Here is an 853,931-nt window from a genome sequence, read left to right as displayed (position 1 = left end):
AGCTCAGTGTGAAACTACTTCCGGGGGATCACATAATTTATCTTATGCATGGTGCTAATCCTCTGCTTGTCCATTGCTTCACTGCCTTTTTCAGCATCTCTTAGCGACCCACATCTCTGGAGGATGATGCAATGGACACATGGCTTTTTATTTAGAGAAATGTTGGCTGAACCCACCCCATTCCTCCTTAAGTTGTATCATAACAGACAGCTGGATATTTGGAAATTTTTCAAAGATCCACTGGATTGTTTTCACACAGAGTTTTGGTGTCAGATAGATAGTGTGTGTGTGTGTGTGTGTGTCTGTGTGTGTTGAGAAGACATCGCAGAAAATATACAAGTAAACGAGACTCATAAATTAGTATGAGCCTACACAAAATTCAACATGAAAATGTTCCATCTACTTCAAAATAGCCAATTGAAACGGGTCAGAATAATTGGATAATTAGCCTGGACAGTTATACTATTTTGAAAAGGTGAAGATAAATAACTCTTAGAGCATAGCCACCACCAATTTTCCACTTCTAATTTCTCCCAACAACCTGAATACTTTCATGACCAGTTAGGTAAAGCTCTAAGACTACATTTTATTACATTTATTGCAAGTTGGATGTTATTCCTACTTTATGTACCACAATTGAAAACCGTCTGGACCTTATGATTTTACCACCCCTCCCATCTCCTTCCCCCCATTTTTAAACATTCAGGCTTTTCTTTGAAGCCTGTGTACCTAAAGTGAATTCAGATTTGCTGCCTGAGATCTAGAGTCTCCAATCTCCAGCATTTCAAATTTATGACTGTAATCTATAAGAGTCTTTAGCAACAGACTTAGGAAAACATAATCCACGGACTTCACCCACCTATCCTCCAGCCAGATCTTTTTGGAGGTAGATAACAAACAGACAGACAGACATATGCCTAAAAAAGTGCACTACCCCTAAAAACATAGGGCTGGTACTTTGCTTCGGAAGGGGGAAGAAACCATCTGGAAACTCTCAGTGCATCCAATGCCACATAAAGGGTATGTGTGCTGGCAGTGCCCCCAGCAGGCCAGGGCATGGTTGGGAATATGCTTTCCAGAAAAAAAGAGGACGTTCTGGCAGTTCCTCCCTGTGGGATCAACTACGATGTGCTGAGGAAGAAGTACAAACCAGTATCTGCCTTCCCTTGTCCTCTTGTGCACAAGAACACAGCCTGGGGAGTTAACTGAAACGAGCACACTCCAGAAAACTGCTGAGAGGGTTCTCTGGTGTTACTGTCAGGTATGAGATATTGAATAAAAGTTCTTCCCTCAAACCCACCCTAACCCCTCCCAAATTCCAGAACAGTGGAAGCAGTGAAAATAGCGATATGGACAATTTTGCATCATTGGAGAAGCCAGCTCATTCAGAACCACATTCGTAGTCGACAATTCAAGAAACAATCATGCACGGCAGGGATCTGGGCAGAAATAGGCTAAATGCTCATTTCCTATAGGAAACCTTCCAGTTCCTAGGTTGGCAGTCATTACGAATGGGAACTTTACCCCATACCAGGATTTTCTCTTCGAGAAATTAAGCATGGAACTATGATTTCTAAAGATTTCATAGAAAGTATGCTTAAAAGAAAAAAAAAATCAAGTTTCAGACCAAATGCTGTGCTTAAGACTAAAGCGAATTGAGACCAGTATAACAAAATATTTGAAGTGAAAGTATCTTATGCTTTGTAAGCACCAATCAGAATAATGACAATACTGTCTGTGCCCAGCGTGTATTTATTAAATGCACAAATACAGTGGTAAAGCATTTTTAGATGTCAACACTCAAAACAAAGCTAAGGACCTTTTCCCTCCAACCTGGGAACATATTTTCTTAAACAGTTAAATAAAACTTGGTGCTGTGCCTTATTGGCAATTTTTTTTCTGGTTCCTATAAATGAAGTCTGTGGCTTCAGGTGGACACTTGGCTTGTTCACTAACCTTGGTCTACTTTTAGATCTGGATAATTATTTCTTGGGAGTCATGCAGGTAAGAATGTGGTGTATTACAATGATGTGTTACCCTCTCTTTTAAGGAGTTGGCTTTGGGGAAGTCTGAGTTTTCCGGATCGAAAACTAGTACAGACAGGATGGAGAACTTGAACTGCTGAACAACTGTCGGTCATGCTGGAATCTGTTCCTCCCACTTTAGCTGCAAGAAAGAATTCCTAACATAGTGCTGCACGTATTCTACAGGATGACAGATCCTAAGCCCCTTCAAGATTTAGAGAAGACCCATGATTTGCCACTTCATACCAGAAACCTGCCATTTTGCCAGCTTTCCAGGTTGAGTCCACCCAGAAAGAGCAGAAGCACCAATACCTGGCGGCTTCCTTCCAGGCATACTGGTCAGCATAGTTAAAACAGGCAACACTCCAGGGGAGGAAGTAACGTGTGTGCCACTCAAGGAAGGATATAGAACAGAGAAGTTTATTTTACACTATCCGTCCAAGAAAACAATCTCCATAAACCAGTGCAAAATGTGCAACAGAATCAATACGTGTGTCTTAGCTCTGAGAGCCCAAATTGGTGATTTCCTCTCCCGTTCCTTCTTCGGGCAGGTGCCTCGTCGGCTGGCTAACGCTGGCCTTGGTTTGCACCATTGACAGAAACATTCAACCAATTTGTAGCAGGTTATTTTTACAATTCATACCAGAATGTGTACAAGGGACGGGGGGGGGGGAAACCATACTGAATGAATGATAAGTGATCAGTGCTTAAAGTAAATACAGGGGGCAGCACGGGCAGGAATCCACAGTTTCAATAAATACAAGTGTAACAAGCATGGGTGGGTCTCAACTCGGTGGAATTAGTCTGCATAATAATTCAGCATCATACAAAATCTAGCAGGGCTGTTGAGCAGTGATTGGCAGCAACGTTCACAATAACTTATGCCCTTGAGCGAGTCTGCATTGAACACATTCTGCGGTTCCCAAGGTGTCAGTTCTCTGTTTCCTCCTTCCCTCGCCATCCCTCCAGGATGGGAGGGGTGGAGCTAGGGCAGCTTGGTGGAGGCGTCCCACGAGGAAGGACGCTGGCCCAAAAGCCAGCTGTCAGGGTCCAGTGTACTCAATACCGAGTGGCAAATTGGGACTTTATTGACGACGTCTGTGCAAAGTGCGCTTCTCTCCATTTTCCAAGAAACCAGTGTCTGTAGCTCCTGCACAAAAAGCAGTGGTGGCCTCTGGGTCTCTCCCTGTCACCCCGAATACCAAGTGATGAGAGCGCATCTCAGGGACTCTTGGGCTGGGAAACTTCTGGCGCTGACTTCCCGGCACCTCCAGGACGGGTGGTGTAACCGGGGCCCCTCATCAAAGGCCTCAGGCAGGCTAGAACTATTGCTTGAAAGACTAGAAGGAACCTAGTGACAAAATGATTGTCCTAATGGATATGTGGGAAGCTGTCTTCTTCCTCGAAAGCCTTGTGCCCCCTGGATGACGCCTACAGGACTTCAGGGAGGCCTCCTTGCGTATGAAACGTCATGCATCTGTTCCCCGTGGCCTCGCCCAGATGTTCCTCTACTAAGCACTAAATTCATGCATGTTCCACCATGCCTGGGACTTGATCCCAGAAGACATGGCGGGGACAACCTGTGGATCATCCACTAATCCAGAGCCCGGTGAAAGATGCGAGAGAAGTTCTCCATCTCTGGAAGAAAAGGAATAAAAAGGGGAGCCCCCCAAAGTGAAACAACCCCACCCAAACCCAGCAGTAACCTAGGTATCGCCTCAAAACATAACAAAATCCCAAACACTCCCTAGCATCAATACACCCTCTCCTCTCTATTCCTTCGACAGTCTCAGGTCATAAATTAGGTTTGTCTTCCATCCAATAACTTAAAAAAGGAGGAGGGATTGTAGTAAGTTTTGCCTGGCTTGGGCCAGTTAGCAGCCAGTTTTTCTAGAATCTCAGTCACTGTTCAAAAATGGAGCTTGAAAATTCACGCGGATGTCAGAGTCTTCACACGGAGGAGGCAGGAAGGGGTGGGTGAGAGAAACCCATGGAGGAGGGGGAGCAGGGAGGGGTGGGAACAGCCTGGGCCACCAAGGCAGGAGCAGAGGCCTGTGAACAGCGCGGGAGAGCCGGATGTGCCGGCTCTGGGGGCCCGCGTGACTCGGGGTGCGGCCGGGTCTTGTATTGCACAGTAAAGAAGGACTGAGGCTCGGTGGGTGGCCAGGCGGCTCAGTGGTCCCCGCACATGGGCAAGTTCACAAAGGTGAACACGTTGAACTCTGTCATGATGGAGAAGCACAGGAACACACCGTACAGGAAAAGGCACCCGCACCCGAGCTTCTTGTCCAGCTGCCACTTGTTCAGGTGAACGCCAAACACCTGCAACACACACAGCAGGGTCAGAGGGTGCGGGAAGAGGTAGCCTTGGGCCTTGGGGTGGCCATAGCTGGGGGTAGGGCTGCCAATGGCTGATCTCGTGGAGCACTGATGGTCTCTGAGCACCCCCAAACCCATCGTTCATGTGGGAAGTCAGAACTTGGGAGATAACTTTACAAAGTCATAATGATGGGACCAATCAACACGGGCATGGTGGCCGTCACTCCTCTGCACTATTCTGTGCTGGTGGCACCTGTTCTGCCTCTTCACCCTCTTGCCCCAGGCAGCCCCTGGCCCCTGCAGACACAGCCCTGGCAGTGGAGGCCACACCTCTTCCATTCCTGCACCTAGAGGCAAGAAGGCTGTACCCCTTGCTCTTCGCTGCTCCTTATGCACTCTTTATTTTTTTCTCCTCTCAAAAAACCTAAGCTTGGAATCTAAAGTCTTCCAGCAGTCATACTCCATCCCACTCGAAGTCAACACTGCAAAACCAGTCTCTTTCGTCCTTCCCCAGAGCCCGGAGTCCTACCCACTGCCACTCCTGTCTACAGCACCTTGTCGTCCTGCCCAGCAATTTCACCATCAACCGAGAGGATCTTCCCAACACCCGTCCTACACCCAGTCTCCTGCAGCCATGCCCCACACCTGCACTGCACCCACTAGCCACAGGTGGCCCCCCAAATTTAAATGTATATCAAATAACATTAAAAACTCCATTCCTGGAGCGCCTTAGTGGGTCAGTTGGTTGAGCATCCGACTCTTGATTTCAGCTCAGGTCATGATCTCACAGTTGTGGGGTAGAGCCCAGGGCTGGGCTTGGTGCTGAGCCCACGTGGAGGCTGCATGGGGTTCTCCCTCTCCCTCTGCCCCTCTCCAGTTCATGCACTCTTTCCCGCCTTCTCTCAAAATAAATAGACTTAAAAACTCAGTTCCTCAGTTGTACTAGCCACATTTCATGTGCTTGACATCCACACGGGCCAGTGGCTGCTGTCCAGTGCAGGTACAGGCCAGCGGACAAGTTCTGCTGGACAGCCCTGCAGCTGAGACCTGGTGATTAGCAAGAACAGAAAGGACTCCGTGCCAAACACCTCACTCTCTGACAGCCATCTCCTCTTTCCTGCTTACTCCATCTGGTCCCTGTACTCCTACAACTCTGCAGACTCCCAGGACCCAGAATTCATTGCCACCCCCACCATTTCACTGCCCATCACCCCTCTCTCACCTTACCCTGCTTAAATTCCACCAACAATCGTTAGAACCACCCCTAAGCACTCTTCACTGTTTACTTGTATCTCTCTAGCACTTTTGTCCTTGTATGGCTAAAACCACAGCCTTTTGGTTCAAGCCCTGCTTCCAGCTATTCCATATTGCTTCCACGCAGCTGACCCAGGCTGGAGGAAAACGCCTGGCCATGCCGAAGGGTCTCACTTGTTACGTTTGTTTTTTTTGTTGTTGCTGTTGTTTTGCTTTTTAAATTTATTTTCAGAGAGAGGGAGGGAGGGGCAGGGAGAGAGGGGAGAGAGAGAATCCCAAGCAGGCTCCATGCTGTCACCACAAGAGCCTAATGCAGGGCTGGAACTCACAATCTGTGAGATCATGACCTGAGCCGAAACCAAGAGCCGGACGCTCAAGGGACTGAGCCATCCAGGTGCACCCGAGGTTTCTCACTTTTGTTTGTTTTTAATTTTTTTGATGTTTTTATTTATTTTTGAGACAGAGAGAAAGCACGGGCTGGGGAGGGACACAGAGAGAGGGAGACAGGAACCCAAGCAGGCTCTGCTCTGACAGCAGAGATCCTAATGTGGAGTTTCAATGCACAAGCCGTGAGATAATGACCTGGGCAGAAGTCGACGCTTAATTAACTGAGCCACGCAGGTGCCCCCCTGAAGGTTCTGACTTTTAATTCAAGCCCACAAACCTTGAGTGAGCCATTTATGGCAATCATTCCACATTTCCCTAAATTCACTGTCTCTCCCTTTCCTGGATGGCTGTTTCTGACCTCTCCCCTCTTCTGAGACCCCCAATACCTTCCTTTTCCACCCTCACTCTCAGTGCATGATGATGTTCCCGTCCACAGAACTCCCACCACCAGATCCATTTGCTCACCTTCTCTCCTGCCAGTGAGGACCCGTCGCCCACGACCCTGTCCATGGCCCACTCCCCCACATGTGCACACCATCCCACCTCCCCTTACTGCTCAAGAACATGGTCCCAGAAACTGCCCCTCTTTTATTTCCATCTCCCCATCACTCCCCGGGTTACTCCAACTGGAGTACAAGAATGCTGCTAGCTCCCTCATATTAAAAAACAACTACATTTTTTCTGGATTCCCATTTCTCTCCTTTATTCACAGCAAGATGACTTCAAAGAGTTGTAAACACCATTGCATCCAATTTCTCTCCTTCCTTCCCGTTACCTTGTTCTACTCAACCTTTGGCCTTATTGCCCCATGCAGCCACCCTCAAGAGGACTGATAACTTTGTATTTCTTTTTTTCTTTTAATTTTTTAAAAATCTTTATTTATTTTTGAGAGAGTTAGAGAGAGACAGAGTGAGAGCAGGGGAGGAACAGAGAGAGAGGGAGACACAGAATCCGAAGCAGGCTCCAGGCTCCGAGCTGTCAGCACAGAGCCCGACGCGAGGCTTGAACCCACAAACTGTGAGATCATGATCTGAGCCGAAGTCAGACGCTTAACCGACTGAGCCACCCAGGCGTCCCCTGATAACTTTATATTTCTAAACCAAATGGCCAACACTCAGGACTCCTTTCCCATAACAGAGCCAATCACTCCCTCCACCCTGAAACACCTTCTCCCCTTAGCTTCCAGATGCCATACTCTCCTGCTTTGCCTCCCACCTCTCTGATTGCTCATTCTCTGTTCCCTTTGGTGGTTTATTGTCATCATCCTGACCTCGAACTACCAGAGGGCACCAAGACTCAGATGCTGGGCCTCTTTTCTGTCCTCACTCACTCTCTTGCTGACTGATCCAACTGCAGGGCTTTAAATATCATTGTGCCTTCAGCTTGGACGCTTCTCCTGAACTCAGACTCCTCTTTCCAATAGCTTTCTTGACCTTTCCCCTTGGGTGTCAAATAGGCAAGATAGCTCAAGAGGTTTGAAACTACTCTTCCCCTGCCCCCCCACAAACCTACTTCTCTCCAGCATTCCAGCAGCCCCATTTCAACATCCCAGGTGGTGACCAGCCCCATCTCCTACAGGTGTATACATGTAGCTGTAAGCATGCGCTCTGGTGTCAGATGGCTTGCCCCTTCACTCATTTAGTGTCAACTACCCTAGAGGTCTCAGATGTTCATCTGTATAATGGGGCTAATATAGTGGCTACATGATGGGGGCGTGATGAGCTCCAAAGGGGAAAATGTATGGAAAGCACTGAGCACAATGTGTGGCTATGACAGGTCTCATAACCCTAAGTCATAACAGACTCAAAGAAACTCCTACGCTATGGAAGAAAAATTGCATAGGTTTCCACTTTTGCGTAAGACAGTGTTTGCTTTAGTAAATCTTTGAAATTTGACTCACAGTCTGATCCCATAAATGACCTCGCCAGCTTCCTGCCTGCTCTTCTAAATTCCCATTATCAACTATATGGACATTCACATGCCAGTATAATTCAGTGATGATTTCCTTGAAGATTTCAGGAAAAACCACATTGCATCTCAATGTTTTTTTATATTTAAAAAAATGTTTTTATTTATATTTGTGAGAGAGACAGAGCAAATGGGAGAAGGGCAGAGAGAGAGAGAGAGAGAGAGAGAGGGAGAGACAGAATCTGAAGCAGGCTCCAGGCTCTGAGCTGTCAGCACAGAGCCTGATTCAGGGCTTGGACTCATGAACCATGAAATCATGACCTGAGCTGAAGTCAGATGCTCAACTGACTGAGCCATCCAGGTGTCCCTCAATGTTCACTAATGTGAAAATTTAACCACATACTTGTATATGAATGGATACTTCATGTGTTGGTATGAATCTGTTTCTACCAAACATGGCAGCTGAGTTGGAATATCGTACTATACAAATAGATATGATAGCCAAGACAGTGGAATGGCATGAAAGTATACTGTCAATGAAATAATGTATTCTTAGTCTCTGAGAATTGGTCAAATCCATGGATTTATAGAGGTGCTTATTAACTTGGAACAGACAATTAATTGGAATCTACCCTTTTCTTCACTAATCCTGCAGAAAAAGTGGATCTCCCCTTTGCTTTTGATAAAATGGCTTGTGCTTGACATAAGGCAGGGCCTTGCTTCTCAGAGGTGGGCTGGTTCCGTTCAGAAAGAGGGAATGTTTTCTAGTGAGTTGCTAGGATCCACTTATAGAAGAGACAGCCACGAATGAGATGGGACATCTGGAGGCTGACTGTCCCCATCCACCAGAAGGCCAAGCCCATCTGGTGTCCAAACAAACTCTGTGGCCAAAGAACCCAAGGGTGGGGGTGGGGAGAACACAGGAACTCGAGAGGGGAATAAGCTGAAGCCCTACCGTAACAAAGACGGAGGCCAGGAGTAAGCCCACGGAGTAGATCAGTCCTCTGCTGTTTAGCCGAATCTGTAAGAAAGGATGTGCAGTTAGGCTTCCAAAAAGGCTCTGTGCAGGAGCTCAAGCAATTCTGAGTAGCAGTCAGTGCAAATCTCTCCTCTAGGATGGCAAAGGGCAGTTTGGACAGCCTTGCTCTGGGATTGGTAGTGGGAATATCTACTTCCCTAGGACAGCTAGGGGGTGCCCTTGTGTAGTCCACTCTCAGTCCAACCCCGTCCTTCCCTCCAGGGGCAGTGCCTACTGGGCTGCAGCATGGCACTCCAATTCTCTGACGTGTGGCCTGATTCTTATTGCTCACAATACTTCCCTGTGGACCTGACCTCCAGGGAGCATTTGCTTTCCTGGCATATAGCTTTTAGGTTTACCTTTTGAGTAAATTTCCTAACATGGGTGATGGGAGCAAAATTTTGAAAAATATTACTGAAATTTTCTCTCTCTCTCTCTCTCTCTCTCTCTCTCTCCCTCTCTCTTCTCTCTCTCTCTCTCTTTCTTGAGAGAGAGGGAGAGAGAGCAGGGCAAAAGGGACTGAGAGAGCGAGAGAGAGAGAGAGAGAGAGAGAGTGAGCGAGAGAATCTTAAGCAGGCTCCATGCTCAGTTCAGAACCCCACACGGGGCTCAATCCCAGGAGCCTGAGATCATGACCTGAGCCAAAATCAAGAGTTGGATGCTCAACCAACTGAGCCACCAGGCACCCCATAAAAACTTTTTTCTCTCTTTTGCATTAGTTTGTGACCTCTTCCCAAACTTGGCAGGAAGAAGTGGATAAGGGTTGTTACTGTGAGCAAGCAAAGAAGAAGACAGAGTTAACATTCCATTTGTGATATTCATAAAAGAATTTTTGTTTTGTTTGTTTTTCAGAGTAAGACAGTGGGGTTAGCAGCCAAACACTGAAAAGAGAGAAACAATTTTTGGAATTCTTATAAAATAGCTCTGTCCACTAGAACTTTCTGCAATGATGAAAATGTCCTGTATCTGTGCTGTCCCACATGGCAGCCATTAGGCACATGTGGGCTATTGAGCCCTTGAAAGGTGGCTCATCCAACTGAACAAAAACTTTAACCTTATCTTCAACTAATTCACATTTACATTCAAAGAGCCATATATGATCAGTGGCTGTAGTAGTGGGCAGAGCAGGTAGGGAATATTTAGAGGCTGACCCAGCCAACAAAGATCATAGAATTTTTTCCATAGTGCACAGAAGATGTCCCTTCTGCCCTGACCTCAGTCAAAGGGTCATGAGGTTGGCTACCCTGAGATAGGAGGTATGCCTTAGAGCAGCTGTACTCAAAGCGTTGTCCCTGGATAGGCTCGAGCAGCATCACATGGGAGCTTGTTAGAAATGCAGGATCTCAGTCCTCACCCAGTCCTCCTGAATCAGAAACTTTGGGGATGGGCCCATCGAGCTGTATTTTAATAAACCTCCAGGTGGTTCTGATGCATGAGAAAGTTTAAGAACCACTGACTTAGAGCAAGTACAGAGGTTAAACCCACTTCTGATCTCCACAGGTTCTGGGGCTTTGACTTTGACATCCCTTTTACACCAGTTCTCTTATAAAGTCTTATCTGCATGGAGACTGGGGGACCATAGAGCCCCACCAATGTACACTGTCTTGCCGGGAGTCAAAGGCTCACCTGTGTTTACAGAAAGGAAAAGCAAGGCAGGCTGATCAGTTCATTAGAGAACAGAGAGTGATTATTGTCAGTAGAAGTGGTCAGGGGACCTTCTGACAAGGTTCAAGGCATCTCTTGGTGCCCCTTTACCAGTTTATCCCTGCAGTGTAGGTATGGAAACACATGGGTATCTCTGTAGGAGGATGTGTTTGGTTTACCTTTTGGTGACAGGAAACTGCTTTCCCCAAACAGACCCTTTGTGTGGGGACCCAGGAACATAACACATCTCCTTATGCAAGGTTCTGTCCCAGAGGGAATACGCTGGACTTTCTCCCCTGCCTGCACAATCCATGTGAGCCAACCATCTGCCAAACCCCAGCTGGAAATTATTCCCAGCCAATAAATGCCTTCCTAAGAGTAAAGGACTCAAAGCATATCTCTGTGACACTAAAGCAGTGGGTTGACCTGGTTAAATCAGTGTAAAAAAAAATAATGAGGGATTGGATCCATCCCAGTCCAGCTGGTAGTTCACCTTCCTGCAGACCCTCCACCTGGCTATAGATCGATTTTCCTCCTTTGATCAGCTGTGTAGGTATAACGAGGCCAATGTCCATCACAAATGCCTTGTACTGAAAAAGATTCTCTGCCCCAAAGTATTCTGTCCATACTGAACCTATGATAATGCCACATGTACCCTGGCCAGAGTTTAAGGGGAAAGGCAGGGCTTCTCAGAGCAAGATGGCAGCCCCTGTTCAGAGTGAGTAAGAGCCTGCTGGGGCTGTACTCATCACAGTCCTTGGGCTGACCCTGAAACTGTGAACACTCAGAAAACCTTTTGAGCTCTTAATTTTCAACATTACGTGGATTCTTCTAAGAATGTGGCCAATGCATTTTAAGCTCACCCTTTGAGTTCCAGGGTTGAATCCTTGTCAGCAGCAAGAGTTGAGTAAAGTGATTTCCTGCCCATAGGAAACCAAGAGCCAGTGAAAGCCAAGCTCCAAGCAGGAAAATTCTCTTTGGCCAAGGCTTTTGCCTTTTCCAAATGAATAATATTCAACTAGAGCACTGGAACTTCACTCTTCCTCATTGACATAAAGTCTCAAGGAGTGGTGCTTCTAAAATTCTAAATCTGGCTCCAAAGACTAAAGACAACCAACCTTGGTGAGGTTTCTGAGTAGTTTTTTTTTTCACATTTTCACCTTTTTCTCTGCCACATGCACCCACAGGGGTTATTTTTGCTATTTCACTAGTTAGAGACCTGCGCTCTCAAAGACTGTATTGATTCCTTGCTAGCTGAACCCCCACTTCCACATGGACACGACTGTCAGGGATTAGGGTTCCTTCAGTTGCCTCTGGGTCCAACTTGAACACTTCCCAATTACTGGAGACTATGGATGGTTTGGGGCAGGAGTTAGTCAACTACGGGCCATCGGCCGAATCTGGCCCATCGCCTGATTTTGTAGATGAAGTGTTACTGGAGCTCAGCTCGTTCCTTAGCATGCCGTCTCTGTGTCTGCCTTCATGCAGAAGTGGAAGAGCTGATAAGTTTGATAGAGACCATACGGCCCACAAGGCTTAAAATATTTCTCTTCTGGCCCTTTCCGGAAAGTTTGCTAACCCTTGGTTTAGGGCATGGGCTCCAGACCCAGTTCACCAAACCTCTTCTGAATCCCTGCTTGGTCACCCTCTTGATATATAATCATGGCAAAGTGACTTAACCTCCCCAAGCCTCAGTTTCCTGAGAAGTAAAATGGGGATAATACAATTCCCACCTAATGAGGTGGTTGTGAGAATTAATGGAATTAATCTATGTTAAAGCTTGAACAGGACCCAGTGTATAATGGGTTCTCAGTGCATCTGGGCCATTATCCTCCACTCACTCATGAGCTGCCTAATCCCTTCCCTGGCATCCCTGGCTGCTGCTTTTATAAGCTCACCACCCAGCAGTCCCCTGATCAAAGCCTCAGTAGATGTCAAACACCATGAGGGCAGGAACCATGTCTGACCTTTTCCTCTGCCTGGCACAGGGCTAAGCACAGACCACATGCTTCAATATGTAACCAATGGATGGACAATGAATCCACTTCATTGCAAAAGTGAAATGGAGCAGAGTAGACTTGTCAGAGAGAGGCTGAGAGCAGAGAGACCCTGGATGCCACTTCCAGATGGGATTCCAGAAGCAATGCATCCTGCCCAACATTCCCTGTCCCCCTTCTCCACTTCATTTTTTATGAACGTATATAGCTTATTTTGTCTACCTAACATTTTATTATGAAAGTTTTCAAGCAGTCAGAAAAATTGGAAGAATTATACCATTTTCATAGTGTTTGATAATAGTTCACAGGTGTTTTGTTTCTGGATGCAATTTCTGTATGGTGAAATTTACAAATCCTAATTGCACTGCTCAGTGTGTTTTGAGAAACACCTACAAACCGCGTAACCTAAACTGTAGTCATGATATAGAGCACTTCCATCCTTCCCAGAAAGTTCTCTTGTTCCCTCATCAGTCTCACTTAGATCAATCACCGTGTCTAAGCTTGGCCTGTCTGAGAAATTTCATATAAATGGAACCCAATAATGTGCATTCTTTTACACCAGGATTCTTTTACTCAGCATAATTTTTTTAAGATTCCTTGGTATTTTTCATTGCATTACTAGCTCACTTCTTTCATTGCATTACTAGCTCACTTCTCTTTATAACAGCATAAATATTACACAGTTTATCTAATTATTCTCCTGCTTATAGGTATCTGGGTTGCTTCCAGTTTGGGGCTATTAGGGTGCATTGTTTTCGTAGCTCACAAACAACATGAAAAGAGATCTATAGTGGTCCCTCCCACCCAGAGGAGAAGAAGGAATGAAGATCATGAAGACCTCCAGGGGCTCTGCTGGGACCCCAAACACACACACACACACACACACACACACACACACACCACCAGCATCCTCTCTCTGTAGTTGGGCACTGGGAGCCTCTCCAAATGGGGGAGATTCACCTTCCCCACCTTGGCACACTGCTGTCTCCCCTTCCGGACCTCAGTCGGGTCAGATGGGGTGCTCACATCCTTCCCACCTCACTTCTATTCTGCCCATTGCTCCTGAAGTCCCTTCGTCTTTTCCAAGTTCACTGAGCCCTTGCTGGTCTTATCCCCCCTTGTGATGCAGATCATATCCTGACCCTGCCTGGTCTCCTTCTTACCTCCCCAACTAGTCCTGATGCTCTGAGGGTAGATGCCTGTGTCTTCAGTTTTTCCTCCTTCCACATAGCACCTAGATCTCTACCTCTCTACACACACTGTATGTTTTTTAATTTTAAAGTTTATTTCTTTATGTATTTTGAGAGAGAATGAGAACAAGTGGGGGAGGAGCAGAGAGTGAAAGGGAGAGAGAGAGAGAGAATCCCCAGCAGGCTGGGTACCGATGTAGGGCTGAGCTGAAGTGGGACGCTTAACTGACTGAGCTACCCAGTCACCCCCACACTGTACATTTAAATAAGCATCTGCTGGTGATGCTGAGCACGTGTGCATCCTTGTGTACATGTGTATGTGCACGTGTGTGCACATGCGTGGGGTGCATGTGTGCATTGGAGGCAGTGAGGTGGGGTGGCTAGGGGCAAGAGTGCATATAGAGCTGGATGAGGAGACTGACGTGGGGGTGGTTTTAAGCTGATCTTTTTAAGCAACAAAGTGAGGGGGCACCAAAATGTTTTTTTTTTTTTAATTGGGGCATAATTTGCATACAGTAATGGCACAGATCTCAAGTGTACTATTGGATAAGTTTTGACAAATGCATGTACCCATGTGTGTGACATCTCAACAAGATACAAAACATTTCCATCACCCCAGTAAGTTTCCTTGAGGGCAGCAAGTTTAACTTAACCCCCTTAAAAGTAGTTTCTTGGGGTGTGCTAAGCCGGACAATAGCACGGGCCCTCCTCATCTCTGGACCACCTTTGCATAAGCCTCTGGGCTGCAGCTGTGCAGTGTTGCTCTGAATGATGGTTTCGTGCTCCCTGAGTCACAGATGCAGGGCCCATTAAGTGCAAATGCAGAAAATCTCCATGGCAATGCCCACCAGAGAGCATCCTAGGCACAACTGCCCGACATTTAACACTGTTTTTATTTCTTGCCTTCAAAATACACAAATTCATTCTCTAATTCCCTCATGGTAAATAATTATTGCAGAGGAAACAGCAGGCTAGTTGGTTCCAAAGAAAACAGGAATTTGGCCCACAAATGTGGGCCCTCAAAATGTGCATTTGTTTTCATACAGATGCACACACAGAGACCCAGTCAGACCTAGTTTTAAGCATGCACGCGGTTCAGAAAACAGTTCCCTAAATCCTACACAGTTTGGATAGCCAACATCCCTGGCCTCAAAGATTATAACTTCCCCATATTATAGTTTAAAATCTCTCTATGGTTTGAGGTCAGCTCCACACAACCGGCAAATTCTTTGAGGAAAAATAAGAAGCCCCTGGATTCTTGCTAATTTATTATAACCTGGAACACATGTTACATGTCACTTCGCATTTTCAGATTTGGGTAATTTGAACATTTGTGCGGGTGTAGGCTCCAAATGGAGTGTCTAGCCGTGGCTTGATGTTGTAAGCTATCACTGGGTGGGAATCTCTTTCCCTGACACAATTAAATGAAGTAAAACAATGAATAAGCCTTGAGAAAAAAGGCACTTCGATGGCTGAGTCCTGTCCTTCCCAGAGTGCTGTCATGAACACAGTTGCACAGTTGCTCTCCGGAGCAAGTAGGGTGGGTTTTGTTCTCCCTGTGTAAAGACGAGGGAGCTGGCACTCTGGGAAGTTCAGCACGTGGCCAAGGTAAGATTCTGCTCACCAACTCCAGTGTGTGTGTGGTGTGGGTTTTCCCCATGCATCCAAGCATTTCTGTGACCCCCATGGGTATCCTACAATTTAACTCAGTTCTGACACTATTCACCCAGTGACCCCGTCAGACGGCCCAGGTGAAGGAAGGGCTCAGTCCTACAAGACTCTCCTTCCCCCACCCCAGACACCAGTCACAAGTCCAGGTGTCACCTGTGCTTCCGAGTGACTGGCTATAGATTGGAGATTCAAAGGATGCACTGCTTGCGTTTGATTAGCTTGTTGGAGTGGCTCACAGAGCTCAGGAACACATTTTATTGACTATGTAACCAGTGTGTCCTAAAAGGGTAGAACTCAGGAGAAGCCAGTTGGAGAAGATGAACAGGGCAAGATCTGGGGAAAGGGACAGAGCTGTCTCTGAGCGCACCACTCTGCCAACCTCCACACGTTCACTAATCCAGAAGCTCCCCGAATCCCCTCCTTCTGGGTTTTTATAGAGGCTTCACTGCCTAGGCAATTGGTTAAGTCCTTGGCTATTGGCAACCGATTCAACCTCTGGCCTGTCTCCTCTCCCTGGAGGTCAGAGGTGGGACTGAAAATGTCAACCTTTTAATCACATGGTTGGTTCCTCTGACAACTAGCTCTCATCCTTATGTGGGGTTGGATAGTCACCTCATTCACCTAACAGAAGACACCTTATAGTTCTTATCATTTGGGAAATTTCAGAAGCTTTAAGAGCTCTGTGCTAGAAACAGGGATGAAGATCAAACATCTATTTCTTACTATAAATCACAGTATCACACAAGGCCAGGGAGCTGGTGAGGGATCAAGTAAACACTGAGCACTGGAATTCTGACAGTAGATTTTAGACTCTTCTTTGTAGCCAGCAGGGCACAGAGAAAAAGTCAGAGTTCTCTTCATCCACTAAGAACTCTCAAAAGTGGCACCTTGGCCTTTCTTGCCTACCATTTCTGAAACTACCTTGAATGAACCATAAGAACCACAAATGCCAGTGTGGCAGATGCTAATGGGACTCCACCCCAGTGCCCCTTCTTACCATTCTGGTGGGACCGGCTACCTCCCCATGACCAGTACCAGTGTCTGTGCCTGAGGGCTTTCCCCCCAAACCATGGAAATGCCAAGCTGCCCTGCATCAATGACTCTTGGGGCAGGCACATGAACATGAAGCCCCCCTGCCCCTTGATATTTCCTCCTAAATATGTTCCCTACCCCCTGGCGGTCTTACACATCTCCATGAATGGCACCAGAAGTTACCTTCACTTTTTCTCTTCCTCAGCCCCTCCACACATCCATGAGAAAACCTTATTAATTCTTCTGAAAACTTTTTCTCCCTTCCTATACTCACACCACCTTAGCCCCCATCGCTAGCATCTTGTCACCAGCTCCTGGACTAGTTTTCCTCTTCTTTGCCTTCTTGTCATACATTTCCAAACAGTATCAAATATGATCTTAAAGCATAAAGTGAACGATGCCTTTACTCTGCTTGAATCCTCAGTGGCCGTTGGAACACAATTCAAACTTTCCACAACAGCCAATAAAATCTTCAGATGACCAGGCCCCTGTCTTCTCCCAACTCACCTCCCCATTAACAGATGTTTAGAAGCTGATGAGAAATCAACCACCAGGTCCTGCTGATTCTTATTCTGCAGTTTCTTCTGGCACCTTCCATTATTCTCTCACTTCACTGCTACAACTGAGGCAGAGTGGATCACTGGTCTCAGTTCCCTTCCCTTGTATTCTGTGTCCACCCCCTTTCCACAGCCTCATGGTGGGCAGAGGCATTTTTCTGCTTCTTAGATTTGGGGTTGGCCATGTGATATGCTTTAGCCAATGGGATATTAGTGGATTTAACACAAACACAGGTTTGAAGTGTACTTCCATTATTGAGATGACCTTTTGTGCTCTTCATCCTGCAAAGAATGTGCCTCAGGAAGTCAGTGGTCCAAAGAGGATGACAGACACACGGAATAACCCTGTCTGAAGCTTGGAGCCAAACCTAGATCAGCCAAACACCAGTCACCTCACAGAAGCATGAATGGGAAATGTATGATAATGTATGTTTGCTGCTGAATTTGGGGATGGTTTGTTACACAGTGTTATGGTAGCAATAGCTAACTGATACAAACTATCCTAATCCAGGTCACTGTATTTTCTTTCCCCTGCAAATGTATCATAACTGGTCTTATCTGGCTGGCTCCGATGCTTTCTCTATATGGTAGTCAGAATCTTCTTTCTAAAATGCACATGCAATCACACCTCTCCCTCCCTCATACACTTCATTTTCTGACTGCCATGGCTCTAGCTCATTGTGTCCTTTAGCATGTGACTCCTGTATCTGGTTTCATCCCAGCCATTCATCCCTCCACTTTTCCACTTCCTGTCCCCACCCTCTACCCCCAGCCTAGGCGCTACCCTCAGGTCCTTCGGTGTGTGAACTTTCTTGGAGCTTGGTCTTCTACAAGCTATTTCTCTTACTGGATAATCATCTCACATTCTTTACCTGCTTGGCTCCAGATAATCTCACATTTTCAGAATAAGCATCACTTCCTTACAAGCATTGGAGGTCCTTAATCCCTGCCACATACCTTAAAAAAACATCACACTTTGGGCACACATCACACTTTCTTTTGGAATTACTTGCATAACTGTCTCCTTCCAGAGGCTGCAGCTCCAGGGGCACAGGACAGTGTCTGGCTTGCTCACCAAAGCATTCCCCAATGGTGGTTACCAGCTTAGCACACAGTAAGTGTTCAGTTAATGTGTGATCAGAAAAAGAATGAGCTGGGCAGAAAGTGTAGGATAAGAATGTTTCTGATCACCAGGGCGACTGGATGGCTCAGTTGGTTGAACATCTGACTCTTGGTTTCAGCTCAGGTCATGACCTTACAGTTGTGGGATTGAGCCCTGCACTGGGCTCCATGCTCTCTCTCTGTCTCTCTCTCTTAAAAGAAATAAACCTTAAAAAATGTATTAAGAAAAGGAAAGTTTCTGATCACCTCTTCTTTTTCCCTCTAAAGTTTCTGGAGTTAGGTGGACTCCTGCTTGGAAAATAAAACAGACTCTCCTCCTATTACTTTGTGGATTCATTTTGCATTTTTAAGCCCTAACTCGGAGATCTGAGTTTTGTCCTGGTTTCCTGGAGCCTGCCTGGTGACTTTCTTAATTCTGTTAGAGCATGTGGAACAGACATTCATTGCCAAAATGGGACAAGAGGTGCTCATTTTCCAAACTTTGACTTTTAGAAATATTTATTTCAGGCACTTAGGTAGCTAGCTGGCTTCCAAGCAAACCACAAGTGCTAAGAAATGTCAAAATTTGTAAAATTGCCTTTATTCCACACTATCAAATGCCTGAAACTATGCACAAAACAGCTGTCTTGATGGTAATTATCCAATAATTATGACTTGGAAACCCCAGCAACTTGAGATGGAAACATTGCTTCAGAATTGTCAGCAGGTCCATTGTGAGGGCGGGAGAGGCCATTAAAACTCACACGGGCTTCTTGGTTCTGATATGAGAGATGCAGAGAGATATCATGGGGTTACCACTATGCTAAATGAAAGGAGGCCCCTGAGTGTCCTTCCAGAAATGAAGCCTCTCTCTCAGGAAAAACTGGAAGTGGAGAAGAGGGAAGACAAAATGCTCATGGCAAATAAACCCTTAAGTTTGCGCTTTTTTCATGAGCCTGGAAATATTTTTCCAAGCGAGTTCTGTATTGTGGCGTGAGGTTATACAGAGCCCCCATATGTGGCTGGGCATTGGGGACTGCATAGAGGGGCCTGATGAAAGCCAGGTGGGGACCCAGGGACTGAATAAATGGGGATAATCCTCATGGAAGGATCCAGAATGTTTCCTCCAACCTTTAGTTGGGAAACCACTGTAGACATATAATGAACCATAGCCTAGGGAAGCGAGGATTTTAGCTGCCACAATCACTCTGGAATGTATAGAATAGGAATCTTGGGGTGAGGAGTGGTCTTTTTCCTCCAGGTCCTTCCTTCCTACTCTTCCTTCATTCTCTTTCTTCTCTTTCTTCTCTTTTCTTTCTTTCTTTCTTTCTTTCTTTCTTTCTTTCTTTCTTTCCTCCCTTCCTTCCTTCCTTCCTTCCTTTTCTTTTTTCTTTTCTTCTTCTTCTTCTTTTTTTTTTTTTTTTTTTTTTTACAGAGAGAGTGCAAGCATGGAAGGAACAGAAAGAGAGGGAGAGAGGGTCCCAAGCAGGCTCTGAGAGGTCAGTGCACAGAACCCGACATGGGTCTCAAACCCATGAAACCACGAGATCATGACCTGAGCCGAAATCAAGAGCTGGACGCTGAACTGACTGAACCACCCAGGCACCCCCAGGTCCTTCTTTCTTTACGTGAAGCTTGCAGAGCTCACTTTAGCCTTATAGGCAGACCCTATTCTCCCCTTTAGCAAAGATTCAAACTCAGGGATGGATCTGGTCTAAAATTCTACCCAGCAATGTCCCTCATACCTCTGTGCCCTCAGCTGCACATGGCAGCACTGTGGCACCATTTGCTTTGGGCGATATTCTCCTCCCTGCTGCTTTGGTCTCTGGTGTTTTGCAGAGAGAAAAAAGTCTCACTGTTTTCTCTCTGCCTATTACTGGCTGTGACAATCTCTCTGAACCTTGGTAGTTTGATCTCCAGAAGAGGACTTGGGACAGCAGTGCACTTAGAATAAAACCCATTACCCCTGTAAACCTCACCCCTGCATTTCTATTGCCTGGCTTCCCTTCTATTATCAGATACAGCATGCTTCAATGCCTTGGCATTTGCAGTTCCCTCTTTCTAAAATGCTCCCCCTGCCCTTCAGATACCCAGCTCTTTTTTTTATTATTCCCTCCTCGGCATGGAACCCACCTCCTGTCCAACAAATCCAAAGTGGCACGTGCTGCCCATTCTATGATATCATTGTCTTCATAAGGCTTTTGCTCTCCCAAGTTAGCGCACTCACTAATGGACTGTCTATCTCCCCCAACCCTGGTGCATGTTCTAACGGGGAGGGTCTATTCTACCCAGTTTGTTCTGTGTTTCCAGCACTTTGCCAAGTTCTTCGCACATAGCAGCTGCACAATAAGTGCTGGCTGAAGAAATAATCCTTGCCTCATTTAGCTATAGTCAGGATTAGATGAGGCCATGTGGGCACGGTGTCCCTAGAGTGCCTAGCACATAGTAGGTCAATGAATGTTAAGCTATTCTTATTGCTGTTTTCTTCCCACCCCACCCCCCATCCCCGCTCTCTTCTCAGGTCAGGCTTTTCCTTCATTCTGTTCTGCTCACATGTCTTTCATCACCCCAGGTGGTAAAGTTTAGGATCATCTATCCATCCATCCATGCATCCATGCATCCATGCATCCATGCAGCCATGCAGCCATTCATCCAACAAACACTTGTCGAGCAAATTCTAAGTACCAGGCACCACCACCAGGCATGGAGGAAACAACACATGCACAAGACGGGTACAATCCTTGCCCTAAGGGAGAACATGTGTCTGGGGGAGACTCAGACAAAGGGAAAAAAGTAAGCTATGATGGCAACTGCTCAAAAATACAGGAATGACACCTGACCCAAGCTTGGGAGATTACAGTAAACATCTAAGCCAACACCTGAAAGATGAACTGGAGAAAGACCAGAGAAGCCTCTTGTAATGGCCCTTTTACCCCTTCTGTGAGGTGCTCTGGTTCTAGATGGCTATATTCTGGGACTCCTAGATTCTAGGAAAACAAAAAGACACAGGTTGGTTGGGCAAAATCCTGGGCCACTATTTTGGTCTACCATGACTAGGCAAAGATGTATTCTGTACAAGTGAAGTCTCCCAGAAAATTGAAGTCCACCTCTCTATAGGCCAGCAACTGTTTTTGATGAAAATATTTCATCACTTTTTCTTGATGACTCAGAATCACCACCATGAATATAAATTTTTTACCTGAGGTGAAATATGGCAAAGCTCTCAGGACCTATTGATGTATATGGAGTTTCTTGCCCCTACCATTAAGAAAATAAAATTTATTCTCTATTTAAACAAGTAAAATGTCCCACTATGTGCATGATGGTAAAGGGTGCAGTGTGAATGGCAAACACAAAGTGGACATGGTCCTACACTCAGACTCTAGTAGCAGACAGATGATGTGGGTACCTAACCATCAGGTAGGAAACAGAATGGATCAACAGGGACATGGAGAAGAGATTATTACACAATTTGCAGCATGAGGCTGTATCTGGGCAGCAAATGGAAGAGCTAGAGACCTAGGTATGTCGTCGGGACTCAGAGTATTCTTTTGCTTACAGGATTTCCTCCTTGTTGGATGCCCTCTCAATCAAAGAGATCAAACTATCTGAGTAAAATACAAAAAAAACCCCACAGCATTTTAAAGAAAGCCACTAGGCTCTGAGGATGGTTTTGTTACTCTGTCCCTCCTTAATTCAGCTCACCCGGCTGTCCTTCCCTGCTTCTTGACCATTTACCTTTTAGTTTCTGACATAGTTAGGCTCAAAAATTTTCCTGATAAGATTTTACTACTTATAAAATACAAGATTCTAGACTACACAGTCTTAATCATATATAATCATTGGCTTCCTAATAGCCCCTAAGTTGTGAATATTACTGAAAAATAAGTAGACATCTTTCCAAAGACATGCAGATGGCCAATAGACACATGAAAAGATGTTCAACATCACCCATTATTAGGGAAGTGCAAATCAAAGCAGTAATGAGGTATCACCTCACATCTGTAGGAATGGCTAAAATCAACAAGACAAGAAATGACAAGTATTAGCAAGGAGGTGGAGAAAACGGTATCCTTGTGCATGGTTGGTGCAGCCACTGTGGAAAACAGTATTGAAGCTCTTCAAAAAAATTAAAAAATCCAAATACCACATTATCTAGCAATTCTAATATTGGATATTTATACGGAGAAAACAAGCACACTAACTTAAAAAGATATATGCACCCCTATGTTTAATGTAGTATTATTTACAATAGCCAAGACATGGAAGTAACCTAAGTGTCCATCAATAGATGAATCAGTAAGGAAGATGTAGTGTGTATATGTGTATATATATATATACATGGACTGAGTAAGCCACAGGAAAAAAAGGCAGAGCATAAGAAATACAGTCAATGATATTGTAATAGCAATGTAATGGGACAGATGGTGGCTACATTTGTGGTGAACAAGGCATTATGTATAAACTTGTCAAACCATTAAGTTGTACGCCTGAAACTAAGGTAATGTTGTATGTCAACTATACTCAAATAAAAAAATAAATAAATACAAGAGGGATTCCTGGGTGGCTCAGTTGGTTAAGCGTCCAACTCTTGGATTTAGCTCGGGTCATGATATCACTGTTCATGAGTTTGAGCCCACATGGGGCTCTGCACTAGCAGTGCAGAACCTGCTTGGGATTCTCTCTCTCTCTCCCTCTCTCTAATAAGTAAATTTAAAAAAAAATTAATTAAAAAAATAAAAAATAAGTTAACAAATATTTTCCTTTGAATTTTAAAAGTTCAAAATGAAATCTTTTCAACATATGGTGCTGAAACAACCATATGTCCACATTCTAAAGAATGAAGCTGCACCCCTACCTCACACCATATACAAAAATTTTGATTTCCCTGCAATTCATAAACTTTATAGATTATATTGCTGATTTTGTGCTTTCAAAAGAGAGCACTACATTGGATGTCTGTATCCTGGAAATAAAATGAAGATCTCTCTGGGATGGAGTACAGAAATAGCAGCATTTGGAAGAAAATGCAACATGACACATCTTTCTCCAGTTTTCTGAGCAAACATTTCCCCCAGGAGCACTCTCTTGTGTGCCATGCCTGTTGATCACAGAAGTGGCCTGTTTCTTCTCCTGTCTTTTCCCCTTCACTTCAGTTAAGGGTGATGATCTTCAACCACAGGATTAGATGTGCACAATCCCAGCAGAATGACCAAAGTGACCCAATTATGTCATGTATAGATGGAAAACATGAATTTGGACTAAAAATCTAACAGGGCCTGAATTTCTGTCTTCATGATGTCACCCTGTCACTAAAGTCAGGAACCTGAAAAGCATATGTTTTCATGACTGTGGGTGTTACTGAATGAGAATTATGTTTAATTTTCTGTTCTTTGAAGACTGTTGGGAGAATTTCAGAAGGACAGGAAAGGCGGGCAGATCATCAGGGCTCATTTATGGCAGACAATGTGCCCTGCTAAGTTGGGATTTCAGGCCTGATATCCACGTTCAGTCAGGGAGATTTCAAAGCTGATGGGGAGGAACTGGTTCATTTACAGGACGAATTCTGAGTTGTTATTGCTGTTGGTTGAAAGGCTTTGCTTTCACATTATATGATTGCACCCTCTAACCACAGTAAAGAAAAAAAATAAGCACAATGGATCTTTGGTACACTGGAAGGATTTGCGTCTCCTGTTCCTGTCTGTCAATCCCTCCCTGGAGAGAGTCCATATGGTAAAAGTCTATTATATATGGATCAGTTTTCCAGGTTATTTAGAACACCATTTCTTTTCATCTTTTTGCTGCCTGCTTTTTTTTCAAAACTATTTTATTTATTTTTTTTTAAGAGAGAATGCCAATGCGGGGGGGGGGGGGGGGCAGAGAGAGAAGGGAACAGGGGATCCAAAGCAGGCTCCATGCTGACAGCAGTGAGCCTGATGTGGGGCTTGAACTCATGAACCATGAAATCATGACCTGAGCCAAAGTCAGTTGCTCAACTGCCTAAGCCACCCTGGTGCCCCCTGCTGCCCGCTCTTTAGCCACTATTCTCTGGTCTTCACCAGAGGAAACAAAAAGCAGTTGAAATTCACACAGGTCTGAATTTTACTTCTTTACAACTCTGACAAGTGGGGAAATGCAACAGGGGCACACACCAGATGGATCTGCTGGTGAACTCAACAGATCCACACCCAGTGCTCTGAGCTGGGTTAAGGTGCACAGAAACCAGGCAGAGATGGGGTGCTGATGAAGATAGGCTCTAAAGACGGACCAGGAAATGAGAGACAGAGCATTGCGTTTAGCAAAGCGAGAATCTCTGGAGGGAGGGAGACACCCAAGGCTGAGTGTGATTGAGTAACGATAGAGGGTCCGTAGTAGCACTTCAGAGGAAGTTATGTTGTGCTATTCACGTTATATTCAACACTGTTTTCATGGCTCAAGTATGTACATGCCCATACTATGTGCCGCAAGGAAGCTCGCCCTCATACAGCTTCCTCTGGTCAGAATGTCAGGGTAACGCCTGTTTTAAAAAAAAAAAAAAAAAAAGAATGTGAGGGTGCCATGAAGCTGTCCTCCAAATCTCAGGAATGAAACAAGGACAAATGAAAATGTAAGGAATATTGCCATTTGCATGAAATAATTAGGCACAAATAAAGAACTTCAAGGTGTTCATATTCTTTATAACAATTCCAGCTTTGGGAAAATAGCCTCAAATGTAAATACAGTTTTATGTAGAGTTTTTTTTTTTAGATGTCTAGAATCTATAAGAGTGATTTACAGAGATGTGTGTTGCATCATTATTTATAACTGAAAATCTTGAGGCAAGATGTGTCTAACAGCAGCACGGTTAAGGAAATTTTGGTATAAGTAAAGAATATGCGGTTGCCTTTATTTTTTTATTTTTTTATTTTTTTAAATGTTTTATTTATTTTTGAGACAGAGAGAGACAGAGCATGAGCAGGGGAGGGGCAGAGAGAGAGGGAGACACAGAATCGGAAGCAGGCTCCAGGCTCCGAGCCATCAGCCCAGAGCCCGACGCGGGGCTCGAACTCACGGACCGCGAGATTGTGACCTGAGCTGAAGTCAGACGCCTAACCGACTGAGCCACCCAGGCGCCCCTGAGGTTGCCTTTAAAGATGATGTTTCTAGTGAGCTTTTAAGGAAATCTTGATATGATGTTTGATATAATGAGGAGTATAAAAAGCAATGCACATAACTGTAGAGTGGAGTGTCAGCTATATAAACCAGTATGGAAAGGAAAATATGCTGAAATATTGAGAACTGATAGTTACAGATCATATTACGCATGATTTTTATCTCGTCCTCTGAACCTGCAGTCTCATGGGCAGCCACAAGCCACATGTGGCTGTGTAAATTGAAATGAATTAAAATGAAAAGAAAAAACTCCAAGTCTGCCCTTGAACGAGCCACATTTCAAGTTCTTAAAAAGTCTCATGGAGCTAGTGGTTACTATATTTGACAGTAAAACATACAACAGCTCCATCATTACAGAAAGTTCTACTGGGCAGACACTGCTCCAGAGTTTTCTGGCACTGGTTTCTCTAGTTTTCGATGAAGACCATGTACTATTTTGATAATCAGAAAAAAGGAAAAACAAAGTCAAATTAAGGTGACTCGACTGTAGAAAAACCCAGGAGATTGTCTGAGGAATGGCGAAAGTGAAGCAAGGTGATTTGTGATTTAAGGAAGCAGCTACTTTAATGAGAGAGATTCAATATAATCAATAATATGTTCTCAACGTGGTTACAGGAAAGATGTATTAACTGGGAGGGGGAGGGTCCACATATGACTCAGAAAAAGGAGCTCAAAGAGGCAGGATTGGTCAGTGTGCCCCAGGATGGTTGTCATGACAGGGAGAGGAGCCCTATGATACGAGCTGATGCCTCAGACAATAGCAACTCAACGGCTCCCGTAAAAGGTTGTCCATTAAATCCTCTTTCTTGTTTGGCCCCCACTCACAACCAGACACTCCAGACTTTAGAGACTGCTAGTGTCCACTGACATCTTCATTGCCTCTCCTTCCTGGATGCACAGCTAAACAAGTGTCCTGGATCCTTCTTGCATCTAGGTGGGAATGTTTGACTTATCTACACAATGGGTGGGAGCAGAGAGGACATATACGACCTTTAGTCCTCATCACAAAACCATCTGCATAATATTCCATGCCCTTGCTTTCTCTGCTTCCTGTGTGTCTACTGGAGAAGGACTCCAGGAGGGTAGAACCACAGGATGAAATAAGCCCCAATCTGAGTCTCTGTCTGAAGAGCCATGGGAGTTGCCAGGATGGAAATATCTGCAGGGGATTTGGAGGAAGAAATAAACATTTCTTGGGCTGCCCCAGTGAAATGTTGGGGTTGTTTATGATACATATAGTAGTAGCGATACTTACTCTAACACATAAATTCTCATTTGATCTTCTATGCAGAACGTGTTAATGCAGCAGGTCTGGTTCCTTAATCCTTGCATGCCTCTAGGGGAGCCTAGAATGATGACAGATCCTCAGCCAATCCCCAAGAATGCGGTCCTTGGAATGTTCTTTGTGTTACTGATGAATGATGTTGTTTTGTGCTCCAAAAGCAATGGGGCATGCTGTACCAGCTTGTCAGGATTGTTTAGCGAGCTTTATGATGTATATCTGGGGTCTATGCTGGAATTCTGAATTTTGCTATCATGGCTGTATACTGAGCAGGAATGTGTCTACCTGACCAGCACTCCATAAAAGTCTCAGATTCCAGTGGACTGCCCTGGATAGAGATATCTCACACATGTCCGTATAGGTTGCTGCTAGAGAGAAAGCATGTCTTATGTGACCTGGTGGGGCAGGAATTGGTGCGTGCATCTGACCTCTCTGGATTTTTCCTGATGCATTTCGCTTTTCTGCTGCTTTTACTCCATATCCTTTGCTATAATAATAAACCTTGGCCACGACTAAAATCTGCTACTAAGTCCTGTAAATACTCCTGGTGAGTCACTGAACTTGTGGGTAGTCATGGGGCTCCCTAAATGCCTCCCACCCATGGGAGGTACAGGCTCTAGTTATGGAATGAAGAAGTCATGGGGATGAAAAGTACAGCATAAGAGAATATAGTCAATGCTATTGTCATAGTATTGTATGGTCATTACACTTGTGGTGAGCATAGCATGATGTATAGATTTGTCAAATCACTACTTTGTACATCTGAAACTAATGTAACATTGTGTGTCAACTATACTTAAATTAAAAAAAAAAAAGAAAGAAACAGGGGCACCTGGGTGGTTCAGTTGGTTAAACACTGGACTTCGGCTCAGGTCATGATTGCACAGTTCGTGGATTTGAGCCCTGCATTGGGCTCTGCGCTGGCAGCTCGGAGCCTGGAGCCTGCTTCAGTTTCTGTGTCTCCCTCTCTCTCTTCTCCTCCCCTGCTTGCCCTCTCTCTCTCTCTTTGAAAACTAAATACACATTAAAAAAAATTTAAAAAGAAACTGTAAACAGAGGGGCCTGGGTGACCCAGTCCAGTTAAGCATCTGACTTGATTTGGGTTCAGGTCATGATCTCACAGTTCATGAGATCAAGCTCTGTGCTGGGCTCTGTGCTGACAGCATGGAGCCTGCTTAACATTCTCTCTCCCCCTCTCTCTCTCTGCCCCTCACCTTCACATGCATGCACACGGGCTCACTCTCTCTCTCTCTCAAAATAGATAAAGAAGTCTAAGGAAAAAAAGAAACACACACGAAAAAAAACAAAACGAAAACCAAAAACCAAACTACCTCCTACATAAGGTCTTCACCTAGGAAAACAGAACACAAATTGTCCAGAATAAGTATGCTTTCTATCTTGCACTTATATATCTTACTACCATCTGTTGACATTCTAGCACATACATCAAACTCTTGTGAATCTGGTTGATGTGAGTCTCTTCATAAGTGCCTGACTGACAACAGTGTCACTCATAAAAATCTTAGAAAGATTGTCTGGAATCCTGTGACTATTCAATTTATGATGTCCTTTCAGGGGCCAACCTGGATGACATTTCTTCAGTGTCTCTTCTACATTCATCACTTAACATGTAATAAGATGAAGCCAAGTTCAAGGGCCATGAGTGAGATAAAAACAAAGGGTGTGCAGGGATCCCATTTAGTGGTGGGGTCCAGAAAGGAATCCTGAATGAAGGGGCAATAGAGACCCCTGGAAGAAGGGACATCATTTCAAATGGGACGAGTGACAAGGTATGTGCATCTGAGGCAGAGTAGTCTTGCAGGAGGGGAAATATAGGGCATTTTCAGGGACAGTGACTCTGAGGGGTGCTAGCTTGGCTCTAAACAATGTCAGAGGTGGCAGGTAGCTTGGGAAGTATGATGTTCAGGGTACACTGTTTGGGGGCTACTGAAGAATTGGCCTTTCTTGTGGATATGTATCTGTTTACATTACAATCAGTCAAGGCTTGGTGGTCCTTATTCCTGGGCTCAAGGCCAGGAATGATTTTGAATAAGCATGACAGTCTCCAACATGCCAAGTGCATCTCTGCCTCAGGGCCTTTGCACTGACTGTTCCTTTTGCCTGGAATGCCCTGCCCTGCCCATTTCCCCATGGCTGGTTCTCTCTAGTTATTTAGATTTCATCTCCAAAAACCAGCTTCCCCCCAAGGCAATGTGGCCTCTCTCACCACATCATTACCCAATTTCACTGACAAAATAGAAGAGATCTCCACTCCTTAGAACATATTCTGCTTCTTTCCATCCCCTTATGCTTATCTTTATTCTCTGATGAAATCTCTCAGTCAACAGGTAATTTCACATGAACCAAAAACACTTTCTGTATGAATTTTTATTTCATTGCAATTGGCTGGACACACCTTCCCTAGTTGAAACGGCCATTTGTCAAACAACTTTGACGACAACCCTTGTCTGAGCCGCAGCATTTTCTGCAGGATATACAATTACTGAACAAATTTTGCAGCTAAACTAAGGTAATGCTGAGTAACACACTGAGAGAGGCACTCAGCACTGGGTTGGGTGTAAACACTTTGGAGGCATGCTACCCTTTTCTTCCTGTGTCCAGGCAAAAATCTTGAATTGTAGTTTCTCCCTCAGTCCTCAGACAGTGTCGAGGACAGTGGTGCCATCAGCAGAGGGGGAACATTTTCAAAGAATGGGAAAGAGTGCCAGACCCTCCGGGTCACTCACCTGCAAATCTACCTGAGGTCACAATTAGCTCAGGCTTGAGAAAGAGCATGGAGGCCATCGCCTCACAGTCTGACTGTCACCAGATCCCTGACAGAGAGGGTCTATTATGTTTTGTGTCCCTTCCTTCACGAATAAAATTATTTTGCCTATAAAACAAATACACTAGACAGGGGTTGGCAGATGATGGCCCATGGGCCAAATCTGGCCCACCTCCTGTTTTTGCATAACCCATGAGTTAAGAATGATTTTTATGCTTTTCAGTAGTTGAAAAAAATGGAATCATAGATCATGTATCATGACATATAAAAATTATATGGAATTGAAATTTCTGTTTCTATACATAAAGTTTTATTTGCACAGCCATGCTCATTCATTTACACGTTGTCTCTGGCTGCTTTCAGGCTACACAGCAGTAGGGGTGGATGGTTGTGATAGAGACTGGCCCTCAAAGCCTGACGTATCACAATCTGGCCCTTTACAGAAAAGGTTTGCCAGTTCTGTTCTTGAGTCCTGAATGTGCCCACAAGCCTGACTTTGGAAGGACTTGGATAAGAAAGAGTTCGTTTACCCCTCGATATCAGTAATACCGCATCTCCTTTGCCCTGAAAACAGTGTCCGTGTAGCCCTAGATTTAAAGAGAAATCACAGAGAAAACCCACTTACATAGGATCCATAATCCACAGCCAGGGTCTGCAGGGCCCATGGGAGACCAAGGCCAATGAGGATATCAAACACGTTGCTCCCAATGGAGTTGGACACAGCCATGTCTCCCATGCCTGCGAGGATGAGAGGTCACTTGAGTTAGAAAGGAGATCTCAGGGTAGGACAGGGAACCCCAGAGGGACTCTCCCAACCCTTTGGTCTGATAGCCAGAGACTTAGCTGGTAGGTCTGCTAGCTCATTTGCTAGGTGATTCCCTTCCCAGGCCATCACCTGTATTTTCAACAGCATATGCATTTTTAGTAGAATGGAATGGAATATGACAAGAACAGAATAGAATGAGATGCACATTCTAGTGAGCTGTTGACCTTTACTTCAAACATGACCACTGGCTAAATGGGAATGATTCCAAACACCAAATAGAGTTCCAAAGATTCTGAAACACCCTTCTAGAAAGGAATAAACTTGATAGTTCTGTTAAACCTCTCATGAGCTCACCAACCCATATATTTTAGTACCATCTCCCAACTGCTCTACCCTGTTCTCAATTCTTCTAAATAATTGAGTACTATTAAGAAAAAATAATGTGGAGTGCCGAGGTGGCTCAGTGGGTTGAGCATCTAACTCCTGATTTCTGCTCAGGTCATGATCTCATGGTTTCATGAGTTCCAGCCCCACGTTGGACTCTGCCTGCTGACAGCGTGGAGCCTGCTTGGGATTCTCTGCCTTTCTCTCTCTCTGCCCCTCCCTCGCTCATGTTCTCTCTGTCTCTGTCTCTCTCTGAATGAATGAATAAATGAATGAATGAATAAATGAATGAATGAATAAATGAAATCAGCAAAATTTAGTGAGTACATCTAGAGGATACTATGCTAAGTGTTACGGCTGCACATTGTGTTTGTTGAAAACAAATGCCGTCTAGCACAAATCAGGCATATAAATTAGAGTGGTGCTAGGGAAGGGCATGGCCATCTGGAAGGGGCGTCCACCTGTGAGCTTGGTTTTGAAGGAGCGGAGGGTGGGCCATACACTGACGACTGACCTGTGGCAACCATCACCGTCAAGGGTACTGCAGCTGGGCAGACCTTACTTAGGTCATGGAGTCTGTCTTCTCTAAGCCTCAGTTTCCCTAATCCATAAAATGGGCATATGATTTTCCCTACCCCATGGAGTTGTTTAAATTAAATAAGATAACAATACCTAAACTGCTTTGCTCAGTGTGTGGCACTCAGCAAAGGTTAGCTATATTACATTTATTACTATTTTTAATAATAGAAGAATGGTAATACAACCTTCAGAAGAGGTTCTGGGTGCTACCTAGAAAACATCTCTGCCTTTCTTAAGGGTAGATCTTCTGGCTTATTTCCCTGTTCTATTGATGCCAGTTAGCTTTTTTTTTTTTAATGTTTTTTAATGTTTATTTATTTTTGAGACAGAGAGAGACAGAGCATGAATGGGGGAGGGTTAGAGAGAGAGGGAGACACAGAATCGGAAGCAGGCTCCAGGCTCTGAGCTGTCAGCACAGAGCCCGACACGGGGCTCGAACTCACGGACCATGAGATCATGACCTGAGCCGAAGTCGGATGCTTAACCGACTGAGCCACCCAGGAACCCTGATGCCAGTTAGCTTTTTGACCAACACAGCACTGAAGTCACCCATCACCCTGGTAACTGCCATGTGGATCCCCCAAAGCTCTTCCTGCCCATAGGGAGGCCTTCCTTCCTCCCCTATCCCTGCCCCCATCTAACTGGAGGCCTCACCTTGTCTGGCCACAATGAGGCTGGCCATGCAGTCAGGCACACTGGTTCCAGCTGCAAGGAAGGTGATCCCCATGATGACATCAGGAATCCCCAGCGTGTATCCAATGATTGTGACCTGGATGAGGCAGGAAGAGGTGGTGAGCAGGGAGCCGGTGCCATCCCGACCCACTTGTGGATCCTCTGCCTAACAGAAAAGGTTGCAGTCTGGCTAGTCTGCCCAGGGAGCAATGCCCACTCTCTGTATCAGTGCAGAGGGCCAAGAACATTTCATGGAGCAGACCAGGACTGCAGGTCAGGGGACCAGGGTGCGGTGATGAAGCCCAAGTTTTCCAACCAAAGACTGGTGTTTTATACATGTTCCTTTCAGGCGAGGCAGCCATCTCGAGATAGGAGAAACAGTTTCTGGGAAAAGGTGATATTGGGACAGAATATTTAACCTCAGACTGGTCCTGGGAAAGAAACCCAGAATGGATGACTGCCATCCTGTGCTGGGAATTTAGGTATCTGAGTTCCGAGCTGCACAACTGGAATTCACAAGAACTTAAAGCGTGGGAACAACAGCCACACTATACTCGCTTATGTTGATTGATTTAGTACTCAGACACCGTGCTAAGTGGCGTTCATGAGTTTTAACTTGTTAAAGTTTCACAACAACCCTACAGGGTAGGTGCTAGATTACCTCCACTCTTCAGATGGGAAGCGGAGGCAATGCTCAAGGAACGCTGGGGACAGCCAGGCTCATCTCCACAGGCAGCACCACCATTTGCATAGAAGGGGATAAGCCAGAAGGCAGAAACAGGTGCTACCCAGGCAGTGCCTGCATTATGCAAATGTGCCCATTCTTGGCCCCTGATTTCCAGAGGGGGGAGGGGAAATAGGCAGGCAGTTGGAGAGGCTAGCTGTTGAGGGGCCAGTGGTAAAATGGAGGCAACTGGAAAAAGAAAGCAATTCCCGTATGTTGACCTAAGGAGAGGTCCATCCACAGGAGCGGAGATGATTAGGTCATTTCACGATGCCACCTGAGCGCCTTCACTTTCCAGAAAATTAAGAGAAATGCAAACCATGTGTTGTAAGTAGCACGCTCTCTTTTCAGCTCTACCTGGCCTCTCAGCCCCACTGTAAGAGACACGTATCCCTGACTTGGCTCCAAAGGTCACAGTTGCTCCTTCCCCATCCAAAGGTTTGGGGGATGGTAAACCGCTGGGATACCTGACTTCTTCCTCTCAAACCAGAAAATGCACTTGATGTCCATTCAGTGCAGGACTGATTTGGGGACGGCCTTGGGGCTCTCTGTCTCCCATTCTCCAGGGAGGAAAGTGAGATGCACTTGTTCCCAGGGACCTTTTGTGAAATGGAGCTGGCCAAGCTGTGTTTCTCCCTTCTTAACCCTCAGCTAGGTCCCTGCAGGGACCGGTTTGGCTCAGTGGCATTTGGCCTGGAACAGAGCTGGGGTTCCTGCTCTTGCTAGTGTCATTATTACCAGGTTTGCGGTTTTGTCTGGAGTTTGGGGAACCGATTCTCCAGGGAGCTGGGACCAAGTCTTGTATTTCTCCTTGTGTTCTCCCTTACTCTTGGCCATTTCTCAGAACTTCTTAGAACCTCCACCAGGGTGGAAGGAAGAAAACAGGAGGGGCAACTCCAGGTCGCTTGGTAGGCTTGCAGGTTGGTGGACCTGGGAAAACCAGCTAGCACCTGGAGGTTAGGAACACCAGAACTATTCCCCAAACTCGGAACAGAGACGGCACCCAATGAATATATCAAATAAAAACATCAATGAATCCTGCATGGGGGAGAAACCCTACAAGATGTGGGCTAGAAAAAAATTATCTGCAGGGGCGCCTGGGTGGCTCAGTCAGTTAAGCATCTGACTTCAGCTCAGGTCACGATCTCGCGGTTCGTGAGTTTGAGACCCACCTTGGGCTCTGTGCTAACAGCTCAGAGCCTGAAGCCTATTTCAGATTCTGTGTCTCCCTCTTTCTGCCCCTCTTGCCTGCTCACACTCTGTCTCTGTCTCCCTCTCTCAAAAGTAAATAAACAAAAAAAAATTATCTGTTGATGTTGAAGGCAAGGGATAATTTGTGAGTTAACTGTGTCAGGTTTACAAATTTGCCATGATTTCCAAAATAATCTCTTCAGAACCTTTTTTTTTTTTTTTTTTAGCCCTTGGATTTAATGTTTATTTAGTTTTGAAAGAGAGACAGAGACAGAGTAAGCGGGGGGGGGGGGGGGGGGGAGGGGGGCAGAGAGAGAGGGAGACACAGAATCCAAAGCAGCTACAGGCTCCCAGATGTCAGCCCAGAGCCCGACGTGGGGCTCAGACTCACGAAATGTGAGCTCATGACCCAAGTCGAAGTTGATGCCCAACCGGCTGAGACACCTAGGCGCCCCTAGATCTTGGGTTTAATTCTCCAGAATTTATATTACAGTTCTGTCTGATGTTTGAACCAGATTAATTTAGATTTGAGCAGTTTTGTCACAGCTTTTCATCTTTGCCTAACTCTGACTGGACTAGGTTTGCTCCCCAGTTAAAAAGCAGAGTTGTAAATGGGCAATGCACTCTGGATGGTTGTGTTGCCTTAAAATGGCTTTGGGGCAGAGGCTCTTTTGAGCCCTAGCCCCACAACCAATGCCAGTCCTTGAATCATTGTTTTAGCTTCAGAAAGGACCCTTGAGTGGTCTCCGGGTCTAATGACCTTATTTACTGGTTGACAGTAAACTGAGACTCAGTTAGGGTAAGTGACTGTGACAGAGGGAATTATTACTCCCTGATTCTTCATGCCTTTCCTTCACACCCTTTGCCTTGTGGCTCTGCTGTTCTTCTGGCTAGAGTAGGCAGAGTATATTTTCCCTACTCCCATTGATGTTGGGCACAAGTCACCAGCCAAGGCCCTAAGAGGCACCTCATGTTTCCACCAGTCCTCTAGCATTCCAATGATCCATCATGAGAAGAACATTCCCTGGGTAGCCACAGGGTCCAAGGAAAATGAACAAACCTATGGAGTAGACATGAAACCCACCCACAGCCTGAACCAAACATAATCATGCTGTAGCTGGAAGGAGAAATGCTCCGTCGGTCAGTGCCTGCTAAGATGACTCAAACCACAGGCAACCTGTAGATATGTGAGCAGGAGAATAAATTCTTGTGATTCTAAACCACTGAGTTTAGGGATGGTTTGTTAGGCAGTTTCCTGCGGTAATGGCTGACTGATAGTTACTGGGCTGAAACCCCACTCCCTATTCCCCTCTGACTGGAGCACATTTTTCCCTCTAAAGAGATCTAGCAATGCTGTGGGGTCCTGAGTCTACTCACCATCCACACCATCATGTAGGAGAAGGCTGCAATCCATAACGTGGAGGAAGCAAATGTCACCATGAACCACTTTTCCCAGCGCGGCTTGTTGCAGTTGGGTACCGTGAAGTATAAGACAAAACTCAGTGGCCAGGTGAATGCCCACTTCACTGTTTCCAGTTTTCCAGCTGGGAAAATAAAAAAGGCAGAAAGCACATTAGTTAGCTTCCTCTCTCTGTTTTACCAGCCCTCCATGCTGCTTGCCCCTGACATTTACAGCCTAATTGATGGCCTGGGAAATAAGCCTTATCACGTTGTTCTTTACATAAAAGACACAAATGGCTTTCCACCAGCCACGAAACATGGCGTTCAAAACCCAGTAGAAAAAAAAAAAAGGTATCCACTGCTCACCTGCTAGTTAGGCACCCAAATGACAGATATGTCACTTCTGAGCACACAGGGCTGGGAGGATGGTTTGGCAAATGGGGCCAGGTGGGAAAGGATGAGGATGATTCTCAGACACAAAGGGAGAGGAGTGTGTGGGGGTGGGGTGAAGGTGGGGGAGGGGAGCTAGGCAGACCACCGGTCTGCCTGGGGTCTCTTCTCCCCATGATTAGATAACACAATCTTACAAGATTATAAAGTGTCAGTGGTCACAGCGCCATCTAGTGGAATTGCTCAATATTGTCTGTCAACTCACTGAAATCTTGAAAGATGGTTTGAAAGTTGTCAAAACACTGCCTGGGGGTATCTCAAGCTGATACGAATTTGCAAATTAGTCATTGATTTCTGGCTCTCTAAATACCTGCTTTCAGGGATGAGGTGATGGATTGGCCAGTGATGACCTGATCCTATCATCTCTGTGTTGTCTGAGCTCTGTGCTTCAGGCATACCCATAAATGCTTATTTTGGTGACTCTATTTCCATGAGTTCCTTGTCGTCTCAGATTTGACAACCATATCAGGTCTCATTTGGCCTTTATTACAATCCTGCTTAAGGGCTAATACCTCTGGTAAGAAATGCATTGTATATACTCCCTGCTCCAATGGAGATAAAAGAACATTTCCACCTTCCAGAAAGTTCCCTGAGTCTCTTTCCAGTCAATCCTCCACCCTCTGCCACCATAGATTAGTTTTTCCTGTTGTCCACCTTCAAATAAAGAAAATCACATGGTGCATGATTTTAGTCAACATGTTTTTTGAGATTCATTCGTGTGTCAGGAATTCATTCCGCTTAGATTGCTGTATAGTCTTATTATACACAACTTATTATCCATCCTCCTGTGGATGGGACTTTGGGGTTGTTGCCAGTTTTGAAGTATTACAACTAACGTGGCCATGAGCATTCCTGTATACTTTTTTTGGTGGGCATGTTTTTATCTCTCTTTGGTTGAAGACCCAGGAGTAGAACTGCTGAGTCACAGGGTGGGTGTTTTTTCTAACTTTGTTAAGAAACTGTTGAGAAGTCTTCCAAAAATGATTGTCCCATTTTATACTCCCACCAGAGTTAAGGAGGTATTTTTAAAATGACACTTTGAACAGTGATTAGTAAACTGCTAAATGAAATTTATTTTGTAATTTTATAGCGGTATCCACCACTTTCCCAGTTCGCTGCTATGAGATGGGAACAAATGCCACAGACACCAGGGACTGTTTGGCTGGATTTCAAAGCAAGAAAGCTGTCGGGGGATTTTTGTGAGCATTTTTACAAATGCTGTAGAATCCAGAACATAGTCAGACTCTTGGATCCCAAAGGAATCCTGGAGTCCTGCGTGCTGCTAAATCCTGTGATGTAGGGATGTCAGTTACGCATCTCGGGCTCTGGGGACCCCCTCACTGGCCTTCCAGTCTTCCTGAGGCCCCTGCACAGACAGACTTGGTCCAATTTAAATACACACACCCCATCAAAGTTATAAAGAAATACAGCAATGGGAAGGGGAATGACTGCCATCTGGCTCTTTGTCATCCTTCAGAAATTCTTCAGAAAATTAAACAAACAAAAAAAGAAATCGGAACTTATGACTGCAGGAGCTTAGAAAATGATATTAAGTAAAGCTGGAAGCAGTACATGTTAGGACCAATGAATTTTGAGTTTTCTTCTCTCAGCTGCTTTAGAAAGTTCTGACTTGACTCTGGTTAGGGCCTTATATCTAGAAAAGAGTCTTCTGTTTCATGATATAGATGCTTTCTGTGAGTTATGGCTCCACTGCAACAACATACAGCAGAAATTCAATCAGTATGGGGAACCTGGGTGGCTCAGTCGGTTAAGCATCCGACTTCTGCTCAGGTCATGATCTTGTGGTTTGTGAGTTCGAGCCCTGCGTCGGGCTCTGTGCTGACAGCTCAGAGCCTGGAGCCTGCTTCGGATTCTGTGTCTCCCTCTCTCTCTGCCCCATCCACCGCTCATGTTCTCTCTCTGTCTCTCAAAAATGAATAAACATTAAAAAAATTTTTAAAAATTGAATCAGTATAATCTGGAATGTAATGTAACAAATACAGCTCCTTCAGCAAACCAAGTGATACAGAAATGTGCTTTTTAAGTGATTTTGAGGAACTGCAGCAGCAAATAAGGAACATTCCTATATTTTGGTGTGTTCTTTTTCCTGTGGAAGTGTGTTTACCTACATTCACATATAAACGTTTCTATTTCTGTTAGTCAATGGTAAGGCTTTCTTCATGCAAGGATAAGAATATATGTTCAACTTATACTCTGCATAGGTGTATATGATTTACATATATGCCATATGAATTTAACCTCTATGTATATTATATGCACATATAAACACAGTGATGCATGTGCATATTTTAGCTAGCTTAAGTTTCCATTTCTAAATAAAGAGGTAAAAATGGTTTCCTTTCCTCTCTGAGTCAACAGTATTTCTGGATATTTCCCCACCTTTTCTTCCATTGCTATGTGATCCAAAGAGAGTGCCCTGGGGACAGGTTTATTCCTTCATTTAACGAATATTCATTGAATGCTCCTCTGCCAGTGTGCACCAGGTGCTGCTTCAGGTTTTAAGGATACAGCCATGAATGAAGAAAACAAAACTCTCTGTGCATGAACCCGATGTACCAGTGATCATGTGATTTCTCGGAAGTCAGCCAGCAACTGAGAGATGAAGCCAGGGGACATGAAGCGGGGACTCTGAGCATTACAGTATCCCTTTGAGTGTGACTTGCCTCTAAAAAGCAAAGGACCTGTTCTTAAGTTATACTCCTTATTGAGTTTTTAAAGAAGCTTAATTCTATTGAGAAGAAAAAGTCATTGCTCATTATCATAGGCCTAGATTAAATATATCAATTTGTTCTAACTATACAGGCAATAAAAATGTTTTAGAATGGAAAATCTAGAAAAATTTAAACAATAATTCCACCTAGGATAAACATACTCATATTTTGGCATACTTCTATTGAGTCTTTTTTTCTGTGGAAGTATGTTTGCCTATGTAAACATTTCTATTTCTGACAGTCAATAGTAAGAATTTCTTCATGCAACAGATATGAATATATGTGCAATTTACATGTATATATATGCACATACATATATACTGTGCATAGGTGTATATAAAAACATACATACGATATGAGCTTAGCCTATACACATATTATACACACATATAAAAACAGGTATGTTAATATCTGTGCATATATAAGCATAAAACAGTATACAGATTTATATAGTATATGAATAAACATGTTAGACGTATACATTATATCAACATGTGCACACTGCACATATATGCACATGCTTATAGTCATGCATGCCCATGTATGTGCACATATATGCATACACAATGTATGTGTGCACATGTACATACATCATAGATATGCCTGTATTTACATACTTCTACATAATTTCTTATTATTTTTTTTTAAATGTTTACTTATTATTGAGAGACAGAGAGACATAGAACGTGAGCAGGGGAGGAGCAGAGAGAGGGGGAGACACAGAACCTAAAGCAAGCTCCAGGCTCTGAGCCTGTCAGCACAGAGCCCGACATGGGGCTCGAACCCACAAACTGTGAGATCATGACCTGAGCCGAAGTCGGTTGTCTAACCAACTGAGCCACCCAGGTGCCCCTCTACATAATTTCTTAAATACTAATTATACTCATTATAATCAAATTCTGGAGAGAAGAAAGCCCTACAGCTGTGACAGGAACAAAGACAGCCCATGCCCCTGCAAGATTACTGTGAGAAGGAGAAATGTCCTCATTGTGTGGCCAGACCTTTTTCAGGCCAAAGGAACTTAGTGCAGAGGAACTGGATGTTCCTAGACTGAGTCCTCCCAGCTCCTCGAGTGGCCTCTGTTGGCCACTGCTTGAAGGGGTCTCCCTGCCCAAGGAAGGGCCTGCTGGACACTCAGATCAAAGTTCGTGAGTCCGGGAATGGGGTTTGGCCTCAGTTGGTGGAAGAGGACAGAGGATCATAATTGGACGAACCCACTCTCCGTTTCAAAGTCAGAACCTGGCTCTGAATGAGGCTCCCCTAAGGCTCAGGGGAGCTGTAAAGATCAGCCATGTGAGGGTGCTACTCCCTCACTGGCTCAGGTGTGGCCCACAGACAAGCGGCACCAGTGGCACCTGGGGGCTTGTTATAAATGCAGAATCTTGGGCCTCCCACCAGACCTTCGGAATCAGAGCCATTTTATCAAGGATGCCCAAGGTGAAGACCTTGGATTCCATTTCATGTCTTGGTAGCTCGGGCGGGGGGGGGGAGAGGGGTGGGGGCGGTGAGTAGGAAGGCCCAGGAATGAAGCAGAGATCCTGAGGAGTGGCAGGACCACGCAGAGCATCCTTTCTCCTCTCATGCCTGTGCTTCCAAAGGATGTGGAGGCCCCGAAGTGGGCTTCCCGAGCCCTTGTCTACAGCCACATCTCTTAATGTACGAGGAGACAAGATGGATGATGTAGCTGGAAGCCCCAGGCCTCCTCATCTGTAACAAACCTGAGACGAGAAGGGAAGGTGAGCAACAGTTACAAGGTACCTTGAAACCTCAAGGGTTGGCCTGGCATTTATCCCATTCAGGTTAGAAACACAAACAAGTGATCCGAAGGGGGCCCCTTTGTCCTACTAAGTAACGAGGCTCAGTTGCGGAAGCCACACGTCTGGTGTCACACACGTATCTTTAGTGTGAGGTAGAGGGGTGTACTTGGGGCTTCTGGGAGGCCGACATGGCCCCTTACAGAGCACTAATCAGTGAAAGACTTTAGCAAAAGTTATTTTTAGAGCTTGGTTGTGGGCTGCCAGTGGTGAACTCTGAAAGCAAAGGCCAGGCTAGACAGAATTTGAGATGTAGGCCCCCAAGAGTCTATGCCCTGACTCTCAGAACCTGTGAAGGGGGGCTGAGCTACCAGTTCCATGACTATGCTATGCTATGTAGCAGAGCTGACCTCCTCACGGGGAGGTTATATAGTTGGGCCTGATCTAGGCCCCTCAAAATCTGAAGGGGAGGGCCAAGATATTAGAAGCGTGAGAAGCACCCAAAGCACCATTGCTAATTTGAAGAACACAGGCCCTCAAGGGCAGTGGGCAACCCCCAGCTGACAGCCAGCAAGGAAAGAGGACAGCCTTACAACCACAAGGAACCAGATTTTGCCAACAGTCTGCATGTGTCTGGGAATGATTGTCCCCAGGGCTTCTGGGAAGGACTAAGTCCCATCTGCACCTCTAATATGGCCTTCAGAGCCTCTGAAACCCAGCCACACTGTTTTAAGCCACTAAATTTGTGGTGATTTGTTATGCAGCAATAGAAAATGGACATAAAAGTTCATAAGGGAGAAATAGAGGGGACTGGTCACTTCATCCTTAAAATGCTTTTGTACTGGCTGATAGGGAAGAAGGTTGCCAAGAAATATAGCCAAAGGTGGCAAAATGGGTAATAAGCCAGTATACTTTTTTTCAGTCAAGATAACCTTCTAACAAGTAATGATTTAACTCTGGCTGGGCAGTTGGGGACTTTGGGATATAGGATCTGAGTGAACAGTGTCTAGTTAATTTTGGTAAACATTTGATGAGGCTGAGATCTGAGGAGCCTTGAGGGGGCACAGGAGGGCACCTCTGGTCCAAGTTCAACTTGATGTCCCCTCACATCTGAAAATAACACAGAACTCTGAGACTCCACACCCACATGCTACCATTAAATGGCCTTTCATGTGGGTCAAGCAATCCTTCCAGAATTCAGTCCTCCTGGAAATTCAAACATCCTGGAGAAGTTGCACACATTAATTAAGCCTCACAGATTTGACCAGGGCACTCTTTCCTAAAGCAGCCAGAAGTTTCTGGAAGGTCTGGCAAATAGGTAGAATTCTTTGGGCTTGGTCCACTCATTCCAATAATGGGTGGGGTAGGAGGACAAGGTCTCTGGAATAGCCAAGTCATTGTTGGGTAGCAGTCAGGAGAGGACAACTGCCTTGGTGGCTGGGGTCCTGAAAACTATACATGCCTTGCTCCTCCCCTTCAAGGTACCAGGGAGATTCCCGCTACCAGTGTGACTGTATGAGATTCAGCTGGGGATGGGATGCTTTTGCTAGGTCTGTATCTTGGTGGTATTTTAGGTCATGGGAAAGGAGAAACCTGTAGGGGGGTGGGTGAGGGGTAGGAAGTGAGCAGAAGAACAAAAGCCAACTGGGAAGGCTGCACATGCTCCCCTAGACTGGCCTTGGCAGGACAGCTCCCCCAGCCAAATGTAACGGGATGGGTGAAGGTGGGTGAAGAGCTTCTTCCCTTGAGTACCAAGCTGTCTCCCCAACATGGGTTGTGAGAATTTCCTCCTTAGCACCAAAAGGTCCCACAGAGCAGCTAAGAGAAGATCTTTCTCCATGAAGTGTCGACAAATTTTACATTTTGTCAAAGAACCCACATTTCAGCTAATGATCATGTGTCACCATCTTGTTCATCTCTGAACCCTCTAAAACAGAGTCTTGCCCATGGTAGAAGTTAATATAAATATTTCTATATTCATGTATAGAGATAGTTCTTTGAATTGGATGGCAAAAAGATCATCAAAGTCAAGGACATGTACTCAGTGCCCAAAAATAGCTCCTGATCCCAGCCCACACATAGGTCCTCTTACAGGGGAGGTCGAATGGTGTGTATGGTCCTTCATCATCATCTTCATCCTCCTCTTCCTCTTCATCATTCTCGTTGTTGTCATTGTCCTCATTCTCATTCTCTGTCTCGTTACCAGCCTCAGCAACAACATCATCCCTCCGAGTCCCATTCACACCTCTGTCTGGGCCACTGCTGGGCCCTGTCCCATTCTCCACGGTGTGCTTAATTGGGATTTTGATGGCCACCTCAGATTCTCCATTGGCGTAGGCCCTACTGTTTATGAGTCTTTGCCTCTGGAAAGAGAAAGTCACATTCTTACCACAGTCAGAGGGAATGTAGATCCTTACAACTAGGACACCAGCTATTAGGACCTTTTTCAGGCTGTGACAGGGAGATGCTTCCAGAAGACTCTTCAGTCAAGTCTTCAGGGATTCTTCAAAGTAATAAGCAACTCAGACAACCTCCTTCTGGGAGGAAGGATTCACATGTTATGACCCACAGGAGTTTGCAAATCCCTTTAGAGAAAATATCCTCTTTCTCCAATGTGCCCTTCATTTCTGTCAGCGTTCTCAATTCCCTGGGCACTGCACTATTATCTTTCTTCTTTGGACTGTAGGAATCACTTGGTCCATATATAAGAAAGCCACAAAAATGTGTCTGGACTAGTGTATCAATATGGCTGCCACTCCAGAGAAAGGGTTACATAGGAGAATTCAGGTCAGAGACTACATTACTTTAAAGTAAGGCAACCTTGATTTAGCAACTGCTTCTGTGCAAGTTCACATCAAAGGGTTTAACCCATATGAAAGATGAAAAGAAAAAGGTAGGTAGAGGGGATAAGAAAGTTTTTCTGTATGACTGGGAGCCTGATCATATCTTTCAACACGTGGACACGTGGAGAGAAGAGCAAGAAATAGGATGTACAGCTGGCTCCATCAGCAAAGATGTTGGGAAATAACTGAGGAATATTATTGTGTTCAATGTTGAGTTTGGTATTTCTGTTTTCAGAACAAGAAATGTCCTCCCCTTCCCAAAGTCTCCCACCCTGCTCAGTGGCTAATGCAGTGTTTCCCAGATACCTCATTGATCAACATGCGACTGGCCATGGAGAGTCGGGTCTTGGGGGGGAAGTGGCTGGTGATCATGATTCGAAGTCCAGCCTCAGAGAAAGAAAGCTGGTGAGGGTAGGCTGACAGCAGCTCATCTACCATGATCACTGACGCTTTGCGGTGGAAATTGGCTAGGGAAATTAAAAACACAAAGTAAAGAAAACATTGAGGCTAGGAGCAGGAAGGAGATATTTATTTAGACTTCTTTCCCTTCATTTTCTCCCCTTTCCTCCCCTCCTCCTCCCTCCCTCCTATCTACTCACTTATCCATCCATCCATCCATCCATCCATCCATCCATCCTCTCATCCACCCCTCTATCCTTCCTTCATCTACCCAATCGTCCATTTATCCATCCATCCATCTACCCACCTGCCCATCCTCCCATCTACCTTTCCTCCCTCCCTCCCTCCCTTCCTTCCTTTTTTCCTTCCTTGCATCCATCCAACCATCCAACCACCCGGCCATCTATCCAAGGAAGGCTGTAGTGGGCAAAATTTAGAGAAGAGTCAAACTCTTCTTTCCATAAGGCTCTTTGATATAGCTTATTTGAAATGTCTTGAAACAATTTAAGCATCATTCACTGGCACAGTAAGAATGAGTGATAACCTAAGAGAATTCTTTTGTGTCTTCAAAGGATTTTTCTCCCTGGGCACAGGAAAGATCCCAATAAGATTTAGTAACCCTTTCTGCCTTTCAAATGTCAACAATGTTCAATGTTCTGAGCTGTTAAAAGCTGCAGAACTGACTTTAATGTCCAGTGGAGGGCTTAGTGGAGGAACAAGAACACTGCTGTAGCCCAGTCTACGAGCAGGGCTGACAAACAGGCGTAGGTGGCTGAGCTGGCCACATTACAGAGGCCCAAGGTCCAGTGGGACCCAAATTGGTACACAAGATTTGCTGACAGGCCTGATAAAAAAGTTTCACCAAGGCCCAAGTTCCCTCTCCATGAATGTGCAATCCGAGCACACAGCTCACAGGTACCTGGACGTACACTCTCCTGGTCCTCACTCCTGTTTTCCAAGCCACTAAACCATCAAATGATCTCTTGAAACACTGACTAATAGGAGGTAGCTCTTTTTGGTTCCCTAAGAGTATTCCTTTTATGGTTAAAAACTCTCCGGAAGAGATTAAATTCTGATGTGGGATGGCACTGAATACTCTAAAGTCTTTGGTTAAACATAAGTAGAGAAGTGTGTCACATAATCGATTTTCAAATTCAAATAATTACCCACAGATTTCAAACTCAGACATATATTTGAAAATAACATAGATTTTCTAATTTCTTTTTTGTTTTTCCTACAAAGCAACCCATATGGGACCAAGCAGAAATAAACCCACACATTTTTGGAGGAAGTTAAAAGAAATTAAGTGAAAAACAAAACACATTCTAAGGCAAATGTAAATGACAATTTTCTATGTTCCTCTAAGAAAGAATATTATTAGGGAGCACTATCTTAGTTCTTTTAGTATATCAACTGCTTAATGAGAATGAGAATCTATTGACTACAAGAATTACTTTGTAAAAAAAAGGGGAGGGAGTAATTTACCATGTCATTTTCAGCTTGGAAACTGAGGTAATGTGGACTGAAAGTGAATTTGGATATAGTAATACACTAACAACAATTATCGCAAATGGAATATTTTACATATTTTATCTCCTCTACTCGATAAAAGGTTATCCCCGTTTGGGAGAAGAGAAAATTGAGGCCCACTTGCTTCATGGTTATACAGCCAAATTGTGACAGTCAATACCTCAAACCACCCTCTCTCCCCAGTCTTCTCTCCTATATGGTCCTGTCCTAATTCTCCCTCCCCCTTGTCACTCCCAGCAAATGTTTTGCTCAAGAACTTCAGGAAACCTTCCCAGGCAGCTCATCACCAGGTATGACTGCCCCAGGATGTAGCCAAAGGGAGGCGGGGGGGGGGGGGGGGGGGGGGGGGGCCAGACCCTTCTCTCCTTTGGTCTGCTCTGGGACAGGCAGCATCCGGCCAACCCAGCCATGGTGCCCCAGGCAGCCTCCCAGCGCTCCTTCCTTGGACCCAGGCTCCACGCGGTTACCTTTCTTGAGTAGCACCACAGTTGCGTCACAATTACTGCTGTCATCGATTTCTGCATTGTTGGCTAAGCCGTTGACCATGTTTCCAGTACCTTTCGTTCTCCTTTCGAAGCACTGATGGATGCAAGCGTTATATCTGAACAAAGTAATGAGCAGAAGGAGTCTGTCAGTGTTTGCTGCTGCCCCATTTCCCATCCCCCATCCAGTGTTGTGCGCAGCTCCCAGTCTAGGTGTGTTATTGTCATTATTATTTTGTCCTCCCGTTTTCCCTGCAGAAAATGCACCCTGTCCTATTTTCCAATTTAAGGATCTATGGTAAATGAAAATAAAACCAACATTACATAAATAAATAGAGACCCACTGCTTTCTTTGCAGCCTCTTCAAGGTCAATGGAAGCACCCCAGGATTGAGGTCCCCTGCTTGCAGTCTGTGTGTGGAAGGGTCGCCATGAGGCTCAGTGGGATGGGCAAGGTCTACCTTCTTTTGGCCGTGTCTCCAGGACCCACTGCTGCAGGGACCTGCTCAGTGGGGGGAAGGAGGAAGGAGCAGGTGTCACATCCACGCTGCTACCCAGTGTGTCACAGGCTGGCTGGCACTCTAGGTCTCTGTCTGTGTTTGGTTTTCTAAAATCACAGGTTGGGATCCTGTGAATCTCTTGTTAATGCTGTATTAGGGGGCCTGGGTGGCTCAGTCGGTTAAGCATCCGATTTTGGCTCAGGTCATAATCTCATGGTTTGTGAGTTTGAGCCCCGCCTTTAGGCTCTGTGCTGACAGCTCAGAGCCTGGAGCCTGCTTCGGATTCTGTGTCTCCCTCTCTCACTTCCCCTCCCCCACTCACTCTCTGTCCCCCCCCCAAAAAATAAATAAACATAAAAAAAATTTAATGCTGTGCTATAATTCCAGGTCTGATGGGCTGCTGGCTTCATAGAAAAAATTCTGGGCTATGATCCTTAGAATGACTGAGTGAAAACATTGTGCAGTTCATCTTACATGTGTGTTAAAAAAGAAGCTTATTCAAATTCCTAGCACGTTTTTGGCAGGTAAATGTTCTGGTCCCTTTATCTTTAGTATTAGAAGACCTCACCCCCCTTACCAAAGAGGAATCCTAGAAAACTCTTGGGGAAAGGGAGGGGGCATTGTTCCCAGGGTGTTGTAGGCCACTGCTGCTTTTTGCCCCGCTCGAAGACCTAAAGGCCTTGGTGGCTTATTGGCCATGGGACAACCCACTGAGGTGTCTCTCCAGCTTGATCTCTGGCCTCCCAGAGGAACTGCAGCCAGGCATGGCAACTCTAAATTGCCAGCTGGCAGGCCACTCAAGCTGTATTTCCTCACACAAGCTTCTCTTCCACACCCTTTTTGCTGCTGCAGACAGGAGGCTCTGTGGAGTACTCTTCACTGAACCTATGCTTCAGTCAGAGCAGCACTGGGTGGCTGGGCCCACTGGGATATGACAGCTATCGTGGAATAGATGGAGGGACCCTCTGTGGCTGGACAGCCCCTTCCTGTACTCCCTGGGAGTTGCGGTTCACCCTCCATTGTGTGAGGGAGAGAACATAAAACTAGTCAAAGGTAATGGTGGTTTCTGTGAAAAGGGAACCGGGCAGGCCAATCCTAGAGCACTCTTTATAAGAGGTGGAGAACAGAACCAGAACATCACTATTTTGCAAACCTAAAGAAATGATGGAGCCAGATCCTGAGCATCAGTGGCTGCCAAAACCACAGACAGGAGACATCAATGTGCCTGTTGATGGCAGAATTCACCACCACTTGGGACACAGTCTACCTTGAACTGGATTGATGGCTGGCATATAGGAAACACAGAGGTCAGAAGAACAGGATGCACCATAGCCCCGGATGTAACCAACAACTTCCAAACTGCGGGAGACTATGTAGCTAATAATCCAACTTTGTCGAAGAATAAATTGCAAGGAAAAAAAAAAAACAGATGGGGGATTTGTAGATTAAAAGTTGGAGCAACTCGGGGCACCTGGGTGGCTCAGTTGGTTAAGCACTTGATTTGGGGTCAGGTCATGATCTTGTGGTTTATGAGTTTGAGCCCCACATCAGGCTCTGTGCTGACAGCTCAGAGCCTGGAGCCTGCTTCAGATTCTGTGTCTCCCCCTCTCTCTGCCCCTCCCATGCTTATGCTCTGTCTCTCTCTGTCTCTAATAAATGAACATTAAAAAAAATTAAAAAGAAAAAAAGGGGCACGTGGGTGGCTCAGTTGATTGGGCGGCCGACTTCACCTCAGGTCATGATCTCACGATCTGTGAATTCGAGCTTTGTGTCTGGCTCTGTGCTGACAGCTCGGAGCCTGGAGCCTGCTTCAGATTCTGTGTCTCCCTCTCTCTCTGCCCCTCCCCTGTGCATACTCTATTTCTCTCTCTCTTTCTCTTTTTCTCTCTCTCTCAAAAAAAAAATAAACATCAAAAAAAATTTTTTAAGTTGAAACAACCAATTATAACAAGTGACATTTATTTGGATTCTGATTTTAAAAAGATTTATGAGATTAAAAGAAAAATGTAAGAAATAACATTCATGAGATCATTAAAAGTTTGAACACAGATTTGGTATTAAATACACTAAAGAAGTAGCACACACTTTCGGGTCTGATAATGACACGGTGGTTGTGTGAAAAGTGAGTCCTTTTAGAGATGTGTACTGAAATTTTTATAGATGAACTGGTATGCTGTCTGGGGCTTCAAATCATGTGGAGGGAAGGAAATGGATAGGGGTGTGGGCTGCTGGCCATCAGGGCTGGTGATGAGCATGGGGAGTTTGTTATACTATTCTGTTGGCTTTTGTAAATATTCAAATTCTTCTTAATGAAAAGGTCTTCCCACTTTATAAACTCAAGAAGAATATCTTGTCCTACTGATAGAGCTATGGGGGAGAGGCAGTATTTCTGTCATCTTGACTCAGAATCCATAGTTATACCAACTTGCAGTGCAACTGTATGTTACACATTTATTTGGATTTGGATAACAAGGTAATAACACTACATGTAGTATTGTTACGAGAGCTTTCTTGAAACCAGATATCGGTTAATAACTTAACTATGCTGTCACATTTCATCCTTACAAACAACCTTTGTGGTAGGAGGCATTATGAATCCTGTTTTGGAAGAGAAGAAACAGATTCAAGATGGCTGAATGACTTGGCCGAGGTCTTACTGCTGTGACCAGACAGAGCTGAATGTGACACCCTTGTTCTCAACCACCAAATTACACTGCCTCACCTGGGGGCCAAATCCCAAGAAGGAACCCAGATATACAGAAATCAGTCCTCACTAAGGCCAAGTATGTCTCATGCTCCCTTAAGATCTTTGTCTACTTGGCCAAACTAAAATTGCTTTTTGACCTTCACGCAGAATTTTTAAAGTCATCCACCCAGGAGGCAGCTGACAACTCTAATATATGCTGTTTTTAACTGATGCTACTCAGTTTTATATTTTTAATTGAATGTTTTAAATTTTGTGCCTGCACCCTGAAGCTATTTTATTGTGGAGCGTGCAATTTTATAAATCAGATTTTATAAAACCCAATGATTAAAGCCTCTGATTGCGGATGGGGATAGCTAAAGAGCAGAGATTTCAATTTAGAACTTGGGACCAGAATTTATGCAGAAAATTCTGTGAGCACAGTAGCTGCCATTCCCCATTTTATTTTCATCCTGCTGGTTTGAGCAGCTGGAAGGTTGGTAAAGTTGAGGCATCAGCAGAAACACACCTCATTAGCTTTCACACTGGGCATAGTTTGGGGGCGAGGAGAGAAATTGTTCACAGTGTTATCTTAATGTACACAAGCCCTGCCAGCAACTCATGGGCTTTACGATGGTTCAGTAGAGGGGTGCAGTGGTCACACTTTGCATGCTAGCAAAATTCCTCAACCTTCCTTCCCTTTAGACCTGCTCTGCTGTGAGCCTTCCTTATTCTGTGAAGCCCCTAGTGAATGTACAATGGGACAAACTGTCATCTAAATTCAGATTCAAAACCCAAGATCAATGTTGGGCACAGAGTAGTAACTCAGTCAATTCTTCTGGAATAACTGACTGATTCACCTTTTCAAAGGGGAAGAAAAGGACGCTTGACTCTTTGGGAACTCGAACTTAGAGCCTCAAAAAGTTAAAAAAAAAAAAAAAAGGGAGTGAAATAATCAATTTAAAAAACACTGAAGAAGATGTGTGCATTATTGAGGCCTCCTCACAGTGGCCCTGATTCCCTAATGGTTTTGCTATTTAAGAGAAAGAGGAGCAAGATTCTTTCAAAGACTTTTCTTCTGAGGTCTAGAAACTCTGGAAGGCCTGTGGGCCAACTCTGGTTTTTGGGGGAGCCCATTTAATCGGTATTTTTAAATGGAAGGTGATGAGTCGTAAAAGCACCTGATTCTTTGTCAGTTACCCCATGGTAACTCCATACCAGGATACACTAGAAATATGCTCTTCTAGTAACAAGACCCGGGTATCAGGACAGCTCCGGAGGTGAAGGCTGGATGCCATATTGAGTGGACTGACGGCAGATCGCTTACAGCCCACACTGAACATCAGCTAAGCCTGTTCGTACCTTTACTCTTAATGTGACATTTGCCAATGGCCAGACTGATTTCTCCAAACACATCTCTCAGACACTAGTGGCCAGAATTAATTTCTGTCAGACCTCATAAGCAAAGACAACTTGACATGTCAAATTCTAGACTGCTACCTGATGTGTCCAAACTGGAAATTTCTGAACGTGTTCTACTTTCATGCCCCCTGAGAAGTAGCCACATATGCTGGGGGAAGTATGGGTTAATTTAGAATGAAAGAAACAGTTCCCAGGGGGTCCAGCAGCTGCAGCATGAAGTGTCTCTGCATTATTTATAAACTCCTCATCTCAATGGTACTTGGCAAAAAGATGAACCAGCAGGTTCACAGCTTTACCTCGGAGTAAGGGAAACACCAGCAATTTAATTCTTGATACAAAGAGTAAGCCACCCAAACTCCAGGGGAAAAAGAACATATGAAGTGGTGGTTTTAAAATACATCTGCAAATTCTTTGACGCTCCTCCTTTTAAAAGGTGAAGCGGATCCCTTGAGTGTGGGCTAGACTTACTTCTAATAAATAGAATATGGCAGAAGTGACAGTGTATGACTAGTGAGACCAGATTATAAAAGGCACTGGGGCCCTTCTAGCTCTCTCTCTTGACTCACCTGTTCCCTTGTTGTGGAGACACTCAACCAACCCCAAGGAGAGGCCTATGTGTTGAGAAACTGAGGACTCTAGCCAACAGACAGTATCAGCTTGCCAACACTGCAAGTGTGCCATTTTGCATTCCCAGTTAAGTAGGTGATGGCCACCCCAGCCAACCTCTTAACTGCAATCTCAAGGAAAACCCTGATCTAGAACTCCCAAGTTAAGTGCTCCTGGACACCTAACTCAGAAGTTGTAATGAGATAACACATCCTTCTAGTTTTAAGCCACTACATTTTGGGGTCATTTATTACCCAGCAATAGATGACTAATACAATATGAATAATGGAGGTCTGTAGATTTTTGATCCATGGTTTTACTCATCTCTTAATTAGCTCTGGTCCCATCTTCATCACCCTATATAGAAGCATAACATAGTGAGTTTTACCTCCTTTCTTGTTATGAAAGAGAGTTTTAAAGCATCCTAAAGAGCCAAAAGCTAGGTTGCCAGGTCTTAAAGAGGGTGCAAGGGTTTGTCAGATCTCTCAAGTTAAACACTAAAAGCTTTGATTCCGTCATCACATGTGGGTTGGAAGAATCTTTGCTATTGCTACTAATCAAAACTTCAGTGATTCACAGCAGGTTGCTGAGGGGACCAATGAGTTTGTGACAGACTGCATTGAAAGCTGGCCAGCTAACTGCCCTCCCCTCCGTTTCCCTTTCCACATTATCCCATAATGCTAAATGTAGGAAACAGTTTTGGAAAAGAAAACCAAGAAGACATTTTACTTACTTCATGATGACAATGTAGACAAGATACATCAGCACAAGGACTAAAGACTCCCACCTGTGTAAAACCAAGAATGGCTTGTTAAAGGAAGTTACCACAGGCAGGCATGCAACACACCAGCCTGTCTCTGAAAATCCATGTGATGTCAATGGCAGTTAAACCAGGCGAGCAGGGCAAGGATGAAGTGAATGTGTGGACCGGCTACAAATATTTCCTGGTCTGTAGACATTTCTCCATTGCATACAGCTTTCAATTCACTTTCTTTTCCTTCTCTACCTAAAAGGAAAATGCTTCTTCCCCTGTCATTCACTCACCCAGAAGAGTTCTGTGAGAGCAGCAAGTCTACCATAATATTGCTGAATATAGGCCTGTATTTATAAATCTGTGCACAGCTTAATCATTCACTAAAACTATTCAGACATATTTACAAAGGGCAAACTAAAGGAATTGATAGGGGGTGACAGAGGAATTGCTGGATACAGAGGAGTAAGGCAAACAGAGACAGAGAGAGAGAGAGATGGGATGGGGGAGAGGGAGGGGAGAGAGAGAGAGGGAGACTGGGGGAGATATAGTGGGAGAAGGAAGAGACAGGGGGAGGGAGAGAGAGAAAGGGGGAGAGAGAGAGAGGGAAAAGATAGAGGGAGGGGGAAGAGAGGGAGAAGGAGGGATAGGGGGCAGGAAAAGGGAAAGAGAAAAAAACCTAGGCAGGGAAGATGTCAGCAGGAAGGATAAGAATGGACAAGTGGAAAACGGTCAAGAGAAAGAAAGAAAAAAATAATGAAACCTACTGGAATGTACCTTGAGCGACCGATAATTTGAATACTCCTATTTTCTTCATTTTAGTAACTTTCCATTAAAAAACTAGGGAATTTGATTTCTAGGTTCCCCTTTAGCTGTAGAATTGAGGGAGGAATTCTGTTTTCAAGAAGAGGTTACTGGAGAATGGTCTATGAAGAAATTCTAGGTCATGCCTTTCTTTCCAGTTTTTCTTTTCAAGCTCCATGTCTAAAAATTGACCTTCAGGGGTGCCTTGCTGGCATAGGAGGTTAAGCATACAACTCTTGGTTTCAGCTCAGGTCATGATCTCACAGTTTCATGAGATTGAGCCCTGCACTGGGCTCTGTGCTGGGAACATGGAGTCTGCTTGGGATTCTCTCTCTGCCCCTCCCCCACTCGTGCTGTCTCTCTTATAATAAATAAACAAAAACTTAAAAAAAATTGACCCTCAGGAAATATGTGGTCAAGTGTAAAAAGGATGCACACATAAGGGTCTTTGTTGCCGTGGTGTTTATAAACACGCAATGCAGGTAAGAAGCAAGACAGTTACAAGATGGGAGCCTGGGTACACATGTTAGGACACGTATATCCACAGGGTGGGCTCCCATGCTTTGGTTCAGAATGATAACGCAAACGTGTGTGTATGTGGTATAGAAAGTGCTTTTGATGCTAGTAAGAGAAGAAATCAAGGGGTCTACACCTCTCCATCTTCTGCCACATTTCTGGGCTTTACTCTTAGTAAACCATCTCAAAGAATGCATACACTTTACTGCAGCACTGCACTTTCCCTTGGCAAATCCCTCTAATGTCCACATTCATCCATCTGTTGAAACACTTGTCCACAGCACCAGCGACCTCCATGTGCATGACTCCAGGGATGGTTCTCTGTCATCCTGTTCAATTTCCCTGCAGCATCTGAAGGCTGGGCTCTTGCCCTCCTGCATACAGCACTCTCTTCTGACTTCCGAGAGGCCACGCTCCTGGTTTTCCTCCTGTCCCCTGAACTTCTCCTTCCCTCTGCCTCCTCCACTTCCCCAGCTGAACCTCTAAATAGGGGGCCCTCTTCTCTTTTTACCTACAGGATCTCCCTAGGTGATGTCATCTGGTCCTCCTGATGTAAACACCAGCCCACACACCCACTCCACTCCTCTTCCTGGGGCTGTGCTCATATATCACTGTCGATGTATGTCCCATGTGGTGTCTCAATGCACGTCGGAACAGAATTCTTAATTCCTGCTTCCTGGCTTTGTGCTTCCCCAGGCCTTGCCATCTCAGCCAACTGTACCTCTCCCTGCCCAGTCAAGCTCCAAGTCTGGAAATCAGTCTGGAGCCCTCCATTACCTTTGCCTCACATCCATCACAACCCTACATCCCAAATATTTCCTGAATTGTTGGATTCCGTCCACCCTGCTGCTACTTGCTAGCCCACCTTAACTTCAGCCTCTGAACTGGTTTCTGCGAGGCTCCTGGGTCATGTCGTTCTTCTGTTTAAAGCTCTTCAACTTCTTCCCAACAAAGTTAAGAAGAAAAAAACAAAAGCTGCCTCCCCATTCCCACCCCGCAAAACCGGTTCTTTTGCTTTTTAAATTGTTTGTGCCCCATCACACTGTGTCTGTGTTCCATCACACTGGTCTCCCTTCATTTGCACACGCCAAGTTCTTTCCTTCTCTCCAGAGCCTTTGCACTTACTGTTCCTTATGCCAGGAATACTTTTCCCTTTATTCCTTGGCTGGCCCCTTTGATCCTGCAAATGCCAGCTGAAATGCCACCTCCTCCAACAAGTCTTCCTGTCTACCCCTCCTTTGCTTTCTATCACATGACCTTGTGGATGTTTGCTTAACAGGTGACCAGTCTGTGATTTCCATGTTGATTTATTTATTCATTACCTATTTATATGTAATGCCTGTTTCTGGCAGTCACTTCATACCACTCCTCACATCTGACCCCCACCTCAGTTATCTGGTTTTTCATCTTCCAGAGACTTAGAGCCGACCCCCTGACAGCTGACTCCCCCAAGCACATACCCCTTCCCTCCCCGGCTGCCCACTATTCTCTTCTCAGCACACAGCAGTCCTCAGCTCATCTGTGCAGGGCGAGACTTCCTTTAAAACCCACTTTCAGTTGTAAAACACCTCCTGAACATGGTTCTTACCTCATTAAAACCAGTGTATTATGTGGCATAAAGTTAATTGGGAAGAATAAGATTTTATTCACAGCCTTCATTTTGAAGGAGGAGATACCTGAGATCAGAAGGGATGCCGTATAACAGCTTGGATGCATTTTAGTAGACTCGGTGAGGGTCACCAGAAAACAGACCCATGTCAACGAAATATTTCAGCTAGGCTGAATGAAGTCCAATGCTTTGTAAACAGGTATATTTATACTCTAATTCCTTTAGGCCTTTTTTTTCCCCCCTACTCAAAACAAGCCCTTCCATTGCAGTGTTCAAGTCAAGTTCTCTTCTGTTATGTATCAGGGATGCTTGTGAGATGGGGGTTCTCTGCTCCTGCTGACATTTCAGCTTGGGTTGGTCAGTGTCCAGACTCAGGGCTCACCCAGTGCCTCCTCCATATGAAATACACCAGGCTCTCTAAGGCCTCTATGACATCCATCTGCTGTCCTCTCTGCTTTGGGGCCTGATGAAGAGTTCATTCCAGTTTAATGCATTCTAGTTTAATGCTTTTCAGAGTCCCAAGGCTCCCCACCTCCTGCCCTTGCCCCCTATCTCCAATGACCCTATGATGACATGTCAACTGTCTCCCTTCTCTCTAGCCCAAGTTCTGTCTAGCCCAAGTTCTATCTAGCCCAAGTTCTGTCTAGCCCAAGAGAGCCTCCAGGTCAGGGCTGAGTTTGGTTTTGTGTTCAATGTCTGGTTCTGGAACAGAACCTGGCATTCAGGAGGCGTTTAGGAAACAGTTGTGGAATTGGACAGAGTCCACATGCAGACCTCTAAGGTCACAAGGCTCTTGTCCCCCGGCTTCCCCCTGGGGACACTTCTCCATCTGCCTCTCCTGACTGCAGCCTATCCACTGTCCTCTGAGGACCTGGTCTTGTGGCATGATCTCGGTTTGTTTCTTCCTTTCCCACAAACTTCCAATTTGAACCGCCTTCAACTGGCCCCTGGTTCTCCTGCCAAAGATCATTCTTTCCTGTATTGGGAGGGTTATTCCCCGTTACTCCGTATTCTCACCCAGAGGGTGAGGCCCTGCTTTCTTATGGTCCAGAACAGAGAATGCTGGTCCCAAATGCTCCACATATAGATATGCTCCAAGTCATGTCCCCTGGCTCTCCTTTCTCTCCCAAAGTTACAGCTTGAGGCTCAAAGAAGAAACAAGAATATCAACCTGAATCCTTTTGCTTTCTTATCAGGACTTCAGACTCACTGAAGACATATTCCAAATTCCTTCTGGCAATATTGTGGGCCTCACTGAGCTGTCATTATGGATTCAGGTTGATACAATGCATCTTAACTGGTGGATCTCTGATACTTTCTATTTTAACTGTAATCTTTAGGGGTAGTTCTCTAACTGAGAAGCACCAAACATATGAAGAGCACCCTGCCTCTGGCTTGCTAATAGAACTATAGAACCCTACGAGTTGAGACAGCAAGTGGGGACTACTGGATCTGAAGGAGGGTGGTCCTACCTCCAGGATAAATAATGATTGGTCTAGGGGAGCCTGGGTGGCTCAGTTGATTAAGCGTCTGACTCTTGATTTTGGTTCAGGTCATGATCTCATGGTTTGGTTCTTGTGAGATTGAGCCCCGAGTTGGGCTCTGTGCTGACAGCTTGGAGTCTCTCCCGTAGGCATGTGCATGCATCTCTCTCTCTCAAAAATAAATAAATAAAACATTTTAAGAAGTAATAATGATTAGTCTAGAGTTGTAATTCTATCCTGCCTGGCCACTTGTTGGTCAAGGTAGACCCAGTTGGGACCGAAGAGATGTAAGGTGGAAAAGAGTCTTCCTTCTTCCTCCTTCTTGCTGTCAGTCCGACCTGATGCCCGGAACTGCAATAGCCTTCTTGACCATTAGGAAAGGCCGAGAGAAATGCGGAGCCATCTTGGACCACCACCATCTGGGGCGCTTGTTATGCAAGAAAAATAAATCACTATTTCTTCAACACGCTTTAGCTGGCTTTCTGCTACTAAAAACCTTCTGCTTGCTACTTCTTGTCTGATTGTGACCTACTGCAGACACTGATCCAGGAGTGGGAAAGCCGTGTACAACAGGGAAGCCTCACCTTTGTGTATTTGTATTTGACAAGGCTCATAAAGAGTACTCTTGTTTCAGGGAGCCTGAGTGGCTCAGTCGGTTAAGCGTCCGACTTCAGCTCAGGTCATGATCTCATGGTTCATGGCTCTGACCCCCACATCAGGTTCTGTGCTGATAGCTCAGAGCCTGGAGCCTGCTTCGGATTCTATGTCTCCCTCTCTCTCTGCCCCTCCCCTGCTCATGCTCTGTCTCTCTCATCTCTCAAAAACGAATAAACGTTAAGAAAAATTTAACAAAAGGGTACTCTTGTTTCAAAATAAACACAACTGAAATGAGTTTCCTTTTGAGGATTTGGGATGAATTGGTTACCTCCCTTGAAATCGCTAGGACATGATGGAATGTTCTACAACAAGGAATGGAATTTATCATTTAGTAATACTGAAATATTATTGTGGTCTAATTTGTACAGGTTGAAGCAGCCGGCATTAACTGAGAAATCAGAAATCAGCTCCTAGACACGCCTTTTCAGCAAAGCCAATACTTGTGTTTGGCTGGGTATGAAAAATACCCAGTATTCTGGTGGACGGTGAAAAACACCTTAAAGTTCAATATACTTTATATTTAAACCAGGAGCTGAGATCCCTGGAAGTCTAGAAGCAGTTACGGGTCCGTGGTGTAGACTTCAATTTCTCAGCCTCACTCGTATGAAAAATGTCCTCTGTCAGCCCATCCACATAACAGCAGTCATTATGTAACAGGCGGCAGTCTGGGAATGATGCTCTGATGCCATGAGCTTCCTTGTTCTTCCCTGCAACTACTCCTGTGCACGAGTTATGATTCTAACCCAGCCCCGGCTGGAACAAAGCATGCTGGGAAATTTGCACCTCATTCATCCATGGCCTTCCTAACTCTTTACTCATGTGGGAGCATTGGTGCTGAAGCTGGGGATCTGAGGACCTCAGAATCTGGCTCTCTGGAGCAGGCCCAGGGTTCTCACCTCCTAACATCTGTAGGAGATTTGACCTTTGAATGCAGAGGAAATGGTCTCTCCCTTTCTTGCTCCATACCACCTGAAATATCCTAAAAGACACTTTAAAAAAGTGTTTATTTATTTTTGAGGGGAGGGGCAGAGAAAGAGGGAGAGATAGAGAATCCCAAGCAGGCTTCGTGCTGTCCATGCAGAGCCCAACACGGGGCTCGAACTCACAAATCACGAGATCATGACCTAAATGGAAATCAAGAGTTGAATGCTTAACTGACTGAGCCACCCAGGTACCCGTATCCTAGAAGACATTCTGAGGGTAAGGACCGAAACTGGCTGGTCACAAAGCCTGCCTTTGCCAGCAAAACCAGGCAGGTGTAGAAAGAGAGCTCTACTTAAGAAAAACCAACAGTTGGGGCGCCTGGGTGGCGCAGTCGGTTAGGCGTCCGACTTCAGCCAGGTCACGATCTCGCGGTCCGTGAGTTCGAGCCCCGCGTCAGGCTCTGGGCTGATGGCTCGGAGCCTGGAGCCTGTTTCCGATTCTGTGTCTCCCTCTCTCTCTGCCCCTCCCCCGTTCATGCTCTGTCTCTCTCTGTCCCAAAAATGAATAAACGTTGAAAAAAAAAAAAAAAAAAGAAAAACCAACAGTAAACCACCCATGGATATCCTTTCTTAAGGTTTCTGCACAGACAGAACACACACACACACACACACACACACACACACACAAACACAAAACAGCAGAAAAATTGCTGAGATCAACTGTGATCATAACTTGTCTGTATAGAAGCATTGTTAGCTAAGAGCAGCAACACTGAGCAACTCTTAAGCACCTACTGTTTGCTAAGGCAGAGTGGTGGTCATGCTAAATGTGCCATCAGTTTGAGAATATTTTTGCAAGTTTTCTTGTTCTGCACTTAAGGACATGGGGGGAAGAGGTCACCACTCTACTTGGCCACTACATCCAGGTGGATCCCATGAGGCGGTTCTCCCTGGCTTCTGACCTCTGACCTGAGACATCTTAATCCCAGTTAGCCTGCTCATCACAGTTTCCCAAAGAAGACCTCCTTATTTTTTATGGGTTGATATAAAGATTACGTGTCTTAAAACAAGTTTTCCTAGATGTCTTTTCCTCGCCCCTCCTGAACAGATGAGAGGGAGAGTTGGCAAAAGTATACTTAAGACCCTGGCCTGATGAATAACATTTACCATCAATGAGACAAGTTCATCTGCAACGCCCAAATTCTGAATATCAGAGATAGCCTAAGACAAAGAAATGTCACTCTGACAACGGGCCAGTTGAAGGCTCATTTTGCTGAAGGCTCATTCTTAGCTTTAAATAATATCATGAGGGGTGCCTGGGTGGCTCAGTCAGTTAAGCATCTGACTTTGGCTCAGGTCATGATCTCGTGATTCATGAGTTTGAGCCCCGCATCGGGCTCTGTGCTGACAGCTCAGAGCCTGGAGCCTGCTTTGGATTCTGTCTCTCTCTCTCTCTCTGTCTGTCTGTCTGTCTCAAATACTAATAAACTTAAAAAAATAGTATCAAGGAAATTGTTTACCTACCTTCCTACAGTGCCACACTTATCTATCCCTAAAATGCTATTTCACATTTCTCTGTATCTACAGATCAAATGTTTGAAAAACATAACAGGAATGCACAACATACCCAATTTCTATTTCTATTCCAAACATATTTGACTTGTTTAGAACCCACCTGAAAAATGGGGATTTGGATAGTTGGCCCAAATGCACATGTTCCCATATATTTAATTTGGTTTAAGTTTTGTATCCATCAAAAAAAAATCACTGATTTTTCATCGGCCTAAGATCATCTTGAATGTCAGGCAGAACTTTAGTGGGTTAAGGATAATGGAAGTGACTCCATCTCCATTTCCTAAGATTTACATGGTATTTGAATATGCCAATGTGGTTTGGACGCAATTTGAAAAGATTAGTCAAATCTTAACCACGACCTAGCAAATGGCTAACTGCAGAAAGGCACAGCTAAGTCATGCCATCTAACCTGGCTGATAAAGACAGTGAAGTATTAGCATCCCCAATGGAAGGCCACCGTCCCAGCCCAAGGGAAAAGGTCTCTGCTCTGTCAGAGCTAATTTAGTTTCTTTGTTGCGGTCAAATGGGTCCCAAGAAATGCTAGTTGTTCTAAGCTGCCATGACATCCCCCTTTCTTTCCTAAACCCTGACTCTGGTCTTCAATATATTTGGCTCTGTAACACAGCAAGGAGAAATTGGAGGGGAAAAAGAGGTACTTACCAGGAAACTTGTTCGTCATAAATGAACTGTAAAAAAAAAAAAAAAGAAAGAAAGAAAAAGAAAAAAAGGACAATTAGACATACACACATATGCAATGTCTGCACGCATACGCGTGCTTTATGACTGCACGTCTTCCAACCATGTAGCTGGTTTGTTGGGAATCAGGCTGGGGCTGGCCTGGAATACGACGAATCTGCAGATAAGCTTCCCTCTGTGTGGTTTCATGTGTGGCTAATGTTAGTGGCAGGAGGTGGTGTTGGCGGATGGGGGTGGCACATTGAGGAGGAGAGAAGCAGCAGACCATCCTGTCCCTCCTGGCAATTTCTGTCCAACAGTGCAGTGAGAGGAACACATGACCCCCTGCTATGCAGAGCAAGCCGCACTGTAGAATTTTAGATCCAGAAGGGGATGGGGAAGCCTGGCAGATGCTTGCAAGCATTAGCCACTTGTGGGCCACCTGTAAGACGTCTGCATGTGCCTGTGTACTCTGTAGTACCTTTAAGCTTTTAGGCAAGCATGCAGACTTCTATGTACTCAATATTTTTTTAAGTGGACCTATTTTGTCTGTTTGTTTGTTTGTTTCCCTAAAAGAATTTACTTTCAAAGGAAACTCTGCATCACAACCAGAAGTAGAGAACCAGCTTCACTTGCCACCAGTGTGCAGAGGGAGAAAAATAAATGTGCTGACAACAGTGACTGAAAGTCTCAGCAGGGCACTGTGGGCTGCCCATGCCCTGGGCCACGGGCCTGCCCTTTTGCTAAAGGAGATAAGCAGGAGTCAGAGGCAGCTGGAAGAAATACAAGAACCAAATGGAGATTTTGCCCCGATCAGATAGTATCCAAAAGGAATATACAACAAAAATTGAATTCATTTAACCCCTAGCTCATATATCATTCCAAATCACTTCTCACTTTAGGGGAAGAAGCGGTATAATTTTGGCCCTTTGATTCTATATGGGGAAACGGAGCCACAGAGAACACAAGGAATTTTCTTGAGGGTTCACAGAGTTTGTTTTAGAACTCGGGCCTGGCTCTTAAATCTTCTTTCCATGACACATTTATGTGCCCAAACGGTGCACTGTTGAAAACAAGTGGGAACGCCTATATTTTAGTCAAGCAGGAAGCTGAGCGTTGCTTCATAGCTTGCACTTTCCACCTTCACCAGATACGATTGCTTCTGGGTATGATCATCTCTGAGCAGGTGGCCCTCTGGAGACTCTAAGGCAGAAGAAACATCTGGGTTCAAAGTGTCAGTACTGCACAGATTTGGTAAAGTCAACAAATGACACAGGCATCGCTTCGGTCCCCAGAGATCAGAATAACCATATGTTGCGAGAGAGAGGCAGAGACGAGCAGGGGAGGGACACAGACGAGCAGGTATGGCTCAGAAGGCACATGAAAAGACCTCTCTCCAATTATCCCAAAGGCGTAAAGACAAGAGGAGAAGAAAGGGTCCTCACTTATTTGTACTCACACTTCCTGACAAGACATTGACAAAGATGTTGTCTTCAGCAGCTTTGTGACTCTTGTTATGGGATTCAACAGGTTGACATTTGCATGGAAATGTCAAACCAGAATGGGAAGAGAATTAAAGAAATAAAGGAAACCATCCCGTGATCTAGGCTGGATGGTATGCAATCCATCCCTTGGAAGGCTCCCAGACCCTTTTGTATAATCACCAGCTTAAAAAAATTGTTGTTGAGAAATCATGGAACAGAACAAATGATTTAAGATGGAAAACGTTTCTATTAATTGAAGTTAATTCAGTATCAGTCTCGAGTAGCACGCTGGAGCAATCAATTCATCGTCACTTAAGAGAGCACGAGACACTGGTAAAGAGTTTATTAAAGTGCCAATTTAATTTTCGCGTATCAGGGAAGGCAGGCGATACTGTATAATATAAAAGCAGCTATAATATAAAAGAAGCCCTTATTCTATGCCATGTGACGGACAGGTGGGGGCATAGATCAGTATGCCTCTAGTGATTGATTATCTCAGTGATCATAACAATGGGGAAAAATCAGAATAGGCTGAATTGTACAAAATGAGAATGGAATTTACACAGGACACAATGAATCAGGGAATAGTGGGCTCTGAACTAGATACACAATTAAGGAGCATCATGAATCCAACGTTAAGGCAGTGGCTGTGGCCAGGGAAGTTGGGGGTGGGAATGTGCTTGAGGGAGGCAGGCCAGGAAAGCGAAATGTCCATGGCCTCCCTACAAATTCTGACAAATGGTGGTGACCTGGAAGACTGCAAATAACGGATGAGGGATATCCCATCACTGACCACTGACAGCCAGGAGCCCTTAGCTACCCTGTGGCTAATGAGCAAACACAGTCTGGGTTTTAATCAACTTCTTTAAGAAGATTGGGTGGGAAAATGAGAGGACTAAAAAAAAAATAGCAAAATAGATAAAAGGAAATAAAAGTTAGGCCTTTAAGAAAACCTACGAGGAAACAGGAAAGGAGGCGGACGGCGAGTTATGTCTCTGAGCCTTGTTGGTGGCCTCTGGATGAGGTTGAGCCACTGATCATCACACACTGAGAGGGCTGAAAACGAGGAAACGGGCACTGTTCACAGAATGTTCCTGTGGGAGAGTATGGCACTGGACCACCCTGACGCAGTGCTGGAATCGCTCCGTCTGGAAACTTAAAATGACAAGAACAGGCAACTCTCCCACTCGACATTGCTGATGGTTCCAGGGAATGGATTTGTTACTCCTAACGGTTTTATTTTATTTTACATTTTATTTTATTTTATTTTAGTCTATTCTATTTTTCTTAAGGCAAATGTTGAATATCCCTCTGTATTTCCACACTCTTTCCATGGCTAAAAGAAGACGAAACCACTGCCTTGGCCCCTTACAGCGGCATTACTAGGGTAGAAAAAACCCCCCCGAGATCGTTTATATAGGTACCTGTCTGAAACAGGAAATCACACCCCCACTCCCACCCATTCACCACTAGGTGGTGCTCACGTCCTACCCTCTGCCTGTCCATTCTGCCAAGGCAGTGAGTGGGGTTGGAAGGAAGTCAGATCAAGTACATTTCAAGGCTCCATGAAACTTCCTGGTAGGAGGGTAAGCACCTCAAAACAGACGGCTTCCTAAAGGAATCTTCAGCCAACGTTGGGGAGGCAGGACACGTTCTGAGTTGGGGACAGGCAGGTCCCTCAAGCTCATACCACCACTCAAATCCCGTGTTGCAGTCGAGGGTCCTGCTGTGTGGCCTTTGGAACTGACTCACCTTTATCCTGGTCAGGTTTCTGAAAACGAGCCTTGCTTGGGGAAGCAGCTCTTTGTGCTTTTCTGGTTGTGTTTGTGCCAGACACTGTGGCCACCCCCAGTGACCACGCACGGGTGGTGCTAAGTGGCACCTGAGCCCCAGGTTTGCTGCACACGGCTGGTCAGCAGACCTGCTCTCTGACCCCAATGTGATTCATCCAAAGCTACCTTTGGCTTCACCCTTAAGCTTTCCACGTGTTCCACAGATGGGCTAAATGTGAACACACACACGCAAGAGTGATTTTGAAGAAAAAAAAAAACCTCTCTTTTCCTTCAGACCTCAGAGAAACAGTTGGGTACCATGGAAACCAGCTTTCAGTCCTGGTATCTGCTCTAGAGTTCTTCTAAGAGAGATAGGCTTACAGCAGGCAGGTGAATCCCTGGATGACATCCCAGGGAACTGCTAAGGATGTGGCACCCTCAAGCACGGAAAACACGGGCCAGGAATTGCCCAGGTGTGTGGACAGCAGACAGCCTGGCTGGCTTCTGAGCAGAGAGGCAGGTGGCTGTCCCCACACTGCATGTCAGTCCATGGATTGGCTTACTACAAGCTGTAGCCATGGAGCAGAAGCAGCCGCACTGAAGAGCCTGAGATTTCCGTAGCTTGCGTTACAATCACTGGCACCACTAGGATGTTCAGCAGCACACGTAATAGGAGAAAATCAACACCACTGTTGTCTTTCAAGAGACTAAAACCTTGAAAAATCTTTCCTCCCTAGATGGAAACGGAAGCTGCCCCTGCCGCCCCGACTTGTCACTCAACAGAATGGAGACGCCCTCGGGAGATGTGCCCAAATGGAGTTTTGACTTCCTCAGCTCTGGGGACTTGGGGTGCAGATGGCTTAGGCGAGGCCATCTGAGGGAAGGCCTTCTGAGGGAAGGAATCTGATGGAATGCACTGGAAAGCTGCTGTTATGCACTGATATGGTTTACACTTGAAGGTTAAACAGGAGTTTCGATGTCAGGATCTCTAGCAGGTGGACGACAGTGGTGGGAGCTGAAGGAGGGTAGGAAATAAAGACTATCTAAAGGCAGGGCTTGAGCAGAACTTGCACTATGAGCAGGGCTTGAAGTATGCAGAGGCAGGATACCAGGGGAAGGAAATGGATACAGGGACAGATTTAGGATACGGGGAGGATAGTTTGCTAAACCAAAAAGGTTGGTTTGCTGGGCAGTGCGAAACCAGAGACACGTTAACTACAACTTCCAAGTTGTCTTCCTTATGAAAGAGAAGGGGGTCCTCTCTGCATCCCACAGTCTGGCTGACCCACTTCCCTGCTCCTGGAGCAGACCCAAGGAAGACGCGGCTTCCTAGTGTACCCCGACATCATTTAGAGCAGGCCCCTCCTCCTCTCAGGGGCGGGGATAATGACACAGGCCACACTTTGTATGATCATCGTTGATTTGTTTAAAGACTTAAAATTTCTCACATTCATTCCCTGGGAGAATCTTCCAGCTTCCATGGTTATTTCTCACTTTGCTAGAAGGGGAGCGGAGATGTAACAGGGGGTACCATGAGCATAAGAGCTTCAGTGTTGCTGAACTGGAGAGAGAAGAGGCAGGGAGTGCCTTGCAAGAAGGGGGCCAGGAAGGAGAGGCCTTGAGCCAGAGGGGCAGGGCCCTGGAAGCCAGTGGAGGGGTAGGGGGAAAGGACAGGCATCAACATGACTCTGACATGTCTTTTCTCTCACAGATAGGGCAACATAAGAAGATTCTGGATCAATTACAGTCAGCTGTCTTAAGGAAGGAATTCCAGGAGAAGGAAGGCAGAAGCTATTCCCTTCAGTCTAAAAATAGGAAGAAAGCACAGCCAGCACATACTTACTCTCTAATGGTGGACTGCATGGTGGGTGAGGGAAAACAGGATGATTTCAAGATGAAAAGGCAGATTTGATTGGAGGGGAAATCCAAATTCTTTTCTAGGGAGGCACAGATGTACCATCTTTGACACTTCCTCTGGCAAACCTGAGCTATTGCTGCTCCCTGACCCTGGGCAAGTCCCTGAATTTCTGGAGCCTCAGTTTTGCCATCTGTAAAATGGGACCCATGTAATTCGCTGGCCTGCATAGTCGTGAGTACTGAACTAGAAATCCTTCATTGACAGACCCAGCACTCGGTCTTGCAGTATTGAGTCTATGCTTGTTAAAACTTAGGGAAGGGGGGGCCTGGGTGGCTCAGTTGGTCAAGTGTCCGACTCTTGGTTTTGGCTCAGGTCATGATTTTATGGTTCATGGGTTCGAGCCCTGCATTGGGCTCTGTGTTGATACTGCAGAGCCTGGTTGGGAATCGCTCTCTCCCTTGCTCTCTGACACTGCCCCACTTGCTCTGTCTCTCTCAAAATAATAAATAAACTTAGATTTAAAAAGAAAAAAACTTAGGAATGCCTGTGAGAATGTGCATATATTTTCTACGGATGGATTTGCTCGCTACGACTGTGCTATCCGGTATGATAAGCACTAGCCGCATGTGGCTACATACGTTTAAATAGATTGAAGTTAAAATTCAGTTCCTTGGTCTCCTTAATTGCAAACCAAGAGCTCAAGAACCACCTGTGGCCTGTGGCTACACTCCTGGACAGTGCTTCCCAGGCCATCTCTGGCGGCTGGGTCAGCTAAGTGGTCTCTCTGTGTCCCCACAAAATCCCCTTGGGACAGGGGATTGCAGTCAGAAGAGAGGGAAGCGTTACCTCGAATGGGCCTCACCCCACATGCCCATGCTCAGTTGCCCCAAGGGCCCCCCCAACTGCTGCCAAGTGCTTACCGGGCCCTTCTCCAGGTAGGTGGCCTCCTGAGTCTGGATTTGTGAGCCAATGAAGTGATCTAGAACCTGTCTCTGAGGCCTATCCGCTCTCCCAAGAGGTTTCCCTTCTCTTAATGCCCACAATCTGCAATCTCAAAGCAGAGACGAAGGGTAAAAATAAAGTATTCCTTTTTAGGGCAGCTGTTAGACGGAGGATGTAATGAATCATTTGCATTTATGTAAATTACACGATTATGTAAATTACAGTAACATTTCAATAAAAGGGATGGGTGGGGCCCGCTGGAACCGGGAGAAAGTAGGGCCAGGCAGAGCTGCGCTGCTGATGGACGTCGGTTGGGGGTGGGTCACCGGCATGGGACAGATGCAGCAGGACGGTCTGTAAGAGTTTGCAGATGCACATAAGGACATGCGCCAAGAACCCAGAATGCTTTCAGAACCTAAGAGGGGACACTTCTCTTGCAGAGAGAGACTCAAGTCATGGGGTGAGCCTCTGGGCCTTGTGCGGCTTCCCCAGGGCCTGAGGCTTCTCTATGTGGAATGTCACCAGGGCTAGAGAGAGTTGCCTGATGGGGTGGGAAAGGCAGACAGACACACACTGAATGTTTCTGATACTATAATTGCCATTGACAGTAACACATTCTTAATTTCTTCTGCTTTCTCCCTTCAAGACAACAACAAGCCAAGCAGAAAATAGCACAGAGCCAAGGTAGATGGAACCCAAATATCCAAGTGAACGCAGTCCCTGGTCTCTAAGTTAACTGTCTTTTTTTTTTTTTTTTAATGTTTATTTATTTTTGAGAGAAAAGGAGAGCAAGTGGGGAAGGGGCAGAGAGAGAGGGAGACACAGAACCTGAAGCAGGCTCCATCCTCTGAGCTGTCCGCACAGAGCCCAATGCGGGATTCAAACTCACTCACCGCGAGATTATGACCTGAGCCGAAGTCAGATGCTCAACCGACTGAGCCACCCAGGCGTCCCTCTTAGTTAACTGTCTTAAGCCCTGTTGGTTTCAGTGTGTACATGCTTGTCTTGTTCCTATGTGTTTGCTTGTTGGTCTTATCCATCTCTCAAGCCAGCTTCCATTTCAGCTGCTTCAGACCCAGGTAATCATGACTGTCTGCACTCTCCTGGTCCAGTGGCACAAACGTCCCTGTGGAAGCTGTCTCTCCTGTTGTCTGGATCCAGGGCCCCACAGTTTGTCCTTGGGGCGCCTCTGAACGGGGGTCTGTAAGGCCTCTCACTGGGATGTACATAGAAATAGCCATCTGGTCCCACTTAGTCCAGACTTGCCCTCTGGGTGAACGAGCTCTTTATTGCATCCCCCCAGGGGACCAGGAGTTCTGTCTTCTGAACATTTCAGAACCATAAAGAGTGGGTAGAAGGTTAAAAAAAAAACCCTAATAGTTAAAATAAATTGTTCGGATGGTTGGTAATTATTTGTGGATAGGAGGAAGGCTTTTAAATACAGGAATTTTAAGTGTCCACTGCAGGGTCCCATAGGGAACCCCATATTATATAAGGAAGGCCAGAAGGAAAGTGATTTTGTTACCATGACATTGGGGGAAACATAGAAAAAGGAGAACAGGAAACCCTGATAAAAACAGCGGGTGTGAGCAGTAGCCTGGGGCTGGGCCATGGAATAGATTTGGGGACACTGAGAAACCCTTTCTGCTAAATGCCATGCTTCTATGTATGACTGTTCTACTCCTTACGCCAGTTTTAAGACTTATGTGAAAATGACCCCAAAAATGAACAGCAGTCAGAAATCTAGACAAGTGGGCTGCCACGATGTCTTGTGTTTGAGAATCTCAACATCTCCTCTGGAAGCGATCACTGCCAGGCAGCAGAGGACTTATCCCAAGGAAATGGTGTCCAACCGCATTTGAAGTTGAGTTTCTGAGGTGAGCATGCATCAGAATCACCTGAGGGGCAGAGAAGATTGTGACCAACATTCAACTTCCTGGGCTCTCCTCCAGAACCTACTGGATTGAAATCTCAGAGTTACACCTTTTAGATAAGAATATTGGGTGTTTCCAGGGTGCACTGAAGTTGGCAGGACACCAGTAAAAGTCAGAAGAGCCAAGACTAAACGCTGAGGACTCAAGCTTTATCTCTGCCATTACTTTCTAACAGTGGAGAAATGTAATTTTTCTCAAATCGGAAAACTCCAGCCTTGAAATCTGGTCTGTAAACACACAGTATAGACCTTCAGGGAATAGCAGAGAATCACTGGCTTTTGCACCTTGCGGCCAGCCATCTGAGGAAAATACAGAGCTGCGGCAGCCTGGGTATTTCAGCTGGCTCAGCTCTGTGATTCACAGCCACGCATGAGGCAGATTACTGGTTGGCCCAAAGACCCTACTCGGGTGGGCATCACCCGCAGCCCAAAGAAGCAAAACCGCTTTACATCTTTACACATCATTAGCAACAATTATATTAAAAAAAAAAAATCATGGGTATGTCCCGATAAATCTGACTGAAGACAAGTTACTTCCCATCGAGTCCAGGAGGTGTCTGTACTGAGAACAGAGAAAGAAGCCAGTGTGGGCAATTCACTGTAGGAGTGCACATGCCAAGTCTGTGCCCTGGGGAAATCTCAGCCTGTACTTTCTGCCTCATCACCTCGCCTTTCTGGGAATGGTCTTCTCTTTCTGAAATGCAGCAAAATACAGAGTTGCATTCATTTGCGCTATCTCCAAGCCATGTCTCTTGAAAACAGTAACTTTCAAAACCTGTCCTAAATTACCCTACCGGCAGGTTGAGCAAATGGCACACATGATCAATGTGGGTTCCTACGTTGCAGGACAAAGCTCAAAGCTCACTGCAACGAGTGTTTGAGAAGTCTGGGCTGTGTGAACAGCAGAATCTTCTAGATTTGGGGTGATCATACCTTTCTCACAGGTAATAACTGAGAATGAGAACACAGAATCCACACATGTCTTTAAGTCTACCAACTGAAAGTTCAACAGAAGAGGCATGTCTCTAATTCCAATGCGGTGTAAATGAACTCTCTACTCTTGGTCAGATCTTTACCCTCCCGACGGTTAACGGCCCTTGGAAAGAGGTTGTAAACCCAAGATCTTCACTGTCAGGAACTGCTGTTGGCTGAAATACCTGCTTGTTCCTTGTAGAAAGCCTTGTATTAAACATCACTTTTAGCTTAATTGTAGAGATATTTACAATTAAATAACCTACAGGGAAGTGCTTTGTAGACAGGTGAGTAAACTCTTCAGTGGATCTATTCCTGTTCTGTAGGTAAGAAAACTGAGACTTGAAGAGACTTTGATTTCTCCAAGGTCATTAGAGCTAGCAAGAAGGGAGAGGACCACAATTAGAAGTCAGATGTGCTAGCTTCCATTTCAGGTCTTTCTGATTTGCCCCCTTTCTTCTGGATGACTCAAGCTAAGGGGTCTGGATTTGTCCCCACAGGTGACATGGAGTCACAAGGGACTGGCATGTACAGGCAGCTCTGAGGACTGCCTGGGGTGAAGGAGGGGGGCTGGCAGTGATGTTACTAGTTTTAAGACTGACCTGCGATGGGCTGTGTCAGTTCAGGCCAAAGACATAAAGAGCCTCAAGTAAAATGGGCTATGAAGGGACATACTGAGGACATTTTTACAAGATGAAAATCTACAATTAAGCCAAATGGGTATATGGTGGAATTGGGAGAAAGGTCAACTTAAAGTCATTCTCAGGTTGGGTGGCTAAGAGAGAAATAGGGGCTGAAATACTAGAAAGGGGGTCCTGTCTTGGGGAAGTCATCCTAAGTTTAGAGACATGTTGGGTTTGGGACAGAAGATGTCCAGTACAGAGTGGCTTATCCATGACTGGACCTTTGAGAGATGCCATTGCCAAGAATATAGTGTGAAGGTGTCCGCACAAAGGTGGTAATTACCATGGGCACTGTCCTGGGAGAGCATACAGAGAGGCAGAAGTAAGGTCCAAACCCAGGGACACTGACGCTGAAGAGAGTTACAGAGGAGACCATGAGAAAGTGAGAGGCAGTGGTCAGGGGATCACAGAAAAACAGCAGAGGACTCTCATGGAACCAGATAACCAGAGTCAGTCAAATCTCTTGTTGTGAGCACCAAACTATCATGCTGGGGTTCTGGGTGATCAAAGTAGCTGGAAGAAAGAAAAGCCACCTCCATGCATAGACATCCATTCGCTCATTCATCACCAGAGACCTTGAACTTACTCCATGCGGAGGAGCTGCATATAACCCCGAGTGGTGAGAAGGACGAGGAAGAGAAACAGCAAGGGACTCAGGTGAGGTGTGCATCCCACACTTACCACGATGAGCGCGACCACAGACAGCGTGTAGTAAATCGAATCCCTCAGCAGGCACCACGAGGAAAGAGCCACAACCTGAAGGAAAGGGGGAAAAGACAGTAAGAAACAGGCTATTCCACAGCACAAAGGAGAAAGCCTGGCTCCTGGTGGCTCTGGCCAGTGATAAGCTGGAAATACAACCAAGTATTTCTGTCTCCCGTGCTGGTCCCAGTCAATCTGTCCGGTGATATGAATTTACTGAAGGCCTTTGGGCATATTAGTCTGGATCTTCTGAAAGGCAGATTTCAACGTAGGATCAAACCTGCAACAATTCTGTGAGGGGGAGACACTCATGTGAGAAAACGGGGAGGGAATCAGGGCAAAGGTAGGAGTGACCCCTGTGAAGGAGAGAGGGAAGGTCGGGGGGACGTGTTCCAGGCTGCTGGGCAGCGTGGGGAAGGCTCGGCAAAGCTGACCCAAAGACCCGTGTCTCCCAGGAACCCACCAGCCTTAGCATCCCTTATGCCAAGGGGACGTTAGAGCAACCTACTCTGTGTCCTTGTCAATGCTCTAGTGTCTGCTGCAGCCCATGCTCCTGTATACAATGAGCCCCAGGCCTGGGCAGCGGGTGCCCTTCAGAAGGGGCCTGGAAAAGCCCAGTCTGCTACCCTCTTCTCTCACCTCTATTACATGCCTGTCCTTGTTGGCACCTGACTCCTGGTTTCATCAGAATTTTTAAAACATCGATTTGCATATTTATCTAGAGAAAACATTATTCTTGGCAGTTGGGCAATGTCCCTCTAAGGATACGATGGCTCTGCTGTGGGATGAGGCCAGGAGACACACTGCTGGGGGCTACGGCAGCCCTGACCTGCTGCTCCCAGACTTCCTGCAGGAGAAGAAAGCCCCTGGGTGAGACAAAGGAGGGCAATGGAGCCGCAGCTGGGCCATGCGGAGGAGCAGCTGCGGGCAAGGGGGGGGAGCTGCAGACGCTAGGTCAGGATCCCTGTCCCGGAGGAAAAGTCATTTCTCCTTGGTAAGCCCTTCCAAGTCTCTTTTTAAGGGATGCCTGCTATTTTCTCTTTGCTTTGTGGAGCAGGTCCATTTTGACTCTCACAAAGAACCTGGGACAGTCTGGAGAGATGCGTCGGACGTGCTTCCTGGGCTGTCATTCATAGCTCCCTCCTGCCTCCCTAGACAAGTGTCAGCCACCCCATGGCCACAGGACATGTCTAGCTGCCTTTGCCCTTGGCCTCGTACGTGAATAAGGACACAGCAAACGTCAGCTGTCAGCCGGGCCAGTGACAGGCACACGCTGCACCAAAGACAATAGAAAAAGGGATTCAGGGACAGGGCCACATTTGGAGCCTCCTCTCTCCCTGACTACTGTGTCAGTCTATAAAGAAAAGATCAGGCAAAGTCAAACCAGAAAAGGATTCAAATAACATGAAAGAATGACTTAAATAGAACCATAAATGAGTAATGAGGCCAGTCTCTTTCCATGAACACATTCTTTCACTTGTTATAGGGACACTTAGGTATTTTCTGGTGCCGATTTTGCCTTATTAGGCTTTGTATTTGCAGATCTAAGTTCCAGATGATGGGGTTGTCAAGAAAAGGACTCATGCCACAAAAATCACTTCAGAACAAATGTAAAGTATTCTTTACCCCTTTAAAAAGTTTTTTTAATGTTTATTTATTCTTGAGAGAAAGAGACAGACAGAGCACGAGCAAGGGAGGGGCAGAGAGAGAGGGAGACACAGAATCTGAAGGAGGCTGCAGGCTTTGAGCTGTCAGCACAGAGCCTGACGTGGGGCTCAAACCCATGAATCTCAAGATCACGACCTGAGCTGAAGTCAAATGCTTAACCGACTGAGCCACCCAGGCACCCCTTCTTTACCCTTTTATCATCCTCTCCCCTTGTACAGTGTACCCATTAGCATCTATGCTCATCTATGGAATGCCATACAGGGGACTGGACTGTCCATTTTCCAGCAGGTCATAAAATGTTGTGAATATTGATTCAATGTATGATGATTAGGAAAATGAACTTAAAACATGTGGCAAATATCAATTCTGAATTTCTTTAAAAAAATCACTTGGGCTTTTAGTTATAGCTCACAGATTGTGGACACATACCATGACCTTTGCTCTTTCTTGTTATAACAGGACAAGGTAATAATAAAGGGCTTTTTTTTTTCTTTTTTTGCAAGATAGACCCCCAAGGGAAAGAGTATATAAGAGCTGATCAGAGCAACAAAATTTTGGATACTGGAAAGCAGAACAGTGGGCCACTCAGCTAGGCCATGTGCAGAGCTCTAGAAGTGGGAAGAAAGGAGGGTCTGAAAACAGGGACACTGAAAAGCTATTTAATCATTTAATCCATAAACTTCCTCACTCACTTCAAGCAGACCAGTAATGAGGTGAGGTACCTCCTTCACCTTAATGGAAACAGGAAACCTGGCATGAAGAACATAAGTTCCAGAAAATAGAGGAGAGAGAAAATAATCAAATGAAGTAATTAAAGAAAAATTCCCAGAAGTTATGGATGGGCATTTTCTGAGTAAAACGGCCTCCTGAGTGTTCATCACAATGGACAAAAAAAAAAAAAAAGAGAGAGAGAAAGAGAAAGAAAAACGATGTAGGCTGAGGCATATCATTATGAGTTTTCAGAGTGCTGGCACAGAGGAAAGGTCCTAGAAACCACTAGAAAGAGAGTAATGGGATTACATACAAAGGATCAAAACCAGAATGACATTTTATTTCTCAACAAAAGCACTGAAAACTAAAAGACAATGAGTGACGCCTTTTAAAATTAGAGAGGAAAATGATTTTAGCTTGAAATTCTATGCCCGGCCAAACTATTCATTAAAAGCGAGAGAAGCATAAAAATAAAAAGCTAAATTGTCTCAGAAAATTTACTTCCTGTGTACCCTTTCTCAAAGGCTGCTGGAGGATACGCCCCACCAATCACTATGCTGCACATCTAATGTACATCATTTAAAACGCACAGTTGCCTTGGGGCACCTGGGTGACTCAGTTGGCTCAGTGTCCACCTCTTGACTTTGGCTAAGGTCATGATCCTATGGTTTATGAGTTCAAGCCCCACGCCTGGCTCTGTGCTGATGGCGCAGAGCCTGCTTGGGATTCTCTGTCTCCCCCTCTCTCTCCCTAAAAATAAATTAATAAACTTAAAAAAAAAACCCAAAGCAAAACACAGTTGACTCAAAAAGGTGGGAAATTGGTGCTGGTGGGATTGGACGAGAGCTATCTTTCATAATAAGCTTTCTAGAATTGGTTGCCTCTTTCAGCTCTTTGCATATATGACTTCAATAAAAATTAAAACCTAAGAAAGTATGATACAAATTACCCACTTAGATGTGCTGCAAGAAATACATCTTGCATCAGGCCTAAATGCCAACTCTAGTTGAAAAGTGGTTCATTCATCCTCCAGAACAGCTTTCAATCACCAGACCACCATCAAATTTAGCTTCAGATTCAGAGCCCACACCTGAGCAAAACCAATTTTTTTTTTTCTATAGAAGGGATGACCAAAAGACAAGTAAGGAGTCAAACCAGAGAATAATTTCTTTCCGTACCCTGGAGGGAATTAATAGAGCATCATTGATGAGTCCGTGATGTCTGTATTGAGAGCTGTGACCATGACCTCCTGTCTACCTCTACTTTACCTTCCTGTGATCACCATTCATTACCATGGCAGATATTTACCTGACACTTCCTGCAAATACAGGCATTGGGAATGGTTATGTCATCCAATCCTATAGTGACTGATAAGAAGGGTCACTGTCACCCTTGATGGCCAGCAATCTGGGCAAGATGGTGCAAGTAGCAGTGGGGAAGAGCTGCGATCTGAACCCAGGAAGCCTGGGTCTCAAGCCTCTGTCCCTGCACACTCCAGCACAAGGCCTCCCTGCAGGCAGCAATGAAAGCACACACTGATTCATTACTGCCTCCCACAGAGATCTTTTCTCCATGACTTTAAGTCATTAGGTAGGTGTTTTGGAGATGGTAGCCAAAGGAGGGAAGAGCTGAAGGTGGGAGACAAAAAAGCAGTGACCAAAGCTCAATTAAAAAAACCATTCTGCTTTAGGGGCGCCTGGGTGGCTTGGTCGGTTGTGTCAGACTTCAGCTCAGGTCATGATCTCACTGTTGGTGGGTTCGAGCCCCACGTCGGGCTCTGTGCTGACAGCTCAGAGCCTGGAGCCTGCTTCCGGTTCTGTATCTTTCTCTCTCTCTGCCCCTCCCCCACTCTCACTCTGTCTTTCTCTGTCTCTTGAAAATAAATAAATGTTAAAAAAATTAAAAAAAAACATTCTGCTTTAAAAAGATTCAGGGCAAGTAATCAAAGCAGAAAGGAGTTGCCATAAAGACTGTAGACATGGACACGGTATAGACATATTCCAGGAGCAAGAGAGTCCGTTAAACAAACCGGAAACCCCTCTGTTTAGCTAGTTTGGTTGGTTAAAACAAACAAACACCAATGCAGCTCATTGTTCTGTGTCTGAATGTTTCACTTTTCCACAGATTGGGGGATGTGGGGTCTAAGGGGTTCCCTTTGCTTCTCGGTGAAGGGTCTTTTTTCTTTACATGGGGGTCAGCAACCATCTGACTCAGATCCTGAACATATTTATTGATAGAGAGGGACATGTTAGCACTTCTGCATCAAACTGGGAGCCTCTCTGTCATCTGTTGGCAGGTGTCTCCCAACTCAGAGCAGGGGAGGCACCGATGAGAAGACAATGCTTCCTTAGCGCTCTGCAAAATGGCTGCAAGGAAGACTGAGAAGTTACTTTGGCGAAGAGGCTAGAACAGGGCTCCTGGGAGAAAACCAACAGTGAGTAATCCTGCCCTTGACCTCGTTAATCAATGATACAGATGGTGCAGATTACAGAAGGCCATCGCTGGCACACTCCTCCACAAATTAAAGGCAGAGGCTCTATTTCCCCTAGCTCCAGGAATCCTTCACAATTGAAATTTCATCTTGGTATTTCTTGATCATCTTTTCTATTTCTGGAGTGCATTTCACACTTTTTCTATTGAATATGCAGCTTTAGTTTCCTTTTTATAATTTCATTTAGTTTCACAGTGGCATAATGCCAAAAGAAAAAAACCCCAAAACATCACACTTCCAAAACAGAGGAAAAAACACATTCTCCTTTATTCAAATGTTGAGTGATAATCTTCTTGAATTCTGGCTCCTTCGAGGAGGTTAAAAGTTAACTAACTGTTCACAATAAAATGATATATTTTTTGTAGATGATTACTGCAAATCTACATGCAGCTGTTTATATATAGGATAACATACACACATAAAATATTTGGAGATATATGGTATAAATGTATATAATGCAATGTAATATATATGATGATTTTTTTAATGTTTATTTTTGAGAGAGACAGAGAGAGAGACAGAGAGAGAGAGAGAGAGAGCAAGCACGAGTGGGGGAGGGGCAGATAGAGAGGGAGACACAGAATCTGAAGCAGGCTCCAGGCTCTGAGCTGTCAGCACAGAGCCTGATTCGGGGCTCAAACCCACGAACTGTGAGATCATGACCTGCGCTAGTTGGACGCTCAACTGACTGAGCCACCCAGGCGCCCCATGATGAGTTTTCTCGATGAACAGTGGAATTTGACATTGTAGACACATTTTAAAAGGCACAAACACCCTGGGCTTGTAAGTGCTTTGCCTTTTTGAAAAACGATTGAAGCAGTCGGAACAGCATAATAGTTACACGACACAAAACATACAACGATCCTCTCAGAGAAATGTTTGTTATTTCACACAGATTTCACGGAAAAAGGATTAGAAAAATCATAACATGAGTTTTGTTCCAAGCTTTTGAGCTGACATAATTTCTACAGCCAATTCTTATCTCAGGAAAGACAGCCATACGACGTGGGGCAAAGATGGGCCTCCGGGGTGTTCCCCAAACACTCTGGGAGCACATAAAATTCACAAGCGGTGTTCAGAACAGGTGAGGGCCTGACCCGGGTTTTCCTCCCATGGGGAAGTCTTGGCACTGCTGTCTGTTCATTATTTAACTACACTTTTTTTTTAATGTTTATTTTTGAGAGAGAGAGAGAAAGAGAGAGAGAGAGAGAGAGTCTCTGTTGGCAGAGGAGGGGAGGGGCAGACAGAGAGGGAGACACAGAATTCGAAGCAGGCTCCAGGCTCTGAGCTGTCAGCACAGAGCCCAACATGGGGCTCGAACCCACGAACCATGAGATCATGACCTGAGCGGAAGTCAGATATTCAACCAACTGAGCCACCAAGGCACCCTTTAAAAAAATTTTTTTTAATGTTTATTTTTGAAAGAGAGAGAGAGAGAGAGAGAGAGAGAGAGAGAGCATGAGTAGGGGGAGGGGCAGACAGAGAGGGAGACACAGAATCCGAAGTAGGTTCCAGGCTCTGAGCTGTCGGCACACAGCCTGACACGGTGCTTGAACCCACGAGACATGAGATCATGACCTGAGCTGAGGTTGGATGCTTAACCGACTGAGCCACCCTCGCGCCCCTCAACTACACTTTTTAAATATTTTGATCCTGGGAAAAACCCCTGATATATAAATGACTCCTGCTTTCTGGTTTATAGTCAGAAATGGACGGTAATAATCAGGTCACGTTAAAAGACAATACCATGCTTTTGCAGAATACAGTGAACTTTGGCTTATTAATCTTCACAAATTAAAATTCACAAAATGAATTTATATTTAAAAATTCTTTTTCTAGGAAATCTCATCTTGAGTTATACTTTTAGGTGAGGAAAACAAATGAGAAGTAAACAAGCTGCCACTGGAGATATAGTTAAATAAACATGAGGCCACACCAGGACAGGGTAGACACACAGTAATGTCTTGAACGGTCTTCATTGATTGTACTGAACAATAACCACGGACGCTCATCATGACCCAGAGCACCCAGGACTCAGAAGTGCCTTCTCAATCATCCAAAACATTAGTGCAGGAGTTTTCATGTCAAATGTAAGCTGTTGCCTGGTAGGTGTTCAAAATGTGGTAGCTTAGGCTGTTCTCATACACATCAAACTTCACAAGGAGTCAGCTTTGCCTTAAGGAAGAAAATCCCAGACTTGCCGGCTGTGCTCCTGGAGCCCTTTGTCCACTCTAGGACAGGGCGTAGAGCATACATTCACCATCAGGCATTGCTGTGCCAGGTGCCGGCACCAGGTACAAGTAAATGTAGGGTATGAGGGTAATTTCACCTAACGGGGATGTGATTCCACCCAGAAATAGAGCCCGAGGCAAGGATTTGAGTTCACCAAGGTTATTTGGGAGGTGGTGGTAGGAAACATTGCTAGGGTCTGGGGAAAGTGAGGTAGATGACAGAAAGAAGACAAGGGGCAAATTACAGTAGGGGGCAACTGGGGTGCAATCCTGATTCCTGGTGGGGAGTTCTGGGAGGCCCTGGAGAACATGCTTCTCCCCTTGTCTCACCCCAGGGCAGAGGGAGCTGGAGTATTTATCCACCCACTCCCATTGGTCATGGTTGAGGGCTGCACCCAGGACTGTTAATACCTGGTACTCCCTGTCCAGGGGCAGTGACCAAGGAGAGCTGTCAGACAGAGAAATGCAGTCAGGCTGGTGGGAACTGAAATGGAGAGGATGAGGGATCACGGGTGGGGTACCAGCCGTGTCTGCCGTATCCAAAACACGGATTTACACAATAATAATCAGGGTAAGCATTCTCTCCATCTCTCTCCCCCCAACCCCCCCCCCCCCACACACACAGTACTGTAAACTTAAAAATACAACCCAATCCCATTTACATAAGGTTTGAAAGCACAGCATACTAACTTATGCTGGTTTTTTTTTTTTTAAGTTTATTTATTTATTTTTAAGTAACCTCTACCTCCAATGTGGGACTCTAACTAGCGACCGTGAGATCAAGAGTCGCATGCTTTACTGACTGTGCCAGCCAGGTGCCCCCAAAACTATGCTGTTTAAGTCTGGAATGGTGTTCCCCTTGGGCCAGGGATAGAGTCTGAAAGGGCATTCTCCTTCTTGATCAGGGTGCTGGTTACTGGGTGTGCTTGGTTGGGAAAAGTCATTGAGATGTACTGATGATATGTGCACTTTCCTGAATGTTTGTGGTACTCCAATAAAAACGCTACCCACACAAAACAAAAATGCAATTACAGTGCTAGTTATTAATATTAATGACACATATTAACTTTAATAGTAACTACTCCATCACACTTGGAGTTGGCTTATTAGTGAAGTTTCCAGGTAAGATACAGGACACAGGATACAGTTAAATATGAATTTCAGGTAACAACAAGTAATTAAAAAATAGAAGTAGAATTTGAAATATCACCTGGGAAATATATTAAAAATATATTTGTTGCTTATCTGAAATTGCAATTTAATTGGGTGACTTCTATTTTTACTTGCTGTATTTGGTAATCCTCCTTATGACATTTCAGGCATTGGTTAAGATAACTACTTTGCCTTTCCTTTAAATAAGTACAAAATTGGAGGTTTAGTGAGTTTGGAATGAATATTCTTAAGGCAAAGGGAAAGCTGAATTTTTTCTATATTGTCTATCTTCTGCTGGATATTGATTGCTGTTTTATTCTGGTTGTTGGGCCTGCTCAGAGTATCTTTTTCCCTTTGTTTCTTGTTAACTGCAGTAATTACGAATGCCAAGATGTACATTATAGTATTTTGTGGTTGTAGGGGGGATTTCTACAACACCAAGACTTTTGGCTTCTCTCAGAAATAGCTGAAGACCTGGCAACCTGGGGCATTCTCACATCACTGTGGAGCCATCAGGCATGCCTTCTTTAGATAGGACATACATTCATCAGCTTAACACTGTCCCCTTGATTCTACTGCCCCAACTCCAAAGTCAAGAGTCAGCTGCCATATATTACTTTCTTTCTGCTCTTGTTCTTAGACTGACCACTTCACTCATGTATTATATTCCTGGGCTCTGCAGGAATATACATTTGTGATTCCTGACCTAAAAGAATTATTTTAATTAGTGTTGACAATACTAAAGGCACCAGCTGCCATTTCTTCACAGTACAACATTGTGTTGGAGGTCTTCAACATTTTGTGTGATGCTTGCCTTCATACCTTATGGACCCCTTTTCAGAAGTGTGTATTGAAAGATATAAAATAAATAACAAAGAATTACAAAGAAGCAGATTTCTTGAAATCTGGTTATCAAAACATTGAGATATTAGTGATATATGTGTTTCTTTATTAACAAGAGCCAGTAAGCTTCCTTATTATAAGAAGAGTTAGCCATTTCAATGTAGTGATGAGTAAGAAGAGCGTCCCAAGATAATGTGCAATCTCTGTAATGTAGCATGAAGGTATCTTGTATTTCTGCTGGAGATAAAATCAGGTACTGTGACTACTACTATGGCTTGGTGCCTCATGAATAATGAAGTAAAATGTTAAACATACGTGGTCAGTAAAAATAAATAAGGATGTAATGTTTTTCTCACTCAAGTTCACAGACTCCTCTAATCTAGTTTTTGGAAACAGAAGTCCTGAGGTTCTACTCCTTCTTGGCTCCTGGCTTTTCATTATTTCCTCAGTTGTCCCTTCTGCCAGAAAGGGTGTGGGAGATGAGGGGGCTCTCAGTCCCTTCTGGGTATGCAGATGAGAACTCAGATGGAGGGGTTTGATGCTAATGGCAAAAACACTATTTGCTCAAAACCACACTCAGATATCACCTCACACCAGTCAGAGTGGCCAAAATGAACAAATCAGGAGACTATAGATGCTGGAGAGGATGTGGAGAAACGGGAACCCTCTTGCACTGTTGGTGGGAATGCAAATTGGTGCAGCTACTCTGGAAAACAGTGTGGAGGTTCCTCAAAAAATTAAAAATAGATCTACCCTATGACCCAGCAATAGCACTGCTAGGAATTTACCCAAGGGATACAGGAGTGCTGATGCATAGGGGCACTTGTACCCCAATGTTTACAGCAGCACTCTCAACAATAGCCAAATTATGGAAAGAGCCGAAATGTCCATCAACTGATGAATGGATAAAGAAATTGTGGTTTATATACACAATGGAGAACTACGTGGCAATGAGAAAGAATGAAATATGGCCCTCTGTAGCAACGTGGATGGAACTGGAGAGTGTTGTGCTAAGTGAAATAAGCCATACAGAGAAAGACAGATACCATATGTTTTCACTCTTATGTGGATCCTGAGAAACTTAACAGAAACCCATGGGGGAGGGGAAGGGGAAAAAAAAAAGAGGTTAGAGTGGGAGAGAGCCAAAGCATAAGAGACTCTTATAAACTGAGAACAAACTGAGGGTTGATGGGGGGTGGGAGGGAGGGGAGGGTGGGTGATGGGTATTGAGGAGGGCACCTTTTGGGATGAGCACTGGGTGTTGTATGGAAACCAATTTGACAATAAATTTCACATATTGAAAAAAAACACTATTTGGGGCGATCTGGTGATTTCAATTATGTGTGTTTCTGTTTCAGCCATTATTGTGGAGAGAAACTTGGCTATATTTATATCATTTTCCAAGAAGAATTGAAGTGGCTCACAAATATTCATTCTTCCACCTCATCCTAGTAAGTGCAGAATGGGTGTCAGTCCTCTGGGTGAAGAGATGCTCTCCCCACAGCTTGATGCATGCCTCCTATTTACCCCAAGTGTGGTCCAGAACAGCTGCTTTGAACTGCAGCTCTCAGGCCCTGAGCTAGACCTGCTGAATCAGAATCTGCATCTTAACAAGACCCCCAGATGACCCACATTCACATTACAGTGGGAGAAGTGCTGGACCAGAGGACACAGAATTTTTTGGGTCTGGATCACACCTGTGGAACTGAAATGAAAAGAGCAGGAGGCTGGTGGGTGGCCCTTGGCCTTCACACTGGGCAGTGGGGCTGGACTCAATGCTGTGGGCATGAGTAGTTACTTAGGATCTTCACGCCAAAGAGCAACTGTATATGTCTGAGCTGTAGCTGCAAATTAGAAGCACCCTAATGCTTCTATATATGGAATTTCTTACTTCATCAGTTTCTAGCATCAACTTTGCTGAAGATGCTGGGAGATCACCCCTTTGTATTGTCCCTTTGTAGAACCATGCTAGAGAATTCCAGCTCCCTTGTGCGCTCTCCTATTCTATCTGCTGAATAGATGGGATAAAGAATCCAAAGAAGACTGGTGCTGAATTTATTTTTATTTTATTAAAATTATTTTTAATGTTTACCCACTTTTGAGAGAGAGAGACAAGAGAGAGAGAACATGAGCAGGGGAGGGGCAGAGAGAGAGGGAGACACAGAATCTGAAGCAGGCTCCAGGCTCTGAGCTGTCAGCACAGAGCCTACATGGGGCTCAAACCCACAAACCGCGAGATCATGACCTGAGCCAAAGTCAGACAGTCAACTGACTGAGCCCAGGCACCTTGAATTTATTTTTAAATTTATACTATTTGAGGTAGCAGCCAGATATATGTAGGAAGCAGGCATCTCCTCATTTCATTGGTCATGAAACCTAGAAGGACAGTCTCAAGCTAAAGGATCATGTCAGTGTCCCAATCCGTGACGCATCATCATAGGTAGTAGGGTCCCCAAATGCTGTGGGGCTTCTCTTCATTTGGAGTACTGATGAAAAAGGAAGTTAATACATATCATTTGAGTTCCGACATGAGATAGCGAAGACCATGTATTTGAGTTAGGCTTATGGAAGTAAGACCCTGGCTTAAATTACACAATTACAATAGTGTTTGACGTCCATAATAGTGCTACATGCAGAAGCTGATGTCCTTGCTGTCGGAAACCTGGTAGTGGAATCATGAGGGACAGGACACACCACTTCCCTCTAAACATTAAAATATTCAAGACAAAAAGGACAGAAAAACAGTAGAGCCAGCTCCCCCCACCCCCACCCCAGCTCACAGACTTAGGTATGGATTTAGAAGTGTTCCTTTCATCCCTGGAAGGATCCATGTTTCTCTGGCTTCATCAAGTTATAGAGGAGAGGCAACATGGATTATATACTTTAAAAGTTAAGATGTCTACCCACTGTTTGACAAAGAATAGGACTTTAGCAATAGCAGGAGTTAGTCTGACTTATAACAGACTATGTGTTCAAAGGAAACGTGGGAGGCCACCACCTGTGGGGGCTCTAGGTTGGGAAGGAAGCACCTGTCCCCTACTCGTGAGTGGATGCAGGGCAGTGATATTTTCATACTAAAAAAATACTGGTTGCTACGTCTGTGTGGCTCATCCGGCTGCAGTTGATCTGTCAGGCAATCTATTTTAAGCAATTTCTGTGACTCAGGGCAGGGACAGCAGGTGACGTTCATGAATTGATTCTGCAGCCAGGGCAAATTGAACCAAGAACATTTCTTTAATGAGTGCTTGGAAGATATCCCCCCCCCCCACATTAAGGAAATCAAGAATTAAAACATGGTGACACCAATAACACATCCTGGCTTTATCTGTGTTAGGCAATAAAACAGAGAGCTGAGGGAACGGAGTGATCAGGGCAGCCAGTAACACCAGCCAGCCAACCAAAACCTCCTTCCCCAGGAGCTGAATAGTTCTCAGCCAAAAACATGGCAAGAGGTTATCTAAGAAGTTAGGTTAATTTTTCACTTTGCAGATGACTGTGTTAGGTGGAAGGTAGTCAGCATCTTAGCTGTTGATGGAATAAGAAATGTAATCAAAATGCAGTATGGAAAGTACAATAGTAGGGATACGTGTTTACACTGTGCAGAGGAAGCCAAGACAAGGAGTGGGTTCCAGGTGACTCCCAGGAATGGAGATCCCTGTCCCTCTGTCCGCACTTCCCTCCTCGGCATTCATTCTCTGCACTTTTCAGTTTCTCCCCAGGTTAACCATTAATGTGCTGTGTGATCAGGAGCATGGCCTATGCTCTTCCTTTTCTCAGTCCTCTACCTGGAATGATAATATTTACCCACACTAGTCTCTCAGCAACGTGCAAGGATTTATTTAACAATGAGAAAATCCTATAATTTGGAAGTGAAAGGGATCTTGGGCATGTGTGCATTTGAAACAAAGAGCACTTGGCAAGTTGTGGCCTTATCTGGAGCACCCTATCTCATTTCTAGGCAGGAAAAGGCCTCTGTGAGCAATTTGGAACCTTCCGGGACCAGTAGTAGGGCTGTTTCCAAAGAGGCCCTGGTACGCAGTGAAGCCCCTTCCTATAACAGTCAACGCCTTAAAATTAGTTCTTCTGTGTCAAATATTATACTAAGCACCTTATATGCCTTTTTCCTTCCAATCTTTCAATACTTTCATTTTACAGATGAGTCAACTAAGACTTAGTGAGGTTACACAATTACCTACAGTTCACAGTTTGAAAGTGATTGAATCACATCTTGAACCAGGGGTGAATACCCACAGAGTCCCCATGGTCAGCTCCTTGCAGGTGACTGGCAAGAATTATCTGCTCATAAGAATGACCTGGGTGTGTTTGACAAATACAGATTCCTGAGCTCAATCCAGACCTTCTGAATCAGACTCTCTCAGGGAGGCCTGGTTCTCAGCCTTGGCTGCCCTTTGGAATTATCTGGAAGTTTTATGAAACACTCATGCTTGAGTCCCCCCTTCAGAGATGGTGAGTTAGCTGAGCTGGGCTGTGGTTTGGCTGCTGGAATTTTTCACTCGCAGGTGATTCTAACATCCAGCAGGGGTTGACACCACTGCCCCTTCCTGCTATGACCTGTTAGGGTCACAGATGTCCAGATAATAAGAAATGAGAAACTACCCTGTGCTCCCCAGTCACACACAGCATGGAAGAAAACCCCATTCTCTGTGTATGAGGTTTTGAGAGATGGCAATGAATTTTATATCTTCCTTATGAATATTTCAGAGTCTACACACTAGGAGTGTTGCCATTCATCACTCTGCTTATAAAGTAAATCTGTTTTAAAATCTCTTCTGGATTTATAATAAAAATTCAATTTGAGAGTCACGTCAGTGTAAAACAAGAAGTGTAGAATTGTTGGACTTAACTTCATAGCTGAAAAGACGCAAAGGCTAGGGGCTGAAGTCATCGGACGGCTTGCACACTTGCAGGACTGGTGGCTCATGTGGGCCACAGACTGAGATCTCAGCTGGGGCCACTGACCAAACTCACACATGGCCTCTCCATGTGGCAGGAGCTTCCTCGCAGTAGGGCAGCCTCAGGGCGGTCAGACACTTAAGTGGGGGCTCAGGGCTCTGAACGCAAGCGTCCCAAAAGAATAAGCAAAAGCTGTATAGTGTTTTAGGACCTGGCCTCAGGGATCATATAGCTTCATTTTACTGTCACAAGACTGATAGTGTCTAATCATTATCTGGAGCTTTTAAATTGGATAGAAGTACTGGCAGGACAATTTTAATATATTTCCCTTCCAATGAAACAAACACTTAAAGTAATAAAATGTTTAAATCAAATTTCCAAAGGGTGCATTTGGTTGCATAAATCACACACATTTATACAAATGATCTCTGATCCTGGGAGACAGAAGAAACATAAACTGAGTTTTCAGAAATGTCTTCCTACTTCCATCTGATTTTAAAGGAAAAGTCCTCTGAAATTTGTAAGTTTTGTGTAAATAAACTTTAATTTTTTCAACGTTTATTCATTTTTTGAGAGACAGAGACAGAGTGTGAGTGGGGGAGGGACAAATAGAGAGGGAGACACAGAATCCAAAGCAAGCTTCAGGCTCCGAACTGACAGCACAGAGCCCAACGTGGGGCCCGAACCCACAAACCGCAAGATCATGACCTGAGATGAAGTCGGACGCTCAACCGACTGAGCCGCCCAGGTGCCCTGTGTAAATAAACTTTAAAACATAGAATTGATGATTATGGTTAAAAAAAAAAAGTCATGCTGGGTGATGGGTATTAAGGAGGGCACGCTTGTGATGAGCACTGGGTGTTGTGGGTAAGTGATGAATTACTATATTCTACACCTGAAACTAATACTGCACTGTATGTTAACTGGAATTTAAATAAAAACTTGAAAAAGAAAAAAATATCAAGCCATAAACAGGGTATGAAGGGAAGTAAAAATCTTTGGTCTCCCTGTGCTTTCCACTTACCCCATACTCCTGTCACTCACCAGAGGTAACCCTTCTTAACATTTCTTCCTTTGGTTATTTTAGTTGTCACAAAGCTACCATGAAACAGTTTGCTTCTTCCTCTAGATCTTGGTCTCTCTCGACCTCTTATTAGGAAAGGTGAGGAAACAACATTCCCACAGGCACCACAGGGTATATAGCAGAAAGGTGAAGAACAAGGACCCAGGGCCAGAATTACGGAGTTCGAATCCAGCTCCAACAGTCAGGGGGTGTATGGCCTTGGGCAAGCTATTATTTCAAGTGTCTGCTTCAGTTTCCTCGTCTTCAAAATGGAGATAATAATAGCACTCCCGTCAAGGGTTATTACCAGGATTAAATGCACTGATACATGTAACAGGTTTAGGACTCTGCATGGCACAATATTAAAGTCTATATGATAAGAGATAGCTACTGTTGTTTCTCTTCTACCTTCCCCTCCCTCTCCCCTGATACTTGAGTTAGTTCTTCTGGGCATTACTTTAGTGAGTTTATACCCATATTAAGAAAATTAAATAGCACATATTTAAAAAAACTAAGTAGTACTTACAGGGTCTATTAATGAAAAACAGCTGTCCCCTGCCTCAACCGTCCCACCTCCCAGAAGTATACACTTATTAATATCATTTTCCTTTTTGGTTCTTCCAGTTCTTATTTCTGTAATGCCAAATAAAGGGATCATAATAATTCTTACTAGATTTATTCACTTAGACATCATTTATTGAAAAATGAAGATTTAACTCATTTATATTACTCCCTACATCTTATACACTCCTAATGTCTGAAAGTTTTATTATTATTATTATTATTATTATTATTGATAATAAATCTTTGAAGGTTTCCTCCTCTATTTCATATTCCATTAGCTTTGGAAGTACTTCTTGATTCCATATTAGGTAGGACAAGAGTGCTCACCTTCCTGCCTGGAGCCACCTTCTTATTCCACCCTCTACTTAAGTATAACTTGATTTTTACATCGTCAACATGAAATCATTTACATTCTAATCTATCACCATCTTTCAGCTGCCAAAATTTTATTTTTTAATCATTTTTTATTGTATACTTTTAAAAGTTTTATTTACATAAGTGGTCTCTACATTCAATGTGGGGCTCAAACTCACGACCCCAAGATCAAGAATTGGATCCTCTACCAACTAAGCCAGCTAGGCACCCTGGTTGTTCATGTTTTATTTAAGGGTTGGGTGTAAATGTAGAAAAACAATAAATAGTTATATTAGAACAACTGGTAAGTGAATATTCCTCACTGTAGAGCCAAATAGCATGCTAAAAATGTAATCTCTTCTTACAGGTTTGATGTCACCACCCACTTGCTATTCAAAAGATAATGTTCTTATGTCAAGACAATATAGTTCATCTTAAACATAATGTTAAACATCATCCTTAAACAAAAAGATTCCATATTTTAGTTTGCATTGTATATTCACAATACTTTTCTTGCATAGATTTTTGTCTTGGGGTTGGAAATGACATTTTTTTCCTTGTTGGGAGACTCAACATGGGGCTTCTTCCCCGTATTATCAACATGTGAAGACACATTTTTTAAAACATGACTTGAAATTATTTCTGTTCTTCTTCTCAGAGATCTTAGAACTTTCTTTCTTTGAAAATCCGAACCATTTTCTTTTTAGACCTGCTTGCTTAACTTGCTTTTTGGGATTTCTTCTTCTTTTTAAAAATGTTTATTTACTTTTGAAAGAGGGAGAAAGCATGAGCAGAGGAGGGGCAGAGAGAGAGAGGGGCAGAGGATCTGAAGTGGGGCTCTGTGCTGACAGCAGAGAGAGCCTGACATGGGGCTTGAACTCACGGGCAGTGAGATCATGACCTGAGCCCACGCATAACCAACTGAACCACCCAGGTGCCCCCGGGATTTCTTCTTATTGGACTTCTGCGTTAATTTTGCCAATGTCTTTTTTAGGTTTTACCCTCACTCTTCTGGAGCACATTCTTTTATTTTTTTTAATTTTTTTTAATGTTTATTTATTTTTGAGACAGAGAGAAACAGAGCATGAACGGGGAAGGGTCAGAGAGAGGGAGACACAGAATCTGAAACAGGCTCCAGGCTCTGAGCAGTCAGCACAGAGCCCGACAAGGGGCTCAAACTCACGGACCACGAAATCATGACCTGAGCCAAAGTCGGCCGCTTAACCGACTGAGCCAGCCACGTGCCCTGGAGCACATTCTTAAGTAGCTTACTAAAAAAGAGGTTATGTGAGAGGGTAAAATCCGTGAGCTTTATTGTGCTGAAATTCATTTTTATCTTACCTCCATTTGATGGCTATAGAATTCTGGGTCTAAATTAATTATCTTTCCCAATTGACTATATCTCTGCTGTCTTCTAGCATCCAGTGTTCTCAGTTAAAGTCTGAAGTTCATCTAATTCTATCCCTTTGTACATGACCTGTTTCCTTTCTGAAAATTTTAAGATCTCTAGCCTTGATGTTTCAACATTTCATGCAGATGTTTCTAGGTATAGATGTATTTTCATTTCCTTTGCCACTGTGTCAACTCTTTTAATATGTACACTTGTATTTTCCTTCTGCTTAGAGGACATTTTCTATTAGTATATATTTGTTGACTTCTCTAATTTCTGTACTCTCTTCTGAAACTCCAGCTAAATTTCATATTGGAGCCCCTGATGATTTTCCATGTTTCTTAATTTTTTCCTTCATATTTTCCATCACTTATTCTTTCTGCTTTAAAATTCACTCTTCTTATGACTCTCAAGTCTTTGTTTTGGTCATTGCCATACCAATTCTATTATTTCTGTCCTTTTCATATTTTTTTACATTTTGGAAGTCACATTACAAATTTTTAAAAACAATTTCTTTTTTTACTGATCACTTCCTCTTCACCTCCTGCCCCCCCCTCCCTTTAGCAGCCTGTTCTGGTTTTTATGGCTTTAATATCCATGTAAAAAATCTTGAGAATATGAATTAAAAATTTCAAGTTTATTTCTATCACCTCAATTATCTTTGGTTACTTGGTGGACAGCTCTTCTGTTTATCTATTTTGATCCTTCCTTTGGGTAGTTTTCTCAAATGCCTGACAGTCTTTGGAAGCACACTCATATATAGGAACTAGTGGCTGAGTAATATGGCAACCAGCATCAGTTTTCTTTGCAGGTGTATGGGCCTGCGTCCCCGAAGTCCTCTAAATGAGAGAGCCGATTGCTGACTCTTTGAAGGCACATGGGGTGTGTAGACAGGCAAGCTTCAGTTCAGGGTGTGTGGTCAGTGTTATAGGGCCCCCAAATGGTAAAATAAAGAGGAGATATAATACTTGAGTGTGATTTACTCGCCAACTTTCCTGCTGAGTCCCTCTACAATATTAGACATTGTAAGGGTCCAGAGATAGTTTGGACTTTTATTTCTTAGCCATAAACTCCTATAGCAGAGGTTACAAACCTGCCTAGACAGATACTCACTTGCTTTAAAAACCATTTTTCTGGTTCTTCCTTGGGAAAGACACTGGTCAACTGATAGAGATGAGAAAGAGCCAGCTGACTCACTTGTTCTAAAGTAGAGTGGTTTTCCAACATGGTCACAAATTCTTCCTGTCATCAAAAATTGGAGATCTATATCCCCTCCTCTTGAATCCAGGTGGGCTTGTCGATACAGTAAGACAGAAGTGGTATTATATGACTTTGGAGGATAGGTCATAAGAGGCCATACAATGTCTACCTTATTTTCTGGAACACTAACCCTGAGATCCTGGAGCTACCATGAAAGTCATCTGGTACCCTGAGGCTGCCAGATTGAGGAGGTCAAAGGCACATGGAGAGGCCACGTGTAGGTGCTCCAGATAATAGTCCCAGCTGAGCCCAGCCTCAAGTTGCCCCAGTCCAGGGTTAAATGTGAGTGAAGAATCCTCCAGATGATCCCAGCCTCAGCCAGTCAAGTCACCTCTAGCCAGTCCAGAATTTCCAATGACACTGTATTTTCTTAGCATTTTCTAATATTTCCAGTATATTCTTAGACACTGTGGAGCAGAGACAAATCATCCCTGCTGTGCTCTGTCCAAATTCCTGGAGCACAGATTTATTTTTTTTTTATTTTTTATTTTTTTCATTTTTTGCTGATAAGAACCTTTTTTTTTTTATATATATATGAAATTTATTGACAAATTGGTTTCCATACAACACCCAGCTGGAGCACAGATTTAAAAGGTTGTTGTTTTACACGACTAAGTTTGGGGTGACTACTTAGACAGCAATAGATGCCTGAAGCGCAAGGATAGTCATTTAATTAATTACCCTAATTATTCTTTCTTGACCAACCTCTGCACACACCACACCTCCTGATTCTGTACTCGAAGCTCTGGGAGCTCAAGTGGACCCAGTTCTACTTTAACTCTTTTTTACACGTGGTCCGGATTGAGACTTTCTCTGCTTTGGATCAGTACAATCACATCTAATTTCCATCCTCTAGAAATTCATGAGAGTGTCTAGACCACTCTTGACATGCCTTCCTGGTCTCTGGGAAATAATAATGGATTCATTCCTTCTGTGTGTCACAACTGTTATTTCAATAAACTTGTAGATGGGGGTGGGGCAATAAATGGACCTCCTGAGAACCAACCATGACGTGGTTCAGATGAAGAGACAGATGCTCCATTCAAAAATGGGCACATTTCATAGCCAGTAATGAATTAGAAACAGGCTGTGTCTATGAGAACAAAGGCACAAATATTAAAAATGTAGTCAGATGTCTTCTTTCTAATAGCACAGGTTTTGAAATTGACAACATTAATTTTCTTTTATCTTAGGTGGATTTTTAAAAAATTTTTAAATTAATTAATTAATTTTGGGAGGGACAGAGAAAGTGTGAGTGAGGGAAGGGCCGAGAGAGAGGGAGAGAGAGAGTCCCAAGCAGGCTCTGTGCTGTTAGTGCAGAGCCCAGTGTGGGGCTCAAACTCACGAAACTGAGACCATGGCCTGAGCTGAAACCAAGAGTTGGATGCTTAACCGACTGAGCCACCCAGGCACCCCTATCTTGGTTGGATTTTTAAAATTTGTCCAATATGAATCAAATATTTATTATCATGTGCTATTTGGTCCAGTCTTCATGGGATGCATAGACTCAATAGGGAAAACTAGAAATATAATCAGACAATGATTTCAATACAATACATGCTCTAATTTGTAGTTCTTTAAGTTGTACAAATTTTATACTGTATAAATCACATTATATTGCATTTATTTATACTGTATAAATAAATAAATTGTATATTATATAAATTATGTACCAGACTCTCTTTCAAACATTATGGAAGTTCTTTCACTCCTTCCTACAAATTTCTGACTTAAGTCATATCGTAACCACACCCATTTTATAGCTGAGGAGAGTGAGAACATAACAAAATTAATTGCAAGGCCAGAAAACTAGTAACTGGGAGGACTGGATTTCAAACAAAACTTGCTTGGGGGTCCATGCCCTTAATCACTCCTTTATATTACTTCCTGTCAGAATGGAAGTTGGAAGGAATATGCACTGGAACCCAACTTATGGTTTTATACAGGGAAGGAAATGTAAGATTTCAGTTTTCACATTTTACCCCTCCCCCACCAGGTTTAAAGATTCTCCCTGGCAAGTAGACGCAGGGTATATAAGCCCAACCTTGGGCAATTATGTACTACACTTCCACAAACCATGTTCTCTGCCATTCTATTCAGAAAAATCACAGTTTGGTGATCGTGGAAGGACTCTTCTACATGATACAGCCTGTTTCCTCATTTACCAGAAGAGAAACTGGAATGTTACATGAATCTGGAAATAGCTCAGAAAATATAACTAACCATAATGAACTATGAAAAAGAGAACAACAAAGAGGGAGAGAAGGGGAGAAGGAAAGAGAGAAGGGGAGGGATAGGGCTGTCAAAGGGATAGTCAAATGTGTCCTGATTGCATAGACTCAGGGAAGAGCTGGCTCTCATCCCCTTCTCCCAAGCACTGCTAAAAACTCAGAGTACCCCAAAGATGTTTCAGGTGTGGTACTGGCCCACTTGTTCACCTAGAACTGCCATGCAACTTGCACCTTGTTTTTCCTGTCTTTTTCCAGTTCCTACATCTGCTCTTTGCAAATCCTTTTAGAAAAAGAAGTTTACTGCCTTAAAAAGGTCACTGTGCCATATTTTCTTTAACCATTCATCCATCGATGGACATTTGGGCTCTTTCAATGAGCGGGGATGGACTAGATGGGTAAGGGGCACTAAGCAATCTACTCCTGAAATCATTGTTGCACTATACGCTAACTCATTTGGATGTAAATTTAAAAAAAAAAAAATTAAAAGGTCACTGTGCGTGGCATCGTTTCTGTCTTTAGATTTAACAAAAGTGCTGAATGTCAGCATTTAGAGGTAGGGAAAAGGGTCTTCCTGATCCTGTGAAATTCTTTATCTCCTGGGACAGTCAGCTCTGCACATGCCCAGAGTTTCCATACTTTTAAGGATCACTCCCATTAGATTCTGCCTCTCAATTCCCTCTCTCCTTTGAGAACCAAAACCAACTCAAGGTGTGTGGCAGGTATCTAGGTCTTTCTTCCAATGGAACTCCTCTTTTCCTACTTTGTTACTGAACAAAGTCTTCCATGCAGATGAAGAGATAAAAACAATTCCTTTGGGGTGAAAGGAAGAATGGGGTGGGAATTCAGAGAATGTCTATTAATGGGAGAGAGAAAGAGGGTTCCAGTCCAAAATGGCTTGCTGTAAGAGTAAGTAGTAACAAATAGAGAAGAGATAAATCAGGAATTTTGTTGATGTTCAGGTAGACATTTATGGACCTACATGAAAGAAATGTGCCATAATACTATTATGATTCCCATCTTTTCTAGTTATTCCAACTTCTTATTTCTTCACCAAAACTCCATGAGACAGGCATAAGAAGGTAATATCTCCCATATACAGATGAGGACTGTAGATCCATTTGCTAGTCATATCATTTAAGGGCCCTTGGTAAATACATAGCAGATCTTGTATTACACAGTGACCAGTTTTTTCTGGATGTTGAACAGGGAACAGCAGAAGTTAATATTCTCTGTTGCACAGTGTCTCCCAGCAAATTGTAATGCTCACTTTCTAAAGTACCAAAACTCAGGCAGAACATTTGCTGATAATTTATAAGAATTCTTTCTTAAAAGACTCTGGACAGAATGTTAGTCAGCAAATAAATACGAAAACCTATTTTAGGCTCCAGGAATGAAATGAGGAATTTAGAGGGCTTTTGAGTTTGCTGAATTTTCACAGTGGATCAGCAGAAAGTTATTTGTTCCAGGCATCCTGGTTGCTTGTGCATTATTCCGATAGTAATGTTCCATGGAGCTCTGTTCAAGAGCTCCCAGCCTCACTTTCTCATCTCCAATCTGGCCCTTTGTGGGTAAAGTGCACAGGAATATGAGAGCCAAAAAAGGTCGGCTGGCCTCAGGGCTCTGTCAATATAACCTCAAATTCGAATTTGGAGAAGACAGCCTGGAGCAGGATGTTGGATTTTTTTTACTGATTAGTTTTTAAATAAAATTTGAAAGCTTAATTTCTAGGCAACTAAATGCATACATTTTAAATGTAGAGCTCAGTGAGTTATGAACAAATCTGTGTGTCCATGTAACCACCACCCCGGTGAAGATATAGAACATTTCCATCATCCATAAAAGTGTCCCCACTTCCTTCCCATCAATCACGCCATCTATTCCCACCTGGTCAACCACTCATCTGATTTCTATCACCACAGATTAGTTTTCATTGTTCTAGAAGCTTCACAGAAATGGAATCACACAGTAGGTTTACCTCTGCATCTGCTGCTTCTGGAGCTCATCTACATTGTTGTGTGTCAATAATTTGCTCCTTTCTATTGTTGAGCAGTGTTCCTTTTGTGACCCATTGACCTGTTGATGAATATTTGGGATGTCACTGGTTCTGAGGCACTGTGATTAAAGGTGCTCTCGCCATATTGGCACAAGTCTCTTAATGGACACTGGATGAATGTTCTAGACCCACATATTGTGAGGTCCTTCATTTCTTCCTTGGAGTAAAATTTCTCTGGCAGCATGCCTGGTGCCAGCTGGGTGACTGGGGTCCATAAATGAACAACTCATTTTCTCAGTTTTTCTATGAATGATAAAACTTTGGTTTACAGGGAATGAGGAGTTACAGGGAATGAGCGAATCAAATCAAAAGTGGTCAGTGAAAATCAAAGCCAGCATTGCTGTGCTGAGAAAGGTGGCTCAGGTATGTCTTGGTAATAAGCATTTCAAAGATAAGCAGCCTCCTTTAAATAGCATATAAATACCACCGCCATGGAGCAAAAGCCTGAAAATGCATCTCTTTTCAGTGGCAATACTGTCTTAGTATTTAGGAATGGCCATGCATATAAAAATAAGTAGGAACCCAAAAGGAAATGGAAGGCACAGGAAGCTTTTAAAACAATTTATAAACATGTGAACTATTTTATAACAGTTATAGAAAGGGGTAGGAGGGAGTGTTGGCCAACTTCCTTTAAAAACAATAGCAGCGGCAGCAACAGTAGCATTTTGTGGAACCGTTATGAGTGCCAGGCACCATCCTAATGGCTTTTCTCTACATGCTTTAATTCATCATGTGCCTCATTGTGATGGATGTTCGTTATAGGCTGATTTGTGTCCCCCCCCCCCCGCCCCAACCAAATCTGTATGTTACAGACTTAACTCCCAGAATCTCAAAATGCAACTGTATTTGGAGAGAGGGGTCATGAAAGTGGTAATTATGTTAAAAAATGAGGTCATCAGAGTGGGCTCCAATACACTATGACTGGAGTCTGTATGGAAGAGAAAATCTGGACACAAACAGAGGGAAGACATGTGAAGACACAGTGAGGGGATGGCCATCTACCAGCCAAAGAGAGAGCCTTAGAAGTAACCCGCTCTGCCAATGCCTCGATTTTGGACTTCCTGCCTCCAGAAGTGCAAGAAAATACATTTCTGCTGTTTAAGGCCCCCAGGCTGTGGTGTTTTGTTAGGGTAGCCCCAGCTGACTGATGCGGGGCTGCATAATGTTTCCATTTTACAGACATGGAAAGCCAAGGATCATCATAACTTCCTAACTTGCTAACAAGCTTTGTATACCCAGTAATGGAGCCAGCTGACTGACTCAAAAGCCCATGCTTGTAAGTATTAAAGAAAAGTAATGTAAGTAAAGAAGCAATTTTTTTCTCCAGAATAAAAATAAAATGGAAGGCAGGTCCCTATCTTGTAGGAACTTACAACTCATTGTGATGGCAAACTTCTGCAACAGGAGGCAGGCCACAGGGCCCAGCTGTCAAATCTTAATGACCCAAGGAGTTGCAGGATCAGGCTAAGCATTTTTGAAAAGACTGGTCATAGCAGCACTCTCAACGATAGCCAAATTATGGAAAGAGCCTAAATGTCCATCAACTGATGAATGGATAAAGAAATTGTGGTTTATATACACAATGGAATACTACGTGGCAATGAGAAAAAATGAAATATGGCCTTTTGTAGCAACGTGGATGGAACTGGAGAGTGTGATGCTAAGTGAAATAAGCCATACAGAGAAAGACAGCTACCATATGGTTTCACTCTTATGTGGATCCTGAGAAACTTAACAGGAACCCATGGGGGAGGGGAAGGAAAAAAAAAAAAGAGGTTAGAGTGGGAGAGAGCCAAAGCATAAGAGAATGTTAAAAACTGAGAACAAACGGAGGGTTGATGGGGGGTGGGAGGGAGGGGAGGGTGGGTGATGGGTATTGAGGAGGGCACGTTTTGGGATGAGCACTGGGTGTTGTATGGAAACCAATTTGTCAATAAATTTCATATATATATATAAAAAAAAAAAAGAAAAGACTAGTCTAGGAGTGCATGCCCAGATCTGATCTAACCCACAGCACAACTGCTCTTTACCCCTTGAGGTGGCCTCAGGGGTGACATAAAGGGGCAGTTTGATAGTTTCCTGAAGAGAACAGACACACAAACCAGATTGCCTGGTGTGGCTAGCTGAGTAATGGCTAGCAGAGATGTCTACATCCTGATCTCTGGACCCTAGGGATACCTTAGCTTACATGAGAAGAGGGACTTTGCAGATACGATTGAGCTATGGATCTTGAGATGGGGAGGTTATCCTGGATTCCTGGGTAAGCCCAATGTAATCACAAGGGTGTTTATAAGAGGGAGGAATGAGGGTCAGAGAGAGTAGTAAATCTGATGACCGGAATAAGAGTTAGGAGTGACCTGAGGAAGGGCCTAAATCCAGGAATGCAAGTGATTTCTAGAAGCTGAAAGGCAAGGAATCAGAATTTCCCTTGAAGCTTCCAGAAACTTCCAGAAGCAACACAGCCCTATGGGCACTCTAACTTCTGACCCACAGAACTGAAAGAAAATCCATTTGTGTTGTTTTAAGCCACTAAGTTTCTGAGAGTGGCAGTAGGAAATGGATATACCTGTGTCCACATGCCAGGTTCTGCTGACCTCTACCAATCCCATGCCGGCAAGTGTTCGAATCAGAGTATGGTTCAAACTGTTTTCCTGACATAAAAAATATCTGGCTTTCCTTAGGCCAACGGAGGCCCCAAAGCCCTGCATGAGGCTTTGCATGGGGAGTGGAGGGTCTTTAATGAATCTGCCACAGCTTCCAACTCTTCCAATAATCCTGTGCAGGCCCATTTGGTCCCATTTTGCAGAGAGACAAATGGAGGCTTAGAACAATGGAGAGACTTGCCACAGCTGAGAGTGACAGGGTCAGGTCCAGATCCCCATTGGCCAGAGCCTGAAGCTCACATATTTTTTTTTTCAACTTTTAAAAAAGTTCTAGTAAAATACACACAATGTAAGAGTTATCATCTTATCCATTTTTAAATGTACACTTCAGTGGCACGAAGGACATTCACACTGTTGTGCAACCATCACCACCACCCATGGTCAGAACATTGTCTTTCCAAACTGAAACTCTGCTCTGTACCCATCATCCCCCATTCCTCCCCCATAGCCCCTGACAACCACCATTCTACTCCTGTCTCTATGAATTTGGCTACTCTAGGTACTTCCCACAAATGGAATCATATGGTATTTGTCATTTTGTGTCTGGCCTATTTCACTCAGCATAATGGCAAGGTTCAGCCATGTTTGAAGTCCACACTTAAAAAAAAATTTTTAATGTTTATTTTTTGAGAGAGAAAGAGAGAGAGAGAGTGGGAGACAGAATCCAAAGCAGGCTCCAGGCTCTGAGCTGTCAGCACAGAGCCTGATGCGGGGCTTGAACCCACAGACCATGAAATCATGACCTGAGCCGAAGTTGGACTCTCAACCAACTGAGCCACCCAGGCACCCCTGACATCCACACTTCTAACCTTTGCATCATTTCCTTCATCATTTCAAGCTACCTACAGGGAAGCTTTGGCATGGCTCAGGGTGGAGGCACCCACAGTTCAAATTTACAGAAGAATTTAGGACTCATTCTTGATTATACTATAGTACTACGTTCTGTGCCTAATATTGTGGTCAAACAGTCCCTGCACTGCCCTCAGAGAGGCTTACTAATTACAAGAGGATGAAAGAGAACTACAAAATCCTTCAAGCTCATAATTTCCACCTACGCTCCTTCTATACAAACACAGATGCCACACAGAATGATGTCCCTACCACATTCATTTCCTTAGGTCCAAAACATGACAGAGGGAGAAGCAAGAGGCATTAGTACTCTATAGACTTAAAAATAATAATAAAAAAGGGAAGAGTTGGTATGTTTTGACTTTATGTTAATCATTCCAGGATGGATGGATACACGTGTTTATGTTATTTTGCAAACCAACACAGTATTTGGTTCATCACTCACAGTATTTTTTTATACAAAATACTTAAAAATAACATATTCCACACACATGCTGACATGGTCATGGTGACTATGTTTGACATAACTGTTAATGCAATTAGTCTTTACTTCTAAGCAGCAAACACATTCCATCCATACAGTTAATTAACTCTTGGAGGGCCAGCATCCAAAGTCCCATGAGGCCATTTTCAGAGCGTCATCCAGGAAGACCCATCCCTCCTTGCTTTTCTGGTTCTGCGACACGTTTTCACCCTGGGGTATACCCCTGGGCTGGTAAGTCTTTTTACACTGCCTGACTAGATACTATAAAAATGTTTTCTGTTTAATGGAGTTTGGCTTATGTCATAGATGTGAAAATGCAATTAAATAAGAAAATGAGGTTAAATATCGCTGAAGTGAAAGAAAAAGGAAAACTGCATCCTCTTGTAAAAAAAAAACAAAAAAACATACAAACAAAAAAACCTTTTAGCCAGAGAACATTTCAGGACAGTTATATTTTGTTATTCTTCTGGGATTCTGTTTCAGAACCAGAATTGGGGTCATTTTCTTTCTCAAACGGTCTCTTTGATCCTAACCTGTTATTTATTTTCATCATCAGAGTCTCTTTCAAAACAGAGCCAGAGTTACCTAGTTGGCATAAAAAGCAAAGGACCTGAGGATTCTGGAAATTGAGCAAACTCACGTCATATATTACCAGTCAACCCAGATCATTCAAGTCAAACATGGGGTCCTCATGAGTATTCTGGTAGCTTCTTCTTGTCACAAAACCTACTGCTATTAATATTATTACTGAACAAATATACCTTCAAAATCACACGCTATCTTTTATTATTTGACTTTATCTAATGCTTTTACTTCTGACCGTTTCCCTCATCTCCAGCTGGAAAACTTTACTCAAAATAGAAACTTTTCCGAGTATAAATCAAAGAGGTCTTCCACAGAATCTCATGCACATGGAGCTTCTGATTATTTCTCTCTACTCATCTATCATTTATAGTCATTTTAATGCTTTTGTTCTTTAAATTCTATACCAGAAATTAAAAGTGATTATGCACCAACTTTAAAACACTACAAGATTCCATATTCGTCTATGGATTTATCTTTACCAAACCGCTATATATTTTCATTTGCTTTCATATTGCTATTAAGCACCCTTTCATTTCAACTTGAAGGACTCCTTTTACCATTTCTCATAGGGCAGGCCTACTGATGATGAACCCTCAGCTTTTGTTTATTTGAGAGTCTTGCTTTCTCTTTGACTTTTCTTTAAGTTTATTTAGTTTGAGAAGGGTGGGAGAAGGGGCAGAAAGAGAGGAGAGAGAGAATCCCAAACAAGCTCTGCACCATCAGCACATAGCTTGATGTGGGGCTCGAGTCCATGAACTGTGAGATCATGACCTGGGCAGAAATCAAGAGTCAGCCACTTAACTGACTGAGACACCCAGGCACTCCTCTCTTTCATTTTTGAAAATAGTTTTGATAGTATTCTTAGTTGGCCATTTTATTTACTTTTGTTTCAGAACTTTGAATATATTATTCCATTCACTTCTGGCCTGCAAAATTTCTGTGGATAATTTTATGAGAGCTCCATTGTACATAATGAGTTCGTTTTCTCTTGTGGATTTTAAGACTCTCTCTGTGTCTTTGCCTTTCAGTAGTTTGATTATAATGCGTATTAGTGTATGTCTCTCTAGGTGAATCCTAGTTGGAATTCTTTAAGCTTCTTGAATTTGTATGTCTATTTCCCTCCTTGAATTTGGGAAGTTTTCAGCCATTATTTATTCAAATAGGCTTTCTGCCCACTCCAACACCACCCACTGCCCCTCTGTAATCTCTGAGACTCCCAGAATGCTTGTATGTCCGCTTAATGGTTTCCCATAAGCCCCTTAGACTCTCTTCATTTTCTTTCTTCTCGTTTTTGTTCTTGTTCTTCCTCTTCTCCTCTTTCCTTCTATGACTGGATCATTTCAAATGACTTGCCTTCAAGTTTTCTGTTTCTTCTTCTTGATAGTCAGTCTGCTGTTGAGCTCCTCTAGTGAATTTTCCAATTCAGTTACTGTACTCTTCAGCAGAATTTGTATGGTTCTTTTTTAGTTTCTCTCTCTTTGTTGATATTCTCATTTTGCTCATACAGCATTTACTTGATTTCATGTAGTTGTCTGTTGTGTTCTCTTTTAGCTCATTGAGCATATTTGTGATGGTTATTTTGAATTCTCTAGATAATTCCTAGATCTCTATTTCTTTAGGGTTTGTTTCCAGAGATATATTTTGGCCCCTTAATTTGGCCATGCTTTCCTGTTTCTTTGTATGCATTGTGTGCATCTTTTGTTGAGATTTGGTTATCTGAAAAGAAGAGCCACTTCTTCCAGTCTTATGGATTATCTTCACGTAGGAGAAATCTTGACCAATCAGCTCAGCTGGAGATTCAATAGGTCTCTCAAACCTTTTCTGGGTTGAGTCTTCCTAGGTTTGTGCATGTAATTTCCCAGCTGAAGAAAGGTGCCTGTTTCTACCCACCGACTTCCCTTGGTGTCTTTCTGTGGCACTGCAATCTCTCTGATTGTTGTAGCAAGTCAAGAGGCTCATCTTTGTTCTCAGTGTCCCCAGGCATCCAAAGTATGCTACTGCCTTTCCTGTCAGTGCTCTGAGTCAGGCAAGACAGAAACCATTCTTTGGAAGCACCTTGAAAAGCCACAACACTTGACATGTGTTCCATCTTTCTTCTCCCTCATGAGGGACAGGGAGTGAGATGGGAGTTTTCTCCCAATCATGCTGCATATCCTGATAATGAGATGGAACTTGGTGGGTAAGTGCAATGGACTTTTCTACCTGCTCAAACGCAGCTCATTTTGGCCTTGGACTCATCTCAGGTTGCTGTAACCTCTCAACTGGCTTTTGGTGTTCTCACAAAGGCAATTATATGGTTCATATATCTGGTCCATATCCATGGGGAGGGAGTGTCTAGGGCTTCCTATTCCACCATCTTGCTAATGTCACTCTCATGCTCTCTGTATTCATCAGTGATATGAACACTTGTATTTCTGCAGGTTTTTCATTAAGATATCTGTTCATCTTGACAGCTGATTAAAATTTTTCCTTAAAGTTACTTCAATGTGCTTCTACCTGTGCTACTACAGGTCTTCTTATGAAATCCTTGCCACTTAGCATTGCTCAGTGTTTATACTTTTTCAAAAAAAAGGGACAGTAAATATTTCACAAGCCACTCAATGGAACATTCTTCTTAAGGGAAGGTAACATGGTGTTCCTTTCTCTACTAATTAATATAGTGGAACAATTAAGATGATGTTGGTCAGGCATGATTTATTCTTTCCTTTGTTGAATTTACAACTTGTTGTTCCCTTATCTATTTTATCATAATTCCCTCTCCCCAAGAACATTTAATAGTTTTCATTCTGTACCTTTTAATTCATCTTCAACCAATATGCCAAGTAAAACACAAGAGTCAGGACTCTTTTATGTCCATAGAAGGTGTAAGTGGTTTAGAGGGTTGTAAAAACAGAATGCTCAAGCATCACGTTAGACTTATGAGTACTAAAACTAAGTAAAGGATTTCTCTCTTCTTCAGAAAGCCGAAATCTTTCATGGTAGAGATACCATGGTAACAATGGGAGATATAGACAAGAAAGTAGAAAATCCAGACATAATGGAATAACAATAACAATATTTTTACCTGTAAAAATAGGGAGATAGTGACTGGAAAGAATGGATTGTGTGCAACTTTTCAGAAAGAACACAGGTAACTGCATCTTGGTAGTAGGCATATCCTCCAATAGAATGGATCACCAAATGAGTGCCTTCATTTCCACAGACCTTTCTTAAGTGCCTTTTGTACTCACACACTGACTCTGACACTTAACTGGTTCACCTTGCCTTGCAATGAACAAGGGCTCCAATGGGCTTCACTCCTGGTCAAATTGTAGATCTCCAGTAAGCCAGGCATTTTCTGGTTGTATAACCTTGTAAGAAGAGTCTTCAATTCCCAGGAATCAACTAGCTCTCCATGACAGTCCATATTCATGTTGAAAAGGTTGGGGGAGATGATCAAATAGGCACATTGCTAGTAACTGAAATACTCAAAGCCATCTCAGAATTGGGGGACTTAGTCCATGAAAATAAATATTTTACCTCTACATCAACATTGTTTATCATTATTCCTAATGCTTGATGGTTAGAATACTCGTAGGGTGGAATAAAATTCCCAGAGTAATTTTATGTAAAGTTTTTAGGTTGTAGTGTATACAGAGTGCTGGAGTTAAGGAATAACCACTTACAATGAAGCGCTAATTACTTAGGTTTAATGTCTCTTATGTTTCCCTGGGAAGACCTCTCCGAACCTAGGAGGATAGAACAAAGGAATAATCACTTACTCTTGAAATAAGTTGCATCGTTACTCTAAAGATGGATTTGATTCTGTTCAATTAGACATCATTTCTTTTTGTCACCTACTATGGACAAGTACAAAAATAGATGTTTTGGGGAAAAACATTGGAATTTCTGACTTACTCTATGTATAACTTCTGTCACAGCTTTGTCATCAGGAAAAGCAACATGAATCATATTCTTACTTTTCTTGACTTTCATGCTAGGACTTAAGCCAAGTGCTTCACTGTTCTGAGCCTCAACTTTCTCAGCTGAAATGTGAAAATAATAATCTAGCCCTCACATGCGAGTTAGAGGGTGAACATGGGAGGATGAGCAGGATAATGGCAAGTCTTACTGTGGAGCGTGTGATGCTCAATATATGTCAATTTCCCTTTCATTCTGATTCTTACTGGATTAAGCGACTAAGTTGAAATATTTTACAAATCTAAGTAATATTAAAAAATAATAACTATTTACTAAAACAAATTCACTAACACCTTAAAAAGCTATGGGTGGGTGAAATAAAATGATGGAATATGAACTATTCTCACAGATAAATGGGAAGAAAGATAGAACTCAGCAAAAATGGAGAAAGGGCAGTCCAAAAGAAATTTCAACCAGATGAATAGATTCACAAATGTCTGAAATAGGAAAGTGTTGCATTAAAACTCTTGGTGGGATGAAACGGAAAACTAGTACTTCATGGAAAAGTGACATATTTTAAGGATTTACTACTTGCATTTGCTTGTGGACAACTGTTCCTGAATAAATATACTGTTATATGGATAAATGACACAACATACGCTTGTAGTCACTTTGGCTCCCAGAAAGAATGAAGTTACAGAGACTTGGGGTTTAGTGTTATTGTTACAGCTGTTGTTGACAGCTGCAATTCCATCTCTTAGAAAAAAGCCTGACAGGTGGTACTGGCTGAGGATGGACATCCACGGGGATTGTCTTGGTAAATTCAGACACAGGGAACTGTCGGTGTCATGTTGGATTAATAACTGGCTGCTATCATAATATATCTTATAATGTCAACATTCTTTTAACGTGGTCTCATCAAGTAAGACAAGACACGCAATGACACCCCACTGCAAAGGGAGATGTGGAGGAAAGGGACACAGCCTTCTCTGAATTCTACCTGCCCCTATACTTTTCCCTCCTCAGGATGCCTCTACATAGTAAATTTTGGATGTGGAGTAAGCCTCATATTTTTATTTCCAATCATGGAATATATATGCCGGATATGTCTAATGGACTGAAAAAACACCCCCAAATTATTTGAAGCTCCTCCCATCAAGAGGCAGAAACTATTCCTTGTTCCTTCTTTGAACCTGGGCTTCTTTCTTTGAGCCGTAAGATGCAGCAGAAGTGGTGGGGTACCAGCTCCAGGCCTCAGTCTCTAGAGGCCTTGGGCTTACCTTTCAGTGGGAACTCTTCCACCATCATGTGAGCAAGCCTGGGCTAGCCTGCTGGAGAAAATGAGGTGCAGCCTTCCCAGCTGGTGACATTGAACAAACCCAGCCAGGAGCAGCCCAGACCAGAAGGATCATCTCACTGAACCGAGTTCTAATTGCTGACCTATGGAATGATCAACTATATAAAATGGTTGTTGTTTTAAGCCACTAAGTTTTTCCATAGTTTCTTACACAGCAATAGAGAACTGATACTATCCAGAAATCATCCACTGAGTTAGAACTCAATGAGTGTGAGCTGCATGACTGATTAACCAGCTCATTTTCTCTTCTCAAGAGCTGGACAAAGGTTCTAGCAATGCCTCAGACTGAATTATTGGCCCTGATTCTTCATTCTGGATCCACACTCTATTCCACATAACTGTGTACTTCTTCTTATAAAAGGTAGAATGTACTTTCTTTGGATGCTGGAGTGAGAGCAGAAGTGATGGACCATCAGTTCTAAGCCTAGAATGAAGAGTTCTGGCATATTTTACTCGCTCTATTATATTTCTGTCATCACCACGAGAATACCTTCCCTTGAGTAGCTGCTCCTGTCTCAATCTGGGTCCCAGAATAAATACATATATGAGAAATAAATGCTTATTGTTTGGTATAACTGAGATTTAGGGGATGCTTGTTACACAGAAATAGCTGACTCAAACATACAGCTTCATTTTGACACAGAGAACATGTATGAACCTCGTTCCCAGGTAAGCGAGTGTCTCAGGCACTAATCTAGGCCTAGGCTCCAGGATTCTGGGCTAACTGCCTGCAGAACAGTTACTGAGAAACTTTGGAAAAATGATCTTCAGAGGTTACATCAAGATCAAACCAAGAAGAGAGTCCTATCCAAGCATCAGAAAGAAGGGACTGGGAATCAAGGCAGATGCTAGGTAAAGAGGCCTCAAAATAAGAGCTGGAGGAAAAGCAAGTAAGTTCTTGAAGAAAAGTAATAGGAGGTGAGACCTGAAGAGATTTCATGAAGGCCTTGGCTTTTCTGAGGGAGGTCTATGTCCCAACTCCTGACAAGAGAAAGAGTTGTTAAGTCAGTTCAAAAAAGGGGGGCTTTTGTGGAGAATAAAGTATGCTCTTCAACTCCTTTTCTTCCTGAGCCACAGGGATGCAGCTAGCCACCAGGTGTTTGCACCTGTTCACCTGTTGGTAGTTAGCTCAGCCCCCCTGGGGTGATACAGGTGTGATCTCTCTTCTTAGAGACACACATTTGCTCTTCTTCTCTGGATATTCTGCTCATATTCTGGCAGGCCCATTTCCCATCCACCACTGGGTATCAAGACAATGTGTACGCTTAGCTTCCAAAACAGCTGTCCAATAGAACTTTCTGTGATGATGGAAATGGTCTACAGTCTGCACCATCCAGTATGGTAACTATTATCACCTGTGGTTACCGAGAACTTGAAACTGGTGTGATGGAGAAACTGAATTTCAAACTTCTATTCAATTTTAATTAATTAAAATTACACTTACAATTTAACTTAATTCAATTTTAAATGCGGCTAGTGGCTGCTCAACTGGGCAGAGCAACTCTAGAGGGCAGTGTGCTGGCCGACCCCACTGCATTATGAAGCTTTAATAAATATTGCTCATTAAAAAGCAAAGCCTATTGAAAGTCTAAGTCTCTGCAACAAGGACCACAGGCTTACTGTCCCTCCTGTAGCTCCAGCTTCAGAACTGAGCAAACTTCAGAACTGAGGTGCTTGCAGTCAGCACATAAAGTGATAGAGGTTAACTTTTCAGGGCCGAGAACCACTCATTCTGAGGATGGTTTTATGGCAAAAGAGTTACCATCATCAAAATAAAATGGACCCTTCCAAAATGGGCCTGTGGGTTTTTCAAGCCTCCTGGAAGAGTTCTGGAGCATGCAGCAGCCACTGACGGGAACCCCCTTCTCTTGCTTGATTAGAGATTCAGAACTCAAGTCATGACATTTGGTAGCTCCTGTTGTTTAAAAACCCAAACCAAACCAGAATGAAAAGAAAAAAAAAAAAATCTAACTGAACTCATCTGAACTCCTCTTTATGCTCCAGGGTTGGAAAAGAATCCAGCATGGTTGGAATGTGAAGTTTGCTTTCAGATACGCTCTTCCCCAGTTTAGGTAAAGTGTGGTACATTGTGAAAGGCCTTCTCAGCAGTCTACGCAGACTTCAAGGACGGGAGTGAAAATGTTCTGGACCATGCTCCCTGAAACAGATTTTTCATTTTTATGCTCTTTCTGATAAGAAACTCTTCCTCAATGGCTATAAATTGTGGCTGCTGGTTTGAGGACAAGGTAAGAACTACCTTTAAGCACTGGTACCAGATCACTCAGAGACTCTCTAGACATTACCCAGGCATTTTGCCTCAGTTTCCCTCATTTGTATTCCTTTAAACCTGTATTGACTTTCAGCTACCAACAAGTGAGGCTCTTAATGGTCCCAACCCATCCCTCCAATGAGTGAGCGCTCGCTCTGGTCACCATCTTGGTACATCTCAGCATCCAGCCCCCACTCCCCATCCCGCATCGAGCTCCGAAGGCTCTTCCCAATTTCCTGAAGGTTGTGGCAACAGTGCAATCCCACACTTCAGTATTCATCTTATTTTCTCATCTGGTTCTCTTTCTGTGTCCTTGACTTTGTGAATGCACAGCAGGAATTTTGCGGGGGCTGCCTCAGAGAGCTCCTGGAAACCCATCACCTCCCTGCATCTTGCTTGATGTCAGCACAAGAAGGAGCTCAATGGATGCCTGACGTTGGATGGAAGGGCATTTGCAACTAGGGATCTGGCATTTCCAGGCTTCCATGCTTCATGGGGTAATGATCTGCCACAAGCAGACCAGCGGAGAGGATGAAGGAAAGGGGGTGGAACAGGTAGTTCTGGGCAGGGTGGTAAGAGCAGAAGACTGGATACGCCCTACAGCCTTGTTCTTTATTGTGGTTTGGGGTAGAGGAGCAGCAGCGTCACTTAGGAGCTGTTAGAAATGCCGAGTCTCAGGGTGCCTGGGTGGCTCAGTCAAACATCTGACTCCCGGTTTCAGCTCAGGTCATAATCTCACAGTTTGTGAATTCCAGCCACGCATCAGGCTCTGTGCTGATAGTGGGGAGCCTGCTTGGGATTCTCGCTCTCCTTCTCTGTCTGCCTCTCCCCCACTCATGCTGTCTCTGTGTCTCTCAAAATAAATAAACTTTGGGGGGAGGGGAAGAAATGCTATGTCTCAGATTCTGCCTCAGACCTTCTGAATCAGAATCTGCATTTTAACTAGATTCCCAGTGATCCATATGCACATTAAAATTTAAGAAATGCTGGTCTAGAAGCAAACAGACATACCTAAGGACATGACTAAGGGATGTGAGTCCTAGTAAAAAGGAATACTTCACTTCCCTGCATGTTTGAGAACTACATATTATTCCTGAAGGGACCAGAACCAACACACTCTGAGAAAGAGTGCCAAAATCCAGTTCTTTATGTGGGTGAACAATACTAAGTATCCTGAGTTAAAAAAAAAAAATAAGATAAAACCCTTTACTTATATATATGGTTAAGGAAGTTAGGTCTGAGTGCTAGAGGGCACTCCTGAGGGCGCAGGTAGGGATAACTATTCAAGGAGCTAAGGGATCTAGGGGAAAATGAGCCTATTTTGAGCCTATTGGTTAGGTAAGGTTAATCTCTGCAAATCTACTCAAGAGTCCCTGAAGGCCTGCTACCAGAACGGAGGAAGGTACAACTGGGCAGATGCCAACCAAGAGGTGATCCTTAAAAACTAGAAGCTTGGTAGGGGTGCCTGGGTGGCTCAGTCGGTTAAGCATCTGACTTCAGCTCAGGTCATGATCTCACAGCTAGTGAATTTGAGCCCCGCATCGGGCTCTGTGCTGACAGCTCAGAGCCTGGAGTCTGCTTCAGATTCTGTGTCTCCTTCTCTCTCTGCCCCTACCCCGCTCATGCTCTGTCTCTGTCTCTCCCTCAAAAATAAACATTAAAAAATAATTTAAAAAAATAGGAAGCTTGGTGGATTTTCGTGGGTGGGGGGATACTTAGAAATTATGTTCTTTGTCTCCTTTTATTATCTCCAGATGGTGAGAGTGAAGAGTCTGGAAAATGAACTTTCAATTGGCCGCTAAAGAAAGAGAACAGAAAATCCTAGAGGCACCTTTCAAATCAAACCCATACCAGAAAAAGACCAGCAGCTCTTAAAGTTGTACTTTTCAGTTAAGAAACCTTTTCAGAGCCAATGAAACTGTCATTCTGCAGGACACTTAGGGTAGATCCTTTGAAAATGACTCTGGGCTTTACCAACATTTACTCTGGCAGGCGTTAGGAGAGCCGGGAAGCTCAACATTCTTTCTCTATGTAACGCAGACTCAGAATAAGCTGTGGCTTCTTCCAGCTCAACAAGCGTTCTCCCTTTAGATCTCTCACGCTAGGACAGAAGCTCACATCTCACTTTTCAGGTAAGGAATGAGTGATTTACCCATTCAGTTGCTCTGTACACACAAGACAGTAGACCCAGCAATGTCCCAACAGATGGGGCCCCAACTGATTTCCTTCACTGCTGTGCTGGGTGTCCCAGTGACATCAGATGACAGCTGGTATGGACTCTGCAGCTGCCTGCCCCCCAGATGAACCTCTGCCTTGCTGTCAAAGCTTCAATGTCAAGGTTCTGGTGATATCAAGTTCTTATTCTTCCCGTCTTTCTCTCAAGAATGCCTGATCTCTCACCACCTATATGGTTTCCCATGACAGAGCACTGCAGAATGTACTGATTTTGAAGAGCTTTGAACTTGAGACATTCAAGTGCAATCATTACCTCTTCAAGCCTCCCCCAAAGAAGACTGACAGCACACAGACTCTTAAGACTTCCCAATTCGTCATTTCTTTTATCCCAAAGGGAAAAGAATCACCATTTAATCTTATTTCTAACATGCTGGAAGCTGTCCTGATGATAAAAAGATCTGCTTAACTAGTCAAGGTGACGTGGGGAGGCTTTGCAGGATTATAGCTTGGATGCATCCAGAGATCCTCAGGCTAGGAAGATTTTGATGGGATTCCCAGTTGCTGAATTAACTTTGGGGATTATGGAGTGAGTCAACCAATGGAAAAAGCTGGTCAATTCCTCTGAAAATGCAAAGGAGAAACTTTGCAGAGTATGTGTGTGTGGGGGGGTGTGGGTAGCAGAGGGGTCTTTTTGGTGGGTGTTTTTATTTCCCTGCAGAACAAAGTGCCCTAAAACCATAGTTATCCCCCCACCTTCCAGCTCTTCCTTCTTGATCAACCTTCCTCTCAGTTAAGATTTTACTTTGCCATAATTTAATTTGCACCCATAATTTATCACTTGCAAAATTTACCACAAACCAGAACTGCTCTTCTTTTAAGATTCTCAACTGTCATTGGCAATAAACAGAAGTTCCTTCTGTCAATTTCCAATAACCTAAACCCAAACCCAAACAGGGCATAGATCTCCTTATCATAGATCTGTAATCTAATGCACCAAAGGGAGGGGCCATAGCCCAGAGAAGTACCCCACACAAAGGCTGCCCAAAGTGGTTGCCTGTTAGCTAAACTGCTGCTCCAGATACGTCAGTTGCCTAACAAGTTACCCCAAAATGTGGTGGCATAAATCAACTATTCCCATGCTCACAGATCCAGGGAGACAGCTCATCTGCTCTAGCTGGCATTGTTTGGGGTGGCTTGAGGAATGGGGACTGGAATCATATGAAGACTGCTTATTCTCATGTTTGGCTTCTGGGCTGGACACACTCAAATAGTTGGAGTAGGAAAGCTGGGGCTCTTTGGGCTTCTCTTTCTATCCTTGTATGGTCCTCTAGCATGGCAGCTCAGGATTGCTGGGCTTCTTTCATGGAGTCTCAGGGCTCCAAAAGTCCATACCCTGAGAAACTGAAGCCCTATTGCCTTTTATGACCCAGTCTGGAAATCCATGCAATGTCACTTTCTTCTATTTTCTGGAATGAAGCACTAGCCATCCCACAGTGAAGGAGAAGGTAACAAGACTGTTACTTTTCGATGAGAGAAAATATAAAGGAATTTGCTGCCATGTTTTAAGCCACCACAGTTGGGCAGGACTGGCATGGGGGAGATATTCGGGTGCCACGAAGCAGTGCTGGGGAGGTGGCTAGGAGCTCTGGTCTGCCCTCATGGTCCACCCTGCCATGGTTTTACATTTTGGTTTGTGGGAATCTGAACCACTCAGCACTCCCAAAGAGTAAAAATAGATGACCACGGACCCTTTCTGATTCTGAGGACAGAGCGGGGCATGCCTTGTCCTGACAGATCGCTAGAATGAAAAGGCGGTGTCTTGAGAATCTGCTTGGCTTCCCTCTGAAATAACAATTCCTGACACTGTTCTAACTCCTACTTAATCCATAAAGTATCTACCCAGTTAATCCTCACAACAGCTCCGTGAGGTGGCCATGATCACGGTGCCCATTTTTCAGATGAAGTAACAGAGGCGCATGAGGCATAAAAAAATTCTTACTTAAGATCACCTAGGTGGTACATGGTTGTTATGGGCTGAATTGTGTCGCCAAAATTTGTGTGTTTTAGTTGTAACCCCCAGTATCTCAGAATGTGAATGAATTTGGAGATAGGGCCTTTAAAGAGATGATTAGGGAAAAAGAGGTCATACGGGTGGGCCCTATGATTAGTGTCCCTGTAGGAAGAGATTAGGACACAGACATGCATCCAGGGAAGACTGCGTGAAGACACAACAAGAAGATAAATGGTGATCTACAAGCCAACCTCAGAAGAAATCAACCCTGCCGGCACCTTGACCTCAGACTTCCAGCCTCCACGAGTGTGGGCAAATCGAGTTCTGTCGGTTAAGCCCCTTAGTCTGTGGTACTTTGTTCGGCAGTCCTGGCAAACTAATACATGGTGACACAGGAATCTGAACCTACGTATCCTGACTCTGGTCTACGTTCCCTCCTATTCTACTCCTGGGTCTGGAAAGTGGGGGTCTCCATCAGTGATCCTCTTCCCCAATTTCCCCCATCATTAGTAATCAATGTGGCTTAAGACAGGCTGGCATCCTCTCCTGCTCCGTGGAAATGGTAGAAGGGCAATTCAAAGCGAGGGGAAAAAAACCCACTTGAAATGAGATTATTTAAAATAGGATGAGGGGAGTTTTAAAGCTCACTGGGATGTGGCTTGGAAGTTGGAGATCAAAAAGAGCCCCTCAGAGCGTCCGTGACTTCATTACCCTGCGGTTATATAACATGCAGCCTTGGCTGAACCAGGCACCAGAAATTCCTGCTGGGACACCCCTGCTCTTTTTTTAAGGCTCTCTTTTTACAGTTGCTGCTGTGACAGACAAGAAGTATCTGGGGCTGGTAGTGGATGCTGAGAGTATGTGGAGGGACCTCAGAACTGCCCTCCTACACTCAAGTCTTGGTTTCACCACTGTTCATCCTCCCAGACATGCCCTGAAACAAATTTTGTGGTTGATGTCCCATGTGAGTCTTCTATGTGAGAAGAAAAGGCCCCCAATGCCAAGGTCAGCTTCATTGGACATCTCAAAGCCCTGCTGCTTCAAGCCTGGGAGGCTGCTTCTGTTCTTCACTGGCTGACGACAGAGGGTGGTGGGAAGAAGGGCCTGGATATATGTCCATGGCTGCCACAGTCCTGGGTGCTTGTTGTCCAACATCTCTGGGTAACACTTCCAAGTGCTCGGGGGGTGTATTTTCTGCTTAACTACTGGGGGTGGGGGGCATAAATGCCTTGGCACAGAACCCACCAGGCACTCTCCATGACCCAGTCTAGATTCTCACACCTCATCAGAGTCTGGAGTCCAGATGAAGGACTGCGTCAGCTCCAGATGAGCCTGATGAAGTCAGTTTCATTTGGAGCTTTGGACCATAAGCTCCGAAGGCTGGGGCCATGTCCATCTGACCTGGCATGCAATGCTCAGCATGGTGTCTGGCAGGCCGTACGTTCCACTCAAATGTAAGCCCATGAGGACACAGGCTTCACTGGCCTTATTTGTGATAAGTAGGCACCCAATCAATACTGAAGGAAAGAGTGAGTGACAGGCCCACAGATCTCCTGTCCAAGGGGGGAAAACTCGGGGCATCTGCAGAGGTGGTTTGCTTCTTTCCCTCTTCCCCCTCCTCGAAGAGGCTCTGGGGGGAGTTCTCAGCTGTATGAGCAGCTCCTTGGACTGAGCCTGGCTTGGGCTCTTGGCTAAAGAGGACATCAAGAGGAGTGTGATGCCGGCAAGGAGTGGATGTCCTTACAGATGTGGCTCAACATCAATTGATCACAATTCTTAAGTGACTCCTAGGCCTTCCAGTGCCCTCTGGATAATCAGACACTCTCTGGGACCCACTTCCTTGGGGGTGATTTGAACACAGAAGTTTCCTTTCAATAGCTCAGATGTCCACTGTTTAGGTGGCCTTGGCATTGGTGGGCAGGTCTAGGCCAGCTGGCTGTCTCAGGATGGACAGAAGGCCTGGGAACTGGGAGGTCGGAGCACTTGCTAAAATGTGACGAAGAACTTACCCTACTTCTGCAACACACTGTCCCTGACCGGGTGCATGTGAATGCTCAGAGGTCCTGGACAGTTCTGCTGGAACACAGGTGGTAGGCATGGAGAGGTGACACTCAAGCCCCTGTCAGGGAGGGACTTGCTGCCCAGCCGCAGGGAAGTGGACACAGGGTGGCCTCCAGCTGTCAGCTCCCCGGGGTGGCTCCGCAGTTTGAAGGCACATGCCTTCTGGGTGGCACTCATCCACTGACCGAGAGAGGCAGTGGCACATAGGCTAGCAAGTTTTGGCCCAGTGTGGGCCGTATTTGTGTCAGAACTCTTGCCGAGGCCTTGGGGAGCCTGTGTCACAGCCTGATGTCAACTTCCTCCCTCTTCCCTTCACAGGTGTTAATCCCTAAAAACATCTTGCACACGAAACTCTGCTTCAGTGTCTGCTTGCAAAAAAACCCAATCGGTGGCAGCACGTAATTAATTCATTCAAAATGTCTAGGCTCTGATTGAATTGGCCCTGGTTTTAAAATAGGACAAAAATGAAACAGAAGCCAAACTGAACGAACAACAAGAAAACCGACTGGAAAAGGAATTAAACCATTTGGTGGGAATGATCTTCTATCCCATAAAGGTCTGTGTGGGATGAAGCTAAAGACTTCATAGTCAGTGAAATTAAAGCTTAAAAGATTACAGCTTTAAAAAGGGGATCATGGCTTGGATGATGAGCAAACACGGAAGATTCACTAATCAAAACACACACGTGTACACACACACACACACACACACCACCACCACCACCAGCAAGTTTCAATTTGGGTTGTTAGATGCTAACCCAGTGGCTCATCTGATCTTTCCTGAACACTCCTGCTGACTCAGCCCCACTACTCATGATCAGTCTTTATGTTCTTAGCAAAGTTATCCAAGTCAGGGATCTATATGGGTAAACCGAAGCAAGGTCAGGCAGCCGCAGAGTTGGTGGCATTTTAATCAGAATCCACATGTTATCCAGAGGGGTCTCAGAGCGTGACTGCACTTCTCTTATTCTACAGTTTGCACTGGGTCTTCGGTTAATAAGAGCCTGCTGTGTACTATGTACTGTATGGGGCCTGGAAGTATAAGCGATAATGCTTGCTCCCCCAGTGCCCACGGCCAGCCTGGTGATCCAGAATACCATATGCAAAGTGGGTAAGATTAGCAGAATGGGATCAAGAGCAAGGCTTTGTGGTAAATACCAACGTGTGCATGAAGGAGCATTGACAGGCCTTTAGTGCTGAGAGAAAGCTGCCCAGGAGAGGAAGGGCTTGGGCCAAGCCCTGCAGGAAGGGCCTTCTAGGAGAAAGATACTTCATGGGCAGAAGCATACTGGTAGGTCATTTTTACTGCATATTTACTATATACCTGGTGTCATTCTAGGTACTTTACATGTATTAGTTCATGCAACTATTACAACAACCCCACAAGGTAAAAGCTATTATTATTAATCCACCTTACAGACAAGGAAACTGAGGCATATCAAATTTGCTCAATGTCAGGGAGCAGGTGGTAGAAATGGATTCAGTCCTCACAGTGTGATTCCAAATTCCAAGCCTTTAATCATACTCTCAATCTTTTCAAGATGCCCACCCTTACAGTTCTACAGAAATGGCAAGGAATACAAAAGCCCATTTTGCTTGACTGCAGACCCCAGTGGGGGTTACTGGACTCAAGGATGCAGACAGTATGGGTTGTAGGAGTGTCTTACAGAGCAGTCTACATTCTGGATTTAACTCTAAATCATAAGAGAGTTTGGCTGTTAGAGAGACCTCAAGTCAAAGTCACGAGCAGGAGGAGTCCCAGGTCTACCAGAATTACTTAGTATCCGGGGGAGAAGCCTGTGGGAAGCATTGCCCTTGCCTAAATGCAGTGATGGATTTCAGAACACAGCAGCCAGGGCAGTCAATCAATTACTTTCTTGCAGTTGGGAACCGGAGAGGCTGTCACCAACCCAAAGATGATCAACACTCATGGTGGGCGGCGTTGGGCCACCTGCTCCAGCCCTGTTCTCATCAGTGTTCATATCTATGAGCTGGAGGAAGACCAATCTTCCCTGGAAACTTACCAGAAATGAATTGCCTCCACCCTCATCACACTATTGAAATTGCTTATCAGATCTGTGGACACACACACCTGGGAGACAGGGAAAGCGCTGCGAGAGAGAATCACAATTTAAAAAGATGTCAGTAGCCCATGCCAAGATAAACAAGGGTGGTGTGGGAGGAATGGATGTAAGGACTTTCATACCTAAATATAGGACAGGGTGGTGCATGGGAAAAATACCTAGAGCTCAAAAGTTCTCATGAGCCAAGAAAGACAGCCAACTCCCATACAGAGCAACATGGTCTCCAGCTACCTGAAGGGGCGTTTTACATGAGCAGGAAGTGATCTCTTCCTGTGCTCAGCACTGGTTACTACTTATTACACACTTAGTGAACAGCATCCCGCAGGTCTGGATCCACTCTGGGGTGGAGATGTTGACCATGGGTGAACATCCCGAGGAGGGGCAGGTATCTTGAGGCCAAGTTCCAGAAGAGCAGCTGGGAGAACTGAGAAAGACAGGGAGGAATTCCCATTCTGAACGGAAGCCTGAGGGTCCATCTGAGATCTGGCTTCCATTACCGACTAAGCAGGAAAGAGATCTATTTTGTTTCGGCAGATGAGGCAGAAATTGCACATTGCAGGGAGGGACATTTGAGCTTAATACCATAAGGAAGCAATCTTCCAAAAATTCATATAAGGAGCACTTTGCAAAATGGTAAACGCTGTATCACTGAATGACAAGTCATTGAGTATGTATGGACTCTTGATTGTGATGTCTGTTCTTCCGTCCACTGCCAAACAGATACCAAGCACTGTTTAGGCACTGCGGATATAGCAGGAAGCAACACTGACGAACCTGCCTGCCCCTGCGACACTTGCATCCCACGCAAGGAAGGTGTATAATAAGTAAATATACAGTAATAATATAGCATGTTAATGATGATATGAATTATGGAGAAAAATAAGGCAGAGAAAGGGGATTGAGAGTTCTGGGTGGGGACATGTGTGAACTTTTCAGCACGATGACCAAGTGAGATCCAATGAGAGGTGACAATTGAATAATACATGAGGGATGTGGGAGAGTGAGTGCGTGGATGTCTGGGGCAGGGGTGTTCCTGAAGGGAGGAAGGGCAGGTGCAAGGGCAGGGGTGTGGGGTGTGTTTGTGAAACAGCGGGAAGGCCAGAGAGAACAGAGTGAGGGGCAAGTTCTAGGAGATGAGGTCAGAGGGCCCTGGAGGCTACTGTTTGGCTTTCATCCCATGTGACAAGACCCTAATGGAGGGCTTATGCTGAATGGTGATATGCTCCTCCTTAGACCTTCAAATGTCATTCTGGCTGCTCTGTGGGGCACAGAGCTGGAGGGAATGAGGAAGAAAACAAGGAGGCCACCCAAGGGCCTACCCAGCAATTCTGAGGAGGGACAATGGTGGCTCGCCCAGGATGGCAGCTGGGGTGGTGGTGGTAAGAGGTAGTCAGATTCTGGATGCATTCTGCAGGAACATCCAAGAGGACTTCCTATAGTCTGGACACGGGTTATGGGGTCTGGAGTCAACCAAGGATCACTCCTAGGTTTCTTTCAGCCTCTGCTAAGATGGAGACACCATTAATTTATAAGACTGTGGGAAGAGCAGATTTGCAGGAAATCAGGAGTCGAAGTTTGAGCTGTCCCACAGGTGACTGGGGGTGGGGGCCTAGGATCATCAGCATGTGGATGGTATTTAAAGCCGCAAGCCTGGAAGTGAGGGTGGAGAGAAAAGAGAACTAGTCAGGCAATGGAGCGCTCCAGGTTTTTGTCCAGTGGGAAGAGGACAACAAATCAACCAAGGAGACAGAGGAGGATCAGCGGGGAGGTGAGCCAGGGCTATGTGGAGTCCAGACACTGAGGAGAGAAAGTCTCTCCAGGAGTGAACAGCTTGCTGCTATTACAGCAAGTAAGAAGGTTGTGAATCAGCTTTAGATTTAGCTACTTGTAGGTCACTGTGACTTTGATGAAAGCAGTTACAGGGATGCGAAGGGGCACATGCCAGACTGAGGTGGAATCAAGAATCTATTCAAGGGATACTATATGGGGAGAAAATCTGGACTGAGAAATGTCCCCTTTGAACCCTTGGATTCTAAATTCTTATCATTTTCATTTTGGATGAAGTTTTGGTTTGTGGAGGGCGGCTGAAGAGGAGTGAACTACCCCAATTCCCAAAGGTCAAAAAAGCTTTTGTAGAAGGTATGGTGTTGACCAAAGATGCAGCAGCAGTCAGGTAAATTTCCCCATGTCGCTCTGTTCCTCGAGTGGCTCTATGGCAACAATCATTTGTGTATTGGCCATTCTGCCCTGGGGGGTCCTGATGGAGATATCAGGAGTCCTAGGTGAGGCATCAGACTGATCACTGTTTTCAAAGAATCTCTGAACAGACTGCAACCACTTCCTTTCCTCTCTGTTCTAAGAACCTGGTCAGTGATGGATTTAACCATACCTTAAAGATGGAAGAACAGGCAGGGGCACCTGGGTGGCTCAGTCAATTAAGTGTCTGACTTCAGCTCAGGTCATGATCTCACAGTTCGTGAGTTCAAGCCCCACTCTGTCAGCACAGAGCCCGCTTCAGATCCTCTGTCCTCCTCTCTCTCTGTCCCTCCCCTGCTTGTGCGCATGCTCTCTCTAAAAAATAAATAAATTAAAAAAAAAAAAGATGGGGAAATACAGCAGTATAGAATCTTGCAGTGAAGACAGGCTGGCTAAGACTGGTCTTTTATCCTAAACTTGTCCACAAACCTATTGAATTTGTAGGGTTTCTGTGTGTTGACGAGACTGGCCCCAAAGGATTCCTTATGAAAGGGAGCCACTTAAATTTAGAGCTGTCATATGTTCTAGTTCCCCCTTCCTCCCATCCGCCTTGAAAAAGGAATTTAGTATCTGTAACTAATTTCTTCCTCCCCGAGATCAGGAGAGAGGACCCAATCCTCTCTATGTTGTGTTTCTGTGATACGATGTGTGGAAGACACAGGTAATTTCCTGACTGTATCCCATCTACATCAACCATCTCCATGCACATAGGCTGGATTCCCAACTTCCAGCATCCATGACTCTGCCAGAATATTCTTTGCTCTGCCTTCACATGGGCCAGGCTGCAAGTGCTGGGGAGTCACACCCCCAAGGAACAGCCCTCCACCAGTGACTAATGGGAGTTGGTGTGTACATACCCCCACCCTCTCATTGTTGGGGAAGAGCCCTGATGGCCTGACTTGCATGTTCCCCACCATCACCCAGTTTCCCCATGGGACTGAGTCCCAGATGTCTAGGGCAGTAACCTGCTTGGCAGCACACCAGAGGGTGCTTCCTTGTCTCCTTTGTCTGTCTCCCACTCTCCCACTCTACCAGTAGGGTTTCCTGGGGTCCAGTCCCATATATGTTACTTGCTCTTGAATCTTTGTCTGAACATCTATTTCTAGGGAATACAAAACTGGATATGGGGAAAAGGTTCCAAGATCTGGTGTCCCCAGATTCTGTGTCATTCGCCCTCATCCAGGCAGCAAGGCGTGGCTTAGGGGATGTGGGTTAGAGCCATGAAAGAATGGTGTAGGTGCCCAATCCAGCTGTACCATTCTGTCTCTAGCCAGAGTCATCTCATCTTTAAAATGAGTGGGGTAGGCTAGCGCATCTCTAAGGTCATTTTCAGTATTCACGTTCCACATCTTGAAGAAGAGAGAGAGCAACTGGAAGATCCCAATGTATGTCTGCATAAGTGAAATAATATCCGGTTAAAAAAATAGAACAAAAAACAAAAAGAAAAAAAAAAAGAAAGGGGGAAAGAGGAGGACAATGGAGAGGAGGAGGAGGAAGAAGAGGAAGGAGAGAAGAAAAAAGAAAGAATAAGAAAAAAGTACCAACTTCCAGGAAAAGCAACGGACTCCAGACAGCTCGTAAAGAAAACGAGCAGTTTTTCACCTGAGTTCCCTGGTATGCAATCCAACACAGGCGTATTGACTCAGATGGATTCACAGTTCAAACCAAGATGAACAAGAGCTTGCTCAGTTTAATGGCAAACACCACAAAGTTCAGTTACTGTTATCTCTCCCACCAACTCACCACAATACAGAAACCCCAAAACCAAATGTTTTCTGATCTCCAAGTCCTTTTCCAGAGATAGAAACTTCTCCCATTACTTAAACATAATAAACATGGGGGAAGCCAGAAGAGGAAAAGGATGACTTTGTGTAGACTACTTGAAATGAAAGTTGCAAAGTAAAAAGGCTACGCTGAGATTTTATCTTGCAAAAATAAAATGCAGAAACCTGATGTTTCCCCTCAAGATTTACATTCCAAGAGCAACCATGCCCTGCTTGCTATAATGAACGAGGGAGGAATCGAGTGTTGATTATTCCTTGGTGTAATCTCCCCATAACACAGTGGAAGACCATGAGATAACAATGCTCTTCCATGTTTATTTCCCCATAATCACAGAGAGAGCATGGGGGAAATATTCAAGGCTTTCGTCTGGTTTTCCAAGCCTCTAATGCTAGTCCTTCACTATTGGAGTCATTTTCTTTGGAAGGATATAGCACGTGTGTCTCCATCCTTGTCTTATGTTCTTCCTAGTTGTGAGATCTTCATTTACTAATGCTTTTGTGTGTGGGGTGTAAGCAATTCTCCAGCACATCAACTTCATGAGATTTGCATTTTTGTGTGACTATACACTGTCTAACAAATAGCCATAAACTGGACAAAAAGACCAATATAACAAGTGGAAAAAGAGGCTACTATTGAGCAGGGAAGGGTTCATGAGGGAGGCTCGTTTTTTTCAAGTGCTCAATTGTGTGTTTTGACAGCTCTGCTTCCCTATGCAAACTGCTTAACAGCAGGGGCACAGATAATGAATACTGTGCATAGATCAGTGAGGATCCCTGGTTCCATTATACATTATAGTTTCTTTGTCCACCTCAAGAATATCATTCTTTTTCTTTTTAAAAGCCTTATTGTTACATTGTGATTTTATAGAGACTATAAAAGCATTCCTGAAAAATAGAGCAAGTGTTGCTAATATGCAAAGAAAAGTTACTTAGTTATGGTTCTTCATGGAAGCATGTGTGTGGACATGAGACACCAACAAACAGCACACAGATATCAAAGGACCAGCTTTAACTTGGGTTGTAGAATAATGTATTGGGATCTTGAAAACAGTACAGTTCATCTGGCAGCTAATCATGTTGCCTTAATGGTGTATTTAAACCTCACACTGCTAATTAATAGACACGAGTTTATCTATCCTCCCTACACCCTCACCACCATAATACCATCTTCAAAGAAAGCAAAAACCAGAAAAATCCGTTTGGACAGGAAGGTATAGGAGTCTACTTGGGCTTATCATCTGCACACTTTGATAACGAAACTGAAAGAGGGCTACAGTTCAAAGAAGAGAAGATATGTCCCCCTGATGAAACCAGGGAAGGCTTCTTGTAAGAGTGGCAGCCTTGAAGAACAAAAATGACTTGCACTTTCAGAATTGGGAGATGGTGTGGAGTGAACAGAGAGAAGAAAGGAAGTTCAGCCAGAAGGAACAACACATATGTACACACTTGCCTAGAGGTAAGAGAATGAGGGAAAGACACAACAAGCTACAAATGTGGATAGAGAGACAGTCAGAAATGGGAAATTGCCACTAGGATGTGACCACACAAGACAGGCCTAACAGGCAAAAGATGATGGAGATTCAGAAAGTTTAGCCGATGTGAAAATGGACTTGAGGAAGAGAGGCTGAAGGGCAGAAGGACAGGGATAAGGGAACTCTGGAAGTCCAGATGACCAAGAGTGAAGGTCTGCACTGGATGGTGTCAAGTGACTTGAAAGGAAGGGACAGATACAAGAAATGCTGTGATGGAGGAATCAATCAGATTTGACAACAGGCTGGATGTGGAGTGTCTGCCACCTGAGGCTTAAAGTGTGAGACAGAACAGAAAGGGTGTGTACTCAATGAACTTGAAGAACTCAGATGAGATGGTGGGATGGTGAATTTTCTGTACCAACTTGACTGGACCATGGGGGTACCCAGATATTTGGTTACACATTACTTCCAGGCATGTCTGCCAGGGTGTTTCTGGATGAGACTGCCCTCCCCAATGTGGGTGGGCCTCATACAATCTATTGAAGGCCTGAAGAGAATAAAGAAATGATTCTTTCTCTCTGCCTGTCTTTGGGCCAGGACACTTGTCTCCTGCCTTTCTACTTGGACTGGAACTTACACCAATGACTTTCATGGTTCTTAGGCCTTTGGACTCAGGGCTCCAGCTTGCTTTCCCACCCTGCAGATCTTGGGGCTTCTCAGCCTCCATAATCATGTGAATCTATTCCTTATAGTAAGTCACTTTATAGACATGTGACTGTGTGTGTGTGTGTGTGTGTGTGCGCGCGCGCGCATTGGGAAGTGGGGGTGGGATAAGGAGGTGAGTTGTATCTTATAGGTTCTCAAAGAGTACCTTTGAGTTGATTCATCTTTCTGCTGGCTCCCTATAACTGTCTGGACCCACTCAACTTGTCCATCCCTCCTTCATGCCCACATGTCCAATCATTAATTCATGAAAGGGCCTGAGGGGCTGCAGTGGGGCAGGACTGACAGGTGAACCAGGTACAAAGCACAGTTTAGTCACACACCACGCACATACACACTGGAATGGCCAAAAGAGGCTGGACTCAATGCACCACAATAGGGTTCAGTTCACAGTCTGACAGTTACTAGCTGTGTGTGTGGACAAGCCACACCTCCTTCTGAATATCAGCCCACCCATCTGCCCTGATCATTGTCCTGTGGTTCGTGACCTTCCCTGGCGTTCTTCTCTCTACATCCCCAGTCCTGCATTCCCTATGTCCCTCCAATCTCCCTCTTACACATGAGGGACACACAGATGCTCTCTATTTATATTTATGGACAGAGAAGAGGTTAGTTAGCATACTTCCTTGGGCTTTAAAACTTCACTGCTCAAAGTCAGATGAATAGCATTTGCAAACTAATAGTTCAGAGTCACATTTACGGAGAGGTTTTAGAGCTTCATTGGAGCTTGAAATCCATTATAAGAAATGTGTTTCTGCATTTCAGTACCAACCAATTTTTAAACACTCTGAGCTACAGAATAAAAAATAAAATCAATACCAACTGCCATTAATTCCACGGGCACTGCCTGAACCATTCCCAACCAGAATCATCTCTGCTGTAAGAAGCTCTGTTAAGTGACAGAAGTCCCCCTCCCCCATGCTGGAAGCCCTAAGCACTCAGCAGGTAGTAATTAGAACAAGACAAGTCCACACACATCAGTGAGCAGCATGTTCACGTGGAACCTAAGCAGGCAGCACACCCTCATCTGCACCACAGAATAACTCTCAAGGGAGGAGTCTGTTGAGCATGGAGCCCTGGGCATGATGTCAAGGGCCCACTTTATCTCAGGGACAGAAAGAAACGGGGGGGGGGGCTGGCTAGTTAGGCCAGCTCTCCTTTGCTGGGCCATTCACCATGGCCAAAGAGCAAGCCCAGTTGGGGGCATCAGGAGGCCCAAACTAAGGATGATTTCAGGCTTCAGGGACAACTACTGCCAGGCTAGGAATTCAAGCTGGGTGACAGAATGGCTTCAGAAAGTGGTCATAGCTGTTCAGAGCAAGAACAGGTGAGGGACAGCCTCTTCCTTCCACATCCCACTCTCACTGCTGCTTCCAGCCACCATTCAATGGAAGAGCTCGGAAGAAAAGCAGCCTCATAGGTAGAACTTCCTTTTTCTTTCCATAGCTATTAGGTTGTACCAGTTTTATTTTGGTGTGGCCAAGTTCAGTAGACTAATTCATGGTAAAACTGCAGCTCTGACAATTTAGTGGTTGTGAGTTGCTGGAGAAAACGATGAAAAAATCAGGTCCCTAAACAGTCTCCACAGGTGGATGTGAGAAAGCTTGTGCTGTAAAGAATATCTTTTCAAAATGAAGACAGCACGTGTTATGGTTCTGGATGAGCAAATCTGGTGATAATTCGAACAGTAGTCTGTGGAATTGGACCTGCATCTCTTAATGGCAGTCAACATAAATTGCTAAAAAATCCTAAGAATCAGTTGACATCATTTTCAGAAACTCACATGTTACTATTTATTACATTGTAGCACCAAAGCTACATTTTACAGGAAGGAAGGAAGGAAGGAAGGAAGGAAGGAAGGAAGGAAGGAAGGAAGGAAGAAAGAAAGAAAGAAAGAAAGAAAGAAAGAAAGAAAGATGAAGAAAAGCAAAGAAAAAAAAAGAAAAAAGGAAAGGAAAGGAAAGGAAAGGAAAGGAAAGGAAAGGAAAGGAAAGGAAAGGAAAGAAGGAAAAGGGAAGGAAGGAAGGAAAAAAGGAAGGAAAGGGGAAAGGGAGGAAGGGAAGGAAGTGAGGGAGGAAGGAAGAAGTAAAGAAATGAAAAAAAGAAAAGATCTTTTTGGTGGAGAAAGCTTAGTAAAAGTTCTAATTGGAAGCAGACTATTTAGGCAGTGAATTTAAGTGATTTAAAAAATTATAGAGAAAAAAATAGAAATCAACACAGTGTGAAAGTCTAAACATCATACAGATGTGGTTGAACAGGGTGAGTATGGAGGTTTAATTAAATCTGATCAGTGAAGTGCTTCATACAGATTGTGAAATTACCTCTTTGCTTGGTCTTTGACCATTCCACACTGCTTTGGGGCTCCCCAAATCTAGGACCACTGCAGGACTGAGATGAAGTCAATGCAGTCTGTTGCTTCTACCTGGTATTACTTGTCGGTCAAAAGTCAGATGCCACAGGCAGCTGTGCAGGGAGGCAGGAGCATAGACTATTCCATAGAACAGGTGTGGGCCTGAGTGCCTGTTCGGCCACCTCCTAGCAAGTCCCTGATATCTCTGAGCCTTTGTCATGGGTCAAATGGGGACAACTTTTACCGTATTAGTTAGCTACTGCTATGTAACAAACTTGCCCCAAACGAAGCAACTAAACATAATAAACAGTTATTACCTCACAGAGTTTTTGAGGGTTCGGAATTTGGAAATGGCTCAGCTGGGTCATTCTGGCTCAAGGTCTCACTAGGTTGCAGGAGAGATGTTAGTTGGGGCCAGTGTCATCTGATGACTTACAGGAGTGGAAGGAGCTGCTTCTAAAGTAGCTCAGTCATGGAGCGGGTAGGTTGGTGCTGTTGGCAGGAAGCCTCAGTGTCTCTCTCTCAACAGGGCTGCTTGAGTGTCCTCACAACATGGCTGCCTCTTTCCACAGAGCAAGTGATCCATGAGAGAAAGTGAGGCAGAAGTTATGGTGCCTTTTCTGGCCAGCTTCAGAAGCCACACACATTGCCTTTTCCACAGTATACTATTGGCTACGTGGGTGATCCTTGTTCACTATGGGAGGGGAGCCCAGAGTCCTGAATACCAGGAAATGAGATGCCATCTTAGAGGCTTGCTACTGCATTTATCAAGTATCTTCATTTTTCAAATTAGGGTAACGACACCGTAATGCTATTATGAGGAATAAACAAGAAAATGCACGTGTAGTGCCTGGCTCTTAGTGAAGGCTGTCCCCTTTCACTAGGATTTAGGCCAACGATAGTCTGGGAGAGAATAATACTATGGGGTACACTCAGTTTAGGCACCACAGGGAGAGTCTAGGAAGTAGGGGAAACTGGGCCTGAGTAGAAATCTGACTAATTACAACCCAAAAGTAATACTTGAGAGTTGGCTCGTTTTAAACTGTGAGAGGCCGTGAACAAAAGGGCCTCTCTGAAGACAGTCCCAATTTCAAGTATTTCGATCCATTGTTCATAATAAACCACCAGACTGCCTAAGTGAATGCCAATACTTCAGCACCCAGATAACTTTCCGGTTTAACTCTTGCACCTGGAAGTGGCATAAACCAAGTGTCCCAATATGGGCTTGGGAGGGAGGGGAAACGGGCCCCTGAGTGGGGGAGGCAAACATCAAGGCTTGGGACTAGCTAATCAAAATGGTTCACGCGAATTTGAAGGATAAAAGGATTGGGAATATGACAAAGAGGAGAAGGTGGCTAAGGCTAATGGGTTGCACACTCTTACAGAAACAGAACAAAAGCTGGTGAGAGCTGAGGGAGAGTAGGAGGGTCACTGGGGAAATTCCTCAGAGTCAGTGATTGGGAGTTTTGAGCCAGCATCCAAAGGCAGATGTCATGGGGACTCATACTTGGGTGGCTTTAGACATGCTGCCCATGTGGTATTAAGCTGGTTTTAGAACCATCTAACACCCTGACAGACCAAGATTAACATGAAGATTTCTGATCCTTTCCACCTTCTCTGACATCTCACCAGGGAAAATGCCCCCAAGGAATTCTCTACAACACTGTCCTGACTGCAACAACCCCCTCACCAGGGCCTTTAGGAGCCGGCCCTACCTCACTCCAGACTCTCCCCCACAGCTCCCTGATCTCCAGAAGCACTGGCTTCCTTTCTCCTCCCCCAACTTGCCCCTTTGCTCCCATCTCATGATCCTTGCATGGAAGTTCTCTGCCTGGAATGTTCTAGGTGTTTACATGGCTCCTCCTTTGTACCAATCTTGCCACAGCCCCAAAGAGTCCTTTGTTTCCTGCAGCCTATGTGATGGTCCCATCCCACCCCTCACTCCCTGCTAGTCACCAAGGTGACCCTATTTTATTATCCTTGGAGCACTCCTATCTCAAACTACCTTGTTGGTTGATCGTGTGCTTGTTTACCATTGGTCTCCCCTTGACTGGAATATAAGCAGCACAAGGGCAGAGGGGCCTGTCCTGCCTTGCAGTCACTTCCCTAAGCACTAGAACTATTGCTCAGTGAAAGATCACTGATGGAGTAAGTGACTGGACTGCAACTGCACTGGTGCTGTCCAGGGCTGCCCTTTGAGGGATAACACAACTGGAGTCTCAGGCCTTCCTTGGAAATCCTTGCACAGATCTGGAATGGTGGGCATCACGCAGACCCAGAAATGACAGAGAAGGAGGCTCAGATGCTTTCATGTGCACCAGGCTCAGTGGGAACAGGGCACCAAGAACAGCTGCAGTCGGTACCCCAGGAATTCACAGCATTTTCTTGGGTTATGCACATATGTGGCTCCAAGGCTGGTGACAACACACCTAATGTCAGGATGAACAAACAATTTCATGAACGACAACCAAAGAACTGAAGGCAAAATGTGTCTGGAAACTCTGAAAGTTCCGGGACCCTTCTTTCTTCTGATGGGGAGAGGACTTTCCTTTCTAACAGTGGCTAAGTGGTTTGACACCAGTCAGCACCACCAGGCAAATGGGTATTCAGACCCCCAAAGGATCTGGTCACAAAGACAAAGTCAAGGGGCACCTGAGTGGTGTGGTTGGTTAAGTGTCCATCTGACTCTTGATTTTTGACTCAGGCCATTATCTCCTGGTTCGTGAGTTTGAACCCCACATCGGTTCTACACTGAGAGCACAGAGCCTGCTTGGTATTCTCTCTCTCCCTCTCTCTCTGCCTCACCCCTATTCACACACACTATCTTTCTCTAAAAAGAAAAAAAAAAACTAAAAAAAAAACCCCATATACAAAGGCAATTCAAGACTATTTGTGGAGTTCATTAATTTCCATCTCTGGTGGAGCTTGCTTGACACGAGCATTAAAAGCCCACAAACAACCTCAGAAATACCCACTATGGACCACCCCCTTTAACACTGCTCTTTTCTTTGTAAAAGGAGAGAAATTAGGGTACCAAAGTGGGAAACATAAAAAGCCAGTATGCATCACCACCCCCCACTGAGTGACCTGGCTCAACAGCTGGGGACCTTCAGAGGGCAGATGCTATAGCTTGGCCAGGAGGGCTCGGACCAAAACCACATAGAATGTAGGGCCAGGATTCAGTAGGACCAGTGAAATCAGCCCCAATTCTGGCAAAATCAGAGCCAGAGACTTGATTACTTGTAAGGATCCTTTTGCTTCTAAATCTCTCTTGGGGTTCCCAGGGGGAGATGGCAGGGTTTGGCAGTTGTGGCTAGAGGCAAGGGGAAGCCAAGACGGCCAGAAGACGAACCTATCACCTGGGTAAAAGTCAGAGGTTTTCTGCCTCAATTTGGTTCACAACTTTGTGCAGAGAACACTGAGGCTTCTCTCAGGAAGACTCCCGTGGGCCTTCAACCTGGGCCCTGGGCCTTCACAGGTGTTATAGGCAAATCCAAGCCAACCAATGGCTCCAAAACACCTGTGTTTCCAAAAAGGAAACCAGCATCTTCACCAGGAACATCCCTGTCCCTGAGCTTTGCCTCCCTGAGTCCAGTAAGAACCCACCTGGTGGACCCTCTCCACCTTTCCCCCTTTTTCCGAAATGCAGTGGACTCCCCTAAAAGAAAGACCATAGGCCAAGGGCAGATAGGGCTGGGCCAACCAGTCAGGGGCAACTCTCATCAATGTGGGACATTGGAAGGGCAAGCCTTCTGCTGTTCTGTGCTGTGGAAGGTCACGGCACTGTAGCCATGGCAATAGAAAGGGCTCTGACATCCATTCCATGCCATGCCACGTTTCAATACCTGCCATAGTCAGAGCATGTACAAATGTAGCTCAGAAGAGTCTGTTTCTGAAGCAAGACATCATCTTGGTTTTCACTCACAGTCCTCTGAGGTTGTCCATCTCAGCGCTTTCTATAAGAAGTTCTAAAACAGAAAGACTTCAAGGAAACCCCATTCATGTAGACACTTCTAGACCAGAGAGAAGAGCTATCTGACATTCTGGGAGGACCTCTCTCTTCAATCGTGAGACGTGTTTTTCTATGAGCTTCTACCATGAGAGACCTCCCTGCGTTGTTTTGCTCTGCTGGTTTTTGCTCTACTGTGATTAAGGATACAAATTCTAGAACAAGACTGCCTAGTTCTGAACCCCAACTCTGTTATTCCTGGATGTGTGTTCTGGGGCAAATTTCCCCACTTTCCTCTCTGGGCTCAATTTTCTCATCTGTAAAATGAGAAAAATAATAGCTATGCCATGGGGTTGATGGAAGGATTATCTGAGTTAATATAGACATAATTTTGTATTAATTCATATGAAGTCCCAGTAAACATTAGCTGTTCATACTAAAACTGTCTTTAATTGGAAATAAAAATAGAATGTAACTGGAAGCAGAAGAATGGTATATATTGTTAAAAAGCAAAAAAGGAAATGAGGCAAAGACACTATGGGGAGCCTAGAACCCATATTTTTAGCAGCTATGTGTCACAGTGATCAGAGACAGAGCAAGGGAGTGGGAAAAAGAAGATTTACTGTATGATGACCAAGATCTTGACATGATGAAGGCCAGGGGTCTCATGCTATCTAATAACTGATCTAGCCCTGAGTCCCCCCACTGGGGACGACTGCATTCAGCATCCTAAATCTAATTTTCCATGACCCAACTGCAGCCACAGTTTGACCTTGGGGAAAAAAATTCACAAACAAATAAAGCACACCCAAGCCATTTTCTTCCCCAATTTCCTGGAGAGTGGCTGCTCATGTATATCCACTATCAGGAAAGAGAGTTCCCCTCCCTGCTGTGTAAACAGAAGCTGCCCCTTGGTTGAGTCAGGGGGAGGGAAGCCCCAGGCCAACCTCTACTCCATCTTACTTTGCCTGTAAAAGACAGACATTTGGTACATGAGCTCTCCCGTTGCCCCAAATGGTCTGCACGCTATCTGGAAAGGTTAATGATATTTTTTTTATTTCTCACTTGAAGATTCAGGCTCAGGTCCAGTCTTAAGGTTTCCATTTAAATGCAGAGTGATATTTCCCTTGCAGGAAAGAGCAGATGGATCAGGAGGGCATAAATGTCTTACTTCACATAAATAAAAGGAGAGTGGTCTGGAATAGAAAAGGTTGGACTATAAAAGTGTTTTTCTATATTAAAAAAAAAAGCAGAACAAAATCTACAGAATTTTCCTTGGTTGCTTCCCCATTTTCGAGTTGCAAACTGAGTCCTAGTGACTTCGCAAGTAATGACAGGGCTTGTCGGGAACTCAGAGAAGCTGGAATAAAGATGCCCCCACGGTACCGCAGCCTAGTATGATCTGATAAAATATCCCAGCTCTCTCTGGACCCAGGGAAGTTAGGGGAAAGGAAATGATAGAGAATATGGTAAGGATTTCAAAGGTCTTATCTGGCTTCACCACATGCAAGAGCATGACTACCAGCAGTCTATGGAGCTCCCAGGTGTCAGCTGTAAATGCACAAAGACTGAGGTTGATATGAGATGGGCAATGCCATTCAGGACTCAGGTGTCACCGCATCTGAGGTCCTAGAAGGAGCTAATCAGGGCTTTCACCTCAAATGACCCCAAGAGGAATGGTGTCTCTGTAAGACAGCTGGGCTGGGCTGCTCAGGCTGGTTGAGAACGACTGTTAGTGGTGAAAGCTGCCCAGCAAAGTGGCTGGTGAATAACAGATGGCTGATCAGACTTCAAATTAAAAAAAATAAAATAAAATCTAATAATGCATTTTGGCCTCCTTACCAGGTTTCTGGACCTGACACACCAGGGTAGACTTTAGAATATGTTAGAGGATAGGCTGGCTCTTCTCTGAAAACAAACCCTCCTCATTTCTCATGATTGATTTGGACCCATTTGTATCACCAGGACCTGTTTACATGGGTCACAGCAAAAGTCCCGAGTCTTCCATGATTTAGCTCATTCTGTCATCTCCATTTCCAATTTGTCAGCAAATCCTCTTGGTGCTGTCTCCAAAAATATTCTAAATCAAACAACCTCTTCTGATCATCATTACTGCCCCCAATTCAACTCACGCCTCACCACAGGCTGCCTAACTAGATTCCCTGCCACCATCTTGTCTCCACAGGGTGCCTTTTTACTCAGGGTAGTTGGACTAAATCTCCCAAATTACAAAATAGGTCATGTTACTCTATAGCTTACAATACTCCAATGGCTTCCCACCACAATCTGCTTCCACCAGAACTCTCACTCAGCCACACTCCGCCTTCACTAGGCTCCAAACGGGCCCTTTCTCTGACCCATGAACATGTCATGCTTTTTGCTGTCTGAACACCCACTACTCTTCCCCAGATTTCCATGGAGTTTGCCTTCATGATTTGGGGTGCTTTGACACGCTTTTCCTGACCGCCCGTCATCTCCTATTCCAATGTACTTCCTTTAAGAACTTCTTGTTTTGTGCTATAACTTGATCATTTATTGGTTTACATTCTCTTTGCCTGTGTTTCCCTACTGGCCTACGAGATCTAGAAAGGCAGGAACCTGTCCAATCTTGTCTACCTCTGTATGCCCTATGCCTGTACATAATAGGCAGTGAATGGAGCCAAGAATGGAAGTCCGCATAAAATCACTGATTAGATCTCACGACTTTGTCTCAAACCCTTCCCAGAGAGTTTCTGCTGTTCCAATCCACTTTGTCTTTGAGGTACTTGGTGGCAAGTTGTGACATTCATCCCTGCATCCGTCTATCCCCCGAACACCTGTCACAGAGTTCCTGAGCGTGTTTGTGCCAACTTATGTGACACATATACCCATACATCTGATCCATATATCCATCCTCCCCCTGCCCCATGTCCAGGGCGGTGTTATCAGTCCGTCACTTACCACAGATCGACTGAGTGCTTACCATATGCAGGGGGCACCCTCAGTACCTCAAATATAGTTGGAAATAGGTGTATCCAGGCTGGACCCTCAGGGAGCTCACACCACACACCATGATTCCCCACTGGCAGAAAAGTGCTTCCCTACGGTTCTGCAGCCTCTTCATGCATCTCATGGTTGCTGGGGATGGTGGTGGTCACTGCATACACCTTTCCTGTTGCCCTTGGCATTGGTGTTTTCTTATTCTACCTTGTGAGGTTAGCAGGCCAGCCTTTTACAGTGTCCCAGGGCAAGAGCTGTCCATCTGCTTGAATGGCATGTTCCTTCTGCTCAGAGAGACTCAAATGTTCAAAACAGTGCACAGAACCAGAATCTTCATTTCAGATGATGCCATTTTCTTCATGGAGTGGAACAGAGTAGTATTTTCTCACTCCATAAAATTATCAACACTTACAAAGGTGCTTTCCCTAGAAACCCCTTTCTAAATCCTTCTCTTCTCCCATCTACTCTCTGTGACCCTGAATTTGCTTTATTTTTCTTCCTAGCATTGACCACCACCTGGCATCATATGTCGTCTCCTCATTTCACTACCACATCACCTAGGTACCTCAAACTCTATCACTCTATCTGTCCTCTATCTCATCTATCAACCTATTATCTTTGTTGGGTATTTAACATCCCACAGCCCACTACTAGAATGTAATTTTTTCACTAGCATCTCTTCTGTGCCTAGACCAGTGCCTGGTACATACTAGGTACTCAGTAAACATTTGTTGCAACAATGAATGAAATTACTGCCCAAAGAAAGAATATAATAAACATTTCCTCCCAGAACACAATCGATGGATTACTACCCTGACTTCAAATTCACAGATGATAATACAAAGAGACAAAACACCTTTAATTAACATCGTTGTGCAGACAAGCTTGGGATTTTAAGTACTGGGTATTCTTGGCATCTGGGACTGGCAATGGCTCATGCCATGGACTCACTGGCCACAGCTCCCTGGAACCAAAGCATAAAATCTGTTCTGTTCTGTCATAGCTCATGCAATGCCCTCTGTATATGTGTGTGGGGGAGAGGAGGTGACAAGAGCTAAGACCAGGGAGGACTCTAATGGCCACCTGGCAGAAGGCCTTCTTTGCCCCGCTGCAGATATGCTTTCATGACTTGGTAACATTGTGTTTTCTTTTATCACGGGAAGCTTTCCAGCAACTTTCTGCCTGGGGTGGAATTAGAAGGCCATGATTAGAATTCCTCACCTCCCCTAGTGCTGTCTGCAGGCTCTGGCTATGAATAAAGGGCAAATGTCTTTAAGGGGGTCTCTGTGCCAAGTGCCGGGGTGCCTGGGCCCCCCTGGAGCTTTCATGGAGCCCAAGTGTGGGTGTACAGACCCAAGATGCTGGAGTCTGCCAGAAGAATATAAGCTCAGCAGACACCACATACACATTACAAGTGGGGGTGAGGGAGCATGTGAGGGTCCCTTGAGGGCTAGTGTGGATGGCTGTAATATGGAGGGAGGGTGAGGCTCAGGCTAAATCTGCTCTCTGAGCTGGGCCAGAGAGACAACTAGTCACTTCGGTGCTGCTGCCTGGACCCCTGCAGCCCTAAAAGCCTCTCAAATTACTGGTTCTGTGACGGACATTGCCTAGCCTCTCAGAGCCTCAGTTTCCTCTTTTCTAAAAACAGTGTCCTTGGGACAGGGCTGTTGTGAGGATGAAGGGTGTTACTATAGGCAAAGTGGTGAGAACAGTGCCTGACACAGAGTAAGGACTAAAGAGAAATACTACGTAAAACAAGCATCTGCCTGTCAGACTTTTGTCTTCCCTGAATTCATCCTGAGTCAACCCCAGGTTCAGCTGCTGGTTGGGAAAAGGACATATAAACTGTCTGCTCACAGTTTGTATCTCTTTCTGTGATGTCACTAAGGGGTAGCCTGCTCTGGTTCAATGTGGCACCAGCCCACAGGGTAGATTCCTGCTAAGAGCCCCACGTGTCCACCCCAGGAAGCAGTGTGGGGGACATCGTATCTACCTGGGCATGAGCATGAAAAGAAATGTTATTTGTGCCTAAAAGATGGACTCTCTTCATGGGGTGGTACCCAGCTGTGATGGCTGTAAGGTTCTGGTCTCCTTGTAAGTTGAAAGTCTTTGCCAACACTGAGAACAGTCCTCCCAAGGATGTAACCGGCAACCTGAAACCCCATCCCCTTTGCTCACTTTCAAGGAGCTACGTGAGACTTAATTACATGAGAGGAATGTTCAGCCCCGGCTACCAGAGACTCCCGTTTTCCTCCTCACATTTCTGGAATGATGTGTCTCAGATCTCAGTGACTGCTATGCACAGTCAGGCTGGATGAAGAGAGGTGACCTCGGCATTTTTTGCCACACACCCAAGGAGTACTATTTCTGAGTACATCTCTTGTAAACCCACATGGAAGCAACAAAATAAAATATTGCCATGATCACTTTAAATCATGTCTAATGGCCTTACTCTCTGTTGATTTGGAAATGGAAATGAATTGGACAGAACGACTCAGAGGGGAAGTCGAATGAGATGGTTAGAGGGTCCAGTGACAGAAGTGACAGTGACAGAAGAGAACAAAAACTCTAATCAAAAAATTGGGTAAAGATTTGAACAAAGTCCCCATCAAAGAAGATACGGGATGGCAAGTAAGCATGTGAAAAGATGCCCAACACCGTGACTCATCAGGAAGATGCAAATTAAAGCCAACCACACTCACCAGAATGGCTAAAACTGAAATAAAGCAAAACCAGCAACACCAAGTGCTGGTGATGATAAGGAGCATTTGGAGTCTCACATACTGCAGGGAATACAAAATGGTGCAGTCACTCTGAAAAACTGCTGGCACTTTCTTGCAAACATACTCACCACACAACCCAGCAATCCCACAACTAAGTGATCTGCCCAAAAGGAATGTGTTCACACAAAGACCCGTGATGGTCTCTGTTCACAACACAGAGACCTGTGTTCACACACAAAGACCTGTGATGGTCCTGGGCATTTTATCATTTGTGCTACACCAGCCAAGGGAAAGCAACCATTGACACAGGCTTTGTGCAGGAGACATTTACCTGCTTTGTATGATAATCAGGGTCCAAAAGCTATGTATTTGGGGTGGAACTCATCACATTCTTAGCTCTGGGGAGAAGAATAAAATGGGTGTGTGGTTCTTGACTAACCTAAGCCAACTGGTTATTCTAGTTCCTTTGCCACAGTGGCTGGTTCAGGGATGCTCAGGTGACCCAAGATGGCCCAATCAGATTTTTGCTTGATCATGCCAGGTGGAGGATGAGAGGTAGGGTGGTGGGGGAGATGTTCTCTTTCTCTCCCTGTCAATGTGGTGTGTGTATGTGAGTTGTGAAACTGCTATAGTCCTCTGCCACGAAGGATAGTCTGATGAAGGAGTCAGAGAAGGTTAGTGATAAGAGAATCACAGAAAATGGGCTGGAGCCCCGAGACTACGATGCCTGATGTCCATTTTCCTCTGTATTTTTTAGAGACACCAATAAATTCCCTTCATTTAATAGAGCAGTTAGAGATGCTTTGTTGTGGTTGTTGTTGTTACCTGAAACTGAAAGCCTCTTAACTCAGCTAAATGTGGGTCCAAGAATAGATCTGACTTCAGGAGGACATTGCAAGGAAGCAGAACAAGCCAGAGACAGGTGTTGTAAGCCCAAGTCAAAGCTAACAAAGAGATCTGGGTTGAGGATGCAGAGGCCATCCAGATGGAGCAGTGCAGAGCTGGGTGGGTAATATTAATGGAACTCTAGGTCAGGAACAAGTGTGTGTCAAGGGAAGATTATTACCCGGCCTTGAAGGGAAAGTGGGGAATGGCCAGGGAAAAGAAATGGCCAAGAGACAGTGAGGGCAGCCAGTTACAGGACTGGGGCATCAAGGGAGGGGGACAGTTCATGCCGCCTGGGCCAACTGCCCAGTGAAGGCTGCCTTTTGCCCAAGGCCAACCTCGGTCTGAGATGTGAGCTGAGCTGAGCCTGCAGGTGGGGCGCAAGCAGGCACATCTGCTCTTCTGATTTCAGTTGGTCTCAACTAGGGCTGAGGATGTCTTCTAGCAAGCTCTTCCTGAGGCAGGTGGCCAGCAGGTGTCACTGGAAGAAACTCCTATTTTACTGGAATGTGATAGATCCAGTGACTGCTCCAGACAGACCTGACCCTACTTGTGGTGACTCCCGCCCCACAAATTTTCCTCTCCTACTCACTGAATCAAATATTAAAGCATCCTGCCTTCAGGTGAGGCCTTCACCAGCACCCTCGAGTACTCCATGGACTACTCATTCTCCCTCGTGCACTTTCATCTCCCTTTCTAGGGTAAATGACAGACCTCCAGCCCCTGTTTTCAGGAATGTGTGTGTGTGTGTAGGGGGGTTTCAGCCTCAGTCCCCCAGCCCTGAGTCCCTGTTCTCAGTCGCCCAGCCTCTTGGGGAATCAGAACTGGAACATGATAAGATGTGTCGGGTTTTGTCTAGAGAACAATAAGCTAAAAACTAAGGTGCCCAGGGTAAACCAGGGTGGTCTGTGGGCTTCTCACTGTGTTTATTAGCTAGAATCCTCTGTTTTGTGAAAGTGAAAGTCAGGCGGTAGATGATGCCATCTGATTATAAGAGAAGCTTCTAGCTGAGTACTGGTTGGGCTCACCCATCCCGGACCATCACCATTGTGCTGACAGGTCCATTCTTTGCATTGCCCCCAGCTCCTACACTCCACACTTCTAAAGAACACATAAATGCTAGAAATCATCATAATAATGCAATAACAACATCTGGGAGTTTTAAGTCCTAGGCTCCCCATGAAGAGAGAGAATGGATTTTATAGGCAGCAGATCTGGGCTCCAACCACACTTCACCACCTCAAGGTAGCCTCTCCTGTACCTGGGTACCTGCTTCCTTGCTGTAAATGAGGACAATACAGTCTTAAAATGTCACAGGTGTATTTCTACGAATATTTATAAGGCACACTGTAGTGCCTGCATGCTTAAAAAATGATGGCTGGGATTGGTTTCTTTTCTTTTTGATAAACAGTTTCGATCTGGGTTTTTAATTTTTTTTTTCCGTTTCTCTGCTGAAATTACCCATCCATTCATTTATTTTTCCCATCTGTCCCCATTTAAGATAGATGTTTTAAATTCTTTTCTACTAATTCTTGTATCTGTATCATCTGCAGCTTGTTTCTGCTGCTGCTTTCCGTGGTTATAAGCCCTATTCCTGCCTCCTCACAGGCTTTGGATTTTATTATTGCATCCTGGAAATTATATATAGAAGAAGGGTGAGAACTGAAGAATACTACTGATGTTTCCCCTCCCAGAAATTTCATGTCTGCTCTCACTGGTAAGCTAAAGCAAGGAGGTGATTATTCAGATCTCATTTGATGGGGACTGAGCGGTGGGCCACCTGTGGTCTGCCCTACCTCCCACCCCCAGCTTCTGAAGGAAGGGCTAGTCTCCTAGTTCTCAGGGTTGGATTTGGGATTCCTCGATTTCGGGTATTGGGAGAATGTGAGAGACGGCGAAGATAGGATGGTTTCTTTCTGCTTCTCAGTCCTGCCTTCATTTCTGTTTTCCCAGAAAATTTGGGGTGGGGTGGAGAGGACCAGTGTCCTCCGTCGAGCAAATTATTATTGTTTGTGACAGTCTTCGTATGTGACAAACTCCAGGACATCCCAGCTGTCTCCGGCACTGCCAGTAGCTCAGTTGGCTTATCTCCACCCGGCAAAGTTCTGGATCTTCACAGCCGTCTGTCCTCCCTGCATCCAGACCTGCCAGGACTCAGCTCCCTTACAAAGGGCTCCTCTCTCTGGAAAACAGTTCATCAAGTCTCTCCTGCCTCCATTATTCTCTGATATCCTATATACAAGTATGATTTTTGTATTATCCAGACTGCTTTTTGGTGTTCCCATGGGAGCTAAGGCCTTCTGCGTCCTAACTGGAAGCAGCAAGTACCTAGAATGGTAGTTGTTATTTTTAACACTAGAGGAAATTCCCTAAATGCAGGATGTCCTGGCCTTGAACTCTTAATAGTCAGCCTAATGCTAAAGCTTGTGTTTCATCCAGGGGAGCCGAGAATGAGACCCTGCAGGTGGTTTATTTTTAAAGGCTTAGTCAAGTTTGTAGCAAATGCTTTATGAGTTCACTCCTGTCTCCCTACTTTTACCATTTTGGGTCCTTCTAGGGCCCAGCCTCTAGGCCTCTTAGCTTGGGGGTTCTCCCTGGGCTCCAAAGTCCATCCTGCCCATGTCCAGCAGGAGCAGTCTTTACCAACGATTGGCGGAGGTTGGTGGATAAATGCCCCAGCTCCCTCCCCCTTGGGTTGGATACCTCAGGGACCTGTGTTCTATACAGTCGTCCATTCCCCCAGAAGTAAATCCCAGCTGCTCACAGTGGTAACTTACTTGGTAACACACTTTCCTTGGCTACTTTGTCTTCTTGGTCTCACTTCCTCCTGTCTGGCATGTCCTGGGATCCCCTTTCAGATAAACTACCTGCCTTTGAATCACTGCTCAGATTCTCCTGCAGAAACCCAACTGAAGGCAAGTGTCAAGTCAAATGTGCAACCTCTGGGTGCTGCTCAGGTTTGCGCGTAGGCGCCAGCATGGACAGGGCGTTACCAGAGAAAGGTGAAATCAGCGAAGGTTAGATGGACCTCGCCGGAGAACAGCACGCACACTTCGAGAATACAAGGAGGGCTGATGCTGGAATTCTTTATTATAAACGGGAGCCATGTGCCAGCCTGGAATAACCGGAATATGAGCGTCCTAATTTGGGATGCACTTAAACTGTTTACTCTCTGTGGTTTTGTCTTTAAAGCCTAACATGCTCCGGATGGTGGATTTAAATTCATAAGTACATTGTTTCACAAAACTGGCATGAAGTTCTTGCAACACAATATGCAAAATGCATTAGTATGTTGCATCCAGAGCTTAGTGTTCTCACTCTTATTATGTTTTGTTTTTAAATAAAGAAAACTTGTAGGACCACAGCCCTGTAAATGTCTTGTGGGGATGCCAACAACCGCTCTATAAACCACTCTTGCAGAAGCAATTTTCCTCTTGTCCCACAAAACTCCCAAAAGCACCTTAGGCGAACACCAAAGCACTGGGTATGTTTGCAAACTGCAAATACGGCAGACATTTAATTACATCGAATTCATCAGAACCCTAATTGAGACAGGAACTCAAACCTTACTGCTTAATTACTTGGATTTCAGAGGAGTAACAGACTTGGTCATGAGCAGCCCTTCAGGCCGGAATACATTAGAGAGAGGCCCACGGGCACTGGCGGGGAGTTCTCCCAGCCAAATGAAAGTGTGGAGCCACATAAATAACCATGCTAAGTGAGACCCATGACTGGATTTATTAATCAGTTCAATCCCCAATATCCAGCCCTTGCTGTAATGTTCCGCTGCACTGGCTGCATCACCTGGGAATGTTTGTTTCTCAATATGTAAGGGAATGTTCATTTCTCACAGTTTTTCTTTCCCTCCCGCTGATCAGACAGCACAGAGATGAGGACCAGTCCTCTGTGATCGTTTTTTGATCAACATCTCTTCATTTTGGTTTTCGTGTAGAAGACCTTCTCCTTGACCTTCCCTTCCTTCCCTACCTGGTATCCCATGGCTGTTCCACTAGTTAGTTGATCCCATCAACTTCTCAGCCAAATTATCACAGTGACGTAAGGTGGGATTTGGAGGTGAGGACCTCATGGCTCTTCTGAGAGCTGATAATGGTGTCTTTTATTGAGCGTTTACCATGTGGGCCGACTCCTGCTTAATGATGAACATGTTAACGTTTCATCCTTATGGTGACGCTAGGTGGTAGGTGGGCTTACACCCACCCGCTCCATAGATTTGAAAACAGGCTCAGAGGAGCGAGAAAGTCACTTCTCCAAGATTTCACAGCCAGCAAATGGCAGCGTCAGGATTCAAACCCTGGCCAGTCCTGTTCCTGGGCCCACGTTCTTTCTAAAACAGAATTCTTCTCCCTCTGCAAAGACTTCAGGGACTCCACAAACTCCTGAGGAAGAGAGGTGGATTGTCTCGGCAACCTCCAAGTGGGCAGGAGACAAGAAAAAGCAGAAGGAGGTGCCAGCACCCAGAATCATCATGTGGGCTACAAGGTTGTGGTGGGTTCTTCTCTCCATGATGGTGCAGGGTTGTGAGACGAGCTTGGCAAAGACCTTCCAGAGGGAGTAAAGCGACTGATACCAGCACATGCTAAAGTTCAGGAAGCAATCTGCCTTCTAAGCAGGCATCCTAACCAAGCCAGTGATTAACTGCATTGCTAATAAATTATGAATACAAGTGAATCCAAGCCACTTCATATGTAATTAGTTGCATGGAATTTACTAGATACTTCCTAGTCACTTGTTTCATTTCTTTATGTTGCTTCTCCCCCTTTGGGCTTGTCTTTCCATCAGGCGGCAGGTACAAATGACTAATGAACTAATGACAACACGAATAACGGCCAGCCTAATGATCATACTGCTAATGGTGACAATGCTAATTAAGAGAGTGTGAATGGCAACAGCTTCTTCTGCAAGATGTGACTATTCATCTCTGGAGGGCAACAAGAAGACGGCGGACACAGACGAGATCCAGGGAAGTGCAAACAGCACTGAAGGCGTGGATGGAGACTCGTTTTTTTTGTTTTGGGTGATTTTTTTTTTTTTTGCACTAACTATATTTATAAGGGGTCTAAAAAGCATCATATTGTGGGTCCACAGAATCTAAGTCAGACATGATGGATCAAAAGGATGAGAAAAAAGAACATGTCAGTCTATCAAGTTGGGGAGAGCTCAATCACCACGTGTGGACACAGCTGTCCAGGAGCTCCAGAAGTACCCTTCACTTGGGGGCTCTGGAGCTAATTCCAGATGAGATTGACGTGTCCCTCTGCCTGTCACCCACAAGCAGCAAGCCCACTAGGCAACCTGGACAAATCATTGGCATGAAATGACAGCAGTTAGAAACAGGCAGTGGAGAATAGCAATGCTGTGCTATGGGCCTCCTGCAGAGGCTCTCCAGTCTGCATTAGAGAGATGGGCAGGGTGGGAGCCCCTGGCCGCCTGACTAGACAACAGAGGGGCCTCAAAAAGGGTGTGAAAGAAGGTTCAAAGGAGTGTTCCTTAGCCCTTCAAAGCAGCCCACCACCTCCAGTAGAGCCTGTGGCCCCCACAGTGAGGCAGCTGGTTAGCATCACCAAGCTCCTCAATATTGCCCGCAGAGTGCCATCAATGGGCTTCTCGAAGGTGCTTTTCCTAGAAGATGTTTAAAGTGTGTTTGGGCAGAGTTCAGGATCGTGCTGTTCCTGAACAAAATTCCTAGGAGGGAACTAGGACAGCGAAGCTGGCAGACCCTTGGGAGCTGTGGCACTGTCCCAACTGCCAGAGAGCCTCGCACTTGGCTGACTTCTTGGGTGTCTTCCCAAGGCTTTCCAAAACAGATACCAGACCCCATGACACTCCCTGGAGTGGAACAGTCTCCAAAGATAAAATGCAGGCATGCAAAGCCCCTTGTGACGCCAAAAGCAAGCTAAGTCAACATGTAAATAAACTGCTTGATGGCTATAGCAAAACTGTCCTATGCTGTGATGACAGCAAATGGTTTTAGCAGAAAAAAAACTATCATTTCCCGTCTCTGTCTCTCTCTCTCCCTTCCCCCACTCTTATTTACTCTATTGCCATGGAGTCAAAGCCATATCTTAAATTGTTTTAGGTCATTCCAGTTCAGATCGTGACATTCAAAATGAGTTTGACACGTTCAGATTTGTAGCCTGCACCTTCAGGCTAGTTAATTACTTATGTGGATCTGGGTGCTCTCTACTCCATCAACATGGAGACCAAATAATGGTGCCTGACACTTTCCAGTTCAAGTTGGGCCAGCCTCCTGTCATGAGACCCAACGTTACTGCTGCCCGAGACCACTGGCCCCTGTGTTGGTGGTGCTCCAGCAAGACAGGCCCGTGCCTCGCCTCCGTGCTGTCCCCTCCAACCCCATGCCACCTTCTGCTGTCAGTCTTACCTGCCCAGCAAAGAGCCCGCAGACACCAATGATGCACAGGATATTGAACACTGCAGAGCCCACGATGGTCCCAACTCCCACGTCACCCTTGGTGATGAAGACCCCTGAAAGAGACCTGATGTCAGCCTGGCTGTTGTGGCTGGTTCAATTCTGATGTGGGTGTGGGAGAGTTTTCAGAAGTGCTAGACTGTTCTCAGGGTCCACAGAAAATAGCCAAGGGGGGGAGAGAGTTTTAAAATCTGCATTAGGGACTCTTCCACAGGCCCATTGCCACAGGATCTGGGACACCTTCATGCAAAGTGAAAGCATCACTTCAAAAAAATAACAGCAAACACAGTGGGTGGGAAGGGGGTGTTCTGCTCCTTGGGGTCTTGAGATTCTTATCTCTTATTAGCCAACCCACTGAAAGGCTGTCTGTCCCCACAGCCCTTGTCCTTAAGAGAAGGCAGGGCTGAGATGTCCCTGGGTCATCACCTACCTATGACGGATGTGAACAGCTCTGGGGCCGAACTCCCTGCTGCCATGAACGTGGCTCCAGCTACATCTTCACTGAGGTGCAGGCGCTACAGAGGAGCAAGGACAAAGCATAGATGAGTCGGGATTCCCCTGGGAACAGAGGCCACCGATGACTCCCAAGGTCTCAAGCTCAGGTCCTCCCATCCATCCTGAGCTTGGTCTTTCCTGCACATCCCCTGCTGGGCCACACCTCCTCTGGCCGTCCTCCTCAAGGGGACAGGATGAGGGAGGGGGCTGCATGTTTCTGTGAGTTAAAAGCTCTTGACAAGATCTAAGAATTTCTAACCTAGAAGCCCCCAGTTCTGTGCAAGTAACAGGGGGTATAGGGTGGGCTGATGTGAGGTTTGGTGGGCATCTGCCTCCTTTCTAAAGGGTATGCCACCCACCTCCCACCATGTTGCCAAGTATCCTTATTGCTTAAGAGATGGCCAAATCCACATTTTTATGCAAAAAAATTGATTTGTTTCAATACCATGCCTCTCTCGGGCTAAAATGAGGCTCATGGCAATCAGCTTGCAAGTCTTGATTCTAGAAGGATACAGCAGCTTTGGGGGTGGAGGGGTCACCCTCCTGAAACCCATCCTTCATCATTAATGCAGTCTTGAAGCCCTGAGGTAGGGAGAATGCGGGGTGGCGTTGAGGCTGGGTGGGAAGAATGATACCCTGCCAAGATGTCCTATACAATCACTGTCTGTTAATCCAAAAAGTGATTTGCAAGAAGACAAGAAAAATATATATTAGATGCTGGTTTAGCCTTTCTGCATTCCATCATGACCCAGAATGTTAGCGGCTGGCTGTCAGTAAATAGCCAGTTCTCTCTTGGGTCCCAGCTAGGAGATGCTAGTCAGTCCCTCTTCGCACCGGCACGGACAGCTGCACTTCCCTGCTCAGCCATGGAGGGGCAGCATGGGCTCGGCCTAGGCCACTGGCTCCACTGGCCAGCAACAGGCTGCAGTAGGGGCCCTAATGGAGCACTGTGATCTGGAATCCTGGGGATCCCTCGCTCAGGACTGAACAGCTCCGCCGCACATGGGGTTCTGAGAAGAGTATAAGATGGAGGTACTGATACCTCAAGCTGAAAGGTGTGGCTGTGAGGGGTGCAGGTGAGTCCCCAAGGCAGGGAGTTCCAGAAGGTAACCTAACACAGAGCTCACGCCACGTGGTGGTCTGCCAAGACTTGCCATGAGCCTGAGCCTGGTACTGCTGTGTCCATTCCAGCTCAGAGCCCCTGCTGGGGCATTAACTGTGGAGTCCACACCTTGAGCTCACCTCCGGTTCCTGTCTCTCTCATCCACTGAGTTTGCATCTTCCTCCAGGTCTCCTTCCATCTCCCCCTCTTTTATCCCTAATTCACCTGGGCCCTGGCAACATCTCTCTGGATGCTTAGAATCATCAGCTAGGGGTGCGAGATCTTCTGCCTCTGGATGCCTCTATCCATCAAAAGCCTTCCCAGCTCCCTCCTGAGCCCTGGTAACTATTGATGCCCCAGCCTCACATTCCTCAGGATTCCCCATGTGCCGATTCCAGCCCTGGGCTCTCCTCTCTTGGTCCTGGGGCTCAGACTCTTCTTTGCACAAATCCTTCCTTGAAAGGTGTTGCCTCCAAATGTGAAAAATCCCTCCAAGGGCTGCTCCAGTACTGCTCCCTGCACAAGCCCTTTCCTGACCCCCATGGCCCAATCAAGCTCCCCCTCCCCTTTCCTCTCTCTGTACTTTCCAACTTCCCAGCACTTCCTCCAGCACTCCCGGTTTGTATCACCCTGGAGCTGCTCTGCACCCCACAGCCCGTGGATGGCAAGGGCCATGCTGTATTTCATCTCATTTCCTTCCCCAGGGGGTGTGCTTGCCAGTGCTGTGGATTTCATCTCTCCTGAGTAGAAAACATTCTGACAAGAATATGTACATTTCTAGAACAGGCTCTTAAATCTGCTATAAAAAAAAAGTCATGTGGGAAAGAGACTACTCTTCTGTGCATAATGAATAGAGCGCCAAGCGGTGGTATTTCAGAGATCACAAATGACCCCAGTTACAGGTGCGCTTCCTCTCCTGCTACATAAGGTGACCTGTATTCCGGTTACATCACTTTGGACAAAGGACTTCCACACGTGCCCTCTGTCCATCTAAGATGCAACCTTATCATTTCCTTCTACTTCCACCAAATAAAGGAACCACTCCCAGGGCCCCTCCAGGGTTCCTGTGGAAAGATTCTCTTTTATTTATTTATTTATTTATTTATTTATTTATTTATTTATTTATTTAATTTTTTCAGTACAAAAACCAAAGAGACTTCCAGGATGTAGAAGAAGCTACTTAAGTTATTGGTCTCAAAGTGTGGTTTCTGGACCAACAGCCTCAGCATCCACCTGGGAACTTAACAGAAATGCAACTTGTGTCCTCTGCTGCCCCCCTCCCTCCCCCCCCTCCAAGAACTAATGAATCAGACACACAGGCGGGAAGGGAAGGGGAAGGATGACAAAATCTGAGAACGACATGAAGAAACGAGTCCCAGATGGGAGGTGTGTCTGGGAGAGATCCTTTCTGAAAACAGGATTCTGAATTAAAAATAAAATAAAGTGGAAAGCTTCCAGATAAAGGAAACTACATTTCAGAACAGACAAGGAAATGAAAGAGGAGAGAGAATGAAAGTGTTCTAAATACGCTGAATATCTTCTGATGAACGGGATTTAACTTGGTCTTCAACCTGGTGTTCACTGGGCTGATTTCGAACAGAGTCCCTTTCCTTTTCTCTGTGGCCAGTTCTTTCATCTTCTCGCTTTTTGGGTCTCTGCTTGGAGCATTTCTGTACATGTGCAGAGAGGAAGGGTCATGGAGGGGTGTAGATGAAGATTTAGCACACTGTGAGGACCCCACAAGAGAGAGTCATGGGAGCAGAAGGAAACTGAGGAGAAGACGATGAGGGGCACAGAGAGAGAAAGGAGGAGCAGGATTTAAAAGAGGAAAAGAAGGGGCACCGGGGTGGCTCAGCTGGTTTAGCATCTGACTCTTGACTTCAGCTCAGGTCGTAATCTCACAGTTTGGGAGTTCAAGCCCTGTATCAGGCTCTGCTCTCTCTCTCTCTCTCTCTCTCCCTGCCTCTCCCATGCTTGCACTCTCTTTCTCTCTCAAAATAAATAAATATGCTTTAAAAAAGTGGAAAAGAAAACAGGCAAAGTCGAACACAAATAGCACCATGAGTTGCCTCTAAAAGGAGCAGGGTATTGAGTAGGGCACCTTTTGGGATGAGCACTGGGTGTTGAATGGAAACCAATTTGTCAATAAATTTCATATATAAAAAATAAATAAATAAATAAATAAATAAAATTGCTAATCAAAAAAAAAAATAAAAATAAAAGGAGCAGGGAGTGCTGGCCGTTTGGGTTAAAGGCCAACTACGGGTCGGTACCCTGACATTTTAAGCAGGCTGTTGGAGCTTTTGGGCTAATACTGTTCATTGCTCAGAAGCATGCTGATGCCTGGTGTTCCCCCCTCCAGGGGCGGGGGTGCCAGGAGGGTTTCCCAGGACCTTGTTGAAGGAGGCTGGAGCAACACTGTTAGATGACCTACTCAGGCATGCTCAGAATACAGGGCACGTACCTCACAGATCTTTTCCAAGGAGGGGACAAAGAAGTCATCACACACAATGGCCAGTGCGTAAAACATGTACATGGCCTGGAAGAGAGGAAAAAAGGGGTTAAAGTCAGAGTCAAAGCAGAGCCACGGGGTGAGGGTCTGGACACCCTCTACATCAATAACACTCTCTGACATCATGGACTCAACATCTTACTCAAAGTACAAAAACTGTAGTGCTTGGGAGGCCCTCCATGATATCACCGCTCCTCTCTGACCTCATCATCTACCACTCTCTTCCTTGTCCACCAAATGTACTATGGATGACTGCCTCAGGGCCTTTGCACCTGCTGTTCCCTCTGCCCCAAACATACTTCCCTCAGATGACCTTGGCTCATTCCATCATGTCCTTCAAGTCCCTGGTTCAATGTCAACCTAAGCAAGAGGCCTTGGACTCCCCTCCCTCCCATTTCTCTCTATTCACCTTATCCTGATTTTTCATGACATATTATATGTTAAATTAATTTGTTTATTGTCTGTCTCCCTCACTAGAAGTCCACAAGGATATGAACTTTATCTGTCTTATTTGTCCCTAATACAGGGCACAGGGCCTGGCGCATAGCAGGTGCTCAAAAAATATATGTGCAATGAAGGAATAAACACATGAATACTTCTAACTGAGGTCATTCACTCTGCTGTTTCCTACAGGACAGGCTCCACAATCTTGCTTCCTGTCAGCGAAAACCAGGGAACACCCTGGAATTCTAACCTCCTGGGCATAAATCACCCATTTAACCCCAAGTTTCCTCTCTAATTGATGAAATTTTATTTGGATTCCATCATTGGTTGACCACCTAGCATCCATCCTCCACTCCTTTCTAATGGGACCCCAATTTCATCCCAATATCCACCATAACCCATGGGAAGGTGACCCCACCCTTTCCTCTAGGAGTAGAACTGACTGGCCAGTCAGTGTGCAGTATTTCCCACTGATGGCTACTGGTTCAGGAGCGGACATGTGACCTGGGCTGATCCAATGAAATTGTAGGAAAGGTTTTATGGTCCTTGCCAGTGGCATCCATTTTTCACTCTCTGGCGCTGGTTATGGGCTGGGGGTCCTGGTTGCCCCCTGGCAGCCATATTGAGGGAAATGGGACTTGAAAGGAAGTTGACCCTGAGTCAACTTCATGGCATTACCAAGTTGTTGAGCATGTGGTACTAAAGCATACCTGCCTCCAGATTTTGTAATAGGGCATTTCGGCCAGTTTGATTTGGGAGTTTTCCTGTTACTTGCAGCCCAAAGCATCAAATGGGTATAGCTGCTCATCTTTCAAGTTCCAGCATCCTCAGCAGTGACATGCTTTCATGTTTTGATCTCTCAACATCTTTTCCTTTTGAGAATTGCTCCACTGCACAGACCTTCAGTCACACATTCCCCATACCCGTCAGCACAGGGCACAGGCACATGACCCAGGCTAGCCACCAGGACACCCCATTCTCTGTCATGCAGTAGTGGGTGAGAAAAAGGTCTGCAAGGGGGCCAATGAGGGACTGACAGAGAAGCTGGAAGAGGAGGGCTCTCTGCTTATGAGATACAAACACTGCCTGAGTCCGGAGGCAGCTGCCATACAGAGGGAGCTTGCTGGAGAATGTAGTTCATACAGTAAGAAGCCCAACCAAGAGATGGGACAGACAGACTGACACACACACACACACAGACACACACACACAGACACATGCACAAAATGGTGTTCAATGACACCCCATGAAATCTGGACCCAGCTCACCCCTGAAATCGAGGTGGACTTTCCAATTTCATGAACTAATAACATGCCTTTTACACTTATGATGACTTGAACGGGATTTCTGTCACTTACAGCTGTCCTTCATGAAGCTTTTTGTAGCAGCCCGAGCATGAAATGATCTCTCTGGCCTCTGACTCTTGGCTGTGGCACCAATTTAGCCATCCCTCCCCCTCTTTATGAACTCATTTTTCCTTTTCACACATAGGTGTTTGGGCTCTCCAACCAGACTGTAAGATTCTAAAAAACATCTTAACACTTGATTCTGTGGAATTATCAGACGAGTGAATGAAAACATATTCATTCCAAAGTGCTGCCTATAATAAATTATCAAAACCCAACACAATATACCACAGGAGATGGGTTATATAAACCATGGTTCATCAATCGATGAAATCCTGCTAAAAGAGATGATTTAAGTCCACAGTTAATGACAAGAAAAGGCATTTACTATACACTGCTAAATGAGAAATATTATAAAATAATGTGTACAATCTTTTTTTGTTATTATGCATGCGTTAAGGCATACACACACGCACACGCACACACTTGTGCAAGTATATTTGCATATAAGAGTTTGTAAGACCACACATTAAAGTAGTTTTTCCCTCTGTTGGTATGACTCTGTTTTTATAATTCCTATCTATATTTTCTGATATGTCCACCTTGAATTTGTATTTCTTGTGTGAATTTTGCAGGTGGTGGAGATTTTAGAGCAAGGACTCTGTCTTATAGTTTTCTAATCTCCAAGGAGCCTGGGATGTCTGGCATGCAGAGACACCTTAAAAATAACTTTCATTGATTGGTCTATTCATAATCTGTACAAAATTATTTGTCTGTGGATTTGGGGGGAAGAAAATGTCAATTTTTACAAAGTTAATGCTTTATTTACATCTTGTGGATGAGTCAGAATATACACTCCCAAATTTCAGTGGAGTCAAACCCTCTTTTGCTGTATGGCTTGGCTGATCCAATGATGCGCAGGCTTTATCATTATCTTTGAAAGAACAGCCAAATGTAGTAATTGGAATACAGAATTGTACATTTGTGAATTAACCAAGATCTAAATAAACTGTCTCTAGCTGCCATACTCAACTCACTGAAATAGCCAAGTCCATAAACCATCTTTCTAAGACTATGTTCCAATATTACGTATCGATCCTGTCGTGAGGCTAGAAACTTCATCTAACATATTGCAAATCAACACTTGGAATGGGTTGGGAAATGAATAGATCTTCCAGGCTCTCTGTGATTTCAAGGGTGATGGTTACTGAAAGCCACATTAGTTCTCATGCACAAGGCAGTGTGAGGCCCCTGCCTCGATCAGGCACCCTGTGTGGCAAGGCACCTCTGGACATCTGGAGGGGTCTGCCAGGCGATGGGGCTCCTTTCCAGCCACAGAGCACCTCCTGGCCTGCCACTTTGCTTACAAGAAATTCTGCTCTAATTCCTGCCATGTTACCCACTGGAAATCAGTTTCCCACTGGAAAAGCAAACAAAATAGAACAAGGTATTGGTGGGGGGAGGTTCTGTGCATGTAGCAGAGTAGGAAGGATAAGGAAATCAGTACCTTCTGCTCATTTTTGCTGTGAACCTAAAAATGCTCTAACAATGGGTCTTCTATTACTACTACTAATAAGTTTCAAAAACTAAACAGAACAAAGGAACAAAACAAATGTATGAAGTCAACTTTTAGATGCAGGAAGCCTACTGATATGGATGGTACTATCAGTACAACTGGCCTGAGTGTTTTAGAGTGAGGCATTTTTGTATTAATTTGGCCATTCCTATATTTCCAAAGGATATAATACTATAATTGGGGATAGTGACTAATAATAATATTATTAATTTTTGCCACTATATGTTGGGCCAGGAACTCCAGGCACGCTCACTCCAGATACTTTACAGAGACTGTCTCACATAATTTCTCTAACTCCTGTGGGAGGCAGGGTGTTACTGGCCCCAGGTCCCAGATACCTCTGAGAGTACAGTAGCGAATCCAAGGACACACGGCTAGCAAATGGCAGGCCTTGGATGTGACCCCAGGACTCTCTGAGCCTTCCTGCCGAGGCCAGTTCCACACAGAGGGCGTTCCTGAACTGCTGTCCAATCGACACCTTCTATGTTCACTTGGCCCACTAATAAGTTCACTTCTCCAACCACACGAGAGAGAGGGACAGTTTCAGAATCCCAGCCAGCCACCTCTGGGGGTTGCCAGTCAGAGCTACTGATGTTCTTTGTTATTTATTTTTATTTTAGAAGTTCAATTCTGATTATATAAATATACCATTTACATAAATGTATCAATGTGATCAGCATGAACAGGAGTAAACCCTAGTTACCTCTTTATTTTTAGTGGCTTCCCACTTTCCTCTATAAATAAATGGACCATCAACACTGCTACAGTGAACACCTTTACTCATATATCCTTTTGCATTTCTAGGACAGACTTCCAGATGTGGAATTGCTGGGTGACGTTCTTTTTCAGTAGTATTATTTTTACAAGGTGCACTAAAAAACACAAGACAGACTTAACCCCTCAAAAATATTCAAGGTGATCCCTGGAATGGTGGATGTGTTGCGGCACACCCAGAAATCTGAGCCTCCAGCCTGGCTACAACAATCAGAACAAGCAAATGTGGGATGCTTTCCGGAAATGATGAGTGAGGGCTGTCTGCAGAGGAGAGGAGAGGAGGGGTCTGTTTCAGTTTCAACTCCAAGCTCACAACCACAGGGCCTTCACTTCCCTTGGAACTTATCAGGGCCCTCCCTGTGGGAATCTGTACGTTGGCACTGATTATGTGCTGCCTGGACCGTGAGCCATGTTTTAAGTCCATGTACCTGGCTGCTCTTCTTTTTCAGGGCAGCAGCCATGCTCTTCCCACATTCATATCCACCCAGTCTCAGGGCGGGCCTGCACAGAATGAGGGAACTGGTTTATATGAAATGAATGAGTCCAAGCAGGAGGTACCCAGAGAGTAGCTGGTGTCCCCTTTATTTTTATTTTTTTTTCAATATATGAAATTTATTGTCAAATTGGTTTCCATACAACACCCAGTGCTCATCCCAAAAGGTGCCTTCCTCAATACCCATCACCCACCCTCCCCTCCCTCCCACCCCCCATCAACCCTCCGTTTGTTCTCAGTTTTTAACAGTCTCTTATGCTTTGGCTCTCTCCCACTCTAACCTCTTTTTTTTTTTTTCCTTCCCCTCCCCCATGGGTTCCTGTTAAGTTTCTCAGGATCCACATAAGAGTGAAACCATATGGTAGCTGTCTTTCTCTGTATGGCTTATTTCACTTAGCATCACACTCTCCAGTTCCATCCACGTTGCTACAAAAGGCCATATTTCATTTTTTCTCATTGCCACGTAGTATTCCATTGTGTATATATACCACAATTTCTTTATCCATTCATCAGTTGATGGACATTTAGGCTCTTTCCATAATTTGGCTATTGTTGAGAGTGCTGCTATGAACATTGGGGTACAAGTGTCCCTATGCATCAGTACTCCTGTATCCCTTGGGTAAATTCCTAGCAGTGCTATTGCTGGGTCATAGGGTAGGTCTATTTTTAATTTTCTGAGGAACCTCCACACTGCTTTCCAGAGCGGCTGCACCAATTTGCATTCCCACCAACAGTGCAAGAGGGTTCCCGTTTCTCCACATCCTCTCCAGCATCTATAGTCTCCTGATTTGTTCATTTTGGCCACTCTGACTGGCGTGAGGTGATACCTGAGTGTGGTTTTGATTTGTATTTCCCTGATAAGGAGCAACGCTGAACATCTTTTCATGTGCCTGTTGGCCATCTGGATGTCTTCTTTAGAGAAGTGTCTATTCATGTTTTCTGCCCATTTCTTCCCTGGGTTATTTGTTTTTCGGGTGTGGAGTTTGGTGAGCTCTTTATAGATTTTAGATACTAGCCCTTTGTCCGATATGTCATTTGCAAATATCTTTTCCCATTCCGTTGGTTGCCTTTTAGTTTTGTTGGTTGTTTCCTTTGCTGTGCAGAAGCTTTTTATCTTCATAAGGTCCCAGTAATTCACTTTTGCTTTTAATTCCCTTGCCTTTGGTGTCCCCTTTAGAAAGAGAGGTAGCCTGGAGCCTTGAAGGAAGCCCAGGATGGAGTAAAGGACCTCGTGTCAAATCCCACACTTGACACTTCCAAGTTGTGGTGACCTTGAGTGACTCTCCTGACCTCACATAGCCTTCAACATGAGACCAATCACACCATCCGCTTGAGTTAACTCATGAGAGGGAGTACTGTGGGGGGTACACGGACACAGAGGAGCAAAGGGGCTTGGGCGTGACCAAGCACCTCATGTGACAACAATAATGCTGTGAGATTGTGCCCCAGCGGGCCTGCTGGAGGAGGACAAGAGACATGCAGAGCAGGGTCAGGAGGACAAGGGGCATGTGGAGCAGAGCCAAGTCACCCTCGTCCTAGCAGAGGCTGCCAGATATCAGTTGACAAGCAGCTAACCCCAGACATGGGTCAACGGATCCCCAGTGTTCAGCTGAACCCAAAAGACCCAGAAGCTAAAGAAACGTGTACTGTTGTATGTCACCGAGGTTTTAATTGTTGTTTTTTAAGTAGGCTCCAGACCCAATGTGGGGCTTGAACTCATGACCCTGAGATCAAAAATCGCACGCTCTACCAACTAAGCCAGCCAGGGGCCCCTGTTGCTGAGGTTTTCGGGCCATTTGTTATACAGCATTATTAGGGCAACAGGCAACAGATACAGCCAAGATGATACAAACAGCCATGGTGAAAACAACAATAATGAGAAGTAACTTCCAAGTTCTGAGTGACAATATGCGCAGCTTTTCTAGTCTCCTTGGAACTAGCCATGATCCTATGACACAGCTCGGACCAATGAGAAGAAGGCACGGATGCAACAAAGTGACCCTTTTTTTTTCTAGCTCTCAACTTGGATGTAGTCTCTGGGGCAGCAGCAGCCATCATATGACCATGAGACAACAAGCAAGAAGATATACAGCAGCACAAACGGGATGGCAGAGCTCTGAGGATACCATTCGCGGGCTGATCCAATGTCAAGAATCATCTTTCTCTGTGCCGCTTCTTGGGTGAGAAAATGAAAAATGAACCCCCATTTGCCTCTATGGCCATTAGTCAGGTTTCCCCCACTGGTGGCCACAAGCCTTCCTATCTGATTATGGGTGGAGATATTCATTCTGCCAGGCGAGGCTAGCAAAGGGGGCCAGAGAAGTCTTCACAGAGGAAGTGGCCACTAAACTGGGATTCTGGAAGATAAATACCATCTCATCAGGTGGTTTCAAAGGCTGACTGGGACTAATAAAACCAGAGAAATGCTGGCCATAGTAAACTGTGAAGCACCTAAGGTAACAGGAAATCACCGTGGCCTGTGGGTTAATGGAGGTGAACAGTCTCTGGCTGAAATGTCAATATACATAAGGGCTTCTGAATTGTGAGGGCAAATGTCTCTGAACAGTGCGACATTAACCCTGCTGCTTTATGTGGCATCTACAGTCAGCGGTTTTCACAGACAATTTCCTTTTACTACATCATCTGCTCTCACGTTGCTGTCTTTAATTTCAATGAAGGTGGTGCTGGACAATCAATTCCTAAGGAAGATCTATAGAACTCTGGCCTTGGTGGAAATTGTTCTAAACCTCCCGGGGAATATGGTTTGAGTATTAACCAAAAAAAGATTTCCTTTTCTTTTCCCGTCTCTGTATTTTTCATAGTTTCAAGTGATAGTTTCTTCAAGTAAACTTGGAAAATACAACAACAACAATTGTATTTCTTTTAAAAATCACCCCCCTCCCCCATCACAGCTTGAATGTAATGGCCCCATGATGTCTTGGTGGGACTGACGTACATGGTCACTTCTGGGTTCTGTCACCACTACAATTGTAATTCTCCTGGAAATACTCACTCTCCCTAGTGACTAGAGAGGGAGACTCTGAGCTTCCAGCCAGACTAGGGTTCTGTATAAGAGGATTTGGGGGGGAGGGCATCAGGGAAGAGGAATGTAGCAGGTGACTATGTGCCCCCTGGTCCTATCATATTCTTTAGGCCTTATTAATTTAGAACACCCCATAGTGTCTTGAACATCAGAATCTGCGTCGATTTGTTCGAAGAGCATTGATTTACCCTTACACAAAGTGGTCAAGAAGTGCTAGGGCATTATCACGCCCTGGGCGCCCTCTCGCAATGACTGATGGGAGCTGGTGTATCTGTACCCCAACTCCCCTGCCCCTGGAGTGGAGAAACCACCACTCTGTCTCCTTGGGCTCCCCAGGTGACTAAGCTTCAGGTGCCCACACTGTTGCAAGCTTGATGACCCATCTTTTATTAGTGATCCTCCCTTCTCTGCCCCACTTCCTACTGCACTACTGATGTTTCTCTTTGCCCCTGGATAACAACTTGCATTCCAACCCTGGTCTCAGAGTATGCTTCTGGCAGAGCCCGAATTAAACCAAGAATGAAGGGGGTTAAGGAAGATCATGAAAAGAATGAAATGCAGTTTGCAGTCAAGACGGGCCACTCATAGAAACAACTGTTTTCTAAAAATCCGGAGGGACTAGTGTAAAGGCATGCAATTCGAAGACATCTATCTCAAATAAACACATTGCCAGCTACACAACTAGATAAGGGGCCAGGCTGCCCCACCCATGAAGTTCCGACTTTAGAAAGCTCTGGATGACCTACACAACTTACTGCATGAGGGACTCTGCTTCTCTCTTCCCACATCCTAATTCCCGCTCTTATGCTTCGAATTCACCAATAGAGAGTAAGCCTGTGAAACTCTAGGCATCCCATCCTCAACTCCAATGAAGACAGAGCCCCAGGTGTGTGCTCCCTCACCATGCCCCTCACTGTGTGGCTCTGGTATACCATGGACCCTCCAGAACCTCTAAGTGATAAAATCTTAGTTTTCCAAAGTTCCCTGATGGTTGTTGCCATTCCTGAGGGATGTTTTACATTCATAATAAGACCCACAAGGGTCATAAGAGACTCTTAAATATGGAGAACAAACAGAGGATTACTTGGAGGGGTTGTGGGAGGGGGGATGGGCTAAATGGGTAAGGGGCATTAAGGAATTTACTCCTGAAATCATTGTTGCACTAAATGCTAACTAACTAGGATGTAAATAAAAAAAAATAATTAAATAAAAATTAAAAAGAAAAAAGGCCCACAAGGGCCAGTTAGGTCACGACACTGGCTCCCACTGGGGAAATGTCTGTGAGGGCTTTCCACAGGTATCTGGGGACCAGGTGCTGCCCCAGGCACCCCTAGAGGACAGAATCACTGTCTGTAGGTTGAGACCAACACAAAACAGGAACTCTATCTGAGTCCCAACCCCAGGGTCATTTTGTCAGTTGGCACCATGAAGGTCTTTGAAACCACTGTCAACTGAAAAGGGTGAAGGTCTTTGAAACCACTGCCAACTGAAAAGGTTTCTCTTGCAGGAACTCAAATGCTAAAGGAAATGCGAATGTTAATGTACCTGCTCCATTAGCATACATCCTATAATTATGTTACTTGAATTTCATGATAGCCAAATAGCTGATCAGTGTTCTTGGAGGTCATCGCACTGGGGTGACTACTTTGGAGCTTTGGGAATGAGACATTTGCCATCTCAGGAGAAAGATTTCAGTGGGAAAAGAACCATTGTTTCCCTGTGTGTTCTTCTCTGTCTGTCTCTCCCCATCCCTGTTACCCCAGAAGCCTCTCCCACGGTATCCACTCTGAGAGACTGGTTCCTAGGTCCCTAAGGAAGTCACTTATTTCTTTTGGTTGTCAGTTTCTCAAAAAAGTGGGGGTAATAACTGCCATTTCCCCTCAATATTTGTTAAGGGAAACTTCTGGGGGCAGGTGTATGCCCCGGTGGGGGCATATGCACACGTGGGCCTTAGAGGACTCTCACTGGGTACCAGACACACATTCTTCAATGACCTCACAATGGTACAAGATAGGACGCTGGGTTTAATCCAGCATCACTGGTGGGAACCAATTTCAGTAACTTGGGTCAGATTACACAGCTAGTAGGTGCCGGAGGCAGGATTTAAACCCAGGGACCTGCCTCCTGAGTCCGCGCTCCTAACCACCACGTCACATGGCATCTCAGGAAGAGAGGTCTCTTCATGTAAGGAACTTCCTGCCCTTTATATAAGGAACATTTACTCCTCTAACCTGTGCCAGGTCACAAATCCCCTTCTATGGAGACCTCCTGTGAGACAGGGGTTCTTAAACTGCGGTGTCTGAACCTCTCACCCCCCCCGCCCCCAGACAGTACTCAGAACAACTCAGCAATTTGTTTATCTGGATGAGAACAAATCGCATCTTTGTGTTCACTAGTCTCTGAATGAAATTCAGCATTTCCTTCCACTAAGAATACAGGCAATAAGCCACAGCAGCACTGGCAAGACCTGGGAATATGGCCCTGGTGGAAATCACAGACCTTTCATATCACATCACCTGCACTGCAGAGACCACATACACGTTTGTCACTGCTTCAAAATAGATAGTTATCAGACCTGATGCTAGAATCTGTATTTAATATATTAACAAAGAATCACTCAGGTTTCTAAACTGCTGTGTGCTTTAAAGTGTACCAGTATCATCTGGGAAATGCATACAAAATGAGGTTCCCCCAGTCCCACATCCAGAAGATCCTCTTAGCAGGCCCCTGGGTTCGGGCCTAAGGACCTGCATTTCTAATCAGCACCTGAAACAGGTGGTCCAGGTGTCCCCTGGTCTGTTTCTATGGGCCCCTAGTTGGACGCCTTGAGAGTGAGTCCAGAATAGTGTCCAGAATAGTCTAGAATAGTGAGGAGGCTTCGTGCCTCTGTCAGGGTTTGAGCAGCAAACAGAAGGCCACTCAAAAGGGTTTAACCAGAGAGAACTCTTTTTTTAACTGCAGAGAGTCTGATGAAGGGTTTCCCTGTAGTAGTACAGGCAGGGCAAGGGAACCAACAGAGAACGTAATGCACCCAGAGCCTAGCAACTCGAGAAGCTGTTCCCTCGTGGTGGCCTGAAGGTACAAGAGGAGGGGACCGAGTTGCTGCAGCCTCGTGAGTGGGGATGAGGCTCCTCACAGGGTGGAGGAAAGCAGCACTAGCCAGAGCCTGGAAAGCCAGGAGGGAGCACGGAGGAAATGCCCGGACCTCTCTCCTGTCCCTCCCCAAAGGCACGGAATCTGGGAGATAAGGTCCTTAGAGGCTGGTCTTCTGGAGTCCAGAGTGGGGTAGAGAGAAGTAGACAAAGAAAATGGGGGTGCAGACAGAGAGTGATCACCCAGGAAAAATGGGGAGGGATGGAAAGGAGAAAGGGGAGCAACAAAGGGAGAGGGCAGCCAGAGGAGAAGAAGGAAGTGAAAAGGGGACAAAAACAGGTTCTCTTAAAGTCAACCCCACTTCATCCATGAAGACATCAGCCCTTTGTTGCTCCCTTCCCCTGCTGGGGATTTAGGAAGGCTCACAATAAAAACATGTACAATAAAATAATGGTACACACAAATAAGTAAAAGGCATCAGGACATAAGACAAATAAAAATGCAAGTAAGAAGTCATGATCAGGAAGAAAGAGAACACATATACAGTGCCATGAACTTTTTACCCCCCAGAGACACCCAGAATTGTAGGAGGACTGGAGGTCAGGCACATTCTAGCTGGCTAGGTCTGGACCCCCATGGGGGCTCCCTGACACACCCTTTTCTGGGGTCATAGGCTGAACTGTTCCCTTGGGCTTGGGGACCACTCCCATCTCTAAGTAAGCCTTTTTTTTTTTTTCTTTTTCTCAACTAAGACAGAAGAGAGCAAACCTGATTGGGGGAGCAGAAGGGCCAACTTCTCTGAAAGGGGATGGATCATTCTTTCTCCTTCTCTATCTCTATAGATGTATAATACATATTACTTATATTTGATATTTAAAAATTTAATTTTAGGGGCGCCTGGGTGGCGCAGTCGGTTAAGCGTCCGACTTCAGCCAGGTCACGATCTCGCGGTCCGTGAGTTCGAGCCCCGCGTCGGGCTCTGGGCTGATGGCTCAGAGCCTGGAGCCTGTTTCCGATTCTGTGTCTCCCTCTCTCTCTCTGCCCCTCCCCCGTTCATGCTCTGTCTCTCTCTGTCCCAAAAAAAATAAATAAACGTTGAAAAAAAAAATTAAAAAAAAAATAAATAAAAATTTAATTTTAACTTTTTTATTGTGGTAAAATATACACAACACAATGTTTACCATTTTAACCATTTTCAAAGTGTATAGTTTAAAGCCATTAAGAATACATACACTCATGGGGTGCCTGGGTGGCTTAGTCGGTTGGCTCGGGTCATGATCTCATGGTTTGTGGGTTCAAGCCCTATGTCAGGCTCTGTGCTGACAGTGTAGACCCTACCTGTATTCTCTCTCTCTCTCTCTCTCTCTCTCTCTCTCTCTCTCTCTCAATAAATAAATAAACTTGAAAAAAGAATATTCACATTCAAATTCAGATTGTTGTACAACCATTACCACCATCCATTCGAGAACTTTTTTGTCTTCCCAAACTGAACTCTGTACCCGTTAAACAGTAACTCTTCATTTCCCACCCCCACCCCCAGGCCCTGGAAACCACCATTCTATTTTCTGTCTCTATCAATTTGACTACCGTAGGTACCTCATCTAAGTGGACTAAGTATTTGTCCTTTTGTGACTGGCCTATTTCATTCAGCATAATGTACTCAAAGTTCATCCATGTTGTAGCAGGTGTCAGAATTTCTTTCCTTAAGGGGTGCCTGGGTGGCTCAGTTGGTTGAGTGTCCAACTTTGGCTCAGATCATGATCTCATGGCTTATGAGTTGGAGACCCGCGTTGGGCTCTGCACTGACAGCTCAGAGCCTGAAGCCTGCTTCAGATTCTGTGTCTCCTCTCTCTCTGCCCCTTCCCTGCTTGTGTGCTCCCTCTCTCTCTCTCTAAAATAAATAAATATTAAAAAAAGAATTTCTTTCCTTAAAAGCTGAAGAATATTCCATTGTGTACGTACGTATGTATGTATGTATGTATGTATGTATGTATGTATGTTTGTATGTATGTCTATCTATCATATTTTGTTTATCCATCAGTGGACATTTAGGTTACTCCTACCTTTTGGCTATTGTGAGTGATGCTGCTACGAACACAGGTGTATAATTGTCTATTCAAGCCACAGCTTTCAGGTTTTTTTGGGTAAATACCCAGTAACGGAACTGCTGGATCATATGGTAATTCTCTGTTTAACTTTTTGAGGAACCTCCATATTTTCCACAGCACCTACACCATTTTACATTCCCACCAACACTGCACAAGGGATCCCATTTCTTTACATCCTCACCAGCACTTGTTATTTTCTGGGGTATTTTTTGTTTGTTTCATTTTGTTTTTTGACAGCAGCCATCTGAATGTGTGTGAGGTGGTATGCGCAAGACACAGTTTTGGGTTTTGTTCGTATGTTCATTTCTGGCGAAAAAGTAAATAAAATCTCCCTGGAGCCCTGCAGTCAGGACAGGAGGCAAGTGTGAACGGAAGATGACAAGTGTTTCCTTATTCCCTTGCAACCGTTTCCCCCAGCACACACACAAACTCCATAAAGCCCATTAGTTCTTTCCAAAGAAAGAGCCTCACTTGCACAGTCATGAAGGATAATTTCCCTACGTCTATATGGATTTCCTTTCCAAATACTTCCTTTTCAAAGTCTTACCCAGAAGTCTTTGTTTAGCTTAGACAAGAACAGGCATAAAGTCAGGGCTGAGGGAAATGGCAGTGAAGGAAGGGGCAGATGCAGTGAGTGATGACGAGTTTGAGCATCTTGGTGTTGTCAGAGGCTGCTGCCTGGCACCATGGCCTCAACTGCCCACAGGGGTCCACAAGATGTAGGAATAAGTAGATGAGGTAGGGTCTGTGGCTTGCTGGACAGTGGAGTCCTATCTGAGGTGGACAGCCTGTGCTCTGCCTTGGCTAATGCTCCTTGAGGATATGTGCTCAGTGTGGCCAGAGATTCCGATTTTCTAAGAGTGAAACTACGAATCTGGACTTTAGGTAAAAATATCCTGGTTTTGAGTAATGGAAACTAATGTAGTCACTCTGGCCTCACTGCCTACTCTCTCCCTTGCTGATTCTGCTCCAAGCATACTGGCCTTCTAGCCCTTGCATAAATAAACCTAGGCGGCTCTGAGTCAAGGCCCTTGCATTGGCTGGCCATTCTCTCCTCAGCCATTCACGTGACTCCTTCCCTCACTTCCTTCATTCTTTGCTCAGATATCACCCTCTTGGAACCCACCTTGACCCTACAGCATGCCTCTCCAGCACCTCCCCTCTTCACCCTCCAAACTCTGTTCCACTATTTCTTTTTCCATTGTATGGATTATCTTCTAGCATGCCAAACAATTTACTTATTATGTTTATTTTACTGCCTGCCTCCTTCCTTAGAATATAGGCTCCATGAAGATAGGGGTCTCTGCCTGTCTCATCCTCTGATGTATTCTAAGTGCCTAGAATAGGGCTGGCACATAGTACATGCTCAATTAGGTACTGAACGAATGAATGATTGAATTCAACAATTGTAAAGCACTGAGCTGACCAAATTCAACTGACAATAGTGAGAATGGTGATCTCAGGTCAGGTCCAACTGTCCATTTCTTTGATCAGGAAAATAATGCCCTGGGCAGTTAAATAACTTTTCTGCAGTTGCCCCACCATGATGGTCTGGCTTGTTCTGAAACTCCTGGCACTGGCCCAGTGGTCCAGGGTTCTTCCCACAGCATCATGCTCAAACTCAAGTTTCCCATCAGGGCTCAGATGAGGATGTATGACTCTTGTCCCTTAGGTCTTTCCTCATGTGGAAATCTAAGATAATAGGCATCATCTTTCCACCTTCTTTCCAGTTTCTTCCAGTAGACAGAAACTAACTACCTGGTGGCTGAAAGAATGAACCCATATGTGAACTTTAAGAACCCCACACCAAGGTGCACCCCCCATACCTCCAGCCTAGAGTCTGTGCTGATGACAATACCAACAACATCCGGATGGCACACCAGGGCAGAGGTTTGGGACAGTTTTGTTCACTTTTGTATCCCCTCTCTTACATCAGTGCCTGACACTCTTTCTGAGATGTTTCTTGGAGGAATGCATCAATGAATGAATGAGCTCTTTCTATGGGCCGACCCTAGGCTCAGTGTGTAAAATGCATTAGCTCATTTCACCCTCCCAATAACCCACATACAGAAGTTGGCCCTATAGTATTTCTATTTCATAGAAGAGGAAACTGGGGTCTGGAGGGAATAAGAAACACATCTTATTAGCAGAGACAGTAATCACTCAAATCTATTGCTGTGTGACATCAAAGCTCCTAATCTTCATCACATGGCCTCCACTCCCAGTGGACTCCAGGAAGTAAGGATGGAAAATTCCCTACCTGCCTGGTAGCCATTCTACCCATTTAAACATGAAACTTAGTATTAAAGAGCAATCTTCCCCCAGGTAGTATCAATCAGTCCAAAGGAAAGGGTTCCTGGATATTGGCTGTGTTCACCAAAAGAAGACCCTCAGGGGAGAATCCATATACAATGGGAGACTGATAAGGTAGTAGAGGATCCATGGACAAGGAAGGAGAAGAAACCAAGGGAAGGTGTGATGCCGGATGACACCTACTCTCAGCCTCATCCTGCACAGAACTCTGGAGTAGAGGCTACCCCACAGACTTGGCCTTGCCTTAAAACAAAGGATCTGGGCATCCATACTACTGTACCAACCAGTCATTGTGGCTATTTGCCACCCCAGAGAATGCAACTTATCAGGCACTTGCTACTCAGCGCACCCTGGTGAAGTAGGCCTAGCAGCCCAAGATCTTAAAAGGTCACAGGGGTGAACCATGAGAAGCTCATGTGTGATCCATGAGACCCAAAGGCCACAAACTTATAAAGAGGACTCAGGTTGATCTGATGGGAGTACCACCATGTCTGCTAAATGTGTGAGCAAAGTATGTGGTATTAAAGCTAAACACAGAGCTATTCACTAGATTCTATCAGAGCTTAGAGCAAGGACACCTAACCTACATTTTAGAGAGTGAGGAGAAGGTTATGGGAAGACTCTCTGGAGGAGTTGACGGTTACATCATGTCCGAAAAGCCAAGCAAAGAAGTCAGGAAAGAAGTGGCTAGACAAGGGAACAGCATGAATAAAAGCACGGTGTCACAAATAAACACAGTTTGCTTTAAAAACGACAAATTATTATTGCTGGAGTGTAGATTGTGGGTCAGAAAGCAGATGAAGAGGCTGTAGAAATAGGCAAAGGGCAGTTTGGGGAGGTTCTGGTACTCCGGGCTGATATTTGCATGCATAAATGCAGACTGTCTGCCTTAAACAGGAATCACTGTTGACTCCATTAGCTGAACACTATAATGATTAAAGTGGCTTTGATGATGGCGATGATAGTAATAACAGTGATTTTGATGTGATCATGGCAGGGACAATAATAATTATGGTGATAATAGTGACTGTGATGATAATATTGATGGTCAGAGTGGTGGTGATGGTGGTGGTGATGGTGATGACGATGATATGGTGATGGTGTCTTGGAGAGGTAGTGATTTGATAATGTGATGATGATGACAGTGGCGGTACGGATAGTGACTGTGATACTGATGGTGATGGTAAGGATGATGATGGTGACAGTGGTGATGGTGGTGGTGGTGATAATGTTGATGATGGTGATGCTGCTGCTGCTGATGGTGGTGGTGGTCATGGTAATGATGATGAAGATGGTGATGATGATGTCAGTGATGGTGGTGGTGATGAATGATGATGATGGTGATAATGATGGTGATGGTGGTGGTGATGGTAATGATGATAATAAAGACAATGATGGCGGTGGTGATGAATGATGGTGATGGTGATAATGATGGTGATGGCGGTGGTGATGGTAATGATGATAATAAAGACAATGATGGTGATGGTGATAATGATGGTGATGGTGGTAGTTATGGTAATGATGATAATAAAGACAATGATGGTGGTGGTGATGAATGATGGTGATGGTGATCGTCATGGTGGTGATAATGATTTGACCATGTGATGATGATGATGACAGTGGTGGTGATGATAGTGACTGTGATATGATGATGACAGAGACAATGATGATGATGACGGTGATGAAGAGACAGACAATGATGATAATTATGACTGCTGACATTTATTGAAAATTGACCATGGGCCTAGAACTGCTTTAAAGCTTAATCTCTCAGCTACACCATGAAATGGAAACTATTGTCACCCCCACTTTTCAGACAAGAAAACTGAGGCAGAGAGAATATAAGCCCAAGATCACAAAGCCAGTCCATGACTGAAAATGGACTTCAGCTGCATTTGTAGGAGTCCAATCCTAGCTGGAACTCATGGCTGTAACTCCAATTGCTTTCAGCAGCAGGAGGAGTGGTCTGAAGGCTCAGAATGTCCATTGGCTTGAAGATTTCTCAAGATATTTCTTTCTTCCTTATTTCCTCCCTTTCTTCCTTTCCCATTTCTCAGTGACACCCCCACCCCACCCCTCCCTACTAAACACTAGTGGTACACTCTGTGGGAGTTCTCCAATCTCATGCGGACGCTGGTTGACACCAGGCGTGTCTGCCGATAGTGGCCTCTTTCTCTTCAGGCTTGTTTGAGAAAATGAGGACAATGACTTCTCCCCTAGAGATGTACTGTAAATATTAGAGAATTCAACTTTTCTGGAGGACTTTGAAATTTCAAAAAATTTCCCAACTCTCTGCAAGATGGTGGAAATCTTCACTTCAAGGTTGGTGATAAACCTGCTCCTTGCCTCAAAGTTTTTGTAACCAGAGCCAAGCCTTTTTGAGGAAACCACAATAGGGTAGGGATTTTCATGCCAGAGTTAGAGCTGCTTTATTGCACAACACTTTATTGCAAGACACCAGGCTGGTTAAAGTTATCAAGATATTTGCATTCTTGCCTTTCTGTCATTTTTTTGTTATTCTCTCCCCAAACAGTCTTGGGAGCTGGTGGGCACCACAACTGCCAGATAACATCAAACAGTGGAATAGCAAGCCAATCATGGGCGAGCAATCAGCACTTCCAAACACAGGATCATCCTGAGACACAGGCCATCCAAGCAGGCTCATAATCTGGCGCCTCCTCAAACCCATGTTCTTTAAATATTTATTCAACATTTATTTAGTGGAGGAGGGAGAAGAAAACTAATCTTCTATTAATATATATGTATATGTATATAAATATACATATACACATATATATGTACATACATATATATAGAAATTAAGCCCCTTGCTAATCCATTTCCACTGGTGCAAGCATAGCCAATGTTCTGAAAAATATTCCCCCATTCTTCCATAATCGTTATCCTTTCTTGAGTTTCTTTTGTAAAAAGAACTACTCTGAAGTAGACAACTTCTTGATGGTGAATCAAAGTTTAATATTTAATATTTAGATAATGAAACACATTTTATTCAATGTTGGTAAATACTATGAACTGTCCAATTTTAAAATTTCAGCTGGTGGGACAGTATGAGCACTTACAAAGTACATATAACAGAAAGAGAACAGCACTGGCAAAAAGCAGGAGGATCCTTTTTATTTCCACTTTAGGTGGCTGTTTGCTACAGGTGGAGGGGTTCGATTCAATTGCCTTTAGTTGTGTTATGTGGAAGCCCGAGTTAAGTGGCGCCATCTTTCCCACTTACTATAGTGATGTTCTAGTGGTCTTGGTAGATTGGCACTCCAGAGAAGGTGCTTAGATGGCCGCCTGGGCACCCAGTTGAAAGCCATGGCAATATTCCCAGGTGGGGACCACTTCCTTAACTGTATGTCTTTACTCTGTCCTATTACCAGAACTGCCCCAGTATCACAGGATGTGCTCCCAGGGTGGAAGGCAATTTCCCATGAGTGGTGAAGGGCTACATGGGGTCATCCAGCACCCACAGCCTAAGCCTGCTCATGACTGGTATAGAGAGCCAATGGTTGGATGTCTGTGGGTAGGGGGCCAGTCTGGGACTGTCTGTATAAATGAACAAAGCCAACAGGCTTGTGTGGGGCTTAAACTCTGACCTTCATTTTATTGCTTAAGATCTAGTATAGTTAATGAAGCCAGACCAAAGCTTCATATTACAGTATTTCCAGCTTCACACTTCAATGACAATCCATTAAAATTACCAGATGATTACAATGGACTTTTAATTAGGAGGTTCAGAATCTCTCTTGCCAGACAATTAGCTTAGCTGGGCACATGCACTCCTCCCCCACAGCTGACATAGGCTGCCTAGATGTTTGGGGGGATGGGGATTCCAGGGAATCCTATGTACCTGGACAACATTACAAATGACTGCTATTCTTGGGATGTCCTTCTTGTATTCTCTCCACTTGCTGTGCCCTTATAAAGCAATCAGGGCTCAGGACAAAGATGCTCTCAGACCATTCTACTAAAAATCCTCTGTGTTGTTGGAAGACCAATGTCACTGATAATGAGAAGGTCTGACTCTTGCTGCAGTTTGTAGATGCTGACACAAACTTTATGAGCTGTGGCTTCTAGGCAGAGAGCTAAAATTTAATCATGTTTTCACTTAACCTCCCCCAAGGCTCAGAAAAAGCAAGAGGCAGAGTTACAACTAAGAATCCAGGAGATCATCTAAAGGCATGTGGGTAGAGCACACTGAATCACAAGAGAGATGCATTCCCTAGAGGTTGTAAAGAGACTGAAGAACACTGGTATATGAGTTTCTGTAGGCTCTTCCGCAACTTACAAAACAGGAATGGGAGAAATTTGGCAGCCACTAACTTCTACTCTCCTCTAACGTAAGTAAGTTGGTGGATGCTGTGATGAACCATGGTTAAAAAGCACAATTGGAGAGCCTGGGTCCATATCCGAGTTGTGTGACCTGAAGTGAGTATTTCAACCTTGTTTTCCTCATTTCCCCATTTGCAAAATAGGAAAAATAATGGTACCTATCTCATATGGTTGTTTTGAAAGTAGATAATTCACACAAAATTTTTAGCATCATGGCTGGAATGTTACAAGCATTCAGTAAATGCTGAATAATGTTATTGTTGCCAGAGGTCATTATTATTTCAATCAACTTGTTAGAAAAGTGGGCCCAACTGAACCGAAGTGGAATCAAGGAAACACAAGAAAAGATTAGCATGCTTCTTCCTCTCTTCAACTACATCTGTGGTGGCCACTTCTACGGAAACAGGCACACAGAAGTGGTTTGCTGCAAAGCCTGGTTTCCTTTTCTTCTCCTGTCTCATAAGAGCTGTTGCCCATCGGAAGAAACCTAACCCAAGCTTCACATTCCAACAAACACATGATTTAGGATTCCCCGGCGGTCAAGGGGGACGGCCAACACCATGGTAAAATCCAACCCACCCCTGGATCCGATGTTAATTACAACTGAAAAGCAGATGGTGCCTCAATCTAGGCCCATCTGTTCCCCGTCTGTGGGAAGTTTCCCTGGCGGAGAAGATAGAGCCATAGCCAACTTCTTTTTGCCCCAAGAAAGACTGGACTTTTGCATTTAAGAAAACATCTTATTATTTGTCGTGATAAGATTTTCTCTGATCTATGTAGCCACAGAAATGTTAGGTCAGACATCCAACAAGGGAAGGTCAGTGGGATGACCTCAGGACCGTAGACAACTACTCAAACTCAAGATGCCACCAAAAGTGAGACAGTCTGGAGAAAATACTTGAATATGGCTTGTCCAGGGGTTTATAAGACAAGGCTTCCTCTCACATTCAGAATTCCAGTTATTAAGTGGCTTGGATGAGGAAATTATTTGATTGGATTCTATTACTCATACTTACATTACCCATGTTTTTAAGAACTGACAAAGAAGTGATTTTCCCTCTCCCTTTCTATTTTTTTAAAAAAATTTATTTATTTATTTTGTGAGAGAGAAAGAGAGAGAGAGAGAAAGAGAGAGTAGGGGAGGGGCAGAGAGAGAGGAAGAGAGAGAGACTCCCAAGCAGGCTCTGAACCACCAGCACAGAGCCCCATGTGGGGCTCAAACTCACAAACCGCAAGATCATGACCTGAGTCAAAATAGAGAGTCAGATGCTTAACCAGCCACCCTGGCACCCCTCCTCTCTCCCTTTCTAAACAGACTATATCCATTGAACAGAAGGACTGAACTTGTGGCTGCCACAAGGAATGTCAACGTCAATGTCACCATTCTGGTGTTGACTTTATCAACGTTTATTTATTTTTGGGACAGAGAGAGACAGAGCATGAACGGGGGAGGGGCAGAGAGAGAGGGAGACACAGAATCGGAAACAGGCTCCAGGCTCTGAGCCATCAGCCCAGAGCCTGACGCGGGGCTCGAACTCACGGACCGCGAGATCGTGACCTGGCTGAAGTCGGACGCTTAACCGACTGCGCCACCCAGGCGCCCCTGGTGTTGACTTTAAATGTACTGATACGAGCCAGTAAAGAAAGCATTACCTAAGTTCACACTGGACAGGAGATTGTGCCCTTGACTGCAGACCTAATGGCAGGTGCTGTTGAGTAGTGTTAATTCAGTGTTTAGGAAAAGCATGTGGTACATCGAGCAGATGCTATGGATTCCCCGTCTCACTTCTGACAATGAGCAACTTCAGGCACATTGGCAGCTTCCTACCCAGAGCAGCTCCCCACCTCACTTGTGGCTCCCTGCAAAGTCACCAGTGCTGGAGAACTTTCCTCAGCCTGTGAGCACATCAGCCTGAAAAGTGCCCAGGCTTTAACAACCCAGGGACCATCATCAAAAGAGAAACAGAAGGAGTCTGAGAATCAGCAACCAGCCTGCTCACCCCTGACTGGGACAATTCTGAGTCGGGGTCTGTACCATCCTCTGAGAGCCCTCACTGGGATTGAACCCCAGCTGTTCATAGTGGTAACTAGCTCTTGAATGCCCTTTTGTTGGTTCCCCTCCTCTCCCTGTCTTGCTTCCTCCAGTCCCTCACTTCTGTATCCTAAGCAGCACCTCAAATAAACTGCCTGTACCTGGTGGTATGCTGGAGCAGGGTTGTATCAGCTCACAGGGCCAATAATTAAAATTTCAGGAAATCTGAAGGCTGCCAATGTACTGGTAACTTAAAATTGGTCATGGCATAGGTATTTACACGATGGATATTGGCAAATGTTATAACTCAGGGCATTCCCCCACACCCTCAAGGAGCCACTTGTTAAATATGGAGCAGCACCCCACTGTCTCCACCCTAGATTTGTCTCAGGGTTTATTCTGAGGAGCACCCAGACTAAGAGTGTGAGTAGAAGGTGCCTCAATGAAGCCAGCACATGAGCATGGTAGCAAAAGAATCAAATTTGCCATCAGGATTACAAGCATTCCTTCACTATCCAAAGGATTTATGATTCTTAGTGCACTAAATGAGTGGAAAAGAATTTATTTCTAAATTTACAGTTAAGAGAGTAGGTACAAAAAACGAATGAAAAAAATGCTAGGAGCTATTGTTGCTTGAAACTCATTCCATGAGAAAATACAGGAGAAAATCTTTGTGAGGTTGGTTACACAAAGGTTTATCAGGTAAAATATAAAAAGAAAAACAAGACAGAAAATATATTCATAAAATGGAGTGCATAAAAAATAAAACTCTGCTCGTCAAAAGACACTTAAGATGACAAGGCAGGCCACAAACGGAGAAATAATTGCAAAATATACATCTGATAAAATGCTTGTATTCCACATATATAAAGAACACTCACAACTCTAAAACAAGAAATAAACAATTAAAATGGGCAAAATATTTGAGCAGACACTTCATCAAAGAAGATAAATAAAGGGGGAAGACATTCCTGACAAGATTACTAGTCATTCAGGAAATGGAAATAAAAACCACACTGAGATACTTCTGCACAATTACTAGAATGGTTGAAGCAAAAAAGACTGACAACATCCGGTGTTAGTGAAAATATGGAGCAACTGGAGCTCCCATACTTTGCTGGCAGGAATGTAAAAAGGTACAGCTACGCTGGAAGAAAGTTTGGCAACAAACCAGGGACCATCATCTTATAAAATCCAACAAATACTTACATAAACTCCCAGGCATTTACCCCAAAGAAATGAAAACATCTTTAGACACTAACACTTTCATATAAATACTCATAGTAGCTTTATTCATAATAACCCCAAACCAGAAACAGCCCAGACGTCTACCAACTGGTAAATGGACAGGCAAAGGGTACACCTGTACAATGGAGTTCTACTAGGCAATTAAAAAAGAATAAAGTCCTCATACACGTAACAGATACACTCAACTACACATATGGATCTCAAATGCATTATGTTAAGTGATGATGGTTAATAATATCCGTAATAAGACGTATCAACATCATATCCTCCTTGTATGACATTATAAATTTTTTTTTCACATTTATTTATTTTTGAGAGACAGAGACAGAGCGTGAGCAGGGAAGGGGCAGAGAGAGAAAGAGACACAGAATCTGAAGCAGGCTCCAGGCTCCAAGCTGTTAGCACAGAGCCCGATGTGGGGCTGAAGCTCATGAGTAGTGAGATCATGACCTGAGCGGAAGTCAGACACTCAACTGACTGAGCCACCCAGGTGTCCCTTGGTATGACATTATAAAGAGAATACATCAGTGTGGTCTTCTGCTGAATATATATACCTCAGTCAAATCATGAGAAAACAGAACACAACCCTAAATTGGCCTGGACTCTTCGAAACTGTGAAGGTCATGGGAAATAAAGATCAAGGATCTGTCATGGATTAGAGCTACTAAATACAACTAATAACATCTAGCTAGCTAATACAACTAATAACATCTATATAACATGTGGGATCCTAGGTTAGAATGGAAAAACAGATCAGTGGGAAAACTGATGAGACAGATTAGTTAATAGCACTGTGCCAGGGGTGTCTGGGTGGCTCAGTTGGTTAAGTGTCTAACTCTTGGTTTCAGCTCAGGTCATGATCTCATGGTTCATGAGTTTGAGCCCCACATCAGGCTCTGCACTGACAACGCGGAGCCTTCTTAGGATTCTCCCTCTCGCCCTTTCTCTCTGCCCGTCCCCTGCTCACACTCTCTCTCTAAAAATAAATAAATAAATAAACTTAAAAAAATAGTACTGTGCCAAAGTTAATTTCTTGGGTTTGATCTCACTACGGTCATGTAAGATGTTAACATTAGGGGAAACTAGTTGAAGGGCATATGGGAAATCTCTGAACTCTTTTTGCAGTTTTTTTTCTATGGGCCTAAAATTATTTCAAAATAAAAACATTTTTGACACGGTGATTTTTTTGCATGCAAATTATACCTCAATAAAGGTGATTTAAAAATAAGCAGGTCCAAATTTCTCAAACTGTGGCCTAGAGAGTCTGATATTTCTTTGAGGGGCCTGAGATAGGGAAGTGGTTAGCATGGGGAGCTCCATCCCCATTTCTCTTCCCCATCCCCTACCTTAGGTCATGCTTCAACTCAGACAACTCCATTTTTTTTTCTGTTACATACACATACATATATACATACACACACAAACATACATACACACATATTTATTCTGCTTATGACCTTTATTCAAAAAGGGGGATATTAGATCTGAGCTGAAATTAAGAGTCAGATGTTTAATTGACTGAGCCACCCAGGTGCCCTGGATTATATTTTCAAACATTCAATATAGGTGTGTCTTTTTTTTTTTAGAAGAAACCAATATTTAAGGAAAATAGAAGTGGGCAGGTGGTTTTAGAGATGTTGAGTTTGAGGTGGTAATGGACCCAGTGGTGAGCTAGTAAATGTCTACTATCTGACATTCTGGGGAAAAGGCCATAACAGGTAGCACTTGTCAATTTCCATGGGGTAACTATTACCACCATGGCCAATCTTAGGCTACTCAGAGAAGCCTGGAAGAGATCTTGGCTCTCATGAGCTAGGGCAAGCTGTCTCCATGCACTCCTGGATATGGCTGGGGAAGAGGGCAGGACTCATTATATTGATAAATGGGACAGAGGATCTCACAAGCATTTGGAGATGGAAGAGGCCTCTTTGCCTGTCTGATAAAATCCATAGATGAATTAAGATGTCACCATCACAGAAGAGCAAAAGAGACTGGGAAGAGAAGAGCCACAGTTTACCCTCAGATCGTGTGAGCTCCAGACTTCCAGGTAACCCAGGAACCTGAGCCCCACATGGAAGACTAATGTGCCAGAGAAGAGTGCTGCTTGCACATGCTGGTCATTTCACTGGCAGCATGTGGCAGACGCCCAAGGGGCAGCCAGACCATGGAGACAGCCTTACTCCTTGGGTCACCAGGAATGAAGGGAAGATTTTTTTTAATGGATTTTAAGAAGCGTAGGGAATATTCAGCTCCCATAAGCCATCTGTAGATCTAATGACTGTCTTGTGTTTTCTAATTTTTGACTTCCTTCTTTATAACTTTGGGTTTTGAGGTAAGGATGTAGCACAGCCCCATCCTTGCAGTAAGAAAGAAGATGCTACACAGAGGAAGAATTACATGAATCTAGTCACTTGGGAGTCTTGGGGAAAGGTGTCCCAACTTGGTGTCACAAACACCTGTTGTAGAAGGAGGTTACACATGCTTTCTTGAGCTGCCAAGCTGAATTTGTCTTGTCTTGTCTTGTCTTTTTTCTTTTCTTTTCTTTTCTTTTCTTTTCTTTTCTTTTCTTTTCTTTTCTTTTCTTTTCTTTAAACACACTGGCTACTACAGCAACATTTTTATACTCTGGCTAAAACAATGCCTCCTTCACAATGTGACATAATTATTTAGAGTTTGCCGGAAGAAAACCCACACTTATTAAGTGGCTTAACTCAATGGTGAAATTATTCGGCTGACTCTGAATTCTATACCAATTTGGGTGACAGAGGCGGGGGAGAGGACAATTTAATAAGACAAACCCATTATTAACACCATGACCAATTTTCCCACTAGAATGCTTTGCCAGTAAAGAAGTTTTATTGTGGATTTTCTTGATGCCTAAGGCACACAGTAAGGGTATGAGTAACAGGTAACTTTTGATGCCCACAGTGTATCTTGTTGTGTGTCTCTGGGACTGTCAGCATTTACTCAGCTTGGTTGCTGAAATTCTTATGGGGTATATGCCATATAGAGGAGAGGGGTCCTTTACAATGCAGAGCAGTTTACAATCCCACCAGTCATTTACAGGGCAACTTTGGGGGCCTTCTATTCCCCATGACAGAATAAAGGAACTGGCTTGATGATATCCTTTCATGTACTAGCAATCTTCATTTTATAAATGAGAAACTGAGGCCTACTGAAGACAGACAGGATGTTCCCAGGGGGGTGGAGCATATTTCCAGTGCCACTGCAGGAGAAGTGGGTCTCCTGAAATCTTTCCAGACTGCTGGCTTTTAGAATACTTCGTGGAGCAACCTGGCAAGTATCTACTATCCTAGGTTATCCACGTGTCTATTGATCTTTCCCATTATTGGAACAAACAGAAGAAGAACCATGGTCACTCTTGAACCATGAACCCAATAGATTGGAACTGGATGACAGAATTTTTCATCTATGAAGGATCGTTGGTCTCAGTTTCCTTCATTTAGGAAGTGTCAAATCATCATCAGGGGTCTCTGAAGTAATTCCCTTTTGCTCCCACCAAGCTTCACAGGGATCATGCGGCATTCACTGTTAGTTGATGTCCCTTTGATAGGTGGCTTATTTATAAGCAACAGGTACATGAGTTCTTCTCCTTGGGAACAGAACAATAAGCATAGGTTTTACAGTCTTTTTCAGGGATGCTAAATTCTATTTGGGGGATGTTACTGATGTTGTTGGTGGCTGAGGCTGTGGCCAACTCCAGGATGGCTACCCCAAACTGCAAAGAATTAGAAAATCACACTTCTTTATTGAAGAGGAACAAAGGTATCTGCTTAATCCGGGCATATCTGAGAGCAGCTTTCAGCAAAACTGGACAGTGCACCTCTACATCCTCCCTGCTAACCCTCTGTTGCTATCCCAGCCTCCTTCCAAATCGGGAGGATGGCTTTGTCATCATCATCTGTGTGCAGGCCATTCTTACCTCCTTTTGGTTTCTCCACTGGCGTTTCTACTCCTTTTTCATTTGCCCAGTCCACTGCAAATGAGGGCATTCAGAAAGTCGAGATACACATTCAGAATTTGCTAATGTCTATTTGAGTTCCACCTGCTGCCTCTGGAGCTCTTTGTGTGTTACTCTGGCTGAAGAAAAGGGCAGAATGCAACTACTATTTGAGGCCCTCCTGCTTCATGTAAGGTATCCCATTAGAGACTCTGCATGGTTTCCTGTTTAGGTTTAAAGATCACTCCCTCAAACAGACATTATTGGCAAGCACCATTTTACAGATAAGGAAACTGAGGCTCAATGAGATTATGTTCCTTGCCCAATGATCTATAGCCAGGACGTGACTTCTAAATGATTTCTGCTCTCACGACATTTTCTCTCCTCCACCCTTCCTCTCCTCCCTAAATTTTGCTAGAAGCGTATCTAGAGTAGAGTCGTCCAAGAGAAATATAATGTGAGCTACATAAACAGTTTATTTACTTGTATTTTTTCCAGGATTTTCTAATGTCTATAAACAAACATTTTGAGAGACAGAGAGTGTGAGCAGAGAGGGGCAGAGAAAGGGAGAGAGAATCCCAATTAGGCTCCATGCTGCCAGCACAGAGCCGGATGTGGGGCTTGAACTCCCAAACCATGAGATCATGACCTGAGCCAAATCAAGAGTCAGATGCTTAACCGACTGAGCCACCCAGGTGCCCCAATTTCTTCCAGGTTTTTTGAGATTATGCTTGCAATCTAAAATTTTCTGCTTTTGAAGTAAAATGCTCAGTTCAAAAAAAGTAAGAAGAAACAGGTGAAAAGAATGTTAGTATGTTGTATTTAACTGAATTTACCCTCATACAATTTCAGTATGTCATTTGAATACTGAACATATGTAATTTGAATATCAACATAAAAATACTAATGTGATATGTTACATTCTTCTTTTTTATCCTAAGTGCCTGCGAGCTGATGTGTATTCTATTCTTAACAGCACATCTCAGTTTGGACTCTCACTCCATGTACTCTAGATCTAGACCCATATGGCTGGTGACTGCCATGCTGGACGGTGCACAGAGAATGCCCTATTTCCCATCTCTGGCTTATTTCTTCTTATATTACACTACTGTTGGCCCCATTCCTCTTACTTTGCACTTGACATCTCAGATTCAATTCACTCTGTGTTTTCTGAATCAGTTCCTTCCTTTCCTGCGCTCTGCCTACTGGCTACTGGCTGCCTTCTGCTATTCTCATGTTGTCCACCCACCTGCACAGTCTTCTACAAAGTCACCCAAACATGCACAGGCTTGTGTGGCTCCCTGAGTGTTCCCTCTTCTTTGTACCCGAGTATTTTATTATATTTCCAAGGTGTGCATCGCTAGAGGCCTTCTAAGGAAGACCTGTCCATTCCATGCATCCACTCATGCCTCAGTCTTAGAGGCTTCACAGCATCATTTACAGGACCTAAAGTTGCCATTTCACAGTCAGCATCACTGCTCATAAACAGCTTTATCAGTGTTAGTTTCATACACCCTATCAGTCATTCTGTTATTAAATATTTACTTAGTACCCACAATGTCAAAGACACATTCTGAGGGGCTGACAGAGAAGTAAGGATTATTCCCATCTGGACTCCAGCCTCTTGAAGTTTACACAGCTGTGTTATAGAGTGGCTGTTCTACCCTTTGATGCACAAGATTTCACATTTTCTGAGCTGAATGTCTCCCTGTCACCATGAAAGTCACCTAACTTTCTTGTGATGCCACGAGTTACCTTACAGGAACTGTAATTTATGTACCATCCTCCCATAGCTTTTAAGGTGCTCTGTCTGTACCACCCAGCACACACACAGGTGTGTGCATGTGCACACAGGTGCACAATCAGGTATATGGGCTGCCTGTTTGCTTTAAATTGTGATTTGGCAGAATAACTCTATAGATATTAGAAGAAGGAAGGAAGGGAGAAGGGAGGGAAGGGAAGGAAGAAGGAAGAAGGTTAGGTAGGTAGGTAAGGCAAGCCAGTATGGGACCTTTGCAAGCTTTGATATCGTACCCCTTGGTATTTGCCTACCGTACCTCACATGACAAATTCCTGCTTACTGGGATCTATGAACCTTGGCAGGAAGCAAGATGACAAGATGACACAGGTGTAGGCTGTCATCTAATCCTGTCCATTCTTTTTTTTTATTTTTAGAGAGAGAGAGAGTGCAAGCAGGGAAGGGGGACAGAGAGAAAATCAAGCAGACCCCATACTCAGCACAGAGAGCAACACGGAGCTCTATCTCACAACTCTAGACAATGACCTGCGCTGAAATCAAGAGTTGGACACTCAACCAACTGAGCCATCCAGGTGCCATAATTCTGTCTATTCTTGCTTGCAGAAGCTGACACAGGGGAGCTGGGGAGAGGGTCTCCACATTGGTGAGAACTATAGGCCAGGGAAAGTGAAGGCAGCTGAGAAAATCAAAACTGGGAGTTTCAAGAGGGGGCAGAAAGAAGAAAACCTGATCTTTTGATATGTTTAACCTCAAAGTAAAAAGTAAATGGCATCAGCTGAAATCAGATGTTTCATAATAAAATTATATTCACCCCTCGCTGCAGCCCACAGATCCAGGTGGGAAGCAGTGAAGGAATGGTTCCTGTCAAGGAAGGAAATGTCATCACTGGAGGGAAGTAGAAACACAGCCTTGATTTTCCTAAACTTCTAAGGAAACTGCCATGGTGAGGAGCAGCTATTCTCCAAAGACCTGGATGATTTGGTGTTGGAGTAAAGTCCAAGTCAGTGGAATGCCACTGTTGGTCTCTCCCCCGGCTGGGAGGCAGGTGTGTAGATGGCAACACAACAGGGATGAGTTTTACTTTCCAGGCATCAAGAGGAGCTGGTCTGTGGATATTTGGGGACGTGGAAGAAAAGCTGTTCATGTCTGTCTTCTCCTCTACTGAAGGGAGAGGTTTAGAAGCACCAGATTACCCTTCTATTCCTGGCTGAAGCCTGAGAACACACTGCCCAACTGGTTTTTTCATGGAGAGAGGAATAGTCCCAGAATGCAGTAACAATGAGACATTTGAAGAAAGAAAAAAAAGTTTCCATTAAGGTAGATGGTGAAGGAAACAGACATTAGGTGAGAGGGAACTAAATTGAAAATCACTTCCAGGCAAATACAATAAACGAGTATAAGCAAGCAAAGAAGTGAGCAACTTCTTGCACAGTCAGCAGAATCAACCTTTGGGTTTTTGTTTTCATTTCATTTCATTTCATTTCATTTCATTTCATTTCATTTCATTTTTATATTTTGGCTTTGGGAGATTTTGATATAACCTGAGCCCCGAGAATGGATCAAGCAGCTGAGGTCAGGTTGTCTGGTCCTCTAGGGAGTGAAGGGAAGGAGGAAAGAAGGAAATGAAGCCATCTCTAGGAATCGATTCTAGGGCTCATTAGGAGGTAAGCAGAGAGTGTGTCCCACAGGGTGGATGATGAGCAGAACAGCCTTGCACTGGAGTGCTTTGGTCCCCAGGAGTCAAAGGAGCAGGGCATTCCCTGGCTAACCATCACCTGTTCCTCCAATACAGGACAGTATGTGGTCTTTCAAGGGGGCTGGGAGGACACAGCACATGAGGAATAAACAAGACTCATGGCATGTCATAGAAACTCCATCAAGGAATTTATTGTTCTGTGCCCATCATAAAGGCAATGGAGGGTCATATAGATGTGGGGTGGGGTGGGGAAGCAGGAATGATAATTAGTTTTAAAATAATGCCACTTCTGTTTTAATTTTTGGAGATTTCATTATACACACAGACAATGGTTTCAACACCCTCTAGGTTTCTTGAAATCTTCTTATCCAAAGGTCTTGTTTTCCATCCCACCTCAGACACTCACCTCTAATAATCATACCACAGTAGATCCTGTCATTATTAATACCCACAGTCCCTGCCTCAATATCAAATTCATGCCTTCCACTCTGATCACTGCCTCCTGCCTTTCCAGTGTATTCCGTCTGACATCCCACATCCATCAATTCTTTTCTTCCAAGTACAGTCTCCATCTTGAAACCATGGCAACCAAGAAGAAGCTATGCCAAGCAGAAAGATGGAAGGGTCCTGGCACATTAATGACACTGCCAAGACACTGCACAAGCCCTTGAAATGACTCTTCTAAACTTTTTTCCCTTGAGAAAAATAGGCACCTGTGAGTCTAAGACACTCTTAGTTGGGTTTTCTATTCCCTGCAGCTGAACACAACGAATGATGCAGAGCCCATTTGGTCTGTGCCTTATGTAATCCTTGCCCCTCCCCACCCTTCTCATTTGCTCTCAGACCTACCTCATTGCCAACTTGGGTCGAATTTACTTACCATTCCTATCTTTATTCTAATTTGCTCTTAATTACTGCCTCTTTTTAACTTGTTCAATACAGTTCCTAAATTGGTCACAACTTTGAAGGCACTTCCTCTCTCAACCACACTTAGCAATCACCTCTCTATGCAGGTACAATAGAAGGCCAAGGACTAAATCTCTTTGTGTAAAGACAAAAGGAAAATAATATTAGCCAAGAACCTAATTTTATTCCGACATCATGCTGCTAGTCTTTGACTTAAGTTCAAAATAAAAGGTAGAAATGCATTTTCCATTTTCCTTATGTATTACACACACACACACACACACACACACACACACACACACACCAAATCCCATTTTTCTCTAGTAGTGACTGTATTGCTACACAAGAGGGTAGAATTCCTTTCAGTTGCCAGTTGTTCATTTGTTTCACTGCATGAACTTAGGAAAGTCTTTGGAAACTGCTGCTAGTGAGTCCCTCTTACCAGATTTTTCTTTTCCCCTCCTCTTTACGAGAAATGTCAAGTCTTATAAGATACAACAGAACTTAGTTCAGTGATGCTATATGTGTTTGGGGAGGATTCTCAAGTGGCACATTAGTAGAACAAAGGTTTTCTCATCTAATTTTTTTTATTCTGTTACTTTTTAAAGAGCCAAAAGGACACACACACACACACACACACACACACACACACGAAGTAGACAAGTTAAAAGTGAGGAATAAAAGGAGATTGCTATAATTCTTAAGTTCCATCTAGAATAGCATGACAGGGGCGCCTGGGTGGCTCAGTCGGTTAAGCGTCCGACTTCAACTCAGGTCACAATCTTGCGGTCCGTGAGTTCAAGCCCCGCGTTGGGCTCTGGGCTGATGGCTCAGAGCCTGGAGCCTGCTTCCAATTCTGTGTCTCCCTCTCTCTCTGCTCCTCCCCCGTTCATGCTCTGTCTCTCTCTGTCTCAAAAATAAATAAACTTTAAAAAAATTTAGAATAGCATGACAAAAGTAACTTTCAGAAATTTGTCAAGGCTAAATATAGTAAATGCTGTCCTGGCAACTCAAAGCTTTTATTCATATTTCTCTCAAACACACCTTCCCTGATAAGAAGGCCTGACACTAGTGATAAATTTCTAATGAATTACCCAAATTTTCCAAGGTCATTATTTATAGTGTTAGGGTATGTGAAAATAAAGAACTTACATTGGAGGCCAAGTTTTCTAATTGGTGGCAAATGTACTCCTTGTAAGCACAGGGAATGTTCTAGATATGCAACACCAGGTAAGGATGAGTGCAAAAAAATCAGACTAGTTGGTGTCCCAGTCAGAGCTGAGAAGGGCTGAATGTCAGTCTGACTTGTAGGCCAGGATCACATTCTTTCATGCACAGGGCCTGAATTCATCTGCATGGTAACTGAAAAAAACATGTCAATTCAGAGGAGAAAAGAATGGGGTCAGAAGAAGAATTTTACCATGACTAAAATTGGCTGGGCATTTTTGATAATCTGGGGGCAAAAATCCTTGACTGCACCACAGCTCCCAATACTTGGTTATCTTGCTAAACTTTGCAATGCTAACTACAAAGATGTTCTGCTTTCTGGGCTGTGTCCAGAGGAGACTTGTCTAATTAGGGAGAGGACAGAGCTACAACCAGGGCTGACGGTTATTAGAAGTCATGAATCTTCTCTTGCCCTGGCTCTGGGACACCATCAAAGGAACTGCAATTTCAGCATCTGTATGTGAGCTCAGCTCAGGGCAAGGGGAGGGTGAGGGAGGGAGTTGTTTTTGGCCTGGTCGCTCACCCAGCTGCTGGCTGAGCTGAGCATGCACATCTCGAGTGGAAAAAGGAGAGAGGGGGGATATGGCGGCAGCCATGTCCATGCAGTCACCCGTGAGATCCCCATTCATCTCATTTCATTCATTTTTTTTAACAGCCTTGCTGCATTATAATTTACATACCATAAAATTCAGCCATTGTAACTGTACAGTTTGAGGATTTTTAGCATATTTATGCAACCATGCAACCATCACCACTGTCCAGTTTTAGGACACTTCCACCCCTCCCAGAGAAGTCCCCCCATGTCCATCTGCAGCCATTCCTCACTTCCACCCCCATCTGCAGGCAACCAGTGATCTTCCTTCTACCTCCCTAGTTTCCCTTTTTTAGAAGCTTCCCACAACTGGAATCATACAGCATCTAACCCTTTGTACCAGCTCAATGCCTGTGGGACATCCATGACACATCCTGGGGATGGCATGAGGGGTGAAACTGACTTGGTCCCTGCCATGTGGAGACCAGAGACTAGCGGGGAGAGAAATGTTAACTGAACAATCCTGCAAATAAATGTATAATTGCACATCATGATAACAGCTGTCACAGGAAAGGTACAGAGTACTACTAGTTCACGCCAACAGAGGAGGTCATCTGATCCAGGTCAGAAGAGGCTACAGTGATGAGGTAACCACTCCACTGAGATCTTAGGAAGGCATGGTGGTTAACCTTCCAAAAGAGAGAACAGACGTCTGAAGAAATGGAAGAAGTTCAGGGTTGCTGGGACCACACCATGGGGTGCAGTGGGTGGCTGGTTAGGGAGGGACCCGGGCGGATGCTGGCCTCAGCCAGATCCCATGGAGGACTCTTCTATGGTATGAATGTCACTAAGGAGCTGTCCATCCTGGTGGCAAGGTGACTGCAGAGGTCTAGGCAAGAGCCTATGGGTTAACGGGCAGAAGAGATGCACGCAGACAGAGCTAAGTGCCACTGCTTCTCACACTAATGCTGAACGCAGATTCTGATTCAGTAGATGTGGGACATGGCCAGAGATTCTGAATTCTGCCCAGTGCCCAGCTAATACCCATACTGGTGGCCCACAGAGGAAGCTTTGAGCAAAGAGCCATGACGTAGGCCAGGTGGTGATTTCATCAAAGGAGACAGTACCAGCTTTCCAGGCTTGGCACAGTAGAAGGGGCAGCTCCACTTCTCAGAGAACAGAGAGGCTGCAAAGGGGCCGGTTTGGGAGGCAAGGCTGGGATTTACTCCCATGGGCAGATGGCTTGATGTACTGTGTGACTATGTGGAGAATCAGGATTTCCAAATTGGAAAAGACCATAAAAATCACTAGTCTGCCATCCGAGAAAATGAAGGCAAACTATGCTCTCTGGGTCTCAGTCTCCATGAAGCTGCCTTGTGGGGGGTAGGAGTGGGAGTGGGGTGAGGGGCAAGGAGTGATAGGATGTGGGGAGCAGGGCTTTGGTCCTTCCAGCCAATTCTGTGATGCAATTCTATTTTACACAGTGATGAGTTTGGTTTATAACCTATTGTTAAAATAAAATAAAATTAAAAAAATAAGAGACTGTTAAAAACTGAGAACAAACTGAGGGTTGATGGGGGGGTGGGAGGGAGGGGAGGGTGGGTGATGGGTATTGAGGAGGGCACCTTTTGGGATGAGCACTGGGTGTTGTATGGAAACCAATTTGTCAATAAATTTCATATAAAAAAAAATAAATAAAATAAAATAAAATAAAATAAAGTAAGACGGGAGCAGCAGGGAAAGGGTTTGGCATCATGTGGTATCCAGAGAATGTGGCCTGGGTCAGCCACAGAAAACTCTTTTCTCAGCTCTGATAGTCTTGGTTCCAGGTTCCCGCACAAGATCAGGGGTATAGGGAGGGTGTGGTTAAGGGTTCCTCACCAGCCACAAAATGCTCCTCCCAGCCACATCTTGGGGAAGAGAGAGGATAAGAAAGCCAGCTACCTGTTTTATGGTTTTTAAAGAATGGGGTTTACTTATGAGGAAATGAAAGCATCCTACTCATCAATCAATTTATGTCAGTAAAAGAGAAGATAGTACTGATAGTACTTAACCAGTCCTTTGTCTCCTCCAGGAACCCAAAAAGGTGATGGCTCCGAACAGGTATTGCATTTTGCTCCAGCACTGCAGAAATACTCCAGACATCCTCCAGTGGGGAGCAGGTGGCCTCGTGAAAACACGGAGGGATGTGGAGGTGACAAAGCATCTCCAGCCTTGTCTCAGGGGACCCGCTAATAACATCACCACCTTCCCAGGGCCAGGAAGTGTGGCTGACCTAGATGTTTGATTCCTTTTGACTCCACGTGGGAGCAAGAGTCAGAAAAGAGAAGCCCTTTTATCTAGCCTTAATTAAACACAATCTGCATAGAGGGGACAGCTCTGTACAAGCATGGAAGTGAAGCCAGCTGACTCCAGAGGGACCGTCTCTGACAGCAGGAGCTGAGAATTCACACATGCCTGTCATCCACGGGGAAACTGGGAATTCTATTCTTCCAGATCTGGTCCACCCTTGCTGTCTGAACTGCTCACTAACTCATATGCACTCTTACAAGCACTAGAATTTCAGGTGTCCCTTTTAAGGCTTATACTGTTTTTTGTTTTTTTTTTTTTCTTTCAAGCCCCCTCTTGATGCTACTGTCAAGCCTGGATGGCTGGAATCTCAGAACAAAGACAGAGAATGGGAAAACGTCCATCTTCCATGCTGTTCTATCCTTATGTCTCCACAGGAAGACAGCATCATGTTCCCTGCATGTTCCCAGCATCCACAGCATCATGTTCCCTGGCTGGGTTTCTATAAGGGCAAGTGCGAACTGAGCACGTCTCAGGGACCCTTGAGGAAGTGGTTCTGTGATGTCACTACTGTCCTTTGGAACTGCTTTCAGAGCCTGCAGCTTGTCCTTTCTGATGACTTCAATGCGGCAAAAGAGGTCCTTAGAGAGTGGTTTAATTTTGGCCAAAAATCCTCTGGAGGTAAAATACGTGATAAGTGGATGACCAGGTAATCACACTTGTGGTTCAAATGAAGTATGAATGTAACGTCTGGACTTTGACTTTCTATGGGGACTCATAAACTCCCAAACTCTTCACCCAACAAAAAAGAGTTCCAAAAATACTCAGGACAAGAACAACGTCAGCAGAATAAATGTGTGGCCTCCCAGGTTACCATTCTGAAGAGGGTACAATTCACGTCAATGAGAACATTCTGGAATGTATGTGAAGATAAGCTTCCTTACTCACAGCCATCAATTGTGTCTGAGACAGTACTGGATTTTGATGCTCAAGATTCTTCTTGCAAAGAACAGCACAATAGACTGCCACTAGAAACCTAGTTTATTTATCAATTCAACCAACATTTACCAGTTGCCAGATACCCACCAAGCATGGTGACTGATTCTTCCTAGAACACAAATGCATAGTCTCATGGTCTGTGAGGACTTCCCACTGTGAGGGGGGACAGGGAGGTTGGACTCTCTCCCCAGTGCTCCTGCAGGGAGGCTGATCGCACAGCCTCCCTTGTATTCACCTTTGCATCCCCAGCACCAGCCACTGGCTTGGTGAACATATGGAGATTTGGAGAGAGTAAATAGGGTCCTTGGAGAGGCCACGGAAGCTCTGCTCCTTTTCCCCATACCTTGCCTCGTGCACCTCTTCTATCTGTTCCTAAGTTCTACCCTTTTAGAATAGACCAGTGATCTAGTAAGTAAGATGTTTCTCTGAGTTCTGTGAGTTGCTGTAGCACATTAATTCAGCACAAGGAGGGGGGTCTTTGGAACCTCCAATGTATAACTGGTTAATCGGAAGCATAGAAGACACCCTGGGCTTGCACATGGTGTCTGCAGTGGGGGAGGGGCAGTCTTGCAGGACTGAGCCCTTAATCTGTGGATTCGGATGCTGTCTTTGGGTAGACAGTGTCAGAATTGAGTCAAATTGAGTTGAATTCATGGATACCCTGCTGGTGTCTGAGAATTTCTGGATGGTGTGTGGGAGCCCCCATCCCCTGGCTTCTCCCCGCTTGTTGGAATTAAGTCTAGGAACCTAATGTAGCCCCAAACTCAGATTTAACCCAATCTCTAACATTCACCTTGCAGTCACAAGGAACATCAACAACAGAAAAAGTCAAATCTTTGCAGCTTCGAAAAGAAAACAGGGGTGTTTTCACCTCGAAGTACCGGTCCTGGGTTCCAACAAGTTTACCATTCCTGATGCCGGAATCCTACCGACATTTACATTCTTGGTAAGAGGAAGCCTGAAAAAGCAGGAGGCATCGTTTGCAAAAAGATGCCCAGCAGCTCATCCTGATCCCAAACACAGTGACGACTCATTCACATATTTGCAGTACCTAATAAATACATACGTGCACAATACCCCAACTTCACAAACTCTAGGATTTCAGCACAGACTGGAGTGCAGTTCTCACGTGGACCTCAACATTCAGCACCCAGCTCCAGTGGTCTCCTGGGGCACTGCCTCGGAACCCTGCCTTCACCTTCCCTGCTGATGCCACCTTCCAGCCTGGCTGCAGGTCCGCACAGTAGGGTTGATGCTTTGTGTATATGATCCCTTGGATTCTTATTGGAATTTCCACTGGCTGGGATCCCTGCCAGACTGTAAACTCTTGGTGGGCAGGACCAGAAGCTTTCCCCTCCTTCTGTCTCTGCTCCCCACCCACCAAACCCCCTGCCTTCATGCAGGCCTGGTAGCCTGCCTGTACTAGGAGCATCATGATGCACGTTGACTATTTCATTGCAGTCATGCAATGGGGACCCATGTAGGACTGACTGCACACAGCTCCTGTCCCGCAAGCCTCCCTAGAAAAGCTAAGAAATGAGGCCATGCATCCTAAAACTAATCCTGAGCCTTTGATTCCATCTGGGGGAATGGGGGAGGTCCCACATCTCTGGATCATACATTTGAATCCTTTTCCTGCAGGGCGTGTCCTAACCTAGGGATAAGCACTTCGTGGTGCTTGTGCATGAAAGTTTTATCTTGACTGCAGGAAGGAAGTGAGAAAGATAAAGGAAGGAGAGAGCTGGGTGCAGCAGGACTCCCATTTCCCAGAGAACAAAATGTGTATGGGGGTGGAGGAGGATTAGGGCAGCACCAACGTCTTCTGGAGACGTGTCCCTGGTGCACTGCCATCATCGCCATTATTACTATGATTATCTTGCACACAAGCCGTTCTTTTCCGTCCAAAAGATTTCCATCATAGATTTAGCCAAAAAGGTTCATTGTGTTGAAAGGTTTAAGCAGAATATGTTATGTTCACTATAAAGAAAGAATAGAGTAAAAAGCTGCCGTAAAAGCAGGATGTGAGCTGTAGGTGTGGGCGTTTCTTCAAGCAGCTGGAGTTCAGGCCTTCAGTGTCTCAGGTTCTCACCAAGGATGGTTTTGTGGGATTTTCCCATAAGAAGCAGGGGCTGGGCACAGGGAGGATACCAGTACTAAATCATCTGGAATTTTAAAATTACTTCAACGTTTATACATTTCAAATACATTTGCAGTGGCAGTGTTATTCAGATAGATTTTCCTTTTGTGAACGCTTGTCATTAATCTCTGGTGATTGTAACAAATGAGCTAGGACCATGCTGTAAAAGGAAGGGAGATGGAAGATGTTTCTTTCCCCCTCAGCTTCCTTTTCCATTTGTGAAAATAATTTTGGAAATAAGGCCATTCCCGCAGCACTGATGTAGAAGCAGAATGTCAGGAAATCCGCTTCGCCAGTCTTCATGCAACATTAACCACCCACTCGTAACACATGTGATGTTTACTCCTCACTTTGGCGCTGGCTTCGTCCCTCCCATACTGTTTGGAATGTATGATGTGGAGGAGTTGGTGTTACCGGCCTCTGAGAACCTTCTGGTTTCATATTTGTGTAAAGTAACAGCTTTTGTGTCTTCAAGGCAGATTACAGAATTCGTTTGCATTGAAAATGGGCACTCGAGCAGAGACAACTGTGTGGAAGGCTTCAGGCTGCTTTTGGGTTGTTCCGGTTGTGCCAGAGCAGGACTCTTGCTAGGAGCACGGACAGAGTCCCCTGCTGTCCTCTTCGGGGCAGAAGGGTTCTTCCGTTAGAAGGCAAGTTCTAGAGTCTGGGGGACCCTGGTTCCAGTTCTAGCTCTGCACTGAATGTATTCCCTGAATGATGCTGGACAGGCCATCTGTCCTCTTGGAGACTTGGTTCTTCATCTGTACCAATGAGACAGACTATATGGTATACGGTGAACACCACACTCCAGGTGGCTACCCAGAGCTGGGCCAGGCAGAGAGCGTCTCTGAGCCCTGGCGTGGCTACATCCCTCATTTTACCAGCGACTCAGGGGTTTTGATTTTATGTTTCCTTTCTTATTGAGATGGAAATATATAATTGAATAGCTCAATAGATTTTTATACAGTGAATACACTTATGGAGTCAGCAATCCGATCAAGAAACAACAGACCACACAACTAGCACCCCAAAAGCCCCCTTGCAGTCACTAACCCCTAAGGCCAACCATTATCTTGACTTCTGTTTCTGTTCTTTAAGTGGAATCATATAGTCCACACTCTTGCATCTGGCTCAATAATGAATTTATGAGATTCAGCCGCATTATTGTGAGCAGTTATAGATCAGCATGGATCATTACCACTGCGTTGAAGTGTTCTGTTATGTGAACATAGCAGAGTTTATTGATCTCTTCCATTACTGACAGGCATTTGGGTAGCTTGCAGTGTTTGCCTATTACAAATAGTGTATCCACGGACATTCTAAGTATGTGTGCCACACACATACTGTACATTTCTGTTGACAACACAGGAGTGGGATAGCTGAGTCACAGAGCAACCCCGTGTTTCCGTTCAGCTTCATTAACACTGCCAAATAGTTTCACAAAGTGACTGCATCAGTTTACATTCCCATCAGTGGAATATGAGAGTTCCAGTGGCTCCACAACCTTGTTGACACTTGGGATTGTCAGTCTTTTGTTTCCACCTTGCCAGTCGATGTGGAGGGCACTGTATAATGGTTTTAATTTGCCTTTCCTTGATGAATGATGGAATGAGCCACTTTTCATATTTCTACTGGCCATGTGAATTTCCTCTTCTATGAAAGTGCTTGTTCAAGACTTTTGTGCCTTTCCTTCTGTGGGGTTCCTATCATTTTCTTATTGATAAACAACAGATTTTTTTTTACATATTTTGGGTTTGTATCCATTGACAGATGGAGAGATATAGACATAGATACAGATATAAAAATTGTTGTGATTTGAAAATACCTGTAGGCTTGGGAATGTGCCACTGGGTAAAGAGGTATAAAAGGGAAATAAGAGACAAGCCTGGGAAGGGACATTAATAGGGAAGACGGATGGGAAATGAGGTTGGAACTGGATCCCCTACTGTGAATTGAACTCCTGAGCCTGGAGGAGGGCATGAACATGTTGAGGAGTAAGAGCAGTGATAGTTTAAGAAGTCTCTTCAACAGACACAATTGGGGAATTTGGTATTTTTTTTTTTTTTTGTCCATGGTTAATGAAATTCTTGCTCCTAAAGTAGACACGTAACAAGAAAAAAAAAATCTTGAAAATGCCAGGCAAGAAGGGAAAGGACATAAAAGGAATTAGAAAAGTGAAGAGCTGCAGAGTCAGATGAGAAATTAGAAACCTAGAAAATCTGGTATGATCTGTAAAATACAGGTGTCCCCAATCTAGCCAGAAAATAGTAAACAGTTGTACAGAGCATATGTCACATTTCCTGAGTAGCCCTGTCTCTCAGGGACTGTCTATAAGAATGCTCCGAAAATACGATTTAGGGCAAGGAACAAAGAAGGAGAAATGGCCTCCTTGTACAAAAGGTCCAATTTTTATGAGTCCACCTCATCATTATGGGGATGAAGAATTTGGAGTGCACTAACTAAAGACAGAGACCCAGTTTCAAAATTTACAATGCAAATGAAAATACCGTTAACTTCTAATTTTGCATTAATGGAGACGAACATTAACACAGACAATCCCGAATGCTCTCATATTTGGCTCTTGAATGTGTTTTGGTATTCGCACATGAACTCAGGTGTCCAAATGCTTCAAGAAAAATGATGATTTCGCCTGATACACTTCTGATTTTGCTCCTTGCTCCTGTTCTCTGTTTCCTGCTGAGGAAGACCAGGGTTATCTCTCTATTAGCAGCTACTGAGGACTTAGTGAATTCCAGCACCATGCAGTGTTTCATAGACATCTCCCCATTGTGACCTCATGACATAGGTATTACTCTTCTTATCTTAGAGGACAGAAAACTCATCTTAGGGAGGCCACATAACAGATGCACAGTTGCACCGCTGGCCTGTGGGGGTGTGGGGGGGAGTTCCAACACAGGCCTCTTTGATGTCGGAGCCCATACTCCTGATGCTGTGCAGTCCTATCCCTCCAACTGACACCAAGGTGTGGCCTGAAATGATGGACCCCCTTGCAGTAAAATGCATGGTCCACACTGGCCTCTGGCTGCAAGTGTAAGAGGCAGCGGCCACATTCCTGGTGGTCCTTATTCATAGTAGTTACGTTCTTGAACATCACTGTGAATGCTGAATTCATGAATACTGAACAATTCCTCATAGATAAAATACAGGGTTAGGTTCTTGTGAGCCCGTCACACCATTTTCATCAAATGATTAACACATAACCTTGTTTTACATATGTTTCTGTTTAAAATCACCTCATTTAATACCTGCTGTCAAGTCATTAACACTGGACTCACAGACAATAGCACTGTAACTCATGCCTGAATGAAGCTTACCTAACATGCGTGTTTTCTCCGTAAGGCACATCATAGCCTTCATATGTGCTTAGGAACACTAGACGGCACTTCAGCATTGTGCTCGGAGGCAGTTTTAAACAGCAAAACCGGCAACAAAAAGCACAAAAATGCAAAAAGCCTGGCACTAAGCACACTGTGAAGGGGATGCTTGTTGACAGTGTCGGCTGAGACAAGAAGGCAGAGCGTTGCCTTGTTTGACCTCAGCTGAGAACGTGCATGTGAAGTCACCCCTCTTCATATGTCTGTCAGTGTGAATATTGATTTGGGGGTTACAAAGAAAATTTAGCAGGTAGGTGAATATGAGTATGCAAATACAGAATCTGAATCATGGGAAGCAACCATATATTTGTTGACTGATGGATGTAGGCTAAAGTATCTTCTTTATTCCACATATGAGTGAAATCATATGATATCTGTCTTTCTCTGACTTATTTCACTTGGCATAATAAACTCTAGTTGCATCCACACTGTTGCAAATGGCAAGAGTTCATTCTTTTTCACTCATATGTGGAACTTGAGAAACTCAACAGATGAACATAGGGGAAGGGAAGGAAAACTAAGATAACAACAGAGAGGGAGGCAAACCAAGAGACTCTTAAATACAGAGAACAAATTCAGGGTTGCTGGAGGGGCGATGGGAGGGAGGATGGGTTAAATGGGTGATGGACATTAAGGAAGGCACTTTTCAGGATGGGCACTGGGTGTCATATGTAAGACATGAGTCACTGGGTTATACTCCTGAAGCCAAGACTAACTGTATGTTAACTAACTTGAATTTAAATTAAAAAAAAATCTTTATTAAGTGCTATGAGCTAGAACAAGCAATGACCTCGTGTAAAGTACTGAACTAATCAGAGTCATGGTCACACTCGTCAGACTGCTACAGATGATGAATATAAAACTTTCTTCCAAAGAATGAAGACTTCTGAGAACAGCTTTGCTCTCTGTACACTGCACAAGCCTTTCAGCTGAGGGGTGAGAGCTCCCAGCCTCCACTCTGTGGTTAACCATGCCCTGTTTAGGTTGTTTCACTAAAGAAGGGGTGCCATTTTATCACTGGATTTTTGTCATCCAAAGGTACCATATGTGCTAATGTGCTCTCAAAGCGCTCCCCACGTGATTTTCTACAAACTTCTCTGAAAGTCTATGAGCTTGGTAAGGGTAGGCAGCCACCTACTGGTTTTACCACTGGCACTCAAATGGCTTCTCCAGAGATATTCCAAGAGTCACTCTTCCGATCCATGCTGCTTTTGAGGCTAACAAAGCAAGGGCTCCTCTGAGCAATGGCTATCTATGTAGTATTTCCCTTAGTCAACAGGAAGTACCAGGGAAGGGCCAAGGTTACAACCAGCCAACTCAATTTGGGAGTTCACTCTGGAGGACTCCATGCCTCCAACATGATGAAGAAGCCCGGGGCCATGCAGTGCTGAGGCTAGTGCCTGGTAAAGTCTCTTACTGACCAACTTCCATCCTGGCCTGTGATAAAATAAAAATCCGGAGGTGCCTGGCTGGCTCAGTCAGTTAAGCATCCGACTTTGGCTTAGGTCATGATCTCTCAGTTCATGAGTTCGAGCCCTGCGTCAGTGCAGTGTTTGCTTGGGATTCTCTCTCTCCCTCTCTCTATGCCCCTCCCTAACTCTCACAGTCTCTCTCTCTCTCTCAAAACTAAATAAACATTTAAAAAATTAAAAAAAAAACCCTGCCACCAGCAACCAAATCACAATGATCCCAACAGAAAGTTCTGACATTTCCACACAGACTAGGAGATTCCAAGCAATGTGTCTGACAGCACATGGACAAAACTGAACCCCAAACCCCAAAAAACCACCATCCCACCTACTGGGATCCCTCCACCTCATCTTCCTCCATCCTTCGGAGTCACGTGGCCCACGGCTAACTTCCTCGTTCGACAGATGTTCCCAGAGCTCCTCCGGGCATGCTCTCCCTTGCTGCAGCATGCTAAAGAATCTAACTTTGTACTCCAGTGACTACAGGGATATTCCTGGTCATTTATGATTGGTGGGCTTTGATGCCTGAGAATCATATTGTACTGGGAGAGAGAAGTTTAGATTCACCTCCAGTGGCCACATGGAGGAGTGGACTGGAGGGTGGTTTTAATCCCGTGTAATCTTCATCAGCAGCCCTTCGCCCGCGAGCACCCCACATATACATGCGATCCAGGTCTGAAACTCTTTGTTATGTGATCACAGCTTCAACAACAACCCAGCCCTGTTCTCCCAAGAAAATTGCCTCTCCAAAGACCCCAGACATTTGGAAACCTTCATTTCTCATGCTCATTTCTCCTTGGCTTAGGATTCATGGGAGCTGACCTTGTGAATAGCTTTGAACAACAGAATGTGGCTGAGGTGACGCTGTGCCAGTGGTGAGCCTAGTGCAGCTTCTGATTGCTCTCTTGGAACCCTGTCCAGCTGCCATGTAAATAAACCCAGGGTAGCCTGATAGAGGTTGAAATGGCATGTGGCCCAATTGCTTCCACAGTGCCAGCTGACAGCCCGTCAGTTGCCCAAGGCCAAGCTCTCTGGCTGCTGAGAGCTGATTACACACACACACACACACACACACACACACACACACACACACACGAGGAAGGTCTGTCAAGCTCAAAAGAACCACCCAGCTGAGCTCAGCCCAAATTTCTGACCAACAGAACCATGAGCTGAATAAACAGCTGTTGGTTTAAGCTACTAAAACGTGGAGTCATTTGTTATACAGTAAAAGCTGATACAACTCCATTCCTTTGAGAGCTGAGCTGAGATCAATTAATGAGCCCTGAGAGCAGTTAGTCAAAGTAGGATGCTTTGCAAACTCCTATAAAATACTTTGTGAAAAGGAGAGTTCTTTGGTCCATTTTGAAATCCCTGCTACTATACTTCCCATATGGAAAGTCGTGACCCAAATTGGCATATCTAGAGCTTGTGAGAAACCCTGCCTTTAGAAATTAAACAGACAATAACTTAGCATTTCTTAAACACTCAATTAAAGAATCCTTATTCTCCACATAATACCTATGATGACCTTCCCTTCAGTAGTGTCCTAAGAAAACCGTGTGGGAGACACTGCTCTAGATCAGTAAATGAGCCTTGGTTTCCAGTCTGTAGACCACAGGCCCCCTGAGATGCCTGACTTATTGGAAGGGTGGGCAGGCATCCGGGCATGGAAGGTTTGAGGAATGCTCCAATGCACTTGCTGGCTGTCAAAAAGGAGTCTCCATACTCCAAAATAGATTGGGGATCACTGGTTTCAGACCGCCTGGTTGCTTCATGGGCTTGTGCCTGTTGACGCCACGAGACTAGCCATAGAGATGACGTGAAGTGTCCCCTGGAAAGAGCTGAAACAAGACATGTGCTGGCTCCAGAAGGTGGACGAGCTGCTTGGCAGTAATTGCCAAAATTCTATATTTACAGAAAACTGGCACTTCGTAAATACCAAGCTGTGCTATTTATGTAGCTGTTTCTCATCAATATATGTGGGAATTCTGTAATTATCATGCGTGCTATTCAAAGGCTTCCGGAATCTCAGACAAATGAGGGTAAAAGATAGAGCTGGCTGAGCCCAGCAAACACCATCGGCCCTGAGCTCCCACTCTCTCACAGAACCTAGCTGCTCAGATGAGAGCAAAGGGACAGAACAGGCCTGAGCTGTGACCAGAATCTCACCCAGTGGCCCCTCTCCTTGGGGTGTGGATGAGGGAGTAGTGAAGACAGACCCTAGTTACCAGGGGTCTGGACATGGAGGGGTGTGAGGCCTGTCCAAGCATCCTAGCCCACTTGGTGCTGGTCTTGAGGCTGGCTACATTACCCCGAGAGTGTGGCCACAGGCCCCATGTCCACTCTCCAGGAACCCTGGCTTCTCTGGCAGCTTATAGGAATCAGGAGGTTGTTTCTGGGGCCATATCTAGAATACAGACTGAAAACCCTGATCAGACAATGTGTCTACTAATCAAGCCTGGGGTCCCTTCCAAACTCATCATTCAAGTCACTGTCATGGGAAGAGGGCTCCCTCTACACAGTGGCCCCCACTCTGGAGCCTTATGGCCTGGGATCAGACTCCAGCTCTCCTACTCCTGAGCTATGTGCCCTGGGCAAGTTGCTTAATTTCTTTGTGCCTTAGTTTCCTCACCTGTGAAATGGAAGAAGTCGTATCTACATCACAGGGAGAAAGTCATCTGACCTCTCAGGGCCTTAACCTTCCATCAGCAAGATGGGAAGAACAGCCAGGTGATAAGACAAACCAATGTACATGCCGCTTGCACCATTCATTGCTGTGTACTGCTTCCCAGTTCATGTCTTACAAGATGTCAGACTCCTAGGAGGTGAGGACTGTGCTTACCTATCCCTCCCTGTCTCTGTTCTGCACTGCTCATTTACAGAGCTCTCAGTAAATATTTCTTCATTTGATTGAGCCCGAGTTATCTATGCATGCATTGGTCTAAACATGACATAAGCAATTTGTTCCCCTGGACTAGTAACTTCTCCAGGCCTTGCTTTCCTCAGTTATAAAATGGAGAGGTGACGGACACCTAGAGAGATCAGAGGAGAGGGTGTGAGAAGACCCCAGCACACCTCTCCCCACGCAGTAGACCCCAGCCAGTGCTGTGCCCCTCCACTTTCTCTTCTTGGCTTGGGAGCAAAATGACTGGATGGCTATATGTGTATATTATGTATTCACACATGTTACATTTCTCTTTCTCCCACTTTCCCTTGGGAGCATCTTAGTAGGAGATAAGAAATTCCAAATGACTCGGTTGATTTTTTTTTTTAACTTTGGGGAAACTGGTACACCAGGACAATGCTGGGCCTAGGACAATGCAGCTGAAAAATGAAATGGGGGCACCATTGGCCCGTAAACCTGGTGGCCAGCACACAGCAGAGGAGCAAAAAACATCAGTGCCCTTTCCAGTCAGGTCTCATCCTGGTGCCTGCAGCCTGGCACAGAAGTGATGTGCGTGCAGTGCAGGGAGGAGCCGGGCCACTGGCAAACCAAGTCTGGCATCATCTGGCATCATCTGGCATCATCTGGCATCTTGCCTTTTGCCATTAATATTATTTGGGGGACAGTGGCTATGTTTCTCTACAGGAGTTCTATTCCTTATATAGAGCAGCGGTGGGCCTCTGTTCTGCTCATGCTGGTCATGTGGCTTGATCTAACCCCAGAGCCATGAAGATGCACCTGTTCACTCATGACAAGAAGGCATAGAGCCTCTGAGAGTGCGTAGTTATACCCCAGTGCTGAAACTCCCAATGACTACCTGGCGACTGTTAGCTGGGCAATATCAAGATTCCTGTACGTTTCCAGAAACTCCAGCCTTCTCAGAAGGGGGCTATATCTTGGGGGAAGTCACTCGGGAGCTTTATAGATCTCAGAGTCTTTTGGGGGTAAAGGGTGGATCTTGGACCTTGAGAACGTTTTTCTCATTTAAAGTTGAAGAAGCCAAGATCCCAAACGGCAAGTGACTTACTCAACGTCCCAGAGCTGGTTATTGGTGGCTCTGGACAGAAGCCCTCCCCACCCTTGAGCCATCATGGAAATCGACAAGCTTAAGATATTGACATCTTCACCTGACCACACCATCTCTCCTTTGGTGAACAGGTCTAGTGTCATCACCCAATTACTCAAAAAATAAACAGAGAGAGCCCCTCAGCACTCAATTGATTTAAAGACACTCACAGTAGCATGGCTATCCTGTTGATGCCCAGTGAGTATGATTTCTTTGCATTTTGTTATTAGAAATATCACAACCAAAGTCCTTCTATATCCTACAGTGCAGTACACCCACTTCCCTTCCCTCTTCGTGCCCCAACTCCATGCCAACACCATCACTAAATCAAGTTATGTTAATACACTCACAGAAGAGCTTTACCCTTCCTTTCCAACAGTTTTTTTTTTAAAATTTTAATGAGGGCCAGCTAATTTGATAAGGGATGACAAGGTAAATTATCTCTTCGGTCATGCTGAGCTCTTTCTAGTTTGAACAGATTCCTCTCTGAGCTGACTTGTCTATTTACTATAAGAAGGGAGACAAGATGATCTGCTTTTTTGCCATTTTTGGTATAGAAAATCGGGTTCCTTTGCCAGCAGAGCAAAAATTGGAGCAGAAGTTTTAGACAGCAGGTTGTTACTGAGTATTCACAGGCGAGCAAGGATTGAGATGTGAGTGAAAACCTGCATGAAACAGCAGTACAGAGGGTCTGAGTGCAATCAGAGGAAGGGGATATACCCAGTTACCTAAGGGGGGATGAGCTTGAAACATTTGAAGAATGGGGTGCAGGTCTGTGGGGTTGAAGTGTGGCATGCACGGCAGGTGAGGTGAGTTTGGAGAGGTCAGAAGGGCTAGAATGCACACTCCTTATCCTCACATATGTTTTAAAGGACACCTGGACCACTATATGGAATGTGCACCTGAAGGGGAGATCCTGGTCCAGATGAGGGATGATGGTAGCCTAAATGATGACCATGCCAGCAGAGGTGGAGATGGGATGGGATGGAGACATAGGTGGAATGGTCAGGACTTGTTGATGAGTGGGGTGCAAGGGGAGGAGTCAATGCTGATTCCAGTGTCCAGCCTCAACAACTCAATGGATGGTGGTGACAACTGCTGAGGTGGCCAAACTAAGGGATAAATAAGTTATAAAGGAGAATAAAGGTCGCTGTCTTTTAAAAACTCATAGCTCTGTTTCAAACTATATTCTGACTCCGTGTCAACCCATGCTGAATTGCCAAGGCAAACATTACACACACACACACACACACACACACACACACACACACACACACCTTTATTTCTCCAGAATCCCACTTTAAGTAGTTGTGTCTAATATGTTAAAAATTATTTCCCATTGTCTTTCTAAAATGGGTAATTGTATCCATAGATGTACACAGATGTATGTGGAATGTGTCTATTCTGATGTGTTATGTGCACAGGAGCCTGGGGATAAAATTACCCTCCAGGCCCTGCCCTTTTCAGAGGAGAGTAATGGGTCTTGCCTCAAGCAACTCTGTAAAACCAGAAATAGTGATACAGTCAAATGAACTTGGGCCTGTGTCCAGGAGAGGATGAGAGGGCCCAGCAAATGCCAAAACTGCTGGTCCCGTCACAGCTCCAGATGCTGAAAAGCATTACGCTAACTGCCAAAAATACATGTCTGCCTTAATCCCTGTAGTACACAGCACAAAGGAAAAGACAGTTCTCACAAGTTCAGGAAGGGAAAAAATAGATCCTCAGGCCTCCCCCTCTGCACATAAGATGAGAACAGTCAGAGTGCCAATGAAGTAGCCTACAAGACAGATTCCATGATCACCTTTGGAATCTACTCATGGGCAAGGAGCTGAGGATATGTCAGGAGAATCAATGAAAAGCATCCCAACCAAAGGATCAAGAATGAGGGCCATATTTGCATACTTGCTTTGAGATTTATAGAGGAAAAAGCATGTCACCAGGAATTTATTTGCAAACAGCTTTAGAATTGATGGGAGAAAGGTGAAGAGAACCTCAGGAAATAAAACTCTTGAAGAGAGTGCCATAGGTTGTCAAGGACACATATCTTTCCATGGCTAAAGAGTTGAATACGCGTATACCATCTTGGGCCCAGAGGGGAGAGTTGATGGTTGACAGTTTATTCCAAATGTCCTCTGAATCAGCTCCTTGGGAACTGGCTCCAAATTCCCCAACGAAACAGCTGGTAAACAGTGAAAGGGCAAGTTATCTTTGGGGATCCTTGAGATTCCTAAAAGTATAAGAACAAGAGAACAACAGTTCTGGAAAATCTTCAGGGGCCTTTGAAGAGAGCAAGAAATTCCCCAGGATCTTAGGGAAAGGGAGGATCCCAGGAGAACCCTGGTATCTGGGACAAATAGGTATTTATCATTGGGTCCCCCAGGCTGAATGGGGTTTAGGAAACTGAAGCTGTGTTCCCAAAGCCCCACTTTTGCTCATCCTTAACTGAACACACTTGAGTGCCTTTCACATGTGGGCACTACTTTTGGTTGTGGAAAAAATACCTTAGTAGGTCGAGGCCAACCTTTCAGGGAAAGAATTTAGCTTAATGGAGTTAGAGAACATTGTGATTATCATTAATGATGTTGTTTGTTTAGCTGCTATGTCTTTGTACAAATATTCAGAAAGGATTTTGAGTAACTGTGAAATTGTGCAACACACACATCTCTGCAAGGGATGGTCTCCCCTGCCACTGGATCTTTGTAATGCCCACGCTACCTGGGCAGCACTGACATCATGGAGAGAAAGGCAGGTCACTGAAGTAGGAGGCCTCTGGGTTTTTGCCTTAACTCACTCATTCCTGCCTCAGATGCTGGGGTATCCTGAGCATTTAACTCAGTACACTTCTCTCAGTGAAGGTCTATCTCCAAAAGACCACCTCATTATACTCAGGATTGACGAACCCCCAGAACCTTATGAAAAGATCATATTATTTTTAGTGAACAGACCCTATACTCAACAGCCAAGATACTAAGCTCATTTCATTTATTCATTTACTTACATACTACACCTTTAGCGAGCAATTCCTGCTGGCAAGCTGCCATGCTGGGTGTTATGGGAACATGAAGATGACTAAAGCATGGCCCCAACTCGGCAAGAGGGGGAGAGGTAAGACACAGGTTGTAACAGAGGGCAGTTTGCATGGAGTTCCTTGGAAGATGAACAAAGTGGTAATTTAGAATATGAGACAGATTTGAGCCAATGTGAAGTCCCACTTCTCCTTATGGGGAGTAAGAGAAAGCTTCAAGGAGGATATACCATCCAGCTGAAGCTTGCAGGAGAATTGCAAGGAGACTAAAAATAATGGGAAGCTGGTCAGGAAGCAGAAGCAGGAAGGCACCTGGGATTGCTTGGCAAGTGGTGAAGAATCCATTTTTGCTAGACTATGATATACAAGTATATAGAAGAAAAGAAGAAAGACTAGAAAACTGGTTGACATATGGATGGTGGGGACACTCTGAAATAACAATAAGGACAATGACTAACAATTACGAGCACTTCCAAAGTGCCAGGCTGTGCTGTAAGCACTAAGACAGCATCTCCAAAGCAGATACTACCAATATTCTCAAGCTACAGGAAAACTAAGGCACAGAGAATTAAGTTAACTTGCCCAACGCTATTAATGTACCTAAAGAGCAGTGAGGCTGGCATTTGAACCCAGGTGGTCTGATTCTGACATCCACCGCCCCCCCCCCTCACTTCCAAGTCTTGTCAGCCCTACTAGGAAGGGACATGAGCAGGGGAGAGTTCTGAGCGAAACATGACCAGGACATGTCCCTCAAGACTGGTATGATCTGGTTGATCTGGTATGAGTGGTGCTGAATTTTGATTGAAAGGGAACAGACTGAAGCTAGGAAGACAAGTTTGATGGCCATCATCCAGACAAGAGGCGACCAGAGACTGATCCAGGGTAGAACAATGAAAGTAATATAATAGCTAACCTTTTCTTGTTCCTGTGATGTCTGAGGCACATTACCAAGCATGCTACCCACTTTCTCTTACCTGGCAACAAAACTCCTGTGAAGCAGGTGCTAGCCTCGTTCTCATACACAGATGAGGAAACTGAGGTCCTGAGTAGTAAAGGTCATGGGGGCAGTCTGTGGCAGAGTCAGGGCTTACACTCTTTACCTTCACATGAATGCTGAGAAACAGTAGAACTAACAGAACTTGTCAAGTTCAAAGTTGGAGGCAGTGCTGGAGGGAAGACTGGGAAGGGAAAAAATGCTCGGGGCTAAGAAAAGATCCTTGTGGGGAAAGAGGGAAGACACTGCACACCCCTGGGGGAGCAGTGATAGGTCTTCTTTGTGGGGGTATCAGAACTGGGTAGCTGCACACCTCACACAGTTCCCTCAGTGAAAGGGTTAACAGCTTTTTCCGCCGCCCCCAACCCAAGCAGGTTCCGACAGACTGTGGAAAGCTACAGGACAGTCTGCCAAACAACCAGCCTCAGGAGTCCCCAGCCGGGTAAACTCACACAGAGGACACTTGCTGGATTCGGACTCTGAGGGTGAAGCTGGGGAGAAGAGGCAGAGAAAAGTCACTGGCTAGCATCTTCAGAGCGAGCTCAAGGGATGGGCACAGGTGCAAGTCTGCTCCTATTTGGGGTGGCTTGGCGGGTCCATCTCATGGCAGACACCGTCAGTGCCCATCCTCATCCTTGGCACTCGTTCCTGGCACAACTTCCATCTATTGACCAGGGCTTTGGAGCGGCTCAGCTCCCACGGAAGTGCAGCCCTCGGTCAGTGACTGAGAGGAGGCTGTGGTTCCCTCGCACCTCAGTTAGGGTAATCAGGGGGGCGTGTTCTCCACTGTCTGCCGTTCCTTGTGCAGTGAAGCTCCAGCCACCCTGCCCACAGTGGGTAACTGGCCTCACCACACAGCCCTTATTGTCTGACTCCCTCCTCTGCCTCCCTCTTCAGGGTGCTTCCTGGCATCATCCCCCAAAGGGAGCATCGGCCCTGAACTCCTTGTCTCAGGGTCACCTTCTGGGGGAGCCCTGTCTGAGAAACGCTTCTTGGCCGCAGGAGCTCCTCTGGTACAGATCCAAGAAGGAAACTGGCTCCTCAAACTGTGGAACAGGTTGCAGATCTGGGCCCCTGGATGCAGAAGCTTCTGGGCTTTAAGGTCAGGTTTTTTGTTAAACTTGAAACTCCTATCTGGAGTCTCTGTACTACACCAGAGGCAGGGTTAGGGTGGGGAGAATGATAGATAGAGGGAATATAAAAAACTTCCCTCTGGAGAGCACTTATTCTGATGTCTTGAGGCATGATAAACAGCAGGTCTTATATGGAGGTTCTCCAGGGAACAGAATTGCCAGGAAACTACTGACAAAGATCCAAACCACTGGGCACCAACACTTAAAATACATGGGGTATTTTGTGATAAATTAGAGTACTTAATTGACTATTTTATCCGGATTGATTTGTTGAATACGTGGTAAAGACTAGTTCTTTAAGCTACGGCATGTGATAAATCCAAATAGCAGTACCTCATGGCTTACTACGTTTTTGAACTTCTACTTTTCACAGAAAAAAACTACTACAAAATTTCAAATAGTGAACACATAAGTACTGCATACAAATTGTGACCGCTGGCAAAACCATCTCAGAGGAACACATAAATAAAATTTATTTTCCATCTAACAAAATAAGTTAAAAAACATAGACAGTGGATGAAGTGAACCAAGTAATAGATAAGGAAGACAAAGAGGAGCATACAGCAGGCTACAGGTGTCTGTCCTCCATGGGTTAATGTTAGGAATGTAAGTCACGTGCATGCTCTCTGCCATCACTGTTTGGGGCTCTTCATAAGGCCAAATTTCCTACTGTTTGCTCCAAAGTTCATTCCCCAAGCTCCTTCCGTATTGCACTGGGTTCAGGATATGAGCCACAGAGACAGGAGATCAATGCATGTCACCTCTTGCTCTGTGGATGTCTATGAGGGACTGGAGTCTCTGAATTCTGCATCTTGAATTTTAGAAAGGGACCTAATTTGCATCATAATAATGGTAGGTTATATCTATTCAATCTGTGCCTCAGAAGCAGAACTGGATACCAGGATTCCAGTGTAAGCCCTTCAGCTGGAAGAGGAGGGGGGCAGGTCCCAAAAAGCACCAACAGACAAGCAGAAAAATGAGCTGGGGAAGAGGGGCAGCTGATCAAGGTGTCATCAAGCAGGGTCCTGGATAGGCACCTAGAGCTTATTCCTGCTCTGGCCAAGTCTTGGGAGAGGGTGGAACCTGTGCTTCATACAGCCCAACTGGGGCGTGAGGGAGCGGAGCTATTTACCAATCAACCCCACTCCATCTGAGGGCTACTTCTGGGCTGTCCTGCATTCTGGTAGAATGGGCTCAGAGTTGCGGGGACTGGGAGTTGGGAGGTGGGCAGGCACACAAGTTGCAAGTGTAAGGGGGTAGAGGTAGGGTATCATCTATGCAGTGCCAGACACTCTGCCAAGAGCTTGGCACACCTGCCTTCATGTATTCCTCAGAGCAAGCTGATGAGGCAGGCAGGTGCTGAATCTATCTCCAGGGACAGAGGAGGAAACTGAGGCAAGGCAAGGCAAAGCAACTTGCCTGTGGCTATGCAGCTAATCAGTGCAAGAGCCAGGACAGGAACTCATTTGGATTTCATTCCCAGAGCATGCTCTAACCCATGTTCATGCTATGTATCCAGCTCAGGGGTCCTGGGGAATTAATCTCCCAACAAGGACCTAATGGTTAAAGCTGGGCCTTCTGAAGGGAGTCCCAGGAGCAAGGAGGGGAGGGAATAACTTAGGATCTATTGAAACATAATAATTTACTCTCTTTGTGCTAATCCTCTCTGGACGCCAGTTTTAGCTCTGTGTTGACACTGACAAATTAAGGACATGCTCAGCACTTTTCCAAGAGTAAACAGCAAATTCCACAAGCTCTTCTAATCATTCTCCTCTTGCAGGGTGAAATCCCTTAACTAAACACGTCTGCCCAGCGAATGAACCGCTGCTGGGACCTTGCTGATCAGATCATGCAGGTTCCTTTAAATTTCAACCCCCCTCCCTCACAGTAGCCTGTCTCCCAGCGCCCTGGGCCTGGCCAAATGCCAGCTACACAGAGGCCTCCCTTATGTCCCGTCTGGCTGCTCACAGGGACGGCGCTGTCTCTGAATGGATCTGGCTCTGGTCCCATGACAGGTGTTTGTAACAGGTTAATCACAGGTGAGCTGCCCTTGGAGGGCTGTAGGATGGGGAGAAGGTGAAGATTAAAACCCTACCATTTACTGAGCACCTACTGTGCACTTCCACTGGACAGATATGGAAAGTGAGGCCAGACGTTCTGTGACTTGGTCCAAAGCAAAGCCTGTGGGTGACATACCAGTGTTCTCACTCCTAATCTCGGTGTCTTTCCTCCTCAGTGAACATCCCGTTCTCCCCTGGCAATGTCTTCCCTGCATCCTGTTTGAACTGCTAAATCCAGGCTAGCCCTGAAGAGGACAGAGTAAGGGAACATCACCCCTTTGCAGGTGACCTTTTTTCCTGACCATCTCTGCTTCTTGATTTCAAGCTGACAACATGGAAAAAAAGGAAGAAAAGGTGCTGAATCAGAACCCATCTGAAGGCCTTCTAGGGCAGTCACTTGTCACAAGTGGCTATTTAAATATATGTTCATTAACATGAAATAAAACAAAGAATAAGTCCCTCAGTCATGCTAACCACACTTCGAGTGCTCAACAACCACACACGGGTCAGCAGCTGCCCCTACTGGACCGCATAGACAGAGAACATTTCCACCAGCATGGAAAGTTCTATTAGATAGGGCTGGTCTGTAAAAGCTGACTTGAATTTCAGAGCCATAAAAGCAAGGAGACAGACTTTGAGAGACAAAAGTCACCCCCGGGGTGGAGGTAGACCGTGAGCTTTGACACACAAAGCCGCCTCTTCAGGGGCTGGCGTGATGTGTGGGTAGTGGAAAGGGCCTTCTCCACCTCCTGCTGGTACCCTGGCCCTTCTTCCCCCGAATAACTGGCCGTTGCATCAAATAGTTTATTCTCTGGCTCTTAACGAAAGCAGTCTGGGCCCCGGGGAGAGGAGCACATCAGAGGAACTATTCCAGATATTAAAATTAAATGGCAGAGAGAACTAGAAGCTCAAGCCACAAGGAAATGACATCCTTTGGAAAGGCTCCTTCCAGATGGCTTCCTCCTCCAAGACTGACAGGGGAACCAAAGTCTGAGAGGAGTAAGGGAGCCCTTTCCACCCGGGATGTGGGCTCTCCCCAGAAAGGACCCCCACCCAGCCTTTCCAAGAACATATCCCAATTAGCCTATGCTTACACTCTGGGTGGAGGGGGTTTCTTGGGGATTGGGGTCTGAGAGCACAGACTCCTCCTTTGGGAGCTGCCCCACCCTCTGTACCTCCAGAAGCTTGGTGTTTTAATCATGCTGGACTGGTTAGGACCTGACCCAGGAGAGGTCAACCCATAAGCCTGCTGGTAACCCATGGTCAGGCAGGAAAAAAATGAGGGACAAAGAGGCCAGTATGGGAACAGAGATGGTGTGGCAAGGGAGGGTGGGGTGGAGATATCTAGTCATACTGACACTCAAGTTGGCTGGGAGCACTGGGAATACAGCAACATCAAGGCAATATGGAACAGACCTAGAAAAACCACAATTCCAGAGGGAGGCTGGTATTTGAATAGTCCCGCCTTCCTCACATCCCATCACTTTTCAACACCTCTATCTCCAGGGCCTTGACCAATGCCAACTGGTTTCCTCTGCCACTTTGTGGAGAGCAATGATGTCTTAATAGAACCATGAGACAAAAATGAGCAAACTCTTGAGTTTAAAAAGCAGATTGATCTGGGAATAAGAATTTGGAGGCAGGCTCACAGAGCAGGTTCCCCTGAATTCCCAGACCAGATTTAAAAGTCCCTGGGCTACATGAGGAGGAAAGAAATATAATCAGGAGCTGGGGGCTTGGGAAGACCCCCACATTCAGGATCCAGCCCCAGACACCATCATACAAGGATGCCACAGGGATTGACATTAATGGTCCTCACTGCCAGTCCTGGAGAACCTCCACATTGTGGAAGCCCCGGCTTGATGACCCAGCACAAAAATACTGCCTGTACTTCTGAAATATCACATCCTGTGTACAGCCCACCTCTTCTGAATACACATGAGCCCCTAAAATAGGCACTGGATATTGGGGAGCAGTAAAGATGGAGATGTAGATGAGGGAGTCCCCACCACTGGACAAAGTGGGCCTCAGGCAAATGGCCAGGGGACCTCCCAGTGACCAATGCATTGGGTTTGCTGCCTTGGAAAGCTTCCTGTAGCCCAGATGGTGGTTGCCCGAACACTCCACAGAGAATGAAGTCCCTTCTGTGTGCACAGAGTTGACGCCCAAGTTTCCTGTGGGGCTTCTCCAAGCATATCCATGTTTCAGCATATGAAGATGGACATCAGAAACATTCTCACTGCTGTTTCTTTCCTGGGCTGGTCCATGAATGGGTCTGAGTTGCTGGACCAGTTAAAGAGCCCAACTGCCTGCCGGACTCACTTAGCAGGAATTTACCTTCATAAGGGCTATTCCTTCATTTCCAGGAGTGCTATACTTTATACTACCTCACACACACGCATATAGAAATACCTGTCTGCCGGAAGAGAGAAATGACATTAAAAATGTGAAAAGAAGGCTTGAACTTAGGAAGACTACTTTTGAAAGCTGACAAGGTACATGGAGGGTATTTATTTCTGCAATGGAAGTTAACTTACTAAGGACAGATTTGTTTCGAGAAAGAATTTCAAATATTGATTATTTAAAGCTTCTTTTACTAGACAAGAAAATGTATACCTTGGCTTACAATCTCCAAGATTCAACTACCTACCAACAGGAGAATTAGCAAATTTTACAAGATATTTATAAATCACAAACAAACCATGATCCTAGAAAATTATTCACTGGCTTCTCTATTTAGGGCAGGCTCCATGAGTTTATAGGGTGCAACTTTCCTCACTGACAGAGAATCTTACTTTTAGTGTCTCAATACTAGAACAGATTGGCTACAAAAGCAGGTCCTAAGACAAGTGTGTTTTCTTGGGGATATTCACTGTTGACAAAGTTATTACACCAATAATGAATTTCCACACTGGTAAGGAACCCATACATGAAGAACAGTCAAAAGGAATAGAAATATTTCTTGTAGGGCAATCCCAGGATTTAGCGTTTTTGAAATCCACAAAACCAGAAAGATCCAAGGAAAAATTGAAGCTAAAGCATTTGGAAAATTTAATCAGAAATGGCTATCTGGGGGCACCTGGGTGGCTTCATTGGTTGAGCGTCCAACTCTTGATTTTGGTTCAGGTCATGGCCTCACGGTTGTGAGATGAAGCCCCGCATCAGGCTCTGAACTGGCTATGGAGCCTGCTTAAGATTCTCTCTCTCCCTCTCCCTCTACCCCTCTGCTCCCTTCTGTCTCTCTCTCAAAAAAAAAAAAAAAAAAAAAAAAGGAAAACGGCTGTTTGATTTCCATGAAGCTCACACAAAAGAGGAAATTATCTGCATGAAAGAAAAGAAAAAGAGAAGCACGTTGTGATAGCTAAGATTTAAAAGATTGTTTTGGGGTGTCCTCAGAACCATCCATTTCCACAGACCAGGAACCAACTGTGGCTGAAGGCTATGGGCTTTATGGGGCCCCACACGTAAAGCAAACCCATGGGGCCCAAGTGGAATGGGGAAGATTGAGTTTGAGCACAAATGCAAAGTTCAGTCAGGTTTCAGATTAAGATCTGAAAGGACTGGGCTCCCTGGTCTAAATCCAAAATGACAGTCAGTGAATCCCAATGAAAGGACGGGCCCATGGCCCTCAACCTGAGGTAGGCTGAAGTGACAGGGCACACCTCTGGGACCCTCACCTCACTGGATGGGCAGACATTGCTCTTCAGGTGCTTACAGGCATCTGAGTGATGTTCAGTCCCCCACACCCCTTCTCGACCTTCCTCCCCAGGCCTTCAGTATTCTCAGGATACCTGGGACTCTGGGACCCCTGTCCAAATGGCCCTGAGCCTTTCTCTCTGGCCTGCCAGGGTCTTTGTCACCTGACTAGAGTGCAGACCACACTGGGTCCTCTCTGGCCGTGCCTAACCCTACTCCCTAGGCAAGGAGGGATGACGAGATCAGGAATCTGCTTCCCCCCACTTCCAACTCTGCAGCGGAGTCACCTCGTGGCGCCTCCAGGTGCTGCTCCCCCCACAACCTTCCCTGTCCTTCATTTCTGTTCACTCCAGACCCCCTGTACTCTTGAGTCTCTACATCTTTGATCACGGATTTCCCTTTCCTGCCTGGAGTCCCTTTTCTCCCTTCGTCGGAAAATGCCAACCTACTCCAGCTCAACTGCGCCTCCCGACACTGGACGTGGACTTCTCTGTGTTCCTAAAGCACGTGGCACAGAGCATGGGCAGCACTTAGCATGGCAGGGGTTGTCCATAACGGGGTCCCCCCACAAGACAATGGCTCTGTTCAGGGTGAAGCTGTATCTTGGGGTTCTGGAGGGGTCCAGCCCAGCGCTACTGCATACAGGGGCTCAGAAATGCTTTCCAGGTGGATGAGAGCAGGAAATCTATACTCATGTAATCATCTGGCCACCAAAATACCACAGGTCGGCCCTGGTGGTGTTTCTCTTCATATCCAGTGATGTTCATCTAACAATTCCTGAGCATTTTAAGTGTACCAGGTACCATGGTACATGAAGGGGATAAAAAGAATCTTGCATTCCTGTGCTGAACTGTGCAATTTTGTTGTTCAATGCACCAGACACTGTACAAGAGGCTTCTTCATAAGGTTTACATCCTTATATTCTTGTGGGTAGGAAAACATAAAATTTGGCCCTTGACCTCAGGGAGGGCACCAGCAGGCCCGCCGTATCATGTGCCTCTGACGCATAGAAGAGGTCCTCCTCATCCAAGCCTGGCTCCACCCTGCATGACATGCATGTGTGTGTGGACACCCCCGGCAGCAAGTTCAAGCTTCTCTACCTGGGTCTCTTCCCTCCAAGTGGCAGATCTGAGGAGGAGGCCCACACAGGCTTCAGCAGCAGGCACAGGCCATTTGAGCAGAGAATGCTGAACATCCATGTGCCTAGAGCAGGGTCACGAAGGGGTGGATGCTGACCTTGGCCCCTGGACTCCTTGCCGCTGTGATTTCTACAATGCAGGGCCCAAGGCAGGAGCTAACTGTAGTATTAGATACCAAGGGTGACAAAGCGCTAACCTGCAGGCCTGTGTCCACTCTTGCAAGGGAGTGTGTAAGGGGGATTTATCTGTTTTTGTCCTGTTTTGTCTTCATGCCCTCCCTGAGAATTGTATGATCATGGAGACAGAGGCCTTATGGGTAACCCCTGGCTCATGAAGAACAAGGTAAATGCACTCTGCTCTGCCTTTAGTTGGATTCAGAGGACCTGCGGGGGGAGATGGGGAGAAGGACTCTGCCAGCTGCAGGCGATGACACTGACCTGGGAGGATGGACACTCGCACTGTTTGTGCCAAAAGTGGAAATCTCATGCCTCAGACTCTGAGGCGTCTGGGTGTTAATGGCTACAGGGGAATTCTGCATCGAACTCAGTGACTGGGGATCCTCAGCCTTGAGACAGGGGAGCCTCCTCGGTGCCTAAGGAAGCACCTGGCATCCATTTTAATTGCTCTGTGCATTTGACTCTTCTGAAAGGTAGGGAGGATTGAAAGAGTCTACTTTCTCTGGTATTTTTAGAGAATGTCTTTGCTAAAAAAAGACTTCTCATGACTTTTCTTCAAGAAAAGGGTTCTGGGGGGGGGGTGCAAGTGGGGAAAGACCTGAAGAGTTGATTGCTTTCACCATAAAGGGAGTTAGGCTTAGGACAGCCTCTGGGTCCAGAGAGGCTAAATATCTTGTCAGAAGTCACACACAAAGCAAGGACAGCAGAGCTGGGCTCCAGTCTGACTCCACAGTCCAGGGGGTGCCCACTAGCCTTCTCCAGGTGTGGACTGAAAAGTAAGGTCTTTGTTCCCTCCCCTTGAGTCATGGTGGGTTTGTAACTTGCAAGACAGTCTGGTGGAAATGGTGTGTGTGACTTCCAAGGCTAGGGCATTAAAGGCCATGGGGTTTCCTCCTTCTCCAAGCCCTGGGCCACACAGAGCCATGCTGGGGAGGCCACACAGAGGTGCTGTGGTCAACATCCCAGCTGAGCCAGTCCTTTGGCCACCCCAGCCTGGACACCAGATATGAGAATGGAGAAACCCTCTTGGGAAGGGTCCTCCAGCACCAGGGGCTCTGGCCCCAGCCAGAAGCGTGGCTGCCAGCCATCTGAATTACTCCATCTCAGGCCCAGATCCTGTGGTACGACATTCCCTCCATGCCCTTTCTGAACTACTGACTCACAGAACGCATGAGCAACTAGGACGGTTATTGAGTATGTCACTAAATTTGGAGAATTTGTTTCACAGCAGTAAATAAGCAAAATGGAATCAAGAGCATTCAGGGGGAGAATGCACAGGGACAGGAAAGCACGGTGACATACCTAGTCCAGAATTTGGCCTGTGTCTTTCTGATTCTGGGGCCACTCTTAGATAGATTTTCACACACACAGCCTCCCCAAACTCTCCAAGTGGGGACAAGGAAAACCGAAGGCCTTCAATCCACTGGGTCTACTGAGGAAGAATTAGGGCGGTGGTGTCCATCAAGAACCAGAACACACTTTTATAGATCACCTACTATACGCCAGATGCTACGCCAGTGCCATTATATCTAATCCATTACCATTAGTTTAACAACTACTTTGTCCCTACCAGGTGCCAGAAACAGATCTGAGAATGAAGCCACGTATAAAATAAAGTCGCAGTTCTCCTGGAGCTTACGTGTGAGGTTGATGGGCAATAAACAAACAATAATAACATATTATGTCTGATAGTGATCAGTGGTATGGAGGAAAAAGAAAGCCTGGTAAGAGGAAAGACAATGGCCTTTTAGAAAGGCTGGATAGGAAAGGGTTCCCAAGAGGGTGACATTTGAGCAGAGAGAGAAGCAAGGTTAAATTGCAGACAGCAAGTCTGGTTGCCCTCAGAGCCCATGGTTTGGGCTCTGATATCAAGGAAAGAATACATACAGTGTCTTCCAGCTTCCGAATCTGTGGCCTCCTATAGAGGGCACATTTAGAGCCAGTCCTCCACAGGCCTCAGGGGACGTGCACCATGTATGCAACTTACTGTCCACCCACCACCAGCCAGGCCTCCCCTCTGGACCTCCAGGCAGAGCCCCAAGAGGGGTACTTACGCAGAGCACGTGGAGAACCACCGCCCCCTGTCTTCGATCCTCGTTGGTGAAGATGTCATTGGGGAATTCGTGCAGGGCTAAAGAATGGAGAGAGAAAACCAGCTCAGAACAGATGACAATGTTTTCAGTGCTGGAGTTCTGGGATGGCATCACCAGCCCTTGTTTTCATGTGGAATCCATGAACTTGGATGAAAAAAAAATTACGTCTTTATGTTCACACATCTCTTATCTGGAATTGAGTGTTTCCTTCAGATAAGAAGGTAGGCAGCAAACCACAGGAATGTGAGAAGCACCGGGGACTCTGCCCCCAACAGATATTTTCATGATACATTATACTATTATAGTCAAAGAAGCTCTCACTCATCACTTCAACATCTGGGTAGTTTGTAGACGGCCCCTTGTGATTTAGAGGGTTAATGAGGAAATACAGCAGCTACCTTCATTCAAGTTTTATTTCCTAATACTCCAACAATTTCATTTCAGTATGATCAGTTTCCTTCTGTAAGCATATATATTTTATCGCATGCATTGAAAAATGTTTTCCTGAGCAGAGGTCTGTAGGTGTCACTGCATCGCCAAGGGGGTCCATGACACACAGAGCATTACAGCCCCTGCTCTAAATTGGTCCTCATTCCCCGCCATGACTGCCTTGGCTTGCCAGGGCCTTGGACCGGTTACAACACTCTCCCTGCTTTCTCATTCCCTTTTCAAACTTGACCCACATTTGCCACTGCTGAACTGGACCATCAAGCACAGAGTGGCTCATGCCCCTCTCCCTGCTTCCAAAACTTCCCTGCTAGGAGAAAAAAGCCCCAGTCTGTACACTGGCAGTTCCAAGCTGGTCTTGGCTGCTTCCCACGTGAGCTTTCTTCTCTTCTCCCGCCTTCTTACCTTTTGAGTGAATGTATTCATTCACTCAAACAATGACTGTGCAGGTACTGCACGCCAGGCTGTGCACAACAATTCGACAGCCAGCTTTGTCACATGGGCTCTCATACTCCCACCAGACAGGATAGGCTGCTGTTCCTTGAGCACACCTTGCGTTTGCTTTCTTTTTCTATCTTTATCTGCACAGATGATACCATTAGTCCGGGCTATCCCCACCCCCAACTGCTCACCCTCTCTCCCTCCTCTCATAAAATCCAATCAGCATCATGGCCAGGGCCTTCATAAGCCTCTCCTCTCTGGAGGATGTTATCAGATCAGGCTCCGTGGGAAACTGTGCACACCACACTGCCCTCGGCATCATCTTCAGCAAATGCGGCTGGCTGATGCAAGTGACCTTTCTCTCAGAGCTCCACAAGCTCTCAGTCCTTCTCTAGCTCACAGGTAGAGAAATAATCACCAATCGATGGGAAAGATGTACAACGTGACACCTGCTTGCTGCTGGTCTTATTCTGGGTTTCCCAAAAAGTAGACTCTCAGTCAAGGGTTTGGGGGTGCATAGTTTGTTTGGAGGTGACTCCTGTACACGCTGTGAATGAGGAAGGTGATGAGACCAGGGAAGGAGGGGAGCCCAAAATGGTGACATTAATGAGCAAGTGGTGACTGCTCAGGACACCTGGGACCCAGTCCTGCTGTAGACCTGGCTTGTTGAGACTGTGGCTTGTTGGCCAGGGGGTTTGCCTAAGACACAAGCCTTTAACTATCCCTTGAAAAAGTTCTCTCTGCTTCTAGGGTAGCACTGGATAAGCACATCGTGCAACTCTTGGCCAGTTGTCCAATCCTTCATGTGATGAAATGGGGGAGGCGAGGAAAGACAGGGATGTCATGATCCCCCTAAGTGATTTTCTAAACTAAACCTGTTCCAAACAGGCTGCACTGAGTCCTCCTGATCAATGAATGGGAAAATGAGAGCAAGCCTGGAGGATTTCACCTTGAAAACCAAATGACACTACAATCTGGAAATTACCATGAGGGGACAAGGGTTCACAGATTAAGCCTGAAGTTCATCCATCTGGCCCTGGGCATTGCAAAGCCTCTAGCCACTCTACTGAGAGGCCTCTGTTCTAGCATCTTCCCTCTACAGGCCTAATGCCCCTGGCTAGCATGCTCTTGTCCAGTGAGCAGAGCTGGAGGAAGCCCTCCAGCCTGATGAGAAATGCCTCTACTTCCTGAAACCTCTCTGCTGGCAACAGTGCCCACACAGGCTGGACCTGGAGAGACCTGGCTTTTGCAGTCCCAAGTCATTTTTTTTTAATGTTTACTTATTTATTTTGAGAGAGAGAGAGAGAGAGAGAGACAGAGAGACAGAGAGACAGAGACAGAGACAGAGAGATGGAGAGGAAGGGGCAGAGAGAGAGGGAAAGAGAATTCAAAGCAGGCTCTGCATGGTCAGTGTGGAGCCCACGTGGGGTTTGATACCATGAACCCCGAGACCATGACCTGAGTTGAAATCAAGAGCCGGACACTTAACCAACAGAGTTGTCCAGGCATCCCAGCCCCCAGTCATTTCTTGTCTGTCCTTCCTTCCCCACCCTCTGGCTCTCCCTGTGCACACAGGATGTCTTACACTCTTAAGAGATGCTTTCTAATGCTTTTCTCTTTTGAACTGAACTTTCAATGCAAGTGAATAAATTATAGTCCAAATAACCATCCCAAGGCTTTCACATTTCCGTCCCCTCCCCATGTTGTTCAGTGTGGATTGGAAATCATGAGAAATGTCCTTTTCTGTCCACCTCCTAAACCTAGGAAATTGACAACTTCCACAGGCCACCACTGGTGGTTAGGGGCACAAAGTTAAAGAGGAAAGGCCCTGCAGGGCAGGCCTCTCCCACACCCCTCTCAGCACCCAGGGCCAGAGACTTTCCAGCACTGACTGATCCCCATGTTTACCTGGACTTGCCCAGACACTGTGTCCCAATCTCTGGTTCTGAAGAAACAACAACTACCTTCGCATCTGATGTCCCTTTGTTTTGTACAGACATTTAAGTGCCCTTGGGAGGTGGGGCTTGGGATGGACTGGCTGGTGATGGACTGAGATGGGCTGATGAAGGCTCTGGTGGGCAGTGGCCATGACAAACCTGGGCAGAATGACACATTCACTGAGCACCTGCTCCTGGCAAGACCTATGCCTTGTACTTTACACCCACTATCCATTTTTGTCCTCCCAGAAAGCTATTATTGCCATTTTATAGACAAGGAACCCAAGGGACAGAGGATTAGATTCCAACTCGAAGACCCACAGCTGGAAAGCTGCAGAGCAGGGCCACCCACACAGCAAATGCAGGCCTGCTGTTTCCAGCTACTGGCATCTATTTGCAATCTCACTCTGCTAGGTGGCCTCTTCCTTCATGGGACTTCCTCCAAGTAGGGGGTCTGACCAGATCCATATTCTGCCACCACACACCAGAGGGAAAAGCTAGGCTGCTTTTTTTTCCTTTACATTTCTCTATGTAGTTGCAATGGGGCTTTTCCACACTGGCCAGTTCAGGGTTTAAACGTGCCATCCTATTGCCCTTCTGCCCCCAGAGGACGAGAGACAGGACTAGTATGCTAAGTTACTGTATGGATCACAACAGCCATTACCCTTGAGAAACTTTAGCCACCTGTGATGGGTGCCTTGTAAAGCAATCATGCATAGGGACCACTTATCATCAGTGAGGAGTAGAGGTGGGTACAGACGTGGGACTGAGGGGTGTTCCATCACTGACATGTTGAAGCCAGCTACTTCTTTACTTACTGCCCTTCAGGCTTCCTATATGAGGAGTAATGTGGTTTTGAGCAAAAATGGGGCTAAGGGCAGCATGTGAGGGAATGAAGGCACTGGAGAGTTCCCACCAGTCTGCATCTACAAGGTGTCCACACTTGTGCCGGCTCTGGCCTCCCTGCTTCTCTGCTGCTTTATCCATGAGCTAACCCAGGGCCCACGGTATGACTTGATCAAGGGTACCATGTCAGTAAGTGATACACTGTGTTTTGAGTCCTGGCATTTTCCTTAGCCCTCAACAAACAGCAAGTGGATGTGTAATGACCATGAATGAATGGACCCACTAGGCTTCATGTTTTGGTTGGGGAAGGGTCTTGGCAGAAGTCTAGATGCCCAGTCAACCCTGGGACCTGGTTAGAGCTCTTGGAGAAGACCACGCTGGACGCTGTGTCCTTGGATAAGGTGACCCACAGAGCCCAGTACTGGTTCAGGAAGGTCTGAGGCGCTGTCCGAAGTCCTGGCCAAGCAGGCCACTGTCAGACTTCCTCATGAATCTGGATGTGGCTGGCTGGTCAGCGGCAGAAATAAGGATGGGTGTGATGAGAGGCAGTGGGAAAGGCAGAAAAGAGTCAATTCAAACAACAAACAACAAACAACAACAAAATTCTTAATTGGTGGTTCACAGCAATGTGGAAAAAATAACCAGGGTAAGTATTCTCCCAGGAAGCTTCTCCTGACATGGAACCCTCTCTGGCTATTTATTCACTATTGTGCATCCATGAAAACATGTACTGGGCTGGTAATGAGATATAATAGTGATTTCAAAGAGCTAGCACACATTTTTTTTTTAAGTAGCAGTGATTTCAAAGAGCTAACACACACCCAACACAGCCCAACACAGGGCTTGAACTCAAAACTGTGAGATCAAGACCTGAGCTGAGATCAAGAGTCAGATGCTTAACTGACTGAGCCACCTAGGCACCCCAAGCTCGTGCACAATTTGCAAAGAATACATAGATTTTATTTTACTCTTATAGCTGCATTGTCTTTTGACAAAAGACACAAGAAAAGATTTCTTTGAAAATCTGAGCTGGAAGCACAGGATCTCCTCTTTACCTCCACGCAATGAGCCTTCCTTCATAGTCACATATGCCTATATCTGAGGCTGTCTCAGGAGCCGACCCTGAGACAAAGATCTGAATGCCAGCAGTTTATTTGGGAGGTGATCCCATGATGGGACAGGAGGGAGATAAGTCAGAGAAGGGGCTGATAAAGTAGGCTCAGACTTGCTGGGGCCCCTCTGAGAGATAGTGTAGAATATGCCTCAGCATTGTCCATGGATGGTCATCCATCACTGTTGAAGGCTGTCCTAAACACTTTAGGGCTGAACCTTAACTCTTCTCAGCTCTACGCTGGCCAAGTCAGTGTGTTCATGGTACCAGAGAAGGCCCTAGACAGAGTCACATGTGCATCAAGAAACCATCTGCATTTGTGGTGTGGTGATGCCCAGTGTCTGCTCCAGCCTGAACGTCCCATCCCTATGATCCTCCAAGCATCTCTTGTGTAGAAACTAGAAAAGAAGAGGGAGTCTGCAAGAGTAGGAATGAGAGACCATGACTTGCTCATGCGTCACTGGCATCAGCACACAGCAGTGGGGTGTCGGGTGGAGGTAGCAGAAGAGAGGCTCTGTGCAATAGGCATAAAGGCCCAGATAGACTATTCTGGGACTTGCATTCTGAATCCAGCATGGTAAGGCCCAAACGTTAAGATTTCAACTATAGTTACCTGCATTGTAACATGTTCTTGTATTAAGCATTGATTCCACCATGTTAGAGGCTTCTTTGTTTCATTTGCAAAGGACATTACCAGATGACCTTGCCTGTAGAGAACATGACTCAGGGACAGCCCTGTCACCAGACCCACTAAGGCAGCAGCTTTGTTTGAGGGAAGCTCTTAATGTTTACTAACAATCTCATCAGCCTCTACTTATGCACTATATACACACTGTTATTTCACGAAGTGTTGCTTGCTGTGGTTCTAAAGCAGTTTGGTATGACTATTTTAATGTTAATAAGGAAGGGGTCAGCCTGGGGACAAGGAAAGGATCCTCAGTTGGGCATTTGGAAATGAATGGCTCAGTCCTAGCACTCTTCACAGTGTGGCTTTTGGCGGTGTGTGTTTTAGTCTTTCTGGGCCTCGATTTGCCTATTGGCCATCTGAACAACGGCCTGCAATTCCTCTTCACTGCTCCCTCCATATTAAGCTCAGAGTATGGTTAGTGCACATAGAAGGTGTCTTAATAAGTGTTAGCAGGATGAAGAATGCCAAAGAAAGCAGACCCTAGGCACTGACTGGGATGGAGCACATCAGCCTTGTCCAGCTGGCCCAATGGGTTAAGGAAAGAGCAGCCAGCAGCAGCTGAGCTGGCTTCCGTGAGGCTGAGCAAACTCCCCACCTGGCCGGCACAGACTCTGAGGCCCCAAACACACCTGAGAAATGGTATTTTCAGAACAGCTGAAGCTGTCCAAGACAAGACTATACAGAGACAGGGTGGCACAGTGGACTACAAGGCTCTGCCCAGTACTTCTTGGCCTCAGTTTCCTCATCTATAAAGCAAGGTGTGGCTGCTAGTGCCTCCTGCAGAGCTAATGGCAGTGCTGATGTCATCCCATCTGTCTTCCATTTGGGTGTATTTCCTCCCACCCAAATCCAAAGAACCAAGGGCATGTCTTAGTCAAGGCGGGAACTGGAGGGTCGGCCATCTTTGGGACTCTAACATTTTCCTTGGGCTGTTGGTTAGATTTTGCATAAGGGCCCAGGGTAGAGAATCAGATCTGGGTCTGGGTTCAGATCCCACCTACATCACTCACGGGTCATCCTTTCCTCTCTCAGAGCCCCATTTCCTTCATCTGTAAAATGGGTATTTAAATGCCAGTCCTGCAGGGTGGCTGGGAAACAGTGCAGGCAACATATATGACATACCTCTCACCATCTTCCTGGGCCACCTATCGCTGTTCTTCGCAATTGTAGCAGTGATGGGATGTTGGTCTGGCCTTGGGCCAAGGACACATTTTTCCCTGGTCTTAGTAGCAAAAACCATCTACTGCCAATTCCTGCCTGCTTTGTGCTGGCATCTGTTTCTCCAGGACAGTGTACAGTCCAAGGGAGCTTCATGAATGCATGTGCCTCTAGGTACATGCTTCCGTGTTGAGGCTCTGCTGGAGCCAAATGGCCCATGTGGTGTGCTGGGAATAGCTACGCATCCAGTGGAGGGTTCCTTCGAATACCTTCAAAATCCTCAAAGTCTCTTTCTGTTCCTCTCTTTCTCTCCCCCAGTTTTCCTTTCAGTACATCTTGCCAGCCTGGGGGAGCCAGCAAAGATAAGCAGTGCTGTTCCCATAGAAACCACAGAGCCCTGACCGGAGTAGATTCCCCTTACCAAGGCAACAGCAGTCAGCCGACCTGCTTCTCCTGGCTGCTTTCCTGAGGCCCGAGTTTGATGAGTCCAAATGGAGGTTTGCAAAGGATGGGGAGTATTCTCTGTTTCGTTTGGGGGAAAAGATGCAGCAGAAACATTCATGGCATCTGGAGACATACTGATATTATGTGGATCAAACGGAGCCACCAAAGAAGACGATCCAAAACCACAGCTACCTTAACACGTCGAGTGAAAGGAATCTGGGCCACTGCAACCATCAGAACACTGGTGTCTCATCCCAGGGCTTTTTCATGACAAACTACCTATCTTGATTGGCCTCTCAAGGGATGCCTCAAGAATTTAGGGTCCTGACATCTCTCCGGGTGCTCCGTCCCATAAAGCCTATTCTGCTCCCTCTTCCCCTGGAACATTGGGAGAACACTGTCAGCCAGCTGTAGTAATAACTGGCTTCCCATGGAGCCTTCCAGACTCATTTTGTGGACCCCTTATCCTGTGCAAGTACCCAACAAGTGGTTTTCCAGCCAAACTGCAGTCACTTGCTGCCTGAGTGTACCTTTGATTCCTACACTGTGAGCTCCCTGTGGACAGGAACCCTGCATTTTTCTCTCTCTGGGACCAGCATCCACTGGGCCAGGGTCCACGAAAGAGAAAAATAAATACCAAGTGAAGACAAGTGTAAATAAAATTAAAGGGACATTTCTCCCGGGGGGATGGGTTTAGTATAAACACAAGACAGAATTACTAAGAAATGACATTGGAAGAAACTGTTCAGTAAAACTCCCAGCAACTGGGAGTGGCCACTCAGGCTGTTCACAAATGCCCTGTCTCTCCTTGTTGGGGAGACCTGGAAGGAACATACTTCTAGGTTCCCTTTAAGGTAGGTGGGGCCATGCAGCTTTCTTTGGTCAATGAAATGGGAGCAAATGGCCACTGTCACACTTCCAGGCAGGCTTTAACAGCCAGTATCTGATTCACCACTTTGCATTTTCTTGCACATAAGTCAGGATGCATCTTCTATCAGTTTGTGTCCCTGAGCGACTGATATCAGAATCCCACCTTACTGCTACTCACATTCATACATGTAGTGTGAGTAAAACAATAACATGTTTATTCTCTTAGCCACTGAGATGTGGGGCTATTTGTCACCCAGCATAGCCAAGCCTGCTCTGAGTAATACAATAGCTAATATGGTGCTCGGCATCCCCACTGCATTCTCTACGTGAGGGCTCGCCTCAGCAATTTTTGGTTTCTTTGGTCTTCTCCACTAGACCAAAGGGGTAGGCAATTGAGGTTGGGGGAAATTTATTCTTCTCTTCTCTGTAACCCCAGTGCCTAGCTAGGTGCCTGGCACAGATCACTCATTTAATTAAGAGTGTTTGTTGATTAAATGAACACACATGTCATAACTGAAGGCCCTGGGACAAAATTATCCACAAAAGAATGTGTGTGAAAATGGATATATTCTCAACTTAACTTTCTAAATATTTAGTCTCTGGAAAAGTTTCAGAGACATTTTGGTGCCTTCCTCTTGCACTCAGTGAGGTTCAGCGAGCCACAAAAGTACAGAGGGGGTGGGATGTATATGGCAATGGGAGGGTGCAGAGTGTCCCAGAGAACTGCAAGCTGCTTTGAGGTCATCTTCGGAATCTGTGTCTCAACAACACTGGAAAATGTATTAACAAATCAATCATGTGCAAATAAACACACACTTATTTAGCCCTTAGCATGCTCTGGGCCAGGTACCATACTCAACCCTAGTTATACAAAAGCACTGAGGAGTCCCAAGTTGAGTGGACCAAAGTGTAGGTTGGGGGTCAGGAAACACTCAGCTCTCTCTGCAGTCATCCCAATATTTAAGGATGGAACTAATCTTTATCAAATACTGTAAATACATATTTATCATTTTGCATAGTTTATACGATTGGAATCTTTATCCTCGATTTACAGATAAGTAAACCAAGACCAAAAGAAGGCAAGTAATCAGCTCAAGTTCACACAGACAGTACTAGAGGAATTGAGATCATGATTGGGGTCTGACTTTCTAGCATGTTGATTTTTCTGTGTTAGCAAGGGCAAATTGATCTTTTTTTTCCTTGACTTTCAAGGGCACAACTTCTTCCCTTTGAAAGCCAGAAACAAAGTGTGGATTTAAAGGATTGATGCATGCATGGAAAGAAGACTGTGAACAGGTCATGGTAACCAAGAGCCTCCAAGTGGGACCATCAAATTGTCAATCAAAAAGATGCTACCAAGCAAATTTGCTGAGAAAGATTGTTTCAGCCAAGGCCTATGTGGTGATATTTGTTTACTACAGGCAGACAGGGTTTTGTAAGAGCCTGAAGGCCTAGACCTGAAGCCCTCCTTCACCACTTATGAATCCTGTGGCCTTGGGGGAAGTTCCTTGGCTTTTTCAATCTTAATTTCTTAACGTGCAAAATGGCAGGATGAAAACAATACCAGTTTATGTAATTATTATGAGGATTAATTGTGATGCTATTTACAAAACATGTAGTGCCTAGAATCAGGCAAGTAATTATCACAAATGATAGCTCCATTTACCTTATTAAATAGCAGAGAGGGAGACATATGGAAGGGGTTTTTCCCAAGACGGCAATGCCTTGCCTACACTCCAGGGGTCCTACCACTTTTATGCAAAGCAGCTACTAACACTTGCATTTCTTGGCCTGAGGACTTTTTCCAAAGCTGAGATAGGGTTCTCTGCCCAGACACTACATGCTAAAGGATTAATACTGCTCTTTCCCCCAGGCAAACCCCTCACCAAAGTCTGATGACAGATAGGTGTATAAACACCCCAGCTCCCTCACCATCTGGGTAGGAGAACTCTCATGTGTGTCCTGCACCATTTGTTAGCATTCACAGCAGGATTAAACTCCAGTTGCTCACCGTGAAAACTGGCTTTATAACTCTCTTTTGATTGGCTGCCTTCCCTTCCCGTCTCACTTCTTGACTCTCCTCCCTGGATCATTTCCCAAATAAACTTGTACTCGAATCTGCCTAAGGACCTACTACTGATGAACCCAAATTTAGACAAGGGAAGCTAAGAATTTTGCACTTTTTCACCTCTCCATTTCAACAAGGGTTAGTTTTTCCAGCAGAGGGCTCATCCATATTCAAGTGAATTCCCACGCCCCGCCCCCAATAATGGCAACAGTTATCAATGGTCTTATTTCTATGCATTTACATGGAAACGATGCATCCTGCTTTGTTGACAGCAGTGCAGAAACACCCAGCCCCCAAATGCAGGTTGGAAGACTGTCTGCCCCTTTTTGATGGTGCTGAAGTTGGTCCAACACACCCATGAGAAGCTCCTTGATTTCCACTTCAGAGGTCTTTTTCTCATATCCATATTGGCAGAAGATTTAAAAAAAATCATCCCACAAGCTTTTCTCCTGGAAGGGAACAGACATTCTTTGCAACTAAAGAACCCCAATCATTAGTTACCATAGACTTTTGGCCTGGCAAGGCACTGAAATGTAATTTGACGAACTGGAAACATATTTCTTTATCAATAATAAAAAGCCATGGCATCAGTGTCATTCATGTCTCCCAGCCAGTAGCTACTGTGGAAAACACAGTGATCCCGTGACTAATGTAGTGTTCTCAGGCCACAAACATGGCAACACATAGGAGGAGGCCTATCTGTAGGGACAAGAGCCTACAACCTGTATTTGTTGCTCATGTCGGATTACCATGGCTGTGTCGGTAATGAATCCTCATTAGAAGATATGGGAAATTTATGGTAAATAGCCCTGTGGTGTTCATGCATTTCACGGACTGCTCTGTTCTTCGAAATGGCCCTTGGTGCCAATGTCAGAGAATGTGTGGATGGATGAACTGGGGTCTGAATGTCTCATGCTCTCATGTCTCTTTACTGATCCAGAGAAATTCACACCAACAAGCTGATGTGCACAGAAACCCACTAAATAGCTCCTTAAGAAGATGCACATTGTTCAAAGAAATGCCCATTCCTCCTCAGCACCTTTGGAGGGGATGAAGGTGGATGAAAAAATTTTACTAGGAAAAGTGCAATTAAAACAGTTCTTTTGGGATATAATAACTTCCCATAGGAACCTACATTAGAAATTTCAGACTTCATGCATTTATTTTACAGAAGAGACTGGAGACTCCAAAATCAGTGATGTTTTTGAAAAAAAAATGTTACCCCATCAAATTGCAGAGCTAGAAGTAACCTTTAGTGTTCTATTGGTCTACAGATGGAAAGGTAATAACAGAAGGATTTGGTGAGAAGCACAGTTAAAGTTTTCCTTCTGTTTTCCCTTTCAATAGCTATTTTTTTCACTTCACCAAGATGATACTCCATGATCATCAATTTCAGGGACAGAAAATAGATCTCCTCTCATGTGTTCATCAGTTGACTAGTAATGGCTGACTATTAGGCTGAGTCTTAGATGGGGTTCAGTGTGGCAGAGGATCTTGATCTATTTACAATGTCTGTCATGGTTATGGGAACAGGAGTAGGGGCATGTATGCTTCTTATTTCCCTTCACTGAAACTTTGCTGACAGAGTCCTAAAATGAAAGAATAACTAGCACTCCTTGCTCCTAGTAAAAGTGATTACTGCCATAATTTCCTTTGTTCTGCACCTCTTTTTGAGCATCACCCATTTAAATTATGTTGGGGGAATTAGAAATATCTCTTTTTTTTTAAGTTTGTTTTATTTATCTTGAAAGACAGAGAGAGAAAGAGAGAAAGAGAGAAAGAGAGAGAGAGAGAGAGAGAGAGAGAGAGCGCGTGCAAGTGGGAGGTGGGCAGACAGAGAAAGAGAGAATCAATCTCAAGCAGGCTCCACACCATCAGCACGGAGCTGACATGGGGCTCAACCTACAAACAGTGATATCATAACCTGAGCCAAAGTCAAGAGTCAGATACTCAATTGACTGAGACACCCAGGCACCCCTAGACTTCTCAATACACTCTCCCAAAAACATCAAATATATTCAAGCAGATGTATTAGGTTGTTACACACTTTTAATATAATAGCTTAAAATCTTGTCTATAATAATGAAATAAATGTCAAAAAAAACCCTCACAGTTAATTGCAGGAAGAGATGTAAATAAATAGAAAAACTACTGGCTAATTCAGCTGGTAAAATACAAGCTGTATTTACTCCTCATTTAGTACTTGGCAACTTCTACCTCTCCTTGGAAGAATAATTAAGATGTTACCTGGAAGAAATCATTCTCCCTTTTATGTTACCATATATTAAATATTAGATACCTATGGTTTTGGTTCAAAACACTCAAGAATCTTCTAATTACATCTGAAACTCTTTTAAGGGTAGGGATCACTACCCTTGTTCGATCACTAAGTTTGTATATCCAAAGTCTAGATTCCAAATATGATGTCTCCATCTGAATGAAATATAAGAGAAGAATGTAATTAGTCCAAGACTAGAAGTAGTTTTCTCATATCAATTTTTCCTTCATTTCTTTTGGCTCATCATTGGGCTGTGCTGATGGCACATTATAGTTCTGAATGAAACAGACTAAATTCCTTCTGTCTTCACAATGTGCTCTGTTCTCCAAACTAGGCTTTTAAGGGTATAGATCAAGAGTAGGAACAGGGCGGATATCTTAAGAAGGCCACTGTGCTGTCTTGCAGTTAGCAGAGCAAGACTGGTTACAGTTTAGAGCAGGCAAGATTAAAGCAAAAGAATTTAGAATCTACTTGATGTGTGTCTAGTCGTTTTTGATGATATATTTGATTTCACAGATGATGCACTGAGGAGACTCTGGATTCTGTTGTCTTCCCTGGAAGAGCTGAATTTGTTCTAGTAGGACAGAAGATTACTGGAAGGTAATCTCTACTGCTGGTTTTAGGCTTTTCTCTAACAAAAGTCTGTTCTGATTATGCTCTCAATCCTGGGATGTGGTCCCCATAGGATCTGAATGGAAAGTCTGAGCCATTTACCAAGCCCCTTAAAGCACTAGGGACTTCAACTCCAGAGTCTGTCTCTCCAGAGCTGGGTGGCTCTGAAATCTCTACTCAGAAATTCCACACTTTTAGCTGTTGTGGGCCCCCCTGCTGCTCGGTGTGCCCCCAAGCATAGATAGTTCAGGGGTAAGTCAAGAATGTCAAGGGAATTTCTATGTATGTTTTAGGGCTCCCTCTCCATGAATCCTCCCTTTCTGGAATGCCCTCTAATTTCTAGCTCCTCCAGGATCTAATCTCAGATTCCTCAGCCCAATAACATCACTGCTTTCCGTTCCAGCTCTATCCTCCATGCACACACTACGGAGTTTCACAGGGGGAAAGCTGACAGATGTGGTTTCCTTCTTTCAAATTTCATACTCCTTCCACACCTCGGGCAGAAAATTTACAGTAAACTCAATTTACATTAAAGATTCAAAAAACTTGCTATTAGCCACATTAAGTTCCCCATGGAACTAATGTAGCCTGAAGTAACCATGCGCCCCAGTGGTAAATAAGGACCTGGGGAAAGTGAAGGTCAGTGGTGTAGACTGGCAAGACTTGATAAAGGGCTAGGAGGTAATCTAACTGCACACTAACTTCTATCTATAAACCAAGGATTGGACAAAGAGGGTCCTCAATACAGTAGGAGCTTAGGAAGAGATACTGCAGCATTCCACAGCCCTCAACTACAAATATTTCAAGGTCAAGGCAACCTAAAAAAACATCTGTGGCAGTTCTGATGTCTCTGACAGGTGATACCCGAAGGCTCAGAGGCAAGAATGTGTGTAAGGGGACAAATGATATTGGAAACCAGTTACTGCCAAGGGAATGAAATCATGTTCTACTTCTTTCAGAGTCTGGAGGTTCTCTTACATGTTTCCCGTAAGTGTCAAATTTTGACATTCTACATGAGGTTGGCAAATTGAAATTCACAGCAACAGAAGGTAGGTGTTTAATAAGTGCCTTTCAAGTCCAGACAAATTTGTGAAGCTTCAGAAATAGGAAAGAAAGGTAGGCAGCAAATAAAACTTCTGACTAAATCTGGCCATTACATCAAGCACATAAACATATTAGTGTTTAACTTTCTTAAAAGGGAGAAAAGGAAAACCCTGCTAAATTCCTGAATTTGTCATGAACAAAATAATAAGTACTACAATTTCTGTTCAAAGGAAAGAGGAAAAGTATACACGGAGGAGGAGGGAGAGGTTCCACTTTGTTCTTGCCCCTGAACCCCATCATATTCCCTGTTACAAGCCAATGACCTTTCAGTCCCCTGTCAGAATTTAGGATTTTGTGTCATTGATGGCTAGCTTATGTCTTTCTAGGTGCTTGCATGTCATTGTAGGATTGTTGTACCTGAAAACACATTGAAAGAAATCCTTAGAGAAACCAGCATAATTATTTTCAGAATAAAAATAATGCAGAGGCAACACAAATCTTATGATGCGTTAACCTTAGTCATCATATCACAGAAGCCAGATGCAAATGTACATATTTACTGCATAAACCAGGACAAATCTTAAGCTCGTTTGAGAAAAGGCCAGAGAAAATGAAGACCCCCTTGCCACTCTACCATCCAAAGACTGGTTTCATATGTACTCAAAGATGCTGGTGTGCACCTCACCTGATCTGCTTGGACAGTAAGTTCGTGCAATGGGTGAGTAAAAGAACTTAATGGATTTCCAAAGGCCAAAAGAGTTCACATCATTACTTCCTTCCATCTCTTCTCATGTAAGCCCTGAATTTCAGGGCATTTCATATAGATCTAAGGACAAAAACTATGAAAATAATTCTCTTAAACATGACCCTTTTGATGTTTGAGAAACATGGTTTTGTTGTTGTTTTCAGGGAGGTATATAAATAACTTTATTATTCTAGGAGAAACTCCAATGTTTAAGTTTTCTTGTCATAGCTCAAATAAGCAGGACCAGACTGTCATGGTTATCTGCATAAAAAAATCTCCAGTCTCCTAGGTAACAGTAAGATGGAGAAACAGGCAAAGGGGCTGTTTTTCAGTCTGAAGATGGAAGCTGCAAATTCCACAGGGGTCCTGGACTGAGGAAACAAGATCCTGCCTACTTGCCTCCAAGAGGTTGGCTGTCAAGTGCCCATAGGTACAAGGGCTGGCAACAGCAGTGTTCTCTTTCCCTGAGTCTATGACACAAAAGAAAATTGACTGGCTTACTCTCAGAAATCTCTGAATGGCTCTTTCCAAATATACAGGGTTCCTTTGAGAAAGATTCAAGTACCAAAGGGACTCTGATTTCTTTATGATCACAGTTGCGTCCTGTAAAGGATAGCATGCTTTTCAGGGACACAGATGTGCACACAGATGTTCCCTTGTCAATTTCATTCAAGGATGCACAGTGCAGTGGTTACATTTGCCAGGCTGCTCTAACTCTGGCAGAGGATAACCAAGAAGTATACAACATAGCCTTGCCCTCATGGAGTTTATAGACCCATTGAAGAAGCCAGATCTAGGTGCACAAAAACACAAATTGAAAGATAGTAAAAGGCAGGCTATACTCCCCCCCCCAAACACATATATATGTATGTGCACACACATCTATCTCTATGTGTATATACAGTTACACACATAGGTATCATATACATACTTATTGCCACCTAATGAGTATTCCAAAAAGTAGTGGCTTAAGGCAACAAAACTTTTTTTTACTATGTCTCACATTTCTGGAGGTAAATGGCCCTTACTTGGCTACTCACGAAACTGTAATGACTTGGAGTTTGGAACTGGAAACGTGATTCCTACTCACTGCCTTTCTGGCACCTGTGCTGGGGAGTGTCAAACACCTGGGGGGCTGGAACTGCTTGGGCTCTTTGGCCTCTCTTTCTGTTTCAATGTGGTTTCTCCACATGGTCTTTCCTCGAGGTCTCTCTGGCATGAGCACTTCTCACATGGTGGCTCAGAGCTACAAGGCACAAGTTTCAAGACAGAAAACCAGAGGAGGAAGTTGTATGGTCTTTTACAATCTAGCCTGGGAAGTCACACAGAGGGTAGTTACAAAGGTATGGCAGGCTTTAAGAGGAGAGGAACAAGATTCTGGAAGAGCACACGGTCCTGGAGTTTATCACTGTGACCATTTTGGAAGATGCAATCTGCCACTACTTACCTCTATCTGAAAATGAGAATTACGTATATGGCCATATTTACAACAAATATTTATCTATATTAATATGAATCAGACATTGAATGGTACTTGGGGACAGGAAGAAAAGTACCAGCATGAGCCAGGGCAGTGAAGGCTGCATGGGTGAGTCAGATGTGTGGAGCCTTACAGAAGGAAGGGCTTACATGCCTACAGAGGAGGCATTCCAAGTGTACAGGAAGCAGAGACAAAGGCATGGAGATGGGAAGGAGCAGAGCCATTTCCTGTTCTAATGGGGTGGGTACTGTTCAATGTGTTTCTCCTTGAATGAACAGCCAAGTTCTCCAGGGGAAAGAGTAAGAGGTACTAATGTGTTAACGTACCACCATTTCCCTTACATGATCTTTCCTAATCCTCATGGCTATCCCCAGAGCTCTGCTTTGCAGAGGGGGAAATTGAGGTCTAGCTCACAAAGCAAGAACAATCCTGGGGCCAGATCTAAGTCAAGTGCCCTTTCTTCTACACCCCAGTAGCCATGTTTTCCCCCAGGCTCAGAGAAATCAAGCACGTTCGTAAGCAAAGTCTAGCTTTTTGTTTTGTTTTGTTTTGTTTTTCCCAAAGGAAAAGGCTTCACCCAAAATCTAAGAAAGCACATGGGATTGCATTGAATTTCATGGTGCATTAGAACCCAGAATGGGACCCAAGACTAAAATTGGCCAGTTTTTCTGATTAGCCTTTTACTAAGCCTAGGGCTAGAGAACATAACTCTGGCACGCGTTGGGATTCTGCCCCCCTGCGGGCCTTGTGGTGGATAGCTTTCTCCATCTAGGGCTTCCTATTCAGACAAAACGGATTCCTACCCCTTCTACCAAAAAGGAACTGGTTCAGAGTTCTGCCTTATTTAAATGCTGGAAATGTCTACTTGCATATTTTTTTATATATGAAATTTATTGTCAAATTGGTTTCCATACAACACCCAGTGCTCATCCCAACAGGTGCCCTCCTCAATGCCCATCACCCACCCTCCCCACCCTCCCACCCCCTATCAACCCTCAGTTTATTCTCAGTTCATGTGTTATAGGCCGAAAATGAACTAGGAGTAAACTCACATTCTTCTGCTATCTAAGATACATCCTGATGGAAAGCATGTTGGCAACTTTTGCAGCAACTCTACCTGTGCCCTAGAGCCCCCACTTTATCATTTGCACACTTTAAGACCATGTGATGCTGGTACCCCAGTATCTGTTTGGTGTGCTGGGACCCACAGGGGTAAAGGCAGAAAAGAGTTGCTATCAGGGTTCCGGAGAGATCCCAACTTACAACAGAGTGAGGTTTACACTGGGGGAGAACTGAGGGTTCTTCCTCCTATAAACTCCTCTGGAAGTTGCTAGAAGGAAAGTGAAGCAGTGTTCGCGCTTTAAGCCCCTAGCTGCAGATCCCTTTGCTGTTTTCCTTCTGTCCCTCCCTGACATCTGACAAGACAGCACCTAGGGCTCCCTGGAGCTAAAGTGGCTGTTGTAAGTCTCTGCTTGACACTGCATCCTTCCCCTCTCTCCTCCTTCCTTGGTCCCACCGCTCACTTTCTACTGGTTTTTCCAGGGAGCACTTTCAAAATCACTTTCGCATGAATGCTCATGCCAGGCTCAGCTTCTGAGAACCTAGGCTAGCCCAGGAACCACACAAATGCTGCTTCTTCCACAAACATTCCCTTGATCATCCCAAAGGAATCCTGCACTAAATCACCACAGAGATTGGGATCCAGACCACATGAGTGGAGGTTGGATGGTGGGCAGTGGGCAGCAACTTGTTCCCCACACCCCTGGCTATGGGTACAGCAATGCACACTCTCCCTTCAAATGACAGGGCCCCAAACAAGCCACACACATCACTCATCAGCCTGTCAGTTCCTAGGGAGTCTATTTGAGCTCAGCAGACCAGCGGTTTTTTTCTACTGAGATTCCAGCATGCCTACAGGTCCTTGCTGCATGTAGATGAGCTGGCTGGCGTTTAGGACAAAATGATACTAGATGGGACTTGCTCTGGGAAATCACTCGCGAGAAGGGGAGCAGGCCAGGCGTGAGGGAGGGAATGGAGAGCCGCAGAAACAACTACCCACGGCCAAAGTTTCCATTCCCAGTGCCAGGTGTTGGGAGCCAGGGGGGTCCCAGGGGCACGTCTGACTTGTCTGAACCAAGAGGCGGCAGCAAGACTGTCTTCTTACAGGGTTTTCACTGGTCTTGAACACATTCCAGATGTTTCTGTCTTCTCCTGTCACATCATTTTTTAAAAATTGTTTTTACCAGAAAGCTCAGATCCAAATAGTCAAAAGAATAGAATCTGTGATTTTATCTTGGTCCACTGGAAGTGGACACAGACTCAGGTGACAAGAGAAGACCCAGCCCCAAATCTGAGGTGCTGTGGAGGAGCTGGGCATTAGAACCTCATGGTACGAAAGAAAGTGGCAGCTTGGGTTGGAGAGTGGAAAAGGCTGGAATTTTTTTGTGACCATTTCCAAATAACAGTAAGGCACAAGCTTGAGAAAAAGCGAGAAGCATAAGTAATGGTCAGGGGCAAGTCTAGGCATAGTCAAAGGAGGAAAGTCTTGAAAACATCTTCCACACAAAAGGTATGGACCACACACATGTTGGCCAACCTTGCCTTTCCTTGGGGGAACTAGACTGCCATAAAATGTATGAAATCAGCTCTTTTTATGCCCTCATTTTAAACAAGTCTGGCTGAATAGCTGAGTGGCTACGTCCATGGCTGGTGGTGCTGTATGCCGGGGAAGGCAATAATGTCTGACCAGCTATGCACTAACTTAGGCATCTACTCTCCTCCCCATCCCTCTATAAAACATGTCTAAAACCTGCTAAGGTATAATGTCTTGGAAAGGGAAGTGAATCTCGCAGACTGATGAATGGTGCTATCTTGTGAAGGTAACAAAAAGCTTGCGGTTTGATCACACCCAGTCTGTGTGAAGTCAAGCAGGACAACAGGGTGATTGTGTACCACCAAAGTGGACAATTTGACGCCCGCTCAGGATTTCCTTCACCCAGGCCGGTGCACCCAGCACCCAGTGCCGAGAATGCCGTCGGCTAATGGCTCCGTGTGCCTTCTCCAGAGAATCGCTTCTGGTGAATGCCTGCTACCTCACCCTGAGTGCCTGGAAGACTAAGTCCTCACGCAAAGAGTGAGGTGTGGCCAGTGTCCTGACTCAAGTTGGGACAGCTCCGTGCTGCTATTCATGTGCTATGGTCCTGTGGGATCAGGCTGAAGCCAGTCTGCGGCTGAGAACACAGCTTTGTTGACTTATCTTCCTGCCTAATCCTGCTTCTCTTGCCCACCCCCCCCCCCCGCCCCGAGAACTCTCGAGCAATAAGTCCCCTGCACAAGGATCTCTGTCTTGGGTTATCTAAGATAAACCCTTGGGCTGGATTTTGCCGGTAAGACTCCAAGGGAATGGGGCATCTCACTGAAATGGAAGAGGTACACCAGCGGGGAGAGGGGAGTCCCTGTGCACTCAGGATGCCCTGAGCAAACTCTGCCTCTTTTAATCTCTCCAAATCACTGCAGCCCAGAACTGGACCAGGGGTTCTAGCTCCTTCTGTTCCAAGTTAAGGCCCTGGGCCTGAGAAAAGTTGCTGCCCAGGCGGTATGCCCTGGAAACTGACCCACAGCATGGAACCAGATTCAGATTTGGCACCACAAAAATGATTTTCCTTCCCTCCACCCCCCCCTGCAAACATCCATGGAACAGTTAAAATTGGGTAGGATTTCCTTCCCCCAAATCTCCCTTTGAAGTTTGCAGATGGATTCTGGGAAGGTTTTATATTTTAATAATAAATTTATTTCCCAGATGATTCTGTCACTTGGAAGGTAATGAGTTTGGATGAAACCAGGAATCCTTGTCGAGATGCCCCAAAGATTCACGTTTACAAAGCTTTCCTCGGCTAAGTTTGTAGCTCTTGAAGACAGAGCCCTATCACCACAGGAGGGCTTCTCGACTGCAGGACTCCCACCTGGAGGAGGGTACTGCTCTCCTTGAAGGATGAAAAATGCTTACAATGTTTTCCACAAGCACAGTTGATTGAGTGGGAGGGACAGCGCTTGGGCAACACCGAGGTCTAGATATTCGGATAACAAGGGCCGCATCTCTGCTGTCAGGTGAAGGCCTGGTGGCAGAGGTCACGGGCACAGACAGATGCCCATCAAAAGGAAGATCAGCAGCCTACAGTTTTCTCTCCCTTCATGCAGATCTATGCCCCAGGCCCTGGGGAGGCTGCTAGTTCCCACCCGGAAGGAGCGTGAGCTATTTTAACTTGGAATGCAGCAAGCCAGGCCAAAGGAGCCACAGCCAAGAGATACAGTATACGGCAAGCATTTTCCCCACAAACCGTGTCTCTTGTGAGGACCCAAAGAGGCCAGCAGCACAGTGGACTGCCTGTAGCCCGTCCCTAATCAGCCACATTTCAGTGTTTTGGGAATGGGAGGGCTGGAGTCGTGGGTGAGCAGGTGGTTGGCATGGCCAGTGTGCTCCCAACACTGACTCCTGACCCCTCCCGGTGTTCCCATTTTCTTACTGGTTCCCCTGCCCCAAGAAACTTCCCAAACCTCTCCCTCTTCCCTTCCCCTATGCTCCCCACCCTTACACTCCAACAGCGCTTCCCATTTCCAGATTATTTTACTCTTTTACCCTCAACCTGGTCTGGAAGAGTGCAGAAAAGAGCAAATGTTGGTGAAGGAGTGGACGCCTGACTATTACAAAGAATGGTTTTAGTACTTGGTTTATTCATTCAACAAAAATTTTGGAATTGCTACTTTGCTCCAGGCACTGTGTTCACTAAGTAAACAGGCAATGCTTTCCCTGTTTGCTCATCTTTCTTTTTAAAATTTTTTAAATTTCATTTTATTTTTTTATTAAATTAAAAAAAATTATTTATTTTCAGGGAGAGAGAGAGAGAGAGAGAGAGAGAGAGAGAGAGAGTGCACATGCGTGCACGCACGAGTGGCAGAGGGCCAGAGAGACGGAGACAGAGAATCCCAAGCAGGCTGTGCATTTGTCAGCACAGAGCCTGATGTGGGGCTCAAACTCATGAAATCATGAGATCATGACCTGAGCCAAAACCAAGAGTCAGATGTTTAACCCACTGAGCCACCAAGAGCCCCCCTCTTGTTGTTGTTTTTGCAATATATCAGTGTATCATGTGCTGCTATGTTCCATGGTTTTCAGGTCCTCCCAACTGAGATGTCAGAGATGGGATCTGAGGTGGTGACTCGGTGTGACCCAATCAGGGGACCGGAAAGTGAGTGAGATGATGACAAAGAAATAACTCCCCCCCGTAAAGCGTCTCCAACCAGCTGGTCATCTGGTCAACTGGTACTGATTCCTGTCACCATGATGATGAGGCCAGAACCAACCATTTAATTCTGAAAGCTACCCGCCAGCCCAACCAACAACCTCAGGGTCCAGAATAATTCTCTGCCTGGGGTCAGACACTGGCAATCAAAAGCATCACACGTTATCAGAAAGATTAGGAATACTGTACTCATAACTGCTCTGCAGGCTATAGGGCTGTTGAGGTCCATCGCTGTGGCTGGACAGCACCCTATGAACAAAGCGCATGCAGCAGGAGTGCCTGGTGTTTTCTGGGGAGACATGAGATGATATCGGGCCATCCAAGAACAAATTATGTCAATAGTTATATAACGCTTATTTTAATGTTATGATAAAAATATTTGTGTTCGTTTATGAGAGATATATAAGAGCACCTTTAAAAATAAATTCTTTAATTCTGCATTGATAGTGTGTCAAAACCTTTTTTTGTTTCCTATGAGCACTGAAATTTACCCAAAACTGCACTGTCAGAGTATTCCCAGGTGTCTGGGTGTATATGTTTAAGCAATAGTGTTTATTGTGCAATCTTGTTCTGCTGCTATAATTTAGGAATGGATTACGAAGAGCAGTGCACATACACGATTACTGTAAATGTATGTACAGGTGCTTGTCCATGACTGCTTTTCATCTTCTCACCACAAATGAATTTTCTTGTTTGTGCACTGGAATGATTCAGGAGCAAGTGACTGTAACTGGATATATCCACAGAAAGGGACAATTAACTATCTTACAGGGAATTTTAGCACACAAATAAACTTCTAACTCTATATACTTGGGGAATCTTGTTCTCTACAAAGCTGAGAAAACTGTCATTGTGATTTAGTAAAATAAAAACAAAATTCTTGTCGGGAGTAAAAAAAAATCATTCTGGAAGTTTAAAAAGTTCAAAGTTTTAAAAGTTGAAAAATTTAAGAAAAGTGTATAAAGGGGTGCCTAGGTGGCTCAGTCGGTTGAGTGTCCAACTTCAGCTCAGGTCATGATCTCGCAGTTGACGAGTTCGAGCCCTGCGTCGGGCTCCGTGCTGACAGCTCAGAGTCTACAGCTTGCTTCAGATTCTGTGTCTCTCTGTCTCTGCCCCTCCCCCACTCATGCTCTGTCTCTCTCTGCCTCAAAAATAAAACAAACATTAAAAAAAGAGAAAAGTATAAAGAAAATAATTGTCCATGGCCAACATGGGATGCAAGTGGCTACCTTGGCCTCAGAATATAAGGGTCAGAGGTCCACAGTGAGTGAGGTTACTACTGTGGGCATGGAAGACAGTTGGCTTAGCCAATTTGGGAACGTGGCACATGAGGCAGGTGCTGCTAGGGAAGGGAACACTGAAGAGGCGTGGGGGGTATGGGGGGGAGGCAGTTGGTGGTGGTATGCCTGGCATCCAAGTACCAGGCTGGCAGTGAGGACCCATCCTCCCTAAGGAACAGCAGGGCCAAGTACATGTGCTTTGAAGGAGGATTGACATAATGGAGTTATTAATGCATGGGAAGTGGGGAAAAGGCAAAACTGAATTTTATTGAAATTCCACATTTTAAAATAGGAAAAACACGCTTTCTGCTCATTGAAAAGATAAACAAAGACAATCCAAATTTTAAAACTGGCAGTGGCATGACTGCCACTAGAGAGCGGAGGAAAGAGAATCTTTTGTCCCAGAGCCAGTCATTTCCCTATGTAACGTCTGTAGATGCACATTTCTAACACCTCTGAGGGAAGGCAATGAGCAAGGGGGAGGAGATTAAGTCCCCAAATCCCCCTGCGGCAGATCCCATATTGTTTTGTGCAAAGAGCCCATGCGATCTTGTTTCCTTCAGGGAAGGGGACATGGAAAGTGGGGTGTGGAAAAACCAAATCAAGAAACAATGCTCATTTTCAACACCACTGTCTTCTGTAAAATCTTCACCCTACCCTCCAGATCTTACAGCTCTGACTATGTTAATCACTGAAACATTGTCTTTTAGCAGACTTCCAGGCTTTCTCAGTGGTTTAGATACGGTGTTCTTGGGGCATCTGGGTGGCTCAGTTGGTTAAGCATCCAACTCTTGGTTTTGGCTCAGGTCATGATCTCATGGTTCATCAGTTCGAGCCCCACTTTGGGCTCTGAGCTGGCAGCATGGAGCCTGCTTGGGATTCTCTGTCTCCCTCTCTCTCTGCCTCTCTCCCTCTCTCTCTCTCTCTCTCTCTCTCTCAAAATAAACATTTTTAAAAATTAAATAAGTATGATTTTCTTGGACCCTTTTTTTAAAAAGTAGTTAATTATGATAGTACCTAGATATCTCTTTCCCGAGAAAACCGGTAGTTCAGTAACAAAGTCAAGGACCCTCAGGCTGATTCGCCTCTCTCTTAGGCTCTGTGGATGGAGTGAGTGTCAGGAGACATTTTTAAACTGCCAGCTTTCTCATGAGTCTGAGAAGAGTTTCTGCCCTGGGGAAGCAGACCAGGATCCACTTTCTCAATTCCCAAATGGCCACGAACTGTGCATGGGGGAGGTGCTACTCTGGGCTCAAGATTGAGTTCCATCTCACTACCATCCATAGGGACAGATGGGAGGATAGGTGGCCTTTGAGATCAAGAGGACAGTCTGAGTGAACTGGCAACTGTTCATGTGGCCAGTCTGGGGCCACTAATGATCAGGTAATGTGGTTTCTATGATCCCTGGCAGTCCTTGGAAGTTTATAAAGTTAGAAAAAAATATAGAAATTCAGAATCACACATACACACAAATACATACACACAAATGACAGAAACTTTATTCCCAAAGACACTTCCTACCACCTTCTACCCAAAGGTTCCAAGAGCTACTGTTGGATTCAGAAAGAAAATGGGGCAACATTAAACTCTGTTACTCAGTATGGGAAAGGGAATGGCACATTCCAGAGAGAGAGCTACCTACCACGTGTTAACATATAGGCCATCTAATAAAAAGACCACATGTTATAAAGCACTAACACTTTTCTGGACATAATTTGATTTTTATTCCATGCTCAAAAGATAGTTTAGGACCCACAGATCCTCAGGGCCAGTATTAAACTCAACAAGTTAAAACTTTACTGACAAGCACCTTGGTGCCTTTGAATAGTGATTTCTGGCGATAGAATCCTGGAACAACACCCCACTTCTACTTTGCTTCCAAAGACCCTTGACCTCCTTTGAAAAAATTAGTTGGGGAAAAATTCACAAAAGAGCAAAATCTGTAAATGTTTAGATGTAACTACCAAAATTCAGGTGTTTACTAAATGTAAATTACTAACTGAAAACAGAGGAATTGAGCCTGTGTAGAATATATTACTATGGGGTTTACTTAATTTTCTTGAGTCATGTACTATGTAATCATGTAGTCATGATTTCTCTGCAATCATAATTAAAACAATATAAAATAAAATGCAATACTTGCTATTAAAACCTATTTAATGTTTATTTTTAGTTTTGAAAGAGTCTGCACAGGGGGGTGGGCTTGGGGAGAGGGGGACAGAGGATCTGAAGTGGGCTCCGCATTGACAGCAGAGAGCCCAATGCGGAGTTCAAATTCATGAACTATGAAATCACGACCTGAGCCTGAGTCGGACACTTAACTGACTATGCCACACAGGTGCCCAAAACCTATAATCTTAACTAAGGATTCTGAAACATTCATGTTTATGTGAGTACATACATTGAGAAAATAAAAAAGCTCACAGAGTCAATGAGTCAATCCTGTAGAGAAAGGGACCTGTGTCTTTACTTATTAGTCCCTGTGAATGGGACTGTGAGTCTAATAATTCTTCATTGCATCACAGGATGATGCAGAATAGAACCCAATCCATGAAATTCTCTAACAAAATACTGTCCTGGTTTTATCCTCCTATGTTAAGACCCCTGTATAACTTCTCCGACTAGTCCTGGGAGTGCTCAAGGCAGGAAGGAGGAGGTCCAATCAATCCTCAGAGGTGAGCAAGGAACAGAGCTGAGATTAGGGGTCCAGCTCAATGTTCCAAAGCACTTGCCCTGTGACCTGTTTGGCCCAGAGGAGGGAACTAAGCACTGCCTGAGGCCCCATGATTGCAGCTGTATCTGTGGGACAGATGCCAGAGTAAATAGGAACAGTCACATTACTCAGAGCATGCTAATTTCTCTTGCTTAGTATACGAAAGTCTTCCTTGGTGATGCCTTCCCATCCCCGTCAGTCTCTGGAGAAGGGGGTATAAGGATATAAGGGTCTGTTTTGGGCTATGATGACAATAAACATGCAGAGAAGGTTATGGATACATCCCCCAATTAAGCCTAAATTTGAGGAAGGAAATAACCCACGTATCTAGCCTCATCAGTAAAACACAAACAAAATAAAACTCTGTAGGGAATTTGACAAAAAAAAAAAAATTGAAGCAGCAGCTAACCACAAAGAAACATCATTCTGAGAGGCGTGGAACAGAGCTTTGTGACCTCAGGGTGGTATCAGCACCTTGGGGATCAGCAAGTATTTCCAGAATTCAGTAGCTTATCTCATCCTATAAATTCACTGGGAAGTTGGTGTGGTGTACAGATCTTCATCCTTCCTCTTTTCCACTCAGTGACTGACTAGGTTTAGTGGCTGTGACTGACTCAAGATGGAACTTTTTTTTTTCTCTTAAAGTTTATTTACTTATTTTGGGAGAGACAGAGAGAGTGTGAGTGGGGGCGGGACAGGAAAAGAGGGAGAATCTCAAGCAGGCTCTACTCTGTCAGCACAGAGCACATGCGGGGCTCTATCTCACGAACCATGAGATCATGACCCGAGCCAAAATCAAGAGTCGGACACTTAAGTGACTGAGCCACCCAGGCGTCCAAAGATGGAATTGCTTGATGTCTTCCAGTACTGATGCTCAATTGTGCCACCAGCTGGATTCAGTTCTCCAGAAAGCTATGGGTTCACCATGGTGAGTCATGGGTTTCCTCTGAGCCTCAGTTTCCTCACCTACCAAATCAGGCAAAAGACATTTTCTGATTTGGAAACTGTAAAGTGCTACTGTTGGCCTCGCTATTATTACTCAGAAGTACTGATTCTGGTGCAAGGAAAACCAATCAGGTTTAGTCAAAGGGCAGTGAGGAACAAAGGAATGTTGAAAATGAAAATAACGAACTAATAAAGGAAAAGACAGAATGAAGGCAGAGTGGACAGAACCCCCCTTGTGCCTCTGGGTGGACACTAGGAGGATTCCCAGTGGCAGTGACCTCCAGGCTCGGAGACCACTTATCACATTCCCAAGCATTTAATTCAATCCAAGAGGAATATTTCTGGTATCTCCTGTGTTCCGAGCACTTGGTTCTATGGGAGATGCCAAAGGAAGGTTGTAAGAAAATAGTTAATTCTCCACATTTACCTAATGGATCTTCCAAACTCTTCTATGAAGAATGCATCCTTACTATTTTCCTCACTTCATAGATGAATAAGACTGAGGTTTAGGCACTTAAATAACTGTATTCAAGGATCTGGAGCCAGAACTCAATCCCAGGTTTGACTGATCCCAGTGTCTATACCTTTAGCCACCATCCAAAGAGGCAGTGTCCATGGCAAAGACAAACCTTGACCATGGTTGCCTCTGAGCACCAACTCTGTAACACACCTAGTCACCGCCACCTTCAAACTCCTCTGCACCATTGCCCCAGTCCCTGCACCTGTCTACACTGGACTCCTTGCAGGCAACAGAGCCCATTATCCAAAGCCCTTGATGGCTCACCCACAGGAGCTAACCCCAAATGTGGAAGGCAGCCTAGTTTGGGGAAAACAGAATGAGACAAATGGTGCTTATTCTAGCCACCTGGATGACACTCTCTGTCTCTCTCCCTCACCTAGAGGGAACACACCTTCTCCAGCCAACCCTTAAGCACCTCTCGGGGCCTCAGTTTCCAGGAAGCCTCTCTCTTCAGTCTTTAAGCCCATCACTGAATCTGTCCCAAGCTCCCTACTATACTCTTGGGCTTTTGCCTTCCGAGGTGACCTCAGAATAAAGCCAGAACCAGCCCTAACAGTGTGGACCCAACCTGGCCTGGTAGTTTTAAGAGGCTGGGCTCTGAGCAGAGAAAACTCCTCCCAGAGCTCCTGACGCAGCAGCTGTGTGTGCTCAGGCCGCAGGGCACTTGGCGAGGCCCCCTGACCATGCTGACCCACAGACTTCTCTCCTGCTCACGGCTGCTGCGACTGTGCGCACAAAGGAGGCGGCTCCTTAGGGCATTTGGAACGTCATTTAACCTCAGAGGCAAGACAAACAGCTGGCTGGTACAGCTAGTAAAAACGCTGCCTACCCTTAAGATCTTGCCAAAAATACTCCAAACCCTACATTTAGGTTTGGTTAAACCATACACACAAAATCCCACAAGCCACCGAAATGTGATAGCCGAATTCTGTGTCCAGCATCCTAGGCTGGTTGCCTCTAGAATTTCTTTTCCTTTTGTTTCAACTGCAAATAACTCTTTTCCCTTTTCAGTCCCCTTTCCCACTGCTTTGGAAAGCCAGGCTCGGTCAAAAGTCTGCCAGGGAGCTTTTGCTTGTTAAATGTCAACTCCTGCTGCGTGGGTAGGAGGAGAATTATTGGTGACTGCATGCAGGTGCTTCCTGGAGTCCCTAGTCAGTGGGACAGTTTGATCAATGAATCAGGACCGATCACTGGCCCTGATTTGCCTGCCCTTAGTAGTCATTAATTACAAGCAAACAAGCGAATCATTAGTAGGTAACTTCTTGCTGCAGAGCCTTGATCCTTGCAGTGGAGACAAGACGGTGTGCTGACACGTGGGTTCAACCAGAAGGCCGGGCTGGCTCTGCCATGCTTCAGAGAGGGGACGACCCCAGCAATACCACAGTGCATTGCTGTAACCCAGCACACTTACCATCTGCTAAGTTGGTTTTCACACTGAATCATAAACTCTGTGTTTCCATTTGGTGCACAGAATTTCAGAGCCTTGCACTGGCTGAGCCATGTCCTCAAACTCTGCCCAAGGGTCCTTCCTGATCTCCAAGGTCAGGGGCCGGAGGAAATACCTCAGCAGAAGAGTTCTTATTGTCCAGAACATTTCAGCAAGGTATGGGTCTGTCCTCATGGAAGGTTAAGAACAACCTCTAAATGGAAGGGAAGAAAGACTGCCCCAGGCTTGCTTCATTCATTCATTCATTCATTCAAGTAACATCTGTCAAACACCTGTTATGTGCCTGCCATCTGCCAGGCACTGAGGCACAGGGAGATTAGTAGCTGACAATTTAATTTCACTAAGGAATATAAAGTTCCAACTGTGATGAGCACAGGAAGATGCTCCCTGGGACTTGAAGTACCTGTGAAGGGAGGGAAGAAGTAGGAGGGAAACAGGAAATGAGTACAGGAAAAACTGGTAAGACAGAAAGCCCAGAAAAGCTGGGGTGGGAGTGAGGGGCCCACATGTGTTGGTGCAATTCAAGAAGGATAGTGAGGCTGGAGGGGACAAAAGTAGGGGTGTGCTGAGAGAGGTGAGGTGGAGAGGGAAGTGCCAGACCACACATACCAGATGGGCCAGGTTAGAAGTGCTTCCCTGGGGCACCTGGGTGGCTCAGTCGGTTATGCATCCAACTCTTGGTTTCGGCTCAGGTCATGATCTCACGGTTGGTGAGTTGGAGTCCCACGTCGGGCTTTGTGCTTTGCGTGGAGCCTGCTTGGGATTCTCTCTCTCCCTCTCTTGCTACCCCTCTGCCACTCATGCTCTTTCTTTCTCAAAATAAATAAATAAGCATTAAAAAACAAAGAAGTGTTGCCCTTTATCCTTGGAGCAATGGGAAGTTATTTATGCATGTTTCAAAAGGGAGGCATGATGACTTTCAACATGTAGAAGGATCATTCTGGCCATCGTGTGGAGAGAACTGGAGGGGACAGAAGCCATGAGGCCTACAGCACAGTCCAGGAGAGAGAAAGAAGTGCTTGGCAGTCCTGTGGAGGACGTGTGGCCAGATTTGAGAGCTCATGAGGAGATACAGCCCCAGCAACTGCTAGTGGATGACACGGGGTGTGAGGCACAGAGGCTTTAGGAGACATCCAAGTTTCTGTCTTCAGCAATGGGTGGGTGCACAGAGAGAGAGTGCACCTGCGGCCTGGTCTGGGAGGAGGACCCAGTCAGGGAACAGTCAAGGGGTCAGTTTGGACGTGTGGAGTGTAGCACACTCCCTTCCCAGGAAGGGGTGTTAGCCAGGTGTAGAACTCAGAGGAGAGCTGTGAGGGCAGGGGCAAATACAACAGGCCCTAGTGCCCCCTCCAGAGAAGAAGGTCATGTGGGAAGGTCAGCTAGTGAACGCACACTGGCCATCTCTGGATGAACCGAAATGCTGCCTTGACTTTCCAGACTTCTCCAGTGAGCCCCCTTGGACATTCACCCACTATCCCACCAACCCCACTTATCCTGACTCAGACCTGCTCTGTTCTCTCCCATCTCAGAGCTACCCAGTAGGCTCTCATCCTATATCCAGGGTGAACTGGCAGGGCTACCAAATCCCCAGGAACCCAACTGAAAAATCAGAGTTGGCTCAAATTTTCCTGACCCTTGATGCCCTCACCCCAGACCCAGCTTTCTCAGCCCCTCCTCTCCATCCCTACCAGGTTCTTCTCATATTCTTCTCATCCTACCAGGATGGATTTTTAGTAAGGTCTGAAGCCAGGTCTCCTGGATTCTCATTCTAACTCCACCTCTTACCAGCTGGGCAATGTTGGGCCTCAATTTCCTCATTTAAAATTGTGACTATTACCTCCTATACTTTATACAGTTGTGTGAAGCTAAACACTAACATATATAAAGTGCTAAAACTAGTGTCCAGCACATAGTAACTGCTCAATAAACCCTAGCTATCATTTTAATATCTCTTTTCCACATACTTTGTGCACATTGACAGACAAGACGTGGCCATGTAGTACCTTCTCTTCAGAGTGCCGCCTCAACTATCTGTTTCTTCCTCTGGATTGGCCACTCCTCACAGGCAGGAGCTATTTCTCATTCATATTTGACTCCTAAGCTCCCCTTACAAAGCCTGAACCTGCTCTGTAAATGACTGCTCTGTCAGTAAATATACAGCAACAAGAGATTTTACAAGTCTGGGCACACAGTAAGTAGTGGGAAAGGCAAGCATTTCAAACATTCCTGTCAAGAACCCAAAGTATTTTCAGAGGCTTTTTATTAAACAGGGTAGTCAATACACATTTGTTGAATTCTACTGGATTCTTCTTATATTACTTAACTCAGCTGTGCTGTTTCAAAGCCTTCCAGAAGAACACCAGAGCCCCAGTGCCAGGAAAGATAGGTCTTCCACGACACAAATGTTCCTAGACAATAAATGCAACTCTCAGATTGAGTCCACTGACCCAGGGAGCTCAGGTAAGTTGACATTTCCTCTTGGGAACTTTTCCTTCTCCAACACCCACACACAATTGTGAGGTCTACAGAATGTTCTGAACTCCTCTGTGAGCAGGGGCTCAGGAGCTAAGTGGACTAGCTTTCTGACAAAGGCAGAGAACCAAATCTAGAGCTAAGGACCCTACTACCTATCAGCTAGGCAACCTACCAGGCAGTCCCTAATGAGGTAGTACAATAGTGCATCTCAAACTGGGTACCATATTTTTTTTTCTTTTTGAAAAAAGCAGAATTCAGGCAGCTGTGCGTCCAATGATGTAAATATAATTCCCAAGGCAAACTTGCTAAGGTGTGTGAAAATGGGTTTGGGAGGCAGAAAGACCAGTGGGGAGTAAAGCGCAGCCTTCCATGAGTAACTGTTCCATAGACTCATCAGTGATTAGAACCCTCCTCTAGTCCAAAATTTCTGAATGAGAAAATGGGCCTGAATGAGAAAAGAGGGGAAATGACTTTCCTTAGCTCACTAATCTTAAGGCCAGGCACTCATGCTCCCCGTCTCCTAGTAACTGCAACTTCTTGAGGCATGTTTGTGCAGACACCTTATCACAGTGCACTGAGCAAATTTAAGTCTGAAACAATCAACAAAAGACAAGTACGGTAATGGCACCATTAATGGCTAAAATGTTCTTGAACTTCCTTAGCCAGAGAAAGCTCTTTTTATGCACTTCCTAGTTTTGGTAACCACCATATGAGTGTGTACCACAACTGTCCTTGTTTTTCTGAGGCAAGAATTGAATCCAACAGAGTTTGGGCTGTCCACCCAAGCAAGCAGGTACAGAAGCCAAAGCCCGTTAGAATTTTCTTTGAAGAACCTCAAAGCCTGAGTGCAGCTAGTACTCGTTAATATCCCAACTGTGCACCCTGAGCCCTTACAGTCCTCATGTAAGAGCCTGAGAATCTCCACTCCAAGGCTGTCTCCCATATGCAGTTGGGACAGTGGAACAGACTAGAGAGCTAGGGGTTAATGCCTCAGGGACAGCCCCAGCCAATGACAGGTGGGAGCTGCAGGTTAAAAACCACCTCCCAGAGCTCCCCAGTGGGACTGAACCCCACCTGGTTGTTGACACACCTTCCCTTCCCTTCCCTTCCCTTCCCTTCCCTTCCCTTCCCTTCCCTTCCCTTCCTTTCCCTTCCCTTCTTTCTGATTTCCTTCCCTTCCCATCTCACTTCCCTACTGCCCACCAGGTTTCCTGGGGTCACCTCCCAGATTAACCTCCTGCACTTGCATCTTAGCCCAGGGTCTGCTCCTTGGGGAACCCAGGCTAAGACTTGAATAGAAATAGGAACAGTCTCTCTCCATATCTGTGAGAACAGAGAGCCCAGAAGGCATCTGAAACACATAAAAGAGATGTCAGGAAAGCCAGTCAGGAGGGGTGGTCCACAAACATAGATGTGGAACAATTACGAAGCCAAGAAGAGCTGTGTGCAAAATGGACAAGAGTGAAAGACTCTGGCAATGAGCAGTTAATCTGAGGACCTGCCTGCAGCCACTCATTCCTGAAGAAGGTGCTGAAACCCATCAGATGTCGGCAGGAAAGGAAGCCGCGTGTGCAGTACATTAGCTGTGGAATAATGAGGCAACCCAAGCTATGACCCTCTCTGGGCTCTGATCTCTCCACGCAAGGGTAGCCAGTCAATGAACCCAGCCTGGGCCTGTGAGAAGCATGGGAGAATGCCACACCATCCTCAGAAACCTGCAACAGGCTCCAAGACAGCAGAGTCCTCTTGTGAAGGAGGAAACAGAAGGTTCTACAGCCAGGGCATCCACAGTGCTTTGCTCCCTAAGGACACTTGGTGCTGGCAACCGAGGCCACCTGTTCCCTCAATCAGCCAACAGGAGTTGATTGTGCCAGGCACGGGGCTATGCTTGGGGACACAGATGAACTGGATTTAGTTCTCATATTCAAGATACTCATGGTTTATAGTTCCTTGTCACACAATGGGAATGACCAGGTGAGCCTGAACTGATCCATGGACAGCTCTTACAGAGCATCAAAGCTCTGGAGTAACTCACTGCCCCACTGGTGGAAATGTTCACCCTTACCCCAGCTGGGCTCAGAAACGCGGCTGGTCACGCTGAGTGCAGTCACATTTGGGGTACACTGTAGCTTTCTGAGCCTGACTTCTCAAAAAAACACAGTGGATCAAGGGCTGTGGTCCCTTCACTTCCCTCCTAAAACATCTTTGAAATTAAGGTTCAGAAATGCTTTCCAAGGAAGAAGGGGGTGTACCTGAACCCCAAGGATATTCTCCACATCAGATATAAGAAAAAATCATGGCATAAAGGATTGTGCCAGGAAGAGAGGCAGCAATACATTTTGTCAGCTGATTTACAGACCTGAATCGGGTCAGAAGGCCACTTCTGAAATAAAAAATAGAGTCCTAAAGATGCATCTGTTGTTACGGAAAATCAATAAGGCCCTGAGCCTGTACTTCATTTCTCCCAGGAGTGGGAGGAGGGGTGTGTCATTTATCAAATGCAGGAAGGCTGGGACAGGACCAGAGGCAGCCATACAAGGTCATCCCCTGGCTCCCGATTCTGACGGACAATCTCTGGATTCAGATCACTAAATGAAACCTCTACAAATAATCAAGATGACAGATGGCAATAAGCGAGAATGACTGAAGACTTCTTGCTGGCCCCATGGATGGGATTCCTGAAGGCCTTCCAAGGGAGGGAATTAATACCCAGAGACCTGGGCATTCTGTTTCTCTGTAGGGTTTTTTTTTTTTTTTTTAATCCCCGCTAAAGGCTCTCTTGTGAAAATACAATCACATTCTTTCATTTACTTCCAAAACTCTCAAAGTGCAATATTAGTAGTTTAATTTCTTTTGGCATCAAGTCTAAATGGCTTTATATTACACAGATTATATATAATATGCATACAATAGAGTGTATGCAGAGTTTATACTATCTTCATGTATTAGGCTGGCAAATGGGAGAAACTGTGGGAGAAGCAAGAACATAATCAAGCCATGTGCCTTGACCGTGATGTTACGAACGCTTGATTTTTAGGCATGTGGCATGTGGTACTCTCCTGACAGGCAAGGCCACCTTGGTCAAGGGGAAGCTAACCTGTTGGCTGAAAACATTCTCTGATACAACAACTATGGCACCTGTATAATTCTTAACTCTGGGTTAAGCACTGCTTTTTCCCTGCAGAGTCCTTTTAGCACAAGCATATTCTGTAGAAGAGAAACTTTGTAACTCAAAAATACTTCCAGGTAATTAATTTATCTGCTATTAAAATTCCTTTCTGTGGATTTCGCTTGCCTTCAACTGAACTGGCAATCCACTCTCTGAAGGTCCTTCCAGTTGCAAACACCTGCGTCTTTCTCCTGCATTTGTCATTCCTGCCAAAGGCAGAGACACCCACACAGGTTCAGGACAGAAGGTCTGGAATCATTTGGCCTCCTCATGCTTGCCCCAACCCATATCCAGCCAGCTTCCAAATCAAGAGGCCCATTTCCTGCCAAATTTCTTCTTTCCATAGGGTCTCCTTTACCCCAGCACCACAGGGGGCGGATCCTTGGGAGGCCCACCTGGTTGTGCCATTACACACACATGTAATGTTTCTCCAGCCAGAAACCTTCCTTTTTCAATCTTCCCTGCTCACTTCTACCCAGAGAAGAACCCTGTCTCAGCTCAACTGCCAACCGAGTGGGGGCCACAGTGCTTACCACAGTGTTCTATATACTCCATGGCTGCGTGTCCCAGTCCATGCCCCAGCAGACACCCCAGGGGCTCATCCACAGGAAGGAAATGAGCCTTCACCTGGCACTGTCATTTCTGCCTCACTCAGTTCCTAAAAAATCCTGTAAGGTGCCCGGAAGAGTCAAACAGAGAAAAGGAGGATTAACTGCTGGCATCCCTCCTCCAGGAGCTGCCTTTGGAATTCTTTGTGCTCTGGATTCCCACAACTGGACGATTACACCCCTGGTTGCTCCTTTCTCCTTGCTGTGAAGGCCACACACTCTACTGTGTTTCCCTTCTCTTCTGAAGCTACGGTCCGCAAGCATTTCCCAAGCCTTCTCCAACAGTGTATTACAGAATTTTATGTATTTTGGATAACACCCCTTTATCATATCTGTGTTTCGCAAAGATTTTCTCCCAGTCTGTGGCTTGTCTTTTTATTCCCTTAATGATGTCTTTCAACGAGTCCAAGTTTTTCATTTTAATAAAGTCCAACTTACCATCTTCTTCTTTTCATGGATCGTGCTTTTGGAGTCCTATCTGAAAAGTTAGCGCCAAACCCAAAGCCACTTAGATTTTTTTCCCATGTTATCTTCTAGGAGTTAAAGTTTTGCATTTCACATTTAGGCTTCTGTTTCATATTGCACAGCAGGAAAAGCAAAGTCATTTGCTAAGTAGTAAGAACAGCAGGACTGCCTTTTTCTGTCTTTAATCAAGACTAGGATTTGCATCCGAGGCCAGCTCAGACTTATCATTATTAACCGCTAGCATCTTGGATTTATAGCAATTGCTCCACAAAATGAGGCTCTGGGGGCATTCACGTAACCAGCTGCAATTCCAGCAAGAAAGAGCATGGAAGGGCAGATGGTTCATACTCGCCCATCTGTGAGGGGTTTGCTTGGGTCTCGGAAAGTGGTGGGAGAACAGGGAGGGTCTTATCTATCAGTGAGACGGGACTCCAACTTGAGTCTTCCCAAGTAAGTTACCAATTTCCCCACGCACTTTGCTAAAAATCCTTCCCTTCTGCCTTGGTCAAGCCTGTTCCCTTTGTTAGAGACTAGGTTCATGTCCTGATGGCAGTTTCTGGCTGTGTACTGTGTCACACCCATCTGTCTGGTTTAATGCTGTAGTGCTAACAAAATGTAAAACACATCTCAGTATAGATGAGGGGAAAAAATGTTCCTTCATTGCTCCTCTTCAAAATATTTTTAGGTCTTCAGGTAAATCCAAAAATAGATCCTATAGATTTTTAAGTTAAATAGGAAAGATGATTTAAAAATAAGTTCCCATGATCTATCCAAGAACATCTACTTTAAAAAATATTTTAATATATATTCAGATACACGTTGAATTTTTCTATATAGAGGTGTGCACCGTCAAAATCAATACCAGTTAATACATTATATTACCACTCTTTTATTGTTATTTTCTGAATAAAAGATTTGGCGTGTCTTTTAACTGGTCACTGTCAATATTTGGGAAAGCTATTGATTTCTGCATATATACCTGTGTCTGACCACTTAAAACTTTCTTACTAATTTTAAGAGACTATTGATAAGTTCTTATGATTTTCCAGGTATGCAACTATATTATCTGAAAATCATATGCATCATTCTACTGATAATAACTATTCACCAGGACTATTTATTTATTTATTTATTTATTTCACCAGGACCTTCTAAAAAGCAAGTGTGTTAGGTCACCTGGATGGCTCAGTCAGTTAAGCGTCTGTTGATTTCGGCTCAGGTCATGATCTCTCTCTCTCAAAATAAATAAATAAACAAAAGCAAGTATGTAAAAATAAAAATGGTCATGGTTATAGATGTGATTTTTATGGATCATGTATGTTTCATGGTCACCCCCGAGGACTGTTGGTGTCAGAGAGAGAGTGTGTATCTCTTTAAAACATTTTTTAAATGTTTACTTATGTTTAAGAGAGAGAGAGCCGGCGGGGGTGGGGGAGGGCAGAGAGAGAGGGAGGCACAGAATCTGAAGCAGGCTCCAGGCTCTGAGCTGTCAGCACAGAGCCCGAAGTGGGGTTCAAACTCATGGAGCATGAGATCATGACCTGAGCTGAAGTTGGATGCTCACCTGACTGAGCCACCCAGGTGCCCTAAGAGTCTTTTTGACATCAGGGACACCCTTCCCTTCAACATCAAAAATTTTTTTCACATGATTTTTTTCCATGGAGTCTCATCTCTACAAAATATGGCATCAGTAGATATTCTACTTTTAATCAATATTAATCTTTGCACTAGGATTACTCCTACCTGCTCATGAGAAATACTTCTTTAATGTACTGCCAACCTTAGTTAGTATTTTCTTTGGCAGGTCTGAATTTTTAATAATTTTCTTTTCGGGGTATTCTCTGTTAGAGTCTAAGATCTGGGCTATGATGAAATTCTAAGCCATTGGGAAATAAACACTACACTCCACCATTCCTGGGCTACCCTGCCTAGGGGCAGTGGGAGAATCCCCTGTGGACTTGGGGGCTTTCTCAATAATCTGAAATCATGTAGCAATAATGAATTTTGCTTCAGGTCAGTGCCACTGGAGGCCACACTGGGAAATTTAGAAGTAACTGACACCAAATCCACCCCAACTTCAAAGGAAAGCTCTACTTGAGTTGCCACTGTGGCTGACAGGCTTTCTGAAGCAAGCTCCTGGGCCTGTGTTGAGTAAGACAAGTAGAAAATCTCCTCAGACAGTTTAATTAAGTTGAGTGACTTTCACTGTTCTGGAAAATAAACCAAACCATTTTGTCTATTAGCAAATATGACAATTCAGCATTCAGGCAGACTGTTGAATTAATAAAAGTTCATTTAAAAAATCCATCTTTTAATTAGAAATCTCTGCAGACCCAACCACCGAATTACAGACTGATCTGATTGGAAAGGACAGGGAGAGGTTTTTGGGGCCAAGGCCTGCACCAACCTGGTCCCTCCTGCACCACCTTGAGGGCACTTCCCCAGGCATCCACAAAGGAGCTATCAGACCCCCTGTGGAAGTGCCAACAGTTCCCCTGGAAGGTCTTGTGCGGTCTTGTAGATATTCCAAGACCTACATGGAACTTACGAGAAGGCAGTTAGTAGGGCCAGGGAGAGCTGGTTTAGATTCTGGCTTCCCAGATCCCCAGCTGCCTGGCCATGGATGAGTGACCCTGCTGCATGAGCCTGTAAAGGTGAATAACAATAGTCCTTATGTAGGTTATCGGTCATTGTGGGATGAAAGAAGGAAGGCCAGCTGTCAGTGACTATGACTGCCACTATGCTATTATTATTTCTCTTTGGCAGACTGGAGTAGATTGTGAGTTAGCAACCTAAGGCTCTTGCCTGAGCTAACTCCATAAACTCCACAGCTCGGTTTTCTCACCTTTGTAAAACAAATAAATAATATCTCTCTATCTTGTTCTACAGCGTTCTAAGGAGTAAATGTTTTAAGGTCCTGAAGATGAAGAGAGAAAAGAAAAAGAAATGATCCCATCAGTTCTGAGAAACAATTCACTGAAGAAAATATATTCCCCAAATAGCAACTATATTGAGAATGACATGATTCTATTCCTCAGAACATAGTTTGTTTATATACTAACGCTATGAAGGTGTAGTGTGCATTCATGATTTTTTAAAGAAAGCGTTGCTTCCCTAGAAAAGGAAATTAATTAACGCACAGAGAACTGCAAAAATATCACCTATCAACCAGCCTAAGGATGCACCAGGAGCAAGGCAGGCAGAGGTTGGTTGACTGACAACACAGGACATTTACCAAGTTGTGGGGCAAGAGCTCCTATGCTAATCCATATGCAAGGGGTACCCAGGAAAACCCCACAAGCCTAGGAAGGAGCAAACAGCTATTATAAAGCAAAGTGTCTCAGTGTTAGTGAGTTTTCCACTTCCAGTCGGTGACTGACAAACTGAATTTAATCCCTCTCTGTAAATTATGACCGCTTGGACATATACAAAAAATTAAATAAAATCCTGAAGAGTCACATGGCTATGAGGCTTCACGTGCTGCTGAATGTGTAACTATAGCAAAAGCGTAAGTAAAACCCTGCCCCACCAAGTCTCAGGAGCAACATCATTGGCTCTGAAAGTGGCAAAATTCAGCTTTGGGGGGCTAGAGATGTGCGGAGAGGCTGGAAGTCTAACTCTAGTGTCAAATGCAGGAGTCCTTCATGGCCGGGCAAGCCCTTCTCACCCCACCATCAATGCAGTGACCACGGAGTGCTCCATGAAATGGCCCAAAGGCCCCTTGTACCCTCCTCAGTCTTCTTGGGGTTCTGAGGAGTGCTACCACTCCTGCTGACACCCGGGGCCTCTCCACATGTGTGCAAGCGAAGTTGATGGGGAGACACTGTGAGGGCCTTGGGCATGAACATGCGTGCTTGGGAGGGATGGTGCACCCCCCTGTGACTGGTGACAGATGGGGAGACGGCCAGCCACAATCCCCTCCCTCCAGCAGAAAATCCTTTCATCCTTGGGAGGGCCAGGTGTAGAGGCCTTGGTTCCCCCACTTAACAAGGAGACGGAGATCAGCTTTTTGAGAGACCCCCACATGGTGATTACTATTGTCACGGAGGACTGTCCTCACAGTCCTGGTGCAAGGAGCATGTATAACACCCAGAGACTCAAGAGCAGAAACAGGCACAGTGGCCTCATGCATGAAGGGAGGCAATGAGCTCTGACTTCTGGCTTGGTTTTGTTTCCTTCCCCACATATGTAAGTTACGCTGAAGCGTCATCATTGTCACTGTCATCATTAAAAATCTGTTGCAGACCTTCCTCACAAAGCCCAGGTTTCACCTCCCATCCCAGGGCAAGTGCAGCGTCTCTAGCAGGAGAAGGGGGCCATTTACACAGACTGACTATGCACTGACTTTAAACGTGTCCTCAACTTGGAAGCACCTCGTAGTATCCCAGAGCTGACCACCCATGAATTTATGATGTGCATGACAGAGGGCCCCAAGGCACACGACAGGCCATCACCTTCTGAGGACTGAATATATTTTAGAATATGTTGAAAGCTGCACCAACTCCCTAAACGCTCACCCCAGTGGCTCCTTCCAGACATTCCTGGACCCCAAATTAAGAACAACTGCCTTATACAAGAGGAATTCGTAAAGACACAGTAAGCTAAATATTTGCAAAACTGAATAATTAAAAATCTCCAAGATTACTTGGTATTTAAAGAAGTACATGGCAACTTCCTTTGTAAAGCAATAATCTCTTCGTCATGCAGAAATTTGCAAACTATTATTTTCATGTGTTAAATTTTCAGTTGTTGCTCTCTTTTAAAGGAGCACTTTGAAAGTTGGGTATAGGTAGATAAACCAGCTGTATCGCTCAGTTAAAAAAATTTTGGGGGGGGTGCCTGGGTGGCTCCGTCAATTAAGTATCCGACTTCGCCTCAGGTTCATGGGTTCAAGCCTGCATCGGGCTCTGTGCTGACAGCTCAGAGCCTAGAGCCTGCTTCGGATCGGGTGTCTCCCCTCTCTCTCTCTCTCTGCCCCTCCCCCGCTGTCCTGGACCAGCCCCTAGAACCATATATTAAATATTCAGAAATTTTACAAGCCAAGCTCTTGTTAAATTTTACTACTGTGGCATTGGCCATTGTGTGGGTAGCTACACCAAAGAAATCAGCAAAGGCTACAAATCATAAACTGGGTCTTTGTTCCATCGCAGACAACCAAGTTACCAGGACACCTATGCCTCACTTCCTAGTTATATATGTGCAGTCAAAACCCAGAAGTGTTCACAGAGATAGCACCTGGCTTCCTGGCTTCCAGAACAAAAGCGGAAATGCATTAGCAGTGAACCCTAAGGAAGAAATTGGTGCCAAACTTGATCTAAATGGCATATTATTTAAGGTTGAAATCTGAAATAGTTTCTGTGAATGTTTCAAGACCATATTCATGGAGTGACTGAAACAGTAAAAGACCAGGCAAATCTGGGATCTCCCATCAAGAGGGCCTCATGCTGATGCCACAACTGCAGACACTGCCAGCCACATGGCCACGTGTGGCATCAGCACAGAGGCTTCTGCTTTACTGCTTCTCCCTCCAATTCCCCAAGGATACTTTGAACCAGAAACGTCACAATAGGCAGGAATCCCTGATGTGCCCTTCAAGGCCCTGACATCTACTCTGCTGGGCCCTTCCCCTTCCCCAGACCCTGCCTGCAGTAATCACAGGCAGCATCCTACCACCTCAACTCTGCAACCTTTGTAGAACCCTCCTTCTAGGAGAAATTTATGCTGCTTTGAGCTCCCATGGTGTTTTTCTGACAGGTTACCACATGTCACTTACTACATTTGCATCATGGTGTGTGTGTGTGTGTGTGTGTGTGTGTGTGTGTGTGTTCACCTCCACTAGCCTGAACCTCCCTGAATGCCTGGGGCTATGTGGGTTTCATATCATTAACATGTGAATGAAGAGTAAACCAATCAATGAACAAACGTGTGCATCTATGATCTACCTACTTCAAGTCCCGTGCAAGGCACAGGAGATACACAGTGGGTCAGTCTTTCTTTGTGTCTAATTTCTGGGATATTGTGTTGTTAATGTCAGCATTAGCCAAGAGTGGTCTTGCGCATATGTGTGTGCATGTGTGCACATATACACGTACGTGTGTGCAGAGAAGAGAGAGGAGTTCATCATCTCCAAGACTGTGTAGTGCTCCATGTTTTAGGATCTGAGCAAGTGCTACTCAGGAGAGAGAAGAGCCCTCTCTTCACATCTGGGCAGTGCAGCCTGGCCTGCTACTTCCAATCCACTCCCTTCTCAGAGAAGGAAAGCCAACCCTAAAATCTCACACCTGCAGTCACTGAGCTAAGACCCCTGCTCTGGGACCCACCAGACCCCCTATCTTAAATCAAATCTGGCCACTGGCAACCTATGAGCCACAGGCCAATCCACTATCATCAGCAGGTCCACAGCAGAAAGGAAAGGGATGGTGTTTGGGTTAACCTCTGTGGACAGGACATAGGACCCTAGTTTGAGTCCCTGACTATGAGACAAGACAGGTAAAGCTGGACTCTCTAAGGAGCCAAGCAGGCATAGGGTGGTGGGGCCTCTCCACACACACGCATCCAACCCTAGACTGTGTGAGTAACCTAGCTTGCCTGGTGCTCCTCAAGCAAGCATCCCTGGCTTGACTTGACAGCACCTCCAAGGTTGCAGGGAGGACATCTGTGTGGACAGACATCCCTTAACAGTATGATAGGTGTCTCTTCTGCACAGGAATACCTTTAGATTTGAGGAGGTGAAGGTGGCAAGGTGACATGCTTGGATGGGCTTGGTTTGTCAATATTCACAAACTAATGGTGTCCTTTATCAATGTAAACAGCTTGAAGTGTGCTGGGTTTTCTCAAGGCTAATGAGAGAGGCCAGGTGCAGGATGAAAAATCATGGAGGGCTAGAGCAAAAATGGCTCTAGGTCAAGGAGTGAGTACATTTACTCTTCCACATTACTTGTGAGTAAACTGAGGTGGCATCACCTGTCCACAGTCACACACGGACATACTGGCAGAACTGAGCAGGTCTTTTGGTCCCCAGATGTCCCCAGGTGAATGCACTATGTGACCATGGACTTGGCCATACAGCAGTGGATGCAGGCCACATGGTGCACTCCCTGCTCAGCACCGTGAGACAGTGGCATCTTTCCAGCACTGCACGTTGGCTGGAGCAGCTGGGAGTCCTCAAGCCTGGGATGTGTTGTTCTCCAAGAAGCTTCTACAGCACACAGTAAAACACTGGCTCCAAGCCTGAACAGTGAGAAAACTTAAGCATTCCAGATAGCTTTCATTTCCATCAAAGCTCCCCAACTGGGGTTTCCAAACCATGTCTCCTCTTCCTTCTTCAACTTCCAGGTTAGTCGCTGCTTCTCCATCCTTGCTCCTGTCATTATCACAGTGACATCAACATACATGGGGATAACCATCTAGAGCCCTGACCTCTCCCCTTCCTGACCTCATTATCCCCAAGGTTCTCATTCTTTGCCCCTGCTAAGCCTTGACTCTTGTTATCATAAATGACATCTCTACATCCGACATCCTGTTTTCAAGCATCCTTTCTGACCACGCCCACAAGCTGTGTAGGCCACTTACTCTAGAACCCCAACTGTCATAAGCCCTTTTCCACTATCCATCATTTTCTGTTCTTTACTTCCCTCATTGTCCAGTAAGTCCCACTGTCTCCTTCTCATTACTCCTTTTCAAATACCCTCACCTCCTTGCCCCTCATCTCTTGTGTGGCACTGTGATAGCAAAACTTCAGACTGTGGTTTAATGCAATGCTCCACTTGCTCTGGGCCACACCCGAGCAACTTACCTGGCCAGAGAAAATGACACACCTGGGTTGGCAGGCCTCACCTTACAAGGACCACTGAAACTCAAAGCATTGACTAGGGAGCCAGGCAATTGGGCTACATTTTCTATGTGAACTTGACCCTGCTCTTTGGGGTGCTCTTCAAAAGCATCCTCTCCATAAGCTCATCACTTTGCCTCATATTCAGAAAAAAGATAAGCAATCAGGCTTTTGTCTTCCTCCACCAGATCTCTGAGGCTCCCTGTATCTACACCTGTGTTCTCCCTCACCTGCTGTGAAAGCAGAGCATCCCTGTTGCTTCAGAAGGATTGGTGAGTGTGTGTTCTGGGTACCACCCCCTCCTGGATTTTTGATATTTTTACCCCTAAAGTTCTCCCCTCTGCTCTGAAACGTCAGCTCTCCCTTTATACTCCATCATTTCCATCAACAAACAAAGATGCTGTAGAATCTCCATCCAAAGATACCTCTTAAAAACAAATCCTTTCCCTGTTCAGCATCCTATATCCAGCTGTTTCTAAGCTCAGTTTTCAAAGAAAAACTTGTGAAAGTATAAACTCGACTTGCTAATCTTCCTCCTTGACTCACTCTTCAACTCATTCAATTCATTTCATGCCCTCCAACCACCTTCTAGAGCCGCTCTTGTCATGGCTGCTTATAGGCTCCATGGTGCAGGACACCTCACTGAGCGTCTCTCTCACCTCAAGTCCCCAGTGACCACCCCTCTTTCCCTCTCTTGGCTTCTAGGACAACATACTCTTTTTTCCTTCTTCTTCTTCACTGGCCACTCCTTGGTTTCCATCACCTGTACCTCTCCTATTGGATTCCAAATGGTAACAGATCAGAGGGCTCATTCTCTAACTGAACTGTCTTTCCAGATCAGTCCATAGCTTCAAACATGGCCTATAAGCTTAAGTCTCTAAAATGGATATCTCCAGGCTTAACCTCTTGCCAGAACTCTAGGCACATCTCCATTTATGATATACACACTAACATCATTCAGATGACAGTACACTTGATATTTGTCTGCAAACCTGCCCCTTCTACTCACATCTTGATCTTCCCTGGCATGGGAAATGTTACAACAATCCACCAAGTTGCTGAGTTGCATATTTAGGAGTTTGTCTTGCTTTTTTTTTCTGCTATCCTGTCCAAATCACCAGCAAGTTCTCTCTCTTGCACTCTCAAATAGGCTGCAAATCTGCCCTTCCTTGCCACCTTCATCACCACCTCCTCCCTGGGCCACTGAAACAGCCTCTTTTTTTTTTTTTTTTAATTTTTTTTTTCAACGTTTATTTATTTTTGGGACAGAGAGAGACAGAGCATGAACGGGGAGGGGCAGAGAGAGAGGGAGACACAGAATCGGAAACAGGCTCCAGGCTCTGAGCCATCAGCCCAGAGCCTGACGCGGGGCTCGAACTCACGGACCGCGAGATCGTGACCTGGCTGAAGTCGGACGCTTAACCGACTGCGCCACCCAGGCGCCCCTGAAACAGCCTCTTAATTGGTGTCCTGGCTTTTATGTTTGTCCCCCTACAATCCATCTTCCCACCCAGCAGCCAGAGTGATCTTTCAAAATGCAAATCAGGTTGTGTCACTTCTGTGCTTAGAACATGTCACACCACCCCTCTTATTTCTCTCACAGCAATTGTCACAGCCCGTGACTACCTCAATGTTTTCTTGTCTATTGTCCATCTCCTCCAACTGGAATAGAAGTTCAGGGGCCAGGAGCCCTGTCTTACTCACCACTCTGCCCAGCACAGGCCTGACCAATCATGGATAACCACTGCCATGTTTCTGGGGGGGAAGAGGTCTTATAATCTAATCTCAGGTCCAGGATAGTTTTTCGTGGTCAGCAGAACCTTTGTACATTAGAAAGACGAGATGTGCTTTAAATAGGCACCGGCCCTGGCAAAAGACAGGGCACTGGGAGAACTCCATCTCTGCAGAACCTTTTATCGCCCTCAGAAACTGAAAGCCCCTAAATATAGGCCAGCCATTAAAGATTCATGAGCTCCTGCCGTGATATATCAGAGCCGTGGAAATCGGAGACTTCCATCATGGTGGACACTTTGACATTTGTTCCTAATCAGAATTCGCATATATTTTATTACTTTTTAAGGGAAGGACGACCAGGGAAATATTCCAGAAGCATAAGAGGCTTCCCCCTCAAGCAGGGATTATGCTTTGCTCTCCAATGCAAACACAGAACACCCACGAGCCACTTCCACTGAATATAGGCTGAAAAGAGAGGTGATTCTGGCTGGAGTCCCTTCCCCATGTCTCTTCAGGCATCACAGATGCTCACTGTCCTCTTTTCTGTCGTGCATTTTACTTAATCCCTGTTTAGGAGAGGTTTGCAGTGTCTTTCCTGCGGCAATGAGACCTTTTGATCAAAAGAGCTATTGTAGGGAACAGCAGTAGAGGGGATCAGCCTGAAATAATGCCATCATTTGACATTTTACAGAAATTAGGCTCAGATTTACAGTTTGGGCTCCTATATTCAAGAAAACCCAAACTTCTATATACATGGTGAGAATAGGAGGTTATACTTTCTCTAATGAATAGGATGAGAAACTTTATTTAAGGTTTACCAGCCTACTTGTAAATGGACCTTGGGCAGGTTACAAGGAAATCAAATGCAAAACAAGGCAGCTGGGGCAATTCAAAGACCACCTCAAGCAGGGGTGCTCACTCTGGGGACACAGTACATGCTCTTTGGTAGCGTTCAAAAATGTCAGTTCTTAGGCACACTAGAGAGCCTAGTTTAATTGGCCTGGGGTGGAGTCTGGGCCTCAGTTATTTTTAAAGCTCTCTGGTGATTCTACCAGACTTCTAGTTGTAGATGCAGCGGCCCAGAGGAAGTAAGATTAGATTCTATTACATTCCAGAGATGAACTGTTGAGCACAACTGGGTGGGCACAGGGTAGGTTTTCTGACCTCCGTGACAAAAGGGAACCATGCTGTGCCACACCAATTTCATTTTCTGCTAAGGGGACACTGCAAGTTGGTCTTCGGAGACAGGAGTCCCTGTTTTCCTGGAAGATCCCAGAATCAAGCATGAATTTATCACATGAACTCTATTCTACAGAATCAGTGATACAACAGGCATACCATCAACTCTGTTTGTATTTTTTATGTTTATTTTTGAGAGAGAGCAACCATGTGCATGAGCAAGGGAGGGGCAGAGAAAGGGAGAGAGAGGATCCAATGCAGGCTCTGAGCTGAAATACAGGGCTCAAACTCACGAACATGAGATCATGACCTGAGCCAAGGTTGGACACTTAATTGATTGAGCCACCCTGGTGCCCCTCAACTCCAGTTTTGGTGGGAAGTATCTTAAACACATTTCATTGCTCATTTGCTGGATTGCAGCAAACAAACAGGCATCCTAAGGGCAAGCCATGTGAGCGACAATCTTGTATTTCTGTATTTGCCTGGGGGAAAAATATTCTCAAGTCCCTTATGGGAGAATGTGTTCCAAGTGGAAGTTCTCTCCAAGGACTGGACACTGCAGATGCTTCCACAACCATTAACTCCCAGGCACCAGCTCTCCACTCTCCTGCCTTGCCTCTATGAAGGGATCCCAGAAGAACGGGAGCCAAGGAGAGCCTACTATCCACTCTTTGAAATCTACCCTTTCCTTTACATGCTCCAGGTAGGTCCAATACAGGAGCCACAGACCACATGTACTGGGTGCTGCCATAGTGAGAAGCATAGGCATACAGTATTTCCATCTCTACAGAAAGTTCTACTGGACAGAACTGCTTTGGACCCACAGTATCCTTGTCAAAGTCACTGGAGAAACACTGACTGGGGGAGAGGGAGGGAAGTGAAGGAAAATCAAATGTCTAAGTATAATCCATGACCTCCTAGGAACAGGAGAAATTATGGTGTGTTTGTGGACCTTAGTTTCTTAATCTGTATAATGGGCACACCCTCTCCTTTCTGCACCCCTCCCACTTCAACATATTTAAACCTTGCTAAAAAGGCTTAAATTCCTGAGACAAATGTCCTGTGTATGTAGAATATGCAATTATTATTGTCAAATTTTAATAACAGTATGTACTAACAAACAGCCCTTCAGAAACCAGGCCCAGGAGGAAGAATTACTAGGAACAAATGAGCAAGCACACGAGTTTGCCACGTGGTGTTCTAAACAAGACAGAGCGTCAAAGGGTCACTCCTTTCCCAATGGATTTCATGTCTCTCTGCCCCTGTCTTTCCGGGCACACGCTTGAATGGGCTCACATTCATACATCCACTGACAGTGCATGTGTGTATCTGTGCACAGGTGTATGTGAAGGTGTGCACCTGTTGTGAATACGGGCTCAGGGGCTCGGTGATCACCCCCACTGGCAGTGCATACGTGTGCAGGTGTATGTGTGGTATGCACACATGCATGTGAACTCCAGGCTCGGGAGCTGGGTGATCACTGAGGAGGGTGGGTAGGTCATAGACAAAGTCACAGAGCAGCTCTGAGAAGGCAGGAAAGCCCACCTCCAGCAGCCAGAGTTGGCCAGGAGGCCGGGCAGGCCCTGACAGCCCGTGTGATGAAGAACCTTTCACTGTAGCAGCAGCTTTTTACAGTTTCTATTAACCTGTAAAAAGGTCAATAGAAAACCATTAACTTCCCGATGGCCTTGGTGACAGCATGTCGCGATTTCCTTCTTGGTGTTTCACGAGTCAGGAGTGAGCATCCAGGCCTGTGGATGCTGTGTGAACAGTAAGAGTGGTCAGAGAAAGTACAGGGCCGCCTCCCACCCCACTGGGCTGTCTCCCGGCAATTTTGGGAGAGCCCCGATGAGGCTACTGCAGCCCACGCTGAGCCCCCTCCCGACCAGACCTCCATTCAGCCAGGATGAGCCCCTCACATCCCTTCCTGTGCTTTTCTCAGCCCTCCCTGCATCCGCAGGCCACCCTTACCAGACGGATTTCCTCCTGAATTTCTCACTCTGCATGTGCAGTAGGGGAGAGGGGTTCTGTTTATGCGTCCTAGCTTCTCAGCAGGGCACTCAGGGCTGTCAGGAAGGACTCCCTGCCCTTGTGGCCTGGCTGAGCCCACCCCCATGCCCACCATGTCTGATGGTCCACACCCCTCTTCTCTATCCCTCCCCTGTTCTAATGTCTAATTCATGCTCTGCGTTCACCCGGCAGCTGTCTCAGAACGAATCATAGAAAAGACGTAAAAAGCTCTCCTGTATCTTGATATGTGCTACTCAAAAACACAATGATGAAGGATCAGTGCTTTGGTGGAGGGATCCTGGGGGTTTCTCCACACAGATATGTGAACACGCACCTTCGATGTTATTTCATCAAGATTGAAATGTTAATAATGAAGGGACTGTGGTGAATGTGTGTGTCCCGGCAAAGGACCCATGTACACCACCTCACTCGGGAAATACTGGCATCACCAGACCTGGCAACTACACTCTAGCAATCTGTTGTTAAGGCAAGGTGGGTGGACAGGGAGGCAGTGGTGCTTACAACCTGGAGACACTGGCAGTGAACCAAGTGCCTCACATGAGAAGCCTACACAAATAAACATGGAGCCCCCATGCAGGGAAAGGCCACACACTTAATAAAAGCCATGGATTACTTCTCTTTGCATGGACAAGGAAAGGCACTGAAAACGTATCGTGAACTGAACAAAAACACGGAGACAGCAGCCCTTAGAGACCTGGAAGGTGGTCCATCAGGGAGGATGGATCCATTATTCTCACCACTGGGAACATCATCAGTGATGTCTCCCTAATTAACAATGGAGTTCTTCAAACAGAATCCCAACTCTGTCCACTGATGCTTTCTTTCCAAGGTGACAGGAAGAGGTGCCTGCTTGAAAATTAACAAGAGGGACCTTTTCAGGGAGTTGGGCACTGCTAACAAACTTGGCCTGAAGAGCTTCTCCAAACATGTTTTGGGGAATACCTGGAGTGCCTACTAGGAGTCCAGATGCCGAGGAAGGCAGCAGAAGTCCCGGGTAGTCAGGAGGCAAGTTACTCTGGGAAAAACTTGGGTGGAGCAATAAATAAGTTTGGATTTGCATGACAGAGAGAAGACTGGGCTACCTGAGGGCAGGTAACCTTGAACCTAATGACTGTGTCACTTTGGGGTGTATGAGGTTACACTGCAGTGATATACAACTCGGGATCTCCGGGGTTCAACACAGCATTTCTCATTCATGCCACATGCCCCATGTAGTTCAGCAGGAGGCTGTGCTCCTGGAAATCACTCTGGGAGGCTTCACCTCAACCCCTGCTCCCACAATCAGCCAAACAGGGAAGGAGGATGTGATGAACCACCACTGGCTCTTACATCTCCACGTGGGACAACACACAGTGCTTCTGCTGGAAACACATCACATGACCATGCCTGGCTTCAAGGGCAGGGGGATGTCATCCAAGTGCCTGGAGGAGAGGAAGACTGAGCCTCTTTGAGGAGCAGCACTAACACTACTGCAGAGGCAGGGGGATGTGGCGAGGGGAGTACCATCATCCGCCAAGACGCAGGCTCAGTTGTGTGCAATGGGACGGCTGCAAGAAGGAAGATCATTGGAGTCAAGTACACCCTTGGTGAGTGGGGCCAAAGTGAGAGACCACATGCAGGGGAGTGTGAGGCATACAGCCCAGATGTCAGGGCAGGGCCTGAAACATCTCGCCCTCCACCAGCATGGAGGCTCAGGTTCACCTCAGGATGCAGGGCATGTAGGGGGCCCATGACCTGCTGGCTCCTTGCTGGCTCCCTGCTGTTTGCACAACTCCCCCACCCCATAGTCTGGGAGGGAAGAGCTCCTCTCTTCCTCTCTGAAGTTCAGTTATGCTGGAGGCCCCAAGACTCCCCGGCCATCCCTGATGGTTGAAAACAGTCATTTTACTACTTTTCTCTGCTTCCCACCACCTACTCTCTAGCTGATCTAGCTTCCATCAGTGACCTTGTTGGGCTCTTAATGTGCCATTGGCATATTCAGATAAATACGGACCTGGATTTCTGTTGGATCACTCAGTAACTGCTAGCAAGAAAGTATGGAGAGAAAAGAGTAGGAGTGTGACAGGGCACAAGCCCTGGTCGGGGGGGGGTAGGGAGCTGATAGCTTCCAAGGGCTTGGGCTTTTCTTGGCCTTCAAGGTTCAACTGAGAGCTGTGTCTACACGCAGCTCCTCTCTTCCCTTGGAAATGGGAACAAAGGAAGAGGACAGTTGGCACTCTCTCTCTCTCTCCCCCAGGTTCTGGGGGGTGGGGCAGGACAGGCATGCACTTCACCACCAGGCATCTGTGCAGGTGTAGGGGATCATCCTAATGCCACCAGTGCCCATGAGAACTTGCTTTCTCTGCCAACAGAGCCTTCTCTGCCTGTGTGCATGGCCAGAGAATGAACTTCGCTCAGTGAATAATGGGAGTTGGTGCATAAATACCTCCGTTCCCTTACCCTCAGGTTGCATAATGTTGAGGCATATGTTCTGCTCTGTCTCCCAGAGCCGCCCAGTGGGATCGGGCTTCAGCTACCCAAAGAGATAGCTGGCTGGATAAAGCACACTGTATTGGCTGCCTTCCTTCCCTGTCTCACTTCTCCACTCATCTGCCAGTGATTCCTAGAGTTACCTCCCAAATAAATTACGTGCATTTTCAGGGAAAGAGCAAACTCTGCTTCTGGGGAAACCCAAACTCAGACATATGAGAACTACTGGCACAGTGGTTAAGACTCCAGGCATTCGAATTGGAGCATCTGGATTCAAATCCTTGATCAGCCATTTAATATTTGTTTAACCTTCAATACTTTACTTCACCTCTTGGGGGTAAGTGGAGAAGAGCATTGGTTTTTTCCTCTTAAGGCTGCCACTAGGAATATAGGACATAGTGCAGTAAAGTACTTGGCCAAGTATCTGGCAAATAAAAAAAGTTCAAGGCATGCATATTATATGCATACAATGTATATATGTGTGTCTATGTATAATATGTGTATGTATGCATGTATATTTCCATATATGTGTATATGTGTGTATGCATTTTTTTTCCTTTCCCGTTTTTCTTCTGGTGGAGGAAATAAGACCCAAATCTTTCCGCCACACTTTAGGCAGGGGACAAGGGACTTATCCAAGACCATCCAAAAAGAGCATGGAGCAAACTGAGACTAAGCATCCCAACCTTCTTCCAGGGAAACGAATACAGTGTGAGCAGAGAAGCAGCCTCTGGAAAAGCCGGGGATGCTGAGGGCATTCCCCATGTGTAGACATCATTAGCCTCACCTCGTCCTTTTCAGGGACCTGCAGGTCTGGGTGTGGGATGAGAGGAGGTTTGTCAGTCCCTCTGTGGGCTGAGAAATGAACTCTTAGCTTGAGAACAACCAAAGTCTGGTCTTCTCTGTCATGTGATCCCACCAGGAAATGTACATCCTGCCACCCACCCACTGGAACCATCCAGGAAAGCCCATGCTATGCAGCTGTCAGCTAACCACTCATCCTTCTTTTCTTTTCCTTTCAGATAATTGAATTTCACTGGAGAGTTAGAGACTTGCAAAGAGGAACATGTAGAGGCTTTGCAGTGATCCCTCACATGGCTAACACGTGGGAGAGAGTCTAATTACCCATGATAAGCACCTGGAGGGAAAAATATCAACATAAGATGGCTTGCACTGAGCATGCTCCATCAGTCTCGCTTCAGCTGAGCAAGTGGTTAAGACACAGCAAGTGTTCAAGTCACAGCCCTGTCACTGACTCACTCAGCATCCCCCCAGCTTGTTGCCACAGGGCGGGTGGGTGTGGGGGCATTGCACACATCACACCACGGAGCATTCAGGAGAAAATTTGCTCTTTTTAAAAGGCTGCACCCGTCAGGCAGTGAAAGGACAGACTGAGCTATGTGGGAGTCCTGCCCTGACCAGTGGGTCAATTAGGTGGGCCTAGGTGGCTGTCCAAGGTCAGCTGAGGGAGCAAGAGAGACTGGGAATCTCTGGTCAAACTTTCCACTGCACTGGCCCATGGGGTAACTCAGGTTAGAGCAGCACATCATGTCCCCAATTCCCTGGACCAAAAGCTTCCTTTCTAGTGTGGGGTGAGGGAGGAACTTAGGGTGCAGCATGTAAGGAGTCCCCTGGGGTCGAGGCAGCCATGCACTAGCACGCCCAGAGAAGAAGAGCAGCCCTAAGTGCACTTACATAACACTGAAAGCCAGCGCCCCCTTGCATTTTGTGCCCCAGAGGGGTCCCTCACCTGACCAGAGCCCCCCACTCCTGTATATCCCTGTGTTCCCAGGAGCCCTCCTTATACAGAGCGGTGGGACCAGCAACATCAGCCTCATCTAGGCTGGTTAGAGATGCAGAACCTTAGTTCCACTCCAGCCCTTCTGACTCATAATCTGCATATTAACAAGATGCCTGATGATTCCGATGTGCAAAATTAACGTCTGAGAGCTGGCAGGGCTGAGGAATGGCAGAAATTACAGGCTTGTCTGGCATTTGCTATCTCTCAGCCTTGGTGGTGCTGGGGTCCCAGTCGGGGGGATGTTATCAGTGGGAGGAAGACACTCCCCAGGTTCCCCGCATCTCTCAACTACCGGAAGATCACAAATCTACATTCAACTTCCACAGAGACATCACATTGGTTATATTAAAAGAACTAGTTATGGACCATTTATTAAATATTTAACAAAGCTCACACATTATATTTGGATAGAAGAACAACTACTTTCTAAAGTTCCATCCAGGACTAAGAGTCTACTTAATATTGCATTATGTCAATACAGTCCATGCAATAAAAATCAATAAATATTTACATGGTGTCTCAAATGTATCCAGAACTTAAAAGAACAATATGTCAGGCACATGCCCACGTTCCCACACCTTCCACAACTGAAAGATATGAAGAATGGCAATGAGCAGGTTATTAATATGAGGAAATCTTAAAAGAAATCCATTTGTACTTGGCTGTCTTACCTGATGGAGCCTTAAAGGGAATGATGTTAGGGAAACTCTAAATAGGAATCTTTAAGTTACTGGTAACTATAACAAGACCAGCCTCGATGTTCAGGTTTATGATCGGTATCTCTTTAAAATATATTGGAAAAGGGGCTCACTGCTATCAGCGCAGAGCCTGCTTCGGATCCTCAGCCCCCTGCGCCCCTCTCTCTGCCACTCCCCCGCTCACACTTGCTCACTCTCTCTCTCTCTCTCTCAAAAATAAAAAAAAACATTACAAAAATAAAATGCATTGGAATGTATATACTTTTCATTAAAAGCAACTCAACTCAGTAAACCATGTTCATCACTCAATCAAGTCCAATAAGATTGATCTATCACCCACCATGCTTGCATCCTGCACCCGTGTGCTCTAAAATCTAAGGATACTCCAATGACCCCGGGCTCACACCGGAGGGGAGAAGTGAGTTCTAAGCAAGGCTGACTATCACACTATTGTTTTAACCACTCTGATGAGTGAAGGCAAGTATGTCCCAAGCTCCCCAGTGTCTACAGCTAACAATTTTCTAGTCCATCAAGTTAAGGGACTTGATAAAGCTCACACACAAAAACTCACCAATATTTTCCACTCTCCCCACAGAATTAAATATAATTCTTATATTTCCAATATGGACGGCCACAAGATATATATTAATAACATGAAATAGACTGCTCGCTCAATCAGCAGTGAAAAACACAGTCTGAGATAAAATGTGGTATATCCATACAATGGAATATTAATCAGCCTCAGAACTGAAGGAAATCTGTCACAGACTACGACATGGATGAACCTTGAGGACTTTATGCTAAATGAAATAAACCAGTCACAGAAAGACAAAACATAGGATCCCTCTTCTATAATGTACTTAGAGTCATCAAATTCTTAGAAAGACAGAAAGAAGAATGGTGTTTGCCAGGGTCTGGGAGGAGGAGGGGAATGAGAAATTTGTTTAATGAGGACAGAACATCAGTTTCACATGATGAAAAGAATTCTGGAGATGGAAAGTGGTGACAGTTGTACAACCAACAAGAACGTGCTTAGTGCTAGTGAACTGTACATTTAAAAAAGGGTTAGGGGTGCCTGGGTGGCTCAGCCGGTTTTAAGTGTCTGACTCTTGACTTCAGCTCAGGTCATGATCTCACAGATCGTGAGATCTCACATCTCACACATCAGGCTTTGCACGGCCAGCATGGAGCCTGGTTAGAATTCTCTCTTTCTCTCTCTCTCTCTCTCTCTCTCTCTCTCTCTCTGCCCCCCTCCCTCTTGCACACACACACACACACACACACACACTCTCTCTCTCTCTCAAAATAAATAAGCAGTTATTTTTTAAAAAGGGTCAATATGGCACATTTTATATATATAAAAAAAAAAGGTCTATGGAAATTTTTAAAAAAACAGCCTGGACTCCTGCCAAATGTAAGGCTGGAGTTGGTTAGACATAACGTTTATGTAGCTACACTGAAAGGCTATGTAGGAAGCCTCCTCTGACTTTATTCAAGTGGGACCAAGAATGGAGAGGACACTGGCAGACACACATGGACACGGCGGTGTGTGCCTGTGCGCGTGCACGTGTGTGAGAGGCAGGCCTGAAGCCACCCTTGTTACAGGACGTAGAGTAAATGAGTCCAGAACACGTCCTGACTTAGGCGGCACTGCAGCTTCCGGCCAGCCCTACCAGCGCAGGTGTGCACAAGTCACACAGAAAAGGGTAATTATGTAACTGCAGAGTGTGTATGGTCTGGATTCGGGGGAGGAAAAATCTGGAGAATAAGTCCATCGCCGTCCCCTGGATTCTCTGAGACTCCCCCGGGGGCACCTAGTCCTGAGGCTTCGCCACCTCCCAGCCTCAGAGCTGGAGTCCCCATTCCTAATTAACGTGATCCGGAGGAGGTTCCCTGGAGAAGCCCCGTGGGGTTCTTTCTCTGGGGACTGCCCCACTTGCTCTCCCAGCTGATGCCCTCACCCTCCTCCAGATGGGACAACAGCCGGCCAGTCACACGCCCAGAGAGTATTTGTCCTCAACGGGGACTTGGGTCCCATGATGAATGATCCGCAGCCATTGGGATGCACAAATGTGCCTGGCTTCATAAATAGCCCAAAGAGCCAGTTTTAGGGTAGAACACTAGGAAGCTTCCCCCACTGCACTACTTCTCGAATATACCTAGATATTAATATTTCCAAGGGTAAAATTTCTCTTTTTTTAACGTTTATTTATTTTTGGGACAGAGAGAGACAGAGCATGAACGGGGGAGGGGCAGAGAGAGAGGGAGACACAGAATCGGAAACAGGCTCCAGGCTCTGAGCCATCAGCCCAGAGCCCGACGCGGGGCTCGAACTCACGGACCGCGAGATCGTGACCTGGCTGAAGTCGGACGCTTAACCGACTGCGCCACCCAGGCGCCCCAAAATTTCTCTTTTTTTAATGAACACTTCTTTAATGTTTATTTATTTTTGAAAGAAAGAGAGCATGAATGGGGAAAGGGGGGAGAGAGAGAGAGAGACAGAGAGAAAGAGAGAGAGTGGGGCCGGATGGCAGTGGATCTGAAACAGGCTCAGCGCTGACAACAGTGAGACTGATGTGGGGCTTGAACTCACAAACCGTGAGATCATGACCTAAGCCGACGTCAGATGCTCAACCCACTGACCCACCCAGGAGCCCCACCACTGACATTTTCATGGATGTTCTTCTATTCAGTGGGAGTAAATCATCTAAATTGTTAGAATACACATTTTTTTCAAACAGAATTCAATAAAGCATTTTCATTTTGAGTAAAAAAAAAAGAGACCGTAAGTAATTTATATTAATTATAGCCAGAATTTATAGCATGCAAAAAAAAGGGGGGGGTGATTGAAAATGACCCAGTTTCATTCCTTCATTTGAAAGTTAAAGCCCAGGGAGGGACACTGATTTGCCCCAGGTCACACAGCAAATGAGGCACCAGAACCCTGCCCTCCTGTGTACAGTCCCTCTGCCTCCACCAGGGACCCTGGTCATAAATGTGAGGCTCCAAGAAGATCTGGGATTGTGCCATGAGGCTTTCCCTTGACATCCCAAGCCACATGTTGGTAAATGGTACATTATTCATTTTTTTCTTGGGATGAGATATTTTTCTGGATGCCCTTTGCAGCGTTTCTTTTTATAGCACCAGAGAGCTCATGCAGGAGCTGTATCTGGCACACGCCTCCCCTTATATTAATCCCAAGAGAAAGCTCAGCCTCTAATATTTAAGCTTCCAAGACATTAACGGGGAGGCTCTGCACAAAGTCTCAGTGTCGTCTTCTGCGTCTGTGAACACAACACGCCTGCCAGGGTATGAGGAGCGCTACATACTCAGGCTGGTGACCAGGCATGGCACAGACTCTCAGGTCAGAGCCCCCCACTCCACCCCAACCCCCACCAAGCAGAAGTCACTGCCCCAGCCAGTCCTTGCTCCCACCAGCCTGCCTTGTCCTGTGGCCAGCGTTTGGGGTTTGTAGGTTGACAGGATTTCTGAGCCACCGCTAGCTGCAGAGGGGCAGTTTGGGAGAGAGGGTGGTTACTAAAGTGCTGGCCATCAGAAAACAGCATGGCAGGGCTTGAAAAATGCAATGCAGGCCTGCTCCTCCAGGGAATGAACACCTACCTTCTCTTGCCATAGGACGTCCTCAACAGGCTTCCTAATTGTGGGCCCAAAGCAACAGCATCCTATCATCTCTTTTCCTTCAAGGCTAAGAAAAGGTTTTACGAATAAAGATGGAGAAGAGCAGAACACGAGTCTTGGGGGACACTCCCTGCCAGGCAGTGCAGAGCACTTCCGGGGTGGGATGTACGTACTTCACCTTCCCCAGTACACTACAAACTCACTCATCTGTGTAAAAATGTGCAACATAGAGTGTAGTTCCTTGTATACAATAGGTGCCTACTGGGTGTAGCTTAAGGAACTGATATGTGGTGACACACTTGTCATTTTCATCTCCCAACCAAATATGGTTGTAATAATTCAGCCTCTATCTTCATCTGGGTTCCCCCAGAAACTGACCTTCAAATAAGTACTTGATTTGGGGAGTGGTCCCAGGAAGCAGCAGTAATGGAGCGGGGAAGGAAGCCAATACAGGGTGTAGTCACAAGCTTGTAACCTCGCTGGGCAACCCCACCGAGGCCGCTCTGAGAGAAGATGTTGAATCACTTTGAATTGTTCCACAAAGAGGCAGGGAAGCTGACATTTATCTGCCAACTCCTGTACATCACTGGTGAAGTTTGCTCCTGGGGCACTGATTCCCAGGCATTTTCAGCTTGCTCTATGTTCAGGCTGAGCACACACCCATGACCAACGAACACCACAAGGGAGAAAAGATGAAGAATCCGATAGTTAATTAATCGACCCACCAATGACCCAGTGCTGTAGCAGGCTTTCCGGAAAATAAAGAACTAGAGAACCTTAGAGTCGCTGACATTTTCAGCTGCTTACCCAGCAGCCAGCTACCCCCTCCTTTCTGCCACGATCCCGACTTTGCTCAGGGGATGGGTTCTCATAGCCAGTCATTCCGTGTGACCCATAATGGTTCCATTCTACTTGCAAATACTGGGCTCAGGAATAGGCTTGAGATATGAGGAGGAAGTCTTCAAGGAGGCAATAAAAGTCTCCTTGTTGATAACGAAACACAGAGCAAGTGACAGGGAGGGCAGGAAGAGAGGGGGGTCTGAGAGCAATGCTATCATCTGGGTTCTTTCTATTAATGCACATCCTCAGCCATATCGGGTCAAAGGGACGTGAACAAAACCAGAAGGTACAAGCACTCTACAGAAAGTGCTCTTCAGCCAGTGTTCACCATCCCGTACTTGCGTAGCTGGTTTTGGGGCGTCCGTGTAGGACTCTGCACTTATCCCAATTAAGTTTCGTCTCCTCCATCTGCAGGCTGTGGAGACAGCCCAGGATCTTGGCTCTTGGTCACACTTTGTGGTCACTACTACAACCCTCGGGTCTCTTGCAAATGTGATAATTATGCCTTTTATGTCTTCGCTGAAATTCTTTATGGCTTGACTTTTCTAATTTGCTATTATTTGTGAAAATGTTGAACTTGCTGGAGAGTCAAGTGCAGACATGCCGTGATAGAGGACCCCTCCCCATAAGAAGAACATTAATCACATTTTTGAAGCAGTCTGTCCACCAGCTACTAACATGCCAGCTGCACTCATGCCCAGTTATCTGCCTTGCCTCCAATGGAATCATAACAGATTCTTCAAATCTCATATTGAAATCAAGACACCCCCCCATATCTACCTCACAGTTGTGAATTACCTGGAAATCCTATTACAAAACAGGAAATATAGGACCAGTGCAAAACATTCCCTCAGTGAGCCTTTAATCCATCATGAATCAGAGGGTCAGAGGTTGGGGATCACATAACATTGATGCGTCTCCCCTCCACTGACCTGGTCACAGTCGACTCCCTAGATGGTTGGGAAGTGTGCAAGGTGGCTGCTCGGCCTCTCTCCACACTGTGTGTCCATAAATATTCAATTACATCAGAACTGTCTCTAAATCCCTGGCTTTTAGCACACTTGGTAACCTCCAGTATCTCTGCCTTTTGAACTAGGAGATTGTAATGTCACCAAGGTGGTCAGATTTCTGGAAGGAGTGATTCATTAAAACTTGGAGACAGTGGCTTATAAAGTGGAAAATGGTCCTTTCAGTGGTGTTGGCAATCCTTCCAAATTCTTGCAGTAAGTGAAGCCTCTGGGTGTAATTTTAGTCTTTTTAAAGGCATACAGGGCAGTCTACGAACACTCTCAGCCCCTCAAAGCCCTCTCCTGGGCATCTGTTTTTGATGTCCCCATTGGACAAGGACAAAAGAGGGCCTGCAAATGAGCTGGGGAGAGGCAGCAGCTCAGATGGGAATGAGAACATGCAGGAGTCCTGCATAAAGGAAAGGGGGGGCTTGGGTACATGGAGGGCAAAGGCAAGCCAGGGAGACTGGGAGCATCTAAAACAAATGTTGCAAATATGCTTCAATCAGAACTTGAATGCTTGCCACCTGTCTCCAGGCTCCTCTCTTCCACCATCAACTACTGCCTCCAACCCCAACCACTCCTCGGGTCTCCTTAGACATTAGTTTTTCATTTAAGATCAGAATCTAAGGACCTCCAAAACTTGACCAGGCTCCCAAAAGAAATCTGGTGGTGGACAGCATGCTTCTGCTGCATCAATGCATTCTCTCCCCCAAAGGGCTGGAGCAGGGTGTGTGATCGAAGGGATCTCCCCGCAGCCCTCAACAATGCCCTCCCTGTGGATGGGCAGAGTTAAGGTGCCTTGTGGGTCCTCTCACTAAGGGTCAACTGCTGTCCTCTGCTTATTTCCTAGCCCCCACTGAGTACCTCAGTTATTCCAGTTAAGCATCCAGAGTATCCTACCTGTCTCAACATCTTCCTTCATTCGTCTGTCCACCACTTCACCTCCCCCTCCAGACAGACACACACACACACACACACACACACACACACACACACACACACACCACACACCCCTCAGGTCCTACATCAGCCACCTGCTTTCCATTTCATTTTTTTAACTCTGCCACTGACAACAGTAAATACAATTAGGACAGAAATACCGCTGGGAGCCTGATGGCCAGATAGTGGGCTCTGATGTGAATCTCTGATAAATCGTAACCCCCCTTGGAAAATTCTAACCCTGTTCTTTAAAAAGTACACCATCTCTTCCCCTTGGCGTCTCAACTGTTGGTCTGTGGCTGAAATAAACTATTGCACTTGTGGGATAAGCCCCCAAGCGTCTTATCTCTCACACGCAATGCTTCCCCAGAGCAGAGCCGGGCTTCTTTGAATTATGTTCTTGTGCTATGACGAGATGTGGTCTGGGCTCCTGAAAATAGCCACACAGAGAATCCTGTCTTATGGCATGTGCACAGACTGAGGATATCAAGAAAAGCAAATAAGGGTGGGGAGGGAGGCTCTTGGTAAGTCTTTACTTTACTGGGGCTGAAAACCCATTTGAGCATTGCTAAGAAGCAAAAAAAAAAAAAAAAAAAAAAAAAAGCAAAAAAAACCCAGAGCCTAAGTGTGATTTCCTTTTGAGATCTAAGATTCCAGCTGCATGACAAAGACCGTGTAGTCCACTCTTGAGGCAGGTGTGCAGGGAAGAGGGACGAGGGAAACAGCACCAGAAAGGGATGGAGTCACTAAGAAACCAGTTGAAAGCTATTTATCAGCAGCTGAAAATGCAACCTCCCCAATGACCTTGAGAATCTCCCAGTCCTACACGCATTTGGAGCCATCATTCAAGATCTCTCATGCACAGGGAGCTGCCGGCCAACCTTTCATTTGCTCTTGCAAAAGAGGGACTAGCTCCAGTGACAAAATTCTCAGGGTCGCACAAGTGACCTCTCCGTGTGCCACACAGCTGAGCTGTCACTAGCAACGAAGGAGACAAAGAGCTGTCTCTGCTCAGAGGGTCACAGAGGCTCAACACAACTGATGAATAGATCAAGTAGACACCAATTAACAAGATGACCCGCCGGAGGCCAGACACAGTTTCAGGAAGCCCTCCCTGAGACATAAGATATTGAGGAAGGTCAGGGAAGCCATGCACAGTTGTACAGGATGTGCAGTGCACAAAGCCCCTAGCTGAAGAAGCCAAGCCAAGTTGGAGGAAAGAGTGTTTTTAAATATATATGTTCATATTCCTTTAATGTTTGTGTAAATGTCATTAAGCATTACATAACTTAAGAAAAGTATATAAATCATATGTTGATGAATTTTCACAAACTGAACACACCCAAGTAATCAGCACTTGGGTCAAGAAACAGAATACTAGCACGAACCCCGGAAGTACACTCCAAAAGACCTATATGAACCAAGGTGCCATTTGCTCACTAGGCCCAGTGACCACAGACGGTGACCAGCACAAGGGACACCCTTTTCCAGTATGCATAGAAGTGTTCTGTGAGCTAGTGGTATCTCAAGAAAGGTGGTCACTGACTGCAAGGACTTACCATATGGTGGGGTGGGGTGAGCACATACAGAGATGGCAACCTTCTGATACAGAACGTGACAAGTGACCGTGCACAGAGGGAGGGCTTCCTTCCTCTGTGCACACTCCTCCTTCCTACTTCCCCTTCACCTTCTCCTCCTCCCCACAGAAAGACTGTTCATTGCTCACTACAGGGCTGAGGAGATGGCATCAGAATGGGAAGCAGACTGGCAAAAAGAGCAGAGAAGACGGAATGAGCGTCACTGAGAGCTGCCTTGAGTCTAGATGTTGCTGGTTGACTATCATCTGAATGTTAAAGTGAGTCCAGTTTATCGCTTAGTGGAAGGATCTTCATCATGTCATCGGAAGTGTCTCATCTGATGTCTTGTGAGCCAGAGAAAAGGCATGTGCTGTGGTCACACTAACTCATGGGGACACAGCGCCTCTGAACCACAATGCTCTCATTTGGCACAGGTGATGAATGCTCCATGTTGGTTCTTTTCAAAGTGACACACACCTTTGCCTCCTCTCCCCAGAATGTTTATGCCTTGAAGACTGAACCCTAGAGCTCTCTGTTCCTCGGGGAAAAGGGGATGCTCAAGAAATACTGAATGAATGAATGAATGAATGAATGAATGAATATGAAGGTTATAAAAAAAGAAAGGTATTGCCTTTCCCCTTATTCTCTGCTTAATGTTTCTTTTCAATAAAGTTTCAACACAGAGAGTATCTGGAAAGCTCTGCCTGCCTGGCGATGCTTCCAGGGCCAGGGTTTGAACCTCTAGCCACAGAACAGTGGTAGGAGGGCGGGGCTCACAAGAGAGCCTACAGTAGTAACATATTCCTCCCCTTTCCCCAAATCTCCAAGGTTTGAGAACATGACCGGCCAGGAAGAGGTTCTCAAGCATCTCGTCTGCCAGGCACTTTTGAGCCAGTGGAATGTGCAAGCTTGAGGACAGGGTGAGAATCAACAGTATTGGGAGGGCTGCAAGAGTTCAGGGCATGAGCTCCAGGCCCGGGCTTCTGGCTGAGCTGGGTACTATGGCTGGGAAGACCTGAGAACCTTCCATTTTCGTGACCGAGGGCAAGGCTTTTTCTCAGTTCCTGACTCAAGGCCCCAGCCTGGGGCACCATCAAGGTGAGCTTCCTGAAAAGGCAGGTCATGAGCCACTGCAGCCTGGGACCAGTGGACCCTGGGCCCTTTATTTCAGCTGTGGCTTTGGGGCACATCCCGCATCTCCAGGCAGAGCCCCACCTCCAGCACCAGCATCGGCTCTCAGCCTTCTGCCTCTGGGCTTTCCCGGGCCCTAGAAGTGCGGGGGAGTGGTCCTCAGCCCCTGGGGGTGGCGGCTGGAGGAGAAGCCTCCTTGCAGCCATCCCTGCAGAGAGACAACTTCGCAGGGTGATTTGCCCAGCCTGAGCGCCATGGAGCCGCATCAGCCCCAAGCACTGCACTCAGTACTGCTCCCCTGACTGGTGCCTCCTCCTTCCTGCCCATACACCTGCCCCTCACTCCAATTTCCTGTCATCACTCTCCTCATGAACCACATGAGTCCTTATCTCAGGCTCTGCTTTCAGGGGATCCTGGATAATCAGGGCAGACTTCCTGAATGTACCAGGCCAGGGCTGCCCACAGGGGGTGCCCAGGGACCACCACTCCCCTGTGCATTCCCTGCCCAGGAAGTGTGGCTTTCCCTCTCCATTAAGGAACTGCTGAACACTATATCGTCCACCCAAATCTAAGATAACACCATATGTAACGACACTGGAATTAAAAAATTTTTAAGCAAAAAATAAGATAAAGATATTTATCTTAAACCTGAAAAAAAAAAAGAGAGAAAAGATTACATGTGAGGAAATGACCTCCAGGCCTTCCACTCTTGCTCCCGTCCTAATAGTTTATGGAGCATTTATGAGGTGGCAGGACTGTGCTGCGTTGCTTTGTGTGGTTTACGTGTCCAAATCCTTGACAAGTGCCTGCATGATTAGCACAGGTGTCACTTCGGGATGCCATGCTGCTAAGTGGTGGGGCCTACACTGGACCCAAAAGTGGTCTGAATCCAGCCTCATACCCTTAACCATGACCGCAGGGGCCTCGTCCAATTACTCATGGGCACAAACACAACCTTGACCTGGGGAACCATTAAAAGCTGCTTCTGGGGAGAAAAGGGCAAATAATAACCTGTCTGACACTGTGATTTCAGAGAAGTTCAGAGAAGCTATGTGCCATCCTGCCGGGGAAACATGGTATTAGGGAGGACCGGGCTTGCATCCAGGATCAGCCACATATCTTCTCTGAAACCTAAGATTTTGTTTTCCTGTTGGAAAATGTGGATTATAAAGACTATTTAAAAGAGGTTGTGCTAAGTAACCATCTGTTATTTGTGCATAATAAGCATCCAATACATGGCAGCTATCAGTATTGACAATGTTAATTAGTAATGCTAAAATAATCTCAAAGCACTGAGCCTGCCTGGTGCTGTGTCTAGCAGTGAGGTGAGGGTTTGGAGACTAGGCCCATCCATCCTTTCCTGTGCAGGATTTGTGGTACCCCTGGATCCTACATTTTGGGAGAAGGTGGCTGGTGCTGTGGACCTCCCCCAGGACTCAGAACCAGCTACGGTAGGAGGAGCTAAATGCACTGGTTAGTGCTGGGAGGAGAAGGGCTCGTTCTGTGCATGGAAGCATGAAATCCTGGGGTTGGAAGGGACCCAAGAAATCATGTGTCCCTACCTCCCAAACCAACATGCATTCATTCATTGATAAGCCTTTATTAAGTCCCCACTCTGTGCCAACCACTGGAGATGTAAAGGTGCATTAAATCTACTGAAGAGATTAAGTTCACTAAGGTGTCCCAAGTGCAACAGGGCTCTTCCAAGGACATGCTTGAGGGAACAAAGGAGAAAGTGGACCATCTACCACTGGGGCATCCTGGAGCAGTATCACTGAGAAATGGCCATCACCCCCAAGGGGTGTCTGAATTCCTTCAAACACCACTAGCAAATCATGCTCAGCATTGGCCCAAATACTTCCAGTGATAGTGAACCTGCCATCTTCCTGTCTCTGTATTTAAAAAAAAAAAAAAAAAAAAAAAAAAAAGAAAGAAAAAAAAATGCTCTTTCTTATTCAGAACAGAATTTTGCCTCCCCAAACTGCACCTGTTCAGGGAACTGGTCATACTTCTCAGGGCTCTGAAAAATAGCCTACACAGGCTTTCATTCATTCAAGTAGATGGAGCGCCACCCCAAATGCCCTTTCTCCAGACCAAACAGCGCCAGGCATCCAGTCTCACCTGCAGGACAGGGCTTTGACATCATGCCTGCCCCTCACCACTGAGCTCACCCTTCCCCTTCTGCCAGAGTGTGGCACCAAGAACAACCATGAACATCCCAGGGTGTCTATCTAGCGTGGAGGACAGTAGGATTACTCCACTCTGGTTCAGAAATCCATTCCTTTAGAAAGACATGAAATCTGAACAAGGATGATACGGACCTGAATCTCATTTGCCCCAAGGGAGCTGTGTGACCTTGAGCAAATTAGCTGGTCTCCTTCCACTCTGGATTTTGATCTATAAAGTGAGGGTGATGAGAACATAAACGCAGAGGGAGGCCATGAAAATGAGATCATGCACGCAAATGCCTAGAACAGTGCCTGTCACACGGACTGGACATAGCACTTGGCAAACATTAGCTGTTCGGTATGTGCAGTGCAGACCCAAGGAAGCTTAGAGCCACTTACAGGTGTGATGCTCTTAAGCCACATCTTCTCCATCCCATGCTTCTGTAGACAGGCTTTCACCGAACTAAGAACCTGACTTTATATAATTAATCTCCACCAAATTTCATCTTTTAAGATACACCCTCTTATTAAAGGCTCTCAGACCTTTGTGCATCCCGCTTCTGCTCTCACATGATTGAAGCAGCGTTGGCTGTAACTCCAGCAAAACCCATGCCCATCCACCTCACTTGCAATGTGTGGCCACATATAGGAGTCCTGACCAAGAACACATGGGCAGAAATGACAGGCACCACTTCCAGGCCTGGCACTTTCAAATCTCCCTTGTGGTCTTCCATGCTTTCTCCTTCCTCATCTGCCAGGTGGAGGGGAACACCTGAGGTCCCAGCAGATGGTGAGTTGAAGACAGAGGTCCCTAAGTCCCTGGAGATCCCAGCAGATGGTGAGTTGAAGACAGAGGTCCCTAAGTCCCTGAGTCACTGCATGGAAGAGTGCCTGCTGGATACTGCACAGGACCCTGCAAGAGTAAGAAAGGATCTTCCGTGGTATTAAGCCGCTGAAATCTGGGGTCCTACCTATCACAGCAACTACATCTATCTGAAGTAAGTGAACAAGGTAATTTCTGCCCATCCTTCCAGCTTTATGGAGTCCACAAGTGGGTGTGCATGCTTTCAGTGTCCTCATCCAAGTCACAGGGAAGATGGTAGACAAGGGAGCCCTGTAGCGAGCCTCCAGGCTTGGCCTAAGTCATCATCAGTCATCAAGGCCCGCTTAGTGACGCAAGGTGGTACGAGCTAGTGGCAGACACTGGCAGTAGACTCTCAGCACTGTGAGCGCACACGGGGCATCTGACGCAGGCTCTGTTCACGGATTCACCTGTTTGCCACGTCCTGTTAGAACTGAACAGGATGTTAAGTTTCTCAGGATCCACATAAGAGTGAAACCATATGGTATCTGTCTTTCTCTGTATGGCTTATTTCACTTAGCATTACACTCTCCAGTTCCATCCACGTTGCTACAAAAGGCCATATTTCATTTTTTCTCATTGCCACGTAGTATTCCATTGTGTATATATACCACAATTTCTTTATCCATTCATCAGTTGATGGACATTTAGGCTCTTTCCATAATTTGGCTATTGTTGAGAGTGCTGCTATGAACATTGGGGTACAAGTGCCCCTATGCATCAGTACTCCTGTATCCCTTGGATAAATTCCTAGCAGTGCTATTGCTGGGTCATAGGGTTGATGGGGGGTGGGAGGGAGGAGAGGGTGGGTGATGGGTATTGAGGAGGGCACCTTTTGGGATGAGCACTGGGTGTTGTATGGAAACCAATTTGACAATAAATTTCATATATTAAAAAAAATAAATAAATAAAAATTAAAAAAAAAAAAAAAGAACTGAACAGGATGGACTGAAAGTCACTAAGTCCACAGAGTTCTGTGGACGTGTCCAAAGTCTGACAGCCGGTTAGTGGCTAGACTGAAGTCCTCTTGTTTTTGGCTCAGGAGATTTCCCCATAGGCAGACATTCTGGTAGAATGAGTCAAGGTCACATAAAGGCTATTCTCCCTTCAGTCACTTGCTGCTCAAATGACTCCTCCAAGTCACCTGAATGCAAAGAGTAAGAGTAACTCCATCCTTCCCGGAGTGCTGCACCGGGACACTTGCCTCCAACAGAATGCCCAAAGAAGTGTCCCCTGGCAACAGGCTGCAGGGAGCCATCAAATCCAAGACTTGTCTAAAGGCCAACTGTGAGCCGAGAATTAACATCTTTGTCCGTATTGCTAGGAAACGAGAACTCGGTAATTATATCAGCCCTAACAAGAGCCCTGCATTTCCAGAATTTTACATGTTTTTTAATCTGTAAATATTAGCCTTCCCATTGAAGCAGCTTACTTTCAATCTCCCGTGCTTTTTCAGTGTTTAATTAAAAGGCTCCCAGCACTCATTGTATGCTGCCCTCTAAAAGTTGGCTCGAAATAAGCTTCCTTTGACACCTTCCTGAATGTTCTCAGGGGTTACTGGAGCCACACTCTCTGACAGGCAGTGTAGGGTCCTGACAGGTGAGTCAAGAGTTCTGGTGCTGGCATCAGCCACTGCTGAGTGAAGTCTGGCCAGCCTCATTTTCCATATCTGGACAACAGGGATAAAGGTAACACCACCTTCTTCACAGGGTTCTTAGAAGGATGGAACGAGATCCCAGGACCTGGCACAGATTCTTCCTTTTTTAATTTTTACATAATTACTAAATAAGCTGAGCTTTTAGCAAAGAGGCATTTTATGAGAGGTTTAGCTGGTGCTCTCAGTGGGTAGTTCACATCCCCTCAAGTTGACAAATGCAGAGCACACATGCCTGATTTCTACCTGCTGCCACCTGCACCTCTGTGCCCTAGGGCTCCTTCTGGCTGCCAGAGCCAACTTTGTCCATGGCCAGGAATTCTAGGGGCCCAGTGGATGCAGGAGCTCCTCTCCGTCACTGGCTAAGGGAGGTTGTGGTGAACATCCCGCCTCCTCATCTGTCATGTGCGCTTTGCGCTGCCTTCCATGTCCCCAGAGGGCGGGGGCTCCATTCGTCACAGTTACAACTTCCCTGAGATGTGCCTTCCCCAGAGTTCTCCCCTTCCTTGTCTCACTTTCCTGCTCCACATGCTGCATGTCAAACAAAAGACTTGTCCTTGAATCGCTGGCCCTGGACCTGCTTCTAGAAGATCCCAAACTAGGGCGGATGAACCCTGCATGGATACACATCTGTGCATTTCAGACTAGATAACTATGCATCCTGCTTCTGCTATCTTCTGTACCGACTGCTCTCCTTTTCAGAACCATGAGGTCCACACTGTTGATGTAAAACAAATTGAGGTTGTCCCCTGAGTCAGTAGAAGTAACTGGATTGGAAAGAAACCTACCACCTTCATGACAGCAGTTGTTTCTGGGAATGGTGGGCGGGGGGAGTGATTAGGACTGGTGACAAGGACAGGACACTTATATCACATGTAGTGTTGTGCCAGCTTTTATTAAAAAGAGATAAACTAAAAGGTTATTGACAAAGTCAATTCTGGTTAGTGATTACCCTGAAATGTGTTAAATTATCTTGGTACTTAACAATGTTTTTTTTAATTTTTTTAAATTATTTTTTTTAAATATGAAATTTATTGTCAAATTGGTTTCCATACAACACCCAGTGCTCATCCCAAGAGGTGCCCTCCTCAGTGAACTGGAGAGTGTTATGCTAAGTGAAATAAGTCACACAGAGAAAGACAGATACCATATGTTTTCACTGTTATGTGGATCCTGAGAAACTTAACAGAAGACCATGGGGGAGGGGAAGGGGAAAAATGTTTTCTTTTTTTAAATTTTTTAATGCTTATTTATTTTTGAGGCGGGGAGGTGCAGAGAGAGAGAAGGAGACAACAGAATCTGAAGCAGGCTCCAGGTTCTGAGCTGTCAGCACAGAGCCTGACACAGGGCTCAAACTCATAAGCTGTGAGATCATGACCTGAGCCGAAGTCAGACACTTAACTGACTGAGCCACTCAGGAGCCCCTAAATATGTTTTAAGTAAAATTACAATGAATCAAAAATGTATCAAGATTTGTCGGATATGAATCAAAAATGTATCAAGATTTGTCGGATATGAATCAAAAATGTATCAAGATTTGTCGGATATGAATCAAAAATGTATCAAGATTTGTCTGATATAACAATAGCAGTGCTTAGAGGGAATTTTATAGCACTGTATACATATATTAGAAAGAAGATTCAAAGTCAATAATCCAAGCTTCCACTTTAGAAAACTAGAAAAAGAAAAATTAAATCAAAAGGAAGCAGAAGGAAAGAAATAATAAAATTAGAGCAGAAATAAATTGCAAAAAAAAAAAAAAAGAAGAAGAAGAAGAAAACTGGGCAATAGTAGAGAAAACAACAAAACCAAAATCTGGTTCTTTGAAATGATCATTAAAATTGATCAATCTGTAGCTATGTTATAAGAAAAATAGGAGAAAAGACACAAATCACTAATATCAGAAATGAAAGAGGGGCCATCACCACTGATCTTATGGACATAAGAGAATAATGAAGGGAAATCGTGAATAACCATATGGCCAGAAGTTGACAACTGAGATAAAATGGATCAATTCCTTGAATGAAAAGGTCTACCAAAACTCACATAAGGAGAAAGATACTATCTGAATAGGCCTGTATCTATTAAAGAAATTGAAGCAGTAATTAGTAATCTTCTAAAAGACAAAGCATCAGGCCCAGTTTGGTTCACTGGTGAATTATATCAAATATTTTGGGAAGAAATTATACCAATTCTCTACAATCTCTTCCAGAAAATATAAGTACATGTAATACTTACTACCTCATTCTGTAAGGCCATCATTACCCTAATACTAAACCAGACAGAGAAATTACAAGAAGGGAGAACTATAGAATATCTCTCATGAATGTACATATAAAAATTCTCAACAGAGTATTAGCAAATAGTAGGATCTATTCTAGATATGGAGGCTGGTTCACCATTTAAAAATCAATTACTGTAATCCATAATATCAACAGGTCAAAGAAGAAAAATCATATGATCTTATTAATAAATGTAGAAAAAGCATTTGACAAAAGCTAACATCCATTCATGATGAAAAAAAAAAAAAAAAGAACCCTTAGCAAATTAGGAATAGGGGAGAACTTCCTCAACCTGGTAAAGAACAACATCTATAGCTAACATCATACTTAACATGAGAAAGCAGGTGCTTTATTAACTCTCAGCATTCCTGGCCTTTCCTAAATATGGACTAAGTCAGCTCTGCAGCCAGAGATAGCCCTCCAACAAGGAAGAGTGGGTGGCAAGGGAATATGGCCAGAGCACCCACAACCCCATGTCACATGGAGGACTTAACAGTAAAAGTAATGATGAGAAAGTAGATGCTTTTCCCCTAACATCAGGAACAAGGCAAGGATGTCCCCTCACACCATTCCTATTTAACATCATACCGGAAGAGTCCAAGCCAATGCAGTAAGACAAGAAAAATAAAGTGACTATCTTTTTCCATTGGATACTCTTTCCTGCTTTGTCGAAGATTAGTTGGCCATACATTTGAGGGTCCGTTTGTTGGTTCTCTATTCTATTCTATTGGTCTGCATCTCTGTTTTTGTGCCAATACCATACTGTCTTGAAGATTATAGCTTTGTAGTACAGGCTAAAGTCTGAGATTGTAATGCCTCCAGCTTTCGTTTTCTTTTTCAACATTACTTTGGCTATTTGGGGTTTTTTGTGATCCCACACAAATTTTAGGATCATCTGTTCTAGCTCTGTGAAGCCAAGACTATACTGTATACACTGTATGTTAACTAACTTGACAATAAATGAATAAATAAATAAATAAATAAATAAATAAATAAATAAAGTCTGCCATTAAAAACAAAAGAAACAAAATGAAACAAAAGGCATACAGATTGGGAAGAAAGAAATAAAACTGTCTTTTTTCATGGATTAGATGATCATCTATGTAAGAAATCCCAAAGAATCAAAACAAAAACAAAACTCCAGGAACTAATAAACGATGATAGCACAGTTGCAGGGCACAAAGTTCATATACAAAACTCAATTGTTCTCCTTCATGCCAGCAATACACAATTGGAATGTAAATTAAAAATACAACACCATTTATAGTATAGCATCCAAAAAAGAGAACTAAACAGGTATAAATCTAATAAAATGTGTGCAAGATCTTGATTAAGAAAACTAGAGAACTCTGATGAACGAAATCCAAGAACTAAATAAATGGAGAGATATTCCATACCATGCATAGGAAGATTCAATAGTGTTAAGATGTCAGTCCTTCCCAACTCAATCTGCAGACTCACTGCAACCCCAATCAGAATCCCAGCAAATAATTTTCTGAATATCAACAAATTGATTCCAAAGTTTATACAGAGAGACAAAAGACAGAATAGTCAAAATAATACTGGAGAAGAACAAAGACAGAAGGTGGATACTACCTGACTTCATCACTTAATATAAAGCTATACTGATCAAGAAAGTATGATACTGGTGGAAAAACATTAATGGAGCAGAAAAGAGAACAGAGAAATAGACCCATGCAAATACAGTCAACTGATTTTTGATACAGGAAAAAAAGGCACTTGAATGGAGAAAGACCAGCCTTTTCACCAAAGAGTGCTGAAACTAGATACCCAAATGCAAAAAAAAAAAAAAAAAAAAAAAAAAAGAATACAGACACTGACATTACACGTTTCACAAAAATTAACTCAAAATGGATCATGGGCCTAAAAATAAAATACAATACTATAAAAAGTTTAGAAGGGGCACCTGGGTGGCTCAGTCGGTTGAGCGTCCAACATCAGCTCAGGTCGTGAGCTTGCGGTTCGTGGAGTTCAAACCTCACATCGGGCTCTGTGCTGACAGCTCAGAGCCTGGATCCTGCTTTGGATTCTGTGTCTCCCACTCCCTCTGTTCCTCCCCTGCTTGCACTGTCTCTCAAAAATAAATACAAGTTTTTAAAAAATTAAAAAAAAACATTTAGAAGACAATGTAAGGAAAAATCTAGGTGACCTTGGGTTGGGGGATGACTTCTTAGATACAATACCAAAAGTATGATCCATGAAAGAAATAACTGATAAAATGGATTTCCTTAAAATTAAAACTTCTGTTGAACAAAAGATACTGTCAAGGGAATGAGAAGACAAGCCACAGACTTGGAGAAAATATTTGCAAAAGACTATCTGATAAAAGACTTCTGCAAAATATACAAAGAGCTCTTAAAACTCAACAATAAGAAAATGAACAACCCGATTAGAAGATGGACAGGGGTCCTGAGTAAATACCTCACAAAAGAAGGTATACAAATGGCACATAAGCATAAGAAAATATGCTCAATATCCTGTATACCTATTAGAATGGCCCAAATCCAAAACACTCACAACTCTAAATTCTGGTAAGGATGTGGGGCAACAGAAACCCATTCACCGCTGGTATGAATGTGAAACTATACAGCTACTTTCGAAACAGCTTGGCAGAAAATAAAACTAAACATGTTTTTACCATGTCATCAAGCAACTATACTTCTTGGTATTTACCTTGAATGAACTGAAAACTTAAATACCTGCACATAATTGTTCTTAGCAGCTTTATCCTTAATTGTCAAAACTTGGAAGCAACCAAGATGTCTTTTAGTCGGTGAATGGAGAAACAAACCGTGGTACATCCAGATGATGGAATATTACCCAGTGACAGAAATGAGCTATTGGCAACAAGACATGGAAGAACCTTAAACACGCATTGCTAAGTGAAAAAGGCTGATCTAAGAAGGCTCCTGTATGGTTCCAACTATATGACATTCTGGACGAGAGAACTATGGAGACAATAAAAGGATCAGTGGTTCCCCAAGGTTAGGGGGAGGGAGGGATGAACAGGCAGGGCACAGAGGATTTTTAGGGCAGGGAAACTATTCTATAGGATACTGTAATGGTGGATACATGACGCTATGCATTTGATAAAACTCATGAACCTGTACATCATCAAGAGTGAACCCTAAGATAAACTATTCAGTTTAGTTAAAAGTGCTGTACCATTATCTGTTCATCAGTTGTAACAAATGAACCAGTGATGCAAGATGTTAGCAGAAAGGGAAACTGGGAGGTAGAGGTCAAGAGGTGTACAGTGTTTTTCACCCACTTTCTAGAAACCTAAAGCTTTAAATTTAAAGTCTATTAACTTAAACTATCTTAAATAAACATGAAGTCTATATGCATATATACATGCATACACACTTTATATTTATAAATGTATTTCTATTTCCTGGCATTCTATTTCCTGGCATTCTATTCCCTGGCATTCTTAGAAGTACGGCCTGTTGGTGAGTGAACTGAGTGGGTCCACACCAACGTCAGCCCTACCCTGGCGTTCACTCTTTTGGTTCTGGATGCACAGGGTCCCTCACCTGGAAATGAGAGCCGTGCATCCCTAGCAGGCCATGAGGTTCCTGTGCTCGGCTGTGAGTTACTGACCATCACCACTTCCAGCTCCCAGGTGGGGATGCCAGGGTCCCGTGAGGGTGAGAAAACCAAGATCACAGCTTGTCAGCATCTGAGCTGAGATGAGAAGAGGGCTCCTACTGTGTGAGGAAGGGACAGCCCAGAAAGAGGTAAGCCTGACTCTGGCTCAGTGGGCAGCAGGAAGACTAAGGCTTCCAATTTTGATTTCAAAACTGGCCTGACCCAGGCATTACTGCACGGTCTTGTCTGAAACAGTGCTACGGGTGTGTGACATGACATCCCGATGACTGCACAGTCTCAGGCTTCAGGCTGCTTCCTGCTCATAGAGCCAATAGCTTTGCTTTTAATGCACCCACCTAACACGCCCATCAGCCACATTTGATCAAAGTCCTGTTTGAGTCCAATGCAGCCTGAGGCTGCCACTGCCCCAGTGCTGAGTCTGCAATAGCACCCTCTCCCCTGGGGGCCTCAGACTTCACCTTCCATCCACCGTCTTCAGACAACTGGCAGAGCCCTGCACACCATCACCATTGTCTCCTTCTACCTCTTCTGATACTGATTCTTGAACTTGTCTCTGGTTGTTGAAACTCCATAACTTCTTTAAAGAGTAACTCCACCAGGCCTCTCCTCTGGGAACTGTTTCTGGATTTCTTTCAAGTAAATAAATCTCTTCTGTTCAGCAAGTATGGGAATGGCAATTGTGGCTGCCATTTCTCTTTCTGACCTCATGGTTTAGAAGCCAAGTTAGTGGTGCTGAAGACAGTTTGCCCTTCCCTAGGGAACCCGCAGAGCTGGGTTATTATTTTCCTCATAGCTCTGAAGCCTATAACTTTGGAGGATTACCACAAACAGAGACGTTCTAGGTCTTTAGACCCTTATGCACTTGTCTCCCCGTTCCACCGGCTCCCTCCTAGATTATAGACAAGAGACTCATCACCTAACTGGCAAATAGGTGCTCCACAGAAGTGGCAAGAGGGCAGGAGAGCAGATGGCTCTAGTAAGCTGAAAGTAAAGTATGGGGTCTGGGCTTGCCCTTAAATTTATATTTGGTGTTTCTGAGCTTTGAAATAAGTGAAATGTGCCAAACAGGAAGAAAATATGAATTCCAGAGTGATGTCTGATTTCAACGGCCAAGGAGTCACATATATTTCAGCAAAGAATATTGTCAAAGTTAGGTCTAATTCTTTTCCCTATATTTGAAGGAGGTGAAATATAATAAATCCATTGGAATATGTACTTCTTCTTGAGTAGAAATAAAACCCCTGTATCCACCAATCAGAACCCAGCCACCAACATTACCCTGCTCCAACACACATCCACCCAAAGCTGGCTAAATGCAAAACCAATGCTCCTTCAACCTTTCCCCCCTTTTCTGTTCCCCAGAGGAAGTCACCCATATCCACACAGAAAGGTCTTGTTCTTTGTCAACTCAGACCCTCAGATCAGTGAGGCATTCTGTTTAATAAGCTCTGATTAATTCAGAGATCTCTGAATCTACCCACCACACAGATCAAACCCACCAGTTATTCTGATTCTATGTAGATATAATTTACGGACAAACAAATAGGAAGAATGTAAGAGGTCTGGAAGTCCTTGGAAGGAAATGAGTTCTGATTTGCTTGGTAAATTCTGGCTATGACTAATAATTACTCTTGTGGGATTCTAAGGGGTCACTTAACATATGCCAACAAAATTTGTACAGAATTACATGGGATACAAGTCATTTGTAAGTGTTTCAGAAATACATCTCTAGGAGAGAAATACAGCCAAATCTACCTGTTTGGGGGGCACCATGCTCTTCTCCCCATATACATCTTGGTTTTTGTGAGTTTTTCTATATGGAAGAAAAAAATTAAATAAATCCAAGCAACACTACAAAGACAAAAATTTGGTACTGTACTTCTCCAGGCCTTCAGAGTAAAAGAACATTGCTTGGAATGAGTTGAGGTTTGACCCTCACACCTGGGAGGCTGCCCAGTGGGATCACACACCTTGCCTGACACAGGACAGAGTCGCAGACCTAATGGAAGCCACAGTGTGCTAAGGGGGCATCAGGCCTGCCAGCGACAGTGGACACCATGGTGGACACGCAAACAGCAGCTGAACAGGAATGTCTGTAGAGTGGAAAGGAATCCCCACTTGGAGGCAAAAGGCCCAATTTTTCAAGAAAGATGCTTTGAATTCCAGAAAGCTACAAGCAAAGGGCATTTTCACCCTGGCCGTGCTCATCTCTGAGCATGAGGAAAGTGCTCTGATCAGCCACAGCAGCAAATCACTCTGTGGTGGGGGTATGTGGGGGCAGAGGCCAAATAGTGGCTTGCTGTCTAGACTAGCTATCACCCCCAAATAGGCAATGGGTCAGGGGGAATCCAACATTGAAGGTCTCCAAGATCAGCTTTCTGTATCACTCAGACAGCCACTGTACAAACCTAGCCTCCCTGAAATGAAGGCCTCCTTTTTAAAAGTCCAATTTATCCCTCCTGAAAGTAGTAAAAAGCCACTTCTTCCAACTCTGTCAGATGCCTTTTGTATGCTCAAAGGCCAGCATTTTCCTTTCACAGTGGAGTGCATGGTGCCCAGACACTGGGGACTTGCCAAGCTCAACTGACTTCTTTTCCTCAATGATCATTTCATGTTTTGAAAACACGGGGCCACTGGGTTCAACCTTGAAGCGAGGAGACTGCTCGGGGCACCAATGCCAGAGCCTTTCAGGGGAAACTCCACTGGGTCGTCTGGGAGTTAGACACGTGCCCAGAATACTGCTCTGAAAATACAGCAGGTCCCTGCACTGGCCTCATTAATGTGACTTCACTGCTGTGTGGTGAAGTGGCAGCAAGGAATTTTCTGGAATCACAATGTGAGAGGTAAGCATGGCCAACAGCTGCACCCCAAGAGCAGTATGGAGAAGGCAGAGGAGAATGGAGACAGGAAACAGAACTCACACCATACAAAGCACCATGGCCCAGCTGGTGTCCGTCCGTCAGCTATTTGGAAACCCACCTCCCCTCAGACACACCAACCATGGAGTAGGGTCATACTGTGATAATCCAGATGCCCATCGTGGACATTCAGATAAACTTGCCTAGATAAACCCCCCCGCAAATGAAAAGTCTGAGACACCCAGAGATCTCTGAGGGCATTACATGGGCCCAGTCATTTCTTGCTTCCTTCTGACTTCTGACTCTCAGGCTCTCATGTCTTTCCTCTACGTATCCTCTGTCCTTTATCTCCTCTCCATACTGGCCCAGCACATTTGCTTCTGATCATGTCATACAAACAAAATTCATACAAGGACAGTATTCCTCCAACATTTATTGAGTGCCCCCTGATTGCCAAGCATTGGCAATACATAGGAGAACCAACACCCACAGTCCAGAGACAAGGAACAATTAAGAAACAATTCAATAAATGACTAAAATTCACTGTAAGTGCTCTGAAGCAAGGAGGGGTCTATGGAAGAGAAGTAAAAAAGAGGCACCTGACTCATCTCATGGGCTCAGGATCAGCCTCTCAGAGGAGAGATTTCTTACACTAGGATCTGAAGGATAAAAACAGAGGCAGCTACAGTTAGTATGAAAGTGTAAGCATTATGAAAGAGGAGACATCATGTGCAAAGGCCCCGTGGTGAGTAGGCTCAGCTGTGTTCCCCAATCTTCCCTCACATACACCTTTTACCCCTATTCTTCCTTCTGAAGCCCCCCAACATCCCAATGCCAAAACTTCCTGCTGCATATTGGCAGAGAGTTATATTCTCAGTTTGTCTCATTCTGAGACACCTCCTGAGGACTATTTTTCTATATTTGCTGCTCACGTTGTTATTCTGTCTACCCATCTATCTGTTCTGTCTTTTGGAACTTGAGCTCCTTCTTTTCAGGGAGACGTCTCATCCCCCACCCTTCCTCTAATCCTGTCAGCCAAAAAGGGGGATGCTATCTTCTGATGTGACCCCACTCTTCTGGCTACAGTGATTGGTCAAAGGCGGACATATGGCCTAGGCTGGGCCAAAAATAGTCCCTCTCTGCCCTGGCCACGGCAACTGAGGTAGCCAATCAGCACCTTTCCTTGGGGTTTTCCTAACTGGAGCTGAGAAGAGGGTTCCTTTTGAAAGGCTGGAGATAGTTGCAGGAGAAAACAAGACCAATTACAATGAGAGATGCAGCCATGCAACCACCTAGTCCCTTTGCTGCAGCAGCTGGCCACTGGCCATGAGGTTGCTGACAGCAGCCAGCTAGAACCTGAAGAGAAGAGATCCTCTGGAGAGGCCCCTGTGAGTTACCAGGGTCTCTGATCCATGCGAGCACGCTGATTTTTTTCCCCACGGAGAGCAGGGATTCTTCCCGTACTCACGTGGGACATGTCAGAGACACAAGTACCAGATAGTCATGCTACGCAGTGTTAAGAGCACGAGATGAAATTCTCCTGGATCCTTTTGCTCAGCGTTTTGAAAGGAAATCAGAGGAGACTACTCATAACCTCTGAAGAATCAGTGGTCAAACAGAAGACCCGTCAGTAGCTCAGCACCAATCCACATCTACAAGCTTCCCTTCCCCCCGCCGTGTAACTTGGGGGCAGACACTGAACTTCTCAGGGCCTCGGTCTCCTCATCTGGGCAAATATAAATACTACTGTCTCAGTGTATGATGTAATAATGGTCCTCACTTCATACAGAGCACGAGGGCTGAGTGAATGTGTATGTGTCACATTCTCAGAACCACATGTGGCACACATCGCAAGTACTCAAGAAATGTTAGTTCTTATTACCTCATTCTTTGTATCCGAACAGAGGAAGCCCTCACACCTCTCCTTAACAAGCACAAGCCAGCGTGTGTAGGAGGGAGATCTGGTATCTGAGTATGTCACTTGCTACAGGGAGTTTTAGGGGATCAAACTGAACATCTAGGTCATGATACCATTCATTCCTGGAACCAGTATGGGCGACCACTACAATGTGGTAGAATAAAACTCTTCTCTCTGCTCTAGGTTTCTCCTACAACCATTGACTGCTCCAGACGGAAGACACCCTGAAGATAAAGAAAGCTGTCCTAGACACTCATGGGGTGCATGAGAATGCTGCAGTCACCTTCAGACATCGCCTGCCAGGAGTGGGGGCTCCAACTGGGTTACCCTGTGCCTGGCGAAACGGCTCTGTAAACCAGGAGTACATTAAGCACATACTAACTGCTAACTGCCCTGAAACACCCTCAAAATGGCCAGCACCCATCTGAGGACACAACATCTAGTCAAGCAGATCATCCTGGGTTCCTAACATTTTCAGTGGGCAGATGAATCTCCTCTCAAAAGATTCCACCTTGAAATAATACTTACTGCTATAGTATCAAATATGAAAGGTGAAAATAAGCATCTTTAAATTTTATTTTTGTTTTTTATTTTTGTGAGAGTGAGTGTGAATGGAGGAGGGACAGAGAGAAAGGGAGAGAGAAAATCCCAAGCAGCCTCCGTGCTGCCAGTGCAGAGCCTGATCGGGGCTCAGTCTCACGAACCTTGAACTCATGACGTGAGCCGAAACCAAGAGTCGGACATTCAACCGACTGAGCCACCCAGGCGCCCCAAATATCTTGTTTTATTAAAATACTTTTGTACGTTGTTTGGGGTATAAACGTAAAAAATAAGTCTACAACACGGCAAGGTTTTCACGAACAGTGTCATCTGACCTTCTGGTGAAGCTACGGGGTAGGTGCTGTGGTGTTCATTTTGCAGAGGAGGAAATTCAGGTTCAAGGATGTTGACTGATGGGCCCAAATTTGTCTAGCTGGTAAGTGACTCAGCCAGGATTTGGACCTGGGCTTGCCTGACTTAGAAGTCTGTCATCTCTATATTATAGACTGTCCTAAAATAGAGACGGCAGCATCTTGTAATCATTTTTGGCAAAAATCCATTGTCAGAGTAACTGGATTAGTTGATCAAAAAGCACCTGTTGAAAGATGTGCACGTATCCCAGAGCTAGCAGCAACACAAAGGCCAGGGGACTCCTGGTGCCAGCCAAGACAACTCCAGGTTGTTATGTAGCCTCCAAAACTAAGAAGTGGAATCCCTGTATGCTGTCGGCAAGAAGGGAAGGGGTTCCTATCCTTCGGGTGTGCAGTCAGCATTTTCCCTTCCCTGCACACATGGCTCTCTAATTAGGTAGGAGATGAGTTCCATTTTTCCTAGGAAAGAAAGGAAAAAGGTAAGTTTCTCTTGTCCCTAGCTGAGAGACTATAACATTCCTTCATTCTGTAATTAGCTAAGAACCAATAAGCACCCAGAAGTGGCTGGGCAATCCGCTGAAGGCATGCAGAGAAAAGGGAGACCATGGTAGATACTGTTGCTACACTGTAGAAATTACCAACAGCTCACCTTCCCGGCTTTCTAAGCAAATGGCAAGTTCTCCAAAACAAGGTCATTCATCACCAGTGCCAACAGTACAGACTGGGGTTCTACAGTATTCTCTATCTTATCTACCAACGGAAATGTTATTCTTGCAGCATAAATTTTCCTGGGCTTAGGCCATCTGAAAAAAAATCATCTGATTTGTTCTCATCCTGCACTTCAACTCAGAGTTGTGCTGCCTTCTCTTCTGCGGCTTGCTTAGCTGCCTGCTTCTCTGTCCAGAGCCTTCCAGAGCCCCTCAAAACTTCGTGACCAGTGGAGGCTGGTGAACACCGGGTTTGTGGACTTCTGTGGGAGAATAGGCTCTGTGATTTCTTGGTTTTAATATCCGAGAAAATGTCCCTCATAGGAGGGTTTCTGTGAACAACAGATGTAGCCGTAAATCTTTACTTGTCTTGTTTGATAAACCACAGGATTTTCAGCTTGGAGATGTGCATGAATCATGTCTTCTATTTTCTAAATTCTAATGGTTTGACATCTGGGGCCCCCACTGACCCTGGAGAGACGGCCTCTCTCAGGGGAAGCCAATTGCTAAAGTAAACACATGAGTAATCAACAGTAAATAATGAGCACACTTTTCAATGCAAACCAATCAATCCAGAGCCCACCTTCTTCACTATGCCGTCACACTCAGGGACACTCTCCACCTGCCCCAATCTGGTTCCCCGGGGCCACCAAGCACCGGACAACTAGGGACAACCCCTATTCCCCAGAGTCTACTGAAATTATTCAAACTAGCAAATCCTAAGCCTGCTTACCCTGCCTCACCCATTCCTTCCCATGGAAACCAATGTGCCCTCACCCTCTGACTCCTGATTGACCCTGAGGTTTTCTTACATGACCCCACATGGTGTGGAATGCCCCCTTCTCTCAGGAACTGTGAGGAGCAAACTTTTCAATGGCAATCTGCTCCTGATCTCTATGCCCTATCCTATTTACCCATTAACACATTGTGTTTATTATTTTCTAAGTTTATTTATTTATTTTGAGAGAAAGAGAGAGAGAGAGAGCACCCACAAGCAGGGAAGGGTCAGAGAGGGAGGGAGAGAGAGACAGAGATAGAGAGAGAGAGAGAGAGAGAGAGAGAGACAGAGAGAGAGAAAGAGACAGAGAGAGAGAGAATTCCAAGCAGATTCCATGCCATCAGCACGGAGCCCGATGTGGGGCTCAAACTCACAAACGGTGAGATCATGACCTGAGCTGAAATCAAGAGTCAGATGCTTGACTTGAGCCACCAAGGTGCCCCAACACATTATATTTTAATCCAAGAAGGGAATCTCTATTAAGTCACTCTCACCAAACTCCAAGCCTTCTTCCTACAAGACACTAGAACAATTTGAGTGGCCTCATCTTCCTTTTCAGAGTGGAAAACCCAAAGGTTGTGACTGAAAAAAAGAATCAAAAAAATCAAAGATATGCAGACTCAAGCTTAATACCCTGCATATCGGAGGAAATTTACCTAAAGTGACCTAAGTTTAGTCACTGCCTGATTGAAACAAAAAAACTCGGTGCATTTTCCCCCTGGAACATTCATTAAAACCACTGCAAGCATGATTTCTGAGGATCTGGATTTTGTAACCTCATTAGTTTGTGTAAGAGCTCACTGGGATTTGACCCAGTTTCAACTCCCAAACTCTGAAAATAAAATGTAAATGTTTTCTGTATGAGGATCTGGTCACATGTCATTAGTCTACTAATCAAATACGGGGCCAACCCGCCCCACACATAACCTGAAATGATCCACATGAAGCATCCCAAGGAAAGCACGTCTTCCATTAAATCCTGAGCAGGAGCACCTTCTAGAGAGTCAGCTACTCGCACTGGATAAAATATCTGTGTCTCCACTGGAACTACCTGAAGAATGGGACTATATTCCTTCTAAAACGATTGAAGATGGAGACAATGACAACCACCACCTTTCGTCACTGAAAACCTGGAACATTCACATGGATTTAAATGCTCATAATTTACAGCACTAAATCAATGTTTTAAGATGCTTTCATAAATGCACTTTAAATAATGCACCTGGCTACTAAGAGCTGGCAAATCATTCCACTTAGTAGCTGAGGCATCACAGCTGCGAGAGTCTCTGCAGCGTCACATTACACACTCTCTACCCAGGAAAACCAGAGACCCCAGCTCCCAGATAAAGACTTCCTTTCATGTTTGTTGCTGATTTTTGCTCCCCTTAGCTTATGGATGTCTTGGGGCTTGAGATATGTGTGTAGTGGTGGAATCAGACCTTAGCTTGGAATTCTCTGTGTGGTCATTTGCCACTACTTGAATTACTGCAGCCAAGGAGAGAAAGCTCTATGGTTACCTTCAAGATGGTCACAGAAAAAGAACAAGAAATATTCAGGCACTTTTTCTTGTCTTTTATGACTGATTGAGCTTTTTTTTTTTTTTTTAACTCTGAAATTTTCCATTGTTTATCAGGACGATCTCTAAAATTACATATAAACCCGTTTGGTTTCATTAAAATGATGTCAGGTGACTACCAATCATCTCAGGACATCAGCTTTGGGGTTAGCTTTTGCTAAGGGCTGTGTTTATATGGACATACTCAGCATTTCCTTGTCCTCCATGTGACGACCTCTACCGCCTGTCACCCTACCAGTGCCTTTCACTGACCCCAAAATGAGGATAGCGAGATTTAGGTCATTGGGGAAGTTAGAATGACAAAGTATCTCCTCTCAGACAGGGTCACTCAACCTACCTTAAACCAATAAGGTTCAAACCTGATCTGTCAAGCCCCTAGAATGAAATGATTATTATGACCCTGTGAAATATCTAAAAAATATTTTTTAATGTTTATTTTTGAGAGAGACAGAGCATGAGCAGGGGAAGAGCAGACAGACAGGAAGACACAGAATCTGAAGCAGGCTCCAGGAGCTGAGCTGTCAGCACAGAGCCCGATGCGGGCTCAAATTCATGGACCGCAAGATCATGACTTAAGCTGAAGTTGGACGCGTAACCAACTGAGCCACCCAGACACCCCAACCCCGTGTAATATTTAAAGCTCCCCTCACATCCAGAAAGACCTCCTTATTTCCAAACCAGGAGTGCTCTTACATAGTTTAACGCCTACGTCCTTGGTGCTGATAACAAGGGTGCCTGCATGTTGGACGTAGAGAGAAAACCCCTTGAGTTCAGACACCTTGTTAGCAAATGATGATTGGACTGAATTTATCATTATTTTAAAAGTGAACCTATTTCTTGAGTGAATTGTTGATTTTATGTTTCAAATCAGTACAAATAAAGTGGGGTCGGGGCACCTGGGTGGCTCAGTTATTTAAGTGTCCAACTTTGGCTCAGGTCATGATCTCGCGGTCCGTGGGTTTGAGCCCTGTGTTGGGCTCTGTGATGACAGCTCAGAACCTGGGGCCTGCTTCACATTCTCTTTTTCCTCTTCCCCAACTTGTGCTCTGTCTCTCTCTCTCAAAAATAAATAAACATTAAAAACAGACTTGGGGCAAAGTTTCAAATTCTTTCTCTGTCTGCTCTGCAGCCATACACCTAAAACAACTCCCACACTGACCACAGGATGATGGGATCCACAGCCACGTGAGTGGGGATACCAACGAGGCCCATCCCCAGGAGATGTGAGACTCCCTTGAAGGTCAGAGATAGCTCAGTGATTCCCTGATGGCCCTGCAGAACCTTCTCGAGGCTGCACGGCCATCCTAGAGAACACTTCTGTACAACCTTCCCTCCCCTTTCCACCTTCCTTATGGGCATTTCCCTAGGAAAGTCCTTGCATGTTTCATCACATCCTGGCATCTGCTTCTTGGAAGCTCCCATGATGGACTTTGGATGTCTGATGGAGGCTGAGTCAAGGGTACAACCCACGGCCTCACCAGACTCATGTCAATACTCTCTTCCCACTGGCTGGCTGGTTAGTTCAAACTTTCACGGGTGTATAAAGGCTGTTTTACCTGACTCCAAAGCCCAAGGTGTTCTTTGTTTGTATTTAGCAGCAGTAGAGACTGGCCCCGGGGTCCTGAAGGCAGGCAGAGGATAACAGGACATGACCCCATGGAGATCCTACCCCTGGATCAGGGGTGAAAACAACCACAGAGACCAAGACTCAAAACAGAAAGGATGGGGCAGGGTGTGACTGTGCCTCTGTGTGTGTGTGTGTGTGTGTGTGTGTGCACGTGATTGCATGTGTGCACGGGCAGGAGTGTGTGTGCATGCATACATGTCTGTGCGTGCCTGTGAATGTACATGTGTGTCCATGTAATGGTGTGCGTGTTATCTCCGTGTGCATGTATCTGTACATGAGTGTCTCTGTGTATGTGTGCATGCTGCATGCATGTGTGTGATCATGTGTGCAAGTGTGGGTCTGTGTGTGTGCATGCCTGTGTATACCTGTCAGTGCACATGAATGCAGGTACGGGTGTACCCATGTGTGTGGCTGTGTGTGTGTGAGAATGTGTGTATGTCCGCATGTGTGCACATGTGCAGGTATACGTGTGTGGTCACAGGCTGGAGCAGGGGCATCTCGAGGGAGCAGGGCTGCTAACACGGATCAGCTGCGTTTTTCTGCACTATTTTCCCCATTAACTCTATCCCTGAAGGCTACAGAAGTCCTGCAGTACAGGTTCTGTTTTTAATTTCCACACAAATCAATTGCGAGAATGGCCTTTTCCTCCTCCTTTCTCTCCTCCCTCCACCCCTCCTTCTTCCCTTCCCTCCACCCTTCCTTCTTCCCTTCCCTCTCTCCCTGCTTTCCTCCTTCTCACCCAATTTCCCTCCCTTCTCTGTTTCCTTTCCTTTAGTTCCAGGCCCTTGGTCTGCCTGGAGACAGCACCTGCCTGAACAGAGAACCACAGGAGAACCCCCTTTAGATTTCCTGTCTTCTCTGCTCTAATTCTCCTTCTTCTCCTTGGTGATCTCAGAAAACAGAACAAGTGTGTCTGTGGCATGTCTCTATAAAACCCTGCCAGCAGCCATTACTGCTCCAGGACCTAAACCCAAAGATGGGCTTTACCCCAGCAGGAGCCACAAGGAATCTTAGCTCAAAGGAAACAGTCAGGGGGGTGGTGGGAGGGGAGGGAGGCTCTGAAGAGGTGAGGAGGGGAGGGAGTTGGAGAAGCTTAGGGAGGAGAGGGGTGGGGGTTGGGAAAGAATCTTAGCTCAAAGGAAACAGGGGGGTGGTGGGAGGGGAGGGAGGCTCTGAAGAGGTGAGGAGGGGAGGGAGTTGGAGAAGCTTAGGGAGGAGAGGGGTGGGGGTTGGGAAGGAATCTTAGCTCAAAGGAAACAGGGGGGTGGTGGGAGGGGAGGGAGGCTCTGAAGAGGTGAGGAGGGGAGGGAGTTGGAGAAGCTTAGGGAGGAGAGGGGTGGAGGTTGGGAAGGGGTGAAGTTTGGAGAACTAGAGAAGGAGATAGAGAAGGGAGGGGTGGAAGTGGGGTGGAGACTGGAGAGGGGTAGGGAAGGGGAGAGAGTGAGGTGAGGAGGAACAGGAAGGGGAGGGGGCTTAGGGAGGGTGAAAGAGACCAAACAGAGCCTCTCCCCACCCCAGCCTCTCTCCCCAGGGGCACCCCAGGAATGCCTTCAAGCAGACAGGAGCTGTAGACTGCCTTCCTATTATTTAATCCCAGGCCCAGGCCCCCCTTTCCTCTAAACTGGGCAGAGAGGCTTTCCCTGCTGAAGCTCTGGATTAAAAATGAGATTTACTGTGAGGCAATTCTCCCTACTTTAGGGTGACATAACTTCAAAGCAGATGACGGGCTCATAATCAGCAACATGGAGGATGCCTTTTATGGGTCAGCCAGAAATGAACATGGAGTAACCACCCTGCCGCTCTCCTGTGACAGCGTACTTATGAGCCCCTGGGACGCACTGTATATAGAGGTTCTGCCAGCCCAGCACATTATTTATTTAGGAGATCGGCAGTACTTCGAAGACAGCCCTCAGTGAACCTCCCTCCTGTCAAGTAAAGGGGGCAGTATATTAAAATGACACAGTAAATTCAAGTCCAATTTCCCATCGTCTTCCACACAAACATATGGCTTTATCCTGGCCTCAAGAAAGAAAGATACAATTACATATCTCTTGAATAGGGGGTGGGGGGCCCAGAAGAGAGTAAATTAAATGCTGGGTGTATTTATTACCTTTGCACCTATTTACATGGCATTCCTTGGGTTTATTTCCTAGATTTTTCACCGTAAACAATGAGAGGTTCAGCATTATGCTGCACTATTGATTGAATAACCCTGAACCATGCGTGTCATTCCCTTTCCCCAGAAATCATTAGGTTAAATCATTGGACACTGGCATTTCTGCATGTTAAAAGTGGTCAAATGCCAGCAGCCTCCTACCGGTCTGCTCTGCACATCAGGCCTGGATTCTTTTCTTGAGAATAATAGAGGTAAAGGTGAGGACAGTGGGGGACAGCTGAGCTGCTTCCTTTTGCCCACATGGTTGGTTCACACCCTTCCTACATTGGGTAACCTTCAGAGAAATAAAACTCTGGCTGCTGATAATCGCAGCCCACCAGGGGGGACATGATTTCAGATTTTTTAAAAACAGTATTACATTTTCTTTTAAAGTTCTTGGGGGCAGAGAGAGGTATAAAAATATCCCTAGAGGAGAAGAAGGGAACTTGAAGATGGAAAGATGGAAAGAAAACGTCCCACGTTTGCTGCAGCTGAGAAAAGTCACAATTAGAATGGCATAACTCGTCTATCCTACACTTAACATATCTCCAAAGTGCAGATAAGGCTGTCTTGTGTTTGCAGACCACACTGCTTGTATAAAGCCTTTCCACTGTTACCACCTGGGCAAGGCAGGTAATAGCTCCATTTGTAGGGAGGAGGCAGGAGGATAAGGACGTTCTAACCTGCCCAAACCCCTATGGTCCAGAAGTGACAGCATCTGGAGTGGATAAGAACTCAGAACCCCAATCTGCAGCATCTTCCCTTCTGCCCCCCACCCCGACTTAGACTAGAGCTTGCCCACGCCATCCCCATCCACTCAGAGGAGAGAGTTCATACCTGCAATCAAACCGGAAGCTTATTTAGGTCAGCTGCAGCATATGTTTGTCAGTTCGAGGAAAAGGAATACTTCCAGAAGCCACACTTTCTCCTCATCCTCACTCTCAATGGGAATCTCCCAGCCCTTGCTATGGTGCCATGAACCCTAGTCAGGCATTTATTTTCCAGAAGTCTCTCAGAGTCCCGTGACTCCTATTTAACACACAATATTTTAACACGATTACAGACCGGGTAGCTGTGTCCAATCCCACAGGATGTTCAAGGCAGCAAACACAGGAGAACGACTGGATTCTACTGGTGTGAAAAGAGCTGTCAGAAGAAAACCAGAAGGGAACAGAAGTGGCCACTGGCAGCCAACCTTGAAGAGAGCAAACAGAAACTACAATAATCACAACCAGGCCAGGCTAATACTCATATTAATTCTACCGAGTTATTAAGAAATAACTAAGTAATGGGCCCTAGACACAGTGTAGGGAGGCAGGAGAGCATATAAGAAAGACTGCACTGGAATAAATGAAAACCAAAGGGGGGTTGTATTTTACTGTTGCTTAACTGGTGCTTGAAGGAATTTTTCAATGATTTGAGTAATTCGAGCATAAGGAGCAGAGCAATGCCCGATCCCTGACGTGTTACTGCAAATATGTTGGTTTGCTGTTACATGTGTGCAGCGAACAGAGTTTTTGATAAGCTTCTAAAAATGATGATTCTGGGGCTCCTGCATGGCTCAGTCAGTTGAGCATCCAACTTTGGCTCAGGTCATGATCTCACGGTTCGTGAGTTTGGGCCCCGTATCAGGCTCTGTGCTGACAGCTCAGAGCCTGGAGCCTGCTTGAGATTCTGTATCCCCCTCTCTCTCTCTCTGCCTCTCCCCCGCTCATGCTCTGTCTCTCTCTCTCTCTCTCTCTCTGTCAAAAATAAACATTTTAAAAAAATTAAAAATAATAAAAAATAAAAAAATAAAAATGGCCATTTATCCACTGCTACTTAAGTTGCACACGAACACACAATGCTATACCTTTTTTTTTTTATTATGAAGTTTATTGACAAATTGGTTTCCATACAACACCCAGTGCTCATCCCAAAAGGTGCCCTCCTCAATGCTATACCTTTAGCCAAACGTAAAGCACCCTCTAGAAATGAAGAGCATGTTTCCTGATGGAAGATAAGGACCCCCTTTCCAGGGAACCTTTGTGGATCCCACAGGAGCTTGTTGGTGAACTGATTCCCACTGCCTTCTAGTGCTCTGAGCCTCTGGCAAATAACTTTTTTCCAAGCGAGATCTTTATTGTGCCCGGGTCAGCTGAGGACAGGCCTGTTAGAGGATGAGGACAAGGACAGGTCTACAGCGGACAGAAGCACCACAGGAATTGCTCAGGATGTCCCAGCAGCTTCATAACAAAAGCCATCACGCCTCCAACTGGGGCCAACACGCATCCACCTACCCCTGAGGGGGGCTACTAAGGTGTGTGTGGGATCTGAGAGGTCGGGAAACATCAGATCCATTTTTTCAACAGTGGTCACATTTTTATGTAATGTGCTCACTGTACTTTTCCTCATCCTCCAGGGACTCTTTCAGGTGAGGACCACTAAATCTAAGGCAGCAGGTCTGCGTGTACATCTGAGAAAGGTAAAATCGATGTGTACCATTTTCCCTGTGTGTCCAGAGGCTGGGGACACTCAGGAGTGTAGGTCCTGATCTCAGCCATGGTCATGCTTTTTACTGCCCTCTTCATACCAATGGCTCATTGCCGCCCGCCCCGCCCCACTCTGTGCTCCAGGCCTCTGCATGTCTGTTTCCCAAATGCATTCACACATGTGTGCATGCACACCCAAAGACACACACACACACACTCATTCACATGCACCCACATGCACTCTCGTACATACGCGTGCACATATACATGCACGTGCATGCACATACACACATAGACACACATCTTCTTCCTCCTCCTGTTTCCTGCCTTAGTGTGGACACTGAACTGCCTTCTTACCTTAGTCTAAACACTTGGGAGTCTTTTTATTCCCTTGCTCCCCACATCCAATCAGGAGCTAAGCCCTCAGCCAGCCCCCATCTCCTTCCCCAGTCTCACTGCTACTGGTTGAGGGACCGGCCACCGCTCATCTGGACGGCCACGGTGACGTCTTATTCCCGACCTCGTTTTCTCTCCACTCCATTTTCCAACAGAATCTACTGAAAGCTCAAATTCAGTCTGTACCAAAAGAAATGTGGCAACAATTCACAAAATGACACGTGCATTTGCCCTTTAATGCAGGAATGGCACTGGCAGGAATTTACCTGGAAGATACATGTCCACAAATCAAAATCATCTGCCATGGCATTATTTGTAATACTGCAAACAACCAAGCGCCCATCCCTAGCAGATTAGTTACATAAAAATTTCCAAAAAATACATTTCTAAAAAATGCATGAAAGGTGAAAAAACTAAATTGTATTCAAATGAAGCTAATCATATACATTGGTAATATAACTGCACACACAAGTAACAAATGCAGGTACTCTGATTACACACCCTCGTAAGATACGTTCTATAGAGGAAAATAACTGCAAAGAAATCTTGCATTTTATCCAGTGAGTCTGCTGTTAGTGGTGGTGTTACCAGTATAGTAATCCAGAATGACTGTGGAAATTGTACGATAGAGCAAATAAATACATGTGTTCATATATTTGGAGACCAATATGGGGATACCAAGTGGGGAAGAAAGGACCTTGTGATGAATTGGTGTTATTTGCATATACTTGTGGGTTTTAAAAAATGAACATTTCTGGGGTACCTGGGTGGCTCAGTTGGTTAAGCATCCAACTTCACCTCAGGTCACGATCTCACAGTCTGTGAGTTTGAGCCCCGCATCGGGCTCTGTGCTGACAGCTTGGAGCCTGCAGCCTGCTTCCGATTCTGGTCTCTCTCTCTCTCTGACCCTCCCCCGCTCGTGCTCTGTCTCCCTCTCTCAAAAATTAAATAAACATTAAAAAAAATACACATTCCTAGCACTCCCTTCTCAAAGGGCCTAGAAACAATGATACTGCTATAGTGTGGAGCACAGCTGGCGCCCAGGCCATGGTTTCCAATGATTACTCCTCATCAAACCAGGGCTCCTCAGAGAAGTGGTCACTTCCAAGAATGGAACACAAAAGTACCAAGCAAGGCAGGAAGCCCAAAAGTGCTCAAGGGTCAATGGCGACCCATCAAAGACACACGGGCTAGCTTGATGGGGCTCCTACTGGCCCAGTGTGGGACAATTTGAGCATGAACGAATATAATGGCAATTTCTAACACACTGAATCAAAAAATGAATCCCCTGAGCCTAAAGTGATGATTTGTTAATAGTGGGGTGTGGTGGGGAGCTTTTCTTGAGGTAATGCCAATCTACAAATGGAGAAGGAAAAGACAGAATTGCAAAATCATCCTTAGCTATAGAGAATAAGATGTTTGTGTACAATGGACAGACCGTGGTGACAGTTTAGCCCTGCCACACGAGGACAGGTGAGCTTCTGGAAATGATGCGATGGGAAGGAGTAGTGCTTTTGCCGAAAATGTTTAACCTTAATTTAATATGACTGAACCACCATACAGATCCAACTTGAGGGACGTTCTGCTAGGTGACTGGCCTGTATGCTCAACAAATGACAATATCAAGAAACACAAAATAACAAAAGGTGGGGGACATTCTACCTTCTAAGAGACTAAAGAGCCAGTGTCCCCAAAGGCAAGGTGTTCTTGATCAAACTCCAGATGAAAACTAGAAGAGCTATAAAGTTTATTTTGGGGAAAACAGAGGAAATTGAACTATGGACTGGATGCCAGGTAACACATTCAATGTATTGCCAATGTTCAGTCCTTGGGTGTGATAATGGCATTGTGGTTATATAGGAAAATGAATGTCCTTTCTTCCTTCTTCCTTTCTTATTTGGCTATGAGGTCAATAATCTACTTTCAAAGATTCTGCAAAAAAAAAAAATACTAATAGAGGAGGGGAAGGTCAACATGACAGATGTTAAACTTGAGAAGCCATGTGTAAGGTAAGGGTGTACAGTTATTTACTGTACTATTCTTTCAACTTTTCTCTAGGTTTGGAAGTTTCAAAATAAAAAGTTGGAGAGAAAGACTTTCCTCAGTCACTCACAGAGTGAAGTGTAGTCTCTGACCTAGCAAATAGTCTGGGCTGTCTGGTTTCTGCTCAGTCTCCCAGCTACATCCCTCCTCACCCCCAACCCCCAGCCCTGGCACCTTTTGCTCCAGCCATGCCACTCTGTCTGCCGTTCCTCCTTCACACCGCGCTTTTCCTCCCAGCTCCACCATGGCTCATGTGGTTCCTTGACCATTAAGGATTTCTTCTTTCCTTTTCATACTATAACTGTTTTTCCTTTAAACTCATCCCAGACGAGGCTCCTCGCTGGGCAAACGCCTAGCTTTTCCCCACCTCTCCCTCCAGGCTCTGTGCCTACCTCCATCCAATCATACACCATGGAATATTGAAAAGAACTGCGGATGTACCTGGCATCCTTCACTAAATGGTATGCTCCCCAGATAGAACTGGCTTCAAAGCGTGATTGAGCCATTGGGACCTGGCACCCTCAAACGTCTACAGGACTAACCTACTGTGGAGCTGCGTAGGGATGTCTGTGAATAGGCTGCCCTCTAAATATCAGGATTCCTGCTTCCCTGGCTGTCTGTCTTTGCTCCAACTTGGAAAGATGCGGTGTTATTAATAACAACAAAAGGAGTTCTGGAAGACCAATACCGTTCAGTGCCCATACCAAAACAGAAATTGAACCCCTGGGAGCAGAGAAAACAATTCTGCAAACCCTCCTGCTGCTTAGGCCCATTAAAAACACCTCTGGGGGGCTCCTGCTTAGCTGTTTTTTGGGAGGGGAAGCATCCTGCAAAGTTGTAAATGGCCTGGCTACATTTTTTTCTGTCCTAATTACAGCCATCTCTTTCAGACTGCATGGAGATCTTTTATCACATCGCACTTGCCATGCTATTGGCCTTCTGTGTTTGTGGTTGGGACTGAGCAGGGGGGGCAGCAGGAAAAGCTGGAAAAAGTGTGATCTCCCCTCCTGAGTCTGGGTCCCCAACTGTTTCCTTCACATGTCATCTGGCTGCCCCGTGTTGCAGAGAGGAACAAACGTCCCCTGCTCCACTAAAGCAGCTTCGCCATGACCCAGAACATGGAACCACCCTCAGCCTGTCCAGCTGGCTATGCGGCAGGGGCTGCTCGTGTGTGACCTGAGCATGGTAGGCACACAGTGTATGTGAGTTTTCTTGGGCACACAGATCCCCATTTTAGAGATGAGGAAACTGAGGCTTGGGGAGTTGAAGAGGCACAGCTAGTAAACAGGCTTTTATGTAAACAGCAAACCTCTCCAAATTGCTTAGCAATCAGTCACTAATCAATGACACTCAGGAACTCTCTAAATCCATCAGAGACCTGCAGGCAAAAGGGACTTACTCACACACCCTTCTGTTGGGTCTCATTCTCCCCCCAGCTCAGTGGTTGGAGCTTCATAAAAAAGTGAGAAATTCCTTCCTGATTGCTAAAATAATACTTGCTTGCAATAGGGACTTCCTGCTTAAGCGTTTAGAATTTTGTTATAAGCTGTGGCTTCTCATTAGAAACACCTCGAGAGGTTTTTAAAGCTCCCTGTGCCAGCACTCACTGCAGACCAATTACTTCTGTCACTTTGGAGATGGGACAGAGGCATCCACTGTTTGAAAGGTCCCCAGGTGACTGTAATATGCAGCCAAGGTTGAGATCCACAGGAAGCATTTCCCCAAAGGTGCCAGGTGAGAAGCAGAATTAGCCCGAGGGGACGGCCGCGAAAGATGCTGCATCTTGGAAGGACTGCCTGGGTCAGAAGCCAGGCCCCTGTCAGCATGCTGAGCAGAAAAGTGTCCCCGTTTCTTTCTGGGACACATCATGTCAGAGTCACCTGTGCACAGTAATAAGTGTCTGCTCCCCCAACACATGACTCCTGCTGGACTTAGGCAAGTCCAGCCATTGTCAGCCTGTCCTCCCTTCCCGAGTTTCAGTTCCGAACCTTAGTAAGGACCCCCAATACCTATTTAGAGCAGCAGTTAGCATCGCAGCCTTGGGGCCAGGGAGGTCTGGTTCTGCTGGACTCCATTCACCCCGAAGGTCACCTGCAGAAAGCTGCCCTACAGGTTGTCGGCTCCCCAAGTCTCTCTGTTTGGGGGGGTTCTCTGGCCAGAGAGCATGCTCAGTAGGACCGGCCAGAAGCGTCAGGGAGTGAGTACCCCTAGAGCAGCCTTCAGCCACTGGGTCATTCACTCCAAATGACTGGTGGAGGAATACTGCCTCTTCCTCGTCCCTTGATGGGACAATTCCTGGAGGTCCCCAGGGGGACCAGGTCCCAGCTGCCCATGGTGGCAGCTGGCTTCCAATGTATCTTGCAAGGGTGCACCTGTCTCGCTTTCTCACTCCCTCACCGTGCCTCCTGGGATCCCTCCTTCAGGCTTGGCTGTTGGGGGACATCATGAGACTCTGAGTTAGTGTCTCTGGGCCTGGCTTGCCTCTGCCTCTAAAACCTGTGAAAGCAAAAGACGGCACTGTGCATGAGCAGCTCACTCACTGCCTGCGGTGGGGAGAGGCAGAAAAGGTCAGCTGTTGTGACTTCCCAGCCTTGAGGCTGAGCCCTCCTTTCCTGTCTCCTCTTTGTCCCTCCCCGAGTGGGTTCCAGAGGGCCTGCAGCGCTGGCCCACCTGATGGATGGACTCTGAGTTAAACCTCCAACATTCCTTCTGGTCAGGGATTCAGGAACTTTCGCTTGGAGGCACTGGGTCGCTCATTAAATGATTAAGTCACTTACAAAAACCTTTATGCCAGATCCCCAGTCCCTATGCTCAGTATAAACTGAGCCTCAGCCTAAAATATTCTGTTCCGTTTTAAATAGCCAGGAAAACGAGAAATTGGCCTTTTACTGTCTGGTTTGTGGGAATTTGTCCATACCACCTTCCAGGTGCTACTCCCAGGTACTTCCATTTGGAGGCAAAATGTGTCTGGATGTCATTCTTCTTGTGATGTCAATGACCACCAAGGATCTTAGCTCGGATCCTTCATTTCATTGGGGAATGCAACACGGTGAAGTTGTCATTTTGTTCATTCCTTTCTTGTTTGTTAGCTGAAATAGTTTCATAAAAAGAAATGTCTCTTTGGGCACCTGGGTGGCTCAGTCTGTTAAGTGTCCAACTTCGGCTCAGGTCATGATCTCACCATTCGTGAGTTCCAGCCCCGCATCGGGCTCTGTGCTGACAGGCTGGAGCCTGCTTTGGATTCTGTGTCTCCTTCTTTCTCTGCCCTCCCCCACTCTCATTCTGTCTCTTTCTCTCAAAAATAAATAAACATTAAAAGAATATTAAAAAAAAGAAGCAACATGTCTCATCAACTATTTGGTTACCAGAGTTACAGTTTTACAAGAAAGACAAAATAAATGCTTGTTTTTTTGTTATTTATAAGCTTTCAAAATAGTGTGTTGGTTACCTGGCATCTTCTCAAGGTGACCAATGAGATCTCCTTTCAAGTATCATTATGGACTGTGGTTCAATGGATTGCAGGCCTTATTCTAAGTGAGGCTCAGAACATCACATTTTTGGCCAATGGGAACCTCCCAAATTGGCTTCTGAGTCAGTCCTACTGACATGACCCAAGCTGACTTCAGTCACTGCTTTGTTCTCTGGTGTAAAACAACATTCCATCTATCTTATGCCTCTTGTACATTTTCTGCCCCAGACCTAGAATCAAGCACTTCTGTGGTGCTGAGTGGCTCAGTCAGTTGAGTGTCTAACTTTTGGTTTCAGCTCAAGTCATGATCTCACAGTTCATGGGTTCGAGTCCCACATGAGGCTCTGCACTGACCATGTAGAACCTGCTTGGAACTCTCTCTCTCTCCCTCTCTTTCTGCCCCTCCCCTGCTCACTCTATCAAAATAAATAGATAAGTAAATAAATAACTTAAAAAAAGAATCAAGCACTTCTGTGATTCTTTTAATGGGTAATGGTATTTAGAGATGAGAGTCTTTTTAAATTTATTATAATGTATACTCAATGGGCCCTTTCAAAGTGGGTAACTCTTATTCATGAGTTGGACATTTTCTTATAGTTCCTCTTCAATAATTTATTTTCCTTTCCCATTTTCAGGGGTGGAGGTTGGTTGTTGTTTTTGTTTGTTTTGTCTCTATAACTCATTTACCTTGATTTTAGATTTCATAGACCAGTCCTCTAATTTTCTTATCCCCCCCCCTCCTCTATTCCATTTATTTTCATTTTATTCTGCTTTCTGGGAGACTTCCTCGACTTTATGTTACCACTCTTTAATTGAACTTTTGACTTTTGCTATTATGTTTTATTTCCAGGAGTTCTTCTGTGTTCTCTGAATGTTCCTTTTTTATAGCATGCTGTTCTTGTTCCACGGTGCAATAATATCCCTCACACCCAAGGCTATTGCTTATCATTTTCTGGCTGTTTCATATATGTGCCACATGATTTCTGTGTCCTCCAAATTCCTTTTTGTGCAGCTCTTTCACTTTGGTCTGACTTCCCCCTTCAAATATCTGATGCCTCTCTGTTCACTCATTGTTGAGTAAGGTGCTGAAGTGCTAACTCTATTTCTGTGGAAGAAGAGATGGTCTCCTTCTGGGATTCAGAGTGATCAGGCAGAGATCTAGCGATTTCTCCAGGGACTTCCAATGTCAATATTATACTATAGGTCTTTTTCTTTTCTTTTCCTTTTTTTTTTTTTTTTTTTTTTTTTTTTTTTATCGGTTTCCCAAAAAAGACTCCTTCACTCCTCCAATTTCCTGCCTGAAAAGTATAACTCTTAAAAAATGAGAACAAACTGAGGGTTGATGGGGGGTGGGAGGGGAGGAGGGGTGATGGGTATTGAGGAGGGCACCTTTTGGGATGAGCACTGGGTGTTGTATGGAAACCAATTTGACAATAAATTTCATACATTGGGGAAAAAAAAGAAAAGAAAAGTATAATTCTGGCTTCCATTTCTGGGCCCCAAGCAGGCATCTTGCCAGTCAGCATGCAGATTTTCACTTGCTCCTCTCATTGCAATATGGGGCCACAACTGGCACCCTCAGCTCTGTTGACACCAGAGTCAGAATATCTCAGGGTCAACTCAGAGACTGTACCTTCAGTCCTCTGCTGGGGCTGGTACCCTAACTGGGTGGTGCAGGAAGAGAGGATATGTGCAAGTTTACTTAATTGTTCTAATAAAGAACCAATGGATTCTTCTGTTTCTAGCCCTTCCCCAAGTCTGCACCTGCAGGGGTACCTGGCACCTTGAAGCCCGAGCTGTTCGAGAGTTCTTCAGAGTGAATCACCTGCCTTCCAGTTGGCTTCTCTCCCATTCCCATGCTCCGGGGCGAGGGCGAGTGGGGGGGCAGCCCTCTCTAGCTAAGTCAGGCACTGGTCGTCCATCCCCTCAACTGCTGGTAGAGCTGTGTTGGCCTCTCTTATCTGTGGACCATCCTTCCTCTGTTCTCTTTGAACTTGTGGGTCAATGTCTTTTTAATCTGTGTTATTATCGTGTCCACAGGTTTTGTGAAGAAACAGAGATACATGCATACACTAAAGCCATATTTAGCCAAATGTCATATCCAATCTATTTGCTATACTACTGCCAGAGGAATTCTTTACAAAACGCAATCTGATCATGTTACTTCCTTTGGCCATTCTTGGCTGTCTTCAGGATAAGATCCAATTTGTTAGTATTTAAGGTCTTTCAATGGGTCTTTTTTCTTTTCTCCCCTCTCACTTATCTCTCCTGTCCACTGTACACAAAGTTACACGCAGTTCCCTAAACACTTGACATTCTCTCCTGCTTTGAGCCTTTGTGTGTGCTTCCTCTCCAGTCTTCGTTGCCTTTCCCAACTCTTCTCATTCATTTAATCCCTGCTTGCCCTAAAAAATTAAGCATCAATGTTGCCTACTCCATACTCTTGCAGGTTCAAGATTGATGGCCCTTGCTCTGTGTTCCCATCTTAATACAATTTGAACACCTTAATTTCTACGATATCCTTCACTGACATGTCTGGGGATGGTATTTTTTTAATAACAGCCTAGCATCTTAGCATCTGCATCTTAGCATCTGCATCAGCCTGGGAGGATGACTGTGGTTGCCTCTATAGAAACAAATGGAAATACACTCAGCCTACTAGGGATGGGGAATTGTATTTGTTTCCCGGGGCTGCTGTAACAAAGCCCACAAATTGGGAGGCTTAAAACAAGAGAAACTTATTCTCCCACAGTTCTGGAGGCCAGAAGTCCAAAATCAAGATGTCACCAGGGCCACACTCCCTCCAGAGGCTCCAGGAGAGAATACCTCCTTGTCTTTTCCAGCTTCCAATCTCTGTCCCTGTCCTCAAATGACCTTCTCTGTGTCGGTCCAGGTGCCCTGTCCCTCTTCTCTTATAGGGATACTTGGGATGACATTTGGGGCCCACCCAGATAAGCCAGGATAATCTCTTCCTTTCAGGACCCTTAACTTAATTACCTCGTTGGCCATTCAAGGTTAATACTCACTCATTTGCCATATGAAGGTAATATTTATGGGTGCTGAGGATTAGGCAGCATATCTTGGAGAGGGGCATTTTTCTTTTACACCCTATCCCAGGTATAATCAAGTTTTTGTAACTCTCTTTAGAGAAATACTTAATGCAAATTTCCAATTTGCTAAAGCAATACTTGACTGGAGACCAGGACATTATTCAAGTTGCAGGGCAGGTGTTATAACATGTCCTTCCTTAATAATGACTTCTCCCCGGATGCCACTGTCAGAATTGGGGGTGAAAGGGCAATCATCACTTTACTTGCCCCACTTCACCTAATCCTCAGGGGAGTCCTCTGAGGTAGAGATGATCAGCCAAGGAGGGCAGTTAAGAACACAGGCACCAGGGCCCAGCTTCCTAATTGCAATCTAGGCCCTGCCACTTACAAGCCACGTGAGCTTCAGCAAGTAATTGTGCTCACTTGTGATTTGATTTCCTCCCTTGCCACGGAGTCCACATAATGCCCACCCCATGAAGTGGGAGAGCCGAGCCCTCAACACAGAGTAAATCCGCAGCACATTATACGTTATTTTTGTTTGCGTTTACAAATGGAGAAAGCGAGGCTCAGGGGAGTTAAGGGTCACTGCCCAATTCACAGAGCTGGAGAGCCGAAATTCAAAGGGTACAAAGTTCCACCTACACGGGATGAATAAATTCTAGAGCTCTGATGTACTTCTCAGTGACTAGAGTTAATCGTCACGTGTTGCAAGCTGGACACTTTCTAAGACAGTAGATGTCCGGTGTTGTCACCCCCAACACAACAGTAAGAATATGAGGAGATGGACATGTTAGTGAGCCTGACTGCAGTAATCATGTCACTTTGTAGATGTATAGCAAAACATCATGCTTTCTACTTTAAATATACACAATTTCTATTTGAAAAAACTCACAAAGCCTGGTCTGAGAGACCACAAATCTGTGCTTGGCTATCCTGGGGGACCACCTTTTGCATCCAGAAGGAAAGGTACAAAAGATCCAAAAACACAACAGAGCTTTGGAGGGTTTTCCTTTTAATTTAATATATTAATTGGAAGCTGAAACCATATACTCCGTTTTTCCCTCCTGGCAGTGAAATATGATGACAGAATTCACTTGACGGAGCAAATTCTCTGAAACGCCTGCAGGTTTACAACACCTCGTGCCAAGAGAAAGAAGTCCCCAGACGGGGCTCCAGAGTTCGTTCTGGAAGGCTGTTTCAATCCTAACCTTTTTTCCCAAGGCGAATTCTGAATACTTTTTAAGTTCTTTTGTTTATTTCAGGAAAAATCAATGGTATGACTGAAGCATTTGTTTCTACCTTAACTTTTTTGCAGAGATGTGTGGGGAATGGCCAGGAGTCTGTAATACAATTTTGCTGCACTATATAAACAAATATAGAATTCCTTCAAGAAGAAAAAAAGGCTGACAGTAGCCTTGTTAGGCCCATCACTCAGACCGCACCATGAACCAAAGGCACAATTAGGCACAGAGTCTATCTACACAGTTCTGAAGGAGCACATCAAGGATGTGGCTGTGGGTTAGGTATTTTGCTGAACAAGGAAGGTCTAGCAGTATTGTACGTGTGTGTGCTTGCACATGTAAGCAGGTGTATGTGTGCTCACACAGGTGTGCACGTTATGTGTGTTCTAGCATACCTTCAAGTGTGTATACTCCCAATACTGCTAGGATCTTTCCACAACTTTCCACGTGTCCCTCCTGCTGGAGGACACATTACAACCAAATGTGTCTGCTGAAATTTAAGTAACATTTTGTGTCAATTATACTAAAAAAAAAAAAATCCCAAATGTGTCTAGACTACTAAACAGAACACACACACACACACACACACACACACACACACACACACACTCCAAAGGTATTCAATGCTTTTCATTAAGTCTAAAACCCCATAAATATGTTTGTATGTATTAATAAGGTAATTGCTAAGTATTTTTAAAATAACTTAAAGTGGTTTCTAATCAAAGATTCTCATTATAAAAATAAACTAAAAATATACAAAATAATTTAAAAAGAGATGGGGAAAAGCAATGTATAGTCAAGACTGTTTATTTTGGTTGGGTATTCAATCTGATCTTAGCTTTAGGACAGGCAAGGCAGAAAGGCCAAGGTGATCGAACACACCCTGTACTTTATAGGTCAGTCGTCCACAGATGGAGCACGTGCTGTACAATACTTATGAGGGATCACTATTATTTGCCTCTTTCTGGGAAACCTGGGGGAGACATTTAAAAGGAGCATAATAGTTCTATAATATTATCACTTTGAGATAACTGGGGTGAGGATTTGGTACTTTCCTCCACTCTCTTCCCATTTAAAAAATACAGATGAGGGGGACCTGGGTGGCTCAGTCAGTTAAGAGTCCAACTTCGGCTCATGTCATGATCTCGCAGTCTGTTGAGTTTGAGCCCCAGGTCAGGCTCTGTGCTGATGGCTCAAAGCCTGGAGCTTGCTTCGGAATCTGTGTCTCCCTCTCTCTCTGCCTCTCCTCCTCTCACACTCTGTCTCTCTCAAAAAGAAATGAATATTGGGGCACCTGGGTGGCTCAGTCAGTTGAGCGTCCGACTTCAGCTCAGGTCATGATCTCACCACTTGTGGGTTCGAGTCCCGCATCGGGCTCTGTGCTGTCATCTCAGAGCCTGGAGCCTGCTTCGGATTCTGTGTCTCCCTCTCTCTCTGTCCCTCCCCTGCTCATGCTTTGTCTCTCTCTGTCTCAAAAACAAATTAATAAAAACACAAAAAAAATTTAAAAAAAAAGAAATGAATATTAAAAAATTTTTTTTTAAAGATGAAAACATATGTAATGGTATTTTCCTATTTTTTCTTTTTAATTTTTTTTTTCTTCAACGTTTTTATTTATTTTTGGGACAGAGAGAGACAGAGCATGAACGGGGGAGGGGCAGAGAGAGAGGGAGACACAGAATCGGAAACAGGCTCCAGGCTCCGAGCCATCAGCCCAGAGCCCGACGCGGGGCTCGAACTCACGGACCGCGAGATCGTGACCTGGGTGAAGTCGGACGCTTAACCAACTGCGCCACCCAGGCGCCCCTTCCTATTTTTTCTAATAGTCCTCTATCTTGAGAGTTTTTCCATGCCATGAAAAACTTGTCTCACACCTCACATTTAAGGTGAAGGTGGCTTATAGTTGGCTCTATAGTTCTTGGAACAGATCAGCCTTATTTACTGAGCTATTCTCATCACTTGGTGGACTTTGGCTCTTTTTTTTAAAGTTTGCTTATTTATTTTGAGAGAGAGAGAGAGAGCACAAGCTGAGGAGGGGAAGAAAGTGAGAGAGAATCCACTGTGTGGAACCCGATGTGGGGCTCAAACTCACAAACCAAGAGATCATAACCTGAGCCGAAACCAAGAGTCAGATGCTTAACCAGCTGAACCACCCAGGCGCTCTTTTAAATAAGTATTTAAATAAACCAAATATCCGTTATGAATCCTTTGTACGTAAACAAGCGTCCACATTTCTGATGACCTCTTTGACATACATTTCTAGAAGCTGACTTCTTGGGTCAAAGGCCGTCTGCATATTTTAAACCTCCTGAGAACTATGACCAATTGTTTTCCAGAAAGTTTGTTTTTTTCCTGAGTAGCATATACCATTCTATCTCACTGCACCTTTTTCTGGACCATCATTGTAAAATCTTTGCTAATTTGATAGGGGAAATGATGTCCCCTTGCTACTTCAATTTGCATTTTGTTAAAAACCAGCCAGGCTGGACGTTTTATCATATGTTGATTTGCCATTTGCATTTCCTCTTTGGAGATTTGTTTGTCCTTTACCTGGGTATCTATTTTGGGTCTTAATGTTTTTCTTATTGATTTGCATGAATTCTTTATATATTAGGAGTATTAATCTTTTAGTTCTGTCCTATTTGTTTCAAACATTTCCCAGGTTGGTGTTCGCCAGCTAATTCTGTTAATGAGACAGCGTTACGGAGAGAAGTTCTGAAGTGTTATGCAGTCAAACCTACTGGTTGCTTCTGTTAGGCTTTCGTTCAGTGCATCCACATTCTGCAATTCCAGCAGCAATCTTTACTAAAATATTCCTGTCCGAGGGAACTGTGGTAGAATGTCACAGAGACTTTCTTCCTTCTGTTCACTTGCTTCAGAACAGGAAGTTGCAAATCAAAACATAATCATTAATCTGTGTGGCAAAGGTGGATTAAGGGTAAAGTAAAAGCTGATGATTATGTGTCAGAATCCTTAACAGAAACCAGAAACAGGAGACAGAGGAAGCAATCAGTGTAGCTGGAACCTGAACCTTCAGGTATCTTCTTGGACAGAACTCTTAAAAGACTGGCCACACCACTGGACAGCTCAAGGGCCCACCTGGAACTTGGTGATCCTCTCCTTGAGGAAGAATTTGGAGATTTTTCTTACCCTCGAGTATTTTCTCTAATCCTTCAGCACTTTTCCATTGTCACTGAGACCAGAGAGCTCAACGAATGGTACCATTTGTTTGTTTCTACAACAAACATACATCACATTTTGGCTTCGCCCAAGATACTCCATGAGGCATCATGAACCCGTGCTCTCATTTTCCCATTTTCGTCCTTTGTTTTCAGAAAAGGGTCTGACTTATCGATACATAGCTACTTGCAAGTCCAGGCCAACTCCCCCAGCCTTAGACTTCTGGGTTTGACCTTTCTCAGTGACTAAGTAGGTGGCCAAAGGCAAAGCAGCCGAACACTACTTCAGGAGCTAACAGACTGTGGGAGTGTCCCAGAAGCACAAGGGTAGATTTCTCTAATTAGATAACTCATACCAAATGACACAGTCCCAAGGCAAGTGTCAGGTGAGAAGGCTCTTCCTTATTTAAGCCACTGTTCCAATTCTGATTACCTTTTATTTTTATCCTGTAAACACTGCAGTGTGCTTAACAGAGATAGACTGAAAAGCAGGAAGCCTACCAAGTAACATGAATTGGCCGGTTACTGGGAGTTTCATTTAGAAGCTGATCAGGTAATTTCCAAACCGTTACTCCACATATGGGGAAGTACAGGAGATTCGGGCTATGAGCAAAAACCCATTTCCTCCTTTCTTGCAAGATACTAAGCCAAAGGGGCATCCAAAATAAGCTTCCTATACTGTGCTGTGAGAGATCATGAAATCATTTCATCAGGACAGACTGGCCATACTGTTGCCTTTGGGTGGTTTCCCTTCTCCTCCTTCTCTTCTCTCTTCTGCCCCCTCTCCTTTTCCTCCTTCCCTTCCTCTTCCTCCTCCTCCTTTCTTTTCCAATTTGGCATTTCACTCATGAGGGAAATTCAGTGGTCACAATTTTCTTCATGATTTTATTATCCCTGTCCTATAGGAAAGTCTTCTCCATGAGCTTTCTGGCTCTGTCTTACCAGCCTAAGCCAGAGTGTTTTTCTTTGTCTGGGTCACTCCTTCTCCCTGAATAATTTCATTAGGACTTAATTTCATTAGGCTTGAAACAAAGATGCATTGGATGAATGTGAGCAAAATCACAGGCCAAATGCTCCAAATTCCTAGTTACTGGGATTGAAATCTGCCTAGTGCTATACTCAATAAAACTGAAGTTTAATACCTTCAGAAGTTTTCCCCAGTTGTTGCAGAAGGAGAGGCTATGACCTTGTGCATACTCACAGTTAAAAATATGATCAGACACAAGCACAGGGAATGGCACAGGGGTAACTACCTTCTTTAGTTCACATTGTGAATTTCTCATACCCTGGTAAGTAGGTCCCGAGATAAACACAGAGTAAGTTAGCCAAATACATAAGAAACAAAATTCCACTATTTTGGAAAAGTGTTGAGGGAAATTTCATGTCCCTATACCCAAAGCTATACTGACTGAGGGCATTGAAGGCTGCTAAAGGGGAACATTTGGGTTTTTGCTTCTCAAAACCATAACCCACAACTACTCAAACCAATGGGAAGACTGCCAAACCTTTGTGGGGGGAAGCAAATGAGATGCTCCCCAAGGGACCTCCCATTGCTCCTATGTATTTTCCTTATGCCACCTCCCACCTCAAGCTTGCTGGACTCACTCATGCATCTAAACAACACTGTTCTGACAGCCAGAGCCTTCAGCTGCTTGAAAAATCCAACCTTCTCCTTGCTGCTGGATGCCCTTGAAATATGCAGACCCTAGAATCGGGCCAAAGCTACCATCAAGCTGCTCGGTGATGGCCAAGGCAGAGTCCAAAGATATAATGACATTTCCAAAATACTGACTTTATTTCTGTCAACTAACACGACACACCTGAGGATGCTGAAGACTCATGCTAGAGAAATAAAGTGGTGTCCACATACAGAGTCACTGTTGCCCATCTTTGCTCTGCTCGAGACACTGCCCTAAACAGCAGAGAGGGAGGTGTCAACAGGACTGGAAGGGAAGGGATTCAGGAACCAGATCCACAAATGCATGGCCATTCTAAGGTCCAAGGAATACAGAGGGGAGTATGAGGCTTCTTCCTAGACTCCGTCCCTGAAGGGCAGAGATGTTTCCAGGAATATCATCAATCTCAGCTCCTTTTCACAACCTAGTATGGACACACTGATTCAGGCAAATTTATTATGAACTTGTTTCTATCTTGAAGATGGTACCTTGCACAGGAAAATGTTCAATAAATATTTGCAATAAGAAGGAGTGAATTTGTGATGGAGAGATTGAGTGTTAGCTCTTGAGGTACCTTCCCCTCATGGTTCACTGCATTCTTTTATCCCTTTCAGTGTCTACAGGGCACCTACTATGTGCCCTATGATGTTCTTGGTTGTGATGTAGAGCAAAAGTGGATGTGATTCTGCCTGCTTGGAATCCACAGACTTGACTGAAACAAGGATAAAGTGGCATGCTCCCTTAAGTTTCACCATTTTATCACTGCACGATCGGATACATACTTACTGTCTTTCATACCAAATGTTTTTCATCTTTTATGTCTGCCTTGCAGTGACCATCTCTCCTCCCACGGCTCCAACCCCGATTCCTGACTCACAGAGGGCACTCCACCTCACTACCCCAACCACCCAGCAAGCGGTATGGCCACACCTTCTTGGGTTTGGAAATCAGACCTGGGCAAGTGGCCCACTCTGTGCCTTGGTTCCCGTACCTGGAGAGGCAGGTGCGCCTCATGGGGTCTAACTAAATATTAAAATAAAACCCCCAGAAGCCTCTTCTCCCACTCACCTGCATTTCCTCTGCCCTGTCTTTCTTCTGGCACATTGGCCTAAGTCCCACCTAACAGCTCAGAACGAAGCACAGCGTTTTCTGTTTCTCTTCAAATATGTCTAAGATGCACAGCAATGCAGTGACTTCCTTTTTTTCCCCTCCATTCTCTTATTCTGGGGGAGCGGCGTGCACAACCACACCATGGGTCAGTTTCTTCAAAGACATTATCTAATGTCTTTTTGTCAAGGTGGTAGGTTTATTTTTGGCCCCTCTGGGTATCACATCTCTTTGCTTCTTTGTAAGTATTTTTTTCTAGGCCCTTAACGAGGTGTTTGATAAAGTCTCCCAGCTCCTTGTAAGGCACTTCCTTTGTTCTGTGCTTCCTTTGAACATCTTTCTAACTAATACCCCTATTCTTACTATGGCCGTTCTTCTCCTAGAACTGAATATCTATGCAGTGAATTTCATCTGAATTCTGGCATTCACAAAAACATCTATATATCTTAGTTTTCAGATCAGAGATATAATGCCTATATCAAGTTCTGGAAGATGCGGAAAATTATAAGGATTAAAAATTAAAGATAACCCTAATCCTACTACCCAACGACATCCACTATTAACACTTGAGACTACCCTGTTCATACACATTTTGTGCATGTATATATATTTTTACATAACCGTGCTACTATATATAGTTTTAGGTCTTTTTTTTTTAACTTAACATAGTATCATTAGCATTTTTCTATGCTCTTAAAATTTTTCACAGCCATGATTCTATATTGTAGCATAATATTTTATACTATGGATCTACCATTATTTATTGCATCATTTCCCAAGCTTGACACTTGGGTTGTTTCCCCTTTTTTGCTATAATTGTATAAGGAAATACATGTATTTCCCTCAAACTCTTCTCCAAACATTTGAATTTAATTGGGCTGCAATCCTTCTGAGTCAGTGTCTTACCCACAAATGTGCCCTGAAACCTTTCCAGTTTACTGGTCAGAACAGGCACAGAATGTTCTCCTTCCTCTTAGGGCATGTGTCCTGGCCAAAAGTTGCACATCCCAGTCTTCACCTGATAGGGTACGGCCTGCCTCTGGATCCCTCAGTGTCAACATCTGTGCTCACATTTTTGCTTCCTTGACTCCACTGAGTCTGGCCCCCGCCGCCCCTCTAGTCCTGCCTCCGAACCCTACCCCCTCACCTTCACACAGAGGGCCCAGGCCTTTGCACCTGCTGCTCCTCTGCCTGGAAAGGGTAACTCTCAGATCTTTGCAAGATGTCTCTTTATAACTCCGGTCCCGGCCTGCGGGTCACCTTCTCAAAGGCCTCTCTGGATCCACAATCTAAAGAAGCTGTAGGTTCCCCTCCTTGTCAGTCATTCTCAAAGATACAACTTGAGACCACTGAGTTTCTCACTCAGCACTCTCTGAAAATATCTGGTTCTTTAATGTGTTCCTCGATTATCTTCTCCCTTCTGCTAAACCCAGTTGCTCTCGTTTATTATTATGACACTTTGCTCAGAACAGTGAAGATCTATAGCAGGAGCTCAATAAATGTTTCCTGATGGATGAATGAATGAATCAATGAAAACATGAAGGCCAATCTCATTTCCTTGGTGAAATACTCTATATATGTGCCACATTATATGGATGTATTTTATAACCCAGAGAATTTCTTAAATCTTGAAAATATCCATACACGTCTGGCCCATATTTTGCTTCAAGGAATCTCTCCTGATGACATGGAAAGGAACGGAGATGCCAATTTGGGGAAAGAATGGTCGTCAGACAACTGTTCATAATATTAAAAACTGAAAGTCAATCACTATGTTGTACACCTGAAACACCTGAACCATAATACTGTATGTTAATTATATTGGAATTAAAAAAACAAACAGAAAGCAACTCTAATATAAAGAACAAAGGAGACATCGTTGTACATGTGGATCTCATATGGAAATGGTGAAATATGATGCACCTGTTAAAAACCGTATTTATACAGAATTTTTAAGGACATGAAAATGACAACAAATGCACCAAGTGTTAGTAGTTAAATCTCTGAGTGATGAAATCAGGACGACAATTTCCTTTATCCTTTTGGTGTTTTACAAATTTTAGTCAATGAGGATATGTTCCTTTTACGGATAAAGTAACAAACTAAAAATCCCCCCACCCCATGTCTGAGTTTAAAGATATTTGCACTCAATATTATCCCCCCACTTCTTTTTTTGAGTTCTCCTCCTCCTCTCCTGTTCTTACATGTGGTGTTTTGCAAATGGCAGATATTTTTTAAGCGTCACAGAAAGAATGTTCAAAGATGGAACCAGTTTCACAAGGTTAGTCCTATAAAACCACTAGGATCCCTTAGAACTGGAAGCAGTCCTTACCTTTGTCCTACCCTAACCCCCACTAACACAGAAAGAAGTGTGAGGACTTATTCCTATCTCACTGACACCTTCTACTAAATTATTTTCGGGTAGTTAGGTAGCTAGGGTGCAGACACCACAAGAGAAACACACTTTGCCACTATTTGCTTGCTGAGGTATAGAAGGTTGAGCAATCAATATGGTGGGGAAAGGGAAAATTGATAACATAAAACACAGGGGGTGAATTGACACATCTACACGGGATTACTCTCATTATTACTGTTGTAGGTTAGTTTTTTTCCTGTTTTTTTTTCTTTCCTTGCCTGACATTAATCACCAGTAACCAGACTCCTAAAATAGACCTTTTTGTAATTCACTTATCCTCCTCGAAGATCTTTTCCTGCTCATCTTTCCTGCAGTTCTCTTCTAAAGCCAGGAAAACTTTGTTGTTATTTTCCCTTCTCTGTTTCTGACATGAAAGGCATCTCCACTTTGCCAGGTGGCCTCCCTCGATGCCTGAAGCAGCTGGAGTGCGCACCATCACAGCACAGCCCGCCCCTTTCTTCACTCCCAGGAGGAACACGGAAATTGGGACACAGCATCGGGACACAGAGAAACTAAAGATGACAAACATCTTCCATCTGAGGAGCATGTCCAACCTATCCCCAAATCTCTCTCCACCATCATTTCAATTGATCACCACAAATGACCCTATTACTATCTCTTTGTCTCGGATCTTCATAGGCAGACTGTCAGCACCACTGTCCAAATGCTCTCCCAGGGTGGCCACCCTCTGTCCATGGATGCAATGATAAGAAAGGGCTCTGGTCCTTGGGAGCTTCCACTGTCCCTGAGCCAAAATCAGAACAAAACAAACAACCAAACAAAAAAACCCCAAAACTCGGCTAGCTCCTACCTTCCTACTCAGTTTTCAGAAACAGACCCTCTAGTAATAGTCAACCCCACTGACTGGTAGAAAGTGCCTGGTTCACCATCTTGTCAGAGACCAACAGAAAAGAGTGCCATGATTGATTAGTGGTGACTATCTGTGAGGGTGACCCAGGAGTACCACATCTGCCAACCGCCATCTCTTACTGGGCCCATCCCCCTATTTCCCCTATCTTTTCCACCTCATTCACACCTTTAAATGGGGTGGGTGGTTTCTCCCAATAGAAAAAGGAACTGAATAACCTCACCCATGCCTTGGGATGCCCAGGCCACAGCACTGCCTCAGTGCCTCCTGGGGGACTGAACTGGCCACTGAGGACATGGAGAAGGCCATGGATCCCTGCTGTGTCCAGACCCTCAAAGTTAATCCTTTCCCCTTTTGTGCTGCCTTTCCCTCTTCTTGTTATATTCCTATACTTATATCCCTCCTCTTCTTGCTCCATTGATCTGTCCATATTGTGATAAATCTGTCACATGTGCCTTTGTCCCCCACTAGGACTGTCAAGTCTGTTAAGGCAGGGATCAGTTTGTTCAGAGTGGACTGGCACAGAAAGGGCTCTCAGAGAACATTTCTGAATGGAATTGGACTGAATCTCTGGACGAAGATCTAAAAATCAATCCTCTTAGTCTCTGTATGGACATTAAAGGAAAAGAGAGGTAGAAAAGCTGTAAAATTGAGTTCCAAGCCCCACCGTTTCTAAATCAACTGTGCCAATCCTCTGTAATTTCACAATTGTTCTCACATGTAACTACAAGGATACTCACGTGGAATTTCAAAGAAAATGGAATCTTCCAGATGGGGTATGATTTGGCACCAACATTCAAATCCTCCCCACCCCCAAACACACACACTAATCGTATATATTTAAAAACACTAGACATTCTGCTAAAATCCGGAGTACTTTAGGTTAGGCCACCCAAATATCACTGAAGGCCATTAAGCCTCTCAGATTGAGTTCTAAGAATTTTTCCAAAGCAATAAAATAAAGAAGAAAGACAGGCACAAGATTTTAGCGAATTCTATGAAGTAATTCAAAATCAGATTTTGAGAGGTTCCTTTTTGAAATTCCATTTGCCGACAGAGTATTTATTAATACAACCCTTCAGCACGGGAAACCATTCACTGAACAAACATGAATATATTCCAAATCCATGCGTTAAAACCATTCCATTATTTCACCCAAAGTCCCATCTATAAAAAAGGAAAAAAAAAAAAAAAAAACCTTCATTTTACACCATCCAGTCAGAACAGTCCCATCAGCCCAAGCACCTTTTGGTAATTTTCCTTAGCAGATATAAAATTTAAATTCTTCGGGGCGCCTGGGTGGCGCAGTCGGTTAAACGTCCGACTTCAGCCAGGTCACGATCTCGCGGTCCGTGAGTTCGAGCCCCGCGTCAGGCTCTGGGCTGATGGCTCGGAGCCTGGAGCTTGTTTCCGATTCTGTATCTCCCTCTCTCTCTGCCCCTCCCCCATTCATGCTCTGTCTCTCTCTGTCCCAAAAATAAATAAAAAACGTTGAAAAAAAAAATAAAATAAAATAAAATTTAAATTCTTCAAATACTTCAAAGCGAGGGGCTTTGTTTTAAACCAGTTGGAAACAATGCCGATGTCAATGTACTGCTAGAAATTAGGCTACTTATGTCAGGATGATTTTTGATGAAAATGTAGAGAAAATACCAACTGTGAAGGGGGATGCAGCTGAAATTATGTCTCCACCCTTGTGGACAAACCCAAGTTGCCACTCTGTCCTGTGTGTTTCGACGATGTGGCCAGGGTACCCATGGCATGTAGTGATATGTTTATGCCCTTGCCTCAAAATGAGAAGGAATGAGGCAGCTAGGAAGCCAAAGATAGAAGACTCCCCCAAGTTTTGTCTTCTCGAACATGAAACTATCTTCCTAGCTGTAAGCTTTACTTCACATAAGGAATGGGAAGATAGAATCAAGATGGATGCTCCAGTGGTCCTGGTGGGTCCTGGTTTTCTGGAAGAGCCTGAAGGAAGGAGGAAAGTTCAGAAACACTGAAGGGGGGCTGTCCCAAGGCCTGGTTTCAGTCATACCCACAGCTGGAGGGGATGCCAGGAGTGGGCCCTCTCAGTGACATAGCGATCGGGGACTATGGAGAAATACACTAGACCTTGGAAGTAAGACTCCAGACAAGCCGGGGCATGGAGGAGTAAAGGGGATTCCTGACTTTCAGAGACAGCATGCCAGTAAGAGCTCACCCTAAGGCCAGAGGACCCTCACTGGGGAAGGACCCTTTTGGGGTGTGTCACTTTGTCTTCAATTTCTGTTCTTAGTACCCTGAGAGAGCCAGTGGAAAGAAACTGAGTGGGCTCTTAAAAATAAAGCCATGTTGGGGCACCTGGGTGTCTCAGTCAGTAAAGCGTCCGACTTTGGCTCAGGTTCGTGAGTTCGAGCCCGTGTTAGGCTCTGCACTGACAGCTCAGAGCCTGGAGCCTGCTTCGGATTCTGTCTCCCTCTCTCTCTGTCCTTCCCTTGCGCTCTCTCTCTCTCTCTCTCTCTCTCTCTCTCTCTCTCAAAAATAAATAAAACCTAAAAAAAATTAAAGCCGTGTTGGGGCTCCTGGGTGGCTCGGTCAATTAAGCATCTGACTTTAGCTCAGGTCATGATCTCACGGTTTGTGAGTTCCAGCCCCACATCGGGCTCTGTGCTGACAGTCAGAGCCTGGAGCCTGCTTCGGATTCTGTGTCTCCTTCTCTCTCTCTGCCCCTCGCTGGCTTATGTTCTGTCTCCTTCTTTCTCTCAAAAATGAATAAACACTAAAAATTTTTTTGTATTAAAAACCAACCCTAATAGGTTTGAAAGAAACCAGGAGTGCAGGACCACCTGGCTTGGGAGTCAGGTGAAAGAAGCACAGCCCAGTGAGGGGGAAGCCCTACACTTCTCCCACTGCACTATCGTTCCTGTGAGGGGGTATATGCTGCAAGCCGACTGGTTCGTACCTGCAACAGACTGCAACTGACTAACATGTCTGACCCCAGGGCCCATCAGTGCCATGCTGTAACACACTGAGTCTGCATGGAACTGAATGAAAACTCATGCCCAAGTCATCTGCTTGGCAAACCATCAGCTTGGCCTGAGGCAAATTAACAAATGCATGAAGAGGTGGGGCCGGGGGGGGGGGGGGGGATGAAAGTACAGAGGAAGAACTGAGGTGAAACTGAGATCCCCTTTGGCCCCTGTTTCCTGGGAATGCCTATTAAAAGCCTACTAGTGAAGGTACTAGGTACCTTGTATTCAGTGGCTTTCAGCGACCATTCACTCTTCCACATTTACCTACGTCCACCATGCCAAGTCAATAAAGGCATTTTTATTTGCCCACAGTGCTATGTCATAAGAACCTAAGGATTTCGACAAGAAGGACAGCCATCGGCTTACCCAGTCCAATATTTCATTGTCTGAGTACAAGCACATAAAAATTAAGTTCACAAAGGACTGTGGCCTGTTTTGTTAACTACTATATTCCTAGCTCTACAAAGAGTAGCTGGCACATACGAGGGATGCTCAAAAATATTTGCTACATAGAACTGAGTTTTGAAAGAGCTCCCAAGGAATCCCCAGTGGTAGGCTCAAATTTTTCCTTTGCAGTAAAGCAGAAAGAACAAGTGATGGGGGGAGGAGTGGAGACAGAAGACCACAGTGCTGGTTTCCCTTGGCCCTTGACAAACTATGGGACTTTAATACAGTCATGCACTTGCCTTGATCCTCAGTTTCCTCATCAGTGAAAAGAAAAGGTTTAACTCCAGCAATGTTTTCCCACTGTGTTATGTCGAGCTCCAAAGCTTAGCAGTGGTGCTTCTGTGCCTGAGTGGCACAAGACCCTTGCCTTCATCATTGACTAAAGGATTCCACTGATAATAATAATAAAAGACCCATTGCCTTCATCATTGACTAAAGGATTCCACTGATAATAAAAGGTTGTAAAAACCACTTGACTCTTTTGCCTCCTAAAAGCACTCCCACTCGACAATATTTATAATCCCTTGAATCTGGCTACACTGGCACCTTATGGCTCCTACAATTTCCCAAATTCCACACATTGTTCTTGCTATCTGGAATGTCTTTCTCTGGCCACTCATGGCTACATCTTTGCCAGACTAACTCCCTCTGTCCCCTGCTATCCTCAGATGAATCAAAATCCCGTTACTTGTCTCTTCCTATTTACTAATAACACTATCCATAGTTAAAATTAAATAAGTCAACGTGATCATTGGTCGGATGTCTGTTCCTCTTGCTAGATTATCATTTCCATGAGAATGAGGACAAAGACAGAGTCTGTTATATTCACCACCTTGTCCTTAAACCTGAACTCATACATCTTACTCAGTAACTACATTGGGAATAAATAAATGCATGCATGAATGAACGATAAATTTAACAGACATTAAGATGCTGCCTAAGAGCTACATAAAATTTTGTATCACAGTTAATTATCATGGGGGTAGATCTCACATACCTTAAGATGTTAGACAAGCAAGTCCAGGGTCACACTTCTCACAGAAAGGTAGAGAAGCGGGGCACCTGGGTGGCTCAGTCAGTTGAGCGTCGGACTTCAGTTCAGGTCATGATCTCACAGTTTGTGAGTTCAAGTCCCGCATCAGGCTCTGTGCTGACAGCTCAGAGCCTGGAGCCTGCTTTAGATTCTGTGTCTCCCTCTCTCTCTGCTCCTCCTCCACTCACTCTTGGTCTCTCTCTCCTTCGAAAATAAATAAACATTAAAAAAAAAGAAAAAAGAAAAGCAACACTGGCCCTTCCCCAGTCCTCTGGCTCGTTCTCTGTCCTAAGTGATATCTCCAAGTGATGGGCTAGCAGCAACATGGGAACAGCTGTAATTACCCAGGAGTGCATACTCCAGACCCGGGCTAATATGGAGACACTAGTCACATGTAGTTATTTAAACTTACAGTGATTAAAATTAAATAAAATTAAAAATTCAGTTCTGCAGCTGCTGAGCACTAGATACCTTTCAAGTGCTCAACAGCTCTGCATGGCTAGTGACTACTGTCCTGGATGGTGCGGATACAGACTGTTCCCGCCAGGCAGAAAGCTCTTTTGGACAGTACTAGCCTAAGCATCTGCTAAGCTCAACACATGTTGCATTTCTGGGTCATCTCAGACCACACTGTTCCCTGTCTGGGTTTTGCTTTCCTTCCTAACATCATAAGCCAAGACTAGCTATAGCCGGATGTTCACAGCGGCTCTTTTCTGAAAGGACAGAAGTGAGATTTTAAAAGCTTTCACCTGTCAAAGAAACTAACTTCTCTGATCTGTTCCTTCTGGCCGGTAGATTTTAAACGTTCTGTTTGTTTTCATTATTTTCACACCCTTTGCTGGCAACACTTCCTTTCAATGCTAACACTCTTGACATTGTGCTTGTGTGCTTGGCTGTCTCAGGATACTCCTCTTTGAGGATCTGGCCTCATTCCCTATGTGCCCCAACTCTTTGGAGTCTGGGCTAAGTCCTTGGCTGATTTCTCAACATTTCTGTGCTTCTGAGATCCTGGTTCATTCGTTTCTGAAGAAAACTTCAGGCTGTTGAAGAATAACTCCAATGCTTGCATTCATGTTTCTCTTTGCATATCGCGGTTGGGAAAAACAGCTGCAGTGAAAATCTAAGCAAATCTGCCTTCCTGAGATGGAGTCTCTTCATTTTCTGGCTTATTCCTACGGAGAGCATTGTGGATTTGATTATCTTGTGATCATTTCCTCCCAGGCTTCTGTCTAATCTCTAGATTACAGCTTTAGAGCTTTAATTCCTTCTTTCCTCTTTCATAACATTACATTAAAAAGGGATTTCTGCCTCAGTTGCTCCTGCCCTTCCTCATGCTTGTAAATTGTCCTCATGTAGCCCCACCCCCAACCTCTGTTTGGGTTCTTCCAGAAGCTGACACTGACACAAAAACTCAAGGGCAAGTGATGCTTTGGGGAGGTGGTTCTCCTGCAGGAAACACCAGCTGGGGGTGCGGGAATGAGGCAGGGAAGTGATGGCATTCAATGAAAGATGTGTGATAAAAGTAGCTACCACTGTGGCCAACAGGACTGGACCTCCCTGGGGAGTTCCAGGAGGTGCTGTAACCCAAGTGCTTCTGAGGCAAGGGAGCTGAGGTATTTACACATCAACTCTCACAGTTGTTTATTGATTCCTTCAGTTTCCACTAGACAAGCAAAACATGATTCTCCAGCCAAAGAATGCCTTCTAACAAAGAGGTACAGGTGCTGGCAGTGAGAGGGAGTGGCTTTGGGAGGGTCCCAGGAGCTACTACCTCCAAACTGGCTCCTAACCATCTCTTTTGGGAGATCCTTTGGGACAAGTCGCATCACCTTCCTGTGCCTCAAAATTTTTATCAGCCCAAGGGAGGGTCCAAAGTAGATGATGCCCAAGGATCTGCGAGCTTCTGTAGATTCTTTCAGGCTCTGAACCACTTTCCTTAAAGATATCTGAGTGGATGCCTGTTACAAACCAAATGTTTTTGCAGGGTCCCCCACCAAAACCCCCATGTTGAAATCCTCACCCCACAATGTAACGGTATGAGGAGGCAGACCCTCATATGAGGGAGGGAGGGGCTGGGTATGAGGGAGGTGATGGGGTCATGGGGTGAAATTCTCCTGAATGAGATCTGTGCCCAAATAAAACAGACCCCTGAGAGCTCTCTTGATTTTCTTCCTATCATGTGAGGACACACCAACTCAATGGCTGTCCAGAAACCAAGAAGAAAGTCCTCACCAGAACCCGACCATGCTGCATGTTGACCTTGAACTGCTAGTCTCCAGAACTGTGAGAAATCCCATGTCTCTTATGCCATCTGGTCAATGGTATTTTTTGCTCTAGCAGTCTGAGCTGAGGCAAGGCCCCATGTCATACCCAAGCCTGACACAGACATCAGATGCCACAAGCTCTCTGGTCTCCAAATGTTTCAGAGTGACCTCCACCACTTGAGAGCTGGCTGTTGCTTGAACCGTTAATGGGAGAAGACAGAACCACATACCGTCACTATCAGCCCCCATCCATCTCTGTGGACTAGTTCTTCAGCTACTTTCTGACCTCAGGGGTTCTCCTTATATTGTAGGTGCCGTCTCAGGGGCCACTGTCCCTTCAAACCCCAGCCAGTCCCCCTCTCAGAACAGGAAGAGAGTTTATCATGTGGCAGGTGTAATCTAAGTGCTTCACACCAATCCCCTCCCACAACAGCCCCAAAGAACACGAGTGGAAGCTGAGAAAACCCAGGCACAGAGATCTCAGCATGTGTCCCAGATCAAGCTTCAGGTCAAGATTGAGTAACAGGGACTGGATGTATCCTCCTACCTGAAACAGCCAGGAAAATGTGCAAAATACATGAAGGAACGGTTTTCAAGACAATGCACATCAGGCACTGAAGGGCAGGGATCTTGAAAGATGGGAAACCAATGGCATGAGCCCTAGGAATGCCCCAGCTTGCTGCCCTGAGAGAGTTCCCAGGCTGCCAACACAGGGAGGGGGAACACAGAAGGAGACTGACAGACCCCCTGAACACAGGAGACAGAGCTGAGCCAGGGTACAAGGTACTGGAGAGAAGAGGGCTGCAAAGAATGAGCTCCCTGGAGGGCTGCAGAGGACCAGCCTCAAGCATTCAGCCAAGTACTGACCAGCACATGCTACCCAAAGCCAGAAGGAACCACACTCTAAAGGATTAGAGGTCACAGTGCCCGGTGCTCACAAAGGGCTGGGAACAGTGCCTGTTCCCACCAGCCAGCTTGGAGCAGCTCAAGATTCATGGGGCAGTGGGTGGAGTACACAGTAGGGTCTCCCCTTAGCAGTGGGAAACAATTAACCCTACTGAGCACCGACTGCTACAATCTTGCCAAAAAAAAAAAAAAAAGGCAAGATCCAAAAGGATCAAACCGTTTCCAAGTAACTTAAACGAATCCCAGAACAAAACTCAAGAATATATACAGGAATACAAAAATACCCAGCACCTAACAAGGTAAAATCACAGTGTCTGGACAGCCAGTCAAAGATTACCAGTAATGCAGAAGAACAGGAAAATAGGACCCATAATGAGGAGAAAAGGCAATCAGTCAAAACCAACGAAAAACTGACACAGATGTAGGACTTGGCAGACAAGGACATTAAAACAGTTGTTACAACTGCATTCCATAGTTCAAAAAGTTATGTAGCGACATGGGAGATATTAACAAGATTCAAACTGAGCATCTCTAGATGGAAACTACATCTGAGATGAAAACGTACCAAACAGGATTAATGGCATACTGGGCATCTGAAAGAAAACATTAGAGATGTTCAAGATATAGTAATAGAAACTAAAATAAAACAACACAAAGATATTTTAATGTCCCTCTCTCAATAATTAATGTAACAAGTAGACAGAAAGTAAGTCAGGACACAGTAGACTTAAACAATCCTATCAACCAACATGACCTAACTGACATTTGTGGAACACTCCACCCGGCAACAGCAGAAAGCATGTTCTTTGCAAGGACACATGGAACAATTTAGCAAAATAAACCATCTTCTGGGCCGTAAAAGTAATCTGAAAGGATTAAGTCATACAAAGTTTGTTACTCTCCACAATGGAATTAAACTCAACTAATCTGAACTGACTTCTAAATAATTAATTTCTAAATAATCCATATGTCAAAGAATGCAGAGAGAAATTAGAAAGCATTTTGAACTGAATGAAAATAAAAACACCATATCAAAATTTGTATAATGCTACCAAGTATGGGGAAATACATAGTACTATATATCTATGTTGAGAAAAAAGAAAAGTCTCAAACCAATGACTTTGGTTAAAAAAAAAAAAAACAGGAAAAGAGGAACCTCCATACTGGTTTCCATAGTGGCTGCACCATTTTACATTCCCACCAACAGTGCACAAGGGTTCCCTTTTCTCCACATCCTCGCTAATACCTGTGTGCGTGTGCTTTCTAATTCACAGTCATCCTAACAGGTGTGAGGTGAGGTCATTGTGGTTTTTATTTGCATTTTCTGATAATTAGTGACATTGAGCACCTGTTGGCCATTTGTATGTCATCTGTAGAGAAAAGTCTATTCAGTTCATTTGCCCATTTTTAAATTTGATTATTTATGCAGTTTTTGTTTTTGTCTTGGTGTTTGTTATTGAGTTCCCTATATATTTTGAACATTAAATGTCCTGCAGATATACACTTATCAAATATCTTCTGCCATATCATACACTGCCTTTTTCTTTCATTACTTATTTCCTTTGCTGTGCAGATGCATTTTGCTTTGTTATAGTTCCCAAAGAGAATTACTATATGATCTAGCAATCCTACCTCTAGGTATATGTCCAAAGGGACTAAGGATCCCAGAGAGATATCTGCACTCCTACCCCTATATTTATTGCAATATGATTCACAACAGCCAAAATAAGGAGGCAATAAAAATGTCCACTGACAGATGAATGGATAAAGAAAATGTGGCACATACATACAATGGAATATTATTCAGCCTTAACAAAGAAGGAAATCCTGCCATTTGAGACAACGTTAGTGAACTTAGAGAACACTATGCCAAGTGAAATAAGCAAGGCCCAGAAGTGCAAGTACTAGGTGATACGACTCATATAAGCTATGTAAAATAGTCAACTTCACAGAAGCAGACAGCAGAATAATGATTGCCAGGGACTATGGGGAGGAGGAAACAGGGAAGTATTAGTCAAAGCGTGTTAGCAAAGTTTTAGTTATGTGGGATGAGTAAGCCCTTGAGATCTATCATACAGCATAGAGTCTAAAGCTAAGAATACCATATGGTAGGGGTGCCTGGGTGGCTCAGTCAGTGAAGCGTCTGACTCTTGATTTTGGCTCAGGTCACGATCTCATGTTTTGTGGGGTCAAGCCCTGCAATGTGCTCTACGCTGACAGCGTGGAGCCTGCTTGGGGTATTCTTTCTCTCTCTACCATTTCCCTGCTCATGTAAGCTCTCTCTCTCAAAATATATGAAGTTAAAAAAATAATACTATATTGTGTACTTTAAATTCTCCTAATACAGTGGGTCTTCTGTTAAGTGTTCTTATTACATAAAAATAATGATAAATAATTCAAGAGGGCAGGAGGAAACTTTTCCAGGTGATAGATATGTTTACGGCATAAATTGTGGGTGATGACTGATGAATGGATAAAAAAAAATTGTGGTTTATATACACAATGGAGTACTACGTGGCAATGAGAAAGAATGAAATATGGCCCTTTGTAGCAACATGGATGGAACTGGAGAGTGTTATGCTAAGTGAAATAAGCCATACAGAGAAAGACAGATACCATATGGTTTCACTCTTATGTGGATCCTGAGAAACTTAACAGAAACCCATGGGGGAGGGGAAGGAAAAAAAAAGAGGTTAGAGCGGAAGAGAGCCAAAGCGTAAGAGACTCTTAAAAACTGAGAACAAACTGAGGGTTGATGGGGGGTGGGAAGGAGGGAAGGGTGGGGGATGGGTATTGAGGAGGGCACCTTTTGGGATGAGCACTGGGTGTTGTATGGAAACCAATTTGTCAATAAATTTCATATATATAAAAAAATAATAAAATAAAAAAAATAAATATTCATTGGAAATATTGGTTACAATATAACCTTATGATTAAAGTCTAATTTTGAGAAAATTTAAAGTATGCAGTACTTTAAAATTAACAGGGTTTGTGGGATGCAAACTGGTGCAGCCACTCTGGAAAACAATATGGAGTTTGCTCAAAAAAATTAAAAATAAAACTATCCTATGATCCAGCAATAACACTGCTAGGAATTTACCCAGGGGATACAGGAGTGCTGATGCATAGGGGCACATGTACCCCCAAATGTTTATAGCAGTGCTTTAATAATAACCAAATTATGGAAAGAGCCTAAGTGTCCATCAACTGATGAATGGATAAAGAAGATGTGGTTTATATATACAATGGAATACTACTTGGCAATGAGAAAGAATGAAATCATGCCATTTGTAGCAACGTAGTTGGAACTGGAAGGTATTAAGCTAAGTAAAATAAGTCAGTCAGAGAAAGACAGATATAATATGTTTTCACTCATTTGTGAATCTTGAAAAACTTAACAGAAGACCATGGAGGAAGGGAAGGGGAAAAAAATAGTTACAAACAGAGAAGGAGGGAGGCAAATCATGGGGGACTCTTAAGTACAGAGAACAAACTGAGGGTGGATGGGGGGTGTGGGAGAGGGTAAGATGGGTGATGGGCATTGAAGAGGGCACTTGTTGGGATGAGCACCAGGTGTTGTATGTATTGTATGTAAGCGATGAACCATGGGAATTTACCCCCAAAACCAGGAGCAGACTGTACACATTGTGTGTGACAATAAATTTTATTTTAAAAAGAAAAAAAAAATAAAACAGGTTTCTCACTTCCTATTAGGATCTTACTTCCTACTGGAATCTTACTTCCTGTTGCAAGATCCTAAGAGAGCAATTTAATTCCTCCTCCTTCTCCTCCTCCAGTCTCTCACAAGACTGCATCAGGAATTAAGAGCCCTTTTGTCATCACAAAAATAGTTCTAAATGGTGTTCTTTCTTGGGAACTTCCACCTTATAGAACAGATGCAGAAAGCCTCACTGTTCTCTCTAGCCTCAACTTTAGAGGCTTCACCTTGTCCCCCTTATCTGTTTAACAACCAAATTTTTAGAAGCACAATCTTGCCCTTTTTAACCATCCACATGTTAAGAAGGTATAGTATTTTCAAGGTAAAAGGAAATAAGAGATAAAGAAAAACACCAGTTCTTCTTTTAAAGACAACAAATGTCTCCTGTCTAATAAGTTGTTTTTAGGATTTTGTTTTCATTCAAAATTTCAAAACACTACTAAACTCCTGGGCCCAGGTCTTATTTTCTTTCCAACTGCTGTGGTTTCCAGCTAGTTTGTTATCTTGATTGGAGGACTGAGCTTCATGATATGCATCTCAAATGATTACTGCATATACCTTTGGCAAGATCTAACTGGTTATGATGAAAAACAAATCATTTGTATTTTGAGGGGAGAAAAACATATGGCTTGTGGAAGAAATTTTGCTAATGAGAAAAAGATAATGCATGATTTTAGAGTTCCAAATCTGTATGTTAAAAAAATGTAAGATGTGGAAAGAGGGAAAGTTTGAAAAGTGGGTAGGATGTGCTTACATGGAGACTGAAAACATTAATTCCATCGAGTTGGGCTGAAATGCACACATACATACAAACACACATCCCAGTGTCTAATACATCCTTGTGTGTTTGCTACCTCAAATATTCAGTGACACTAATGATCACTTTCGCATTTGCCCTTCAGGCCAAATTCTCTTCTAAATTCAATCCCACCCATACTAATACAGGCCATGTGTATGTGTCCTGAAGCAGAATTCAGTTCTGTTGGCTGGAATGAAAATGCAAAAGAACATCCGTATGCAAGGTTGGCAAGTGGAGGTGATAGAGTCTGCAATGCATACCCCTGACAAGTTTTTTTTTTTTCTGGCACTAATTGCCATGATTTGACATGACTGCATATTTTTTAGACACCATATGATCTTGGCAAACGAGAGTGTCAGTGAAAATTATACTCCATCAGCTTAAACCTTCCTAAATGCCAGAGAAGTAATTTGATCTGTGCTGTGAGCAAAGTCTTTAAAAGGGGTGCTGGGGCGCCTGGGTGGCGCAGTCGGTTAAGCGTCCGACTTCAGCCAGGTCACGATCTCGCGGTCCATGAGTTCGAGCCCCGCGTCAGGCTCTGGGCTGATGGCTCGGAGCCTGGAGCCTGTTTCCGATTCTGTGTCTCCCTCTCTCTCTGCCCCTCCCCCGTTCATGCTCTGTCTCTCTCTGTCCCAAAAATAAATAAACGTTGAAAAAAAAATTAAAAAAATAAAAAATAAAAAAAAAAAATAAAAGGGGTGCTGATCCTCATCATGTTTTAGAGAATACATGGCTATTATGCATTTCTTTTAAACCACTGCATGTTCTAGACTTGCTCTTTCCCACACAGTAGTCACTAATGACATGTAGCTCGTCTGAATTGAGACGTGCTCTAAGTGTAAAATACACACCAGATTTCAAAGATCTGGGATGAAAAAGAGAATGCAAATACTTCATTAATAATTTTATATTGATTACATGTTGAAGTGATATCTCAACAATAAAATGGGTTAAATAAAATACATTATTAACGTTAATTTCACCTGTCCCTAACGTAACCAATAGAAAACTTTAAAGTACATATGTGTTTTGCACTATATCTTTATTAGACAGTGTCATTCTAGATAGACAGTAAAGATTAATAAATCCTTGGACTCACTGCTTGGTCTATTTTTAAGTACATATACAGATTTGAAAAGCCACAGAAAAAGCAGACCACCCTTTGTGTCAATCCCCACATACATTAAAACTTTAATCCTCTGGGAGCACCAAGATGTGTGTAATTTCCTCTTTCAGAGCAGTAAATGGTCATCTTCAAGGGTTATTTTGCAACCCCTGCAGTGACAACTGATTTGTGGTGATCATTTTAATGTCATGTTGCAGCCAAAATGTCAATCTCATTATTAAAAAACCAAACACACAAGCACACATCTCTGGGGCAGGGAGGGGTAACTCCTCCACCGGCCGACAGCTAGAACACTAAAGCTGCCAAATGGGTCCTTGAATCATCTCCTCTGGGTTCAGGCCCCACTATGGTCTCCCCCTCCCAATACTCCCACCACCTCTATAAACTTGTTCACTGATTTCTAAACTTGTCACTGCCTTTCACAACCCCATGCCTTTTCACATGCTGTCCCTGATCCTCTTTCTCTGCCTGTAAAACTCCTAATTTAAAATCCAACTAACTCAGATGCTCCTCCTTGACAAAATTATCCTGTTCTGCTCCCATAGTGCTCCAACATTCTTTGCATTTAGTTACTAGAGCACAACTAGGTTTCACTGTAATTATTCAATTGCTCTCTGTTCTCCTTTCATTTGTACCTCTCCACTGACTACCACACTCTCAGGCCAACACAACAAATGGTGTGTTGGTGTATGTATGTGCATATATGCACATATACATTTTCAAACATGCATGCACAGGAAAGAAATCTACAAAACCTAAGATAGTTACATATTAAAATGGGCACCTGGGTGGTTCATTTGGTTAAGTGTCCAACTCTTCATTTCAGCTCAGGTCATGATCTGTGGGCTTGAGCCCTGCATGGGGCTCTGAACTGACAATGGGGAGCCTGCTTGGTATTCTCTCTCTCTCTCTCTCTCTCTCTCTCTCTCTCTCTCTCTCTCTGTTCCCCTCACTCACTTGCTCTCTCTCTCAAAGAATAAACTTTATTAAATAAATTAAATAAATAAAATGTTAAGAGTAGTTAATTCTGGTGGTGGGATTATAGGTGAATTTTTTTTATTGTGGTAAAATGCATGTAACATTATAAGTGACTTTTTTTTAACTATGGTAAAATGCATATAACATAAATTGTATCATCCTAACCATTTTTAAAAATGTTTATTTATTTTGAAAGAGAGAGAGAGAGAGAGAGAGAGAGAGAGAGAGAGAGAGAGAATCCCAAGCAGGCTCCCTGCTGTCAGCACAGAACCCAATGTAGGGCTTGATCCCATGAACACAAGACCATGACCTGAGCTGAAACCAAAAGTTGGACATTCAACTGACTGAGCCACCAAGGCATCCCATCATCTTAACCATTTTTAAGTGTAAAGTTCAATAGTGTTACGTTTATTCACATCGTTGTACAGAAAATCTCCAGAACTTTTTCATCTTGCAAAACACAAACTCTATTCCCATCCAATGACTCTTCTCCCCTCCCCCCAGGCCCTAGCAGCCACCATACTATTTTCTGTTTCTATGAGTTTGACTATTCTAGATACTCCATGTAAGTGAAATCATACGGTATTTATCTTTTTATGACTGGCTTATTTCACTTAGCATAATATCCTCAAAGTTCATCCATTTTTGTAGCATGTATCAGAATTTCCCTCCCTTTAAAAGTTGAATAATATTCCACTGTATGTATATAACACATTTTGTTTTCCATTCATTTGTTGCTGGACATTTAGGTTGCTTATAAATATGAGTGTACAAATCTCTCTTTGAGAGCCTACGTATAATTCTTTTGAATATACACCCAGCAGTGGGACTACTGGATCATGTAATTTTATTTTTAATTTTTCTGAAGAATTACCGTATCATTTTCCACAGCAGCTGCACCAGTTTGCATTCCCACCAACAGTGCACAAGAGTTACCAATTTCTCCACATCCTCAGCACTGTTTCTTAATAATATACTGTTTTTTAATAAGTCATTATATATATATATACATATATGTGTGTGTGTGTATATATATATACACACACATATATGTGTGTGTGTATATATATACATGTGTGTGTGTGTGTGTGTGTGTGTGTGTGTGTATATGGCAGTATCATTATGGTTTTGATTTGCATTTCCCTAATGCTTAGTAATATTGAGCATCTTTTCTATGCTTATTGGCTATTTCTATCTTCTTTGGAAAAATGTCCTTTGCTCATTTTTTAATTGAGTTGGGTTTTGTTTGTTTATTTGTTTTGGACTTGTAGAAGTTCTTTATATATTGTGAATAGTAACCCTTTACTAGATACATTATTTGCAAATATTTTATTCCATTCTGTAGGCTGCCTTTTCACTCAACTGACTGTGTCCTTAGATGCACAGAAGTTTTCAATTTTGTCAAAGACCAATGTACCCATTTTTACTTTTGTTCCCTGGGCTTTTGGTGTCATATCCAAGAAATCATTGCCGAATCCAATGTTGTGAAGCTTTTACCATATGTTTCCTTCTAAGATTTTTATAGTTTTAGGTCTTACATTTAGCTCTTTGGTCCACTTTGAGTTATTTTTTTGTATATGGTATAAGCTACTGGTCCAACTTCATTCTTTTGCATGTGGATATCCAGTATTCCCAACACCATTTGTTGAAAAGATTGACCATTCCCGATTGTATGATCTTGGAGCCCTTGTCAAAATCATTTAACCATATATGTAAGGGTTGATTTCTTGGCTTTCTCTTCTATTCCAGTGGTCTATATGTCTGTCTTGGTGCCAGTACTACATTGTCTTGATTACTGTAGCTTTGTAATAAGTTTTGAAATCAGAAAGTGTGAGATCTCCAACTGTCTTCTTATATTTCTACATATATGTATATGTGTGTGTATGCCTATGTACATATATGCAATATATAATATTATATATTGCATATATGTACATAGGCATACACACACATATACATATATGTAGAAATATTATATATATATATGTATATATATACATATGTGTATATATATATATATATTTAGCTAATCAGAATTCCAGGGTCCCTTGAGATTCCATATGAATATTAGGATGGATTTTTCTATTTCTGCAAAAAATGTTTACCGGGATTTTGATAGAGACTGCATTAAATCTATAAATTATTTGAGGTGGTACTGACCCCTTAAGAGTGCTAAGTTTTCTAAATCATAAATATGAGATGTTTTTCCATTCATTCAGGTCTTTTAAAATTTCTTTCAGCAGAGTTTTGTAGTTTTCAATTCTTTTGCCTCCTTGGTTAAAACTGTTCCTAAGTATTTCATTTATTTTGATGCTACTGTAAATGGAATGGTTTTCTTAATTTCCTTTTTGGATTGTTCATTTTTAATGTATAGCACATGATTTACCTTTGTATGTTGATTTTATGTCCTGCAATTTTGCTCAATTCATTTATCAGTTCTAATAATTATTTTGTGAAATCTTCGTAAAGATCATATCATCAGTAGATAAGAAAAATTTACTTCTTCCTTTCCAACTTGGATGGCTTTTCTTTCTTTTTCTTGCCTAATTGCTCTGGCTAGGACTTCCAGTTTTCTGTTGAATACACATGGCAAAAGAAGGCACCCTTGTCTTGTTCCTCATTTTAGAGGAAGAACTTCCAATCTTTTGCCACTGAGTATGATGTTAGCTGTGGCTATGGGTGATTTTTATATTCTTCTCCTTTAATTAAGCTCTTTTTTTTTTCCACTGAATAAAAATGTAGTGGGTACCTGTTATGTTTCAGACACTGTCCTAAGTAGGAAATTCAGCAAGCAACATAACAAATTCCTATTTCTCATAGAACTTGTAGTAGGGGGCAGGGAAAACTAACATTTAAATATCTGATATTTGAGATGATGATACATCCCATGAAGCAATACAAACCAGAACTAGAAGGTGCCTGTAATGATGGGAACGACAATCTTGGATAAGGTAGTCAGGAAAGCCCCTGATTAGGTGAACTGAGCCACTGGCTATCTCGGGAAGGACAAACATTCGATTTAATGACTGTATGTCAACCATGCTGCTGGCAGCAGGGGCAGAACACAGTTGGATTAGGATACTGTCCCAGACCCTGTGGAGGCTTTACATGTGGTCGTAGAGAAGGAAAGCAAAGACAAGGAACTAAAAAACTGAAAGGGCTCAGGTCACAAGCATAGGTGCAAAGGTCATAAACAACCTAAAGAAAGCTTTCAGCTCTGGGGTGCAAGCAGGTGGCAGGTAAAACAGGTCAAAGTGCAAACAGTTCTCAAGGCTTCTAATTGGCAGTCAGCAGGGACAATGAAGAGGTCATACAAATACCAGTTTCACCCCAATGAAGCCCCTAACCCAGTGAATCAAGAGAAACAGCCAAAATGACAACCCAAGACTCAGTAGGTCTACAGTATAAACACAAAACATCACAACATCCGTGGGAACCGATTATTACATGCACATTTAGCATGTGCTTATGTCATTTCACAGATCAACTTTTGTCCAGGTCGAAGAATAAAACTTCTACCCAAAAATGTTAAAGGAGAATGAGTTGATCCTCTAGCTTTTCTGGCAATTCGACTGACTGTTATAAAACCACCAGATTTCTCTTCTTGAAGTACAGGGTTAAACAAAAAATTCAAAACCAGCAATGGAATAGCAGCTGTCTGAAGTGATAATATCTATGGCAAATGGACTGGATTAGCCAAGCAGCATCCAGAGAAATATGTATATCATCATGATTACCTCCCATTTATAGTCCATCCTCTTGGGAGGGTGTTGATCAGGGCTGCCAAAAAAGATAAATCAATTCATTCCAATCGGACTTGGTGACTTTACCACTTGCACTCCGAGAATCAGGCTGGAATCACTTTGAAAAGAGATCATCTCTCTTCTCCTATTTAAACAGAAGCCTCTGTCAGAAACGGACGGAAAATATGTTTTGGCAGCTGAGTCAGTGGTAATTGCGAGAGTTGAATGCTTGCAATTTTGCAGGCTTTGCCATAGAGACGTGGGGCAGACACTTGAGTGAACGTATTAGAGCATTCGAACAAACGGCGGTCCCATCACCTAGACTGGCAGCAGCCAACAGCCTTCTGATTGATTCTCTTTGGGCCCCAATAATGCTGTTTGTTCACAAATTAATTTCTAGATGGGAGCAGACAGAACAAGCCTTGGCGGGAATCTGGAATTAAACCCTCTTCTTCCTCTTCACATCTGGGGAGTCTGGCTATTTCATCTGGGTGCACTATGGAGGTTTGCATTTTACCCGACAAGGCTAGAGAAAGGGGTGCCATGTAGAGAGTCTCTGGTCACATCTATGCCTCAGACAGCTCCTGAACCAGGAGGGACACATGCATTCACATAACATGTCAGCCCACTGCCAGGCCCCAGCAGCAAAGACAAAAAGCCTCTCCTGGTTCCCACCAAAATGGACGAGGAAGCTGCTTAATTTTAATCATTCTGACTCTTAGATGTAAAAAAATAAACCTCACTTTATTTTCCTTTTAAACCTATATCCCCCCCTTCCTCCCACTGCAGTAAATTAGACTAATTCCTGAGTGGCTTTAATTAATCATATTATCACCATCAACAGTAATCGAGTTTCTGGAACTTTTCACAGACTCACATCGTTCATTGTGTAATCATCATACTGGGGAGAACTTCTGTTTTTTGCATGTCCGCCCACAGATAAGAAGTGGCATTTTCTCCTACATTCGCATACCAATCGATCAGCCAAATCCATAGCACTTATTCACGTGTGGTGAATCACAGAGATTGTTGACATGTTTACCAAGATGCTGACACGCTGAAGAGTGCTTCCCAGCCCCAGCAGGGAACAGGCACATGGCAGACGTCTGCATACATGTTGGAAGGGCTGCCTGTGGCAGAGAACATCATCTACTGAATGCACGGCAGACATTTCGAATGTCAGTTGAGTGACTCCATTTCATCCAAAGATGTACTTCCTTCAATTTCTACTTCAGCATGTCAACTCTCACTGCTTATTTCTGTGTTCTACGTTTAACAGGACACCTGCCCCGCCAGTGACCATGTCGCCAGACAAATGGGGATTGTTGTCAATCTTGAAAATTGTCAGAAAGGAGATGAAATAACACTTCAACTTGCTAGACCTCTCAAAACATTTCTTCTGGGAACCTTTGCCTAGTATATGAATGGCTGTGAGTCTAACCTGTGCAGAAACGGCAAGAAGGGGGTGGAATCAGAGCCCCAAGGGACAAAAAAAGAAAACTGAAAGTAAGCACCAATCCCTTTTATCAGAGTTGCTTACTTCCTCCACCGAAAAGAGGAGCCCACTCCTGTTATTAGGCATTACTGATTACATAAGAACAGAAGCTTGGAGCACACATCAGAGAGCACTCCCCAAGCTGCACTAATCTCCTCCCTCCTTCTCAAATCCCGAAAGCACTTCCTGCCACAGGGCTATTGCACCTGCCCTTCAGTTTCCTTAGTCATTGGCAATCTATGTCCTCCACTCTGTTCTTGGCTCAGAGAGGCCTTCCTGGACTTAGCCATCACTCTCCAGCCTCTCTTCCTACCTTATTTTTCTCCTCAGCTCTTACTCTCATCAGCCAGGAAATGCATTTATTTATTTGGCTTTTATTTATTCACCTCCCTGAACCAGAATGTAAGCTTCATGGAGACTGCAATATAGTTTTGCTCACTGCTATGTCCCCAACACCTATAATAATGCCTGGTATAGTTGGTTCTCAATAGACATTTGTTAAAAGGATGAACTGGATGGATAACTGCATGGATGGATGGATGGATGGATGGATGGATGGATATTAAAAGGTGAGACAGTAATGCAGGACATTCCTGTTGGTAATAGTGACACTGATATTAATAATAGCCATATCATAATAGTTAACATCTACGTAGGACACTGAGTTAAGCACTTTTACACTTTTCCTCCCCTCAACCTAGTGTCTGGGTCACCCAGGTACCTTACCTATTTTAATCTTCGCCTGGCTCATTATTTCAAAGAGTCAGAAATCATTCCCCAATGCTCTATGGTTTAAGAGTTGCTGCCAAGGAAAACCTCTCACACTTCATTCTGGATGTCAAAGGAAAAACTGGCTTAAAACAGGAACTTACTCTTCATGGCCAAGATTTGGTGGATGGAATCATTTCATCAGTTTACCTGTTAGCACCATAATCCCCCCATTTAGCCCACTGCTGCTGGCATATGGTATTCCTAATCATTCCACAGCCCAAGGAATACATTTCTGGAATATTCCATCCCACCTCACTGTTATTAAATACCCTATGACCAGTCCTTCTGCTCGGAGACTGTCAGAGACTAAATCAGCCCAGGCGCCCACATCCCAGAGGGAAAGTAAAAGAAGAAAAACAAGCCCACAGAAAGTCATCATTCCAGGCTGAGTCTTCCCCTCTGGTCCATACAAGCACTGCAGCCAGAGGGAGCTTTCCAAAATGCAAATCCAAATGTACATTTTCCAAATGTAAATCCACCTTGATTAAAGTACTACAGCAGCTTCTCACTGTTCTTGGATTCCAGTTTGCCTCCTTAATATAATACACAAGGACCTGCACTGCAAGGTCATTCCCAGTGTCTTCAGCCATGCTGTTTCTTCCACCCTGAAGCCTTGTCAGAGTTCCTCTTACGTGCCCTGTTCCTTTGGACCACAGGACCTCTGCACAACTTCCCTCAACCCTCACCTGGTCAAAATTCCTCCTGTAGATTCTAGCCCCAGTGCCACTTTCTTCTCTGTGAAATATCTTCTAACCCCCAGACCTACTGTGTGATCTCCTGATACTGAAGCTAGAGAGCTCTGAGTTCTCTGTGGACAAGAACTGGGCTATTTTTTTTTTTCCTCACTATTTACTCCCCGGTACTAAGCAAGGCTGCTGGCAGAAGGCAATGTGATATGTGAAAATGAATTAATGAATGGATGGATCAATGAATGAATGTATATACATACTACCTAGTCAATGTTTATATCACAGGGTTATTGTTAACACTCCTATAAGAATACTTACAAAGAAAATACTTTATAAAAAGTATAAAATATGATATTCTGCCTCCATCCCAAATCTGTATCTGAAGCTGAAAGGAAAAACACACATCAGATTACAGAGTGTATGTGTGTGTGTGTGTGTGTGTTGTTGTTGTTGTTTTGCTGGTGCTGCTACTGTCATCGGCGGGCACAGCAGCCTGAAGGGAGGAGAGGAGGCCTTTATATACATTTAACTATTTTTGACACTGCCACACTGCGGAAGTAGTGGTCAGCTTAATTCTGCTGAGGTAGGTGTGTGCAGGTGAGCTCACACCCATGGCCCCTCACTTCTACCAGCATAAAACACAGCACCCTAAAGTGCCTGACATTCAGGAGGCCCTATGTCTATGAGGCTGACTACAGAACGAATCCTGCAGCACAGGCCACACGATCAAGTCAGGAATTCTCTGTTCTGTGGAACACCTCTCCAGGACTCACGATTCATCTGCTTGTTTCTAAAATCCTCTCAGTGAGCCAGCGATTTTCCAGTTCCGGTAATTCCGCCCCACCTGCGCGCAGCCCTCGTAATCTGGGGCCATGAAGGAACAGCCTAATGTAATTGCCCTGATTTTCTAAGTCCCCAATTACACAGACAGATCATTATTGTATTTATCATTTACATGTTCATGACAGATAGGTATCATTCACATATGTATGTGTCATGCATCATTATCATACACACATACACACACATACACATTTTTAAGAACAGAAATCTACTTCTTTTCATTAAAAAAGTTATTTATCCCTCATCCCCAAGACCTAGCTCTTTAATTCTGGTAACCACAGAGTAAGAAAATCGGACAGATGAGGGAAATAACCATTGCAAAATGAAAAAAGCTGAAGCTTCAAAACCCGTGTGCCACATTACCAGACCCTCGAGAGACGGTCTGCCTGGTCACAAGCATTAATCTTGGGGAGAAAGTAGAGAAGGGGGTGTAAACCTTTTTAAACAATGGTCTAAAAGACTATCTTCAACAAATCAACAGTATAAAGTGTATCTTCCACAAAATAACTCATTTAGCCCCGAATACAAACCCAAATTCTGACATTAGTTCACATGTTCAATTAGTTCCTTCATTTACTTAATCAACGCTGCCAATCACACTGATTAGGTCTCACCAGACCACACCTCCCTACTTTTATCAATATCAATTAGCTGACTTTCATTTTCCATGCAGGGATCATTTACAGCCACAGGCTTAGGGGTTTAAAACAGGAGTTTTGCTTTGGCCACGGAGAGTTTCCAGGCCTTACTTATTTCTCCCTCCCTAAAAGCAGCGACCCAGAAAACTTTTTTTAAAACTCTATATAGGCCAAGATGTACTCCACTGTACATCCATGGCACCATGCACACCTGGCAAAATCCAAGGGATAAAAAACGACTTATCCCAACAGCAACCACAACTCAATAGCTATACCTGACCCCTCCCAGGACAGCATTCTCTGCCCAAAACCTCTGCCCACACAGAGCTGTAGTGAGAAGCTCCAAAAGAAACGGTCCTTTAGACCAAGTTGTCACAGACCTTTTCTGTAAAGGGACAGACAGTAAGTATTTCAGGCCTGTGGACCAGTGGTCTCTGCTGCAGCCACTCAGCTCTGTCACTGTGCCATGAAAGCAGCCACAAAGGACACGTAAATGAACAGGCGTGGCTGGGTTCCAATAGGATTGTATTTACAAAACTGCGGGTGAGCGGATTTGGCCCGAGGGCCACGGCACACTGTCCCTGCATTAGACTAGGCTTCCTTATAATGAGGGGCTTTTGTGAACAACTCTATGGACAAAGAAAGGCTGGGTGGTCAGGGTAGACTGTGAACATGAGATTAGGGACAAACCGAGTAGGGCTCAAAATCCACGGAAGGGCATAGCGCTGGAAGCCTTCTTATATTTCTTTCAACGGGGAACAATTTACATGCAATGAAATGCACCCATTTTAAGTGTACTTCCAATGTATTTGGAAAAATGCTCACATCATCTAACCCTTGGCCCAAGAAAGAAACAGAAAATTCCCCGATCACCTTATAAAGTTCCTTTGCTGAACCACAGACCTGCTATGCATCACCACAGCTCAGTTTAACCTGATCTAGAACTTCACCAACATGGAATCAGGCAGAAAGGACTCTGAGGTATGGCTTCTCTCCACTCAGTATACCAGAAACCTAGCTACACTACTGTTCCATGCTATCAGCATCCACCCCTCCTGACTGCTGTATTGTAAACCACTGTAAGAATATGCCACGACAGGGACACACTGCCCCAGGCCCCTAAACCCAAAGTCATTTTGAATCAGAGAATAAATACTTCTGGAAGTGCCGAGACCAGAAACACCATACTCCACCATGATCCTCACCACGCTCAAATTTCCATGTGGATCAAACTTAACCCCCCACGCCACCCCACACACCAAATTCCCACCTTGGCTCAGTGTAAAATAGAAAAGATACACACACCCCAACTAATAAATAATCTTGCTTCACCAGAATCCCAAGTAGGCAGCCCTGGCAAATTCTCTAGAAATCATGAATGTGTCTCTCCCAAGCCTTTCAAGCTGCCATGTGACGGACTGGCCCATGGCATTTCCTCTGCTAACACTGGACTGTAAAGCTGGACTGCATAATTAACACCCACGGTTATTTTTCAATGCCTGCACCTGGCACTCTTAATTTAATTATCTCTCCGTTTCTACAATCCACTGCACACTGGTGACTGCTCCACCTGGCCATCCTTGCCCTGAATCTCCACTTGCCTGCAGGACTTTTCATCCAGAAATAATTAGGAACACAGGGTCCTCTGTCTCATGGCCAATTCAGCCTTGAATGCTACTGGACCAGGAGGAAAGTTTTATCTCAAATAAATAGAGTCAGCTTGTAGCAGCGGTTAAAGGCACAGGACCGACATCCAAGCATTTCTGCCATGCTGGGAGTTACCAAAAAAAAAAAAAAATTTTTTTTAAAGTGGCAATGACCTTTCAGAAAACCTGGAACACTCTGGTTCTGGGAATAATCTTTTCCCTTGGCTTGCTCATGGCGGAGAGTGAAAGAATAAATTGGGAACAGCCTCCCAGGAAGGCTAGAATGACAGCCTGCCCACAATTATCCATGTTAAGGACACACAGAACGGGGAGCAAGCAATCCAGAGATGAATCCCGTGCCTCATTTCATAGGACTGCTTCAATTTACCCTTCCACCTATCCATTCTATACTGTTACTGACCAGAACAGCCAGCAAGTAGCAACCTTGAACACAGATAGTCTTCCACTCTTTCTTCCACTTTTTGGTTTCTTGCTGAAAATGGCACCTAGCACCTAAAACATTCCCACACTGGAAGTTTCATCAATAATAAGTAAAATTACACATAAAATACTATATTTTATATATTTATAAAATTACACATAAAATAATATTATAGGAACTACAAATCAGGGTACTCAGTGTATTTCAAGACATGTCCTTCTACACACTTTCCCTCACCTTCATAGATTTTCTCCCAAATGCCTGCCCTTACACACACATGCGCGCACACACACACATACGTACACACGCTTCTCATATTGGGTTAGAACAAGCCAACTTTAATAATCAGTTTTAAACAGGGAAGCCAGGCTGTCCTCAGCATCTCTCTGTTTCAATCTCTTTTAAGATATTCAAGAGAAGCTTCTAGAAAGGGCTTCTAGAAAGGAATTCTGGAGATCTTGCTTTATTTAAAAAGCCCCTCCCCACTCACGTGGCAAATTCTAGTTCACCTTTGCCAAACACAGACAAAATTTCTCAGGAAACGTTAACATGCTTTCCTCAGCTTCTCTGATTCTCAAGGGTGTTCAAAGTTGCTGCAGAATCCCACCCCCACTGATGCCTTAGTAGCGCCCCCTCTCTTCACCAAGGCCAAACCCAGGGGAGCGAGGGCCCGGCAGCCTGGCCTCCTGGTCTGACAGATGGCTTCATTTCCATGCCACCCCACAGAGCTGGCCACAGCACACTTCCCATGATTTACAGCATCTGCCATGGAGTCTGATGTGGTGCTTCCTCCCATCAAATAACGTAAGCAATGTGTAGAACAAATGCACTAACTTGGTGAACTCTGTAACCTTGCTGGGCCCACTGTCTTCTACGGCCAGAAGCTCAGACAGTGGGGTTTTCTCCTGGGACCCTGCCTTCTCCATCTCCATTTCAGACAACTTCCCTCTGTGGATAAACAGTGCTGTTCTGGGGGTGGGCAGGGGGACGTACCAGGAGTGCCAGTCCATTTTCTTTCTCCTCAGAATAAAAGAAAGAAAAGCCACCAACTACAAGCTATGCACCACAGCAATGACAGGCTGTTCTTAGCCTCAGAACACAGCTTGATTCTCTCTCAGGAGCCTGGTGAGCCCTTCCACCCAGAAGGAAGAGAGAGAAACACTGCTGTCCAGATGGGAAAAGCCAGGACTTGGTGTCCAAAAATCTGGGTCCTAGTTTAGGTTCTCCTAGAAGCAGACTCTGAGACAAGGATTTGGGCACCAGTGACTAATCTGTGAGGTGGAGAAGAGCCAGCAGGGGAGTGGGGAAGTGATACTTGGAAGGGAAGGTTGCCAGTCGGCAAGCCAGTTATCACTGTGGTAACGGGCTTTTTAATCCCACTAGGGAAACTCTGAAGAAAATGCATAGATCAGGTACTTCAGCGTTATCTCCTCCTCCAAGGGGGTGAGGGATGTGGGGGTATACACCAGCTCCCAACTGTCATAGGCTCTGGGCTGCCCCAGGAAGTATGCATTCCTCTGACTTTTGGTCTACCACAACAATAGGCAAAACACACTAAGGTGGCCAGAGAAAGCCATCGGGCAAAGTCATCACCAAGTGCCCTGATGGGTATGCGTGAAGAACATGGGCAGGGCCATGACAACCTCTGAATTCCTGTGTCCTGTCACTGATCAAGGCTGGCACTTGAGATACATCCCTTAACTTCTCTAGCGCCTAAGCAACTCCTCTAGAAAATGATGCCATTGTACCTACCCCCATGCTTATGGTGAGAATTAAGTCAGATGATTCTGTAAATAACTGTGCAATTTAGAAAGCCCTATGAAATTATTAACTCTCCCAAGCCTACATGGAGGGCTGGGAGCCCACCATGTGCCCAGAGCTCCAGGAGAGATAAGAGCAGAGCACAGGCTTTGTTTCTCTGTGCCTTACATGGAGCACCTATGGGGAACTTGACCCCTTGGTCAGGATCCTGCTTGTCGAAATGCATAGGGGAGCAGGCACTCTGCCTCAAACTTGCAGGAGTGTGAATCCAACCTGCTACACGAGCCTCTCAACTCAGGGGAAACATCTCATTTCAACAAGGTGAGATTTACTCATGCAAGACCAGAAAGAAAAGTCAATTGAGCAGAGGGAGGGGCACACCCAGGTGACACCTGTGCAACATCCTGGGGTCAGGGGAGTAAAGAAACCAGGGGACTTCTGAAGCATGATCGGGGCTCCCTGCTTTCCCCTCTGACCATGAGATAAATAATCACTCCACACTTCTCCAACATGAAGCCCCTTCTCAAGCAAAGACATTGTGGCATCAAACTACTCCTCACACTACCTTAAAAAATGACAGTGTGAGAGCTGATGTTAGTAGCTAGGTGACAAGTACATGGATAAACAAATCCTTACAACCTAATCCAAGTATCCAGCCCATTCGAGAAAAACTCAAAACGGAAGCTCGGAGATGTGCATAGACACACATCCCTCCTCCCCACTCTACCCTCCCACCACTTCTAAATGTTTCACACAGTCTTGGCCTCAAATCAGGTCATCCCTCAGCAGACACCTTCAAACCCAGAAGCCCACCTACTTCCGAAAAATTATACAAAACAGCAGCTAAAGTTCTGCCTCCGCCCAGTTTTCCTCTTTACCAGATTCCTCTAGGCAAGGTCTTCTTAGCCTAGGACCCAGGCAGTAGTGGTCTACTGAGTGGGCTTGAAATGGCCCTCAAATTCCATGGAAAATCTAAATCAGAATTTCAAGCTGCTGTAACCAGATCCTCCAAGTAGGCAGTGTTCCTCAAGAATTAAGAACCACAATCCTTAGGGGCGCCTGGGTGGCTCAGTCGGTTAAGTAGCCAACTTCGGCTCAGGTCATGATCTCGCGGTCCGTGAGTTCAAGCCCCGTGTCGGGCTCTGTGCTGACAGCTCAGAGCCTGGAGCCTGTTTCGGATTCTGTGTCTCCCTCTCTCTGACCCTCCCCCATTCATGCTCTGTCTCTCTCTGTCTCAAAAATAAATAAACGTTAAAAAAAAATTAAAAAAAAAAAAAGAACCACTATCCTAGACAAACTGACACCTGGAAAGCCATGGAGCTGGATCACACTCTACACTATTAAGTACTCAGGTACATAAGGACTGTTCTAATCTCAATACACTGATAAACGGGGTGGCTTCTCTAATGTACCACCAGGTATCCCTGTACAGAGGAACGAAGGACAGGTATGTGGGTGACTGGGCTCTTGTAGAAAGTGGTTTAAGGCAGGCATGGAATCCATTCCAAGTTCTTATTATCCAAGTACCTATCTTTAAAATTCAAGCACATTTTCCATGAACAGAGTAATATACCATTGTCTGTTTTGGCCTAAGAAATGTTCTTCTTGCTCAAAACTTGCAGTAAATCTGATGCCTCAGGAGGCAGTCTGAGTTTATTGGCTTCATATACTCAATGAAAGATAGGCAGATAACCTTGGAGACAGGGGTAGGAGAAGTTTTTATGGCATCAGTGGTGAACTTCAAAGGGTCCCCCAAGATGTCTCCAGCACTCAGGGAAGATGCAAGAGAGAGATCCACTGGGGTTCTGAGCAGTTAAGTGACCCATGCAAGGCTGGCAGCAGGTCTAGCCCATAGCCTCTGCCTGGGCCCCTGGCTTTTGCCCCTGTTCTCCCTGGTTTTCCTTTTGGAGGACAGAGGTCACATGGACCCATACTCTTATTATTTCAATAAGGGAACAAGGTCCAGAAATTTACAGTGATTTTCCAAAGCCATGTGGTAAGCTGAAGATGAAGTTCATGACCATGAGTCTCTACTAGAGCTTTTCTCACAGAGGCCTATCCTCTTCTCTGAGAAAAAGTCTTCTTTTTCTTTTTCTCCTTCTTTTTTTGTTTTGTTTTGTGTATGTGGGGTTTTTTTTTGTTTGTTTGTTTTTTGTTGTTGTTGTTTTTTACTTCTATTCCTCTATGATGTTCTGAACTTTTTTTTTTTTAATTTTTTTTTTCAACGTTTATTTATTTTTGGGACAGAGAGAGACAGAGCATGAACAGGGGAGGGGCAGAGAAGAGAGGGAGACACAGAATCGGAAACAGACTCCAGGCTCCGAGCCATCAGCCCAGAGCCTGACGCGGGGCTCGAACTCACGGACCGCGAGATCGTGACCTGGCTGAAGTCGGACGCTTAACCGACTGCGCCACCCAGGCGCCCCTGATGTTCTGAACTTTTGATGCCATAAACCAATATGGTGCACTGCTCTTCCCAGACTACCAGTCCCCCATCCAATTTCCCAGCGAGGTTCAAGAACAGCTCTGTCCATCCCAGGGCCCTGCCTTTGCAGAGGAGGTAACATTGTGGCTGATGCTGGCCAGGACAGATCAGGGATTCCCATAAGAGGTCTCTGCTTCTGACTTGATTTCCTTTGGGGTATGCTAAGGGAGAAATTAGCTTGTATAAGTCAGATCCTCTCTCAGGAACTAAACACCAGCAGCAAACAAAAACCAGACCAAAAAGCATCCGTTTGAAAAGACAAAGTGGGGCAAAGGCAGGGAGCCAACCCATAGGCCCCTGACCAGAGCTAACTGCCAGGATCTCCCTTCAGTGAAAAGGGACAAAAAAAAAAAAATCACAAAGCTAAAGGATTTATTTCTTTCCTTTTTGGTAACTAAGTCAGGCATGTTCCCTCTCTATGTAATTCATTTCCCTTGTGGTCCCAACCAGCCCCAGGCCACCACAGGAAATGGGGAGCAGAAGAACTTTCCATAGACAGGTCCAAATATTTGCCTCCTGATGCCACCTGATTAAATCTGTGGCCACCACAGAGAACAGCGGAAATTCACTGGTGGTTCCCCATGTCCTTTGCTCAATGGTGCTGAGCACGTGAAGTGAAAAAGGCTTACATTCACTAATGTTTTCCTATTTCACCATGGAGACTCTTCTTTCCTGGTCTCAGTAACAGGGGACCACTGGGGGTCAGACGAGGGGACCCCAATTTTCTCACCGTGGTAGGACTCCACCACTAGTGAACAGACAGGAAGCTCCTCCCAGGCGGAGCTGTCTGTCCGTTGGTTGATCTGTTTCTTTTTTTGTTTCGCCATTTTCATAACAAGCATACAAGGGAGAGAATTGGGTCTGCTGCCAGACAGTGCTAATGAGGCCAAGTTCATGGCCTTTCTTCCCACAGGATCCTTTGCTCTTGTTGCTGTTTGGCTTTGTTTTCAATGTGCTCTTTGGCCTCCCAGAGCCTCCCTCACTCTCATCAAGGGGGCCGCCATGGCTGGGTGAGACTGCGACATGACACTGAACAGGGTATCACTACATCACTAAAAAGCATGCTACCCAAAGGCTCTCCCATGTGAGGAGGTGTGGGGGGGATGTTGTCAGGGTTCCCACCCCACATTTTGGGGACAGCTGGGACTATTCCTCATGGAAGGCACTGAGTGGCATTCGCCCCTTTTAAGGAACTAACTGGAGAATCCTGTCCCTCCCTGCTTCTGCTGGTGGCCAGGGCAGAGTGAGCCTACTCCAAGATCTGGTCAGAGTCCAGCCTACAATGCCCTTTGTCCCTCAAAGCTCTCAAAGCCTATTCCACGTGGTCTGGTGATTGAAAGGCAGCCTTGCAGACACTGTGGGTACCCTCCCCATACCTCCTCAGTCTCTACCATTTCAGTCCCTGTCAGCTCCACCTGTACCTACCAGCACCAGCATCTCTCTGTCCAAATGTGTGATGGACAGAGTGATGTGCCAGGAATAAAGACACCCCCTTCCCAGCATCCCTCAACCACAAGTAATGGGAGCCAGGGTATATGTACCCCTGCTCCCTCCTCCTAGGGGTGCAAAAATGCTCCCAGCAGGCTCTCCACTGCTTTCCAGAATCCCCAGAAGGGCACATTACCGCCAGGGCTTCTTTTCTTCCCTGAGTCACCTCCCAAACAGATGACCTACACTTAAGTCTTTTGTTCAGGGTCTGCTTCCAGGGAGACCCCCCACCAAGACAGACTGTGGGTTATGCTGGAAAAGACCTCGGAGAAGAGGGAAGAAACTCCAGGTTCTAATGACTTGATATCTCTGAGCCTCAGTTTTGTCATCTGCAATAAGAGTCACAATGTTGTCTGGGTGACTCCAGGATATGATAAAGGTCAGAACCACCATGGTGATCTGCCAGGCTCCTGACAATATGTGTTAACCAGACTGAAGAGTTGGGGTTTCTTTTTCTGTGCAGCCAGAGCCAGGGTGAGATCCTCACTCTGCTTCCCACAATGAAATATTACTCAGCCATCAAAAAGAATGAAATTTTGCCATTTGCTATGCCATGATGGAGCTAGGGTGCATTCTGTTAAATAAGTCAGTCAAAGAAAGACAAATACCATGTGATTTCACTCATGTGGAATTTAAGAAACCAAACAGATGAACGTATGGGTGGGAAGGGGCAAGAGAAGAGAGGGAAACAAACCACAAGAGACTCTTAGTGATAGAAAACAAACTGAGGGCTGATGGAGGGCGGTGGGTGGGACATGGGTTAGACGGGTGATGGGTCTTAAAGGAAGGCACTTATAACACTGGGTGTTATAAGTAAGTGATAAATCACTGAATTCTGTGCCTGAAACCAGTTTTGTAGTGTATGTTAACTAATTAGAATTTAAATAAAATTTTTGAAAAAGAGAATGATCCTCATATGGCAACCATCATAATAATTTACTCAAGCAAAAATCATAAACTAGTACCCAGACTAGTGGCTAAATGCTTGGTAGGAAGGGTATTTACATTATCTTGGAGTATATCCCAACAGGATACTTATTAATGTCAAATAAAGTGGTAATGTTACAGTGGAGGGAAGTGGGTTGACTGACCCCACCCTAACCAGTTGGTGATGGCTGAGTAATATTTCATTGTGTGTGTGTGTGTATACATATGTGCATTTATCATTCGATGGACATTTGGGCTCTCTCCATAGTTTGACCTTTGTTGATAGTGATGCTGTGAACACTGGGGTGCATTTACTCCTTTGAATCTGTAGTTTTATATTCCTTTGGGTAAACAGTAGTGCAATTACCAGCAGTGCACCTAGCAGTGCAATTGCTAGATCATAAGGCAGTTCTATTTTTTTTTAACATTTATTTATTTTTGAGAGAGAAAGAGACAGAGCATGAGCAGGGGTAGGGGCAGAGAGAGAGATAGAGACAGAATCTGAAGCAGGCTCTAGGCTCTGAGCTGTCAGCAGAGCCCAAGGTGGGGCTCGAACTCACAAACCATGAGATCATGACCTGAGCTGAAGTTGGACGCTTAACCAACTGAGCCACCCAGGCACCCCAGGGCAGTTCTATTTTTAACTTTTTGAGGAACCTCCACACTGTTCTCCAGAGTGGCTGCACCATTTGCAGTTGTCATATGGGGATTTTTCTAGTTCCATCATTTCTCTGACTCAAGGGAAGAGTTATTTCCATATCATTCATTCATTTGTTCATTCATTCATTCAAATGTGGACTCACAGATTCTTATTTAAGTCTATAGATTATATATAACCTGCTCCTGTCATTATTTATTTTGATGTTCAAATTGTCCCAGATTTGGCCAGTAAGAGCTCCTTCAAGCTGGCCACTGTGTCCTTTCAATATGTCAGGACTGAGAAATTCTCCTGGATGCTGAGAAACTACGGGCCTCATTTTTGTTCCAGAATAGATTTAACTTTTGTTAAATGCTTTTCTTTCAATACAACATCATTTGGCTACACTGTTGGTCACTGGAGCCAATGGTCATCACAGCTGTTTGCCCCCAGGGAGAAAGGTGAAGCAGATGGGCTGGGGCTGCACAGGGGATGCAGTGGTGCCCACTGAGTGGGAAGGAGGGTCACTGACAGGACCTCAATTGAATGCAGTGGCCCACTGCTGGGGCTGCTAGCCAAGAGCGTGGACAGAGGGCACAAACCAGCCCAGAAGCCAGAGCCAAACTGGAGAGTGCTGCTAGCAGAGACACCAGCCAAAGGCATGTGCCAAGAAGGACCATGATGCGGAGCCAACATAAAGGGGAGGGACAGGCAAGTACGGGTGCCAGGTTCCCAGAGAAGTCTGTGGACCTTCCCTTTCTGCTTTTAACTCTGTCTGCCCCATTTTCTCTCGGGCTCTACCCTGCCTGTTAAAGTGTCAGCATTCACTGTCACCACTTCTTTGACTATCCTCAGTAAAGAAACCAGCCAAGGTGGCTCCCGGTTTGAAAGGAACCCAACATTCCTCTAATAACAAAGTTTTTGTCCCACTTTCTGCCACCAATGTGTTACCTAAATTTTTACACACACACACACCCACACACACACACACACCCTTGTTCTTTACTGAAAAATTAATGCTTCCATAACCATCTTTTCTGCCATTTACTGCAAGGGTGCATATTTTACCTTTCCTTCTCTATGGTACTATAGGTTGTGGTAATAAATGATGCTTCTCCCAAAGCTCATAGCATGGAACATGGAGCCCATTACTCAGCACACATCCAGCAATGGATGCTGGCTGCCCATTACTAAGGAACATTCCAAAACAGAACCAGTTTTCTCAGACAAAAACTGCCCAAACACCAATGCCAAATGGTACTGGGGACAGGACTACCTGAGATCTTCTAGGCATTGGGATGTTTCAGGCACCTTCCATCAGACTCCCTCCCAAAACTGCCCAACAAGACAAATCAGCTAGTTCTCCTTCCTCTCTTCTTCCCCCTTCCCAAAGTGTGGCTCAGCACATGGTAAAAGAGAAGCAGGCAGACCACCAGGTTCTGAGAACTGGGGCATCTAATTAGACAACTGTCTACTCCATCCTTTTCCTAGGCAAAACAAAACAAAACAAAACAAAACAAAACAAAATAAAACAAAACAAAACACGACTTTGCATTCTCACAGAGTTTTCTGCAATTCATCCCTGGCTGATGAAATGGGATTTTAAAAAGAAATTAAAAATGCAGGGCTTCCTGTTTAGTCCTTTGCTTTTATCCCAAGCCTGCTTGTTAATAATGAAGGGAGGCTCTGCTTCACCTCAGTGAAAATTTCAAGCCTCAATTATCTCAATTTCTTTGTAAAATGACGATACTCTCCTTTCTCAGCTTCCAGATTTAATAATTTGGGAAGTCCTCTTTGGGGAACCAGTCTGGTCCTTGTTACCACTGCCCAGTGGAATTATCTGGAGCAGGCACTGCCCGGGCAACTTCATTTCCTTCCCACTAGCTCTGTGCTGCCCAGCATGGCAGCCATTAGCCACATGTGGCCATTTGAAAGAAAATTAAATAGGGGCGCCTGGGTGGCGCAGTCGGTTAAGCGTCCGACTTCAGCCAGGTCACGATCTCGCGGTCCGTGAGTTCGAGCCCCGCGTCAGGCTCTGGGCTGATGGCTCAGAGCCTGGAGCCTGCTTCCGATTCTGTGTCTCCCTCTCTCTCTGCCCCTCCCCCGTTCATGCTCTGTCTCTCTCTGTCCCAAAAATAAATAAACGTTGAAAAAAAAAATTTAAAAAAAAAAAAAGAAAGAAAATTAAATAGAAATTAAATAAAATTCAAAATGTAGTTCATTAGTTGCCCTAGCCACATGTCAAGGTCTCAACAGACACAAGTGGCAAGTGACTTCCTTACTGAACAATACACAGAACATTCTGGCACAAGGAGTTCCATTAGAGGGCATGACTAGCCAATGGACCTACCTATTTCAAAGGAGAGTGAGCCTGGGCTCAGAGCAGGTGCAAGGGATATACATCTGAGGGGTGGAGAGGCAGGGAATGGGAGGCATCTGAGCTTTCTCTTTCTTCTCCTAACCTTTTACCTTCCGAATACTTTCCACTCTTCATTTCTCCGTAAGCTGAAACATTCCCCTCAATATGGAGGCTGTTAGTCCCTATATTTTCCTTAATTTTTAATAAAGTTAATTTTGACCATACCAAACGTCTCTCTGTGACCAAAGACTCCCACTCAGTATTATAACTCAGGGTTTCATGAAGAGGAAGGCATAGTTTGGGGGCCCCTCCAGGGATGGAGAGTCAGTTTAGTACGACGATGTTTTCTGTAGGACAGAAAGAAGTCTTAGGACTCTGGTCATCAAGGTGGGTGGGGAGGCTATAGGGAAAGGGAGACTGGAACCCACAATCACTGGTCAAAAATCCATTAAAAGGAAGGAACTACAAGAAAAGTCAAGTCTCCAGAGCTTACCTCTCAGTATGAAAGTAATTCACTTTGGAGATCATTATCAGCTTAAATGTATGCCACGAGCATGCAGTATTGAAAAGTCACTCTTTAACATAGTCACAGCAACTTTTACTTCTAGATGCCTGGGATGACTTTCAGGAACAATTAGCTGGAGATGAACTCACTAAAGGCATGACTATTCATGAGGGCCCCATGATGACTGTTTTGCCTTTAAAGAAGTTAACCTTCCACACAGAAAATCAGGACCCTTGGCAATGAAAGGGAAAACAGGACCCCCACACCCCTGTGCACACACACACAAAATCACCCTGTCAACCTGAAGCTTGAAAAAGTAAGAGCAGATCACGGGGTGAGCTCATCACGAGGGTTGGGCAGGTAAAAAAAAAAGATGGATTTCCTGTTTGAAGGAGAGCCTTGCCAAACCTGGAAGGGGTTCGCAAAGAGAGAGTTATTTTTAAGACTCGCAAAGTTTGACTTGGCTTAAATATAGTCCTTGCCCAGAGGCAGGGAGCAACACCAGATAATAAATAATACCTGGACCCACACGTCAGGGAAAAGTCAGAAAGAAAAAAAAATGATCTTCATTTTCACAGGGCAGTGTTCTGGACAACACAGCAGGCAACCCCTGGTGCTGGATGTGTCCTTTACGGAGGCTCCAGGAGGAGCTGGGGGAGGGGCTCTAGCACTACCTCCCATAGACAAGAATTACTAACACTAGTCTTCTCCTTCTTACGTACAGCGTGAACAGAGGCAGCATTATAAAATCATTACTGCTCTTATTGACTTCTATCACTGAAGGATTAACCTTGTGCTCTTCTATATGGCAACTTCAAAAGAAATAATGCCCAGTGCCCTGTTCCAGGTAGATCACTCCCCCAAATCTTCCTGAAGTTCCTCCCATATAGAAACCCCACTAGAGTCCATGGAGAGAAATGAGAATCAGAAAACACCCTACAGGGGAACCCCCCTCCTCAGCCAGTTTCTGCAGGACCCAGCTGGGGTCCTCTACACCTGTGGATCCCGAACCAGGAGCACTAATCAGGCTTATCTGGAGGGCTCTGAAGCCCCAGATTCCTGCGCCCACCCGTAGAGTGCCTGATTCAGTCGGTCTAGGAGGAGTGGGAGAATGTATAGTTCTCACCGGCTCCCAGGGGTAACTGATGCTGGTGGTCCAGGAACTGCTCTTTGAGACATGCTCCCTTCCTAAATGATTCCTGCCATTCCTGGAAGGAGAGCCAAGCTGAAGGGGTCAGTAGGGGAATATCCTTCTCCTCCTTGTTCATCACTGGTGTCAAATGCAAGGCTGCTCAGGAGAGCAATGTGTCAGCACCCCGTGTGGCTGCACGGAGGAGCCCTGTGGTTGGCGTCCTTCTCAGCAGACAATGAACGCCAGCCCGGAGAAGCCTTCTCTGTGGTCTACAGGGGAGCTGCCCCACGCAGCCCTGGGTAGTCTGCAAGCTGGACTTTATCTTGCTACTTCCTTTTTCTCATTTCTCCTACTGCTTCTTCCCTATGCCTACGCCCCTGTAGCCCCAGACCTCACAGGTCTTCAGTCCTGCAGATGACCACACCATCTACAGAAAACCTGGGACCTGGGCGGCACCCTGACCGTGCTGAGGCAATGTGTGGTTTCAAAGTCAGCTGGACACCAGGCCAGGTTACAGGACACCAGGCCAGTGTGGAACTCCCATCATCCTGTTCCCCATTAGGTTTTGGACCCAGCTTCTCTGGAGCCCGTGTCCCTCATGGCCAGGGGCAAGGTCATTATTGCACCCGCAGCTCCCACTGAAGACCCAGCTGGGCCCTCACTAAAGACCGGAAACCTTCTGACATCAGCCCATCTGCCTGACCACATCTGTTTCCTCCCTGGACACTCCTTGCTTGGGAGAAAATGGCATCTTTGCAACTGGGCCCAACAGCCCCTCTCAAGTTGCAAACTGCCCCTCGAGATGTTTTCATTCTCCAGGAACTATTTTTCCTGGCATCCATGTAACATACAAAGAAAAAAAATCCTTTGCTTTTTTAAAACATCCAATACAAAATAAGCGATTGTTAAGGCTCCAAACAGTCTGTTGTAATTCCCTCGCATGCTCTAAAAACAATAAGCCCCATGAGGGTGTGTGTTCTTTGGCCATGGCTGCTCCCCAGGGGTTGGTTTGACTGTACTTTGTTCCTTCCATGGATTCTATCATGCCATATAGCACCCTGAGTGGACATCCCCCACCAGACACACATGCTGGGCTCTAGGGCTCTCCCTTTCAGCACTGACGGAGCCCTGGAAGGCTGATAGTTATTTTAAAATGGGCACTTTTGTCTTCCTTTATGTTGCAATTAAGGCCAGTAGCCAATTCTGGATGACAGACCTAAAGAGATGGGCAAATCTTTGTTAAAGGCTGTCCAAGACAACCAGGTCTGGGGCAGATTCAATGTCTCAGGGGAATGGTTCGGTAAATAACCCAATTGTTCTTTGACGGAGATGTGCGGAAACTCCACAGTTTTGGCCAAAGGAAGGAAAGCAAAGGGGAGTGCGTTCGCAAAGGACCCAGGGCTCTTTGGAAGGCCACTGCTGCCCTACTGACACACCACCACTGGCTGAAATAAAAACAGCAATGGACTCACATATGTTGGTTTGAGTCCTCCATTTACTCTGGCTTACCCATACGGTTAGGGGTCTATAGGTCACTGCACTTCTACAAACACCAGCCATCTTCTCTGGGGAATGTACATAATATTCATTCTGCTGCACAGAAAGTCACAGGGACTCCATGAAAGGAACGAGGCTGAGAACTCCACCTGATTAAGAACCTGCTATGGGTCAGTCTCTTTGATGTGCTTTGCCTGCATGACAGGTATCCCTCACTTTTCGAAAGTTCACCTTAACTACCTCCCGTTTACTAAAGGCCAACATTAGTAGCTGTTTTCACTGAAAGAAATCCAAAGAGGATTTTTCACTTTATGAAAAAAGGTGAAAAGTGAAAACAGCATTTAGCATTTGTATAGGGGCAGTGAGCACCTTGAGCAGTGATAACAGCATCGCCCAGCACCTCCCCAGGGAACTACAGTCAGCGTCTCAGCATCAAGCTGCCATAGCTTTGAACTGTGTCTGTGAGATCTGTGCTTTATCTCGATTTGTTTTGTGAATCTGTTAGCAAAATGTGTCCTAAGGTATCAGAAAAGCTGAAGAGAGGTTATTTCTTGGGTCTGGGAATGCTCAAATATTTTTTTCTGTACAAATAAATGGTAATTGCTTCTTCACTTTATGCCATTTTGGCTTACAAGAGGTTTCACAGGAATGCTCTACTTTCGAATGGGAAGCAAAACCCATATTTTATTTATGTCGTACAAGAAGCCTTTATTTTAGGTATCATCGTTCCCACTTGTCACATAAAAGCATCAAGCTCAGGGGCGCCTGCGTGGCTCAGTCAGTTAAGCGTTCGACTTTGGCTCCAATCATAATTTTACAGTTCGTGAGTTGAAGCCCCACATCAGGCTATCTGCTGTCAGTGCATAGCCCACTTTGAATCCTCTGTCCCCCCCCCCGCCCCTCCCCTGCTCACGCTCTCTCAATAAATATATAAAACATAAAAAAAGAAAAGAAAAAAAAAACTTTCTAAAAAAGCATCAAGCTCAGACAGATCAAGAAATGCCTCCATGGTCACACACTCAACAAATGGATGTACTAGACAGAACCTAAAGTCAAGTGATTCTAGTTTCCAAATCCTTTCCTTAAAACCCTGAGATAATACACATAAAAATGCCCTGAAAATTCTGAAGCCACGTCAAAGGTAAGATGATGTGATCATCCACTAACTAGCAATGCTTATTAAAATGACATCTCCAGGGGCACCTGGGTGGCTCAATTGGTTAAGCATCTGACTCTTGATCTTAGCTCAGGTCATGATCTTAAGGTTCATGAGATCGAGCCCCACATCAGGTCTGTGCTGACAGCATGCAGCTTGCTTGGGATATTCTCTCTCTCTCTCTCTCTCTCTCTCTCTCTCTCTCTCTCCCCCCTTTTCTCTCAAAATAAAAAAACAAATAAACAAATAAAATAAAATAAAAAGATATCTCATGTACCAGCATTGTCAGGGAATGTATGATCTCTCACAGGCAGGATTTTCCAGGTATCTTAACTTTACCCCTAATTAAGAATTGAGCTCTTTTTTTAATGCAAAAAATTTTCATGGAAAATTTCCAGAAGTAATTACATTCTTTTTTGGTGTCTTAAATACACATGGATCAGAATTTTAAGATTTCTAAAAATAATCCAGGACATTAATGAATATCAGGCATGAAAATGAGATACAATTGGGCAATGTTCTCAGAGTCTGTGATGTGGGTAAAGCAGCCCCAAATGGCCAGACTTGTTAGTTTTCCAAACCTACTTTCTTCCAGAATACCTTATTAGGAAAATGTTTAAATATGCAGAAATATTGAAAGAATGTGCCCACCACCTAGATTCTAATATAACACTGTAAAACACTTGTTTTATCACACCCATTTCCATCTATCCATTCCTCTATCTACCTATCCATCTGTCCTTTCAAAAATGCATTTAAAATACACTGCAGATATCAGCACACTTCTCTCTGAATAACTTCAGCATGTGTATCGTATCATTATTTGTTTATGGTAATTTTTCGGTTGAGATACATTTATAGACAATGAAATGCACAAACCCTAAGTGAACATTCACTGAGTTTTGTCAAATGAATACACCTGTGTAACAAAACCCTACCAAGATGCAGACCATGACTACTGCCTCAGAAAGTTCTCGAGCGCCCTGTCCTACTCAATTTCACTTGTACTTCTGGGGAGCCTACTTTCTATAGGTCTTCCTTTTCCTCCCCGTGCTGTCAAATGTCACTTTACAAATGTCAGAGGTTCTGTTTCTAATCTGTGACCTCATTTTACCTGCAATTACCTGGGTGGGATTGTGAGAGAAATTCTAAAGCCATTTCAGGAAAGTGCATGGGGCTTAGGGTTGGCTTTTCCTTGAGGCTGAGAGGCATTCCCCTCACCCTGCCCTGCAAGGATTTGGGAGTATCTGGCATTGCCAGCAGCCTGATTTCCATATAAATAGAGTGTTAGTGGGCTGTTATAAAGCTTCAGCAGCTATCTCTCCATCTGTAAGATGTAGTGCTGATCTGTTAAAGAACAGAATTACTACAGGAGTAAAAATTTCTATGTGCTAGTATTTCACCAGGATTCTGAGGGACTGACTTTAAGAGGAAAATACAGGCATGCCCATGTTTATAGAAGCATTATTTACAATAGGCAAGATATGGAAGCAGCCCAAGTATCCAACGATTGATGAATAGATAAAGATGTGATATCTATATACAATGGAATACTATTTGGCCATAAAAAGGAATGAAATCTTGCTACTTGCAAAGACATGGACGGAGCTAGAGAGTGTAATGCTAAGCGAAATAAGTCAGAGAAAGATAAATACTGTATGATTTCACAGCTATGTGGAATTTAAGAAACCAAATCAATGAGCAAAGGGAGAAAAATGAGAGAGAGAAAGAGAGAGAGAGAAAAACCAAGAAACAGACTCTTAACTCTAGAGAACAAACTGATTGTTACTAGAGGAGAGGGGGATGGGTGGTGGGTGAAACAGGGGATGGGGATTAAGGAGTGAACCTGTCATGAGGAGCACTGGGTGATGTATGGAAGTGTTGAATTGCTACATTATACACCTGAAATTAATAGTGTATGTTAACTAACTAGAATTAAAATAAAAAATTTTTTAAATAAATTAAAAACAAAAACACCAATTTTTTTTAAAGGAGGATACTGGCTCATTCACCTCTTTGGAGTTGTGGTGTTGTGATATTCACACGGTGTGATGTTGAGATATTCACATGTTCTGATGTGGACAGTCACATGTTGAGATGTCAAGGCACTTGCATGTTGAGATGGGAGAATCAGATTCACAGGTTGAGATATTCATATGTTAAGATGTGGATACACTCACAAGTTCATATGTCAAAATATCACATGTTGATATGCATGTTGAGACGTTGAGGTACCATTCACACGTTCAGTTTTGTGTCATTTGCATGTCGAAATGCTGAGACATTCACATATTGAAACATTAAAACATTCACAGGTTCAGATGTTGTGACATTTGTATACTGAGATGCGGAGACATCCCCATGTTGAGATGTTGAAACATCTGCGCAATGAGGTGTTAAAATCTTTACAAGTTCCAATATTAAGACATTCACAGGTTGACATATTAAAACATTTGTGGATTCAGACGCTGAGATTCTCACAAACTGGTAAGGACAGACATTCACATGTTGAGATACTGAAACATTTATAGGTTGAGATGTTACCTTCTCATTCATATGTCTGACTTCAAATATAAGATGAGTTTAGCTGGGCCTAAGATATGGATACTTAGCGATATCTGATAAACTCTTCTTCTACATCCCTTTGCCCATAGCAAACAGTGTTGGCAACACTTGGAGGTCTCCATGGATGATTTGCATCCAATGGGCCTATGGCATCCTGCGTCTCTCTGCCTGAGGACATTCTCTGGCCCCAAGGGGGTGCTCAACTTCTATACGGGCAGACAAGAAATGCCAGGGAGTTTACAGCCCAGAAGTGAACCTCAACTATCACAGGATGAGATTTAGGAGGTAAATATTCCAGTTTCCTCACCTTTCAGTGGCTTAATACTATCTCCCAGAGGGTCCTGACTGCAACTGAGTCCAGTTGTTTTAGTGGTAATGTCTCCTATTGGTGTTTCTTGAGATCACCTCCCAAACAATATACTTGCACCCAAATCTGTGTTTCTGACTTTGATGGGAACCCAAACTAAGTGATCTGAAAAGCACCAGTCCTATCTCCAAATAGAAAGCAGAAGGTCAGGGGGCGCCTGGGTGGCGCAGTCGGTTAAGCATCCGACTTCAGCCAGGTCACGATCTCGCGGTCCGTGAGTTCGAGCCCCGCGTCAGGCTCTGGGCTGATGGCTCAGAGCCTGGAGCCTGTTTCCGATTCTGTGTCTCCCTCTCTCTCTCTGCCCCTCCCCCGTTCATGCTCTATCTCTCTCTGTCCCAAAAATAAATAAACGTTGAAAAAAAAAATTAAAAAAAAAAAAAAGAAAGCAGAAGGTCAGTACATTCATACCTACTATAGAAGACATATACTCTTCCATAGGTTTCCACGTTACTGGCTACTCACTAAGTTTGCTAAAACAGGTGGAGGTCAGGACCTGCTCCTTGAGGACTAAAGGACACCAGATAAGAGAAATCTGTGGAAGTACCTCATAGTCTCCCACCACGTGGCAATCTGGAAGGGTCCCTCCTCTCCCTCCAAATCCAGATGCTCATGTGAGTCAGTGGCACAGGGGTTGACTATTCTCTTTGAGGCGGATGCTCCCAGAATGGTTCCCTCAATGAGTAGAGAAGGTTCTGGAGGTATAGGTATAGGCTGTTCAACACAAATTTCTCCTTGAATCACTGGGTAGGCATAAACGAAGGATGCTTGCGGAGACAAAAGAATCTTAGAACATGGGCAATATGAAAGAATAAGAATTTTTTTCCATGGAAAAACAATGCATCATGAAAGATACAAATGGTACAACCACTGTGAAAAACTGGCAGTTCCTCAGTTAGTTGACCATAGAGGCATTCAAACAAAAAACTGGACACTAATGTTCAAAGAAGCACTATTTACAATAGGTATAAGGGGAAAACACCCAAATGTCACGTCCATCAACAGGTGAACAGATACACACAATGTGACACATCCACATGATGGAATATTATTCAGTTCAGCCACAGAGAGGAGTGAAGTATTGATACGTGATAATATGTACAGTTGACCCTTGAACAATGTGGGGGTTAGGGGTACTGACCCTGAGCAGTTGAAAACCTTTGTATAACTTTTGACTTCCCCCAAACTTAATGAGCAATAGCCTCCTGTTGACCAATAACATAAACAGTTGATTGACATACATTTTGTATGTTATAGGCATTATATACCATATTCTTAAAGTCATCTAGAGAAAAACACAGCAGTAAGAAAATCATAAGTAAAAGAAAACATATTTACAGTACTAGACTGTAAAAAATATCCACATATAAGTGGACCTACATAGTTCAAACCCATGTTCTTTAATGCATATATGAAATAAATATATATACATACACACCTTGTAAACATTATGCTAAGTGAAACAGGCCGGACACAAAAGACCACATATTATGTAATTCCATTTATATGAACTATCCAGAATAGGCAGGTCCACAGATACAGAGCACAGACTAGGGTCTGCCAGGGGCTAGGGGCAGAGGGGAGAAGGGAGTGGCTGCTAATGGATACAGGGCATCCTTTAGGGTGACGAAAATATTCTGGAACTGGAAAGAGGTGGCGGTTGTACCACATGGCAAATAAAATAAATGCCACTAAACTGTACAATTTAAAAAGGCTAAAATAGGGGCGCCTGGGTGGCGCAGTCGGTTAGGCGTCCGACCTCAGCCAGGTCACGATCTCGAGGTCCGGGAGTTCGAGCCCCGCGTCAGGCTCTGGGCTGATGGCTCAGAGCCTGGAGCCTGTTTCTGATTCTGTGTCTCCCTCTCTCTCTGCCCCTCCCCCGTTCATGCTCTGTCTCTCTCTGTCCCAAAAATAAATAAACATTGAAAAAAAAATTTAAAAAATAAAAAAATAAAAAAAAATAAAAAGGCTAAAATAGTAAATTTTAAGTGTATTTTACCACAATTTTTAAACAGGAAGACAGAAGTTTGTGAACATGGACACCTTTGGATTTCTGAAGTGCTATCAAGACACTTTTATGAGCTCAAATGCACCTTAAGAGATAAGTTGCCCTGTAATTTGATTTTAAAACTCAAGAAAGATGCAGAGTAGTTGATGACTTGGTTAAGGTTGCAAAGGGAATTAGGAGTCATTTCATTTGATGGAGGTTCTACTTCTCTTTTTCCCAAAATCAGAACAAAGTTTACATGGTGGTGGTCTCTAACAATCCATCAATGTGGTCCACAGCCCAAGTGTGGTAGACAGGGGGATGTGCCCAGGCGTTGGGGGCAGGTGGGAGGAATGTGCCCAGGTGTTGGAGGCAGGTGGGATGTGCCCAGGTGTGGTGGGCAGTGGGATGTGCCCAGATGTGGTGGGGGACAGGGGGATAGGTGGGATGTGCCCAGGTGTGGTGGGCAATGGGATGCATGTGGCCAACACCAGATTTCAGGTGAGATCTACCCCCACGTGACCACCCCTTGAGGTTGTACCCCCACCTCCTCCTCCTTACATCACTTGCCTCATCCTGAAGGCATTCAAGGTCATGGCCCCTAGTCTGGATTATTGGCAGCAAAAAATGAAATGGAACTGTTACTACTGGAACTTCAGGCACTGCAGATAATAAGCAAAATGACGATACGGTTGGAGCACAAGGAAGGAAAGAAAGAGCAACTCCTTGCTGAGCAGGAGGGAAAATGTACCTTGCTTGGACCTATAGTGCTGGTAACTGAGAAGCAACAAATGACAAGGGATGATTAAACAGGGCAGGAATGGGGATGCCTGGTTGGCTCGGTCAGTATAGCACATGACTCCTGATCTCAGGGTCCTGAGTTGTAGCCCCACCTTGGGTGTGGAGCCCACTTAAAAACAAACAAACAAACGAACAAACAAAAAGGGCAGGAGTGGGTACAGCTATGAAGGCTGAACGTAAAAATAATGTGCATGGCCATCTGGAAAATCAAGGCAGGCCACACCCGTGTCCAGGCCAGCAGCCCCTGGTGGGCTCACTGGAATGCCTATGAGGCTTTGCTGGTTGTCTGAAGAGTGAAGTGCACTTTCCCAGCCGGGGTCTCTCACCAGAAAGAGGGCTTCTAAATAGCAGGAGGCATTTACAAGATAACATCAGGATATGTATACATCTCTGGCCCCAGGGTGGTAAAGGACTTTCTAAACAAGAAAAAAAAAGATGATGCATTTGACCACCTTTAAGCGTAAAACTTCCGCCTATGAACAACTACCGTCAAACAGAAGAACAAGCCATAAACAAAACCTAACACTAACAAAGAATTGATACCCAGAACTTGTAAAGCTCTCTTATAGTTACTAAGGGAAAAAAAAAAAGGCAAGGTTTATGACTAAGCAATTCACAGAAGAAACCATACAAGTGCCCAATAAACTTGTGAATGGAAGCTGAACTTGACCAGTGCATTTGTGTCCTGGGGCTGCTATAACAAATTACCAGACACTGGGGGCCTTTCACAGCTCTGGGGACCAGAAGGCCAAAGCAAGGTATCAGCAGGGCCACAGTGCTCTGGAGACTCTCAGGGAGAATCTGTTTCTTGCCTTGCTCAGCTTCTGGTACCTGCTGGCATTCTCCAACTCCTGGCCTCATTGCTCTAGTCTCTGCCTCTACCTTTGCCATCACCTCCTGCTCTGTGTACGTCTGACCTCCCTTCGCCTCTCTTACACAGATACCTGTGATGGCATTTAGGGCCCGCTCTAATAATCCAAGGTAATCCCCCCAACTCAAGATCCTTAACTTAAATCATATTTGCAAAAACTTTTACCGCATAAGGAACAGTCACAGTTTCCAGGGGGTTAGGACCTGGTATCTTTGGAAGGCACCATTCATCTTACTGCAGTCAGAAACCAGGGAAATGCAAATTAAAGCCACACTGAGACGTATCATCAGATTGGCATTTATTAAAAAGTCTGACAATACCAAGTGTTTATAACAATGTAGAGCAATAGGGACTCACATCTCCTGCTATTGAGAGTGTAAATCTATCAGTACGACCAAGCTGGAGAACAGTTTGGCAGAGTCCCCTTTTGAAAAACTGAGGATGCATGTATCCTAGATCCAGACATTCCATTCCACAACTACAGAAATGCATCTCAGCAGAAGATACCCACAAGAGTGTTCAACGTGGCACAGTCATGCTGAAACCCTGGAAACAATCCAAATGTCCATCAACAGGTGGATAGCTAACTAAACCATGGTGTAGTCAGGCAATATACTATGCAGCTTTGAAAAGAAGCGAATGGAGTCTCATACATTGACATGGGTAAATCTGATCCATATAAGGTCAAGGGCGAAAAGCACATTGCAGGACTCACACAGTGAGAAATGATTCACACCGAGTTAAAAAAAAAAAAAAAACATGCCACTGATACTTGATGTTGGTTATGGATATGTACATTTGTGGTGGAAGCCTAAAGATATATACGGGAACCACAAACACCCAATTCTAGACACAGGTTGCCCCTGGGAGGCAGGAAATGCAATGCAAATGTGATCAATGAGATGTCCAAAGGAGATTTCAAAATGTATTTACAATAGTTTCTTTCTCGGTTGGGTGATGGGTATATGGAGCTTCATTATATTATTCTCTATATGTTTTCATGTCTGAAATAGTCACTTTTTTTTTTCAATTTAAAAGGTGATCTACACTGCAGGCAGGAATGGTGACAGATGATTCATCTCAGCAGGAGGGCCTGGCGGGAGGGAGAGTGGCTTTGGTCACAAGGGTTCTTAACCAAGGTATCTATGGGTAGAATTGGAGGGCGGGGGGGGGGGACCTGTAAACCACAATGAGGAAATATATATTTTTTACCTACTTCTAACTGAAATGCAGCATTTCCTTCTAATATGAATGTAGGTAGAAAGCAAGCCACATGGTATTATAGCAATTTCTTTGACTTTATCACCCATAGCTGTCAGGTATTTTACAGCCCATTACAGTGTGGCAGATACCTCAGGATAGCATTTATGCTCATCAGCAATTCAAAATGACAGTGGTTATTAGACCCACCACCAGATCTTGCTATTGAATGCGAGAGTAAAGAAGCACATGGATTTTTACTCCATCGCCAGATTATTTATTCGCTATACTGATAACTGTATTTCGGTGTAGTTGAAATACTTTGTTGCCCTTTTGTATTTTATCCAATGTATTTAAAACAACATCCTTCCTCAGACTGCTGGGGGGATTCTGCAGCCCTGGAGGAGGAGAGGGACTAGGGGTTCCTGTGGAGTTGGGTCGGTGGCTATGGAAGGTCCCTGGGGGTCCCCACAGCTCCAGGCTGGAGACGGCAGAGAGAGGAATCAGATCTCAATTTAAGGAAGAGAGGCAAGTTGTACTCGTTTATCTTAGCAGACGTAAAACACAGAGCCCAGCAGATAAGCTGAGCTATATTCGAGCGTGCCATCCTTCTTACCCCATCTTTTCTGCCTTGTTTTACTGGATTTTCATCAGGGGCTAACCTGTGACGCGTTCTGAAACCCAGATCAAAATGTGACACAAGAACTAAGCTACTGGATAAAGGCTCGGAGGAGGCCTCCAAAAGAACAGAAACCCAAGTCAAGGCTGAGTCTGTACTCGGTGACTGGAACCACATGTAGCCTCCTGCCTACAGGCCAGAAGGATGCCCGGCAGGGGAGCAGAGGCGTGAGGAGCCAGCTGGTTTCCTGACTCAGCCCGGCCTGAGGTGTAGCCAGGCCTCGGGAAGTCCAAATGGAGGCAAAAGATGCCAAGATGGAAAAGAGAACGCAATGGCTTTTGGCAGGAAGCAGCCCTGTCTGAGGAGGGGGGCTGGGTCAATGTTTCTGCCCTCCAGGGAAGGCCCTGGGGAGCCAGTGGTGGAAGTGAGGCTGGTGAGAAACACACACACACACACACACACACACACACACACACACACACACACACTCTTCATGAAGTCCATTCATCAAGCACTTGTGATGTGGCAGGCATGCTGTCAGATGTTTTTAAAAATCAACTTTAATTTTCTGAGGAACCTCCACACTGCTTTCCAGAGCGGCTGCACCAATTTGCATTCCCACCAACAGTGCAATGATGGGTATTGAGGAGGGCACCTTTTGGGATGAGCACTGGGTGTTGTATGGAAACCAATTTGTCAATAAATTTCATAAAAAAAAAAAAAAAAAAGAAGAGTGAAACCAAAAAAAAAATAAATAAATAAATACATCTTTGAAATAGTAAAAAAATAAATAAATAAATAAAAATCAACTTTATTGAAGTGTAATCTACTTGCAATAAATTGCAGCCACTTGAAGTGTACAATTCCATCACCCCCAAAGTTTCCTTGTGCCCTCTGTGGTGCATCTCTTCCACACCTGACCCCATGTAACCACTGATCTGCTTTCTAACTCTACAGATTCGTTTGTATTTTCCAGAATTTTATGCAACTGGAGTCATCTAGTACATATGCTTTCGCGTCTGGATTCTTTCATTTTGTGTGATGTTTTTGAGATCCATTCATGTATTTTCAGGGTTCATTCCTTTAAATGCTAAGTAGTATTCCATTACATGCATGAACCCCTATTTGTTTATCCATTTACCAGTTGATGGCTCTCTGAGTTTTTCCAGTTTGGGGCTATTGGGAGTAAAACTGCTATGAACATTCAGGCGTGTATCTTTTTACAACCAGGTGTTTCATTTCTTTTCGGTAAATAGCTAAGTGCGCAATAGCTGGGTCATATGCAGAGTGTATGCTTAACTTATATGAAACTCCAAACTGTTTTCCAAAGTGGCTGAACCATTTTATATTTCCATTAAGCATGTATTAGAGTTCCAGTTACTCCATATCGTTGGCAACACTCGGCATTGTCAGCTTTTAAATTTGAGCTATTCTGGTGAGCGTGCACTGGTATCTCATTGTAGTTTTACACTTTCCATCACCCTGATGACTAATGATGCTGAGCATCCTTTCAAGAGTTTATGGAGTCATATATTTTTATTACTCTGGGCAGGGTGATAAAGGACTCTGTTCAAGGAAGGCTCTTGCTCTTGTATCTTGCTTCTGTTTTAAGTTTTTAATGATGCAAACCCCATATGGACAAAGAGCCTGTATCAATAGTCTTTCTATCTCTAGGACAGTACCTGACACATGGTAGGTACTCAATACAGGTCTGCTAAAAAATGAGCAAACAGGGGCACCTGGGTGGCTCAGCTGGTTGAATGTCCGACTTGGGCACAGGCCATGATCTCACACATCATGGGTTCGACCCCATGTCAGGCTCTGTGCTGACAGCTCAGAGCCTGGAGCCTGCTTAGGATTCTCTGTCTCTCTCTCTCTGCCCCTCCCCTGTTTGTGCTCTCTCTCTCCCAAAATTAATTTAAAAAAAAATTTAAAAAAAGGAATTAAATGAGGGGGGCACCTAAGTGGCTCAGTCAGTTAAGCATCTGACCCTTGAGTTTGGCTCAGGTCATGATCTCATGGCATGTGAGTTCGAGCCCCGTGTCAGGCTCTGTGCTGACAGCACAGGGCCTGCTTGGGATTCTCTCTCGCTGTCTGCCCCTCCCCTACTCATTCTCATTCTCATTCTCTCTCTCTCTCTCTCTCTCTCTCTCTCTCTCTCTCTCAAAATAAATAAATAAACTTTAAAAAATACATGAGGAGATGGATGTGAAGGCTCCCCCCACACACCCACTCACAAGAGCCTTTCATTTAGTGTGAGCTTCCTTCTTCCTGTGTAACACTCAGGGTAACTGCCGCCCTTGGTGCCAGCCAAGATCTTCTACAGTAGCTAGTACTGTGTCTTCCCACTGCTGGGGCTAAAGGCGGGACTTTGTCCACAGAACTGCCCCCTGGAAGTCTAGGCACCCCCACTGTCCCTGGGGGTGTTCAATGAGTGACTGATACAAGGATAAAAGCTAAGGCCCCTTGACTCAAGCAGGGACAATTATGGGTATGGTTGTGGCTACAGAACTAACCCTCTCCTACACTGGGTCAGGTCAAGGCTAAACCTGCCTTAGAAGACATCCTTTCTGGCCCCTTCCCCTGCCATGTCCTGCTTCTCTCCCTCTTTCATGGATTTCTCCTGAGAGCTCTCCCTCAGTAAAATACCTGCTCATGGATCCCCATGTCAGGCTCTACTCCTAGGAACCACACTGAGGGACTCATGGGGCACCATTTTCTTCCCTTCCATTAATGACACAAAGCATAAGATTGTTTTGAAGCCAAACACCCTGGTCAATGGAGTATAAACAGTCACAGAAGAATTTTTCCATGAATTCTGTGCTGTCTCAAACCCACGGAGTCTCTGGAGGTTATGGCATTCAGCCTGTCCTAAACCAATCACCTGGGGCAACCAGGCACCCTAGCAATCGAACAAGAAGCACTTTCGGAAGCCTTGGGATGGTACAAAAGAGAGCTTCCCAAAGCCAAACCTCTACTCAGAGTGTCAGTGGCATAAAAGACACTGGCAAGTACCCCAGAGAAAGGAATTCTGGGGAGGCTGTGAGTGACAAACAGAACTACCCCTGCTGATACACACACGAGTGATGAGAAGCTTAATTACTGAGGTTGCACTGCACACCCTGGAGAAGCTCTCCAAGTTGTTTGTCAATCTGGGACATGAGGACAAGTAAGCAGGAGAAGCCAGAAAGGGTCCTAGTAGCCAGAGAGTCAGAGTTAGAGAGAGAGAGAGAGAGAGAGAGAGAGAGAGAGAGAGAGAGATCCTGTTTAGTCACACATCCGGACTCGGAGAACACACAGCAGCTGAACCCCATGGGTTGGGCCATGATGCAGAGATAAGATAGAGAGGGAAAATAAAGAATGGCTTTGACTTAAGAAATGTAGGCAGGAGAAGAAGTGATCCCCACACATCTAAAGGAGTTAGCTCACCCCTATGGGTGGACTTGGCAGAGCAGCAATTCGAGATGTCCACGTCGCCAAGCCCAAGTTTCTGGGGAAGACTGATGAGGCATGAATGTGAGGAAAATTCTCTGCCTCCCTCGACAGACTCTATGAAGGCCAGCCCTGGACCTGAGTCCCTGAAGACCATCACAGAGCCAGCTAAACATCAAAGCATCCAAGGAGGGGTGTAGTCAATGACCAAGGGACCTAGAAGATAGTTTATGGGGAATATCAGTGGCACGGAAATGTGCAAAATCAATGGGAGGAAAGAAAGGGCAAGAAGCCCATTTGTACATACCATGAAAGGTCTTTATTAAACTGCCACTGGGGTTCCGAAAGAGGTGAATGGAAAACTCAGCTTGTGGTACTTCTCTTTCTTGGGGCTCCCTCAAGCTAATGAAAACTTAGCAGAGGATTGTACCCAAGACTGATGTACAACCCACAGAACCCAAGGAGAAGCTGTCCTTGAACAGTCCTTTCTTCTGACTTCTAACAAAGGATGAATGAAAAGAGCAGGTGTATCAATTATCTGTCTAAACTGGTCTCCTCAATCTAATCATTCATATTAAATTATAAAATGTCATTTCCTATGCTAATACAAATCACTTGGCAATGGCTTCCACGAGCTCTGGATTGAGAAGGGCTCTGTGATTGATTATTGATGTCTGGCAAGAGCAGTGGTAGATGCACCATGCGTGCCACAAATCTGTCCTTTTTTTTTGTTTGTTTAGAAAATTATAATGAGTTCAAATGCTAAACAGATAAATAAAATTATCTGCATATGAATTTTTAAAAACACCTTAACATTGCCTAAATACAATAGCACAAATAACAATGATAAAAAGAGGAAGGAAGAAAGGGAGGAAAAGAATAAAAAGAGGACAGGGGAGTAGAAATTCAGATCGAAATAAGCCTATAAAAGAAACTTCCCAAAGTAACTTTGATATCTTCCTATCTTCCACCAAATTCTTTGTTTTAGAGGGGGGGGAGTGAGGGAGAGGGGGAGAGGGAGAGAGGGGGGGAGAGAGAGAGAGAGAGAAAGAGAGACAGCACAAGAATGCAAATGCAGGAGAGGGGCAGAGAGAGACAGAGAAAGAGTAAGAGAGAGAGGGAGAATCGCAAGCAGGCTCCATGTTCAGCACAGAGCCCAGTGCAGGGCTCAATCCCACAACCCTGGGCTCATGACCTGAGCTGAAATCAAGAGTCACATGCTCAACTCCCTGAGCCACCCAGGTGCCTCATTCCACCAATTTATTCTAACTAAATGCTCTTTTACCAACTACAAAACAACATTATATTTAGGGTTACAAAAGAATTTCCCATTTTTCATATGTAAACACCCTAGCTATGAATTCATTCCATATAAGTAGAAGAGCTGGTAACTCTCAGTAATCTCTGGCTTCAGATAGAGCTACTATAGCCAAGAACATCTCTGCATCCTTTTCTCCAGAACTCCTGGAGACCCCCAATTGTGCCCACATTCTCAAGGCAATTTCTTCATCCTGCTGAGTCCCTGGATGAACATATTACTTATAAGGATTAGTCCTGTGACATAAGTAAGGCAGTCATTCCAGCTCAAATCTTAGGGGTGTTTGCCTGACAGGGTGACAAATTGTACAGACAAAACACGAACCAGAGCAAACTGAATAATGACAAAACCAAAGAAGCCAGAGTGTCAGCAATGAAGCCTATACTGCAGTCATTCGATCTTAATTTGGGTTCCCCAGAAGCAGGATCTGAGACAAAGATTCAAGGCTAGTTAATGGGAGGTAAAGGGAACCCAGATAGTGAGAAAGTGGAACAGGAAGGGAAGGCAGCGAACAAAGGGTTAAATTATCAAGCCAGTGACTCTGTGGGCAACTGAAGGCCATCCTCTAGAGAACCTCTGGGAAACCATCCAAAGAATGTACCTGAGAGCCTTCCCACCTGATGGAGTGGTAGCTGGGGCATTAATACACCACCTCTCAGCAATTCTTGGCTGAGAACCATTCCCAAGGATATTCATCCCCTGGAAACTTCTGGCTGACTCTCTGGAGCAGAGTAGTCTTCCTGGGCTTTGGGGAACCTCCAAAAACCCACAGGCAAAGAGATGCGGATTCAAGCCATGAGAAGCTTGGGCAGTACACACAAGTATTAAAGCCTGAGGGACACAAGCTGGGCATCAACAGTGGTACACGACACAACCCCTTTAGCGTGCAAAAGGGGGCACACGAGCAGTGTGTCTAAAAGTTGGTCCAGAGGCAGAGAGATCGGGGACTAAAGCAGAGATTCTGCAAAATCTCTCTATGTGGAGACAGTGTAAGTGTGCTAGCTTGCTCCCGCGGTAATTTAGAAAAGAACATGGAGGAGTGACTTTGGAGAATGTTTCCTGACAGGAGGGTTTTATAATTCACCAAATATGTATTGCTCAGCAAAGTACCAGGCTAGCATACACAGATTAAGAGGGTAGACGGCTTGTCCTTAAATGGGTGTATTTTCTGGGCGCCTGCGTGGCTCAGTCGGTTGAGCATCCGACTTTGGCTCAGGTCATGATCTCACAGTTCGTGAGTTCCAGCCCTACATCGGGTTCTGTGCAGACAGCTTGGAGCCTGGAACCTGCATCAGATTCTGCGTCTCCCTCTCTGCCCCTCCCCCACTCATGCTCACTCACTCTATCAAAATAAATAAACATTAAAAATTTTAAGGGGTATATTTCCAGGAGGAAGTGAGAATGGGCATTGCAGACAGATGATGAAGCAAGCTGTGCTGGGTATCACAAGGAAGGGAAACCTCAAGCATCTCCTTGAGGAAGAAATTGTCTCTGCTTAGGTGGGCATGCAGGATTTCTTTGAGCAGTGATATCTGAGGAGTGTGCCACACAGTAAAGAAGACTTTGACGAGGGCAGATGCAGAGGAAGGAGCTCACTCCAAGAGTAGAGAGTGAAATGACACCCAGCACTGAGGCATGGACAGGCTCCCAAAACACCAAGAGCCTGGTGCATACACACCACACACCCTGGGCACAGGCTGGGGAACAGGAGGAGATTAAAGCAGCACAGGCTAGCTGGTCTCCCAGTAAGAGCCTGAGGACCCAGCAGAGGACTTGCTTTGTCATTTGAGAAGCCAGAGGTACAGCATTACACCAGACTTGCTAAAGGACAACTCTACTGGTATGTCAACATGGTCACAGGCATTGAGGGCCAGAACTGGAACAGCAAAGTACAGATGCATGCACCACATGAGGGGAAGCCAGTGAGAGAGACAGAATATTCCGTACCTGTGCTATGCAACAGAACTCTCTGAGATGATGGAAATAATCCATTATCTGCACTCTCTCATGCAGTGACAGCTGACCCCCTACTACCTACTGATCACTCATCCAGGTTTGGCTATATACGCACATATAGGAGAATCTACCTGAGGTGCCAAAATGACACTGAACAGAACCTTACCATCAGCTGGGAATTCCCAACTCTCCTTGTAGAAAGCAAATCATCCTCAAGAGGCCCATGTGAAGCGTGAAACACCTTTGCCAGCCCATAAAGAATGTTTGGAGTGCCGCAGTTTGAAACTGAAACCCCACACAGGGAGCCCTTGGCTTCTAGCAGAGCCTGAACAGATGTCTTAGGGGGTGGGGAAGCAAGGTCAATTACCACTCTGTTGCAACCTGCCCAAGTAGTTGTCTGTCATCAATTGGCAGCCTAGCCACAGAACATAAGCCAAAGATGGCACAACCCTTGATAGAATCAAAGTGAAACGTCTGTATAGCACTGTGAGAGAGGTCTGGAGGCAGGGTGAGACTGGAAGGAAACCGAGCTCCATGTACTGAGTTGTCCAACCACTTTACAGCCATTATCTCCCTTCACCTCCACAACACCACCACGGAATAGGTCTTACTGTGCCCACCTTGCAGACGATGAATGCAAGGCTGAGTTACAATTCATCTCACTGCTGCTAAGAAACAGGCTGGCACGGGATTCAGGCAGGAGTGATTCCTGAGCCCATGGTCTCCTATTAAACTGTACACATGCCCAACACAGTGTCTGATTTCTGTAGTGTCACCCTTTCATAGTCACATTGGAATCTTTGTTTTGTGGGAGAGATCTGGACTCTGTTCTAATTTATAAGTTAGTTACAAATATTAATATTTTTAAAACTCCAATCTACTTATTGGCTTGCTTTATTTTTTTTTTCATTTACTAATGGATTCTGTTTTTTAGAGAAATTTAGGTTTTCAAAAAAATTGAGTGGAAAGTACAATTCAGAGTTCCCATACATCCCCTCCCCACCCCAATTTCCTCTATTATTAACAGCTTACATTAATGTGGTACCTTTGTAACAACTGATGAACCAGTACTGATACATTATAATTATCTAAAGTCCATAGTTTAGATAAGGGGTCATCCTTCATGTTGTACAGTTCTGTGGGTTCTGACAAATAATGTCATGCATACACCATTACATACACCATTACATATCATACGGAATTAGTTTCACCACCCTAAAAAATCTTACATACATGGTTAAATGCTGCACCTGTTTATCCATCCCTGCCTCTATCCCCTGGACCCCCAGGAAACCACTGATCTTTTCACTTTCTAAGTTTGCCTTTTCCAGAATGTCATATACTTGGAATCATACAGTAGGCTACCCTTTCAAATTAGCTTCTTTCACTTAGCAATATGCTTTCAGGTTCCTCCGTGTCTTTTTGTGGCTGGACAGCTCATTTCTTATTACTGCTGAATAATGCTCCATTGCATGGATGTGCCACAGTTTGCTTATCCATAGACATATTGAAAGATATCTTGGTTGCCTCCAATTTGGCAATTCTCCATTTTGTCCTATTGATCTATTCACCTATTCTTTTACCACTATCACACTTTAAAAAAAAAACAATAAACACAAGCTTATTTATTATTTATTTATTTTCCAAATATATTGTGCTGCTTTCTGGAGAATATCACACTCTCTTTACAATAAGGGTGAAGTTGCCTGTCAGCCCTCCAACCTTGTTCTTCTCTTTCAATGCTGAGTAGGCTATCCTGGGCCTTTTGCCTCTCCATGTAAATTTCAGAATCACTTGGCTGATATCCAAAAAATAACTTTCTGGGATTCTGCACTGAAGTTTGTCAGGATCAAGGTGGGAAAAACTGACATCTTACCATTATTGCATCTTCCTATCCATAAACAGGGAATAGTTCTTCACATACATGCATGTATTTAGTTCTTTGTTTCCTTTCAACAGAGTTTTCCAGATTTCCTCATATAGATCTTGTGCATGTTTTGTTAGATTTTATAGCTAAGTATTTCATCATTTTTGCTGTTAATGTAAATGCTATTTTTAATATGAAATTCCAATTATTCATTACTGGTATATACAGAAAAACACTTGATTTTTGTATCCTGCAACTCTGCTATAATCATTTACTAGTTCCATGAGGTTTTTTTAATCATTTATTTAGGATTTTCTACATAGGCAATCACAACATCAGTGAACAAAAACAGTTTTATTTCTTCCTTCACAGTATGTATGCCTTTTATTTCCTTTTCTTATCTTATTGCATGGGCTACGACTTGCAGTGTGATGTTGAATAGAAATGGTGATAGGAGGCATCTTTGACTTATTTCTGATCTTAGGGGAAAGGCATCTAGTTTCTCAGCATCACTTTACTGTTAAACCTTCTATGTGACATGGAGTAATGGGTCCACTACACATATTCTCTTGGCATTCACCCTTCCTTGTCTGAGGGCTTTATCTGGCCACAGTGCATGTTTAGCCCATTATCTGGATAAGGCCAGGAGTGCTAGTGAGTTACTTCCTTCAACCAATGGTATATAGGAGTTAATTTAAATGCTCTGTGGTGGGTCCTCACAGCTTGAGGAGGTCAATCTTGTATGTACTCTCTGCAGGCTCCCAAAATGGTCCCCAGGAGGTGGAACCCCTATTGCCCCAAAAAGTCACTGACTTATTATTACCTCATTTGTTGGCTTCTATCCCTTGCCTATCTCACTTCCCACTTCTGTACCAGTGCTCCTTGGGTCATTTCCCAAATAAACTAGTTAAAAATCCTACTCTCAGAGTCTGATTTTTGGAAAACCCAACCCCAAACCAAACCATGTACATATGTACATAACTGTTTTCATTCCATCTACAGGTGTAGAATTTAGGATTCAGAAAGCTTGTACACACTGTCAGATATGGGAGTGGTGATTCCACCTGAAACCTAGCCAGGTATAACTTTTAACCATATTATTAAGCTTCAAAAATAGTAAGGTAGTAAAAAATTAAATTAAAAAAAATTAAAAGGCAAACAAAGTTTTAAAATGATGTAGCAATACACTTTACTATGGCCTCAACAAGTTCACTGCTCTCTCTTTTGACCGCTGTCCTGTTTATTCACTGGAGGAGTAGGTGTCCACAGATATTCAGCTGCTTTCCCCAACCCAAAAACCAATGCTCAGAAGTAAAATCCACCATGATTCTTTCCAGGCTCAGAGACAAGGGCTTATTTCCATGCCTGTGACAAAACACAAATCCAAAACACTTCCACATCAGTATTTGCGATAGGTGAGGTCCAGGACCCAATGGCTTTAGTAAAACATGGCATGGGCAAATCCCCTTATGCTCTAACACTTTTTACCAAGCACAGAACACCTATAAAATCACAGCATAATCCCCTTCCCTTTTATGTGTGAGAAATCTACCACCAAGCATATAAGGTCCTCCATAATGTAAACTTATCCAACATTGCTTCCCAATGCTCTCAAAGCCTTCTGTTTGTTCCAGCCAGACCATGGTACAAACCCTAACTGGCTGATGATCCTCTGTACGTGGTCCAGCCTGACCTGCTGACCATTTCCAGAATAGGTCATAAGCTTTTACCCTTCTTCACCTCCACAAATGCTAGTCCCATTTCTTAAGATGGCCTTTCTGCCTTTTCAAACTCCTACACATCCATTAAGACCCAAATCAAGTGTTACCTCTACTTTGAAACTACATTCATCAGACAGAATTAGCATTTCCTTGAAAAATGCCAGAACAGATACAAAAATGAAAATAAAAATATCTTTTTTTCTGCCACAAGAAACCCATTCTTAACGTTTTATATGTTTGCATATTATAATTTGCTTTTTGCACCTAAACATTTACCATAAATATATCCCTACCTCACTCAATATTCAACATCTGATTTTTAATGATTACCCAATATTCTAACATATTGTTGTTCTATAATTGGATATGATCATAAATCTTATCATCTAATCAATCCAAAGGTTAACATGGCCAACTCAGCAGAAACTTATCATGATGGGTACCTAGGGCAGAGTACAGATGCCAGGGCTGTGTCCCAGGTTCCCACAGTGCCTAGTCAAGATATAAAGACCGCAGAATTAATGAATTTGCTTTGGCCAACGGCCCAGTCACTTTTGCCACTGCCAATATTTTATGTCTTGGATTTTAAGCTTCAGGAGGATAGAAAGCTAATCAGCTTAACTCATTGTATAGTATAGTATAGTATAGTATAGTATAGTATAGTATAGTATAGTACTACATCGTTTGAAGTTTGGCAAAAGAAAACTAGACCCACAAACAGAAATTGGTACTTAACTGTTCTTGCAGGTACAAACCAAAGATGGGTCCCACCTTGAGTTTCCATATCACCCTAATGCAGACGAACATTCCAATGATAGTAATAATAGTAAGTAATATTGTATTAAGCTTTAAAGTGTTTTTGATGCTCACTATACTCCAAGATACTATTAGAGAAGTGAAAATGGAACCCCACAGAGCCTAATGAGTTTATCCAGTGCAGCTGAAGGGGTGGAGCTGGGACTTACACCTTAGGACCCCAAGCCCAAACGCTGTGCTCATTTCCACCACATCATGTTACCTTCCCACAGGGAACGATGAGCCACCCCAGGATAGAGGATCCCTGATACATGTAAGATGGCATGCACAGGTCTATAGGATGCAGAATCAGGTTGAGTGGACAACCTTCCAGAGAAGATCATATCATACACTCTACAGAACATTCTGAATAGAAACACTGACTGCCTCTGCCCTAAGCCACAAGGTGTGAAGCGTGTTCTTGTTGGGCAGATTCCCCCAAGTTCTAGCATAGCTCCTAGCCAAAAACAGCTTTCCTGTAACTCCTGAAGGAAGGCCTGATCCACAACAGGGATCTCTTGGAGATGTGGCCAGTGAATGGCAGCTAGATGGGTAAAGGGTCAGAAACACAGGGACAACGAGGAGAATGCCACAGCTCACATTAGAAGCCTCCAATCCTACACCCACCTTTCTTCGCAGATATTACATGGGAGCCACACCCTCTATGATCTTCAGTTTCCTGCTCTGTAGAACAAAGATATCTGCCACATGATGTAAAAAAGGCTACATACTATGGCTTTCTTATGGAATGGAAAACTGCTTCCATTTATCAGACTTCCACAAAGCTGCAAAATTCCAAAGCAGGGTTCCTGGGTGAATGGGAGTTATACCCAGTTACTGAGTGAAGGAGTATTTACTCCATAGTTAAGTCCCAGGTACTTTCTCATATGACACTATAACATTTACCTTTAGAATGTTTGAAGTGAACAGAAGGCCATGCTCCCTGGGTCACTATGTGAGATGTTAGGGCAAAGCCTTTCTGGGAAAACAGCAGAGCCCTTCATGGCCTAGAATTCTTTCTAGAACAAACTCTAGGACCCAAACCTGTATGATCCTTGAATGACCTTTGGAGCTTTCATAAAATACAGACTCTGGGACTCCACTCCTAGAAATTTGAATCTAGTGTGCCTGGGAGGGGCTCAAGAATCTGTATTCAAGGAAAAATTTCTCAAGTGATTCTCAGCAACCTCTATGAGAACTTTTCCACAAGCTAACTTAAAATTTTCAACATAAAATAATTTGTTGGTTTGCTATCCTGGTGTGTCTCAAGCTGGGAGATTTGAAAAATCCCCAAGCCAAAACCAACCACCCAGATCAATTACACTGGCCCCTTGGGGGGATCTAGGCATTAGTACCTTCAGAACTCTCCAGGTGACCAATAGTGCACTCATCCTACAAAACGGTGGAGAGATCCTCAACCCTGTAAGTTGGGGGTCCTAGACTAGAACTCTGGTCCTATCATTAACCTTGTGCAAAATCCCCTTACCCTCTGAAGCCTCAGGTTCCCCTCAAAAAAAAGGCCCATAAGACATTCATTCAGTGGAAGTAAAAACCAATTATGGCTTGCAGTGACATCTCTCTCAATGAATCACATTGTACTACTACATTTTTTATATTATCATTATTATTGCAAACATAAAATCTAGATGACAAGAGGAAGAAATCTGGACCTCATCATGTTATTTCTGGGTATTTATTAGAAATACACAAGTCTTGGGGAGCGTGGATAGCTCAGTTGGTTAAACATCCAACTCTTGGTTCCGGCTCGGCTCATGATCTCACGGTTCATGGGATCAAGCCCCACATCGGGCTCTGAGCTGATAGTGCAGAGCCTGCTTGGGATTCTCTGTCTCCCCCCTCTCTCTGCCTCTCTATCTTCCCCCACTTGTGTTGTCTTTCTTTGCAAATAAATAAACTCAAAAAAATTTTTAAATAAAAAAGAAATACACAAGTCTCAGTTGCCAAATGGTTCCCAGCCTCATTTGAGAGGACCTGGAAATACCTGGCCCCCAAGCCCTTTCCCCACCACACATGTTCCCTGCGAAGGCTGTGGGAGTGGTATAAGCAGGACAGTGGGGGAACAGGTGAGAATATCCATGCCCTGTATCACCATGCTAGCTGTATTTGTTTGCTAGGGCTGCCTCAACAACATACCATAAGTTGGGTGGCTTAACCAATAAAAATTCATTGTGTCACAGTCCTAGAGGCTAGAAATCAACCCTCCCAAACCTAAAGATCTGTGACCATCCCCCCCTGGGTCATGCATGCACACGCTTCAAGTCCCACTGATAGGGATAGGCTGCAAAACACATGCATGAGTGTGAGGTCCTGGTTAGAATGTCACTCCATCAAAATCCCTTGCTTTACAAGAAAGTCCTGTGGAGATTATACAAAATTCACTCTTTTTCCACCTGAAACTCCTCTGCCTGCCTCTACCCAATCTACTGGTGGCTAAAGGTGATTGATCAAACACTTAAAGTGTCACTAACTCAGAGTTGAAGCCAAGTGACCCGGCTCATGGTCGGGACCTGACAAGGGCCATCCCCAGCTCAGCTCTGCCCTCTCCCCCTCCCTGGGCTCCTGGCCCTAAGCCCTCGGTGCTTGGCAAACTTCACAGCCCTGAGTTAAGAACACAGTTCAACACAGCAGGTAGGTCAGGGTGGGGTCTCTCTGAAACCCTACGTGGCAGCCAAGTGAAATGTGAACTCTAATATTTGTTTAACAATTTCTGCTTCTTCCAACACTTCCATACCTTAGGTTGTCTTCCTAACCTGCTCCTATCACTTTTCCTTATAAAACAGGAAATACCAGAATTTTTGAACAGTTAAATAAGTGAACTGACACTGTTTCCTCCTACAAATTGTTATATGGACTCAGAAGATAGTTTATGAATGAAGATTCTCATGGTACTCTTCATCAAGTGTATTTATTAACAAGCTCCCTTCTGTGGGGCAAACACCAACACTAATGCTGTGCAGGTAAAGAAAGATAAACAAAAACACATACCTGGAGACAAAAAATAACCGCTTTCCATTAACACATAGCCCACGCAATAGAAGTGAGGAGTGAGCACCATTTTCCAAACCAGAGCTATGGCCCAATGAACTCCCTATGGAAATACAACAGGGAGGGCATAACATGAAGCTCTGGAAACATTCAAATTAATTACAAACAGGGTCTGGTTTGTTGGAAGCTCTGTATCCAAGAATACCTTTCCACGACTCAGCAAGTTTATAGCTCTTTCGAAGCTTGGCAAGTGTCCCCATGCTGAGGAGAAGCTATCCCCTTCAAAATGTGGAAAGTCCCTGTGCAAATCAAAAATGACATCGTCATGGCAACTCACGGATGTTTCCACTCAAATCGGGCCTTCCAGAGCCGGCTGAAGAAAGGCAGTGAAGACCCCTTCGACGAGGCAAAACTGGGCATGTAACTCAGACTCAAAAATCGCCAAGGGGCTCACACCACAGTGCAGTCAGGCCCCTAAAAATAATTTTGATAATAAGAGCTGTCGCCAAGTGAGTGTTTATTCCACAAACTGAAGTCAGATGCCTTGCAAGCTTTGGCTTGTATCATCTTCACAGCCCCATATCCTAAGTGCCATGACACTTCCATCTTATTAACGTAACCTGAACCCCTCCAGGTCAGCATCTTGCCCAAGGTCACATCTGTACATGACGGAGCCAGGTTTCCACATTCTGTTCAGCTCCAAAGTCCAAGCTCTTGAATGACTCATGCTTTCAACAGTTAGCCAACCCCAAGCAGAAATTGAATAGCCAATGAGATCAAATTGCCAAGGCAGCCAGGATTGGCCTGATCCCAGAGGCCAAGACAGTGCACTGTCCAGCCACAATTGTCACTTCTCGAGTGGCCTCTGTGCCAATGTGCAGACACAGCCTCAGGGAATTCCATAAGTCTGAGAAGCAGGGGGTTTGATGGCTCCTTCATAAAAGAATCCAAGGGCTACAGTGCTTATAAGAATGTCAAAGAAATCTGATATTGACAAGCCAACAGGGCCTGAGGTTTGTCCTATTACATGACACACAAAACTGAGGTAGGAAAGCCCCAAATTAACATCTTGTCACTTTAAAGGCTCCACTAGCCAAGGTCTGTAGCAAAGACCATGTGTCAATAAAGATCTTGGGTTTGCCATGTTGGAACCTCTTAATCAAAAGCTTTGTTTCCTAGCTTCTATCAAAGATAAAAATTGTATATTCATTGTCTTCTTTATCAGGCTAAACAGTAGTAGCTGAAAATATGCCAAGACTTGACTTTAAAAATCCGTATGAATGAAAGTAACGACGTCTGCAATTTCTTGATTTATTTTTTGTCATCTTGAAATAGCCAAAGTGAGAAGTCAATTGCAAAAGATTTCCCAGTTCTTCATTCATCCCTTTCCATGCCTCTTGCAATCATGTTTTTCAGCTCATTCCACCTTTTGATGGAGCTGTCCTTTAAATGTGGGTGGTCCTTCTGACTTGACAGCCAAGAGAATGTGGTAGAAATGTGTAGAAGCTGTGCCATTTCTCAGCATAGGTGTCAAGATACATGAGGCCATCATAGTCCAGCAGCCCCCAACCCCACCCTAGCTGACCACCAATGATCACAGACACATGAATCAATTCAGCTGAGATCATTTGAGCCTGATCCAGCATAACTATGCAGCTGACCCACAGACTCATGAGTCATAGTAAATGCTTATTGTTTTAAACAACTGAGTTTTAGGGTGGCCTGTTACACAGCTCTAGCTGACTGATACAACAGGGTTCCCCAAGTATGAATGGAGACTCCTTCCCAAGAATCTCATATGGCAGATAAGAGCTTGTTCTGAACAAGACCATTCTCCTAGTCCATCACCATATTTGCTAAAACATGCTGCTTCACAAAGAGCTACCATTTCTGGACTTTTAACACATATAAGACACTAGAATAAACATGTTTTAGTGATTTTCTTATTTAATCCTCACTGCAATGTTATCTCTACAGCCACAACAAGGGCTGTGATTTAATAGTATCATTTTAATGATGAGGGAACAGATACTCAGACCAACTCGACTTAGGCCACACACTAAGTGGCAGATCCAAAAATGTGACCCCAAGGCCAACTTATCCCAAGTACGCATCCTTACAGAGTGAACTTAAGAAGTTCTGTCTCTGTAATTAATTATGATGTGCTGGGATTAACAAGTTTGCACTGTGGCCACATATCAAGTTCACATATATTTTACAAATTGGAAGTTTCATGAGCAACCACCAAGTCCAGGACGGATGAGCACAGGCTAATCTAACTCTGTTCCCATGCCAACAGGGAGGAGAGGTTTTCTCCCTGTACAAAAGTCAAAATAAGAGTCAAACAAAGTGTCACTTTTTCTATAAAGATAGTACATATTTTAGGCTTTGCAAGCCATACAGTCTCAAATGTACCACTGTACCAAAAAAGCAACAACAGACAACAGTTGGTGTGGCTGTGGTCAGTAAAATCTTCTTTACAAAAACAGGTAGTCTGCTGATCCATGGCCTAAGGGATAGAGCCAGGGGAGGGGAAATAGATTATAATGTTATTACCTTATAACGTTAGTACCTTCAGTCCCGAGAGTCAGGAAAAAAACAATAACAGCAAGTATATTAAAAGTCTCTTATGTATAAATGATCTCTGAATCATGTCAGGTATGCCAGAAATGACTTATTGTTTCTTACTGAACATGCTAATCTTGGTTGACCTGCAGTATATGCCATCAGCACTGTGTTATGAAAGACCCAGAGGCTGTATTTCAGGTCCACAAAAAAAGAGCACTGTGATAGATGAGCCATGTCTGCCTTGGGCAAAGGAAGAGAGGAAAAATGCAGCAAGTCAGGTGTCCCACACGTTTGTCATGTATGCTGTTTCTTGTTTTCAATAAAAATTAATTGTTGATAATTCAGGCTGCTTTTCAGACACAGGTGTGAATAATCCTCTGAATGCCTTTACAGCACAATGATCTGATATCTTCAAACAAAGCAGCCCAAAAGGAAAAAGCTGGTCAATACAATGAAGCTAAAACAGACTGATCAAAATTGCCTAACCATTTTGTTTCAAATACAAGTATCAAACCAAATGACTCTGTTTCAGTTATAACCATCAAATCAAATAAATAATTCCATTAACCCCCTTGCAATAATATTTACCTGAGCAGTCTTGACCTGGGCAGAGTCAAGCAGCCTTGCAGGCACGGATTCCTATCAATGAAGGTGCTAGCATGTTAGTCACCCCTCTCTATGTTCAGAGCTAGGATGCAGAGACACAGAACTTACAGTAGGCACTGAAACATGTGAACTGTATTAATTGGCAATGATCTTTGGCCAAGCACACAGAGTCCTACCTGTCAGCTAAGAGCAGCTGAAAATCTGTTCACCTAATGTGCAAAAGACCAAGTAACAGTCCATGAAAATACATCTTTAGATATCACTCATTTTATTCTCATCCTCTTGATACTTCATCTTGAGAATCTGGGACTATGAGGTTTATTTTACAATATTCTATTTAGACTTGGACTGCCCAGGATGGTAGCCACTGGCCATACTGGCCACTGCAGACACTGTGCCTTTCATCCATATGAATTATTAAAGTCAAGTTCGCAAAGATGTACAGCTACTGCTCTCTAGCTTTATAAAGAAGACAATAAATATACAGTCTTTATCCTTAATAGAAAGAGGCTAGGAAATGAAGTGAGGAAATGAAGCAAACCCAAGTCACATGAGTCATCTTCAAAGTATCTAGTGGCTATCTCACTATATAGTCCAGCTGACAGAACATGTCTGTCACTGAAGATTCTTTTGAACAGCACCGATTTAGACTACAGTAGCAGATTCTACTAAAAACTCTAACTCTACCTGAGTGCCGTGTTTCTGCCTGGAAGAGCACACTCAGCCCAAGTCTAACAGTGCCAACAGACACCCCTAGAAGCAGAGCTCAACAAATGACACTTGGGACTTGGTGGACAAAGACCCCACCTTCCTCGCTTCCTGGCTTGGGCAACTCTGAGGCATTCTCCTCGTGACAGCAAGTCCCAGATGTCCACGGTGATCACCTGTTGTAAACACACCCCTCACTGGCTTGACTGGGTTGGTTTCTAGAAGAACGCAACCAAGACAACTCACTACAGTCATTCACACATCACAAGACAGTCATGTTTCCCTTGGCTTATAAGGATGGTGTTTGAAAACTAGCTGATTTCACTGGTGAAAAGGTGGTCATTTATGGAATCAATAAATGGGAGCTCTCAAAAGAAAATGTCTGTCACCTTACTTCATATCATTCTTTATTTATTTTTTAAATAATTTTTTAACATTTATTTATTTTTGAGACAGATAGAGCATGAGTGGGGGAGGGGCAGAGAGAGAGAGGGAGACACAGAGTCCAAAGCAGGCTCCAGGCTCTGAGCTGTATAGCGTTCTTTATTGTTTTTATTTTTACTGTGTTGTTATTTCTCAGCTTCATCATTTGCTTAATTGCTAAACTCACCTTTGAGTCATTTTAGCTGTTTCCAAAAATCAAACCGCCCTCCAAAGACATTTGACCCCATTGAGGATAGAGAAGGCAGTATGTCCCTGGTTCTGAAAACTTTCCCACAGTCCAGCTTAAGGACCTTTGGGCTCATATCAAATCATTAAAATAAATCATCCAAGTCCCATGGAGATGATCAGTGCCCATTTGTATGCTTTGTTTCCTGTATGACTTTTTAAAATTTGATTTCTTCAGAGTCAAACCTGTCTGCTTGTCTACTTCTCTTTGGCTATTTTTTCTAACAGCTTTATTCAGATATAATTAACATATCATACAGTTAACCCATTTGAAGTGTGTGGTTCAACATGTTTTTGTATGTTCAAAGGGTTGTACAACTATCTCTCCTGTGCTCTTCCTTCTCCAAAATGGTAACAGGCAGTCAGCAATCTCACACACATTATTCCTGTTCGACGACTCAATGGCTATATCCAAAATCAAAGTCATGTTCACTGAAGGATCATTTACTACCGCTGGGCATATAGAAAAGAATAAGCAATAGTTATACTAGTGTGGCTTTCTTCCTTTCCATTTAAAAAAAATTTACCATGTTCAATTATTGATTTATCTATTTACACTGCAAAAAAAAAAATTTACCAAGACTGAACTCAGTAACATTTTGTTTGCTCAACAAAATGTAAATGCACACACAAAAATGTATTCTTTTTTAAAATCCCATTCCTCCCTAGTTCTCTGATTCTTATTGATGCCACAAACCACTTTGGTGAAATACTTCCCTCCTCTTCCCACACTGCTCTTTGCAGTAAGTCAAGTCTCCCACCTCCCCCTAGACACTTTGAATCTGTTTGGGACCATTTAAGCCCCTACCAGAATCTTCTCCCCAGACCCTAATTTTAGCCCCCTGGTTACAGGGGAAGGGTGCCTTAGGGCAGGTAAACACATCCAGAGGGAAGATATAAGGGTATCACTCTGTATAACCATCAAAAGATCCAACTAGAACTTTTGACATCACAGGTAAATGTCTTTCTAGGGACACCCACTGTCCCACTGTGCACTCACCCAGCCCCTAGACACACAAGCACACACACCCGCACACACGCGCGCGCGCGCACACACACACACACAGCCTGAAGTTTAAAGGGTCTTACAAGGGTCTTAGAAAGAGTCTGTCCACTCTTTAAAGAATCAATCATCGCAATTAAGGGCCCTTTCTCTAAGTGTCACATTTCTGCTTTCTGGCACGATGGTGCCTCAACAAAACATCCACCTAAGAGTTACAAAAACCCTGTCACTGGACCCCTTCAGCCTCCCAAAGAAAAACCTCACTTTATCTGACACCAGGAAGTGGAGAAGGGGCTATTTAGTGTCCTCCCTAGACTAAAGAATTCCAAATTCCAGAAAGGGTGGCTGGTGGCAGATGGCAGAAGCAGCAGTGGGAATCCATTAACAAGAAAAACTCTAGTCTTTGTTTCTTTTACAATATTCCATGTAGCACCATAATGTCCCCCTCGATACCTCCTCCCATTGTGGGTGCTCTGGTGAGACCCCAAATACCTCTCTGGAACCTCATGGTGGTTTTCTCCCTGTGGACCTGGGCCTCTTTAGTCATGTTCTGGGTTTCTATTTATTATTCCCCAACACTCAGGCCTGAAAGTAGCTCAAGAGAAAAAAAAATGGAGAGAGATACATTTTTGTCATTCTTGGCATGTGTCAAAGTAATGTTGGAAAAAGAAATCTGGTCAATTTTTAGAGTTGCTGAGAAGCGCTGAGTGACTGCACTAAAGATATGTTTTGGTATAAAAGACAAAAAGAGACAGTGTGCTCATATCACCACCCTGGACTCCCACAGACGTTCACACCAGTGGAGCCCACAGAGGGCAGTGGCCTCTCCTGGTGCCTGGTGGGGGCTTCCTCCCCCATCAGCATCCCCCTATAAGTAATACTCCCCTAGGTAGCCAGAGTGATCTTTGGAAACATGAATTCATTAATGTCACTTCCATTCTTCCAACCTTTCGCTGAATCCCTCTCCTATTCAGAATAAAATCTGAACTCCTTACTGTGCCAGGAAGACCCCAGATGGTCTTGCCCTGTCCCAGGTTCCAATTCCTTGTCCCTGTTCCCTAATGCCCAGTCACAAAGTCCTTTTCTGTTCCTCAAGCATGCCATCTCTGTCCTGCCAAAGGGCCTCTGCAGTAGCTTGTCCCTTGGTCTGGAAAGTTTTTCCCATGGGAGGATACAGGACCAACTCCTTCCCTCAACAGGTTTCCATTCCCTCCACAGCCCTTGATATAAATAGGAACCCTACCACTGACCTTCATCACCACCTTAAGACCCTGTTTCCCTTCGTAACATTGATTACCATCTGACACTTTCCCGTGGCTCTCTGTGTATTCCTCTATCCTGTCGTCTCCCCTAGAGCAGAAGCTTCCTGAGAACCAGGGGTTTGTCCGTGGGACACTCACTGCATGGGAAACCCATGTTCAATAAATCCTCCATGAATGGGTGAATCAGCTGATCCTTCAACAAAGGATCTTTGGGGCGCCTGGGTGGCGCAGTCGGTTAAGCGTCCGACTTCAGCCAGGTCACGATCTCGCGGTCCGTGAGTTCGAGCCCCGCGTCGGGCTCTGGGCTGATGGCTCAGAGCCTGGAGCCTGTTTCCGATTCTGTGTCTCCCTCTCTCTCTGCCCCTCCCCCGTTCATGCTCTGTCTCCCTCTGTCCCAAAAATAAATAAACGTTGAAAAAAAAATTTTTAAACAAAGGATCTTTAACTTTTCTTTAGAAACAATTTCAAACTTACATAAAAATTGCACCAATACACTGAACTCCCATAAACCCTTCTCCTATTGTCAACATACTCTGTTCCACCTGCTTTATCATTCTATTTATCTATCTAATTTCTGTCTATCCTATCCATCCATCCATCCATCCATCCATGCACGCATCCTTATTTCTGAACTATTCCAAAGTAAGTTGCTAACATTATACCTCTACACCCTGAAACAATTCAGTGCTTATTTTTCAACAAAAGGACACTCTTTTACAAGATCATTCTTGGCATGTGAACTTCTGTAAGTTTACCATTGATATAATTCTTTTGTCTGGTCTACTGTCTGTATTCAAACATCATCAGTTGACCCAGTAATGTCCATCAGGAGCTGGTCAAGATCTGTGCTTAGCTGTCCCATCTTTCCAGTCTCCTCTACTCTGGGACAGCTCCTCAGCCTTCCTGTCATTCATGACACCAACATTTTTGAAGAACGATTCCTTGTTTAAATGGGGTGTTCCTTGTTTGGGGTTTTCTGGGGCTTCCTCATAATTAGATTTGGGTTGTGTGCTCCCAGAAAGAACACCATGGAGGCATAAGTCACCCTTCCTTCCAGGGCATCATTTCTGCAGGGCACCATGACCACCTGGTTTCATTGATGATGTTAACTTTGATCAAGGCGATTTCAGTCAGCACACTGTTGGATTTATCCATGGTCGTTACTATTGTTTATCTTGCTACTTATAAGCAATTTATAGGGAGATAGCTTAAGAACAGACAAATATCCTCTTCCTCATCAAAACTATCCCTGGATTTTGCACCTACTGATAACTTTTACCTGATTCAATCCTTACTTAGATGATGATGCAAAATTATGATTTTCCCAACCCAACAACTTCTGTAAATTTTACCAATCAGTACTCAATATTCGCATGCCTTCCCTCCTCCCGGATTTGTTTCTTTACTGGTTTATCTATGTAAGTATAGGATCATGGATTCATATTTTTTTATACTTCATTTCTGTCCTTATTTGTTTTGGTACTCAAACTGTCCCAGATTGGTCCTGGCAGATCCCCTTCAAGCTGGGTCCCATGTTAAAGGAGCTTATTTTTAAATATATTCATTAGACTCTGGCTGGTTGAAAGGTGCCTTTTTTCCCTAAGGTTTGACTTAAGGGAAACATAAGAATTCCTCCATACTGTAGCCATTTGGGGCTGCTGTAACAAAATACCATAGACTGGATAGCTTAAAGAACAAGTATTTAGGGGTGCCTGGGTGGCTCTCAGTCAGTTAAGCATCTCACTTCAGCTCAGGTCATGATCTCACGGTTCATGGATTCAAGCCCCACATCAGGCTCTGTGCTGAAAGCACAGAGCCTGGAGTCTACTTCGGATTCTGTATCTCCCTCTATTCTCTCTCTGCCCTTCCCCTGCTCACACTCTGTGTCTCTCTGTCTCAAAAATGAATAAACATTAAAAAAAATTTAAAAAATACAAATATTTATTTCTTGATAGAAACTAAATATTATTTAGTTCTTGAGGCTGGAGATCAAAGGTCAAAGTGCATCAAATTCAGTGTCTGTCTGGAGAGCTCTCTTCCTGGCCACCATCTCACTGTGAGGGAGGGCTCTGAGTTCTTCCTCCCATTATAAGGGCACTAAATCTATCATGGGGACTTCAACCCTATGACTTCATCTAAACCTAATTAGGGATTCAACATATGAACTTGGGGGAACATAAACATGCAGTCTGTTGCATCCCCCATGGAGGCTCTGGACAGCTGGGGGATATATAACTTCCCAGGCCACAGCTTTGTAAAATCCTTGCCTACCTCCTCAAGAGCAGAGAAACCAGATCCATAGGGTCTGAGGATGTTCAGACCCAGAGCCTGATAGACTTTCCTCAGCCAGTCCTGCCCAAAGGAATCTCTGGATGAGAGATACTGGCACTTTGTTCCTGCAAACAGCTAAAAACAATTCCTCACTAAGGCCTAAGTGTATTTAAATATTTAAGTGTGTGACCTGGTTATCCCAAGAACCACACTATAATGAACATGTATAAGATAGTTATGATGTGTATTAAGGAGTCCTTTTCAATTAAAATCATGCTTAAAGACTCTAGATTATTAAAACACTGATTGCAACCAGCTCAACTGGTGTCCAGTAATGTGACTGGGCTCCAAGGTGGAATAAGCAAGATCCCACATATGTCAGATCATAGTGAGTCCACACATGCTGCCAAGGTCAAATTCATGACCTTGAAACAACACAGGTAAAAGGATAGCACTCACTGTGTATTAAGTAGACAGGCTGAGCCAAATAGCAAACTCAGGGCTCATGAACATGTTTTCAACAACACATTAATTGACCTCAGCCATTTAGCCCTGAACGGGAAGAATTATTCCTGGAGTGGAAAATCTAGAAGAGGTCTTATTTGTTCCCCAAGCAATGATTCTACACCTCCCAGTGCTTTGTAAACTAAATAACAAATTCAATAACAGTACATTCAAAACAGCCTTCATAGCTATACAGTGGAATACAACAATCAAACACTTTAATGAATAAAGTAATATAACAGGCTTATCGTTGAGCACTGCCATATGGTTTACATGTGCCCAATGAATGAACTAAACTGGAGTTCAAGGATGTCTTATTGTGTGTCTCATATAGAATAATGACTGTTTCAATCTACTGATGAGAGGGTAAGGCACACCCATGGAATGACGTAGTGGCATAAATGTATTAAGTAAAAAAAGTCTGTATGAAGTCAGTACATTCAGATGAACAAAGATCATCCCGTTACCACACAAATATATTCTTATTTATTTTCCAACCAGTAAAAATTATTCTCCTTCCCGCTTTTCCTATGAGATACTGTATTATTTCTCTTCACCCTTTTGTAGCAAAACTTCTCAAAAAAGGTGCCTATATGATCTGCCTCCAATTCTTGCCCTCCCTTCTTCTTTGAACCCATTCCAATCAGAGTATCATCCCCACCAGCACTGAGACTGCTCTTGTGCATATTATCAATGACCCTGGAGTCACCAGATGTGTTGGCAGCATTCACTTCCCTTACTCACTCCCTTCTCTCTGGGTGCTGGGCTTCTAAGACTGACCACATCTTCTACCCACCCCAACCCCCATGGCTGGCTGCTCCCCTCAGTGTCCTTTGCTGGCTCCTAGAGGGGCCCCTCTCTGTCCATGCTCACTCCGTGGGGGATCTCTTGAAACTCATGGTTGTAAATATAAGCTTCTACATGCTGCTGAATCCCCAGTTCAGATCTCCAGCCTTGACCTATCAAGTGAACTTCAGGTGCACACTTCAGACCCCTACTCATTAATTCTACTTGGATGCCAGGGGTGCCTGAGTGGCTCATTCAGTTGAGTGTCTGACTTCGGCTCAGATCATGATCTCACAGTTCGTGAGTTTGAGCCTCGTGTCAGGCTCTGACAACTCAGAGCCTAGAGCTTGCTTTGGATTCTGTGTCTCTCTCTGTCTCTGCCTCTAACCTACTTACTTTCTCTCTCTCTCAAAAATCAACATTAAAAAAAAACTTTAATTCTACTTGGATGCCTAGCATGCACCTCCAAATCAAATCTCCAAAACAGAACCCCTTATCATCTCCCCAACAAAGACTGCTGCACCACCTGCTTCACCCACTCTTGCCATTACTCAGCTCAAGAATCCTGGATTCTTATATTTCCATCTCATCCACATCTATTGCTTCAGGAAATCCTGTTGTTGTCTTTAAACTGTAGCCAGGATCTGATGCCACCTCATACCACCCGCCTTGTTCCCACCCTCTTCTGAGCCACAGCTATTTTAATAGTCCCCTAAGGCTTCACTTTCCACCCTTGCCCCCTATATTGTATTACCAACCCAACATTCTAGTTGGTCCTTTAAAAACATAAGCCTGGTCCCATCACTTCTCAGAGCAAGAAATGGCTCCCCAACCAGAGTAGAAGGCAAAGACCTCCATTGGCCTCCAAGGCCCTAAGTGATCGGACTCTGCCGACCCCTCTAACCTCCCTCCGGCTCCTCTCCTCCTCCCCCACTCTGCTCCAGCCACACTGACTCTGCATCATCCCGTGCACACGTCTAGCTTGCTTCCACCTCAGGGTCTTCGCGTTTGCTGTCCCTCTGCAATGCTCATCCTCAGATAGCTCCAAGGCTCCCACCTGCACCTTCCTCAGAGACTACTGAAATATCATCTTCTCAAAGACTTCTACCTTGATTTAAATTTGCAACCCACCCTACACTCTCCCCACTCCTGGTCCCTCATTACCTTGTTCATTTCTTTCACACCACCTATCACTTTCTACCAAACTTGACATTTATTTGTGTTTGTTTGTTGTTTGTCTTTACCATCCCCTCCCCCAGCCTGGATGGGAGCTCCATGAGGATGGGAATTTTGGCTTTCTTGTTCCATGTCTTCATGTCCCAGAACACATAGTGGCTGACACATAGTGGATGCCCAATAAATACACACTGAATGAACATGTCCCTACAGAATCTTGTAGAAAAGTGGACAGAATAAGAAATACACATTTAAACAATTAAAGTACGGTGAGCCAAGAATGCAGCCTGAGTCTGGGGAGCAGACACATGCTCATCAGTAGCATCCCAATGATATGATGATGAAAAAGATAAGTGGGATAAATAGTTATCGAGGCAGAACAGCAGTCCCGAGGCAAGCTCCACCTGGGGGCAAGGCGTGGAGGACTCCACTGGTGTGTGAGGCAGTAGTAAACGGAGACTCTGAGCAGCATCTGGGTATAGCACACACACTGATGCTTCTCTTACTCATTCTGCAGAAGTCTGTGCAGGCAACAAATCCTGTGATTGCACATCCAGGTCACCTCAGAGGTTCCAATCTCAGAGGTTCTGTCCACTGGCATCTCTACCTGGAGGACTCTTGCATGGTAAATATGAAAGAAGGTCTTTCTCTTGGTGGCCAGTGTGCCTTGGCTTTCAGCAACAAAGCAACTGTAGCTCTCTGCTGCTGCCCATCCCTCTCCAGCCCAGCCATGAAATGGGAAGGCACAGGGAGTCAACAACGACCTCCTCAAAAGCTGGAAAAACTCAAGATATCTCCCTTAATCTTAATCACCTTAATAACTTAGGTGGCCTTTAGGTATCCTGAAGTCCTAAGTAGGAAGGCCTTTGGAAAGTCTCTTCCCATTGTGTAAGTCATAATAGAACAAAATGCTCCAATATTGGGTATAGTTAAATATTAACAGGATATTTTAAAAATAAAAGTAAAGAAATAGAGAAATGTTAATCAAAATTCATGAAGGGAACAGTAAACCGTCATAAAATGGTCAGGCCACATCCTCTCCCAGTGCAAAGCCTGGTTGTAATGAATCTCTAAACAGTACCTAATTATTGGCAGGATTTATTTTTCCTGGCTTTCCAAAGTATCCATTTCTGTAAAACAAAGGAAACAAGCTTTGTTCTGTATTAAAAAAAAAAATGGAAAACTGAATGTGCTGGAAATTCTCTCTCTGTCCCTCCTGACCCACAACCCACAGGCCCCCCATTCTTGCTCTGGGCCCTAAACTGCCAGACCTGGCTCTCTGGGCCTTTGGCTTCTTGGTAGATTTGGCCAATGGCAGGAGATTAAAGATCTAGAGACCAGGACACTTATTTCCCACTTCTCCTCTTCTGACCCACAGCCTATCAAGACCCCCCTCCATAGCTCACAGCTCACAGTGTTGGGGTGTCCGTGCCCTCCATGTTCTCTTAGGCACAGAGGTGTTGACAGCTCTTCATTATGTCTACTCTCTGGAAGCTTTATCATCTCTTCATGTTTCCCCATCCTGCCCACTTGTTGGTAAAAATCTATTCCTCTTGAAACTACCTCTCATCACCCCTTTGGAGCATACCAGGTGTTGTCTCCCAGACCCCGGCTAAAGGGAAGATTCATGTTCCAAGGGGAAGACCACTTTTTGAGGGAAATACATCGCTACAGTTCTGGAAGCCATGCCTTGTCTCCCATGCAGCAGTAAGGAAGGTGCAGGGCTTGTGGACTGGCGGCCAATTCTGCAAGCAGGCAGGGTCTGTTCACCCAAGTCAGTGCTCAGACCTGAGGTCTGGGTTCCTTCTGTCTTTCTGAGGTAATGCCACTTTGACCTAAAGGCCACCTAAGTTATTTCAGGAATGCAAGAGAATGATGAGCAGGAGTAAGAATGAGAAGATGTCATCTCATAAAAAAAAAAAAAAAGAAAAAAAAAAAAACAACAAGTCCCACCTTCCATTCACCTCCATGAGCTGTCACAACAGAGAAAGGCTGTACTTCTTGGAATGTCAGCTGCCTGGATGAAGATTGAAAAGTGAACACACCGGGAGGATTAAGTCACTGAACAAAAGTCTGAGACATTCCCCAGGACAGCATGTGTCACAATATTAATGCAATATCAGATTGTGTTAAAGTCTTCAGGAAAAATAAGATAATTGACTTTTTTTCCCATTTCCAGCTGCATAATTGGCATTCTATAGACACAGCCTAAAGGCATCTCATTAAGAGCCAACAATTTGATTTTCTCTGATTATATGGATGGGTAAAGACATCAAACCATCATGGTGTGGAGTCAGGAAAGGGTGATGAGCAGTGCAGCCACCACCACAGAGCCTCGTGACCTCGAGGACTGGCAAACTTGGGGGGTTGTGGGATTGTAACACCTCTTGGTGTGAATCAGAGAGAACCATTTTCTTAAAAGCAGAACTTCCTACTTATCAATGAGAGTAGTGAAAACTCCCCCTAGCAAATGTCAATGGGTTTACAACTGATAATATGTTTCCAGCCCAATCTTGCTGCAGCTACAATCAGTACACAAGAAAAACATCAAAACTAAAAATGGTTTCAAACTGATCTGAGTGCAGTTTTAATACCAAGGAAAGCGGCATTCTGGCTAATTTCCCCTCCTCTAATGAGGAGAAAGGGCAGTCCTGTCTGCCCTCTGACATCCATTTGTAACTTATCCATTATAGCAGACAACCAGGAGATTTCCAATGACTGAAATAAGTGGAATTACTTAGTGACTGAGGAAAAGCATTTTTCATTCTGAAGTGTTCCAAGGCCAGATCATCACAGCTACCAAATATCAAAACCAATGTTTTCTGAGCTCTTACCCTACACCAGGCATTGTACTAGGAACATTCTGTGCCTGATCTCACCCACCTCTCACCAACCTTGCGAGGCAGGTATTCTTCTTGTCTATGACATACTAGAAAGCAAACATTCTGAATTCAGTAGACTTGCCTGAAATGCTATTGATGGTGTTAATAACAGTAACATCAATTAAATGGTCTGCAAAGCAATAAAAAAATTGCTTCAAACTGAGCAGGGAAAGGAGCAATCTTCCAGCTAAAGCCAAATCTTCTGCCATCTTGGCAAATGAACCACATACTGTTAGTTTCTCATGCAGGCAAGCGTGATTTCCAGCATCTCTCTGACAGAAGGTTCCAGAAAAGGTGTACATGGTAGCAAAAGACCCTCTTAGGACTCAACTTCCATATTAACCTCCTATGAACCCACTGGATATGGGGAGGATTCTCAGTGAAGAAGCGGACCAGAGAGGGCATTCCAAAGGACAGGCTGCAGCCGTAGCTGGCCCCATGGTCACATCAATGTGCAGGTCTAGTTCTATTGACTCCGCAGGGCCTGATCCCATTGCTTTTTGAGGTGTACTGACCTAAATGTAAAAGATGTGATCAACTCTGCCAGAAACAACAGCTCTAGATGACACCTGCTGGTCTCAGAAGTCTAGAGCATTTTCAGGCGGGGACACGCAAAAGCTTATGTCATAGACCTGCTTACGCTCTAACCATCAGTTAGCCCATTGACAGTCAAACTCTGCTCCAAGTCATTCTGTTTACAATACTCTTCTCAAACTTTTAAAAGCTTAAAGAATAAAGAAGATTGTATTTCTACTCAAAGAAAAATGCTGTTCACCCATAATAAGTTCCTTTATGTCCCCACGTCCCCAGGTTTTGTGTCTGTCATTTCATCAGCTCTAGGTGATAATGTGAATTAATTCAGACAAGCTCAGAGGAGGGCTTAGCTTGGGCTTGCTGACTTCCACCAGCTTATGGCTGTTGGGCCCAGGTCTGGCAGAGGGATGGCATCTCCTGTGTGTACCAAGCGGACACAAAAGAGTGCTGGATTTTTAAGACCAATGCTCCGAAATCATAAGAAAATTGTGACAGTAACTGGATTTCACAGAAGAGGTAAGTGCAGGCTAGAAAGAAACCCCAGGTTTTTGAAAGTCTGAAATACCCTGCAGGAAAGAACAAGGCGAGGGGAGTCTGGGAAGTCATTAGCGAACATGTCAGCTTGAATGGGCTCTCATGGCCAAAATTAGGACAATTTGAGCATAAAAAAAAAAAGATGATGATGAATTGTAAAACAAAGGGGGAGGATAAAAAAGAATCCATAGTGATACTAAATGGGGCAGAAAGTCTCTTTTTTTAGAGAGAATGCCACCTAATATAATGTGGAAGTGATTGAGGACCGCCTGGGTGGCTTAGTCAGTTAAGCGTCTGACTTTGGCTGGGGTCATGATCTCGCGGTTCGTGGGTTTGAGCCCCACATCAGGCTCTGTGCTGACATCTCAGAGCCTGGAGCCTGCTTCAGATTCTCTGTCTCCCTCTCTCTATGCTCCTCCCCTGCTCGCACTATGTCTCTCTCCCTCTCTCAAAAATAAATTAAAAAAAAAATTTTTTTAAAGTGATTGAATAGGAAAATCATCATTTTGCATATTGATCTAGATGAGGATGATCTATGGATGGTTGAAGCCACAGGGCAAAAGCAGGATAGTCACACAGACGCAAAGCAGCAGTCTGGTGGATACACCATGACCAACTGGTCAAACTGAATTATGGACCATACTGGCATCACATGCCTCCCAATGCCATACTGAGAAGGACACCACATTCCTTATGCACAATTCTTGCCAGTAGTGTTCAACCGGCATCTGCACAGGGAGGGACAACGAGACAAAACCAGAAGCGTGGGGCACTCAAGTTAACAGGTCTGGATTTGTCAAAATGTCAACGGCAGGAAAGGAAAACAAAAAAAGCAAGAAAATGTTCTGAAACAAGGCAGATTAAAGGTATTCAACCAAACACCATGTGTGAACCTCATCTATATTCCAGATTTTCACACTTTTGGGGACAACTGGGAGAAATATCAATATGGACACATATATGCAATTGTTGATATTATCTTGGGAGCCAGAAATGGAACTGTATTTATTTAACATTAGAAGGGAACCATAGAGCAACCACTGTCCTTTGACATACACCTTTAGGGATTTTAAACACTTTTAAATGTAGCACATGTCTTAAAGACCCAAGGAATAAGACCGTCTTAACCCTTACGATGATCTGTCTTGATTCCTGGATATCTGAAAGCCTGGAAATAGAAGCGGCTTTTATTTTTCCAAGACTGAAGTCCTTTAGCATGAGATTCTTCAAATTTCTTTTTCTGCCCTTCACACGTCTCCAGTATATTCACCAATTCAGTCTTTCCTTCGCCCTTTGCTTCTTTGGTTCCAAGCCCAGTGATCAGTGCATACCAGTGACTTGGTAAATGTATGTTCAATAAATTACAAGTAACTTTGAATTCTTCTGATACTCACATCTCAGTTCAATCAAAACTTCATTTATATTGTTTCCAAAGTTTCCAACATGACTGTTCCATTTCTTCAGCAGTATTGTGTTTATGGAGGGGAATATAGTGCCTGTATTCTTAGGAGATCAGTCCCAAGTATTTAGAGGCAAAGGTTTGTGATGTCTGTCTACAACTTACTTTCAAGTGATCTTGCCAAAAAACACAAATAAGTTTTATACACACACACACACACACACACACACGTGTGTACATAAATAACAGCATGTCCAATGTAATATATTTGGTCTTTGTCCCTGGTTCCTAGCAAAAAGCTCCTAAAACTCTTGGAATTTCCCAAGGGAAAAGAATACCTTTTGTCACTTTTAAGAAGCCTCTTTTGGGGACATGTGGGTGGCTCAGTTGGTTGAGCTTCTCACTTCAGCTCAAGTCATAATCTCATGGTTCATGGGTTCAAGCCCCATATCAGGCTCTGCACTGACAGTGTGGAACCTGCTTCAGATTCTCTGTCTCTCTCTCTGCCCCTCCCCTGCTTGATTTGGCTCCCTAAGCCAAAATCAAAAGTCAGACACTTAACCAACTGAGCCACCCAGGCACCCTTCTATCAAAACTCTTAAACAACAACAGTCAATGAACTCTCAGATTGGTGAATGCAGTAATGTGCCAGGAGGGTGTTGTACCCCAGTTCCATGGGGACAGAAGATCCTGAACACAAGACACATCTGGCTGTGGCCCTACATACCTCTCCATCTGGCTGTACCTTGACTTCAGCTCAGGTCATGATCTCATGGTTCTTGAGTCCAAACCCCTCATCAGACTCCACATTGACAGTGAGGTGCTTGCTTAGGATTCTCTTTTCCTCTCTCCCTCTCCCTCTCCCCTTCCTCTCTCAAAATAAATAAACTTTTAAAAAAGGTTTAAAAAAAAGAATGGGTTGGTGATATAGGAAAATACACACAGGAAACACACACATGCCTGAGTATGCACACATAGGGACAGAAAGAACACACAAATGTGATACCCCCTCCATAGGATATTGACACAGAGCCATAAGTGCACAGTGTCAGTAAGATCAGCTCACTCGAGGCAGAATAGCCACAGCATGAACCAAACAAGGGACAACATCCCTCCCAGAGAAATGAGCAGATGTCCAAACCCAAGAGCTCCAGAACAGCGATTCAGCAACAATCTCTTAAATGAGGTGGAAATAATCTTTTAAGTTCCACTCGGGCATCCCCTCATGTTAATTTCATAGCACGACCTTTACAGTGTTAGTAAATCACCATATTTTGATTGAAACAAAAAAACACACACATGCACTGCCTCTGCAAACGACAAGCCTGACTAGTCTGTGCCCCACAGAAAACAAAGCCAGGGAACGGCTGCAGCAGAGAACAGAGGCATCAGTGCTCCTCCGGCCCTGCTTTCATTCACACACACTTGGTTCCAGGTGCAGCCTTGACAAGCCAGCACATTTAAGCAAATGTAATTATAGGTGAGCAAGCTGGGTGGACCTGGCTTTTCCAGTCCATGCCTCCAGCTGCCCAGGCACAAGGCAGGCCCAGGAGGACTCCCCCTGGGAGTTTACAGGAGGGAGCTCTGGGAATCCCCCCTACCCCATCCCCCAGCTTGGGAGGAACCGCTGTCTTTTTCTGGCAAGCCCTGTGCGCCACCTCCTTAGGTGTGAGTGGCTCACGGCCCCACCATCAGGCACAGGCCAGCTGGTATCTGTCCATATACCAGTATGGACAGATGTAACAGTTGCTGAAATATCAGAATACTCTGTACCACCTGGAAAAGCACACCCCGTGTCTCCCACTCTTGACTTCACGTCTGGTACTAACAGCAGCTACGCTCAAGAAATGGGCCCGAGGGAGCTAACTTGGCTTTTCTGGAAAAGGCATGAGCATCAATACCAGTGGTGAGGAAACAGCATGTTCTCCCCAGGCAGAGGCACCAGTATGTTCCCCTGCTCAGGCCTTGCTCCAGGAAACTCTCGTGCTCACCATTTACTCCCTTCTTCCCAGTGTCCACCATCACCTACCTGCACAAAGGATGCAAGTAAATGTCTTGGTTTAAGATTCCACAGAACAGCACTCGGAAAAAAAGGTAATCAGTATAAGTATGATGAATGTGAACTTAAGATACAGGAAAAAGGCAGCCAGTAAAGCTTGTTGTCACCAACCAGGTACCCACTGTGGGCATCTCAGCTAGGGGTGATGCACCAGCTGCCATCTGTCACTGGGTGAGAGCTATTCCCAGGGGTCACCTACTCCTTGACCTTCCAGCCTTCCACTCAGCAGGGCAAAATGAACTCTGACACCAGGGAAAGCCTTTCGGCAAAGGAATGAAGAAGACAGGAAGAAAAAGAGCCAGGTACAGGGCACAGGCAACATATGCTTCCTGAAAGATCCAGAACCAGCTGCCACTGCACCAGCTAGGGTGCTTGAGGACACCCACACGTAAAAGGCTTTGCGCTCCACAGAAGAGAGGTGTCCCATAACACAAGGCATGACCATTCACCCAGAAAAGCAATTCTATTTCCCTGACAAGAAGGGGAAAGCTCGTGGAGAACAAAAGGAACCCCCAAAGGAGCATGTCCCTGTCACAGCAACTCTGCAAAGAAAGGCAGTCCCCCGTGGTGGCTCTTTCTTGTCTGCTTGCTACAGAGAGGTGCTCAAGGCAAGTCTGAGGTGTGGCTGGGGATGCAAATCTGTTTTATCATTTGGGGGTCACAACAGCGAGGGGCAGCAGCCCATAGGCCTTGCATGGCTGCTCTGCCCTGATGGGCTATTTTCCCTTTAGCCTCTTTCCTATAAACACAGCAGGTCACAGGGGAGTCAGCATGGGAAGCAGAGTAGAAATGAAAGCATCACTTGGTGATGGAGGAGAAACAGAAAGAATACGATCCTGATACCCGTGAAGGAGGGCAGCCATGCTCACTCACTTGGAAAATCAAGGAGACTCCACGTTTAAAAATTCTGCTAAGAGCAGCGGGAGCACCTAAAGTCTCCTCAGCAAAGACCTTGAGGTCATTCCCACTGTCTCCTCTGCAAGGCCTATCTCAGGTCAGGTGATCTCCCCACCACATCCCTCTCCCACCCTCCAAGCCAACCTGGCCTCGACCCTCCTCTGTTCCTGCCCAGAGGAATCAGAGTGACTTAGCTTCCGGCTGATTTATGGCTCCCACTGGTATAACTTAATCCCAGAGTTTTTGAACCACTAGACGTTTTCAAGATTGGATTTTTTTTTATTTGACTGATTTATGAACCATAGCTCAGATTGAACAGGGAAACCCTGTCTTGGCAAATGGACCACCATATTTGCTTGTGTGAGGCACAAACACTGATGTTTTATAGCCCGCCGCCCCCGAGGTGGCTGCAGGCCAACTCCCTTCCTTGGCTGTTTTTGTAAACCTGGAGGACCTGCTTACCTCCTCTGGTTGTATCCGAGGCTTCATGTCATCCCTCTTCCGCTTGCTCTCCCTACCTCTCTTTCCCTCTCTCTCTCTCTCTCTCCAGCTACACAGAAAGTCTGTGGAAGTTGGACCTGGGCCCCATCTTTGCAAACGCCCTTTCCGCAAGCATTTCCGAGTATTTATGTGCATGAGTGACCAAAGAACTGTGAATGCTGATTACGGCATTAGAACTCTCAGAGTTCTAGCAGAGTAGTGACCCTCCTACTAGCAGAGCCACTGGATCCCTACATATCATCAGAATCACCAGCGTGTGTGTTCTTGGTAAAATCTCAAGCATGGTACACCATCCTACATACGAGCCATGACAGGAGGAGAGAGAGTCCTCAGCCTTGCAAGGTAAAGGTTCTGCCCCCCACCATTCAACCTACTTAGGGTGGAACCATGACCCCACCTCTTTCGAGAACATTCCATTTCATTCCTATTTGGTGCCTGATGGAAAATTCCTCAATGAACGCTTCCTGTTTTACACCTGAGTGGGAATCTCTGATGCCCAGCCCTGATGATGGGTCCTAAAAGTGTCATGCTCTGGAAAACCTGCACTAGGGACACAGCCAGGATACTTCCCAGAGACTCCTTTCTATTCCTCATTTAAAACATTCCTAGTCCAGTAGAAAAGAGGGAAAAACAGGTCTACCTGGCACACAGGAAACTGACCTATCATGAGTGAAAGTGCTAGAAACAGATATGGGTCTGAGGGTGAAGGTGTGACACAGAGGACCTTTTCTTTTCAGGAAGCCAAAAACAAAACACATGACGTCCTTGAGCTGAGACAGAATGTGGGTGCCCCAGAAGCAAGTTACTTGATTGCCAGCACACTATCCCCATGACCCATAAAATCAAAGCAAATTACTCCTTTAGTACATTTTATGCACAGCCTTCAACCAAACACCAAAGCACAACATTTGTGTTTTTAGACAATAGGGTGACACTATAATTCTGTGCACTGCACACACCATGTGTAAATCACACATCTGACACATCAGACCTCCTGCCTGCATCCAGATATACCAGCCGGCCATGGTCTGGTAAATGCCAAGGTGTATTATTATAAGCCTTAGTTGACTCTTGTTCTGGAAGACGGTGAGGAAAGGCAGCATGCCGGCGTGGCTGCCCACACAGCCAAGAACCTTCCACCGCAGCTCCCTGCAACCTACAGAGGAGGAACATCCTCCCTCTTGAGTGACAACACACAAGAATCCAGAACACCAGTAAAGATGGTTTAGAACAGGACCAGGAGACAACTGTTCCTTTACTCCTACCTTCTTCGGGAAATACTGCCTCTGAAAGGACCCTGTCTGCAGCCTTTTGACCCTGCAATCAAAGCAGAGAAAACCTTGGGGCCAAAGAATCTTCAAGTCAAATGTTTTTTTCATCCATCAACACTGCCCCGCTCTACAAACGTGAGCTGGATAAATGACCAGACTGACTGGACTGTGAGACGTACCAGAAAATGCTCACAGAAGAATCTCCTTCCTGCACCCCCATATTTGAAATTCTACGGTTCATCCCACGTGCCCAGCATGGCTCCGTCCCTCTGCCCACCTTTTAAAATGTATCATCTCCTGGTGAGGGGTGGGGGGCAGACTGCACAAGTTTCTCAAGCCCCAGGGGGGTTAAACTAGTCATCAAGGCAGTTCCCTGCTACCAGCCTCAAAAGGGTGGAATACGAGGTTCAAGCACAAGACTCAAGCACAAAGTTCAAGCACAAGATGTCACAGGAATCCTCAGGACCTACTCTGAAAACAGAAGCTGCTATGTGTCCACCTGGAATTAGCAGCCATAATAGATTTAATGCCTCAGATTCTTAGTTAAATCTCAAAATCTGACTTTCCAGATCAACTAAGAAAAGAAAGGCCTCAGAGAGGCAAGTTTGGGCACCAGAGTTGAATGTGGCCCAGAACAGGGCTGGATTCCAGACTGGCTCAGGTTGCTGAGCCCATGCAGTATGACACAGGTGCAGAGCCCAGGGCATACCCCCTATTCTTCCTTGGTTGGCTCTGACTTTGTTCCACCATAGAGTGGAGAAGCAGCACCTGGAACACCCTGTTTCATGTTGTCTCTTCCCAGAGCACAGAGCAGGAATTAGGAAGCAAAGAGAAAGGGAGAAATAAGTGAAGACACCAGAGTTGGTGAAATCTCCTTGTGTTGGTCCTGACGCTACAGTCATATAAAGTACTGGGGATACCTAGCAGGAGACTAACCGTGTGCGAGGGAGGTGGCCAGGAAACCCGCATGGCCAGGCTGTGCCAACTCGTGGAGACGCTGGGCAGTCACCACTGAGCACCAAAACCCACCCTGCTGTAGTATACATGCCACTGGCCACGGGAGCCCAAGACACTGAGCCGCCACGTGAGCATGTGGCAAGTCCCTACTTCACTCAAGTGCTGAAATAAAACCTGTCACGACCCCACGGTCCTCCCCATCACACATGTCAATGTGAAATCTAGACAAAGAGGTGTGCACAAAGCAAAATAAAAAGCATCAGGGGGGAAACAGTTTACCAAGTAGCAAAATAAGGGGTAAATAGCAAAACAGGGTATGAAATGTACCCCATTTTTTTAACTAAAGTATAATTAGCACCATGTTATATTAGTTTCAGATATACAATATAATAATTTAACAATTCCATATATTTCTCAGTGCTCATCAAGATAACTGTATTTCTGATCCCCTTTATTGATTTCACCCACATCCCCTCTGGCAACCACCCAAACTGAGTTTGTTCTCTGTATTTAGGAGTCTTTTCTTGGGGGTGCCTGGTTGGCTCAATCGGTTAAGCATCTGACTTCAGCTTAGGTCACAATCTCCCAGGTCATGAGTTTGAGCCCCACATCAGGCTCTGTGCTCACAACTCAGAGCCTGGAGCCTGCTTCAGATTCTGTGTCTCCCTCTGTCTGTCTGTCTGTCTGTCTGTCTCTCTCTCTTTCTCTCTCTCAAACCTAAACATAGAGACTCTTAAATATGGAGAACACAGGGCTACTGGAGGGGTTGTGGGAGGGGGGATGGGCTAAATGGGTAAGGGGCATTAAAGAACCTACTTCTGAAATCATTGTTGCACTGTATGCTAACTAATTTGGATGTAAATTTTAAAAAAAAAAGTAAAAGTAAAAAAACTAAAAAATAAACATTAAAAAATGGTCTGTTTCTTGGTTTGGTTCTTTTTTCTTTACTTCTTCATTTGTTTTCTTAAATGCTACATGTGAGTGAAATTGTATGGTATTCGCCTTTCTCTGACATATTTCACTTAGCATTACACCCTCTAGATCCAGCCACGTTGTTGCAAATCACAAGATTTCATTCTTTTTTATGGCTGAGCAATATTCCATTCTATCTATATTCATTATATATGTACATTGTACATCTCTCTCTCTCTCTCCCTCTCTCCCTCCCTCCATATATCACCTCTTTTTTATTCATTCATCTCTTCATCTTTAGAGGGACACTTGGGTTGCTTCCACATTTTGGCAAGTGTAAATAATGTTGCAATAAACATAAGGGTACGTGTATCTTTTTGAATCAGTGTTTTCATTTTCTTTGGGTAAATACTAGTAGTAAAATTACTGGATCACATGGTAATTCTGTTTTAAATTTTTTGAGGAGCCTCCACAGTTTCCCTACAGTGCCTGCACCAGTTTGCATTCCCACCAACAGTGCACCAGGTTCCCTTATCCCCACATCCTCACCAACACTTGTTATTTCTTGTGTTTTTCCACTCTTATGTCCAGCCCACTGAGGGTTTTTATGAACATTACATTAAATTCTTTATTGGGCATATTGTTTATCTCCATTTCATTTAGTTCTCTTTCTCAGTTTTTTTCTTGTTCTTTCTTTCGGAGCATATTCCTCTGTCTCCCCATTTTGCTTGACTTTCTGTGTTTGTTTCTATGGATTAGGTGGACCAGCTACTTCTAAACTTCAAGGAATGGTCTTGTGTGTGGTCAAGCCCTACGTAGACTGTGTGTGCCTGGTGACTTCTGCTTGCTGGCCGGTGTTTGGTTGGCATGGGCTAGAGGTTCTTGGGCTTTCCATGAATAAGGCTCCATGTCTCTGTCTCTCTTGCTCTTCTCTTCTGCTGTTCTCTGTTATTTGTTGTGCAGACTCTGTTTACTTGGCCCTCAGCTCTTCAGAAGGAATTTTTCTACAGATAGGTATAATTTGGTGTGTTCCATGAAGGGAGTGAGGGAGTGAGTTCAGGGTCCTCCCATATTACCATCTTGGACTAGAACCTATTTCTTTTGTTTTTGATTTTAGCTCTTCCGACAGGTGTGAAGTGATAGCTCACTGTGATTTTGATTTGCACTTCCCTGATGTTTAATGATGCTGAGCATCTTTCCATGTGTCTGTTGGCCATCTGTATACATTCTTTGGAAAAATGTCTACTGAGGTCCTCTGCCCATTTTTTAATTGGATTATTTGTGGGGTTGTTTTTTTTTTTGGTGTCAGATTCTTTATATATTTTGGATATTAACCATTTATGTTTTAATAATCTATATATGTGCACCTATGAGTAAATGAACAGAAGTCATGAGGAATCCTGCCCTCCCAACCACCTGTTCACAATGGCTATCTTCCTGGAACACAACTGGAAGAGGCCAGGTGTGGGAAAAGGAGGACTTTAACTTTTTCTCTATGTAGTTCAGCATATACAATTTGGATTATCTAAGCTAATAATTATGTGTTCTTAAATGACTTATAATTTTAAAAACTCAAAAATATCAGGGGGGTGCCCTGGTGGGACTTTTGATTTCAATGCAGGTTCATGATCTCATAGTTCCTGGGTTCAAGCCCCTTGTTGTACTCTGTGCTGACAGTATGGAGCCTGCTCGGGATTCTGTCTCTGTCTCTCTCTCTTACCCGCCCCAAGCTCAAAAAAGTAAATAAACTTTAAAAAAGTCAAAAATATCAATATAAAAACTATATACTTAAGCTGTCCTAAGCATCCATATTACTGGAGCTTTGGGTGGATTCAGGGAATGTCTTTCCCTATTTATGTCCACACATTGGACAGCCTGCTGGCATCACAGATACATTTCTTAGAAGAATGAAGTCCTTCACTATGGGGAAAACAGAGCCCTGTGCCTTACAGTGTCTTACGCTCCTAGAGAACTCTTCCAATAACTCTGACCTGGGCAACATCCATAGACACTTAAAAATAAACTCATCACTGACATAAATTAACCAAATACCATTTTGGTCCACATGGCAGTTTCACATCCAATTTTCCTTCCAGCTACCCCTGAATTTATTGTTCTTATATTATAGGCTCCCTTCCATTTGTGATTCTAGCATTTGGAACATGAATTAGAATGAGAGCAGGAAATGGGTGCACAATTACTCATCGCTCACAACAGATGAAATAAAGAGAATTTGCTGGGAAAAGTCCCCACGTAACAAACAGCACAAGCAGCCATGTTCTCACATGGGCCAAGGATTATATCAGGCAACTGCAGCCGTGTTTCTTTTGTGTGATCCTTTCGAGAGATGTATTCTAATGAGCGTGGGAAGCAAGTGCTGCAAAATGAATTCTCTGCTGACCACAGTGGACAGAAGGGGTTGTGTGTCACTGCTAATGTACAACAGGCTGTCCTGGTTTCACTGGCCCCATTCCCATTGTCCTCCTGGGTGGACATAATCTAGTCATTTCCCTTGGAGATATCTGTCATCTCAAACACTGCCTCCTCCTGGAAGCCCTTCCTTACCAGCACCCTCCCGTCCATCTGACCCTCTTCTGGGCCCCAACCGGGTCCAAAGTGCACACTTTTAGTGGGGTGTTCATCACTCCAGCTGGATTTCTCTCCCCCTACCTTCAGATTGGTATTCCTAAGGGCTGACACTGTGTCCTTTCTATCTCCCAAGTCTCCCTGCCACCAAGAGAGTGCCAGGACCAGCAGGAAAGCTCAGGGAGGCTGGGTCCTTGTTATCACCTCATCCTGATTTCCTGTGCGCAGTCCCAGGGTGATTCACCACATGGAGACAAACTACCATTGGACCCCAATGTCCCAAAGCTGCAAGTCTGGGGTTCTCTTCCAGCCCTGGGCCCTTGAATATTTAGGTTCATGCCCCAAATCTATATGGACTCAAGTCCACATGCACAGGGGAGCAATTGAAAGCAAGTCTCAAATGGTCCCAAACTATGCTTCTTCAGGAAGGAAGGAAAGTAACAGAGAGGAAAAAAAGTGTGTCATAGACACCCCAAGAAAGCAAATAAACACAACCTAGAATGAGCTCAAAAAAAGCATTTTCCCAGATTTAAAAGCACCGGGCTATCCTAGGAGCTTGTCTTTGACCTTTCCCCAGAAAGACTGCACATGGCTAAAGAAACAGGTAGTACAAGAAGTGGGGGGCATGTTGATACACAACATCTGGAAAGTATGACTCCCGACCAAGGTTACGTAACAAAGCTGAACACAGCATCACGCTCTGTATATACTCTCGCCGCCCAAAGGATTGCAACACAGACAATGGCTGTCTCTGGGCCAGGCCCCAGACAAGGAAGAACAGTGCCGGGAGCAGTGAGGCTCCTCCTCAGGTAGCCACAGGTCAGTCATGGAGCAGCCCAGCCTTCCAGAGAGCTGGCTTGCACTAGAGAGGGAAGGGCCAGTTTTCATGAAATTTCTGCCCTGACCTCTTACTCCTCATTTCTGAAGCTCTCATGGGGAGCCTTATTGATTTTTATTTTATACACAATGTTTAACAGAAGAAGACAGAATTAATATTTACTAAGCATACATTGGCCTGGAACTTGTCAAACTCTACTATGCACATGAATCCTCTGGGAATGTTTGAAATTCACATTTAGATTCAGTGGGTCCAGGTGGTCCTGAGCTTCCGGGTGACCAATGAGCTCCCAGACATGCCCATGCTTCTCCATTCTTGGACCACACACTGATTAGCAAGAGTTTAGAATACAGTGAAAGATGTTAGAAGGGGCACTATGAACGCAAGGGTCCATCCATTCAAAAAACTTCATTGTCAGTGATTGGATGTCAGGTGTCCCGGTAAGGTAGCCGGATGTAGAACCAGCTCCCCCAGGAGGAAGCAAGGCCGGGTCCATCTCCAGGGGCTGCCTCTGACATTGAACCTGGCTCCACTTCAGGCGCTCGGGACCTGCTGGACTCCCCCACTGTGCAGGATCAGCACTTGGGTAGGTTGGATGCTGTAGCAGAGACAGTGATGCTCTGGCCTAGTATGATGGCCTGGAATCATTCCCAGGAGCATGTGGTGCATGGGACACATGTGGGAGCCCAGCTCTCCTGGGAGAAGGAGACATCCCTTGTCTTTATATCCCCCAATGGATGATTCTACATCTACTTGTGTATGGCTGAGAAATGAACAATAAAGGGCTATCTCACACTAACCCACCTACATGGAGAAGAATCAGAAAGAAGGTTCCACACTCCTTCAGTAGGCCACTGTCATGACACTCAGGACCCGGCACTCTTCCAGAAAGCTGAAGGCTCTGACTACCTAAAGCTGGCTCACTGCTTTTTCTCCCAAATAGGAGAGAAAGGGGGAGCTTTGGCCTGGTGGTTCTCAATTCAATTTGCTGGTAAACACCTGGGGAGACTGTTAGCAGGTAGCTGCTAAGTCAGTCATCTGGGTGGGACGTGGCTCTGCATTTCCAGCCACTTCCCTGGAGGTGCTGAAGCTGCTGCACTGGTCCCTCACATTTGGAGAACCAAAGGCGGGAGAATGTGCCAGCCACCAGTTAGGCCCTTCATTTACATTAATATACAATGCCATCTGGTCAGGCACAGCCCTCCGCCTGACAGGAAGAAGTCAACCATCATCGAGATTAGAAAATCCCATCAAGTTCTGCAGCTAGAATATGGGTTCAGATTTTAAGTCTGGTCAGCATGACACCAAAGCTCACGTTCTTTCCTCAACAAAGTGACGGCCTAAATTTACCACAATAAAGTCCAATCCCCACTAGGAGCATTGTATCTTAGAGGCAAGAATGTACAGAGTTTCCTTTAGAAAGATATCAATCAAATACTTACCACCTTTTCAAGTGGTCTGGAATTTGAAAGGATGTTTCCCTTAGTTCATTCAAGCAAACTGAACACTTGTTGACTTTCTAGATGTGCAAGGCTGTGCTATCAGCAGCAGCCGTTCAGGTGGAAGGATTTCTCAATGATACAGATAAATGAGATGCTTAGATCATAACACAGGATCCTTAATAAGGAACAAAGCCCCCACTGCAACCCAGTTTAGTTTCTCTCTTTCCCACATTCCAGATAACACAGCTGATTTCAGACATGAATCTTAAAAAAACAGCTCAATAAAAGTTCACAAAGTGCATCACTTATCAAACCTATCCTGATAAACCCTCAGCTAATGAGGCAAATGGACAGAGGACTGGGTGTGACTTGGGTCTCCAACATCTGCTTTTAGACTATACCACAGATGTCACCTCCCACCAGCGAGAGTCTGGGGACTGCAAATAAAATCATCTTTAGTCTCTGGCCATTTGAAAATGAAGCCGCTCTCAGTCTAAGCAGGAGCTGTCTGCTTGCAAGGGCCATCTGAGCAAAACGTAATAGCCACGGAGTCAAAGAAACTAGACATCAAGGGGCTTTAGGAAACATCAAGTTGGGCCAACACACCTCGAAAGAGACCTTCTCCTTTCAAAGCATTCTGTTATTTGTCCAGTAGAAAATTTCACAGCATGGGAGTAAAATATGCTTAACAGGATACATCCTCAATGTAATTGATGGCGAAGCTAGAAGGGAAACAGGACCGACCGACTGCTCATGCACCTGCACCCCTTCTGTTTCCCAAGTCCCTTGTTATACTCCTGTTAGATCAAGTAAACCAAAGAGAGATGATATATCACTTTTAAATATTTTTTTAATGTTTATTTATTTTTTGAAGGAGAGAGACAGAGCATGAGTGGGGAAGGGGCAGAGAGAGAGGGAGACACAGAATCTGAAGCAGGCTCCAGGCTCCGAGCTGTCAGAGCGCTATGTGGGGCCCAAACTCACGAGTTGTGAGATCATGACCTGAGCTGAAGTCAGATACTCAACCGACTGAGCCACCAGACGCCCTAATGATATTTCACTTTTAAAACTTCTTTGTCTTTTCAATAGAATCAGGCACAGGAAAAATGCAAATATTCCCGTGCTGTGTTAAGTAAGCCAGCATCTGCTTGGTCACTACAGATGTATGACTAGTTTAGAGGTTTCCGGGGCACTAAAGATGCACCTCTAAAATTTTAACTGGTTGCCCAGCGTGAGACATTTCAGAGGGTCACTACCCGATTTTGAAAATAGTTGGAATTGAAGAACTTGAATAAAAAGCATGATTTGCAACATAATTCACATTCACCAGCATGGGCATTTCCCCAAATGGGCTTTCCCCAATCCTAGATTCCAAGCAAGTTAACAAGAATTACCAGAATGGGATTCCATTACCCAGTTGGTTTGGGAAACACGAGCTTAAACAAATGCAAACAAGTTTTTCTACAGTTCTCTGAAGCTTTTATGGGAATGTGTATTCGGTCTCTCCAAGAATATGCCGCCATGTTTCCTCAACTTAGGGGATCACGGAAGCTCATGCCCTTAGTTTTGTTTCCCAAACAGGCCAGACTATTGCGAAATGGGACACGATTTCAGTATGTGCCATGCAAGGGTTAACTGTGTTTTCTTTAAGTTAGATAAATGGATCCTAGAGCAGGAGAATGGACAACTAAAGCCAATTCCTCATCAACAGCCCTGCCCTCTACTGCAGCCAGCAATTTCTCCTTCCAGCTCTGGACCGCCGTGATGCTGGGGTCTCATGTGCTACAAAGACAGTCATGCTGTCCCTTCACTCATTCATCAAATATCCAACCAGAGCCTACACTATGCCAAGGCCTGTTCTAGGCCCAGGGGGCAGAGCAGAAGCTGCTTGATCAAGGCCTGCCCCCAGGAGGTGTCTTGGGTGAATATTCTTGTGCAAAGTGCCTCACAAACAAGACTTTTGTTTTTTGTTTTGTTTTGTTTTGTTTTACTGAGGTACTATCTTTTCTCATATCTAGAAGCTCTTCATCTACATGAGGACAAATTTTATGTCTCCTCACAATAAAATCATTCCATTTTAGCGGTAGGAGGAACTTTAAAGATCATCCAGTCTACTCCGTGTGTTTCACAGACAAAGAATCAGGAGCTCAAAGGAGAGTGACAAGTGACTGAGCATTTATTGTCCACGTGATATACCACAAAGAGTAGGTGCAATTACAAATATTATCTCATTTACTCTTTGTAATAACACAGTGATATAATTCATATCCCCATCTTGAGATAAGGAACTGAAATTCCCATCTATAATGAATGGAAAAACGGACCAAAATCTAGTTTATAGTTACCAGTTGCTGTACTAAACCATCTCGTAAATCTTTCTCCACATTTTGTTCCAGAACCCCGTGGCCTTCCCCAAACCACCCCAACCAAAATCCTCACCAAGACAGAGAACAGCCAGAGCTTGAAGAAGGCTCAGGAGGCCTCCAGTCCTTGGAAGACCCAGATCTCTCTCTCTCTCTCTCTCTCTCTCTCTCTCACACACACACACACACACACACACACACACGCACTCACACAAACACACACACACACACACACACACACACACACACACCAAAAAAGCTCAGTGAATGGTCAAGGAGAAATGCCTCTGCTGGCACAAATGCTACACGTGTTGCATGAGATCCTTTTTAACCCCACCAGTCAAACATAGACGTGCTGGGGCAAACAGCCAAGCAAGGCCAATGATGGAGGTCCAAGCAAGAGCAGCAGTGCCACCAAGTAAGGGCTTGGCACCCACTCTCAGCACATTGTGTAACTTTTGACAAATCCCTTACCCTCCCTGTGGTTCAGGTGCCTCCATCAGATACTCTGGCTACCCAGAATTCTGAAAATGAGTTCAAAGAGGTGAGAAACTGGAAGAAGACTCCATAAATGGCTTTCAGAATTATACCGGAAAAGCAACCACCTTTCATATCTTCTCATGAAAAAGGCAGTGTTCAGAACTTCCTAAGAAAAAAGGGGTGTAATGACAAGACTGAGTAACAGAATGCCAAGGAAACTAACCTTGGGGGGGGGGAGGGATGCGCGCACGTGCGCACACACACACACACACACCCATATTTAGATCATGGCTGGGAAAAGGTGACATCCACGAGCCACTAACCCCATGGGCTGGTAAGGCCATCCCTCCCAGGCTTCATTCCCCAGCAACATGACAGCCCACAGCAGTCTCAAACCACCACACATACACACCCCACCCCCCGAGGGAGAGCTGGTCTCATCCCACACAGGTCTTCTGTGAACAAATATTCCAAGAAGCCAAAACAGGAAGAGTTAAATTTAGAAACACAACCGTCATGTTGCATTCAAGAAGGAAAAAGCAAAGTAACTCAACAGGTCATAAAATTCAGATGGGGCGCAAATATCCTGGTCTGAGTTTTCAGGGTGTGGAGGGTTTAAGATGCCAAGGCTTCAAGGATGCCTAAGACTAGGCTTTTCAGCACTCTGGCCTCTCCTTCAGCTTTTGTTTGGTGGATTAGCATTCTCTAAGAAGCATTTCCACCATCCACCCCATAAAATCATTTGCCACTGGCTTTTAGCTAAGGGATTTTCATATTCGTGGTCTCTTGAGAAAAACTATATGGGAGAAAACGTGGAAGCTGATGGTCAACCTCTATGTCCCTGCCTGGCTGACAGCCCCCCTTACCATGGGACATGGGGGTCAACCAGACTTCAGGGGAGCCAGATGATGGAGATGACAAGGCAGAAAGCTCTTATGGCTTTAAAGGGATTTCTGTCTATTGTCTTTGTCACAGGCCAGCATAAGTGGCTACCTCTGGTCCTTCTCACACTGTCCTTAAAGATGAAGACACTAAAAAACCTGAACTCTGCAGAATTTGAGAACAGAATAACTAAAGCTGCTACTAATTGAGCCCCGACTCAGTTCCAGGCATGAGGTTACAGTCAAGGCACATGCTATTAATTAAATAATTACCCTAACAACAGCTAACAATTACCATGCACTAATTATACGATAGGGCATCCTTACAACCATCTTATGAGCAAGGAGGTGAATCCAGGGCACGTGGGGCTGAAGCTCACACAATTTGGTGGACCTCTTCATGGAAAATCAGACCAAGTTATGAATAAAAATAAGATAGAAGGTCTTAGAAGGGCTCTTGCAAGTGAGGAGCCCTGAGGCTCCCACTTTCTGGGAAATCTGTTCTGGCGGTGAGGCAGTTATCAGCATGATCTGCTTTGAAAGATGAGGAAACTGAGAAGTTACACAAATTGCCTCAGAGGATCTCCACAGCCAGTCACTGAGCCAGGTGGCCTAAAGGCCATTATACCATTTCTGGAGAAGGGAAAAGAAGGTCTTTATTGTCTGAGAAACTTGACCATCTTTTGCTAAATTTGTAAAACTTGATTCATGTTTTCAAAGCCCTAATTTTTAAAGAGAAATGAAGACAGAAATATTGGTCTCTTTTTAGGTTAACTGGTTTTAAAACCTGCTCTACAGTGACACTATATTCACATGAAATGAAAAAAAAAAAAAAAAAAGAAGTCAACCCCCAGGACAGAAGTGGTCCTGTACCCCAGGACCCTCTAACCTGGAGATAAAGCCACCCAGGCCCTCTTGATGCATTTGTGAAATTCGGGCCAGCTCTGAGGTTGTTTTAACACACATCCTGTCCTATTTGTCCAGGTGACTGACAATAGAGACAAGAACCAAGATCAGGGATGCCCCTCCTATCACACACAGGTCTTTTTTCTTCCTTGAAACATGGCAGGGGCTGGGGGTGGTAACCTCCTTTTGCTGCAAACACTCATGCTAGTCTTTAAAAATGGTCATTTCCTTTCCTGGAGCTCATAGGAGAGAGAGCCCTCCCACGTTTCCTTCAACCTATGATCTCCTTTCCCAAAGGGAGACAGCTGTGGGTACACTGAGAAAGACCACTGCCCGAGGTCAGAAGATATGGGCTCGTTCTCTGGTTCTACTACCTGTTAAAATATGACAGCCTGGATGGGTCATTTAACTGCTGGCTCTAAGTTTCCTTGCCTGAAAACTCAGGGTGATGAGAATATTAATTAACCACAGCAAGGAACTGAAAACCAGCCACATATGTATTCCTAGGGAATGGCAACACAGCCTTAACAATGGAAAAAAAGACAGTAGTTAAAATGAATGGATCAGCACATGCATACACACAGATCTCAAAAATACAGGAGAGGGAAAAACACTGCAGAATATCATTATAGCCAAATAACACTCATGTGAATTTGAAATCACAAGAAAAAACAATGTTATTGTTTGCACACACAAATACATGAAGTGGAAACACTAACCACAGGCCAACCATGCCCAAAATAAGGATGATGATTGCTTCTGAAGGTAGAAGACCTGAGAAAGCATATAAAAAAGAATGTTGACTTGATCTGCAATGTTATATTCTTATAAAGAGAAAAAGAGTAGAAGCAAATAAAAATATCAACACTCATTAATTCAAACAGTAAATACACTGAAGTCTGTTATATTTTCCCTTACAGTTTTCTGTATTAATCTTTTGTTATTTCGAAGTAAACTGTTGGGAAAAAAAACATTCATTCATTCATTCAATCAATCATTCATTCAACAAAGATTTAACATCAACAAATATTTGAGATGCAACTACCATGTTCTGGGTATTATGTAGACCCTGGGGATACAATAGTGAGCAAAACAGCCCCAGTGCCTGTCCACACAGGGTTTAGCTCCTGCAGGCAAAGACTATAACTTGTGGAAATCATGTGTCAACTTGACATTCATGCCTGACATTCGATGTAGAGGGGAGCGAGGTGCTGGGAAGGAACCCTTGGGTGTGGTTGGGTTTTAACTCCAACTCGGCAGCCATCCCTGGGTGCTCAAGGAACACCTGACTCACGAACATGTCCAAATTAAGAAAACTTGCAGGCAGAGCACTTAGCCCAGCCCTGACTCCAAGTAGACACTTGACCTCGTCTCTGGAAAGAACCTATGGATTTAAATCCTAGCTGAGGAATTAATGGGTTTACATCTGAAAATGGGTTTGCATTAGGTGAGTTTGCTTCTGAAATAATTATACTGTTATCTAATAGCTGAGCATGGATGGCAAAAGGTCCAATTCTTCATATGTTGTTCAAACACAGTGACACAAGACAGTTTTAAGAGTTGGTCCAGAAGGTAACCAGGATGGTGAGGAGGTCTCCAAACCATGTCATATGAAGAGGGGATGGGGAGAAGGAAGCTAAAAAAAACCTGAAGATATGGAAGTCTGAACAAGGAAGACCTTAATATTTGACCTTAAAGGGAAGCCATGGGGAAAAGGAATTGGATTTCTTTTATAGAAGTCAAAATGACTAGGGCTGCCTGGGTGGCTCAGTCAGTTAAGCATCTGACTCTTAATTTCAGCTTTGGTCATGATCTCACGGTCTGTGAGTTCAAGCCCCACATTAGGCTCTGCACTGGCAGTGTGGAGCCTGCTTGGGATTCTCTCTGCCCCTTCCTCCTGCTCGCTCTCTCTCTCTCTCTCTCTGAAAATAAATAAACATTTAAAAATTCTTTAAAAAATAATAAAAGAAGTCAGAATGACTAAAAGGAAGATCACTGGTTCAGCCCAAGGAAGACAATTTTAATAATTCCAGTTGCCCCAGGGAATAAAAGGCCTCTTATAAGGAGGTGGGGGAGAAGGTCCCTACCACTGAGGATATCCAAGGACACAAAAAAAGACCACTTTCAGGAGATGCCATAAATAGAACCTGGGCATTATACCAGGTGCTGGGCCACATGGTTTTTTAGAGTCTCTGAGTGTCCAGAGCTTAGGACTCTCACTTACGGTGTTCTGAGAAGATAAGACAGCCACACAGGTGTGCTGCTCCTGCATGACCCAGTAATCATATGCAAATCCCGCAGTAGTACCTTCTGGTTTTGTAACACCTTTGCAGATTTTTCAAAGTTCTCTCATGTGCATTTTCACATTTCTCCGAAGAAGAAATGGTGGAGCCATTCCCAGGCCAAAGGAGGCGAAGTGCGGAGGAAAAGTGAGAGGAAAGAGCCCTGACTGGCCACCCAGGGACCAGCCCTCATGGGACCAAAACACTGGAGGAAACCCTGCGTCCTCACTGCCACGCCCCCCCTGACCCGCTACCTCCCTAGGAAGAGGTCATGACAATGAAGCAAGTAAGGTGTGCCGAGTGAGCCACAGAAGCCCAGAGCTTCCCACTGCTGCTGCCCCTGCTGCTTGTAGCCAGACCTAAAGCAGGCCCTCAATCCCCAACCTGCTGAGGTTGAAGCGGCTGGAAACCTCATACCGCCTCCAGGCCGCCAAACTGGCAGCAAGCTGGAGACTCCTGAGAATCCGAGAAGCATGCCCACTCTTGTCTCTTCTCCCCAGATACCGATTTCCCGGGGAGCAAGAAGTGAGTCACCACACTGGATGAAAGATGTGAGTGAACACTGGAGATCCTCTACTCCCCCAGGACCTCTTTGGCAATGCAGCCATGAGTGTATGAGTGTACCAGTCACCATGGCTGCATAACAAACCAGCCCAAACTGGCAGCCCCAAACAGCAACGATCACTTATTGTTTTTGTCTATATGGTTCTGGGGGCTCACTCAGGATGCCATTTGGTTGCAGTCTGATGGTGGCCGGGACTGGACTCATGCAGAGGGTGTCTTCACTCACATGTCTGGGTGTTGATGCTGGCTATCAGCAATCAGACAGGACCCTGGCTGGGGCTGTTAGCAGAAGCACTTATAAGGGTCTCCATGAGGCCCATGCTTCCTCTCAGCACAGTGGCCCAGTTCCAAGAGCAACTATCCCAAGGGAGAAAGCTGAGTGGAAGCTGTATTGCCTTTTACGACCCAGTTCTGGAAGCCACACAACTTCTGCCATAGTCTGTTAAAAGTGAGTCATGAAGGCAGCCAGACTTAGAGGAGGAGAATGAGAGCCTATCCCCTACCCAGATAAATACCAAAACACTTGTGGTAATGTTTTAAAACACTGTAAGGTACAATCCTTCCTCCTGGGCTAAAAACTACATCCCATAGCTTTCGAGGGATCTGAAAACGTCCAATTACAGGTGGGAATTACCTCCCAATGTGCCAGGCTTTGGGCTGAAGAATATTATTCAGTTGGATGTGTTTTTTTCTGGAAGCCTTTGTAAGTCCCACATTTGGGGGTGGGAGGTTCTGGAAATATGAAAGCATGTAGGACCTAAATACCAGGGCTACATAGTTCCCTACTTTAAAGATGTCGAGTCACTTTGAAAGATGATTTGGTGTGACATATAAACTCCATTTAACACAAGATAGAGCCCCTGAGGGATTAAAAAATTACCTGAGGATATGGATACCTTTTCTTTTGAGTCTGGAGCCAGAAAACCCAGTGTATTCCCCTAAAACAATACACGTGCTAGAGACTAAAGTATGGGCCACATGTTTGTAGTGACACCACGTTTCCCAATTTCTATTCAGGGTTTCAACTGAGTCTTCTCCAAAAATAATATAAAAGCAGGAAGGGGGACAAACTATAAAAGACTCTTAAATATAGAGAACAAACTGAGGGTTGCTGGAGGGATTTGAGGTGGGGGGGGGGATGGGCTAACTGGGCAAGGGGCATGAAGGAGGGCATTTGTTGGGATGAGCACTGGGTGTTATATATAGGAGATGAATCACTGGATTCTACTCCTGAAATCATCATCGCACTATATGTTAACTAACTTGTAAATTTTAAAAAATTAATAAATGAAAAAAACGAAAGAAAAAATAAACTGAGTCTTTTCTGTGGATTTACAGAAGTTCCAGGCCCCAGGCCCTAGCAACACTGGTAGAAATAACTCTTTTACTTTAATTGACTTCAAAATAAAAAGATCTGCCTGGTGGGCAAAAGCTCTGTTTTCTTACAGAAGGAGCTCAGGCAGGATTTTCTTGGTGTTCCTCTTTTTTCGATTTTGACATGTTCTGAGCTTCCCTGGGGTCCCCGGAAGTCTAACACGTGCACGGAGGCAATCGAAGATGAATGAGGAAGGGAAGGCATGTTTCCTGGTTTTCGTGAGAGCCTTCTGCCCTTGGACCCTGGCCTGGAAAGCATTCTCGGTTCATCCAGCCTAAGCCTGCTGCTTGTAGCACCAGGGCTTGGTGAGCAGTTGGCACTTGTACAAACACATTATGACACAGTGAAAACCAATGGGGTGAGTCTGAGTGCCAGTGCCTAACAAGACAAACCCGTGCACGCAGAGGAAGTGCAAAGTGCCATCATGCGCCCTTCCTGGTTCAGGAGGAGCTTTCTAACTTGTTTTACAACATGAAACCGCTTAGTTGGAAAGAAGCAGTCAGTGTTTGGCAATCATAGCCGGCGCCCCACTCACCTTCCCTCTTCTTAGCACTTGGGTGCACAGAGGCCCAACTTTCAGCTGCCGGCACCTGCACCCCCCCTTCAACCAGGTACTGTCTCTAGTCATGGATGCCGCTCTGTCTGAATGAGGGGCAGGCTGGGAATGCTAGTGCATTCCCTGGGAGTGGCCCTCAACTGATGACTGCTGGGAACTGGTGTATACATAACCTGGCTCCCTCACCCCTGGGGGGGGGGAGGGGTCAAAGGTATCTTCTATACCCTGTTGTCCGCAATGGTAACTGGCTGACATGTCAGACATCCTCCCTCTCTCTCTTCCCTACTCCCTACTGGTGTTTCCTGGGATCACCTCCCAGATAAATTCCATGGACCCAAACCCTTGTCTCAGCGTGTGCTTCTAAGAGAACCAGAACTGACTCAAGGTACTTGATGGCTACAACATGAAATTAATGATCACCAAGGGTATTCTTCATTGTACAAGTTGCTTGTGTACCTCAACTACCTACTCCAAATCAACTTGTGTGTCAGGAACTGCAGACAAGCAGACACGGAACACAAACAAATGAAGACCTGTGCCAACAAAAGGTTCTGCTAGGAGAGAACTTGTTCGGGAAAATGAGGATCTCCTCCATTCCAAAGACATGACTCACTCGCACACGCGCGCGCGCACACACACACACACACACACACACACACACACAGTTCCCACTTTAATGCAAAGCTAGTCCTCTTCCCCAACTAGGCATCTAGTTCCCAGTGAGATGCTTGGAGAGAGAATGTCCTTTTCTTTCTGGTGCTGTTTGTGATGAGGAGCATGCCCAGCTCCAGCAGGAAAGAATGCCACACGGGCCTCCATGAAGCAGCTGCCACGCAGAATGCACATGGCTGTTTACACAATGAATCAGACTGTTTTCTCCACCTTCACAGCTCTGCTTCTCCCACTTCTTTTTGTAACTGAATAACTGAATGTCCAGTACTGCATCCAGAGAGCTTATAAGGCCTTAAGGATGAGGGAGATCACCCCTTCCAACCCCTCCCCCTTCCCTTCCTACAATCAGAGCACTTCTGGCTCCAGTCCATGGTTCTGCTCTGGGGGGGGGGGGGGAGTGAGAGGCAGCATTAGGGATGACTGGCCCTTGTCTATAACTAACCCTGGTCAACCAAAGCTCTTACCAATTTGCCAGACATCACAAAGGTCTCTTTGAAAGTGGATCCAATTTCTTTTTTTTCATAATTGTTATTTTTTAAATTTTTTCTTTGATAGAGAGTGTGTGTGCATGAGTAGTGGAGAGGGGCAGAAGGCAGGAGAGAGAGAATCTTAAGCAGTCTCCATGCTCAGCATGGAGCCCGACACAGAGCTTGATCCCACAACCCTGGGATCAGGACCAGAGCTGAAATCAAGAGTCGTCCAGGATGCTCACTTGACTGAGCCACCCAGGTGCCCCTAAATAAGTTTCTAAAAGAAGTGACCAAAATCTGTAAGGCATTTCCTAGAGAGAAATATACCCAACATATTAAGATTTACATGGAAAGTTTGTCATGTGTATGTGTAATCTACATGTAATTTACCAACATGTAATCTACATGTAATCTACATGTAATCTACATGTAATTTACCAACATGTGTATATGTGTGTGTGCCTGCATATAGTAAAGGATGTATCTATACACAAAAACATGAATGAATCTCAAAGACAGTGTGCTTTAACAAGGAAGTCTTACATCAAAGAGTACATATTTTATGATTCCTAGATATAAATTTCTAGAATAAGCATCAACTAATCTATGGTGACAGAAATCAAAAGAGTGGTTATGTGAGGGGTGGGCTGGGGGTTTCTAGAGAAGGGGCATGAAGGAACTTCCTGGGATGATGTATGCCCTAGATGTTGATAGAGATTGGGAGCACTACTGTATGCATATGTCAGAACTCACTGATGGGACACTTAAGACGCATGCACTTCATTGTGTATAAACATTACCCAAAAAGAAGGATAAACAAACAACAAACTCTAGTTAATGATATGCATGCTAAACTATGGAAGAGGGAGTGTATTTATTTCTGCAAATTGTTTTGAAATCCACTAAATTAAACAGGAGAGGGGTGCCTGGGTGGCCCAGTCAGCTGAGCATCTGACTCTTAATTTCAGCTCAGGTCATAATCTCATGGCTGTCGGGTTCAAGCCCCATGTCGGCTTTGTGCCGAAGGTGAGGATCCTGCTTGGGATTCTCTCTTCCCCTCTCTCTCTCTCTCTGCCCCTCACTTGCACGCACCCACACATGCTTTCCCTCTCTCTCAATATAAATAAAAAAACATTTGAAACAGGGCAGATTGATGGATGGATACAGGGCTGGCTAGATGAACAAATCTGTGAGAAAGCCAGTCGAGTCAAATGTGAGTTACAGAACCTAGGTCCTGAGTCTAAGTTCACTGTAAAATCCCTTCAATTTTTCTGTATGTTTGCAAATTTTTATAATAAAATGCTGGAGTGAAAACAAAAGTACCTGAAAGTAGAACTCTTGAGCCTGGATGGGGGAGAGGGGATACAAATTCATAAATAAACAGCACATGAAATTGTGGCATTGAAAAAACAATAATTCTAGATTTACAATGAGTAGATTTACTACTGAGAGTCTGTGTACCCTCAGCAACCACCAAGCGCCATTCATCCTGGGCCCCAGGCAAGGGAACACCTTTTTGTGAGCCACAAACACAAATGATTCCTGCAAAGGGGCCAATGTTCTGCATGAAACTAGCATCAATGGATAAAAACACTGGACAGAGGATGGGTACAGCTGTGTTGATTTTCCTTCCTTTAAATTCAGCATTAAACTATAATTTAACTTAATAAATTGGTCTAGTACTTGTGGTTAAAATGGCACAGGCAGGGGAGGAACTGTTTCTGGAATATGGAAGGATCACTGTCCATGGAACACAGGTCACCTCTTTTCAAATGACCTGACAAAGTTACCTCCAAAGGGCAGACGTGCAGGGTGAACATGGGCAAAATCGAGCACAGAACAATCCCAGCTTCTTTCCCACCTTCTCACTGCCCTTCACTGCCTCTTCTTTTATCTGTCGATTCCATTCTGGACAGCCAGCCTCGCACACTCCATCTACTAAGACCAAAATTCCCATTACCGGTGATTTTTCTATGGATTTTCCCAGGACATTTCAACAAGAATTCAGGTAAGTGTAATTCCCATTTCCCAAGAAAGACCCACTGGGGGGGGCTGAGGTTGATGCTGACAGGCTGTTCATGTGCCAACATGTAAGGTTTGACAATTAAGCACATTTTTACTTTTGGGGAACCTGGGTGGCTCAGTTGGTTGAACGTCCAACTTCAGCTCAGGTCATGATTTCACAGCTCATGAGTTTGAGCCCCACAGTCCAGTTCGGTGGTGACAGCTCAGAGCCTGGAGCCTGCTTTGAATTCTATGTCTCCATTTCTCTCTGCCCCTCCCCCACTTGTTCTCTCTTTCTCTCTCTCTCTCTCTCTCTCTCTCTCTCTTTCTCACACACACACACACACACACACACGGATAAATGTTTAAAAAAATGTTTTTAAAGAATATTTTTACTTTCCACCTACATATTACAGGCATGTTTCAGAGATGTTGTGGGTTCAATTCCAGACCACTGGGATAAAGCAAATGTCTTAGTAAAGTGAGTCACATGAATGTTTTGGTTTCCCAGTGCATACAAAAGCTATGTTTACACTCTGTTGCAGTCTATTAAGTGTGCAATAGCATTATGCCAAAAAAAATGTGTGAAACTTAATTAAAAATACTTAAAATGTTAACCATCATCTGAGCTTTCAGTGAGCTGTAATCACCCGTCACCACAATAAGTATAATAAGAATTCCAAAAGTTTGAAATAGTGTGAGAATTACCAAAATGTGACTGACAGACACAAAGTGAGTGAATGTCATTGGGAAAATGGTGCCTATAGATTTGCCCATCCTAGGATTGCCATAAACTTCCAATTTGTAAAAAGAAAATGCAGTATCTGTGAAGTAAGATAAACCAAAGTGCAGTAAAATCAGGTGTACCTGTGTAATATTAGTATGTCAGATCTGTTTACTTTCCTCCTATAGAAATCTCCATACCCTAATCAACACCCTAATCAATAACCACAATCTCTTGTGCATAACTAATTGAGGCCCTGCTTATGAAACCCCTTAGCACACAGTGGGTGCTCAAAATATGGGCATCCATTCACACATTGAACATCTGCTGTGTGCTACTCTACAATCTTTATTCCATTGATTCTTCATGGCAACCCTTTAGATTTGTACCATGAATTATCCCACTTCTCAGGGGAAGAAACCAAGGCTTTGAGAGTTTAAATGACTGGTCCATGACCCTACAGCCCATAGGTATCAAAACAGGACTCCTCTCCAGGTCTGTGGAACCCTGGTCCACATCCCTACCTCTGCCCAGAAGTACTTTATAAAACATGGCTACCCCTTATCTCTTTTTTCTCTCAATAGTCCAAGGCAGGGTGGGAACTCTGAGTGCCTATTTAGTGACTGAGGTAATAGTCGCTTAAGTGAGTCCAGCCTGACTACACAGACCCCAGTCCTATGCTCCTTCTAGAGTGGCCTGTCCCCAGTACTCTGCATCCTGTTTCTTCCCTTTCTCGGCCAAGCACCCCTAATCCCAACAGCATGGACACTGGGTGAGCTCTGAGGCTCCGTGCAGGCTCAGGGCTAGGGAGCCAGGCTGGGCTTTGTGCAGAAAGGCCTTGGCAGGGATGGACAAGCCACTGGGCTGGGCTCATGTCTATTTTGTTCTGAGTCCGCTTCTAAAAAAAGCTGCTAATCTTTAATTCAGGGATTTTATTGTTCTATTATAGAAATTTCAGCCAAACTAATGGCTTAAACTATATCAGGAACCTCAGAAGCGCCAATATGAAAATCCAGACATGTACTTATTTAACCTTACTCTCCAAGGTGGAATGTGAACTTTGTCATGGGCATAGATAGGGCCTAACCCAGTAAATTCAGACTGGGGGTGGCCATCAGCCCACAGGCCATGGGGAGCCCCCACGTAGGAGGAAGCAATAGGCTGGCTGCCTGATGCCCAAGTATGCAGTCTGTGGAAGGCACACTCAGTGCACTAACTCAGATATGCCCTCCCCATAGCCCTCAGCCACACTGCCTGATTACTCCACATAGCCTGTTTTTAAAAGTCTGAGGCCCAGAGGAGCTGCCATGAGCCTCTGAGGAGAGACGCCCTGACTGGGTCTCATCCTACCCTAAAGCTCCCAGAGTCTACCCCAGGCCTGAGCATGTCCCAGTGAGGTCAGGATCAGAGTGCCCACTGAGATCATGATGGGAGAGACAAGTGCTCAGCAACCACCCAAGGTCTAAAGCACAAGAGGAAATCCCCTGAAAAGCAAGGCAGGAACACTCCCCCTTGACCCTGATAGACACACATTTTAAAATACAGCTAGGTGAAACTCCATCCTGGTGTTTCCCAGGGGAAGAAGTCTTAGAAACAAAACCCAAGGACTGTCCCCCCCATGATGGAGTCTGTGTGGCTCACAAGGAATGCCAGTTCTCTTTCTCTGGACCAGCTTTCCAGAGCTGGCTGGTGCATGGAGACAGGTGGCCTCAGGCCACGGTCTCAGCCCTGACTGCACCCTGGCATCACTGGGGAGCTCTCAAGCCATTGAAGCCTGGTTTCCAGCCAGAGACTTGAGTCGTCTTGGTGTGGAGTGGGGCCTGGATTGAAAATCTCCCCAGGGGACTCCAGGGAACTAAGCCAGGGCTCCTCGCACTCAAGTGCACCTAACAAGCCCCAGGAGTACTTGTGAAGACCCAGATGGCAGGGCCCACTTCCCAGAGGCTCTGGCGCAGCAGGCCTCAGGTGGGGCCCGGGAACAAGCATTTCTGACAAGCTCCCAGGGCTGCTGCCCGTCTGCTTCGCTTTGAGAACCATTAAGTTATCTGAGAGCACCTGTATGAGAACAGGGTAGTGTCCTCCTGCTGACCTCGATTTGCAGGTGTGATTTCAGGCAGACTCCACACACAAACAAGGTGAGGGGACATGGCCCAGCCCTGTGGCCAGAGGCAGGAAAAGTCGAGACGTGCAAGGACTAGTCCTTACTCTACTACCAACCAGAGGTGGATGCTGGACATGCCACCCTTCGTACCCCCTTTCATGCCCCTAGACCTCAGTCCCGGCTTCAACTGTACAATGAGGCTATCTGTGGCACAAGATCATTTTGGAATGTGTAATTCAAGAAAAAAATCCACAGATCACCTGGGGTGTGCTGCGGCACCACCAAGGAATAGGTAGCAGGCAAGAATGAACTCCCATAGAGCTGGAGATGGGGCCAGGGCCACATTTGCTCCCTGGCCTCAAGGAAGAAGTGGATGCCACTGTCACTATCAAGAGGCCACATGGGTGCAGCCAAGGGGTACACTGGGGCCAGGAGGTGACTAACCCTTGAGCTGACCCCAAGGCAGGTAGGTGTTCCTGGCCACCCCATTCCAATGCCCGTGGCCTCTACACACAGGTGAGCTCACTTCTCACTGCTCTGGGGGTACCTGCAAGGTAAGCCCTGGGGATACCACACTCCCCAGCAACCAGCCCCTCATGGATACTTCATCCTCTGACCCAAAAGGGAAGCAATTCTAGGTGTAAGGAAGATTGCATTAGTCCACACCAGTGGTTTTCAAGCATTTTTATGGGAGTGAACATTACCTCTTCTACTTTAAACAGATCCCTACAATACGGACAAACAACATTAAAGGTTCTTGACTGTGTATCTATGTGTGGGAGAGAAAGCAGTAAAGTAAAACTCACAGACCCCTGCAGCCCAGGGGTGTCATGTTAAACATTAAAAATATTTAACATGACACTAGTTTTAATACGGCACAGGCACCATCTGGGGGAAGGGTCAGGGAGAGGGGGGATTTTTTCTTGTCTTAACCTCCCCTCCAGGCCACATCAGGTGCCAGTCCCAGGGCCTAGAGCAGGGTGTAGCAGCAAACATTCCTATGAAGGACCACAGAGTAAATACTTTAGGCTTTGCAGGACCTATGGTCTGTGTTGCAACTACTCAGCTCTGCCTTCATATAGCAAAGGCATCCACAGACAACACATAGATGGATGTGTATGTCTGTGTTCTAATAAAACTTTATTCACAAAAACAGTCAACAGACCAGATTTGGCCAAGGGCCATGGTTTGCTGAGCCCTGGCTTGAGGAAAAATGTTTGGAATCAAGAATCCCTAAGCTTCTTTCCACATTTATGACTACGAATTCTCAATTCTTTAACTCAACTTGCCTTGCTCTCAGTCTAATTTATCTACAAACAATACAGTCATTCCTCACTTTCAAATATTTTTTGTTCCAAGATCCAAACATGTTCCAATAAGCTAGTAAATGTAAAACTGCTTTGAAGGTCTAAAGTCCTGTGCAAATAGGCAGGCCCACAAAAGCATCTAAGAGCAGAGCTTATCATCCTTCACCTGTGTTTTGGGAAGATTCTAGGTACCACTGATTGGATTAGTCTCCCCAGGCTGCTTTTAAAGAACAAGGCTGTTAAGAATGTCTCAAGAAATAAGTCCTAAAGGGATCATGTAGCTAGAAGAAATGAATAGCGTCTGGCCCTTTCCTCCCAGAGCTGGAGACTTCTAAGCCCTTCATTAGTGTGAAGTAGAAAATCCTGTACTCCTTATCTTATCCTATGTGTCTATACAGTGGCCTATGAGGCCAGAACATGGCATTAGTCAGAAGTCTCCTAGTTAATCTCTGGACATGTCTCCTTCGCACAGCTCTAAGAATGTTGCACTGTGGCCAAACTATACTCAATAAGCTATCCATCCTTAAAACAGTCTTCATGATCCCACCATGTCCTAATGTGCCTCAGAGTGGCAAAGTCCTTACAAATGACTGCCATCACTCTGCCTTCCACTGTATTTCTGGTAACAAAGACAATGGGGCCACAATTTAATGAACATGTACTGACTGAGGTTCCAGCTGTTCACATAGCTCACTTCACTGCATGATTACAACTCTGTAAAGTGGGTGTCCTGCATTTTGCAAATGGTGGAAATGAGGTTCAAAGAATTTAAGAAACTCACCTGGCATCTCACAGGCTGAAAGTGATGGATTTGAGATTTAGGGTTTATTCTGGAACTTAAACTCTTACATTATTGCCAATGATTCATGTATTAAATGTTCATCATTTTTCCTAGGGTTCTTGTATTTACAAAGAAGAAATGCAATTTGCAATTAGGCACAACTGGGACCATTCCCAAGGTGAAGAGAGAGTTGAATTATGTCACCTTGAGCAAGTGAGAATCATGAAGGTTAAACCAAGAGCTAAGTTCACCTCAGAAGATGTCAGTCTGGGTTAGGATTTTGCTGTAGAGGGAGAATACTGCTCTTGTAAACAGATAAAAAGAAACAAGTTCAGGGGTGGGGGGGGGGAATAATGTAGCAGAGACTAGCTAGCTGTTCACCAGGTCTGCTGTCTCTTATTCAAGGGCATTCTGCTAGTATACAAATCCCAGCCTCCCTTGAAGTGAGAAGTTGTCCTGTGACTGAGCCTTGACCAATGGAATGTGAGCAGGAGTGAGGATCTCACACTCAGCTATGCACAAACCTCCATGCTTTTGCCTCTTAAAGCAAAGAAGCACAACCACCTTGGAAACCAAGTGTGAGGATAAGAAAGCTTCGAAATGGAAGGCTTCAGAGTCCATGGAACACCTCTTGAAACAGGGCCCCCAAAGACCAGAACCTTCCACAAGAAAGAAAGAAACTCCTTTTGTGTTAAACTCCCAAAGCTAGACTTCTTGTTACAGCAGCTACTATTACCCTGTCTAACTAATCCAGTAAAGAATCTGACACAAATTAAAGAGCAGATCACAATAAGTGTCTAACTTGTGGCACTTAAGAATGTCAACAGCTATTTTTTGAACCATTATGAAAATTACAAATGCATAGGGAAGCTGGTGAAAGTTCAGTAAGCGAATATAATAAAGTATAGATTTTAAGACTAAAAAAAAACCCTTAGCTCTTTCCTGGGTTCAATCCCAGGGATAAAACACTGGGACAACTGAAGTTTGTCATTTTTAGTACTGTGGATGTATTTGGTTAAATAAAACATATTATTAAAGTAAATTTCACCTGTTTCTGTTTACCTTTTTAATGTAGCCACTAGAAAATTTAAACCTCCATCTGTAGCTTGCATTCTAATTCCACAGGACGGTGCTACTCTAAATCATGCAAATGTCAGGCTTTCCACCTGATCACCAGTATGTTTGCAGTATCTATGTATGACAGTTGGGGGAGGGGCTCTCCTCTGCTTCTGACAAGTGCATTCACCCACTCACCCACTCTGGATATTTTTTTCTTCATGTAACAGATAAGAGATGTGGCCTTTCCACGCTTCATAGATTAGTCATGCCCAACCCTGTGTCCTGTGGTTTCAGACCAACTGGCCTTTTTTTTTTTTTAAGTTTTTATTTAAATTCCAGTTAGTGAACATATAGTGTGTAATACTACTTTCAGGTGTACAATATAGTGATTCAACACTTCTATACAACACCTGGGGCCCATCATGACAAGTGCCCTCCTTAATCCCCATCCCCTACTTCACCCATCCCCTACCCACCTTAGACCAACTGGCCTTGATGTTATGGTTTAAAGTCAAAAAACAGTAGGACCCTGGGGCACCTGGGTGGCTCAGTCAGGTAAGCATTCAACTTTGGCTCAGGTCATGATCTCACGACTCAGGAGTTCAAGCCCCATGTCAGGCTCTGTGCTGACAGCTCAGAGCTTCAAGCCTGTTTCCCTCCCCTGCTCACATTGTCTCTCTCTCAAAAATAAACATTAAAAAAATTTTTAAAGGAAACAGTAGGACCCCAACACTTAACTTTGTCTGTGACCTGCAGCCTGAACTAGTCTGTGTTGCCTGCCAATCTGGGGCCATACTCACCCCTTGTATTTATCCCATATTGCTTCTCTTTTATGGACCTCTGACTTCCCTCCTCTATTACAATTCACATTTGGCTCTCAGATCATGTAGTTTCTGGCCATTTCAGTAGACCCCTGATTCAGTAAACCCTCCTGGCATGCCCCATAGGTACCTACAACACAGGCCTGGGGTGTCTTTCCCATCTTCAGGGACCTTAGACCCAATTAAGCCAGGCAGAGAGAGGGAGATGAGCCCTTTATCAAAAGAACATCCGGTGATCTCAGAACGAAGCCCATGCCAAAGGCTATCATTTTAAATAGCTTCTTTCTTCCAAAGTTTATTTGAAGGAGGCACTCAGGAAAAGCTTATTTCCTTAAAACATCAAAGAACCAAAAACCAAAAGATGACAGATTCTTCTGGAGACAGACTGCAAAGTGTATAAATAAAAATCTGCAAAGTGCACAAATAAAGATGACAAAGAGTTCATTTCTGCCACAGTTGTCCACCACTCTCAATATTACATTTAGCTAACTTAATTTTCCATGGATAAAATTTATTCAAAGTTAAATTTCACTTAATAGGTCATCTGAGTAAACAGTTTCAAGTGTTATTTGCCAAAAAACAATATGTTTCCAGGCTCTAGATGAAATCGGCAGTGTCAGTGTTTAAGAAAACAACCTTAAAAATTCACAGAGGACTGGAATAATTGCAGAAAAATTGGAGCCAGAGCTTAGTCGTTTTCATGCAGTTCTGAAGGTAAAAACAAAATTACCAATTTCCACCAAAATCATGTCTTGGAGTAGCGTGGGGGGGGGGGGGGGGGGAAGATAATGCCATTTAAAAATAAATTCCAAAATATTGCAAAAAAATGTATCTTTAAAGTGGCAGCTGTCATATGAAGACTGTGCCATCTCTGTGCTGTCACACCAACCAAAGAGAGCACTGACACTGTAACGGGCACCCTGCCTCCTGGTCTTTCCCTGGGCAGTGTTCTGGGTACAGGGTTTCCAGAGGAAGGAAGAAGGAGAGGGACAGGGAGAGGGGGCAGGAGAGGGGTAGAGGAGAAGAAGAAAAGGGAATGAGGGTCAAAGGAGGAGGTATGACAAGCAATTCTGCAAATGCAAAGAAGTTATTCAAGGCAGTGGAGCAGGGCAGCTTGGGGTGGAAGTTTTCATGAATCTCTCGTCTTGAAATTTCATGCAACTATTGGATCTGTACAATGGAAGGGATAGAAAGGATAAACTAGTTGCAGATCTATTTCATAGATAAGGAAACTGACATCTGAGAAAGCAAACCAGCCCCATATCCTGAACAGAGAATATAAGGTCATTCCATCTCCAAACTCTGAACCTACTTACTCTAATGGCCCCTGAGGCCAAGGGTTCCAAGAACACAGCCTGAGAAGCCCAGTGACATCACAAATTCTGCTAGATGTACTTTATGACAAGAGCCAAATTAACTCCTGCCTGTGACCCTGGCACCATTACTCACTTGGCCATGGCAAATGCTGGCACCCCAAACACTCAGGTCCCCGAGTAAATAAGTGCCCCTCTGAGCACAGAGGGAACTCCAATGCATCATCTTTGGAAGTACATTCTCGCTCTGCTGACATCATAACAAAGAGGAAGGAAAGCTGGTCCAGAAACACAGGGCTCACTTCCTAGCCCTACATTTACGGCTTTTGAGAGCAGGGTGCCTGGGTGGCTCAGCAGGTTAAGCGGCTGACTTTGACTCAGGTCATGAGCTCATGGTTTTTGAGTCCGAGCCCCACGTCGGGCTCTGTGCTGACAGCTCAGAGCCTGCTTTGGATTCTGTGTTTCCTCTCTCTCTGTCCCTCCCCTGCTCATGTTCTCTCTCTCAAAAAAATAAACATTAAAAAAAAAATTTTAAGACTCTTGAGAGCAGACACTAAGCATTCAACCAGTACATGCATTATTCTCTGCATACAGGGCTACTCTGACCTCTTAAGGAAACCAGGGCAACTGGGCCTTGGCTCACTCTAACTCAGTCCTCCCCTCCCATAGTGAGTTAGAGACAGAGAAGATGAAAACTACTAAATTTTCCAAACCAGGATCTTATGAGTGCTTTAGCTCTCAACATTTTTGCTTGAAACACCTGTTCCATCAAGACTGAGAAGCAGACCTCCAACAGCATTCTGGAAAGAGCACCAAGGCTACCGGGGGGGGGGGGGGGCATGTGTGTCCATGGTCATGGTTTGGCCACGTTCTTGTAGAAACAGAGCATTCCTCAGAGGCGCTGTGCTCATTACCATGGCAAGATCTTTCAAGCTTGTCTGTATTAGAAGATGGTGCTGGGACATCTCAGCCCCACTTAGCTGACTGCCCGGACTTGGGCCACCTGAGGCAACGGCCTGTTGACAGAACCAGATGGACCGTATGTGCCCATTCCTGTGAGGAGTGGCTGGAGAAGGTAGTTCCATGACCCACTTGTAATGGAGGGATGGTTGCCCCCAGCAGAGAGTGAGAAATACATGAGTGAGCTCCCACTACAGAACTACCACCACACACAGGGCACTAAGCTGTTCTTATTACTTCATTACCAATTCTCACAGCAGTCATGAAAGGTCAGAATGATTATCTCAATTTCTCAGAGAAGCAGACAGATGCTTAGAAAGCCTATTTCTCCCAAAGCCCAGAGCTTCTAAGCTGGGATTCAAATGCAGGTTGAGTAGGACTCCAAAACCCAGGAAGAGATGGAGCTCTCAAATCTACATGTCCACTTTATCTTCTTGAGGTGCTTCCAATTAAGCCCAGAAGATGAGGAGATGTTCAAAAACAAATGGAAGTTCTGGATCTGCCTGTCCAATAGAACTTTCTGTGGTGATGGAAATATGTTATGATCTGTGCTCTCCAATATGGTAGCCACAAGCCACACTCAGCTATTGGGTATTTGACATGTAGCTAGTGCAGCTGAGAATCTGAATTTTTAATGTATTTAATTTGAATTTAAGTCACCACTGAGTGTCCATATTGGACAGCACAGTTAGAGACATTTTGTAGCAGAAATATTCAGCAAACAGAATGGTCACAGCAGGCTTGGTGAAGAACAGAGGCTCCAGGCAGGCCCTTGATGTATCAGGACTTAAAAATATCCCTCCTTGTTTCAGGAATGACCACTTTCCCTGTAGAATTTGGCTCGGAGTCAAGGGCTCCGGAAATCAAGCCCAGTTCCCATAGCACACAAATGAAGAAATCGAGAATATTCCTTTTGGGTCTTTATTCTTTCTGGACTGCCTCTAAGCAGCATTATGAGCTCTTGTTCAGTCCTCCTGCTGCCCTCTAGAAGCCCTTCCTTCTCTCTCCCCCTATGCCCTCCTTGCCAACATCAGCAGGTGCTGGGCTTGTGCTCTTTTTAAAAACCTGGACGTGTTTTCTACCTGGAACTGAGTCATTTCCTCTCTTGAAATGCCTTTTAATGTGTTTATTCTTCTACACATGCCACTCTGAGAAAGACACTTCTTGACACAGTGAGCATACTCTGTGCCACTCACAGAGACAACACCACCTCCCTCAACACACATCCCTCAACAGGGAACAGAAGCCCTCCATCACCACTGGCCCAGAGCATGGTGGCTGAACCCAACCTGGAGCCAGTCACTGTATTATGTGACTCCATTCTTTCCCATACCAAAGGTGACGACTGGCCTCCATAATGCTGTATTTCCTGTCTTCTGACATCCCAATCACCATCAGCCTCTTAGCTCCAGAAAGATGTTGAAAAACGCTTGGCTACAATGCCAGATCAGTAACCAGGGTTCTTGGCACATCTCTCTACAAACGGCTCTACAAAGGCTCTGTCTGCTGTGTGTGGCACTCGAACCCGTCACATCCGTTTTCACTTCTAGCTCACATAGCAACTATGTGCTTCACTAACCTTCAAGAGTGTTCCTTCAGAGCATTTAATAATAGCCATGGTGACCCTTGAATTTTCCAGCTTGAGGAATATAGATTATGTAGTGCTGAGGGCTATTGTGGGGTTTTTTTTTTTTGGGGGGGGGGGGGAGGGGGTGGCTGGTAATCTATTTTTAATTCCTTCCTGCTCTGCTTGGAAAGTGACTGTTAAAATTCTCAGTATGGTGGTGAAGGACACCCCTACCCACCTTCCCAAAAAAGAGCAGGCACACAACTTCACAGAACACCTTCTGTTCTCAAAGGTCTAAGATTCTTTGGGCTGCACTGAAGACTGTTTATATCTTTCCAGCATGACACTAAAAATAAGACTGGTTTTTGGATGTGGGATCAACATTTGGTTGAGCTCCTGAACCCTCAGAGGGGGCACACATGGGGCCCATGTCCCCATCAAGCAAAGAAAAGAGGGTCCCAGAGAGTTGAGAAGTCCAAGTCAGGATTGGCAGAGTAGAGCTGCAGGCCTAATACATCCCCATGCCTGTTTTGTACAGTCTGCGAGCTAAGAATGGTTTTTAAATGTGTAAAGGGTTATAAAAGGGTATTTTAAAAGGCAAAAACTTTAGACACGGTATATGGCCTACAAAGACTGAAATATTTACTGTCTGGCCATTTGTCAGACAAGTTTGCTGACCCCTGGTTGGAACTAGCAAGGACCTCAACCACCTAGAGGGTGCTTGCCATTTCCTGAGATTCAGTGAGCTAAGTTCTGACAATTCCAAGTCCCCCTCACTCACGTTGTGTTTGTTTTCCTTTTACATTCAGTAACACTGGAAATAGAATGTTCCATATCTTTCTGAGGAAAAACACAACAGGTATCAAATATATAGTTTATAAATGAATATTCACTTCTTCCAAAAAGACCAACAACATAGGTAGGGATCTGGTTCAATCCCAGTGTCTTTATTGTGACACAAAGAAGGCTTCTGCTTAAAAACCAGCCAGAGAGAATTCCAGGGATCAAAGCAATGATGACCACAGAACATCCTCACTCATCCTGTTCCAGACTTAGTTTCCCACTTGAGAGCACCAGCGTCCACCTTTGATATCAGCATCACTGATGTTGACTTACCTTGTCGCCCATGCCCTAGAAAAAGAATACAGAGGTAGAATCACAGCTGAATGGTCCCGGGATCTCACCTTTCAGTTTCTTAGATGCCTGCTCTAAATGTCCCTAAGAACGTCTGGATTCGAACTCAAAGGGAAAAAAGCATGGCATCCAGCCCTTCCTCAGACACAACCAGAAAAAATGGCAGCCACTGCCCACAGCAAAGCTGTTACTATTACCTGGTTCAGTGCAGTTCTTGCTGCTCCGGAGTCCTGCATCTTCTGAAGTCAGAGTATCGTTCACCTGCATTAACTTCCTCCCCACCGTCCATTGTCTGTCTTCCCCTAGGAGGTCCATGAAGTCGAGGTCTGGAGAGAAAAAGGTTACCACACATCATTAACAGTCGGGTTTTAGCCTTTACCAATGCTGCATGTCCAGTGTCTTGATCAGCCATCATTTGCTCACTGATGAGCCTATACACCCCATCCTGGCCCTTATTGTACTTCATCCATGCTGCCTCTAACTGCCTGCGGGCTTCCTCTAGCGGCTGGATCCTGCTGGGCCCAAGAGAGGCAGCCCTCGGCCACTAACCAGTAGGGAGTGTATAACTAACTACCTCACCACTCCAATGGGATGACTATTAGGTATGTATTCTTTCTCCACTGGGAATATGCTCCTGTTGTCTACAGTGTAACTCTGCTGATAAAGCACAATTTATTAACTGCTGTCCTTCCTTGCCTTAATTCCTCACTCCCAGTAACATGCTGATAATGTTTAACAACCAACTCTCCAGGGAAAGAAAGGTCCTGTTTTATAGCCATTGGCCAATTTCCGTAGTGTAAATATTCTCATCATGGCCAATTTCAACACGACCAACATGACCTCACTGAACACAGATTTGAAAAGAGATGGGCACAATTCAGTTCTTAAGTCAGCATGACTGTCTCTATCCCACCAGCATCTACTCCCGTACCAGTATTTCCTTGAGCCACTTCTCAAATAAAGCTACTGCAACTGAACACTTGCCCAGGATCTGCTTCTGGAGGGTTGTCCAAGATAGGGCACCATGTCGATGTCCCCAGCATCTAGGCCAGTGAATACACAGATGAAAGCACAGATGTGAAAACAGTGAACCACTGAATGCGTGATGGGATGAGCAGGCTAATAGTGCTGAGGCCTCCAGCCGACATGACTGTAGGGACCAGGGGAAAGAGCTAAGCAACAGAGAGCATCTAGAGAGTCATAAGCAAACAGGGAAGAGTATGAGACATGATGTCTGGGGCCTTCTGGAAGGGGGAGGGAAGAGAAGAGGAGAGGAGAGGAGGGGAGGGGAGGGGAGGGGAGGGGAGAGGAGAGGAGAGGAGAGGAGAGGAGAGGAGAGGAGAGGAGAGGAGAGGAGAGGAGAGGAGAGGAGAGGAGAAGTTGTGGAGAACTCAACATTGCTTTAGAGTGCAAGGAAAGTAAAAGAATTCAGCAATGAATCATGAAAGGAAAGAGGAAGGGGAATGGTATAAAGCAAGGTCAGCAGAAAGGGAATTTCAAGAGTGGCCAATGGCCTTGACCACTATGGACAATTCAAGCAAGACAAAGGCAAAGACACAACAGAGCTGGACATCAGAGAGCCACTGGAAGGTGGAAACAGCAAGCAAAGATGGTCTTTCTGGTGGCTTAGCACTAAAGAAAGATGTGGCATGAGGCAATGGCCACCTCTTAAGTGTCCAGAGTTGCTGTGGTCAGAAAATGGATCTAAGTAAAAGATGAGGATCATGGGTCAAGTGGTGTTCATGAAAGGCCACAGGGTACATCCCACCCAGCCACATCAGTATGGTGTTCTGAAATGATCAATGAAGAGCTAGGTCATCATACCCATTCCTCTATTTCCATGGTGATTTTAGTTTCCCAAATGATTTCACCTTCATTACTGAATTTGAACCTCACAACACCACTTAGGAAAGAAAGAGGGAGCAGGGATATTGTCCACTTTGTCCACTGTTGCCTCTCTAACACCCAATCACTCCTGGTTCTGAGGAGATGCTCGGTATATGTGTTGAAATAACCATTACCACTTTGAATATGGATAAAGTAAGACTCATGGAAGTTTCTGGAAATCGCAATGCTTGTAGGCATCTCACCTAAGCCACAGGACACACATAATACCAACAGCTCATGCACTGAGATCTTCCTCAAATGGAATCTGCTCTCAAATTTAAAATTATCAAGATATCTCATTATGACTTATGCATATTAGTCAGAACAGCCACTAGGCATATTCACATAAAAAATGTACAATGTGGAACCAAACTAGAATAAACAATAAGTTTAGATTCTGAAATGCAAAAGCGTACATGGAGGCCACATATATTAGTTTAGTCAAAACTGAGAGAGCAATACCAAAGATAATTCAAGGTGAAAGCAAGACATTTGTGTACTCTGGTTAATCTCAACAGTTAATTCTTAGGATTAAGAATGGTGAGATGCAAAGAAAAATATTTTCAAAAACTCATAAAGAAACAACAAGGTCAGTGGTCTGAAAATCCAACAATCAACCTGAAATGTGAATATAGCACCATATTGTCACAAATGATCTAAAAGTGTGGAGAAAGACATCCCATTTGTCTCAGGCTGGGTTTCCACACAAGCAGCCCAAGACAAGGATTTGAACGCTCGTGTTTCCTCTGGGGGATGGAGATGATCCCAGGAAGCACCTGGGGGGAACAGGGACATGGGACAGGTAAGAGGAGCCAGCCAACAAAGGGTACGCTTCAAGCCAATTGCCAAAATGAGTAAACTAAAGCTTGGCTCCCCTGGAAAGCTCTGGGGGTCAGGGAAGACAGGCATCTAAGACACTCAAGGAGTGAGGAAGTTTAGGTATGTATCCACCCATTCCTGATCTGCCATTGGTTGAAGGCTATTTCCAGGGGACATGAATTCCCTGGCACTTCTAACCTGCCACATGGGTGTCCAAGGTGGGCTCTAGTGTCCAGAAGAAGACCTTAGACAATGAGAGGGAGATGCTGAAAGTTAAGCAGTGCCAGTGTGCACTGAAGAGGTAAGAACAAAGAGATATGGGCAGGGCAACAATGGCATCTTCCAGTCTGCATGAGATCCAAAGATAGAGTGGTGCTAGGGACCAACAGATTGGCCATTCTGCTGTTTCATAATCTGGGTCAAAGAAAAGTATTTTGTGGTACTACAATCCTAATGTTTAGGAAAACTCCAAAGATTTGCAAAGAAGCAAGTGTCCCTTCCAATGACTTCCAAAGTTATTTCTTAGGCCAAGTTTCCATGGTTCTGTAATTCTGAAAGAAAAGCTGATACCAATTAAGAGATATAAAAATAAAGCCAGCTATTGTAGCAGAAAATTAGAGAATTTTTTTTTACATAATGATTCAATATCTTCAGGCATTAGAGACTATTAAGGCAGCACCTCTGGATTCCAAAACCTACAAATTTTTATCTCAACAAAAATATATTTGACCACTAACCACTGATCGACCAATGCAGACACGAGAGTCTGAGAAAATCAGAGAGACGAAAGTAAGCACTGCATTCACTCACTCCCCATGGAGAACCAAGTGTGACAATATTATACCCCATTCTATTCGTCCTCATGAAATCCTGGTGAGGTAGGAAAGGGCAGTTGGTGCTGGGGTCGACTTGCCTTGGGAGTAAATATGTCAGGGTAGAAGAAATTTTCCTAAAATCGGAACCAATCCATAGCCAGCCACATCAACTACAATTTAATTGTTATTATGGCTTCCACTTATTGAGGGTCTATTATGCACGAAGAACTTTCTATTCCATCCATGTTTCATCTTACTTAACAAGTCTTATTTTTAACTATTAGCTTGATTTGCAAATAAGGAAGCCAAAGCACAAAAAGCTTGAAAGACTCTCCCAGGGTCACAAGCAAGGAGGAGTCGAATGGGGATCTGAACCCAGGCCTAGTGACCCAATGGCCACATTCTTGGTAGATCCCTGGAGAGGATGAAATCCATCTGGTATTCAGCTACGGCAAGGTAGATCAACAATGCAGCCTGCACCTTATAGGGGTTAGGGGTGAAAATAGTCTCACTAAACCGCCTTCCAGGAAGGTTGTTTCCTCAGAAACAATTAGGAACAGCAATGGGGCACACACAGCATGAAACGATCACAAACTGAAAATAGTTCCAAAAACCCTAGTGAACACATGATGCTCTGCCCAGTGTGTTTTTCTTACAGACTAAGCCGGTCCCATCGGCCATGACATGGAGGGCTATATTCTCGGATTTAGGAGGAGGGACAGAGGGTGGGCCACGGGGAGGGCACAGGGCAATGGGAGCAGCACCCACAGTTGGTTTCTCACTGCTCTCCCTTCACTCATCTCCGGCTTCCTTAGACTTCGCTGCTAGGGCAGAGGCTGCTCCACAAAGCTACACTTGAGCAATGTCAACAAAAACACTTGGCGCCTGTCCACAGCATTCTTGGCTCCTCATCTGCCAGGGCCTGGAAGTTGCATGTTGGCCTAATTAGTCAGGGGGTGGAGGGCGGGGGGCGTGTGAGGAGGGAGGCAGATGGCTCACATGACATATGTCACCAGCAGAGGCAGCATGTATGACTGCAGGCTCTGAGAAGGGGGGACAGGAGGGGGCCATGGAGATAGCGTGGGGTGCCTGCTGAAAGGGGAAGAAGTTCTCAATCCGAGGCTCAAGCCACATGCACTAAGGAAGGAAAGAAGTGGAGGCTGGGTGCCAAGTTTCCATTACAGAGCTGTGTGCTCACCCTCTCCTGCTCTCACCAACCCCCCTCTGTCTTTCTCTGTCTTCCCCCACCCCTTCTTCTTCCTGGGACTGGGGCTGGGAGAACCCAAGGTTTTCTGACACCAAGAATGGGTTTCCTTGGGTGCCCCAGATCCCGGCCTTCACTCTAAGATTAACATACTTTCTCTTGTGTGTCCCCTTGTCCCACAGGGTTTCCACCCTTCCCAAATGCCGGCCCCAGGGTACTCAGAGGGGTGTGGCTGTCTGCTCTCTGAGACACAGGAACAAGCAGCAGATGGGCATGTCTGCTGCAACAGCATCATGGCCATCCTGCATGCCCCTTGCCTATGCACCAAGCCACTCCATGCTCTCACAGGGCATTTCCACTGTCTTACTGCTGTTGCTGATGGGGCTAAGTGGCCAAGCCAGAATCAAGCCCAGATCTGACTCCAAAGCCCAGGTATGAGCATTCCACCTTTCCCAGAGCTCCAGGAGCCCAGGGGACTTGGCCTCCAGGGGTCAGCACATTCACTTTGAGAGGCCATGTTAAGTCTCCCCTCCCCCAAAACTGGAATACTGCATTTCTTCTTGAAACTGGGATGGAGGGAGCCACCACTCTGAAACACCCAGAGGATCAGGGCAATAGCCCCTCATTTGCAGATCGGGAAACAGAGTCTCAGAATGCTTAATGCAACCATGAAGAAATAATATACAGAAAACTCACTTAAGAGAACAAGAGACGGAGCCGATGACCACAGGGACTGACTCTGGCTCTCTAGGCTGGCTCAGCGCTCCTCACCAAGGCTATAAATACCCCACCCTGAAGTTTACACAGCTGTCTCCACTCTCTGCGCCCCGGGTCTTCACCTCGGGGTCGGAGGTCAGGTTTGCATAAGCCCGCAGCCAGCAGACCGCCTTCTGCAGACTTGGTGAACCAGGGTGCATCTGCCCACCCCCAGCAGCACCCTCCACCCCTGGAGTCTCTCGAGAGTGAGCCTGGTGCTTCTCACCCTCTGTGAGTAAAGAGGCAGCAAGGGAGGCTCTGGCTTTCTGCACATGGATTTTCACATGGATTTTTCCAGCTGAAAGAGAGTGTCTCTGCACTGTTCTTGGTCCTTGGAAAGGAACACACACTGTGGAGAGGTTGCAAGCTCTCCAAAACCACCAGGAGAGGAAGAAGCCAGAGGCTGAATGAGCTGTACACTGGGTCTTCTCCATTGCCTCAAAGCTTCCAGAAAAGACAGAGAAGGGCAGATCCAGAGACCTCGCTGCTGCGGGGAGGCCACACATTCTGCTTAAATGTCTCCTCTCTAGCTGCTCACATGTGCTGTCCGGTGGGTGGGGGACTCTTAGAACCCAGGGGGCTGAGTCAAGTTCTCCCCTCTCCTGCGCTCCATCTACACACGGCATTCACAGACTGCTGCTTTCACACTGAATTTGAACCTTCTAGCACTGAGGCACGACACCTCTTCAAGAGGAAAGTTGAAAGTTGAAGGCTTTTGGTCCCTCCAAAAGGCCTCCCTTCCACTCCAAGGTCAAAGGTAACCCTGAACCACCTGCCCCACTGAGGCAGGCACTTCTGCTGATGCCCAGTCTCCTGATGGTCTCCCCTCCTTCACAGAGTGGTTGCTTAGCTGCAGCATGGGCACCGCCTGGGGGGCTAGCTGGAAACACAGATCTCAGGCCGAGGAGAGCTAGAAGCTCTCATGGGGCACACTGGAGCCTGAGCCACTGCTCCCATGTCCCGGAGGCAGTCCTCCCAGCACAACACACACAAGGGGGCTGCAGGGCACAGAGAGCTGGTCCCTGCCCACCCCTGCTAGACCGAGGCGTGCAGGAAAGCAAGAACCTTGGGTGGCAAAAAGAAGGCAGGGAGCACACAACTTGGTGGGGCTTCGGGCCATGCCATGGTGGTCAATCGTGTCCTGAATCAGAATGACTGGTCTCACTGCCCACCCACAGGAGGGAAAAAGGAGGGCCTAGCTATCTCTCTACTCTCCTACAAAGTCTCCGCTACTGCTGCACCTTGCCTTCCCTGACATCAACCCCTACACAGCCAGCCCCAGCCCACTCACTCCCCCCAGGCTCACAGAAGCTGGCTGAGCCCCTGCAAGAGTGGCCTTGGGGCAAGGGACTGCCTAAGGCCCTCAACCCAAAGGCATGAGCCAAGCGTCCAAACTGGCCCCAAATACAGACTCTGCCGTGGCAAAAGAAGGCAAGTCTGGTTGTGAGACTCTGAGCCTCTCACAGCTTCCAGAAGGAAGCCCTTCCTCCAGGCAGCCTTCCCTGACCTTCCAGGACCTCTTCCACCACAAGCTCCCAGAGAAGGAGCTTCTCCTCCTTTAGAGCATGTATCAAAGACAGAATCATAACCTGTCTTTATTGCTCCTTCCCACCCCCAACCCGTATGCAAGCTCCAGGAATACCCAGCCTGTTTGTGTGTCTTCACTGTGTCTGCCTGGCCTGGAACTCAGAGGATGCTGGACAGCCACCGTGTCCTAGTGTTTCACTCAAGCCACCATATGGGTGGGCCTAGAGTATTCAGCAAATCCCCAGGAAAGATCCCCAGGTGATTCTATATCATCCCTCAGGGGACATGCCCCTCGACTAGGGGGTCATGTTTAAATGACAGGCTGGGAATCTTAGTGGCAAATCTGAACCAGAATTCAGGTTTTCCAGGTTCATGGACAAAACTGTTCGCGTTACAGCCTTGCCACTCAAAGTGGTCCTGGCACCAGCCACATCAGCATCACCTGGGAGCTTCTAGAAATGCAAGATCCGGAGCCCACCTCAGACCCACAATGCATGAGATGCTGCATTTAAACAGGTGGCTTGGGCCCCTGGGTAGCTCAGTCGGTTAAGCATCTGACTTCAGCTCGGGTCATGATCTCACGGTTTGTGGGTTTGAGCCCCACGTCAGGCTCTGCGCTGACAGCTCAGAGCCTGGAGCCCGCTTCGGATTCTGTATCTCCCTCTCTCTCTGCCCCCGACCTGCTTGTGCGTTCTCTCTTGCTCGCTCGCTCTCTCTCTCTCTCAAATAAACATTTTAAAAATTAAATAAATAAAATAAACAGGTGGCTCACATGCACCATCTCCTCCTATTTTGTTCGCAAATGTTGTTGTATGCCTGTGCAACAGTACAGTTCCCACCTCTGAAGTCTGAGGTGCAGGGACCCCTCAACATCCTCAGAGACCGGAAAGGCCTCTCACAGAACACCTCATGAGCCCCGGCCAGAGATGGTGCTTTGGCCCCCACAGTGCTGTCCATCCAGCCTGAGACACTTGCTACCATGTCTGCCTCCCCAGATCCATTTTCCGATTCCTCTGAAAGGCTTGAAAGACCTGGCCCTGGGCGCCTGGTTTCAGAGCTTTCTCTTTTCAAAACAGCTCCATCTTCTTTCACTGCCGTACTAAATAAAGCAAGCGGGTTTATTCCAAGGACCCCAGGGCTTGTGGTCATAGGAATTCACTATCTAGGGCATTTGGTGACTTGGGATCCTAGCTCCAGCTCTGTAACTAGCTCCGGGCTGCTGGAGAAGCTGAGTCACTTTATCTGAGTTGCTGCATCTGAGAATTGAAAGGCATGAATGATCCGACCTCTAAAGTCCCCTGAGCTTGGATATTTTTTTAAGATTTTATTTTTTAAGCAATCTCTACACCCAATGTGGGGCTTGAACTCACAACCCCGAGATCAAGAGCCACACAATTCCACTGAGTATGGAGCCAGCCAGGCACCCCAAGTTTAGATCTTTTTAAATCTAGGGTAGAGTCATCTGACCAAAGGTCAACAGAGTCCCATGGTACATCTATCTCCATCCTTCAAAGTCAAGCACTCCAGGAAGATGGGCCACATGACTTACTGAGGAGTGGGAAGAAAATATTAGAACCTCCACATCTTTATCACATGACAGTCCCCAAACTTCCCTGGCCTTTATCCTCACCATGCTTATGGGTGCACTGCCAAACAGAGGGCTCTTTCTTTTCTCTGCACAAATGTCTTTCATCCTGCCACAAACACAGAGCCTCCCAATGGCTTCTATGAACCAAACTAATAAAGCTATGAGAGCACCAGGCAATTGTATGGGAATTAAGATGGCTTCAGGGCATAAAGTGTTCAAGTATAGGCTGCAAGGGATGAAAGCTGGCCACTGATAGTGGAGAGAGAGAGAGTCTGTACACAGTCTCCAAATACCCTGCCAACCTGGGCCAGATGATGGCTAGACGTTGGCCCAATCAAACAAACAAAAGCTTCAAATGTCCAATGCTTTAGATGGTAATGCAGTGTCTACCATGTTGGGAGGTGCACTGGTTTGGGTTCTCCAAATGCTGAGTCTGAGACAAAGACTTGGGTGCAAGTAGTTTACTCTGAAGGTGATCCCAGGTAGGAGGAGTGAGGGAGAGTGGAACGCAAGACAAGGAAAGGGACACGAGATACATAAGGACTCACTATGGAAGTTGCTTCTGTTGACAACTAGGGCACAAACCCCCTGGAAGCTCAAAGATGTATCCAGGATGCCTACCTGAATGAAGAGGGCCATGGTTCCTACAGCCCACTAGCTGAGGGCTGCCCAGGAGCATGAACCCCCCAAATTCTGGGCTGCACTTTTGAGTGTACCAAACCAGCTCCTACCTACTGGGAAAGACCCTGGGCTATGCTTGAGGGCCACTGCAACTTTTAAAAGTCTGAACTCACACCGAACTGCCCACCACGGCTGCAGCCAGAACCCCAGAAGAGCTGAGAGGTGTCTCAGGGGACATCAAATGATGTCAGCTACCAAAGGTAACCTTGGCCTCATCTTGGAAAGAATGCGTCTTAAAGCAAGTAGGAAAATAGAGCCACAGATGTGTATATTTTCCAATAAAGTTTTCCTTTTCTTCTCTCTTCTCTCACCAGGGAACCTGATGCCAGAACTAAAATATCCTCTTGATGTTTCACAATGAGAAGGACAGGGCCAAAGAGAGGACAGGCAGTGCAGTTTTCATTTAAGCACAAAGCCACTTAGTTCTTCTCACTTTTTCCTACTCTTTGGCCCACCACTTGCCACTTTCCAAGCTGGAAACTGAAGCCAGCCATCAGAGAGAAACAAGGTTGAGTGGAAAGAAAGATAGGATCCATTCCCTCTCAGGTTTCAGTCCCAAGTCCGAGATCCAGCACCAGGAAAGGGAAGATGGGAAGAAAGTACATGAATGGTCAGACCAGGATAAGTTGACATGTATAGGAGCTTTCAGGCCACCATCTGCTACCTGAGCAATGGGCAGGGCTGCTTCTCACCTTCCAGCCAGAGAGCAACATGTCCCTTGCTCCAGTGAAACCTGCCAAGGGTACTTCTATGGATTTGGTATTTACTTAAATGAGGCTTTGTTTATTTTCTAGAGTCCTGACAAAAGCAGGCTGTCAATAACTTCCCGTTGAGAAGAAACGCTGAAAACAACAACCAAGATTCAGTAATTAGGATCGGTCAAGTGACTCTTCATCATGCTCTGTGCAGTTTGCTCTATGCATGCCTGTCTATGCCCTTCCCTCCAGCCCATGGCTCTCTCTCCCAAAGCCACATTAGGCCCTTCCATCTCAAATGCTGAAAGAGACCCTGTCCATCACAGCTATGAGCAGCAGTCAAGGTCAGTAAGCCCTTTGACAGGGCACCAGAAAGAAATCAAGAAAAGAAAGGGCCTCTTCCATTGCTTCTGAAAGTGAAGGAAGTAGGAAACAAGAGGCAGGAGGGCAACAGGAGTGCAATAAAAGGATACACATACACGCACAGACTGAGAAGCAGCGATGGAATGAGGGACTCTGGGAACTGCAGGATGAGCCTGCCTATCACTCCTGGAATCACGTATGAGTCACTCCCTGGCAGAGGGATGAGTGGGCACTGAAATGGAGAAGAGTCACAGACACAGTGGATGGGGTTAGTACATGTCTCTTATGGTATATGTCATGGACATTGTGGTTCTTTTCTCAAGACCCCTCCACTCTTCCCCACTGTGTAGCAGCATCAAGTTTTGGAGAAGGCGTAGCTTGACCCCACCTCATCTCCAGGGCTGGGCCCATAGCCAAAAAAGATCGGTTCGGGAGTAGCAAGTGGCCCTATTCAGGTCAGTGAGATGTGAGGGAAGGTTTGCCAGCAGCTTCTGGGAAGGAAGGAGTCTCCCTCTCCAGAGAGAGAAGCTGATGTCGTATTTCTCTCTCCTTCTGAGTAAAGAATTCCTGGAACCTCTGCAGCCATTTTGCCACCATGAGAGAAGCTGGCCTTGGGATGAAGTTCACATAAGGAAGGGAGGAAAAGAGAGGGGGAAAAAGTGAGTCCCTACAACATCACTGGTCCACTGTCAGGCCCACCTACAGAAACCTACAGAAACACCGTCTGAAAAATGCCCAATGTGTTAGGTGTTTTGAATTTTTTGTATCTGACAGCATGAAGTGTCATGACTGATGTATCAGATTAATCCTTTCGTTAAGAAGATAATGTGTGCTGCCATGAGAAACATCAAACTTTGGTCCAAACCTCAGCTGTGCAACTTTCTAACCTACATGACCTTACCACTGCATGAACTTCTTGCTGGACGCTGGCCCTACACATAAGTGAATGTCCACACATTAGCCCACCTAGACACAAAGCTTCCTAATAAAAGCAGTGAAAGCTCATCACAAAGTCCCTCCTCCCTTCTCGGGGATCCATTATCCATCAGGTGAAACCACCATAGAGTAAATGGTAGCATCTGTCATTCCCTTGTCGCCCATCATGAGAATCTAACAGTCAGCAGTGTGGTCTCTCAGCTCGAAACAGCAGTAGACAGGAGGCTGGATAAAAGGATGACGAGCCCCTGGAACAAATTCCCATTGCTCCAGAAGGATTCCTTGCCTCAGAAAAGTTCAGTGAAGCCATGAAAGGTGCTGTGAATGGTGTCATCTAATTTCTGAGGAGCCAGCAGCATGTGATGAGAGCCTCATGAGGGGTTGGGGGCCTCTGAAGTGCTGTAGAAAGCCTTTCCCTGCCATCGCCTGCTTGCAGGGCCACTCTGATTTGGTGCTCAATCAGGAACACACCACATCTGTGACTCGAGCTCATCCCATTCCCTCCGATGACAGGCGTGAGCTGCTGCTACCGCCAGATGACAAACAGGAAGTCACTGAGTAAGGGGAATGTGTCCATCCATGCCAGAGGTGGCCACCCCATGGGAGGGCAGAGCTCCAATAATCATGTCCTATACAGCGATGTTGCCCCTAAGCCTTCAAAGGGCCACAGGGGACAGTGCTCTTGCAGCTTCAATCTTTTATGAGAAGCAATAAACCAGAAAATTCTCATCTGCAGAGGCAAACATAAGGGCTCTTTCTACAGATGCATGCACAGGATGCTCCGGGTGTGAGCCGAGAAATTTTTTTCTCTCTGGCTCTTTTTGTCTTTGGTTCGGGTTTACTGAACTCTACGATAACTAGTGTTATTGTTACTGCTACGTTTCTTTTTTTTTTTTAATTTTTTTTCAACGTTTTTTATTTATTTTTGGGACAGAGAGAGACAGAGCATGAACGGGGGAGGGGCAGAGAGAGAGGGAGACACAGAATCGGAAACAGGCTCCAGGCTCTGAGCCATCAGCCCAGAGCCCGACGCGGGGCTCGAACCCACGGACCGCGAGATCGTGACCTGGCTGAAGTCGGACGCTTGACCGACTGCGCCACCCAGGCCCCCAGTTACTGCTACGTTTCTAAATGCAATACCGCTGTCCCTTCAGCAGCAGAATGGACCCTCTGTGGCCACTACATGCTGGACACCGTACAAAGGTATACGCGCATTTGTATTCATAATATTGTGCAACCCTGAGCATGCCTACCTCAAGCCTGGCATTGCCTGGGGCATTTTGTAGCATCTCAAGATCCAACTTAATCTTATAAGAGCTTTGTAAAGTGGGTATTGTTATCCCCACTTCCAAAACAAGAAACCAATAGCTCAGAATCTAGGCCAACAATCTGCCAAAGGTCCCAGGCTACGTGTCTAGTTCCTGCCTTGGACTAGACTATAGGCAGCATGTAGTCCAAGGTCAGCATTAGGACTGTCCTGGTAGAATGAAGGTGATCTGCTTAGGTATGCAGAATTTTCAGCAGCAGAGCCTGGCTTGGAACCCCTCACCTTCAAGTTCCTGCTCCAGGAATCTTTCCTTTACCTTGACCTGCCCTAATCTCAGGACATCTAGATTCTTGCCTCAGTTTCACTAAGATGCTCTTCTGCATTATATTCCCCTCCATGTTTCCATCTGAGACATGGGAGGAATACGGCTGGGGCTTCCTTTTTTTTTTTTTTTAAAGGAACATATGATGGGAGAATCGTGAAGAGATTTTACCATAGCAAAAATAAAAATGTTGTAAATATAGCAAAAAGTTAATCACAGAGTCTAGATGGTGGGTATCTGAGTGTTCTTTCCATGTTACTATGTGGTTGACTATTTTCACAGAAAATGTCAGAAGGGAAATAATTATGAAGAAGGTCTCAGAGGTACATGAGTATCAATACCATCCCTCTTATCATATCTGGGAGTGAGGAAAAGGAAGATAATAGCAATGTGGCCAAGATCTGTGTGTTGTTCAAGGAAACCCTCCAGACCGGGCAGGGCAGTCACCACTGTGATCACAACAGCTTAGCTGGTTCCAAAACACGATGGGGTGCTGTCACCCAGCACTGCTCTGCCCCCCAAACTATAGCCACTGTACCCAAAAGGCTTCAGGGCCCACACTGTCACCACCAGACGGGCATGGCACCAACACAGTGGCCAAGTGCACTGCAAACACCTGTCATGGAGAAGACAGCGTCGTGGCAGTCCAGCAGGTGGAAGCTGTCCATTCTAGAGCCAACACTCCTAAGCGCCAGAGCCTTCACTCCTGAGACACCCAGGCATTGGAGGCAGGACATCCCAGCACGTCACTGCCTGGCTAGCTGCATGCTCGCTTCATTTCCTCTTCTGTAACCACAGTCTGACTTATCTTCTCATCAGAGGGCTTCAGAGGCCTTCCCTCAGTAGCAAAGCCATATCAGCAAAGTGTCCTCTCCTGGGAGATCCATGAAATAACTTAGCTCAGAGGCAGGTTATCTTGGAGCAGCTCCATTTTCAATCCCTCCTCTGGATATCACGGTTACCAGAAAGCGCACCTGACTCTAATTTAATCGCGATGCGCTATCCCTGCACTAATATTAAAATGGAAATCTTCTGGTGACATGGCACGTTTCTCTGGTGCATTACTGCCAGGGAGAGATAGGGCCTTGACATGCTTTGCTTTAGTGTCCTGGAAAACCACTCTGATTCTGTGGACACTGGCCTTTGTCGAATTTTCTGTCTCTTGTGCTTTATCCTCCTGTGCAAGCTCTGTGTCTGCTTATTCTTCTCTGGGGATTTCTGGAAAGCTCGCACTTAGTAGAAAAGCTATAGGAAAGTGTTCACTCTTATATCTTCCTTGCCATTACTGTTTCTATTACTATTTCTCTGTGACCACAATTATTTCAAAAGAAGCCCAGGAACGAAAGAAGTTTGCTTTTGCCTTGTTCCCTGGAGAAATGTCAAAACTGGTTTTACATAAAGCCCTTGCTTCCCCATGCCCTTGCCCAAATGCTGAAATGGTGCAGCAACACCCATCCAGATACATGGGACGACAGGGATGGGAACAGATGGGACAGGGGTGCCAGCCTCCTGCAACTGGGCCTCCACAAGGTTGTGAACACTTGCACTGGCCGTTTATGTGAAAACAGGTCCACAGAGAAGTAAAGGAGTTTAGGGATAGCATTCCAAACAGGGACCTATGCAAGAGCAAGTGCTGAAGAACACAGAAGATGACAAGGGTTCAGAGCCTCTAACAGCCTTCCAGGGGTTGGCTGAAGGAGCAAAGGGGAAAGACCACCTCACAGGGGAAAGACAAGCCACTCCCATGGGTTTTTTTTCAATGCACTCAGATGCTTCCCTGCTCTTGCAGGAGTCAGGTATCTCCACAAAGCTGTACTACTTGGGAGTCTGCATTTCCCTATAGCACCCAGTAAAACGCAGCCAAGTCACCTCTGTTGGGTGGAGCAGGATCCAGCAGCTCTAGAGGCGACAAACATGGAGCACAATGAGAAAGCCCAAAGTGGGGGGTACAGGCTCATCACTGAGCAAATGATGGATGGTTAAGGCACTGGACATCCAGCTTTTGGTGAATAACAACTACAGAAGAGATTAGAGTAAAAAGACACTTGCTGAGATCATCTTCAGCCCTCCTTGTAGATGAGACTGGGCCAAGGTCTGTGTTCTGACATTGAGCTTTTGGGGAAATACAGACACTTCCATGGTCTCTGGCTGGGCCATAAGGAGGTGAGGAATCCAGGCACTGGCTCCCATTAAGCCCTATTGCCAACCAGGGATTTACTGCCTGTTCTCTGGGCAGCGGTAGCCCCGGAGTCAAGTTTTCAAGAGGAGGATTGATTGAGAAAACCGTTGTTCAGGCTCAGACTGGAAATTTTTTTATAACAGCCCTGTCCACACTTAGAGCTGGCTCTGGTGGCTCATGGGGACAGGAGAAATTGACAGTCTCAGCTCTCAGGCTCACCTTATGTGACTCTGTGCCTCCTTCCAGGATTTCTCTTCAAAAACCTATTTTTGCAAATGGTTTTTAAAAGAGACCCAAATGAACTTTCTTTCAAGTTGGGTTTTCGCCATGGTACCAGATGAGTCATCAGAAGTCCCAACCTGGGGATCATTGTATGGCAGAATATAATTTTGGAACCAGGAAGGTCCTTCGAGAATGTGCAGCACAGTGCGGTCCAAAAGAAATATACCGTGAACCACATAGGCAGTTGTGCCTTTTCTCCCAGACGTGTTAAAAAAGTAAAATGCAACAGATGAAATTAATGTTCATATATTTTACTTAACCTGATGTATCAAAAACATTATAGTTTCACCATATAATAACTAAAAATGATTTTACCACCTTTTTTGAGACATACCTTAACCTACCATAAAACCTACCCATTCGAAGTGTACAATTAAGTGGTTTCTAGTTTCCAGTTGTGCGACCATCAGCACGATGTAGTTTAGAATATTTTAAGCACCCTGAAAAGACATCCTCCACCCGTAAGCAGTCACTCTCCATCACCCCCATGCTTAACTCTAGACAATCATTATATACTTTCTGCCTCTGAAGACCTGCCTATTTGGGACATCTCATCTAAATGAAATTATACAGTAGGGGGTCTTTGGTGACTGCCTCCTTTGACTTCACATAATGTGTTCGAGGCACACTGTGCATCAGGCCTTCCTTGCTTTTAACTGCTGAATAATATTCTATTGTGTGGATAAGTTATTAGTGAACTATTTCACATTCAGGTTTTGTACTAAAAGCCTTCAAAGGCCATTGTGCATTTTACACACACGGCATGTCTCTAACAGATGAGCCACATTTCAAGTGCTCAGTGTCCTCTATAAGGACAGATCTAGACTCTGCTTTGCTTGGGGCGGGGGGGGGGGGGGGCAGACTGTGGCTGGGTGCCCAGACGTTGTCCCACTGGGCCCACGCCATGGTTGAAAACAGAATGATGGCCAGCCAGGTTTGGAGTGTTGTTCAGAGAGAAAAGTGGCTGGCCTGCCGTGTTTCCATCTCTGCCCTCTCTATGGGGCCCAAAGCATCAGTGAGGATGAAGCATGGTGCCACTGGGTGGGCCTGGGAACACCTGGGTTTGAGATGCCTAGAGCTGGAACCTACCTTCTCCCTAAAGAAAGCACCTCTCCACCCTGCAGATGAGCTGACTCCCAAAAATGAGAGCGGTACAAGGCAACAAAGGTTACACTCACAGGTCACTGTGAGTAAGACACTCAATTTCCCTGAGACCCCTTGATGGAGGGATAGTACACACATCCTTGACTTTATGGGGTGCTCGGGAGAGGAGATGGAGACACACCTGAGGAGGACAGGTCTGTTGGGTTAACAAGAGTCAATGAACTTCTATCTCTTATAAATAATGTTGTCCTGTGGATCCCCACCCAGGAAATCGAAGGCATTTACTACTTATGAGCGAGGGCAGGTGCATGCTTCTATGTGGCACAGGTACAGGAATTAAAACAATAACAGCACATGCTTCTTGCACCAGAGAGTCTTCTAAGTGGTTCACATACAGCAGCTTCAATTCTTACAACTGTGTGTGGGAGGTAGCAGCAGCAGCATTGTTATTACTATTATTACTCACATTTAAAGATGAAGAAAGGCTGGCACACAGAGGTTAAGTAACTTACTCAAGGTCACAGAGCTAGGAACCAGAACAGCAGGCATCTGAACCCAGGCAGTCTGCCTCTGGAATCTAGGCTCTCTCACCACCACATGCCCTCAAGAGGCCTCAGACATCCAAGGATCCTAGGGCCCTCCCCATGGAGCCTTTTCCTCCTAGATGGACCCGCTCAGACCTCCCAGCCCGTGCAGCAGCACCATCTCTGGGTTCGCCCCTTCCAGCTCCAGAGGACATCTGTGGCCACCCTTGCTTAGATTACCCATGCTCTATAGATGCATGAGTCAGGAACAACAACAACAAAAAATTCCTCCTTCTTCTTATGAGCTACTATTACTTGTCATCATGCCTGCTGTATGAGCCACCAAGGTCTAGATTTATTAAACTGGGAGGCAAGCTGCTGAGTTTGTTGCTAAGGAGTGACAGACCACAACACATGGATTCACTGCTTTTGTCCCCAAAACCAGTCCCCACCCCCGGCTTGCTGAAATCCCAGTACAAGCCAGCAAGCAGCCCATTGAGTATGAGAAAGTCAGCTTCCCCACCGGGGAACTCTCCCCACCATATACTGATGAAGTTGGGATCCTATCACCTGCTTAGGAACCCCTGGAGGTGTGGGGTAGCCACACAAAGGCAGCCAGGCTCTGGTTCCAGTTGGGAACAGGGAAATACCAGGCTCATAGGCACTGTCACCCTATAGAAGGAGCACACTGTGATGGCAACAGCCAGAGTTACAGCCTAGCTGGAGGGCAGCACCGATAACGTTTCGTTCAGACAGTGTTACAAAAGGTCCCTGATGTCACAGAAAAAGACTTCCAGCTTCTCTTGAAAAACTGGGAGACCTGGCAAAATAGGCCTGAGTTCCTGCCATGTGGATAGCCCCGAGAGCAACTACTCCCCTTTGGACAAGGAAAGCTCTCTGGCCCTCACCACAGTCCCCACCCTCCCTACTCTCTCACCAGGCCTTCTATAGACATAGAGCATGCACACAAGATCTGGCCACGCACAGAGGATAGTGAGGCCCCTGGTTCACCAAGCAGCATGTTCTCACCCATTATCCACATTCACACCCCACTTAGAGCTATGGTCAGCCTCCATCCCTCCTTTCCTGTGATACTTTCCCTCTCTGCCCTCAAGCCCCATTTCTTCACTCTCCCACTTTGAGGCTACTCTTGCTCACATTTAATTCTGGAATGTCAGATCTTGTGTTTTTCTCACATATGAATGCCTCATTTCTCCATTCCAGAAGCTCTTTGAGGAAAGGAACATTCCATACTCTTCTCTTGGTTTCTTTGCTGCCAAACTGGGTTGAGCCCATGGTAGGTAGACAACAAGGGTGATGTGACATAAGGAGGAGACCCTGGGGTGATGAAGGACAGAGAGGCACGACTCCATGCAGCTACTCAGAAGACCATGAAGGATGTATAGACGTGGCTCCTACAAGTAAAGATGCTGATGACCCCAAATCAACAACCGTGAAACAATGAGGGAAGTGGATGCCAGACACCATGGCTGAAGGGTCTGGGAAGTCTAGAGGATTCCAACTTGACTGCTCAGAAGAGCTCAGGCCCTGTGGGTAACAGTGAGACTGTGTGAGGGTGATGGCTTGGCAAGCATTCATTAGTATGTGCGCCACATTCGCTGTCATCAGACCCTAAGGTATGAAATTATTTCAAACCTCTCCCATAGTGAAAATGCTTTAGACACCAACAGTGGCAGGTCATTTACATTCAACATGTTGGTCACTGATTGAGATTTCTAGGACATAACCAGGGCCCTGGGGCATCCAGAGGATGTGAAGTTGCAGGTCTATCCCTGCTTCCACCGTTCCTATAGGAAAAGACACGAGTCCACAGACCGCCAGAAAAATACAAGGACGCCTTCTGTAAATGATACCATTCTGTCCATTGCCTGGGGGCATATTAAGACCAGAACTATTGCCTAATCCCGTGGGAAGACCAAGCATCCAGGAATTGCTCCAGATGTTTCCACATGACCTTGCTTCACTCCATGAGGCAAAGTACCCATTGCATAATTCTATAAATCTAAATGCACATACAGCTCCTACCACAAGATTGTGAAATCAATTACCACTTCTTCATTGTATCTCTTCAGAATTTAACACAGAGCTATCAACATAATCCTAATATATGCTTACCCTTCCCCCATATTAGAGGCTCTACTGGAGGATCCAAAGAAGTTTATCATGGATGCTCCATTGAAAAAAAAAAACTGTCCAACAGAGAATGTGAAATTGTCCTCTGCCTGGTACACATGATCCAGTGAGACAAAACCACACACAAAAGAAGGTAGCACAGTGACTCAAGGGAAACTGTGGGGTGAGGGTGGGGGTCTTGAAAATGAACTCTGTTCTCATTTTAAGCTGGTTTTTCTTAAGCTAAAATAAGACAGCTAGAAGGGGGAAAAGAACAGTTTTTGCATATCCGCCTATTGGAAACGATGAAACTGAACCACTCTGTCAGCTAGCTGATTTCACCAGATGACAGCAATGATTAAAATCAGCCGTCTGGGTTAATTAGCGCCTATTACCGCAAATACATCGTTATCCTGTCACCACCACGGCTTCTTCTTTTCTTCCTCCAAGCTCTGGTGGCAGAGATTTTGCTACCTGCTACTCCAAGGGCCCCCCAGAGCTAAGGGTATTGTCAGGGCAAAGGTCATCTGAGTACACCCTGCCTTGGATCTGCCCTTCCACTGTTGAAAGACTGTTTGGCTCCATTTCAAAGCTAGTTATTCTGGCCCCAACACTCTGTGGTCTTCAATTCATGGTTGTCTGGGATAACATTCGCTCTGGCTGACACAGCCCACTGTGTCAAGAGGAACAATGCTTGCCGGAGATGGTTGTAAAAGATAACAAGGAATTTATTAGGAGCTACACACAGCACTCTGTGTTGTCTTTGATGGACTCAACCACCACCATAAATTTCAAATCCGCACTGCTGGGCTCTGCAACCACTCAGAACGCAGCCTGGCCACAGAGATAGGCAACTTGGGGCCCATCCATCCCATGACATTAGGCGTACAGAATATAAAGAATCTGGGGGATTTTCTAGAGTGACAGAAGTGGGATTAACTTCACTTATAGCCCAGCATGTGGGAACATTACCCAACAGATGTCAGCTAGAGCAGGCACTGGACAAGCCCTGCTCCAGGCCCCAAAGGTCCCCCTGTGAGTTTCCGGGTGCAGGGTCCGCTCACAACTTCCCCACTGAAGGACTGTACCTGCCAGCTTCCGCCTGAGGGTTTTCCTGAGAAGTGTGGGAGACTTAATTCTGGCGGAGGGAAGGGTGTGTGTGAGCAGCCCTCCACCAGTAGGGGAGTGGATACGGGGAATAAACACCCCAGTTTCCTGTCTCTGAGGCATGTCCCACGCAGCCTCCCAGAGATCCAGGGTTGACCCCAGCTGCCCATAGCAGTATTCTGCTTAAGAAGGCCTCTTGTGTTGGCACTTCTCCCATTCTGTCTCACTTGCCTCACACCCTCTCTTGGAAGAAGTTCTGGATCACCTCCTTGTGCCCACGTCCTGGTGTGAGGGTCTGCTTTTTGGGAAATCCAAATCAAGACAGGATTTAAATTCATAATTATTTTTCTTCCTGTCTGTGACTATTCCACAGGGAACACGTTAGCTCTCAGAATCCCAAATATAGAAACAGTGAGCATGCTAGAAGGTGGGAGGGACACCTCTGGCCCTCAGAAGTGAGTGGCCAAACTGGTCTAAAAGCTCCAGATGTCCCTAAAAATCTAACTTGTATGACCTTTCATTTAAGGGGTGAAAAAGATTTTCCATTCTGAGCATCATTTAGCATCTTTATGGGCAGTAGCACAGAATAAGGCAGGGAGAAAAAGTGGGTTATCAATTAGTGATGTCTGTACTGGGACCAGGATAGGTGAGTGATGGTGAGTATGCCAGGCATTTACAATCATTTCTATACAGAAAATGATAAGGACTCTGGAATCAGACAAACTCAAAATTCAACCCTAACACTTAACAGATGTTAAGTCTTGGGCATCTTAATTTTCCTGCTCAGACCTCTGGTTCCTCAACTATATAAATGCAGATAAATGGTTCCTATCCTATAAGGCTATTATAAGGATTAAGTATGATGATATGGAAAAGCTCCTGGCACACTCCTAGCTCAATAAGTGTTTGGTTCCCTTCACCACTAGAAGCCAGAGAGCTGTTTTATAAAAGAAAGTGCTTTGGATTTCTTTTTTTTCTTTTTTTTTTTTTTTTTTTTTTTTTTTTTTTATGAAGTTTATTGACAAATTGGTTTCCATACTTTTTTTTTTTTTTTTTTTTTTTTTTATATGAAGTGCTTTGGATTTCTTACGCAAATACATTATTTGCCAAAATTATTTAATGTATTTCATGGCAAAGAATCTCAAAAGGATTTTTTTTTTAATTTAACGCTCTAAGATCATGAACCTCCCCTTCTAGCCACACCTCTCTTCCGGTTGAAGCAGTTTTTCAGGGGAATTTAACGCTCCAGGCAGAAACATTTGATTCTAAATAAACTATAGCAAACTTTTTGGAGTATGGAGCCATAATTCCCAGGTGAATTAAAAAACACTGAAGAAAGAAGATGCTGAGAAAGGAAACTGGCCTGGATGAAACATGCTTTGAATAATTAACCAGTGACTATGCAAGTTTAGACTGTGTCCATTAGTTAATTGTTTTTAGAAAAGGGACTATCCCATCTGGCACGCCAAGATGCAGACCGTATCCCAATCTCAGGAACCTGATGCTCTGACAGCATATGTATCCCGGCGATCAAGACAGCGGGAACTTGTGCAAGGAGGAAGTCACTTTAAAACCTTGTGAAAATGGTATAAGTGGTGGTTTGGAAAGTATGCTGGAGAGTTAGCTGCCAAAAACCAAAAATGAGAGCAATTTAAGGCACTTTCAGTTGCCAGCAAACATGCCAGAGCCTAGCACGGTGCCCAGCACAGGTGGACGCAGAGCACATAGCTGTCAAATGACTTAATGAACGCTGACCCCTGCACGTTTCCCCCTGCACACTCGGCCTGCCCTCAAAGTAACATCTGAGAACTATGAATAGGAAAGGTGGCTTTTCGGATCAGAAAAGGGACGAAAGACAAAGATTGAGGGATTAGCGGGGCTCTCCCCCGAGGAATAACCTCTGAGCATGCCGAGAACAGGAGTCCTCGTTTTGCCCAGTTACAAGAGAATTTGATCTCAGGTGCCACCACTCAGTTGAAAAATAGCAGTGCCCCAACAAAATGGTTCATGCTTCTGCAACCACAATATGCTAAACTATGAAGAACCGTTCAAAGTGCAAACTTCCCTGTTTGCTCTCCTGTCTGTGACCGCTATGTAAATATCACGCACACCATGATCACTGACCAACACGTCAATGTTTCTAAGACTCTGTCACGACCAGGTGCTGCATCGGTGATTAGTCTACCAAGAGACAGCAAATTGTGTGATTGTGACTGCCCTCCTTGCCTCCCAGTGACAAACCTGTGTGACATTCTGTAAGATGGACAACTGAAAGAAGGAACCAGCCAACAAATGAAAATGAGGCATAGAAATGAGAAGTGGTAGCGCTGGAAGGGAAACGTGGCCAGAGCATAAATGGCCTTCTAGAAGGAATAGCCTACTGCAGGGATGCTCAGCACTAGTGTGGCCCAGAGACTCAAGATGTGCGGCAGACACTTGTACCCCAATATTTATAGCAGCACTCTCAACAATAGCCAAATTATGGGAAGAGCCTAAATGTCCATCAACTGATGAATGGATAAAGAAACTGTGGTTTATATACACAATGGAGTACTACGTGGCAATGAGAAAGAATGAAATATGGCCCTTTGTAGCAACGTGGATGGAACTGGAGAGTGTTATGCTAAGTGAAATAAGCCATACAGAGAAGGACAGATACCATATGTTTTCACTCTTATGTGGATCCTAAGAAACTTAACAGAAACCCATGGGGGAGTGGAAGGAAAAAAAAAAAAAAGAGGTTAGAGTGGGAGAGAGCCAAAGCATAAGAGTCTTAAAAACTGAGAACAGGGGCGCCTGGGTGGCTTAGTCGGTTAAGCGTCCAACTTCAGCTCAGGTCACCATCTCGCGGTCCGTGAGTTTGAGCCCCGCGTCGGGCTCTGGGCTGATGGCTCAGAGCCTGGAGCCTATTTCAGATTCTGTGTCTCCCTCTCTCTGACCCTCCCCCGTTCATGCGCTGTCTCTCTCTGTCTCAAAAATAAATAAACATTAAAAAAAATTTTTTTTAAAAATTAAAACAAACTGAGGGTTGATGGGGGGTGGGAGGGAGGGGAGGGTGGGTGATGGGTATTGAGGAGGGCACCTTTTGGGATGAGCACTGGGTGTTGTATGGAAACCAATTTGACAATAAATTTCATATATTGAAGAAAAAAAAAAAGATGTGCGGCCAGAGGAACTCGGTGCAAACAAACTTATCAGCACAAATGAAGAAAGTGCTTGTGACCAAAAGATGAAGAGGTCTCTAAGAAGTGATGCTGGCAAAAACTTTCACGTTGAAGGAGCTCTTAGAGATACTTTGCAATGGTGAAAATTCAAAAGATCCCATGTTGTCCCTCTTAATCCCCTTCGTCCATTGTCCAGTTATAAAATATGTGTCAGGGAGATGAAAAGTACAGCACAGGGAATAGAGTCGATAATACTGTAATAACACTGTATGGGGACAGATGGTGATGACATTCATCATGGCAAGCAGTGAGTGAGGCACCAACGATCATTATGCTGTGCTCCTGAAACTAACGTAACATTGTGCGTCAACTGTACTTCAGTTCAAAAACAAAAGATAAAATGTTGAGGGGCATCTGGGTGGCTCATTCAGTTAAGCATCTGACTCTTGATTTCAGCTAAGGCCATGATACCAGGGATCATGGGATCAAGCCCCACATTGGGCTCTGCACTGGGTGTGGAGCCTGCTTGGGATTCTCTCTGCTTTCTCTCTGCCCCTCCCCGACTCTTGTGCACATGCACGTGTGCAAGTGTGCTTGCTCTCGCTCACTCTCTCTAAAAAAAAAAAAACAAAACATAGAATGTTGGAAGCTGATCCAAACTTAGAAAGTAGTAGGGTAACTTTCCAAGATCTAGAAAAGATGTTCAGTGATGCATCATAACCACTATTTAAACTACAATTGGTAAGGGTTTTTTTTACACAAGAAAATAAAGCACATTAATTATTGATATTTCTAAAAATGAATTGTGTACTAAATGCTAGTTCTATTATTTTTCACTTCACTGTACATGTATAACTGATAGTAAGACACATTTTAATGACATACCCAAAACTTCAAAGTTCACAAAACCATCATAATTTTTTTATTGAGTATTAAGATTGCTTTGCACAGCTTCTGCTTGCATGGTCATTTTTACCATTCTGCACAACCACAGCAGATTCAAAGGATGTCAGGCACACAGAATTCTCTCTAAAAGCAGAAGCCCATAAAGAAGACACATAGCAAAGTTTTGCCTAGAGGCTGGTCCTAATCCCTGGGGCTCCAATAAACAGGCAAGATGCCAGCAATGTGGTCAGTTTTCTCCAAGTCCTTTTGTTTTTATATTTCTGGAACTGTGCTGTGCTCTGGAAGAAAGATGGAGTGACAAACAAGACACAAAATCATCCAGTGTAGCTATAGAGCTTTGCCATTTATCAAATACTTCTTCAGAGAATGGGTTTCTCCACTGAATGTTCTCAACTATTCAAGGTACGTGAGGCATTTATCACCCCTATTTACAGAGGAGAAGACTGAGCCTCGGAGAAAATGAAGCACTAATCCCAAACCACACAATTAGGAATTAGAACCCTAGAACAGTGCTGAACAGCAGACATTAAATGTCTACCAAACACAAGCCACATATGTGACAGATTTTCTAGTATTCACATGAAGAATGTAAAAAACAGTAAATTTTAATAATTCATTTTAATGAACTCAATAAAGCAAAAGCATTTCAACACATAATCTATATAAAATCATTAATGAGATGTCCACATTCCTCTGAACGAGGTCTTCCCAATGTGGTGGGTGCTTCACATTTACAGTCCATTCCAAGTCTACATTCAAAGGCATGACTAGTTGCATGTGGCCCGTGGCTACAGTGTTGGATGGGATTAGGAACTGCCTTCTGCCTCCAGGAATGAAAGTTTCTAGCTGTGCGCCTCATATTTTCATCCATAAAATCGTTACCTTGGCAATTACACCTTTCCCTGTGAAGAATGTACTGAGAAGGTTGTAGATCTCTGTAAAGAGATGAAGACGTTTCAATAATTAGACTTAATTTTTTTTTTTAGTTTTGGGGTTTTTTTGTTTGTTTGCTTTTGTTTTTTTTAGTCAGAAGACTATTAAGCCAAGCAACTGAGGAAGGAACCCTGGTAAAAGTGGGTAGGAGGCTGGGCATGCCAATGTACAAGGAATGGTTTCTGTATCTGAGTTATAAGATTGCCTGATCAGGGAAAGCTCCACAGACAGAGATGGTACCTGAGTGGGGTCATCCCTGGTTTTGCTTTCTAAGTGGTATATATTACTCTGTTTATATGTGACCAATGTAAAGATATGGAATTAATTTTTGTGTATTGATCCTATATCCAGCAATCTGAAAGAACTTTCTCATTAATCCTAATAACCTATAATAATCTTTTATTTATCAGAAAGTCACAATCTTTGTAAATGAATTTATTTTCTACACTGCAATGCCTCTACCACTTTCAATCTGTTTTTTGACTTATTACAATGAGCTACAAACTCTGATAAAATGTTGATCACAAAAGATAAAGCGAACTCCTGCTTATTGCTGACTTTAAAGAAAAGGCTTTTAGTGCTTCTTAATTAATGATCATATATTTATTTTCAGGTTTTGATACTCTTTACACCTGCCTGTTACTTCAGGTTTGAAGAATTTGAGAGAGAAACAGAGATGGAGGTAGACAGTAAGCGTGGATTTTTAAATATTTTCCTCCACCTGTTGAGATGATCACTCTTTATCTTTTTAAATCTGTCCATTAGGAAAATTACATTAATGCATCTAAATAGATGAATAAACATACTGATTAAATAATATTAAAAATTTGTTTTAATATTACAAATCTCTTCAGGTTTTCAATTTCTTCAGTCATGTTGTTACGTTATATTTTTCTTGAAGAATATCAATTTCATCTGCGTTTCCTACTACACTGAGAATCATTCTTTTCCATTTCTGCCATAGCTGTACCTATCCTCCTTTTCATGCCTACTAATATCCATTTATGCTGGCCAGACCTGTCATTGAGTCTGTATTTTATAGTTCTTTATAAATAACCAAAGTCTGATTTGGGTAATTCTATTGATTATAACTCGGTTTCCCATTTCATTCATTATTCTTATTTTTTATTTCTCTCCTTCTGACTTATTTGGGTATATTTATTGTTCTTTCCTCCTACCTCTTAAACTAAACAGTTAACTCATTTAATTCTTTTAAGTAAGCTTCACAGCCAATGCAGAGGCCAACATGAGTCTTGAACTCAAGAGTCAGATACAACCGACTGAGCCATCCAGGCACCCCACTCATTTAATTTTAATATTCCTTTATTCTGACACAATATAATAAACTGCAATGTATTATGATATAACATACTATATATTTAACAAGGTTGTGTCTCTCTGTGAGCAAAGAATTTAATCTGTGTGATATCAATTCTGTGATCTGTTTTGAGACTTCTGTTATGGCCTGGTATAAGGTGAATTTTTATATATGTTCCACTTTGTACATATTGAAAATAATGTGTATTACTTATTGTTGACAGTAATATTCTACACATGTCCATCAGATCAAACCTTTGTTCAAATCCTCTGTATCCTTAATGATTTTATCTGATATGTGGGTTACTAACAAAATTGTATTCATATCTCTCAGTATGATTATGTTTGTCCTTTTGTTCAGCTTCTTCCTGAAAAAACATCAGTTTTGCTTTATGTAATTTTGAGACTATGCTATTAAGTTCTTAGAAGCTTAGAATTGTCCTATCTTCACAGTTAACTGCATCATTTACCATTAAATACTGTCTCTTTATCCCAAATCATAAGCTATGCCTTTAAATCTACTTTATTGGGTAATGGTACCAATCTTATCCAACCCAATGGTATCTTCTGGTATTTGCCTTCATAATTTCCCAATCTTTTGATTTCAACCATCTGTGCCTTTATGTTGTAGATGTGTTGCCTGTAAACAGCATATAGATGAAATTCTTTTAACCCAATCTGGCAATCTGTCATGAATTTGGTCCATCTTCATTTATTATTATTCATACGTTTGCATTTATGTCTACCATCTAATTTTGTATCTTGTATTTATTCTTCTTCTCTCCTTTTATTGTTCTTTTTTCCCTTCTTTGAACTGACTGGGTTTTTTTTTAATATGAAATTTATTGTCAAATTGGTTTCCATACAACACCCAGTGCTCATTCCAGAAGGTGTCCCCCTCAATACCCATCACCCACCCTCCCCTCCCTCCCACCCCCCATCAACCCTCGAACTGACTGGGTTTTATACACCATTTTTCTCTTCTATTGGTTTGGAAATCATATATCCTATTTAGTATTTTGGTAGTTATCTATAACTTTTAACGTACATATTTAACTTCATAAAATTAAGTTGTAATCAATATATCCACTCTCTTCAGCAAAAATACAAAAAGTTAAAATGCTTTACTGATTTTTTTACTGACCTGCCCAAACAGGTCATATACTTACACAGTCAATATTGCTTTATACAATCTAAAATATATGCAAACTTCATATATATATATATATATATATATATATATATGAATGAATGTATATTGAATATATGCATGGGTGTATATACCCATATGTCTCCATATAGACATTATCCATATATGTGTATCATATATGTGTACACATATCCACATATATTTATATTTTTATATATGTATATTTATATACTTTTTTTAGGAACACAATCATATGAAAATCTTTAGGGTTTAATTCTACTTAACGGTAGCAGAGAAAACTGTGATGCTTCTAGGAATCCCAGGGTGATTACTAGCGCGGGATTCATTATTATGTTAATTTTTTGGCATGGGTTCCAGGACCATGAAAATAGTATAAAGAAGACTCCCAAGCACACTTGGGCACCATCCATTGTAAGATATCTTTGGAGAAGATTTGTCCCAGCCCCAACCAGAGCCCAGGTCAAAAGAGACAAACTTCCTAGCTTTTTCTTTTGTGGGGGGACAGACTTATTATATGGTCCCCCTTTTACTGATCAAAGGGTTCCTCTTTCATGCCAGGGTCTCAGATCGCTTCCCCAATCCATTTACATCCCTTGCTTTGTCTACTGGCCCTATGTAGTGATTGAAGACACATTCTTTGTTTACTGAAACTGACAAATGCCACCAGAGAAGATGATGCAATCAGAGCCAGCATGCTTCTTGAGTATTCAGCTTTCTGTTTATTTACAGCTCCAGTGATATCTCTTACTTTCTAGTAAGTGCAGCTCCACTATGATATTATCCAGCCATTTCCTTTTGCTCTGGATCAAGAGGATTTTCAGGTTATCTTGTCTCTGGACATCTCTGGATATCACACAGCAGTCATAATGACCTTTTGAAAAGGTTTATCTGGTCATGTCATTCCCCTCCTGCTTAAAGCCCTTCAAAGACTCCCCTTTGCTCTGAAGATAGACACCTAATTTTTCCCCGCTTTATTGAGATATAACTGACTTATAACATTGTAGAAGCTTAAAGGTAATGACTTAAGACTAGTATATATGGCAAAATGCTTCCCACAATAACATTAGTTAATACCTCCACCAATTCACATAATTACTTTTTATGTACATGTGTGGTAAGAACATATAAGATCTGCTCTCACAGCAACTTCCAAGTATATAATACAGGATTGCAAACTATAGTCACTGTGCTGTACATCAGATCCCCAAAGCTTACTTGTAACTGGAAGTCTGTATCTTCCATTTCCTCCTCCCCCAAAGCCACTGTTGACCAACATTCTACTCTCCGTTGGTAGGAGTTACAGCTTTTTTTAGATTCCACACATAAGTGAGATCATACAGTATTCGTCTTCCTCTTATTTCCCTTAGCAATAAAGCATTCAAGGTCCATCCATGTAGACACCTGAATTCATATGGCAACTTAGCATCAGCCTGCCGCAGCCTCCTCCCACCCCCAGCCCATCCCACATCGCTCTGCCTTCACTCACTTCACAGCAGCATGTGGGTCTTTCCCAGTCTCACTAATGTGCCAAGCCTCCAACCACCTCCAGGACCTGGGGAACACTACGTTCCTCTCCTGATAAAACTCACACCCTCCACGTTGCCTTCATGTATTTAGTGCCTGTTCATTCCTCAAGGTTCTCGGTGATCACTTCCTCCAAGGAGGCTTGTCTTGCCCTGAAGACTAATTCAGGGTTTCCCATTACAGGCTCTTACAGCACTTTCCTCCAGCAGCTTATAATCATACACTTAGTAGTGTGAGCATCTAATTGACATCTGTCTTCTCTGCAGACTGAGAAGCCTTAGACCCCTAATGGCTGCACTGGGGTCCAGCTCATGGTATCTACTCACAAGGCTCCAAAGGGACACTGACTGAATTCAGATTAACACAGAAGCTGCAGCAACAGCTCAGTGATGAAGGAATGAGGCCCGGGTTATGGCGCAACAACGGAAATGAAAGAAAAGTCCAATAAGAGAGATACGGAGAAGAAAGAACTGACAGTATTTGGTAAATGGACAGGAGAATAAGTTCAAAAAACAGCTATATTTCACTGGAAGGAATTTGATTACTTGCATTTGAAATATACTGACTGTTATTTGTAAAAATATTCAGGTGGAAATGTCCAGGCACAGGTGGCAATGCTGGTGTGGTGCTCTGGAGCAGAATGAAGATCATGACCATCTAAACCAAGGAGAGAGCGGATTCTCCAGATGAGGCTGCAGTGTCCGGCAGGTGCTGGGCAGGAGGTAGTGGCTGGAAAAGAGGAGTACAGCACCTAGAGTGGCATCCTAGGAACAAAGGGAAAGAAGGTAGAAGGGGGACCAGGGAAAGACACAGTGAATAACCCCAGTGATAGAAAACAGGGACTGTAGGGGGCCAAGCAAGGAAGGAGCAGGTTTCCAACAGGACAGGTGGGTCAGAGCTACCAAAGGGTGATGAAGAAATATTTTCACTGGGGCGCCTGGGAGGCTCAGTCGGTTAAGCACCTGACTTCGGCTCAGGTCATGATCTCACAGTTTGTGGTTTCGAGCCCCGCATCAGGCTCTGTGCTGACAGCTCAGGACATGGAGCCTGCTTTGGATTCTGTGTCTCCCTCTCTCTCTGCTCCTCCCCTGTTCACACTCTGTCTCTCTCCCTCTCTCAAAAATAAATAAATGTTAAAAAAATTTTTTTATAAAAAGAAATATTTTCACAATAAACCAGAAGAGGTTAAGTTAAATCCCACCATAAATTCCCTAGTCCTTCCATTTTTCATAACATCTACGTATCTTTTCATGATAAACTTCAGAAAGGCAAATAAGACAGAAACATCTAGAATTTTAGAGCCTTCAGAGATGTGAAAAATATTCAATTACATTACATTAAAAGTTTTCAGAGATTGGGGCGCCTGGGTGGCTCAGTCGGTTGAGCGACCGAATTCAGCTCAGGTCATGATCTCGCGGTCTGTGAGTTCGAGCCCCGTGTCAGGCTCTGTGCTGACAGCTCAGAGCCTGGAGCTGTTTCGGATTCTGTGTCTCCCTCTCTTTCTGCCCCTTCCCCGCTCATGTTCTGTCTCTCTATCTCCCAAAAATGTATAAACGTTAAAAAAAAATTTTTTTTAAGTTTTCAGAGATTAAAAGTTAATGCATGAAGAGATCCCCAAGTATTTTTTCAGAAACTATGTTCTAGTATTATCTAGATGTTTCTGCCAAGGGTCCTCTTCCCCTACCTCCTATCCCCCACCCTGCAACAGCTGTGCTTTGGAATATTCTATGTTGTTTGAGCCAATTCATTTCTGGTTCACAGATTCACTGTTCCCATGTTACTCATATACCCAAAGCCCTATAAATCATATACATAATTCCTATAAATCATACTTTCTACTCATTAATATAAGTCTGAGGAAACTACATAGGGTAAGGTCAGTAATTCTCTTCCAAAATTACTCTTGAAGTTATTTAGAAAGTAAGAGCTTAGCTAAGCTTTAGTACCATGAAAACAAACATAACACATTCAAAAATGAAAAAACAAGACACTTTTATCATTGCTACTTATACATTAAAAATTTGGAGAAAGAAAGGTGCTAAGAAGAGTACAGGGAAAAACCTGTGCTTCAACAGAAAACCAAGAACACACCTTTCTAGGTTGTCTCTTACTTTTCATGGCCCTTGAGCTATTTTACAATTCTGTAATTTGACAGTGATACATAGTAACTATTGTCTATACATGCAAATTGACTTCTCTCCCCTACTGAGGAAGAAACCAATGTTGCCTCTATTTGCATATTCATTTCAATATTCCTGATCTATAAATGTGTCTGCTCTGGTTCTCCTTTGAAATGTTTATCACATCTTACCAGTTTCCTCAACCATAAGTTAAATAAAACCTTTAGTATATGTTCATTTTATATCTGTCTGGGAGCTGAGGTTTACCATTGCTGAAAATTATTTAACAAACAGTGACGGAACTTGCCCTGTGAATTTAGAGAGAAAACTAAAAACTGACCTGTCCTTTCAGAACATGGAAATGCGTCGAAAATGTCAGCTGTGATCCCAGCCACCTGCATTACAGTTCTGGGAAATGAATGAAGAATTGCTCCTTCCCACAACCCAGACCTCTATTGTCCAAACCCCAATCTATATGGGACATCTCAAACATGATACCAGCCAAACTGACCTCATCCCACACCCATCTGTTGACTCAATGGATGAGGAACGAATGAATCAATCAATGGATGAATGAATGAAGGTGAAACACCTACAAGAACTGGGGCTTTTATTTACTCCCTTAGGGGCCCATCACTCCTCCCTCCCAGTGTAAATTAATCTTCGTCTTGGCTCTGGGTCTCCAATACACCCATTCACAATCCTGCGGCCAACTCCTCTCCTCCCCCTTTTCCAGGAAATCCTCTGGGTTATTATTCTCAAAACCTACAACTCACTATTGAGATGAAAGTCTACACTGGGGAATCTGATAACATCGAGGCACAGAGAGATACGCTTAAGCCAACCAGTTTTTCCAAAGCACCAGTCTGGGGACCCTGAAGGTATAACTGGGTCAATCAGAGGGAGCCTTTCAGCCCTGGCTGCCTGATGGGATCAAGTTCACTTATTATTCAGCATTTCTACAGCCCTGAACATTCATTTTCTCAGCACCCTTTTGCCAGAGGGACAAAGGGCAGCCATTCTGCAGTAAAATGACCCCCATTGTCTGGGGATGTTGTTCTTCACAATTGCCCTGAATGGGAGCTAAGTGTGCCAAAAGCTCTGAATTTGGAGCCACCACAAGTCTGGTAGGAGCATCTTGGCCAAGAAGAGACAGAGCTCAACATGCCACCATGTCTCCACAAATGCCACCAACACAGACCAGTGGAAGTGCTAGTTTTAAATATTCACTCATCAATGAGGGCCCCAGGAAACCCCCTAGGTATGCTCAGTAAACCTACCTAGAAGCACATTTTCATTTTTTTTGGAATCTGGACCTGACATGTTCGCCTCCACCCCAGTGAGAACAAGAGATATTTTCCTGACCAACAACCCCACCTCCAGAATGGAGAAATGGAGTAGCCTAGAAAGGAGCCAGACCATCCTGAGAAAGTGGGGTCAGCACAGAGGTGGGAGGGACCCACAGCACAGAGCTGTGGGTCTGCTGAGACCTGAAAGAGCTTCTAAGCCCCACTTAGCATCTGCACAGATCCTGGTGTCCCAGAGTACATGGATGAGGCAAGAATGTATGGCTGGGCAAAAACACCAATAAAAAAAACATCTTTCACCAATCTCAAACAGGAGTACCTCCCCAAACATGTGGAGCCCTCCAAACCCTCTCTGATTCTCAAAGCCACATCTCTAAAGCCTGGCTGTGCCTGCTTACGTGGTCTTGGATCCAGCTGTTTGCTTTTCTAAAACCTACTACAATGTCCTGGGCAGGGCCACACAGAGATGTCCAACTGGCATAATCCACAGTGGCAGGTGTAGAGGGAGCTTCTTCCCAGGGACAGGGCTGGGAGAGGTGGTGGCCCTGAGACAGTCAGGGACCTCGGGAACAAGTCCCATGCACCCGGGGCACTCCCTGCTTGCTGTTATCACTTTTCTTGCAAAGCAGAGCACAGACCAATGAGCAAGCCCAGACGGGTTCAAACTGATCCGAGACAGGATGGCCCTTTACCAACTTTTCCCCTCACTTTAATGCCAAAAGAACAAACAAACAAAAAAACACAAAACCCAACCACCCAGAGGTGGAGGTTTAACATGCAAATGAAATGTACAATGTATGTCAACTGTGCCTGAGTGCCCACCTTCCTGGGACTCCCTGCCCCTACATGCTTAGACATCACTCCTTTCCCACTTCAGCACCTTTGAAACTCCCAGACTATTGTTCGGAGAGCCAGTCTGACACCGTTGTCATGACTGTGTCTCCCTTCAGCTGCAACTGTAGCCCAAACAGAGCCTTGCCTGTGCCTTCACATTCAGGGTCCAGCCTCATTTCTACTCTCACTGGGCCCAAGGACCTGAGTCCACTAACAGCCCATCACCATCCAGGCGCACGGGCAGTGTGGTACTTACTTGCTGGTGCCCATGCAGGTCCCCTGTACCTCACAGGCATCATCCCAGCTGCTATAAGCTCTGGCTGCTAATGGCTTTCACCTGCCCCCTTCTCCAAGGCAGCTGCCTTGCCCGGCAGGTCAACACCCCCATCCCAACCCTGTGCCAGGGGCAGCCAGTGACCAGTGAATGACTGACTCTGCCCCAGACAGGATCAACTGTGGGATGTAGCTGTGCTCTGGGGCTCCCTGTGGGATTAGCTGACCCTAGGAGAGACTACATCCCAGCTTAGCCTTCACACCCAGTCTATCCTGCTTTATACGGCTTCCATCCGTCAATAACTCACTTGCCCAGGAACCTAGCTCTGCCCACCAGAGACAGTGGACACCCTGAAGAAGGAGGTCTGGGACTCCATATTCATTTATTCCTTCCCCAACAAGGATGAGTTACGGCAGGCAGCACCGATGTTGGCTTCTCTGGTCTCACCAGGCCTGACTGCACACTTGCAGGCACATAGTTCAGCCCATCCTGAACAGTGTTACTGCCCCCAGAGCTCCCAGCAACTCAGAATGGGGAAAGCACTGGAAACAGGCTGCTTTCACAATGCAAACTCACATCTCAGAGCCAGCCCTCATCTCTCAGTAGGATGATGTGGTACTGACGATCTGCATGCTTTTTCAGAATAACAGAACCCTTACATCTACTCCAATTAAGGCTATGATGGCTAATGGACATGCCACCAGCCTCTGCTTTAGCTGCAATTATATAAACTCAGGTGACAGCACCAGTTATAGCAGGGTGACCAAAAGCCCCCAAAAGTAGTCAGTCATATGGCTCTTCGATGATTTTCAGGGGAAATTGAACAGATTAATGCTTTATTAATATGGCTTTATGAGTCAACTAAGCTTCTAAGACATTGAACGAATGGAAGAAAATAGTAACAGGAGGTACTAACACCACCATTTTCACACCTTGCTAAAGGGACTGTCTCTATTTGTCCTCAGAAGGCAGAGAGAAGATGGAGATGAGATGGCCCCAAATCATTCTTCTTCCACACCAGGGCCCATGGTACCCTATGCTCTCCAAAGAGCAGGCCACAGAATGGAGAGGGACAGCTGCCTAGCCCTGGGCTTGCAGTGGTCAAGGAGAGAGGGCTGCACCTGGCCAGAGGTCAGGGAGGAGCCAGTGATGGCAACATACAACCTTACCAGGCCGACTTGGTCACTTGTCTTTGCTTAGTGTGTTTGCTCCCAGCCAAGCCAGCACCGCTCCCCAGGACAGCCCTTTGTGTCTAGGGCCACTGGACTAGTGCCACAGCTGCCTGCAAGCCCCCTGGGTTGTGTCCAGTCACCTTCCGTACACATGCCTTCACCGCACCAGCTCCCAGGAGGCACAGCCACCACGACAGAGGTTCTGGAGGTTCCCGGGCTGGCAGCAGGAGTCTCAGGTCTGGCCAGAGGTTCTGGAGGTTCCCAGGCTGGCAGCAGGAATCTCAGGTCTGGCCGAGAGCTGGGTCTCTGCAGAGGTCCGTGGGCACAGGACCCCACATGTCAAAACAGTCACCCAAGATACAGTCTCCACTCTACTTCCCCAAACAGGTACCCTGAGGGGGGCAAGGGACAGGAGCCAGATAGGTGCCAGATCCTTGGCCCTTCACTCCAAGCCTTGGCGTCCGGGGCCAGACCCCAGCTGAGGAAGGAGCTGGCAGTACAATCCCCAGCACAGGAGGCACTGGCTAGAAAGACAATGCACTGTATAGAAACTATACCACCTTGTTATTTTTATGTGTGCGTCTCTGGGTTGTTTCTGCTGGTTGGCTTGCTCACCATGGGCTTGGCATATCACAAACTCGCAAGGAAAGCACGAGAGCAAGAGCGGGACTGTCTAATACAGGCCTGGCCTCAGGCACAGCAACTGTGGAAGGACTTGCTCTTACTATTTTTTTGTCTTAAATAAGCTTTTCTCTGAAGAGCTCCAGTTACGGTGATCACACTTTCTCCAGTATAATTAACACTTTTCTCCACGCTGTGTTTCCCCTGACTGCATTACTACCTTAGGAGCTGGGCCTCCTACAGGCAAGGGATGTGTGTGCATGAAAATATGGGGGAGGAGGGTCAGTGATAAGACTACAACTCCTCTTTGGAGGCGTTCTGAGAGGAGAGAAGAAGAAAAGTCTACGAAGAAGAGGGGCAGGAAGGAGGAGGAGATGCAGCGAGGCATCAACAATGGTAATAAAATTACTGTTGCTTCAACTCAGAGAGGGCAAGACATGGGCCTGTCTGGCCACCTCTTGCCTGCTGCAGGGACCCAACGCCAAGCAGGGGTGAGGCTGCCATGGTACAACTTCTCCATCCCAAAGGTTTGGACTCTCTTGGCTATGGCTTGCCCAAGAAACCTTTCAATCCAACCAAATGTGACCATGAAATTCAAATTCAATTACCTATTTTGCTTTAAAATCCAAGTTATACTTCACATAGATACATCCACTGTGGAAAACTATTCATTAGGATCTGGAAGAGCCGAACGTAGGCACATTCCCAAGACCCAGTGACTCCACACTAGGGTACAGACCTAACCCAAATGTGCACACATGATCATGGAAAGGCATGTATGAGAATGCTCTGAACAGCAGGATTCATAACAGACAAACACTAAGAATTACTCAAATATCCAATAATTTCACAATAAAATATGAAACGGCAACAATAGTGAGGAATCTACAACTAGTTAAAATGATATAGATGGGGGGGGTGGGGCACCTGGGTGGCTGAGTGGGTTGAACATCCGACTCTTGATTTCGGTTCAGATCATGATCCCAGCGTCGTGGGACCAAGCCCCACGTGGGGCTCCACACTCAGCATGAAGCCTGCTGAAGATTCTCTCTCTCTTTCTCTCTGCCCCTTCCCTGCTCACATTCTCTCCCTCTATTTAAAATTTAAAAAAAAAATTAAATTATGTAGATGGATCTCACATGCATATATTCAGAAAAAGAGTATGTACACATGTTACACTGAAGTAACACACAACAACAGGCAAAACTAATCCATGCTGTCAGAAGTTGGGATAGTGGTCAATCTTGGAGACGGTAACTAGAAAGGACCACGAAGGGGCTTCAGAGGTGCAGGCCCTGCTCTGCTCTTGATCTGACAGGCGTTGTTTGTTTGTGAAAATTCATCGAGCTATGAACTGTGATACACTTGTGACAGATCCACTTTTCTCTCTGTGTGTGTGTGTGTGTGTGTGTGTGTGTACACGTATACATTAAACTTCCAAATGAGTTTTTAGAAGTAACAACATGAATCCTATCTCTCTGCACTGAAACCATCCCGGTCATTTCCTATTTGGGTTGAAAATAGAAAAGGCAGCAGGAAAACGTCACAGGGGCTCAGGCTCTGGAAGTCAATCAATACAAGCAAGATGCAGGCTCCCACTTACTTCAGAAGGCGGGGGGTGGGGGGTGGGGGTGGGGAGGGAGGAGTGTCTGCGTGGCTCAGTTGGTTAAGTGTCCCACTCTTGATTTCAGCTCAGGTCATGATCTCACGATTCATGAGTTCAAGCCCTATGTCAGGCTCTATGCCGATAGCAAAGAACCTGCTTAGGATTCGCTCTCCCTCCCTCCCATTCTCCCTCCCTCCCTCTCTCTCCCTCTCAAAATAAACATTTAGGGGGTGGGAGAGAGGGGAAAGTAGGTGGTAGACGCTGAGGAGGGCACTTGTCCGGATGAGCACTGGGTGTTGTATGGAAACCAATTTGGCAATAAATTACATTAAAAACATAAAGTAAAATAAAGTCATGAAAAAAATTAATAAAAGAAAAAAAAGATGGCAAGGTGAGGCTGTGAGAGAACGTTGAGGGTGGTATTTAGTGAGAAGGGGACAAAATCAGAGTCCCGTGGGAGAGCTGTGTGACTCCCATCTCTCCACTCTACCAATTTTCCTCTCACCGGGAGCTAATCACAATCTGACTGAATCCGGCCACACACGGATGCTCAGGACGTCAACATCTCATTCAAACTACAGTGCACGTGTACTGACACGACACGGGACCAGAGAGGTCAGGGTACCAAACAAGGAGGATGTGTGCAGGACCGAATCTGCGCCCTGAATTCCAGCCTGGCCCCACTGGTTTTCAGATGCCTCGCAGAGCCTGGAGCCAAGCTAAGCTTGTGCAGACACGAGCAGATACTGAATCCCAGAGAGCACAGGTTCCCATGACTTTAAAGGGACCCCATGCCAGGCCTCCCCATAAGGTAGTTTCTCACGAACTCCTTTCCAGGATGACCCGCAGACAGCAAAGTGGGCGAAGGCAGGAGAAGGGCAGACAGTGCTGCTGGGTAACCAAATCCTGAAACTCCGCACACCGCCAAACCCTAACCCACGATGCCAGGCTGGCGACAGAGGGCACTTCAGGTCCCAGCACCACACCGTGTCCTCCCACTGCAGAACGAACTCTGTGTTGGGAAGAAAGGAAAACAAATGAGCAGCCGCAGCTCCTGAAGCCAGGAGGGTCTCTAAACTCACAATGTAAAGGATCCTCCTGAAAGGGGAGCACAATGTGATCCCTACCAAATGTGTTTATGAGGATGGAGTTCATCAAATGGTCATTGTATGGCCCTGACTCCTCATTACCATCATTTATAGGCCAAGCACTATAAAACAGAACTAATCTTATTTTTTTTTAAGTTAATTGCAGGATTTAAAAGTGTCTGAAGTCTGGGCAGTTCCCTGGGGAACGGCAGCCTGGGGAAGAAGAGGGAAAACTCTACCAGCTCAACTGTTAAAAAAGAAAAAACGTTTATAAACCCAAAGACAGTGAGCTATAAATGTCCACCATCCCCAAGGGACCCTCTCTCCCTCCTTTTCCACACACACATCCCTGTCTGTCTATGGGTCTTCTGTCACATCTGCTGGCCTTCCAATATGGCCCTTGATGCTCATTTTGAGGGTTTTTTTCTCATCTACAAACATTGTAGGGGTGAAGCAAAGAAACACAGGCCCACCTTCTGCCTCTCTAGGGAGCGATGTAGACCCCAAGCATCTGCGGGCATGAGCTGCTTGCTTCCCTCGAGTTATTCTGTCCTCCTAACCCACATAGCTCCTTATCAGCACCTACCCCCACCCTCAAAGTCACAACACTCTCCCAAGTCACAGCAGACACTGGGTTTCCTAAGCCCTGTCATAAGGAAACTGGGGACTTTTTTCTGTAGCACTCATTTCACACCAGCCACAACACTGCTCCTAGACATCCACATTGGTCTGGAGCCTGGATCAGCCCCAAAATAACCTGTGCTCTGTAGCAGGTGAACAGGCCATAAACAGAGGCAAAAGGCCTGGAGGGTATTTCAGAAAGCAATGCTTTCTCCTAGAGCTACATACGGATATTCATTCATTCATTCATTCATTCATTCAACAGTTAGTTACTAAGCTCCCCTCTGCACAGCAAATTCACTCTGTACTGCAGGGACATGGAGAACACCTGAGATCCAGAGCGGACTCATACAGATTTCAATGTAAAAAGGTAAATAACTGATGTGATCCCAGGCACGGGAGCTGTGTATAAGAATGTTCAACTCCAGCACTCTCTGTGATGTGAAAAACAATGAAAACAACTCAAATGTCCAACACAGTGGGAAGAGCTAAAAAGCAAAATCATCTCTGATATATCCATGCGAATGACACAGTGAGGAAAACAAGCACATGGGTATTTCAAATGGAGAGGACATAGTACAGGGTAACACAGGCTGTATAGGTAACAACACAGTTAGCGGCTTCAAAGGGCTGGTGAGGCAACCCAGAGATTAGCAAAGGCAGGCAGTTGTCAGCATCCCTAGGATGGGAAGGGCAATGGGAAAGGGGGGTGTTACTAGAGCTTGGGAGCCAGGCCATGAAAAGGAGGCACTTCCAGCATGAATGCAGCCACAGAGAGGCTGCCTGAAGCAGGGGGGAGGGGAAGAGAAGAGGAAGAAAGAGAAGGGGAAGGAGATGCCTTCTTTCTCTCCCCATCCTGTACTCCCTGTTGGCCAAACTGCCCGGAAGTCAGAGGGCAACGCAGCTGGGGAAAGTAACTCCCTGTGATAAAAGAAGTGCAGGGAAGGGGTAAGAAGTGCATCTGGGGGACACCTAGGTAGCTCAGTCAGTTAAGCGTCTGACTTTGACTCAGATCATGATCTCGCAGTTTTTGAGTTCGAGCTCCTGTGTTGGGCTCTGTGCTAACAGTTCAGAGCCTGGAGCCTGCTTCAGATACCTGTCTCCCTCTCTCTCTGACCCTCCCCTGCTCGCCCTCTCTGTCTCTCAAAAATAAATAAAAGCTAAAAAAATTTTTTTTGAAAAAAAAATAAAAGCAAGGGCATCTGAAGGTACACAGGATATCCTGGAATACCATTGAGACATTGAAAAGAATGAGGTGGATCAATCTCCAATATACATTGTTGAATAAGAATAAGCAAGATAAGCCACACCAGTGGCTCCTGGACAGAGCTGTAAACATTGGGGATAGAGGCAGAATGCTCAAAGAGGACATTAGCATTATCTCTGATGTCTTAAATTTTCTCAAGAAGGAAGTAACCCATGGATTACTTGGGTAATAACAATGAATATAAAAAGGTGAATGCATGAGCCATGTTTGGTGTGTGCTGCATCCCAATCCTGCCAGCCAGAGCTGGTGTCCGCTTCCTCCCACAGCTCTTTTTAGGGCACCTCACATGTGAAGGTAAGCCTGGGGTAGGAAGGGGAATGGATGCCATCCCATAAGTAAAGGGCATCCTCCTTCCTACCCCAAAAGCGTCTGCATTTCCCTCTCAACATCCTCAGACTCTCAACAGAGCAACCCCAGCTTCTAGAAGGGACCCACAGAAGGGTCCCTATCTTGGCATTTCAAATAAAGCTCATCAGGTCTGTTGGAAGGACAGTCACTCAAGGAGCATACTTTGGAGTATGTTCACACACACAGGGCAAAACCAAAGCACCTGTCTCCTGCCATGGCTTATAGATGCTTCTCAACCTTCTCTCACATGCAATAAGAGAACAAAGTTTCCTGGCTGCCATCCCCCAAAGATTCTGATTCAGGAGGCAGGGGTGGGGCCCATGACAGTACATGTCTAGCAAGCTCACAGGAGGTGGCAGGCAATACTGATAACCAATCCAAGGATCTTGCTTTGATCACTACTGGCTTCTACTACAAGCAAAAATTTATGACATGCAGAAGAAATCCATCGAGCGGTACAATTTCAATGGCTCTGTGAAACCAACAGAAAATCACATTTATAAGAGTAATTCTATGAAATAAAAATGAATAATGATTCAGGGCATGCTCAGAAGCAAAACGATATTGCTCTGGCTGTAAATTAGCCTTAGAAGGAAGTGTATTTCTCACATATTCCAGGCTACCAATTTAAAATTCATGATAAAATGTGAGAGTTTTAGTGTTTTCCAATGTAAAGACAATGTAGCGCAAATACTCATAGTTTACAGACGAGGAAACTGAGAACAAACATGAACATGCAGGTTAGTTACAGAAGTGGAATTAGAACCCTGGGCTCCAGACTCACTGTCCAGTACTCCTGTTAGGGACAAGATGAGCTGAGTTTCATATCCATGAATGTCTTAATGGCAGAAACTATAAAGATACCGGATGGGATCGTGAAATTTTACTCTCCTTCATGGCAGAACAATACAGATCAGCCCTGCAAAATATCAACATAAAATATTTCATTCCTGGTGTCTCCTAAAATAAACCCTCATTCTGCACAGACAGTCAGAAGGTTCATCGGAAGACAGTGATCCCAAGCAAGCATTCCTCTTATCTCCCCTTCCTCCTACTTTCCTCCCTACCCTACTCCCCAACAGACTCAGAAGACACTGATAAAGCAAACACTGGGATGAAAGGGCTTTCAAGAGATACTATGGCACCCGGAAACCCCCAGGAGCATCCTTTCCCAGGCAGGACAAGATCTGCCCATTTATGGTGTCTTGGCTCGAGACTGAAAGATGATGTTCTTGCCATCTTAGGCAAAACAACTGTCCAGATCTGCCTCAGAGTGGACATCCTTCTCCTCCCAGGCTCGGAGCTGTTGTTTGTAATTCAGTTAATACTGCTGACTTGTATAACCAAAGGGAGTGTGGAGAGATCCCCTCCCCCACTCCTGGGTGTTCCACTGCTATTGTAAAACTGAGTCAATGGTTAACATTTTTTTTCCTCTTTTCCTTTTTATTTTGTTACCAGAAGAGCAATCAGCATGTAGGAAAACCAAAACAACTGTCAAGAAGAGAGGAAAGAAAAAATATCTACTGAAGAAAGGGAAGGTCATCACAGGATATATTTTAAGGAAATGACTTTGCCTGATTCTCATAACTGTCTTGATGTGTTTTCCAAGCTGGTATTTCTTTGCCATCACTGTCGCATTAACACTCTGTTTGCCTCCAGTTGTTATAGAGGTTCTGGGGATTTCTGAGGAACAATTTCACATAGAAGTGCAATCTGAGGTTGATGAGATAAAGTGGGGACACTTGATACCAGGCAGAGACTGTCTCAGGATATGCCTTTAAAAATTTAAAACCTATTCAGTATACTCTAAGTTAGGGAACCTAGTGGACAGAGCTCTATACAGAAACATGTGGAAGCCTCATAACTCCAAAGACATTGTCAAAAGCTCTACCGGACCTACTGGATTACTACAAACACAATAATGACTAGAGAGTACAGTGACAGACTGAGTAACAGACTCACGCATTAGGGTGTTTAATTAGTAGTAACCAAATATTTTAAATAACCCATAATATTTTAGATAACCAACAATAAACAAATATACATGTACACATATATATGTATATACATTTATATATACATACACCTACACACATTAGGTATGCTTGGGTGGCTCAGTCGGTTGAATATCCGACTCTTCATTTCAGCTCAGGTCATGATCTCAGGGTTGTGGGATCGAGCCCCACACTGGACTCCAAGCTAAGCATGGAGCCTGCTTAAGATTCTCCCTTTCTATCTCTCTCTCTCTCCCCCCCCCCCGTCCCTCTCCCCCATTTGCACTCTCAATCTCTAAAATATACATGTATATTATATACATTTAAATATATAGAATACATATATACACATATATATATTCTATACATTTAATGGAATAGCCTATATAGTCAGTGGAATGCCAATCAGCCTGTGAAACGGTAATTATTGAAAAAACTGACTTATCATTATTTCAAATATGTTAAGTAACAAAAATGTAACACAGAACATCATAAGTCAAAAATGTAGGAGTGCCTGGGTGGCTCAGTTGGTTAAGCATCTGACTCTTGATTTCAGCTTAGGTCATGATCTCACAGTTCATGGGTCCCAGTCCCGTGTGGTGCTCTGTGCTGACAGCCACAGCCTGCTTGGGATTCTCTCTCTCAGTCTCTTTCTGCCCCTCCCCCACTCGCACGCACACTCTCTTGCTCTCAAAATAAATAAAACATTAAAAAATAAGTCAAAAATATAATATACAACACTGTAGTTACTTTATGACCACCATCTATCTTATTTTATGAGAGGATCATATGAGAGTGTGTGAGTATTCGCTAACTCTAAAAAAAATTATGCATGTAACTAAACACTTGAAAAAACATGAAAAATTAATATTTGATCTTTGGGGATGGCATAATTTTAACTCGGTTTCTTCTTTTTATTTTTGTTATTACTTATAGAGTTGGCAGTATTCCATCAAGGACACATCTGAGACTCCATTCAGTTGGTACAGTGTCATCTGGGCAAAAAGGAATAATTTAACAAATATTTATTGAATTTTTCCTGCAAACCAGGCTCTGGGCATAAGGTGGAGAACACAACAGACGAAGCTCCTGCTCCAGGGAGCTGACATTCTCCTCAGGAGGGTAGCGGCAGCACAGTGAGAAAATAAATGTACGGTCTATCAAACAATGACATAGTAACTGCCCAGGTAAACATCTGTGTGATGGATCACTCCAGGACTTCCAGTTTCTGCTTCTTGGTGTCAGACCACAAAGTCTGATGCGTGAAGTGTATTAGTTTCCTAATGCTGCAGCAATAGAGTCCCACCATCCTAGTGGCTTTAAGACAGACCAAAATCTTATAGTTCTAGAAGTGAGAACTCCAATAGGGAGGGGTGCCAGTGGGCTAAATTCAAAGTGTCAGCAGGGCTGTGTTCCTTCTGGAGACTCCACAGGAGAATCCCATTCCTGGCCTTTCCCAGCTCCTAGCAACTGCCCATGTTCCTTGGCTCATTGGCCCCTTTCATCTTCAAAGCCAGTAAGTGTACCACCCCCATCTCTGCTTCTGTCCCCACTGTCCCTGACTCTGTCCCTCCTGCCTCCTTCTTTCACTTACTAGGACTCCTGTGATTACAAAGAGCCCACCTGGATTATCCAGGATACTCTCAAAGTCATCTGATTAACAAACTTAATTCCCCCATGTCATATAGTACCATGGATTCCCAGGATCCTGGGATTAGGAGATGGGCATCTTTGACAGGGAGGGGGACGTTATTCTGCCTACCACACTGGGATAGCTTCTGTTGAACTCCCTGACAGGAAATGTTCCTCAAAGATGCTTAGCACAGTGGAAACTACCACTGTCTACCTATGTGGCACTGAGCAAGTCACTTTAACCCAAAGAGGATAATAACATCTAATCCATCATTCTGTGGGATAATTGAGATAAAATACATGAAAGAGGTGTGAACATGGAAAACACACTGATAAGCTGCTTAATATTAGATAGATGTAGCTGTTCTTGAATACCTCTATCCATGAATTAAATTTCTTCTTCTTTGTAACAAACTAAAAATTTCAAGCTGAAATCTGAACAGGCATTTTTGGGATACTAGGATAATCAGTCAATAGTATGTGGTTTACTCTTTCCTATATGCCCACTGAAAGAAATACAGAAACACATAAAAAAGATGCTGAGTATGGATGAGCCCCTGAAACATAATAATGGAGTGTGACAGGTGGGCAGCTGGAGAACACACTGATCCCCAGGTGTGAAACCCTATCTCAGAACCATGCTGCTGAAAGGAGCTGCTTTCAAGGGTTTCCCTACCCTATGAATGTCTCTCTATATCCATCCACACAGAAACCCCAGTTCCTGGAAATATAACTCAACCAGGGAAAGAGTGGGTAGATGGGGGAATACTGCCTTCTGCAAAATAACAAAAAAGAGAAGAGACAGAACCATGGACATATACAAATGAGGGTGTTGGATTTCAATGCACTGTCTCTAGATGGAAGAACTATCAATTGAGTGAAATTATATAAATAAAGCTCCATCTAAATATTCAAACTACCAGGAGATCTCCTCTCAAGCAAGCTGAGTCATCCTTAAAAAGTCAACATAAACAAAGAGAATCTGGCCAAGACCATGAACAAACAACAACCAGATCTTCAGCTGAAGATATGCTAACAGTAACCTAACACAATGTGACAAGGCGAATGCTTGGGAGAGACAGGAAAGTCCACTGACAGGCACACACGGGGCCTGGATCTTCTCCTTCAAAGGTGGGTAACAAAAAAAAACCCTGAAAATTCTCTGCAACATAAAAAAAAAGAATACTACATTCTAAAAATAATTTATCAAAGGAAGTAGAAGTAAATTTCAGAGAGAATCTATTTTTTAATATCAAGGGCATGTAAAGAAATATGGGCTATATGACAGAAAATTAAAAATGAACAGAAAAGCTAATATTACAATAGAAGCTAGCTAATATGGAGATGCATGAGATATGAAATGGTTAAAAAGTCAGAAATGCACAAACAAAACCTAAGTGGAATAAAAGACAGTCAAGCAGACCCAAAGTGCTAAAAATAAAACCATTCAGGAGAAAGAAAAAAAAAATTCAAGACTCTTGCAGAATGAAAAAAAAGACTCTTGCGGAATGAAGAGGAAATGACCAAAAGAGGGAAATGATGAAATGAGAAGATGACAGACATGAAAGACAGACAAATGGCTATCCAATTACGAACAGTTCATGTTCCAAGAAAAATGACCAAAACAAATGAAAAACCACACTCAAAGGTCATATTCTCTAGACAAACAAATAAAATTAGAATTTGGTATTTAAAAATATACACCTAGGAGCGCCCGGGTGGTTCAGTCAGTTAAGCATCTGACTTTGGCTCAGGTCATGATCTCACAGCTTGTGGGTTTAAGCTCTGCATCGGGCTCTGGGCTGACAGCTCAGAGCCTGGAGCCTGTTTTGGATTCTGTGTCTCCATCTCCATCTCTCTGTCCTCCTTCACTTGTGTGCCTGTGCTCGCACTCTCTCTCTCTCTCTCTCTCTCTCTCTCTCAAAACTAAACATTAAAAATAATAAAAATTTAAAAATAATAAAAATATACACCTAAAAATCATCCTGACAACTTGGAAATTAAAAATCACTCTCCTAAATAACTGCAGGAAAAAAAAAACTACAATGACAAGACTATTTAAAAAGTACAATAATGACTACTTGACACTTTGGAACTTACAAGGCGAGTCTAAAGCTGCCCTCAAAGGCAAATGCACCATTAGCAAGAAGGAATAAAAATATATAAAGCAATTAACTCAAGATATTAGAATACAAAGGAATTAAGAGAAGACTGTCAAGGAACTATTAAAGCCATAACTGATTCAGAAAACAGGGGGGAAAGGAAAATTGATAAAGATACACATGATATGGATCTTCCAAAAATAATAAACCAAATACAGTCAGATTTGATCAAGGAAAAGAGAAACACATACGTTAGTAATCAGAAAATGTTACATAATCACAATTACAAAACAAGTTAAAATTTTAAAATTCAATGCAGAATTTGGTTCAGTTTAAAAATAATGAAATAGAGAAAAGAAAACAAATTCTAAGAAAACAAATTACCTACATGGAAAGTAGCGGTGGCAGAAATTGAAAAGTGTCTCCAAAATTACTTTTAAGATTTGCTACAGGCCAGGTAAAGGCCAGGCAGTACTATATAAATGTCCTTTCAAATTTTAAACTTAACAGACCATCCCCATGCTTCATAAAATTCTCTAGAACATAGAAGAACATGGAAATCATCAATTTGTTTTGTAAAGTTAGTGTAATGCTAGCACCAAAACCTGGCAAAGAAGTTACAGGTCAATGTCTATCAAGAATACAAAAGCAGGGGGGCGCCTGGGTGGCTCAGTCGGTTAAGCATCCGACTTCAGCTCAGGTCACGATCTCGTGATCCCGCGGTCCGTGAGTTCCAGCCCTGCGTCGGGCTCTGGGCTGATGGCTCAGAGCCTGGATCCTGCTTCCAGTTCTGTGTCTCCCTCTCTCTCTGCCCCTCCCCCGTTCATGCTCTGTCTCTCTCTGTCTCAAAAATAAATAAACGTTAAAAAAAATTTTTTTTAATAAAAAAAAAAAGAATACAAAAGCAGGGGCGCTGGGGTGGCTCAGTCAGTTAAGCATCTGACTCTTGATTTGATTTCTGCTCAGGTCATGATCTTGCAGTTATGAGATGGAGCCCTTCATTGGCCTCTGTGCTGACAGGGCAGAGCCTACTTGGGATTCTCTCTCTCCCTTTCTCTCTGCCCCTTCCCCATTCATGCACAAACACATCTCTTTCCCTCTCTCAAAATAAATAAATGTTAAAAAAAAAAGAATACAAAAACAAAAATTCTATAAAGAGTATAGAAAAATTAGATCCAATATCCTATTAAAAAAGAAAAAAGAAAAATTGTCATGGCTATCTGGGGTTTGCCTCAGGAGCAGCTTCATGTGGATATTTATTTACATCACATTATGCTAAACGCTTCAATAAATGTTGATAAGGCATCTAACCACATACAACATCCATGGCTGATTTAAGAAAAAGAAACTTATTTGAAAATGAGAGAGATGAGGAAACATCCACAACATAATGAAAAGCAACTAACATAACCAAGAGCCAGCAGTAAATAACTACCCAACTACAGCATGAACCTAAAAATTCCCTCTACGGGGTGCCAAGGTGGCTCAGTCGTTTAAGCATCTGACCCTTGATTTCAGCTCCAGTCATGACATTCCCATTCCAAGAGAGACCCAGCACCCATCCCCCCCACCCCCCCCCCCCGCCGCACCGCCCCCTGCTATGTCAGGACAGCACAGAGCCTGCTTGGGATTCTCTCTCTCCCTCTCTCTCTCTCTGCCCCTCCCCTGCTTATATGCTCACTCGCTCTCAAAATAAGTAAGCATAAAAATAATTGCTAGTTTATAAATACATACATACATACATACATACATACATACACACATACATAAAATTCCCTCTAGGGGTGCCTAGCTGGCTCAGTTGGTGGAGCATGCAACTCTTGATCTTACGGTCATGAGTTCGAGCCCCATGATGGGTATAGAGATTATAAATAAATAAACTTAAAAAAAAATCCTTCCAAGTGCACCTGTTGTGATGAGCACCAGGTGATGTATGGAAGTGTGGAATCACTGTATTTTACACCTAAAACTAATAACGCTGTATGTTAACTGGAATTAAAAACTTAACCAAAAAAGAAAAAATAAATAAACCTACTTTGTTGAGGGCTTTATCATAAAGAAACAAAATTAAATTAAAATTCCCTTTAACAGAAAAATATTGGAAAATATAAGGTATTATTTTGGTTATTAATTGTAATTAATAAACCAATGGTCATTAATAAACCAATTTGTGTTTATTAATACTTATGTAGTTTAAAACTTAAGAATGAAAAATAAAGAACAGAATTAATTACGAAGAGTAAATATTTTTTTTTTTTAAACGTTTATTTATTTTTGGGACAGAGAGAGAGACAGAGCATGAACAGGGGAGGGGCAGAGAGAGAGGGAGACACGGAATCAGAAACAGGCTCCAGGCTCTGAGCCATCAGCCCAGAGCCCGACGCGGGGCTCGAACTCCCGGACCGCGAGATCGTGACCTGGCTGAAGTCGGACGCCCAACCGACTGCGCCACCCAGGCGCCCCACGAAGAGTAAACATTTTAAGAGAATATATAAAGAATGAAACAACAGCCACAATAAATAATAACAGAATAACTTTCACAAAGAAATGTAAGAAAGAGGGAAATAATTATGAATCTGGGCAGATTTGTTTTAAAGTCTTGATCAAATGAAGCACATTCTGAATGAAAATAATCAATGTTGTAAAATGCCATTTTTCCACAAATTATTTATAGATCTGTCAAAACCCAGAGGCATTTGAGCAAAATTCAACAGAGATTTTAAAGTTCACCTGGAAGGATAAACAAGTGATAATAGCAAATGATTTTTTTCCCCAAAACAAGAGGAGAGGAGTCTTGCCCTATCGTTAATAAATATGCTAATGAACTACAACAAGTAATTAATGAGTAAATAGAACAAAATACACATCACAAAAACTGGTACATAAGAGAACAAGCATGGAAGAAAGGTCAGACCACAAATGTCTGGGTAAAGGAAAGATTATTCAATAAACAATTTAACTATTAAATCTGTTCATCAGTTTAAGTGAAATGTTCATCTTAGTTCTGATACCTTCCAAATGAAATACAGTTAATTTTTTTAAAACTAAACCATAATATGAGGAAAAAGACATAAAGGATTATGTGGAATAAATACAGTAAAACCTTGGATTGGGAGTAACTTGTTCTGCGAGTGTTCTGAAAGACGAGCCAACATTTCTAATAAATTTTAACTTGCTAAAGGAGCGATGTCTTGCAATACGAGTAGTATGTGATGTTGAATGTCATATGATCACAACTGAGCCAATGGTTCTTGAAATTCGCTTTGATTTACAAGTGCTTTGAACTACAAGCATGTTTCCAGAACAAATTATGCTCACAAACCAAGGTTTTATGTACACACTTGAGATCCTGGATCGAAGAATAAAACAATGAAAAAAGACAAGAAAAAAAGAAATATAGTTTTAACTAGATAAAAATGAAAATCTTCTGTATGCCAAAAAAAACACAAAAAAACAAAACTGACATAGGATTAAAAACGTATTTATGGAATATATAAAGAGTTTTACAAATCATTAAGAAAAATAGTTATCCCATTAGAAAAAAATGGAGAAGAGACATGAATAAGTTTTTCTCACAAGAAATAAAAAGTCAATAAACATTTTAAACATTCAGTTTCACCAGTATGAAGAAAACACAAAATAAAGCAGTAAGATACCATCTCTCTGCAAACTGAATTTAAAATATGTAAAATAATCATAATATTCCATTCTGGCAGAGAACACTGAATTGAGTACTCTCAAACACTGCTGTTGGAATTTTTAATTTCTTCAAATTCCTGGAAAATTACATAGCAGGATGTTAGCCTTTACAATAGGCATGCACTTTGACACTGACATGGCACTTACTTCTAGGAAACCAGCTTAAAGGAATTGCCATCAATTATCAAGGACTTGAGTACAAGAACAATGATCACAGTGAGGATGTAGAAAATACCTAAATATCCCAAATGGAGGTATGAAAAAGTAAACTGTAATATAACCACAGGATAAAATGTAATAGTTAAGGCCATGGGGTCTGGAATCAGACAGCCTGAATTCATATACTACTTAGCCACATAGAAATTTTGGGCAAGTTATTTACACACTGTCTTATTTTTCTTTGCATGTAAAGTGGAGATCATAATGGTACCCACTCCATAGGATATCGTGCAGATTAAAGGATTCAATACAGGGAAAAGCACTTAAACAGTGCCTCAAGCATGCAAAGTGTTCAATAAACGTCACTTGCTATAATACTAAGAAAATTTTTGTGATTTTTAATACTATGCTTATGCAGACAGTGAAAATAATATCTTAAGTTTGATGCTATAGAGAAATGTTTATGATAAGTTAAAGAGCAGAATCTACCAATTCTACACAATCTCTTCCAGGAAATGTAGGAAAGGGGAATAATGTTTCCTAATTCATTTCATGGGGCCAGCAAAACCAGACAAAGATAGTACAATAAACCTATGACCAACACTCTGGGTGATCACAGGTGTGAAAGTCCTCAATAAAACAGGACCAATTCAAATCCAGAAATATGAAAGAAAAAACACACCATGATCAAGTGGGGCTTCTCCAGGGAATATACATTTTTTGAATCTGTAGTCAAAAAATCAATCCATGTAATTCACCATATTAACTGTCTAAAGAATAAAAAACATAGCATCATATCACCTGATGCAGAAAAGCACCTGATAAACTTCAATACCCATCTCTGATAAGAATTCTCAACAGGGGCGCCTGGGTGGCGCAGTCGGTTAAGCGTCCGACTTCAGCCAGGTCACGATCTCGCGGTCCGTGAGTTCGAGCCCCGCGTCAGGCTCTGGGCTGATGGCTCAGAGCCTGGAGCCTGTTTCCGATTCTGTGTCTCCCTCTCTCTCTGCCCCTCACCCGTTCATGCTCTGTCTCTCTCTGTCCCAAAAATAAATAAACGTTGAAAAAAAAAATTAAAAAAAAAAAAAGAATTCTCAACAAACTGTAACTAGAAGGGAACTTCCTTAACTTGACAAAGGACATGAAAGCCCTACAGTAAACATCATACTTCAAGGACTGAAGGCTTTCCCCTTAAGATCAGGGACAAGGCAAGGATGTCCACTCAAACTCAACATTGTACTGAAAGTCTCGGCCAGTATGATAAAGTGAGAAAAAGAAATAAAAAATTTAAAAAAAACCCACCCTGGGATCTGAACGTTTACAGCAGCTCTATTCATAATCACCAAAACTAAAAACAACCCAAATATCAACAGGTAAATGGATAAACAAGCTGTTGTACATCTGGTTTAATGGAACACTACTCAGCCATGAAAAGGAATGGACCTACCTACACACATGCAACAGTGTAGATGAATCTGAGAGGCATTCTGCTGAGTGAAAGAAGTCAGTGTCAAAATATTTCATCCTGTAGGATTCCATTTTTTTGACATTCTCAAAAAGACAAAACCAATGGTAACAGAGGTCAAACAATAGGGATGAAGAAGGGTATAACTGCAAAGGGTTGGTTTGACAAAGTTTTGGGGGACTGATGTTTTTGTTCTGCATCATGGCGATTTGAATGTATATTAATTTTTTAATTCAAAAGCAGTATCCAAGATATTATATATAGTATTCAATCAATTTTGTAATATATGAGGGAGGAAATATACCACAATGTTGGAAAATACTGGAATTGACCTGTCTTCATGTCCAGATTTATCGAAAGTAGGTGCAATAGGTTTTCTTTTTGCACTTAACCCAGCAAACATTTGTGATTTCAAATAACCACATTATGAAATCCTACTAAGAAGGTGATTATCATCGGGTTTTCAAAGCCTAGGGTGTTAAGGTCCTAGGAAACTTTGCTTTGTTTGGAAGTGGTGTTCAGATCACAGACTAGAATTGTAACACCAGGTATGAAAAAAGTTGAAATCTTGTAAACTCAAAAACCCCAACAGGAAAAAATTCATGGTTACTCATTTTTGAAACAACTAATCATTGCCATGGTTATATGAGATGACTCCCCAGGTGGAAAGTAAACCAGCGATGTTAACTCTCTCCTGAAGCAAGTTAAGACTGTCCTAAGAGCCAGTATTTCCAAAAAAAAAAAAAAATCCCCCCCAAAATATTTTATTTGCTACAAGAAGTAGCCGCCCCCTCCCCCGACATTCCCTAATTTTCCCCATTTAGTGACTACACTAAATGCCAAATAATTCCCAACAAGATTCTAGCACTTCAGGAACATTTCAGATTTTGAAATAATTTCACTGAGTCCATCTACATTAAATCCATTTCTAGCCTTAATTTTCTGCTTTTTCCTTAAGTATTTACTAAGCAAAGAGTCAGAAAACCGGGCTCCTCCCCCAGCAGTAATTCTCGGATGTTAAGAGACAATAGCCCCCAAGATCTCTATCTCTAATACCCTAAGAAACAGATACTGGTGAAAATCTCATTGCAGAAAGCTTAGCCAAACTGCCTGAATGAACAAGCAACTTGAAAAAACTTTCCACAGAGAATTCATCCAGCAATGCTGTGCAAATGACAGGAAACATCATCCACCAGAGAAGCTGGTCATCAGCCACATGCAGCCTTCACCCAGCACTTAGATATGGCTGCCATCCCTGATTAGGAGTGAACCTGACGACTGAGAAAGGTCTCCATGCCCCCAGTATCCCGAATGTTGATGGACTTCACACTCCTCTCCCACCCCCACCTCACAAGCAGCTTTCGGTGCAGAGCGACACTGCTGGTGGTGGAATTTCCTTTAATTCTAGAAGCTACAATTTTTTTTACCTTTATTTTTGGAGTAGGTGACAGAAGTTACTTACTTTGACTGTTGTTCTGAATAAAAAGATACATAGGCCGTGTGTGGTTAGGACAGGGCAACACAAGTTATCCTCATGATGGTGGATCTGTGCAATATTCTGATTGTGGTGGTTACAGCAACCAACACAAGTGAGAAAGCTGTATAAAACATACACACACCTCTAACACACACTACACACACACAATACTATATACACATGAACAAATACTACACGCACATACATGCACATACACACTACAGGCACACACATGCTGAATTCACTACATACACTACACATACATACTTGTACACACGACACACACATACTGAATGCACACACACACATATTGCACACATATGCTCTACACATACATATACACATACAAACACTACATACACTTAAACAGATACACATATACACATGCACGCACATGAGCACAAATGAAGCTCGGGAATCTGAATAAGGTTGGTGGCTTGTTATCAATGGTGCTTCTCTGGTTATGGTATTATACTAGAGTTTTGCAAAATGTTACCATTGAAGGAAACTGGGGGAAATGTACTAGGGATCTCTCTGCATTATTCCTTACAACTGCATATGAATCCACAACTATCTCAATAAAAATCTCAGTTAAAGGAAAGGAGATGATGAAGACTATGCCTTCTTTCCCCCTACCCTGAGCATAAGCCCCATCAGGGGGCAACAACTCTTACCAGTTTCATGTATATGAGAGCTAAAGAGAGAAAGGAGGAAGGCAGGAAGGGAGGGAAGGAGGGCAGGAGGAAGGGAGCCTGAAATAAACTGCATTGCATCAAAATAAATTGTTCAGCTCCGTCATACTTATAACTGCCTCAGGACAACTCACTGAGTCTAGGAGAGTATTTCTGCTGAACAACACCCCCTAGCCCCCACTTCCTCTCCCACTGGATTCCTACTGGTTCTCCCTCCAGACAGGACATGGGGCAACCCCTCTCTGAGAAACCCAACCACCCCCTGATAAAGATCCAGAACTGGAGACATGGAGCACTGCCCGGTGACATGGCCCAGTTGGATCACCTTACAGAGAAACAGTCAACAGACCCTCCCTCCTCTTTGCAGTTTCCAATCATCATTTCAGTGGCCTCTCTTAAATATGAGCACACACAAAGGATCACTTAACTTTTAAAGAAAGCACATAATATGAAAAACAAAACGGAAAGACAACAGCAACCTGGAAAAAACCAAGTCCACATACAGAAAAGGAAATTCCAAAGACTACTTACTATTCACACACTTTAGGATATAAGCAATGATCCTGTATTGATGAAGCAGAACAGGATGTTACTAAAAATAACTCTCAGAGGAGGGAGAAAAAGAGCTCTTGGAACTAAAAATACGACAGCAGAAATGAAATCCTCAGTAGAACTAGAAGATGTGGTTCAGCAACCTATAGAAATTAGAGCAGGAGGATGAGGGAAAAATGGGAGAGAAGAGATCAGAAAATCAGAATATCAATCTTGGAAGTCAAACACCCCAGTAACAGACAATCCAGAGAGGGGAGAGAGCTTGGGTTGGATGAATGCACACAAGTTCCCAGATCTGAAGGACATGAGCCTCCAGATGAAAAGAACCAGGTGAGTTCCCAGTACAATACATGAAAACAGAACCACCCCAGCCATTTAACTGATATGCCTGAACATTAGGAACAAAGAGCACCCATGCTTTTGGGGGAGACAGGAGGAAACAGGTAACATACAAAAGAACTAGAACAGCATCAGACTTCTCAGGGGTAACCCTTAGGAGCAATGCCTTCAAAACTGGGGAAACTGAGTTCCAACATAAATTCCCCTTCCAGCCAAACTATCTTCAAAGTGTGAGACTCGAATTAATGTATTTTCAAACCTATTTTCAAATCTACGATGTCTCAAACCTTTGTTTTCTTGTTTCCACACCCTGTCTTAGGAGGCACCTGGAGTGTGTGATCCCCAGAAACGTGTACCACAGATGAAGGGATAAACCAAGCAGGGCAGGAAATGCATACAGGTTCCTTGCAACACAGGGAGAGCTGGGGGTTGGGGGGGAAGTCATGGGCAGTATGAAGCTATAGGCAGATCTCAAGATGACAGCTGGGCAGCAGATTTTTTTAATTTTTTTTTAATGTTTATTTATTTTTGAGATAGAGACAGAGCATGAACGGGGGAGGGGCAGAGAGAGAGGGAGACACAGAATCGGAAACAGGCTCCAGGCTCTGAGCCATCAGCTCAGAGCCCGATGTGGGGCTCGAACTCACGGACCTCGAGATCGTGACCTGGCTGAAGTCGGACGCTTAACCGACTGCGCCACCCAGGCGCCCAAGGGCAGCAGATTTAACAAGCAACCTATCCAGACTAGAACAAGCTGGAACAGTCTGAGAAGGACTTCTGAAAAAAGAGAACTGGATAGAATATCTAATGGCAGTGTACATAGGCAAAGAAGGTGAGGGCAACCGGAGGAAAGTTTGGGCTTCAATTAGTGGTGAAGGCTTAGAAAACTAAGCAAATATTCATTCACATTTAGGACAGAAAAATTAAGCCCAGCATGCTTCATAGCTCGGATACAAAGAGCACTGACATGGCTGTGATAAATACTGACCACTGATCTATCCAGTGGTGTCTAGTCTTAGCTGCACACTAGAGCCATCTGCTTCCCTTAAAAAAAAAAAAAATCCCAAGCTATACCCAGGAACATTATGTCAGAATCTCTGCGGGGGGGGGGGGGGGGGGGGGGGGGAGGGTTAGACCCAGACATAAGTAAAGTTTAAAGTTGCCTCGTGATTACAAGGTGCAGAGAAGACGGAAACCCAGTAGCCAAGCAAAGATACAATTTTCACCCTCATGCATACTATTTCCCAGGTACTTATCTGTAGCAACTGCTTATGATCTTGACTTTTGACAATCAGCTATATTCCACCCAGATGTCCTACCAGTAATCAAAGTCAAAATGTCCAAAAGTGAATGTTCCTTCTTAAAGATGGTGCTATTGACTCAGCAACGTTAACCTTCAGCACTCCCTTTCTCCTGGTCACCCATGCTTCCCATCACCCACTTTGTTCTTACATCAAAACCCTACCCAAGAAATGTGCTTGTTACTTCCTGTTCCCTGTGGGTTCAGAGCGCACTGTTTGTCACTCAAGTGAAAATGACTTTTGCTGAGGTCAAACAATGCAGAAGCAGAGAGGGAGTCATGAAGAGAAAAACACAAAGTTGCAAATGTGAAATTCCTCTGAACTAGGTCAACAGAGAAGCAGACTTTAATTGTTCTCATTCTCCTAGAAATGAAGAGTGATGGACAAGGAATAATGGCTAGATTTCATGATTTAGATAAGCAATTTGTATTGGTTTGAATACCTCCAGAAATATCAAAGGCCTATTCCCCATACCTTCCAATGTTTGAAGTCTAGAGTTCAAAGGGTCATGACTGCTCCTCGATCACAGAGGTGTCCAGGAAAAGTCGAGTTTGTTTGTTTGTTTTTTTAATGTTTATTTTTGGAGAGAGAGAGAGAGAGAGAGAGAGAGAGAGAGAGAAAGCGAGCATGTGAGCAAGGGAGGGAAAGAGAGAGAAGAGAGAATCCCAAGCAGGCTCTGTGCAGAACCCAAAGTGGGACTCAAACCCACAAACCGTGAGATCACGACCTGAGCCTAAATCAAGAGGTGGATGCTTAACCACCTGAGCCCACCCAGTTCCCCTTGGGAAAGCTGAGCTTCTATCCAAGTGTCAAATGTCTATGCACTGCCATTCAAATTCACAATTCCCCATATATACATCTCATTGAAAGTTAGGCAAGGTTGGGGAACCAGGGGTGCTGTCGATTAAGCATCTGACTTCAGCTCAGGTCATGATCTCACGGTTTATGGGTTCAAGTCCTGTATCAGGCTCTGTGTTGACAGCTCAGAGCCTGGAGCCTGCTTCAGATTCTGTGTCTCCCTCTCTCTCTGTTACTCCCCCACCTATGCTCTGTCTCTCAAAAATAAACAAACAGTAAAAAAAAAATTTTTGTTAGCCAAGGTTTCATTTGGGGTCTGTGCCTAAAACCTTATCACCTTGCAGTTCCCCACCATGTTTGGGGACCCAATTTATACCCTCACCTGCAGTAAATGAGAGAAACTATCTCTCCTGCACCTGTGTTAATACTTGACATTATCCTGCATTTTCATTTTTGCCAACCTGATATTTAAAAATGTATTTCATCATTTTTAAAATGAGATTTCCCTGATTATTATTGAGGTTGAGGATTTTTACTGGTATCTACTGGTCATTTGCAACTGCTCTGTCAACTGCCTGTCAGTATCTTTTACCCAATTTTTATACATTTGTTTTTTGTTCCCCATTCATTACCAACCTAATTCCTTCGATTTTCCGGGTTCCAGCTTCTCCTTACTACCAACACCTCCTTACGCCATGCTGTCTCTCTCATTCGCCTCTCCTATAATTATTGAAAATTAGCTGTTCGACGCCTCTCTTCCCACCAAAGTCTAAGCCACCATGAGGACAATATTCTGGGTATCCATCTCAGACACTGCTGTCACCCCAACAACTAGTAAAAAGCCTGCCAAATATTAACTGGATGAATGAATGGAGGTCCTTTGGTCTTATACCAGCGGGGTCCAGGCAGAAACTCATTCAAGAGGTGCCACTGAAGACTGTTTCACAAGGGACCACTTACAAAGGTGGGAGTGGGAAAACTGGTAAGGGAGGTGAAGCCCCCAGGGATGAGAATGAGGACAGGACTGGTGCACCTGTAGCCACAGGAGAGAGTCTGGAAGATATCTTCCATGTCTTAGAACTCACAACTCCGTGATTAAAACTGCCTGGATGGCAACCACCACGTTTCACTAGAGACAACCTTCTTCCACTGTATCCCTTAATACGTCAAATTCTCAAACCCTACAGGATAAAACCATGTTTCAAACTGTTGCAAAGACAAACAAACGTCATTGCCAAACAAGCCCTCCAGAAACTGAGGGCAGGAAAAGAGCAGAAAAACTTGAATTACCTTCTGGAAGTACCACTCATTTGCTATGTGACTTCAAGGACATCTTATGAACTTTCTGTACCTCAGTCTCCCCAATACAAGAGTCACTGTACTATTATTCCCTCCAAAAACATATATTTAGCTCAAGGAAAAGTAAGCTCCTTGAGGAAGAAGACAGTTGCCAAAATCCTGTCCTATCAGCCAACTTCCACCAAGCCCTGGAATTCTCAGCAAATGGCTGGTTTTGCAATTCTTTTGGCTTTGCCAACCCTCCAGGGTATTAAAAAAAATCTTCCCACAAGGATTCAAGGCTTGCAAGTAAAGGAAATCTTTGAGAAAAATCTGGGTTGATGAGCAGCTAAGAAAAGCCAGGAGAGACACATCTATATATGTTTAGGCAGAAAATAGAAAAGGTTGAAAAGCGATGTGTTTCTAAAATACTGCTTCTATGAAAGCAACCTTCTGTTACTCCTTTACTCTCCCCAGTCGACTGAAAAAGGCAGTGTGATTCCCATTTTCTATTCATGTCCTCCTCAGCTGGAGCTAGGCAATGCAGGGGCATGCAGCTTGGATACAAGTGGGCTTGGGATCAAATCCTGCCACTTAATGAAGTGACACAAAGCAAGGTACTCACCTTGTGTGGCTCCGTGTTAGCCCATGAAAAATGGGTAACAACACTGACTTTGATGGATAGGGGAGGGGGGGGAAGAATTCAAAAACGTGAGATTCAAACGCATGCCAGTAACTGAGCTCCTGACATGCAGTCGCTAGTTTTTATCACAGGTACTGTAGTTCAGAAATCAAAACAGCTTCTTTACTTAACAAGTGTCTTTTGAGCATCTACTAAGGGCAGTTGATGCAGATGACAAAGGTGAGCAAAGGTCAGAGGGTCCCTGACCTCCTGGAGTTTATTAGAATGTGGTGAAGAGGACAGGTTACTCAAATCACAACCAAACAAATACATAATTGCCAACTGTGATAAATGCTATGAAGAGAAAATAGCTCAAGGAGCAAAATGGGAGGACCTAGTCTGGTTGGGTAGATCTTAGGCCCGGAAGTGAAAGATGAACGAGCTGTGATTGGTAAATGTGGAACTGGCATGTGCGACAGGTCTGGGGCCAGAAGAAATGTCACCCTTTTGAGGAGCATTAGAAAGACCAGTGTAGTGAAGCATGGAAGGGAGGGCAGGAAGGGAGGATATCCAGGCAGAAGAATCCAGCAAGGTGTCCCCGTAAACCACACGAGAGATCGAGAGGTCGTGGCCATTGTCCTCTGAGGAAGGGGAGGTCGCAAAGCTAAAGATAGGCTCTCAGCTTGGCAACTGAAATGTGCAGTTCAAGTACCCACACAGCCCTCTTTTCAGATACCACCTGTGGACCCCACACCTAACTTAAGACGGGCTGCAATGTTTTCATGATTGGAAGGTATTTCAAATATGTGTATATTTATCATTCACCATTTACCTCCTTGGGAAATGTCTCTGTCTCTAAGTTATTATCCCTTGGATCCCTGGTTTTCCAAAGCTAGCCACAATATACATGCCCACCTGCTCTCCTTACAATATAACCTGACACTCCTCCATTGAGTAAGTGGTGACATCTACGTCCCTCCTTTTTGAACTTAGGATGACAACTGCCAATGCCTTGGCCAAAAGAAAACAGTGGAAGTCATACCACATGACTTCTGAGGCTAAGACATAAATGCTGTGTACGTCCACTTTATCCTCTTGGAATCCAGCTGCTGTGTTCTGAGGAAGTTCAAACTAAGGCACATGGAGAAGCCATATGGAGAGGCCATACATAGGTGTTCTGGGTAAATGCCCAGCTGAGAGTCCAGCCAACAGCTGGCCTCAACCCCAGACATGGGAGTGATGTTGCCTCCAGATGACTGCAGACCCAGCTGTCAAGTCACCCAGCCTTTCAATCTTTCCAGCTGAGCCCCAGACGTGGAGCAGAGATAAGCCATCCCAGAACACCCTGTCCAAACTCCTGACCCAAAGTATCCATGAGCAAAAATATAAAACAGTAGTTCTACACCACTACGTTTTGAGGAGATCCATTATTAGAAACAGTAACTGGGCCAGAATATATATGTAAACTTTGAGCTATATATACTACATATTTTTTTTCTTATTCATTACTCACCTACCTAGGAACTTTCTAGAGGGGATGTCTATCATCACTCCTAAGCTAGAACCTCTGGGCTTTATTCGTACCACTTCTGGAAAAAGATGACCAGGTTCCTCACTTCAGAGAAAAACTAAACATTTTCAGACCACTCAAAGCATACAAAAGTAATCCATTCTCACTGCAGAAACAAGAAAAAGAAAAGAAAACCCTCATTTAGCCAATCTAACACCTTACTTCAATTGGCTTTGAAAACAGATCAAAAATGAGATCTTTAAGATACAAAACAGATGAACATAAGGGAATGGAGGCAAAAATAATATAAAAACAGGGAGGGAGACAAAACAGAAGAGACTCTTAAATATGGAGAACAAATAGAGGGTTACCGGAGGGGTTGTGGTGGGAGGTGGGAGAGGGGATGGGCTAAATAGGTAAGGGGCATTAAGGAATCTACTCCTGAAATCATTAATCATTGTTGCGGTGTAAGCTAACTAACTTGGATGTAAATTAAATAAAAAAATTATTTTTTTTAATTAAAAAAAAAAAAACGTGATCTTTATCAGCAACCATAGAGCCCTAGCTAGGACTGAAGAGCCCTTGTTTCCCTTCCTGAAGAGGAAGCCCTTGCTTCCTCTACCGCTGAAAGCTCACGCGTCTGTGAAGATGGTGTGCAGCTACTGGATGAGGCAATGCACATAAAGCGTACTGAGCTCAGTGCTTGGCACGTACAAGCCCATCCACCAGTTGTTACTCCTGCTCTGGTTATTGTGAGGATTCAGATTTTTCTTGATTCCAGCAGTAACCCTTCCCCGACTTGAATTTAATAATGCTTGTGTCCCATCTCAGGAGAAAGGAGTCAATACTGGAGTTTGGTTAGATGTCAGGAAAGGGAGCTCAGGTTCCACACCATCAGAAGTGTTCCACCACACTATATAACACAACTGCCACACATCCCTATTTTGGTTTGGTAAAAGAACAGTCCTTTTTATAACAAAAGAAAAATCAATATGTGTTAAGAAAACAGGCTTCTGAGAAGTTACATTTTAATCACGGTGTGGTTTTCAAGGTGAATTAAAAACTGTATTCTCCTTGGATCATTAGGAAGGTACCCCCCATGTGATTATATAAATATTACAAAGCTGCACCCAGATGGTGGCATGAATACCAGGAAACAGAGGTGGGATCAAAGAGTCAGGCCACCTTGGGTTGGGTCCTCCCTCTACTCCTCAATTGCTGTGTGACCTTAAGTGAATCACTCAGCCTCTCACAGACACAGGGTCTTTGAAACAAGGCCAAACTCCAAACTTTTTATCCATACTGAAAAGACACTTAAGTAGAGTTAGTACCCAAGTTTCCAGGGTAAAAAGTCACTATTCTAAAGCTTAAGTATGCCAAAGGACAACCCCCCCCCCCAGCTAAATAACCACTTGCAGATTCACACACATTAATATCTTAAATATGATCTAAAACACAGACACACACACACACACACACACACACACACACACACACACCACCTGGGCCTGGCTGTGAATCAGCAAGGTATCACGTAATGAAATCATGAGTATCTACTTGAAGAAAAGGTGATTCGAGACAGAATTACAACTGGTGTGCCATTTGGGGGCTGGATGGCATCCCGCTTCACACTGCTGGATTTTCACGGTGATCTTCAGTTGCTGAGGTGGGGGTCTTCTGAAAGCTTACATTTATGGAAGGAGAGAGAAAGAGAGAGAGAATATGGGAGGACAGAGATCAAGGGAAGAGACCAGGGAAAGGGCTGTGCTATGGAACAAAGTCGGAGTTGGTGGCACCTGAAAAGAAATGTCACTGCTAGGGAAACCATTTCAAAATGACATTCTAGTCACCAGGTTTCTAGTTTGCAGAGTGTCTTCCACCCCCTTCCTCCTGAACACCCCGGCTTTCCCAGAGCCCCAGGTGGCCCCCAGCCATCGATGGACTTAACTATATGGGCCACATTGGCCATCCAGAAAAATGCCCCTTACATCCTGGAAGTGATGGGCACTCTAGAACTCCCAGAGCCCCAGCATGCAGGAAACATGGCCGGCATGTAATCGACTTAGAAGAGCCCTTACCAAAGGTGGCATCAAGTACAGACTGGCTTTGCACTCACAAAAATCAGCAAGATTAAAAGGGGGTTAATGAAAACCCTCTTCGAGAGAATCAGTCAGTCACTGCTTTTGGCAGGTCCGACACTGCCCTTTAAGAGAAGTCCAGCTTCCCTCCCTGGCACACTCCCCTTCACCAGATAATCTGGGAATTCAAGAGAAAAGGAGAGAGCTCTGGAGTCCCGACGGCTCCACTGAAGACCGGGACCGACTCCCTCATATTACCATATAAGATGAAGTCTGTCAAGAGGTCTGCTAAGACTTGAACCAAGAGGGACCACCTGCTTTCCCCAGGAAGCACGAGACCAGCCAATCTGGGGGACACCCCCTTTTTAACCGATGCCACCCTTCACCATCACTATCAAAGTGCTTTTGTGCTGCACTTCATAATGCCTTGTATTAGAGCTACATCTTTCTTAACACCAAGGCACATACTTGTAACGGCTTTTTCTTTTTCTCACAACCATTTTTACGGCTGTTTTCCCACGAACCATGCCACTTGAACTGCTGGGATATAAAACCGTTTTTACAACATTCTTTTTCTTCCAAGTCTTTCCCTCCGTTATTTAGACAGCTGCCCCCCAGGGTCCAAACTGTTTTCAGTGGACAACTGTTCTGAGCACATTTCTCCACAAGGTCTATTTCAGCTCAAGAAAGGCCAAGGACAAATAAGACAAAAGTTGTGGGGAAAGGGCAGACCCACTGCAGGGCACCATGAGAGCAGAATGCAGCGTGACGGGGCAGCACAATCTAAATCATTTCTTCCAGAGCTGCAAGTGCCCAGAAGGGATCAGTCTTCCCAGTGAGTGGTCAGTGAAAGAGAACAAGTCCATTCCTAAACCCTAGCCAGGCGGCCAACACTTTTCCTCCCCGGAGTTCCCGGCACCTGTTCTAGAAAAGCGGGTACGGAGCTTTCTGCCTGGTCCAGACCGCCTGTTCCCTATGGGGAACACTGGGAAATTATGTGTTTCACCAGTCAACCAGCCCCCTTCGTGCCCCCAACAAGCCAAAGGTGTACAGGTGGTTACCTGCACAGGTACCAAATCGTACCGGGACAACTTCATTGCTGGCCTTGGGGGACTTCTTTAGGGGAACAGCCCCCACCCCCTCCGCCACCAGTCCCTCCTGCCGGTGGGTAAGAAGGACAGAGAGCCAAGAGGCACAGGTAAGGGTCCCCAGGGCCAGCCAGGCGCCCCCGCGTGCCGGCCGCGACTCCACTGCGCGGTCCTGGCCTCCAGGGCCCCCTCCTCCCGAGCCCCTCCGAGGGGCAGGGGGAGTCCTCGTGCCCGGCACCCCTTCCTGCCGGCCAGCCTGCTCGCCCCGCGCCCGGCCCGGGAGCCCCGAGCTGCCGGAGCCGCAGCGCCCACTCGGGGCGAACCGCGAGCACTCACCATTATGCTCTTGCATGCTCGACAGCGACCAGAGCAGCAGCGCCACCAAGGCCAGGAAGCAGAGCTGGCTCAGCAGAAGGTCCCTCCGGCGGCTCCGGCGACGCTCGCGGTCCTCGTCGTCGGGCGACGGCATCCTCGGGCGGCAAGGCAGCGGCCCCGGCGGGGGCCCCGGCTGGCGGCGGCCGCTCCTGTCGCGGGCGGCCGCGGCGGGGACGGCGGCGGGAGGCACCCCTGCGCGCTGCAGCCGCGCGTCCTCGCTGCGCTCCCGCCTGGCCGCCGCCGCCGCCTCCTCTTCCTCTTCCCTGCCGCTGCCGCTGCCGGGCTCGTCGTCTTCGTCCTCGTCGTCGCTGTCGCTCAGTCCCTCCTCGCCCTCCTCCTCCTCCTCCTCGCCGCTGGCCCGCGCCGCCGCCTCCCGGCGCTCGGGGTCCCTCTCCTCCTCGCGCGCCATGGCTCCCACGCTCGGCGTCCGCGCTCGGCCTCGGGCGGCGGCGCGGCGGGGGCGGCGGGGGCGGCCGGGAGGCGGGGGCGGCGGCGGCCGAGGAGGAGGAGCGGGGAAGGACCGGCGGGAGGAGGGCCCGCCGCTGGCCAACTCCGCGGGCTGGCGAGGCCACCCGGGCTGGCTCCGGCCTCGCCGGCTGCGGGAGCGCGTCGCGGGACCGCCCGCTCCCTCACTCCATGGTCCGCGCGCGGAGAGCGGGGAGCCGGGGCCGAGCGGGGCCGGAGCGCGCCGGGAGCACGGGCGGCGCAGCTCCCGCAGCCTGCGGCGGCGCGGCGGCTCAGGCTCGGAAGCGGGCGGGGGGCAGTGCCGGGGACGCAGCCCGCGCTGGCCGGCGCGGCGGAGAGGGGGCGCGTGGGGAGGAGACTGAGCTGGGGAGGGAGCCCCGTGCGCGATCCTTCGGCCGTGCGGTGCCAGGGGGAGGGAGGGGGCGGCGCAGAAGGCCCCCTCGTGGGGAGCACGCCTCCGGGAGGCGGGTCTCCGGGCAGAAGGAATCGCCCGAAACTTCGGAGAAACAGAGGGGGTCTCTTCAGCCCCCTCCCCACTGTCCGCCCGGAGCGGAGACGCCGCGAGTGCGCTCAAGCTGCGCGCGCCCAGCCGCTAGCCGCGCCTCCTCCCGCGGGCCTCCTGGGTTTCCCTCCGCCCCCTTGTGGGGATCCCCCGCGCGCCAGCCTCTGGACCTGGAACCGGACTCTCTGGAGGCACTTGGCTCACGAGGGTGTCCCGGCTCCCCGCGCTGGCTCGGCTCACACTTCACTCCCAATCGCGCTGGATCCAACCCAATGCTGTTGCTGAAGGGAGGGGGGGAGGGGGGAGGGGCGACTGGCACTGTCCCTGAGTGAGGCAGCCTGAGGATCCCTAGCCAACCTCGGGAGGAAGACCCTGTCCTTCCGCAGGGAGCATCAGCCTGCCCCTACCCCCCATGAGGAGGAAGCCCTAGTTCCCCCATTTCCCTACCCCCAGTTCTGCTCCCACCCTCACCTACTTAGGGTGGTATCTGTCCTGGAGTCTGGACCGGCCCACAGCCCTGCAAAAAGGTGCCCATTTAGAGAGAACACCTAGTGGTCTCAGAACCACCCACCCTTCCTGCGAGGGTTTCCAGGTGCCTCCCTAGGTCTGCGGGCAGGATGGCAGATAAATAGACCTGAGATACAGCCTTTGCGATGGGGCTGAAAACAAAAAAGGATCACCTGGACACCAGGGGTCTGTCTGGGTGACTGTCTCCATGGAATCTGGTCATGTTAAGGAACGTAGATGCAGACATCTAGGCAGGTGAGGAGGAAGGAAGTTTCTCCACTCCTCGGTCTGAGAGCACCCACAGAGTCCAAGTGTGTCACCAACCTTGGAGCCACGTGGGTGATCACCTAGCCCACAGTCTCTAAGATGAACCCAGACATCACATGGGGACAGCAGGGTCACAGCAAAGAACAAAGCAAGCCTTCAAAAGTGGCTGGCTTCCTTTCCACAGAGGGACCATTTCACTCAAGGAGACTGGAAGACTTTTCTGCTTCTTGGTCATGTCATTTACTCAGACCTGTTCTCAGCTCGACATATTCCCAGACACAGAGCACCTTCCCTATGATGCCGGTGTGGTTGTCCTTATGCTTTGGTTCCCAGGTACTGAGAAGGATTTAAAACTATGTAAGTTCATCCAGGCTGGAGTGTGTGTGGGGAATTCTCCAGTGGTGTTACCTCCCTCAAACATTCAGAGACATAGGAATGGAACATTAGGAGCTGAGTACGTGCCTTCATTCAGCTAACTGGGGAAGATACTCAAATAGCTTTTTCTAGTGTAAATAGGAAAAATAAAAGTGAAAGAGAGAACTTGGAACTAATTGAGCTAGGGAATGAACACAACACCAGCTCAGGGGGAGATTGCCACAGGCACAAGGAATTGTGTAATCCGGTAAAGGGAGAGGTATCCGGGAGGGAGCAGGGAGGAGAAACCAGGAACTGGCAATTCCCTAGAAATTCTCCTAACACCTGCAGTGAGAGGAAGAAACAGGGCAGGGGAGAGAGACAGACCACTCCAGTGGCACATAGAAAGGACATTTTAGTTAATACTCATTTTGACAGATTTCAGAGTAAAGAGGGTATTGAAGTAAAAACAAAGATCCCCAAGCAGCCAGTCACCACCCATGATGAAAAATGGGGAATTCTCTTCCCCAGCCTGATAGCACCTTTGCCCTGGTGGATCCCTCACCCCCACTCCCCAGGCGATGGCTTCTCTGCAAGAAGGAGAGGAAAGCTTCCTTCTTGGGTCAAGGAAGCCCCTCTTCTTCAAAAGGAACACTTTGGAGTTTGGGGGGGTGGGAGAGCAGACTGCTAAGTCCTGTGTCAGCACTGGGGGAGGAAGACAGACCCCAGTGGGTTCCTCTTCCAAGGAAAACAGTTATTTTTGTCCTATGTGTTGTCTCCTAGTCTTCAGAGGCACAACTGAATTTTGTTAGGAGCAGCAACTAAAATAGCTAATGTGCTACTTACCTTTCACCATCAGGATCATCATCAATCCTCAGGTAGCTTTTGCCTTTTATTTCTTAATCTGTTTGTATTCGATCTCACATTTTTGTGCAGGGAGCCATAGGGAGAAAATTCCAGGCCCTGATACTCAGTCTAAGGATTAGCTTGCTTAGAAAGAGAGGCATCGACCAAGGATGTGCTGAGGCCTTCACTCTTCCAGGAGTGAGCCAGGCGCCTCCTCACCCAGGGCTGGGTGCTGGGAATCACCACACACAGCCCCTGTTTTTACCTCCTTATCAACATTCCAGTTTCAGTGCTGTGCAAAGACTTTGGGCTGGATGCGGGGGCCCAGAAGTGATTCATCTGTCTCCCAGCTCTGCCTTTATAACAAAGAGTTAAAAGCCTCCCATGACCACATTCACTGATGCTCAGCCCAGGAGAGCTCTTAACATCAGCCAGGGAGCAGGGCCTTATCTGTGCCCAGACAGCCAGCAGCTTCTAGACCCTTCTGCCTTCTTTCTAGTTCTCCAGCCCTCCCCTCGCCCACAGCACCCAGTCTGATAAAGCAGTTTCCACAACAGAACAAGGTTGTAGCTTGTAACACGAAACAGTGCCAGTGTGTCAGACAAACCACCAGTTGAGAAGGAAGGAAAGGAAGAAATGAGAAAACCAGAAAAGCCACTTGCTGTGTGAGGTGCTCACCATGGCTGCACCATAACACAGGGAGAGATGGCCCAAGAAAGAGGAAAGACCACTGGATGTTCACAGAAAACCTTTTTATGTCTTTTTTTTTTTTTAAGTAAGCTCTACACCCAATGAGGGACTTGAACTCATGATCCTGAGGTCAAGAGTCATATGTTCTACCAAATAAGCCAGGCAGATGCCCCTCACAGAAAACCTTTAAACACAATAAGGCCAGGGGCGCCTGGGTGGCGCAGTCGGTTAAGCGTCCAACTTCAGCCAGGTCACGATCTCGCGGTCCGTGAGTTCGAGCCCCGCGTCGGGCTCTGGGCTGATGGCTCAGAGCCTGGAGCCTGTTTCCGATTCTGTGTCTCCCTCTCTCTCTGCCCCTCCCCCGTTCATGCTCTGTCTCTCTCTGTCCCAAAAATAAATAAACGTTGAAAAAAAAAATTAATTAAACACATTAAGGCCAAATGTTGGCAGATGAGGGAATGAAAGGAGGAAACTCTTCCATGGAATGTTTCTGGAATAGTCCTCAGGTATAGCACCCCCTCCATGTGTCTGGAGACAACCACCCAGGCTTCCTGTCACTGCCTAACCTTGGTAAACTACAGCATTGACCCGCTGCTCTTCACCTGTACACGTGTCACCCTGCACGCACGCAGCACCCAGATTTGGATGGAACCCCAACTTCATCCAGGAAAGCCTGACCACATGTTTCCCTCCCCATTCTTATTAGCCGTCTTTCTCAAAAAGCCAGTAAAATTCCTTTAGACTCTTCCTGTCAGCATTTTGAAGAACACAAAATAATCACTCGTGTGTGTGTGAGTCCACACTTCACATCCTGAGGCATTTGAGAACACCTTGTCTGCAAGGTGGGGCTTATGCTATGTTAAGTGTTCAGTTTACAACGAGAGTTGAAAGAAACTGCTTATTTTATTATAGTTTCCAATTTTTTATTTTCCTTTTGCACAACCGTTTGGTAATTTTGACTTGCTACATGGGTATAACTGTAGATTTTGTTTTCCTAGTGGAACACTGTCATATTCACAGCTATTTATTTTTCAAAAAAATATTTAGTGGGGTGTCTGGGTGGCTTAGTTGATTGAACTCGAGATCCCAGCTCAGGTGTTGATCCCAGGGTCGTGACTTCAAGCCCTGCGTTGGTCTCCATGGTGGACATGGAGCCTATTTAATAAATAAATAGGGGCCCCTGGGTGGCTCAGTCGGTTAGGCATCCAACTTAAGCTCAGGTCATGATCTTGCGGTTCGTGGGTTCGAGCCCCGCATTGGGCTCTGTGCTGACAGCTCAGAGCCTGGAGCCTGCTTCAGACTCTGTGTCTCCCTCTCTCTGCCCTTTCCCTACTCATGCTCTATCTCTGTCTCTCAAATAAATAAACATTAAAAATTGTTTTAAATAAATAAAAGTAAAAAAATAAAAGTATTCAGGTATCATAATATACATACCATAAAATGCACACAGCTTAAGCATATACCCTACATGGGCTCCAGATCATGACTTAGAACATTTCCTGAACCCGCTCCCCCACCAAGGCTCCCTTGTGCCAATTCTCCCCAGCAAGCAATAACCCTCTGAAAATAATCCCTCACAGGTCATCATTGCCTGTCCTTGAACTTCAGGTAAACGGATGCTTGTTCCTGTGGAATCCATCTGCACCGGTGTATAGAACTCTCTCTTTTTTTTTTTTTCATGCTGCGTAGGTGTAGATTGTTTTTACCTGATGCTTCAGTTCCCTTCCAAGTTCAGTGTAAGCCAAGAATAACGAAACCACTGCCTCTGGATCAGAGACAAATGACCTCCCAGACTGGCTAGTTTTATAAGGAACTTCAGCTGAAATTGAAACAGTCACCGGCTGCTTCTCAAACCAGTTACACTACCCCAGGGTAACTGCAGGACGACAGGTCAACCGGTAAACTTCGGGGGTCAAGCCTTTAAAGACAGACCCAGAAGAATCCCTCAGATGTGCATAAGATTTGGACTCTGCTTTTAATGGAAAAATCACAAACCATTTCTTATGCATTCTTTCCACCCTTCTTTTCTTCTAAATGAGAAGAAAGTAGAATAGGTACCATCAGGAGAGATTCCCACCCAGTCTGTGGCAGAGCCATGGAGCAGCCTTTCAATCAAATGCCCGTGGGCTTAAAAAGTACAAGACAGCTTGTGAGAAATGTCCATCCCCAGCCCCATCCAGGGGAATGGGATTCAGGAAGCCTGGAAATCTGCATCCTTCACAAGCTCCCAGGGATTCTCTTGCGTTAAGGTTTGAGATCTGCTGTTTGAGAGAATACAGCTTGGTGTGTATTTTTGGTGGATCCTGGAGGGCAAATCTAAAAATGAAAAATATATTACCTAGCCCCTTTTTGTCAATATTTTTAAGCAATTTGTTTTGAGTGTTTGGAAGAAAGAAAGATAGGGCACACAAACACACCTCACTCCTAAGGCTGTGTCTGTCTTCTGTTTCACACAAGTGCTATTAAAAATTGGGGCACCTGGGTGGCGCAGTCAGTTAAGCGTCCGACTTCAGCCAGGTCACGATCTCGCGGTCCGTGAGTTCGAGCCCCGCGTCAGGCTCTGGGCTGATGGCTCAGAGCCTGGAGCCTGTTTCCGATTCTGTGTCTCCCTCTCTCTCTGCCCCTCCCCCGTTCATGCTCTGTATCTCTCTGTCCCAAAAATAAATAAACGTTGAAAAAAAAAATAAAAATAAAAGAGACTCTGGGAGCCTGGGTGGCTCAGTAGGTTAAGTGTCTGACTTTGGCTCAGGTCATGATCTCACAGTTCGTGAGTTCGAGCCCCATGTTGGGCTCTGTGCTGACAGCTCAGAGCCTGGAGCCTACTTAGGATTCTGTGTCTCCCTCTCTCTCTACTTCTCACATTCTCTCTCTCTCTCTCTCTCTCTCTCTCTCTCAAAAATAAACATTATAAAAATAAAATAAAAGAGACTCCTATAAAAAACAATCCAGAGCCATGGAGATAATAGAGGGGTCAAAATTTTGAATCCTCAGAGGACAAAAATTGAGAATTCATAATTTGAACAAATTTCTCATTCTATCATAATCATTCAGAAAGAAAACACTTAGGCCCCCCCTAATTTCATTCTGTGGATGTAAACTTGGAACACAGGATGCTGAGTATGGCAGGGAGGGCCCTGGGAGCTTATTTCTGTAAAGATATAAATACTAGGCTTAGTAATCCCATGGTTTTAATAAAGAAAAAGAAAGATCTATAAGGGGCATCTAAGTGGCTCAGTCAGTTAAACGTCCAACTCTTGATTTCAGCTTGGGTTATGATCTCCCATTTCATGAGTTTGAGCCCCAAGTTGGGCTCTGTGCTGACCTCAAGGAGCCTCTCAGGATTCTCCCTCTCTCTCTGCTTGTCCCCTGCTCACGCTCTCTGTCTCTCTCAAAATAAATCAATAAGTAAATAGACTTAAAAAAAAGAAAATAGGTCTATAAAATGTCTTATTATTTTTAAATTTTGGGACCCCATCCTGATAGATACATCTTAAGTAGCAAAAGCAAACTGTGTAAAGAATCGTGCAACATCATTTTTGTAAAGTTAAGCAAAATCATGTATGTCTCTGGACAGGCAAATAGATGTCAAAATATATATAGGTATAAATACATATGGATATAAAATTTATAGATCTCTATACTTATTTATAGATATATAAATATATGTAATAATAAACATATATAGATATACTTGTATTATATAAAATTACACTTTTGGGGCACTTGGGTAGCTCAGTTGGTTAAGCGTCCAACTCTTGATCTCAGCTTAGATCTTGATCTGAGGGTGGTGAGTTCAAGCCCCACACTGGGCTCGGCACTGGATATGAAGCCTACTTAATTAAAAAAATCACTTATATAATATAAAATATATATATTTTAAATATGGCTAGCAACAGTTACTTCTGGAGGTGGAATTACAGGATTTGGGATGGGGATTAGTGAATAAAGAGGGACTTCCACTTTTTATTTTATACTGTTTTATATTTTTGGAATTATTTTTCTGGCATCAGCATGTCCTACTTTTTTAGTTTAAAAAATAAAGAAAAAATTAAAAGAATCTGTTCATGTGTAAGTAGTTAAGACAGTTGACTTAAATGAGAGGAATTGGCATGATTTGACTTGGGCAGGACTGAGCAGAAGGCTAGGGCGGGGGGCCCCAGGCCCGCCTCCCTACGGGAGCCACTTTGCCCAACATTTCCCAGCCGCCCTGTGCCCTGAGGCTTCTCAGGAGCCCTAAGATGGGGGAGGATGGGGGGGAGCCCACCCAGGTGCTCAGCCTTGGCTGGCTAGAGCAGGAAGCTGGACTTCTGATTCTGATTTGGCCAAAGATCTAAGGTGCAGGCGTTCTCTCCCTGTTCCTCAGTTTCCTCACTGATAACTAGAGAGATGCTGCCAGCCCTTCCTCGGAAGGTTGTTTGTAGCAATGCAGCATTTTGAAAATACAAAACAGCCAAAAGAAAGAGATGCCAAAGTCTGTCACTCTTCACATTTAATAACCGCGTGTTATCTCTAATGAGGGTAATCAAGGCAAACCCTGCTTCTCCAACACCTGGAATCTAACTGCAGACCAAAACCCACTTCAAGCCTGGCTCGCTGGACTGCCAGGTGTAAACATCCTAAGAGTTGTAAACACATGACTCTTCACCGAGTCTCTGTCAACAGAGAGACCCGAGGTCAGGCTCTAAGACCCTGGGATGGTCCCGCGTTGTGTCCCTTTCCTTATCTCGTTTCATCCCCCAGCCCACGGGCCTCCCCAAGGGGAGGTGACAGTCCTTACTGCCGACCTTGAAAAGCGGTGGGGGCGCGCCCCCTGGTGGCAGTGGTAGACATCCTCCTGGGGGGATTCCGGACCTCCTGGAAGAAGGGGCTCCTTCCTACCCAACCTGCCCGTGACTGGTTCAGCCTATTCTCAAACCGAATCCGGTCTCTATCCTTTCTGCTCAGGCAACATCTGACACTGAGGTGACTGCTGAGTCACCTGTTGCTCTCTTTGTCCCCAGAGTTTGAGTCATTGGGGAGATTTCCTCAAATTTTGATTATGGCCGCACTGCCTTCCGGCACTTAAGTACTTAAGTATTTCACTTGTTTAATTTTAAATCCCTTCCTTGAAATGTTATGCCTGAAGTAGACAGGATTCATCTGTTCCATTTCCCTTCCAAGCATTTAGGTCTTTGCTGCCCAAAATGTCATCCATGGACCAGCAACATGGCATCCTTGGAAGATGCTTGGAGATGCAGAAATCAGGGCCCACTGCACACTTGCTGAATCAGAATTTGCTTTTTAACACAATCCACAATAGATTCCTATGTAGATAATAGCATGGATTTGGTTGGTACTTCCTCTTGGACTTCGTAACTACCCATATTTATGGCTAACTACAAATTATAACACTTGAGATTACATATACCATTTTATTCTTTGCACTTGTAATGTCTCATTTGCTTTTCAACACTACTTAAATATGGAAAACCAACAAAACCAAATTCTGAATGTTTAGCATTTAAAGTAATCTACAAGCAATAGATTCGGAAGTCCCCAAGGAATAAGAATTTCAGCCACATCATTAAACAGTTAGATGTGAATAGTGAGTCCCTCCATTCCAGAAAATATTCAAAAGAAGAATTTCTGAGTTAAATCCCACACCTATCATAAACTATGTTAGTCCATAACACCACCAGAATTCATTGAAACACGAAACGGGGTATAAATTAAACTTTCAAAAAGCAGCATGAGAATTTGAGAATACAACTCTGGTTTGGTATAATATTTTTTATTTTCTTTCAAAACGTTTCCATCCATCATTTGCATTAGTCATAGTCTTGTTAGAACATTATGCCCAAAAATATCAAGGTTTTGAGTAGGATCATTAAAGGAATGGGAAAAAATAGCCCTTTGAGGTGTCAAAAAGTGAGTGCAACAAATTTTTTAACTTTTTATTTTGAGCTGATTTTTTTCCGATGGTTTGTTTTTAAATTAAGTTTTTAAATTTTAATTCCAGTATAGTTAACATACAGTGTTATAATAGTTTCAGGTACACAATCTAGTGATTCAACAATTCTACACATTACTCGATGCTCATCAGGATAAGTGCACTCCTTAATCACCATCACCTATTGCACCCATCCCCCATTACCTCCCCTGTGGTAACCATCAGTTTGTTCTCTAAATCTGTTTCGTGGTTTGTTTCTTTCTCTTTTTTACCCCTTTGTTCATTTCTTTCGAACTAATTTTAAACTTACAGGAAGTTACAAACATCATAAAAGAGTTCCTGTAGACCCCTCATGAACTTCACCTAATGTTATCATCTTAGATATCTAATACACTATGATAATCAGATCTATAAAATTAACACTGGTACAATGTTATTAAGTCAACTACAGACCTTGATCAAATTTTATCACTTTTTCTTCTAATGTTCTTTTTTCTGTTCCAGTATCCTATTCAGGATCCCATATGATATTTGGTAATTACTTCTTAGTTTCATCCAATCTATGACAATTTGTCAGTGTTTCCTTATCTTTCATGATTTTGACACTTGTGAAGAGTACTGATGGTTTATTTTGTAGAATGTTCCTCAATTTAAGTTTGCCTAATGTTTTCTCATGATTTGCATGAGGTTATACATTTTTGGCAAGACATGATAATCTATCAAGGGGTTTATGTCTTGTTACTGGTGATGTGAACCTTGATCACTTGGAGTTAATATCTGGGGTAGGTGGAGATACTTTGAAAGTATGCAAATTTTGTTTCACTTCAAATTTTCACTTACTAATTTTCACATCCACTGGTGGATCGTATCCACAGTAATTATTAGCATAGTGTTAAACCATTTTATCTAAAAGTTACTTACCATTTCTTCAAAGCCTTTAATAACTACTAAAGAAGACTTAAGTGTGTGAGAGTAAATGGGAATTTGAGAAGGGAGGTGAGCTGTGTTCAAACAATAAACAAGGAGGGGAGGAGAGAGGGAAACAGAAGGGCCCCTCCATAGGTTATGTTTCCATCCTATCTCAGTATCCCAGGGAGCTACTTATGTAGTGCAGCACCCAACTTCAAGACCTCCTATATAAGATTTCACAACCTATCTATAGAAATGAATCTACCAGTCAAGGAATTGAGGTTTATAATACAGAGTTGTGTTCTTTAAAAGAACAAGTGTAGGAGGGCACCTTTTGGGATGAGCACTGGGTGTTGTATGGAAACCAATTTGTCAATAAATTTCATATATATTAAAAAAAAATAAAAGAACAAGTGTGCTTCATGGGGCACACGAGTGGCTCAGTCGGTTGGGCGTCCAACTTCAGCTCAGGTAATGATCTTGCGGTGCAGTCCGCGAGTTCCAGCCCTGCTTCGGGTCTGTGCTGACAGCTCAGAGCCTGGAGCCTGCTTCAGATTCTGTGTCTCCCTCTCTCTCTGCCTCTCCCTCCCTCTCAAAAATAAACAAACATTTTTTTTAATTTTAAAAGAATAAGTGTGCTTTAAAAACACAAGAAGGGAGGGCACCTGGGTGGCTCAATCAGTTAAGCATCCAACTCTTGATCTTGGCTCAGGTCATGATCTCCTCGTTGGTGAGTTCCAACCTGAATCTCAGGATTCTCCTTCTCTCTCTGACCCTCCCCTGTGCTCTCCTACACTCCCTCTCTCTCTCTCAAAATAAATAAGCTTTAAACAAACAAACAAACAAACAAACAAACAAACAAACACAAGAAGGGAGAAACCTAATAACTATCTATATGATCCCAGACCTAGTGTTAGTAAAGTACATAAATCAAGCTGAGTATTTATTTACAATCAAGTAGATTGTATTTTTTATTTTGTCATCAATATTTTATTAGTATTAACAAAGTATTTGATAATCACCATTTTGTCTTTGATTACTTTGAGTGGCTTTCATGAAGAAATCTTTGGTTAGACCTTTTGGATATTACGCTGTTTGTGTCCACCAACTTCAAAATGTCATGGTTCAAAGGTGTTCTGTTTTTTTGTTCTTAAAACATGCATTCTTCCCTCAGAGACCCTGAACTTATAACAAGGGTTCCTTTTTCTACACAGCAAATCACTTTTATTCCTTCCTAAGCAACAATCTCTGGTTCCAGAACTATAAATGAATTGAGCCCAAAGCCAGGACTCAAAGGAACCAGGAGCTATTTCTAGCTTTTCCACTTATATGAAGGATTAGGAGAATGTCACAACCCTCAAGTGCCTTAATTTCCTCATTTACAAAATCCCCAGGTTCTCTCCTCTCTCCAAAATAAAAAGCTATCACATCGTCACTCATAGTGGTAAACAGTTATCAGGGACTTCCAAGTTTCTGGTAGGAGAAATTGCTCACTGTCATCTGTTAGATCAATTGAGAATAAGAAAGATGAAAGTTTTTATTTTACCTTAACTTATTCCTTTTCTGATGCTATTGCTTTACGTAGATCCAATTTATGACACGCACACACGTATATATGAAATGAATGACAGCAATAAACAATGATACATGGGATCAAGGGGTGGAGGAAAAGAATTAGGATTATTTTGTTATTATAAGGTATTTTCACCAACCATGTAGCATTGTTTGAAAATGAATTTGAATTAGTTATAAATGTATATTCCAACTCTAGAGCAACCAGGAAAAAAAAGTATAAGTGATATGCTAAGAAAGAAAAGAAAATGGAGTCATCTAAAGTGATAAATAAATAAAAACCACAAATGTCAGAAACAGAGTGGAGAACAAAAATAAGGAAAAAAAAACAAGGGCAATGAGTAGAAAACAATAACAAATATGGTAACAAATATGGTATGCTGTATCAGAAATCGCTTTAAACATCAGTGGTCTAAATACACCAATTAAAAGACAAAGATTGTCTTGAGAAATCAAGACTCAACTATACGTTGCCTATAATAAACACAATTAAAATATGAAGATACATATAGTTTATAAATAAAGAGGTAGAGAAAGATATACCATGGCAACACTAATAAAAAGAAAATGGGAGTAGCTATATTAATTTCAGATAGATCAGACTTCAGAGTAAGGACAGGTATTAGGAATAAAGATGGACATTACATAATGATAAAGGGATCAATGCTCCAGGAAGACATAACAAGCCTTAATGTGTATGTGCCTAATAACAGAGTGTCACGATACATGAGGCAAAAACTGATAGAATTGCAAGGAGAAAGAGATGAGTTCATTATTATAGTTGGAGACTTTACCATCTTTCTCTCAGAAATGAACAGATCCAGCAGGCAGAAAATCAGTAAAGACATAGCTGAACTCAACAGCACCATCAATCAACTGGATATAATTGACATCCATTGATTACTTTATCCAACAATAGCAGGAAACACATTCTTCTCAAGTCCGCATGGAACATTCACCAAGATAGACCACATTCTAGGCCATAATGCACACCTTAATAAATTTAAAAGAACAGAAATCATATAAAGTATACTTTTGGAATTAAACTAGAAATCAATAACAGAAAGCTGGAAAATCCCCAAATATTTGGAGATTAAACAACACACTTCCAACCAACATATGGGTCAAGAAGAAATCTTAAAAATGTTTAAAGTATTTTGAATGAAATGAGAGTGAAAAAAAAGCAGTAGAGAAAATCAACAAAATAAAACACTAATCCTTCAAAAATAGTAAAATCAATAAGCCTCTAGCAAGACTGATTTTTTAAAAAGGAGAAGACAAATTACAAACATCAAAAACGAAATAGGGGCCATCACTACTAACCCCATTGATATTGAAAGAAGAATAAAGAAATATTATAAACAACTCTCTGCCCACACATTTAATAACCTAGGTAAAATGGACCAAATCCTTGAAATGTGCTAAAACTCATACAAGAAGAAATAGACAACTAGAATAGGCCTACATCTATCTATAAAATAAATTGAATCAGTAATTAATAACTTTCTAAAACAGAAATCACCAGACCTAGATGGGTTCACTGGTGAATTCTACCAAACATTTAAAGAAGAAATTATACCAGTTCTCTAAAATCTCTTCCAAAAGATAGAAAGAGAGAGAAAACTTTCTATCTCATTCTGAGTCCAGCATTGCTATGATAACAAAACCAGACAAAGATATTTCAAGAATAGAAAACTACAAACTAATATCTCTCATGAACATAGATGCAGAAATCCTCAAAAAGTATTAGTAAATCAAGCCCAAAAATGTGGAACAAGAATTATACACTGTGACCAAGTGGGATTTATTTCAAGTGTACCAGACTGGTTCAACATTCAAAAATCAATTAACGTAATCCTTCACATCAACAAGCTAAGAAAAAAAAAGTATCACATGATCATCTCAATAGATGCAGAAAAAACATCAGACAAAATCCAACACCTGATCTTGATAAAAATTCTGTCATCGAGGAATAGATGAAACTGCCTCAACTTGATAAAGAATATCTAGGGGCGCCTGGGTGGCGCAGTCGGTTGGGCGTCCGACTTCAGCCAGGTCACGATCTCGCGGTCCGTGAGTTCGAGCCCCGCGTCCGGCTCTGGGCTGATGGCTCGGAGCCTGGAGCCTGTTTCCGATTCTGTGTCTCCCTCTCTCTCTCTGCCCCTACCCCGTTCATGCTCTGTCTCTCTCTGTCCCAAAATAAATAAATAAACGTTGAAAAAAAATTTTTTAAAAAGAATATTTAGCAAAAACCCTATAGCTAACATTATACTCGATGGTGAGAAACTAGAAGCTTTCTCACAGTGATCAGAAAAAAGGTAAGTCTGTCCCCTCTCACCATTGTCACCACCTTTTTTTTTTTTGAGAGAGAGAGAGAGAGAGAGAGAGAGAGAGAGAGTCTTAAGCAGGCCCCACAGTGAGCATGGATCTATCCCACAAAACTGGAGTCATGACCTGAGCTGAAACCAGAGTCAGACACTCATTCGACTGAGCCACCTGGGCACCCCTCACCACTTTCAACATCACAGACATCCTAGTTAATGCAAAAATGAAAAAATAAAACAAAAAGAAACAGATTGGGAAGAAATAAAACTGTGTTTATGTTTTTGTTTTTTTGCAGATGACACAATGGTCTATGTAGAAAATCTGAAGGAATAGACCAAAAAAATCTCCTGGAGCTAATAAGCAATTATAGCAAGGTTGCAGAATGCAAAATTAATACACAAAAGTTTTCTATATAGCAGGAATAAATAAGTGGAGCCTGAAATTAAAAACATGATACGCTTACAACACTCAAAACAATTATATACTTAGGCATAAATCTAACTGAATAGGTATAAGAATTATATGAGCAAAACTTAAAACTCTGATGAAAGAAATCAAAGAACTATATAAATAAGTATTTCACATTCATCAATAGGGAACTCAATATTGTCAAGATACAAGCTCTTCCCAGTTTTATCTCTAGAGTCGATGCAGTCCCGATAAAAAATTTTAGCAAGTTATGTTGTGGATGTTGAAAAATTAATTCTGAAGTTTACATGGAGAGGTAAAAGACCAGAATATGCAACACAGTTTTAGAAGAGAACAAACCAGGAGGACTGAAGCCACCGGATGTCAAGACTTACTATAAAGTTATGATAATCCAGACAGTGAAGTACTTGCAAAAGAATAGACAAATGTATCAGTGGAAAAAATAGAAAACTCAGAAATAGACCCACATAAGTAGTCAGCTGATCTTTGACAAAAGAGCAAAGACAATAAAGTAAACTAAAGATAGTCTTTTCAGCAAATGGCACTGGCAACAACTGGATACCCACATGCAAAAAGAAGAGAGAAGAAAGAAAGAACAAAAGAAAGAAAGAAAGAAAGAAAGAAAGAAAGAAAGAAAGAAAGAAAGAAGGAAGGAAGGAAGGAAGGAAGGAAGGAAGGAAGGAAGGAAGGAAGGAAGGGGAGAGGAAGGAAGGAAGAAGAAAATGAAGGAAGGAACTTAGACACCAACCTCACACCCTTCACAAAAATTAGCTCAAAATTGATCCTTGACTTAAATATAAAAGGAAAAATTGTAAAATTCCTAAAAGATAAAATAAGGGAAAATCTAAGCGATCTTGGGCTTGGGTATGACTTTTTAGATACAATACCAAAGTCATTAGCTATGAAAAAAAATACTTTATAAGCTGGACTTCATTAAAATTAAAAACTTCTGCTCTGCCAAAGACAGTCAAGAGAATGAGAAAACAAACCACAGACTGCGAAAAAATATTTGCAAAAGACTCGTGATAAAGGACTGTGGTGCAAATTACACATAAACTCTTAAAACTCAACAAGAGGTCTGTAATCTCTTGCATGTCTTGTAGTCTGCCTGTGATTAGACAGTGGACCTGGGCCACAATCTACCTCTGACTGGTAACTCTCTTACTTTACTCACTGTTTTATTACCTTTTGAACATGCAGCTGGAGGATGTGCACAGAACTTGGCATGCTTGTGAGCTCCTCATCCACTCCTGACCTAGGCCATGTATGATCCATCACAAGTTGCAGGGGTCTTTCCTTTACCAAATTTCCATTCTGTAAATAGTTCTTTAGCAGATTCATATGTTAACTAGTAGAAGCTAAAAACCTCTTAGTAAACCATTCACCATTGCTATCAAATGTAAGAAGGACCCGTGATCTTACATGTCCAGATGCCTGATGCAAGATACGGAGATGGCACATTAAGTAATAGTATCGCCCTTTTTGAGTACAGCGTTTTGTAATTCAGGAAAATATTTTCAAAACCCACTTTTAAAAGGAAATTTGCACAGAGGATCCACAGCTTTGTCTACTACTGAGAATGATTGCAATCTGAAACAATTACTTTGAACTATTTTTGTTTAAAACCTAAGCTCTGGGGCGCCTGGGTGGCTCAGTCGGTTAAGCGTCTGACTTCGGCTCAAGTCATGATCTCATGGTCCATGAGTTCGAGCCCCCACGAGCTTCGGGCTCTGTGCTGACAGCTCGGAGCCTGGAGCCTGCTTCAGATTCTGGGTCGCACCCTCTCTCTCTGCCCCTCCCCTGTTCATGCTCTGTCTCTCTCTGTCTCAAAAATGAATAAACGTTAAAAAAAAATAAAAAATAAAACCTAAGCTCCTATTAACTCAAAACTATAAAAAAATTTCTTCTTAATGCACTTGGAATTCCATTATTTTGAATTTTTATTTACTCTTCAAATTATTCCTTTTCTTCATTCTCTCTCTCTTCTTAAATTACATTTGGATTGAAGATGTTTTATCTCAGGGTTTGGATTTTTTCTTCCTTGTGGAATCCTGAGGTGGTAAAGTTGAAGTTCCACTTTTAACTTGTCCTCATAAGATCTGAAGAAGTCCCACGTGAGACTTTTTCTTTTAGTTTATGTGGCATGAAATAAATAAAAATTAACATAGTTCACAAAGTTAATTTTATGTAATGCTATGGATGCTAGTATACCAAACACATTATTACTGTTTTACCTTATTATTATATTATTGTTATGGACTGAGTTGAGTTCCTCCAAATTCATATGTTGAAGCTCTACCCCCCAAAATGACTGTATTTGAAGACAGGATCTTTCAGAAGGTAATTATGGTTAAAATGAGGTCAAGAGGGGCGCCTGGGTGGCGCAGTCGGTTAAGCGTCCGACTTCAGCCAGGTCACGATCTTGCGGTGCGTGAGTTCGAGCCCCGCATCAGGCTCTGGGCTGATGGCTCAGAGCCTGGAGCCTGTTTCCGACTCTGTGTCTCCCTCTCTCTCTGCCCCTCCCCCATTCGTGCTCTGTCTCTCTCTGTCCCAAAATAAATAAACGTTGAAAAAAAAATTGAAAAAAAAAAATGAGGTCAAGAGTGAGACCCTAACCCAATAGCACCGATGTCCTTATAAGAACAGCAAGAGTCACCGGGAGCATGTGTGCAGAGGAAAGACCACGTGAGGCACAGTGAGCACGTGTCCATCTGTGAGAAGAGAGGGCTTACGAGAAACCGACCGTTCTAGCATTTTCATCTTGGACTTCCAGCCTCCAGAACTGTGAGACAATAAACCAGCGTCTGTTGTTTAAGCCACCCTGTCTTTAGTGTCTTGTTATGGCATCTCAAACAGACTAATACAATTATTATTCCAATTTTTAGACACATCTGTTTGCTTGTAAAGGATGAGATGGTTGGTCATATTAAAGTTATTTAGCTAGTACCCTCCCTTTCAAAAATTTATAATAATTATCAATCTCTTTCCCTGTTAAATATCTGAAAATACTAATTACTTTCATACATAAATTTAATGGCTCACAATTATCATTAATCAGTACAACACCATACTCTTATAATAATAAACACACACTTAAAACCTTAGCTAACTAACACAATTTTAAATTTTGGAGACTTTTCACTCTAAGTAACATCTAAAATGCTTGCCTATATTTGTAAATAAATATTCAAATATTAAAGATAAATCTAAAAGGCATGTGTCATTCCTATTACTGGCATTATTTCCAATTAGATATGAGTTCCCTATGCAATCACATGATTATTGATCAAACAGAAGATAAGGCTGCAAAAAAGCGGGAAATATTAGACTTCCAAAGATTGAGATCAGGCAAAGCCAAATAGCAGATTGCAGCCCAACAGTGAGGTCAAAGCTAAACTATGATGCGTCCTTATGCTTTATGCCAGCACTTCCTGCTAAACCCAGTTAAAAACAAAAATGCCCAAATGAGCACTAGCCTTCCAGAGGCTCAGATCTTTGGGGGAATGCAATGTCATTTTTAGAATATCTTAAATTCATGATCTGAAAAGTTTTACAGTTTTGTTGGGGTATTTATAGTAAAAAATTTTGTAATGTTTATTTTTGAGAGACAGAACATGAGTGGGGGAGGTGGGGGGGGGGGGACAGAGGATCTGAAGCGGGCTCTGAGCTGACAGCAGAGAGCCGGATGCAGAGCTCTAACCCACGAACTGTGAGACTATGACCAGAGCGAAGTCAGATTTTTAACTGACTGAGCCATCCAGGCACCCCCTTTTTAAAAATATATATTTTAAATATTTATTTATTTTTGAGAGACACAGGCATAACATGAGTGGGGGAGATCATTTGAACGTTCTGTATGGAACAAGCTGTCTAGATGAATTCCTTCATTCTCCAAGAGCTTATCCTCTGAAGTTTTCAGCCACAGTGTGCCTGTCCCTAAGTCCCATCAAAGCCATCTGAATGCCCTTAGCTACCTCAGAGGGGGGCTCGTCACATCTGTGATTGAGTCAGATTCTAACATTGGGATTAGGTACAGTTTCATTGACATACTTGGCTGGATCAGTCGGGAGAGCATGCAACTCTTGATCTCCCTGTCGTGGGCTCAAGCTCCACGTTGGACATAGAGATTACTAAAAAATAAACAGGTGAGGGGCGCTTGGGTGTCTCAGTCGGTTGAGCATCCAACTTCGGCTCAGATCATGATCTCACAGTCTGTGAGTTCGAGCCCCGCATCGGGCCCTGTGCTGTCAGCTCGGAGCCTGGAGCCTGCTTCAGATTCTGTGTCTCCCTCTCTCTCTGCCCTTCCCCTGCTCATGCCCTGTCTCTCTCTGTCTCAAAAATAACTAAAAATATTAAAAAATAAATAGGTGATAGAGATGATAGATAGATAGATAGATAGATAGATAGATAGATAGATATCTAATAGATAGATAGCAGATAGTTAATAGATAGATAGGTGAGAGCGAGACAGAGAGAGAGATAAAGAAGTACCCTTTCTGGAAGAGCACAAGCAACTCTCTGGGAAGTATGTATTTTTGATAAGTTGTATTTTCTTTTTCATTTTGTTCAAAATATTTGTAAATTTCTCTTGAGACTTCTTCTTTGACCCATGTGTTATTAAGAACTTTCTAAAATTTTTTCAACTATTTTAGGATTTTCCAGTCGTCTTTTTGTTATTAATTTCTAGTTTAATTCCATTGTGGTCTGAGAACATACTTTGTATGATTTCTACTCTTTAAATTTGTTAAGGTGTGATTTATGGCACAGAATGCAGTCAGTCTTAGGGAAAGAGCCATGAGAGCTTGAGAAGAATGTGTATTCTGCTGTTGTTGGATTGAGTATTCTATAAACGTCAAGTTGATTGATAGCGCTATTCAGATCAACTACATTCTTACTGGTTTCTGCTTGCTTTATCAATTACTGAAAAAGGGATGTTGAAGTCACCAACTATTATAGTGGATGTGTCTGTTGTTCCTTGAAGCTCTATTAGTTTTTGCCTCACATATTTTGATGCTGTGTTTTTGGTGGCTACACACTTAGAATTGTTACATCTTCTTGGGGAATTCAGCTCTTTATCATTTTGTAATGCCCCCCTTTATCGCTGATAATTTTCCTTGTTCTGAAGTCAGTGTTCTTTGAAATTAATGCAGTTACCAGTTTTCTTTATATTAGCATTAACATGGTATATCTTTCTCTATCCCTTTACTTTCAACCAATCTGATTTCTGTACTTAAAGAGGGTTTATGGTAGACGGGTATATTTGAGGGTTTTTTTTTTTAAGTTTATTTATTTATTTTGAGAGACACAGAGACAACACAAGTGAGGGAGGGGCAGAGAGAGAGGGAGAGAAAGAGAATCCCAAGTAAGCTCCACACTGTCAGTGCAGAGCCCAACGTAGGGCTCAAACCCACAAAACCATGAGATTATGACCCGAGCCAAAACCAAGAGTCAGACGCTCAACTGACTGAGCCAGCCAGGAACGCTGAGTTTTGTTTTTTGATCCACTCTGACAACCATTGCCTTTTCATTTGGGTTTTTAAATCATTCATATTGATTGATGATTAATATAGTTAGATTAATATCTACCATATTTGCAACAGTTTTCTGTTCATCATAACTGGTGTTTGTTTCTTGCTTCCTCTTTCCTGCTTTCTCTGGTTTAAATTAAACATTTTATTATTCCACTTTGTTTTATCTCTTAGCATACAAATTACACTTCGTTAAAAACATTTAGGGGCACCTGGGTGGCTCAGTCGGTTAATTGTCTGACTTAGGCTCAGGTCATGATCTCATGGTTTGTGAGTTCAAGCCCCACGTTGGGCTCTGTGCTGACAGCTCAGAGCCTGGAGCTTGCTTCAGATACTGTGTCTCCCTCTCTCTCTGCCCCTCCTCCGCTCACGCTCTGTCTCTCTTTCTCAAAAATAAACACTTAAAAAAATGAAAAAAAAATTTAGTGGTTGCCTTACAGTTTGCAATATACATTTACAACTAATCTAAGTTAACCTTCAAATAATGCTGTATCAAGTTCACATGTAGTGTAGCTATCTTATAACAACAGTATTCCCAGATCCTCTCTCTCATCCCTTACAGGAATGCTGTCATTCCTCTCATGTATCCATATGTTATAATCACCCAATACATTATTATTATTGTTACTATTATTATTACTACTTTAAACAGATATCTTTTTAGATCAGTTAAGAATAAGAAAACATTTTCTCAGGAAAAAGGAAGGAAGGAAGGAAGGAAGGAAGGAAGGAAGGAAGGAAGGAAGGAAGAAAGAGAGAAAAATAGGGACTATATAAAACTAAAAAGCCTCTTACAGCAAAGGAAAACATCAACAAAATAAAAATGCAACCCAAAGAATGAGAGAAAATATTTGCAAATCATATATCTGATAAGGGATAAATGCCCACAATAAATAAAGAACTCATATAACTTAACAGAAAAAAATATGATTAAAAATGGGCAGAGGACCACCTCACACCTGTCAGAATGGCTAAAATTAACAACACAAGAAACAATAGGTGTTGGCAAGGATGTGGAGAAAGGGGAACCCTCTTGCACTGTTGGTGGGAATGCAAACTGGTACAGCCACTCCGGAGAATAGCATGGAGGTTCCACAAGAAACTAAAAATAGAAATACCTTTCAATCCAGCAATTGCACTATTAGGTATTTACCCAAAAGATAAAAAAATACAGATTTGAAGGGGTGTATTCACCCCAGCGTTTATAGCAGCACTACCAACAGTAGCCCAACTATGGAGAGAGCCCAAATGTCCATTGACTGATGAATGGATAAAGAAGATGTGGTGTATATATACAACAGAATATTACTCAGCTATCAGATAGAATGAACTCTTGCCATTTGCAATAATGCAGATAGAGCTTGAGTGTATTATGCTAAGCAAAATAAGTCAATCAGAGAAAGACAATATATGATTTCACCCCTATGTGGAATTTAAGAAACAAAACAGATAAACATATGGGAAGGGGTGGGGAGAGAAGAGAGGGAAACAAACCACAAGAGACTCTTACTGATAAAGAACAAACTATAGGTCAATGAAGGGAGGTGAATGGGAGATGGGCTAGATGGATGATAGATTCTAAGTAGGACACTTGTGATGAGCACTGGGTGTTGTATGTAAGCGATGAATCACTGAACCCTACTTCTCAAACCAATATTGCACTGTAGGTTAACTAAAATTTTAATTAAAAAGAAAGAGGGCCGGGCGCCTGGGTGGCGCAGTCAGTTAAGCGTCCGACTTCAGCCAGGTCACGATCTCGCGGTCCGTGAGTTCGAGCCCCGCGTCAGGCTCTGGGCTGATGGCTCGGAGCCTGGAGCCTGTTTCCGATTCTGTGTCTCCCTCTCTCTCTGCCCCTCCCCCGTTCATGCTCTGTCTCTCTCTGTCCCAAAAATAAATAAACGTTGAAAAAAAAAAGAATTTAAAAAAAACAAGAAAGAGGGCCTAGACAAGCTGACCTCTAAACACTCTTTTATTCTAACATTCTATAATCTCATAATAAAATGTGAGATTACTGATACATGAAAAAAAATGAGCAGAGGATTTGAATAGACATTTTTCCAAAGAAGACCTACACATGACCAACAGGTACATGAAAATGTGCTCAACATCACTAATCATCAGAGAAATGCATATCAAAACAACAATGAGATATCACTCCACCCTTGTTAGAATGGCTATTACCCAAAAGAAAAGAAAAGAAATAAAAAGTGTTGGCGAGGATATGGAGAAAAGGGAGGACCTGTGCACTGTTGGTAGGAATATAAACTGGTGCACCACTATGGAAAAAAGTATGGAAGGCACTCAAAATATTAAATATAAAACCAACATATGACCCAGTAATTCCACTTCCAGTATTTATCTGAAGGGAATGAAATTATTTTGAAAAGCTATCCACACTGCCATGTTCACTGCAGCATCATTTACAACAGTCAAGACATGGAAACAATCTAACCATCCATTGACAGATGAATGAATAAAGAAGATGTGCCATGAGTATATATTATTCAGTCATAAAAAAGGAAGGAAATTTTAGAAAAATGACATTTGAGAAAAATGGATGGACCTAGAAGGTAGTATGCTAAGTGAAATAAGTCAGACAAAAAAAGACAAAGACTATGTGATCTCATGTATATGTGGACTCTAAAAAAGATAATTGAACTGGGGCACGTGGGTGGCTCAGTTGGTTAAGTGTCTGACTTTGGCTCAGGTCATGATCTTGTGTTTTGTGAGTTCGAACCCCTCATTGTGCTCTCTGCTTTCAGCACAGACCCCGCCTCAGATCCTCTGTCCCCTCTTTTTCTGCCGCTCACCTGCTGGTTTCCCCCCTCCTTCAAAATAAATAAATAAACTTTAAAAAATAAAAAATAATTGAACTTGTAGACACAGGTCACCAATTGGTAGTTGCCAGAGGTTGAAAGTAAGGGTGGGTGAAAAGGGTGGAGATGGAGAAAAAAGAATAAGAAATATGATTTTTTTTTTAAATTTTACCTTCTTGGGACACCTGAGTGGCTCAGTTGGTTGAGTGTCTGACTGTTGATTTCAGCTCAGGTCATGATCTCAGGGTTGTGGGATGGACTCCACATAGGGCTCTGCACTGAGCGTGGAGTCTGCTTAAGATTCTCCCTCTCCCCTGCTCCCTCTCTCTCTCTCTCTCTCTCTAAAATTAAAAAAAATATTACCTTCTTTTATTGCTTCTCTGATGGTCTTCCTTTCCTTATAAAAATCCAACTTTCTGACCTATATAACTTTCTTTCTCCATGAAGAACTTTTAATTTTTTTTTAAATATTTACTTATTTTGGGGAGACTGCAAGTGAGGGAGGGGCAGGAAGAGGATCCTAAGTGGGCTCTGTGCTGACAGGCTGACATCAGCGAGCCTGATGTGGGGCTCAAACTCACGAACCCTGAGATCATGATTTGAGCCAAAGTTGAACCAACCAACTGAACCAGCCAGTTGCCCCTCTCCACGAAGAACTTTTTAAACATTTCTTTCTGGACAGGTGTGCTGGCAGTGAGTTCCCTCAGTTTTTGTTTTACCGAGAAATCTTTATTTCCCCTTCACTTTGGAAAGATAATTTTGCTGGATATAGAATTATATAGTTTTTTTTCTTTCAACATTTTAAATATTTCACTCTACTCTCTGCTTGCTTACATGTCTTCTAATGAGAAGTCTTCTGTAATTCTTATCCTGGTTTTTCTATACACAAGACCCTTCTCATACCACCATCTATTTTCCAGACTTTATCATTGATTTTATGTAGTTTTAATATGAAATACCTAAGCATAGATTTTTTTGGTATTTATCTTAGTGTTCTCTGAGTTTCCTGCATCTCTGGTTTTGTCTGTCATTGTTACTTCAAATATTTCCCCTTCTTCGTCTTTCTTCTTTTGGTATTCCAACTTTGTAGATGCCATACCTTTTGAAACTTTCCCCCACAGTTCTAGAATATTTTGTTCTGCCTTCTTTTTTTTAAACTTTCAATTTGGGAACTTTCTATTGGCATATCTTTAATGCCTCTGCTTCTTTCCTTGGCTGTGGTGAGTATACTGATGAGTCCATCAAAGGCTTTCTTTGCTTTTGATTTGTAGGATTTCCTTTTGATTATTTGTTATAGTTTCCATCTCTCTGCTTACATTATCCATCTGTTCTTGTGTGTTGTCTACTTTTTCCATTACAGCCCTTAACATATTAATCACAGTTATTTTTAATTCCCTGTCTAACCGTTTTAAAATCTGTGTCATATCTGAGTCTGGTTCTAATGCTTCCTATTCCTCTTTCTTGCCTTTTAGCGTGCCTTGTAATATTTTATTAAAAGCGAGGCATGATGTATTGAGTAATAAGAATTGAAGTAAGACCTTTAGTGTAAGGTTTTATGTTAATCTAAGAGTTGGGTTCTGTTTAATGTTTGTTGTAACTGTAGATGTCAGGGGCTTGAGATTTGTCTAATGTCTTTGTTTTTGTCTCTCTTGTTGCCTTTGGGCTCCTTAAATAAAGTCTGTGCCTTGAAGCTTTTTCAGCTATAATCCAGTGTTGTTATACTGGAGTCCTATTGATGTGGTGGTAAAGTGTTGGGGAGAGGAAGCATGCCGTAACTGCTTGATTAAATCTCAGGCTTTTAATAGGCCTATGTCCCTGGGCCCCCTCCTTCACAAGTGTTTCTTAGCTTCTCTTCCTCCCCTTAAATTCTGGCAAAATTCTTCCTGCTGGATTTCGAGAGTAAGCATTTGCTATGGAGGACTCTCTGGATATAGCTCACAATGGTAACTTCTCTCTGCTCCTGCCACAGCCATGAGGGGACTTTCCTATAAGAACAGGATCACTTCCAAGCCATTTCCATGTTGGAGCTGAAATCAGAAGTTCTGTATCTATATTTTTGGAGTAATGGAAAAATCTAAACCACATAGGCTTCAATGATGAAGGAATTTCTTCGCTTGTATAACTGGGAATTTCAGAGGTAGTTCGAGGTTTATGTTTGGTTAGATCTTATGGGTCAACAACACCAATAAGAACACAGATTCCTTTCATTTCTCTATTCTATCTCCTTAGTATCATCTATAATCTGCCAAAAATTTCCAAGTCTACATGCTTTCTCAGAGAGAAAAAATAACTTTTCCCAACACTGGAGAAAGGTCTTAGGTTTCTATTTTGATTGAACATTTCAGGTCACATGTTTATTGTATCAGTTAGCTATTGCCACAAAGTGCAGTGTAACAACTACAGAATCTTGGTGTCATTTAACAAGAAGTATTACTCATGTGTCTGACAGTTGTCTAGAAGATCTGTTAATGTCATCTGGGCTCTCTGACATGCTTACAGGCTGGGTGGGGTGTGCTGATTTAGTGTGGGGTGGACTGGGTGGCTCTACTTCAAGTTAGGGAGGTTCTACTCCACTGTCCTTCATTTTCCTAGGATCTGAGGCTAGCTAAGTCTGCTATTGTTATAGAAATGACAGGACTTCAAGAGAGGAAGTGAAAACAGAAAGCATCTTAAGGCCTCTGCTCGAAACTGGCCTAGTGTTAATTCCACCCACAATGCTACTGGTCAAAAGAAGGCCAACATCAGGGGACAGGAAAGTACTTTCTTCCCACCATGAAGTCATAATAAGCATGTAAATAAAGATGGAAATTAAAGTCGAACACTCAAACTGTTGCTCTCACAAGTAAAGCAACCACTGCTTTCACAGGAATATGAATGCCTTGATTGATAAGAACCAGTTAAAACCCATCCTTGGAGCTACTGGTTGATTTGTACCCTATTAATTTGTTAGGGCTGCCATAACAAAGTACCTCAGGGAGGTGAGTTAAACAACAGAAATTTATTTTTTCTTTTTACTTTGGCCTGTAGATGGCCATCTTCTTCTTATGTCTTGACATGGTCTTCCTTCTGTGTATCTATGTCCTAATTTCCTCTTTTATTTTTTTTTTTTTGTTTTTAAAGCTTTTTATTTATTTATTTTTATTTATTTTTTTTTATGAAATTTATTGACAAATTGGTTTCCATACAACACCCAGTGCTCATCCCAAAAGGTGCCCTCCTCAATACCCATCACCCACCCTCCCCTCCCTCCCAACCCCCATCAACCCTCAGTTTGTTCTCAGTTTTTAACAGTCTCTTATGCTTTGGCTCTCTCCCACTCTAACCTCTTTTTTATTTTTTTTCCTTCCCCTCCCCCATGGGTTCCTGTTAAGTTTCTCAGGATCCACATAAGAGTGAAACCATATGGTATCTGTCTTTCTCTGTATGGCTTATTTCACTTAGCATTACACTCTCCAGTTCCATCCACGTTGCTACAAAGGGCCATATTTCATTTTTTCTCATTGCCACATAGTACTCCATTGTGTATATATACCACAATTTCTTTATCCATTCATCAGTTGATGGACATTTAGGCTCTTTCCATAATTTGGCTATTGTTGAGAGTGCTGCTATGAACATTGGGGTACAAGTGTCCCTATGCATCAGTACTCCTGTATCCCTTGGATAAATTCCTAGCAGTGCTATTGCTGGGTCATAGGGTAGGTCTATTTTTAATTTTCTGAGGAACCTCCACACTGCTTTCCAGAGCGGCTGCACCAATTTGCATTCCCACCAACAGTGCAAGAGGGTTCCCGTTTCTCCACATCCTCTCCAGCATCTATAGTCTCCTGATTTGTTCATTTTGGCCACTCTGACTGGCGTGAGGTGATACCTGAGTGTGGTTTTGATTTGTATTTCCCTGATAAGGAGCGACGCTGAACATCTTTTCATGTGCCTGTTGGCCATCTGGATGTCTTCTTTAGAGAAGTGTCTATTCATGTTTTCTGCCCATTTCTTCACTGGGTTATTTGTTTTTCGGGTGTGGAGTTTGGTGAGCTCTTTATAGATTTTAGATACTAGCCCTTTGTCCGATATGTCATTTGCAAAGATCTTTTCCCATTCCGTTGGTTGCCTTTTAGTTTTGTTGGTTGTTTCCTTTGCTGTGCAGAAGCTTTTTATCTTCATAAGGTCCCAGTAATTCACTTTTGCTTTTAATTCCCTTGCCTTTGGGGATGTGTCGAGTAAGAGATTGCTACGGCTGAGGTCAGAGAGGTCTTTTCCTGCTTTCTCCTCTAAGGTTCTGATGGTTTCCTGTCTCACATTTAGGTCCTTTATCCATTTTGAGTTTATTTTTGTAAATGGTGTGAGAAAGTGGTCTAGTTTCAACCTTCTGCATGTTGCTGTCCAGTTCTCCCAGCACCATTTGTTAAAGAGGCTGTCTTTTTTCCATTGGATGTTCTTTCCTGCTTTGTCAAAGATGAGTTGGCCATAGGTTTGTGGGTCTAGTTCTGGGGTTTCTATTCTATTCCATTGGTCTGTGTGTCTGTTTTTGTGCCAATACCATGCTGTCTTGATGATGACAGCTTTGTAGTAGAGGCTAAAGTCTGGGATTGTGATGCCTCCTGCTTTGGTCTTCTTCTTCAAAATTCCTTTGGCTATTCAGGGGCCTTTTGTGGTTCCATATGAATTTTAGGATTGCTTGTTCTAATTTCGAGAAGAATGCTGGTGCAATTTTGATTGGGATTGCATTGAATGTGTAGATAGCTTTGGGTAGTATTGACATTTTGACAATATTTATTTTTCCAATCCATGAGCAGGGAATGTCTTTCCATTTCTTTAAGTCTTCTTCAATTACCTTCATAAGCTTTCTATAGTTTTCAGCATACAGATCCTTTACATCTTTGGTTAGATTTATTCCTAGGTATTTTATGCTTCTTGGTGCAATTGTGAATGGGATCATTTTCTTTATTTGTCTTTCTGTTGCTTCATTGTTAGTGTATAAGAATGCAACTGATTTCTGGACATTGATTTTGTATCCTGCAACTTTGCTGAATTCATGTATCAGTTCTAGCAGACTTTTGGTGGAGTCTATCGGATTTTCCATGTATAATATCATGTCATCTGCAAAAAGCGAAAGCTTGACTTCATCTTTGCCAATTTTGATGCCTTTGATTTCCTTTTGTTGTCTGATTGCTGATGCTAGAACTTCCAGCACTATGTTAAACAACAGCGGTGAGAGTGGGCATCCCTGTCGTGTTCCTGATCTCAGGGAAAAAGCTCTCAGTTTTTCCCCGTTGAGGATGATGTTAGCTGTGGGCTTTTCATAAATGGCTTTTATGATCTTTAGGTATGTTCCTTCTATCCCGACTTTCTCAAGGGTTTTTATTAAGAAAGGGTGCTGGATTTTGTCAAAGGCCTTTTCTGCATCGATTGACAGGATCATATGGTTCTTCTCTTTTTTTTTGTTAATGTGATGTATCACGTTGATTGATTTGCGAATGTTGAACCAGCCCTGCATCCCAGGAATGAATCCCACTTGATCATGGTGAATAATTCTTTTTATATGCTGTTGAATTCGATTTGCTAGTATCTTATTGAGAATTTTTGCATCCATATTCATCAGGGATATTGGCCTGTAGTTCTCTTTTTTTACTGGGTCTCTGTCTGGTTTAGGAATCAAAGTAATACTGGCTTCATAGAATGAGTCTGGAAGTTTTCCTTCCCTTTCTATTTCTTGGAATAGCTTGAGAAGGATAGGTATTATCTCTGCTTTAAATGTCTGGTAGAACTCCCCTGGGAAGCCATCTGGTCCTGGACTCTTATTTGTTGGGAGATTTTTGATAACCGATTCAATTTCTTCGCTGGTTATGGGTCTGTTCAAGCTTTCTATTTCCTCCTGATTGAGTTTTGGAAGAGTGTGGGTGTTCAGGAATGTGTCCATTTCTTCCAGGTTGTCCAATTTGTTGGCATATAATTTTTCATAGTATTCCCTGATAATTGTTTGTATCTCTGAGGGATTGGTTGTAATAATTCCATTTTCATTCATGATTTTATCTATTTGGGTCATCTCCCTTTTCTTTTTGAGAAGCCTGGCTAGAGGTTTGTCAATTTTGTTTATTTTTTCAAAAAACCAACTCTTGGTTTCGTTGATCTGCTCTACAGTTTTTTTAGATTCTATATTGTTTATTTCTGCTCTGATCTTTATTATTTCTCTTCTTCTGCTGGGTTTAGGCTGCCTTTGCTGTTCTGCTTCTATTTCCTTTAGGTGTGCTGTTAGATTTTGTATTTGGGATTTTTCTTGTTTCTTGAGATAGGCCTGGATTGCAATGTATTTTCCTCTCAGGACTGCCTTTGCTGCGTCCCAAAGCGTTTGGATTGTTGTATTTTCATTTTCGTTTGTTTCCATATATTTTTTGATTTCTTCTCTAATTGCCTGGTTGACCCACTCATTCGTTAGTAGGGTGTTCTTTAACCTCCACGCTTTTGGAGGTTTTCCAGACTTTTTCCTGTGGTTGATTTCAAGCTTCATAGCATTGTGGTCTGAAAGTATGCATGGTATAATTTCAATTCTTGTAAACTTATGAAGGGCTGTTTTGTGACCCAGTATATGATCTATCTTGGAGAATGTTCCATGTGCACTCGAGAAGAAAGTATATTCTGTTGCTTTGGGATGCAGAGTTCTAAATATATCTGTCAAGTCCATCTGATCCAATGTCTCATTCAGGGCCCTTGTTTCTTTATTGACTGTGTGTCTAGATGATCTATCCATTTCTGTAAGTGGGGTGTTAAAGTCCCCTGCAATTACCACATTCTTATCAATAAGGTTGCTTCTGTTTATGAGTAATTGTTTTATATACTTGGGGGCTCCGGTATTCAGCGCATAGACATTTATAATTGTTAGCTCTTCCTGATGGATAGACCCTGTAACTATTATATAATGTCCTTCTTCATCTCTTGTTACAGCCTTTAATTTAAAGTCTAGTTTGTCTGATATAAGTATGGCTACTCCAGCTTTCTTTTGGCTTCCAGTAGCATGATAAATAGTTCTCCATCCCCTCACTCTGAATCTAAAGGTGTCTTCAGGTCTAAAATGAGTCTCTTGTAGACAGCAAATAGATGGGTCTTGTTTTTTTATCCATTCTGATACCCTATGTCTTTTGGTTGGCGCATTTAATCCGTTTACATTCAGTGTTATTATAGAAAGATACGGGTTTAGAGTCATTGTGATGTCTGTATGTTTTATGCTTGTAGTGATGTCTCTGGTACTTTGTCTCACAGGGTCCCCCTTAGGATCTCTTGTAGGGCTGGTTTAGTGGTGACAAATTCCTTCAGTTTTTGTTTGTTTGGGAAGACCTTTATCTCTCCTTCTATTCTAAATGACAGACTTGCTGGATAAAGGATTCTCGGCTGCATATTTTTGCTGTCTAGCACCCTGAAAATCTCGTGCCAATTCTTTCTGGCCTGCCAAGTTTCAAAAGAGAGATCCGTCACGAGTCTTATAGGTCTCCCTTTATATGTGAGGGCACGTTTACCCCTTGCTGCTTTCAGAATTTTCTCTTTATCCTTGTATTTTGCCAGTTTCACTATGATATGTCGTGCAGAAGATCGATTCAAGTTACGTCTGAAGGGAGTTCTCTGTGCCTCTTGGATTTCAATGCCTTTTTCCTTCCCCAGTTCAGGGAAGTTCTCAGCTATTATTTCTTCAAGTACCCCTTCAGCACCTTTCCCTCTCTCTTCCTCCTCTGGAATACCAATTATGCGTATATTATTTCTTTTTAGTGTATCACTTAGTTCTCTAATTTTCCCCTCATACTCCTGGATTTTTTTATCTCTCTTTTTCTCAGCTTCCTCTTTTTCCATAACTTTATCTTCTAGTTCACCTATTCTCTCCTCTGCCTCTTCCATCCGAGCTGTGGTGGTTTGCATTTTGTTTTGCATTTCCTTTAAAGCGTTTTTCAGCTCCTCGTGACTGTTCCTTAGTCCCTTGATCTCTGTAGCAAGAGATTCTCTGCTGTCCTGTATACTGTTTTCCAGCCCAGCGATTAATTTTATGACTATTATTCTAAATTCACTTTCTGTTATATTATTTAAATCCTTTTTGATCAGCTCATTAGCTGTTGTTATTTCCTGGAGATTCTTCTGAGGGGAATTCTTCCGCTTGGTCATTTTGGATAGTCCCTGGTGTGGTGAGGACCTGCAGGGCACTTCCCCTGTGCTGTGGTGTATAACTGGAGTTGGTGGGTGGGGCCGCAGTCAGACCTGATGTCTGCCCCCAGCCCACCGCTGGGGCCACAGTCAGACTGGTGTGTGCCTTCTCTTCCCCTCTCCTAGGGGTGGGATTCACTGTGGGGTGGCGTGGCCCGTCTGGGCTACTTGCACACTGCCAGGCTTGTGATGCTGGGGATCTGGCGTATTAGCTGGGGTGGGAAGGCAAGGTGCACGGCGGGAGGGGGGGCAGGCTTAGCTCGCTTCTCCTTAGGTGATCCACTTCAGGAGGGGCCCTGTGGCAGCTGGAGGGAGTCAGATCCGCTGCCGGAGGTTTGGCTCCGCAGAAGCCAGAGTTGGGTGTTTGCGCGGAGCGAGCAATTTCCCTGGCCGGAACCGGTTCTCTTTGGGATTTTGGCTGGGGGATGGGCGGGGGAGATGGCGCTGGCGAGCGCCTTTGTTCCCCGCCAAACTGAGCTCTGTCGTCCGGGGGCTCCGCAGCTCACCCTCCCTTTGTCCTCCAGCCTTCCCGCTTTCCGAGCAGAGCTGTTAACTTATGACCTCCCAGACGCTAAGTCGCGCTTGCTGTTGAAACACAGTCCGTCAGGTCCCTCCGCTTTTGCAAGCCGGACTCGAGGGCTCTGCTTGGCTGGCGAGCCGCCCCTCCGCCCCGGCTCCCTCCCGCCAGTCCGTGGAGCGCGCACCGCCTCGCCGCCCTTCCTACCCTCTTCCGTGGGCCTCTCGTCTGCACTTGGGTCCGGTGACTCCGTTCTGCTAATCCTCTGGCGGTTTTCTGGGTTATTTAGGCAGGTGTAGGTGGAATCTAAGTGATCAGCAGGACGCGCGGTGAGCCCAGCGTCCTCCTACGCCGCCATCTTCTAATTTCCTCTTTTATAAGGACTCCAGTCCTATTGGATTAAAGCCCACCCTAAGAAAAGTCACCAAAAATGTCCACTGCATGGAAGACACTGGAGGAGCAGTATTGTGGTTAGCTATGCCCAGACCACAGAATATACCACCTAGGAACATGGCTGGGTCAGCCCTTATCACAAGATGTGAGAGCAGTACACTTCTTCCACACCAGGGGCATGCTGTGTTCTGCTGTGATAGGAAGTCCAAACTCCTTACCTTCTGAGGGCTGCTGGAAGTCCCTCTCTAGTGCAAAGAATTATTTTGTCATATATTTATGTAAGAAGATAGGAAAAGTCTACTCTGACTATTGGATCAAAATCAAAGAGTGGCAAATAACCTACTGAGAAATCTGGTGACCTCTCAACCATTTTCTTGAACAGGTCCCACTTCAAGCATGACTGGAGTTTTTTCTAGATGACAGCCTCACATTGGCATTTTTAAAAGAACAAAAGTTTGTAGGTGAGTGATTGATGCTTTTCTTGGCACACCTGAGCTTTTCTTTCCTGGTGAGTGAGCAGCAGTAATGCAATATTAAGTACAATCATGACTGTACTTAAGCTCAAGTTGAACAGGTCATGAGAAGGCATCGTTGTGAACACTTGTGACTGGACAGAGTGATATGCATGTGTAGCCTCTACTAGGAACCACCATTAGTCATTCCTGTGGAAAGAGCCCGTGTCAGTGGACTCACAGTATTAGTTTGCTGGGACTGCTGTAACAAAGTACCCACAAAGTGGGTAGCTTAAACAACAGAAATTTCTTGTGTCACAGCTCTGGAGGTCAGAAGTCTTAAATTAAATTATTGGCAGGGTTGCTTCTTATGGCTTTGAAGAAGAATCTGTCTTTTTCTCTTGCCTAACGTCTTGTACTACTTAGCAGGCAATCTTTGGTGCCCTTTGGCTTGCAGATATATAACCCCAATTTCTGCCTCCATTTTTATATGTCTGTCATGCTCTGTGTATGTGTCTCTGTATCCAAATTTCAATTTTTTATAGGGACACTAGGCATATTGAATTAGGGCTCACCCAAATGACTTCAAATTAATTCAACTAGTTACATCTGCAACTACCTTATTTCCAAATTAGGTCACATTCTGAGGTACTGAGAATTAGAACTTCGACATATAAATTTGGGTTTGTATGGGTTGAGGGGGAACACAACTGAATCCATAACAATAAGCAAGGTACCCACTAACCACATGGATCTTATTTCTTATAACACACATGAATCCCCAGCAGCTCCTGGGAGTGGGTTTTGACTGGTTCTTATCAATCAGGGTACTCATATTCCTGTGAATATATATATAGTGGTAGCATCAAATCAATAATAATCAAGTAAAATAATTATCAGGAGGTACCAGAATGATGCCATCTGGGACCTCACTTTCTTTAGTTATGGTTTAATCTAGGAGTAAGTATTTAGAACAACTGAAAGAGTAGAATCCTTTAAATCATCTTCACTGAATATCATTTTTCTAAACTGAACTATGATTTTGAGATTATACATTGTGACCAAGTCTTGGTTAACTACAGTCCCTTGGGTCTTAACAGTGAAGTAGAAAAGCCGCCCACCCAAACAGAAAGCCAGCCTATTTAGTCTCCGAAGTGAGTTGATGGAGTATCCAGAAAGCCCTTTAGGTTAGAAATAATAGGAACTACATTGAGATGCCTAAACAAGTAAATATGGGGATGTTTATACAGACCCAGGATGTCTCCCAAATCCTACAAACAGGAGTGCTGTAGTCCCAGGAACAAAGGTCTCTAGGACAATCAAGAAATTATCACTTCCCAGTTCTCTGATTCTTCTATGTTCTTCTCTGCTCTACTTTCTCTCTCTTTACATTTTTCTCTTTGTCCTCCCCTACTCCTCCTCCTTTTCATTTTTCTCCTCTTGTCATCCTTCTCTTTTTCCCTTTCTCCTCTATTCTCCAAGCTCTCTCCACACTGCCTTCTTCTGGCTCTCCAATTCCTATGCAGACAGACAATCTTCTTGGTATGGTATACCTAAAAATGCTAAGAAAAATACAGAAACATCTTTTAAGATACCAAACTGAGTTTGGAAAGCAAGAATATCCCTTTGAGTGTAGCTATTCTATGTTGTCTGTTGAATACACACCTGTTAGAATGGCCATGGCCAAAAGGACAGGAAATAACAAGTGTTGGCAAGGGTGTGGAGAAATGTACCCCACCCCTGCCCAGGGTCTATGGGAGAGTGCTGCACCTCACAAACACACTTGGCCGGCCAGCCAATATCAGAACAAAATGAACGCTTTTTAACAAGAAGAAAGGAAGGGTGACTGCTACATGAGTAAAACAGTGGTGTCTTCCATACACACAGAGCATTCAGCACCATCCAGAACACATTCCCATCCTTTACTTTTCTTTTTTTTTTATATATATATATGAAATTTATTGACAAATTAGTTTCCATACAACACCCAGTGCTCATCCCAAAAGGTGCCCTCCTCAATACCCATCACCCACCCTCCCCTCCCTCCCACCCCCCATCAACCCTCAGTTTGTTCTCAGTTTTTAACAGTCTCTTATGCTTTGGCTCTCTCCCACTCTAACCTCTTTTTTTTTTTTCCTTCCCCTCCCCCATGGGTTCCTGTTAAGTTTCTCAGGATCCACATAAGAGTGAAACCATATGGTATCTGTCTTTCTCTGTATGGCTTATTTCACTTAGCATTACACTCTCCAGTTCCATCCACGTTGCCTTTCGTAGCATCCTTTACTTTTCAAATAAAAGTTACTTATCTGACATTATCAAATTCTGGAGGAGGTCTCTAGACCAAATGCTTATTTCAACCCACTGGTCTCAGACATCCATTCCCCCTGCCCATCCATGTCTCCTGGCTTCTAGATCCACCATGCATCTCTCTTTGGGTCTCTCAGATTTATTTCACTTAATCTTTACCCAAAACAAACAAACCTGGGAAATAAAAACTATTATAGATGTGGAACCAAGGTTCAGACAGATGGTAACTTGCCAAAGCCCCAAAGCTAGTGCGTGGTGGTCCAGGAATCCAAAGCCAAATCTGCCTGACTTCAGAGCCCATGCATCTAATCACCAGGACAAACATGGTACCTATGGGTGGATTTTGTTCTAGCCCCTACACAGTGTCTCTTGAATAACAAGCACACAAAAAAAATGTCTTGACTGAGTGACTCTTCAGAACAAAATACTTCCAGCTGTTGTAAAATTTTGAAATAGCTCTAATTAGTATAGGCATACCTCTGAGGTCTAGAATCAGGAAGTCTGCTGCCCATTAATAGCACCTGCATATGTGATATGCCACGTGGAAGGAGCTGCCACTGGGAATAAGCCTTCTGGCTACCGCCTTCAAAAAGACCACAGTTGAAAAGAACAGTTGGAACATCTGAAAAGAACAATAGATCCTGCTTTCGTAGGGCAACTTATGAACACAGACAAATGAAACTAAAAAATACATTTCCAAGGTGAGGCAGTGAAAAAAAATGTCGACTTTGCAAAAGCCTAGCGGACTTGGGTTTTGAAATGATTTCTGTCACAGCTACTCATAAAACATTTGAGAACATTTCTTAACCTCTCTGAGCTTTAGTTTTCTCATCCATTCGGTGCATAATGTTAATGTCTGCCTCATAAGACCCAAAGGAAATAGTGCATGAAAATGATCTGCAACAATGGGAACTGACTGCAACAATGGGAACTGCAACAATGGGAACTGATATCTTTTCTTGCTTTCTATGTATGTACTGTGACTTGGGGGCTTACACCTTGTAATGGAAAGTCTATGACCTTCATTTAGATGGTTTGGATTCATATCATCCTCTGATCCTGAGAAAGTTATCCTTTCTGATCCTCTTTGTATATCAGTCTGCTACCTTTTTCCATTTGACAAATTCTTATTGAGTATCTACTATGTTTTGGGCACTAGACTAGACCAGGGGAGTCACGACCAACACAATTCACAGCCTCCTTGTAGGTGCTGAATGAAGGACAAGAAACATTGTGTGTAGTGCAATGGCTGGCACATAATAGTTTGGTCTGCATTGCAAACCCAGTCCATGAAAGATGAAAGGATGCTAAATAGAGGTATAGGAGTCTGGGTTACTCTCCTACTGGTGTTGTAACAAATGACCACGTAGTGGCTAAATGACACAAATTTATTATCCTCCAGTTGTGTAGGTCAGAGGTCTGACCTGGATCTGGGCTAAAAGCAAGATGTCAATAGGGCTGCCTTCCTTCCTGGAGGCCCTAGGGGGAGTGATAAATACTGAACTGTGTTCCCCCAAATTCATATATTGGAGCCCTAACCCCTCCAGTGTGACTGTGTTTGGAGATAGGACTTTAAGGAGGTAATTAAAGCTAAATGAGATCATAAGGGTGGGGTCCTAATCCAATAGGATTGGTGGCCTAATAAGAAGGGGAAGGGAGAGATCTCTCACCTCATGCACACGTACCAAGGAAAGGCCAAATGGGGACACAATGAGAAGACACCACCTACAAGCCAGGAAGAGGACCTTCATAGGAACCTACCTGGCAGTCACCTTGATCTTGGAATTCCAGCCTCCAGAATTGTGAGAAATAGATTTCTGTTGTTTAAGCCACTGGGTCTATGGTGTTTTGTTATGGCAGCCTTAGCAGACTAATATGGGGAGAATTCTTTTTTGTTTGTTTTGTCTTGCTTTGCTTTGCTTTTTTCCAGATTCTAAGGGCTGCTTGCATTCCTTGGCTCATGGCTCTCCTCCTCCTCCAGCTTCAAAGCCAGCAATGTTGCATCTCTCTAACCACAGCTGGAAAAGGTGCTGTACTTTTAAGGGTTTGTATGATTTGATTGCGCCCATCTGGATAATCCAGGATAATCTCCCCTTGCCAAGATCCTCAACCCTAATCACATCTGCCAAGTCCCTTTGGCCAAGTAAAGTAATATTCAGTTCCTGGGGACTAGGTCATGGACATCTGTGAGGCCATTACTCCTTCTACCCAAGGGTCAAGAGGGTCAGTTTGGTGTAAGGATTCTGGTAGAACATCCAAGAAGTGCACAGAAAGAGAGATTCATGCCTTGTATTTACAATGTGTGTGTGTAACAGCTTCTCTCCCACCACAAATATACTCAACCAAAGAGAGGGAACAGAGGTGGTCTGGCCAGATGTTTTCCCCTCTAGACATGGTTGTGTAGTACATGGCCCCATAACACTTTGAGTTAGCAACTCTGGTTTGCTAGTTTCTCTTCTATAGCATATACAGTAAAACCTTGGTTTGTGAACATAATTCATTTCAGAAACATGTTTATAATCCAAAGCACTTGCATATCAAAGCAAATTTCCCCTTAAGAAATAATGGAAACTCAGATGGTGTGTTGCACAACCCAAAAATATTCATATAAAAATGATTACAATGTAATATAATATAAAATAATAAAGAAAATATAAAGAAAAATAAACCAAATTAACTTGCACTTACCTTTGAAAACCTTCGTGGCTGGTGTGAGGGAGACAAGAGAGGAGGGTTATGGTGTAGGACAACTTGCCCTATCACTAACGGAATCACTGCTTCCATTGGCTCAATGGAATCTTTTCTGCATGGGTGACATTGTATATACTTGCATGGATGTTGACTACAATACAGTATTAATAAACTCTTGTCATATACTGTATTTAATGTAACTGGCAATGAGGCAGCAGAGGAAAGGGTCTCTATCAGCAGGCAGCCTGACCTAGAATGAAGCAAAGCGTTCCTAAGCTCACACTTTGAGAGGCCTGAGAAAATTAAAACTTAAAAGCTTAAGTTATGGGAAACTGAAACCTAACCAAGCTTAACCAGCTTGTTCCGCTTCTGTACAATTGCTTGGCACGCCCATGTATTCCTGATCAATCATTATTGCCTGGCACATCCATATATTCTTGATCAACCATTGTTACTTGGCACATCCGTGTACTCCTGATCAATCATTGTTGCTTGGCACATCCGTGTATTCCTGATCAATCATTGTGATACCCGTACCCCCCGTTGTGGTCTGACCTAAAGGCAGGAACCAATCGAATACTGTTAAGTGTCCAACTTTAAACACCAACCAATCGCAGCTCTGTAACTGTGGAAAATTCCTGATTTCCCCATGACTTGTTTGTACCTGTCTATAAAAGGGGTGTAAAAACCTCTCTCAGGGCCTCTTGGCGTCACCGGCAAGGGGGGCGCAGAGGTCCAGGTTCGAACCTGCAATAAATGACCCTTGCTGCTTAGCTTTGACTCTGGACTCTGGTGGTTCATTTTTGGGGGTCTCTTAGACTCTGGGCGTTTCATTTGGTGCGTTGGCCGGGAAGGCCCCCCCCCCCAAACCCACCAGACCCCAAGTCAACGGGTCATTTCTGAGACCGATCGGTAAGTAAGCCGGCTCTGTCTGTGTCTGTGTCTGTGTCTGTGTCTGTTGTCTGTTCGTTTCTGGCTCTCCCGCGCGGGGTCTGTATCAGTGACTGACCTAGCCCTGGCGGACGCGCTATAGGGAAGTCAGTCGGGACCAGTAGGAGACGTCCTCTGGCTCCCATCTGGGGCACTATTCTGGCCCATCAGAACTCTTTGTTCGGGTTACGGACACCCGTTCTGTATCTGGTCTCTTCTCCAAGGCACTTTCTGTTTGCCGCCGCGCTTGCGATTTAACTTGTCTCTTCTCCCCTGCAGGTATATCCAACTCGCTTCCGGAACAGAAACTAACTTGGCCCATTTATTTTTTCCTATACAGGCTATGGGACAGAACCAGAGTACACCTCTCTCCCTTCTTCTAGCTAATTTCAAGGATGTCCAGGCTGGAAGAAGGGAGAGAGGCCATAACCTAAGCCTGGACATCCGCCGGTCAAGACTCATCACTTTCTGCCAGTCTGAGTGGCCCACTTTCGGGGTGGGCTGGCCTACTGAGGGCACTTTTTGTTTGCCTATAGCGGCCAAGGTCAGGGCCACCCAGACCAGGTTCCCTACATCCCCATCTGGCAAAATCTTGTTGAAAACCCTCCACCCTATCTTCCCCCTCCCCTTGCACCCCAGGCCCTGCCCAAAGCGGCCGCCCCACCTGTTGCCCGCTGGTTGCCCCTCAAGGGGAACCTGGGGGGGGGGGGTGGGAAGCAGCAGCTGTGCCAGAACCAGGGAGGCTACAGGCAGCAGCCGTGCCTAGCCCTATTAAAAAATGAAACCAACTGTGAAGGGCCAGCCGGCCAAACTCGTGGGCGCACCCAGTGTGAGCCAAGCTCTCGCCTCCCCCACTCCACTGTAGCCCTACCCCTGCGGGAAATAGGACCCCCCGATGAAACGGGCAATCCCCGACTCCAGTATTGGTCCTTCCCCACCAGTGACCTATATAATTGAAAAACCCAAAATGCTCGGTTTTCTGATAACCCTAGAGATCTTATAGCCCTCCTAGAGAGCACAATGTTCACCCACCAGCCTACCTGGGATGACTGCCAACAGCTTTTGCGAATCCTGTTCACCACGGAAGAAAGGGAGAGAATTCAACTTGAAGCGCGGAAGCTGGTCCCGAGGAAGATGGTCGACCCACTGTTAACCCTAACCTCATTAATGCAGCGTTTCCCCTGACTCGGCCTGATGGGGACTACAACTCGGCAGAAGGTAGGGGACGACTGCTCATTTATCGCCAGACTCTAATGGCGGGTCTCCGGGCTGCAGCACGCAAGCCCACCAATTTGGCCAAGGTGTACTCGGTAATACAAGGTAAGACAGAGAGCCCTGCCAACTTTTTAGAAAGATTAATGGAAGCCTTTAGGCAGTACACTCCCATGGACCCTGAGGCCCCTGAAAATCTGTCTTTTGTAAACCAGGCTGCCCCTGACATCAAAAAGAAACTCCAAAAATTAGAGGATTTAGAAGGAAAACAGATCCAGGATTTACTCCGCATTGCTCAGCGGGTATATAATAATCGGGACGCTCCAGAGGATAAGCAGAAAACTCGCCCCCCTAGGCACCCCCTAGACAAAGACCAATGCGCCTACTGTAAAGAAAAAGGACATTGGATTCGTGACTGTCCCAAAAAGAAGCAACTGCGCTCGGGGTCAGAGCCATGGCAAACCAAAGCGGCCCCCATCCTATTTACCCAGAACTCAGGAATTCCTGGGGTCTGCGGGATTCTGCCGGTTGTGGATCCCAGGTTTTGCTGAAATGGCCAAACCCCTTTACGCAGTCTCTAAAAACCAACCATCATTTGAATGGTCTGCGGAAGCTGAGCAGGCATTCCAACAGATAAAGAGAGCTCTCCTATCGGCCCCAGCTCTAGGACTGCCCGATATCTCTAAGCCCTTCCACTTATATGTGGATGAGCATAAAGGCATAGCCAAGACAGTGCTAACCCAGCATCTAGGTCCGTGGCCCAGACCAGTGGCCTATCTCTCGAAGAAAAAAAAAACTGGACCCTGTAGCCGCAGGATGGCCCCCTTGTCTCCGGATAATAGCGGCTACAGCCCTAATGGTTAAAGACGCCGATAAGCTGTCCCTGGGTCAAGAGTTACATGTCACCACACCCCACGCCATCGAAGGAGTACTCAAGCAGCCCCCCGATAGGTGGATGAGCAATGCTCGGATGGTCCACTATCAGGGACTCCTGTTAAATCCCTTGCGGACCACATACACCCCTCCCCGAACTCTAAACCCGGCCTCGCTGCTACCCGACCCTGACCTGGACTCCCCGCTCCCTGACGGTGCCGACATCCTAGCGCAGATCCATGGAACAAGGAAAGACCTACAGGACCGGCCATTACCTGATGCTGAGGTCACCTGGTTTACTGACGGAAGCAGCTTCGTCCATCAAGGACAGAGGTATGCGGTATGCGGGGGCAGCAGTGACATCTGAGACTGAAGTGATATGGGCAGAGGCTCTGCCCACAGGGACTTCTTCCCAAAGGGCAGAACTAATTGCATTGACCCAAGCATTAAGAATGGGGCGGGACCACAAAGTGACTGTATATACAGACAGCCGGTATGCCTTTGCCACGGCCCATATACATGGGGCAATATACCGTGAGAGGGGACTACTCACTGCTAAAGGCAAAGACATCAAAAATAAAGATAAAATTCTGGCCCTATTGGCCGCTATTTGGGCCCCTAAAAAACTGGCTATAGTACAGTGCCCGGGTCACCAAAAAAAAAATAAAATAAAATAACTGATCCAATCTCTCGAGGAAATAACCTCGCTGACCAGACTGCACGCCAGGTAGCACAAAACCCCATTCAAGTACTCCCTGCGCAGCTACCAGACCCAGGGCCCCGAGATTTACCCCCACAGCCTGAATACTCAGAAGATGATCTTATCTGGATGCGCAAGCTCCCCATGACCCAAGTTACAGACGGATGGTGGAGGGACTCCAGAGACCGCCTCATCCTTCCCGACAAATTGGACCACGCAATCCTGGCAAAAATACTCCAGAACGCGCACCCACACGCCACAGCCCAAGGCCACCGAAAAAGAGGAACCATACCAGAAGCCCACTGGGAAGTGGACTTCACCGAGGTAAAGCCTGACAAATACGGCTATAAATACTTACTAGTGTTCGTAGACACTTTTTCAGGATGGACTGAAGCCTTTCCAACCAAGAAGGAAACGGCGCAGATAGTAGCCAAAAAGATCCTAGAAAAAATCCTGCCCAGGTATGGTTTTCCAGTCATGATAGGGTCAGATAATGGACCTGCATTCGTCTCTAAGGTAAGTCAGGGATTGGCTTCCGTACTTGGGGCAGATTAGAAATTACATTGTGCCTACCGGCCCCAAAGCTCAGGACAAGTAGAAAGAATAAATAGAACATTAAAAGAGACCCTTATTAAATTGACTATGGAGACTGGTGCTAATTGGGTAGAGTTACTCCCCTACGCTCTGTACAGGGTTCGCAACTGCCCATACAAGTTGGGCCTTACACCCTATGAAATCATGTTTGGCAGACCCACACCTAATCTTAAGTCAAACCTCATTCAATTAGACCAAGATAACAGCCTCTTGTCTTCTCTCAGGGCTCTACAGCGGGTTCATGAGGCCGTGTGGCCTAAACTAAAAGAACTGTATGAGGCAGAACTCCCACCCACTCCTCATCAGTATCATCCAGGAGACTGGGTCCTCGTCAAGCGACGCTGGCAGGAGAACCTTGAACCCAGGTGAAAAGGACCCCACCAAATCATCCTGACGACTCCCACCGCCATCAAGGTAGATAACCTCCCCACCTGGATTCACCACACCCACGTGAAGCCTGTCGACCCGCTATCTGACCTCGTGGGACACACTGATAAAAATACTACTTGGACTGTAGACCAGAGTAAGAAAAACCCCCTCAAACTAACCTTGCGCCGTGCCTCCCCTAGACATGTTCAAGATAGTAACCCTTGTCCTACTAGCCCTCAACCTCAACCTCCTGGAGGTAGGACTAAATGCCCCCGTTGACAAACAGAAATTGTACGGAGCTCTATATGGAAGGCCCTGTGATTGCAGAGGTGGTGTAGTTAGAACCCTTACCCTGCCACATGGTAACAGACTAGTAGCCGGCTCTGTAGGAAGGGGTGGTCACTATCAGCGAAGATACACTCAAACCCAAGACTGTGGGACCACAATTGCTCACTTAACCCAGACCTATGACATCACAGGACCCCAAAAACAGCAGTGGTTATGTGTTGACAAACGTAAGCCCCTGCCCCCCACAGCAGAATGCCCTTGCTCTACTTTCCAGGAGTCGATGCATAGCTCTTGTTATGACTCCTATCAGCAATGTATAGGGCCAGACAACTCCACTACCTACTTTACAGCTATCCTACAGAGTAACAGGGCAGCAAAAGCTAATGATAATAATATGCAACTTCAAGCCGGCTGCCGTGGCTCAGTTGGAGCCACCGTCTGCTGGAACCCCCATGCCCATCCCTAGTTTAAACTTTGCAACTGGCAGATCCAAACGAGCTGTGGTTGTTATCCCCCTCCTGACAAGCCTAGGAATTACAGGTGCATTAACTATCGGGACAGCAGGATTAGGAGTCTCCATACACTCCTATCTGCGACTCTCTCGGCAACTAATTAATGATGTCGAGGCCTTGTCAGGGACAATCCAGGATCTGCAGGATCAGCTAGATTCCCTAGCAGAAGTGGTGTTACAAAATAGAAGAGGGTTAGATCTGCTAACCGCAGAACAAGGCAGCATCTGCTTAGCCCTACAAGAAAAATGTTGCTTTTATGCCAATAAATCAGGAATAGTTCAGACCAAAATTAAATAGCTCCAAGAGGATCTCACACACCGAACAAAATAATAAACTTTATCAGGGACAGACTAAATACCATTCAGGTTATGGTCCTTAGACCACAGTATCAGCTCCTAGACATGGAAAGCGAGCTTGATTAGGTAAAACTGTAGGACCCAAGATTGGGTCCTCAGGTACTTGAGAAAGGGGGGAATGAGAGGCCTGAGAAAATTAAAACTTAAAAGCTTAAGTTATGGGAAACTGAAACCTAACCAAGCTTAACCAGCTTGTTCCGCTTCTGTACAATTGCTTGGCGCGCCCATGTATTCCTGATCAATCATTATTGCCTGGCACATCCATATATTCTTGATCAACCATTGTTACTTGGCACATCCGTGTACTCCTGATCAATCATTGTTGCTTGGCACATCCGTGTATTCCTGATCAATCATTGTGATACCCGTACCCCCCGTTGTGGTCTGACCTAAAGGCAGGAACCAATCGAATACTGTTAAGTGTCCAACTTTAAACACCAACCAATCGCAGCTCTGTAACTGTGGAAAATTCCTGATTTCCCCATGACTTGTTTGTACCTGTCTATAAAAGGGGTGTAAAAACCTCTCTCAGGGCCTCTTGGCGTCACCGGCAAGGGGGGCGCAGAGGTCCAGGTTCGAACCTGCAATAAATGACCCTTGCTGCTTAGCTTTGACTCTGGACTCTGGTGGTTCATTTTTGGGGGTCTCTTAGACTCTGGGCGTTTCAACTTGTATAGAAAAGCAAAGGACTGTCCATAGGTGCTTTGAAGTGACAAAAAAATACACTAGTGCCAGTCGTGGGCACCTTCTGACGTTCTGAAAAATCACTGATTTCTGCCAAACATCATGGCCTGAGACCGAGCATTCGAGCGTGGGAGTTGATCACCCATAATCCCACAGCAAGATAGAGAGAGAGAACCATTGGCTCAGTTGTGACCATGTGATGTTTAGCATCACATGCCACCCATACTGCGAGACATTGCTGTTTTATCAAGTTAAAATTCATTATAAATGTTTGCTTATCTTGCAGAACACTTGCAGAACAAGTTACTTGCAATCCAAGGTTTACTGCACTTGATTCTGATATTGGCAAAAGGTCATAATACCATGATTTTCAGAAATCTACCTCTTCTTCTTTTAGCTCACTAACTAAAAAGCATTAGTTTTGTGTCTTAATGTCAAGGAATGTTCCAGGAGAAAGTGAACCCTAAGATTTTCTCCTGGTATTTTCCTGTGATCACCAGTCCCTCCACATTTCCCTCTACATTCCCCATTGAATCACCTGCCAAAGATACCTTCCAAATTTCTACCTTACTATTCAGAGCTCTACTTTTTAAACTTTAAACTTTTAAAACCACTTAAACTTTAAACAAGCAAACTAGCAAAACTCTTCCCAAGGGACATCTTCAAAAATCAAATACACTGTGTTAGTTTCCTAGGGCTGTGTAACAAAGTATCATAAACTGGGTCACTTAAAACAATAAAAATGTATTCTCTCACAGTTCTGGAGGCTAGAAGTCTTAAAATCAAGGTGTGAGCAGAGCCTTCTAGGCTCCAGTGAAGAATCCTTTCTTGCCTCTTCCAGTTTCTTTTCTTTTCTTTTTATTATAATCAGATTTTATTTTATTTTTTGTCGTGAACATGATCTTTATTCTTTTTTTAAAATATATTTTATTGTCAAATTTGTTTCCATACAACACCCAGTGCTCATCCCAACAAATGCCCTCCTCAATGCCCATCACCCACGTTCCCCTCTCCCCCATCCCCCATCTACCCCTAGTTTGTGCTCAGTCCCAAAGCTGGTTTCCCAAACCCTGGATAACACCGTGCATCTGCATGCTGGTCTACTGTGTTCTAGAACAATTGCCTTGTGAGAGGCAGGCAGCAAACACACTTTAGCGAGTAAAGTGTTTATCTGAGGAGTTTTCATACTCGAAATCACTGGGAAGGAGTCTGTGTTGGATGGAATACATCACCTGGAAATATAGGTCTGGAATGAAAATAAAAATGTCTTCCCTAAGGCCATGTGGTTGTTGGTGCCCAGGCTGAGCAGGGGGAAAGGGCATCCCATTAGGTAAACGTGACCCAGCCCCTTAAGGTTGGCAGCAGATGAGGAGGAAGGTGGGGAACATCCATCAGGTACCCCCTTGTCAAAAATCCAGAGACAGAAAAATTAAAACCACCAAATCAATAAACAGTGTTTAGTAAGAGTTAATCATGCATGTAAGAACAGTTTGTGAACTGGGAGTTTTCAAATTTAAAACTGATAGGAAGCTCAGGGCATGATTTTATAGGACAGCTTATTAAGTGAAAATGAGGAAGTTGTTTAATGTTTGCATGATTGGTTATTATAATAGGAGTTTCCAGATGGCAGGGAATTGGTTAAAAGTGGTCATCTTATACCATTTTTAGGAAGATGACTTAAGTTCTGTTTTGTTTGTTTGTTTTTTATGTAGTCACCACACCCAGTATGGAACCCAATGCAGCGCCTGAACCCGTGACCCTGAGATCATGACCTGAGCTGAGATCAAGAGCCAGATGCTTGACTGAGCCACCCAGGCACCGCTTAAGTTTCTTTTTTAAAAAAAAAAATTAATAATTTGGGGCACCTGGGTGGCTCAGTTTGTTAAGCATCTGACTTAGGCTCAGGTCATGAACTCATGCTTTGTGAGTTCAAGCTCCACATTGGGTTCTGTGCTGACAGCTCAGAGCCTGGAGCCTGCTTCAGATTCTGTGTCTCCCTCCCTCTCTGCCCCTCCCCTGTGCTCTCTCTCTCTCTCTCTCAATCTCTCTCTCTCTCAAAAATAAACAGATTTTAAAAAATAAAAATAATTAATAATTCATTTTATTTAAACAATATGACAAAACTATTTCAACATTTATTAATGACATTTTTCCATTTTTTTTCATAATAGATCTTTGCAATCCAGTGTGTATTTTATGCCTACAGCACATCTCAATTTTTTTTTTAATTGAAATATAGTTGACACACCATGTTACATTAGTTTCAGGGGCAATATAGTGTTTTGACAAGTCTGTAGACTAAAGTTTGTTTTATTTACTTTTACAAGCATTTACAAGAAAAGGCCAAAAAAAAAAAAAAAAGAAAAAAAAAGAAAAGGCCAAGTTAAGTTTCGCTTGTTTTGCCAAATAAGTTAATTAAATTTCACTTATGGGGCTTAGATGGCATTGTCTGCTCAAAGGATTCTAAAATCGAATCTCTATTCTGTATTTCACTTTAACACCCCTAAACCGTGAACCCACACTGGGGTGGGATGTCTCTAGGCATAGACACTCATAGAATTGTAATTATAAGCAATGCTGCATTGTTCATGGCTCTCTTACTTTGTTTTTGTTTTTTTAATGTTTATTTATTTTTGAGAGACAGACAGACAGTGCAAGCAGGAGAGGGGCAGAGAGAGAGGGAGATGCAGAATTTGAAGCAGGCTCCAGGCTCCAAGCTGTCAGCACAGAGCTCCATGCAGGGCTCAAACTCACAAACCGTGAGATCATGACCTGAGCCAAAGTCGGATGCTCAACTGGCTGAGCCACCTAGGCACCCCATGGGTCCTTTACCTCTGAAAGCTCATCTTATCAACCGTGGTCCAGTCAGGAGACAGAAACTCAACTGGTTCACTTCATGAGGAGAACTTAGTATAGAGAATTGTTCACCAGGTATTGGAAAACAGAAAGTGCAAAAAGGGGTCATGGAGGTGTCGTGGAGGAACACTCACGGGAAGCAGCAAGCACCCCTAGCACTGGAGGCACACAGGGAAGAGGCTGGGATTACTAAAACATAAATGCTGACAGGAGAGATCCTATGCAGGTAAAGCTCATGCTGCTGAGGGGCCAGCAGCTGGCTGGTGTTCATGTCTCTGATCTTGGAAGAGAGTCCCTGTGGGGCTGAAGGAAGACCTCTGAGGAGGGGGCACTGACCAGCTGGTGCCCCTGTCTCTGAGGGACACATGAGAGAGCTGGTTTTGTGGGCATTGGGAAAACTGCCAACTAGACCTGGCTGCTATAGGAACAACTGTTGATGGCACTGTGGGGAGCAGGGTGGGACAATGCTGACAGGAACAAGAAGCATCATAGAGAAGAGCAAGTCCTTTTCCCTCCACTCATGCCCCTAGTGATGAAGCCTAGCAGCTGACTGAGCAGGGATGGGTCTCAGTCCAGCCCACAGAGCAGAGCATAGAGGGGAGAGTTGGGACCTGGGACACAATAGCTCTGTGGCTGGCACAGTCCACCCCTTTGGCTACTCAGCATCCACGTACAGCTCTCTGTGCATTTCCCAAACACCAGCTAGACCACTCTAGGTGTCCACCTAAAAAGTTGAAACTACCCTTTGAACAACTCAGCTATTCCACCTCTCTCCCTAAGATGAGGGAGACCCAGGGTCTCCCAAGTCACTGGGTCCATCTCTAGGTAGTTTGAAACCAGGGCTTTGACAGCCACAGAGCTCAAAGCGGCTTGAATGGGTGAACAGAATGCCTGCATTCACCAAGTGGCCTCGCTGATCTTGAGAGCCTTTCCATACAATTTCTAACTTTTTCTTGGTACTTGTCTTTCTGCATTTTATTTCTCTCAGGGATCAACAGGGAAGCACCCTAATTTAATACCCATAAAACTGACCCCCAGCCCATGTCTCCTGGTGAATGAAAATGCTGGACTGAAATTTCAAAGGCTATGAATTCACCTCTCTTTTGACTGGTCTTTTTTTTTTTTGTAATGTTTATTTATCATTTTGAGAGAGAAAGAGAGGCAGACAGAGGAGGTGAGAAAGAGACAATGTGCACAAGCTGGGGAGGGTCAGAGAGAGAGTGATAGAGAGAGAATCTCAAGCAGGCTCCACGCTTGTCTTGGAGCCTGACATGGGGCTCAATCCCACAATCCTGGAATTATAACCTGAGTTGAAATCAAGAGTCAGATGCTCAACTGACTGAGCCATGTAAGCACCCTGGCAGTCTTTGATTTTTTTCCTAAGGTAGTCTGGGGCTCTTGTGACCCTAGAACTTCTAAGAGTTTCAAAACAATTCATAAAAGGACAACTATGAAAGGAAGCTATTCCCCAATGGCAAATAGTTTTTAAAATTATGTCTACATTTAATGCCTTAAAAATTCTAAAACATTGGCTGTTAAAGTGAGGCTGCAAACTGGCAACCTAAATGTTGCCATAGTCACTTCTGTTTGTGAGCACAATGTCTTGCTTTATTTTTAGAAATAAATCTGAATATCGTTGGACAAGACATGTGGCCTTTAGTTTGCCACAGTCACCCAAAGTCCCTAATGCCTCACTCTGGCCAATATACACTACTTGCCAGTTACCTGCACGCAGTTTTCAGCTTGCGATAGTTAAACTAATATTGAAGGTCAATTCTTTTTCAAGGCAGCATGCATGATCACCATAGACTCACTGAACCAAAGACATCTGGTCCACTCTTCTCCCTCCAAGCAGAGTTAATCTGTGATCATTGGCAAAGCTCAGGGCAACGGGATCCTGTCCCCAGAAGTCCACATGCCTGTCCCCAGAAGTCCCAGGCAGAGTTTTAAAGAGCATCTCAGTGGGTGCATCCCTTAGGCCAGTCGAGAGGACACATGAGGCTCATTTCTTGGTGTGGGTTTTGAACTCAGCTAAATAAAACATTATGTAAAGCCACAATTTAACAGACTCTGTACTCAGGGCTAAGCTCCCTTATTAACAATGCAAGATTTAATCTCCCCAGGGAATGCTTGTCCCTACCCCTCAGAGTAAACTGGAACCAATCTGGATAATCAACAGTAATTTTCTCTTTGGTCTTAAGCAGACTTCTTTTAGTTTACAATAGCCTCTTTCAGATTAATGCTTGGGTCTTTCAAATTCTGCCCCTCCTCCTTCTCTTCCCTAATATGGCACCTAGGTACAAGGACATCCTTATCTTGTCATGGGGGAAAGCTGCAGTAGGAGGTCCTTGTGTTGCTCTTTGGAGTCCCCTTGCCTTGGGGTTGACAGTGTCCTCCACGGGATATCCCTTCTGAATCTGTCAAGGATTGATGAGTTTCTGTACTTACCATGCCCAGTCTGGGATCCCACTGGCACTATACATCCCCCTGAGGTTTGCCTGTGCAGACAAGGCAATGCTATGCATTCACTGAGCATGTCATTTACCTCCAGGGCATGCAGGAAGACTGCATTTCCCAGACTCCCTTGCAGCCAAGTCTGGCCATGTGACTAGTTCTAGCCAAAGGCATGTGGACAGAATGACCTATGCCGCTTCTGAGATTGGCATTCAGATACTGGGTCATTTTACTGTCACCACAGTGACCCCCATGGTAAGCTCATTGTCAGCAACTTCTTTCCACATCCTTCCACCAGGTGTGGAGCTAGTGAATAATGTCCTTGCCACAGGGAAGACAAAGAGTCTAGAAGCTGAATTCTGGCTCTCTTTCTGTCTAATCATGCCTTTGGATCTTTGCTATGTGGGTGCAGGAGCCCCCTGGGAAGCAGCCTCCTTCCATATTTCCAAAGGGCAATAAGGCGAATACCCTAAGTTTTCAGTGGTGCCCCCAACCCATTCAAGAATTCAACCCAGAGAGCAGGAATATTCTCTTCTCACCACTTTCTTTCCCAAGCAGCAAGGCTACAAGTTCACATTCAAAGGAAAGGCAGCTTCCACATGACCCCACCACTCCATCCTACCAGGTCTGCGCTGCGTTAAATTTAGGCTAACTTGGTCCACTCAGCTTGAACCAAATCTGAAGTCTTTCAGTTAACTCGGTGTGTTTTGGATGAATGGGTAGCCCTCTCATTCTCTGTTCTTCCGAGGTGTTATGTGGGGTTGGAGGTGGGGGCTGAGGGAGGAGTGGGGGGATCTGGTCCTGACACAGCTGTGGCTCCTCTGCCTTCCTTGGAGAGGCCCCTACTCTATCTGTTTCCTAAGCCCCCTGTTTGTACTGGAGGCTGGGATTGTAGTCCATGAACTCACAGTCCAGCTTCTGAGCCCCATCAGAGCCTGGTGTCCTCTCCCATTGATTGTTCGGCCAACTCAGCCCTCTCTGGTGTGGAAATTGTTTGGAACTCACAGTCAGTAGGTCTTGTCCACCAGTCACTGGTGCCACCAACACAGCAACTCCCCTGTCAGCCTCCTAAGGATTCATTTCTGATGCTCCACACTCGGAAGCCCAGGGGTCTGCCTGGATCTTTACCCTGCCATGGGGGAACCAAAGATTCCTAGAAGTGCAAACTCAAATTCTCTTCTTCCCCTTTGCTTACTCAGAGGACCCAACACTCCAAACGGCAAACATAGCCAATGTGGCTCTGCTTCTAAATAGCCACTTGACCTAGGGCAGGAAGAGGGTCAGGGTGTAGGTCTCACTATCTTCCCTGTCACCACCTCTTCTCCTTCCCATGATTCCCTGGGGGCTTCTACTTCTACTTCCTGTCAGCTAGGACATCCTTACATCAAAGCCTGCCTCCCAGAGGGGCAACTGCCCCTCCCCTTTCACCTGACTATTTTTGCCAAATGGCTGTTGGGTAAAAAAAGACAGGGATAGAGCTGAAACTCAGATTGGTTTCTTACTTTCAAAACATTATTCTCCCAGAAGCATACTGTTGACAATGAAGCTTGGACTGAAGACCTTGATTATTTTACCATGGAAAGAATGATTTATTCCCCTCAATATTTTTATTTTGATAAACACAGCCTTTCTCAGAACAAACACAAACACACTGACTGACTCCCTCAACCATAAAGTGCTATAGGAGAGCTGTAAGTCTGCAGACAATTCACGTGGTCTGCTACCAATAGCTGGCTGTCTTCACCTGCTCACACCTGCTCAGACACAGGGGCTCTGCTTACCATCAGGTGCTTTGCCTCCCCTCAGGACATGGCCACAAAGCCCGGTGGCAGTCAGGCCAGTCACATCCCCAGTGTGATGGCTAATCCCGATGTTGGAGGACCAGTAACCAGGAGAGATAGCAGTAGAGTATATTTCGATGTGTGAGTCCATTTTCCAGGTGTTCCTAAAGCCCAGAGCTTCTGGTGGTTCGGAAGATCAGCATGCTGTCAACACAGCTGAAACAGCCTGATGTTCCCCTGCACCATTTTTCATTTTGTCACTCGATGGCACAGAAAAGGATTTGCCACTCCTCGGTAACCCTGAATTTCCAGTTTTCAGTTTTTTCCAGTTTTCCCAGGCTACACATTTAAAAAATGTATCTTTCACCAGAGTCAACCTGAGTACAATGCTCACCCTCCCTCTGTCCTACCTGCTGCGCGTGCCTGCGGAAGCTTCACGGCTGTCACTCTGCCCTGCACCACTGTGCCTCCTCACATGGCTCACTCACCTTGAGAGGCGTCCCTTATGCTGTTCCAGGTTCAGTCATCTGTTTCATTTCACACCGGCCACCTGTGCCCTGAGCCTGCCTTTTAATTATACATAAAAAAAACCACCCACTATGTCAAAGATTCTGACCTGCAATCCCCTTCTCCTTAATTATAGATCTAAGGCTCATTACATAAAAGGTTGGAGCAAAAAGAGTGTAGACTTTGGGAAGAAACAAACCTGAGTTTAATTTTTTTTAATGTTTATTTATTTCTTGAGAAGGAGAGACAGACAGACAGACAAACAGAGTGTGAGTGGGGGAGGGCAGAGAGAGAGGGAGACACAGAATCTGAAGCAGGCTCGAGGCTCCGAGCTGTCAGCACAGACCCCAATGTGGGGCTTGAACTCACCAACTGTGAGGTCATGACCTGAGTCAAAGTTGGACGTGTAACCGACTGAGCCACCCAGGTGCTCCTAAACAAACCTGAGTTTAAATTCTGGCTTCGCTATTTACCAGCTGTGTTACTTTGGGCAAGTCACTTAACCTCTCTCTGTCCAAAGTTTCTCAGCTATATACAGCAGCACTATGGTGAGCTATGCAGACCTCCACTCTTTCTGCCAGGGGGAAAGAAGCTCACTGAGATTGGAGCTATAGATTCCGTGTGGATAAGAGGGGACCACTGTGGCTGTTTGGATGCATGTACAATGTAAACCAGGCTCTGAAAAGAGTCGAATGATTCTTAGCCCAGTGATGCTGGGGATATTGGTAAGGAGAATGGAGCTCCTTTCTTTGTAAGAGACTAGACTTTGTTGGGTCTGGGTGAAAAAGAGTGCCCATCTTGGTGACTGAGCTTGCTTCCTAGGTAACCAGTGAGGAAATCTGCTGGAAGTATAAAACTGGTCACAAAGGTACCACCCTCCAGTCTGGCCCTGCCCACCTTCTCCCTTACAGAGTGGCCAGTGCTCAGGCACTGAGAAGCCACTTCTGTACATGATGGAACTTGAGTTTGCAAGTCATAGGAGGCCTTACATAGAGATGGGATTTCCCAAGGGAAAGAGATGGGACACAGGGCTGTAAGGCCTGACCAATGTGACTGCAGGGACAAGAGGAAAGTTGTCTGAGAGCCTCCTCTGAAGGCTCAGACTGTATGGCCCTTGTGCAGGGTGACCCCACTCTGGTCTCCTGTACTGCCCTGTTAGAGCATCTTCATAGTCCCCCATATAAGAAGGTCACACATGCACACAGCCTGACCCAGGGTGCATTTCTCTGAGGAAGACAGGCAAAAGAATAAGTACCTGAGAAAGAAACAGCAAAGATGGAGGTCTGCAGGCCATTGCCCTACTGCCTTAAGGGTAACTGGATGGAGTCACCAACTCAGGAAAATTGAGGTGCCTGTGGACCAGCAAAGTGTCTCCCATGGAGTGAATGGATAAAACTGAATTCATTATTTTCTCCAATAAATTGGTAAGTGGCACCTTGGTGGGCAGAAACACAGGGCTCCTTCCACACCTGCATTATAGGAACAAAAATATGAGGGTAGGAAGGAATGGCAAGATTTATTTGATCACTGATCCAACCCAGGGTTCACTGGGGCTGGTCCATTTCTCAACCCATGATGAACTAATGGCTCTAAACAGTGACCACCGGTGGCTACCAGTATCACAAAAACAGAGGTGCCCGATAGCAAGCCTATCACCATGTGTGAAGTCGTCTTGCCAAAAACAATCAAACTTGAGTCTAGTTGAGCCTCTAGATTCAACTGCCAATTTACAAGGAATACAGGAGACAAAGGAACACGTCAACTGATACCAGGAGGAGGCAGTCAGTGGAATCCACACTATACCAAATTCTACAGGGTGAACAACTAATTTCTTCAACAAATAAGTTGCAAGGAAAAAGTATGGAGGGAAAACTTGTAGAATAAGAGGCTTTAAATGCCTGTCAACAAGCATTTAGACCTTATTTCAATCCTAATTCAGACAAAAAAATTGTTAAAAATTATGATTCATTAAATAAAGGGAAATTTGAACACTACATATTTGAGGATATTAAGAAATTATTAGACATTTTTTAGGTGTGATAATTGTACAGTTGTTATGTTTTTTAAATACGCTATATTTATTCAGGGGCACCTGGCTGGCTCAGTTGTTTAAGCATCTGACTCTTGATTTCAGCTCAGGTCATGATCTCATGATTTGTGAGATCAAGCCCCATGTTGGGCTCTGTGCTGACAGTGCAGAGCCTGCTTGGGATTCTGTCTCTCTGCCCCTCCCTTACTCTCTCACTCTCTCTCAAAATAAATAAATAACATTTTAAAAAGTTAATAAGTGGTATTTGTTCAGAGATATTGTGTAGTAAGGAATTTAACCTTGCCCTAAGAGAGATCTGGATTTTGTCCTCAGCTTCTGAAAGGTAATCTTTCAACCCTGGGAATGTCCTGCCTAACAGGAGGGTCTTTGTTTAGGGTTGGGGCTGGCCACACCAACAGAGTTCACAACATGAATTATAAAGGGGCCTTGAGGCATGCAGTATCAACTCAATCTCCTAAGTTGAGGAGATTGAGTTGACCAGGGACCCCAGTAGTTGACCAGGGACCCCAGTAAAGATTCTGGACTCCAAGGCTCAAATGAACTTCCCTGGATGCCAGCACTCTGTGCATATTGTCACACATCAATGCCAGGAAAATAAAGCTGTCTGTGACTCTATGGGGAAGATAATTGGAAGCTCCATGTTTGGAACTTTCCTGTGTCCTCATCTATGTAGTTCTACCTTTGGCTAATTTTAATTCTTCGCCTGTAATAATCCAGTACCCTCTCTAATTGTGCAATGGGTATCCAAAGTGAGGGTGGTCTTGGGTATACTGCGTGTCTCTTCAAATGTCACAGATATATACTGTATTATTTATAAACAAGATGATATGATGCCTGGGGTATATGGGTAAGGATATAGAAGGAGCAGACTTATGCACAGATTAAAGGACCTTGTGTGTTCAATATCCCCTAGCATTAAAAGCTTAAAGAATTTAGCTAGTCTGTTCAGGAAAATCTCCCCAGTGCAGGTAATAAAGATTTGCCTTCCCATCACCACCCCACTGCCAAATCTTGGATTTACAGGTGGAGAGGGATCCATGTAGGTGGCCTAAGACCAACCAAAGCCTAGTACACAGCAGTCATCAGTCCTGATCAGCAGGTACTTGGGGACCAGCTGGTGGTTGAGGAAAAGTCCTCACTGGACATCCAAGGACAGTTAACAAAAGCCCTGATGCAGGTCATGGTGGTGCCTGTTGAGTGAAGTCAGGCATGTGTGGCATATTCACAGCTCTGAGAGCTTGAACGAAGCCCAGCGGGGTAACTGTGCTGGGTGCCAGAGTGCCTTGCTCTGACAAGCATCTGCACCCCACATTCTGGCTAACCATCCATACTGTATGATAGCACTTGTCTCCTACCAGGTAAATTATAGAAGACCAGGTGCTCACTCTCTCTGGTAAGTGATGTGTGGACCCAACCTCAGAAAAGCCAGACCTAAGGTCCAGAGATGGGGGCTCAATGAGGCAGGGATTCCTTAAGAGGCCATTCTAGCAGGTGCAAGGGTAGGATAGTGTTCCATGTTATTCCAGTGCCAGTGGCAAGTTCAGATAAGAAAGCTCCAGCATCCCTAGTTCCAGGGTAGATGGCAGTGTCATAAGCTCCTGCATGGGTCCACATAGATGGCAAAGGTGGTGGTGTCAGCTCCAGCATTCAGGACCCACATCTCATCCTGTCCTGGCTGCTCCTTTGATATGGCCGTGGCTAAGGGTCTAGCCTCCTAAGTTCTATTAACTTCTTTCCATTTTCTGATGATGGTTCCATTGTTTTTCTCTTAATTTTATCAGCTATTCAATATGCACTCAAAAAGTCTTCTGCTGCTTAATTTAACCGAGCTCAATTTCTGTTTGTAACCAAGACTCTGGACCAATCCCATGGTCCTTTGATCTCATATTTTACACATTCCTGGCTGTGTGGCCCCACTGAGTCCTGTCTGCTTCTTCTGGGGTACGCTGACCATTGCACATCTCTGTCCCCTCCATCTTTCCTCACCACTCCTAGCCCAAGTGGGTCTTCCATAGTCTGGGTAGAATATCCTCTAGGCTGCAAATGTTTCAGGATGCTCCTTTGTAAGGGCATGCCCTTTTGAAATCACGTAAAGGAAACTTCTATCATTTAGAATTGTCAAAAAGTACCCCCAAGAACATATTGAAGTAGATGCTTAAAGAGGGTAGAGGAAGAAGGAAGAAAAACTATCTGGAAGAAAATAGCTTGTCTATAGAATACCTCTATGTGAATGTTCATAATAGCTTTATTCATGATGGTCCAAAATGGAAACAACACAAACATCCAATAACAGAAGAATGGATAAACAAACTGTAGGGGGTTCAAACAATGGAATACTCAGCCATGGAAATGGTAGGATTATTGCTACACACGATGAGATGGATGAATCTTACAAACATAATGTTGCAAGAAAGAAAAATGACACAGGAAAGAACATAACATACAACAGGCTAAATGAAACGATATTAATATGAATCAGAAAATGGTTGTCTGTGGTCTTAGAGAAGTGGGAAGGATGCAAAGAAAAGTTTGTGTTGAGGAAAATGTTCATTATCATGACGGTAGGGGGGACAGGTGTGAGCTTTGCAGGTGTCTGTATTTGTCAAAACCCATGACTTGCAGGCTGTGGTGAATATAGATTGTACCTCATTGCCTTAAAAGGCAAAGGGGAAGGTGGCAGAGACCTGATCTGAATTTGGCATCTCACTGCATTGGCTTCTTGTCAAATGTGCCCACTTATTGTTAGACTGCACAATAAAACACACTTCCCAAGAACTTCCAAGTCTCCACGTGCAGGCAGAGTGTATCCCAGCAGCCCGTGGGAAGTTCTCCAACAGAGACACAGGGGCTGGCTGAAGGAGGTGAATGGACACTGGGTGTGCATGACAGTGGTGAACAAACCCTATGGGTGGTGGGTGGAGCACTGACAGGAGCATCTGCCGTGGTCAATCCCTCAAATATCACTGCCACCAACGCCCACTGTGAAGGCTGTGTGAGGATTCCAACCACTGATGAAGTGTCTGTCACATGGCAGGTACTCTGTAAGTGACGATCGCTTTCAAGAGTCTCGTTGCCTCTTTGCATGCTTCCACCAAAACACAAACACCATTTGGAGACAAGTGCCACTTACATATGCACACGCATGCACGTGTGCATACATGCATACACACACAATCTTTCACTTATCTGGAAGCCTGGTTTAAAACTAGCTCAGCCTAGTTAAACCACCCCTGGTTACCTTCTTGCAAGCTCCAGTTTAGACCTTGCTGGGGCATCCATGCACATGCACCAACTGAGGGAATCCAGATGGCAGGACGCTCTGGGGTTATTACTGTGAAAATTAATAAGGGGAAAGTTCACTAAAGTGGACCTGAGATGCTAGAGGGTGAGATTGGCAGGGGGAGCATCTTACTCTGTGTCAATTACAGGAAGAATTGCCCATCATAGAACCCTGAAAGGAGAATCTCAACAGGAAAGAATCATCAATTACAGGTCCAAACGGGGAAGGACGTACATTGTATCTCTTATAAAAAAATCAACCACCCCTGAACTTCTGCTCCTTTCCAGTGGACTTTTGTTCAAAACAACCCCTCCCAATCTCCTCCTCCTTCTCCATGAAATAATATTCCTCTCTTTTGTTTGCTAGAGGTTCCTGTGGTTTCACTCTATCTTGCTTGTCCTGGATTGCAATCCTTTGCTATTCTTGAATAAACTCATCTGCTGGTAAAATACCTGGAAGTTTTATTTTTTTAAAAAAATTTAATGTTTATTTATTTTTGAGACAGAGAGAGACAGAGCACAAGTGGGGAGGGGCAGAGAGAGAGGAAGACACAGAATCCGAAATAGGCTCCAGGCTCTGAGCTGTCAGCACAGAGCCCAATGCAGGGCTTGAACCCACTAACCATGAGATCTTGACCTGAACTGAAGTCAGACGGTTAACTGACTGAGCCACCCAGGGCCCCTGGAAGTTTTATTTTTAAGGTTAACATTACCATTAGTATTTAAGTGGGCAAGCTCTATTTTCAGAAGGAAGTGGAAAGAGCCTGTTCTGTATTTCAAATCCCGAGGGTTTCCCGTGCACCCTACAGAGGGGGAGTTTTGGTGTTTGCCCAATGAAAGCTTTTAGCCATTCTTGGCTTGGCCAACTGTTAGTGATCTATTAATACCGCAAAGTAGGATGAGGACAGAGAGTGGAGTCCTCTTGTTAGCACAACTGTTAAGAAAACAGGACTTTTTACTCTCTCTGGAAGAGACGAAAGTTTCAATGTGATCAGGAAGGGAAAGTACATTAGATAACCTCCCAACTTTTCCTACTATTTGAAATTTTTTTTTTAATTTTTTTAACATTTATTCCTTTTTGCAAGAGCATGAGTGGGGGAGGGACAGAGAGAAAGAGTGACACAGAATCCGAAACAGGCTCCAGGCTCTGAGCCATCAGCACAGAGCCCAGTGCAGGGCTCGAACACACGAACTACAAGATCATGACCTCAGCTGAAGTCTGGTGCTTAACTGACTGAGCCACCCCAGGCACCCTTTTTACGGTTTTTAAGTGAATGCCCTTTGAAGGTACAGTTCACAAAGCCCTACAGATAAGCCTAAGGTTTGCTTTTTTCTGAAGGTGTTTTTGTGCTTCAAAACACCCACATTTATAAGAATCTCCCATATATATTTTTAAGTTTATGTATTTATTTTGAGGGGGGAAGGGAGAGAGAACGCCAAGCAGGTTCTGCATTATCAGCACAGAGCCCAATGTTGGGCTCGAACTCACAAACTGTGAGATCATGACCTGAGTCCAAACCAATAGTTGGACTCAACCGACTGAGCCACCCAGGTGCCCCAAGAATCTCATATTTTTGCGTGCCTTTCCTACAACCCCTCCTGTTGGGATCCCTGCTCCCAAGGCCCTGGTCTCGGGGCAGTAGACACTTCCTCCTTACTGAGTCCTCCTCCTGAGTCAGTATATACACACAAGGGGGTGGGGCACGACCCATAGGATGGGAAAATCCTGAATGGCAGGCTAAGGCATGAATATACGGATCACTTTCCTGGCTAAAAGATGGATTCAATTTGTCCCCAAACCAGTCCACTGCCTCCCCTGTGGTCCAACATCCCTTGTGTGATTATGTGAAATGGCAACCTGGCAAAAAAAAAAAGCAGAGCTGTCCTGGTGGGGGGAGTGGAGGGTTGAGGGGGTGGTAACTGATACATAGAACAGAGTGGGGTGGGAGAAAGTACCAATGTAACAGTATGCTGGCCTCTCTCCACCAGCTGAATGAGCTGTACCAGCAACCAGGATAATGTGGCAGGTCTAGTCTTCTACCTTCTGCCAGAGTTTGTTAACCACCGGGCAGGGCAGTCTGCACAAGGTCATCCGCATGCTGGCATGCTTACATCGACAAGAGACCACAGTCTCCGTGCCCTTAGCGAGCTTTGCCATCTTAAATAAACAACGCAAGAACAAAATGGTGTTACTTTAGCATTCCTGAACATGCCTTTGTCTTGGGCTGAAAAGCTTGTACAAACGGTCTGAAGCAAACAGAATTGTTCCAGAAAAGCATCTCCCATTGGCGTTCTCAATGGAAAACTCCGCACGAGTTTTCCTAACAGTAGACACTTCTGTGCACCGCGCAAATCACCAGCGGGGCCATAGGAGGCCGGGCATCTGGCTGACTTGGGCATCTCATCGTTCTTCTCTGTCCCCAGGCCAGGCCCAGTGCACCTCTCGAAAGAACTCCGTTCTCCACGTTGCAAGTTCTGCCTCTCCTTCCAAAGAAGAGACCGGGCAGGCTGCAGTGAAAGAAAAAAGCAGGAAAGGGAGACTTTATTTTTTTCATAGTCCAAAAGGTGAAACATAGAATTCAAAGTGGGGAAAGAAATGATAAAAAGGAAGCAATGGCAATGTGAGATGTTAACAATGAGAGGGAGGACAGGTGGTAAGAAGCCTGCTGGGACTTAGCTCTGATCTCTCTTCTGCACAAAGGTATTCCAAAATAAGAAGACTGTCGACAAATAAAACTAAAAGACAACAGGTCATCCCACCATGGCGATTAAAAGGTTTTGGAGTCTGGCATGCCTGGGTTTGAGCCCCTTTACCAATGTCCTGGACAGGTCAACTTGCCCCTCTGGGATCTGGGTGCACCGGGCACTCTCTGCATCGGGGTGCAGGGCAGAAATACCAAGGTCAAATGCCTGGCACAGAGGAAGTGCTCAGAAAAAGCCAACTGGTACCATTACCAATAAGTAATAAACAGGGGCCACAAGGCCATGAGCCTCCGGAGGTCACACAGAGCGCCCACTTCTGATGCTGTCCTGTGGAGACAGCCGAGCCCTTCCGCCCCCAAATTCCCTCCAGTCCTGGGAGAAGAGGCATCTAATGCCCTCACCCATGCCGAGGAATTAGATGATTTTTTTTTTTGTCAAGTGCGGAACCATGACAAACAGATATGTAATCTACAATGAATTTAGTAAACTGTAAATCTTTTTTTAAAGGAATCCTGTATATTGATAACTATAATTCCAAATCACATGCAAAATAAAGCTAAGTAAAACAAGGTCTTAAGTAATATAGATCCCTACATATATGTCTCTGTTTTCAAACAGCTATTATCAGGCTTTGCATAAGGAAATGCGGCTTTGCTTTTCCTTACCAAAAAAAAAACAAAAAAAACAAAAAAAACAAAAAAACACCTTTTTGATTTTCTGGGTTATCAGTGTCAAGAATTAAAATCCTTCCTTAGTCCTTTTCTTTGAATGTGAATCCTCTTTGCCCCTAGACACACTAACTGTCCAATCAGAGAGCAATTTCACTTAAAAATTAAAAATATGGGGGCGCCTGGGTGGCGCAGTCGGTTGGGCGTCCGACTTCAGCTCAGGTCACGATCTCGCGGTCTGTGAGTTCGAGCCCCACGTCGGGCTCTGGGCTGATGGCTCAGAGCCTGGAGCCTGCTTCCGATTCTGTGTCTCCTTCTCTCTCTGCCCCTACCCCCTTCATGCTCTGTCTCTCTCTGTCTCAAAAATAAATAAACGTTAAAAAAATTTTTTTTAAATTAAAAATATGAGCATAGTAAATTATCTTACTACGCTATATAATGTATATAATAATGTGCACAATATGGAATAATACTAGCTTTAATTAACTCTCTCTTCCAAAGTAAGTGTCCTAATGCATGTCAGTATGGCTCTTTTCCCCTGAAAGTCTTCTAGAATCTGTGAAATAAGGTGTAAAAAGCACTGAATCTTTCTGGATAACAAAGCAAGAAGAAAGTTTGAAGTTGCTAGCTAGAGTGGGGCTGGGAATAGAAGATGAGGTAAATATCTGGAAACTGGACTGGACCCCACATGGAGAGAAACAGCCAGAGACCAGTGTAACAGAAGAGGAAAATTAGCCTTCCATTTAGGAGGGCATTTGTCTTTATGTTAGGATAGTGTTTGACTCAGGCTTAAACGGATAGAAATGTTTCTTTCCCTCTCTCTCTCTCTCTCTCTCTCCCTCTATCTCTCTCTCTCCAGTAAGTACAAACCTGACAATTCAATTCAAGGGCAGTCTGGCTGCTCTATAAATGTCCTCAAGAACAAAGAATCTTTCTGTCTTCCTTAGCATGTGCTTTCCATTTTTTAATGGCCACAAAGTGGCTGCTGTACCTCCAGCCATTACATTCACCTTCTAGGGAGGAAGATTATGGAAGAGCAATGGTGGAAGTCTTGCCCTGCTAGACAGAATTGTGTCACACCCCTAGCTACAAGGGAATCTGAGGAAGTGACTACTTTTAGTTGAGCATGTAACCACGATAAATAAAATTGGGGTTCTGTAATTAACAAAAAAAGAGGGAGTGGCTACTAGGAACTAAGCAGGTCTGCCACAGGGTTGTCACTGCCTGGGCCCCCTAAGCTCCCCTGAACCCTCAGTAAAGTCTGCATAGAAAGACCTTGCATGAGTGGTGGCATGGTGGTGACCAGATTGAGGGACTGAGCCCCATGGCTACATGGGTGCAGAGCAGATGAAGGAACAGCCATGAGACATGAGCTAAAACTTGGCTCAAAATTCTCTGGGAAGCAAGAGCACAGAGCAGTATGTGAAGAGGAAAACTCAGGGCCTCAGGGAGGAAATTAATAGGAAGTTGTGCCTGTTGATCATGACTTTGTCATTATTGTTGATAGTGATAAGTGGTGATAGATATATTATACAGATAGATGGCAAATTATATAGTTAGATGATAGCTGGATATAGATGATAGGTTGTTTATCAATAGATAGATAGATGATTGATAGATAGATGATTGATAGATAATAGATAGGAAACATCTATTGAACACATACTACAATCTTAATACTGTTGTATGTGCTTTTTCTATTGTGTCCTAATTAATCCATCCAAGAAATAAAAGGCAAGGCAGGGGCGCCTGGGTGGCGCAGTCGGTTAAGCGTCCGACTTCAGCCAGGTCACGATCTCGTGGTTCGGGAGTTCGAGCCCCGCGTCAGGCTCTGGGCTGATGGCTCAGAGCGTGGAGCCTGTTTCCGATTCTGTGTCTCCCTCTCTCTCTGTCCCTCCCCCGTTCATGCTCTGTCTCCCTCTGTCCCAAAAATAAATAAACGTTGAAAAAAAATTTTAAAAAAAAAAATAAATAAATAAATAAATAAATAAAAGGCAAATTATTTCAATTTCACCAATGAATGCACAGAGGCTGAAAAAGGTTATTTTCTTAATTAATAACCTACAAGTTCTCAGCCCCGTTTGCACATGCACGGCCAATCTAGAATGTCCACCCATCTTGTCCTTATCTGGTGTTAGGCCTCTTTCTCTGTTGACCAGCCAGCAGGTGAGCCCTGACACATTGTACCTTGACTTCTAACATCATGCTTGAATCCTCAAAGAGACCAAGTCCCCTTTTTTCCTTTGAACATTTAATCTCTGATGAATTCAACCTGAGTCCAGTGTGGTTTCCTTACATATATTATTCAGTATATCCTCACAAGTGCCCCCACTGAGATGGAAAGAAGCCTGGGCCTGAATGTTAAATGTGTAGGGTTCCAGCCATCTCTCCTTTCTCTGTGTGTGCGTGTGTGTCCCCAACACTCCAAAATATTATACAAGGACCCCAGAAAAACTTATTCTGGCTGATTGGAAATATTCTTAAAAAATGGGTCAGTTTTGGGGCACCTGGGTGGCTCAGTCGGCTGAGCTTCCGACTTTGGCTCAGGCCATGATCTTGTGGTCTGTGAGTTTGAGCCCCATGTCAGGCTCTGTGCTGACAGTTCAGAGCCTGGAGCCTGCTTGGGATTCCGTGTCTCGCACTCTCTCTGCCCCTCCCCCACTCATGCTCTGTCTCTCTCTGTCTCTCAAAAAATAAATAAAGATGAAAAAAAGGGGGGGGTCAGTTTTTCCTGAAGGAGTCCAAGGAGGAGAACCTGAAAAACACCCGGGAAAGCCACAGAGAGTGACATCACAGCCAAAATCGCCCAGTGGTCAAGGAGAGGAAGACGCCATCAAAGTCCACCACTGGGGTCTGATGGGGTGGTGCACGTGAATTACGGAATTATATGGTCAGTACCATTTACCAGCCAGCCAGTATGTGCCACCTACCACCCCTCGCACCTGGGTTACATCACAGGACGAGGTGGTGGAGTTTCTGTCCAGATCCACCTTATGCTAGGTGGGTGCCCTTATGCCTCAGTTTCCATAACCATAAAATGAAAAGTTTATGGCTCTAGCTCGAAGAGTTTATGTTCCTCCTAGAGCTTCTGATGTCAGAACTCTATTGCTACTCCCTTGGCCCCAATAAATAAATATTTGTCCCAGGACAGTGATGTTGCTAGCAAACAGTAGTCACAGGTCTCCAAGAAGTTAGCTACTCTACTTTTAGGAGGACAATCCCTAGCCGAGGTATCAAAAAGAAAGGACAAGTCACCAACCAATAATTCAGTCTGTGCTGTTCCTTAACACATCATAAAATGAATTGTGAAGGATTTTATAGATAGGGGTTGATGGAATCTGCCTTATACACAGAAGAGTTCAAACACATCATGAAAAATAAAAAGGCCCTTGCCAAACTTATAAGTAAACATGTCTAAGTTCTGATATCATGTTTTCATGGTGCATTCTTCAATTTCACTGGCCATAGCGGCTTCATGTTGAAATCTGGACTTCACAACTTTCGTTTTGAATATTCCCAACATCACCAGAGGGGGTCAGCTTTCCACATAAACACTGAAGCAGTTAGTGGGTGATAGGAGGGCAGCAAGCACATTCATGGGGTTTCCCTTGCAGACTTTCTACCTCTCAACCATTGGTGTTTGTCTCCTGCTGCAGCCCCGGGGCCTACCAGGACAGAAATGCAAGTAAGACCTAAGACCTGGTGGGGTGGTGCTCATCAAGAAAGGCTGAATGCCTTTGCAGCAGGTGTTAGCAGGACCCAGTCTACACGCCCTCCACGCTTAACCATTCTTGTATATGTCAACCCAATGCCTTCCAGCTGCTGACACTGTGCGTCCCCCAAACCAAAGGACTTCCCTGGTCCTGGAGGCTTCCCTGCTCGGGCCTGTGGAGACTGGAAGTGCCAGAGGGCACACTCTGGCAGAGGCCTTAAACCAATAGCAGATGGAGTGGGAGGCAAATGTGTGAGCTCACTTGCTCCTCAGGAAGGGTGACTCTGAAGCATATTTGTCCCTCTCAGAGGTCCCCAAGGGGATGGAATGCCCAGTGCTCACTTAACACACATGCTGCTGGTTTTCTTCCATTCTCTGTTTTCCTCCTCTCCTACCAGTGCTTCCTGGGAATGCCTCTCAAATAAACTACTGCCTTCCAGGAAGCTCAGCCTAAGAAAGCCATTCAATGTAATGCGACAGGCAGTCACATCTTTTAATGCACATGCATTCAGGCATAGATGTGTACATGTTTATATACAACCTTTTCATGTAGGATTTAAAGGGACCCACATTTATTTATTACGATGGGATCTACAAACAAAACAAAACAAATTTATCCTTAAGGAAACTGCAGCCTTACATTACATTTTAGTTTCTTTTTAAATAACTATTATTTCTTTCTCTTATTCCCAAAGTGATACATGCTTACTGCAGAAAATTTAGAAATATACCTCACCAAATAAGATAAAATTTACATCATCAATAATCTCACTGCCCAGGTTGTATGGTGATATTTTGGTGAGCATCTTTCTAATTATGAGGATGAATGTGTTTGTGTGCCTGTGTGTGTGTGTGTGTGTGTGTGTGTGCACGTGCTCACAAATAAAATCATGAATGTATACTTCTGGAATTCATTTTTTCCATTTAACAATGTCTTAAAAATCTTGCCACATAAAAATTCTGCTACTACTATGTTTTGATGTTGGAATAACTTTCCATTGTACAGTCCTGATGTGGTTTATTTAATTGGTTGCTCTTCATTGGACACCCAGGCTGACATTTTATATTTAAAGCAGACACCAGTTCTGTTGGTCCTCTCAACAGTACTGTGGATAATGTGGGTCAAATAGGGACTATTTGACAGATGGGCCAAAAGGAACCCTTCTCATAAAGGAGATAAGATTAAGACATATGAAGCATTACAAGGACCATTAAGTATTACAGTCTGTGAAAAAGAACATAAGTTGTATTAAAGATGCCAATTTATCCCCCACTCCACAGATATTTCTTTAATGAAGCCTCCTTCCACCCGCCTAGATCAATGGGCATCACACCATGTCTTCTAATCTTTGGTGTCACAATTGATTGAGCCAGGGTGGACACCTGACCCAAGAGGAGTGAGCCGTTGGCTACCCAGACTTATGGTCTGTGGGCCCTGGTTCAAAAGGATGATCTGGATCAACCAAAGTCTTCTTGTCCCAAGAATTAGAATAAGAGATTCAGAGGTAAGTTCCTAATCAGTTGTAGGTGCCAATGGACATAGAGAGTTGAGGACAGGGGAGCCATCCAGGACCATTTGCACACCAAAGATATGAGAGAGTAAAGCTCAGAGGAAGAATATTGGGAAGGAAGGACTGGATAAAGATAACAGAGAAAAGCAAAGAAGGAGGGGATGAAGGAGGGAGAAAGAGTTGCAGAGGCAGTAGAGGCCAGCCCCATTCTCAGAACTGACCAGTTCACACCCATCCTGAAGCCTACGTATTCAGCCATTCCAATTCCTTTCTGTATTCATATGTAAATTTCCCACATACCTCCTGTATTTTTTTACTAAACTCATCTGAGTGTCAGTCTGTTCTTTATAAATGAAATACTCATTTATTGAGTATTGGACCTAAGGCCACAGAAATGTATAGATGGGGGAGTCAGTATGTGCTAGAATAGTTGGGGAAATATTCATGGAGAAAGCAAGAAATACTCAGGCCTTAAAAGATGTGTGATATTGGATCATGAATGAGCAGGAAGATAATCAGTAATGATGGAACAAGCATGGCAGATCTGAGCAAAGGTCCTTGTGAGTTCCCACACTGGGTCCCTTTCTGAAGAAGAAGGGGTATTGACAGTTGAGGAGGAAGAGCCTCGATGAAGACCAAGAGAGACTTCTGTTTCATCATGGAACCCGTGAACCATAGAATGTGAAGTAGCCATAGAATGTGAAAAAACTAAATGCCTAGGGAAGAGCTCAACAGCACCTGACTGGGTGCTTTGACTGGGAGCTAATCCCTGGAGGATGCTGGTCCCTCTCAATGTGGGTAAGGAGTGGCTTAAAAAAGTGATTGGTGGGAAAAAGGAAAAGAGGTAGTGCATTACATCTGAGCATTCCATTACAAGGAACTCTATTATGCAATAGTTTGCCCTTCTCCATTGCCTCAGTTTCCCCACCAATAGAATAAAGCTATTGTTATTTCTCTTCAACCATTTGCACATCCATTGGAGCCCCTCTACTAATTACATATCAACCCAGTTAAAACTTCATCCTGGTGCCAAGAAAAGACTTCTCAGGATTGCTATGGAATGCCAATCAAAGTGAGATCAAAGCACCACTTTGTCCTCCAGAACATTAGAAAGTCAAGGACTCAAACATATCTGAGTAGAAATAATGTTGCAATGGAAAATTTCCAGTATGCAGCCAAGGAAGTCTCTAATGCTTCTGAACAGATATTGGTAGCAAGAAACATGATTTCTTCAAATCTCTTCAGTGTACCATTAAATATTTAGGAACATAAGGCATTACTCCTCCTAGGAAATTGAAAACATGTGCCTCCATTCACACTTGCCAATCAACTAAAAATTAGACTTGGGGCACCTGGGTGGCTCAGTAAGTTGAGCAACTGGCTCTTGCTTTTGCCTTGGGTTGTGATCTCCTGGTTCAGGGGATTGAGCCCCTCCCCCACCCCCTCCAGCTCTGTGCTGGTGGCATGGACCCTGCTTGGGATTCCCTCTCTCCCTCTGTCTCTGCCCCTCCCCTGCTTGTGCGCTCTTCTCTCTCTCTCTCTCTCAAAAATAAAATAAATAAACATGAAAAAAAGTTAGACTTGGTTTCCAGTCCCAGCTTCCCCACTGTGAACATAGGTCAATCATTCCCCTCTCAGAGTAGGGGTGGGATGAGGTAATGGTGAAGATGCCATCCAGGACTAACGCCACGTGTCGCCTAGTCAGCCCTGCGCACTGGTCTAGGGCCAGGCGCATCCCGAAAGGAGGGAATTTAGGTTGGAAGAAACCTACTTTTTATCCGGCAGCTTCCCTGAGAGGGCATGCACTCATCCGCCCAAAGGGGGCAGCATTGGCGAGAACACATAGCCGGCCCATCTCTCCTTCCCCTCTACTGCTCCTTTCCAGTGCAGCTCAACCCTCAGGCGGCTGATGCTGTATGTAATCCTAACGTTGTGTCCCATCCCAGCTGCTTCCTATGCAGTATGAGGCCCCACCTGATCCCACCCACACGGCTATCTCCCTCTTATTTATAAATGTCCATGCGGTCACCCTGCTCCTTAGATGCACGAAGCTCCTTTCTGCCCCTGGGACCTAGCACTTGATGCCCCAACGTCTTCACAGGATCTCATATAGTCCTTCTTGTACAGTCAGCTCTGCTACAACACAACCTGTGTGATCCTAAAAACCACCGTGTGTGCAAAACCATGCCATCAGAACCACCAGGCTTATGGTGGATGTGGGGGTAGGAGCCCCCTAACTACAATATTCAAAAATGTCAGTGACACATTCAAAAGGACTGGAACTGAATAAAAATTTTAAGAGATTGGAACCCAATAAAAATGGTTAAGAAATAGGTAAATGTGACAATAAATGTGTCACTTAACCTTGAAAAAGGCCTGAAGTTTGCTAGGGAAGTGGACAGCAGAGGGGCTGGGTTATTGTGAATGGGATGAAGGAAGTTTTCTGAAACCAGACAGAAGTTGTACAGCTAGATGTGGACAGCATGGCTCCCAGCGCATGTGTTGAGCTGAGGAAGCTGGTGGATGTTTGGGGCCCATGTGGTTGCCTGTTGTGTATTCCTACCCTGCTCAGTTCAGCTGGGTGCGGTTTTCTGTACCTACCTAGCATCTTTACAGACGACATTGTGTATCAGCGAATTCAAAATTCCTTTCCTGCTACAGCAATCAGATTGGGGACAAATTCAAATTTTCAAAGCAAGTGTGATTGCAGGAATGACTTGTCGTTCAGCACTCAGTTGCTACGTCTTCAGACAGGCCTTCTTTCACAACCTAGTCAGAAGTGGCCTCCCCTCTACCACCTTGGGGCTCACCCAACCCTGTGGGACTTATCATTACCTACAAGTTTCATGTGTCCTGTATAAGTTACCACTATCTAAAATTATCTTGAATGGAGGGGTGCCTGGGCGGCTCAGTCGGTTAAGCATGAGACTTCAGCTCAGGTCATGATCTTGTGGTCTGTGGGTTCGAGCCCTGTGTCGAGCTCTGTGCTGACAGCATGGAGGCTGGAGCCTGCTTCAGATTCTGTGTCTCCCTCTCTCTTTGCTTCTCCCCTGCTCATGCTCTGTCTCTCTGCCTCAAAAATAAAGAGAAACATTAAATAAATAAATAAATAAATAAATAAATAAATAAATAATAAATAGATAAATAGATAGATAAATAAATAAATAAATAAATGAATAAAATTATCTTGAATGGGATATGTTCTGGATTTTCACAGTTCCTCCTCATTAACCTCTGAAACCCATGAGGCAGGATGATGTTATCCCCCACTGTCTAGCACCCTGCCTAGTGTCCAGCAGAGGGTAACTATAAAAAATAAATATTTTAAAAATGAGTTTAGCTCCTTGTATTTGTCACCACATATGAGAACTCCTTAGGAAGGGATTCTGGTCAGCAGTGCCCCCCACGCCCACCCAGCCTTTCAATAAAGGTCAGCAAGAAATTCTGCATGTTTTTTTCTACCTTCACATTTACCCCAGTTACTATTACTGCATAACAGATTACCCCCAGCATAGAGAGTAAGACCATCCTTTTATTATGTTCTCCAACTCGTGGGTCAGGAGTTTGAACAAAGTGCAGGGGTGGTATCTTGCTTCTGCTCTTCTATATCTGGGGCCTCCACCAGGAAGACTTGAAGGCTGGAAGAGACTCACCAGCTGGGAACTAGAGTCACCTGAGGCCAGTTCCCTCACAGGTTTGGGGCCTGGCCTGGGCTGCTGCATAATTTAGGACTGCCAACCAGAGTGCCTACCTGTGACACTGCATATGGCTGGGTTTCCTCACAGCATGGTGGCCTGGGGGTAGTTGATGTCTTACATGGTGCTCCAGGGCTCCAAGGAGTAGTATTCCAATGCACAAGGAGGATGCCTGGACCATCTCTCCTGACCTAGCCTCAGATGGCGTACAGAGCATTTCTGCCCTACTCTATCAGTCAAATTGCCACAAGCTGTGGTACAACTTCTAAAATGACACCCCAGAAATATTCTGCCCTGATCCACGGAACCAGTGACAATGATGAGGTGTCCCCCCGTGACTCTGTAATATTATATGACACAGCTGACCATAAGATAGGGAGGTTATCCGGATAGCTGATCCAATCACATAGCCCCTTCAAAACTAGAAAGACTTCTCTGGCTGATGGAAAAAGAGGAAGTCACAAAGCATAAATGTGGAGGGAAGAACTTCCAAACCAAGTAAAGGAGTTTAAAAAAGGGGGTGAAGTGGGGTCAAGGAAAACAATCCAGAAAACAATAGAGAAAAAAAGAAAAATTGGACAAATAAAAACCATAAAATGTGACGGTAAATGGTATAGCCATCCAATGGAAAGTAATGCAAACAACTGGTCTGCAGCAACTCAACACAAAATGCAAGAATCTCAAAAACATAATGTTGAGGGGCAAAGCAAGTCCCAGAAGAATATGTACAGTGCAAATCAAATAGTAAAGTAAGCAAGCATGATACCTACATATGTAATAAAATCATAAATAAAAACAAAGTAGCCATAAACACCAAATTCCAGGTAGTGATCACCACTGGGTAGGGGTGGGAGGTAAGTAGGATAAGGGAGGGTCCACAGGAACGTCAAAGAAATCGTTAATATTTCAATTCTTAAAGTGTATTTATTTTTGAGAAAGAGAGAGAGAGTACATGTGCATATGCATGTGTGAACACACACACACACACACATACACACACACACACACACACACACACACACAGTGGAGGGGCAGAGAAAGAGGGAGAGAGAGAGAATCCCAAGCAGGCACTGCACTGTCAGCACGGAGCCCAACATGGGTCTCGAGGCACAAACTGTGAGATCATGGCCTGAGCCAAAATCAAGAGTCAGATGCTCAACTGACTGAGCCACCAGGTGCCCCATTAATATTTCAATTATATTATTTTTAAATACTCAATTCTTAAGCTAGGTAGCAAGTATAAGATCTTATGCTTGTGTCATTCCTATTATTACAAAAATTATTTTGCATTTATTTACTTTTTTAAAGTTAAGACAGATTGAACAAAAGGTGCTCCCAAGTCCCTCCTCTTAACTTGGTTGGGAGGTCTAATGTGTTTTTCCCAAGGACACTAGGGAGTGAATCATCCTCACAACCAGAACTCAGGTACCCAGATTCCCAGAATATTATGTGATGATGCCACAGTACTCCCTGGCAGGTTCTAAGTGTTTGCGATGTGTCTGTGCAAGATCGTGAAGCCAATTAAAATGGAAGTGTTTCAACTGGAGAGTATTTTTAATACCTAGAGCTTTATTACTTTTGAGTTAAAATAATTGGGATTCCATAGTCGTGTCTTCCAACACCTTCAAGTGGCAAAATTCTTCAAATAAATTTCAGCTGAACAATTTCGCTCCTTAAAATTAATGAGGGACCATGTGTGGTGTTGAGAAAGCAGAGGGTAGAATGGAAGCCTAGGTGTTTAATGGGGTGGGGAATGTTCTCTGAGTTCTACACACTGAGAGAGAGGAGAGCTCTAAGCACAACACACTGTCATGGAGATGCTGTCGGGGCCTCACAGAGTCAGCCTTCCAGGAGGATGGTGAGGACACGTTGGCACTAACATCTCACGTGACAGTGCCTCCACACCCACACTTGCCAGCTTTGCAGGATGTCTCATCTTCTCCCAGGATTATACATCTCTGAGAATGGGCCCCCATCATCCATCACCTGCTAGGGGTACAGAAATGAGGCCGTAGAAGATACCGTCAGCTGCCAGCACCCGCCCACGTCCCCTCTGCACTCCCCATTCCCATGGACACCATGCACGAGATAGCAGGTGACCCTGCTCTCTCTGGCCCCCAGAGACTGATCAGCCCAAAAATGCTGCAGAAACAATGCTCCTGAGAACAGTGACCACACTAGATACTTTATCTCATGGATCATCTATTTAAACTTCCAACAACCCTGTGAGGCATGGTTATTCTCATGGTTTTCCCATTTGGAAAAACTGAGGCTCAGAAAGGTTAAGTACATTGCTTCAAGACACCCGGCCCAGAAGGGGCAATGCTAGAACTGTAACCCAGACCAGCTGAATCTGGAGGCCCAGCTCTTCAGGAGGCCAAAGAAAATATTCCAGATCTGAGTAGGTGAGTTTTTCTGTTTCCTTTTTTCCTTTCCTCCTCCCCACCCCCCAATTCTGGCAATGTTCTAAGTGATTTTGTTTGTTCACCAAAAATATATATATATTGTGGTAAGAACACTTAACATGAGATCTATCCTCTTAAATTTTAAGCGTGCAATACGTTACTGTTGACTATAGTTACAATGCTGTTCAGGCGATCTCTAGAGTCTGCCCATCTTATGTAACTGAAACTTTATGCCTATTGATTAACAACTTCCCATCACCCTCTTCCTCCAGCTCCTGGTAACCACCATTCCAGTCCTTGACCTTATGAATTTGACTATTTTAGATAACTCCTATAAATGGAATCATGCAGTATTTTTGTTTCTGTGACCGGCTTGTTTCACTTAGCAAGATGCTCTCAAGATCCATCCATGTTGTCGTATACTGCAGAATTTCCTTCCTTTTTTAAGGCCGAATGGTATCTCACTGTGTGTCTATGCCACCCTTTCTTTATCTGTGTATCTGTTTATGGACATGGACCTTGTTCCCATTGCTCAGCTATTGTGAATAGTGCTTCGATGAACATGGGAGGCTGACATTTTGTTTGAGATCCTGATTTCAATTCTTCTAGATAAATACTCAGAAGTGAGATTGCTGAATCATATGGTAGTACTATTTTTAATTTCTTGAGGAGACTCCCTACTGGTTTCCACAGCCGATGCACCATTTTGCATCTCTACCAATGGTATGTAAGGGTTCCAGTTTTCCACATCTTTGCCAATATTTGTTGTCTTTTGTTGTTTTGATAATACCCATCATTACAAGTGGGAGATGATATCTCATTATGGTTCTAATTTGCATTTCCCTGATGATTAGTGATGCTAAGCATCTTTTCATGTACTTAGCCACTTGTCAGCTGGAGCAGTGGTAGAATTCTCACCTGACATATACTTGGCCATTTGTAGGTCCTACGAAGAAATGTCTATTTATCTTTTTTTGTTCATATTTTAATTGAGTTATTAGGGGTTTTTTGTTGTTGTTATTGAGTTGTATGAGTTCTTTATGTATTTTGTATATTAACCCTTTATCATAAAGATGGTTTGCAAATATTTTCTCCCATTCCATAGGTTTTTTCCCCACCATTGATTACTTGCTTTGCTGTGCAGAAGCTTTTAATTTGATATTTACTTCTGTTCTTGTTGCCTGTACCTTTGGTGTCATATCCATGAAGTCATTGCCAAGACCAGTATCATGAAGTTTTCCCACTATGTTTTCTTCTAGGAATTTTATAGTGTCAGGTCTTACAATTAAATATGTCATCAATTTTGAGTAGGTTTTTGTACATGGTATAAAATAAGGGGCTTTTTCAAGTGGCTTACTGAAGTGACAACAGCACTGTGGACATTGCAGAGTTTGAAATCACTTCTCCCTTTTCTCCAACTGCTGCTGAGAACAATTTTGTATACTAACATTCTTCTGACTAAACCATACGAAACTTGGTCCAGTCTTTTATATAAGAACACTCTGTCCTCCTTGTGCTCATGTTTTGATTCCAGCTCTGCCACATGCCACGTACCCTCAAATGGACAAGACATACAACCTGCCTAAAGCTTAGTTTCCCCACCTGTACAATGGGGTTGGAGGTACCTATGCAACAGGCTATTTTTGAGTGTGCAAATAATTAAATCAGGTGATGTAAATGATTAACAGTAAAGCACTATATGAATAATGGTGTATGGTAGTATTCCTTAAGAACCATTATGGAACGTGAAATTTAAAAATAAAAGCTTTAGGGGTGCCTGGGTGGCTCAGTCGGTTGACCGTCCGACTTTGGCTCAGGTCATGATTGCATGGTTCATGAGTTCAAGCCCTGCATCAGGCTCTGTGCTGACAGCTCAGAGCCTGGAACCTGCCTCGTATTCTGTGTCTCCCTCTCTCTCTGCCCCTCCCCCATTCGCACTCTGTCTCTCTCCCTCTCTCAAAAATAAATAAACATTAAAAACAAAATTAAAGAAAAATTACAAGCTTTTTAGTAAGATTGACAGCCCAGGGAGATTGTGTGAGATCTTGGGAAGGAATCTTCCCTCTGAGCCTGCATTTTCAGCTTAAGTAACTTTTTGCCCCTATTGAGATGATGTATGGAAAAGCATGTGGCACAGTTGACATGCAGCCTGGGAAGAAAAAAGGTAGTTTTAGTAGCAGTAGGATTTATGGTCTCGGTGTGACTCTGTGGCTTTACACACAAATTTGATGACTGGAATTTAGAGGCATTATATACACATAATTTCTGGCAGCCAGAAACTCAGAGTGACACTCCGGGGAAATGATAAAAGCCAACTTACTCCCGCCCATGTTCAGAGGCTGCAGTACTGGGACCCTGAGCTCCCAACCTGAGTGGCCATGTCCATCCTGCCATCCAGCCTGATGGTCAGCACACTAACATCATCATCGCGAGTCTCAGTAAATGCTTTTAAATAAGTGCCATGGAGAAATAATAATTCCGTCCAGCTTGTCCATGACTCTGAATCCAGAGGCATAGCAACCTGGGTCCAGCTACCTGACCCAGACTGACCTCCACATCTGAACGTATATAGACACCTGCATCTTGCATATATATATTTCCATTAGCTGTGGACATTGCATGTTGTTCTATCCCTCCCCTTTAATGATGCTGCATCTCAGATGTGTTGTGAATAAATCTGGCTTTTTACATGGTCCAGGTGAATTACTTTAAAGGGCATCTACTGATAACATACACCTAATCTACCATGTTTTATAATGTGCGAGGAGACATGCAATCTCAAATTACTCATATGTAAATTTTAGTCTATCATACCGAGGTACAGAGAGTATGTGAAAATTATTTATGCACAACCCTGCAGGCTTTAACAACTGAGTCAGGTTAATACCCAGTACTGCATAGCCAGCATGCTGATCAACAGGCACCTGAATACGGGGGCAACAGTCTCTGACCACCACCTTGGCCTCTCCAGACTTTCACCTCCATCTCTTCAACTCAGGAAGTCCATCAGGTTCTGTCTCTCTCCAACCCCACTGACCAGTCCCCTCCTCTGTTTCACTGCCTTCACCCAGCAAGCTGCGTAATCGTGTTTCATGTCTCTTTCTCACTATCCTTTCTGATATGCAATGAACCATTTTTCACATATTCTGTCCATTTTTGTTGTTGTTTTAGGTGGAAGGATAAATCTGGCCCCTGTACTAAACATGAAAGCTGCTCTCATTGATTTGTGTCTAACTCCTGTATCTGTAGCCAACCTATAGTAGCAACTGACAAATGAGTGAAGTTCTATTATGAATGCCGGTTGATATTTTTGTTCACAGTAATGAGTAAGACAAAAGTGGTACAAAGCTGTATGCTGGAATGCCACTTTGTTTATCAATGATGTGAGCAACTTATTTCCTGAAATGAATAATAGGTTTGAACTATTGGGAAAAAAAGTCTTTTTAAGCTTTGTGCTATTTATAATGTAGCAATTATAGATGTGGCATGCTTTTAAGTTTAATCTGCCTTACTAATATTTTCTCCATCACTTTTTCTTTTTTTAATTTTTTAAAAAGTTTACTTATTTATTTTGAGAGAGACAGAGAAAAAGAGCAAGCAAGCATGAGTGTGACAGAGGACAGAGAGAGAGGGAGAGAGAGAGAATCCCAAGCAGGCTCTGGGCTGTCAGCGCAGAGATGGACATGGGGCTTAAACCCACAAATGGTGAAATCGTGACCTGAGCCAAAACCAAGAGTCAGAGGCTTAACTGACTCATCCACCCAGGCACCCCTTAAATATTTAAAAACAGGCTTCACATCCAGCGCATAGCCCAATGAAGGGCTTGAACTCACCACCCTGAGATCAAGACCTGAGCTGAGATCAAGAGTCGCCATCCAGGCACGCCTTCATCACTTTTGAAAGCCTAGCCTATCAACAAAACAGCAAACCAAACCCTGTTTTCCAGCATTTTCTCATTTCCATTGTATACAAATGATTTCAAGATACCAATGTGATGTCACTGAATGTGGAGTCAGGAAGAGATGCGCAGTAGCCACCACAAGATGGGTTTTTCCACTATGTGGATACAATAGACACAAATGGCCCCAACAGCATAGATTATAGTAAAATAATTAAGAAGTGATGAGTCATGAGTATTTGTTCCCTTTACTTTTAACATAGTATATTTCATCATAAGCTTATATAATTTGAGTTTTAGTAATGGCTTGCAGAATTCCTGGTGATTTACCAAATGGCTCTTGTAAGCTAGCTAGGATGAGCCCAGCTTGCCCAGCACTGGATGTAGCCTGGGGATTCGGCTTCAGATATGAGTCATAGCACAGGCAGGCAGACGCACACTCATCCTTGGAGAAGATAATTCTTGTTCCTGCGTTTTGCAGGGAAGTATTCATTTGCTAAATGGAGAAAGTGGACAAAGGCAACTGGTTGAAGGGAGCAAGCAGGAGCTAACAGTCCCAACCTGAAGCTGTCCCTTGGTTCTGAGACGGTGTCAGGAGAGCTTCAGGACCAAACAAGGGCTCTGAGTTGGAATCTCAGTCTCTACTTACTTAGTGTGGCCTGGGGCATGTCATTTAACAATTGGTGCCTCAGGGGAGGCTGGGTTGCTCAGTGGGTTAAGCCTCTGACTTAGGCTCAGGTCGTGATCTCACAGTCCGTGGATTTGAGCCCCGCTTCGAGCTCTGTGCTGACAGCTTGGAGCCTGGAACCTGCTTCAGATTCTGTCTTCCTCTCTCTCTCTGCCCTTCCCCCACTCACGCTCTCTCTGTCTCTCTCTCTCTCTCTCAAAAATAAATAAACATTAAAAAATTTAAAAAAATTGGTGCCTCAGATTCTCCAATAGAGTTGTGGCAATAAGTAATAGTGCTGATGCATGCCAAGTAATGAGAAAAGTTCCAGGCCTGTAGGCACCAGAAAAAGAAGTAGCCAGTGTTACTGTTATTTTTTATAGCCCTATCCCAGACAAAGCCCTTTTGTCAGGCTCTGGATTCATCCTAATCAATTCAGTGCTGGTGTTAACTTCTAAGAAACTTAGAACACAACTTGGGACACAAACACCACCTCCTCTCTCTCTAGGAACACCCAGAAAACAAACCCATTTTTCTATCTCAACAGCACAGCTGTGCAGGCAGCAGGGTGGCAGAGTGGACCCATTCAGGTGCATCACTTCTCAAGGCCATGTTCAGGGACATCACTGTGTGAGCAGCTTGAAATCAGCCATCATGGGAGTGTTTATACCATAGAAATTGACAAATACTACAAATCAGGGCTTTTTCGTCCAGAGAGCTGGTTGTCAAGCATTTATGAGCACACCACTGCTCCTTCTTACAGCCTTTCTGACCGAAGCAGTTTAATTTGTCTAATGGAAAGGATGCCTCGTACTTCACTTCGAGAAAATCAATCTCTCTCCAGCAAGACATTAAAGACAATAATGTAGCCTGTCCAATCCCATTACCAGATCATAGTTCTACCAAAGGAATGAGCAAAACTAGCCTGATTCAGACAGTTTCTCAGGGTGGTTTTGGAAAGAAGTGCACAAATTCAAGATAACCTCATACCCAATACATTGCCATTAACATTGGCTTCTCTGGAACTCAGCGATTTACAGGAACTTGGAATCATGCAGAGCTCTACTTCCAGGGAGCTCATGATCAGAGGATATCATGAAGGCACCAGTGACAGCTTTCTGGGCCCTTTCACAGACAGATGCTCCCCATTCGATGACAGTGAGGCCCAGAAAGGAGAGAGTCCTAGCAAGACCTCTAAGTTCATCTGAGGAGCATCCGCAAAGCAGATGTAGAAGCCATCGTTAAGTATGCAATTCTCCCTTATGTTAAGCTAGAGTGGATTTCTAAGAGGCAGATCTAAGGCCAATGAATGAGTGTGGTTGATTGCATTATTGGCCCCAATTCTTTACCCCTCTATACATGTCTTTTGTTATATGTCTTTGCAATCTTTCCCACTAAAAGGGTACATTATTTCCCTGCCCCTCACCTTGACTTTAGGCTTGTCCATGTGACTTGTGTTTGCCAACAGAACAAGGTGAAAGTGAGCCTATGGCTTAGAAGGCCTCAGCTATCACCATAAGAAGAACATGTCTGACTAGACTATTGGTTTAAGGAGCATGAGAAATGTGTAGAATAGTCCCCACCTCCAGTCATTGTAGCTTGATTCTGAGACATTCCCATTGTTCAAAAAGAAGAGCTTCCCAGTGAAGCCCAGTCTGGATCAGCCAGCCCCCAGTCAACCTCAGACATAAGGGTGAGCCAAACTGGGGCCCTCAGGGCCACCCTGGCCCACGTGCAGGTTGCTATTGTGTGTCACCAAGATTCTATGGTTTGTTGTTGTTGTTTTGTTATGTGGCACTATTATCAGAATAGCTAAGTAAAACAAGCAGTAAGAAGAAAATCATCTTTCCCTCATTAATTACAAGAAAAAATTTTTTTAGACATTTAAAAGAGCTTAAACCATGAAATCTTTTAAGGTTTAAGCTTTCATATTCATTTTGTAATCTCCAAAGCATACTCCAGTGCCTGGTACACAGTTGGTAAACAATAAACTTTTCCATATGCTTGTGTGTTAGGGAGATTGGCTACATAAGAGCCATCTTTGTAAAATGCTTCATTGGGTAGAGAGCTTTCTATCATTGAAGATAAAGCTACATCAGTTGTGTCTCATTTCTAGAATATAGTAAGAGGCATTTTTTATTAAGTGGTCAAATTAGTCAGGACTCGTTCACATGGAAATGACAAAAAAGGTGACTCATACTGACTTATTTTCTGGCTCGCAAAGTTAAAATGTCAAGGGGTAGATCAGGTTTGGACCACATTGTCAAGACTCAGACTGTCTGCCCCTGGCTCTGGATTGTTCTGTGTTGTGACCAAAGGCTGGCAAGCACCTAAATCTGTATTTCCTCCAGGAGCAGTGGTTTAGTATTGGCTTCAGTGCTCATGGTGACTTTATAGAACATAACCACCAACACAAATAACAAGAAGTGACTGTGGGTGGGTGTGTGTGTGCATACCCAATTTGGTTTTTGATTTCTTGCCTATGGCAGTTTGGAAACCACAAATTAGAAGGCACCAACAAGAGCAAAAAGTAATCAAAAAACTTACAGCAACACAATTAGGGAAGCCACAAAAAGCTCTATACACCAACTCAAAGACCCAGAACGAACAGGATCAGAACCTACACATTGTTGACCTCTTACTTGTGTGCAAGACACTCAGCTTGGCTCCCTAAGAGATGTGGAGGAGTGTATGCAAACATCTGTCCCTGAGGAGCTTACTGTTTAACAGGAAAGGTAAGGGGCCAGCACAGATACAGAGAAGGCTAGGAAGAGAGAGATCAGCACCACAGGAATTACATCAACCTCAAATTAAGTACTTCCAAGGGACAGAGAGAGGGAGAAGGAAACCACTTTGCTATTTCATTGTGTGAACCTAGACAAGTCAGGTTATATCTCTGGACTTCATTCATCCATTCATTCAACAACTATTTTTTTAATTTTTTAATTATTTTTTAAAAATATAATTTATTGTCAAATTGGTTTCCATACAACACCCAGCGCTCATCCCAACAAGTACCCTCCTCCATGACCATCACCCACTTTCCCCTCTCCCCCACCCCCCATCAGCCCTCAGTTGTTCTCAGTATTTAAGAGTCTTTTACGGTTTGCCTCCCTCCCTCTTTCTAACTTTTTTTCCCCTTCCCCTCCCCCATGCTCTTCTGTTACATTTCTCAAGATCCACATATGAGTGAAAACATATCATATCTGTCTTTCTCTGCCTGACTTATTTCACTTAGCATAATACCCTCCAGTTCCATCCACATTGCTACAAATGGCCAGATTTCATTATTTCTCATTACCAAATAGTATTCCATTGTATATATAAATGACAGATTCTTTATACATTCATCAGTTGATAAACATTTAGACTCTTTCCATAATTTGGCTATTATTGAAAGTGCTGCTATAAACATTGGGGTACAAGTGCCCCTATGCATCAGCACTCCTGTATCCCTTGGGTAAATTCCTAGCAGTGCTATTGCTGGGTCATAGGGTAGTTCTATTTTTAATTTTTTGAGGAACCTCCACACTGTTTCCAGAGTGGCTGCCCCAGTTTGCATTCCCACCAACAGTGCAAGAGGGTTTCCGTTTCTCCACATCCTCACCAGCATCTATAGTCTCCTGATTTGTTCATTTTAGCCACTCTGTGGTATCTCAGTGTGGTTTTGATTTGTATTTCTCTGATGATGAGTGACATTGAGCATCTTTCATGTGTCTGTTGGCCATGTGGATGTCTGCTTTGGAAAAGTGTCTATTCATGTCTTCTGCCCATTTCTTCACTGGATTATTTGTTTTTTGGATGTGGAGTTTGGTGAGTTCTTTATAGATTTTAGGCACTAACCCTTCATCCAATATGTTATTTGCAAATATCTTTTCCCATTCTATCAGTTGCCTTTTAGTTTTGTTGATTGTTTCCTTTGCAGTGCAGAAGCGTTTTATCTTGATCAGGCCCCAATAGTTCATTTTTGCTTTTAATTCCCTTGCCTTTGGAGATGTGTTGAGTAAGAAACTGCTGCAGCTGAGGTCAGAGAGGTTTTTTCCTGCTTTCTCCTCTAGGGTTTTGATGGTTTCCCGTCTCACATTCAGGTCCTTTATCCATTTTGAGTTTATTTTTGTGAATGGTGTAAGAAAGTGGTCTGATTTCATTCTTATGCATGTTGCTGTCCAGTTCTCCCAACACCATTTGTTAAAGAGACTGTCTTTTCTCCATTGGATACTCTTTCCTGCTTTGTCAAAGATTAGTTGGCCATACTTTTGTGGGTCCAATTCTGGGGTCTCTATTCTATTCCATTTTGAGTACCTGCTGTGTGTCACCCAGTCCATGTGCTTGGCACTGTGATTTAAAAATCTGGATTCATGATAAAATTTTGAATTAGAATTGCATGGCAAAATCTCCAAGGCTCAAGTCTAGGAGCCAAGTTTGCAGATGGTGACCTGAGGTCTGAGCTCTTCAGGGCTCAAGATGGCCCCTTGGAACTGTCCAGTGGAGTGGTCTCAACTAGATGCCCACTCAAGGTCAACAATGACCTCTCTGACAGGAAGCACCACAATCAATTGGATTCTTACTCTGAGAAGTTTGAAATATACCCAGATCTGGTCTCTGGTTCCACTGAAGATACTGGATATACACAAAAGACTTAAGTGCCTTTTATTGGGAATAGATAGAGAGAGTGGGGAGTGGTGATTAAGCTATAAATCATTTTTGTGCTTCTGAAAAAGAGTGCTGTGCTCCTCCTGAAGAACACATCTCCCATGTGCCCCATGGGATAATTCAGAAATCAGTTTTGTGTCAATCCACCATTAATAAAGTGGTCATTGGATTCCATCACAGCAACTTCCCTTGGATACTGTTTTTTCAAAAGCCTTGTAGGCATATAGAGGATTCTGGTAGAAGGACCCTGGTATTTCTTGTGCTGTTGATTATCTCAGGTCTCAGAAACTTCAGCCTTCACTCAATGCATCAGGGAGCCAGTGGGTTAATGGGGAGGACACAGTACTAAAAAAGAAGCACTGGATTTCAGGGCCAAAGGTCCTTCCCCTGACTTTTGGGCAAAATCACTCTTGCTTTCTGCCTAAATCCCACTCCTACCACCACTCTCTGGGCAAATGTGCATGTAAGAGAAATTGCTGGAAAAACGACAGTCTCCCAGGTGAACAGGAAAAGGAAAGGAGAATGATGTGAATATCACCCCTAGGGCGCTGCATTCTTCTGAAACCTCTAACAAACCCACTCAGTCCTGTGAGGTTGTGGTGGTAAGTCATCTCCAAAGATGGCTCCCCAATGAACACCATACGTGGTATTCATACCCTTGTGCAGCCCCCATCCCTTAAATCTGGGCTGGCCCCATAACTTACTTTTTGACTAGTAGACTGTGGTGGAAGTGACACTATGCAGATTCTATGACTACGTTACAAAGAACCTCACAGCTTCCAACTGGGTTTCTTAGGACACACACTGTGGAGGAAGCCAGCCAAGATGGTAAAATTCTGACTACCCTGACACCACGGTGCTTGAGGAAGCCCAAGCCAGCTGTGTGGAGAGAGACAGAGATCCAGCCAGTCATCAGCTCCTCCAGGCATCTACCTGAAGCACCAGGCATGACAGTGAGGAAGCAGATCTCACCATGGGATGTTAAGGCATGCCTCCAAAATTATGTCAGCATCAGAGCTGGCTGCAAAGTTTAAATCCCCGGGAAAGCCTGGGACCTGGAGAGAGTGTAAGAGGGATGTCCAGCTCATAATAAGTCATTCCCCTACCTTCTGGGAAGCTCGGGGTACTGAATATCAGCAACAGTTGGGCTGATGGGCTCTGTTGGGCTCTGTTGACAGTGCAGAGCTGCTTGGAATTCTTTCTCTCCATCTCTCTCTCTGCCCCTACCTTGCTTTCTCTGTCTCTCTTTCTCAAAATAAATAAATGCCCAAATATCTTAAAATTCCTAGCAATGACCACCCCCCAGACCACTCAAATCACAAACTCTGAGGGTGGGGTCCAGGGGACCCCAGTGTGCAGCCTGATGTAGGAACCATGGACTGGGCCATGAGAAGACTTGTAGGAAATTCATACTTTCTGAGCCTGTAAGTCTACCATTCAGAGATGAACATTAAGGTTTATGTGTAAGGATGATCATTGCAGCAATATTTATACTAGTAAATATCTAGAAGCAACATAAGTGACCAATGGAAGGTTGGTTTAGTAAATTATGGTTTATCCTAATTCAAAATATTATGCAGTATGTCAGACATGTACTTAAAGAATATTTTAGGGCATGAGACAATTCTCTGGAGATATAATGGATAACCTTAACTTTGTAAACGATATACACACAATTATATAAGTTTAAGCATGTTAATAGGGACTACAGTACTATTTCTGGGTCTTAGAATTTTGTGGGATTTCCTTCATACCCTTCTTTGTACCTGTTGAGCTTTTTCAGGAACATGGTCATGTTGGTCAGTAGGAGGTGGGGTAGGGGAGAAAGGGTATTAAAAGATGTACAAGCAAGTAAAGAGGATAGAAAAGGGTTTCAGCCTCCCCATAGCCAGGCCTCAGCAGACTGATGGGACATGCAGGATTGAGGCCATTCAGGGTAAAACAAGTTCAATCAATGTAATGCTGGTCCCATGACTCCCTGAGTCACTAGTCTAATGCTTTACCATTTTGGTAAGGCAACTGCTCACCATCGCTGCTTCTGATTTTCCTAGGGTTGCCAACTAACTGTGCGTCTCCTATTTGAATTGAACAAGAGTGGATATGAAGGGGGTAACGAGCTGACATCAAGGACCAGTACCATTAGACAGACCTCTTCAGTCATTCTATTGACTGGCCACTTTGGATCAGACTCTCATCCTTGCTCCAACTGCATGTGGCTAGAACATTTAAGTCTTATATTCTTATTCTTGCATTGGAAAGCTTCTCATGGCAACGATCCATGGATTCATGTGAAAGTGATTTGCTAAGGAGACTTCCTGGAAAACCTAATAAAGGAATGGAAAAATGGGAGCAGTGTGCAGCATTCAGCAAAGTTCCATGGGGGGATTTTGCCTCATTCCCACAGGGGAGTTTAGGAGATGCGTCAGGGTGGTTGGAATTGTGGGTGTGGGGAGGGCAAGATAAGAGCGCTAGAGAATCTTATACCTTCACACTCACTGTCATTGGTCAAGAACAGCCACTGCACTTGTGAGTTCCCAATTGCCCTTGTCTTGGGGTAGAAGGGTCTACCAGGGAAGAGACACAGGTACTAGCTGCTGGGAGTGAAGCCCACCAGGATGAGAGGGGGTGTGAGGGCAGCACTACATCATATGCTCCCATGGGCCCAGCCTGCCCAACTGAACTTGAGGTGGACACAAAGGCCACAGTGGAGCTTTCCACAGAATTGGCCTCAATCCTTTGCTAAAAGACTCTAGATGTTCTCTGAGTTTGTCTCATTATGTCAGGGCTGTTTTCTCCTGATGGTTGATGGAGGGGTATTCAGTACACCAGTTGTAGTTTGGAGGGGGAAATAATGGCATAAGTCATCTCTGATGAGGTGGACAAGGGAGATCGTTATGCTCCAAGCAATTCTCCTGAAGTCTCACTCATTCTTCACCTAAAGATGTTCAAGTACCACACTTCATGCCTCCTCCTTAAATCCTCCTCCTCAACTTTTGTTTCTGTTGGAACAACATCATTCACCAACACCCAGGTGGGTGTTCACTGAACCTTTTCTTCCATTTTCTGTTCCAAGCACAGATAATTATGCACGTCAAGTTAACATGCGGAGGTAAATATTGTAATTTAGCTTCAGGGATATTACACATAATGTGGTTTTTGTTTCCTCTGCCTCAGCAGTGACACAAAGAGCATTGTGTCTCCTCCTGGAGGGGCTTGGAATATTCTGGAGGACACATAAATAAGGTTTTTAATTTTAAAAATCACTTCTGAACCCTGTCGATAGCATCCCTCCTCTTTTGAATAGCAGCATTATTTGTGGCATCCGGTGGTGGGCAACTCAGCCTGTGAATCATGCACCAACAAGACGTATGCTCCAATGGCATTAGGAAATGACAAGCAACCCCACAATCAAACACGGAACCTTTACTTGCAGATTAAATGGGAAGCTTTTTCCAGAGGCTCCTCAATCAACATGGCCAATGGTCATTGCCAATTCACATTTATGCTCGAAAAATGCTAGGAATCATTTACGTGTGAATTCTCACCTGGCTCCAGGAGGTGAGAAAGGGGGTCACAACAAGCTGACTTCTCCCTAGGCTGGAGGACAACATTCAGACTGAGAAAATGAATGGGGTTGCCTAATATAACCTGGCAACTGACTTGGACAGATAGAATTTGAACTGGGAGCTGTGCTTCACAAACACCTCCTGAATGATGATCTATATGAAGTATGGTTGAGCACAGATAGAGCTCCTGTACAGGCTCTAGAATGCAACATGGAAGTGTCCCCCACTAGTACTCCTAAAGTAACCTCAAATAGAACCCTAAAACTATGAATAATTTAAAAAATTGGCTTCCATTCCCTACAAACCTGCCAGGGAACTGGGGCAAGGGTAACTGAGCAGCCTGGGGCCATGAATGAATTTTATGATTAATAAATATTCATTCACGAGAACATGTGCTGACTGGCCAGGAGCTGTGTATGCACATGGCTAATCCACCCTTGGGTGGCTGGAAATAGGAAACCAGGAGTGGACCCCTTCCTCTCTACATTGAAGATTAGCTTCTGGGTGGGGGGAGGTAGCAGTGAGAGGATCCCAGGTGGGGGTGTGGGTTCCAGTGTGTCCTTAGCATGGCCAGGCTGTGTTCCTTGAACAAATGACCTCTCATTCAATTTCCAAAGTCCTGCCCTTAGTCAGGAAGCTGAGTGTGCCTTTCTCTGGGAACTGACTCTATAAAGAGAAGGGAATGTTTACACTGGAGTTTAAGGGACGCTCTGATTTGAAAAGAAAAATTAGTCGGGGCACCTGGGAGGAGAAAGGAACACATTATTTTCAAGTTAATTATGTTTTATTTAGTACCTGCCAGGTGCAATGAGGGAAGGGAATATAAAGTTTAAGAAATCCCCACTTTCAGGGGGTTTGTGATCCCAGAGGGTAAAGAAGTTTGCAAGTGAGTTGATAGAAGGCTGCATAGGAGAGGGGGACTTAGACACAGCCTCCTGGTACAGAGCCTGGAGAAGGCAGTCCCCACTGTGGGACGGAACCCACATTTGAGCAAGACCGTCCAACAGGAAGAACAGATGCTTGTACAGCCTTTCCCATGTGCCCAGCGCCCTTATAAGGACCTCACCTCTGCTCACCCGTGAAATCTTCACATCAACACCATAAAGAGGGCGCTGCTGTTAATCTCACTTCACAGAGGATTAAAGTGAGGCAAAATACCCTCACATCCTGCCTGGAGGTGACTTCTCAGCTCTTTTTAGTCTCTTCATTTCTCTTCCTGTTACGGACTCAACCTCAGACTTGGGCTGCACACTGCAATTCAACTCAGCAAGTACTCCTCAGATTTCAAGTGTGTACCAGACAGGTCCAGCATGGGGTCGGGAAGGATAAAGGCTGGGCGCCCACTGTCAAGGAGTCTACAGTCCAGCAATGGAGATGAATCTGGGTATAGGCTTAGCTCTGAGTCAGGTGGAAAGTCCCATGTGCTGCGACTAGGGAAGGACAGCTGAATTATCAGGATAAATTCAAAATAATGAACAGAGGCTGTGCTTCATTTTCCCTATCATTTTTTTAAGAGAGAGAGAGAGAGAGAGAGACTGAGTAGGGAGAGTGGCAGAGGGAGGGGGAGGGAGGGAGGGAGGGAGGGAAAGAGAGAGAGAGAGAGAGAGAGAGAGAGAGAGAGAGAGAGAGAGAGAGAGAGAGAGACTCTTAAGCAGGTTCCACGCTCAGGGCAGAGACCAACACAGGGCTCGATTCCAAGACTCTGGGATCTTGACCTGAAATAAAGAGTCAGATTCTCAACAAACTGAGCCACACAGGCACCCCCTTTTTTCCTATCTTTAAACAAATAATAATGACTTTGAAAGTAGGAGCTCATTGGAAGATACAGGGAGGATAAAAAAGAAAATTAAAATTATTCAGTCTCATCATCCAGAGAAAAACATTATTATATGTTGATATATTTCATTCCAATCTCTTTTATCTGCACATTGAGGCTTTTTAGGAAAAGAAAAACATTAGAATTATATCATTTATATAATTTTGTGTCATTATATCATGGGCATTTTCCATTATCACTAAAAATTGTTTGAAAAAAAACCATAATCTTTAAAGGCTACCTAACATGCTTATGCATGGACATACCATAATTCATCCATCCATTTTACTGCTGCTTGATATTTACATTTTGCAAAGTTTTACTACTAAAAACAATGCTGTGATATCTACTGCTGTGCATTCTTTTTCTCAAATCTTGCATGGAGTCTGCCTTTTGTGAAAACATCCAACCAGTTGTAACAGAGTTTAAAGTTTCTAATTATATCATATTCATTCTTGTGATTTTGACATTGCTGCTCTAAGAAACCTTCTAGACCATGGAAACTCGCACCCCAGTCTCGCAGCTACTACTTGTGCCTGGGAGAAGCAGCCTTCTTGTCCCATGCACCATCTTGTTTCGTCCATTGGCCACGGGGCAGATGCAGGGCCATCTCTACAGTTCCACCCAGCACCATCTTGCCATGGATTAGTCAAGTGGCCATCTGTAGCTCCCACAATCAGCAATCCAATTGAAAAATAAGTTTTCCTTTCCTATCAGTCCCCACCAAAGTCCTAGAAGTAAGTCTCATTGGTCCACTTCGGTTCATGTATCATGTGTGGGACCTTGACCAATTATGAAGACCAAGGAGCTAGTCAGCCTGACCTGTATCTTAAATTCTTTCTTTACTTCATGGTTGTGTCCTTTGTACTATTTACAAATAGGCAGACCTAACTCAAGGGCTTCTAGCTACACCACTTTTTTTAATGTTTACTTAGAAAGAGAGAAATACATGTTTATTTATTTATTTTGAGAGACAGAGAGAGAGAGAGAGCTGAGGAGGAGCAGAGAGAGGGAAAGAGAGAATCCCAAGCAGGCTCCACACTGTCAGCACTAGCCTGATGCTAGACTCGAACTCACAGACCATGAGATCATGACCTGAGCCGAAAATCAAGAGTCTTCCCCTTAATAAACTGAGCTACCCAGATGCCCCAGCTACACCACTTTTTAAATATTAAGTAATGGTAAAAAGGGTCAAGCTGGAGCAGATCCAACCGCCAGTCTTTTGGGATAACCTTGCCAGCAGCTGAAATTCAATATGCCCCAAATCAAATCTACCTTCCTCACCAAAGCACATGATTCCTCCCATGTCCCTAGAAGCCATTACAATATGTGGCAGACCCCGTAGCTTAGCTCATCCAGATTCTTCTCACAACCTCCTCTCCTTTTCTTGCCTGTACAATGGAACCTATTAAAGCTAAAAACTTGATCTCCTAGGCTCTCTCACTGCTAGGAGGCTCATGCAAACATTTCTGGCCAATGACAGATAAGTAGGTGATAGCTGGAGCCAATGCAGCCATTTTGCAATTGTGACTCTAGTCTGCCACCCAATAAAGAGGGAATAGCATATAAAGGACCCTTGGTCAATGATGATATCTCACTTTGCTGAACTGGTCTGGGCTGCCCACCTCTAGACTTCCTGTTACATGAGACAGACATGCCTCTACTTTTCAAATCCACCATTACTCATAGCCAAATTCCTAACAGATGTACCAGCTTTCCGGTCAGCTAAAGAGCCTCAGCATTTCTTCATCATTTGCCACAGTCTTACTCTCCATCGCTGATTGATCGCCATGCACTATTGATTTTACTCATCTAGGGAAAAAACTAGAAGCAATAGGAGGCCAGATTTCCAGTGGAATGTGCACAGTGAAAACTGTCTAGGCATGTCAGCTATGCATGGAGGAGTTCTCTGATAGGTGAAAAACGTCCTTGGTGGGAAGTTATAAGACAACAAATATAGAACTCAGAAGGGTAATTAATTACATTACAGTTGCGAGAAAATCTTGAGGTCTCTTCCATCTCTGAAATGCTAAAATCATTCCATCACTCCATTAGAATCACCAGACAGCACTCCTGGTCACGTAAAACAGAGCAAAATACTGTTACTTAAAACGCAAACTGCCTTATAAAGAGAAGAGATCCCATTAGGGGAAGCTCTTTGTCTGCCCTGGACGTGGAAGCAGTTGATTATGCTTGTTTAGGAGCAGGAGCTGAAGGTGGCTGGGTGACCCCACCTAACAGATGGGGAGGATTTGGAGAGAAAGGGGGGCGAGGGGTCAGTGAAGCTGCAGGAAAGGTGGGTCACTGAGGAGCCCTAGGTGGCTGAGTGTCTGGAAGGGGCTCTGGAGAAAAGACATTAGGGGGTGAAGGAGTGCAGTGTTTGTTGTGTCATCCATTAGGCCATCTCCCCTGGCTCTTTAGTAACATCTTACAATTTTGTGTGAAGATAACTTTTAAACTGAAGCAAGGACTGAGTTTCTCGGCTGGACACTCACAAGGAGGAACAATATTTCATGCAACACAACAATTACCCCAGAGCAAGGAGGCCATCAGAGTGTGAGCACAGGCTGGAACTCAGACACTTTGTGGGGGGTGGGCGTCTTGGGATGCAATAGGCCATGGATTGGGGGTTCAAGGCTATTTTACGTAAGTTTCAAGGGCTAGGTGGGTCCAGCTGACATAAAGTCTTCCTGGGATAGAGAGAGGACCATTTTCTTGAATAACATTCATCCCACAGAAGACATTATAGGTGAGCAGATAAGCCATGTTGCAGACTACAAAATGTTTCTATTTACTGTCTTCTTTTCTTTATCAGATTCTCTGTAGCCAAAACAGTGAGCTGAAAGACACAACCAGATGGAAAATACAAGACAAATGTTGGGATCCTTACAGGATACATGCCATGAAGGAAATGACTGATATATATATATATATATATATATATATATATATATATATATGTGTGTGTGTGTGTACTTAGATTAAAATCTCAAAAATAATGCAAAGCAAACTTAACTGGATGTACCTCTGGGAAAGGGGGAGGATGATATGAAAAGGATCTTCACTATTTTTATTATTTATTCTGCTGAATTGTTTTGAATTTCAATTAGGATGCCCTACTCTATTATACTTGGAGGTTTTATTAATATGAAAAACACATCATAGAAAAACATATCATAAAAATAGACTTCTATTTGAAAAGTAACAGATAATGAACTGCGTACTTTATATACTTTATCATTCATTCACTTATTCCATACATATTAATTGGGCACCTCTTATATGCCAGGCATTATTTTGGGCACTAAGAATACAGCCATGAACAAAACAGGCAAAACTTCCTGCCCTCGTGGTATTTTACACTCTCATGAGTAGATAGACAATACAAATAATTGATAATTATAATAATAACAATAGCCAACACTTATATATCACTATATGTATACTAACTCCACTGTGAGGTCAACATTACTAGAATCTCCATTTTACAGATGAGGAAATAGAGGCACAGATTAACCAACTTTCCCAAGGTTACCCAGCTACTATATAATGAAATCAAGCTGTGCGGACCCCTGGTCTGTCTCCAGGGTTCATGCTGTTAACCATTTTGCTCTGGGCTACAGTATGTCAGATAAATATGTCTCATAGACAAAAATAAAGCAGGGAAAGGGGAAGAAGTGTAGGTAATGAGGAGGATGGGGCCAGGGGCTGAACTGGACATTGGATGAAAGGCAAGTCCCTACTGAGAAGGCGCCAGTGAAAGAGAGGGAGTGAGCCACATGAATACTGGGGAAGCATGCTCCAGAAACAAGGAACAGTAGGAGCAAATGTCCTGAGGCCAGCTGTGCCTGACATGCTCCAGGAACAGCAAAGAGTTTAGGGTGATCAGGGTGGAGTTGGCCAGGGAAAGGAGACCAGAAGATGAAGTCAGGGAGCAATGGGGCCAGATCATGCAGGGCCTTGAGGCCATAGTTAAGGATTCTGGAGGTTGTGTGAGTGAGATGAGAGCAATCAGAGGGTTTTATGCGGGAAATGGGCATATTTAAAATGGATCATTTTATGCAGGAAATGGGCATATTTAAAATGGATCTTTCTGGTTACTGGGCAGAGATGGGAGGAGGGGGTGGGGACGAGAGCAAGGGTAGAAGCAACGAGATTAGTTATGAAGCTACTGAAACTTCCAGGTGAGTGAGAAAGGCAGCTCAGACCCCGTTGGTAAGTGGACGTTTTGAGACATGACTGGATTCCCAATTTATTCTGTTGTCTATGAGAAAAGTGACCAAGGAACTCAATATTGACTCCAAGGTTTGGGCATGAGCCAATGGAGGAATGCGGTTGCTATTTACTGAGTTAGGGAAGGCCACAGGAGGAGAACTTTGGGAGTAGGGGAGACCAGGAGGTTGATGTTGGATATGTTCCCTCTGAGATGCCTATTCAGCCCTCAAGTGGAGATATGAAGCAGACATTTGGATGTAGAGTCACTTTCAGCGAGCAGTCCAGGGGTCTCAGGGGTCCATTTCAGGTATAGGAGTGCATGTGAGCAGATAACCTAAAGCTTCTCTCTGTTACCTCATGGGCTTCAGCTAGTCAGGGTTTCTGTCCCTGGATCTCAAGTAACAAAGCGTTACTGCAACCAGCTTACAATTAGCTATGAAGCCTACGGTTCATTTCTGAAGGTTGTATTCAAGAGTCCGGGCCATCACTCCTTCCTCCAGGTTATCCCTAGGGCCCAAGTGGATATGGGTTCATCTGCCTTCTTTGTCCTACAGAGGCACAGTGGAGACACTGACAAGCATGGCAGTGGCCAGAAGGCTAGTTGGGAGCCACGCAGGGTCACATGTAGTGTTCACAAGAGAGGGGAGAGCACCAAAGTCTGACCACACCCTCACACCAAGATGCCACCTGCTGCCCCTGCCTGATGGCCATAAATGACCATCCTGCTGTCCGTTCTCTGTTCCTGTGGGATGTAAGGTCTAGGCGTGAGGCCTCAGAAGCAACTCTTCACCACCCCAAACAAGGACCTAGACCCTCCAAGGAAATTTCCCCCAGAGTAGTTGTGTGATATTTGTCATTGACACCTGGGTAATTTTTTTTTGTCAGGACCACATACATGTCTTCAAATAAACAAACATACTCCTCTGGCGGGAAAAATCAGTGCTGTGAAGAGGCAGCCAAGGAAAGACAGGTGCACTTTGCAGTTTATGAAGGTAAGATGCATCATCACCACATTCAGTACAAAACCTTAAACAGCACAGAGATGTGCTCATGTGACATGCTTGCGTAGAGGACATAGGAGAGCTGGACACCCCAGCAGCAACACAGAACCCCAGCTGCTGTCCTTGCAAGGAGTGGGCCTATGAAAGTGCATGGCAAGCCACTAGAAATAATTATGGTGAAGAATGTGTCCAAATTCTTCTCTCCTGTTCAAATGGGAAAAGGCTTTAATCGGCCCCCTAACATCCAGCGTCCTTCTGATGTCCCAAGGCTTGTAAATGATAAGAGTAACGTTTCAATACTAACAGTTATTAAAATATTAAAACCCATAAAATGATTAGTTCATACTGGGAATGGTGATGATCACTGAGTGCTTGCATGGGCCAGGCCCTGTCCCAGGTGAACCACCTGGTTCAGTCCTCAGGTACCCTGTGGCCACTTCTCACCTCCTTCCCTCCTGCCCCATCAGTACCTGACACAGGATCACTCCTTTCTCCTCCACAAAGCTTTTAGGATGGCACCCTCTCTTGGCTGCTTTTTCTAAGTTGTTTTAATTGGCTCCTCCTTCCCTTCTTAACTCACTGAACATTGGGGTCCCGCCCTCTCATCACTTCTGAGATGACCTATGGTAGTCCCAGGGCTTTACACACAGCGTATAACTGACAACTAAGATCTTACCTCCATTCCAGAGCTCGCCCTACTGGGGTGGCTATTAGGCACTTCACACCAAGCATGTTCAGCAGACCTTGTGATTTGTTTTCCTACACCTGCTCCTCCCCATTATTCTAGTATTCCCCTGATATGTCAATGGCACCTTCATCCTTCCAGAAGCAAGGCTAGAGGTCTGATAGGTGGTCATCCTCGACCAGTCACCTGTCTCTGTCACACACACACACACACACACACACACACACTCCAGCAGCAAATCCAGCTGGATGCACCTTAATTTTACCATTTCTACCACCTCCACCCTTAGTATCTGGTCTAAGCCACCTTCACCACTCTGGTCACTCTTGGGCTGTTGCAAGGGACATCTGTTTCTGCCCCTGACCTCTCCCCTCACGTAGACATGTGTCTGTCTTCAACACAGCAGCCAGAGTGATCCTGCTAAAACATTTCAGAGCATGTCCTTCCTCTGCTCCAATCTCAGCCCCCAACGAGTTCCCACCTCCCTCAGAGTAGGATTCAAAGTCTCCCCTGTGCTGGCAAGGATCTGCCCCCTGGCCCAGCCCTGCTTGCATAACTGTATCTCCCACCTCTCTTTCCCCTGACCCAGGTCCGACCACATGGGCCTCTTTGTGATCTGCAGGATGCTTTCCTCTAGGGCTTGGCTTCCTGCAGCCTCGGCCTGGACCTCTGTCCACCTGGATGTCTGTGTGGCCCACAGGTCACTTCTTCAGACAGGCCTTCTCTTTTCTGATCATCCATCAGAAACTGGACAACCACCCATCCCTCTCTGTCCTCCTTAACCCTTTTTTATTAGTGCATTATCACTCTTGACATATGATAGCACTATTCATTCACTTTTTACAGTCTATCTTCTCTCTACTCCCCAGAACATAAGTTCCTTGAGCTCAGCGGCCCTTATTTGTTCATTTCTCTGGCCTCAGTGTCAGGAGTGGTGCCTTATACATCCTTGTGCTCAGTAAATGTTTGTTGAATGACTCACAGTGGCTGAGGGAGAAAGTAAAGTGTCAGGAACAGGGCAGCGGAGCACTCTGCCCCAGGTGCACAAAATTAAGAAGCTGCATTGTCAGGAGAGAATGTTAGAGCGGAAATAACACCAACCAGAGGTTCACCTCCTTTTTAATCATTACCGTGAACCAGCCATTGGTCTAGGTCTGAAATAATTGCCACTGAGTTTTAATATTACACATGTAAGCTTCAAATTAGCATATTTTCATTACTTCTCCTTTAATAAACATTGTTTTCTATATGGAAGTAATTTGGAGAATTCCCAGTGTCAGAGCTGGCCTCTGACACGTGCAGCCTCAGCCGTGTGCATTCGCTTTGAGAGTAAATTCATAACCACCGGGAATTCTTGGTGCTTGGGGCTCAGTTTGTGTCTTTGACTCCTGAGGTCCTGCAAGTGTCTGCATGTAGCCAGAAGATTCTAGTGAAACAAGGATAGCACAGTGACTGTGAAGATACAGAACGTGAGTCACTTCAATTCTGTGTGACCAGATGGGGCTTTTATTTGTGACTAAAGCTTACAACAGCGAAACTGAGTGCAGCATTTCGGACACGCTAGTTCCGTTTGATAAGTGACAATGTTAGTTCGTCCATGAACTAGTTCATCAAATTTGAACAATAACTTTAAAACTCAGTTTTAAAACCTGAAGAACAAATTAAGGAATGAATGATTATTGTTGATTACAACATGGCTGATACTGGGAACTATTTTGTCATCTAGAGGAGGGAGTGTTAAAACAATCTTCCCTGGGTCAAATAGACACACTGCTGTTGGTAAGTAGCTAGTGTTATCATTATCAGCCTTTTACAGATGAGGAAACTGAGGCACAGAGGACTGAAGTAAACTTAAGTGGGCTTAAGTGGAGGAGCAAAGGTTCAAGGCCGGGCAGTCTGTGATCACTTTTCCTCAATGGTAATGAACTTCCATTTATACTTGCAGTTGATTGAAACTGGGACACTCGTGTTTTATTTATAGCTAAAAGTTACTCGTGCCAACTCACATATGTTTAAGTTAACTGAACTAAAATCAATTCTTAAATCTATGGCCAAGCGATTCCACTCTTAATATGTCCCCAAAAGAAAGTGTGTCTGTGCCCAGCAAAAGACATACATAAGAGCGTTCAAATCAGCTTTATCAATAGGAGAACAGATACTTTGGGGTATATTCATATAACAAAATACTACACAGCAATAAAAACGAATCAACTATGAACACACACAATGATATAGATGCATCTTATAGATATAATGTTGAGGGAAAGGAGCCAGGCACAAAAATTCATATATGGTGTGATGTCATTTTGATGGAGACAGAGGTGCAGTAGTTACTAGTAGGGATGACTGACCAGGAGGGGAACTAGGGAAACTTCCGTGTAGCTAGGAGGGTTCTGAATCTTGATTTGAGTTCTGGTTACACAGGCATATACACATGTGCTTGAATTGAATTGAGTTCCCCCCAAAATTCATACCTTGAAGCCCTACCCGTAATGTGAATGTGTTGGAGATAGGGCCTTTTTGAAGCAATTAGGATTAAATGGGGTCAGGCGAATGGGGCACTGATCCAATAAGATTAGTATTCCTATGAGATGCCAAATGCCTCACTCTCTCTCTCTGTCCATGTGAGGACACAGTGAGAAGGTGGCCATCTGCAACCCAAGGAGAGAGCCACACTAGACACTGACCTTGCTTGGCATCTTGATTTTGGACTTCTAGACTTCAGAACTGTGGGAAAATAAATTCTTGCTGTTTAAGCCACCAAGTCTGTGGTACTCTGTTATGGCAGCCCAAGGTGATGATAGAGAATACAACAGATAAAGTTTTATAGAGCTATACACTATTTTAAAATTTTTTTTAATGTTTATTTATTTTTGAGAGAGAGACAGAGCATGAGTGGAGGAGGGGCAGAGAGAGAGGGGGAGACACAGAATCCGAAGCAGGCTCCGGGCTCTGAGCTGTCAGCACAGAACATGAAATGGGGCTCGAACTCACAATCCGTGAGATCATGACATGAGTAGAAGTCAGATACTCAACTGACTGAGCCCCCCAGGCACCCCTAGGGCTATATACTCTTAAATGAACTTTAGGTATATCATGTATGTTATATCTTAATGGAAAATATAAAGAATAATACAAAAGAATCCCTCCAGGCATCATCAGGGTGAATTGCCTGAACCAAGTAAACAGCCTTTAGTGCCTCTAGTTTCTAATGCCTCTCCTGTACCTAGACTGTGTGCCAGATAAGCAAACTCCCATGTAACATGGCACCCGCCAGCATGGATCTCTCTCCAAGCACCCAGAAGGTTGCTGGTGCCTGCACAGGGATGGAATCCCATTGCTAAGGGCCAGCCCTCCCTTCCATTTCCCTCAGGTGATGGAGGATGGATAAAGTGGCCAGGTTTGATGGGCAGGGCAAGAGATTGCCTCTGCACACCTGCCCTTGCCAGTCATGGCTGAGCAGCCAATGACACCTCCCTTGGTCCCCAGCCTGAATGAAGATGGGCATTGCCTGGAAAGGAAGTATGTGCCAGCAGCTGATAAGAAGGGCCATTTTGGGGCAGGCCAGGGCTGCCAGTCACTGCACAACCCTGAAGGCAGAGCTGACAGCAGACACCAAGGCCTGACCAAATGCTTCGGGGCTGGGCAAATACAAGAGGGAACAGAATGCATCATGCAAGGCAGAGTTAACACAAAGAACAAAATGATTAAAACAGGACATTACAACACCCCATCTTTCCTGTTCTCCTCTCTGCAGAATCTTGGTATAATTCCTTTTTCTTGCCCCAACCTGACCACATAACACCATTTCTACTCAAAATTGCTTCCCAGAACTTCTTTAGCGATTATATTAAAATGTTATGTCTACTCTTTCTGCATACATTCTCACTTATTCTAAAAATATGAAATGATTCCCAACCGGGATATACATTTCTGACTGCAGACATAAATTTAGGCTTTGCTCAAATATCCCTGTATTTGGGTGTGCTCTGCACTAAATTTAAAGAACAAATTTACTTGTTCGTTTAGATCATCTTTATTAAGTGTTTGTAATACAGAAGGTTCCAAAACTGCAAAAGTTATCTATAGTGAACGATCATTTATTTAATGATTCCCTGCTTGGTTTCTTTGTGTAGTTAGCAGTTTACTGATTATTTAGCTAATGGATTAAAACATTAGGCTGACAAAAGATAGCAAACAATCAATTCATACGGATTGGTATCAAGTAAGATGAAAGAAATACTGATAATGTAAACCAATGAGAAAGTGAGATGCTCTTTTCAAAAGTTTGATTTATACGAATCCTCAGAACTCATTTTTGTGAAAAGTAAGGCACAACTAGGTACATAAAAGTAAGCCATCCCCATCCATCAAATGAAAAGTCCTTGATACTCTTACATTAAAGGGAAAAACAGCTCCATTTTATTATCTTAGCAATCACTGAATTTAGTTACATGACTTCATATTAATCATCATTGGGAGGCAATAGTATAAAACTATAAAAATCACATAAGTTAAAATAGGAAACTTAAAGAATTCTACTTTCTTTACTATCCCAACAATCAATATCAAATTCCTGTAATATAGCTCCAATTGATGCTGTGAAGGTCAGAGGCTGTGAGACTAAGTATTAATACTCAAAATCATCATTTCTATAAATTTGTTCTTAATAATGCTAGTGAGAGAAAGGAGAAGACGTGTCTAGGGTGGAACGAGTTTGGTTAAACCACGTTAAAGTGGTTGTTTTATCACGGGACTTGTCAAAACCCTAATGTGCTGATGTGTGTGGGAAATTTCAAGATGGGAGTGTTTTGAGTGATACCGTCTAAGCTGACTCTCCCCCACATTCTTCACAGAGCACCTTGGGGGCTAGCGGTCTATTAGAACACACTTTGAGGAACACTTTTTGAACTCAAGAGGTCTGGGGAGACAAGTTGCTGTAAGATGAATGCCCTTCCACCTTGGGCTAGCTCTGCCATGCAAGGCCACCATGTTTTGTGAATTGTAAGATAGAGTATAGAAGGCTGCCTCTTCTGGGACAGACTGGTTTCCAATTCAGAGGCTGTAAGGCATAAGGTGGGGTATGTCCATTGGTGTTTCCATGACACTACCCAGCTCTGACCTCTGTCCTTTGGGTATCACATCTGTGACCTAGATGTCTGCCTGGCTTACAGAGATGGGGTAGGACAAGAGACCCAGGATGCTCATAGCAGTGAGAAATGGAGGCAAGTGTAGAGAGAGGGAGAAGCAGCAGAGGAAGTGGACTGAGGGTAGTAGTTGGACAGGGATGGGGGCAACAGGGACCCCTGGAGGAAGAGTGCTCAGCAGATAGGCAGAGGTCAGGAGAATAAGAATGGCCATTATAGCTAGTGTCAGCTAGGGTTCTGCTGTGACAACAAAGCTTAAAATCTCAATGGTTTAGCATAACAACATTTTACTTCTCACACCATAGTGTGATAAAAGTCAACAGCTCTCTTGAGTAGTTCCCCTCCATGGGGTGACTCAGGATACAGAATCCTTCACCCTGTGGTGAGGGTCACTAAGGAGAGGGGACAGAGATGAAATAAATTGTGCAAGGTCAGCTTCAAACTGGAAGTAGTGTGGGGAAGATTCATAATCATGTGATCTAACTCCATGGCCCTGTATTCCTTTTGTTTTCTTTAAAAATACATTATATCTAAATGTCCGTCAACTGACGAATGTATAAAGAAGTTGTGGTTTATATACGCAATGAAATACTACTTGACAATGAGAAAGAATGAAATACGGCCTTTTGTAGCAACGTGGATGGAACTGGAGAGTGTTATGCTAAGTGAAATAAGTCATACAGAGAAAGACAGATACCATATGTTTTTTTTTTTAATTTTTTTTTCAACGTTTATTTATTTTTGGGACAGAGAGAGACAGAGCATGAACGGGGGAGGGGCAGAGAGAGAAGGAGACACAGAATCGGAAACAGGCTCCAGGCTCTGAGCCATCAGCCCAGAGCCTGATGCGGGGCTCGAACTCCCGGACCGCGAGATCGTGACCTGGCTGAAGTCGGACGCCCAACCGACTGCGCCACCCAGGCGCCCCCCATATGTTTTCACTCTTATGTGGATCCTGAGAAACTTAACAGAAGACCATGGGGGAGGGGAAAGAGGGGGGAAAAGTTACAGAGAGGGAAGGAGACAAACCATAAGAGACTCTTCAAAACTGAGAATAAAGTGAGGGTTGATGGGGGGTGGGAGGGAAGGGAAAGTGGGTGATGGGCATTGAGGAGGGCACCTTTTGGAATGAGTGCTGGGTGTTGACAATAAATTTCATATTTTAAAAAACAAAACAAAATGGCAGATTCTGGAAATGTAAAAAAACTAAAATAAAAATCAATTACATGTTATCTGTATATTATACATAGATAATTCCAGTACAGTTAACATACAGTGTTATATTAGTTTCAGGGGTACAATATAGTGATTCAGCAATTCTGTATTCAGTGCTCATCATAAGTGTACTCTTAATCCCCTTCACCTATTTCACCCATACCCCACCCACATCCCCTCTGGTTACCATCAGTTTGTTCTCAATGGTTAAGAGTCTGTTTTTTGGTTTGGACCTTTTTCTTTGTTTGCTTATTTTGTTACTTAAATTCCACATATGAGTGAAATCAGATGTTATTTGTCTTTCTCTGACTGATTTATTTCACTTAGCATTATACCTTCTAGATCCATCCATGTTTTTGCAAATGGCAAGATTCCATTCTTTTTTATGGGTGAGAAATACTCTATTGGAGATGTATATATATATATATATATATATATATATATATATATATGCCATCTTCTCTATCCATTCATCTATCAATGGACACTTGAGCTACTTCCATATTTTGGCTATTGTAAATAATTCTGCAATAAACAAACCTAAGGGTACTTATATCTTTTGAGTTAGTGTTTTTGTATTCTTAGGGTAAATACCCATAGTGGAACTACTGGGATCACATGGTAATTCTATTCTTAATTTTTCGAGGATTCTTTACACTGTTTTCCACAGTGGCTGCACAAGTCTGCGTTCCCACCAACAGTGGCTGAGGGTTCCTTTTCCTCCACATCTTCACCAACATGTATTGTTTCTTGTGTTTTTGATTTTAGCATGGCCCATAATCTTAGCCAATCTGCCTTCTACTTTTCCCAGTATCCAGATATTGACCAGCACTTAACAGATGCTCAATAAAGTCTTGTTGACTGAAATGTCAATGATTGGAGGTAAGTGGTTTTCCATTAAATGTATTGATTGTGATGTTTTCCTCAAACATTTAGGATATAAATCCAAAATAATGTAACCAGTCACTCATAGCAGGCAATTCCATGGTAAACTTAAAAAAAATTTTTTCATGTTTTATTTATTCTTGAGAGAGAGAGAGAGAGAGAGAGAGAGACAGAGCATGAGCAGGGGAGGGGCAGAGTGAGAGAGGGACACAGAATCAGAAGCAGGTTCCAGGCTCTAAGCTGTCAGCACAGAGCCCAACGCAGGGCTTTAACTCACAAGCCGTGAGATCATGACCCAAGCTGAAGTCAGATGCTTTACTAACTGAGCCACCCAGGCGCCCCTCCATGGGAAACTTAACTAACTGTGTGGCCTCACATAAATAAGACTATAGGATTGTTAACTCTGTCTCTGACTCTTTTGGAGCCCATACCCACAAGCTTCAGAGCTCCACTTGCTCCTGGTCCAAACGCTAACAACCGCCCTACATCGTGCAGATACTCCAGCATCTCTGCCAGTTAGTCCCTGGTGGCAAAGTTGGGGTCATCTCACCACAGGTGTGAAAAACTGCAAGCAACAAAACAGGGTAAAGAAAGACTCACGATTTTCCCATTCATTGTAAAGCAACCAAGTTCAGAAGTTAATAACTAAAAGGTTGAGAAAATTGACAAGGAGATAAAGGAATGTGGCTATTTCTTGACACCCAGAGCTCTTTAATCCTCTATTGAGCCACAATTGCCTAAGGACTGAGGAACTGATACAATCTGAGGCTCTGGCTCATATATTGAGTAGATTTCCCCCATCGCCATCAGCTGGGGAAAATCTGATCATTTCATAATTACTCTAGACCAAGGTGGGTGGGGAGCATGAGGGAGGCAGAAAACTACCCGTGGGAAAGAGCCTATTCAATTTTCTTGGGAACCCTCTGGTGCATTCTTATGCTAGCAAAAGATGTTCATTATTGCAAAAGAAGGCATTTTGCAACTTAAAAGGCAGTGTTCCCCAGAGCACAGGAACTGCAGTAATTTGACAGAGGTCTCACGCTGTCACCATTAGCATGACTGAGTGATTTTCCAATTTGCAGAGTGCCTTGGGAAGAAAGAAAAAACAAAACCCAACCCCAAGCACACCACTCAGAAATAATCACAAAGTAGACTGTCCCCATCTCTGCCTCCGTCTTAGATCTTAGGTGGTGTCCTGAGCCTGGCCCCTCAGATTCCTGGCAGTGCCACCAGGGAGGGCATAGTGTCCTGCAAAAGGGCCTCCTCTTCTGGCCTCTAGTGGTCGAGACAGATTAGTGCAGAAGCCCCACTGGGTATACTCCCAAGGGTTATCTGTTAGACTGCATTGATGGAAAGGCTCCTCGCGGCAAATGTTCATTGCTGAATCCCCAGCGTGTGGCATGGTGCCTGGAGCAGAGTATGATCTCAATAAATATTTGTTGAATCAAATTTAAAAATCAAGTATTCGATGACCACACACAGGGTGATCTGTGTGTGAGAAAGATAACTGAAATTTGGGCCTCCAAGGTGTTTACAAACTAGCTGGGGAGATGAAGATAAACACGGGGCATCCATCATTTCACCAAACCACAGCAATCTGGTAGCACAGTCCAGGGCTGTGGATTTGGGTGATAAAACGGTCACTGACTTAGCCTTCATAACAAATCACTGAAACTAATTTCTACTTCCCCCTACTATGCCAAGAGGGCTGTGTCCGGCCTCCAGGAGACAACAGCTGCCTCCACTCTCCCATCATTTGTGATGCAGCCCTCAGGCCACTAGGTGCCCAGCCCCACCTCTGGCTGTGCTGAAACCTGTCTTCCTGTCCTCAGCCATTCCAGTGGTCATCCCGTATGTCCCCTAGCCTGTTTCAGAGCCCCTAACTGAGGGAACCGGTCTGTTACTTGACCAGGTATTTTGGCTCATTCCAGTTCCCCCTTCCAAATGGTTTGCATCCCATTTGTCTAGACTGGAAAACTAATCTGCATCACTCTTAAAATCTACCCTTCCCTCCTTGCCAGCCCTTCTAGGGCCCTGGGCTAAGCTTGAACATTTCAACACCTCTTTAGCAGGGGAATGCCCAACCCATGGCTACAAATCAAATAGTACTAAATGGTTTTTATTGAAAACCCTAAATTCACATGACTGGAGGTCAGCTCAACAGCTCATTGGTGCCTCCTCTATGGTGTCTCTGATCTTCTTCTGGTCCTAAGAGAATGGACACAGTCTCAGGGAATGTGACCTCATACAGCTTTTTTCAAAAGAGAAGAGGCTGGCAGACCTTTATACTCACATATTTCTCTTTTATTAGAAAAGAAGAATATTTCGCACGGCCCTCCAGAAGACTTTTCTTAACAGCCTGCTGTTCAGGATAATTTATATGCCTCCCACTACCGCCCCACTGCCCCCACCAGCAAAGAGGCTAAGAGAATCTCCTCCCAAATAAATAAAATTGTGATTCTTTTAGCAAGGAATGTGGGTGAATACTTCCACATAAATAGTAGTGTCTGCCACAATCAACTGAGGTACGTAGATTATCTCATATAACAGGAAATTCATGAGTGGGCAGCTCCACAGCTGGTCCATTCACATCAAGGCTCCAGTGTGGCTTTTCTGATTCTCTCAGCTTTACCTTCTTGGATACCAGAGAGCTGACTTTGCATCCTCACATATATAGTCCAGTGTGGGCAGAGGGGTGTTTCCTCCTCTGTGCTACTCTTTGAATACAGAGGAAAATCCTTCTCTCAAGCCCTTAGCTGACTGCTCTTCTGGTTCCATTGGCCAAGATTGGGTCAATGTCCATGTCTTAGTGAAAAGGTGTCTGGGAAAGTGAGTATCTGACCTTTTTCAGAGTAGATGGTATGCCTCTGCTGGCAAGGAAAAAAGGCAGGAGATGGCTGTTGGCTAGGCATATAGCAGTTATTAACCTACTATGAGAATTATAAATATTTAGAGCAAAGAGTTCTCCATGAAGGCTGTGCTAGTCACAGACAGGTTCATAGAAGAGCAAGTCTGTGGTTATTCAATCCCTTAGAAAGGACACAAACCAATCCTCTTGGTACATTATTAAACTCTGTGGGTGATGCACAAAGAAATTGTTCCATTCCAACCATTGCAAGCCATTGGCTCATATTCCTTGAGAACACCAGCTTTTTGCCTTTGCTCTCCACCTTGGCCTGTTTTCTTGCTGGAGGAAGCAGGCCCATGTCCTAGCTGGATGCCTATGATAGCAAATCATGAAACAATCCCCCCTTCAGATGGATTAAGAACCACAAGTACAGTGGATATGCATGGCTGAGCTTGGAAAGCAGATGAGTAAACCCAAGCAGTGGGTGGTTTTGACCTCAGCCCTGGAAGCTTTATTAAATTTATTTAATAATTTTAATTTGATGAGTAATTTTAATTTAATTTAATTTAATGATTTTATTAAATCATTGCTCAGGGGCGCCTGGGGGGGCTCAGTCAGTTAAGTATCTGACTTCGGCTCAGGTCATCATTTCGCGATCCGTGAGTTCGAGCCCCGCATTGGGCTCTGTGCTGACAGCTTGGAGCCTGGAGCCTGCTTCAGATTCTGTATCTCTCTCCCTCTCTACTCATACCCTGCTCACACTCTGTCTCTCTTTTTCACAAAAATAAATAAACATTAAAAAAAAGAATCATTGCTCAGAGTCCCTGCCATGACATTAAGACTAGTCGTATCATCCTGACAATAAGGAATCACATCTTTGCAGATTGATATGGTGGGCTTCACTGGCAAAAAGCCACAGCTTTACCTAACACCTCTGTTTTTTATGTTTGGTTTCCTCTTGGGAGGCTGAGACTCTGAGACCCCTTAATGAGACATACAACTATCAACTCTGCAGCTTGACAAGGGCCAGCGATGATATAGAGGTGACTGGAGGGGTCTGCTGCATCACAGGGCAGTGCGTGGGACTGAAGGAACACGTTGACATCCACTGGAAACAGTGTGATAGACCTGCATGATTGTATTTAACTTCTTAATAATCCTGGGGGGAATCAGTCTAAATTGTTCCTAATTTACAGAGGAAGAAATGACTCTTCCCAAGGGTTTGTAACTTGCCCAAAGTCATACCTTCTAGGACTTGGTAGAGCCTGGCTTTGAATCCAGGATTTCCAGACTTTAGCACCATGCTCTTCTTCCTCAGCTCATCTTATGGAAGTTTTCTGAGAATTGTTGGAAGTCAGGTTTTCCTCAAATTTCTCTGTGAATCCCCGTGGGGTTTCCACATCCACCCAGGAGGCAAGCCAGCTACCCTAGGTGTCCTTTCCAAGAGTCAAGAAGTCAAATAAAATAATGATCTCTGCTCCCACAGGTCCAACTTTGTGGTCATAGAGGAATGAGCCATGTTTGACACAATAGCACTTTATTTTTTATTTTTTTTTTATTTGTGTAGGTATTTTATTATGAAGGATTCATTGTTTTTATTAGAGGCATAATATTCGGAAAGAAATACAAGAAATACTAGAATTAGGGACAGAAGAAAACCTGTCACACTAAACCACATCTCATATCCATTACATCATAACACATAAATCAAAATTAACTCTCAAAGTTGTTCTTATATCAATGTACAGTCTTCTGTTTCATATAAAGCACTATGTTTTTCTTTAAAACACATTTGTCTTGGGTTTAATTCTGATTTTTAATGTAAATTTACAATTATGAAAGTTAATTTAAATTTTCACTAAATCTTATTCTTGAAAGTAATTAATTTTTACATTCATTCATAAAAGGTAAAAAAAAAAAAAGCTAAATATTTGACACAATAGCACTTTAAACAGTAGTGTTAAAATGCAAACACTCCTGGAAAGGGCATGGGGCACCTAGCTTTCCTACCAAGATGGAAAGACCATAAGGAGGACTCCACTGTGACAGAAGGAGAGGAGTGGGGAAGTGTAAAAACATCACAGAATAATTAGGAAGTCTCAGAGTAGGGGCCTTAGATGGGGGCCTCATGAACCCACGTATGACTCTCCAACCTCACCAAATGGCTCTCCCTAGAAAGTGGCATGTGTGGACGGCATCAATGACCTCCTTAACTCTCCGGCTTCCATTTGGCTTTAGCCAATGCTAAATATGGTAACAGCTACCCAGGTGGCAAGTTGACTGCATTGGACCTTCCTATCATGGTGGGAGCAGTGTTTTGCCCTCATTGATATACACACATAGCTCAGACAGGGGTTTGCCTTCACTGCCAAATACCAGGAAGCAGAATGCAACTGCACGATCTAGGCTCTGGTGTCAGGCTTCTCTGCCAAAATTCTGGCACATTTACCCCAGTCCAGACCATAGAGATGGCTGTAGGGATCAAAGGGGTTGCTCATGTGTGTGTTCATTACTATTTCCAAGGCATTTTCTACCATTTTGCAGGCACATGCCTGTTGACTTCTCACAGATCTATACCATAGGTATTATTATCCCCATTTTATGGATGAGAACGTTGAGACTTTGGTGAAGAAATTGAGTTAAGAATTAATCACAACCTGTCTGTGATTAGCCTCCATGCAAGACAGTCTCTCCAGACTGCATACTCATACACACCATGCCAGGTACTCAGAAATATATTGCATCATTTAATGACATGCCCGCAGTATATAAATATGAACATGGGTCTGGACATAACTATATGTGTGAGTATGTTGTGTGTGTTTAAAGAACAACCATTCCAGTTGACATCAGGCAACAAACAGGGCCTAGTGCTACCAAGTGAGTGTAAACAACTTTTGCAGAATGTAAATAATATTCAGACAAAGACACTGAGTGAAACAAGACAGAAACAAGACCTCTCCATAGTCTTATCTAAACCTCATTAAAGATAAGGACATGCTGCAACCACAAAAATAACTAATAATTAACTCATGTTCCTTTACCAGTGACAACTTCAGCCCCATTTTAATCCTTTTGCCTCCTACATAAAAATTACCAAGGGGCGCCTGGGTGGCGCAGTCGGTTAAGCGTCCGACTTCAGCCAGGTCACGATCTCGCGGTCCGTGGGTTCGAGCCCCGCGTCGGGCTCTGAGCTGATGGCTCAGAGCCTGGAGCCTGTTTCCGATTCTGTGTCTCCCTCTCTCTCTGCCCCTCCCCCGTTCATGCTCTGTCTCTCTCTGTCCCAAAAATAAATAAACGTTGAAAAAAAAATTAAAAAAAAAAATTACCAAGACACTCATCAATGGGGTTGTTCCTACATCCTAAAAACACCCTGCTTAGAAGCAGCCTCCACTTATGTAAACCATCTTTAGAATCACCCAACAAGCCCCTGGTCTCATGAACAGCCCCTCTCAATGTTCTCTTACGGCCATACCCCCAATTCCCCCAAGGTGGGCTTTCCCCTTCCCCTGATGTAGAAAGTTAAATGAACCTGACTTTGTTCTTCCAGGAGTGTTCCTGGAGTCTTTGGCTGGTGGGGCTTTGACAACACACACACACACACACACACTTTTTTTTTAATGTTTATTTTTGAGAGAGAGAGAGAGAGAGACATACAGAGTGCAAGCAGGGGAGGGGCAGAGACAGAGGGAGACACAGAATCTGAAGCAGGCTCCAGGCTCTAAGCTGTCAGCACAGAGATGACTCAGGGCTCAAACTCATGAACCGTGAGATCATGACCTCAGTCAAAGTCGGATGCTTAACCAACTGAGCCACTCAGGCGCCCCCTCCCACACTTTAAAGGGTTAAAAAGTGTATTCAAAGATGAAACTCATTGTACATCAATTTCACCCACCCCATGCAAGTAATTCAGAAGATGGAGGGCTGGATCACTCTCCCAGATTCCAAGTTTCCTTGATCTTTCCCCTATCTATGCAGAACCTACTCCAGGATCTCTGAACTATGAAGCAAATGCTCAGGTTTCCTTGAGGAAAGCCCTAATTTCCCAGCGTCTGGCTCTAGCAGGAAACTCATACTCCTAAAACAGAGGTTACAAACATCTGAGGAGGATCCAAGCTTTAAGAAGTCAAACCTGAAACACGGAAGGAGATGCCAATTGCAGACTTTGAGGCAAGACAGGAAACCAGAACCCCTCCCATGCCAGAGAGGTGTCAGAGTCCTGGTTTGGGAGGGGGATTCTTGACCCAGCTCAGTCATTTTGGCCAGAGAGACCTTGGTCACTTCACTCATGAGGTTGTAAAATGAAAAGATTGGACAAGATACCTGATGTTCTAATCTGAGCTCCTCAGAGCCCCCATACTGACCTGAACACCTGGACCCCTGAGAGGGGTCAATAACTCCACCTTAATCTGTTTTAAGTGTTCATGCTTCTACTTCAGACATCATTTGAATAAATACTGTGACAGATAAAAAAGCAGTTTGAAAATCTAGGTAAATCTTTGGTACCCACAATTTATGTCAAGAAAGGGCAGAATATGATTATTAAACACAAGAGGGAAAGAAAATGTTCAGCCCACTCTTCAAAACTTTAAAGTCCAACATCTGATGACTACACCCAAAGAAGTGTTGGCTGAAGATCCTCTAGCTCACAGGGCACTTTAAGGAAAGTCTGATTAATGGGTGCATTATCATGTAGTAGAGATATGCCACTTCCATTTTCACATTTAAATAGGAATGTTCAATGCCATCATCCAAAAGAGTTAAATGACATGGGGGTTTGAGATAGCACAGGATTATGGAGAGATAGAGAGAGCTATGTTTCTGCTTCCAGGCCCTCAACATGCACCAATAGTTACTGCTGCGTCAGGCCTGCCCTGTTAAGGCCCCAAACTGCAGGGGGCAGCGGTTAGGGCAATGGATCCAGAGCCTTGGGGATCCTGGTAGAGAAGGAAATTTGGGGGAGAGGCTGATGGACTTGTGTAATGTAGATTACACAGAAGGGGGAAATGTGAGTCTGGGGTGGAGGGCTGGGTAATGAGCCAGGACCACTGGCTAGAGGATCTTGCCGAGTACAGAGAGCGAGTGAGGTACTTGCCAGCCACTCCTCTCTCTGCAGACAGCTAATTTGGAGGGGGGTGTCATGGTGGGGGGAGAAACAACACATACATAAACTCTGTCTTCATGGACTTTATATTTTGGTTTTTCATATCTTTTAAAATCATGGAAGTAAGACATATATACACAGGAAAGTTCACAAATGACCAGTGTGTGGCTAAATGAACCCACATGGACTGAACACACAAATGGAACCAGCTCCCAGATCAAGAAATAGAGCATTGCCAGTTCTGCCCCCAAGCCTCCTTCCGCCCCTTCCAGACTCAGACCCTCCATATCCTGCCTGCTAACACCATACATTAATGTTTCTTGTTTCCAAATTTTACATAACTGGACTCAACACAAAAATACGCACTCTTTTGTGTCTGGATTCTTATTCTGAACAATACATTGGTGTGATTCATTCACATTATTGCAAATAGTTGTATTTTGTTTATTCTCATTGCTGTCGTAGGACACTGTGTACATATCGCACAAATCAGTCATCGATTTCTACTAATGATGAGCAGTTGTGTTATTTCCAGTTTGGGGCTCTTATGAATAACACTGCTAGGAACATTCTAGTACATGTCTCGTGATGCACAAATGTATGCATTCCTATTGGGTTTGTTCCGAGGAGTAGAATTTCTGGACCATATTATATATAAAAACTAAAAAGACCATGGACTCTCACACATTGTTGGTGCTACATTATTAGATGTAATTAAACAGTGTACCCAAGTGGTCATACAAAATGCACCTACACCAGCAGTGCATGAGAGCCAGTGGGCTTTTTAGTTTTTAACCTAGGAGTCACTGAAAAAGGAAAAGGAGGTGGAAGAGAGAAAGCAGGAAAAAGAGGGGGAGGAGGAAGAAAAGGGAGGGAGGAAGAGGAAGAGGAGGAGCAGAAGGATCAGGAGAAGGAGGAGGAGGCAGAGGAATAACTAATAGCAGAGACTCTATAAAAATGTAAAAACACTTCTCTTCCTTCTTCAGGCCACTGGAGGATGTGAGTGCTTTGGTCTTTCTCAAAGGCTATAAGGGAAAAGCACATGCAGTTTCTTGCTATAGGGGCCTGGCTTCTGGGATTGGGGGGATATTGATAGTTATTGAATTATCTGACTCTCCTAGGAACATGCCACTCCAGCAAGTGACAATGCCCCTGGAGCCCAAGGCAGCATGCACTTCTGCCCTGAGGGATGCCAATGATTCCTCCTGAGGCATGGTTTAGGCAGAAGCACAAATGCACCAATGGTGTGGTTCACAGCCTAAGAAGGGTTGACTTTGATCAACCTCCAAGCCACTCCAAGCACCAATGGGAGCTGGGGTGACTGTGTCATGCATGCTCCAAAGACCAAAGAAGGAGGATGGAAGGGACCAGCAGAAGACAAGAGACCAACAGAAAATAAGGTTGTACTTTTGATTTCTACCCCCTGTAAACTGGTCATGAAATAGTTACCCCAAGTGGAGTCAGCAAATGGAACTGAATCAGCAGCCCAGGCTAACGATGACTTGGTAACTACAAAGAGTCTACAAAGCAGGAAAACCTTAGCAATTATTCCCGTCAACAGGGCTCTGATGATGATGGAGATTCATAGCTAAGCCTTGGTAGCTGCTACCATACGTGGAGGCGGTGGAAGCCAGAGCCAAGGTAAAACATTTCAGTTTGCTGGGTGTGTATACATTCTGTTTCCTTCTCAGGATTAAACACGCTCTCTCCCCAAGCGCCTCTGCTGACAGCCTTCTGGGTGTAAATGGTATGAGATGTCTGTATTCAATGTCCGTTTCAAGTTGAAAGGAGAGTAAAAATAAGATCATATTTTTAGAAGCTGGGAGAGACAGACTGGACGGGTTCAGAGTGAAAGCAAATTCCAGAAACCAAGCTAACAGATGCTTCTCTTAAATGCAAATACTCTATCAAATCACATGTGCCGTTTGAGAACGGACCACAACTAAGGATGTTCAGTCCCATCTCGGTTCCTTTCTCTGTATTCCTGAGCAAATTCAGGAGAGACAGTGAGAATTTTTAAACAAATTAATTAATTCAATGAAAGATGGTCTTACATCTAGCTGGAATGGAGCCCTGCCTAGAGTCCAGGAGACAAACCAGATACATGCCTCTCAAGAAAATGGCTTTGGGGAGTGAGGCAAGAATTCATGTTTCAAAATACACATACCCTAAATGGCAGGAAGGAAGCATTGTGTTCAGTGGTGAGTATGATTATCCACCTTCTCATCCACATATTTGGCTTTCTGTTTCCAGATTAAACACTCTAACTGAAACATACTGAATTCAGGGGGTGCCTGGGTGGCTCAGTCGGTTAAGCATCCGACTTGGGCTCAGGTCATGATCTCGCAGTTCGTGAGTTGGAGCCCTGCGTTGGGCTGTGTGCTGACAGCTCAGAGCCTGGAGCCTGCTTCAGATCCTGTGTCTCCTCTCTCTCTGCCCCTCCCCTGCTCTCTCTCTGTGTGTGTCTCTCTCTCAAAATAAATAAATAAACATTCGAAAAAAATGTTTAAAAAAAAGAAAAATACTGAATTCCTAATATGAAAAGATGCAATACTGAAATATACAAAAATGCCAATTAATTGAAGAACCAAAGATAAGAGAGATCCCCCTCTCCAATGAACCTGGAGTCCAGCAGAGGAGACACATATGACCCAAGACAATGCCATGTAGCAAGGAGGAAGTCCCACAGACTTTGGAGCTTCCATCCTGTCTTGGTCTTAGCATCTGAGTACCTGGAAGAACTGCTACTCCTCCATGCTATTACAAGAACTAAACAGACTCAGGTACATAAAGCCCCGAGTTGGTAGTTGGCATAGAGAAAACACAACAAACATCAGTCTTTCTGCTGAACTCTCTGTGGTCTACTGGCACCACCAGGAGTCCCACCTAAGATTGGCAGCCACATTTCTTAGCACTCTGTTCCCTGAGAGGCTCCCGGTTTGAATGAGAAAATCTCGTTACCAGTGAGAAGAGCTGCATGAGAATGCAGAAGTAAATGCAGTGGTAATATTTCTTAGGAAGTCATGTTGTCAAACTCAGTTTTGTTGAACATGGCTACTCTTCATCTCAAGTCTACACTTTGGCAGCCAGACATGGTGGCTTCTCAGACATCTCTGAGAATTCCAGTGCTTCCAGCTGTGAGTTACAAGTGACTGTCTCTCTCATCCTTCCCCTGCAGCTGTTGTTGCCTCAGCTACTCCCACATTCATGTAGGTCCCAATTCCTATTTCTTATAACATAGTCAGTGAGTCTGTTTACTGACCAAATGCACCATGACACATTTTTCATCCCAAAGGAATGAATAATGAGAAATGATAAGATGTTTTTGGGGACTGGCTCATAGTCTGACATGGTTGCCAGAAATATATTTTGAACTCAAGTCATAACCAGCTAATTCTGAAAATTGCTCAGAGGATGTATATATGCATCTGAGTGTTGTATAAGTCTTCCGGGAACTTAGGGTAGAAGAGTGCAAGAATCCTGGAGGTTGAAATCAATGCTGAGCACACTCACACACTCACATTCAGGTGTTTACTTGCCATTGTTTTGCTGTGATACTACTTGCGGATCTGCAGGCCAGCAGGGCTCAGCTCCAGGTGGCAGGTTGGGTTTGATCCCCCTGTGTGCTTTTCATTCTGTTACCTGAATAAAGGAGCTACAGCTAATTTACAGGGGCATCCTCTCCTGAATTAGTGCTGTACAACAAATAGAACACAGATTCCTGGGATTCTGTGTCTACGTAGCTTTTGCTATTGCTATTATGTAAATTATACTGCATAATCACCCCCCTCACCTTCACAATTTCCAATTCTCAATGAAAACTGGCATGGTGACTCAAAAAAGATTAAACAAAACAAAACTGTGATATTTGTGTTCCTAAACCATTTATCTCCGAAATGAAACACTTCTTTGGGGGTATGAGAATAAAATATCTAATTTAATACTTAAACCTATATTTACTTTTTTATCAAAAACACAGAAAAGATCTTAGCCTTCTACTCATCAATGTATGGAATGACATGGGGTCTTCAATAGATCCATATGACAGTCATGTCCTTACGAATCCAAAAAGAAGGATGGGAATTCTATAATGCAGAAAGGTTAGCAGTGATTCTTATTTAGCTTAAATAAGCCTTTTTAAAATAAACATTTATAGCTACTATTATGGATGATGGATATAACCCTAAATTCTATTTTGTCTTGAGATTTTTGCAATACTTCTCAGTTGGAGTTCCGAGGAAATAAGTCTTATCCCTAACACATCACTATGCATCTAGAGTGGTACTAACTAGCTCTGTGCCTTCCTTGGAGGAGTTCAGAAAAATCACTCAAATCATCATCTGTGGGGCTTAATTAAGTGGAGAATGGCTGAATGAAGCCATCACATTTAGCAAGACTTTTTTAACAGCATCAAAACTGAGAGGACAAATATTAATATTTTTTCATTGATGTTTAAAGTCCCTGTCCAGTACTATACAAAATTTCAAAACTCTTTTTATTTATTAGTGATGGACAAAAAGTCACTTAGCTTTGGGAGAACATTTGTCTTCCTACAACAATAAAAAATGACTACAGAAAACAATATGGTAACAAACTACAATGCATCCTTCCATCAGAAAACACCATTGGAATCCTCACAGAAAATGCCATGGAAGAAACAAGCATTTAAACAAGCATGCAGAGCAGGAGGTTGACAACAGATCAAGTACAGATGTTTCTAACAAATTTTGGCTTATGGGATTTGACAGATTGGCTTCAATAATGAAATCCACAAAAAGTACTGTTGGTGAGTCACTATAGTAAAGATGAGCAAGGAAAGATATAATCTCAACAATTGAATTCTTTATTAAATGTAAGGGCTTATGAGATTAAGAAAGAATTCTGGTGTAAGGCTGCCAAGATAATACTACATGTGAGACACATTCACTCATTGCCTCATTCATAGGCAAACTCTTGTAGCAAATATGTCACAGCCAGAACTATGCCAAGTACTATAGAATATCAAGGATGTTGGTGAATTTATAAAATTAAGACCTTTAATATCAAGTAGAATTTTTACAATACTTTATAATAGAAGGGGGCTGTGAAGGACTGAAAGTACTCCCTCCAAATTCATATGTTGAAGTGCTAACCTTCAGTGTGATGTTTGGAGGTATGGCCTTCTTGGGGAGATTATTAGGTTTAGATGAGGTCATGAGGGTGGGGCCCCTATGATGGGATTAGTGCTCTTGTAAGGAAAGCAAGAGACAGAAGACGTCTCTCTCTCTTTCTTTCTCTCTCTTTTCTCTGTCTCTCTCTCTTTCTTTCTGCATGAGCACACATTGAGGAAAGGCCAGGAAAGAACACAGCAAGATGGCGGCCATCTACCAGGCAGCAAGTAGACTCTCACCAGACACTCAGTCTGCCAGCATCTTGATCTTGGACTTCCCAACCTCCTATAACTGTAAGAAACAAATTTATGTTGTTTAAGCCACCCTGTCCATAGTATCTTGTTATACCAGCCTGAGCAGACTAAGGGACTGACTTTGAAACTTTTTTGTGCCACATACAGATTGTATATTATGTCACAGCAAAGTACTTAAAAGATGTGACAGACTTAAAAATGAGTTATATACTTTCCTTTTACAAAAAGACAGGTGTTTCAAATTTGCTGCCCTTTCCTGAGATGACAAGTGACTGTCATTGTCCTGCTATCTAACAAGTATTTCTTTTTAAAAGAAGTGCCATATCTGTCCATTCAGGTAAAGATGATATTTAAACAAAGAGTGTAAAGAAACTGCTGTTTTAAAGAAATGTGTCATTTCATAAAAGATTTTTGGATACCTTCTCAACATTATGTGATCTTTTTAAAATCATGTGTATTATCTATAAAAAGTCTTTCCACACTCTAAAAACTTGGAAACATTTTATAACCCATTAAATGGTCTTCCAAATGAAGCATGTCAGCACCTTAGAAACAATTTGTTCAAAATATACAAGCACAACACCTTCTGATTAGTTTGCAAGAACAACTGAAGGTCATCAAGGACAAGTGCAATTTGCTAGAAACATTCACAAATCTTTGCATTTAAAAATCTTTGTAAAGCTGGTGGACAGGTTGAAAGTTGTAGATTGTGATTTGGTAGGTATTTACTCAATTTAATTTAATTTTGCATGAAATTGCCACCATTAAACTTGCTTTTGACTTTATATGTATGGTTTGACCATATATATATATATATATATATATATATATATATATATATATTTGTGTGGCATCTAGTGGTCTAGAGCCTCATGGCTTTCCTGAGACAGAGACTTGGGCCCCACAACCCATCCATCATCCACCTCCACTCAGGTAAATTAGGAGCTAGGGGTAGTAAATAGAACTCCAGGGAGCCGAGAACCTTGTGCCCCACTTCCTAATGGACCCAGGAACTGCACAGACTTATTCCATGCTTCCAGGGCTTAAGACAGAGGAGACAGTTGTGATAGCATTTTGAAGGGGAGCCTTTGGAAGCTTAACAGGTTTAGATAAGGTAATGACATTGGGACACTAACAGGATTGATGCTATTGGGACACAGAGCTCTTGAGTATCTAAGTAGGTGGGCCAAGACAACCTCAAAGACCCCTTGCACAATGATAGGAAGATTAAATGTTTTTGTATGACAGAGAGAGACAGACAGAGATCCAGCAGTTGTGTTGAATGAGGATGCAGAGATGGAATGGGAGGAGGGAAAAAAGGGAATGAGAAGGCAATGACCTGCATCAATCAGTGATCAGATTGGATGAAGTAAATGGCAGAGAAACGAGAACAAAAGAGAATGAGATGTGCCTCTAAAAACGGGAAAACTCAGCGTTCCACCAAGGCAGGCAAAAAGCCCAGTTCTTCCCTACTGAGCGTTTCTTTCCTGGGTCTCTCTTTCACTAGTCACACAAAACACTTCACTTCTGGTCACCAAATGTGTGATTTCTCCTCACATCAGGCAATTCTCTGCAAAACCAGCTGGGTGTCCTACAATTTAACTCAGTTCTAATACCATCTACCTGGAGACAAAGTCATATCCCACAGGTTAAGGGTTCAGTCTGAAAAGGCTGTCCCCCCCTTACTTCATTTGCCAATTTCAAGGAGTACGTCCCCACATTATCGTCAGCTTCTTTATGATCTGGCTACAAATCAGAGGTTCCCATAACTCGTTCCTCAAGTTCAGTTAATTTGCTACAGTAGCTTACAGAAGTCAGAGAAACACTTACATTTACCAGTTTAGTAAAGGATATGATAAAGGGTACAGGTAAACAACCAGATGAAGTGATTTAAAAAAAAAAAAGGCATGGTGTGGGAGGGTCCTGAGTGTAGGAGCTTCTGTCCCCCTGGAAATCGGGTATGTTGCCCTCCAGGTCCATACCTGCGTTTGCCAACCTAGAAGCTCTCCAAACCTATACTATTGGGATATCAGGGAAGCTTCCTCACATAGTTGTGATTGATCATTAATTCCATTTCCAGCCCTTCTCCCTTCTCAAGAGAATGGCGGGTGAGGCTGAAAATTCCAAGCTTCTAATTGTGGCTTGGTCTTTCTAGTGACTGGCCCCTATTCAGGAGCCATCTGGGAGCATACCCAGAGTCACCTCAATAGGACAAAAGACAGTCCTGTCACCCAGGAAATTACAAATGTATCAGGAACAGAAACCAAGGTCAAATACCAAATGTTAGAAAAAGAGATGTTTCTAGTGCCCTTATAATTTAGGAAGTTACAAGGGTTCCTGTGTCAGGAACAAGGAGCAAAAACCAATATGTGTATTTCTTAAATCACAAGATCACAGCCTCCCTTCCCCCCTCACGTCTGGACATCGGGCTCTCTGCAGCTTCCCAGAACTTAGATGCAATCCTAAAGTAAAAAGGAGGAGAATCCTGAAATGACCAATATAAAGGTTCTACCACTGAGCCAAATGCAAAAGAGATATTAATTCAGTTAAATACAAGTAGGCAAAGTTGCATTTCTTGCTCATTTGATGGTGTGGCTTGAGACTGCGAAGGCCCCTCCTCCTAATGGAGGTGTTACATCCACCATCTTGAACAAGAATCCCCTGGGAGCACAGATTGAGAGGACAACTACACGAAGAGCTTTTACAAGACACCTTTGGCTTGGAATCAAGGAAAAGAAATGTGATTCTGAAGCAGAGGTGGGTGGATGGGTCCTTATTTTTTCAGGTACAACAGCTTTATCATAAGTGCCTCAAAGCTATCAATTGTCTTCTCTTACCCCTATCTGAGCCTTCAAATTTTTCAAAACGAATGCAGCTTTTTATTAGAACAGACAGCTTTCTAGAGCTAAAACATCAGGATCGTGGGGCAACCATAGATCGTCCCCTCTTTCCTGGCAATATTTCCACTGGGGAGAGACCAGAACAAAAGCAGCCGTAATCAGAAGTATTGATTCTAGTGCTGAAAACATTGTTCATCGGTGTCTGAAATTATATTGTCAAGCAAGGAAGGCAAATAGAACAAGCTTTCTTGTTGATTGCAGCTATAAAAATGAATGAGGTGTTATGGACCATGGATTTTCAGGGAACTCACTTCCGTCTATCTTCCTCTAGATACCCACTTTTCATGTTCAAAAACTCAGTGGCATGGCTCATCTGCTTTGTGAGCTCCACAGCTGAACACACATGCCCTAGTGCAAAGATTTTTCAAGTAATTTCTGGGACAGTTCCTGATTTTTTTAGGGGCTTCCTGGTGAATAGGTACATGTGCTGGCTGGCAGCTACCTTGCTTGGCCATCTTGTAGGTGACTCAATAATTAGAACTGAGTCACATGATGGGGAAACAATGATAACTAAGATGAAATCCTTGCTTTTGTTGACTTACAGTCTACCAGGGAATACAAATGCATAGGCAAGCTTCTGCAACAGCACAGAAGGAGGGCTGGGGTAGCAGGAATCATTGCATGTTAGAAAAGCACAAGGAGTCTTGCAGGGATGTGAAAGACTTCCCAGAGGATGCAGCATCTAATCCAAATCATAAAGGTTAAATGGGAATTTCTTGGCAGAGCAAATAGAATGGACAAAGGGTGAGAGGCTTTGAGCATTTTGGAGATCTGAAAAATGACTAGTACTATGGAAGAGGTACATGCAATTTTTTTCTAAGAGGGTTTACTGAGGTACAATGCTTATGCAATAAAATATTTATTTTTAGTGCACAGTACTAGGAGTTTTGACAGATACATATAATGATGTAACTGCCACCACAATTAAGATATAGAAGAGTTTCATCACCCCTAATTTCCCTCCAGTGCCTTTGTAGACAATCACCTCCTGTGACTCTTAGCCCCTGGCAACCAGTGATCTGTTTTCTGTCCTTATGGTTTGCCTTTGTCTTTTCCAGAATCATAGGAATGAAATTATACAGTGTGTATACCTGTGCGTCTGTCTTCTTTCACTTAGCATAATGCATTTGAGATTCATCCACGTTGTTGTATATATATACATGAGATTTTTTTATGAACCCAATTTAATTATATGGACATTTGACATTTACACTAATCATCTGATCTTAAAAATCTAAATTGTGATAAAGTTTTAATCACCAAGAATCTCAGAGGGGATTTTGGCAAAATGGCTGCTTACTGCATGGCTATTCACCTCCCTTCCATCTCTCCATCTAGAATGACACAACTAGCAAGGTACAATAAAAAATTATCTTTATTTTGTTTTAATTTTTTAAATGTTTATTTATTTTTGAGAGAGAGAGAGACAGAGTGCGAGTGGGGGAGGGGCTGAGAGAGAGGGAAACACAGAATCTGAAACAGGCTGCAGGCTCTCCTCCCATTTTTCGGCAGAGTGAACATGTTTCCAGGTTCTTCACCATTACCTCACAAGAGAAAAAAGTGCTCATTGAGACACCAATGCTATAACCTCTACAAATTGTAAGGGAATATCTACTCATAAATAGGTAAATAAAATGAGAATTATTTAAGACTGTAGTGCTTACTCCTGGCTGCTACATTAAATCACCTGAGGATCTTTAAAAAGCTACCTACTGATGCCTGAATCCCATTCCCAGAGATCCTTCATTAATTGGTTTCTCTGCATTCTGGGCACTGGGATTTTAAAAACCTTCCTAGAGTGATTCTCATGTTGGCCAAGGTCAAGAACCACTGAATTAAGGAAATTCAGCAACCTGAGGGAGAAGACTAAGTTTAACAAGGAGAACACAGGACTACTATTAAAATAGAGCTAATGGAAAAAACAGATGAACTTAAACAAAAGGCAAATGAGAACTCCCAAGAGCATTCAATTTAACACAGAACAAAAAAACTGTCTAGAACTAAAATACTTACATCAAATTCAATAGACAAATGGAGAAGAGAATATTCTTTGTTGGAACCAAATTGCTATTTTGGAAGTTCAAATGTTAGAAGTGTTTTATAAATGATGAGGAATTCTAAGGAATTAAGAAAAGAGACTTGGAAGACAGACCAGGATATGTGAATGTGAATAATAAAAGTTTACTAGAAGGGGAAAAGGGAACATATGAGGAATTAATACATAAAGAAATCATAAAAGAAAATATGAGTAGGAAAAAGCTTGAGTCCTCAGGTTAAAGGAGTGATAGAGTCCCAAGTAGAATTAATTATAATTAAAAAAAAAAAAGAAATCCAGACCTCCAGTGACATTTCCTGATTAAATTCCTGAATTCCAATTATAGAAAAGAAAATATTACATGCTTATAGAACGAAATGACAGATTACTTTCAAAGGAAAAAAGATAGGCTGGCTTCAGCCTCCCTATCTGCAATACTGGAGGTAAGACTGTGGGAAAATGTTTCAAGATGACCAAATAAGGACAGTATTCCAAAAATCCTATACCCAGCCACGAAATGAATCACCTGTCAAGGGAAGATATTTGTAGATATGCAGAGACTCAGAAAGTCTTTTAAAAATATATATAATTCCTATATTAAACTATTCCAAATTATAGAAAAAGATGAAAAATTTCCAAATCCATTCAATGAAGCTACCTCAGCCATATTGACAAAACCTTATATGGGATGTACAAAACAAAGAAACTCTACGCAAAGTCAACTTTATTTATGAATGTAAAGGCAAAAAAATTATAAATGAAATATTGACAAATTGAATTCATCAGTATATTAAAAAATTTTTAATGTTTATTTTTGAGAGAGAGAGAGGAGTGGAGGGGCAGATAGAGAGAGGGAGACAGAATCTGAAGCCGCTTCCAGGTTCTGAGCTGTCAGCACAGAGCCTAACACGGGGCTTGAACTCACAAACTATGAGATCATGACCTGAGTCAAAGTCAGATGCCTAACCGACAGAGCCACCCAGGTACCCCAAATCCATCAGTAGATTAAAAGGATGATAAACCATGATAACAGAAGACTTATTCCAGGAATTATGATTCAGCTTCCAGAATAATTTTTTTTGGTGGATAAATTGAAGTTATATGGAATTTAGGCAATATAAATCACAATCACAATGGAATGTCTGATAGATATAGACAAGCTGATTCCAAAATATATATGGAAAGGCAAAGGAACTAGAATGGCCAAGCTATTTTTTAAAAGAATAAGTTAGAGGAATCACACTACTTGACTTTAAGACTTACATTTAATAAAGCTATGGTAATTAAGGCAGTAGAACAAAAGGGGAGTCCAAAACGAGACTCACCAAAATGGCCAGTGAATTTTGAGAAACTGGAGGAGTGAAACTGAACTGCAAAAGCAATCCAATGGAGGAAGGACAGTCTTCAAAAAATGGAGATGTGACATCTACATGCGAAGAATTGAATACCAACCTAAGCCACACACCTTACACAAAAATTAACTCAAAATGGATCATAATTCTAAGTGTAAAATATGAACTATAAAACTTTGAGAAGAACCTATAGAAGAAAATCTTTATGACCTGGGATTAAGCATAGAGTTCATAGACATGGCACAAAAGATGAAAATGGGGGAGGGAGGGAAGGAGGTAAGGAGGACTCTCAAGGATATTCAAATTAACATAATAATCCTTGAACTAAATTCATTAAATTTGATACATTAATATTGTTATGGTACAGAGACATTTTAATTTTTTGTTTTTGTTTTTGTTTGTGTTGTTAATTTTATTTTTTTATTTTTTAAAATTTACATCCAAATTAGTTAGCCTATAGTGAAGCAATGATTTCAGGAGTAGATTCCTTAATGCCCCTTACCCATTTAGCCCATCTCCCCTCCCACAACCCCTCCAGCAAGCCTCAGTTTGTTCTCCATATTTATCAGTCTCTTCTGTTTTGTCTCCCTCCCTGTTTTTATATTATTTTTATTTCCCTTCCCTTATGTTCATCTGTTTTGTCTCTTAAAGTCCCCATATGAATGAAGTCTCACAACTCTAAGATCTAGAGTCACATGCTCTTCTGACTGAGCCAGCCAAGCCCCCTGAAAATCCATTCCTTTTCTTTTCATTTCTTTTCTCTTTTCTTCTTTTCAAGTAAGCTCTACACCTAACATGGGGCTCGAAGTTATGACCCTGAGATCAAGAGTCACATGCTCTACTGACGAGCCAGCCAGATACCCTGGTATGAAGACATTTTAAATGACTATTTTGAACATACTTTTGTAGTGGGGTACACAATAGGATGTTTGTTAGTTTGGTGAAAATATAATTTTTTGTACCCTCCTATTCTAATTGTGCTTTTATAAGGATTGAATGTGAAATTTTATATGATACCTTTTTAGCATTTGCTAAATGTGATTTACTATAATCATATTTTTTCTCCTTTAATTATCAATATAATAAATTATGTTAAGGATTCTGGAATAGAAAATTCTTGTCTTATATCACTATTGTTATTCAACATTATTTTAGAGGTTTTTTCCTAATGCTATAAGACAAAATACTCAGGACTAATATTAATCGGGCAAAATTAATTTCACTTGACGATTGTATGCTTACATACTTAGAAACACCACCTCCCCAAAAATCTCTACTAAAATTAATAAGGATTTAATAAAGTGGTAATATAAAAGTACATGTTACTGGTGGAGGTGTTGGTTTTCTTTTTAACATGCTGGGTGAAGTACAAATATGAAGGGTGTTTTTATTTTTATTTAATTATAGGCTTCAACAATATTCTGTTGAAACTTCCTTTCCTATCCCTTTCATTTGGGTAGCATCCATAGTTTTAGGTCTCTTTCAAAAAAAAGCTTAATCTGGTCCAGTTAAGTGTTAAAATTACACAGCAATAGATACCTGATTCATTTTTGTATGCTTCTACATAATATTCATTTTAAATGACTACATTCCATAACCTACTATTTATGTACCATAATTTAATGAACTATTCCCTAGTTTGGGTATATTGGGGTTATTTCTAATGCCTGGCTATTAGAGATAATTCTTAATTAAGTACCTTCTTAGTATATAGCTTCATTTCTAGAGTTATTTCTTTGGGATAAATTCCCAAGTATGTATAAACGCTTTAACATTTTTTGGTTTTATTCCAAATTCCTTTCTAAGAAGGCTGTACCAATTACACTGTTATTAATTTTAAAAGTATTGGTTGAGTATTTCTCTTCTATCATTCTGATCATGCAGGTTATTTCAACTCTATCCTGTCATAATCTTTTTCTTGTTCGTATTATCTATATAAAGAAATGGTAGGGGCACCTCAGTCAGTTAAGCGTCTGACTTCAGCCTAAGTCATGATCTTGCCATCCATGAGCTCAAGCCCCACATCGGGCTCTGTGCTGACAGCTCAGAGCCTGGAGCCTGATTCGGATTCTGTGTCTCCCTCTCTCCTTGCCCCTCCCACACTTGTGCCCTGTCTCTCCCTCTCTCAAAAATAAATAAACATTTTTTAAAAAAATGATAAATATGGTCAACAAGGCTTCCACCTTTATTATTATTTTTTTTACTATTTAAAAACAATTTTTTTTAGAGAGAGCAAGCGTGAGCAGGGGAGAGGAACAGAGGGAGAGAGAAACAGAAACTTCTCTTACGCAGGGGCTCGATTCCATGACCCCAGGATCATGACCTGAACTGAAATCAAGAGTCAGATGCTCAACCAACTGAGCCATGCACCCCAAGGCCTCCACTTTTAGTATTATGCCAATGATGTAATTCTTGCTCAGAAAATGTTTGAGTTAGGACCTGGCTAACCAACAATCACAGGGGAAGGGTCTGGATCTTCTGTTCCATTGTGAGCAGCAGAGTTTCTACTGCTGATGATACTTTCAGTTGAGCTTACCCACAGATTTTTGTCCCGGAATCCAACAGTTGTTGGAGGATGCCTTAGGAGTAAAGTAGCAATAAAAGAGGAAGAGGGTCACAAGAGTACTTCTCAGTGATTAGGGAGGTTTGGGAGTGACCCCCAAAAGCCAAAAAAAAAAAAAAAAAAGACCCAGAGGAGTTCCAGTTTGGTATAAGATAGGGGAGGTCTATTCCAGCATGTTGCTCTCACTGAATGCAGCTATAATCTGTACAGATACATGGAGCAGCTATTTGAGGACCCTGAAAAATAAACACTAGCAAGCATATTGGGAAAGAAGACCGGAATTCAAGTGTCATTGAACTAGCAGTGATGTTTCATTTTATTTCCCTCCAGTACTCTTTGGCGTAGACTTAAGTTACAGCCTAAAACCTGGATGTGGGTATGGGTATGAACAAAACAGCTCTAGAAGAAGCCTCTAGTTTTGACTTATAAAGTAGAAAAGGGCTATCCTAACTGTCAGAGAGAGCATGGAAACTCTCCCTCTTTGTTCTTTTTTCCATTCTCTCGCACTCCAACTTCAAATGATCTGGTGCCAATGGTGGTACCAGCACAAACATCAATGAGGCCCCCAACTGTGAGGGAGAGAATTTCTTCTCACCTATCGGAGGAACTGTGATCCCAAGTAGGAGGGGTGAACCCCCATTTCTTTCTTTGCTCTCTGTGCTCCTGCCACCTGACCCCAGACAAGGGTGTACTTGGGGGAAGGATGTGGCCAAGTGGGATAAAGTGCCAGGTTTCTGTCTTGAAGACTGAAATGGGGGAGCCCCTAGGAGAACAGAAAGTATTCAGGAGGTTAAAGACAAGGTAGAGCTCAGGAAAGTGACCACATAGCTTGGTTATGATTCTTGAGCTCAGCCACAAGCTGTACATGCATGAATCTGACCGTAAAAATATATCATAGACTTTGAGAATTGAACTAACTATGACATTTCTCTCAAGCATTTTCAATGTATGTAGATGTAATACATAAGATAACTACCACATAAAGAGGAGAATCTATATAGTAGTAAGGAGTTCTGTATTTCACCAGAAGTGGTAGAATATTGATTCTAAGTCAACTGTGAAGAATTAAGTATGTATACTGCAATCCTAGAGTACCCTCTAGAATATCTAAGCAAAGATACTGAGTCAAAAAATAGATAAATTAAAATGGTGTATTAAATAATGTTCAAATAACCCAAAAGAAGGCAATAAATTAGGAAAAGAGGAATGATAAGACAGAAAGAATGAGCAAAAAATAATAATAAATTGAGAGACCTAAATCCAACATTCCAATAATGATATAGAATGTAAATGGTCTAAACACACCAATTAAAAGTGAGAGATATTGTCAGAATAGATAGGAAAAGCAAACAAACATGTACATAGCTATATGTTATCTTCTAGAAACTCCCTTCAAATATAATGGTATAGGTAGGTTATAAATAAAAAGATGGAATAAGATATTTCACATAAACATTAAAAGAAAGAAGGAGTGTCTCTGTTAATATCAAAGTAGACTTTAGAACAAAGAACTTATTAAGGACAAAGAAGGACATTATATAATGATCAAATGTAGATTCATCAGGAAGATGTAATAATTCCAAATAATTCCACAGCAAGTAACAGCATCAAAATACCAGTCATCAAAAACAGAACAGAAAGGACCAATAGACGCAAGTGTAGTTGTAGACCCCACTACTTCTCTCTGTCACTGATAAAAACTAGTAGAACAAAAATCACCAAGGTTGGAGAAGAATTGAAAAACATCATTGGGGCACCTGAGTGGCTCAGTTGGTTAAGCGCCCAACTTCAGCTCAGGTCATGATCTCACATTTTGTGGGTTCAAGCCCCATATCTGGTTCTGTGCTAACAGCTCAGAGCGTGGAGCCTGCATCAGATTCTGTGTCTCCCTCTCTGTCTACCCCTCCCCCACTCGTGCTCTGTCTCTCTCTTTCAAAAATAAACATTAAAAAAAGGAAAAAACCAACAACTGGGTCTAATAAATATTTATAGAACACGCCCATACGACATTCTTTTCTAGTGCACAAAGAACATTCAGAAAGATCCACCAAATCCTGAGTTATTCAACAAACCTAACAAATGTTAAGAACGAATTGAAATCATACAAAACTGGTGTCACTCTAGGGTGACTGTGGGATTCCCCAAGGATGTGTTCCCAAGAAGCACCATCTGAGGTCTCACACTGTAGCAAGGTGGCAGAGAAAGAGAGGGAAATAGACTTCACTAAAATAATCCAGCCAGTCATTAAATAGGTAAGCAAGCTTATGATGATAGCAAGCCCCAGAGAAGGGAGACCAATATCCAGAATTGCAACAATATATTATCTAAAATGTCCATTTTCCAACAAAAAATATAAAACATTCAAAGAAATGAGAACATACATCCCACACACCAGAAAGAATAAAAAACAACAACAGTCATTAGAAACTGCCTCAGAGAAACCAGAAGTCAGATTTAAGAGAATAAGACTTCACATTAGCCATTATGTTCAAGAAATAAAGGAGGCTATGATTAAAGAAGTAAAGGAATGTATTATGACAATGTTGTATCCAATAAAAAATGTCAATTGAGAGATAGAAATTATAATAAAAACCAAATGGGGGGCGCCTGGGTGGCGCAGTCGGTTAAGCGTCCGACTTCAGCCAGGTCACGATCTCGCGGTCCGTGTGTTCGAGCCCCGCGTCGGGCTCTGGGCTGATGGCTCAGAGCCTGGAGCCTGTTTCCGATTCTGTGTCTCCCTCTCTCTCTGCCCCTCCCCCGTTCATGCTCTGTCTCTCTCTGTCCCAAAAATAAATAAACGTTGAAAAAAAAAAAAATTTTATAAAAAAAAAAAAAAAAAAACCAAATGGCAATTCCATAACTGAAGGGTATAATAATTGAAATGAAAACCTCACCAGAGGGACTTGACAGTACCTTTGAACTGGCAGAAGAAAGAATTAGCAAACTGGAAAATAGATTGATAGAGATTGTGCAATCTAAAGAAGAACAAGAAAAGAAAAATGAAGAAAAATAAATGTCTCAGAGAAAGGTGGGATACCAACATACATGTAATGGAAGGACCAGAAGTAAAAGAGACAGGGAAAGGGGTAGAAAAAACATTCAAAGAAATAATTTTGAAAAACATCCCAAATTTATTGAAAAAAATTGATCTACACACCAAGGATCTTCACAAACTCCAAGTAGGATAAACATAAAGAGATCCACAAACAGACAAATCAGAGTAAAAATGCTGAAAGCTAAAGACAAGGAGGAAACTGTAAAAGCAGCAAGAAAAAAAGAATTCATTACTTACAAGGGAACCAATAAGATTAATAGTTGACTTCACATTAGAAACATGGAAGTCAGAAGGCAGTAAGATAACACAAAGTGCTAAAAACAAAACAAAACAAAACAAACAAACTAAAAGCAGTCAACCAAGAATCTTAAGACAGCAAACCTTTCTTTCCAAAATAAGGGAAGAACAAGGCAAAATGAAGGCATTGTCAGATTAAAAAGTGAGTAAATCTGTTGTTAGTAGATCACCTTACAAAAAATACTTATGATAGATCTTCATGCCAAATGCAAGTGACCACAGACACAGTAATTTTTATCCAAACAAACAAAAAACACTCATTAAGGATAGTATACAATTGTAAAAGATAGCATAACTGAACAAATTAAAGGAGGCCTAAATAAGTGGAAAGAAATCCTATGTTCATGGATTGGAAGATGTAATGGCAATACTTCCTAAAGTGATCTACAGATTCAATGCCATCCCCAACAAAATTCCAAGGAGTGTTTTTGCAGATATGGAAAATCTGATTCTAAAATTCATATGGAATTTCAAGGCACCAAGGATAGCCAAAATGATCTTGGGTGGAAAGAAAGAATTTTGAGAGCTCTCATTTTCTGATTTAAAAACTTACTACAAATCAACAGTAATGAAAACACTGTGTGGTACTGGCATAGAGACATATTGATCAACAGAAAAAAATGAGTCTAGAAATAAACCCATACATCTATGGTCAACTGATTTCCAACAAGGGGGCCAAATACCATTTAATAAGGAAAAAACAGAGTCTTCAAAATGTTTCTGGGACAACTGGATATCCACATGCAAAAGAATGAAGTTAGATCCTTCACACCATATATGAAATGGATCAAAGACCTAAATTTAAGAAGTCTAGTAGAAAACATAGGGGCAAATCTGCATGACCTGGCAGTGGTTTCTTAAATATGATGCCAAAAGCACAGGCAACCAAAGAAAAATAGATAAATCAGACCTCATCAAAATAAAAAACTCTTGTGCAGCAAAGGTCATTTTCAAGAGAATGAAAAAATAACTCACGGGATGAGGGAAAATATTTCCAAATCATATATCTGATGAGGAACTTGTATCCAGAATATATAAGAATGTTTACAACCCAACAACCAAAAGAGAAAACAACCTAACTTTAAAAATAAGCAAAAGGGGTGCCTGTCTGGCTCAGTTAGTGGGGCCTGCGACTCTTGATCTTGGGGTTGTAGGTTCAAGCCCCACATTGGGTGTAGAGATTACTTAAAAATAAAATCTTAAATATAAAATAAAAGTAAATAAAAATAAGCAAGAATCTTGAGCAGGCATCTCTCTAAGTGGGTGATGGGCGTTGAGAAGGGCACTGTTGGGATGAGCACTGGGTGTTGTATGGAAACCAATTTGACAATAAATTATATTTTAAAAAAAGAGGATGTGCACATGGTTAGCAAGCACGTGAAAATATACTCAACATCATTAGTCATTAAAGAAATGCAAACCCAAACTGCAATGAGATACCATTTCACACTCACTTGCTTAGGATGGCTATAATAAAAAAAAAAAAGTCAGACAATAAGTATTGACAAGGATGTGAAGAATCAGAACTCTCATTTATTGATGAAGGGAATGTAAGATAGTGCAGCCACTTTGAAAACCAGTCTGGCAGTTCCTCAAAGGATTAAACACAGAATTACCATATGATCTGACAATCTCACTCTTAGGTATATACCCAAGAGAAATGAAAACATTATAGCCACACAAACACTTGAATGTTCACAGCAGCATTATTCACAACTGCAAAAATCTGGATACAACCCAAATCCCAATCAACCAAGGAAAGGAAAGGTGCATTTGGAAAAATGAGAGTCTAACATTGTAAACACAGGATTTTGACAGGCTTATGTTGGATATGGAGCCTATCACCTGCTGGAAGCTTCCCAAGGCAGTGACTATGGGCTTTAAAAAAAAAAAAAAAAAGCCCTACAATTACAGGAATTAGCCAATATGACTCACTCAAGAGCTATTTAATCACCTGCATTATGCCATATATAACAGCGACAGGAAGCGATTTTTAGGACTTTACATGGCATAGTAACTGAGACAATTTGAAGCAACATTAGGAACTTCCTCTCAAGATAATCCCCTCTTAGTGCCTTTTGCATTTAATGCTTTTCTCTCTCTAGATGAATCCTGCATATTATCATTATCCCCATCTCTTATATTTGTACAGCGTGTTAACATTCATATAATACTCTTCCGTGTATGCCTTCTCATCTTTGAAACGCATTGCTCTCTACCCCTTGGATGGAGTCTGTAGAAACCGTCAGAAGTGGGAATGCTAAGTGAGTGATGGATGGGTTTCAAGAGACCTAAAGAGGTGGGAACATTCAGGTCCAGAATTCAGACACCAGTGCAACACTTTTTCCACAACCATGTAACTTAGTCACTACTTTTTACCCCCATTCCTCCTGCTGGGGGTGAGGAACTTAATTTATCTCTATGACAGTAAACTTGGTCATCTCAGATTGAAGCTGAATTTTTCCCTCTCCTTCCTTTTCTCTGGGGGGCTTATAAAACCAGTGACTGAGGAGGTGAGGAGGTAGGCACTCCTGGCACCGAGGTATCAGCAGGAGCCTCGAGGTTATGGTCAGCATGTGCCCATTCCGGTGTCCTTGGAGCTACATGCCCCCGCCTGGTTCTCAGCCATTGCCATGTTCCCAGCAGGCTTGGGTTGACGGTCCACATGCTCCTTGTTCTCCCCACTGGGGACTCCATCAAATCTGCATGTACCTCAGGAGCCCAGAAGAGTTCCAGGAGACTTGGAGGGACACCTCAGAACCGTTCCATATGTCTACCTGACTGCCGACGAGACTCGCTAGTACCTTACCTGTGGGTAGCCTTCCCTGGGATTCCCAACCTCCTGGTGGGGCTTTACAAGTTCATGTAGAAACTCTAAGCCTGAACATTGACTGCTATTATTCTCCACATTCTTGCCATGGTAGCCTTTCCCTAGGGGGTGGGTGTATGCGTGTATATGTGTGTGTGTATGCGCACGCGTGTGTGTGTGTGTGTGCACATGCATGCATGTGTGTGCCAGGAAGGGGTACACCCTCTTGGTCTTCTCCTACCCCAAAGTCATACTTGTCCTCAGAATTGGCATTCTCTATGCTCAGGGAGTTTCCTCAGCACACGAAACCCTTTCCAGGAACAAAATGCTGTTTATTAAGCACTTTGCCAACCACTGAGTTAAATTCTTTCCACATGATAGTTCCTTTCATCCTCACAATGAAAATAAATGCCAAGAGTATCTCCATTTTACAGTCAAGAAAACTGAGTCACAGAGAGACTGTGTAGCTTTCCTCAGGCCCCACAGCTAATGAGTAGTAAGACTGATTGAAGCCCAAGTACTCTCAGGCCTCAATTCATGGCCATACCGGCTCTGCTCCCTCATGAGACACAGCCCCTCAGGCTGGCCTGGAATGGGCTTGGCTCACTGGCATGTGACTGCAGTGGGTGCTCTGTGTTCACTCGGATCCCTCCATCAGGTCAGGGCACGTGCTCACGTAGCCTCCAGAGAGCTGGCTGGCAGATCCCCGCCCCCTCTGTGCACCTCTCCTCACCCAGGTTCACATGCTTCCCAAATTTGGCAATGGTGGGAGTACACATACATAAAAAGCCCCCGTGCTTTTATCCAGACTGGCCCAAAGCTCCCATGGGACTGGCTGAGGACTTTGTTGATGGCATGGAAGGCCAATTGTCCCCATGCCCACACCACTACCCCCAGGGGCTGTACCTAAGAGGACGCCTCCAGCTCAGGGCCAGAGTCCCAGATGTCACCCAAAGACAGTGATCCTGCGAGCAGATGATGTCTCGTTGAGGGTGTTGGAAAGCAGGCCATCTGCCTCTGGTGCCTGAACAGACTGGTCCTGGATGTGGGGAGAGTACCCATCAGCTAGCTCAGCCAGGAGCCTAAGGGGCAGTCTGGGCTTCTCCCCTTCCCGCTCAGGAGGGAGAGATGGCTGATGGCTGATGGGTGCCATGCCTCTTGGGATGGGACTCTACTCATACCTTAGATAGTAGGCAGGGACTTCCTGTCATTCAGCAGTTAATCACCCAACCTTCAATCTGGAATCAGTCCCCAAGGGTGGCAGGCTCACAGCCTGTGAGGGGGGATCACAGCCCCTAAAACACAGTGCAGGGCGGGACAATGAGCCCGCTCGGCCAGAGATTTATATTTGAGACCTGGGGCTGTCACGGGTGAGCGGTGTGAACTTGGGCAATGGTTCACCCTCCCTCACAGCCACCCTTTCTCACCGGATGAGGGGCTGTGAAGGTTACATGTGCTCTGGGAGGCTTCCTACAAGGGAAGGGGACATTCCAGGTCATTCTCCTCCCCCTCCCCCTCAATTAGGCCTCAATTAGGAGGGAAAAACCAGAAACAAGTGATCTGTCCCAGGGACTCGGGTCCAGACAGTCATAGATAAGCTGAGAAACATGACCCCCAGGAGCCCCGAAGGACTTCTAAGTAAAGTCTGCTCCACATGACGGAAAATATTATTCAGCTGAGACTTTAAATAGCTGGTGCATCTGGGGCTGGAAGGTGGCCTGCGGAGGCAGCCAGAACAGCCAGCCCCCAAACATGGGGGCCTAATAAGGTTGCTGAATCACCCCACAGTCTCCCGTCATCACAGGGTCCTAGGAGCCTCCTTCAGGAACAACTGGTTTTGCACAAGCCTTCCCAAGAAGACACAGCCGGGCCCCCCTACCCCATATACATCCTCAGGGCAGTGGTTGGGTTACAAACAAGATTTGTGCTGCCTCCGTATCCTGCAAGTCAGGGTGTATTGGAGTAGCACGGATCGCAGTCAGACCACAGATTTCCAGGTTTCACCCCGGCTCCCTGACTCAGTGAATCTGGGTGGGGTCTGAGAATTCCCCTTTCTCCCAAGCTCCTAGGAGACCCCACTCCTTCTGCACTGGTTCTACACTTGGAGAATCTCTGCTCAAGGCCAGTGGTTCTTAGCCTCAGCGTCAAGTCAGACCCGCAGGGGAGAATTAACAATCCCAGTGGGCAGGCAAAACCCTAGATGAAGCAAACCATATTTTATGGGGGTGGGACCCAGGCATCCACATTTTTTAAATCTCGAAAGATGATTCTAGTGTGCAGCCAAAGTTGAGAACCACTGCTCCCACCGAGAGCCAAGAGAGCACCTTGGAGAAAACCAGGGAACAGCACCAAGCAGTGTAACATTGTTACACATTGGCCACACTTACATCTCCTGAAGCCACTGAAATCCCAACTAGAAGTAGCCCTGCTGAGTTCCAGAAGGTTCCTTGGCAAAGCCTGATGGCAGTGGGCTGCTAAAGCAGACCACATTTGTGCTCCTTACTCCTTAAAATGGGGCCAGCAGCAGCACTGGGGGTTTTGAGAAATGCAGGATCTCAGACCCCACCCCAGAGCTATCAAATCCAAATCTGTGCTTGAACAACATCCCCAGGTGATTCATGTGCACATTAAAGTTTGAGAACCACTGACCTGTGTTGGGACCTCAGTAGGGGCTGGGAGGCTAAACCAGCCCAAACCTAAGGTTGTTTCCAGGGACCATAACATCAGCTCCCCAGATACCAGAGGGACCTGGAAAGCTGGGATGCTCCTGTTTTATACATAAATCAACTGGGAAGCTATGTGGGGTTTTTAAAGCTTATTTGTTTATTAGGGGGGAGGGACAGAGAGAGAGGGAGAGAGAATCTCAAGCAGACTCTGCACTGTCTGCACGGAGTCTGGCTTGAACTCACAAACTGTGAGACCTAGACCTAAGCCAAAATCAAGAGTCAGACACGTAACCACTGAGTCACCCAGGCGCCTCCGTAGCTGTGTACTTTATACATAAATCACCCAAGAAAACCCCCAACTTTCCCTCTCCCCATCCAATGACCTGGCTGAACCCTCAAACCTAAGACCATCATGTTCACCGTGCTTGTGTGGAGTTATAGCCTGGTCCTAGTCAGAGTTTAGCACAGAGATCTTGAGCATGGCCCACACATGATCCAGGTAGCTTTAAAATCTCTTTGCTGCCCAGGGCACACACACCCAGACCAATTACATCGGAAAGCTCTGGGGTAGGGTCCAGGCGTCAGGACTTTAAAACTCCCCAGCAATTCTAGTTGGAACCAGGAAGAGCCCTACAGTAATCTGTTTTCTCTCCCCTGACCTCCCTCCCACAGCCCTCGGCTCCTTGCCTGTCCGTCCTTCACCTCTGCCACTAAGTTGAACACCGGATTCTCCTATTGGAAAGATACTGTGAGCTTCCTGCCAGAGAGGGAATGGCATTCTGCACACAAAGCAAATTTGGTTATCTTTGCTGAGCTTGCAATATTGTGAACAGGCTACAACCCTCAGATTGTTTCAGTCTTGTCTAATTTTTCAGCAAAACACCCATAGTTCAGGCAGCTGCTGCTGTCAAAGCATGGCTGTGACACCAACAGAGGCTGCTGGGCCAGCGACACCCAGGAGACCAAGGTCAGAACAAATTCCCCTTGCACCATCCCATATTTCAGTGGTGACAGGCATGGAAGCAAGCATCCTGGTAGTCAGTGAAAGAACTCACTTTTATGTTGCATCTTGCATTCTTCTAGAAGTCACTAAGAACAAAGATTTGAAGGGAATTGTTCAGTTTCAATGCATATCCTTTTGCAAATGTTCTTGGATCTTGCCAACAATTTTGTGCAATGAGCTAGGCCATATTATGATTTCCATCTGTTGTGAGCTGAATGGTGACCTCAGCTCTTACTTCCAACTCCTAATCCCTGCAACCTGCAGTTATGACCTTATGTGTCCAATGGTGTGATTAAATTAGGGATATTGACAGGAATTGCCTTATCTGGATTATCCTGGTGGGTCTTAAAATGCAATCATATGTATCTTTATAAGAGAGAAAAAGGCAGTGTGGAGATGGGGGTAGATATTGTAGAGATAAGGCCCCGACACCAGCAGCCATCGGAAACTGGAAGAGGCAAAGAGCATGTTGGAGGTCCTCAGAGAGAGTGTGGCCTTACCAGTACCTTAGCCCTGTGAAACTGAGGACTTCTGGACCCCCAAAATGTGAGACAATAAATTTATTTTGTTTAAAACCATCTAGTTTGTGGTAATTTGTTACAGCAGAACAAATACAAGCTACAGAAAGCTAATATAGCCTCTTGTCTCCAAATTCATGATGTACTCCACCGACACTCACAGGATGCCAGGCATGGATAAAGTCACTGGGATCCAGGAGGGAATAGCCAGACACGGTTCCCCTTCTGTGGAGTGCTCATCCCGGGGAGGCAGACAGCAGTAAGCATTCTCACAAAGGTGGAAGTAAAGGCAGAGGGTGGCACGTGCCAGGAAGGAAATAAACTGAAGAGAGGGTGCCTGAGGCCAGGGCAGTGCAAGGGGCAGAGGAAGGAAGGCAGGTGACACTGTGTGTGGCCATGAGATGTGATTATCTCTGCAGAGATGATGTGTGAGCTCAGACCCAAATAGGACGAAGAATCCAGGCATGGAGGGATGAGCACAGAATGACCCAGGCAGATATAACAGCACCGTGGAGCCCCGAGGTGGGCAGGAGCCTGGCATGGAGGAGAAATGGCAGCAGGCACATCAGCTATGACCTAGTGGGAAGGTGAGGGCAGGAGGTGAGCTGGACACTGAGTAGGAGCCGCCTTTTATTCTAACGGTGCCATGTCAAGCAACTGGTGAGCCCCAGGTGCCCTGCAATACTTAATGTCCTGAATTTATTCCCCACAATAAACAGAGCAATGGGGACACAAAAAGGAGTCTGAGGGACACTTGCTCTTAGGCGCTAGCTCCAAAATGTTTGGAGCCACAGAGCATCATATCTTAATAGCAGGGAGGTGTGCAGAGGTGTGGTTGCTGGGGGAATAGAATATGATTGCTGCCCGGCCAGGAGGGCTGGTTTGAGCGGAGCCTCTCCCAAGCTCTGCCGGCTCAGAGACAGCCAGCTCTCCAGTGCTGACCACAGGGGTCTGGGGAGCAGCCATGACAAGCCAAGGTCCAAGACCTGCTCTTCCCAGAAAAGAAGAAGAAGTGAGAACGTGGGGTCAGACCCCAGGGCAGTGCCAGGGTCCTCAGCACAGAAGCCAGCTGTTTCCATACGTCTGTCCCTGCCCATCTCCTGACTTGCGTTACTGCAGCTTGTCATCTGGCAAGTATGGGAAACGTGCCGGCTCACCTATACTCTCTCCAAACCCTTCCCTCCCTCCCTCCCTCCTTCCAGCAGGCCATCAGCAGGCCAGAGCTCCAAAACCCAGAGCAAGACGATACACTCATTTCCCCAGATCTTGCCCCACAGAGCACCAAGGCCACAGGGGCCCACCCCCCGCCCCGCCATCAAAGTCCCTGCCACCACCGGGACGAGGGGTAGTCCCACTCCTTGAGACCTCTGAAGAGAAGTGCCACAATACCATGGCCTCAGGGCCGGTGGGCAGTTGTAGAAAAGACAGTTTGTGAGAAATGTCCCAAGTTGCCTCTGTTTTGCCTGCAGCAAGCAATGGGTCCACAGAGGTCAGGTTTCTCTGAGTGCCCAAACTGCCCACAGAGTTGGTCACTTCTTTCTGGTAGTCCCTCAACTTTTTGTTTTTTAAATTTAAAAGACCCAGCAGGCCCTACAAAAGGCCAAAACCGGTGAGCACAGACTTCGGGAAGGGTAGGGGACTGTGAAATAGTGAACAGGGGCCTCTGAAGGGAATTAATTCTAGGCTCCTGGAGCAAGTGATGCCAGGGAGAAGAGAAGAGAATTTTCATCCCAATTCTTCCACAATCTGGTCCTAAAATCAGTCTTGCCATGTTCCTTTTAGTGCTTGGTTTGCCTGGCTATATAATGGGCACAGCAATTGCAATGAATCTGAGGAGACAAAACGTATTGATGGTTGGCTTTTTCAGCTCCTATCTCAATGCTGAGACACAGCAGATGGGGAATTCTGGACCTCTGCCCTCAAGGAGCTTAGAATATGGTTGTGGAGAAGAGTGATCCATTCAAAGGAAGCAAAGCGTAAAAGTGTCTGTCGGGCCATTTTAAAGAAAGCACCAGAATGCTCTGGAGGGTTTGTGGAAGCAGACTGCTGGGCCCAGGGTTCCTGATGCAGTGGGTCTTGGAAGGGACCTGAGAATGTGTGTTTTTCTAATGCACTCCCACGTCTTGCTGACTCCGCTGGCGGGCAGGCCATACTATGAGAGCCGTTGGGACAACAGGATCTCAGAGAAGGAAGGGCTGGCGTGGGAACCAGCTGGAATGCTGGGGGACTGAATGCCTCACCGCTTCCTAAGTATGAAACCAGGGGTGTGTGGTGGCCGGGAGGTTCCCAGGAGCAGCTCTCTTGCTGTCCGTGCACAGCCCATAGTTCCTAGCGCACTGCTGCTTCTCTGCAATGGTTTTGCTTTATTTCATTTCCAGCCCATTGTGAACTAATACTTTTGTCAAGTACAAAGTCACAGGAATGGATGCTGCAGCAGTGTTGAAGTGCCATGAAAGTTCTTAAATGCTTATCTTGTCACCCACTGGTACCAAAGAGCTGATGGCCTGGCACCAGCTCATGGGCCACTTTGAGCTGTCCCACTAATAGCCTCTGTGTCCCCAAGAGGTCTTCACATGTCCACCCTGAATACAGCCCGGCATCTGGCACTAGCCGGGCACCAGGGAGGGGCCGGGAGACATTTTCTCCAAGGCTGCCCTCCGTGTCCACTCACATAAAAGCAGGGGGTGGAGGGCAGGGCAGATCCCTAAGCCCAGACCTTGGGGCATTGTTCCTCATGGTGAGGACAGATGCCTCTGGAGGCAGCAGCAGGCACCAGAGTTGAGACAGGAACCCCTGAGAGGAACTAAAGCCACATCTCTAACGCTGCATCCTCAAGTTATGCCTATGTCCCAGAGCAGGGTCAGGCCTCCTGGCCAGGAGCTGCTGCCTGCACTGCCCTCCCCCTCTCCCCAATCAACCTAGGACCTGAGAATGCTCCTCTTCTGGACTTCTCTCACCTGTTCCTTCTCAAGGCCACCTTGGGGCACTTCAGGGAGTTCTGAGGCTCCAGTCCTGGCATTGTTGGAAATGACAGGTGAGCCACAGGCCCCCGGAGAAGCACAGAGATGCTGTGGAGAGTCACAGGAAGCCAAGCTGAGCACCTTGCAGGGAGACCCCTGAAGCCATTTACCCCTCACTGATCACTGCTCAGAGTGACAGAGCTGTGTCGGAGGCTGGGACCACGAAGAAAGCACTGAGCAGGGAGAAGCGGAAGGCAGAGTCAGCGGAGGCCAGCAGGATAATGACTGCTCCTCCAAGGAAGGAGGGAGCCTTGTCTGTTTTGCTTTGATTTTTACTGAATATATGTCCAAACAATAAATCACTTCCTGACTTTAATTGGCCTGGAAAACACTGTGATTTTTCACTTGGGCCTTTCCCTGACATTCAGCATTTCTCCAATATTCTCTGAATCCCAACTTAAATGCTAAGCATGTAGGGGTTATAAACCAACATAGGTCCTACTCTCAAGGCACTTAGGTCCTGTGGGTTGTATCAGTTAGCTACAACTGCATAACAAATCGCTCCAAGCTTACTGGCTTACAAACCACAACCATTTGGCTTAAAAAAAAAAAATACCACAAACTCATGATGTTGTGGTTAAGGAAATCAGGCAAGGCTCTGTGGGGACAGCTCATCCCTGCTCTGTGTGGTGTTGCTGGAGCAGCTGGCCTGGGGCTGGTCAGGCTCACTCACGTGTCTGAACCCTCAGCTGGAATGGATCATGTTCTCTTTCCTGTGGCCTCTCTTTTGACATTGTTCTCTCATCCTTCTGGGGCCTTTTCTCCAGCCAGATAGTGTGGACTTCTTCCCATGTGGCTGTATTCCAAGTGAGCATAAGCAGAAATCTTTTTAAATGCTTATTTACCTTTTTTTTAATTTAAAAAAATGTTTTATTTATTTTTGAGACAGAGAGAAAGAGTACGAGCAGGGGAGGGGCAGAGAGAAAGGGAGACACAGAATCTGAGGCAAGCTCCAGGTCTGAGCTGTCAGCACAGAGCCTGATGGAGGGCTCGAACTTGTGAACCACAAGATTATGACCTGAACTGAAGTTGGGTGCTTAACTGACTAAGCCACCCAGGTGCCCCGAAATGTTTATTTATTTTTGAGAGAGAGAGAGAGAGAGCACATGTAAGCAGAGGAGGAGCAGAGAGAGAGGGAGACAGAGGATCCAAAGCAGTCTCTATGCTGACAGCAGAGAGTCTGATGCTGGACTCAAACACACAAACCATTAGATCATGACCTGAGCTAAAATCGGATGCTTAACTGACTAAGCTACCCAGGTGCCCCAGAAGCAGAAATGTTAAAAAATGACTGAGGCTAGGTCCCATTTCCAGATGTTCTGCTTTAATTAGTGTAGAGTGTAGCCTAGGCATTGGGCATTTCAGTCTCTCCAGCTACTTCTGTGCTGACTGGCCAAGGCTGAGGACCCCAGCTCTGGCCTCTCGTGCTTCAAGTGTGGTTCACGCACCAGCAGCAAAGGTTGCTGGAAGTTTGTTGGAAATGTGGAATCTCAAGCCCCGCACAGCAGAGGTAGTGCTTTGATGTGACTGGAACCAGGACTTGTGGCTAAGTGTGACAAATACAGCCAGAAAGAGCAATGCTGGAGCCGTGGCTTGTGTGCTTCTATTTACCACAGGTGTTCTGGAAGAGGTGCCTCCAGGTGACCCTACAAAAATGTGTTCCCAATATAACAGTGGGCCATTGGGAGAAATAAAAATGGGAAGAAACAGGCACATTCACTGGAAGTTGAGGGAGATAAGAGGGCAGAGGAAGGTGAATCATTTGTGCTGGGGGTGGGGGTAGCACAGGTGGCAAGGAGATTCGAGGTACTTCTGGCTGCCTCTTGGTGTCAGATCAGCGCCTTTATTTCTGTGAAGTAGACATGATGTCCTCCAAAGTCCTGGCCCTCTACTTCTGTCCCAGGCGACTGGGGATTTCTGCAGAAAAGTCACATAACCTTGCAAATGAGAGCCTCCTGGATTCTTCCTTCAACTTCACTCCAATCCGATCCATCCGAGTTCAGTCTTCGGTCTCACTGCTGCACACCCATGCTCCCACCCACCCTGTACCCCAGCCTCACCCCTCAACATTTCTTTCCTGCTCGTGAGGGAGTTCCCTCCCCACTCTCAGTCTTGGCCCCTCCAACCCAGCTTGCTTGTAGCCGCCTGAGTTGTCCACTGAAAAGTAAGTCCTGGACAATCACAATGAAGCTCGGCCTCCTTGGGGTGGCACATGAGACCTGCCATAACCTCTCTGACTCCTCCCCAAACTAACCTCTACCATCCCCCTCCTCCCCATGGCAGGTACTTGCAGTTCCCTCAACAGGTGGCCGCGCTAGGGGATCTGTGCCCTCACCTATGATCATTCCCTCTGCAGGCACACCCTTCCCCCCCACTTCTCTGCCTGGCTAACCCCCAGGGTCACTGAGACTCCCGGGAACACTGTGTGGAGAAGGGTACCCCCTGGAGTTTAAACTTGGTAGTGTGGCATTTGTGTTCTTGAAGTCCAGCTCTAGAGGCACTTTGCCCTTGAAGCCGACTGACCAGGGAGCTTCTCAGGAGTGCCCGGCCCCACCTCCGCAAAACCCTATGGTGCCTCTAGAACTACACTGTTCAGTATGAATGCCATGGCCACAAGTGACTGCCGAGCATCTGCAAGGCAGCAAGTCCCACTTGGGATGCGCTGTTAAGGGTGAAATGCACATCAAATTTCAATGATTCTGTGGGAAAAAAAGAAAGAATAATTAGCTCATTAAAAATATATAGATTACAGATTACATGTTGAGATGATAATATTTTTGACATATCGGGTTAAATAAAAGTGAAATTGATTTCACCTGTTCTCTCTACTGTTTTTTTTTACTTTTTTAAATGTTTTATTATTTTTTGAGAGCAAGAGAGACAGAGCATGAGTGGGGGAGGGGCAAAAAAAGAGAGAGAAAGAGATACAGAATCGGAAGCAGCTACAGGCTGCAAGCTGTCAGCACAGAGCCTGATGCAGAGCTTGAACCCACAAACCATGAGATCATGACCTGAGCCAAAGTCAGATGCTCAACCGACTGAGCCACCCAGGCAACCCATCTCTACTATTTTTAATGTGGCTAGTAGAATACTTAAAATTGCTTGCGTAGTTCACTTTATTCCAATGGCCTTCACCGATGTCATGGGTAATTCTCCCAGAACCCCTCTGTACTGGTTGTAAGCTAAGGCAAATTATTCAACTTCTCAGAAACTCAACTTCCTTCTGTATAAAATGTAGACAGTATGATTCCTCTCTTTAAGGGTGAGAAAAGAAGATCATTCATTCACCCAGCATATTATCTGACCTCTATCAGTATCACATCAGTTGTATTAAATAGAATTAACAGTTACAGTAACCTTGGTGGTCTCAAGGATCATATTCACTTAGGACACCTAGAGTCTCACACAGTGCTTGACACATGGTAGGTGCTCCATGGAGGACATGAGTCACAAACTAGAGGCTGATTCATTTGCAAGAGCCCCATTCTGGGAGATGCACTATCAGGGCAGGCTTTCCTCCCTCCCTCCTGCCTAGCAGACTATGTCTGGCACTATGCCACCTCCGGCATCCACCTGTCTGACCAGCACCTGCAACCTTCAGTACCCCCAAAACCTTTTCTCCTAACATCCCTATCTAAATCTCCTTCCATCTAGTCCACAGCCTGTCACAGATGCCCTGGCCCTGGCAAATGCTCCTGGAAAAGTGCTGCCCAGGTGTGGCCCTGCAGGGAGCCGTCTTCCCCAGGAGCCATGAATCATTCTGCCTGCTTCCATCATTGTCCAAAGGTGAGCAACCCAACAGATGATTTTCTCCAGCTATTTCTGGGCCCTTTTCAGAAACATCCTTGTCTCCAAATATGAACTTCTAAACGAGCAACAAATCATTCTGGATAAATGTTAGTTAATTTGATTCCTGGGAAAGAAAAGCCCAGGGTTTTCTGCAGAAAATTAAACATCACTGTTGTGAAACTTGAGTGTGTATAGCAGGGATGGCCACAAGCCCCAAAAGCCAGGGTCCTGGCCTCTGGTATTGCCAAAACCCAGCGCCTCAGGGGGAATCCTGAACTTGCCCTGGAACACGATCGGGATATGACTGAGTTTAACTTGAGTTTGCAACATGGCACTGATGCCCAGCGAGGCCTTCTCCCACCCTGAGGAAGGTCAAAGGGATTCTTGGTCGGGGAGTGCCCATGCATGGCTTAGTCCACTCTGAGATCTCTACACGCCACACCTTCTGGGAAAAGTAGACCCTGAAACCCTTTTTATGGAAGTCAGCTCCTTGGCAGAGAACAAGAGTCAGAGGCCGGAAAAGTGGGTAGACACAGCAATCAGAAAGCAGGGCCAATTGCTGCCCAACCAGGGACACAGTGAGGATTCAGGACCACAGCATCTCAGGCCATCGGGGGCCATAGCAACCATTAGCTTGATTACCTACTCTACCCATGAAGAACTACAGCCCAGAGATGGGGAGAAACTTTTCCAAAGGCAACCTGAAAGTTCTCAAGCCCACTCCAGGTGTCCTGACTCCCAGACCAGTGCCCTAACGGGCTCCTTGCAGGAGAAACATCTTTGGCCCCAGCTCCTGTTTATGAACATACAGATGACAATAAACAGAGCCCCCAAATACCGTTCACACTGCCTACATCATTAAACACTCACTGGTCTGAGTAAACATAGTCCCGGGTCAGCCTGCAAATATCTCAACGGAAGTACTAATTTTCAGAGATTTACATTTTTAAGGCAGTGCCTTCCAGGAAGCTGAGAGCCTGAACCAAAGGGATGGCAGTGTTCACAGGGAGCATGGTGTGGAGGGAGACAGAGGGAGAGTCATCATGGGCATGGGTCTCCATCTGAGTCTGAGGAGAAGTGTTAGGGGAGCCTCTTGGCAGCCAGAGGCCCGAAAGCCAAGGCACTAAGTTGGAAGAAGGAGAGTGGGTTCCTAAGCCATGGATGAAGCAATTGCCTCCAGTTCTGTGTTCCTCTCTGTATCCCTGGCCCTGGCCTTATGACTTGCAGTGCTTCCCACTAAGGCAGAGGGGACTTTCTGCCTCTGACTGGTTCAGTCACAGCCTTGCTTTGGTCAGTGGGATGTGGGCCGAAGTGACAGTGTGTCTGTCCACAGCCTCCTGTACTTCTGGCATCACTGTGAGAACAGCACCGCTCCAACGATGGCTGCTGTCCCCCATCCTGGCACGTAGAACAAAGCCAGAGGGAGCAGCACCTGAGCCGCACTGGCAGCCAGGAGCCCGGTGCAGCTGGTCAGGCAACGTGGAGCAGAGCCAGCTGCCAGCTGATGACACACAGGGCTGGTGCTGGTCAGAGCCCAGGAGAGCCTCACCTTCCGGAGGGATGGTGACATTCCAGGGAAAGGAAGCAGCCAAATGAAGGGGCAGCCCAGGCAGGAGGAAGGCCATGATCAAAGGCATGGGGGTGGGAAAGGACAGTAAACATTTAATGAATGAATAACTCAGAGTGTTGGGAGCAGTGCTGTCTAAAATTCTTCGATAACAGAAATGCCCAGTATCCATGCCAAGCAATGTAGGAGCCCCTAGCTATGTGGGGCTCTTGAAAGGCAGCTAGTCTGCTGAGGAATTGAATCTTTTATTTAATTTTAAATAACTGCTTTTTAAAAAGACACAGGTGTCTACTGCGTAGACAGTACAGATCTGGACAGTTGGGTCCAGGGAGGGCTCAAATAGAGCGAGGCTGGAGATCCATTTCTCTCAGTAGAGTACCTGAGCTCAAGGGGTCTGGTAAGTGCTGATAAGCACTGAAACTTCCTGGCATCCTTGTATGTAGTACATGTTAGATGAGGAGACTGAAGCACAGGGATGGGAAGTGCTGTGCGGAGCCCCTTGAGGAGCAGAGCTGGGCTGGAAGCGAGAAAGACCCCAGTGCCTCTGCATTCACTGCCTCCCCATATCCACATCAGCCGACACAGCTGTGTCCAAAGGCTACAGAGTTCCCTTCTGGGAGTTTTCCTCTTTGGGGCCTGCCTCCCCACCACCCTCAAAAAGTAACACCTGAGTTAAGGGCTCACAGGCAAGAAGTTGTTTTTGTTGTTTGGTTTGTTTGTTGTTTGCAGAAGCCGGGCAGTTAGCTCGTGGAACAGGATTGGCAGTGCTGAGGGAAAGAATGTCAACCCAACGATGTTTTATTGCCTTATTGAGCTGGTCGCTGCTGTGGGCAACCAGGTACCTCTGAATTGTCCACCTGAGACGTGAAGGAGGGGAGCATCCTCCCCCAGGCCCTGTTCCTCAACACCAGGAGAGCTGAGTGGCTCCCAGCATCCCTTGTGGGGACCCTCCTGCAGCTGAGGGAAGATTCCATCAGATCACCCTTGATATGAGCTCACTGTCACCCCAACAGCAGGAACAAGAAAGTGGCTGACACATATTGTATGATCCCGCTTACATGAAATGTCCAGAACTAGCAAAAAAGAAAAAAAGAGTCAGAAAGTAGATTAGTGTTTGACAGGGACTAGGGGAGGGGAGTGAGCGCTAATGGGTACAGGATCCTCCAGGGGCTGAGGGAAATGTTCTAGAACTAGACAGTGGTGATGGCTGGTGGTGAATTTCATGCTATGTGAATTTTACCTCAATTTTTTAAAAAGTGGGCTGAGAGGAATATAGTGACAGAAAAAAAGTGTGACCCATCCTCCAGGCTCTGCCCTCGACTGAGGGCCCCGCCCCGGGGCAGGCCCTAGTTGCTACCCCAGCTACAGCAAAACCCCGCTGGGCCTGCTTTCCATCTTCCACCTGGTATGGAGCAGCTCTGCTCTGCCCCCAGGGGTCCAGCATCACCAATCAGCAAGGCCACTTTCAGGCTGGCCCCCTACATGGGGCTGCATCTAGCAAAGAGGACAGTGTGTATGTGGCAGGGGTGGCCAGAGCTGAGACGAAGGAGGATCACACGACAAGCCATAGAGAACTTTTCCAACTGCCAGAATCTGGGCCCTCCACCCCAAAAGAAATCGCATGCACCAAAATACTTCTAAGTAGATGGGAAAAGATTTCACAGGATTTGACAAGGTCATATGATGTCATTTCACTGAAGCTGTTCCAGAGATGACAAAACAAAAGTGTCCAGGGAGGCTGGCTTTGCCCTGGAGACCTTGGGGAACTTAACATTTGCAATGGGAGGAGAGGGGGATGGGACAGGAGAGGAGGTGCGACTGCAGACACCAAGCTCTGCCTGCATGGGGTGGCTCCGGCGACACTGTCCCCTAGGTTGTCTCATCGTCTTAACAAACAGAGACCGTGTGTCACGTCTAAATATAGCCAAGAGGATATTACACAGAATTATTCAACAGGAATGCAAAAAAACTGCTGCTCATCACAGTTGGGCCTAACTTGATTTCACAATCAAATGAAGAGACTTTTCCACGTCCAAGAGGCCCGGACTATCAGTGCCAGCAGCGCTGAGAGAGGCACCGAGCTCGCCCCACACTCAACTTGGCACAGCAGTCTTCCCCTAGGGCTTCCTGGTAAAAAGAAGGCAAAGCCAGCAAATGAGATAAACCATTTCAAGGGAAAACCACCGACCCTAAGCCAGTCACTGATTTGGCTTGAGAAGTAAGGAAAGTCCATAATTACAGGTCTTTGCCTGCTCTCTTGTGTGCTGGGTTTCTTTCTTGAATTAGTTCCCCATCTACAAAAGTACATCAGAGAGACCTAGGTTCAAGCCCTGGCTTTGCCACACGATAGCTGTGTGACTTTGAACAAATGACTTCACCTCTATGTGCCTCCATTTCTTATCTGTAAAATAGTGATAAGAACAATAGCTGTCTCAAATGGCAATAAGAAGATTAAATGGGGGGCGCCTGGGTGGCGCAGTCGGTTAAACGTCCGACTTCAGCCAGGTCACGATCTCGCGGTCCGTGAGTTCGAGCCCTGCGTCAGGCTCTGGGCTGATGGCTCAGAGCCTGGAGCCTGTTTCCGATTCTGTGTCTCCCTCTCTCTCTGCCCCTCCCCCGTTCATGCTCTGTCTCTCTCTGTCCCAAAAATAAATAAAAAACGTTGGAAAAAAAATTTTTTTTTAAAAAAGAAGATTAAATGAAATCATTCAGCATTCAACAACTACTATGTTTCAGACACTATTTTAGGTGCTTAGGATGCATCAGTGGGGAGCTCATATTCAAGTGTGGATAGATTAACAACACGCAGAGAATCTAAAGAAGGTGAGGTAAAGGAAAAATGGCCACATACCCTTTGCTAGTCTTCCCAGTGAGAAGAGCAATCTAATTCTCACCTCCTGTATCAGAGCTTCCCTTAGTGGCTTATTGATCAAGAGAACATGGCAAAGAATGACGTTCTGGGATTCCACGGAAAGGCAGGATCAGAAGACGCATTGCAGCTTCCTTCTGGATCTTTCAGAACATTCTCTCCGGGAGACCTGATCTACACACTGGTGGTGTGTACATGCTCTGGCCAACAATCCAACTTTCCAGCCATCCCACCAAGCCCCTAGATAAGGGATGAAATGATCTGGACCACCCAGACCAGCCCATCCACCCCCTGACAACAACCAAATGACCCGAATTGATGGGTGTGGTGCAGAATTGGTCAGCTGAGACTGGCCTGAGTTTCTGACCCACAAAATCATGAGATATAATAAAACTTACTTTTAAACTTTATAAAACTTATTTTAGTGGTTTTAAGCCACAAAGTTTTGGGATGCTCTGTTACATAACAAGAGAACAGGATGGTAAGTGGGGTTGGGGTTCATGCATATAAAACCCATAGGCAGCTGCCACAAAAGGGCATCGGATATTAGTATCCCCACTCGTATTTTTCTCTAGTCTTCTCTCCTTTCAACAGGAACTATTTCAAAGCTGGAGGTTTCTGTTAGGCACCATTCAAATGATGTTTGTGTTTTCATGCATGGGAAACTGATTCTGTTTCTCCTCTTGGAGATGATGTCCCAAGGAATAAATGGGCAGTTAGAGGCTCAGGCTTGAGAGCTCAAGCATGGTAGGATAAGGAAGGAGCTCCATAAAGCATAAAGGCATTTATGGGCAGACACTAATTTCTGTACTTGAACTTCAGCCCCCTCCCATACACACTTTCTCACACTGAAAATTTTTCAGACTGAATTTTGATGGGCAGGGAGGTTTTCCTGGTAATAACATTATTATACAACGCTTAGGAAAACCATTACAATTGTGTGTCTCATTAATCCACACAAGTTCTCGTGAGACCACTATGAAAAAACCCTTGGTTACACATATCTAAAGCTCTCTCTTTCTCTCTTTCCCCACCCCTCCACCCTGCTTTCTCTGTATGCTCTGTTTTTCTCAGTTCCAAATATTAAAGAAGGAAAATAGCTTTCCAGTACAGAATGCCTACAGCTTTTCCACGTATATAAAGTCTGGAATTTTCTTGGAGAGAAACGAAAGGATATTACTGGATTGATTAAGCATTTATTCCAAAGGAAGCAGAATCTTAGTAAGTAATTCGTGCAGTTAAAAAAAAAAAAAGAGAGAGAGAGGAAAGGTAAATAAAAGGTAAATAAACTCAGATACGCATTCTAATAAAAATAAATAAATAAAGGACCATAGGATGACAAGAATTATTTAGAGGTGTGGATGGACTATAAATGAAGAAAAGTGTGAAAAGATGTAATTTAAAATACCGAATGCTACTGGGTGTTATATGTAAGTGATGAATTGTGGGAATTACCCCCGAAACTAAGAGCACATTGTATACACTGTATGTTAGCTAACTTGACAATAAATTATATTTAAAAAATAAAAATAGAGGTGCTTGGGTGGCTCAGTTGGTTAAGTGTCTGACTTTGGCTGGCGGTCTGTGAGTTCAAGCCCTGCATCAGGCTCTGTGCTGAAAGTTCAGAGTCTGGAGCCTGATTCAGATTCCATCTCTCTCTCTCTCTGCCTTTCCCCTGCTTGCACTGTCTCTCTCTCTCAAAAATAAATAAAACATTAAAAATTTAAAAATAAATAAATAAAATAAAATAATAAAATACCAAGTGCTAGGCAGGGGGGAAAAAGTAAACAGAAATCACAGGATATGCAGCTGATGATTAGCTAAATGTTTTACAATGTTTTGATAAAGGTTTTTTTTCCCCTATACCAGATCAAGTGCATAGCCATAATCAGTGCCTCTTGAGAGGCTGAATAACATCAATGGCATCCCACAGCACTATACTGCCACCTAATGGCAGCTATTCCAATTGCAGGCATAGTACTTGAGAGAATTTATTCCACTTGTGGGAGTACACATCTTGCAAATTAAACCCTATATGCTACTTTACATGGAAAACCCGACAGACTCCACCAAAAGTCTGATAGAACTGTTACATGAATTCAGGAAAGTCGCAGGGTACAAAATTAATGTACAGAAATAGGTTGTATTTTTATACACCAATAATGAAGCAACAAAAAGAGAAATAAAGAAACTGATCCCATTCACAATTGCACCAAGAACCATAAAATAGCTAAGAATAAACCTAACCAAAGATGTAAAAGATCTGTATGCTGAAAACTATAGAAATCTTATGAAGGAAATTGAAGAAGACACAAAGAAATGGAGAAACATTCCATGCTCATGGATTGGAAGAATAAACATTGTTAAAATGCCAATACTACACAAAACAGTCAACACATGCAATGCAATCCCAATAAAAATTGCACCAGAATTCTTCTCAAAGCTAGAACAAACAATCCTAAAATTTGTATGGAACCACAAAAGGCCCTGAATAGCCAAAGTAATTTTGAAGAACAAAACGAAAACCAGAGGCATCACAATCCCAGACTTTAGCCTCTACAAAGCTGTAATCATCAAGATACTATGGTATTAGCACAAAAACAGACACATAGACCAATGGAATAGAATAGAGACCCCAGAATTGGACCCACAAATGTATGGCCAACTAATCTTTGACGAAGCAGGAAAGAGTATCCAATGGAATAAAGACAGTCTCTTTAACGAATGGTGCTGGGAGAACTGGACAGCAATGTGCAGAAGAATGAAACTAGACCACTTTCTACACCACCAATGAAACTAGACCACCACTACACCATACACAAAAATAAACTCGAAATGGATGACGGACCTGAATGTGAGACAGGAAACCATCAAAACCCCAGAGGAGAAAGCAGAAAAAAACTCCCTGACCTCAGCTCCAGCAATTTCTTACTCGACACATCTCCAAAGGCAAGGGAACTAAAAGCAAAAATGAACTATTGGGACCTCATCAAGATAAAGAGCTTCTGCACTGTAAAGGAAACAATCAACAAAACTAAAAGGCAAGTGATGGAATGGGGAAAGATATTTGCAAATGACATATCGGATAAAGGGCTAATATCTAAAAATCTATAAAGAACTCACCAAACTCCACACCTGAAAAACAAATAATCCAGTGAGGGAGTGGGCAGAAGACATAAATAGACGCTTTTCCAAAGAAGACATCCAGATGGCCAACAGACATGAAAAGATGCTCAATGTCACTCATCATCAGGGAAATACAAATCAAAACCACACTGAGATGCCACCTTACGCCAGTCAGAGTGGCTAAAATGAACAAATCAGGAGACTATAGATTCTGGCGAGGATGTGGAGAAATGGGAACCCTCTTGCACTGTTGGTGGGAATGCAAACTGGTGCAGCCACTCTGGAAAACAGTGTGAAGGTTCCTCAAAAAATTAAAAATAGGACTACCCTATGATCCAGGAATAGCACTTCTAGGAATTTACCCAAGGGATACAGGAGTGCTGATGCATAGGGGCACTTGTACCCCAATGTTTATAGCAGCACGTTCAACAACAGCCAAATTATGGAAAGAGCCTAAATGTCCATCAACTGACGAATGGATAAAGAAGATGTGGTTTATATATACAATGGAATACTATTTGGCAATGAGAAAGAATGAAATTTGGCCATTTGCAGCAACGTGGATGGAACTGGAGGGTATTATGCTAAGTGAAATAAGTCAGGCAGAGAAAGACAGATACGATATGTTTTCACTCATATGTGGATCTTGAGAAATGTAACAGAAGACCATGGGGGAGGGGAAGGGGGAAAAAAGTTACAGAGAGGGAGGGAGGCAAACCATAAAAGACTCTTAAATACTGAGAACAAACTGAGGGTTGATGGGGGTTCGGGGAGAGGGGAAAGTGGGTGATGGGCATGGAGGAGGGCATTTGTTGGGATGAGCACTGGGTGTTGTATGGAAACCAATTTGACAATAAATTTTATTTAAAAAAACAAAGATAACTATATATATATATATATATATATATATATATATATATATGAGAGGGTTCTGTATTTATCAAATATATACGATGTTTCCAGCAAGATACTTTTAAACAATGGGGGAGTGAGGTTCGTATCTCAAAGAAACTTAGAAGCAATAAATACCTAGTAAACAATAATTACAAATATTATGTGTCATTGTCGTTTACAGGAAGGAAAATCATCCATAGCACACAACAGAATTCCCAGTTTACCATGACGAGAAAGAGAAGTAGGAATGAGTAAGCCAAATAGAAGCCCAAGTAGTTCTTGATCCCAGTTTCTTCTGCTGGACTTTTACATCAAGTTGGGGGAGGAAGGGACAAGCGGGGAAAGGAACCTATTGGTGTTGATGCCCAGTATGTGCTGGGAATTTGACAGCTATTATTTCATTTACTCTTCACAGTTACCCTACAAGGAAAGGTTACTGTCAAATATTGGAGATCATTAGAGGGTAAATATGCAGCCAAGATTCCTGACCATGGATTGTGGTGTAGATCTGAAAGAGTTGAAGTTTCCATGCCCTTTGCTCTCTGAAAAGTCACACTACTTTCATACACTGAACCTCTCCTCCAGTTCCAAAAACATTGTGATTTAAAAAAATTTTTTTTTAATTTATTTTTGAGAGGGTGCAAGAAGGGGAGAGGCAGAGAGAGTAGGACAGAGGATCTGAAGCATGCTCTTTGCTGACAGCAGTGAGCCCAATGTGGGGCTTGAACTCATGAACCATGAGATCATGACCTGAGCCAAAGTCAGACGCTCAACTGACTGAGCCATGCCGGTGCCCCCAGAACACTGTGATTTTTGAGAGAGATGCATGTGAGTTGGTGCTATGTCAAGACAGGTCAGTTGTTACTCATGGAGCTATCCCATATGATAAGAAGACATTCTCCTGCTCAAAGAGCTAATGAGTTAGAGGTGGAACTGAAGTTGACCCTGAGGAAGTACAGATGGTTCTCTGAGAGGGTCAGATCATTAGCAGCTTTCTATTGCAGCATGGCTAAATGTATCAGGATACATCTCAACCTCTGGAGGAACCCCCTTAAGTTGACAAATTCTGAACCCAGCCAGATAATTTGATCCAGCAGTTGGAAGTGGCAGCCAGGAAGCACTTGAGGGTTTGCATGCAAGTAGGCCATGGACCACCTGTTAGAAGTTCTGTTGTGGATGCTTCAGATACAGTATGTGAACATCTTCTTCTCAACAGCGTTGGTCTCTGAACACCCTTTTCTCAACAAACTTGGTCTCTGCTTCCTTTCACACCATATGCACCACTCACAAGGGATGAGGGAATCTGCCACTTTATAGATGCTTGCCATTACATTTTACTTTGTATAGGTCAGGGTCCTTTCAGGAAACAGAAACCAACCCAGACACTCCAAAAAGAGGGAATTTATTACAGGGAATTGGTTACATGGGTGATGGAACAGCTGAGAAGCCACATAAAGATTAATGACAGGTAGAGGCCACTCCACCCTCAGGGCTAGGATGACAAATACAGGAAATGGTGTTATGGAAGCTGCAGAAGTTCGACCCATGGCTGGCCTTAACACTGAGTCCGGGTCAGTGGAAGGAGGAGGCATCCAGCAACCATAACAGCCATGTATGAAATGCTACTCAGAGAAGAGATGGGAAATCAGATGCTTTTCATGTCCCCACTGAGGAACCAAGGTGGGATTCTAGGACCCAATTAATATTAATATTTAGAAAGCATCCTTTCCCAGAGGGTGTCAAAGCTGGGTGAGCCTCAGAATTAGTTGGATCCCCACTGGAGATTCTGATGCAATGAGTCAGAGATAGGGCCTGCACAGGGGTAATTTGAGGTGACTGTAATGTGCATACAGGGTTGAGAACTGATGTTCTAGACCATAAGTTCCAAAATAGCAAGGATGTGTTTACCATTATATAGTCAGTAACACCACAGTGTCTGCCCCAACAGAGATGCTTACAACATATGTGTTGAATGAACAGCAATAACCCAGAGCCCTTGATGAACCAGATAGACCAGATGGATACCATCTCAGAGCAGAGGAACATGTAGAAAGCCAGTAGTCAGGAATAAGTCATTGCTAAAGAAATTAACATGGCTACCAAGGCTAATCACAAGTAAACTATCTTTTAGCCTAAAATGAATCAAATGCCAAGAAAGAAGCAGATTCCCAAAAGGAAATAGCTGACAGAGGTGAGCTATCCAACCACAGTCCATGTAGAACTGCCCTCCTCTGGGTTCATAATGGCACCAGCAATGACTGAATGACCATACTCTGGTTCTATTTCAGCCCTTTCCCTAAAAAGAAGAGTGCCCACATCTCTCCTTCCATTTTGCATCCCAACATCTAGGTATTGTATGCAGCATGCAAGAATCAAAGTACTTTCCACTGTGGTCAAGCTAATCAGTGGCACTGTAGGAGCTCTGCCAACCCCATGAGTTGGAGGAAATGGCAGATACCCATATCCTACCTGGATGCAGAAGAACAGCACCTGCCCTGCTAGTCACTGCCTGTGGAATCTGGAATAAGCTACCAGTGCCATTTGCCTCTCATTTTTCCTTTCCTCATGCTCCCTTTCCTTCATGTCTTTTTCCATCTCTCTCTCCATTTCATTCTTTCCACACCTCTCTTTCCTCTCATCACAGTCCTTCCTCTTCCCCCCTTCCTGGTTCTTCGTGCCCTGGGACCTCACCTCCACTTTGAGCAAAGCCTTCCTCAGTCCACACTTCTATTTTCTCCAGGATGAAATGGGACTAAATGCAGACATGTCCTTGAACATCTCATCAGGGAGGAGGGACACAGTTTTATAGAAGAAAGGAAAACAGATTGCCTTGATTACTCCTCTGAGAAACTTTAGAACTTGGGACATTTCAAATGGCATTAAAGAACTGCAAGCAGGGTCACTTGCAGGTATTTAAGTCCAATAACCAGCCCTTTAACCAGCTCTTCTGTCCCCATCGCAGGAAGCTCCCATCAGAGAACTCTGCCCTCTTCCCTGAATTGCAAGCATGAGGGCTGCTGTATCTCCCAGGTGCCAGCTGATTGCCCCACAGCCTTCAAGATGCCAGAATTGGCCATAGTGTCTCCTGATGTGCCTGACCTACAAATGAGACCAATATGCCCTAATGTGGCACAAATTCCCAAACCTGATTACATCTCAAAAAAACTAGGAAGCATGTAAAAAACATTCAGATGCCAGGAACCACCCCAGGCATTCTGAATTAGACTATCCAGGAGTGGAGTCCAGGCAGCCAGGCCAATACCCTCCCACTAATCTCTGAGAACCACCGCCATGAAGGAATTTTGCATCTAGAAATGGCAGGGTGTTGATACTTAACTCCCAGAGAGGTCTCTGACCAATGCTTTCTAACTCCACTCACAGCCTCTACATAACAGGTGAGATATATATTTTTTAGCTCAGTGTGCCCATTTTAAGTAAGCAAAGCAAACCTACCATGACAAAGTACCATTCCTTCTATGCCTTATGAACCTGGACTTTTCGCTAAGCCCAATTCAAGCAGTGTGGTATATTTTTGTGACTTGTCTCCCCCTTCCTTGTTGTCCCTGATGATTGCTCTGACCTGGTTTTAGGTGAACAAGCATGCTGTGGAGACAGCATCATGAAGTTTTTCCCCCGGCTTCACCCAACAGGGGTAACTGGCTTGGTGTACGGCCATCATCAGGACCTGAGCCTTCTTGCCTGCTCCCTCAGAAAGAATGGTAGGATGTCCTGAAGATAAGGGCTCAACTTCCCAACTGCTCCCCCAAAGATATGCAATCCATCTCCTATGGCTGAAGGCAAACAAATACAGATCAGATACGTGAAGAGGAGAGTGCTGTTCACGCTTGCTTTGGGGAAAAGGTTTCACCCTCATTAAGGAGGGCTAGACCATAACCCACTGGCTTTGGAGCATTTTTAAGCAACAGAATCATGACTTTAAGTTTCTTATTTGGGATCCCACATCCTAAACAGGTAATGAAGAACTTTTCTGGTTGATGCCAGAGGCCTTCCTGTGGCCTCTACACCTTCCATGCTCACAGCAGTCCCTGTGCTTTGCATGGAGCTCTTGGCTTCCATGACACCAAATTCAAGCCACCATCCTGAATTTTGCTGCCCTCCTCTCTCATTCAGTGGCTTTTGTGGGTTTCGGGGATATGTTGGAGGCAGCAGAATGGAGGATCGAGTGATCCTCCAGTAAGGACTTTTGAGACAAGGACTTAGGTGCAGATCACTTCTTCAGAACAGTAAAGCTAGGAGTAAGACAGGAGAAGATGAAAGGTCAATGAGAGGGCATATACTGAAGTTGCTGCTGGGCATCAGGGGTTTGATCCCACTGGGAATCATGCACAGTGCCCTCCAAGAATCATCTGCCTGAAAGAAGGCAACTGGGCATTATCCACTGGCTTTAGACCCTCCACCAGAACGGAGGATAACAGCCATTTGCCAGAAAAGATTAAACAAACAAACAAAACCCATGTCCCCTAAGTTTGGGATTCTTTAGCCCTAAGGATCTTTGAGACAAGGACTTAGGTATAGATTACTTCTTTAGGACAGTAAAGCTAGGAGTAAGACAGGAGAAGATGAAAGGTCAATGAGAGGGCATATACTGAGGTTGCTGCTGGGCAATGGGGGTTCGATTCCACTGGGAATCATGCACAGTGTCCACCAGAATCATCTGCTTCAAAGAAAGCAGCTAGGTGTTATCCACTTGCGTTGGACTCTCTGGAGTGAGAGTTGTCCTAGGGGCATTAACTACTCCCACACAAATGTGTGCACACTATACTCACACATGTTCATACGCACACACATGCATCTGGGATGCACCCATACTCCTGAAGCTTGGAAGGGCTGTCCTCCACAGCAGCAGCTGAAATCAGACATGAGCCTTTATGAACTCCTTCATGTTCTTAGGGATGCCATGGGCTCTCTTTCGAGGTAAGATGTCCCTCTTAAAATCACATATTTGGTTATTGAAAACTCCGTGGGAAGTGGAGATGTGACTCTTCCAACACTTTCTTCATGCAAAAACACTCATCCTGTGGATGCACTTTTAAAATCAGAGAAGGTAGTCCCCATACTCACGCCAGCCTGTCTAAGCCCTGACTCACACATCGGCACCGATAACTTCCCTCTTCCAGCTCCTCCAGGCTCCAAGATCGAGGGCTGAACTGTCCAGGCTGACCGTTGATGGGCTGTCAGCAAGATGAATCACAGGCCCTCGCTGTCCTCTGGGATGTAGCACCACTCATTGGCAGTGAGATTTCCAGCTTGAGCACTCCCAGCCAGCAGAGACAATGCTGTGCCTCATCTTGAAGATTTCTGAGCTCAGGTAAGCGTAACCAGACTAAGGCAAGCGTGGCTTTTCCAGAAGGAACTCTCAGACTCATTTCCCATCAATTCTCCTATTGGTTTAGAGAAAGCAAAACCTTTTTTCCCTACTACCACTGCGCTCATGTGAGATTTAACTTTTCAAAACTGGTCTGAACAAGGGTTTGGGAACACCACCATAGGATAATGGTAGGGTAAGCCAACAGAGTACAAAACTGTGTGTGCAGCACTATACCAACTCTTCTTTAAAAAGGAGACAGAGAAAAAGAATCACAAGATGTCATTTGATCAAGAGTCTATGCTTGACTCAGACCAACAGGTCTCCAAATGTGTTCCCTGGAACAACAGCAGCAGCATCACCTAGAGACTTGTTAGAAGTGCAAATTCTCATCCCACCCTGGACTTACTGAATCAGAAGTTATGGCACGGGAGCCCAGCAATTTAGGAGATTATTATACTTGCTAAAATTTGAGGACCACTCTCAGGCTAAAGAATGAGGCAGCCATCGCTCACCAAGCTGGGAGCTGGGAGGAGGCAGAGCTGCTGTCCTCCAGAAGCCATAGTGTGGCAAGGAGGGGGAGGCAAGTGCTTGCAGCAGCAAAATACTAGGAAGAACCCCACACAAAAGTAAGCGGTCACAGAAAGGTATGTTATAGAAGCATTCATAGAAAAGAAAAATCAAAGGAAAGTAGAAATTAAAGAGAAAAAGGGAGGCTGGCAGGGAGGAAAATCAAAACAGTACAGAAAAAAAGAAGGAAAAGGAAGAAAAGAGGTCCTGGTGGGGCCGGCCAGGAGGCCAGCTCCTTAAAGTTCGTGGTGGTTCACCAGCTCATTCCTTGAGTCTGGCCTGCTCTCCAACAAGGCCTAAGATCGTGGGCAGGTGGTAATTTGCAAGGCTGAGTTAGCAGGCAAGCGCCTGATTGGGGTGGGAAGTTGGAACCCCTTTGCATTCTTGGAAGTTTCCAGACAAATGGAAAGTTTAAAATCCAAACATTTCAGTGCAAGTCCTCTGCCAGTACCAGGTAGCAAACAGCTTCTCTGTTCTCCTGCACCATTAGTAGAAAGGGTTCGATGACCTGGATGCTACAGAGGTTTTAATTGCTATGAATGGCAAAGCTGTGAGTCAGATACAGGGGTTTTCCTAAGAAGACATTAATTAAAAACATTATGGACCTCTCCTGCTCCCTGTCCAATAGCACATTTTATCTGTGTTCATATATGGTGTTGTTTTTTAATCCTTTACACCAAGTTCCTCTCTGTGTTCCCACTTTAGTTGCATTAGTTGCCATGCATTAGTTGCCATGGAAATGGTGAGGCCCCAGTGCAAGGGGTGTAGCTTAACTGGCACAGAAAGTCATTTTGTGCAATGGTTGGATATTATGTACATATATTTTTAGTAATATTTATATAATAATAATTATATACACATCCATATATTATATTACAATAATTATAAAGATATAAATATATATTATTATGAAATCCAGGTCTTTAGGGAAACTCTGATAACTTAAGGAACTTTACAAAGGAAACAGCACACATGCTGAAGTTAAAAATGCAAGGGGGGAGGTGCCTGGGTGGCTCAGTCAGTTAAGCATCCAACTCTTGGTTTTGGCTCAGGTCATGATCTCACCGGTTCATGAGGTCCAGCCCCAAGTTGGGCTCTGCGCTAACAGGGTGGAGCCTGCTTGCAATTATCTCTCCCCCTCTCTCTCTGCCCCTCCTCCACTCATTCTCTCTCTTTCAAAATAAATAAATAAAACTTTTTAAAAAATCTAGCAGGGGTGCCTGGGTAGCTCAGTCAGTTAAGTGGCCAACTCTTGGTTTTGACTTAGGTCATGATCTCACAGTTCATGAGATCAAGCCCTTCATGGGGCTCTGTGATGACAGCACAGAGCCTTCTTGGGGTTCTCTCTCTCTCTCTCTCTCTGCCCCCCCTTACAATAAATAAATAAACTTTAAAAATGCTAAGAATGTGATCACCAGCCCACACACTTACCTAGGCCACACATTATAACTTAGATATATAACAAGGGAATATTGGAGGAGGGACCAGCAGGCCAGAAAGGCAAGAGCACTGGACTCCCTTCCCAGGGTATTATCCCAAAGTCTGCACATATCTGTCTGGTTACCCAGGGCAAGTGATGTCAACTCTCCACGACCATGTCCTCACCACTTGAGAGAACTGAGTAAAGTCGTTGCTAGAGCTCCTTCCTGTGTGCATATCCTAAGATTCTAACTGTGCTAATCAATGGTCTCATCTATTCCTATGGAAGAGTATGCCATCTTGTAGCAAGGAAGAATTCATTCATTCATTGATCCATTATTTATCCATCCAACAGTCATTTAATTGAAGCAGAGTCAGCCAGGCTCTAATGCTGGGTGAATTCTCAACGTTTATTTATTTTTGAGACAGAGAGAGACAGAGCATGAACGGGGGAGGGGCAGAGAGAGAGGGAGACACAGAATCGGAAACAGGCTCCAGGCTCTGAGCCATCAGCCCAGAGCCTGACGCGGGGCTCGAACTCCCGGACCGCGAGATCGTGACCTGGCTGAAGTCGGACGCTTAACCGACTGCGCCACCCAGGCGCCCCTGCTGGGTGAATTCTGCAGAAAGTGGAGGAGTGGAGACTTCTCTTGAACAGTAGTTATGGAAAAAAGAGGTCTCACAGCATGGAAACATGGCCTTATTTCTCACTGGTCAGCTGTCTTATCTCTTAGCCAGAAACACAAACTAGAATGGGTCCAAAGGAAAGCTCCACAACTCCATCAACCAGGAATTGAGCCCCAAATACTCCATTCTTTGTGTCCCCTTCAACAAATCCATTGAGGTGGTGGAAGTTATCTCCCAAAACTATGTAAGTTGCCTCTGCAACTCAATTATCCTTGCTTAAGAGACAGTCAGCAGCTCCTGCATGGTCATTCATGGTTTCTTTGGCCCTTACCCTATCCTCTCTCAGAGTTAAAAATGAAGTCAAAATGATACTCCAGATTCAAAGGCTATTTCCTGGCTGAAAATTTCCTTTTGTTTTCAAGTCAGGATTTCCCAGGACTTTCTCTCTGGATGGGTTTATCCCAAGGATTTAAAAAGAGTCTCTGCAAAAAACTTAACACTGGCCCAACCAGACATTAACTGCCTTGCTCACTCCTTTTGCTCTTGATAAAGATAAAGGCAAAGCAAAAGTAGTCGCCATTTATTAAGGGGACTATTTATTAATTGTTCAGTAATAGTTCCTAGCAACCAGATCAACCATCTGGCAAGACAGGAATTATTTTCTCCATATTTCAGATGAAGAAAATAATGCTCGTAGAGATGAAGTACCGTGTGTCTTGTCACACAGCTAGTCCAAAGCAGGTCCATTTGTTTTCAGGGCACAGGGCTGTGTGTATAGCAATATATGAGTTTTCAATTGCCATGATAATGCTTTGTAACAAAACACCCCAAAATTCAGTAGCTTAAAATAATATTAAATATTAAAATTATTTTAATATTTATGTATATCATGATTCTTACTCCTGATTCTGTGGGTCATCTGGGTCTTTCTGATAATCTTGACCTGCTCATGCATCTGGTCAGCTCTGGTTATGCTCAGCTGGGCTCCCATATGTGTCATGATGGCATTAGCTGGGATGAGGGAAGATGCAACTATATTTCATGTGTAATACTCCAGTAAACTAGCTCAGGTGTGTGTTCATGGTTAATTGCAAGAGAGCAAGCCCCCATGTATAAGCATTTTTCAAGCTTCTGCTATGTCATACATCACACATGCTAACATCCCACTGGCCAAATCAGGTCACATGGCTGAGCCAGAGGTTAAGGAGTGGGGTAAATGTCCTGTCCACAACGACAGGAGTGAAAAATTGAGAACATCAATGCAAGCAACCTACCACAGGTAAATCTCTCATTCTTAGCACCCTTTCCAGTCCATGGATGAAGGCAACATTGATGGTGGGACTTTTATTCTGTTTTTTTTCAGAGAAATATTGAACATCATTATTTTCATTTGTGAATAACATTGAAAATAACACTATATTCTAAGGAAGATGAAAAATGAAAATCTCTCACTTAATATGTACATAAAGAGCTAAATAGAGTCTAGCTTTTTAAAAAAAATCTATATAATCTTGAAAAAATAATTTATTTTATTTTTGCTCTAGGGTAAATTCAGAATTTCCTTTGGACCAAGTTTTGTCTAAAAAAGCAGCCAGTATCTAAATTTGAATCCTCATAAAGTCAGGTATTTGTAATTTCTAAGAATCCCATCCAGCCACTGCAAATCAATGCATTTCAAAGCAACCTTGTTTTTAACCTTCTGGAGTGAGGATAAAAATACAAATTTGTCTAAGGAAGAGAAGAAATGAGTTAAACCACAAAGCCTGGGTTATTTTCCCTGGATTACCTGATTAAAACCAAAGATCCCAATGGCTGGACCAGTCATGACTTATGACACTCACATGCTTTGATGGCACTCTGCCCTCCCAACACCAAACATCTGAATGTTTTGAGAGTTTTATAGACCAAACATTTGGATGCTTGACCACATTTTTCCATTTTCCATTTGGAAAAGAATGAACACAGTCTGAGGTCTGTCTCTCAGACTTCCTAAGAAGATGATGACCTTGGATGCCTTAGGAAAGGCAGCAAGTCAAACCAACACAGATCTCAATGATTGTCCTTACAACCACCTACCTGGAAGGTGTCCATGTTAGATGGTCCAGGGCACTGGGAAGGAAACTGAAGAAGTAAAGATGGAATTGAGAATTTATCATGTGCCCACTAAATGCTGGGTGCTTTTACATATATTACCTAGGATACCACTGGTCCTTCCTTTATACTTAAAGAAAATGAAGTTCCTTGTGGTCAAATAATTCACTCAGTCACACTTGCAGTCTTGGGAAGACTGGAAACGTGGTGTCTGCACACAGATGCCATCTTTCAAGTATCTAGACACACACAAAAATCAGGTTTGAAGATTTTTTTAAAAGAAACCATCCTGGTGTGTCTGGGGGGATGGTGTGTGTGCATGCCCCTCTTACACCCCAGCTTTGCTCTGCTCATGTAACAGCCCTCTAGGCAAGTCAGTGATGCCAGATGCAATCTCCCTCCCACAGCAACCAAGATCTGAGTGCTAACAGAAGAAAACCAAAGCCCTCTTTCCCCCAAACACCAAGCCTTATGCTTCACACCAGGGTAGGCACAGCTGCTATTTAGACTTTGAGATCTGGTTTACAACAAAGACCCCAAGAGCAAAATCTTGAACAAAGGAAAAACCGATCAACTTGAACTAATTCCCTTTTCCATTGCCACTGGCATCGCTGGGGAAAATGGAAAGGGGATCAAAGTGGTGGGGTTTGGGAGGATGGAATTCATGTTTGTGCTCAGCCAGACTAAGCTCCCTGCATTCCTTCAGCCCACGGGTTGATTAAGAAGCACAAGAATCTAGACCAAATGAAGAACCAGATCCACACCTTGAATCAAAGGATGTAAAAAAACAAAAACAAAACAAAACCACCCCAGCTTCTTCAGTTTGGTTTCACTTTCAACACGAGCGTTTGTTCATTTTATTTTCAACCTGATGCAGCAAATCTTGACTACTGTCTTTCCTCACAGGAACCTCTACCAATGTTGATAAGAGAATTTTTAGGTATTGGCTTCCTTTTCATACACAGTGTCTGGACTGAGCCACCACAACTTGTCTGGCTGACCTCAGTGGAGTTTCTTAAACATAGTTAGCCTCTGCTGGCTTAGTAGTGATGAGAATGGCTCCCACCTTCTTCAGGAATGTTACAAACACCCAAGCAACCAACAGAGTTCCTGAGATATAGGCAGCTCTGGCACTTTATCTCTGCTGATTGGTCAAAGGGTTGAGTTTGCCCAATGACTAAAAGTGACACGGCACACGTTCTCTCCTAGAGTCAGATGGACCACTAATAACTGTGAGATAACAGGAATGTCACTTCACCTCCCCAAACTCCACTTTCTGGAACCATAGAATGGAAAAAATACATAGAACTCAAAGCAGCACAAAGTGGATTAAACTCAAAAACTAACAAAATGTTATTTACTTTTTTTTTCCTTGAGTAGATGAGACCAGGGGTGACACTGAAGAGTGATGGTGGTGATTTAATCATAGTAACGGCCACCATTTTTGAGAGCCAACTCTGTGTCTGGCACTGTGCCAGATGCCTCCCATCCATCTTCTCCCTCAGTGTTCATAACACAGCATTTTAAGATTTTTTAAAATATTTATTTATTCTTGAAAGAGAGACAGAGCACAAGTTGGGGAGGGGGAGAGAGACAGAGAGACAGAGACAGAACGCAAAGCAGTCGCCGGGCTCTGAGCTGTCGGCGCAGAGCCCAACGTGGGGCTCGAACTCACAAGCTGTGAGATCATGACCTGAGCTGAAGTCAGATGCTTAACTGACTGAGCCACCCAGGCACCCCCATAACACAGCATCTTAAAGGAATATCCAAAAGGCAGCTTGATCTGTTACTGGAAGAAGATAAGGATTTATTCAGATTGGGTCTACTCCAAGAGAAACTTACCAACAGAGGTCTTTAGGATGGACTATGTATGAAGATTGGGACCCAACCCTCCATGGATTACAATCTATTTTAGGTGCCATAGACTTCTGGAACCAGGGACCTTTAAATGAACAATCTGATTTCTTAGATTGGAAGGAATTACTGACTCCTGGATGGCAGTTTAGTTGGACTGAGACAAACTTCCTTAGGGTATTTAGCACTAGGCACCTACCCTGTGCTTGGCAGCATACCAGACATTAGAAGACTTTAGACAAGTAGAAACTCTGACCTTGAGGAGTCTGAATTCATCCATCCATCCAACCAATTATTTATTTATTTGAACATATTTATTGAGTTCTTATTATGTGTTAAGATCCATACTACATAGAATCACAAAGCACTGTTGCCTTCTTGGAGCTTACATTCTAGCTGAATTAGCCTCAGGATATAGTTACAGAACAAAGGGAAGATAGTTTAGGATCAGTAGATCGGGAGTTATCCTCCCAATAAGAGAATAGTTAACCTTTCTATAAGACAGTCCAGTAATGGGTATTAAAAGCTATAATATTTTATATTCCCATTGGCTCAGCAAAGCTTCTCTAAGAAATGTATCCTATAGAAATTATCATATCTGTAAATCATCATATAAGTGCATGAAGATTAACTTATAAAGTTATTCATTACTATATTGCTTAGAATAGTAAAAGAAGAATTGGAAATAATCCAAGTGGCCAATGAGCAATGAGCTGAATAAATTATGGTGCATTCCCACAATGGAATATTATGTGGTCATTAAGGATTATGTTTTCTATACACACTGTTAAGTGAAAAGAGCAAGTTATAAAATAATATGCAGAATAAGACCTTACTTTGATTTTTTTTAATAATATGGGATTATATAGATGGATATAAATATCCCAAATAAAACTGGCTCAACTTCAGATCTTAAAATTACTCTATTATGAAGCCAAAATTGGAGGGGAATGTGTTTCTTTACTAAAGTTTTCCAGTGGTGTATGGTGACAAATATGTCTTTAAAAAATTTCTTTTACCATCCTTTCCTCAAAATTTTATTCAACACGACAGCTATTTGCACATCCCTCCTTCGTTTTTTGATCATATTCAGTGCCCCAAGCCCCAAACTCCCAGTCTGAGCCTTTCTTCATCATTCACCGCTCTGTCTTCTCCTCACTAACCTTTTCCTTCTCCCGTCTCCCCTTCTCTCCCCTGCCCTTCTCCATCTTTGTCTCTCTCTCCCCCTGTCCCCTCCTCCTCCTCTTCCTCTACTTTCTCCTCCTTCTCCTTCTCTCACTTTCTCTCTCTCTCTCCTTCCAAATTCCTCCACATCTCTCATCTTTTCCCCCTTAGGGTATCTCCATGCCCTTTCATATCTAGATCAGCTTGACCTCTGACAAGCTGAAGCTTGTCCAAATTTCTTTCTCCCCAGCCTCCCTACTCAGCATAATACAAGGCTTCCCCTCTCAGAAAAGGAGGGGAGAAATGCACTTGTAATTTACTATTTTAATGTCTTTTATTATATGATATATTATTTATTATACACTATTATATTGTTTATTATACTATAATATAATACTATGTTAATATTGAACATATCTGAGTGTTAAGATTTGGGATGATTTTATTTTGTCTTAGATTGAAAGGAATTACTGACTCCTGGATGGCAGTTTGGTTGGACTGAGACAAACTTCCTTAGGGTATTCCTAAGACAAATTTTCCTCAGAGTTTCAAAAGTAAACATGTATTTTTCCAAATAAGGGGGAGGGAAGGCTTTTCTTAAATGATAAAATACATTGGACACTGTAGCATTTAGAAGTCTGATAACTGTCCTTGAAGAAATTACAAATTTCCCTGTGAATGTTGTTAACACTTCATGCCCTGAAATAGTGAGTGCCTTCCCGGTAGGTCCAGGACCTACATCCCCAGGATGTCTCCCACAGTGTCACACCTTCCTTTGTGAAACACTGAAGCCCTATGGTCTCTTTTCAGCTAAAAATTTGCATCTTGCTTTCTTTTACTGAGATTTGCCCACCAGTCCCAGAAATGACAGGCTTCTTAGTGAAGAAGCATGGAAGTAGCACGGAAGAAAGGTCTTCTGCATCAAAGCGTATGGCTGAATGGCCAAAGTACAGTAAACATGTTGACCTTACCCACTCAATTTTTGACTTTCACTTTTTAGCCGTACATATACACGCATACACATGCACGCGCATGTGCACATGAACACACTTGCACGTGCACACACAGGACTGCCACCACAATTCACTGTGCGTGGCTATGATATGACTGCCTCTTTACCATGCTATTCTCCTCCCCAAACAACCTGACTGTGAACACGAGGAGGGCACACTCACATCAGTACCCGGCTCTTCCCAGTTCCAAGCCTATACCTAGTGATACAGGACACAGGTCCTCCCCCATCTCCTCCCATTCCAAGAATGTACCAAGAATGGTGTTTTACAGATGTAAAGGAACAAATTTCCCCATTCTTCTGCTCCACCCCTTGTCACGCTCTTCACAGTCAACTTCAACACAGTCAACACAGGACGTGTTGGAGATCCCAGTCCCTGGCCTTTGAAGCGCTCTGGCTAATGTCATGGGAGCAGAGATGTGCTGGCCCTATCAAACCCTCCCCAAACTGCAGATTTGGGAGCAAAAGAAATATTGTCATTGTTTTAAGCCACCAGGATGAAGGTGGTTTGTTTCACAGATAACACAGTCTGAAAAACCTGGGTTCTGAAATTCCAAGGACCCTGGGAGCCAAGGTTACCTTTTTCTTCTTGTTGGATGATAAAAGGTAAATCCTTAACTCCAGTGAAGATGGTCCACTGGCATGTGAGGGGAGAGTAGAGAGAAAACACACGTGGCATGACAATAGGACTTCTTTCCTGGCCTCCATGATATGTCTGGATTTTTTTCTTAAAACTTTTTTAATGTTTGCTTATTTCTGAGAGACAGAGAGAGATAAAGTGTGAACAGGGGAGTAGCAGAGAGAGAAGGAGACTCAGAATCCGAAGCAGGCTCCAGGTTCTGAGTTGTCAGCACAGAGCCTGATTGTGGGGCTCAAACCCACGAACCGTGAGATCATGACCTGAGCCCAAGTCAGACACTTAACTGACTGATCTACCCAGGAGCTCCATGAAGTGTCTGTTTTGACACTTTGAAGACCCACAGCCATTTGCCCATGTGGAAGCCATGAGTAGCAGTCTCTGGGAAAGTGGGACCTTGCACACTGGGATTTGAGTAACGATGTGTGGACAGGGTCTTCCATCTGGACTGTCTTCCTGGGTGATTCTCATACCCGCAGAGGCTTGAAGTCATTTCCTTAATGTGGAATCCCAGAAGCTGGCCCTAATATGAGGGCTTGAAAGCCAGTGCTTTATTTGGAAGATTATCCCAGAAAACATGGAGGACAGTAGGCAAGTGAGGCAGGGAAGGGAAGGCGGCAAATAACACTTGTGTTTTCTTTTTCTAATGTTTATTTATCTTTGAGAGGGGGGGGGCGATAGAGAGAGCTGGAGCAGTGCAGGGGGCAGAGAGAGAGGGAGATACAGAATCTGAAGCAGGCTCCAGGCTCTGAGCTGTCAGCACAGAGCCTGACGCGGGGCTCAAACTCACAAACTGCGAGGTCATGACCTGAGCCTAAGTCAGACACTTAACCAACTGAGCCTCTCAGGTGCCCCACACTGTGTTATCAAGTCAGATACTACTGTGGGCAACCAGGGCTCTCTCACTGGGGCCCTCTGGAAGACCATGTCTAACATGCCCCAGTGTTGTCCCATCCAGAGATGAGGAACCTGGAGTACTTTCCATATCCCAACTGGCCTGTCCCACAGAAGCCTTGAGCATAGCACCTGGAATGGGAGGTACCCCCACTAGGAAGCCATCAACCTACATTAGAAAGTGAGTACAGGGGGTGGGATATGGACAGGCACTAACTACAGTGTCTGCCTCAGCCACTGAGATTGGACAAGGCCCCAGGGCATCGACCATAGCAGATCTGGTAGGAGCCACCATCCAACTGCTCTGAGTCAATTGGCTCAATGGAAAGTATGTAGCAAGCACAAAGGTCCTGAGGCAGGGACTTGGGAAACAGGTTGGAGAGGAGATCAGACAGGGGGTGGTGGGTGAGAGTATGCAGGACCAGAGTCAGGAGTTTGGATTTTCCTCTGATTAGAAGGAAAAACCATGGGAGGCACCTGAATGGCTCAGTCAGTTAAGTGTCCGACTCTTGCTTTCGGCTCAGGTCATGATCTCACGGTTCATGGGATCAAGCCCCACATCAGCCCCACACACTGACAGCATGGAGCCTGCTTAGAATTCTCTCTGTGTCCTTCTCTCACTCATGAATGCAATCTTTCTCTCTCTTTCCCTTTCTCTCTCTCTAGATAAATAAATAAACTTTAAAAAAAATTTTTTTTTCAACGTTTATTTATTTTTGGGACAGAGAGAGACAGAGCATGAACGGGGGAGGGGCAGAGAGAGAGGGAGACACAGAATCGGAAACAGGCTCCAGGCTCCGAGCCATCAGCCCAGAGCCCGACGCGGGGCTCGAACTCACGGACCGCGAGATCGTGACCTGGCTGAAGTCGGACGCTTAACCGACTGCGCCACCCAGGCGCCCCAAATAAATAAACTTTTAAAAAGAAAGAAGAATAAAAAGGAAAAGCCATGAATGGTTTAGAGCAGAATGGCCCAGTCTGACCTATGTTTTTAAGATAATCACTCTGCTTGCTGAGGAAAGGTGGTAATACATGGCTGAGCAGTTAGGAGACTGCCACAATACTACAGACAGAGGCAACAATGGCTCAGACCAGGGTGGTGGCGGTAGGGGCCATAAACATGGGCAGACTGTTATATTTTTAAGGTCCAGCCACCACATTTGCTGATGTGTTGTGTGTACACTGTGAACAAAGAGTCAAGAATGACTGAAAGATGTTCTACCCAGACTCCTTGCCCCTGATTGAGACAGGAAAGACAGGGAGGGTCCGGTGTGGACAGTAAGGGTTAGGAACTTGTCTTGGATGTGTCAAATGTGAGATGCCAAGCAGGCAGTTGGACAGACATACCTGGAATTCAGGGCCATGGTCTGGCTGCACGTACAAATTTGAGGGTAAAAATGGGAAATAACCCCATGAAGCTGGCAGGTACTTCCACCTCCTTTGATAATCATCACTGGGCTCAAACAGTTGTTTTTGAAGTTGACAGTGAATCCTACTGGCAACCCTGTAGTATTTTCTTGCTGTTAGGACAATGAAGTAGACTTCCTTTAGTAGGGAAGCATTTCCAACTGCTGCTTAGCTCCCAAATTCTTGAGTATAGGGCTGAGCTTTCACTCATACCACTGTTTCTCCATGGCTCACCCCTATGAGTCTCTTGTCCCCAGCCCCACCTCTTAAAAGCTGCCCCCAGATGGCTGACACCTCTGAAAAGCACCTATAAATGGCCACTTTGTCACCCATCAACTAGCAGAATCAGCATCTTGCTGGCCTCGGGCACCAGCCTTAAAAGCCAGGGACACTTGGGAAGGTGAGTTGAGCAAACGTTTTCCTTGTGCAATATAGGCTGATTGGGTTACATTGTGGAATGCTCTGGCAGGGATGGCCCTGCCTCCTCCCTTCCTGCCAGATCCCCAGGAAAAAGACAGGAGCAGAAAGGGACACCCATTATCCCACAGATGAAGCACAGAGCATCTCCTCTGAACAGGCGTCATTTGGGTCCAGCTCCAGTTAGTGACACCACTCACCACACCTGGATGGACTAGGGAAGGCCCCCACAGGCCCATCCCCTGGCATCATAAAGCAATGTGCTTTTCCCAGGGGGCCATACGGACACACTTTGAGGCATATCAGAAAAGGACCTGGATCTTCAATTCCTCTGATACTTGGAACTGCCAGGTTTTCATGTTTTATGTGAGATGTTCTCATCCAAGAAGTCCTGCATTTCTGAATGGGAACACGGTGCATCTGCCTTGAACATTTGGCCCCTGAGAAAGTGCCGTATCTCCAGCCTATAAACCATGATCTAAAACAGCCTGGACTGCTCCCTCCTGCTTCCAGAGAGATGCAAACCCAGGCAGTTGTGTAAGCAATAACAGAGAGCCAGATGTGTGCTACAGGGGATTCACCTCAAACACCCCACAGGAGCTCTGACACCACATTTCATTCCCCTTCTGAGAAGACTGGGTCTTACCATACTCTCCTGCTCTCCTGTATTTTATTTTATTTTTTTTAATTTTTATTTATTTTTAAGAGAGAGAGAGAGAGAGTAAGCTGGGGAGAGGCAGAGAGAGGGAGATACAGAATCCGAAGCAGGCTCTAGGCTCTGAGCTGTGAGCACAGAGCTGGATGCAGGGCTCGAACCCGTGAACCATGAGATCATGATCTGAGCTGAATTCAACTGACTAAGCCACCCAGGCGCCCCTCTTCTGTATTTTAAACAGACTCATCAAAAGCCCATTTGTGGTGGTGGGGGGGTGGTGCAGTGAGGTTCTGTTTCCCTCTTGAACAATGTGAACCTCAGCCTCCTGGGAGTTTCTGTTTATAAAACGCTTACATCCTTGCCTCCTTTTCTAAAAGCATTTTTGGGCCCATGTACATTGTTTACTTCAGGGGAAGTCAAGCTGGAATTTGGTTTGGTAAGGAAAAATCTGGTTTGCTCACCCCTTTAGGATAAGAGGGGGTGGGGTGGTATGGTGGGCATTCAACGGGGTGGGAAATGGAAAGGTGGGGTCTCAAATCAGCTCTGGGACCCTGGGCAGATTTGTAACACCTCTAAAGCTCTACTTCCTCATCTGTAAGATCTGGAGAGGCAAATCCAAATGCCGCCCAGGTAACTAAGGGGCCCCATGATGCCCTGAGAAGCATATCCCATGCTGGCCACACACACACACACACACACACACACACACCTCCCCACCCCAATTCTCTCATAGATACGTCCTTATAGTCCTATGGTCTGCATTCTAAAGACTAGGTCGTACAGCATTATGCTGTAGCCAAGACATGAAAACCACCTAAGTGTCTGTTGGGGGATGAATCAGTAAAGACAAGGTACATATACACAGGAAAATACTATTCAACCCAAGAAAGAACTCCTGCCTTTGCAACAACAGGAACAGACTTTGAGGGAATTATGCTAAGTTAAATCAGCCAGACAGGGAAACACAAATACTGCATGACATTACTTATATGTAGAACCTAAAAAAAAAAATCAAACTCATAAAACAGTAGAAAAGTGGTTGCCTCTGCTAGAGGGATGAAAGGGTAAGTAGGAAGAGGGTAGTACAAACTCAGCTACAAGATGGGGCTTTGCTATATAATATGGTGACTACAGTTGTCATTTGTTGAGAGTTGGACTTGAATATTCTCACCATAATAACAACAACAATAGTACATGCTGGGCACCTAAAGCAAAGGCCTCCAAGCACCTGCTCACTGCCAGGTCTTGCGGGCCCTCCTGCCCTCCTGGCTCCCCCTCCAGATGAGATCTAGCTCAAACAGAATGAGGAGATTTCATTCATCTCCAAGAATCCTCAAAAGAAAATTCATACAGTGTTAATGCTTTGGCGGGAAGAAGGGCATATGTGGGAGGAATCTATCCCTTCAACGTGCTGCATTCCACAGAGCAAGCACACAGAACAGGGAGAGATGCTTGAGGCCAGGCTGGCACCGTCCCTGAGGACGGACCTGGAGCAGCAAAGAGGAAGAATCAAAATTTAAAATGAAGGCGAGGGGGCGCCTGGGTGGCTCAGTCAGTTAAGCGTCTGACTTCGGCTCAGGACATGATCTCAAGGTTCGTGGGTTCAAGCCCCACATCAGGCTCTGTGCCGATAGCTTGGAGCCTGGAGCCTGTTTCAGATTCTGTGTCTCCTTCTCTCTCTACCCCTCTCCTGCTGCGCTCTGTGTGTGTTTGTCTCTCTCTCTGTCTCTCAAAAAAATAAACACACATTTACAAAAATAATAAAATGGCACCTGGGTGGCTCCCTCAGTTAAGCATCCGACTTTGGCTCAGGTCATGATCTCTCGGTTCGTGAGTTCAAGCCCCACATTGAACTCTGTGCTGACAGCTTAGAGCCTGGAGCCTGCTTCAGATTTTGTGTCTTCCTCTCTCTCTGTTCCTACCCCATTCATACTCTGTCTCGATGTCTCTCTCTCAAAAATAAATGAAGAATTTTAAAAAAGTTTAAAAAATAATAATAAAATAAAAATGACAGTGTAGGAGTTCCATTCATTGAAGACATATTCATTAAGTGCCTGCCCAGTGGCAGGCCCTGAGGGTCCGGAAGTGGACAAAACAGGCAGGAATCCCTGGAGCTTATGTTCCCGTGGGAGAGAGAGGGCCAGAAACCCATAAACAGAGGAAACATATCATCTGGTGAGAAGTGCTGGAAGGGGAAATAAAGTGGAAGACGGTCAGGGAAGATTTCATTGGGAGGGTGAGCTTGAGTCCAGGATGGGAGGGAGGGAGGCCTCCTGAGTGCCAGCTGTCCTGTGTCAGTACCCATGGTATGATGCAAGCAGTGGGCTTTGTGGAGTGATGCAGGGCCCCTCCTTCCGGGGCCACCTGTCTTTCTAAACAGTTTGGGAAGTCATCATAATAAAACAGGGCCACCGGCTTAACAGCCATATGCCACCTTGACCTAAGTGGCTTGGCCTGGTCACTTTGTTAAGAAAGCTACATTTGAATTCCTTCCATTTGGGGACTATCCAGTTTGCCCAGACTGAGCATCTCCTGTTGCTCTACACCTGTGACATCAAACATTTATTTCACTCACCTGGCCTCTGCAGGCTTCTGAATTAACAACCCATCATTGTGTTCAGTGGTCTCCAAATGACTTCTGTGGGGGACCTGTGTGAGAATTACCCAGGGCACCAGTTAAAACTAAGGGATTCCTGGGGCCATCCTCCAAAATCAGTAAGGCTGTGGTAGATGTTTGTAGTAATGCCCCCAATTTGTTCACACCTCTCATATCCACACCCTGGAGCATCCCGTCCCACAAAGACTCTGGATTTGTCATGTGACTAGTTTTAGCAACAGGACATGAGCAAGTGTTACACAAAGAGAGACTTAAATGGAGCCTGGGCTGGGGCGCCTGGGTGGCTCAATTGGTTAAGTGTTCGACTTCAGCTCCTGTCATGGTCTCATAGTTTGTAGGTTTGAGTCCTGCATCGGGCTCTGTGCTGACAGCTCAGAGCCTGGAGCCTGCTTCAGATTCTGTGTCTCCTCCTCTCTCTGCCCCTCCCCGACTTATACTCTGTCTCTCTCTCAAAAATAAATAAACGTTAAAAAAAAAAAGGAGCCTGTGCTTCAAGGCTCACCATATGGCCACTCCTGGATTCTGTGGCTTCATGTGAATGAGCCTGAGCTGGCCTGCTAAATGCTGAGAGATTTGTGGTCCAGCTGCCTTGGACGACCCAGCAAATGTAAGGGAGGCCTTACTAGATAAGCCAGGCCTCAGCCAACCTGTCAGTGGACCATGGTGCCTAAGGGAATCCCACCAAGGTCAGATGAGCAAGCAGAGACCAGAAGAACACCCCACCCCACAGAACCATGAGCTAAATAAGTGGCTGATGCTTTAACAAGTGATTAAGTTTTGAAGCAGTTTTTACATAGCAAAAGCTAACTGATGTAAGACCCAAGATTCTGTATTTTTGTAAGTCCTGCAGGTGTATCTGGTGGTAGGATCAGGTCTGGAAACCCATGATGTACTTACCTTCATCACCACTGCCCCCTGCTGCGTTTTGATGCAGATGTCATTGTGGGCACCCCTGTGGCCTCGGTGAGGGAGTTGGGCATGGTGCAGGAGGTCTCCAGTGAGGTCCCTGCACCGACACCCACTCGCTCTTAGTTCCCAGAGAGAAAGAGCCCTGGTCTGGAAACCTTGGTCTGGCCCAGTGAATGACAGAAAGATTTGGCATTTTTCAGGTTAATATCAGAGACAGACAACACTGGGGAACAGTCAGGATGAATAACCTCAGAATAGTACCATGTCAGATGTGGACAACTAGAAGGTACAGAAATGGGACACTCAGGTTTTCTGTTTCTTGGAAACTGGAGACTGAGGGAGGACGAATCTGACAGAACAAGATACAACATCCCAGGGTCATGGAGGAGAGGGCTGGGAGTCAAGTGAGGACCTGGGCTCTCCCAGGCCAACAGCAGAGATGTGGAAGAGGAAAGGACAGGCAACCAGAGAGTGACTGTGACCCTGTTCCTTCCCTCCAGTGACCCAGCTGGGAAATATATCACTCTCATTTTTTAAAATTGGAAAATGACATGCATCCAAAACTCTGGGGAAGAAAAACGTCTTTCCAACAGCAGTCAAAATCATTTTCCTGGACAATGCCTTAAACATAGGACTTGAGAACCCAGGGAATCAGGCAGAGCAGGCCTCCTGAGAACACTGTCAAGCTGATCCCACCTCAGGGTTAGCTACAGACACTGAAGGGCAGGGCTGCCTCAGTCACCCTCCGCCTTCTTTCCGAAGGCCCAGCCCTTGGTCCAACCAAGAAGCTCTTTCTAACAGCCACAGGATTCTTGCCAAAAATTAGCCTTTTCTCCTAAAATAAACATTTCATGACAATTCTATAAGGCATCCACTTACCCACACATACAAAATATTCACCTGGGAAAATGCAACCTAGAAAATGGGTCACATAAGCAAAATTGTTTTAGAAAATGCCTTTCTGTCAGAAGAGGCAGTGTGGGGGAATGGATGCAGCTTTGGTCTTAGAATCCTGGGGCAGAGGCAGGGGGACTCTACACTTAGCTGGGGGAACCTTGGAGCAAGTATTTCCCCTTGCTGTAAAAATGAGGCTGGGCTCCATGAGCTCTTGAGTCTGGGAAACTTTGCTCTCCAAAGTATGTGGATCCTTCTATTAGCTCATCCAGCATGACCAGTCCTGAGTTTTGGATAAGCTGCCAATTCACAGGAAGAGATAAGATGAGGTCAGTGTCCCATATGGACCTCATGTCAAAGAAGAGAGGTTTGAGACAAACTGCATCCATAGGCTTTCAAGTTTTCCTCCTCTGTTCAATGCAGATGATACTAGTACCTACCTCCAAAGGTACTGGTGACTAAATGAGAGAAATTTTGTAAGGGCTGGAGCACAGTTCCTGGCAGATAGAAAGCCCTCTGTGAATGTCAGCTACTGCTGACTATGGGGGCTCAAGTGATGTAGGCCTCCACCTGGGAATACCTGTCACTGATGGTGCCCTCAGGATCCTTGGGCAATCACTCAGTCTTCTGTCCTCTCTGACACTCTCAAGATGGATTTTAGTTCTGTTCAACCAAAAGCTCTTCAGGGTCTTCTACACAGCAGGCCTGGTAGACAAAGGAGAGCAGAAGAATCAAGATAGAATGTCTCTGCTCCAGGGATTCAGTCCAGTGGGAATGCCGGCAGATTCCACCACACCCAATTCAACAGGGCCCAGGGGAGTGTCAGCAGCCAGCTCAAGTAGACTTGTAGGCACACTACTCACAGCTGCTCAAAACTGGCCAAGGGACAAGTCTTCACACTGAAGTCTTGTAGCAGGTGTAATGGCACATCCCAGTGCTCAGGCCTTATCAATTCAGTGCCCACGGGCCCAAAACTCACTGCCAGTACTGCACCTCTTTTTTTGGAGGCTTTCTCTGGTGCTATTGTCACTTCACCCTACCCATGAAGGAGAAGAAAAGTCCTAGAAGAGCAGTCATTAACCAGTGAGATAGGAATGCCACGCTCTGGAGGCAGGATGGTTCTGGGGCATGGTCCACACTGGCTCCCAGAGTGCCCAGCAAGGTGGAGCTTCAGGTGCCCACTCATTTCACAACACACCTGATTGACTTATTCCCCTACCCTGCCTCACCCCCTACTCTCTCATCACTGTTTGCTTCTACTTCCCAAATAAAGCGCTTGCCCTAGATCCTTGTCTCCAGGTCTGCTTCTGGCGGGACCTAGCCTAATAAATGCCTTGCTATTTTTTCTCTCCAGCTCTACCTGGACCCTGAAGCCCACTGAACCATATCTTCTCCCACTGTAAGCTCTGGCTCCTGCACCACACACCCCCAGCCCTGGATAAGCCCTGCCAGGAGTTGAACATGCCTGGTGTCCAGCATTTCTTACTCTGCCTCACATGATTGAGTTTTTGGAGCTTCCATGTTACGGCCTGTTCTGGAGACCCAGCACCCCTTAACATGAGTTTCTAGAACAAGCTTAGAGTCCTAAATGCCTAGTACTTGGCCCTTGGCCCATTTCAGCACCTCAAAACCCCTGCCTGACCCCCTCATTCTCAGCCAGAAAGCAGGGAATGAGCGAAGACACCCTGGAATGGTTCACAGTCAGCATCCAGAACTCCAGCCACTGGGAACTCATCCCAAGGCTGGTCCTCACATCCTCAGCTCCTGACCTCCTGCCTCTCCTGACTATGCCATGCTGAGCCACCTGGTTTGATGATTACTCTAGTTTTTCTGACCCCGATGCTCTGGGGTTCTTCTCTTTGAGTGTGTGTGCTTTCAGCTATTCCAGAGGTCACTTCACCTCCATTCAGCCTCATCCCAAGCACAGTGCTGGACTGTGAAGACAGTAATAAAGATGTTATTTCTGATCTAGTGGATGACTCAGGTGAATGCATGAGCAATTACAACCCATGTGACAAGTTCTATGATGGGAGAGTCCAGTGCTGTGACAGCACGAGAAGGCACAAAGAGTGATGTCCAAACCACAACTGAGAATTCACCAGGGGAAGGGTAGGAGGGAGGTGCATGTATCTGGCTCAGGGAGCAACATGTACAGAGCAGAGGGGACAAAAGGCTCTCCTATGGACCCCATGTTATAGAGTAGGGAATTAACACCAGAGCCTGACAATATGTCCTGGCACATTCTCCTCTCAGCTGAAATGTGGATTTAAATATTTTCAACTTGTGGTGGTTGGTTCACTAGTGAGCTTTGTTTTCTTATGGAATCCTACCTCTGAGAACCTCCCTCTGCATCATTCCATCTCTGCAGGGGGTGGACACCTTTATCCACAGAATCACTTAGAAGATAGCCCGAGATGCAAACAGTCTGACACAGCCCTCCATGTGGGCTGCAGCAAACCTGAGTTCCAGGAGGTTGTGGGGCTTTACTGCTGAGCTGTTTGCTTCCGATAAAAGGCTGTACATTTCAGTTAATAGATCATAAAACCAGTGGCAAAAACCTGCACTGACTACCAGCTCTGACAGCTACCAGCCTCAGGCACAGGTAGAAAGTTCTGGAAAGGAAGGCACGGAGCCTTGCCTCATCTACCTGCTCTACTGATTCCACACCTCTCTTCATGGGGTTGCCTGCCCAAGCCATGACATAAGCTCCATCACTCAGGCCTGGAACCTGGAAGACACTTGGTCGGGGGAGTCAGGGCACCCTTTTGGGAAACTGGGTCTTGAACTTCAGTGAATTCTTCTTCTTTATTGTCCTGGGTTCTGTCAGACCATTGTGGCTGAGAAAGAAGTGGGGAGTGTGCCTGCTGGAGGGAAATGGAAGGTGGGCTGGGGTCATCTGGAGAGGTGGACAATAAGAAGCAGGGGATGGAGGGAGAGGAAGATTGTAGCACTGGGCCAGTCCACATTTAGTGGATTGACAGAATTTGAGAGGGCACTGGGATCTGGGAGAGTGTTTTCTATGTGAGCTTGGCATTTTGAAAAGGGACAGTTTCTCTGCCCCCTCCCACTATTAACACACACACACACACACACACACACACACACACACATATTCCCTCTTTGCCCCTCCCTGTTATCTCCTCATCCAACACACAAAATGGTTGTCGTTGTACCAGTAAGGAACATTACATAGTCCCCTAAGGCAGCCACCTCCTAGACAGTGCCTCCAGGGTCACGAGAAAAAGAGACTGTAAGGATGCCTTACCCAAAAATGGTAAAGAGTAGATTGGATGTCAATTGTCACAGTGAATCTGAATGCAGTCTTACTGGAAGGACAGGAAATAGCCATGCCAAATTCTATCTAGGATTTGGGTTTTATGAAAAACTGATTTAATCTGAGTCTCTTTTTATTGTCACCCATTCCATTAATTCTGCATTCTTTAGTTGTCTCAGGGAACAACACAGGGTAGGTATTTCCCCCAAATCAGCCTTGCCTATATCTCATTTTCACCCCATCTTTAAGAAGATGAAATCAAACCCTTTGATCTTCTCTAATGTCTGGTTTTTTCCAGATTTCTGCCCATTTCTGTGATTCTGCCTTCTACTGCTCCTCCAAACACCTCATACAATTTGTCCTTGAGACAACTGGAGAGACCCTGCCCAATGCACATACCACATTCACTGTAAGAGAGTCATAGGATGTGTGGAAGATTATACCCTTGAGTTCCTGCAACTACAAACAGCCGTGAAAACAGAAGAATCACTTCCATGTGTCCACTCACCAGAGAAAGGGGCACACCACCAGTGAGGGGGCACAGAAGCAGGAGACACCTTGGAGGTGGAAAATGGAGGCACTCTCTTTTGCTTCTGAAAACCAAGGGCAACAAGGGCATTTGTAGGAAATGGGATACCATTTCCCCCAGGACCTTCCTAAATCAGAAGTGTGCATGTGTCCAACAACCTAGCTTCTTACTGTGTGTGTGTGTGTGTGTGTGTGTGATCAACATGTGTATTAATTTATCTATTAATTAGTAAATTCATACTAGAATGAGAAAATTGTCTAGAACTGAAAGAGTCTACAGAGATCAGCAAACTACAGTGCATGAACCAACTCTTACCAGTCACTGCTTTTTCAGTTTATGAGCTAAGAATCATTTTTACTTTTTCTACTAGCTACATTTTATTTTTTTTCTATTGGCTACATTTTAAATGGTTATATAAATACCTACAACATATTCTCAATTTTACGTACTAGCCAGCAACTCCTGAAATATTTACTCTCTGGCCCTTTAACAAAACATTTGCCAACATCTGTTCTAGAACAGTGACTCTCAATAGTCAAGGTAATGGAAGGGAAAAATGTGAACATCAGGAATTTTGGGTGGGATTTGTGATGCACTATGTAGCTGGAAAAGCAACTAGTCCCATAACCAAGGAAGTCCAGTTATAGGTGTAACCTTGAGAAACTTTCTGCATGTAAAAGGAAGACCATGGCTGCACTGTTCCTAACAATAACAGCAAAAAAAAAGGAAAATTATAACCTAAGTTGTGGTATATTATTATAATGGAAATCTTCACAACAGTAAGAGAAATTACCTAGACCTAGATACATGTCATTATGAGTAGGTCTGAAAAATATAATGTTGGGTGTGCCAGCGTGGCTCAGTCGGTCAAGCACCAACTCTTAATTTCAGCTCAGGTCATGATCTCACAGCTCATGAGATCGAGCCCCATGTTGGGCTCTGCACTGACAGCACAGAGACTGCTTGGGATTCTCTCTCTCCCTCTCTCTCTGCCCCTTCCTCTCCCTCTCAAAATGCATAAATAAATTTTTTAAAATAACCATAAGAGACTCTTAAATACAGAGAACAAACTGGGGGTTGCTACAGAGGAGGTGAGTGGTGTGGTGGGCTAAATGGGTGGAGGGCATTAAGAAGGGCACTTGTTGGGAGGAGCATTGGGTGTTCTGTGTAAGTGATGAATCATCGGGTCCTACTTCTGAAACCAATTCTACACTGTATGTTAACTAACTTGAATTTAAATAAAACAAACACACAAACAATCATTTAAAAAACCCATAATGTTGGGCCTCCTGTGTGGCTCACCTGGTTAAGTATCTGTCTTTGGTTCAGGTCATGATCTCACTGAATCGTGGGTTTGAGTCCCACAGTGGGGATCTCGGCTGACAGCATAGAGACTGCTTTGGATCATCTCTCTCCCTCTCTCTCTGCCCCTCCCCTACTCACACGTGCACACACTCTCTCTCTCTCTCTCTCTCTCAAAAATAAATATTTTTTAAAATGTTGATTGAAAAAAGCAAATTGCAGAATGATCTATACATACTGAAACTAAATGCATAAATTTACAAATAAAGGCTCAAACAATACTATGTGTGGCTATTAGGAATATATATGCATGTGAAAAAAATGTCAAGAAGCAGACTGGAAGCATGTCCACCAAACTTTTGTACTACTGTCTCCAGGAAGAAAGGGAGCAAAGACAAGAACAGAGGTCAGAAGTGAGATAGGGATGAAATGGCTGTAGCCAAGAAAACTTGGCTGTATCAATATGTATTTCTTACATACACACATGTACACACACAGACACTTGTACACATAAAATGAAGTAAAAAGAATAAAATGCAAATACAAATTCTGAGTAGTTAGAAGCCAGGTTACCTATCTTATTAGTCTTACCTCCAAATTAACAGAGAATGTTCTAAAATTACCATTGTTTTTATTTGCTCTTTTCCCTTAAAATTAACTTATTTTGAAATTCTAGTAACTAAAGAAGAGTGTAAGGGTTTTAGTCTAATCAAAAGGAGTATGGACATTTTAAAATCTGAAAATCACTAATCTGAAGCAGTAGCTTTCAAATATTAAATCAACTGTGTTGAAATACAACTTATATATAACACATTTCACTCATTTTCTTTTTTTAACTGTGTTTTTAAAATTATTATTAAGTAAGCTCTACACCCAACATGGGGCTTGAACTCACGACCCTGAGATCAAGAGTCATGTGCTCTACTGACTGAACCAGCCAGGCTCCCTACATTTTTCACCCATTTTAATAAACAGCCAAATGAGGCTTGCTAAATACACACAACGGGCCTAGGTAACAATCACCACAAGTGAGACACAAGACATTTCCATCTCTCAAAAAGTTCTTACCTCCTTCCCTTGAACCCTGGCCCCTAAGAAACCACTGATTTACCCAAGAAATAAGCTACGTGAAGTCTGAGATGTCCTGGATGAAATGGTGGGGGACAGGAGTGCAAACCCTGCTTGAAAACCACAGAAGCTCAGCAGTGGTTTCCTCCTTCCCAAATCTGAACACTACTTTTAACACGGAGGGTTTCTTATAACCTTACATGATAGCTGTTGCCCTTTTATTACCTCTTGACTGGGAAAATGCATATGTGCATACAGATCCCAAAACTCCAGGAATCACTGGTCCACCAAGGTCTGGAGAGCATCCATTTTAAGGGAATTTGGTCCAACCTCTAATGTTACAAACAAGAGGACTTGAGGAGATATGCTTGAACTCACACAACTGGAGAGTATGAATCAGCACCCAAGTGAAGGGACATCTGGTCAACACTTTCATGGAGTTAGAAGTTCTGACAACATACCTGGTCTCCCTCCTTCTACTCTGCCACACTATGCTTAGATAACAAAATAGATGTGTCCTCTGTCCCCTCCCAGGCAAGTGGTGCTGGGCCAGGGCCAGGGTGGTAACCCAGAATGTTGGATACAGAACTGGGGTGGGGCCTTGCTATCTCAAAGACTGTGATGTTTAAAGTTGAGGGAGAAACTTGGAAAGTGGCTTTTCCACATATCAAAAAGTTGTCCATCAAGGGGGATATGTCAAAAGGGACAAGTCATGGCACAAAGTCAACAAACAGAGCGTGGCCCATTTTCCTGCATATAATAGACATTCAAATAATAGCTGCCCCACTTCCACAAAGGATATAGCAAGTCACAAGAGAACACTTCTTCCTACTCTAACAATGAGGAAAAGCTAGAAAATCTACAAAAACATAACTCTTTTGAGTCCATCAGAGTTAAGGTCACAAGGCAAGCAAGTAAACTAAATTCCAAAGGATGAAAAGCCTCTCCGAGGAGAGACGGATCACACAAACTGTTTCACCTTTGTCAGCTCACAACAGCCTGACAAAGGAGGCCATCACAAAAGTAAGTAAGAAGAAATCAGCTAAAATTTTAGTGAATTCTGAAAAGTCAAGTGTGGGCCAACATATCAGTTTAGAATTACTGGAAGTCCCAGACACAAAGAGAATTTCAAGTTCCTCACAGAGATTCTTTGTGATGGGGCCTTCACCAGGAGCACATAGAAAGACTGGTGCAAGAGAGGATACTGGAATGCATGCCCCAAGGTCGTGCAGGTGTGCAGGTGGTGATCTTCTGACACTGTGGTGTAGGCACAACACCTTACAGACTTCCCAGACCTTCCTTCAGATGAAGCAGTGGCCTTAAGCTGCGGGGGTATTGGAGAAAAAATGCTTTTGAGCCCCAAATTCTTCACCAATACAAAAAAAGAGGTTTGCTACCACTGGGAAGGGGCAGAAAAGTCTCTCTTAACCAAGATCCAACACAGATAAACTCTGAAGAGTTTGGTTTCCATGGGGGTGGAAGGTATGCTTATAAATACATTTCACTGAGATTCAGATTCATAGTCCCTGCCTAAGCCTGAGGCTAGACCAGGAAATGTGAGACACTCCCCATCCCTAACCTCTATCATGAGCACCAAGTAACAAGCAAAAAAGTCTATTATCTGGGAGTGTCAAGATCTTGGGAAAACTGACCACACAGTTACTGCTGAAAGCTGAGTATGAGGAGTACGGAGACAATCCCCCCCCCCAAGCACTCCAATCCCCACATTAAGTACAAGATAACAGCAGCCCACCAGTAGAGAAATCTGAAGTCTGTGGTTTACTGAAGAAAATGATAGCAGAAACAAAATAAAAACCCAGCACAATTCCTAAGTAGACTGACACAACCACTCATGCTAATGGCCTAAAAGAAGAGAAACATCCTTTTCTGGGTACAAATACTATTTAGTTCAGTCTCTGTTTTTCTACAACCAATATCTAGCATTCAATAAAAAAAAATTGTGAGATACACAAAAAAAGGCAAGGAAGAACAAACAAATGTAGAGAGATAAAATAACCAACAGAACCAGACTCACATGACTCAGATATTAGCACTGTCAGACATAGACTTTAAAATAACTGATTACTATGTTAAGAAATCTAATAGAAACATTGAACATAAATCTGATGAACTTAATGGGAACGTGAACTAATAGGGAATTTCAGCAGTGAATCAAACAGAAATGCTGGAAATATATAAAATGCAATTTCAGAGATTAATTCTTCCTCTGGCTTTATCAGCAGGCTGCACACAGCTGAGCAAGAAGTCAATGAATTTAAAGATAGGTCAATAGTCAAGCCCCAGAAGAAAAAAGAGTGAAAAATAGAAAAAGTTTGCAAAAGCTGTGGGACAATATCAAGCAGTCTAACACACATATAATTGAAGTCCCAAGAGGAGAAAAGAAGACAGAGAATGGAACAGAAGAAATGCCTTTATTTTTATTCTTTTTAATATGATATTTCTTTTTTCTCTGGCTGCCTTCAAGTTTTTATCTTTGGATTTCTGCAGTTTGACTATGGTGTGCACATGTGTTCCCACACGCACACATGTGTATGTTTTACACTTATCCCAATCTGGGTACACAGAGCCTCTTGCTTATGGTCTTTCATTAATTTAAGACAATCTTTGGCCATTATCTCTTCAAATATTTCAAATATTTGGATTGTCTTAAAGGAATGAAGTGGAAAATGGTAAAATTGAAGGTAAATATGAAGCACATGTTTCTAATAGAATATTTTTGGTCTCAGATGAGAAAATACCTCAAGTTGGTAAAAGTAGAGCCAGGAATAGACAATAGTGGTGGGTCTTCTTTTTTTTTAAGTTTACTTATTTATTTTTGAGAGAGAGAGAGAGAGAGAGAGAGAGAATGAAGGAGGGGCATAGATAGAGGGAGAGAGAGAATCCCAAGCAGAGATAGAGTGAGAGAGAGAATCTGTGCTGTCAGCATAGAGCCTGATGCAAAGCTCAATCTCACAAACCATGAGATCATACCTGAGCCGAAATCAAGAGTCAGATACTTAACTGACTGAGGTTCCCAGGCACCCTAATAGTGGTGGATCTTCTAACTAGCAACAATTCTATTTTAAAGATTGCAAAATTAGTCAAGCCTACCACCTAGCCTATTTCTCCTATTCTTTCTCAATGAGTAAGTCCTAAGGGCCCATTACTCCTTATGGTTCAAGACATCATCAGAGGTTGTCCCTACTAAAAGTAGAAAATGTCCTACACCATGTCTGCTTCAACTCACCTTTGATTCTAGCCTTCTTAGTGGGCATTTCCTTGAGATCACAGACTCACTTCTTACTGACAAGCACATCCCACCTGTGTTTCTACTTTCTTTCCCAAGAGCCTTCTAAAACACTGCAGGATCTTTCTAGGTCCAGTGCAAGAGCAGCCAAAATGGCAGGGACATCAACACCCCAAGGGCTACTCATAACAAACGGGGGAATGAGGGGCCAGTGGACAGGTGCCCAGCCTCTCATCCTTCAGGGGGATATTCTCTATGCTTCTCAGAGGTCTCAGCAAAATAGAGCCCTGATTCTCACAGTAATACACACTCATTTTGATTTTTTCTTTTCCCTGTCTCATCTTCCTTGGTTCCTCCCTCCTGCCTCCTGAGATCAACTCCTAGAAAACTACCTGCACCCAAGCCCTCATTTCAGACTCCACTCTTGGCAGGAAACTCAAACCAAGACAGATTCCATTACTGAAGGCTCAGGACCTCAGTAATATCTGGCTTCATCAGTTCAGAGAGATTCACTCTTGCTGCCCCAAGTCCTTACTAGGGAACAGCCACACATACGAGGAAGAACCCTTTAACCTGGTCATTCTTAAGAGATAAACCAACCACTAATTTGAGGGAGAGGGAAATGGCAGGGTGAATGATGCCCTTACAGGGACCAATTATTGTTTTTTTCATTTTTTCCACTAACATTAACACCCAGAGGGGCCAAAGAAATGTGGTTAAACAGCCAACTGTCCTTGAGTTATCTAATTTCCAGGCCTCCATCAGACACATACAAATATACATACTCAGTGTGGTGCCTGAAAAAGGAAATTGAATCATGACAAATTTATGGCAGGTTTTGGATCTGGATTATTCTCAACCCATCTTTCTATGCTTCTAAGAGTTGAGAGGGCCATGTGCAATGGAACCTAATGACCCCAGTGACTAAAAGCAGAAAAGAAGCATGACAAGCCCAGGCTTGGATTGGTCCCTCAAGCAGCATGCCAGCCAAGACCTCCTCCCCTCCCTGTCCACCCTGATCCCTGTGGTGAGTCACCTCTCTTCACCCTAGCCCAGTCACTAATCCACCAAAAATGGAAATACAGCCCTCTTCCTTTTAAGTGCAAAACATTTTCTTCAAAGCACTGATTTCAAGGCCATTCAGAGGCTTATGAAGGGATTCCTAAGGAAACAGTCATTAAGACAGCTTGGAGCTTTTGAGTTCATCCAACCCAGGTATAAATGTCATTGAGTGCCTCTTGTGAGCAAATAGGGCACCAAGGGGACACAAAGATGAAAAAAAAACTCATTTCCTACCTTCAGTGAGATTTCAGTCTAATGGGGCAAATGACAACAGCATAAGAAGATGATGCTCTTGGGCTTTTTCAAAAAGGGCGTCAGTTAGTAAGTATCTTCTTTTAAAGTTCATGATACACCAGACGATGGAATGTGAAAAGTGCTATAGGCTGTACCTGTGGATTCAGTTTTCAAGTGGAAAACTGAGTTAACAAATATCAAAAGTCCAGAAACAGCAAAATTTAACCCACCATATCAATAAATACTATTTAGTAAGAGTTTTAATTAGGGCATATAAGAAAGTTCATGAACCGGGAGCTTTCAAATTTAAAACTGATATGACGCTCAGGGGCATGACATTACAAGATGGTTTATAAAGTGAAAATGAGGAAGTTGTTAATCTTTACAATAATTGGTTATGATAATGGGGTTTCCAGATACTGGAGGATTGGTTAAACGTGATTATCTCATACTAGTTTCAGGAAGATGACTTAAGTTTCTTTCTTTTATGATTATCAGAGGCATTTACAAAAAATAACCTAAGTTTCACTTAAGTTGATAAAATAAGCTAGATTTAGTTTTTGCCTATGGGTGTGCTCAAGGAATTGTTAAGCCTGGTCTCCATTTTGTACTTAATTTTAACAAGATATTAAGAGACATCAGGACCAGTTAGAAATTTAACAAAGATCCAAAGTTTGTTTTTCTGTGGAAAAAGACTCTCACCAAGTTCTGCCTAAGCTCCTAGGAAGCCTCAATCTAAGAAAGCACCTACGTCTATCAGGTCAGGCCAAGCCTGGATCTCTGTCTTCTGCTATAGACACCCAGACTGGCCTGTGAACACCCAGGGAACAATTTATTCAACGTATATTTGTTTGCTAAGGCTGTGGGACCCACACCAAACTATGATCATGACATTACTTTTAAATGCCATGGAACTCTTCAAGCAAACAAACAAACAAACAGCTGAATCTGAACCTCAGATTTTCTGATTAAAGATGGGATGAAATCAAATAAAAGGCATCCAAATCAGCAAGGAAGAAGTCAAACTTTCACCCTGCTCACATAACATGATAGTCTATGTGGAAAACCCAAAGGCTCCACCAAAAAACTACTAGAACTGATACATAAATTCAGAAAAATCACAGAATATATAATCAATGTACAGAAATCAGTTGCATTTCTATACAATAATGAAGCAGCAGAAAGAGAAATCAAGGAATCTATCCCATTTATAATTGCACCAAAAACCGTAAAATACCTAGAAATAAACCTAACCAAAGAGGTGAAAGATCTTTACACTGAAAACTGTAGAATGCTTATGAAAGAAATTGAAGAAGACACAAAGAAATGGAAAAACATTCCATTCTCATGGATTGTAAGAACAAATATTGTTAAAATGGCCATACTACCCAAAGCAATCTACACATCCAATGAAATCCCTATCAAAATAACACCAGAATTCTTCACAGAGCTAAAACAGACAATCTTAAGACTTGTATGGAACCAGAAAAGACCCCAAATAGCCCAAGTAATGTTGAAAAGGAAAACCAAAGCTGGAGGCATCACAATCCTGGACTTTAAGCTATATTATATTACAAAGTTGTAATCATCAAGACAGTATGGTACTGGCACAAAAAAAGACACACAGATAAATGGAATGGAATAGGGAACCCAGAAATGGACCCACAAATGTATGGCCAACTAATCTTTGACAAAGCAGGAAAGAATATCCAACGGAAAAAGACAGTCTCTTCAGCAAATGGTGCTGGAAAAACTGGACAGCAACATGCAGAAGAATGAAACTAGACCACTTTATTAAACCTTACACAAAAATAAACTCAAAATGGATGAAACACCTAAACATAAGACATGAAAGCATCAAAATTGTAGAGGAGAAAACAGGCAAAAACCTCTTTGACCTCGACCACAGCGACTTCTTACTTGATATGTTTACAGAGGCAAGGGAAACAAAAGCAAAAATGAACTATTGGGACCTCATAAAGATAAAAAGCTTCTGCACAGTGAAGGAAATAATCAGCAAAACTAAAAGGCAACCAACAGGATGGGAAAAATATATTTGCAAATGACGTGTTGGATAAAGGGTTAGTATCCAAAATCTAAAAAGAATCTACCAAACTCAACACCCAAAAGACAAATAATCCAGTGAAAAAATAGGCAGAAGACATGAACAGACACTTTTCCAAAGAATACATCCAGATGGCTAAAAAACACATGAAAAGATGCTCAACATCACTCTTCATCAGGGAAATGCAAATCAAAACCACAATGAGGTATCACCTCATACCTGTCAGAATGGTTAAAATTAACAACTCAGGAAACAACAGATGTTGGCGAGGATGTGGAGAAAGGGGAACCCTTTTGTACTGCTGGTGGGAATGCAAACTGGGGCAGCTACTCTGGAAAAAAGTAGGGGGGTGCCTCAAAAAGTTAAAAATATAACTACCCTTGACCCAGCAATTGCACTACTAGGTATTTAACCAAAAGATAAAAAAATGCTGAATCGAAGGGGCACATGTTTACAATGTGTGGCCCAATGTTTACGGCAGCACCATCGACAATAGCCAAAGTATGGAAAGAGCCCAAATGTCCATTGACTGATGAATGGATAAAAAAGATATGGCATCTATATACAATGGCATATTACTTGGTAATCAAAAAGAATGAAATCTTGCCATTTGCAACAATGTGGATGGAACTAGAGTGTACTATGCTAAGCAAAATAAGTCATCAGATAAAGACAAATATCACATGATTTTCACTCATATGTGGAATTTAAGAAACAAAACAGATGAACAAAGATGAAGGGAAGCAAAAATAAGATAAAAACAGAGAGGAAGACAAACCATTAAGAGACTCTTTAAAAATGTTTTTAATGTTTATTTATTTTTGAGAGAGAGAGAGAGACAGAGAGAGACAGAGTGTGAGTGGGGAGAGGTGGAGGGAGAAGGAGACACAGAATCCAAAGCAGGCTCCAGGCCCCGAGCTGTCAGCACAAAGCTCAATGCGGGGCTCAAACTCACAAGCCGTGAGATCATGACCTGAGCTGAAGTTGGATGCTTAACAGACTGAGCGACGTAGGCACCCCTAGAGACTATTAAATACAGAGAAAAAACTGACGGTCTGCTGGTGGGGTGGCAGTTGAGGGGAAGGGCTAAATGGCAAGAGCCATTAAGGAGGGCACTTGTTGGGATGAGCACTGGGTGTTATATGTAAGTGATGGATCACTAAATTCTACTCCTGAAATCATTATTACACTATATGTTAACTAACTTGGATTTAAATAAAAAATAAAAATAAATAAAAATTTAAAAATAGAATATTTTTTTAAAGTTGGGATGAAATCTAGAGTCTCTCCCTTCTCAGCCTGAGGATAGCCCCGAAGTCATCCCAAAATGTCTAGCCACAATCACCATATTCACTATCAGGTCTTAAAAGATTTTCCAATTCCAAGATCCTTCACTTCATCATATTCTCATGCTGAGATGAACTGAATAGGGCTATACATTCTTCATCAGTCCTCCCATGGAGAAAGGTGTCTGTGCCCTGCCCCTTAAATCTAGGCTGGCCTTAGTGACTTGCTTATCCAAAAGAATGTGGCAAAAATGATGTTCTGAGAATCTGAGTCTTAGTCATAAGAAGTGTTGTAGCTTATGCCTGTGGCACTAGGAAATTTCACTCTTGGGATGCTCCTACTAAGAATCCAGCCACCATACTGTGAGAAGCCCATGACACATGAACAGGCTACACAATGCTCCAGTGACAGCCCAACTCACAACTCATCCATGTGGATGAGGCATCTTGGCTGTCCAGCCCAGTTAAGCCCCCAGATAACTGCAGCCCCAGCCACCATCTGACTACAACTGCAGAAGGAATCTCAAGCAAAATCTTCCCAGACAAACCTAGCCAACCCATAAAAACATGAGAAATAATAATAAATTATTCTTTAAGCTACTCTGTTTTCATGTCAGTTTTATCTGGAATATGGATAACAAGAATATATACACAAGGAAAATTGGTGAGAATCAAGTTCCCTGCCCACAATGAGGCGTGGTTCCCCTAACCCAGCTGCCCCATCCTTCATGGCTTTTTATATCTCCTTGGGACCTGGGGGCTTCTGTAGAGACCCAAACCATATATATCAGAATCAGGGGTTCCTAGGGAGACTCTCATATCCAAGAGCCTCATTGTATAAAGAACCTGAAGCTCAGTGAGAAATGGGGAGAAGTTGGTGACAGAGCCAGGGCTGCAAACTGGCTCTCTTATCCCATGATCCAACTATAGCATTATGCTGCCTCCCCATCTGTTCTGAAACAGAGCAGGCAGAATCTTTAACAGATTCTGCCAAGCATAACTCCTTTTCTGGCAGAGTTACTCTGGGAACCTCAGGAATGCTGCTCGCATGAGACCTCTGAATTAATCTCCTCTCCACAGCTCCTCACATTGCCTAGGAGGGCAGACTGCCAAATGATGCCCCTTAAAATTTACTCATTACACCTTTTTTAAGTATCTACTTTATGGCAGAAAATGAGTTAGGCATAGATATAAGGGACAGAAGTATGAATAAAATAAAGTCACTTCCCTAAAGCTATCAGCATAGGTCAGGTCATAGACACAATCTGCCACAGGGCCACGAAATGAGTATTCTAATAGTAATACCTATTAAATACCATGAAGTCATAAATGGGACACTTCTGAGTGGTGGCATTTGAGCTGGCTTTGAAGAATAAGTAGGAATTGACAAATTAGGTATGTGATAAAAGTCCAAGCAGAAGGAAAGACAAAACAAAGGTATAAAGGAGTCAAAGTTAAAAGCATGCTTTAAACCTTCAAGTGTTTTTGGATGGGAAATGAGTCAGGGTCATGGTAGAGTGAGATGGAAATTAGAAGCTGAGATTGGGCAATGCAGGGATTACATGGTAGAATAAACATTTGGAATTTTATCCTGTAGGAAAAAATCAGACACTGTATACAAATAACAAGATAGATCTATGTTTCACAATGGAGACTTGGCACTAGGGAGAATAGATAAAAACTGTGTATTAGGCAGCCTTTGCTAAATAATAAATACTCCAAACTCACAGTGCCATACCTTAATATGCATTTACTTCTCAGTCTTGCTTCTGTTTTTTGGCTAAGTATGGCTGACCTTAACTGGGACTGGCTGGGCTTAGCTCCAGACTATGAGTGGGGTCCAGGTCTGCTTCATGTATCTCTTTCTCATCCTCCTTGGACCAAAAGCTGCCCAGAGCATTTTCTTCTCATGGTGATAGCGGAAGTGCAAAAAGACAAGTCCAAATGCACAAGCACATTTCAAGCTTCTGCTCACATCACCCTTGTGAACATCCCAGTGGTCAAAGCAAGTCCATGACCAAGCCACAATTCAAAGGCCATCTACCATGAAGACAGTAGTCATGTACCTACCATGGTAGAGAGTCATGGCAAAAGGATTGGTGAATGATTCCATTACAGAGAAGTGAAGAATTGGGACCAATGATTCAATCAACCACAAGCCAGGAGAAGCAGCAAGAAAAGAGACCCAATGGGAAGAATATTGCAAAGGTCCAGGCAGGAAGTGATTAGTATCAGAACAGAGCCAGTGGCAGGAGGAAGGATAACAGGAAGAAGAATCTCCAGATGTAGAAGAAAGAGTAGGCAGAAACCCCAAGTTAACTTCCAGCTAAGCAACCAGATAATAGGTGATCTAGTGGGTGAGGTCAAGAATCCAAGCAAAGGTCAGACTTGGGATGGAGTTAGTAAGGAATTCTAGATGGAACTTGTTTGATCATTGAAGTCAGGCAATGTTCAGTAGCCAGATGAAAATTAATCTGGAGGCTCAAGGAAGAGAGTTGGGTTGGAGGCAGCAATGTGGGAGTTAAATCTAGATGTGCCCTTTACAATATGGTAATCACTAGCCACATGTGACTATTTACATTAATTAAAATTCAATAAAATTCAAAATTCAGCTCCCTAGTTGCATTAGCTACATTTCCAGGGCTCAGTAGCCACATGTGGCTACTGGCTGTCATGCTGGACAGCATGGATATAGAACATTTATATCATCAGAGAAAGTTCTATTGGACACTGCTGCATAGTGACTGAAGCCACAAGTACTTAACACAGAGGAGTAAGAGATTGGGTGGCTTATACGAGGAGTGATAAGATCTGAGTCAGAAGACAAGTTGGTTTGGGTAATGAGAATGTCTACAGAAGGTTATCAGAACTCTGGATAACCAGGTGACTGTCCCTTGCCAGGAGGTTCCTCCTTCAAGCAACCGTAAAATAGAATTCTAGCCATTAAAACCCATGTTAAATTCACATCCAATACTACATTTAGCTACACTAAGTCTGACACCGCACTCTCATTCACTTAACATTAGATGACCACCTTGTTTGTACTGGAAGCCCTTACTACACAGAAAAATAAAGCAGGAACTCTGCTCTCAGAAAGCTTACAATTTGAGTAAAAATATAAAATAAACAAGAAAATATGATTGCTACCAGAGTTAGCAAACTATGAGATCTTGGCTGGGGTCCAAACTCTGGCTGCCCTAGCCTCTTGGATAAATTCCCAAAATTCACTATGCCAGTGTTTCCTCACCTGGGTAAATCAAGAATGTTGGTCCCCATCTGTGGGAAAAGTACACCATTGTGGTTTCAGCAAACAGACTTCAGAGATATATGTTTGATATTCAAACCCTGATCTCACCATTTACTAGCTCTATGTTCTTCAGCAACTTTCTTAAGTTTCCCGTACCCAATTTATCCACGTGTAAAATAAGGGTTGTACAGGGCATAGATGAAATGATGCACCTAAAAACCTCTGGGTCCATGGTAAATACTCAATACATATTACCATCATTGTGAAGCTCAGCCCTTTTTGCTTGCTTTTCCATATTGGGGAATGCTGTTGGTTAACTGGGGAAAGACCTTCTTGGAATCAAAAGTATGCATGTGTTCCTTTGAAACAGCACACCTGTATCCCATGGACAAATGCCTAGTAGTGCAATTGCTGAGTTGTAGGGTAGTTCTATTTTTAGTTTTTTGATGTGTGCTATTTCGAAGGGACACATGCACCCCCATGTTTATAGCAGCACTATCAACAATAGCCAAAGTATGTAAAGAGCCCAAATGTCCATTGATGGATGAATGGATAAAGAAAATGTGATACACACATACACACACACACACACACACACACACACACACACACACAATGGAGTATTACTTGGCAATCAAAAAGAATGAAATCTTGCCATTTGCAACTACGTGGGTGCAACTAGAGGGTATTATGCTAAGTGAAATTAGTGAGTCAGAGAAAGACAAAAATCATAGGACTTCACTCATTTGAGGACTTTAAGAGACAAAACAGATGAACATAAGGGAAGGGAAACAAAAATAATATAAAAACCAACAGGGGGACAAAACAGAAGAGACTCATAAATATGGAGAACAAACTGAGGGTTACTGGAGGGGTTGTGGGAGGGGGGATGGGCTGAATGGGTAAGGGGCACTAAGGAATCTACTCCTGAAATCATTGTTGCACTACATGCTAACTAATTAGGGTGTAAATTTTTAAAAATTTAAATTTAAATTAAAAAAAAAAGTATGCAGGTGCCTATCTGCATTGGCCAAGTACAGCTTTTTAAAATCCACTTCCCATCTGTCCCTTAAACAAGCCAAAGGAAATCAAGTGAGGATTGCACTCTCCTTGGGAACCACTTCCCCTTTGATTCTCCCTACAAAGTCTGCCCCTTTCAGATGCATCCCATTCACACTGAGTGAAGTCTCTCTCCTTTCTCTCTGTCACAGCCCTTCATTCATCCTGGAGCTTCTGGCAAGTTCACAACTCACACTTGACTAGTAGTTGGGAGCAGCCCAGCCTCCTAGGCTCTGATCCCTGAAGAGCCACCCATAACTCAGTCCATCTCACCTTAGGAAGTTTATAATCTCCCACTTATGAAGTTATGAGCAAGACCATAATAACTACTACCAAACCCACCATTTGAGGGTACACATCTCTACCTTTCTGATGTGTTATCCAGGCCACAGGCAAATATTGTGGACCTAGCCAATTTCTGGGGATATTCAAGGGAATGGGCTAGGCCTGGAAAAAGTCTGTATCTACTAAAGTTGAAACACCAGGGAGAGTGGAAGACAGGCAAATCCAGAATTGGCACTTCCTGAAAATCTAAGATCCTAAAAATTCCTCTCATGACTTCTTTCATAGTTAGCCCCCCAACCTTCACTCCTATATTTTCCCATCAGCAGAATTTGAAATTGTCTGTATTGATTTCTACATTTACACCTTCTACTTCCACACTCAACGTCAGGGTTTGACATGCCCAACAAATGTTGTGAGACAACACAGCATAATAATTTATACCCTTGCTACTCAAAGTGTGGTCCCTGGAGCTGCATTGTTTAGAGCTATGTAGAAATACATCATCTCAAGCCTCACTTCTGAATTAGAATTTGCATTTTAGTTCCCAGGTGATTTGTGTGCACATTAGCATTGATTTGAGTATAGGCATTGACTTCAGTCTAAGTTCAAACCCTGACTCTGATACTTGCTACTTGTGTGAACCTGAGAAAATTATTACATTTCTGTTTTTTCATCTGCAAAATTGGGATAATGATAGTACCTACTGCTTACATTTATTATGAGGATTCAATTAGTTCATGCATGCAAAGTATTTCGCAAACCACGTTAGTTTTTGGTATATTTTAATGGCTGCTGTTATTTTTATTGACATGTCTAGACTCTGCAGAAATATGAGAAGACCCTAACTCTTACTCTTCCTGTGGCACCCTTTCTCTGAGCTGGATAGCTAAGGAGCTTAACTGTAACAATTTTGGCAGCAAGGGAACAATACAACTGTCCAGAAAGCCAGGTCTGGCATGGAAAAGTCTACTTTCCAACCGACCAACAAGTATCATTAAGCACTCTTTCAGACACTGATGGTTGTCAACTGTGATAGGCATAATTCTAAGATGGACTGCAAGTTTCCCACGTATGGTATACACAGCTTGTATGATCTCGCCTCCTTCAGTATGAATATGATGGGGCAACCACTCTCTTTATTAGGTTAGACTATATAAGATTCCATAATAGTAGACTGAAGAGAGATTAGAAGTCATAGACTTGCTCCAGCTGCCCTGGAAGAAAGCAAGCATCTATGTTGCAAACTACCTATGGCAGCTACATGGCAAAGAGCTGAAAGTGGCTTCTAGTTGATAAGAGTGGTCTTTGACTGATAGGGACTTCAGTCTTACAACATAAGGAAATTAATTCTGCCAACAACCAACGAGCCTGGAAGAGGACTCCAACCAAGCCTTAGATGAGACTGTAGCCCCAGCCAACACCCTGATTTCAGTCTGGCAAGAGGCTAAGCAAAGCTAAACTATACCTGGACTCTTGACCCATAGAAACTGTAATATAATAAACTTGTATTGTTCTAAGCTTCTACATTTGTGGTAATATGCTATATAGCAAGGAAAAACTATTACAGACCCCAATCCCAGAGATTGGTAGTCTACAGTGGGTATAACAGATGTGGTATAAAATTATTGAGGACATAGTTTCCTTGGCTCTTTCTGTTCCACCTTCCTTATCACATAACTTCCATCTTCACACATAGCTTATCCACATGGTCCAAGATGATGGTTTAATCTCCAGCCGTGTTATCTACATTCCAGACATAGGAAAAAGGAATGAGAAAAAGGCCAAAAATGCATTTACTAGCCATCTTTCCTCAATTCTAGAAGTCTTACCTTACAGCTTCTGCCTCTTTCTCAATAGCCAGAACTTACTCATATGGTCACACCTAGCTGGAATGAGGTTGGGAAATGTAGCTGGACACAACTGCTGTTCTTAGAATCATTCATGCTGAAAAATAACCCTCTCATCAAACTAGGAATACAGGGGATGTTCTTCAACTTGATAAAGAATATCTGCAAAACACCCACAGCTAACATCATACTTAATGGTTGAGAAACTCAAAACTTTCCACTAAGATAGGGATAAGGCAAAGATAGCCCCTCTCACCACTTCTTTTCAGTATCATATTGAAAGTTCTATCTAATGCAATAGGGCAAGAAAATGAAATAAAATGTATGCATATTGGGAAGGAAGAAAAGGTACTCTTTTTGTTCACAGATATGATTATTTATGTAAAAAAATCTTAAAGAATCAACAACAACAACAACAACAAAAACCCTCCTGGAACTAATAAGCAATTATAGCAAAATCAGAGGATACAATGATACAAGGTTAATATGTAAGAGTCCATTTCTTTCCTATATTTCAACAATGAATAAGTGGAATTTGAAATTAAAAACACAATACTATTTATATTAGCACCCTCCCCAATTAAATAGGTATAAGTCTAAGGAAATATGTACAAGATCTATATGAAAAACTAACTACAAATCTCTGATGAAATAAATCAAAGAAGAATGAAAGCAATGGAGAAATATTCCATGTCCATAGATAGGAAGACTCAAAACTGTCAAAATGTCAATTCTTCCCAGCTTGAGCTATAAATTCAATGCAATCCCAATAAAAATCCTTGCAAGTTAGAAACTGATTCTAAAGCTTATATGGAGAAGCAAAAAATTCAGAGCAGCCAACACAACATTGAAGGAAAAGAACAAAGTTGGAAAACTGACACTACCAAACTTTATGACTTAGTACAAAGCAACAGTAATCAAGACAGTGTGAGATTTGTGAAACAATATACAAATAGATCAATGGAACAGAATATAAAGCCCAGAAATAGATCCACATAAATATAATCAAATTCACCTGTGAAAGCAGTACAATGGAGCAAAGATAGTCTCTTCAACAAACGGTGCTGGAAAAACTGGACATCAACATGCAAAAAATTAAAATGCTTTTAGATACAGACCATGTACCTGTCACAAGAATTGACTCAAAATGGATCACAGACCTAAAGGTAAAATACAAAACTATAAAACTCCTTAAAGATAACAGACAAAACCTAGATGACCTAGGGTATGGTAATGACTTTTTTTTTAAACATGAAATTTATTGTCAAGTTGGTTTCCGTACAACATCCAGTGCTCATCCCAAAAGGTGCCCTCCTTAATACCCATCACCCACCCTCTCCTCCCTCCCACCCCCCATCAACCCTCAGTTTGTTCTCAGTTTTTAACAGTCTCTTATGCTTTGGCTCTCTCCCTCTCTAACCTCTTTTTTTTTTCTTCCCTTCCCCCATAGACTTCTGTTAAGTTTCTCGGGATCCACATAAGAGTGAAAACATATGGTATCTGTCTTTCTCTGCATGACTTATTTCACTTAACATAACACTCTCCAGTTCCATCCACATTGCTACAAAGGGCCATATTTAATTCTTTCTCATTGCCACATAGTATTCCGTTGTGTATATAAACCACAATTTCTTTATCCATTCATCAGTTGATGGACATTTAGGCTCTTTCCATAATTTGGTTATTGTTGAGAGTGCTGCTATAAACATTGGGGTACAAGTGCCCCTATGCATCAGCACTCCTGTATCCCTTGGGTAAATTCCTAGCAGTGTTATTGCTGGGTCATGGGGTGGTCCATTTTTAATTTTTTGAGGAACCTCCACACTGTCTTCCAGAGCGGCTGCACCAGTTTGCATTCCCACCAACAGTGCAAGAGGGTTCCCATTTCTCCACATCCTCTCCAGCATCTATAGTCTCCTGATTTGTTCATTTTAGCCACTCTGACTGGCATGAGGTGATATCTGAGTGTGGTTTTGATTTGTATTGCTCTGGTGAGGAGTGACATTGAGCATCTTTTCATGTGCCTGTTGGCCATCTGGATGTCTTCTTTAGAGAAATGTCTATTCATGTTTTCTGCCCATTTCTTCACTGGATTATTTGTTTTTCGGGTGTGGAGTTTGGTGAGCTCTTTATAGATTTTGGATACTAGCCCTTTGTCCGATATGTCATTTGCAAATATCTTTTCCCATTCCGTTGGTTGCCTTTCAGTTTTGTTGATTGTTTCCTTTGCTGTGAAGAAGCTTTTTATCTTCATGAGGTCCCAATAGTTCATTTTTGCTTTTAATTCCCTTGCCCTTGGGGATGTGTCAAGTAAGAAGTTTGCTTACTTGCTGCAGCTGAGGTCAGGGAGGTTTTTTTCCTGCTTTCTCCTCTAAGGTTTTGATGGTTTCCTGTCTCACACTCAGGCCCTTTTTCCATTTTGAGTTTGTTTTTGTGAATGGTGTAAGAAAGTGGTCTAGTTTCATCCTTCTATATGTTGCTGTCCAGTTCTCCCAGCACCATTTGTTAAAGAGACTGTCTTTTTTCCATTGGATATTCTTTTCTGCTTTGTCAAAGATTAGTTGGCCATACTTCTGTGGGTCTAGTTCTGGAGTTTCTATTCTATTCCATTGGTCTATGTGTCTGTTTTTGTGCCAATACCATGCTGTCTTGATGATTATAGCTTTGTAGTAGAGGCTAAAGTCTGGGATTGTGATGCCTCCTGCTTTGGTCTTCTTCTTCAAAATTACTTTGGCTATTCGGGGCCTTTTGTGGTTCCATATGAATTTTAGGATTACTTGTTCTAGCTTCGAGAAGAATGCTGGTGCAATTTTGATTGGGATTGCACTGAATGTGTATGTAGCTTTGGGTAGTATTGACATTTTGACAATATTTATTCTTCCAATCCATGAGCAGGGAATGTTTTTCCATTTCTTTATATCTTCTTCAATTACCTTCATAAGCTTTCTATAGTTTTCAGCATACAGATCCTTTACATCTTTGGTTAGATTTATCCCTAGGTATTTTATGCTTCTTGGTGCAATTGTGAATGGGATCAGTTTCTTTATTTGTCTTTCTGTTGCTTCGTTATTAGTGTATAAGAATGCAACTGATTTTTGTACATTGATTTTGTATCCTGCGATTTTGCTAAATTCTTGTATCAGTTCTAGCAGACTTTTGGTGGAGTCTATCAGATTTTCCATACATAATATCATGTCATCTGCAAAAAGTGAAAGCTTAACTTCATCTTTGCCAATTTTGATGCCTTTTATTTCCTTTTGTTGTCTGATTGCTGATGCTAGAACTTCCAACACTATGTTAAACAACAGCAGTGACAGTGGACATCCTTGTCGTGTTCCTGATCTCAGGGAAAAAGCTCTCAGTTTTTCCCCATTGAGGATGATATTAGCTGTGGGCTTTTCATAAATGGCTTTTATGATGTTTAAGTATGTTCCTTCTATCCCGACTTTCTCAAGGGTTTTTATTAAGAAAGGATGCTGAATTTTGTCAAATGCTTTTTCTGCATTGATTGACAGGATCATATGGTTCTTATCTTTTCTTTTATTAATGTGATGTATCACGTTGATTGATTTGCAAATGTTGAAGCAGCCCTGCATCCCAAGAATGAATCCCACTTGATCATGGTGAATAATTCTTTTTATATGCTGTTGAATTCGATTTGCTAGTATCTTATTGAGAATTTTTGCATCCATATTCATCAGGGATATTGGCCTGTAGTTCTCTTTTTTTTACTGGGTCTCTGTCTGGTTTAGGAATCAAAGTAATGCTGGCTTCATAGAATGAGTCTGGAAGTTTTCCTTCCCTTTCTATTTTTTGCAACAGATTGAGAAGGATAGGTATTATTTCTGCTTTAAATGTCTGGTAGAATTCCCCTGGGAAGCCATCTGGTCCTGGACTCTTATATGTTGGGAGATTTTTGATAACTGATTCAATTTCTTTGCTGGTTTTGGGTCTGTTCAAGCTTTCTATTTCCTCCTGACTGAGTTTTGGAAGCGTGTGGGTGTTTAGGAATTTGTCCATTTCTTCCAGGTTGTCCAGTTTGTGGGCATATAATTTTTCATAGTATTATATAATTTTTCATAATTGCTTGTATTTCCGAGGGGATTGGTTGTAATAATTCCATTTTCATTCATGATTTTATCTATTTGGGTCATCTCCCTTTTCTTTTTGAGAAGCCTGGCTAGAGGTTTGTCAATTTTGTTTATTTTTTCAAAAAACCAACTCTTGGTTTCGTTGATCTGCTCTACAGTTTTTAAGATTCTATATTGCTTATTTCTTCTCTGATTTTATTATTTCTCTTCTTCTGCCAGGTTTGGGGTGTCTTTGCTGTTCTGCTTCTATTTCCTTTAGGTGTGCTGTTAGATTTTGTATTTGGGATTTTTCTTATTTCTTGAGATAGGCCTGGATTGCAATGTATTTTCCTCTCAGGACTGCCTTTGCTGCATCCCAAAGCATTTAGATTGTTGTATTTTCATTTTCCTTTGTTTCCATATATTTCTTAATTTATTCTCTAATTGCCTGACTGACCCATTCATTCTTTAGTAAGGTTTTCTTTAACCTCCATGCTTTTGGAGGTTTTCCAGACTTTTTCCTGTGGTTGATTTCAAGCTTCATAGCATTGTGGTCTGAAAGTATGCATGGTATGATCTCAATTCTTATATACTTATGAAGGGCTGTTTTGTGACCCAGTATGTAATCTATCTTGGAGAATGTTCCATGTGCACTTGAGAAGAAAGTATATTCTGCGGCTTTGGGATGCAGAGTTCTAAATTTTTTTTTTCAACGTTTATTTATTTTTGGGACAGAGAGATACAGAGCATGAACGGGGGAGGGGCAGAGAGAGAGGGAGACACAGCATTGGAAACAGGCTCCAGGCTCTGAGCCATCAGCCCAGAGCCCGACGCGGGGCTCGAACTCACGGACCGCGAGATCGTGACCTGGCTGAAGTCTGACGCTTAACCGACTGCGCCACCCAGGCGCCCCTGGGATGCAGAGTTCTAAATATATCTGTCAAGTCCGTCTGATCCAATGTCTCATTCAGGGCCCTTGTTTCTTTATTGGTCCTGTGTCTAGATTATGTATCCATTGTTGTAAGTGGAGTATTAAAGTCCCCTGCAATTACCACATTCTTATCAAAAGGTTGTTTATGTTTGTGAGTAATTGTTTTATATATTTGGGGGCTCCCGTATTTGGCACATGGACATTTATAATTGTTAGCTCTTCCTGATGGATAGACCCTGTGATTATTATATAATGCCCCTCTTCATCTCTTGTTACAGCCTTTAATTTAAAGTCTAGTTTGTCTGATATAAGTATGGCTACTCCAGCTTTCTTTTGACTTCCAGTAGCATGATAGATAGTTCTCCATCCCCTCACTTCCAATCTGAAGGTGTCCTCAGGTCTAAAATGAGTCTCTTATAGACAACAAATAGATGGGTCTTGTTTTTTTATCCATTCTGATACCCTATGTCTTTTGGTTGGAGTATTTAGTCCATTTACATTCAGTGTTATTATAGAAAGATACGGGTTTAGAGTCATTGTGATGTCTGTAGGTTTCATGCTTGTAGTGATGTCTCTGATACTTTGTCTCACAGGATTCCCCTTAGGATCTCTTGTAGGGCTGGTTTAGTGGTGACGAATTCCTTCAGTTTTTGTTTGCTTGGGAAGACCTTTATCTCTCCTTCTATTCTAAATGACAGACTTGCTGGATAAAGGATTCTCGACTGCATATTTTTTTCTGTTCATCACATTGAAGATTTCCTGCCATTCCTTTCTGGCCTGCGAAGTTTCAGTACATAAATCCATCACGAGTCTTATCAGTCTCCCTTTATATGTTAGAGCATGTTTATCCCTAGCTACTTTCAGAATTGTCTCTTTATCCTTGTATTTTGCTAGTTTCACTATGATATGTCGTGCAGAAGATCGATTCAAGTTACATCTGAAGGGAGTTCTCTGTGCCTCTTGGATTTCAACGCCTTTTTCCTTCCCCAGATCAGGGAAGTTCTCAGCTATGATTTCTTCAAGTACACCTTCAGCACCTTTCCCTCTCTCTTCCTCCTCTGGAATACCAATTATGCATATATTATTTCTCTTTAGTGCATCACTTAGTTCTCTAATTTTCCCCTCATACTCCTGGATTTTTTTATCTCTCTTTTTCTCATCTTCTTCTTTTTCCATAATTTTATCTTCTAGTTCACTTATTCTCTCCTCTGCCTCTTCAATCCGAGCCGTGGTCATCTCCATTTTATTTTGCAGCTCATTAATAGCATTTTTTTAGCTCCTGCTGGCTGTTCCTTAGTCCCTTGATCTCTGTAGCAATAGATTCTCTGCTGTCCTTTATACTGTTTTCAAGCCCAGTGATTATTTTATGACTATTATTCTAATTTCACGTTCTGTTATATTGTTTAAATTGTTTTTGATCAGTTCGTTAGCTGTTGTTATTTCCTGGACGTTTTTTTGAAGGGAATTCTTCTGTTTTGTCATTTTGGATAGTCCCTGGAGTGGTGCGGGACTGCACGGCACTTCCCCTGTGCTGTCTTGAATAACTTGCGTTGGTGGGCGGGGCAGCAGTCAGACCGGATGTCTGCCCCCAGCCCACCGCTGGGGCCACAGTCAGACTGGTGTGTGCCTCCTCTTCCCCTCTCCTAGGGGCGGGATTCCCTGTGGGGTGGTGTGGCCCGTCTGGGCTACTTGCACACTGCCAGGCTTGTGGTGCTGGGGTTCTGGTGTATTAGCTGGGATGGATCAGCAAGGTGCACGGGGGTGGGAGAGGCAGGCTCAACTCACTTTTCCTTCGAGATCCATTTTGGGAGGGGCCCTGCAGCACCGGGAGGGAGTCAGACCTGCTGGAGGGATGGATCCACAGAAGCACAGCATTGGGTGTTTGCCCGGTGCAAGCAAGTTCCCTGGCAGGAACTGGTTCCCTTTGGTATTTTGGCTGGGGGATGGGCGAGGGAGATGGTGCTGGTGAGTGCCTTTGTTCCCCGCCAAGCTGAGCTCTGTCGTCTGGGGCTCAACAACTCTCCCTCCCGTTGTCTTCCAGCCCTCCCGTTCTCCGAGCAGAGCTGTTAGCTTATAACCTTCCAGATGTTAAGTCCCGCTTGCTGCCAGAACACACTCCGTCTGGCCCCTCTGCTTTTGCAAGCCAGACTCGGGGGGATCTGCTTTGCAGGTGGGATGCCCCTCTTCCCCGGCTCCCTCCAGCCAGTCCGTGTAGTGTGCACCACCTCCCCGCCCTTCCTACCCTCTTCCGTGGGTCTCTTGTCTGCGCTTGACTCCGGAGACTCTGTTCTGCTAGTCTTCTGGCGGTTTTCTGGGTTATTTAGGCAGGTGTAGGTGGAATCTAAGTGATCAGCAGGACGCGGTGAGCCCAGCGTCCTTCTATGCCACCATCTTCCCCAGGTCCCCACTGATTTTTTTTTTAAAGGATTTTTTTTTCAACGTGTGTTTATTTTTGGGACAGAGAGAGACAGAGCATGAGTGGGGGAGGGGCAGAGAGAGAGGGAGACACAGAATCGGGAACAGGCTCCAGGCTCTGAGCCATCAGCCCAGAGCCTGACGCGGGGCTCGAACTCACGGACCGTGAGATCGTGACCTGGCTGAAGTCGGACGCTTAACTGACTGCGCCACCCAGGCGCCCCAACCCACTAATTTTTAAAGTACTCAGAATTAAGCCCTGATGGCTTTCAAAGTCAAATATCATGGGACTTATCCCTTGTCTGGGGTGCCTTGTGTGGTCTGCTCTTCTCCCTTCTCTGTGCTTGTGTTGTTCCTCCTATTTGTCATTAGTCTCACTGGGAGTTTGGTTGCCAACCTGCTTAAATCATTTTGATCAGTTCGTTAGCTGTCGCTACTTCCTGGAGTTTCTTTTGAGGAGAATTCTTCCATTTTGTCATTTTGGGTAGTCCCTGGAATGGTGCAGAACTACAGGGCTCTTCCTCTGTGCTGTCTGGAGTAACTTGCGTTGGTGGGCGGGCCGCAGTCAGACCTGATGTCTGCCCCCAGCCCACTGCTGGGGCCACAGTCAGACTGGTGTGTACCTTATCTTCCACTCTTCCAGGGGCAGGACTCACTGTGGAGTGGTGTGGCCCCTGTCTGGGCTACTTGCACACTGCCAAGTTTGTGGTGCTGCTTAGATGGGATCTGGTGTATTCACTGGGGTGGATCTGCAAGGTGCACAGAGGCAGGAGGGGCAGACTCAGCTCGCTTTGCCTTCAGTGGTCTGCTGCGGGAGGGGCCCTGTGGCACCGGGAGGGAGGCAGACCCATTGGAGGGATGGACCTGCAAAAGCACAGCATTGGGTGTTTGAGTGGTGCAAGCAAGTTATGTGAGGGAAACTGGTTCCGTTTGGGATTTTGGCTGGATGATAGGTGAGGGAGATGGCGCTGGTGAGTGCCTTTGTTCCCTGCCAAGCTGAGCTCTGTCCTCCAGGGCTCAACCACTCTCTCTCCCATTGTCCTCTAGCCCTCCCACTCTCGGAGCAGAGCAGGTAACTTATAACATTCCAGATGTTAAGTCCCACTGGCTGTCAGAACACACTCCGTCCAGCCCCTCTGCTTTTGCAAGCCAGATTCGGGGGCTCTGCCTTGCTGGATGGGCTGCCCCTCCACTGCCCCAGCTCCCTCCCACCAGTCCATGTAGCACACACCGCCTCTCTGCCCTTCCTACCCTCTTCTATGGGCCTCTCATCTATGCTTGGCTCCGGAGAGTCCATTCTGCTAGTCTTCTGGCGGTTTTCTGGGTTATTTAGGCAGATGTGGGTGGAATCGAAGTGGTCAGCAGGACACGGTGAGCCCAGTGTCCTCCTATGCCACCATCTTCTCTCCTCAGTAATGACTTTTTAGATACAACACCAATGGCACATCCATGAAAGAAATCACTGATAAGCTGGAATTAATTAAACATAAAATTTCTGCTTTGTGAAAGACACTGTCAAGAGAATGAGGAAACAAGACAAGGACTGGGAAAAAATATTTGCAAAAGACATATCTAGTAAAGGACTGTTATCCAAAATATACAAAGAATTCCTAAAACTCAACAATAAGAAAAAGAACAACCTGATTAAAAAATGAACTAGGACAGGAAGGGGGAAGATGGCGGCGTAGGAGGACGCTGGGCTCACCGCGCGTCCTGCTGATCACTTAGATTCCACCTACACCTGCCTAAATAACCCAGAAAACCACCAGAGGATTAGCAGAATGGAGTCGCCGGAGCCAAGCGCAGACGAGAGGCCCACGGAAGAGGGTAGGAAGGGCAGCAAGGCGGTGCGCGCTCCACGGACTGGTGGGAGGGAGCAGGGGCGGAGGGGCAGCTCCCCGGCCAAGCAGAGCCGCCGAGTCTGGCTTGCAAAAGCGGAGGGGCCTGACGGACTGTGTTCCGACAGCAAGCGCGACTTAGCGTCTGGGAGGTCATAAGTTAACAGCTCTGCTCGGAAAGCAGGAAGGCTGGAGGACAAAGGGAGGGAGAGCTGCTGAGCCCCCGGATGACAGAGCTCAGTTTGGTGGGGAACAAAGGCGCTCGCCATCGCCATCTCACCTGCCCGTCCCCCAGCCAAAATCCCAAAGGGAACCAGTTCCTGCCAGGGAACTTGCTCGCTCCCTGCAAACACCCAACTCTGTGCTTCTGCGGAGCCAAACCTCCGGCAGCAGATCTGACTCCCTCCCGCTGCCACAGGGCCCCTCCTGAAGAGGATCACCAAAGGAAAAGCGAGCTAAGCCTGCCCCTCCTGCTCCCGTGCACCATGCCTACCCACCCCAGCTAATACGCCAGATCCCCAGCATCACAAGCCTGGCAGTGTGCAAGTAGCCCAGACGGGCCACACCACCCCACAGGGAATCCCGCCCCTAGGAGAGGGGAAGAGGAGGCACACACCAGTCTGACTGTGGCCCCAGCGGTGGGCTGGGGGCAGACATCAGGTCGGACTGCTGCCCCGCCCACCAACTCCAGTTATACACCACAGCACAGGGGAAGTGCCCTGCAGGTCCTCACCACGCCATGGACTATCCAAAATGACCAAGCGGAAGAATTCCCCTCAGAAGAATCTCCAGGAAATAACAACAGCTAATGAGCTGATCAAAAAGGATTTAAATAATATAACAGAAAGTGAATTTAGAATAATAGTCATAAAATTAATTGCTGGGCTTGAAAACAGTATAGAGGACAGCAGAGAATCTCTTGCGACAGAGATCAAGGGACTAAGGAACAGTCACGAGGAGCTGAAAAACACTTTAAACGAAATGCAAAACAAAATGCAAACCACCACGGCTCGGATGGAAGAGGCAGAGGAGAGAATAGGTGAACTAGAAGATAAAGTTATGGAAAAAGAGGAAGTTGAGAAAAAGAGAGATAAAAAAAATCCAGGAGTATGAGGGGAAAATTAGAGAACAAAGTGATACACTAAAAAGAAATAATATACGCATAATTGGTATCCCAGAGGAGGAAGAGAGAGGGAAGGGTGCTGAAGGGGTACTTGAAGAAATAATAATAGCTGAGAACTTCCCTGAACTGGGGAAGGAAAAAGGCATTGAAATCCAAGAGGCACAGAGAACTCCCTTCAGACGTAACTTGAATCGATCTTCTGCACGACATATCATAGTGAAACTGGCAAAATACAAGGATAAAGAGAAAATTCTGAAAGCAGCAAGGGGTAAACGTGCCCTCACATATAAAGGGAGACCTATAAGACTCGTGACTGATCTCTCTTTTGAAACTTGGCAGGCCAGAAAGAACTGGCACGAGATTTTCAGTGTGCTAGACAGAAAAAATATGCAGCCGAGAATCCTTTATCCAGCAAGTCTGTCATTTAGAATAGAAGGAGAGATAAAGGTCTTCCCAAACAAACAAAAACTGAAGGAATTTGTCACCACTAAACCAGCCCTACAAGAGATCCTAAGGGGGACCCTGTGAGACAAAGTACCAGAGACATCACTACAAGCATAAAACATACAGACATCACAATGACTCTAAACCCGTATCTTTCTATAATAACACTGAATGTAAATGGATTAAATGCGCCAACCAAAAGACATAGGGTATCAGAATGGATAAAAAAACAAGACCCATCTATTTGCTGTCTACAAGAGACTCATTTTAGACCTGAGGACACCTTTAGATTCAGAGTGAGGGGATGGAGAACTATTTATCATGCTACTGGAAGCCAAAAGAAAGCTGGAGTAGCCATAATTATTTTTTTATATATATATGAAATTTATTGACAAATTGGTTTCCATACAACACCCAGTGCTCATCCCAAAAGGTGCCCTCCTCAATACCCATCACCCACCCTCCCCTCCCTCCCACCCCCCATCAACCCTCAGTTTGTTCTCAGTTTTTAACAGTCTCTTATGCTTTGGCTCTCTCCCACTCTAACCTCTTTTTTTTTTTTTCTTCCCCTCCCCCATGGGTTCCTGTTAAGTTTCTCAGGATCCACATAAGAGTGAAACCATATGGTATCTGTCTTTCTCTGTATGGCTTATTTCACTTAGCATTACACTCTCCAGTTCCATCCACGTTGCTACAAAAGGCCATATTTCATTTTTTCTCATTGCCACGTAGTATTCCATTGTGTATATATACCACAATTTCTTTATCCATTCATCAGTTGATGGACATTTAGGCTCTTTCCATAATTTGGCTATTGTTGAGAGTGCTGCTATGAACATTGGGGTACAAGTGCCCCTATGCATCAGTACTCCTGTATCCCTTGGATAAATTCCTAGCAGTGCTATTGCTGGGTCATAGGGTAGGTCTATTTTTAATTTTCTGAGGAACCTCCACACTGCTTTCCAGAGCGGCTGTACCAGTTTGCATTCCCACCAACAGTGCAAGAGGGTTCCCGTTTCTCCACATCCTCTCCAGCATCTATAGTCTCCTGATTGGTTCATTTTGGCCACTCTGACTGGCGTGAGGTGATACCTGAGTGTGGTTTTGATTTCTATTTCCCTGATAAGGAGCGACGCTGAACATCTTTTCATGTGCCTGTTGGCCATCTGGATGTCTTCTTTAGAGAAGTGTCTATTCATGTTTTCTGCCCATTTCTTCACTGGGTTATTTGTTTTTCGGGTGTGGAGTTTGGTGAGCTCTTTATAGATTTTGGATACTAGCCCTTTGTCCGATATGTCATTTGCAAATATCTTTTCCCATTCCGTTGGTTGCCTTTTAGTTTTGTTGGTTGTTTCCTTTGCTGTGCAGAAGCTTTTTATCTTCATAAGGTCCCAGTAATTCACTTTTGCTTTTAATTCCCTTGCCTTTGGGGATGTGTCGAGTAAGAGATTGCTACGGCTGAGGTCAGAGAGGTCTTTTCCTGCTTTCTCCTCTAAGGTTCTGATGGTTTCCTGTCTCACATTTAGGTCCTTTATCCATTTTGAGTTTATTTTTGTGAATGGTGTGAGAAAGTGGTCTAGTTTCAACCTTCTGCATGTTGCTGTCCAGTTCTCCCAGCACCATTTGTTAAAGAGGCTGTCTTTTTTCCATTGGATGTTCTTTCCTGCTTTGTCAAAGATGAGTTGGCCATACGTTTGTGGGTCTAGTTCTGGGGTTTCTATTCTATTCCATTGGTCTGTGTGTCTGTTTTTGTGCCAATACCATGCTGTCTTGATGATTATAGCTTTGTAGTAGAGGCTAAAGTCTGGGATTGTGATGCCTCCTGCTTTGGTCTTCTTCTTCAAAATTGCTTTGGCTATTCGGAGCCTTTTGTGGTTCCGTATGAATTTTAGGATTGCTTGTTCTAGTTTCGAGAAGAATGCTGGTGCAATTTTGATTGGGATTGCATTGAATGTGTAGATAGCTTTGGGTAGTATTGACATTTTGACAATATTTATTTTTCCAATCCATGAGCAGGGAATGTCTTTCCATTTCTTTAAATCTTCTTCAATTACCTTCATAAGCTTTCTATAGTTTTCAGCATACAGATCCTTTACATCTTTGGTTAGATTTATTCCTAGGTATTTTATGCTTCTTGGTGCAATTGTGAATGGGATCAGTTTCTTTATTTGTCTTTCTGTGGCTTCATTGTTAGTGTGTAAGAATGCAACTGATTTCTGTACATTGATTTTGTATCCTGCAACTTTGCTGAATTCATGTATCAGTTCTAGCAGACTTTTGGTGGAGTCTATCGGATTTTCCATATATAATATCATGTCATATGCAAAAAGTGAAAGCTTGACTTCATCTTTGCCAATTTCGATGCCTTTGATTTCCTTTTGTTGTCTGATTGCTGATGCTAGAACTTCCAGTACTATGTTAAACAACAGCGGTGAGAGTGGGCATCCCTGTCGTGTTCCTGATCTCAGGGAAAAAGCTCTCAGTTTTTCCCCGTTGAGGATGATGTTAGCTGTGGGCTTTTCATAAATGGCTTTTATGATCTTTAGGTATGTTCCTTCTATCCCGACTTTCTCAAGGGTTTTTATTAAGAATGGGTGCTGGATCTTGTCAAAGGCCTTTTCTGCATCGATTGACAGGATCATATGGTTCTTCTCTTTTTTTTTGTTAATGTGATGTATCACGTTGATTGATTTGCGAATGTTGAGCCAGCCCTGCATCCCAGGAATGAATCCCACTTGATCATGGTGAATAATTATTTTTATATGCCGTTGAATTCGATTTGCTAGTATCTTATTGAGAATTTTTACATCCATATTCATCAGGGATATTGGCCTGTAATTCTCTTTTTTTACTGGGTCTCTGTCTGGTTTAGGAATCAAAGTAATACTGGCTTCATAGAATGAGTCTGGAAGTTTTCCTTCCCTTTCTATTTCTTGGAATAGCTTGAGAAGGATAGGTATTATCTCTGCTTTAAATGTCTGGTAGAACTCCCCTGGGAAGCCATCTGGTCCTGGACTCTTATTTGTTGGGAGATTTTTGATAACCGATTCAATTTCTTCGCTGGTTATGGGTCTGTTCAAGCTTTCTATTTCCTCCTGATTGAGTTTTGGAAGAGTGTGGGTGTTCAGGAATGTGTCCATTTCTTCCAGGTTGTCCAATTTGTTGGCATATAATTTTTCATAGTATTCCCTGATAATTGTTTGTATCTCTGAGGGATTGGTTGTAATAATTCCATTTTCATTCATGATTTTATCTATTTGGGTCATCTCCCTTTTCTTTCTGAGAAGCCTGGCTAGAGGTTTGTCAATTTTGTTTATTTTTTAAAAAAACCAACTCTTGGTTTCGTTGATCTGCTCTACAGTTTTTTTTAGATTCTATATTGTTTATTTCTGCTCTGATCTTTATTATTTCTCTTCTTCTGTTGGGTTTAGGCTGCCTTTGCTGTTCTGCTTCTATTTCCTTTAGGTGTGCTGTTAGATTTTGTATTTGGGATTTTTCTTGTTTCTTGAGATAGGCCTGGATTGCAATGCATTTTCCTCTCAGGACTGCCTTCGCTGCGTCCCAAAGCGTTTGGATTGTTGTATTTTCATTTTCGTTTGTTTCCATATATTTTTTGATTTCTTCTCTAATTGCCTGGTTGACCCACTCATTCGTTAGTAGGGTGTTCTTTAACCTCCATGCTTTTGGAGGCTTTCCAGACTTTTTCCTGTGGTTGATTTCAAGCTTCATAGCATTGTGGTCTGAAAGTATGCATGGTATGATTTCAATTCTTGTAAACTTATGAAGGGCTGTTTTGTGACCCAGTATATGATCTATCTTGGAGAATGTTCCATGTGCACTCGAGAAGAAAGTATATTCTGTTGCTTTGGGATGCAGAGTTCTAAATATATCTGTCAAGTCCATCTGATCCAGTGTCTCATTCAGGGCCCTTGTTTCTTTATTGACCGTGTGTCTAGATGATCTATCCATTTCTGTAAGTGGGGTATTAAAGTCCCCTGCAATTACCACATTCTTCTCAATAAGGTTGCTTATGTTTATGAGTAATTGTTTTATATATTTGGGGGCTCCGGTATTCGGCGCATAGACATTTATAATTGTTAGCTCTTCCTGATGGATAGACCCTGTAACTATTATATAATGTCCTTCTTCATCTCTTGTTACAGCGTTTAATTTAAAGTCTAGTTTGTCTGATATAAGTATGGCTACTCCAGCTTTCTTTTGGCGTCCAGTAGCATGATAAATAGTTCTCCATCCCCTCACTCTGAATCTAAAGGTGTCCTCAGGTCTAAAATGAGTCTCTTGTAGACAGCAAATAGATGGGTCTTGTTTTTTTATCCATTCTGATACCCTATGTCTTTTGGTTGGCGCATTTAATCCATTTACATTCAGTGTTATTATAGAAAGATACGGGTTTAGAGTCATTGTGATGTCTGTATGTTTTATGCTTGTAGTGATGTCTCTGGTACTTTGTCTCACAGGGTCCCCCTTAGGATCTCTTGTAGGGCTGGTTTAGTGGTGACAAATTCCTTCAGTTTTTGTTTGTTTGGGAAGACCTTTATCTCTCCTTCTATTCTAAATGACAGACTTGCTGGATAAAGGATTCTCGGCTGCATATTTTTTCTGTCTAGCACACTGAAAATCTCGTGCCAGTTCTTTCTGGCCTGCCAAGTTTCAAAAGAGAGATCAGTCACGAGTCTTATAGGTCTCCCTTTATATGTGAGGGCACGTTTACCCCTTGCTGCTTTCAGAATTTTCTCTTTATCCTTGTATTTTGCCAGTTTCACTATGATATGTCGTGCAGAAGATCGATTCAAGTTACGTCTGAAGGGAGTTCTCTGTGCCTCTTGGATTTCAATGCCTTTTTCCTTCCCCAGTTCAGGGAAGTTCTCAGCTATTATTTCTTCAAGTACCCCTTCAGCACCTTTCCCTCTCTCTTCCTCCTCTGGGATACCAATTATGCGCATATTATTTCTTTTTAGTGTATCACTTTGTTCTCTAATTTTCCCCTCATACTCCTGGATTTTTTTATCTCTCTTTTTCTCAGCTTCCTCTTTTTCCATAACTTTATCTTCTAGTTCACCTATTCTCTCCTCTGCCTCTTCCATCCGAGCCGTGGTGGTTTGCATTTTGTTTTGCATTTCCTTTAAAGCGTTTTTCAGCTCCTCGTGACTGTTCCTTAGTCCCTTGATCTCTGTCGCAAGAGATTCTCTGCTGTCCTGTATACTGTTTTCCAGCCCAGCGATTAATTTTATGACTATTATTCTAAATTCACTTTCTGTTATATTATTTAAATCCTTTTTGATCAGCTCATTAGCTGTTGTTATTTCCTGGAGATTCTTCTGAGGGGAATTCTTCCGCTTGGTCATTTTGGATAGTCCCTGGTGTGGTGAGGACCTGCAGGGCACTTCCCCTGTGCTGTGGTGTATAACTGGAGTTGGTGGGCGGGGCCGCAGTCCGACCTGATGTCTGCCCCCAGCCCACCGCTGGGGCCACAGTCAGACTGGTGTGTGCCTTCTCTTCCCCTCTCCTAGGGGCGGGATTCCCTGTGGGGTGGTGTGGCCCGTCTGGGCTACTTGCACACTGCCAGGCTTGTGGTGCTGGGGATCTGGCGTATTAGCTGGGGTGGGTAGGCAAGGTGCACGGCGGCAGGGGGGGCAGGCTTAGCTTGCTTCTCCTTAGGTGATCCACTTCAGGAGGGGCCCTGTGGCAGCTGGAGGGAGTCATATCCGCTGCCGGAGGTTTGGCTCCGCAGAAGCACAGAGTTGGGTGTTTGCGCGGAGCGAGCAATTTCCCTGGCCGGAACCGGTTCCCTTTGGGATTTTGGCTGGGGGATGGGCGGGGGAGATGGCGCTGGCGAGCGCCTTTGTTCCCTGCCAAACTGAGCTCTGTCGTCCGGGGGCTCAGCAGCTCACCCTCCCTTTGTCCTCCAGCCTTCCCGCTTTCCGAGCAGAGCTGTTAACTTATGACCTCCCAGAGGCTAAGTCGCGCTTGCTGTCGGAACACAGTCCGTCAGGCCCCTCCGCTTTTGCAAGCCAGACTCGGGGGCTCTGCTTGGCTGGCGAGCCGCCCCTCCGCCCCGGCTCCCTCCCGCCAGTCCGTGGAGCACGCACCGCCTCGCCGCCCTTCCTACCCTCTTCCATGGGCCTCTCGTCTGCACTTGGGTCCGGTGACTCCGTTCTGCTAATCCTCTGGCAGTTTTCTGGGTTATTTAGGCAGGTGTAAGTGGAATCTAAGTGATCAGCAGGACGCGCGGTGAGCCCAGCGTCCTCCTACGCCGCCATCTTCCTGTCTCCCTCTGGAGTAGCCATACTTATATCAGACAAACTAGACTTTAAATTAAAGGGTGTAACAAGAGATGAAGAAGGGCATTATATAATAGTTACAGGGTCTACCATCAGGAAGAGCTAACAATTATAAATGTCTATGCGCCGAATACCGGAGCCCCCAAATATATAAAACAATTACTCATAAACATAAGCAACCTTATTGAGAAGAATGTGGTAATTGCAGGGGACTTTAACACCCCACTTACAGAAATGGATAGATCATCTAGACACACGGTCAATAAAGAAACAAGGGCCCTGAATGAGACACTGGATCAGATGGACTTGACAGATATATTTAGAACTCTGCATCCCAAAGCAACAGAATATACTTTCTTCTCGAGTGCACATGGAACATTCTCCAAGATAGATCATATACTGGGTCACAAAACAGCCCTTCATAAGTTTACAAGAATTGAAATCATACCATGCATACTTTCAGACCACAATGCTATGAAGCTTGAAATCAACCACAGGAAAAAGTCTGGAAAGCCTCCAAAAGCATGGAGGTTAAAGAACACCCTACTAACGAATGAGTGGGTCAACCAGGCAATTAGAGAAGAAATCAAAAAATATATGGAAACAAACGAAAATGAAAATACAACAATCCAAACGCTTTGGGATGCAGCGAAGGCAGTCCTGAGAGGAAAATGCATTGCAATCCAGGCCTATCTCAAGAAACAAGAAAAATCCCAAATACAAAATCTAACAGCACACCTAAAGGAAATAGAAGCAGAACAGCAAAGGCAGCCTAAACCCAGCAGAAGAAGAGAAATAATAAAGATCAGAGCAGAAATAAACAATATAGAATCTAAAAAAAACTGTAGAGCAGATCAACGAAACCAAGAGTTGGTTTTTTTAAAAAATAAACAAAATTGACAAACCTCTAGCCAGGCTTCTCAGAAAGAAAAGGGAGATGACCCAAATAGATAAAATCATGAATGAAAATGGAATTATTACAACCAATCCCTCAGAGATACAAACAATTATCAGGGAATACTATGAAAAATTATATGCCAACAAATTGGACAACCTGGAAGAAATGGACACATTCCTGAACACCCACACTCTTCCAAAACTCAATCAGGAGGAAATAGAAAGCTTGAACAGACCCATAACCAGCGAAGAAATTGAATCGGTTATCAAAAATCTCCCAACAAATAAGAGTCCAGGACCAGATGGCTTCCCAGGGGAGTTCTACCAGACATTTAAAGCAGAGATAATACCTATCCTTCTCAAGCTATTCCAAGAAATAGAAAGGGAAGGAAAACTTCCAGACTCATTCTATGAAGCCAGTATTACTTTGATTCCTAAACCAGACAGAGACCCAGTAAAAAAAGAGAATTACAGGCCAATATCCCTGATGAATATGGATGTAAAAATTCTCAATAAGATACTAGCAAATCGAATTCAACGGCATATAAAAATAATTATTCACCATGATCAAGTGGGATTCATTCCTGGGATGCAGGGCTGGCTCAACATTCGCAAATCAATCAACGTGATACATCACATTAACAAAAAAAAAGAGAAGAACCATATGATCCTGTCAATCGATGCAGAAAAGGCCTTTGACAAGATCCAGCACCCATTCTTAATAAAAACCCTTGAGAAAGTCGGGATAGAAGGAACATACCTAAAGATCATAAAAGCCATTTATGAAAAGCCCACAGCTAACATCATCCTCAACGGGGAAAAACTGAGAGCTTTTTCCCTGAGATCAGGAACACGACAGGGATGCCCACTCTCACCGCTGTTGTTTAACATAGTACTGGAAGTTCTAGCATCAGCAATCAGACAACAAAAGGAAATCAAAGGCATCGAAATTGGCAAAGATGAAGTCAAGCTTTCACTTTTTGCATATGACATGATATTATATATGGAAAATCCGATAGACTCCACCAAAAGTCTGCTAGAACTGATACATGAATTCAGCAAAGTTGCAGGATACAAAATCAATGTACAGAAATCAGTTGCATTCTTACACACTAACAATGAAGCCACAGAAAGACAAATAAAGAAACTGATCCCATTCACAATTGCACCAAGAAGCATAAAATACCTAGGAATAAATCTAACCAAAGATGTAAAGGATCTGTATGCTGAAAACTATAGAAAGCTTATGAAGGTAATTGAAGAAGATTTAAAGAAATGGAAAGACATTCCCTGCTCATGGATTGGAAAAATAAATATTGTCAAAATGTCAATACTACCCAAAGCTATCTACACATTCAATGCAATCCCAATCAAAATTGCACCAGCATTCTTCTCGAAACTAGAACAAGCAATCCTAAAATTCATACGGAACCACAAAAGGCTCCGAATAGCCAAAGCAATTTTGAAGAAGAAGACCAAAGCAGGAGGCATCACAATCCCAGACTTTAGCCTCTACTACAAAGCTATAATCATCAAGACAGCATGGTATTGGCACAAAAACAGACACACAGACCAATGGAATAGAATAGAAACCCCAGAACTAGACCCACAAACGTATGGCCAACTCATCTTTGACAAAGCAGGAAAGAACATCCAATGGAAAAAAGACAGCCTCTTTAACAAATGGTGCTGGGAGAACTGGACAGCAACATGCAGAAGGTTGAAACTAGACCACTTTCTCACACCATTCACAAAAATAAACTCAAAATGGATAAAGGACCTAAATGTGAGACAGGAAACCATCAGAACCTTAGAGGAGAAAGCAGGAAAAGACCTCTCTGACCTCAGCCGTAGCAATCTCTTACTCGACACATCCCCAAAGGCAAGGGAATTAAAAGCAAAAGTGAATTACTGGGACCTTATGAAGATAAAAAGCTTCTGCACAGCAAAGGAAACAACCAACAAAACTAAAAGGCAACCAACGGAATGGGAAAAGATATTTGCAAATGACATATCGGACAAAGGGCTAGTATCCAAAATCTATAAAGAGCTCACCAAACTCCACACCCGAAAAACAAATAACCCAGTGAAGAAATGGGCAGAAAACATGAATAGACACTTCTCTAAAGAAGACATCCAGATGGCCAACAGGCACATGAAAAGATGTTCAGCGTCGCTCCTTATCAGGGAAATAGAAATCAAAACCACACTCAGGTATCACCTCACGCCAGTCAGAGTGGCCAAAATGAACCAATCAGGAGACTATAGATGCTGGAGAGGATGTGGAGAAACGGGAACCCTCTTGCACTGTTGGTGGGAATGCAAACTGGTACAGCCGCTCTGGAAAGCAGTGTGGAGGTTCCTCAGAAAATTAAAAATAGACCTACCCTATGACCCAGCAATAGCACTGCTAGGAATTTATCCAAGGGATACAGGAGTACTGATGCATAGGGGCACTTGTACCCCAATGTTCATAGCAGCACTCTCAACAATAGCCAAATTATGGAAAGAGCCTAAATGTCCATCAACTGATGAATGGATAAAGAAATTGTGGTATATATACACAATGGAATACTACGTGGCAATGAGAAAAAATGAAATATGGCCTTTTGTAGCAACGTGGATGGAACTGGAGAGTGTAATGCTAAGTGAAATAAGCCATACAGAGAAAGACAGATACCATATGGTTTCACTCTTATGTGGATCCTGAGAAACTTAACAGGAACCCATGGGGAAGGGGGAAGAAAAAAGAAAAAAAAAAGAGGTTAGAGTGGGAGAGAGCCAAAGCATAAGAGACTGTTAAAAACTGAGAACAAACTGAGGGTTGATGAGGGGTGGGAGGGAGGAGAGAGTGGGTGATGGGTATTGAGGAGGGCACCTTTTGGGATGAGCACTGGGTGTTGTATGGAAACCAATTTGACAATAAATTTCATATATTAAAAAAAAAATGAACTAAAGACCTGAACAGACACCTCACCAAAGAAGATTCACAGATAAAAAATAAATATATGGAACGACTTTCAACATCATATGTCATCAGATAAATGCAAATTAAAAGAACAAGATACACCTATTACAATGGCCAAACCCCAGAACACTGACAACACCAAATTCTGATGAGTATATGGGACACAGGAACTCTTATTCATTCATTGCTGGTGGAAATGTAAAATGTACAGCCACCTAGGAAGACATTTTGGCAGTGGTTTCTTACTAAATTAAATATATTCTTACCATACAACCCATTAATCACACGTCCTGGTATTTACCCAAAGGAGTTATGTCCACACAAAAACCTGCACACGGATGTTCATAGCAGATGTATTCATAATTGTCAAAACTGGAAGCAACCAAGATGCCCTGCAGTAGGTGAATGGATAAACTGGGGTACTTCCAGGTGATAGAATATTATTCATCACTGAAAAAAAATGAGATATCAAACTATTAAAAGGCATGGAGGAAATTTAAATACATATTACTAAGTGAAAGAAGCCCATCTGAAAAGGCTACATACTATATAATTTCAACTATATGATATTATGGAAAAGGCAAAATTATGAACACAGTAAAAAATCAGTGGTTGCCAGGGGTTGGAGAGTGGGGAGAAGGACAAACAGGCAGAACACATAGGATTTTTAGGGAGTGAAAATACTCCGTATGATACCATAATGATGGATATGTGTCATTATATGTTTATCCAAACCCATAGAATGTACGACGTTAGAATCAACTATGATGTAAACTATGGGCTTTGGGTAATTATGATGTCAGTGTAGGTTCACCAGTTGTAACAAATGTACCACTCTGGTGGGGCATAACGGAGGAGGCTATGCATACACGGCAGGGAGGCAGGGAGTATATAGGAAATTTCTGTATCTTCCCCTCAATTTTGCTGCGAACATTAAACTACTCTAAACAAAAGAGTATTTTAAAAATAAAAACAAGGTAATTTTGACAAAGACAGGAAACATGGATATTGGGTAGGTGTATAAGTTTTCTACTGTTATAAAACTAATTACCACAAACATAATCACTGGGTGGGGTTTCTGCTGGAATAACATAAAAAAAAAAATAACAGTGGGTTTCCCACGTATACCATGAGGGTTGACTCCATTAGACAAGAGATTCTTCTATAGATCTTCCCTGGATAATTCCATCTCTATTTTTGGCTTCTGTTGAGATGACTGAGGGGATCCATGATTCACAAAACTAACCTTCTCAGAGATCCCTATATGTGACTAAACACTGTACTCTTTTCTTCCTCTGAAACACTAGCAAAGGTTTTTCTAGCTACACCTTGACTTCTTTCCATAGTATACATTCCCAACAGTGGGTCTTCTAATTTTGGTGTCTTTACAATCTGGATAGGCTAAGAATTCCCCAAATTTCAAGTCCTTTGTCCCTTTTGTTTAAAAATTCTTTCTTCAATTTATCTCCTTCTTCTCAGCAAGAAGGAATTAGGCTGCACTTTCAATACTTTGCTTGGAAATCTCTTTAGCTAGATACTAAGTTCATTTATAAGTTCTGCTTCCCACCCAACTGTAGAACAAAATTTAGCTAAGTTTTCTGTCACTATATAACAAGGATCTCCTTTTCTCCAGTTTCCCATACCATGTTCCTCATTTCCTTCTGATCCTTCATCAGAAATATCTTTTTGTAAGTTTATTTATTTATTTTTAGAGAGGAGGAAGGGCCAGAGAAAGAGGGAGAGAGAATCCCAAGCAGGCTCTGCGCTGTTAGCGAGGAGCCTGGCATGGGGCTTGAACTCACAAACTGGGAGATCATGACCTGAGCTGAAACCAAGAGCTGGACGCTTAACCCACTAAGCCACCCATCAGAAGCACCTTTAATGTTCATATTTTTATGTCCTGTTTATGACAATATAGGTATTCTCTAAGACAATACAGGCTTTCTCTATCATGTTCCTTGCTTCCTTCTGAGCCTTCACAAGCAAAGTCTTTAATATCCATATTTGTCTGTTCAAGGCAGCTTTGACCTCTTCTATCATGGTCCTCACAAAATTTCCAGCTTTTATCCATTACCCAATTCCAAAGCCACTTCCACATTTTTAGGAATTCGTTACAGCAGCACCCCATTCCAGATATCAAAATCAATATTAATTTCCCATTGCTACTGCAATTAATTACTAAAAATTTAGTAGCTTAAAACACAGATTTACTCTCTTACTAAGTTCTGGGAGTGAAAAATCTAAAATCGACAGGTCAAAATAGCTGCATTCCTTCTGGGGGCTTCAGGGTAGAGTCCATTCCTAGCCTTTTTCAGCTTCTTAGGTCTGCCTGCATTCCTTGGACCATGACTTCCTTCCTCACATCATTCTAACTTCTTGCATCTATCATATTTCCAACTACCAACTCTGCCTCCCTCTTATAAGAACCTTTGTGACTATATTGGGCTCATCCAGATAACCCAGAGTAATCTCCCAATCTCAAGATTCTTAATCACATATGTAAAATTTCTTTTACCACATAAAGTAGTATGCTCATAGGTTCCAGGCATTAGGATGTGGACATCCTTGATGGGTCATTATTCAGATGATCACAATGCTTTCATGGTGAATATGTGACACTATGTATTTGCCAAAACCCATTAAACTTTACAGCACAGACATAAACTTAAATGTATGCAAATTTTTAAAAATTACTTAGACTGTCAAGACATCCCAGGACAGAGTGCAGAATGGGATAAAACAATCTGTGTTACAAATGTATGAAGCAACCTCACTAAAGGGGGTAGAGGACAAAGGTGTTTATCTAAGTAGCTTTGGAATTAAAAAGGGAACCCGGGGTCCTTGGAAAAAAAAATGGCTGATTCTAGGACTGGGTTAGAAAAAAATACAAGAGAACCTGGAGCATCTTTGTACCATAAAAAAGTAATGAAATGCTTTTAAAAATTCCCACAATGATAAGGGTATGTGAAAGGGACACAGGAGTTCCCTGAAAGAGCTTCTAATGGTCAAAACTGAAACAATTTGAAGAACAAAATAAATTAGCATTGGATAACCAAAAATATGAAATAAAATATTCATGAGTCCATACTGATACAAATAAATGATTGCATAAATTAAAATAAAAGGAGAATAGACAAATCACTGTGCAGAAGAATTCTGAATAATTTTTGTAGACAGTCTGCCCTCAAGGAAATGGAGCCTAACTGCCCGCTCCTTGAGTGAGGGTCATACACAGTGACTTCTTTCCAAAGAGGGAAATGGGGAAAGAGGAACTTCACAGTGGAGAGACCTGACAAACACCCCCTCAGCCAGGAGATCAAGGTTCAAATCAACAGTGACAGGCAATTTTGATAGTATGTAGCCCTGACGTGAGAAAAATGGCACTTCACCTCTGTGGTCTTCCTCCCAAGACATATCACCCTAGGCTAATTCTGAGGGGGAACAATCAGACATATCCCAATAGAGGGGCATCCTACAAAATACCTTATCAGCACCTCTCAAAACTGTCATATCAAAAACAAGGAAAATCTGACAAGCTACCACAGTCAAGAGAAGCCTAAGGAGACATGAGGACTAAATGTAATATGGCATCGAATCCTAGAATAGAAAAAGGACACTAGGTTAAAAGTAAGGAAATCTGAGTAAAGTATGGACTTTGGTTAAAAATAATGTATATACAGGGACGCCTGGGTGGCTCAGTCAGTTAAGCGTCCAACTTTGGGTCAGGTCATGATTTCATGGCTCATGGGTTCAAACCCCGTGTTAGGTTCTGTGCTGACAGCTCAGAGCCTGGAGTCTGCTTCAGATTCTGTGTATCCTTCTCTCTCTGCTCCTCCCTCCTTCACACTCTTTCCCTCTCAAAAATAAACACTTTTAAAAAATTAAAAAAATAATGTATATACATTGGTTCATTATTGTAACAAATGTACTACATTCCCAGTAAATATTAACATTATAGGAAACTATAGGAAATAATAGGGTTTGGAGTATATGGGAATTTTGTACCATTGTGATTTCCCTGTAAATTTAAAACCATTTATTTAGAAACATAAAAGGGAGCCATTAAAGCATTTAGATTGGGGAAAGTACCATGATAATCCTGAATCTTTGGGGAAATAGTGTGGTTGGATTGGAATAAAAAATGGCTAGAGTCCAAGAAATCATCTGAAAGCCATTGCGGTCAGCTAGGTCAGCTAAAATGGTGATGGCCTTGACCGGTGTCCTTCAGAACAGTCAAGAGATTATGAATCCCTGAATTTTACCCCAGCACCAACAAGTATCATTATGAAGTCCATGGGACTGCACTTCACTGTGGATACCAGGCTCCTTGCTTAGATGGATTAAAATGGCTCTGAGATTCAAGCTCAAAACAAATATCACGGTAAGCAGTCAAAAGACAAGCTCCAATCACTCAGAGGTCTGTGGTTTTATGAACTTAGAAACTTGGTCTCAACAGATACTGCAAAAGAAGACCACGAGTCTTCTTGAATAGCTAAAAGCTTCAGATAGATAACCTGAGATTTCACCCACCTTGAAAACCATCTTGCTGTGACTCTGGCTTGTACCATTGTTCTTAAATAATATTCTTCATTTCTCTCATAAAGCATGTCCGAGGCTGTTTCTGAAAGAGACTTTAAAAAACCAGCAAAGCAAGTTTTGGTCAAATCCATTTGGCTTTAGTGTTCAGCTCCCCAGCAGAAATCCAGGTCAGTCAATCAGAATGCAATTTGTTGAAAGCCTGCCTTTTGGACACAAGTGTCAGCCAACACAGAGAGAGAGAGGAAAGACATACGAGGCATGATGGTGGCGCCTTGCATTTATAGAATGGAGCAGCCAGACACTTGGCTGAGATAGGGTATTTTGAAGTAAACACATGAAATTGAGCAGTTTCCTGGTTTCTGTCAACTGAAGATTAGGAGCCAGAAGTTAAATGCAGGCATTTTTTTTTCCCTCCACAAATGAAATGCGGTGTTCCGAAAGCTCTTTGTAAAGCATTTGCTGGATGGTTGTGATTTATGGACAGCATTCACTACACCTAGAAAACAGATCTGTTATTGGGCAAAAAGTGCTAATAATCTCCAGCTCAAAAAATCCACAAGTCCCTCCCCCAACAAACAAACAAACAAATATTCACGTAAGAGAAAAGAGATCAGTAATGAAATGAATGTGCATACATAGTAGGGGTGAGAGGAGAAGGGCTGGTGGGCTGGTAGCTGTTTTGTGGTTTTTTGTTTGGTTGGTTGTTTTATTGTTCTATTTTGGTTTTGTCTTGTTTAATTCCTCCTGTTTGTCTAACCAAACTGTAAGCCCCTTGAGGGATAGCCCAATAGATCTTATGCGTCATCACCCCAGACAAAGCACTGGATCTTACCAGAGAGGCACTCCACAAACTTGTCAGTAATGACAGAAAAGGCTCAATTTGCCCATTTACAGGACACAAAGACTTTGTCAACAGCCTCCCCTGCAGGACAAGTGAAGTGCCTGTCCCTTGGTGAAGAAACAAGGAACAAAGGAAAGTCTTTAAACCATGGATTTCTCTTCAAGTAACAGCCAACAGCCCCAGGCAGCCTTGTTCCTTCCCCCATCCAGGAAAGCACACTCAGCCCAAGCCCAGATGGCCTCATCATGTTCAACCCACGTGTGCTCTGTTTGTAGTTCATGGAGCCAATTACCACAGAAATACAGAGGAAGGGGACGAAGCTATTTCAGTTTGATGTGACACAGACTGTGACAAACTTTGACCTTTCTCTTTAAAGACAGAGAAAAAAAAGATTACCTGCATCTGTGTATAAACAGTTACAAAATAATCATATATTTCCCCAAAGGAAGGGAAGAATACAGCAGGCAAAATGTAGACAATTTCCTGGTTTATCTCTCTTCCATTTTGGTTCAAAAAATGGCGCTGAACCTTCCCAGCTACACTTCCAGTATCTGGCCTGTCAGAAGAAATTTTTCTCTGAGCTGCCTGCGTTTTTTACTGATAGAGGCTTAACTGTTGCTGAAGTTAAGGATATCCATCAGTGTACTGGAAAGAGCCTTCTGTTTGCCAAAGTCTAGGGACTGGAAGAAAGACACCACTTATGTTTCCATGTAAATGACTGTATCAAATGCTTTCTGCCACAAATTCTGGAGCTAGGCAGTTCTTACACATCATAGCAGGGTAATGGGACCTCTAGAAGATTCCATGATGTAACCTCCCCTAGGAGCCAGGTTCTCTTTAGTGCACAAACCAGTTCTAAAAAAACCTGTGTGCATTGCAGCTGTGATTGTTTGACCCAAAGCTCCCCAGCAGCAACCATTCATGACTGCCCAACTCCAGGTCATGGTTGTCCAACTCAAGGCTGGGAGAGGAGAGCATGGGCCCAGCATCGGAACAGAGGTCTCACTGGTATTATTTTACATACTGGGAGTTCCTGGTCTCCTCCAGTCAAATTTTTTCCTTTGGCTTCTGCTTGAATGACCCAGGAGGCATCTTTCTTTGTCATCCTGAGGACTCCTCTTTATTCTTCAGTTTACACGAACCAGGAACAATGATAAAAGGTTTTTTTTTTTTTTGGTATGGATTAATAATACACAAATGTGGGTGGGTCACATATAGTGCACACCAATAGGAAAAACATAGGCATAGCTTCTGGAAACTTCTGTTTTCAGCAACAGCAGACTAGCTAATTTAGACAAAATCTCCCAAATAAAAACTATCTTCTTAAAAGCACCAATCTGCTAACAAGAAACAGTGAAGGGTGTTCAAGCAAACTTGTTTGCTTGGACTCTTGCTCTGGGTGCCATTGGTAGGTGTTAATGACATAAAGCCCTCAACAGAGGGCCCAGTTCTCCAGAGAGTAAGAGAGTGAAGGAATTTACACAACAGTCAGCTTCATGGGGTGTGGAGTCACTGCGTCACTGCAGTATAGTATGAAGGAGTGACTGGTGGTCATAATGGGTGAATGTGAGTTATCAAGGGAAGTTAAATCATGTAGGCACTCTGCTTACGAGGCTCACTTGCTTTAGCAAGCCCTCTCTTTAAAATACTCGAAATGTTCATGACATAAAAGTTGCCTTGACATATAAAGGCATATATATGAAAAATGCATTTACATGAAATGCCATATTCTCAGAGAATTCTAGGTAAATGAAGTGTTACAGTAGTCATGGGGTGCCTGGGTGGCTCATGTGGTTAAGCATCTGACTTTGGCTCAAGTCATGATCTTGCAGTTGGTGAGCTCAAGCCTCATGTCGGGCTCTGTGCTGATAGCCTGGAGCCGGTTTCAGATTTTGTGTCTCCCTCTTTCTCTGCCCCTCTCCCCTCATGCTCTCTCTCTCTCTCAAAAATAATAAACACTTAAAAAAATAAGGTAGTTGTGGTTTTCTTAAATCAGTGAATACAAATCATACGTTGAAAAATTTACAGAATGTGCACCATAGTAATGACCTGAGCATTAGATTGAGAATCCCTGTGACTCTCCCATTGACAGCTCCTGTTCCGTATATATCAAAGGACATTTATCCATCAACCACAGGACAAGCAACCCGCAGGACAGAATCCTTTGGGGAGTTAGCCTCCAAGCTCACTGCTGGCAAAATGCACACATGAACCTGGCCAGGTTGTATGGGGAAGGTGAAGTTTCCCAGACCGATGCAGGGTGCTTGCCCACCCAATTCAAGCAGGGTAGGGATTTTACAAATGCACAGTGGTTAACAGCTGCTCCCACCTGTACACAGACACAAGGAGTTGTTGGGGTGATCTCCATTCTTAACTTCTGCTTGGCCCTTATCGACCTAAGCTCATTAGAATGGACTCAGGATTGTACTTAGTCTCCACGTAGTGTCTTCTGATTCACGCCTCTTCAGTTGCCCACCCAGTTCAGAGGCCATCACCATCTTAAGACACTGTGCCATGATTCTGTAAAGAAGGTAGAAACTGATAGATGGACCAAAATGGGTAAGAGATTAGCAGGCATCAACACAAAGAATTCTAGTCCACTTTGCTTAAACATGGTAAGGTTAATAGTCCATTTTATTCTTATAAAGAATTTGTCACAACCTCTCGGCCAGTCCAATCTGCTGCTCCCCTGTAATACCCTGTAATCCCAAACCTGACCACTTCCATTCCAAGCCATGTTATCTGCTCCCTAGATTCTTTCAACAGTCTCCCGATGCAGTTCCCTCCTTCCACTTTTGCTTCTCACAGCCCTTTCTCCACTCAGAATTCAGTACTCTTTTTAAAGCAGAAATTAGGCCAATCATTCCTCTGCTTTAAGCAGGGGCTTCCCATCACTTAGAATGAAATCCAGGGTCACCTGGGTGGTCCAGTTGGTTAAGTATATGACTTCAGCTCAGGCCATGATCTCATGGTTCATGGGTTCAAGCCTTCCATCAGGCTCTGTGCTGACAGCTCAGAGTCTGGAGCCTGCTTTGGATTCTGTGTCTGCCTCTCTTTCTGTGCCTCCCTGCTTGCGCTCTGTCTCTCAAAAATGAATAAATGTTTTTAAAAATGTAAAAAATAAACGTTAAAGAAAATAATGAAATCCAAAACTTTTGCTGTGGCCTAAAAGACCCTACCTGATATGACCCTGCCTGGCTGCCTTTTAACACATCTCCTACAATTCTCTACTCATTCACACTGTTCCAGCCAGTCATCCTCCTTGCCAGGCCGGCCTTGGATACACCAAACCTGTTCTCACCTCAAGACCTTTACAACTGTCATCCCCTCTGCCTGGTTGCTCTTCATCCAGGTAGTTCCATAGTTGGATTCTTTCCATCATTCAGTTCTTCACTGAATTGTCACCTCCTCAAAGAAACCTTCCATAACCACTCTAGGCAAAAAATAGTACCTTCTCACATATCACCCTCTACAACATAATCTTCTTCTGTTTACTCTGTAGCACGAGATAGTTCCAGTAATTATCTTGCTTATTTGGTTTTTACTTGTTTTGTTTGTTTGTTTGTTTACTCTCTTCCTCCTAGAATATAAACTCCTTGATATCAGGGCCCTTGTCTATCTTGTTTAGTGCTCTGCATCACTAACATCCAGAACAGTGCTTGGCATATCATAGCTACTTAATAAATATTTATTGAATAAATCAACCATTTCTTTAAGACTCCAGAAGACAGATCATTTGAGCAGTTGCATTGGCTGCCATTTTGTTTCAAGAGGATAAACTGAGCCATAATTTGATCTAAGGTTTATTTGGCTATCTATTAATAGTTTACCAAACTGGGCCAAATCTGGGAAAAAGAAATCAAAGATTCAAACTCAAAGCCTTTTCTCATTCCCCTCTTCTCCTGTAGACATACTTCCTCCCAAAATGTGAACTTGTTTAAACATTTAAGGGAAACATTTGGTTGGCCAGACCCAAACAGGTGTCACTAGGTTAATTGTAGCTAAATGCATTTCTTGTCCTCAGCATCTGTTTACCCAGTGGTTCTCAAAATTTAGCATCATCACTAAGTGAAAAAAAAAATCAGTCAGAGAAAGACAAATACCATATGATTTCACTCATTATGTGGAATTTAAGAAACAAAACAAATAAAGAGAAAAAAAGAAAAAAACCCAGACTCTTAACTACAGAGAACAAACTGGTGGTTGCCAGAGGGGAGGGGTGTACGAATAGGTGAAATAGGTGAAGGGAGTTAAGAGTATACTTATTGTGATGAACACTAAGTAATGTATAGAATTGTTGAATCACTATACTGTACATCTGAAACACTGTATGTTAATTATACTTGAATTTTTAAAAAGAGAAAAATAAAAGACTTTGGCATCATCAGAATTACCTGGAGGGCTTGCTGAAACACACGTAATTGGGCCCAATGGTTTACTGGATTGATTCATAACAGCTCATGACAGCTGATTGTTACATTTTCAAGAATATTGCAAGCCAGTCATGAAACACAGCTGTCATTCAAAATAAATCATAAAAATGTATAACTAAAATTTATGTCTTAGGGGGAGTCTGGGTGGCTCAGCTGATTGAGTGTCTGACTCTTGGTTTTGGCTCAGATCATGATCTCATGGTTTTTGAGATTGTGCCCCATGTCAGGATCTGTGCTGGCAGCACAAAGCCTGCTTGGGACTCTCTCTCTCTCTCTCTCTCTCTCTCTCTCTCTCTATCTTTCAAAAAATAAATGTATTAAAATACTACATGAAAAGCATTTCCTAAGTATTTTACTACAAGTTTCTATTATGTCTGCCCTGGAGGACATCTATGACTACTGTCTCTGTAGGAAGGAAATGGGGAACATGGAGTGCTGCTGTGCACCTCTCTTCCTAGCTCCTGGTTAGTGGTGTCATATGGCTTGAAACTGGCCATGGTAGAAATATTTACACCACAGCAATGGGCAAATGCTGCATCTGGACTTAGGTTATTATTTCACTGATTGTCTCAACTTCAGAAAGTCATGGAGAAAAGCTTAATAATACAGAGTTAAACAGATTAAACTTAGATGTGTGTCAGCCTATAGCTATTACATTGTGAACAGCAAAATATACATATTTTTTCCAGTATTTGAAAACTATAACCTGATTCAGCAAGGAAGTTGCTCATGTCCTTGCCCCAAAAAATGACATAAAATTGTCAAAAAATTTTGACATAACATCCATCTTCCTTTGGTTCTCTTTGAACATATCCCTTATTGTAAACAAAACTATCAACCAACACTCATGTTGGAGCTACACTCACTCATCAATTGCAACCATAAGTTGTCTCTGTTACAAAAGTTTGTCAAAGGCCAATGAAAGTATTCTGTGCAAATCAATTTCCTATATGAAAGTTATAATAAGGAATATTGAATATTTTATTATTATTATTTGTAAATTTTGTGCTAAATAGTATATATACCAATAAAATTTATATTAAACTTGTGTACATAAATATATGCATTTTTTCCCCAGAGACCCAGTTGTTAAACATTTGCCAGCACACCACCAGCTGGACCTCACCCCTGGAGCTCCAGATTCAGCAGGACTAAGGACAAGCCCAAGAATTTGCATTTCTAAAAAATTCTCCAGGAATGTTAGGCTAGTCCTGCTGTTTCAGAGACCACTCTCAAAGAACAGAGAACTTCTGACTTGAAAGGAAGCTTAAAATCACAATGAGGTATCTCCTCACACCTTTCAGAATGATTCACATCAAAAAGACAAAAGATAACAAGTGTTGGTGAGGATGTGGAGAGAAGGGAACATTTGTGCACTGTTGGTAATGTAAATTGGTACAGCCATTGTGGACAACAGTATGGAGATGTCCCCCCACCCCCACCCCACTGCAAATTAAAAATAGAACTATCATATGATCCACAAATTCCACTTCTGGGTATATATCTGAAGGAGTATCTCAAAGACATATCTTCACTCCCATGTTCATTGCAGCATTATTCACAATAGCCAAGACATGAAAACAACCGAAGTGTCTATCAACAGATGAATGGATTAAAAATGTGATTAAAAAGTGTGTGTGTATGTATTTAGTGCGTGTGTGTGATTTAGTATTACTCAGCCATATAGAAGAAGGAAATCCTACCATTTGCAACAACATGGATGGACCTCGAAGGCATTATGCTAAGTGAAATAAGTCAGACAGAGAAAGATAAATACTACATGATCTCACATGTAGAATTGAGAGGAGAGAGAGACAGGCAGAGAGAGAGAGAGAGAAAGCTGATTTCTTAGAAACAGAAAATAGAATGGTGGTTGCCAGGGGCTACGTGAAGGAGGAAATGGGTGATGTAGGTCAAAGGGTACAAACTTTTGGTTATAACAAGAATGAATTCTGAGTACTTAATGCACAGCATGGAGACTATAGTTAATCATACAGTGCTGGGTACTTGAAAGTTGCTGAGTGTAGATCTTAAGTATTCTTACCACATACACGCAAACAGTTAACTGTGTGTATTGATGGGTGTGTTAATCATCTTGATCTTAGTAATCATTCCACAACGTATGTGGTATAGCAAATCATCACATTATGTACATTAAATATATACAATTATATTTGTCAATTATTCCTCAATAAAGTGAAAAGAAATTGTGATGCGTTGTGATATAAAAGTATATGATACACATTGAATTTGAAAGATTTAGTTCAAAAATATAAAATATCTCAGTAATTTTTATACTGGTTTCATGTTGCAATGGTATTTTGTATATAATGAATTAAAATGTATTATTAATATAAAGAAAAGAAAAAAAAAAACGAAAAGAAAAGAAAAGGAGGTTTCCACCATGGGTCTTCCAGATATGTTATCAAACAAATATGGATTTCTGTTGCCAGAGACATTACAAGTTAATTCAAGAAGTCAATATTTGCTCAGTAGATGATAAATCTTGAGGCAAAACAAAGAGAAGCCCTAACTCCATCTAGCTGTTGGTCAGCTCAGCACTGGGACATGAAGGGAGCTCCAAGAGTCAATCAATAGATTGTCCCATTAGCTTGCCATGTCACCAAAATTCAGACTATTAGAATCAATCCAGAAAGGCCCTGTAGCATGCAAACACATTGCCTGGGAAGGTGGATATAGTAACAAACTGAAAAACTGTACTATACAAAACCATTTGCTTCATACACACACTAAAGCCAGGCATCCCTCCTTCCCTGTACATTTACACTGGCATCATGTAGAAACTGGTTCCTTCAGTTAACTTGTTCACCTTTCTTTACAGACCTTGGGTTCACACAAGTACATTAATCACACAACTCTGGGGATGCATAGCCTGGCTTAGAATTCCAGCTCAGCCTTGTGATGTTGGGCTAGTTACTTGACTTCTCTATACCTCAGTTTCTTCATGGAAGTGGAAATAATAATACTATCTACTGTATAGGGTTGTTTTGAGAATTCAGTGAGTTAAGTATTATCAACTACTTATAAAGTGCTTAGAACAATATCGAGTGTATGAATAAGTGTTAACCAGGTCAATGAACATTTTTGTAATTGGTCTGGTGCATTTTAATTTATACCATTATAATTTACATTATTTCATAAAAGAATATAATTCAAAGGTGTGAATACACCATGAACACAGGACCCAAAATATTGACAATAATTTACATCTACTCACGTGCTTCTCCCCCATCTTATTCCCTACTTCTCCACAATTGTTGTAACCACAGATTTCACATCTACTTCATTTTGGTTATGGTTTTAACACATACATATTTCTAAAAGTATGTTGTTTCATTTCAGTTGTTTTCAATTTGATTAAAGCGTGTCATGGTGTACACAATTTCTGAGACTTTTTGAAACTCAATATTGCATTGTTGTGTATACCTATATTTTTAATTAACCATTTTGTACAGTTTGGAGTGGGTTCTACCATTCTAAATCAATGCTCTACAAATTCCTAAGTTTGAAAAGGCGTCCAAATTGGGTGGACTCAACTAGTAATCAGTCAAGATTCTGGTGTTTGTGCACCTACAGAATAGAACAGCTTGGATGGGACAGACCCATGAGGCCCTCAGCTCAGTTGTCTTCTACATCTTACTTTTCCACTTGGATCTGCAAAGGAAGTCCACGCCAGGGGCTGTCACCCATGGAATGGCTCCAGGGCAAAACGATCCTCAGCCCTGACCCTGGCAGACTTCGGGCTCCTCATCCTCACATCAGGTCCTCTGCTCAGCTCTGCTCCTGGCACAGACATGGTTTCACTGAGGCTGTCCCAGGGAGGGACTGAGGCCAGTGAGGGCTGGGGTGGGGGCAGGGAAGGTGGAAGCATGCTCAGGGAGGTCAGGAGACAGCTTGCCAGTGCACAGGGGAATCTCTGAACAGCATCCAAAAGCCCCCTGGTCCCTGAGAAGAATGAGGCATGGGGAGGAATGTTGGGATGGTGTAAGGACAAACTCAGCATCTATCACACATTGCCTCAAAACAAACCAGGGAAGAAAAGGCAGTGATTAGATCTATTCTGACAACATCCTAAAATGTATTTGGAACATCTTTCATAACCCCTTTAGAATCAAAAACTACCTAAAATTACTCTCTTCTTTCAAGCCAAGCCGATGTGAGAAATTCACAGAGAATACATTTTGGTTCTCTATAGGGTCTTTGGTGCAGATACCAAATAATCTCTGGGACTCCTTGGGGCCAGGAAAACAGCTCTGAATCCTAGATGCCTCCTTGGAAGCTCATCATCTGCCCATGCCCACAAGGTGATTTCACCAAGGAAATTGACCAGTCCTGAGGACACAGTGATCACTGTCAGGCTAGGGAACAAGACAAGCACTGGCTCCTTCCTGCATTACATTGGGCTTTCGAAGCATTGATCTGTTAATATTTTTAAATGTTCTTTGAGCCTCCATCAGGAGTCCCTCCAGAGGCAAATATTAGCATCCCTGGACAGCAAAGGACAGGATCTCTAAATGCCAAAATGGTAGGTGAAAGTGGAGAGGGGCAGGGGGGCAGGAGAGAAGGTCAAGCTGGACCCTAAGTAAAGGAAGGACAACAGAGCTTCCAGAGGAAAGGCCTCCTCCAGGACTGTACCTTCACCTTCAAGCTTACCATGTCTGCTGAATTCTACCCAAATTCAGTGCCTGCAAGAAGAGAGGAGGCAGGAGAGCTCCACCAATGACTCTGCGACCTCAAGCGGCTCAGTGAAGCACTGGAGTCTCTGCTGTCATTGGTAAAATGAGCAAGTTGAACCTGCTGGCTTACAGTGTCTGTATCAACTCTCTTCATGATTTTGTGTTTAAAGTCAAATTCATAGTGTGCCTGGGTGGCTCAGCTGTTTAAGCATCTGACTCTTGATTTCCACTCAGGTGGAAGCGTCTGGCGGTTTGTGAGTTCGAGCTGCACATCGGGCTCTGCACTGACAGTGCAGAGCCTGCTTGGGATTCTCTCTCTGCCCCTCCCTGCTTGTGCACTCTCTCTCAAAATAAATAATCTTAAAAAATAATAAAGCCAAATTCATTACTTACCTGTGTGCGCACACACACACATCAGATTCTCTACTGCTAGTCACAGCAAACACTCACTGAACTTCTGGACTCTCAAGTTCTGTTGTTCTATTTCTCTACTAACTTCAGCATCTATAGCACTGACTAAATTCCAGTAATAATGATGATGGTGATGATAATAATTATTGCTTTTATAGTAACAGTACATGCAGTGTGTCTCTAATAGCAATATACGCAATTATATAGTATTCTATGTATAATATTTATTATTATATATATCATACACAATATATACTATAATAACATTTTATTTTAAATGATTATTTTATGATGGTAGTTTCTTTTTTTTTTTTTTTAATTTTTTTTTCAACGTTTATTTATTTTTGGGACAGAGAGAGACAGAGCATGAACGGGGGAGGGGCAGAGAGAGAGGGAGACACAGAATTGGAAACAGGCTCCAGGCTCTGAGCCATCAGCCCAGAGCCCGACGCGGGGCTCGAACTCACGGGCTGCGAGATCGTGACCTGGCTGAAGTCGGACGCTTAACCGACTGCGCCACCCAGGCGCCCCTATGATGGTAGTTTCTATTATAATAATTACATACATTGCATGTATAATTATTATTTATATATATTATGTATACACACTATATGTACTGCTTAATATTCACCTTATATTCTATATACTATATATATACTCTATACATCCCATGCATGATATAATAAGAGCAGTTTTGACATAGCACTTACTATGTATTATGTCATAACATACACTTATTGACACATTTTACCCTCACCACAACCCTACTTCTACTGCAATTTTACAGATGAGGAAGCTGAGGCACAACTAGGATTTGCTCAAAGTCACATAGCCAGCAAGTGGCAGAGCTGGGACCTGAACTCAGTGAGATTTTAGCATCCTGGACCCCTACCTCAGGGGTTGGCCCACCAGGGCGCCTCTTCTCTAGTCCACGTTCAGACATTGAAGCCGCCCCTGCTCCATCTTCCTCCCAGACAACTCTTACCATGGCCAGACTGAGTCCTGGCTCTGACCCTGTCCTTCCTCTGGGCATTGAAGTTTCTCTGCATGCTGAACCAACAGCCCCTCCAGCATTATGGTGCCCCCTCTCCACTCCTCCTCACTGCCCCCCACCCAGCTGCCACCCTTCTCACTTGCCCTGCAGTGGGCGGCTCTTCTTCCACCCATTCCTGGACTGCTGGTGTCCCCAGGGTCCTCTCCTGCACCCAACACTCCTCATGGCTCCTCCAGACTCCTTGTCGGGCTCAACAACAGCAGCAGCTCCTTTGTCCCGTGTCCAGCCTGACCCCAGCTGGGCTTTCTTTCTTTTAAGTTTTTACTTAAATTCCAGTTGGTTGGCATACAGTGTAATATTAGTTTCAGCTGCACAATTTAGTGATTCAACACTTACATATGACACCTGGTGCTCATCACAAGTACCCTCCTTAATCTGCATCATCTATTTCACCCATCCATCCACCCACCTCCCCTCTGGTAACTATGAGCTTGTTCTCTATAATTAAGAGTCTGTTTCTTGGTTTGCCTCTCTTTCTTTCTTTCTTTCTTTCTTTCTTTTTCTTTCTTTTTATTTTAGAGAGACAGAAAGACTGTGGGAGTTGGGGGGTAGGGGCAGAGGGAGAGAAATCATGACCTTGGGATCATAATGTGAGTCAAAATCAAGAGTGAGTCACTCAACAGTCTGATCCACCCAGGTGCCCCACCTCTCTCCTTTTTCCCTATGCTTGTACTCTGTCCCCTGCTAGACTCTGTACCTGATATTTCCTCACCTTTGCCAACATGGCCAAAAGCAAACCCACATTTCCCTGCACAGCTGGACCTGCTCTGTTTTCCCTGTCTCTCACTGGAAATCCCACTGTCCACCTGTGCTCCTGACTAGAAACCTGAGAATCAACCCTGACGCTTCCCACTCTCCCACTTTCCAAGCCCTGAGAGTCTGTCCCCCAAATTACCTCTTTGTGATGTTCTATGCTCCTCCGCTCCCCCCTCTCCCATGCCCACATGTCCCTGGACGGCTGTGCATACAGTACAAGTCTAGCTATGCCCATTTCTTGGAAACCCTCCAAAAGTCCCCTGCAGGCCACAGTCTGAACTGCTTAGCAGACTGACAAGACTTTCTCTGTAAGCTTGGTTCTCTGGGCCTCTCCCACCACTCCTTTGTTTATACTTTATGCTCAAATAATACTTTCCCCTGAACATCTCCACCTTCCTACTTTAACTCAGACCATTCCCTTCACCTGGAAAAGCCCCCAATTCCCCAGTTAATGTCATACATCCATCTTGCCTCCATGTTACCCTCCTCCTTGACCTCCACTAGACCTTCTTCTGCCTTCTTAAATCACCCCATGCATACTTCCTAAATTACCCTGTCTATGCCTCAAGAGTGTCCTTGCCATGCTGCAGTTAATGTCTAGTTCACATGAGGTGTTAGAGGGCATCTCCTGTGGCATGCACCTTGGTGAACTTTGTTCAAGCACACTGTGGCCCCATACCTTCCTGACAGTCCTCCCTGCTCCAAAGACCATGGTTCTGGGATTCTAAGGCAACTTGAGAGTTCCCCCATCTCTTCTCCTCTCTCATACCCTCTCTCCCTTTCTCTATCACAGTATTCTTCAAGGAACATCCCCAATGCCACCCTTTCAGAGAGTATCTTGGTTGTTCACTATCAGGTGCAAACCTCTCACTTCTCTTATTTTATTTATTTTTAATTTTTTAATGTTTATTTATTTTTGAGAGAGAGAGAAACAGAGCTGGAGTGGGGGAGGGGCAGACAGAGAGGGAGACAAAGAATCTGAAGTAGGCTCCAGGCTCTGAGCTGTCAGCACAGAGCCCAACGCAGGGCTCGAACCCACGAACCACGAGATCATGACCTGAGCTGAAGTCGGCACTTAACCGACTAAGCCACCCAGGCACCCCTCACTTCTTTTAATAAGAAGGAAGGACATAGAGTCACAGCATTGGAGGGACAGGGGAGGGAACAGAGGAAGAAAGGGCAAGAGAGCTTGCATGAAAGGGGGACCAGGAGAATAATCACAGGGTAAGAGACAATGACAGAGGAACAAGGATGGAATTTCTAAAAAGTGATGTAGGTTAAGAATTAGATCTCCTTGGGGCGCCTGGGTGGCGCAGTCGGTTAAGCGTCCGACTTCAGCCAGGTCACGATCTCAGGGTCCGTGAGTTCGAGCCCCGCGTCAGGCTCTGGGCTGATGGCTCGGAGCCTGGAGCCTGTTTCCGATTCTGTGTCTCCCTCTCTCTCTGCCCCTCCCCCGTTCATGCTCTGTCTCTGTCTGTCCCAAAAATAAATAAAAACGTTGAAAAAAAAAAAAAGAATTAGATCTCCTTTAACATTCTTTGACAGATACTTGCAAAGATTGGGATTATATATTTTTTTATTACTTTTGTTTGTTAGACTGTGTTTCTGTGAATGTGACAAAGTACTGAGACTGGGCCATCAAAGGTCTGAAATCTTATATGGGCTACATAATAAAATAAAAATTACCTGCATGTTGTCACGTATACCACCTGTCTCTCTGTCTGTATATATATATATGTGTGCATGTGAGCATGTGTGTATGCAGCTGTTGTGTGTATGTGTATGCATGCACTGAGCTTTGGGGACTCCATTCTACCCCTCAGTGCTTTTGGTGAAGAGTGTGGAGGGATGATATGAAAGTCAGGTAATCAGCTGTGCATCTGGACTATGGGTTGTCCGCTGTTGGTTAATCTGCACCTAGGCTCCATAAAGAATGACTACTGCTTGTCAGATTCCCAAGCATCAGGCTGCTACTCTTCCTTGAACAACCTACTCTGCCACAAACCAAACAAACACTGAATTTTAATGGAAATCTACGTTTGTTTTCTTCAGAATTAGGGCAAGTGTCCCAAAGCAGCACTGGTAGGAAAATAAATAGTGCAAAACTCGGTCCCATGTGTCTTCCACAAAACTCTTCTTACCTGTCTTCCACAGGTAATCCAATAACACCAAGTGTGTTTTAATGAACATATGTGGAGCCACAAGGGAGGAGAATGACAAATAGAAGGAGCTTTCTTTTTGTTGGCTCTCTCTCCATATCCTTCCTCTCAGAATTTCTACCTTCTAGAGACCCATGTGTGGCCTCCATGCCATATGACATCCCCTAGGACATCTAGTCCAGTCTTTTTATCCCCATCCTTACAACTGTCATGCTGTCTCTGCTTTAAAATGAGATTATACTATACACAGCCCTGCAAAAAATATTAAAGGACTCTCTTTGAGTGGGAAAGAAAGAACAAAAATGACAAAGACTAGAAAGGAAGAGAGAAAATCTCCAGAAATAATGACAAAACAAGTAATAAAATGGCACTAAATTCATGTCTATCAATAATTACTCTGAATATAAATAGACTAAATGCTCCAATCAAAAGATGAAGGGTGTCAGAATGGATTAAAAAAACCACAAGACCCATCTATATGCTGCCTACAAGAGACTCATTTTAGACCTAAAGACACCACAGACACCAAAGTGAGTGGATGGAGAACAATTTATCATTCAGATGGACATCAAAAGAAAGCCAGACTAGCAATATCTCTATCAGACAAATTAGATTTTAAACTGAAGACTGTAACAAGAGCTGAAGAAGGGCACTATATCATAATAAAGAGGTCTATCCAACAAGAAGATCCAATAATTATAAATACTTATGTCCCCAATTTGGAATAACCCAAATATATCAATCAATTAATAACAAACATAAATAAACTCATTCAGGGGCACCTGGGTGGCTCAGTTGGTTGAGTATCTGACCTCAGCTCAGGTCACAATCTCACAGTTCATGAGTTCAAACCCCACGTTGGGCTCTGTGCTGACAGCTCAGAGCCTGGATCCTGTTTCAGATTCTGTGTCTTCTTCTTTCTCTGCCCCTCCTCTGCTCGTGTTCTCTCTTTCTAAGAATAAATAAAAATTAAAAAATTTTAAAAAAAGAAACTCATTCATAATACAGTAATAAGAGGGGACTTTAACACCCCACTTTAAGTAATGGATAGATCATCAAAGCAAGAAATCAACAAGGAAACAATGGCTTTGAATGACACACTGGACCAATCGATGTAACAGATATATTCAGAACATTTCATCCTACAGCAGCAGAATGCACATTCTTTTTGAGTGCACATGGACATTCTCCAGAATAGATCACATACTGGGTCACAAATCAGGCCTCAACAAGTATAAAAGGTTAAGATCATGACATGCATATTTTCTGACCACAACGTTACAAAACTTGAAGTCAATCACAAGAAAAAATTTGGAAAGACCACAAATATATGGAGGTTAAAGAACATCCTACTAATGAATGAATGGGTTAGCCAGGAAATTAAAGGGGTGCTGGAGAGGTGTTGGGTGGGGGGTGGGGGATGGGCTAAATTAGTGATGGGCATTAAGGAGGGCACTTGTTGGGATGAGCACTGGGTGTTACACATAAGTGATAAATCACTAAATTCTACTGCTGAAGCCATTATTACATTATATGCTACCTAACCTGGACTTTAAAACAATTTTTAAAAATTTAAAAATGAAAAAAGAGGAAGAAGTTAAAAATACATGGAAACAAATGAAAAAGAAAATACAATGGTCCAAAATATTTGAGATGCAGCAAAAGTGATCCTAAGAGGGAAGTATACAGTAATACAGGTTTACCTCAAGAAGCAAGAAAACTCTCAAATAAACAACCGACACTTACACCTAAAGGGGCTAAAAAAAGAAAAACAAATGAAGCCTAAATACAGCAGAAGAAGGAAAAAATAAAGATTAGAGCAGAAATAAATAATATGGAAACAAACAAACAACAAACCTGAATAGAACAGATCAATGAAACCAGGAGCTGGTCCTTTGAAAAAATTAGTAAAATTGATAACCCCCGAGCCAGACTTATCAAAAAGAAAAAAGAAGAGACACAAATAAAAAAACACAAACAACAGAGGAGAGATCACAACCAACATCACAGAAATACAAAAATTATAAGAGAATATTGTGAAAAATTATATACCAACAAATTGGGCAATCTGGAAGAAATGGATAAATTTCTAGAAACATATAAACTACCAAAACTGAAAACAGGAAGAAATAGAAAACTTGAAGAGACCAATAACAAGCAAAGAAATGGAATCAGTAACCAAAAATCTCCCAACAAACAAAAGTCCAGGGCCAGATGGATTCTCAGGGGATTCTATCAAACATTTAAAGAATTAATACCTAGTTTTCTCAAACTATTCCAAAAAATAGAAATGGAAGGAAAACTTTCAAACTCCTTCTACAAGGCCAGCATTCCCTTGATTCTAAAACCAAAGAACCCACTAAAAAAGAGAATTACAGGCCAATATCTCTGATGAACATGGATGCAAAAATTCTCAACAAGATACTAGCAAATCAAATTCAACAGTACATAAAAAGAATTATTCACCACGATCAAGTGGGATTAATTCCTGGGTTGCAAGAGTGGTTCAACATTCACAAATCAATCAACATGATACACCACATTAGGAAAAGAAAGGATAAGAACCACATGATCCTCTCAAAATATGCAGAAAAAGCATTTGACAAAGTGTAACATCCATTCTTGATAAAAACCCTCAACAAAGTAGGGACAGATGGAAAACACCTCAATATCATAAAGGCCATATACAAAAGACCCACAGCTAACATCATCCTCAATGGAAAAAAACTGAAAGGTTTTCCTCTATGATCAGGAATAAGACAGGATGTCCACTTACTAACATTATTTAACACAGTACTGAAAGTCCTAGCCTCAGCAATCAGACAACAAAGAGAAATAAAAGACATCCAAATTGGCAAGTTAGAAGTCAAATATTCACTCTTAGCAGATGACATGATACTGTATGTAGAATACCCAAAAGACTCCACCAAAAAATTGCTAGAACCAATACATGAATTCATTAAAGTCACAGGTTATAAAATCAATGTACAGAAATCTGTTTCACGTTCTATGCACAAATAATAAAGTAGCAGAAAGAGAAATCAAAGAATCTATCCCATTTACAATTGCACCAAAAACCTTAAGATACCTAGGAATAAACCTAACCAAAGAGGTAAAACATCTGTACTCTGAAAATTATAGAACACTTATGAAAGAAATTGAAGAGAACACAAAGAAATGGAAAAACATTCCACACTCATGGATAGAAGTACAAATATTATTCAAATGTCTACTACCCAAAACCACCTACATATTTAATGCAATGCCTATCAAAATACCACCAGTATATTTCACAGAGCTAGAACAAATAATCCTAAAATTTGTATGGAACTACAAAAGACTCTGAATAGCCAAACCAGTCTGGAAAAAGAAAAGCAAAGCTGGAGGCATCACAATTCCAGACTTTGAGTTATATAACAAAGCTGTAGTGACCAAGACAGTATGGTACTGGCACAAGAAAGTACACATAGATTGATGCAACTGAACAGAAAATCCAGAAATGGACCCACAACAATACAGTCAACAAAGCAGGAAAGACTATCCAATGGAAAAAAAGGACCATCTCTTCAACAAATGGTGTTGGGAAACTGGACAGCAACATACAGAAAAATGAAACTGGACCACTTTCTTACACCACACACAAAAATAAATTCAAAATGGATGAAAGAGATAGGAAACCATCAAAATCCTAGAGGAGAACACAGGCAGGAACCTCTTTCACATCGGCCATAGCAACTTCTTACTAGACATATCTCTGGAGACAAGGGAAACAAAAGCAAAAATGAACTATTGGGACCTCATCAAGATAAAAGCCTTCTGCACAGTAAGGAAACAATCAATAAAACTAAAAGACAACCAACAGAATGGGAGAATATATTTGCAAATGACAGATAGAGGGTTACTTTGCAAAATCTATAAAGAACTTATCAAACTCAACACCCAAAAAACAAATAATCCAGTGAAGATATAGGCAGAAGACATGAGTAGACATTTTTCCAAAGAAGACAGCCAGATGGCCAACAGACACATGAAAAATGATGCTCAACATTACGCATCATCAGGAAAATACAAATCAAAACCACAATGAGATACCACTTCACACCTGTCAGAATAACCAAAATTAACAACACAGGAAACAAGATGTTGCCAACAGATGTTGGCAAGGATGTGGAAAAAGGGGAACCCTTTAGCACTGTTGGTGGGAATGCAAACTGGTGCAGCCACTCTGGAAAACATATGGAGGTTCCTCAAAAAGTTAAAAATAGAACTACCCTATGATCCAGCAATTGCACTACTATTGGATATTTACCCAAATGACACAAAAATACTAATTTGAAGGGAAACATGCAACCTGATATTTATAGCAGCATTATCAATAAGAGCCAAATTATGGAAAGAGCCTAAAAGTCCATCAACTGATGAATGGATAATGAAGATGTGGTATATACATACAGTGGAATATTACTCAGCCACAAAAAAAGAATGAAATCTTGCCATTTACAATGATGTGTGTGGAGCTAGAGTATATTACGTTAAGCAAAATAAGTCAGTCAGAGAAAAACAAATACCATATGATTTCACTCATATGTGGAATTTAAGAAATGAAACAGATGAGCATAGGGAGGGGGAAAGAGAAGGAAGCAAACCATAAGAGACTCTTAACTATAAGAGAACAAACTGAGGGTTGGTGGAGGGGTGAAAGGAGATGAGTTACATGGTAGATGAGTATTAAGGAGGGCATTTGTGATGAGCACAGGGTGCTGTATGTAAGTGATGAATCACTGAATTCTATCCCTGAAAATAATTTACACTGTATGTTAACTAACTGGAATTTAAGTAAAAACTTGAAACTACAAAAAAAAATAGTAATAAAATAAGGTTACACTGTACATACTGCTCAGTAAACTGCTTTTTCATTACTATATCATATATATCTTTCCAAACCAACAAACACACTTTTATAACATGTTTTCAATAATTGCAGACTACCCCACTGTGTATGAATATGCCAGAATTAATTTGCCTGTTCCATTTTGTGCTACATTTTAATTATTTCCTGCATTTATAAAACATTTCCTTGGAACTAAATCTTTAAACAGATCATTATAGTTTTCTTAGGATAAGGTTCTGGACAAATAAGGACTAGGAAACAAAGAGTTTTTTTTTTTTTTAAGCTGTTAAAGCTTTTAGTATTCATTGCTTCACTGAGTTCCAAAAATGAATATACCATTTTTGTTACAATTGATAGAAATGTCTGGTGGGCCTGCATTCCGACTAACATTATGTATTATTCAAATATATTTCTGAAATGTCTGCCTCTGTTAAATGCTGTTAATTTTTAAGTATGGGTTCTACATATTATTTGCTGCCATTGTGAGTGAACTCACTTTCATATGTTTTATAACTGATGATTACTGGTATAGAGGAGAATTACAGATTTTCCCCTTCTGTTTGATTTCCAGCCATACTTGTCAATTCTCTTACAATAGTTTTCTGGTTGCTTATTTTAAGTTTTTCAAGTGGAAAATAGTCTGATCTGTAAATGATAATGATATCATCTGTAAGTCTCCCTTTCCAAAATTCTTTCTCCATAATCTGTTGTACTTCGTTGGCTAATTCAGTGTAAAACAGCATTGAGTTATAGAAAGGGCAGGGGCAATCTTTTCTTATTTCTAACTTTAATGAGACTGTCTCTAAAGTTTCTCCATGAAATGTGATGTTTCTTCTTAAGATCGATGTTTAATCAATTAGCAATTTCAGCTGTTTTCAGTAACAGAAGAGTAAATTCAAATTGGCCTATGAAATAAATGAGAAGTCGCACAGCAAGTTCAGGCCAGTCTTGTTCTAGCCAATTGTCCCTCTTCTCAGTGAAGACTGCTTCCTGTTTTGGTCCCAAGATGTCTGCCAGAGGCTTCTGAGGACTATATGTTTTCTTGTTCACACATAACAGAAAGAGAACATCCCTCCACATAGCTACTTTCCCAGGAGCCAGAAGAAATATCTTTACATCACATCAGTCCAATGGACAGTCCCTTACTAATTCTTAAAAACAAGTCACTATGGCCAAGAGGACAGGTAGGTTATGCTAGTTGGCTTGCGTCAATTAGAAAATAGACATGAAGTGACCCAAAGCAGTATAAGTGTCCCCTGTAATCATCTTTATTAAGGATCCATCTTTCTTGTCCTAGTTCAAAGACTTTTATCAGAAACAGATACTGACATTCATCAAATGCCTGTTCAACATTTATTTTCCTTTTCCTTACATCTTTCTTAAGATACTTATAATTGTTTCTACACTTCAAGATTCTTAGAATGATTTTTTTTTACATAAATATCAGTAAATAATGCAAAAATTTCAAAAGACAGTCCAGCTTGGATATGGTCTTTTGGGAGCCTCCTGACCACTGGGGTCTCCAACAGCCCAAAAGCTCTCCATGAGTCAATAGGCCACCATGTTAGCTTTAAAAAAGTCCATGGGGGCGCCTGGGTGGCGCAGTCGGTTGGGCGTCCGACTTCAGCCAGGTCACGATCTCACGGTCCGTGAGTTCGAGCCCCGCGTCGGGCTCTGGGCTGATGGCTCAGAGCCTGGAGCCTGTTTCCGATTCTGTGTCTCCCTCTCTCTCTGCCCCTCCCCCGTTCATGCTCTGTCTCTCTGTGTCCCAAAAAAATAAATAAACGTTGAAAAAAAAATTTTTTTAAATAAAAAAAAAAATAAAAAAGTCCATGTTGTCCCAGCTTGTGATGACAAAAACATCATGAATAGGCCCTGACTCCAATCTACCCTTTCAACTTGGTTTCCAACCAAGCTGAGCTTAGAGTTTCCTGTGCAATATCCTGTGGAAATTCTGGTAATTTCTACCACTGTATCATGACTCTTGCTCTTCCCTCCTCCTCAAATACCCCTACCCATATCACTACATATCCTGATTATTTATGAACTCATCTTCCCTTTAAATTCATTTAGGATAGGCTTTCTGTATCTGATTTGCATTTATGTCAAGCTTAGCATAATACTTGTATTTGACAAATAGTATGTATCACAAATTATTTTACTCAGAAATATTTTTAAATATCACCTTTCTGGCCATGAATTTCTAGGTCGCTGGCTGGGCCTAAGCAAAACATTCAATACATGAGGGATAAAGTGACTGAGCTTTACTTTCATCTGGATGTCTCCTTATTGCTCTATTCTCAGCTCTCCTTGGCCCCATTGGGAAATAGTCTTAAATGGTGCCTTCTGTTGGATCACAGTCTTAATGGGGTCACTGTAAATGTCACCTATCAAACAAACATTTCTGAAACTCAAACCTGAGTTTGAGTGGGGACACTCAAACCTGAGCAGGTGGGGGACACTCAGCTTTGCCAAATCACCACCGGTTTTGCAAACAAGAAGTTATCAAGAAAGAACTGAGAGAAACATGTGTATCACTGGCAAGACTGTGTGGAAGCTGACTGATGTCTTCAAGTGAAGATCACTCTCCTGGTCCATTCATTACTTAAGCCCTGATATAGAGCTATTAGAGAGACAATATTTCCCTTGCTTCATACCTTTTGCCTTGTCTCTGAGGGCAGACACTGAGTAAATCTGAGTCCTCCTGGGAAATATAAGCCTATGTTTATTTCATAGTTATCCAGTGTTTGTTATTTCAGACCACTGTCATGAGTAAAGGAGAGAATGCACTGGGGCAAATAGATGATGGTGGAAGTGAAAATCTTGCCCTAATAAACAACTGTGCTTAAGCCTCTTTCTTATTTCTGTAAATCAGCTCAAGTCTGCTTGCCTTCATGCCAAAGATAGGTGGGAAATTATATAATTATTAGATAAATTTTGGACTGTCCACTTGATCATCCCAGATAGTGAAATAAGATCATCAGTGTCCCAATATATTTCAATTCAACCACTGTCTGAAACTTGTTTTAGCACAACCCAAACCCACAGTACTGGTGCCCTGTCCCTGGCTCCTTTCACCCATACTTAATGTCATGTATTGCCTCCAAGGCTTTTCAGAACCACTCAGACTTTTACAGTCAATAGACTTATGGAGGTCAGAGCTGCACTGGATTTCAGAGAGCCTGTTTCTACAGATGAGAACCCAGGTGAGCATCCAGACAGCCTTAGTAACTCACCTAAGTTTACACCCCTTGTTGGTACACAGTGCAGCACCATAACTCTGACCTCTCCAGCCAAAGAGTGGCATTCTTTCCATGGGAACTCAAAGCTATTATTTTACTTTGCAAGGACCCTATTGGTTGCTATCAACATTTGATCAGTCAAGTTCAGAACCAGTGGTTTTGCCACTGATCTCCTACTAGCCCAATGTGGGTTCTTTGGAAAAGTATCTGTGTAATTTTGCCAATTATGCATGAAGCCACATTTTCTGACAGAGACAATAAGCCATTCATTGGGGGAATTAAACTAATGTATCATTTTATATTCATAGCTATCCCCGGGACTATATGTGGTATTTTGTCCACAATATTAATTGCTCTAACCTTCAGAGAACATAAAACAGATTAAAGTTTTAAAACATCTATAAAAACAAAATTTGCTAAACATTCTAAAAACCAATTCAATTGAAGTCCAGGAAGAAAAAGATGTGAGGGATTTAAATAATTTTTTTCTGTTTTCACTGCATAAAACAAGAAATTTGGGGTTGTATGGACCTTGTTGAGAGCCAGGAAGAGGCTGGCTGTATAATATACATGATCCCAAATGCTAAGGTACCATTTCTATTGGAGTTGTGTTTTGCATTGATTATTAGTGTGGTTTGGTCCCCCTTGAAAGACATGATCATTTTATGGGCCAATCACTCAAAGAAGGAAACTAGAGAGAGGATCTACCCACTGTCTCCTGCTTTTAATCTCTTGGCTTTGAGGATACATCCAGGTGTGTGGAACTCAGTTATAGGAGCTAAGATGGTACTTACCATTTAGGGATACAAAGGCATCTTTGGGAATCTCATGAAAGTTGTGGACTCTATTCCCAGAAAAAATTCTTAGGCACACAAACAAATATTCAATTGCAATTTCAAAGCACTGATAGCCCTTGCTGAAATTCATCCATGGACTTCTCAACGTCCACTCAGGATCTGAGGTAGCAGAAAGCTGGGACCTAAGAGGAATGTATCCCCTGCATTGCAAGAATCAAACAAAACAAAACAAGAAAACGCTGTACTTTATAGCCATATTATTTAACCTGTGGTTCCTTTCAGTGTATAGTTCCATTCTGTAATCCACAAAACTTTAGGGAAGTTCTGTTGAGTGTCAGACTTTTTCAATTATATGACTAAGGAGAAGAGCTGTGTCCCTACTCAGGCCAGAACATGAGTAAGAAATCTTCAAGAAGGTGACATTTGAAAGGACAAGATCTGGACTATGTGATCCAGTTACCCCACACATGAAGGATATTCTCCCTGTATAATGTGGGTTTCAATTTTCTATATTGGAACGGGCACATGTTTTACAGTTGACTATGAAACCCCACGATGCTGGTGAAGATATTTTGACAGTACAACCCAATCATCAGAGGCTGCAAGGTCATCCTTGTAGTTTGTTCTTGCCTTCCTGAATGATCTGCTTGTCATGCAGGGAGATCTACCTTTGCTTCAGGATCTGGTTTCAGTCTTGATCAAACAGAGTAAAAAGAAGCTAATGTTAAGCTAGAAAAACACAAATACTGAACAGTATCACTTATATGTGGAATATAAAAAGAAAAAAAAATTGAACTCATTGAAGCAGAGAGTAGAAAGGTGGTTATCAGAACATTGGGAGTGGAGGAAATGGGGAGATGTTGGCCAAAGAGTATAAAATTTCAATTATGAGTTGCATATGTTCTGGGGATCTAACATACAGCAGAGTAGCTACAGTAATAATAATGTACTGTGTACTGAAAATTGGTTAAGAGGGTAGGTTTTAAGTATTCTCACCACAAAAAAAGATAATTATGTGAAGTGATGGGTGTGTCAATTAACTTGATTGTGGTAATCATTTCACAATGTTTACATGTATCAAACCATCACATTATATACTTTCAATATATACAATTTTGCAATTATACTTCAGTAAACCTGGGGGTAAGAAGCTGATGTCATTGAGAAAGCCTCCCCACCTCAGAAAGTCCACTCTTCATCTTGATCTAGCTTCTGAGTAGCAGCATCCTGAATTAGTTACTCTCATCTCTTGGATCTGAGGGGTGGAACTGAGTCACCTGAAAAGCTTCTACTCAAGGAGGAAGTATCTTCCTGCAGTTTGTTCTCAGGATAGATATAGTATGCTGAATATCAGAAAAGTATATGAAAGCTGGGGACCCAGAGTGATCTAGCAGAGGTGACAACCGGTCCATGGGCACCCCCACCAGGACGGATGGGAGGTGGTGAGATTTAGAAGTGGTTGGCACCAGAAGGGCCTAGACTTGGGTTCAAAGGAAGGCTATAATATCTGGCAGGGATCCTGTAAAAGCAGAGCTGGTTTCTAGGACTTAGAGGGTGCAAGGGTACAAGCTAGGTCACCATGCAAGGACTCCAGGACAGGAGACATGGCAGGACCTATCATAAGAACTTATGTGCACAGAGGCTCTGGGTTACAAACAAGAGGGCAGACACAAGGGAAATTTGAGAACAAGCCCAGAAATGTAAAAGGAGTTGGTGAATCCCTCATGGGGACAAAGGAAGAGAGAGACAAAGCAAAGAGGCAGGAACCATATCATGAGAGAGACAAGGAAATGAAACTCTTATCAGTGCAAGTAAACTGTGGGTGGCTGAGTCCCAAAACTAGACTATCCCATGTATAACATCATCCTTAACAAATACTCCTGCTTCCAGAAAAGTTCAAGACCACATGATAGTCTTAACACAAGCCTTACCTGATATATGAACCAACATCAGACATTAGTCACAAAAATCAGAGGGCAATAAAGTGTGTTCAACCTCAATATCCCATTCAAGTGTGGATGTCTCTGAGATTCCTGGGATCAGTAAGCATCATTGCATTTACTAAGTCTACCCTCCAATCAAAACCCAAATTTTGAGTTTTGAAGCAATTTCTAATAAAAGAAATCTATATTTGACTCACCTTCCCACCAGAAAAAATAGAGTGAACATCTGTAGGGTCCCAGGTGTCAAGAACTCTGCAAGGCCTTATGAAATACTGACACTCAGAATAAATAATATCCTTGCCTTTGTATCTGATATTACACCTCAGACTCTATTGGCCTCTGCTCAGAAGTCACTCCACATGTGACTTAATCTTCTAGAGACCTTTGGGGGAACCCAGAGTTCCCCAAATGGGGGAACTCATTTGTCTATGAGGTAGACAAATGGATCCTGGAAATGTCGAATATGGACACTCTACTTCTGATGATGGAAATCACACCTATAGGTTGTTTCATTGGCTATCTTCCATGCCAACTCCCCAAAAGGACATTCAGTCTCCACTCACATGGAACTCCCCTGAGCCTTTCTCACAGGGATTATCAAGTTTTAAAGGAAATCGAATCTGTTTGCATCCTCAGCAAACCTGTCCTCTCTAAATTGACCTGATTTTTCATGGAGGTTAATCTCCACAGGCTACAGCTATAATTGGATCCACGTTAATACTTCCTTTTCCTCTTAATCTTCTTTGTGAAAGATACACTTGCCATTATGGAAAACATTTGATTGTGCTTTCTGACCCATGCCTGAAGGTGGAAATTCAATATGAGAACCCCTTACTTCTCAGTTCCTTTGAAGATCTGCTCAGCAGATGAAGGCTTTGTGAGTGGCTGGCTCCAGCTTTTACATATTTGGCATTGAATTTCACCTAGTGCTAATGGCACCAATGACTATATAAGCATTTATAAGAAAAAGCAAATGAAACTGTAAACAAATGAGACAAATGGATTCAAAATAGGGAACGTCCATTCGAGAGGAATTTGCAGAATTTTAAACTTAACTCAGTGTTTTACTTTATTTTTTCTAATCTTGCTCCATGTAGAAACTTTTAAAAGTACTACAGAAAAGTGTGTGGTGGGGGAAGAGAATGCACCAAAAAAAAAAGGAGTTTCTCATAATTCTACCATCCAGAATCAATACAGTTCCTTTTGACCTATGTCTTCCTCCATCATGTTTTCATGCATTTTGAACCCAGTGGAGATGAAATTCTATATAGTATTCACCATCTTGGAATATTTATGTAATAAGCCATTTCCTACATAATTAAAAGTAAAACTTAAACATTATTCTTAAGGAATCCCATAATATTCTACTGCAGGAATGTTCCATGATCTACTTAATCATTACTTTAATGACACATGTTTACATTTTCAACTTCTCACTTTTGTAAATAACCCTGCAGCAGCCATTTTTGGATCTTTGGCCATAAATCCGGGCTGTGCTTAGGATTATCCCTTCAGGAAAGATTCTTAGGAAGAAACATATATGGTCAAAGGAAATGGACTTTTTTCCAGGCCCTGACACATGTTGTGAAACTGCTGAGCTGTTTGCTTTGGAAATAAACAGTTAAAGCAAGCAGCCTAAGTACCTCAAATATAATAGGTTCATTCAGCTGTCTGTTATACAAGCAGGAAGACAGGATCCTACTGCCCATCCCATGAGGTGAATCAGTTAGACACAGAAATTACTCAATAACAGAAGCTATAATTATACCTTCCTGTATTTTCCAAGTTTTATACAGAAAATTTATAAACCATAAAATGGTTGTGAATTTTTAGAGTTGCACAGTAAGGCTGTTGCCCACTGCTTCTCAGGCAATAGTAGGAGAAGCATCATTGCTCACCTCTTTATAGTATACAGTTTGTGCAGTTTATAAAGCCCTCTCCAGAGCATTTCTTTAAGCGATCCTCTCCAAAGTGCTTAAGCTAGGCAGCTCAGGTGTTATCATCCCCATTGTACAGATGAAAAAACTGGGCTTCCCCAAATTTAAGTACCTTACTGAAGAAGTGGACAAGAAAGCCTTGTGGACAACCAAAGCTAAAAGAGTTGACATTATTTGTTTTCAACTCCTTTTACTTAACCTTTCTCTTGCTCTTGTTTATATGAAGTTTACATGCTGCTATGGAAACAGAGCCTGGGTAGCCACGAGCATAGTACAAAACTGAAGACAGAAAGAACAAGTGCATATCTGCTTAATGTCCCACTTGAGTGTTGCCTGGTGAGGAACCAGCTACATTCCTGATATTTCTTTCTTTGAGTCTGAATAACATGTGAGTGAGCTGCTTTGTATAATATATTGTTTGTTCAGGGAGAAGCAGTTGGTATTAGGGCAATCGTTGCCAGTACTTAGATATAAGACGGCCTGGGGCAGGGGCAATGGTTTATTGTTGTCCATTATCCACGGGGATCCCAGAATTATGGTGTAAAGTGTCTATCATCTCAGGTACTTTAAACATCATGATACTTAAAACGTGTACAGTCCTCTCAACTACTTCAGAGATAACTTGTTACATTTTGGTCCTCACAGCTACCTAAGGTTGTTGTTATTATCTTCATCCACAGAGAGCAAATTGAGGCATTATGTATCAGAAACTAGCTAGATCCTCTCCCTGAGTGCTCAAGAAGACTATCTTTCCCAGACTCCTTTGCAGTTAGGATGGGGCCATATGTTTGGGTCTTGGCCAGGGGATTGTGGGCAGAAGTAATAGAACTTACTGAAGGCAAAACTATGCAATTTCCTTTGTGATCCTCTACACTCTCTTTCTTCATAGGCCAGTTAAATGAAGAGGATACAGTAAAGGATTCCAAGAAGGCTCTTGAAGGCAGAAGAGCCATCATAGGAAAGGAAACTGGATCCCTGAATCATGATGTGGAGGAAAGCCACCAGCTCCTCCTTGAACTGTAATACAAGTGAGAAATAAACACTGATGATGTAAAGTTGTAAGATGTGAAATTTGTTTGCTTTTGCTGCTTTGCCTAACCTAGCATACTCATACAAAATGACTGACTCAAGAATACCTACAAATGACACTCAGGTTATAGCATACTCCTGTAACTTCTGTTGTGTTGCCCTTAAATAGAATCAGGAAATTTTGTCTCCAATTTTTTTGCAACTCATCTCTGCTTTGTGCTGGAGTGGCCTAAAGCTGGAGGCTGGAATACTCTTTCAGTCTCACACATTTCTGGAAGTTGATGCTAGATGTTGGCCCAGACTAGGCCTATAGGCCAGAAAACCTAAACATGGCTTCTCCATGTGGTCTCTCTTGGTGACTGCTCCATGATTGAGCATCCCAAAGGACAAGATGGGAGTTGTATCACTTTTTCTTTTTAAAGAGAGAGGGGGTTTCAGAGAGAGAGGGAGTGATAGAATCCCAAGAAGACTCTGCACAGTCAGCACAGATCCTGATGAAGGGTTTGAACTCACAAATTGTGAGATCACAGCCTGAGCTAAAATCAAGAGTCGAATGCTTAACCAACTGAGCCACCCAGGTGCCCTGAAGTTGTATCACTTTTAATGATCTAACCTTGATTGTGACTTAGTGTCACTCCCAACATAGTCACAAACCCACCCAGATTCAAAGTAACATATCATAAATCCCACCTCTCAGTGGGAGGTATATCAGGGGCATCTAAGGGTTGCAGCCATCTTAGAAAATACAACAGGCATTTTGTAGCTAACCAAGATACACACTGATAAGGAAAGGCCTGGCACAAAGTGTTTGGTCATACCCCCCCCCCAACCATTTTTAATGTTTATTTATTTTGAGAGAGAGAGAGAAAGCTGAGGAGGGGCAGAGAGAGAGAGACAGAGAGAATCCCAAGCAGGCTCCATGCTGTCAGCACAGAGCGCGATTCGGGGCTTAATATCACAAACCACAAGATCATGATCTGAGCCAAAATCAAGAGTCAGATGCTTAAACAAGAGCCACCCAGGTGCCCCACATTTCTCCGTCTCTGTGTGTGTGTATGTGTGTGTGTGTGTGTTTAAAAAGTTTCTGTAAATATTCACAAGAAACAGTTGACAATAATTTCCTCCAAGGAATGAGACTGGAAATCCGGGATGGAAGAGCCTGATTTTCTTTGCATACCTTTTTACTGTTTGAATTATTTACCATGTGCTTGTGTTATTTTCATAATACTAAACAGAATTTTAAAGGGATGAATGGGTATATTCGGAGTTGATTATACACAGTTTGCTTTTTTCTCTGTTGAAATCATTAGATTCTTTTGGAGGCCAACCAAATGATGCAAATGAGGAAAAGAGAATTTTTTTATATTCAATCAAGACGTCAATTTTCATTCTGTACTCACTAGATGACAATTTGGCAAAATCAGAATCACATCTGTACATGCAAGGAATTCTTCATTTCTCTACATCAGTGGTTACCCATTCTGGCTGCTGCACATTCCAGTCACCTGGTGAGATTTATAAAACAAGATTCTGAGGCACCTGGGTGGCTCAGTGGGTTAAGCATCTGACCCTTGATTTCAGCTCAGGTCATGATCTCACAGTGGTGAGACTGAACATCCTGTTGGGCTTCGTGCTGGGCTTGGAGGCTGTTTAAGATACTCTTTCTCCTCTGCCCCTCCCCCACACATGTGCACACTCTCTCTCAAAACAAAAAACAAAAACAAAAACAAACCCACAAAACAACAGCAAGATTCCAAGGCCCTACTTCTGACCTACTAACTCACAGCCTCTGAGGTAGGCACCCAGGAATTTAGCGGAAAGATCTCCTACATGATTCTGATATCATCAATCCAGCCCTGGGAGTTTGAACTTGGCTTTGGAAAGAAAACAATTGGTGGCTCTGCTTGTAGGTGGAGATCCACAGGGATGCCAGCCTGGCTATTCCAGATGTGGACCACCTGAGCTTGTTAGGGATACAGATTCTCAGGTCCTATCCCAAAGCTACCAAATTAGAATCTACATTTTAGAAAGATCCCTAGGTGATTCCTGGGCATGTGAAAGTTTGTGCAGTACTGTTCAAAAGGATATAATCCCAAGAACAGGGAACAAAACAGACAAAAAGCGCCAACTTCATGAAGTTTATTTCACTTGTGGATTTTTTTTTCAACAAATACAACACAGTATTGTAAATGCATTTTCTCTTCCTTATGCTTTTTAAAGATATCCAGTTCTTCTTGAAATATAATTGACATATAACAGTGTATTAGTTTTAAATATAAAATATAATGACTTTATATATATCCTTATGATTTTCTTACTAATATTTTCTTCTTTTTTCCAGCTTCCTTTATTCTAAGAATACCATATAATACATACAACATACAAAATATGTGTTAATTGACTACTGATGTTACCAGTAAGGCTTTGGGTCAATAGTAAGTTATTAGGTTTCTCGGAAGTCTAAAGTTATACACAGATTTTCAACTGCATAGCAGGTTGCTCACCCCTGTGTTGTTCAACAGTAAATTGTGATTATATATATGAAAAATGGATAATTTTCAAAGCCAGTAACCAGTAGATTGTTTGCTTAAATTTAAAAACAGCATGTTAAATGTTGATCAGTGCCAGGGAAGAGGAAGGGGGAGTGTGGGGGATAAATTTGAACCTTCAGAGCAGAAAAGACCTCACTGAAATAAAATCCTGAAGGAAGGAAAGAGAATTCCCAGCAGAGGGAACAGCCAGTGCAAAGTCTCTTCCAGGGAGAGTGAGCTAGGAAAGGGGGCAGAGAAGTAACTGAGGAGTTGTAAAGACTGTCTTTTATCCAGACTGGGATGGGGAGCCTGGGGAGGCTTTGAGGAGCAGTGACATGATCTAACTTACATTGTGAAAGGATCCCTCTGGCTGCTGATTTGAAAATACACTGTGGGGGCAGCCATAGAAAGAGGTAGCCCAGTCACAAAGCTATTGCAATAATCCAGGGGAGAGAAGATGGCCCAGAGCAGGGGGCAGCAGAGGGGTTTGTGAGTATACATCAAATGTCCACATCCTGCTCTAAACTGGCCATTTGTGACAGCCCTCTTTCCTACCTCCAGGAGTTCAGAACAAAGCTGATGTTATCTATGTCATAGGGGAAAAGCTATACAAAGTAGTAGTCTTGCAGGTAAGCTAAAGTTGTGTCTCATTTGCCCATGTTTGCAACAGAGCCTGCTGCTTATGAAGGTACTGTCCGACTGTGTCATTCAAAAAGATTAATGTGCCATGTTGTTTCATTGTTCTATAAAAAGCACTGTAATGGTCACCAATGGGGGGAAATTAGAGTCCCTGCAAAGCATGGAAGTCATTAAAAACACAGCTTAGTTTCCAGCAAGGTTTGGAAGAAGACACTGGGTGAATCACATGCAATTTCTCTTTTCACTCATTCACAAACTGAATGATTACTATTCATCTTTATCAGCAAGGATAATTAAGTAGTATAATTCCAGTGGGGAGCAGGCCTGGAGGAGAAAGTAGAAGGAAGAAGAGAATGGAGGAAGCATCTCCATTAAGTTCTACCTACCATTACATAGAGCATCTCGCTGCCCACACAAAGTCATTAAAAAACCATTCCTGTCAGGTTCACCTTAGTCCAGACTCTAAATATTCCAATCACCACAGTACATCCTGGTAATCACTAGTCTGCTGTTTCTGAGCACTCTGAAGTTGGTGCAATGAGTCAACAGGAAGACCTCTTCCAGAGAGACCACAGGAATAAACAGATGCCAAAGAGCCAGCCACCATTTTGAAGGAATGGGAAGGCATGTCCGTTTGCCAAAGTGACATGGAGTGAGGCTGCCCACGACAAGGGGAAAGCACAGACCTCATTTCACAACAACCTTAATTTCATAGATTCATAGATGCTTACAAATGGACCGATTTTACTCATTCACTTTACCCATTGATAAAGAAAGTAAAGCCTTGGGCACGTTGAGTGACTTATTCAATGTTACACAACAGAGTGGTATCTGAATAGCAAATTAAACACAGAGCCACCTGCCTCACAGCACAAAGTTGATCTTGTGTCTTAACAGTCAGAGCTAGCTTCATTAGGTGCTAATTAGGAGCTCCCTACTCTATTATCTGTCAAAATTAGTGCTTCCCTGGGGAATCATAAATACTAATCCCAATACCTAATGTTACAGCTTTAGTTTCTATCAAGAGGTATTATGAGAAAATTGTTTATGATATCCAGGTTCCCATCCTTTTTCTCTGACACAGTCTTCCCTTCTTCCCTTAGGGCAAGTAGAGTTTGTCTTCTGTTCAGCTTGCTTTACCTTCCTCAAGAGCACTGGCTTACTCGGATTCTATTATCCTTGTTCTTCCATTTCTCTGCTTTCCAATTCTGCTGGTGAGGGCTCATGTGACAAGAGGTGAAAGGAGGAGCTAGGGTCTATCCTAAATAAATATTCCATTTGTCCCCACTGCACTGACAAAGTCTCTCCTTGACAAAACCTCAGTCAGGCTCCTCTGAGCCCTCTTCTGAATTAGGTCTCAACATTGGCCCCTGTCCTTACCTGGGCCTTCATAGCCTAGTCTTAGCAAGAATCCTGATATCAGATCACCCTGGCCTGTCTTCAGTGAGAATTGCCCTGCCCTTGACTTTTCCTTTTAGTAATTCTCCACCTATTGACCCCTCTCATTGTATTCATTGGTGATAAACTGCCACCTGTCCTTGCTGTATTCAGAGTTAAGTCCAATCTCTGTCCACTATTGCCTCCTTGGCAACAGCCTTGTCACCTACTACAAAATCCAAGTAAAGTCTTCTTTACCATTTAAAAACAAGTGTCAGAATAACTTTTTATTTTAATGTTTTATTTATTTTTGAGACAGATGGAGACAGAGCGTGAGCAGGGGAGGGGCAGAGAGAGAGGGAGACACAGAATCTGAAGCAGGCTCCAGGCTCTGAGCTGTCAGCACAGAGCCCGACATGGGGCTCGAACTCACAGACCACAAGATCATAACCTGAGCTGAAGTCAGACACTCAACCGACTGAGCCACCCAGGCACCCCTAACTTTTTTCTTTAACAGCATATGCAGGAGGGGGAGGTTGAAAGTAAATACAACAAATTTTGAATAATGATTATCTCTGAGTGATACCTGACTTTATGCTTTTTGGAACCTTCAAAATTTATTGTACATGAAAAAAGAGGTTAGAGTGGGAGAGAGCCAAAGCATAAGAGACTGTTAAAAACTGAGAACAAACTGAGGGTTGATGGGGGGTGGGAGGGAGGGGAGGGTGGGTGATGGGTACTGAGGAGGGCACCTTTTGGGATGAGCACTGGGTGTTGTATGGAAACCAATTTGTCAATAAATTTCATAAAAAAAAAAATAAAAAAAAATAAAAAAAAAAAAGAAAAGAAAATTTATTGTACATGAGTACAACAAATTGTTTCTTGCAATAAAAAAAATGAGATGGGAGCATTATCATGTACAGTTTGAGAAAGCCAATGGCCATAGCTGTCAAATATTTTTAAGATTATATTTAGCTTCAGCAGAAAGAGAAATCAAGCAATCAATCCCATTTACAATTGCACCAAAAAAAATAAGATACCTAGGAATAAACTAACCAAAGAGGTAAAATATCTGTACACTGAAAGCTATAGAATGTTTATGAAAGAAATTGAAGAAGACACAAAGAAATGGAAAAACACTCCATGCCCATAAATTGGAAGAACAAACATTGTTAAAATGTCTGTACTACCCAAAGCACTCTACACATTCAATGCACTCCCTATCAAAATACCACCGCATTTTTCACAGAGCTAGAACAAACAATCCTAAAATGTGTATGGAACCAGAAAAGACCTCAAATAGCCAAAATAATGTTGAAAAAGAAAACCAAAGCAGGAGGCATCACAATTATGGACTTTAAGCTGTATTATAAAGCTGTAATCAAGATAGTATGGTACTGGAACAAAAACAGACATATAGATGAATACAACAGAATAGGGAACCCAGAGATGGACCCACAAATGTATGGGCAACTAATCTTTGGCAAAGCAGGAAAGAATATCCAATGGAAAAAAGGCAGTCTCTTTACCAAATGGTATTGGGAAAACTGGACACCAACATGCAGAAGAATGAACCTGGACCACTTTCTTACACCGTACACAAAAATAAATTTGAAATGGATGAAAGACCTAAACATAAGACAGGAAACCATCAAATCCCAGAGGAGAAAACAGGCAACAACCTCTTTGATCTCAGCCACACCAACTTCTTACTAGACATGCCTCCAGAGGCAAGAGAAACAAAAGCAAAAATGAACTATTGGGACCTCATCAAGAGAAAAGACTTCTACACAGTGAAGGGAACAATCAACAAAACTAAAAGGCAACTAATGGAATGGGAGAAGATATTTGCAAATGACATATCAGATACAGGATTAGTATGCAAAAGCTATAAAGAATTTGTCAAACTCAACACCCATAAAATCAAATAATCCAGCAAAAAATGTGTATAAGACATAAACAGACACTTTTCCAAAGAATGCATCCAGATGGCTAACAGATACATGAAAAGATGTTCTATGTTGTTCATCATCTGGGAAATACAAATCAAAACCACAATGAGATACCACCTACACCTGTCAGAATGGCTAAAATTAACAACTCAGGAAACAACAGACGTTAGTGAGTATGCAGAGAAAGGGGAAGCCCTTTGCACTGCTGGTGGGAATGCAAACTGGTGCAGCCACTCGAATACAGTAAGGAGGTTCCTCAAAAAATCAAAAGTAGAACTACCTATGATTCAGCAATTGCACTACTAGGTATTTATTCAAAGGATACAAAACTGCTGATTCGAAGGGGCACATGGGCCCCCAGTGTTTATAGCAGTGCTATCAACAATAGCCAAGTTATGGAGAGAGCCCACATGTCCATAAACTGATGAATGGATAAAGAAGATGTGGTATCTATATAGAGTGGAATATTATAAGGTGATCAAAAGAATGAAATCTTGCCATTTGCAACAGTGTGGATGGAACTAGAGTGTATTATGCTAAGCAAAAGAAGTCAGAGAAAGACAAATATCATACGATTTCACTCATATATGGAATTTAAGAAATAAAATTCTTAAACAGAGTGGGGGGGGAGGGAAAATAAAATAAGATAAAAATAGAGGGAGGCAAACCATAAGAGATCCTTTTTTTTTTTTTTAAATTTTTTTCAACGTTTATTTATTTTTGGGACAGAGAGAGACAGAGCATGAACGGGGGAGGGGCAGAGAGAGACACAGAATCGGAAACAGGCTCCAGGCTCTGAGCCATCAGCCCAGAGCCTGACTCGGGGCTCGAACTCACGGACCGCGAGATCGTGACCAGGCTGAAGTCGGACGTTTAACCGACTACGCAACCCAGGCGCCCCCATAAGAGATTCTTTTTTTTTTTTTTCAACGTTTATTTATTTTTGGGACAGAGAGAGACAGAGCATGAACGGGGGAGGGGCAGAGAGAGAGGGAGACACAGAATCGGAAACAGGCTCCAGGCTCTGAGCCATCAGCCCAGAGCCCGACGAGGGGCTCGAACTCCCGGACCGCGAGATCGTGACCTGGCTGAAGTCGGACGCTTAACCGACTGCGCCACCCAGGCGCCCCAAGAGATTCTTAAATACAGAGAAAAAAACTGAGGGTTGCTGGAGGGGACGTGGGTGGAGGAGGGGCTAAATGGGTGATAGGCATTAAGGAGGGCACTTGCTGGGTTGAGAACTGGGTGTTACATGTAAGTGATAAGTCACTAAATTCTATTCCTGAAACCAATACTACACTATATGTTAACTAACTTGAATTTAAATTTTTTAAAAAAGATTATTTTTAGCTTCTTAAAATAAATGCTATTTTTTTTAATAGAGCAAGTAATGCCCTGCCTGCATAAACCTTGCTCTAAGTATACGGGCTTCCTTGCTATTTCTCAGACATGCCAAGCCCACTCCTAGCTCTGGGTCTTTGCCCTTTGTTCCCCCAGATACCTGTGCAACTCCTTCCCTCACCTCCAAGGCCTTCTCAGATCTCACCTTCTCAGTGAGGCTCACCGCAGTGACCTTATTTAATTTTGAAGCCTGTTCCTCACTTTCACCCCTGCTGTAAGTACTTCTGATTCTCCTAATGAGATTCAGGGCACCCTACGCCATAATATGGCACCTTCACATCTTGAATATTTTAAGCTAATGTAGTTTAAGGAAACATAGAGGCAGGAAGGTCACCCTGAATTTCTCCCCACCCTTCTCCACTGAAACGGATAATAAACTCTCACTTGAGAGGTGCCCTCCCTACAACCCAGAGGAATAGCATTCTTTTTTTTTAAATATAATTTATTGTCAAATTGGCTTCCATACAACACCCAGTGCAGAGGAAAGAGCAAACTTATCTCCAAAGACAAAGGGTTGGCAAGAAGCATCTGAATTTAGCAATGTTTCCCCCAGTTTACTATGCTTAGCTCATACTCCTTAACCTCCCATATTCCTCCATGACCATCCACTCTTCATCAAACCAAGCATAAAAATACATAGGTCTGTTTCTTTGGGTTTTCATTTCCTCATGAAGTTTCCCATGTCACATAAAACTTATTTTTAGTGAATGTGTACGCTTTTCTCCTGTTAATCTTTGTCAGTTTAATGTTCAGACCCAGCCCGGGACCCTAAGAGGGTCAAGGAAAACTTTTTCCTCCCTTTCCCCCCCTTATATTATCTTCTGAAATACTAGAGAATTTACATATTCCTTACATTAATTGCTTACTGTCCATCTACCCCCATAAGGATACAAATTCATCCAGGGCAGGGATCTTTGCTTGGTTTTCTCACTGATTTATCTCAAGCATCTCTGAGCTTGGCATAGAATAAGTACTTTATGAACATTTGGTACGTGAATGAATGGTCCTACTGTGAATGTTTCTCTAGGAAATATATCTACACACAAAATTGCTGGTAAACATGCACACATTTAAATTTTCAGTAGACATTTCCAAACTACACTCAAAAAATGTAATCAATTTATACTTCCAACATCAATAAATGGAAGTTTTTGCTGCTCCATCCTGGGTATTGAGTGATGAAAATTCTTATTTATTTATTTATTTATTTAGGATTTTCTGTGCATATGCTGGTGACTTGAACATCATATGAAATTCTTGTACTAATTGGCCATTTGCATTTCCTCTTCTTTGAGCTTATTATCCTCTAGTATTTTTAACAGGTTAAATTTTTTTTGAGAATATTATACTTTTATAGGAAAAATTGACCAAGATTTGGGAATGAGCAAGAGATCCCTGGGAATCATCTCAGTGGCTACTGGAGCATGGTTAGGGGGCCTTCCAGGGATTATCTAATTCCATAAAGGAGTGGTCCTCTGCTTAACTTTCCACTGGTTAGGCTGTTTTACATGCTTGTAAGGATAGCAATGAAACTGAAGACAAGTAGTAGCAATGTAAATCGTTCCCGTCCATAACAATGTAAATGGATTTTGTCCCAGAGAGGATATAAATTTCTCCAACTCAAATTCTGATTTGAACCTGTTTTAACAACTGACTGACTCCTTTGATAATTAATGAGCTAAATAAAACCTTTGGCACATGTTCACTTTATATTTGTATAAGGGTCTTGTTTCACACTTCTTAAAAATTGCACCTTAGCAGAATTTCCCTAGTGAGCATGAGGAATTCAGCTGCACTTGGGGCTAGGGACTCCAGGGAGGGATTTTAGAATTATCTACAACAGTGATACCAAGATTTAGTATTCAGATTCCAATATTGAACATCAGGTTGGAGTTCATAGCAAGATGATGGGTTCTAAACCTAGGCTTTGGGGAGAGAGAGATTTTCTTAATTCCTTTACCTCCCTCCTTTAACTTATCAAGAGCTTGGAGGACCTAAGGGAAGAGAGTACAGACCTGAGAGAGAGGGGAAAAAGAGAGGCCAGTACCCTGCCAAGAGAGGCTTGTGTCTAGTTCAGCTGCTCTGGGTGAAGGAGTGGAGACATGTGTATAAATTGCGGGGAAAGCAAAAGCAACAGAACCTCAACCTCCCTTCTCTTCCAGGCTGTGGAATGAGATGGTTTCACCCTCAACCCCAGCCCCAGCAAGGATAGGTACAAGCAACTCAACCCAGTGTGCAAGGTGACAGAAGAAGTGCACTGTGGTGGAAGGTGTGCCAGACAGAAGGGAGGGCTTGAGCTAAACCTTTTCAAGCAGCCCTTGGTTTCCACATGGCTAGTGTTGACAGATCTAGCAAATAAAAATAAAGTCTGCCCAGTTAAATTTAAATATAAGATAAACAATGAATAATTTCTTAGTGTAACTATGCACCATATAATATTTGAGAAATGCAATACTTGGGACATACTTATACTAAAACATTAAACTTATACTGTTCATGTGAAATTCAAATTTAACTGGACAGCCTATATTTTATCTGGCAATCCTCTCTGTGGCACTGATGGAATGCAGAACTTCTTGCAGCCTCTCCGGGTGCCAAGGAAGCTGGATGGCTAGCTGCAGAGCATGCCAAAGTGGGAGAAGGACGGATGAGGAAAGTGGTTCATTCATAGGTAAGAGCTACAGGATGGGCCGCATGTCTTGGGGACATAGGTAGACCTCAGGGAGACCACAGTGAAAGCAGCAGTGGAAACTGGTCAGCCAGAACAGGCCACTGGTGTAGACCCAGCTGGGAGAGAGCCAGAATCCAAGACATGGATGCAGACTTCAGCCACAGATTCCAATGGAAATGGAAGACTTGGGCATAGGACAGGTGGCACCTGGATGGTCACAATCCATGGACCCAGGTGACATGAGGGAGGATCCAGAAGTCAACATATGAATCCTCCACTTGATCTTACCATCACAAGGTCAGAAAACCTGGAAGTCAGAAAACCTAGGTATCTCATCCAAATGAGACTGACATTGGGTCCCTAGGTGGCTCAGTCAGTTAAGCAGTTAAGTGTCCAACTTCAGCTCAGGTCATGACCTCATGATTTGTGAGTTTGAACCCCATGTCGGGCTCTGTGCTGACAGCTCAGAGCCTGGAGCCTGCTTCAGATTCTGTGTCTCCCTCTCCCTCTGCCCCTCCCCTGCTTGCACTCTGCTTCTCTCAAAAATAAACATTAAAAAAAATTCAAATGAGACTGACATCTACCTAAAGAAAATGCTTAATGTATTAGTTCACAGTAAGCTTACTAGAGTGCACAAAATTATGTATCCTAATAGAAGAGACAAGATCAAGCATAGAGAAATAAAGTAGAATACATTTTGTCTGCACTTCTTTTTTTTAATTTATTTATTTATTCTTGAGGAGGCTGGGCAGACAGAGTGACAGAGAGAGAATCCCAAGCAGGCTCTGTATTGTCCACAGAGCCCAATGTAGGGCTGGAACTCATGAACAGTGAGAACATGACCTGAGCCAAAATCAAGAGTTGGACATTTAACTGATTGTGCCATCCAGGTGCCCCATTGTCTGCACTTCTAAGTGTATGGTAATTTTGTGATTCAGACACACTCATTTTTATATACCATTGTTTTATCTTTTTTCTGATTGCTTTTTGGAGTGCTTTATGTAGTCTGGATATTAATCATTTAACTGCCATATGTTACAAATATTTTCTTGTTATTATATTATTATAATTAAATAGTTTTATGCTACCACTTGTTACATAGGAACTTTAATTTTGATGTAATCTATTAAAATCTATCAGTTATGTTCCCTGCATTTTGTGTCTTTCTAAAGAAAATTTATCTATCCTAAGATTATTAACAAATGTTCCTGTATTTTCTTTTAATGCTTTCATAGTTATAACTTGCACATTTGGCTTTTAATGTGTTGTATATATGTAATAAATACCATGATATATTTTTAGAGTGGATAAGGCAAGAATCTATAGTGTACTCCATATTATGTTTTTAAAAAATCCTTTTTGTGTTTTATGAATTAATTTAGTGAGAATTGACAAATAGTGTAGAAATATGGCATGACTCATCACTTACTCAGATTCCTACTGGTGATATTTCATAAGAATTTGAACTTTTTTCCAGGTAGATCTTACACATTTGTTGTTACATTTATTACTAGATATTTTCTAATTTTGTGGTTATAGAATCTTAGTTTGTATTACATGTTCTAATTAATTATTGCTAATGTTTAAGAAATCTTTGATTTTTATGTGAATCTTAAATCAGACCACTTTATAGAAATCTAACTAGTTCTAATAACCTGTCATTCAATTTTCTTTGATTTTCTAAGTAATTATATCATCTCCAAGTATCTCACTATTACCCCTTATTGCATTGGCCTCTAGCATAATGTTTAATAATAGTGATGATTGTGCTGTCTTTGTCTTGTTCACAAATTTGATGGATATGCTACAGTTGTTTGGGAGATACTTTATATCAAGATGTTATGTGTCAGTAGCTTGTCAATTCCTGATAGCAGCAACTACCTACTACACTGTCCTCTTTCCCAATTACCTGTGCTTACTGCTCCCACTTGCCTGCTGCTGCTCGACAAAGGTATGTGGCAACCCATCTGGCTGCTCTAGCAATGCCCTAACACCTGGACAGGAGACCCCAAGGACTCCTCTCTCTTTGCCTAATATCCTCAAGCTCAGAGCTCTCTGGAGCCCTCATGAAACATCCCTGGACTGCTCTCACCTCTTACAGAATCCTCACCCTGAATGTATTTTGATTGGTGAACTTCACTTTCAGTCTGATCTCATCTCCTTACTGGCTTTTATGCATTCCTCATAATTTCAGATCCATCAAAGGCAATATGTGACATTTTACAGAGGCATAATGGATGTGTTTTATGTAACTGCTAGAGATCTATCACCGAAGAGGGCATGGTTTGCAGTTGTACTCATTCTGGTGCCTTGATCCAATTGCCCTCCTCTCCCAGATAAGTCATTGCAATCTTTTAGCAAAGGTTCCCACCACTCCAAGGGGAAACTCCTTTATCTTCTTAGCATGTTATCAATAACTTCTGGTGCTGGACACATTATGTGACTCTAGAGGGGTCTCTGGGATGAAAAAGGCTGCCCAAACCCCCTTGACCCATCATGAAAGCTAATTATATATGGATGGATGGGTTACTTATGTCACTGCTAACTTTGTCCTCAAAATCACCCTCTCAATAAGCATAGGTCCAGAGAGAATGTAAAAAGAAGTAAGATTTCATGATGATGGCTGTGGTCACAAAGGCCCATTTCAGACGCTCAGACAGGTTGAGACTGGAACCCACCTGAGACTTCAGAGAAAAATTTCAAAATATTACTGGGAATGAAAATTGCCCAAGAAAAATGTTCTCATGTGCTTTTTAGCAATGGTCTTTGTTACCTAAAGGACAATACTACTAATATAATACTCTCAGTTATTTAGAATCACTTTTTGATCTTCAAAATTAATAACTATATCTCTCCTAATTTTTAATGCAAATTTGGTGTTATATAGGCTCTCTGGTTTGGTCTAATTTGCCTACTTGGGGATCAGTCACCAGATCAGTTCAGTTATCAGTCCCATTGACTTCCCTCTCTAAGGAGCCACAGAAAAGTCAGGCTCAGAAAGAGGAACTAAGAAAAGTCAGTGGGAGTTAACCAATTACTCTTATTCACATACAATAAAAAGTATCAGCCTCAGATGCACAGACAGGTGTATTTGTGATATTTAAGGGTCCTCCCTAATTCACTTTTATTGGAACCATCTCTTTCTTGGCTTTAAATTTTCAAATTTGACCACATAAACGGTTTCAGAAACAATATGACCACAGAGGGTGCTGAGTTCAAGGATGGATAAGTCAGCTTGTTTGAAAACAGTCATGACTAGAAAAAAATGTCAAACCCCTGGAGTGGTGAGTCTGAAATTCATTTCCAACACAAGGAAAGGAGGTTGTTAAGTTCCAATGAATATGACCAAGACTTTGCTGCCACCTACCCTCCATCCCTAGATCTGGCCTTCCTTCCAAATGCCACACAGCCCCCATGCACTCTCTTCCACCTGCAGAGTTAACAAATGGTGTAAAGCTGATTCTCACAGACTGTCCCTGTATGTCCTCTTGATTGACAGAAATCTGAAGATACTACAACACTCAAAGTGAAGGTGTGGCCTAGAGCAAGCATGGTACTTGGGGGACATCCCACAGCAAGCCACCAGTAACTTCTCTATATTGGAGAAGGTGACCCAGAGAGCCCCTACCCCAGAAGTGCTAAGAATTAAAGCTCATGCTCTTATAATCAGTGATTCCAATTTCCTTTCTGCTAAAGGAGAATGTCTAGATGCAGAATACCAGTTATCTAGTTTTGATTGATTTTTCTTAGGTTGGAATCCCTAAAAAAAGACCTTGAAATGAGAATTTGAGAGCAAGTAGTTTATTTGGGAGGTGGTCCCAGGAAGTACCACTAGAGGAATAGGGACTTGAGGCAGGATAGAGAAGCCAGCCAACAAAGGATGTGAGATACATCAGGACATCACTGTGGTCAACTGAGGATCAATCAAAATGTTGTAGAACATGGCACACCCTTGGGACAGTGGTGTCGAAGTTGGGGTATGAACCTATCAAATACCACCATGGTTTGCTGAGGGCTATTTCCAGGGGTATTAACTTCAGCCTATCCATCTTTGGCTAAGCATACCAGAGAATGCCCTCAGGCGGAGAGCTGGAGGTACTTGCAGTAAAAAGCCCTCAGTATGCACTGAACAGTGAACACAGACACAGATGGGGTACTGATACTGTGAGATCAGCCAACTTTGACAGTTGGGTTTTCTGAGCCCTGTGTACAATATAACTACCCTTGTCTCCTCTCTTGGGTGAATACAGCTGAACATCATTGGACATTGTTGTAGCTTTGCTCAGGCCAGGTTCAATCACTATTCCACAGCCTCCTTATTCATGCCCTCAGTCACTGGGATGTCTATAAATGTCTACAGATGTCCACTGGCATCTGTAGGGGAGGAAAACATTTTCCTCAATCCTATTAGCTCCCTGAATGGGTCCAAAAATTGAAATTGACAAAGACAGATTAACAGGAGAAAAGCATACAAATTTTGTTGAATTTTTAAATGTACATGGGAACCTTCATAAGAAAATGAAGACCCCAAGAAGTGACTGGAACAAGATGCTTTTATACCTCCTAGACAAAGAGATGATAAATCTATGAAGAATCAACATGACAAAGGAGTTTGGGCTAGGTAGTAAATGGTGAAGAAGTAACTAGAAAGATAAGGAGAAGTTTAACAAGGTTTGTTTGTAAAATTTCTTGGCTCCCCAAATGCCAGTCTCCAGTAATAAGAGCGTCTTTCTTCCTCCTGATACAGGGAGGGTATCTTTCACATGAAAGTTTCATGATCTATTTCAGGGAAGAAGGATGAGGGGTGGGCAGGGTCAGGGATCACAGTGACCTTTCTATTGTTTTCTCAAACTCCTTCAGCTTGAGATATTCCAAATATGCCAAGGTGTCATATTTTGGAGTAGCATGCACTGAACTTCCTCATATCAAATAATAAAATCAGTTCCCTAGAAGAAAACCCTGCAGACTCAGGAGGCAAGGCGATTCCAGATTTTCAACTACAGATTTTTTGGTTAGGCCATTTAAATGTCCTAACACTCATGGAAGTATCTAGCACTTCTCACCCTAGCTATGACTATTACCTCCAAACAGGGCTCTGGCCTCTAGCACTCCACACATTTGTTAACTCCAAGAGGAATAAGCTCTATGGAGCCAAACTTTGTATGTGACACTCCTTATTCTGAAACTTGTCATGGCTTCCCATTCCCTACAAAGGGTCTCCACAATCCACACCTAGCCTGGCTTCCCAGGGCAGCATCCAGCCAATCTATCTGCTGAGATAGGGAGAGACTGTGTCACTTCCAACAACCTCCCCTTTGGAACACCCTCCCTCCATCTCTCTGCACAGCAAAAAAAAAAAAAAAAAAAATCTCTTATTTGAGGAATAAGACAAGACTTGCCTCCTCCATGAAGGCTTCCCAGATCACTCCAGTCCACTGGGCCCTCCCTCTTGAGTCCCACAGACAGGTCTCACCCACATCACCCATGCAGACTTTGAACACACCATTTTATGCTGAATCTCATTATTTTATATATGCCCATTGGGATGATGAGGCCCTGGAAGGAATGAGCAATGTCTCATACTTCCTTCTGTTTCTGCAAGCTTCTAGCAAAGGGAAGGTAGGCACATGCATTTTTGTTGACACTGCAAATGGAAGATAAGACCACACAGATGCACAGAGCAGAGACATGTGTCTTACACACACCTAGACTCCCTTGGCCTACGGCTCAGAGCCTGGAGCCTGCTTCCGATTCTGTGTCTCCCTCTCTTTCTGCCCCTCCCCCGTTCATGTTCTGTCTCTCTCTGTCTCAAAAATAAACATTAAAAAATTTTTTTAAAAAAAGGGGGCGCCTGGGTGGCTCTGTCGGTTAAGCGCCCGACTTCAGCTCAGGTCACGATCTCACGGTCCGTGAGTTCGAGCCCCGCGTCGGGCTCTGGGCTGATGGCTCAGAGCCTGGAGCCTGCTTCCGAGTCTGTGTCTCCCTCTCTCTCTGCCCCTCCCCCGTTCATGCTCAGTCTCTCTCTGTCTCAAAAATAAATAAACATTAAAAAAAAAATTAGACTCCCTTGGCCTAGTTAGTGTTGGGATATAGTAGGCACTTGTTTGGTGAATTAATTAATTTATTAATCAACCTCTGCCCTTAGCATTGATAGTACCATTATTTTCTTTTTTTTTAAGTTTTAATTTTAATTCCGGTTAACATACAGTGTTATATTAGTTTTAGGTGTACAGCACAGATATTCAACAATTCCATACAACACCCTGTGCTCATCACAACAAGTGTACTCCTTAATCCCCATCATCTATTTAACCCCTCCCCCCTCCTTCCTCCTCTCTGGTAAAGTGTTACTTGGGCTTCATGCACCAGTCTCAGAGTTTTAGTTACATATTTGTGTTTTTATTTGGGCCTTTTGGTCTACTCAAAAGGTCTCTATGTCCCCAAATCTACTTTACAAAACAGAACTCAGTGACTGTGTTATTTTTCCCTCAATATGAAAAATAAATAACCTTTGAAGGGAGACAACAAATTTGAGGGCCCTTTTCATTTTCTTCTTTGGAACCAAAAACATCAAAGTTTGGTACACTTGGGACCAGGCACCCATGGTTGCTATGGTACCTTGTCATGTGAGGGATGGAGGATCTTCCCACAATGCAGTTCTCTGCAGACTCACAGGGACTGGGCAGATAGAGCACACAGCAGACGCTGGGCTCATCTCTGTCTCCCCTGAACCTAGCTGAGGGCTCTGCAAATATAGGCAAGTGTGGTCCCAGATCATGTCTTACAACCCATTTTGTATCTATAAATAAAGGAGAATGACCCTAGGGAAGCAGTTCTGTACACAACAATGTGGTGAAAAATAACAGAAACGGATATAAGTAACACAGGAGGCTCAGCATCAGGAATCAGGGCATCCTGAGCAAGAATGGCAGTCAGACCAGGAAGGGCTGAAACAGAGCCCTGGAGAATGCTGGCAGGATTCTCTCTTTGTCCACAGTCCCAGCTTGTCTCTGCACGTGACTACTTTTTTCTCTTTGAATCCCCCTTCCCTGCTACCAGCAAAGACATAATCACAGTTTGAGCTCAACACCTTCCTATCCTCCCCACCCCAATCCAATCAGCTGTGCCCTGAGAGATGGGATCATACTTGGTGAATACAGTCCACCCCTGTGGGTGAGGGAGCATAAAGAATTCACTGTGAACTGTAAACACCCCCAAAATGCGTCTACAACAGACCTCCTACAAATGAATGCCCAAGGATCAGTTTTATTTATTTATTATTTATTTATTTTTAATATGAAATTTATTGCCAAATTGGTTTCCATATAACACCCAGTGTTCATCCCAACAGGTGCCCTCCTCAATGCCCATCACCCACTTTCCCCTCCCTCCCACCCCCCATCAACCCTCAGTTTATTCTCAGTTTTTAAGAGTCTCTTATGGTTTGGCTCCCTCCCTCTCTAACTTTTTTTTTTCTTTCCCCTCCCCCATAGTCTTCTGTTAAGTTTCTCAGGATCCACATAAGAGTGAAAACATATGGTATCTGTCTTTCTCTGTATGACTTACTTCACTTGGCATAACACTCTCCAGTTCTATCCACGTTGCTACAAAAGGCCATATTCCATTCTTTCTCATTGCCACGTAGTATTCCATCATGTGTATAAACCACAATTGCTTTATCCATTCATCGGTTGATGGACATTTACGCTCTTTCCATAATTTGGCTATTGTTGAAAGTGCTGCTATAAACATTGGGGTACAAGTGCCCCTATGCATCAGCACTCCTGTATCCCTTGGGTAAATTCCTAGCAGTGCTATTGCTGGGTCATAGGGTAGATCTATTTTTAATTTTTTGAGGCACCTCCACACTGTTTTCCAGAGCAGCTGCACCAGTTTGCATTCCCACCAACAGGGCAAGAGGGTTCCCATTTCTCCACATCCTCTCCAGCATCTATAGTCTCCTGATTTGTTCATTTTAGCCACTCTGACTGGTGTGAGGTGATATCTGAGTGTGGTTTTGATTTGTATTTCCCTGATGAGGAGTGATGTTGAGCATCTTTTCATGTGCCTGTTGGCCATCTGGATGTCCAAGGGTCAGTTTTAGAGCAAGGGACACTAGGATATGAAAAAGTATGCCCCAGGTCTCTGAATACTAAGAGGGGAAAAACCCATTACACAAGTCCATTTATAAGAGAAAAAACAGTCTATGCTAAATTATTTGCTCCTAGTGGGGACACTGGCAGATGGAATCTCCTTTAACGTTTTCTATGTAGTGTTGCACATTGTAGGGTGATTATTTTGCTTTGTTTTTGTGATAAATGCATTTTCCACTTGTCTTTGAGTAAGGCAGTCCAAAAGCAAGTGGGAAATTACAAAATGTGTATGGTAATCAAGGTGATCCCTACCCATCCAGCTGTTATAGGACAGGTCTGTGTTTTCTCTCTCTTACCCTAAGTTTCCTGGGCCCTGACATATCCCAAGGCTTAGAGGCACAATTACATGAGCCTTGTCACATGAGTCCAGGCCCAGAAAAAAATTATCTTTCAGTTGAAATCTACCAGTTATGAACTGCTGCTTAGCAAAACATCCCAGAACTTGGTGATTTAAACAACCAGAGTCCATTTTTTGTTCACAAATCTGTAATTTGGGCAGGGTGTGGAGGGACAGCTCATCTCTGCTGCATGTCAGGAGTGGAGGGTCCACTGTAATGACTCCCCTTGTTCCCAGGTGGGATTGCCTGTCATCTGGGAGCTCAGCCACATGTGGCCGGGAGCCTTGGTTCCCTCCACGTGGCCTCTCCCAGGCCACGTGGGCTTCCTTCCAGCATGTGGATTCCAACAGGGACCACCCCAAGAGACAGGGAGAAGAAACTACCTGGGTTTTAAAACTGAAGTGAGAGAATCACATCAGCCATCTTCTGATCAAGCAGTCACAGAATCCATATTCAAGTGAAGGGAACACAGACCAATCTCTCCATGTGAGGAATATGAAAAATTGGGGGACCTTGTTTGAAAATGACCACAAGTACATATAGCAGATACAAATGTTGGAAATTAATCCTGGCAGGGTGAAAGCTTGGCTTTGTTATTTAGAAAATACACCTCAAGGTCAGAAAACCCTCTTCTTTCTGCCTCCACTGCCCTGGGGGTCTCATAGTTCCCACCCCCAGCCTAGCCCAGCCCAGGCCTTACCAGCAACACAGGGAGCTTAGTGGCTGGACATTCCCACTGAAGTCTGACCTAATACTAGGGAAAGGACTATAGGGAGAGGGATCACAAGGTGTAAGTTCAAGAATCATGAAGGGAGAAATGGGGAGGAGTGTTCTCAGCCATCCTTGAGTTAGTAGCTTAATGGAGAGTGTTCTAAGGATCCAAAACTAAAGCACCACACTTGTCGTAGGAGCTGAGACAAATTGAAGAGCAGAAAAGCCACACCTTCAGCACACAGTGAATTCTGTATAGCTTAGATTAGGGGTCAGCAAACATTTTCTGCAAAGGGCCAAAGAATAAATGTTTTGAGCTTTGCAGACTACTTACGCTTCTGTCACATGTTCTTCTTTGTTCTTTCAAAACCCTTGAAAAACATAAAAAAAACATTCTTAACCTATGGCCATACTGCTGGCAGGATTTGGCTCACAAAGCCATAAGGTTTCTGACCCTTGGTTTAGCCCCTCCTATTCAAAGTGTGGTCAATTGACAAGCAGAATCAGTATCACCTTGCAGTTTGTTAAAATACAGAATCTTGAGGTGCCTGGGTGGCTCAGTCAGTTAAGCATCCAAGTCTTGATCTCAGTTCCTATCTTGATCTCAGGGTAGTGAGTTCAAGCCCTGTGGAGTCTACTTTTTAAAAAATGCAGAAGAATGAAATATGGCCCTTTGTAGCAACGTGGATGGAACTGGAGAGTGTTATGCTAAGTGAAATAAGCCATACAAAGACAGATACCATGTGTTTTCACTCTTATGTGGATCCTGAGAAACTTAACAGGAACCCATGGGGGAGGGGAAGGAAAAAAAAAAAGAGAGAGAGAGGTTAGAGTGGGAGAGAGCCATAGCATAAGAGACTCTTAAAAACTGAGAACAAACTGAGGGCTGATGGGGGGTGGGAGGGAGGGGAGGTGGGTGATGGGTATTGAAGAAGGCATCTTTTGAGATGAGCACTGGGTATTGTATGGAAACCAATTTGACAATAAATTTTATATATTTAAAAAATTTTTTTAATAAAAAAAAATAAAAAATTTAAAAAATGCAGAATCTCAGGTCCACTCCAGACTTCAATAAGTCTTTGTGTAGACTATGTCCCCAACTGCCTTCTGTATGCTGGGAGTGTGTCTAACTGGTTACTGGGAAGCCCTCTTGTGTGGCTGCACCCTGATTCCCTTCTGCTATCAGGAGCACACACCAGGATCCAACCAACAACCAACAGAGAGAAGAGTCTTCCTCTAAACATTATGATAAAAATGGATTCTCCACTGGCTCAAAACAACATCTAGTTGGCTTCTCCCAAGTTTCCACCAAAATATCCATGAAGGCACACAAAATGTGAAAAATTCATGTGACACTTCTGCTATGGTTTGAGAACATGTCCGCAAACTGTTCAGCACTCCTCCCACAGAGGTGGGGTCTGCATCTCCTGTCCTTGAACCTGGCCCACTTCAGGGACACATTTGTTAACAGAATGTAGAAGAGGTGCTGAGTCAATTCCAGGCAGGGTGCGAAAAGTCCTGCAACTCCACAGGTCCTCTTCATGGGATGGGGGACAGCTACCATCTAAGTCAATTACCCTGAGACCACCACTCCAAAGAAGCCACCTGTGGGTACCCTGACCAACAACCCAGATCTGTTCCCAGCTGGCAGCCATGTGAGAAGCCATCTTGGATTCTGTCTGCCCAGAGAAGCCCCAGCCAATATCTGGGGAGGGAGAGGGGAGTGAAGTGGAAGAGGAAGAGTTTCTTTCAGGAGGAGACAAGCAAGTCTATGAAGAAAATGGCTATGGAGAGGTACAGGTGGTGGTCACACTCGAGAAGCCAAATGCATTGATCTCCAGCTGAACTGTAAACTAGAGACCACTGGAGATGTAATGGGCTACTGTGGGATGTAATGCAATTCCAATGAGAAGGTCTTCCTCTTCTTGGTCTAAAGAGAGTGACCAATCAGGGCTGAGGGAGTTTCTGGGATGTGGGACTTTATTTACAGTTTAAGAACAAGAAAGTTCCAATTCTTTAGGTAGATTGACCAATTCATCCTGTAAATTATTCCCATTTGATATTTGCTATGGCAAACAGGATTGAGGGAGAGAAGATGTCTCTGCTGAAATGACATATCTCTACCTACACCAGACAGAAGTCCCCATAAAGCATGTGCAAGAATGAGCATGTTGCTTATCACACAAGTTGCTTCTTTAAAGAGGAGGGCTAGGGGCGCCTGGGTGGCTTGGTCGGTTTAGCGTCCGACTTCGGCTCAGGTCATGATCTCACCGTCCGTGAGTTCGAGCCCCGCATCGGGTTCTGTGCTGACAGCTCAGAGCCTGGAGACTGTTTCAGATTCTGTCTCTCTCTCTCTGCCCCTCCCCTGTTCATGCTCTGTCTCTCTCTGTCTCAAAAATAAATAAACGTTAAAAAAATTTTAAAGAGGAGGGCTAGTGCCAAGCCCCAGGCTGAGTGTGAACCATTCTGGTTTAAGGGAAAGGGATTTCTCAAGAGGTGTCCTTCAGGTTGCCTGTGAATGAACTGCTATCCCTCTCCCACACTGTGCAACCAGCTCACCCAATCACCAAGTCTCCTCCCATCTGCAGCCCCGGAAATCTGACCTCCAGTTACGTCCCAGCTCAAAGACATTGTGTAAGAGAAAAAAAAAACACATTTCCAGCTTGACGACTCAGCAATCTGAATTAAGATAAACCTGTTTATAAATATTCAACCTGTCAGAAAAGCTTCATAAGCTCCTGTTTGCTTATGGAACAGCTTAATTGCAGCGACTGTCTGGAGTGCCAGTTGGTGTCTCAGACTGGTGTAGGTACCATTAACCCCAGGAAAAATGTTGCATCCCCGATAGCCAGAAGCAAATTCCTAAATCTGATGGAGGGCAAGAGGGAAAGCCATACATTCTTCTACACATAAAGAGAAACAGCATCCAATGAAAACTATGACTTCATACCCTGCTGAGTCTGGAGGTCTGGAAGATGAGCCCACTCTACCACAAAGATGGTAGACTTCCAGGGAGGCTTTTGGCATGCCCAGGGCCTCAGTTTCCTCCACCTGCAAAAGGGGACCATGGACTCAGCCCTTTCAGAGGTCCCTTCTGCTCTAATGAAGTGACACAGCCCTGCAGAAGACTAAAGACTGAGAATGTGGTAATGGCCAACTGTACAGTCATGGGAAGGAACAGCTCTTGTGCAAGACTGGGGGGCTCTGCAAAAAGAATGAAATCTTGCCATTTGCAACTATGTAGATGGAACTAGTAAGTATTATGATAAGTGAAATCAGAGAAAGACAAATATCATTTGACTTCGCTCATATTATGAATTTAAGATACAAAACAGATGAATATAAGGGAAAGGAAGCAAAAACAATATAAAAACAAGGAGGGGACAAAACAAAAGAGACAAATACAGAGGACAAACTGAGGGTTGATGGAGAGGTTGTGGGTGGGGGGATGGGCTAAATGGGTAAGGGGCATTAAGAAAGACACTTGTTGGGATGAGCACTGGGTGATATACACAGGGGATGAATCACTGGAATGTACTCCTGAAATCATTATTGCACTATATGCTAACTAACTTGGATGTAATTTTAGAAAAAAAAGACTGGGGGATTCTGGTGATCACTAAAGAAGGTACAGTGAGGTGGTTACTGGCAGACACTGTTGGGACTTCACCCAGATGGCCTCAAATCCTTCTCGCCATTTATTATGGACCGAACTGTGCCACCCAAAGACCATAAGTTGAAGTCCTAACCCCTAATGTGACTATACTTAGGAGACAGGACTTTTAAAGAGGTAAATATGGTTAAATCAGGCCATTAGGGTGAGGCCCTAATCCAATAAGACTGGTGTCCTTATAAGAAGAGGGAGAGACACCAGGGGCATGTGGGAATGGAGGAAAGGCCAACTGAGAGTACCACAGGAAGATGTCTGCAAACCGAGGAGAGATCTCACCAGAAACCAACTGCTAGCACCTAGTAGGTCTTAGACTTCCAGCCTCCAGAACTGTGAGGAAATAGGTTTGTGTTGGTTAAGCCCCCCAGACTGTGGTGTTTTGCTGTGGTAGCCTGAGCTGACTAGGAGACCACTTCTGTGTGCCCATCTCCCACTTTGGTCCCTTCACCTCTATTACTCACACCTGCAAGCTACTTCAGTGCCCTTGTATGAATGGCACCGCTGCCCACACACAAAAAGCAAGAAGGGCCTTGGGCTTAATGTTCCCATCCTGGTATAGATGTGAAATCCCCACTCCTGGGCCTTGAGACAAGGCCAACTCTGTGCAATTCAGTCTGGAACCACCCACAGGATCAGGTTGAGGGTGCAAATAACCTGAAATTACACCTTTACTTCTTCTTCCCTCCCCAGCCTGCCTTCCCCTTTATCAATTTCTCTCCATAATCCTGCCCAAATGAAACACTTATGCAGATTATCATCTCGGGGCCCACTTCCAGGGAGCCCCACCTAAGACAATGTCCCAAAGGACATGTGCACCTCCACATCAAAGCTTCAAGCCAAGCTGATATTCCACACTCCACTTACTACTTTCTCTTAAAGGGAATGTGAGGGCCACTCTGTTGGCCAGAGTAGTCTCAACTGGTCCCAGTTTCCCACTTGCTCATGTTCTCAAATGTGTCTCAATTTGACTATACAATCATACCTAGACTCAGGTCAGCCCCATGGAACTTAGCAAGTGTATAAACTGCCCTGGTTACCCTCCCAGTGCTCTCCTGAGACCTCAGCAGGCCCACAATAGTCTGCTTAAATCCCATTCCAGGAGCTGTGATTTTTTTTTATTTTTTGGGACCCCGGTTTTTAAGGAACACTGAAAGGGGGTTGGTGAGGAAGGCTGGAATGGTAAGGGAACATAACACTTCACAAGGAGTCTTATTTATTTGGATCCCCCGATGCAGACCCTAAGACAGGGATTCAAGTGTAAGTACTTTCTTTAGGAGATGATCCCTGGAAACAATGGGGGTGGTGATACAAGGAGGTGAAGGAAGTTACTGAGTAACTTAGTAAGTTACTGAGCGGGTCACTGCTCCGGCACCTGCAGCTTTATCCTGCTGGGGACGTCTGAGAAACAGGGCAGAACTCACAACCCAGAGCTCTCCCCCTGATGGGCAGGGTCACTGAGAAATTTCTGCAGCAACCCCTGTACACTAAAGTGGTCAGTGACCAGTTGAGGGTGGCTCCCAGGGGTGCGTACTTCCAGTGGGCACAGGGAGGTACTTCCAGTGGGCACAGGGAGGCAGAGCAGGTGCTGGCAGCCACACAGAGCCCCGAGTGCTGATGTGTAAGGGTTGAGGGGTCATGACCTGAGGTAGTGGCAGCATCTGCTGCATGGTTTGAGAAACTGACGGGCGCCTGGTTGGCTCAGTCGGTTAAGCATACGACTCTTGATTTCGGCTCAGGTCATGATATCATGGTTTGTGGGTTCGAGCCCCACATTGGGCTCTGTGCTGACCATGAAGCCTGTTTGAGATCTTCTCTCTCCTCTCTCTCTGCCCCTCCCCCACTCCCTCTCTATCTCTCTCTCAAATAAATAAACATTTTTTTAAAAAGAAACTGACAGTTAAGCTGGTAAAAGAGAAGATGAAGAAGCATGATCTAGAGTCAGCAAATTCAAACTTGAGTTTTACTTGCTAATTTCACCAGCCAGATGAGTTGCCTGTTTCTCCAAACATCACTTTGAACATCTGTAAAGTGTGGACTACAGCTCCTTGCTGTCAGCACAAAGCCTGACATGGGGCTTGAACTCACAAACTGTGAAATCATGACCTGAGCTGAGGTCAAGAGTTAGACACTAAGCCAAATGAGCCACAGGTGCCTCCATTGTAGCCTTTTCTATACTGGCCTATAGTTTTCCCAGCAGACTCAAGCCCCAGTTGCCCACAGGGGTGGCTGAGTTGATGAGACACTGTGTATTGATTGCTTTCCCTTCCTTGCATTACCTCTCGACTCCCCTTTTGTGGTTCCCTTCATTGCCCAAATAAAGGACTTGGCACAATTTTGGCAATTGTGAGCAAAGCTACTACAAAATCCGTGTTCAGGCTTTTGTATGGACCCAAGTTTTCAACTTCTTTAGGCAAATACCGAGGAGTGTGATTGCTGGATCCTATGGTAAGAGTACATATTGTTTTTTAAGAAACCACCAAACTATGTTCCTAGGTGGTTGTACATTTTGCATTCTCACCAACAATGAATTAGAGTTACTCTTGTTCCACATCCTCACCAGCTCTTGGTCTTGTCAATATTCTGGATTTTGGCTAGTCTAACAGGTGTATAGTGATATCTCATTTTTGCTTCAATTTGCAATCCCCTGCTGACATATGATGTGATGCATCTTTCCACATGCTTATTTTTCCACCTGTATGTCTTCTTTGGTGAGGTGTATGCTAAGGAATTTGGCTCATTTTTTAATTGGATTTTTCATTTTCTCATTGAGTTTTAAGATCTATTTGTACATTTTGGACAATAGTCTTTTATCAGACATGTCTTTTGCAAATATTTTCTCCTGGTCTTTGCCTATCTTCTCATTCTCTTGACAGTGTCTTTCACAGAGCAGAAGTTTTCAGTTTTAATGAATTCCTGCTTATCAATGATTCCTTTCATTTTTCATGTCTTTGTTGTATTTAAAAAGCCATAACTTATACCCAAGGTCATATAGGTTTTCTCATATGTTGTCTTTACAGTTTTGCATTTTATACCTAGGGCTATGATCCATTTGAGTTAATTTTTTGTGAAGGATGTTAAGTCTGCGTCTAGATACACTTTTTGCATGTGGATGTTCAGTTTGTTCCAGCACCATTGGTTAAAGAGACTACCTTTGCTCCATTGTATTGCCTCTGCTCTTTTGTCAAAGATAAGTCGACTGTATTTATATGGGCCTATTTCTGGACCCTCTAGTCTGTTCTACTGATCTATTCATCTGTTACTTCACCAATACCACACTGTCTTGGTAATTTGCTTTACAGTAAGTCTTGAAGTCCAGTAGTGTCAGACCTCCAACTTTGTTCTTTTCTTTTAATATTGTGTTGCCTATTCTGGGTCTTCTATTACTCCATATAAACTGAAGAATCAGTTTGTCGATATCCACAAAATAACTTGCTGGAACTAGGATTGAGATTGTCTTGAATCTAAAGATCAAGTTGGAAAGAAATGACATCTGACAATATTGAGTCTTCCTATCCATGAATATGTAATATTTCCCCATTTTCTTAATTCCTCTTTGATTTCTTTCATCAGAGCTTTATAGTTTTCCTCATATAGATCCTGTATATATTTTGTTAGATTTATATAAATTTAATACTTTGGGATGCTAATGTAAATGGTAACATGTTTTTAGTTTCAAATTCCACTTGTCCATAGCTGGTATAGAGGAAAGCAATTGAGTTTATATATTAACCTTATATCCTGTAAACCTTGATATAACTGCTTATTTGTTCAGGAAATTTTTTGGTTTTTGTTATTTTTTTTGTCAAGTCTTGAATTTTCTACATAGATAATTATGTCATCTGTGAACAAAAACAATTTTATTTCTTCCTTCCCAATCTGTGTACTTTTTGTTTCATTTTCTTCTCTTACTGTACTGACTAGGCCCTCTGGTATGCTGATGAAAAGAAGTAGTGAGAGGGGACATTACTGCCTTGTCCTAATTTGAATGGGAAAGCTTCTGGTTTCTGACCATTAAATATTATATTAGCTGTAGGGGGTTTGTAGGTGTTCTTTCTCAAGGAAGCTCCCCTCTATTCTTAGTTTGCTGAGATTGTTTAAATCATGAACAGGTGTTGGGTTTTGTCAAATGCTTCTTCTGCACCTATTGCTATGATAACGTGATTTTTTTAGCCTGTTGATGTGATGGATTAGAATAACTGATTTTCAAATGTTGAATCAACTTTGTATATTTGTGATATATCCCACTTGGTCATTGTGAATAATTCTTTTTATACATTGTTGGACTTGATTTGCCTTTTTTTTTTAATTTGAGAGAGAGAGAGATGGGGGGTGGGCAAAAGGAGGGAGAGAGAATCTTAAACAAGCTCTGTGCTGAGCACAGGGCTCAATCCCACAACACTGGGATCATGACCTAAGCTGAAATCAAAAGTTGAATGCTCAACTGACTAAGCCACCCAGGTGCCCCTGATTTGCCAATATTTTTGAGAATTTTTGCATGTATATTCATTTTGATCTGTAGTTTTCTTGTAATGTCTTTGGTCTTGGTATAGCATAATGCCAGTCTCAGAGAATAAGTTAGGAAATATTCCCTCTGCTTCTATCTTCTGGAAGGGATTATAGAGAACTGGTATAATTTCTTAAATGTTTGATAGAATCCACCAGTTAATCCATCTGAGCCTGGTACTTTCTATTTTGGAAGGTTATTAATTATTGATTCAATTTGATAAATTGATTGATTCAATAGATATAGACCTATTCAGATTGTCTATTTCTTTTTGTGTGAGTTTGGGCAGATTATGTCTTTCAAGGAACTGGTCCATTTCATTTGGGCTATTGAATTTGTTGGCAGAGTTGTTTATTATATTCTTTTATTATCCTTTTAATGTCCATGCCATCTGTAGTGATGTCCTGTCTTTTATTTCTGATACTAGTAAATTGTGTCTTATTTTTTCCTAGTTAGGCTTATTGATTTTATTGATCTTTTCAAAGAATCAGCATTTGATTTCCTTCATTTTCTCCATTGAATTTCTGTTTTAAATTTCATTAATTTTTGCTCTTATTTTTATTATTTCTTTTCTTCTGCTTACCTTGGATTTAACTTGTTTTCCTCTTTCTAGTTTCCTAAGGAGGAGGCTTAGATTATTCATTTTAGATCTTTCTTCTGTCCTAATATGTACATTTAATGCTATAAATTTCCCTCTAAGTACTACTTTCACTGAATCCCACAAAATCTGCAAAGTTGTGTTTTCATTTTCATTTAGTTAAAAGTATTTTTTAACTTCTCTTGAGATTTTTTCTTTCATTCATGCACTGTTTAGAAGTGTGTTGACTTTTTAAATTTTTTTCATGTTTATTTTTGAAGAAAAGAGAGAGACACAGCATGAGCGGGGGGGGTGGGGTGGTCAGAGACAGAGGGAGACACAGAATCTGAACGAAGCATACTCCAGGCTCTGAGCTATCAGCACAGAGCCCAACACGGGGCTCAAACTCACAAACTGTGAGATCATGACCTGAACCAAAGTCAGACTCTTAACGAACTGAGCCACCTAGGCGGCCCTAATCTTTTAAACTTCTTAAGGTGTGCTTTATGGCCCAGAATGTGGTCTATATATTGGTGAAATTTCCATGTGAACTTGGAAGAATGTATATTCTGCTGGTGTTGGATGAAATGATGTATAAGTGTCAATTATATCTAGTTAATTGATGGTGTTGTTTAGGTCAATGATACCCTTACTGCTTTTCTGCCTGATAGATCTGTCCATTTCTCATAGAGTGGTTTGAAGTCCCCAACTATAATAATGGATTCAAATAGTTCTCTTTGCAATTCTGTCAGTTTTTGCCTCATGTAGTTTGACATTCTTTTGTTACATGCATATATATGCACTAGGGATCCTAATGTCTCATTTATCACTATGTAATACACCTCTTTGTCTCTGAAATTTGCTTGCTTTGAAATTTAGTCTGTCTGAAATTAATATAGCAACTCCAAGTTTCTTTTGATTAGTGTTAGCATGGTATATCTTTCTCCATCCCTTTGCTTTTGATTTATGTGTGTTTATATTCAAAGTGTGTTTCTTTCTCTCTTTTTCTGGCTTTATTTTTTTTTAATTAAAACAAAATAAAAACCTTGTATCCAAGCTGACCTTCAATAGATCTCAATGAAAGAGCTACTCTGCTTATCTATGAAACCTGGACCTAGAAGCAGGTCATCTATGAATGGTTTACCGCCAGGTTCCCCAGGAACCTGCATTGTGTGAGGGGCAAGGCAGTGGCCCCCTTTCTGTTCCCGCCCAGTTTCCAAGGACTAGGAGCTTTCCTCACTGGACTGGTCCCAATGCAGTGTGGGACACGTCATGCCAGATAGGGTGTGTTTCCTATACACAACATACATTTGGGTCTTGTTTTTTGATCCATTCTGACAATCACCAACTGAAAGAGGTGTATTTTGATCATTGACATTCAAAGTAATTATTGACATTGATATAAATATTGCTATATGGATTAATACCTAACCATGTTTGTTACTGTTTTCAATTCATTGACTTTGTTCTTTGTTCCTTTTTTTGTCTTCCACACTTTTTGCCTTTGTGGTTTTAATTATTTTATACGATTCCGTTTTCTCACCTTTCATAACATATTCATTACACCTCCCTTTTAATTTTTTTTCTTTTTATTGGTTGCCCTGGAGTTTGCACTATACGTGTATAACTAATCCAAGTCTACTTCCAAATGACACTATGGTATGCTGTTTCACAGGTAGTGCAAGTACCTTATAATAACAAAACATTCTCAATTCCTTCTTCCAATCCCTCATATCATTGCTGTCATTCATTTCATTTGTATAATCATTGTCTATGAACTTCGTAATTGCTTCTCAACTTTTCTCCACCTCTTTACATGGTATAGGATGGTTAAAAGGGCCTGAAGTTGGATATTTCCCTTTTTCCAGATTGGTTAGGTTCTAATAAGACCCCAATAGGCTCTGGTAAAATATCTTCTGTTGAGTGCAAACGGTGTTGAGAAGAACAGAATGCTCTTGGGTTTTCAAAGTGACTCTTCCGGTGGGAAGCCTGAGAGGATTTTTTTCCTTCTTCACCATGAGAACTTGTAGAGCTCCTAGATGTAAAACGTGCAAAAACTTGGGGGACTCTCAAATGAGCAGGTCTTCCTGAAGTTTTATGTCTCAGACTTGTCTACGTTAAGCCTCCAGAAAATCATCAATAATAGTTCAGGTTTTCCTACCAGAGAACTGGTTTCCATGGAGGATTTTGCTTGGGGGTTTCTATACCAGTAAGTTATGATTCTCTGTATCCACCTATCTCTCCAATTTTGGGGGTACCAGTTTGCCCTGGTACCTCAATTCTCTGATGAATATAAGAAGAGTTTTTGATTTTTCATCTTGATTAGATTTTTGCTGGTTTTTTAGATGGAGTAAAGACTTCTAAACTCCTATGTACAAACCAGAAACCAGAAAGATAATTTTTTCAAAGGTAAAATTATTATTCTTATACAGTTATAAAATGACTACACATCAAAAATTTACTTAACTCATCAATTAATGAGGGAACTAGTGAGATGCTATAATCAGCTCAAAAGAGAATTTAAAAAACACCCACATATATAAACAATCAAAAATGCTGAAATGAATCTATAAGCAGATGCAAAACTGGCCAATACCCACTGAGCAATAATTAATTGCATGGACAGCTGCATGAACTGAAATTAATTGACACTATTTATATTTCTATGGACAAAAATAATTTGAATTACTATAGTTTTGCTATAATGTATAGAGCTGTAAGATAGTTTGAAAGCAATGAAAGGCTAAAATAGCCTGGAAGAGTGCCCTAGACAGCATAGCCAATGATCTTCTTCACCAATTCCAAAATCTTCCACAAATTTTCCTGGCACAAGTGAGCCAGACCAACTGTTGCTATTTTCCTGTCACTAGTCTTAATTTCTATTTCAAGTACCCAGTCAGCCTAGATAGCAGAAACTTTATCTCAGTCAACTTGTGGTTACTTTCCAGGGATGGCAATTAAGTTCTGGGGGAACTAAGGTTGGTGACTTTACTGGGAAAGGTCCATCTGGTCTTCAGTGTCATTCCTCCACACTGAAGAGTCCTAAGGTAGACATCAGTCCATATACATTGCCATGGAGCTATCCCTTGTTCCCATCAGTGGCTCCTTCATGTCTAGAAATTCTTGATGCTATTTCAGTGCCCATTAGGAGTACAGAAAAATTCATCCTCTGGGACTGTGCCATGTTGAAGTGTATGAAACTCTATAAAGGGCATTTAAAGCTTTGCCTGCCCAGACACTAGCATTGCCATTTTTACCCTGGGACTTGCCATCCTTCTGAGCCCCACTCTGGCGTTAGAGTCCAAGGCCACCCTGTTTATGTAGTCTACACAACCATCAGAGGGTGGGGGTATCTATCAGCTTCCTAGGACATGGCTTAGAAAATAGGACCAAGAATCCTCACTCTCTGTGAGCCTTCTCTCCTCTCCTATCCTGGAAATCCCTTTCTAGTCTAAGAGTGGGAACAACTTGCTCCTCTCATGAAGTATTCTCCTGAATATTTTACCCATTGGGGGAGTCCTTCCCATTCTCTAAAATATTAAATCTTCAAAATTCAAGAGACAAAAAGAGAGATTTCTTAATCTTTTTATTTTTTGCTACCCCAGTTCTTGCATGAGTGCATAGAGCTAGCTCCAGAAGGGAAGATAAATACACAGGAGGAGAGATATTGGTTATTATTTCAAACATATTACCCCATCATCCATGTATGACTTTCAGAGTACAGAAACTATATCTGAGGTACTTCTGATTCCCATAGCACCTAACACAGTGTCTACCCAGAGTAGCCACTTGATATGAGTCAATGAATGTGGTGTTTAGCACAGAGGCTTTTAACTAATGTCCATTTTCCAAAAGGAAATCAATGGACATTATGGTTTAGAGAACTAGCTGTGGAGTTGGACAGATGGGGGTTCAAAAATTTTATTTCCTAGTTGTGAGAATGTAAACAAGCTATATACCTTTGCTAAATCTCAACCCCCTTACTTTAAAATGAGGAAAACAGACCATAATTCACAGGGATATTATGAAGACTAAATGAGATGCTAAATGTTATACACACTTAGCACAATTCCTGGCATATAGTAGGTGTTCAATAAATGCTGGTTATTTTTAGTTATCACCATTACTTAGACTCTAGTTATTTTACCCAGGATCTTCCCTGCTCAGATAGTCTGTAATAGTGGGTTCCTATAGCAAAGTGGTGGCTACTGCTGTGGAAAGCAGGGATGGCATCATTATATTCACTGTCACCTTATCCAGATGAGACAAGCTTTTGGCGGGCTCCCACAGGTGAAAAAGTGCAACAGCTGCTGTGGCGTGGCAGCATTGGAGACAAGGAAGTCTGTACATCAATCTCACCATGGGTCACAGACACAGACAATCTTGCCACCTGACTGGTCAGAGGTCCCACGCAGTAGCAAACTGCAGTGGGTGCAGCCACCAAAACCCATGAAATGTTCTTGAAGCATCCACCTGTTCCTAGAAAAATGGCCAGTTCTTTCTTTTTTTAATGTTTATTTATTCTTAAGAGAGAGAGAGCAAGGAGGGGAGGGGCAGAGAGAGAGGGAGACACAGAATCTGAAGCAGGATCCAGGCTCTGAGCTGTCAGCACAGAGCTCAACACAGGGCTCAAACTCATGAACCACAAGATCATGACCTGAGCTGAAATCAGACACTCAATCGAATGAGCCACCCAGGCACCCCGAGAAATGGCCAATTCTTGAGATTAAAATTGGGGCCCTAGCCAACATGAGTTACAAAGGGACCTAAATAATGAATTATTTATTTCCAATTTGAGGGGAAAAAATTAGGCTTAGCTCTCAGATATTTTTTTTTAGTTTAGTTCTTTATTTTGAGATAGAAAGAGCATTAGCGAGGAAGGGGCAGAGAGAGAGAATCCCAAGCATGCTCTGTGCCACTGGCACAGAGCCTGATGCAGGGCTCAAACCCAAGAACCACGAGATCATGACCTGAGCCAAAACCAAGAGCCAACTCCTTGACCGACTGAGCCACCCAGGCACCCCTCTCAGATATTTCTTGCTAGCAAAATCCAACCACTGAGATATGACTATGGTAAAATTAACCCTTTCTTAGATCAACTAGGTAAGATAGAAAGCTGAAACCAGAGCAATGGTCCTTAAGCTTCAGCATGCATACAAATCACTGGAAAGACTCTTCAAAATATATTTTGTGGGGCCCCACCCCTAGAGTTTTGGATTCCATAGGTCTGTGACATAGGGCCACTAAATTTGCTAGTAAAAATATATGACTCCCAGTTAGATTTGAATTCCAGTTAAACAGTCCCAAATATTACAAATATTCAATCCTAAATACTGCATGGAACATGCTTATACAAAAAAAAAAATCATTGCTTTTTATCTGAACAAATCATTGTTTATCTGAAGTTCTCACTTAACTGGGCAACCTGTATGTTATCTAGCAACTGTACTGGGGTGGTCTGAACCTGTGCATATCTAACAAGTTCCCAGGTGATACTGTTGTTGCAGTCTGGGAACCATACTTTGAGAACTGCTAGACAACTCAGACGTGCCTTCAGAACTTTCCAATTCAACCCTGAATACTAATGGTTAGGGCTTCCCACTCTGGAGGTACATAGATACCTTCAGGTGGTACCAAAAGCCTAGGTAAAGAAAGTATCTTCATCAGCTCTTGGTTGTCTTGGTGAATGAGAAGTGGATCTTACTATCTAACCATTTAACCCGAGTGGTTATAACAATTTCAACGACAAAGCTAATACTCTTGAGATGATGGAAGTTTGATATTTCTCAGCTAAGTTTGTGCAGACTGCCATGGAAATTGGCACTGCTGGCTTTGACAGGAAATACTGAATTCCTAATAACACAGAGTTGTTCCTTTGCACTTGGAAATCAATCCTTACCTTAGCTTCCTGTTGCAGCAACTTTCTGATTGCTACATGGCCTCTTTGTTCTCCCTTTGCTCAAGATTACAGGTGCTGAGAGAGGTACATGTGCCTGGTAAGTAATTCTTTATTTCTGATGGTCAAGCAGTTGTTTGCTCTTTATAATCAGGTCCAAGCCCGTGAGTTAGACCTGCAGCTTGCTATGGGGATAATTCTTATCATTTATCTTCCAGGCAAGTGATTGGTTTTTCTCATTAAATGTGTTTTTAAATGTACAAACCATATGTAGAGAGTGAAACACTTAATGGAAAGAACCAAAAAGAATACATTCAAGTGAAAATAACAAGTATTCATCTAGTAACAGTTATATATACAGGTTGTGTTCCATGTTGTGACAATCCTGTCTTCTCTCCTTGTATTTCTATCAGTGAAGGTCACTGGCTTTAAGACCACCAGCTCTGGGTTATCCAGCCAGAGATGCCAATGTAATTGGCCTACATGTGGCCTGACCAAGGGGAGCTTTAAAAGCTCCTCAGATGAGGGAGGAGCCAAGATGACAGAACAGCATGGAAATTTTTTGTGTCTTGCGTCCATGAAATACAGCCAGACCAACACTAAACTATCCTACACACCTAGAAAACTCATTGGAGGATTAACACAACAATATGCACAACCTGAACCACAGAATTCAGCAGGTACATGGTACATGGTGGACTTGGGGAGAGAGAAGCCGGCAGTGGGCAGAGGGCTGCCTTTGCAGGTGGAAAGAGGAGACTGGAGCAGGGGAGAACACAGGAAAGGCACCCCTCCCCAAAAACAGCTGGAGAAAAAGTGGAAAATTGAAAACAGCTGCAGGGACTAAACCAAAAAGGGAGAAAGGAGAAAGGAGAAAGGGGAGGGTTTAAATTCCATTAAGGCTGTAAACAAGTGGAGCAAAGTCTGCAACTCCGCAGCTCAATACCTGGTGGTGCTCTGGTGGGAAGGGCGAATCCCCAGTAATAGAGTGGGGTCCGGGAGGTTCTCAGGCCACACAGGGAAAAGTGGTTCCACTTCTGGAAGGACATTTGGTAGAGACTGTTGAAGCTACCTGGTCCCAGCAGACCCTAGAAAATGGCCACATTCACTGGTACTGGAACAAGGTCATTAAAGGTGAAGCCTGGTACCAGATGTGTGTTGTGGTTTTCCATAATCCCTGAAAAGCTGCTGCTACACTATCTCGCAAACTTTTTCTGGGGCAGGCTGGTACCTGGCTGCAGTCTCAGGGCACCGGCAGCAGCAGGGTTCAGCAGGCATTCCTGGGTGCAGCCAGCATTCAGCTGTTGCTTGGTGAGATCCTCCTGCAGAGGGGCAGAACGGGTCAAAGCCGCAGTCCTTCAGAAGTAAGGGGCCGGGGAAAACAGTCTCATCTGAGACAAAACTCAGGAGAGAGGTACTGCCTGGGGCTTGGTCACAGACAGTGAAGAAGCGCGCAGTGGATGAAAGCTGAAGACAGAGGACGGGTGCATGATTGATGATCGGAGAGAACAGAGTTCCTATACTAGAGACTGGGTACCTGGGTGACACCATTTTCACCACTCCCACCCATGCACATATGCACCTATGAGTGCTGCAACAATCCACCCCAGTAGGCTAGCAGCACCATCTAATGGAGAACGGAGCTGTTATGAGCCCCGCCCAACTGGGCCAACTTCCCTCTTCAAGAACACAAGTCTCACCGCCTGCTTAGATTATGGACTATAAAGTGCTACATAGACTGACTTCTAAGGGAAAGTGAAGTGATTTCACTCCTATCTCAATCTGTTAGCAGGTCCATCTATTCAATTTTCTTTCTTTTCTTTTCCTTTTTTTCCCTCTTTTATAGTATTCTTTTTCTTGAATACAGAGAGAGAAAAAATTCATTTTTATTTTCAATTCTTATTAAAAATATTTTTCTTTAACTTTTTTTACTATATTTTTTACTTTTGTGTAAACTTTTTCGAATTCTATCTTACTTCCATCATTCTATTTTAGTCTACTTTGGTGTATTCACCTTTTCAAAATTTCAAATGATTTCCTTGTTTTCTTTTTTCTTTTTTTTTCTATTTTTCATTTCTTTTCTTTTTCTTGAATGCAGAAAGTGAAAAATATTATTACTTTCAATTTCTATTAAAATATTTTTCTTTAATTTTTTTACTATATTTTTTGCTTTTATGTAAATTTTTTCAAATTCTATTTTACTTCCATCATTTTATTTTAGTCTACTTCAGTGTACTCAGTTTTTCAAATTCTCAAACAATTTCCTCCCCCCTCCCTTTTTTTCCCTCTAATCTGTCAAACCACTTTCAATACGCAGACCAAAACACACCTAGGATCTAGCATCATTTATTAGATTTTGTTTGTGTTTGTGTGTGTGTTTAATTTTTTAATTTTAATTTTTCTACCTCATTAACTCCATTTCTCCCTTCAAAATGACAAAGTGAAGGAATTCACCCCAAAAGAAAGAGCATGAAGAAACGACAGCCAGGGGTTTAACCAACACAGATACAAGCAAGATGTCTGAACCAGAATTTAGAATCACGATAATGAGAATACTAGTTGGAGTTGAAAATAGGTTAAAATCCCTTTCTGCAGAGATAAAAGAAGTAAAAAATAGAGTGAAATTAAAAATGCTATAACTGAGCTGCATCATGGATGGATGCAGTGGTAGCAAGGATGGATGAGGCAGAACAGAGAATCAGTGATATAGAGGACAAACTTATAGAGAATAATGAAGTAGAAAAAAAGAGGAGGATTAAGGCAAAAGAGCATGATTTAAGAATTAGAGAAATCAGTGACTCATTAAAAAGGAACAACATCAGAATCATAGGGGTCCCAGGAGAGGAAGAGAGAGAATTAGGGGTAGAAGGGTTATGTGAGCAAATCATAGCAGAAAACTTTCCTAACCTGGGGAAAGACACAGACATCAAAATCCAGGAAGCACAGAGGACCCCCATTAGATTCAACAAAAGCCGACCATCAACAAGGCATATGATAGTCAAATTCACAAAATAGGCAAGGAGAGAATCACGAAAGCAGCAAGGGAAAAAAAGTCCCTAACCTACAAGTGAAGACAGATCAGGTTTGCAGCAGACCTATCCACAGAAACTTGGCAGGCCAGAAAGGGGTGGCAGGATAATTCAATGTGCTGAATCAGAAAAATATGTAGCCAAGAATTCTTTATCCAGCAAGGCTGTCATTCAAAATAGAAGGAGAGATAAAAGTTTCCCAGACAAACAAAAATTAAAGGAGTTTGTAACCACTAAACCAGCCCTGCAAGAAATTTTAAGGGGGACTCTCTGAGGGGAGAAAAGATGAGGGGGAAAAAAATATATATCTCAAAAGCAACAAAGACTAGAAAGGACAAGAGAACACCACCAGAAACTCCAGCTCTACAAGCATCATAATGGCAATAAATTCATATCTTTCAGTACCCACTCTAAACGTCAATGGACTCAATGCTCCAATCAAAAGACATAGGGTAACAGAATGGATAAGAAATCAAGATCCATCTACATGCTGTTTACAAGAGACCCACTTTAGACCTAAAGACACCTTCAGATTGAAAATAAGGGGATGGAGAACCATCATGCTTATGGTCAACAAAAGAAAGCTGGAGTAGCCATACTTATATCAGACAATCTAGACTTTAAAATAAAGACTGTATCAAGAGCTGCAGAAGAATATTATATCATAATCAAGGGGTATATCCACCAAGAAGACCTAACAATTGTAAACATTTATGTGCCAAATGTGGAAACACCCAAATATATAAATCAAATAATAACAAACATAAAGAAACTCATCTATAGTAACACCATAATAGTAGGAGACTTCAACACCTCACTCACAGCAATGGACAGATCGTCTAATCAAAAAATCAACAAGGAAACAATGGCTTTGAATGACACACTGGACCAGATGGACTTAACAGATATATTCAGAACATTACATCCTAAAGCAGAAGAATGTACATTCTTATTCAGTGCACATGGAACATCCTCCAGAATAGACCACATACTGGACACAAATCATCCCTAAGTATGTACAAAAAGATTGAGATCATACCATGCATATTTTCAGACCACAACACAATGAAACTCAAAATCAATCACAAGAAAAAACTTGGAAAGATAACAAATTCTTGGAGACTGAAGAACATCCTACTAAAGAATTAATGAGCTAACCAAGAAGTTAAAGAGGAAATTTAAAAGTATATGGAAGTCAATGAAAATGATAACACCACAACCCAAAACATCTGGGACACAGCAAAGGCGGTCATAAGAGGAAAGTATATAGCAATCCAGGCCTTCCTAAAAGAAGGAAGAAAGAACTCAGATACACAACCTAACCTTATGCCTTAAGGAGCTGGAAAAAGAACAGCAAATAAAACCCCAAGCCAGCAGAAGACAGGAAATAATAAAGATTAGAGCACAAATTAATGCTATCGAAACCAAAAAACAGTAGAACAGATCAATGAAATCAGAAGCTGGTTCTTTGAAAGAATTAACAAAATTGATAAACCACTAGCCAGTTTGATCAAAAAGAAAAAGGAAAGGACCAAATAAATAAAATCAAGAATGAAAGAGGAGAGATCACAACCAACACAAAAGAAATAAAAACAATAATAAGAGAATATTATGAGCAATTATATGCCAATAAAATGGGCAATCTGGAAGAAATGGACAAATTCCTAGAAACATATACACTACCAAAACTGAAACAGCAAGAAATAGAAAATTTGAACAGACCCATAACCAGTAAGGAAATCGAATTAGTAATCAAAAATCTGCCAAAAAACAAGAGTCCAGGGACAGATGGCTTTCCAGGGGAATTCTACCAAACATTTAAGGAAGGGTTAACACCTATTCTCTTGAAGCTGTTCCAAAAAATAGAAAGGAAAGGAAAACTTCCAAACTCTTCCTATGAAGCCAGCATTACCTTGATTCCAAAACCAGACAGAGACCACACTAAAAAGGAGAACTATAGACCAATTTCCCTGATGAACATGGATGCAAAAATCCTCAACAAGGTATTAGCCAACCGGATCCAACAATATATTTAAAAAAATTATTCACCACAATCAAGTGGGATTTATACCTGGAATGCAGGCCTGGTTCAATATCCACAAAACAATTATCGTGATTCATCACATCAATAAAAGAAAGGACAAGAACCATATGATCCTCTCAATAGATGCAGAGAAAGCATTTCACAAAATACAGCATCCTTTCTTGATAAAAACCTTCAAGAAAGTATGGATAGAAGGGGCATACCTCAAAATCATAAAAGCCATATATGAACGACCCAACGTTAATATCATCCTCAGTGGGGAAAAACTGAGAGCTTTCCCCCTAAGGTCAGGAACAAGATAGGGATGTCCACTCTTGCCACTGTTATTCAACATAGTATTGGCAGTATTAGCCTCTGCAATCAGATAACACAAAGAAATAAAAGGCATCCAAATTGGCCAGGAGGAGGTCACACTTTCACTCTTTGCAGATGACATGATACTCTATATGGAAAACCCAAAAGATTCCACCAAAAAACTGCTAGAATTGATTCATGAATTCAGCAAAGTTACAGGATATAAAACCAATGCACAGAAATCAGTTGCATTCCTATACACCAACAATTAAGTGACAGAAAGAGAAATCAAGGAATCAATCCCATTTACAGTTGCACAAAAAAACATAAATACCTAGGAATAAATCTAACCAAAGAGGTGAAAAATCTATATACTGAAAACGATAGAAAGCTTATGAAAGAAATTGAAGAAGATACAAATAATGGAAAAAGATTCCATGCTCATGGATTGGAAGAACAAATATTGTTAAAATGTTAATACTGCCCAAAGTAATCTACATATTCAATGCAATCCCTATCAAAGTAACACCAGCATTCTTCACAGACTAGAACAAATAATCCTAAAATTTGTACAGAACCAGAAAAGACCCTGAATAGCCAAAACGATCTCGAAAAACAAAACCAAAGCAGGAAGCATCACAATCCCAGACTTCAAGCTATACTACAAAGCTGTAATCATCAAGACAGTATGGTACTGGCACAAGAACACTCAGATCAATGGAACAGAATAGAGAACCCAGAAATGGACCACAAACGTATGGCCAACTAATCTTTGACAAAGAAGGAAAGAATATCCAATGGAATAAAGACAGTCTCTTCAGCAAGTGGTGCTGTGAAAACTGAGCAGAGACATGCAGAAGAATGAACCTGGACCACTTTCTTACACTATACACAAAAATAAACTCAAAATGGATGAAAGACCTCAATGTAAGACAGGAAGCCATCAAAATCCTTGAGGAGAAAGCAGGCAAAAACCTCTTTGATCTTGGCTGCAGCAACTTCTTACTCAACGTGTCTCTGGAGGCAAGGGAAACCAAAGCAAAAATGAACTACTGGGACCTCATCAAAATAAAAAGCTTCTGCACAGTGAAGGAAACAATCAGCAAAACTGAAAGGCAACTGACAGAATGGGAGAAGATATTTGCAAATGACAAAATCTATAAACAACTTATCAAACTCAACACCCAAAAAACAAATAATCCAGTGAAGAAATGGGCAAAAGACATGAATAGACACTTCTCCAAAGAAGACATCCAGATGGCCAATCGACACATGAATAAATGCTTAACATCACTCATCATCAGGGAAATACACATCAAAACCACTGTGAGATACCACCTTACACCTGTCAGAATGGCTAACAGTAACAACTCAGGCAACAACAGATGTTGGCGAGGATGCGGAGAAAGATCTCTTTTGCAGTGTTGGTGGGAATGCAAGCTGGTGCAGCCACTCTGGAAAACAGTATGGAGGTTCCTCAAAAAACTAAAAATAGAACCACCCTATGACCCAGCAATTGCACTGCTAGGCATTTATCCACGGGATACAGGTGTGCTGTTTTGAAGGGACACATGCACCCCCATGTTTATAGCAGCACTATCAACAATAGCCAAAGTATGGAAAGAGCCCATATGTCCATCAATGGATGAATGGGTAAAGAAAATGTGGTATATATATACAATGGGGTATTACCCAGCAATTAAAAAGAATGAAATCTTGCCATTTGCAACTACGTGAGTGAAACTGGAGGGTATTATGCTAAGTGAAATTAGTCAGAGAAAGACAAAAATCATATGACTTCACTCATATGAAGACTTGAAGACAAAACAGATGAACATAAGGGAAGGGAAACAAAAAGAATATAAAAACAGGGAGGGGGACAAAACAGAAGAGACTCATAAATATGGGGAACAAACTGAGCATTGCTGGAGGGGTTGTGGGAGGGGGGATGGGCTAAATGGGTAAGGGGCACTAAGGAATCTACTCCTGAAATCACTGTTGCACTATATGCTGACTATTTGGATGTAAATTTTAAAAAATAAAAAATAAAACAACTTAATTAAAAAAAAAGCTCCTCAGATGATATAATCACTTTAGGAAACTATTGAACAGTGTTTATTAAAGTTGAACAGGGTCACCTGAGTGGCTCAGTTGGTTAAGCGGTAACTTCAGCTCAGGTCACGATCTTGCAGTTCATGAATCAAGCCCCGCATTGGGCTCTCTGCTGTCAGTGCAGAGCCTGCTTCGGATCCTCTGTCTCCCTCTCTCTCTGCCCCTCCCCCGCCTCACACATGGTCTCTCTTGCTCTCTCTCTCTCTCTCTCAAAAATAAACATTAAAAAATGTTTTTAAATGTTAAAGTTTGACATACAGTCAGTTCTTGTTTGGGGTAGTTATGTTCTATAAAGTCATGATTAACGCTGAATTAGTAAATACTGAACCACTGTTGTTGGGGGAATGAGCCTCTGGTCATAACATTTTTGTCAACCAATACATAACCTTTTTTTATGTGTGTTTCTGTTTAAAGAAATCTTATATATATTGTTGATTCATTAGCATTGAACTCATGGCCAATGGCACTATCACTCATGCCTGAATGAAACTTATCTAACACATATTTTTTTCATAAGGCACATCACAGCCTCTAGATCTTAGAAACACAGACAGCTCTTCAGCATTTGGCTTGGGGCCATTTTAAATATTGAAATTACCAACAAAAGCACAAAAATGCAAAAAAAAAAAAAAACCCCACAAAAACAAACCCCAACCAAAAAACAATGTGACTCTAAATATCTAGTGAAAAGGACAGTCGTTTTCAGAATGAGATATGAAACAAGAAGGCAGAGAGTTTCCTTGTTTGATCTCAGCTGGGAAGAGCAACTCAAATTTTCTGCCGCTCTGCACATGCCCACAAATGACTGCCAAAGTGCATGGGTACTGACTTTAGGGCTACAAATATATTCTAGTAAATAGGCAAATTCATAATACAGAATCTATGAATATTGAGGATTGGCTATACCTCTGCCCTCAGACCCAGCAAACCACTCCACTCCTGGAGAAATGAGAGTGTATCTCCACCAGAAGGTAAGTACAGAATGCTCAGAGCAGCTCTCCTTACAACAGTGCAAACCTGGAAATAACTCAAACTCCCATCAACAGGAAAATGGATAATGCATGATATAATCATGCAACGGAATACTAATTGGCAATATAACCAAGCTAGTCACCAATGCACTCAGCAACATGGATTAATCTTAAAATCATTCAGATGAGCAAAAGACTACATACTTTATATAAAATACAAGATCGGGAGAAATTAATCTGTGGTATAGAAAATGGAATAGTGGCTACCGTTGGAATATTAATGCAAAGGGATATAAGATCTCTTCTGGTGTTGATTAGGATAGTGGTTACACAAATATATATGTATGGAAAAATCCATCAAGCTGCACACCTAAGATGTATGCACTTCACTGTATGTATGATAGACCTCTACCTCAATTAAAAAACTAAAAAGCTGCCAAGATGACTCCAATGTGCAGCCAAACCAAGGAATCACTGCTGAGCCCCATCAGTGCCCTGGCCATCCCCAGTTACACTGCCAGTTCCACCCTTAGTATCATAACAGCTTGCAGGATGCTCTACACACAGTCCCAACCTTTTAAAACCAGAGGACAAAGGATAGCTGGAAGGGAACTCAGAATCCATCTACTGCCAGAATGGCTAATTCGTTTCATCTTCAATGCTAACTAACTTAGTTCATTTGTTAATGGCTGCCTGGCATTCTGGATTCAGAAGATTCTGAGCCTGCATCCAAACACAGTAGGCGAGAAGTTGTACAATCAATTAGCAGTGTCTGGCTTGTGCCTGGGTGAGGAGAGATGCATACACTTACCATGTATTTGCCACCAATCTAGTCCAGTTCTCCCCTTTGTCACATGAAGATCCATAGAAATGATTTGTCCAGGCTCATGCTGGTAGTCAGAGGCAGAGACATGATTAAACCTAAGTGTTCTCTGAGCAGCCAATTAAGATATAGGTTTATCACCCTAAGAGATGCCAGGGGAGATGCTGGGAAGGATGAGCATGAAGAATGAAGAACCAGCGGGGCACCTGGGTAGCTCAGTCATTTGAGAGTCCACCTCTTGATTTTGGCTCAGGTCATGATCCCAGAGTCGTGGGGAGCCCCACATCGGGCTCCATGCTCAGTGTGGAGCCTGCTTAGGATTCTCTCTCCTCTCCTCTCCCCCTCTCCCCCAACTCATGCTTTCTCTCTCCCCCTTTCTGAAGAAAAAAAAAAGAAGACAAAAAAAAAAAAAAGAATGAAGAACCAAAGTATGATCTTAACTGCACTAAAGATGCAGGCCATCCATGGGCAAAGACCATGAAATTGCCTCCTGAATATTCAAGGAGTTTGAAAAGATACTAGTACAAACATCCAACTTCTGTTTCAAACCTTGTGCCCATTCACTTATTCATAACTCTTCAGTAAGCATTTTAATAGAAAGGGGATTGGTATGAATGTTCTTTGCAATCCATAATATGCTTTACAAATGTTGGCTTTTTTTTTTATAAAAATGCTTTTTAACAGTCCTAATAAATACCCACCACTTACCCATTCCTGTGCTAGAAGTTGTGGGAAATGTGACAACAGCTGGAGACACAAGTAGTTGAGTAACAAAGTGTAATAGCAGGACCTAGATTAGTGACACCACTTAGCAATTAATGCTGTTGAACCATACACCATCACCGAAGTCTGTTTTTCTAGCTGCTAAATGGGTTTTACATGAGTCCCCCACTTCACAGGATTGCAGGAGGGATTGAATGAATTGTGAAATCACTTTGTACATCAGAGTCATACTTTCATAGACAGAAGATTCCCAAGTCAAGCCATCAGGCCAAAATGATGTAGGGTCAAAACTGGCTAAAGGCTAGGGCACCTGGGTGGCTCAGGTCATGATCTCCTGGTTTGTGGGTTCAGGCCCCACATTGGGCTCTGTGCTAACAGCTTGGAGCCTGGAGCCTGCTTCAGATTCTGTGTCTGCCTCTCTCTCTGCTCCTCCCTGGCTCTCTCTGTCTCTCAAATAAATAAATAAATAAATAAATAAATGTTTAAAAAATGTTCAACTGGCTAAAGGCTGATAAATGTTAGTTACTGTTTAGCAATGCCTTAAGGAGTTGTCTTGCTCCTCTACCATGCTATGCTGGTCCCCTGGCTAACCAGATAGTCCAACTGTAGCTGGACTAGAGAGGGGTCCCAGTCCATGTGGGGCAGATTGCCTCTGAGCCCGCATAGCCTTAAAATTCTGGCTTGGAGAAAAATATAGTCTAGAGCAGTAGTTCTCCATCTTTAAACACTGGGACAGCTTTAAAAGGATTCATGTCTGGGTTCTAGCCAGCGTTTTTTAGTTTCCCAGGGGATAGCCACTGTGCAGTCAAAGCTGAGAACAACAGATACAGTGATCTTTAAGAAATTGTGAAGAAGCCTAACAGTATCAATTACACCGATGAAGGAAGGGGTATGCTCCATGCCAGGGGCAACAGAATGGTCAGGGAAGTTTCAGAGGTGGAGATCTGCAGGGCCAAAGGTGCCCTCGTGGTCTAGTAGACACCGACATGGCGAATGAGCCTGGAGAGGCACAAGGCATCCTGAGGGCCATTTTGGGGCGAAACTTAGGGAGAGTCAGGACTCAGGGAAGGATCAAGGTAAGATTTTCAGTGGTTTCCCTGATAGGCCTTAGCATCAACCATCATTTCCAGCCCCAGCACTATAACACAGCCCAGTCCCTCTTCATGGGTGTATAGCCCAGGCTGATATCAAAGAGGGAATGCCAAGATATCCTCACATGAAGAACAGAATTCTTCACTGGATAAATGGCTTTCACACACAGAGGCCCATCCTTCCAATGGCCCATTGAGGCAGCTGGGAAAGACATGATTATCCTTAGTTTACAGACAAGGAAATCAAGGCTCAGAGGTTATGAGATGTCCAAGGTCACAAAGTCAGGAAGGGGTTGAGTTGGGATTCAAACCCAGATTCCCTAACTCCCAGTGTGGGCTTTTTAAATTATCATTAACAACAACATATAGTATTTATTGGGCATTTATGTGTTCCAGGTGCATGCTACATTTTATATCAATTATATCATCTTATCCTCCAATTACTCTAAAAAGTATGTATTAGAATTATCATCTTATGAATGAATAAACTGAGATTTAAGGGTTTAAGTAACTTGTTCAAACTCAAGTCAGGACCAGAGCTGGGTGGAACAGAAAGTGCCTAAGGGACATAACATTACTGTCTCTACCCCATCTCTTCATTCCCCAGCTGCCTCTGAATCTAAGAGGCTAGGGATGAGAGCAGAATTCTTATCCTACACAGGCCCTGAGGCCAGAGCTTAGACTTGATATGTGGGCATATCTATCACCTTCCATGTGCATAGACCTGTCCTCAAGGCACAAATGAATAATCTGTGTGAGAGAATGTACAAAGGAGATCTGATTCCACCAGGCTATGGCACGTGAATCCTCACTCAATATAAAACAGAGATCCTACTTGATGACTTCCTTTTAAATTCCTACTCTACAAAATAATCAGTCCTAACATCAGACATCATATCCCTCTCGATAGGGAGCACTGAGAATGACATACATCAATTCTGGGGTGTTCCTCCCAAAAGCACATTCAACTAAATCTAATCATGAGAAACATCAGACAAACCCAAATTGAGGGACATTCTACAAAATAACTGGCTTCTACTCTTAAAAATGTCAAGGTCAGTGGGGCATCTGGGTGGCTCAGTCGGTAAAGCATGCAACTTCGGATCAGGTCATGATCTCGTGTCTGTGAGTTTGAGCCTCGCATCAGGCTCTGTGCTGACAGCTCAGAGCCTGGAGCCTGCTTCAGATTCTGTCTCCTTCTGTCTCTGCCCCTCCCTGGCTCATGCTCTATCTCTCTCTGTCTCTCAAAAATAAATAAACGTTTAAAAAAATTTTTTTAATGTCAAGGTCAAAAAAATACCAAGGTCATCTGTGAAAGTCAAACAAAGATTGAAGAACTGTTCCAGATTAAAGGAGTCTAAAGATGCATGGCAGTTATATACCATACATTATCCTGGATGGAATCTGAATCAGAAAATGTTTCTTTTGATGTAAAGGATACTATTGAAATTTGAGAAATTTGAATAAGATCTGCATATTAGCCAACAGTATTGTATCCATGTTAACTTCCCTATTTGGAGAAATGTATCGTGGTTATGGAAGAGAATTTTCATGCTTTTTTTTTTTTTTTTTCAACATTTATTTATTTTTGGGACAGAGAGAGACAGAGCATGAACGGGGGAGGGGCAGAGAGAGAGGGAGACACAGAATCGGAAACAGGCTCCAGGCTCTGAGCCATCAGCCCAGAGCCTGACGCGGGGCTCAAACTCCGGGACCGCGAGATCGTGACCTGGCTGAAGTCGGACGCTTAACCGACTGCGCCACCCAGGCGCCCCAAGAATTTTCTTGCTTTTTAGGAAATGTATACTGACAGGGCAGAGAGAAAGAGAGAGAGGAAGTCAGAAAGAGAGAAAGACAAAGCAAATGTATAAGACAAATGTTAACATTTGGGGTAAAAGGAGTTTTTTGTACTATTCTTGGGAGCATTGGGCCTTTATGAGTAAATATGGCAGAATCTTCAGTCCTTCTGGGGAACCTCTGAGACTGTGTGAACATGCGTGAAACTTGCATCATTGGCAGGGAAGGAAGCAGGGGTATTACCCACCAATATGTGCTCTTTTGTTAGAATTGTTTCTGGGCATTGACTTCCCAACACTTTCAGTCTGCCCTGTTTGTGGACAGACCACACACCTGTAACCAGAAGCCCTGAGGCAGACACAAGAAGCCATGATATGTACAAGAACTGCCCACAAGTGACCTCTGGGTGGGCTGAGAAGATATGGACAGGGTACCTACAGTGTCCATTAGAGTAACCCAACCTAACTCTTGCCCTTCATGCAGAAGATCCCCCACCCAGCCTTTTGTCACCTGTCACTGACTTTGCGTCAGGCACAGAACCCAAAAACACACGTAAGCATGAGTTTGAGTTGATATCCATGTTCTTCTGGAAAACAAAGACGCAGGTGCTACAGAACAAAGAAATGGGGGGCCCTGGATGGACACAGAGGAAGTGTTTTCAGTGTGGGTTTCCCCAAGCAAAGTTTGGGACTTTCCAGCTAGGGTAATTGGAACAAAGCTGTTCCAATACAGGATACCAGGTTCACTGCTTGAAGCTGGGGTGGGGCTTCTGAGGAGACTGCCCAAAAGAAAGTAGCCCGCTGCTGCCTGGGATTATGGCTTTTAGGGCTGAAGGAGGTAGAAAAATTTGAATCCACCTTGATTCCAGGAACCAAATCAAACCACCTGCTTCCTTAAAAGCAGACAGTTCACCAAAGAGCATACATAGATGAAAGCAGATATTGAAAAGCATGTGATGAAAAGATGTTCAACACCATTAGCCATAAGAGAAATGCAAATCGAAACTGCCGTGAGATATCACTGCAAACCTAACAAAATGTCAAAAAAAAAAAAAAGAAAGAAAGAAAGAAAGAAAAAAGAGTGACAACATCAAATGTTGGCAATGATGTGGAGAAACTGGATCACATAGCTGGTAAGAATGTGAAATGGCATATCCATTCTGGAAAACAATTTGAAAGCCTCTTATAAAACTAAATATGAGGGGCGCCTGGGTGGCGCAGTCGGTTAAGCGTCCGACATCAGCCAGGTCACGATCTCGCGGTCCGTGAGTTCGAGCCCCACGTCGGGCTCTGGGCTGATGGCTCAGAGCCTGGAGCCTGTTTCCGGTTCTGTGTCTCCCTCTCTCTCTGCCCCTCCCCCGTTCATGCTCTGTCTCTCTCTGTCCCAAAAATAAAAAAAAAAAAAAAAAAAAAAAAAAACTAAATATGAAATTACCATATAATCCAGAAAGTGTACCCTTGGGCATTTATCCCAGAGGAATGAAAATTTATGTTCATACAAAAATCTGTACATGAATGTTCACAGCAGCTTTATTCATAATAGCCAAGAGCTGGAAATGGCCCAGATGTACTTCGACATGAATACTTAAACTGTTCATGGAATGTATTCACAGTAAAGAAGGATGAACTACTGATACACACACCAACTTGGACAAGTTGGAGATACGTCTCCAGGAAATCATACTGAGTAAAAAAGTCTGACCTAACAGTTACATACTGTACAATTCCATTATGGCAATGGAGAACAGACTAGTGTTTGCCAGGAAGTGAGGACAGAGGTTTGGGGCCAGGGAACGGAAGGAAAATGGGTATTGCTGTAAAAGAGCAACATGAGAGATCTTTGTGGGGATGGAAATGCTCTGTATCATAACAGTAGTGGTGAATACACAAAACTACCCGTGATCAAATTACTTAGAACTAATTACACATACACAAATGAGCACAAGTAAAACTAGAAAAACCTAAACAAGATGGGTGAGTGGGTAGGTTGTATTGATATTAAAATCCTGATTGCAATAGTGTACCATAATTTCACAAGGCATTATCACTGCGGGAAACTGGATAAAGGGTTACACAAAATTTCTCTGCATTGTTTCTTACAGTGGCATGTGAATCTACAATTACCTCAAAATTTTAATTTTAATTTTAAAAAAGATATGAAAAAAGAAAAGATGCATATAGAAAGACTGATTGAAAATCTTGTAAATAAAAAAGAAACAGTCATGGGGGAAAGCACACCAGTGGGATAACCTCAGCTGGTTATAACCTTGCGCAGACTCATAAATGAGTGAAGTGAGATGACCAGGGACTATAGTGAGCAAGAGTGGACACGTCCTTTCTAAAGAGGCATTCACTATGCTCCTCCAAGACGTTTTTGCCAAGCAAGGGGGCAGGCCCAGGGCCACCAGATTTTTCCATTTTTCTAGAAAAGGTAAAATGTGAATTTTAATAAGAAATCTTCCCATGTTTAAATGTTGGGAACTAATTAAAAAGTTCCTAAATGCTGTTCAGGTGAAATAAAATATAACTGAATTGTAGTCACACTTCAAGCAACCAGTTTTTGATCTTTAGCCAATCCCCCCCTTCCCTCCACTTCATCTGACTAAGTTCTACTCATTACCCAGGACGGAGTAAAGGCTCTATCTCCTCCTTGGCCCTTCTCTGAGTCCCACTCAGGGCTAAGTGCTCCTCTGTACCTATATAGCCCACCTCCACCTCCTCATCATTCTGTTTCCCTCTATCAGAACTATCCCACTATATGGACATGCCTGATGACCCAAGAGCTCTGTACAGCTAACCATGGCCACCAATAGATAGCCAATAGGTCAGCTAGGAATGTGCTAATCTGGGCTAAGGAGCTTTGATGATCCTGGCTTGCCTTGCTTGTGTCCATGAGTTAACTGAGGGTCAGCTGATCAGGTTGGCCTCAGCTGGCATGGCTCTACTCTATATGTCTCTTATCCTCCTCCTGAAACCAGAGGGCTAGCCTAGGCATGTACTTATGACAACAGCAGAGGCAAGAAGGAAACATAGGCCTCTTAAGGCCTATGCTTAGAATTGGCATATTGTTATTTCTACCACATTCTATCATCCCAAGCAAGTCCCATAATCTAGCCAAAGTCAGTGGTTGAATAAATAGACTCCACCTCTTTAGTGGGAGGGGCTAAAAATCAAATGTGAAGGGGATAGATTAGATACAGGGTGGGATGAAGAATTAGGGCATTAATGCAATCTACCCAAGTGCCTGTGGTTAGGAACCCTGTCTTCCTCATTTTGTATCCTCAGAGCTTATCATTGTGCCAGGTACACAGCATGTACTTAATAATTGTTTTTGAGTTCAAGAGAGGAAGAATGAATGAGTACACAAATAATGCTTTCTTTTATGGATGAGGAAACGCTTCCAGTGAGATGGAACGACTTGCCCAAAGTCACACAGTTCATGGCAGATTCATGAATAGAATCCACATCTTTTTGGGGCACCTGGGTGTCTCAGTAGGGTAAGCGACTGACTCTTGATTTTGGGTCAGGTCATGATCTGGCAGTTTGTGACTTGGAACCTCACGTCAGGCTCTGCACTCTCAGCACAGAGCCTGCTTGGGATTCTCTCTCTCTCCCTCTGCACCTCCACTGCTCACTCTCTCTCAAAATAAATGAACATTAAAAAAATTTTTTAAAAAGAAAAGAATCCACATCATCTCTTTCCACCATCACAAGATGCTTGGTGATGAAACCATCATGACATGGCACTCACCCCTCTGTACACTGGGTCTGCCAAAAGCTGGTGTCTGAGGTGGACACATAGAGGCCAGCTCAGAGCCCTTACATAGCAGGGTCCTGTTGGTACAATTGCCGTAATGTGAATCCATCCAAGGTGTGCGTCTGCCTAGTTCCTGCTAACCTCTTGCATACAATGGGAAGAAGAGACACTTGCTCCAACAATAGATAGAACACAGAGCCAGATGTCTCCCGCATCACTGTCATCTCTCTGCCTTACACGCTAATCTCCCCATCGGGGGGTTGGAGGAGGCTGCTATTTCTGGGAAGTTTCCTGCAGTTTGATGCTTGTGTTTCTAATCGCTACTGCCACTTGCTGGCATCCCCTTTGGTATATTAAGAGTTTATTTCATGGGAATTTCATGCATAGTTGCATCCTGAAGCTGCTTAAAGGGAAAGGTGGGGTTTTATTCCCCTGGAAAACTAGAGCCCTTTTCTCCCTTCAGAGGAACTGGAAGGAATGGCTTCATCAGTTGAGGAAGTGGATCTAAAACATTAAAAAAAAAAAAAAACTCCCCTTGGCAAAGAAGAAAGCTTTCAGCCAAATCTTTCACTGCCTATACATGAGGAGTAAGGAAGAGTGACCAGGGTATAAGGAGTGACCCAGCTCTGCAGTTTTTCTTTGCTGCTGGTTAAGAAAATCAAGTTCTAGTAATTGGCTGTTTCAAGAGATGACTGTGTGACCTGAGAAAAGCTACCTGACCTCCCTGCAGGCGAGTTGCAATCTGTAGAACAAAGGAGGTGGCTAAATGTGTGCTTGTCAAAACCACACTTAAATCCCCAGAGGTACACCTCAGATCACCTGGCTGGGGCCTGGAAATCGAGCTCCAATACTTGTGCTTTCAAATACACATACACACACACACACACACACACACACACACACACACATATATATGAGCATCTGGGTGGCTCAGTCAGTTGAACGTCCAACTTCAGCTCAGGTCATGATCTTGCAGTTCGCAGATTTGAGCCCCGTGTTGGGGTCTGTGTTCACAGCTTGGAACCTGGAGCCTGCATCAGATTCTGTCTCCCTCTCTCTCTGCCCCTCCCCCACTTGTGCTCTCTCTCTCTCTCTCTCTCTCTCCTCTCTCTCAAAAAAATAAACATTATTTTATTTTATAAAATAAATAAATAAATAATATTTATTTTATTATTATCTCTCTCAAAATGAATAAACATTAAAAAATGTTAATAAATATTTTTTTTAAAAAAATACAGATACACCATAAGTAGAACTCAAGTTTCCATGAATCTTTAGGATAAACCACAAGACTCACTGGTGCTCGGTGAGCTGTTTCAGGACACTCTCCCATTCCCAAATGTGACTTTCTCCTCTACTAACGTTAGAGGGTGCTTGACAGAAAAGTGCAAGAAACAACAAGATCACCATTTGTTCCAACGTTGAATCAAGCCTATGAATCAAGAGAAAATCAAATAGCCAAACTCTCACTCTGGGAAGGGTAAATAAATACAACCACTTTCAAATACCAAACACTGTTCAGCAGTTTCTTATAACTGCCTATAACCCACCAATTCCTCTCCTTGTTAGCCAAAGGAAATGAAAACATATGCCAACACAAACACTTATACATGAATGTTTAAATAGCCAAAGGCTAGAAACAACGCAAATGTTCATCAGCAGGAAAATGGGCAAGCTACATTCCATCCCAATAATGGAATACTCCTCAGCAATAAAAAGATGTGAGTCATAATATGTGCAATAACTCGAATGCTATGAACTGAATGCTAGTGTCCCCTAAAAAATCCTATGTTGAAATCCTAATGCCCAATGTGATGGTATTTGGAAATGGGACATGTGAGAGGTAATTAGGTCCTGAGGGTAAAGCCCTCATAATGGGATTAGTGCCCTTGCTGGAAGAGACATGAGAGACAGCACTGCTTCCTCGGTCTCTGCCATAGAAGGACACAGCAAGAAGATGGTCAGCTACAAGCCAAGAAGATGATTCTCACTGGAACTCACCAGGCTGGTACCTTGATCTCAGGCTTCCTGTCTCCAGAAACATGCGAAATAAATCTCTGTTGTTTAAGCACCCTGTCTATGGTATTTTTGCATAGCAGCCTAAACTGAGTGAGACAAGGGATGAATCTCAAAATCATATTTTGAGTGAAAGAAACCAGATACAAAAGAGTACACGCTGTATGATTCCATTCATGTGAAATTGTGTGAGTGGCCTTTGGAAAAGGGGTGGTGAAGTTATTGACCAGAGGCACAAGAAAGGTCACAAGAAAATTTTGTTGAGTAAGGGAGATGTTTTGTATCATGATGGGGGTGTTGGTTACCCCGGCATAAACATTTGTGAAAACCCATTAAATTGCATTTAACTATAACACACAGCGCTCATCCCAAAAAGTGCCCTCCTTAATGCCAATCACCCATCTAACTCATCCCCTCACTCACCTCCCCTACAGCAACCCTGTTTATTCTCTTATGGTTTGCCTCCATATCTGTTTTTATCTTATTTTGCCTTCCTTCCCCTATGTTCATCTTTGTGTTTCTCAAATTCCACATATGAGTGAAATCATATATTTTTCTTTCTCTGGCTAACTTATTTCGCTTAGCATAATACCCTCTAGTTCCATCCACTTTGTTTCAAATGGCAAGATTTCATTCTTTTTCATCACCAAGTAGTAGTCCATTATATGTATAAACATCTTCTTTTTTTAAATTTTATTTCTTATTTTTTTAAACTTACATCAAAATTAGTCAGCATATAGTGCAACAATGATTTCGGGAGTAGATTCCTTAGTGCCCCTTACCCATTTAGCCCATTCCCCACTCCCACAATCCCTCCAGTAACCCTGAGTTTGTTCTCCATATTTATGAGTCTATTCTGTTTTGTCCCCCTCCCTGTTTTTATATTATTTTTGTTTCCCTTCCCTTATGTTCATCTGTTCTGTGTCTTAAAGTCCTCATATGAGTGAAGTCACATGATTTTTGTGTTTCTCTGACTAATTTCACTTAGCATAATACCCTCCAGTTCCATCCACGTAGTTGCAAATGGCAAGATTTCATTCTTTTTGATTGCCAAATAATACTCCATTGTATATATATACCACATTTTCTTTATCCATTCATCCATCAATGCACATTTGGGCTCTTTCCATACTTTGGCTATTGTTGATAGTGCTGTTATAAACATTGGGGTGTGTGTGTCCCTTCGAAACAGCACACCTGTATCCCGTGGATAAACACCTAGTAGTGCAATTGCTGGGTCATAGGATGGTTCTATTTTTAGTTTTTTGAGGAACCTCCATACTGTTTTCCAGAGTGGCTGCACCAGCTTGCATTCCCAACAACACTGCAAAAGAGATCCTCTTTCTCCACATCCTTGGCAACATCTGTTGCCGCCTGCGTTGTTAATGTTAGCCATTCTGACAGGTGTAAGGTGGTATCTCACAGTGCTTTTTATGTGTATTTGCTTGATGATGAGTGATGTTGAGCATTTATTCATGTGTCGATTGGCCATCTGGATGTCTTCTTTGGAGAAGTGTCTATTCATGTCTTTTGCCCATTTCTTCACTGGATTGTTTTTGGGTGTTGAGTTTGATAAGGTGTTTATAGATTTTGGTAGCCCTTTATCTGATATGTCATTTGCAAATATTTTCTCCCATTCTGTCAGTTACCTTTTAGTTTTGCATCTACTTCTGAAGCTAAGACTATACTGTATATTAACTAGAATTTAAATTAAAAAAGAGTTATAATTGGAGTTGTTTCTTTACATATATTTCATGTATAACAAAATTCTAGAATAATAAGTGATGTTTACAAATCGACTTTAACAACATTAAGACAATAAACAATAAACACCCTTTTTAGTGTTGAAATAACACCCCAAACTCATCTTTTCCTTAAATAATAAAACAATGCAAGTTTTGGAATAAAAAAAAATAAAAGAAAATAAACTTTGTATTTAAAATCTGCATTTTACTGTATATGAGTTATACCTCAATTTAAAAAGAAACAAACTCTCTCCCTAACTGCAGACATGTCACTGGGAAATGTGCGCCAGCCCTTTCCCTGAAAATTTAAGAAGAGCAGTGTTCTAAACATCAGAGCCTTCTTGGAATTTCCCCTGGAGGAAGGCCGGTGAACAGAAAACTTTGAGCCTAGGACAAACCCAATTTGCAAAACGCGACAGAATGCCTCCCTAGCTGAGAGTTGCTGTTAATATATGATGTCATGGACAATGCCGCTGTTAAGGATTGGGTTTTCTGGAAGGCAGCCTCTGGAATGAAGATCAGCTTGCAGGAGGGTTTCTAAGGAGGGTTCTTGGGGGTCATTGTAGAAAGGAAAAGATGGAAGCAGGATGGGGCAGAAGGAAGAGCTGAGCTGTGATATAGTCTCAACAAAGGCCTCGGCTGATCCATGGGCAGCGTGGTGTTCAAGCGGTCCCAGTGCAGACTCCTCGGGGGCCAGTGGGCCAGGCCTTCATACCCCACATCGACCAATCACTGGACACAGGCTGGATCTGGAAGGAGGACTGACTTTGAACCAGCCAATCCCCAAAGGGGCTGACAGTTGAGGGCTGTCTTCCAGCAGTACTGCCAGAGGCTGGGAGAATTGGGCTTTCACAAGGAGGATGTGGACAGCCCATCATAGAACCCACCACAGTCTTCAAAATTCATTTATAACCAGAATTCCCTTATTTCCTGAGCATGAACCCAGCCCTACGCTCCTTGGCCTATATTCCTATTATGAATAGCAGTATTCACCCTGACATGAATGACCAATGTATACACACACATTGAAAATAAACAAAAAACAGGGCAATCATCAGGGAAATGAAAAATTTTTAAATTATTTTTTAAAATTTATTTATTTTTGAGAGAGAAAGAGAACACGAGTGGGGCAGGGCAGAGAGAGAGGGAGACACAGAATCTTAAGTAGGCTCCAGGCTCTGAGCTGTCATCACAGAGCCTGATGTGGGGCTGGAACTCATGAACCATGAGATCATGACCTGAGCTGAAGTCAGACGCTTAACTAAGCCACCCAGGCACCCCAGGGAAATGCAAAAAAAAAAAAAACAAAAAAACAAAAAACAAAAAACAAAAAACAGAAAAAACACACAAAAAACACAAAACATAGTGAGATATTACCTCACACTTGTTGGAATGGCTGCCATCAAAAAGACAAGAAGCAACAAATGTCAGTGAGGATATAAACAAAAGAGAACCATCCTGTACCATTGGTAGGAATGTAAATTGGTGCAGCCACTAGGGAAAACAGTATGTAGGTCCCTCAAAAAATTAAAGATAGAACTACCAGGGGCATCTGAGTGGCTCAGTCAGTTAAGCATCTGACTGATGCTTGATTTTGGCTCAGGTCATGATCTCATAGATCATGAATTCAAGTCCTGCATCAGGCTCCATGCTGAGGTGTGGAGCCTGCTTAGGATTCTCTCTCTCCCTCTTTCTCTCTGCCCTTCCCACACGTTCCCTCTCTCAAAAATAAATAAATAAACTTTAAAAAAGCAGTGAAATCAGACAGAAAAAGACAAATACTGTATGATCTCATTTTATGTGGAATCTTTAAAAGAATGAATTAATAGAAACAGACAACAGATTAGTGATCGCCAGAGGCGGGGGGGGGGGGTGGGCAAAATAGGTGCAGGTGGTACCAATTTCTGGGGCACCTGGCTGGCTCAGTCAGGGGAGCATGCAACTCTTGATCTTGGGGTTGTGAGTTCAAGCCCCACATTGGGTGAGAGATTACTCAAATAAATAAAACTTTAAAAAAAAAAGTACCAACTTTCAGTTATGAGGTAAATAAATTCTGGGGATGTCATATACAGCATGTGACTATAGGTAACAATATGTATTGTATATGGTAAAGTTGCTAAAAAGTAGATCTTAAAAGTTGTCATCACAAGAAACAAATTTGTAGCCATGTGAGCTGATAGATGTTAACTAGATATACTGTGTCATTCTGCAATATACACATATATCAATTCATTATGAGGTATGCCTAAAACTAATATAATGTTATATGTCAATTACATTTCAATAAGATTAGGGAAAAAATTAATCCAGGGCAGCCCTAACTTTAACAGCACTTTGTAAATACCCTCCTTCATTCTGTAAATTACTCAAGGTCTTTACTGGAAAGGACTCATTTCAATTTCCATTCTCTAGAGAAAATGTTATTTGCCACCCCCGCCCCCCCATTACATAGAGAGGATAGCCAATACTTGGCCTCAATCCAAGGCCATCCCATGGTCTCAAGGATGACTGGCCATGCGAATGAGGGTCTCTGAGAGGGGTGGGTGAGATCCTCATTGCAGCCAAAGCAAATGATGGCCTCGTTGTTCCCAGCAATGGGTGCTGCCTGTTTACTAATAAAATGTTACTTTTCTTAGTTTCTTCGTCCACTCAAATCACTTTGTGATGTAAGAAAACATCACTTAGGGGGCCTGGGTGGCTCAGTTGTTAAGCGTCCAACTTCAGCTCAGGTCATGATCTCGCGGTCCGTGGATTCGAGCCCCGCGTCAGGCTCTGTGCTGACAGCTCAGAGCCCAGAGCCTGTTTCAGATTCTGTGTCTCCCTCTCTCTCTGCCCCTTCCCCACTTGCACTCTGTCTCTCTGTCTCTCAAAAATGAATAAACATTAAAAACTGAAACAAAACATCACTTATTTTGTGAATAGCATCAGCTTCTTCCTTCTTTGTGTTCAGTCAGAGGCACCAGTTCCTAAATTAATCCTGAACAAGGGTGTGTGTTTTTGAGCTGGAGACAAGGACTTGGGTGCAAGCAAGTTTATATGGGAAGTGATCTTAGGACACCAAAGTGAAGGAGTGGACAGAGTGGGGCATGGAAGAAGGGGAAGCACATAAAATGCATTTTATTGAGCTGATTATTGGTGTGGGAAACCACAGCCCAATCTTGTTGGGATCCCTCTGAGGAACCACCTAGAACACACCACAGAATTGCCCCTTTGTGGATTGAGAGCTGCCCTCATAGTGTTAACTGACCCACGCCTATGGGTGACAGCCAGGGGCAGGCTGTGTTACTTCCAGTGACTTCACAGAAGGTCCTGATCTGCAGCAAAGTGGGGGTGCATCGCTCAGATCCCCTTTAAGGTAGGACATGCCATGCAGGTACAAGCAGCATGGTAGGATACAGCCAGAGAGGGCTTCATGGATATGTGGCCCCTGTAGTTACACAAGATGTCATAGTTAGAAGGCCCCCACAGGCCCCACACCTGGCTTACTGCCATGCTTCCATCATCTTGACATTCTTAGTCGTTTTGGGGCAGGGGCCCCCATTTTCATTTTATACTAGGGGCCGCAAAATACGTCCCTGGTCCTGCTAACAGCCTGCAGCTTTAATTCCTCAGGGTCCACATTGACTATGAAGCCAAATTCACATTCTTCTTGGAGCAGTGCCCAGCCAATGACTGAGCAAGGCTGTGATACAAAAAAAGGGCCTAGAGATTTCCATCCAACACGGGACTCCTCTGATGGGTAGTCTTGGCTGCTACAGAGTTTGCCAGGTCTGTACTAGGGTCTAACAGCTCCCTTATTTTTTCTTTTCTTCCTTTCTTTTCTTTTCTCAGCTGTTACTCCCCAGTAAACCTTCTGCACTCCCCACTTAGACCCAGGATCTGCTTCCCAGAGAAGACAAACCGCCGCCACAATGGAAGACAAAGGTGGCATGGGGGTGTGATGTGAGACAACAAGAACGCTGCATAGGTCACTTCTGCTACCATCCAGCCCCTATGAAACTCTTGCCCCACCACCCAGCAAGGGGTTGGCGATTTGTTGTGGAACTGTAAGCCTGGAATGTGTCCTACTGGGGAAGCTGTCCACATCTCAATGTCCACCAACCTTCATCTTTACACATGGCTCAGACCAGACAACTGGGTTTTGCCTCAGTTTCTCTTTTAGTGACTCAATTCCTTTGACAAAATTACTGTGCCTTGTATGCCATTTCTCTGACCCACCACCCTGCCTAATTCTTGCCAATCTCCCTCCCTATGCTAGAGAGGGAGAATCAGTGAAAACCATTAAGCACACTGGGCAGAGGACTTTGATGCTTGGAAAAGCTACAGTCCAACACCTTTCTGCACTCACCTCTCCAAATAACACACAGATGACACCAGTACCTATCATTTCTTTATAGCAGCTCTCTTGTGTAACTAGGAACTTTCACCTTCTCTCTGCCTACATGTCCAACATTAGGCTGATGACTCCTTCTTGAGCCATTTTTCACAGAAAAATAAAATTTATGTCTCTCCACACAAATTCTAGCATGGGTGAGGAGGCAAAATGGTGTTATTACACAGCATGTGACTGGTCAGTCCATCAATGTGTACACTTTATAATGATGTCAATAAGCAAGCAACATAGGTATTCTCTCCACATCTAACTAGGCCCTTACCATAAATCTAATGAATATATGTATGCACACACTATATGCACCTCCATTTGCAAATATGTACAATGCCACTGAATTCTTAGTATGTGGGGCAGATTCTGTTGCTGTCCCACCCCAGAGCCTCTCGGTTAACCTCTTGAGTTCACCTGCAGCTATGGTGGACGGTTCCTGTGTGCACTGGTGGCATCCACCTGAGGAGGCACCTGTATCTTGCAGCTTCTGTCCCTGATAACCAGAGAAAGCACCAGAGGTCCTTGCTCAGACCATGCACAGGGCAACCCAGAGTGCTAAGGGGTCCAGGTTGGCCACCAAGCAACCTCAACCAGTAAGAGAACACAGCTGGTGGATGATCACTCCAGTTTCCCCACCCTTCAACCTCTCCATGGGGCAATTCTGTGCCAGTGATTCTCAAACTTTAGCATATATCAGGATCACTGGAAGGCTTAAATAACATGGATTGCTGAGGACCACCACTAGGACCGATCAGTAGGTGTGGGGTGGGTACGTGGGAATCTGCATTTCTAACAAGCTCCCAGGTGATGCCCATGCTGCTGGTCCAGGGATCGCACTGTGAGAAGTGGTTATTCCTGGGGTCTCCAGTGGTATGGAGTCCCTATTGCCCACAGAGGTAACCCTCCTGGTTAGCATATGCTTTTTTAGCTTCTCTCTCTTTTCAGTCTCATTTTCCCCGTTCCCTTATTTGGACTTCTTGGACTCACCTCCCAAATAAAACCCCAACACCTCAAGTCCTTGTCTGGGAGTGTCTGCTTTTTGTGGGACAGAAGCAGGATGCCGTGGTTTTATATAATCTTTCCACAGAAAAGCGTAGTATGAGTGTGGGATTCCTGAGGAGGTCCTGACACCCAAAATATCAAAACCCACCGATTTAGATAAAGCTTTCACTTCACAGATGGTCCATAAAGGTTTTGGGTCTTAATAAGGAAGATTCAGACCAGAAACAGTATCTCCTGGACTTTGATTCTCTCACACTGCTTACTTAGAAAGTAATATTTTCCTGAGGCCACATGTTGAATCATGGCCATGAGTCTACCTGCATGATCAAAAGGGTCATGTGTGTGCACACATAGGGGTGATTTTGGTGGGGGCACGGAACAAGAGAGAGGGAGAACACCCACTAGGTCATCCTTTGTCAGTTCTCCCAGGATTTTCTTTATGCCCCAAACTGCAGTCTTGGAAGCTTTGCTTCCCACCCAAAGTATATACTTTTTAATTGAGATATAATGGATATTCAACATTATATCAGTTTCAAGTCACAACGTAATGATTTGATACATGTATATGCTGCAAAATGATCACAACAAATCTAGTTAGCATCCATCACAACACACACTTTTTTTTTCATGGTAATGAGAACTTTTAAGATCTGCTCTGTTAGCAACTTTCAAATACACAGTACAGTACTGTTAACTAGAGTCACCATGCTGCACATGACATCGCCAGGACTTGCTTATTTTATAAATGGAAGTTGGTACCTTTGATCACCTCCACCCATTTTGCCCACCCTCCACCTCCCACTAATCTGTTCTCCATATCTATGAGGGTTTTTTTTTAAGATTCCACAAAAAAGTGAAATCATACAGTATTTGCCTTTCTCTGACTTATTTCACTTAGCATGATGCCCTCAAGTTCCATCCATGTTGTCACAAATAGCAAGACTTCCTTCTTTTTGATGGCTGGGTAATACTCCACTGTATCTATATACCACATTTGCTCTATCCATCCTCCATCTATGGACACTTAGGTTGTTTCCGTGTGCTGGCTACTGTGAATGATGCTGCAATGAACATGGGAGTGCAGATATGTCCTCAATATAGTGATTTCATTTCCTTTAGATATATCCATGGGTGGAATTGCCCCATCATATGGTGGTTCTATTTTTTTTTTAATTGAAGTGTAGTTGACACATAATGTTACATTAGTTTCAGGTGTACAACATAGTGATTCCACAAGTCTATATGTTTATGCTATTCTCACTCCAAGCGTGGTAACCATCTGTTACCATACAATGCTATGACAATATCATTGACTACATTCCCTATGCTGAAACTTGCACCCCCATGACTTATTCATTCTTTACCCGGATGCCTGTACCTCTCACTCCCTTTCCCCATTTTGCCACCTCTCCGCCCCGCTCCCTCTGGCAACCACCAGTTTAGTTTGTTCTCCATATTTATGGATCTGTTTCTGGGATGGCTCTATTTTTAATCTTTGAGGAACCTCCATACTGTTTTCCATAGTGGTTGCACTTTCTATTTTTAATCTATCTGGGAAGGCTCTGGGCTTTCTCTGCCCCACTCTGCAACAGCAGATCCTCCAGAGTCTCCCCATTAAGGAAGAAGATCTGCATTGTCCCTCTTTGGCCATCCACTAAGCCTGTTTCTGCACACATTAAAGCATTGGTGGGGTGGAAGGACCCAGTCGTGCCAGCCCCCTCCAGTCTGCTGGCTGTAGACTAAGCAAAGACAGCTGTGAAATTCCCTCTGACATGGCTTATACAAAACCTCCTACATATTTGCAGACAGTGGAGCAAGTGGCGGAATGCAAGAAGAAAATGCTGGTGCTCTAAAGCTGGGAGAGAAAACCAATTAGTCGGGACCTCGGAAAACCCCACCAGCTGTGTTCCGGGAGAAGTAGCAAGTCTCTGCTGGTAGCTCCCAGGGCCTCCATCTGGCTGTTTACCTTCGGCTACCTACTATGATACTGTGCCCTGTTTTCCACTGCTCTCTCCATGACCTGTAACTTAGCTGACATTTGGGAATTTGTTTCTCATAAACACTCTTCTGCACATGTCACCCCATGGTGCCATCTGCTCACGTGCATGACCTCCACCTCCACCAATATCTCCACTGGATTTTAAAATGCTCTGCTCTTTAGGAGCTGCTAAGAGGCACTGTTTGGGGGCCTTGCTGCCTCCAATATCCCCCTCACAAATTAGGAAATGTACTGTCAAATTCAAAGACAACATCACTGTCCTGAGAGAAATGGTCTATTTGGAACCATTGGCCTTGAATGAATGTAGAATTCATTTTCCAAAAGGCTGATCAAATGACCCTGTGGTTGGCTGAATAATTACTTCCTAACATGTCCCTGTCCCAATCCCTGGGACCTGTGAATGTTACCTTACATGACAAAGGGGATTTAGCAGATGTGTGAAATGGGAAGACTATCCTAGAATGTCTGCATGGATGCAGGTGTAATCACAATGGTCCTTATAAGAGGGAGGCAGGAAGGTCAGAGTCCAAGAAGGTGACATGATGATGAAAGCAGAGACTGGAGTGATTTGCTCTGAAGATGAAAGAAGAGGGAGTACACCAAAGAAGACAGGCAGACGTAAGAAGCTGAAAAGTCACGGAAACAGATTCTCCCCTCAGAGCCTCAAGAAGGAACCAGCGCTGCTCACACCTTCCCATTAGCCTAGTGAGAGTGATTTCAGGCTTCTGACCTCCAGAAATATAAGAGAATCACATTGTGCTGTTTTAAGCCACTCTGGTTATGATGATGTGTCACAGCAGCCACAGGAAACCAATAAGACTCTTTGTTCTTTGTGGAGCCATTACCTCTTTATATGGTGCTGACTTTCCAATTATACCCCTTGAAGCAACAGGTAAGCCCTGAATAGTGTACCATAGGGCAGCAAAGCTAACATCTATATCTACTTCCACGGTCTGGTCAACTGACTAAAAACTATTGTCCTACTTCTCTTGATTCAATCAGAAAAGTGTTTAACTGCCCACAATGAAGTGACTGGCTCTCAAAGCAGGAGTCCTCAACTCAGCTGTAACTGGACTCCTTATGAGGCTATTTCCCATGAACTGATAGTTGTTTTGAGGTGAAGCCTGGCTTCTTGGAGAGCTTTCTGACCCAAGGTGATCAAGTTCAGGACTCCCCCAAATACAGAAACTTCCCGAAAAGAGAACTCCTCACTGCCTGCCCCAATTGCACTTCTTTCTGTGGTGACCATGGCTGCAGACTACAGCGGACTCCCCTGTTCCTCCCCCTTGGGGCTGACTTTGCTAGTTTGCTAGTTCACCAATCTGACAGACAACACGGGCACACTAACCTTACATCCACACTAAGGACACCTGTGGACACAGGCTGTGGATTTCAAGGGCAGCCAAGTCCTCTGGGGGAGGAGATGGGGGACAGTGTGCAGTCAGTCTGGGTTCACACCATCATTTCACTGAAGATCGTGGGCCAGGGCCACCCAGAGCACAGGGGGACGATACCCCTGCAAGCTTACCCAGTCCTATGGCCGGGATCTAGTGCAAGGAAGCCAGCAGCAAGTATCTGATAAGCAAAACCAGCTTGGAAGCCTGGAGAAGAGGAATCTGTGGGGGAAGGATCAGCAAGACTGGGCTCTGGGCACCACCCGGGGCGTTCTCATTTCCCTCTATTCATTGCCTGCCATAGTTCCTGATTACAGTTTTTGCTCCCGTCCATCTCATATCCTTTGCGTTAATCCTCCCAATTTAAGCCAATTTTATCACATTGTGTTTGCTAATTTCCCATTTAGAGCTACAGGGAGGCAGGTTCCCACCACTTCCTGGATGGCTCAGAAGCCAGCTGAACAGTGAAGATGCGGGAGTTCTTTGCTTCTGGAGTCTGCCTTTTGTGCACTAGTGCAGCACTAGCTGTGAGATACAGACAGACCACAAGCAGGCAAGCAGCTGCTTCCACTGAAAAAGCAACAGAGGAGTCAGGACACAGGAAGCAGTGTTGAGAGAGGGAAGGTATCAGCTAAACTACTAATTTTGGCTCTCAGAGATACACACCAAGGGCAGAAGCAACTGGTTTGCCACTTCACACTCCCTTATTAAGCTCAATAACAAAGATATTTTCTTCACCTCCTTGTAACAAGAAATGAGGTCAGCAATGGGTTGGCTTGTCAATAGTCTAACGTGGCCAAAGTGGCCACCCACCCACCTAGCCCTTGGAAGATTTTGCTGGGCCACCCAAAGGACACTGTATCAGTTAGCTATGGCTCTGCAACACATTTCTCTAAAATGATAACAACGTAGTTAGCTCACAATTCTGTGGGTCAGAAATTTAGGCCGGGTTCTGCTGGTTGGTTCTTCTAATCTCTGCTGGATGCCCTCATGCACCTGCAGCCAGCTGTAGAGGGGCTCTGCGGATCTTGTCTGGGTTCTCTCACATGTATGGGCCTCAACAGGGACAACGTGGCTCCAGGTGCTGTAGGCCTCTCATCCCCCAGCACGACAGCCCTGGCCTACTAACACAGTAGAGTCGGGGATCTGAAGGAAGCAAGCAAAAGCTTGCACAGCCCCATGAGGCACAGGCCCCTCTCTACTCCATTCTATTGGCTAAAGCAAGTAAAATGGCTAGATTCAAGGGGTGTGGAAACAGACTCCCCTCTGGACAGGAGGGGCTGCAAAGTCATAGTGCAGGAGAGAAAGATATGGCAAAGAATGAACAAGTGTGGTCCTTTTTAGTCTTGGCAACTTTCCATAGCTTGCCACAGGATCCTTTGACCAGTTATCATAGAGTCCAGAAACTATGAAAACAGACTTAAAATATCCTTCATAGAGCAGCTTTGGTCCAAGAACACCCCAGGACTGTCCACTTTACATGGGCTTAAATTCAAGGCACTTTTTCATCATGCTTCCCATGGGACAGCTCTTCAATCTCAACATCATCAACTGGCAAAGTAGCAATTTTCCAAGACCCAAGTCTGGGTAGAGAAATTTCCTAAGAGTTCAGCAAAAACAGGGAACAGAACCCAACTCTGAGTAGTTTAAGAAACTGATTAAAGTGGGAAGGCTTAAGGAATAAAGATAGGGCAGATTAAAGCATGCAGAGACTAACCATGGTAGGAAGTCATTACCACCCCCGGCTTTAACTGGAGTCCAGTGAGCACTAGAACCTTGGAGGAGGAGCCATTGGACAGGAGCTACAGACATGGAAAGATATGGCCATTTGAAGAAACTTGGCCCAGGCAGGTAGGAAGGAGAGAAGAGACACCTTAACCTCTGTCTTCTTTCCTTGTGGAACCACCCAGTGACCAAACTGAACTGGAAGCCTGAAGGCAAGAGAGTCCAGTGATAAAGCCCGCAGAGGTCAGCCTCTCAGGACACCCATCAGGACAAAGAAGGGTGAAGAACAGGTTGGAGGGTGGGGGGAGGAAGCAACACAGTGCCACTACTGCTGACTACTACTGGGCAGTGACACCAACCACAGTGGACACTGCTGTTGTAACCATTCTCACTGTGACCTCAGAGAATGGGGTAGCTCACATCACTGCTGCCCCACCCTTCCAGGGAAGACTATACTCTGTTTCTGGCTTCTCTCCAGCACTAGATCCTGTGCCCAGGTCGAAAATGGATGCAGCAAGTCTGAGCTGGCAGGATCTGAGGCACACACCTGCACCCCGGCTACAAAGGAGTGTGAAAAAAACACTAAGCATCCAGCATTTTGTAGCCACTATCTGGAGGTTAGGTCTTGTTTTCTGTCAAGATAAATAAGGTGGGACATTTTGTAAACCCATCAAGGAAGTGGTGCTAATGCTGGACAGCCAAGAAGAAGGACCTCCACAGAAGTCCCTTGGGCAGCTGCATGTCTGCTGTGTGCAGTAGGCCAGTCCCACTTCAACCTTGACTCTCACATGGACAGTGGAGCCTGGGATGGTGGCTTCTTGGTCAAGCCCATCTGTAGACATCCAGGTCCTTCTCTCCCAAATCCTTACCATCTAGAAGTCAGGTGCACTGGAGGGATTGGGGCTGCAGGCATACCAGGAGGGAGGTGCCCTTCAAAGGAAACACAGATAGTGTCTTGATAGGAAACCTAAGGAAATGAAAGCAATTATGCAACACTCTGCTAGAGTGAAACAGCCTCTACATCTTTTGCCTGATGTAGATATTCAGGAATCTGCTGCCTTCTGTCAACCAAATCCTGGCATGAAGACTTGCCTTCCTCTGCCTGTCAACTGCATTCAGTTCTCATTACAACCTCCCCATGATGAGCCATGTGTTCCCTGTCTCATTCTGACACGTGGCATTAGCAGCGAGGGCGGACTTTGAGGGGAAGGAGGACTAATTTAGAATTAGCCTAATTCTAATTTAGTCTAACCTGGAACAAATGGTTTTCAGCACTCACCTAACCAGGATGCCCTATGAATCTGGCCCTGACCTACCCTTCCATTGCAAATATAATAGCTGGTAAGTATTGAGTGTTATCTATGTGCCCAAGATGTGATTAGGTTTCTTCCTACCTAACTACCTAACTAAATTAGCTTTCACACCAACTCTATGTAATAGACACTACTATTATTTCCCTTTTACAGGTAAGAAATGGAGGCTCAGGGGGTTAAGGGACCTATCCAACGTCACAGCTGGTAAGCAGCAGAGCTGGGATTCAAATCCCAGCAGAACATAAGCTTCTGACCAATAGACTCTACTGCCCATGTGAATGGTAGTCCCAGCAATTCCCTTGGCATATGCAGGATTCTAAAGTTTATATGTCATTTAGTTTATATGTGTCTGCTTCAATCACATTTACCTAGTGACAGCCTATTTTGAAAAATTTTCATATATATGTGGTAGTATGGAAAAAATAGCCAGAATATTTTCTAGAAGAAAATACTTTTTTTAAGTTTATTTATTTATTTTGAGAGAGAGAGAGAGAGAGAAAGAGCAAGAGGGGAAGGGGAAGAGAGAGGGAGAGAGAGAATCCTAAGCAGGCTCCACATTATCAGTGCAGAGCCCGACACAGGGCTCAATTCTACCAACCATGAGATCATGACCTGAGCCAAAATAAAGAGTCAGATGCTCAACCAACTGAGCCACCCAGACGCTCTATGGAATCTGCTTAATCATAGAACACCAACAAGTAACTTCCTTGGACTGCATGGTAATAACAGTTTCCAAAGATGAGGCCAAATTTTGCTTTTGTGTGTCTTCACAGATATGTTAAAGGGAAGAGAAAGGAGGAATATCAAACAGAGCTACTAAAAAGTCACACGACACTAGGAGGCTCCCATTCTGCAAATCAATGTTGTTAAAATTTATGTTCCTTGCTAGCCTACCGGGCCTGGGGTTTCAGAGTGAATAAATCAAACAGTCTTGATCTAGAGCCTTTTCTAGTGATGACAAGGATACCTCCGATTGGACCTCCCTTCCTATACTCAGTTCAGTCCATAAACAATCTCAGGAAATTGCTTTTAATATTTTGTTCAGAAAAAATATTAGTGAGCTTTTTGGCAGTAACCACTAAAGCAGAACATAGATACTCTATGACACAATAATTCCAACTCTAGGTACACACCCAACAGAAATACATACTATGTTTACCAAAAGATATGTACTAAGATGTCTGTCTTTTAATAGCCCCCAAACTAGAAACAACTTGTGTCTCACAACAGCACAATGAACACGTAAACTGTTTTGTATTCACATAATATCACATACTATAAAGCAATAAGAATGAACAATCTACATCTACATACAACAACTAAATGGAAGAATCTCACAGATATGATGTTGAATATAAGTAAACTATTCATGCTGTATGATGCCATCTGCATAAATCATGTTGTAGTTATGTCCTGCTGTGTAACAAATGATACCATAGTTGGTAGCTTTAAACAACAACATTTGCTCATGAATCTGAATTTGGGCTGGGCTCCATAGGGCAGCTCATCTCTGCTTCACTCTGAGGCAGAAGGGGACACTGGGAAGCTGAAACCTGTATCATCTGAAGGCTCCTTGCTCACACATGTGATGGTTGATGTCCTCTATCAGCTGGATCCTCAACTGGGACTGTGGTTGGAACATATACATGTAGTCTTGCAAGTGGCCAGGTTCCAAGGGTAAGAATCCCAAAAGGATCAGCAAATAGTCATACTGCCTTTTATAAATTAGCCCCAGAAGCCACGTGGTGTGATTTCCACCATAGTTAACAGGTCCACACATATTCAAAGGGAGAGAATGGAGATTCCACCCCTCAAAGGAGGAAGGTCAGCACCACATTTTCAGAAGAGGTAATATGGGTTACATTAGTACATTCACTTTTGAAAAACATACCTACCATAATATACAAAATAGGCAAAACCAATCTATGGTTTTAGAAGGACAGATAGTTTTACCATTAGGAAGAGGGCAGTGACTAGAAAGGAACATGAGAGGGGTTGCTGGGGTTCTCATAATGTTCTATTTTCTGAGCCAGGGCTGATTCACTTTGTGAAAATTCATCAAGCTGCACTGATTTGTGCACTTTGTGAATGTATACTATAATTCAGTAAGAGATATTTTTTAAGAATGTTAGGAATGGTATCTTGACAAAGCTTGGTGAATTCAGTGGGTCCAATCCAAAATTTCCTCAACAATAGCCCCAGTCACTTTCACTGGGATATATGATCATAAGGTAAATAAAAGCACTGTGGTAGGATGTTGGCCCTCTTACTGCTGACTTACAACTTGTTGGCATGGAACCAATGGGTTTCCTTTTCTCAGGGCCAGAGAAAGGTTAAAGTCCATAGTGATAGTTAATTTTATGTGTCAACTTGGCTGGGCCACAGTGCCCAGGCATATGGTCAAACATTATTCTGGACGTTTCTGTGAGAGTGTTTTTGGATAAGATTAACATTTAATCCTATTAACGTTTAAATTGGTGTACTTTGAGTAAAGCAGATTGGTTTTTTTATGTGGGTGGGCCTCATCCAATAAGTTGAAAGCCTGAACAGAACAAAAGACTGACATCCCCCAAGCAAGCAAGTGGGGATGTTGCCAGCAGATCATCTTTGGACATGAACTACAACATTAGCTCTTTCCTGAGTTTCCAGACTCCTGGCCCACTGCAGATTTTGGACTCACTAGGCTCCATAATCACATGAGCCAATTCCTTAATATTCTCTCTCTCTCTCTCTCTCTCTCTCTCTCTCTCTCTCTCTCTCTCTCTCTGTCTCCATACACATTTTGTTGGTTTTGTTTCTCAGGAGAACCCTAACTAATACATCCATATTTTTGGTGCCTGGCTTATGTTCCTTCTATGACGTAAACTAGATGTCAGCTGGGTGGTCTATGCCTCTCAAGAAGCTGATAAAACTTTCTCACCCCCAATTTCCATGTCTGTGTGAGGTTTCAAAGCTCTCCTTATGGCCTCTCTTCATCTAGAGGTTTCTTCTAAATGCTTCTTTCTCTCTTAATACTGTCTTGTAATTCATACACAAACCCAACCCCTCACTGGTTTCCATTAAAAAAAATTATCTTAAGCATTTCATGAGTTCATTGACTTTACTAAAATTTTGAGACAGTAAAAAACAGATACTTGGATTAGTCAGCTATTGCCACAAAGTGTTGTGTAACAAACATTCCCAAAACCCAGTGGCATACAATAAGAATTTATTCCCTAATCACATATCAATGGAATGGCTGGGGTTTGGCTGATTTAGTGTAGACTTTAAGTAGGCATGGCACACATTCTGGATTGGGTACAGGTGTGTTCCACATGACCCTCATTGCCCTTGGTCTTGCATATATCCAAGGCATGTTTTTACCATGGTGAAAATGAGAAATGCAACACAGCAAAATCCCTGCCCAAGAGCATTTTAAGCTTCCATTCATGTCATATCTGTTAACATCTCATCAAACAAATCAAGTTAAGTGGACAAACCTAAAGTCAAGAGGTGGGGCCAACACTCAGCCCCCCATCCATGAGACCACGGCAAAGGTGTGGCAATATAACACCAGAGGGGAGGGGAGAACTGAGATTAGCTATTCAAACTCCCACTGTGGGGTCTCCTGCCATCCCTCAGCCCCACACCACCTCCCTCTACTTTCCTCTTTTCACTTCACCTCCCTCCAGGGCTCCAGAAAAAAACCTCTTCTTCATCTCTGCAAGATGGTTTCCCTTTCATTCAGACCTGAAGCATTGTTTCCTTCTCCAAGCTCAGCACATCTCCTTAGTACAAATAGATCTCTCCCACCCATCTCCAGGAAGCTTGCTAAAAAATTAAATTTGCCTAAAATGTACATGTAGCTTAGGCAGAGCCCCTCAGTCTGTGGCTATTGATGCTGCTGAGCCATCCACTATGTCACTCTACAAAGAAAAATAAGCCATCACCGTCCACCCTCCAAACTCTTTCACTTGTGAGCTCTCAAGTCAGGGAGATGAATATGGAATTTCCAGACTCCCAAGCCATTCAAAATAAAGAGTCAGGTTCCCCTGGGGAATTGCATGAGTCTCTTTCTGAATGAACCTCTGTCCAAAAAACAAACAATACAAACTTCTTTCATAGGAGTCTCAGGGGCAACGCTTTCATGGAGCAAATCTATCTGCTAGCCCTAAAGCATATCCCCAGGCAAGCTGGGAAAATCAAACAGAAAATTAAGCCTGTGCTCCAGCTCCTCTCCCTGGCTGGCCCTCCATCCTCATCAGTGCAGAATGTGGCTCACCCTACTAGGAGGGCCGGTGTGTTGAAGGCCAGGAGTGGGAGTGGGAGGCAGCATCACCCCAACCCTCCAGGGGCTGTTCTGATGCTGACTCTTTTCACAAAAAGATAATGAACACACCCACAGCTCCTCTGGGTCTGAGGGCTGACATTACCTTTCCATTTTGCTCCAGAAACATCACTGAGCTGTGTTACTAGGCTTGTTTTGGAAGAGTGTGGGGAATGGAGCGACATCTATTGCAGACAATATCTTCAGGAGCCATAGAAAAGTCAAGTGTGCAGACACAGGCTGTGATCATGACAAGGCAGCAGACTTGTGGAAGGTCTGGGTCCTGGGAGTCGGGGAGTCAGCCTACAGGCAGCCATGGGGATATGGTGAGGCACTGATTCTAAGACAGACTTGGTTCCCCATCTGAACAGCCCTGAGCTGGGATGCATCTTATTATCAAAGGTTCCTGAAAAACACTTCCTCTAGGAAGTAGTCGTCTAGTAACTGTGGCCTACATGTGCTTGAATGTCAAGAGCACCAGTATCAAACCTGGCAGGGTGGTGGCAGCCAACAGCAGAGCACCCGATTGGTGGGGGTGGGAAGAAGGTGAAATATGGGTTCAGCAGCCCCCCATTGAGCAGGAATTGAAAGCAAGCTAGCTTTCCATAATGACAAAACCAGCTTATAAACCCAAAGCCAAGGGCTTTTAGTTCTTGTATGGATTACATCTAGAATTGCTACACCAACATATCTCTTGAGGACACTGAGGACAATACTTCTGGGGAGAGAGAGGGAACCAGTCAAAAGTGAGTCCGATTAGTCGGACTTAACAATTAAGTAAGTGTTAAGAAATCTAGAGTACGTTCACCAATTTGTTTTGCTTGTATTTTTTTTATGTTCACCAAAGAGGAATATATGATAAAACCTTCATGTAATTGAGTCTGAAAGAGTGCTTTCAATAAGTTAAGGATAAATTCTGAATGATAAGAAAGCAGGATGCCAAAGTATTCATGGCAATGCTTTTTCTTCATTGGTGAGACAGCAATAAAAGTGCACTTTAAGACCAGGTGGGGCTAAAGATGGCATTTTATACTGGGCTTCACCAGATCCCAGATCTAATCTCTCACCCCAATCACAGTGCTCAAAAGGGCGCCAGATGCAGGCAGAACCATGAGCCACATTGAGTTCCTAGTCCACATCCCCACCCTCACTTTATGTCACTTCCCTCTACCTTCCTTCTTAAATGAAAAACCTCTTCCCTCAGATATCAAGTACCACTGGATCCCTTGTCTGGGTCAATTCTCAGAAAAAGCTTTGTTCCTTTCTTCTCCCTGGGAGACAGAGGACATGGAAGGCTCAAGAGAACATGTGTTCCCTAGCATACTTGCATTTTAGCAGTGGCAAAGGGAAGAGCCTCTAAGAATGGGATTCAGGCACTGGCAGTCAGAAAGGAAGGTTGGGGGAGTGAGGAATGAGTTCTTACCCACCACTCCTTGAAATCTGGCAAAGTGAGCCAATGAAGACACATGGGCAGCCTGGACAACCTGGGGGGAATGGATTTGAATTTACAAAAGAATGTGCCTTCTCACCTTCAGGTTCCAAGTAAATGTTGTAGGTGTTTCAGAAAATGTTAAATAATCTGCATGCCAGGGAGATAGACAGAAAGCAAATCCAGAAACTACCCACCAACAGTAGATTGGATAAACACATTGCAGTATATTCACAAAAGGAAATATGGTGCAACAAACAGGACAGGCAAGTCAAAGAATGTACAAGAAACTCATGAACGGCACAGATAGCACATTGAGCCAAAGAATCCAAAAGCATAAATCATAAAAAGTGCATGATTCTGTTTCTATAAGAAGCAAAAATAAAATTAAATAAATAAAAAGCAAAAGCTGGAGAAACTAAGCAATGTTATTTTATGTTGCGATTGCTGTTTCCCTTGGTGGGAAGACCAGGAAGGGACTGGGAGGTGGCATAAGGATGCTCAGAATAGTCTGAGTGTGGTTACATGCATATGTTCACTTTATGAAAAGTCATTGTACACTTACAATGTATGGACTTTCTTCGTGTATGTATGCTTAAAGGGTTTCTTTTAAGTTTTAAAACTTAGTTTTAATAAAAAGTGTTTTAAAAGGGAAGATTCCTTTGGTCACTGAGACTAGAGAGAAACCCAAACAGGCTGCCTATAGGATCTAGAGAAAGGAGGCAACCCTGACTCATTGGTTTCCACTTCCATCATCATGCCTGAAACTAAAGCATCACTCCAAGCTCATTATATATTGTATGTCACTACAACTTAATGAAACAAGGCTCAGCAAACAAAAAAGAACTCCCTTGACAGCCCTCAGAAATGCATTTCACACATGTGTCAATCAAGGCTTTGAAAGGCATCAGCTTCCTTCCCCGGGGCCCCATTTTTATTGAGCTGTTATTGACATATAACGTATTAGTTTCAGGTGTACGTGATAATTTGAAGTATGTATATATTGCAAAACAATTACTACAATAAGTTCACTTGACACCCAGAACCTCACCTGGTTACAAAGTCTTTTCTTGTGATAAGAACTTTTAAGATCTACTCTTTTATAAGCTTCCTTTTTAAAGGAAGACTTCCAGCATATGCATGCACACGCACGTGCACACATGATGCACTCAAAACCTCTGATAGCTGTAATTTGCAACTTAGGCTAAATCATAGCTCTGTTTCATTCATTCCATTTGTCTGTTTGGTGGCCCCCAATCTCTTTCCAGCCAGTTTTTACTTTCCCTTCCTCCAACATTCAATAAGCCAAATTTAACAGTGAGCAATTATTTATTCGGCCAACATTGACTAACACCTGCCATGGCATAGTCCTGTGCTAGGTGTTTGATATAATCTGACAACAATCATACAAGGCTGGAAACATGGCCATTTCACAGATGGAGAAACTGAGGCACAGAGGGCTCACAGGGCTTATCCAAGCACAGCAAGAAGGGGAGCTGTGATTCACCCAGAGTTCCATTCCTTGTTGGAAATTATAACCTTGATTTTCCAGTTATCTAATACTGCATAATGAGCCACCACAAAACAGCAGCTAAAACAGGAACTTGCTTTGCTCAGAGTATGAGGGCTAACTGGCTCAGCCGGGCAGTCCTCGCTCAGGGTCTCTGATGAGTTTGCAGAGAGATGTGGTATGACTGCGTTCATCTCCAAGGACCCCTTGCTGGGGGTCTGGGGTCCTCAGGCAGGTCTCTCTGTATCCCCATGTGGCATCTCCATGCAGCGACCTCGGGGTGGCAGGACCTCTCACATGGGCTGAATGTGTCCATGAGACCCTGGCAGAAGCCTAGGAAGCCATGCAGTATCACTTCTGCCACTTTATAACCAACAGGGCCATCACAAGGGCCCCCCAGGTTCACAGGGAGGGGACCGAGATTCCACCTCTTCATGGGAGGAGTGTGTAAGAATTTGAGGCATGTTTTAAAACCACCACCACCTGTACATTATAACTGTGGATACTGACAACAATTATTGCCCCAATATTTCACTCTCTTCCCACACTTGTTTTATTTATTTATTACCATTTATTTATTTATTTTAATTTTTTTTTTATTTACATCCAAATTAGTTACCATATAGTGCAACAATGATTTCAGGAGTAGATTCCTTAATGCCCGTTACCCATTTAGCCCATCCCCCCTCCCACAACTCCTCCAGTAACTCTCTATTTGTTCTCCACATTTAAGAGTCTCTTATGTTTTGTCCCCCTCCCTGTTTTTCTATTATTTTTGCTTCCTTTCCCTTGTGTTCATGTGAGAGAGAGAGAGACAGAGAGCAGGGGAAGGCAGAGAGAGAGGGAGATACAGAATCTGAAGCAGGCTCCAGGCTCTGAGCTGTCAGCACAGAGCCTGATGCGGGGTTCGAACCCACAAACTGCCAGATCATGACCTGAGCCCAAGTTGGATGCTCAACCAACTGAGCCACCCAGGTGCCCCACCACCACCACTTCTAATTGCAAAATGCACTTCCCTACCTTCTGATTTTGGGTATGGCCATGTGACTTGCTCTGGCCAGTGGGATGTTAGTGCAGTGATGTGCCCATGAGATTGGAACAGGTTTGTGCAAGCAGGCTTGCCATCACCACGGGTGAAACACACCTGGTCGGGCCAGGCTGCTGGTTGGAGGAGGAGGAAAAGGGGTAGGGACCAAAGCAGCACAGTCAAGTCACCCCAGCCACACCTGGCCAAGATTAGAGGACCCTCAGCCAGCCTGCAGACCCAGGAGAATAATTCAGCATCGGTCAAGCCACAGAATGTTGACATAGCCTTTAACACAGGGCTTTTGTGGTTCTAAGTAAATGGTGCACCGCCACACAAAAATGACATGGGGCCCATTTCAGAAAGAATATTTAGGAAATGTGAGAAAGCCTTATGACTAATAGTGTGTGAGAGCTCTGGCTAAGATGAAGACATCGTAAATAGGAGACAAATTAATATGGCAGCCAAGCTGGTCAATGACATTCCAGAATGAAACTACAGGGTGGATTTGTCCAGAGAGTCCCATCAAAGCCACTGCCCAGGGGCGCCTGGGTGGCGCAGTCGGTTAAGCGTCCGACTTCAGCCAGGTCACGATCTCGCGGTCTGTGAGTTCGAGCCCCGCGTCGGGCTCTGGGCTGATGGCTCAGAGCCTGGAGCCTGTTTCCGATTCTGTGTCTCCCTCTCTCTCTGCCCCTCCCCCGTTCATGCTCTGTCTCTCTCTGTCCCAAAAATAAATAAAAAACGTTGAAAAAAAAAATTTAAAAAAAAAAAGCCACTGCCTGAGTCCTGCTCATACCTGGCTGCCTTGAACCAGCTCACTGATAACCTGCTCATCGTGATGCTTGAGTCCCAGAGGGTATGGGATACACAGGTATGTGCAAGTGGATTTTGTGCTGTGTGCGGAGTATGAAAATGGGACAGCATCTTTGGATGATTCTTTGTAATGACAAACAATTAAAATTCCACAGTCACTAGTCCATTGTCTTGAGCTCTGACGCTGGCTATTTCTTTAAATAAAAGGGAAAAAAAGAAAGAAAAATTTATTTGACCTTTATTAAATAAACTTCTCTCAGAAAAATGATCACCTATGCATTACTGATTCACCTACACAACCCCATCCCTTATGGGACCAGCCCCTTTCCACCACCACAATGTCTTTCCTAAGAGACAGGGGAAGTAGCTCAGCGAGAAGCATCTGGAATCAGAGTTAGAGAACTCTGGCGCTTGCAGGAATGTAGGAGTCCACCTAATCCAACTTATCTGATTCCCTGAGAAAGGCAAGGCTGGAGCTCATGGAGGGCAAGTTTCCTCCTGGTGGTCACACAAGTGAGGCTGGGAACCTGCTTGGAATAGAGCTCAGGTCCACCTTTAGAAGATTCCCAGGAAGATCAGTAAACCTCTGGGATTACAGCAACCATAGCCTTGCATTCTTCAGTCCTCTGGATTTAAGTTTATTCCACTCTGAAAGGTAAACCCAGGATTAGGTGAATTTCAAAGTCCTATCTAGCACTTTGATTTTTGTTTTTTTAACAATTCTATGGGAGGAGGTTAAGGACACTAAACCTCTCTCAATAAGGTGTTTGGAGTCAAACGTCCCATTTTCAAATCCTGTCCCCACCCTTATCTTGTGCCCTTGTCCAAGTCACTCAACTTATCTTCCCTAGATGACCCAGATGACCCAGCAGGCAGAGTGAGTCCCTAGCACGGCCACATGCAATTCAAAGGCACTCGGGGTTTCTCTGTTTCCCAAAAAATAATTTGCTATGTGGCAGTTGTATTTATTGGAAAGATGCTCTCCTGAAGACCTTGTGTAAATCCCAGCTCACATAAGGCAAGACCCTCACAAAAGTTGGTGGGTTTTCGCTTTACCAGCTCAAGCAGCCTGCTGCCATGGGCAGTATCTTAAACGCACCTTACAAACCATTCTTTCTTGACAGCTTTCAAATTTTGCAATTCCCAACCAACTTTAATGTAATGATACTCTATGTTTGTATCATGAAGTGAGACTTTGTTATAATTTTATATTAAATGATTTCAGAATCACGTCACTCAAATTCACATTAAAAATAACTAAAATTATATATAATAACATTTCAAAAGACATCAAACCAGTCATCATGGAGAAAAACCCAGACCTTGGTCTATCTTTGTGCTTGATTTATAGTTTAGCACATTTTTTTATTTCTAATCACATGTGTTAAGTGGGAGGAAGCGCCATCATCTTTTTGAGGCCTAGCCCTTGCCAGGTCTTCACCCTCCCAGTAGAAATGCAAATAATTTCAGGACCTCTCCCAGTGGAGATGACAAGGGACTAAGGTGACTGGCACCTAGACAAATGTGCCCAAGATGCCACCTCACTCTTTTCACTGACCTGACATCTCCTTTCCCAGGTAACTTTCAAATACTGACTCTCTTTTTTTTAAGAATTATAAATATCCAAGGCAAATGGGGATCAGCTGGGGTTGTGTCTCCCGTCACAGGCTTGAAGAGAAACAGGCCCACTGGGGATGGAAGGATGGCATCGCACGTCTGGTTGGCCATAGAACCAGGATGCCATGGCGTTCTCTGACCCTCCTACAGCTTCCCACTGCCTCACGTCCCCAGCCTGCCTGCTGCACACCATGGCCTTGCCACAAATTCATGGCTTCAAGATTCCTTTAGACTTAGGAGAAAAGATAGTGCCATTGGGAATGGGCGGCTTTCTTTCTCCCCTTGACTGTTTCTCTTCTTTTTTTAACATCTTATTTTTTATTTTTATTTTTGGAGAGTGGGAGAGGGACAGAGAGAGAGGGAGAGAGAGAATCCCAAGCAGGCTCCACAAAGGGCCTGATCCCACAACCCTGAGATCATGACCTGAGCTGAAATCACAAGTCAGACACTCAACAAACTAAGCCACCCAGGCGCCCCTGTTTCTCCTCTCGAGCCTATTTACTGACCCATTAGGCTTCAGCCTGGACAGGCACTGATACAAAACCCTCAGTTTCCTGGGGCAGAGTCTTATATTTAGGTCTTTGGTCACTGTCCCTTCAGTGATGTCACAGAACCGCCTTCATCATGAGGTTTACCAACAGAGCCTGGAGGAATCTGGGGTACCAAAAACTGTATCCTCTGGAAATCCCAGCTTTATGAGTCTTTGGACCCAATTTGGAGAGTAACATCCCCCATCTGAACCTACTCTTCCATTACACAGGGCCAGCCAACATTGTGTCCACATCTTTGCAGGCATTTCTCAGACTCAGATCCCCTGAGGAGGACAAGTCCTATCCCCAGACTAGAAGGCCATGCTCTGGCTGGCTCCCATGCCTGACCAGCCTTCTGACAATATCCATCACTGACCACCATGCTCCAGCCCCACAGGCCTGGTCTTCTGTTCCTGGAATTTATCTTGCTCTGCCAGCCACAGGGCATTTGTACATGCTGTTTCCTGTGCCTGGAATGGTCTCATCTCTGCCCCATCTGAAGTTACCTCCCACTCACTCCTCTGATCTCATTCCCCAGGAAGCCTGTCCTGACCCCCATGCAGTCTGCGAGAACCCCCTCAGCTTTTTCTTATGAGCTCTCACCACAATGTGTAGCCAGGGGTCACACTGGAAGTTCCTTGAGGACAGGAGGGGTCCATGCACTGCTCACCACTGCATCCTTTACACTCAGTACAAGGCCGAACAGACACATTACATAGTAGGTGCTCAGTAATTATCACTGAATGCATGAATATATGCTGAGGGGTTGGCAACATCAGCAGTTTGTCCCTTTTCCTTATGCAAAGAGCAGGATTCCCAATGAAGGAGATAGTCAAAGGGAGAGGTGCCAGCCTTGAACTGTCTTCCTAACTCCCGACTTCTCATCAAACTCCCCCAGAGGCCCTTCTGAATCCCACCCCCCAAAACATTTGTGCTTTGGAAGCACTCCTGAAGACACCCATGTTTGAATGGAGTCCTCAAGCCTTCAGAGAAGTTTTGAGATCGCTTGCCTGTAACAGGTTCCAATCCTGCTTTGCAGGTCACCAGGGACTCAAATAAACTTGAAAAGCTAGGGGATCCTTTTGTCTAAAAAAGATGTCTTCAGCCATGCTCTTTTCTTTATCCATGAGGAGAGAGAAAGCACACACAGCTCCACCCCCTTATTGGTTACAATCCTGATTAATATATGTAATTTCCTGGAAACAAGCACGAACATCTCCAGAAAAATCTACCAGTCCCCCACTTAGTACACTCAAGCTACAAAACAACGAAAAAGGTACTTAGGGATAAGGCACTTTCTGATCAGTTAAGGGAAAGCCTTCCTTGGCCGGAAATGTTCCAGAGGCTGCCAGACAGAACCATGGAGATAGTCATTACTCAGCTGCCCCAGTGAGCCAAGCGGCCCTCCATCATGGTATTTTCCTCGACTCCTCACCCCACCCCCATCTCCAGATCACTCCACACTCCTCCCCCCTCAAGCTGTGGGAGCATTCTCAGGGGCCTCCTTCTCATCTGGGTTCACTGGCCACCTGCAAATCTCGTCCTGGACTTCAGGAGCCCCCAGCTGTTTTTCAGAGTTGGCTAAACATGAACTTAAGTACACTGCTGGGCTATATAAATATTGTGCTCCACAGAATGGTATAAAGCAGATATTTTTAGGAGGTCACAGATGTTTCTTGTGATTAGCCAAGTCACAATTCTGGAAGAACTTTTTTTCCACAAAGCAAAGTTAAAAAGGATCTTCAGCAGCAGCTTGTGGGTACTCCATGAGGTAGGCCAGTGCAGGCACTGGGCAGAGTTCTTTCCAGCTAGAAGAGTTTCCCTTCAAAACCCAGCAAGTGGGGTCCAAAGTCCATGACCATGGAGCAGGTCAGACAACAAGTAAATCCCATGCCCAACCCCAACATGAGCTATTTCTCTACCTCTGGACTTGCCCCGTCTCTCAATTCATGCCACAAACATTCATGAAGCACCTACTTATGCAAGATGCTATGCCACGGCTGTCTTTGCAAACTCAGATAACTAAGCGACAGAGAGGGACTTCTGGTCACATGTACCTACAAGAAGGCTCACAGCAGCACTATTCAAAATAGCCCTGGAATCAACTGGAAACAATCTGAATACAATGAAACACCACTCAACTGTGAAATGAACAACCGTAACTACACTGGACAGTATGCGTGAGTCTCAGACACAGAATGCTGGGTGGAAGAAGCCATTTATATATATACAAAAACAGGCAATACTAAAATCTACGATGTTAGAAGTCAAAATAGTGGGTACCCTCAAGGAGGAAGTAAGTAGGAGGCAGCATGAGAGGGGGGTACTGATCTGTCTTATTTCCCAAGCCAGGTGCTGGTTATGGGGGTTTATTCCATTTAGGAACGTCTGTTGAGCTGCACACCTAGGATTTGCAAGCTTTTCTCTACAAAAAGTGTATTTAAAAAAGTAAATGAATAGAAGCAATGTGCCCAAGGTGCCACAGCTAGGAAGTGGCAAGGGCAAGACCCAGCCCCAGGCAGTCTCATCCTAGAGTCCAAGCTCTTACCCCCAACAAGTTAGAGTCCTGCTAGGGTGGCCAAACTCAGCACCTACTACGGTCCATTTTTGGGTCTCACTATCACTGTATACTCCAATTGATTTCCACCTGCCTGAAAGCTTTCTTAGGTGCCTGGAGCTCACTCTGCCTGGGAGCCAACAGCCCCTGGTCCAGGAGCAGCTATCCTCCAAAGGCTGATGGGAGTTGGTTTAAAAATTCCACAGCCTTTCCTTGGTGAGATGATTCTCTCTAAAGTGTATCTCCTTGAACATCCCCATGGGTTCAATTACAAACAGGAATCTCCTGCCTTCCTGTCCAGTCTCATAGTCCCCACTCCCTGACAGTTGTTTCCCAGGACTGCCTTCCAGGTAAGCTGCTGTCAGTCAAATCTTTGCCCTGTGGTCTGTTTCCAGGGCATCAAATTCAGGCAGCCCCTTCTCAGAGAGACCTTCCTTGACCACCCAGCTCCCCGTAGCTACATTACCACTTTTCTCCTTTTCAGTTATACAGTCAACCCTTCAACAACATGAGGGTTAGGGGCACTGACCCCCCCGCCATGTAGTAAAAAATCTACGTATAACTCTGACCCCCCTCAAAACTTAACTACTAATAGCCTACTGCTGACTGAAAGCCTTCCCAATAACATAAACAGTTGATTAACACATATTTTGTAGGTTATATGTATTATATCCTGTATTCTTACAATGAAATAGAGAAAAGAAAATGTTATTAAGAAAATCATAAGGAAAAGAAAATATATTCAAAGTACAGTACTGCATTTATCAAAAAAAAAAAAATCTACATGTAAGTGGACCTGTGTCCACTGTGGGACAACTGTGCTCACCTTCTGAAATCATTTCGCTTGGTTATTTGTTTACTGTTTGTTTCCCCACCACCCACATATGGCCCCCAACCAACAATTCGTCCAACAATGAAAGCCTAGGAGAAGAGGAACCTCTGCTTGCTCGGCACTTGTCCCCTAGCACCTAGAACCAACAGTGATTTCCAGAGTATTTAGTAACAAGTATGGTAAAGAAGAAACCCATCATAATGGGGTCTGACCAAAGGGAACGAATCCTGGTCTCATAAATCACTGGTGTAATACCAACATAATATCATTAGTGTCTAACAAATGATAAGTGCTCAGCAAATATTTATTAGATTACTGAATTAATCAGCCTATGAACAAATGAAATCTGGCAGCTCACTGCTAAAAATCCAAAATCTGCCCTAACTTAAACTCTCCAGAGAGTTTAAGAGTTTTGCTCCTACTGCAAAACAGTAGGAGCCCTAACAGTTGCCACAGGTTCCAGAACCTCAGGCTGGACTATACCCCAGCATGGGTAATCAGAGAAACCTCCATGGGGGCCATGGGGGCCATGAGTCTTTTGCCTCATCCCTTCCAGGCCCAAAGTAGGCTAAGTCTTTTCTGAGCTGAAGGAGGTGGATCCCCAAGGAAGCTCTTTTAGCCCAAGCCCTGACCTAACTCCTTTCTCCAGCCAAACCTCAGCATACTTTAGCCTCTCTAAACCCAAGATTCCTGCCCTGAGGATTGTTTCCCAATGAAGAGGGGTCCACTTTGCAACCTTCGCCAGGAAAGCTGCCTATTGTCAGGTTTTCCCTAAAGAACACAAGGAAATGTGAGACAAGTTTCAGTTGGGTAAATCAAGTGGAACCTTTAACGCTTCAGGAGGGCACTCTTTGAAGAAGGGATCTATGTGTAACCGTTTAGAATAAGTTAAAATGCAGGATGGAGGGGGTCACCTGGGTGGCTCAGTTGGTTGAGCATTGACTTCAGCTCCAGTCATGATCTCACGGTTCGTGAGTTCAAGCCCCAACATAGGGCTCATGGCTGTTAGCACAGAGCCCACTTCAGATCCTCTGTCCCCCTCTCTCTGCCCCTCCTCCACTTGCACTCTCTCAAAAATAAATAAAACATTTTTTAAATTTTTTTTTTCAACGTTTATTCATTTTTGGGACAGAGAGAGACAGAGCACGAACGGGGGAGGGGCAGAGAGAGAAGGAGACACAGAATCGGAAACAGGCTCCAGGCTCTGAGCCATCAGCCCAGAGCCTGACGCGGGGCTCGAACCCACAGACCGCGAGATCGTGACCTGGCTGAAGTCGGACGCCCAACCGACTGCGCCACCCAGGCAATAAAACATTTTTTAAAATGCAAGGTGGAGAACAGTCTCTGTGGTCAGCTATTGTTCCTGTAAAAACAAAAAAGTGGAAATTGGCACATGTACATTAGGGTGATTTGTACCTATCTGGGAGAGCACACAAGAAACTGGTAACTCTGGGTGCCTCTTGGCATAAAAAAAAAAAAAAAAAGGAGTCAGGGAAAGTATGAAGAAGCAAATTTTCTTCACATATTCTTTTGCACTATTTGAATTCTTTTTCCATGTGTGTAGTTTTCAAAAAAAAAAAATTAAGGAGTTTGTTCATTCTACAAACATTTAGGGAATGTACAGTGGGCACCAGGCATTGAAAGGATGAGACAAAGTGAAACCAGGCCCTGAGTGGTCCCTACCCTCAGCAGTATACCAGCACAGGGAGGTGTGCAGGCCAGCCACATCTCCCATCATCCACGCTGAGACCCTTCTGAAGGAGGCAGTGCCACAAACCGAACATCAAGCCAGAAATGTAAAATTAAACTGTGCTGAGCAACCCAAGGTGTCTGGATGGCCCAGACAGAAGGTCAGGCACCCACAGTACGTGGGCTGGAAAGAAGAGGGTCAGAAGCACTGCGGGAGAGGAAGCTGACAGTGGAGTTGGGGCAGCTTCCTGGAGGAAGGGTGGGTAGGGTTTAGATGGTAGATTTGGAGGGGTGGGGGGAGGTGAGCAGAATATGGCCCCAGGATGATTCTATGCCCTAGTCCCCAGGACTGTGGATGTGATGGCATGTCATGCCCATGAATATACTGCCTGTCAGCTCAAGCTGCCATAACAAAAGTACTGTGGACTGGGTGTTTTTAACAACAGATAACAGATACTTATTCCTCCAGTCCTGGGGGCTGGAAGTCTGAGATCAGGCACTAGCATGGTCAGGGGCAGGTGAACTCTCTCCTCCTGGCTTGTAGGTGACATCTTCTTGCTATATCCTCACATGGTAGAAAAGAGGGAGCTCAGATAAACTTGGGGGAAGGAGGCATAATCATTCAGTTCGTAGCATCACCTTACATGGCAAAAGGGAATCCATAGATGTAATTAAGGTGACTCATCAGTTGACACGAAAATAGGGAGATTATCCTGGATTTCTGGGTAGGCCCAACACAATCCCTCAAGTCCTTTAAAAGGAGGCAGAAGATGAAGGCAGAAGAGGTCAGAGAGGTATGGAGCCTAAGAAGGACCTCCCACACCACCATTGGCTTTGCAGATGGAGGAGCCATGTGACCAGGAATGTGGGGGACCTTCAGGAGCTGACAGAGCATCCTTGACTCACAATCAGCAGGGAAACACTGGCCTCAGTCCTACAACCACAAGGAACTGAATAAGGCCACACCCAGATGAGCTTGGAGCAGATTCTCCCCCCAAACCCCAGATGAGATCCCAGCCTGGCCAGCATCTTGACTTTAGCCCTTGTTAGATGACACCAGAGCAGAGAACACAGCTGAGCCCACCCACACTTCTGGCCCAGAGAGACTGTGAGATAACAGATGGGCACTGTTTTAAGCTGCTAAATTATGGTAATCTGTCACACAGCAATAGAAAACTAATGCCAGGTATTTCCATTAGGGGGAAGAGTAAGACCATGTATTGTGGGGAGGTGCAGTCATGAAGGCAAACACCTCCAGGGGCCCCAGCAAAGCAGGCCCAGCTGGAGGAAATGACAGCCCAGGCTCAAGGGCAGAGGGCCACCAAAATTCATCTTGGGAGTCAAGAAGACAGTGTGGAGGGTGGGGCCCAGGCCTGTCCGGAGAGTCCACCCCATTCTCTGTTTCCTGAGCTGTTGTCTGGCAGGAGTTCAGGCTCAGTGTGACCAAATAATCCAAATTTTCAAGAGAATACAGAAATCTAATTTTTATATAAAATATCTTCATTCAATCTTTAAAAACACTGTACTAACCACACTTGTGCAGACCAAGCAACATACAGATGTGTGTTCTGAGCTAGATGTGACTTTCTGGGGCATCAACTGAGTGTAGGTGAAAAGGCAGAAAGAAAGTCTCCCAATATGTACTTTCTTGGGAAGCAGCAGGAAGCCAGGGAAAGTTCCCTCTTCCCTCTCATCCAGAAATAATGGAACTCACTTACATAAGCATGGAAAACCCACCTGGGCCAGTGACTACACTGAGCATGACCTACTGGAGCTACCCAACAACCTGATGTCATAAGACTTAGTGGCCTCATTTCTAGATGAGGCAGCTGAGGTACAGGGTGGTTCAGTAATTCACTGTTATTACTTGGATGTGAAGTGGTAACCCAGAACCCAAAACCACGTTTCTCATTCTAAAATCTGAGTTGCTCCAGCTATTCCACATGGCATCCCAGCACTGTGCGATTTGAAAAGGGGTTTGCTGTTGTGTTTCCCAAGGTATGGATTCTTCTCTCAGGTGTGAACCAGATCACTCTTCTTATTCAAGGCTTTGGCTCTTCCAACTCCACCTAGTACCATGGTGGCTGCCCATCCCCCACAGAGCCTTCCTTACCTACCCCCAATACGCCACATCCCAGCCTTTCAGATGGATTCCATTCCCACTGCTCACCTGTAGCTCAGCCTTTCTGCTTCTCACTTCCAAATCCCTGAGAAAGGGATCTTATTGGCTTGGGACACATTTTGTCCCAAGCCATAATGGGTCGTAAGTCACTGTCCAGTCTATGTGATGAGCCTCCCTTTGGTCAGATGGCAGCCTAGACATGACCCTCTGCAACTCTTCCCTGCCTCTCACCCCTCTCCCCCTCCTACCTCATCTCTGAGCAACCCCATCTCAAGGCTAGCCACCAGAGGCTAGGACCAACTCAGAGTGTGAACAGAACCAACTCAGGGAATGAGCTTGAGCAAGCCATATCTGAACACAGCATCCCAAACACCTGCCTGGCTATGCCTGACAACTCCTAAATATGGCTGTAATGGAGGTGCTTGGACCAGGCAAGCTGAGTAGTTACAACAGCACTCAAAATCAGTCAGAAGCCTCTGAGATGCCCACTGCTCCCTTAGGCAGGGGCATTGGCAGGATCCCCACACACATCATCTACCTAATGATGAGGTGAGGAAAGAGACCAGGGAGTGCTCCACATCCCCACTCATAAACCCTGAACAGTCCCTTACCACGGAGCTGAACATGGACTAAACAAAGGGCCTCTTTGTTTCCCACTGAGAGAATGAGATTTTGTTAGCAACAAGCCCTCACTCTGCCTGTTTCTGACAAGGGGAACTTAGGAAGTCCTCTACAGAACCACCAAAATCAGTAATGGCTTGGAAAGGAAGGCACATGATGAGGTCAGAGGACTTGTGCTGAGAGAAAGGCAGAGCTTTAAATACTCTTTATAAAGCCTTCACTTTGGATAAGGATGGCAGGTTGTCCAGTGTTGCTGAGTTTATACTGACACAAAATAAACTGCCTATGTGTATACAAAGTATACAATTTGATGTTTTACCTATATATGTACCTCTGAAACCATCATCACAATCTAGATAATGTACCTATCCATCATCCCCATGTTTCCTCATAGCCATTTACAATCGCCCCTCCCAAACCCCCCTGCTCCCCATCCCTGTCTCTTGGCAACCACTGATCTTCTGTCCTCACAGTTTGCATTTTCTAATATGTTACATAAATAGAACCACATAGCCCATACTTGGTTTTCTCTGGTTTCTTCTACTCAGCATATTCTGACATTCATCCATGTTGTTGTACATCCAAGTAGTATTCCAGGGTACAACATAGCACAATTTGTTCATCCATTCACCTATTGATGGACTTTTGGCTTATTTACAGTCTGGGACTATTGCAAATGCAGTTGCTGTGAACGCTCAAGTACACATTTTTGTGCCTGCACACATGCTTTCTTTCCTCCTGGGAAAATACCGAAGAACAGAATAGCTGGATCATTTGGTAGGCATGTGTTTGAGCACGGCTGTTTTAAGGACCCTTTCGTGTGGGTTTCACAGTATAAAGGTATGCATGGTAAAGGTATACACAGATCACATGGGAATAAATGTCACCCATAGAGGTCACATCAGGCGGCAGCTGGCTCATTCCAGTCCTCCCAATGTATGGACAGGGCTCCCAGAGGGAAAATCTCCCAGGATGACCTTTGGTTTTGTAAAATGCTCAGTGCACAAGCTCCTGACACTTCAGAAATGGCCCGTGGGTGTGGGGAGATTCTAAGAGATCCTTTAAATAATGGCAACATCTCAATGGTCTAGAACATAATGGTTTTGGTCAGTCCTGAAAGCTGCAGCATGAACTAAGGCAAAGGTTCTCCAGCGGTGGTCCCATCAGCATCACCTGGGAACCTGTTAGAAATGAACATTCTCCCCAGCCCAGACCTATGGCATTGAAACCCTGAGATGGACCCCAGCAGGCTGTCACCAGTCTTGCAAGTGGTGTGATATGGGCTCTAGTTTAAGATCCAGTAGCCTAGAACATCTTCCAAGCCCTTGGATTCTCTTGGAATTAAATGCATCCGAGGTCATGATACACCAAGACCTCTAGACCTTGCTCCACCCACACAGCTATGGAGTCCACCCTCCCAGAGCTCTGCAAACTTAAAATTTCCTCCAAGAACCAAGTTACCAACTGGCATGCAAACCTACACAGTGATAGTTGGCACTTCTTTCCCCAAAGCATAAACAAACAAACAAACTTCTCAGGAACTCAATCGTGAAAGCATCTAAATCCAACTGTCAAAACCACCCATTTTTCTGTATGGCTTTCACCCTAGCACATTATAGCATACATGAGTCTAAAAAAAGAAAAAGACAAAGATTTTAGGTGATGTACTCCAACACTCTTTACTGCTCTAGAACCCTCACTAAAAATGAACACATCAGCATGAAAATTAATCAAACTTGAATAGGAAGCATTTGAGTAAAAATAATGGATATTTTTGCTTTAATCTTCAGTTCAAGCATGATTTCCGCTCAACATAATCGGAGAGAAGTTCTGATCATTTCCTTGTTATTTTACATGCTTAAAATTTAGCCCAGTCTTTGAAAACCCTCTCCAGCTTCTGACCAAGCAGAACTTTGCCACTCACTTTGAACTTGCCAGCAAGGAAAGCCTTCTGAGGGTTCATTTTGCCCAAAACCAACTCCATAAAGATGGGTTCTGGGATTGTGAAGATAGTGTCTGCTGGGAGCCTGGCAGGTCCTAGATACATGTCCCCAGAACCATTCTTCAGATCGATGGTCCACTGCAGAATGGTCTTCCCATCTTTGGTGATGTCCAGCTGAAAGATGGCATTGACTTTCTTTACCAGTTGGGCCCCCTCTTCTCTGATGTGATGGCTAATGTCTTCAAACACAGGAAAGCTCTGGAATTCTGACAGCTCTAGAGCGTGTGACATGGCAGGTTCCTGAGCTGCACCCAGTTCTTTGAGCTGGGCTGCCTGAGGTCCATCCCCTGCTTTGATTTTGGGTTGATGGTCAATTCTCTTCCACATCTTACTGTGCTGCTCCTCTTGACCTTGCTGTCTGGTTTGTGAGCAGCTGTGGCCAGATTAATATCTATAAGTCAGATTGTGACATCAAAGGTAAGGCCCAAGCAAGGAATGAGGCCGGTGTGTGTGCTGCAGTCTTATTGGTCAAACAGATACTAAAATGTGACCTGGGGTGAAGTCTCAGATAGGTAATTGTGAGGCATATCCACACCACCACTCCCTCAAACCAGTCAGGGCTGTTAGTCTCACAAGTCTGGAAAGTTCTGGACCCCATGTTAGGAATAAGAGAAAGGGACCCCAGAAGGTTTTTCGGTGATGTGAGCTCTGTCTTTCCAATGCAGGCATCTCTGGTAGCAATCTTAACTCAGAGAGCAGTTATTTTGATTCCTTCAAAAGTGGATAATCCTTAATGCACAGATCCTGATGTTGGATTTGGCATTACCTGGCTGCTGACGGAAGGGGAAATGCTTTTAGAGAAAAATCGCTGGTTAGAGAAAGAATCAGCACCAGGACTTGCATCAGAAAGTTTCATAGGCACAGTGAGAGGGGGGGAGAAAGGAATATCCCTAAGATCAATAGAAGATGCTGCTGACCTCACACGATAATTGCATGTAATAATACAGCCCTTACTGTGTGAAGGCACTGTTGTAGGCATGGCACATGTACTAACATTTTTAATCTTCATTACAACCCTCTGAGATAGGTACTATATTTATTCCCATTTTATAGATGGGGAAACTGAGGCAAGGAATGAAATGACTTGTCCAAAGTCAGACAACTAGTTAGTAGGGTAGCCAGGTTTAAACAGAGGTAGAATGACTCTACAACCCAAGTATATGTTTATTTGTAAATAATGTCAGACTTAGAAAAAGTTTCTAAAAACAGTACAGATTTCCTGTATCACCTGCATCCCATTTCCCCAAATATTAATCAAATGTTAATATTTTACATAGCACAGTACTGTGATCTAAACCAGGAAAGAAATGTAGATACAATACTATTAACTAATCTACAGACCATACTCAAATTTTGCCAATTGTCCCCCTAATATCTATTTTCTGGTTCACAATCCACCTTCTTGTCCAGGGTCCTGCACTGAATTTAGTTTTTATGCCTTCCTAGTGCCTTGCAGTCTGGGAGTTCTTCAGTCTTTGTCTATAATGACCTTGAGACTTTTGAATACTGGCCAGTTATTCTGTAAAATGTCCCTCATTGGGGTCTAATGTTTTTTAAAGATCAGGTTGAGGTTATGTATTTTGGGCCAAAGTACCACAGAGATGATCTTGTGTCCTTCTCAGTGCATCATATCAGGAGCTACATGGTATTGCTGTGTCCCATTACTGGTGACACTGACCTTGATCACTTGGTCAAGGTGATGTCCACCAGTTTTCTCCATGGCAGTTACTATTTCTCCCTTGTAATAAGTAACTTATAAGGAGATACTAAGACTTTGCCAATATCCCGTTTCAAATCATACTTCAACCATCTCCTCTTTGCATCCATCAGTGGTCCATCAGTGTGATGTGTGCCAAATGGCCATTTTCCATCTCCATCACTCCCCTTGGATTTAACAATTGAAATTCTGCTGTAAGAATTGCTGCCCCATCTCCCCCATTTCTTTATTTGTTCAACTATATTTTTATCTCAGTATGGACTTGTAAATTTATTTTATTCTGTGGGTCATAATCTATTACTATCATTATTTATTTTCTTGCTCACACTGTCCCATGTTTGGCCATTGGGAGCTCCACCAAGTGGGTGTCTATGTCCTTTCCTAGCCATGCTGCTTTTATATGCAAGTGAAACTATAATATAAACTATATTAAATGGAGTTGCTGATAGCTTTGTTCTCTCTGGGAGGAATGCAGAAAATTAAAAAAAAAGGTTTGGTATATTTTCTTTGGTACATGATGGATGAGCTGGTATTATCAACATGGAGCAGTTAAATAAAACCCAGTGGCCTCCAAAACCAAGACTTCACCTTGAAGCCACCTGGAATGGACATTTGCATAGAGAATTTTAAATGAAGAGGTGAGCAATTCCTCAGTAATATTGCTGTGAGCCATCAACAGTGAACTGGCCCCATTGCCACCCACCCCATCCATAACTGCTTTTCCTCAGGACAGGGTTGTTCCTTCTGAATTATTCACACAGGTCCACTCCTGCCTCAGCATGTCAGAGGGGAACACAGTTCCAAGCCCATATCTGTCCCCTTCATGAGTTCCTATCTTTTACAACTAAGTATTTCTACCATTAAAGAAATTTCAGTATGCGGGCACCTGGGTGGCTCAGTCAGTTAAGTGTCTGACTCTTGGTTTTGGCTCATCTCATGGTTCATGGGGAGCTGCATGGGATTCTCTCTCCCTCTTACTCTGCCCCTCCCTAACTCGCTCTCTCTCTCTCTCTCTCTCAAGATAAAAAAAATAAACTTAAAAAAGGAATTCCAGTATGAATGGCCAATATACACATGGAAAGGTGCTCAACATCATGAGTCCCTGAGGACATGCAAATTAAAACTATAATGAGATATTTCTTCCCATCTACTAAAATCGCTAATATTGGAAAGACTGACAATGGCAAGTGTTGGCAAGGCTGTGGAGCAACTGGAGCTCCTGTGTATGGTGGGTGGGAGTGCACAAGGTTGCTGCAGTTGTGGAAGACTGCTTGGTAGGGTGGTCAAAGTCAAACATACACTCATCACACAACCCATAGGTTCTCCTCTTGGGTATTTATGCAGTAAAAATGAAAACGTGTCTACAAAAAGACACATAAAAAATGTTCCCCAAAGCACTGTCCATAAAAGCAAAACAGAGGAGATAATCCAAATCTTTTCTTATGTCCTTCCTCTTGGATAAGAAAATTGGCATAATCATAGAATGGAATACTATTCAGCAACAAAAGGGAATGATCTCTTGATTCACTCTACAGCACACATGAACCTCAGAGGCCTTATGCTGAGAGAAAGAAGACAGATTCAAAGGATGACATACTATATCGTTCTATTCATATGACTCTCTAAAATTGGCAAAACTGTAAAAACAAACAAAAAAATGAGTGGTGGGTTAGGGGTAAAAAGCGAATTTGTCTACAAATGGACAGAGAGAATTTTTTTTTTTTTTTTGGTGGGCGTGGAGTGCAGTGATGGAACTTTTCTTGATGGTGGTGGTAGTTACACAATTGTATGTATTTGTCAAAATGCAGAACTGTAGGGGCGCCTGGGTGGCTCAGTCAGTTAAGCGGCCGACTTCGGCTCAGGTCATGATCTCGCGGTCCGTGAGTTCGAGCCCCGCATCGGGCTCTGTGCTGACAGCTCAGAGCCTGGAGCCTGTTTCGGATTCTGTGTCTCCCTCTCTCTGACCCTCCCCCGTTCATGCTCTGTCTCTCTCTGTCTCAAAAATAAACGTTTAAAAATAAAATAAAATAAAATAAAATAAAATACAAAATGCAGAACTGTACACTAAAAGGGATACATTTAAATATGTAAACTATACTTCAATAAACCTGGCTTTAAAAACAAAAAGAAGCATGTTGCTACGGGTATGAGCTCTGTCTAAAGCAGAGGGCACAAGCCCTCTGGAACAGTGGATCCTTTTTTATTTAATTAGTTCCTATATCTATCAGTTGCTATTATTGCACTACGATGCATAATTTAAACTTTTTAATTAAGTCTTATATCAATTAACTCTTGCTATATTATGTGGCAAACAAACTCAGTATTTAACATTAAACAGCTACTTCTCACATGTCTTTTGGGTGGCTGGGGTGTGCTGCCCTCGGCTGAGGATGAGGTTGTTCTTCTAGGACACATGTGTCTCTCACCTCTCTGCAATCAATGGGCCAGCCAGGCATGTCCCTCCTGTGGTAATGGCAGAAATACAAGAGCTGCAAGCAGAAAGGCCCAGGCTCGGCCCTGGCTCAATGCCACTCCTGCCCTAGACTAGCAGCAAAAGCAACTCTCAGAGCCAGGAGCAAAGTCTAAGGTTGGGGGAGCACACCCTACCCATGAAGACACCATGATGGGGCAAGAGGCAGGGAGAGGAGAAAAGTTAGGACCAACAATGCAATCTGCCACAGCTACTGACATATAAAAAAAGAGAGAATCCACATTTTAAGATCCAGATTTGTGACTTTTTTCATATGCATGGAGAGATTCATAACCTTGGATCCACATCTTCATCTGGCAACAAATTAGTCAGCGTTGAAAAAGGAGAGGCATTGGGGCGCCTGGGTGGTTGAGTTGGTTAAGCGTCCGACTTTGGCTCAGGTCATGATCGTGCAGTTCAGGGGTTCAAGCTCCGCATCGGGCTCTGTGCTGACAGCTCAGAGCCTGGAGTCTGCTTCAGTATCTGTGTCTCCCTCTCTCTCTGCCCCTCTCCCGCTTGTGCTTGGTCTCTCTCTCTCTCTCTCTCTCTCTCTCTCTCTCTCTCTCTCAGAAATAAACATTTAAAAAAATTTTTTAAAGAAAAAGGGGAGGCAGCTCACTTCAGGCAGGAAGGGCTCCCCACAACTCACTGTCATCATTATCATCAGGATGACCTCTTTGTAAAGGTCAGGTGTTCTGAGGAAATGTCCCAGAATTCCTGAGATCTTTTCTTCACTAAATTTCATCAAAATCCTACAAGAATTTGGATAATGTGAGTATTCAAGGATCCTAAAGTTTGCCATCATATCCATCCACTCAACATATTTGTTGAGCATCTACTATGGAAAGCACTGGGCTAGGCACTGTTAAGAATACACACAGATAGAAAACAAGTGTTGGTTAGGATATGGAGAAATCTGAACCCTTGTACACTGCTGGCTGGAATGAAGAATGGCGCAGCACTATAGAAAACAGCATGGTGGCTCCTCAGAAAATTAACCATAGAATTACTATATGATCCAGTATATCATATACTTCTGGGAACATACCCAAAATAAGTAAGGGCAGGCACCTGTACAGATATTGGTACATCCATGTTCATAGAAGCATTTTTCACAACAGCCAAGAGCTATCCAACTACCTATCAGCCCCACTCCTGGGAGGCTAATGCCTGGGGATTATAGTGAGGGGCCTACCAAGGGAAAGTTCTGGATGTGGAGGAGCTTAGTTTTTACTTCCCAGGTTTAACACCCAAAAAGAATCATCCCAAACATCATGAGAACAACCCTCAACAAAGCAGTTTTACAGGGAACATACCTCAACATAATAAAGGCCTTATATGAAAACCTACAGTGAACATTATACTCAATGGGGAAAAACTGAGAGCTTTCCCCCTAAGGTCAGGAACAAGACAAGGATGTCCACTCCCACACCACCACTTCTATTCAACATAGCACTGAAAGTCCTAGCCATATCAATCAGACAACAAAAAGAAATAAAAGGTATCCACATTGGTAAGGAAGGAATAAAACTTTCACTACTTACAGATGACATGATACTATATATAGAAAACCTGAAAGATTCCACACACAAAAAAATGGCTAAAACTGATCAGTGAATTTGGTAGTTGCAGGATACAAAATCAATATACAGAAATCTGTTGAATTTCTATACAATAATACTGAAGCAGCAGAAAGAGAAATTAAGAAAACAATCCCATTTACACTGGCACGCAAAATAACAGAATACCTAGGAATAAAGTTAATGAAAGAGATGAAAAACCTGTACTCTGAAAACTATAAAACACTGATTTAAAAAAAACAAGATGATAAAAAGAAGTGGAAAGACATTCCATGCCCATGGATTGGAAGAACAAATATTTTTAAAATGTCTATACTACCTAAAGCAACTACACATTTAATGCAATCACTACCAAAATATCAACAGCATTTTTCACAGAACTGGAACAAACAATCCTAAAATTTGTATGCATCCACAAAAGATGGAATATCCAAAGCAAACTTAAAAAAGAAAAGCAAAGCTGGAGGCATCACAATTCCAGACTTCAAGTTATATTACAAAGATGTAGTAATCAAAACAGTATGGTACTGTCACAAAAATAGACTCATAAATTAATGGAACAGAATAGAAAACCTGGAAACAAACCCACAATTATATGGTCAATTACTCTTCAACAAAGCAAGAAAGAATATCCAATGGTAAAATATAGTCTCTTCAACAAATGGTGTTTGGAAAACTGGAGAGATACATGCAAAATAATGAAACTGGACCACTTTCTTACATCAAATGCAAAAATAAACTCAAAATGGATTAAAGACCTAAATGTGAGACTTGAAACCACAAGTACTATAAAATAGAGCAGCAGTCTCTCTAACATTGGCTGTAGCAACACTTTCCTAGATATGTTCTTGAGGCAAGGGAAATAAAAGCATAAATAAACTATTGGGACTTCATCAAAATTAAAAGCTTCTACCACAGCGAAGGAAACTATCAACAAACCATCAACTATAAAAGGCAACCTACTGAATGGGAGAAGGTATTTGCAAATGACATATCTGATAAGGGGTTAGTGTCTAAAATATATAAAGAACTGAAACAACTCAACACCCAAAAAATGAACAATCCAATTTAAAAATGGGCAGAAGATATGAACAGACATTTTCCAAAGAACACATACAGATGGCCAACAGATACATGAAAAGATGCTCAATATCGCTCATCATCAGGGACATGCAAATCAAAACCATGATGAGATACCACCTCACACCTGTCAGAAGGGCTAAAATAAAAAAAAAACACTAGAAACAACAAGTATTGGTAGGATGTGGAGAAAAAGTAATCCTCGTGCATTGTTGGTGGGAATGCTAACTGGTACAGCCACTATGGAAAACAATATGGATTTTCCTCAAAAAGTTAAAAATAGAACTACTCTATGATCTAGTAAGCATTCTACTGGATACTTACCCTCAAAATATAAAAACATTAATTCAAAGGTACATACGCACCCCTATGCTTAAGGCAGCATTATTTATAATAGCCAAATTATGGAAGTAACCCAAGTGTCCATTAATAGGTGAATGGATAAAGAAGTTGTGGAATATATATATATATATATATATATATACACAAAGGTATATTATTCACCCATAAAAAATGAAATCTTGCTGTTCGCAAAACACGGTTGGAATTGGAGAATGCTAAGTGAAATAAGTCAATCAGAGAAAGACAAATACCATATGATTTCACCCATATGTGCAATTTAAGAAACAAAACAGATGAGAAAGGAGAGAAAGAAAGACAAACCAAGAAACAGACTCTTAACTATAGAGAACAAACTGACGGTTAGCAGAGGGGAGGTGGTGAGGGGATGGGGGAAATAGGTAATGAGGAATAAAGAGTACACTTACCATGATGAGCACTGAGTAAGATATAGAACTGTTGAATCACTATATTATACACCTGAAACTAATATAACCCCATATGATAACTATACTGGAATTAAAATTAAAAATATTAAAACAATAATTCAGGAAATGAGAACACTTGCAAATTTTCTATAATTGAGATTGTTTCAAAATAAAAATAAAATAAAACCAAGTAAAAAAAAAAGTCCTCTCATTCAAGTGAGTAAAAGGGTGAAGAGAGGCCAGAAGTGATCCAGGGAGAAGTTGCTTTGGAGGGGACGGGGGCATCTGGGTGGCTCAGTTGGTTAAGCATCTGACTCAGGTCATGATCTCGTGAACCGTGAGATCAAGCCCTGCATCAGGCTCTGCCACTGCCAGCGCGGAGCCTTCCTGCATGGGATTCTCTCTCTCCTCTCTCTCTACCCTTCCCCCACTTGCATGGGCATGTGCACGTGAGCGCACGCACACACACCCACACACATACACACACTTTCTCTCTCTCTCTCTCTCTCTCTCTCTCTCAAAAAAATAAACATTAAAAAAAGTTGCTTTGGGAGGAAATCCCTTCTTGAGGAAAGCAGAGAGTAGAGACCAGCTGTGGGCTCTGTCCTCTAGCAAAGCTAGCTCAGCTGCAGTGGGTGTGGGGAGGGCAAGTTCAGGGACACCTGACCAATGCAACACAATTTTGCCCAATAGTCTCTCTTTGTGCTTCATTTTCTTCTTTAAAAAAAAAAATTAAATATTTAGTTTTGATAGAGAGAGAGAGAGAGAGCAGGGGAGGGGCAGAGAAAGACACACACACACAGAGAATCCAAAGCAGGCTCCAGGCCCCAAGCTGTCAGCACGGAGTCTGACACAGGATTCAAACTCACTAACCACGAGCTTGAGACCTGAGCCAAAGTCGGATGCTCAACCCACTGAAACACTCAGGCACCCCACACTCAATTTCTTCTCTTTACCCTTCAAGTTTTGTCAGGGATTTTACAACTCAAACTGAGGGATTCTCTCAGCTGCCCTCACTACCCTCGCCAAGTCTCACTGCATGGATACTCCTTCTGTCAGTTAGTTTTGTAACCTGTAAACTAAGAGAACATTTACCGTTGTAAATGTCAAAACAGGCTAGCTTCAGTTTTATCAAATATCTAGAAAACAATAATTCATTTTTCCCAAAGGGTACAGATTGAGGGGCTGTCAGAATCAAGCAGTCAGCAGAAACTAGAAGCTTAGACAGAAAAGATGTTGTAAATAAGAAATGTGAACAGAAGCACTGAGACCGCACTTGCCCAATAAAATTTTCTGAGATAATGAAAATGTTCTGTATCTGTGCTCTCCAAAGCGATAGCCGCTATCCATCTGTGGCTGTTGAGCACTTGATATATGGCCAGTATTACTGAAGAACCAGATTAATTTTATTTAGTTACAATGAATTCAAATTCAAATACAATTTTGCATCAGCACTCTAGGAAACAAACCCAATACTGTCTTAACCACCATAAGGAAATTAGTGGATGCTGTCCCTGAATTTAATTGCTGAATTACACCAGACTCATATAAAAATCCCCAATAACTCCCTTGAGACTATTATACATGTGGAACAGAGACCAGCTCCCATTAGTGGGATCTGGTCCATGTGAAGGCATCCCATTTTTGGACAAAGCTAAAGATAGATCTTTAAAGACCTAAAGATAGATCTATATCTATATAGATATAGATACCAGATATAGATATAGATCTATACTTAAAATGGTACTGTTTTTTTTAATGGTACTGTTATATTTATCTTTGAATAGAACATAAGCACGCCCAAGTGAGTAATTACTGGGCAACTTCTGAGTTAAATTCTACAAGGTATGACTGTCTGTAAAGCCAACACATTCAGCTCCTCCAAACTGTCCCTGATGGATAAAAGATGGCTTTAGTTATCCATTACTGCAATAAAGCTGTGTAATAAAACACCGCCAAACTCACTGGCTTAAAGCAATAACCATTTCTTTCGCTCATGAGTTAATTAATGGACCAGCAATTTAGGCTGGGCTCAGCTAGGTGATTCTTCTGTCTCCTCTGGGCTCACTCACATTTGGCAGTTTGTCTTTCAGTTGGTGTGGTCATGCCATGTGACACTCGTTCCCTAACAGGCTAACCTAGGCACATTGTCATACTGGAGGCAGTGCATGAACAATCCCAACTATGTGAGTACTTTTCCAGCCTCTGCTGGCACCTATTGGACAAAGAACAACACCAGGGCAAACCCAGTCACAGTGGGAGGGCACAGGCTACATGGCAAAGGGTGTTATTATGGACTCAATGTTTGTGTACCCCAAGAATTCATAAAATCAAATTTTACCACCATAATTTGTTAGTATTAAGAAGCAGTGAGGATTAGATGAGGCATGAGGGTGGGCCCTCATAAACGGGATTAGTGTACCTTATCATTAGTCACAAGAAAGCTTGCTTAGCTTGCTTCCTTCTCTGCTCTCCACCATATGAGGCTACAATGAGAAGTTGGCAGTCTGCAACACAGAAGAGGGCTCTTATCAGAACCCCTCCATGCTGGCATCCTGGTCTTGGGACCTCTAGCCTCCAGAACAGTGAAAAATAAATTCCTGTTAGGTATAAGCCATCCAATATGGTATTTTTGTTACAGCAGCCCATGCTAGGACAGGTGTAGACACAGGAAAGGGTAAAGACCAATGATGCAATTGATCTTCCACACCCACAGGAGGACAGTGTCAAGCCCTAGAAGCCTTTATTTCTGGGGGGAAAAAATCAACTAAACGACACCAAACTCACCTACAAATATATTCTTAAAATCCCAGTAACTTATTTAAGAATTTTATTTTATTTTATTTTATTTTATTTTATTTCATTTCATTGTATTAGGACTTCAAATTCTCTTTTATTTAAGTGTAGTTGATGTGCAAGGTCATGTTAGTTTCAGGTATACAACATAGTGCTTCAACAATTCTGCATGTTATGCAGTGCTTACCATGGTAAGGGTAATTGCCACCTGTCACCATACAAAGTTACTATAGTATTATTATGTTCTGTACCCTGTGCTTTTCATCCCAAGGTGTTATTTTATAACTGAAAGTTTGTTATCCCTTTTTTTATATGTAATTTACTGTCAAATTGGTTTCCATACAACACCCAGTGCTCCTCCCAACAGGTCCCTCCTCAATGCCCATCACCCACTTTCCCCTCTCCCCCACCCCCCATCAACCCTCAATTTGTTCTCAGTATTTAAGAGTCTCTTATAGTTTGCCTCCTTCCCTCTCTATAACGTTTATTCCCCCCTTCCCCTCCCCACTGGTCTTCTGTTAAGTTTCTCAGGATCCACATATGAATGAAAACATATGGTACCTGTCTTTCTCTGACTGACTTATTTCACTTAGCGTAACACTCTCCAGTTCCATCCACGTTGCTACAAATGGCCAGATTTCATTCTTTCTCATTGCCAAGTAGTATTCCATTGTATATACAAACCACATCTTCTTTATCCATTCATCAGTTGATGGACATTTAGGCTCTTTCCATAATTTGGCTATTGTTGAAAGTGCTGCTATAACTTATTTAAGAATTTTAATCATAAAGAACAGAGATCACCCCCTCCCTCCCTACCCAAAAGGCATCACTTCATTGGCTTTAAGGGCACTCCTATTTTAAGAGGAAGCTACATAAAAGACCAAAGACATGTAAATACCTAAAATAGAAGTTATATTTATCTTGTAATATATCATAGGCATGTCCAAATGGTAATTTTTTTCTAATTAGGTAAAATGTATTAAGTTATGCCTGCCCATAAATTAGTAACACTGATTTTGAATAAACGAAATTGACACACAAGTAGTGTCTAAGATCAGTGGCGCTTTTCTAATGATGTTGCCTTTACACAAAACAGGGTTTACAGTGTCTCTTTTATAACTGCTCTCAGAAACAAAAGGCACATTCTTTTACTGCCCTGTAACCGTTCAGAACGCTTCCAGCTACACGCACCAAAAACAGCCACAACTCACAGGGCTTAATCAGTAAAGGAAATTATTATCTCACATTGAAGTCTTGAGGCAGGGGGAGAGTGATCCCCATGGCGCATACTCAGGACTGAAGGGCTTCTTGGGACACGGGACCTCCAGCGCTGAACCTGGGAAAGCCCCAGACAACTGGGGATAAGCTGGCTATTTCAGGTTTGGTTTCTTGAGCAGCTCAATGAGCTTTCAAGGGCCAACGTCCTTCCTTCCATCTTCCCATAGCATGTGCCTTGTGGAAGCAACACTTTGGGGCAACATCTAGTAGAACAACACAAAGCCATTTCCTCCCATATTTCTCTCTTTTATCCAAATGGCTTATTCTCTAGAAGTCCTTCAGTGACTTCTCCCCCGTCCCGCAGGCTAGGACTGGGTCCATTACCCTTAGCAACACTGGCTTAGGTTCACCAAGTCACCTCTGAAGCTGCGCTCATCCAGCTTTCCCTGAATCTCCTAGCTGCGTGGAGGAGTGTGAAATCCTGGAACCAAACCTGGGTGTTAGGGAGGAAAAGAGAGAACTAGCAGTGAACGCTGCACATGCTCTGTGGCGGGAAATCACTCGGGATTCAATCAGAGAGGCAGGAGCGTCAAGAGTAACACAGAATACGGGCCGTGTGGTACATTTGTGGGAGGGAGTTGGCTGCACCGCTTAGGCACAGCTGTTGCTTCGGTGGCGCCGAGCCGGCCGCGCAGCAGGCAGCCTGGCCCACAAGTCAGGGAAGCTGATGGCAGTTGCTGCTGGCCTACCGCCGCTCAGCTGTCGAAAGGGCTGCAGGAACGCGGCGACTGCCCGCTGTCCCCCGCCCACCGGTGAGCCAGGGATCTAACCCAATCCCAAGACCGGCTACAGCACCCGAGCCGCACCAGCACCAGCCTTTCAAAGACTTAAAGACCCCAGCGTTGCGTCACTTCCGTCTTCCCAAGCTCTCGAAGTCGCAAAGCCGTCCGCGCTAATCCCGGAAGTCTGCAGGGAATGGAATTCTGGGAAACGTAGTTCCAGCTTAGCTAAATTGACCGGAACAAAGCCAGGAGCCCGCCACACTGAGTGTGGCTTAAATTTTTAGTTAAATTAGTTAAATCCTCAAGCCAAGTCTGAGGGATAAAGCACTGGCTTTTAGCTACTGTGGAAGAAGATTGTCACTTTATTCTTATTTTCTTTCATTTTTTTACCACTCACTTCCATAGATTCTGGTTGCCCAACCAGAGCCGAGCAAAGTAAGAAAGACAACTTGCCAAGTCTTTCAATCATTCCCACTAACCCACAGTTTGGACACACTGTTGTGAGTCCTGCGAAGGATAAACTGCTGATGACCCCTTAGGGAAAAGTCAGATGCAATTAATCCAAAGAGCTCAGTCAGCCCCTACATTTTACTCAACTCAGTAAATCAAAAGCACTGTGCCCGTGGGACAAATCTCAATAAATTCCCTCAGCAGTTTTGAAAGATTTATCAACCCTAAAGAGAGGTGGGTGGGGAGAGAGAGTGAAACCAAAAGACTAGATCTGGAACAGACAAGCAGGAGAGATGTCTGTTTCAGAAGGATGTTTGGTTCAAGTGTATCACTCAACAGTGGTTACTATAATTGTACAGACATCACAGAAGCCCAAAACCTTAAGGTAAAGAGAGCCCTCAAAGATCTTGTCTAATTATTCATTTAAAAAAATTTTTAACGTTTTTTATTTATTTTTGAGACAGGGAGAGACAGAGCATGAGCAGGGGAGGGGCAGAGAGAGAGAGAGACACAGAATCCAAAACAGGCTCCAGGCTCTGAGCTGTCAGCACAGAGCCCGACGCAGGGCTCGAACTCACGGACGGAAAGATCATGACCTGAGCCGAAGTCAGCAGCTTAACTGACTGAGCCACCCAGGCGCCCCTAATTATTCATTTTAAAATGAGGACCCTTACTGATACAACAACACGCCAAATAGAAGCTGGACACAAAAGACTACATAGTGTATAATTCCATTTATACACTAAACCAAGGTAACACTTCTCTATAATAGAAAAAAGTCAAAATCAGAATAGTCTTTCAGTGGTGATGGATATATGCCTTTGTCAAAATTCACCATCAGGGTGATGTATACTGATATCTGCAACTTATTTCAAAATGCATCAAAAAGAAGATGGATTGACAGAGGGAAAGAAGGTGTGGGACCCAAGGAATTTAACAAAAATCCCCTACCCCTGGACAAGCAGAGCAAGACTAACTCCATTTTGTGCTACATCCACTGTCTCATGTGTAACCCCCACATGACCTACTTATTGCTTAAGACACTCCCCCACCCTAGTCAAGCCGCTGAGCACACCCTTACTGGAAACCGGCTCATACAGGAACGTGGAACCCCTAACCGCCAAAGAATGTAAACCCCGCCTTTTGCCCGCCAAACTTGCGCGCCAATTCTTAAACCCGCCTTTTGCCCGCCAAACTTGCGCGCCAATTCTTAAACCCGCCTTTTGCCCGCCAAACTTGCACGCCAATTCTGACCAGAGTGATAGGCTAGTTCAAACAGTTACTATAGGGTAAATTGTAATTCAATTGGCCACCTGCGTGTGGACTGACATGACTATGCAACTTTCTGTGTGTGTTACAATCTCATTGGCCACTGGCCCCTATAAAACTGCTACGCCTCTTAACCTAGGGGTCCAAGTCCCTGCTCCGCTGTGTCGGGTATACTTGGGCCCAAGCTCAAGCTTGCAAATAAACCCTCGTGTGTTTGCATCAGTATCAGCTCCTTGGTGGTCTCTCGGATTTGAAATTGGGGGCATTACAAAGGATGGACAGACAGACATGCAACAAAGCAAATACTGCAAAATGCTAATTGTAGAATCCAAGTGGTGGTTACATAGGTATTCATGGTTCAGCTCAAGATTGAGTCATAAGGAGATGTCAACATACTGACTGGGGAAGAGATGGGAATGAAGCCATTAGAGAAGGATTTATAAAAGTTACAATTAAGAGGAAAATATCAACAGGCAGGCCTGCCATTCAGAGCACAGTGTGGTTCACTCCATTCTTCCTCAGATATATGAAATACAGTCACCGCACTGAATTCAGCTCCTCTCACAGTTATGAGGTGCTTGCTGTAATGACTACCCCTAGCTGAGCACTTTTGCAAATTGTGTCCACAGCCCACTAAGAATCTCTCTCTCCCTATCCCCCTTTCAATGGGCCTGTATCAGTCAGCTATAACATAATGCACCACATAACAAAACACCACAAAATTCAGGGGCTCACAACAATAAGCAATTGTCTCTTGCTTACATGTTTGCAGAGAGGCTAGAGATTGGCTGGTCTAGCTGGGCTCAGTTGGACTAGGCTCCAGGCTCCATATGTCTCTCATCCTCTTTGACCAGCAAGCTCCCTGAGGCATGTTCTTCTCATGATGATGATGACAGAAATACAAGAAGGCAAGACTTCCTGTAGAAGTACATTTTAAGACTTTGCTCACATGATCTCTGCCAAAACTTCACTAGGTTAGAGCAAGTAACACAATTAATCTAAACAATCCTGGGCCCCCATACACCCACATATGGAAATGAAGGGTTCACCTCCAGCTCTTTACTTATCACTGCAAGAGATTCTGGGGCTTCTTTGGTCCCAAGGGCTAGGCGACATGAGCTAGAACCCTCTTCCTGAAACCTCCATCTGCTTGGATGGGGTTTCCGTCCATGCAGTAAAAACAAACCTTGAGAGTGTAACTCTATTAATTCAAGTGAACTGTTGTATTTTGCCTCTTCAGCTTCCCTCAAGGTAGAATCCCAAGGGGACAATTACAAACATCTGGCCACGAGAAGGAATACAGGGCACTTGTTTTTCTGTTTTAAGAGAAGTCAATTACAGTTTCAATTTCCACTGTTAAATGTCACCTTTTTACAACATCCTGGAGGGAGATTTGGCAGCCCTGTCATTGGGGGAATAAAAGCTCTTTCAAGGAAAGGCTTATTGTCTAAAAAGACACGGAAGAGTCCAGAGATTAAAGGACGTTCTCAGGCTGCCTGAGTTTCCCAGAGCTCTCAGTTTCTATTTTGAGCTGAACATTTGGTTTCCCTTGTAGCCTCCAGTGAGCCTTTTTAGCCTCCCTGCACCACTTTTCTACGTTTGCAAAAAGGAATAATAAGACTTGCCGCTGGGTAATGCATATAAAGTACGCTGAGGAGCTTGGAAGGAAGGTAGGCTTCTCGAGGGGAAAGCTGTCAGCCTGTTTTCTCCTGATCTCTGGATATTTTCTGTGTCTGCTACCCCTCATTAGAGCATCAGGCCCTTTCTCAGAGAAGTTAGACGAAAGCCAGAATAAGTGGAGCGCAGAGGATTCCTTCTTTTGCCTCTGCTGCAAAGGAGATATGTCAAGTTGAGTGATGAATGATTACTATTCTTCACTTGCTAACACTTTGTACCCTATTTTCGAATTAAGGAGCACACTGTTGGCACGCCTGAAAGGTTAAACACTCCCACTTCATGGCTGCAGTCACTAATTGGTGTTTTATCACAATTTCTGTGGAGGGAACATTTTGTCTGCAAACCCTTCCTCCACAGAGCTGGGTGAGACTTTGAGAGCATTTCGAGTGTCTAAAGTTAGATCACAAATCACTCTCTTGCTTATAGGGGGGTGTTTGGCACCTAAAAAGACCCCATCTGTTAATTGTCTGCAACTTAGTTTGAAATGCATCAAAAAATAAGATGGATTGACACATTTTTAAAATTCTTTGTAAAATTCTTCACCTTTCATTCTTCTTTTATAGGTGGGCTCATTTCCTCCCTATCCTGGTATTTCACCTTCATGTATAGAACAGGAACTTCTGTCTTTTCCACAGTATAAGGAGGCAAGGAGGGGGGCAACCGGAACTCTCATAATGTTGCCAGCAGGGGTACCAAACAGTTCCACTTTGGAAAACAGTTTCAGTTTCTAAAACTGCTAGGCATTTTTGTTGACTGTAACTCTAGAAGTAGAATCACTGGGCCCCAGGGGATATTTCTAGGGATACATCAACCTGAAATAACTGCATATTTTCACAAAAGGCATATATTAGAACGTTTCAAATCAGCCAAAGCTGGCAACTACACATATGCCCATCAACAGTAGAAGGGAAGTAAATTACACGGTATTCACAGAGTAGGATACTACACAGCAATGAAAATTAACAATATAAATCTATACACAACATGGTGAAGCTCACAATCATAATTGTGAGCAAAACAAGCCAGAACAAAAAAGACTCCATAGAGCTTCTAGGGAGCTGGTAATTTTCTTTTTCTTTTCTTTTTTTTTTTTTTTTTTTTTTTTTTTTAGGGAGAGAGACAGAGAGAGCATGACGGGGGGAAAGGGCAGGGGGGAGGGAGGGAGAGAGAGAAGAGAGAGAGAGAAGAGAGAGAGAGACAGAGACAGAGAGAGAATCTTAAGCAGGCTCCATACCCAACACAGAGCCCAGAATGGGGCTCGATCCCACAACCCTGGGATCATGACCTGAGACGAAATCAAGAGTCAGACGCTCAACTGACTGAGCCACCCACATGCCAGAAGGGAGCTGGTAATTTTCTGAGTCTTAATATGGGTGCTGGTTACATGAGTGTTTTCAATTTGTGAAAACGTATTGAGCCACACACTTATGATGTGTGCTCTTCTCTATATGTACATTATGCTTCAAAAAGAAGTTTAAGAAATATATGCATTGAGAAAATTGCAAAAAAGTCAAAATGGAAAGTATCGGGGAAAGCTTCCACCTAACCTTCTGTCTGCTCCCAACTGCTGGTGAGGAGGGAGGAGGAGCCATAGCCACCCACAGCTTGGGTGGCCCTTCATCTCCCCGTTCCTGAGTCCTGCTCTGATCCTTCTGTCTTGACTGTCATGACCTGAAAGTGAGAGGCAACAATTCTCCTTTTGTCTGGCCAGGCCGGTGGATTGCTCTGCAGACCCAGGCTCCCCTCCATGGACAGCCCAGTTCTGTCCTGAAGGGAAGAAGCAGGAAGGCCTGTCTGGCCGTAGTCCCAACCACATTCTCTGGTCCAGCACTGCCGGCAAAGAGGTGCCATTCTGACCTCCAATTCCCATGCTTGCATCTATTTCTCAACTGATTCCAAAGATGGAAGGGGAAGAGGCATGATTAATTATCAGCCCTTAAACCTCAGCAACCTCTTTCTCGGCAGTTAAGAAATGAAGACAAGAATAAATGTGTTGCTTTTCTTGTACGGGACATTAGGACCAGAGGCTGTGAGTTCTTAATGCTAGGGTCTGAGGAAATGATCACTGCCCCTTTGGAATAATACCAACTGGGTAATGAGAAAAGAAGAATGAGATTACCTAATATCTTTTCTATAATATTTCCCCGCATAACTGCTTTTCTGGGTGCCCCCCTGGGGTGGGGATTGAGAGTGGTTTAAAGGAACGTCAGAGATTATCCCTTTGCTGAGTTAGACATCACGTTCACCAACTGCTGTGAATGGGAAAGTGTGGTCACAATAGTTTCCTCCTCTAAGCAAGAAGTGGAGTTTATTTCTCCATCTCTACAGTCTGGACCTGGCCATGTGACCTGTTTTAAACAATGGGATGTACCAAACATAAGTAGAGCCTTCAAAAGTGTTGCACAATTGGACATGCCCTCTCTTGCTGTTAGAATGCTTTCCGCCATGTGAAGAAGGCTGGGATAGCCTGCTGGAGGATGAGAAACCACATGGAACAAGGTCCCCCCACCATTCTGGCCAAGGCCCCAGAAGTAAAAGTGAGAACACCCTAGACTGTCCAGTCCCAGCTGAGCTGCCATCTGAGAAAAGCCACCTAGACAACCCACAGAATCTATGTGGGGCACCTGGGTGGCTCATTGGGTTAAGCGTCCAACTTCGACTCAGGTCATTATCTTGTTGTTTGTAAGTTTGAGCCCCGCATCGGGCTCTGTGCTGACTGCTCAGAGCCTGGAGCCTGCCTCAGATTCTGTGTCTCCCTCTCTCTCTGCCCCTCCTCCACTCACGCTCTCTCTTCCTCTCTCAAAAGTAAATAAACATTTTAAAAAATTAAAAATATGTGTCACCACTACACACTTAATAAAATGACCAAAATCCCAAACACTGACAACACCAAATGCTGGCAACGATGTGGAGGAACGGGAACTCTCATCATTGATGGTGGAAATGCAAAATAGTATAGCTACTTTGGATGAAAGTTTGGCAGTTTCTTTCAAAACTTACCATATGATCCAGCAGTCATGCTCCTTGGTATTCATTCATCATTATGTCCACACAAAAACCTACACATGGATGTTTATAGCAGCTTTATTCATAATTTTAAAACTTGGAAGCAACCAAGATGTCCTTCAGTAGGTGAGTGGACAAATAAACTGGTACATTAGACAATAAAATACTACTCAGGGATAAAAAGAAATGAGCTATCAAGCCATGAAAAGGTATCAAGGGAATTTAAAATTCATATTACTAAGTGAAAGAAGCCAACCTGAAAAGGTGAAATGTATGATCCTAACTATGTGACATTCTGAAAAAGGTAAAACTATGGACACAGTGAAAAAACCAGCAGTCGACAGGGGTGAGGGGGTGCAAGGGAGGGATGAATAGATGGAATGTGGAATTTTAAGGCAGTGAAACTACTCTGTATGATATTATAATGGTGAACACATGTCAATATACATTTTTCCAAACTCTCAGAATGTACACCCAGAGTAAACTCTAAGGTAAATTATAGTCTTTAAATGGTAATGACGTCTCAGTGTAGGTTTATCAATTGCAACAAATGTACCACTTTGGTGGGGGATATTGACACTGGGGGAGGCTGTGCATGAGGGGGTGGGTAGGAGTGCATGAAAAATCTTTGTGCCTTCCATGTAATTTTTCTGTGAACCTACAGCTGCTCTAAAAAATAAAGTCTATTAAAATATGTGTTATTCGATGCCACTAAGTTTTGGGGTGGCTTGGTACATAGCAAAAGCTAACTGATACACTGGGTCAGATCTTGGGTGGGGAGGGGAATCAAAGAGAAATCAAATCTGTCACCTCAGAATCACATACATACATGAAAAAACAGACAATAATACAGCAGTCATGGAATTCAGGAATGAGTTATAGACATACCTACAGTGTGGCATGTTAGTTAAAACCAGACAAAAGGTTGGGTCTGATATTTTACAAGAACACCACACTTTACAGGCCCCACTGTGTGCTGTTTTAGTTTCTTTCTTATTGTGAAGGGAAGGGATTCCCTGCACTGAGGACTGACAGCAAAATTCCTATTTCTGGAAGTTTCAAAAGTGGAGCACAAGATAAGGAATGCAATTCCTGTATCTACTTTCAAAGGGGCAAAGGGTATGAGACGCTTCAACCTGAGCAAGTTCACCACATGCCTGTCCTTCTTCAGTCACTGGATCCCAAAGAGTCCAGTCGTCAGCACCAAGGAGGAAAGAAAAGGCAACAGGAAAATTTGAACTGATGGACTATGCAGAAATAATTTATTTGGTTCTCTGTGATGGGTGAACTCACCACCCCTCTGCCACCTCCCTCTCCACCCACCTTGCTCTCTATCTTCCCCCCAACACATACACCCATCAACACAACACAACACGGTGCCCTAGTCTCTCCATAAAAAAGAGCCTGACACTAATAGGCAAGGATTTCTCTGGATGTCAAGGATCATGTGTTTGAACATTGCCTTGGAAGGTGAAATGAGAAAATCCCCCTCAGATGAAAAACTAAAGTTGGGGTCCTGTGGTCAGATTCCAACTTCAGCAAGATTTGGGTCATGGTTGGCATGCAGGTGGAAATCCTCTTACCCAGCTCTGCAACAGACTTTAGGAATCAGGGAGGAAGCTTGGGGAAGGGGTGGGGGGAACAGAACAGAATTAACAGAGGAAGCCAGCATTAGTTTCAAATGAGCACAGCCTCCTGAAATGCTAAGAATTCTATCAAGGCCACTGATTAGCCACTAACCATATGCCTCTTGTCTTTAAATGTGCCTCCCAATTCAACATGAAAATAATGGCTAAAAGCATAAGAGACTCTTAAAAACTGAGAACAAACTGAGGGTTGGTGGGGGGTGGGAGGGAGGGGAGGGTGGGTGATGGGTATTGAGGAGGGCACCTTTTGGGATGAGCACTGGGTGTTGTATGGAAACCAATTTGACAATAAACTTCATATATTGAAAAAAAAAAAAGAGAGAGAATAATGGCTAAATTACAGACTGGTCCAGACACTCAACTTCTGTACCTGAGTCATTTTATTCATAGTTTCCTCCCCCATTCAAAGGACAAATTCAGGGGGTGCCTGGGTGGTTCAGTTGGTTGGGCATCCAACCCTTGATCTCTGCTCAGGTCATGATCTTATGCTTTGTGGGTTCAAGCCCCACATCAGGCTCAGCACTTAGAGTGCAGAGCCTGCTTGGGATTCTCTCTCTCTCTCTCTCTCTCTCTCTCTCTCTCTGCCCCTCCTGTGTGCTCTCTCTCTCTCAAAATTAATAAAGTTAAAAAAAAAAAAAAAGGACAATTCAGGGTGTGAAGAAACGTGCCCTGCACTGATGATGAGGCAGCTCTGTCCCCAGGCCATCCACCCACCTGGAGAGAAGACAGGAACAGTTAGGGAAGCTATGTTTACAAATTCAGACAGGTATTTCTAGTTTAAGTCAAACAATAGCTTGCAGATTTGCCGAAATTCTTGATCTGTACTATATAGGCTGATAAAAGAAAGAAGTTATATTCACAAGACCCAGTCAGTGTTAATAAGAGACATGCTTTTTTTTTTTTACTGTAATGTAAGGTGTGTGTGTGTGTGTGTGTGTGTGTGTGTGTGTGTGTGTGTGTGATCTTACCTCCTATTCAAAGTCATATTATGATATTGGAACATTTTTAAAAATTACACAGTTTCTTTTACCAACATCAATCAAGTGCTGACAAAAGCAGGTGCTGGCAAGGAGAAAGAGCAGCTGAGACACTCACACACTGCTGGTGGAAGTGCAAATTTTCCCCCAAAGAGCCTGTTGTTCAATGTCTATTAACATAGAACAGCGCTGAGGGAGACAGGGAGTGTTTGTATCAGGCAGGGGTCTTAGTTGCAGACAACAGAATCCACTCTAACAAGCAGAAAAGGCTTAGTCCATTAGGTATCACACATTTCCAATGCCAAGCACCAAGTGACATATAGCCAGGAGATGCATACAAACTTCCCTAGCAGAAACCCTGATGCTGCCACCACCCACAGAAGAAGCTCCTGTGCTGCCCTAGAAGAACCAAATGCCTCGGACACAAGATGTGGCACCCACATGGCCACGCATTCAGATTCCATAGAGCCCCATCACTCACATCACCCACTTATGCCTCCCATGCCTCACGCGGAAGGGCCTGTTGGTGGAAGCCAATCAAACATGGCTCCCTAGCTGCATGGGAGTTTGAGAAATGTCATTTTTATCTTTCCAGACTATCCAGTACAGGGAGGCATGCATAAAGGGATTGAAGTGGGTGCTGAGCAAGCCACCGTGTGGTATCTGTCATAGCATATTCTGGAGGGAGAGCAGGCTGAGGCCAATGGATTTGGGTGGAGGATTCCCACAGGAAATTGAACATGGGAAGTAGCGACGACTTAATGGGAGATCAAGGAGTCGCCTGCAGGGAGATGGGGAGTAAAACAGTTCAGAAAGGACACTGAGAACAAAGGAGAGTGAACGATAGAACATTGGGGAACACTTGCGTTTAAGAAGTTAGGTCCAGTGGGACAAAAGTTAATCTAAGATTACATTTTGCATGGAGAAGGAAAAAAAGTTTAACTTTTCATTCTTGGGGGAAGGATGGGGAGGGGGAAGAAGAGGCATTGAGACAGAATGATATTGCTCATAGAGAAGTGACTGTCAGGCCCAATAGATCCAAATAAGCACCCACAGGAACTGGTCAGGAATCAATAGGCAGCTGACACTTCTGCCTGCCTAGGCCCTCTCCCACTTTTCACAGTTCCTGGCTGTTCTGCTGGGACACCCACCTCCCCCATTCCAGGTGATCCAATCCATCAACTTGCCCAGCTACAACTACCCACCCAAGCAGTGTGAACATGTCCCGAGTCAGCTCCCCAAGGAATCTGAATCTTGAGCCAAACGACACAAAGACCAGAAAAAAAAAAATCAGCTGGAACTAAGTTATTCCAGTGGTGGTTCCCTACAAAGGCTGTCCATCAATCCCTGCTTCAGAGACTGCCCCTCCACCTCCCCAGAGCTGCTCTCTTCCTCTCACTTTTGAGGTCTCATTGTAAAACTCTTCAGTTGAGTCTGGGAGACTCCTGATGGCTTCTTACTACATGACTGTTCTGTTTAAGTTAACTAGAGTCTGTTTCTCTTGTTTGCCACCAAAGAACCCTAGCTGCTGATAGGCAAGTGCAGTAGCAGAGAGAGGCTTGCTTTTTTCCTGTTAGGGGCATGTTTTAGTTAATCCTTATTTAGCAGATCATGGAGTGTAGTTGATCATTATGATAATGGTCTCCAGTGAGTCTGTGTCCCTTTGCAATGGGATACTGCTGCCCCTCCCATCAAGACTCCATCCTTGGGGTCTATTGCTCTATCCCTCTGGAACTAGGGCTGTTTTTATGACTTGTTTTGATCAATATCACTTGGTGGATGTGAAGTTGCGTAGATTCATGAGGCTGGGCCTTACAGGGCCTCACAGCTTCCACTTTCACCTTCTTGGAACCCTGAGACCACCATGTTGTGAGGAAGCCCAGACCAGCCTACTGAAGGATTACAGGCCACTTGGAGGAGAACCAAAGTGTCCTGCTAACCTCCAGAGAGTGAGGGTATCTCAGGCTCTTGAGGCCTGGCCTTGTCATCAGATGATCTCTGCCACATACATGAGCCCAAGTGAGATCAGCAGAAGAACTGCCCAGACTGATGACCCACAGAAAGGTGAGAAATAATAAATGGTATTAAGTCACCAGGGTTTCAAGTGGTTTATTACACAGCAGTAGACAACTGATCAATGCGGAAAGAAAAGGAGCACAGGGCCCTGCAGCTTTTGAAACACTCTGGTAACTATAACAGAAACATCATGTACCAGGCTAAAAGTGGGCGTATGTATGTGTAGGGAAGGAAGACTGAAGTTGAAATGGACTCTAACTATATAAGAAGCAGTCAGACGTTACTGCTCGCATGTGCTCCTGGAAGAGGGGGCCGGCCAGCTGACAAAACAACTGATCTCCTGGCTCAGCATGGGAGGTGATGGGGCAGAGGCCAGAGGCCCTGGCAATACCAGGAGGCATGAGACTTGGATTTTAGTCCTGGCCCTGCTGCCGCCTAGCTTGGAGAAGCCAACTCCAGTGTCTTCATCCCCCAAATGGGCCTAATAATACCTTCCTTGCCTACTTTACAAACTTTAAAGAGTAGATGAGATAATGAATGCAAAAGCCCTAAACAAACTTAAGGGCCAGCTAATCATGCAACATCAAGAAGCCACTGGGTCCTAATATTCTCAGAATATTAGCATATGTGCAAACAATTGCCAATCACACCATTATAAGGGCTTCTGCCAGTGTATGGGAGGCCAATTCTCCTGGGGATGTTCCATGGCAAAAGCATGACCTTATTGGTATATATTTATAATGAATTTCCTCCATTAGAGTACCTGGAAAATGTCTAATGTCCATGCTGGTCACATGGTCAGCCTTGAAATTTCTATTTTGCTTCCTCCAAACCAAGAGCAACACCTTAGCCCCACTGTTCATGAGACTGTACTGAGGGTCTCTAAATCTCTTCCTCACATGACTGTTAGCCATGCCCTCCATTAAATTCATTCCTCTTCCTTCCTGCCCCCAAAGGCAAAGTTTCCCTTTATAACTACTTACTAGCTATTGATAGATCTGGATTTCTCTTCCAATCCATTCTAAGTTCTCTTTAGCCTCCTTTGACCACTGTCTTTTCCTGCTCCTGGCTTCATGGTCTGCTCAGCCTGATAGCAGCCCCATCTCTTTTAGAAACCAGAAAATGGCCACACCTTATTCAGAACCTTGTCCTTCCTTAGCTCATCCTTCTACTCTACCCCAACAGGGCAGTTATATGATTTCCTAAGTTTCTCCTGTCAGGGTTGCAATGGATCTCAAATGTTAGGAGAGAAAGAAGGCACAGAAATGGCCAACCCACAGTTCTTTATTAACACTCCACTGCATCACCACCCTCACTGCCACACATCCATTATTTGGAGTTTAAAGTTCTGGCCTCTGCAGTCCAGTTAAAAAATTCACTCAACCTGGCCTGTACAGGTATCTGCATGGGGTTTCTCCAATCTCCCAATGAGAAAATGCTACATTTAACTTTATGTCTCTTTCCACTGAAACTGCTCCCTCATTTGCAAATGAAACTGCTCCCCCATTTGCAAACACAGCAGTTTTAAAACATGGCTCTAAAATTTATGATTCTCCCTTCATGGAGAGAGAGTAGGAGAGTATTTCTCCTTCCTTTGAGTCTAGATGGGCTTGTGACTGCTTGGAGCAATAAAGAAAAGCAGAAATGATGCTGTGTGACTTCCAAGACTGGATCCCAAAAAAGGCCATGCAGCTTCTGCCTTGTGCACTGGAACACCAGCACTGGGAGTCTGCCCTGCCCTGAAGAAACTCAACCATGTCAAGCCACCATTTTGTGAGGAAGCCCAGCCACATGGAGAAGCTGCGGTGAATGCTCCAGTCCTAAACTTTAAGTCTTTCCATCTCAGGCACCAGACATGAGAGCAAAGGAGCCTTTGGATGATTCCAACCCCCACCACCAGCACTGAAATCTTACCAAGTAAGACCTTAGACATTGTGGAGCAGAGCCGAGTCATCCCTGGCAGGCTCTGCCTGAATTCATTAAGTATAATAAAATGGTTGTTTCAACGGCTAATTTTGTGGGTAATTTGTTAAACAGCAATTGTAACTGGTGTGGCAAGTTATAGTACAAAAAAGCATGTATATAACAGAGTGGTATTCTGAAATTCCTCTTGTGATACAGGCAGAGTCCCTGGGGGCATCTTAGGGGAAGGAATCTAGCCTCTCAGCTAAACATCTGAACTGTGGTGGGGGGTTGAACTTGAGTGTCAGCGCCTAAAAAGGAAGATGGCTATCTCGCTCTAGCATGCACTCCCTGGTAAGACCACTGATACCCCCAAAATAAGATTCAGCTTGGCAATGTTTTCAAATTATGAGGTGAGATCACTTTGAGGGTTTGGCTTTGACCCACTTGGGAGGGCAATGAGAGGAGACCCTGTATGCTTCTGTTTTTCAAGGCCTCTTTTAGTTTGACCCAGCAAACATAAAATTCAAAAATCTCTACAGAAGAGACTACTTTGTACTTGGGAAAGAGTTTGAACATTGTGAGCCTCTCTTAGGGTGAAAAATGCCACAAGAACTCACAGGTTTCCCTTTAATTACAGATAATACTCATGGCTTAAAAAAATCTGGTAAAACAAGAAAACTAAAACATGGTTTGGGCATATGTGGTAAGATAGAAAAATCAGTTTATCAGTGAAAAATCAAGTAAAGAGGCAATAACTGTACAGACCAATGAGGCCACAAACTACTCTGCTCAATTACCCAGTAGACTTACAGCAAAGAGGGATCCCAGAGGCTGTGTCCTCTGGGTAACTGTTCCAGCCAGTTCAAATTGGGTCTGAATTCTTGGGAGTAGTTTGAACCATAATTGCTTGATCCTAATGTATCAGTAGGATACAAGGGTACCAAATAGCATCTGGTAAAACCACTTCCTTCCTCTTCTCCTAGAGATCTGCAGGAAGTAATCCCACTGTCACAGGTTTCTGGGTGCCCCAATATCCTGTGTTTCTCTCTTGACCCTCTCTCACCTCTGTAGTAAGTCCTTTCATTAAAGCCTCTTACATCAGTTAAGATGGATTCTAATTCCTGACTGATGCTAAACCTTTGGTCGATGTAGAGTTTAGATAGCCAGATAGTCTTTCTGACAAGATTCTCCATGAGCTTCCACATCATTGAGCCTCCTGGTTCTTTAAAAAGAAATGTCCTGCAGATTGGACAATTTATCACTTAGGTATTATCTTCAGCTGCTGGAGAGAAGAAAGAAAAAGAAGCAACGGCTTAAAGGATTGGCAAACTTTTTCTCAAAGGGCCAGAAAAATAGTAAATCTTTCAGTCTATGGGACAGAGTCTCTGTCACAAGTACTCATCTCTGCCATTGCGATGTAAAAGCAGTCATGGACAATACATTTTTAAAAATGCATGTGGCTGTGTTCCCATAAGACTACTTACAAAAACAGGCAGCCAGCCCATGGGCTGTAGTTTCCAACACTTGGCTTAGACAAATTAGTTTGTCTGTTTGTTTGTTTGTTTGTTTCATGTAATAAGAAGGTATGAGGTGTGTGGTTCTGGTGACACTTCAGCAAGTTGCTAGCTGATGCTGCAGTCATCTGAAGGCTCCACTGGGAGTAGAAGGATCTACTTCCAAAGTGGTTCCTTCACATGACTGGCAAGTTAGTGTCAGAGTCAATTCCTCTCCTTGTCGGGATCTCCATGGGCTGCTTGAGTGTCCTTGTAACATGGTGCCTGGATTCCTCCAAAGCAAGCAATCTAAGAAAACAAGGTTGGAGCTGCCAGGCTTTTTCTGACCTACCCCTGTAGCCCCTATCATTAATTTTTCTGTGTTCTACTGCTCACAGGGGTCAATTCTGATTCAATGAAAGAGGGGACTACACAAGAGCCTGGAAGCCAGGAGGTGATGATACTGGAGGGCCATCACTGAAGCTCACTACCACACCACTTGAAAGGCTGCGTTGCTACAGTGAATGCCTCACACCTGGACAGCAAACGAAAGGAAAGGCAGACAGGGCTCCAACATCTCTGGAGGGGAGGACCTTCTGTGTGCCAGACTCCCCTTGAGATAGTTTCTAACCACAATTAAGCCCCAAGCCTGGAGTCTCTTGACATCTCTGATGAAAGCTGGAAAAACCCAGAAGGAAGGTCCCTCTACCTTGTGGAGTTGACCAAGATTAAGATGCTCTGACGGCCCAAGACTAAGTGAAGTAACAGCTTTGAGAGGCATCTTTGGCCACAGACTGCTAATGCCTGTGTGGCCTCTGGCCTCTGCCATGAACCAGACTGACCCTGGAAGGCCTGGATCCTCAGACTTTCCCCATTTTGAACAGAACAACCTTGACTCCATTTCCAGAACCATCATTAGGCAACAAACAACTATTAGACCCATGAGACCAGTAGTTCTCAATCCCACCTGCCATTCCAAACACCTTGAGAGCTTTTAAACATTCTCAGTCCAGACCTATTGAGTCAGCATCTGTGGAAGTAGGGCCCAGGCATCCACAATTTTTAAATGATTCTGATGTGCTGTCCAACTTAAGAGCCTCCAGCACAAACACCACATCCCTTTCAGTGCAGCTAGAGACAGAACCAGATGTTTTGGCAGCTACATCGCACTTCCAACCCATTGGTAGCTTGTGGTTTGCTAAGCCCCAAATTCATTTTCACAAAAACTGTTCTTCACTCAGGTCCTGCCTACTCTATATTTTGCAAGTTTTCTTTTACCCAAATATCATGTAATTGTATTTAACTCAAAGTGAGCTCTACATGTTGGCATCACTTGAGGCTCTCCTTTCAACTCTGTGGAATCTGCCATTTGATGAGCTTGACTTCATCCAAGACATTGATAAATGTACTGTTTGGAGCCCAGCTTTATGGCATTCAGCAGACAAATTCTTATGGAGAATTTATCCACCACAAACCTCCCGGAGCATTCCTACCCTCCATGAGTTCTCAAACATTAATAACAGCTTCCCTAGGGTCATAACTCATCTGTACACCCCATGATGGCATCTTCAGTCTCCCCTTATATACTTGACATATTCCTGGTCTACCTACATAAATTGTTCTAGAAGACCGGTCATTGTTCTTCTGGAGCAGACAGACACAGAACAGGAACTGAGTGGTTCTGCCTCTTCTGGAACCAGGCTGCCTCATTCAAATCCTCTCTCCTCCTCTTAGTAGCCATGTGTCCTTGGGCAAGTTACTAACTGGCTCCTATGCCTCAGTTGTCTCATCTGTGAAATGGGGATTCCTCATAGGACTTACCCTCCTCCTAGGGTTATTGTAAGTATTAAATGTGTGAGTATATGAGAACTGCTTAGAAGAGCAGCTGGTTCATCATCACTGTTGATGCCATTGTTATTATTATTATCACACTTATTCCTCCAGTCTAGTAACTTTGGGGGCGAGGGGCTGAATAGATATTTAATTTCTTTCCTTCCACTTCCCTTAGTTTTTAATTACTCTTCCTTCTTTACTTTCTTAGGATGGAAGCTTAGGTCATTAATTTCAGCTCTTTCTTCTATTCTATTATATGAATTTTAATGCTATAAATTTCCCTCTAAGCACTGCTTTTGCTTCATCCCACAAATTTTAAGAAGCTGTATGTTCATTTTCATTTAATTAAAAACATTTTTAAACTTCTGTTAAGACTCTTCTTTGACCAATGAATTCTTTAGAAGTATGTAGTTTAGGGGCACCTGGGTGGCTCAGTCAGCTGGGTATCTGACTTCAGCCCAGGTCATAATCTCACAGTCAGTGAGTTAGAGCACTGCATAGGTTCAGAGCCTGGAGCCTGCTTCAGATTCTGTGTCTCCCTCTCTTTCTGCTACCCCCCCCCCCACTCACACGCTCTCTCTCTCGCTCTCTCTCTCTCTCTCAACAATTGAATAAACATTTAAAAAAATTTTTAAAGAAGTATGTAATTTAATATCCAAATATTTGGGGATTTCCTAAATATTTTTCTGTTACTGGTTTCTAGTCTAATGCCATTGTGGTCTGGCAAATGATTGTGTATGGTTGCTAATCTTTTAAAGTTGTTAGTGTTTCATGACCCAGAATGTGGTCTATCTTGGTGAGCTTAAGAAAAATGTGTACTCTGCTGTTGGTAGATGGAGTGTTCTATAAATGTCAATTAGATCAAGTTGATTGATAGTGCTGTTCAAGTCAACTCTATCCTTATTGATTTTCTGCCTGCTTGATCTATCAATTACTGACAGGGGGATATTGAAGTCCCCAACTACAATAGTGGATTTGTCTATTTCTCTTTTTAGCTCTATCAATTTTTGCCTGACATATTTTGATGATCTGTTGTTAGGTACATACATTGTTATGTCTTTCTGGAGAACTGACCCATTTATCATGATGTAGTATCCCTCTTTATCCTTGTTAATCATTTTCCTTGTTCTGATGCCTTCTCTGTCTAAAATTAATATAGCTGCTCTAGCTTTCTCTTGATTACTATTAGCATGGTCCATCCCTCTCTATCCCTTTATTTCTAACCTATCAGTCTTTATTTTGAAAATAGTTTTCTTACAGAAAACATATAGTAGTTGCCCTATAGGTTAAAATATACATTTTAGAGAGTTTTCTGACTGGTGAACTTGTGGCAGTGTGGGGGCCAGGGGGACATGAGAGCTCTGTGTCCTTTCTCCATGCCTGCCTGCCCTATGCACCTCTCCATGCCTGCCCCTAGGTTGTTTCTGAGTTATATCCTTTTATAACAAACCAGCAATCTAGTTAAGTAAGAAAGCAAGTAATAAAATGTACATTTTTACCAATCTAAGTTCACCGTCAAAAAACACTATTCTGTTCCTCTTGTAGTTCAGGTACGTTGTAACAGATTTTTCTCCCCCACCCTTGCCCACCCCCAACATGCTTGGTGACATTGCTATTGTTCCTTTCACTTATCTATATGCTGTGATGACCAAATACATTGTTACCATTGTTACTTTAAACAGTTACCTTTGTGATCTCTTAGAGACCAGACTAGAACCTTTAGATTTGTTTCCAATGCCAGCAGTCCTGTTTTAAAGAGGGAGGAGACACAAATGCTCCCTCAAATAGAAAACTACTCCTAATCCTTCTGGAAAGAGGACTTCCATTAAACATCTAAAGAACACCTTATCATGTAGAACACTGTGCTGGGCACCCCAGGCCATCAGATAATCACAGAACTCAGATGTCAGCCACTCTGGCTCCCATATCTTACAGATGAGGAAACTATGCCACAGTGGGGTAGTGCTCTGCTAGTCTGGAAGAAAAAGAAGCTACAGAAAGGCAGCCTGATCCTAGACTGAATCCAGTACTGAAAGGTAAAATGTAGCAACAGAGGACATTAATGGGTCATTCAACAAAATTAGAATAAGTACATTAAAGAACATTAAACTGAGGTTGTGTATATGTATACGTATATATTTAGGTATATGTGTATATGTATTTGGGCAGGGAGAAATGATAAAGCAAATGGTGCAAAATGTTAGCAGTAAGCAAATTTGGATAAAGGATATATGGGTTCTTTGCACTATTCTTTGCACTATTCTTGCAACTTTTCCATAAGTTTAAATTATTTCCAAATAAAAGGCTTAAAAAGTAATCCTTTAAACCACATAATAAAATAATAGGTTGCAATTCTACATTCCTGGAAATCCGGGGATTTTTTTTCCTTCATATTTTTAGTCTCTCCATATCACTGGCCCCAAAATGCCAAAATATAGTGTATTTATTTTTTGTTAATATACACTGCTTTTCAGAGAGGTGATCTTACTAAAATGCATAACTGCTATCTTGGGAAGGAAGGGCATCTGGAATAAGGTATGTCAGGGGGGAACCAACCCCACTCTATTCAAAGGTGAATGGTTGCCAGGGTTGAACACAATTATGCCTGAGGCCTTGTTCTCAATCAAAGCACAGCTTGGTTTGGTTCTCTCTGGGACTACACCCTGGGCAGGGAGGGCCTCTTCTTTCCCTGTCCTTATTTGGATACATCCCATCTAGGATGTAGGGATGTAGGGATGTAGGAAGTAGGGAGAAACGTGAAAAGAACATTGCTTTGCTGTCAGTTATCAATGTGGAATTTCTGTTTTCCTTTTGAGCAGCAATACTTGCATCGATGTATGCCAAAAAGTAACCCAACAATTGAAGTCAGCAGGATGCCCGCAGAGACCCAGCAGGCTTCTCTTATGCCCTCTTGTTCCCTGATCTGATCCCAGCCCATAACTTTCAGAACCCAAGTCTAGGGCCCAGAGTTTGCAGGGAAAGCAGGCAAAAGCCCCCTACTCCCAACCCTGTCCTCTCTTCTGCTGCCAACCCAGCATCAGTGGAGCAGCTGCCATCTTGCTGTACCTGTCCCCTGGCATAACAGCCTTGAGTCTCACATGCAAGAGGCACAGCCACCTTACAGACAAGAAAGAGATTCAGAGGTAAAAAGGCTGAGAAACTGCATAGGATGAGAAGCCAGACTTGGGGCTTCTGACCAATACATATTGTTCTTTCTGCTCAATCTGCTTCAAATGCCACCCCCTAGGCCACCAGTGGCTTTTCCCATATCCCATATAGAGCCTCTGGGGGTGAGGAGCACCCATTCATTATACCACAAATAAGGCAAAGCCTGCCTCTGTGCCTGGCCCAAGAAGAGACAAGACCCTGAGACCAAAGCCCATTTCTTCTCAATACCACACCAAATGGTTCAGAGCTTAGAGTGCTGGTGCTGCCCTCAGGATACCACCCAGACCACCAACCAACCTTCCCTGGACATCCCCCTCAAATGTCACTTCCCCAGATGTTCTGGAATGCTTGCTCAGCCATCCTCAGAGGCCTTTGTTGCTCAATGTACTGAAGCACTCATCACCGTGCTCTGGTCTCCATCTGCCTGTCTGTCTTCTCAGCAGATTGTGCATCCTGGGGTCAGGGCTCAGTTACATTTGTCTGTATGTGCCCAGCAGCTAGTACAGTAGTTGACAGACTGCTGAGTGAATGAACAAATGAAAAAGTAATGAGTCCCAACAGGATCCCTAGGTTCAAGCCATGGCTGCATCACTATTTCTTTGCTCTCAAGCAAGTCAGTTTCCTCTTGGTGACCTCATTTACATAATAGTGATGATTCTTCTCTGGTTCTAGCACAGAACTGTTCAGCACAGGGGTCATGTCTGCAAAAGCATCAAAGAGATGTGGATCCTACTAACTACCTCACTCATAGGCCAATAGAGATGCTTCACCTGTAGATCCCCCCAGCTGGCCCACTGGCACCCCAATGCTCTGCACACCTCACTCACATAACCGCTCCTCCACGGACAGCTCCCTGTGTAGTTGCCAAGGGCAGCAACAAGTGCAAGCCTCTGTAGACAGCCAGGGGTCATGCACAGAAAGTTGGCCAACTCTGCAGGATCAGGAGATATCACACAAACCTGGTGTTCAGCACTGCCCTCAGAAGGCATATGGGAGGCTGTCAGCACCTGGCCAGGTTATGCAGTTTGCTGGGATGCAATTGTTCATAGTCATCTCTTACAATCCTTTGTATTTCTGTGGTATCAACTGCAAGGTCTCTCATTTCTGATTTTACTTATTTGAGTCCTCTTTTTTTTTTTGTTTTTTGTTTTGTTTAATTAATGATTTGTCAATATTGTTTATCTTTTCAAAAAAATAGCTTTTAGTTTCATTGATCTTTTCTATTGTTTTTCCAGTCTCTATTTCATTTATTTCTGCTCTGATCTTTGTTATTTCCTTTTTTTTTCTTCTTTGAACTTAGTTTGTTCTTTTTCTACCCAGACTGAATCATGAAGAAATATAAAATTTGAATAAACCAATTACTAGTAAGGAGACTGAATCAGTAGTTAACAACCTCCGCAAAAATAAAGGCCAAGGACCTGATGGCTTTATGGGTGAACTCTACCAAACATTTTTAAAATGTTTTATTTATTTTTGAGAGAGTGCAAGTAGGGAGGGGCAGAGAGAGAGGAACAGAGGATCTGAAGCAGGCTCTGTGCTGACGGCATTAGCGAGCCCAATGTGGGGCTTGAACTCACTAACCGCGAGATCATGACCTGAGCCAAAGTCAGACGCTTAATCAACTGAGCCACC

The 853,931-nt window shown here is 43.9% G+C and overlaps 3 protein-coding genes across 6 annotated transcripts; 1 reads left to right on the top strand and 2 right to left on the bottom strand.

The window, feature by feature from the left end:
- Positions 1 to 2,423: 2,423 nt before the first annotated feature.
- Positions 2,424 to 489,632, bottom strand: SLC24A3 (solute carrier family 24 member 3). Of its 2 annotated transcripts, XM_030310179.1 has the most exons (17): positions 488,614 to 489,323; positions 425,227 to 425,355; positions 204,293 to 204,369; positions 142,774 to 142,848; positions 139,143 to 139,227; positions 138,665 to 138,768; positions 69,758 to 69,832; positions 59,418 to 59,443; positions 51,172 to 51,225; positions 45,214 to 45,347; positions 43,124 to 43,284; positions 42,067 to 42,337; positions 35,015 to 35,181; positions 31,705 to 31,819; positions 29,947 to 30,059; positions 8,848 to 8,913; positions 2,424 to 4,346 (listed from the first exon to the last, which is right to left on the bottom strand). In XM_030310179.1, exons 1-17 carry the CDS (start codon positions 489,059 to 489,061, stop codon positions 4,197 to 4,199), a joined length of 2,250 nt encoding a protein of 749 aa, XP_030166039.1. In that variant the 5' UTR covers positions 489,062 to 489,323; the 3' UTR covers positions 2,424 to 4,196. The 2 variants fall into 2 exon arrangements, with proteins under 2 accessions (XP_030166039.1, XP_030166040.1); XM_030310180.1 differs by lacking the exon at positions 8,848 to 8,913 and having other exon boundaries at positions 488,614 to 489,632.
- Positions 489,633 to 529,307: 39,675 nt separating this feature from the next.
- Positions 529,308 to 531,669, top strand: LOC115510386 (protein NYNRIN-like). Of its 3 annotated transcripts, XM_030310178.1 has the most exons (3): positions 529,571 to 529,683; positions 530,046 to 530,374; positions 530,869 to 530,973. In XM_030310178.1, the coding sequence occupies exons 1-3, from the start codon at positions 529,590 to 529,592 to the stop codon at positions 530,887 to 530,889; spliced, it is 444 nt and encodes a 147-aa protein (XP_030166038.1). In that variant the 5' UTR covers positions 529,571 to 529,589; the 3' UTR covers positions 530,890 to 530,973. The 3 variants fall into 3 exon arrangements, with proteins under 3 accessions (XP_030166037.1, XP_030166038.1, XP_030166036.1); XM_030310177.1 differs by lacking the exon at positions 530,046 to 530,374 and having other exon boundaries at positions 529,308 to 529,683; positions 530,869 to 531,669; XM_030310176.1 differs by lacking the exon at positions 530,869 to 530,973 and having other exon boundaries at positions 530,046 to 530,647.
- Positions 531,670 to 820,302: 288,633 nt separating this feature from the next.
- Positions 820,303 to 820,773, bottom strand: SCP2D1 (SCP2 sterol binding domain containing 1). Its single transcript, XM_030309010.1, has one exon. It carries the CDS (start codon positions 820,771 to 820,773, stop codon positions 820,303 to 820,305), a length of 471 nt encoding a protein of 156 aa, XP_030164870.1.
- Between the last annotated feature and the right edge of the window lie 33,158 nt (positions 820,774 to 853,931).

The sequence above is a fragment of the Lynx canadensis genome, chromosome A3, assembly GCF_007474595.2.
Source record: "Lynx canadensis isolate LIC74 chromosome A3, mLynCan4.pri.v2, whole genome shotgun sequence".
Lineage (NCBI taxonomy): Eukaryota > Metazoa > Chordata > Mammalia > Carnivora > Felidae > Lynx > Lynx canadensis.
This window is presented reverse-complemented; position numbering and strand designations above follow the sequence as displayed.

Excerpts from the sequence above, each read along its gene's own strand:
- SLC24A3 (XM_030310179.1), bottom strand. The coding sequence starts at position 489,061 with ATGGCGCGCGAGGAGGAGAGGGACCCCGAGCGCCGGGAGGCGGCGGCG. Across the intron at positions 425,356-488,613 it reads GAGCATGCAAGAGCATAATG|ACCTCGACTTCATGGACCTC; the intron begins GTGAGTGCTCGC and ends TTTTCTCTCCAG. Across the intron at positions 42,338-43,123 it reads GTCGCATGTTGATCAATGAG|AGGCAAAGACTCATAAACAG; the intron begins GTATCTGGGAAA and ends TTCTCTTTCCAG.
- LOC115510386 (XM_030310176.1), top strand. The coding sequence starts at position 529,590 with ATGGAACAAGGAAAGACCTACAGGACCGGCCATTACCTGATGCTGAGG. Across the intron at positions 529,684-530,045 it reads TTCGTCCATCAAGGACAGAG|GAAATAACCTCGCTGACCAG; the intron begins GTATGCGGTATG and ends CAATCTCTCGAG.
- SCP2D1 (XM_030309010.1), bottom strand. The coding sequence starts at position 820,773 with ATGTGGAAGAGAATTGACCATCAACCCAAAATCAAAGCAGGGGATGGA.